The 1023206-nt window shown below is 42.9% G+C and overlaps 12 protein-coding genes and 5 long non-coding RNA genes across 45 annotated transcripts; 9 read left to right on the plus strand and 8 right to left on the minus strand.

Moving 5' to 3' along the window:
* Positions 1-905: 905 nt before the first annotated feature.
* Positions 906-44904, minus strand: LOC101918685 (mucin-5B). The gene is made up of 47 exons (XM_055813677.1): positions 44691-44904; positions 42734-42989; positions 41165-41279; positions 39713-39800; positions 37551-37684; positions 36929-37154; positions 36036-36161; positions 35161-35278; positions 33791-33929; positions 33098-33199; positions 31994-32063; positions 31601-31738; positions 30728-30892; positions 29777-29871; positions 28125-28251; positions 24724-24976; positions 23619-23671; positions 23131-23231; positions 22703-22854; positions 21601-21739; positions 20763-20873; positions 19852-20031; positions 19227-19463; positions 18171-18327; positions 17854-17982; positions 17338-17422; positions 17094-17131; positions 15903-16058; positions 14616-14705; positions 13691-13932; positions 13001-13178; positions 12445-12695; positions 11862-12045; positions 11130-11322; positions 10277-10455; positions 9695-9764; positions 9437-9558; positions 9034-9065; positions 8415-8592; positions 7293-7397; positions 6612-6652; positions 5924-6046; positions 4899-4994; positions 3560-3688; positions 2645-2684; positions 1837-1960; positions 906-1277 (listed from the first exon to the last, which is right to left on the minus strand). The coding sequence occupies exons 1-47, from the start codon at positions 44770-44772 to the stop codon at positions 1103-1105; spliced, it is 6324 nt and encodes a 2107-aa protein (XP_055669652.1). The 5' UTR covers positions 44773-44904; the 3' UTR covers positions 906-1102.
* Positions 44905-55119: 10215 nt separating this feature from the next.
* MUC2 (mucin 2, oligomeric mucus/gel-forming) lies at positions 55120-106736 on the minus strand. The gene is made up of 52 exons (XM_055814172.1): positions 106667-106736; positions 104762-105026; positions 102133-102247; positions 101353-101443; positions 100854-100963; positions 100393-100609; positions 99816-99941; positions 98950-99067; positions 98507-98645; positions 97741-97851; positions 96667-96736; positions 94188-94325; positions 93443-93607; positions 92737-92831; positions 91679-91809; positions 90784-91035; positions 89848-89900; positions 89456-89565; positions 88876-89027; positions 88232-88370; positions 87558-87668; positions 87077-87256; positions 85816-86055; positions 84468-84624; positions 83198-83326; positions 82183-82330; positions 81282-81325; positions 80549-80746; positions 80161-80190; positions 79372-79819; positions 78181-78419; positions 76452-77051; positions 74708-75322; positions 67721-72609; positions 66337-66511; positions 65520-65767; positions 64198-64381; positions 63862-64066; positions 63066-63244; positions 62684-62686; positions 62499-62568; positions 62077-62177; positions 61903-61934; positions 61558-61735; positions 60883-60987; positions 60221-60261; positions 59438-59560; positions 58904-59002; positions 58107-58235; positions 57392-57431; positions 56980-57109; positions 55120-55611 (listed from the first exon to the last, which is right to left on the minus strand). Exons 1-52 carry the CDS (start codon positions 106734-106736, stop codon positions 55356-55358), a joined length of 12993 nt encoding a protein of 4330 aa, XP_055670147.1. The 3' UTR covers positions 55120-55355.
* Positions 106737-159845: 53109 nt separating this feature from the next.
* Positions 159846-210066, plus strand: MUC6 (mucin 6, oligomeric mucus/gel-forming). The gene is made up of 39 exons (XM_055814173.1): positions 159846-161117; positions 166995-167057; positions 170292-170532; positions 172132-172258; positions 173395-173482; positions 174626-174735; positions 176599-176806; positions 179116-179238; positions 180255-180375; positions 181286-181424; positions 181586-181690; positions 182056-182128; positions 182408-182545; positions 183418-183579; positions 184150-184244; positions 184880-185012; positions 185908-186157; positions 187290-187342; positions 187448-187557; positions 188326-188477; positions 189227-189368; positions 189830-189940; positions 192567-192752; positions 193212-193451; positions 194377-194533; positions 195285-195428; positions 196000-196062; positions 197017-197064; positions 198835-199017; positions 201130-201177; positions 201516-201758; positions 202468-202541; positions 202877-203460; positions 203836-204452; positions 205377-205565; positions 205629-205972; positions 206236-207043; positions 208888-208990; positions 209889-210066. The coding sequence occupies exons 1-39, from the start codon at positions 161069-161071 to the stop codon at positions 210064-210066; spliced, it is 7002 nt and encodes a 2333-aa protein (XP_055670148.1). The 5' UTR covers positions 159846-161068.
* A 4426-nt stretch (positions 210067-214492) lies between these two features.
* Positions 214493-260766, minus strand: AP2A2 (adaptor related protein complex 2 subunit alpha 2). 7 transcript variants are annotated; one of them, XM_055814210.1, is made up of 23 exons: positions 260582-260766; positions 246779-246847; positions 237351-237493; positions 236528-236721; positions 232638-232767; positions 231500-231601; positions 230288-230396; positions 229630-229780; positions 229034-229202; positions 227777-227914; positions 226494-226676; positions 225341-225438; positions 224936-225167; positions 223908-224081; positions 221853-222016; positions 220094-220171; positions 219113-219195; positions 218250-218337; positions 217290-217415; positions 216402-216518; positions 216144-216213; positions 215419-215553; positions 214493-214643 (listed from the first exon to the last, which is right to left on the minus strand). In XM_055814210.1, exons 1-23 carry the CDS (start codon positions 260646-260648, stop codon positions 214566-214568), a joined length of 2898 nt encoding a protein of 965 aa, XP_055670185.1. In that variant the 5' UTR covers positions 260649-260766; the 3' UTR covers positions 214493-214565. The 7 variants fall into 7 exon arrangements, with proteins under 7 accessions (XP_055670185.1, XP_055670186.1, XP_055670188.1 ...); XM_055814211.1 differs by having other exon boundaries at positions 217290-217412; positions 218226-218337; XM_055814213.1 differs by lacking the exon at positions 220094-220171 and having other exon boundaries at positions 217290-217412; positions 218226-218337; positions 229630-229777; positions 260582-260765.
* Positions 260767-260988: 222 nt separating this feature from the next.
* Positions 260989-388461, plus strand: CHID1 (chitinase domain containing 1). Of its 10 annotated transcripts, XM_027785029.2 has the most exons (14): positions 260997-261297; positions 265877-265951; positions 269395-269537; positions 270945-271094; positions 271872-272004; positions 272975-273019; positions 274319-274425; positions 275853-275914; positions 285214-285306; positions 315586-315687; positions 318066-318221; positions 383666-383746; positions 387038-387080; positions 388198-388461. In XM_027785029.2, exons 3-14 carry the CDS (start codon positions 269412-269414, stop codon positions 388294-388296), a joined length of 1197 nt encoding a protein of 398 aa, XP_027640830.1. In that variant the 5' UTR covers positions 260997-261297; positions 265877-265951; positions 269395-269411; the 3' UTR covers positions 388297-388461. The 10 variants fall into 10 exon arrangements, with proteins under 10 accessions (XP_055670194.1, XP_027640833.1, XP_027640836.1 ...); XM_055814219.1 differs by lacking the exon at positions 383666-383746 and having other exon boundaries at positions 260989-261297; XM_027785032.2 differs by lacking the exon at positions 285214-285306 and having other exon boundaries at positions 260992-261297.
* A 19730-nt stretch (positions 388462-408191) lies between these two features.
* On the plus strand, positions 408192-410350 carry LOC114011839 (uncharacterized). The gene is made up of 2 exons (XR_008748787.1): positions 408192-408940; positions 409035-410350. It is a non-coding gene; the product is annotated as an uncharacterized LOC114011839 (long non-coding RNA).
* A 30-nt stretch (positions 410351-410380) lies between these two features.
* On the minus strand, positions 410381-847171 carry TSPAN4 (tetraspanin 4). Of its 5 annotated transcripts, XM_055814223.1 has the most exons (11): positions 847031-847163; positions 821893-821970; positions 776483-776576; positions 695274-695355; positions 612859-612938; positions 482022-482213; positions 462786-462860; positions 424743-424844; positions 416180-416311; positions 414325-414408; positions 410381-411611 (listed from the first exon to the last, which is right to left on the minus strand). In XM_055814223.1, exons 5-11 carry the CDS (start codon positions 612919-612921, stop codon positions 411543-411545), a joined length of 717 nt encoding a protein of 238 aa, XP_055670198.1. In that variant the 5' UTR covers positions 612922-612938; positions 695274-695355; positions 776483-776576; positions 821893-821970; positions 847031-847163; the 3' UTR covers positions 410381-411542. The 5 variants fall into 5 exon arrangements, with proteins under 5 accessions (XP_055670198.1, XP_055670197.1, XP_055670196.1 ...); XM_055814222.1 differs by lacking the exon at positions 821893-821970 and having other exon boundaries at positions 847031-847171; XM_055814221.1 differs by lacking the exons at positions 612859-612938; positions 821893-821970 and adding an exon at positions 738265-738369 and having other exon boundaries at positions 847031-847171.
* On the plus strand, positions 411414-413200 carry LOC129785166 (uncharacterized). Its single transcript, XR_008748789.1, has 2 exons — positions 411414-411935; positions 412594-413200. It is a non-coding gene; the product is annotated as an uncharacterized LOC129785166 (long non-coding RNA).
* On the plus strand, positions 430658-433029 carry LOC114011838 (uncharacterized). Its single transcript, XR_003553941.2, has 2 exons — positions 430658-430941; positions 431899-433029. It is a non-coding gene; the product is annotated as an uncharacterized LOC114011838 (long non-coding RNA).
* Positions 506494-523173, plus strand: LOC114011840 (uncharacterized). The gene is made up of 3 exons (XR_003553943.2): positions 506494-506582; positions 521168-521860; positions 523000-523173. It is a non-coding gene; the product is annotated as an uncharacterized LOC114011840 (long non-coding RNA).
* Positions 847172-847258: 87 nt separating the features above from the next.
* Positions 847259-851951, plus strand: POLR2L (RNA polymerase II, I and III subunit L). Its single transcript, XM_055814224.1, has 3 exons — positions 847259-847398; positions 847821-847922; positions 851489-851951. The coding sequence occupies exons 2-3, from the start codon at positions 847828-847830 to the stop codon at positions 851595-851597; spliced, it is 204 nt and encodes a 67-aa protein (XP_055670199.1). The 5' UTR covers positions 847259-847398; positions 847821-847827; the 3' UTR covers positions 851598-851951.
* A 15043-nt stretch (positions 851952-866994) lies between these two features.
* On the minus strand, positions 866995-905266 carry CD151 (CD151 molecule (Raph blood group)). Of its 7 annotated transcripts, XM_055813311.1 has the most exons (10): positions 902827-902925; positions 887904-888024; positions 885094-885193; positions 882038-882141; positions 880697-880888; positions 876059-876133; positions 873469-873573; positions 872478-872633; positions 869980-870066; positions 866995-869169 (listed from the first exon to the last, which is right to left on the minus strand). In XM_055813311.1, the coding sequence occupies exons 4-10, from the start codon at positions 882119-882121 to the stop codon at positions 869110-869112; spliced, it is 759 nt and encodes a 252-aa protein (XP_055669286.1). In that variant the 5' UTR covers positions 882122-882141; positions 885094-885193; positions 887904-888024; positions 902827-902925; the 3' UTR covers positions 866995-869109. The 7 variants fall into 7 exon arrangements, with proteins under 7 accessions (XP_055669286.1, XP_055669282.1, XP_055669284.1 ...); XM_055813307.1 differs by lacking the exons at positions 885094-885193; positions 902827-902925 and adding an exon at positions 903705-905266; XM_055813309.1 differs by lacking the exons at positions 885094-885193; positions 902827-902925 and adding an exon at positions 903159-903647.
* On the plus strand, positions 902931-906299 carry LOC129785116 (uncharacterized). Of its 2 annotated transcripts, none has more exons than XR_008748689.1 (2): positions 902931-903113; positions 905424-906299. It is a non-coding gene; the product is annotated as an uncharacterized LOC129785116 (long non-coding RNA). The 2 variants fall into 2 exon arrangements; XR_008748688.1 differs by having other exon boundaries at positions 902955-903113; positions 905793-906299.
* On the minus strand, positions 906151-945896 carry CRACR2B (calcium release activated channel regulator 2B). Its single transcript, XM_013298260.3, has 18 exons — positions 945458-945896; positions 934723-934978; positions 932570-932681; positions 929720-929888; positions 927366-927512; positions 926972-927062; positions 926727-926819; positions 923982-924169; positions 923224-923295; positions 922724-922778; positions 918513-918592; positions 915470-915764; positions 915148-915289; positions 914856-914937; positions 912272-912386; positions 910516-910623; positions 909705-909781; positions 906151-908654 (listed from the first exon to the last, which is right to left on the minus strand). Exons 1-18 carry the CDS (start codon positions 945661-945663, stop codon positions 908570-908572), a joined length of 2373 nt encoding a protein of 790 aa, XP_013153714.3. The 5' UTR covers positions 945664-945896; the 3' UTR covers positions 906151-908569.
* A 10272-nt stretch (positions 945897-956168) lies between these two features.
* On the minus strand, positions 956169-986229 carry PNPLA2 (patatin like phospholipase domain containing 2). The gene is made up of 9 exons (XM_013298242.3): positions 985867-986229; positions 970174-970406; positions 969947-970012; positions 965794-966003; positions 964810-964870; positions 963802-963969; positions 963268-963400; positions 962376-962498; positions 956169-961534 (listed from the first exon to the last, which is right to left on the minus strand). The coding sequence occupies exons 1-9, from the start codon at positions 986051-986053 to the stop codon at positions 961270-961272; spliced, it is 1446 nt and encodes a 481-aa protein (XP_013153696.3). The 5' UTR covers positions 986054-986229; the 3' UTR covers positions 956169-961269.
* Positions 986230-991658: 5429 nt separating this feature from the next.
* On the minus strand, positions 991659-996851 carry RPLP2 (ribosomal protein lateral stalk subunit P2). Its single transcript, XM_005236306.4, has 5 exons — positions 996719-996851; positions 996145-996268; positions 994306-994354; positions 992524-992622; positions 991659-992108 (listed from the first exon to the last, which is right to left on the minus strand). The coding sequence occupies exons 2-5, from the start codon at positions 996265-996267 to the stop codon at positions 992032-992034; spliced, it is 348 nt and encodes a 115-aa protein (XP_005236363.2). The 5' UTR covers position 996268; positions 996719-996851; the 3' UTR covers positions 991659-992031.
* Positions 996852-996972: 121 nt separating this feature from the next.
* Positions 996973-1015176, plus strand: PIDD1 (p53-induced death domain protein 1). Of its 3 annotated transcripts, none has more exons than XM_055813538.1 (16): positions 996973-997394; positions 999889-1000263; positions 1001960-1002373; positions 1003082-1003291; positions 1004145-1004199; positions 1004404-1004605; positions 1005280-1005408; positions 1005708-1005887; positions 1006258-1006405; positions 1007197-1007332; positions 1007555-1007705; positions 1009207-1009330; positions 1010589-1010707; positions 1011134-1011241; positions 1012190-1012395; positions 1013111-1015176. In XM_055813538.1, exons 2-16 carry the CDS (start codon positions 999999-1000001, stop codon positions 1013346-1013348), a joined length of 2685 nt encoding a protein of 894 aa, XP_055669513.1. In that variant the 5' UTR covers positions 996973-997394; positions 999889-999998; the 3' UTR covers positions 1013349-1015176. The 3 variants fall into 3 exon arrangements, with proteins under 3 accessions (XP_055669513.1, XP_055669514.1, XP_027640823.1); XM_055813539.1 differs by lacking the exon at positions 996973-997394 and adding an exon at positions 997895-998287 and having other exon boundaries at positions 1003082-1003285; XM_027785022.2 differs by lacking the exon at positions 996973-997394 and adding an exon at positions 997896-998287.
* The last annotated feature ends 8030 nt before the right edge of the window (positions 1015177-1023206 follow it).

Here is a 1023206-nt window from a genome sequence, read left to right on the forward strand (position 1 = left end):
GTACACATGAAAGTAACCTGAAATCAGCTGAAATGATTTATTATAAAAAAGAATTAAAGATTACTTAGGGCTCAACAGCTGCAGCATTTTAAAATGGAAAGCTAAAGGTTAATGCACTTCATATCTACTTGGTCTGTTCAAAAGCATTCCCTTCAAAACAGTTCCCAAAAGCCCTCACACAGCAGGCTGTAGGACATTGCACTCTGAGAAAGTCACAGTCCTCAGTTCTCTTTCAAGTCACAAAGACCAAACTGCTCAAGTAGTAGAAGCATCTGCCCTCCTTGCATACTCTGAAAGTATTGTTGGACCAATTTGATCCCTGTCTGCATAAGATACTGTCACCAGTACTACTGGGTATGCAAGGTGGGAGTCAGTTGTCTGTAACAAAATCATAGTCAAGTAACCAGCAGTAAGACTGAACATCAGCCTCTTACCTGTTTGATGCTGGCAAACAATAAAAACCACCAGTGAGATAAGGACTCACTGTAAGAGTAGAAATATAGTAATTTTATAGTGTATATGTAAAACATGTTTTTACACTCCTGATGTAGTGCTCACTGTGCAAAAGGAAAAAAGCACCTTGCTTCCCTCCAGTGCCCCAGAGTAACAGCCAAAGTAGGTTCAGGACCACTGGGGATAACAACGCAAATGTGCCCCTGGGCTGAGTCCTGCCTCTCCGACTGAACCGCAGCTGTGGAAGTGATTGCTGTTTTCCTTCTAAGGGAAATGAAGTTATGCGTGTGGTTATGGTTTACAACGTGCACTTTCTTCAGGCAGGGCTTTTGAAAGGCATCAGCTGTCTCTAGAGTGTCTTGTAATAACCTTGGTTTATACACCACCTTGGGATTAAAGACATTAGCCATCTTACCCCCATTAGCAGCATCACTGAAACAGGAGAGCAAGTCCTCTTTGAAATGCAGTTTATTCTACAAACATTTAGAGTAAAATCTTTAGCTAATTTCCATAACTGCATATAATACCAGAAGGAAAAAGCACAAGGGAGAAGTACGGTCATTTGAAGGTTACTCACAGCTGTTTTCTAAACTACTCACTTGCTAAGGAAGCATTAAATGGGACCTGAAATGTTTCCTTTAGTTTATGCTCATGTTCTCCTCTTTGGGCATTTTGTTTCCACACATCCACATTCATCTATATGCACATACGTGAATTGGACTGTCTTACGCTCAGAGCAAACCAGTTCCACCTTCACTGCATGACTCTTTTTTTCATGGCAGCAAATGCATTTGTGTTCGATTTCTCTGGCCTCAAAGGAATACCTATAGAAATGAGATTTGCACATCAGTCTGCTGCCTGTTGTCTTCCCAAATTGATCCATTTTTGCTGCTCCAAATGGAGGTACTTCTAAGAAGCAGAGAGGCAAAATTTCCTATCTATTTTTTATGCTTATTCCTAACAGTCTTTCCCTGGGACGCTACTAGCCATGCAGGGCCAGATCTTCTGACACAAATGGGGAAAAACCCAGTAACTTCAGTGGATTTTGGATTAGGCCCATTCTGGCAAGACAGAAAGGAACAATTCATGCAGAGATCAAAGAGCAGGAAAAAACACCACTAAACACCAGAGCTGTTAAAAAACCACATAAGGATATGTTTAAGAACAGGTAGTTAATAAATGTAGCTGATGTCTTTTCAAAGAGACCTATTTTCCTGACTAAGATAAGGCACTAAAGACATTCCTGATGACTGGTGTTTTGCACGCCTGGTTTCCCGATTGGGTCCTTTTAAACAGCAGGAAGGGGACAAACAGCTGCAGCCCACAGACAAGAACCCAGGACGACCAGACATGGGGGAGGACAGAGAAAGGTTTCCTACTTACACGGAATAGGTACTGCATGTTCCTTCACAAAAGGGCACTGGGACCGGAGCAGCTGACTTACAGTTGCTGTGGACGAAATACTGCTCTTTCACATTGCGCTTGCATTTATGTGGCAGGTCGATGCCTGTGTAAGGAGAACACTTCTGTTAGACTTCATCAGACTGGGGAGTAAATGTTTTGAAAGACATCTGCTAGGAAACCAAGGGCAGATCATCCTACTAAAAATGCATAATCAAAAAAACAAATGAGAGTGCAGAGGCACTAATCCAGCAAAGCAATTTCCAGCTGGTCAAGGTACTTTTCTAGTTGAGGATTAGCTTAAATGCTTAGGTACAAGTTCATGTAAAGATATTATTGAACCAAGACCTAAAGGAAACATGAAGGGTTTAGTTCTTTAAAAATGGCTATAAATGACATTTGTGATTCTGTAACAACCGATGATTTCTGGGTGGATGCTAGAGAAAAGACACCCCTTTTTCTATGCAATTTCCAGAAGAAACAATACAGTGCATATTTTCTACAAATTTTCTGCTTGAGAGTATAATTCAAACTAACAGTATTTCAGTTATTTAAAAACACAAGAAAGGAAATTGAAGAATTTTAGTGTCCCCATTGGAAGAATGAGGCAGATTTTTAGCTGTGAGTGGATTTTAGCTTCAGCTGTAAGGTACAAAACAACTCTGCAGCTGTAAGAACAGCCTTCCAGTCTGTGGAAACTGCAGACTCTCAGTGCATGCAGAAACAGGACTACAAGCAGTGGAGAACCTAACAGTATTGGAATAGGGAAGCAGTGACTTAATGCACTCACATGTCTTACAACAGCCATCTGGAGTCACATCAACTGTCCCCTGTATTGAAAGCAAACATAAGCAGAACGTTCAGATGCACGTATTGCTAAGCAGGTAGTAGCAATGATGACAGTTCAAGTATATTCCCTCATCTCTAACCAACTCAGATTCATCAGACTGATCTGTGTACCGAATATACATCAAACTGCTTAAAACCAAAAAAAACCAAAAAAAAAACAAACCAAAAAAAACCAACAAAAAAAACCTAGCAAGGAAGAGAGTGAACTTTCTGAAAAATATATATCCTCTCACAAGCCAGATAAGATGTCTTGTAACACATGCCTGACCTTATGTAGGTCCTATTGAAGCCAGCACAAAGCCCCCAGCCCCAGAGAATGACAGCTGCTCCTTGAATTGAACAGCCTGACCTGTGAAGAACCTGTCCCAAAGCTAATTCAAGTCAATGGCTGTCTTTGTCCCTGCTTTGGTTTTCAAACTGCCGCGAAGCCCCGCAACCTTTCAAAAGCCAGGGCATGAATGATACCCTTTGCTCATCCATGTCCCATCACTTCCCTTACTGATGCACCACATACCAGAAGACACTGCGTTCATCGGTTCCCATTTGCTCCAATGCATTTCATAACACTGGTGTTTCTCAGGTGATGAGAAATCCCACCTTGTTATTGCCCCAATACTGTTTTGAGTTCTAGTTCTTATCCCACAAGTAAAATGTGTGGGTTGTTTGCAAATGGTTCTGTTTTACTTCCATGGGACACTCTATTCAGGGCTGAAAAAGTATGTTTCCTTCAAACAATGATGATGAAGTCAGAAAGATCAAGAAATACTGAAATGGCTCATTCAAAACAGTAAATAAAACTCCCAGACCAGCAGCAGGGCTCATTCTAGACGTCTTTTTTTGTGATTTAAATACTTACTGGGACACAGTTTGATTCTTCAAATGGTAGGCAGACCTTCACTCTACTGGTCAAAGAAAACTGGCCTGCTGATTCAGTGCATGTGTACTGAGTGCAGTTATCATATGGAGCTTTATAACTCTTTCCAACCTGAATAAAAACAGGGGGAAAAAAAACCAAACAGCCCAATATAGTATAGCAATAACAACAGAATAACACAACAGTGGTACAGTCAATGAACTGGCAGAGGGACTAGGTTGTTCAAATCACTCTGAAAGTGCTGAGATATCTGGAACTCACATCTGCAAATTATGTTCCAAGCTGACCCACTACCAGCCTATGCAAAATCCCTTCTGTGGCCACCTACATGGAAAAAGTCAAGAGCTAGTGGCAGAATGATCATAGAAATTCCATAAGGTAGGTGTGTTAATGTATATGAAACAAAATATACACAAAAGAAAAACAATTCTTCTACATGATTTCAATAGTTTTCTTTTTTAATAGATAGAAGAAAAGCAAAAAGTGTTAAAGAGGAGAAATCTTCAAACAGAAGTTAATAGATAAATGCAAAGCCTCCTTATGGAAACATAAAAATTGTATATTGGCACAGCAGAAGCTAGCTTGCAAGATAAATTAGCACGGAATAAAAGGATTAAAGAAAAGGATTGCAGAAAAGATGCAGAACACAAGAGCTCCCGAGAAGCAATAGCATGTAAGACAATAGTTACTGGCTGAGACACTGTCATTAACCGTTCACAGAAGGAGCAGGCTTAATAAAACCACAGAGCTAGCCTGAGGCTCAGCCCACGTCTGTACAATGCTACGCTCACAAGACATGATGTATTACCTGGGTGTGTTACCGAGTCACACTACACTACAGCAGCTATGCCACTTTTGATTTCTGCCTCAGCAAATTCAGAACTACTGGTAGTACAGCTGTATCAGCTCGCTCACACTATGTAGTCCTGTATCTCCAGGGCAAGATAATGACACTGTTTCCAGATAGAGCCATATGATGTGAAGCCAGCTCACATATCTCTGCAAGAGCAGTATTACACAACGCCACCATCCCCTCCAAATTCTTTCTCTCTGTTGCATGTCAGGAGGAGGGGTGGTAACATGATTTCCATTCCTGCCAGAGATGCATAATTTTCAACACAGTGGGGCCTGTGAGACACATACAGCAGAGAGCAGTTGTAGAAACATCTACATGTATATACATCCACATTTACTTTGGAAATACAGGCATTTTTAAATCTCCTGGAGGTCTTCCCAGCTACAAAATGTATGACACTGCATCAAAAAGTGCTGAGGTCTCTTTGGTAATTCAGCCTTGTGTGCAGAGCAAGCGAGTACTTACCTCAATGGTCACATTGCCAAATGGAAAATTTGCCACACATGCCACTTGCTGGCACCGGCTGCAGCACTGACCCTTCTCTTCTACATAGCGGAAACCCTGTGGGAATAAAGTTTCTGTTTAGCCACGTTACCTGATGTCTTGTTCATGAAGCACCCTTGGATCAAAGCCACGGTGGAGATGGCAGAGGAAGTGAGCCCACCTTCTGGTTTAATTTGTTGTCCTTAGAAACCTGGTGGAACCACTTTAAGCCTGACAATCACAGCTGACAATTTCTTTCCCTGATTGAATAGTGACTTCTGCACACTTCAGTTACCACGAAGACCCTGTCATTGGTTATTCTTCTTTGGGCTAACACACAGGTCAGGCCAAGTAAGTTAATTCAGCATATGATTACTTGCACAATCTACCACCAGTGCTTGGTCTGATATGATTACCCACAAGAATTGCTGCTGTCAGACATGTGAAGACCATGCATCAGTTATTTCCCCTGCTGCGTTTTAGGTTCCCATTGGTCTCTCAGTGGGTGTTGGTAGCTTCAGGATAAAGGATAATGGTTTTATCCATTTTTAGGATTAATGATGGGTCTGACCCTATCTGGGCAAGAATGGGAAAGAAACTACTTTTTACTTACATTCAACAATAGACTGAACAATTGTGTGCACACTCTCAGCTGCCAACTACTGATAATTGTCTAGAAACGTGTAAACCACTGTGCAGTTTGTTTACTACCTTCATTTTTGAGCTGACAATGGGCAACACCAAACAGAACACCACAAATGTCATCTCTCAGCAGTCAGACTTCTCTTTAAAGGGTTGCAATTTTTCTCCCTCAGGACATCTTTCCAAGGGTGTTTTCTTAAATTTGCTAAAGCAAAAATAACCAGCACCCTAAAAAGACTTTACAAAAAATCTAGGAGGAGATTATATCCTGCTATCTTTCAGTGAGGAAGCAGTTATACTAGCCCAGTTTTGCAGCACATCCCCTCAACAACCGTTGTTTGTGGTTGGGGGAGTTGAGCGCTGACCTGCTGGCAGGTGGTTTGGCATTTCACTGGAACACACTGGATGCGGTTGGTCCGTGTCACAACATCCTGCTCATCTGTACACACACAGTTCTCGCAAGAGCTTTTAGGCACCATTGCCCCAGGCTGGAAATACAGAGGAGACAGGAGATAAGAATGGCAAGAATTCAGTGGGTTCTAGAATAAATATACATGCCCGAGCCTTGTGCTAATGAAAAAATGAATGCTTAAGATTGGGGTTTATTTTTAGAAGAACTTCCTGAAATTAATATCTCTGCATCTCTAGAACCTCACACTGTCAGTATCACAACATGAACACCAGACTGACACTCCCAAGTGCATCAATCACGTTAAATGAGTTGTTATCTCAAAAATTCTATGCATCAACTTTTGTTTCGTTTTACCCAGTAATTAATCTTACAACATTCAATGAGATTTAAAATTTGTATTCAATTACAGTTCTGATTTCTTGACTCTAAAACAAGGTAAGATCTCATTTAGTAAGCAAGCTAATGGTCTCTAGCTTTACCTATTCAGTAACATTTCCAATAGTACATAAGACCACTGGCAGGGAAAAGTTATGGGCTATTCTAATCCTGCTTTTTATGTAAGTGTTGACAATAACGACTTCAGAAAATTCTGAGTCAGGTGGCATTAATCTTTGGAAAGAAGTGTCTGGAAGAAGACCTACCTTAAATTCAACTCCTTCAGAAACACATACACCTTTTGGTACTGTAAGAAAAAATTAAATGAAAAGGATGTGCTAGGAATGATGTAAACAGTTACTGTACTGATCTCTGAATTGTGAGTGATTTAGAGGAGACGAAGTAGAACTGAGGTTTTTCACTAGCCTTCATAGCCCGCACAAAACCACGGAAAAAAGTAACTAGTAGGTGGTGCTACTTGTTATTCAGAAGCCCATATGTAACATTTGCTCAGATGTTATGCACAAAGTGAGGGGTAATTCTACATCCTGGTATTTTCCATATGGAAAAATCTATTTACCTCATGTTTTTTACCCATACTTCAAATTAGTTGAGCTTTCCTTTATTGTTAACCACCTTGCTGGTAACAGAGCCAATGGGAAGCTGGGTCAAGTATGTGAATCTGGAAATATAATTTCGCAGCAGAGCTTCTGGGTGGGTTCAATGTAACGAGCATTCAGTATCTGATCAATAACTTGCACTCACTGAATACTAGCTACAGAGAACCTGCACCAGTTACTCTCCCTCCAAAACAGATGAAAAAAGAGCACCAATTGTAAAGGCTGAGAGGGAAGGGGAGAGGCTACTGCTTATGATTTTGACTCATTTATAAAAAATGAAATAGTTCAATAAATAAATAAAACAACTTAAGGAAACGTGGTACTTACTACAGGAGAAGATAGGACAACAACCATCCTCAGATATAGAAACCACTGGTTGGAAGCCTAAGTCACATGTTGTTTTCTTGATAATGCAGGTTTTTATATCGCATTCTGTAATAGACAACAGAGATAAAGTAAGCCAAAGCATCTCATCAAGCAGCATTACTTGCAGAGAAAGCTTGAACATCCAAGAAATTGGGTATAAATAGATGATTCTTGAACCACACATTTTTGGAGTTTGGGATGTGTTCAGGTGAAGTATCTCTAACCTTGCTTTACTATAAAGCTCTTCCCTGGACTTCTCCTTGCAGCCTTTAATCCTGCTTCTCTTCCCTCACTGGATGTCAGCACTAAAATAACTGAACACCCTCAACTTAGAGAACTGACAGAGAAACAAGTTGGGGTAAAGGTAAATGAGTCAGAGAGTGAAAGAAATGAAGAGGCAGTGGATGAGAGCCAAAGACATGGAGTCGGGACATGCAAGGCAAAGCACCCTGACAGTGCCCAGTGCTCCCTCAAAGCATCCAAGGAGCCTAATGGACCTTTGCCTGGCAGCACAAAGGGATGAGGAACAGAAAACCATCCCACAACCATTGCCAGGATCCCCTGTCCTGAATCTTCCTACAGGCGCTGGGGATGGCCAGGCTTAGGAGCACCTGCTCCTGTGAGGATGAGGAGGTCCTGTGCTGTGATGGGCATTTGGGACTGGGAGGATGCAAATGGAAAGATGAGGGCAAATATATGTCAAGAACCTCCACAGGAGGCCCTGGGGAGCCTGGAAGGTGGGCACATCCTCCCTTACTGGATGGATCTCTGTGCAAGGATCACCCTCTCATCTCAGACGGACAAGAGCCAGAGGATCCTGTGTAGCACTTGGTAGTCCCAATGATCTGATCCATGGGGGATTTTCCCACGTACGTATGTGGCAGGTCATGGCACTAGTTTAGAATGCAATCTGGACCAGAAGAGGTCTCCTTTAATTGCAGAAGCTCCTGGCATGTAGGTGGAAGATATGACCACTCCAGTGTGTTTATCTGAATCTGGTACTTGTGGGGTACCAGGTCTCACTTGAGGATTGCTCCTAAAGGCAAATGCTGCCACATTATGACACCTAAATTATCTACTCACCACAGACTGTCTCTGTGCAGCATGGGTCATCCAGACGTGGTTTTATTTTGCGTACAAAGCCCTCTTTAGTGCAGTTAATAGGTGGAGATTTAGCACAAGGCCGGGGGAAGCAAGAGATATTCAAAGTGACTTCATCGCAAGCACAGTATTGACAGTCATGTTCCCAAGCCTCTCTAGGCTGTGAAAACAATAGGGATAGTAGTTCAGAAAGCAAAACCTAGAAGCATTATGTTAATGAATGCCTGCTGCAAGACAGCATAGGGGTGGGTTGCCCTCATTGTCTGTGTAGGAAAATCATAGTTCAAATCACAGAAGGAGAAGAAAGAAAAAGTAAGAAAAAATGCTGTTATCTGCCACTTTCCTTGGCAGGCTTACATATTTCCAGAAGGGAAGCCTGGTAGTTCTACCAGGAAACAGTGATTCCCCAAAACAGCTATTTCTGCTTCTGTACCTCAAGCGATTAATAAAGATCTAGAGCTCATAAAATCTGCTGGTTTCTTTGCCACATTGCAGTTCACTGGTATTTAAACTTTTTATTAAAAGAAGAAATTCATGCAGTCATTTTTACAGGTCACAGCCCCCAGCTACAGCATAAAGACAGTATTTTCTTTTTTCTTACCTGTTTCACCGACCCATCTTGTGCAGTGCAACCTATAAAATGAATTACAGATTCCTTTAATGCTAACTGAACTGGGAAAAACAACAGAAGGAGGAAGACAGGAATAGAGGGAAGGTCTTGAAATCTGAGGAACAGCCACAAAGAGAAAGAGACATCCAGAGTGCAAAGTCCCAGATTCTATACCCAAAAACATCTTAAAGAACCTCCTCTCTGTTCTTTTGAAAGTTGCACTTTCTGCATAATAGCAGGCAGAAACTGCCAGTCTGAAACGTTTCCAGCCTCACTAGAAAGGATGAGTATCAAGGTCTCTCCCACTTCTTTTGTACCCAGAACATCCCCTTTAATGCACACTGCTAGTGAGGCTCTTATCCCCCCTTCCAATCTCACCATTTACATTTCTTACCACAGACAGAAACACAAATGCCATCATTATCATTCAGCCGAGTTTTTCCATCAGGACAGTAGCATCCCTCAACGAACACTGGTGTGTGATTTTGGGAGGGGAGGGTGTCCATAACGGCTTCTCTGCACAATTAGAATATGAACAGAAACAAAAATCAGGGGCAGAAAGACACCTAAATCCCAGGGGAATGTAAACTTGCAGCCTTCCTCGGCAATTTTCAAGTTATGGACTTGAAAAGTATCTTAGGAAATGACTCACCTGCTGAAGCAAGTACTTCTTTTAGCTTCCCCGCATGGCTTGTATACCTCATCCTGAGCACAGCTGGCCTCTGTGGAGCATTATAACACAGGTTAGAAAGCCCAGACCCCTGCATACCCTTCCATGCACAGCAGACACACGGCACGCGCCAAGGCAGCCTGCCTACGGGTGCTCACAGCCCAGGCTCCGGCCAGCCAGGGGGTCCTGCAGCTTCAGCAAGGGGGGATCAGTGGGTTCAGCAAGGTGCCTGTGACAGTACTCGTAGTGCTTCCCCCTGAAGCCCTGGGTCCCCTGAGCAGGGCAAAGCCCACAGAGAAGCCGTGTGTTGCCATCTAGTGATGAAGCTCCAGGTAACACACAGGGCTCAGCTATGCTGCTCACAAGCCTATGGGCAAGTTCCCCACTTGTTTTAAACCAGTTCCGGACTGGAGCAACCTCTGATTTGTTCCTGCTTTTCCTCCAGCCCAGAGCAGCTCAAGAATGATTGAAGCCGGTTGATGTAAAGGAACGCAAACAGACATGTAGGTGAGGAAATAACAGACCTGAGCTGCTACACAGCCAGCAGGTCTTTGCCAGGCTTACCGCACTGCCCGTTCGTCCGCCGCCTCCAGTCCACGCAGACCCCGTGGAGCCCGCACAAGGCTGCGTAGGTCTGCATGCTCTGGCACTGGGTGCTGGGGTGCTGTCCTGAGCACCCACTCGCCACACATGCCTCATAGTAGGGCTGGGGGGCGACCACGCTGTGGCACTCGGTCAGGTTCCTTTGCAAAGGAAGGAGAAGACATGGCATTTCACATCCTTGGGCTACTCCCATGGAAAAATTCAACTCAGAACTAAACCCATCCCCACAGAGAAAGCCTCAAGGTAAAGATACAACCACAAATTGCTCTGATAGGCAGTACGCCCACACACCTTAATTAAAAATGAGCTTTATCTCCCATTCTTTAGAATGTTTTGAAAGGAAGCAATTTTATGTTGGGCTAGTACCTGCAGAGAAAAGTCTCCCGCACAGCTCACAGCTATAATTCTATATGCTGACAGTCAGCACGTTTGACAATCCTGTTTTGAACCACAAAATCATTTTTTTAAAAAAAGACACACACATTTGTTTACTATATTCTGACTGTGTTCCTTTTCATCCAGAGCTTTCAGATACTGAATTATAGCTAGTTCCTGGTTGGCTTCTCCAGAACTGACAGACGGAGGGAGTGCCAAGCAGCAGACACTATTAAGGAAGGACTGATTTTGATGATGCAGCTGAAAAATATCTGCCATACTCAGAAACATTCACACATCAGTTCATTGTTCAGTTTTTCAAGGTATGCTAGACTTCATATTTTCATTATGTCTTATAATCAGTTCACCCAAGGCATGTAGTGAAGCACAAAATTATCTTGTGGACTTATTTTTCTGGCACTTTTGGGAGTTGTCTTACCAAATGATTTTACACAGATTGGAAGGCTCACAGTGCTGATGATATTCGATCTCAACTGGTTCTGAGACACCTGGATTGCAGTATCTGTTGGTAGGATCTGGGACTTTCCAACCTAATGCCATCTCTTTGAAGGACTCAATAACCTCACCATTTCTCTTCACAGCATCATCAGACTTCTGGTTGGTACAGGTACCTGGTAGCAATATAAAAGCCAAGTGACAGTTCATGAACAGTTAATGCTGATGAAGCTGCTTTTAGAGAAAACCTGTAAAGAAGTTCTCCTCCTTGTGGGGAGGTAACAACATGTGGGGTCCCGGGTGAGTTCACAAGAACTGTTTGTAGGAAGGGAAGGCTAGAAGAAATAGTTTGCTAGTTATGAAAACCAGAGCCGATGTGTCAGTTGATGCATTTGTCCTGATGGCTAAAGCAACTGAGGTGGCTCTGTCGAGCTCAGGACTCTCCAGATTTCATACATTCCCATATCGAGTAGGTAAGACCAAGATGAAGGGCTTGGAAAGAGCCTATCTCCATCAGACTCTGAACAGAGTGAAAGGAAGTGTCTTAAAACTGCATCTCCTGACAGTCAGTCCACCAAACAGATAAATTTATTAAAACTTGTTAAAAATACAAATCAGTGGAGTTGCAAGCATTTAGAGATGTTTACAAGGGGACAAGAGAAAGAAGGAGGAAAATTTATGGCACTCATTACTGTCAGCAGATGAGGACACTCACCACACAGTCCCATGGTATTATTATAGAACTTTCCAAAAGGGAGTTTTATGTAAAATGCAAGTCGACTGTAGGAGACATAAGCTTCTAATTCAGGTATTTCAACTATGATGTAAAGGCCAGAACTGGTTATCCTGATACCATTCCTGGAAATGTCTGGAACAACTTTTTTATCATTAAACAAAATCTAAAAAGAAAAGAAACAAAAGGTCTCTATGGACATCCTTCTGTTGAGTAAGGTATATGGTTTGTGCAAGTGGAATGCAGAGCAGCACAAATTCATACCTCAGGCAATCATTTAAGCGGTTGTCTATGATTCATTTTTAAGATATTGTAATTTATGTTTGAACACTTATGTCAGTAAGAAAGGCACAACTTTCAATTATGCAATCATTTCCCACGTTTTTATAATACACACATTTTTGTTGACACAAAGGAAAAAAGAGAGAAAAAACAATGTAATTGCATTTCCTACTCATTCCATTTTCTACACGCTTCATCTTTTGTAGTGACAGGACATTTGGCAGTACAGTAATATAACTACAGCAAAATAATATTGAGAATTAATTTCAACACAATACTTTACCAAGTTTGTTTCTTTTCCATGTTCCATTGCTTGTGTCAGAATAACAACAGAGTTGGAGTGAAAAATGAGAAGGGACATTGAACAAATTGCTCCATCAATGGCAGCACAGTAGTAGTTGTCTATGTGAATCCAGAAGTTGTGAGAGTCAGGATGAATTGACTTCACAAGGACATAGGTGCAGTTTTCTTTAAAATTAAAATATGTTCCATCAAAAGTCACATAATGCTCATTTCCCCATCCACTGCAAATACCTGGAAGGCAAGAGTGACAGACTTCAAATTTGGCTTCTGAGCTTCCTGTAAGTACAAGCTGGTTTTAACTCTCTTACTCTTTTTCAGTGAAAGCTGAAATAATCAGTTTGATGAAGAAAAATCAGCCTAGCAAGGACACTCTTATCTGCTCTTAACAGCCAATGTTTTAGATGGGACTTCTGTTCCATTACATCCTACTGAATTAATACAAACGTAATATAGATGTTGACCACATAGATATATCTTTCTTGAGGCCCAGCTGAACATTAAATAAATTTCAGGATTTCTCCTGCCACAGTACTTACACTGACACTCAAAGACTTCACAGCAACCAGTTTTATCATGGTGTTTTGTGAATGGGAAACCATTGACACAGATTTTCAGTTGCTGAGGAGGGCAAGTCATGCTGGACAGTTTAATATTGTTTCCTCCTCCCAGGCAAGTGGCAATCTGGCAGTTCCCAAAGTTCCACGTTTCATTAAACTGTTGACAGATTGAAAAAGGAGAGACACAAAACAAAGTAATATAACAAGATCTTTAAAATCACACACAGCAACTACACTCCATTCAGTTAATAGTCTAGCATGGCATTATTGGCTAACTACTCTTCCTTTGGAAACCAGGCAATATGAAACATAAGGCAATCAACGGAGTCTTGGTATCTACCTCTGTTCTACAACATTTTGCATAGGACTCAATAATAAGGTCCTGACCACTTCTGATGATGGGACACTGCCAGATCTGGTTTCCTAGCCTTGGTTCAGCTTAGGTATCTCTGCCCACATACAATCATTTAGGTATTTCAGGTGAACAGAATGATCTTCACCTTATTCCCTTAATTATTTGGAGGTTTCTGGTATACTTTTAAATCATCTAATTCAGCCACACCTACAGTCCAGCTGCAGTGGTGGTTACCACCATCAGAGGAGAGCATCAGCTCTTGGCAGCAGGCAATGCTACAGCTGAAGAAACACATCTTCTTTCAAGTCTCTCACCTTTCTGGGAGGAATGAGCCCAAGACAATCACTGACAGGAGTCCCTGGGGGAGCAGGAACTTGACTTGTTGCACTGGGAGCAGACGGTGGTGGACAGGCTTCGGAGTCTGGATCACAGATCTTGAGGGCTTCAGTATGACCAATTTTACACTCTGCCCAAACTAATTCAATCTGACATGATGCATTGCAAACCGAGTAAGCACAGTCACCTGATATATTGACTGGCAGAGAAACATTTTCTCCTGCAAGGTCAAAATCCAACTGTTAGCACTGGACTGTGCATGGAACTCAAGGTAACTCAAGGCCTATGCATCACAGATCGGCCACACACTCAGACCTGCATCCAGCCAGCTGGGTCTACGTGTGCCTGATGGCCACCTTCAGGTGTGACTGTCTGCAACTCCTTGAATTCAATGACTGAACCAGAGCTCAATTCACTCAAATGGCAAAGGCTGAGGGAGGACCACAGGCAGCTAATCTGAAATTCTGCTCTTAAGTACATTAGCAGGAATTGAAAAAAAGTAGCAGAGGAGAGAATACTGAATATATGACTGAGCACAAAGACCAGGAGATAGGTGGTTCAGGAGCTACTAAGACATGACAAATCTCCCCTTCTCTGTCTTTGGAATATGACTGTGGATTACAAACCTACGTTCCAACAGTTTGGGATTCAGGATTTGTGCAGGAGCCCACTGAAGTCATCATCTGTATAAGCTTCCTTACCCCAGGGACATCCTAACCAGGGCAAAGTTATAAGATATGGAAGAGTCATAGTTCTGAAGGTGTTAGTTACAGGTCAAAGATGTAACAACTTGTGCTAATGTTAACTGTAGCAGGCTGAATGAACACTTGCTGAAGCACCTTTATCTAACAGTACATCTTCCCACATCAATGGTGCAGAAAAAAAATTTGCTTGGTTTCTCACCCATTTGTATCAATTGTCCATTGTCACTGCAGAAGCAGGGAGTGGTCACTAACAATGGAGGTGTAGGTGTTACAGGTTGCGTAGGTGGTTCTGCAGGAAATGACATCAATTAATTTTCAAATCCTCTGCTTTTTTTGCCCCCCTGCTTTCCGGCCCTATGGCATCTATTACATTGTCTACAATCCCCAAAAGAGGAAAAAATAATCACTTTTCTACCCCCATCACATTCCGTACGCATACACAATAAAATCCTCCTCTCTGTACTTATATATACTTTCTCTATTACACTGTATGCTACAAGAATAATACACATGCACTCTTTCTGGAGTTAGTTTTTCCTCTATATAGAATACAATAAACTGCCCTTCTACTGCCACTTATTCATTCCAATTTAAAGTTTCTTTGAACTTTCTAATTCTGCAGGACTTCACCTGACTCTGGAGAGGTGATTTCCAATGGCACTCCATTTTGCCTTTTAATGCCTTGTTGCAAAGAATCTGTTGGTTTAAATACAGACAGATCATTTAGTCATTTTACTATGCTACCTACACTCTGCTTCCAACAGTCCTTCCTTTCCTAGCTATTACTTCATTATACTTCTTAGTCTACGTGTTAAACCATTTAGTAAATATCAAACACACGGACTGACCATCAAGTCTTTAGCTCTTCCACTCGGGTAGAGAAGCTAACTTTTAATTTTCCTTGTACCCTTTGTATAATTTGTTATCAGGATAATACACATTATTTTTAGCCTTTGCTATAATCATGTGGCAAAATTCCACTTTTACTTTTTTCCTTTTTACTTCCTATTTTGTGTTCATTCATACCCCCTTCACCCTGCAACTTCTCTTCTGGGAAGGGAATAAACCACCAGGCAGCTTTACTTTCTTGCTGCAGTGACCCATTGGAGACTGACTTATTCCAATGCAGAGAACAGTACAAGAAGAACCATAATGTGGTAGAGGTGCTAAGAAGGAGAAAAACAGCGTTTGGAAGTATGAAATACTGAGGCCAACTACACCAGAGTGTAAACTGCGGTATGCCCAAGGTTACTGTAAGAGCTGTACTGAAAAATGGCCGACTCTAGTCTCTCTTTACTTCATTGATAGTACGAATCTATAAAAATTACACTTTTGGTCCCCACCATGAGACCCACAAGCTCTGACCCCTCATTCCTGAACCTTCAACCACCTTGGTCTGTACTTATCCTAGACATGCAGTAGGAGTCTTTTTCCAAGACTACAGACTTCCATAAAATCACCACAAAACCTCTTATAAATCTAGTACCTTGTGCTGGTGCGGGGGGTGTTTTGCAAGTGAAAAGTGTTTTAATGATCTCTCCATTAGGGCCGCAGACAGCATCACCGCAGTTGGTCCCATATACTTGGCTGTATACAGTTTCATTTAAGGTGTAGGTCTTTCCATTGTAGCAGCAAAGGCAATCTGAGGCACCAAAACAGCAAACACCGTGGTAACAGGGAACACGTGTAATATAAATACAAACGAAAAGAAAACCAAACTCTGGATTTACCCTTCTGTAGCTCATATCATCAAACATGAATTACCTGGCTGAAAAACTTTCTTAGTCTTTACTTGAGAACTTGCACTGGGAGTCTACCTTGTTTATATAAATTGGGTTGGATTTTTGCTGTTGCTGTTGGTTCTTGGAGTCAGCTTGCATAAAGGATTTACTGGTGAGAGCATCAGAACTGGCACTGTCCTGACCCAGCATGGAGCACAGGTGCATTCCCTCTTGGCAGGGAACGTGACTGGGATTACGGTCTTGCTGAGTGATGAAACACTGGCTCAGAACATGTTGTACAGCCATTTCCATCCACTAATGAGGAACATGCAGTGATAAACAATTTCATTTAAATATATGAGAAGCTCTCCAGGTTTTGGACAATATACATTCAGGAACCCAAGGGAATTACTGGCAACAAAATCAGGAAAACTGATGATGTGTTGTCTAGTGGGTCACCATGCATTTTGAGATGTGGTTTCTCCCAGATATGCAAATGAACTGATACCATACCTTAAGCAAGTGTGTCCTTTAGGCACACAAACATGTCTCTCATAAGGTTTATTATTAAACTAGTGGACAGGGAATAGCACCTCTACATGATTTGCCCTGTTCAAAAAGTGCTCATAAAAAGTTATGAATGGCCTGCTTCAGCCTACTTTCTGTCTGTCTCCACTGACTACCAAGGAAGTGTAAACTGGAGAAGTGGTATTTGCCTGGCTGAGATGAACCTCACATTTCGTGCCTTTCTCCTTCCTCCCTATGATTATCCTTTAGACAGTTCTTTAGGTCCAAGGCTGCATTTTGCTTATCAAAGTATATCTGTACTGCTGTGCATCCACCTACTGAACTAGCTTGCTGGAGTCCTGTTACCAATACACCTGCAGTAACACGTGATGTTGGGTCGTTTCAGCCCTACCACCCCTCAGTGAATGGTGAGGGTGGTGAAAAGTTACCTTTGGAGTCTTCACTACATAGCTTCTCTTCAGGATCACTGAAGATAAAGAGAAAAGGAGAAGACTTCTTTTATTGACTTAAATCAATGTGGAATAACAATGTCTGCAACAGTATCTACTTGTACATAAAGCCTATTCCTGGAGGATTTAATGATAATTGCCATTGCCTCTGAACATAAACCAAACATTGCCTAGCTGGTCCCTTCCAACCCTGTTCTGCCTCTCTCACCACCAGCTGACCTACCATGAAGTGCAGTTGGGAAGGGAGACGCACTCCCTGCTTTCTTCATCAAAATATGGCTTGTCAGGGCCACACTCCGGGTAACAGCCTGGAAAGTTAAAGTAAACATAACGTTCTTAGTCTGCTTTACATAGATCCAGGAAAAACAGAGAAATACCTCTATTAGATGTAGATTTGATCCCAAAATGGATGTGATCCCAGTATGAATGTTCTTTATACTACTAATTATTTTTCCACATTCTTTCTCCCTCCCAAAATTTTTAACTATCTCTGTTTGTCAACAGTTAATTATTCTTTGCAAATTTAGACTGAATGACCTTTTATCTCCCTCCAGATTTAAAGGCATCAGGCAAATTATGCCATGAATGGCACTATCACACTAGGAATTAGCCCAGGCAAGACATGGTCAATGGGTTTCTGGGGCAAATGACCTTGTAGCAACCTTGATGCTCCAGATATTTAAAACCAGCCTAATAACTTCAACTCCCATAAAATGCATCAAAGTCAAGCAAGAATTACCTTCTAAACTGTACATCAAGTTCCCACATTTCCCTTGTGGGTTCCTGCAGGTCTTTAGACAAGGGGCTCCACAGGGTTTATAGAACCACTCGTGTTTGTCAGGTGGATTGTAATAATCACAGAACACAGCTGGAACAGAAGACCAAAAAAAACCTCCAAGTCTCAGACACCAGGCAGGAGTTATTTTCTAAATCTTGTAAAGGAGAGCTTGTTAAGTCACGCATGCACAGCAGTGTCAGAATTCCAGTCTTCACCTCCCGTGTGCCTAAGCACATGGAGCACTGCTTTTCTGTGTGCATGTTCAGTGCAACACTTACGGCAAATGGCAGGCGTTCTCCACTCAATACAGACACCAGCTCTGCTACAGCTTCTTGAATAAGCAGCAACTGAAGTACAAAAGCACTCACAGTCTCCCACACTGTCACAGCCACAGAAGTCAGAAATACAAGATTCGTAATATGGTATTGGGTTCACCTATCAAAACACCAACAGATGTTACCGAGACGTACCTGCTGCACTGTGTTTCAAAGAGAGAAAGGGCTCAGAACTCCTGTCACCCACTGGCAGTTTTATTGGCAGAACCAGGCTGTCTGTGACAGACTGGGATTGTCATGAGGGAGCTATGATATTTTACAACAGTCGGTTTTCTATTTCCACCTGCTTGGTAGAACTGGACTCTAAATCTTCTCATTCTCATGTGTGTAATACTGTGATTTATACTCAAAATGTCTTTCCAGTGCAATATCTGCAGGACTGAACTACCTTGCTTTGGGTTAGGACAACTACATAGTGTGCACACTCTCTAACTGAGAGAGTGATTGAGTATAAAAGGAAATCCCATTTCCACTGAACTTCACATCTCTTGTGTTTTAATCCATGCCAATGTGAACTAACCATGGAAATCAAGCCCAGTTTGCTTTTAAAATGGCTTATTAAACTGCACTGAAGCTTTTTATAGACATTCTCACTAAGAATTAGTAGCCTTGTTTCTGTTTAGATTAATTTGTGTCTAAAATAAACCAAGTAATTAATCTATTTAGGTAATTTGAATAAACTTTCTCAAGGATCCCCATACAAACAGTCCTACACTAACTTATCTCTAGATTTTACAAACTGATACCTAACTTTTTTTTTCTGGTGGCCAATTATTACCCTCTTTGTCTTCAGTTGCTGCAAACAGGCACTGCTGTTTCCTCAATACCATGCAACAGGATGCAACTGGCACAGCTGTAAAGTGAGGTTTTGAGAGAGGCAGCCCTTGCACTCAAGGATGCCATGTAAGCCTTCAATAGTAAAAATTTCTGTGCAAATGTGCTGCATAATAGCAACAAATACCTAGTGTGAAACTACTGAGGATGAGAGAACAGGATTACCTTACTGTGACAGGCTTCAAAGATGTTACTCTTTATGATGCTGCAGTGCTTCTGTCCCAGAGCAGACCTGAAAGGTTGATCAGCACACAGGTCCGTCATGTTTATATTTGAGCAGGTGCTTGTTATTTTCCAGCTGTTTCCAAACTCCTGGATGCTCATCTCCATGGACTGCCCTCTGGTTGTGAAGTCGTTCCTTGAGCGGCCATCGAAGTCCCCACAAAGGCCGCAGACCTTTCCCTGCAGAATTTGTGTCAGCACAGTAAATGGTTTGGTTATTTTGAGTGCAGCCCACTGTTTGACAGAAATGAACTACAGAACAGGCCAAGGCAAAATAGCTGCAAACTTCTAAACAGCTATCCAAAAAACAGCTTAGAAAAAGCTGGACAAGATCATTCTGTTAGCTCTTCGATACTGCAGAGTGTCTGGCTTCACTTCTAGCTCCAAATATTCTGGAGTGCTTCGTACTGACTGAACAATGAAATAAAACACAAGACATGGCTTGCTTGCTGCTTCTTGTCCACTGAACTGAACACTTTTCCAAGTCCTGCTTTTCAAACTGGAGCTGCAGTTCTGGATGCATAACTTTGAGTTTGAAATCAAAACTCCTAGTCCATGCCACACCTACCTGGAAAGATGGTGCCACGTGAACAACAACAGTGGTCTTCTGGTCCCACATGAAGTTCATTCCTTGCTTTGTTTCAATCACAATATAACCTCCTCTGAGATCCACTTTGTAATTCTTCTCAGCTCCTGGATCAGTGGCTATCTCCTGAATTCTTCCTTCCAACAGCCTTATTTCACTGCTCTACAAGGAACAAATACATTGCATGGAAGGAAATCTAACAGAAAATTTAGTGTAACAACACTGGTATTCTGCCTCTTGTCCTTCATCTCACTTTCCTGTAGTCTTTACACAACATCTTGGTCTATTGCCAGACAAGACCTAGTGAGTTCAACAGGAAATGCCTGCCCTTGCATGGCAAGACTTACCTCATGGCCACAGAAATTGTCCACATTCTAGATGAAATCTGTTCTGCTGGCACAGCAACTCCTGAGTGCACGGGCAATTGGGCATAGTGCAACACTCCTTGTCACGCTGCATCCCCTCACCCCTACTATGGGAGAAATCTCTTTTGCTTACACTTTGGGGAAATTCTAAGCCTGAGCTGGAGGGAAGGAACTCTTCCCTCCAGAGTTAAATCTGCCCTGTGCTCAGACCACAGTACAGTAACATGCTCCTCTAAAAACTTTACCATCACTCCTATACCACTAATGTTGCAGATGCAAATACACACACACATGCACATATGCAGAGTGCCCTTGACTCCCTGCATCTGCATCCTTACCTGCAGAAGTGTCCAGCCCTGTTAACACCAAACACCTAAACCTTCCCCAGCTTGCTTGCCTCTGCTTTCTGGCTGCTTGACTTCCATAGGTACTCTCTAGCAGCAACTGAGTTGGAATATAAGGGGATACTACAGTAACCACTACAAAATCAAGACTACAGCTCCTCATTTATAACCAATTTAGACAAACCTCAAAAATCAGCGTGATCTTTAGGGAGCAGATGGAGAGTGACTTCCCACAGGCGTTGTTCTGAATTACAATTCGGAATGTGCCAGCATCCATGTTATTGGGACAAAAATCCTTAGAAAAATAGATAACATTGTATTAGAGCTTTTCAGGCAACTAGACTAGCTTTAAACATTTTCAGGAGCTCTAAACAAATGACATTTCAATCTGACTTCTGCTACTTTGTCGTTTTTTTTATTTTAGAAGAATCTGGTGGCAAATGACCTGGTGGTAGATTCATACTGACCAGGAATTTCAAAGACAGAAGCTAAGGAAAAACCTGAGCTTTTCATAGCACCAGTCCTGCACAGCCAAAAAGGTAAAAATATTGTTTCTTCAAATTAGCAAAACAACTGTAACTTGGAGAATACAAAATGTCTGAGTACTGTCTCATTGTATGCAGTTATTATACATAAAGCTCACATGTTAACCTCTGTGTGCTTCTGTCACAGCAAAAATACTGTCAGTCTTGAATGGCCGAGAGAAACACTTAAGCTTTTCACCACCACATCAATTCCTTTCCCTTGCAGATGCTGGAATTACCAGGTGAGGGCTGTCCAGCCCAGGAGTCAGTCATTTAGGATCACACAGTGCCCTCTTGTGCCACTTCTGAGGGCTAATTGCTTTGCTTTTATATAGAAAATCTCACTGTGCCTGTCTGCTCTAGGTACAAGAGAAGGGGAATAGGCTCTGGTCATCAGAGTTGACTATTTTGCATAGGATAGCACTTCAATTACTCAGTTGAACCCTACAGTGTAATCTGTGAAAAGCGTACGGACAGAAAGGTGAAAAACATTGATACCTGAGCTAGGATATAGTCACAGTCTCCCAGGAAATCAAACTTCTCCCCATCAAAGCTCATGTAATGCCCATTTCCATACACAGTGCAGGTTCCCTTGCAGGGGTTGTCTGTGCAGTTCCACTGCCTTTTGCTACAGGTGCTGGGAGGCAAAATGCAAAGTATCACAGCGTGGTTTTTCCTTAACCCCAAACAGGGGCACAGTAATTCAAACGTTTGTCTTTTGCAGAACTTCAGAGAAAGCAATCATCTCTCACTCTTCCAGGCTTACCCACTCAACTGTTCTGAAACCATGTCGAAAGATGGCTTACTAATTAGAAAGTTCATGTTTACTACCAAGGCATGTTTGAACTTTGTCAATTTTTTTCCATCAAATATCTTTTAAATCATTAAGTCCTGTCAGGAGACTCATAAGAAAATCTCATAAGAAAACAAAGCCCTCATGCAATGAAACCTCTTGATGGCCTCCATGATATCAACAACTGTTTATCAGGGTTTGGCTTCACATGTTAATCTTGATTGCTTGTACCAGTGATGATCAGATCAAAGTGCTTCTGGCTCTTATTTCCTGTGCATCCTCTTGGCAGGACTATACAGTCTCATCCTCACCAAATAATGGGTAGGAATTCAAAGCATTTTACCCATCATGATCAGTAAGAACAATGAAGTCTATGGCAGAGTTATACCAGCAACTGGAGCACCTAGAGCATTCATTTATCTCATCTGAGAACTAGGCACCCAGAAGCACTGCAAGTCACTGAAAGATCGCTGTGATTCCTCCCTTTTCTAAATTCAATTCTTTTCTGGGGTTCAGCTGTGCCAGACAGACTCAATTCCCTGTTATAGAACAACCAGCCACAGACCAACCTGGATAAGGCTGTGTTTCTAAAGCTGGTGTGGAAGCAATGTGCAGGAAAGGATGGAAATCTCCCCAGGCTCATGCAGCATGTTGCAGAGAGGAAATGCTTCCCTTTTATTTTTACTAGAAGTCTGATGGCTCTAATGATGAGGAAGCCTTCAAAATACATCCTGCCCCATGGACACACTATGCACTGACAATTTTAACAGCCTTTGTTATAAAACAAGGGTCCCTGGAAGAACATACCATGTATTGCAGTCCACTTTGATGGTTTCCCCAGGTTTATAGAAGTGTCCTCCATGAACACACGGGCATTGATCTTTGGGAATACATCCTCCACTGCCATCCAATACAAGCCCATCGGGACACATGCAGCCAGAAACACATTCTGTGACATACTGCATATGTAAAGATACAACACAAGGCAACTTGTTAATGCACAGGAAGTACAGGGAACCAGTAAAGGTGTTAGCTCTGGATGCCAAACATCTGGATTTTTTTTTTACAACCCTGTAACTGTAAGCTAGAGACAATCACACAGATAGCTGCTGTGTTAATCAGTAAAGTCACTGGTCTGTGAACAGCGTAACATGTTACCGTCAGCATTTGTTAAGAACAATCATACATGCACAATCATGTTGTCCCATGCTCCTGCTAGGAGGTGAAGTCCTTACACAATGCATGTCCTGCGTCTTACAACTTTTCTGACACTCTGATCCAATCGCACCAGGACCCGCAGAGCTGCAGTTGAAGTAATACATAGGAGCTGGGCAATCTATAGGAGGAAGCAAACATTTTAGGAAGGTAATTTAATGAAAGCAATAAGGATGCTGTCAGCAATTGTAAAACAGAGCAGGGCATTTCAGAGGGCAGCATGTGTCTCTCATTTACAACTTCTATTATATTTTGCTTCTGCGCACCAGCAGTGCGGGGAGAAGGAGGCAGATAACTTCTAAGCTTTGGGAAATACCTTCATCTTTTAAAGAATTCAGCAAGCCTGATGACATTTTTACAAAGACAACTATTGTCAATAACCAGCACATTTTAGGGAGCAGGCAAAAATGTGCAGAATACTAAAATGTTACAGAAAGTGAGAGATAACACAGAAAAACATTATAAATACTAGCTGACACCATAATGCCATTATTTAACAAAATCTCACCTTTTACCAGGACAGTTTCTCCAATGCAGTCTAATCTTCCTTGAATGCATTTGCTAAAGAGATTCCATAAAATGAAACACATCAGCTCTTCGCACATTTCTCTCTCACTAGAGAGAAAGGCACTGCAGAACTTCACTAATAATTCACACACAAATAACAAATTCCTATCAAAATGAGTATTTGGTACAGCTATCAGGTTCACAGACAGGAATTACCATCCCCAGAAGGAAGATTAAGACACCCAGCTCTTAAATTCTCTTCTTTCATCTGCCACTGGTTTACTGTGCGTTTACCCTACATCAAGGTTTTCCTAAGCATCAATCTTCCACTCCATGAGATAATACTAATATTTTCTTAAATAAGAGACCTCTTACATTACTAAATGAATCTGTGTTTACAAAATCGTCTGGAATTGTCAGGAAAAGATATGGGAGTTGGAAGAGAGAGAGAGAGAATAAGTAGGCATCTGAAGATACAAGTTTGTTCAACAAGTAAGTTGAATAAACCAGCCTTCCCCTGTATTTGTTTGCATTGCTGCCTTGAGCTGGTTGAAAATGAGAAAATGGCAATTTTTTTTCACTGCAGATGCAAATTAATTATGCTATTTTTAGTATTTTCCCAAAAAATCTCTCTCTCTTTCTTTAAAAAAACCCTCTCAGTTTAAAAACTGAGATTAGGCGTTTTTTTCCTGGACCATTTTTATTTTTTAAATAGTCTGCAGGATGGCGTGTTGGAGGGTGGTTCTACTTTGCTTTTTTATTTCAAAGCCAGAAACTCCCCCAAGCCCTCTGCCTTCTGGAAAACTTGCTCCCACTGCATGTGGATATTTTTTACACAACAATGAGCTTTGCATACAGACAGATTGCAAACATTACTCTACTTAGTATGTTTTCAGGTTCTTTTTTGCTAGCAGGAATATAGGATCTTAACCTTTGCTATGGCTGCACTTCCTGCCAGTGGAATATTTGCTTTGGTACAATCTAGGAGAAATTTGTCATTATTCCTTACGGTAAAATGACACCATTCGGAGATTTGAGCAGGGACTTCCCCAGTGGGCCTTGACGTACCCCAGGTATGCAGCCTTTGCAGCATCAGAGCAGCTTACCACATCAGTTTGTCCTCCTGGAAGGAGTTGCCAGGCTGAACAATCTTGCCTTTGTAGTAGCAGGGACAGTCATCTGGAGTTACACATTCTTCCTCATCATTGAGGTAGGTGCCTTCAGGGCAACCACAGCCCTCCATAGGAGCAATCTGAACTTTACACAGTGGATCAGGTTCATCCAGCGAGTGGCAAGACTGGTTACAATACTTCACGCTATAGTTATAAACCATAGTCTCAGGACACTCCTCAGAGGGATCTTTGCAAAAGAAATAAAATGGATGTATGGCATTCTCTCTGCAATCATCACTCATGCTGTTAATGCACCTTTCTGCACACCGGTAGCCATAAAAGTGCTTCTTTCAAACTAGAAGACTTCGTCTCCCAGTGGTCTGGGGGAAGTATGCTCACATAGCCTATGTGACAGTAAATGCTGAAATACTCAGCAGCCTGTATCTTGACTGAATAACAGAATCAGTGTGATTTTGCAATTTGTACAGTTTACATTTCTAACTAACTGAAATCAGTAACTTCTGATTTGTCCTTGTAGTTAAAAATCTTGTCCTTTATTAATGATTCCTTTGGCTGGGAATAATTTAAGAAATGAGCACAGAATCACAAATTATTTAGGCTGGAAAAGATCTTCAAGATCATCAGGTCCAATCGTTAAATGACAGCTGCCAAGTCCACCACTAAACCATGCCTCTAAGCACCGCACCTATGCATTTTTAAAACACTTCAAGGAACTCTGCTAATCATTTTATGCTACCAAAGAAAGTGTGTTTGAATTCTCAGAAATGTCTTGAGGAAACCTCTTATTGTTGTCCTCTGGGGAAATGAGAAAACAACATTTTCTAAGACTTCTGGGTAAACTGAATGTTAAATACCAAAATCTAAAGTGCTCAGCTGACACTCTAAGACAGTGAAAAGCTGGTTAATTTTCACAGGCTACCAAGAAACACCCTTCAAAACTCTCCCATAACATCTGCAGTAGCCATCCACAGGGATGATACCAAATTTTGCCAGGAAATATCACCCACATTAAAGCTGTGGTTTTCAAGAAAGCCTGGCATCCAGATTCCTCTGAAATTCAACAAGAACTGGGGATCCAGTCATCTTGGACCTCTTTCTAACTCACATCTAAGTGAGTTAGATTCTAACCCCACAGCTGTTTTTCAGATACACACAGATGTACTAGAAGGTACAGGGGAGTTGTTCATGGGCAGTTGTGTTTACCAACCTTGCAGCAACGTTATCATGATATCACTAATCGGATCCATGCTTAAACAAAGCTCTGTATGGTTTTCCAGTCTGTGCCTATAGTACACTTTCTTAGCTTAGCTAGTGTGATAGGTTTGTGTACACATCCAAAACCACCACCTCCACCAACAACACCCAGCTGGTTCCTGGCAGTAGCTGGAGCAGACATGATACTCTGTGTGTAATCAGACAGGCAACCTACTTCATAGGCATACTATAAAGATGCAGAAACTGGTACTCTTACATCAAAAAAGGCCAAAATAAGAAAAATATGAATAACGATGTTGAACACAAGTTTACATCAGATTTACCTGAATGGGTGTCTCAATTGCTAGCTGTTAATGCAATAAAACAATGTGTATACTTTCTCTTTAATTTTTCATGGAAGAAAAAGGTCAGTTTTGGTAAAGCAAGATCTGGTAAGAGAAAGGCTATTTGATTACAGTACTAATGGTCACAGATATGTATCTTAAATTACATACATAATAACTGAAGGCATGAGTGCAGAGAACATAAGCATACCAAAGATAGCTTCAAGCTAGCTTGCACAAGGAGTGCAAAAAAAATAGTGCCATGACTTGGCAAAGGCTACTAACCCCAGTGATCTTCTGGGTAACCAGTAACAAAAGTAATGTTTCATGCTTCCACTAAAGACTGTGTCACATACATGACTGCCAACAGTTAGCTGGTGGGGTTTACTTATTTCATACACTCTACTGACTGCAATGTAGACATCCTCTTAGGATATAACCTGCCTTGGACGCTGCCTGCAGCCTGGCACAGCTGGACACAGCTACAGGAGCTGGAAAAGCTTTTCCAACCCCCACAACGGGACAGGCCCCTGAGAGCTACAGTTCTGGCTCATTTATTCTTTCACTCATGAATAGCACAACCTTCAATCTTATCACAGGCATGTTCCCAAAAAATTATTTGTTCTTAAATAAGGCCTAAACTGATTGTGCTGATTAAACCATTAGCATTTTTTTCCCCAAGGTTACTGCACTGTTTGGGTCAATATTATCTACTGTGCCATGAGTCCACAGACTCCAGTCTAACCCATGCTGCAAACCAGTCTCACTTTGGCATTAAAAATGTCAGCAATCCTGTGTTGATAATAAAGCTTTTGATAAACAGGGACTGTACCTAGTACATAAATCTGCATGAATCTAGGATATTTTGCTGTGGACTACACTATGTTCCCTTTGAATTATTTCAGTAGAGGTTTTTTTGATTGTTCTTACTGTATCTTAAATGCCTTTGACAAAGCACCATACCAGTTACATTGTTTGTCTCTATTAAATATCCCAGCTAGCCCCTAAGTCAGGCAATTAAATAGATCATAGCTGCATCAAAGCTCCATTAAAAATATTTGTTATGTTTCCTGTTCAGATGTGTCATTAGTCAAGAAACCCATACATCTATTTTCATGTTGATACAGGAAAATCTCACTTGAACTATCTGATTGTTATATGGAAAAATGGAAATGTTAAAGTAAAATTCAGAAGCTGGGACTTGTGAATTTTATTCTCAGCTCTGATACCATCTCATAATAAATTCTGTCAGTGCCAAAGAAAAATCTATACATATGTGGACTCGAAACCCGTGATTTAGTGACAAGGTCCAAGAAACTTTCATTCATTTGTTAGATAGTCCTGAGCTGAATATGCCTTTAAACAGTTTCTCATTCTCACATATCACTAAATTATGTTTATTAAAAACTTTACTATTTTACTACAACACGGAAAAATGCAGTTAATGAGAGTGATACCATTCGTATGGGCAATGTCTGAGACAAGAGCGTTGAGATGAACTGCAGAAAGGGTATCAGAATTAAAATATATGGGGATGCCCATGTGTTCAAAACTAACTGAATTGCAGCTCCTCATTGTGATTTGATTAATACACCTTATACTCTTTTGCTTCTCTAAGTATTGAATTAACCTAATATTTTATACAAGGAACATGCATCATAAGAGCATGAAGTAGACATGAACTGATTTTGGCAGGAAGAAGTTTTTTATAGAATATATGCTTATTGTATTTTTCAAAACTTGGTGACTAAGCACAGAAGATATTGACTGCCAGAGAGTGGCCTCTCTTGAAGCTGTTCCCCCATAGCCCTACCCAAGGTATGTTAGGATGCATACCACAGACGCCCTGCCTCCAGCCCTTCAGGGTCATGCCTGCTGCAGCACAGTCTCTGGAGTAAGTAGAGAGCACACTACACAGTGCAACTTCACTCTTCTCTGTATTACAGGTGTCATACATACATTTCTAGGGAACAGAAAGGCATATGGGTATTGATTTGTTATGTCCAGCTCACAGAAGAAACAGAGAATCACATAGCAATAAAAAAGTAGTCAACCAATATACTTTAAAAAGGTATTATTACCAATGAAACTTAATTTGTAATATCTCTAAGAGAAAATGTATGCTAATGAAATAGTATGCAAACCTGAGAAATAGGAAATCAGTTACAGTCAGACAACTGCAATGACGTTATGTCTAACACTCGTGAGTAGATGAATAGTAAGAATGGTAAGAGCACCTATAGTTCATTAAAGCACTAAGAAATGTCTATAGCAGCCTCCCATGAGGATGTATAAACTAGGACATGTCAAAATATGTCATCTGAAAATATAAAGAACTGAAAATATTGCACAGTGATGACTGGCACTTGTGTACCTACCAGGCGTGTAGATATAAGATACCCAGTTAAATGACAAGTGCATAATAGAAGATGGTTTAATACGGAGTTATATGTAATGGCATCTAAAGAACTAGTTAGGTAACTATCAAAGGGAATTAAAGCTCAAGTTCTTTTAATTGGGTGGCTGGACAGAAAAACGCAGATACAGCTAGTCACTCAAAACCAGTACAGTCATACTGCACAGATGGTGACTTATCCTGCCATTACTGATGTCATGGAAAATGCTTCCATGAATCATGGTTTAAAATCTGAAGAAATCAACAGAGGTAACAGACAAATCCATAAGAAATTGGTTATTACTTTTCCTTAACTGAAAATTGCAAATTCCTGTTTTATTTATTTTTAATGTTAATTCTCAAGGAGAAATACTTTCTGAGGGAAATTTGGGAGAGGTAAAGCATAAGCCATATTTTTAAAGGTGCCTGAAGACTTATTAATTTTAGGCAAAATTTCAGGGTCAGGTATTTTCTCAGTAAGTTGTATCACCCACGCCTCCTACATGATTTTTCTGTGGTTTTGCAGAAATTTCTTTATTATTCATATAAATGTGGCAACTCTTGAGTTTAGCCAACTTTCTCAACAGCATTATACAGCTCTACATCAACAGTACTTATGGACGGCTTCTTGCATTCTAAATACAAGGAGACTAACATGATTCTACAGTAATAAATGGGAAAGATATTATGTAAATATAGTATTTATTCTCCCCCTAGACATGAATTTTAAACCAAGGCAGAGGAAATCCATGGGGCTGAAAAAGCTCTCATGTCAATTCCACACAGAAACTATGATTTGGGTTTTCAAAGAGTGAACGGATTTCAAAAACAGTAAACCTGTTTTTTCTTACTTTGCTTCTGGATCATGCAACAGAACTGTCAGTGACGGCAGTCAATACTTTCAGGCCTGTAGCCAAAAAGGCCCATCATATCTTGCATAAATTCTCATTTTGTTATTTTTCTCATGGGTATCAGTGAACTTCTTTACAAACAGGCATTACTGTAATTTATTTCACCCCTGTAGGCCAGGGTACCTTCATGGTGGATCAGTATCTGGACTACACTAAAGCACCCATTTAGACCAGTGCCTTACCTTGATGTACACAGAAGGGTCTACAACAGAATGGCAGGCAGCAAACACACTGCTTGTATTAGACAGAAGAGCACACCAATGCTGGGCAAATTTTTCTGAAGTGGGAAAAAATATAGTTGTCCATAGTCACTTAAACCACATTTACTATCTGAATCAATATTCTTATCAGGTATCACACAGACCTAGAATGTCCTGAAGTGTTCAGATAATGCTGGAAATAAATATGGGGCATCAACAAATCAAGGTGACAAGCGTAGTTGGATGGGTGACCAGCCATCTCCCTAAAGGTTTCACCTTCCAAGTAATAACACTATTACTGTGGCTGTATTTGTAGAACACCTGTAAAACCTCCCCATTTTCATTGTTCTCCATCTAACTTCCCTAATTCTTTAGAGTCAGGCAATTCTTAACAGTCAAGCAATCACTTCAAGCATGTATTCATCAGTGAGCTGTATGGCTATAAGCTGCAGCTTTAATTACATGTGGCCATACCTAGGAGAGTACAGTCTGAATCCTATATATACCCAGACCCAGTCAAAGTGAGAAACTAGACAGGGCACCTAGTACAGTACAACGCTTGCTGAAGTCAGTACTGTTGATAACACAGTCCTTTTGACTTCAGCACAGCTACAACAACCTAGATTGGATGAAAACCTTGCCCAAATATTAACAAAAAAGTACACTCTGCCTTAAACCTAAATTGTTCTCACTGATGCTGTGTGTGCTTTTCAAGTCATCAGTGAAGTTGCTGACTCTTTCACCAGCACTGCAGTCCTTTTGTTTAAAAGCAAAGCTGTCACCTTACAGACCTGCAAAACCCAATGTGTTCTTTCTAGTAACACCCTCAAAGGCAGCAGCTTTTGATGTTTATGAGATTTCTAAAGCTTTTTTGGTTATCTGTCATGTGAAAATTATTTAGTACTGATAACCCAGGAATGAAAAGCCTGCTACCTCTATCCACACTGTTTGAACAAGGATCTTCAAAGCTGTCCTCAACATCATAACAGCTGGCTCTGGTTTTCCATGAGTTACCAAAAGCAGAAGCTGAATCTTCCACAGCTCCAGTGACTGTTCTGAAGTCATCAGTATGGATGTTATTGAAATTGCCACAAAGACCTTGTGTGGGTTGCAAGAAAAAAAATAAGGCAGAAGGAAAGAAGAAATCACTACATCAGTGGAAAAAGAAATGGCTTCTAGATGAATATTCTTAGGTCTATAATGGACCTCATCTGAGAGAAGTTTTTCCTTCAGAGACTTCCTGATGTTCCCACACATCAGACAGGACCCTGTGTTTAAAATGTAATTACTATTTTTCTGCATTACAGTAGCACTTAGTAATAGCACAGAGATTGGAAGCTGCTTAAATGTGCTTCAGTAAACACTGGCAGGCAGAGGAGTGCCTTTCCCAAAGGCTTATACACAAAGGAAACTGCAAAAGCAAAACAATGTGGGTTGGAGAGACAGGATATAATCCCATTAAACAGATAGGAAACAGAAGCAAAAAAAAGAAGCTTACATGATGTAAACAGGAGATTGGAGGCAAAACCAAGAGCATGGTCTGCATCTTGCAAATTTCTGATGAAGGCCTGCTTTTACAGATAGTCTAAAGGACCTGCACACACTAAACATCACAGAGATTATCTAATTTTCTTCAGCAAATTGAAGATTTTAGCCAATACTTTGTTTCAGGAAGGCTATAGATTTAACCAGGGGTTCTAACATACCAAATTCAATATAAAATCAAATTATTTGCTCACTCTAAGTGATAGACAATCAGCTATAACTCAGTTTAAGAGCAAACTGAAAGAGCATTGTGTCCCCTACCAGATGTGCGATTCTGGTAAGAATGATCAACTGTTATGGAGAGCTGCATTACAGGTTTCATTTGCACTCGAATCCGTACTCCAGTTGAGCTCAAGATTTTGATGAAAAAAGTAGAGGGTCTGAAGATGGTGACACCATCTAAAGAGGGAAAAAAGAAAAGAAAGAGGTGCACGCACTTGCAAATCTTTATGAAGCTGAGTAAACAGGAACTTCCATCTATCAGTGCATCCAGTATAACACAGGAATTCCCAGGCAGTCCCAGACCTAGTATCCACCTAAGGCAAATGACCTAACAACGAGTAGGATCGAGGGTTTTTTTCAGAGAAAGGAGCTGGAATCCCTCTTTAAATAGGTGTAGGTTAGTCTGGGGAAGATGTGAAGAAGGATATTTACCTTTGCTTACTGGCAGTTTCACAATGAAATTGTTCATGTAAATATTTCCACAGGAACATATTTTTATAGTCTGCCGGGAAAAAATAAAAAGAAAAAGCCCACAGTAGTGAATGCATATGGCATGATACAGATGACAGCAACCTGACAAGCTTCATTAAGCATTACGAAGTAGTGTCTTCAAAACATGATCACCTCTAGGGTCAATGTAACTCGGTGTCTTGATGCCATACAGTAATGCAGAGCAAATCTCTAGGCCATAACAAAAAATATAAAGCCCTCTCCATAAGCAACAGCTCTGATTGAGTGTTCTCACACACCTAGAGGTTTTCTTTTTGAGAACTGCATGTGAGATATTATGTGTAGGTTTAGATCCCTCTCACTGAAAATGTAACATACCCAAAACAAGAGCTGTCTGATGCAAACTGCCTCACTAGTTAATGGATGGAGACAGGCCCCTCCAGAACAGCTCATACCTTAGGTGGGCTAATGTCCTTTGGAAATCCCCATCTTCCTCTGTTAACTGTAGAGGGAGGTTAGTATGTTTGATCTCCTAACAAGGTTAGGACTGCACCAGTTAAATACCAGGTGAACAGAATGAATCTGTGTAACATTAAGAGTGCATAAATACCAGCCCTAACTCAGCTTCCACTGAATTAGTTTTAAATCATGGCATAATCTTCAGTGGGAGGGGCCTTTGGCCTTCATTTGGAAAATTCTACTTCACTCGATGCATTAGGAAAAACTACAAGACTCAGAACTGCTGTGAAAAGAAGGGGATCTTTTCTTGTAGAAAACTTCATCTTTAAAAAAGAACGAAATTAAAATGTTTGAAGTAATGGAAAAGAGTGGGAAAGCTGACAAGGATAATTTTTATCCATCTACCTCTAAAGAAAATGGAAAAGCCAGAATCAAAAATAACTGGAAAGGAAGTAACTCTGCCAGAACAAAACCAATAAACACAAGCACGGCATCATCTGCTGGTATTAATCTTGCAGTCTCGCAACAGCAAGAGACCAAAATGAGTCCACAGTGCTACAGAAATTGCACCTTGAACCTAAATAAAAGTGACATATTATGTGTAACTAATTAAAGCAAGTTACTTACAGTTCTTCCTAGTGTGACTAATACATTCTTTAAGCAAGTTATTGTCTTTGATGTCCCACACTGGATGATCTCTCCAATCACTACAAATGTGTCATCAGTATTCTGAAAAGACATGAGAAAGGGGATGTGCAGGCATTGTTAGCATATTGCAGGAAAGGAGCTAGAAGAGAAAAAAGGAGTCTCTGAAAGGCTACCATGGAATAATGAAAGAACTGGGGCATTTAATCTCTGATTGCAGACTGCTTCATTTCATTGCCAAAATCAGTGACATTTACTGCTACACTCTGTTTCCTTGCTATCAACCTGTGTGCACTGTGTATTTGCAGACAGTCATGTGGAATTCAATCTTTTTGTAGGAACTTTTGCTCATCCACTTCCTTTTGACAGTCATACATGAAAAAAGCTTCAGGAGAAATGCTTTAATCTTGGCTAATACATCCATTAAGAAAATTAAATCATTTTTTTAAAAAAGTTATAAAACCATGACGACGCTGCAAAACTTCGATGCTAAGCATCAAGCAATTGACTTGCAATCCATTGCAAATGGGAAAATTTATGAGGTTTAAGACTGAGCATGTGTTGAAGTGCTTTGCTGGATTGGTGCCATTTAATTAAGTCATAGAAAGCTCCAGTACAGTTTAATGCCTCATGCTACTCAAGAGATTTAGGAGTGAAATGGGAGATTCTTCATACCTTAGCTAAGACATAATGGCAGTTGCCATGAAAATTGAATCTCTTGTTATCAAATGTTGTTATATGGAATCCTCCATCTATATTGCAAGTTCCAGAACAGGGCAGAGAGATACAGCTCCAGTGGCCTCCTTTGCAAGTACTGTACAAAACCCAAAAAGGAGCAGTCAGAAAAAACATAGGTTTAAAACTTCAAAACATCTGCACAGATGACACCCTTTTTGTCTTTTTAGCTTTTCATTTGGCTGCTTATTAAATCCCTGTGGAATTAAGACTTTATATTAAACCCTTGAAGTGTGAAGGTTGAATGCTTCTCAATGAGAGAGTTAACTGCACTAGGCTTCGGCCTAGCTCCTTCAGAAAGACACCGACTTGGCCAGGCAAGAAATGTTTTTCAGGGCCTATAAATTGTTTACTTGAGTTTTTAAAGAAAGAAGGAATGAACCTCTTTAAGCAGGATCTTGCAACATTTCATGCTACTGATGCAACTATTCAGCAAGTTCCTGATGCAATATTTCAGCAACTAACTGTGAAGGACCTGAAATAATGAGCAGTTACAATTCTTAGAGCTGTGCCCACAGGAGGGGAACAACCCAGCAACATTCAGCTCAGGGTTTGGGAAGAGTGAGGATGTGAATATATGGGACCCACCCACTACTCATCAAGTTCAGTTCCTCAAAATTGCAGTTTTTTATGACTATTTCCTCAAAATGCAGGAAATATTCAATCCAAAGGGGTTTGCTGAACATCTGGCCTATCCCACCATGTACAACGGCATATTTCATTACTCCCTATAGTAAAGGTTAAGCCTATGGTGAAGAAACGAAGCTGTCTCATGGGAGCCCAAATAACACATACAACTGTTCATTCGCTAGATGGGTATCAGAGTAAGAAATAAAATTGTTTTGAGAATAATATACCTGAGGTCTTATCACCTTTCACTAGTGCAGAGTGGAGATGGGTTCAAGCTACAGGGTTTTTTCTGTATCAAATCGTTCTCAAGGATCAGGACTTTGAAACAGCTCTTGTAGATCTAATGGTTGGAAATGTAACTCATTAACATGACTCCTTGCCTCACTTTAGTGGCCAATGCCTCTGAACTAAATAGCGAGGAGTCTCATTTTTCTGCATTCTGAAACCTTGAGCTCAGTTTTTGCAGTTCCAGTCGAGGGTGGCAACTGTGTGAGGCTGAGAATTTCCAAATTTTCATGTACTGTTGAAATTCAGACTCAGGCTTTGCATTATTATTTAAGACAAATATTAGGAATAGGAAAAAAAAAAAAAGGAGAAAAGAACAGGATGCAGCTCATCAACACTCTGAAATAAATGCCTCTGCCTCGTTAGTGCAATCACAGTGCAATTTACAACATTACCAGTTCTGGCAGGGAGTGAAGTAAGTCTCTCCAGATGAGTAGACTTTGCCTTGAAACATACAGGGGCAGCTGTCTCTGGGGACGCATTTTTTGCCACCGAGGTCATCAAGGATAGTTCCTGTTCAGACACATTGTCTAGTTAATATTCCTTTGGTGAGTCTAGGCAACACTATCAAGGAAGACACACATAACAAAACAACTCTGGAGTGAGTATTCAGCATTTCTGTAAATGAATGGGATGTGTTCTAAGAAAAACACCGCACCAGGCTCTTTCAGGTGGTAACGGATGGGAAACATTTTATACTAAGCTGAAATGAAAGCAATGTAAACCCCAAAGAGTATCACTGCATGTTACTGAAATTTGTCACTGTGAGCAGGATCATCAAGTGCCAGATTGCAAGCATGTGAGCCAGTTTCCATCCTTTTCTCATAGTGAATCTAACAGGAATCAGACCTGCATCTTAGCTTCTACTTCATGTGCAAATTTACATGTGTACATACCTGGCAATGCATTTATGCATATGTGACCTTCTGTGTAACTTAACCTCCAGCAAAATCTAGCCTATTAACAGGGAGGCACCTCACCAGACATTACCTACATTCTTACTGTCTAATGAAAACCTCTCCTTTTTCCACATCTGTACCGTTTTTTTCTTTCTAGTCCTTAGAAATCTTTTCTCTCCCTTCCTCCAGTGTCAGGATCTTGAATCTTTAGAGATCCGGTTCTTTCAAGAAGAAAGTTGTTAAATTATGCTAGAAGAAACAGTTTATTCATTGGTGTTAGTATAAAATGTTAAAGAAAAAAAAATGCCACTAACTGAAAGGGGCCAACCTCTCTCTGTGTGTGACCCATCGGAAGAAGTGAACTGCCTTACCAGGAGGACAGAAACAGCCATCTGTACACGGGGCTTTACAGATCCTGCTCCTTTCTGGGTCAGCACACGTGTCAGCACAGGAGTTTCCACATTCCATGTACTCCATGTTGTTTGGGCATTCCTGATCTGTAAGACCAAATGAAAACAGGGTATGTTAATGATGTATTTATAAGAGCTCTCAAGTAATTGTATCACTACCCAACTCCTTCTTCCGCCTTTCCCCCATATCTTGTTTGCAAAACTTTCTATCCAGATGTGTCATGTTTGTTTAATCTCTAAAGGAACTTTTAATGGGCACTTTTACTTCATGTTTGGAGAAAACAGTACTGCTGGGAAATATAAATTATTTCACATTATTTTACTAGCTCAAGGTTGGCGGAAGTCATGATACAAGCAAAGGACAACAGAATCATTTTTGGAGTCATAATAGTTTATTTTTGCCTGAAGCATCAGTCATTCTGGTATTAATTTCCTATCCCAATGCACACCAGCAGTTTGGGAGAACTACCTGTAGCCTTCCCCCTGGATTTAGTGATTTCCTGCTCTGTAGCTGCAACTACCAAGTATGAAAGCACAGGATACAGTAAGGACAAACTCATTAGACTTCTCAGTCTAGGCTCTTTATGAGTTAACTGTGCCTGGTAAATCAAAAAAAGAACTGGAGAGAACTTAGCCATAAGGAGGAGGGGGACAATATTAAGATATATTTCTAATTTAAGGAGCAAAATCAAGTTAAATTTGCAGAAGCTTTTCTATTAACAATGTTTCTGTCAAAGTACTTCTACAGATTGGTTCACAGTAGTTAGCAGAGCTCCCGGCTTTGCTCTGCTGGGATCAGAATACATGTGTATATGTCTAACCTGAAAGAAATCTCCAGAGCAGCAGTTACTTACAGCAAAGTTCTTTGGTTCTCCATTCCCCAGGGTCTCCCTTCCTAAGGACACAGTCTCGAGAGTACTGGTTTAAAGTGCTGCATATGCAGCTGGAAACCAAATCAGAGTGAGAAGAATTAACTACACAGTGGCACATATCCTCAGTGCAGGTCTCTACATAGTCATCAAATGCAACCACTTTGGGGCAGTTTCCAAAACGGGACATAAGTTTCTTGCATTTTGTTTTCTGTAAATGAGAAAAGGGAAAGAAAAGCAATGCTTGAAATTTTACCAGCTTTCAGGTTTATGGATGTGCATCGCAATTTTTGATGGTGTGATGCCAGAGTCACAGGATAATTCAGATTGGAAGGGACTTTTGGAGATTATCCAGTCTAACTTTATGTCATGGGGTCCTTTTTCTTGGACTGGAAGCTGTCATTCAAATGTGCATTTTCCCAGTATCTATTTCTTTTATACTGTAATGAGATATTTCAGTTATAAGATCAACATGTTGGTCAGACTCATGGGTAGGCTCCTGAAAAATTCAGTATGGTGCATGTTCTATAATTAACGTTTGTTTCAACACAGTTTTTCCAGGGCTGCAGTTCAGGAGGGTTTATACTTCTCAGCCACACATACTTACATATTTACTGCATCTATGGTCTTCCCTTCTAGGATGTCTTCCAGTGTGGTCATCTGGACTCACATCTGCACACTTTTCTGATGGATCTTCTACTTTGTGGAAGTTCCCAAATTGCCTTGGATGCATTTTATACCCTGTAAAATCCCCAGAGGCATCTGAGTAACTGCCTGCAATTCTGTAGATCAGGTAGTGAGTTATAAAGATGCACTTAATCTTTGGGCTCTAAGACAGTATGCTCTTCACCAAACACCCAAATTTAAGTACAGCATCCATTATTATAGTGAATGACAGCCTGATATAACTTCTGTTGAGCTACAGCCAGGAATCCAGCACATTTGTATCAGGATCTGCTGTCAGCCTGGGCATTTATGTTCACATGAGACTCTTGACCTTTCTTATTGCACCTGATCACTTCCAAAGACTTCTGTTCATTGTGGGTGTATTTGAACTTACAGTTTTGCATTCACTTGTGTAATTATTGTACATTTTAGTTTGCCTTCTATCAAAACGTAAATTTAGCACAGCATTAGATGCAGTGTGTTTGTATTCATCTGGAAGTCTATTACTTTTTACAGGCAACAAAGGATAGGAAGAGGGAGCAAGAGGAAGACAGGCACAAAATACATGTATGTTAACTATTACACTACGTAAAGGGGTGCATTTTCCCAAAGCATTACCAGAGACTTGATCCTGGATGCAAGAAATTTTTGCAACAAAGTTTGAAATTTACACATTTTTATGGAGAGTATGCATAAATTGCCATTCTCTCTCTCTCTCTCTTTTTTTTTTTTTTTTTTTTAAAAAAAAAAAAGGTTTTATAGACAGATTTGTGACCAGGTCTGTTCTCTTATAATGGTTCAGTCCCTTAACTAAATGCAGGTCTGAGAGAATTACTTCCACAAAAATGTTATTTCCAGGTGTTTTACCACTAACTTTTCTGGAAATAGAAGTCTTTCTAAAGCCCTGAGCTCTTGGAGCTATGTGATTTGTCAAAGATCTCAATTGACATTAAAGAATATAAAGAATAAAATCTTAAAATGAGCTGCTTCATGCAGAAATGAGATTTTTCTTCCTGATAATTTTTTTTCCTTAAGAGAAAAGAGTCTGAAAGAATTTGGACCTTTATGCCCAGTGGATATTAAGCTGGGCAGGCAGATCGACTGCTGCCTGCTCAGCCCAGGGAGAAGGATGCGTTCACAGCAGAGAGGAGGGATATAGGAGGCCACCTGACCCCTGGGTGTGGAAACTTGTTATCCAGATGATAACTTGAACCAGATGCATAAAAGGAGAGCCTGTTTTTCTTAGAGCAATGCTTCTCAGTAGCTAACTTTCTTCAGAAAAAATCAGCAAGCTTTAGTTTTTGCCTGTTGCGCTTGTGAAGTAACGGGCAGAAACATGACTAAGATGCATTCAAAAAGCTTAATATGAAATACGAAAATGAATGCCCAATCTATTGCTACAAGTGGTATTTTTTAATCAAATCTCAGGATTCTTTCTGAATAGGTGAGGTAGACGACAATAGTTTTCTGGTGACTTAAGAAGCCCAGGTATTATATGAAGGGGTGACGTAACTTTGGCTTCAGTCCTGCAGCTATTATCTCAGCATGCAGGTTTCTTTCCACTCATTCTACCTGCTGCAGGACTGTAGCCTCAGCTCTGCTGTGTTGGCCTCTTTCCAGTTCAGTGCAATATCTGAAGGTATCAGTGGATGGCACCACGGTTTCTGCAAAGATGCTCAGTGAAATCTCTCTGGCTTAGTGATGGTGCTTTCATTTCATTACAGAGGCAAACATAACCACATTTGATACCCAACTATAAAATGGTGAAAATGGAAGGACACAAATTGTACTTGTGCCTGATTTGAGACTACAAGTTCCTGAAAGGTTGCTACTATCAGTGGGAAACCAGGCGATGTTGCTGCGTGATAGCCAGGCAATTAATTTGGGTCAAAGAAGTTTGAGACTTGCAAGTTTGCAAATGGCAGAGAAATCCAAATCACCCCAGAACTTCTTAAAATACATCTCCTGTATATGGAAATGCTCATGTATTTCAGAGTGCCTGTCAGGAAATCTGAAACTCTGCTTTGAGGAAACAGATACCAAGTTTTGTGTCACATATTAAGAGTTCTGTTCTATGTGGAATATGCTGTAATCATGGCCTACCATCCAAAATCAAATCATTCTTCTCACTGCCATCATAGTTCCCACACAGACCACATATTTTCTCTTTATATGTTTCTTCGAGGTCCAGCTACAAAACAAAAGGAAAGAGAAAGCCCAGAGCTTAAAGGCTTTTCCCCACATCAGCAGCACATGTTACAAAGCGATTCACAATAGAAAAGCACCATAGCAGAAATGCTTGTTATTCATTTGTAGCAGTCTTCTGTTACAAACCTGCCATAAAACTTAACTGCAGACAGGTTGAATTTAAATAGGAAGATAATCCTCTAGCAATTGTCATTCCTAGCTACTAAGGAGCTAAATGAAGCGTGCTGAACACTGGAGAAGTCCTTGGACCAGTGTCTCCCAGTACAGAGATAGTGGTATATAGGCATGTGGTACCTCTTGCAAGGTACCACAGCTTCACTCTGGGCAGGTGAGGTAACTGCTGTGAAGCTCGATGCTGTGAAGAAGCAGCTTCTGGTCATTTTTTAACCACATCTAAGGCTTTTTCTAGTCCATAGGCTAAATGGGACACTTCACAGATTTTCTAGGGGTGGGTCTGTCCAGTGTAACCTATTCTGCCCATACTTGGGGGAATAAAAAGCCAGGTTAGAACATTATTGCCTTGCTAGACAAAACTACTGCACCTAATCACTCCCTCATGCTTGGAGGGTAGTACTGGAGGTAGTACTTGGAGGTAGCACCAAAAATAGGCAGTGCTTTTCCTACAAGTGTGTCACCCTAAAAGTGTATCCACTCTACAGGGGATGCTTGTAATACTTCAGGTACTAATTAGTAGAGGGGAAGGGGGGAAGGAAATACTTCATTAAATCAGAATTTGAATACTACTTGATTGCTTCCTGATTATTTTTTCTCTATTCACCATCTACCCTCTCCCTGTCTCTCTGAACGTGCAACTTTCTTTTATCTAATATCTCAGTCCTAACTGTGGAGGTTAACTGTTCACACCCATTAGTGCAAATACAGTGTTGCAGAAGAGGATTATTTTGGGGTGGACACAGAGAGGGGAAGTCCCACATCGCAAGGCTTTGGAATGAGAGAGGCCATTGTCTGAACTGGCCACAGGATATTAGTTTCCCACACAAAATGTACATCAAGACAAGAGGGTAATTAACAAGTCAGAGCTGGATGGACTAGCTGTGCTGCTGCCAGCACCCCATGGAGGAAGCAGGTAATTACAGGGGTGCTATCTCCAGGGTTAACAGGGACACCTTTTGTCACATAAAATGAGTTGGGAAGGCCTGGGGGTTGTGACTCTATGCCCCTGCCCCATGAAACTACTACCTAGTTTGGTATGTCCCTACCAGCTTATGGATACAGTGATACCTCCCCTCCCCAGTCTCTTATATCAACACAGTGCCTGCGTCCAACTCTGCTTTTCATCACTGATAAGGTTCACCAAGAGAAAAACAACTAACTGGCTGTTCATACTAGGAGAGTGTCAGCCCAGTTCCACTTGAGTGTCAGGCCCAGCTTGGAAGTGACTTGGAAGTAAGTGCAGGTGTCCTCAATCAGGATGCTCTTCAAGCTGAAAGGCATGGGGATCCTGGAAATTGGAGGGAACAAAACAGATTGCATTGAAAGAAAAGACTGATGAAATTCTCTCAGAGATACAGGAGGAAAAACTAGAGCCAAAAGGAGCTAAATAAGCCATGGAGATACTCTTTTCAAAGTCAGCCTTCATCCACACAATGCATTTAATTTATGCATGATCACCTTGTCCACTGTGACTTTTTACCAACCTTAATCAACAATTTATTTTGGTCATGAGTGTGTCAATACTGCAGCCACTCAGCTGATACTAATGCAGCTCTGCTTGTTTTTATATCCTGAGGACCTAACCTTAAAGGTTATAAGAAGATCACAATACTGGGAAAATGGCCCTCCACATGAGGATGCTGCAGGTTCTTATTATCCCTCCAGGCTTTCTCTGACATTTGGGATTCACAAAGGTGTGAAAAGAGCTCTGTTCTGTCACTCATGTACTGATGTGACTCAGACCTACACAACTTTTTTAATCTCACCAAGACAATTACTGTTCATTTTCCCAGAGCCTGAAAAACTTAGAAAATCAGAAAATGGCTAAAAGGAGATTTCTTGCCCCTTTGATTTAAAAGATACACCTAGGCTTTGCTACTATAATTACAACTGAGTGATGCTATTCTATATTTGGTCATTTCTAGAAAGCTGTCAAGATAAGATAGCCCATATGATTACAGTTTTCTGTCCAACAAGATCATGAGGGTTTTTCCTAGAGTCAAAGCTTGCCTTGGCCCTTGGTACCTATATGCTGGGAGCAGGTCACTGCACTTCTCATGAGGGCTGCCCTTAAAATTGTGTGCGACTTTCAGCTACTGTTGAATATGACTTTTTATTTATGGAGTAGTTTTACCCTTCTGCTTGCAGTTTGCTTTCTGGTCCATTTCACATTGGAATTAAAGGTACGGATTTTGACTTCTGAAACTTCTGTCTTTTGTGTAAGAAGATCACAAGGCAAGCTGTGATCTGAAAAGCAAGGCAATTTTCTAGACTAATTATCTGGAAAGGGAAAACTTTTTCTGAAAGGATCATCTTTTCCTGAACAGCAACATACAACAGTAGGGTTACTACCACAGAAATCATGTTATGAGAAAAAAGATACAAAGTTTCTACAGAATTTTCTATAAACGAAGTGTTGATGTTATGTCCTTCCCTTCACCCCTCCCTCCCAAATCAAAGCAACATTAAGGAAACTTACACATTTTGTTTTTATAACATACATATTGCTTTTTGCTTATCATGTTGATGTGGATCCCTAGGAGATGTAGTTTACATGCTTCTTGTCTCTTCCACCACAATGGAGCGGACCTTTTGCAATAGCCTGTTCAAAGTGCTACAAACGTATCACACACAGCCATTTGCACCTCTACAGCGTAGGATCGCTTCCTAGACAGACACCTGTTGCTAATATATAGTAAAAAACCTGCTGCACAACAAAACAACAGTATGGTCTTTACTTACTTGTTCCCATTCACTGTGATGCCTGTCTCCTTCACCTCCAAGATCACTCCATCAATGATGACAGTGAAGTAGACCAAGAAGTTATTCTTGTCACTGCGTCTGATCTGGATGTTAAAGTCCTGGTAGCTGTCATTGCAGTGTGAAGCGAAGACATATGTGCAGGTTCCAGGAAAATTGAACTTAACATGGTCAAATGTATGAAAGTGGAAATTGCCCCAGGTAGCACACTCACTCCTACTGACAGTAGAGACCTGGACTAAAGAAAGAAGTCATAGGAGGGGAGCTTAGAAATTCATCCCACATGAGGTTCTCTTTTTTTGTTGAAAGACATTAAAGGATAGATTTTCAAAGGCAAAAATGTTAACCCCTGGCAAATACTAGTTTGTGAGAAGGAGTTTCATCACACTGAACTTTTGAAGTCCATGCCAGAGATACCTCCAACATAAGAAGATGAGCCCAGGCTCCTTTGAAGTTAACAGTGAGAAGCAGAAGAGGTTCAGCTTCCCCACCTTACATACCTGCCTAGGAAGAACATGCTCTAAGACTGCATGTTTCTCTCCATTGTCTATAAAGGTTGCTGAGGGGTGCCCATGTAGAATGGCACCCATTGGCATGTATACTTTAGATACCTTTACACTGTAGATATCTAAAGTAAAGTGAGGGGGATCCCATCCTGCCTGCCTAAATCTCACTTCTGCTTTTGTATTCCTGCTTCTTAACACAGGCAAGAGTTTGGTCCAAAGCCTTGAACGGAGTCCCTTCCAGGAGATACCACAGGTGGCGTGACTCTTCAGCAAAATGGCAGCTGCTGATCTCAGCAGTTAAGGCTGCCACCAGCTGCAACAGTCAGCTCAGAGCTAGTTTCTCATCTCAACCAGAACTCATGCCTTAGACCTCTGAGCTGTACCTCTGCTGAAGGTATTGACACGTACTTCAAGTGCATAGAAGACATCACTTCAGAAAGTAGTGTTCACACCACTAAGCTGCACAAAGCCAGTATGAATCACCTTGAATTAAATAAGCTTGCTACAAAATGCTTTTAGCATTTCTTCCAGGCCCATCTGAAAGACTGACAAATGAAAAAGGGCAAATTTCTTTATGTTGTTTATGTAGCGTGTTTAGGAAAATCAATATAGTAACATCCACCACAGATCAAATAAAAACCAGTCATTAATGTACCCAGTGAACTCTAAAATATTATTAAAATATTCTTACCTAATAACCAGCAAGGGAACACTGAAAAATTCAGAACTTGATGTTAGAAATGGGCAACACAAACTCGAGTGCCAAGAAGTCCTTACAGAAACAGCTTTTTAAAGTGACTCTTCAAAAATTTGCTTTAGGTGTTTGCAGCACTAAAGTGGATTATGGTGATCTAGCACTTTTGTACACAATAATGAGGGGAAACTAGAAAGTTTGGTGATTCTTGGAAGTTGAGTTACTAGAATTACTAAGACAGCAATAACTGTCACATTCATTGTTAATGTATTAAGCGACTGGGAGAAGATTAAGACATTCAAAACTAAACCAGGAGGTAACAGTGCAGCAGACCACAAAGACCGTGATTACTCCTAATGCAGTATTTCACACTGGGCAGTCAAGCCTAGCAGGCACTACAGTAACATACTTCTATAGAGACTGCATGTGAAATGTGTTGAAAAGGATGTAACTTTTTTTTTTTTTAATGATGCAAACTGTATCCAGAGAGTATCCTCTTTCAAGATTAGACACTTAGGACATCAAACAGTTGATAAACTACCTAGTAGTGAAAGAAAAAAAGTAACATACTTAAATCATTACATTAAGAATGAAACTGTACAATGTTAAACAGTATCTGGTACGTCTACAGCTCTTACATGAATATGTTACATATTTTCATTTGACAATTCTATTTGTCACCTATGGAGAGCAACATTTAAGCAAATAATTTGAGAATTAAGATACTTTCTTTTCTTACCTATCTGAACAGGTTCTTTGCCCTTACAACAACTCCAAATTAGGCAGAAGATCCAAAATGACCTCCACTTTTTTATTTCCATCTTGCCATGAAGCGGTAACTTGAAAATCCTTCCAGGGGAGTGTTTTTTTCTTGGCTTATAGGCAGATTTTTATAGTCCAGGAATTTGGCGTGAGAACAAAACACCGATGGCAGGGTCCCCGAAAGGTGGAGCTTCATTCAGTTTTCTTTTGGTGGTTCGTGTTTAGCACCCAGCAACCTTCTGTCTTTCAGATTAGACAGGTATCTAGTTCTCTTCCTTTCTGCAGAGACAGTGCTTTCTTATTTCCTTTCTTTAATACAGGTCCCCCAGCCCCCAGCACCTACAGTGTTGCTTTTTCTTTGGCAACAATAGTTTTCTTTTTTATAACATCTGATTAGTAACATGCAATCATTGCCCTCTTTTAGAGCTTTCATCTGGCTTGCACATCAGCAGTGTCCCCCAGCTCAAGAAAAAGTGTTCGTTGACTCTGCTAGCTTGATGGTGACTTCTCAAAGTTAGAGCAAAAAATATTGTAAGGTCAGGCATAATATATGGTCTATATAGAGCAAAAACTTTAGGCAGCAGGGCAATGTCCTTTAAGAAGTGTATCCAAAATATCTTACAAAAACCACCAGAGCTTTACTGCTTCAACAGATGAGGAATGGCATTAGTCTACAAAGTGCAAACTTCTCACCTCTATTGTACAAATGGGATTTAATTGCACCAGTCAGACATGGGAAGTCAATTTGTTCCTTATGCACACAAAGGTGGTGCTTTCTCCAAACTGCATAAGGGAGCAGTGCCCGAGTCTCACCAAAAGGTAGACACAATTCATTCCTTCACATCCTCAATTATGCTGCTGTAAAAGGGTCTCTTGGTGCTATCAGAGTGCTTCAGTACCCAATCACATACCCATGAACAATTCAGCAGGCTCAGTGACGTCCTACATTCCACTGTAGGACAATTCTTAGATATCCTGTCACAGGTGATTGACGTCAGTAATTTTAGGGTCTCTTTTAGAGATTTACTTGCTCTGTTGGCACAAGCTGGCCTAGCATTTCTTCACCTTACCCATGCTGTGGGAGAACTGCTTCTGACACAGAGCAAGCCTCTCAGCTAGTCCCAGCAAATCAAACATGGATAACAGGCGTTCCCACATTGTCAACTGCTCCAGGCCTCTTTGGGAATACACTAATGCCAGAATGATTGCCTGTAGTAAATGGGCACAAACACAGTTTAAATTGGATTTAGGTTTCGCCCTTTTTCCAACTTTTCAGGCTGAGCGTGTCCATGCACTCACCGAGGCACACACATGCCATTTTGTCTGGTTGGCAGACAATAAGCTGGTCCTTGAGAACTGCATCTTGCTCACTGCTTTACCAAGCTTCCTGACGCTTACAAAGTGTCCTAAAGCTGACCCACTGCTTCTTTCAGCTGTTCTCCTGCACAGTTAGGAGCCACTTGCTAAGCGGCTTAAAGAATTGCAGGTGCAAATGTCTGCCAGATGAAGATTTGCTGCTGCTGTCACTCTTAAGAAAATCCTGCACTAGCGGGCAAGAGCATTGTGCGGTATATGAAACATGAGTTCATGTTACCCCTTTCCCACTGTCCGTGTCCCATTAATTCTATTGTCAGTCGCACTTGAGACAGGGCACAACTGGAAGGTAAAGTCTGTTCTTGAAGCCCTGCCATTTTGGCTGGAATACAGAACCAACAGACTTTATGGCACCAGTGATGGAAGTAATAGGTTTCTGCTGCTTTTCCTTTTAATCACGACACATCTTCTCTGCTGCTCTCCATCGAAATAGTTACAAAGTAAACCAGCAGAGTATCTAGCAGATAAACCGAACCATGAGAATATGACATTGTAGGATGATCTGAAATTGAATACAGTGCAATAGTAACACTCAAATTTAGCGGATTTCCATAATAACTTTCAGATTGAGTTCTTGTTCAGGCCACAGAACAGTGTTAATGGCAGGTGTGGGGAAGCGCTGTGAAGCCCAGGAGAAAAAGCACGTAGGTCAGTAGACCACAGACACTGACAAAGCAAACTTAGTTAAGGCTAAAGATAGAAAGCTGAAACCTATTAACTTTCCCAAATAAAAGCTAGCATCCAAATGCAGAACTCTGCTGAGATAGTCAATTTATTTTAACCATGGTCATCTTCCTTTCCCATTCCCACCCAGCCACTCAAGACACCTATTTCATTCATATTGGTATGACAACACAAAAACCAGGATTCTAGAAGCATGATTCCTGACCCTAGAAAAAAATAATTTTATTCCTAGCAGACAGCACAAAACCAGTAGGAACCACACATGAACTACTTGCCAAAGATACCCTTCAGGTTGCAGTAATCCTTAGATGACAAAGACGTGGTGAGGCTGACCACTGCTACTCCTACCCATTTGTCTTCTACGTGTGGGATGGTTCAGGGGCATGGTGAGGTGGGCAGGAGGGATGAGCTAAGGCATGATTTTGCCCTGCAAGCCCCACTTAGCATTTAAAGGCCTGGGAAGAGCATGAACAGCACATGTTAAAACTGTGTTCAAGGAACAGACAGAATAAAGCAAATAATTCATTGAACCACCATCCATTTATGCTCCACTCCGCAAAGAAAGTAATATCAGTCCTCTGGGATCCTCCCCCGAGAAAAGCAAAAGCACATCTCTTGCTACTCAGAGAAACAGGAAACCCAGCCCTCTTGCTCTGTACGTAGCCATTTTCTTACCTCTGCTTGTCTGCTCTGTCATTTTTGCCATTCCTTTGCCATTTCTCAGGGAGCAGAGTTCCTGTCAGTGACTAACCAGAGCTATTTCTGGTTTCTCCACAGAGTGCTGGCTACACTCCTTAGAAATCACTGGATGCCTCAATCCCCTGCAATGATTTCAAGGCTACTGTCAGGGGAAGGTTATTTGCATTCAAATGAAGTTTTTATATTCAAGTGTGGCAACACTGAGGTTTTCAGAAGTACAGGGTAGCTTTTCAGAAGGAAAGTCAGACTTGACAGGGAGCTCCTGAATATGTTGATCACTTACCACTGAATCATTGCTATTGCAGGCACACAGGTTATAACTATTCCCCCTGCAGCGACATACTGGGATTAATAACTCTTCCCTTTATTGGGCCCTGCAGCATAAGAGGCCTTCTCTCTGCTGCAGCTGTACTAGCAAAAAGAACAATTCCTCTTGGCCCCTTTACAGCCCATTTCATGGATCATTTGCCATTAAAGGGTATGTGATTTTAGTAAATACAATAGGTAAATATTAACTCGGCTTCTTTATCACCACTGACTCACTGGAGATAAACTGTCACAAAGCTAATGTAATACCGTGACTCACATCTCATATTTTTTGATACAAACTTGGTAAAGAGGCACTCAGACTGGGGGCACCTGGTTTTTTAACGGCATTCATAGCTAGCCACTGCACTGAAGCTTGGCAGTTGCATTTGTACTCTTCTGTCAGAAGATGATCCCAATCATACTGTAAAACATGAAGTCTACCAACACTTTTGTAGCACACCATCCTGGGTCAGGGCAAGCACAGGTGGGGTTCAGCTTGGAAATCCTCCAATATTCCAGTTCATTTCAGGCAAAGCTGGTACTGCTTCTTCAAATGTGAATCCACTATAAAATAGTGTTTTACAAGCACTGCCAGGTAACAACTCTAGAGAAATGATGTGTACTTCATTAACAAGGTAAAGTTAGCTAGGAAAAAAGATTAATTTGGATTTGGTATCAAGCCTTCTTGTGCCGATAATACACATGATAAAAACATCTGAAGTTAACTTGGCAAAATATTTTACAGCACTAATTTGTACATTGTAAATTGCTAGAAGAATTCAAGAACAACATGTATTATATTTTTATCCTTGGTATAATCCCATAGAATTTAGGAAATTCACAAAGATTTATTGGATCCATCAGGTCTGCATCCACCACACAGTTTGAAATGGCTGGCAGTAAGCATAAGGTGATCTGTAATAGGCAGAGGAAAAGCAGGGAATGGATCTCTGTCATTAATTGTTGATTAAAATACATGAAGAATGCCTTCAGTATTTTAATTTGGATAGGAGAAGGTTTGGTGTTTTCTTACATGTTGCCCTAGAATGAACACAAAGCTCCTTAACCTCTCATCTTGCCATAGGATTCCTTGACTTTTCCTGAACTAATCAAGGGCATTAGTCACTCCTCTTCACAAGGAATCAGTTCAACTGCTCTTTCCTCGCCCCCTCCCTTTTTTTTTTTTTTTTTTTTTTTTTTTTTTTTTAAGACGATGTAGATCTTTCAAAATCCACATACAAGGAGTAATGATGACACGGCTGATTGGTCTTTGTGCACACAGGTCTCATTGACCTATTGGCACTTCCTCACGTAAGAAAGACTCCCTGCATAGAAAATCATTTCATCAGGAGGTTGAGCCCTTCAGCTTTTTCTACTTGAAAGAGTTTTCTTTAAACAACTTTCCTGGTGAAAAATATGGAGTAGCAGGACAAAGGGAATCCAGGGCTCCACATGGGGATGGATATGAACATTCTACTTTAATAATTAGAGCTTTATGAGTTTCAGGCCAGAGCAGACTCTATGATATTTTTTAAAAGCAATTTATTATTCCACGGATGCCAAAACAATTCAGAAGAAGTCACTGCATACTTAATACTGAAGTGTGTATAACCCTGATATTACATGAAATTACATACCCAGTAATGATCTCCACCATGACTGAAAGTTACTGAAAACCAAAAGAAATGTAGAGAGATGGGGCAGAGAACTGGTTGAGGTGAGAAGCTAAGCAACCTTGGTCTGTTTTTTTTTCCTAAATTGGACTTAGACTATGTCCTTGTTAAGGACTTGATCTAAAATTCTGTCAGAGCATTTCTACTGCACTCATGAGACTGTGATCATTCTGAAATGAACCACGATTTTTTGCAGTAAGCAGCTAACTCTTATATGTCACCCAAGTTCAGAGCTTGCCTTGCCTTGAACATTGTAGTCACTAAAACCAAAGCAGTATTGTAGATGGCTGAATTCCAATTTTCTTCTAAATTCAAATGACTATCCAGAGGAAGGAAAACCAAGACAAATGGGACCAGTCGTTCCCCAGGCTTCTGCTTAGCACATTGAGAAAGTTAGAATTAGCCACCCAGTATCTAGCTGCCCCTAGTGTGCTGTGTTTAGGTTAGGCTCCATGCACTTTTAAGGAGAAGAATGAGCTTACAGCTCTCATAGATGCTGCAAACGAAGTGCAAGAAGTGCTCAGCTACACTAGTCCAAAGGGACAGGCTATTGACATTTCGCTGCTGTGTCAGGTCACAGGCATTGTGTAAAGACACATTCTTCGACCACGGTTCCTGTTGCCTTTTGTAACTGCTTAAGAGAGCTGCCTGAAGAAAGGTGCTCCTTCCCAACCCCAGGTCTGCCCTACTTTCTCTCTACTTCATTTCTGCCAAATAGGGCAGATGTACGTATGTTGCTTCACTTTCTATCTGAGGATTCTTTTCCACCTTGCTCCCCACATACATGCTAATTTTTGCACGACTTGAAAATCTGTGGTGCTTCTCTTATCATTAAGTCAGACTGAGATCAATGGAGTAGCTTCTTCTCTGGGTGAAGATTAGCATTTGTGTGACTAACTGAATTAGGCTCTCAGGACCAGTCCTTGGTTTTAGCCCTCAAAGTAAACAAGAAAGTTTTCACCTGTCAAATGTACCATATAACATGACCAGAAGCAAATGTACAGAATGATTCTTACAAGCTACTCTTTGTAAGAGTAACTGCTTATCACTGGAAGATCTGTGATTTCCTGGAACTGGGGAAGCTCAATGGCAGTTGGGAGAACCATTTCTTTGGCAGATGGTAGAAAGGAGCTTAGCCAAAAGCATAGCAAAAGCTGACATAAAGTGTCTTCTGTCTTTACACCACTCTGCAACAGAAAGATGTTCTGATATGGAAGTTGTTGCTCTGAAGCAATATAAGAAATACATTATGTATTTTTTATAGTAACACTATGTTTTATGAGTTTTTTCAAAGCCTTGGAATAAGGAAAAAAATTACAGCAGTGGTTTTCACTGTTCTAGAGACTAGTTTGTGAAAGGATTTCAAGCATTTTACATATGAATGCTGAAAAACAGGAACATTAAAGGAAGTCCAGGTTGAACATACCAGATTTTAAAAGGATGATGCTGAAAAGGAATTTACAGGATTTTCTACATTAGTGATGGGAATATGGCTTGTGTAGCCTGGTTGGAAGTTAGTCTGGGAGGTTGCCAGTTAAGATCACAGTTATTTGAGGTAGTCTGAAAAGATTTGAGTTAATTTAGGAAATTTGGCCTAGGAAGAGGGCTGCATACCTTGAAGAATTTGTTCTGCCTTAAAACACTCCTACCCCTCAAAGCTTCTGGTGGGAGATGAAATCTCAGAAATTTTCTATCAGTGTTACAGCTATTTAAATGTATTTCAGGTTTTTGTGGGACCTAAAGTTCACAAGAGTTTTCTTTTCTATGGTCTTACAGTTTGTAAGTCTATTTGTGCCTCTTTTCCCAGTATCTGCTTGCTTTGCTACACAAGCTTAAACAGTGCATAACAAGCACAGTAACTACATGATTATTTACTTAGGGCTTTGCCTTTGCTGAAGTCCTTTCACTGGGGCTTGTGTGCAGAGTTGCATGTGCTTAGTTCAGTGAAGTGTGGTTTAACAAAGTACAGTCTAACAGTAAATTACTGAAAATTTCATCTTACCCTTCCTCTTATACAGCACAAAATGATAATGTTACACTATGTAGCTATATCACTAAACAAGGTAGTTATTAGATCAGAAATCCCTACCTTGTATCATTTTGGGGAGGGTTCTTCTTGGTTTGCATGTAGCTTTTTCCTCCCTTTCTGAATCCCATCTGCCACACCTCAGATAGCAGCAGTGATTTTTCCATATCGCTAACAAGCATTTTCCTTTCTGCCCCTGGTGTTTTCAAAACACTTGTCTAGTAACAGTTCATAAAACTGTGCTCACTTTATCAACAAATCTGAGAACTCCATTGTAACTCCAGATGAAGGTTCTCACTATATTACTGTAGAGTCATATGAGCAACACTGAATTTCCAGCACACCTCCAGGTAATTAGGAAGAAATTGTCTGAGCTTCACATTACCTTAGAGAAAACTGCAACTGGGAATGAAACCCACGTATGTCCACCTATAAGGTACATGCCACAACCACTTTGCTTCCAGGGAAGTATGCAACCCACCACAAGGAAGGCTCAGGGTGCATCTAAGGGGATATTTGTGCGTATCCCCCCTCAAGTGGGCCACAGTGCAACAGGACAATGGGCTTTTTCCTTTTGCTTATTAGAGTGGCTAAGCATGTCAAGTGCTGCACTGGAGGCCCTCAGCTGCAGTGCTCTTTACTCCTGTAGTAACAGCACCCACCCTGAGCTGCAGACAACCCACTCAGGTTTGCTCGAGCATTTGGCAGTGGTCTCCTACAGCTAGCTCTATGCCGTGAGGAGCTTCCTGTGAGTCCGCAGCTTCCTGGGAAGGATTTGCTTCAGTTCCCTGCTGACTTGGAGGAGCCTGCACCTGAGGCAAGGACTCAAAAATCACAGCCTCTGGCAACCAAGACAATAATCATGTTACAGGTAAATCCTAGCCCCAGCCTGTACTGGGGAATTTCAACCAGCCCATTTAAGCCCTTCCTGCCCTTAGGGAAGGCAGCTATAAAGCCATGAGGTTTTTCTTTTTGTTTTGTTCACCAGAATCTCCAAGCAGGTTCAAGCACTTCTTTGAGGGCCTCAGGGACACGTTCAAACCCCAGGCTTAGAGGAACTCTTCTCATCTCTTCCTCAGGGACATTATCACAAAGTGAAGCCAAACCAAGCAGCTGTTGGGAGACCAAGAGCTAGGACCCTGGCTTTTTGTATCTTCAAGGGCTGTGTGGTAGAAGTTCCAGTTACGTCCCAAGAAGGCTTCCTTCTTTTTCAAAGCAAAACTAAAACTGCTAAGTAACTGGAGATGAAGAAAAAGAAACAAACCAAAAAGAAACCCTTTGCCACCAATGAAAGTGGGAGTCTAGACAGAAAGTCTAACACAAGATGAACGCAGGACTCAGCCATGGAGACATGAGAGTGTTTTAGCCACTCTGCCACCAGCTGAACTCGGCTGGGGCTCTTGCTACTGCTCCCTAATTGCTAGACTCCAGGAGATGATGAAATTCCTGGAGAACTGAGTCATTCTTGGAGGACAGAGGCAGTCAATCCCATTCCCTTCCAGCACCAATGCTTTTTGTGAAGCTGCCAGTGCCCCTTGCAGAAGGTTTTGCCTGGGAGACAATGGGATCAGAAGGTTCCACCATCTCCTCTGAGCCCCTAAAGGGCTGTCATTGCCTTGTGAGAGTAACAGATTTTTTCAGTTTTCCCTCTGGGTTTTCCAGATGAATCTCTGCTTGTGACCTGCAGACCAACAGCTCTTGCTTAAGAAACAAAATGCTCTATGGGGTGAGGTAGGACAGGTTTCCATTTATTTCCAAGAGGATTGTAAGAAGTAGCAAAAGTGCTGCTCACTCCCTGCTACTACTGCTCTCCTTGTAGGGATCCACAGTTAAAGCTTCTTTCCTTTCTTTCTTTCCACAAGACTATCTGCGGATTTCTCAGCCGGAAAAAGTTCAATCTGTTTAACTTTGTCATCCAGTTCCAATGGAAATACAGGTGCAAAGTGAACTGCAAAGTTCTGAGGTGACTAAGAGTGCAGAAAGGGGTGGAGGTTTGACACGTACAGTTTGACCTAGAACTGCCAAGCACTTGTAAGTAAGAATTCTCTGACAGCATCCACTTGGGAGCCTGCTTATGTGCAACACTGACCCAGCACTAAAACTGAAGGCACTGCTATGATCCAGACCACTGTAAGGAACACCATCCTGTGCACGCATGTAAATCCCTGTCAGAATAATTTTTTTTCCAGTGCATACAAGTGTCTGTGTGGAAATAGGAGCACTCATTCTTCTCAGTGGTAAAACCCTTTACCTGAAGTACAAAATCCCTTTTGGAGGCAGCTTGCTTTTTTTGTGTCTGGAGTGATTTAACATTCTTAGCTATAGACTGCCCTGCAGTGGCAAAGCCAAAATCTGCAGCCTTACTGTCTTTTATACAGGATCTTTTGAATCCCTTATTTAGAAGTAGTTTGCTCATCACCAGAGGGGACAGAAAGAGCCCATGCAAACTACAGAACAAATGAAAAAAATTAAGCAAGGGAGATTTTAGCCTTCAGTGTAAATATGATATGCAGCAAAATGCCACTATTGACTTGGAATATTTTATCTATTTTTCAATAGGAGTCAAGGCAGATTTGATCAGACTTTGTGTCTGCTGTCTCCAGAAGCTATCTGCTGACTTCAGCTACCTCTCCCTCTCCTACAGAAACTATCTTTCTAAGCATAGTATTCTAAAGAGGCAAAACTTCTGGAGTTTCATTTTCTGTACTTTCCTACCAGTGTCTGCATTCTAAGGTGCCACACATTTGGCAGGGCTAGCAGTAGCACAAAATGGTGCCACCAATTCTTTAGGTAGTAAAAATGTCTGTATTCAGGTTGGCTGTGACTCAAGCAGTTACTTTAAGTTCTCAGAAGGTTAAAGCACAGTTAGTTTTCATTAACAGAGAAACAGAGACAATATAATACCAAAAGCAATTTTCACACACAACAGAAGGTGTGGATTACCCTCTTTGTACTTCAGATGGTTCAAGAGAGATGTCCATTTTACCTAATCTCCTTCATCTTCCCTCACAGTAAGGCCAGATGAACCGGCACTTCAGAATACAATTCAGCTAAGCTCCTTTGGATATGTCCTTTGTTGTGGGACAAATGAATGTCAAAAATGGTTATTTCTCTTCGTGTCCTGTAGAGAAAGCCTAGGATTATATAGCTCAGAGATGGGCATCTGTTTTGCAAAAGCTGGAATGTGGAGGGCTCTTGCTGTAGTACTAATTATATATCCCTCAAGAACTGTAAATGAACTTCATGCTCCCATAGCTGAGGGACTACTTTCTTACTGAAAATATGTAACTGTGATGAACTGAGACAGTTCTAACACACAGAGCCCTGCTAAAATAAGATCTGGCGCTGAACTAGAAGTTTCTTTGAGTCATCCTTCACATCAATCACTTCATGATCATTATTCAACTTTGGTTTTGTTCTGGCAGACAGCATCAACTTCTGCCCCATCTTACATGTTGGGTCCTCCAGACAGTACCTTCTGATATTTCAGCTTTTAATGAGCCAGAAACACATACCCCAAAAATTTAGGAAATACTTCAGTTGACTTATGGTAACTTGAAAAAGAACTTTTCTTCTCTTTTAAAACTCAGGCTCATCAAGACAGCACATGAATAAGTACAAAATCCATGTTTTTTGAAGTGTGCTTTTAATCATTCAGAGAAAATAAGCTGATTATAAAAGGACCCTAAAGGTTATATTCTTGCAAGTGCACAAAACTGTGTTCTTATTTTGTGCACAAATAAATAGAACACTGTTAAAAATAATCAGAGAACAAACAGGATAAAGTAACAGGAACAGTGAAAAGTTCCAAAGTAGTCAAGGAAGATGAGACTGGTGCATAGTCCTTTTAGGTGACTGCCGCTAGGTTTTTTCCCCTTCATTTTGATGTCAAGCTGATGGCCCTCTTGATACGGTTCAGAGTGCTTGCCTTGTCATTTTCTTCTGTGCTCTGCGACTCGCTGGACTGTGAGCTGCTGCATTCAGTCTCTTGACAGCTGCAGCTTTCCACGTATATATACTTATGTGAAATGGAATGCCCAGTGGGGCATTTCAGTTCCACTTCCCTCACAGAAGTCCTTGATTCCTTGCAGCAGGAACAGCTGTGGTCCATAGAATTGGCCTCAGCAGAGTATCTGTTAACATGGAAAATGGCAACATTACTCTGTGCCAGAAGCCAGCATACAGAGGAAAGGGTGAACTTAGGTACAGAACTCTTGTGAAAAGTTTGGAATAACATGTCCAAGAGCCACAGTTGTAGCTAATCTGACACATCAGTCGTTATAACAACATGCTTTTAAAATGCATTGCATTTGCTGAGATTTCTCTGTGATAGAACAATCAGTATTGAAGTCCTAGTAAAAAAGCCCAGTGAGTTCTAGGGGCTCAGCTACCTTAGATTCCTCTCATCATCCCAGTGCTGATGGATGTTAAATACACCATACCAACAATTAAGGGCAGACAGAGCCCTGACACAAATAAGAAAACTGATTAGACAAGTGGCTACAATGCCATCTTCAAAACTGGCTACAAGGGCTACAGTTGCATCACGTGAATCAAAATCAGGCAGTGTTAAGAGAAAGGGGAAGCAGCAGCTCTTTCTGTTGCTACCTCACAGCAAGGTATTTTTTGCAGCCTTGTGTTCATCAGTTTCTCAAGCACCATTCCTAACCTGCAGAATCTCTCAACATGAGGCTACAAACTGTGTCAAGAGCCATCTTTTCCTTGTATTTGTGTGCAGAGGTAACCACAGCAAGACTCTTAAAATCATAAGGTATTACAAAATACTAATGAACCCCCTGGCCAATCGGGGTTCAATCTGAGACTAAAGATCAGTTTCCTCCCACGTAGGATGCCCTTTGGCATACTCAGTGATAGGCAGCAAATTACAGTTTCTTTGGGGAGTTAGAGTTATGTTTTTACAGTGTTTTAATGGCTCAGTACCAGGTGTCCTACCAGCCACTTTCTTACAGATTCTCTCATTTCAGAGGAAAATGTACAGTGAAACTACTCTGCTAACACCACCCCTAAAGCATTTGTTTTCTGATTTCTTTCCTGTATAAAATTGCCCGTGTTTGAATCTTCCTTTAAAAGATGTATGTGTATTTCATTTTATATGTTAATTATTGAGAAGCAGCTTTTCAGCTTATGAGCATCAGGTCTGGCTGCTCTCTGAGCTCATTACAGGAAGTAATCCATGTTCTTTTGTGATAATTTCTAGCCAAGGTGGCCTGACACAAATGACAGACAAGCCAGTTCTTAATGGATGAATAAATCTTACCATAGCTGTCTGAATCCCAAGGCAATTTAATACACTTTTCTACTTTGTAATAAGATGAATCAACTGTTCAATCAGAGGTTTCATGATTTTGTGCTCATGATTTAGGGAGCTGACAGTTTCAGGTCTCCTACTACTCCATAGCCTACCTATTTATTGTTCCTTTTATATAAACAAGCTCCGTGCCAGTAGAATTCAAATCTTATTGTCTGATCAGTTTACTTACAGTGAGAAGGTTCCACATGTTCCTTCACATTCAGTCATAACAACTCTGTTCACAGAACGGCAGCCCTTATAGAGGATAAAGTCTTTTCTTTGATGGACAGCACACGGTGCAGGACTATCCAGAGGTGCACCTATAGAGAAAGATCATAAAAAACTTTCACTGAAAGTAGCTCCAGAAGTTCCTTGCAGAACTCTCAGGGCTTCACTAGGGCAATCAAAAGAAGTGTCTTAAGTGGTCTTTCTGCTTCACTTTAAACTTTCCCAGAGAGATCAGTCAATGCTTGGAATAACAAACAAATATAGGAGAACCTATTTAAATACAAACATATCAACCTCTATGGCTGGAAAATGGGCTGATTTAAGAGGAAAATTGATTCTCTGTATTGTTGATTCAGGTACACTGGCATACTTACAAGTTTTGCAACAGCCGTTAGGTAAGAATGTAATAGTTCCCTAAAAGAACAAAGAAATAGGAAATAAACATTATTTTCTTTCCCTGTATTACAGAGACTTTTAGGCCAATAACTGAGGAGAGCAATTCCTCAATGGCTGGAAATAACCAGTGAAAACTGTAGCATTGGTGCGAATAAACAAAGATAATGGTCTCTTCCAGACTTGAAATCTATTAATTTACAAAGGATTGTGGAAATAAAGATAATTGCTTTGTAGGAAGTCTACAGTTAACATCATGAAATTTTCCCTCAGAAACAATTCCAAAAAATGTTTTCTTAAACACTTCTCTATTTGAATAGGGAGTATGCATGGTGTTACTGGCAGCCTACTGACTGAATAGCTTGTGTTTCTGTAAGATTCAAGAAAACATGGTTCTTGTTCAGAGAGGACCCCGCAGAAAGCAGTCAGCAAGGACTTTGTACCTCAGTGCTGACCAGCGTTTTGGCACCTGAGAGACAGCTGCCAGCTATAAGCCTTGAACTCTCACTCAGGTATCTTATTTTATACACTCTAGAGGTCTGCATGGATGCAGCAGAAACTTTTGTCCTTGGGACTGAGCAACTTTGGTGAAAGGTTGTCAGAGCTTAATTTGACTTTTGTTGCTAGTTAGGTGGCTGAACTAAACTGAAGTAATCTATGCATTGAGTAAAAGGTAAGTTTTCCGTATTTACTTACAGGTTTGCAGCTTTTCTCACTGAATGCTGGGCAGGTAATCTCAGATGTGGAGGAGATAAGCTGGTTGTGGACATTTACACAGCTATAAATGGTGCAGTTGTTGTAAGGATCACTTTTAAACTCTCCAGGCTGCAAGTGAAATACAAAATTTAATAAGAAAAGCTGAAGGGAGCTCAGACCAAAATTTTCCTGCCCTCTGACAATGACTTTCCTCCTGTTTACTAATGAATTATTTTTAGGTTAACAGTAGTTTTGGATAAATATTATTACATGTATTGCAATATGCCATATGTGGAGAGAATCTTCAGTTTTACATGGGATTTCCCTTGTAAAAGAAAAATCCCTCTGAAGTATGTAGGGTACATTAGAGTTATTAACGAAATCATCAGTGCCAATGGATTTTGCCTAAGGAAAGCTAAACTGTTATACGGTAATTAAGAACAATCCTAAACTTCCACCCTACAGAGGCAATAAAATTGTTTCATACTCAGGCTTTACTAGTGATTTTCAGTACACAGAAATCCAGTAATATAGAAAAGCCCAAGCCTGCAGACACTGCAAGAAAACCCCTTCCAATGGTATTGGATTTGTCATTCCAGGAAGTTTCTTCCAGAAAATTTGATTTCATGTGCCCTTCCTTCAGGCCAAAACATTGTAGATCAGCTTTGCTTTAGGTAAGCCTCTGACCTTTCAGGTGCAAACTTACACTAAGCCTCATCTCTGACAAGATGATGTTCCCGCTCTGGAAGAGGAACTTTACAAATTAGGTAGAGACATAAAATGTAGAGCATACTTACACTCAAGACAAGATCAAAATTGTTTCCTGTATGTATAACACACTTGGTCTGCACACATCTTCCACAACATTCACCTTTCACTGGCTGAAGTTCATATCCCTAGATATTAATTAAAAATGAAATCACTATGATGGATGCATTTTTGAGAAATAAATGAAGACATACTAACCCATTAATTGATTATGCTTTGAAGTGCGCTCTACAGATTTGTGCCCTTCTATGCTCCAACCCAACAGAAGACAAGTAATAAAAGACGGCTATAGATGGAATAAATTAAAGCACTATATTAAATATGCCTAATAATTAAATATCACTCTATTAAGTGCTCTGCAGAAATTTCCCAGCTAATCTTCCCAATGTGAAAGGAATACTGTAAGATACACAGTCAACTTCAGGACAGTTGGTATCCATGCTGGAGTTGGACTCCAGATTTCTGCTCACTGGCCTTTGATTATACCACTCGTTGATCAAACTGCTTTTCACATACATGGGTATTTTGAGGTGGGTTTTGTTCGTTTTAAGTTTGTCACTTACTGGTTCACAATATGTGTTGCATGGAATATGTTCGCATGAGATGATATTCAGTTGGTTGCTGACGTTAACTTTGTCAGTGCATAAACAATTCTGACACTTATCAACAAAGACTGATGAATTTGGCTATAAATTTTAAGAAAAAAAAGGTTTATATGTTAATAAGATATGGCATGGTGGCATACATTTCTTAACTTCCAAAATAATCTCTAAAACAAGCAATGGAAAAGGAAACAATCATAAAGACTATTGGATAGTTATTTGGCTAGCCCTTTATGAAGACATTTTTAAAATAGTGAATTTAATTTAATATGTGTCTTTACTGAAGTCCTATACAGCATTGATAAACTCAGATATTAAAAGGACAGGTGTCATACCAGTATCTGCAATAAAGCAATTACTAGACCCAATAGAATTTATTAGTAATCTAATTCTGTTTAGAAGCATACTTATTTACAAATGTTTTCATTTTTGAAGGCAGAGTCTTAAAACTGTAATAACGTCCTGACAGTAAATGTGGACTGACTTTTTAAAATTTATGCACACTTAACTCTAAAAACAAATGTCTCTCTGATACTGACATACAAGCAACTCTTCATTCTCTTTCATACACAAAAACCTTTTCTGAAAAGATTTAGGCTTTGTGAAATTGATGGACCCCTGACAGGAATTTGAAAACTTCTAAAGCATTGATTGTGCTAGATAAACCTCCTCATAGCACTTCTGATAAACCATACAAAGTGGTCTTTTAAGCATTTTCAGAAGACTGTTGAAATAGGAACTTACCAAGAACTCAGCATTCTGATGTACACAAACCCTCTTGGGAACTGTTAAGAAGCAAGGATTAGGTGGTTACACAGGGGGAAAAACCTACCAGTCTTCACCCCACTCTAGTCAAACTCATTTCTTCCACAATGAATCATAATGCATATGATCAAATACATTGGTTATTCCCCATTTCTCATAGCAGATATGACATACATAAAGTATAAGAACTAATACTGCGTGTGCAAAAAGGGAGGAAGATTTGTCCCAATACACATGGTCCAGTTCATAGCCAAGAACGTCCACTTAACGGGTACAAGTAGTTCCTTGTTTTAGTTACCAAGAACAAAGCAGACTTCGTAAACCTGCCTTCTACTGGGGATGCTTACAGGGACATTTTGCTAGATTAAACTAAGACCACACTCCCGTTTAATTCTATAGCTGTTCTTACATGTACTTACAACCAGGAAAATTGAACTTGAGCCACCTGAGCTATTTCTGATTTCACAGTTGTTCGTCATAACCATAGCAGTAGTGACCAGTGCTAATAGTAAACAATTTGTAGGATTTTGCTGTATTTATTACTTCTTTCAATAGGCTATTTCATACAGTCTTACTAAGTGTGATGCTAAATTACATGCTATATAATACTAATCATTAGAACGTATTTCCAAGGGACTTACCACACTGGTACACAGGACAGCACTGACCACTGGGAATATGAGAATGAACTTCAAATCCCAGTGTACACTTGGGGGCTTTACTTGTGCACAAGCTTGTATTGCATTCTGGAAAAAAAAAAAAAAAAAAGAAAAGGAGTAAGGCAGAAAGTAAACTAAATCACAGCTACTGGAAACAGGCATCCATTAAAGCATTTAGAATAGACTTTCCACTGCTAGGAAACAGCCCAGATCCTCCCAAAGAAACAAATTGCAGAAAAAGAACACGTTTTTTCCTACTAAATCCAGGCACTGGACTGGGGGAAATGCACTAGTTTATGAGACTTTTTCTACTAGGTAATTACCAAGAGTTAAAAAAGTTTCACAATTCTTTGCAGAGAAGTAGTGGACAACTGCTACTCTCTCCAAGGCTGCAGGTAGCTGCTGCAAAATTAAAACCCCCATATAACTCCATAATCTACCTGCATGTTACTTGAGTGTAAATTCATTTATGTGGGGTCATTGCAATATTAAAACGTATTTTCCCTAACATTGCATAAGTTGATTTTAAAAAACATGAGGAAAGACACTGTTTTGTGACTCCCTGCTGTGGGTCTCTGGTGCTAAACTAGTTCATTTCTCTTTTCCTTTCTATTACTAAAAGGTACAGAAAGACTAGAAACAAAAGGATAAACTCACTGCATGTGACAATGGGGCAGCAGGAGTCTTCAGAATTTACTTCGTTGACCTCATAGAAGCCTTCTCCATCACAGCTGGTCTTATTTTGCTTAGCACATTCATGAGGCTCACATACAATGCCATTTTCGCCTTCCAGGCAAATACAGTCCTGACAGTCTACTGTAAACCTTTCCCCAAACTGTCATTAAAGAAAATAAAGTGTGTGATTGCATGGTTACAAATTAAAAAAAAAAACAACAGAGATAAAAACAGGAATGAAAGGTTGGGAGATCACAAAACAAGACTACACCCTTGTCTCCCCATCCCCAGCCTCCATTTGAAATACAAAAGCATATGGCAGCATACCTCTCTGGGTATCTTATCCACTCCAACACAGCCTGTGAAAATATCAGAACAAATTTCTATTACCACTCATATAACAGCAGAAGTACTGCATACAGTCAGATCTATATTGCATGCATGAAAAGGAAATAACAAAGAGAAAACGTGCATGCATCCAAGTGAAGCAGTAAAACTCACCACAGGTTTTCACACAGACATCCACACCAGAGTCATACAGCATTGTTCCATTAGGACAGAAACAGCCTTCCACACGTTTAGATGAAGTTTCGTTTTGTTGGCTGTGTGAGACAAAATGTTCAGAGGAACACCATTATTATCATAGGCATGCAGAGAAGGATTATGCCAAATAACCTTTCACTGAAGATACAGTGGCAAATGATCTGCACATTTTCTATTTAGTTATTGTCAGTGTTCATGTTTGGTATTGCCAAATGGCATAAACCGTACAGACACACAGACTTAGGATCAAGAGGAAAATGGTACCAAATTTGACAGACAGATTAAGACATGACAGGAGGTTGATTTCTCCTATCCACCTATGCATTAGATATGACTGAACAGTTGTAGAAGTTGTAACTAACAGTGAAGGGATTATTTACCTTGATTTGCAGGTTATCTCTTTAATAGGACCACATGCTCTGTATTCTTTACCTGAGGGGCATTTATAAGCTGGAATGGGAGAATAAAAAGGAGGAAGAGCTCAGTAACAGTATGATGTAAAAGCCCTATGACCTTATGCCAAGTAATTAAACACTGACTACTCATTTTCCTATACATCACTGACAACCTTGAGAAGCAAAGAGAAAAAAAACAACAGGTATCAGTCTCTGAATGGAGTTTTTTTATGCAGTTTAGCCACGGACATATAGCGTTAAGGAGATAAAACCATGTTTTGTATGCCAGCAAAACAAACTGCCTATGTACAAAAAAGTATCTACTGATATAGATGTTTCTGATACAGTCAATAGATGTATATTTTTGCAGGCTCATTTATCATTTCCACTGTTAAAAATATTACTGGTAAATTACTTAAGGAGAGCAGCTGGTGTGATTTATTGGTGTCTTCATTGCACGGAAAGTAATACGACTTAGCATTAGGATATTATTGCCAAAACAGTTCCATATAAGCTTCCCTAATTCTTCAAGATAAATGGCCAAATACTTACAGCAAACACCATTGGTATGATTTCTCCAGTCAATGCATACACTTTGATCAGCACAGACAGCAGCATAGGTTTGCAGACTTGAGCATTCCAGGTCTAAGTTGGGAAGTACACAACTATCAAAAACACAGGCTGCATAGTATTTTTCAGGCTGGACAAAGCCATGGCATGGCTCAAACACACTAGAAACAGAAACATTTATCATTATCAGTTACTGCATAATCCATGAATTCTTCAGTGTGCTTAAAATTATAATGTGGCAACAGTGGTGCTAGGAGATGTGAACAAGGGCTATTACTGAGACATTACAAGAGCACTTGAGCAGTTACCTAGATTGTAACCTTTCAACACATCTTAAAGTTTTCTCCCCTCACCTACAGAACACTCAGGCACCAATAATTTCTGTCCAGGAGCTACATGAATATTACTAGTATAACCATGAACTACTTTGCTACTTTTCAATTCTGACATGACATTCTAAAAATTAAGATCTCTGATTTCAGTTGGACTCTGTTTTCTGCTAAGTGAGGGTATAAAAAGGCAAGAGCATAGGACAGTGGTGGACAGAGAGTGTAGGAGAACATGAGAACATCAAGAAAGGCTAACGTAGCAGCCAGAGGGTTGGAAGCAAACTATCAGCAAAAAAATGACATCTAGTAGCAGCAAAAGGAATAGAAGCAACCCACAAAGCTACAAGAAATAGAGCAATAGTTAGAAACACTTTTGATTGAGAAATGAATCCTAAAATTGCCACTTAATTTGAAGATCAAAGGCTTATAAACACCAGAGCAATGTCTACCTTCCCAAAAGAAGCTCACAGATGGAAGATTCTTTGCAAGGCTGCACTGGGGCTGTGCCAGGTACTTTTGTAGGAGATAGGCCTGGAGAGCACTGTGGTTTGGAGGGATCAACCACTTGCCAATGATCTGCCATGGTTTCACAGTTTTCTGCAATGTTTCCGTTTGGCAACATGCAGTCATCTGCTGTGTTGTTATTGCAAGTACCTAAAATTGGTAAGGGGAGAGAGAATTCACTCACAGATTTGTCATCAAGTTCCATTCATCTTTGTGGCAGGGCTGTCATTTAGCTGTTTGTGGTTTTCTAAGAGTACAAAAATTACAACAGTAAGCCTTACCACACTGTCCTTGAGTGTTGTTGCCAAACAGGCTGTAGGGCATTCTGATAGAAAAGGACAAGCCATTGTAGGTCACATTCATTTTTAGTTCAGGAATTTCCACCACACGATTTATGCCTGACTCGTAGATGCTCAAGCCAAACTTCTTATAAGGCAAAGACACTACCTGTTTGTTTACTGTCACCTGTTAATTAAAAGAAAACAGAAAAGAGACATGTATTTAGTTTGACTGTAGAAAACTGACCATTCCTTTGCACTGGTGATAAAATGTAAAGGCAAATAATGTGCTTTTAGTTTGTAACAATTGTCCCCGTGTTTCAGTTTACATTACTGGAAAGCCAAACTTCTCTTCTCTGAGCCAAAGAAAAGGCCTATCAGCCACTGATAAACTAGGCTCAAATTCAGTGTTTAAATCAGCTAAATTCTAATACTCAACAGATTTATTATAGTCACTATGGTGTTGAGGACACTGCATGGAAGTGCAATATAAAATTATCCTAAATTCCCAGTGCATGAAGTTTTAACTTTCGTGGCATAAAGAGAACATGCTTGTAGGAAAGTTAAATTAAATAAATAAGCCAAAATTTTTATTATTTATTTAAACACGGTAGCTATTATATACCTATGAAACTAACCCTACTACTTTTACTCAGCAATGGTAGATGTCCTTACTTTGGAGGGAAAAAAAGGAGTCTAAATGTTGCAAATTTTCAACAATATGCTGCAATCTAACTTGTAACATTCCCACACAGTAATGCATGAAAATAAACCAAACAAACCCCACAAACAAAAGCCTAAAACCAAATGCTTCTCACCCAGTTTTGAAGCCCCAAAGCCAGGACATGACGTTTATCCATGAAATAAACACACAAAAGCCCCTATTCTGAAGAACTGAAAAGGTGACCCCAATCAAAGCTAGTATATGATACTTTTTAAGAATACTTAAGCCCATTACTTTATTGTTACATCTAGTTTATGCTGTATCCTCCCATTCAACATTTATTCTTTTCCTTTGTTACACTAATTATAAATTAATCATTTCATATCCTTAACTCTTAGAAATTTGTCTACACTAGTGTATTTAGGAGAGATAAGGCAATGCAAATATTTGAGATACAAAAGGTAAAAAGTTGTAGAAAATTTCCCCATATTCAGCAGCAAAAAAGCAGTCCTTCAAAGCAGATCTATTTTATAATCCAAATTGGTACTAAATCTAAAGCACAGAATCCTCTTTCATTTTTTCCCTAACATTGTGAATACAATTATCAGGTTGACACTGTTAATATTTTAATCAAGAATTCGAAGGTAATATTTTCCAATACCTCTACTTGCAAAGTATTTGGTTTGACTGTTGCTATGCGCACTTCCTGAGTCTCGTGTCTCACAATGAGTGTTCGAGGACAGGAGACTACATCCCGTGTATCACAATGGTAATTATCAATGTAGACACCAAAGTTGTCAACTTTCTTAGATATCTCTTCCACAAGGACGTATGTACAATTCCCCTGATAGCTGTAGTACAGTCCATCAAAAGTCATGTAATGTGGGTCTCCCCAGCCAGTGCAGTAGCCTGCGAAAACATACAGCTAGGTTAGCTTCTTCCAGCAACATATAGAATCGGAGCAGACTACAAAGTCTATAGGAGTAGGAATCATTTCATCCAACTTCAATCATTTAAATTTTTAAAGCATGTATGTCAATGAATGAGATTATTATCTAAAATTCATCAATAATAGAGGAAAACCAGGCACTTTCAGGGCACAGTTCATGCAACATTTCTGAAAGACAACTGAAAATAGGACTAACTGCACCCTAGATATACCTTAACCGATACTGATACTCTAAACAAGTAACTTACACGTAGGCTTCCAGCCTATAGATGTCTGCATGTGGACATTTAAACCCTGCTTTGGGAGACCGATTTATTCTACTAACACAATAGTTATGTGGATATTATGGCAAATTAAGCAAAAGCCCCCTGTTAGCTAAAGAGAATAAATGAAACACTCCAAACAGACCAACACTAGAAACCTGAGGGTCACAGCCTTGTGCAATACTTGTCCCATGATAAATACTGTTGCTCTTGACATTAGTATTATTCCCACAACAGATAAAATATTCAACAAAATATATACTTACAATCACACTCCCAGTGCCAACAGCATCCATCCTTATCAAGAACTTGCACAGGAGAAAGCCCATTGGCACATGTAGGTTTAGGAGGTGGCTCACAGATTATGGGAACCACCTGGACTATATCATCTTCTATACATATTGCCTTAATGCACTCACAGAGCCACCACGACTCACCTGGCTGTGTTTGGAAAGGGAGGGGGGAGTGGGGTGGAGAGAGAGAAACCTTATGAAGCAGTCAGACTGACAACAGTTATGCCTGAATATCTTTTGCAGAGTTTTAAAATGCCATACGTTTATTGACAATTTCCTCCCCACCCCAAGTCTGAAAATGGGAAGAAGTACAGCATTCAGCACCATCAAGGTCTGCAAGATGAGCTAGAACTACTGATAGCTGCTAAGTGAAAAGCATTACTTATAAAAGTCAAGCCAGTAACCTGAAGGTTTTTTTCTAAAAAAAAAGTTAAAAAAAATTGTGTTTTTTAGTTTCAGCTAAGTTAGATGTCTGATCTAATCTCATCACCTACACTCCCTTTCTAATCAACGGTGAATGACACTGATCAGTAACAGTGAACAACATATAATGAATCTCCTTCCATGAATACTGAGAACAGATTAACAGCTAAAGCTACAGTGAACACTGGCTATCTGGGGAGTAATGCCTAAGGTGATTACATACAGGCATTGTGACTGTATGCATTTTTTCTGTCTTCCATGTATATCTTTTATCCCTATATCCCATGTATAACTTGCCATGTATAACTTTTATCCCTGCAGATCTACTGAGCAAGTTGGTAGACATCTAAGCTGTGAGGAGGCTTTAGAAATGTACAATACATTAGCTTGTTTGTGTCAGAGGTGAAAGGTTCCAAAAACTTCAGAAACCTCAGTCATAATTCATGAGTATTTGGATGCGTTGATCTGTTTCACAGTCCTCTCCTGAAACCAGACTATGACCAAGCAAGACTCAACACAAATTTAGACTAGTTCAGCCCTGTGGTTTCACGTTGGGCTGCACTGTAAACACAAAAACAACTTTCCCCCACTCTGAACATATTGAAAAAAAGAAACAGAAAAAATAGGGTAGCACCACTTAGTTAGCTCTGCATCAAAGCCATCCTACAGTAACAAGAAACACTGAGTTGTGACACAACTCCTTGAAAAAAGCCTTTCTGAAATTATCCCTGAAGAACTATTCGCAGTATATAAGCTAACAAGCACCATACTATTGGAAGCCATGATGATACCCAAGAAAACCGAATGAAATAGAATGGAATGATACTTCCTTTTCTGTACAGATTAATACCTACTCTGTTACCTGCCAACATCGAAATTATGTGTCTAGTCTCCACCCAAACAAAATGCTAAAACCTCAAAAAAATCTACTCACTGCATAAGATTCATTAGGGAAAATAGAACAATTTCTTCCAGGAGTGGCTGATGGTAGACTTGTAGCGGAACTTGAAGCACTGGCTGGAGTAACTGTACTGTATGTAGAACTTCCTGCAATAGTGACTGCACTTGATGTTTCAGTTGGCCAGGAAGTACTAGTTGAGCCAGGGGAAACAATTTCAGTGGCAGTGGTGGTAGTACTTCCAGCAATACTGGTAAAACTACTAGAGGTGGTCCCTGAAGTAGTGGTAAAAGATTCTGTTGGAGTTGTACCAGAGGTGGTAACTGACACAGGGGTTGTTGAAACTGATGGTGGCAACACAGTAGTGCTGGCTGTAGGCCCTGGGGATGGCGGTGCTGTGGTTGTGGTGCTGGCAGTGGCAGTCGGAGGTGCTGTTGGAGGGCTCCCAGTGCCGGTGGTCGTGGTCTCCTGGGTAGGCCTTTCCGTTAAAATTGTGGTGCTCTCAAGAGGTGGTCCTGAGGGTGTGGGGCCTGAAGGGGTGATTCTGGTGGTTGACCCTGTCTCTGTGACTCCAGAGGTGGTGACTGTCACTGGGGTTGTTGAAACGGAAGGTGGCAACACAGTAGTGCTGGCTGTAGGCCCTGGGGACGGCGGTGCTGTGGTTGTGGTGCTGGCAGTGGCAGTCGGAGGTGCTGTTGGAGGGCTCCCAGTGCCGGTGGTCGTGGTCTCCTGGGTAGGCCTTTCCGTTAAGATTGTGGTGCTCTCAAGAGGCGGTCCTGAGGGTGTGGGGCCTGAAGGGGTGACTCTGGTGGTCGACCCTGTCTCCGTGACTCCAGAGGTGGTGACTGTCACTGGGGTTGTTGAAACGGAAGGTGGTAACACAGTAGTACCGGTTATAGGCTCTTGGGAGAATGGTCCCGATGTTGTGATGCTGGCAGTGGCAGTCGGAGGTGCTGTTGGAGGGCTCCCAGTGCCGGTGGTCGTGGTCTCCTGGGTAGGCCTTTCCGTTAAAATTGTGGTGCTCTCAAGAGGCGGTCCTGAGGGTGTGGGGCCTGAAGGGGTGACTCTGGTGGTCGACCCTGTCTCCGTGACTCCAGAGGTGGTGACTGTCACTGGGGTTGTTGAAACGGAAGGTGGTAACACAGTAGTACCGGTTATAGGCTCTTGGGAGAATGGTCCCGATGTTGTGATGCTGGCAGTGGCAGTCGGAGGTGCTGTTGGAGGGCTCCCAGTGCCGGTGGTCGTGGTCTCCTGGGTAGGCCTTTCCGTTAAGATTGTGGTGCTCTCAAGAGGCGGTCCTGAGGGTGTGGGGCCTGAAGGGGTGACTCTGGTGGTCGACCCTGTCTCCGTGACTCCAGAGGTGGTGACTGTCACTGGGGTTGTTGAAACGGAAGGTGGCAACACAGTAGTGCTGGCTGTAGGCCCTGGGGATGGCGGTGCTGTGGTTGTGGTGCTGGCAGTGGCAGTCGGAGGTGCTGTTGGAGGGCTCCCAGTGCCGGTGGTCGTGGTCTCCTGGGTAGGCCTTTCCGTTAAAATTGTGGTGCTCTCAAGAGGCGGTCCTGAGGGTGTGGGGCCTGAAGGGGTGATTCTGGTGGTCGACCCTGTCTCCGTGACTCCAGAGGTGGTGACTGTCACTGGGGTTGTTGAAACGGAAGGCGGCAACACAGTAGTGCTGGCTGTAGGCCCTGGGGACGGCGGTGCTGTGGTTGTGGTGCTGGCAGTGGCAGTCGGAGGTGCTGTTGGAGGGCTCCCAGTGCCGGTGGTCGTGGTCTCCTGGGTAGGCCTTTCCGTTAAAATTGTGGTGCTCTCAAGAGGCGGTCCTGAGGGTGTGGGGCCTGAAGGGGTGATTCTGGTGGTCGACCCTGTCTCCGTGACTCCAGAGGTGGTGACTGTCACTGGGGTTGTTGAAACGGAAGGTGGCAACACAGTAGTGCTGGCTGTAGGCCCTGGGGATGGCGGTGCTGTGGTTGTGGTGCTGGCAGTGGCAGTCGGAGGTGCTGTTGGAGGGCTCCCAGTGCCGGTGGTCGTGGTCTCCTGGGTAGGCCTTTCCGTTAAAACTGTGGTGCTCTCAAGAGGCGGTCCTGAGGGTGTGGGGCCTGAAGGGGTGATTCTGGTGGTCGACCCTGTCTCCGTGACTCCAGAGGTGGTGACTGTCACTGGGGTTGTTGAAACGGAAGGCGGCAACACAGTAGTGCTGGCTGTAGGCCCTGGGGACGGCGGTGCTGTGGTTGTGGTGCTGGCAGTGGCAGTCGGAGGTGCTGTTGGAGGGCTCCCAGTGCCGGTGGTCGTGGTCTCCTGGGTAGGCCTTTCCGTTAAAATTGTGGTGCTCTCAAGAGGCGGTCCTGAGGGTGTGGGGCCTGAAGGGGTGATTCTGGTGGTCGACCCTGTCTCCGTGACTCCAGAGGTGGTGGCTGTCACTGGGGTTGTTGAAACTGATGGTGGCAACACAGTAGTGCTGGCTGTAGGCCCTGGGGACGGCGGTGCTGTGGTTGTGGTGCTGGCAGTGGCAATCGGAGGTGCTGTTGGAGGGCTCCCAGTGCCGGTGGTTGTGGTCTCCTGGGTAGGCCTTTCCGTTAAAATTGTGGTGCTCTCAAGAGGTGGTCCTGAGGGTGTGGGGCCTGAAGGGGTGATTCTGGTGGTCGACCCTGTCTCCGTGACTCCAGAGGTGGTGACTGTCACTGGGGTTGTTGAAACGGAAGGTGGCAACACAGTAGTGCTGGCTGTAGGCCCTGGGGATGGCGGTGCTGTGGTTGTGGTGCTGGCAGTGGCAGTCGGAGGTGCTGTTGGAGGGCTCCCAGTGCCGGTGGTCGTGGTCTCCTGGGTAGGCCTTTCCGTTAAAATTGTGGTGCTCTCAAGAGGCGGTCCTGAGGGTGTGGGGCCTGAAGGGGTGACTCTGGTGGTCGACCCTGTCTCCGTGACTCCAGAGGTGGTGACTGTCACTGGGGTTGTTGAAACGGAAGGTGGTAACACAGTAGTACTGGTTATAGGCTCTTGGGAGAATGGTCCCGATGTTGTGATGCTGGCAGTGGCAGTCGGAGGTGCTGTTGGAGGGCTCCCAGTGCCGGTGGTCGTGGTCTCCTGGGTAGGCCTTTCCGTTAAAATTGTGGTGCTCTCAAGAGGCGGTCCTGAGGGTGTGGGGCCTGAAGGGGTGATTCTGGTGGTCGACCCTGTCTCCGTGACTCCAGAGGTGGTGACTGTCACTGGGGTTGTTGAAACGGAAGGTGGCAACACAGTAGTGCTGGCTGTAGGCCCTGGGGATGGCGGTGCTGTGGTTGTGGTGCTGGCAGTGGCAGTCGGAGGTGCTGTTGGAGGGCTCCCAGTGCCGGTGGTCGTGGTCTCCTGGGTAGGCCTTTCCGTTAAAATTGTGGTGCTCTCAAGAGGCGGTCCTGAGGGTGTGGGGCCTGAAGGGGTGATTCTGGTGGTCGACCCTGTCTCCGTGACTCCAGAGGTGGTGACTGTCACTGGGGTTGTTGAAACGGAAGGTGGTAACACAGTAGTGCTGGCTGTAGGCCCTGGGGATGGCGGTGCTGTGGTTGTGGTGCTGGCAGTGGCAGTCGGAGGTGCTGTTGGAGGGCTCCCAGTGCCGGTGGTCGTGGTCTCCTGAGTAGGCCTTTCCGTTAAGATTGTGGTGCTCTCAAGAGGCGGTCCTGAGGGTGTGGGGCCTGAAGGGGTGACTCTGGTGGTCGACCCTGTCTCCGTGACTCCAGAGGTGGTGACTGTCACTGGGGTTGTTGAAACGGAAGGTGGCAACACAGTAGTGCTGGCTGTAGGCCCTGGGGACGGCGGTGCTGTGGTTGTGGTGCTGGCAGTGGCAGTCGGAGGTGCTGTTGGAGGGCTCCCAGTGCCGGTGGTCGTGGTCTCCTGGGTAGGCCTTTCCGTTAAAATTGTGGTGCTCTCAAGAGGCGGTCCTGAGGGTGTGGGGCCTGAAGGGGTGACTCTGGTGGTCGACCCTGTCTCCGTGACTCCAGAGGTGGTGACTGTCACTGGGGTTGTTGAAACTGATGGTGGCAACACAGTAGTGCTGGCTGTAGGCCCTGGGGACGGCGGTGCTGTGGTTGTGGTGCTGGCAGTGGCAGTCGGAGGTGCTGTTGGAGGGCTCCCAGTGCCGGTGGTCGTGGTCTCCTGAGTAGGCCTTTCCGTTAAAATTGTGGTGCTCTCAAGAGGCGGTCCTGAGGGTGTGGGGCCTGAAGGGGTGATTCTGGTGGTCGACCCTGTCTCCGTGACTCCAGAGGTGGTGGCTGTCACTGGGGTTGTTGAAACTGATGGTGGCAACACAGTAGTGCTGGCTGTAGGCCCTGGGGACGGCGGTGCTGTGGTTGTGGTGCTGGCAGTGGCAGTCGGAGGTGCTGTTGGAGGGCTCCCAGTGCCGGTGGTTGTGGTCTCCTGGGTAGGCCTTTCCGTTAAAATTGTGGTGCTCTCAAGAGGCGGTCCTGAGGTTGTGGGGCCTGAAGGGGTGATTCTGGTGGTCGACCCTGTCTCCGTGACTCCAGAGGTGGTGACTGTCACTGGGGTTGTTGAAACGGAAGGTGGCAACACAGTAGTGCTGGCTGTAGGCCCTGGGGACGGCGGTGCTGTGGTTGTGGTGCTGGCAGTGGCAGTCGGAGGTGCTGTTGGAGGGCTCCCAGTGCCGGTGGTTGTGGTCTCCTGGGTAGGCCTTTCCGTTAAAATTGTGGTGCTCTCAAGAGGCGGTCCTGAGGGTGTGGGGCCTGAAGGGGTGACTCTGGTGGTCGACCCTGTCTCCGTGACTCCAGAGGTGGTGACTGTCACTGGGGTTGTTGATACTAATGTTGTTGACTGTTCAATAGTGGTGCTTATGGTAGATACTGTACTTGCTATTTCTGTCATAGCTGTTGGTGGTGCAGTAACTGATGGAGTAACTGCAGTAGTCGTGTTTGTTAGTGTTCCTGATTCAGATGTTGTATGCTCTTTAAGACAAGGAGAAAACACATTAATTTTTTTCATGTACACCTATTGCATTTGTTATTAACTTAATTTTGTTTTCTAATAAGCAAATGAAATCCAACAAATTTTTTTTACTGGCTTTTGCATATGAGAGGGATTATTAATAAATCTCATACATATTCATTGGAGGTACTGATATAAACACTTTATCAATGACCAATGTCAGCTGGAACAGTTGTCTGGACTGTCAAAATTTTCTATTGCAGAGAAGAGTCTAGCAATCCTAAATCCAGGTAATTCACTGAATTTATCAGTAAACCCTTTGATTAATTATGGATTTCTCTCATAATATATTTCTTGGGTAGACCACTCTTCCCTGTACTTCTTCACATGGCATGTTCATACTAGTATTTATTATGCTTCAGAATTTTTTGATTCTACCAAAACTGAGCAGTTCCTCTAGCAATCTGTCTTCTAATCCTAACTCCCAGCCTTTTAAGACTACTTACCCACAATTTATTTTGGCATGCTAGGAACTCCGAACTCCCTTTTCTGCTTTTTCTTTCTCACATGACCAAGCCAGTTTTCATTATGGGCCCTAATGCAGGCTCCTTTAAAATAGCTTTTGATTAGCATCATAAATTGTTCAAGATACTCAGAGGCCAGACTCAGAGCCATCTCTGCTTTTACAGCATGATGTAAGAGACACATGGCATATAGAGAAGCACTGCATACATAGTAGGAATACAGTCATAATGCTGGAGTAGAAGAGTAAGATACACTGCTTCTACCCACAAAATCCACACCCTAAGTCCTTCCACTAAAATTAATTCACTTTTGTGTGAGAACAGGTAAACTCCTTCATGCTCAGAAGGAAACAGAGGAACAGATGGTGTAAATGCTACAGAGGCAGATTCACTGGAACATTATAGGGTCTCACATTGCTGCCAAAATATCAGCTTGCTTCCCAACAGTGTGAGGAAAGCAAGGTGGAGAACACCACTCATGGGGATGCCGGGAGAACACGGCTGCCCTCAGCCTAGGTCTGTAGCAAGGGGCAACCCGTGGTCTGAAACCTTTCCCCAAAATCCATCAGGGAAAACCATCAAAGCTTCCTACAGGCAGCACTGCGGGTGAGTGGCAGCAATGGCCACAGAAGAAACGCAAGGGAAGAAAGGCAAGAAAGTCTGCACAGCTGCGCCCCAACAACGCCTGAACTGGCAGTGCCACAGAACTGAGCCCCACTCCCATCGCACACCGTAGGGCCCACTGAGTACGTTCTCTCCAGCTGAAGGACGAGGTCCAACAGCAGCAAAAGCAAGATCTGCCATCAGCTCAGTTACCTGTCTAAGCTGGGCAGAGGCACCAGGAGGAGAAAAATCCTGTGTTCCTCATAATCAACAGAATGGAAACAAGAATGAGAAACATGTTTTGGACTCTCCCTCGTAAACAGAGAGCTGAGTGCAGGACCCACTCTGCTCCACTCATGTGAGACCCATCTAGTGTACTATATCTAGCTCTGGGGTCCCCAGGAATCTGTTTGAGCAGGTCCAGATAAGGCCACAAAAATGATCAGAGGGCTAGAACACCTCCCCTGTGAAGACAAGCTAAGAGAGTTTGGGGTTTTCAGCAGAGAGAAGAAAAGGCTCCAGGGACAAATTATTGTAGCTTTTCAATATATAAAGGGTGGCGCTGTAAGAAAGTCACAGAGAGATATTTTACCAAGACTAGTAAAAAATAAAACCAATAAAAAAAAGGGGCAACAGTTTTAAACAGAGAGGGTAGGTTTAGGTTGAATGTATGGAAGAAATTTTTTATGACATTGGAACATAATTCCCAGAGAAGTTGTGGATGCTGAACCGTTAGAATCATCCAATGTGAGGCAGAATGGGGCTCTGAGCCACCTGAGGTAGTGAAAAATATGCCTCTGCCCACAGCAGGAGGGTTGGACTGAAAGATCTTTAAAAAGATTCCTTCTAACCAAAACTACTCTATAATTTCTGGGGGGAATATATTTCAACTACTCCCTCAGTACAGAAACTAAGACAAACATTAAACTGCCAATAAACCCTGATTTCTCGCACAGCAATGCAAGAAATGATAAAATATCCAGAGAATTACTTATTGCTTCTGAAGTCGGAGCCAGTGGAGTTCTGGTGATAATTATTGGTGGTGTGAACGTGCTTGCAGTCATTGGGGTAGTTGTTAATGCGGTAGGAACAGTCAACGTTGTCCCCGGGGTGCTGCCGCTGGTGCTGCTGGGGGGCATCGTGGTGGTGGCAGTGCTGCTGGGAGGCTCCGATGACGTTGGCGTGGAAGCGGTTGTCGAAAGAGGTGGAGGGGACATTGTGCTCCTTGTGGATGAAGGTGGGGCTGTTGTGGTGCTCACAGTGGTACTCACAGTGGTACTTGTAACACACTCTGGTATGTTGGGGATGCAGCAGATATTGATCTCATAATTGAGGCAGACGGGCATCGGTATTATACCTCCTATGGTCTGATCACTATTGTTACAGACCAGCCCTGTGTCAACGCTGCATTCCACGTTCTGCCCTAAATCTGTAATGGGAATGTCAGGGAACCGCGTTGCTCTGCATGAAATATTCTCAGCTTTTGCACAGACAAAGGAGGAGTTGTGCTTCAGAATGTTCTCAAAGGTTTCGTAGTCACCACTGTTTCTGTCAGAACTATCTGGGTAACTCACATCAATCCATCCCGTCCAGATGCAGGTACAGTCTGGAGGACAACAGCAAGAGGAAGAATTAGAGACAGCCGGAACAGAGACAACAAGCTGGGACACCAGTACACTCACAGGTGGTGCTCTGGGCACCTGTCGCACACAAGGGTGCCCCTCGGGCACTGCTGCACCAGTCAGCCAACCCTGGCCACAGCAAAGCTCATGTGTGTGGGCAGGCCTCCTCTCCTTGGCCTTGCAAAGCACACCGGGGCCAAATCAGGACACAGGCACTGCCAAGCCGTGTGTGCCGCCTCCCCTTTGCAGCGAAGGCACATTGCTGTATCGGGCTTCTCCCGTGCAAAACACACTTACGTAAGGGCAACATGTGAGGTGGAGCAGGACTAAGCAGGGACTTATACCACTCTCACACTTTCTCATGCCACTCGCACCACCTGACTATCTCAGGGAGAAACCAAACACCAGGAAAGGTCACGATCTGAAGGAAGCAGGCACAGGACACACACTGGTGCCAAAATGTCGGCTTGCTTCCCAACAGTGTGGGGACAGCTGGAGAACACCTCTTGTGGGAAAGCCGGGAGAACACGGCTGCCCTCAGCCTAGGTCTGTAGCAAGGGGCAACCCGTGGTCTGAAACCTTTCCCCAAAATCCATCAGGGAAAACCATCAAAGCTTCCTACAGGCAGCACTGCGGGTGAGTGGCAGCAATGGCCACAGAAGAAACGCAAGGGAAGAAAGGCAAGAAAGTCTGCACAGCTGCGCCCCAACAACGCCTGAACTGGCAGTGCCACAGAACCGAGCCCCACTCCCATCGCACACCGTGGGGCCCACTGAGTACGTTCTCTCCAGCTGAAGGACGAGGTCCAACAGCAGCAAAAGCAAAATCTGCCGTCATCTCAGTATCTTTCCAAGCTGGGCAGAGGCACCAGGAGAAAACATCTCCTTGGAGCACTGTTGAGTCAGAGAACACAGGAACTTCTACACTGGACCCGAGCGCCATCCCCTTTCTGAATCAGCCAGCCCAAGGGCTACCTCTGGCCACATGCCATTTCAGTGAATGCACAACTACTCCCACCCCTGACCCCATACAGAAGGCACAAGTTAAGATGCTCATAGATCTTCACTTCTCCCACAACAAGGCAACACACAAGAGCACAGACCAGGCATGTACCTGGAGGTGACTGGGTGGCAGTGTATGTCGGTGTGGGTACAGATGTGCTTGCAGTCATTGGGATGGGTGTTGATGTGGTAGGAACAGTCAACGTTGTCCCCGGGGTGCTGCCGCTGGTGCTGCTGGGGGGCATCGTGGTGGTGGCAGTGCTGCTGGGAGGCTCCGATGACGTTGGCGTGGAAGCGGTTGTCGAAAGAGGTGGAGGGGACATTGTGCTCCTTGTGGATGAAGGTGGGGCTGTTGTGGTGCTCACAGTGGTACTCACAGTGGTACTTGTAACACACTCTGGTATGTTGGGGATGCAGCAGATATTGATCTCATAATTGAGGCAGACGGGCATCGGTATTATACCTCCTATGGTCTGATCACTATTGTTACAGACCAGCCCTGTGTCAACGCTGCATTCCACGTTCTGCCCTAAATCTGTAATGGGAATGTCAGGGAACCGCGTTGCTCTGCATGAAATATTCTCAGCTTTTGCACAGACAAAGGAGGAGTTGTGCTTCAGAATGTTCTCAAAGGTTTCGTAGTCACCACTGTTTCTGTCAGAACTATCTGGGTAACTCACATCAATCCATCCCGTCCAGATGCAGGTACAGTCTGGAGGACAACAGCAAGAGGAAGAATTAGAGACAGCTGGAACAGAGACAACAAGCTGGGACACCAGTACACTCACAGGTGGTGCTCTGGGCACCTGTCGCACACAAGGGTGCCCCTCGGGCACTGCTGCACCAGTCAGCCAACCCTGGCCACAGCAAAGCTCATGTGTGTGGGCAGGCCTCCTCTCCTTGGCCTTGCAAAGCACACCGGGGCCAAATCAGGACACAGGCACTGCCAAGCCGTGTGCGCCGCCTCCCCTTTGCAGCGAAGGCACATTGCTGTATCGGGCTTCTCCCATGCAAAACACACTTACGTAAGGGCAACATGTGAGGTGGAGCAGGACTAAGCAGGGACTTATACCACTCTCACACTTTCTCATGCCACTCGCACTACCTGACTATCTCAGGGAGAAACCAAACACCAGGAATGGTCACGATCTGAAGGAAGCAGGCACAGGACACACACTGGTGCCAAAATGTCGGCTTGCTTCCCAACAGTGTGGGGACAGCTGGAGAACACCTCTTGTGGGAAAGCCGGGAGAACACGGCTGCCCTCAGCCTAGGTCTGTAGCAAGGGGCAACCCGTGGTCTGAAACCTTTCCCCAAAATCCATCAGGGAAAACCATGAAAGCTTCCTACAGGCAGCACTGCGGGTGAGTGGCAGCAATGGCCACAGAAGAAACGCAAGGGAAGAAAGGCAAGAAAGTCTGCACAGCTGCGCCCCAACAACGCCTGAACTGGCAGTGCCACAGAACCGAGCCCCACTCCCATCGCACACCGTGGGGCCCACTGAGTACGTTCTCTCCAGCTGAAGGACGAGGTCCAACAGCAGCAAAAGCAAAATCTGCCGTCATCTCAGTATCTTTCCAAGCTGGGCAGAGGCACCAGGAGAAAACATCTCCTTGGAGCACTGTTGAGTCAGAGAACACAGGAACTTCTACACTGGACCCGAGCGCCATCCCCTTTCTGAATCAGCCAGCCCAAGGGCTACCTCTGGCCACATGCCATTTCAGTGAATGCACAACTACTCCCACCCCTGACCCCATACAGAAGGCACAAGTTAAGATGCTCATAGATCTTCACTTCTCCCACAACAAGGCAACACACAAGAGCACAGACCAGGCATGTACCTGGAGGTGACTGGGTGGCAGTGTATGTCGGTGTGGGTACAGATGTGCTTGCAGTCATTGGGATGGGTGTTGATGTGGTAGGAACAGTCAACGTTGTCCCCGGGGTGCTGCCGCTGGTGCTGCTGGGGGGCATCGTGGTGGTGGCAGTGCTGCTGGGAGGCTCCGATGACGTTGGCGTGGGAGTGGTTGTTGATAGAGGTGGAGGGGACATTGTGCTCCTTGTGGATGAAGGTGGGGCTGTTAGAAACAGCAGGGAGAAAGAAAACAGACAAAGCTGCAATTATGCACGTGTGTGTGTCACCATATGCACTGAATAGAAGTCACATGTTAGGCAGCTGCCACAAACCTATAGCAGTCAGCCCACTCTCAGCACAGTAAAGGCCTGTGTCACTAGGCCTTCGTTTCTGATCCCAGAAAGCAGACCAGTTCCAAATCAATGCACAGACAGGGTCATGTCAGTCCTTTACTAGCAAAGAAACCAGGGGTGTTGCTGTTGTTATTCTCACTAAATTGAAAATACCTACCAATAGGTAAGACTTGAGGAGGAGTAAGGCTCTGGGAGGCTTTATATCTCTGTGTTATTACTTAGGACACCTAACTATCTCATGGAGTAAGAACCACGTAGAGGATGCTGTGGTTTGGGAGGGAAGTATTCACAGGAGTATGTTCCGGCCTGATGGTCATATAATGTCCCTGTGGTGCAATGTCAGCCTGAAGAAAAGGTTCAAAGAGTACTAGTGGATCTCAGCTGCAAAGACCACAGTTAACAGCAAGTTAACAGCAAGTTAACAGCCTGCAGGGTGAAACTGTTCTTGAAAGCCTGCCAGAGGAATCCTTCTTTCCTAGATCCATAACCACAGGCAAAATTTAGTGCTGACAGAGGGAAAGCAGGAAGAGAAATTGAAGGAATTCTGCACAGCCCCGCCTAGACAATGCCTAAAATGATGCTACTCTAAATCAGTGCCTGATCTAATATCACAATGGGTCCTTCTGGGAATCTTTCTCCAACAGGAGCTTCAAACATTGTATGTAAGATTTCTTGCCAGATCAATTATCTGCTACGGAGGTGACGCACATTTAGTAGCTGACAGCCCTTTAATTTCTCCTATGTCAAAGCAAGAACAGAGAGTATTGGTCTGCTAAATACCTGCAGAGGTTGAAGTTACTGGGGTGCTGACTGATGGTGTGAATTCGCTTGTGATGGTTGGGGTGGGTACGGGCGTGGTGGTAATTGCTGTTGGCTGTCTGGCTGTAGTGATGGTGGGTACTGTTGTGCTGGTGGTGATTGAAGTTCCAGTTGGTGTTGGAGTCGGTGTAACCTCACAAGAAATTTCATGCCACTCACAACAGTTTACTCTGATTTCATAATTATAGCAAAGTTGCCATATAGTTGCATCTTGCTCCTCATTTCTACAGATTAGTCCATATGTGACATTGCACTCTACTTTCTGGCCAAGTTCCTCTAAACTCATATCAGGATTATCTTTAGCCCTGCATTCAATGTCTTCAGGAGCTTCACATATTTTGTTTCCATGTTCATTTCTTATTGCATCATAGGTTTCATAGTCACCGCCATCTTCTTCAGGTTTACTAACGTCAAACCACTCAGTCCAATTGCAGATTAATACAAAGCATGGAGCTGCAAGAAAAGACAGAGATTCAGCATCTAGGCTTACAGAGAACACTCTGAGAAGATTGATTTTGTATTCTATTCCATTAAGAAGAGAGTTCCAAAATTGGTTCTGCATTACCAAGTTTCTCAACAGGAAGCTTCATCTCAAAATAAAATCACCATGCTGAAGCCTTTAAAGGTCTTTCTTCTCTATATACTTATCACATTTATCACATTTCTGATTTTTTTTTTAAAAAACTATTTATTTCTGGTTTAAATATATTTTTCTGTAGTGATGGTCTTTAATTTACTCTTCCTTTAAAAGTTCCTTTGACATTTTTTAAATTAGTTTTCTATTTAACACTTACTTGTGCTTGCTGGAGGGCTTGTAGTGGTAACTGAAATAGAAAAAAAAAGATTATCATCTGTAAGCTTTATAAAAAAATAATAGTAGTTTTAAATATCCTTATTATATATTTTTGCTGAAAGTACTGAGACAATTTCTACTATTCTAGCAGGATATTGAGATACTGAGATGTTTTTCAGAATTAGGAAGGCACTCTGTACACTTACAGTTTCTTCCATGAGAAGTAAATCAACTCAAAGTGTTAAAAATTTTTCTTAGTGTGATAAAACTGTTCATAAGTATTGTTTAATCTGTCTCAGCTATAAACCCATATACTTGTACATTCTATTTTTAAAGCACTTTCCTTCAAGAAAATAATATTTAGATGCACACCTCTGTTGAAGATTTACCTGTGGTGGTAAGAGTACTGGTAGGAAAGGAGGTTGAAATGGTTGTAGGTGAAGTAGATGTTGGACAAGGATAAATACTTCCAACAACTACAGAACCATTTTCTGCACAAATGTATGTAGTACATATGTTGCCATCCTGTATTTGTGCAACAGTTTCACCCACTTCATAACTCGTTCCATTGATGACACAAGGACACCCTGCAAGAAAGAGCAATTTTTCTACTACCACATAAGAGACAAAGGCAAAATATTTATAGACAAGTAAGAATTTATATGAATCATGCATGCTCCTTTCAGAGCTATACCTGGAGCTTAGATCTATACACTGTACTAATTTATCTTTAGAGTTAGCGGAACATTACAACATATTTAATAAATCCCTACATAAAACGTCCAGAAGAACAGAATTCCAAACCAAGTTTTAAGATGTTCTGTAAGAAGTAACAATTGCAAACTACTATCTGACACTTTTCTATAATACTACATGTTCTGGGAGTGCAAACACTTATAGTGAAATCTATTGCTTTGGATATGGGACATAGAAAGAAAGAAAAAGGGACATGAGAGAAGAGTTAAACAGGAAGTACTAACAGCAAGGTTCAACAAAAGTGCTACCAAATTTTCTTTGACCATGACTTTCACTTATTCCAAATCAGTACTAAATCTTTTGTAGAGACAGACATAGCAGATCTATGCATTTTTTTATTTGTAGAAAAATCCAAATGTTATTTACCTGGGACTGGTTTACACTGTATGGATCCTGAGGGTCCACAGACACTAGAAGTAAAATTTGAAAAAATTTAAATGTTGCAGATGTTTTATGGCACCTGTTAGCAGACCCAAGAGCAGAGAAATGTAGAAATTTGTACTTCATCTCCATTCACACTACTGGATATTTTTCTGGGTGTAATATTTTCCAATATTGCCTATCATTATTTAATTCAAACTAAGTCACCGCTTTCATTCTTTAAGTACAGCATCTTAAAACTATCACAAAGTGCTTTGTGTGGCAAGTTACAACAGTGCAATAATAACAACCGGTTTTCAGATCAGTGAACTTACAGCTCAATCAGGGTTTTGTCACTATGTGGAGTCAAAGATGTCAGAAGGCTCTAGGAATGAGCAGTTAGGACTCAGCTATCTCTTTCACAGCTAGTACAGATAATTTCAAACTACAGTGGTTTTTAAATCCAAGTTTTAAGTGAGAATGCAGAGAATGCAAGGCAGAGTAGCCCCTCTCTTCCCAAAGTGCCATGAGAATAAAAAGGTTGTTGGAGATGCATCCAGGTTTCATGCCATTGTATCATGTATGACACTTCAAAGAGTATATTTAATGGATTTGTTAATACAATTATTATAACGACACTATCAACCTGAAATCTGGATAACTATGAGTTTGGAAAACTATGAATGGAAGTTTAGAATCTATATGTATTGTAAGTGCAGCATTTTTTGAGTTTAAGTCTCAACTAGTATAAATGGCATTGCTCCTCTGATTTGTATAGATAAATGCTAAAATATACCAGCTCTTCAGTTGGACTTGCATTTCTATTTGCTTGAGGTCCAGTAACGTACATAAGAATATACAAATTATTTCCTGAATTACTGCAAATGTTTTTGCATTTTTTATATACCATATTGTACAGTTGTCTTCTGTGGGTATTTCCTGCCCAGGGAGAACAGGAGTTCCGTTGATGTAACACCAACATTTATCTTCAGTCACACATTCCTTTGTCTCTTCATTATAAACAGGCTTGTCCTCAGGGCATCTGGGGTAGCAACCTGTTGATGGCAAGTAGAACAATATAAAGGATGAAGAAAAAGTATAAAGAGTTAACTTGATGATAGGATACCTTCTGAAGGTAAAAGGATCAAACATAAAGTTTAAATCAAAGTAATCCTTGAACAATTAGTCTTTCCAAAATCCTTAAATCAAACAATTCTCATTGGTACTTCACACTGCCAGAGTACACTAAAGGTGTCCTAACAATAGTAACTGTTCTTTATATTTCCACCGAAGATAAAAAACAAAAATAATTTAGAAAAATAACTGGATATATAAAAATGTGCCTTCTGACACTTCCCCACTCTTTGTAATAATCTCAATCTATTTCAAAACATACAGTTAACTATTTTTTGTAAATACTATGGTTAGGATTTTGGGATAGTTTGGTGGGGTTTTTTTGTTGTTGTTGTTTTCTTACCAGCAGTTCAAGGATTAAAATAGAAAAGTCAAACTCTGGACATTTCTTTCCAGTCCCTAAACTAGAAGAGAGAACTGCTTCCAGTCTAGACCAGAAAGACTGTGTGGCCAAAAAAGTGGAAAAACATGGCTGTTTTCTCCAACTTTATCAGGTTGTAAAACAGAAGATATTTGTAGTGTCATTCATATTCTTGGATCATTGTAGTCCCCATGATGTGAAATTCCTAGAGACCTAGTTTTATGGGTGTCAGTAATGTAACTATTAGCCACTGATGTTCAGAAATAACAAATTATATTATAGGAAATCTTTATGTAAGACTGGAAGCAAATTCAACACAACAGATTTAAGAACATCTTGTCAAGGCGACTGACTATTCCATATTAATTAAATGATACCTGGGCACAATTACATGAAATAAAATACAAAAATGGCAAGGGCTTATTACCTTCCAGGTATGGTACTGAAAAGTTGGTGCTGACATTATTAATCATCCTGCAGGTTGTGACATTACTGCCACAAGGCTCATAGTGCCAGTCACACTCATTACGAGGGTTGTAGTAGTCACAAAATATCGCTGATGAGGAAAAAAAGAGAAGCTGATTAAAAATACAGTTGCCAGAATGCAGCTCTTTAAAGTGAATGCAGGTCTTTAAAGGTACAAGCCAAATGAACCTTCATGCTAAGCCAGAAAAATTTCTCTTGAGGTATAGGACCTGGACTTTCTGTTACTGTATTTAAACAAAAGTATAGGTCAAAACTCTGGGGGCCAAGATTTTCGTATTAAACATTGAAGATGCAGGGTGAAAATGTTTGATTCAAATCACAAAAAAAGTAAAGAACTAGTGTTGATTTTAATTGAAAAATAAGTGTAAATTTCTGAGAGTATTTTTCTTCCCTAACTACTAGCAAACTCCTGAAAACTCTTGCAGTATGTTTACAATAGTTTACCTTGCTGTATCACGTGCACTGAGAGTCTCCTCCAGCAGGCCAAGAGGAAGCATATGAGACATTATGGATACAACTTAAAACAGAATTAAGCTTAGATGACTATGGACAGAGGAAGGAGCTTTTATAAACTTAGACATCGGAGCTGATTTAAACTTATGACTTCTGGTTCACTGACTTCTTACACTTCAAAACTACAACAAGACTTAATTCTGAATCAGAATGAAATCTGATTTTAGCACTTTTTGGGGAAATACTAATCTAAATATTATTTTACATTATCTTATGACATACTGGTATGAGCATTAGCACCACTAATGGGCACCGCTTAAGCTACTCAATACTGATTAGGTTCATCTACACAAGAACACTTCCATATATTTTTGCTAAAAGCAATTTTTAAATAATTTGGAAAAAAGAGAGAGGAGAAAGACAGTGGGAGTTGCAGTTCAACATTTATCAAGCAAAATGGCAGGATTACTTGAAACCTAGCCAAGAGAGAGAGAGGAAAAGAAGAAAAAAGATAGAAAATGAAAGAAAGAAAGAAACAGCAGAACCAGAAGAAAAATAACAACAAGAAGAAAAAGGCAAGCTGAATAAAAGATATTTGGAATATAAACATTTACTAGTTCTGTTTGTTCCCTGATATGCTGCAAACACAAATTTCATTGCATAGCCAGCATGACCTTGCAGTGATAGTATTTATGATTTATTTGATAGGCTTTCTGACAGCGGCCAGAAAGATACAGTTGTGTTTAACTGTTACTCACGGCATATATCAGGAGTTCTCCAGAAAACACAGGCCTGAGCCTTCGTACATTCTTGAGCATATGCAGCAACTGCAGAGCAGAAGCACTCACAATCTCCACCGCTGTCACAAGAGCAGGCATCATGAACACAAGCTTCATAGAAAGGAACTGGGTCCACCTGTTGGGGAAAGAAATGATGCCCCAGTTCATCTCTTAGTTTTCAAACTACTAAGCCTGACAGATCTCTTGAGATATGGTAATTGAGCTGAGCAGGAATTAAACTGTTTCTTAGAATTACCAAATTGCAAACAAACATTATGGGCTTGAAGCTGCTTTATGTATTTTGGACAATAATAGATTTAAAGTAATATAGTACCTTCACAATTTGCTATGACTGAAAAAAAAAACCAACAAGTGTCACTGGCAGTGTTTTCTAACGCAGTTCCATTTTACTGCTATCGAAACCAAACTGGATTGATGCCAGTGAAGTCTGATCTTCCAGCAAGCTTTGCCAACCAAGTGGTGAACTGTATCAGAAAGGCTGCACTTCACAGCAAATATGAAGCAGAGAATTTTGTGCTTGCCAGTTTTTGGAGTTTATCCAATGACACATTAGTAAAACATATCCACTATTTTTTGCTTGGGACTGCAAGAGGAGAAACTAGGACTGGATTTTAGCTGCTGCAAGGAATCATCATAGAAATACATATTAAGTTAATTAAATTAGTAATTCTTTGTGATTTTTCCACTGTGAGTTAAAAAAACTGTTGATAATATTACCACACTTCAGGAAAGAGACCAGAAATGGAGAGGAGTGCTCTCTATGTCCTGTGCTCTGGAAGCTGTGGGCCTGACATAGTGTATGCTATGACAATTTGGAGGCACAGTGCTGACAGCTAAGCCTATCTAAACTGTGCGATGTGGTTTCCAAGAAGATCCCTTCCATGGGTTGAATATTACAAGGAGCAGTGGTCTCTTCAACAGCTACCTTTCAAGTATAGTACGCGTTTCTGTCAGAAGATGGATCTGATGCTCGCAAGGCCTTTCAGAACTTACGGTATTGACAGTCCCTCAACAAGACATGGTGCAACTGCAGCACTCATGGACCTATTCAGGTTAAATTTATGAAGCTGGCTTGCACAGCAGTAGAAGTGAAACTGTGGTGATTAATATGGGCTTATACAGCCAGGGCTGGCACCACTACTGACAGAGTCCTGTTGCCACAGATACTCATACTGCTCCAAGTTGAACTGCTTGATTTAATTGAAGGTCACTCTACTTAACCATCTCTTCATTTATTTCTGATGGTCTCTCTGCTTCTGCAGTAACAGAAATGCATTGTGCTGTTCTGTCACTGCCCTCTACAAACCTTGGAGTGACATATTTTAAAGACTTCACTCTGGATGATGCTGCATTCTTTCTCTGCCCAGGACTTCCGATGTGGTTTCACATCACAGGGCTTAATTTCTTGTGTGACATCTGGGCACATGGAAGACTGTTTCCAAGAATTCCCAAACTTCAGAGCATTAGTCTCCTGCAGCCCACTCCTTGTTGTAAAATCATTGTTAGACTTGTCATCAAAGTTCCCACACAGACCACACACTTTGCCCTGGAAAAGAAAAATAACATATCCACAGCTTTTAAAAATACCATGGAAGTGAGAAATAGATTCTAGTAAAGTAAGAGCAAAGCACAGACATTAAAAAGGACAACTGACTCTCTGTGTACATGACATATTTTCATCTTCGAAATTAAGAAATTAAACCTTTATTTGTCTGTGTACTCAGCAAACTGTTCAGCTGCCATGTCTTCCCTCCTTGAAATGAATTGTATCTAGCGTATTTCCATGTCTGCAGCAGCCCTTCATCCAACTTACAATGCTAAAGAGAGGCTAAGCCTCCATTAGCTGAGAAGAATTAATTTTCCATTCTTCACAATTTATCATAACTCAGCTATTAATATAAGTCTGAGCACATTTCATTCTGCTCAAAACTGTTTTTATTAAAAGCTTCCAACTTCTAACTAAAAGCACCATTTCTTCATCCATGACCAAAAAAAATGACAGGAACTAATTTTTCTTGAAAGTATTTAGCAACTTACCCACATTAGTGAACTTTTGGTAGTGCTATTTCAGGAACATCAGCCCCCTCAAGCAACAGTATGTCCCTGTTTATACAACCCCCCACCTCCTCATTCAGCCCAGCGAATTCAGTACTCTGTAATTCAGCATGCTGCTTTTCAGAAGTCAGAACCGTCTCCATACATTCCGTAGGAAGTTTGGGTTTAACTGACATGGCTGAGATTCCATGCAGGTTTCTAAGTGCGTGTACAGTCAGTTCGCATCCCCTACGTTACTTTGGAAGCTTGGCTCTTAATATCCTTAAACTCAGAATGCCTTAGATGTTTAGCTTTAATGCAAATATGCTGTGCGTTCTCTGCAATGCATTTTGATGGACTGTAAGGAACTCCAGTAGTACCTCTGCAAGCTGTGGTAGTAAAAATGCAAGCTAATCATCAATATGTAGAGGATATAGGAATTAAACATGGAACCAGAATAAAAGAACATTTATGTTTTCTTATCACATATATCTATTCATATTACTACTTTAGAAAAAGAGACAGGTCCTAACTTTGTAATCAGGGGTCAGCTTGATGAAAACAGTAGTCTTCTTATCCCAGATAAGCATCACTCCATTGCTAGCCTCAATAACGAGGTAGAAGCCTACTGTCTTGTTCCAATAACGCACATCATCACCAGTATCTCGCTGAATTTCTTTATAATCTTTGTTCTCCAATTTCAGTTCAGTTTTCTGAAAGATGAAGAGAGAAATGTTATAACACTAATTTTCATGATAGGATAAAATGTTGGATGCTTGTAATAATACAGCTCATTCTGAAACCAATAGCTTAAAGTCTGGGGTGAAATGACAGGAAGTGCTGTAGCACTTTGAGAGAGGTTTCAGTACCTGAGAAACTACACTTTCACAGATTAATGTGATAAGGCCTCTAACCTTTCCTTATTATAGCTGCTTTTAGAGATGTGACTTCAGAGCATTACTTTTTTTGAAATACTTGAATACCATTATATGCTCACCGAGTATCATTACTCACCCCTAGAAACATTTTAATAGCCTTTGAGCAGGTGACTCCTGTAGTTCCACAAGGAACATTCTCTGTGATGATACTGAATGAGCCGCTGGAATTTTTGTCACCACAAAAATCCTATTGAAAAAGGGGAAAATGAGCATAAGAAAATTAGGTAGATACTTAATTTTTAGTTCAATCTCATAATAATTACAATAATTTAAATCTTCACAATGTATAAATTGTTACTGCTGCATCATATGTGAAATCCTACGTACATATATTTTTACAGATGCACAAACATATACACATACGTCTCTGCATACATATAAATATCTAAGTCTTTTGTGTGGTAAAACCTGGGAAACAGGTGGGACAATAAAACAAAATGAGGAATATATCCTTAAATATAAGTATCTTCTTTTGTAGACTCAGAATTTTGATTCATTCCACAACTGATAATGAGCTGTTAGCTCTCACTATGAAGTAGTCCTGTTACATACAATTTATGACCACAGTATCAGAAAAAAATCGCGACATTCGCACAGCTTGCCTACACTGAAAATACAGAATTTATCTTGGCAGAATGTGTAAACTCCTCAGGGAAAGTGATGGCAGGCAATAAAGAATGACAAAACCACAGAGGAAAGTAGATCTTCAAGGCAATCAGATGACATTTCAGCCCTCCCGATAAGCATTACCTGAGTAGCCACATATTCACAACTCCCATCAAAGTCATAGAATTTTCCATCAAAGGTGATATAATGGCCACTTCCATATATCATACAAGTCCCATAGCACACATGTTCAGTGCAGCTCCAAAACCCTTTTTGGCAGGTACTAGAAGAGAACAGAAGAGTGGAATTTTCAGATCTCACCCAGAGTGTGCTGTCTGGAAAACTGCAGAACAAACCAAGCCGCCACCTGATACATTATAATGTGCACAATATCCATGTCAGTGTTGTAGAATTACCATCTTCTCTAGTTTAGCCTGCTTTTTAGCTTGTAACATAATTTTTAACTCTGACCAGATATATTTTTTTAGATCTGATAGTGTTAGTGCTTCTATTTTAAAAATAAGTGCACTTTTCCAATAAGAGATGCCTACTAAAAACAGAGGTATCAGTTACACCAATATTTTCAGCACAATCTACTGAAAACGTAGATTGTGCTGAAAATATTAGGGTAATAACTACCTCTGTTTCCTCAGATAGCAAAAAGTATGCCTAAAAATAAAGGTTTATACTTGCAGCTATTGCAGCTACTGTAGTACATAAAACTAGACATGACTATTAATTTACTGCATAGAATATACTCTAGAAGACAGTACAGAATCATAACTTACCAGGTGTTGCAGTCCACTGTTATCTTCTGTCCAGAAGAATACCACTGGTTGTTATGAAAGCATGGGCAGTCCTTCGCCTCAACACAGCCCCCTTTCCCATCATCAAATAGACCTTCAGGGCACACACAGCCTGAGACACACTCTGCCTGAAACTAAGGAATAAAAGGAGAAATTGTTACTTTATGAAAAAGCACTGCATTTTTATTTCACTTCTTCATAAACACTCTTGTAAAAACTGCATTCATAACCAAACAGCCTAATATTGACTAGCTTTAGAAGGTTTTTCTTTCTAGTTTTCTAGTTCTTTTCTATTGTTTTTTGTTTCTCTAAGAGCCCAAATCAAATTTCATCTGGGAGGTACGATCACTGAAGACACAGTAAAAAGAAAAAGAAGAGGAAACGGTAAGGGTAATCATCATGAAATTGGCAACAGAGTAATATCATTGGGGAGAAAATAAAGGAAGATTAAACCCTAAAGGAATAAACTGTTAGTTACAGCTGTTATTTTCTGTGTTGCAGTGCATCATTTAAGGAATACAGAATAAAGGAAACTTAACATGGAGAAAAACTGAATACATACATAATCAGTTTGAGGAGTATGGCAGCTAAGTTGTATAGGTGTTTGCGAAGACCACTTTGGGGATGCATTGCAGTCAAAGTACGTCTTGTTAGAAGAACATTCTGTTGCCCCTGAAAGGTACATTTTTGGTTTAGATGAATAAAGAAAAAGCAAAAGAAATGTGTATGAAAGGAGGTTGTTACTGAGACAGAAATCTCGGGGTATGTCTATGCTTACGAGAAAAAGAGGCTTAGTGAAGACAGAACAAAGTGCCTAACTGTTTCACATAAAAAGCAAAAACAAACATGCAAAAGAAATAAGTGGAGAATTCAAATGGAAAGATGTAGGTTTGGGTTTGGAAGTTGGGTTATGGTTTTGTTTTATTTTATTTTGCTTTACAGAATGTCACTCACCTTTCGTTCTTATTGTGACTGAGGTACATTGGACCTTTGCATTTCGGCAAACACTAGAAAAGTGAAGTAGAAATTAAAAAAAAAAAGCAGCAAGCTCAGTGCCTTCAATTTAAATCTAAGGATTTTTAAACAAATTTGAGAGTATTTATCAGATATGTTCTGCATAATTTCTACTGATATTTCAAGGTGAACTCTCCTGATGCGCACTCATGAATTTTCATTTGAAGAAAACATGTAGCAAGACTTTAGGCTACATGCACAGAAAAGTTATATTTTTTAAGGAATGACAGCTATTCTATTAATCCTTACTAATATGCTTTCTGATGACTCAGGAAACAGATAATAATGATAATTTAAATCAAAGCCTTCATTTGGAACACAGTATATTTTCATGCTTATTTAATTCATATGCTGCAAATCTGTTGGCCTGTATGCCTCATCTGCCTGATGAGAGAAAGAAGTATTTCACAGTTTGCACTGATGATTCATGCAGCAGACTTCTGTCAGAGTTCATGATTAAAAATACCAGAATCATGAAAGTTGCTTTCAAAAACCTATACTACCGCGAGTACTTATCAAGGAGATGTTCCTCCAGTGGAACAGTTTTCTGACAGAAAAGGAAAGAGCAACATAAAATTATAGCTGACCTTTTATTTTCCTTTTACCCCTCTGCTCAACAAACCCCTATTAACAGTGCAGCTTCAGAGTAATGTTTATCTGTGAAGGCCAGTACTCGCGCCTCTAAACAAAGCTGCATTTCTCAATCATTAATAAATTACATTGCAACAGGATAATGCTTTGCTTAGCCTGAAGCTGTTGTGAAATGTATTACAAATGTTCATTAAAGCACCAAAAAAAGCTAAGCAGCTTACACCTAATCAGCAAATTTTAAAAGGACCTTTATCCCCACAAACAAGAAGCCACAATAGAACATACCAACGTTCTCCATCTTTTGTGACATATTCCCCTGGTTCCAGGTATGATCCTTTGTAATAGCATGGGCACTTGGAGATGGGCACACAGGTACCCTGGTTATCCAAGTATGTATTATATGGGCAGCCACAGCCATCCACGGGAGTGAAGTCTTGCAAGCAATGCTTTTCACCATCAATAAGGGAACGGCAGGTTTGCTGGCACATTGTAAGATTGTAAAGGAAGATCTGATTTCCTGGGCAGGTAGAAACTTCACTAGCTGGAGGGAAAAGAAACAAACTGATAAATAAGGAATGCAGGATGAACAATTTAACCTTGACATTTCCAGTTTGATTTCTTTGGCTGTGCAGCATATAATGGTAAAAATATTCTCTTAGATTTTATTAAAGTACAAAAATATCAAAAGTCACAAGTAATGGTAGCCTAACCTTGCTTACCAGCTGAAGACTTCTTTTTAAATGCTATTATTAGTTTCTAGTTTCATAGCCATATTTTTTTCACATACTGATAATCAGAGAAAGATCAAAAAACAATAAACTAGTATCTATATTATTGTATTACTGATGAAAAGCAAGGACATTGATAAAGACACTGATAAGCATAGACAATGTAAAAGCCATGATTGGCTGGGATTCTGTTAGTCAAAGCTAGAGAGAGCATTATTGTTTAAACTGGGGAAAGAAGGTGAAAGTGAAAAATAGTGCCTTCTACTTTTAAATGCCATGAAAAAATTACAGCTAAAGAATATAACACAAATTAGTAAACATTTACAAGCATTGTCTCTTTTCAGTCCATTAACCCCAAAACCCTTAACACTGAGATCACTGACAGCCAAATTCAGAAAGAACTGCTTATTTCTCATGGCTAGTTAATTCCATGGGGATTATAGTTCCACTACTTACTGCAGACACTTTTTCTCCAGCCTTCCAGTATGATCCCTTTGAAAGCACAGGCTCTTGAATAAGAGGACAGGGCAGCACACAAGCATTCTTCATTGTCTTCACAGAGGCAGGTGTCATACTTACATTTCTGAAAAAAAGAATGAAAGGATCAGTAAGTCCACAGGAAAACAACTGGCAATTGCAACTCAGTTGCTATGAAATACCCTATGTCCTTTTTCTGATGTTGTTTTTATTAGTTCCCGTGATCAGAGAATGGTGGAAGGAATGGACAAAGACCAGAGACTGAAAGTGCTGCTTCATTTCATACACAATTAAAGTTTTGGATGCTTATCCCAATCTAAGCCAAGCCTCTTAAAGCTTTAAAAAGTAGCCAGCCTCCTATCAACACCTGTCTTAAAGGACTTTGATACCATTCTTTCCCAGTTCAACTTAGGAATGCAGAGATCCATTAAAAAAATAAAAATCAGAATGGCAAAATATTAACCAGATCTGTGACGTTCTTCACAAAATTTGAGCTCCAACTGAGTTCCAATATGAGCAGAGATTTAGGAATTTCTTTTTTTTGCTCAGGTAAGCCTCACTTACTGCTCAATAATGATGAGCATAGGGGAAAAAGAAGCCATGGAGATTCTCACATGAAAATGGTTTGGTATTACATTCCAACAAATACAGGAAACTTAATAAATGTTCACTAATTTTTCTTCTGACTTAATAGCAACTAATGTGTAAGGGTAGCCTTAAACTTTGTGTGCACAATTGCATCTCTTGAATCTTCTTTCCAGTTCAAATACCCAATCCAATAAAAAAGTATATTAAATATAAAACATAAGAAACCAGAACGAATGTACTTCTTTCTTCAGCAGCACTCCATAAGAATCTCCTCATAGGAGATACTCTGGATGCATGCTATGCTGCTTCAGTTAACCACCACAAAAATTTTACCAGCTCTTATAGGCAAGCTACTCAGTAATGTCTCAAATGTTTGAACAATGATAAACATCTAGTCATCCATCTGAAATAAAGCAGTACTAAAAAGAGTGCAAAATTACAATACCTTATAGTATTCTGAAGGATCAATAACTAAATGACATCTTGCAAAAGGACCCTCTGAGTTTTTCAGCAAAGAACACCAATGCTCAGCATAATTTGCTAAAAAAAATAGGATAAAAATGAAATTATATCATCATATTCATTACATTCACTTATCTTCCTTGTGCCATGTCTACTTATGCTGTCACATAAATGCAATACAGCCACACAAATGACAGAACTGTGTGCACTTTGGGGAGCTGAGAAACTACATGCAATCACTGTACCTTTATTTCTATTCTCCGATTCATTTATCTAGCAGTAGACATGCAATCATAAAATCAAAATCAGTATCATATTGCTGCAACTTGTCTACATGGAATTGTGACAGCCCTTTCCATCTGGGGACCATAAAGCTAAGTTAAAACAGGGGAAAATAATACTAGGAAATAGAAGCTGCCTTTGCAGATAATATAAATTAATGACCTTGCTTCCCTATCTTCCAGCTCAGGATTCCTCTACCATCACCCACTAAAATTTCCCTTTAATTTCATGGGAAATCAGTGCTTGTATGCATATGTACTTGCAGAAATTAATTATTCATTTGACAGTCCTCTAGAAAGAGTTCAATGCCACGCTACAACTCTTACACGTTTGTTGCAGTAATATAAAACAAATGCTTTCTGCTCATTCTGGCAGAAGTAATCCATCTGAATTATTAGTGTGCTTACCGCTTTCAATGCTGAGACTGCAGGGGTCTTCCAGCTTTTCTACTTGGTCATTGCAGGTTGACTGAGCTTTCCATGTGTTAGCAAAGGCAGATCCTGTAGCTTCCACCAAGCCACTGGCTGTTTTAAAATCATCACCTTCCATCCCATTAAAGTTTCCACAAAGACCTATCAAAAAAGAAAGTAAAAAATTTACCTAATTACTCATTCTCATTCTAAAAGGTCAAAGGGAAAGGGACCACTGATCACAAACATTTGAAACAGAAGTACATACAGCTGAATATTCCACCTCAATATTAATGCATTCTACAAGTACTGAAGATGTAGGAGCCCTATTTTAAATCTTTAACCTCTTCAGAAGAGTAGCCTTCATGAAGGCACCTCTGCCTCAGGAGATCACTGCCCTAACCTGTATTTTTTATGCTTTCTGATGATATTAAAACCAGAAAGTGCACTAAAAGCCTAGTTTTGTAGACAGTTAAAAATTAAACTGAATACAAAAGTAAGGAATATTCTAAGAAACATTCATGTACTGGCACAGGAGTGATAGGTCACTTCAATATGAAATATGAAATAAAAATGCATTTCTAGTTTGCTTGAGTCAATTCTCTTCCAGTGTTTTATTTTCTGCTTTTAGTTTCTTCCTCTTCAATCAATAAGTAGCACGAATTATCACTCGTGTAAAGAATACATGATTCTTCAGCTGTGGAACAGCATGGCTTTGCTTCCCATTTGAATAGACACTTGCCTTGAAGTTTTCCTTGAACTGATTGATCCACAGTTGCAAACAGCTGCATGACTGGAAACAATTGGATCTGCAGCTGAAGCCCAAAAGAAGTCTGAACAATGAGGTAGTAGGAAGATGGCTTGAATACTGAGAAGCTGGCTGAAAAACAAAACATGGACTGTGAAGTAAACACACACATATGCTGCTGAGAGAATACTTCTTATTAGATTCTAAGGTATCACCTGCCATGAAAACTCTGAGATCAGGATCAAATTAATCATTTTTTTTTTCCTCTAAAAATTGCTGGCCAACTAAATATAATGCTGGTCCCCACTAACTTAACAAGCTGATTACCTATAATGACTCATCCCTGGGATCAGTACCAAGTTCAAATTTTCTGCAATACAGCTTCAGTGCTAACTCATTAATGCTGAGAAATCTGAAGTGCAAGAGATTTTCAGAGAAGGTATTACCCCAGCACTGTTGCATACTGTATGACTAAAAGCATTGTCCAGATGCTCCTTGAACTCTGACAGCCTTGGTGCTGTGACCACTTCCCTGAGCTGCCTGTTCCAGTGACTGACCACCCTCTCGGTGAAGAGCCTTTCCCTAAATGCCCAGTCTGCACTTCCCTTGGTGCAGCTTCTTACTATTTCCTGGTGTCCTATCGCTGGTCACCAGAGAGGAGATCAGCACCTCACCCCCTGCTGCTCCTCTTGAGGAAGTTGTAGACTGCAATGAGATGAGGCTACCCCTCAGCCTTCTTTTCTCTAAACTGAAAAAAATGAAGTGACCTCACTGCTCCTCACAGATCTTGCTCCAGAGGCTTTTCACAATCTCGGTCACCCTCCTCTAGACACTTTAATAGTTTGATGCCCTTCTTACGTGGAGGTGCCCAAAACTGCACACAGTACTCAAGATGGGGGTGCACCAGTGCAGCGTAGAGTGCAACAATCACCTCCCTTGACCAGTTAGCTAGACTGTGCTTGATGCACCCCAGCGTACAGCTGGCCCTTCTGGCTGCTAGGGCACACTGTTGACTCATATTCAACTTGCGATCAAACCAAACCCCCAGATGTCTTTCCACAGGGTTGTCCTCCAGCCTCTCATCCCCCAGTCTGCATATATAACCAGGACTACCTTGTCCCAGGTGCAACTGTTCTTGTTAAATTGCATATAGTTGGTGATTGCCCAGCTTCCTAGTCTATCCAGGCCTCTCTACCCTTGAGGAATTCCACAGCTCCTCCTAATTTATTATAATTGGCAAACTTACTTAAAGTACATTCAACTCCTGCATCCAGACCATTTATGAATACAAAGAGCAATGTCCCTAAAATTGAACCCTGGGGAGCCCCATTGGTGACTGGCCACCAACCTGATTTAACCTCATTTACTACTAACTATTTGAACCTGACTTTCCAGCCAACCAAATGTATAACACATTTGCCTAGCTGCATGCTGGACAGTTTGCCCAGGCTACTCTGACAGGCAGTATCAAAAGCTTTGCTAAAGTCAAAAAACCCAACATCTACTGGCTAACTGATTTCTTATAGTAAATCTATTATTATATGCTCTATTTATCTATTTAATCTACTTATTAGATGATCTATTTTATTGTCTAGAGCACTTTAACTTCTCTAAAACTTTCAGCTACACACTGTAATTGTTTTTGCACAAGCATCCATGAACATATCATCCCATGAACACTTGTTCTTTCAGATAAAGAATTCCTTTCTAGCAAGTAACTTGCCATCTTCCAATAGGCCAGTAAGAAGCAACACATACTGTGTCAGTGTGCTGCCTGAACATATCCAAAAAGAAGCGATAAAGAGGAATTCTGTATTCCTTTCAAAAGTTACTCCCAGAGCTCACAGCTGCTGTCTGATAGTGACCTTCCACCAGAAGTTAGGCTCCTAAACGAGGTGATCTGAGTCAACCTCTGAAAGTGTCTGTCTAAATCCATTGATTATATAAAAAGATGCTGTCTCAAGTGAGGTGAGAAAATAAGAGGGTGCTACACAGCACATCATCTTTCCTGCTGTGGCTGACCAGAAAATACAGCAGATACCTTCTGCCAGGCTTTCTTCCCACAGGGGAAAAAAAATGAATCATGGGAAAGAAGAGAGATGAGGTAGACATGCTTGAGACACACCATTACTGGGAGCCAGGACATGCCCACACCACGTAGCCAGACTTGGAAAGTGCTAAACACCCTTCTTTATAGGCAAGTTAAGTTACCTGCCTTAACTTTAAGCGATGGCAATCCCTCTTTCGCAAGCTACATGTCAAAGTATATTCAAAACGTATGACAAAAGTGAAGGGATATTTTTTTCAGTCATCAGCTGTCTAGAGTCAGTCTGTCCATGAAATTATTAAATCACCTTCCTCCCAAGTTTTTTCCAAAATCTGAACAAATTTCATATTCCTCTCTTCCACTTTTGCCTCTGAAATAACACACCCCTACATGAGAAGTCAGGTGTGTGATGGCTGCGTCCCTTACCTGACACATGAGGCACATTCACTGCCATCTCATTCAGTAACACACTGCCATCTGATCTGAAAGCCACCACCTGTGTAACAGCAAATAGAATAATGAGGTTTCAGGTACTGAGAGGAAAAGGAACTAATAAAAAAAATTAAGAGGGAGGATTTTTCACATTTCGACTGTGACTAGAACTTAAAATCTTTGAATGGAAGAATCTGTCTGAAAACTGAATGTGGCAGCAGACCTGTAGGATACAAATAAGGTTTTGTCTTGCTATTCAGTGTTTCACTTACACCTGCCTACAACAGTTTATAGCAGTAACGAAATGCAAAGCTTGTTTATATTGGGCACTTTGGTTTCAGCAAGTAGAAAAAAAATCAGGCCTTCAGAATCTATAGCAAGTTCCTGTTCCCTACAGAAGCATATGCCACAGCTTTAGTGTAATGGTTTAGCACAATTCTGGCATAATAAGAAATCCAATTGTTAAGCTTCCTGAAGAGATGCTAGTCTGTATACAGAAACATAAAATGATGGGTTTCTGATTTGTTTAGTTTTGTTCCAGTTACACTGGCAAGGATGTGGAAGACCAGAAACAAGGGAGGAAAATTCTGTGTAAATGTATGCAAAATTATGTATAAATATAGTCTAGAAATTCCCATACAGAATGCTAAAGTGAATGAAAATACAAATATTTAGGAAGTATGGATTGTATCAACATTCAAAGATGGGATCTCTTCTGAAAAAGACTCAACTACATCTACAAAATTATACCTGAATAAAGTAAAATACTGTGAGGGGAGTAAGAATGGTACTCTTACTTCTACCCAGCCTGGAATACAGTGAGAATAATCATATAGCACAGAGAAGAGAAGAGAACAGTGGAAGATATCAGCTTATTTGAATGTCATCTTTTGTTTTGGTTAGGTCTGTTACGAGCTCTCAAGGCAGAAGCCTGAGCTGTTTTTCAGTCTGTCTGAGGTGCCTTACCATCCACAACAGCAACTAATAATAACAAAATTAGTTATTGCTCCAGAGTAAGGAAAATATGCTAATTTTCAATATATCTAGCAGAACCCACAAAACACTTACATTTTTTTTGTCATCTACTAACAGCACGACAGTCTTCAAACAGGTCTGCCTGTCTGTGGAGCCACAGGGAGTCAGCTCTGCCAGGAGAGCATAACTGTCATTTACCGTACCCTATAATCACAGGGAAATAAATATCCATTAGTCCAATCAAAATTGTCACAAGATGATTTCCAAAACAAAAAGTCATCAGTTACAATAGCAATTACAATAGAACTTAGCTATTAAGACCACCATTTCAGCACGGACTCCGGAAGCTGAACCGTCTTTCAAACAAATTATTTGGTATGGTTTATAGTTCAGCAAGATCTTTTGTCATTCCCTAGAACAGGCAGCAGATATTTTAGGGACAGATGCATAAAATAGCCTGCCTAGCTCCTTTCCCTAGTGGACTTTCGCACTCAGACAAAGAAATAGCTACTACAGATTTGGCTCAGAGCTTCTAATCCTGAGAACTGCCAATTTTTGCAGCCTACCTGTCCACGTAGCTGGCATGATCCTTTGATTTCTTATATGTGAAGGACTCCACTGGATAATGACACCATACATAGCCTACTATCTGAATCAGTTAACCACCCACTGCAGCAAGTGCTGAACTCCTCACTTTGGGCTATTACAGCCCATCCTGAATTTTCCAGTACAGCTTTTAGCATTTCTGCTTCCCTCATCCCATAAAAATGGAATAAAACAACAATTCATAGCTGTTACTTATCAGCACACAGATGCTTGTATTTACTTGAAAAGAAAAAAGTCCTACAGTACACAGTACCTTGGCCAACACATAGTAACAGTCTCCATGGAAGGTGTATTTCTTCCCATCAAAGGTGGTAATATGGGAACCTCCTTCCACTGAACATGTGCCTGGACAGGGTAAATCTTTACATGTCCATCTGCCTGAATCACAGACGCTATAAACAGACAAATAAAAAAGTGCTTGTAGGTATTGCAGGAGCTGATAGCACTGAAAACATCTGTATACCCAGCAAACAGCAAAATATCCCCAGGTGTTTTAAAACAGTATCTTTGACAATTTCCTTAAGTTTCCCCCCTGCCATGTAACACAGATACAAGAAAACTTTCCAGAAAATTGGTTGTATTGACATGCAGCAGAAATGTTTTCAGGAAGTCTCCTATGACTAAGTGGAAGATTGAAAAACACAGACCCATTCACAACCATTCCAAGAAAGGCATATAAACCACCGTGATCCTTACCATTCTTCACATTCATTGGTAATGCTTTCTCCAGGTGAATACTCCTTTCCATGGAGCTTGCAGCGGCACTGGCTAGCAGGTATGCAGCCTTTTTCAGTAATATCATCATACACAGTTCCTGTAAAGCACAACAGTAAACTATTCCAGCTTTTTCTGAAATAAGCAGTTTCCACAGAGCAGAAACTCTCAAGAGGAGGCATGCACTCAACTTGACACAGAAAGCAGAGGCTGAGATTATCAAATCTCTGAAGAATAGTGTTTCTACTTTTTGAATACTGTTTCTATTTTTTGCCCTATAAGACACAGGGAAAATACTTTTATCCAGCTTTGAAAATCTAAGTGTATCCATTAATATAACCATACACAGATGAAAAGCTTAATGTAAATATAGAGGAACAATCTCAGAAATTTACATGTTTACATTTTCAGTCCTTCTGGCATATGTAGACTATAATTGTAATCTTTTTTCCTGAGGTTGATAGTCTGAGAATTTCACTCACTGTTCCTCACTATCACTTTCTGGGCAAATGATGTCCACTGTCTCAGAATTATTCAACCTAAAAAGCATGATTTTCTATAAATTAGCAGAGGTCAATTTGTTGAGAAGTAAAAAGCACAGTTTATTACCTATCATTGTGTTAAAATGATTTAACTATAAAATCAATGATTAATTAATGAACTATGACCTCCTTTTTAAGAAAAACTTATAGTTATGTTCCCCCGGGGGGGGTGTGTGTGGGGCGGAATAATGAGTAGTAGTACTAATTTTTAAGATAGAATTTGACTACATTTTATGTTTTATCTATGACCTCCTTTGCCGGAGCTCTAGGTTTTGTTCCATATACTATAGCAACAATAACACTTGCCTTCAGGGCAGAAACACCCATCCATGTAGTGTTCTTCACAAAGGCTGCTGATCCCCAAGTGTGAGCAAGTATCCATGCAGGGTGAGCTGCTTTCCCTATAGATCATGGTATCAGGACAGGTCTTGGCTGAAAGAATGAGAAAGACACTACCAGTTATTTGTGTGTGAAGTCCATCATTCCTCAGAAATTGCAGACCATATCCCCTACTCCCCTCAAGTCAGTGGTGTCCCAATCCAGACTCCCTCTGGCAAAGCTTGACTGTTTCTGAACTGCTTTCCCTCTCTTTATACTTCCTTCTTTTGGTTTCTAATAGATCAAATTATCCCAGTCATCTGCAGTATCAGAACTCACAGTCCTTTAATGGGAACAGAATTTCTACTTGCTGAAAAAGATTTCTTAATAACAAGGGTGATAGAAGAAGAAAACAGGAAGAACATAGTATGCAGTTTATTGCGCTACTGATAGGAAATGTATAATATATGCCTGTAGTTTTCTAAAGAAAGAATGAATTTAAATGTTTCACAGCACCATATCCATGAAATACTTGCTTCTTTGTAAGATTTATATAGCTGCTTACGGCAAAAGTACTCTGTCCTCCATTCACCCGGCCGGCCACCCGCATGTGAACACTGGCGAGAATATTCAGAGATGGTGCTGCAGAGGCAGAAGGAGTCCTCATTTCCATTACATGCACACTTGTCCTGCATGCAGGCTTGGATGTACATTTCCAAATTAAGGCGTAACCGACAATCAGCAAATGCAGAGGAAGTCAGCAATCTCTCACACTCATGACGCTAAGGAGGAAAAGTAGTAGTATTTAAGACTTATAAGCACCTGAGCTTCTAGGCACTTCCTGTCTTGGCTTAAAAATGGAAAACTGTTGTCTTCTGAACAGCAACACTTTTTCAAGAAAGGAAGAAGAAACCATTTGCCCTGGAAGGGACAAAGTCTTCCCAGTTCCTCACAGACCAACTCCCCATAGCACAAGAATGACTTCATGTGCTCATGCAAGTGAAGTTCACCATGAGGAATACTCACATGCTCATTACAGCTTGGAAGTGCCTGAGTTTCATCAGGATCTTCACATTTGGCATTGGGTTTCCTGATCTTCTGTAAATTTCCATATGTAATTGAATTGTAGTTTGCATCTATGAGAAAAAAATGCAAAGAGGACTTGCTGAGCCCAAAAAATTCACAAGGAGCATCTGATTTCTGGGACTCTACTGATCAAGCAAAACAGTTACTATGGTATCAAATATGCCTGTTGGACACAGGTCTCTGCTCTGAATTACGTCTATTATGAATAAGTGTGCTTAAAAATGTAAAGTGGTAATGAGAAAAGAAGGCCAGTAGAGAAAAGAACAAGATGATTCATCTGGAATAAAATAACCTTAGACCAGGAATGCAGCACTGGAACACAATGTTTATTCTGGGGCAATAACAGGCATCTCTCAGGTGAAATTTACTCTCCTGAGATGCTCCTATGCACAATGCTTATCAGCCTGTCTTCTGTCATATGTATGGTAGGATGACTCACCTCCATTGATAAACTCATTGTAGATTGGAACTCCATTGTAATCCCCACAGAGACCACATGTATGGTTACTAAATCTGCTGTCCAGCTCCACCTAGGTAACGGAAAGAAAAAAGAAAAACCAGAAAATAATTATTTGGAGCATGAAGAGATTTCAAAGCAAATACATTTACTCGGAAGGGAGGTTGCTATAAGCAGAAGTGATGGTGAACTCAAAACTCTAGAGACACAACTTTTGCAAATGAATTTGTAACATAGTTAATAAACACACAGTTAGATGTAAAAAGTAACACAGAAAACAGAAGTGAGTGAAGCTTTTGTGTTTCAGTAATGGCAGTAACCACCATGGTGATAAAGATGAAAAGGAAAGCATTCTTAAAATCACAGGGGTTGGGGGGGTTTCCTCATTTTTTCCCCTACTGGGATAAAATTTAGGTCTTGCTATAAATTAGGAAGGTCAATGATGGAAGTCCTTTAAAAGACAAATGAAGGAAAATGTAGATTGGATTGTGGTAGTGATATAGCAAAATCATCAGTTATTTCTCAGAAAGCTCCTTCTCCCTTTCTTGAGAAGAGTAAGATCATCTGCATGCCATACTGCTACCTCTATCACATTGCAGAGAAATGAATGTTATGCTTTTAAGATAAGGTAATGTGTCAGTTGGATGAGTCAGCCTAACACTCTAGCTCTGTTCAGTTCGTGAGATTCTACTTCTGTTCAGTACACAGTATAATCTGTTAAACCCAGGAAATACCAATAAAGACAACTCGGATCATACATACCATCAGTGCATCTTCCTGATTCCAAATCAGAATCAGGCCTAATTTGGCATAAACCTTGGTGTAGATGTCATTGCTCTCAATGAACATACCAGAGCTGTAGTAAGGTGTCTTCACACTAGGAAGAAAACCAGAGACTTTGCATTAATACAGAAACATAAGGGGTGACACGGATGTCTGCAATAAGCCAAATGCCCTAATGAATAGAGAAAACAGTATCTGTCTACCTGATCCTAGCCACACAGGATGCCTTGTTTAAATGAGGCTAAAATCCTCTCTCTCTGACATTGGACAGGATAACTCATTGCCTTTAAAAGGCAACACAATTTCAGAGGCAAAGCCTCCCCAAGAGTGTGGGTTCTTTAAGAAAAAAGCCAAAATGGCAGATGTCTTCAACATAATCAAACGATCATCACTGTGGTATTAACAGAAGATATTCAAACACTCACTAATAATTTACTTCAATGAAAGAAGTAACAACATTAATGGAAGCTTTTCTTTACCAAAAGATCTGACAATGACTTCAGAGAGAATGAATGTTCCTTTCTAAGCATCCTCCTCTTCCAGAGAGAGTTCAAAAAGCACAGGCAGAGACAGGGACTGCCAACAAAAGTTTGAAAAGAAAGGAGCATGTAAAGAGGAATTCAGTAGTTTGTTTCAGTAGTTAATTAATTGGCAGGACCAACTCTGGCAGTGGTGACAGCAAGGCAAGTTAATGTGATAGAAGGTATTTTGCAGAAGGCTGAGCATAGACGTTTTTCTCTGATAAAGAATCAATTCACCAGATCTGTTCTCGTACATCTGTCTTATAGTGCACTACGTAACAAGTCACACTGCTGAACTTCATTCAGCAATACAGGGATTATAGCAAGCAGCTTCATCCTATAAAATCTAAAGAACTAGAGACTGTTCAAACAGAAGTAGTGTAAACTGGAACCTAGTCAAAATAATCAGCTCGTTTTCTACAGATTTGCCAACACAATTGCTACCTATCAGGATTCATGTGTATCTATGCACATCCCCTCTTAACTAGTCTCTGGGAGAATTTTATCTCCTAATTTCCTGTCACTGGGATTTTTCTTGCTATTTACCTCAGGCATTTTTAACATGGCCAAACTACTTACACATCTAAATACTAGGTGGGAAGTCAGAAACCATTGCTTTTACTTTTGGCTGTATTGTTCATCCTCTGGACAATGAGGCCTTAAAAGATCATGCTTTTTGGAGAGGGATTATAAAACACAGGGCAACCTTTCACCTTTCAGCTATCACAGCATGGACTGTTTCTCTTTCTTTATAATACTAGAACATTCAATCAATTGGTAGATCAGGTACCAAAAGGCAAATTCATACATTTTTCTGCTTTACAGTTTTCACTTCAGTAGTGTGAAATGCTATTTTACACGTCAATGCATCATGCCATTTAAAGAGCAATATGGGAAATTAAGTTCTACAACAAACTAAGTCTCCCATACACAAAAACTGGTTCAGAAGGAATCTATTGTTTTGTGAATACTACCTAAGACAAAAAAAAACCCCAACCAACCAAACAAAAAGAGGCTTGGTTTAAGAAAAACAATTTTTAAAGGATTTCTAAACTTATTTTTCACACACAATAAAGGGCTTTTCCAGTTTGAGGCAAGAATGCATTTTTTTATAGCTTCATGTAATTTTGTTATGAATTTTGCTATGAACCTTGGAAAAATGAACATTATTTTCTATCTTTGAACAGGTTTTTATTGCAGTGGCTTCCAAACTTCAGAGCAAAAGATGAATTTGGGGCAAAACCCAGTCCTAGGATCACAATAAAAGTTTGGTTTTTAAATTATGCTAAGACATACTAACAGTCAACTTCCATCTTTAGAGCTATGTCTTAACTTATGAGTTGCTTCACTTGTTTCTGTGTTTATATATATATATAAACACACACTGAAAGGATAGGAAAAGATAGGAAAGGCTAGGTTAAGACACTACTTGGTACCAGTAATAGTGTCAGACTAGTTCCTTGTGTGACCATGTTACAGGAGGAGCTCACTGTGGAAAAAGTACATATTGCCACATACAAATTAGTGTAAACTTTGACCTGCATTGTATCTGTTACAATCCCTTGAGGAATGGCCATAAGATCTTGAAGAATTATTTATGAAAATTGGAAAAAAACAACTCTCCTCTGCCACAAAATAAAAGACAAAAAAAAAAAAAAAAGAAAAAAGAAAAAGAGAAATGCGTCTTCATTTCTGAGGGTCTGCTAGACCATCTCCTATGGTAAACTTAAGGGGATGCCATAAAACAAAGGAAGCTATGGCATTTAATGCCAGTGAAAGGTCTGGCTCATGAGCTGCACTGTTGCCTGCACAACCAGAAGAACAATTCATGCAAACCTCTTCCTGACTGGCATTTAAATCATCCTTTATGCTAGCATAGAAATGACAATTAATACTAAAACTGCTCCTCAAAGCAATTTTTCTGCAGGATTTCAAAAGGGATTTTGGGTTGGTTTTTTTTTTGCTTGTGGAAATGCTTGTAGCAGTTACCTTAACGGTTGGTATACAGAAAGCTGTGCAAAGAATCAATCCTGCTTTTATCTTCCCAGCACATTTCTCTGAAATACTATTATATTAAAGGAACTTACATCCGCCCATCCACGACAGCCAGTTTTGGTCTGAGGTACACCGTAAAGTCCTTGATTGTTATCAGAATATACTGGATCTCAGGGTGGTTATTGCTGTTGCGAGCACGCTGGATGTGAACAGAGAACTCCTTGTAAGACTCTCGGCAGTCAGAAGCAAAATTATACTCGCACATGCCAGGGAATTGATAGATGTCTCCATCGAAAGTTTTGAAATGGTTGTTTCCCCAAGTGCTGCAGACATAGTGGCCATGGTTTCTTGTCCTTCCTGTTAAGTGATGCAAAAGAAATAGGTATGAAGAAAGTGAAAGGAATGAGCTAGCACCAAGAAAAGTGTTGCATTTTATAGTAGAAACCACTTGGAATTATGTGCACAGTGATCCCACAGATGTCAGGCCTGATCAAGTCTTTGCTACTAAACAGAAGAGATGTGAACCTCTAATGGAGAATAAGACATTAACAAATACTGCTGAGACCTGGGTTTATCATATAATCCTCACTGAGGCGAACGAATTTATCTACATGAGGTGGGGAAACTTAACCATCTGACCACTAGCAAGTTGGTGCATCGGTGCAATAGAGCTGCCTTGTCAAACATACGAATTTATTCCAAATCACAGTATCATTTTTAGCAATATTAAATATTTCTAAGAGCTATTTTCTTCCCTGATGCAACATGCACTAGAAAGGAAAACAGCTAGGAAACCAAGGTACCACTCCTAGTCTAGAAGGCAAATAGATTAAATGTTACAAAAGGATTTGTGTACAACAGGAGCTTTTATTGAATCCTGTCTTTTCCTAACAGAAGTGGTGATTTCTCTTACTAGAGAATAGAAATTCTTTAGAAGATAGGCCAGAAAATAACCATAGTAGGAGAAAAAAAAACATTTTTTTTCGTAATAGCAAAAGATGAAGATGATGATATTTGTTCCATTCCTATCCACCTATACCAACAAAAAATAAAAATTAACAATGTCTGATAAATATCAAGATGCTGTAGATTAGGGGTGAACATAAAACCTGAGCATACTTGGGAAGCTTGCCAAGGTACAAAAAGCACACATGCCACACATCTTCACAAGATTTTCTTGCAGTGTTTAATTTGAGAAAGCAAAACTACCAAGGAGACCTCTGCTTTATTGTACTTTGATGGTATCAGCCATACAGATACATCCAGCCAAACTGGTATGCTTCTCTCCCCAGAAGGAACACTACACAGAGGTGCTCCCAGGGCTCACAGCTGGTATCCCAAATGCAAGATAATGCTTCCTTCCCATTGCTGAATTCAAGATGCAGCAGACCAAAACCCAAAACCAATACCCCAAACCTGATCACTGCCCAAAATTCATCAACTATCCCTAAAAAAAAATAGTCAGTAAGAGAGCTCCATTTTAACACTTCAAAGTCGATAACAGTAAATTAGTTTTTACAGAAGGATTATTAACATCCTGAATGACAAATTGAGCTTTGTTCAATGTTACTACACACACTTTTGAAGAAAGTATTTATGTCATTCCAAAGTAACGAAAGGCACAATCATCCACTTTCTTCATTGCTGTAACAATGAACCTCCCAAACTCCTATAATTGCTTTCTGCAAAGTAATTGACATACTTAGGAAAGTATCAACACATGGAAAGAAAAGTAACACTGAAAATATTTTCCAAGCACATCAAACTAGAGATTAACACAGTAGTTATAGGTATCAATCTATCCAAAGACAGCAGTATCTACCTATGTTGGCTGAGCCATGTAGCCTCAGTATTTGAAAGTTATAGAAATTTAAGGTACATTCAAACCCCAGCGCGTTATTTAAATGCACTGCCGCCTTCTACCTCTGCAGCAGTATTTTAATTCTCTCCTCCTTTTACAGGAGGCAATCTGCTATCATTTAATTTCTAGAGCTTACCTTTTCTTATTTCATTTGCATAGGAAAGAGCCAGCCAGAGTAGAAAAAGGCTGGCAGCTCTTAGCCCCATGGTGGCTAAGGTGGGCGAACTGAGAACTCTGCTAAAAACTTTTCTTTATATAGTATCCACTGATACAATTGCTTCTATCACAGGGGAGGACGTACAAAGGGAGGAGGAAAGAGGAGGGGTAAAAAAATAGGCGTGATATTTACAGAAGATAAGAAGTAAACAGACAGGTATTTTTCACCATAAATGAAGGAATTCAGTATACAGGAAATAGTATAATATTGATTCAGTAATCAAGCAATTTTTTATTGCTCTGTATCACCTACAGGATGCTATGCTTTTAAATCTTTTTCACATGCTCATTCCAAGTTTAAACCTCAGTAACCCCTATAACAAGTAGTGAATTTTGGAATGGGTGAACAAAGAAATCCCTTGAAGGAAGTTTAGGATGAGATACACTCAAACAATGGCTTCAGACCCAAAGGATTTTTCATTTTTCACCATCACAAGAATGATTTCTGCAAAAACGAAACGATGCCTGTGAACCTCCTTGTAGACAGCAGTAACTCTTGCAAATAAAAATTATACAACACCTTGCATAGTAATATTATTTTGCAGGCAATTGTTGGATTCCTTTCATTTGTAAAGCTTTGGGGAGCATTTAAAACAAGGTAAGCCCATACTGCATATTGCGCCCAAAATATAATTGAGATGGGCAAGATAAAATAAGGCAAGCTCAAGGAATTCACAGCAGAAGAGATGCCCCATCAAATATTGTCGTGGTGCAACAGAAAGACCATTCAAAAGGTTGTAGAGGCTTTCACAACATATTAAGCTTTAGGGGGGGAAATAAATAAAGTTTAAATAAAAATAAAAGAAAGAAAAAGAGGAAGACATTACTGTCCACACTAAAAAACAATTGTTTTCAGACACACACGCACACACACAACCCCCAATAGTTCAGTCTTGCCTACCTTCTATGTGAATAAGAAATGTGCAGTCTACTGTCCCACATCAGATCCCACAAAAGCTGGTAAGGTCAGCTTTGTTTTGTGCAGAGGAAGATGAATATGGTCCGTGAGAGAAGAAGAAAGCAGAAAACAGAACCAGGAACCAGTTCAGAATGCTGCTTCAGAAATACAAGTTTTGCACGTGCATTCTACTGTACTCTGAAAGATTCCTTTGAGAAGGTGTTTCTGCATCTCTTCAGAAGATAAAACACAGGCTCCTTCACGTAAAATACACTTATTTCAACAGATCTTTTATCACATCTGCTTCATAGCACTAACAGGGTTTACTTCTTAAAACTCCCAGGCCAGGCTCTATATTTTCTCATCAAAAGATGCAGTGTCTAGAAATCTCTAATCCTCTTAATTGTTCAGAGTGTTCCTTACTTTCATTACTCAGATTACAAGTAGAGCTTTTATATTTTGCAAAAGACCAAGGAAACTCTTCACTTAGCCCTTTTGGCTGCTCTAGTCAACTAGAAACACCCTTTTGTCACAAAGGCATGGTCTTTAGCTGCTGTTTTCTTTTATTTCCTATTTTTATCTCAACTACAGTCTAGCCTCAACCAGAACATCTTCCTGTTTTCCCTCACCAGATCTCAAAAGGTTTCAGACTTCCTGCTTTTCCTATTTGAGGATACAGATTTGCACTTCTCTCCCCCTTACACAGAGTATTATTCATTCAACATTTAATGACTGAAATCAAGTACTCACCCTTTTCTCCTTTGGGGGTCTATCTCTGGAAGTACACAGAACTGATTTTCCTTCTTGGAAAATAAAAACAAAAACAGTATTAACCAGTTAGAAAAAAAAAACATTTAGAGAAAGAAGAAACGCTGTCTACAGATACCTCTCCCTGATGGATACTTTAGTGGGTCGAACTTACGACACCTCAGAGATATCTATTTCTTGGAATTTATCTGTATTTTATGCCACCAAAACTCTTAGTTCAGAAGTGTTTTATAAAACTACTTAGGAGATTCCTGAGGGACTTTATTTTGAGCTTTTCTTTTCCTCCTTGTGTTTTTCCAGATAGTGTCCTGTCTGGAACTCCCATTGCCCAAGAAGAAAGAGTGTCCATGGCTTAATTCATATAGAGCCTTTGCAAACTGTGACAGCAACTCCATGTACACAGCAGACCTGACAACTTTATAGAATAAATTGGATGTGTATGCTCACAGGTGTAAATTGAAAACTTGCATATTTTCCATTCATATTTCTTTGCCACAAGACTTCTAGATTTGGAACCAGCCTCATTCATTTGCTGGGACTGTGAAAGGTAATCACCCTCCTTCACCTAAAGATGCATCATCCCTCAGTTCCATATGCTGGCGTTTTTCTCCTATGCAAGTGAGGGATGCACCTTTCTTTGGGTTATATGGATAGGTCTAAGCCCGTAAAGAGCTACTCTTCGCCAAGCATTGCCACATTTTAGTGACTGATTTTCTCTGCTTCAGCTCTGGCCTGCAGGGCCATGGTCCTACCATGATCCTACAGGGATCATGATTCCTTCTTGGGCTATAAAGTTAAAACAGAACTATTTTCCTTCTCCAGCTTTTTCGTCTCAGTGACCAACAACTTCTCATTGTCCCTTCTTCTGACATATAGGAAGCTGTGGCTCACTGACATCCCAAACTGGAGACTAAGAGAAAGCAACATAACTTTGAGCATTGAGACCACTCTTACAGAATTTGCACCCAAGTTTACATGGCTGTGCTGATCTGAGGACAGCTGAGTACAGATCTGTATCTTGACAATCTGTAAGTACTTTTGCTAGCATTAGAAAGTGTCCTAAACTATACCATCTCTGTTTCCTTATTGCCAGAAGGTAATGATCCTGTCTACCAGCTGCTTTATATGCCTTTCAGAAATAATCAGTCTTTGAGGTGGACATCATAGCCTGTTGTATTTCATGCTCAGCTACCTTACAGTTTATTGGATTACACATTTTAATCCAGAAGAATTTTACTGATAATGCACAGATAACTCTGCATCTCTATGGATGCATTTATTTATTTATTGTGAATTGTTTCGTAACCTGAAGTAATCAATGCATTTTGGAACAAAGATAATTCTGCTTTAGCATTAGCATCTTTGCTTTAAGCTTACATCAATTCTCTATGTCTGAGCTGACCTGTCTTTGGAACTTTACGCCATTCCTTGCTTCTGGTCATCATAATTAGAAGTCATCTTCCTTTTTCCAATGCCAGGTGTTCATTTGCCTTTAATACCAACAATACTTCTCATAACTCTGCACGCACTTCAATCTTCTCCCAAGGACGGACAGTACAATTTAAACCAGATGGAATCCTAACTGAGTAAGTTATCACTGTGCAAGTGCCACAACCAGAATAAGTGATGAGAAGGTGTGCTTTCATATTTAGGTCCCACAGCTTAACAGAAGGATGTTTTTTAAAGTTGCTGAAGATCATGCATAAGAAATGCAAGTTCCCATAATCTTTCAAAATATGCCTGACCTAGGAGCCCCAACACCAGTGCTAAAACAGCCAATGCAGAAATTCAAAGTTACAAAAAAAAAAAAAAAAAAGAAAGAAAAGTTGACTGCATGGCAAGTGTATTTGTTATAGCAGCAGATGAAGGACAGATAAAAAATGTGTTTTGAGTCATAGTTGTGTCAATGCATTGAGTGTTTTCCTACCCTTAAACTTTTATGAGATGATTTCTTATCATTCCATCAGTATAGCTAGCTTTTAATGTTCATATTAATTACCGTATACATTTATTTTGTAGTATACTTTCTGTTAAAAAAGAAAACATACACAGAAGATTATCTTCATTCTGACTCACACTGCAGAAGAAAATGGCCTATATGGAAAATGTATATTACTTTAAGATAAAATAAAGCAGAGACCTGGCTAGGTTTATTGTTTTAGGAAGAATAAATAGTTTTTCAGGAACCTGGGGTCTGTTCCTATCCATTAACATACCAAAAGGAAATTTCATTGCAGTCTTGTCAGAGTAATCCCAGGATGACAACTGTACAAATACCTCAGAAAGTACAATTGGTGACTGAAATTTTTTCCATATCTGCTTCTGTATTCCTGCTTGCCGCTGATCAGACTGTCAAACCAAGAAGCAATGTTCTGTCAGTGACATTGCTCTGCAGAAGTAGCCATGGGAAATTTTTCTGCTACTCTTCTACCTGTTAGCATTTCACCAGAGCACACACAAAGCTTTCCAGATGAACATCCAACTGCAACAATATACGCATCACCCCCTTTTGTCCAAACTCCCTAGCCACCATTCTGAAATAGCTCTGGCAAAACATAGGCAGATTATGAATTAAGAGATATTTGACAAGCAGTCACAGTACTTCCTTGACCAAGACACCAGGACGCACTCTGTAGCACACCTTGACAAAAAACTAAGGACAGACAAGCAGCAGAAGGCTGAACAGCGTATGAAAGAAACTGTTAAAGCGATGACATAGAAGTAATGGCGGTACACTTCTTTTTGATATGTGTATCACATGATATGTATACTGTCAACAGATTCACCTAAAATTATCAACACAAAAGGAGCCAGTATTTATATGGATGTACAACTGGTACAAAATTGCTGAAATTATTGATTAATGGGGTTTATGTTAAAGAACTAAAAACAAGTGGCAAAACCCATGGCCATAACCAACTTATTGCTCTCTCAGACTTTCTAATGGGGAGTCACTAGTTACTGCTTTTACAGAAAGGACTTTAATACACAGGATGTCTATTTACATGTATTCAACAGTCAAGCTTTTATTTAAGGAAATTTTACAAAAAACTGCATACTTTTGATTGATCCTAGGTCAATCAAAATCATGTAATTAACTATCCTATCATTTTACCCTAAGGTATTTGGTTTCTGATTGAACTAATCTCAGCTTTACTACTAATTTCATCACTATGACCTTGAGCAAGTCTTTGGGTCACAGGCATTCTTCTTTATTCAACAAATACAATAGTGTAAGGTATCTGCTGATGCTAGATGGAGTATAACATTCTCACATGGCCTTCCTTAAATGATTTGTCATAGAAATTTTAAGATTAGCATCCAGTTTCCACTCATAATACCTCTTTCTTTTTGTTGGTAGCTCATACTCTAAGACTAAGGTTGCAAAATATTTCTTTCTCTTCCAGTTAAGTACAAATGGGGGAAAACGTGTGACACACAACTACTGGAGATTAGGAACAGATGTAGCAAGTAGTAACATCAACCAGTAAACTTTTTGGCTAACACTTACCTTCTAGAAAATGTGTGTCTGTGAAAATTCTCAGCACAACAATTCTGTATCAATATGCATAGAAAAATACTTGACAATTAAAAAAAAAATATTAGAACAGTTCTCCTTTGCTCAAGCATCTGTGAGGTTTACTACAGGGAAATGGACAGAGCCAAGAAGAGATGACATAGAAAAGGCATCAAGGGAATTACACTCCACATTCATTTCTCTCTGGCAATTTTACCCCAGTGGAGTGGGATTTTTCAAATCTTTTATTTTCTCTCTAGAAAACACTAGGAAGAAAAATACTGGCAAAATATGCATTATTCTTTTTCCTTTGTCCTCTGAAGAAGATTTTTTTCTGAAAATACAGCTCATCTAAACATGTGTTCTCTCAATAGAGCTCACATACCAAGGAGATGTTAGAGCTTGAACAAGAAAGAAGGTGAGCATACTTGCTTTAATTGCAATTTTCCTCTACTAATATTCTCTACCATCTCCTTGTCTTGAAAATCCTACTGACACTGAGGGTGGAACTGAGTAAATTTGCATTTACTTAATATTTTCAGGTGCCATATTCAAAATCAGACTCACCTTACTGTCACAAACAAAACTAGAGAGCAAACCTTTAACTTTCCCCTTCCTTTTGGTGGCAGTATACAGATAGAGCTTCCAGGTCACCATTTGCTACAAGTTATTTTTTAGCTTTCAAAACCAACATTTTTGAATGACCCTCCAAATATTACACCGTATGCCTGATTAGAACAGTATATTCTCCTATTTTACAAAACATCCAGTCCAGTCACTTGGATGATAGATCAAACTTTTCCCATCTTGATAGAATGGCTTACTCAATGGATGTAGTCAACACTTCTGCTTACCTGATAGAATTTCTTAAATGTAAGATTTAACATCAAATAGCTGAGCTAAACAATATTCTGAGTTATTCTGTAACTATGATGATGGTCCCACAGGACACTACAGAAACTTGAGTTCATTTGCATGAACATTGAGCTAAGAATATTTAGTCTTCCTCCTCCTCCCATCAAATTTTAAGATCCTGCTGATACAATTTACTTCAATTGCCATAGTTACGGTAAACTTTAACTGTTTTCTGTTATGTAAATAAACATTTACGTAATTAACAGTTCCTTCTGTTGCGTGTTAGAGGGAAAAACTCAAATGCAAGAATACATCTGACTCATACCCAAGTCTTCCAGCTGCCATGCACATTTTCTAACGACTTTATAATTAACTTTTGAATCATCACAAAGACAACACTGTCAATACAGAGTGCTGTATCACAGCAACATTGTGAATATAACAGTTTATATCGAAGATCACTTTAAGAGCTGCTACCTCCCACACAGCAAGGGACAGGGAAGGATGAATTAGACATCCTAAGAAATATTTTCCTTCACACACTTCCATGACTTATTTTGCACTGTTTGTGTTTATTTTCCATGCATTTTCAAAAATTGTGTGTGACCATTTGTTAAGGTGGCTTTTGAAAGGGAAGGAAACAAAGAACAAAACCAGGAGGTAAACTAAAAAATAATTTTGAGCATTCCTTAATGCTTCGCAGTTACTGCTTTTTAAATGTCAATTCTCAGAAGCAGATCACCATAAAACACTAACAGTGAGACTGACAGTCCATGCCATTCAGTGATGTGTTGCATTTAGTAGCATTGCCTACATTCAAATTTTGGAAAGGCTGAATAAAAACAATTTGGAAAAAAAAATCTGATTATAACTTTAAATTATAGGTAACTGATGTCCAGAAAACTGTTTCCGAAAGTGTCAGGATACCTCACAGTTTTGATGCATGTGTCTTCACAAAACTCCTGTCCCAATACTTACAACTGCAGAATTAAACACACAGGCAGCGATACAGAACCACGTAAGTACTCAGGCAATATACAACAAGGGCTCAAAACAAGATGTACACATCCAGCATTCTGAACAAGGAGCTGCCTGGACCAGGCAAGAGGAATGTCTAAATTTTAACTCTTTTCTGTGGATTGTGACTAATACCTTCATAGGTATGACCCTCTTTATGAAAATGAGTGCTCCATGCCTTTTAAAAAGTAGAGCCTTTTCTCAAAGTTATGTCAGAGGAGGATTCTTCATTCTGCAGATCACTGAGTACTCATTAAGTGAGGGCTGACATACCTAAATCTTTCCTGGGGCCTCCTGTTCACACCTGTGAGAATGTAGTTGGACTAGGTGATTGTTGTAGGTCCCTTCCAACTGAACAATTCTATTCTAATACCTGAATCCCTGGGCTCTAAGGCTGCCTCCTCCTTTTGAAAGGTTTTGACTTTGCACAGCATACTTAAGAGTTTCATTGTTCCAAAGACAAGGAAAGCAGGAGTGAGCATGATGCTACAATGCAGAAATTAGAGGGACTCGCTGATGAGAAGAGGGAGGAGGGGTATGGTCTCAGTTAATCCAAACATTTGAGATAAAATATAGCTCACAACCTGAGAATAGGAACTTTGGTATGGATATAAGCCTAAATTGTGTAAGGTGATTTATGAAGATGTTTCTCAGTTTATGCAAAGAGAAAAATTAATAAAAAATAAATAATTTTACATTATCTTGACCTGGAGAGTGTGACTTAGTTGAACATACCACAGCAGAAGGTTGCTGATGTGTAAGGGCATGCAGAATGCGAATAACAGAGTAAAATAATCTTTCTCTGCCCAGTCTGAAGAACAGTTATTTTTCCAGCAATGCTTCCGTATGTTAGAAACATTACAGAGAAAAAGTATTTCATAACAACCTGTAAGAGATGTTTGCTGTAAGCAAATAGCTTAATAAAAAGGCTAAATCAAAAGCAGGTCCAGGAGATAAGTGATAATATCTTCTCTGTACTTCCCCAAGACAGAGGTCAGAGTAAATTTTCCAGTTCAAAACAGTACTTCATCAATAGTGCATTAAGCGTTGCTCTAGTCAGGCAAACCTGTATTTAGATAAAAAGAGTGTATTTCCTGCTGTGGTGGGTTAAGGTTGGCTGGCTGCAGACTCTCATCCAGCAGCTCTCTTAATAAGATGTTTCTTCCTCCCTCCTCTCTCTCACTGCTACACAGCATTTTACCCTTTCTTAAATGCATTTCCACAGAGGCGCCACCAGCTTGGCTGATAGGCTCAGCTGTGCACTGCGGTGGGACTGCTGGAGCCAGCTGGCAGCATCCATGCCTGGCACAGGGCAGTCCTAGTCTCTTCTTACAGAGCCCCCCCCTGCAGCTCCCCTTCACCAAAATCTTGCCACATAAACCCAATATACTTGTATGTAAATTATTACAGAAATATCTCTTTATCATCTCAGAGAGCCACATGTTCCAAGAAGGATCTTCTTCTAGTATTTTATCCCAGACTGAAAATGCTTGTCTATAAACTAACAATACAATTAGACATTTACTCTACAGGTATTGAATCGAAATGCTAGCACTGTCTGACAAGAGGGAAGCATCCTTCTGTAAATCATCCATAATTCAAAAAAGGTGTTTAAAACAACTAAAATGGTAACAAATGGTCAACTTTTAATGCAGATTTATTAAAAAGTGCTCAAGGTAACAGGATATTACGGCAACCGGAAGGCTTGAGACAGGCACATGAGCTTTTGAAGAAAACTATTATAATAAAACAAAACGTAAATCATACTTCTAGCCATCGCCCAAAAAATTGTTTTCTGTTATTGTTAATTGCATTTGGGAGTAGAGCTCTTCTCTTTCTTTGCAAGAGATCTATGGAATACGGGTATGTCAAAGGAAAACCTATTTTCCAACTCTTCTCTTGTCCCAATCTCTTTGTTTTCATTTTGTCATCACAGGAATCTTTTCAGATTGCATCATTCAAAACAAAACAAAAAATCCCCCTGAACTGACCGAGGATGTATGAGATTTTAATATGCTACTAACTATACAAGGGACAATATTGATTATACACAAAACTGTATCAAACACACAGAATATTGAACTGATTAAACATGCAGAACATGAAACATGGATTATCTGAGTTTTAATAGGAGCTACTAGCTCCTGTAGGAAAACTCGCTCTTTTGATGAAACCACCATTTTCATGTTGTGACCCTGAACTTTCCAGGTCTCTTTCATGTAAGCTACTATGTGGAACGTAGCCAAAAAAACCCACCTGTGAACAGGAAAAATCATTTTTAACTGAGGGAAATTCAGTGAACTTGGAAAGAGCAGCTCACCCCAGCCTAAACAGGGATGCAGAGATGAGATTCGCATGCAGGTTGCAAGCAGCAATTTTGAACTAACAGAATTTAGGTTTAGAAAGCTAAACAGTATTTGTATAGCTCTGTATGTTATCTTGACTCCTGTTATATAAATAATGTTAAGCACACCTGAATGAACTTGGAAGTGATTGATGCCTAATTTACAGCATTTACCTTCATAATAAGCTCTCTAATTGAATAAGAAGGTATATCCTCTTCATGTGATTCCTGAGAAACTACCACACACTCTGGTAACTCCCATTTCACAAAGTAAATCTGAAAAATATAAAAGGAGTCTGATGTGAACAGATTAGTGTATACTACTGAGTAATTGAGCCTAACTTAGGTAAATGTATACGCGCAGTCTATGTGAGTCTCAGTAAAAAGCTTTCTTATTTGATTAGCTGGAAGAGAACAAAATAGAGGCAAGGATACGTTTCACATAGTGAAAATGAAAATAATAGAAGCTTTCTATATAAACAAATATTTGCATTCAATCCAGGACAGGTATGTCAGAATAACAATTGCCCAAATATTGTCACTTGAACAGAAAAATGCACTGGGGTTTATTTCCTTCATATCTTTCATTGCCACCATTCATATTCTCTTTCCCTATGCCCCACGCAGTAACCACATGCATCTCACAAAAGCTACTTCGTGTCTGGAACTGCTTCAATACAAATATCACTCAACAGATAGGAGTCAAGAGTTGCAACAGAACAGTAAAAAATCAAAAGCTAATAAAAAAAAATAATAATCTGGTCAGTACTGAAAAATACCATGAATCATACAGCACTCAAGTTGCATTTCTGTTGTGGTTTAACCCCACACAGCAACTAATCCCCAACACAGCCACTCGCACACTCCATCCTGGTGGGATGGGGGAGAAAATCAGAAGGGTGAAAGTGAAAAAACTCGTGGGTTGAGATAAGAGTTTAATAGCAAAAGCCAAAGCCGTGTGTGTAAACAAAGTAAACCAAAGAATTAATTCACTACTTCCCATCAACAGGTAGGTGGTTCAGCCATCTCCAGGAAAGCAGGGCTCGATCATTCATAATAGTTACTTGGGAAGACAAAACACCATCACTCCAAATGTTCTCCCCGCACTTCCTTCTTCCCCCAACTTTACTTTTCTGACATGATGTCATATTGTCTGTCATATCACTTGGGTCAGTTGGGGTCAGCTGTCCCGGCTGTGTCCCCTCCCAGCTTCTTGTGCCCACCCAGCATATTTGCTGGTGAGGCAGTGTGAGAAACAGAAAAGACCTTGACTCTGTGTAAGCGCTCATTAGTAGTAACAAAAACATCCCTATATTATCAAGACTGTTTTCAGCACAATCCAAACCACAGCCCCATACTAGCAACCATGGAGAAAATTAACTCTATCCCAGCCAAAACCAGCAAATTTCCCAGTAACTTTTTTCTGGACTCTGGGGAAAACCTAATGAAAATATTCAAATTACCCTAAGCATTGCTAGTTGCAAATATTTTTCCATGAGACACAGCCTGAGCTTTCTCTAGCTCCCCAGTTCTATGACTCATTAGTTTGCATAACTCCTCCGTAACTTAAGTCACAGAGACACAGTATTCGAAAAGACAGATCTGGAGCACCTACAGGCCTAACACCTCTATCCATATGCTGCACATCTACTTCAGAAAGCTGACTCAGTAGCCTCTCTCTGTTGCAGGTTTATGGCTTATCCTTGTGGGATATAGATTGTTCAACTTCTACAACAGCAGTCATTTTGAGTCAAGGAGTTATATTTATCTACATAATCAACATGTCTTTTTAAAGGTGACTTTTTTTGCTGGGTAAATTCACAAATTCTACTGTGGCACATTTATAATGTTCATTTATTTTTCTTTAAATGTTAGGAGGCAAGGCTTTTTGGGATGATTTTGGATTGCTTTTCTTGCACATCAATGTGAAATAAAAAATGTAATGGAGACTTGACCGCAGTGTCTGTTGTCCTTTACTTTGCACACCAACAATCCTGGCAAAACCTAGCAAAACTTGGTATCCCACGCTTGATGCTTGTAGCTGCAGATGTGTATGCAAGGGGAAAGGAGTGAAATTCAGGGGAGGAGGTATGGAAGATGATAAAATAAAGTAATTTAGAGATCTTGTAAGTAAGTATCACTCTCCCATAACATTCCACATTTAATTTTATTATGTAAGTTCCCTTATAGTGTGATATGCCTCTGATTACAAACTGATTGGGGGCGGTTGACGAGAGTTAAGAAGACCTTTTTAATACCTGTGATTCAGAGGCAGAAAGAGAAGCACAGTCATACACAACCTTTATATTATTTATTCACTCCCTGAAGCTAAACTACACCTTCGGATTCAGTTTTTATTTTCTTACACTTACTGTGTTTTTCTCGTACTTGGAATATGTTTCCTAGAATAAACATCTGAACGCCTAACTTGTGGTGCTGAGGAACAAACCAAATAAGACACCACTGAAAAGGACATGACTAGTTCCCATTAGGTCTGCTTTAAAACCTGGAAAAAATCAATAACATCTTTCACTTTGATTAGGAGATTATAAATAATGCTGCAATTTACCCTACTTGCTGGCAGATCTAACTTACAGGAGGCACTAACGTGCTGTTAATGGGTGACTATCAGGAAGAGGAGGAAACTAAGCAGTTTCATGCTTGGCAAATCTAGCTCACCATATGCTACTGTTCATCTATGGAAAGTACAGCCAGCAACATATCCATGGTAAAATTATTTTTTATTACAAATGATTTATAAATTTGTCTTGTCTCTTACGTATCCCCTACCTTGTGCCCTGGCCGTGGTGCTGAAAACAAAAACTAGTTCAGGCAAATGTTTCCATCAGTTTCTTCAAGAGTGGAGCATAAATTCCTCACCCGGGGAGGTGCGGTGCCAAACTCTCAACCAAACTAAAATGGTAAAGTTCATTGGAATTAAACCATTCCATAACATGCTGCCTTCAAAGGCCTTAAGAACATTGTTCTGGTTTTGGCTGGGATGGAGTTAATTTTCTTTTCAGTAGCTGGCACAGTACTGTGCTTTGGATTTATTATGAGAATAACGTTGATAATACACTGGTGTTTTTAGCTGTTGCTAAGTAATGTTTACACTAAGTCAAGGGCTTTTTGGTGTCTTAGGCCCTGCCAGCAAGAAGGCTGGAGGGACACAAGAAATTGGGAGGGGACACTACCAGGACAGCTGACCTGAACTAGCCAAAGGGATATTCCATACCATAGAACATTATACTGAGTACATAAACTGGGGGAGCTGACCAGGGCCTTACAATCACTGCTCAAGGGACTGGCAGGGCATCAGTCAGCAGGTTTTTGGATTTTATTCCTCTCTCCCTCTGTCTCCTTTTCATCACAGTTGTTGTTATTATTATTTTTATTATTATATTTTATTTCAATTACAAAATTGTTCTTATTTCAACCCACAAGTTTTACCTTCTTTATGATTCTCCTCCCTGTCTCACCAGGGGAAGAGGGGAGCGAGTGAGCAGCTGTACGGTGCCTAGTTGCTGGCTAGGGTTAAACCACAACAAACCTATATTAAGCACATGCTACTAGTCTCTAGTCAGCATTCTTCTGAAGGAAAACTTCAGAATGATGAACAGTCACTGGCACCTAAAGAATAATACATTGCAAGAACAGAGGTAATACAACACACTCCAAGTACCCTATCTTGGCCATTTCTATTTATGCCAGCCCCACAGCCTCTCAAGAAAGGTGGTGATAAATATGGACACCCTAACAGGGTTACATAATATTTGAGACAGTCCTATCTCAGATAACAATGAGGTTTTTTGATCAATATTCCTTTCATCAAGTCTTTTCCTCTACAAGTCATAATACAGAATTGCAGTGTTTGCAGTACAGTCTCACAGTTAGTCTGACTGGCTTGAGAACCCACCAAGCAGGTGAACGCTCCGCAGAAAGCATGTTTAGTCAGTAATTCGTTTTTTCAAACTAATTTAAAAGGGGTTTGTTTTTTGGGGGTGGAGGCAGGTTTTTTCAGGTGCATGTTTTCAAGAGTCTATTTTACCATCTTTGAAAAAAAAAAAAAGTGTGAGAAAAAAACAGTGCCAGTTCTTCTGAACATGTAACTGCCATGCATGTACACTGCTAAGGTGACATATACTCTGTTCTCTCAGTCCTACCTGCTCTCTCTTCTTCTGACTCCTTACTCCACTTCCATCTCTTCCTATGTTACTTGTATAATCAAAAGGGCATTAAGACAGTCCTAATCAGCATCTTCCCTAAATCAGGATAGGATTCTGTGTTTACAGCCAGTTCAGTGATTTCTTCTCAGTTTTAGACAGTACAGAAAAAGTTCTGAATTCCTCTTTGGGATTATTAGAAAATATATATTATATAGGAAGGGAAAAATACACCAATATTCAGCACTTTCTGCCAAGATCGGATAGAGAAACAAAAGCCCCAATTTGCCCCACAATCAGAACTACCAACCAATCCTCTCACTGAGGGCCTGACTGCCTATTACCGTCTCTTCCTATCAGTTTTGCAGTGACATGTTATGTAACATGTGAGTACTTGGTAGACTTCTTTTACAGGGTTCATTTCTTAGACAAGACTTGCCTTTTCACTTCTATTTACCTACTTCATTTAAATGTATTCTTTTTACAAACTAAACTGCTTATGTACACAATAGTTTTATAGATGTTAGTGCTAGTTCCTTCTTACGTCACTAAAGCTATTTCAAGCTATTGCAAAAAAAAAAGAGTGACAAATAAAAGCCACGTTAAGAATGAGTGAATATAAATCTATATTTGATCAATCATGCACATGTTGGTTTTTCCAGTCAAGGAATACAGACAAATGTGATTGAAAGATATTGCCTAATTTATTTGAATGACACACACTTATATTTATTGTCTCTGCTCTTTGCAGACTTACTTGCTTTCCAAAGTACACTTTTTATTTTCTTAAATCTAGCTGTAAATGACTCAAATGATGTAATTTCCAGGAGCTTCCACTATATAGCTTCCTTCCCTTATTTTTGAATTCAGAAATAATTTATATTCCATTTCTTGACATCTATAAGCTTTGAGTAAGTGTGAGCAAATGTTATATTTTCCTTGACAGCTATCTGCAGTTCTGATTTTTCCTTATTCATGAGTTAATCATGTTGGTACACTGAATAGTTATGTCCTTCTTAAATGTATGGACATCTTTAGTGTGTGATAAACATGCACATTTTGACAGCAGCAAAACTAATAGGTATTGATAATGCCTGCATTGCAATAGATTGTCAAGAGGCAATCTAATATTCTTCATCAAAAAGAGAAGGAAATACATTGATGACTGAACTACAACAGGATAGTTATAAGAAAGAAGCCCTACGGAAAGAAGCCCTGCAATCATTATATATGCATTTATATGCACATATTACATATAGATTGACCAGTCCCTTCACATTTGGTATCACTAGTACCACCTGCCTTCTAGCCCATTGTACTGACCTCAATTTTTTAAAGCAACAGTTGAGGGGGAAGCAGAGTTTAAGGGGTAATAAATAAGAGCATGTCATTACAGCTTAGCATTTTCCTTTTATATGCCATCTTAAAGTCACAATAACATCACTGCACACCCAGTTTGAAAAGAAAACTTCACAAGTATGGCAACTTTTCTAGTAATCACACAAAAATGTAAGCATGATTGGAAAAAAGGTTAAAAGATAAACGCCAAGAAATGTTGCACATAAGAGCAAAAGCAAGAAGCCTGAAACAGGTATCATGATTTGCAGAGTACTGTACACTGTAGACCATTAATCTTCTTAATAATTGTTAATGAGATTCAGAGTGTTTTTATATCTTGGCCAAAAACTGAAAACAAACTTAGATAATGGTACTGAGGAAAAATCAACATACGCCTATGGAAGTGCTGGGGTTTTTTCCTGGCATTCATCTGCCCCAAATCATAATCAAATGCAGCAAACATTCACATATTTTTCATTACTGCCAGTGGTCACCCTGCATCTGCAAAACTATGATGAGACAGGGTGAAGCAACACAAACTGGTACTGACTGTGTTGTATCAATTCTGTGGTTATATTAAGTGCTTTATGCCCCCAGGTGTAGACATTTCTTCTTTTCCTTAAGTACTGAAGTATTTTTTCAATTTAAAAATACATACTTTAGACCATGTTTCAGTTCATACATTTATTTTCAGAACAGTGAAAATTAGAAAATGCACTGGGCATTCTTCCAATCCCACAAATACAGGCTGCTGCTTGTACAACTGTCTTACCAAACACCGTAACTCTATCCCCAATGAAGGATTTCTGCCTTCCAGAACTGTATTGTAACAAGCTGCACTAACATGCAGCTCAACAGGTAAATGATATTTCATTCATCGCGAACACAGATATGCACTTCCAATTTAATTGGACATAACACACTTATTTTTCATTAACTGGATTCTCAGTCAAAAGATAAGGCCATTAATAATCAGTGATTGCTCTTTGTGGAGCAAAGAGAATCTTTCAGCATCTCTGAAATTGGATCACTTTAGTACAGAGAAAACTCAGACCAGCTCTGGGGAAGAACAGCGAAGAGAAGCTGATGGTTATTAAGAAGTAGCTCTAAATTCTCAAAACTGAGATTACCATAGTCATACTGACATACTGAAAATGAAAACTCCTTTTTACAATAGAGAACGAACAACGCTCTCATTGAAGTAGCTGCCTGGCCCAAGATAAACACTCAGTGAGGACAGTCATATTTAACCTACCCAGTTTCTGAAGGGAACAGACAATAAATGTTCTGGGAGGAGCTGAAAAATTAACAACAGCTGCTTGCCATAGCTGATAAAAAAAATAATGATTATGAGATGGCATATATGTGGAGTTTGCACCCATTTTCACATTTGTGACTTGACTTATGGCAAGTTCCTGGTGCAAGGCAAGGGCATTCCGGTTTTGTAAACCAGTGCCTTTATGACTGTATGAATAAAGGATTCCACTAACCATTTCCTAAGAAAATTAGCCTCTTCCTGTAACATAAAAATAGACAGTTCTCATGTGTGATAACATAGTGATATTATGTCATGTTTGTATGCAAAAGAGCATGTCAATGAGTTTTGACTGTGACCATAGGTTAAAATGCCATATATTCTGTTGCAGTTATAATCATCATACTAAAATGAAGTGCCTGTTAAAGCATCTAGATTGAAAATGGGGCCACAAACAGAACTTTAAAAAGTGAAAAAAAACCCAACATTGTTTAGTTTATGTTTCTACATTTAGGCTCAATAGCACAATTTATTGTCTGCTTAAATACATTTTAATTAATATACTTAAGCATGTAGGTGTATTTTATTTCTCAACATTTACATGCCTTATTATTACTTTAAAATAATTTATATTATTAAATTTATGGGAGATTTGCCATTATTTTTTAATGAATGCTTTGTAACTACATCTGTTGGGGACAGACTTAGACCAAGACAAAGAACTTTTAAAGATCTAACTTTCCCATTTTATAGCAGTAGCACATATCTGTCCACCCAGACATGAACCTGTTGTGCTAAGCACAAAATAAACTTTTATTCAATTATATTCCTCAACTCAGGGATCTTTTAATTCAATGTTTAAGTTAATGTCACATTTTAATTATAAATGTGAATTAATTAAACTTACGGCAACTATCACCACTGATTAAAAAGAGATTTCGTATATTCCAAATACTCCACCAAAAGTCTTATCTTTTTGTAGCACTGTTTTGCTGAAGTAGGAACAAGTGCTGTATTTTGCTTAGATCTATCTAAGGCAGTTTAGCTGCTGTGGCCAAGACTGCCAGCTAAGAAACTTCATAAAGGATTCAGGATTAAAACAAAATTAAAACAAAACAAAAAAGAGAAGAAAACTGGAAATTCAAGGCCCTGTAAGGAGCTGTGGTAGAATCTCCCTAACAAAAACACAGTGTATTTTGGAACTTCTCACATCTTATACAAAAAGAGCATTTGTCATTTGGAGGAGTAACAATTTTGGCAACCAAATATTCTCTTGACAAGCCATACACTGATTCTAACACTTCGTTTCACCGCATTTTTAAAAAAGCTGTTAGTGACATTTTCAAATCTTTCTGCTACAGAATTTGGCATGAGATAGCATAATAGATAATTAAAATTCAGAGTGTTTGCATGCAATGTAATGAAATACCCACTAAAAAGGGCCACAGTAAAGTAAGTCTTACTGTTCCACAGCTATGCTTCTACTAAAGTCCCACTCAGGTGGGACACAATTGCTTTTAACCATCCAAAAAGTGTAATGCTAAATGCAGAGATCTAGTATGATCAAGAAATGCATTCAAGCTAAAAGAGAAATTAAGAAAGCTGTTTCAGATTATTTCTCATAAATCACAACGTTGACAGTTCAGAGTCACTTAGGCACTTGAAGTTATTGTGCATTACATTACTCTCACCAGGAGGGGTTAGATCCAAAAAACAATGTAAGCTTTGTGTTCAGGGTCTCCCCAGCTGACTGAGCCCTGTCTTTCCTATCAGGGCTCCCTCAGATTTACAAGCTGACTTTCTCACAGTTATTTAGTCTCAGCAGGAATTCAGGGATATCCACCACCACATTCCCACAATTTTGGTCATGAAGACACTCAATTTTTTTGTTTAAACTTTCTCAGGCTGCAGCAACACTTTGGAGTCAGTGTTCAGCCCAAGTCTGACTCACCAGAGTCAGATGGAGTTAGGCATGTTCAGAGCATGCCAAATACACCAGTCGCTTCAAGGAGTTCAAATGCAAAGTCAGTTATTTCCTAGTTTTATAGTGCCAAGGAAGGACATAGGACATGTAGACATCTTAAAGCAAAGTCACTGATTATGAGGCACATAAGTAACATATCTTTAGACACTTCAGGAATTTTCTGCTAGAAACCTCAGGCACAACACAGCATTCCAGGCAGCACTATTCAGACTGATCTTATTTAGAGGCCTCAGCTTTCTAATGCCATTTTGTAACATCACAACAAACCTCAATAGAGTATAACTGGGTGTTGCAGTTCACCATGTAAGCTCTTTTAGGCACTCTACCCCAAAAAGTACAGTATTTTCAATGAAGAGAGTAAGTCTATTTGCTGGCCTGCCAAGAAAGAACAGTTTAAAATGTTGTGCTTAAGTGATAATCAGTTCTTAGAATGTTTTAGCAAAATGAATGATACTAAGGATACCTTTACTGACTATAGTGTCCTCTAAATGCAGGTGAAGAGAGCACATATTAAACATGTTCTGTCAGTTATACATATACATATACATGTGTCAGTCTCTTCTCCCAAGTAAAGAAGCGATAGGACAAGAGGAAATGGCCTCAAGTTGCACCAGGGGAAGTTTAGATGGGGTATTAGGAAAAGTTATTCACCGAAAGGGTTATTACATATTGAACAGGCTGCCCAGGGAAGTGTTGGAGTCACCATCCCTGGAAATATTTAAAAGACGTGTAGATGTGGCACTTAGGGACATAGTTTAGTGGTGAAAGTACTCAAATTTAGGATGGCTGCAAAATAAATGACTCTTCAAACCACACAGAAATAAGGTGAATTGGATTTTAAATCAAGAGCTTTTAATATAAAATTAGGTTACAGAAAGTAACCTAGGTTACAGATGAGTCTGCCCTAGGATTCAGGGCACCCAGCTTCCTGTTAGCTCCCTCCCCCCCACGCCCCAATTTTAATTCATTCCTTTTGTGTTCACTTCAGCCACTCCATCCCCTCAAATCAATTATACATGCTTTAGCTTCCTGCTCCAACTCTGATGCATGTTCCTATTATCCTCCTCCAAACTCAAAGACCATCCATCCTTCTCCTGGGTCTAGGTATGAAATTGCAGGAGACAGCTTTGTCCCTCAGCTAGATCCAGGGCATCCCTTTTCCCCTTTCCCTTTCTGCTGTTACAAAACTGAGAGAATGGAGAAGCAATGGTAAACCTGATCCAGTTTCAACTATGTGGGGCAGGGAGAATTAGCTTTCTGTTTCTGCATTAATCCTTTTTTTTACAGGAGGTTTGACAAATACTTTCTCTCTAGTATACGCTCACCCAAACACTAGTCTGTTGATGAGGAGAATGTCAGATATGCTCTGTCATCTGCAGCAACCCTAACCAGTTGCTTCTTTCTGGAGATAGGGAAGGAAGAAAGCTTTCAATTCAAACAATGCCTGCAAGTCATGCAAAGGCTGAGCTATGAGATCTCTCAAGATCTGGCCACGCTGGCATCAGCATAGGCCTAAAGTAAAGAGGGTTCTTTTCAAATTCTTATCATGTTTCCTTCTTCCTCCTTCCTTCTGCTTGAACTTAAGCAGAGTTTACTACAACTTGGCCTTTAATTGCCAAAACCCCAGGAAGTCAGAATCTTTTCTCTCTAGACACCTGTTCTATTCTCATTCACCGTCCTGTAAGACAACCTTACCAGACAAGTAATATAATTTCTATGTTATGAAAAGCAACTGCTGCCTCTAGTCCACAGCATTTTTCATCCAAAACCAAATAAAGCACTTCTTAATAGCCTTAGCATAAGACATAGCATTTATTTACACAGAGGAGAAATTCATAGCATTCCACTTCCAATCAAAATGCACCATGCTTCATCCTGCAGTTGGTAAAGATGAACAACATCAGAAATACTGTTCTTTTCCTGAGAGAGTGGTGTCACATCACACACCCTTCAGAGCCCCTATGTGGTTGGTTACTCAAGAAAATGCATCCCCAGAGCCTTCAAAAGGCCTGGGCTTTCAACCACTGGCATCCTGTGACCTACATAAAATCTGTAAAATTAAGCAAGGTCAAAATGGGAAACTTCCTCCATCTGTCTCCTCAGGATCAGCAGTTTTCAGAAAAGCAGAAGAACAGTATCTTCTTTTTTTGAAGATAAAATACAATTACTTTGTATTCACAAGGCAGAAAGTAAATAAGCCAAATGAGCCTATAATAATGTACAACGTTCCAGATAAGGAGAAAAGGCTGTTTACAAATCTTAATCTAGTAGCTCCTTTTCTTTTTAATATAGTTCTTCCTTCCAATGTTTCTTCAGTCTCCAATGACCAAAATCAATGAATTAAATGGGGATGGGGTGGGGTGGGGGTGGGGTGGCGGGAATACGTGTGTGTGGTGTATGTGTAAGGATTTGTATCTCACCAGAGGAAGACACAAGCTTTATCAACAGGATCTCAGATCCCAGAAGAGGCCTATCCTCTGCCGGTAGATGGCATCATTATTTCTCTTTAGGAAAAGGGATCAAGGAAAAACATCTGTGTTACCAGCAAAATCTATGGCCACTGCAGAGATATTTTTGCTCGTTTATTTTCTCATTAAAACAGAATTTTTTGCCTTAGCTGCTGTTTTTGTATTCCAGAGGACAGTGACAGACAAAAGTAAGGCCATACAGAACCTGGCCACACCAGGAGGCTGACAGAAAGCAACAGAGAATATTAAATCCTACTGTAATGGCACACTAAAGGTCTGGTATTCTGTGCCTGTGAAAAAAAGTGCATAGAGACAACTTACAGAGACATTCCTGCATCTAATTCCAAAAGCATACAAACTTTTACATACTTAATAATTCGTTACAACATTTTCACATACAAAACCTGGTTTTTTTTCTTTTAATCCTCCTGTGCAGATGCCCTGAATCACAGTATTTTTAAACTCCTCTTCTATTTCCACAAATAGGTGGTTAAGTGATGCATTAATTCATTAATAATCCCATTAAATAAACTACAGCCCCTACATAATACATATGGTATGAAGATGTGTCAAGGGAAGTTCAGACTGGACCTTATATTCACTGAGAGTGTGGCTGGTCACTGAACAGGCTCCCCAGGGAAGTGGTCATGCATCAAGCTGGTCAGAGTTCAAGGAGCTTCTGGATGATGCTCTCAGTCATATAGTTTAGTTTTAGGTAGTGCTGCAAGGAACACACAGTTGAACTTGATGATCCTTATGGGTCCCTTCCAATTTGTGATGATTTTATGATCATATTTTTATCATATCATTCTTTTAAAATAAAGATTGAGGTTATTATGATTTATGATTCTATGGGATGCATTAATATCTATTTAATATGCAATAATACATATTAAACAACTACAGCTCTGCAGCTGAAGAAGGTGGCAACTATCTTCTAGTATGGGTTAATTTTAATTGGAAATGTCTAGGTTTGGCTCTGTATAAAACAATATTTTATTAAGAAATGCATGCTAGAAAGTATTTTTGGAAACACAAATGACACTTCAATAGAATGCATCAATGAAATAAAAGGACCTCAGAATCACTTGGGTAAAAAAACGTCTATAGTGCATAAAATACTTCATTGTCTCATTGGTTTGGAGTTTTTGGCCTAAAATGTTATGCTACTTACAGAAGATATGGTATAACTGCAGATTTTAGAAGAAAGGTATTTGCCACTCAACCTGAAACTCAAAGATTTCTTATACCTAATAGATAGCAATTCTCTAATCTGTCCTAGGCCTTGTTCTGTACATTACAATAGTATAATAGACTATTTAAAGTTGGCATATTGTACACAAAGCCATATTTTTTTGCACCATTGCAGAATCATTAGTCTGTTATTTCCTGTTTTATACACTATACAAAGTTAAGCAGACTTTAGTGATGTTCTGTACCACACCTTCAATATTCAGTCCATAATGACAACTAAAGAAAGAGTAAGAAATAAACTTGATTTGTGAGAAATAATAATCCTAAACTATCCTTGTAACCAGTGATTAGAGAAAAACAAACTATTTACAGGCTAGTGTCTGGGGTGGGGGAGAGAAGGCCCCACTTTTTTTTTTTTTCACTTCTCCACAAATTTTTGCATTCTGATTTTAAAATCCAGTGTCTCAACTGCCTTATTTTCAGCACCTACCACATCTACAGACCATCAGCTGACATTTTTTCCTGAGGTCCTTAAGAGTTCTGATGTTTTATCCTGTATGTCAGAAATGACAACAGAGGATGACCAAGCCAAACACAGAGAATAACTGATGTCTTGTTTGGGACATAGCTTTACAGTATTCCTGCGATGTTCAGGAGCTGCTCCACAGCATTGCTTAAATACCAAACATACATTGCTGCTTCTTAGTCCTCTCCATCTCCAAGAACAGAACCCAGTGGAGACTAGCACATTTTTTACTACCTTATATTTAATCTTTCTCTAGCATAGATTGATCAGAGAAATTACTGGACCTGAGCCTGTGAAAATACAGAAAACCATCCTAAAACAACTGACAATACTGTTCTGAATCTGTTCCAATACTTGGCTAAGAGGTGTGAAGACATGGGCCTGCCAAATTCCCTGAAAGATAGAACAAAAACAAACTAGTAAGCCAGCCTGGATGAAAAGAGGGTGGGAGAACAATGCTTTTATGTCACACTCCGAAGAAAAAGATTTTGTATTAATGCCTGCATCTAATTTGATCTGATACAAACTACCAGACAGTTTTCTGTTTTTCAGCACTGAAACAACTTCTCAACTGTACGATAAAGAAAAAGGCTGTACGCATGCATGCAGCTGAAGAAATGTACTTCCAAAGCTGGATGCACACAGCTGCAATGAATCTTTTTGCTTACTATGCCCCAACATTGGGTGGGGCCAATATATTAAGCTACAAGGGAAATCAGAAGTCCTTTTTAGATTAGCTCCTTGATTACTTTTTTTACTTTACAAGTATGTATATGTATACATACACATATATTCCTGCAGAGATGTTAAGCGAAATCCATTTATGTACTATCTTTTCTCCAGATACCCAGAATTCCTCCAGTAGTACTGCAGCCACCACTTTTTCTTAGAAATACTAGGGTAACTATCAAGAAGGAAGACAGAATATACTGAAAAAAATCATGCTAGAAGTAATTCCTGTATTCTAAAAGGATTATCTACCCACCACTGAAACATAGTTAGATCTGGTATGAAGCGTCCAAGCTATTTAAGCCTAAGGAGCAATAATACAAAGAAGTTCTGGCAGTAATAAGAAAACATAGAGTCATCTGCAGGGTTAGTTCCACAGAAGAATGTAATGCCCCAGAAGACAGAATGCTACCAGGCTTATTTTTCACTACAGTGGGACCAACTCACTACTCGGAGAGAAAACATGTTATTTGTGATGTTTAATGATCATTCCAGGCCAAAGGTGCTTGAGCAATCAGTTCCATCTGTCTCCGCATACCAGAACTGGAGTATCTGCAGCTCCTCCACAGACTTCCTGGCTCCAGCGCTGAGCCACTTGAAGAAGGAATGGTTCTCAAAACCCATGCAGCCTCCCGACTTGCAAACTGAACTCTCCTGCCACTACCCTGGTTTCCCTCTGCAAACTGAGAGGACCCACACTGCACAGGCGGAAGCAAGAACTGGGGCTTTCAATCCTGCTGAATAAGAAGTAGAAGTCCCTCAGCAACTGCAGCTGAGCGAAGGGATCGTCATGTGTGGTCCATAAACGCCACGGTTCGCTGTGAGTAGCTGTGCTCAGTTCACCAATTCACTGCGGCACTGTGTGCTGCAGCAGCTGCTTCCAGCTTCTCACCGCGACAGTGCTCAGTCCATAGGCAGCTTTTCAGTCACTACTGCTCCATTATGCTTTTCCATATCTGCCCCCCACTCCACCGGCAAAGCACAGATGCTAGGTGACAGGATAAACTGGTGAAGCCACAGTAACTGACCGATAGAACGGGCAGGTAAACCACAATAATTTATACAGGATCATAATTTATAAAGTAAATTCTACAAATTATGCAGTATTTTAAGCTAATCTGTTTTACCTTGCATTGCCTCAGACTAGAAACATGATCTTCAAAGATCAGCTGATGTGGGCAAATACACTAAATTGCTGAAATTATAGCCTTATTTCTAAACTGTAAAATTACAAAGAAGGAAGTTCTTCCCAGCTTGGTATCTAATCTCCAAGACCCCAGGTCAAGCAGCAATGTCACCTGATACACTCCAGCACTTACATCTAGCAGCCACCTACTTTGCAGTGTACATGCCTCATGTCAATAGATACGAAGAAAGTGAGAACATGGAGCAAGTGAAGATGGAGAAAAAGGTTGACTGGAAGAAGACAAATACCAAAAGCATCAATGTAGACAGAAGCCTTAGTTTCAGCAGAGGATTAGCCGTGTCAGCCTTCTGGGGATGGAGTTGGTGGGTGGGGAGAGGAGGAGTTTGAAAGGGTTACACCACTACTTCCCTAAAGAAAATGTGAATTCCTTTCCTATAGTTACCATTTTCAGAGACAGTTTTGTAGAGGTCTTTCTCTAGCAGTAATGCCAAGAAGCTTTGCAATCTTGGATGAGTCACTTCTCCATTTCTTACAGCAAAATCAACACCACTTGCCTCCCTACCCTGTGAGGAAGCGCAAGTAGCAGACAGCCTTTCTACTGCATTCCAAAGCTGAAACCATTTGAATAAACATTAAGCAGTAGTATCCTCTCAAAATTCCCTGGCAACATATGGGAGGCTGAAAAAATAAAGACATTGCAGAGGAAATGGAAAACAATAGGAAGGACCTTCCCCTGGTAGGAATTTATTGACCAGGGAAAGGAGGAAAGGGCAGGAAGTCTGCAAACAGCAATACCAGTCTCTCTTCATTATCATGTTTGCTCCCGTTATCCCTGGGTAAGCCAAAAGAATACAGACCCAAGCTTGTTCCCATAGGAGGGTGAAAGTTGCCAGTCTCATGCCCTGTGTGACCTCTAATTAGCTCCTTTGTCACCCAATAGTGCTGCCCAAATTCCAGAATACTGGAAAAAAAAGCAATAAAACAGTCTGTGACCTCCAAAAGGTTGCTATTTACTTTTCTGGAGCAATGTACAAGAGCTGCTGGTTTCCCAGTGGCTTTTCATTGCATATGTTCTAACATACTTCAAAGGGGGCACTCAAAACAAGACACTGTGAACTACTGCATTGTAAAGCATGCACCATGATTCAGGTCACTCACAATAAACTAACCTGAGAGCACTGTAACTTATTAACCAACTTTCTCTCCTGGCATTGTTCACAGTTCCACAACCACAGAACTGCTGAGAGCCTGTTGAAATCACCAGCAACCAGCCTAACCCAGGAAGTTACTCCGGGGTACTACCTGTAGGAAAAGCTGGTTTACACAGATTTCTTTGAAATAGAGTAACAGGATGGTTTCAAATATGGCCTATTAAGTATCCAGAATTAAACTTTTCAGATACTTCCCCATGCAATTATCTTTCAGATTCAGTGCCATAAGACACCTAATTAGCATTCATTGCGGATTCATTATCTAATTTGGAGTGTTTTCTTTAATTATATTATTTAAGTTAATCCAGTGCATTTTTGCCCCAGATATATGGAAGAATAATGATGACTAGAAGGTTTTAAATTTCTTCTTCTACCTGACATAGTAGGCAGAAATACAGGATAGCTGTTTCCCACAGAGGCGAACATGCCTCGGGGGAAAAAAGGAGCCATCAAACTGTAAAAGGAAATAATCCTTATTGTGAAAATTATGTGATGCTACTGTACTTATTAAAGGTGAGACTGACTTTGCTCTAAAACAGGAAAGAACTGCTACTCCCAGAGGTAAACAAGCAAGGGGTTTACTTTATGGAATCATGACATGGCTGTAGCAGTAACTCAATGACAATTCTAAAAGGGCAGAAACTCTACTGCCACCCAGTGAAGTTATAATTAAAAACCATGAGAAAATTAGAAGCAATGTGAGCATGCAAAACTAGCTCAGAGAGTGAGCTGTAGAAGGCAGCAACATAGCTGATCTGGAATGAAGATGGAAAGAAAATGACATGAAGACAACTTTCTACCACACTTTTGCATATGCTGCTTGGCCTGCCTGGCATGTTACAGGCAGAAGTCACAGACATCACAATGGGACTATTTAAATAACACAGAACAAGATAATGTATTACTGGTAACTATCAGGAATAAGTTTTCCTTTTTGTCAGTCAGCAAAATCTGCCATGACAGAAAAAAACATCAAGATAACTGCACTGATTTAATTACACACTTCATTTCTTACAATGTAGCCCTCAGAAACCTGAAGTTCTGATTTTCTGAGGTAGGGATTGGTGGAAAACAGATATGCACATAGAAGTAAACACTGCCTCCGTTCAGGATCATCCACAATGAAAAAAATGTCTGTAAACACACCTTCAAGTTATTAGCTTCAGGTTTTAAGCACTGAGATCTGTAAGCATTTAGCTTTTCTGTTTTTGCAACAAACACAGGAATATGGTCATGAACCTTGTCAAGGAACCTCCCTAGCATGATGTTACGCAAATTCCACCAGGACATACAATTTAATCCTTTTTAAACTGCATCCAAGAACACGTGAAATTATTATAATGCTGATGACAGTGTAACACAGACAGAAATTCCAGAATTACTCCTGGGTTTAAATGACAGTTTAATATAAAATTACCAAACTAAAATTTTGCAGGGTCAAATATATAGATCTTTCTACCAGCCAAATGAGTGCCCTATCCCAGGAAGCCACAATACTGTGCTCCTTTTTATTTGCTTTATTTCTGCTCCCATTAGTCTTGCTCCATAGTGCTGCAGCATCAGTAAGACAGGAAAAAGGAGTATTGCTGCACAGACTAGGAGGCAGCCTAACGGTGATCAATGCACCCTGGTGAAATGTAAGAGATGTGGATTTGTACTCCCACTGAGAAGGGAACAGAACTATTTTTCTGATAATCTTCTTCAAGAAGACAGGAGTTCCTCAGATTTGCTTTTGGACACAAATCATTCAGCCAGGAGAAATTATTCAAGAAGCGTACTGAGAATTTATCTAATGCCAACATATGTACACCCTCGCAGTTGTAAATGACAAGTGTTCCCATCAGTGAAAAACCAACAGAGTTATTCCATGCCCCAGAACAGATTGCCTGGCATTGCTTGACACTACAAACAGTCATTCTGCCCATCTACTAGGGGTACTTACAGTAATTGCATAAAATGATCTTTCTGTCTTTTCCTGCATTCTTTTTATTATTCTCAAACTACTATTGCATAAGAAAACAAGATACTGGTGTGGATTACTGGCCCTACTAAACCACAGACAGGAACAGCAGCATATTGTTACTTTCATTATTCAGAAATAGTATTTACAATTAAAAACCTGTTCAGCTGAGCTGAAGTTAACATCAAAATGGTTTCTAGTCAATAGGTAATAGCACAATTCTTACTAGCTGACAAAAATCTACAGTCTACATTTTTCAGAGACTGTAAACTCCCATTTTTTAAAATGCCAAGTAAGAATGCAGAGCATCTTGCTTGGTTCAGACTAAGTTTTCCCCATTTATTCCATGCCTATGGTACAGAGAAAAGTGTTAAAGCACATCTGTGACCTTTCTTTTCTAGGTACAGTAAGACTGCTCATGGCCTAAATTTGGGAGTTTCTTGTCGTAAATTCCTTCACCTGCATTTCCAGCTCTGATAAATGAGCAGGGTATTTGTTGATCTGCCACATTGCTTGGCAGGGGAGAGCCCATTCCCTTTTTCCACAAAAGCATGCCACATAGAGTGTGCTCGCTCCAACTCTACACACAACAAGAGTTTATCCATAAAGCTTTATCACTATGAAAACAAGTACAGTTCTTACATTTTCCTTTTTCATTTTTTCTATACATTACATCAGAGTTTGCAGGCTAGATGGCCAGGCTGATTAGGGATAACAGAAGAATCCTACCACATTGAACTCCAAGATTACAGAATGGTGCTTTCTGCTAAAGCGACAGAAACAAACAGGTAGGGAAGGGGTTAAAACCCTGTCTCAATATCAACTCCATATACCTAGTGTTGTTTTTAAACTCTTGAAATGACAAAAAGAAATGCCTCACCCATGAGACTACTAGCATATTTTAAAATAATAATAAAAAAAAAAAACCACCAAGCCATATTTCTAGCTGGCATTCTTAATGCAATCTACATCTTGTAACACATGCCTTAATTTATGAACAATTACAAAGCTACAGAAAACCAGATATTAAAAATTTAAGAGCATGTGTTTGGAATCTAGCCAGGTTATTATGAAAGACCTGCTCAAACTGTGAAAAATGCTAACACAGAAACTTTCTATCTCCTGCATGATGGTGTGTACACTGTATTATAGACACACAAGTCTTCATTACTCAGTACTATGCAATTGTCTAGAACATACTTCATCCTATCTAGATAGCATTATACTGCCATTCTCTGATTTTTAGCCAAGAATCTAACAAATTCACCATGATAGCTCTGTAGTCCAGTTTCTGACAGGTTAGAAAGAAAAAGTAATAGGCATTTGGGTTTTCTTTTTAAAGTACACGTAGGCTTCAACAACTATTACAGTGGCTCAAAATCAGGTTTTACATAGTTGTTCTGCAAAAACAATTTCAGTGCTCCCTAAAAGAAACTTTTCAGGCACTGAAAAATCAGATAGAAATTCAGTACGTTAATATGATTTGCTTAATTAACATCATCATGTCTGCAATTCAAAGAGTATTTTTTCTACCTGACTAATGGAGATGATCTGCCAGAAGTATATGCCAGCTTCTCAGGGCACTTTCTCACTTCATACTAAATGAGGTAATATCTGTGTTCTACAACTAGTCATACACACATCCTTCCTGAAAAACAGTGCTTCCTCAGAAACAGAAATTGCATAGGAATTTCCAAAATACAGTTGCCACTCTATTTGAATGACTGTGATTTTCTATCCCATCCCAAATAGGATTAACAGTCACCCTATAAACCCCATGCTATTTTAATACACTAGTAGATATAAAATCAGTAAATGGAAATGTTGCCTTCCTTTCCTTTGGGCTGACTAAGAAAAAAGAATATTTTCTTCTAAAGAAAAAAGAATATCAAGATACTTTGTCAGTAGACAACTGACCCATTAAGTATCTTTCTAGCATTAGTTTTTTCCCAGGAACGTGAAGAAAATGTTTATGCTTCTTCTGTTTAACTAGTTTCCCAAAAGTGTATTATGACTTCAACTTTTGCATTCAAGTATTTAACTATACGATATTTCTAAGATTTGTTTAAGGTCTCATGGTTATAATTATGGTTTTGTTTTTGAATTAATGCTCTAAATTAGATATTGACTTTAATTTTCATCTGTATTTAGTCCAGGGAGGCAATGGAGAAGACACAACTGTTTTAAAAAGATAAGGCTAGCACCTTGCCATAAATGAACATTCTAGCCTCAGCATCTTTTATTTATGGTGGCATTTCATTTTGATTTGTTATTGGGTTTTGGGGTTTTTTTCCTGTATGGTTGGAAGATTTTGCATTACTTTTTTAAGCTCTACATTGTTTTACTTGTCTCATTCACTACAGTATTTTAAAGATGTTTGCTAAACATTTTAAACATATCTAAATGTGAACAGAGGAAAAAAAGTTTGTTAAGGTCATTCATTCTCTTAACATTACCTTTGACAAATTCTGATCCTCTGTTTCTTAAATTCACCACTTCCTCCTTTATCATCACCATTTGTCTCACCTTTGCTGTAACTGTAGTTCTCCTTTTACAGCAGTGGGAAATCACCCTGGATGCTATTCATTTTGAGAAGGTAGTGGATTTATGAGAGCAAATTATGTACACCAGCAGCTGGATTTTGCCTTGATTGATCCCTCTGCCGACACAGTCCAGATATGTGAGCTATCCTGTTCATTATCCCAATGAGGTGACTGACCAGTAACTACATTCAGACTTCTAACTTCTGCTTGATCCCCACACTGCATTCATCAGTGTAGAGGCGTTTCAGAGAAGCACCCAGCCATGCCAATTCTTCAGAACAGGCAAGACAGCTTTAACCATAAGGCTGCTCTGCAGTCACTTTTTTCTTCACATGTCTAAGCTCGAGATTCCACTGCAGATCTGCTTTGTTGATTGCTATGCGCCTTTAATTGCCACCACCTGGGCCCTTGGCTTGCCTACCCTGTCCCTAACTTCCTTAGCTGAGCTTCTTTCCCCCATTGTTTCCAGTTTAAACTTCTGCCTACCAAATTGTCCGGCTTGCTGGGAAAGCCTTTTGCCCCATTCAGTCAGCTGGGTCCCACCCCTTACAAGCTGCCGTGGGCCCTCAAGGAGGGTACCACTGAAGTCCTGCTGCCTACACGAGCTGTGCAACTAGTTGTTAACCTGCAGAATCCATCGAGTAATCCTCAGACCCTTCCCCTCACTGGCAGAATCAAGGAGAACACCACCTCCATCCCCATGCCACTTGATCACTGGCCCAGTGCTCTTCAGTCACACCTGATACTTCCCAGGTCACCCCAGCAGTATTTTCAGCACCTACGCAGAAAAGCAGTAGTAGCTGCAGTGTGAGGTGAGCCTTGGTAGCTTCTCCACAACATCCCAAATCCAAGCAGCTGGCAAGCAGCAAACCTCCATAAATGACAAATCAGGTCAGCAGATGGAAACCTTTGTCCCCTGCAGGACAAAGACTCCAACCATGATCACTTGCCACTTCCTTCTAGTGGTCCCAAGTGGCTGAGGGTCAGCCACTGGAGATGCTTCATCTGATGGCACTCCCAGCTCCTCTTCAGTTATGAGGGCAGCGAACCTATTCTGTAACTGCAAGTCATGAGGTGGAGCTGGAGCCTTCCCCCTGGTGTGAGGAGTCACCAGCTTCCAGCCTTTGCCTTGATGGGGGATTCCACCTTCCAGTCTCTCCGCTACCGATGAAGGTTGAGGTTTGTGAAGGCGCACAGTCTCAGTGAAGCGTCAGTGGATTGCTTTCTCATCCTTTTGGATTCTACAGTTTTCTGACCTCCTCCCATAGCTCTTTCACTTGGAAGCACAACTCCACAACAACTCCACAGCTCTTGGCAGGCCAAACCAAGTGCCCCAGCCCCAGACACCCTGTGCTGCCTTAGACTTGAGAAGCTTCATCCTCCTTTTGAAGCTCTATCTGGGTCCAAGAGTCCAATAGTGAAGGGACAGTGACTCCAATATTTGAATTTGGAAGTAAAAAAAGCCTTGATTCAATGCTCTTAAGTTTCCTTTTTGAAATTCCAGATAAAGAAACATGGGAATATTAAGACAACATTTGCTAAAATTATAATAGATCACACTAAGTATCTAAAATCTTAAAACACAGGAAAAGATAACTTTCACTGAAATTGTGTATTTGCTTTTCTTAAAAATAATTAAAGCAAAATTTTAAGAGGATTTACTTTTTCCCCCAACTATTTGTTTCCTTTTATCACCTGATTAATAATGGATACATTTAAATTAAGTAAGGTGAATTCGTTGAGGGCAAATTCAGTGATCTGGTGGTTAGATTTCTACAGATAATTTTCTTCATCACAAATAAGCAGGAATTCAAAAAAATCCAAGCACCTATCACTAGGCACATCTGCTCTTCAACTGCCAATAACACACAGAGTAACCTCTAGCTTACTACTTACTCATCAGGAACATATCAGTCATGTTCATGCAGTTCTTACATCAACAAATCTATCAATATGCATAAATATATTTTTACAAGTTGATAAATGTTGCTGTGTTACACCTGTGTAAATCCAGGGAATGACTCCCACAAAGTGGTAGAGCTTGTCTATGTATGTCAGCTCCAATTTTGTCCTGTGAAATGTAAAGCCAAAAGTGAGAACTTGTGAACCTTTTTTTCTAAATAATTAATTTGTATGTGGATTGAAGAATTATTTGTCTTTTAAACTCAGAAATGCCCAAATGACTTTGCACAATGTGTATGAAATATGGGTAGTGCTGTTACTGAGCTGTCAAATGTGACAGCCATTCTGTACTCAGCGATATTTCAAACACCATCCAAATGCAACCATACAAATGTCACCTCTGCCTACAGAACTTTATAAATGAAGCAATATTCATCAATTAAGGGACAGTGAAGTGCATGCAGAAGCAGCCAAGTCTACCTGAGAATTACAATAGAGAGTTCTGGGTGGGCAATCAAGTTTAAACCACAGAATTGCCAAGGCACACGGATTCTCTGTGTGATAAAACGGATTTCCGGTCCCACACTGAGGGAAACTGAAAAATCTTTGCCTATGGTTAGACAAGAGAAAATGTTGCTATTACACCTTTTCCCAAAGTTTTTTACTTCTGCTAACAGAAATATATGATTAGGTATGTGGGAAGTCATCGACATATTTCCACTTCAAATTTGTGAAGACAGCATGTTCATATGAATTACCATGACAGAATGATACTTGTCTCCTAGGCTGCTTGGTAAGGGAAAGTGCCGTGCAAGACTTTCAAGCAGAAATAAAGACTCCCAAACACATGAACTAATGTGAATTTAAGAGTCATTAAGTACCATTTTAATTACATATTTATCTTGTACCAAACAGAGCAGAAAAGCATTTTGCCCCTTTACATTCTATGTACTTGTGATCCTTAATTAAAGGATTTTTTTCCCATATTACCTCCTTGTCCGGTATATCACATCTCCTACCCCTGCAGTTTTAGGGGTTTTCCTTTCACGAAGAGGAAGCAGCTGTACAGTGTTAAATATTTTTCAGAGGGGATGCTTTTCAGAGGGGGCAGCGCTCACCAAATTAATTTCTTTCCATCCTAGCCTTCCCATACTGTGACAGTTTATAAGATGTGCAGTGCTCTAATGATATCAACCTTTTGTTATAAACTAGCCCCAAAGAAACAGGATAATAGGCTGCCATTCCTAAATGTTGTTGTTCAAAATGGCTGCCAGCCTCCTTATCTTTAAAGGGACCAATCCTCAAAATGATCAAAATTTCCTCAAAGTTGTTACCACATATGAAGATGTGGGAATTATTTTCTACAAGCATAAAGTTGTCCTCAAGACAAACAGCTGCAGCTCTGCGGTGCTTACTCAGCCTAAACAAATGCTTACACAGCAGAGATGATGCAAAGGTACACCGAGTAGGTGACAGAAGCAGAGCACTGGAAGAAACTGGCTGCTTAACCAGAGTTTGCTCTTGACATTGATAAAGCAGCTAGTCGCTCAGAGTGACAGATTTTTAAAGTGAATAAAACAACCATAGACTCATATCTAGTTTTCTATAGTACAGGCTGGTGCAAAGGAAGTAGTTGGTTTGTGCTGCGGAATTGTTGTTAGGGGTACCCTGACAGACACAGGTCCTGCTATAAACTCTTTTCAGTCAAACCACCAGTAAAACCAGATGCAGTTCCAGTGCTATCTCCTCCTCTACTAGTATCCTCATCTTTGGGTTGGCACAAATAAGTTTCTTCCTGTCTGGCAGAACAGTGTTAACCATACGCTGCTTAGGAAGTACATTAATAATGGAAGTGGGGAAGAGAAGAGATTGAATGATAACTCCCTACCCTAAATAGAAGTCATCTTGCTGTGCAACTCATGGGAAGGCAGAGAAACCAGATCTTGCAAATTAGTCATAGCATTTTAGGTTTTGCAGGAAAAGCTCACCTTAACAGAAACAACCTCTGCACCCCATCATTTCAGAGCTATGAACCCAGTCTAAGATCTGCAGGAGACCTCTAGGCCTGAACCTTCTACAGAATGCTGTTTACCACCTCTGACTGCCTTGAAAGTTTCTGTCCCTTGGACTAGAGAGATCAACTGTTCCTAAACGCTAGCCTCCCAGTGATCCCAGTCCTTCTGCCTGGCATTTGGGCAGAGCACTTGCACAGCAGGCAGCAGCAGTTAGGCCTTGGCATGTGAAAGGGATGAGGAGAGGGGACAGCTGAGGGAAGATTGCTGGAATCTTGGCCAGAAGTCATGTCCTCAGACAGCAGGAAGAAAAGATCCCTAGAATAAAAAGCAGTTAGTTTTAGCTATTTGAACAACCAATATTTACTAACTAAAAGTAATGATTATCTTTAAGGAACTACTTTTGTTATACTTACTGAAGAATACAAAGACAATTGACAGGAAGCATACAAAGAAATCAGAGCAATTTAATATAATTCCTGAAAAGTTTTGAATGTTGGAGATGCTAGTTTTTTAAGCAACACTTAAGGAATCAAAATTCTCCATCAAGCCACAGAAAGAGAATTTTAGGGGTTAGGCTTTTTCAGTAGTAAACCAAAGGTTGGCAAAATTTATTTGAAGTAACTCTTTGGAACTAGTAGGAACACTTGATATACAAGGTGAGAACTTGGTACTTCCTGTAAGGGAAGCTCCCAGGAAACTAGAGGCCAGTCAGCCTCACCTCAATACCTGGGAAGGTAATGGAGCAACTAATCCTGGAAGCCATTTCCAGGCACATGAAGGACAAGCAAGTCATCAAGAGTAGTCAGCATAGATTGACCAGCAGGAAGTCCAACCTGACCAACTTGGTAACCATCTATGATTAAATTACTGGTATGGTAGGCAAGGGGAGAGCAGTGGATATTGTGTACCCAGACTGCAGTATGGCTTCTGACACCATCTCCCATAAGATACTCATAGACAAGCTAATGAAGCTGGCACAAAATCTAGTTGGAAGCCAGTAACTAGCAGTGTACCCCACCAGTCAGTGGGTCCAGTCCTGTTTAACATCTTCATTAATGATCTGAATGACTGGGCAGGTGACACAAATCTGGGAGGAATGGCCGATACGCCAGAGAGTTGTGCTGCCATCCAGAGGGACCTGGGCAGGCTGGAGAAGTGGGCTAACAGGAATGTCATGCAGTTCAACAAGGGGAAGCACCAAGTCCTGCACCAGGGGAGGAACAACCCCAGGCACCCATAGGCAGGGGGGACCACATCGCTGGAAAGCAGTTCTGTAAGAGACCCAGGGGTACTGGTGGACACCAAGCTGAACATGAGGCAGCAATGCAACATTACAGCAAAGAGGGCTAATGGTATCCTGGCCTGCATTAGGAGAGGTATTGCCAACATGTCAAGGGAGGTGATCGTTGTCCTCTATTCAGCACTGGTGAGGCCACACCTGGAACGCTGTGTCCAGTTCTGGGCTCCCCAGTACAACCGACACACTGTCATACTGGAGAGAGTTCAACAAAGGGCCACAGAGATAACTAAGGGACAGGAGCATTTCACGTATGAGGAAAGACTGAGAAAGCTGGGACTGTTTAGCCTAGAGAAGGCTGAGGGGAGATCTTATCAATGTATAAGAGGGGGGAGATCTTATCAAGCTGAAGGGAGTGTGTTAAGACCACCAGAGCCAGGATCTTTTCAGTGCTGCCCAGAGACAATGAGCATGAACTGAAGAACAGGAGGGCCCATCTAAAAATAAGGAAGCACTTTTTTTTTTTTTTTTTTGCCATAAAGATCAGTAAGCACTGGAGCAGTTTGCTCAGAGAATTGGTGGACCCTCCATCTTTAGACATATTCAGAAGCCATCTGGACATGTGTAGAGGAATGAAGGCAGCGAGTTGCAAGTTCTCCTGCTTGTCTCAGCTATGTTGGGCACCAATTGTTGTAGTTGGAGCCCAACTCAGCCTCACACAGGGCACCAATTATTGCAGCACAATCAAACTAGTAGACTGCAACAAAGCTTTACCATCGGTCAGATTCTATTGTCTGTGCTGTATCTCCTTTCTCCAGAGGTCAGACCACACTACTCCTCCTCGGTCTGACACCACACACACCCCACCCCCCCAATCCTCAGGGCTATTTAACCACTTAGCTGGAACGAGCTACACCTGCACATCATCCATGTCAATCAACCCACTGCCTCTGAGGCAAAGCCACAGCTGCATGTTACCAATGCTAATCAACCCACTGCCTGTATTCCTCTACAGACATGGTCCTGCCCTAGCAGGGGAGTTAGACCCCTTCCAAACTTTAAGATTCTGTGATTCTTAGGCAGTTTTACTCACCTTCTAGCATTACTTTTATAGCCTTTATAATAGGAAGGAAATGAAAGTGAAAAATATAAAAAGAGGAAGGAATGAGACAAGCTGAACTGAAATTAAGAAAAAAAAATTGAAACTACACTGTTTAAGATTATTTACTAAGACCTATTTAGATAGCATGTTCCAAAGAAAATTTAAGATCATTCTCACAGCAAAGTGATTTTTTTAATCCCACTCATAGAGAATGGATCCCAAATATAAGCTTTCTGTTTGCTGTAGAAGAAAATGAAGTTTCCATCCTCACAAATCTCATACTAATTACTAGATAATGCCTGATAATTTGTAATATATATATAATACCATTATTTTTTTCCCCACTTATTTTTAAATGGAAGTAGAGACAATGCTTGGAACCAGAGTCCAAGTTAACTGGCAAGACCTAGTAAAAGTACCAAAACCCTGACACTTTAATTAGTTTTGTACCGGGTTTGCATGGCAAGCTTTTTTTTTTTTTCTTTTTTTTTGGGGGGGGGGGGTGCGGGTGGGGTGGTGGAGGTGGGGGGCAGCCTGCACAGGTGGCTTCTGTGAGAAGCTGCTAGAAGCTTCCCTTATATCCAATGGAGCCCATACCAGCCTGCTCCAAGTCAGACCCACCACTGGCTAAGGCCAAGCCCATGAGCAACAGTGGTTGCACCTCTGGGGTAGCATATTTAAAAAGGGGGAAAAGTTGCTGCACAACAGCAATTTCTGCCAAAGAGGTGAGTGAGAATCTGTGAGAGCAACAGCCCTGCAGACACCCAGGTCCGTGCAGAAGGAGGGCAGGAGGAGCTCCAGGTACCCAAGCAGAGATTCCCCTGCAGCCCATGGTGAAGACCCTGGTGAAGCAGGCTGTCTCTCACCCCACGGAAGTCCAGGGGGGAGCAAATCCCCATCTGCAGCCTGTGGAGAACCCCACACTGGAGCAGGGAGGCGTCCAAGGGAGGCTGTAACCCTGTGGGAAGCCTGTGCTGGAGCAGGCTCCTGGCAAGACCTGTGGCCCTGGGGGGAGAGGAGCCCAGGCTGGGGCAGGGTTGCTGGCAGGGCTTGTGACCCCGTGGGGGACCCATGCTGGAGCGGGCTGTTCCTGAAGGACTGCACCCCATGGGAGGTACCCACACTGGAACAGTTTGTGAAGAACCGCATTCTGTGAGGACACATGTTGGAAAGTTCACTAAGAACTGCCTCCTGTGTGAGGGACCCCATGCTGGAGCAGGGGAAGAGTGTGAGGAGTCCTGGCCCTGATGAGGAAGGAGTGGCAGAGATAACGTGTGAATAACTGACTGCATCCCCCGTTCCCATCCCTCTGTGCCACTGTGCAGGAGGTGGTGGAGAAAATTGGGAGTGAAGTTGAGCTGGGGAAGACAGGAGGGGTGGGGGCAAGTTGTTTTTAAATTTTAGTTTTATTTCTCTTTACCCTATTCTGATTTCATTGGTAATAAACTAATTTTCCAAGTCAAGTCTGTTTTGCCTGTGACACTAATTGGCAACTGATCTTGCTGTCCTTATCTCAATCCATGAGCCTTTCATTACATTTTCTCTCTCCCATTCAGTTGAAGAGGGAAGTGGTAGCTTTTGGTGGGCACCCTGCCAGGGTCAACCCACCACAATTTCTTACTTCAGATAGGCAACACTTGAAAGCTCTCCTATAGAAGTTCAGTAATTGTCCCAAAGAAATGCTGCCAAAAGATGTCAAGCAGCTATTTTCTCCGTATCTGCTCTGCTTCAAACAATTCAATTTGGTCCTTTGAACAAAATCTATACAAATAGCCTGAAAATTTCTTTAGATACCATAGGCACAAGGTGTTAGACCAGCAGTGTAAAAGAACCTGTATGGAATTTGCAGAGATACCACAATCTGGTATTAAAACCATCCTTGCTGAATGCAAATACCGAATAGTGACTCACTCACTGCTAGCAATATGTAAACATACTCTATCTATTGATTGCGTAGTTAAAGTCCTGGAAACTTTGTTAAAAGTAAACATTTTAAATTTTATTGGATTCCTTGATATAAAAGTGATGCTGGAGATTATTAACATACTCAGAATCCTGAATTCCAGAGATTCCAAAGTGCCTGTTGACCCTTTAAGATTAAAACAATAATATTTACAACCAACAAAAATTAAAAATCAAACACACATACCCCCCCTCAAAACCCATTAATTATTACTGATTTACAAAATGAAAAGCATTTAAAAGAAAAATATTATTCAATTTCCTGCTTTTGGCCCAGAACATATGAAGTGAACTTATTTTCTTAGCATGCTAGATTTAAATTACATCAAAACGATGATGCTTTTTGACACCTCACTGGCAACTGTATTTTAAAGGAAAGCTTATATCCTTTTTAATAAATTACAGTAAAGAATTTATGAAAAAAGAAGACTGAAATTTGAATAATCCAAACAGACTAAATCAATCTCATAGCTGAATACAGTTAGATAGACCGTATCTACATAAATGACTGTTGTGCTTTATTGGTTTTTCTTTTATGGTGATGTACTTCAACACAGAGTTTCAAAATTGCACACTACAAACAAAGAAAACATAGGTTCAAATTAAACTGGAGAAACAGGGCTGGGAGAACTTTTCACTTACACGCAAGAATATCGTGTCCTTCAAAGTAAGGATAGCTGTAAAGGCAACACGATCTTTGATAGCTGTAATAATTCCTTTTCCACCAGCAGGTACACAATGTTTTCCAAGTGCGGGGGTTTTTATAATCATCTAAATATGCTTATTATTCACAATATTATTATTTTAAAACCACAGTAGTAAAATTTGGTGTTAAAAATCAGCCAGGTTGCCATTCTCTGTAGTGGCAACATGCCCAACACTCAAGACAGAAAATAGATTCAGGCCTGAAACAAACTCCATCAGGTTCACACACACCAACATCACTAACTTCTATATTTCAGTATAAAAAAAAATCTGGTATTGCACATTGCTTACATGCCATTCCCACTTTGCTGCATGTGATAACCAGCCAGCCAGGGTGCACCGAGTTCCACCACACACTCCTTAAAGCACTTACAGCAAATGCCCCTTCTGAGTGATGGTTTCAGGGAGTGCTGTCAGACTGACCACAGCTATTAGGGACCACAGGGTGCTGACTGACTCCCAAAGAGGCACCTGAGGAATACACGGGAGGCCACGGCTGCAGGGAGGTTTCAGAAGATGGCTGCCCCAGCCTGCTGAGAGGGGAGAGCCTCACTCACCCTTCAGCGGCCACAAACTTCCTCCAGCGACTGGTGAAGGAGGCTCATGTTCAGGCAGCTCCCCGTTTCCTAAGAAAACATAAACCCTCCCAATGCAGAGGCACAGGAGGTAGATTCTAACACTAACAGTACCTCTGCTCATACCCCCAAGCAGCTCACCATCCAGGCTCTCTCTGGTATTTGCCTGACACATCACAGAACACAGCACATGCCACATCAGCCCATCTCCCCACTTCAAATAAAAGGGCTAGTACACGTGTTGTCCACTTGCCTGCAATTTAGTGCGTATTTTATAGTATTTCGCATTGAAAGAGAGGAGGTGAGCAGTAAAGGAGAAAACCGCGGGCTGTTTCCTCACAGCAGCGCCTCTCGCTGGCGGTGCAGCCCTCAGGCAGGGCGGGGCGGGGCTTTCCCTGAGGGCGCCAGGGCTCGCTGAGGGGAGCGAAGGTTCCAGGCGCGAAGCGGGCAGGGCTGTAGGCGAGAGGCACGGCAGGTGCTGTGAGGAGGGCTGCAGTGCAGCGCGCCTGGCGCTGTTGGGAAAGGTAAGGAGCTGGTATTCCTTCCCAGCAGCGAGAGTCTGAGAACCAACACACAGGGGATTGTGCACAGGGTGGCTGAAGCCGTGGAGGTTTGCTGTCCCAAGTTAGCAGGCTGTGCTGTGAGTGGAGAGCTGTGTTCTCCCATTCCCACCCACCCCTGCTTTATTTTTATCAAAAGGATTCAGTGCCCTGTTGTTTAAAACACTAATTGTTCTAATCTGTTTTTCAGGAAAACTCAGTTTTATTGCGAAAGCAGCTCTAAGGCCTCCCTGTAGTCTTGATTCCACTTACCACAGTGCAGTGTTGAAGGCTCAGATACATCTGGTTTTGGTTAAATTCCTGAGTACAAGAGGTTAAAGTACTCCAATACTACCAAATACACCACCCTATGAGTCACAAACAACTGCTGAAGGATGAGGAATGTTACAGCAGATGTTTGCAATGACACTAAATTCGTAAGTCATTTCAAGAAAGACCATGCTGCCAGGAAGCTGAGGTCTCCCCCGCCTCTAAAAAGAGCCTATGAATAGTCTAGAATTTGTAAAAGATCTTTAATCACATGATTTGGATCATTTTGTAGAGAAATGCTTAAAAGTTAAGTGATGTCACAGCATCTTGAGAAGTAATTTTGTTTGTAATTTTCTGTGTGTTTGCAGTACTGAGTTGCTAGACATAACTTTTGGCTAACAGTTTCAACTTGCATGGTAGCTGGATGTGCTGCTTTTAACACCCTCCTTCAGCATAGCCTGCCACAGAGGTATTTCATCATGAGTTTATGGACTAAAATACTTTGATCTCACCCGATGGTTTTCTTAATCAGGCATCCCCTTCACACCTGCATGAGCCTACACTGCTGTTGGAACTTTGAGAGTCATTTTCAAGGCCAGAGTCTGGATGAATATGCTCCAACAGAAAACACAGCACATTCATGATTGATTTTCTTTACTTGTAAGTAAGCCTGTAATGAACGATTGCTATTTAGTATAACATTCAATAGCATGAGGGGCTGTAGATGGAAATGTTAACTAGTTGCTGGAGAGAGAGAGACTCTTTAGCACTGTATTTCACTCCATACAAACCACAAACAAGCCACTACTGCCATAATTACAGGGTTAGGTTTGTTGTTTTGGTTTTTTTTAATTCCACTGATGAATGCTTCTGTTTCTGCTTCTGTATATTTTTGTTCAGTTAACATCAGTGTTACTGGATAGTAGGTTTTCTGAGAACAGGTCCAATGTCATGTGTCAAAATGTCACAGATAATCATTAAAAGTCTTGTTTTGTCATATTAGAAAGAATAGAATCACATCTCAGTAACTTCTTACTGGTTTTGAATGCTTCTGCCTATTTTTTCATTGGTATCCATAGACCTTAGTATCAGAGAGGTAGGGGAGAACTTCAGCATGTTTTTTGTAATTCGAAATAGAAACCTGGTAAAAATTGAGGAATCAAAATTAATATACAAGCCTAATGTTCGGATTTTGTCTCCAGGACATTCATTATGAGTTGAGTTTATCTGATGTACTCTCAGGTAGATGCCGTATAGCTCCAAACTTCTTAAAGCTGCTCAGAAGTTTCTTTCTCAGATGATCCCAAAGTAAGGATATATATAAAGGATTATACCATATAGGATTTTGGAAATCAGATTCCATGGAGTACTGGAAACAAAATCCTAGCTAAAATGGGAATTTTGATTTGGAGGTGTCTGTCTCAGGCTCATGATTTCTTGAGCATCTGCAGTGTATTGATGGTAAGTTGTTGGCATATTTGGACACTTGGTCCTGGCAAAAGCAATAAGAAATTGATTTGTTAAGATCACAGGTCACAGATACTTTGTAACTACCTGGTTAATAGAGCCTTTATAATTTCCACAAACTTATGCTGTTGTTCTGCTTTTGTATTGCTACACTGGATACTGTGAGTACAGTACCATTTTGTGTGGGTGATCAAACAGAAGTTCTCTGGTTCAATGCAGTATTCCACTCAGTAGAAATCTTTAGCCTCCAGTCTCAAGGTATGTTACTGGTCTTTATGCAGCTCATCATTATTTTCAGTTCCAGAGTTACCTTGATGATCTTTTATGTCTCTCAATGCTGCAGAAGACAGCTGCAGAAACATGTCTTTTTAAATCCCTCTTCTTTAATAATGTGTACAGATTAGATGCTGATACTTAACAGTACATACTTGAGTAATGATGAGAGTTTCTCATCCTTCCCTCCTTGCCAGTAGCCTTGAGTGAACATTTCCTTTGGCAGAACCAATAACCTGACTGCTCTAAATCCAGATGCTTCACAGTGCACTAAATACATGGAAAGGCAACATGAAAAGAGCAGATAGGTTGCATCTTCACTGAAAATAAGCAATCAAAAACCTGGAGTCAAATTCCATTTGTATATTCTTATATTTGTATCCATTAGAGAATGTTGCTGTAAATATTCCAAAGCCTCAAAACACTCAAGGATATCCTGATATGGTGAATGATGTTTATGTCATTCTTGGGATACCTGTTGAGTTTGATGCTTGCTGGCAAGAATTTTAATCATGGTCATTTAATAGCTTCTGCCAGTCTCTTTAAGATTTGATTCAGCAAGTAGACAGTATTAAAGTGCTAAATCTTGAACATCATACACAGTATGATTTTTCACATGTTGTTAAAAAAAAATCTTGAACATTATAAGCTCAGTGGTGCAACTCTGTAGCAGTACATACAACAGTGTCCTAAGTGTTGTGCTGCTTTTATCTGTGAAACTGGAAAGAACTTTCATGCGGGGACAGGGTGTATGGGCAATAAATGTGCCTTCAGCAATCCAGTGGTTTCCCTGTCTGACTGTTATGAAAGCAATTGTATATGAATGATCATATAAATTATGAATGTTCTTGGCACAGATTGTCAAGAGAATGGGCAAGATTGTTTATCTTGTTTGCTTCAACATAAAGATCTTTTCAAGTAAGAATCCCACAATGCAGGTTGTCTTAAGTGAGTTCCTCAATGTATTCTAGCCATATGAAGTTGTAGGAGGTGAAGGCTTTCTACTATTTTCTAACAGCAGCTGCTTCACAGTTCTTATTGCTTACTCTCAGTGCTCACACCCTAAACAGGATATGAGGAGAGAGATCTTAAACTGCATTCAAGTTTAGCCACTGTAAAAACTGTTGGAAAACACCATTTCCCCTCTCTCATCATCATTCATCACTGTTGCAAGCATAACAAAATAGCAGAAGATACCATTAGTACTGGCAAAGCCAGCAGAAGTGTTTTGACAGTTACTAATGTATTTCAGCTTAGTAACATTTCAATATAATTGTAGCTCGCAGCCCTTGTGAAATTTTCCTTTCTGCAGAAAAACTACCACCCTTTCTCAGTATAGGCTGTAATGCGTAAGTATTCTCAGATAGCAACTATTGGCTCCAAACAATTCTTTCTGTTGCCTCTCATTGAATATAAGGATATTAGGCTATTAAACATCTTTCCAAACCATGATGTGGGCTTTTTATTGCTTGGCTGGAAGAAACAGGTTATATCTGGACATGAAGTTTTCACTGTATGGGAAACAGCAGCCAGTGAAAAATGCTGCAGAGCACCTTCTCAAACAGTCCTTTACATGTATAGCATGTTTGTCCTTTGTTATCTATGCTGCCTTCCCACACAATTTCAAATCCAGTCCCAGTCCTTATCTTCAGCAGACTCCCTTATCTGAATTCAGTATTCTGAAGTCTGTTGAAAACGCTGAAAAAAAAGGCTGTAGTCATCAGCAATGCTCTTCTAGCAAATTGGTAGTCTTTCCAATAAGCTAACCACTAAGAGGAACAAGCTTACCTGAGAGTCTGAAGGACTGCCATAATGCTCACTACTTGTCATGCATCATGTGCAAGGCATTGACCTCAACATTTCTTTTACCTGTAATGGTGTTGATGTTTTATAAACTCTTTAAAAAAGAGTGCAGCTGCATACATCTTTCTCACCTTAGTGAAAGAATAAGTGATTGAACCATACCAGGCAGACGTGTAACCTTGTTTCTCAGTACGTTACTGGAAGAAACTTGAGCAAGATCATTAATGTGATACAGCAGAAGATAGGTATAGCAGTAGTAATTAGTACAAATGCAATATACTGTTTGAAACTGAATTTCAGTCCTCAAAATAGATCTGTGTGGGAAGCCCACCTTCCTATATGAAGCCTAGTAGAAGTCAATAAGGATGCTCCGAGAATTAAATTCTCTTGCACCTGTATTTGTGGTTCTTGCAGGAGAATGAAGGATAACACAAAGAAGGTCATTCCATTTGTTTCTGACTCTGTATGAAACATCTGACATTACAATGTCTGCTGCTTATTGAAAACCCCAAACCCCAGAGTAACCAGAAGTGTGCAATTCCTCAGTGAGGGCAAGGAATACCTGACCTTTCCTTCAAGCTGTTCATTTACATAGGCACCACTGCACCACATAATGAGGGGGTTGTAGTAATTGATGAGAATATATGTAAACATCGTAAGGTCTAGCTTTTCAGGTAAGATCAATGAAACACAAATAAATTTAGTTTTGCCTGGAAATGTATGGAAGAAAGATTAAAATGGTAAAAGAAAAGCTAAAGTTTCACTATTTTTAAATTGCCTCTACATTCTGGTGCTACTCAGATATGAATTTTCCACTGCTTTTGAGATTTGGGGAATATTACCATTAAAGTGCATGAGAGTTTTATCATAGACGTCAGCAACTGCCAGCATTTATGAGTGTGTTGGTTTAGTTTAATTAAAAACATGTAAACACAGGAGCAGTTCAACTTGCCAGATTTCCCACAGGCAGTTTCAGGTTCCCATATACTTTATATTCTCAACAAGCAAGTACTCCACTGATAATCTATTGAGAAACTAAGGTAAGTGTACTATATACAGCTCATCAGTCACAGGCTTTGGAACAACTGTGACATTAACTCGAATGGAATTACTGACACCACACCAGAATTACATCACTGAAACAAAACCTGGCCCTGCACTTTTTTCACATGCTTTGGGCCACGTTAAGTGCTTTGATTGGTCAAAGTTTTCAGTTCTGTGTAGAGTTGTCAGTCTGACAGCAGCATGGTTCTCTGGACTCACCAGAAAAGGACAAAAGAGTATTCATATATGTACAAGATGTATATGTATATACATTTGTATATGTGTGATACACATACAGTATGTGCATACATTTACATACATGGTAAGTATTAACAGGTGGAAAGTATATTGAGACTTGTTAGAAAAGTGAAGTTGAATTAGATGCATTTAGCAATGTATGGTCTGACTTCTTAGGAAAATAGCATATTGTACCTTAGATAAAATATACATTTGGGGAATATCTTGTTTATATTGTATTGTAGAGACATAACATATGTACATGTTTTCGTTATTCCTCCCTCTGCTTGTTCTTAAACTGAAAAATGAGAAACTAGAGATTTCAAGTCAATAATTGAAGTAGTGAAACATATCTGAAAGGAAAGAAAATCTAGAATAAAAAAGGTGGAGAGTACCTACTACTAATTTAGTAATCACTTTAACAAAGAGGACAAGGGAGTAGTCATACTCACAAGTACTGAAATTTAATTTGCATCCTACCTAAGCATTCTGAAATAGTTCTTTATATTTGTCCTGTACATTTACATATAAGACACCCACTACCTGACTCAAGGGGAGAAAATCCAAACTTGAAATATTAAAGATATAACTACATGGCACAATGCAGCAATTCAGTGCTGTGTTATGCTTAGTTTAAAAAACGGAAAAGTGAAACTGCCAAATAAAGGCAACTGAATATTTAATTCTCATTTTCCAACTGATTCTTCATACCTTATTATTTTTAATCTTCCTTAGAAACTTTAGAGTGTTAAAAGTGCATGTGTGCTTAATTAAACAGAACTTTCAAATAGTGGGGTTTTTTCCCCATGAGAAAAACTGTTCTTACTGTAACAGTGTGACTGATAATAGCATATAGATTCGATTATATTTAATCACACGGAAGTAAAGAGCTTTCAGGTCTGAATCTGTAGCATATATTAGGGTGAAATTAGGACAAAAATGTCAAATCTTTGTGAGAAAGCATAGTGCTGACAACTTTATTCTGCATGAAAATAAACACAAAATGGCTGCCAGTGTCTCCAGGCAGTGAAGTCTTAACACATTAAATGATCAGCTGACAGAAAGAGACATGACAGAAACATAGCTGTCTGGACTATGAGGCAAAGCAGCCGTAAATAACATTGCAAGTTGCAGCTGCAGTTCCATTGTGTTTATACTAGTCAAAAGTAGAGATTTGCAGAAGTGATGCAAGTTGTTCATTTTTGCTTCAAGAGAATGTATGATCTCTGTGTATGCATTCTTCCTACGATTCTCTATATGTAGTGCTCTCTGGCCATGGAAAAAAATAGCCACACTCTCCTTTGTTCTTAAAACTGTATGCACAGAAACTACCTTCATTAATCCCTTCATACTTTTCACACCTTAACTGTGTTTCATTCTCTCAGTAACTTCATTTCTTTAGAACCGGAAACAGGTTTCCTAATTTCAGAACAAGATATAAGTCATGCTTTTCAAGTTTTTCCTATCATGATTCAGAATTCTAAGGGGTTTGGCAAAGTGAGTATCTCTTTTGTAGGTTTTTGTTGTTGTTTCTAAAATCCAAATCAACCAAAATGCCTAAAAAAGAAAAGGATCAGAACGTATCAAGTAAAGGGTAAAAAGAAGTATATACTTGACTGTATTATCTTAGCGGATATGTTATATTAGCATCAATTGGAGACTATCTGTTCTAAAATGCACACACAGTAAAGGGCAAGTTAAACGTGATTGCCACTGACTTCCTGTTCCAAGCTCTTAATATTTGTGTAAATACAGGTTTTATTTTACTTTCTTACCAGTAGAGGTCAAAGCCTGTACTTAATGGATTCCTGCTTCATATAATGTATTTGCTTTTCATTCTATATCTGGTAATAAAATCCACCTGATTATTAAATTAATAGACCTATGATGTAACAAGGGGCAAATAACTTTATTTTTTCTAAGTCCGGTTTGAACATTAATGAGAAACTACAAATTTGGCTCAGCTCAGCGGCATGGCGATTGTGAATAGAGCAATTAGGAGAACCTAGGCTGTTTCCTGTTTGTGTGACTCAGTGAACTAAGTTCTAAGCTAGAAACATTTGAGCCACAGCTGCTTTCATGTGTAATGCTTTCCATTTGTTTGCTGTACTGCATGGAGTCAAAATGCATACTTCCCAGAAGAACTGTTGACATGTAATTCAGGTTAATTCCTGAACTTCCCTTAGAGAGGAAATACCAATTAATTGTTAAGGCCTAAAAGCTGGGGAAAAAAATTGGCCTTTGCTTTCCCAAATTTTTGCTTATAGGATAATTTCTCTCCATGCTAATACAGCCCGGGGAGGGGGAAAAATATTAGGAATTTTAAAAAATATAATAATTTGGTATCAACATTTCTATTTGGGCAAAAAAGGAGCAATCCAAGTTTGGATTTAATTCAAAATGAAGTCTAACCTGTCTCTAGACTTTGATATGAGATCATCATGAATAGTCAAGAAATAGCAAGAAGGAATACCTTTACTCTCTCTGCTGGAAGCAAGTGAAAATGAAAGAATCAATGTCTTCCTCTACAGGCTAATTAAGCACTGGAAGATAAATTTGGCCTTAAGAGATACTACACAGATTTTGTGCACAATTACAGTGTTTGAGGGAAATTTTAATGGAAAAGGTCATACTCGAGTATCAAGAGAGAGAAGACAGACATGAATAAAGGGCACATTCCCTCTATGGTTTCTCTTTCCTCCATTGTATCATCGGGTTCTTTTCTGTCAGCACTGCAGCTAAAATTACCAGGATTTAGGATAAAGTGTTGTAGAACAAGCTGTGCAGTCCAGACTGCTCCAGAGATCAGCATGCAAGCCAGTTTGAGCCCAGCATGAACAGCACAGAATTCAGGATCAGGAGATGAGAGCTAACAGTTTGCCTTCCCTGTGTCTTGTGCATGGGAAGGACAACACGGTATTGTGTGTGCGAGCACACTCACGGTGGCAGGCCTTGCTGTTTGTGTAGGGCATTTGTTTTCACCCATGTTTTACTCCAGAAGTACTTCAAATATTTTGTCCAAGTTTGTCTTCGGGGCAGCAGTTATGCTTCAGAGAGCTGTGGGAGTAGCAGGCTTTCTCAGCCTCTCATGTTGGCAGGATACAGAGCGAGAACGACACCAGGCAAGGTCCCCACAGCTGTAGTATTTGAGATATTCATCAACATGAATGCCAGAGGCATAAAGCCAACACGGGGAGGTCTCAGGCCATTGTACCCAACAAATTATAATTAAAAGGTAAGTGCCAGTTAATGAAGTATCTACCACTTTCAGAGCCATGTGTTTTAAATTATTTTCTACGTTTTTTTCTTAACCAGTATATAGGAAAGGCTTGACTTTACAGTCATTTAAGTACAAAAGTACTTGTGGAACAGTGAAAGAGTGCTGTTAGTTATTTCTTAGTTTATATTCTTTTTCCAGCTATACGCACTGAAAAACAAGAAATTAAATCCACCATGACACCTATAGCCCCTGTATCTCTGTATGTTGCAACAAAACATAATTTACATTGTTAAATGAAATTTTACATTTAAATAGCTGTAGTCAGATACTCAAGGACAGCAGAGCTGGCTCCAGGTGAATGACAGCCCTAATAGTCTACTCAATAGCATTTCTTCTGGTTGTGTGTGAGCTATCTTGTCTATTTTGAAGACTGTATCTGATAAATTTCAGAATTATGGACCATTTCCTAGGTGTTGAGAAAGAATTCTCTTTGGTTTGGTGACCAAAAGCAAAGGACGAATTATGGATTTCTACTAAAACCATAAGGTGGATTATTTAGTGTCTGATGGCACAGTCACACTGGGCTTTTAAGTACTGTTTGGGGAAGGAGATTTAATGGTACAAAAAGTATGAAGAGGTGGGTAGAAAGGCACACAGAATGAACATAAATATCAGAGGATTCTAAAGGTGGGACATAGGCTGAGGACAAGGGCCTAGCTAGTTATGGGTTTTTTTTTATTTCTCAGCTGAAAATACCGTATTTACCACAATTGGAACATTCTCAGAATATGTATCTGATTTACTGTCAGTTTCTTTGGAAAGCATCTTGGCAGCAGGGGCAGCCAGCTGGCTATGTGGTGGTTGCCTGCCAGCTACTCAGACAAAAAGGCAGGAGCCCCTGGTGCGTGCAGTGAGCTTAGCCTGGAGAAGCAGCAGTATATGTAATCCTTCGCTTCCTGGTTAAATTACCTGAAAGATAACAAATACAAACAAGCAGACAAAATGGGAGCCTGTTTTCTTAAGTTTAGCATAGTAATGCCAGTTATGTTGACCTTTGGTTTATTTTGATAGTGTTATGGTAATGAAATAATCTTTCGCAAGGTGAAGCACTAATGCTTCCCCATTTCATTCTGACTTGACTAATAATTGCATCCCTCTTTTCCTTTCTGTCAGCTATTCACAGTACTGAATTTTCTGGCCTTTATTGAAAGTGTTTTATATAAAATGCCTAATACTGACTACTTGCCTTTCTTTCTTTAGTTTTTCACTCTAAGCTGTTTTTGTGAGAACAGAAGACCAGGACATAAAATATTCAGTATGTGTTACAGCATAGGAATAATTCCTTTTAGCTCCTTTCCACTGTAGGGGAGAAATCAAAAATACTCCGTTTTATTCCACAATAGTACAGAGAAAAGATTACTCGGCTCTTTTTTTTTGGTTGTCCATGTCTCATTCAGTTATTCATTGTTTAAAGCTTTGCACAGTCTGAAGCTGAATTCTGTTTATATTAATTACTTGTAAATTTTGCATGAGAGATGCAGTCAGCATATATTCAGTTGTGCCTATAGGAATTTAGTGGTTTTGCCTTATATGGCAGAGATACCACTGTTCAATGACAATCTCGAGTTATGTGGACGTGCTTCTGCTCTTGTCAAATGCAAAATTCATTAAAGGAAGTGAGATATTTCTGACGATCTTCCCCATTTGTTACTATTGCACCCCACAGTATGATCTTACTAAGATTTTAAAATGGCTTAGAAACTGAAGGAAACATTCTATCATACCTGTTTTGAAATTTCTAAGGCAAATTTGCAGTGATCTTTTGAACAGGATACTGGATAAAAATTGGCCTGAAATCTTCATGTGGCAATCCTATCTTCCAGTTTCATGTTTGAAGGATTTCAGACTTCTTTCCAAGTCTGTGTTCATACTAGACATGTTAAAATACACATATAGTTAAGGTATACTAATAGAAAATAAATAGTTACTTTGAGACAGTCTGTACCAAAAAAGCCCCACAAATTTCCCTGGAATGTCAAGCTTTCCTACTGAAATTCTACAGTTCATTTGATTGCAGATAGAAACTGAGATTTCCCTGCCAGTCATAGTGGATGTCTCAGTCATAAAGAACAAAGATAATCCAGTTGTATTCAAGAGCCTCATTTTATCTAATTCTGATACAGCATTTCTAAGATACTAAATGTTATATTGTACATAAATGATGCTACCATGAATATTCTAAAACATTTGTTTGAAGGCCAGTCATCTACAATAATCTGGAAGTTAAAGTATATATGATTTTAATAGTCTGATGTTAAACCAGTATATCTTACAACAATTTAAAACTTGAGCAAGACAGAAAATCAAATATCAGAGCTCAAAGAAAAAAAAAACCACACCAGATCAGCTGCTGTGTCAGATTGCTATCAAGCTGTAGCCAGTATCTTTATATAACAGAAGGAGCAAAGGAATCTTAGAGGCACAAGCTTCAAAGGTTGGAAATGACTTGAACACCCACAAGACACAGGGCTAATCAAACGTTGTATTTTGGTTTGACTCTTTATAAAGATATGTAGCTATTTGTCCAAATATATGCAAGGCTGCTAAAATCATACACAAAGATGGGGTATATTACTGGAAGTGGAATATTTTCTTAGGGATCTTTGTAAAACCATCAAAATATTCTATAATTCATACACCTGTAATTTTCTAGATGCATTAAACTGTGCAAGATGGTCTGTTACTTAAAGTGTTATGACTCTCTCAATATGCATAATTTCTGGCTTAATATAAAGTCCTTTGAGATTTCAGAATCGTCCAGAAGTATTATACATGATCCTGGAAAGTAAACTATACCTAAATACTGAGAAATTTTTACTGAATAATGTAGAGGGCCACAATAATCTCTGCTTAGGTTTACAATGCCAGTTTGTGACAGTTAATGATGTTACTAAGTCAGTTATAATAATTACATAGAAAAAAACCCCATTAATTAGAGGTGTCATTCTTTCACTACAGCTGGATAGACAATTTTCCAGAAAGCTTTTCCACATAAAATAATTGTCTGTGTACTGCAGACTTAGTCACTTCTCATAGACCTGCAGCAAATGCCTTTTTCTTGGTCTTGAGTCCTGACTTAAATGTAGTTGTAGATCAATGCTTTTGATTAACTGTATTTACATCATCATTGTATGTCCTTATAAAATACCAAGCTGCCTGCTGAATTGTAAGTATTTAGGCTGATTCAGTGAAATTCTTTCCAGGATAGCTGAAGGTAAAATCTTCTCAGATAGAATGAGTGTTAGTTAAGAACATTGCTACAAATATGGAGAACTGAAAACAATATTTTGGATAAGTATTTGTAGTAACTTTTGCTACTATTTGCATTTAATGAGTTCTTCTTAAGGTTCATATAATAAAGACATAAAAGGTTTTGGTAAACGTAAATGCTACAGTGAGATGCTTGAAGGCATGGTAATGGAAGAGCAAAGGTAGCTGTTAGGTGCGATATAAAGGCTTTAGGACCTTCTCACGCTTTGACGGTGATCTTAATGCCATGAGGTGTCAGTCTGGTACCTCTGATAGCAAAAATGTTGCTTTCAGGTGCCCAGCTGTGGAAATGAGCAAGTCGTGGAATGTTCATTGATATCAGCTATTTTAATTTTTACTACTTGACAGAAAGATTATGTAAATACGTAAAAACCAAAAATAAATACCTGTTTGACAACAGTGATGGATTTTTTTTTTTTTCATTTTTTGTGTCAGAGGAAGGTAAATTTCTGCATGACATTATTCGTGATCGTTTGAATTGTTAGGGAGCACTTCAGTTCCTGATCTTCACAGAGCAGTTATTTCTTAGAAGTGTGAAAAATGAAATTCTGTTTTGGATTTCATTAGTAAGAACTTAGAGGTGATTTGCCAGACATTAATGTGATATATACAGTTGTGAAATCTTAGTAATTATAGATTTATTGATCATCAGTCTAATTATTTTGCCTGTTTTGAGGACTTAATATTTTTGCATTTTGATCCAGATTTTCAGAAGTCATGAGGGATATGGGTTATTTGTGGTCACACCTTTTGGGAAAAGGTACTGTTTATTCAGAAAGTGCTGAGCAGTTATGATGCACTTTTAAAGTATATGAACTCCTGCATCCAAGAAGGGAGCTACACAGAAGTCACATAAAAGTTTAATTACTGGAGTCAAATAGTAATTCTCACATTATTACATTTAATTTTAAAATTTCTATTGTTTTAACTACATTAAGGTGAAATCTGTGAAAAGGATCTGTAAACAAAAAAAATATTGCATCAACTGTGACGGAGTCAAAGGTGATGAGATTGTTCTTGTCTTGTGGAGGATTTTAATATTAAATTTTCACAATCCAGTTGAAACCATGGGATATGCTAATGATCAATATGTAGATGCATAAAATTCTTTCTTAAGTGTCTGAGATTTAACTAAACAGATTTTTTTTCTCACTGAGAATTTTTCTCTTGATTTTGTTCATTTACTTTGTTTTGTTAGAAGGCAGATGCAGATAATTTTCAACAGAAGTTTTGGAATTTAGGGTCACAATTCTTTTATCAACAACTGTATATTTACCCCTTAGTTGCCAGGGGTCAGGCATGGGGGAAGGGAAGAAAAGGCAAAATAATTAAGACAGACCTCAATTTCAATTAAAATTTAATGTTTTTATTTTAATCACAACCAAGTAACCAAGTTGAGCCAGGGCTTAAAATACATTAAAGGATGGTCACTGTCTCTCCTGTGCTTCTTCCCACTACTCAGAAGGGGTAGCTCTCAGAACACAATGAGGAGCCAGTTTTAAGCAAAGGTGATACCAGATAATATATATGGTATGATATATGTGGTATGGTATATATGGTAATGATACCAAAGAAGGATGAAACAGTAGGAATCCAGGAATATAATGAATTACATAAAATAAGTATTGCATAGGTGAAACAGAAAAGGCTGAAGAGATTCATATGGAGAGGTAATCCATACCTTTTATATTTTATGGGGAAAGTTGTCTTCTAATTAGACTTTTTTCCTGAAGTAATAAATGTGCTAGTGAAAAATGACAGGATCAAGCAAGTGAAGGTCTTGTATTGTGGCAGTGATACAGTGAACATTTTCAGTGCATTCAGCTTTTAACCTCTGATGTGGAGAGAGCCAAGTGTTGTAACAGAACTGGAACTGATCTTTTGGTATGTTGGTGAGAAGGTGGAGATCAACTTGTCAGAGTTGCCGAAGTACCGCAGTGCAAGAGCCTTTCCTGTTTCATAACACGGATTGCCCTGCGCGCTTGGCAGTGCTAAGGTGGTAGGCAAGAGCTTACTCAGCTTCCTTGCAAACTGAGGAAAGAAGCTGTAACGTGGACAGCCCTTTTTGCTGAGGCACAGTTTATCATTTTGCATAAAAAGTCACACAAGGGAGAGATTAACACAATCGTTCAGAAGAGTAAATAAAAGTTAATTAAAGAAGATTTAATAAAATTCTGTGATCTGTAGCTCTATTCATTCATCCCTTACCATCTTTTATCCACATGTTCTTCCCAGCAGTTCCAAAACTACTGCACTTCATTCTTCCACTTTGTGTACAGGTCAGATGTTACTCCTCTCTTTATCAGATAGTGATCATAATTTGTGTATTATTTGTCTTTTTGCGTATTGCTTTTGCATATAATAACAACTTTCTTCAGTAAATGAAGTTAAAAGTGTTTGAGCCGTTACAAAAAGAAACCATTGTAAAAACCTTGTAAGAGTGATAATGAACTGGAGGACGGTTGTATTTTCTTTTTTCTTTTCTTTTTTTTTTTTTTTTCTAAATGGCATTTAAGAGTGTTGAACTTGATGAAGAGGAGATCCTGTTTGGCGGGCACTCTGCTGTTGCAGTTTCTGAAAGCCATGGGAATGAGGGAGGGCATTGCAATTCTATATATAAAGCATTCAAGCTTGAAGAGGTAAGCCTAGAAAGTAGTAGTAGCAGCACTGCCCATTTGGAACCGAGGAGAGTACGGGAAAACCTCTCCAGTTAGGACATGCATCATGTTTCCGATAGTAATACTGCTCATCTGCAGTTTTCTGCAATCAGCTGGTAAGTCTTAATATGCCTGTCTTCCTCTTGGTATATGATTTGAAGGAAAATACACATGTATTGAAACAAAGTAGGTGACTCCATTGTAATATTACAACCCATGAGGTTCAGGTCTTGTTCTCCTTTCCCACAACCATCAGCATTAAATCTACACATTTTATTCTCCCTCACTGCATCTTGAAACACAACTGCCTATTTAATAACATGACTGAAATAGAACTATTTCTTCTTAACTGTTTTTAGATATGTGGCTACTGATTTGTTGGATGTTTCCCTAAAACTGGTTCCCTAGGTACAAGGAGTATTTTTTAATGGACTTCTGTTGTGTTTCCATGCTGCTGAGTGCCTTCATCTTTCAGATGTTTATGATCTAGTGATGTGGTTATGTCACTGTGGAAGTTGTATGTCTTATGTGTAGAGTGATGATCAAAACCTTTTTCCTTTGTTACACAGACTGCAAAAAGTATTAAGTACGATCTATGTGAGGGCATTATTTTTTTGAGGAATGATGTAATAGAAAGAATCCTGTGCTGCAGAAAAGGCAAATTATTCCAGTCTAAAAAATTAACATGACTCAAAGTATTCCTTCATATATTATTCAGTGTAGTATAATTTGAATATTGAATATTCAGTCTTTTAAAGAGCTCTGTCTTCACTTTCTTGATCCAACCCATCTGACTATCAGATAACTGTGTAATTTTTTAAAAAAGACAAGTTAATTGACTCTGTAGCTACTCTGCCTTCTTACTTATTCCTCTTCCTGTAGTGTTTTTAATGGATTATTTGAGAGTGAGCCTTTTTTGCCAAGGTTTGGCATTGCTTGAGATAACGGTTTCTTTTTATCTCTTCTGTGTATTCTCTGTAATTAGTTGTTACAGTTCTGATTTCAAGAACAGGCTGCAAGCTGATAAAAAGCATACTTCACTTGCTTTCATTGAAGAAAAGTTAAATATTTCTTCTGTATCGTGTTTACTATATTTAGTTGAAATTGGATGGACATGCATTGCTCTTAAATCACTGACGTAAACTGTAGCATTAAAAAAATTGAAGTCTAAGCAACTCAACCCTTTTGTATACTCTCAGAGCCAATTTCTGATCTCAGCTGTATTGTTATCAGGTATTACTCCATTCACTGTATTAGCACTATTGTAAACAAGATCAAGTCAAGTACCTGAACATAGGTCCTAACCCCAAATGTAGATGCCTGCAAGTTCTTAATCTACATGGTTTCCTATGTTAGATAAGTAGATGTATTACAATAAACACTAATATTCACAATCAAATGGAAAATTACTGTTGACCCCTACTCAGCCACAAGCTTTATGTATGAATTTGGCAGTTACAAGTAGGGCCTCATCTATAAAGTACTGTGTTGTCTCAGATGGAACTTCAATTGGATTTTAACATAAAAACATAAAGTAGGATCTAGAAAATTCTTACAGAGCAGTCTTCTCACTTTGGGATGTATCAACATTTTGGGGCCCTGAAATGCCATGCAAGATTGGAGACTAAAAACAAATAAGGGTTTTCTTTCTGCGAAGTAAGATTTTGAAAGCAGACAATTTTTGGAGGTATATCTGAACAGTAAGAGGTTGATCTGTCTGTTCTAAAACTGGCCAACAGGCAGGATGCTCATTGTTTTGAACTCTAGACCCAGGTCTTCTCTCTTCAGAATAATTTAAATCAAAGCAAGGACTGCAGTTCTCTCTTCATGGATCTGCATTTCAATTCTGTGCCCTGAGCCTATCTGTAACTAGAAATGTAATTGTAAGGATATACATTTGGTGTGAAGTTTGATGGAAACTGGAAGACCAACTTCTTCTTTCCCTTGATAACTCAAGAAAAGCAGAAAACATGCATTACCCTGATTAAAAAAAACTACAGAACTTTAAGACCAGATTGAAACTCTTAGTTCTAGCTTTTACTTAGTAACAGATGCTGATTCCTTGATTAAATTGATGCTTCACCACTTCAGCTATTTCAATAGTCAAAACTGTGCGTGGATCCTTAAGAGACGTTTCTGTTCAGTCGTGATATTTTTTTCTTACAAAGTACGCAACTAGAAAGTTACCTTGATTTATGCTGTTGAATCATCTTGTTTTGCAAGTGGCAAAGGGAGTTAATTTCATATTGAAGAGAAATCATTGTGAAAATGTGCAACTATTACAGCTATGACTGTAGCACTACCCTTGCTGTTAAATTTCATTTTAAGTTTATATAATTTATTTTAAAGATCTTTTCCTTTCCAGAACTTCTGACATTTCAACATTTCTTTTTGTCTTAAATGAGAAGATAAAAAATGAACCCTTTACAGAACAGAAATCCTAATTTTTGTCTTTGGAAGTACACAAAACATTTCATTTCAGTGTTTTACATCAATCAGAAATGTTTTGTTTTCGTTCATTTACTAATGTGAAATACTTTGATTGAAGTCATTACAACATAAGATTGTATTTTCCCATAGGGATATCTCATAGTAACTGTAGTATAGGAACAAAATTACTTCTTTCTTCACAGTAAGTGAGGTTTCCTGTCTGGATTGTATTATGGTCATGAACAAGACAGGCTAACCATCCAGAAATTGCACTTTGAAAGATCTAATTCTCAAGGAAGTCAGGCCAGCTAGAGCAGAGTAGGAATTGAAAGTAAAACTTCCTTTATCTAAGAAAAGTGAAAGTCTGTTTAAAGTTCTGTGGAGCTAATTAAAAATCAAGTATTTCATGTCAACTCAAAATCATCCCATTTATCAAAGGAAACCAGAATACTTGCAGCAATAGTAAAATGACAGTGAGCAAGAGTTCAGTAGTTTAGAGATCTCATTTACCACTAGGATGGCCTTTCCAATGGAAAATTCCTAAATGGTTGTCAGATACAACTTCTGCTTTGGGGCCGTAGCTCTTGCTGCACATATGCAACCTGCCATTTCATGTGGTTGTGAATGGTTATTAATATTGCCAGGATGATTTTACTAATCTCTTCAGAGTTAAGTGTGAGAAAAAGAATGTATATGCTGAGAATAATTACCATACTCTAATTAGTTTAATAGTTTGATCTGACAGGATACAGACTGGCAGATAGTCAGCAAATGGCTTTGTATTTCACTAGCTATTATTTGAGCAAATTGGTAAAGTGAGTTTCATATCCTTAGTTATTTTCAGCGTAACTTTTGCACACCTTCATGTAATCCAGGATGATTATTACCTTCAATTTTTGAATCTAAATACCAGTCCTGGAGCATTCGTAATATTTTGTAAATGTTTGGCATGCTTAGACTTGTGAATTTTGAGTTTGAAAAGCTTACAGATAAGGTTTGTAAACCAAATTGTCTGTTGTCATCTAAGATACTTGTGCATAAAGTATTAGGCTTTTTGTTTTACATCAAGCTCTCTAGATGGATCTCACTTGAAGTGTTTTGGGCATATCTTACAAGTGAAATATCCTCTGAAGGCAGATGTTACACACTTTTAAATCCCATTAATGTAGTGTTTGTAGTTCGGGGTTAAACTGTAGTGATTGGAAAACATTTAAACCAACAATAACAGGTTGTTGAACAAATAGAAATACCAAAATCAAGGGGTTCAAAAAAGGCAGCAGCGACTCTAGGTGTAAAGAATGTTAGCTTGATAGCCACACAAACTGACTCTTACTACGTTGTGTGGTGTACTTACTGTGATGCGTGGGTTTTTAGGAACTTGAAAGGACAGAGGAAGAAGCATGCTATTCCGCAGATGCCTGCTGAGTTGCAGGCTAACTGTCAGGGTAGTATGAAACACTGGCAAGATTTCAAATAATTATTAGCCAGTAATGACCAATTACAGGGGACAAGGCAGCGTGAGTAGCATCTACAATGATTTTCTGATGAGTGTGTCAGCTGTGGAAGTTGAAGTGCTGGTCATGCAGTGAGTATAGCAGCTTGCAATTCAGCAGCTAATGAGATCACTTCATACTGTTTCTTTCTTGTGGAAATGTTCCTGTTTAGTTTATCAATACATTGTTATGCTGCTAACTTACTCCAACTTCAAAAATCTGTGCATTGCACTCTTGAGTTTCATTTTTTGTTTATAGAGCACCGTCCCATTGAAACAGACACTATCTAGGAAGCAGGATAGAGATAATACATCTCACTAAACTTCTGCCTTGGCATTTACACTGCAGATAGTCACCTAAGGTTTCCGCTACACCAGTGGAGAGAAAGAAATTTTTTGTGTATAATCCATTTTTTTGATGTTAGACACATATTTTGCAAATCAAATTGTACTCAGCGAATTTGTATTTACTTTCACAGCCTGTGAAAAGGGTCTTGACAAGTGGCTGAGATGAATGTCATTTAAAGCTATTAGAGCAACATTTGGGGTGGGAGCACTTCTGTCACTGAACTTACATCCTTGATTTATTTCTCTTCTGTCTAGATACTCATTGTATACAATTCCACCAGTGTGTAGTATTTTAGCTCTTAAAAGCGTAGCTATGTTTATCCAGATAACGTCTTTTTCAGTAAGTATTATTTTAGTGAAGAACTGAGGCATGGACTAATGAGGAAGTTGGAGATGTCAGATCCAAAGCTGAAACTCTTATTCTCCAAATTGCCCCCTTGTGCCTTAATCTAGCCTCACATAAAAGGCAGAACCTCCCCTGTTTACCTACCATCCTTGAGATACAACATGTTGCCTCACATTCAGCAGCACAGCATAGAATTGTCTGGGGAGTCAATTACAATTGGTGAGCTCCTTAGAGGCTTTTACTCTCTTCAGTATATAAGAAAGCAACAGAAGCCTGCAGAGCTGTAGTGTGTGTGTGTGTATATATATATATATATGTGTATATATGTATATATATATAAGTAGACTTGGCCTGGTTTATATGATTAAAGAAACCTTCTGACATAACATTTTCTCTGTTGCAAAATATCCTAAACATATAATGGGGAATTACATGTTTTCTACAGGATATTTGTTTATACTCTCTTAAGTAATACTGGACCAGACAAACTTTGAAAATGAGTAGCACATTTCTGAAGCGCCTGGAGTCCTTTTTCTTACAGCTTGCTTTGGTTGTTACCATCCAGCTATTGACTCTGTGAAAGCACACTCCACGAATGCACCACCTCTGTCCCTGCACAGCGCTCACTAAATGCCCTTTCCAACATCTTCTCTCTCTCTCATCACACTTAGGGCAGGAAGCAAGTTGCTAGGTGGAAGAACCTTTGGGTATACATGAACACACAGTGCAGTTGTGCACATGCAGTAGGGCTGGGCTTGTGACAGAAGAGGAACCATACTGTGCTCCACATTTGCTAAACGTTCCTTGGCTTCGCATAACCAGAACAGGCTTTGTGAACAGGTGTGTGGAAGGGAGCAGGTAACAGCTTTCATCGTTCTACCTTAACATGAGTAGCAAAAGCAACAACTAGGCCTGGGGATTTCCTGCTCTTCAGCTACGGATTCCATGATTCTTGTGAAGAACACATACAACATTACTTTTCCTGTATTTTCCCAGTTTTGACTGTTCCCTCCACTGCTTCTTCCCTCATGGTGGAATAAGAATTCAGAAACGTGAGGAAAGATTTATCCCACATTTTTTTAATGAGGCACATAGGATTTGAGGATGAAGTACAAGAAAGCCCATATTGCACAGGATTTATTGCAGGTTTTGGTAACGTTTTACAAGTTGCAGAAGAATTTTTTATTACAAGCTGAAGTACGTGGTTTTCCACTATAATTTCCATTCAGTTTTGTGTGGCATGACACGAGTAATCTGTGTGGACCCTGCTTTGACTTGTACCATGTTTAAAAAATAAAAAAATAAATAAATATACAAATACTCTACTTCCTTGCGTTCAAAGAATAACTTCTACCTGTTGTCTTTTTCCTTTCACAGCTTTTGATGGAAATTATTGGCCTCACTTTTTTCTCCAAAAACAGAAAGAATCTCTGCAGAAAAGTAAGTGCCTGACCTGGTGTTTAATGTTCATGTTGAACTGTGAGTAACATTCAGCATCAATTCTATATTGCAGAAGACACCACAAAACACATAATAAAAATAAATCCTTGTCTCAAGGAGCATATATTTTTAAAGCATTACTTTCAAAAATTCAAAAGGAAGAGTTTGCCTATAAAAAGATGGTAGAATATGTTGTCTCACTCTGGTGAGTTTTACATTAAATGGAAAGCACTTTAGTGTGCCATGCTGACATTTTGATGCCTAAGGATAGAAACTGTGAGCAGTTTAATAGCTTTCCACATGTAGAAATTTGCTGTTGAGGTCATTTGTGTGATCTTTTAGATTTCAATTCCTGCAGATCACTGCCTAATATTATCTAAGAATTTAGGAACTTGATTATTTGATGCTGCAGAATTCAGGAAATGAAATAAAGCTGATTCTCCATATAGGCTAGGTCTATGAGATTATTTTAAAGATTTCAGGTTAAAACAAATCTATGTGCAAGGGGAAGATAAGAATATGGAATAATTCTTCCTGACCTTTATAGCTAGCAGCCAGTGGGGAGTCAGGGTGTAGATAGATCTCTGCTTCAACATCCTGCTGTGCCAGCTGAAGCTGTTGTTGCCACAGTCCTGTGGCAACAGTTACCCAGAAATTTTCCCTTAACACCTAAAATGGCTTGTGTGCACGCACCCAAATCTGTAAGCAGAATTAACTCCAGCCACCTACTTGCTGCAATTTTTTGCTAGTCCTGACTCTAAGAAATACAAAATATAGTAAGATACTACTGTCTTACTTGTGTAAAAATGTCATGCCAAAGCACAAAATAATTAGTATATTCTAGCTTCAGTGCTAGAAGTGTTAGCTATCAGAAGTACTGTTAGAAAGGCAGATATCATTAAAATATTAACTCATAATTAAAATGGTAGCTTTTGACAGCAGTGATTGTAGTATTTTCTGTTACAAAGAAATTTCACTTCAGTTCAAAAGGAAGCTGCACAAGTACTTGGAAGACAGAGCACAAGGAGAGTAGGCAGACAAATCCCAGTAGCCTCGCAAAATCCCCTGAACTGAAAATAATTGGAGACTGAGAGCATATCTGTGGAAGAATACATGCTTGTCCTGATGGTACTCTTCCTTTGGACAGTCTCTTAACAATCACTGCTGCAAATAAAATGCCAGGCTACATCAGTGCTTGGTCAGAGAACCAATACCACTTTTCACACATCCTTTTCTGAAGAAATAAGAGGCATTAGCTTTTCAATTTAAAATTCATTGATTAAACATTTAGTTTTCCACATCCATGACAAGAATGAATAAAAGTCATCATGCTAAGACATGCTGTTCCTCTGATAAGACAGAATACAGAAGGCTATAACCCTTCTGAAAACATACAGTTTTCACTAGATCCTTTCTAAAATAAATACGGATATCAGTCCTAGTATTTTGAACATTTTTTCTGCCAAATTATATTTATAGTTATTCTTCCTAGTAATCTGTAATCTTGTTTTACATGAAAATACTGTGCTTTCCTGTTTGCACACTGTTAAAAAGCAACTCTGTATACTCCAGAAGTTGCTGCATTTCAGTGGCTGACAATGAAATTCTTAGTCTAGTTTGGGGAAAATGCAGAGGTGTAGAACAATAAGAATGGTCTAAAATGCATATTTATTATCATGACAAGTATTTCTTTAGGCAGCAGAAGTAGAGTGTGGCTTGAACTGGGTGAATTCTCATTCAATGTAAGCATGAAAATGCTACATAAATTCATTCTAAAGGTTCAAATAGCTGAGTGCTTGTGATCAGCAAAAAAAACCCAAATTCAGTTCAGCAACTCACCTCTGTCTTCTGTCTGTTCTTACAACAAGGGGAACAGTAGGGCATGGATATACACAAATGAAAATAAAATCCCTATGTATCACTTAATAGTAACTGAACTCAAAAGTCACTATATAATCTAGTTTTAAACTTTCTTGAGTTATTGACAGTCCTATCTGTTACTTTTCTCTGTTAAGATTTAAATAAAAACAAATACAGTGAAGGCATTCCCTTATTTACAGAAAGGGGCACATATTGCACTCTGACCATTGCACAATGCCAAGCAAAAGCTGGGATTTGATGGTCAGTATCACTTAAACACAATATATTAAAGTAGCTGGAATTGGGCATGAAGAACCAATGGTAGCAGTTAGCCAATTCCTATTTTCCAGTCAGACATTCTGGACAGCACGGAGGTATGGAAGAGGAGTATTTTTTGCTGACAGGTAACAGCTCATTGAGAAACAGTATTTTCTACATGGCTTGAATAAACCCAGTATTCTGTAGTCATTTGATTGCTCTTTAAGAGTAAAAAAATGTTTTGGCTTTAAAGCAGGGAATATAAATTGCAGTTAGACTTTGCTAAACTTACCTGATACTTTGTGCTTCTAAGGTACATTCTTAGACACCTGAGCTTCATATAACTCCATAAGCGAAAATAATTAAAAAATGAAAAGTGGTGATCTGAGTCGGAAAATACATAACAAAGGACATGTTTTAACTTCAGCAGTTCTGTCAACTTCAGAGGGACTGTTCATATGCTTTAAGTAGGTATAGAAATATCTAACATTAAGCACTGGAGTTGCATCCCTTTTTTATGATTCATTTCAACCTCCTAAAATCTGTCAAATCAGATAAAAATTGATTACTTTTTAAAAATGAAAACTGATTAAAACATTCCATGTATTTACAAGGCTGGCTGGAACTTTGTCACACAATCACAGAGCCAAAAAAGTGGGGACTTGCAAGTTAGGCTTTGAAGACTGTCTGTAGATACCTAATGATCTGACTGTGCAATGTATCATGATGCAGTAATGCCCTAGCTGGCTTCATAAATGTTGTGCCTGAGATGTTGAAGGTCTCTCTAGTAGGAAGCTGTCACAAACAGATTGAGCAGACTGAATTATAAGAAAGTAAACCTTTATGTTACCCATGAAGGAGATGGAAAGGTGTTTCCAAAGCTAGAAAGCTAAGGAGCTCTCCTCTGCTTACAGGAAATAAGAACATTGCTCTGACTCTAAATTTTGTTTCACTTCCGGACTTCAGATAAAATTTTGATGTTACAAAAAAAAAAAAAAAATGTAGCTAGGTTGTTGTTTACATAATTAGTCTGAGTAGAAACTTAGTAGCTTTTCCTGCTATTTATATTTGAAATAACGATCAAAATTATTTTTTCTTTCTCTTTCACTTCTATAGTTTTGAGCAAGGATTCCTGTTCTACCTGGGGTGGAGGGCATTTTTCAACCTTTGATAAGTATCAGTATGACTTCACTGGGACCTGCAACTATATCTTTGCAACTGTATGTGATGAAACCAGCCCAGACTTCAACATTCAGTTCCGCCGTGGGCTGGACAAAAAAATTGCGAGGATCATTATTGAGCTGGGACCTTCTGTTATCATTGTTGAGAAAGGCAACATTTCCATCAGGAGTGTTGGGTAAGATTCTGTGATGAATGGGAAAAAAGTGTTTAAAGAAGGCAAGCAGTTATATAGCAGTTGCACTAAAGATTAGTTTGTATCAAAAACGAATTAACAGATTACAGAAATTGGCACACTTAACTGGACTCTACTCCCATTTCTTCCCGTCAAGTATTGACACTGTCTAGGTGAGTATTTCACCTGCATTTATTTAGCTTAGAGTACCTTTGTGTAGGCAAAGGGATAAACTAACCTCAGCCCAAAACAATGCTCACATTGAAACTACAGTCTCCTAGATACTACCGGTTTGCTTATGCTTCTCTCTACTATGAGCACAGATGAAACAGCTTGTACCCTTTAGTAGATACGAGCTGAAATTCCTGTGTTTTGCTTGAGTTCATTTGATTTGAGAGTTGAGTAACTGAACCCTCTGTGCTAAAGGTAACACCTGTATAGGGTAGGAGAGAGACATTTTGAACTACACAACCAACAGAGAAATATCGGAGGGTCTTACGAAGAAGTCCTTGTGCATGAGACCACTGACTGTTCACATTTCAAGGATTACTTTGTCCAGAAAATAGCTGTTTTGCTGCCGAATTACACTGATGGGAAACTGAGTCCTGCATCATTCATTCATCTAGACAAATTGCTCCTATACAAGGAAATTTCTCAAGGGAAGTTTTCAGTATTTTTATCAGGTAGGCAGCATTGAATTTTTTTCTGTGAGTACATGCAGATACGGGAAACAATTCACTCTGGATCAACTGTATCTTATTACACTTACCTGGGTACAATAACAATCATGCCAAAAACACAACTTGCAGCTATACGTTAATTTAGCAAACTGTATTTAGAAAAACTTCCTTTAAAAATTTATGTTCCAGGAAAATTATATAAATCCATGATCCTAACCCAATGAGCTGCATTTTAAGTTTTTGTCTTCCATTCAGTAGACTCAAATTCCATGACTGACCTGGTCTATTGTTGACATAGCCCTGCTTCAGGTGGAAGGCTGGCCTGGGCAACATCAGAAAGTCCCTTTCAACCAGCTTTTCTATGGTTATGTCACATACTGAGTATTTAGCAAAATATATTTGTTCTTTAACGTTGTTAGTTTGTAGCATTAGAAGTCGGCTGCAAGGATGAACACCTAATTCTGGCACAACATTCCCCTTACAAGTTTCTGTTACTTTGTCAGTTTTCAGTCATAGCAGTAATTCCTGTATTAACAGGCTGTAGTCCATAGAAGCTTTTCAGGGTAATCAACAATAGTTCTACCACACAAACTGTATTTTACAAGTTCTTGAAACATATAACTATACCCTAATAAAACCAAACCAAGTGAAGATGCATTTTCATCTGCACCTGTGCAGACATTTTCAGTAGTATAATCACTATGCAACCATGTCCTGGTGATTCTTCTAAGAATCTGCTGACATTCATTTTCAACAGAAATTTTACTGTATCTTGAACTGTTAACAGTTACAAAGGAAAAAAATTCTATTTCATGTTGCTGCAAGTACTGAGGTTGTATGTGTATTATATCCCCCAAAAGGTAACCAAGACCTGCATAATATTGGTATGAGAAGGTCAGTTTCTCTTCTCACCTTCTTACAGTGTTGTTAAGTTGCCTTACACCAGCAATGGGATTCAAATTGCACCTTATGGCTGCAACATCCGTCTGGTGGCCAAGCTGATGGAGATGGAGCTAGTTGTCATGTGGAACAATGATGACTATCTTATGGTTAGTAAAATGTTCTCATAAAGCAGAAGAGACTATTATCACTGACTTATTGAATTTACAAGCTCTCTTTAGACTTAGTGGGTAGGTTTTGTATTTCTTTACTATTGGATATTTATTCTTTTCCTGCTTCATCCCTTATTCTTGAAGTAAACAAACTTTGTTTTTTATCCCTGCATGTTCCTTTCACTTCCAGCGTTGGTAGTTAGCTAAAGCCACCAATGTTGACATTTATGGATGCTTTCACAGATTTTAAACTTCCCTCAGGCTTTTCCAGCAGCTACAATGTTTTGCTAAAGGGATGTTGTAGTTGTGTAGGATTTAGTAGTGTGTGCCATAGTTTTGTCATTTTCACTGTGCTTTCCCTGGACATCTTTCAGTTTCAAACATACAGTGCTCCTACCTGCTCCTCTGTTTCTTCCTTTTTCTGATACTTTTCATGTTTTCCCTCCAAAATCTCTGACATATTTTAGAGAAGGAGATTACATTTTCTCATCATGATCTGTATATTAATGCCACAAAAGACACTGATTTCTAAATTGATAAGTTTGCTAAAATAGGGGAAATTGTTATGCAATAAATTATCTGGGAGATTTACGAGCATTACTATCAGAGATATAACAGGAAATACTACTATGACGGGTACACACTGTGCCTCTGATCTAAGGTTTTAATAATAATTCATTGATTTTAGCCAGTAGTAATATTATCACTTTACTCTGCAGAGCAATAGATAATTGAATAACCTTCTGAAAAAAGCCAGATTTTCTTCCTGTAACTTTCAGTTTCTTAAGAGAACAAACCTGAAGTTCATGCTCTGTCAACAAAGATGTGATCAAGGAAACAGCATAATTTCCTTTTCTATTTTTTCTGGCTACTCAGAATATTATCCCCCCTCAATTCTTTGCAAAGTCTTAGAATCTTATTCTTTTATTAAATCAAAAAATCGCTACAATCACTATCGCCTCCTTGGGAAAAGAAGTGACTGCTTTCAAAACTTTTCCTCCAGTCAAGTCACTTAAATTAATGAGAAGGGTTTCCTTTAATTGGATCCTTGAACTGAATTTGTTTGGGAAAGGTAATGCTATATAGATAATTTTACTTAGGGTGATCCTTTTAAATGTTTTGTTTTATTTTAGGTTTTGACTGAGAAAAAGTATATGGGGAAAACCTGTGGCATGTGTGGAAATTATGATGGTTATGAATTGAATGAATTTGTGAGTGAAGGTAAGATCTATGGACAAGTCAGATGGAAGGAGAACTAGTTAAACTGAGTCAAGGTGGAAATTTCATACTGTACTAAAGTTACTCTGACTGCTCACTCCGTTTCAGAATTAAGCACTCCCACAGGTCACCAACATGGTTATTTTATCACTATGCTACACACTATTATTTGCTATGATGACAATATTGTGGGTTCTTCAGACAAGTGATAAGGACTCTCCTATATTTTAGAAACAGGTGGTAAGGATCACACTGTCACCCAACTTTCAGAACAGTCTAGGTTCGTAGCAAGGCACAGTTAGGGAAATGATTGCATTAAGCAGAAGCAAGAATGAGGCTATAATAAAAAGAATATAGTGGACAAAAACATTAACAAGTAGTGTGTCTGAATAGGGGTGGATCTTTAGAACAAAATAGTTGGTGCTGAGGACCTGACATCTGCACTATATATGGTTTGGGGTGTTCAGAGTCACTCTAATCTGGTCTGTTGAACTAATGCCCATTAACAGTTGGAGCTCATTACACATGCTCTTGGAGCACATCTTCTGGCTTGGTTTCATCTTGAAAGAACTTTGTATACCAAGATCACTCCACAAAGGAAATAAAATTGTACAGAGTGGAGATGGTTGGAAGATGTGATTTAAAAGCACGCTTCTAATCTAACCTACAGTGCTAGTGTGGAGACATAAAATTGCACAGTACACTAATCGCAGATGAACACAGCCAGATGCAGTTTTCTATACACATCACAGAAGAGAGTTGTAAAAATAATACCATATATTTTGAGTTGTGATGATGAGTGTAACCCCACACGTAGAGGAAAATGTAAGAATGGGGGGTGAGGAGAAGAGGCACAGATTAGCTGGCAAAAGATAACACAGCTGGGAGCAAAACAGTAGCAGCTGGTCTCATGTAAGATAGTAGATGTGGTAGATAAGGAAATAGCTCAGAAAAATGATCAAGGTGATAAAAGTATGCTTTACTGAATAGAATCCAGTTAAAGGGAAAAAGAGGTAGCTGTTATCTGAAAGATTAAATAGTAGGGCCTTTCACAGTCAGAGTAGAATCTGAGTTTTGCTACATCACGGCAACAAGTAAAAAAATCCATGTGGACTTATTTGTGACAAATAACCCTTCAATTTACAGGTAAAATCCTGGATACATATAAATTTGCTGCATTACAAAAAATGGATGATCCATCAGAGATCTGCCTGTCTGAAGAGATACCAATTTCCACGATTCCTCACAAAAAATACGTAAGGAAGATCTTGGTTTTTTCTGCAGCATGACTCCTAATAGAGGTGGAAAGATAGAAACCAACACAGAAGAGGCTGTGGTTTTATAAAACTGGCTTCCGTGAAAATGCATAAAGTAAAAATTTGTATAGCATGACATGGGAAAGAAGAAGAGTTCTTTGCATTAAGAATACATTTTTAAAAAGGCCCATGGTCATTTTTGAGGCTGCATTTATATTGCTCATATAAACCTACCAGCATTTAGCTCACAGCTTTCCTGAAATTCTGTCCAGGTCATCATGGAAATGAGTGAAGCTTTAAAGAACTTTTTATTGATCAGCTAGGGACCTGGCATTGTAAGCTGTACAGGCTTGAAGACATTTTGGTGATACTTAAAACAATTGCCAGATTGCTTGAAGACATTTCAGTGATACTTGAAACATATTCAGATTATGAACAGCATTCATAACAGGGCCAATCAACTGCTATCAATTCCAGTCCTAGATGAAAAGAAAATCAGCGTACCTGAAACAGGATGCATCCATGGTTGAAAGACAAAGCTTGGTAGCAGCAAAGAACAAAAGGGCTTCTATTTCTTAGATTTTGCAGATACAGGAACCAAATCCTAATTAAGATGATCCTGTTAAGTGTACCAGAGAAACTCAGATTTTGCATTCCCACAGAGATTTTACAGAATCACAGAATGGTTTGGCTTGGAAGGGATCTCTTTACATCATCCAGTCCAACTCCTCTGCTCAAGCAAGGTCAGCGCAACTTGTCCAGACCAATGTCCTAGTAGGTTTTGAGTATCTTCTGGGAAGATCTTCCAGGCTAAGGAGCTGGAAACTCCATAGTTTCTCTCGGCAGCCTGTTCTTTTTTCTACCTAGGAGGTCATAAAGTCACCATATACCTAATGGCAAGTATTCATTGCTGTACTCTAAAAAGCATTTCACTTCACGTAGAATGATCATGCTCTTTGGTTCCATTTGTACTTCCTCACAAGAACATGATCTTACTTTGTAATTCTCATGTAGTTAATTGTATACAGTATATAGGTTACAGAATGCTTTAAAAGTTTTCTCTTGAAATAGATTTTTCTTTACTTGTTTCATCTTATTTTTCTAGCAACCCAGGAATCTTAGTTTGAACATAGAAACGATTCCTCTTGCTAAAAAGTTTAGCTTTCATGCTAGAGGAAGAGGCAGCTAGAATCCTTCTGAGATTCTCCTTTTCCCAGAACAGAAAACCAGAGAAACATTAGTTTTGTAGCATCCCTTTAACACGAAGAGCAGGAATAAAGAATAGGAGGTTTTGTGGGCCCTCTGAGGAAGATACTTTCAGAAGAAAAGGGTTGTAAATATTACTTGTATTCACACTGAAAAATTACTTTGATCTGGTGGAGAACTTCTGTTGGCTGGGAGTTTTAACCTTTTTAGGTTGTTTCTCTTTGAGACCTACACTGCAGTAGGCACCATAGGCAATACGAATGCATCAACTGTTTGCTCAGAGGGGAACAAAGTGTTACCTTCATATTGGGGATGTTTGTCCTGGGACTGAATCTCCATGAGAAAATATATTCCCTGCCTGTAATGTTCTCGGCCATTTTTAGGGGGATTGATGGTACTGAAAGAATTACTTAATTGTCAGCTTAATGAGGAGCGGAACTAATTCAACATATCCAGATCCTTCTGTTTACAATGGACTTATATTCCCTTCTATTTGTGAATTTCTTATGCATTTTGACTTAAATACATATTACTAAATTGTAGGGGGAAAAAGGCAAACAAACCAACAAGAAAATGATAACTAGTAGTGAAATTCTATTGTGGTTTTCACATGAGGGAAACACTACTAGGAACAGTTTTCTTTCTTTTTTTATTTAGGTTATGATCTGCTCTCAGCTACTTAACTCGGTGTCACCAACCTGCAGTGTGCCGAAGGATGGGTTTGTCATTCGTTGCCAGCTTGATATGCAGGACTGTAGTGAGCCAGGACAAAACAATTGCACTTGCTCTACACTGTCAGAGTATTCAAGGCAATGTGCTATGTCCCATCAAATGGTGTTCAACTGGAGAACGGAAAACCTCTGTTGTAAGTTCAAAGGTTTTATTTATAGCAGATTGTACTTAAACCTTGCTGTATCTTACACAGAGGGAGAATGATGATTAACTGGAATTCAAATCAACTGATAGAAAAGTCTCCAGTGTCTTGAATCAGACAATTTATTTTCTTAAGAGAACAATAGCGGTCTTTGGTAAAGCATTAGGGAGAGTATAGACATCTCAAAGGAGAAGGAGGAGGCATGAAGTGTAGCTCCTGCATCTTGATCAGTGACCATAGAAGAGAGAAACATCCACCAAGTGAAAACTGTTTAATTTCTCCGACTTCCAACAGGAGGCTGCTCTCTCTTAGTGAAGCTTTTTCATTATTGTACTTAACAAATTACCCAGTGAAGAGAGAGAACTTTTAAATGGCCTCTGAAGTCTTTGAAGCTTTTTGCCAACAAGTGCCATAGCCCCTTTTAGTCACAGGAGGTTTTCAGTAGTCCATTTTCAGATGCTCAACCCCCTTAAATACAACTAGGGATTGGAAGTAAATAGGAAGCAAGCCTTCCATTTCTCTCCAAGTCATACATGGTTAGGCACACTTTTTCTCAAATGCCTGCCTGTTATCAAAGTTCTGGTTTGCTTTTTGTAGTCTTTTTGAATCCACCTGAAACTTCGACCTGTAGTCAGTGTTATGTAGCAGGATTATAAAAGAACGTGCTGATAGTAAAAAAAAAAAAAGTCAAAAGTAACTTAAATTGATGTTGTTATTTCTAAACCAACTCACACACTAAATTATCAGAGATGCAGTTCATGTCAAAAAAGAGGAGCTTTCAAAATGACTTTGCTTCATATGGTAATGTCTTTCAGAAGCATATAATTTAATCATGTTTTTATTTATCCTTTATATGAATATATGGTCATGGGTAGCAAATTCATAATATAAATTGCTTTGACAGGAATATATTTCTCCTTATCCTTTGATTCTTATTCTGTTACAAAAATCTGTAATAGGGCTACCATTTAGATTTTAGCATAAGAATAGTGAAATCCTAGTTGAATTATATTCCTGAAATCATTGTTTAACTTGGCATAGTCTCATCATCTCGCCATTGTTACTTACAAGGCTTTGCATGACTTTTCCCGCCCTGCATATCCGGTGCGATATTCTTCTGCTCTCTTGATCTTCACATACTGGTGCCACTCTTCATTTTTTGTTTTGTATTTAACATTGAGTTTTCTTTCATTCTTTTCTCATACTTACTGAAAACCTTTCCTACTAAACTCCATTATTATTTGTGACACTTTAAAATTGTGCTTCTTTCTAAAATAATTTTCCCCTTCCTCTTCTCCAAGGTTATCCATCTTACATAAATCGGTAGCCCATTTTCTTCTTTGGTTGGTCTGCAATTTGTTTTAATCCTTCAAAATTATAAACTCCTTGTGCATTTTATAGATTCAGATAAATACTAGTAAGGCACTGTGTGCTTTCACAGAACTGTATAATAACTCTTACTAATCACAGTAAAATAACAGCCTTGTTTTCTCCAAATCATAGCAGTTTTCATGTTGCTAGTAGACCTTTATTAGGAGTGGTAGTAAAGTGATAAAAGCTTAAAAAAAAAAGGGGGGTGGGAGTGGAAACCCTTGTTTCCCCAAAAACCAAAGCTGAGAATCTAAGAAATTACAAATAAATGCCAAATATACAAAGGTAATGAACTTTTATAGTCTTTATTGTTTCTTTCTTTTGGATGTGGCTTTGAGCAACCTGGTCTAGTGGAAGGTGTCCCTGCCCATGGCAGGAGGGTTGGAACTAGATGATCTGTAAGGTCCTTTCCAACCCAAACCATTCTATGATTTGTCATCTCTAACTATCTCTGTTTCCCTATCTGACTTACTTTTAGTCTTTCAGATAAGGAAGAATCTCTGCTGGAATTTGTCACACAATAAAACATGTTCTGAGTTCCATATATTAGAATTGCTAGGTAGCTGCATTCTGAAAAGCAGATAATGTCTGAGAAGCAGGAACTATACAGAAGATCAACAGCTATATTCTTTAAATCCTCCAAGTGCTACACAAAATCTGATTTGTGGTATTGTATTAGGCTGCAGTATAGCCTGTTCGCCATTCTTCAGGCTTCTGGAAGGAGTTTCTAATAAATAAGGCATTAAAAAATAATAAAAACTAGAGTGAATATGATGGTAATGATGAGTAGTCAGAATAATGAATTGAGTGTTGAGGGAGGATAAGAGAATGTTAGTGCCAGAAATCACAAGGTCTTCTCCATCCTGTGTGGTAGATGTTAAGATTTTTGAAGTGTGAACAGAATCTCTCACTTTCCCTGTTTGTTGCAGCCGTAGGAAAATGTTCTGCTAACCAAATCTATGAGGAATGTGGTTCTCCATGTATTAAAACCTGTTCCAACCCAGAGTACAGCTGCTCCAGTCACTGTACCTATGGCTGCTTTTGTCCAGAAGGTATCGTTTCTGTATTCATCATATGCTAAATGGCCCATAGAAACATTTTTGGCATATATCCAGTCAAGTGGCATGGACTTCTTAACAATGAACTACCAGTGCATTTCAGGGCCTTGTACTGCAAGAACTGCCATTTCTTGGATAACATAACTGGAGTCCTAAATAGTCATGGTCCTTAAAGATCCTTGATCACTCTTTGCAAGAAGAGAACTGTGAAAGCATTTTCCTCACAAGACTGTGATATGTTGAACTTGATCTTAAAGGTCTTTTCCAACCTAAATGATTCTGTGTTTCTATGCGATGGGGTATTTTATATGCGGCCTGCTTGAAGTTCTATACTATAATATAAGTTGAGTAAACTTCATGAATTTCCTATCCCAAACAGGTATCTAGCCTTTCAGGACACAGCAAGATGTAGTTTTCTAATAATAGTAATTACAGAGAATTTATGCGATGTTATGAGCATTTTGTAAAATCCCTTTTAGTTCAAGATTAACTTCCTACAAAAATTGTAATTATTACTATCATTTGCATCATGTCTGTTTTTTCAGAACTGAAATATCCTCCAGGGTTACTGTGATGTGGGTATTTACATCAGCATCATCACCATTTTACAGTAGTCAAAAGTAATGTGTTCTGAGCTACATATTTAAAACTAGACAGTATTCTAGGACATAGAATATGTCCATTCTTCAAAATTCCCAACTTAATTAGTGTCCTAGAAAAAAAAATGAAAAAATAACATTCAAACTTGTTATTTCAAATTGTGTTCAAATTTCAAATGAAGGCAGCTGTCTGCACTTTCATATAACAAAGTAGCCAAACATTGTTATCACTTGTAGAGTCCATTTTTTTAATTAAGAGAAAATGTCCTCCACATTATGTTGCTAAGTATGGGCACTGGCTGTGCAAGAATAGCATTCTCAAGCTAATTTTGGAAGGCATTCAAGCTACAATAACTTTAGTGCTAAGTAAAGACATGGAAAATAATTTATTTTGTTTGTCGTCTTTGGCAGGAACTGTTCTTGATGACATCTCAAAGAATCGAACGTGTGTTCACATTAAGCAGTGTCCATGTACACTGAATGGGAAAACATATGCTCCTGGTGAGGCAATGAAAGCTGCATGTAGGACCTGGTGAGTAGCAATGGGTACTTTCGTGAGAGGATGGAGAGTATCCTCACCAAGTGACTGGGAAATTTAGTCTAACTTTTCAGAGGGTAGCTGCAGATGTGTCATACCATCTCTGAGGCCACCTTCTTTGAGTACAGCAAATCATTCATTTATAATTGAAGATGTACATGTCTCATTTCCTGATTAATCTGTACAAATATAAATGCTCCTTCAGGCCACACAAAACTTTGTGGTTTTATTTCCTCTGTGAAAGCAGAGGTAAAATTAGTTCAAAACAGATATCTAGTATTTACAGTTTCTTTCTGGCCATCTCAGCATTACTCATCATTAAATCAGTACTGAAAACTAAATTTCTGTTTGGAAACAGAAAATAATGACTTCAGGCAATATTTTTTAAAATTGGAATTTTTTTCAAAAAAAAGGGGGAATGATGTATTTGTCTGTTACATGTCTTGCTATTCTAATAAAGAAAATAAAGGATAAATAATAGAATTTGATCCTCAGAACTGTAACAATGAATGTACTTTTCATGATTAATCTGTTCAGGAGCGTTTACTGACAAATCTTCAGCAGCCTTGAATTAAGATGAACAACTTCAACTGATATACACAGACAAAGAAAATCAAAGCATAGAAAGTATAAGGGGAAAAGTGATACAAATTACATCTTCCTTTACTAGGAAGTAGCTGATTCCAAAAAAGTAGCTGAGTCTAAAAGACTGTAAAGAAAAGAAATATCAAAGCAGTGGAAAATAAAATTCAGAATGTGTATGTATATTACACTGTGTTCACTAAGCAGTTTTGCATGTTGACCAGCTACAGCAAAACCCCCAGGCAGGAGGATCAAGTTGTTTGCTGATCTATAGTGCCTTAGTATGAGAATAACCTTACACAGTATTTCTTGTTTTCCTCAGTAAATGTACAATGGGTCAATGGAACTGCAAAGACTTGCCCTGCCCTGGAAGGTGTTCACTGGAAGGAGGGTCCTTTGTTACCACGTTTGATTCTAGATCATACAGGTTTCATGGGGTTTGCACTTACGTTCTTATGAAGGTAATTTCCTGCAGTTTAAAAACACCCAATATCAAATTGATATATTTCAGTCTGTCCTTGGTTTCCTATTGGAACACAAGCTGAGGTATTCCTATGCTCTGTTTACTCTACAAATCATCGTTAATTTGTCACAGACTTCCCTTTTTGCTGTTTTCCTCCAGAGTTCCAGCCTGCCACACAATGGAACCCTAATGGCTGTATATGAAAAGTCCGGTTATTCTTATTCTGAGACATCACTTAGTGCTATAATTTACCTCTCTGCAAAGGCAAGTATTCCCTCCACAGGTTCTATCCAGCATTTCAGTAACCAGTTTAGCAAGTAAATACTTAAAGTCATTGCTACTAGCCTGAACTGAAAAATTATGGGGGATAGATACTAAAGGTATGTTCCAGTTCATGCATACACTGTAAAGATCTCAGTTGCCACATCAACTCGGGAAGTTAAAGTATTTTCAAAGTGAAAACTGAAAGCAGTGTGGAATAACATGTGAGAAAAAGATTGAATCAATGTTTTCCTGTTATATAGGTCATTAACAATATAGTTCCTGAATACTGTATACTGAATAAATATAGTTCCTGAATACTGAATACTGTATAAATACCGACAGTACAGATATGTCTTTTCTTACAGGACAAAATCGTGATTTCTCAGAATGAACTCCTTACTGATGATGATGAACTTAAGCGGCTACCTTACAGATCAGGTAAAGAAAAGGGAACATGCGTAAAATCCAAATGACATTAAATGTCTGCTTTACACAACCCAGCATCTTTTCTCTTGCAACTGGCAATAGCAGAGGTTTTATAGGAAGGTTAAAATCTTTCCCATTGCATCTGTCCCTCTGTGGAGAGTTGTGTGTGGAAAAAGAAGACTTGTAGACAGAATACTGGAACACTTATATCTGCATTGAAATCATGACTTTGCAATATCCTATGTCTCAAAATCTCAAAATCTCTGTTTCTAAATTTCTGTGTTCTTTCAGGAGACATCACTATTTTCAGACAGTCCTCAATGTACATTCAAATGTATACAACCTTCGGGCTGGAACTTTTAGTTCAAACATCACCTGTGTTCCAGACCTATGTGAAAGTGGGATCACAATTCAAAGGCAGAACCCTAGGTAAGAAACCTAGTGACCATACGAAGGAGAAAATGTATGGAGTGTAATTTTGAAAGCTTAGTACTCATCCTTTAAGGAATAAACTTCCTTCTTTGGATTCAAGGGGAAAAAAAACCCAAGAAAAATGCCTGCATTGGGAAATTGATGTGCTAAGAATTTGGGGGTTTGCTAATAATTTTAAAATGACTCAAAGAAAATAGATGGGTGACATTTTTCATGTGTAATACAATACTGTTCTTCACATGTTTTGTGTGTGCCTTTTTCAGTATGTGCTTTACTACACAATGAAGGGGCAATAAATTAGCCTGTGTGGTCTCTGCATCTTGGACGTAGTTCTTTGAATGCAGTGCACAATCACTGTAAATGCAACGAGCCTAAGAATCTAAAGGCTTCTCAGCTGATAAGCACCAGATGGAGATGTTTATGTTGATTGCAAAGCAAAGTTAGCCACAAAGGCATATCCTACATTCTAATTATCTATGGGGAATTACAGAGAGGTTTTAGCTTTTAAAAAAAATGTAAATGTCATTATAGACTTTATATACATAAAAAAACATGTAACTGCAAAAGAATTTCATGGCCTTTCTGTTACATGATTTCAAACCACTGAAAAAGTCTTTTTTTCTAAAAACAAGACAAAAACTTCTGTATTCATTTTTCATTGAATAGAAGTAGACAGTTGTAACTTGAGAAGGTGAAGGCTCAGTGACCGAATGTGCACATGATCAAGATTCTCTGGGTGTCTGACCTATAGTTTTCATTGACACCATGTGGAATGTTAGAATCAATTTTCTCACTGTTACAGAATGAAACATAGACCATGGGATACACAATCTTTAATTTTCAGCCATCCCTTGCATTTCTGATATTAGGTTTGTGTGGCAATTATAATGGAGACACTACAGATGACTTCATGACTAGCATGGATATCACTGAAGGAACAGCCTCCCTGTTTGTCGATTCCTGGAGGGCAGGAAATTGCCATCCCGCTTTAGAGAGAGACACTGACCCTTGCGCTTTGAGTCAACTGAACAGTAAGTAGATGATCCTGGTGTAACTGATCTCTCCAGCTAGTTTTGTCTGACACTTCCATAAGTGGGATTGAAAGAGTTTGAGAGAAGCAGAGACTGAAAGGATTGAAGATCACAAATTCTGTCACCAACAAGGCATTTCTGATTTCTAGAATACAAATCTAGTAAAAGCTTATCAGATCCCATTCTAGAGATCTGGGATTGAGATGATGAATGACAGGGTTTTGGTGGTATTTCCAGTGAAATTGCAATATTCATGAATCTCTTAAACTTGCCCAGCAGCTCAATAGTGCTGTGACTGATATCCAGGCTTTGCCTTCTTAAGCCTCTATTGCTAGTGGTCTTTAAAAAAAAAAAAAAAAAAAAAAAAAAAAAAAAAAAAGCCTTACTGAGCTGTTTGAACAAAAGTATAGTCTGAAGCTAACAAGCTAAGACATTGTCCTTTTGCTCAATTCATCACTGCAAAAAGCTCACCTAGAGTAATTTTGTCCAGTTTTTTTTAATTTCTTTTCCATTTTTTCATTTCTTTTTCCTAATTTTCTCTGTTTAATGTCCATGATTTACTTTCATTAGAAATATCTGCTGAGACTCATTGCTCCATTCTTACCAAGAAGGGTACAGTGTTCGAGAAATGCCATGCTGTGGTGAACCCAATTCCTTTCTACAAGGTAGGAAATTATGGTAGATGCTGTACAGAGGGAGTCCAAATATGGACCAGAATGTACTTGTATACAGGATCCCACTCATTCGAATCAGCAGTGCATAGAAACTAAGGAACAAGTGTGGTTTTGTAAATTGTGTCTGCACCACAGTACAAGTCTGATTGTTCATAGGCACAGTCCCATCCCTATGAATCAGAAGTTATTTTTGCTCATGCTGCAGTTCTCCATGTCAACAACTTCCTATGCAAAGGATTGATTTTCCCATGTGCATAATTGAGCTCATCAAATTTGCCAGTCTCCACAGAACATTTTGAAATTTAAAAGTGAAAGCAGTGAATAAACAAACACAATTTTAAGTACTAAGTATATTTTATTCGTCAATCAGGCATTTAATCTGATTTTTTTCATCAGTTTTAGTTATGCAATAATATATGTTTTGTATGATTTACCCCTACAATTCAGCATACAGTCGTAGAATCGTATAATCGTGTAGGTTGGAAAAGACCTTTAAGATCATTGAGTCCAACTGCAAACGTAACACTGCCAAGTCCACCACTACAGCTTTTAAATATTTCCAGGGGTTAGCACCTCCAGATGTCTGCTTCCCAGTAACAGTACACTCTCCATGTATTGGGTTTCAGAGATGTGTCTACCAAGCCTGTAATTACGAAGAGACCTTTCCTTATATTTGTTCTGCTCTGGGATCATATGCACGAACATGCAGTTCAATGGGTTTAATCCTTGAGAACTGGAGAAACAGTATGGACAACTGTAGTAAGTAATTAAACCAACTTAATAGTCTTAATAGTCTGCCGTCAGATGAATGCATGCATATGGGTCTGTCTGTTTCCATTTAGAATATCCCCATGTTTGATTCACCCATGACAACGCTGAATAAAAGCAAGAACATATTTTAAAACTACTTGTCAGTCATTAGAAAATAAGTACATATTTCTATCAGGGAGGCCAACCAGCAGGTATAAAAGCCATATTCCCAGGAGCTGCTGACTTCACAGATGTGTCATAACACAACAAAAAATGTAAATGGTAAAGCAATATCCTAAGCATTGTCCAAATAATCTTAAGAGTAATGCGGGAATTAGGGAAAAAAGAGGAAAGCAGAAAGAGAAATTTTGAATATTCATCTAGTCTGTTTCAGAAAAGGATAGTTATTTTAAGACTACGTGGGAAAGATTACTCATAAGCTTTAAGGTGAGCATGTGGATGCTTCCAGAACTTGATAATTAAGTGATGGAATAGATAGATAAAGCTATACTGTACCATAACATGAGAAATGGGAAAAACTCTGGCTGCAGATGTGATTTTGCTATTATGCAACTTAGGCATAGGTGCAAGTTCACAGTTACTCAAAAATACATTGGTATTTCTGCAAAGATTCTCTTTGCATCATTTTATTCCAAGATACACAAAGACGCAATAAGATATTTAAACTTCATAAAACTTCCAAACAGCTCCATGGTTGGTGCTAAGCCCTGCTCTGCAGTATTTCGTGCTAGAGCTCCACATCCACAGGAAAAGAAGCAATGGGAAGCATTAGGTATTGAAGCTATTGACACAATATATGCAGCACATTATGAACACAGTTATCTTTTACCAGGAAGAGGATAAGTAAACCACGTTTAACATACCCTCTTGTCTTGTTTTATAGCCATTACTTGTACTGGCAATCAAACATTCAGCTACAACACTCAGGCGTGTGACAGGACATGCTTGTCACTCTCCAACCGAGCCCTGGAATGTCATCCAGCTGACATCCCTATCGAAGGCTGCCATTGTCCTAAAGGAACATACCTGAACCACAAGAACGAGTGTGTTCGTAGATCTTATTGTCCCTGCTATTTAGAAGACAGAAAGTACATTTTGCCTGACCAGTCAACAATAACTGGTGGGATTACCTGGTAAGTGTTTCAAGTTTAAAGATTAACAAACTGAAAATGGAGGCGAGGGGTCTTCATGTTTCTGTTGAGGCTTAACAGCAGTAAGCAGCTAAGCACCACACAGCTGCTTGCCTACTCCACTTCAGGCAGATGCAGAAGAGAATCAGAAGGGTAAAAGCAAGAAAATGTGTGGGTTGAGATCGAGACAGTTTAATAACTTTCTTATTAAAAAGCAAAAATAAGCTTATTTAATAAGCAAAGTGGCATGTGCAGTCAAAGCTAAATAAGGAATTAATTCACTACTTCCCAGCAGCAGGCAGATGTTTAGACAGTTCCAGGAAGCATGAATTTGTCATGCATAATGGTTACTTGGGAAGACAAGCATCATAACTCCAAACATCCCTCCTTCCTCCTTCTTTGCCTGAGGTTTTGTTGCTGAGCATGATGTTGTGTAGTATGGAATATCTCTTTAGTCAGTTCAGGTCAGCTGTCATGGCTGTGTCCCCTCCCAGCTCCCAGTTTACTCGCTGGCAGAGCACCGTGAGAAGCAGAGAAGGCCTTGACACTGTTCAGCAATAGCTAAAACAACATGATATTATCAACACTGTTTTGGTCACAAATCCAAAGCATAACACCATCAAGCTGCTACGAAGAAAATTAACTCCATTCCAGCCAAAACAAGTACGGTCTCCTTTACTTCTAATAGCAAGGTTTATTTTTTTATTTTTTAAGACATCTTTTTGCCCTTTCCTAAAACACAAAAATTTTTAAATGAACAAAAAGCATTTCACTTACCTTAAGCTTGGAAATGTTAAGGAAAATATTAGAAAATAATAGATAAGATTGATTATTCCTAGTAGGAGATTTTGTCAACAGCGTCTGGACCTGTTTGAGAAACCTCAAAAATGACTAGATAGGCCATCATAGTAGTGAATGGCCTACTATTCACTTTCAGAATGGATGTAGTGTATACACTACAAAAAGCAGAAAGACAAATTGACTCATGCTTCACTATGAAGCATGGGGAGGAGCTAGTAACATAAATGAAATCTTTCCAACGCTGAGAAACATGAAGCCATTTTACAAAAAAATATTTTTTTTTCTTGTGAGAGAACTGCATTGAAATTCCTTTGTTTTGTTTTTCCCCCCCTAGCTACTGTGTTAATGGGAAGCTAAGTTGCACAGGCAAACCTCAAAATCCTGCAGGTATGGGCCTTACATGGTTTACTGAGAAACATATTCTTTCCCCCGATGTTGTAAAAATGCTACTTCACAGTCTCTCCAATGTTTATTTCTCTTCCTTTTTCCTAGAAAGCTGCAAAGCTCCTAAGAAATATATATCGTGTTCTGACAGCTTAGAAAACAAGTATGGAGCGGCATGTGCCCCTACCTGTCAGATGCTGGCTACTGGAATCGAATGTGTGAGTTTCACAGCTCAGGGATATTTATCCTCTTGAGAGAAAGAATGTTGTGGTTGTTACTTAGAACTTTACTACATTGCTTCTAGTGAAATGAAGGGAGATACTTCTTCTAACATGTTACGGTTAAACATTAGACTTCTTTCCACAGACTGTGGACACAAAAAATGTGCATAAATTCAAGAAGTGATTAAGGAATTATATTGTATGAATTAATTAATTAATCTATATTAAATATATAGAATAAAAATCCATTAAGGATTCTTAATTGCATGGCTATCACTTCTGGCTCATGTACTCCATAAACTGCATGTCACTGGAAACTGGTAGAACATGTGGCTTATGCTTCATGTTCTGTTCTTTCCCAACTCTCTGCTGCTGATGGTCACAGGATGCAGGAGACCTAGGCTAGGTGGACCTCTGGTCTGTCCTTATAGGGCTTTCTTATGCCTTTGTATTAAGGAAACAGACTAATTGGAAGAATTTTAATAAGCTTCCTTGACATAAAGAAACTTCTGTTGTACTTTGAAAGACTGGTAGCAATGAAAAATAGATTTTTCAGTCTTCAAGTCTGTTCAGTATCTCATGCAACAGGTATATCTTACAACTTCAGTGAAACTAGTTCAATTGACTAGTATATCAGTATAAGGAAAATCATAGAACTGATATCAAGTCAAAACTAGAACTTAGCACGGGTTCACTCTTGACACCATTCATGTACAAGAAAAAATGCATCTCACATTTTTCATTTTGCAATCGGCTCCTTACCAGATACCCACTAGATGTGAGTCGGGCTGTGTCTGTGCTGATGGGCTATATGAAAATCTTGATGGCAGGTGTGTTCCAGCTGAGGAGTGTCCGTGTGAATATGGTGGTCTTGCTTATGCAAAAGGTGAACAGATCCAAACTGAATGTGAGATCTGGTAAGAATCATACAGTTTTCCATTGCGGAACCTCTGTTTTGCCAACCTGTACAATTGCATAACAAAAGCATTTAGTTGACAGGAGAGTAGGAAATGGCAACAGCTGAATGGAAGGAATTCAGTGATAAAGCTTAGAGGTGACAAAGGGAAACTGAACATTTGACAATCTATATGTATAGATAAAAGAGTCATGGTACTGACTTCAGGTATAATATCTGCCATATGCTTATCCAGGAAGAAGGGCATACAGTAGGGCCTGTAACTGTATAAACTACATAAGGTCAAGGATTAACAGCTCCACCTAAATAACGAGGGCACAATCTTCCTTCTTTTTTGTAGATAAAAGCAAACTCCCCAAAAAATTGTTTCCAACTCTTTGGCAGCATTCTCAAAGTACTTTATTCCCATTGCAGTTACTAATCTAGTATTAAAAAAACACTACCCAAAGTACACAGAACAGTGACATCTGTTCTCATCAAGAGCAAAAATAAATGAGCTTTATGTTCTTTCTTTCGTGAAAAAAAAAAGGAAAGCAAAAATTACTTAAGATTTCTTCTTTATCATGAATTAATTTTCTAGGCAGTCCATAACTTGTAGTTATGGTTCTTATATTAATTGTGACTTGGTCACAGTGTACACAAGTCAGTTAAATTAACATCTTATCTATAAATGTGCGTTGTATATAGAGGGAAGCAGGTCGAGGTGGGATTTCTTTGAAATCTGAATATGGTTTCTTTTCTCACTCCCAGCACTTGCACAAAAGGCAAATGGAAATGTGTTCAAAAATCAAAGTGTTCTTCAACGTGTAATCTGTATGGAGAAGGCCACATCACCACTTTTGACGGACAGCGCTTCGTGTTTGATGGCAACTGTGAATACATATTAGCTATGGTAATCTGCCTCTTACTGCTTATTTCAGTAATATCTTAACACCAAGAAAGAGCTTTAAATGGCTAATGAAAATATCCTAGGATATCTCTATAACCACTTTGAATTTTATAAACACTTAATGTGTTTTTGTATTTTCTACTTATTTCAGTACTTAAGATGAAAAGACTTTACTTCTCAAAGCACAGCTTTTTCATGCAATTACAACCAATTTTAGATTTAGTAACATGTTGAAATAATCATTGATAGGTATGTATTTTGTACCAGCCAACTGTATCTTTTAGGGAATTGATGTCAGTTTGACTACCAAATCAGAGGTCATCATCTCCCAAAACAGGCAGAATCAGAATCATGACATTTTAAGTTTTCTTTACTTATGCTTTTATGTTTTAAGCTGGAAGAGTCAGTCCAGACACAGTCTGTTGTGGTTTTGTGCTTTTTGTGGTTTATTTTGGTTTTTTTAGGATGGCTGCAGTGTTAATAGACCTGCTTCCTCTTTCAAAATTGTTACGGAGAATGTCATCTGTGGGAGATCAGGGGTTACATGCTCCAGATCCATCAGCATTAACCTTGGGGTAAGATCTTAATTCTGCTGTTATCTAGCTGAATAGCTATTTTAAGCTCACGTTTGCTTCCCTTTGGAAGCTTTAGCTGTGTCTTTGAAGTGATGTCTTGTAAGTGAAATTATGTGCTAAATCTAGAGCCTCAGTTTTAGTAGGAATTGCAACCTTTTTTTTTTTTTTTTCAATTCTCATCTCAATGTTTCAGTCCCCAAACTTCTTGCCTACATAGAAACTATAAAATTTTTAACTTTACTGACTCAGCAGTGAATTGCTCAGTTAAAAATACTGATTTCCACCCCCCTGCCACCCCACCACACCAACTCATGAAAACAGTAGTGTGAAACTGGGGGATTCTCATCATGGACAATGAGCCAAGTGTCTCCAAATTTCTCTAAGTCCAGGTAATATCTGCCATTCAAAATATATCCAGATCTTACCTGATATATCCATGAAACTACAGCAGTGAGCATTTATCCTCATTTCCACTGCTGTGTGACAGCTTCCAGAACTGCGTGTTACTGTTCTCAGTTTCATGGGACAGTAATGCCCAGTAGTATCAGATCATCTTAGAGTCTTTCATTGTCTGACAGATAGAATAATATAGACAGATGAGACTTTATCCCAAGGAACAGTCACTACAAGCAGTACGTATTTGCCACATTTCTGAATAAATACTGGCAGTTTCAGCAGGTCATTGCCATGGTGAAAAAGTTTGTTTGCTTAGGATCCAGCTTCATAAATGCACGCTCCAGACAGATCTTTCCATTGATTATCTGGACACTGAAACACTGCAGCATGGCAGGAGTAAAGTTGTAAGAGTACATGTGAGCATGGGAGATAATAAAAGAGCTCAATATAGATAACTGTTTTCTCTGTAACTTTTTGATTATTGATAGGAACACATGAAAACATACTTCTACTCTGCTGGCTGCATGTAGATGATGATATTATTTCCACCAAATGCTGAGTGATAGTGCACCTAACAATGAGAGTGGAACAATCTCAGATATTTTTTTTCCTGTTCAGGATTTGTGTATGCATACAAAATAATCCCAAGGGGGTAAAAAAGCCTATAAAATAGAATCATAGGATAGAGTAGAATCATATAATTGTTTGTGTTGGAAGTGACCTTTAAAGGTCATCTGCTCCAACCCTGCTGCAATGAGCAGGGACATCTTCAACTACATCAGGTTGCTCAGAGCCCCAGCCAGCCCGGCCTTGGATGTTTCCAGGGATGGGGCACCTACAGCTTTTCTAGGCAACCTCTGCCAGTGTTTCACCACCCTCATCATAAAAAATTTCTTCTATCTAGTCTCAGTCTGCCCTCTTCTAGTTGAAAACCATTGCCCGTTGTCCTATCACTACTGGCCCTACTAAAAAGTCTGTCCCCACCTTTCCCGTGAGCCCCCTTCAAGTATGGAAGGCGGCTGTCAGGTCTCCCCGGAGCCTTCTCTGCTCCAGGCTGAACAGCCCCAGCTCTCCCAGCTGCCCTCACCGAGCGGGGCTCCAGCCTCTGCCCATCTCTGTGGCCCCTCTGGCCCCGCTCCAACAGGCCCATGTCTCTCCTGTGCTGAGGACCCCAGAGCTGGACGCAGCGCTGCAGGGGGGTCTCACCAGAGCGGAGAGGAGGGGCAGCATCCCCCCCTCGCCCTGCTGCCCACGCTGCTGGTGACGCAGCCCAGGGCGCGGGTGGCTTTCTGGGCTGCGAGCGCACGTTGCTGGCTCACGCCCAGTTTCCACCCACCAGCACCCCCAAGTCCCTCTCCGCAGGGCTGCTCTCCATCCTTCACCCAGTATCCATACTGGGGGCTGCCCCGACCCCGGTGCAGGACCTGGCACTTGGCCTGGCTGAGCCTCAGGAGGTGCAGGTGGGCCCACTGCTGGGGCTTGTCCAGGTCCCTCTGAACGGCATCCCTTCCCTCAGGGTCGTCACTGTGCCACTCAGCTTGGTGTCACCTGCAGACTTGCTGGGGGCGCGCTCGGTCCCACTGTCCGTGTCACTGGTGAAGATATCTAACAGTACTGGTCCCAGTATGGACCCCTGAGGGACACCACTGGTCACTGATCTCCATCTGGATTTTGAGCTGTTGACCACTACCTTCTAGATGTGATCATCCAGCCAATTCCTTACCCACCAAGCAGTCCGCCCATCAAAGCTGTATCTCTCCAGTTTAGAGAGAAGGTTGTGTGGGGGACTGTGCCCAAGGCCTTACAGAATCCAGAGAGGTGACATCTGCAGCTCCTCCCTTGTCCACTGATGTAGTCACTCCGCCACAGAGAGGCCACTAGGCTGGTCAGGCAAGACTTGCCCTTGATGAAGCTGTGCCGGTTGTCTCGAATCACCTCTCTGTCCTCCGTATGCTTTAACACAGCTTCAGGATCTGTTCCGTGATCTTCCCAGGCCCAGAGGCTGACAGGTCAGAGTTCCAGCGGTCCCTTTCTGCCTTTTTTAAAAATGGGTGCGATGTTTCCATTTCCCCAGTCACCGAGGCCTTCACCTGACATGACTTTTCAAAAATAATTGGAGATGTCAAGAGAGTCTGTAGTAGCATAGCATCTGACCTTCAGCAGTGTGACACAGAGTAAGGAAAATACTGAAACTTGGCAAGTTATAACACCCAGATAAATTTTCTTCCAGAATTTGACATTCATACTGCGTGATGAAACCTTCACTATTTCCGGGGAAAACCCTGGAGTACGATACAGCGTGAAAAAGAATGCCCTTCACCTGATGTTTGATATCATTATCCTAGGAAAATACAACATGACCCTTATCTGGAATAAGCACATGACTTTATTCATCAAGATCTCCAGAGAAACCCAGGTATTGCAGAATAACTTCCTCATAAAACTGCCCCTCAACTCAGAATGAACTGCATATTTGATGGTGGTTGCCTTGACTCTTTGTGATGGCGAATTTTTTTCAGAGATGCTACTAGCAATTCATTTTCATCATTATCTCCAAAACAGCAGAGATTTTCACTACAGGCTGATTTGTAAGTGATTACCATGCTGCATTCAGGAAATTGTTGAGCTAAGTGCTTGTATTTTATACAACTGCATGGCTGAGTTTGATCTCTGCATTATGACAGTTTATAGTTTTGAGGAGAAACACATTCATCCACTGATGAACAGAACCTCGTGCACAAGACACCAAGAATATATGAGAGAGTATTTGTAGAATTACATTCACTCCTAAAGCACAGGAGACTGTCCGTCATTGAAAGGGAAGGCAAGTAATTGTAACTTGCTGAATTGATATTCCTGCTTTCATCTGATCTAGGAAACTATATGCGGTTTGTGTGGGAACTATAATGGCAATATGAAGGATGATTTTGAAACTCGAAGCAAGTATGTGGCATCAAGTGAATTGGAATTTGTCAATTCATGGAAAGAGAATCCTCTGTGTGGGGATGTATACTTCGTAGTGGACCCCTGTAACAAGAACCCTTATCGTAAAGCATGGGCAGAAAAGACATGTTCCATCATCAACAGCCAAGTCTTTTCTGCCTGTCACAATAAGGTAAGAATTTATTTGGCCTTCTTTTTATTTATAGGCATAACCTGTATTTTTCCAGAGTGCTCACATTCCAACACTTAATTTTCTCTTCCCCAGAATGTAAAATACATGTAAAATGTTTTATGGCTTTCATTTATGTTAGCCTTCTTCCTTTCTTATTTGCACTTCACCAGCCCTTTTGTAAGCACAAAAGCTAAGTCAGCTGATGAGTTAAAAATACCAGAGTGAAAAAAGAATGAAGACCTAAATATCAGAAATTAGTCAGTCTGTTGATGATGTCTGATACTGATCAATGCACTGGTTACTCTTTTGAAATCATTTTGCCTTTGTCAGAAAATCAAACTTCAGAAAAGCCTGAAAACCCTGGTTCTCATCAGTAAGTCAACATTACTTAGAAGGTGCAGATCAGCCCAAGAGTAAAGGTATCATCAACCTTCCTATCTGATTTAAGTTGCCCACTTTGTGGAAATGAAAATACTGCAAGGTTGATCAGAACCAGGCCTTCTGAAGGTAGATCTCTGTTTCCAGAAGGTGAAAACAAATGTGAAATGTGGATAATGCTGCAGAGCTCATGCAAATCCATGGCGGGTGTAGAGCTGACAAAGAGACACGTGTCCTGAATGGGTGCGAGGGTTTTAGGGGGTTTTAGCTGGCTATACAGAATATGTATACATAGGTGTCTCCACATCAACAATAGAAACTCATGACATTTTGCCACGTGTATGTCTGTTGTTGATGTGAAGACCACCTACATTCTTGCTAAAAAGATTTGTATGAAGTGGGACTGTAATTGCTTTGACAAGTGTTCAGAGGAAATGCTAGTTACTCTTGCTTAGTGGAACACATGTTTAGCCCAGGGAAAAACACCTTCTTAACAAACAGGTAGAAAAAGATCCTAGAAAATCCATTACTTCATCTCCCAATGCAGGTGAATCGTATGCCCTATTATGAGGCCTGTGTTCGAGACTCTTGTGGTTGTGACATTGGAGGGGACTGTGAATGCATGTGTGATGCCATTGCAGTATATGCCATGGCGTGCTTAGATAAAGGTATCTGCATTGACTGGAGAACCCCCGAGTTCTGCCGTAAGTTTCTTTAAGCTCTCTTTAAAAAGGTTTAAGGTACTATTATTGTTGCTGTGAGTATATTAACATGGCAATGTAGGTCATTGCTTAATAAGCACCTCCTAAGTTGCATTTTCCTCTATGGGAAATAGTTAACTTCAGTCACCTGGGTTTTGAAATCTGTAGTTTTCATTTGTGCTAAATTAACCAAAATATTATATCTCTTCTTACCGTGGAGTAATGAGAGAAAATAATGTGTTTACAGAACACAGACTGATTCTTTTGCTGCCACTGCATAGTGAACTGTCAGTTTGTCAGCAGAGGGAGTATGAAATTGTGAAAAAATATGTTTTGTTTTAGCTATGATGGAATTCCTTCTGCGTGGATGTCAAGGAAACAGACAGCTGTGTTGGCTGGAACACTGTAAAACAGGAAAAAGATATCACAGTGTTACAGAACACTGTATATGGAGGAAAAAAAGAGAATGAATACGTTATAAATCAATGCTAGAGTTGCTATCTTCGATAGTTTTTTTCAACATTTCACTATATTATGTATTAAAAACTGTGGAAGTGCCTGCACAGTGCGTTTGCAAAAAAGAAACTGACTTCACTGGAGCATAAATTTCAGTTTACATCAGAAGCTAATAACTTCAGTGACAAAATTGTTGATTGAAACTGTTTATTGATTTTGTACTCCCTTTAGTCCTTTGAAAATAACATGCCATTAAATTGAAAATATCTGATTTCTCTCTTCCTCTTACCTTTTTTAGCTGTCTATTGTGAATATTATAATTCTCATAAAAAACCAGGAAGTGGTGGTGCGTATTCCTATGGCTACAGCAATGACAACTGCACCTGGCATTACAGGCCTTGTAACTGCCCAAATCAAAACTACAAATATGTCAACATCGAAGGTAATAAGCTGTACTAGTGTAAACTGGGAAACAGTTACAAAATAATACTTTTCAATGCTGTTTTTTACATCACTCCTACCACAGTTAATGGTTAATAGTGGTATTCTAATTGGTGCTATCTTTAAAGAAGCTTTGCTGATCTTTACCTTACTATTACTGCTTTAAATACATAATAATTCAGTACCTGTACTATACCTAGCTTTACATTGAGCTCAGCCTGTCTTGAAGATAAATTCTCTGACTTGCGCCAAATCAAAAGAATATGCCTTACTTCGATAAGAAAACTTGGAGAGAGGAGGTTTGAAGATTTATTTTTTTTTTGACAAATGGGTATAGTTGGAGAAACCAAAAAAATCACTACATAGGCAGACCCTTCTTCTGAGGGTGACATTGGAAATGCTTACCTGAATAGATGGTGTTGCGATTGATATTTTTTTATTATTATTGCAATTGCAATTGATTTAATTGCAATTTTTAATAACAGAAACACAAGATATGAGATTATAGATAGAATTAATGAAATGCTTTTCTTTGAGAAATGTATAAAAAACTTATCTTGCCCTTTCTTCAGGCTGTTACAACTGCTCTCATGATGAATATTTTGACCATGAGAAGGACAGATGCATGCCATGTGGTAAGCTATATACTCATTCTCTTTCTCTACAGTAATGGGAAAACTATACTAAAACATTTGGCTATTCTCAAAGAATGTATTTTTCCTGGTACCTCTCGATTTATAATAAATGTTCATTGGAACAGAAGTTTCCTTCAAAATAACCACATTACTGTACTGCTAGTATGTAAAACTTTGGTTGTAAGTAAAGGGTTGAAAAGAATTTTAGTAAAAAAAAATAAAAGAAAGATGAGGGTAGGGAATGCTCAAATACAGAAGCTGGATGACCCTGGCTGGTTTTAGTCAGCAGCATGAAGTTATGTTTATTGTTAAATGTAAGTACTTTTCAAAATGTGGGTCTTCCTGAAAGTGTGTTGGTATTCTGATCAGTGTGAGGGGCTGTCCCAGCAGAGCTGTGAGTCTCAGGTATGTCCAACACCTTCCATAAAAGAAGAGAACATACAGAAGAGGATGAGACCTAGCTAATGAACTCTACTTAGCAAATCTCTTTTTAGATACTTTTTTTAAAATTTATTTTACCTTTATATTTATTACCATATGGTTTACTTCTGTTAAATAGTGTTTTGGATAGACTCCAGCTGCACAGTTTGGATTTTCATGCAGATGCAAAAAAATTCAAGGACAATTTTTGTCATATTACAAAATTCTAACTTGTGTAACTGGGATCTTGGCTAGTATCTTTCCATTGTCCCTGAAAAATGAGGTGTCCTTAAGCATAAAAATCATAAGAAAGGTAGCAAAAAATTTACTCATGTTCATTATTATGAGATGTATTGGTTTATCATTAAGTCCTTTGATGTGAAGTTTACCACTAAAATATGTAATACTAAGCATTTTTAGGAGTATCTCACTAATGAACACAGTCCTTTGAATCCAATCTGAAATTTGCCTTATTTGAAGTATTTTAATATGTTTTGATTCACAAATTTAACTTGTTCTACTTTTACATTACAGGACCTAAAATCGTTAGTACCACACCTGAAATATCTTCACCTTCAACAGGTTAGTTCACATAGTTGACCAAACTAGTACTTACACACTTATATATTTCAAGTATGTGTTTATACCGTAAGCACTATCCTATTTTGTGCGATATAGTAGCATCACCAGTTTCACATGCATAAGATGTAATGATGAAAAATAACCTGGTGTCATAATTATCACCAAAAAAAATCCCAGAGATACTTCTTAGACATCTTAATTAAAAAAAAATTACTGAGAACAGTGTTTCCAGAGTATACTTAGGCATTTCCAGATATCAGTAATGAAATATCTCTGCTAGTGAAAAAGGACTTCTGTTTTGTCTCTGGTGGATGGTGAGACCGAGCGTGCCCCCAGCACCTCGGAGGTGCAGGTGACACCAAGCTGAGTGGCGCAGTGACGACCCTGAGGGAAGGGATGCCGTTCAGAGGGACCTGGACAAGCCCCAGCAGTGGGCCCACCTGCACCTCCTGAGGCTCAGCCAGGCCAAGTGCCAGGTCCTGCACCGGGGTCGGGGCAGCCCCCAGTATGGATACTGGGTGAAGGATGGAGAGCAGCCCTGCGGAGAGGGACTTGGGGGTGCTGGTGGGTGGAAACTGGGCGTGAGCCAGCAACGTGCGCTCGCAGCCCAGAAAGCCACCCGCGCCCTGGGCTGCGTCACCAGCAGCGTGGGCAGCAGGGCGAGGGGGGGATGCTGCCCCTCCTCTCCGCTCTGGTGAGACCCCCCTGCAGCGCTGCGTCCAGCTCTGGGGTCCTCAGCACAGGAGAGACATGGGCCTGTTGGAGCGGGGCCAGAGGGGCCACAGAGATGGGCAGAGGCTGGAGCCCCGCTCGGTGAGGGCAGCTGGGAGAGCTGGGGCTGTTCAGCCTGGAGCAGAGAAGGCTCCGGGGAGACCTGACAGCCGCCTTCCATACTTGAAGGGGGCTCACGGGAAAGGTGGGGACAGACTTTTTAGTAGGGCCAGTAGTGATAGGACAACGGGCAATGGTTTTCAACTAGAAGAGGGCAGACTGAGACTAGATAGAAGAAATTTTTTATGATGAGGGTGGTGAAACACTGGCAGAGGTTGCCTAGAAAAGCTGTAGGTGCCCCATCCCTGGAAACATCCAAGGCCGGGCTGGCTGGGGCTCTGAGCAACCTGATGTAGTTGAAGATGTCCCTGCTCATTGCAGCAGGGTTGGAGCAGATGACCTTTAAAGGTCACTTCCAACCTAAACCATTCTGTGTTCATATGATGTACAATATCCCACAAAAATGTCATTACATTTCTTAGTGGTGATGGCCATAAAACACTTTAACAATTTTAGAAGGTCCTCATGGAATGGTATGACTGTCTATACCCAACCCCTACAGCCTGATTCAAGATAGAAATCTCTATATACTGATCTTGAATTTATTAGAAATTCCATTAATTTCCTTGAAGAAATACGGTATTGTGAAAAAGTTACACTGTCAGCTGTGTGAATAACAAAATACAATTCCATCTCTCCTGCTATGCAGAAGTATTTATGCCATATTCACTTTAAAGTGATGCAGAAGAATGTATAAAGCTTCTGCAAGATTTCCTGTTTAATATAATAACTGCATATAATAGCAAAGGAATAGATGGATAGCTTTTATCAAATGTTTTTTTCTAAAAGATAGTGGGGTTTAGTAGTTGTTACTACTATCAGTTACTTAAGAGAGAGTGGTTTTGCTTCAAAAATAATTTTCAACTTGTATAGGATATTATAAATCGATTATCAAGAACTATTCCTTATCCTTTAATTTTGCTTTTTTTTTTTTTTTAGTGGCAACAGTGCAGCCTAAAGTAACAAGAAGCTTTACCACAAGTACCCTGCCCACAGTACCTCATATTTCTTCTTCTGCAGCTGTTGTATCAACTGAGACTACAAATCCAACAATAACCTCAAAAATCACAGTTCCAAGGACCTCATCAGCATCACCCCTTGTCACAGTAAAGTCAACAACTGGTAGGTTTTTAGTGTTACCGTCTAAAATAAATTACAGTAAACCCTCTCTATACATAGCTGAGATAGCACTCTACTAGGGAAGCATTGCAAGCTGTCTCAACATCCAGGCATAAGACTCCAGACCATGCCACAGGGAAAGCAGGCTTCTAGAAAGGAGTTTGTAAACCAGAAACTTCCAGAAGTATAGGTTGAAAGTGCATGTAAAGAGAAAGGATGTAGGCACTAGGTTAAAAGCACAGCTGAGAATCATTTGTGTGACTTATCTGAGAAGCACGTTAGAAGGTCTGTCAGCAGTGAGCCAGCTCAGCTCCAGTTGGCTTTATTAGCTCAGCTTCAGCTTCCTTTCCACAGCTGGTTCAGTTATGCAGTCATATTCAAGGAGGACCCAACCTATCAACTCTGATGAATGTAAGCAGGCTCTGAAGCCAAATCACACAGGTATCAGTGTAGCAGCTTTGTCTAGGATTACAGAGTCCTGCTGTCAGGAGAATGACTTCTCCAACATAAATTACTTTCCAGTTCTGTGGCTTGTGGAGAATCATAACGTGTAGCTTCCCACCAACATGCACGTCAACTAATAAGCCATCCTGGACCCAGGCTGTCGGGGAAAGCAGAGCTGAAAAGTCCCACAGGAGTCAAAACACAACTTCAAAGGCTTCATTGTGACTCCTAAGAGCTGTGCACTGGGACAAGGCAAGTCCTATAGTGTGATGCTATTTAGCTTTGTAGTACAAATTACAGGAAGCTGAAACTGTGGCTGATTTGGAACATAAGAATAGCCAATGAAATTGTCATTTGGGCAAAGTCCATACAGACCACCCTATAAATGACAGCAAAGCTGACTTCTTAGAAAAATTGTATAAAAAATAGTCTAATACAGGAAAAATACAGAAAAAGAGAACAAAGAAAGATATGAAACAATAGAAAACAAGTAGGAGTAGAGAAAGATTTGGAGAGCTTAAGAGACTATGAATACAAACAATTACACAGAAAATATTCAAAAGATCAACGGTGAAAACTGGGTCTGTGGAATATGGGTAGCTTCTTCATATTTTATCTATTTTAAAATATTCAATGAATTGATTACTCACAATATATCATTTACCTTTACTCCAAAAGAGCATACAATGTCAGTTTTTACCACACCAAACGTGACTACAACCATCACTGTCCCCTATATAACTACCTCAACAAAAAGAACCATGACCACTACACCAAAGCCTACGGCTGTTGGCTCCTCAACTGCTGCTTCAACAGAGACAGAACAAGTAAGGTTCACCACACCACCCTTCAAGACCACTATCAAAAAGGAAACAACCACCTCAATACCTACTCAAACCACACCTCAGATCACAACTTTCAGCAAACCTAAACTAACAACAGTAGGTAAATACCACTTTCTAAACTACCAACAGGAAGTAAATATCACTTTTTTGGTATCTGCCAGGTGAAGCCATCACTCACAAGACACGTGTCAATATACTCCTTATAAAACCCCCAAGCATTCTTACTATTTGTCTTAACCATGTCCTTTGCTATCTATTTGCAATGTTAACTGAAGAAGTGTGATAAAAATAATGGAAATGTATGTGCCTTGCCAATGGAGCAAGCATCTGACATCCAAATATCTTAAACATAACATTTCTCTTCAAGGCCATACTCTACACTGCCTTCAAATACAGGCAAAATCTCCATCTGTACTTCAAAGTGAGTTCTTGAAAACTCACAAGTGACAGAATGTATGTTCCCTCTAGCCCTTGTAACAAATTCTCCCAAAAGTAAATATTAAAAAAAGGAAATTACACTGTGGGATGTCAGGTACTCCATATGCCAAAAAGGACAGTCCTCTGAGGTTGTGGCAACATGAATTGCTAGGTTCACAACTGACACCAGAGGCTGGGACAGTGCGTGGGGAGCAGTCTGCTGTAGTGGGAGTGCAGGCATACACTCCCAATCTATGTGTTTCCCACAAAATACTGTTGGGGTGCACACATCTGGGTTGTCTTGTGCCAGCAATTACAGCCTCCTCTGAGGAAGTACCACAACTCACTTTAATTAGGAACTTTACCAGCTCCCAACCATTACTAATATCCGTTCTTCCTTACGTTACAGAAAGTAAGGGAACCCAAGCGACCACTCTGTACCACCAGGTCCCTGTAGGTGAGTAAGAGGGAGCTAGGTGGTACCCTTGGCCTAAGACTGCTTTACTTAGCCCAGCTTTTCCAGATGATGTTCTTGCCCAGTCTGGAACACCCTGGAGGGAAGACATGCACATACAGAGAGGCTTTTCTTCCCTCGGGAGATCCAGGAAGAGACAGGGGTTGCTGAATAGTCACAGGGCCCCATATTTTTTTTTGTGGGGGGAAGCCACTGGTCCATTTTTCCCGCTTGCCTACCCCCACCCATTCCCTGGGGCTTCCACCAAGAAATTTCCCACCTCCTTTGCCTTCCCCTCTTGCCCTACTATCCTCAATCAACCTGTACTTTTCTCTCCGTAGTTGTCACCCACAGAAGGTCAACAAAGCCACACATTGTCCAGCATCTCATCACACAGAAGACCACCTCTGCCATATCTGCCAGCAGCACCTCTGTCCCAAGAGAGGTCAGCCTTGCCAGCAGCCCAGAAGCCCCACTGACAAGGATGTTTCCAAGCCCCAGCTCTTTACCTGCCACCTCAGCGTCATCTCCTTCTTCTCCCTCCTCAACTGTGTCCTCAACACAGCTGAGACCATCATATCCTGGTAAGGCTCCCTCCTGCTCCTCTCCACACTCCTTCAAGCTCCCACTGTTCTCTTCTAAGCAGCACAACCTTCACGGGCTTCAGTTTTGGTACTCACTCTCAATTTCCACTAGTCCTGCTAAGGGAGTCCTAGGACCCAGGGGTCCTGGGACTGGCCTGCACGTGACCCTGACTGCGTCCTCCTCCCTTGCCACCGCAGGGGTTTGGCTCTGGGGCACAGGCCTTTGTCAGGGTACAGACATCCATGAGTTCCTGCCCTACAACTGGCAAGCAGAGACAAGCTAATACACGCTCCCTCCCCTTACAGTGGTGCGTGAGAATGCACAGTGTGGGGAACAAAAGGCAGTGAAAGTAGAAACACATCTCCAGTTCCGATCTAAAGACAGTTTTGGGTAAAAGACAGTAAACAAGGCATGTCTCCAGCCAAAGGATGGCCGGGCCCAGGCACACCCATGACAAGTGTGGGTCAACAAATACCACCTCCTTGGCCAATGCAGACCCTGGGAGTAAAAGTCACCGGGGAGGGTGGGCAAGAAGGTGTACGCTCAGCTCCAGGCTAAGTTCTCCCACTTAGACCCATCGGGCTCCACATACTTGGGTTGCCTTGGTGTTGAACAGGACAGCCTGCTTTGAGGAGATGCCACAACATGCTTTGCCTAGAATCCTTCCCAAGACTCAACCATTCTTTTCTCTCCTCCCTTTCTTTGTAGCAAGGGAGCCAACCAGAGCTAAGACTCCAACTAGTAAAGTAGTAACAGGTGAGTGCTCTGGTCAGGACAGAGCTGTGAGTCATCCATGGCCAATGCGTGTCTCCCTTCATTAGCCTCGACTCCCCTTTGGATCCTTTACAGCGCAGTCTGCATCAGGCAAATTGTAGACTATCTGTAAACCAGTGGAATTGCACATGAAAGTAGTGATAGCCCTTCCCCTCTCAAGAGCTCCACAAAAAAGGACAGAAACAAACTGCGAGAAGACAAATGTCAAAATGATCACCACCCTGCAATTCCCAGAAGCTGCAGAACGGGATGGGATATACTGGGGGACGTGGACCAATACATTCATATGTGAAACAGCAACAGTTACTGGGACCTGGTTCTGTCTTCCTTGTCCGTATCATAGCACGAAGAGTTTACCCCAGAAATGCCCACCTTACACACCTTCCCACCTTACACAGTCATCTTAATTGACCTGTGCTTCCCTCCCGGCAGCCTTCACCCACACAAAGCCCACTATGCCACACATTATGCCGCCTGTCACCACGCAGAAGACCACCGCCACCACCCCTGCCAGCAGCACCTCCAGGACCTCTGCCTCCAGAGGGGCCACCCCCACCAGCTCCACAGAAGCCCCTCTGACCGGGATGTCTCCAAGTCCCAGCTCTGCGCCAGCCCCCAGCAGCGCGCCCAGCACCCGGCTGTCATCTGCCACCACGTCCACAGTGTCCTCCACCACTTCCACAGTGTCCTCCACCACTTCCACAGTGTCCTCCACCGCAGCCCCAGCCACCAGCCCCCAGCCTACGCCTACAACCCTGAGGCCCAGGCCCTTTTCCTTGACGACCAGAGCTCCAACAGAGTTGCCTCCACTGCAGTCCTCTGCACCCTCCACGGCCAAAACCAGCCCGCTGCCGTCGCCTGCATCTTCCCCCTCCTCGACTGTGTCCTCGACTGTGTCCTCAACATGGCTGAGCTCCTCACACCCCGGTAAGGCTCCCTGCCTCCCTTCGCACTGCTCTGCTTGCTGTTCCCATCTCTCATGCTCGGTTTCTTCCATTCTTCCTTCCTAGACGCACACGCTGCTCAGGCTGTTGTCTTAGTACTTGCTCTCTGTTCCCACTTACTTTGGAAGTGGCACTTTGGGATGGCCCTGGAGCACAGGCCTGTCCCACGGGGCCTGGCTGCCAGTCTGGGAGGGAGCAGAGGGTGCGCTGTGCCTGCCCGGGGGGGGGACATCCATATCTGGGGGCGCTCCTTTTCCAGGGAGAGGCAGAGGGCGCCGGCTTGATGAAGGAACCCGTTAGACACTGTCCCTAGTTCCTTCTTCTAGGGGGAGAACCTGGATGGGGATTCTGCAGGCAGGAACCGCCATCCCACTGCTCCCTCTTGCCCATCAAGACTCAGTGTCCATGTTCCCTGCAGGGCGCATCTGCCCACCTCCTTTGCCTTCCCCTCTTGCCCTCACCCTCAGATGACCTGTGCTTCCCTCCCGGCAGCCTTCACCCACACAAAGCCCACTATGCCACACATTATGCCGCCTGTCACCACGCAGAAGACCACCGCCACCACCCCTGCCAGCAGCACCTCCGGGACTTCTGCCTCCAGAGGGGCCACCCCCACCAGCTCCACAGAAGCCCCTCTGACCGGGATGTCTCCAAGTCCCAGCTCTGCGCCAGCCCCCAGCAGCGCGCCCAGCACCCGGCTGCCATCTGCCACCACTTCCACAGTGTCCTCCACCACTTCCACAGTGTCCTCCACCACTTCCACAGTGTCCTCCACCGCAGCCCCGGCCACCAGCCCCCAGCCTACGCCTACGACCCTGAGGCCCAGGCCCTTTTCCTTGACGACCAGAGCTCCAACAGAGTTGCCTCCACTGCAGTCCTCTGCACCCTCCACGGCCAAAACCAGCCCGCTGCCGTCGCCTGCATCTTCCCCCTCCTCGACTGTGTCCTCAACATGGCTGAGCTCCTCACACCCCGGTAAGGCTCCCTGCCTCCCTTCCTGCCGCTCCTGCCTGTTCTTCCCAGCTCTTTACTTCTCCTTCCATCCATCTCCATTATTCCTTCCGAGAACCATTCTCAGCTTGTGCATTTGTTTTGGTACTCGGCCCTCCCTTTGCGCTGCCCTTGGCCAGCCTAAGACCTGGTGCAGGCCTGGGCCTGTGTCCTGGCTCTGAGTGGGATGGAGCCAAGTGTTTTCCCAGCAGGTTTTCTGGTGCTGTGTTCCAGCTGTGTGTCCAAGCCAGTGTGGGTAGCGCACAAGCGCTTCAGCTTTTGCTGAGGGTTGCTAGGACAGTGTCCAGGCCTGCTCTCTTCCTCCTCCTGCCAGCCAAGGAGTGGGCAAGAGGTTGGTTTGGACCTAGCCAGGATGGCTGACGCAAAGGGAGTGACCAAGGAGATGCGCCACCCCACAGAGAGCCATGCTGAGCAGGAACATGGGGTGGGGGCAGTTTTTCCCAAGTAGCCATTGCTCAGGGACTGGCTGGCCATTGGCCACCACTGGGAGGTGGCGAGTGGCTGCCTTTCCGTCTCCTGGGTGGGGTTTGGTGTGGTTTCCCTTTAATTTGTCCATACCTGGGTGTTCTGTGGGGTTTTGTGCTTTTGCATCTCTGACTCTCTCTGTTTGTGCTGAGGGGGCAGGAAGCGAGTGGCTGGATGGGTGCTTGGCATCCAGCCAGGGTCAGCCCGCCGCTGACTGGCACACGTTGGGCCGTGCTGGCACTAAGGGGGATAAGGAGGCTTAAGGAAGAAGCCAGAAGCCCAATTTTCCTTCTTGCCCTGCAAGACTCAGTGCGCCACATGGCTGTGTTTCTTGCTCGAGGCCCTGCAGGGCGCATCTGCCCACCTCCTTTGCCTTCCCCTCTTGCCCTCACCCTCAGATGACCTGTGCTTCCCTCCCGGCAGCCTTCACCCACACAAAGCCCACTATGCCACACATTATGCCGCCTGTCACCACGCAGAAGACCACCGCCACCACCCCTGCCAGCAGCACCTCCAGGACCTCTGCCTCCAGAGGGGCCACCCCCACCAGCTCCACAGAAGCCCCTCTGACCGGGATGTCTCCAAGTCCCAGCTCTGCGCCAGCCCCCAGCAGCGCGCCCAGCACCCGGCTGTCATCTGCCACCACTTCCACAGTGTCCTCCACCACGTCCACAGTGTCCTCCACCACGTCCACAGTGTCCTCCACCACTTCCACAGTGTCCTCCACCGCAGCCCCGGCCACCAGCCCCCAGCCTACGCCTACGACCCTGAGGCCCAGGCCCTTTTCCTTGACGACCAGAGCTCCAACAGAGTTGCCTCCACTGCAGTCCTCTGCACCCTCCACGGCCAAAACCAGCCCGCTGCCGTCGCCTGCATCTTCCCCCTCCTCGACTGTGTCCTCGACTGTGTCCTCAACATGGCTGAGCTCCTCACACCCCGGTAAGGCTCCCTGCCTCCCTTCGCACTGCTCTGCTTGCTGTTCCCATCTCTCATGCTCGGTTTCTTCCATTCTTCCTTCCTAGATGCACACGCTGCTCAGGCTGTTGTCTTAGTACTTGCTCTCTGTTCCCACTTACTTTGGAAGTGGCACTTTGGGATGGCCCTGGAGCACAGGCCTGTCCCACGGGGCCTGGCTGCCAGTCTGGGAGGGAGCAGAGGGTGCGCTGTGCCTGCCCGGGGGGGGGACATCCATATCTGGGGGCGCTCCTTTTCCAGGGAGAGGCAGAGGGCGCCGGCTTGATGAAGGAACCCGTTAGACACAGTCCCTAGTTCCTTCTTCTAGGGGGAGAACCTGGATGGGGATTCTGCAGGCAGGAACCGCCATCCCACTGCTCCCTCTTGCCCATCAAGACTCAGTGTCCATGTTCCCTGCAGGGCGCATCTGCCCACCTCCTTTGCCTTCCCCTCTTGCCCTCACCCTCAGATGACCTGTGCTTCCCTCCCGGCAGCCTCCACCCACACAAAGCCCACTATGCCACACATTATGCCGCCTGTCACCACGCAGAAGACCACCGCCACCACCCCTGCCAGCAGCACCTCCGGGACTTCTGCCTCCAGAGGGGCCACCCCCACCAGCTCCACAGAAGCCCCTCTGACCGGGAGGTCTCCAAGTCCCAGCTCTGCGCCAGCCCCCAGCAGCGCGCCCAGCACCCGGCTGCCATCTGCCACCACTTCCACAGTGTCCTCCACCACGTCCACAGTGTCCTCCACCACTTCCACAGTGTCCTCCACCGCAGCCCCAAGCAGCAGGCCCACACGTACCTCTGTGCCCCTCACTACTTCCACATTTAGATCTGCTGAGAGTACTCCATATTTTTCCTCACCAAACACAACATTTAGTCCATATGGTGAAATACCTTCATCAGTACCTCCTGCCACTGTCTCTGCCAAGTCCACTCCGGTGTTGATCCCAACTGCTTTAATTACAACTACTCTTGCTCCCGGTGTTATTACTACTGTTTCTATGGAATCAGCTGAAACGACTTCATTGCGAACAACGTTAACCACTACCCGCACCACATCATCCTCTTTTTCCACTTCTGGACTTTCAACAACTTCATCTTCTGTTGGACCATTTATAGTGCCACAAGGTAAAGTATATCTGTATCATTTCCCTTGTTTTTAGCACATCTTTTCTTGCGTGAGTGTATGAATTCTCACATGGCATATTCTTTGTCCATGATACTATTTGTATGCACTGTCTCCATCTCCTTGTCCTTTCTGCAGGTTTTTTTTGGTAAAGTATTTGTCTGAATTCCTTCATTTCATAACTGGGTCCCTGCTACATACTGGTGTAAACATGAAAAAGCATGAGTTAAGGAGGCTGACAGGATGCGTATAAGGAAAGTCACAGAATCGTTTGGTTTTTAATCTTAAAATCCCAGCTCAATATTGTAAGAGAGCAAGATACCAAATAAAAGGTATCTTAACTTACCCTGCTGTTGCCCTGTTAGGTCTCTTAGACTTTCTGCACACTAGAGCATTGTTCGGTTTCCCCTCTGCAGCAAGCCTTTTCTCTGTTTTCAGGACACAGTGATGTTTTTTGGCTCCTGGTGTTACTACCTAGTATGTTCTGGCTAAAGGAACGCCACATCCTCCATTTTCTGTAGAATGTCACGTAAAGGGAGGCACACAAAGCAACATCCTCCTTACTGGTTTTAAATGGAAGCATCCTAAGGATGATCAGTATAGGAGTCAGGAACACTGATGCGGACGCACAGGAGACATCTATACATTGTTAACTGTGTTCTCTATAGGTGGCAGAGACCTAGTTGCTAGCCCTACTTGGAAACCGGGAGGCAGACAGGTTTTCTTCAATGCTCCCTATAATATGGATTAACCCTTCTAAGAATAAACCAGAATGAGATGTGCACTGTGAATCTCTGAGCTGAAGGTAGATTTCCTGCGTGGTTATGTTTTACTTGCTGTGTCTATTTGTTTTAACCACTGTTTGAGGACCCAGGAAAGTTACGCTCTCCGTTTCAGCTACATTGTTGAACTTTCAGTCCAGAAAGAAAAGTTAAATACTAGCCTAGCTCCTAATTTCTAAGATACTGGTATAGCACCTTGGCCTGGGGTCCAGGCATTGCCTTGTTTTCCAACGGCAAAGTTTCCAAATTCCTACTACAGCATTAACTGAGCCTTCCCCATAACAGTGTTCAGGTTTACATCCATAACCTGTCTTCAAGCAGGGAACCCAAATGTGCTCAGAAGAGCATTGTACGGGAGCACACGAGAGGTACATGAATTGCCTTCATAGTATTCAACATCTTTGTTCTCCTTAACATAAACTTCAAACACGGTCTTTAAACTCGTAGGAAAACCTGTGCTTTCAGCCAGCGCTTTGCCTTATGAAGCGCTTAGTGTCTTGCTTCAAGTCAGGAGAAAATGCAAGACACAGAATCATTACCCACGACGTAGCGCTCTCCTTTCTATCCACTCAGCAAGACTTGAGTCAGGCATTTCGGTTGTGATCTGCTGGCTGCCCGAGTCAGTCCTTAAAGAGTATATTTAGCATTTTTCAAAAAAAAAAAACCCCAACAAACTATTACAAAGTCTGTGAACCAGAAATAATTCCAGCAGAATCAGCCAGCTGGTTGTTTTATTTGCATCTTTGTGTTCTCATCAGTGGATTAGAAGTTTTTTTTCCTGCTGGACGGGGGGTGCGCTATATTCCTTAACAGGAATTTTTTTGCTCATTCCTAATTCCTGTGACTTGCCTTTTCTTAGCTGCCCTGCAGGGCAGCCCTCTCAGGTATCTTCAGTGCCTAGTTTAAAACCCACTCATGCTGTTACTTGTGACTTACTGTCTCATGCAACGGGAACAGTTTTCCATGAAACAGAGTATGGAGGATTTTGGCATCCAGCAAAGGTCACTTGAGAAGACTTTAAGATAAATTTCTGCTCTATTTTTTTTTCTTTTTACATTTGACAGAGCGTTGTGAAGAACACAAATATGAAGAAAAAATAACTTACAAAGGCTGTTCTACAAACGTCACTTTAAGCCGGTGTGAAGGATCGTGCCCATCTTCCACAAAGTAAGGGGGAGCTGACAGACTGCAGGGAACTAAACTGGTTTCTTTTTCTGCAGGTGGCCAAACAAGGTAGTGATCCATTAACGACTGCTGCTTTCTGGTGCAGGCAGAAATATGTGGTTGGCAGCCACCCTGCAACAGAACGTTGCAGTATAAGCCAGCTAACTCGAACCAGTGCTAGTAACACCTTTAGTATGTTGGGATTTAGAATTTAAGCAAGAAATGTTGTCTCAGTTTAAAAAAAAACAAACAAAACCAGACACATTATGCTGCAGGTTTTTGGGCCTTTGTTGGTTTTGGTTTTGGGTTTCTTTTGGTTGGTTTTGTTGTTGTTTTTTTTAAAGGGCAGTTAGAGTACAGATACTTGTTTTCAAATAGCCAAGACGACAAAATAAGAAATTTCTCTCACCTAAATACACGATGTTAGTTCAATTGTCTGTTTTCCCAACAGCGTAACTCGGGGATGGTGTAGGCCCAGGTGGGCTGCCAGCCTGTGCACTCCTGCTTGCTCAGCAGCAAACTACCCGGGGAATCAAGGCCTCAGTGAAAACTAACTCCCTGCAGTGGCCTTACAGAACTCAAAATTATTTGGGAAAAAAGTTGTAAAAGTTTCCAGCCAGGTCTGAGGCCTAACAGCTACAAGCCCTTTGAACATTCAGTCTGAGAGGTGGGCAGCAGCTCAGTGCGCCTGAATTCCCACCGCCGTCATCGTGAGGACTTAAAATAATCCCTTCCCGCGCTGTCTGTGGTTCTCTAGTTGACAGAACCATTAAGCTCTTAGTAGTGGCACTCCTTCCTGTAAACTTCCACCAGAAGACAAAAATAAACGTTCTAATACTCGAAAAGCTGTGAGCCTGGAGCGCCATATACAGCCTCCTGAGCCTCCCTCTCTTCCCAACAGGTGGGACGCTGAGAAGATGCTGGTCAGCACCGCCTGCGGCTGCTGCAGGCCGCTCCAGCTGCTGAAGAAGGAATTCCAGCTCCCGTGCCAGGACCCGGATAACCCCAGAAAAAGGCTTGTTACAGAAATAATTGTATTTAGCAGCTGTGTTTGTGACTTTGACAGTTGCACACACTAGTCAGAGCTCCAGATGGCCTCAGCTACAAAAAAACCCACAACCCTTAAACCACTGATCACAATTTAACACTTCCACAGTGGCAGCTCACTGCTGGGAGTTCTCTGATTACACAGGCTAGTGCTGCGGTGAGGCTTCCCGAGCAGCGGCAATGAACTTAAGGAATAATTTACCCCTATCAGGGTAGGTGGGGGTGCAGGGGAGGAGAAAAATCAACCCCAAAACCACCCACCACAGGGTGGGAGGGAAGACCAGCTCAGAGGGGTCTCGCCTTGCTCGGGGTGATATTTAACCAGAGGCTAAAAACTGGCACCTACACTGTGTGGTAACAGAAATCTGACTTTCAAATAAAGCAGAAGGAACTGAATGTGTTAACTTCTCATTATCTGACCAATTATTTCAATCGAAAACGGTCTGTTGATTTTACTACAGTTGAACCAGTGACAGAATTATTTACTGTAAAAAAGAAAAATAACTTAAGTATCTACAATGAAAAAGCAAGAGAATTTGAAAAACAGAGATAACAGTTAATCCTTAGGAACAGTTAACAAACCATGGCCTTGGGAGAGAGAATAGACACCATAAGTAGGTCAAGCCAAGAGGTAAGGAGATAAGCTGAAGTAGAACCAAATGGTTAATGAGACTAATCAGAAAATTACTTGAACTATGTGTGAACTGCCCTAACTAGCACACTAAAAAGATCCAGCCTCCAGCAGCGAGCCCCCTCGCCCCCCGGCGCTGCCCGGTGACAAGGAGAATGCCCTACCTGGACATGGAGACCAAGCATGGAAGAACCAGTGAGAACGAAGAGTGACTAAACAGAGTTTCTGCACCTTCAACAACTGTTTACAAGGTTTTACTATGTGTTACAGGCTCACGCGCACCGGGTGAACCCAGGTTTGGGATAAGTCCAGGACCTGTGGAATCACCCATCGCATCACTGAGAGAAGCGGCCGAGGTGGCCCGTTCCCTCTCCTCTGAGCTCGGACCCAGCACCTGAGCTCAGCACCACAGCAGCTCTGTGAGAAAGGCAGGTGCTACAGAGCCCAAAGCCAGCTGCGGGCTTCCTCCACGCAGCCTCGCTGTGCCAGGACAGTCCCAGAAGCAGGTTAGCATGGACAGGCAGCAGCTCTTGGGCAAGGCAGAGATTTGCAGGGCATTTTCTCTGCAAGCCACCAAAGGGCCAGCGTGGCCGTGGGCACAGGGGCTGCTCGCTCCCAAGGCATCTGCGCTCGCGGCCAGCAGGCCGGTTCTTCACTACGTTAGTGGCCGGTCATTGCAGGAGGTTGTATGAACGCACAAAAGCTCACAGTGCCCAGGTATTTATTTCTTTTAGCAAGTTTTAGAGAAGTACTAAGAACATGACGCATACATTTAAAGCTTGCGGGAGGTTATTTAGCAGTCTGATACTTCCTTTACAGCAACATTCTTTTTTTTTCCTTTTTTACACAAGTCCTGCCTGCGGGTAATACAGGTGTGTGCTTCAGCCTCAGCCACACCCCGCTGTTACACCAGTTCACTGCAGCATGTACTGTTAATATACTCACTGTTGTTAAACACTACAGGAAGAAACATTTCACAGCAAGTTGTGGGTTTGGTGGTTTGTTGTTGGTTTGGTGTTTTCCCCCCCATTTTTTCTTTTTTTTTTTTTTTTTTTTTTTTTTTACAGCAGCATATTTGTACCATGTGACCAAACACACCAACAAAAAAGCCACTAAGGAACTCCCTGGGGCAGCAGAGCGCTGCAGGCGAGGGAGGGCTCAACTGAACACAACCCAGCAGGAGTTCCCAGGGAGGAATTTACTGTCACACATCAAGTGTTGTTCCATAACAAGTTGCAAGTATTCCCCATGCAAGTATTCTTTACACTTCCATGCCCCCAGACAATAAAAGGACAGTTTGATTACTGTTCTAATCATTTATTTAATCTTAATACGTTCTTCTGATGAATATAGTCTAATATATAGTCTTCTATATGAAAATTCTCCACTTAATTTGACAGAACTTTGTTTTATACAAATAAGACAATCACCATAAAAGTTACATACTGGAGTGTAGGTCAAGAATGAACATATGCTACCTGTTTCGCTATTCAGTTATTTTCACATGTCAATGCCTGAAAATACTGTACTTAAACAATAACACTGTTTACTGCAGAAATTACTTTGTCTGCTCGACAGGATACATCACTTTGGTAAGTTAACCATCATTCACAAAAAAAAAATAATCAAGTATTTGTCCTTAATTTGTTCACTTTTCTGCTCATGACTTCACTACTGAGCTGACATTTAATACAAAGTGTGAACAGTCATAAGCTTAACAAAGTCACCACTGAACAGACACTTCCCCTCACCCCCGCCTCCCCACGCTTGTAACGCACGTTTTAGCGCAGCTTGAACCAAATCAAAGTGACCTGGAGTAGCGCAGTGTCTCCTTCGGTGAGGGCACACAATGTTTTCAGGGGACAGATACACCACAAGATCTGGAAAAAGTCCAACAGAAGCTCCTCCCCGCTCCTTGCCGAGGCTCCCTGCAGTTCAGCACATCAGATTTTTTAACCATGCTGGTGGCCACTATGGTAATGTAACAGGACTAATAAATAAATAGACATACGGCATCCAAGGGACACAACAGAAGGTAGGCCGTTAGCATTTTGCCAACTGCCCAGCTGCTCATGATGGCTGTGTTTTCTTTTTTCCCCCCAAAAAAGTGTTAGCGATCAGTGTCTTGATTAGCTACATGAAAGGCCGTAAAAGGACCAATTGTTCAAGAGAACTTTTGCAGACAGACCAGGTCTATAGCCAAATTTTAATTCTTAACATCCATAGTCACCAGCCATTTCTGGAAAAAAAACAAAAACACAACACAAATATCTCCCCCAAACCCACACACCACCACCTTTGCTCCTCGTTTTTCACCGGCACTCAAGTACGACCACTAGCCTTCAGCCAAACCAAATCACAACCACCCAGCTCCAACACTTAACACACTGAAGACTGACAGCAGGGCAGGCTGAACCGCGTGGAACCCTGTCCCCTGCTGCGCATGGGGCAGCATGACAGCAGCCTCACTAAAATGTATTTTCACCATCACCACTACCACTCAAAACCTTAATTTCATGGGCATTCATGGCTGCAGGCGTTATGAGACACCAGTGCCAGGCTTCCTTCAAATAACCTCGAGGAAATCGTGATCCGAGGTTCGTTCTCGTGTCAGCAGCGGCTGACTTTGTTCCTTGTGACCTGCAGAACTTGCTGACAACTGCCCGTGGTTTCTCACTGCACTACCTCACCTGCCTGGTGTCCGCAGCCTTTGCTGCGCCTCAAGGCTGGAGGAGCAAGTGCCAAAGTTGTGACCACCTACACCTGCAGAGAGCCCGCAAGGAGTCTGCTGATGGGGAACAAGTTACAAAGGCCTTGGTTGTGAAAACCACTAGAAAAGCTGAACATTTGTGGGCCTTCCACTCTCAGTCTCAACACAAGTCTTCTACACCAGGTTGGATATTTTTACTACCACTGACAGACAGGAAACTGTTTACATATCAGTTAATTCAGCCTCCTGGAGTTTTAACATTAGTGTACACTGGGGAACAAAAATAATGTTTATAATTACATTTCCATCTACAAAGAGCGCATGCCTTACAGCCCTTCAAGGGCCCATCTCTTCCCAGGTCTCCTTTCCCACCATAGCAGGCTCTGCACTAGTTTCATCACATCCTGAGGACCATTACTTGCTAAGCCTGATGGAAACAGAACACTGAACAGAACATGTAACATCACTTTAACAATGAAGAAGCATGTACTCATTCACCTACCTCATTATCTGAGATAAGCAGAAGGATTAAGAACAGCTTTTGTGTTCAACCCACCTTCCAAAACATTAAGATGTAAAGGATTACAAGATCAACACTTTACAACTCTGGTCCTGTGGCATTTTTCAACTCTAAGGATAGGTGACACTCAACATAAATGTTCACTTGAATCCGATTCAAACGTATCTTGGAATCTGCTCTCCCACCCAGTACAAGCCTCGTGGCAATGTTCAACTGTACAAAGTTCTGACTCTACATGAAGATCCGAGTCCCCCTCAGTGAGCAGCCCTGCACTGGTTTCAGCTCAGAGCAGAGGGAGTGCCTGTTAAAGGCACTAAGGCAGAATGTTACCAGCCCTTTCCAGTTGAAATCCTTGGTTACCACATCAAAATCAATTTCCCTTTAACAAGTTTAAAAGCCTGACCTCTGGGGGGGGAGGAAAAAAAAAAAAAAAGCACAAGACAGCCTTCCCAGCCTTTGTGTAACACACTAAAAGCCATTTTTAATGTAAAAAGTCACTTGCCTGTACTGTACATTTTATACCTTAGTTTCAAACAAGGGTCAAGTCCTATTAAGGCAGGGAGCTGGTATTGGTTAACATTGCAGTACTCAAGACAGTGATGTACAAGACATTTATTTGCAGTATGATGACAGTGATATAAATGGAAAACCCCAGCTGGCATGGTTAATATTAAAACTGTTCTGACAGCAATTCACATAACCTCTGAGATACAGCTTCTTTACTTGTTCGTAGTGTGAGCCTATACATCTGAAAAAGAACATAAAACGTTATTGGCTTTTTAAACAGTTTGGCATTAAATGAATGCACAGTTGACTAGTGAAAGCTACCAGTTACCTTTTGTTTTGTTAGATTTCGTAGGAAAAAGACCTCAAATTAAAACATTCTGAGGCAGCCGTCCACTGCGTTAATATGGCTTTTTCAAACCACAGGCTGGAGTACATCTTCCAACCCTTGTTCTAATATTTTTAGTCTTTAACAGCAAGGTGTTGGCCAAAATTTTTCTAGCAGAAGATGTTGTGGAAAAGCCTTAAGACTCTCTACCACCACTTCTTCAGAAAACAGGACTTACCACCCGAAACTTATTTTTAGTCCTCAGTCAACCTTCATAAAACCTTGATCAAGATGCCCGAGGAAAAATATTCTTAACGTTATGTTCATTCGCTTATGTTTTCTTTTAGCCAATCATTCCTTCATTTATTTAAAATGGCAAAGAGAATTGTACTTAATCTTCTCCCCGAAGTGCACAAACCAGAAACGTTAAACGTTTCAAACCTTCACAAAAAGATGAGACTCTGTGGACAATACAATGACCTCTTCCAACAGGAAAGGGAACTGCTCTGAACGGCAGCTTACCAAACTGGGCCAGGGCCCGCTGCAAGTTTCATTTCTTGTCGGAGTCCACAGTCACAATTAGCTATTGCCATAGTGATTTTTAATAAATACCTTCAGGAGTTTCAGATATACCCAGATATTTATTTCAAACAAGAACCTGTACTTCAGCTGTAGATACTTAAACAGCTACCTGTGCCTGGAGGTTGGGTTCAAGGCGCAGCAAACATCCGATCTGAGTGGTTTTTGTATGTATGATGCCAGCACCAACAAAGTTCGCGGGATTGGGATCCACCTCCTCAAGCAGGGCTGATCCAAAGCCAATGATCTATGGAAGAAACTCAGAAGATTTAGATGTGGGGACAGCAGGACACCAATAGCAAGCCTACCCAAGCACAGCCACTGTCAATTAGCAAATCAAATAAGATACTTAATTTTTACTTGTAGTGCTCAAGACATTAAAGAATTATCCAATACCAATTTTATTACAACAAGTTTCTTAAGTGACAGAGTGACCCTGATAACGAGTTCTTCCTGAAAAAAGGTTCTTCTCAAAAATTACTGAGCTAAGTCTCTCCTGGTTTTGGTAAAGCCACTCCTGTCTTACACTAGTCACTTCTGTTGTGCCTAAGGCAGCCAGTTGTACAGAGTTACTTGTTTTCTGACTAGTTGCTCTAGTGTAAATGAAGGCCTGAAGTATCTTCCAAATCAGTTTTAAGCACTAAACTGGTATTTTCTTAAACAGCTTCAAGTTTTCAGCTGCTAGTGAAGACTATCTAATAGAGGCCACGCTGAGAAACAGTCTGTTCAGCCCAGTTACACAACGTGGACTTGGAGATCCAGCCGCCATACGAACCAAGATGAAGAAAGTTTCTTATACCACGACCCTTACGCTACAAAGTAAAATCACAACACTACCTTTGCCTTTGTGATCTCTGCATCCATCGGGTGTTTTGCTTTAAAGATATTCTGTACTTCTTGTTTTGGGCTGCAAGACAAGGCAATACATGGTATCTAACATGTGTGATGTACAGCATTGTTCAATGGCAACACCAGGAGAGTTTATAACCCACAGGATTAAGCATGGGACGTGGCACCACACCAGCCATGTTCACACCATGCCGTTTCCACTCCCTTGGCCCACCACAAGAGCCCCAAGGATAGGTAGAGCCTTACTTGCTCAGTTGCTTCCAACGCTGAAAAAAGTCTTGAGAAGACATCTCTGTTGGCTGGAAAAATTTATTGAGTGTGATGGGTAATTTTACTGAAAGATTCTGAAACGTTCCGCCATACCTGCACAAGGAACAGAAACATGACCGGGTGCAGCACGGGGTCAGCAGTCTCAGCCCAAACGGACCAAGCAACTGAGGATGAACACCAAGCTGCAACTGTTTGTGATAAACAGTTAAGCTACAGAGAGCATTATCTCTAAGATACAGTTTTAATCCACTGTTAAAGAAGTTTATTTGCTCTGCCTAGACGGCACGTGAAAGCGAACTGGCAGAACTTTTAACAAGGAACTCTGTTTTCAACATCAGTCGCTACCTTTCTAGCTAGCGCCCATCACAAGGGTGAACACACATCCCTGTGAAAATATACCAGTAAGAACCAGTTTAGACTAAAATAACAGAACATAGCCCAGAAATAAGGATTTCCTAAAGGCTGATGTTGAGTGGACATAACAAGATTCTATTTTTGGTGCCTGCATTTCCAGTCCAAGTTGTTTGCAGACGTGTTCTTGGTTTTGAGAAGGGACAGGTTACTGCGTATATTCCTGTCAAGATTTCTTAAACAGGAAGACTGCTGTTTTATGTAGGTAGTGGAAAGAGAAGTTAAGAGACATTTTATCAGTAGCTACTTCATTAGGTTTTTTTAACCACATTGTTCCAAGTGGATTCCCCACCTCCTCTAGTAGCCTAAAGCTTAGTTAGATCCATTTTTCAAGTCAGTCATCTATCCAAGACAGCTTTACGTGTCCACATTCCACACTTCAGTCAGAGAACCAGGAAAAATTTAATATCTTTCATCTAAATAATTCACCAGCATTTGAATCCTGTCTTTTACCTGAATTGAATGTTCAGTATGGGAGCTTCCATAAAGTCTGACACACATTCGATGTTCACCACCTGCTGAACCTGCGCACCTCCATCCACCGTGGGGTCAACAGGTTTCGTCTGAAGATTCAGGCTTAAGAAGTGGTTAAGGAAACTGATAGGGGAATTCCTAACTTTGAAAAAAAAAAAAAAAGTAATAGCAAATCCTCCAATAAGCCACACGAGGAATTAGCATCATGAATATTCAGTAGCACATAGAGACTGAGTGGACAAAGCTCAATTCTTGTACAGCAAAAAAGTTGTAATGTTTTGGGGTCATTGCGCCCCACGCCCCTCCCCCATATTGACACACCTAGAAACAACCACCCCCGCAATTCAAGTTATTTGGATATTCTTAAAAAAGGATGCCCTCAAAACGTATGAAGGCACAGCCAGCCTTCACAGTAAAACACACCGGACTATCTCATTTTGATGTGAACATTACATCAAACACCACTGATTACGCAGTCTCCAAGAAATCCTGGATTTGCAACACCAAGCATTAAGGACAAACTGTAAATAAAAGCCTATTTTAAAGTATTATAATCTTTGTGTACACGTATTCTACCACCTCCATCTCAAGTCTGATGTTATCTGCTAATGCAGCACTTGAAGGACACCACACCTATGGCTCTGCTACTTCATGACTGCAGAGAAACAGGAATTACATTATATATTTATTCAGCCTAATTTCTCCTTATTTTAACAGTAACATTTGTGTTTGCAGCCAGAGCTTTCAGGAAAGAATCTTCCATCTCTGCTCAAGACTTATTCTTTCTACAAGAACTTTAGAGAGTTACCAGCAAATTTCTCATTTCTTCATGTTCAAGGACACCACACCTTGATCCAGCAGCTTTATTGTAACTTTGTGCAGCATAAACCACAAAACCCAAATGAGAACAGACACATGCTACTGCATTTAAGGATATTTGACTGTAGGTCATCTGAGCAGATTACTGTTGGAGTAAAAGTCAAGAACTGTGTTGATGTCTTATTACCATAGAATATGAACATACGTCCTAGAAAGAATAAAAAGGTATCAGAATTTTTAGGTACGTCACGTGTAATCATCTTTAACTACTTGTGCTTCAAGGATCTAATACATTGTCTTTTACCTTTCTTTAAAACAGCTTTTAAAAACAAAACAATTTACACTGTTTATCCTACAAGGATATTCACAGTTCAAAATGAAATAACAGATTAAAATAGACCATCAGACTTCTCCCACAGTAGCTGTCACACAGGCAGTTAAATAATTAGAGGAGGTCTTTCAGCTGCCAGAGAACATTACTTTTACTTAAAGCAGCTATTATGGTACCAAAAGCAATGCAGAAGGTGAGTAGCAAGCAATCCTAGTTGTGGCCCTTGTTCGACTCCCAGTTCTTTCCTATGCGTTTTCAGTATATTGTGTCTATCATAACACATTAATGCACATCTGATACGTATTGTGTATCATTACAGTAAGCCATACTGTAAGACATGAAAACGGAGGAGGAGAATGGTCCTTTATAACCCTGGCTGTACCAGCCTTACAACTGGGCAGCAACAGCTGGGAGCTTACAGTGCCATTCAACGCTCCTATTTCATTGCAGCTAACACAGCAGCCAAAAAGTTTAAGGAACCAAGAACCCCCGGAGAAGCCAGGGAGACACAGACAGTGAAGAGCCTAAGACAGGTTAAGCCTGAAATCGCATTTCCCTCTTAAGCAGCTGAAAAGGCAGCCCCATCCACATCTCATGCTGGCATCAGGGTTCATAACGCAGACAGGCAGCCACCTGACCTGAAAGATCTTACCCAGGTTCTGTCGAAATTCAGATTTCAATCCAATTTGGAGCAACTGGTTTTCAAATAAGACTCCATTATTTTTACACACAAACCTAGGGGAAGAGAGGGAAAACATGTTTTAATTGGAGTTGTATTAAGAAATATTTAGAACCACAAAATTCAGGGTTTATACAGAGGATGAAGATTGTGGTTAACCTAGAGTGCATCAGTCTGGGAGGCCTTTGCAGAAAACTGCAGAGTTAGAAAAGACAGTTTCACAACCAAAACCACCACTTGTAGGACACTAAAAGAACTGAAATTTTTATTTGATAGGATGTCTGAGAAACTATGAAGGAAGCAACAATATGCTATACACACACACACACACTGCCTATAAAGGACCAGGCAACAGACTAGGATTTCTCTTATTCATATTCTTGAAAACTTCTGAAACTCATTAGGTTGGTGCAGAATTGAAAAGTTTGAAGCTTTGACTGTTTAAACCTGAAAGAAAAAATTCCCTTGTTTTATCCGTTCAGTACCACGTAAGTCAACTGAGAGCTGTATTCTTTTTTTCCATTTTGAGAGAGGAAGCCCATTTTGCAATGATTTCAGTCCTTTCTGTCACCCTTCACTTAAAAGTAGAAGAGGTGGTCAGCAAGTGTCAGCCTTTTGCATACAAGGCATTTAAAACATACTCCCAAATATCATTCCTTTTGACAATTTACTCTTATGTTTTCCTTTTATTTGTATATTTAGTTTTGCAACTACTCACAACTGGCCTTGCCTCATTTTAGAGCAGTGTGTGATAGCACTGACTTGTAAAAGCAGCTCTAACCTGTGTATTCATGAGCTTGCCATAAAATCCAAATCATCTACAGGGCTGTTCTAGTCACAAGTCTGACAGTACTAGTCTAGTTTTGCTGGTATTAAGTTAATGCACAATATAGTTTTGCTTTATAACTATATTCTGGAAGTTGCCCAGCCTTGCAAGGTTTTAGTATTGCTTACTTGTGAAAAAGCTCATCAGCATCATGCACAGTATCAGCTGGTTCCTCAGAAACTACCTCAGATGAAGCCAGGTCAGGGCTAGTTCAGGCAGCACAAAGGAAGAAAGGCGGTAGCGACAGAGATAGCAGGAGTTAGTAAAGACAGCTTAGTGCTTAGTTCTTTCTTTTACCTCCTTCCTCAAAAACGGCACTGCTGAGTTTAATGCATGAAAAAATTTATTAGCTGCCCTAGCTCAGTACACCTAGAAAGGTTTTAGGCATTAGGCAATGTTTCCCCCCCCACTTCTCTCCCCCGCCCCACCCTGATTGTTAGGAACCAGCAATTCTTCCCAAACACGGCTGAAGGCGTTCATAAGTAGCTTAAACTTACACCTCTTTAGTAATCAAGTTCTTTTAGGTGTTTAGTTGTGACGGTAGAAAAGTTTCAGTTCAAAACCATAAATGTAGAGACATACCAACTACTACAAATGCGTGCATTGAAGTGGAGGTCTCATCAACCTTAGTGGCACTACAGCTGCCCAATCAATTCTTAACAACAAGTATGTATTAAATAAAGGCACAGAGGATGACTTCAGTAAAAGATCAGAAACAAAAGTGACAACAGCACTAAAGAGAGGCAGAAAACTGTAAAAGGCAACTTCTCAGTATCATCAGAGAAGTATTTCATCATCTACAGACAGATCAAGGGTTGGACAACGCCATACTTTCTTCTGCAGAAAACGAAAACTTTTTAGGCAACTTGCTTACGAAGCTACTAGTTCTGGTTCTTTTTCTTCCTCTTTAAAAAAGATAAAGCTTGAACTAGCTTGTGTAGCTTCTTGAAAGTCTTGGTATTGTGTATCATGATTAAACATCGCTTATTGCCTTCTAACAGAAACAAAGGATCAAGTCTTAATCATTGCAAATCTGCAACAATTGCCTAGCATTTTGATGAAAGTCTCAATGATCCAGGAAGCTTACACTCACCACTTACATCTTTTATACTAAAATGCATTGCAAATTTGTCACGCCATCATCCAAAACTTGGTCCTTGACAATAGTAACACATTCTTTGGCCAGTAAGATGATAGATTTTTTTTAAAGGCATTCTGTGATCTCATACTATTTTGAAAATTTTAGCCAAATAAAATTTTAGTGTAGCCACAGTGGCACTGAATACTGATGGCCTTAATAACATACTACACCCACACTACACTTGGGAATGTAATTAGGAAGATATTTGTATCAAATCCCATTAAAAAAAAAGCAAGCACCTGTTGGGTTTTTCCCCCCCTTTTCACACCTGTGTGTCAGACAGCAGCAGAACTACTTAAGTGTATCCTGAAATTCTGAGAACCAGTATCCCTGGATATAATCCATCTCACTGTTCCAGTATCAGCTTGCCGTAAGTGGAGACACAAGACTACTTTATGGAAATAGGAATAAATGTGTTCATATGTTGAATTTAGGGGTTATCTGGCCCAATGTATTGAGATACACAAGAAGCTTTGTTTAACAAAGAAGCAAAACCAGCATGAAAACCAGGCAATACTGTGTGGTTAATATCCTCAGGTTGATTCCTACAGGCTCAGTTTTTCCAGGAGCACGGGTATTCTATAAAGACAGCACATCCAGCACAGAGGTCAAGAATACCTCTCTTGCTGCACAGCTAGTACCCAGGAATGCATTCAATAAGCTGGAACAAAATCAAAAGTTATTGTATATCTCTTGTTTTAACAGATGGATTTTTCTTCAGATTCCTTACAGCATGACTTGATTACCTCGCAAAGTTGTCATCAGAACCAGGAGCAAGAGGTGCAACCGCAGAGGCTGAATCTGAAAATACATCCACCAGCAGGCTACCACTAGAGGACGGTGGGGGAGCCGAATTGGTGAGGGGGGCAGCACCCAGACCCAGCAGATCCGCAGACGGAGAAGGAGTAGACTAGGGAAGACAAGATGCTTTGGTGTTACACTACAGTAAAAGGAGAACAAAGCCGTCTCTTCTGCACAGCCAGCTAAGCTATGGCGAAGTGCCTCTCCCCACCCCGCACAAAGCTTTGAATGGACATCGGAGGCTTCACGAATGCAATTACTATGTTGCATTTCAACTTAAGGTAATTTACAGATGTGGGTTTATTCCCTTTGAGGTGAGTTATGTTCATCTAATTATTAAATAAAAAACCCAACAAATTTCGTCCACCTAGAATCTAATTTTGCAGAAGACAGATGACAATGTTCCCCCCCCCCCCCTTCTCCCCTCTTCATTTCAAGGGAAATTAAAATACTGCAAGGAGTAAAATTCAAATATGTTGCTTTTCTTTCATGAAGAATCCAGCAAGAAAAGCAGTGGCTTTTACACAAACCTAAATTAAAACATCACCACATCTTTATAATTGATTATCAGTTTAGTCCTGTGTTTTTGAAGCTTGGCAAACCCTTAGAAACATAGTAAAACCTAACCAGCAAAAAAGCAGAGTCTGTCACTAGTTCAAGCTGCAAACAGTAAAGGTAGAGGCAAGACCTTTAATTTCTGCCCCCCACCCCCAAGAGAACAAATCAGGTAGCCAGAACACAGAATCATGCAATACAGGCCACATATACGTGCCCAAGTCACGTGCAAGCACAAAGCAGACTTAAAAACAAAATGTTCACGTATTAGACATCAGCAGCCTACAATATGCCAGATACAGTGAAGATGAGTCATGAGATGCATTCGGATTGAGCCTGAAATTGTAGGTTTTTTTAAGCCAACTCAAATTTATCATATACTACAAATACTGAATTTGATGCAGTCTAACAAGAAATTCCCTGGTGAAAAACTTTCAGAAGCCAATCAGTAAGTACTACTGAAAACAGTTAGAACTCCAGTTTGGAACATATTGTTGGCATCTAGGCCAGGGTCACACCAAAGCCACTAATGAAGGTAATGTAACAGAGCTTCTTACATGGCTGCAACCCGTAAGGTGAAGCTCATAAAGCGTAATGCAGTTTTAACTGCCAGTCACCTCAGTCAGTCTGGCATGCAAAGAAAATCTGGCAGCTTTTCTGCTGGTAAGGTATTTCTGTCCATTCAAAGATGTTGCACTTGGAACATCTACTCTTACATGCTGCAATGACTAAGAGTTCGAGGATTATGCTTTAACAAACTGGGCAGGGAACGTGCTACAACATTTCCTCCTCTTCCGTAATCTACTACTACATCTCAAATGTAATTACAAGTTACATTAGTCATTAAAACCAGAAACAAGGATTACATTATGGGAACAATTCATACTAGCAGCTGTAACTCACGATAAAATGAGAAGTTTCAGCTCAGAAGAAACAAGACACTGACCTTGTCTACAATAATTGAACTCAAACAGTACCATCAAATAAACAGTAACAAAATTAACAAGATGTCCTTAAATCAGTAAGTGTTGTCCAATTCTAGTAAAAACAGTAACAACCTGAAACAAGATGCAAAATATCTACCATGTTAGACAAAGCAGAACAGCTGATACTTCGAAATTCAAGTTACTCCTTTTATGCATGTTAATTTTATCGTCTCACCTTCACTGAAATTTCACCAGCAAGGAAATTCCCATTTCTACGTTTACAGCAATATTTTTAAAAAGCATCAACATAAACAGAATTTTTTTAGGCTGCACTTTGTCCCCATTTACATAAGCTTTCCAAAGCAAAATAGCATCCAAGCATACAGCGGGGGTATAAACACCCACTGTTTTAAATTTGAGATTAGAAACTTTAAATCCCTAAAAAGCCACTTTAAGGAAACCATTCTTCTCTCATTTGCACATCTTCCAAATTAGTGAAATAACAGCTTTTAAACTCACAACAGCACTGGCATTGACAGAGGCAGGTTCAGCACTTCCATTCATATCAGAGCTCCTCTCCTTTTTGATCTCTTCCAAGTCAGTAACTGTGCCTGGGCCTTTCTTCTTCTTGAGTTTAGCCAAAATAGAAGATTCCCTCTCTGGAAAGGGAGGCATTTCTTCCAGCACTGTGGCCTTATCACAGGAAAAAGTGTATTAGTTAAACTTACAAGAGAAGTCAAACCAGCTTCTGAGTCTTCAACAAGATACTCATTTTCTGTGTGAGTAGTAACTTCTGCTCTTGCCTCTGTAAGGGTGTATGCAGTTTATTGCAGTGATAGATAGATTGCTTGCTTTTTTTTTTTTTAAAAAAAACCACCACAATTTAAAGCTTTCTGAAATCCTCTCAAAACAGTTGTTTAAAAGAACAGAGGCATATAGGTTCTCTGGTATCATACTATGAAATAAAATAAGCGAGAATTAAATCAGCAGACAATGGTCCTTGACTCAAGCAGGCCTAGACTGAAGCCACAGAAGATTACCCCAGATCTAGTCTGACCTACACATTTATTAGCTCTTAAGACTGAGCGTGCTGAGTGTGCCATGCTCTGGCCAGACCCGAGAGCATCAGGTTAACACACTGAACTTCTAGAGGGGAAAAAAAAAATAATATATATATATTACTAGTCTCAGCACAATTTCAAGTTCCCTGCCCATCATCAAGTCAGCCCTCGAAACAAAGCACTAGCCTTTTGGTATCTGAATACTGTAGGACCCTGCACTACACCAGGTGTCACTGGCTTCCCAACTCTGGATTAGCATGCTTTAACGGTTATTTGTCCCACTAGAGCAGTAACAACTTTCATTTTAGCTCTATATTAACGATGACTGCAGATTAATTAAATAGACTAAAAGAATCAGCACCCACATTGTGGATCTTTAATCCTGCATTAAGATTTCTGAGCCATCAGGTAAGGTTTAGTGGATTTTACTTTTTGACAGAAGACATAACTAAAGAGTTCTGCATAATAAATAATCTTTATACCTACCAATATATCAGTACTGGCAATAGTACTGAGCCTCAAATACTCAACAGCTCTCTGCTGCAGCTCAACATCAGCATTCTTTAGCTGACTGTCACTGCGCAATACATCTTGAATTGTAGTTTTGATTTCTGGAAACAGGTTCACAAACTTGATGTAGGTAGACAGAAGCAGAGCTCGGGTAGGAACACTACACAGATGAAACTTGGAATGTAGCAAGTTGAACTGGATGAGAGGACTTAAATGGGAAGAAAAATAGTTTGTTCAGTTCTTGTAGACATGGTAATTCTTAGTGCATTACTAGCAAGAGCCTAATCATTTGTTAGCTGGCCTTTAGGAATATTAAATAGACAGTAGATTCTTTACACAAAGCATTACTACTTCAGTTCAGTATTTTAGAAGGTGTTTTACCTTGATCTTGGATCACCTGCTATCAGATTTCCAAATTCTCCCAAGATGTAGCCACCTACTTTTACAAGATTCTCATGGCATGCTGGAGCTTGAAGGGCCTGTAAGAACACATTAACAGTCTGTAATGTATCAAATTTGATACGTTACATCTGTAATGTATCAAAAGTGATCTTCTCTGTCACTTCCATGTCCAGTTTCCTAGTCTACCTTCCTGTAAGAGCAGGACCATCAGTCTAAGTACTACAGAGAGCATGCTTATGAAAGAGGCATAATAGGTGGTATGACTTGATAGAAGAATCTTTAACGTAAGTATTACTTGCTTAAGAGCACTCTTAGGTGCATCTGGCAGCACTGTTGAATTTTGAGGACAGATAACAGGTGCTTAGGTTTCCTTTTACATCTTTAGAAGTGTCGGAAGGATGTTAATATACTCTGTTTAAATCTTGCAAGAATGTGTTGAAGTTGTCCAAAATAAAAATACTCTTTATTGAGTATGAAGAAACACATAGCAAGGATGAGTTCTGGAAGTCAGCTTAAATGTTCAAGGAAGGAAGTAAAAAAAAAAAGTGGAAAGCCCATATGAAGAATCCAAACAGAGTCAAAGCAACAAAGCCAGACATTTGGAAGTGTTTTCCTTCAATAGTTCAAATTCCATATTTATCAGATCCTGAAAAGAAGGAATGGATATGCGCTTCCCAGAGGATCATCAAGTTGTTTTGACTGTTGTGTATTCCTGCATGCAGAAAACTCAAACAAAAAGCACACTCCCCTGTAAAAAGTTTTTTTTATGACATTTCAGTAGTTTTCCAGGTGATGTTATTTCCTTACTAAGCCATTCATTCAATGCCATCCACAAAAGTAATGAAAAATTCAGCATATCCCACCCCGCCCTCCCCTCCCCTCCCCAGAACAGTACCAGGCATATTTTACATTGCTTCAGCCGGAGAAGCTTCTCATCAGCTTAACACAGTTTCTGGCTCTGAAAAATCTATACTACTAGTTTTACAGAAAGCTTCAGCAGTGTTCTGTTGAAATATTCAGGATTGTATTTTTAGTCCTCCCTAGCATGGGGAAGCGCACACACCTGTTAGATCACATGGTGTTTACTCAATTCCTATGCCACTTTGAAAGTTAATTGAAAACTCATTCTCACCTCAAAAACAGTCTTTGCTGCATACCCTTGAACATCATCCCTGTTGATAACAATCTGAATAACTCTGTACCACACTTCTTCACTGACATAGTCACCAGCAATGCGAATCAGATTCAAGATCGTATCCACATACCAGGTATAATCCACTGCATACTTCTCAGCTAGAATTGCAACTTTCAGAACCTGAACACATAAGAAAATAAAGAAGGTTGACTAGCTTCTACCATGAGTTGTGTATTAAGATTCACTTAATACGCTTCAAGTGAATACACCTAGCGATACCCCATGGTAGCCCAGAAGCCTCAGTTTCAGATACATCAGCTTGCTCACTTGCTCCTGCAGCTAGAAGACAAACATTGACATTCTGTGCCAGAACGCACCAGTTGCCAGGTACGTAATGCTTTCCCCGTAACTCAATCAAATATTGCATCTGTCACTTTTCAACTGTGTACCTACACAATCACGAGCAATTTATTAAACTGGTTTTGTTTGCTATAAAGACACCATCAAAACCATCACACCACAACAGAAGCAAGCAGGAAACTGGAGACATCTAAAAAAAAAGTGGGAACTCAAACTAGCAGAGACAGACCAGACTCACCAAAATATAGCTGACTTTTCCAGGTCATACTAAGTTTCCTATATCCTGAAGCAAACAATCAGCATAGGAAGAGACCTCCACATCATTTGTTATCAGTTGCATTTATACTGACCTGTTCTTTTAGAAGTAGTGAATTTAATTTACATTATCTGCCAAGTCAGGGTAGACTGCCCACAGCAACAAGACAGTGCAACAGGTAAGTCAGCTAACACAGTATTAACATTAACTTCTCTGAGCAAAAGACTTTAGCACTTAACTAAGCGAAGTAATTTCCATAAGTACAGGTTTTAGCTACCATTCTAGGAAGGTCATTACGAGTATTTCAGCTTATGCACTCTTTTCCTGCTGGAAGAAGAAGATAGAGATCACGCCTCTCTTAGCTGACGAGGTGTTGGTTTAGGGAGTCCTTAGACAGAGAACATTCTCACAGCATACACAGTATGAAGTTCTACCTACAAATAATTGCTTATCTTACTAACTTCTGATGCTTCTAGTTTAACCCAAATGAAGAACATTCTTCGCTATTAGACTACAAACTTAGGTCTTAGGTTACTTTCTTTTTTAAAAAAAGAAGAACCATGAAAAAAAGATTCTGTTACAGACTATGCAGCATCCCGATTGATAAATGACGTATATGGTGCCAAAGCCAGCTATGAAAAAATTAAGGAAAGAAATTTCTCACAATTTCTTCTCTAATGGAATAATCAGCAGTCTCCAAGTAATTGAGCATTTCAGCCACAATCTGTTGGGCATTGCTTCGGTCACACATTGCGTACAGGAGATCTACAGCTCTTTGTCGTACACTTACATCTCTTTCAGTCTGCAACAGGACACACAGCAAAAAGTCAAGATGATTTCACCTTCACTTGGAAAGCACATGCAATTTACTGAAGAGATCAAACACTGTAATCTATAATCAAATTTAAAACAAATGCATTTTCATCTTTCAGATGCAGAATGAACTTGGGTATATCCTTCACAAAAGCTATGAGTTTCTCATGTTATTCTCACTTTCACCTAGAAAAAAAAGTCACTGGAGAGTCAAGCAGCTTCCTGCCTTTAGATATTATTACAAAAATTCAAGTCATCAGGTTTTGTTCCTGTAGCATAATATTCAAATCCGTGCAAGTGCTGAAAGGATGGAGAAGTTTCTACAGAATACTCCACTACTACCCTACATGAATGAGTTTGTGGTCTGCTGTGCACTGGGTAACTGGTACTACTGGCCACAAAAGCACTAATAACTGGCTGACATTGTCAAATTGTCACCAGGCCAGTGAACGATTTAGCTACCTGCAGGTTTAGTGTTGGGCTTGCCTTGTATCGACAGAAGCCCAGCTAGAACAGCTACATACTTGAAGGTTAGACACATGTATTAATATGCTACAGCATGAGCTTGGAAGAAAAAAGTACATGTAAACACTGAAGCGTGCAAGTAAATTTACATGCAAATCAGTCTTCCTCTTTTGACTCCTTTTTCACATGAAGATGGCCTGGGCATGTGTCTTTCTGGTTTCCTGACTGTCTGATTCTGCAGCGGAAATTAATCTGCTCCACTGCCCCTCATCAGTTACTGCAGCAGGAGTAGTGTCTGACACCAGCAAGACAGTAGCAAACCAAAATCTTCCCAGCATAAAGAATTATCCATCTTCAGCCTGCAGCTTGAGGAGTTACCACAGTATCACAGGGGCCACAGCTGCAAGCGTCAGATTTACTAGCAAGCTGCAGAAAAACTGAAGCTGACCTATATTGTTGCCAATACAGCAAGATTTTGCAGGATTAAAGAAAAAACCTAAAGCAAACTCCTGAGAATAACTCATTCGGTCTCAAAGTATCATTAGCTTAATTAGGGATAGGGGGCTTAGGGCAGTGGGGGAGAGGGCATTGAGGCAGGGGAGAAGACAACACTCAAAACAGAATTGCACACTTAAATATTTACCTTCAATGCATTGATAACTGTTTCTATGTGTGTTTTCACAGCCTCATGTGAGAATTCAGAGCTGGCAAGCGTGCACATGCTTTCCAGTGCTAGGTAACGCAAATTAGTTTCTCGGTGCTGCAAGAACTGACCTAGCTGGTTACAGGCACGGACTAGTAGATTTGGCTCACTGCACAGAACAGGAGAGAAAGTGAAAGGGTTAAAAGCAACAGGTTTGAGAATACCCAATATAGAATACTATTTCTGCAGTGGAAATTTCTTTAAATGTCTCAGTGTCTGCCAGAACGCCTCACTGGTGAAATGAAAATTCAAATACTATGAGCAAATAATGTCAGTTGGACTAGAGTGGTAGAGTCAATACAAAATACCAAAAACACCTAGAAGCAAGAAACAAAGCAATAAAAAGTATGCTGACAGCACCACAGTTCATTAATACTGTTCAATTTCATTGCTGTGGTTGCGTCCCAGTCTAGCAAGCAACTTCATATTCTGTTCTCCTCCCCTTCCCTCCCAGTAAAATTCCATTTAGTGTTCAAGACAAAGCCACAGCTTTTCACTTAAACATTCCTCTCAATAGAAGTGTTCTCACAGCTCACCTGTCATGATGTATAATTAAGCTTATTGCCTCAAACAGCACGGCATTCTTTGCATTTGAGTGTTGTACTTTTTTTGACTTTGGTGGCTCCTGTGCTTTGTTAAGAATAGTTTCCAGGCATTCTGTTAGACGACCACGTACCGCAGGGTCTTCTGGAGAAGAACAAGCCGTTGGACAACTTCGCTTTGCTCAATACCCTAATCACTACCTCAGGCCTTCCACCTTGCTAAATCTGAAAAAACTGCAGTATTCTGACCCGTCAAAAACAGCTCACCCTCCCGCAATATAAAGTTGGCAAAAGAATTCTAAGTCATAGTTCTATTTGGGTGAGAACAAAAGCCAAGCCAAACGCGATCTACACCGTAGTAAGTTTCAAGGCTTTAATACAGTTGATAACATTAAAGAACATTTAAAACTGTAGTTGCAATTGGTTTGTAAGATGCACACCAGTTTGACACCTTGCTCTAAGCTACGTGGCCTTTTGAATTACACTGTGTTTAATTTTAACAAGCTGAAACACTCAGGAGTACAGACGTCAATATCCTTGTCTTAGGACAGTGTGTGTGCACTCCAAGTTAAGGTAACAGCACAGCACAGTAGCTCTTGGGAGACAGCATACCGAGTAAGAGAAACGGCCACTGTTGTGATTTGTGCATTACCTGGAGGTGGATAGCACTGTAACAGCCTCAGGAGCTTCACAGATAACCAAGGAGCAGGAACAAAGTAGTATGTGTAGTCCTGAAGATCTGTTGATGCAGAAGTCACAATCTGTAAAATAAGCAGACAGCATGATGTCAACTACTGGACTTACATGATGCACAATGATGAGGGGGACCCAAAGAACACAGCAGGTCACCTTTGACAGAAGCTTACAAAACTATGTCACAAAACTACTGTTTAATTTGGTAGATTAATTAGGTGCAAGTTGTCATATTATATCAGAGTCCTTACTAATAAAAATTCATTTTCACAGATACAGTAGTCTAAGTTTACTTTGCTCAAATAAATGCTAATTCTTGCTGCTCCATTACAGTACAGCTGTGCCCTTCTCTCAGTACTCTCTTGCTTTTAAATATTAGACAAATCTTCACATTTGAAAAGAAATTAAATTTCTCTGGACTACAAGTAACCTTGGGTGTAACACCACATAAATCTGGGTCTAAATTACCTTTGTTAAGTAGTATCCTTCCATGTCTTGCATACCTTCCAGAAGACAAAGCAAAACCAACAAAAACAAACAGAAAAGTAGCCTAAGTTTTCCAGCACACAATGCTAACTTACAGAAACTTCCTGCCACTCCTTGCTGCACCCCCTGCCCCTGCTTAACCGCTACACCCATTTACAGGGTATGAAATACTGATGATTATTAACCTAGCAGCAGCTCTAAAGGGGGAACAGGAAGACAACAGATCTTGTAAGAAGCTTTGATACAGTTAAAAAGTATGGGCTGTATTTTTGAGCGTTCTGTGCAGAAGTTTGCAGAATCAGTCTTTGATCCCGCTACTCTTTGCAGTTATAGTAACATAAAACAAGGATTAAACACTCAACTGCATCACGAAGATTCTCTCAGAGTTGCTAAGTAGAAAGAGAAAGACACCTTTTTGATGCATAGACTTGGAACCATAGCAAAGATTACAAAAAGAGAGCCTGGGCAAGACAATGCAGTTTTCTGTCCTGGTAAGCAGCAAGCGTTAAAAGAGGTTAGTTGAACAAGCTATACAGTGAAACTGAATCACCTTTGCTTTTAATGGTACACTAAACTAATCTGACCTAGAAAGCTGAATAAATAAGCAACAGTAAGCAAACCTGACCTAGAAAGCTGTGTAAATTAAGCAACAGTGAAGTATTATCAGGGTTATCATCAGACTCACTCTGCTTAATCTAGACACTGCCAAGGAGACTGAAGTTTTAAACTCTTCTGGGTTCTTCTGTGCCAAAGTGGTGATCAGACTCGTAGCTGCAGTAACCACACCCTAGAAAACAACAAAGCAACACAATCAATTTTGTAACAGCCTAAGATGCTGCCAATTAACACCTTTCACTTCAATTTTGTTGTATATTTAAAAAAAACCTTAAGTTTATCCCCATGACAAAGCCCCACATTAAAAAGCCCTTTATTTGGCTAGCAGCTAGACCAATTAGACATCTTCAAAATACAACAGGATTTTCAACAACATAATACTGCTACAGCTGCAGAGCATTTCATGCTATTCTTGTATAGCTTTGCTTCGTACTTGTACGGTACATCTAAAATAAGAGAGCTAGTATTAAAATAAAGTCTGGATGCAAATTGCCTTATTACACAAGAGAAGCATAAGCAGAAGAAAGAAGATGCAGCAGATCATCCAGGAAAGGGTTCTGACAACCCAACATGAAGAAAGTGCTTTGCATAACACAAACATATTACTGCAGACTAAAGCATTCTTTATTACCACTGAAGCACAGGTCTTAATAGCCTTACTTTCATAAAGTAAGTATTACAGGAAGAAAAGTAGAGCCTTTTATCAAGACCAATAGGTTTTTCTGAACTAGCAAGGTAAGAATGACAATGTGGACACCACAGAACAAGGAAGTCCAAGCACTGACAAACCACGCCTTGCATTTTTAGTGCAGGTCTGATGTTAAAATGCCTAGGAAAATGAGTACGACACCTATGCCATATGACTTAGGATCAATAAGGCACAAGATTGAGAGGAACTTTTTATAAGGGCACATAGCAACAGAACACGGGGTAATAGTTTTAAGCTGAAAGATAATAGATTTAGGTATTAGGAAGATATTCTTTATTGAGGGTGGTGAAACACTGGAACAGGTTTGCCCAGAGAAGCTGTGGATGCCCCATCCCTGGAAGCATTCAAGACCAGGTTTTGTTTACCAAAGCTTGAAGAAAACAGCAACCCACTTGCTTGAAAGACTCAAGAAGAAATAAATCAACAGCGTATTTAACAGCAGAAGCTGCGTCATTCTCCATACAGAGTAGGCCCAAGAAACATAATGAAGCCGATTTACCAAGTGCTGATCATTAAGGAGATGCACCACTCTAGATGTCCAGTCTCCCATGGGGACAAGGTCAGGCGAAGTTCTGTACAAACGCAGCAAGCATAACGCAGCACTCTGCTTCACACTGTCCATAGTATCTCTGCAAGACATAAATATGGACTTAAAAATACAGTGATTAAGTCACAGCAATCCTTGCAGGCCAGCATTACGCTAGTCTGCACTGACTCAGCATCCCTAGCCAGGCAGCATCTTTTCAAGAGAAGTTGAAACAGCAGTTCACTAATTCTTCCTATGTTACAGTATTTGCTGTTCTTAATTTTGTCCAGTAAGCTTAACCAATCAAGTTTTCAACCATTACATATGCCGAGCAGCCTCTGTTATGGATTCTCTGCAACTCAGAATGACATTTCACAATCTTCAAATCAGAATTTAAAGTTCATCATTAGACAAGCACAAGCTCATCTAATCAAAAAAACAAGCCTGACTCGAACAGCTAAGGTACACTACTATGCTTTTAACCAAAGCTGGATCTCCTGATAGGTCCTGCATATTAAATACAAATCATTAACTATTCAACAGTGTCAGTACCTACAGCTACCATGCAAGTTGGCTAGCTATCACCAAGCATGCAACCCACAAATCTCTTCACCTTGCCATCCATGCTGCTGGCACAGAAACGGAATATTTTAAGATCAGCATGCTACTATTCTAGTTCACCGAACTCCCTTTCATAAAGCAGTCAACTAAGCATTTTGTTTATTGCACAAACAACAGCCAAAAAACGTACAGAGCATTAGCAGTCATAGTTTTAAGAGGCAGTTTATATGTGCAATCTTGCTTAAATGTTCAGCAACCTCCACATACTCAGCAGAAATTAAGTCCACCCATTCTTTATGAATTTACCAATTTTCCATAGATCAATTTGTACCTTGGTTAAAAAAAAGATGCACCAAGAAACCCAAAAACCTATTCCTCCCCTCCCTGACCACTCCTTCCCTCCAATTTATAATTCAAGCCAAAGGAGCTACACTGACATTGCAAGTTTAATTGACAGCGCTCATTCTGCACAGGTCACTTATGTCGTACATAGACATATTTATATATATAAAAGTGTGCGTACATTCTTTTGAAAATGCAAGAGGAATCATGCCCTGAAGACTGATCTTGGAATATAAACAACACTCAAAAGTTCAAACAAGTCTGGACTAAAGGTGCTGTGCTCTATCTGTATTGATCACCCCAAGTGAAATTTATGAAACTTTTTTTAAGGTTATCTCATTAGAACCCCACAACTCATCAGTGTTGTCTCCACTATGCCACATGGAGAACAGCACCTGGCAAGGGCACTGCAGGACAGGACAGCAACAAGCCAGACAGGGGGCCCAGAACGTGCCATCCCTAAACATGCACCTTTACATAGGGAATTCCATGTCTGAGAAAGGTGGAGGTACACGATAGATTCTCCCCATTTCCTCCACTAGACCAGACCCATACTGAGCATCATATGCCAGCTGCTTATGATTCTTTCTGGCCCATACTACATTGCAGCTCCACAAAACAGTAACAGTATTCAAGCGTGGCATTATAGAGACACTATTTCAAGGCACTTGGAAGTATTTCCTAAGACTCTTGCTACAACTATGTATCACGTTATATCCTTCCTCTTGTCACCAACTCAGACAGTGCACATAATACAGTCAAAATTAGTGTTGCATAAGCAAGCACATTTCCAACACTTGCAAGCTCCAGTGCTTGACATTTGGAGAATTAATACAGTTCTTGTGCAACATGTTGCTTTTTTAATATTAATGTAACACATTAGTTTTTTATAAAACAAGATCCATGCATACTCGAAAAAAACATTTCATATCCATAAGACAGTTTAAATGCACTGTTTGCACTTGCACATTTTAAGTTCCAAAATAAATTAGCCCTGCAATCACAAGTTTCATTTCAGATTTACTTAGTTCCAGACATTTGCCAGGTCTGTTTAGAGACTTCTATCTACACAAAGGGAAAGTTAGAAAATTAGTAGTGACCATTTCTCATTTACAGGAATTTGTGTTTACATGGCTAGTAGGGGAAGCAAGAAAGTTCACACAGCAGAATATTCTCACATTCCTTATGAAGTCAGGACCATTTAAATAAGACCTTCAGTTTATAACAAAATTTGTAGCGTAGACCTATTTTGGTTCATTTATTTCTTCTTTTCATCAGGAGAGATAAGGGAAAGTAACACACATTTCAGGAGGGTTCACAGCCACAAAACTTCATCACAGCTGGATCCACAGAACAAAACCTGGATCACAACAAAGCTTTGAAATCCTATGCAAGATACTGACAGAGTCTTTGTTTCCATATTGTACCTGCACATGTATATAAGCGCCTCCATGCTCAGGCATATCAAAGTATCGGCAGTTACTGGAAATTGCCACTGTTGCGGTTTAACCCCATCTAGCAACTAAGCCCCATATGCTCGCTCACTATCCCCAGGGTGGGATACGGGAGAGAATCAGAAGGGTAGAAGTGAGAAAACTTACAGGTTGAGATACAGTTTAATAGCAAAAGCTAAAGCCACGCACGCAAGCAAAGCAATACAAGGAATTCATTCGCTCCTTCCCATTGGCAGGCAGGTGTTCAGCCATCTCCAGGAAAGCAGAGCTCCATCACACGTAACAGTTACATGGGAAGACACAACTCCATCACTCCAAGCATCCCCTCCCCCAACTTTATATGCTTAGCATAGCTTCATAGCTGGTGGCCAGTTCAAAAGTGGTGTTCTCTCAGGGCTCAGTACTGGGACTAGATCAGTTTAGTACCTTTATCAATGACCTGGACAAGGGGATTGAATGCACCCTCAGTGCATTTGCAAAGGACCTGGGGGTGCTGGCTGACAGCTGGCTGAACATGGGCCAGCAGCATGCCCAGGTGGCCAAAGAGGCCAATAGCATCCTGGCTTCTACCCAAAATAGCGTGGCCAGCAGGACCAGGGCAGTGATTGTTCCCCTGTGCTCAACACTGGTGAAGACACCCCTCAAATCCTGTATTCAGTTTTGGGCCCATCACCTCAAGAGCTGCATAGAGGTGCTGGTGCGTGTCCAGAGAAGGGCAACAGAGCTGGAGCACTCCTGTGAGGAGCAGCTGAGGGAACTGGGGTTGTTTAGCCTGGAGAAAAGGAGGCTTGAGGGGACCTTACTGCTCTCTACAGCTACTTGAAAGGAGACCGTAGGCAGGTGGGGGGTCAGTCTCTTCTTCTGTGTAAGAAGTGACAGGGCAAGAGGAAACAGCCTCAAGTTGTGCCAGGGGAGGTGTAGATTGTATGTTAGGCAAAATTTCTTCACTAAAAGGGCTGTCAAGCATCGGAACAGGCTGCCAGGAAAGCAGTGGAATGACCATCCCTGGTGATGTTTGAGGAATGCATAGATGTGGTGCTTAGGGACATGGTTTCGTGGTGGACTTGTTTGTCAAATCCAAGTGTTAACCCACGACTATCTCAAAGGCCTTTTCCAACCTCAATGACTCTATGATCCCTTTGGACAGTTGGGGCCAGCTGTCCTGGCTGTGTCTTCTCCAAGCATCTTGTGCACCCCCAGCCTACTTGCTGTTGGGGTGGTGTGAGAAGCAGAAAAGGCCTTCATTCTGTGCAAGCGCTGCTCAGCAATAATGAAAACATATCTGCATTATCAACACTGTTTTCAGCACAGATCCAAAACACAGCCCCATACTTGCTACTATGAAGAAAGTTAGCTCTATACCAGCTAAAACCAGCACACAGTCACTATTTGTACTGCAAGCCCAGGGCTGTATAGCTCCTAAGCATAGATTAAGCTGCTGCAATGGAACCAAGTAACTGAAAAGGCTTATTGGTGTTGTATTTGAAGGACACATGCCATACCTACCCAGCTACAAGTATTTTTGGAATTTCTCCAGCAAATGCTTCCGCCATCTCCCGGCTACCCACATTAGCAATACAATGCAGAGCAAGCCCCATGAAGGTGGGGTTGCGGCTGGCCAGATCATTCTTGATCGCATTGTTTATTAAACGAATCAGCTCACTGTTAGAGTTCACTAGTACGGAGATGAAGAGATATCCCTGTGATTCAGAAAAAGGAAAATGAAAATTGATTTTAGCTGACTTCTGTTAACGCCACAAGTCATTCCAAGACATATATTTCTCCTCCAATCCAAAACATATGGGCAGAAATAAATATTCAGATAGCAGAGAAGAGGTTATAAAGATTAAGTGAAATAAGCAAAAATTAGTAAGTTTAGTGATACCCTAATTTACTAAGTGTTTCATCAATCTATTTCAGCATATACTCAAAAGATCATTTTAGATGAATGGGAGCAAATCAAGAATTCAGCTTATTCAAACACTACTAACTTACATGTGCCTGATAAACACAGCCTCACCTAGGAAGATTTAAAGAGATGTTCTGAAAATTAAGAGGTTACTTACCTTTTAATGCAAGACTCAAGGCAGTTTCTTAGCAAGAATAATAATTTCTACACAGAGTACACACTTTAGCTTTTACCATTAGTACAAGATTCCCTGTACACAAAGGTGTTTAAACTTCAGAATCGCTATTGGATTCAAAATAAGGCTTTTAAGATGGGGGGATGGGGGCACGCTGGAATGAAGCAAAGTCCTTTACAGACTACACAGCCAAGACAGGATATTAGACAGAACAGCTTATCTTATATAGAGACAGAGTTACTCACAATTTGTTTCTCTGTGTATCTATTGGAACTGAGCAGGTTTACAGCCTCCATGTGACCAAAGTCAATGTCATGCCCCAGAAGAAAAATGAAAAGCAATTTGCAGACATATTTTTTCTTACTGTAACCATCCAGAGCCTTGTCACCTGGAAAGCAAAGAAACAAAGAACAATTAAGTCTATGTTGCTCCTATATCCTGTTCTCCTTCCTCCGCAGCTCCACTAAGGTACCTCATCATACCTTAACAGTAAGAAGATTTACAGTTGGACCTAGCAATTAAGATTGACACTTGATTCACTACATATCACCCTACAGTAGAGGGACAAACTGAGGGTTCAGCTATTGCAGTATCTGAATTCCACAGATTTTAAATGTGCTAATTATTAGCTTCTATTCACTCTACAGCAAGCAAAATGCTAAATATACCCACTTATCCCCGATTTAAAGGGGTATAAGTCTCTACATTTTGTGCTGAACACACGAAAGTTATCACAAACCATTATCAACAGATGTCAGACAAACAACTCCTCAGTTTTAGAGAAAAAAATAGTCTCAGTCATAAAACAGGTAGCTTGTAGCTCTTCCTAATAGCTCAAGACAGGAAAATTCACCACACTGATTAAGTGATAGCTCATCTTTTTCAACAAGACATTCACATAGTACTAGTTTTAATTACTTCTCCAAGTGTGAAATTCATTTAAGGGGAAAAAAAACCCAAATATTTTAGTGCTAATTCCACCCTAAAGGACAATCATGAAATAATGCTGTCATCTAGTCCCTGAATTATCCTGCTATGTCCTTGAAGTATTTTCCTGCAAAGAGACAATACATATGCATTTATTAGATTTTGCTTTTCCTGCTTCTGCTAAGAGCAGCTGTATCTTTCATACACATGCCCTCTTGTTAAACCAATTACAAAATCTTTATCACAGTTAAAGGTCTTGACACACCTCCTGAAGTACACTACAGTAGAGAACTAGGTAGCAAGAAAATAAAAACAGCAAGTCTTTTTAGAATGATAAAGTGAAGAGATTCATATATTTTTTCAAGGCTTTGGGATGTAATGAGATTACCATGGAGTGTTTGTAAAATCAAAGTATTCATAAGTGTTTCAGTTTTCCAAGAAAAATGCATCCTAAATAGATTTTGTCTTATGTTGCAGTACTGCTGTATTGTAGAAACTTGTAAAAGCTACATGGGACAGTACAGCAGCTTACAGCTCATCAGCCAGACCACTTTTCCTGAAGGGCTACACATGAACATACACTCTCTGCTGAACATTCCTTCCCTATCCCAAATCAGGAGACAAAGGAGTGCCCACTGGATCAGGCAAGCCTGAATGCTAACAAGTTCAGTCAGGGTAGCAAAATTTTAATAGACACTGCTGCCTAAAAGGCTACATAAGCTCCTCAGCTTCTGCATTCTAAGCCCAGAATAACTAATCTGTCATACCAGTGTGTATTCCTTAGTGATGGGCAAGTTCAGCCAGAACAGCATTGCATAAAGTAAAGCTTAAATAACATATCCCTAACTCATTGCCCTCATGAAAAAAGCTCCAAGCTGCATTTTTTTTAAAACTTCAGATTTATGTAATAGGCAGCTAAATATATAATAAAGAATCATAGTATAGAAGCATCTCCTACTTCCTTCTCATCCACTGGTGCAGAAGCAGGTTAGATTTCTCATGCCACGTATCTACAGCTCCCATAGATTTCATGCTACACTCGCTGACCACATGAAAGCAATGAAAACCTACCAGTATAAATTTAGCTTGTGACGGAATGAACACTACCATCAATGTGTGAAGCCATGTAATACTAGCGAACCAAGAGAAAGAATACTGGCACGCTTAAGTAGAAGATGATAAAAGGTTATGTCTACAGGCTGCAGCTATGCATTTTGGTAGGTTGGTTTCTATTTTTACTCTAGAAACTTATTTAGTTTTATTTCAGCTGAGAAGACAGATTGAAGCACACAACTGTTATGTTAATACAGAAAACGATACCTTAAAAAGTGTCTACAGATTCAGATTTGAACTGGCACAGACAGCTTATCACTTGCCAACAAAAAGCAGCTTTACCTTAAAGCTGTTTTTATGCTGCACAAAGAAAAATTGCCTTCAGCTCTATACCACAGAAGCCAACACAACGTCACATTAATTGGATACATGAAACAGCATTACCAAATATACTCATGACAGTGAAATCCCACTACACTGGATCCTGTAAAGATTCTCTGACAACAGCTAGTTCTGCAGAATGCTGTCCAAAGATGTTTTCTTCACATCACATTTACCGTTTCCTGCCATAAGGCTATTTTCCTGCTGAATCAGCAAACAAATCCAGGGCAGTTTGCTTTACTAGAAGTCTGATTTAACATTAGAAGAACCAGAGTGAAACATCCAGACCGAGAGGGAGAAAGGTTTTTTGTTTTGTTTTGAGGTGGAGTTTTTTTTAGTGTTTATGTGTTTCTTTGGTTTTGTTTGGTTTTTTTTCTTCTTTGGAAGCAATATGGCCAGAGGGAAAACTAGATATTCAGCCATGTCTGTCTATCTGCTGTGGTCTTCAAACTATGGCTTGAACAGCCAAGGAGTAAACTCATCTGTACTTACAACAAGGGAAATGAGTACCATCTTCTTGGGAAAGTAATATAATAGGAGGTATTTAAGAGCTGAAGCTTCCTGCCACCTCATCATAGCAGGGAGATGCAGATCAAAGATGCCTGCCTTCCTTAAGAGAAGCAAGAGAAAAAAGCCACAGGAAAAGGTAGAGCAACAGCTTTAGTTTTTATGTATATTTCAGCTGCTTCGGAAAAGTTTCTGCAAGCTCTCAGGATTTGTTTTTCCAATTGCTCTTCTGCATGAGGTACGGAAGAGAAATAATCTGTGAATAAGCCAGGGGGGCTTTATATTGCTTTGTAAGAACACACCAACTCATGACAAGCCAGCTGTTTCCAGGTGACTGAACAAAGGGACAGGTAATGCTGAATACCACTACCAGATACTATTAAGGTTCACAGAAGGGGAAACTAAATTAGCTGAATCCATCTTCGTCAGTGCTCCTCTAGTGGCAAACATCCACATAAGTGAGGACTTGCTGTGGTGTTTAATAGCATTACTGTAATTAGTTGCTTCTCTCAGAGATACAGATACGCCTACAGGCGTCAGAAAGTAGCCTTCACGTAAAAAAATGACCATAAGTGAAAAAACTAACTAGTCTCCAAGACTCGAGCTCCTGGGAGTCCAAGAGATTGAACTGCAGCTGTCTGTTACTGTACGATCCATCAGCAATACACAAAGTCACAAGTATAAACCCTATTCTCTCACCTTCCCAAATGAATCTGGTGTTGACTTCGTGAAACCAGAATGGAAGAGGGAGTACAGAACATTGTAACTCATTTAATGAGGAACATAAGCAGATGAAAGTATGTATACTCCAAACCACACTGATGTTCACAACAAAGTATAGCAGTTGGGGTTTTTCCCCCCCCCCCACAAGTTTAGGACCCAGCTATTTAAAATGTTACATCCTTCCAAGATAGCAGTACTTTAAGAGCTCAGATTAGCAAAGTCCTTGGATCTTGGGGTATTTGAAGCACTCCTGATAGAAGCTACGCCACACAATCAAGCTCAAAACACGCTGACGTTTCCTTAAAAAGCAGCTTCCTTCTCCATCATGTGCTATCAAAGAACAGTATTTTAAAATCAGTACCTGAAACACTTTAAGACAAAAAATACAGTTCACTGGCTGCTTTCAAAAGTTTTTGGGCCTTGTTTGCAGAACTACAGTCGATGTGAAGGTTCTCAGTAACAGGCAAGCCTATAAACTAAGGCAAGTAACAGTTCGTATAACTCTTCTTTAAAGCCTTATGATGTTCTGTTATTGCTGGGAACTATTTTTTAAATTATATTATTTTATTAGCTGAGGTATTTGAAAGTAAGAGCATTGCAGTCAAAGCTCTCACTGTAGTTGTCGAACTCCAGCTGTGTTTTGAAGAAGTCCGATTCAGATTCTTACTGAAATTTCAAGTTTAAATACTCAATTCCTCTCCCCCCCACCTCCATGTAGCATTTACAAAGTTATAAAAGTTCTATTTTAAATGCTACTAACAAGTCTCATTGCTTAAGCATATACTAAAATAGCACAGCTTCCCCCAGCCTAAAGCAAACATCCAAACAAGAGCAGAAGGAAATTTCACATGTTCTGTTATCTTTATTGCAATACACAATCATTTCTTTTAACTCAGCTCATTTTAGAATGCTTTCGGGAACATTAGCAAGTACTGCAAATCAAGTCAGCAGAAACAGGAAGGATTCAGAACGCACGTCAGCAGGTTTTGAGCACACTGGGCATTTCAAGGGCTACTTGCTTTCCCTGGAAAGTTTATTAGTAATTTTTCTAAGCTGATCAGCAAATAGTACTATTATTAAGAAAGAATTACTGTTTTCACATTTCTGTGCATCACCCCTCTACCATTGCAACAGAGAAGTTTTGGTTTTCATTGCACAGAGATCTCTTTCACACAGCCTTCCAAAAAGGAAGAAATAAGGTAAAAATGTGTTATGAGACCCTTTAGTTTCCAGGCAGCACCTTCCATTTCTAATTTGGACCATGAATTAAAAAACAGCACCTGCTTTTGAATCTAATTCAGTACACTTACAAGCCAGCCTGCTGCACAGTTACAGAGCCTGCTACCAACCAGAGAGGATGACAAGTCCTGCCCCCAAGTGAAAATCTCACAGAAGGCCTGACAAACCTAGTCTCACCAGCATTCAGAAGTTCAATTGCCATCTCAAAGACAATACAATCTTAGCTTTTAAAACTGCAGTCATGGCTTATGCAAAACAGAATGAATAACACCCTTAAGTGTGTCTCTGATTCAGTGTGCATCCTTCCTAGGTTGTTGTTCATGCAGTTGACAGCAATCCATTGCTATACTGTATAAGAAAGCCTACAACTAGCTTAGAGGCCAAGAAAAATGAAGTTGCTTTTTACAAATGTATTTATACTTCCAAGACAAATTTCTTTCAGTAAGAGTGACAGTCCAAGCCTTCTAAATGAAAAGCCAAATATTTGTGGCAGATAAATACTAGCTTATGGATTTGTATGGGTTAGTTACCACACTACTACCACCAGAACAGTTTTACTAGAGTAGCCCTACAACTCTGGTGGTATTTGAAGCCTGGTTTTACTTCCAACAATACACTTTGTCAGTGAAGACACTTTATTACTGTATGATTGCCTTCATACATCTCTCAGATGACCAGAGGACACTGTGACTAATCAGACCCACCTTAAATACAAAGACCATGCTTTCACAGCCTGCCAGGAAAGCAGTTTACTGTTACAGTAGCTTCTGTTTAACACAGGTATTTAGAGGCTTATCTTGAACTTCCTGCAAAACGTTACTGTGTAGTTTGGGACAATAGAGAAGACTTGCTCAGATTTGGGAAAACAAATGAGCTGAAGTTAAAAAAAAAGAAAAAAAGAGATTATCAAGTGACACTGGCATGCTTCTACACAAGCCAAAATTAAGATACATTACATGTCTGAAATCTTGTAGCAAACAAGCTCTAATAAATACAAACCCTATTAAGCAATTAGAACAAAACTAAAATCTAATGCCAGATCTGGAAAACAGAACAAGCAGAGAACAAAGTTCCTTCGACCGCACAAACAACTTACAGATTTGCAGGCAGTTTCATTAGTATGCAAATTCTGCTCAGAGAGGTCAAAATGACACAAAAAATAAACCAGATTTTTCCTCACTCATTTACAAAGCAATTACTATTCTGACAGACTTCAGTTTGGCTCAAGCATGGCAACAAAATCAGCTTACAGTCTGAATATGTAAAAATGGAAAAGTGTGGAGAAACGCTGAACTCCTACAGCTTCTGCTTTTTTACACTGGTGTAGTTTCTCTCTACTACACACATCTTATCTCAGTTAATGCAGAAACATTTAAAGCAACCGTCAAGGACACACTGACCTCAGCAACAGAGCTTCCTCATGCTGAAACAGGAGACAAAGTCCCCTTAAGTAAAGGGATTCTAGATTCCTCCTGAGCTTGGAGCACAGAAGCCAGATCAGAACCCAAAGCCATAGCCTTACGTCCCATCAGTTCCAGAAAAGTATGGCTTCTCCAGAGACATACAGCCTCATCCCAGCCTATTAAGTACAAGGGTATTTTAAATAGCAGGTTACCCAAACCTAAGGCAGGTAACAGGCTTGCCAGCTGCTTTCATGATAGAACAAATACTTAGCCTCTGTGTGTAACAGTGTAAGAATGTATCTTGCAAGTTACATAGGGTGGGGGTCTAGGTACTGTGGAAGAGCATAAATATCCAGAGCAAAGAAAGGATACTTGTCATATACCAGTCTCTTATGCTACTCTCAGGCAAGAACATATCTGTGTCAAGAAACAGTACTGTCAGCCTTGCTTCTTAAAGTCAGACCTCACCCTGGTTACAGCAATGCAGCCAGCTCAACACCTGCATCTCCTCCCCAGGTAATTAACCCAGGGCTCCAGTATTCCCCATAATTATTTAGCAAGGGACTCCATCTTAAGTTCATAGGCACACTGTTGTCTTCATCCGTACTATGTAAACACATTTCTAGAAGTCAGAGGTACAGAGGTACAGAAAAAAACTAGGCTAAACTGAATGATCCCCACTAAAACCAAGAATAAAACGCATTATGAGAGTGTGTTTATTTTTATGCAGTCCTTCTGCAAGCAAGAACCATGCAGCACAAAGCCCACACAGAACTTCTGCAGCAGAAAGATAGACAGCTATCACCTCCTCACACTCTCAAGGCCTCAAGCAGTTACACAAGAAGTTGTCCAAACTCAGCTTCTTCCGAATTGTGACATTTATGTCTAGTTTTTGTTCAGGCTACATCAAATTATTCTCTTCAGTTAATTAAGATTTTTTCTCACCTGAAACCCATGCAACTGCAGTAATATACTAGCCATAGAGGATCAGTTCATGGGAAGGTATAGTCATCTTTCATTCAAGCTACTGAAAGAGCACACAGATATCTATTCAAAACTATTTAAACCGTGCTTACAAGATGCTACACAAAGTAGGCATGCTGAACTTACCGCACTAGTTTGCTGAAACCAACTCTGTTCTCTCATCACTGCCTGACTGTTCTACACAGCTCAAGGTCCCTATAATCTTTTCTCCCCTGCATCACAATTAACCAGTTTGCTGTCTACACACTTTTAGCTATTTTTGTACATAAGCCACAAAATACCTTGCAAGTTTTTATGAACTGTGCCATCATCATCTCTAACCTATGATTACTCAGTGATACAGCACAACTACCTCTGTTAACCAGAGAATGGTATTCTCACAGAAGTAATTTCACTTAGAGCTTCATTGCTGCCAAGTTTTCTTGAAGTTAGTAATACAGTGGGCTATACTGTTGCTTTTAGAAAGACATGCACAGGAAAGAACAGTGAAGACTAGCTCTAGCATGTGTTAAGCAGCCTGTTACTAGAGGTGATATTAGCAGCCTTCTAAATACATGTTCATAAGCTCTTCACAGGGCAAGACTCAGGATGACCGATGATGACAAAATATTTAATTCTGTGTCAGCGTTCATTCTGTGATTTATTGCACTTTACTGGTAAGTGCACTCAAAGCATAATCATTATTAGCATGAATTTTAAAGGATGCATTGATTGCTGTGGTACCCAAACAATTCAGATTCACTTCTTTCACACTCTTAAGTTTACAGAAGTATGCAGGTTAACGGGTGTGGATGGACCCAAATGGAGTTTAACTTGTGTTAATTCAAAACACATAAGCCATCATTTTTTCTAGATTGCTTAGCTTTCATACGGAATAGGTTTGAATTTAGTTTCTTCATTTCAGCTCATAGATTAAAGTTTTTCTCATCAGGTGCAAAATCAAGGAGTTGGAGTAGTAAGCAGCAAGTGAGGTACCAACTACTCCTACCTCAAGACTATTACTCAACAGGATTTGACCACAGCCAAACAGCAAGAACGGGACTATATCCCTCCAAGTTAGTACTTCATGAACACCTCTGCAATTCCTTATTGCACTCCTTTACAACAGCATGTTTGACTCTAGCAGTGAAGCAAGAAGGTTTGACAGAACCTCTTTCATGCTTTGTGCACACTGGAACATACAGCTGGCAGTGAGGTTCTACAGCAGTTTCAGTAACTTTCACTTTTTTTATGCCTTTTGAAGTTTTCAGATCTTCACTGCAAACTGGTGACTTCGTCTGAAAAGCTTACAGGTCCATTAATGAAAAACCGATTAGGTTTTACAAACTAAAGCTTGCCCATCAACTAAATCAAGACAAAAAAGGTGGTGTAGCCTGAAGTCAAGCTGCTGAAAGAACTAGATTTCTGTGGTAGTATGACTGCAGGAAGGTTTCCAGCCAGGCATTAACCTCTAGTTGTTCTTCAGGATAGAAGGGCATAAGTGGAGTAACTGTTAATATAGCTACAGGGAAGGTAACATGCTGCTTTCTCAAAACATCTGTTCAGTCTGAAAAATTAAGTAAGAAATTTAGGTGTTCAAATGAATTTCCAGCAACAACTGACAAATAATAATGCTGCTGACAGCAAGTAGTTTTACAAACACAGACCAAGAGAAAACAAGTAGTCTTTGTGGCTATACCTTCCAGATTAATGAACAAACTAGTTGAAAGACAAAGTAACAAGAAACTTTGACTAACTTAAGTGTACAGAAACTTATTAAACAGTTTTTCATCAAACTCAGTCTCTTTAGCTGAAAGATACACTAATTTGCCTAGTATAGATCTTGCTTTTATGTTCAACTGCTTTACTTAAAAGTTACAATTTTATGCTTAAATTTACTAGGCAGTAAGATCTACTTTCATCATACAGTTGGAACTATGAAAAATGGCTGCTACTCTTGTATGCAGGTTGCTGGTAGACCCTTGAACTATGTGTGTGGTAAAGATATTGCTTCATCAGCTACATATTTTCATCTTAATTCTGCTAGAAGACAGCTTAACCCATTACTCTCTAAAGGGGTGGGGAAAGGGGTGGTGCATAAGTTTAAACAGATTCTATTTTACCGGCAATAATTACATCTGCCCGTATCTCTTCAGACTAGTTCACAGCCCTCTGGAAGAAGACAGGCCGAGTAGTCACATAATTAAGAGGCAAAGTATTAGAAATAGTTTGTAAACAGTAGCTCAGTTCTTTGATATAGGAGGTATTTTCCTTCTGTTATGGCCAAGAGCCACAGGACTGGCAGGAAGTTCTGTAGTTAAGAGAACACTTTCAGTAGTTATTCTAACAGCCTGCTCTAGCATTTTGCTTGCATCAGCAGTTGACAAAAAAAGTCTAAGCATGTAAAAACAGAAGAAAAACCCATAGAATGTCATGTTAAGAAAACATGTATAGTTTAGTATGATGAAGTGACTTACCTTTAAATTTTGACCGAATGTTTGCTAGTTCTTTATTTATCCTCTTTATCTCCGCTTCTTTACTTTTGCCTGAAATCAAAAGAACACACATCAGGATACAATGCTTTGGACAGCCCTCTGACATCCTAAGCTTCTTTCCACCCAGCCATGCTGCACAAACATACAAATGTCAGGAGGAATTTTTACTCTCCCTTCCCAGTGTTAGGACTAGTTGAAGGCAAACGTCACAGAGGCAACTTGAGCATCACTTCATAGGGGAATCTGAGAAGCTAAAAGGACCTCCCTGTTTCAAGAAGCTTTGTAGACTTTAGATAGTATCAGTTGTATACAATTAATCTGTGAAGCCTTTACTACTGACTTCCACAACCACTTCAGTTTTTCTATTTCTTAAGCCGGCAAGAGAAACCGAATTCTATTTCCAATTTGATTACTAGGTTGACAGGGCTCAGAAGGAAAACATCTCCTAAGCACAATCTTATAAACAGTTTCTGTTAATCCTCACCTTAAGGACAAGCCTGTTGTGTAAACATCCTTACTGAATGGGTCATTCAGATCAACAACTTTAAAAACATTCTTAACAGACACTGAAGAGGAAAAGCAGTAAACTTATAAGTAGCCACAAGACTCAGAAGACCTCAAACATAAGTACATGCATAACTCCAGACTCTCAATATGCCCCATGAAAGTCACTTAAAAACCAGAAATTTTTAAAGTTCATGTTTTATCAGGTGACTTTATCACCTTTGGCTTCTCAGCACAGTCCATATTTCATATCAACTTTTGAATCCAAGAATAGGTTATTAGGATTCCTAGTGGCTATTCAAGTTAGATATTCAGGGAAATAAGCTCCAGTTTAGATTCTGATAATGCAAAGTTATTCAAGTAATACTTGCACTGTCCAAAGCAGCCTACTGCTCTTCAGCATTTTAGGTTTTGGTGACTGAGATTCTATAGAGGTCTGGGTCCATTAGCTCCTACATGAGTGAGCATGGTAGGGTAGAACATGCAACTTGGGCACTATGTTCAGTTGCCTGAAGCCCGAGGGAAACAAATGAAGTCTGCTTTAGCAATGTGGAACAGGCCATTTAGTTGTGTTGGAAATTGAGACCTGAACCTATGCAAACTTTCAAGCAGCTTCCAAGATACCAACTAGCAGCAGCAGATGACAGGTTCCTTTACTCTTCATCCCATTTATTTGGGTACAAGGTTATGAATATAAGTCTCCTGGTCCTGTTTGAAAATGGTCCAACCTTACAAGTTGCGGGCATCAGATGCCCTGCTTTCACTCCCCACTCCAATCGTAACTACAGCCATGTCAGTGGAAGAAGGGTATGCAACAAGGCTTGAAGAGCAGATTAGGACCAGCATTCCACAGCACCTCCAATCTCACCCCCTTCTTCCACATAAGCAAAGCAACAACTCACAGCATTTAAACATCCTACTACATTTGCATGTCCAAGTCTCCTGTATCACCCAATAACTGTTAATCACCTCTCTACCATTCCAAAGATGATCTGACAGCAGGCCAGATGAAAGGCGATTAACTCACTCAAGGAAACAAGTGCCTTGGGAGAGGGTAATAACCAAGTATTTAAAAAATAAGGGAAGCCCACACCAAATAAGTATTAATCCAATTTTGTAGTTTCTTGATTTAGGCTCAAAAAAAGAAACTGAAGTTGCGTACTTCCAAAACCAACTCTTGCCTAAGATGGAGAAAACTGGTTTATATTAATATGCCTATGATTACGGCCACAAGAGTACAGACACATAGCAAGACTCACAGACTGTACAAATGGAAACAAGTTAGGCCCAAAATAGACACAACTACTTCAGTTTGCCTCGTCACTTTAACAAAACACCTAAAAACTTGCTTAAAATGGAGTCTTTCTGTTCTACAACAATTTTATAAGGCACACTGCCCAAAACACTGAAGTGCTGGGTGCCTTGGTAAGCACTCCACATAGCAAAACAAAACAACCACCAGCCAACTTCTCCCATACCCAACCCCAGAACACTACTTACTTGTACCTATTTGTCCACTTACTGCTTTTAGAAAGTTAAGCATTTTCAGACTCAAGAGTTCACAATACCTGTTCTGAAACATAAGGTGTAGTTGCTATCTGTATGCATCTTGGTTTTCAGATAAAGCAGGAGCTATGCCCACAGTTCTAATTTGACCTAGAAGCTTCAAATGACTTCTAGAATGACAAAACTAGAGATCACAGTATACTTCCCTCCATTTACAAGATGCATTTGTTAGGATCACAACGTTTAACCAGTTTTCACTAATATATCATGCAACACAAGTTTTCTTCTAATTTAACTTGCCAACCTTAAATACGCTGGTTTTAAAGCAGTAACACTATTTACTGTATAAATAAGCAGCAGCTCATACAATCTAAGGCTTAAAGTGTCTTCTACTATAGTTTTTAAATTTGTCTTAATTGGATTAGATTATTTGTCCTTCACACATGGCAGAGATACTAAAATGTTCACGTCTAAGATACTTGCCAGCATTAGAAATTCACTACTAGACTGAAGCAACTCTTTTGCTCCTGGGTCCATACTCTATGAACACAGGGCCACACTAACATATGCCAACAGGGTGCAAGTGTTTCTGTAAATAAAGAACACTCCAATTTGTAAGCCATCACATTAGCACTTTTTAAAGACTTGAAAACACCTCCCTTATTTTCAGCAATTTATCTGCTCCAGATAAGTCTTAATTTCTAGAACTATAAATTTATTTTTCCCTTTTACCAAGTTAAGGGCACATCTCATTAAAACATTACCAATGAGTTGGGAGATTTTAAACTTCATTTAGATTACCTGGGCAGAGAACACTGACCTCAGTCCAGTATACTGCTAACTTGAGTACAACATTTAGCTACTTCAGTTTGAAAGCTAGGTCCTTGCTCTATGTCTTCAGATTCTGTCTATAAGGAAAGCACATTGCAATATTTACTTTGAATTATTATTAAGTGTTTCTCTAACCTCAAGCATGGCAATAATCACTGATGTACGTGCCAGCTTGTTTTTCTTAACCCAGGACAAAAATCAAGGCCATCTTTTTTTTGTTAATCACCAAAACCTCTCAGCAAACCTTTCAAGCAGCATTAACTACCTGTTATGCTCACAGGTTATCAGTTACTGCTAGAAACTGAGTTCTTCGTGTCCTAAGCAAGTTAACAGAGCACTAAGGGAAGCCTGACTAAAATACTCCAGGAATTTGTGAAGTCAGCACCTTTGGCAGAGATGGACTGCAGCCTCAGCAACAGAAAAATCAAAATCCCACCCCCTGCACACACAGCTATAGTAGTGAGTTGACAGGAACATCCACATTAAACAGGAAGCTCACATCTGAAGGTTTGTTCTCTCAAAGTTAAAAACTTGCATAGCATATGAACAAAATCCTGTTTTGAATAATTCTTTCAGGCAGTTCTATTTTGAATACAGTACATAGTCTCATCTAGACCCTCATAGAGCACATATAAAACAGCAACTAGCTGGTGATAAAAAGTTTTCACTCCACTCATTGGAAATCATGTTGAAATTGAATTGAAATCAAGTGACAAGACAAGAGGAAACAGCCTCAAGTTGTGCCAGGGGAGGTTTAGATTGCATTTTAGGCAAAATTTCCTCTCTAAAAGGGTGGTCAAGCATCAGAACAGGCTGCCCGGGCAGGTGGTGGAATCACCATCCCTGGAGGTATTTAAAAAAACGCACAGATGCAATGCTTAGCAACATGGTTTAGTGATGGACTCAGGAGCCCTGGGTTAATGGTTAGACTTGATCTCAAGGGTCTTTCCCAACCTAAACGATTCTACAACAATCATTAAGTCTTAAGTTGTCTCCTTATTATTGATTACAATTTCAGGTACATATACACTGTAGTTTTAGGGACCAGCACCAGCATATTGGTGTTAAATGTCACTGAGGACAGTCACATAACAATGCTTAGGATAAATCACGAGTTAAAACCAGGCTGAAGCACCTAAAAATATATTTTCTGAGCTCCAGTAGTTATACCACACACCTTATTCAAACTTAATTTATTGTTTACACTAGGGGATGACAAAACAAAGCAAAACCTCACAGCAACAGGTGGCTTCAGTTTGTTCCACATACAGTGAAAAAGTATCAAAACCCACAGAGCATTTTTTAGCTGCACTTCTGTTCCACTAAGCTGGGGATGGGGGCTATTAAAGAAAATTTGTTTGATTAACATCACATTACTCAGCCATCATAACAGTTACTGAGGAAATTCCACATACGTTTGAGTTTTACCATCACTAGAGTCACTTAAGTAATCTTAAGGATGGTTAAAAAGGTAAGAGCACTACTGATGACAGTCAAAGAAGTGCTGTGCTGCAGAACTAGAGGCTTACATTTCAAAGCTTACAGAGGCAACTGCTCCACCTCACTTCCAGGCTGTTACACAGCTCCTGGTTTCAAGAAATCACCAGAGCTGTATTCCAACAAAATGTGCTGCAGCCAAGCCATTCAACTTTGAGAGGCTTAATAAAAAGTTATGTCATGTATATAAACAGATGGGTAGGACAGTATTTAAGCCTGAGCACAGTAAGATTATGGTCCACATCAGCTACCACATCCTCACTTTCACTTATTCAGGCTTTTTCTAGTTTAGCAAGATTATGATTAAATATCCATAACAAGTTTTTAATAGAGGTTACTGCAAGCCAGTAAATTTTGGCTGGCTATTTTGCCAATAAGAGCCCTAGTATGTGACTGCTGTTAGTCTTCTCCAAGACTAGTACCCGAGCAAACAGATACCCAGCCACAACATCCTCCAAGGTGCTTATGAGCGATTACTTATCTGGCAACTTGCCACACTTCAGACTCCACTGTCCTGCCTACTGCCTTCATTAGGCAAGGTAAATTTAGTCTGCAGTGCACTATTATCTTTAATTACCATCTTGTTTAACAAAGATAGACTAGGGAACATCCAAAGTCACCCAGCTCTTCAGAGAGCCAATTATTATTCTTAACTCTCCTAGTAATCCAGGCTACAGCCACAGCTTGAGTACTACCTGAATAACACCTCCGTATCTCAGTGTGGAGTTTTGCATTACAGTCTACAGAAGAATGGTATGACACAAGTTACAGGAAAGGGATCTGTTGATTCTGTTCATTTGAAGAGAACATTTAAGATACTTATTACTAAACAAGTCTACACATCTATTTCCCAAATGAACAGAGAAGCAAGCACTCTTCTACACAAGTGCCTACACAAATGCAGAGCAGATTTCTGCAGGCAAGCTCGAGAGACAGGTGCATTGGCAACATTTAAAGCAAAAAAATATAATTGCTTCACAGAAGTTTAGGTGTTTCCCATACTCATCTGGCTCCAATCTGCTTATGACCAGCAGCCAGTGTAATTGAGCCCACCCAATAATTCAGTTTTTTTTGAATTTGACTGCTGTTAGTCTTCTCCAAGAAGAGTACCTGAGCAAACAGATATCCAGCCACAACATCCCACAACGTGCATAGCACAGGTCAGAACTGTAACACTGTGTTACCTCAGCCTTACTTGCCCCATGGCCATCTGACAATCCTACGATTATACATGTGCCATTATTAGCATGAAGAACTATAAACTATGTTGGGTAGGGGACTACTAGCATAAGAAAAAGCCCGCCAGCACTCTGTCATGCTTCTTGAAGGCTAGTAGTAGTGTCGGTTACTATCTGTGGCACTACCATTTGTCTAACAGAACATGCCTGTCTGTCCACATTCAATTATCAAACAGGCCCTGAAGACAGGACAACTTAGTTTTCTGTTCAGGAGAGCTGCCAAATACTGCCAAGGCTGAGAGGAGCAGCTTCTCCCCTGAACTCTGTAGTGGCTAAGAATATCTACTTGGGAAGAACACTGTTCTTACACAAAAGATAAATTCTCAGTTTTAAAGATGTTTTAGATGTTTACCTCGAAAGCTGTGAATCATTGTTTTCCAAACATAAGAATTTTTCCATTTTGTTATGTTTTTGTTAGTCTCTACATCGGGAGCATCTAAGCTGATTGCTGAGTTAGGTGGGACAGACATCACAGTCAAACTGCTACTAGCTTCCCTTCAGTAAAGTATGTTGATATAGTTTCATAATCAGTTTGATTCAAGGCTATACTTCTTAACAGACAACTCCAGATTGTTTCTTAGCACTGCTCTACTCCTGGCATACACATTCCTGTTACTACATTGTACCACTGCAGGTCAGTTAGGGAGCCAAACAGACAAAACCAAATTGGTTTATTTAATATCCAAAGTGTAAGATAGCAGCTTTACTACAAGTGATGATGCCAACAGAAGACAGAAGAATAATGACCAAGTAGAGAGCAAGTTCACCACATTCACCATCCACACACACTTTAGTTGGTATAAAGCAATCAAAATTACCCACTTGCCTTTCCTATTGCTAGAACTGCTTACAAGCATGACACTAAGACTACACTGCATTCTTAAACCCTACTGTCAGGGGACAGAGAAAAACCAGTTGAAAGAGGAGGCCTGAATCAAAACAAACACTAGCACTTCTACCGTAAAAAAAGTGCAAATACTTATGAGAAAATATTCACGTAGGAGTGATCAGTGCATCTGTTCTTGCTTTTGTGAAACAGTTTTCATATCTCATATCAGCAAATTAAGCCACTACTTTTACCTGCCAGCTGGTCAGATATTCATGTTACAGCTCTGGAGTACAGACTAGCCATTTGCTGTGCAGATCATTGAATTCATGAAGTAAAACACCAGATCCACCCTCTACCCCTCCCTAATGTCTCAGCTGGTTATTATTTAGCACAGCAGGGAAGAAGGACAAAAAAGGAGGCAGGGTACAGAGCAACACATTACGGTGGTTTGTTTGGTGTATGCCCGCCCTCACATTATGTGAGTTTGTGAGAATTCCTTTATTTGGCTGAACTATCTAGAGTACTACAATAGAGATGCAAGTTCCAGGTCCACCTGAGCATGTCTGAAGGAGGATGCTGGTGCTATTGCCTACAAACTCACTGCGCAACTAATCCAAAGAGACTACTATAAAATGCTATACCTTCACAAGGTGTTAGCACGGCTTCAGTTTTGTTCAGAAACTGACCGGTTGAAGGCTGAAGAACAAGAAGCCTTCTGCTAATGACGTATCAACATCCTTTTATGTACAAAACCATATGTGCATGCTGTCCTTTTGCAAGATGTTTTTGATCAGAGGAAAGAAACACCTGTGTCATGTTGAAGATCATGAATGCCACAAAGGCAGTTGAACATTGTTGTGCCTTGGGACATCTTGTTGTGATTAGGTATGCATTACTACAAAGAAATCAGTGACCTACTGATCACATTTAAGAACTCTGTAGAGTTCACGTTCTAATATTCTGCACAGTAAGTGAACAGAACTGACTTCTTCTTGCAGTACGCTGCTAGAAATTTGCCTCTGTAACACTTCCCATGAAACAGCAGGGAGACGCAAGCTTTAATGTAATCCAGTAATCCAATAACTGTCCTTATAAGAGAAGGGAAATAAATGTAAAAGAGCACACAACAGCTTCCAAAGCCTATCACAATTCAGATACTCTAATTGCAGTAATTACATATAAAAAATTACATTACATAATAAAATACAAGGGTAATAATTTTAGGTGCCTACCATGGATGCTTTTTTCTAACTAGGCGCCACAAATTAAGAAAAACACTACAGCTCAAACAGAGAGTTTGAGGAGTAACTAGGTAATAGGGTCTAGCTTTCCCCAAATTAACTGAAAAGCTTGGTGGAAACTCATATCCAAGTGACTTTATGCCATATAAAACATCCATTTGGCAGTTTAGTTGACAAAACAACATCAACTCCTACCAAAGGAGAAGCTTTACGCTAAAAAGATATGCAAAACCAGAAGTGCAAGGTTAGGCTACTTCATAAAGCAGCTCTTCTTCCTTCCTTGACTGAGCAGCATTAAAGTAGTCATTTCCTTGAGCAGTATAGCTTAAGGTTGTATTAACACCAGTTTAGTACAAGGCACTGTGGATTCTCTTCAACATTAGTTCACGTTCAGATAATAGAAGAACAGTTTTGAGACTTAACCAAACTCTCCTAGTTTAACTATCACTTCAAAACTACTGTTTCAGGGGCCTTAAAAAAAAATCCTGTATGAGCTTGTTAACTGATGCAAGTATGTAATAGTCTCTGCAACAGCCCTTAACTTCCTCTTACCAGTCCTGATGGGCAGCCTTTATCCACAGGATTTCTAACTCAGCAGATGTTATGTCTTCCAATATCTCTAATGGAGAGGTTGATGTCATATGGAAGACTCTAGCTCTTTACTATCTCTCATCTATTAATTATCATCTTCACCTACTCTCCTCAGCTAAATATGCACAAATTCAGTAAGTGTAAAAAAACCCAAACAAATAATAATAAAAAGCCGCCACCAAAACCTCCAAAAACCCAGCCCCTCAGAGTTCCATGAAATGACCTTAAGAAAGTCAAGACAGAAGTCATGGTAGAACAGTAGCTTCATTTTACACATTCTCCTCAGATTAATCTCATGCTAATTGTGTTTTCCTTAAATCTCTCTCCTGCAAATAGTAGCAAGTGATGCAAGACTTAGTACTTATTATAGCTCTAAGCAGCAGACTCTTAGGGCTTTTTCAGGCCAGAAACTGCCCATATTAGATGAGTGGCCATAGCCTTGCAAGGGAAATAGGAAAGCAAATCAGGATGCTTTGCCTTCAAGTTTCTTTGAAGAGATAAGTAGCCTAACAATACAAATAAAAGTCATTGGTTGTCTACAGAAATAACGCAAGTCCTACTTCAAAACTATATCCAATGCCAATAAGAACCTACACCTCAGAGGAGCAATGTAGTAAGTTTAGCTTACACTCTGAAAGCCACGTTACTGACATATAGTACTAGAACAAACTGTTTATGCCCAACTCACCCTATGTGAAGTTTGTTTTACTGTGTGCCTGTTCTCACAGAGAAAAAAATAACCCTATACATACCCATGTGGTCATTTAATTCATACACATGCCCCTCCCACATACACAGGTAACGCACTCCATTACCTACCATACAGTCAAACGGGTGATCATCATAGGATTAATTTCATGAACCAGCCTTTTTTTAATCCCCACTTGCTTATCCGTAAGCTGATGCACCAGTCCCAATGCAGTGAAGCAAAGCTACTGAAGTCAGACTTCAAAAGGCTTCAGCCTCTGGACACTCTCCGCGTCCAGTACAAGGAAAAATTAATGCGGTAAGTTCTAGGAGAAGAGACAGACCTTTATTTAATACATCTGTTTGGTTTTATGTAAGGAAAAAATATAGCCTGCGGAAAAAGGAACAGTATCTTGGAACAGAACTTACACAGAAACATTTGGAGATCAACCTAAAGGAAATCTTCCTCCCTCTATCCAACTTTTAAGGTGACACTGAAAAGGTAAGACAGTTACCTAAAGTAGCAAGTAAACAAAGAACTGTCTTGTCCTCTAAGCGCCTATGGCAAAAGCAGCTTTTGCCTCTGTGTAGACACATTTCATCAGCCCAAGGGTAAACAACTTCCCGATTTTACAGTGGAGGGGGTGACCAGTAGTATACTTAATACTGTAATAGAAACTATTTCTACACCACCACCTCCAAAAGAAGGAGAAAAGCAAGCTCACCTAGTTTTCAGGTTGAATAGCAGATAATACTGTTGTTGCAACAGAATTGGTTGAGTGACAAATGACTTTGAAATACTTCATCACCAGATAAGCATAAAGCTATTCTCAAAAAAATGAAAACAGATCCCTGATGATACATCTGTCAGCCGAGACAGCTGGAGAGCTTATAAAGCACCATCTTGCATAAGCCAAATCACTTCAGCAGCTCTGCAGCACATACACAAAAAACAATTTAACATACTATTTAAGAATAAGTACTGTACTTCTTGCAGGAGTCCATATGCTTATAACATATGCAGAATCTTGTTGGGGCTTAGTTCACGAGGCACTTCAAGCAGTGACAAGGACTCTTCCCGACCTGAACTCCTGAGTGGCACTTCACCAAGCCACAAGATTCAGAGCTTTCCAGCTTCACCACCACCAATTATTTCACAGTATAGTCACACCTTACTATTTTCTCAGCAGGTCACCTTAAGTGCTAATTAACTAGGCTATCTTAACCAAGTACTTCAGCTTTCAATTTGTAGTTTTCTTGTCTCTTCTCTGGTGTCCACAAAAGATAAGCTAAACAAAATAGCAGAGCAAATAGCCTTTTATGTTATAAACAATCCAACTGAGAAAGTTTCTAGAAAAGTCCATATATCTACTGGCAAGTTGTCAGGCATTTAAAAAGGCTATTTTCTTTAAAACCTTCCCTGCCCCCACCATCTGCACTAGGACCTCTGTATGCAAAATACAGAGCCTACAACAAGAAGCTGCCCTGAAACAAAGTTCTGCAGAGCTATCAGGAGCTGCAGGATAATTAATTTTCTTATACCATTGGATTTTGAAAATTGACTTGATACTTGTATGAATAAAGAACATTTTGCTTTGAAAAAGTTACTCTAAAATATTAGTTTCACAGCAACTACAGCAAAGTCAAAGCATCAAGAACACACTACAAGCAGCATGTTGACTTTTTTTATGAAAAGCTTTGGAGCCTTTTGAGATATTGTCGTATTTTAAGTGAACTTTTAAAAGTTGGCTAGAAAGTAATTCTTACATTCAAAGTCATATGTGGCATAAAAGCATTTAACACACAGATCAAGTTAAATAGATAACCCAAGTGCCGAAAATATGCCTGACAATTGACAAGCATCCTTTTAACTATTTAAGACAGACTGGCAATGTGAGCTGTTCATCCATTCACTCATAATCAATTAGAATTGTAAGCAATGAAAATTGCTATCAATAAGACTTTAAGACTGTAATGGACTGGTAAAAACAGATAGGCAAGACAAGCATCAATCCCAAATCAGTAATATAATGAACTTGTACGAGAAGGATGCATTATTTAGTGCTGCAGATGTTGTAGGTACAACCATCCAAGAAATGAGACTTGATGTAAAAAGATTAGGCATTTCCAAAGGTAGATAGTCTAAATTTACGTAAGTATCCCCTTAAAGTTTAGGTTATTACTTTGAAATTACATGCTGTGCATCCACCTAGGCACAGTTTGCACACAACTGCATTTTCATTCTTCAATACCTGTAACGCAGATTCCTTATCTGTGCAAAGTCTTTCAGAAGAAAGACCATACACCATGTTTCAACAGTATTCATAATCTGGAAGACCTCTAGGCAAACTAGAAGTGTCAGGCCCTTATGGTAGTATTACAAAGGGATAAACAAGTCCAACAGCCAAAATTAAGACTGAAATTCAGAATGCCAGCAGGCAATTTGTACATCAGTGTAACTGTCAGATATTTACTCCAACTTTAAAGCTAGAAACAGAGGTTGAGCTGCACTTGGTGCCTAGCTTCCCTCCCATCTTGGAACAAGAACATTTTCTTAAGATTTGCAAGTCAAGAGATTCTGTTAACCTAAAGAACTGTTACTTTTTGTTCTTGACAAATATCTAGCTCCCTGATCTGAAGAGTGAAAGATGGAATTTAAGCCAACACCAGTGCCTGCAAAACACAGAATTCTCTAGAGAGTGCTCTGAAGTATTTTTGGGAATCTTAGTCAGCACACACCAGCCCACGGTTAGCTGGCAACATTCAGAGCTCACTTAAAGGAAAATAAGATTCAAATGCCATTAGGCAAGTATTTGGAACCTACACAGGTCACCTACTAATGGGAGCTATCTGCTCTTTCGGAGCTATTTGGAAGATGTAGTTCATACTGAAGAAGATGAGAGAAATACAAAAGTAATTATAGCTCCTAGATACCTGCGTGGACAGGGACAAAACATTTGAGAAACACCAGGATTTTTTTAAACAGTGAAAGTGTTAATATTTGTTTCACAAGCAAGTTACATCTTTGTTACTCTTGCAAACCCTGGGAGCTGAGAGGTTTGTTGTCCAGTCTGGACAGAGAGGTGGTTGTTCCATCAGACTTCCCACGCTGCCTACACACTGGCAAGCTTGTGGGGAAATCAGTTAATTTGTTCTATCCTACTACCTTAACTCCTGTTATTCCACCTCTCTACACACAGGTTTGGAACCTACGAGCTTGAATGTTTCTCTTGTATTCCCTTCTACTAAATTCCACTGAAAACAAGAGTGGACAGATGTGTTAACCAACTGCAAGACTTACGACAATGAAGAATAAAACCATATTACTTATAGCTAAATGAATGAGAACAATCATTAAAAAAATAGTGGGTAGATACAACAGCACATCTTAAATGTTACGACAGCAGGTGAAGCTACGTTACGTGTGCATTTTGCATAGAATACCAGGACACTGGAAAATTTTCAGTACACAGCTGGGTCAACCACACAAAGCACAAAAGCATTCATGTAACCTTGAACCAATCAATACAAAACACATCTTGTAAGCCTTCTCCTACACATACACGAGTGAAGTCTCAAGAAACATAAGGACCTGCAACTCTTGTGGAAAAAAAAAAAAGTGAGACAGCTTCTGCTGTAAGGATGCTAAACCACCTTGAATTTTACATATGAAGACCCTGTTTACATAGTTAGAAGTCCAAATCACCTGAATTTAGTTTAAGTGTTTTTAAACAGTCTCATTTTATCAATACAAAGAGCTGATGAGAAAATTGTATTAGAAGTCATCAATGTGAAGATTTTTCCAAGCTGGTGTGGTTATCCCAACATAAGCCTAGTTAGGTCATCATGATTTGCCAAAAAAAAAAAAAAAATCCACTTCTACCTCAGAGAGGAAACCTTACTGCCATTGCTTTTAAAGTAGCCTCAAGTAATCCAGAGAGGTACACGCAGGTGGACAAAATAGAGCTGTTTCATCACACCAACCACAGTGACCTTAGCCCTTCCCCAGGCAATTCCTGCCACATCATACTTAGATTTCTAACTCAGATTAATATTAAACTACTATCACATGCAGTTTTCAGTCAAAAAGAAAAACTGAGCACTGAAGTGTGCCCCCAGACACACATCTTCCCCGCCCCCCCAGCAGCAGCAATTTGTACCCCTCCCCCCGTGCTGCACAGACGTGCTACCTGCTCTCCCCTCAGGTGAGCACCCACTCGCACCCCTCCCCATCCCATTTTTAATTGCACAGATCCCAAGAGTTGAATTCTGTCAGAGCAGGATTTTCAAGCCAGTGTAAGCGCAGCCTAGCCATCCGCAGGGAAGGCCCCGCTCGCAGGCACCCTTACAGAGGCCTGCTTTCCATCAGTGACGTCTGGCACAGAAAGAAGCTTACAGATTTGGAAGGGGACCAGAGACGATCCCCCCGGCCCACCACAAACCCACCCGCGCCCGGACACCCGCCAGCTTCGCTTCAGCGCCTCATAAACAAGGACGATGGCGGGCAGCAGCCCCCGGCACCCCCGCTCGGCCACCACACCCAGCGCCCCTCCGCAGCGGGGGCGGGGGGAAAGGGGGGGCTGCAAATACCCCGACCAACCCCCCAAACCGCACAAATCAACCCAAACCCACAGCAAAAAAGCGTTAAGCTGCCCCCCCCGCTCGCTCGCCCGCCCCCCCGCCGCCCCCCAGGGCGCGTCGCCATTTCGTGAGGCGGGAGCGCTCCGAGCAGCCCGCTGCAGGGACAGGGAGAAGAAGAGAGCGCTGGGGAGGGGATGGAGGGAAAAAAGCCCCCGAACCCGCGGGGCAACGGGCGGCCAGGCCCAGGCCGCAGCCCCACCGCGCCTCAGCCGCCACTCACAGTTCCGGATATCGGAGATGAAGACCGCCAGACCCCGCATCCCATCGCCCTTCGACACGGCAGGCATGGTGGCGCGCAATCCGCCCAGCCACACACCAAAGCACCGCAACTACCCCCACCGCCGCCCGCTCTCCCCGCGGGGCTCTTCAGGCCGCTGCCACCGCCGCCGCCTCTGCAGCGCGCAGGCGCCGGGGCGGCTCCGCGCCCCCGCGGGCGGCCGCGCGCGCGCGGCTCTGGCGCCACCTGCCGCGCGGAGGCGGGAGCGCCGCGGCCCGCGCCGGGCCTCCCCTCCGCCGCTGGGGCGGGCAAGGGCCGCGGCCTCGCCCCCGGCTGCCCTGCGGTGCCGCGGGAGCCCGGGCAATCCTCCGCTCCGGGGGGGTGGCAGCTTGGGCCCCCAGGTCGGTGGTGCCGCTGCTGGGACGCCATTAGCAGGCACCGCCGCCAGGGCAAACGGGCCCAGGCCGACGTGAGGGGCTGCCGGCGGGCGGCCCTGCCCCGTGAGGGGCTGGCAGGGCTGCTTCAGGCGCTGGATCCGCGGTGAACCCACTGCGTGCTCCCTGCTCAGGAACGGCCCGATCTCCTACTCTCCCTGAACGCTAATGATCGAGAAGTTTTATGACTTACGAAGGAGAAACATCAGGCTTTGCAGGTGCCTCAAAGGATGTACCTTCTGAGGGAGAAGGAGACGACGGGCGGCAGATCAGGAGACAAGATCAGTAAGCTTTGAGTAGGATTTTATTTCTAATCTACTCTAGGATCTTATTTCTAAACTGTGGAGAGCGGGGTACAGATTCTATGGTACAGGTACATAAGATCATGCTTTCCCCAGGGCGGACTGATGGAGCCCATGCCTCAGTCCTCCAGTTCAAAAGGGGCCCCAAAACAGGCCACGGGATCTACTTCACATACCCTGCATAGTCAGTCTGAACATTTGCAAGCCCAAGAGCCACTATACACAGAGCCACCCTTTGTCACATGCCCCTTGTGAGCCTGTCCTCAGCTGGGTGAGGCAGTTGCTCTGCATTACATGTGGCGCCTCACGTGTGTGCAAACCCAGGGCTATGTGTTTCTCATGAAGGCTGCAGATCTGCAGAGCAACACAGTCCCATGCCATATCCACTCCTGAGACTGAAAACATTTCAAGGTTAAACTGCCTTAAACATGCCAAAGAGGTAGGACTGCGCAGAGCATTTAATCTCATCAGCTGAAATGGTGTCAAAACTGGCCTAGTCTGCCTAACTAAAAGTATGTTGACAGTTTCAGTCATAACACAAGCGATTGGTATACTTAGTGGATTATAATGACTTGTAGAAAGATGGGGTTTGGGGTAATGGAGATCAATCAGTCACTTCATCTGTTTTCCTGTATACTTGAAGTCATTTCATTTCACCTGTTTGGTTTTGTTGGTGGTGGTTTTCCCACCCCCACCCCCACCTCCCCCCGCCCCCAAACTTACCCCAGTATCTAGCTTTTAGCTCAAGCCTATCTTCCAGAAAGGCACTTAGTCTTGATTTGATGCCATCAAATTTACTGTTCTCCTGGGCAGTTTGTTCCCATGGTTAATTCTACTCATTTAGAGCTTGTATCTTACTTAAATTTATCAAGCTCCAGTGCCTTGAAGTTAATATTACATTTTTCTTTCATAGATAAAGAACTCTCTGATAATGGCCATATGCCTCAGTTAGGTCACCTCTCAAATATGTTCTGCATGTTTTCAGCATATACTGTTACATGAGTGCTTTTTAGTTGTGTAAGTATCTATTAGAAAGACAAGATGACAGTATGGGCTGGTCATGCATCTGTTTCTTCCTGGATCCATTTTGTACACCAAGTGCAACTACAGGCAGTCACACACAACTAGTCTTATATTCAGCTCAAATTCTCTGCGTCTGTAGGCTTACAAGAAGAAAATTCTCCCTTTTCATAGCTTTGCAGACAGATTTTGATGCTTAACAATAATTTCCATCTACCTTTGAAGCTGAAAACTTATGATGTCGCTGAGTAGGAGTTTCTGTTTCAGAAAAAAAATACCTTTTTTGAGCTAGCCGAAATGTTGAGCTTATTTCTACTTTCATGAGCACAGTGACACCTAAAGGCTAAGTCTTTCAGTCCTGTCTGGCGGTATTCCAGTCAATACTGCAAGTCATGCAGGTACACACTACCTTTGAAGTGGTGGCTTAAATACTGCTAACAGAATAGCTGTGGTAATATAAAGCTAAGCATGGGCTGCAAATTCTGCTTGAGAACTGGAGTAAATATTCAAGTAGTTAACCCATGTGGCACTCTCTAGTTTTGTAACTATACTGCTAAATATTTCATTGGAAGTGGCTCAGTTTGCAGTACACATACCCCAGTTATTTTATGTCATCCTCCTTTGACTGAGTTTTTTTGAGGCTTTACTATATTCATCTTTGCTCCCTGTCTTCTTTTTGCCTCAACAAAGGCTTATGTCAATTATGGTGAATGTGTAAGTATATACCTGCCTTTACTGCCTCATAATTTAGAATTTATTAGCCCACTTCAGGCAGTTTGGTAGGGAGAAGATACAAATTTTACGTGAATAGTTAGCTGGATGAAAGAGAGACTGTAATGGTATCTAGATGCACCCTATCTGAAAGAAACATTGTAATGTGAGCTCAGCTGTTACTATACAGCACAGAGTTCATGCCAGGCACAGCCCTTTACAAATGCACTGAGTTAATAAATCTGGAAAATGTTCTGGTTTGAGCTTAAAATCTATAAAACACCAGTCTGTGAAAGAGCAGACTTCATTAGGTCCATCCATCCGAAGATACTGAGATTTGTAAAGTGATTGCTAATTACTGTAAGATCAGCAGTAAAGGGGAAATAGTCCTAAATGCTTTCCTACTATACAAAATGTTCTGCAGCACATTTGTTTGCCAACAAATCCACGATTGTCTGTCCCTTCTTTCCCATGTCATAGCTGCTTTAATAATTTGCAGAATTTTGTCGTACTTTGGTACAAAGACTTGAATAATTACACTGACCTTCATAGAACTATTACCATTAAACTGAATGGATTTGTGGGAACTATAAAAAGGTAATTGTTCCTTTCCCTTTGTCACTGTTCTGTCAGATTTGTTCTGCATCCCATCGTTTATCGCTTTCTTCTGCTCCTCGTGGTCATTCTAACCATTACTGGAAGCAAAAAGAGCTAAGCAAAAAGAGCTAAGGAGAAAACAGAATCAGCGTCTCCTCCACATGTACACCCCATTGTGTCTCTCTACCTGTCATCTAACATTCACTATCCATTAACAGAGAGCACAGGTTTATCAGCAACGCCTTCTGCCATGTCAGAGTATCAGATGGCTGCTTTCAAGATTAAGAAACACAAAGTTAGGATGATAGCACTATCATAAAACCCTAAACTTCCAGAAATTTGGGATGGATCTCCCTTCTGCCTAGACCTTTTCTTTCCTGTGAGCTCCTCAATGACCAGAAGGGGTTTACATTCAAAACAACAGGTTTATATTACAATGTAGAATAGAATACCTAAGCTTTAAAATAAACTCTAAGAAAGTAGATGAGATAAAATAAGGGTTAACAAAGGTTGTACAAACAAGATCTCCTTTGCCACCTGCATGCTGGCAATGTTAGCCAGCTGGTGGCTTTGTGAGTTGCAATAAACTCTGTATAATTCCTTCTAGTTCATAGGAGGAGTTTGTGTTGGTTTTGGGGTGGGGTTTTTTGGTGGGTTTTTTTTTTTTTTCATTTACTCTCTGAGGTCCTTCTGCTGTTTCTCTTAACCTTCTTTCTCCTTAATGACAGGCTGCCACTCATTTCTTGCTACCACACCATTTTTATTTTCTGAGTATGCACATTTACTTGCCAGCAAAGCAGCACACTTTTACTCTCCCCCAGGTGTCCTATCTTACTCAGGTACTGCTTTTTTAAAGGAATAATAGTGTACAGACTGAAAAAACAGAAATAAAACCGATATGGTCTATTACAGGCAACTGTACCTCATTTTTAAACATTTATGCCACTTTGACATGGACACAAATGCATAGAATTAAAGCAAAAGACTTACTGTCAGTAAAAATAATAAAAATCAGTAACTGCTAGATTATGAGGAAAAAACAAACAGAAAACTGGTCAGTATTTTATGTGAAATACCTTTGAAGCTTGGGGCCTTTTCATTTCTAGGAAAAAAAAAAAGTTAAGAAGCATGAGCTACAATTCCAGGGAAAGCAAAGTGAGATTTAATGAGTTACAATAAATTGCATAGGGGAAATTTAGGTGCTGAGATGCCCACTGTTGTTGCACCCAGTCTTCAAGTACCTGGCCCAAAGAAAGGAATTCATAGTGCCAAGTTCAGTTACTGAATCTGGTAAGCAGTTGATGGGGTGGGCAATGGGAGTTAAACAAGACACATTCACGATTCCAAGAACAGATACAGAATCCTATCTCATTGGGGAACGTTGAAAATGTAGAAGCATAAAGATCCCCTTATCTTTTCGTCTTGCTTAGTGGAATGCCAGCCAATGGTGGGGATTGCCCAATACTTTGCAGATATGCTAACAATCTGTGTGCATCCTTACATGTCAGAAGTAAGAGCTGTGATTCCCTTACAGGTAGCTGCAGGCCTCCTTCCTCAGTGGCAGCATGCACCCTGTCAGCTACTTGCAGCAAACCTTTGGATCAGTCCCGCTAAGGCTACAAGAGAGTCAACAGGAGAATATGATGGGAATGCAACACAAGAAATTATAGATTCAATTACAGAGACACTGGAAACAAAACTGATTTTTCACACCTTTGTTCATGCCTTATTTCTGTCATTCCTATTTAGAAGTGTAACCTGGAAGCATTTAAAGTTTGTGAGAGATGAACAGCATGTTAGGAAACAACAGAAAATCTGGTACCACATTGGTTGTAAATTACTTTAGGCACTGTAGTTATGTACCTTTTAAATTTGGGGTAGCTTATATATGAAAATGTACTGTATTTCAAACACGCCTATCAAGCCGTCCTATGAGATTTAAAAAAATCACCACTTCTTGAGCAAAAGCTGAAGGATTCAGAGGTGTCTTGGTGATACTAAAAAAGTGGGATGAGACATTCCTTTTTCCTGCTCTTTCCTGTAAGTGTGTGGGTCCAAATATACTAGTGAACCTTTCTACCAGTTTCCTTTCTGAAGTCCTTGCTAGAATTTAAATCTGGGTGATTAAGTGCACAAAGTGTATACACTCTTAGCGCTTGCCCAGAGGGGCCATACATCCATTTCACTGTCAAGATTTCCATTCAGAGGAACAGCATTTCTATTTTTCTTTTCAGTGCTAAAGAATGTTCACGAAGATCTTCATTGCACAAGAGGGAATGAAAGAGGAGGCCAGATCAGGAGAAAATAAGGTAACTTTCCAGTTCAGCTTCTGGGAAGTCTCAGCAAGCTGTGACCAGCACAGAAAGCAGGACGCTGAAAGGCTTCTGTTGGGAAGCACGCTGCCAGGGTGTGTCAGGCTTGCCCCACGCAACACATCTGGTTTTATCAAGTCTTTTGATACGGCATATAGTGCCTGCAAGCTGCCCATGAAAGAACATGGGCAAAAACATGGGCAAACCCCAAAGCTCCCGCTGCGGTAAAAATAGTAGCACAGCCATGTTGCACCTAAAACCACAAACTGTAAGGTCAAAAGAGAAGATAATAAAAATCTCAGTTTCAAACATAAAATTTCATTTTAAAGCCTGTTAATGGCTACGTGACCCCTCCTTTCTGCACACGGGGGGGTTAACAATATTGCTTGCCGCTGTCCTGTCATTTTGTCCCCAGGGCAGCGCACATATTATAGCCCACGCTCCCTACTTGACCTACACTCTTGGCTACGGCCTGAACACACACACCGAGAGGCTCTTCAAGGGAATGTACGGTTATCCCGCGCGTATCGTTTGCTTCCTGCAGGCCCCGGCGGCGCCCCTGCCCCCGCGCCTCGCCCCCCGCCGAGCAGGCGCCCAGCCGCGGCCGCTGCGCAGCTGCCCCGCCGCCATGTTGGCGCAGCCCGCTCCTGCCCGCCGCCTCGGCGCTGCCCGGCAGCCGCGGGGCGGGGCCGGCCGCCTCCCCTTCCCGAGCGGCGCGGGCGGCCCAGGGCCGGGCTGGAGGCGGGCGGTAAGGTGCGCTCCGCCGGCGCGGGGGGCCTCGGCCTGCGCCGCAGCCGCGGTGGCGGGTGGCAGGGAGGGTGGCACAGCGGCTGCGGGGGGGACAGGGGCTACAGCGGGGCGGCAGGCCGCGGCGGGGGCGCGCCCTGCGGGACCCTGCTGGCCTGGCATGGCCCGGCCCGGCCCGCTCGCAGGCTGCAGATGGTCGCTCAGGGCAAGTCTCTGGAAAGGGTTGGCATCTCGAGAGCAGATGAGTATGGGCGGCAATTCTAACGGTCAAAGTAGAGTGCCTTACAAGGGGAAAGAGTAATGTTTACACAGGTTAGAAATGGGGTTTTTTTCTGAATGTATTTCTGAATCTAGCTTTTGTTTTTTTAAAGCACATCAGCAGCATGCTTCCTGGGCTTCCTTTACAAATTGTAGTAGGCTTCTGCAGCAGTAATTTAGAATCTAGTTTCTTCTTTAGAAGTAAAGTATAAATATTAACCCTGTTCTCCACAGTTACTGTGCCAGCCTCCAAGACTACTGGGTTTCTTTGATTACTTCTTTTTAACAGCCTAAATCTATGCCAGCTTTTCTCTTTTTAATAAAAACATCCATCTGAAACAGCTGACTAAACGTATGTTACTTCATGTGGAGGTTCAGGTTAAACCTTGGGCTTCCAGAGGACAGACTGGCCTATATAGGAGCCTGGTCGACAGAGTCCCTTGGGAGACAGTCCTGAAGGGCCAAGGGGTCCAGGAAGACTGGACATCCCTCAAAAAGTGAATCTTAAAGGCACAGGAGTGGGCCGTCCCCATGTGCTGAAAGGCGAGCTAATGGGGAAGAAGGCTGGCCTGGATGAACAGAGAGCTTTGGCTGGAACTCAGGAAAAAATGTTTATGACCTTTGGAAGGAGGGGCAGGCAATGCAGGAGGACTGCAAGGATGTTGTGAGGTTATGCAGGGGGAAAATTAGCAGGGCCAAAGCCCAGCTAGAACTTAATCTGGCTACTGCAGTACAGTACAAGACAATAAAAATGTTTCTATAAATACATCAAACCCAAAGGTGGGCTAAGGATAATCTGCATCCTTTATTGGATGCAGGGGGGAAACATAGTGACAGAGGCTGAGGAAAAGGCTGAAGGCACTTAATGCCTCCCTTGCCTCAGTGTTTAATAGTAAGCCCAGTCTTATGAGGAGTGGCTGAGGGAACAGAGCTTGTGTATTCTGCAGAAAAGGAGGCTGAGGGGAGACCTCAGCTGTCTGCATCTACTGAAAGGAGGTTGCAGTGAGGTGGGTGTTCATCTCTTTTCCCAGATAAGAAGTGATAGGACAAGAGGAAATGGCCTCAAGTTGTGCCAGGGGAGGTTTAGACTGGATATTAAAGAAAACTTCTTCACTGAAGGGATGGTCAAGCATTGGAACAGGCTGCCCAGGGAGGTGGTGGACTCACCATCCCTGAAGGTGTTTTAAAAATGTGTAGATGTGGTGCTTAGTGGAATGGTTTAGTGGTGGGCTTGTTAGTCATGGGTAACGGTTGGCCCTGATGATCTTAAAGGTCCTTTCAAATATAAATGATTCTATGAGTCTAAACAACATTTGTGATCTGGGTTTGAGAGAAACCTGGGCTTCAGATCAGTTCGTCAAAAGATGTTTTAAACCTTAGGTTGTCCGTAGTACCAGTTGAACAAGGAAATAATGAGTCAGTCATCGATTTTTGTCATTTGTCACATTTTGCGGTGACACAGGAAATAAACAAGAGTGCCAAGCTTGTATATTTCTACTCAGTTTAGTTAGAGGAGAATTAAAAGAAAGATGAAGGAAGGTTTGCAGAAGAAAAATTTTATGGGGAACTAGTTATGTAAAGCTTGCCAAATTCATGCTTATGATTTCCATAAAGAGCATTTAAAGTTTGACCAATTCATCTTCATGTAGTAAAGTGATGCTGTCTACTTAATTTTCACTAAACCAATGTTAAGGAAAAAATTATTAAAGTAAGGTTGCAACCAAGAGTCAATACTGGATTGTCACTGGCAGAAACCATTTTGTCACAGGGTCAGTGCTTCCTATAGATCTAGGAGTGAATGTTGACTTACCACTAATTGCCAGATGGATATGATCATGTCAAGGAAATGAGCACATTCTGATATCTAATTAGAGTTCAGTGATATTTTTAAAACTTCTGTTCTTAAGCTGTTAAACGTTAACTTCTCTTCAGGGAAGTGGATGCTGTTGCTAATTGTTTCTGAAAGTGAAATTAAACACTTCCAAATCAATATATACCAGCTTCTGGAAGAATTGATATCCTGTCCAAATAGTTAAGACTTGCATTGACTCTTCAGGCTCTCAATTGTTCCTCTCTGCAGCAGTTTATAGATCCTGCCAGGCTAGACAGCCCAGACTAGATGCTATCAAGAGCAACCTGCTTTGTCCTATTTTTTAGGATATGGAAAACAAAAGGGTTACCAGTGACCTTGAAGTCAAAGTAGAAGCACGATACCTTAACTATTATTAATAGTGAATTTCAAATGGTATAGCAATTCAGCTTTTACCCTGCCATCTGGATCCAAGAAGTGTTAGAAGACCAAAAGCACTGTTAAAACAGTACTGCTTTAGTAAGTCTGATTCTAGAGGGCAGAAGATAAGACAATTGCTTGACTTTTCTTAGGCAAGAAACTGCTATATTCTTTCGTTCAGAGATCTGAACCCTTATGTTTTCAGGGCAGGAGAAAGCTGACATGGGGAAAAGCATCATGAAGCTTGTCTATACTTCACTTTCTCTTACTGTGATTTGCTGGCTCGCTGAAGGTACCCTGTCAAAAACAGATACAAAGAAAAGTGCTGCAAAAAAGCTGGAAGAAAAGGTAAGAGAAAGAGCTGAAATGCTCATCTTTTCTGACATGTGCAGTGAATTAATTGAACTTTGGTAAATGGACTCTCATTCTGTCAAAACCGTGTTAAAAGCAACCATGTGTTTGTGTTGAAGCTTATGTTCACAATAAGACTACCTGAAGTTGCTCGTCTTTAGCTTTTGTGAGTGTCACAAATGATTCAGTCCTTGAACCAATATCGTGTAGACTTCTGGAGCTTTAATCCCCCATGCAAGCTGCAGAAGCAGGAAGTTTTTGTCCCCTCTTGCATAGCTAAAGGAGATGTGCTTCCATCCCTTTGGAGAGAGGGGTGGGGAGCAGTAGTTTGGGCCAAGAGCACTAGGTCATTTACTGGTGGAAGGAGAGGTGTACTCAGCCTTGCCAATGGGAAGCCTGTATCCTCATAGAAGAGTTTGAAGAGCTTTCTAACCTGGAGTTCCTTTGCAGGCAGAAATGATTCGGAGTTCTGTAGGAATCTGAGCAAATGGAGCCAACACGCTGAATTCTCTCTTAACTTGCTGAGTGTGTTCTTGTTTGCTTCCTGTTTTCTTTCAAAACTGCAAGAAGGCACAGCAGTGCAAGAGAAAGGGTATGCATGGAGAGGAAGTATATTTACTAGTGCATATACTGAGTATATATACTTATCATTGCTAAGCTCATTAGGTAAGAAAGTAGACATGTTAAAATCCTCTCCCTTAAATTACAAGTATCGTTACTTCTTCATTATGCAGATACATCTCATTGTTTGTAGTGCTTGCTTGCTCAGTGTCTACTAGCAAGAAAATCTAGTCTGCAGTTAGTGAGGGTAATGCAAAGTCTTAAGACAGGTCTTATCCCTAAAGTCCTTATCCTGAATCAATAGATGGTTTCTACCTACTCACCATGTGCACTTTATTAGGCCTTCTCACTCTTGTCTGCTAAAACTGTTTGTGCTGTTTTAGTCGAAGCAGATCTTCCTTCAAGACAGGTGTTCAGAACTTTGGCCTTCAGTAACCACAAGGCAGCATACTCAATTTGAAATATATCTAATGTAAAGGTCATCTTCAAATTGTTGATTAAGAACTCCTAACCCCTTTTTTATCATTTTGGAGGCAAGGTGCCTGAAAGCATTGAATAGAGAGCAGTGCACAGTCAGCTGTGGTGAATGATGTTCTTTAGTCTTACCACGCCTTGGTTTGCTTTGTTTTGTTTATATGCTTTTTGCCTTGCAAACTCAGTAAATTTACTGATGATGACAAATCATTTCTGAGCACTTTCCAGTTTTAAATCAAACTGTTCTGCATCATTTAAAAGGAGTGCTCAGAGTTTAATGCTGTGACTTTTTTTCTCTTTTTTAAGTATGTTGCTATTGAAAGTGGCTGCTTCATATAGCTGGTTCTAAAAACTGTCTTCTCCCCCCAGACGCTGCATTCTGATAAAAATGTGCAGGACCGGGGGCTAGTAGTTGTGGATCCAAAGGCAAAGGATATAATACTGGAACACAAAAGTTACTGCTCCAAGAAGATGAAGGAAAGACATTTCTTGGGAGATGTTCTGGGATATATTACACCTGTAAGTTAATACAATGAATACAATCGGTGCTTAGAATGAATATGCAGCAGACTGTGCTAATCTTGCATCCCTGTTTTAAAAGCATTCTATAATAATAGGAATTTCTGGTCAAATAGCCAGAGGATTATTTGAGAGCTGGCTTGGGATTCAGGTGGTCTCAAACTCTTGTTCTCTCATCCATCTCTTATAGGATATCTATCTAGGTCATATTGGTTTCTTCTCACATAAAACAGAGATGGCAGTATGATCTTGTCCTTGGTGAGCCATCCGAAGTTGCAGTAAAGTCTGAACAGGAGAGTTACCAAGTGTCCTCATACCATGCGGCTACCAACCTGAACCTTCTAAATAAGCAGTAAAAATTTATGCTGCTGTCAAAGTAATCTCTTTTGTTCTCCAGTCTTACTGTTATTCATAACATCCTTTCTTGAATAATAAATGTTTATTCCTTTTGTTTAGAGGATGCTTTTTACTTGTTTCACAAGTTGTCTTGAACATAAATGCAGAGCCTGAAAATTCAATACTGTGTTAGAATCTGTGTGTAAATACCTGTAGTTCACCTGAGCTTACATGATTTGAAGATTACCTTTCATGTAGCGATCACAGTTTCCAGGTACTTTCTTATTTAAATAAAAATAATGTCTCAGGATGTTTCCTTGAACTGACAAGTGGGGATCCAGCAAATGATAACATTTGTGCTAAAGAACTTGTATTGGTCAAAAGTATATTTTTTGCTTTTGAGCCTCTCACTTTTTTTTTTTCTTCTTCTTTCTTTTCAAGTGGAACAGCCATGGCTATGACATTGCTAAAATATTTGGAAACAAATTTACACTAATCTCACCAGTCTGGTTACAAGTGAAAAGGAGAGGGAAGGAAAGGTTCCAGTTCACTGGGCTCCATGATGCTGATAAAGGTATTATTTTCTTTTTCTTTGAATATGCGTTGAAAGTAAGATTACTGGTCTTGTTGCAGACTACGTAGCTTTGGTGATATATGCATGTGGGTTTTCCTGGCTCTGCCTTATGGTGAATCTTCACAGTGAACTTCTTTCTGTCCCCACCTGCTTCCACATGTGAACATAGTTTATTTGTCCAAAGAGCAAGTAGAAAGATCGGCTTTTCCACCAGGCTGTCTACACATCCCCTCTTGAAAAAAGGAAGGAACAAAGAATCTGTACAGGCAGAAACAGTCTTTGGTGTTTGCACTGTGCAGTTGTATACCTATTGTAGGTTTGGGGTTTTTTTTCCTTTTGCAAAAAAACCTTGGGGTGAATTTGTTTTGGGAATGGAAAACAAATTTCATCTGAAAAGAATTTTTTCCTTCACTGTCAAGAAACTGGCAGCAAGTTCAGATTTTAGCTAGTATGTTCTTAAATAACTAAGTACTTAATAGTTTTCAACTTGATTGAACATGGATCTCATTTGAAACAGCTGTGATTCTTACTGTGTTGGCGCTTGCTAACAAAACTTATTCTAGCGCAATGACTGCCAAGAGTAGATGGGACACTTGAAAGTACCATCTTTAAAAAAAAAAAAATTAAAGAAAATTCTTCCCAGGTGATGCTTGGTGACTACAGAAGTATTCTGAGTAGGTAGTAAGATAGTTTCTATGATAGGGCAGAACTGTAAGCAGTAGGGAGGGGCTGGGTAGGGACTATTGTAAGGTTGTAGTAAATGTTGGTTATGCTGTGGTGGAGGTGAATAGCTTCAAACTCTGTGGATCACAGGATGTTTCATCTGTTGTGGTTGTGAACTAGTAGTCTATGGCAGGAAGATATATAATGAAACTATGCTCCATTACTTCAAGAATGGTTAAAAATAAGTTGTCATTGTCAACATCACTTAATTTTAACAGTTGTTCTCTTACATCATACTGTTTGACAGGCTGGATGAAAGATGTCAGAAAAACTTCCAAAACCATCAGAATAGGTGAGCCCCTGTTTTATGTTTGTTTGGTTTTTATCATCTTTAACTACTAGCAGACCAAAAGAAGGCTTTGTTCCAGGTGTATATGGGAGAAAGGAAGGTTACCTTAGCATAGTTGCATACAGGAAGAGTTCTGAGAAGAAAAATAAAACCAGTGAACTGTAGTTAAATAACTGAAGTGTTCATCCTAATGGTTGGTGCCCTAATGTTTTGCCTCAGTGTCTGGTCCCTGGTTAAACCCTGGGTCATGGGGCCCTCTCTGGAGGGGTGCTTTGTGTATAACACTAAGGGCTTACCTGGGGGGGGGGGGGGGGGGGGGGGCATCTTCAAGCTTGTTGCTCAGGGGTTCTGCTTCGTTAAAAAGGAAAAAATAATAATCCACATACGAGTCAATCAGACTTTCTTGCATGACGGTTGAAAAGTCTTCCATTGGCTCTTCTCCCCTTGAAGCTGGGAACTCAAGGGTTGTGCCATGGTGTGTGTCTTTAGGCAAAATGACGAACATTGCTGTAGAGGTAAAACTGCTAACATTTGTCTATAGCAAGAATTCTGTGGAGCTGTGAAACCCTTCCTGATTCAGAAGGGAGTATGAAACCTGGAATGCATTAGAAAAATTGAGTGCTCGGATATTTATTTCAGCTGCCAGATGATAAAGCCTTTGAAATCTCTCAATTCTTCTAACACTCTTCTACATCCTTGGTAGTTAGAAAGGGCTTAGACATAGCTCTGTATGAGTTGTTGGGTTTTCCAGTGTGCGTGATTATCAGCTGTTCCAACAGTAGTTTTTCTAACTATTGTCCATTCATGAAATCACACGAGCTCAAGTGCCTGTGTCTTCCAAAGTTTGTCATAGGGTCTTGAGACGAGTAGAAGAGTGATGTAATATAGGGCTGTGTACCAAAGAGTAAATCAGAGTTTGAGGTGAACTATTCTATCCTCCTCTTGTGGTAGAAAAGATGCACAACTTACAGAAAGATTGCTTTCTCCTGTTGGTGTTCTTTTTAAGACTTTTCTTGGGGCCCTAAGTGGTAGTTCAGTTAAGATGGTTCAGTCGAGTGAAGGTGTCTTTTCTTAAAACTTGCATCAGTGTTGACCTTTAACTAAGCATAAAATGAAGAAGAATGTTCTACAATGTCAATTTATCTGTGCTGCTGAAGTTGGTCAGAGTAAAAGAGCAATGATCTTAGCCATGGAATATGTTCATCTCTCCTTGTGTCTGCTGTATTCTGTTTCTGCACAAGTATTCTGGTGTAGATAATAAATTCTTGATTTTCAGTACTGTTTGACAACTTTGCTTGATAGTGCCTCGAATTTTGTTTGATGGCTGGACTTACCAGGACTTTGAGAGTGTGTTTGGCAGTGAGGATGAGATAGAGGAGCTTTCCAAGAGCATGGTTCTACTAGCCAAGGTAAAAAACTTTTTTCTAATGCTTATGAAATAGTTTGATATTTGATTCCTTTTGTAATGGGTGTTTTCTCATTTTCAGTAGTTTTATGTTCTACAAAATTCTGCTCAAAACAATAATTAACCAGGATTCTTAATAGTGTGTCCTAGCATGTGTCCAAATCCCGTAAATACAAAGTATAGCAATGCTTGAGTGCAGTCTAAAGTCATGCTACATAAGTCTGATCAACGTCACCTTATTAAGTTATTGTTGGCAGCTGCACTGGTGACTTTTGCCTGCTATAAATTGTGATTGATAAAACCTGTTCCAAACAGCTGACAGGCTGAATGTGACTGAGGCAGTAGTGGGTACCTGATAAACTTCACATGGAGGTCGCATAGTGAGCAGACTGCTTTCTTTTCATGCTTCTATTAAAATAATAAATCTATTAAGCAGGGGCTAAACTGGTTAGTGGCATTGTTTGATAGAGAGGAAAAGGGTCACAGGCGCAGTGAGTGCTGTTCGCTGTGTTACAGGAGTATGTTCAGGCTCAGTGTGCTGGAGCTAAACACGCCACACAATACCGAGACTAACTCACTGAATGCCTGTTACTGTACAGTTTTGCTCAGGTCTGATGAACCAGTTTTCTTAAAATGTTAAGAGGGTGGAGAGAGAAGAGGATTTACCATAGGGAATGATCACTGTTGGCTAAGGTTTTCTGGGCAGCCCCTTAGCTAATGGCTATACATGTGTAGGACTAGAGAAGTTGCACCCGAAAGACATTCATCTTTAGTGGTTGATGCATGGCAGCCTGCTTAATTACTGTCAGAATAAGTTTTCTCACTTGCTGCACAGTGTAAAGAAAACTTAAGGTCCTCTAGAGGAAGATGGGTGTAAACTGAATAGTTTCTTAAAATTTGTTTTACATCAATGTTGGGTCCTCAGTAACAGCTGGCCTCTTAAGGAAAGAGTACACAAGTACAGCAGTATCGTGATCATGCTAAACATAAATTGTCACAAGTGAGATTAATTGTGAGAGATGTTTGGAACCATACCTATGCCAAGTTAGCATTTGTGTCTTTAGACTCAAGAGCTCATGAGGATTTTTTTTCCCAATATACATGTAAATGTGTGTCAACTGATTTGCTTAACAACCATCTCTCATCAGTGGCTGAATTTTTCCGATCTGATATTTTATCCTGTAGCAGTAGAAGTCATGGATAAATAACAGAGATTTTAAACTTTTACATGTCTATTAAATAATTTGTGCTTCTCTATTTCATGCAATGCTGCATTAAAGACAAAAGCTGCTATAAGAATACAAAGTATGTTCAACCTGTAATAATACAAGAAAAACTACAGTAGTTGTGTGCTGTATTATCATCTCTGATACAAGCATAATGAGTAAGCATGGTAATTAAGTGTATATTGTTTCAACTCCCTTTATTTAGAATGAAGATTTTGATGGTTTTGTAGTTGAAGTTTGGAGTCAGCTGGGAAATCAAAAGCAAACGTGAGTATAAGTCTCTAGGATGCAGTTCCTAAAAATCTGCTCTTTTAAAGCATGTTTCTAATTTGTCATTATAAATAGAGACACTTCATTCTAGGACAACTAAAGATTGTTCCAGTTATCTTAGAATGAAGTAGAAGAGTCTACTCCACTCCACATGAGCTCAAAATTACATAGTAATCTTCATAGTGGACCTGGCAGACCACATTAGCCTTTCATACTTGAGTTCTGTAAGACGTTACTGTTGTACAAGGGTGAAGAGGATACCTCAACTGCCTGCTTACTCAGATGTTGACCCTGGCCTTTGTAACATTGATTGGTTTGGGTTACTGGGTGAAGCATGGAAGTATGGGATACTTTCAAGACTACCAGATTTGAGTTGATTAGGAAACCTTCCAGATCTTTATATGGAGATCTTTTAGAGGTACTAAACACAAAATCTCCAACCTGAAGCAAATCTAGGGAGCAACTGGCTTCCAGTTCTTGCAAGCACAATGTATTCTGAACGCTGGAGTAGCTGATCTACCTATTGGTAGCTCCACTATGAGGTTTCAGTGAGTCTGCATTTATTGTAGCTGCTAAACCTAAAAAGCTTATCCATGTTAAGCTGTTTCCTGACATATTCTAATCTGTTTTCCTTGAACAAAATCTGCTTGGCTGGCTTAACACCATGGATAGAGTCAAGGTGCTTCAGGAAGAAAAGGCAGAGCGTGTGGTGAAATGAATGATTCAGTGCAGTGATACCAAACTTTTTGTGTTAGTTCCCTCAGGAAATTCAGGCATCCATTCCCTAAAGCACAGTATGCCTACCAGCTCTCTATTGCCTAAAATGTCTGGGGGAAAAGTAAGTTTAAAAGAAGGCTCCACAGGATACAGGCTTCATTATGGAAGACTTTCAACTTTCTGAAATGGCTACTTCAGGTTATTCTGTTTAGGGCGAGTGTTACTGATGGATGGCATATAATAGTTACTTCTGGAACTGAGTGTGCTGTTAATGGAGTCTTACCTTTTCCCTATAAAATGAACACTTGAGAACAAAGAATTGAAACTGCAGAGTCTTTGTAGCCTTGTCAGGGGCTCCACCATTTGTGCTGGAATGAATATTCCTTATGCTATACGCTCTTGCTCATAATTATGTAATTTGCCAGGCAGTTCCTAAGAGTTGATCTCTCTACTGAGCTCTGAACCTATTGCAATGTCTTAAGGTGGCAAATAAGGTGATTTAGGCAATTAGTAACTGCCAGTCAGAGGTTGGGCGCAGTGGTCAGTTTGTCTACCTGTGCTTACTGTACTTCAGTAAAATCGATGCTCTTCCTATTGGTTAACTGACATGAAAGACAGACTGTACTGTAATTTTAAGACTTGCTAAAGATAATTTAAGAACAGTAGCATCAAAGTGCTGTATTGCAAATGACACACATGAACAATGCACAACACCACAACACGTACTTTTTTTTATTAGCTCCAGGATGAATTTACTTGTGGCATAGTAAAATTTTACTCTTTGCCAGGAGTAAAGCTGATTCAAAAGAGCATTGCTTGTCCCATTTTGCGTGATAAGAGCTGTTTGTACTAGAGGAGGTACTGCTGCGTAGTTGCTCTAGCCTTCAGTACCTGAGTGTTACTTCAGTGGTGCTTCTGTCCTTCCCCTACATATTCTGTCTGTTACTGGTAGACAGGAGTGGGAAGTATTTTCAATAACTTCAGAGACGGAGAAGTTTATTCTCCTGGAGCAGAATGGTAGCTGCCTGCTTTGCTCTGAGTCAGTAAAGTTTGATCATATTTGGCCATCTGTGAACAAGACTTCAGGATTATCCTAACTAAAAATGATGTTTGGCAGAAAAACATGAATAGAAGCAGAAGTTACAAACTGCAGGTTTTCTTCCTCTTCAAGACGAGTTTGGGTTTTTTTGGTTTTGATTGTTTTTTGTTTGTTTTCTACACCCCCCCCCCCCCCCCCCCCTTATTGCCAGTCCCCTAGAAATGGTTAGGGTGTTTAACCTGCAAAACACCTTGTGTTGGGCTTGCCTCCTGAAGACAAACATTCTGAGTAAGGCTAGTCTTGGCAGCAAGCTGAAGCCTGCGTGTGGAGTAACAGTTGTTTTGTGAAAGTAGAAGTGCATCATTACGTTAAGATTTTGTCTCATGATGCTTGTAAGTTATGGGACCAGTGTCTTCGTTTTGAGATTAAGTCAATTTGTTTATCACTTGCTCTAAAGCTGGATGTCTTGGGTATCCAGTGCCCCAGGGGTTTTCCCTATTAATGTTTTTTTGGAGTGGACAGGTGCTTTGAACAGACCTTTAAGGGGAAGAATTAGGTGAACTTAGCACCTTGGCAATCTTGTATTTTTATTGCACAGAATACTGTTTTTGGGATCTGTTAATTTACTTTTGAATAGCAGAGCAGAGTTATTCCTGATAAATGGGTAAGCATGGACAGGCTCTTGCTTCACTTGTCCCTGCCAGGAAAGAACCGGAGCAGCCCATGAGCTCTTTAGCCCACAGAGTGGCGGTGTTGTAACGCGAGTCATCCCCGACAGGCCTTGTCGAGTGACGTCTTTCGGAGGTGACAGACACCGGTAGTAAAGCATGTCCTTAACCTTGGGAGGTGGGGGTCAGTTGACAGGTAGGTGTTGAGACAGTGATGACCCCTAATCCTTTGGAGATGTGAAGTGCTCATAGAAAAGCAATTGTGCACACTCCATCTAAAGCATCAGTGTTAACTGTTAGGTACACAGCATAGGCTTTCACGATTCGGATTCTTCAAGGTCAAACACATGAAAGCAGCTTAACCTACTTTTAGGTAAAGGAACAAAAGATCACAATGGTGCTCCTAGGAACAAATAGTCTGCCTTCAAATTACTTCCAGAGCTATCTTCACAATACAAGCAGACCTGCCTAGCTAATACAATTTGTTCCTATTTAGTGTGAACATTTTCTAGTTTATAAAGAAAATTCCAGATCAGTTGATTATTTTTTTCTGAAATACAAGGAATAGTCTCACATAAGCAGTTAGCAACACATTATTGAGACTCAACATAGGTGCATAAAAATATCTGGGAATATGCTGCAGCTGCCAGCTTGCCTTCTGAAATGGCAGAGAGGCGGTATGGATATAGGGAAAATATTTCACTTAGAATCATGATGGCTTTCATTTTTCAGAACCAAAATTAAATAGATACCTAGCTGTTAAATTAATAAATAATAAAATGGCACTCAGTTATTCTAGTGTATCTTTTCATGTACCTGTGTTGAGGGGAAGGCTGTGGAAATGCTTCCTGTTGAGGGTTTTTTTGATAGTGTTATGGAAAAGATCTATAATCGCATCCAGTGCACTACCTTAGGGGTGCAGGAACACTTAATATAGTACAGGTTACTTTATCAGTCCTAAAATGACCAGAGAGGGGGGATTTGCTTGTGGGACACCTGAGCTTGGTATGGTGTTTGAGCTACAAAATCAGCATCTTCTCTCTAAAAAGTGTTTAGTGGTACTTTCCAGCAAAGTACACCAATATTTCTTGAGGCAGGTGAGTCTGCAAAAGAATCTGAAAACTTGCAAATTAGTGTCCTAACTTACTAATGAATTGGGTTATGATTTAAGCACTACTTCATATATCAGAAAGCTGGTTTAATTGCAGCTGAAACTCTACTCAGTGGAACTCAGCTGAGCAAGTGTCCCTTTTTCAATAGCTGAACATGGTTTTTTGTTGGATTAAAAAGGCATGATGACATCTTCATAACACATGCTCTCCCAGTTATCTCTATGTTGGGGCTTGAAACACAGGTTGCCTAAGGACCTTATGACAGTTAATTTTGTAAGTATCTCCATATAACAGGGTAACAGTGCAAAAGCTGTGTAAGTGTGCAAAGGTTCTGTAACCCATATGTCCTGTGACCAGCCTCTTTAAGAACCTGTGATCACTGAACTTTAAAATGAGGCAGATTTAGACAAGCCCTATCAGCCCTTTAGTTGTTTCTAGAAAATCTTGGTTATTTTCTTCTCTTTTCTTTTTTTTTTTTTGTGTGTGTGTGTATGTATGTACTCGCTGCAACATTAGAAATGAGTGAAAAACCTTCCTGCAAGGCCTGACGAGTTATCTAAAAAGAGCTTTCAGTTTCTTCTTTGTCCTAGCTGGCATTACAGATAAGGTGAAATGTTGCTAAGAAGTTATGTGGCTGGTATTCACTACAACACAAAATTCTGTGGTTTCAGGCTCACCGTGTATCTTCTGTTTTACATCTTAAGCAGAACTAACTTAATCTGGTTTTGTTTGTTTTCAAGAACAAAAAATTTTCTGATCGTTCTGGTTTGGGATTAGAATTGCCCTCTAACGGTCAGCAGACTGAAGTCTTAAATTCTGTCAATCCTTTGTGATGCTTTCTTTGGCGTATTCATTTAAGCATTGATTTTGCCAACAGTGTAAATTTTATGTAAGAGAATTACGTGCCTAAATATAGCTGCCTGGTTTCATGTTGGGTATCTTAAGCAGCCTGGTCTCTGGCTGTTCATGAAGTACCACCTCTATCTGAAGAACCTGAATTGGCTTGATATGTATGTGTGGACCTAAGTTTTAGGGGATTTATGCTGAGCAGTTCAGGCTCCTGTAGACATCTAATACAGATATTTGAAATACCCTCTATAGTACTGGTGTCCCTTTCCTGTGATTTCTGGGAATAGAATTATTGATATGCAAATTACAGTGAGGTCCAATTTAATGTGACATGAAAGACTGCATCTAAATGATGTTGCCTTTTCTCATGCTGACAATCATTGTGTGGTGAAAAAGTATTCAGCTTCCCATCTTTTATTCCAATGTACAGGAACTTGGTCTCCTAACAAAAATCTAAGTCAGCCTAGATATCCTGTGCAGATGATACCTCAATTCTAATGTCTTTTACTGCATCTTATAGTTTAAACTTGCTTCTTAACTAAATAACTGTCTTTTATCTAAAACTTTCTTGACTGATTTTGCAATAAAATATTCTGAGTTATTCATCCTGTGGCATTTAAGTTTAGAAATGCACTTGGCAGAAATATTGAGATAACTGAGCAAGCAAAGGTTCTCCTGCTTATTTAGTTAACAGCTAGACATGATGATGTCTCTCTCGCTAATCTCACTTGTGGGTTTTTTGGGTGTTGGGTTTTTTTTCCCAAGAGACCTGTGTCATATTGTGAAGAAGGCATGAATATACCATCAGAATCTCACAGCATACATAAAAGTGCACGTTATTCTGATCAGTCTGGCATTAGCTGACAGATGGCACTGCCATCACACAGAATTCATCTGAAAAACGTGATTTTTTTCCTTTTTGTCACCACGTGCTGCAGGCATTTGGTATCATGCAGAAGATGACCTTCAGACATCTTATTAATGTTGGTAGGAGTGTAGGAGCAAAAAGCTCTTCTGGCAGTTCTATCCTTCATGTTAGTCCTTGAAAAATTAATCTATTAATCAAAGATTTCCCGTAATTCACTCCGATTTCTTGGTATTAACTAGGCAATGAAATGGCACAAAAGGACAATTTCTTCTTGAAGTAGACAGCTTTATTCTGTCCAATTTTCTTGATAAGGCATAAATTTCAGGGAGTACTGACTACCAACTTGTGCAAAAAAAGTGGCTGAGTTGGGAAGTTGCAGAGTTCTGAAGGGTCATGTAACTGAAGGGAAGGATATAACAGTCTTATGTGTCTTCTGCAAGGTTTTTCAAACATACCTACAGCCCACTCTTGTGCGTTGAAGTAAACTGTACTACAAGGTGTCTCAGACACAATAGACTAGTGGTGCTGGAAAAAGGGAGTTCTGAAAAAACAAGCTTCCTGGAAAACTTGGGTGATGAAAATTTGGAGGTCTGCACACTTTATAGATGGCAGGATGCTTTGAAATCATGAACACTTGGAAAATTGACCGACCAAGTAGTGATAATAGAAAGCCTGAAATAGCAGGGATGAAGTAGACCTTAATTAGCTCGAGATAGAGTCTTAAAGCTGCCAGTGTTTTAGTAGCTACTCTGAAGTTAAATTTGACAATGGTGAAATCTCTGGTAAATATTTAACAAAGCCTTTTCAGGAAGATTGATTTTATTCCTGCTTGCCGGCACCTCATTATAGTGTTTAAAATGTCAGTAGCTTTTCTTTCAAAATTACCAGTGGAATATGGGAGAATATTGCATTTAAAACACTGGAAAGTACTGTTGGGACACAGTGAAGTTTTAATTTCTAGCACAATAAATGAGCTTTCTGCTATTGCTGTTCGGGGGAGAGGGGAAGAGTTTGCATTTGATTTACATAATCTTTCTTGGCTGACAAATGGATAAATCAATCTTTGATCATTAATCCTGTCTGATTTGCTAGAAGGTTTTCAGGGCCCAGAATCCTGGTTTGACAGGTTAGTGAGTAGATGTTAATCTGGGTTACTTGATCAAGAATCTGCAGTTGTTCAGCTACCCCTTTTCTTCCCGACCTCCTCCAGGTTGAAGCTAATTAATTTTTGGCCAAAATTAAACTGCTTGGATTTGGTGACAGGAGGAGGGGAAGTGGCCATTTTGGTGGAGTCTGTTTAGTTGACTCCTGTCTGCCAGCTACAAAATAAAACCAGCAATCCAGACTGTACTCCTGCCCCTTTATCAGGCCACAAATCTCTATCCTTTACAGTTGTAAGTTGTGGTTCTATGCTGTATGTCTTTCTAGTTTTAATATATAACAACTTTTGTGCAGCTACTGTTTTTGTGGGTATGTCCTGGCTTTTGTGGATTCATTTTTACCTGTGCTGGCTAACCATCAGTGTCTGATATTGCCAAAGAAGGGGAAGCTTTCAATTTCATATTTGCTTGAATTCTTCTTTTTTTTCTCTGCATCTGCTTCAAAATAATCCCAACTGCTTTTCTTATGCTTCAGAGCATTGCTGTCTGGATAGCAAAATTTTAGGCTCTGAGGCAGATATGTGAAGATGCAAAGTTGGAGCAAGGGTGTTAGCTTTGTTTCTGATTGAAAAAGATGCTGTCTTGCTCTGGACCTATGTTAGGTTCTTTTATTCTATCCTGCCCCTCCTTTTGTCCCCTTACTTTCTAAAAAATGTAAAGTCAGCAAATGTTTTGCATGGTGTAGAGGTCTCAGTTCCTACAGCTAACAAAGGCAGCCAGGCAGAGAAGAGAGATCACTGCCGATAAACAATGCAGAATGATCTCAGTGCCAGAGGATTTGAATCCTTGGTCAAATTTATCTTATATGTAGTATCTTTGATGGCTAATAAAGGGTACAACCATACTGTAGTTTGGGCATAATTAGTTAAAAAGGTCACTTAGCCGTGAGATACAAAGCAGTGGGAAAGAAGGCTTAGATAGTTTTAATATCATGACTCAATGGGAGGGTTGTCCTGACAGTTTTGTCTGACCCTGTCCTCTGTGCAGTAAACGATCAAGTGTATCTTGCCATTGAATCTTGTTAAACAACTGTTGCGTTGTTTACTATCAAACTTTGTTAAATTGCTGTTTTATACCAATAAACATATTGCTGCCTCTCTGAGTGAAGTGTGTCACTTCATTCCATGACAAGTTTTTGATAAGATTATATCATATGGGTGCCATGATGAGTATGTTGGAGGCAATAAATGTCTGTTTAGTTTAGTGTTGTAATTGCTAATGCGTTCATATGGAAAAGGATTTTTCTTTGCTGTAATTGATTTGTCTGAATAGCGACACACTTAATGTGGAATGCATATGATAAGGAGACGGGAGGGAAAGCTGTTACTTTCCCAGAGCAAGCATGGTAGAAGTACCTGCTGCACAGATGAAAAGCTGATTCCTGTAATCTCATGCCTCCTTCTGGAAGAGAAAATGTAGGTGGCAGTGTGACAGTTCTTCGTCAAGAGCTGTTCAGCACAGCCAGCTCTCAAAATTGTAAGCACAAAATACTGATGGTATTGGGAAAGTAGTAAAACTTGCTTTGTTTGTTTGCCAGGATTTTTAGAGTAATGGCTTCTGTAGTACCCTTAGGAAGCTTTCATCAGGCATTAAATCATTTCAGGGAAAATGAAAATACTTGGTTACCTTTGGATAGTGTCTACAATGTGCAAGTCAAGCATCATTACTGTGATGGATAATCATATGGGAACGTCAATGATTTCAGAAGAATATCTCTAGGATGATAATGCCTTGAAAGGCATGACAGTACCAAAAGTTGTTTCTGAAATTTCAGGTCTAATCCAGTTTAAGTGGAACAAACAACCTGGAAGATTGCTTATGTATATCCTGCTTTTCCTGGTTTAGCACGTTTAACCTACTGGAATGGGTCATGAAGTTGCTTTCTACTTCGTTCAGATTTAAGCATAATTCTGAACAGATCTAGAATTCTGTGCTAACATCTGCCTGACTGCCTTTGAGGACCCACCAGTGCGTAAATATGAAAGTTGACTTTGTTCTGGAAAATCAGATGACTTAAGGAAGGCACACAGAAGGGCCATATTTATAGTGCAAATTTAAGGTAATATTTGACTCCTAAGATAACAATAGCCATTAAATGGTTTTGTTTCAACAGTCTGTCTCTGAAGGATTTTCTGTTAACATTACCCTTCAAATAACGAAGGCTAAAAATGGTTTGCATGAGAATTTTAGAATTTATTTTCCTATTGATGTGCTTAGAATACGGATTTGAAAATCAGCTCTTGTGAAAGTTTTTAAATTATGCATATGGAAGGTGATACTTCCAGATATGATGTTGTCAAACACTTACTTTGTAGCTATTCAGTAATGTATTGAGAAACAAAAAGATTATACACAGGAAAAAACAGTAGCAGAAATATCTCTAAACACAGGCCTCAGAAATATCCCTGAAGATTGCATGTCTTGCTGTGAAAGACCTTTACAAATTCTAAGACCTCATGTGTAGTAATACAGTGGCAACTTGAATCTATTCAACAGCTGCCTGTTTCAGAACAGTGTTTGGTTCTTCTGTTGAGCTAATTCCTTTTACTTAATATGATCTCAAGAAGTGACCTGCTTTGATAAGGTATGCTGGTTTTACATGCTAACAACGCATAGTTAGATGAAAATAAAACTAGGAAACGTTTTAGCCCCAAGGTGATCATCAGTTCCAATAAAACTAAGACTGTCTCCAACAGTTCAGTGTTCTTAGTCCTTGAGGAGGGTAAACCTCTGATCGGTCTTCTGCTATTGTCATTTGCTACAAACTGTTGGGCTCTCTTAGCAGCTGGGTCTTTTCAATTATTTCTACTGTTAAACTTGTTCTTACTGATATATAGCACCAGTTTCACTTCCTTTCCCTCTGACAATGCATTTATATTTCAGGGAGTTGATTCACTTGCTCATTCACCTTTCTGAAGCTCTGCGTGAAGCACAACTTAAACTTGTCCTGGTCATCCCTCCTGCAGTTGCAGCAGGGTGAGTATTCCTATTTAGATGGCAGGTTCTAGATGAGAAATACTTCCTTCTCTCATATACAATAAATTCAAAGCTTTGTTCATAGCTGTGCAGTTTAAATGAATAAGAAACGGTTTGAGTTTGATTGGTAGTCCAGTCTATGCATGTTGCACTGAATAGTAACTATGTGCATTCATATGTACCTCATAACTTCTGACATCAAAATAACAGAGGGACCTCCTGTTGTGGTGCTAACCCAAAATGTCTGGTAAGAACTTCCAGGAGAGCAAGAGCAGAAACAGTTGTGGAGCTTAATGACTTGTTGCCAAGAAGTGAAAAGGATGTCATAAAGGTAGCATATAAAAAGGACTTTCTGAGCCTCTGGGCACAATTTCAGCTAGGATAGATAATAGTTATTCTTTAAGTAAGAAAAACAGGTACAGGAAGGAATTACATCTATAGTAAAGCTGTGGGTTTAAAAAATTACTTGTTTTGACTTGATGGTTTGTATGTACAGAAAATGCATTCAGTAAGAGGATAATATTCAGAATTGTTAATGATTCTGTTTATTTGTGCAATTACTTGAATCTGATGGATGTACCAGTTTATATGCTCTTCTGGCTGAACAGCAGTAAACATCTCTTATTTTTCAGTTTTTATAGCTGAGAAATATTTACTGCCTAAGATTGTACTTGTTGAAAAAACAAAACCCGTGTGGAAAATGAGAATATAATTTCATTATATACGGAAAGGATGTGAATCCTCTTTTTACATTTTTAGAAAAAAGATTCTACATTGTCTTTAAGTAATGTATAGTAAAACTGAAAAATCTCTATAGTCTTCTGGAAAGAAAATGGCACTTTAGATTTTGCTATTTTAGGGAGATTGTGTCTAGTCCTTCCAGGTTTTGAATGATGAATCAGTGACTACATCCATGTGAGAGTCAGCAGATAGAACTGAAGACAAGGGTGGAAGGTGATTCAGAATACCAGCATAGTGATGGGACTTCATTATTGTAACTTCAAATTGAAACGTGGGCTGTGCCAATGCTATACATATTTATTAGCAAGAGTTTTTCCAGTATCTATCTACCATTTGGTAACATTTGTTCACATTTGGATGCCCTTCCAGGTCAAAAAGATGCATGGTATCCTTGCACCATGAGCATAGCTATCCTTGTGGAAATGTGTTTATGATATACAATAGTGCTACAGGGAATAAGGTGATAAGGGTTATTTTATCCCAAAACCTACCAGGTTCTCAGTCTCCGTATTCCACTCTCCCCTTTGCTTGCTTCTCAAAGGTAATGAAAGTTCCTGTTACGTTGTGAATAGGCCAAATGTTAAAGTTATGTACATGTCATGGTTAATGGCCTTTTACTGTCAGAGTGAGAAGCTCCAGATCCCTGCTAGTTGTTTTTAAGAGATTTGGTGGGGACTGTTGTCACACGGGATTGCAGAATAATGCAGCATAACCTGTTGTACAGGATTACATACATGGAACAGTCTTCATAAAGTAGTTGAATATGCTGCAGTGGGTTCTGCTGACTGCGGAATAGGTGACAGATGAGATACACTTGCTAATCCTGTGTCGTGCTTTGCTCCTCATCTCTGAAATTTACCTAATGAAATAGGTACTTTGTTCTGGTTATGCAGATAGTTTTGGCTTACTGTGCTTGACTTGCTGGTAATGATAAGTGGGGAAGACTCATAATATATAGTTGGCAACACAAGATTTTTTTTTTTCTAAGCTTCCTTTTTCCTTCAGGATGTTCAGCAGCCTTATGCCTGCACATGAAAGTTCAGTAATATAAGTCAATCTTTTTATTATTAGGTATTTTTCAGGTGAGAGTTAATAGCTAAAGAAAAAATATTACAATGTCTTATTTTTCTCACTTTGGGCTGTATAACAGTATGGACAGGCTCACAGCCACTGCAGTTTGACAGTTTAACAGCACAGTTTCAGGATGGTGTTGTACAACCTCCTGAATTTCTTGTAGGCTGTCACAGTCTTTCAGTGTGCATTCCTTTTCAGGGCACCAAAAAGGCTGAGACAATGGAATGCTTGAGTATTTGAGCAGGCTTGTAAATGTCTCTTCTGCAGCCGGACTTTTCTCTGCAATGGTCACAAGTTTTTGCTGAATTTTGTGGGAAGGTCTGATAGCACGAGGGGGAAACAAAGCATATCTGCCTGCAGATATCTATGCAGAGCTCACCTCTTCTGTGGGTTAGTGATGTAACCCCATCCAAACCAATTCCTGAATACAGGATATGTGCTTTCTGCCATCTGAAGACTGGAGGGCCAGAATAATATCTACCTGTAACTGATTTTGGTTTATTTTCTGTAAAGCTATGTACTTCAGGGTGGTTTTTGTGCTTTATATTTTCATCTATTACATGGTATAACTTCTCTATCCTTAAATTGAAGTAGCTAGTTTAACACAATAATCCCTTTGCTTCCATGTTTGGCTGGCCATCAGATTTTGATAGGCAGAGAGGGAGGAACAATGTGTTGAAGATTATTGCAAAAGCAGACAAAATAAATGCCATGTAAATTGGTAACGTAGACAGTCCTGTAAAATAATACTTGTGCAGAGCCCTTTCTTTAGGACTGAAGGGTTCTGACAGCCTAGCTTCATTTTTGAGGAGATTCTTCCCTGTCACTCTAGCCCCTCTGTTTCTACTTCAGTTCTGGTGGTTTTTGCAGTATGTTTTGTGAGATTCTCTTTGTGGAACAGTACTGATTTGTAGTGCATTATGGCATTAAGAGAGTAGATCCAAGTCTCAGAACGACACTAGACTGTTGTTTCTTGTTCTCTAGATGTGGTGTGGCTTGTGCCTTTTTCCTCCCTGTGCTCTGTGTTTTCCATGGTCTCCCTGTGTAAGAGTATGCACCCTATAATCCTGAGGCAGTTTGGCCTCCTGCAACACCCAAAATCTTGTAGTGCACAGAAAGGAATGCACTAAGTGGAGTCAAGAATTTATTGTTTGCCCACTTAATATTTTAATCGTCTGATAGTCCAAATTACCTAGTTAATACAGAAAAGCCTCATGAAGATTATAGCTAGAATTGTTATGCAGAGCCTTCCCACTTCCTACTGCTTTGCTATGGTGTTATGCTTACCTTTCCATTGTTCCTTGTGGGTCCTGAGGTTGACACTCAGTATTCCTTGAGCACAACGATGAGTCATCGGCATGATGAGGTCTTTCTCAGGAGCAGTGTGATATTCATGCTGGAGGTTTTTTTCTTAGTCAGAATTTGGATTTCATTTGGGGCTATTTCCCATGTTTCTTACCACAGCCTGCTTTCTCTCCTTTGGCTGTCAGCTGAAGGTTAAAGTTTGTTCAAACCCCTCAGGTCAGTCAGACCTTTTCCATATGTGGTATTCCCAGAGCTAGAGGCAGTAGTCTCTTGACCACCATGCAATTATTTGAAAGGAAGTTCAGGCCATAAGATGCAGAGGATTTTAATCAGCACTGTTTCTCAGGATGAGGCATCGCGTGTTGCAAGTTATCAGAGCTGCAGGGCAGGGTATGCTGTTCCTTACTGTCAAGGATGTCTTTGTGTGGCTGTTGAGAGCGACTTTTGTGGTTGGTAATACTTGATTCTTATGAAGCCAGCTTGTTCTGTCAAGAGAAGGTTGAGAGTCATCCAGATATGCTTGCGAATATAAACACTTAGGAGCTTCTTCTGATGCATGGATTTCTTTGCTGATAAAACTTTATACTATAGGGAAGGTTCCAGGAACCGAACCGTGCTTTTGGCTATGGACCCCTGAAATGCTGGCATGCATCTCAGTAAGCCAGTGTTACATGCCTTGTTTTATTAGCTCATTGCACCACAGAGCAATAACTGCAATACTTCTTTAAAAATAAAGACGTGGAAACTTAAGTCCTTAAATTCCTGGCTCACAAGATAACAGTCTGTGAATGTTGCAGAGGTTAATACTCTCATTTCTTGCAGATTTCTCTGGAAGATTGTGGGCTGGTATGCCTTAGTGTCACATGGATGTTCGATGGTGATAAATACTCTGAGATTGTTATGCTTTAGTTAAGTAAAAAAATAATGAGAAATTACTATGTCTTCTCTCCTGTCTGTCACTTATTCCAGTCTTTCACGCTGCCCTCTTATGATCTACATTTCATCCCAGTTGATAGTTCCTTTTTAAAGCAATCTTCTGTTGCTTTTAATTGTGGTCTATTACAGATAAAGCAAAGGAGAACACTTTTTTCTAAAATGCTTTATCAGTCACTTCATCACATGGATGCTTTTTAAAATGCTAATACATGCTCTGGTAGAATTTAAGTAATTGCTGTAAACACTGTTGTTAAAATGCGTTTGCTCCTTTTGGTGGTAGGAACAAAGTGGAGATTAGTACAAACTTTTAAGATTCCTGTTCATCGTGATGCCTGTTGGCATTACCAGATTCAATCTTATAGCCAGAAGGACCTAAATCTGTGCTTTTGATTTTTGGATTTTTTTTAATACATAGTCATATGGGGTTTACAGTGTAGTTTTTCTAAATCCCAAAACAGGAGTTGAAGCCACTGTAACGCCTCTGGATTTTTAAACACATTTTGCCTTGGCTGGAATTTGCTTTAAGCCAGTTATATCTTTCAGGAGTATTTTGCAGCCTACCACCACACTGAGGTTTGGACCTTGTGTTGTCGTTGCTTCTCCTGCTGCTGTCCAGCATAATGACAGAGTAGTGGGTTCACAGTTCCAAAACCTTTCTGAACTGGGATTTGGAGATGCCCTGTTAGAGCTGGGAAGAGCTGCCTGTCTAAAATGCAGTTTTAAACCTGAAATATAATGTGCCTGTCCCTAAATGGCCTTATCTGTAGCGGGGTAGTAAAGTATTTGTGTTTTCCAGCTGCAGGAGATAACACCTGTAGTTTATATGAAAGAATCAGAAAGTTTCATTCCTCTGAACAAGTTATTCTGTTTCTGTATGCATTTTTAAAGTTTCTGGGATTTATTCATGAACCTTAGTGCCCAGGAGAATGCATTAGTCACATTCTTCTCACTGTTACATAAGCCACCTGTCTGTGTATTCCATGTATGTCTCCTATTGCATTAACTAGAAAAAAAACACTTGTTGAGTAAATAGGTAGCTGAAAGTACACTCATAAGTTAGGGAAATATCCTAAAACATTCACAATGTCCATGTACGCTTTAAAGCTAAGAAGGACATTGGATTTAGTGATATCAGTGTTATAAATGATAACAAAACGATTTTATTTTGGGTTCAATCAATTTAGGTTGAGAAACAATAAGCAAAAACAGCGCTGGGTGTGTGGAGAACTCAATTACTTCCATCACACGCACACCTGAGTCCTAAAAGCAGCGTCTTTTATCCCCGGATCTTGACCAATCTCTTCTTGCCGGATGTTCGTCCTGCTCTTTCCCCACTGGATCGTTAGGGTACACCTTCTCCTCCTATTGGCTCTCCTTTGGCGCTTTTCAAATCTCAAGGTCTTTGTCTCCTTCAGTGGGCCTTCCCTCGTGTGGTTTCGCTTTCCTTGTGTCCTTTTGGCAGGCTTTTCCAGGCAGCGATTGCCTCAGGGGAAGGGGAAGCCATCACATTGTCTTAAAGGAGAGCCACACGTGCCCACTCACCACAACTGTGATACAGGTCCCAGATTTACACAGGGTACAACAGTTACACTTACCACAGTACATTCTATTTTTGACATGAATCATGACTGCGTTTATCACATCAGTAAGCAGAATCCTGAAATTTCCTTTCTGCCTTACCTGACTTTTTAGACAGTAGCTGTACTTTGAAAAATTTTGATTTATAGGATAACAAGGCTTCGGCTGAAAAGTGCTTCCCATTGTGTATTAAGTATCTCGTGTCTTAACTCACTTTGGGTTTTAACACTTGCACGTGGTTGAAAGTGTCCTTTAATGCATCTTATATTCTTTATTTGTTGGAATCCCTGTCAACTGTTAATTAAAAATACAGCAAAAGGCATGGAAATAAGCACCATCAAGAACCAAATAATATTTTAGAGTTCAGCAGCTGGCAAAAGATGATAAAGGAGACAAGAGTTTTATGTGGAATACCCTAATCAGCTGGGATGCTAGGAGCTGAAACATAGTTCCTTTTGTGTTCTACCCTGATTAAAATTTAAAGAGAGAGCATAGTTAAATGTAAGCAGTTTACTTAGCAATTCGTAATTTAGACTCCTTTGATATGCATTAAGATCAAAGCAGTCTGCCAACAAATGCTATCTGAAAGGAGACACTTTTAAGAGCTAAAAATACTGGTTTGTTTAGGGGAAAACAGTCCGGAAAATACAGCGTTGCACATGAGATCAAGTGCATGATGCAGGAAGGAAACATATTGGGTCATCTGTTTAACTTTTCAGATTAAGCTCTTGCAAAAAAACCTGAGTGAGACTGATCCTCTAGCTGAATAACTACGCCCTACAACTAAATGATCCAGTGAAGCCTTTGGTTTCTTTGGGTTTTTTTGTTTTCTTGGGAAATGTTCTGGGCTAAAAAAATACTTGATATTTTTTTTTTTTTTTTAATCCAGACATTTTATATATACCTTTAAAGCATTTTTCTAATGTATCAGTTTACAGCATTGACCAGAGACAGTTGCACTGACATAATCAAGGGGTGGGAATGTGTGTGGAGGCGGATCAGGAGGCAGCAACCTCTAGCAAGCTTTCCTGTCACAGAGAATGCATGTGGAGCTACCATGGTGGCAAACAGATTGAGATAGTATTTCTATCCACCTGATGTCCAGGAATTGCATGATTTTCCTGCAGACCTAAGTGGTTTGCAGGAGAGGAACAGCAGGAGCCAAAGCTATGCTCTAAAAAGTGTATGTACTGTGATTCTCCTTTGGGACAGGAGACTTGTGGTTGTGTATCTTGAAGAGAGGTGCTAGGATTGCTGTGTTATATAAATGGTTGCTAGAGCAGGTGGTTTGATGAAGACTTCCAGGCTGTCTTTCAACACGTCTCAAAATGTTAGTGTTAACTGCTTTTAACATGCATGGATATGGATGCATGTATAAACTCTATGAGTACCATTTCTAAACCAGTAAATGGATAGCCAGGCATATTCTACTCATTGGTGACAGTGGGTAGCTCCATTTGTGCTAACTAATCCTGGCCTTGATTAAATTCCTGGCTTAAATATGTGCACTTCAGCAATTATTCTATTGCAGAAATCATGCTGGTGAAAGCTGTGTGGATGTTTTTATACTGGTATCATAAGCCTTTTCCCGAATAGGGTAGCTGTGCTGGAGTGTGAACTACCTTTATGCCTAAATACACTGTTGGGAGGAAAACAAAAAGGCAGAAAAAAAAAAAAAAAAGCAGCAAGTGGGACTTGAAATTTGGTTGCACCTGTTCTCTTAAGTCTGTAAATCACAGGGATTGAGTTGGTTATTTCATTTATTTTCCTGTTCTTCCTCATATTCAGAAGGAACTTCTTCTGTTTCAGTTTGTGCCCATTTCCCCTTGTCCTGTCCTTGGGCACCGCTGAAAAGAGCCTGGCCACATCTTGATGCTCACCCTTAAGCTATTTGTAGACGCTGATAAGATCTCATGTCAGTCTTCTTCAGGCTAACAGGCCCAACTCTCTCAGACTTTCCTCATACAGGAGATGCTCCATCTGCTTATCATCTCTGTAGCCTTCTGCTGGCCCCCCCTGCAGTAGTTCCCCGTCTCACTTGAACTGGGGAGCCCAGAACTGGACACAGCACTCCAGATGTGGCCTCCGCAGGGCAGAGTAGAGGGGAGAGGGTCACCTCCCTTGGTCTGCTGCACATGGTCCTCCTAATGTACCCCAGGATCCCTTGGCTTTCTTGGCCATGAGGGCACACTGCTGCCCATGGGCAACTTGCTACAGGCCTCCAGCTTGACTCTGTGCTGCTGATCACCACTCTGAGCTCTGCCATTCAGCCACTTCTCAGTCCGTGTCACTGTACCCTTATCTGTTCCATGCTTCCTGAGTTTACGTATCAGGATGTTATGGGAGACTGTGTCAAAAGCCTTGCTGAGGTCAAAGTAGACAACATCCACCACTGTCCCCTTGTCTACCTAGCCAGTTATTCTGTCGTAGAAGGCTCTCGGGTTCATCAGGCATATTTCCCCTTGATGAATCCATGTTGACTGTTCCTGATTACCTTCTTTTTCTCCACACACTTTGAGATGACCTCCAGGATGAACTGTTCCATCACCTTTCCAGGGATGGAGGTGAGACTGACCTGCCTGTAGTTTCCTGGGTCCTCCTCCTTGCCCTTTTTGAAGATTGGAGTGACACTGGCTTTTCTTCTGTCCTCAGGCATCTCTTCTGTTCTCCATGGCCATTAAAAGATGGAGACTGGCTTGGCAATAACATCTGCCAGCTCCTGCAGCACTTGGGGGTGCATCCCATTGGGGCCTGTGGATTTCTGCGTGTCAGGTTTGCTGAAGTGATCTCTAACCTAATCCTTTCTCCAGACTCTCTCTTGCCTCCAGGGTCCGGGAAACCAGAGGGCTAGCCTTAGCAGTGACGGCTGAAGCCAAGAAGGCATTCAGTAACTCTACTTTCTCCATGTCCTTTGTCATCAGTGCACCCACCTCATTCAGCAGCAGGTCCACATTTTCCCTAGTCATCCTTTTCCTGCTGATACATTTGAAGAAGCCCTTCTTGTTGACCTTGACATCCCTCACCAGATTTGATTCCAAACAGACTTTAGCGTTCCTCATTGCCTCCCTGCATGTTCTGACCATACCCCTATATTCCCCTTAAGTGTACTGTCCCTTTTTCTACATCCTGTTAGTTTCTTTCTTCTGTTTGAGGTTTGCCAGAAGCTCCTTGTTCAACCATGCAGGCCTCCTGCCTGCTTTGCTTGGTTTCCTACTCCTGGGAATGCACATAGATTGAGGTTGGAGGAAGTGATGCTTGAATACTAGCCAGCTGTCTTGGACCCCCTGCCTTCTAGAGTCCTAACCCATGAGATTTTTCCAAGTAGGTTGTTGAAGAGGCCAAAGTTAGCTCTCCTGAAGTCCAGGGTTGCAATCCTACCTGTTGCTCTGCTTCCTCCATGCAGGGTCCTGAACTCCACCATCTCATGGTCACGGCAGCCAAGGCTGCCCCCAACACCTTCATATCCTCAACAGCTTTTCTTTGTGAAGACAAGGTCAAAGAGCACACCTCACCTCCTTGGCTTCTCCACCATCTGTGTCAAAAAGTTATCGTCAGTGCTCTCCAGGAATTCATTTGAAAGAACATCACTAACACTTTTGTTCCCTGCTGTCCTGAGAAAGAGCAAAGGCAGACAAAAATCTCTCAGGAGCTGTAGATAAGATGTTGTCTTCACAGGGATTCTGGATCTAGCCGTGGCTGCGTAACCATGGCTTTTCTGGTATTTGTAGCTTCTTACAGACATAAGACATATGGTGTGACTGTGTTAAGGACCAGCTTGGTATATGCAGGTTTATTAAAAGTTGTCAATTTTGCTAAACGTGGTGTTAAATAACTCTGTATATACAGACAGGTTGTTAGTGGTCACTGTTCTTGGGCTTTTATTGTTCCCTGAAGTATAATCCTTTGCGCAAAGTAGCAATAAGAGAATAGCGTTGGGTGTGTCGCTCCATAATACAGCACTGCCCTTTACTTGCATTTTGATGGTTACGATATGGACCAAGCAGTTTGTCCTGTGTGATAGCTATCCTTTTAAAACACCTGTCTTTGGTTACAAGAGAGTAAACCACTCCTTAAATAGCAGATGATTCTTTTTTTCTTCAAGTTGTATGGAATCTGTAAATGAGGAAAAGTAATATCTGGAGTAAACTCAGTTGTCGAGGCGAGCAGCTCTGGTGTCAGCACAATCAGCGTGCTCCAGTGTGGTGCACAGGGTGTTACCCAAACCAGAGGAAGCTCAGGGGAGCCAAGAGTGCTGGCAGGAACCCGCAGCTCACACCACAGCAGCCGAGGAGAGCTGGGCTAGGCCAGGAGCATGGTGGCCAAGCCCCTGGGCAGCATGAGTGGCCTGGGAGGACAAACAGGGCCTGGCACAGCAGTTTGTATGGAAGGTGCATGGGAAGGGAGCAGTGGTATCCACCTGGTAGAAAGCTGGGACATCTCTAAGCTCTGCACGCACCCCGACTGACACAGCTTCCCAGCCATGCTCGGGTTGCAGGCTGTGCCCCTCTTATGCCAGTAGCAGACAGCAGCCTTGAGCACGGCTGTGGGAGTGCGCCTGCGTCCTGTTTAGGGGCCTGGTCGACAGAGTCCCTTGGGAGACAGTCCTGAAGGGCCAAGGGGTCCAGGAAGGCTGGACATCCCTCAAAAAGTGAATCTTAAAGGCACAGGAGTGGGCCGTCCCCATGTGCCGAAAGGCGAGCTAGTGGGGAAGAAGGCTGGCCTGGATGAACAGAGAGCTTTGGCTGGAACTCAGGAAAAAATGTTTATGACCTTTGGAAGGAGGGGCAGGCAATGCAGGAGGACTGCAAGGATGTTGTGAGGTTATGCAGGGGGAAAATTAGCAGGGCCAAAGCCCAGCTAGAACTTAATCTGGCTACTGCAGTACAAGACAATAAAAATGTTTCTATAAATACATCGAACCCAAAGGTGGGCTAAGGATAATCTGCATCCTTTATTGGATGCAGGGGGGAAACACAGTGACAGAGGCTGAGGAAAAGGCTGAAGGCACTTAATGCCTCCCTTGCCTCAGTGTTTAATAGTAAGCCCAGTCTTATGAGGAGTGGCTGAGGGAACAGAGCTTGTGTATTCTGCAGAAAAGGAGGCTGAGGGGAGACCTCAGCTGTCTGCATCTACTGAAAGGAGGTTGCAGTGAGGTGGGTGTTCATCTCTTTTCCCAGATAAGAAGTGATAGGACAAGAGGAAATGGCCTCAAGTTGTGCCAGGGGAGGTTTAGACTGGATATTCGGCAAAATTTTCTCACTGAAGGGGTGGTCAAGCATTGGAACAGGCTGCCCAGTCACCATCCCTGGAGGTGTTTAAAAGCTGTGTAGATGTGGTGCTTAGGAACATGGTTTAGTGGTGAACTTGGCAGTGTTAGGTTTACAGTTGGACCTGGTGGTTTTAAAGGTCTTTTCCAACCTACGTGATTCTATGAAATATCTCAACTTACTTGATATGCCATTGAGAACTCTTTTGGGGTCTTTTTCAAGGAAGATCACATTTAAGATACTAAAAGTTTGTTTTATCGTACCCTGAATATATGGTGAAGCTCCAAAGAAGCACTGGTTACTTTGTCACTGTTAGGAGTTTCAGAATTATAGATGAAAAGCCTGTTAAAGTAGTGATTACTGCATTTCTGGGGGAAAAAAAATTTAAAATATCTGCTTAAAACCTCCGAAACTTTGGAGTTTTGTATGTGTCAATCATAATTAAAATGCATGGAAGACAGTTTTAAAACCAGATTTTTTTCAATTGTTTAAGAAGCCTCAGGTAACACAAGGCGCTTTATGCTTTAGTAATTTTATCAAATCTAGCATGGTAATGCTAGATGTATATTAGACCTTGGTCCTTGGTTTAAGTAATAATATGTATAATAGCTGCTGTTCTTACCTGTGTCTTAATAATACAATGCTTACAATATTAATTAATAATACATTACAATACTTCACAAATACAACTCTTTCCAGTACAAAGCAGAGGCCATTGAGCAGTGTGTTACATTTAACTTTATGGGACATGGTCTTTGGGATTATTAGAAAGAATGAAGCACATTGTAAACAAATCATTGGAGCTATCAGTGTCCTCATGGAAGTTTTCAAAAATACCACTACTGGTAGATTGCATACAATTTAGCTAGAAGAATTCATTATCTTCTGGCCAGTTTCTGATACTGTATATCAAAGTAGTACTTAAATTTAAAAAACCCCGCATGTTTTTTTAAAGGTGCGCTTAACCGCACAGTTTCACATCTGGCAGAAGGATGAAGAACTAGTGGAAATACGAAGTATGGTTCCTCATCTCTAAAACAAAAGCTCTCAGTATGAATTTGGTGTAAGCGCTGGCTTTCTTAAAATAGTGAGCTCTGCAGATGTGCAACTTTTGGACTAGGATGTTATTTCGGTGGCATGCATCAGCAAACATTGTATGGAATAAATAAACCAAAGTCTGTTAATGACTTTATAGGGTCGTATTTTCTAGCCCTTGGATTGTTCTTTGGAGACTCTCTAGATCTCCTACAGCTTCCTTAATAGATGGTTCCCTGAACAATGTATCTATAGGCACAGCTCTTAGTTTTTTCAGGAAGAAATATATGTCCATATATATAGAGCAGAATGTATAGGACAGCACAGATATTTGTGTGGCAGATGCCTGGCAGGTCTAGTATATTCTGAATACATTAGACCAGTTATATATGCAGTATAAAAATCAGTCTTTGCTGATCTTCTGCAGAGATTGCTGGACCTCTAAAATCTGGGCCAGAGAAGTGGTAGGGCAATGTATTTCGTATGAAAGTGACCTAAAACATTTTCCTAAAACAGTATAAGGCTAGTGGATTGTTTTTAGGTTTGTGGAAGATACCAGGTTGGTAAGTAAACTTTTAACAGGAGCTGATCAGATCTTGAAGTTATTCTAGAAACATTAAAAACTAGCTGGGACTTATGCCGTGAGATTAAGTAAAGGCAGATATAAATTACGATTTTAAAGAGGGAGAAGTAAAACATGGAAATGCCTGGAAACTTTCTGAGCAGACCTGTGTGAGAAGATGATCAGACAGTTTCAAAATGCCGAGGCAACAGTGCTGTGAGATGTAGGGAAAGGGACACTTTTCATTTTGAGATGATTGACTGGGAACTTTCAAGGTGACAAAAGGTTATTAATTATTCTGCTCTTTGTGCTAGGCAGGTCTCATGGAAAACTGAGTCTGGGGTGCTATATTTATAAGAGAATGTAGCAAGATAAGAGTGTTTAGAGGAAAGCAAGAAAAATGCGTAGAAATATAGATAATGTCTCCTTTGAGGAAAGTTTGAAGAATTCAGTATATTAAATAGAGGACAAATTGCCAGGAGACACAGTAAGTCTTAAAATGTGTCAACAGTGGCTAAATAAGTGACAGTGATACATTGGTCTTTACATCAGCTTGGAAGAAAAGGATAAAAATTATCATAGTTCATGATAGAGTGTTCTTAGGTTGAACACGAGAAAAAGAGTAATGTCAGATGGCAAGACACTGGAGAAACACCTAGAAAAATTTTGATATCTTCATATGCATTTTGAACTTGATACATATCTAAGTAGCAGGTGATGCACAACTGTGCAAGGATGAAATGGAGAGCAGCCTTTATTAATTTCTTTGCATGGTAGAATCAACGTTCCATAGATGCCTGTTCAGTAGAAGAGTGCAAAGAAGCAGAGCTGAGCCAGTGAAAGAAGATAAAAGAGTTGTTGTGAAACTTTCTTCCTCTGTCGCAGGAACAAATCAAACATTCACAAATACACCTTCCTCCTGTTTCTCTTGAAGAGCTGTGGGCAGCATCTTGTGCAGGGAACACACCTGAGACTCAAAGGCTTTCTTTGTTGAGCCTCCCTACTAAAGTTTTAGGTAAGCTAGAAATCTAGAGAAGGGATTTAAAAAGGGTAGGTGGGGCAGACATAGCAAAGGAATGGAGAGAGCTGAAGATACTTAAGTCAGGTGTTAGCATTCTGTTATTGAGACTTTATAAGCTTGCTTTTAGCCTCTGAATTTAAATGACAGGTAAACATTTCCATAATGTCTAAAACACTAAGAGGCCCATACTGTTAAATTTATAAACTTATGTGAGTTTTCATGAGTTGCCTAAAACTGGTAAAACATGCCTATGACAAAACGCTTTCTGTCAGATACTGTGCTGGCTCTTTTCTCCTTGCCTTGAAAAGTTTGCCACATATATATGTGAAGCACAGCAACACTGAAAATGTGTTTCTGCTTCCTGTCCATTCTCAGCTAAGTCCAGTTACATCCCAGCCATAATTTGTAACTGCTGCTTCTTACTGTGGCTGATCTCTTGTTTGATGGGGAAAAAGGAAGTTGAAAATCATAGCACTTCTTACATTTCAAACAGTCTGAAGTCTTAAGATTTGGTAATTGATTTTGGTTATGCTGAGGTTAAGTGTTCTTGACAGTATATTTTTTTCAAAGTGATGAAAAGTTGCTGGAAGAGAGTATTTTTGGTTTACATGTACATTATGAGACAAAGGACTTCAAGAAAAAATGAAAATATCTGAAGGGCCATTACTGTATCACTGTTTTTACAGTTGGCAGATTATAAAGCCTTGACAGTGTTTCACTGTGATTCAGCAATTTTCCTCATTTCAGCCTCAAAAGTGTTTTTGATTTAAGCCATTAAAGAGAATGCATTTTATGTTAAAATGGTGCTTAGCACTATTTTGAAAATCTTCATTGTAGTATGCTCATTGTTCTAGGAGCTGGATCTGTTGACATTCCTGAACAAGGTCAGAAGGAATATTCTGTACTGGTTTTGCTTTAGTTTTATAGTAGTGGGGGCAGAGAGTAGACAAGATTGATTCTAAATTACTGTAGTTTTGTCATGAAAAGACTAGTTGTCTTGGTAGCTTTGAAATGGCATTTTTTGTTTATTGAACATTAGGGTTTGCTATAGTGAGATGTGAATATATGGACCTAAAGACCTAGCTTCTTTTAGGAGATCACTGGGGAAAAACAAGAGGCAGTTAACAGATTCCTATTTAGTGTCATGCTGTTTAGGCAGAGTTATTCCAAAATTGGTAGAAAGCTGGACAAGTATTTAGTCTTTTCTAAAAACATATCACTGAAATCCTTCCAGGACTGTATGGGGGCTGTAAAGGTTAAAGTATACTGATCCTTTCTTTAGGAAGGAAGAAATTGTATTTGCAGGAAAAAAAGATGTTATCTTGTTAAAAAGAGTTCTTTTAGTGGAGTAGAAAGTGAAGAGAAGACTTTTCTGGAGAAACTGTGAAGCTTTTTCTAGTGTCTCTGCTGTTTATGAAGAGAGATTTATGTAGCAGGGTTTTCTTCCTTTAGACTGCTAGCTGACTGTTCAGAATAGGTGGATGTTTCTTCGTGTTTTTCATTTGCTGTAAGAATCAGCTGTTTCTTAGGTTTTATGGATCAAGATCCACCTTTGTATTAGGGGGAATCCTAGAACTGTTCTGTATTTTGTCAGCAGGTATGTAACAATGGATTTGGGGAACAGACACCCTGTAGCATTGTGAAGTGATTTATCTTTTTAAAATGTTCTTGCTAAAGTTCAGGTTTTTTACTATCTTTGTTACACTAAACTTAGTATGATCTCTTAAGATGAATATAAGAAAATGGTTGAACAATATGCATTTTCTCTCTGAACTTTAAAAGAAAGCCAGACAACTGCATTAATGAAAGTCACTCATTAAGCAGGTGGAAGCAGAGATGGCTGAAAAGTAGAATTTCCAATTTGTGCCAAAAACATCCTGCAAAACAGAAGTTTTGATATTCAGGTTCTTCAGCTTACTCTACTGTAATGCTGTTTTATTACCTCTTTGTTCTTAAGAGAGTTTGCAAAGTACTTCTCTGCTAGGCACAGGTCTTGCTCACAACTTGTTACTTGCTTGTGAAACATGTGCAGTGAAATCTGTAGCTGTGCATGTCTTTTGTTTCTAACTTTTTTAGATTCTAGGCTTTGAAAAGAGCATTTTAAAGCTACTGCAGTCTTGGCAAATAATCCATATCAAATTTGTCTGTCTTTATTGGCTTCTTGAGATGCACAGCAGTAGTGCAGCTGCTTTCATCTGAAAGCTGCAGGAGCCCAAACCACTTCGCTCTCTTCAGATATTTGAATATAATGTATGTTCCTCATTCAAAATACAGCAAGCATCCCTAACTTTGGATGTTTATATTTGCATATGTAAGAGTAAAAAAAAACCCCAAACCTACAGCCTCTCTCCCTGTTATTAAAGCTTCTCTAGGTCCATAATGTCAGCATATTCAAATCTCTAAATTTCCACTTCTCCAAAAGCAACATTTTTACCTACTCAGTTTATTCTTGCTGCAAAAACATTGTGGATGTAAAGGACTGTCTTAAGTAGCTTCAGCTCTTTCTTTCCAGAGTTTCTATGCAATGAAAATTAATGAAAGTCTTCATTACTGTTATCCAGTAGCGGTAGATACCAGCTTAGTTTTGCTACCGTGCTGCTTGGGAAAGATTGGCAGCAGGGCAGACAACTTGTCCCTCCTTTTACTTTGTACTGTCATGTTCTTTTCTTCCTCACCTATAAATACACAGACATACTTTGCTGAAAAGTAAGAAGAATACATGATAGAAAATTGCTTGTTGACCTCATGGTGGCCCAGCTCAGCTGATGCCACAATTGGCCAGTGTTTTGCATATATGATAAAGGAAACGGGTGTTTTAGTCTCTTAGAGTTGATTATGAATGGGTACTTGTAATTATTAGGGTAATCGGTGTCTTTCACCAGGAGTCTGACATCTTCACAAGTTGCTGCAGATTCAGTTGCCTTGCCATTACTTTGTGTATAAAGAATGATGTTTGTGGGTTCACTGTGCTGGTATACATGCACTGTTTTCCTTAGAAGCATTTCTAGCAAGTAGTATTTATGATACAGAATATGCAAGTAAATAACGGTAATTTTTATGATAATATATGGTAAACAAATTCAAATATCTTATATACAGCTTTTAAGATGTCTCTGTTTTTTGAGTGAAATGGGAACTGTCACTTACTTTAAACATTCTCAGACAGGATTATACAGCAAAATGTAAAGCCTTGAAATTTTGTAAGTAAATGCCAGGGACCAAACCAACAGGAAATTGCTTGTTTCAGATGAAGTTTTAAATTATCAGATTATGTCAAGTGAAACCATACTAGAAAAACAGCTTCATAGAGTGGTGCTTATTAAGTAGAATTCTGTTTTACCAGTACCTACACCTTATGAAAGGTTAAAAAGTTTGTGAAAAACCTACCCATAATAATCTTAGTTTGTTGGAATCAATAATACTATTGCTGCACTTTTCTGATCTTCTACACGTCTGATTATCTTCCTTATTTTTCCTTCTGATTTGATAAATGAAGTCACATAAAAGCAAGCAATTCTAAAAATGATCAGTGTGTATTCACTGAGGCTTAGCTAGTATATACACCAAGTATGCTTTCTTATGCTCTCTGTTGCTAATAAAGAAATTTGATGCTGAAAGACAATCTTTTTGGGCAAGTATTTTACAGAAAATGGGACATGGGAAGGAAAACCTGAAAACTATGATTGTACACAGTTTCCTGTTTGTTGTGCCTGGTTGATGACAACACATTGTCCTCCATTATTCCTGTAGTTGTCCATCTTCCTGTGATTATCCTAAAAAAAAAATGCACTGTCAGGAATATGGAGAGTACAGTTACATATCAAGAGATTTTGAAATCGGGTTCTGTGCATAAAACTCAGCACAGCATAAAGCGTAGAAATGACTCTTAAGTGGGCTGTCCAGGCTAGCTGACTGGCATAATAGTTTTTTATTGCATACTAGAGAACCTGTAAAATATGAATGACTTGGATGACAAGACACAGATTGAGACATGAGTTTATGTTGAGGGGAGCAGAAAACTGGGCAGGAAATGACTACTGACTGCTTCTGAGTAACCGTTATTGAGAAAGCTTAATAACCTCTTCAAATTACAGTAATACTATTGAATTGTACTCAGAGTCATACTGTTGGGCTCGTGAGTTTTGTTTCTTCCCTGTATAAAGGCTTGAAATATACATCTGTCAGTCACATCTCTTGTTAGACACAATCCTGTTAGCTATAGTAAACCTGGATGCTTGTTAAGGGCTCTAAACTACATATATTTCCCTTACCAATGACCTACCTGTTTTTGCTGCTATTTATTGGGCTCAGTACAGCATGGCTCTGGCTGTGGCCATGCAAGGCTCAACACATTTTATATATATTCAGAAAGGACTTGAGAGGAACAAAACTATTCTTAGAAATGGCTTTTTAAAGACTATGCCTTGCTACACAGAATTAATGCAGCCACGGTCTGACTACACTGACACCTGCTGAAGCAGGTGTACACATCAGTTTTTGAATTCCCGCTAGGGAGAATTGTTAAAATAATCTGTAGGTCAACTAACAACGGTCAAAGAGAAGGAAGAGTGAAATGTATTCCTCGTCATGTCTGGCGTTTGTGGCTCTACCAATTCTGAGCCAGCTGCTGCAGAGCAATTACTGCGTAAGTTTCAGTGTGAAGCTGGAAAACTTTCCAAAAAAAAAAAAAAAAAAGAAAAGAAAAAAACCCAAAATGATGAGCATTTTAATCTTTGCAAGGAGGAATTAAGCCTACATTTGATGTGTTAGGGTTTTTAGATTAGGCTCATATGCTCCAGGGTACAAGCTTGTTTTGCGTGATGTTCTGCTATTGGAGCGTGGCTTGCCTGGGCATTAAGCCCTGGCATGAAAGGCACTAGAGTAGTTAGGAAATTAAGAGAACCAAATGGTGACACAGTGGATGTTCATTTATGCATAGTCTTGCTTAAATGACTCTTCTGAAGAGGCTGAAGCAACATAACAGAAACAGCGCTAAAGAAGAGCCGTTAACCTCCCCAAAAATGGAAGCAGTAAATACAATGACAGGTATCAAAAGAAACTTTCTTCTTTGCTATTCACATTGTCTGGTTTTGGCAAACAGGTGAGTTTCTTTTGTTGGCTTAAGAATTTCATATAAAAATTCATAAGTAACTTGAAAAATACAGTGTAAGTGGTGCAGACTGGTCTGCCAGCATGCGTCAGCTCTGAGGACAGCACTTCTCAGGCTCATTTGTCCCTAGGTGTCTGCTGGGTTTTCATGCTTTCTTTTCAGGATGTATAATTCTTGGCATGTTTCTCCTTCTTGACTTCTGTTACTGGTTTAAACCAGATGGGCCACAGGTAATTAGTTTGGCTTCATGAAAACTGTGTAGGCTACTCCATGACAAGAACAGATCCCATGTTTCTCCCTGTTTGGAGAGCAAGTACTGCAAAGGCAACAGCTGGGATGGGATATGTATATTAAGGAAGAGTGCCAGCCCTCAATGTTCTGCAAAAAATTCATTTGATACATAAATACCATTTTGTTTCCTGATGAAAATACAGCAAGTTTTTACTTGTCAGTCTGTTATCATTTACAGTCCCCTAGTGATGCGAAGCACTCGTATTGTGTGGAGTAACCACTCCCAGCTCTTCTGCATTGTAAGCCTGTAGCACTCTGTTACAATTTTCTTGTTTGTCAAACTAGCTAGGTTTTGTTGTTGTTTCTTAAATGCCTATCCTAATCTAATCTCAGAATTTGGTAAAGAGATCTTTGCCATTAAGAAAACTTGAATGTGGTAATGCTAAATAAAATCAATCAGATTTATGTTTTTAGGATGCACTTGGTAGAGAATGATTTATTTTAAATTTTGATCTTTTCTGTGGACAACTGACAGATAACCCTTATGCTATTTGAATGCATCTGAATTTTACCATTCTTACAATGAAATTAGTGCAGCAGCCAAAGACAGTGCACAGGCAGGCTTGCAGTTTTTTATTTCTGAATTTAAGCTACTGTTCTGAATAGTAGAAATAGTATGGAAGGTGCGTCATCCTAAGGCAAAATAAACTACATGACTTTTGATAGAAGTTTACCTAACAAGCTCTTAAAATGTACCAGTGAATATTGTTAGAGTGCTCCCAGACTACCTGCACCATTAGAAGGTTCTCCCTAATGTCTAGCACAGGCTTGCTAAAGTAATTACCTTGGGATATTCAGGCTATTCCAACTCGTTATAAACGATCTGCTAAATTGTCATGTTTCCATTAAAATGCCCCTTTTTTTCACTTGCTCATTCTTTCTTAATTTTTATCTGCTGGGATGATATTTCTCTGATTTATTAACAATAAGGTGTAGTCTTTCATATTACATGACCAAAACGTGATTTGGAGATGTTAAGAATGTGTGGGTTAGTTGGAAGGGGAAGGAATCTCCTGCTTCTGTCTCTGCATTCATCTGTCCCAACACTTTTAGCGTGTGGAACTGGGAGAGTGTTCTAAGAATAGAACCAAGATGAAAAGCCATGACTGGTAGAGTGTATGTGAGCAGTGGTGATATGCTGGTTTTATGGAGTTACCTTTCAGTTTGATTTTTATTTCTATTTTAAGAGAAATTGTATGCAGTTCTTCAGTGCTTGCAACTTTTTGTCCTTAGAAAGGAAATAGAGGAAAAAAGAATAATCCTGTATTACAAATGCTTGTGAATGTATTTGAATACTAAGCGTGCGTGTTTTCTGAAATGCTTAATGAGTAACATGCATCTCTGTAAAAACCTTGATACATTGTCTGCAAGGATGTGCTCGCTGAGGGAGAGAGGTCAGAGGTGGAGATCATGCTGTGCTTCTATCAACTGCATGGAATTCAGTCCCCTCTGTGTAGTAAATCTATTTTCATCTGCCTGAGAATCTCTTTTTTTGACTAATTCAGCATGGTCGTCGTCTTTTTTTTTGACAGCAAGGATTAGATCTATAATTATTGTTTATGGCTTTGAACAGTGGTATCGTGTCAAGGTCCTGTTGTTAACTTGCCTGTTTCATCCCATACTATTGCAGACAGACCTTAATTCTATTTTTAGCACAATTTCTGAGGTAACAAGGTGTCTGTAAGCTTTATCTCTTCTGTTCTTCATCTCTCTGGAAAAGCTTTTTTAGCATTTGACCAGTTTCAAACAAAATTGACACAGACATGGAATTTTAATGGTCAGGTCCCTGCCACTTCATGAAAATAGAGAGCTGGATAGACAAAGATGACGCATCTTTTTTCCCAAGACCCAGCAGTGAAAGGGCATTGTAAATAGAACACCTATAAGACACCAGAGAATCTGGTCGCAAAACATCCACAGAAACCAGGATCGATGTGTAACTGTTTTCTAAACACTTGAGAGTGGAGATTTACTTCAGTGATCTGTCATCCTTACAGACTTTTGGAGAACCTAAAAAGAGGTGGGGTAGTTGCAAAACTGCCAAGAGGATTTTTCCTGAAAAGAAAATTGTTTCAGATTTAACTTGTTTATACCTTTGACCACTTCATTATCAATTCCTATAATTGTGTGATGTACAGGGTAGAGATTTTAGCTCTTCCTCCTGTTTGCTAAAAACCAGACTGGCTGCAGGAAGAGACAATGAATTTTTATTCAGTGATTGTGCGTTAACTGAATTCGATGTTCTGTGTTCATAAAATGCAGTAGCATTGTACTTTAATGCTCATAACTGCAAGGAGCTATGAAAACCAATAATATCTCATGGTGAAGAAAGATGGGAGAAGCAAAGATCTGCAAACAGTTGCTTTACAGAAAAAAACCAGGATTATACACAACAAGAAAATTAAGTCATTACCAAGAAGATGATTTCTGAAATAGATACATACAGGGAACAGAAAATCAATCAGATTTTCCATTGTGAAGGACTACTCAAAGACATGAGGATACAGAAAACTTGTCTTTTGTAAGGGAGGGAGAAGGTGGTAACCAAACAGAAATACAGTTTTTCTTACTTCATTTTGAGAGTAATCATAGTGAGACAACAAGTAATTGAGAATGTAGATTCATTTGAAAGTAAATGAAAGTGGCTTGCATGGTTGAAGTATTTTTCCCAGTCTTTCTTTACGAAAGACTACAAAGTCAAAACCTCATAGAAATACTTATCAGTAAAACACTAATGGGAATTTTGATACATATGACCATATGCTGTTTGGAAGATTCAGGTAGTAGGCATTCTAGGCTATGAAGCAAACTCCTCTGCAGTTATTTTAGATGTGAGAGGACAGAATGGTAGGAAGGGACTGTGAAATTCTAAGCTGTGTATACAGAAATACCAACAGGTGACTTTGCCTAAGTCAGTTGTCCCTATAATGGTTGCTTTATATACATACAGCAGTGTGACTTTGGGAAACACTGACAAATTGTCAGGAATGTGTGCAAATGAGACCTGTGCTCTCAGGGGAATAGCTATTCCTCTTTCACTGTGTTGTCTAGCAGAAATTTGGGTCAGGAGTCTACAAATGGAAAGAGTAAGTCTCTCGACAAAGTAAAGGAGCGCCTTAGTCAAGTCAAAAGTGTCATAGCTAAGAATGGGAAGAAATTAGGACTGGGTCATGTAAACAAGGCTTCAGTAGGAAAGTCAAGATTTTATCCAAGAAAATGCATCTCTTCAAAGCGTGTGGTGGAAGCTACATCACGTCTCAAGAAAATGGGCTGGTCTAAAGCAAAAGTGTTGATGTGTCTCAGGGACAGCTGTTCTCTGTACAAGAAAAGGGCTGTGACACTTACTAGAAATATTTCTGTGTCTTAAACATTATGTGCAAACTGTATAGAGTGCTTTTTCTCTCAGTAACTCAGTGGTTCCCTACTAAGGGACAAGAAAGATAGAACATTTTCAGTTGGAAGGAACCTACAACAATCATCTAGTCCAGCTGTTTGATCGCTTCAGGGCTGACCAAAAGTTATTGTTAAGGGTGTTATTGAAATGCCTCTTAAACACTGACGGGCATGGGGCATCCACCACCTCTCTGGGAAGCCTGTTCTGGGGTTTGACCACCCTGTTGGTAAAGAAATGCTTCCTCATGTCCAGTCCAAACCTCCCGTGCCACAGCTTTGAACCATTTCTGTCACTGGATCCCAGGGAGAAGAGCTCAGTGCCCCCCTCTCCACCGCCCCTCCTCAGGAAGCTGGAGGGAGCAATGAGGTGGCTCCTCAGCCTCCTTTTCTCCAGACTAGGCAAACACCACATCCTTAGCCGCTTCTCAGAGGACATTCCTTCCAGCCCTGTCACCGGCTTTGTTGCCCTCCTCTGGGTGCATTCAGGGACCTTAACCTGCGGGGCCCAGAACTGCACGCTGTCCTCGGGGTGAGGCCGCACCGACGCTGGATGCAGCAGGATGCCCACCTCTTCGGACCGGCTGGTTCTACCGTGTTTGACGCACCACGGGGTTCGGTTTGCCCCCCTGGCTACCAGGGCTCACTGCTGGCTCATCGTGAGCCTGCTGTCAATTAGCACAAGCACCTGGGATACACATCATGATGGGCGTTTTATCCAGACCACAGCTGAAATGGATGATTTGTGGTATATATAGAATCAGAGGTATGTTTTACTGCAGTTAGTGCCATAAATTGATCTGTGGTGAATTTCTCTTCATGGAGGAACTTTTACAGTCCATATAGATGCAAATTTTGCTGAGGTTAGATGGCCATTTCCAAACCTGAACAGTTGAGGGTTTTGCTAGTATTTAATAAGTTTCAGAGTTAACTATATTGAACGCTGATACCAGAATCATGTAGGAATGCGAGTACATTTGAGCAGGATGTTAAGGAAACCGAATGAAATTTGCTTAAGGTATTAAGTTAGAAACATACAAATGCAAATATTATATGAAGTGTCTGGCTCTTAGAACAGCAATAAAAAGCGTTTAGTATAAGCTGACTTAAAAAGACTACCCTGTTCTGCTTAAATTTATTCCTTGAATCCAAATTGTTCGGTATTTATTGTGCACGTTGCATAATTTCAGTGTATTTTTAGGCCAGTAGGAGCAGGTTTCTTTAAACAGCTTTCTTTTGTATTGAAATGTTCAATTTCACTCTTTTAATGAGTACATTTGTTGGACACAAAATGAGATGTGATTTTTGAACTGTGTCCTATGGTGAACTCAAAGGTAAAGTAAATGAAGCGGTTCAGAGTTCAGGGTTAATTCTATGCAAAGAGATTTTTCAGATATATTAAATCATTTGCTTTTCGGATTATTCACATTCAGACACCTGACTTGTGCTCTTTCACATTTATGATGTTGATAGTGAACAGATAAAATCACCAAGGGTTTAGTTATCTGACAATTTAATAACGAGCTGTCTTTAGTATTTATGTTGTATGGTGCTGATAAGTGATTATGAAGTTTCTGCCACTTCACTGAATATTTTGGAAACGGTGTTCAAGGCTTAGAAGAATGACAAGGAAACTTCTGTTCTTCTGGACTTTGCATGTTCTGTGCAAAGCCTCTTGACTTTCTCTGTGCTGGTTTTCTCAATGATGTAATCAGTAGAACATACCTGCCCTTCAGTTACATTTATGATTAAATACCAGAATGATTTGAAAACCTCAAATGAGTTGCATAATAGCTGTTGAAAAATACTTAGTTTTAATCTTTGAGTGCCAATTTTCTTGACTCAGCAATTCTCAAGGCATGAATCGAATAGCCTTTGGTTTTTGCTCCAGTGGACAGTTTCCTGAAGTGCTTGTCTAGAGTAGAATTGACTGGCGGTGCTGCTAGAGCTGGTGCGTGGTGCTTGCTTTCTGTGAAGAGTTGTGGTGTTTTAACGCTACCCATGAATGGACAAAGCATTTTCATTGCTGCTGGGTTTGTTCCAAGTTGGAAATTAATGACCTTGCTCCTCAGATGGCATTCCATTGTAGTGGAAGTAGTTCAGTTATAAGCTTGCTTTGAAGAAAATGACAACGATACCCATTTTAACCAAAGTGTGGGGTTTATTTTTGTTTTGTTTTTTGGGTTTTTTGGGGTTTTTGTTTTTGTTGTGTTGATGGTTTTGGGTTTTTTTCATATTACTTGACAGTATATATGAAAATGGACGTATAGGGTTATATTTGAGGTTAGATGGCCATTTCCAAACCTGAACAGTTGAGGGTTTTGCTAGTATTTACTAAGTTTCAGAGTTAACTGTATTGAATGCTGATATCAGAGTCATGTAGGAATGCGAGTACATTTGAGCAGGATGTTAAGGAAACTGAATGACATTTATATATAAAATATATATATTCTATATATATATATATTTACTGTTATACATAACAGATTTTATAATTATATATATCATTAAATATTGTATGATATGCATATACTATAACATATTTGGTTTTATATAATATATAACAAATTATAATATAATGGCACACGTTATAATATATATTATATAGATAAAATTATAGATGTTATATAATATATATGTAAACATGTAAAATATATAAAAATATATATATTAAATGTACAGATTTCATTAAAGTACTACCCAGCTTAATCTATAAAGCGATCCAACTTGCCCTAATATCTAATACACATTATAATTACTTTTTTATGCTTTCCCTGCATGAGTAATCACAATCAATTTACTGAAAATGCTGGAGTTTGCGTTGGGGAATTATTTTGCCTACAGACATCTGAGTTGCCATGACATTATTTCAAAGATGTCTTTCATTTTCTTTTTTCTTGTAAAACAGCTGTAGTTTGCAATTGCGGTAAATGACAAGCAGATAACTATCCAAAAACTGAGGTCCACCAATACATTCCAGAAGTGAAGATTGTTTTAATTTGTTAAAATCCTGGAAGAAGAGGGATGGGATTTCTCCTTATTATAAGTAGATTACTGGTTCTGAAAACTTGAGACTTTCAGGATATCACTATGCTTTATATGCTGGATTATGTAGCTGTAATCTGTATGTCTGGTCAAGTTCATTGACCTGACTTGCAAATATCATTCATACTTTGCTCCCTTATTGCATGACAGGCATGTTAAATGATTTAATGTGCCCCACTCTGTAACCTGTATTCTGTTGAGCTCTTTCCTAATGTGCTGGAACAGAAAGTGTCCTTGCAAACTGATAAATGAATGCTGTTATGCTCTGGTGATCCACTCAGCACATATTGTTGGATGGAGAATTTGCACACTGATCCAAAAGTGATAAGGGTCAAAATAAGTGATTTTTTCAGTTTATTACTTGCATCTGTCACTAAAGCACCTTTTTGGTTTTTACATTTAGGATGGAACGTGAGGGGTTTTAATCATGGAATCATCATAGAATGGTTTGGGCTGGAAAGAAACTTAAAGATTATCTAGTTCCAACCTCCCTGCTATGGGCAGGGGCACCTTCCGCTAGAGCAGGTTGCTCCAAGACACATCCAGGCTGGTCCTGAACACTTCCAGGGATGGCGCATCCACAGCTTCTCTGGGCAACCTGCTCCACAGTGTCTCGCCACCCTTACAGTAAAGAATTTCTTCCTAATATCTAATCTAAATCTACCCTCTTTTCAGTTTAAAGCCGTTCCCCCTTGTCTTACCTCTACATGCTCTACTAAGAAGTCCCTCTCTGGCTTTATAGTAGGCGCTTTTTAGGTAGTGGAAGGCCACAATAAGGTCTCTCCAGAGCCTTCTCTTCTCTAGGCTGAACAACCCAACTCTCTCAGCCAGTCCTCAAAGGAGAGGTGCTTGCTGGATCTTCTTTGTGGCCTCCTCTCAACTCGCTACAGCAGGTCCATGTCCTTCTTATGCTGGGGGCTCCAGAGCTGAATGCAGTACTGCAGGTGGGGTCTCATGAGGCAGAGTGGGAGAATCACCTCCTTCGATGTACTGGCTACACTTCTTTTTACTCAGCCCAGGATTCAATGGGCTTTCTGGGCTGCAAGTACACATTGTCAGGCCATGTTGAGCTTTGTGTCTACAAGCACCCCAAAGTCCTTCTCCTAGGACTGCTTTCAATCCATTCTCTGCCCAGCCTGTACTGATTTTGGTGGTTGCCCCATCCCAGGTGCAGAACCTTGCACTTGGCCTTGTTGGACTTCCTGAGGTTCGTTTGGGCCCACCGCTCAAGTATGTTAAGGTCCCCCTGGATGGCATCTCTTCCATCCAGTGTGTCAACCGCACCACACAGCTTGGTGTCATTGGCAGACTTGCTGAGGGTGCACTTGATCCCACTGTCCATCTCACCAACAAAGATGTTGAACAGCACTGGTCCTAGTGTGGACCCCTGAGGAATGCCACATGTCACCAGTCTCTACTTGGACATTGAGCCGTTGACTACAACTCTCTGAGTGTGACCATCCAGCCAATTCCTTATCCGCCGAGTGTCCATCCATCAAATCTATGTCTGTCCAGTTTAGAGACAAGGATGTTACGTGGGACAGTGTCAAAAGCTCTGCACAGGTCTAGGTAGATGACATCAGTCACTCTTTCCTTGATCCATCAACCCTGTAACCCTGTTGTGAAAGGCTACCAAATTTGTCAAGCATGATTTGCTCTTAGTGAAGCCATGTTGGCTGTCACCAATTACTCCTTATTTTCCAAGTGCTTATAGTATCCAGGAGGATCTGCTCCACGATCTTGCCAGGCACTGAGGTGAGACTGACTGGCCTTTAGTTTCCCAGGTCTTCCTTATTTCTCTTTTTAAAAATGGGGGTTACGTTTCCACTTTTCAAGTCTGTGGGAACTTCACCAGACTGCCACGACTTCTCAAATGTGATGGATAGTGGCTTAGCCACTTCATCTGCCAGGTCCCTCAGGATGCACAGGTGCATCTTAGCAGGTCCCATGGACTTGTGCACCTTAAGGTTCCTTAGATGGTCTCAAATCTGATCTCCTATAGCGAGTGTTCTTCATTTTCTCAGTCCCTGTCTTTGCCTTCAGTGACTTGGGTGATATGGCTGGAGCTCTTGCTGGTGAAGACCAAGGTGAAAAATTTAGAGTACCTCAGCCTTCTCCATGTCCCAGGTACCCAAGTGTCCTGTTCCCATCTGGCGAGGGCCCGCTTATTGCCTAGTCTTCCTTTTATCACTGATGTACCTGTAGAAGCTTTTCTTGTTGCCCTTGACATCCCTGGCCAGATTTTATTCTGTCAGGGCTTAGCTTTCCTAACCTGATCCCTGGCTTCTCGAGACAGTTTCTCTGTATTCTTCCCAGGCTACTTGTTCTTTCTTCCACCCCCATAGGCTTCCTTTTTGTGTTTTATTTTGTCCAAGAGCAACTTGTTCATCCATGCAGGCCTCCTGGCTTTTTTGCCCAACTTCCTCTTTGTTGGGATGCATCGCTCCTGAGCTTGGAGGAGGTGATCCTGGAATATTAACCAGCTTTCTTGGGTGCCTCTTCCCTCCAAGGCTCTATCCCATAGTACTCTACCAAGCAGATACCTGAAGAGGTCAAAGTCAGCTCTTCTGAAGTCCAGGGTAGCAACCTTGATGCATGCCCTCTTTGCTCCCCTAAGGATCTTGAATTCCGCCATTTTCTGGTCACTGTAGCTAAGGCTGCCCTTGAAATTCACATTCCCTACCAGCCTCTCCTTGTTGGTGAGAACAAGATTCAGCATGGCACCTCTCCTTGTTGGCCTCTCTATCACTTGAAGAAGGAAGTTATTGTCAATGCATTTCAAGAACCTTCTGGACTGCCTGTGCCCTGCTCTGTTGTCTTCTCCAACAGGTATCAGGGTGGCTGAAGTCCCCCATGAGGACCAGGGCTTGTGAATGTGAGGTGGGTCCTCTCCGTCTGTAGAGGGCTTCATCTACTTGGTCATCCTGGTCAGATGGCCTGTAGCAGACCCCCACTATCATGTCACCTGTCCCTGCCCCTGCCCACCCTTTAATCCTGACTCATAAGTTCTTGGTCTGCTCCTCATCCATCCCCAGGTGGAGCTCCATGCACTCCAGCTGGTTGCTGACATAGAGGGCCATATCCTCTCCTCTTTTCCCCTGCCTGTCCTTCCTAAAGAGCTTGTATCTTTCCATTCCAACACTCCTGTCACAAGACTCATCCCACCATGTCTCTGTGATGCTAATCAGATTGTAGCCCTGTAGGTGTGTGTGCGTGTCTCTAACTCTTCTTGTTTATCTCCCAAGCTACGTGCATTTGCATAGAGGCATTTCAGTTGGGCCCCCATTGAACCTGATTTACTGGCTGGAGCAGCTGGATTTCCCTTGTGCTGCTCTTCAGGTGCTCTCCTGCTGCCCTGGGATTCCTCTCTGGGCTCTCGGCATGCCTTGCTGGCATTGGCACCAAACTGGGAGGAGTGGAATGGATTGAGGTTCTCCCCGGCAACTTTAGTTTAAAGCCATCTTAGTGTGTACCTTGTCCAGACAGGGGTTGTCTACTAATTTCTAGATAAAGCAACATCTTCTGATATTACTGGGAAGGTCTGAATTCTTCAGTCTCTCTCCTCTGCTCTCTAGAGGAATCTTGTATGTCATCTAAGTCTGCATCTTGAATGGCAGAGGTGCACCACAGACTTTGTGACTGTTAAACCACCTTTTTTCTTCTTCTTCTTCTTTTTGTTTTCTTTTATAATGTTCCCCTATGTACTCTGTTCTCTTAGGCTATTTAGGACAATATGCTGCTTCTCTATCTGTCTGTCTCATCTTAACATGCTTCAGAGCCCTCTGGCTGAGGACATGGTTCCCCTGGCAGCAGCTCCTCCTTTTTAGTTCAGTCCCATTTTGCAATGTGATTGTGGCTGCCTTATGTTCCCTGCTGTGCTATGTGGGCTGCTAGTTTGAAGTTACAAATTCTCTTTGAAACAGATTCAATGTTTTCAGGCATCTCATGTGCATTAATTGTTTCTGAGATGAATGGTTGAAGGAAGTCAGTAGTCTCTATGAGTCCAAAACTGTCAAAAATACATCCCCTCGCCCATGATGCTAAGGTAGGTATTAACCCAGTGCTAGATTTTGTAAATCAAGAATAAGCAAAAAATGGGGAAGTAAGAGTTGTGTTCCATATTTCATGCAAAGATATGCAGAAGTGCAGAAGGCATAACCAGACTTTTGCCTAAAGGTTGTAGAATGGATTTCTCCCCCTGGCCTGCCCACCCACCCACCCCACCCCCCCCCCAAAAAAAAAAAAAAAAAAAAAAGGCAAGTAAAGAATGTGGGGGTTTTTGTCTACAGAAAAGAGGTTTGTGTAGTCTTTTGCTAAAAGCAGGCAGTTTATTGGCCTTCTGCTCTTTAGGACTTTTTTGAAAGGGAGTGGAAAGAAACTGAAGTGTTTTTCACTAGTGAGAGAAAATTGCTTAAGTACAGTACAAGACAAAATTACCATTGTTTTTGAGATTAATAAAAAAAATTACCTTTTGTTTATGTTTTTGTATCAACAGCTGCACCCATCCATTTATTTAAGTATGGCTTAGATAACTTAGCTTTATAAGCATCAAAAACAGTTTGACAGGCTAAGCAATTAAAGGTTTTGTAAAAGCTTTTAGAGTTCAGTTGATTGCTACCTAAGGCAATTTGATTAGTCCACAGCCCTCATAATCACTATTGTGTAGCCATGCTGGAAGTGCTTATTTAGTAAGTATGCTATGGAAGTCTGATTCTTCCCACTGGCAACAAAAGTAGCATTGAATATTTTTTTGTTCTTAGGCATTTATTATAAGAATGGCACTGAAATATCTGTTTTTTGCCACCTCAGAATGAAAGATTTTTCTTACCTGATCAAATGATATGAAACCCAAAGAAGAGAATAAGCCAGGTTATTGTAGTAATTTATCTCTTTCTGTTGTTTTTGTTTTGCTTTGTTTTAAAAGGACTAACCGGCCGGGAATGTTCACAAAGAAAGAATTTGATCAGTTGGCATCAGCAGTAGACAGCTTCAGTCTCATGACATACGACTATTCAACACCACAACGGTAAGACTCCATCTAACATCAGAAAAAGATTGCTGAAGGAATAGATTCCCAGCTAAGTCACTGTTAAATCTACAGTATAAGTTCATTTTTTTAGTAAAGTGGGTAGTTTGTTTTAACTGTATCAGATACTAAAGTTTTGGATTTGTAATTAGGATAGGTGATATTTGAACAAGCCAGTAACTCAGGACGTTGTTTAACAGCAGTGTATATTTGGCAGCCAGGTATTGTGACAGGCTTCATACTCAAACTAAAAAATTATTCTTTTACTAGTTCCTTGATGCTTACTCTTTTCCAGGCCAGGTTCTTTTTAGTTATTTAGCACAGATCTGCAGGTTAGGTACATGAATAATCCAGAACGTGCCATTCTTGAAAAAATTAGCTTTAAAGTTACAATTGACAATTCATTTGCTTCACCCTGAGGCAGCAGACTGCCTTTTGGCAGCACTGCTAATGTGGACACGCGCAGATATGTTTTTCCATTTTTCCACTAGTCTCTCCCTTGTACCGGTGTAGCTGCTTGTGCAGCAGTTCATCAAACCAGATCAGGGAGCTGATCTGACTGAAAAATAACACAAACCCCCACTCTTGGACATGAATATTCATTTTCAGGAACTTAATAGTTTTAACTGTGTGAAAGTAGAACAGCAATGTAGTTGAGATGTCCTTGAACTCTACGGAGACTATGTTACTGTTCTCCAAAAGCATGGTTCATTTAATCTCCGGATTACAGGTAAGGATATACTTTTGGAATTCCTGGGAGATTCTGTGTATTGCTTCAAGGTGGCTGTCCAGAGTTAATATTTGTGGTAAACTGGCAGATTTAGAAAAGCTATCTTTTTTTGTGTTTGTTACATCACTAGAACTTTTGTCACCTGTAGTATATTGGCATTTTGATAATGTCTAGACAGGTTTAACAGAAAGGAACTTTTGTCTTTTCTGAAAAGATTTTATATATCTCCTTCCTATCTCTCCCCAGGTCTGTCTGCATCTTCAAGCCTAGCAACCTAGGGGAGTAGGTGAAGTAGGCTAGTGAACATGCGCAGTAAGGCATACTGAAGTTACAACAGTAATTACAGTATTTTGTTACTCTCTTGCTGGAATATGCAGTGTAGAGGTATCCAGTTTAGCTTTCCTCTAGGTAGATCTGATGTCTATGAAGATGAGGCGCTAAGGGCTTTTGTGCAGGCTATACAAACCCATCTGGAACCCTGAATGCATTTTGAAATACTGTGCCATAGACCACATCTTCCCTGTGTATCAAAGCAGCACCATGCTTTATGCCATGTTAAAATCACAGGTTCTTTTATGGTACAGTCACATTACACAGTGCTTTCAGTCGTGCTTTAAGTTGCTTAGACCTGTTGTGGAGCTGCTAATCTTTTTTACTTGAGAGGAGGAGGAGAAGCATTCTTCAGTGCACACCTATTGTATCTGAAATATAGTTTCTGAGATGTAATGCTTTTAGTCTGAGGAAGGATTTTATGAGAAGAATTCAAATCTCTTTCTCTTGCATTTGCTTTGATTGGTCTGAGTATATGAAATATAAGAAATACATAGGTTTTCCTCACAAAATTTTTGCCTTTAAATATGAATACCATTTCCAGCAACATTCCTGTACTGTATTAGCACACTCAGTTTTAATGGCACAGATATCCCAACGGCTTTGAGACAGATAATTAGTAGGGAGTAGAAGATACTGACATTTGTAAGACTAGAGTGTGCTTTTCCTTTTATCATGTTAGTGTTTGTCATAAAGCCTGCTCCTTGAGATAGGAATGAAATGAGCTGATGAAATATATCCTGATGCTATATGTATGACAATTCAGTAACTCCATGTATTAATGCTCTACTCTATTTCTTGATGTAGCTTTTTGTTAGGTAATTGCCTATTTAGGGTTTTATCCATAAATAAGTGGTAAGCAATCATTGAAACCTGTCTTGCTTACCAGTCACTGATTTTAGAGTTCTTTCTGAAAGTAAATGGTGGATTTTGTCCCAATACGTTGTGCCAGTTTATAGTAAAAACATCAAGGATGGTATTGAAAAATGACTGAAGTCCTATGAGTTTTGAATTAACTGTCAGGCCCGGTGACTGAGAAAATGTTCTAGGTGGAAACCTTTTATTGCCCACTGTGAGAAGTTTTGTGTCCCTTCACCTTAGAGGTGAAACACGAAGTCAAGAGTGGGGCAAGCACGTTTTGTGCATCAGTACTTCAAGACACTGAAGAATGTGCATTTAACCTTCATAGCGCTGTAGGTTAACTTTCACTGATTTTTGTGTGCTGTAGTTTGCTCTTCACAATTACACTAGTCAAAAAGACAGGGCTGGGAATGTGTACATTTTCTGACAACCTGTTTGATTTTTGCTGACTTGACAGACCTGGTCCAAATTCCCCTCTTCCCTGGGTACGAGCCTGTGTTCAAGTACTGGATCCTGATTCAAAATGGAGGAATAAAATACTGCTAGGGCTGAATTTCTATGGCATGGACTATTCTGCTTTGGGAGCCACTGGGGAGCCAATACTTGGTAGCAGGTAAGACTTCTCTGGATAGTAAGTACTTATGTATGATATATTCTCACAAAACTCAGAACTTTACAAGTATTCTGGTTTAGAAATATGGATGTGTTAGTAACACAGAAATAGCAAATGTGATAAATCTTCATGTGAAATAGTAGCTCACTAGTTAGAGTAAGAAATTATCTTCTCGTCGCTATACAGAGGTGCAGATAGATGGCACAGTTATCCTGTCAGAACTCCTATGGAAAAATGATTTGTGTCATTTTCCCTCTTTCCTCTATCCATGTTTTTACATGCAGTTTTCCGTCTTTGTGTTAAAATGTTCTGCAGTTTTCTGTTACACTCTGTTTCGTTTTAGGGGTTTGTGCAGTTGACCTAAAGATTGTTTCTCTCAGCTCCTGAAGTTGTTACCTGTTACTTTGAAATTTGATACTGGTTTCAAACAGCAATATGCCACCAGGTTTCTTTTGAGTACAAAAAGCTGCAATAAGCTCACCTGGAGACAAAAATCTATAACAAGATAACGGGAAGTATTCCGAAGCCAGCCTGAAATTTTATATTGATTCTCAGAGGAAAATGGTTGTTTCAGTTTTGGATAATAGCCACCTACAGTAACAGTGAGCTTTGTAGAACTGCAGTCAGGGTATAGTACGTCAAGGCAGAAGAAAAAGCAAGAAAAACAATGTGAATTTGGCAGGAGTATCAGGTTTGTTCAGAAGTTTGTTATAGAGTTAAAAAATGGAACCGAGCCAAATGGAAACAAACTTAAGGCACAAGAGGCGACTGTTCTCACTTTCACAGGTTCCTAAAGTTCATTACACCAGGATATTTCAATATGGTAACAGATTGCTTGTTAGGCGTTGAAATACTATCTGAGATGGATTGGATAAAGTAAGGGCCTGAATTTTTTGTGTCTGTGCCTTCAGTTAGACAAACACTTTGTCATCATCGTGCTTGCCTCTGCTGTCTTCCTGCTTCACCTTGGCTGTTTGCAGGGGTATAATACCATAGACACAGTTTTCTCCCAGCGCTGAATTGTGTCTGAATCTGACTGAGAAACCAAATGGCTACAGGGTGGGAAAAATAAAACCATTGTCTACAGTGAAGGGTATATAGTAAGTATATCAGAATGGCTTCTGTAAAGTTAGTTGGTAGTGGCTGGGAAGGAAAAATACTCAATAATCAAAGTTGATTTACAAGCCTAATTATACAAGCTCAGCACAATTAATGTAGCTTTACTGTAATACTACGTTTCTTTTGCAGGTAGGAGTATAGTGTTACCTAGCAGAATAAAAGGATCTTGCTTTTCTTCCTGAGCTGCAACTTTTGGAATAAAGTTTCCACTTGAAAACATACTGTACACTAGGATGACACCTACTTTTACTTTTCATAGGTTCTTCTGGACTGTATTATAGTATTAATTCATGTTGCTTTTTAATTACGGCAAACATATCCTAGCTAATTGTCTTGTGTGATTAATCTTCTACTGAAAGAGGCTATGTTTACCTGTATGTAGGGCACTGGCACACAGTACAAGACAATTATGTTTTATACAGAGAATGGTCCTGTTAACGTATTTTTTGTTGGCAGACCATGATATTGTGGGTTTTTTCAGATATCTACCAGAAGCAAATTTCTGGACAAAATCTTTAAGAGACTTTGAGTTTGTAGGTAAAACACACTCATTTTCAGTTTGCAGCCTTACATATTAAACGTTGGCCAGCATCAGATTTGTTTTCCAGAAATATATTTTTGAGCATTAGTCTTTTCTGTGTATGTCGTGTAGTAATGTAATAGTAAAATAGGTTCAAGGTAAATCTGCTTCAAAATAGGCCAAGCTTCTGACATAACGAAAACAGAAAAAAAATTATTAGTGTAAAATAAGCTTTCTGCCCCTTAATTAGTAACAGGCTGTTTGTAAGGAAGTCCTGCTTTCTAGCATCTGTGAATCTTTGAAAACTGTCACTACCACATCCAATTGAATCCCAGTATGGGCACAGCTTGTTCAGAGATGCTCTTCTCCACCTCTGTCTAAAAAAAATAGCTTCCTTCTTATTCCATTATTAATACTCTGGCTACATACATCAGGTTTTTTTGTTCTCTAATAAGACACATGGCTGAGGCTGATCCTATTCCTTCTCAATTTTCTATCTGCCACATGCAACATAGAAAGGCTGCTCAGAAGCTGTGTCCAGTGGATGGTTTGATTATTTATTTTTCTCACCTTGGCTCCTTAGTGAACTTGAGCTTCCAGTTTCTTGGTTACTGTAATCCAGTGTTAGTCATGACCTGTGAAAAGTGTTGAAGGATTGAGTTATGGCTCTTTTAGGGCACCCTCCATGTGGTGTGGTGGTAGCGATGTTAAGCTAAGTTACTGGTATTAAAATTAATTCAAAATCTATTCAGTTAGGTGCAGTATGGTGGGTATCAGCTTTTTTGTTGTAGATTTCTCTTCAGGTTTTTGCATCTGAAATTTATTACTTGTCATCGTGGTTTAACCCTGGCCAGCAACCAAGCACCACGCAGCCACTTGCTCACACCCCCTCACCCAGAGGGATGGGGGGGAGAATCAGAAAGCAGTATAAAACTCAAAGGTTGAGATAAGAACAATTTAATAGGTAAAGCAGAAGCTGTGCATGCAAGCAAAGCAAGGAATTCATTCCATACCTCCCATGGACAGGCAGGTGTCCGGCCATCCCCAGGGCAGCAGGGCTCCATCACGTGTAACGGTTACTCGGGAAGGCAAACACCATAATGCCAAAATGCCCCCCCCCCCCTTCCACCTTCTTCTCCCCCAGTTTATATACTCAGCATGATGTCATATGGTGTGGAATACCTCTTTGGCTAGTTCAGGTCAGCTGTCCTGGCTGTGTCCCCTCCCAATTTCCATGCCACTGCAGCCCTCTGGCTGGCAGGGCCCAAGGAACCAAAAAGTCCTTGATCTAGTATAAACATGACCCAGCAATAACTAAAACCATCAGTGTGCTATCGACATTGTTCTCACACCACATCCAAAACACAGCACTGCACCAGCTACTAAGAAGAAAATTAACTCTGTCCCAGCTGAAGCCAGGACACTCGTACAGGTCTCCAGCATGCCAGTGCTCCCGTGCACACTGTTTTGTTGAAACATACTCATTGGAATCTAATCATCTTTAATAAGAGAGCTGGACAATTGTAAGCTTCAGTGGCAAACTATATTCTCAGGTTGTTTGATGTAAATGTAGTATGCACTTAAATTGATTATTATTATAGTTTATACATAGGATTACATGCAGAGTGCAAAAGCCTTTGATGGTCTTGTGCTTGTGTTTTTCTTTAGGATAGGAATTATGTGATGGAAAGAGGCTCTGAATGTAGGTCGATTTCATTCACTGAATATTTTTTCAGTGCAGAAGTTCATAAAATAACTTTCAATATAATTCCTATTTCCAGATAATATTATCATCTAGCAGATAAATATCTGGCAGAATAATTTTATTGCAGGATGTAACTTAAAGACAGAAGTACTTGGCTAACATTTTGCTGAAAAGATACACAACCTTTCCATAAATATGCTTTTTCCTTCATATATGCCATGAGAAGTAATATGCATATGTGTATGTGCTTGAGTATGTGTATATGTATTGGGATCAAATGAAATGGAAAAAAATTCTTTTAGAGCACAATGTAGTTTGTTGTTGGGTGTTGTTACAGTAGGAACTGCAGCTTGTATTTGCAGTAATAATGTGTTTATCTTGCAGCTCCATCACAGATATTGTTAATATCAGTCAATCTCAGAGATTATAGCACATTCTGTTGCTTTAATCAAACAAGTACCATTGTTGTTCAGCTGCAGGGAAGCTACATTTCTGTGTATACTTCGTTCTGACGTATTTTCTCTGAAATGCTAAGCCTGAAATAAAGGTGTTGTGCCTGTGATTCCCTAGATCACCTCTAGTGTTTCTGGCAATGTTTTCTGCCCTCTGGCTGTCAAGGATCAGGTGTTTGAACTGCTAGGATGCAGTCATTAAAACTTACCACTATATTAAAAACCTGTCAGAACATAACCATCTGGTGTTGCTGACTTGCTGCTCTAACGATCAGTTTGTTCCAGCATGTCCTCTTGATACCACAACCTGACAATATTTCTTCTTCACCTCAAAAGTGTATGTGTTAGGTAAATAATTCTTCAGTATACCCTGAAGCTTAAGAAATTGTTTATCCTTTCCGCAGAATCTTTACCTTTGAGGCCTTTTTGAGACCTGTAGTTGGTCAGCACGCCCTTCAATTTCATGAGCTTCTTATTTCTGATGTGCTTTTTTGCCTTTAGTTATCTGCTCTTCAGAATCTCTCTTAATCATTGGGACAGAATATTTCAGTTGTGGTAGTGCCCATTTTTTTCTTTTGCCTACTCATGGGAAGTTAGGCAGCAGTGCACCGGTGTTTTCTATTCTGTGCCATCTAAAATCTGTAGCCATTATGACCTGGGCCAAAATGGAATTCATAAACTTCATTGCTAGCTGTGAATTAAAAGCAATGTATATCAAAGCCTATCATGTGGCGAGGGTGCCACTTAGGTTTAATAAATCAGCCTTCTTTATTGACTGCATTCCTGTTAAATTTAATGTGTTAAAGATATTTTGTCCTTCTGGGGTGGGGGTGTGTGTAGTGCTGAAAGAGGGAAGATACATCTCGGGTGTTCACCTGGCTGTATATAACTTTTGAGTACGTTCTGCTTTTGTTCCAAATGTAGCTGTTGAAAATAGATACGTGAATAACTCTATGGTTGTGAGACAATGCTGTGTGTGCTTGCCTTATATTTAAAGGAATCTGAGTAGGGATTTTTATGTTAATTTTTACACATTTAAGAAGATTGATATAATAAATTGCCAGTTGAAGCAAGGGAGAAACTAATTTGACAATGCATTGTGCTGTTCAGAGATAGAAAATAAGATGACTTGCAAGCTATGTGAGAATGTTCTACTGAGAGTTTTATTGGCTGCCTGCCATTCTGTAAATAGCAGGTAATAAAAGTGGTACTTAGAAACAGTTAGAGGTGAGTTTTTTTCCCTGAATTACCATGGCAGTGTCTTTATTAGCAGCAATTCAAGAAGATTTGGGCCAACTGTGACTCATGATTTTGTCTTACAGAAGGTAGCAAAAAACTTGTGCAAGGGATGCTTTTATTCTTCAAGCTTCAAGGCTTTTACGGCATTTCTCTTCATACTGTAATTCTCTCAGGATTTCCATTATTTCTCTGCATTCTGTCTTCTGATTTAATCCGTTTTGCTCATAGTTTATGTAACACTGGGGAGATACCAATGTTTCAAATAAACTGATGGATGAATTCTCTCTGTAGGATTGAACATCCTCTCGATCTGTTGTCCACCTCTCTGCTTCATTGGAGAAACTGTTAAACTCTTTCTTTTTAAATTGTACTGCCAGACCAGATGATAAAATCATGGCAGTGATAGGAGGAAGCTACAGCTGGGCCTGGAATTGGAAAGAAGTTATGTCTATTTTACAAATATCTGAATAATTCAGGACTTTTTCAAGAAGTTTATTCCATTAAGTTCCCTCTGGGATATTTTGTTCTAGGTGGTTTCCATTGTATATCTGTCCCACCCTCCCTTTAGGAAAGGAAAGTAGGCGTGAGCTGTTAGCTGAAAATTAGACTAGTTAATTCATATAAAGTAGACAGAATGTCTTACAAAGTGAAATTACGATAGTATTTCAGCTTGTCCAAGTTGTGAATATGATGTTAAATACAAAAGCAGTTGTAATTGCGTTTCATGTAAAATGCATTCCTTATTTCTTCTGAAATGAGGGAAAGGTGGCTTGTGTTTATTAGGCAGACGATTGGTTCTGAAGTTCAGTTGTACAGTGGCATATTGGCTGTGGGTGAGCGTGCATATCTCAGTGCATCTGTTTTAAAAAACAATGTAGTCAGTTATGTACATTTTAAGTGGTGGGCATATGGCTGTGAAATGTACTCTTCTCTGTCTCTCAGGATCTTTTTTAACAGTAAATTTGCTACAGGCAATATTTAGGCAGTCAAATGTAGACATAATAATAATGATACAGTTCTTTACTGTCTTATTGTTGTACTCTAATGATTAGAAGATAGCATGTTGGAATTGGGGGAAAAATACTTCTGTGGTTTGAAACTAAGGGAAGAGCTGGAAACCTTTCTGGTAAGTTAAATTTGCTTACATTTATAGACTTGCATGTGGGTGTCTGCACCTGGTATAAAGTAAAAAATAACTCATTGCTTTGGAAGCCTTATTTGGGCTTGTGAGGTCACTAGTGGTGGTGGATCTAAAACCACTACTAGCCCTCACTGAATCTCTTCAAATACACAGTGATTAACAAAGAACATAGGTAACACTGTGCATATCCAGGTTCCTCCACTCTCAGTCCCTTGGCTCCCATTGCCCCGTCCTCTCTCATGCTCAGTGCTGAAAGGATAATGCTTAATTTTTGCCTGGTGTTGACTGTCCACTACCAGGTGCTCATTGTGTTCAGTCACACTGCAGGTCAGCTGGGGATGAGTGTGAACAGGGCCTCCTGAAATTGCTTGTTGTCTTTATACAAGTTAGCCTAGAGCTGGCGAAGTGCACTGTACTGACTTGCTGGATCATGCGCAGTATAGATTCCTCCGGGAAACTTCTGATTCTGAAGGCATGAAGTCCTCCTCTTCTTGAACCAAAAGACTGGATGAAATTTATCAATCACCCTCGTACCTAGCCACTACTGACAGGGATGCATGGACTAAAGCGTTGCTTCCAGGCAACTGGATATTTTTGCTTGTTTCCAGCCTGGGAGAGTTTTTGACCTTTTTCTAAGATCCTGGGGTTTTGGTTTGTTTGTGTTTGTGGTTTCGTTTTGGTTTTGTTCTGTATTGTTTGTTTTTTCTTGCCCCTCCCAGCTGTTTTATGTCTAAGTTGCTTCCTCCTTTGGTTTTGATGAGGTGGAACAATTCTTTGTCGATTAGCATGTCTGATGGTTGAAAAATCAGGCTGTCTTGAAAATAATTGAATACATGTTTCTGAATACAGATACCGTAAGATAGGGCTTGTTTATCTTGCAACTTAAACAGAGCCAGACTCTGATTGTCTGTTCTTTTTACTAGAAAATTGACATTAATGAGATCATTTGTATTTTGATGAAGGAGGGGCATTGTTTGATGTGTTGCTTGGGTTTTTTAACAGACAAGCTTTTAAGCCTTAAAAGAAAGCAGCTTGGAGATATTTGTATCTTAAACTGATTTTGTGATCATTATTACCTAATTTTAACACTAGTCCGTTCAGTGAATTGAATTGCCATGACTGTGGCGAAGCAGTCAGAATTAAAACCAAAATACGACTTTTTATATGTCTGTTGAAACTAATCTGAGTATCATCAGTCTAGATTTAAAAGTTGGAATGAACTTTATTTCTCAAAGGAAGTAACTCAAATGTAGAAACATAGAATCACTGAGATTGGAAAAGACCTTTGAGATCATCAAATCCAACTGTTAGCCCAGGACTTCCAAGTCCATCGCTAAACCATGTCCCTGTATAATATAGTTTCAGTTGGTTATAATTGACTTCTTATATATTCATACTCCTTCATTTGCTAAAGCTTTATTTAGCAAACTCTGAAACTTAGAGTAATTCCCGATAAAGTACAGTTCTTTGCTTTTTTTCCTGACCTGCTGAAGCCATGTCTTCATTACTTGGTTATGTGTATGCTGTCAGGCATACTCAGGTACTGAGGACCCAGTGCTTACACAGTGAGTCCTTGGGGCTTTTTTTCTTTGGGATGACTCTAGTCTGGTCTTATGGACTGAAACTCATTGGAGTTGGAGTACCTCTTCTGCTGTTATTTCATTCAGAAGAATCATCTATTTCATGTACTCTGAGACTGCTCCATGATGAATACTAAAGTATGGTGTTAGTTTTTCTTGTAAAAGCTCAGTCCTGATGTGGGCTGTAAGTTCGTTATAGCCAGAATCAATCTAAATGCCTCCTTTGATTTTGGCACAATGCTTTTAAACAGTACAATTAAAAAAAGAAAGTGAAAGTTACAAAACATATTCAATACTGTTTGCATAAGGCAGTGAAAACATTTCTATAAAAATATTTTAACAATTCTCAAGGCTGTGTTTTTTGTGCAGTTGTTTCAGAGAGCAAAAATTTTATGTGAACGTTTACTACAATTTTAGAGAAAAGCAGCAATCACAGCAACAATGTGTGCAGAGTGATGTAATTCTGGATGGGGAGGACTTGATAACCAAGTCAAGAGCCAGCATGGAAATATGTAAGACTTAGGAATGGGCTCAAAGCCTTGAAGTCATACTTAAAGAAAATAGTAATGGAGCACATAGCTACATACTCTTTAAAGTAATAGAAGTGCAAGTATGTTCCACAACATTAATTTTGATCTGTGCAAACAGCTTGTTTGCACTTGGAGTTATACAGCAGGTGATTGAATGAGATTTCTGTTGATAACATTCAGTAGCAGTATAAGGTCCAATAATTTTTTCTTTACATTTTTATGAGCTATTTCAGTATATTATTAACACAAGGCAGTAGAGGGAGGTAGGGTGCCCCCGCACGCGCCCCCCCCCCCCCCCCCCCCCCCCCGATTAGTTCATGCCTATTGTAGGAAAATGGATCTAGAAATAGAGTAGTAAATTTTAGGTTAAATAGTTTTTTGATTTTGTGCTCTAACATAGGAGAGTTATATTTCAGAATGTTACTGGAATGTAGTGCTGTTCATGTCTAAAATGGAAATTGAGGCAGACTGATACTTAATCTACTTTGAGGAAAAAAATACAGTATTATGAAAATTATTAGAGATGAGTTATTTGGAAACTCAGTGAAATTTACAAGATCATGCCCAAAATGTATCTATATATCCTAAATAGTTACCTCTTTCTGACAGTTTTATGTATGTCATTTCCATGTTTAAATCAAATGTTAGTTTTGTTACCCTGTTTTAGAAAGAAACCGTCTGAAAAAAGTAAGGAGCTCTCCATATACACATCTTTGTAAACCTTTTGTAGATAGCTTTTGCTTTTTGTTATTTACCTGCCCTTAAGGTTGGGGAGGGGAAAGAAAATTTTTCGAGAACAGTATTTTCTGTGAAGTTCAAGGTAGCTGTGCCGCCAGCCTTAGAGCAGGTACATGCAGTTCCCTGTTTGGGAGTGAGAACGTTGATCAGGCGAGAGGGTTAAGATGGAGTCTGTAAGTTCTGTGACCCACTTTCTGTAAGATTGGGGGATAGTCCTACTGCCAGCCTCAAATACAGGGTGGGAGTGTGGATGGCAGATGGTGCTTACAATCTTGAATATAAAATTATCTACTGCAATGGTTAAAACCCAGAGAAGGTCATCTTACCATTAGTGTTTCCTTGTATTTACCAAAATGTAGAGACATCAGTGTTTTAGAAAATTAATTTTTTCCTGTTTGAGTGAAAGCAGAATTTCTCTGAGTCCTGGGCTTTGAGTCCCAGTAATTTATTTTCTTACAGTGTTTCCAGCTGAGGATTAGTTGTGGGTTAGAGGTCTGTGTTTAATATGCTGATCACTTGGAGCTATAAACCTGGAAAGGTAAAAGTCGATGAAGCTGTCACTCTCCATATTCTTATACTGCTTTTAATAAGTTCTAATGGATTTAGATATAGCTACATTTCACTGAATTCTGCATGTTAGTGATGAGGCACTAGACAGTTTGAGAAAACTCAATATAGAAGTGGAATATATTTTAGTATTGACAGTGCAAGTGAAGTTGTGATTGCTATTGGGAATAATAATCCATAGAATTGGTCCTAGATTTTAGCATTTGTGGATTATGAGCATAAGGAGAGAGATCAATCAGACGTGCATTCTTAGGGAGACCTTTATGTACCAAACCTGGGAAACCGATATGATCACTGCAGACTGGCATAGATGAGCCCTCATTACCCAGTGAATACACAATGGAAGTGTCTCTGCAGTTAACACTGAAATTTTAAGTTATAAATACGATGTAGCTATCTTGTATTACCTTGATTGTTGCTCAGTTACAAAATAAACATCTAGTTTCTTCTGTGTTGGGATTGCATTGTTTCTAGTAATGTTTAAAATAATATTTTTTTTTGTCATCATGTTTTAGCTGGGTCCAGGCATTCTGAAGTGTTTGGTTTACCGAGGGTTTGTTTCTGTACTTGAGTTTGCACATTGAAGGCCACCTGAACAATTGCTTTTTGGTGATGTGTGCATCCTCGGGAAAATGAATTAGAAGAGAGGGAAAAGGGTGGAATAGTTAATGTTTGTCATTTATAATTGCTCTTAAGTTTGCCTGGTAAGCAGTTTTATAAGCATCTGTATGTGTAAAGTGAATATCGTGTTGCAAAGGTTTATATCTTAAGTGTCGGTATCTCTGTAAGCTTTACTTGGAGATACCAATTATAAGATTTTTAGAACTGTGAGTTGATAAGAGCAGCAGACACAGTGCTTCCATTTAAAAGCATAGACAAGTATAGCAGTATTGTGTGATACTTCTTCTGATTTAGAAACAGTTATACTCAGGAATATTTAGTTATTTTCATTCTTCCGTGCGGCTCTAATAGTGAAAGAAAACTGATCAGTCTGGTGAAGGAAACTGTCAACCAAAACCAGCTTTGTATCAAGAAAATAAACTAAAATTTGAGTCAGGAGAAACTAAGGTGCTTGATAAATGTAAAGTAAATTTAGTCTCTCCCCAGATTAAAAAAAAAAAAAAAAAAAAAAAAAAAAAAAGCCCTGTAACACTGATGGTAATATGTCAAGCTTACAGAGGCCCAGCAATACATTTCTATCAGGTCTGAAAACCTCTTCTAAAATGAAGAGTTTTCTTTCTGCTCCTTACCCCTAGAGTCTTCCTTGAGAAAACCTGTAAAGGGAATATCACAAGATATTCTTGGAACCCTGTAGTTGACTGGCAGCATTTATTTAGCAGCTGTATTAAGAATAATTGAAAATCTGTGGGTTTTTGAAGAAAAAATCTGATATTGAATCATGAGCTTGCTGAAGTTAAACACTGATAATTTGCAAAGAAATTGCTTGCCATTAGTCTGTTGTGAAATGGTCATCATCAAGCTGCATAATAGAGGAGTGATGGCATGCATTACTATATACAGTAAGACCTTCCAGGATGAGCAGTATTTTGTTAGAATCTGTTTTATAGAACCATGAGAAAGAAGTGTATAAATAGGAGTATATTAGGAACATAAATGTAAAATCTTCAAGTGTATTAGTAGCTACATTTAAGCATTAGGGAGTCTGTGGCCACAGGTGGAGCAGTTTGTTCTGAAGGTCTCCTCAGTGATCTTGAATAGGAATATAAGTTCTCTTTTAGCTGCAGTAAGGAATAGCAAATGTCTTCAAAAATAGTAGTTTTAGAACATGGAGAAAATTTTTTTTTCTAGAGCTGACATAGAACTATTTGTTTCAAATGACAGTAATGTGCATATGTTGACACATGCAGTTCAGAATTACATTCTAAATAATTTCTTTTCCATTCACTTTCTCCAAGTTCACTGCAGCTAGTTACTAGAATCCCCTTCTTAGCAATGGACATAATTTAAGATCACACTCTGCTCTGCCACATGTTGACACCTTCTTATTTGAAATTAGAGTGTTTCTGTTCACATGGGAAGCTATCTTTGGAGTTTTAACAATGTTATTTCTGTACATTGTGTGTAGAAAAACCACTGAAGCTGTCTGATACCTATAGAGGGTTTAAAATTTTAAGAATGGATATTTAAAAAAGTATTACTCTCTTTTTTTCTACCTTTTTAGTATCCAAATTTCAAAATACACTCACAGACCACTAGAGTAGTATTAGGTAATCTATGTTATATTTTTTTATTTGGCTGTTTATATTTCAACCACTGTTCTGAATCTTTCTTTGATTCCAACATTTGTTTGTCTGCTCTATAAATGTCTTTGTCCCTTCTTGTGTGAGTTTGGAAAGTCTCTGCAAGTAAAATATTTCGGCAGCTTGAATTTCTTTTGGTATCTGAATTATTGTAATTGGATGTATACTAAGATGATTTTTTTAAAAAAGCTGCTGATTTATACAATAAAAACTTCTTGTTCACAGGATAATAAATTTATTTTCAGAGCTTGTTTTCACATTAAATTTTCAGCTTGAAATCTTTGTTTTGATTGTTATTAGGAATGAGAAACACATTTGAACATTTATCTCTTTTAGCATATTTTACACTTAAAGCCTGCAGCTCAGATAATCCACATCCATTGAAAAACTACTGGTTCATGAAAATGAGTCCTCAGCCAGCACAAAATCAAATGTAAAGGCAAGAAGAGTAATGGGAGAGAGAAGGCTTTTGAAATTAACCTTCCCACATTTATACAAATGCAGAATGTGAAAAATACTAGTATATTTATTTATTCAGTACTAGTATGTCAGTTTTAAAGCTGATTTTACTTTCCCCAGTCTAATTGTATTCTCTGGTAGCCAATAATAGATAAGTTGAACTAGCAGTATTTGTAGAAATACGGGGAAAAATATCCTTGCAGAAATAAGTCTGAGAGTCGTATTATAAAAAAAAGTAGGTTGACTGTTCCTAGGCAGGTGCTGGGTGTTGAAGAAAGCAATAAAAAGCATAAAATTGTGGCATAAGTATAGAATTATATACTTATTTACTGCAAAATGCTCAAATTCTGAATTTAACTTATTTATAAAGCTGTTTGGTTTAGTATGTGGAGCAATGGTTTTCTGTATATAGTATTTCATAGCTGTTAAAGGCTGGAGCATCTTGCCATTTAATACGACTATCTTTTTAAGGATACATAAACCCCAAGTAGTTTTAGTATTAGGATGTTAGGCGTAACATATGTTGTAGCTGACCATGTTATAATGCTCTAATGCAATGGCACAAAATGTCCTTAGATTCTCTTGTTCCCTTTCCATTAGTGGCCTGCCATTTTAATCATTGTAATGTACTGACTAATTTCTGTAGGCATGCTTTCAAGTTTAATAGAATAATAAAGCAATCGTTGCTCAGTGGAATCTTTATCTGGAATAACTGTTCCACTGCTTTAACAAAAATGAGCGGCTTCAAATAGTCAGTTTGTCCTGAAGTAGCCATATAATTTAAGGTTGCATTTATGGCCTTTGACCAGAACTTTCGAATCCCATCGCTTGAAACTATGCTTTTAATTAGGTGACCTACCTGCCTTTTGCACCTCCATGAAATGGTTCCTATTTATGTTTAAATACAGCTTTTATTATTCTAAGTTTAAGCTGTCCCTTAACCTGACCTTGTGACATAGGACTTTCCGCCTTCAGGATGTTTTTTTGCTAGGACTGTCCGACTGAGGCCTGCGTCTTTCAATATGGGCTACTGCCACCAAGGTAGCTGAGGAGAATGGTGCTGTGTAAATGCTTTCCTTTCCTTTGTATTTTTACTAAAACTGTATTTCCAGTCAGTATGCTTGATAACCAACAGTGCTGTGCTGGGGGCAACAAAGCCCCTCATCCCTCCTCCAAAGCCAACTGTAATGGAGGACTAAAATTCTTGTGGAGTTTGGAAAGCAAATGGTAGGAAAGCTTATTAAAAACACTCAGGCATCTGTGGAGAAAAAGCCTTGTTCTTTTGACTAGAAAGAAAAAAATTCAAGGTTATGTTTCTGAAGGGTGAGGAAAAGAATATGATGATGAAAAGGCAGACTTTTTAGTAAACCTAAACCTGCTCTTCTTCATTTTCTTTCTCAATTGTGCTCTTGACTTCTCTGTGAAACCGTAGCAGTTTGTTTAACCTCTTCCCCGTTATTTGAATTATCAGAAAAGCAGACATGTATGTATTTTAGTTCTAGGAGTATTGCTGGTAAGAGATCTGCATTTCAAATTCCACAAATATTGAGATTTTTAGTAGAGATGAAACAGCTTGGAATTAATTTCAATCTGCAGTTTGTGCTTTTGTAGCACTTCTGTGTCTAAATCTGAAAAGATACCACTTAACATAAAAAGGCTGTGGTAAATTGTTCAGAGCTAGGTAATGCAAAATTCAGGAACAGTGGGCAGTAATAGCATAATAAATATTTGGGTGTCAGCTAGAGACCTTAACTGGACTATGCTATTGTTTTGTTTGGGGTTTTTTGTTGAAGTGTTAGAAGGAACATCTGATCTTTTTGCTGAAAGCAGAGATGTGTTTTGCCTTACTCAATAATAGCTTTTCGTATTTTCCAGTTTCTTGAATTACTTTAATCATATATGTTTAATGTTATTTAATGAGTCCTTGGCATTCTCTCTTGTTCTTGATTCCTGATGCTTCTGATTTCTCTTAAAGGCCCTTCCTATTACCCTCATTTCTGCCTTGTATCCTGCATCTTCAGACTCTTGCTATTTTTTTGTCTCATTTTATTGCTAAATATAATCATTGTGAATGGAGTCACTTTGCCTTTTCTCTCCAGACAATTTCTCCAGAGGATAAATTTTTGACAGGGAGAAAAAATGGCAGATGTGGAGTCTATTAAAAAAGCAAAACCTCCACCAGGATTGCTGTAAAGTTGGTGGGGGGTGTGTGCAGAATTCACTCTCATGGGAAATGAGCTGAACTTCTGCTTCCTATACATGTGTTATACTAATAGTGGTTCAGGTAAATAATTTTTATCATGCAAGTAATGGTACAAGAATCAACTCCTGAAAAGAGCCGGAGAACTCATCTTTTCTCCAGCACTCCATTGCATAATGGTCCTGCCCTCTGTTCCCTTTGCTTTATGGTTGCCAGAGCTACTGGGAGAGAATAAATAAAATAAAGTCATAGAATATTTGATAGCCTTATTTGATAGCCTGCTGAAGGGGAGCTGCTTTGGCTATTTTTTACAGCCTTGAAAAAAATGGAGTAAGTTTAGAGTTTGGCGAGTGAGTTGCATTATTGTGAGGATTTTTTGGCCTTTATTAAGAGTAATCCTGGAATACTGTGCAACAAGGGATCTTGGTTTGGATTTTGGAAATGTGTTTTTGAAAATGTTGACATTTGATATCTCTACCTTCACAGTATTAACTGGCAGCATTTTCCTCCATTACAGCTAAACAAGGAAGGTCATTTTATAGTGTCCTCTTTATAGTAGAAGATTGTCTCGAAACTATATGTTCAAGGATGGTCTAGGGATGTCATAATACTTTCACCTGCTTTGAAATGACTTTGAGGAGATTCCAGGTGACTTCCCCCCCCCCCATGTTAGTGTACAGAGTTAAAGTTCTGAATGTTGTTCATTCAAGAAAGAATATCTTCTGTCAGAGAAGGATGTATGATACTGTCTTGTTGCAGTACCAGAGGCCCATTGTAATGGGTTTCTTCTATGCTGGAAACAAATAACAGTCCAATAACATTACCAGTGCTGTAAATCTCATTATACTTGCCGTGTTTTTCTGTTTAGGCTTGTTATTTGATGTGTGATTTTCCAGCTATTTATTAAAAACCTTTTAATACTTCTACTACATATTTTTTATTTGTGTCTTCACCTCATGGAAAATTCACCATACCCATTCTTTATCTCTTATTCTACACTGTGCTAAAGCATATTTTTAAAAAGTTATTCAGTTTATAATTCCAAATTCTACATATTTTACAAACTTTGACACATTGAAATAAAAAGTTCTCAAATAAGAATGCTTTGAGCTGGTATTTAGTGTGTTGCCTTCCAAGAAGCTTAAACCTTCTCCCAGTGCTGCAGCACCAAAAAGGGACATTACTGGTGCCAGAGTTGGAATTTACCTAAACCAAATAAGGAACCAGAGTTCCCAAAGAAAGTGAATTAGATTAACGTCTGAAATTGAAGTCAAGATATAGTGAGGGTGGCAAGAGAACATGTTAATCTTAAAATAAATTTGAAATATAAGTTAAATATTTGAAGTATTATTACAGGAATTTTGATCACTTTGACCTGCTAGTATTGAAAAAGAGCTGTATTTTAGGCAAGAAGAAATCTAACAGGAAGCTAAGCAGAGAGGGATGAAGGAAGGATGCTACTCATTCACAGCTGTGTAGTAGAAGCAACATTTGAAAAGCAGCAAGACGGGCTGAATAACTTGCATAAAATGTGTTTATTTATTTACCTATGATATGGCACTGTTAAATTGCAGAATTGTGCTTCCAATTGCTAGGAAATGTAAAATATATAAAAACAAATTTCAAGTATTCATTAGTCTGCAAAAAAATTACTGTTTTAAGGACAGAGCTAAAGTAAATTATGTATTCAGATGCCAAAGAGTGAATTTTGAACTAGCAATGAAAAATAGTATCTCTTTATGAACTGCTTGAAGTTTCACTGAGTTTTATTTGCTTTTGAGGTGCTTGTGCATGTTTCATATATATTAGTATTCAAATACATTGTTTGGATTTACTTTAAATTTCATACCTTGAATATTCTACACTTGGTCATCCAGATTATTACTATTTTTCTTGATTTCATAAGAAAAAAAGTTTTATGACTCGTATTGTCTCTGTCAGTCAGCTTGTCCATGCAGTTGTTTTCTGCAGTGCCTTTTCAGTATATGAACTACTTTAAACCAAATTTGACAAAGACCAAAGTTCTTAAAGATAGGAAAACTGAAGTTCTCAAAGATAGGAAAACTCTTCTGAGTATAGGTGGCTTAGCAGAGCTGTAAATTATAAATCATGGTTGTGAAGAGGGTAAGCTTCCCTACCATAAGCTGTCACTGGTTGCCAGAGCATCCACGTAAATCTCAACTGGGAAAAGTTTGCGTTCCGTTAGGTAGAGGGAACTGAATTAGAGCAGCAGTGTATGTTCCTTAGCTGCCTCCCAAGATGAGTATCAGAAGGCCAGCCACCTTGAGGGTGTGCGTGACTATGGTGGAGCTTCTTGCACCCCTCCTGGGAAACCGGCGTGCTTGATTACCTCTCTGAAATACCTGTACACTAACGCATGCAGCATGGGGAATAAATGAGAAGAATTATAGATCTGTGTGGATTGCAGAGCCATGATCTCATTGGTGTCAGTAATCACATTTAAGATGACCTCAGAAACCTCCTTTATTAGCTGCTGTATCAGATACAGACTTCATCTTTCAATGTCTATCACTAACTTGTTCTATTTCCTAAGGAAGAGTCCTTACATGTTACTTGTGTCAACTCTTCCAGGTACTCAAGCTGAGCAGTTTATTCACATGAAAGGTTCAATAGTGAATAAAAATAAAATTCTGTTCAATGTTAACAATTCTGCTTGAAACAAGCCAAATTATTCTACAAAGCTGTTGTTAAATTATAAAGCTTGTTGTTAATGTAGTATTGTTTTCACATTTGGGAATTAGGTATTTAAAATAGATTATTTAATAGATGCAGATGTATTTAATAGATGTAATATTAGGTAGCTTTCTAATCAGTATATTTTAGAGGAAACATTTAAAATTTATGCTTGCCTTTTGTTTTTCTTTTGCATTGGTAGTGCTGGTCTTGTTTAATTTTTGTCTCAATAAGCACTAAGTCTTGCTTTTCACCTTGTAGTCTTTCATCTTTAAATACCACCAAAACCTTAAAATTTTTTTTTTTTAATAGAGCAGAAGATTTTTTGCCAGACTGCTATCATACATTGTTTGCACTACAGTAGCATGTAGGAAACCCAGATGTGGACTCCATAAGCACAGTACAAATTAAAAAAGGCACTGTCTTCCCGTTAGTGATTTCGGTCCTGTAGAGATGCTTCATTATCTCTAAGTAATCTTTCAATTTTTTTTCACGTTTTTTCCCACAAAGTCTCTACCTTACATGACTGCAAGCTGTTCCTGAATTTTACATTACTTAAGGAAAGGATTTGGAAAAAGTAGAGGGGTTTGATTCCGGTTTTGAAACAAAAAAATCAGGAAAAGGAAGACTGAAAAAGGTATTCTTATCACATTCAAATGCCAGGTAGACAAATGGAGGTGTCAGTGAAGAATGGTACTTGGCTAGGTTACAAAATTTCGATTTATCAAAGATACTGTTCTCAGAGAACTAAGGCTTATTGATGTTGTAGGTAGTTTTCTGGGAAACATAAAACGTGGTAATTCTGTTTGTGTCAGACTACTGTACTTGCCCTTCTTTTTTTCTTCTTTTCCTTCTTCCTTTCAAAACTGTTTGACAGATGCTAAGGTTAATGAATTTCAATTTTAATTTGGCCTTTTCCTTGGGTTGCTGACAGTTCCTTCTACACCATGGGGACCTTTCTTTTCCAACTCACTTCATGTTTCAGTAAGAAGTGGAGCATCTGATGGAAACTTTTTCGTGAATAAGTGAACTCAGCTGGAACACAGCCAAATACTGTCAGAACTGACTCCCTGAATCCCAGTCTTGTGTTTTACCATGGTATAAGAGATTAGATTCATTAACCTCTCATTAGAAACATGTCAATGCTAAAATCCCACAGTATGCAAGATTCAGCCTATTAGAAATCCCAAAAGGCCAGTTAACATAAAAGAATTAACATTCTTATTCCAGAAGTTAATAGTAGCTTCCTCATTTGACTCTGTTCCATTTAATTGATATGGTAACTTGTTAGGTGCTTTAGAATTAGCAGAAATGTTATTAATCCAGACAGAACTGTTTGATAAAAAAGCTTTTGTCATAGTGGAAATACAAGCACTTGCAGTATAAAAATGTTGATTTCATTTTTACATTCTAAACGTATGTGTATATAAAGTATTGCATATATATAATAACATACATATTTAACCTATAAATATAATAACAGTTGCAAGAGTTAATTCTGTACCAGTGATATCTTAACTTAGACACAACTTGCTATTTATAGAAGCATATTAAATCCTATTTGAGCAGATCCAAATGCATCCAGATATTAAAGCTCTGTGTTGAATTCCAGGTAGAGTTCAGAGCATGAGGTGGACTGAAACATCTTTTCCATTGCTTTTTGACTTGAGGAGCTTTCTCCTCTAATGAGAATAAGCCCTGCAAAGTAATTTGAGTAAGATGGAATTCATTCTGCGTCAGTCATATTACATAGCTTCTGCTCAAGCTTGAAGCAAATGCTAGTCAAAATCCATGAAACAAGTAGCAAATGACCCTTTACTAGCTATATATTTTTGTGTGCATTCATCTGCTACTGTGAGCAAAATAAAATAAATTTCTGGTTTGTGTGGTTATTATAAGAAACATAAAAATAATGCTTTTGAATCACTTAATGTCATTACTTGAAATGGAAAACAATATTTTCAAAGACATTGCACTTTGTTACACAGAGCTACGCTTATCAGCCACCTGACTGCTATTTCAAAGTACGTAAGAGTTGAACACAGGGTCATTAGTAGGGAAATGAGAAAGATTTAGACTGGTGGAACCATGCTCTGTCTTCCCTGAGACAGGAACAGACACCATCAAAAAAACCAGTCCCAGGATAATGGGGATCCTGTGTACTCCCCCTGCCAGGCAGAAGGAGTATCTTGAATAGAAGGAGTGAATGGATGTGAATAAAGTCCATGCTCAGGATGGCAGGTGAGCCCCCTCCTTGCCCACCTAGCCTTCCCGGGTGCTCGTATCAACAGCTGTGAGGCTCTGGCTGTGGCAGATCAGTCAATGGATGATGTGGATGATGCTCCATCTGCGCCAGAGGTGTTGCCAAGGTCAGAAAGGACTACCCCCAGTATCGTGACTACCTCCATGAGGAAGAGAAGACAGGTTATAGTGGTAGGTGACTCCCTTCTTAGGGGAACAGAGGGTCCAATGTGCCAGAAGACCCTCCTCTTAGGGAAGTCTGTTGCCTCCCTGGGGCCTGGTGAAATACCTCAAAGAAATTAAGGTGTGTTCCTCTAAAGGGGTGGAACGGCCAACAGTGCCTCTGCACCCGTGCACACATGGGTAACAAATGAGGAGGTGGAAGCCTCTGTGCTTCTAGAAAGCTGTGACCTGCTTGCCGTTACTGAAATGTGGTGGGATGACTCTTGTGACTGGAGTGTGGCTATCAGTGGCTACAAGCTGTTCAGAAGGGACAGGCAAGGAAGGAGATTGGGGGTGGGGTGGGGGTTGTTTGCCCTCTATATCAAGAAATGGATAGGTTATGAAGAGCTGTCTCTGAAGAATAGCCGTGAGCAGGTTGAAATCTTACGGGTAAGAATTGGAGACCATGGAAACAAGGGAACCTTGTGGTTGGTGTTTGCTCCAGGCTGCCTCATCAAGGGGATCAATACAGAAACATAGTGGTAGAGAATTTAAACTGCCCTTGCTATGTATAATGGCAGTCATTGAGGTAATAAGAACAAAATGATCAATGTATGGAATAAGAAGTTATCTAGCAGCATGATTTCTTTAAAATACTTTTTCAAAAAATACTTGAGTGATTCCAGAATAACACTCAGTAGGGAAGGAATGTTATAAATATGTATCTCTGAGTTACACACTGTTGTCAGTATAATTTCAGGATTTTGTTATCGATTTAAATTAATGTTTTATTTTGAAGAGATGGATATTAGCATATTAGAAGCTGAGGCTATGTTTAGGGTTAAGATATTAGAGAAGCATTCTTCAAAGAAAATGCAGGGCAGGAAATCAGTTTGTTTTGTAGATTGCATCAAGCAACACACGGTTGTTTTCTGCAACAGAAAATTTCACCTGTCTTAATAAAGCAAAGTATGAAAATACATCTCAGTTGCCTTGGTTGTTGAGACGTATTTGGGCTCTATTGTGCACAGCTCAGAGGATTCATTGTTCAGTAGTTCAGGGTTTGTAGTGGGTTTTGGGGGCGCATGGGTTGTTTTGGGGTCTTTTAAAGGGTAACTTTACTAATATTCTTTACAAAAAGCCAAGAAGCTTTTTCCTAGAATGTTAAACTGAAAAGCAGCTGTTTGGTAGAATAGCTATAAGGGAACGGCTGTCTTCTGTCTGCTGGTGTTTTTTAGTTGCCTGTATGCTTTTCAGTATGTGGAATTCCTGCCCTGCATGATTTGAAAGTCACCTGTGAGATGTGCCTTTGTACGCCCAAGTGGAACTACCATAAAATTTGTGATGAGTTTTAAGTCAAGAGATTTTTACTTTCTCTGGTGCTAAATACCAGAGGAAATATAGCATATTTCTTAAAAATAATGACATAAAACCCATACTTGTTCACACTATAATGCTTGTCTACTTGTATGTACAAATAGAAATTTTGGTTCACGTTGTAACTTTCTAGAAAATCCATTTTACCAGGAGCTTCCATCATACCTGAGAAACAAAGCTCCTTTCTGCTCACACAGAGTATCTTGTGGCATTATGTGGGCAGTGCTTGTTTTTCCCAGGGCTGACATGATTATGTATATTACTCTGAATGTTCATTTGCAGAGATGTGCTGCATTTCAGAGTGGTATTTTATGAAGCTTTTTGAGATTTGATGTTGAATGGCATTATCACCAAGAGGGTTTTAAGAACCTTAAGTCTCAAAAGTCTTTAACTGTAAACACCTGCTGGTGCTCTACCTCTGTGTTTTCGGCACTGAAGATATACTTTTGAAGTTGATGGGCTTCTCTGTTGGGTTATAGAGGTTTAGGTTTTTTTACTTTTTCATACGAAGCAAACCGGTGTACCACTGATTATTACACAGCTTGTTTCTTAAATTGCAATGAGTATTCTCACAAGGGGCGGTGTCTACTAGTGACACACTTTAAAAGATAAAGTAAATGTCTGGGTTCCTGAATGCATTCTGAAAAAATAATAAAAGAAGAAGGAAAAAAAAAACAAAACAGTTTTATATTGCATCATCTTCAGGGGTAAGTTCTGATTACATTCTGTGTATTTTGTTAGGAGGCCAGTTGAACATGAAAGAAAGTTGTTCCTGACCTCTCTCAGTCACAGTTCAGTTTTAGTTTTATATTCTTTCACCTCTATATAGCTTGAACTCCTGGATATAGCACTGATGGTGCCACATGCTGATTAAATTTGCCATGACCTCTGAATATCACAGGGCCACATAATTTTATTTCTCCTTCTAGCACCTCATTCTTTCAGTGGCATTTTGTGGCAGCTAGGAAGGTTCTTAAGCTGATAGTAGTGAAACAATGATCAGTGTAGTCTGGTGAAAATATAGGTTGCTGATCATGTACTGTATGTGCTGTTACTGATTTCCATGAGAGCTGTCTCTACTTTACATACATGCAAGCGGGCATCATGAGCCCTTCTATAACAATTATTTTGAAAGGTTTGAGAAGGAAGAGTTGTCCTCTGGAAATATTTCTTTAGTTTAGACAATTGGCAGATGATTGGGGTTATTATACACATACTCTCATAAATATTAGGCAATCCTAGACCATATTGATGCTAACAGGCATAACATTTAAGTTAGTTGCACAGAACACTCTTGAGTCACTGTATGACTGATCCATACTGGTGAATCCATATATGATATTGAACACTGGTAACTAATGCTAGAGAAGAGGTTTCCTAAGGGAAACTTCAGGATACTTGACATTCTACCTGAAATAACAGTATGCACTTTGTTAAAGATGTCAGGGCTTGTGTGTTAGCTACTTTTCTGCTTCTATTTTTGGTCTTGCTGAGTGATTCTGCTAACCTGATCTTACTTCCTTTACCTGCAGGAGAGCTTGCTTTTAAAGTGAGTGCTGGGTAATCTCCTTGTGTACAAACTGTGATTGCTTAGCAGGCCTCTGCAACAGGTTTTTTTGCCTAGCTGAAAGAGGTTGAAAACTATTGTTTACTGTCCTCTAGCTCTTTGCTTTCCAACTTTGGCAAAATAATTCTTGCAACTTTGGAGCTTCAAGTTGTCCAGTATTTCTGTCAGTGATGTTTACTGTGTGATTGATTCATAACTTGGCAATTGTTGCTAATCCAGTGGTTCTGTACAGTTTCTGAACAGCTTTTTTACTAAGCCAAATTAATATATGCATGCAGTAACTGTTTCAGTAACCAGGTCACATGCAGTGTTTATAAATGGGTACAGATCAGCTCTAAGTCCTTTACAGCCACTAACCAGCAAATACATTATTGTGTATTTTTAGAGCTAAGGCAAGTTCAGCCTTTCAGTGGCTGCCTACAATCTCATTTTCAATTACTTTTACATTCAATACTGCTTCTTCATAATAGAAGCTTATGTAAGCTTTCTACTTTTGTCTCATCTTAGCTTTGGCATATGAGTAACTTCTAATACTCTCTAATAGCAGTATAATTGCCAATACACACTTCAGGGTACTTTCTTACTGAGTTTTGCTAGTGTTTGCAATTCATAAAGACCTCAGTGGTCAAACTGACTCTTCCCCTCCTGTCATTCCGCCCTGTGTGGTGAATTGACATTCAGAAGCTTGTAGCTAATTACACTGGATAATAAGTATACTTCCTTTAACAGTGGCTATTAGTAGAGAGTATACTTGGCAATTTATATGTTCTTTCAAGATGATCTAATTTTGAAGTGGTATCCAGGGAAAGATGGGTCAGCATTTCTTAAATGTTGTTAAACAGATAGTCCTTGAGCACTGCCAAAGAGCCAATACTAGACGGAAGGGCATAATCCTTGTGATGGACCAACAGAAGCATAACTGTTCCACATCAAGAGAGTGTTTCAAGATCCAAGAGATATTATTAAGGCATAGCATTTTGACTTCTTTAAAATGAGAATTAGCTTGCCTTCAGGTAATAAGTGCTTTACAGGAGACAGCAAGTTCTTGTGTTTGAATCACCGTCTTGAATAACACCAGCCACAAAATTTTATGTACACTTTGTGTGTGTTAGGACATTTTGACTTCCGTTATTCATGTGTCCGAGATGCTTGTTAGGTATTTGAAGTATTTTATGTGGTCACACAGTGGTTCTTGTAAGTCAACGTTTGTAACTGGAATTGTTCATAAAAAGACTCAGGAGACGATTACCCATTGCCTTGTGATCTAAGGATGATGATTCCCACCAACAAAGAATTCATGTATGCTACATCCCTGTAGTTGCTGTGGTCTATCAGTATTCTCAGTGCCCTCTTGGCTGCCTTGGCAACGATTGTGCAGTGCACTGATGCTTGACTACTTTTCACGAGCACCCCCATCTCTTCTGCTCCTTGGTGTTTTCTTTTGAAATCACAGGGCTGCTTTTTTTTTTTTTTTTTTTTCCCCTCCCCCTTTCAAATTTCATAGATACAGTGAAGGATGTACCAGTCATCTTGGGGCTGAGGACAAGTGGCAGAACATGCATGTCTAGGTTTTAAAATAGATTCTTAAGCAGCCTTTCTCACTGAGGAAATGTAAGCTGGGTAGGGGATGCTGGATGCTGGAATGATACGTACTCTATTAACCATGCATGAAGGTGCTGCATTGATGATGCTGAAGCATAATGTTGAAGGGCTGAGGAATTGTTTACGGCCATTCTTAAAAGTGGACTGCTCTACATTTAGTTTGTTTCCATGTTCATTTGCAGTATCAGTTCAGGGTAATGCATGCAGCTTCCTTCTTTTTTAAATACTTCTGTTGGAGTGCTGTGACGTTGTTGTATTTCAGCTATGTGCAGAGCTTTTTTTAATCTCAGGTCAAGTTAGTGTTCCCCCTGTCTGTAGCTCTGTGAACTATTGCAAGAGACAGACACAATCCCTCCTACTGGGCAGAAGACTGTAGTTAATTCTTGCTGATGTTTCTTCAGAAAATTTGACTTTTTCCATCACACAGGTTTCCTGTAAAACGTCTCCCTTGTCCATCCTCCTTTGTACCAAGTACTCATAATCAGTGAGTCTCAATAAGCAAAGAATATGGAGAAGTAGACCTCAAATCTGGTAATATTCGAAATACAAGCTCAGGGAGGGAGTGTTTCATGAGTAACAGTCTGCTGTTTCATTATTAATCCAAGCTGGCTGTTGCAAACACTCAGTGATTACCTTTTTTTTTTTTTTTTTTTTTTTTTAAACAGGTGTTCCTTAATTGCTTTATGTATTATATTACTCTGTAATGGAGTGGGTTTTGCAGCCCACGCCGCTGGCAGCAAAGCTTAGTTGTTTTTTCTTCTTAATGGAAAATCGCTTCATAGAATGACTGATTTCCTTGGCAAAAGATATTCTTGGATTGTTTATTCGATATGTATGAGATGAGAACTTTGTGTCTATTCTGTATTTGAAATATTGCATACTATCAGTGCAAAGACAGGATTTGTGAGAGGTAAGTTGAATGCTGTAATAGCAAATGTCTGTTTCAGGTGTGACTGGGACATTTCAGGTGCTGAATACCTCTTTATGATAATCCGAGTACTTTTACCAGGTAGCACCGTAGGTGTTTTCCAACTGTTCTGTGATATTTCAGTGTACTTATTTTAGAATTCATATGAGTGGTCCCATTCTTTGATCACTTAAAAATACTAATGAAATGACCTATCTTGTACCAATTAGATATGAGTATATGGAAAATATGCTTGTATGGCAGTCTGCTAGACTACGAAAATGTAAACCATTAATTTGCAAATTTATTGAGGGAAGCGTCTTCTAGACTTTAGTGTAACACATCAACCTTTTGATTTTAAGCCAGAGAAATAACAGTTCACTGTCTCATTCTCCACATAGAGCCAAAAAAATAAAGGGGTGGCAGGAATAAATTCATTGTTTTTCTCCTTAGTTGCTATTGAAAAAAGCTGTATGAAGTCATGGGTAAAATATAGTTTATTTATTATTTGGGATTAGTTCAGCTTTCAGTTTAAAGATGTCCATTATTCTGAGCTGGGTGTTCAGGGTGGAACTCCTGATACCTTTGACTTCGCATCTGGGAGTCTGTCTTACTGCTTTACATTAATTGGCTGCATTCATCCTTGGGTGCCAAAAAGATCATATTCATAGGAAGACGTATCCATTTCACTGGAATCATGTGCACTGAGCTGGGACAGTCAGGTGTGGAGTCAGGACCATCCTTTCTACTGTTCTGTGACAGCTGTAAAATTTTCTCTGAAGTGTGTATCCAGCTGGAGACTTTTCATTATTTGTGTGCAAATGAATGGTCAGAAAAGGAAAGGTTGACTGGCAAATAAAATGATTCCCAGGTAGTAATGTTCATGGGACAAGGGGTACAGGATGTTTATTAAGAATGCATGCACCAAGTTAATCCACTTTCTGGGATTTAGAAGATAAAGCCTATGGAACAACGCATAAAGGGGTGAACTTGAGCACTTGCTTAAGTGGAACAGGCAACCATGCAGTATCTTTAAGAAGAAAATAAAATAAAGACTACTCTGTTTTTATAGATTTTGATGTCCACTTTTTCAAGAAGCATAAGGGGCTGCACTACTGTCAGATTGAGTGTGTGCACGTATTTATAAATATTCTGTCAACATAATTTCTGTGCTTGTATTAGAAATACATGTTGCTTGCCCTGACTTTAATGACTTTACTGATTAGTAGTTTAATGAATTCAGCAAGGAACAGGACTCTGCTCATAATTCTTTTATTGACTTGTATAGCCTTTGGCAAATTGCCTAATATTTGCATTTCTAGTATTTGAAAAATGTTGGTACTTATCCTTGTGTGATGCTTCTAGGGGAAGCTAGCTTTAGAATGAAAAATTGCTGGATCAATTCATGTTTATTTCTAGATATTAAACCCATCGGTCTAACCGATAAGTCTAAAGCCCTATGTTCCTCAGGCAGATGCTCAATTCAGTAGTATCTTCCCGCTCCAGTTTCAGAGGGTTGATTGTGGTATTGAAAGTCAAGAGGAGGTAGAAAGCAGGGGATTGCATGTTTCTTTTCCACATACTTTTACTTTGCTCCCCAGTAAAGCAGAGTTCAGCTCCAAACCCAGTGGTACTTCTGTTCTATAGCAGAATGTCCAGACAGGCATGTGGCAATAGAAGGAAAAGGTGATGTGTTACGACTCCAGAAGCACACTGAGAAACATATTGGTTTGGAAGTAAGAGAATACCATTTTTCAAGGAGGATTTTAAACCAAATATTAAAGGCCTTGGATTTTTAATTGGAGTAAAATTTGGTCCTTGTGCCTAATCAACAGTCATGGAAAGCAACTGACTTCTTTGCTAGAAAAGATGCTTATCATTTTATCTACGTGAGAGAAACAAGAGATGAAATGTCTCTGAAAAATCCAGTTTTTCCATGCTTTCTGAACACTAAATACCTGAATAAAGGCATGCTGGTTATTTACATCATGAAAGTTAGTTAGTCTGTGGTGGTAATAATGCAAGTACTTCAGTATTTTCACCATAGTGTTTTGAATTTGTTTTCACTAGAGTTATGCTATTTAATTTAAAAAATTACCAATCCAAAAATGTATAATGTACATACATTAAGATGAGAATGTAAATGAGAGATCAGAGAAGTTCTCAGTGCAACACCATGACAGTTATATTTTAGTGTTACAGACTACTGATGGATGGTGTATGGAAGAGATATGCATAAATCTATTAAACCTGACATTTCTTTAAGAACCTTTCTTTTCAGATTTTCTGATGCTTTTCTGTTTAAAAACTATTTGAAATCTCATGCTTGATGAAAAACTATGACACTAGTTGAAGTACCTTTTTGCAAATAAATATAATACTAACTTTGTGTGTTGCCTGTGATCTTGTAAAAGAAAAACTACAAAATTCTATCCAGTATATGATGAAAGGAGTGGACAGGTTTAAGAGAGCTTAATTATCCAAATGAAAGTTTTATGTATAGAAAGTTATTTCTGATCAAATAAGTAGCACATAGGTTAAACTGTTGAAGGAAGATTTAAATGGGTGTAGCAAGAATAATGTTCTACAAATTTGAGTCTATAATAAAAGTGTGGATGATAGTGATGATAGTGCTTTTATACAGGTTCCACAAGTGTATTATCCACAGCTCTCTGCAGGCTTGCCAGGCTCTGCATTCTTCTGAGCGCTTGTGAAGACAGGCTGTGATGTAACTATTAACTATAAGTATTTTTTATTCTGATGTAAACTCTTTAAGTATTTACAGAAATACAAGCACGCAAGGCATGGTGCAGTTCAGGGCTCAGACTTGTACGTCTGTGGGTACATGCAAGCGCCTGCCTGTGATCTGTCTACTTAAAGTACCATTTTAGTAAGCGAAGCCACGGGAGGACTGCTGGCAAGATCAGCAGTCCTGTCCCTGAGGGGCAGCCTCCTGCTGCCGGCCTTCTCTGGCAATCTGTCGTGGGGCGGTCATGGTGCCAGCATGCAAGGATAGGTGGCTCTTCATCTTTTTAAAGCCTTCCTCTGCCCATGAACCAAATTCCTTCGCAATGTGCCACAACAGTTAATTACTGTATGTTAGCAAAAAATAATAGTCTACTAATAACTAAAACTAGTGAACCAAAGCAATGGTGCTCAATGAAACATTTATTTAAACAGTAAGCAATAGTAGGAGACACACCCAGGCACATACCTGACTCGCACGTGACTCGTTACAGTTATGTGCTGTCTATAGCCCATGCTATGGCTGCTCCAGAGGAGTTGTACTCCCACGCGCCTTCCACGACAGCTGACTGCAGGAGGGCACCCACCTTGGCCGCGATAACTGATGAGGATGGGGTCGTGCTGACCGCTCGGCTTACAAAAGTACTTCAGCCTAGGTCCAACAGAAGGGTGAGACTTCAGTGCTTCTGCCATTGGGGTTTTGATGCTGTCTCCCTTGAGGTTGTGTTTCTGCATGTAGGTTGGCCTGCTGGTAGCTGTTCCTCCAGTTTTTTGGGGAAGGATCTTGGCCAAAATAATATAAAGAGTTTGCCTAGATTAAGCAATTCATCTGTCCGTGTTTCATTCAGGTTTTTGTTACTGCACAGTTTGATACCCTCTGATAAGAGGGCATTTTTGATCTGTCTGTTTGCAAAAAATGGAACTGTACATGGCAGATACAGACAGGGGTCACCTTTAGTAGCAGCAAAATAAAATGTCAAATTTCTCTCAATCAGCTGTTTCCATCAAAACCAACAACTGTTTCAAAAAAAAGATTGCATTCTCTCTGTTTTAATTTTTTTTTTAAGTATACAAATCTCATTGCATTCAGATAATTAAAATGCTGTAACAGTTTTCACATTTCATTGCCTAATTAACAGCAATAAAGGCCACACTAAATCAGGATGAATCTGTAATTTCAGCACTAATCACACAAGTGTGAGTGTCAGCATCATAATGAGATGCACAAATCTGGAGGTAATGAGGCTGTGGCTGTCTGGGAAATTAGAGCAAGTGCTGGCACAAATTGTACAGCAAGGTTTATTCCCATTTTATTAATTATATGCTTGCACAGGGAATTGTAACCAACTCAAATTACTTTAATTTGTGAAATTCATGCTACAGCTATGAACTTGACATCTGAGCGTGAAGTTGGGTTCTCCATCCTTCCCTCAGTGCAAAAATGACAACAAACCTCCCCAATGCCCTGAAATTTTTGTTTAGATTTGAAACTTTGACATTCTAGGATGCGAGGGTATTGCAAAGCTGGTGGCAGCACTGTTGCACAAGGATCATTTTGTAGTGATGGTGCTGTCCCACTATATAGAATGTCAAGGCTTTCTGAAGTGGAAAGGGGTTTCAGTAATGCCAAAGTTAAGAGTATGACAAATAAAAATATTTGGGGCACAGATAATTACTGATGTAATGTAATTTCATCCCTTACCTGGGGTACTAAACCTCTTGATGAACTGAAAAATACAAGCTTGACTGGTTTTGGTTAAGGAAAAGCATAATTTTGCATTCTGACAAAAAGTGTTGCAGTGCTCCAGACTAAAAAATACCGATTGATACAATGTTGATTTGTTTTATCAACAAATCATGCAATTTAATCTATGTTCTATATCAAGGCGATGAAATTCTTTGTGCTGATTCTGTCCTGAAACTGTATAATAAACCTCTGGGTAATTTGGACATTCTTACAGTGCCTGAATTAACTTTATGAAACATATGCACATTTTATAGTGATAGGCAAGGATGACAGTGATCTTTCTCGGACTGTAATATTTCACAATCAGTTAATATTCAGCACTGAAATATTGTACCTTAAACTTTTGTTCTAAATACTACTAGAATGGTACATGGAGAATTTTCTGTAACATGCTCACAAAATGACTATTCATTGTATCTATAATCAGGTTTTATGTTGCATTAATGTTTCTAACCAAAGAGTTGATAACAAATCAACTATCATTACGAAAAGGATTGTTCAGAAGGGGTTGAATGAGTTCTATTTCTTGGGCTCTGTTTGTCATGATGTTCAGAAGTTTTAAAGGTGCCAGTGAGACTGACGATTATCTTCAGTAGCATGATAAGCATTTTATAGGAAGAACGCTGACAATCCCATAGTGGATAACAATTTATTCTCTTTCACTAGATCAAGGTTACTAGCAAGTAACTTCTTGTATCAGGAGTTAATAGCTAAAAAAAAGTTATTCTGAACCCATGGATTCTTCTTTAGTCATATTGAACACAGTGTTACTTTTTGTACCAGCCAACCATTCTATATTCATTAAATTTGAGAGAGATATACTCAGATAGTCACCAGGAAGAGTTGTTGTATATTACCTTATATATATACCTTATAATGGATCAAGTTCCTGATAAAAGACTATGTGAACAGCCAACTTGTGTGTGAAACAGCTCTATATTGTTTCAGACGAGAGATAGCTTTCAGTCAATCACATCAAAGCCTTGATGCATTTGATTGCATCTTTTCTTCATACTAGCTTGTGGTTTTGCTCATGTTTCCAATCTTGTTAGGTGTTTTGGGTCTTTGCATTAAAGGAAAACACTAGCCTTGTAAAAGCTACAATGGTACAAAAAGTTACTCCTCTATCTGGGATTTCTTAATCAGCCCAGCTGGACTTGCTCAGTACTCTGCAGATAGTCTGTGTCGTTAGCCAATACATGGGGTTTATCAGGGTACAAGTGAAAATACATTAATGATTGCCAATGTAAACCCAGTACTCACATCTTCATCTGGTATTAACAGATGGTATTAGAAGAGGTTCAGTATGGTCTTTCCTAAGACTTGCTGACTGCTACTTTAGAAGAAGATTTTCTCTGCTTGGTTTCCTTTTGGCAAAACTTGCTCTTAAGAAATTTGACGTAAAACCTGAAGTTTGACAAAACCATGATTCTGACACATACCATAAGGCTGGCTGTTCTGCCTCAAGATACCATCTGTCAGGTTCCTTGGTTTTAGGTGTCTGTTCCCTGGTAGAAGATTTTGGAAATCACAAAGCTCTCAAAGTTTTTGTCCTAAAGGGCAGGTGAAGGAATGCAGTGTAACCCATATGGACAGTGGCTCTACGCTCTGCTCTGAGGTTATCCATAGTCTTTGATGCATAGCAGGTATGTCCTCTTGACTCTGTTTTAGAAAAAAAACTTTCAATAGAAGCTATGACTTTTTTTCTCAATTTTTATTCTTCAGATTTCCCCACAATGCATTTAGATATTTTCTGAATTCAGCCTTGTTGTATAGATGTAAATCTTCTCTGATCCTTTACTCTGGCTTTATGAATGCTCTGTTGACCATCATATTGCTTTGGAATTTATTATTTGCATCCTAGTACTGATGTGCTTTAATCAGGAACTGAGACTCAGATTTGTTTGGGTTTTTTTAAAGTTTCGTATGTCTGTGAATATCTAGAAGACTTATGAGGCTTGTAAACAAAGCACAATGGGACAGGAAACTTCAGGATATGTTCTATCTTAATATTTATTTTGTATACTGAACTAAATTCTTTATGTAATGTAATTTTTTTCAGTTATTTTGGTTGGATAGAACAGAGGATGTTGATTGGCACAAATATCCCAAAAGCTTTCCAAAAGTGCCCCATGGCACTGGTACCATGCACAGGATGAATTACATCTAGCCACCATCACAGCTCCTAGGACCTTCAGGAGTTTCTGTTCTATCTCAAACATGGAACTGAGATTCAGGAATGTGAATTATCTCAAATCTCAGAGAGGCAGAACTGTAGACAATATTCTCTTCCCAGGTTCTGATACGTTGTGTCTATGCAGAATTAGTATCTTAAGGCTATTAGTAAATTTGTACACTGCACTGGTGGAATTCTGGGAAATGATCAGAGAACAAGTAATAGTATAAGAGGGTATGGAGTAGAAGCAGCAGCTCAGCGCTAAGAAATGGATCTGGTTTTTTATCTACAACTTACAGGTGGTGGTGCTAATCATATATCTAATTATTACACCTTTTCTACCTCTATCTCTTTCTGTTCTATGTAAGTAGGCTTAAAAGATGCCTTTTGGAAGGGTAAAAACATCGGAACAGTATTAAACATTGAATACTTACATTTATTGCTAGAGATGATCTAAAGTAATATCTATAAGACTGTAAAGCAATAATATGAATTGCAGTTGACCTAGTTTTTTGTGACCTGATAAGCTCATACTGGCTTTGAAAGCACTCAGGCTTTTGTACCATAAACTATTATTCTGAAATGTGATTATCCTGTGCAACTGTCATTAAAATTCATTGTTCAGAAGATGGTAGCCTTAACAGTAACTTAAGATACATGTCAGGTTTTTGGAATGCATTAATTCACTTTCCTCATTGATCAACACTTAATGTATAATTATCAAGCAGATTTAGCAATCTGCTAGGATGATACTCTCTATTGCATAACTATTGTGTTCCTCTCACAAAATCCCAAACAGAGAGAGGCAAGAGAGAGCTTGTAACTGCACTGTTGTTGTTCAACAAGCAAAGATACTGCGTTGCTGAATTTCAGAGTGTAGTAGTTGTGCATTGAGTTGATACCAAGTTGGTACTGGAGGGCAAAGTAAAATGGAATATGCTATGTGTAACTGTGGCTTGAGAATTTGAATGTCAGGAATGCATGGATGTGCTGCATAAGGGACATACAGTTTTAAAATGAACCTTAGATGATCTGTAAGAATAACTGAAAGTAGATCTCTCTTGTGTGTGTGTGTGTATTTTGCTTTCTTGCAATACCCTTCAACAGCAGGATAATTAGAAGGTCTAGAGCGACTTGTTTCTAGAAACACCTCCCTCCCTATATTGAGCTTGCACACTTATAAATGAAGAAATTCACAGGCATAACAAGCTGTTCTCAGCCGTAGTGCTACTGCTTTTCCCTCAGAACGTTTAAGGATGAGCACTGTAGGAATACCTACTTTAGAGCAGTGCTTAAGGGTGTCATCCATTCAGGCATGTAACACTTGAATATCTGCAGGAGGAATAGATGAACACTATATGCATTTACTTCTTAGGAATTCCTGCAAGTATAACCCCGTTTCAAAGAATCCTTGGTCTGTGCTCTTCGCTGGTGAAAGCCTGAGCACTGCTGCCCAGAATGCCGACCAATATGATAGCTGGACTTGGGTAGTGTAGGTTGGAAACCCTGAAATAAATATAGTATTCGACAGATTCTAACAAGCAAAATCTTGATGATATTCCTTATGTTGTATTGACTTTCTAGGTTGCTCTGAGAACATTGGAAGAGTTGATAATCTCATACGGACATCTGCAGTACAGTATGGCAGTCAGCTGTTCATATGCAACCGTTAAGAGCTGTTTTAGTGATCAATAATACACGCCTCATGTATTTAAACACAATTTTCGTATTACAAGCAGTTAGAAGAAGTTGTTTATGGAGAAAATGAAAAGTTTCTGCACATTGAATACGATAATCTTTTCTCGTGAAATAGAATTCAAATAAAACTACGTTGTATCTAATAACAATTGTGAAATGCCATCATTCTTATAATTCCAGCTGGCTGACTGTTTGGGTGTTAGATGTTTTTCATTGCAAATACTTGCTTAGCCATATGAGATTGTGAAACAGCTGCAATAAAGGCTTGAACAAAGGTGCTGTAGTAATCCCTAGTCAGTCCATCAGAGCACTGACTTTCTGAGGTCACTACTTATCAAACCAAGACACTTGAAAGGCTGTTCGTTTTTATTTTTTTTAATTTTCCACACATCTTAAAAAGGTTCTTCCGACTGCAGCTGTAACCTAAGCTAGCATTTCTCATAGGAACGGGTAAGAGGTAAAAACTGCTGTGTTACCACAGAGTGCAAAACTGCAATAAGAGTCTCCTGTAAAAGGAGTATCAGGCAGGCAGTGTTCAGCAGTAGAGGCTACTGTATACATGGGAGGAATCGCAAGCATCACTGAAAGCAGCAGCTGTAGCAATTAGCCAATTAAACAGATTTTATTGATGATCTGCAATAGCAAATAAACTTTTAACAAGCTATAAAACACTCCATGGATCAATCTCACTATTAACAGGCTGGATCATAACCAATACTTATTAATTCTAACTAACATTATTGTTTAGAAATGGTAGGAGTAAGTGGACTGTATACCAAATGTAAGAGTGGAGACATTATTCCAAATAAATTCTGGTAATTTAGGGAATATTTGTAATTTACTTCAGCAGATAAAGCAATCTCTTTGAAAAGCAGGGTTTGGGGGCAACTTTTTAGCTCTCCATGTCATTAAGCCAAGAATGAGACTTCCAGCTACGGAGGTACAGCACAATCACAGGAAAGCTGATAAATAAAACCAGGCAGGTTTGGGGGAATATGGGGGTGTTTTCTATAGTTCCATATGACACAAAGCCATCTTTTAAGGAAAACACTCTTCAAAAAGACAGGCCATAAGTAACTTCAGCAATTCCTTGCCTGGTACTATATTTTTATCTGATGGGCTGAATGTTACTTTTCACAACCAAAATGGTTATTTAATGTTACACACTGCCGTTTTGGTTTTTAAAAGATAAATATATAGAAGGCTAATAGGGAGATATTTCAGGATTAAGAAGTTGTAGAAAGTAAAATGTTGACAGATAGGTACTGCTTAAAGTTTCAAAATGCCATATGTTGTAAAGAATTCAAGAAGTATTTAATCAGTCTTGTTGTTACAGGCTAGATTCAGTGTGATTTGTAGAATTTCAGGTGGGTGACTGATAGAAGATGTAACTGAATTCTTGGAAGGTGTTTGCCAAATTTCCAAACAATGTCCACGTTAATAGTTTGCATTTTTTAATTTCTGATCTCACATTTCCTTGTAGTTAGTCCAGAACTGTAATTTCATTGATACCATTACTGAAATGTCAGTTCAGATGAAAATACAGATTGTTTTTCAGGGAAATTGCCATGATTCATGAGTGTATGTATGTACATCCAATTATGCACTTAAAGACGGAAAATAATTTTGCTTAAGTTATGTCCTCTTTTTAGTTCCACACATAAAAAGTGCTTACCTGAAGATAACATCAAGCCCACACATTAAGAGTTCAAACGTGAAATTCTTGCACAAAAATGTAGGCTTCATATGTAATGTATGATGTTTCTCATACAGAGTTGTTTCATGTCCTGGAGGGTTTTTCTTCTATCTTTGTCATTGGTACAGCATTCTAATGGAATTTTTCTGCACCTAAGGTAATTGAAGGTCTCAGAGTATTTTTTGTAAATATTTGCTTGAACGCTTTATAAATATTTGTTACAGTCTGCAAATGTTTGGAGTTGGCACTTAAAATATTTGTAGGTATAGCTACCAGAGAAAGCACTCCCATGTAAACTATGTGACAGACACTGTTAAAAAAAACAACTCTTCACTTACCAGGTGGGAAATGCTGCAACAAGAGAAAAATCACACCTATAACCGTCACGGCTGTCTCAGCAAAAGGACTACAATGGTTGCTAGAAAATTAACTCTGGTTTCTTGGCAGTAAGTTAATTTAAGGTATAAATAAATAATAAATAAAAGCCACTGTACTAACAAAAGTTTGGAGTGCAATCTCATGCTACAACTTAAGACTTACCTGGAGGATGAGCAGAACCAATACAGAGACCTCAAGTAAACCAGTAAAGTATTGGCTTCAGCTGACTTCAGCGGGTCTTTCTTGTTCCCAAGTTCACTATAAACACAGTCTAACTTGGAAACAGTGAAGCGTCTAGAATTGCACTTGGTGGTGATTATGGTTCTGTCTGCTGTGCAGTCAAGTACTTAAACTTTTTCATGTGAGCAATAGCCAAATCTTTTTATCAGGTGCGTGTGTTCCAAGAAATACTGGGATGAGTGGCTAGGTGGGGTAAAAAAATCGACCAACCCCAAACCATCTCTAATAGCCTGTTCCTATGAGATCGAGTGAGGACACAGATAATTCTCCATAATAGCTCACCTGACTCTTTGAGATAAGTGGAGATGTTTATTTTCCACTTGGAGCAGTTCTAATTAATGTGCTGAGGTTTCCTCAGGGATTTCACAGAAAAATTACATTTCTGCAGTTGTGACTTACGCAGGAAACTCTTTGCAGGAGCTAGAAACAAAAAGCTTGGGCCAGCAATGAAGTGATGGCACAGGCACCATGGTTCTGTTGCTGCACATTCATAGCGCTGGGTTTGAAGTTCACCGTCATCCCTGTGCTCCTACCTTTGCTAGGTCTGGGCTGGTTGCAGTGCTGTCGTTCTTGCCTCCCTGACCGTTTTCCTGGAGGCAGATCCTTGTTTATTGCCTGGTGGTGGATTGTGCTTTGCAACTGGCTTCTCTAAGTTCCCAGATAAGCATGGATCCTGCAGATTCACTGTTAGCCCACACTCTTCCTCAGCTCCTGTTGTACAGTTCCATTTTGCAGTTTATCTCGTCCAATATTTGTGATACTTACAGGAAAAACTAACAATTAAATACCCACTGGGACTTGCTAATGGGTCAAAGGAAATAAACGCTCTTCACTTTAGCTAGAATGAGAAATATACAGAGGCCAAAATAATAAATGTCTGTGTTTCTTACGGCTTTACTTTGCTCATTAAAATTAACATCAGAGCCTCTGAAGGTTCATTATTCCCCTCCTGCACATAGGTTTTACTCTTCTGCTTAGGGAAAATAAAAAAAATAAAATGTCCCTTTGCTATTTTCTCCCCAAAGAGCCATTAGGTACCCCCCTCCTTTTAGAATCCTTTGTCTCTCTTTCCCAGCCAGCCTTGTCTGAGGATCAAAGTTCATTCGTATATTTAGAGCCTGTTAGAATTTAAAAGTGAAGTGATTTTTGTCTTGTGTAATGAGCCCTCCTCCAACGTTATTCCCTCTGGAACGTAGCTGGGCAGCAGAGGTTCTTTATTGCACCTGAGCTGGAAGCCCAGCTGCCGCTGTGATGGAGAGCTGCACAGTGCGCCCACCCTGAGGCCATAAGTAGCGCGTGTTTTCATACACGTGTCTTCATAAACCTTAAGCAAAGCTTAAGGTGTGTTTTCATAACCTTAAGCAAAATTCATAACTTAGTGGCATTCTCTCCGAGTTGTCAAAGGTATTTGATGGAAATGCATCTTGAAGAAATGAAATTTAAAAGATTTATTGGGGGATATGTTCAATGACCTGTACTGCAGAAGTAATGAGAAAATGTTCTGAAACACTTATTGTGATGTTGCTTTTGGAGAGAACATGGATGGAATGGCAATGCAAAAGCTTGTTAATGCAAGTGAAAGCAATATGGTATTTGCAAAGGCGTGGATGCGAAAGAAGCAAATGAAGGCATGTCTCTATTACTTTCACAAAATGAAGTTTGTCAGTGCAAGGATTCTAGAATCCATTTCTGTTTAAGACTTTAAATATTGCACTTCATTAGGAGGAGGCAGACTGCATGCATTGTAGTTTTAACATTGCTATTAAACAGCAAAAATTTGCTTACAAAAGCAGAAAAGAATCATGAGATACACTGGATTGTCCAACTTTTGGTTTTCATTTGGATTAAATTTGTAAATCCTATTTTTCTACTTTGGAAAATCTTCATTTTCTATGTTTACATAGTTAAATATTTTGTTATTCTTTTCACTTGCACAAAATGACAAGTGGCTTCAAAACACTGGGGCTTCTTTACACCTTTGTAGTGAAATGGAGAAAATTAATTGCATTTAAATATTTCAGTTTTACAGTTAAGATATAATTTGAGTTTGTTCTTTTTCCTTTTCTATCTGCATTGCACAGTCTGCACAAATTAGGTAGGATTGATGCAAAAATGGTTACTCCAGCTGATGTTTAAGATGTATAATGTATAGACTGGTATTTCCCTAAAATACTAGGAAGAATAATGAGGAAAATTATGCTTTTAACAAGCAAAGCCTTATTCTGACAAACCTTGAGTGCAGATTCCTTCATCTTTTTGCTCATTTTACTTATTCTAGTTAAGTAACTGATTCAGGCACTGCCACTAAAAACTGTGTCAGTCCTATAGGTGTGTTTTCATTGTGGAGGGATGATAAAGTGAGGTTAAATCGTGACTTACTGGTTACTTTGAGTATTTAAATATGTACCATTTGATAGATTAGCCTACTCTTCTTGACAGGGAAAACACTTTTAATATTTTGTGGGTTTACGTCTCATCCAGAAATGTTGCTTGCATTAACAATTGGAGTAAGCTGAAACTTCGTGGGATTGTACATTTACAGGAACACCAGGATTATCCTATGCTATAGCCCCAAACTGGAAAGTAGCAGTGCACATCTGATTAAATGTGACCCTTAGCCTGAATGTTGCTGTTATGATTTGTTAAAATGCACCTGACATACCATAGGCTTCCAAGCACCAGAACTGAGAACTGCATTCAGGATACTTTATAAAGTCAGTGCAACAGTTTGTAGTTCATGTTTCTGCAATTCCTTCTTACTAACTTCTAATACTCTGTTTGACTTCTTGCAACTTTTGAGTGCTAGACTGATACTAACGGAGAACCACCTGTAGAAACACCCAGGTCATTGTTCTTGGTGATAACAACTCATTCAGAACTAATACTGTACTCTCCTCATAGTTACTATTTTGTGTTTATTGGTATCAGATTTTGGTTGCCATTTTACTGCCACATTCATTACTGTGAACTTCTGCAGCTTGTTTCAGTCAGGTTTGGGTTTAATTGGCTCTGAACATTTTCATGTCATCAGCAAATTTTGCAGCCTTGGTAATTGCTCCTTTTTCAGATTTTTATATATATAAATTGAACAGCAAGGGTCGCAACACAGATATTTGTGAAATGCTGTAGCTTACTTCTTTCTGTTGTGAAAACAACCACTTACTATTGCCGGATAAAAAGTCCATATGTCTACTAATTTGATGAAATGCCTTACTCAGTGCAGAACTATGGATTCCTACTGGTATCTTCTTTCCATCTTGAGGGGGTTTGAAGTCAGAAAAAGCCAGGCTTCCGAGACTTTAGAAATACAAAATTATGGCAAAAGTTCATACAATGGCTGTTCTCTCTTTCAGTCATGCACCAGTGTGCCCAGCATTACTTGCAGCCTGCCTTCGCACTGCCTTCAGTAGGAGATACGTGCCTACATCCTTCGGTCACACACATTAGTCTCCTTATGCTAAAGCAGTTGTTGCCTTCCGATTCTGTAATTTCACTTGCTCACAACTAAATTTACGCAGCACACTCTGCTCCCATTTACCTGCTGACAGGAAACGAGTAGCAGAAAATTGCAGGCTGATGGGCCCACACATGACATTTCTTTGTAAGTGACTTTGGGTACCTGCTTGCGTGCTGAACCTGGGAGTGCTCAGATCTCGCACAATGCTTGTGCAGCTCTCGCCTGTGTAAGGGCTGGGCTGAGAGGCTTGGAGAAACACTGCTGACCCATCGTAGCTTTGCCATATCCTTTGTGTTGATCTCTCTGTAGGCTGCAGGTAACATCTAACTGGAAGTGACTGGACGGCGTGCAGGTATTCCCCAGTGTTCCACTGCCAGCAAAAGCAAAAATGCAAGATTTCAGTTTGAAACACCTTCATTCCTCCTCAGGCTTAGTGTTGCGGAAGGGCATGAACACCAGCAGGCAATCTTTGAATTAATGAATTTTTTTCATGAGTGAATAATGCATAAACCCAGCTCTTACTGCCACCAGCAGTCCATGTTGTTTTGTAATGAAATATGCATTTCTTTTATATTTGAAAAATGTAAAGTACATTCATTTTGTGGGTAGTGCAAAATTTATGATCTTAATTATTCATTTCAACACTTCTTAAAGTTTGTAGGTATATTTAAATGACATGATAGATGACCACCCTGTCCCTTACCAACCGTTGAAATAAAATATGATAGATTTGGAACTGTTCAAGCCTGAGCCTTCTTTTTCCCCAGTCACTTTAAATACGAGCTCTAGAGTCTGCAAGCGAGGTTGCCCAAAGCATTTTGGCACTTAGTTCTTGCTGAAGTCTTACTTAGTTCTTACTAAAGTCTTCTGGAACAAAGGATTTTAATAGAAGTGAAACCTGTGAAAATGTTTGAGGATCTGTGCTTCACCACCTGCGAGGCAGTGCTCAGTGCGTTAGAGGATCACTCCTAGCATGGAAGTTTTGTGTTACTGTGTCGTGTGCAAATCAGAGATAGGAGCATTCAATTTGTGTTTCTCAGCCTTGTATATATACCTTTATAGTCAGTATTTATTTATGTATCTTGATTATGAGAATTTGTTAAAAAGAACATTTATCTTGGTAATTGACATGGAGGGAATAGACATTTAGGTTTAAGAAAACCCAGTAATAAATCATGATGTATCAGATCTGGATTGTTACTTCCAAGTGATAAAGAAGAATAGCCGTATACTACTTCTGACTTTCCTTCAGGTCTTCTGTATGAACACAGCTCTAGGTCCTTTAACTTTGTTTTGTGAAATTGATGTGCTTTACAGGTTGTATTTGTTGATGACATTCTAAATAGGATACTTGGAGAAAATCCACAGTGCCTACCATTTTGAGTAATCCAGAAGTGAGATGAAGGGATGTATTTTTGGTATTAATAGGGCTTGAAGTTTTTCCTGAGAGAAATCCTCGCATATGCCTTTCAGACACTGTTTTCTAAATGTTTCTATTTAAAAGACTCGATGTTTTTGACAGTCAGTTCTTTGGAGGCTGTACACATTGGTTTTAAAGCAGTGGGTTGCAAACCGCAGGATGCAATTCTTGCAGCTGGCTGGACTGTCACCGCAGCCGCCCCCACTGCTCCCTCGGTCCTGCAATGGACGAGCTTCCCCATGCGCATCCTCCAGCAGCTACTCAGCGGAGACCTGTCCATGAGGATTACAGTTGATTTGTGTGAACTAACTTAGCAAGACTTTTTGCTGGATTTAGGGGTCTTAGACAGTGCTTTTACTTTGTCACTTACTGGTTTTGACAAGGTTATATTGTTTTCTGATTCAGAGTTGTGAACTGCGCACACCTTCAGTTAGCAAGATTCTTCCAGCATGCCTGTGTTCCTCTCCTGTGTTGGACTGCTCGCTGGGCTTTGAGAACCTATTCAGTTGTAGATTTCTGTATTCACTTATTGCTGTACATCTGATTTTATGACATAAAGAGATACTGAAAACCCCCATTTTTTTGTTTTGTTACAGGTTTAGCAGTGTTCCTTTCACTCAATGTACTGCCACTATAGTAAGGGAGCTGCCAAGTATTTTGCTATATGGATAGCTCAAATGCAGCAACAATGCTGTCACAGAATGAGAGTTTAACGTGGTGTAACCACCAGACTACAGTGTGCCCTCCCAAGTAGTTTCTTATTTCCCCTGAAATCATATTTAAATTCAACCATTGTCCTGTCTGACACATCAGTCTTAACAGACCACATATTTACTTTTATGAGGTCCTCTTCTGCATTTGACCTAGTTCAGCTAGGGAGAGTTCCAAAAATCACTTAATTCTCTTCGCTCACATGCCTCACCGGGATGGCCAATGCCAGAATGTCACTCATCAGCATTTTCTTTGTTGTATTTAATGTTCTGCTAGTGAATTAAAGCTGAATTTGACCTTCAGTGCATAATGAATCTCTTGGGGGCCACGCTGAGGCACGGTAACAAGGCTCTTGCTGTCCAATTCCATTTTGCATCATCTGGGAGGCTTGATGAGCATCGGGCTTCCTTCCATCTGCTCTGAAAGTGAACTAGATCAGACCCCTTTACTGTTCAACTTCAGCTGTGAAAGGCTTGATCAAAAACTGGTAGCTTTTTTTTTGAATGCTAGTTTTAGAGATTATCTAGTTGGCTCTTTGTGGCCAAAGACAAACCGAAAGGCTTTACAACCATCAAGTATCTTACTATTAAGCATTACCTTAGGTGCCTCATAATTTTTGCCTTTTTTGTGGGGTATTTAACCTATTCCTAAGACCTTTGAAAAAAAGACAGAAGGTAGCACAGTTCAAGCAGATAAATCGTTAGATTTAATTTGTATTTTCTCTTAAACCTATACTGGGATTCTGTTTCAGAACTTTGACCAGAAATAATTCCCGTGTCTCAGTTATCGGCTTAACTTGTCTTTAGAGTTATAAGTGTTCATAACTGGGAAGGCTGGTCTGTGTCCAGTGTTGTTCATGTTCTTTGTCTTCCAAATGTTTCCTCAGTTCTTTCTAAGAGGAGATGGTAGTGCTGGTGTTCATTAGACAGCATGAGTTTCCTGACTGTTGATTTTTACAATGTCTTACTTTGCCTTTGAAATTTTCCCCAAGTTTCAAGGAGGTAGCTGTTATTTCAAGGTACTAAATCATGGATTTATTGAAGTGCAAATAAAAATGAATGTCTGCAACAAGGTAACTAAAAAAAACCCCTTGTATAAAGATCAGGATCAGTCACGTTGTTTTTATAGACTATGATCTGTGATTCATTTAGGTTGGAAAAGACTTTGAGATCATCAGGTCCAACTATAAACCTAACATTGCCAAATCCACCACTAAACCATGTTTCTAAGCACCACATCTACACAGCTTTTAAATACCTCCAAGGATGGTGACTCCACCACCTCCCTGGGCAGCCTGTTCCAATGCTTGGAAACCCTTTTGGTAAAGAATTTTTTCCTGGTAGCCAACCTAAACCTTCCCTGGTGCAACTTGAGGCTGTTTCCTCTTGTCCTCTCACTTGTTACTTGGGAAAAGAGACTTATCCCCACCTCGCTACAACCTCCTTTCAGGTAGTTGTAGAGAATGAGAAGTTCTCCCTTCAGCCGCCCCCTCTCCAGACTACACAACCCCAGCTCGCTCAGCCGCCTCTCACAGGACTTGTTCTCGAGACCCTTCACCAGCTTCGTTGCTTAGTTGAGATTATATTCTAATGGTTGCTGGCTTGCCATTTACGTACTGCAAGGAATTCGAAATCGTTTGAGTTATACAGATAGAAGAACAGGATGAAATTAGACTTCCACCAATCAAGGATTGCTGCTAAATCCTTCGTGGTCCTTTCCTATGTTAAAAAAATTGCAGAATTTCTTTATGACCAGGACATACAAGTTAGACCTGAGTCTCTTCATGTAAGCCTGTAAAAGAACCTTGGAAGTACTTCATGTGGGTGTGATACTCAGTCTGAAGTTTCAATGTGTCCAGTAAAAGCATATATAACCTTGTTTAATGTTGGATATATTCCGTGTTCATAAATGATTTGCCTCTAGCCACAAAAATGAGGTGGGAGTAGCAAACCAGCAACAGCGTTTAACTCTGGTAGCTGTCCTGTGTGCTCAGTGCTAGGTCCCACTCCCTCAGGATTTACTGCACGGATTTGAGCAAAACTTACTCTCAACATCTAGTTCAGCCTTGTAAAGTCAGCATGAACTTCAGCAAGTTTCACACATACTAGTTACTAATGTTTCTTACGAGTAGTACTGAAAAAAGTGGTTTATTCCCGTCTCTACAAATACAGTTCATGATGTAAGTTGGATTATTTTTGTTCACATCTGATATTAAACAGAATTTTAAGAGTGATGATTTTGTTTTATGTTACATTTTTAATACTTTTATTTGTCTTTTTTAGTACTAATATTTTAATAGCCATGCTGATTAGTATTTTAATTATTCTTCAATCCTAATATTTCTATGTTGGTCCTTAAGTCTTATATACAGTTCATCCGTCCTTAATCTCTTCTGAGTTCTGAAGGTTCTTACAATTTTCAATCTCCCAGTTCTATCCTTTCCTGATCTCTTTCTTCTCCTTCTCCTGCTGTACGTAATCTCCCTCCATGAGTTTCTTCTTTCCTTGAATACAGGCTAGTAATCCCTCCTCGATTACTGCAAATGTAATGACCTTGCTTTTGTACTGTGCTTTTCTCTGTGCTTGTTTTATTTAAGAACACACATTTTTTTTTCAAAATTAACTGTGTGCAAATTTAACCCAATTCAGTCACACTGTTTTCTAATACATGCTTGGTGTACTAATGATCTCAGTTTGTAACTTCTTCCAGAGGTTTCCCAAGACATGCTTAGTGATTTGTGAATTTTAGCATAAAGAATACGATAACTTTAAACATAAGGTTGAAGTGTCACACACTTTAATGTATTTTCTTTAAAACTAAAAAAACACTGTGAGAAAAATCCTGAAGAGATTCAGCAACATTCGTATGAGAAGAAGCTAAAATTTTACAGAATGCTTTAGAATGTAGCTGGAGTTGTGAGAATCAAATCTGACTCTCTTTAAGAACAGACAGAAGGAACAGGAGAGACAGAGAAGTGTGCCATTGCAATGACATTTTTACCCTGCCACATTTCACTGGTTTTTTTGCAGAAGACTCAGACTAAGCACTGTGAATAGTGATTTGTAGAAATAAAAAGGATTTCTAAATTCAGCAAAAATACTTAAGCATTGCAAAAGTAGAACTTGGTGACTGAAAGCTGCAGGCATCTTAAGAACTCAGCATAAATGAAGGAAAGATGTGTGAAAGCAGGCATGTATTAAGGCCTTTATCAAATGAAGTTAATTTGCAGGCTGAAGTTAGTAACTAATACATTTTGGCCAAATTATTTCTATCCATGAGTGGATAAAGTTAATTTTGAAATCAGTGGGGGATGCACTCATTTATTTTACAGTTAACCATATCTAAAATATATACTACCACTGCCCTTGTCCTAGATGTTTAAAATTTCCTAGAAATCAGATTGCCTTCTTGTAAGTACAAAACTACTCTTTGAAATTACTCTTTGACCCTTTCTGGCTTTTTTTTTTTCTGAATTAGAAAGCTTGTGTCTTTCTGAAATCAGACAAGCAAATGTCAGGGCCTACTTAACTTTTTTTTTCTATGAAAAAAGCGGAATATATATTTTTGTATTGTATATCAGCATATGCATTCTCTATGTAATTTCTAAACTTGTGGAATCTGAAAGTGTTATGAGCTACTGAAGATATCCTTCTTGTTTATGAATTAATACAGAACTTTCTGGAGTGCCAAAAGCAAGTAGTTCAGCTGTACTACTGTATCTCCATTACTGTGTGTTTCATGGTTTCAAAGGTGAACATTTGTCTCACTTTACTGTAATGCAGATAAATTTGACTTTTCAGCTTTGTTTTGGAGGTACCCTGTGTTCTGACACCATTTAGCAATAGAATCGAGATCTTACATGTGTATATTTAGGATACTCATCTCCTGGGATACAAGTTGTTATCCAGGTAATAATTCCTTTTAAAAGTTGTAACTCAGTTAGACTTAACACTTGGCATATAGTGTGGTTGTTCATAACGGACTTTAAAAATGCAGTAAGGGGAAGAAAGATAAAGATACACTGCGTATAGACTGTAAAAAAAACCAACCAACCAAAACAAACCCCACTGATCGTTCTTTTCATGAGAAACATTTAAAATAGTGTGGTGTATTTTAGTGTGGTTCTGGAATACACTTTTTAAGTCAGTCTTCCATATCACAACATATAGTACTGGCTCATGCTACATATATCCAAATCCATATCCCATTTCTGTTACTTTAATTTACATTGCAGAGCAGTCTTGGAATATGCCAAATGAATTCCTTTTGGACAAGACTGAAATGGGAGCTGAGCGACATGGGGGCATTTAGTTCACTGTCCGTATGGAACCTGAGTCTGTGAAACAGGACTAGGGCTAGTGCGAAGTGACTCCTGAAACACGCCGTGTGAACGTCCGCGGCACCAGCTCTCTGCCTGCACATTCACACAGGGGAAGGAAGAGCCTGGTTTGTTCGTTGAAGCAACTGTGTCCAGCGTGTTGATGTGTTGGTGACAATCCTAGTAAAGAAATCTTTTTCTCAGAGTGTGCGTGGAGATGCAAGAAAGCCAAGAGCTTTAGTCTGAGGCTCTTTGCCTTCGAGCTTGTGGCAAGAACAAGGTGACAAGGCATTTGGAGTCTCTCACAGCTGTGCTCTGGAACATGATAGATAGAATTCTAAATTACTTCACGTAATCTTCTACATATGTCAAAGCAAGGAAGCCCTTTGAGGCTCACGGATTCCAAGTAATTCAAAGATTGGTATGTTTCCCACCGCTTCCCCTGCCCTTATACAGGATTCCAAAGAAAAGTAATGTATGGCTGAAATAACTGACTTCACATTTACAGCCCTTTGTACCTATAAAGCAAAAACTTCAAATACTTGTTAGTCTTGGCTTCTGCAGTGAATTTCCTTTACTACATCTCTTTATTTCTACTGTATGTATTTACAAGTTATTATCAAAGCTCTCAAACTTGCCCAAAGACTAAGCAACTTTTTAAAAAATTCAAATCCACCTATAAACTCTTGAAATTTCCATGGCACCTATTAAAGTTCATCCTCATTTAGTTTCAACAGAAGGAAATAAACTTGTTCTCTAAGTTGGAGTCTAGTTATAGCCTTGGTTTCTTGATAGTCAAACTGGTAAGCAAACTGGGGATTAATCAAGAGTTGTGCTGCTTGTAAATATTGAAGAAGAAAAATGTTATTCAAGTGGGCAGTTACTTTATTTTTCACTAATTGTGTTAAAAATAGTGGATTAAATGTGCTTCAGGTACTTTTGATAATAATCATTTACCAATACAGACATACCATTTTTTACAAGGGCAGGCTTCTGGTCCTGTGATGATCTTGAATACATTGCTCTTGCTGGTGACACAGGTTAACATCTCTGCCTTTTCCTTCATGTGGAAGATGAGCTGCTCAGAAGATTAATTGAATAATGCCAGTGAGGCATTTAGAAGATGTCAGAACATTATGAAAATAAGGTTTATTCCACCTGTCCTTGGAAAAAATCTAAGGAGACCTTTGACAAATAATTATTTGCACTTCTGATTTTTTCATAATTTTATAGAAAATTTTGGAATGAGTAAAGTAGTCTTTATGTACCTTGAGATGTATTTTATGGCGTTTTCACCATTAGTGAAAACTTCTATTTCATGTTATGAGAAAGCAGCTTCTTAATGACTAACTGTCTAACCAGGTTAGCTTGCATGATAAATCAAAACAGCAAGGTTCATTAGCCTTCGTGATGCTTTGGAATACATAAATTATGGAAGTTATTAGTATGTTCTGCATACAGTGATTGCGAAGTTATATTAAAATACACTTTCAGTGCAGTCAAAGTTAAGCAGTCAATTAGTCAAGTTTAAGAGGTGCTGAAGTTAAATTATTCTGTGTTTGCTTGTGTTAATGAAAATCATCATCTTCACTATTTTCAGCAAAAAAGCTTCATGTAAAGCTCCAGTTTCAATTTTTCAGTACTGGCTCATGCAGAAAGATTCTTTCCATACATAAATACTATATTATTCAGTGTATGTGGGGGTGGAGTTGAGTGGCATCAATAATAGCATCCTACCCTTAACAGATCTCACCTCTTGAGATGTGACTTTCATTCTCGACTAATGAATATATTGTTTTCTTAGTAGCTGTGAAAAATCAGACTAACCAGCAGATCACATAGCCTTCTATCACCCTTTGAAAATTCTTCAAGAAACAAGTGAAATCGTAGTTGATGCTTGTTTAAATAGTTGTGGAAATCCTAAGCCAGCAGATTTCAGTACTGTGTGGGCAAATTGAAGGTGTCTGTATTATATAGAGCTGTCTTTCCCTTCCGCAGAAAGGCAGTAACATCAGAGGTACAACATAATGTCCCATATGCATCTCTTTCTAGCAAAATCTGTTTTGTGCGTATGTTGGTTTTCATCCTAATATGTTTCTGTCCTTTTAAAATACTTTCTTGATCCTTGTAATTTAGTAGCCTTTCTTTCAGTGTATGTGTATTCGAATCATACGATTAATTCTAACACACTTGTTCCATCAGCTGTTCTTCCATATTAATGCTGAATTGGTAAAGATGGTGATATTGCCCTAATTTTTACCCCCAGAAGTTCATACAATATGTACTCCTAAGAGCTTTCATATGAAAATATTCAAGTATGTTGTACTGAAATATTTAATAGACTTTAAGATATGAATCTTTAAGACTCCATATTTGTTTTAAGAAATAAATAAGATTATATTTATGTTAAGATTTTAAATCTTTTGAAAACAAAGCAAAACCTTGGAAATGTTTTTCATTACAGAATCAGAATATTATGCTTAATGCTAGGCACACTGTCTTACTTGTAAATTCCCTGAGATGCATCTGAAAATCAAAACAGACAGCAAAAAAGAGCTGTTGTGATTTACACAACGAAAGAACTGATTTTGACTACTAAGTAAACATTTTGGATTTATTTCTATATTTTTGTGTTTCCTTAAACGTTACTAAAATATCTTAATGTTTTGAGTAGTTTTGTAATTTATGATTTAGCTAAATTCTCTTTTGGAAATAGTGTGGAACCAAATGCAAGTATTTGTGTTCTGCTATCATTGACTAGCAGAGGAATGGAGGTAGGTTTTGCCTATTTATTCAAGGAAGGAGAGAGATGTTTGATTTGATACTGACAAAATGCAGGTGTGTGTGGCTTTCTGAAGCGCTTGTGACTCCTGGTTTGACTCACAAGTTGGTTTGACTTGCTAAAGACATCGTAAGGTCAAGAAGGAAGGTTTGGTGGTGAACATGAGTATCAGACGCCAGTCAAGATTTTTTTTTTCTTCTGTCATGTTTGAGGTTGTAGTTAGTGACAGGTAATACACTTAGAAAATTATAGTGACTTCCATACATTTTAATTATTAGAGGTGAACCATTCCAAGAAATGTTTTAGCTTCTGAGTAAAACCAAACACAAATACTCGATGTTGGCTTCACATTTAATTTTGAGTATCCAGTAACTCAAATGAAAAGCTAAGAAAACTTGGATATATTACTTGTATTTTTTAAATAAACAATATAGATCTATTTTCTGGAATGAAGTGGTATTTCTGGTTCTGGGAAGCTAGTGTATTGTCTTTCTCCACTCAAAATTGGAGAACCGGTTCTTTATGAAATGGTGTTTCTGTATCTGAAAAAATGGAGCACATTTTTGAATTAACTTTGAATTACTCGTCCTTTCATTGTGTTAAAAATAAAATTTGCATCTATGTAATTGACCAAATTCAAATGGCTAACAGTGTAATTTGTGTTAGCTGGAAGTTAAACAACCTGGTCACATAACATCCCTAAACTGCTCTTCTGTTAACGTGGTAACTTCTTAGGTCCCCCTTCCCTTCTGTGACCAGGCATTCTTTTGGGGGACACAATGAAGATCTGTCTGGAATGTGTGGAGAAATTTCAAGAGTTTTTATAGTTTTCTGATACCTGTCTTAATTATTTTTTTTCTAGCCGCCTGCTAATGCTGTTGCAATATTTTAGAAGAAATATTTATACATTGTGGCATATTTAGCTGCTGCCCTTGTAGGGAGAAGTCACAGTTTTATTATACAAAATCCCCACAGTTACTGACTGGGTTGGTAATTGCTTTCGTCTAGTTTTATTTGTAGCATTATCACTGACTTCTGTCTTTCAGAGGAAGAACTTGTTTCCAAATAGATTCTTTATTTTTATCAGTAGTTTTCCCACCTCTATCTTAATTGCTTAATGTTTATGCATCATCCTGAAGTGTGAAATGCTGTGACAATTGATGGCTTTATGAATTCTTTCAGCAGTCTTCTATTCAATATGTTCTCATTTTGTTGTAGGTACAAATTGCAACCAAGATGGTAGGTTTGAAAGCGGGGGTACGGTTCAAAACTTCTGCCATAGGAGAATCTGTAATACCTGCCAGTCAAGTTCATTAAGTTATGTTGTTATAGCAACTGGTTAGCTTCTTTGAAATTTAAAATATCTTGCATCAAATAATTAGTCCTGCTTAATTGTATTTTATTGCAAAAGAGGCAAGTAATTAAAGGGTTCTTGCAATGGCTGTGGGGCCAGAAAGGGTCAGAAACTACTTGTAATTGGAATATATTTTGTGAATATAAATTAATAGGTCTAATAATCTTCATTCCCCAGGATCCAAAAAAGTATCTGGCATATTAAAATTGCTGTTGCTTGCTCAAAAACATTAATGGATAAAAATTAGCTCTTGGCCCCACTCTTTTTTTTTCCTCCTTTGTCTCGTCCTGTCAGCATTAGAAGCCTGGAACACGTGTGATGTATTTAGAGCTTCCCTGATGTGATGTCCACATAGACAGATGGCCCAATAACATCTGTTTTGGCCTTTTCATTGTGCTTCTCTGTATTTTGATGGTCAGTCATGTGGTGCTGCAGGTTCTTTTGGTTTTCCTCCTAGTTAGGTCCTCTGCATGGAACCTCTGAGCATTTGATCAAAGATAGCAGTCATCACAGTCCACAAATGGAGAGCTTTGGTGGGGGGAAAAGATTACCGACAACATAATATTTGGGATTTCAAGTCAGAATTGCCAAAGCAGTGAGAAAAACTAGTTCAACCGATCCTAGTTATGGACTCGGCGGTTATTGAAAAGCCAAGAACCTGCATTTTTTTCATGGTCCGAGGAAGTAATTTTTATATCTCTTTAAGACTTCTGGATTTGATTGACCAGCCATTTTTGATGCTGAGTACAGGATCCATCATCCAGCAGTAATAGTTCTTTGCTTAAAGAGAAAACTGTGCCATCCTGAAGGGGGTGAGGGAAATAAAAGAGCTGCTGAAGTGGTGCAATAGCTGCGTTGTGGACTGCAATGTGTGTAAAGCAGTACTGAGGTTTATTGCAATAGCTGCAATGGAAAAGGAAAGAGGAACAGAGGACAGCCCTCCACCTTATCTAAAAGTAAGCACAGTTAAAATATACCCAGCCAAAGCCCTACCAGTCCTGAACATAGGTCAGTCAGTCTGTTGGTGACGGCAGGTGGAACTTTTTCATCTAATCCAAGCACTATTCTCCATGTTACTCATGTTCTTGCATAGTAGGGCTTTGCAGTTCTACAGTTGACAGACCCATCTGTTTCTCTTCATCTCCCAGCTTTGCTATCATCCTCTTTTTATGTTTTCTTTACTTCACAAGGGCATTCATACCTAGCTCTGTGCGTAGGACTACATGTAGCAGGAGCTTGTGATAATTAGGTATGTGGGGCACAGGGCATTATTCCCAGGTAGCACCTCTGCCATATGGTTTTGAAATGGCTCTTTGCAAAGCGAAGTAAAGCTTTACTTCCCCCTCAGGCCTGCCTTAAGGTAGAAAAGTTGACTTATTTGTGGCAATGAACCTATTCCCTATCTTGCCAGATTAATTCATTGGAATATTTTTTTTTTAAATTAAAACAAATGCTTTTCTTGAGCCTTTGAAAAAAGCAATGTTCTCTGATGAAAGCAGAAGAAAAAAGGGAAATTACAACCTTTTTCCCCCAACAGTTGTTTCTAGATTGTGCTTTTAAAAAAAAACCAACAAGACACTATCATCATTCTACACCCTATCAGTCTTTTCCGACTTACGCTTTTAGTAATTGATGCCTTGCAGGATTTTTTGCTCTTCAGTTTTGCTTTGGGCTTTCTGGATTTGCCTTCTGTTACATGCATATCATAGTGTTTGTTAATATTTAAGTTGTTTTTGTTAATATTTAACTTGTTTAGGTTTACAGTTACGGAGTGTTTAAAGGACATTCTTCTATTAATTACACAGCTGTAGTGGTGATTACTCTGTGTGTTGGATGACTTGTATAGGGAATTCAAAGTGATAGTATTTTTAAACTGTTATTGCAATTTAATATATTTGCATGTGGAACCACTTAAGATACATAAATGCCCTACTGGTTTACCCTTATCAGTGTACTAGGATAAATTGTGTGTGAATTTGCTCAAATATTTGCAAAAAGCAAATTTCTGTCATTCAAAGACAGCTAAAAGATTTATTTTCTAACTTCCCCAGATGTTAACAAAGCTTTAGAATGTACAGTGATCCCGCCTATGGCGTGAGTATAATTCCCATTTACACTCTTCCTCTAAATCAACTATTTCTTCAGCAAACCAAAGTTCCTTTGTATACAGAGTGCTGTATATCTGGTAGAGGGCTATAGTTACGGTTAATGCAAAAGGTATTGCTGTTTAATTTAAATATTAAAAAAAATTATATACATACCTGTTAGAGGCAAAATAGTATTGCATTTTGAGGTCTTCCAGTTAATACAAGGGGAAAAAATGTGGTGGCCATCATTTTGTCCCTTGATTTGCACTCCAAGCATTGCCATTTGATTTAAGTAACAGTTCTTTTGGAAGTAATTTCGAATATATATATGTATGTTGGTTTTTGCTTTAAAATTTAGTCTTAACCTTAACAAATTTTACCAGCTGGCACAGATATGTTTGTTCAGCAGAAACCAAACAGATAAAAATATGCAAATATTTGTTGGAGTTACAGCAAAGATACGGAAGACATTCAGCTGTTTTTTCAGGGTGAGAAGTGCTAGGCTTTTCCTTAAAACTGAACACTACCAAATGAATATGTATTAGTTTAACTAAGTATCAAGAGATTTAAAATTGGTGTTCCCCAGTATTTACTTAACTGCCGTGATGATTTCTTAAAAAGGCATAAATCTCTACTCTCATTGTGTAACATATAGTGTATTACATCATAGGCCATCTTCAATTCAATTCATGCCTAAAATGGAGGAATTATATGCCACCCAGATTATTCTAAAGCATGTTAAAAATGTACTAACACTGTGAGATTTGCATTATTTATGAGAGATTAATAGTCATTTGCATGAATTTGTCATCATTCTATCTTTTCAAAAAATAAAGGCTGAAAGTCTTATATTAGTTCTATTGGTGTAAATCCAGAATAAATCTCTATAACTGTGACTAAAACACGGTCAACTGAGAAGAGAAAAACCCTCTGCCAAGTATAAAAAATTAACTTGAAAGTCAGCAGAAATGTTCTTTGTTCTTCGCTTAACTTGGTCCCAAAATATGGAAAAGCATATATAGTCCATAGCTTCATAGGACACTGGAGGTCTGCAGAAAATCTGCCATAGATTTTCCTTTAGTGTATTTTCCTTCTTTAGTTATAATCCTCCAGTCAGGGATTGAATTTATGATCTCTTTCATATGAAGGCAAAATTATCTGCTGTATTGCGCTTGCTCAATTAAATCTATTACTGTGCATCTGTAACTACTTCATGACAAAAAACTATCCCTGAGCTGTGTTTCTTTGGTCTTCTAGAAAGTGTTTGGTGGTCAGGTCTTCAGAGGTTGAACTTGAGACATGACAGGTGATAATTACAAGACATGGGGTAGCTTGGAAATATTTTTCTGCTTTGTGAGAGCTAGGTTGAAATACTGAAATTTAATTGACATGCCAGCTAAAGTAAAAATTGGAACAAACCCCTGAAAATTATCAAAAACTATGTGTGTGATAACCTGGAAGTCCTATTTTAGTCAGATTATCAGCATGAGAATTTAGCAGGTTAACCTCAGAGGCAGGAGCAAAACTTACTGTGTTTTGCTCTTTGCTACCTCGGGAAGTCAGAGAATACTGCAATATGCTTCCATTTAGGAACATAACCTGAAATAGATTTTGAATGCATTAGTTTTAAGAGACCATGGGTAACATTTATCAGAAAACTGGAGCAGCACAGTAAGATACATAAAGCTTGAGTAACTGTAATTTCATAGCTACTTTTAGATAGTTTATCACAATTGCTTTTATGGAATTGAATTTATTTTTTGTAAGGAATTACTTAAATACCATTATTTCACTAAGTATTCTTGCATTATGAAAGCATTTACTACCTAGTTTTCAAGTGAAAAGAAATAGGTACAAGTAAATGGTGGATATTTTGTCCTTGTTCGTCATAGCAGCATTGAAAATTACAGTCCTAGGGCTCTGGTACCTGGGAGTATGGCAGTGTCCTGGATGGAGGAAATAATACCATGAATTAATTTGTTGGGCTGACATTAAGGCCATTCTCAAAGGCATTTATTTGTTGCATTCAACAGGTTGCTTGGAATTTCAAGGGTCTGCAGCGGAGCTGCACAAGGCAGTGCTGAATGCAACCTTCCTGCTTCTTGGACTGTTCTTCCTGCAGTGTATGCTGAAATGCAGGGCCGCAGCAGCAGAGGCTGCCTTCAAGAGATTGGAAGGATACGGATATTCCCAGTGCTTTGAAGGGAGAGGGCTGTTCAACAATTAGGTCACTTCTATGGTTTAGCATTTTGTTTCAACTTGCTTTCACAGGTCACCTTTTACTGACCTGTGAGTAATGAGGTCGTGTGACTGATGAGGCCAGGGAGAAGCAGGCAGAAATACTGGTAGTGGAAGCTGCAGGCATGATACGATTGTCAGCAAAGGAATCTGAACACTCTTCTGAGGCTACTTGCAAGTCGAGATCTATTTCCATGCCTCATTCTCAGCATCTTGGGAAGCAGGTGGGATCCAAAGAGCAGTCACCGTCCTTAGGCTGAGTCTCCTGCTGCAGTTAGTTTTGTTCGTCACCTGAAGTTCTGGTTCTTGGAGACACACACTGCTGCTGTCTGGCCTAAACTAGTTCTGTTTCTGGGGAGAGGACAAAGCCAGTATTTCTCTCCTAAGGCTGTTGCTGACCTGGGTCAGTTTTACATCCCGAGTCCTTCAGCCTGCAAGTTAAGTGCTCTCTCTGCCTGACTAGAGAAGATCACCTGGGAGCTATGCTGCTAGCAGATCTTCCCCTTCAGCATCCTTCTCCTGTCCTTGGTGCTTCTCCCATCCCGCTGCTTGCACCCAACAGATGTGCGCTTTTATTCTCCTTTGCTACCAAGTGTAACCTTTCAGAAACTGTGCCCGGCATGGGGCTTGGCCCCTGCCCATCTGTCTCAGCCAGGACCACTTAGTAACCCTATGGAAAACAGCAGGCTGGAGCACCTACACACCTCCCGGCAGCTGCAAAGGTGGTCCTCCAGTACCCCAGACCCAGGTCAGACAGGGCTGAGGTTGGGCCTTGGAAGAAGAACTGTGCTGCTCCTTTCCTGACACAGGGTGAGGAAAAGATGTTCCTGCTGGCTTTTGTGGTTGTTACATCTGGTGGGTGACACTGCTGCTGACCTTGTGTTTGTATTGGGATGGTTTTAATTCAGGAACAGTTGAAAGGAGATGCAGCAAGCATCTGGAAGAGTTAGCAGTGATGTTCACTGGCATTAAGGTCACCTGACCTTTTAGGCAAGGATGGAAGAGAAATGTGACTTTTTTAATATCTGCCTTTTTTAATGAAGTAGACATGGAAGAATTAAGAATATCCAAGTAGGTGACTCAGCACTCAACCTTCATTTTCATAGCTGGAGTGGGTTCAGTTTCATCTCCAGTACACTGAATTAAGATCAACTCGTATCTGACCAGGCTCCAAATCCAGTATACAATAGTTTTCGTAGCTAATCTTTGTAGCATGTATACCTGTTTTGTATATTTTGAGCAAGAGGAAAGTCTGGAAAGCTTTTTTGATGTATGTAAAAAACCTCACAAACCCAACAAACCCAACCTGACGTGCAACAGAACCAGCAGAGTTAGAGTTTTTGTTATCTACAGCTGAAGCTGAACAGCAGATACATTAGTGTATCTGAACTTTGTTCAGCCATGCATCCAAAGATATGCAGCCTCACTTTTCCATGTGCATTGCCTATTATGTCAGTTCTTGGAAGAATCAAGCACAGTATTGTACTTAATGAATTTGAAAACACTTCGACCCCAGTTGAGCATTACTTAAGCATTTCAGAAAATGTACCCTTAAACTAGCAGTTTTTATCTTCAAAGATATTTCTTTTTAGGCTGAACCTGCTGATTCTTGAAACAAACCCATAGGGATAAACAAGCGTTGGTTTTCATCACGTTGAGAAGTAGTTTTAAGCAGAGAGACTATGTCTTGTCTCAGATTTTGTAGTAAAACAGATTATTGGGTGAGCTGAATTTAAACTTTTATGTTGTACAGTCTAGGAAGGACTAAAAGTTCTACCATTATATGATGATGCTAAAATCTTGCATGTGGAGATGATTTGTACCCTGGATTACGGTGGAAACTACGTTAGTATGGTAGGAGTAAGCAATACTTTCACTGCTCAGAGCATATTCTGGCATTGCACCGTAGCATCTTCTGGTATAATTATTCTGAAACAGCATTGTTAGTCTGAGGCTTGTCCCGAAAAAGTGTGGTTATCCATGACTACAGGGAGGCATCTAGAAAGATTTCAGTTTGATACAGATCTCCACGTTCTGTCCTTTTTTTTTTTTTTTCCCCATATGCCACAAAAGATCCAGATTACAAATGCTATCCAGAGATAGGAAAGTAAAGAAACGAGGGGTACCCCATGTATATATGTATGCAGAGATCTGATGAAGCAAATGAACAACAACAAAAAAGAAAGTAAGAAAGCTGTGATTGTCTCTTTTTTCAAAATGGGGAGGTTCTACTTAAATGTTACAGCCTGCAAGAAAGTTAGGTGCTTTACTGGCAAAGTCTTTTTTGCTGAGTATTCTCCATCATGCTTTTTTTATTCTAATACTTTTATGTTAGTAAAAATGAGATATTCTACTTTTTCCTGGTATCATAACAAATAATGGAAACATTACATTGATTTTAAAATAAAGTATAAAATCATTGCAGCATTTTAATAACTAAGTACAGATTATATGATTTGACATAAAATGGTATACTAAATAGTGCTGTTGACACATGTACATATTTTGTTGAAATTGTCTTTTCATTAGTAATGTATAATAATGTTTTCAGCTCTTACGCAGGACAATTTGCATGCATGCAGACATTTCGTATCTCACAAAATAGCACTTGGCTTTTGATTGACCCTGCTAGGAATAACTGCATTGTGCTGGTTCAATCGAACCCTTGAACTGCCATTTTCCTAGGTAGTGTAAACAAGCTATATTGTAGGATTTAGGCAGTATAGAACAGGTGAATCAACTTGGTAATCAGCAGAGACAGCATGCAGTACTGTGTGTGTTTGTATAAATAATGGTGGGGTTATCAGGCCATGTGGACCAGTAAACCTCTGTGGTGCAATGTTTTAATAACTGAGGTATAGTGTTTTCTTATACTCTTTAGGGATGATGGTCATTGGTGTGTCCTGTAGGTTTTCTATTAGGTTTAACATATCTGTGGTTTGTGTTGGTGATGGTGGATGATATAAATTTGCAGGAAAATCAGTTTGTTTTCACAATTTTCTGCATTTTAGAGCTGCAAAATGTAGTCTGACAATCTGTTTTAAAGGAGGCTTTTCAAGTTGTCCCTGATTTATGGCAGATATAGTTGTGAACATTTTCAGTTATGAAATAGGAAGTGTGAGAGAGGGGAGGATCAAATTAATATCAACTTCCAAATTATTAAATTATTTATATTAGACTGTTTTACACATCTACTATTTTTGCTCTTTTGTACTTAATTTCAACTTAGAACTGGGAGAAGGGTGATTCTTGCTTAGAAGTGAGCACATAGGGAGAGCTTTTTCTGATGTAGTTCATAACCGAAGTGAGTTAGAAAAAATGTTAACCTTGAGGTGACCTGTTTCCTAATTTGAGAGAGAATGTTGTTCCTCTTTGTTTGCCCAGTAGCATGACTACTTGGTATTATTTCTGTGATGAATACCAAAGACAATATTTTTGTTGAATAGTCATGTTTTTTAAAGTGTGCAAAGGCAATCAAGACCAAATGAAGATACATTTTTATCAAAGACTTCAAATTGACCAATACATGGAGTTTATAAAAAAAACTATTAAAAAATAATCATCTGTGGAACCTCTAGCCTCTAGCTCCTAGTCAAACTAAACTTTTTTTCGTATGACTGAACTATGACTAGTTACTTGAGCTAGTCCATAACGGTATGCTTTATTTCATTCTGTTCTCTTGTGCTTTTTTGTTTACGTGAGCTTATCTGAATCTTGCTTTTTCTTCTAGCACAGTAAACTCTTCTGCCATTAACATGTCTTCTGCCTGACAGGAGGGTGCCCTTCGGCCAGAGCAGAGAGAGAAGCCCAGATGATACAGCAGGCTTTTAAAGGCAATGAACTCATTCATGACAACAAGAGCTGCTGAAACCAGCCCCCACTATAAATAGTGACCTGTCATGTGCTAGATTGGATAAATTGGAAAGAAAAAAATCTGTCTAACTGAACAAACACAAGCGAAAAGATTGCCTCATACTTCAGCTGGAAAGTTGAGTCTTGGCAATGGTCAGGAACAACAAAGATTTCTGATAGAAAGTATGCAAAGTTGATGCATGTGAACAAGAAGTAACTTAGGAAACAGTTGCTTTCATGAATAATTTGCACTGGGAAAAAAAAGTTCACATTATGTAGTCCCAGGTGTCTTGAAAAATAGAACAGCAGCACAAAAGACAATAAAAATCTGTATCATTACAAAATAAAATGAAGCTGCTGAACAGCGGTGTGTTATTGAAGGTATACAGATATGCAAACCTTCTGCCTCAATCTAGTTATGTTTCTGTTGCCTGAGAAATATTTATTGGCATAGAAATAAAGATCTAGTTTTCTTTAAGGAGATTTTCATATGTTCCTCTCATATCTGTCAGTTTGAGTCAAAACCTTAAATATATTAACGTTCCCACCTTTTCCTGCCTTGTGTGTGATTAATTCTATTCTTGAATCAATATCTGACTGCAACTTTGTTTTCTTTTTCGTAGAGAACCCCCAGTTTGGTTATTTTGAGAAGAGTCAGCATGCACTGGAGTACTTTCAGCTGTACTTGCAGTTCCCTGGGGTAATTTGCCAGCGTACCATTGTGTACACTCTCAGATGGGGCGCTTTTTTCAATAAAGCCTCTGTGAAGTTAAATGAGAATAAGGAGCACTATTAACATGTAAACCCGCATGCATGGAAATCCTGTAACGTTTGTGCTGTCTTCTGTAGCCATTGTAAGGGACTGAAAGATTTTGATGCTTGCTGTTTCCCTGAGACAAGAGCAAGAAGAGGACACTTCTAAAAAGCTTGCTGTCATCTTCTGTGTCTCCAGAGTTCTATAAAATAGGAATACTTGGCTGCCTTTCAACAGTTGTGTCCACTAAAGTATTATTGTTTCTGAATTACTTTGAGAATGCTAAACAAGGTGCACTTTTGAAGAGCCCAGAGTAGCGACAGAAATGTTGCTGAGGTTCTGCTTATTTTCATTGGGCTGGTGCATCATGGCTTGGCTGGTGCACCATGGCAGAAGGTAGAAGGTCAGTAGGTTTGTGTGAGATGGTGGAGAAGCACTGAAAAGTGCTGTCTGTCAAGTCAGCGATGAAGTATTGCGGCGAAATCAGTGAGAATGACTTTATAAAACTTACTGAAACCAACAAACCCACAGAGAAACTACTCTGTTGGAAACCTGTTACTATAGTAAAAATAGTACTATTGCGTTTTAAAACTGACAGAGCAAAGGTGCAGGCGACAACAGAAGGAAGATTAATAGAGAAGCATGGTGCTTGCTTATAGGTTTTTCATTTCTACGCTGCTGTTTGGATACTTCAACAGCTTTACCCAAGACACCCCACAGCAATGAAAGTGAACAGATTGGTGTCTCTCTGCAAACCATATTTAGTTTGAAGTTATTTTACATGAAATAATCTGAAGAATGTAATAGAACTACTTTTGAATAACATACCCTGCAGACAGAATAAATAAAGCTTCCAGAGTGTACTGTTTACTCAAATGCATAAGTCCTCAGAGTAAAAACTGTTTTAATGTTAGTTGGAGTGTTCTTTTGATCCTCTAGAAGATACGTGCTAGCTATGTTTCCTTGGATAACCTGTTTGCTTTTGAAAGAACATGTGGGATTTGTGTTATTAAAATCTGGATTCTTTAATGTGCAAGAAAAGAATATAGTGATACACAACTTTGCCACCTTTTAAAGTCGGAAGTTTATACTTAGATATTGTAAATATGCTGTTATTATTATTATGGAATGGTGAGAGGAGATGAGTAAAAAGGTGCTTAAGTCATCCTGATGGGACCAGTGTGGTGAAGGCTTATTTCATTGTTCAGACTATTACCCACCTTTGTTACTGCATACTATATACACACACAGACACACATAGGCTTTTCATAAATTTATGCATGCTCACAAAAGTATTTTGAAGGCTAATGTATAGAGATCGTTAAATTGCAAGGCATCTCTACCTTTTGCAAGCTGTAATTTTAGGGACTGAGTGAGAACTCTAAATCTCTATATAATCTTTTTTCTTTTGCAAATTTTATTCCTTTTCTGTTTCTGTATATTACCATTGAAGACAGCCCTTATCAAAACTCTTAGTTTCATGGTTGAATTATTTAGTAGCTTGTAGTACATTCACCAGTTTTGCAGCTTTTCTTTAGAAATGATCTTCTAAAGAGGAGAGAAGGCCAGAAAAATTCTCACTTTTAAAACCTTTTCAATTTAAAGTTTAAAAATGTCTCCAGAGTATATTGTTTCTTGACCTTTTCTCTCACCAAAAAGGAAGTAGTTTAAGAAAAGGTTAAACAGCTAAAATGTGAAATTGTCATGGTAGCTGAAATTAAACATTAAATAAAAGAGGTTTTGACTTACAGGTTACATATATATGCCCTTTGAAAAATCTTGTTTTGAAGATGGGTATTTGCCCTTTCACACGCTGTCCTGATGTACATGGAGCAGTGGGGGACTGGCCAGTCCTGTTCGGGAGACATGTACCTTTGGAGGACTGCCGTGAAAACTGTTGGGGAGGTATTTCTGTAGTTTTGTTTTGCAACAGAAATCTAAACTCTTGAGCTTTAGGATACAGCTTTTTAGGTAATTTCTCTTACATTTATTAAGAGATGTGGCTCCCTGAAAAGGGGGACGATGGACCCTTGCCAGTTGAGTCTAAACCAGCTGTTGCTATGCGTAGACGCTATTTATGGTCAGTGATGGAGGTGCAATTCCTGGTAGATTCAGGGTTTAATAACTGAGTTAAGTTTTTAAGAAGCACACTGAAAAGAAAATGTGTGGTATAGATTTTCAAGCTGAATAGTATTTTTTATCCTTTGACTGAATCACTCAGTTTGCCATAGTGGAAGATAAGTGCAGTTTGCTGCAGCAGGAGCAGATGATCCTTCCTTCTGATCAGAGACCTGTCGCTTCTAGTCAGTTTGGTTTGTGTGAGAGAACCGAGGAGAGAATGGAAAGTGTTAAGAAAAGAGCATCAAAATGGGATGTGTGTTCAGTAGCGGTTTCCCTTTCACTAAAGCATTTTTCTTGAAGAGTGACTCAGGACTAGTAAAGCAAAGCACCTGAGGATTAAAAAAGTTACCCTTTGTAAATAAATCCTACTCTAAAAATTATATGTGAAGTTATATATTTTCCTAGAGTGTATATTCTTGGTGCAAAAAAGATATACTAGAGGCTTGTTTCTTTATATCCTTGGTGAAAAAGCATTATCCATGAAGATAAATACTTTCATCAGGGCGACTACAGATCATGGTTTTTACCTTAACATATTCCAGTGCCATACTATTTTTCATGTTTTGGAAGAAAAGGAACACCAGCCATAAATGCTGAGAACCTTTCTGCTGAATCCTTTATTTATTAGTTGAATGTGCAGCAAAGTGCAACAGTGTATAGGTGTAGCCATATCAGTGTTGTTTGTAGATACACATCTTTGGCAGAACTGACTGTACAGGTACTTCTTAATGTGTACATTTTGGCTTCTCATTTACTCTGCAGAATTGAATGCTTGTTTTAGTCCAACCCTGCCCAGTGGGTTTGTTATCAGGAGTATCAGAGTGATAAGAATAGCAGTCGGTGTCTGTAGACCAAGAAGCGTCTTTTTTGAACAGAGGTATGGCCAGAAGTTGCAGTAAAACACTGCAGGTTTGAAGTCTTGTGTGAAAGGTGGCAGGCAGACTTCAAATCGTTTCCACTCACTTTTGTGTTATGTGGCTGTGTTTTTACTAGGTCATAATTTTTAAACTTTCAAAGGCCAGTTGTGGCAACTGAATTGATACTTCACCTGCTCCACTATTAGCAAGAAAGAATGTTCTGGGGAACAAAAATATTGCTTTGGCTAAGTTAAATCAAGGCCTGTTTAAAGGAGCCAGACTGGCAGGTCTCTGTTTAATAACGAGTATTTGCAAGGTAGATGCGGAGGTGACATCTGCCTTTTGTTGCTATTCCCAGTAATCCATGCAAATTTATCATTTACACATGCTACATTGGTGCTTCATTTGAGACTTGCATCAACACTTCAGGTACTTCATCCCTGCTTGAAAACAAAACCTTGTTTCAGGCTAGGACCAGAGAAACAGCCTGACTTTCTCTGCAAATGGTCACCAGCTTCCCAGGAAATACGTGGTACAGGGCGGTGAAGCTGAGTTTTCAGCATTTAATGTACTGCTGAGGCAGCTTGGTAAAAGAATAAAGCTGGGAAGTTAGGAGCTGACGGATGAGAAGGCAAATGAATTAGTCTGGACAGGCATATAAAACCAAATGTAAACTGGGACAGTGGCAGTCGAAAGAGGGATAAATTAGAAAGAGAGGAGAGAAAACCAGCGATAAATGAGTTGAAAGGAAAAGAGTTTGGTGGGAGGTGGCAAGAAGAAGGAAGGCTGGCTGTGATTAGCTCCCTACCAGTCAATCACTTTTCCTCTTTGAAAACCTGGAGGTGCATCTAGATCTCTCGTACCCCCAGCATACCAATATCCCGTGCTTGTCTAGTTCAACATGATGGAATATTTCTCTTTCCAATTTTTTAATTTTTTTTTTTTAAATAACTGCATATCAAATATTTGTCAAGTACTGCTTCAACGAGGAGCTAAAATGTTCAGAGTGCTTGGGTAGGCATTAGTTTGAGTCAAGTAAATGTGCAGTATGATAGAGATGCTGCAGTTTTACACGGGAACCCTTCTGCTTACGATGCACATAGTGGGATAGTGTGGAGGTAATGGGAAGTGAGGCCTGTCTGGGAGATGTTGCCTGTAAAGCTCCTGGATCTTTTTACGGGAAAAAATTGAATCGTGACTGGGGCAGATGACTACAGAGGGGGAATGGATCGTTCCCAGATTAGGGCAGTGGAAAGCCTGTGTGAACAGCTCTGGTTTGTTGCTGCATCTCTTCCAGACTCTTCACAGCAACTTGTTGTCTGGTTGAAAAATGTGAAACTTGACTTACGGAAGTGTTGAGTATGCAGCTGCGATACAGGAGCCTATTGTTTTGAAGGTTGTATTTTGAATTTTTGTTGTCCTTAATACAGAGAATGTAAAAGCCAAGTTAATACGTTTCAGGTAGGTTCCCCAAAATTAATGGATAGTAGTTACAGTATTTGGCCTAATATTTCTTTTTTTCTCCCACTCAAGCTTGGTGCTAGTCTCATCAGCATAGATGTGATTTGAAGGCAAACTTGTTCATTTTTGCTCTTACATACTGTGGTGCTAAAAGCCTAGAGGCAGGAGGAAGGGAAATAAATTGTCTGCCTGGCTGGGCTGTGTTCTCATTAAATGCAGTGTGTGCCTGAACAGCTTTAAAATAATCATATATATTACGTATAATAGGCTATAATAATTGTTTCAAGTTGCATTTCTAATTTTAAAGCTTGCTTGTATGTTTGTTGACCACTCTTTAATTTTGTTGGGACTTTGAGCTTGTGAAATTAGGATTTCCCATCTGAAGCCATACCTTCAGGAATAAAGCTGTGTGCCAGGATGTGTTGTCTGGTACTTCTTGTCTTCTGGGCTGTAACATCTTGGTCCCATGTTCTACAAGAGGGTTGTTTCCTGTCATGACTGGACTCCCGATTCTGGAATGGGGCAATGTGTTAAAAGCTATCCTTAAATTTTAAATACACAATACTAGATCTCTTTGCATATTTCTCTAGTGGAGCAACGTAAAATTTTGTGTATCTTACAAAGGAGTGGGCAGGTTCCAAGGTGTAACTTGCATTATTTGAAAAGGTGCATTGTTCCAGGGCATGTGTGTGTTGGGGAAGAGTGCAACAGCTCTGCCATGTGTTTGCTTATGTAGGTGTTTAAATAGCATGCCTGGCTTGCGTTCATTTAATTTAAATACGAAATGAAAATCTTTTCTAAAACTGCTAGTAGAAGGCAACAATTTAACGATATATGAATGAGCAAGCCACAACAAAAGAGTCAAGATATTCCCTGCAATGGTGAATGTTGTAATTGTTTAGAATAATACAGAAGGAGAGAATAAATCTTTCTCAAACTAAGAAATACCAATTTTTCTATGGGTTTTTTTGAAGTATATAGTGAGGTGGAATTTCAGCACTGATGGAGGCAGGATAGTGGCTGACGGAAATCAGTTATAATATCTTTTACATAGGAGATGGAAATTTCTTATTTCATAATAAGATGATTTGAAGGCAACTTTCTCCATGCAAATCCTACCATGAGCAGAGATTTTATTGCAAGAATGAGACACATTGTGGAAGAGATGGTTTTGATAGATGTTGCAAAATTAAACAAAGAATTTTAATGGTACCTTATGATCACCGTGTTTGCCTGTGATAGCTTTTTATAATCATGATAGAGTACTGATAATGGAACTTGGGATTAAAATTCCTGATACAATCCCCAAGGGAAAAAAGGAACTGATGGTGCTTGGCCGGTGGCCAAATAAACCCCCTAATGTTTAGTCAGGGAAGCTGGCAGCAGAATGAAGTTCAGCCTTCTTGCTGGCCAAAGATGCAGGTTAATAAGAGACAGAGGAGCATGTGATAGAGACTTTTGCTTTCTGTGACACCCGCGTGGCTTCTGTTGCTGGCAGTAGCTTGCCATCTTCTGGCTTTCTCACATGAGGCAGCAAACAGCTTTGTTTCCCTTGTGCAGTCAAAAATGCAGACACAAGGAGACACTGTCTCTACACTGAGATGATCCTGTGAGCTAGACAAGAACATGAATTTCCAACATACTAACTATTCCACACTGGTTCCCTATGCAGTTTTTTGGGGTTCAAGTAGCATTCTCTCCTCACTTTACATCCTGTAGGGATGAGGTAGGTCATTCCGTGTTCAAAGTGTCCGTGCAAGAGAAGAATGCCAAGAAGCAAGCGGTATCAAAATTTCATATGCAGAATTATTTAGCAGTAATTTTTCCTTGAAAACAAGTTTTTTTAAATTTCATTTTTAGAAGATTAACTAAACCCCTTTTATAGAACATTTTTCCTGATCATATAATGGTGGCTTATAATTAAGAATTTCATTGGTTAGCCTTGGAGGACACAATTAAGTACAGCCTAAGGATGACTTCAGTTCCTGTACTTGGGCATATAGGAACCAGACTGTAGAAATATTGAAGCACTGCCTTCATGTGCCTTTATAGATTTGTCAATTGATAAACTTAAATTAATTCATTGCTTAAAAAAAAAAAAAAAAGCCTAAAAATTTGAACATAGCAAATTGTAAAGTAGCTCAGGAAATTAATTGTCAGCCAGAAGATATTTTTGATACAGTGTTCAACATCTAAGCATGGTAAAACTGATTTTTCAGAAACTTCTTCAATGTCATTTCATAACTGCTTTTTAGAAAAGTTAATTCCATATATATGTTTTTAATTTGTAGGTACATTGAAACCTTGAAGGAGCACAAACCAAAAATTGTCTGGGATGAACAAATTGCTGAACACTACTTCGAATACAAAAAGTGAGTTACATTTATTAACTTATCATTCTGCAAATATTTTTGGGCATGGCCCAGTACACAGTGAATTACCAGCTAACTATAGTATGCAACAAATTGAGCAAATGGAAATTCTGCTGTTTGTGATCTGAATATCAACACTGAACTGACTGCAGCAGAAAAGAGTGCGTCAGGTGAGAGAAGTAAATCAGAGAAGGATTAATTAGATACCATAAGCTAAAACAATCATTATAAGAGAAGTCTGATGAGTCATATCTTTAGAAGTTATCCTCAAAGTTATCTGCTGAGTATCAGTTAATCAGAGGCTCTGAGATTAGTACTGGGAGCAGTTGGGTGATTACCAACAGTGCGGCCAGAAATAATTGTGGGAAAAATCTGTGAAACAGGAGCCTAATTTTACAAGTCCTAGCGGTAAGGTTGGTCAGGCAACAGACTTCCACTAAACGGAATGGATTGTAAAGAAATGTCATGAGAATAATAATATCAAGTGACTTCCAGGTCAAGTTTCTAAGATGACTGAGAGCATGAAGAGGAAGAGTAATAAGTTTATTTGTCTTCCCTTTTTCCTCGTGAAATGACAAGAGAATTCCTGATGCTAGGAAGAACCTGTTTAAAACAGATTTAAAAAGAAACCCAGCAACATCTTATTAAGCCTCTGATAATTTGCTGGTTTTTATGGAAATTTACAAAAATATGGTAAAATTATACAAACGACTTCCACCTACTTCTACAAAAGTATCTTGTATATCACTCAATGCATTGTTGATGTGAAGGCACGCCACTGAAAAAAAGTAAAAGACCTTTTAGAGTACTTTAAGAAAAAAAATGTCAGAACTACTTTATTTCCCAAATACCTTCTTGGTTTAAATTTTTTAAGTTAACAAACCCTCAAAACAAAGAAACAAACAAAAAAAGCAACCCTGAAAAATGTCCTGCTGTTATCTTTTTTGTTTAATTTTAAAAGCTTCTCTCAGCCAGTAATTTTCTCTGGACTTCTCAGCAACACACATTTCCTATCAGGGAAAAAAAGTAATTTACTTGTTGGTCAGAAGAGTTTCAATTTTTTTTCTGTGTCTGTATGAAAGGGCTTGTATCTGTGTTCCTTCATATTTAATTCTTTGGTATCCTGTTACAAAATTCCTTTGTGCCAAACAATTAGAAGGGGTTTTGTGTTAACTAAAGGAATAAATCAGAAGTTTTGTTTTACTGCTCTTCAACGTACAATTCAATTGGAGAGACAGTGAGCACTGGGTGAAAATTTGCTCTCAAAAAGGTAAATCTGAGGGCTTTTGGAATGGCATGCTTTTGGGACTCGTGTTTGAAACACATTTCCTAAACGTCTCCTTGCAAACTGACTGCTTGTCAGTAGTACTGCATCATTTGCTTTGAAAGCCAATTTTTGGAGATTCTTTTTTGCGGGCTTCTGGAAGGAATTCTTCATGCATAAAGCACACTGGATCTGAAAATCACTCCAAACGTCACTTGCTGTGCTGTGCTTGGCAGGCAGCCGCGTGGCTTAGCGTGTCTGCAGTGGTTGGGCTGGCTGCAGGGAGGGTTATTTAAGGGAACTTTTTTGGTTACCGCTTTGGTTTGCAAGGGTTCGGTTACACGGGATGGGGATGGAAGCCAAGCCTGAAGTATGCTTCACTGGTAAAGCATCTCATCTGGAAATCTTGCATCTCTGCAGTTGCTAAGAAATCATCATGAATCTTTAAGCAAAGCACAGCTAATGATTTTGATGTAGCACCCAGAGACTATTACAAGTAGTTACAGAAACCTGTTGTCTCTGAGTGCTTGTCCTAGTGCACTTTACAGGTGAGCGTGCATTTATGTAAGTTGGGAGATTTTAGGAGCAATTCCTACTTGGTCTGTCCACGCACTCTGCATTTCCTTCCAGTCTAACCGGTAAAACGGTGCTGTGAGACCACTTGTAACTCATCCTTCTCATTATTAGGGGTTGAAAATGCAGCCTTGGTATCTGTGCCCAGTGTGGCTTGCCCTGTCTGTATATTTTATACAGCTAGCATTTAATTGAACCTGAAAGATAGTTATTTGGGGAATTGGGGAAAATCTTTCACAGTTTTCATCTGACAACAAAATGTCTTCATCTTTTTCAGATGCGCATTTAGTAGGCGCAACTGTTTTACTATCTGACAGTTTTGTAATCCAGTTGCAACAAGATATGTCAGCGTGTTTACTTAGATCTGGTATCAGACCCTCTCTGCTGTGAGATCTCTTCTTGGATCCTCTGTTTTTGCTGTCAACCTTTTTACTTCTCCTAAGAGCTGCCCTCCTTAAAGGCCGCTAGTATGGGGCACATAAGTACCTCCTCTGACTCTGCCTGTACTGTATTTCATTGTAACCAGTTCTTAGGAAAAATGTTACACCCAAAATTTGGGACTTTAATCTTAATCATGAAAGTTACCTGATTTCTTCTCAAACTTTGTGCTAGTGGTAGGAAACTGTGCTCTGTTCTTACGGTGTTTTGAAAGGGCTTGTCCTGAAGTCTTTTAAGGAATCCTTTAAACAACCAGGGATTTTTGTTCTAGTTGTGGCACGATGCAGTTGCTGTGCAAAGACTCCTCTAGCAGGTCTTTGACGGTACACAGTCATGTTTTGAACTTTCTAACTTTCCAGCAGCTAGCACTGTCAAAGCCCATTGAAGTAGGATGATTTTGTCAGGAGGACCTTTCTGACAAATATTCCTGTAACTGAAACATGCAGGACAGTGTCATGGTTGCATATTTGACTGTCAGATGTGTTGCGTACCTTCTTTTAACAGCTTTTCCTTCCCCACCACTTTGGATTCATGTGCTGTGCTGTATTTCTATCTACAGTAGAAAAAGGGCAGGAGTAGAACTTCTTATCTACAGTAGAAGAGGAAGAGAGGTAGAGAAGACTTTGGCCCGACCCTGCCCCTGCCCTCAGTAGATAGAGTAGCCAGGTGCAAGTATGGAATGAATGGCAAAAGTGTCTGATTTCAGAGACAGAGCGACTCAGGTTCCAGCGTGGAATGAGCGTTGGGTAAGAAATCTCAAAATTCCAAGGTACTAAATGGCAAGTAGTGTCTGTCTTTGATATGGGTTTATTAATGCTCATGTGCTGAACATACTAGCCTATCTTACTGTTAATAGCAGTCACTTCTTCAAAATAAAATCAGCAGTTTTCTTCAGCCCTGTCTTTGTTTCCTTGTAGTGGGAAGGAATAAACCTGGTTTCAAATTCCAATCTCAGATAAAAATGCTATGGGAATCTATCAAATCTGTTGTGACTATTTGGTTTTCCTGTTTTGCAGAAATAAAGGAGGAAAACATGCAGTCTTCTACCCAACGCTGAAGGTAAGTGCCACTTCTTCACATCAGAGGGCTGAAAGAGGAAAGAGATGTTTACTTGACTTGTTGCATTATTGAGACGCTTCAGAAAATATTGAACTGGGTTTAGGCTTTTGTGAACGAAGTTTACCCTTACGTAGTTGTTATGATTCGAAGCTTCAGCTGCTTGTACAAGAAGATTGTTTTTTTCTGTCTCATGCATAACGGGGTTTGGGGATCTTTGAAGACAAGCCATGTCTAGAGATAAGGTACACCAGGACAAAGCAGTGCACAGTTCATGTACTAATAGACATGCTGCTTGTCAGGGAAGAGACTGAAGAAATTTTCCTTCTGATAGTGTTGGCTGGAAGCTTGGGGAACTTTTGCCTTCCTCTGTAATGGGGTTCTGATTCTCCCTGTCAGCCTACATCACCCTGTTTTCTTCAGTTCTGTTTCTGTGGAACATATTTTAGTGTTTTGAAAACTTAAGCATTTCGCCTTCCTAAAGTCCCTTGGCAGGCCATACAATTTCTCTCTATACAATAGGCTGTAATATACCAGAATGCAGGATAAAGTGGTTACTTGCAGCCTTGGTTCCTAGGAAGCTATATTTAGATTTTCTCAAATTAAGCTAAAGGCAGTACGTTAAGCCTCTGCTGGCTTTTAATATTGGAAGGGAATTGCTTCTGTAGTGGAAGTATATCGTATTTACAGAGAACAGAGACATTTAGTATGGTTAAACATACATATTTGTATTGTTGTTCTAAGTGTCTTCAGTGATAAAGTTTTATTTTACCCCCAAGACATTTCTGGGATGAGTTAGAATTTCTGTACGCTGTGAAATGATAGCCTAAATAAGAATAGTCCTTTGCGTAGTTCATAAATCTGATTTATTTCTTTGGCATTTTGTCTATTTAGATAGTTATCTTTTATTAGGTCATTGAATTAACTGGTGCAATTAACTGTCTCTTGCTGAATGATTGCTTGCTAACCAGAGAGTATTTGAAATACAGACTAGGTTTTTCAGTATCTGGTTCAAGGATAGATGCTTTTAAAAAAACTGATAATGGCATGAAGAGCTGGCAGCATGGAGTGTCTAATGTCTCTAACTAAAAGGTAGTTGCTTTATGTGTCTTTGTCTTAGTCCATCCAGTTGCGCATAGAGCTTGCAAAAGAATTGGGCACTGGAATATCCATCTGGGAACTGGGACAAGGCCTGGACTATTTTTATGACCTGCTTTAAAATAAGAGATGATCGGGAAAAGACTTTATTTGCTTCACTGAGACTCCACCTTCAATAATTTGGGTAGCCTGCAGAGGTGATTTTTAAAACATTTTTTGTAATTGATATTGTATCTGTATTAAGCTTTCATTTTTTCCAATAAAAAACCTTTTGTGATTTGCCACAGAGACATGTTTGTTCGTATCTGGTAAAATTGAGAGAAAAAAACCCGAAAAATCCAGAAATTTCTTTTAAAGCTCCTGAATTCAGAGTCATTGAAAATAGACCAACATAGCTGGGATGGTGTCAGAATTGAAAATATTTTCTGAAATGTTTTCTACAAGAAATAAAATGTACAAGTTGGTGCCATCTGATCAAGATTTCAGGCAGAGACCTCTGAAACAGTTGCTGGTCATAACCAAAGTAACTGAACAAATAATTCCATCAGATTATGTCCAGCAAATTTAGTATCTGCTGGACCCTCTGCATCTTGCTGACTTCTGATAAGGTGAGTCAACATAAAATGTTGTGGCAGAGACCGGGTAGATACCCTTCTGTCAAGCTGGTAGAAAATCCAGCACTGACAAGCTAAACTGTTAGTTCTGGTTTTCTTTTCCTTTTAGTAAATTCCTTAAGTAGTTCAGTCATAGTAGTTTCAATTTAGGACATGTTTCTAAATCAGTTTTTGTTACAGGCCATGCTCTGTGATTTCTCCATTCTGCTTAGTGTCTCGGTTTACAGTATTTAGCACTAGTGCAGCATGCATCAGTGATTAGCTCGTGGGAACTGTGATGTGTAGCACCAAAAGCTTTAAAGATAAGGCTGGATTTCATGGATAGCCCCAACAGAGAGAGCTCCAGAGCAGCTCTGGCAGGTGGTCAGTGTCCTTGTGCAGGACGCTGTTGTTCTTTAGCTGTACGCGTTGGTGCTTTTGTTTCCACGATGCAGAATTTTTATGAACCCAAAAACTGTAACAACCCATCGGTTTAAAAACAAAGCCAAAAAATTGTGTCTCTGGTTTTTGGTTTTCAGTATTTATGTTTGTAGAAATACACAGGCTTCAAGGCAGTTTCTTCTAAGGAAACTAAGGGGTGCTGGGAATTTGATGAGGGTGTCATTGGTCACCAGCAGAGACTCAGGCAATAGCTCTGTGCTCCCACTGGTGTTCTTCTTGTCACTTACAGTTGTCACAAAGATAACTGCACTTTTCTGTTTGCATCCACCCTTCCCAGTAATTAATCACAGTGGGGAATTTATCTGCTCCTGCTGTTTTCAGCAGAATAAATCCCAGTGTAATCCACCATTGATTAAAGAACTATTGATCTTCACCTCTCTGATTTAGTTCTGGCATCTCCCAACTTCTCACATTGCACAAGTATCCAGCAGGGTTTACTAATCAGGCTTCTTTCTTCCATAGCATTAGTAGGAAGATAATTTGCTACATGAATCCTTGTGTTCTATTAACTTGAACTTTGTAGTTCATTCAAAAGCAATCTAAAGTCACTCTGGCAATGGTATCTAGAATAGCACAAGAATTAAATTCTTTTACACTGATTTTTCTACTTTCAGTGGTACTACTGAACCAGAATGTCTGAGAAAAAAAAATCTGTAAGAAATGGAAGCAGTTATAAAAATAGATGCCATTTCAGATCATATTAGCTAGAAGGTAGCTTTCTAAACTGGGTGTGGGAAAGAAAAAGGTATTTCATTTTAGCTTCTTGTTTCCTCTCTAGAAAAGATATATGTATTTTGTCACATTTTTAATAATATTTTTATATTTTGTGATGATTTTCTGTGAAGTTCAGGATTCCTGTTTGTCTGTGAGTACACCTATGTTAGAAAGAAGTATCTTTCCTATCCTTACAGATAGAATTAATATGTCTGTGCGTCAAAAAGATCGGAGTAACCCTTGCCTCTATCATGAAAGGTAAATACCAGGTGAGAAGTACATTGTGATTTTGAGCCATCCATGGTATAGAGGTGCTTGAGACCGACGTTGTTGCCTTTTGGCTCTAAAGGCAAAACATGTTTGTTGTTCTAGAAATAATATTCCACAAGAAACGAAGTTGGCATAAATTCTTTGTTGTGAAGTTCTCTGTTAAAAAAAAAAAAAAAAAAAAAAAAAAAAAAAAGAGCACCAGAAGGCGTGTGAGCTCCAGAATGAATGAAGATTGGCTTCTGACGGATTGGTCTGGCATTCGCTTTATTTTTCAGTGTGTGGGAATGTCTTTTATTAGATATCAGAGAATTCACAAAGCAGTGTGCCATCAGCAAGCCTCTGTGAAAACAAGCTGCTTTTGAAATTTTGCACCTCACCGCATGTATGCAAAGATGACATAGGAGAGAGATGCTGGTATGAAAGGGGGTTCTGCAGAGCGTCTGTTTTCATGACTTTGCCTCAGGCGAGTGGGGGAAACTGAGCAAAGGGCAGAAGGTGGGTGGGAGTGCTGGGGTGGCACTGCTGGAAGGACCATGGCAGGTGGCTTTCATTCCTTCAGTTCAAAAAGAACAGAAAGTACTGATTTACAAGGCAAAGAAACATTTATTGTTATTATTATTATTATTTAATAATAATAATAATAATAATAAAGTCTGTTTCTTCTTCCACGGAGGCCAGAACCCCTTAAATGAGGTACTTTCAGAGCAAGGCCAAATATACTGCATGTAAAGAAGCGAGGGTACTACTGGGGAGGAATATCTGATGTTCCTATTAAAACAGTTTACATCTAGTGTAGTGGGTGGTGAAATGGAAGTGTGTTTATTTCGACAGAATATTTCATCATTCAGTTTTCTAAGATAAATTTAAGGGGGGAAAAAAGCTATAGTCTATAATCTAGTTCTGTTGCAAGAAAGAACTCTGTATATTGGGGTAAGATCTCAGGTGCTATGAATATAGCAAAGTATCATATATAGCAACTATATAGCAAAAAGATATAGTAAAGGTATCTTGGAGTTACTGAGCTTTCTTCCAACTGAGCTTTGCTCTTGTGTTTCCCCATGTTTTATTTTTTTGTGTTAGATTTATGCAGGGTTAAGATAAATACATTTTAATGCACAATTTCTATTGCGTTCACTGGGAAAAAGAAAGCTGAGAAAGAAAAAAGTAGCTGAGTCTGTTGCAGTTGGGCTTTGATATGAACCTGTTATTTTTATTGTCAGTTATTGTCACACACATCATTTTAATAGTTAGCAAAGCGTTTTTTTCGTATTTGTATACCTGATAAGTGGAGTATCTTATCGAGACACAAAAGAGGACATACCTGACTACTTGCAGGATAACATGGGCCATACTCCTGGGATAACAGCATCGCATCTTATCTCAGGAAATGTGTCTATTCGGGTAAGCATATCTGTCTTGAAAACTGGCGCTGCCATAGAGTCTTTGTAATCAGAAACATTTTTAAGAGAGTCTTGTGGAAAATAAGTTGTTTACCTTGTCTCATTGTGAGATGCTACTTCTTCAAGGAAAATTGCTTCAGTACCTTATTTTATAGTTCCTTTTTGTTATCATATGTGGGTGTCAAACTCCAGAATTAATTGTAGCTTCCAGGTAAGAAAGTTGGGAGTGAAAGAGAAGAGGTAAGGTAGACCAAAGGATGACAGTAGAAAAACAGCTTCTTTAAGCACTTCTTAGTTCCAGAGAATTGTTGAGCGAGTTGTGGCAGTTTAGTGTTGTTTATGGGTGTGGGTGAAAATACAAAATACCTTTTCTGTTTCTGTGATGAACTACTAGTGGTAATTATTTTTAAGAGTGGGGGTGGTGTTTCGTGCATACTTCTCTGCGGGGATTGCAAAGTTAACGGATGTTCATAGGATCTGTGTAATTACAGTGGCTCCCGATTTGGGGACATGTCTTTTGAAGTTTGCTGTTTTGATTAATACACAGTGCAGCTGTTTGACTTCAGTTAAACAAATGGCAGCACAAAGCAGATGGATTCTGCCTCTGCAGCTTGAAGAGGTTGCATGTAGCTGTTTCCTGAAAATCTCATTCCCTCAGTGATCTCTTTTTTTATGCAGTAAGTGCAAATTAACTAAGCCTGAATTGGTGTTTTGTAGTCTACCAGACAATCACTTTGATAATCTGTCTTGGGGAAAACTGTATCTTTTCATTAGAAGAAATTTTTTTAATATGGAAAATAACTGCAATAGCATTTGAGTAACATTGCTTATTCAAAAAGTTGCAAATATAAATAACATCACTTACCTTTTTTGCATTTGAGAATAAAAGCTGAAATATGCCTTTAAATGTATTCTATTGGAATGAGAACATTACATCAAAATGTTATTTTGCAAAAAAACATAGCTGAATGGAATCTAAGACTTGAAATTGAAAAAAATTAGTTGTTTTACATTCCTATTATATCAGTTACCTTTTCTGGATATATTTTAATGTTTAGTTGGTTACAATGTAACTTAAAAATTATTTTAGAAAAAATACTGTAGAGAAAACTGTGCAGTATTTTCACAAAAACAAACAAAATGTTTCTTACAAGCTTTTAATGAAATGAGCTCTTTATTCTGATTTCCAGCATGCTGGAACCAATTCTCCACTCAACTGCTGAGAGCAAAGCAGAGGTGCCCTTTTAAGCTGCCTTAACACGGCATGTAGATTGTCATATTTTGATCCATCCATTGTGTGGAGTTTAAATAAGATAAAATTTAGTAATTGTCTAGGAAGGCAAAACATAAAAGAAACTAAAAAGTTGCCCCTCTGTGTCTGAATTCTCAGCTGGCTGCCCAGGTGGGAGCAGAACTTAATCACAGGGCATTACACTGCCCACCTGTTCTTTCAAAGAGGGGTAGTGAAGCTCATGTGAAAACGTTCAGTGTAGATAAGCAGCATATTGACTCTTCTGGAGCCTTCCTGGCTCTCCTAATTTCGTTTTCCAGAAGCTGCTAATCACAACAGAGCTCTGCATGGTGGTAGAAGGGCTGAAGAGCCTTCAGATTCTAAATCGCATGTGATGTGTTCTTTGCATAAGCGACTTGCTGTGAGGCTCACTGGATTGTTGTGTTTTTCTGCAAATCCAGGCACAGTTTCGTGGAGCAGGGCTATCTAACGTTCCAGCTCTGTTGTCTTCCGCTGTCTTCAGGGGTTGCCTGACTGATAGACCTCACCTTCCTCAAAGGTCAGTGTGCATGACACAGAAGTCAGAAGATTATGGTGTTTCACCCGTTTCCTCCAGTATGTGAAGTTGGCACGTTATGGTTACCTTTGCTACTCATCCTACTGAAAAAGGTGAGATAGAATTTTGTTTTCCTTTGCTTATTGCGTACATTTGCAAATGCTGAAGTAGCTCAAAAAAACCTTACACGCATCACCAGTTTTCATTACTTTTTTTATTCTTCCTTACAGTCTGCATTTGGGAATGGTCTAGGTAGGCCTGTTTTCTTCCAGCACACCAGTGGAGAGCATATACCCTGCTCTGTGTGCTCTTTGCTTGCAGTGGTGGAGAATGGGGCTGTGCCTAAAATAGCCGGCAGACAGCTACTGCCCGCTGTAGGAAATGATTTAGACTGTGTATATCCATTTTCACCCAACTTTTAATGTTTCTTCTCTGTGAGCTCATGTGGGGCAGAAAGGTTAGGTTGCAACATGCTATTTGACTATTATGACCGGTTTTGCAACCCTTTTGTGTTTTCCTTTGCTCCTTTTGGAGGCTGAACAAAACAAATGCTGTGAGTGGACACGCTTGTATATATATCACAAATAGGTGAAGGCTCAGCAGCAGCAGCGTTCTTGTGCTGTGGAAGTCGGGGGGAAGATGCCTGGGAGTGTCAGTGACCGTGACCACACTGAGAGAGAGAAGGAAAAAGTAATTTATATCACTTGCAAAGCTGACCCCTAGTCCCTGTGGTTACCACAGTGGTTCTGTGGCAGGTGGCAAAGCTCAGCCCTGCTCGCAGCAGCTGCCTCGGACTGATCTCCCCCTTGTACGCGAGTGTTGCTTCAGCTGCTGTGATGGGAGCTTTTGTGTAAAACAAGCAGCTGTGGCGTATTTGCTGTGCTATTTCGTGTCCTTCTGTGAAAAACCTCTGTACTAAAAATCTTCTTCATTTTGCTCTCATGGAAAAAACTGGCTAAGTGGAAGCCGAAGTACCTTTGTTTTGCACTAGAGCTGCAGCTAGTGATGAACCAGGTGGAGGTGTTTGCAATAATTAACGCAGACCGGTTCTGCTAATGCAAGCAGACAAATTGTTTCTTCCTATGTGGCAAGCACCCCTCTTCACGAATACGTTCTGTGCATTGCAACTGTAGGTACAACTTCAAAGCAGTCAATTTTTTTAAGTCTTTTTTTATTATTATTTTTTCATTTTTTTATTGAGACCAGGTAGCTTTCTAATATCATTAGCTGGAATTAACTTTTGAAAGCTTTCTGTTCAGTGATGCCTTTAGAATCACAGCACTAAATGGGCCTTTACATGCTGCTTCCTGCTTTTTAACTTGGAACTTTCTATTAAAATTAAATTGCTTTTGCTGTTAGCTTGGAATTGTTTTAGATGGACTTTCTGTGCCAAACAGTGGGCCGCTATTTTAAATTCTATCTGATTCCTTCTTTCTTTATCAACCCCGACACTGTGGCTGACATGAAGATGCAGTTGCACACAGGAGATTGGCTGAGCTCGTGCCCTGAAAGCCTGGTTTAGGAGTTTATTGACTATTTAAGCACTGAGGGTTAAATTATACCTTTAGTATTTGCTTTAGGATTTGGGATTACTGCCTTAGATACAAGAGGAATTGGGCAATAAGTTTTAAGAGTCTGGGGTTTTACTGATCGAGATTTTTCAGATGTTTGAATAAGAGAGTTTAAAAAAAAAAAAAAAAAAGGTGGTAGGGAGACTCTTCAGTGTTCCCAGAATGAAGACTTTCCCGTTCTCTCTGATACCGAGTGATTAAACCTTTGGCATGAGGAAGGTCCCAGTTTTGTGTTCAGATTTCAACTTCTCCCCTTCGCAGCCGCTGTTGGGCTGACCTGCCTGTGTCTCTTAAGGTGGTGGGCAGGGCAGGAGAGGGAAACAGAGTGCGGGGAGCTGCTTGATGGCGATGAGAGGGAGGGAATGGCACAAAGCAACTTGCTTTCGAAGAAAATGCACTTTCTCCTTTTCTCCCTCTTGTAGCAGCAGCAGAGAACCAGACTTGGTAAACAAAGCCCAAACCCCTGTGTTCCCAAGATTGCCCCTGTGTGGTTTTGAGCCTTGTCTGTCTTGGAGCCAAGGAATATGAAATAGTTTGGCAGAGTCAATGCTGTATCCTTGGCATATATATTTGTAAAAAGGTTCTGTAAGGTTACTGTTTCGATGGCTTCTCCCAGTGCTTTTTGGCAGAGAATTAAGTTACTGAGTGAATTTTGCAGATGACAACATGAATATTGTAAATAGACATTGCCTTCCCAGGCATATTGGCGTATAATTTGAATTTCAAGTGTGTGCAGTATTAAACTCATTTATCAGGTGTATGAGGAGCCTTTTCCTTCTCCCTCTCAGGAGCCCTTGGTTGTTAGGGGCAATAACTGCATTGAAAAAAAAAGGTAGGCTTCCCAGAGTAAAGCGTTAGAAGAGGGACCGGTGTTCCAAAGAGCACGCAACCTTAAACAGACCTGGCAGATAAAGGACGAAGGGGAAACAGAAGAGAAAATTACTTTTGCGGTGTTGGGTAGTAAGTCTGGCACAAAGCCAAAGGGGAGCCAAGGTTTCCTAATCTCTCTCCCATCCCCTGCAGGCTAGACCCTGCTGCTGGTCCTGAGAAACCCAGACAGGCCGGAGCAAAGGGGGGTCTCTTCCTCGCTGGCACTGGGAGGGTCTTCTCAGGATCGCTGGTTGCAGAACAACCTGTTGGCAACAAGTTGGGGTTGGGGTTGTGCCGAAGGAGCGGAGCATGCTGCTGCTGCTCTGGGTGATCCTGTGAGAAGGGGCAAGCTCCCTGTCCGCTGCAGAGTAAGGGAAAATGGGTTTTTGTAGTCCTGAAATCACCGATTATATACATTGAAGGGAGATCAATGGTGGTTTAGTCCTCTTGCCATTAGCTAAATTGTTACTGCTGTGATGTGTCGACGTGGGAGGCTTGGACACAAATTATACAACCAACGTGATCAAGTTAGTGCCACTTTATTAAGGGATACACAGCAATTTATACTCTGCCGGTGCTATTAATAGACCCACAGCAATTTATACCCCCAGCTAAAAATGCACACGCTACGCAGGCTTTGTTGTGTAGAAGGTGATCGGTTAAAACTACTCGTTCACACGCTTCCACCTGCCCTAGGATGGGTCCCGGTGTGGTGCCCACACGCTGCTCGCCCCTTGTGCAGGCATCCTGTTTGTCCTCATCTTTCTGTCCAACTCTCTTATCTCTCTGCGAATACCCAGTTTCTCTGTCTCCCTTGGCCTTGCACGTGTCCTTCACAACACCTGCAGCTTGTTACAGCTTCGGCCTGCTCGGCCTGCTCCTACAACAAAGTTACTTGGGCTGGATTGCTCGTAATATGTCCCTTGTCTTCCAGCCACTCCACAGTGATGGGGTGTCTTGTCTGCACCCCAACCCCCCAATATTTGAACATCTTTTGCAGCATCTTGGTACTCCTGGCATTTTTCATGTTACCTGGATAAGCTGGAAAAAAAGAAAAGGATCTGTAGTGGATCATGTTTGCATGGCTGACCTTGTGCTTTTTAATCTTGCTTGCATACGCGCTTCAGGTGATCCGGTTCTCTCCTTTGATGGTGACTCTGTGGCCTCTGTGTTTGTGTGATGTCTGAGTCAAACTGCTGCTCAGCTTTCATTTCCAAACTGGTTGTAAGTGAAAGGTTTTGTGGTGTTTTTTTCTTTTTTTTTGGCCTGGCGTTCAAGCACGGCTGGTATTCAGGCACTACTGATACTTAAAGATTCCACAGGCCCCATTTCGCCACAGACTTGTGTATCTGGGAGCCCATTTGTTTTCTGGGATTTTTGTTGTTGTTTATGATTAAAACAGAATTTAGCAGCGCAGCTGCATTTTGATTGCAGCTCTTCTAATGAATCTCAAATGAAAACATAATCCTGCTTCATCTCCTGCAGTTGTGTTGACTTAGTGAGAGTGGGAATCGGAAGAAGTAATAATGCCTTTCCCTTGTCCTGCAGAATATTTAAAACCATTGTTTGGAATGGCAGACTGGATAGGGGTTCTGAATGATGGAAAGGAGAACAGAGCTCTGCTGTGAAGTTGTATAGCTCAGCCAGTTTGTATTGATAATGCTACTTTTGTAAAAATACCCTTTTGCGTTTTAAGGTATTTCCACTGGCAGCATCAAATAACTCACTTGGGGCTTTTCTGGAGGTGAATGGCTGTATCCGAAAGAAATTACTTCTAATTTTAGAGCAAACCTAAAATAATGAAAGCTTTGCTTAGTGAGAAGCATACCACAGTGCAGGTGTCAAGCACTTAAATTTGGGCAGTTTCTTCATGGCGATGGGGTGATGTCACCTGGGCTGACTGTGGCCACTGACAGAGCAGGAGGGGAACGGGATGACTCACTGCACGTGAAAATGTTTTTGAATTTCTGATTGTATTGGCGTGGTGTGTAAGCACAGCGTGGAGCAAGCGGCGCTTGGTAAGCCCTCCGAGTCCTCTGATGGTGTCTCTCTCCAGCACTTTTCTGTCACTGTACAGCTTTGCTTTCTGTCAGACAGTAAAAGGTGTGATGCTTGGCTGAAAGGCAGGGTCTCGTAAGTAACCCCTCAGATGTGCATCATCCTGAAGAAGGATGTTTGGTTTAGTTTCAAAATCATCGGTGTCCTGATAGATGTCTCATCCTTTTGCCGTTACTGTGGGAACAGTGGTTGTGGCAAGGCGAACTGGGCTTACCTATCAAGAGGAGATTATAAAAGAAGCGTTTCAGCTTCTTTCTAAATGAATTCATTTTATTTAATGTTTTGTGGATTGTTCTACACACTGTCAGAATAATTTCTTCCTGTGCTTATGTAAGTAACACATTATTTTTCTTCATACTACTTGGTGCTTTGTTTTGTCTGTTAAGGTGATTCTGTGGTTTTTGTTACTTCTGCATAAAGAAACATTTGTAAGCATGGATAGTGAGTATTTCTAAGGACTGTTCTTCAAAAATAATTGTTCTAAGTATGGAATAAAGCATGAACAAACTAAGCTAGTGCACACACAAAAGGAACAGTTAAGTGGAAGATCATTTTGTCACCAAATCTGCAGTGGTTTCAAGGACTGGTCTGTAGGTCTTGCAAAGGCATTTAAATATTGTTTGTTTTAAACTAGTGACTTTGCAGACCTTACCATTTCCCTGGAATGGTCATACAGGCCACTAGTGGAAGAAGGACAAAGATTCCTGGAGTTCTGGGTAAATGTAGAAACCACATTCCTCTGGGCTCTTGTAAAAGGCCATGCTCTGCTGTAATTCAGGACAGCTTCTGAAATGTAAACCTGGAGGTACTGACGTTCTTGGAGTTGAAAAGCTTTGAGGAAGGGGACATGGCAGGAGTACATCACTGAATTGAGTTTTGCATATAAAGGAGTTAATACACGGGCTGTGTGTGGATGAATACCGAACGCTGCGGTGGTTGTAATCCCCTGTTAATAAAGGGATTGACTTGCAGTACAAAACGACTTACATTGTTCTGCATGCTCTATTATCCTTTCCAAGGGGTTTGAAGCCTTGGGTGTTTTCTGGCCCTCGGTACCCCCTTACCTCATTGCAGTACCCGCAGAACTCGTTTTTATGAAATGTTAATCGTGGTCCTCAAACGTGAATAGTGAAGTACTTTGTCCCGTACTGATGGGCCTGTAGATGACATGGGTTAGGGAAACATGAAGCTGAGCCTCTGCTGAACCTCTGGCCAGATACATCCAAATGATAACTTTGCATTTTGAGCTTTGACAAAATCGTGGAAAAAATTTGTGAGTGTGTTGGTTTTGCAACTACTTTCTTGGGTCCACATATAAATATTGTAAAGGGAATGGCAGTGCCCACACGCTACCCATGTCGAAGTGGTGTCCTCCAGCACAGAGCAGTGTCTCCACCAGCCTGTGACAAGGTCCCTGGCAGCAGCACGCTGGAATAACCTCAGGCAGCTGCTCGCTGTTTGGCTTCATCGTGTTTTACCTCCGTTCTGATTCATCTCTAGGTTTGCATGCGTACACCCGCACTCTTAAGCTCCTTATTTCTTTCATTTTTTGGCAACGTCCAGGTTTTGCCCCTGTGGGTGTAATTCCTCTCTGATCGTTGTTTGATATCTGAGCCTGTCTGGATTCTGGAAAGGGAAATCGGGTTTGGATTTCTGTTTGTAGAGGAGCTGCTGTGGCTCTGACTGGTGGCAGAGGGGTTTCAGCGTGCCAGCCGCAGAGCAGTGGTGACGCTGCACCGAGCAGACCTGGCTGCAAGGAAACCTGGGTCGGAGGAATGGGTGCAGAGAAAGGAGATAAAAGCCTTATCTACCCTGGGAACGTCTTGGTCCCTCAGACAGCGTAGCAGGCCTCACTTCCCACGAGCTCACCGGGCTGCTTCAGGGGCAGCAGGGCTGCTGGCACTACGGATCTTCCCTCTAAGAAGCAAGTGGGGTTTCAGCACCCACGTGGGTGCTGCCCAGCCCTGTGCCGCAGGAGACCTCTCGAACAGGACCCTTTCTGCTGCTGGCGGTTTTCCTGGTGACTGTCGGTCTTACTGTTGGGTCCAGCGGAATGCCTTAACAGCATGAGGAGCTAAAAGTCTCGGCTGAAAGCTTTCCTGGTTTCCACCACCCCACCCCGAGTGGTGCTAGGTCTGAAGTGAACCAGAAGAGGAAAGTAATCCATCTGACTTGCTGCCCTCCCTTCCCCGTTAGGTAGAAAATGATTTTTCAGAAAAACTTGTATTGGATACATATCCAGCTCATGCATTTCAGTTAGCTTTTGCTTCGAAATTGGGCTTTCTTGGCCGTCAGGCTTTTAAAAATAATATAATGGAAAGTAGCAGAGATCAAGCATTAGATGTGCTGCTGGTCCTGCTGCCTTTGCCCAGCCATTTGTCTGTCTCTTTACGTGTAGCATTTCCCGTCAGCACTAGCAGTGTAGCATGAGTCCTGCTGTGAACCTCTTTTTCATCGCTAAGCTGGCACTGCAGGGCAGGAGAGACGGGAGCTTTTCTCCTTCAGGGGTAAGTCCTGTGAACCCTGGGGCTGGGGAGAATGTGACAGCGGGGACATGCGGGCTGCTTTAAAATGAACGGCTTTATTCCACGGTTCTCCTGCCAGCGTGGGGACATTTGCCTTGATCCAATACTACAGCGCATGTGTATATATATTTAGTGAGAAAATGTTTATCTTCTGTGCACTGTGTAGGATTTCTCAGTCAAGCAGAAGTACTTAAGATTAAGACCTTAATATTTAATAAGCTCTCTATTGTTAGAGAGTGAGTGAAGCTGCCAGTGTGAGATTGGGCTGGCAGCTCAGTGGATTAATGGAAACATAGAGCAGGATTTAAAGGCCCTGAATGATAATCTTTAAATATGCTTAGGCATTGTGGTTGTGCAGTTTCCCTGGGGAATCATCATATCCCCTGCTTCAAAAACTGCACTGAAGACATAACTGAAACTACAGCCCAACCTTGGCTGCTGGCAAATCTGCTTTCATTCCTGGGGCTTAAATTCCTTCTGTGTACATCTGTACACCCCGAGTGTCATTCCTTGTGGGTTTTCATTTTGTATTACATTGTTGTCCCCACAGTTACACACGGACCTGAAAAACAAGAGTTGCAGAGCTGAACAAGTTTCCTATCTGAACAGAGGTAGGACTCGCTTAGCCTTTCAAATAAGCAAGTGTTGCTATTTGAAAATACCAAAGTGAAAATTAAATGATGTTGAGGCTTGTGATATGTGCTCTCGATAAGGTAGCCAGAGGAAATTTGAAAAAGACTGCCTCAGCTGGCTGCTTTTTTTTTTTTTTTTTTTTTAAATAAATTTCCATCTGTGAAATTCCGTGGTGTCTCTGGATCATGTCACCCATTTCAATAGTACTTCATTCTCTGTCAGAGATCTGAGCAGTCTCACTGCAGTGATAGTGTAGACACTATGTGATGCGTTCTGGGATATCTTCAGACAAATTGAAAGGCTTCAGAATATTTTCATTGTAGAGGATTTGCTTTTTCTTACTCACATAAGAACTTACTAGTCTGAAAGGTGTCTGGACTTGGAGTTGCTTTACTTGTGTACATATTTCTGGGGATTAACTCAATTTTAATTTAATTTGCCACTTCATGCTATAAAGCTCTCAGGGAATCTTTAATTTTCAGTGAGAGCTCACTAAATTAAAATGAAAATGAAATAAGCTTGCATCATCAGCCTGAGCATGGCAGCGCTGTCGCAGATTTCTGTTTCTACTTCACCAGAGCTGCTTGTGCAAATAAGGCACCAGGGCACTCTGTTGTTTGGTGCTGGCTCCGAGGTGGCTGAACACCCTCTGTGTGACGGCGCAGGAGTTAGGAGAGCTTTTTCACTTGCAGGACGCTGTGCTCTGTGTGACCAGTGACACATCAGCTATGACATGCTGAGTTCTTTAAAATGTCATGGATCTCAGTTTTCAGTAATGTTTAAATTACAAATAAATAGAGCCCTACTGCTCCCTGGATTGATCTCCTGTGAGACTGGAAGTACTGAAGGTTGGAAGATATAAGAAAAATCAGTGTCTATACCCCTTGTAACTGTTTGTAACATCAGAGTTGTGTCCTTTGGCAGCTTTGGTCCCACAGCACCTAGGAGGGGAATAGATGGGACTGCAGTCTGAAGAGGGCAGGGAAGCAGTCGGAACAGGATGAAAGCTGAAAGCAGGATCAAGGAAAAATGGCGCTGAACGTTTATGTGCATACCTCTGACTTCTGTCCCTAGTGGGGTTGGTGACTTCCCCCCTTCTCCAGGTGCCAGCCATCGGCTGCAGTGCTTCCTCTGCTCGGAGGCTGCCCGTATGGCTGCCGCGGTGGGAAGATGATGACCGCCTTGAAGGGATGGGCTGGTTGCCCCCGGTTGCAGTAGCAGCAGGTTATTACAGCTTTTGTCACACAGATCTGTATCACCGCGTGCTGCTGCGGAGAGGGACTGCTTTAGTCCTAGAACTGGGGGAACCACCATCAACACAGAACTCAAACCCCCCAAATCTGCTAAATCACAGGGACTAGGAGGAACAGTTTATAGAGAGACCTGCTACACCCCACAGCCCTGATTCAGTTCTGGGAGTGCCTCTAAAAGAACACTGTGTCTGCTGTGAACGAGCTGACCGTGTATTTCACGGGATACTGCTCTGGTTTTGTACCTTACAGTGGGAACAAGGGTCTGCTCCGGTGCCAAGTGCTGTCTGCCCAGGCCTCTTGGCTGTTTCCAACCTTCTCCCATATTTTTCATCTATGTTTTTCCTACCCATCATAGTTTCCCTTTTATTTCCTCACCTTCCCTGGTGCAGAAGTCTTGATAAACTGGATTCCTGTGTCATCCATAGCAAAGACTGTTTGCATTGGAATGTTCTAGTTCTGAGAAGAACGTATGTATGTAGATTTTTGAATGTACATCAACTCTTGTTTCCATCAGGAACAAGAGTGTGATTTGTAGGAGGCTTGTAATTTGCTAGTTTTTAATGTGATAATTCTTCTTTTAAACCCGCAAGCACTTATTTCAAAGGACTTTTTGATAATGAGGGTAACCACCTGCGATGCACAGTTAGGAATAAGAAGGTGTTTAATAGGGAAGAACTTTAACGCACGGACTTCACAGGAAGGAGATTTAAAACTTCAATTTTTATTAGCACCAAATATCAAGCAAGTTCCATGACAACAAGCTGTACTTCCAAGCTGGTGAGTTATTTTGTTCAGGGAAAGTGAGTTGGTAATTAAATGACACATCAATTCAGCCTATGTACTCCCTTGTGTTTGCATTTGCAAATCCGTAATTCCTTCGGTTGCGCACAGGTCTCGGTTCACCGTTTCTGTTCTTCCCCCCAAAAGTAGGAGTATTTTCACCATGAGGTTCTCTGGCATCTCTCTTCTCAAGAAGCGTAACTTAGCTGCTCACCAGGGGAATTGCTAAAGCACCTCTGCCTTCTAGGGGGAAATATTCCTGTTTCTTTTTCTAACATACTTGTGTCTCCAGTTCCTGCAGCTGAGCTCCCGCCATGAAGAATTTTCCACAATAGCTTCACGTGTAGCTCCATGCTTTCTCTACTCAAGTAATGCCAACATGACTTTCAAATGACATTAGTACAGGTGGGGAGGGAGGAGGGCTGCGTGGTGCCCTGAGGATTATAAAGAAGCTTTTAGTGACTTTGACTGTCACGAGTGATCTGGTAGAGGCTCACAGAGTGAGAGGAGGGCTTCCAAGAAAGCACTTGAAGCAGCACCAGAAGTGCTCTTTTCCTGGAGTACTTGCAAATGCTTCATCTTAATTGAGTTTGTAAACGGCTTTGAGTCCCTTGGGGGGAGGATTATTACATTCCTTGAGAAATGAGAGCCTGAAAATGAGAGAACTGAGAATTGACCCCTTTTTTTTTTTTTAATTTTGTGGAAGTTATCTTGGACAGTTGGCTTGCCGCTGTACGGAATGTGGGGATGCACGTGCTGCTCCCATCACCTCCGCAGCGTGTGGATGCATGTCAGCATTTCAAAAGAACAGTAGTGGCAACATTTCTAGGCTAAGGCATTTTTTTAGTTCACTATTCTGGGTGCTTATTAACCAAGCTTGAGGTACAATATCAGAATCAGTTAATTGCATCTGTGGATGATACAATAACATTGAATAAGTTTCCCAGGTAAATTGGGTTAAAAGAAAAAGAAGGAAAAAAATAATCCCTGCGGCATGAGTCTTTCTGGAGAATGCCAAACAACTAGAGCATTCTGCTCGAGAACAGTGCTCAGCCGGCCATCTGCAGGCGTGCGCCGGGGAGAGGGGGGCACTGAGAGCAGGTCACCCGTGGTCACCAGCTGTGGACACCAGCCGGGTCTGTAACCAGCCTGCCAGGAGTCGCCTGGGTGCAGTACTTGTCTCTGCTGTGTAGCGACTATGGTCTCTGAACTCAGTGTCAAACCTGAACTTCGTAAAGCCTCGTAAGAGGTCTGTCCTTGGGCACTTAAAGACAGAAAATGCAAATAACTGAATCCCCTCGGCGTTCGGCAGGCTGGGACCTCGCTTAGCCAAGTGGCCCTGCGCGCGGGGGGGCAGGTTTAGGTGGTACGGTAGGGGTGGAAGGGCTGCAGCAGGGACGGGCTCAAGCTTTACAGCTGAGGATGGGTGTTCGTGAGGGAGGGGGATGACAAGGGGCATCTGAATAGATTTTCACAAACCAGTTCCTGAAATCTTTTTTTTTTTTTCCTATAGTAATTTTTAGTATTTTCAGGATAAATGCTTTACACCTGAAACTCTTGTCACTGTCCATATAGAAAAATAAGCACACAAGCAATGCACATTACAGTAGTTTTTTATGCTGGAATTTGTTTTATATAGATTTAATTATATATGGTTATATATTTTGTTGGCTGTGGTTTGAATTCTGTGATATTCTGTAATAGGAGTGCCATGGGAATGTAAGGGGATGTTTAGTGGGTAGGGATCCCATCCTTTCGCGTGATTTCTCTCACAAGAACTGGTTAGTCTCTGTTAAGCAATTCTGTAGTAACAAAATGTTCCGCCTAAACAATTTCTGCATAAAAGATACCGAGGAGTTGTTTGAGAAACTAGTTTAACTGGTCAGCCATTTCTTCACTAAAAACCCAAGCATTGCAAGGTGACTTAGGGGCCTCTGTGTAGCTGTCTAATGCACTGATGTAGATTTGGTTGTGAATGCTTCCTGGCTGTTGCGGGAGGGAGTGTAAACTAAGCTGTTCTTAGGTCAATAAACCCCACAATTTCTAATGAACACACTAATGTACAGTATTTCTATGGGGAAGCAGTTTTACTGGGGGGAGGAGGGCTGGGGAGAAGCAAGACCTAGGGTAAAATCACCCACGTGGGCAACTGATGGGATTTCAAAACAAAGAAGCCTTTCAAATTGCACTTGCTAGGTGAGCCAATAATGATAGATTTTTTTTTTTCTTCCTCTGGTTTGTTTTTTTTTTTTTTTTGATGTACGGGAAAGTAAGAAACACTGGGCGCTGTATTTTGCACTTCTGATGTGTCAAGGCAAAACTTTGGATGAAGTTTCATAGGCTACCCTTAAGTCTTTTTGAAAATTATCACCGTGCAGCCAAGACGGTACTTTGTATTACATGGCTAGTACAATCGGCTAAGCCTGGTACTCCCAGGTTGCGCTAAGTACACTTGAGAAAAATAGCAGGATGTCAGATGGAGTACTAGGTTAGTTGTTGATTAAAACAGAAACACCTCTGCCAACATGCAGTTCAAAGAGCAGAGACAACTGAACTAGGATAGCTGCGGGGGATGGGGGGGGCGGGAAGGTACACTGGGCTTAGTTTTTTGAAACAATGGGATCCGGAAAATCAATAGCATACTCTTATTACCCAGCTTCAAGCTTCAGTGGAATGACAAATTAGGCTGTAAAGGTAATACAGTTGCTCTGTGCCCGTATATTTCTGTAAGAATCATTAAGTTAGCATTCCTGAAATATAGAATCAATGGTGAATAAATGAAATTGAAAGGCAAGATGTTACAATTTATATAAGAAGGGCTCTTTTAAATGTATACAGCATGATGAAATTGTGATATTCACTACTACAACGTGAGACCGAAGCGGAAAGTTTCACAAAGTTAGAAAGGTATTGCAGATAGATGTGGTTAACGAGACCATCTAGTGGTACAGTTAATGGGATGAAGAAAATTCAGGTAATATAAACATGCCTGCTGAACTGAGGGAGTTGTAAGAAACTTCCACCAAAGGTTTGGGTTATCCTTTCTGAGGTTTTCTGCAACAACCTCTAAAACCTCTGGGTCTCCACGTTCCGCCTGCGTCTGCCCTTCCACTTTCAATGGTATGTGCCTGTGGTGGCATTCTGAACGCACCCAGTTCAGAGGCAATTTCATTTGTGAAGCTGTTGGACCCAAAGGGTGCAATAAATTCTATCGGAAAAGGCGGTGTTAGACACTTCAGACAAGACACCTGGCTAACCAGAGCTTTTTCTGCCCTGATATAGTGGGAGTTGCTAGTTGTTCCATTTTAACACAGTCTGATGTTAATTTTCTAAGTTTTTTCTATGTAGTTTCTGAATCTAAGCAACTACCTCAGAAAAAGAGAAGTCCTTTTGTTTGAAAATTATCAGTAACAGACAAATTCTAAACAGAAAATAATTGATTTCAGGTCTCGGTATTTTATTACACTGTAAACATGCTATCCCAGTATTTTCTGAATTGTTATCAATTTATCACATAATTTCAGGTTGCTCTTAAGAAGAAACAGAAAGCGGTGTAAATTTACCTGGGAATGGGTGAGCCAATTTAATATTACTAACAAAATCTATTAAGGAAGGATAGGTCAAATCAAAGATAGGTAATGAGAAATGATAAAAAAATATGCTGTGTATTTCTTTTAATTGCATACACTGTGTGTGTGTGCAATGTATATACTCACTTTATAGCTTGTGTAGTTGATTATAAAGAATACAAAAGACATTCTGTTGTAAACTTTAAAGACTATTTAATAACTTTTAAAAAATAAAATGTATATTTTAAATTCTGTTCTTTATATGAATGCACAAAAATGTATCATTGTAGTTGCAGCAACAAAATCCAAAGAATGGCGGAGACCTGCCCACTGGGGTGAGGTACCGGTGACAGCCTAGGAGAATTCACAATGGAATCCAAACAAAACTTCCCAGGGCGAGTCCTGACTTGTTTCCGTACTGTGAATTGTCTAACTCGGTATCTATGAGGATCATTCACACTTAGCAAGAATCCTTGCAGATGAAGTTAATAAAGAGTCTGATTTTAAAATAAATGCCACCATCAGCTGCTGGTTTCTGTTGCTTACCTTGGGTGCCACATCTATAGCACAACAATGGAGCTAAGGGTAAGGGAATGGCTTCGAGTGTCTGTGTGCTGCCAGCCTCCTGCCCTACCTGTGAAGGGGGCAGAGGCAGCAGGGAGCCACGGGCACTGGAAGATGTGACCAGTTCTTAATTATTTTGGGAGACGTGAGGGGTTTGGGTGGATTCACGTAGCAGCCGTATTGCTGATGCAAGATAAAATATTTTTACAGCTTCCGTGCGGTTCCTTCCTCTCCATATTATAAACCATATAATGCTGCATTCAAATGGTAATTATTAAGTGGAAGAATAAACCTTTACAAGCTTATATTATTTGAGGGGGAGGAACAAAGAAGTATTCATAGAACAGAAACTGGGGTGAATTTCAGTGATTGTGCACTAGAAGATGTAGCGCTAAATAATTCTGTTGCGCAAGCAGTAAGATTTGGCTGCTACTGACAGTTACAGTACAGAAAAATCAACCATATTCTATTAAATATATATATGTGTGTGTGTATACATATAATTGTGAAGATGAAAAGCCACGCTGAATCGACAAGGTGAATCCTGATGTTGCTGAATTCAGTAGGTCCAGCCATGCACCCTGTGCCTTCACATCTGGTTTTTAAGCAGAAAGAGCAATGAGTATAAATGAGGAGTGCTCTCCTTCAATGTCTTTGTTGCCTTTGGTTCTGTCTTAATGTAACTGTATCAAGTCCTCCTTCATGTGTAAAAAAAGAAGTGAAAGTAATATAAGACTTTAGTAAAAGTGACAAAACGCTAATGGAAGCAATTGGAATGACTTCTGTGTTGCTCTGCATACATATGATATAAGCAGCCTTCTAAATGGGTATTGTGTACTACAGGGTATTTAGTTATAATCACCCAGTTCAACATGTATGCATGATATGGAGCTATCTTTTTTTGTTTTTTTAAAAAAGTATTGCTGTTACCTATCACAAAATATTCTGACTTCGTCAGCAAAGAGAGGATGCAACACTTTTTAAAAGAAAATGTAAGTCTGAGGCTTGTTACATGCAGTGTGTTCCGAGGTTTGAAATTGGATTGGTTAATGCTTTAAGCACCATAACATCTGTTTGGCCTGAAGAGAATTAATAACATCAAATATAGAAAATAGTCCAGTTCAAATTATAAACAAGTTGTAGTGCCATCTCAGTTGGCAGTGTAAGGGTACTTTTCTTCTAAAAAAAGAATCAGCAGCAATTTGTGGGTGGGTGGGTGGGTTTTTTTGTGTGGTGGTAGGCGTTTTTTTGTATTTTTTCTGTGGGTTTGTTTTTTTTTTTTCCCAGCAGTTAGTGCTGTTTGTTGCAGTGACTGGGATTTTCAAGTGAGTATTGTTTATGCTCCCTATAGATATGTGTTTTTGAAAACCAAGGCGGTTTATCTTGTTAATTTAGGTTAAAAAAACCCTAAAAAGTTTAGGTTTCCACCTAAACTGTGGAAAGTGATTAGAGGGAACCACAACGTGTGACTTGTTTTCAGTGTCTCTTTCTCATTTTGTTTCTTCTGTAGGTTTAGCTGAAGTGTAGGAGTCTCCTCTGAGAGCTCAGCACATACTATTGGGAGACTCGCAGGATGAGGGTTTGTGATCTCTCCCCTCCTTCCACCAGCATCAGGCAAATTGATGAGTTTCCCTCTGCGGGAGCTCTGCTGCACAACGGTTTGCTCTTATCAACTGAGCCATCATCAGCCTGCTGTCTCTGTGTTAATTTTTAATGGTAGGGATCACTACAAATAGACTTGTCTACCTTTTATCTTTCTTAAAAATCAATGTTTTATTAATGTATTCATCACTGTTATGCTGCTTTTCAGTGTTGGAAACTCTAAGCTGTCAGAAGGAGCACCTATGTGTACAAACTATAAACCAGGGCAAGAACTAGCGGAACATCTATCCTGGAGTCACGTTTTATGCAGGTAAAAAAGAAACCGAGTGGAGAGCTGAAGAGCAGGACTGTTGACCGGTCTGCCTGGGCTCAGGAAGGAGGAGTGAGCACTGAGGCTGTGTGGCTGTAACACCAAGAGTAAGTCTCTTGTTTGGGGTTTACAGAGCACCTGTGTGTGGGCCACTCAGTTTAACCTTTGTCTTGAGGTCTGTTAGCATTTGTCAAGGCTCACTAGTAAGGCAGGAAAATCCTCTAGTGGTAGTGAGGTTGCCGTGGCAGTGGGTGGGAAGCCACATAAAATGCTCACAGGTAACGCAGCACCTTCACCTGGGCCTGCACAGCGGAGTGCCCCGAGCTGCAGCGCTTGGCGCATAAAGGTGGGGGGAAGGTTCTGTAAGATGCTCGCTCTTTCACACACCGGCCTGTCCTAAGCACTTCCCCGCAAAACATGGAGTAGTTTGGGCCTGAGGGTGAGAAGACTGCAGGAAATCAGCAAAGAGGGGGAACCTCCCCCCAAACCTAAGCAGCGAGAATAGTACTTGTCAGTGTAGCAGGGCCAGAGAAGGGTAACTCACGGCGTAACCTACGGTGTGAAGGAGCTTGTCCTAGAGGCTGGGGGGAGCACGTCCAGCCTTACCGCTGGGAATCGCCTTTAAATCAAAGTGAGCAGGAGCAGGATGGCACTTAGCAGGGCCTGCTGTTGTAAGCGCTGCGGGCGGAGGGGAACTCCAGGCCAGCCCGGCACAGCAGGAATAGCTGCACGGAGCTTTCTGGAAAACAGGGCCATGGGGTGTCCCTCTGCTCCGCTGCTGGTGGCCAAGGGCCCCGAAGGCTGGGGGAGCGGGCCCGCTGCACTGCTGTGCCCGTTCCATGGGGTGCTCCAGCTTCTCCCTGTCACACGGGCGCTCCTGGGGCCACTTGCTGGTGGGGAACTGCTTGTTTAACACTGGGAAACGTGGTTCTTGACCTCAGGGCTAGAAGGTGTGCACCAAAGGACACTACGTATGCTGCTGCAGTTACCAGGGCGTGGGGAAATAAGACAACTGGCGCCTGTTCCCTGGCTGAGGAACGTATTTTTGCAGAAAGTGTGGGGCATGTTCCAGCCAAAGGCCGGACAGAGGGAGATGGGTCTGAAAAACAGAAATGAGAAGTGACTCCAGTTCTAAGAGAGACTGATGTGCCTTGGCTGTTGTAAGTGTGCAGCTGGGGGAAAAAAAAAAAAAAAAAAGAAGCTAAGCATAAAAACATCTGAAGTCTTAATAACTCTCAGAAAAATGAGCAATGTGCAAAAGATTTTTTTCCTCAGCAAGGCAAACTGTATCATACCTGCAGATGATGATATCCCAAAGTAAATTAATGAAATGGTGACATTGAGGGAAGGAACAGCTGACAGCTTTGTACAGATCTTCAAGTGTGGAAATGAATGATATTTTTTGGCAGACTAACTTGAAACGGGCATGATAAAAAATAAAGTCATAGTAGAATGACAGAGAGAGCCCACTCACAAGTTGTTTACTGAAATGAAGATACAGCTGAAAGTAATTACTTGTTTCCCAGAGGTACAAGTGATGGTGCCTCCTACAAGAAATAATATTCGGTTACTTCAGTTGGAATGTAAAATGGGATAGAAAGGTTCCCTCTTTCTGAGGTCAGATGCTGGGTATTTTCACCTCCTTTCAGAACAGTATGTGTAGACGAACGTAATATATATTACATATACAGTCAACCATCTATATGCCACTGGCAATTAATAAGTGAGACAATGTCCAATATTGTTTTCCCTTAACAGCCAGATCTCACTGTACAGATTCTGATTAAAAGCCTGACTTTGCAACGCGTAAGATTAAAAATACTCCTTTGAAAGAACATATTTCTGAAGATGATCTTCTTCTGGCTACAAAATCATTGTGAGACACACTTGGAGGCAGGGCTGCTTGATCTTGACATTTTAGCTGTGTGCAAACTGTCGTGAAATTACAATTGCATTCAGTGCTAGCTACTCTGTACCTTCTTTCCACGCTGAAGAACTACTCATTGCGTATGCCCTCTCTTCCAGACCGTGAAGCGTGGGAAGGCAGCCTGGCCGGTTTCGCAGAGGTTGCCTCAGTGTGAGCTTTTCCTAACATCGGTTTGCAGGTTAGCCCCTCGTACGCAGCCCCCTTTGCCTTGCCCCAGGCCGTGGAAGAGGAACCATTGCTCTTTGGAGGGTTTCTTCTGTGTGAAGACAAGGCTGCTTCTTACCTGTGCCAGTTCAAGTACTGACTTTTTCTTTTCTTCCTCCTTCAGTGAAGTGGGGTGATTCACAAAATCTTCAGAAAGATAGCATTATACACAGTTTATAGTACAAAGGGGGGAAAAAAAAAGGTCAGATGAATGAGCATGAAGGAGATTTCTCCTGTGTCCTTTGGAGGAGGAGCAGAAAGATTGGGAATGGTATCTATGCACAGTAGGTGTCTGCCTTGACTACCTGACAATACATGGTCATTGCAAAGGTGAGTCCGAGAATCTAAGAGGAAAAAACAAACAGACAGACAAATGTTTTTCAGCAAGTTAAAAAAAATAAAATCACCCCTATTTATTGAATCTAAAAAAAAAAAAAAAAAAAGAGAGGGAAAAGCATGCTTACTTTAAAAAAACAAACAACCGTGTTTTGTTCACACACAGGAAGACACATCACATGCTGCTTTTCCTGCTGGTTCATGTCCTCGTTCTGTTCCTAGTTTGCGTCTGCCTTTTGTCCTTATCTGTATTGCTGTTTTACAGAGTGAACAATGAGAGCACGGGAGAGTTGATTTCTCCACGAAAAGCTGCCACCAGATACTGGGAAGAGGTATAGCGAAAAAAAAATGTTTGGCTGTCTTTTGCTTGAAAATGTTTCAAGCAGGTTCATCCCTGACCCGGAGAAGGTGGTGGGGTACGGTACGGTGCTGTTCCAGGTCTGTGTGTGCACAGGTCCCTGTGGGGGAATCACTGGAGACTGTCCATGCATTAATCATAACCATCAATGCCTCATCAACAATGCATGTGTCTTGTCTACTCAGCCTATTAAAGAGAAGCAGCAGGAAGGCGGCGGTGGTTCTCCCAGCCCAACTACTGACCTGCTGTGCCACCTCCGATTACTTCATTAGAAAAGGGGATGAGGAAGAAAGTCTTATTTTCCTTCCAGTTGAAGTACTTGTATGAATGTACTAAATGGTTTTTACTATTCCTTTGCAACACCACACTGTAAAAATTGTCATGGAAAAAAAGATTTGCCAGGGAGCAATTTTTTTGCATGAATTCTATTTTAAGCACTTAATTTGACCAATTCAAATTTAGTCTTTACATAACTAAGTAGTTCCTATTAATGAATATTTTGAAAAACTATGTAACTCACATACTACTTTATTTATAAAGAAAAATAAGCGGTTATAAAGCTGTTATCTTCTTCCTTTCCCATTCCTCCACAGTGAAATAAGATTGTTATGCTTTGGTGTGCTGTTTTACAGTGAGCACGTGCCTTTTTGGAAGTATCCCCTGACCGCTGCCTTCTGCTTCCCAGCAAAGGAACACCTTCAGGGACAGCTGCGTAATAAAATTTTGTGACTTATTTTATAATTGCAAGCATGCATGACTGAAGATTTGCCTGCCACATGTGCTTTGTGTCCTTCAAGTGGTGTCACTGTATGGTTCTAACTATAAGATCGTTAACATGAAAAACAAAAGCTATCACATGCTTAGGGCCAGAACAACATGGTAACAGCAACAACAGGGGGAGTCCCATTCATTTCAGGTGACAGTGCATCAAAACTTTTGTCAATTAGATTCAATCATGTAGCACAGCTAGAAATCTTTTGTGTTCTGAGGTGTTTTCTTTGTATTTTGCAGCATTTACTAGGAATATTAATCAGCATTTTTTAATTCTGAAGTGTTTTCTCCCATGCGAACTAGTTAATGTGTTAAATACCCTAAATATAATCAAGATCTATGAGACAGCCTGACAGAGGCTGCTGGGGTTTAATGTATCTTTTAAAGACTCCCTAAATACTAAATAGTAGATGCTCAAAAGCTGTTTTTAAAAATACGGTAATATATTAAAAACAGTCTTACATTGTCTCTCTGCAATGTGATCTTCCTGAGTTTATCTTTTCTCCTAAGTATATCTGCTTACTCTACTGGAGAACAAAACCCCAAACTCCACTGAATTTGGGCCTGGGAGGAGTCAGGCATTTGCATTAATAAGTTGCAGCCAGTACGTGACATGCGAGGAAGACACGTGCTGCCATTCTGCCTAATCTGACAACAATCCTCAGTAGGAATATGAGTGGAATTCTGATCCCAGGCTCTCTCTTGCTGCTGCTAGTGGTATAACTACACAATTAAACCCCCACCATTTGGAGTTAGATGGTATTAGCTTAGCAATGCCATCCTTTCTGCATATATGTTGAGTGTGAGAGAGGTGCAGCTTGAAACTAAAGCTCTATCTTCGCTACATTTGGGAATGGGACTTTGGGCCATAAATGGAGGGGCTGCCACAGCCGGAGCTCCACCACAGCCTTCGCTTGCCCATCCTCAGCCTAAAGTTTGTGCCATTGGGGCTACACTACGGCCATAACCAGGGCATGCTGGATTAAAGACACGGGTAGGTAAGAATGAGGGACGAGGCACTACACCGATGACTGATTCCTCTCTGCCAATCTTCCCTAATTGCCCTGTGGTTAGTAGAAGAGGAGCATGGTTTTATTGGCAAGATTGAGTAATGGTAACAACATCCTAACTTGTAACTTACACTAGGATTGAGGGTGGAGTTGAAAACTTAAGCTACCATTAGGCTGTCTCGAAGTTAGATATTTAGCCGAGGCAGATGATCCTCTCTGGAGAGCTACTGGACAACTACAGGTACCCTAAGAGGCAGCTCACCCTGACGAAGGCTTCTGTCTTTGGAGGATGGGGACTACCTCTCCACTGAGTCTAGTCTAAGCCTTAGAGAAACCACCTGGTAAAGTGCCTGCTCCTCGCGGTCCCAGAATGCAGCAAACCAGAGATGTGTGCAGTGTTACAAGTTCTGCACCTTTGCATGGTATTTTAACTAAAACGTAAATGCGTTAAATCTTGCAGAGTTTTACTCTAACATCACACAGAACTTGCAATTATACTCAGCCCAAGCCTGTTTTAGTATCTCAATCTATGGTTACTTACTTAGGTTTAATTAAAATTTGAAAATTGATATTAAACAGTACCTGCACCATCGCTGTGCACAATCCAAAGATTCCCACTGCTAGTAGGTTTTCTTGGAGCCATATTTTCACCGTTTCATAGCAAGGCTGGAAAAAACCCCAGAATATTGCATTAGCCATAAACACACAGCGACTGCCCTGGGAACATACGGCCAGAAAGGAACCTGCTCAGGCAGAGCTGCTAGGCAGCCTGGATTATCATTTCAGCCTTGGAGCAGCTACTGTGTATTCCAGGGCTGACACCTGAACAAGGAGTACTAATTCTAAGGACACACAGAATGCTGCATGCGCACTGCTCCATATAAACCGCTGACTGAAAATAAACAAGCAGTGCCTTTGGGTCCTCTTTGCTCTCTAAAAAAACAACCAGAAGCAGTTATAACTTCAGAATGGGCCTTTCATTTATCTCCACATTTCAGGAAAACAAATATTTCTTATAGTGTATATTTATGTATATCAACCCCCCGCCCCAAATTCCAGCGAGAGTTGCTCAGTAGCCGCTCCTGCTGCACGTGGGTCCGTTCTGTACTATTTTCCATCATTTCAAACTGCGGTATGGGTGCTCCTCCATTGCTTTCTTCCTGTTCTAAATTCTGCAGTAGCAGTAACCTCATGTTACTGGCCCCGTTTTTGGGAGTGTGGAATTGGCCCAAGCAAAACCTTCGTTTAAATAATGTGTAAATAATAAAAAATGTCTGTAAGACAACCTTATGCAAAAGTTGTGCCCTCTGTCTTGTAAATGTGCACGGCCAAGAATCACAGCAGCCTTCAGGTAGTGGCTTTGGCATATGTATAAAGGAAGAACTATCAGTGCCCACATGGCGTTAACCTGCACTGATCTTCCTGGTACCCTAAATAAAACAGAAGAACTTCTCTTAATTCCTTAAATTCAAAATTTGACTTGGAGCTACTTGAGAGGTGGAAGGGAGCCATGTTTGGCTGGAACTCGGCCTCTGCCAGTGCCCATCCATGTGTATGAAATCTCGCTAGGAAGTGGCCAAGGAAGCTTTACTCATTGTCTTCAGAAACCGCTAGAACCAGCAAAACTTCCTTATATAATGCCACTTCATCAGATGGCCTTACTCCACACCCCTCCTGGGTAATTGCTCTACCTGTAATTAACACAAAGAATTGCTGAGCTAATTTCACAGAAGAATTTAGGCTCTGACTATCTCTTCTGGAAAGATCTTGCTGAGGACATTGTAGGGAAATTATCCCGTGGAGTTTTGACTTTGATTACAGGCAAGGGCACAAACTCGCTGCACAAAAATAAACGCTGCTGGCCGTGCAGTGAACACGTCCCGCTCTCCTCACACGTCCCTGCACGTCCCCATGTTCCTCGTGCATCCCGCGCCCCTCGCATGTCCCACGCCCCTCTGGCGCAGCGGGAGCCCCTGGCCGGAGCAGAGCGCCCCAGGCTCACCTCGTCCTCCTGCCTCAGCACCGCTGGGCCATGATCAGCTGTGGCTGCTGCTCCAGGGGCTGTGCTAGGCCTGTGGACAAGCCCTTTGCCTTTATCTCCACCTGCCTCCAACAGGTGCGACATTAAAAAGGACAATGCTGTCATTTCCTAGCTCGAGCTGGCTAGGCGGCTCCAGGCCAGCGCTGGGAGGTGCTTGTCTGCACTGTGAAACGACAGCTTGGAACCTACTGAAAGGAAAGCCTTCAGCTCATAAAATTAATTAAATTGGTGGGTTTGGAAGTCAAAAGGCACAGCTCACCGTGAGCCTTCTGAAATCACCTGATGATTAAAGATGAGTAAGGATACAACATACCCTGTCACCTGCATAGCCCTGCGATCACCCAGCTGCCTGCCCCTCAGTGGGGTCGCGGGGCAGCTGCTACTGGGGATACTCACCGCTTTCCACCAGGTCCCTGGGGAATGGAGGCCACAGTTCTCACTGAACTCTAAGCAGCAGGAGTCCGGCACCCGGGTTGTATTGTACACTTCAAACCAATCAGTGTAGTTGGAGACTCCACAGCATCTGAACTGGAAAAATAAAACCCGAGACGACACCGTAAGTACAATCTGTCGCTGGCTCCCGGAAGCTACACATTCAGTGCGTTTTGATTATACCAGCAGAGGTTTGAAATTTTAAAGAAATACAGTGTTTCCTCAGCTTTACCCAAATAGCCCTTCCCCCCCCCTTCTTTTATTACGCTCAAATATGGTCTTGGATGTAGGTGATGTTGACACAAGAAGCCAAGGCCCCGATTTGCAGGGGCAGGACACTGCAGGAGCTGAAACAGGACAACCCCAGGCAAGTACCGAGGTTAGGAGTGATGTGACTGAGCAGGATTATAACAATCATTTGCAGCTTGTTGTCAGGAAAAAAAGATTCTTTAAGATACAGATACAGCACCCAGGAGATGAAGATACTGGGATCTCTATGGCACAGTACTTCTGAAATCATGATTAAAGTTAATGAGGCAAATTTCTCTCTAAGCTGTTAATTACTGATCACCTTTGAAAGTCTTTGTCAGTCAGTGAAAGATGTATTTCTTTCTCTTCTGTCTTTGGTGCAGTTCCTTAATGTCATCATCTGATGCTGCTAAATAGTGGTGCTTTGAGCGTCTGCACACGGTGACACCGTGTACAATACGTTAGCGCTAAATCAGAAGGGACGGAAGGTTTAGGAAATGTGCGTAACACTCGAGGGAATGGCTCTGTGACCGTCTTCCCCCCCTAGGAACTGGTATATTCCTGTGATATAAAATAAGCTAAGACTCTTTAGCATATAGATGTATACATCATCTGTCACTCTTGTGCTAACTCAAAAGCAGGACTTTGTCAGTATTTAAACACTTCAGCACTAATGAGTAAAACAAGACAACACTGGGCTGCAGAACCATTCCCTGCTATTGGCAGCACTTCACGCTTTCTCAAGGCTGTGCCAGCCACCTACTTAGCCCCAGAATGACTTGCCAAGATTTTATTTTTTAAATGTGATTGTATAGAAGCCTGTACAGTATTTTTCACATCTCTATAGAGAACATTCCTCTTGTTTGTGATAGACTCGTAATCACGCAGACATCTGCATCACCAGGACCAAGGACCTAATTCAGAGCCTGATGTTGACATTGGCCTAAGGGAGAATATTCCCTATTTATATATGTTTCGAGATACAGATATATATATATATCTATTAGTTGCAGAGTCTATGGGCAGAGGGCTGAGTGTTCTGGTCTGGCTGCACACACAGGATCTGCCATTCGAGACCAACAGAGGGCAGGGGTGTTGCGCATTGCCTTACGCATCATAGGATGCTTCAAGCACTCCACAATAGAGATGTTTTCGTGCTCACAGCGCTGGTTTTCTTCTGCCAAGCAAAAGTCAGAAATCTTTCCCAGACTAACATCTATCCCCGCAAGGTTCTGCTCGGAATTCTGATTTGGTCTGTGGCAGGAATCAATCCTTGGCTCGCAACAGTTTGATTTGTGAGCTTACAGGCTTAATTTTCTACAAACTGCCTTGAAAGTAAAAAAAGTTTGTGACTTTCTTTTTTTCCTCTATTTTCTTGCACACAAGACAGGAGCTCCGTGCGTAGCAGGTCCCAAAGGCAGATAGCAGCGGCATGGAACACATGGCATGCATTTGAGGAAAGCTGGTTTATCTGGAAATCTAGCAAGAAGGTCTTGCAGGCTGTCATCATTAGAGTCAGGAGGCAGCTCTTTGATAGACAGTGAGAAGTGACAGCTTGTAAATAGCAAGCCCTGAAAATGTGGCTCATCTGTGATGTAGGGTGTGCAGCAGTAAGGGATGAGACGTATGAGTGATGTTCTGGCCAAACACAAGTGACACAAGTTTGAAATAGGGACTAGACCTGTCCTCCCCATAATCCTGCATGGCTGAGGGTGTCAAAGCCTAACAGACTAAGGAGATGAAGTACAGGGTTTGTAGCTAAGAGCTCACTAAGAGCTTGGGGACAGCTGCTCCTGTGGAGCCTGTGAAGCAGAACGGGGCTAGGCCAGGATCTAGGGCTGGGGCTCCAAGGAGTAAAACTTCCTGGTAAGCCAGAAGGGGGATGCAGGATCACAAAGGCGAGCTGCAGCTGGACACACACTGCCTGCCCACGCGGATCCTCTGTGTATTGTACAAGAAAGAGCAAAGGATTTAATATCGATACTTGCTGACCACTGCTGGCAGACAAAGCAGTCCCAGCCACGGGAGAAATGGCTAAGAAAAGATCAAGGATAAAAAAGAATGAAAGTAGCATGAGGATCAATTCTCTTGGGAACAGAAGAAATTTGTCTGGAACTCTAACTGGACGAGACCTCATGTCTTTGGAAGACAAAGAAAGGATGCTCGATGGAATTAAGCAGCAGATGATGCACAATCCTAACGGAGAGCAGGTGACAAACACAGAGGAGTGCTAACACCACAGAGACCAGAGCAAGTGAGTGAGCAGTGTCCCATGGAAACCAAGTCTGGTGAATAGCATCTCTCAGGAAGCAGATACACTGCCCCATGGCAGTAGGTCAAAGAGGCAAGAACAAGGAAACAAGCAGCAGTGGGACCGAATGGCTCACCGGTATAGATTCAGCAAAGGGGGTCCGGCTGGAAGCCAGAAAGATAAACTGAGAGGTCAGTAACTTCAGAGACTTCATTATGGACGCCCAAGTAGAGAGGAGGGAATGCAGGAGTGGTTTGTGGATCATGTGGCAAGCAACTGGTTTATCCTGTGTGCATGAAGCTGGACGGTAAGTAGCCAGATCGTTGAGGGAGATGAGGACTATTAGAAGAAAGGGGAACATTGAGGACCAGAGCCAAACAAGAGGGTTTTTTAGAGTTCTCTTAGATTTGAGAGCAATGGTCTCTTTTTGAAATGTACAAGGTATCTGAGCAAGGAGAGTGTCACAGTCCTGTGCTTGGAGGGTAGAGAACGCTCAGGTCACATGAAGAATAACTTCTGCCACCAGCAGTTTGTTGCAGCCAGTTATACCAGACTTTGTCTTTCATGTTTTTCCACAAAGACAGATGTTCCAACAATGCCAGAAAGTTACGCTGCCTGTCACAAAGCAATTCCACACTCAATTCTTGCTACAACCACATTAAATTTTTGGTTGCATTTACAGTTTTGTCTTGGTCCCTTCACTAGTTAAATGATAAAATTAGAGAAGGTTGCCTAACTGATTAGTCCTGTTCCTAGTTTCAACAGCAAACAATAAACTTTTTTTAGAAATTGGTTTTTAGAAACAATTACAACTAGTACTGGGGTACCCAGACAATTTAAAGGGGGGTAATCAGTTAAAAATGTCAGATACTGTCTTGAATAGCAGTAACTTTAAGACACCTTGACTTGGACACCTAAGGTCACTTGATTGTAGAGCTTGCAGCTGTGAAGGAGCATGCATGATTAGGTGCAACTGTGCCTGCCCACATGAGCAAATGCAGGTACTTACAGCATAAGGTGACAATCGCGTAGTGGCTCCGGGGACACTTGTACACTGTTTGGCAGACTTGCTCAAACAAGCAAAATCTTGTCAAATGCCTTGGAGTGTCTAAGCTCCTGCTGCTGAACATTTCCAGGAATACTGACAATGTGCTGCTGTTTGTTTCATGTGGGAGGCTCTGTCTCCCGAGATGTCAAAGCACATTTTTTCCCTCCTTTGTCAGAGAGATATAAATCCCTCCTCTACTGATTACCCATGGGGTCCTGAAGTGGCTCCTTGGTTCCCAAGAGCTCAGGACACGCAGGGGCAGCTCAGTGCAATGACGCAGTGGAAGGTCCTGCTGCTGAAAAGTGCTCACCCTGGCCAGGCGGCACCCAGCAGCACGGAGAGCTCTGTGCTCTGCTCACGGAAAGCAACGCTGCTTGCAAATCACTTGATTTATGTGTTAACAAGTAATTGCTGCTCTAGCACAGGGTATCTAGGGCTGGTAATTAATGTTAAACAAAGTTTCTACCTTAGTGCAATAGAGATGTAGAGAAGCTAGATTCTTGTATGTATTTTACAGCAATGCCAGTACTGACAGCTAGGTATGCCTTGTTTTCTTTGTCAAGTTCCTGCAACATCAACCAGGCTGGGGTAGGGTTCATGAAAACAAAAAGACACCCAATCCTTGTTGCAGGCAGCTTTTTGCAATTCCTGGTCTTACAGTTTTGTGAATGTGATGAACAACCAGGGACAGGGTAGGGGTAGGGTGGCTTTTATATGCTATTTTCCTCCATCACCGTAAAAAGTGGTGAATAAGACAGTTTTATTCTAAAATCATGTTTAATAGGCGGTTTGGATTCTTAGCAGTAATCCCAACGTATGGTTTAATCTAACAATCAATGACTGGGGTTGAAGAAGATGGGTCAAATTTTGTTCTCTGTTACAGTGGTCTAAACAGACATGAAAGGCATTACACAGTAGTAAAAGTGAGCGGAATTTGCTCACTTTAGTGAAGCTAATAAGCTTTCTGCATGCCTCTCAAATTACTGCCTGGTTAGTTAAAAGGAGAAGTGTTCAAATATTGATCACAAAGATGCTGGGGATGAAGCAACATTTTAAAAATTAATGCCCATTTCTCATTTCCTAATGATCTCTACCTGTAACTTTAGCCAGTCCTGGTCGGTACGGAGTGTGATGCAGTTCAAGGTAACTTAGATCCTAAACTATTAGAATTTTAGTCATGTTCAAAATCACTTTGTAAGCTTTCGTACTCTTCAGTCATGACACACAAAAGTCACCTGCCTGTGCTTCTGATCCTTTTAAGGTTTGAAACGCTATTGGGAAAGGCTGTGAGGTTGGTTAGCTGATGGTATTAAAAAGAAATCAATAAAGTGTTCTAATTTAAAACAGCTCCCTGACCTAGAGGCTTAATACGCCTGCAAAATGAATCTGGTGCTTCTCCTCTAACAGGCGGTACATGTATGCAGCTCAACCCAGCTCATTTGTCAGAATCTGAACAGATCAGTCATGGACCAAAACTGCAACTTCCTCCGTAAAGACGGGCCTGGTGGACCCTGGTCTTCCCTTGTTCCCACTTACTCGGGAATCGTATGCTTCTGTTAAAAAGAGGAAAACGGTTTCCCAAGGCACAAAGGCTTCAGAGAAGAAAGCTACCCCAAAAAAAGGTTGCTCAGGCCTCTCGCACCTGAATAAGAAATACAGTGGGCACCCCTCCCAAGTCACTGTGTCCACTGGGTATCCACACTCCCAAACAAAACTCTCCCCTGATTTGTGATCGGCCAGTCCCGCAGAAATCAAATGCCACTTAAATGTCATGGAGAAACTTCACCCACCCACCCCCGCCTGCTTTAAGCAAAAGTTTCCATACAGAGCTGTACTTCATGAACTCAGGGTGAGGATGGTCTTTCTTTAAGCCAGTAGTAAGAGAAATTAAGAACGATGCCATAACATAGATCCCTGATGTCTGAGCCTACTGCTATAACCACAGCGCCATCCTGCTCAAGCTCTGAGAAATATTTTTGCAAAGAAATGAGTGCGAATGCAGAGAGATGCACAGAGGACAAGGGAGAGGGACTCATCATGATTTGTTACTGTCATGTTTTTCACATGTCATGCTTTTTCCTGAGGTTGCTGTTTTCCACCCGCATACAGACACGGCCTGTAGCTCAGCCACCTGACGCCCACTGGCCCCATGAGAAAAGTCCATGCTGAGACCCTGTCCTACCTAGTGGGCTGGCTCTGATGGGGGGGTTGGAGAGCTGTCTCTTAGGAGCCAGAATGCAAACAGCAAGCCTGGGCTGGGACTTGCCTTCCAGAAAGTCCCCTGTATTGGCCTAATCCTCCTACCAGTGATTGCACTCTACTGATTAGGGATGTAAAGGATAACGGTTATTACTGAACAACAACAACAAAAAAATACTTGGCATTTACATATTGCTGTTCAACTGCCAAGTGCTTTACATAATTAACCATGCTGGGATTGCCCTCACTGCACCACTGCAATAGTCTATTCCTAAAGAGTTTTGAAAGATAACCTGTGAAAAACGATTATGCAGAGCAGTAAATATGGGTCTGTGGGAGCTCGTTGCTTTTCTCTTCAGTGCCTTGCACAGGGAGCACGGAGGCTTTAACACTATGGTTCCATCAAGACACTGCGTGGTAATTTCATAGCTGCCACGTTAGAAAAGAGAGTGATGTAACATGACTGTACAAGGCTTGCGAGATGGCACTTCCCCATTATCTTCTGGGCACCGAAGCCCTGGCTAACGTTAGTTTCACCTAAAACTTGCAAGATACTCTTTAAACCATAACAGGTTTCAAAGCCAAAAGGAATCACTAAGACAATTGAGCATGATCTGTAGCGCTACAGAGACCACAGGCTGTCAGCTCCTGCCTCAAAATCCAAGCTTGGCACCGAACAAGACCATTTCTTTTAGGCACGCCCCCCCCCCCCGCCCCCCCCAACCTGTCCACTTCAGAGAAAAAGAATCCACCATCCTGCTGTACAGCTGCATCCTACCATCAGATATCTGTACCTTAAGTTTTTAGCTCTTGGATCAATCACAGAGCCCTTTTCTTTCAAAAACCTTTCCCCTTCCTGCTCTCTTTTTAAGGACTACAATCACATCACTATTTCATCTTTTCCTAGTTATAGAAAGTTTTCAAAATTTCTTACCATAATGCAGATTTCCAAAATTCTTATTATTCTTTTACATGTTTTCTGAATCCAATTGAACTTGTGAACATCTTGAAAAATGTGTCTAGGTCAACTAGACATAGTATATATTCTCACACCTATTTTACAGAAAGGGGAGCAGAAACAAAGGGTTTATATCTCCTAAGTCCTCCAAGTAATGCTTTTCCCCCACCTTTGCTATATGCTTTTAATAGTTCTTGGGGTGTCACTGAAACCAGATTAAAATTTACTGCTAACATCTTAATATTAGCAATTTTTTACTACGTTTTTACTAAGCAGAGTTCAGTTAGTGTAAAAGAGAAAAATTTCTAATACTGTGTGATATAAGCAATAATAATAAAATTTTTATCTGTATTTCACGTGACTTACTCTTGGGTAGCACCACAAAATGCATTTCTCTTGTTAGTAACTGATGGTTTCTCGTGTTTGATTATAGTATTGGAGGAGAAAAATACTAAGAGTATTGCAGGATGCTGAAGCCCTTTAAAGGTAACTGAAAGAGCCTTCCACGGGCAGTGGTTGGCATGAAGGACTGGTGGAAAGCTTGTTCGCCCCTTTGCTGGCCCTGAGCTGTTTGTCTTTCACACAAAGTACTGTTGCTGTCAACCTACTGCCCTCAGCAGACAGCTCCCGCGGCCCCAGCGATGCACATGGAGTTTGGCCACCAGTTCTTCGGTTGTTAGTGATACCAAAGTTTTAATTTCTCAGACCTTTTCTTAGCAGCCTGCTGTTCCTGTTACCTTGTATGGTACAGAGGAGTGACTGTGAATCTTGACACTACCAGATGGAAAGATGTTTAGTAAAGGGTAATTAAGCAGGTTTATCATACTGGAATGCGGTAGGTAGCCTACCCATCATCCTGAACAGTCCATATAACCTTGGAAGCATTGGGAGAGTTTATCATCTTGGGCTGATTTAAGACATCAGAGGCAAGACTAAAGCCCTGCCTGCCTGTACCATGCTAGCGCTTCTGGAAGAGAATTTGAGAAAGCTGTGTATGGTTTTCTGAGTGAATCCACGGCAGTACAAGTGCTTCTTCCTAAAGCAGAAGAAAAGTTGTTTTCCTCATTCAAGAAGCAGAGAAATTCAAATCAGAAAGATCATCCCCAAGAGAACCGATTGAACTGATTATGAGGACAGAGCTAATGAAAGTGAACTGTCGGTGACGGTGTTTCCTCAGCAAGCCACACAGGGACAAAAGGAGGAAGTCAAGTGTAGTGTTCACCAGTCCTTGCGAGACAAACACTGGCAGAGCGCTGTCAGAGAAGCAGAAGGGTGCAGCTAGCAGTGGCAACACAGCAAAAGCACATTCCCAGCCCATCTGCGGTGAAGGATGAATTCTGCTGAAAAAATGCATTGACTGTAGGAGGCTGAAACACCATGGCCAGTTTCCATTTTGACTTCACTAGCAGAAACAACAATAGCAATGAAAGGAGGCGGGACAGAAATGAAAATGGATTGAAGTGGTTCTTTGTTATTACGCTATTGCTCTTTCTTCCAATATAAGCTGTCCCTTTGACTTTAAAGAGAAGGTACTGCTTGTTTCCTGACCATCTCCTTCACTCTCCACCCAGCACGGGCCTATATGATATTTAGGCATCAACACAATATAGATTTTTAAAAGAAATAAGCTATCCTGGTCAAAGGGGAAATAAATAAAAATTACCATGTTACAAAAAGCAGAGAGTTTAGCTGCTAATGTGTTGACTGGGTGGGAGGAAGAGATTGGTTTGGGCTCTGAAGGTTTAATTAGGTTCACACCAAAACATGCTGTTACAGAACCCAGAGGGTAAAGAGGAAGGAAAAAAAAAAAGTTCAGACTTACATCTGTTTGAATGATGCTCCATGCATTAGTTAGGCCAATATTTCCATCTGTCCCATACAAATGAAGCCCTTTCTTCAGATCCCGCTGAGCATACCTGTCAATCTAAAACCAACAACAAAAGACACCAAACTCAAAATGTGCCGAGTACCACATTTCAGAATCAAAGCACACGGAGCAGGGAGATGCTGAACAACAGTCCTGTACTGAAATGAGTAACAAGTTAACCAACATTTCCTAAAGCCTTTCTCCAGCAGAGACAGAAGGCATCTGCATTTTGTAAAGAACATGAGGAGTTCCTGTTCGGAGTTAAATGTTCATGTTTTCCATCACAGACCTCCAGAATATCTTTTCCCTCTCTCACTTAACCACCAAAGTACTCTAGAGAGACTGGATTCAGTTTAATCATTCATTTTTTGCAAATGAGGCATATATATTAAAACATTCATCTACACACAGCATTTCCTTTTAGCTTATTATCTTTAATTGTGGCCAAGTACCCCTCAGCATCTTCCATATGCTTCCTGAGAGATCAACAGCGGCATTAACATTGTACTGATGCTCTGAATTGTGTTCATTATATCAGCCAGGGTACCCCTCTTCTTACAACAGAATGTATGTAGCTATATTGAAGCAGAAGGGAATGAGCTATACAAAATTCACGACAGACAGGATTTAAGAATTTAGTTACTAAATGGAGCTGCTCTTAAATAAACGCATTTTTGTTAACTTAGTGAGAGCACAACGTTCTGCTTTAGAGGCTTTTGCAATTGAAGGTGGTGCTTGTTGAGAGTCTCTGCTGGTAAGGCAGCCTATTGTGCATCCACTGGTCACCATCAGGTAGTACCCAAAATGACTGCAAGTGCCTCTCTTCCAGTCTAACCATACATACACATTCCTACAGAATCAAGCAAACACAAAAAAGGAAGCAAATAATAAATGGGTATTCATGGTTTAACCTGATTTTTCTGTTGCTGCTCAAACTCGCCTGCACGTTCCCCCCTCCCCTGGGTGCTTGTCGGTGTTAGCGGGCTGTTCGACATCAGAGGTATAGCAAGAAGGGTGAGCAGACCTGTCCCATTTCCTTCTCTATCAATCTGATATAAATCTGACTGCAAAATACAGTGCCACTCAGATCTTCCTGCTGCTGCAAGAGTCAAAAAGAAAACCAAAACTCAATTCAGAGCTTGCCCCATCAGGACAGTCTAAGTTAACACATGCTCTTTTCCATATGGGACAACAGACGGACACGGTGTGTTCTCTAGCGACTGCCCCTCTGACACTAGTCATTCCAGTGGTCCTCATTGAGGGGGGTCTCAAATGAAGTAACCAAGGCTAATTCTGAGTTAACAGAGGGAACAAATGTATTCTGCTTCTAGCATACACTTTGATTTTCCTTCTGCTTTCTTCAGTCAGAATTGTTTTCACTTGCTCCTGAAAAAAAAAGTGGATGCAAAGCATTGTCCACAGTGTAAAAGAGGGATTTTCAACCAACTACATCATAATTATTATGGGGTAAACGTAAAGTTACTTAACACTATGACTCCACAAAAAACTACTACCTCAAAACTTCATAACGTCCAAGAAGTCTCTGCTCTATGTGCAGAGGGTTGTGCTTGGTCTCTACAATTCTTTTGTTTCCTTCCTGAAAGTTTACCACCATCATCAAGCTGAGCCACCAATAAAATAACAAAAAATACAAGACAGACATACTCAGCACCTTACCCATCATGCAAGCACTTCTCATGGATGGCTATCGAGAACAGTAGGTGCTGTGCTCCCACTGTGATTACCATGTAAGCTGCTTTTGACTTTACGCAGAGATTATACATAGTCACTGGTACCTTAATTAGAAGAGAAAACCAAAGCTGAAAGCTATCACTAAATTTGGAATTACTTGAGAAAATTACAGGCAAAAAAATTATAAACATAGCTGTGTGGGATTCCTAGAGCTCATTTAAGAATGAGACTGAACTGGGTTTCAGCTCCTCACTTACCCTCAGCTCCCTGTGTCTCAACTAGACCTGCTGCGGTCTCCAGCAGAGCCACCAGTTGGGATGGAAGGGCACGGTTGTGCTGCTGGCCTGAGAGAGGCTTTGAGATTCAGTGAGTGTCCTACAGAGGTAGTGAGGTAAACGAATTGTTGAAAAACCAAATCTTTTTCAGAAAGGGACAGAGGTGAAGAGGAACAGCATAGCCGAGGGCAGGTGGAGACAGAAATCTAGGTAGTAGATCTGTGGCCTCGAAGACAAAAAAAGAAAGGTCTGTTTGGAACTGTAATTATCACACCTGAAAAAATCTGCCCTGTAAAGTGAGAGCGCTACGCATCAGCCTACTGTACGTATCACCACTAATATGGAACAAGGGAGATAAGGTCAAATGAAACAGTAATCCTTATCTGAAGGGTAAACACCGTGCTACCAAAAGGATGCAAGATGCAAAGTTTGCATTTCTTCACTCAGATTTTGCTTTGCCAACCAATGCAGTGGCTCAGCATGATAATCCCTTTTACTAGGGCTGCCCTTAGTGCAATCGTCATGTCCTGTTTGAGATCGATAATAACAACATCACCATAATGATAATTTAGTAACTTAAGAGCAACATTTATAAAGTACTTCAAGATAGGGAACAAGGTTTTGTTGGTCCACATGTGCTTTAACGTGGCTCCAAGAGATTGCCTCACCAAGCGTTCCTGCTCGTCCTTTTACCTGGGGAAGACACACTAGCAAGCACCTTGCTGAGGCAACATGAAAGCAAGTCGTCTCTTCCTCATAAAATTAACCACCTTGCCCCGCACAAAGAGAGCAAGTCCTTGACACTGGGAACACAACTGGGAAAAGATTTGCCTATTTCAGAAACTGAGCATTACTCAAGGAAGCGGGTACTATGTGACCAGTTCTCTCACTGCTGTTTCAAAAGGCCTCAACATCAAGTCATGCACACTGTGTGATCCATTATTATTTGTTTTTAGGTTTTTTTCATTTAAATATTTAAATATTTTGAAAAGAAAGTGCCTGTTTGAATCTTGCTTGGAAAAGGCTATAAGCTTTTCAGAATGCCATGCCACATGTGTGTCTCGCTTCCTCACCTCCCTCATCTCTATGCAGCCTGCAACTGTGAGAGAGGCACACACAGCTGTGACACAGGATCTCCGGTTTGCTTTCCTTTTCTATTTCATGTCCACTGCCATAGGAAGTTACCTGGAAATCTCACATGGTTTTATAGACACAGAGAGCCTTACATTTATTTGAGTGATTGTAAACGTAGGATTTTACATAGTTCTCCTTTACAAAGTTTCTAACTGATCTTCCGACCAAGTGTGCTGTAAATGCACCAGCGCTATTCTCTGAAAGGCAGCTGAATTTCAATGTCTCTTTTATAGAGCTACTCCTTAAAGCATTCCCACTCTCCGATTTGCTTATGCTAGGGCCAAAGAGGTCTTCACCATCACCTAGAAATACCCTTGTACAGCACAACAGCGTTTGTGGCCTTTTGGCACCAGCAGAAAGGGGAAGCAGGCATTGCCCTTCGGGCTCCTGTCACTGTGTCTACAGCTGAGGTACCAGCATGACGTCCCCCACCATTTGCATCTCCCCTGCTTCCAGCCAGTTACGCAGAGCCGTTTTTATTAACATGTTACCTTGCACAAATTAATCAGTCTTGACGCTCAAGCAGCCTTGGAGATGCAGAGATGATATTAAACAAGACCACTGCTCTCATTCAGGCTGTGACGAGTTCAGTGCTATTAAAAGCACACTGACCTCTGCTTGAATAACCTGTATACAAGGTTATAGGATGGATGTTTTTCCCCTAATAGAAGCACTGCTGAAAGCTCTAGACGTATCATTCCCACTGGCTTTGAACAGAGAGGGGCAAGTAAAACTCAACAGCTATTTGCGAAGCCTAGCTGGCGAACGTTTCTCCAGGTTATTCTGTTTCCTGCTAACCTCATGCTTGTTTCTTCCTCAAAATATTTTTAGAATAGCAGGGACTTTGCAATATGCCTTTATTCTAATTGCATATTTGATTTAAATGAAAACTCACAAAACACCCCCAGCTGTCTCTTCTGCCTTCAATTTGAGTTTTTCAGAAAATGATCTTTCTGAAAATGAAATGCTGCAGCAGTGATTCATCACGTCTCCTGAAAAACGATCCCACCCAGCATTCACCAATCTGTCAGCTTCTCTTGTTTGTCTCTGTGCTACCAGTCCTCAGCCAGGCAAAAATGTCTATTGTAAAACAGGGACTGCAAGTACCATATTAAATATTCCGCAGTTTGAATCTGAACTTCTCCCATACGCAAGCCAGGCCCTTCACAAAGCACAAGTCTATCTGGTGAAGGAGCACAATGGAGCAGAATAAAAACTCTCAGCAGGCAAACTGTTATTCTAATTGAGATTCCTATTTTTAGTCATGTGGAATACCAGAGATTTCCTTAGAAGAAAAAGTTTCTGAAAGGTTAAGCAGTAAGAACCTTCTATCAATCTGGAACTGAAGCAGAGAAAAATTATTTTGCTCCTTGGGATTCACTGGTCAGCAGATGAGAGGTGTAAGCTTCACGGTGGCACCCCATCGATGTCAATTCCTATGACTTCTGACTTCAGACACGTGCGAGGCTTGCTCATGCTTATCAGCACCATCAGGTTTCAGTGGTGTTCCTACTGACAGTATGTTACACTGTCCTGTTGCTTAGTGTGGTTATCTACTACAATCCACGACAGCAAGAGAACCACTCCTTAGCGTGGGACATGCACATCACTAGCACTTTATCTAAGGTAAGATTCTGTTCCCACTCCAAGGAACACAAATGCTTTCTCACTGACTTCCATTCCATTAGGCCCTAATTTGGCTCTTAAAATCTCTCATTGCCCTATTACAAAGACTTTCTAAAAACCCCAGTACTCTAAGGCAGACAAGTCATGGGCAGAGAGTTTCAGGTGAGGAAGGAAACACCGTATTTGAACTAGAGAAGAGAAAGCTACAAGGAATGCACCCGGACTAGAGAGAAACTGCCACAGAGGTCAGGAAAAGTGGCTGGAAGCAGCTGATGCAGTGAGAATGAATGAATGCAGTGAGTGATGAATGGCCAGGGATATAGCTGAGCCTCATCTACACTACGGCTGTGACACAACATCCCTTAAAAAAATCTTACTTAAGCCTGTGTATAAATTCAGGCCAAATTAAAAAGTGGTTCCTTCTTAAACTGTATTCCCTTGAGACAGCTACTTAAGCTGCAGCAATTTCCACGTAAGATTTGTTTTACTGTCAGCTTTGTCCCTTCATTGCTTTGGAAATCTGGAGCCTCCAGGCAGGATTGTGGCTGGCTGGCTGACACTCCTCGCTGCAGAAGCCAGCATCCTTCAAGAGGACCAAGAGCTGTCAGGGTCCACCTTGCCTCCTTGAACAAGACAACCCAAGAATAACTGAGGCCGAGATAAAAACTGTTAACAGCAGCAACAACAAAACCCTGCTTAGCACAGACACAGCACACTGAAAGCACTACATAAACATTCTGCTCTGCAAAAACCCAGCGAGGCTCATAATTATTTCCATTCTGTATTACAGATGTACTCCAGACTTACTACAGGATTGCAGTAGCCTTCTCAGTTCCTGCGGACTGTTTGACAGATCTTTCACACTCTGTCTAAATGAACAGCTTTGGAGTTTGTGTACTTACTGTTAAGGCATGAAACAGAAGACAAGTACTGCTTCCTCAGTAGCCCAGTCCTGTCATTTTGCTGCTGATAAGGAGAATATAGTGCTTTGGAGCAAAACTTCTTGGGCAAACAAGCAAGTTGTAACTGCATAGAATATGGGTGTTATCAATATTTACAGCGAATGTGATGCAAGAGTTTGACTAAACTGAAGCTATGCCAATACTGAAGAGACAAAGTCCTTCCACTGTCGCAGCACACTGAGAGGGGAGGTGCTTGTCTGCAATCCTCTCTGGAAGAAAGGCCAAAAGAAGGCTCTTAACTCCTTTTCAACTTGCTGTCAGCGTGAGACGTCACTTAGATTCTGGCACAGCCTTTAGGCAAAGGCCAGACGGTGCCAGCAGCACCCCCAGCTTTCTAACCTGCAGGTAAATGGAGACATTTCGTTTCGAGCCTCAATGCTTCCCTACCATGTCATGAACGAAAATGCCATCCAAGAAGCCCCCTGGACAAACTGGACAAAGCCTCTCAACAGCATTTCAATATAGGTAAGTAAATATCCCTGACCTTTCTGGTGATTGCTTCCCCTACCCCTCTGCCTCTCTCAGAACAGGGGAGGCTGTAAGGAAATGACAAAATATCCAATAGTTTCCCACCGGGCAAAACTTTTAATTTAATGCCTTGATAATCACTCTCTTCAAATAGCAGGGAGTGGGAAATCAAATGCAAACAGAAAATGTCTAATCTATAAGGTCATTTGTGGGAGCCCTCTTGCCTGCTAAGAAGAGATGAGACTGACAGTACCAACAGGTAAGGCGTGTTTTAAATGAGATGTCCTCAAGCCTGTCTGTAAGAAGCTGAGAGCAGGACATGCTCTCCTCGCCACTGACATCCTCCTTATGCTATCTGCCTATAACCAGAAATCTGGTAAGATTCTACTAAGGAAGAGACATTGCATGAGTTTTGCTGCTGTTTGGCAGTTTATTGTTTTGGACAATATACTCGTTTCTTGTCAGTGTCATCAGTGTCACACAGCATCTCCAGGACTCTTTGCCCAGCTCTGTGAGATTCTCTCTTCCTCACTTCCTCCCCAAAAGTGAAACAACTCTACAACTTAACTTTTTTTTTTTTTTTTGTAATTGCTTCTTTAAACACAGCAAAATACTTGCTTGGTGAATTCTCTCTCCCTAGCTTGACTGCAAAAGCCTGTGTCAGAAGTAGTCAAACGTTTTTATGGACCTTCCAAGGATCAGTAAGTTAGGTGAAATGCTTATTCACTCTAGCAGTGTTTGCTACCAAGAGAGATGCACTGGCATTGGCTGTGTAACTTCAGAGCAAAAGCAGAGAATGCAGCAACAGAAGATCATAGGAAATGGTTTGGGTGTGGGAGGAAGAACAAACATTTCTGAAACATGCTGCCTTGGGTCACCTGAGGTGAGACCCTTGTGCTGTGACACAGCCTTCCTACACAGCCTTGAAAAGCCACTGTTTCTCTTGTGTTTCAGTTCTCCATTTGTAAACCAGGAACAACCTGACTCCACTCATGCTGTAAAATTAGGAATATAATTTGGAGGAGGTGTGTGAATACCAAAACCAACCTGACACATGAAGCCCTGCACAGAATCTGAGACAAGGAATGGAGTTACTAACCTGAGAGGTCAGTAACGCTCCTGGCATTTACCTGAGAAGGTAAAACTGACGTTCATCAGGAACCAAAAGGAAGGACAAGTACATCTTGCATTGGCCTGGAGCAGGCAGCTGATGTAACTGTAAGAGAAAGGGTCTGCTGCCACACGCTCTGACAAGAACTAAGAAGTTGCAATGGTTTTTATTAACAAAAAGCTAGTGAGAAAGCCAAGGAACTTGGGTTTTTCAAATCAGTTTTTCCTGGGTCCATGGTTTGTACATACAATTGCAGTTTCAGTCACTGTCTTCATGCTCAAAAGCAGGCGTCAAGGCACCTGACATGGCAGGCAGCTAGGGCTGCAAGAAAGGAGCCACCAAAACGTTCCCGTACTATTCATACTATTAAAATGCCAATGAACACCACCAGCAGCTTCAGTGCCACTTTGTTTTTAAAAAGTAATCACAAGTATGACAATTCACCAGGCTCTGCAACTCAAAAAATTTTATGCAGGAGCAAATTCAAATATTTTCAGCAAACTGCACTTGATTCTGTCCAAATGCTTCCTTTCAAGTCCAAGGGAGAGACAGGCATTTTATCATTGTTCCATACAAAGTGAATGTTCCTGTCATTGATGGTGTAAGGGGAAAACATGCTTTTCTGTAGCCAGAGAGGCCTCTGCCATCTGATCTGCTCCTATGCACAGCAACAGCTGAATAAATGGTGCATCAAGTCCCCAAACTTGTTTAAATAAAGTACATCATAACTAGCTCAGAGATACGGGCTCAAAACGTTAAGGTGCCTTTATGCATGGTCTTTGCTTGCATAGAGAATGAAGCTTATAGTACAGCTGAATCCTTACTTAAGAGGATGCGTACATCCAGCTCTCTCTCCTGTATGGCACCTTGTGCACGGGCACTTTCCAACGACATAGTTCTAGACCTCCTCAAAAAACCCTCCGCAAATCTTGTTTCTTTTTAGTGAACCTAGGAATAAAACCTTTAAACATGAATTCTTGGCTTGCTGCTTCTTGTTTCAAAGGAGTTTGAAAGCTGCAGCAAACATGGGGAAAGGGTTGGGCAAAACTAGGCAGGTAAATCAAATAAATTACATACACAAAAGAGTGGCACTGCAAATTAATTACCAGGATATTAAGTCATTTCTTCTTGGGCATTATGCATTTTGAGTGACAAAAGCCTCACGAGCACGTTGGAGGAATTTCAGGTGAGTGAACACTGAGGTGCATGGTTTTTGTGACATATCTAATTATTTGTACAGCACTCAGGATATATCTTATGCTGATTCCAGAGAAGGAACCTTTTGTTTACATATCAGTAAGGTCGTCTTCGGATTATTGAGCTGGTTGGGAAAAACCAACACTAACATTCTCAATAGCAGTGACACCAGCAAAGCTGGGTGCCATTGCGACCTAATACTACCATGTCATTTTCAAAATTAAACTCCCTTTATAGCAGGTTTTCTCCATACACTCGCTCCAAAGATGACCAACACATGAAAGCTTCTATCCCCTTTCTCCAGTTACATATCCCACCAACTGCTGCCCTCAGCAATGCTCCTCTGTCTTCACACACCAGCCTCATGTCCCGCAGATCTCATAACCTATCCCCAAAGCCATTATCTCCTTTCTGTACCACCGCCTCTACTCATTCGAATCGTCTTTCCCCAGACATGGTCCTGTAGGAGTCATTCCTTTCCTGCGTGTCCCAGTAAACAGTTTTGCCTTGATGTCTAGTGGCTACAGGGCCACACCTGTTCCAGGGTGCAAAGACCCCTCCGACCCAGGCTCATGTATTAAAATCCCATGTACACTGAATCCAGGCCAGTAGAAAAGGGAAATGCCTATTTTTTTCAAAACCTATGCTTATGCTGAGAATATTCCCAGTATATCTGTATTCAGCCTCTTTGTGGTGTGCCCCTGCCCTGACCACCCCCACCCCCCCTTTTTTTGTTTTTTAAAAAAAGATAATCACTTTCATTTGTCCTCAAGAAACATCAGTATAACCTCAGATAAGTAAATTGAGAAGGATGCTAATTAACGTGATATATGCTGTTGAGCCTTTGTTTTCCAAGAGACATGAAAGGTGGGTTGCATTTGTGTTTCAAGTGCTAACAACCTGTTATCTCCATCTATACAGACCAAAAAAAAAAAGCGCAAAAAACCCCCAGCCACCTAGGGATGCACATGTCAATAGAGCTTGAGATCCAATTAGCTGCCACAAAGGTTTCAGGACGTGCTGAGGCAAATCAAAGCAGGGAGACAAGCCACTTCCCTTGTAGGAACTAATGACCGTTGTGTGATTATATATTAGGCGGAACAGTGACATTGGACACAGACTCCCTTGCAGATGCTGTGAGCTGGGCAAGGGGAAGCCAGCAGTTTACTCACAGAGATGAAGGACTTGGCCATTTGCCCACTAAGCCATTTGCTGCAGCCGTCCCGTGGGATCAACCTTTGCTTCAATTATTTACAACGCTCATTTACTTAGTTTAAAGGTGAATGAGAAAGCTTTCAACTAAGAGTGCACTACTAAAATATCAGGGGAGGAGGGACAGCAAAGGCAAACCATACCCTACCCTGTCACTACGGTAAGAGAAGATGGACAAGTCCCACAAACCATGTGGGCTATCTGCAGATCTATTTATCCGAGTCACTTCATTTCCTCTTAAATTTCTAACTCTGGCAGGGAAATACAAGCCAAAATACAGAATTTGTCCCATAAAGTAAATACATCTCTGCAAAAGTCAAAGCAATTACACCTTAACTAGATCAGGCCACTGGTGGCAGCTGAACCTTGCTGGGGACCACGGGAAAGGCAGCCAAGCTCCCCATGGTCAAGCCCAGGCACTGGCACGGCCACCCCTCGGTGGCAGAGCTGCTCTGCTTCCAGGGCGAGCTGTACAGCCAGCGGGGAAGAGAGCTGGTTACATCCTCGGGGGAAGGAGTGTTCCTTGGGACAGGGGGAACAAACCTTTCCCTCTGCTGGAACTAAAAGACCCATTAAAAACCAAACCAAGGCAACCCACTGAAGGGTTAAAATCTGTTACTCTGCCAGGAGAAACTTGTCTGGAAAAAGCGATTCTGTGGAAACAGATTGAAGAAACTGTGTCTTCCTAGATGCAGGGAACGTTAATCCTTAGGGGAAAGCGAGATTTGCACACAGCCTGCTTTATTATTCGTAAGATATGCTCTCTCTGAAATTAACTCATTTAAAATAAATAATGCTGTGAAGAGAACTACCACTGCCCTTGGAGGGAACAGCCCAGCAGGCGAAGCCAGGCTCACTACAGCAAGCGCCGTGCCTCCTGCGGGGTGATCTCTGCTCAGCCTGAAAGTGGGAGCACGCAGAATGCCCCCCAGAGAGAGAGGCAGCATAAAGCACCGAGCCAGGGAAGAGGCAGAGGGCTTTGCAGGAGCATCTGGCTACTTCGCAAAAACTCTGCAAGACCATTGGAAGAGTTGCCTGGCTTTATTTTGAAAAAATCAACACAACCCCCCCCAAAAAAACCACAAAGGAACAGGATCTCAATATCCTCCTGACTAAACACCAGAAAAGTTAATTATCTCCTTACCTATAGTAGTTTCTTCCTTGAAAATATGTTATGTTCTTCCAATCACATAAACATGTACTTGTAAGAACCACAGGTTATGCTGTATGCCAGCTCCTCAGCTAGTAGAAATCTGCCTGACTGCTAAAATCAATGGAGTTACCCACATTTCTAGTACTTGGCATCATCAAATAGTGTCTCCAGTGCCTCAAACCCATATTTCTATTAGGGTAACATCCAAGCTTATAAACCATTCCCTCTTCAAAACAACATCTCTGACACCACAGGAGTTCTGACCTTCAGCAACTGGAATTACTGTTGTCAGTCCTCAGGTAAGCTATCAGTGGACATATTATAAACTGGTAAATAAAATGTCTCGTAAAGCTCGTACATAACAAAAGCAACAGAAGTAACTGCTATTAAATGCCTCCCCCTTGCTTTAATGAAACAAACAATTGCAGCTCTTCACCACACTTCATCAAAAACAGATTTCATCCTGAATGGAATGATGTGGGACTCGGTCACTGCAAATGAATAAACTACATAGAGATTGCTTTCCACAATGACAGAAAACAAGCAAATAAACAATCTGCCAGTCACACTTACATGGCACAAAATGCAAGTTTCCGACACCTTCTCTACTAATAATGTCAGAAAAAAGCCACATTTCTCACTGGAAGTCACACGGGTTGAATGGAGAAGGAAACATCACTGTTCCCCATATGTTAACAGAGGTAAGTGACAGTACCTTCACTGAGCAAGGTGCTGGAGACTGCAATACTTCCAAACAAAACAGAATTATATATGCTGTTTTTTCGCATAAAAAGTGGCATTCACCAACGAACAGCAGACACCCTGCTAAATGGCAGCAAAGTTGGATGAAAGGAGAGACCAGAAATCTTGAAGAAAGGTTCACCTCAAACTGCTGCTGCTTGGGGAGCCCTCCTATATCGCAGAACGCCACACGTGCACATCCCAGCTGCCAAAACCAGCTGCAAACCAGCAGCTTTGGCTCCCTTCCCAGACCCTCTGGGGTGAGCAGCGGAGGACAGCATCAGCACCACTGCTCTGGGGCAGATGCAGTCTTTCAAACCACACAGGGTACAAGCCAACTTCTTTTGTAATTGCATCATCATGTAAATGATGACACACACTCTGTATATCTAGCTATCGGTGACCATCTACAGCCTTGGACAGTTAGTGGAGTTGGGAGAGACCAGGGAGCCTCAGGTTCCTCAACTGCCTGGTGGTCCTGACCGAAGGGAAATGAAACTCAGAGGTGCCAACTGGAAAAGTCAAAAAAAGACAGCATAAAAAATGCACATACTGTTCACGTGAGCAGCAAGGGACCCAAGAGCAATTATAATTTATGCTGCCCTCACCTAAACCTATAAAAACCAACATATTAGCAAGCATTTGAAGATCACGTGCCACATGTAGCTGGAGTAGAGGTAAGCAGACTCCCCAGTGAAAGTGGATGCCCATGTCATGACAGAGATGAGTCCTATTCCAAATCCAAAGGAGCCATGGTTTAGGGAAAGGGAAGGAAATCCACAGAATTGGCCCCTCTCAGTCTTGTCTCCCTCAAAAGAACCACACAAGGTCACATCTAGAAGTATATAGGGAGCTGTCTACAATAATCCGGATTTAATCAAATAACTGCTGGCCAAACCACCATCTCCTTCAGATGGCAATCACTTTTATTCAGTTCTAAGCACAAGCTGCATCTTAATCAGGATCCTTAAAGGGCTTATCTCTACTGGAAAATTTCACCTTGGCTTAATCGACTGCCAGTCACCTAGAGGTCACTGACACATTCATAAAGGTTAGTTTGAACGATCTCCAAACACCTCTGGTTTGCCTCTGAGATCAAACTACAGTAATATTAGCTTGGTTCAAACATGTACCTAGTGTCCAGAACTGCCTTTAAAAATGTGCAAATCGTCTAAAGCTTCTTGTCAATCAACTACAGCTCAACTCACCCCACCACAGTCAGTACAAATCTACAGTACCGGCTGGATCCCGTTACCAGCCTGCTAGGCTAACCCATCCCAATGCACCTCCTTTCTCTTCCACAAAACTTGAAAAAACTTGAAGTCTTACAAGCTTTCTGTCTGGAACAAAAATACTGCTGCATTTTTGGTGGTGATGGTTTTTTGGTTTGGGGTTTTTGTTTTGTTTTGTTTTCTTTTTTTTTTTTAATTCTAGTCATAGTTTACACCTACTCTGCTTCTATGCAATTACCTTCAGCCAACATACAAGCCTTCTAGAAGAGGTGCTGTTGTTTCAGAAGGTGGTGTTTGAGGTAAGGATCTGAAACAAGCTTCTTCTGTATACAATTGTGTGTCTCTTCTAGAAATGGCATCACAGCCCTGGAAGCAACCCAGCAGGCTGAGCAACTGTCAGTGATGATCGAGTTTATTCAGGAACTGAAGGGTGAGTTAACCCTCAGAGAGCAGCAGAAACTGAAGTGAAACGTTAAATCTGCCACATATGACAATGGTCTCAAGAACACCTCTGAAGATGCTCCTCAGCTGTCTCTGGCTTGTTTCGTATTTTTTGTTGCTCGCGCTTCTACCTTTCAAAATGAGCCCCTCTTCCTAATTAGGAGATTGGCTTTTTGCCAAAAAAGAAGCATTGATCCCAAGTCTCTTCTTAAAGCTGGAAACTGTCTTCTTCCTCTCATCTCCCTTGGATTTTCTGGTGTCTAATAATACTGGTTGAGTGACCTCCAAGACCTTTTTCTCCATGGGGCATTCACCTGGGTCTATGCACCTATCGAAACTTACTGCTTTTGACACTTCTAAAGAACTCAAATTTGACTGAAATTTGCTATCAGGTTCAAGGGGGAGAGTGGGGAGGGAGGGTAAGACAAAGAAAATTCAGTGCAGTCACCTTGAATATATTTTTAAAATTTACATGTGAGGAACTTTATTAAAAAAAGGGGGTTCATTCAGTGAGGTTTTTAGTGGATTCTTGACCCAATGTTATTTGGTATTTTTCTCATTGCTAGGGAAGGAAGCACAAAAATCACTGCTAATGAAATTTTGTAGATAACACACAAAACCTGCTGTGCATTAAATATTCTGATATCACTTGGACCACTTGTTTACAGAGCCTTGTAGCTTATCCAGCCAAATACCAGAATAAACATTTAAGAACAAAGACGAGAGGTCACACTACAAGACTAGAAACCACATTCAGAAAAGCAGGAAATCTGTGGAAAGACCGAGGAAATGGACATGGACATGCTCTGAGGGCAACACTTCCAACTCACAGAGGAGTCATGGGTGTATTCAACATAAGCTGTATAAAGGCTGAGTTGTATCAGTATCTCTACATTGCAGAACTGATATCCATGTTTTCAGAAATCTATCAAAAATTTGAAAAGATTTTAGGGAAGACCCACAAGAAAAAGCCAATCACTGAGTAGCATGCTTTACTTCACATGACTAACACTATTGGATGAACTAGAGTGACCAGGTTAAAAAGCAGCCTAACTGCAGTCTTCAGGTACCTAGATTCTCAACCGTAGACAGCGCTTTAATCTATCAGAAAAAAGACATAATGAGAGTTAATGGTTAGAAGTTTAAGCTAGACAAACACAAGACATAAACAAGGCATCATTTTAAATGTGAAGAAAAAAATTCTTAGAACAAATTACTGAGGAATGAGGTGCAGTCAGTGTCTTTAAAACAAAATTTTAAAAAATTTTGTGAAGTTATAACTCAGATGTAAATAGTTTGACGACAAGAATACAGACTGAAATCCTATGGCCCATGGATGACCGTAACTGTTTCATCTGGTCTCAAAATTTAAAAATCTTTCCAGAAGGCTACAAGGTTTTCCAATGATAGGGACTTTGTTATTCATGCCAGATTGCGTCACCTATGCCCTGCACCTTGACCTTTGCTTCAAATCCATCCTGAAAGAAAAGTTGACATAAACCATATCAGTCTATTTAGCCCATCTTGCCTTGGGAGACTCGGGCATTGCTCCTTTCAAACTGGCACTGGTGATTTGGGGGCACAAATTCTCCTAGATCACAGTCCAAGTTCTCCGAATAAGCTCCCTATCCGCCAAATCCACATCTCCTCGCCACGTTAACGCTCAGAAGCACTGGTCTCAGTATTGCATGGGGTGCTGCTCCCGAGAGCACGGGTGCTTTGGCAAAGGTGTCATCCAAGTTACCAAGGCCAGCTGCTCCACAGCTGCGGGCAGAATCATTTGCCCTGCGGCGCATTCAGATCATTCATTTTAGATGTCGCTTTACCTGGCTCCAGGGGTGCAGCAGGGTGAGAGCCCGCACACAGGCAACCCCCCGCACTGCGCTGCACCCAAAGCTGAGCCTAAGGGGTCACGGGCGAGTGGCTCTCAGCTGTGCTGCCTTAACTCCCTTGGTGCAGGCAAGCACGTTTTATTCCCTCTGACATAAAGTCAGGACTCCTAGATAAACTGCAAAAATTGCCTTCAAACTAATTTTCAGTAATCAATGCCACATGATTGCCAGTCCAGACAGTTGAGTCCTTTTGGTTCCTTTGATTTTGTAGTAGCAGCACTGCTTCTGTCCCTTACCTGTCCTCTCAGACACTTCCCTGAGACCGCAACACTGGCTTGGCAGGGTGCAGCATCACCAGGTCCATCTCCAGGCTATACCCAAGCACATCTCCAGGCTATACCCAAGCAATACTCACAGAGTCAGGGCATCTGGCCGGACCCCCAGCCTGCACAGGCAGGGCTGTGCTGAGCGCAGTGCAGCAGCGAAGGCCAGTCACAGGCACACTGCACCGTTTGCTGCCGTCACTCACTATCACTGCTCTAGTTTTGCAGTATCTTCCTTCTAGAGAAAGACCCTGTGTGCTGCCCTGCTATTCAGAATCCCATTAACTTTTTATTTGAAAAACTTCCATCATCTAAACTGTAACTATTTCAGAAAACATTACACTGTGATGAGGTGCAGTGACACCACCTGCCATTCACAACCCAAGGCACAGTAAAAGCTCACATTCACTCAGCTGTGACTGTGACATGCTTCCATACTTATTTCAAAACTTTATATAGACCTGGATCAATAGCATTAAATCTCCTATGGGATTCGAAGACTTTGGAGCTGCAATCACAATTTTCCTTACACGATCCTATAGGCCTAAAAGCAACAGCAGGGGCCCCCAGATGTTGCTATAGCGAAAATAAAATGCATACACACAGAAATGCAAAGCGCAGTTTTTTGTGTCTTGTGAGGTCTTTTTTAGATACTGAAAGCCTGTGAGGAGTTCATAACAATGTTTATAAGTGCTGGACAAGGCAGATGTAGCAGGAATGAAAATCTGAGACTTGTTCTGCTGTTCACTCATTATTCTCCACTGATAATTTTTCTTTAGTTTTCTTCATTCTGTCAGGGAAATTCAAAACGTCCTATTTGGCCAGGATGACAAACTAAACCACCTAAATATTAAATAGCAAAGAGTCAAAGAGTATGCTTTTTGACAAACACATAAGTTAAAAAAACCCCAAAGAAACAAACAAAAAAACCCCCAAAACCAAAAAACCCAAACTAAAGTAGCAGTATTAAAGAAATCGCAGGCTGGGATCAGTCTGCATGAGCCACTAACCCAAAGCAGCAACCTTGTACTTCTACAATATCACCAGCTTTTGGGATGTTTTGAGAAATCACATAGTACTTGCATGGTGATTTGTATAATGTTTCAGCTACTGAATCCAGCAGCTACAGTTTTTGGTTTTTATTAAAAAAAGGTTTATTATGAAATCTTGAGGCCTCATGGTTTATGCTAAAAGTCTGAAAACATTAAAAAGCAAAAGCCAACCCTCCACTCCCCCAACTTAGTAAGAAGAAAGAGTTGTATTTGTCATTCTGCCCCACTACCAATGTTATCTTGCATGATTTCATACAGTGAATGCTGGCAGCTTCTCAGCTCTGGTAAAGCTCTGGCACAGCTCCACGGGCCGATGATATGACCATTTAGCAGATGCTGTAGCTATTTATACTAGTTCAGAATCTAACAAAATTACCACTATTGGCTATACAGTATCTTCACCTGAGCATCAAAAGGCACTTATAATAATTACTAAGACCATTTCCTTCTCATGATACACCTGTGACTGCCCCCCCCCCCCATCAGATCCTATTTATATCTCATTTTTCTACAAAGCATGACCACTTTCAAAAGAGGCAGCGACCCCATCTCAGCTGTGTACCCCTGTGGCCAGCAGAAGCCAGCTCTCCAGTGGTCACAAGAACTGCTTGACTACACAACACAGTCTGACAACATTTGGGGAAGCCTTTGCTATGCCAGCTTTCACCTTTCTAGAGTTTCACTGCTGGAAAATGCAATAATAAAAAAAATATTATTAAAGTTTCTTTATCTGTGATACAGTTTCTTTATCTGTAGATATCTTATCCAAATCAGACAAGAATGTTACAGTATCAGCGTTTTTTTTCCTACTACTGAACTTCTTGACATAGTGTTGCTGAAAGTTTTGCCATCACAGCTGTGAAGACAAATACAGCAAAAAGAAAAGCCTGTGGCTCCACTTCCCTTTCTAATTAACACAGAAAACATGTTGACTATGTAATCAAAAGACCCTATCCAATCTAGTATTGCTTTGGGACATAATTACATGAAATACTTTTCTGAGTGCTACTCAGGTCAATGGTCAGGATCCATATCTCCAGATCTTGGAAGATTTGAAAGTCATCAGAAGAACTAACAACAGTGAAAGACAGAGTCACTGGAAGTGCTGCAGCATATTAATAATGGTGAAAAAAGGCCACAACTCTCAAACTGTGTTGTGTCAAAAAAGCAAGGTGGTAACAACTCTGACAGGAGGGAAAACTCAGAAATCACCAATACAGGATCTGGGGTGTAAATATGTCGTGGTTTAACCCCAGCCAGCAACCAAGCACTGTGCAGCTGCTTGCTCACTCCCCACAACCAGAGGGATGGGGAGAAGAATTGGAAAGGAATGTAAAACTCAAGGGTTGAGATAAGAACAATTTAATAGGTAAAGCAAAACCCGCACACACAAGCAAAGCAAAGTAAGGAATTCATTTCCTACCTCCCACAGGCAGGCAGATGCCCCGCCATCCCCAGGGCAGCAGGGCTCCATGCGTAACGGTTACTCGGGAAGGCAAACGCCATAATGCCAAATGTCCCCCCCACTTCCTCCTTCTCCCCCAGTTTATATACTCAGCATGATGTCATATGGTGTGGAATACCTCTTTGGCTAGTTCAGGTCAGCTGTCCTGGCTGTGTCCCCCTCCCAATTTCCATGCCACTGCAGCCCTCTGGCTGGCAGGGCCCAAGAAACCAAAAAGTCCTTGATTTAGTATAAACATGACCCAGCAATAACTAAAACCATCAGTGTGCTATCGACATTGTTCTCACACCACATCCAAAACACAGCACTGCACCAGCTACTAAGAAGAAAATTAACTCTGTCCCAGCTGAAACCAGGACAAAATATCATAGGAGTCAGAGTGCACTTGAAGGACAAAAGGCTTTGAGAAACTGGCTATGTGACCACCACATGCAAACATGCAAGTGCAAAATGCTCCACTGAAGGAGAAACGTGGCAGTGCTCTCTACTGTCAACACAAACAAGGCCCATTAGCACCACTAAGAGATTCGCACAGCTGAAATGGCAAGGACCACAACAGCACTGCAGAAAGCCTTGAGACAAGGACTGGATTCCAATTGTTCTGAAACTGCAAAGGCCACAGCCACGTGAACAGAATTACTGAGCAGTGATGATTTCTTTGCTAACCTCACATTAGTGATAACAACCGACCTTACAGCCAGATCTACACAGAAATCTGGAAGGGAAGCATTCAGTCAAGAATCACAAATGCTCTAAGCTGGAGGTTGAGCTACAAAGGACGGTATCCGTCTTGCAAAAGGGAACGTCTCATCATGTAGACAAACAATTTGTTGATAGATAAATGGGCCACAGACAATCTAATCGTGGAAACAGAGCTGAAACCATGCAAATCAAAAGCAACAGATATCCATGTTGTGCACAAAGCAGCTTTGCAGATGAAAAATGACACCCGGCATACATGGAGTAAATCAGTCCTGGCATCCTTAACTGAGAGGACTGAAACAAGTTTCAATTACTAAACCCATTGCACTCACCTCTTTCTGCAACATAAACAGGACAACAGAAATGTTTAGACTAATCAGCCATGGCTGAATTTACTTCCACCAAGACAGCTTATGCAGACTGGTGGAAAAAAATAGATCATGTAACAAGTCAGAAAAAAATAATGGAAAATTGAACGCTGCGTATTCAGTGGAGGCCTTTCGCCAAAACTAAGTGAGGGCTTAAAAAAACCCACAGTTTCTGAAACAGCCAATGGAAATCTTAATAATCGAAAAGATGCACCAAAAGTTTGATCAAAAAAGGGTTCATCTACAGGGTTCAATTTGCAATTGGAACAAAATTAAGAGAGGAGAAGAATTTGTATTATCTATTTATGCCACATCTAAACAATGCCTATCACTCCTGTGTTTTTTTTTCTTAGCTGTATTAGAAAGCTTTTTAGTTTAAGTCTGTAAAATTGTAGCTCCTATCACCAAATGGGAGACCAACAGCATTCAGAAACGTGCTGACTACCACCCTGTTACCACGCAGCTCAGAGAATATCATCACATCTAAATAAAGTCTATAGGCACAATTATTAAACCATTGTAAGTACTGGCCACACACACACACACACTCCAGCTTTTTTTGGAGGGAAGGGTTTGAAACTACTCTTACCTCCTTGGATTTGAGGGAAAAGACAGACAGGAAAGAATGAGTAGGATAACTACTGTTCTGCTTATTTTAGATAGATTTACAACTGTTCCCGAATTGCATTAAATACTCTGATTTCAGGACAGGAAACTTCTCATTATCTTTCACAAATCTAATTAACTAAATGAATATGCTCCAAGCAACAGCAAATTCCCCACATGCCCTTTTGGGTAAAGGGATTCTCTTCCTCCTGAAACCGCAAACCAGCATGAGGCATCCTCTCCTGCACAGGCAAAGTGTCCCAAAAGGGACAGTTTAAACCTGCAAAGAACACTTGGGTTATAAAAATATAACCCTGTTCAGAAACGCACGGGCTGAGACCTCACGGGTATCATTTTTGCCCATAGCAGTCTAGTAACAAGGGCACAAGACAGGGAAGCAGCAATAGAAACCGTTGTTCAAACAGATGGAAAATATAGCTCGGAAGCAGACTGGCACTCACAGCAGCTAGTTGCAGCAGAAACAGATTATTTTTTTTGCAGGAGCATGTCACCAACCCCAACACAGACTAATAAGAGAAAGCTACTGCTGCAAGAAACAAACTGCAATTTGCTTTAAAAATTAATAGTAATTCCTACGAAACCACCCCTGTTCTGACCTGATACATAATTTATAGAGGGGGGAAAAAATGCCACCCTTGAAATTACTTTGGTCCTGTAGTTTTTAACTGTCAGAGGCAATTTATTTGAAATATAATTCATGATTTGCAGGCTTCATTAAGTTTTTGCAAGTAATTTTCAACTTAAATCACCATTGGTAAATCCATCATTTATTGATAGAAGAAAAATTAGGAATCTAATGGAGTGTGACTTGTGATGAAACAAGATAGGAAGGGACAAAGGTGGAAAAATGTGTTCCCTTCTACTACAAAAGACCATTTTGTCAGGGGGAAAACAACAACAACAAAAAAATCAGAGAAAAAAAACCCCAGGCTTTCTTCCCCCCTGCCCCATAATAGGCAATTTAAGAAGAGTTTTTGAAGTTGTTAAAATTGTCTTCTAAAACTCGGGTAAGATACAAGCTAAACTCAAGAATAAGTGTAAGTAATGAGTTTTCTGTTTTCTTCTTATTTACAGAGATACTGTAAGGATGGAGTGCAGTAAAACTCCATCCCCTGAAAGAGAATAAACAATAGCATGCCAAAGCAGTAAAATACAACAGAGAAACCCAGATATTTGTTATCAACTTCATACCTCATCATGCTGAAGCCCATGATTCTGGCTGAGGACACATTGAAACAGTAGAAAGATGATGATTGTATTTCAATCTTATTAAGGCTTTAGCACCCAGTTAGTCCAAACATTACCAATGGACAGTTTTCACACAGTATTCAAGCACACTTCTCAGAGGCCTGTTATACGTACAGGTCTGTACATACCTCATCCTACCAAGACAAACCTCCTTCATGCTTTGTAGCCACCTCCCTTCAGTACAATTTGCCAGACAGTCAGAAATATATTCTTGTTATATTCCAAATAGCAGCTTTATTTACTGTACTTTATTTATCGTAACATCATTCCCCTTGTCCAGCAATTACGATTTCTGGCCACCCATTTCGAATAGATGTGGTCAAAAAACCACATTTCCCATATTAAGTGACTTCAATGCAACTCCCAAAGAAACCCCATCTCCTAATGCAGTGCAAAGCACTGTTGTCAAGGACAGGCGGGTGATGCACAAGCACAAGTCCCTGCATCATCTTACCCATGGCAGAGTGAGACTGTGCCACAGCAAGAGTTAACCCTGTAAAGTCTGTAAGTACCTGGCAAAGAAACCTCCACTGTGAGCATGCTGCAACTTGCAAGATGATTGGCACTGCCCACAAAAAAAGAATAAGAAAAAGAAGGATGAAAAAGAACTACAACTGCCTACAGCGTGAGCACTATGCAGCAGCACGAAAAATTAGGAATGCTTGGTGCAACTCAAAAAGAGAGGAAAAAGGGGTTGCTCTGCCTGGGAGAAGCTCTCTGACTTCAGTGAGGTTATTTCTAAGTTCACTCAAACAGAATTCATGAAATGACTGACGGGTTGCTAAGCCAGATTTTACCCATTTTAGAAGAACCACCCTCATCACTTTGAGCTGTGTGGGTATTCCTGTGACTTTCTCATTTATTTTTTATATAAACATAACAAGTGAGAATATATGAGAATAAGAATATTAAATAAGCTGAATGTAATGCATTTTAAATAAACCTGCTACATCTTTTTTTAGATCTAAATTAAATGCAAAGTAAGCACCTCCTGAATGCTTGTGGCTAAATTTACCACTGGGAACTTCATGGGTGTGCTGATGAAACATTTACATGCACCTGTTTTGGCCATAAAGAGAGAAAATTTGCACATCCAATACATTCAGTTTACAACTTCTCCTCTGCAATATGATTGTCTGCTTAATATGTACAAATGAAAGATTAAATGGGAAAAACTGGCAAAATTCAAAGTCTGTACTCTTCTTTTATAAAAAAAACAACCACATTTTCAGACAGTGTTTAGGCCACCACGTACCAGCTGAGATTTATAAAGTTCTGCCATTTACATTTCAGTTCTGTACCAATAAATGCCATTATAAAGTTTTCAGACTAGTAATAAAAAAAGCTATTAACATGTTTTCTCCATGTTAATCAATTCAATATGGGGATCGTGATGTTAACACTACTTTACGTTACTGCCTTCATCATTTCTCATTCTTACAATCTATAAAATAAACAAAGGGTTTCTGGATTCCTTATAGATTCATTTTTATCTCAAAGTGAAAGCTGTGCAAGATTTGTGGGTTCAGACTCATAGCTGGTGATAAGCTTCTCCTTCCTTCCTCTTCCCATACTAAATATATAGAGAGACTTTAACAAAATTAATTGCAGTATTCCACGTTCATGAATTTCTATGCTTGTGTAATTAATTTCCTTGCAGATAGCAAAGCAAAAGGAGGTTCTCTTGCTGCCAAGGTTACAGCATTCATAAGCAAGCCTGCTCAGGACTAATGGGGAATAAGTAAAGAATCTCCCTCATCACTCCTTTCACTGGGGGCTAGTTTTTAATCGCCTTAAATTACTTGGGCTGTCTGACTGCATTCCTGAGGATAGAGGGACCAGAGAACAAATGCTGCCAGGAGAATCCCAAAACAGCCATTTCTGCCACAATTTGCGTAATGTTTAGAAATAAACATTACTCCCAGCTTGGGCACCAACCATATTCATACTCATCTCTGGCAAAGAGTACAGCCCCTCACTCAATTCCTTCATCAACAACTCCATTCCTTGATTTGGCAAGATGGGGGAAGATGAAGCGGCCTGTGCTCCCTGAGAAAAAGCAGCAGCATAAAACCTTCGCCTTCCCCCCACCTAACCCTGCTGCCCTGAGTCCCTGCCTGTAGATGTCAGGCAAGGGAACTCGTGTGTGTCCCCCCGTCCCCCCCATAAGGGCTGTAAAGGAAGACCCTGTGGGTGAGGTGAAGCCACAGAGCACTGTGGGATTGGTTTGGGGTTTCTTCTCTTGTTGCAAATCGACAAATTCACTTCCAGATGCCACACATACTTCTTAGGAGAAACCGCTTTATCTTCAGGAAAAGACCCATCCAGCCACCCTTCACAAATCCCAAAGCCCTTCCTGTATATTCCCAGACAGCCCAGACCTGGGGAGGGGTACTGACACATTCAGAAAGCAAGGAACATTTCCGGACTTTTCCTGGATTTTTGAATTAGAAGGTGGGTGGAAAGCTGATTTAATTTCCTATGTTATAAAATGCAATTCACATTCCATTCCCCACTTCTATAAAAATCTGCTGGGATAAAAGACTTGTTTAATATATTCTTCCATTTCAGCTTGACATGGAGGACCAGGTGAACTGCTAGCTCCTGATGAACAAAAGAAAGTCATCCAAACCCATATGCTTATTAACACAAATACATTTTTACCTGCCATGCACAACCACATTCCAAAGGGATATGAGCCAAAGGCTCAGCACTGTGGCCACAGGACACAAAAAAGGGAATGTTAAGATTCTTCAGGAATCCTTCCCTTGTAAAGCTTGTTGCTGTGGTAGGCGGTGCACTGCTGTACCGCCATACTGCTGTTCAGTGTCATTCTGCCTCAGAGATGACTTGCAGACATAAGAGGGCATTCGGGGCACCCCACTTCACATCCCAACAGGTCTAATATTCATGAAGTGTCAAAATTCAAGCCTCTCTGAATTATCTCAAAGTGGGTCAACAAGGGACACACCCAAATCATTCTCGGCTTAAACACACATTTTTATTATGCAGGATGTAGTTAACTGTTAAATCTCATTTTCCTTTAGCATTAATTTTTGTCTTCACCAGATTCCACAACCACCACTTCAAAGAGCACCTAAAAGTTGCATAAGAACAACCTCTGTAACAAGTGTCAAATTCTTGCCTACTTCACTCCACTTATCGCCGTTCAATCAGAACACAAGTTGTCTGCATGCAACCTAAAATTCCCACTGGATAATTGTTTCAAGGACAGAAGAAGAAGTGATCAGCAAGTCAGAACTGACATGGGGACATCTCAACGTCCTCTTCCCTTGGAAGGTTAGAATAACCAGGGGGTACCACAAGCTTTCAGAGATCAAAAACTTGATCCTCTTAATTCATGCTCTTTAAATTGAGGATTCGTAATGTTAAGCTGAATGAGGCAAGTGAAATAAGTGAAGTGAAAGAGAATAATTGTGTGACTGAAGAAACATGCTTCAAGTAGTGCATTTTATGCTCTCATCAGCTTTGTTCCCCAGACCCCAAACATGCCACTTTTCACAAAAATCTATATAGAACAGGACTCCTTAACCCTTCTCTAATAAATTAAATTTATCTAAAATTTCTTTATAATTATATATAATTATCTGTAATTCTATATAATTTCTCTATAAATTTGCATTAAAATTGTTTCATAAGGACACACAGAAAGGGTTTGTTCGTCCACCTTTAAACCTGGCTGTTAGCACCTACCTGATAAACAGGACATAGCCAGGACTACATCCAGGCAATTTCACACCAGAACATGCCACGAGCCTCTCCACAGTGTCACACCAGCCTCACGGGGAAGACTTGCTCTCCCAGGCACGCAGCTAACAGGTCCATTCCAAATGGCCAGCTGCTCCAGTGGAACATTGCTCAAAACATGTCTAGAATGGGCGGAGGAAAGCCTTTACATCAGAGAAGTGCCTTCGTATTTCCCAGGTCAAGCAGGAGGTTTTGCATCTCAGAGCCCGATGTGAGCTCCTCAAAGTAACGCTGACAGTTCTGTGGTGTTCTAGGAGCTGCCCCTGGATCAGAAGACAGAAGCCCAAGGAATCCAGAATCTGACTCCTATGGAATCTGCACAGCCCACCAAAGGTACGGAAGTGAAAAGCCACAATATCCATTTTACCATGCATAGCACTAGCTGTTCCTTGTGGGATGAATATAAAAACATAACCATATCTCATCACAAAATCTAAAAATGAGCATGTGGAAAAGGGACATATTAAATCCTAAAAAAAGTCCAGCTCAATGTGGAATTAGGTCTCTTCCTGCTGCCCCCTTAGCAGTTTGATAGCAAGTACATTCCAGGAATTCAAAGTAAGTACTCAAAAAATGTCATTTCAACTAAATGACAGTGAAAGGCTAATTGTAAAAGCCCTAATTCCAGTAAGTATCACTGAGAAAAAGCTTTAACTTGCATATTCACCTTTAACTCCAATATTCTCCTTTTGCTTAATCACTGCAAGCCTATGGCATGTAGCAGTGGGAGCATTTATCATTGCTAAGTTCTTGCCATTATATGCATTCAACAACTAATTACAAAGCAAAAAATATGAAGTAAAATGGGTGGTAGACACACGGATTTCAGATACAGTCAGTTCCCATAATTTCTGTGACAATGGGTGACTGGCTGCAGGAGATAGCCAAAATTAATACCCAGAATGAGAAAAAAAAGGCTGAAGCGGAAGTGTAACAGGCACACATTTCATCTGCTCCCGAACATATAGAGAGAGCCCTGCCGACCAGCACGTGGGCTGCTGTTCTGCCAGCGCAGTGACTGGAAGTACCGGGCAAGAAATGGCAATAGCATGCAAGACAAGAGAGGACCCTGTCCCACTAGAGAGCAGTGGAAAGTTCATCAGCACTGGAAAAGAGCAACCACCACTCCCATCTTCAACATGGGAAGATCCAGGAGCTACAGGCCTGTCATTCTCACCTCAATCCCCGGGAAGATGATGGAGCAACTAATCCTGGAAACCATTTCAAAACCACATAAAGAACAAAATGATGACTGCAAGTAATCAGAATGGATTTTTAAAGGGGAAATCATCCTTAATTAACAGGATAGCTTTCCACAATACGGTAACTAACTCTGTGGATGAGGGGAGAGCAGTGGATGTTCTGTTCTTCACCTTGCCTTTAGTACAGCTTTGGACACCTGTGGCTCTGCAGAGGAATACCTTGGGGTCTTGGTGGACATTAAGTTGACCATGAGCCAGAAGCACACTCTTGTAGCAAAGGTGGCCAACAGCATCCTGGACTGCATCAGGAGAAGCACTGCCACCATGTCACAGGAGGTGATCCTTCCTCCTCTACTCAGCACTGGTGAGGCCACACGTGTGTCCAATTCTGAGCTCCCCAGTACAAGAAAGAAAAGGATTTACTGGGGTAAGTCCTGCACAGAGCTACAGAGGTGATGTGACTGCAGCCTCTTTTCATACAAGGAGAGACCAAGAGAGACAGGTCTGCTCTGCTTTGGAGAAAAGAAGATTCAGAGAGGTTCTTAGCAATGTGTATAAGCAACTGATAGGAAGGAATGAAGAAGAGAGAGTCAGACTCTTCTCAGCAGAGAGGAGAGGTCACCGAGATCACAGGAGGCAACAGGCACAAACTGAAAAGCAGGACGTTCAATCTGAACACAAGAAAAACCCCTTTTTACTGTGAGGGTGGTCAAATCTCCAAAAGGTTGCCCAGAGAGGTTGTAGAGTCTCTATCTGTGAAGATACTCTCAACCCCACTGGACAGAGTCCTGGGCAGCCTGCTCTAGATGTTCCTGCTCAAAGAAGGGGTTGGACTGTCCGATCTCAAGAGGTTCCTTCTAACCTAAACAATTCTGCAATTCTGTACTGTAGGCAAAGGTGCTGCACATTCGTTGAGAACACTGATGGCGAAGCCAAGCTACTACTCCAGAGATTAGAGCAAAAAATACCCACAGGACTCTAGATTTCATTAATTTAATTTCTCTTGGAAATGCATAATTTTTCTGCAGCCAAAGTTCAACCAATTTCTTTGCAGACAGCAGCACCCCCCGCATTCTGTACTGCAAGATTAAGACATGATGCTAGGGAACCAAACTCCCTGATTATTGCAGTTGCCATGTGGTGAAATCTCCTATAGCACTGTAATACACCATCTCACGCTCAAGTGAGCGTTACTTGGATCACCATGTGGGAAGGAGGTTTCAAAAATCCTAAAATTAAGGATAATAGCTTGACTCCATGGAAGGCAACACACAGCTCCTGCCGGCTTCACTGGGGCCAGGATTTTACCCTATAGAAAGTGGTAACTCATGTATTCATTCTGTGCTGACACCTGATATTATATCATGCAACTAAACCCCTAAATGGCTTAAAATGGATATGGCAAAACTGTGCTATGCAGCAGCAGAGCGCCACTCCAGAGTCCTAGTCTTACTCACCTGTCTCTCACTGATGCTCTTACATGAACAGAGTTGGAAGAGAGAAAACTTATGATAGGCAATCAGAAAAGCAATGCTCATCGTTCAGTGCTCTTCTGTGATGACAGCAGTTACTATGAAAGAGCTGCCTGAAATCAGAGTCAAAGACAGCACAGCCAGGTTTCCATTGAGAACACCCAGCTGTGGGAAGCCACACCTGGCCACTGAATGGCACCAGCAAGGGCACTCCACTGACATTTACTTAAATGCCAGCCTGATCTCAACACATTTCAAGGTATGCAACACATTCTCCTCCTTCTTTCTTCACAGTACCCAAAAGAACTTTTTTTTTTTTTTCCCCAAGCTACCTGACCTTGAAAAAAACATTGCTTCCCTTTGTTTGAATGTATTCAAGCTGCTTTTCTGCAAACTACAATGCATTCCCTATTCATTAAAAAAAAGGCAGACCTGAAAGAAATCTGCAGGATGTTTTCTTGTGCATGTATGTTGTATAGACAGTACTGTTGAGTCTCATCACATTTTTTAAATATCCTTTCAACAATTTTGATTAATTAAAATCTTATTGCAACTTTTTTGGTACTGAATTTTTGAAACTAAATGTCTTCTGTGATAAATCTAACAACATCTGGTTTTGAATCAGAATCTTTTTCTCTTACGTGCTTTCTGAATTTCCACTTTCAACATTCTCTAAAGACAGTTGTTTTCTTAAATATCTTCAACAGATCTTTTGAATTTTTTTCCTTTTTGCTTCATTTACATAATTCACCAGTTTTTAACAGGGAATTGTTTGCACTTCAATATGCCCTTCAAGGTGACCTCTGAAAAGGTTTCCTAAATGCTGAGGTTAGGGCTTTGTCAACAGAGGCAGCATCAGCACAGCTGAAGATGATGACGTGTTGTTCTGCTTTCCTGTGGTTCAGGGTGGCAAGGTGCAGATGGCAAAAATGTCTGGCGGAGCAAGAACACCCTTGGCTTATGGCAGTCAAGTGCAAAATGGAGTAAACAAGAAAATCAAAACATATTGTTGTGCATTAATTCAATAATCTATCACAAACAAACTCATTAAGAAATTGTATCAAAGACAACTAGTAGGAGGGGGAGTGTAAGTAGATGAATGAGTTTCAGCAAGAAAGAACTGAAACTATAAGAGAATTCTCTGTTCTCAAGGATGCGTCCCTTGCAATTTAAAGGCATAGAAGAGGGCACACAAAATAACTGCAGTGCAACAAAGTGAATTACGATTGCACCAAGGTTAAAACAATCTTTGTACATGCCTCATTCACTGCTAATGCCAGGATACTAGCAAAATTGTGTTACACTACCATCATCCAAATTATCAGAGGCACTGAAAGCATCAAGCAGGAAATGTGTGCACTCAGAAATGGTAAAATACATTTCTCTCTCTGGTTCCTGTTCAGATCTATCCCTTTCCACAAAACCTACTTCTGTCTCTTCCAGCTCAGCCATTTCCTATTGTCAGGTCAATCACTGATTTTGGTGCTTATTTGTAAAAAGATTCAGGGAGTCGAAGATCCCAAATGATTAAACATAGTTAGTTCATATTAAAGATTATTGCTGATATACCTGATTGCTGTTCTACTGGCACAGACAGTAAAAGAGCAATCAGATATTGATTACCATTGATTGGTAATCACCATTGATTATGTTGGGTTAAGTCTGTGAATACATTACAAGAGGTACAACGGCTGGTACCTAGAACGCTTGCTGCACCTCCTTCCTACAGCTGAACTTCACAGCAAGGACTCAGCCCACCATTAGCAGCTGGAAAGACACCACCGCCTTGCAGTGCAGCAGGATTTCCAACGCAAAGCTACACTATCCAGTGGATGCCTTGTACTTATCATGGAGTCTGGGTAACATAAAGCACCTGAACATGATTTGTAGCCTTCAAGTCAACATACTACACTCTAAGAGAACTCAGAGTTAGTAATGGTTTAGAGCTGCTGACCAACGGATCCATCTTTCCTCCTTTCAACTAGGAGTCATTCTGTGCAGACTGCCGCTGAATTAAATAAAAGGAAGGAGCTGAAAGAACTTTAGCTGCAAATTACACCTAATGAAGTGGTCTACCCACCACACTGTTCTTCAACTGCAGCTGACAAATCCAAGACAAGGACTGTACACTGTTGGCCTGCTTACAGTCTGATGACACAAAAAAACATCTTCCCCTCTCTTTTTGTATAAGTAAAAATGTTCAACATTTAGTTTACTGTCATTTTCTGATGTTGTCTGAAATACATTGTGACACATCAAAAATCTTCATAGAATGAATAAAAAATGTGCTGTCTGTTTCAATACAGCATCTCAGTCATTCTTCTGCATTTGATGTTGCCTGTATTTAAATGCCTTAATTATTTATCGCCTTTCTAAAATACTTTTTTTCTCTTTCTGCTATTCTTCCCTTTTTCAAATAAAATTGTATAAAATGCCTACCAGCAGCTAGAACAGATGCAAACCTGGGGGCCAGCCACCAGGAACACTTGTGCTGATCAGATGTATGTAAACCGGTGGTGTTCGCTTGAGTTCTATCAGCACGGAATAGCAACATGCATTCAGTCCCTGATCCACCTGGGTATTGAAATGGCTTATTTGACCACAGACGAGTCACAAAAAACCTTGTCCTCTGGAATAGTAAGGTCCCATTGCATTCCTTCAGACACGAAGGCACCAGGTGTTTCCCAGGAGACACCGCACCTTCAGGATTTAGCCTTCAACATCACTTCTCCCAGTCAGCAAAAAGGGAGCTGAACTACTTACCACTTGCAACATGCTTTAAGATGCCTGGACAAGAAACATGCAGTTGTGCAATGTATTTAATAACCACCATTACTGTATTCTAGAGTTTTCCTTCAGAGAGGCTGGCCGAAGGACCTGCACTACTCATATTTTGTCTATGAAACCCGAATCTTGAGACACAGGCATGGGAAACAAATCATCGTAAAAATGCTCCCACAACAAAGATATACTCTGATGTGCTCCTGGGATTATGAGTTAACCTCTAATTAGGGATTAAAAACCAGCAAGAAGGAAGCCCAGATAAATCTCTTTCTGTCGTAGGCTAACTGATACATTGCCAAATATTTATTGGGAGACCCTCAGATGAATTTAGTAATGTCAGGAAGTAGAAGATAGATCTGGTTGGCTTTATGCCAGGCATAATGGCAGCAGCAGCTGTGATCGATTCATCTACACAGATCTGGGAATTAATCTCCCAGTCAGCCAGGTTGGAGGTCAGAACTGGATTTCTCCCGAGAAAAAACACTATTCCAAATTGTGCAGCAGGACAATATGAAAAATACTGTACTCATTGCAATATGAATAAAAATCCATACTGCCTAGGATGAGACACGCACATTCATCTCCATTTGTGAACTCAACCAAACTAGGAAGATACACGGCATAAAGAGCTGCCAGGCTACTGCATTATCTAATCTTTACAAACAGCATTTGTGTTAGGCATGGAGCTTAATTTAGGAAAGTTTGATTTTCCTTTCCCTGCACCCATTCCCTGGCTAACACTTTATTCAAGGAATCAATTAGGCCTTGATCAACCATCGATCAAGAGTTCCCAATGGGGAGGCCTAATGCATTTTATCTGCAGTTATCGTTCCTAAATAACACCTATTTCTGAGCATGCACTTAATTCTTTCCATCAATGCTATCCTTCAACAATCCTGTTAGCATTTTGGAGGTGCATGTTCAATCAAATCCTCCTTTGACAAATGAATTAGTAAAACTGCTGGGATTTCCTTTGGTGTGTTTGCTTTTTTTCAGTCACACAGGCAAATAAATTCCATCCCCTTCACCTCCTCCTGCCTAAAAAAAGGTTAAAGTGATGTGTTGGAGTTCAAGATACTAGACGGAAAACTGTTCAGAACAAATAGAAAAGATAACCAATAATGCTTTAAAGCAAACACTCATTATTTTTCACTAAATTCCCAACGGAGCGAAAGATGTGATGCATCTTTACAGTCTCCAGAATTTTGCATTGTCATTAGCATTTCCCTAGCAATATTTTTTGTAAAGGAAAGACACAAAAGGTACACATCAACTTTGACAAGACTTCAGTATATGATCAGAGTCAGTCACATGGATTTAAGCATGTACTCAAGTTATCTGCTGAATAGGGACAGATTTAAACCTATGCCTGAATGCTTTGCTGAAAAGAAGCCAAAACGAATTGGTTATAATTAAATTCTTCTGATGAAATGTCTGTAGCTCCCTATTGTGTGACATCAGTACTGAAATGCTAATAAACTAGTTAAAAATAAGCTTATTACCAAGTAAAATAAACCACAGGGACACTTCTGTCTTTTCTGATTTTCTAACACCATTTATATAACATTATTTTGCATTAGAGAAATAAAATACTCGACCAGGGCTAACACATCAGCCTCACAGAGCAGTAATTGCAGCGCATCACAACCCAGGAGAGGGTCTATAGATCCCTCCACATCCGCCTGCAGTGCTGCTCCTGTTAGACGAGAAATCGCTTTTAGCTATGTCAGCACTTATGCAAACCCCTCAGCCCGGAGCACTGCCAGAGAGATGCCACATGCCAGCAACTGCTCAGTGCACGGAGAGCTCTTTTAGAAATGGAACAAATGGAACACTAACTGAAAAATAAAGCGGTAACACACAGGCTGCTCAGAAACCACTGCGTACACATACCAGGACCTGCACGCTCTGAAGCATGTTAACGTAGCACATTATGCAGAAATACCACAGAGAATTAAAAACGGCCTTGTCCCCTGGGAGCCTTCTGCACGCTGACAGTACCCACATGCTGTTCTGAAATGCCCCCCGCCTTGCACAGCAGCAGGAACAGCTATGTTCACTGTGGGAAAGGAGATGCAGGGACCCAATAGTTGTACCAGCACTCAAAAGATTCACCAGTAAGAAGTTTTAAAACATGCGACAGTGGGACAGTGTTGGCAAAGTGAAATGCTGATGAAGAAACACTGGTAGCACAGGCAGGCCATCTCACTGCAGCGCAGCGACCACCCCACCGGTTCTGCAGGTCTTTCCAAAGCCTGTTGTTCTCCTGTAACTTAAGACCACCCATAAACCGCATACAATTTGGATGACCTTGTCTCTTCCACTTTCGCCTCGATTTCTCCAACTTCAAAGAGATTAACACCACCTGCGTGTGCACCCTGGGCAGCCCTGCGTGCTAGGCTGACTGGGAACACGAGGCATTTTGTTACCTCAGCAGACACCCTGCTCCACTGAAGCTCTGCCAAAAACAAACGTGGAAAACTTTTAAGCTCTCTGGACAGAAGCATGATGAGAACAGCTTCTGCAGTTATGTTTGAGCTAAACTTTCTGTATGAATAATTTCTTCAGTTTGATTGTGAACCCCTTCCTCACATTGCCGAGCGGCTCAGCAGCACCAGAGCATTTCTGTGAGCAGCTGCTCACGAGTGCAAAAGGTGGAAGAGATTCAGTTTTTCCACTTTGTCTTTAAAGCCAAATGTGAAAGAGGTTGTGAGTACCGAGCCGTACCTGAAATCATACCCACTACATTCACGTCTGCTGTCTCTAATCTGTATTGGACCAGGCAAAATATTAATCGGGAATTACAGTAATTTGCAAAACATTTTGAAAGACAAAACAAGAGATGCATCAATCTACAGACTATATTTTTTATAAGCTAGCAGTAAAAGCTATAGAGAAACTCATTACAATTTACTGCAACATGAAAAGGAAAGCATTTTCACACATCTCATGAAAAACAGAAGTAGCCATTATTTTTCAGTCCTCTACCATTCTGTGGGCCATTTTCAACACAGCTAAGCAGGCATGGAATTTAGGCTGTAATTTTCACAGGGATACCAAGTGAGTTAATGGCCTAATCTTTATTGAAAATTCTGGTCTTGAGTTGCCAATAACAGTAACTGCTCCCATAACCAAATATCATAGTCAATGATCCTTCAGTGCTTTTGTTTCTTAAACTGGTTTATGTTACTCAGTTTGACATTTTAAAAAGAAAAGGAAAAAAAAAAAACCCAACACATCATGGTGGTTTATTTATGTTCTTCCATTTGTGGGCATTAAATAGCAGCACCATAGCTCTGCCCATAAATCAGAAAAAATGCAGACATCTGAACAAACAAACCTACTGAAAAAAATCTTTTATTACAGCTGCAAAAAAGTAAATATGGATTATTTTTTTTCCCTGTGCCTCCAGGAAAATCATCACAGTAAAAATAAATACAGATGCTAAAACCAGAAGGATTATACAAGTTAAAACTAGTGCAAGACCATGCATTTTATTAGCATAATTTATATTCTAGCAGGGTCCAATCTGGTGTTGAGAAATATAAGGAGTATCCAGCTTCTGATAGCATAGGGCCCTGCTGCTTTCTCTTTATCACAATAAAATTGTTAACCCTATCAGTACTCCATGGATCTCTATAAATTCATATAGAGTCTCACACAGAAATTATCAACTTATAAAAGTGTAAAATGCTGCTTTGTATTAATGGAATCAAAATAAAACATATTAAAGAGACTATTCAAGCAATAGATGGGTGGCCATTCATGTAACCATTCACATGACTAGCAATGTCACTGGAGTTTGACCTGCTTCAAATGGGGGTGAAAATTTAGTCTGAAAAAATAGTGCTCCCAGAGTGATAAAAACCTGCCTTAGTTATCATAATCACAATCTCCTGGGCTGATATTTCTGCCCTCAAAAAAAAAAAAAAAAATTACACTTTGGGAACTTGCAGATGAACATGCACAAACACCAGTAGGAGCTCCCAAGTCCCTCAGATGCCCACTCTGAGCTGAAGACAGCCTAAGAACCAGTCACTCCACTGCTTTGGGAACAGCCAGGATGAAATAAAAACAGTATTTCTATTTTATTAAAATAATATATTTTTCCTGAAAACCATCCTGTAGGAATGCATTTCCTCATCCTATTCCCACACAGCCCACATTTCACTTCTGCAGAAGTCCAGGGATTCATATTTTGCAATGTAACCCAGCCAGGAGGTCTGGAGGAACAGCAAACGCTGGAGCACTGGCCCTGCCGAGGAGACCCAGTGCCGCTCCAAGCAGCAAGGCGTTACCCCTTCCCTTCCTCTATTCTGTATTTCTGAGCTTTCTCCAAGCCCCATCTCTTTACACCACTAGACTGCACAGCCAGTTCAGAGAAAGAGTTGCAAAGTCCAGGGCAGCGTTTATCTCGTGAGATCAAGATAAACGTGTCTTCACAAAGACATGGGAAGACGACATTCTGCAGCACAGGAACGGGGGCTGCGGCCAGTTCATCACACGTGGTCTCTGCCACTCCCTCCTCCTCAGAGCCAGGACTCCTCACACATCCTCCTGCGGGGTCCCTCCCACAGGAGACAGTTCTCCATGAACTTCTCCAACAGGAGTCCTTGCCATGGGCTACAGTTCTTCACAAACTGTTCCCGTGTGGGTCCCTCCCATGGGGTGCAGTCCTTCAGGAACAGCCCGCTCCAGCGTGGGTCCCCCACGGGGTCACAAGCCCTGCCAGCAACCCTGCCCCAGCCTGGGCTGCTCTCCCGCGCAGCCTGCGCCATCATGGGCTTCCCAGTGTGACAGCCTCCTTTGGGCATCCCTCTGCTCCAACAGAGGGTCCTGCTCGGACTGCAGGTGGATGCTGGCTCCACCGCGAACTTCCACGGGCCGAGGGGGACAGCCTGCCTCACCACGGGCTTCCCGGGAATCTCCGCTCCGGTGCCTGGAGCTCCTCCTGCACTGACCCGGGTGTCTGCAGGGCTGTTGCACTCACATAGTCTCATTCTTCTCTTCAGCTGTAATTTGTTGCGCTGTTTCTCCCCCCTCCCCCTTCTTATATCTGTTACCACCATCGCTGATGGGCCTGGCCTTGGCTGCCTCGGACATGGGGAAGCTCCCAGCAGCTTCTCACAGAAGCCACCCCTGTAGCCCCCCTGTCACCCAAACCTTGCTGCGCAAACCCAAGACAGGTAGTAACACTGCCCTGCTTTATGGGAAGAGGAGAGCATTGATTAAACTTCGTAGCAAGGGATGAAGTATCCACTTCAGAGTTCCTCCACTTGACAAAGTAGAAGTAAATGAAAACTGCAGGGGAATCCATTATTCAACCTCTTCTCAAGGCAGAAACGGAAAATAACAATTGGCATCCATTTTATTCTGGGAAGAATTTTACATGTTCATACACTCTTAATTAACAGAAGGCTAACGGGTACTCAAAAAACCTGCTGAGCTTTTTTTTTATGTTTATATATATACACACACAAATTATATAGGAGCCCTCAAAGCCTTAACCTGCAGAGTTCTTTTCTGCTTTTGCACACAGAATTAATGTTACTTTCTTTTGACATGCAAGTGTTAGTGTAGATCATTCCTTCACTGATTTTCCAAGGAACTGCATTAACTGAATTACTGTGGTGCACTTGTCTGGAATAGCTACTTTCCCATCCCAGTACGTGTGGAATACTGTTTTTTCACATCAGGAATGCCAGAACACAAATTCTAAGCATATTGCATGAAAATATTAGTTTTAGGCTGCTGTTGTTTTATTTGTTCTGTAGGCAGAAGTGTAAATGTAACACAGAGACAAGCTATTGATTTCCTCAGTATAAGACTATGGATTTAAAGTCATACAGGAATATTAAGAGCCTCAAATTTGATCATCCGCAATGCACAGACTATAGCAATTTCTTAACTCAGTAAAACTGCCCTTAAACTGGAGCCCATGTTTGAGACTGGTTTGATCTTACAGACAACTGTCCTGTACCTCCTGCACCAACCCACAGCGTGTGACTCAGAGAAAGTTAAATTTCCTGATCTCCTCACAAAGAGCAAATAAAACCCACTGCAAACCAACACGCTGAAGGAAGGAGGGAATAATTCCTGACACTTTTTCCACTATTTTTACTTCTGAAGAGTGAGGACCAACACTCCCTGTGACACACTTGTCAACATAACAGCACTGATTGCTTTACGAATAAAAATGTTTCACTGTTTTTTTTCATTTCCTCCATACCCACACATCTATCAAGCTATCAGCCTCAACAACATCCACCAACAGAGAATTCAAGATGATGACGTGGAGCATAAGAAACATTTCTCTTTTAAAACTACTCCTTAATATTTTCAAGTATTTCTTCTGTGTTCAGAAGAGGTCTTTAGTATGTCATTATTTTAGAAACTGCTATCACTTCTCTTCTAAGATCTCTTAAGGAGAGGATCTTTTCCCTTTCCCAAACTGAATCAGGGTAGCCTCCCTCTTCATGACTGCTCTCTCCCACCTTTGTAGTGTTTCTAATCGTTTCTGTAACCACAACTCAGTATTAAATTCACAGTGAGGCGAGTCCGTCAATTTATACAATGACATGATAATATTTTCTAACTGATTCCCTTTCTAAATATAACCGAGTGTTGTATTTGGGTTTTGGAGGCCCACTGCATATTAAGTAGATGCCTTTATTAAGCTGTCATGTATGACACGTAAATCTTTCTCCCATGAGCTTACAAGTATTTCAGAATCCAATAATGCATACAAGTAATTTTAAGTTGCCCCTTCTACTTTAATTACCTTGCAAGTTAATACCATGTACCAGCTACAGCATGCCATCCGGCAGCCTAGCACTTTTCAGTCCTTCAGAAGTGCACCTGACAATCACTCAGAGTGCTCACTAATTCATTCAGAGCCTTTCTAGAAAGTAATGTTGACATCTCATCCACTCCTTATCCAGGTTATTGCTAAATATACTGCATATAACGAGGTCTACGGTTAATCTCCATTGTATTTTGATATTTTGTGTATTTATGTTTATTTTTATTTACTTTTTGCTATTTTACCTTTCCATTTCAGAAGAAGCTGTTGATTGGTCATGTACCTGATGACTGTTAATTCACAGCAAAATTTTGCCACCTACCTTGTGATTTTCAAGCTCCCTTAGTCTTCAGTTGTAAGAGACACCGACAATTTTGATTGAGTAGGCAGGTTACACAGAATTATGCCCTTGGTTTGTGTCTATTCATGTAAGATTTTTTTTGTTTGTTTTTTAGAAACATTATTTTAAGAGCAAAGAGAATTCAAATAGCCAGTGTTGCCCTTACAATAGAAACACCAGGTAAGCACAGGAACAAAGGTCAAACATACATAAAATTTCAAACTGCGAACAAAAGCTTTGTTTAATAAACTTTTAAACATTTACCTTGGCTTACCACTAGAATCTAAGTACACATGTGCTTCAAGGCACAACTTGGAAAGATAATGAACTGTGTGCCTTTGCCTGTGCTAAGGACACCTCTTTTATAACAACATTAAAGTGGCTCTTAAATTGTAAACTTATTTTTTTAAAATCCCATTCATTCTGATGGATGCCTCTTCCTACTTGTTCCTAGTAAGGCTCCTTGGCTTCTTTGCTTTTTTTTGTGGGGGCTTTTGGTGTGTGTTTGTTGTTTGGTTTTGTTTGTTTTTTTTAATGGCTGATGCACTTGGCAATATCTGTGACCTTGAGTTGTACACACGAGCAAGCAAGAGAGCCCAGTCCTGCAAGGCTGTTTATGCATTCTGAGAGAGCTCCTTCTGAGAGGGGTGTCTCAAGGAAGACAGGAGCATGATGTGCATACCAAGCCAAGTGCTTCATGATTTATTTATAGGGAAAAGGGGCATAAAAATTTGCTGAAGGGAAAAGAAAAATGAAGAATCTGACTTACCTTGTCAGTGTAGACGAAGAACAGAATCACAACAGTAAGCTCCAAGAGAAATATAATTAACAGCATGATAAAAAACTGTCAAGAGAAGAAGGGACAGGGGACAAAACAAAAAGCAAAAACCATCAACGTTATTTTCAGCTTTTTCTGGATACACAAAAGTACATTCAACAGATCATGCAGAACGGGGAGTGAGAGTCATACAGGCAGCAGGGTACAAAGCTGCTGTGTTACAGCAGAACAGAAGGCATGCAACATGCAGGAACCGAAAAAACAGGTAAAGGACTAGTCAGGAAACACAACAGTATCTGGGCCTACTTATGGCTCATTCTATCACTGATTTCAGTAGAACCACATAAAACTCCACAAAGATCAGCTCCCCCCCCCCCCCCCGCAGGCCAGTGCTCTGTCTGACAGGAACCCTTCAGGACCCCTCCCCACCTAGGTTTTCTTTATTGTTTTCCCCATCAGATGTTTCCAATTAACAAGCTATCAATGAAATCCACAGCTTAGACTTCACATTGCAAGAGGAGGTAGCACGGCCCATAAACCATAAGATCATAGATCTTTTCTAGCAGAATGGTGGGAGGAGTCACAGGCACACCAAAAAACTTGTACACCGAGTTCGCTTTCCCAGCAGTTTTGGGTAGCTACTCAGATGACCCAGGGGTTTCTACTGAAAGGGGCTGATTTGTACTGAAGACATCAAAGTGAAGTTGCTCCATGTCTTTTTTTTCCTCGTAAGACACGGAACTATCTAAAACCCAGTAGTCAAAAGCTCAAAGGAGTGGATAAAAAACTTCTAACACTGGGATTTCATGTAGATTCTCTAAAGCCCTCGGCTCTGACCAACTTCAGTGAGAGGTGCTGCTGGCAATGCCATACACTTCCCCAAACCCATATTCACTGCTTTTTGTTAAGACGCTGGACAGGTCTGCAGCAGTGTCAACACGGTGGTTGCACTGACTTTAGAACAAGCATTATCAGAGCATTAAATGAAACTGAGTTTTACAATGATAGGTAAGGAAGAGAGAGTAATTGTGGAAACTTTCTAGGCTCAGACAAAGGTCTTGCTCTCTGTTACACAAACTCCATATGCTTAGCAGCCTGCAAGGCTGGAATTCTAATACTGAGCAACGCTGACTTAATTGAAATCCTATCCCCAAGAGAAAAAAAACGTTACCATCTCTTTAGCTTTAACACAAGGCTGCAAACCTATGAAAGTTTAATAGCTACAAAGCCTTATCAGAGCTTCTTCACTGCTTGGTAAGTCAAACCCAAACCTTTGAACCTATGGATTTCTGTGTTTGAATGGAGGGCAAGAGGTCAAGAAGAGGAAAATACCTTTCTCCACTAGTTCAATTACACTGTCTAGCAAACTCATTGCATTTTGCCCTGCAGGTCTTAAATTAAAGTTTATTTTCAAATCTTCATCACAAGTATCTTCACGGCTGCCTGACCCTAATATGGGATCCTATTACTGCCCAGTTTTGAATCACCAAACTCATTCACACTCGTGATCCAAGTTGATTTCCATATAATTACCATGCGATACTGGCCTTCTGTATGGCTTTGCAAACCAGCCTTGGCGCAGCTTGCTTATTTTTTACATTTATGATTTTAGCCTGCCGCACAGCATTGACTGAAACAGGACAAAGCATATCACTCTTTGCAAAGATCCACAGACACTTTGCTATATTTTAATTGGCTGTGGGGTACTTTTTTGCTCATCCATAAAGCATGTTTTTTCCAAAACGTGCATGTGAACACCACTGTCTCCTTGTGAAATTCACTGGCATAGCCTGGAATACATTAGGCATTTTCTGGAACAAAGGACTCGTACCCATTATAAATAGTGATTGGCATTTCCTACCATAGGACCCCAATTTTGTCAGCTTATAATTTTGCCAGACCTCGTTTGTCCATGCTTATATATTGTGAGCTTGCTTGAGTCTAAAGGATAAAAGCTTTTGGAAGAACTCCAAAAATAGCACTTCAATTACTCCTAAGAATGAAGCAGGGCATGGTATGTTATTCTGCCATGGCTAAATTTCTGATGGCTTAATATGAAATCCTCTCACACTCTGGTGTTTAGAGCAGGGACCCAAAACAGAGTACAGCTCCATCTCAGGTATGTGCCTTTTGTCTTACCCAACTATGTGTGGATTTTTGTGGGGAAGTTACTAGCTTTCAGAAAACTGCATTTCACACATCCAGTAGAAACGAGAGCACTCAGCAGCTAAAATCTTCAAAGTCTACAACCACAAAAAGCCTGCTCACATCCTTCCCACAGCTCACGCATGCCCAGAAAACTCACAAACCATCCAACAGAGCACCTTCCCTGCTCCTGTGGTGCCCACACATGCCTGCAATGCCTTTCTGCCATCCTCTCGGAGCTGACGGCCTCCAGTCCCACCTCACAAGACAAGACTTGAAACAGTGGGTATGGCCAGGAACGGGAGTAAAATTCAGGGACTTATTTTTCCTATGCTCTCAGGAAAGCTTTTCCTCCCTTCTTTGCACTCAGCAGCATAGATGTACAGATGAAGCCAGGGAGTGACTTTGCAGGAGAAAGGGGGGGCCTGAGGAAGAACGTTTTTACCAGCAGATGGGGAATGGTTTGCGTTAGGATATGACCTGGCTACCAGTTTTAGAGAAACTGGACCTATAGGGAGCAGCCGATGAGGGCAGGAGGCAGAGGCAAGGCGTGCGCAGCAGCAGGGAATGCCTGTGCATGTGGACACCAAGGAGGACCTTCCCCTTCGAGAGGATGACAGCCTGTGGAGGATCCCGTGCTGAAGCCACGGAAAAAAAAAAAAAGAGTAAGAAACAAAAAGTGGCAGAAAAAGGAAAACACCCTACACTGACCCCCATGACTGAGTACCATGTGCGGGGAGTGGACTGGAGACTGGCATGGGGAGGAAAGGTGTCTGGAGGGAAGCTGGGGTGTTTTCTCAAGTGTGTGGCATTACTTCTCAATAGTAGGATCAGTAATAATAAGTTTAGCTTACTTGGCAATAAATTAAGTGAAATTTCATGACTCAAGAGTATTTTCCCCGCAACACCTGCTCTGCTAAACGCCCTGACCTTAGGACTGGAGCAGGTAGCTGTTGCCAGCTGTGCCACTGTGTACAGCAGCAGAAGGCTGTGGGGAGGATCTTCTGGTGAGACCATGACAGTGCTCCTGCCTTCTTCAGTTCATACCAGAGAAACAGATATGGCAAGCTGTAAAGCCAAGCACTCAAAATTTAGGATATCTTAGAATATAAGTCTTCTCAGTGATGGTTACGTACCATGTCTAAGTCTTTCCCTACACAGGCTCAGAGGTTCCTCCGAGCTATTACCGGTGGAATTTGGTTTCACACACTTCAGTTTTTGGAAGTCATACAGTGAACCAAAATTAATGCATGTTGTTCAGAAAGTCAAAGCCTAGATAAGTATGATCATGCCTTTTCTCTGTAGAAAAATATTTTTGTTTTTAAATAAAAGCTCTAGTTTTATCTACCTTACTATTTGCACTCATTAACAAAAAGTACACTGCTATATCACAGGTAACTAGCACACATTAGTAATCCCACAGTGTGCAGGCAGAGACACACGCTGTATCTTTTATTGCAAAGATAAATCAGGTGATGTCAACTTCAAGGTGGAGGGTTCAAATTCACCACCTGGTAAAAGCTACAAGTACTTACATGTTAGCACATTTATTATGCCCCTCTAAAGAAGAACCCTACCGGAACCCAACCCAATGTGTCAGAAAGTAAAAACTGAGGCTTCAGAGTGAGCTGGCTGCAAAGCACAGCCTGCACACTTCAGCATCTGATCCATCCCACTAAAGTGAATGTATGGACACATGCACAACCTGCTCCTCTGTTCCCACAGCACAAAGTTCACTTTCAGTTCCATCCTCAGTATCACCCCAAAGGGAATGATGCTCAATCAGGAGCCAGAACCAGCTGGGCATATCCCATTCAAATTTAAAATGGAGAAACACAAGCCCACAGAAGGCTCGCAGCACCTAAACCCCACCACACCTGCTGGAATATCTCACAGCTCCTTTTCAAATGAATTATCTCACTGTGGTGATAAATACAAAGAATAAAAATGAGTTTTGCTTTGGTTCACTGGGGCTGCAGGCTGCTGGTATAATAAAGATTTATGCATGGAGAAACAACAATCCCAAAGCAAACCATTCATGTAAAACTCCATTAAAAAAAGATTAATCTGACCTTGTACAGAGAGATGCTTTACCACACTACTTGTCAAACAGTGGGATGCAACCTAGTAGAGGTTCACTGGAGAGGTTCCTACTGCACAGCTTTTCATAAATTACACTTGAAATAAACCCACAGAAGTTTTGATGAGAAGGGAGGTAAGGTGATGCCTTTCTGTCTAGCTACCACTGCTGATTTCCAACCCTTAAGAAAACTAAGGCTAGTTTCTCAGCAGTTCTCTTCATATTCCACAAAGTCCATGACTTTCCCACAGGTCCCAATTAAAGGAGTAAAGGAAAAAAGAAAAGTATGCAATTGCTAGCAAGCCTACCTCATAGTTAGGCATCACCCTCATGATGTCAGAAAGAGAGAAAAAAAATCTATTTGAAGACATGTCAACTTGCAACTCCATCCCCACTGGAGCTGCACTGGGCTTTTGACCCACTGGTTCCAATTCATCCCTTCATCTGCCCTCTTAGTATCAGTGGGAGAATCAAGAACTGTTCCCTGTGTACATCACTTAACACACATTTCTATCACAGCTTACAATGGCACAGAGCAACAGGTCTTATATTTTCTTCACAAACAAACAAGATTCTCCGGTTTCTCTGATGTTATAGACACTTGCCTCTCTGCATGATGACTGAGCATCACATACTAATACACACAATTGGGCCTTTTGCTTCCTCATTGTCTCTCCTCCCCAAATCTTCTCAATAGCTCTATCGCGCTGCTCAAACTGCCCATCTCTCCATGTCAGGAGTAGCTGATCTTCTCAGTCTCCCAAAACCAAGTGACCAAATCCAATGAAAACCAATCTGTGAACATCTTGTTAGTCTCCTAACATTTTGCTATGAGACTGAACATGATATAACTGATGGGAAACTTGAGAATTCTGTGTTTAGACTGACTCCTGAAGTAATGCTTTTAGTTTGATGGGAGTCTGCCTCAGAGGGAGACAGTAAGATCTCAGTATGCCAGACCCTCTTCTCAACTTAGCTAATAACAGGAGACAGAAGTTTCTTGCAAAGTATTATTAAAATCCTCTGCAACACACAGCAAGAAAGTAGTAGGAAGACCCAAAAGTCAGCAGTATCTTTGGAACAGTTATACATTTCAAAACAGTTTTTAAATTCATGGCTTAGCAAATAATTTGTTTAGACTAAACAGTCTAGAAGTTAGCATAATTGACCTAAGAAACTGCACAAATAACTTCAACAGTCAGCCTGTGCTGTGTTCCATCATGTAGTGCCTACACTGTCGATCTGTCTGCAAGAAGGACAGCGTATTTTCTGACAGAGACAATATGAAATAAAAACACATGAGTAGGTGGGTTACTCCTGTGAAAGAGTTCCAGCAAGCTAAGTACTTTGGGCCTGCAGCAGCTGCCAGGATGAAGACAAAAGAAAAAAAAAAAAAAAAGAAGATGATTTACAGGCAAACTTTCCTCAATTTCATACGAGCATTTTGCCTTTTATTTAAGCTAGATTACCAAGTCCTCACTGATCAGCCTTAATTTTGATATTACGTTTCACTTCCTAATTAATAAGAACCTCAGGCAGAAGAAATGACAGAGAATTTGTTGGGCTAAAATCGCTGGTCTTCCAAGAGAACTCTAACTTCATAGCCTGGGAGGGATCTTAATTTCTCTGCCTGGTCCTAATACATAACTTACATAACTCTGATCCATATCAAAGATTAGTCCAGCTCTGGCTGCTAGAATACAGAGTCTCTTGGAATCACAGAAACATGCAGACTGGCAAAGACCTCTGGCGATCGTCTGGTCCAACACCTTGCTAAAAGCACAGTCAAGCAGATGAAGCTGTGCAGAGCTGTGCCCAGCTACCTTCTGAGCATCTTCAAGGATGAAGATGGACAGTCATCCGCAACCTCCATGGACAGCTTTTTCTAGTACTTTACTATCTTCATGATAACAAAAATATTCCATGTCTCTAACTGGAATTTCCCATGTTGTAACATGTCTGTTACCTCATCTGATCCCTGTGAACCCTTCAAAAACCTGTATTTTCTTTAGACACTACTGTAAGGTAGCTGAATATAGGAATAAAATCTCCTCCTTGCTTTAACTTTTTAAGACAGAACAAACCCAGCTCCCTCAGTCTGTCCTTGCACATCACATGCCCCGTAATCATCATGGTGGCCCTCTGTTGGATTCCTTCCCCTCTGGTATGTACGTGTCTCTTCTACTGAGGAGCCCCAAAATGGGCTAAGCACTCCAGATGTAGCCTTGCCTTATTGTGGGAGAATGTGTTACTCTTTCTGAGTGTCAAAAAATGTAAGGGAATGTGGGGTTTGGTATGGCCTACAAGTTCCCAATTCTGATTTAAGACAAAGGCACATATTAAAGTACAGGCTCTCCACACATCTGAAACACCTCTGCTTGTTCTGATCAAAAGGAGAAAGTCCTTTATTTTTGAGTTAAAAGGATTATCAAATTATGTTACTGTGCTTTAGGCCTAAACTATCTGCCAAAAAGATTTTTAATTGATTTTTAGATTATAATTTGATATGAACAGAAATATCATTAAAAAAAAAAATCACAGCATATTCTGCACATAACCTTCTCTGCAGGACAGCATCTTATCTTTAATAATGAAGGTATAAACAGTATCTCTCTTTTTTGAATAAATGAAGTCAAACCTTTACTTACAAATTCACAGTGCTCCACTGAAGTCAAAAGAACTTAATGGATATTATAGTAGCCACACTTTACCAAGCTGCCTGAAAGCAAAGAACTTTCCTTGAATTGAATATGCTCTGTAATTTTCCCGCTCAGTTATCATCAATTATATTATTTATATTAAAATAATATCTAGTAGACTGAGTGGAGATGCCTCATTACTACGGTTGGCATTGTCAAAATCTTGTATCTTCCCTGCAGAAGTGCAGGAACCCCAATGATTAACCACATTAAAACAGATGCATCAACAAACTGAGATGCCTAAAGCTGAGCACGAAAATGGGTAATTGACAGAAGTCCTGAAGGCTATAAGCTATTGCCAAATTTACTGCATGTTCCACACTTTGAAAAAAAATCAAGCCAGTATGAAAAGTCAAAATCCGTGCAAGAATTCCCACTGAAGTGCTGGAAAACAGAACTCCACGTACCAGAGAACCACCTGCTCTTTACAGGGATCCTGTACCTGCTTTCAGGTACCAATGCATGCCAACGTTGGCTCCGGCTTTCTAGGCAGAGCAATACAAAGATCATCCCCAAGCATCTTAAAAGGGTTCCTAGAATAGCTTTTTTTATTACATACTGGTACATGACTTCCACAGAATAAAAACTCATATGGTACATATTTTATCAGCACTCAAAAGAAGAGGAGGGGGGGACGGGGACCAAAAAACCCCAACTTTCTTCCACCTTTGAAAGCAAAAGTGTTTAATGTATCGCTAGCTCTCACAAGAAGTTTGGTTTAAAATAATTCCCAAAAGGCAGCATTTTGATCTGATATATTAATAGGGAGTAGGAACATTATAAAAGGCTCGCTTCGATTTTTAAAATTTTCTTTGATTTTCTTTTCCAAAGAAGTGAGCAATGAGAAGAGAGCAGAAGAAAAAGTGAAATGGGAATTGTACTCGCATCTTAGAAATAACGTCTTCTGCAGCCTGGAAGACGCATACAGAAAGAGAAAGAGCAATGAAAGAAATGACAGGAGAATGCCCAGGCAGTAACAGTAACTGGAATTACAGTCAATAAAATCCCAGTCTATTGACCTACCACGCAAACTTCACAACAACAGGGGAAGGGCAGCGTGCCTCCATCAGGTTCCATCACAGTGGATTCCGATTCCTCATCCCAGTACCAAAGTTTTTGCTGACACTCGGTTTGAATTCTCCTTTTGTTAGTTCCATACCATTGCTCCTACTTAGCACCCTCTTTAGCACCATGCATGCTTCCTTTCTGCCCACAGTATTTAGACTTCTTTAATATTTGTAGACTTATGTCCCATCTGAGCCCCTTCTCTGCCATGCTGTGCATATTTCGCTCTTTTAATACTTCCTTGGAAGTAAATCTCTTTAGTCTCCTTATTTTTTTTTTTTCAACATAAAAATGATACGTTTGCTCATAAACTTAAAAAGGCAGTAATGTATATGAGCAAACTTATGAACAGAAACTCCTTTATGGAAACAGCATGTATCTAAACTTGGTTCATCAGCTATTATTCTCTAACAACCTTAATGGTTAATTCATTGTGATTGTGACAAAGTTGTGCATGCTTTATGCCTGCTGGGTATATATAGTACAGCTCTGTTTATGGTTGGAGTATATTTTTTATGAATGTGCAAAAACTCCTGCTGATCAAGAAAGCTCAAAGAAATCTGCAGTAATTATTTCTGGGAAGATATACAACATGTGCTGTTTTAACACATGAATAGTGTTTCATTCTAGTCTTGTTACTGCTTTCAGTTGGAATCCTTCAGCCTTACTGCATTAGTGAGAGTTGAGAGACTTGACATTCCTGTACTGTGTCATAGGATTTTAACCGGCATTTTGTGGTGTTTCTAGTCATTTTCCATCTTCTCCAAAAACTGACTCAAAATCAATGAAATGTCATCAAATATTAGCCAGGTATCACTCACATCAACAGTAGGTGGGTGGAGGCCTATTTAACAGATTGCAGATTATTATTCCTGAGCACAGATAAAGGTCTCGCTGGCCTCTGACTCTCTTGAAGGGTTGCTTCATCTTTTCTGCAAACGTAGTGCACAGGTGTGATGTGGTCTGGTGTCAATCTTTATCCTAGTCAAGACAAACTCATCCTACTTCTGAAGGGTGATGCAGCTGAAGAACTAAAACATTTGGCTAGCTCTTACACGTCCCTGTGCCACATCATTAATAACAAAGCAGTTGCTTATGGAAATACCAAATACAACTAAGAGGCTCTGGCTTGGGGTTGATCCAGTATTCTCCATCTGTGGCAAAGATATGCAAAGTTAATTACTTTCTAAACTTACATCTTCTGCGCGGACTTTGCCATCACCTCTGTATGTAGTAAACTGAGCTTCTTCCCTGAATCTATCATTCCCGGGATATGTTTCTTGTCATCTGGAGCTCCAGCACCAGGCAGCTTGACAATCAGACAGTTTGGTGCCTCAAGAGGAAGAGGAGAGCAGCAAGTGGTCCCCACACACCTGGCTTGGGGAGCGAGCGAGTCGGCAGGGCTAGCTTCACATTCATGTTCACACCTAACATCTGGCTGGACCCCAAGTGCTGGGCAAACTGACAGAAGTTCCCCCAAGATGACAAGAGCAAATGACATGACCATGCTGCTCAGCTGACTTATGATGAGCTGAAGGGGGAAAAAATTAAGTCTAAAATTCAGCAGTTTTGCCTTTACACGTATTTGCCAACCCTGAGCTAAGTTTGCAATGGGACGTCACCTGCTAATTATAACAACAGAAAATTTCTCTTATCTAGGAGTCTCAAAACAGTATCTAGAAACTGCACTGTATGTGTATGTGAAGGAAATGGTGAAAAGCAGATGGTCAAGAAGAAAAAAAAGGACAAGGTAGAGTATTTTATCTGTATTTAAATTCCACTGCTGGTTTTCTCCCCAGTTTGCTGTTCTCAAATGTCCTGCACAGAGGCTGCTGCATCAGATGCACATGGGTCAGCTTAAAAAACGAACAGCAGTCGGTTTGACTGCCTTAACTCTTTAACTTAACTCTTCCTTAACTTCCTTTCAGCCACTGGGGAACTGAAATGTCTACAGCATCAGAACAGCTCTGGCTACACCTTGTATAATCATCACTGATTTACACCAGCTAGCCTCCATTTCTTTATCTGCAGTGGTAGATACTTCTGAGCTTCAGGTAACTCTAATCCTTGAAGAAAAAAGCTTGTGTTGCACAAATTTAAGCAGCAGTGTTAAGGTGGCTAAAATAGCAAATGAATGATTGGGAGTATAAGCACACATGCTTCTTAGAAAGCCATGGGCTTACAAATCTGAAGAGGTAATTTTATTGTTAAGAAAAAAAAAAAAGATCAAATGTTATGCTCAAAAGTGACATGTCTGGGCTGGTAAGGAGCACACAAGTTACTTGTCCTTTACTTTTGAAATGGGAGCAGTTCTGTTGCCTACCAGATCTTGCAGGTGACCCTAGGTTTGGAGCAAAAGCCCATCCAAATCAGCAGAAGTCAGTCTAATAGATCAGACCTTGAACACATCTGTCCAGAGACTGCAAGCTCTGGCAGAAAGCAGGCTTTCTTGAAAGTGTTTTCCTGACCACCAGTCTTTTCCAGTCTTATGCTCTGCTCTTCCACCAGGAGGTTCATTGTATTACTTAACTGTCCTGGATGCGCATGAGTTATCTCCAGACAGTAGTAGGGCAAGATGAGGCTTGGTTTCTGGGTCCCCTTTTGAAATGTCTCAGAGCCAGGTTTCTTTTCAAGAAAATCTTGGCACATAAGAGTTGGTTGAATGTTGAGACAAAAGACGGGGTGAGGGAGGCTTTCTGAGCGACAGAGGATCTTGAGCCTGCATGAACTGTCAGAGAAGCTGAAGTTGCTACTACACAGCTAACAGCTACTAGTTAGTAGATTAATCAACCAGGAGTTAGGCGGCTGGAAACACTGAGAGTCATTTAAACAGATTAAGCCTTCAACTGATAACAAATTAGCATAGCTCCAACTGACTCCTGCACATGGCGCTGTCATGCTGACTGCCATAAAGCAGCATCTTGACAATACAAAAAGGAATGGGGACATCAGGAAAAGGTTCTTCACTGAGAAGGTGGCCAGTCACTGGAACAGGTTCCCCAGGGAAGTGGTTACGGCACCAAGCTGTGGTCAAGGAGCACCTGGACGACGCTCTTAGCTATATGGTTTAGTTTTAGGTAGTCCTGTGAGGAGCAGGGAGTTGGACTCGATCATCCTTGTAAGTCCTTTCCAACTTGAGATATTCTATGATTCTGTGACTCAAAGCATATCAGGCACTAGTGGTATTGCATCAGTCTATATTACAAAAATGAATACACACACACACCCCGCCCCCCCCCCCCCATGAAGCAAGTCCTTCCTACACATTGAGCCTAGGCTCAAGACTAAAAACAAGAGGGAAGGAAAACAGCTTTATTCTTTCCTCTGTTCCCAGGTCCTTTGATTAATTGCTACCAGAGCTGAAGAAAAGAAGAGAGGAAGGGTAGGGCTCAGACGGGTCCCATCCACTCCTGAGTTTCAGTCACAGCCAAGCAGAAGGAGCTAAAAACTGAAAGGCAGCGAGGAGCAGGTTCTTAATGATAAATGAGAGGCAACAAAACTAGGGGACCTTGGTGTTCAGTACTTAAGGGTCCAAACAAGTAGCAAGTTAGGGCTTCATACGCTTTACATGTATCTATGTACTACACAGAGAAGTGTTACCCATGATGTATAACGCTCACACAGGCTGTGTGCATGCATCTTCCTGGTCTTTCCATCACTTCCTTGCTGCTATGGCTGCAGCCATGATTTCCCTGTTTTTTTCTACTCAGATTGCTTGAAGAACACAAGCTCCTGTGCTAAACTGGAATGAGAATCTGCTGTTTGGTCTGTAGCATTAAATTACCGAGATGAAGTCATTCACGGGCTATTTCTTTCCCATTTAGTTGCTTTGAAATAAATCTCCTGTCACCAGTGGAGTTTCAGCTGTCAGCTCTCTGGTTGGATCCAGTGACACTATTTAAAACAGTAGGGTTTTTTATTCTCCTTTTCTATCCACTCATTAACTTTTTCCTCATTTTCTTTATTGCTATTTCACTTACAGATGAGCTGGCTGAAATTCAGAAAACTCTCAACAGCACAGTACAAAACATCACGGGCACTCATTTTCCCCTTGGACTGTTCCATAAATAAATGCCTTTTGATGTCTGCATAGTCATTCAGATATGTATAGAATATCAGCTCTTTCCACAGCTGGTCCTGACCTAGTATCAAGGTTTAATTCTGATCTTATTCATTCCAGCAACTGTGATGAACTCCTCGCTTATTAACACGAGGTCCTCATTTAAATTAAGCTGAACACACAGATCTGTCTGTTAATGATTATTTTCTTTCCCCTCCTTATTAATCATTGTTTCAGCTTTTCTAAAAAAACCCAAATAAATAATCAGGCTATCCACAAATCAGGTATAAGGGGAAAGAGGGTGTATGTAAGCCATCTTCTTACTTATCTAATCCTTGATCTGATGAACATACCTAACCTTGGTGCTTTATAAGAAGCCAGACGGCGTTGGGTAATCAGAGAAGGATCAACATTTTGTCTGCTTCAAGCCCTTTCCCCTTTCTAGTAATTCCTGAATGGGCAATATGTACTGAACAATCTCCTTTGTCAACTTAAGGTCTACACAAGCAAGACTCATCTTCTACCTCTTCTGATTGGACTGTTGACCAAGTTGCACAACCCATCCAGAAGCAGAAGAACGTGGGTTTTGTGCCAAATGACTGGAGAAAAAAAGTGTCACAAAATCAAATGGTGAAATAACGAACTGCCTAAGGATCTTGTTTCCTTCTAGGACATGGGTTATTATTTCAGTTGCAAGTGTATAGAAACAAGGTATCTATACATGTGTGCTGTAATAACCAAATAGACACAAAAAATTTTTCCTTCACAAAGGGTCACTTATTTTTTCCAGTGACTATGATTTCCTGGACCAGAAGTTCCTTTTGCAAAAAATTTACATTAGACCATGTTCACATGCCCTTTCTGACAGCTTCTCTAAATGGCCTGTTTCCCATTTAACTGAATTGATTCAACCGAATTGAACATTGCAATTAGGCTGATTGGCTCAGCTGGGATGTCCTGCAGTGGAGCTCATGGAAACGAGCTAATTGTGCCAATTAGGCACTTACAACAAAATTGAAATTGAGAACTAACTTTGCTTTGGGATATTTATTTATCATTTGGACATAATACATATGATGAAAGAAATCAAAATTGTCATTACTATTATGGAAACATGGACTAAATACTTCTTAAAGGGCACTGTACCACACAGGACAACTAGACATGTTCTGCTGTGACCAGAGGAAGATGAAAAAGGCACTGAGCTGAGAATTTGGGTTTGCTTCATAGCTCTCTCACTATCTCCCAGTGCAACCTACTCAAGGCACTTAGTTTCGCTTTGTTGCGGCTCCCCATCTGTCTAATGAGGATAATAATACTTCCTATTTGTCTTATCTATTTAACTGGTAAGCTTTACTGGTCAGGGACCTCCTCTTACCAGGAGTTTTATACAGAATGAGCATTCTGATCTCATGGGCTGCCTGCAGGAGATACTGTAATACAGATAATAAATAACATCATCTGCCATGATTTAACATGTAAAGCTGAGATTTTTCACCTGGACTATCCATGGAATAACAACCTTTTTTAAGTGCAAGCATACAAATATAGATCTACTACACATGTATGAAAGGAAGAGAATTCATGCAATTTAGCTCCTCAAACAGAGCAGTTAACCTAAAAGACAATGTTTACACAGGCAATTAAGGATCAGCTAGGTCAACATTTGAACATGAAAGAGAAAAATGTACTTTATCAGGCACAAATTTCTTAATCAGAGAGCAATGGCACATGCACAGGTACATACAGCACCTGACCAGTCAGTTCTATGACCAAGTCATCATAACTGCTTCTGCTAGGTGGTAAAGCAAGCTGGTGCCTCATCTTCTGCAAGAACCCACCTCAGCTGACAAGCACATCCACTGCAAGGGGGTTAACAGCACTCAAGCTAAATGTTTTGCTAAAATTCACAAAGATGTTGGATACAACTAAAAGCTCTGATAGAGATTAGAACATATTTGCAAAGGGGACGGGAGCAAAACGAGATTCCTACTTTTGTTTCAAGATAGCCTATAGAGATTTGCAGTACAGCTAGATGATCCGGCAACACGGGATCAAACACCTTTTTTTTAAAAAAAAAAAAAAATAAAATTCCATAAACTAACGTTCTCAAGTCAAGACTCTTAGCTTGTTACCTCTGTCACCTGTTCAGGACAGTGACCCAGCCCACCAGAACAGGGCTGCCATTTTCTAATTACAGCTGAGCCTGTAGCAGAGGGATCTCTATTTACACAGTCTTGAGCAAGCAGAAATGTCAAAGGAATCTTACTGAAGCAATGAAGTATTGTTCCCCTGCTTCACTCATCAATTTCCATCTACATTCAAATGCAAGACTATATACACCAGGTTGTTATATTTTCAAGAAATGCTAGTTGCTCTGATTTCCCTAGGGAAATCTAATGATGGAAGAGTTTATCTTCTTTCACACTGTAGCTGGAGCAAATAAGAATTGTTGCAAATATCCATTCTTTGTTCACTGAGATCTTAGAATGACAGCTGCACGACTTGCCCCATCTGCGTATTTTTGCAGAACACATAAGATAGTTGATGTTTCCTTGATATTTTTTTCACACTATTTTAGGTTTTCGTATTATTCTAATCCTCTGAATGCAGAGGAATAGGAATGGGCCTGTTATAAGATTAATGAGGCATTGTCCTGACTATACATTGCCACTGAGTAAAGAGTATCTGCCAGCTCCTTAGTGGACACCAGGTAAGTCCTTTCAAGCCAATAAAACTGTGAAGCTCGAGACTATATAAACACTATTCAGAGAGTTAACGCGGATCATCCCTGACTATTGCACACATCTATGCAAAAGTTTCATTTACAGATTAAATATTACTTCTGCTCCATCCGTCCTCTGTTACTTAAAATACTTTGTCTGCCTTCCTTTCTTTAAAAAGCTGTTGGCAAACACCAGAGGTAAGCAATTATTATCATTTACACCCAACATCATCACAGCAGCCTAACACCAAAGAGCTTACAGGTTTGCTCTGACAACCCAATACAAATGTCATACGTGGAGAACACAAAGATACAAGATCAGAGTCTCATCTGCTGTGCAAGCAAGTGTATGAAATACAAATACACTGATATATCTCTTGCATACTGCTAATTTCTCATCCACTCCAGCAGGCTCCTAAGGAAATCTCATTCCTCACCACATCATCAAACAGTAGCACTGTTCGGAAGGCAAGACCATACACAAACATCCTGCTCTGCCTAACACACGTAAAATTCTGCTCCTCCAATGCAGGTGGGCTGAGCTAGTAGTTCTTCTTGATCTGCTCCCTCCCAGTCCATTTTAGGATGCCAGGGGTGCTTCATGCCTCCTGCAATATCTCCAATGTTTTCCTTCAAACCACCCACACCAATCACAGCAGCACATCCTCCCAACTACATTCTTCCCCAGCTTGTAACTGCCACACCCTTTCCTCTTCTTTTAGGAAGCAGGTCAAGAGGTGCTCCTGTTGCATGGGAAATTTGTCTTTCCAGTCCTCGCAGGCCTAAAGACGACACCTGGGGTGTACTACAGGAGATAACAGCAAGTGGAGGTCCAAATTGTTCCTGGTTAAAACCAGACATATCCATGTGGTCTGTATGCTTCTGCTGCCATACGTGTCTTCGAGTTCTTAAGGGCATGATTTCAGAGCAGGAGACAACAGGTATACAGTATAGGCAGAGTATCTGGAGAACCAGATGACATTCACATCACCTTTATTATTGCCCATGGTCATACTTAACATCCCAGACTTACTTTCACACTGTATCAGGCAGAGGAAAGGGGGAGGTCAGTGAAACTTGTAGCTCGCTCAGAGATACACAGTGATGTTCTGCTCAATGGAGCAATGTTTGATCTTATATATATAAGTTATAACTTGAGTATCTGCCATCCTACCATGACAGGATCCCTGGGAATTCCTCCAGCTTGGTTTATTCCTTTTCTTTTTGTCCATTCCAAGCCCCACTTAATCAGACTACTAAAACATGCAAGAGACACAACATCTTGGCTTTTACTTCTTGCTTTCATTTTAGTACTTAGTTAATAGTTTTTCATTGCTTTTAAGCCCACCACAAACCTGTTTCAACTGCCTGCAGACCTTGTCTAACTCCTCTCCATTCCAGTTCCCCAAGTTTGTTTAGCACATGTGTCTTTGTCTAGTGCTAGGGCTGGCCTAGTATCAGGAGGTGAGGGCAAATTAAGAGAATCAAATACATTATCCAGTGAATAGTGCAACAGAATATACTACCCATACAATAAAATAGCCTCCATCAGCCCATAGCAAGCACCTGTGCAGCCAGACTTCATTTCTCTGTCTGTGTACTATCAAAGCTCCTGTTTCCAAATGGAAGCACAAGTTAGCTAAACCAAATGCTGCACAAGAAGATATAGTAGTGACATCACACATGAGCAAGACAACTTACTCCATGAGTTGCTGTCACATTTGTGGTAATACCTTCTGGAGACATAAATTACAGGAATTCAGTTCAAAAAGCAATCTTAGCTGCTACCAAGAACAAAGCCAGATGTTAAGTGGTGGCCTAGGAGATACAGAAAATTGTGAGGACTTGATCCTGCAGTGACTGTTAAACACAGCGTGTCACACACACACAAGGTTGCCAGTACTTGGAGCTTTCCCTTTACAACTTAGACAGCAAATCCTATCATAGCCCAGCTGCACCAAAACAGTACTCCTAAGAAGAAGGGGCATTCTCAGGGATGTTTAACAAAACCCAGATATTTTGGGAAGATATTCTTTCCGTTTTGGCAGATCACAGTGTTGGGAACATCTGTGAAACAGGAAAAAGGTGAAGAGATTTAGCAACCAGCAACCATGCCCCCAAAGAACAGCCAGGTTTGATACCCAGCAAGTGCTTTCATGCAAGCATTTATTTTGCTACCTACATTACCTAAAAAAATGGGAGCTGGCCAAAACCAAATGCCCCGGCCCTGAACTTAAAAGCACTATTTCAAACACTAGTCAAACAGAACCAGCAATCTGGGAAGACTAAGAACAAACCTACATATTAAGGCTTTGCTTCCAGAAAGAGAAGCTCCTACCACCATCTGTTTCCCTTCCAAACGGATAGACTCAACAGAAGAGCCAACAAGAACTCAAAAATCTCACTGGTATTCAATGAAGGTAAGTATGTACCAATGCACATTTTGGAAAGTTACTCTAGACTAAAGAAAAAGTGAATTCAACACAGACTAATGAAACTGTATTTCTACCCTCTATAGCTGGGCTTATTCAGAATTGAAGTAGCTGTAATTAGCTCTAACATAATTCAATTTTGAAGAAAATTGAGTAAAATTAGAGGCCATGCTGAACAGCTATGGTAGACAAAGCTAAGGACAGGCAGAGTGAAATGCTGGTACCAAATCAGATCAAGTTTCCCAATTCTTCCATGCAAAGAGTTCATAAATGAATTTGGATTCCTTTGCATTACTTAATTTGATCCATCAAGTAGAGTCCTTACATCATGCCCCGAAGGGCATTAGATTAGTCCTTACAAGGTGCACTGAAGGCATTAGATCCCAAGCACCATGCAGCGTGTGGTAGTGGAAGCACTACCCAGAAACATCTGCATCTCTCTAAAAGGATGTCCACCTATGGCTGGCTGAGAACATTCACTAGCTGCAGCAGCGACAGCTGATCAAGGGTGACTTTGCCCTTGTCAAAAGGAGAAACAAGGGCCATGCGAGATAAAAGGCTGAACCTCTTCCAGTACTGAGGACTGACTGCCACATCCTGACCTGATCCTGACACATAAGATGACACCACTTATTGCCGGTTACACCTGAGCTAGGACTTCAGTCAAAAAAGCACAAAAGAGGTGATTAATTTTGCACATATAAGCTATTCCATTAGACTTGGCACCCTGTTGACTCCTGCTGCATTGGCATGGAAGCTGTAATCCAGTAATTACATCTGGCTGGCCAGACACTTCCTCCACAAAGTGGGTATTTATAAGACTGTTAAAACTGTCAAGGACTTCCAGCCTCAGATTCCGACTTCAGCCTTCCCAGTATAAATTTCCACTCACCAAATTGCCTTAATTGCAATTTATGTTGCTCATTTTAGTTTCAAACCACCTACCTAGCACATAAATAGCCCTTACTAGCTTAGACTGACTAGTCCTGACTTTTACTGGTTAAAAATCAGCAGGAACAACTGATTAAGCCTAGGGTCTGGAAAGAGTCCTCTATTGAGGCTTGTAATCTCACAGTCACTTGAAGATTTTTACAGGGTGAGTTTTTCTTGGGGGCTGTGTGCCTTGTTGACTCATTCTGTAGTTCCCAGGGAAGCAAAATGAATATGTGAAGCGCAGTGAGGAGCAGTCTTTTACAAAGGAGCCACCAGCTCACCAAATTAAACCCCAGCTTCACTTTACTCTGAGGTTTGCTGAACCTCATGATGAAGTCCTGGACTTGAGCAGCAAAATCACCTCACTTTCTGGTCTTCAGCTAAACAGGACCTAAAATGCACAGTAACACCAACTACAGCAGGCACTCACTACTCACAAGTCCAGCTTGGAGTGACATCAAGCTAAATATTGATAAAATACACCAGGGATGTGGCTCAAGCCCCTGTTAAAACATGGGCATCTGGCACCTTATTAATCTTTGATTTCACAGCAGTCTCCTTGTGCTGGCACCTTTGCTTCCTGACATCTCAGCCTTTTGAGAGTTAATGATTGGCAGAACTAGCACTGCCAAATCTGAAGGACTTCATTTTCAATTTAAACCAAAATCAACCTCTTCACAATGTTTCCTGCCTACACTGAACTTTCTGCCCAGGAATTCAGATCATCAGTCCTGCCAGGGTAGACATTTGGAGTAGATAACTACCAAAGCTGAGTAGAAAAATAATTCAAGGGTACACTGCAAAAGATGTCTTCACAAACCCCTCCCTCTTCTCTGCAGAGTTGAAGGAAAGCCACACCACTGCTATCCATTCCCTTCTTAGAGGTCTTGTCCTCCAAGGACAGGTTAAAAGCATGGTCAGGAATGATCTAGAAGCTCCTTAGAGCTATCAAATACTGATTCAAATATGACTGTTATCCATGTCAAGTGGGCAACTTCTGTTGAAATACAGGACAGTAACATGCGTTGGAATAGTACCAGCACCTTAAGACAGCAAACACTGCAACAGCATAGCAGGTTAATACTCACACTCAGCAGGAGGCACTTGTTTTCTTTGATGGCGCCTATGCAGCCCACGAAGCCAATGATCATGACAAATGTCCCTGTGACGATCAGTAGGTTGGCAGCTGACAGGGATGGGAAAGAAGAGGAGAGGGTGGCAAAGTTCCCTTGGGTAACAGCCAGCCAGATGCCTACTCCAAGGATTCCACAGCCTCCCAACTAGGAAAATAAAGAGAAACAAGGAAACTCAGTTATTGTATCCAAGCAACCCCACCTACTAAACCATATCAATATGACAGTGGTGGTATGGCTCTGCTGATGTAAACCCAGCAGTCACACCTAATAAAAAATGATCTCTCCCTATGGCACTTTCTGGAAGGAGAACAAAGGGGAAAAAAATATAGAAGGGGAACTCATCAGTGAGACGTAACGCTCCAGAAAAAGACACAATTTCCTAAATCCAAGACACAACTTCAAATATCAGCTCTCCTCTTCCCTAGTGAAAAAGCAGACACTGAGTACAGAAGAAATTCTGAAAGATTCAGTTCTCAAAGGGATTGAAAAAAATCCATATCCTATTTAGCTACCTCAGACAGCTGCCCATAACGGCTGAAGTGCTGTCCAGCCCATCCCAATGCACCATCACCCATCCCTAGCACATGCCATGAACAAGTCTTGTCAGAGCATCCCCTGGTACGAAACTTCACACCTCTTCTTAGTTCATTCCTGTCCAAAGTCTAGCCTCCCTTGGAAGCAAGAGAGCATTTAGAGTGTAAAAGGGGCCAGAGAAGGAGGGAGAATCCTCCCATAACATTAAAAGAAATAAAACCCCACAAAGAGATGTTTACTGCTAATATGGCCACTGGTTTGGTAATTCAGTCCTCAAAAGAGGGTTTGGCTGGTTTAGGAAAAGTTTGAGAGGGGAGCAGTAGTACAGGCTCCCCAGCATGTGAGCGAGGAGAAGGGAGGATGCCAGTGCAGGCAGCAGCCACCACAAAACCATAAAATTTACAATTATTATATACACAAGGAACTTTTAAAAAACACAAACGGTTTTAAGCGTGCTGCTTATAATTGCAAGAAAGCCTGCAGAATTGTAACAATCTAAGTAAAGCTGAGCAATTAAATAGAATTAAACCAAAGGGGATTTTGCATTAATATACAGTCACACAGCAGAGCATCACTTAGGTTTCTTTATTTCCTGCTCTCCCTTTAAAATAACGAATTTTTATTGAGTTTTATAATTGCACTTTATTATCCAAATCAATTAAAGGCTAGGAAAGAAATTGTGTTCAGAGTAGTAAGCCAGACATAGAAGCATATCAATTAAATGTCTGCATAAAGTGGATGAACATAAGGCAGCTCATGAACCAGGGGAGGAAAAAGATAGAGATAATCCTGGGGCCGAGCTAAGCCTCAGAAATGAAACACAGAAGAGAAACACAAAAGCCAAAGCAATTTCTTATACTAATTGGTAAGGTTCCCCCTCAATAAGGGACAATAAAAGTGGCTGTGTCTCAAAGGCAGGACTCCTCACCCCAGTTCTAAATCAGTCTATTTCATTCCAAACTATGCCTCATTGAGGCATCAGCCTGTGTGTCTCCACTGAAAGGAGGCAGACTCCAGGACACAGGGACTCAAATCACCTTGTTCAGCAGCCTTTTCACATACAGGCATCCCGTATCACCACATTTGCCCTTTTGCAAAGTGCCCTCTACAAGCACCACAGAGAGACAGTCCATGCCTTGACCATATACACCAGGAATACCTCCCCTCTATGCCCACTTATGGACAGTGATCTTTAACGTGGTCTAAAATCACTAAAGAATAACCAGGGGAGAGGAGTGGGAAGAACATTTAAAGAAGGTAACCCATAGAAAATAATTTAGGATAACCAAGGGGGTATAAACAAAAGCTATCAACATGGCACAAGGAAAACAAAAATTGGAAAAAAAAAAAAAGGAATAAATTCCCTAAAATGATAATAAAACTCTGAAGGTCTACTGGACTACAGAACAGCATAAAGGAGAGGTGGCAGACAGCCAAGTTAAAACCAAATGGGCAGAGCACTGAAATAGTCAGGAATAGCACTGAACTGGCCGAGGAATGGGATGGGAAGAACCGTGCTTCTGCCTCCACAGCCTGGTGGATGTTCTGCCTCCAAATCAGCCTGGGAGCTACAGGCACAGTGAGGACACAAATGGTCTAATTAAGCCTAACGAAGGCAGACGGGCAGCAGCAGCAGAAGCATCACCTTGCAATATGTTTAGCCATTATCTTCAGCTCTTTGTTCCGAAGCAATTCAACAGCACCAATAAGAGGCAGCTTATTTCATCACCTTTTGTGCTCCCCATGTTGCTACGCCACTCTGAGTGATACTGACACCCACAACTATAGTTTGCATTATGGGAATTTGGTCTCACCAAGGACACTACTGTGTCTAATAAAGGCAAGAGAGACCGGCTTGCCTGTTCCTCCATCACCCATTAGGCATCATAAAGAACTTAATGCTTGAGACATCGTTGTCCTTGGGACATTTAATTCCAGCATCATCTCCCTCCAAAGTCATTCTTGCCTGCAGAAACTGGGAGCTCATCAGTGGCTCAAAACATCACAAAACCAGGAGACAGTTCAAGCAAAATGCCGTGACTGAGGCTGTACCCATTTAGTTCAGGGCTGAATATTCAGGTCAGTTGGTCAGCAGGAGCATCTCACTACATTGCCCTTGATTCTGAGATAACACTAATACACACCAGGCTCTCTAGCAGCTCATTAGCTTCCTATTTTCTATGAGATAATGCACAGCTTTTTCTTAGATCGATTAACCGAACTCTGAAATGCACAAAGAGATCCTTTAAGCATTAAACCATCTGGTTCAAACTGGATTTCACAAAGTACTGGTTAGGAAATGTCAGCACACAGTACTGAGGGCTACTCCACCTTCATTTAGCCCTGTTCCTTTTCCCACACCAGAATGTTCCCTCTTGGTCCTTGAATAACATCGCTAAGCTGCCACACCGGGCCCTGGGAGCCAAAGGCTGCCCTTAACTCTAGTTTTAAACTGCTCTTTGAAGCCCTTGCTCCGCCAGCCAGAGACACACGCCTGGAAGTCTCTGTCCAATTACCTTTATACACTCCAGCACCCAGTTAACGGTCCCAAGACCCCCCCCAAGACATCACAGGAGCCTTTCCAATGACAGGCGAGTATTTTCTACTCCCAAACTCTAAAAAAGCTCACCCCCCCTCCCATTCTGAACTGAATAGCAGCATAATTCCCAGTCTAACATTCAGGGATCAGAGGGATCACGTTTGTTTATTCTGGATCAGAGTGAAAAGAAAACTGTTAGAGTTAGTTCTATGCTGTCTGTCTGTTTTGATTCCTTTGTCTTGGTATCTAAGGAGCTGTTAAGTTACAGATCATTTTACTAAGTCGTTTATGGTGTTCCCTTTCCTCCACTTTTACTCTCCATACCCCATCTCCAACCCCCCATCCCCGTTTTTGTCGAACAGTCAGAAGCAGAGTGATGACATACATGGTAAGTCTTGACAGCTTTCAGGGCTTGCCAAGATGTGAAATTAAACAAAACCAAAGCCATTAACAGGGCTACTCTTGACAGTTTAGGGGCTTCCATGCAAATGGTGAAGCTGTCATGGTTAAAAGATAAAACATTAAAACAAAAAGATTAGCAAGTAATCTACGACTTGAACCTGATCTTATTGGCAGCCAAAGAAGAGTCTGTATTGACTACATGTGATGAGTGCAGGGTTGACTTTTAAAAACAAGAAAAATCCCAAATCCCCCTCAAAGATGCCAGGCTACTGACAACAGCATTTTTGTAAATTTTCTTGTGAAATGTTTAACACATTATTTGCTTAATTGTTCATGACAATACAGTCTCTCGCAAGCAAGGCAGCTCATGGAAAAATCTGGGGAAAAAAATTCAGCTTCCTCCAACAATTTTTTTCCCAATAAGTGTTGCATTTTCTTGGTCAAATCTTTTATTCTAAGGCCAAAACAGTGGGGCACCAGAAAGGATAGTGTCAGATCCCTAAGTCTTAGGAGATTTGAGTTAAGTGTCTGTTTCAGGGCAGACATCAGCATAATTGTTGAATAGGCTGTTTAGTATGTCTGTGCCCGAGTTGCAAAATTGTGAGCAGAAAGATAAGAGTAGCGGGTTCTTTGCAAGCCCCAGACTTTGGAATTGGCTGTAGGAGGAGCAGTTTATTCTGCTCAAGTCAAATTGCTCATCGGCATTTATACAGCGGAATCAAGCAGTAAAGCAGGTGGCTTACTCTAAAAGCATAGATTTGGTCTGTCCCTCCTTCCCCAAGAGATACACAGACAGGTATGCACTCACCGTCTTGACAGAAAAGCTGCCTACAGAATTAGATCCTCCAAATTGTTCTAATGGGCTAGAAAATAAATTATTCAGACTTCAGTGCATACATTTAGAATTGATCTTACAGTATAGTAAACAAAGTAATCCCAAACAGCCCTGGATATATGCATGTTGTTGGAGAAAATTATTCTGAAGTTACAGCTACACACTTAAAACACTGCAGGAGAAATTGCCTCATTGTTCACGATAATGGTGTTCGGGTCCTTAAGTGTTTTTTTTTCATTGGGTTTATTACACGGAAAATGCATCTAATTGAGGCTTCTTATATTGTATCTGATTAGGATCTACCCATCATACTTCCTCCTTTAGATTAAAAAAAATAAAAATCTTGTGTGTTAAAGAATACACTGATAACAGAATCCAAGTAGAAGGTATGCCCAGCTGTTTTGCAGTTAAACTAACTCAATTGAAGGAATTTTCTCCCCCAGTCTCCACACATTTAAACCAGAAGGGCTTTCTCAATCCCACTTGCTATCCAGTTACTCCTGTGTGAATGAGCTTCCCCCTCTAACTATGGAGTACAAGTATATGATGGAAAAATCAGCCTCAAAGTATTAATAGTAGCAATGTGAAGACCATCCAGCAAATGTTCTCTATAATGTAAGGCATACTTAAATTACTGTTCCTTTCACAAGGCACACAGAGGAGGTGGAAATGGAATACATGTATACATTACCAGGATCAAACGAATCCAGAATCCTACATGGAAAAAGCAGAAGTGTGCGCACTAATGCAGAGACCACAGCGCTCTAACATGGACATGCGAAACAGCCTGTGGGTGTAGCTGCTGCCTGTCTCGGAGGAAGGAGTGGCCACTTCTGCAAAACACCTTCAAGCTGGCACTTCATGGCCATTAGACTTCTGAAGCCCCACAGACAACCGTCTGCAGCACACCACCGCTACCAACTACCCCGGTGCAGGATGACTGAATGTGTAGATGGTGTCCCACCAGGTGGGTGGACACTAGCACAGCTCGTGTGACATATACTGGTAGTGTAGCATAAGCTGCATTTCTGTTGCTAGCCAGAGGTCTGGAATTTAACAAATATGGGATAGCATACAGAAATTTAACAAATAAAGGATGGTATAAAGACTAATCCCTTTCTGCCTCTGATTTTAGAAAGTTAAATGGAGTTGTAAAAGGGGAACGAGGAACATTTCTACCCTTAGCGTATTGAGGCTCTAGAGCTCAGCAGTGTAGAACTGAAGGACACGTGCAAACCTCACGCAAAATGGCCATGATTTGAGATGTGTCCTTTTAGCAACAACTTAAAAAGAACTAGGGAAAAAATACTTGAAAAAAGATCAGACCACGTTCCTGACAGTGAACAGAGTGGAACAGCAGCAGTCCATAAACACCAATGTGGGATGGGAAAGGTGAAGAGAGGACCATTATTCATTCTTCTTAAGAAAAAAAAAATCTAGGGGTTATTTGGTCTGCAGATTGAAACCCAATAAAAGCAAGTACTTCTTCACAAAACATTTAATTAAATTCTGGAATTCATCACCGTGGTTTTGTGAATGTCAAAATATAAGCAGGTTCAAAAATGGATTACACAAAGGAGGGCAAGGTATCCTAGCATTTATTAAAAATGACATTTTGCAGGCAGCCCTTGCAGGGGAAGACCTTAAACTGTTAATTGGAGCAGCTGATAAAAATGTCCTGTTATCTCTCCTTTTTCATATACTCTCTAAGCATCCCATGACCAAAAATAGGGTACCCAGCTAGATGAACCTTTCCAAAATCATGGGCATTAGTATGTTCTCCTTACTTCACCCTCTTCCCCTCCCTAGTTTTAATGTTCACTTACAGTTTGAATTTGATTTTTGTTTTGCTTGCTTGCTTTGCTTGGTATCAGCCTAGGTTCAGAGACAGGGTTATAGATACAAACAACAATCAAAGAGTTAAGTTCTTGCTTCACCTTACCTACATATCATACTCTAGGTTTTGTATCAATGAAAGCATAGCTTATTTCAAACTCAAATTTAGAAGTCTGTTCATTCATCATATTCATCAAATTTAAAAACAACCTCAAAAACTCTTTCTCTCCCTCAGATCCATTTGACCTATAAAAGCTGTATCTCTTTTCCAGCGGATGTATGGATCCTATCCAGTCTCTATCAGCCTTAGCAAACATGGAACAAGACCTGCTAATCTCTACGCAGGCAGTCCACTAGATTTTTTGCAGTTTGATATAGAATAGTTGCAGGGAATTCTACAACTTATGCCACACCTAACAGACTCTTGTGTTGGTGCAATCAATAGCCAAACTAGAAAAGCCACAGTGGTTATGCTCTAGTACATTAACAAAAAATAAAAGGATTAAATTAAGGATGAAATTATCTAACTGTATTTCTAACGCAGAATAAGGATACCTCCACTTCAGCTCTTCACACACATGTACTTCCTTCTCTATAGTGCTGCCTTCTGTTCTTGCAGCTATGGCCCCCGTTTTCCAGTATTGTTTATGGAACCTGGGCAGCTGCCAGCAAATTTTCAGCTGTCATCACTCCAGAGTACTTGAGCTGTCTCATAATTCACATAAAAAAAAAAATCAATGAGAACTAGGTTTATGGATCCTCTAGATCCATGTAAAAATCTCCCTGATTTCCCACTCTAGGGACTAAGTTACCTTTTAAAGCTTGGCTGAACACAAAGCATGTCCTTTCCACCCCATATTCCATCCACATCTCTTCAGCCCTTCGATTGTCAGGCTGGCTGAGTCAGTGCAGTCCCCTGTAGAAGTCTTTTCAGAGAACCATAAATAAGGGCAGAAAATATTTCAGTTTATCAAGCCTTGGAATAGACCTCAAAAGTCCATTGGGGCTTGGGATTTCAACAGTAGGGCACATCATGAGGTTTGTACAGGAAAAAAAAAAAAAAAAAAAGAAAAAAGAGCCCTCCAGGCCTCTGTTCTGCAAAGCCCCTCTGTAAAAAGGAACAAGTCAGGAAAACCTGTCCTTATCTAATTCAAATGGGCTCTCAGTTGCATTGCTGCTCAGACAGGCACGTCTGGTCTCAGCTCCTAACAAGTGCTAGCTCTAGCCAGCAGACAGACATTATCCCACAGAAATGACACATCACAAATAGATGCTGCTCTATTCCAGGCCTCAATACTTTCTTTTACAACAACATCTACTCACCGCGGTATGTCCTCTCAAGCCAAAATTCTATTTTGTTCTGGTGTAATTTAAATTCATTTTTTAACTCTTTCACTTACTCTATGACTTACAGGGAGATGCTTTAAAAAAGTGCAACTGAGTGAAGCACAAAGCATTTCAAATAGCAGTATCTTCAGCTCTGCACGTAAGCAGCTAAAAATTAAGAGCTCTGTGAAACTCCTTGTTTAGCCCTGCCATCCCACATTCTTTTCATTTTCCTTAAAAATTAGTTTCAAATACAAAAATCTCATTTTGCAATATGGGCTTTTATGTACACAAGCAACAACCAAACGCCTCCAAGAGTTGCAGGCTGGTGTTCCCCGCTGGTGTCAACCAGCATGACTGATCAGGCAGCACCCTGATCAAGAACAGCCAAGGATCTGGCCAGGATGTCATACTAGACTTTTCCTTAGGAGCTGATTAACATGCTGTCTGCCTCCTCTTTACAAGCCACTGTCTTGTCAGTGGTACAACACAACGTACAGCGCTCAACATGATTTCAAAGAAGACATGACGCGCCATCTTCCTTGGGCCTGAACTTGATACCCTGCGCGACAGGGAAGCAACCATTACACGCGTACATGTAGCTGAGGTCTACAGTCCTAACCCATCTTCTGCCTGCCAGCACAACATCGTGGCATTCACACCCTCGCTGCCCTCTAACTGCTCTGTAGTCTTGTCACAGGGTCAAAGAAACACACTTCATGTTCCTTTTAGACACTTCACTCCTATAAATAGGCTTTGGTTTAGGATATTCCATCAAGTGCGTGCACCTGACAAATACCAAGAGCGTTTCTATCAAACCTAGAAAGTCTACAAACAGAACTTTGGAGCTCTATGTGGGCAAAGGAACCTCACAAGAAGGGCATTCATTTTCATACTGTCAATAATGGAAATGTAAAATGCTGCTTTTTCAGTTATCCTTGTGGGGATTGAGCCTCAAAAGCTTAAGAAATTTATTATTCCTCCCCAGTTGAGCTCCAGCACTAAATTGCAGTCTCATACAACCAAAGTAAATTTGGCGACAATTGAAGACGTCGAAAGACAGAATATCATGCTGACATCCCACTAACGGAAAAGTGAATAAAAAGTCATTCAGTTAATCCCTGCTGTTTTATGAGTAGCATTCCCCTGCACACTTGTTCCTCTAAATCATAGTTATCTATCAACTACAGTTGCAAAAGAACCAAACTACAACATTTATGAGTTAATACACCCAATCTAAAAGTGATGCTTTCCTTTCATGGGCTCAAAATTCACTGAAACGCTTAAATGTGTGCTCAAACACATCCTTACCCAAGCAAAGCATTTAAAGCATGTCCTTAACTGCCACTGACTTTAATTAGCCACTTCTGCAGTGCACTTAATTGCCCCATACAACAAAGTCATATCACCAAGGATGGAAAACCTTTCAGAAATAGAACAGATGAGGATGACCTATTAAGGCAGTGTGGCTGATAAAAGATTAAACATGATCACAGAATATCACAAATTGGTGATTATCAGTGTCACAAGAATCCAATTTGGAAATTTGCCTAAACTCTAATTCAAATTAAGGATTATGAGTAAAGTACTGAATTAATGACAACCCACTGAAATGCAGAGCAGATGCGTGAGTCAGAAGAGGGAAATGGATGAATACTCAACAACAAAAAGAGTATGTCTCTTTTCAGGTTCTAGCTTTAACTGCTGCCAAAATGAAAGTGTTAAAGCTTTTTCATCTGCTGTTCAAATGTAATTTCTAAATCCACCTGGGATTACTGTAATGAAATCAATACGGCTGTAAAGAGGAATACATGCATGAGGTCTGGGATCAGAATCCATCAAGTGAAGTTAAATCTTTTAAAAAAGAAGCAGAAATGGAAGAAAACTGGGTATGCTCTGGAGTCCCTGTTCTGTCCCATCCCTAAAATAACATACAACCTTTTAAATTACTTTGTAGCATAAACCAGCAAAAGACCAGATCTGGGGCCCTAGACTGAATTTTAGCCACCTGTTGTCACATACATAGCACTACGTACTGAAAGCAATAGAAGTAAATAAAATGGTAAAGTTTGGTCTTTTATACAGTATAAAGGCTGTGATTTCTGTAAAGAAGATTATTGACAGAGAATTTTACCTAAGCCATTTGGTGAGATGCTGAGTGAAACTGAGGATAATGACCTTCAAATAATGACTCCAGAGGCCACAGCTCAGTTCCTTGGTTGACCACAGATCCCTTGCATTGGATAAAACCCAGATTTGGTGTCTTTAGTGATTTTCTCTCCCCTAGAGGCATTAGATGGGTTTAGAGTAAGAGGTAGTGAAATAATAAAATGATAGGGGTTATATAAAAAGCAAAGATAAGCAAACAGGTTTCTTAAGGAGAAGATGAGAGAGGTGGTTTTCCTATGTCATATTACTCAAACTTCTTTAAAAATGTGCTAACAGACACAGTTGGCAGAAAAATAAAATTAAAAACATTTTTATATTGCATGTTTAATCCATCCATAGAGGTATGTAGATTCCACAAGGCTGGTTGCTATAGGAACAACCATAGTGAATACAGATACTATAGTTGAAATTCAAAATTAGTTGTGTATCTAAAAGAAGAAAATTGCTGATACTATGGAAAAAAATGACGACAGCTAAAGCTGATACCCTCCCTCATAAAACCTTTCAAAAATTAAAGAGTCTTGACTATATAAACCAATATTTGATTAAATAGTCTGAACAAAGAATCTCCTGCAATGCACCCTGGCAGAAGTTGGACTTCATTCTGGAAGCTGAGTAAGATCACAAAAAGAGTCTCTGGTTTCAGTCCTGGTATGGGGGGCACGTAGCTTTTCCTAACGGGTCTGGCTCTTTATATTTCAAGGCTAATTTTAAGAGCATCCTTCCCCAGGTCTCAAATTGTGCTGATGTATTCCACTGTAACTATGGTTAATTTTCCTGACTGAGACCTTTTCAAAGACAGGGAAATGGGCTGTCTTTGCAAACATACGGTCTACATGACAGAACAGGTCTTCTCCAGTTCCACCAGTAGCAATGCAACTATGCCACATTCTTCCCTCCCGTTCACCTTCCTGAAGCTCACCCAGCAGGCAGTAACAGTGTCAACAAGGATATATAGGGTCACCATCAAATACTGCTTTTAAGCCCACCAGCTGACGGCAGAGGGCTGGTGCTGAGGTCGGTGGGAACACCAGCAACACAGGACTCCCTTCCCTCGGTCCCATCACAGATACTGTGCCTGCGGGCTGCTCTCCCTGACCAGGTGCCGGCAACACCTGGGGAAATACAAATATATATTTTTTTTTTATTTCCCACCGCTCTCCAGGTCCCTCCCCAAAAAGCACAGGACTCTTGGGCTAATCCCTGGCATGCCTAACGCTCTTCCTTGAGGAGCTCAAGCCCTGCTCAGGAGTCAAGCCCATCCCCAGCAGGGACAGGGAAGTTTGGGGCAGCAGTAGGAGGACTTTTACACTGTATCTCAGCTCCTGTGATGAAAAAAAAAAAAAAAAAAAAAAAAAAGCTGTGGGACATGACTCCAGTGTAACCCTTCTATCTGAATGAATCACAGGCGTAAAAAATCTAATTGCTATTGGAGAGGCTTCTCAATATTCGTGCTTCCAGTAAAGCTAGACACACATCCTAGTCCGTATCAGAACAACACTATGGCATCAATTAGTGGAAGTAACAAAAAGTGTGAGGTTAGTGTTGGGTTTAAAACAAACAAGAAAACAGCTGAAGTCCAAGATGGGGGTGCTGAGGCCTCATGAATCAAACTGTACAATGAAAGACTGGTTCAGATCACTGCAACATAATTTCCCACCTTCTCCTTTTATTTTTATTTTTCCCTCCCCACCACCAGCCTCTGCCACATTTCACAATGAAAACCAATTACTCTCTGGGATGCAATTTAACCCCTTGACTGCCGTAACAGCTCACATGTAAAATGACCACTCACTGTCCTAGTATTCTTTCCTGTATTAAAACAAACCAACAATCACCAAAACCAACATGTATCCAACATGCAAATACAAACATAGCTCCATGGAGAACAGGTAATCATACCAGCAATAGCAATACTAATGATGAAATGTGAAATACATTAATACTCAGCAAGACTTTCCTTTTCTGAGGTTTAGCTTTCCACAGAGATGGGGAGGAATGACCAAACTTGTACTCCACAACGGGCTTTTAGTAAGAACTCTTTTTTTTAAACAGTCCCATCAATAAGCGCCTCACATGGTCATAGGAAGGATTTCTACTATGTTCGGTATTGATCCCCTGATCAATAACGAAATTGTGAGCAATACTCACCCCCTAATAACAAGCAGCCTCACATCACAAAAGCTCATCTTCTTTCACTGAACACAATCAGAAAGCTGAGAAAAATGCTTTCTGAATCTTTTATGGGTTCTTCTTAATGGATTGTTAATAATATTTGTACAGCCAAACAAAATATTTACTGCTATCGCAATTGCCTAACAATGCCATGTAAGCAGTCCCTTGGAACAAAACCAGTGTTGTGACTGGAATAACATCTCTCACTTCAATAGTTCAAATGCCTTGTCAAAAAACCTATTCTAATGGGGTGGGAGTACAAGAGAAAGCAAATATTATTCCCTTGTTTTATGTAAGCAATTTTTGATGATTATTTATATCAGGATTTGCTATATAATAGCACATTGAGGCTTTTCTGCACTCTTACTGGTTCTATTTATATGCAATTGCCTGTATCCCAAGCCACTTCCAAGCATGGGCAGTATGCCATCAGTAATGAATGCCACCTCAAATAATCTTTTTCTGTGCTAGTTATCCTCAAAGGAAACGCTACAGTCCTTTCTTATCACCAAGCAAATATCTGCTATGGAAGCATTTCAGATGCTTCAGAAAAAACACATTTAGTTCAACAGATCTGTAATCAGCAGCTTCATTGCAACGTACAGATAGGACAGCCCACAGAATCCCTTGCTTTCACATTTTATTTTGCCTTTTCTGTTTCACAGATCTGTGGAAATGAGTGCAAAAACTATGAAGTAAAAATAAGTACAACATTCCCACCGGGACTGTCCAAACAATGAGATTACACTAAGGGCTACCTACCTCTGGTCATATAAGCACTGTTAAAACTTCTAAACTGCAGAAGATTTCGGCACTAAACTCCCATTTTCTTTTGTCAAATGCTACAGGATACAACACAGAAAGATGGCAAATATTTCTTCTAACTTCAGGTCTATACAATTAGCTGTTAGATATCTAGGGTGGGATCCAGGTCACCTAACTCTAGATGTCAATGCCATTAGCGGTGTCTAGAAATCAATGTGGCTCATCATGGTTTAAGCCTGCCTTTGATCAGCTGAATAGCTCCCTAGACACCACTAATGGCATTGACCAGAATTCCCCTGACTGCAACAGTAGCCCAATGCCTAGAGTTAGGGCAACCTGGATCCCAGCTCAAATCCATCTGCCCAGTTTCTTTTGTCACTGGAAAGAAACAGGCGTCTCCAAAAGTCACCCCAGCCTACCCCAGAATATGCATCTTTGACAAATCATCCTTTGGGAAACCTACTCTATGTAGTGATTGTAGGGTAGCCAGAGCAAGCAGAGTAGACTTAAACATAAATTCCCTCCCTTGCTCTGTTACCTAAAAGACAGAAAAGGTGATTCTCTCTCCAAGTATCAGGTTATGAAATTTCACAATCCTCCCTGAGATAATTTGGAAATTAACTCATCTACCCTTATTAATTAAAATTACATACTGGTTTTTTCTTCCTTATCATAAAAACATGCCACTGCATAGATACTAAAACCCCATGTGTGTGCAAACACACAAAGCAAGCATGAAGAATCAAATTATCTCAATTTAGCAAGTCCCTTCCAGTCAATGCTCACAGAAAACATTCAGCTACACTTACACTCTTGCACTGCCCATTACGTGCATTGCTTAGTAGCTCTTAATAAAGGAGTATGAGTGACATGAATTTATAGCTTTTTTATTACTTTGTGCCCTCACGTTATAAATTCATGAAACAGTTGTAGTTTATTGAATTTTTATGTTTGTCAGTTTTATTTACACACTCTCTCTTGCCATTAGAGGGGAAAAAGCTTTTGGGTTTCTGCAGATCCTCAATCATTCTGTGCTGGGGCCTGAAATGAGATGGAAACAAAGACTTCTGGCTCATCTAAAAATAAACCGTCATCTCAAACGCTTTCTCAGCACAACCTTCCATCATAAAGCACTGCCACATAAATACAGCTTTATAAATTATATATCTTAAGTCTTTGCATGCTCACAGTAGTTTACTAATAAATGTTCTGCAATACCTGCTAAAAAAACCCACCCAGAAATAAAATCATTGCCAATGATGATAAATGATTACAGCTTAATAACAGTCAATCTGACAAAGCTGAAATGTCCACAGGGTATACTGCAATTTAAATGCCACAGGTGGAAAAATAAAAAGCTTTCAAATATAAATGTTACAGCCTTCAGCAAGGAGAGGAAATCTAGAGAACAGTCTCATGACATCAGGCCGTGTATTAATGGAGATATCCCCAAAACAAAACACTGGAATTTTATACAAATTTAATAGGCAAGAGAATAAATGAGCTTCAGGGCAGAGACTGTTGCAATATGTCTGTGCTGAGTGGGACAGGTCTGACTAGACAATAAAATCAGACACATACGTGGCAGTGGGACAGGAAAGGAAGTCAAACCTGGAGAAACACAACTTTATCCAAACAGACCAAGAGGGTATTTTGGATAGTGAACCATAATCTTGGATTAACTACAAAATTAGCTTCTCTGGATATGAAGGTGGAAGGCAGAGAAGGGACTCTCAGTCTGAAATCTCTCAGTTAAGTTCAGACTGAAATTTGTATTTGTGAATCAAGAGGAAAGTCTTAAATAGTAACACATCACGAGGCCACTTACAGTCTGCAGCTCTACTGTAGAGAACCTGCCGTAATTAATTAATGACCTGTAGCTACTTAAAATTAAATGACTGATTTCAAACTTTAAACTAGAAGCTCAGTAACAAGAAAACATCTCATGACAATTTCAGCAGACTCCGTTCCTGTTCCATGAACAATTTAACAGGGAAAACACAACCCAAGGGACAAAAAGCTGTAGTCCTCAGAGCCTGCCTTTAACAGCTCATCTTCACACAACGAAATGAATCTCCAAGAGGCATTCACTTCAGTATTTTTTCTGGCATTTCAGTCCCAGTATGGTCTCTCGCTCTCCCAAGGGTGAGTAAGCTTTGCCTATCAAGCAACAGCAATGCTCGGTGCTTAGTCCAGATTGATGAGAACTTACCTGGCACGTGGCGCATCTCAAAGACTATTCTAATGCAACTGGCTTTTGCCAGGACAAAAATAACAAAAGAAAAGTATCAAATCCAATTTTCAGTGTACCTCCTCTCTTTCCCATGTCTCCAAGTGTGACTGGCCATTAAGATGACCCTCTCTCACAGGACAGGTATCAAAAGTACATGGCTGAAATATCGCAAGGGAGGAAAGCATAGCAGGGTAAATGAAAGTGGAAAGATAAAGCAGAGAAACATGAAGGAAAATCCCTTGAGTAAATAGCCTACTCTCCTTAACTAGCTCCCTCCAGACTCAGTGATCTGGATAAACGTTCCCTCTCCATCCTTGACTTTCATCCTGAGATATGCTATCTCAGCAATTTTTGTTATTCTAGAGGAGCTCTACATTCACTCCTAATTTCAAGACTTTCTGTGTTCACTGAACCAAAACTCCTTTCTGCTCAGTGACTGGGGTCTCTGATTTGCTTGGGGGTGTGCGTGTGTGAATAAAAGAATTGGTGGGGTAAGGGGACACCAACAGGATTGCATTAGGTAAGTCAAGGGTTGGCATGGTACTGCCAGAGGGTGGCAATCTTAGTGGGAACACTTGCACTGTTCCTTGGAGCACAGAGGGCTCAAGAGTGTATCTGAAATACTTGTAAACCAACGCACGCAGGATGAGAGACAAACAGGGTGAACTGGAATTGTTGGTTAGCTCGCAGAGTTACGGTATCATTGGTATTAGTGAGACTTGGTGGAACAAGTCCCATGAGCGAAGTGCAGGGATGGAGGGCTACAGGCTGTTCAGGGCCTGACAGGCAAGGCAGGCGAGGTGGAGACGTCACACTCTGTGTAAGGGAGAGACTCAATTGCACAGCCCTTACAGTTAGTGATGATGTGGTTGAGAGCCTCTGGTGAGGATCAGGGGAAGGCAAAACAAAGGAGAAGTGGGTGCCTATTACTTATTGTGCAGCCAGGATGTAAGCACCAATGAGTTACTCTCCAAGCGATTAGGAGAAATTTCTGGATCGGTATCCCTAGTCCTTATGAGAAATTTCAACTTCCCAGACATCCACTGGGAATATCGTACTGCTGTGACGAACAGGTCTTGAAAATTCTTGAAGTTTGTAGGAGATAAGTTCTTGTCACAGATACTCAGTGAGCCAGCTTGGAAAGATGCTCTCCTGGACTTGCTGCTTGTGAATAACGGACTCGTGTAGGATGCAATGGTAGGTGACTGTCTTGGCCACAGTGACCATGAAACAGTTGCACTGAAAATTTTCAGCGTAATGAGGGAAAAAAGGACAGCAGAGTTGCTACTCTGGACTTCAGGAGAGCAAACTTTATTTGGGGAGCTACCTAGCAGGGCACCCTGGGAATCCGATTTTGCGGGCTCAGGAGTCCACAGATGTTGGTCAGTCTTTGAGAAGCACAGGAGCAGGCAATTCCACTGTGTTGAAAGTCAGGCAAGTGGGACAGAAGGCCAGCTTGGCTGACCAGGGAACTTCTGGAACTCAAGGAAACAGAAACTGCATGAGCTCTGGAAGTGAAGTCTGGCTTCACAGCAAGAGTACAGAGCTGCAGTTCAGGCATGCAGGGAGAAGACATGAAAGGAGATGAAACTGGCCAGTGTTGTGTCAGATAACAAGGAGAGCTCTTTTAAGTATGTTAATAGCAACAGGAGGTCTAAAGAAAACATTGGACCAATACTTGTTGAAGGCAGTCATCGGACTAATAGGGATGAAGAAAAAGCAAAGGCATTCAATTTATTTTTGTCTCCGTCTCTAATAATACTGACGGACCTTGAGCTGCCCAGTCCACCAAGGTGGAGGACCACAAGTGTGGGAATGATGACTTTCCATTTGTGGCCCCTGAAATTCTAAGGGACCTGCTGTATCAGCTGAATGCTCACAAGTCTGTGGAACCTGCTGGGATTCATCCAAGAGTTCTAAAGGAGCTAGCAGATGTTATGGCAGGACTCTTCTCAGGCATTTACCACCAAAAGTCTGGGAGCCTGCAGAGGTTCCTGCTGACTAGAAGCTAGCCAATGTTATTCCAGTCTACAAAAAAGGTTGTGAGGGAAGACTGAGGGAACTACAGATCTGTTAGTCTAACCTCAATTACTGGAAAAACTATGAAGATTATACTGGATGCTGCTGAAGGGCATTTCAAGAATAATGCAATCATCAGGCACAGTCAACATGGGTTCCCAAAGCGAAGATCCTGCTTAACTGATTTGGTATCCTCCTATGATGAGGTCACTCGCCCAGTGGATGAAGGAAGGCAATAGATATAATATTTTTTTTATTTTAGTAAGGCTTTTGATACTGTCCCTTGCAGCATTCTTCTGTACAATTTGTCCAGCTGTGGGATGAGTGGGTTCATAGTGTGCTGGGTGAAGGGCTGGCTGAAGGGCAGAGCTGAAAGGGTTGCAGTGAATGGGGCTACATCTGGCTGGTGAACAGTCACCAGCGGCGTTCCTCAGGGTTCAATTCTAGGGCCAGTGCTGTTCAACGCATCTGTTAACGATTCGGGTGCAGGGAGTTGAATGCACCATTAGCAAGCTTGCTGGTGATCCCAAACCAGGAGGTGCTGTTGACTCTCTTGAGGGACTGGAGGCCTTGCAGAAGGATCTAGATTAGTGTTGGGCTATGATTAATGGGATGAAATTTAACAAGTCCAAATGCTGGATCCTGCACTTGGAACAGAGTAACGCCAGGCACAAGTATGAACTGGGAAAGGAGTAGCTGGATAGCAGCCCTGCAGAAAGGGATCTAGAGATGCTGGTCAGCAGCAGGCTCACGATGAGCCAGCAGTGAGCCCTGGTAGCCAGGGGGGCAAACCGAACCCCGTGGTGCGTCAAACACGGTAGAACCAGCCGGTCCGAAGAGGTGGGCATCCTGCTGCATCCAGCGTCGGTGCGGCCTCACCCCGAGGACAGCGTGCAGTTCTGGGCCCCGCAGGTTAAGGTCCCTGAATGCACCCAGAGGAGGGCAACAAAGCCGGTGACAGGGCTGGAAGGAATGTCCTCTGAGAAGCGGCTAAGGATGTGGTGTTTGCCTAGTCTGGAGAAAAGGAGGCTGAGGAGCCACCTCATTGCTCCCTCCAGCTTCCTGAGGAGGGGCGGTGGAGGGGGGGGCACTGAGCTCTTCTCCCTGGGATCCAGTGACAGAAATGGTTCAAAGCTGTGGCACGGGAGGTTTGGACTGGACATGAGGAAGCATTTCTTTACCAACAGGGTGGTCAAACCCCAGAACAGGCTTCCCAGAGAGGTGGTGGATGCCCCATGCCTGTCAGTGTTTAAGAGGTAAATACCCTTCGACAACACCCTTAACGATATACTTTAACTTTTGGTCAGCCCTGAACTGGTCAGGCACTTGGACTAGATGATCATTGCAGGTCCCTTCCAACTGAAATAGTCTATTCTATTCTACACTCCAAGAAATCATTTGCATGCACTTGGTAGAGAAAACTGACAGAAAGGTACCTCCCTCTCCCCAAACCAGAAAGCTCCAAAGCTTCCACACTATTTCAAGCAACGTGAGACTAGAAGGCATCTCCCACCTACACTCTGTGGGCTTTTGCCATCCAAGCTATTAGACACTACATGTCCAACAATACACTATGAAGAGATATGGAATTCATCCTTCCACTTGCACAGTCTCCAAGACAAAAAGACCTGGCTAATGATCTTCTTATCTATCTTGTCCCCATCGCAACTGCTGGTGAAAATACACTCTCTACACAGTTGTTGACATGCTGCTACTCTCTCTTTGGGTTCAGGTATTTTAACTCTAAGTGACCACATGTGGGATGCACAGCCTCACTTTTCATCAAGTACCTCTTCCCATCATAAAACAATTCCCTCAGATACCACTTGCATCATCTGTATACTCTGTCTGGGCTGTTCCATACTGGATCTCAGCATATGATGGAGCAGGAAACTAAGTGTAATTGCCAGTGCAGATGAATTTGCCCAAAGCAGCATGAAATTTAAGAGAATGTCTGTCCTTCTGTTGTTCTGATACAAGGTGGCAGGCAACAAAGCATGTTCAGGGCAGAAGGACATGCAGTAACAAAGAAAACAGAGGTTTAGAAGAAAAAAAAGTCAGAGGAAAGCACTAGAGGAAAAGGCAGCTTTCTCAGACCCAGATGCTGCCTTTCCTTCACTGCAGCAGCACAGGGAGAGCTGATGAAAATATGATGTCATTGTGCCCCTTCATATAAAGGGAGAAAGTTGCTGTTGGCAAGCTGCTGTCTGGGTAATTGCTTCCTCCTTGGTCTGATGAATCTGAGATTTGCTGTCAGCCTTCCAGGGACAGTGAAAAGCTCATCCATTTTCTCCATTTTATCTGGATGAAATGGCCATGGGATTTGCTTAGTTGGGCAGCATTACTGTGAATGATTATGAAGAAGTGCTAAAGCACCACCAACACGTGCATGGCACTACCAGGGCTGCCTATTAGTCCCCTCTAATAAAAACTAGTTCTTACAAAGAATAATTATCCTCAGTTGTAATCTTTAATAGCTATGGCTGGTGCAAGCAGCTAGAGCTAGTTTCTGAAATGCCTAAATAAATACTTCTGTCAGGACCTTTAAGGAGCTGTGATCAAAATATGACACCTTTTTCAGTGAGCTCAATGCTGCAAAGCCAGTTCTCTTCAGGTTTTCTATGCAAAACACTGTCCTGCTCTCAACAAGCCCAAGGAAAGCAGAGTCAAGCTTACCCCAACAGCTTTGTAAGTACACTTATGCATTCAACATGCTTGCACAATCTCATACATTAAAAGAGGCAGAGTCAAAGAGATCTTGGAGAGAAAGCAGAAACAGCTTGCCCTGTAGTCACACCCTCTTCTTCCCAGCCACTGCTCCCATTGCAAGAAGTTCTTGTTTGGTAGAGGTCTGGTTGGGTCATGCTTGCTTTCACTCAGAAGTTCAGCAAAGGCTTCCAGGCAAATAGCATCTTTCAGAATCAAGAGAAAAACCCCTTGCTCAGGCAGGAATCCTGCTGCTTTGTTTTGCTCTAAACAGGTTCAAAGTCAAGTCCTTTCTCTTTAAACCAATGCAAGCCAGGGCAAAACACACAGTGAGCCTGCAGTGGCTACAAGTGGCTAGAACATCCCAGACCTGGTGATGCTGGTGGCACAACAGCACTTGGCACTTAGCATACTGAACACACTCCAGGGCCTTCCCCTAAAAGAGCTTTTGACAAGTAAAACTTTTGGCTTCCCTCACTATTAAATTGACTAAACAAGCATATCATTACCTTAAAGCCAGCTAGAAATGGGAAATTAACTCTGACAAAAGGGACAAAAGGCTCACAGTGAAACTTTTGTGTCTTCTACCCAAGAGCAGCTCTCAGAAAGCCAGGCTTATTACAGACACAATCGACTCACAATAAAACTTTGCTATAGGGCAAGAAAACCAACAGCAGAGAAATAATTTCTCTCTGTAAAGCATCTGCTTGCTGACTTTATTGCTGTTGCCAACACGAACTGCAGAACTAAATAGTGGCAATATTTGTATGAAAAGGAGAAATGCTCAACATTGCCAATGAGAAATGGTTCTCCTCTCTTTACATCAGCCCCCACCCCTGCTCTCTGGAAAATGGACCCTCTGAAGCTCTAGCAGGAAGTGTCCAGCATTTTCTCCCTCCAGGTGCCTCTCAAAGTATCGAAATACACAACAGCTCTGCACAGAAGCTAAGGCAGAAGCATTTGGATGTGGGATTAAACAGGTGCCAAATCCTTTTGCAAACCCCAGGCATCCCCTTTTGCAAAGCAATGGCCACAGAGAAGCAGGAGGCTCTCCCAGCTCTGCAGCTGGAATGCCGACCAAGGACTGCTTGGTGCCTGTCCCCAGGCCTCAAGGTTATTATCCCAAAAGTGCTTTGGGGACGTTACAAGACTGTTCCACTGCACCCTGTGCAATCTCCAGCCCCAACCGTTAAATTGTACCTCCACAAATGTTCACTACAGTCTGTTCCTGATTGCACTGGCTATAGGAAAGCTCATGCTTGGGGGCCACAATGGCTTACCACCACCTGTCCCACAGCAAACAGATTGGTGCAAGGGCAGCCAAAGTCCTTCTGGCATAGACTGGGAGAGAAATATCAGCCAGACAGCAGATAGAGGGAGTCTGCAGCAGTTCCAGCCTCAGCTGGCCCATCTGAAACACCTCAACAGGTTCATCTCTGAGGAGGCGATTTCTGTGTGATGCCGGATAGGCACAGCGAGAGGGAAGAACCACTCACACGTAATGCTCTGCACCAATACAAGCCATCTACTTTTCTGAATTCAGAGTTTGTTTTTTTTTTTTTTACAAGCATGTTATTCACATCTAAATTCCACACAGGTGTTGCTCATGCCTTCTGCCCCCATGATGTCCTCTGGGCCCACTGCAGATGAGTAGTCTAGGAAAGACTTTTTGTATTCACACACACTGTTCTCTGCTTAGATTTAGCAAAAAGCTGCCAGTGTGGTGGTATTAATACATATACAGACCACAAGGTTTAGAGCTCGCTGGGTATACTTTGATCAATGAAATGCCTCTTCCCTGGGTCTGCAGCTGCTTTATAATAGGTATTTGATAGGATCTAAAAAAGCCCAGGGAAGTTCATCCAATCCTAATCTGCTACCAATGGTCTCTGCTGTCTGTGTTATAACAGAGTAAACCTGCAGTCAGGTAGAGCAGATGAGAAAGAAAGAAATAAAACTAGTTTAAGTCTGTCTAGACTGCAGAGCACATCAGGTAAGTCCTGTTGTATCACATGTGGCTTTAAGGGAAAGGGAAAAGAATTGCTACAACAACAAAAGAACAAGCTGGGTGCCCTCATACATGCTTATTCGCATGCACATAATATATAATGCATACTCCTAAATGGGGTATTCCCTTGCCAAATCTCTGATGTAATTTGAAGTATTTCAGCTGCCTAAAAGCACAGGTCACACGACACAGCCAAATCCAGCTCGTGCAAAACAGCACAGACCCACCAACTTCTAAGCAGCTATGCAAATACGTGGAACCTTTTCCCATATGGTTATATCTCCCCCTTCCACCTGATGTGTAAGGAACATAGCAGCCAGTAACAAAGAAAAGCAGAATACAGACCCCTTGACTTGAAAGAACTATTGGTAATTCCATACAACTCACCAACTTTCTGCACGTAAGCCAGAAACAAGTCAGCAAAGCATTTGCAGCAAGATCAGTGGTTTGGAAAATTTGGTCAACTCATACAATCACACTCTGTAAATGAGAAGAGTCTGAAATGGCAAGGGAGTCTCTCCAGTGCTCTCCAGGGGGAGGAGCAGCAGCATGAAGCGTAATGAAGCTCAAATAATTGAATCCCTTTTTTTGTTTTTAAATTCCACTTTTCGAGTTTGTTCATGAAGAATATCAATCCAAAACAGAGGCCCAATTTATAAGCCAAGCGTAAATGCAACAGTGAGACTGGCTCTTGATAAAGTTTTGGCTTTTGAAAAACTCCTGCTTGGATTAGCCTGACCATTTGTATAAAAGGAACGAATAAGGCTGTTCTCTTTTCTCACGTTATCCTCCCTTGCTGTTTCAAAGCAGGTGTGAGAAACTGACACACGTACAAATAGCGTATCTGAGCCAGCCAGGGAGAGCGAGTACAAACAAACCTTTTTGCTGCTTTTCACCAGTTGTGCCTCTAACTGAATTACTGAATCACAAAGAGAGTAAGGGAGGAAAAGGCAACATTGCCGCTTTCAGGTCTCTTTTGTATCATGCTGCAAAACCTTGTAGCAGAGGCCTTAGCTTTTACTGGCATGCCAACAGTGAACACACAGAAATTCTGACTAAAATTTTGTTACTGAGATTAAACACATGGCTTTTAAAGAAGGATGCTAAAAGCACACTTTTTTGTGCACGTGTGTGTGTCCTTCTTAGCCAATGCCATACTCCTTGCCCTCTCCATCTCCTTGCCGTCTTTACAGCCACGAGCCATTCCCAAACTTCCTCCAATTTCAAAGAGTTCTGGTTCAGGTTACCAGTCATTTACCCTTAGTAATGCTTTATGGTCCTAGTACCACTACATAGTATTCTTAAAGCAATCTTTTTTAAAAATAAAAGGGTAAGACTGAAGACAAATTCCTTAATTCTGAAGAAATTCCTTCAGTTCTGAAGAAAACTGCTTGAAGGCCTGCCTTTCTTCCTCCTGCCATTGCAGACATTTTCAGCTGGCAGGGCTGGTTTTCAGCTATAGAAATGTCTCCAGATAACTGAACTGAATATTTTTTATGATGAGTACTCCCTCCATCATACAAATGCTTGTCATTTTTTTAATACAGAACCTACTTGCACATAAATATGCTGTGTTCAAACGCTTTATGACTATTTACTGCTTGCTATAAAAGAAGACAGGCTCAGAAGACTGCCATGCCTTCCCACAGCAGGGCAGAGACCGTACAGCCTTGGTTCACCTTATTTTGTTGAGAGAGGGAGAGAAAGAAGGAAACAATTATGTGGGTTTATTCAGTAAGAAAGGGCAGAAAGGCTCTTTGTTTTGTTGCCACAACAATGGCATTTGAAAAAGTAATAATATAAAAAAACCCTCCTAAAATTGGCAGCTCACAGAATATTACACAAAAATCAAACAGCAAAAGAATTCACTGAAATTAGAGCCGAGGTGCGGCTTTTCTCTGCACACCCAAGTTTTGCAACCTAATGTTTCTAAAGACAGACACCAGTGTCACTGAGCTGTGAACTCCAACATATGTGGCTTTATGTGGAGAAAGGTGTAACATTCAAGGTCCTTTCACAGCTTTGGAAAAGCTCTCTGCCATTCAGTAAATGCCACACTCCCAAAAGCCTCACTGATGGTATATTACAGAAACCAGCAAGCCTGAAATAACTGTGATATCCTTCAACACTTAACATCATACAAACTTAACTGTACAATCAAGCTTTCCCTGTCATCTCCTTGACTGTTTCCCTGCCCTCTGCAAATAAAACCATTGCCTCTTGGGTGTTCTGCATCCCATCCTGTCTGATCCTTTCATCCTACCTGCATCTTCCTTACAGCACTGCTCACCCCCCCTCCCCCGTTCAGAAAGGAGTAAAAAACAAAAAGGGGAGGGGGGGCACAAAACCCATTCAAACTTTCAAATCATATCTATTTGCCTTAATTAAAAAAAAAAAAAATCATATTCACCCTTCCTCTTTCTGGACATCAGCAATTCCTAAAACTCTGATCACACCCTTCGTATGAATTATCTTCACCAATGATTTTAACAGAAGTCCACCAAAGATGGACGTTTACTTGTCATTATTCTTAAAATCCCTTTGTCCTGTACATGACAATCTTCACCAGAATCCTCTGTGTCACACATTTACAGAACATTGCCTGTCAAAATTACAAAGGAAGCCAATCAAAGCTGACGGCATATGTTCTAAAAAACGGCAGCATTTGTTACAAACCAAACTGGAAAGCCAAAAGGTTGTCAAGCAAATGCAAAAGGTGAAACTGCTGCTCTTCATAATGATTCACATATGATGTAAGGGAATGCTAACCCTAAACCAGGCATTTCTGGGAACTGAGAGTCATCAGCCCACAGCAGCTGGCCAGTGCTACATTGTGATAAAGCACTTCTCTACAGAGCCCCTTGCTCTGCCCAAAAGGCTGTTTGCAGATAGCTGCACAACTCAACAGAGATGTTCTGCCGACAGTCTGGCCATGCTATATAACCTGCTGGTTTGGCACTTGATGGGTGAGTGTGCTTGTGATAAAAATCCTCAGATCCCTCTTTTCTTGCTCTGCAAGTTTCTCTACTTCTAACAGTTTCAATCTGTCTAAATTTATCTGGTAGAAAACTGTTCAACGTGAAGGTCAGGAAAGCAAAGAGGTAAATCAATCTAAGCGTGAAGGATCAACACATCCACACCTTCCCGCGCGCTGCACCCTTCTTGACTTACGCTGTAACTCTAGCTTTTATAATTGAAAACAAATTACCTTACTTCTATCAAAGCTCCTTTTCTATTAATCGTTCACCTGGCTAAATTCAAGTTACTCTGCTTATACAGTAAAGAAATTATGTGTGTTATAACACCATCTCCCTGCTAAACTAACTGCTCACTGACAAAGTAGGCATCTGCCACTTGGCTGTAAGACACCTGGTTGCTTGGGATAAGCCAAAGAGGTTAAAAAATGCTGGCCACAGGTGCTTGTCTGTTCTGAAGCTTGTGTCTCAGGTCTTGCAATTATTTCCACTAGCTGACATAATTACAGTGGATGCAAAGGTTAACCCCATGCCTACTTGAAGACCTCAGTATCCCAAGACATTACATCTCCAGTAAACAACGACTCCAGTTGTGTCATTCTAATAAAATGTCTGAAGTAATTGCAGCGTGTGATGGGACAAGGCAGCAACAAACATGTGTCATCAAGACTGTTGGCAGAATACAATAATAACTAAACGAGTAAAAGGATAGAGAATGCTGCAGAATTAGAAGCAATTTCCCTTATCAGCTTTTTCTAGTAGGATTCCCTCAGGGACTTGGAGAAATTAAAAACTGTGATCGTGCTTGTGAAAAACAGAGGTAAGAACATGGATATCCCTGGCTGACATTTTCAACATCCAACCTATTGGGTTTTGGAAGGGTTCAATTCTGGATCCTTTTCTCAAGCAAGCAGGTAACAGCACAAGCTGTCTCGGTAAGGGTTTCAGAGTGTAAACAAGAAAACACAGATTTGCCAACAACAGTATTACAGCAGAGAAGGAAGCCCAGATGTATCTTGATGCTAAATGGAAAGATCGCAGGAAAGGAAAGTCTCAGACCCACTGCTCCAATAATATTTCTACTACAGTCCACAAAGAGCTCTCCAAGTCATTTTGTGAAAATGAAATACCGCTGTTGTCTTGTGGGTTGTTTGGTTTGTGGTTTTTTGGTTTTAAACAGAATGTTTATGAAATGTTTTTGAATTGTTATTGCTCATTGCGGGATGACTGCATTTTCCTGCAGAGCAGTACGAGATGTGTTTATTCAGGAGAGGCACAGGGTGCACACACTGCCATGCACTACGGTATCACAGCAGTTACCGACCCCGGCTCCCTGGCTCTGCACTACAGACACTGGCAGTAACTTAGCTGAGGGCCATGAAGCCTGATGTAGGGCAACCGATGATGTGTAAGGGTACCACAGGATAGAAATACACCTCGCTCCTGAATCTTTCAACAGATAAGCAACAGAAAGCAGGAATTTTAGTGTTGTTGAACCCTACTTCAAGTTCACAGCTCTCATGGAGGCAATGTTGCTTCTAAGTCGGTCAGCCTTGCACCAAAAGAACTGCAATAGCAGGATTCCTTTAAAGTACAAGAAAACTAAGGGTAGAAATGCATTTTCCACACATATTCCTTATTAACCAGAAGGGATCCATGCTTAGTTCTGAAGTTTCAGAGGCACTTGCTAAATAATTAGATGAAGCTTTGTGTGATGACAGATTTCTTCAGGAGACCAGCCTGATCACTGCAACAGCAGCCCCAGGTTTTCATCACAGCATGACGATACAAGCAGGCATAACGGCAGAATATCACAAACATGACAGCACTACTCCAAATGTCCAGTGACTACAATCATCAGTGTGTTTTTATTACCTTTGTATTGACCAGCCTTTAAAAAGCTTCCCAAGAACAAATGAATGAAAATAAGGCCCGTACACCACATGCAAGATTTGTATTATTGCAGTCATCTGGGGAAGGGAAAAGATAGAAAGATAAAATAGAAGGTGTAGAAATGAGAACTCAGCTCTCTTGATTCCTGCCCTGATATCTCATATACAAGGCTGTTCTGCTCTCAAATAGCTGTAGCTACAGGCTGCTTCAGCACGAAATGGCTGTCTCCATCACTCCCTTAGCTGGGTAAAGTTGTGCACAACACAAACTTAAGGGAGTAAGTTCAAGCCCTAAAATCCTTTTGCCAATGAAGATTGTGCAAGCCTAAGATAACACTGTGTTGCAGTTTTCAGCCTGCTATTAGCTGGCTGGGAGATGAATGGGAAAGAAGCTAGTTAAACTGACAGAGATGATGCCTAACATTGATTTTTCAATTGATTTCGCTAAATTGTTGTCCACACAAACCCCAGTATGGACATTTCTGAATTGGTTAAAATTGACTTATAATGATTTAGTTCATGTTGACTCTTTATTTACTCAGGTTGTGGCCACAGTAGGAAAAAAAAAAAGAAAAAAGAAAAAGTGTTCTTTGAGTCAGAAAACAGCAACATGTCCTGTGAAACGTCTTAACAAGAACAAAGTTGTCCAATATATGTTTTTATCAACATCAAGGTTTAGGGATTTGTCAAAGACAAGATGTAAAGCCACGGGAATGCTCACGTAATTGCAAAAGACTCAGACTGTATTTTAAAGAAAATAACCCATTTCATCTTGAAGTTACTTCTCAGCTGAGGCAGGGATGCCAAATGTGTGCACTCACAGCTGTTTGCTTCAGTTGGTCCATTTTATTCTGTATATACTAGATAATCAGTGCTTGTGCTGGCAGCTATCACACTCAGATGAAGGACAGGTGCTTCTTCAAATACCTTCACTTTGTTTCCAAGGGCTCAACCACCAGGAGACGCTTACGCTGACTTAATATGCAATGACTGCTTTGAACAGCAGCCACCCTGTAACACACAGAAGTCCAGTTATATCATAACATAACACCAAAGCCAACTTTACAACTCACTTCCAGAGTTAGGACAGCCGCCAGGAAAGAGCTGTTGGCTCATGTCAGGCTACACAGGAACCTCGGTGCCAACACTAGGCTCCAAACCACCCCAGCACGGGAACAGCACCTTGACTGTTCACTAGTGGAAGGTGGCTCAAGAGCCGCAGGTCTACCTTTGAGTCCTACAGCAGCATAAACCAATTTCATAAGAGTTGTGGAGCACCAGGAGAGGACTGCGCACCAATATAAGCTGGCTTAAGCAGAACCCCACCTTCACTGGAATCAGGGCATGTCTGGAGCCAGAACATCCGCATTCCTCATGGGAAAATTTAAAGGCAGATGGTTGTGGATCAGTGTGAGTTTATTAACTGATAGACATGCTCTGTGCTGACAATTGTATTGAAAAAGAAAAAAACCAGGCACTTGCCCTTTGACAGCAGTTAAACCTTTACAAACCTAGCTCTTGACACAGGCCCAAACATCTGAATTTGCTCATTTCTTTTTGACTTTGAAATACCCTCTATACAGATGTATTTGCCTTCATAATTGCAGATGCGAAATTAAAATCTTCTTCCCCTTCCCTGGACAATCACATTTTTCTCTTCTGCACAGTTTATAGGAGCTCACTCTTTGATATTTTTTTAATAACTTGTGTTGTGTCTGGCGCTTTGGGGAGTGCCTACGACAGAAAGCACTTTATTACTTCTCTGTTTGAGTTCACTGCAGAGGGCTCACCAGGCCCTATCACTGAAAGGGCGAATCTAGGCAGCAATTTAATCAAGCAGTGATTGAAAAATTAAAGGTAGCAGTGATTAATATGGATTTAGGACTTCTTTTGTTTGAATGGGTTTTAGCTAGAGAACATGGCAGTTGGGTGGGGAGTTTTCCCCTCTGAAACAGAAAGGAGGGTGAGAGGGGGAACACAAAGGAAACCTCTAGGCAGATCATTTGTCTCCTCTTCATATTTAAATAAAAGCCAAGGAAAGAGGTTACACAGTGTATATTATTATCCTTTGGTAAATACCCGTGTGTAATTTCAGCAATTGCAAGCACACCTCTGTGTATAAGCAACGATCCAGCTATAGAAACTTGGCTTGGACCAGCACTAGGAGGGAAAAATTCCACCCAAGACACAAACAAACCTTGAGATTTAATCATCAGCCTGGCTTATTAAGAAATAGGGACTTTTTAGTAACTAGGAGAGCATACTCTAAACATACATGGAGAAAGGGTGTTTTACATTTAAGACAGAGGGACTAAAACCTTTGAAAGCTGATAACAAACAATGAAGGACTAACCTGCTACACAGACAAATTGAATCTGAAGGTCCAGTGTAGAAGCTATGTTCATGTCTCTGGTTAGAGGAAAAGGGACTTACACACATATATACACACACATGTACTTATATCTCCCTTGCAGAAATTTGGGTATGCATTCACTGCTCCCTTGCACATTCTGCAACCTTTTACAACAGTGAAGGAAGTGGAACACGCCACCATGGTTTGCAGCAGATTTCAAATCAAGTCTTTACATGGTAAAATGCCTCCATCAGTCAACCTAGCTAGGGTTATAGGGATGACAGTACTTTCATCAAACCTTTTTGTATTGCCCCCATTTGCAAGTTACTACTGTTAATTTATAGAGTAAATTCATACTAAAGCTGGCTCCAAGTTACTCTAACTTCCTGTAAACACCTTTAGGCATGCACTGACTTCAACTTAAGCAGTCTACAGCACTTCGGATCATCTGAGAAATAAGTACAAGTCAAGATAACAACAGCGATGCAAAATCTGGTTCTGCTCGATTATGAATACTTAAAAAAAAAAAAAAGAAAGAAAGAAAAGTCTTAGCCAAACTGACCAAGTTGCATACGATACTGGCCTTAAGTTCTTTGCCAGCAACAAATAATTCCTGCCTAGGCATCTTCGCAAAAAAAGTCACACACCTCATCTTCCATAAAGTGTTGAAAAAATTAAAAGAAAACACAAAAAAAGCACAGGCAAACAAAGAAGATTATTTGCAAACAAAGAAGCCTTGTCTGAATGAGGATTACCAGAGCTTGCACTTCAGCTAATAGACTTATTTTTCCCAAAAGACTTCTTTTTCCCTTTTCCTTTTTTCATGCTTGGCCAGAGTAGGTGATTCACATTTTCCCCAGATGTCTCTTGTCCTAGCATGCAGAAAACATCTTCATAAGAAGTTGCTTCAGCAGAAATCTAAAGCTTATATTCTAAGCACTTAGATTAACAAAAAGAAAGGTTACCTATAAAATGGCTTCAGAGAAGTATGTTTGTATGCCACTTCAGATGATTTTTGCTAACCACCACATACAATTGCCTTGTTCCCAAAGGATTCGTATAATTTAAGTATGGGGTGCCTGAAAGAGAGTGCTGGAAGTTGGATACCCAGTAATTCAATCCCACATGCCCCTGGGCACAAACATAATTGTATTATAAAGTAGCTCTGCCAAAAATGAAAACAATTAAAGCACAATACATATTTTACTGCTTACAGTTAAGAGTGGTTTCATTTTTCATGCTTATTCATACCACTAAACACAAAATAGAACAATTCAATGAACCCTGCTTGGAAATACAGTAATGAGATACTGCAACGTCATGTGTGTACCAGAGACATTAGATAGTCAGAATCAAAGCTTTGCCAGTTCTGGCAAGAAAGCTCTAATTTGTTCAGTCCTTTTTAACCATTTTGTAAAACTGTTAAATCAACATTTTTACCACTGAGCATACCTATGGATTTAAATTCTGCACGAGCCCAGACAAGGGGAAAGAACTCCGAGTGTGCTGCAGTTTCTCCTCTCTTCCGCATCTGAGTGTCCTATGAGAGAGGCTGAAGTAAAGCAAAATCTGTTTGTGCTGCTCATGGCTGAGGTTAGTCAGAACAATAACCCCAAAATACAAGACTTAAATACACAACTTCATCACATAAAGGATCCTGACAGAGACTGGGAAGACAAAGCCAAGGCAAACACAGTCACCATTTAAAGAATAAAAGGTATAAAGAACAATGTATGGTAGAGCAGCAGAGAAAGGGGTATCGCAGCAATGTCCAGGATTCCTACTGAGACCTTTAGTCCAAGGAAGTCTCATAAGCCAATGTTTTTCAGAGTAGCCTCAGATTCTGTCAAGTATCAAATGCTTTCCAGTTTTGTAAATGCCAGGCACTTTAGCTGATGCCCAGGAGAGGTTCCACGTGATCAGCATCTCTTAAAGTCTTGGGAAATGTCTGCCTCCTAATGCAAGACACTTCTGAAAATGCTGAACTGTACTTCTCTGAGTGTCAGTCTCTGCAAACTGAGTATGAAAATATTCTCCCACCACAAGAAGAGTAGCATACAGCTACCTTGCTGTTTGCAAAGCTTTTGAAAGGGCAGAATAATCAACACTATATTAAAAAACCAAAATCATTACTGCTACCTACATGCCTCACAGCAGTACAGCCCACTTCCAACACCTCTAGGGACTGCCTCTTCCTAAAAGGAATGAATATTCAAAATAATGAATGGCCAAAAAAGAAACCTAAAGAGAGCAATGGAAGACACAGATCTGGTTGAAAAAGAACCACAAAGAGTTACAAGGAAATCCAAGTTCCTACTACTGCCACTACCAAAGAAGTAGCTGCCTCATTAATATGCAGTGGCAACTCGCCAACAAGTGTAGAAATTTCTTTTGCTGCTGAATCACAAAGGCTTGACGAACTTATAGGGCACTTCATTTCCTGGCAGATTGAACCAGTTACCTACAGAGTATTGCCATCACAGCTTCTAACACACAGTAACTCTGCAAGTCTACTGTCATGCACAGCAACGGACTTCACATTAAAGCAGTGCAGAGTATTATCCTTTTATTTTTCTGCAGTCAACCTTTACCCTTAATGAGATTATTTTTTTTTAACCACCGCTTCCTTTTTCTCTTTCCACCTTTGCTCCGCAGGACAGCGAGCACAGGCAGCACAGATCGCCTGATACGATGCTTTCAGTGTCAGTCTTACTGTCCCATTACATGGCAGAGTTTAATGTGCACACGCTGGGTCTGTCAACCTGGCAGTGACTCCACTGCTCTTCAGCACAGCTCTGCCAAGCAGCCTGCAGGCCTGATGTGTCCTCCCTCCTTTCTCTGTGCTCAAAACGGGTCTTCTGTTCCCCACCCCCAAATACCCTTTCTCAGCCCCCTAGGGCTCAAAGGGGGAGCCACGTTATTTGTTCTCAGCCCAGCAGTCTGCATTACTGCTTCAGTATGAAAAACTACAGCTACGGTATGGTGTAAATTGTTACTATCACTCCCTTCCTCTCATAAAGCAGCCACTGCCAATACCAGACTGCTGTGCTTCATGCATAATTCATCAGGTTCCTTAATGTGCAAAGCTCTCCTCTGCAGCTCTTTCCTCTGCACTAAAGTTATCTGTGGGAAAAAAAGCGTCTGTCCAGCCCCTGCTTGAAATATTAAGAGACACCTGAATTTTAAAGTGTCTCTTGGCTTCTTTAATTCACCATAAAAACATAAGCATCAGCAATATCCCTACAACCGCAAGGTCCAGGATGAGACAGAGCCAGAGAAGGTCACAGGGATGTAAGACTGAGCTCTGCCATAGGAAATACAGCTGTGGCCGTACTGCCTGGCACTTGATACTGTTAAAAAACAATCCTTCATAAAAGCCCTAAGCCTGAAAGCTTTTGCTGTCAAGATACACAGGGCAAAGGAGAGAGCAATGCACTCCTGGCAGCATGCTCTGTGTTTTTCCAAAGGCTCCAGCAGAAAAATGTTGTCATGCAGAGGTACTGCATGACAGTACTGTGCACATAAAGACCCCCATGAATTTTTAACTATTTTTAGCCTTTGGTAGTCTCAGATTGCTTTTGGACACTTGCTAACCACCCATGCAGCCAACTGACAATTTCTGACTGCCTCCTTCTAACTTGCCTGTTCTACTCAAGCCAAACAGCACATGATCTTCATGCCCACCCTCACACGCAAACAGCCCTCCCATTCCCTTCAACAGCAAAAGCCTGGAGCTTCCTCCCATTCTTCATCTAACACCTCTTCCACATCTCCCCTTCAAACGCATTTCCCCCAAAATCCCTAAATATTCTGTCTCCTCCCAGTTGCTGCAGAAAATTTGAGGCTGTGGGATGACATGGATGGGACAGCTATGCTAAGCCCTCTCTCACCCCTACCCCATGCCCTTAAATTTCCATCGCTCCAGGATCAGCATGTAATACGTTAAACTATTTAGCATTCTATTATTCACCATAAATGATACTGCACACATCTTACCAGCACTGCAGTTCGGGCTGCTGGCAGAAAGGCATTCCTGGCTGGGATCTATGGCCTCAGGTACGCAGGCGGACAGACCAGCTGCTAATACCAGTCTCTTTCAGCCGCTAAAAGCTAGTAGCGCCGACACCACTCTGTAAACATGAGGCTCACATACACCCATTGACACTGCCTTCACATGCCACCCTGTTGCAGAGGCAAGACCAACAGTCAAAGACAACTCCTGCTGGAGATCCATGGATCAGAAACCACTAGCAATTGAGAGAGTAAAGGTGTACACAGAGTGAAGGACTGCATAAATCACACCAGGGCTTCCATTCCTCCCTGATTCAATGAATAATGACTCAAAACTGGCGCGCTTTCAGCTGCACACACCTCCCAATGACTCTTCTCCAGTCTCTTAATCTGCCCTGGTTCAACCTGCCCCCACCCCTTCCTTTGTAATTGTAAAGCTAGGTCATTTTGGCTTACACCTAATAGGGACAGGTTTGTTGATGCCAGCTGAAGACAAGAAGCAAGGCTCTTCCAAAGCTAAGGCAGTTTCTCAGTTTCTGCCTGTTGTTAAACAGTCCTCTTCACATTTTTCCTGCAGCAAATAACTGTAAGAAATGTTCACACAACAACAGGGTGGGGAAAAAAACCCAACACCAAGATGAAAAAGTAACATGACATCTATTTCTACAGTAGTGAAACAATTACCAACTAATAAGAACCAAACAAACCAAGCAGGACGCAAACACAAGGAAACATTTTATAATAAAGCTTCCTGCTCACTGAAGTGGCAAAGAGATGCATGGCTATTTCCCTTTAGAACTGTAAAAAAATATATATATATACTTACAGCAGGCTGTAAAAGAGTTCACTGGTTTGTAAAGTTTTGGTTTTGTCCTGATACTTCTAATTCAGGCCATAGCTGCAGTTTAGTTTGATATCCAGAAGTGCACTGAATGCAAGAGCTTACTGCCTTCTCCCCTCCACAGCAATGCAACAAATTCAAGTAGGAGAGGGCAGACAGGAGCCTAATGAACAGCAAGACCTCCAACTGCTGTAACGAGCCATGATGAGACACAGCTGCTTCAAGGCAGAGAACAGCTGTGGGGTTGTGCTACTTCTGAGAGGAGTGAATTTTTGCTTTTTATCTTGCTCAAACCATACTGATAATATACATATAACATACATAACCAAGAAAGAACCTCCAGTCAAAACTCCACTTGACAAAGAGATTTCAAAAACAGTGATGTGGCAGAAGTCACCACCAGATAGACGGTACAAAGTGCCCACTGTGCCTGTTAATACAGTATATCCCCTTCAGTACCCTGTATGCAGTTACATTGTGCAATTCAGCAAAACTAACTTCCAGTGCAACAACGCAGGCACAGGAAGTCTGCTACACACTGCTACAGCATTTCAATCAGGCTAACATAGCCAGTTTTTTAGGAAACAAAGTTACCCAGAAGAAGTATGTTACTACCACAACCATGCTACTCCCCATGTCTCAGGCTTGAAGAAATCTAAGCATTACACTAGGCAGACATGACCTTTCTGCCTGGCTACAGCAACCTCTCTTCCTTTTCCAAACAGCTAAATCTCATACCATACAAACGAGCACTGGACTTTCCCTTTTTCTGTGGTTTATTTCCGTCCAGGGCTTCTTGTCCCCCTTCCACAAGGAATGGGAAGCCCAGAAACCATGTACTAAGCACCAATGGTCCTACTCACCTCTTGTAATCTTCCTAATTGCTTTTACTCCTCCCCTTCTTACATTTTTCCTTGCACAGTTCCTCTCAGTCTGTAGCTCCAGAAACCACACCTCCAGCTTTCTCCTGGCATGTTCCTCCTCTTTGGCAGTTTGCAGCCCTAGTTCTCATCAGCTAACTGGTTCCAGCTGGGGGGCTAGCAAGGCCCATCCTTGACCATTTATGGTTCACCACGCTCTCTATACTCAATAAGCCCAGCAGAGAAAACAACACTGGGATTTGGTTCATCTTATTACAAATACGAGAAAGGAAACCTTCAGAGACTTGGACCATACTTACACAGTTATAACCCATCACCAGCCTAAAGCCCACATGAAATAGTGCAGTACTCTGTTTTAAGCTGACAAGAACGGTCTAGAGCACAAGTGTTATGAGGAGTAGTTGAGGGAACTGGGGTTATTTAGCCTGGAGTAAAAGGAGGTTCAGTGTAGACCTTAATTACTCTCTACAACTACCTGAAAGGAAGTTGTAGCAAGGTGGGTGTCGGTCACTTTTCCCAAGTAACCAACAATAAGAGAAAATAGCCTCAAGTTGAACCAGGGGAGGTTTAGATCTAATATTAGAAAAAATTCTTCACCAAAAAGGTTGTCAAGCACTGGAACAGGCTGCCCAGGGAAGTGGTTGAGTCACCATCCCTGGAGGTATCTAAAAGATGTGCAGATGTGGTATGTAGGGAGATGGCTTAGTGGTGGACTTGGCAGTGTTAGGTTAATGGTTGGACTTAATGATCTTAAGGGCTTTTTCTAACCTAAATAATTCTATGATTCTATGAAAGTCATATACCCTTGCATGAGGTGCAGCAATGTTGGAGAGGCTGGCCTGACCACACAGGCTTGGGAATGAGCAGATAGGAAGAGCCTGATCCTTTGGACCCATGGAGCTTTGCTCAGTTAGTGAGCATGAAAAGTTGATTTCTTTTGCTGCCAGCCATCCTGCACTTGAAAGATGGGGATGCCACCTAGAAACATCTGCAGGTGAGAATGTATATTGCTTTACAGACAGACTGTCTAAGTCTGGGACTGGCTCTAGGCTGAGCATATGGTCCCCATAACATACATAAGAACCAGCTACTGCCCAGAGGAAGGAAGGTGACTTAAGCCAGAATAAGAAAGCTGCAATGCCACCGAGTGATTTTGTGCCCTGTGGAGGTAGAGTTCATTTTAGGCAATTATATCATATACTCCCTACCAACTGTTCTCCTCAATGGTGATGGGCTGCAGTCCATTCTAATAAAGACAATGAAAGTGATCTGGACACTGGTGTGATTCCAGGAATAAATTCCCACCTCCCGAAAGACTGGAACAGTCTAGCAAAGAAGGGCATCACACAGCACATATGGCATGCCAGGAGGGGAGAGCTGGAGCCAATCTATTGCATCACCTATGGAAGAAAAAAGAAAAGGAGCACAAAAAAAGGAAGAAACAGCTTGTTAGAAAGATGCAAGACAACATTTCATGTTGTTTAGGATGACCTATTGGGCAGTGTAGGTATGACGAAAGCAGTGTCTTTGTGCCCCCTCTTTTCCTTAAAAAAAGTCAAGAAACAGTAAGAAAAGTTACCTGTTTTGCAAGCCTGGTAAGTTGTTTCAAGCATAGACTGAAATAGAGATACTTGTCTGATTCTTCAGAGGCGTTACATCTCTACTGCTAATGGATGCTAAGTTACACTCATTGCACCTCTATTCAAATCAGAATTCATAAGGTCAGATAAGGTTCCAGATCTCCATAGTTCTACTGGCCTCCACCAGGCTTTAAGAAAGTTATATCAACATGCACCATGTGAGAATTTGGCTTTGCCTGAGCATATATGTGCAGGTGAAAATAAAAGGAGATGATACATTTGAAACTAGTAGATGCCTGACAGATGTATTAACTTGCTTTGCGGGGAATTGGATGACCTCCTTTTCTACTGTGTCTGATCTCCGTAATGCCAGGGGAGCAGCAAGTGTGCACAGAGATCATACTAGGCTTAGATGCAGGAGGAAATCAATACCCACACCCTGCCCTGGCCAGCCACGGGGAGCCGTGAGAGGCAACGTGTCATTCAGCAGGTGAGTGTCCGCAGGGCTCCGGAGCCAGTGCTCACCTTGGACCGGAGCTCACTTTCACCAGCTGTGATGCAATCACAGGACACCTTGCTCATATTTGCTTTCCTGAGCCATTCTGTGCCCTTACGTGGCCAGTCTTCAGAATTTAATTCTCAACATAATTCTCTTCTACTTATATATATAGGTCCCATTCCTACAGCCCTGCAATCACATGGGAAACAAGGCTTTGGATCTGAGTTTTATCTAAATTTAACCTATTCTGAAAAAGGGCCTTAGCAAGCACTACATTTTTTTTTCCCCTGATTTTCCTTTGCATTTCCAGGTTTACATAAAGGTGCCTCAGTGGAAACTTGAATTGAGTTCTCTGTTTCTAAATCCTGACTTATAAAATTCAGTGCTTCTTAATTCGTGTGCCTTTTTCCCATATGCCCCAGTCTCAGTGTTTTTCTTTACAAAACCCTGTCATAGAAAAAGAATACATTCACCCAGATCATGCCGAGTTCTCCGAGGTTGGTACTAAGTCCTAAGGGAGACTAGCTTGTTCATTTCTTTTTGCCAAGTGTAAGTTACATTAAATATGCTGGACCTGTGCAGGTTTCTGCTAAGATGCCTCTGGAAAACTGAAATTCATTTGTCTTTTAAATGGCTGGAAATATTCATAAGTATAAATCATTCCCCCTTCCTCACTCACCCCACAAACTTCATATATTATATAAACATATGGATATTAAAATTATACGTAACTTGTAAAGTAAGTGCTATCTGCCTTTGAGACATTGGGCAGGTAAATTACAGCCTCAGAGTCTAAGGAAAAGATTTGGGGACCATTTGATATATGGTGCCATGAACATCAAAAGCAGAATAAATTAAAGCTGAGGTAATTTTAAAAGTTGGATACTCTCCAATTCCTCTGCAAGAAAGTCAGATGGAACAAGGGCACTGGAACAGAGTGTCCCAGTGGGAACTGAAAGCAGAAAAGGCTTGGACACAGAATCTGCATTTAGTTTATTATTTTGTTGGTACTTAAACTGTCTATCTAACTTGGCTTTCTGCCTCCTTAAATTAAAACGGCACAATTTTACAACCTTAGTGCTTTGCCCTGTCTCTAGAGATCGCTTGTAAACATTTACACCCTTCTGAGATCTAACAGAACACAGAAACATGGGGCCTGCAGCTTTTTAAGGTGACAATGATAACAGAAAAGGAAAAAGCAGTGCTTTGGTAATACTGATCTTGCCTTTTGTTAAACTCTTAACATTTCCAAATAACTGCCAAAACTAATTGAATGTCTTTAACATATAATGTATTGGCAGTTTTATATACATCCATATGCAATCTAGTCTGTACCGGTGCTGTGTGTAGGGTGCTGAGTTGCCGTGATGCAAACAGGATGGCACTCAAGTTCCGAGAGCCCTGGCCATCAAGCAGCCCTCCCACAATGCCCACTGCAGGGCACAACTGGGCAGCACCCCTTCCAGTAGCATAGGCACTGCTGGGACCTAACTGGTCCTGGAGCACTGCACACCATTTTGAATTTCTCTGTCCTCACTTGGTCTGCTTGACACTTAACCCTGCGCACTCCAAATAGCTTTGCTGACTTTTGTGTTTTGAGTTGCAGTCCATGTGCTCAGGGGAATTACTGAGCATAAGGTCAAAGCTGTTTCGCTTTTTCCAGCATAAGTGCCTTTATCCCTTTCCACCTTGCCCTTTCGTACTTCCATGTGGCAGAAGGCAGGGATGCAGATGAGGATTAACTTGTATTTAATGTGTGAAAAGATCCAAAGCCTTCTCTTTATAGACAGTTCTGCAAAAAGACCAAAAGGCTTCTAAATGAAAAAAAGGCAGGTTTTGCTAAAGTATAGAATAGAACATTTAAATTCAAGAACCTAAAAACCCAAAAACAAACTATTGCAGAGAGAAGAGAAATGAAAACGGGTTATAACCGATACTCCCATCACCCGTGGTCTCCTTACAAATGGGTCCTTGCCCCCAAGCTTTATTCCTGTCATCAGTCACTTTCTGCAGCAAACTATGCCCACACCTTAAGAAGTCCTTAAGGAACATGGTTCTTAAGTTTTCTCTGTCCCCTGAGTGGCTGCTCTCAGCTCCATGTGGTGACACTCCCACCTCCCACATGTAATGTCTCTGAAAGTCCCCTCTCTTGCTCCTTCTCAGCTGGTGTCCAGGCAAGGTGTGATTTCCCTCCCTTGCCTGAGGGGTTGCCCTGACTCAACCAAGCCACTTACAAGAACACAGGCAAAATACTTGAGACTGAACAGGTCAACACACAGCCTGTCACAAAGCATGTTCGCCAGGCTGTTATCCTGGGAAATTAATAGGAAGTCTTGACTGCTTCTTTCAAACTGTCAAGAGTGTACTGTGCAGCCGTCAGCATTCAGGGGTCTTTTTTTGCAAATAGAAATACAACAAAAATCCAAATAAATGCAACCCGTGGGATCTGAATATGTTGCCATCCAATGTCTTTGTTTTTAATGATGTGGTATAGCCTATGACAACTTTTATTTCCCCAGTGAGCGCTGCCTGGACCTCATCACCATGACCTTCTCCATTGGTTTAATAGCTCTGCAATTTATGGCAGTAATAGATCGTGCTGCTGGCAACCAATGTGGAAACTCGTAACTATTATCTGCAGAGCATGTATGGATACAAGGAAATTACAGCCACAGTTTTAAAAGACCGAAGCAACGACAGACTGCATTTTTGAGCCCCCCTAGCAGTACTGCGGGCCTGTTTGGGATGCACATGTTTCTTTCAGGCTTGGAAAGTCTCACTTTTTCTATGGCTCCATTATTTGGTGCCTAGAAATCAGGAGCCCAGTGCTGTGCCCTACTACCAGGTATCCTGCACCAGTGTTGCTGATAGGCTCTGCTGAATAGCTACATCCAGCACATGGAAGCCACTGCACAGAATGTGACAGCTGTAGCCAGCAGCCAGGTGTGACTTCATGGGACTCAAAATGCAACCTCACATTGAAACCTTCCTCTTCTCATGAGGCCAAGGAGCAGAGGAGTAAGTTGCCTTTCTTGTGTGCCTCAGCATGCAAGAAGCTCTACATGGGGCAATAAAGAAAGTAGAGAAGCCTTTTCTGTGGAAATGATGATGTTACTTCATTGTGATTGGTTTTGCAAGCTACATGGCACCTTTGATACAAGAAAGCACTTAAGCAGGGGCAAGGGTCTGCACAGAAGTGGTAAGAGAAACAGGTGAGAATGCTTAAATCACAGCAGTATCTTAATTCTGAATTGCCAGGGGAGGAAAAGGAGGGCTATCAAGCATAGTGCTAGGCTCGATGATACAAGGAAACCCTATTGCCTGACCAGGTGAGAAAATCTGTTGACTTTAGGTATGATATTTTCTCAGTGGTAGAGCAGTATGTAATACTCCGAGTAGGTTAGCATATATAATCCAAAACCACTTTTCTCCCCATTTGCAGGTTCAGTGAAGCTTGTAAAGGATTCCATATAAGTAATTTTAAATATTCATGCAGTGCTCATCAACCATGCATCCCAGTAAACCTACAAGGACAACCTTGGGCTTTCTAGGCAATTCCTTTACAAAAATAGTACTTTTGCATGTAAACGTTTGCCTGCGTGCTGCAATGACAGCATATGCTGCTGCTTGCAACATTAAACATTATTCAAAGGAACAACGTTCACGCTATTAACACAACAGCACACAAACTATGAAACGCCTTATCCACTCTCCTAGAGCCAAGTGGAATACAGTAGTCTGTTATCCCTTTCCCTGAAGTGTCTTGTCAAACAACATCATTTTAATACCATCTCCCCCTTCTGCTTATCACATCCAAATAATACTCTGCAACGACATTCCCTGATCCTCAACAAGACTTATTTTGTCAAGTCTGCATCTTCTGCTGAGAGCTGGAGATGCCAACATTGTCCCGCATCTCATCTCTAGTGCCTTGCTATAGAGAGAAAAGTATTTTCCTTAGGGATAGAATTACCTATTCTCAGCCTGACAGTAACAGCTATCACTGTACTGCATTGAGTAAATTACATCAACTTGAACTAGACAAGAGATGTATCTCGAAATATGAAAAAAAGCACCCACCTCTTCAGCTTTTTTTTTTTTTTTTCCCAAAATCCATTTTCCCCACATCACACTGGGAACACACTGGAAGCAAACAGAAAATGACTGCAACAGGGCATCAGCTAAAAACTGTAATTTGGATCTTCTCCTTTGCATAGGACCTGCTACTAGATATTAGCTATCCAGAAGTTATTTCAACCCAAAGAGTTCAGTCTTGTATGTCTGAATTTTTTAATTTTCATTTTATCTTGATGTGTCTTAAGCATTTTGTTGCTCATTTCTTTTCCATCAGGTCTGGTCAATCTGTGGCCCAATCTGAAGCTCACTGAAGCCTGTCTCATGATATTAGAAGACCGTCACGTGATGATACGCAGTGGGAAGGAAACAGCCCATGCAATGCAATACATGGAATTATTTTACTGAACTGTCTGTCCACATACAAAATACAAAACAAAAAAATCTAGCAGCGTGTTTCATATATTTCACCTCTTCAACTATATAAAAAATAATTCTTCTCGATTTCTATTGTTAGTATCAGATAATTTGTAAGTTATTTGTAAAGATTAGATAATAAAACCACTAACATCAGAAAAACAAGTATTTAGAACAAGTATTTCAAATTGAGAGAAACCGCTACTAGCAAGAAGACTTCAGAGAGATCTGAATATCTCTTTTGGCTCTCAGGTTCTATTTTTCTACCTTTCTCAGTCTTGCATAATGAGATTTGAAGGTGCATTTGGTATTAACTGCTCTTTAAGGTCTTACCTGCAGGTGAAAATCTGCTCTTGAGACAGATATTACCGATGTTTAATTCATTGTTGAGGAAAAGGAGCCACGTGTTTTGTGAACCTCTGAAAGTATATGGATAATGCCTCTCATTTCCAATAGGTCAAGTTAAAAACAGTAAGGGTGCATGGTTTTCTGTGCATCTACAAAAATACTTTTCTTCTACAAGCATTGAAAATAATGTCCTTTCTTTCCTCACTAGCCCCATACTTGAAGAAGAACAGAGAAAAATACTAATGATCGTAATTTTAAAAAATGAATGTTTACTCATTCAACCAAAATTAATAAGTATGCTCCATACAAACAGGCACATTAATGACAAGGGCTATTTTGTCTAAATATTCTGCTTCTAGTAGAACCACACTCGATTTAATAAGCTCTGCTTCAAAACAAGGGACTGCCAGGGGTCAGCCAAGCTCACTCCTGAGCAAACTATAAATGGTCTGAATAAATGAGATTAAAGTTTACTCTTAAAGCAAGCAAAAGAAATGAGATACCAGCACTGTCCAACTCCATTCAATCTTCCATCAAGTATGAAGAACTTCATCTCAGGCACAGGATGTGTTTGAGCACTTCAGGATTGTTTTCTATTATTTAAAAAGATGTTATTTCAGAGCTTTTGGTTTGGTTATAATATCAGTTGTTCCAATAACCACAAACTTCAGTTAATTTATTTTGCTAATAACCCCATCCCTTTCAGTATGACATACTGGGCCTGGTACTCATCTCTACTACATTACTGAACTTGATGTGGCAAAAAAGCAAAGGGAATAATTCAAGTTTTATGTAAATACTGTAATGAAGGAAGGAAAAAACCCATGCTTCACTTTATTCCTTCCCTAAAATGGAAATTGAGATTGCCTTACTGCTTTGTTTCACACCCTCATCGCTGATGACTCGGCCTGCACAGATTTGGCAACAATCTTAATGAATTAGCAGTCTATACCTACACCAAACTGGAACTGAGAGGGGGGGGGTGCAAAGACATAAAATACAGCTGTTCCGGGATATTTTCAATATTACAGTGTTATAGCAGCAAGGGAAAGTTCTGTAAAATGTAATAGACCATTATCACTGACCTACCAAGGAAAGATTTTCAGAGACAAATTGTAATATTCCTTTTGCAAACTCCTGCCACTGCCAAACCAAGTGGTTCCCAAACTATGGTACACAAACAGGAATCAGGATGACCAACTTCTCTTGGGAAGACTGGGTACTGCCTGAACAACTAGCTATCTGCCCTGTACATGGGCTGATACGGAGTCAAAAGCTATTTGCAGCCACTTCTGCTGTCACTGCCACATGGTACCCCATCATCTCCACTTTTGGTGTCTCAGCAAGCTTGGTATACAAAAAACTCAGGCTATACTGTTAGTAGTGGGATGTAAGGATATTTAAGCAGCGGCTCCTGACCCCTAAAAGGCAGATTTAGGTATGAGGAGAAGTTTGGTTACGCTGACTGGTAACACAATTGAATGGAGACAGCTCCTGCATGCCGGTAGCTGCCCAGGCAAAACCAAGCCTTGTGATACAGAAAAAGGAGTGTACTGTGATGTGGCACAGACATGGTCTGAATGGCGAAAGTCCTAGAATTTATAGGTAAAGCAGCTGATTCTCCTGGTGCTCTGCAAGAAGTCTTTGCTCCTTCTCCAGCATCAGGAGGAGAAGTCCGTAGCTGTACAAAATAGGATGGCAGTGTCCTGTGGAAGCTGACTTACCCAGACTCTTACTCTTCTATGATTAAACAGTTTAGCAGTAGCAAGCCAATGCCTGCACTTTGCAATGACGGGTTTACAAAACAGCTGATCGTGAATTTTAATCCAATGGCACTAAGCAGAGCTAACATTATTTAAGAGAGCAGGGTTTTTACATTCTCATAGCTTGCCAACAAGGACACTGTGCCAAGATCAACAGTAAAGACCATGCTCTTCACAACACAAACCAAATCTTTTGTAGTCCTTGGCCCCAGAATCTGCAATTCCCTTCCCACAAACACAATCAAAACTAAGAATATGTAGTCCTGGTATCTAAAGAACTACTCTGTCCTATGGTGTAAATTCCACAGCTACAAGAAAGCCAAATCAAACCAAAACAATACTGTCCCCCCCACTCTTTCCCATCAGGATTGCTGTGGAAACCTTTCCAAGAGCGTGTACTTACCATACAACCAAATGTATGTCAGGTAACAACCTCTCCAGTTGTGAGTTATTCATACGTAAAGTTGCCACAGCAGAGCACCACATTAGTTCTGCTCTATTTCAGCAGTCACTAACTAACGCAGAGGTGACGGCATCAGAACAAATACCTGAAAAGAGCAGGACTGAGGGAAGCCAAATTCATTTGTGTTTTGAGAAAAGTCCTTGCCTCAGCCAAAGCACAAATGAACCAGGGCTGAATTATGACACTGAGTATAAATTTTTTTAAAATGAAATAGTTCTGCAACAATTTGCTTGAGCAGATGATTTTAGGCTTTGAGGGAGTGTTGGTACATAGGAACATAACAGTCCGTCAATTTGGGGAAAAGGGGAGGTATTATAGGACAAAACAGCAAGAACAATACAGACCCTGTGGGCTGAAAGGAGTTTTCAGGGAACACTTGATAACAACTTAGTCGAACTCATGTCCTTCAGAAAACCTCTCTGAGCAATGCCTGTTACCACTGATAAAGGGGAATGTATTCACTATCCTTTAAATAAAAGGCATTTTGTTTTACTCTTCCTGATTGCTTTTCCTCTGTTGTCAGTACAATGAGAAAGCACAACAGCTTTCCTACTGTAAAGCTGCTCATTGTTGCCTGCACCTTTTCAAGGGAAGACAGAACTGATACAAAACCACAGTGAACTATCTCAGGCTCCTATAGAGCTACTAGGCACATACTGGTATGAGATAACCCTAAATGGGAGTGCTTTATAAAAAGGTGATGCAATTGTAGCAGACTAAATACAGGAATTGCTTATTGTAGAATCCGCATTTTTTTCCTCCTATTAAAGAAACACTGCATTGTCTCAAAACATAGTTCTTCCAAACTGAAACTGCCACCACAGAACACCTCTTGTAAAAACAATTTTCCCAAGCAAGCTTTTTTGATGGGTGTCCTTGAAATGTTGCAAACAACTGCAGCATTAAAATGATCACTTGGCAGCTTACTGTTGTTCGGTGAACGTCTCCCTGAGCCAGCTCCTGTTTTGTTTTCTTCTCCCTTTTACAATGAGCTCATACAGCATCTCAGAAACTCAGAATCTCAGAAACTGTAGCATGGAACTGCAGTTCCAAGGGTTTTTCCCCCCCAAGACAAGAGAGGTCTTTGCTTGAGATGTACTTAAATACTCCATCCAACTTAACTCCACTACAGTTCAGGTGTGAAAGCAAGCATACCTGTATCAGAGGGTTATGAAACTACCATTCTTTGAGACTAGAGCAAAGTCTAGGCTTCCAATGCTCCAGAAATCTGAATCTGATGGTGACTCCTCTCTTAATTTGCACTACATGAGCTCTGATACCGTGAAGTGAGAGCAGCAAATCACTTGTCTTCTTTAAATGAAACAACCACAAAAGCCTTTGCTTCATTTCCTTTACAGTAGTTAAGGCTAGGCCATACAGAAAACAGGTCCACCCTCATTGCTTACAGCTATTTATCAGGAAATGGTTTTGTCCCCTTAAACGTGTTTATCTGCTTCTGCTATTTACCTACTCACTGAATTTACACTGAGCTTTTGAAAAAATCTCTCCTTGACTCTCCACAATTCGATTCTGTCAGTAATAACTAACCAAGCCAAAACATTGCTGAAAAATCTATCAAATATAATGTGTGTCTTTTCCACTTGCCTAGTTCCATCCTACTACTACTGGGTAACATGAAATACACTTTTCAGAAACGAGCCAGCCACATCTTCAGTGTTCAACTTCACCCTTACATGGAATATACCAGTCCTTACCATTTACTTCCGAGACTTTCAAGCGTGTAGGTGGCAAAGAGAATGGGGCACCCACACCAGTGATTGCCTCTGGCTTTCACCAGCAGAGGTGTGTCAGCTCTGCAGGAAAGTCCACATGGGAAGCTTTCAGGACCACCAGACCCATTTCTTGGGTTTCCACTGTTGAAGACGCAATGCAAATAGTTAAACAGAAATGGTGGTTCTGAGATATGTTCTGCATACATGATAGTGTGTGTGCCACAATATAAAAGTTTTATTGGCACTTGTTAAGGATGACGTACGTAACTTGGTGTGGATGTAAAACTTTAGCAAATAAAACTTGTGGCCATAAACTTCTGCTAATAAAAATCTTCTATGCCATATCATCAAATATTTGTTCTTTCTCTAATTATCTAGAAATACAGTAATATGATGAATAGGTAGATACAGATATTAGGCCAGTATGAGGTACTTCTAACTGTGGTAAATCACAAGATATAAACATGTCCAAATCTGACGGGCAGTAAGTTACGACGGTTTAAAAATTACCATGGTCAACAGATCTCTGATTATCACACAGGAGTTGTTGCCTGCTGGTTAATTGGTGTGTTCTCACCAAGCTAGCCCATAGCTTACAGGCATTTTGGAATGGTCTAAAACACCCTAGAGAAGGACAACTACTGCTGCTGGAAAAGCACTCTCCACTGCAACACACAGGCCAGGAGAGCTCCGTTAGCCCTTCGTGCAGAGGCTAATGTCTTCAGAGCTGAAGAACCTGCTTTACATCCTGCTGCCTCCGCTTGGTGCTTTATATGCACAGCTGGCTAACGACCATGTTGTATTATGTATAAAGCCATTTACTATGATATGCTTGTGTTGTTAATATGCTGTAGAGTATTTTTGCTCTGTTTAAGGGGTAACTCTGGGAAACATTAATGCTGGATGGTATGAAAACAAGGGCAATTCCAGTCTAGACGGCAAGAAGAAATCCGCAAAGTAGCCAAACATTTCCATCTGCTCAGTGAACAAAGAGACTTTCATGCCTCCATTTACGCCTTCTGCTGTGAGCTGCCATCACAGTGTGAAAGGAATCCTCCTTGTATTCATAGGAGCCACGCTGCCGAATACTGCTAGTGATACTTCCTTTGGGTGGCCTCCATGCTCCTTGTTCCTCAGTCTGAGCATGAAGCTTTTAGGCTCTTTTGGCTAGTGCTAGCCCCTTTGCAACTTCCCCCAGAGCAGACACTGAATACAAGGAGCCCTCTGCTACACCCAAAAAAAAAACATTCAGAAATGGTCTGAAGCGACAAACTAGGTTTTGAGAGTTTGGTGCTGGTAATTGCACTCTCTTCCCAAACCATCAACTTATCACACACTTCTTGAAAGTGTAAAACAGTAAAGAAACCTTTGCTTCAGTTTGTCCTGCACAATCAAATAGTTTCTGGAGTATCCTCATCCTAAGAGGCCCTTGTCAGCTCAATATAAAAGCAACGATGTTCAGAAAGTATTATAAGCCTGTAACATTCTCACTACAATTTGTAATTACAACCAACTTTTCCAACCTTTTTTTACTGGTTTTGTACCTTCACTAATGTATCTCTAGAATATTTGGCTTAAAGAGCCTGTAAGAGACTTCAAAATACCGAAAAGCACCATAAAGGCACTTCAGAGAAAGTCTTTAGTGACCTTATTCATTAAATTATGGTTGGTATTTAAAATGCAGGGATCCATTAATGCCTCTGCCAGCATACACATGCAGTGCACAGTTCTGTTGCTCACACAGTCAACACCTGAGTGAGAGTTCTAGGTCATTTACCCTGTTAGTATCAAACAGCACACTACAAACTGCAGTTGGTAAAACTTCCCAGCTATTTCCTTGCCTTCCTCTTTTCCATCTTTCTGAGCAGGATTGTTTTCCAGAATGAGCATAACAACAGGGATAGAGGAGCTGTGGCTCCCTGGAGTGGCCAATCTGCTATATCACTGATGCTACAAAGATGACTTGGCTCACCTTACTGTTTTCTACCTCAACAGAGGATGCCCACAGCGTCTCTGGACTCCTCCAATGCATCACCTCTCTGCTGGCACTGAGGGATGCCGAAACTTGCACCACAATATGGAAATGAAATGTTACATCGGGTGACTCACATCAAGGCTTAGTTCATGCAAAATGCTTAAGTCCCTTAGTCTCATTTTAATGAACAGGTAGTGTTTCCTGGGATGCTCAGATATTGCCAAATGCTCAGTAGCCTTGTCACCCCTTGCTGTAGTGTCCTTGTTACCATTTGCAGCACTGACAAGGTCAATGATTGACTGCAATAATTGCAATGTGCTGCACATGAAGGCCATTCAACAATTTCATCTCATTCAGAGGGAAACCACCTGTTAATGTTTCTGCAGGGTCTCCATTATTCCTTCATGTCCCTGGATCTCTGCTTCTTTCCAGATAATTGTGCTCTGCTTGAATTAATCTGTTCAATAATTCTTCTATTGACTTGGGCTGCTGATACATCTGCCCTGTTCATGACAACTTTAAAGATGATTCTCCCCTGCTATAGTTCTGCAAAAGCAGGAATGGGTTTACACGCTAGGCTCCCAGATAATGCAGTGGGAGATACAGCACGCTACAGCCTGAATCCCAGTTCAGCATGTTTGCCAGCAAGATGATTTTCTTAGACAGCTAGGAACAGACAAAGAATGCCTGGCATGTGTTAATCCTTATCAGGGGAAGACAGACTAAAATGTGTTTGTTTATAACAGTGTTAAAATTTGCTAACGTATTACAATAAGCAGGTAAAAAGAAAAGGCTCTCAAAAAATCTGGTTGTCCTTTCATGGAAAAGGGAGGAGAGAATCTAAATTAAAATAGGTATGTTTTCATACACAGAAAACAACACAGTGTGAAGAGTTGTGGTACTTACCTATGAATAACATCCCCAGAAGCAGGCTATGCTTTATGACGTTACTCTTGCTCTGAGGGCAGGGGAAGCTTGTTACCATTTTGTGTGGAGTTGTGAGGAGTTTTTCTTTGGAGTCTTCTCACTCACCGATCCTAACCTATGTAACAATCACTATGAGGTTGCACTCATAATCGGGACACAAACAGCATTAATGGGCAAAAGAAGTTCATATGCCACAGATAAGATCTGAAGGATGCACAAAGCATTTGTTTTTTATGTATGTTTTGCATCTCTCATTATACTTACACACACTGATGACAATAATGGCATTCATGCTTAAACTTTTAGGCTGTGACAATTCACCCCTAAAGAAATTAAGGCCAATGCTTCAGTCAAAAGCATTCTATAAGCTCTACTACAAGATTTGTCAGAAGAGTCTAAAAGCCGTTGCTCTTTGCAACATTTTATTTATGAAAGTGTTCTGGTGATGCAGATTGATTTTCTTGGACCCATATTTTGGTATCTTAATTGCCTGGAAGTGGAGAGTGCTAGTACACTGATTAATGACATGAAAGTTTCTCTAGTTACACTACTGTTTCACTCAGCACTTCTCTCTATTCTGTACTGATAATCCCCAAAGGTCCCCTCAATGAACCACAAACAGCATTCCTACATGGACTTGCCCTCACAGGACTTTCTTCTCTCTCCTCCATGAGTGATTACAAAATGCCAATTGTAAAGCTGATATGCAAGCCAGAATCCAGGCTAGGTCCAGCTTCAGCAGGATACCAGACTGACAGAAGAGCTTGTCTAGAAAAAGCGTTGAAGATCTATCAAGTGTTAGAATAAGTAACTGACAAAATGCAAAACTGTTGATTCCAGTATTTGAGGTTTTGCCTTTATGTTAAATTGCAACCATAAAGTCAATCACCATAAAATTTATTGGGGCAGTTACCAGACATTTAGTTTTCTATGTACATATTGTAGATTCAGAATGGTTTTGACAGCAATGGCTGTTTCTGCCTGAGGGACACCACAAGCACCAGGATTATGACACTCTGTAATGCCCAATGCAGATTATTGCACAAGTGAGACAGCTTTTTTACCATGCATGAAATGTTTTATACAGCCACAGCTGGAAAAGTTACTTTATATTCTGCTATAAATATGAAGAAAATATTACTTGGAGAATCTTCTAAGATAAAGTTGCACGAGCTGAAGCAGCCATGTTGACAGAGCCATCTATGAACAGAGGTTGTGACTGACTTGGCTGGTACACAACCACTTGATCTTCCAGCCGGCTGTTGCAAGAGCAGATTGGAACTAAACAAAGAGCAGGCAGTGCATAAAATACATCAATGTTACGGCAGACGTTGTTCTACAAGTCCTATTGAAGACAGTATCATCTCATATGAGCGATCACATTATTTTACTGTACTTGACATGATACTGCCACTGAAGAGTTTTCCAAAGTAAAGAATATTTGTAATTTGGGATGCTCCATAACTAGAACTTTGTGCAAACAACAAACTAGGTCAGGTCATCAGATTCAGACTGAATGACATGCTTAATGCACTGTTTATCCTATTCTTTATGAAATTAAATATTTATTTAACTGAAGGATAATAAAGTTTTGCTTTGCTTTGATCTTATTTGGAATGTAGTGAATGCATACAGTGAAGACAGACTGAAGGGATGCCAGAGTAAATTAGTATATCCTGTGCCCTTAAAACTTGATCTTTACAAAGCTAATAGATCTTGCCCTCTCCCTCTGTACATTTTATTTACATAAGATAACTAGCATTTATTTTCAGCAAAACACTCTGTCCTAACAGCAGGTTAGTTACAGTATAGTGTGTGTGTACATAATACACATATGAACATGTAGTGTGCTTTCACTCCAGAATAATTCAATCATGCTGAGATCCATTGCAGCAGGCACCCAAGCTAACTTATAAGAAGCTTGTTCAGGAACTTACCAGCTATACTACATAGTTTCTGTAATGTAAACACAACCTTAGCACAACAGGCATATGTTCAAAGTCAACTCTTAATTCAAGAGTCCTGAGCAGGTGAATTATTATTTTTTTTCCAGGACACCACTTCACTGAATTCACTATGGCTGTGGACACCTATTTCAATACAGATGAACTGAAATGACTGAGATTCATCTAACGTTTAACTTTGTTACATTGAGAATGAAGAGTGTGAACCAGCAGTTACCAAGTTGAATTTACAACAGTTTCAGCAGGGAGTGAAAAAAAAAGGGTTTGAGATAGGAAGTTCAAGTATCTCACACTTACAATAATTGTGATAGAGTCGCTTCTCCTCTGACTCATACTCTATTTAGGTACTACAGGCAGCTCCCCTTCTTCATCAGTGACTCATAAAATTAGACAAACAGGTCACACACATGGAAATGCTAAAGGAACTAATAGTTCAGAAAAGAGATGACTCACAGGGAACACAAGCAGTCTATAAATATCTTCAAGGCAATAGCACAAATGTATAAATTAAAGATGGGAATTGCTTGGTCTCAGAAGTTGGTAGGTAAGTTGGCAGTATAAGTTAAGGAAAAGAATAACTGGTAAGTGAATAGCATCTCCAGGGAAGCTGGCTAGCAACCAATACTGTAAATATTCAAGAATAGGTAAAATCAGATACTAGTGGGAAAGATGCACTAAGCAGACCTGCAAGATCCTTGGAGCTCGACTAAATGTTTCTGAGGTGCCTTATCTGGTGCTACTTTTGTTATCCATGACATTAGGGTATGCCCTAGCAAGAAAAGAAAAAAATTATATTCACCAAACTAAATGTGGCTGCTTAAATTACAATTATCTGTAAGCAGGTGTTTCATTGACTCGGCACCTGCCATCTACTTCCTAACAGTGATAGCTTTTATGACACGCTAATGTACAAGGTACTACACAACATCAATACAAATTCATAGTTGCTAATTATACTATTAATAACATTGAACCTATCTGCTGCAAATCTTACTGATATAAATAGTATTATTAATTCCATCAGGCGTCAGCGGTGATGTTGAATGACACTGTATACAGTAATCTCCCTGAATGACTCATTAGGCTCACAGAGAAATATGACCTCCTTACATAGCTGCACCTGGCCTGCCTCAGGCATTAATGGCTCAGATGTCTTTATTTCCTGTCAAACAAATAGCTAGTGAAGTGTAGTGACATATATTTATTAAATTAAAACAAACCAGAAAACCCTCCAGCACATGAAAGTGAGGACTGCAAAGCCAGATAGTAACAGGTTGCTTGTCGCACTTCAGGTCTCTCTCAAGTGCACACATGTAGGGACGCACTACCAAAACCCACGTTTCCATCAGAATCATGGCTCATTTAGTGACTCTAGTTACTTGGTCTTTCTTCTCAACCTCCACATACTGTGCATTGCACCACACCTTATTTCTATACACCCATAAACCCTACACTGATTGCATCACACTTCCAGGCCTTTCTTTGTTACACTAGCATCAGAAAATTTCTCACTTTGCCTCGATATTCCTACAACATTGGCATTATTACAATCTTTTTTCGGCAGATGCAGAACTAAAGCTAGCTGTGAGTAAAGCTGAAGCAGCTAAAACTCTACATTTAAGGAACAAACTTGAGATCTCCAGAGTGTGCTTTTCCAAAGCAGTTACCATTTTTATGGCACTCCATACACGCAGAGCACAGATCCAAGTGGTCATGCTTGCAGCTGGGAGCGCTCATCATTTATGCAAATCTAGCCTAACATACATCCTACCAAGTACCTGCATAATTAATGGCATGGACACACTGCGGCTCAGAGTATTTTGGCACTGCATAGGCTTATCCATTGCCTGTCAGCAATCCCTGGCCGTACTCACTGCATAGTTTGCAAACAAGACAAGGGCTCCACAAAGATCAGACTCATTCCCTGAGAGACCTTGCAGCTTTCCTGTGTGTCCTGTGTGAGGAAGGCACTCTGCGAACAAAAAAAGTATGTGAGCACTAATTAAAGACTGTATCATAGTGTATGGGCATAAAGAGGGTGAGTTAAGACTGCAAAGACAATGAACCAGAATTCTTGTGCCTACTACACAGGAGGTCTTCACCTATTAACTTCTTAAATGATTGCCACTTTTGAAAGAAGCAAAATTAACATACTTTCCTAGGTATTAATTTAAGTAAATTAAACATCCTCACTAGATTTACAAAAGCACTATCCAACAGCTTCCTACAATTCTTTAGAAACTTACAAACATTGGAGTGCATGGTAAATGGGAGGATGTGTGGGTTTAGCAATAAACCACGCAGTGCCTCGTGTTCCCTATTTAAAAATTCAGAGATCAGTAGGAACTAATTCAGCCAGCCAGTGTTTTATTCCAGACCTGTGACCATTCTTCCCACTATCACATAATGAAGAGATAAAAAAATTCTTAGAACAAAAATTTTTTGCCCAATGTTTGTTTAAATCTGGCAAACTATGTCTCTGCTTCATCGCTGATTCCAACCATGTGTTATCATTGCATAAATGACGCTTACAGTTTTGGGTAAGTCAATTTGAGCAGTGATTAGTTTTCCTATCTGTTAAACCTTTCAATATTTGAGTTGTAAATGGGTATGACTTTTAATCCCAGGTGTTTTCCCCTTTATTTCACCTATTTTTTTAGTAAGTTACACATATTTTCTGGAAGATAGCCTTACCAAGCATCATGCAAGCACAGTTTTTCTTTATGGACTTAGGAACTTGGAACGTGTGTTGCTTTGCATTTCTATCCTTCTATACTTTATTCCCTACATTCATCATGGAAGAAACACAGAACAAGCAGTTCAAGCCTCACCTACGCCAGCTGCTGGGGAGCCCTGCTGTAGGCATAGAGGAAAGCAGACATCTCTCCCAGCCTCACTCCTCGTGAGGTTTTCTGGCTCGATTTCTCCATGCTTCCCTTTACTGTCAAGCTCAGCACAGGCCGCCTTCTTGGAGTAATGATTTTGCCCAGACTGCTGAAAGCCTTGAGCTGGCCCTAACCTAAATAAATGGCCACTATTCAACATGACTAAAGCGAATGCCCTCCAAGAAGACTGTGCATATGGGAACAACACCTACAACTGTATCATGAGAGACTGTCTGCAGAAATAGCAACTAAGCAAAGAACCCCATGGGTTTGACAGATAATTATTCAAGAACGACCTGTGAGAAAAGCAAACTTACAAAAAGGGCAACTTCAGCCCCAAAGAGGGTAAGATCCAGGGAAGCATTTCCCAGCTCTGTGTATGTAGCACTAGAAAGATCATTATTAGACTGGTGTGTGAGTTCTGGTCCATGCGTACCACGGTGGCCACGGGCATCTTACAGCAAGCGCAAAGTTGGGGGTCATGAAGTGTCCTAGGAAATGAAAAATTCATCCTGACAATGTAAGGCGTGAGAAAATTTTGATGTATTTAGGATATTTAAGAATAAACCTAGAAGTGATGTGAACACCATGAAACACTGTTTTCATAGAAAAGAGATGAGATAGTGCAGCCTTTCTAATCCTACTGATAATAACATAGGAAGATCCACTGACTGGAAGCTAAAGTGAGACAGATTTAACCTTGAAATAAGGCACGATTTCTTAGGGAAAGTATAATTAAGTATTAGAACTGGTTACCAGGATTGGTGATAGTCTTGCCTGGATCTGGAGACTTTAAAATATATAGCTTAATGCTGCTTCTAGGAGAAATTTTACAGCCTAGACAGCTGGGAATGAAGAGAAGGAAATTGGCCTGAAGGTCCCAGGAGAACCCTCCTGACCTTGACCTTTATAAATACTCTCTGAAAAGTGGACCAAGTTGACTTCCACTGTCCTCATCTTATAGTTCTGTATTACAGCATGGGTAAAGTCAAACCTCACTGCACAGCCTTGGTGCTCTGTGGCAAAAACCAGGAAGGATTTTTCCACTGATGCATGCTTGACCAGGCACAATGTGGCCTTCCCTTGTCTGAATATTTCTTCCTTCTCTGAGGCATCAGAGCAGCTGCAGCTAGAGCTGTGGGCACTGGATGGAAGGCTACTGCTGTGCTACACAAGAGCCCTTTTTGTTGAGGGCTGGCTGGTGAGTGTTACTTGGATACTCAAGGGCAGACAGATCACTTTATGTGAAATTGGAAAAGAATTTTCTGAAGGCATCAGGGGATTGTTTTTTTTTCCTATCTCCCTTGCACAGTGCATAGCTTGCCTGCTAGAATCATGTAGACATATTTCAATTAATATGTTTCTCGTCTCTGCTGCTCTCTGCCAGGAGCATAGTTTAATGTCCTGAGAAAAGCAACTCCTAAGACCACCTGGTCTTGGGCTTAATATAGGGAACCCTGGCTAAGCACTGGAATACAAAATTATTTACCATAATATTTATTGTCTCTTTTCCTTTAGTGCTCTTGAGCACGTAAATAAAACTCAATTTACTATACAGACAGCATGAAAACCAGACAACAGATTGGGCTGAGTAGAATCACTGTTTCACAATTCAATTTATCCACCTCCTTTTGCGTATTTTATTTGTTCTCTGTATTAACAAAGTCTGTAAGAAGAGTAAGGAGTAGTTACTCAGATCTGATGTACCAATCACACAAGTTGGGAAGGTGTATCTGTTTCTGTGGGCTGACAATCCCTTTTTCCTTGCAAGTCATGCTCACGGTCTACAGACTGAAACACTCCTGGCTTTATGCAGTGAAGTGCTGAAGTTTAGTCTGGTAATCATGTATATCCACCATGACTAACTCCAGTCTGCCCACATAAAATCACCCCAGATTAATTAGTGCATGTTTATGCACACATTATATTTGTGCCACTGCCTACATGTAGGTACGTGAGCTTCAGACTTTTGGCTACACCATTATAGTTCACACTAAGCCAAACGATAAGCTCACAGCTACCACAGACAGGTTGAGTGCAGTCAAAACCAGGCAGTACAAATTAAGTATTCAATTTTTATTTTTCATTCAGGAACTCAGTGTCTCTCACACACATTTTCTGGAGCTGCCAAGCTTTTCTGATATGAGTTCTTATCAGGAGATTATTCTGTCATGATTTCCCTTGTGACTGACTGGCAATGTTTCCCCTAAAAAGTGCAGCAGCATCAGGAATGCTCTCACCTGCAGAGACCCCAGAGAGCTGCTGTTGCAAAGCTGACATTTCCACAGTGTGGCAGAGCAGGCTGCACTCATCACTGGCACAGTATAGGGACCAAAAAGAAAAGACAGCTTCTCAGAGAATTCTGGCTCTAAAGATTCAAATCCTGCTTCAATAAAAAGTGATTCTGGGAGAAAAAACAAAAGGCGTGGGTGATGGCAAAGATGAACTAGAATGCTTAAGAGCTTAAATATTCAGGGTCACCTCCAGCCACAAAGACATAGTATTTTTTCATTCTTAAAGTACAACAGTAGATATGAGAGGCAAAACCCAGGAGATACAACTACGGCTTGATTCTGATTTCTGTATTTGGAGGCCTTCACTCAGACTTTTCACCCAGGACAGCCTCCCTCGCACAAGCACAGGACCCTAAGTATTCTTCCTTTTCCAAGTCTTTGAGCACTTTCAAGGGATGCTTGCTATCTGTGATGCTCAAAGTCTCTCTCCAGTCCCACTGCTCTATGCACACTTTAAAGCAATCCTTTTCATGTCTGCCCATGAGCTGCTAAAGTTCACTCCTTCATTCCTATTATTGATATTCATGCTATTTATACCTCCACCTGTTTGCTCATAGTGGAGACTCAGTCCAGTTCTTCGCAACCAGAAAAGGTTTGATGATGTGGTTCACTTAGAATGAGAACAAGGACACAGTTACCAGGAAATCATTTCAGTAGACAGAAGAATACTCTTAGCCCCCCAGTACTGCCAAACATGAAAAAAACCCAACAAAACCCAAACAGAAAAAAGAGCATTTTTAAAATTTCAATGCTATAAAATACAGTAGCAAGTATCAGTTTTGTTAGTAAAGTTGCAGAGCAGCAGCTGTGTTTTGTACAGGTGGGCACAACACCTATAGGTCAGTTCACCTGCAGTTCTGGTTTCAGAAAAGAGTTTCATCTGCATTCTACCAAAACGTTAAAATTAGGTTAGGGAGAAAACTTTTTCTGGCCCATTTGGCCTCCCCTTTCCAGAGGAAAAGAGCACCATCACAGATGATTATCAGCATTTCCCCAGACCAACCGCGTTCTCTGGGGTTCAGCTCTCTGAGACCCAATATCTAGCGTGCTGCAGGACAGCCACAAGAATCTGGCTCAGCTTCATTGTAAAAAAAATGGTTACTGAGTTGTGAAACAGTCCATAAGCTGAAGCCAAGCAAGACCAAAATGCTAACAAAAATGAAACTGTCCAGATAGTGTTTTTCTCTTGAGTCACTGACTGGTACTGACACGAGAAGCTAAAAAGTCCTAAGAAAAAAACCACAGAGAATCAGAGACAGCAATGGTCAAGGATCAGCTTGACTGAAGGAGCAGTAAAGGCTAGCCCTTTCCCACATGACTGATGACTAACTGATAATTAACCCACCACCCATTAGGTCTCTCTGTCTGCAATGGATGTTCTTCTAACCTGGTAGCACTTATGTCCTAGCTGACTACTATATGCATTACTCAATAAATTACCACTGTGTGCTCTTAAATTGCATATATGCTGCTTGCACAGTCTCTCTACACAGTCAGAGATGCCCAAACAGAAGTGACCCACTAGAGGGAAAGTTACAGAGAGCCTCTCAGTCTGCAGAAGCAATTTGCTAGCACATTAAAATGATAAGCATCACAACCAGACACTTCCATATGGCTGCAAAGAAGAACCAGAGAACAAAGCTCCTTGTTTTGTTCAGGGCTTGACAACACAGAGGCAGGCAACATGCTGATACAGACACATGAAAGCAAGTGCATTGGTTGATTCTGCCTTTTTGAACAGCATGCCAGCAGCAGTATAATCTTTCTCTGAATATCCAATATGTACCTGAAAATGAGAACCCAAAAGCATAGTGAAAGGGGCTCAAGAGAAAGAAACAGAGTGAGTGACAGTGTTACTGCTGCTGCCATCGCTGCTGCTTACTCTGAGTGGCGACACAGAAAGAAACAGCGCACACAGATGACAGCTGCTTTAGAGCCAGCACCGTCAGATCAGCTCTCTGCTTTCCACAAAGCAGCAATACATTTAAATCTCTGTGCCTCAGAATGGGCACCTGAGAAAGCACTTTCCAAAACCTCAGCTAGTAACGTGTCAATTCTTAGGTGCCTCTTCAGGTCATGACCCACAAAGTTAATCTGTATCTCGCAATTAGCAGCACTAATGCAACCATTTCAAGATGCAGCCTACCTGATTGCCCAGTTGTCTTCTCTAGTGAGCCTACACATTTTCATTTCCCCTGTGTCACAAGAACTTCAAAGTTTTAAAAGAACATAAAGCGTGTGCACCTGTATCAGAATATGGACAAAGTACAAGTCAACATACTCTTGGGTTTTTTGCCTGGGTGTTGAAATGAAGGATGGAAAAAATATAACAGGCAACTATTAAGGCAGAGAGTTGATGAAGGGAACCAGAGCAAACACTGTGAGCATGTTTAAACTAGAACTCATCTCGAAGTCCTGTGACACTACTGGGACTTTAACACAAGCTGAAATGGGGTGTAGGTGAAACTGTATTGCAATTCTGAAGAAATCGCAGAATACAGCAATGTTACCTTTAAAGCTGACTGAAAAGGGAGGGAAAAAATGAAATGGAGATTATTAACTCTATTTTTCTTCTGTGTTGAAAATCTGTACTGAAATTGCAAGTGCATCCTCTCTCATTTGGGTAGGCAAAGAGTGAAGGATCTTTAGCACTCACCCTCAGAGGACTTGATTCTTTTGCACATCACATTCTGCCAGTGTGATGCTCCTGTGACTGAATATGTCAAAGCCATTAGCAAAAGCAGAAAATAATACTGCCCTTCTTAAAATTCCGTAAACAATTTTTGGATATGAACAAAAATATCCCTTTTAACGGGACCTTCATGTCCATACCTGGGGACAGAACTAATTGCTATGCATCCCTGAATTCTTAACAGTGCACTGCATCTCTTACATCAGAAAACAGAAATTACTTGAGTTTCTCTTGGTTTCAAGTACCCATTCCTGTACGAGCACATTTCTTTGTAACAGCTGAAACAAAAGAATTATAATTTTACAATATATTTATTACTGGATGTAAACAGTCACATTGTACGTGTGAATTAAAATCACTCTTTGGGTAGGATTCACCTCTGTCTCCTCCCCTGTACTCTGTTGTTTACTGAGATATTGCTCCTTTCTGCATCTTCTCTTTAACCCTAAACAAATGAGACTCAAGACCTAGTGTACCTGTCCCTGAATTTCAGACCTTAACAATTACCTGTCTTACCTAATTCACATATCTCTTCCCATCAGTTTACCTATGCTGCTTTATCACTTTTCTTCCCTTTTCAAGACCAAAGCTCAGCTTTCCCTGGTCTCCATTCCTGATGCTTATCCCTCTTCTAGCTCCACTGTAATTACAACCCAAAGGGAGCAATGGCCAGGGAGATTTGGAAAAAACATCAGGTCAGGAGAAGCCAAGGCATAAGAAAGCAAGCGACTAGAAGCAAAGGACTGAGCTGCCTCAAACACTTTCAGAGGGACAACCAGAAGAGCTACAAAGTGGGGAGAGGGACAAGACATGGAAGCCCAGGTTACATCAGGTCTATACTGCTGTTTCAATGTGATGGAAACATTTAGTCTTGAATTTTTGGTTCTGCTTCTATTTGATAGCATGCCATAAACACTCATTAAAAGCTGAGTGGAATTTTATAGCTGCTATTAGAATTGAATTTTACCTTCCTCCAAAAAGATTCCCTGTTTAATAAATTAAATTCCAAAGGCAAAAATAATCACTTGCTGCCATGTACGTTCCCCTGTTTTCACTATGAAATAAATTAAAGTTTTCATCTGATAATCAATATCCATCAAATTCTGAACTTCAGCTTCAAGCCAAAGGCTAATAATAATAGTTGGATTAGTGACACACAGCAACACGTCCCTGTTCTCCCTTGGTCCCAGGGCCTAAGCATTTGCATGAATCACTAATGCACTGAATTGCTGATCCAGATCAACAAAGCTTTCAAATGCACTGTCTTGTTGATAACCTCTATAAAACACAACCACAGCTCAGAAATGCTGATCCACACTACTGCACTTACCTCCTAGTACTTCACTATGCAGTCCAATAAAAATATTAATGCACTAGAAGTGCTGATGCAGCCCCATTAGAGCAAGATTTTCTTACCATAGAAGCATCCTGGGTTTCTTCCCTTTGTAAATGTTAGACTGGAGCATCCCAAGGAGAAGAAAATATTAAGCAGTTCAGACAAGATTATGGTGATTCAGAAATGATGATGTACTTCCTGACAAAGAGGAAGGGGGAGAGAAACAGGAGAAAACGTATCCTAGCAGACGAAGGAAAGAAGGGACAAATGTTAAAGTAACTGTGCTCTAGGATAGTAATAATTTTCTTCGGCTTTAATTTGGTGGCGTGTGTTAGCTTGTAGGTCCTACAGGTCTAGAAATAAGCGGTTCCCCAGATGTGTCAGGAAGGAACTTGGTGGTTTGGGGAAGACAGCAAGTACCACCGTTGACTCTAACTGGTGTGACACGCATTGGCCCATCCATTCCTCTCCCTGCTGTCACAAAAGTTGCATAGATTTGAGAACAGAAGTTTCTTATCATATAACCTAAAACAGTTTTAACCACTAGTAGGGATCCAGAGGCAGACACAAGATGCTAAACTACAAACATGGCTCTTACAAGAGGACCTTCATATAGCTTCACAGATACTATGAATTGCACATTAGGAAAGGTACCCCGGAAGGACATTATATGCCCTGTTGTGACAACACGGTGTGGGTGAAGAATGGCTCGTTGTAAACCTGATCAGCTTTTCTAAAGTCTAAAACTCCATTTGAAGCATGAATGACTTGAAATAGGTAATTCCACTGTTTCTACTTCCAAAGACACTGTTTATTCATCACCTTGAGAGGTGACACCAAAGCCAAATGCAACTGTCAACATCATAGTTATCTTTAATGGTATACTTGTTATCTTTGGATGTAACACTTGCAAATAAAAGGTGTTTTATTAATGAAATAAACATGGCAGTTAATCTAAACAAGTAAATTGCTTCTAGAAAGTGTCATTAAGGTAAAGTAAACCGGATACACTGAGGTAGTCATCTTTAAATACTTCATATATAATAACCAAGTTCCATACTAAAATAAAGACAAAGAATATCTGAAAGAAGCTCAAGAAGTTAAAGCAGACCTTTGTGGTTTAAAACACACCAGTAGAAAGTGGGTTGTAAGATTTTCTATATGAAAGCAAAATGAATGTATTGTTTTAGCATAAATGGGTAGATATTCAAGAGGAGGCCTGACACAACAGCACAATGTAATCTATGGCCCAGAATAATATATATATTACGTACATTTAAAATAAATCAAAACTGCCAGGTGAGACTCCTTCAGGTCAGGAGATGAAAAACATCTGATTTACAAAACAGTTTGTAATTAAATTACCACACTTCAGACAGTTTCCTAAGAAGAAGAGGCTTATGCAGTGACTGTACTATCTACCTGTGCATCCGTGTACCTCTTTGTTCCTCCTCCCCAGCAATTTCTAAATTATTCCCTTTCTGAGCTTTCTGTCAAGTTCAGACAGCAAGTGTAGATGTTTCTGAGACAATAAAGTTCCTGTAATTTTTGTAAATACCCAACAGCTGTGAAGAGGAGAGAAAGTCACCCCTGTGGTGGCACTGAAGGAAAGGAAGGAAAAAACGGCCATTAATCTTTTTGGCAGCACCCAGCCAGTATGTGTATATCATGGGCACACTGGACAGCCAAACCACATGCGTTTAGCTCTGAATTTTATCAGATGTGGCCTCCTGGGACAGGGCAGAGCCTTCTGCTGCCCTCCAGTCCAGCTCTCCCACACACAGCCCACCATCTCAACGGCACCAGCCCTGTATGGAGATTTACTTAGCATCTATAAGATCACTAATTGCTAAATCACTAATGCTCAGAAATCATATAAACCATCAACTATTAGTTGTAAGCATAAATGACTGGGGTCCTGAACATTTTAAGCTTTTAGATCCATTTCGCAAAGTCACCTGCATGTGTACTGGGCGCCCCTGGTGAGGTGTTGCCCATGGCTGAGGTGCTGCCCATGGCTGAGGTGCTGCCTGTAGCTGAGGTGCTGCCTGTAGCTGAGGTGCTGCCTGTGGCTGAGCTGCTGCCTGTGGCTGAGCTGCTGCCCGTAGCTGAGGTGCTGCCTGTAGCTGAGGTGCTGCCCGTAGCTGAGGTAATGCCCGTAGCTGAGGTAATGCCTGTAGCTGAGGTAATGCCCGTAGCTGACTGCTGCCTGTAGCTGAGGGGCTGCCTGTAGCTGAGGGGCTGCCTGCGGCTGAGGGGCTGCCTGTAGCTGAGGGGCTGCCTGTAGCTGAGGGGCTGCCTGTAGCTGAGGGGCTGCCCGTGGCTGAGGGGCTGCCTGTAGCTGAGCTGCTGCCTGTAGCTGAGGGGCTGCCTGTAGCTGAGGGGCTGCCTGCGGCTGAGGGGCTGCCTGTAGCTGAGGGGCTGCCTGTAGCTGAGGGGCTGCCTGTAGCTGAGGGGCTGCCCGTGGCTGAGGGGCTGCCTGTAGCTGAGCTGCTGCCTGTAGCTGAGGGGCTGCCTGTAGCTGAGGGGCTGCCTGCGGCTGAGGGGCTGCCTGTAGCTGAGGGGCTGCCTGTAGCTGAGGGGCTGCCCGTGGCTGAGGGGCTGCCTGTAGCTGAGCTGCTGCCTGTAGCTGAGGGGCTGCCCGTAGCTGAGGGGCTGCCCGTAGCTGAGGGGCTGCCCGCAGCTGAGGGGCTGCCCGCGGCTGAGGGGCTGCCTGCGGCTGAGGGGCTGCCCGCGGCTGAGGGGCTGCCCGCGGCTGAGGGGCTGCCCGTGGCTGAGGGGCTGCCCGTAGCTGAGGGGCTGCCTGTGGCTGAGGGGCTGCCTATGGTGGGCTGCTGCTCACAGCTGAAGGGCTGCCTATGGCAGGGTGCCGTCCATGGCGGAGGGGCTGCCTGTGGCTGAGGGGCTGCTGCCCACAGCGGGCTGCTGCCAATGGCTGAGAGGCTGCTGCCTGCTGCCCACGGTGGGCTGCTGCCCATGGATGAGGAGCTGCCTATGGCGGGGTGCTGCCTACGGCTGAGGGGCTGCCTATGGTAGGGTGCCGTCCATGGCTGAGGGGCTGCCTATGGCGGGGTGCTGCCCACGGCTGAGGGGCTGCCAGCAGCTGAAAGGCTGCCTATGGCAGGCTGCGGCCCACAGCTGAGGGGCTGCTGCCCACGGCTGAGGAGCTGCCTATGGTGGAGTGCTGCCCACAGCTGAGGGGCTGCCCACGCCTGAGGGGCTGCCCTTGGTGGGGTGCCGCGAACGCCTGAGGGGCTGCCCACAGCTGAGGAGCTGCCTGTGGCAGAGCACTACCCATGGCTGAGGAGCTGCCCATGGTGGGGTGCTCACCACGGCTGAGGGGCTGCCCACGGCTGAGGAGCTGCCTATGGCGGAGCACCGCCCATGGCTGAGGAGCTGCCTATGGCAGGGTGCTGCTGCCTACGGCTGGGGTGCAGAGCAGCCAGGGTGAGCAGAGGCTGGGGCTGCTCTGTGCCAGACACAGCCAGTTCCAGCCAGCTGGTTCCAGACAGTTCCAGACAGCTCCCCAGTGGCCTCACCTCAGGGTGCAGCTGAGCCCATCAGCCAAGGTAGTGGCACCTCCAGGAAAACACACTTAAAGGGCAGAAAATGGCACTTGGGCACAAGAGGCGGGAACAAAAAGAGCAGGAAACAGCAGAGGGAGCACCAAGGAGGAGAAAGAGGGGCTCCATGGTGGCACAGACATTCCCAGAAGCCTGTGGAGGACCTGTGCTGGGGCAGATTTTCCTGACAGGATCTGCAGCCTGTGGAAAGCCCATGCTGCGGCAGAGGAAAAGGCATGAGAAGGATGAAGTGGCAGAGAGAAACCACCATGTACTGACTACACTCTCCCCATCATCCCCCAGTGCTCCCTGGCAGGAGGGGTTGGAGTCTGGAGTGAAGCTGAACCTCGGCGAGCAGGTAGGAAAGGTGTTTTAATGTTTGTCTTTTTTTCTTATTAGTACCTGAATCTATTTGAATTGGCAATAAATTAATTTTCCACAAGTCAAGACTGGTTCACCCACAGGAGTGACTGATAAGCAATCTCCCCAATTTTACCTCAAACCCCAAGATACGAGGAATTTCTGGCTCCTATTTTCCTGTTTTCTGGCCCTCTCCCACTGAGGAGGAGGTGTAACAGTGGCAGGGCAGTAGCTTGGCTGTTAGTCAAAAGTTAACCCACCACACTATCTCTCACCCCAAATCCATTAATTTTTATGAAAATATTCACATCTTGTTGACTTTAAAATGGCCATAGCCCGACTCTGAATATGTAGATGATATACAGGGAAACAGCCTTCATATGAGTTTGTAACATAAAACTCTTCATCACAACAAAACAGTCTTTGTCCCATGATTCAGCAAATAGACGTTTTTCCAGCTGGCTGGATGCACATGACACGCTGAGAACCCAGTCCCCTGTCTTTTATTATCCTCAATTTTTAGGTAGAAAAGTTAAGCAAGGAAGTAATAAAACCATAGAGTAATCCTCATGTTAAAAAAAAAGGTTATAAAATGATCCTTGAGTATGGATTAAACTGATAACAGAGATTTAGGGGCTTCCTGCTGTTAGGTGGAATATATCTGAAGACCTGAAGTAGGTGGTCATTTACATTTAAGAAAATATATTATCGTTTCTCACAATACCAATTCCAACAACCAGAAACCGATGGTAACAGGCAGAATAAACCCGGAATACAGGACATCTACCCACATACATGTTTATTTACCACACCCTTTCTGTTTCTCTACAACATTAACAATTCAGTTTTAGTGAATTCAGAAGAATCACCACAAGATTTACAAGCCACCGAAGTCCCAAATTATAATGGTTTTTGAGCAGGCAAGACAAACACAGACCTTGGTTTGGCCTTCCACCTAAGGGTGCCAGTTAGCCTCATCATGTTGAATTCAGAAAAATCATGACAATTTTAAATTTTAGTGATCTTTGTAAGAGCTCTTCTAACTCCAGATTTGATGAGGGATAACTACTGTAACACTTTACCAAGAATTACCACATTGGCACACCAGCACTAGAGAACACTGGATCAAAAATGATCTAATACCTATCAACATGTTCTAATATCCAACTTGAGCTTCTTACACATAAAAAAAATACAGTAAGTTACTCCCAATTTATTAATCTGCTTCACCTTTTAATGCACAGAAGTTTTTGTTGCCATCACTACGCACATTCACACATCACTTTTCAGCACCTGTCTGTACCTGCTGACCAAGGACAAAACCCTCTCCTGAAAAGAGAAAAAACTAGTCTTGCACAGAATTAATGCCTTACCTCAGGAAGACAGAGCTGAGAAAAATGTAGCAGAGTAAACACTAAGGCCACCACAACAGCCACTACTTATGGGCAATCTGTCCTATGAATCCATTCCTCTCTCTGCAACACAAATTTTATTTTACTTGAATGCGCACCAGTGAAACTTCAGAGTAACGCATTTCCAAATGTATTTATGGAACAAATTAACTATATTTACAGCTGTTCATACAAATTCTTTTCCTATGTACTCGGAACAGATAAAGTTGGAGGCAGATCTGTATTACTGTATATTTTACTCAGCTAAACTTAATGGAGTTTTCTATTGAAACTGATTTATTTACATTACAATTTGTTTCACTGACTAGATAAAGACTGACAGGGTGACACCTATATTGTTATTTCACTTTTTTGATGCATTCCACAAAATGTTAAAAATACAACTCTATAATCAAAGATGGGCAGAAGAAAACTTTAATATTAGTCACTCTGCTCTCAGGTAGTAATGCCACAGGGTACACAGGATTCTGTTGTAAAGACAGGAATGAAAGTGGACTGTGTTCCTAGAGTATACTCATCATTAAAGCTTTCCTGTTCTGAATGCTCCCACAAGCACAACTCCTCACAGTCCAGTAGTTCCTTTCAAAGGAAAGCCTTAGAGTATTTTATAAAAAAAAAAAAAAAAAATTGTAGCTCATATATGAGAATCAGTACCGATACGATTAGAAACAACCCAACCCTAAAAATCCTAAACTAAAAATAAGCATTGTCACTCTGGAAGCCAGAAGAATTTTCAGACTTCAAGTAAATGGTAAAGCTGAAGAATTCAAGCAGAAAAGGCACAGAAGAAAATGTCTATGAAATAAACACAATGTAATCCGAAAAAAGTAAATAGAACAAATGCAGGTAAGGATGATGAAAACATAAAATTATTTCCAAATAGTTGTGACTGTCCTTTCTCAAACTTAGAGCTTTTTTATCTGTTGATTCCACTGTGAATTGCATGCTCTGGTCAGGAAGTTACTTTTTAATTCCAGACTGACTGCTTACACCCTCTGCAAAAACCACTGGTCTGTCAGACAAACAACAACTGTCTTTGGGAACAGAGAATAAATAAAGGCTAAAATGATAGTTTTCTGTAAAAGTCCAATGTGATATTTAGCCCTACCTATTTAGAAAGGTATACAGTAGCATGAGTAACAACTTTAACTAAACAAAATTTGCTTTATTAAACCATGTCAGCCCTATGAGTTGACTTCTGACAGATGATGTCAGCAGCAGCAAACTCAAAGGAACTGATGCTGAGAGGTTTTAAAAGGCACAAGACAGGACCATTTCTAGCACCAAAGCAGAAAACATTCAAATCCCAGAGAATTTAATGTACTAGGAGCATGCCTCTAGCTATGCTGGTTTAGAAAATTTCAGTTTCAACAGTTCAGACATTTCCCAGAAGGAGGTTAGAGAAAAAACCCATTGTTTTGCTCATGTTTAAAAGCAAAAGAAAAAAATATTTTCTTTAAGAAGCTCTAGATTTGCAGTGTGGAAGTGCAACTTGGCAAGGAAATAGCTTTCCAAGAATAACAACTCACAAGCCGTTAGAAAAACTGGAGCCAAGTCCTCCTTAGCAAAGATACTCAAGTTTGTTGCAGCTGACTTCACTGAAGACTCCATTCACCCTGAGCAGGCTGCAGCCAGGGCTGCAGGAGGCCAGCCAAGGTTTTTCTACAAATGCAGATTCCTCTCAGGCTCAGCATCAAAAGCACATAAACAAATTTCTTCTTTCTCCTCAGGCTGTGGCAGGGTGGAGAAAAAACCCATAAGGTGTAAACAATGGTCAGTGTGGAAAGCAGAGAAGCTTCCAAATTTATGAAGATAAGGAAACATTTTTATATGCTTAAAAAAGCCCTGGAACCTCCAAAGCCTAGAATAGAATGTGAAATTTAAATCTCAACATTTCAGAAATACCCTTCCTATTAGTAAATAGCCACGTAGCATATTTATAAATGTATCTTATTCCTATCCCCATTAAAAACCCCAATCTACTATTATTTCAGTTAACTCCATTAACAAAATCGGTAGAAAACTGACAGGTGAATGTGATTCTTCTTCCTCACTAATACATGACAAGGTTGCCATTATTATAGGCTGTAAGTATGTTGTGGCTTAACACCAGCCAGCAACTAAATACCACACAGCCACTCACTCACACCGCCCCAGTGGGATGGGGAGGAGAATCGGAAAAAAGGTAAAACCCATAGGTTGAGATAAGAACAGTTTAATAATTGAAATAAAGTTTTACAAAAACTAACAAAACCAACAGCAAAAACCCAATAACAATTGTAACGAAGAGAAGAGGGAGAGAGAGGAATGAAACCCACAAGCGACACACAACACAGTTGCTCACCCCCGCTGACTGACACCCAGCCAGCCCCCCAGCAGTGACCGGCAGCCCCCAGCCAGCCCCACCCCCAGTGTATGTACCGAGCGTGATGCTCTGTGGTACGGAATAGCCCCTTGGCCAGTTCGGGTCAGTGTCCTGGCTCTGCTCCCTCCCGGCTCCTTGTGCACCTCCTCATGGCACAGCGCGGGGAACGGGGGAGTCCTTCACTTAGAGTAAGCGCTGCTCAGCAGCAACTAAACCATCAGTGTTATCAACGTTACTCTCACACTACATCCAAAACACAGCCCTGTACCAGCTACTAAGAAGAAAACTACCTCTCTCCTTAGGCAAAGCCAGGACAAAATATTAAATCTTTACCATCGGTCATTTAACACAGAAATGCCAAACTAGCGCTACACAGGTTACTTCAATTCTGGTGTCTCCTAATTTTAAGGGATTTGCAGTTTTATTAAGATTCTTTAGGGATTTTTTTTTTCACACATATATACACATGGAGAGTGTCGGTATTTACGCACAGTTTTATGACAATAATGAAAGCATCCTGTTTGTCTTTATTCTGAGACAGGGAACGTGCACAAAATAATTGTGTCATTCCAATGCAAAGGGCAGGAAATGAACCAACTAAAAGACTGAAACATACAGCAGTCAAACCAAAACTATGGGACCCAGAAGATCTTAGCATTCTTCCTCAAGTATTTACAAAATGGGAAAACTGGCTACCTCTGACTTATCTCCAGCTCATCTGCTGGGTGTCTGGCACCCAATTCCTCGAGTGTGCCAGCCACACGTACCCAAGCATTTACAGTTTTTACGCCTAGAGCTAATGTGAAAGATGCAGCTGCTGAAGGCTTTAAGAGCAGAAGGTGTGAAACAATAACATTGTCACATTCCAGAATTGCCGTTTATGCATTAGCTTAAAAAAAAATCTATAATCAATTCCCTAACTTTTAGAGACTTGGAAGTGCAAGTCCCCTATAAAATGCTTCCAATCTTGTGGCAGGCCTTTGCAGTTCTAAGTAATTTTATGGTTCCACATGTGTATATGAACAAGGATGCAGATGATTCAGTGCTTAAATGTATCTATGCAGCTACTGAGTAATATTTTATCATGTAGACATTGCTTATTTTCAAAGAGAGACGACGGATCAAATGTTCTTACCTTATGTGTTCAAACAAGCAGGCTTTAACAAAGATCTTAAAAACAGAGCACATAATATTCAAAGGAATATATATTATTAAAGGGGTTCAGTTACAAACACGCTTTTTGAAAACACCCTTAAGGTGTGCTTAAGTTACGTTCTTGTAGTCTCTGCATTGGTATATAAATACAGCTGACTTGGTTTTCAAATAATCATCTTCCAAAAGCTCACACCAAAAGCTCTGATTTTACAGCAGTTCATTTACTATGGAAAGACACCTACAGTTGCCTAACAGCCAAGTTTCTGAGAAGAAACATTACTTGCTGTTGAAGGCCAGGAGAGATTCTCCTGGGTTTTGGTGTCCCCCAGTGAACAACGATAACCAGGACAAATTTGGAATCTGAACCAATTATGGTTTGATCCAGAGAGCTTGTGATCACAACTGGAACCATCGAGACACCTGAGCTCCAACGAGGAAGGCTGTAAAGCAGCGTGTCCACTGCCAATCCAGTTAGGTGGTTGGTTGAAAATGTATGGACAAACCCCACCTTTCCTGCAAACAGCCCTCCACCCCGAAATGTGGGTATCTGTAAGCATGGCAAAAGCCTTGTGAGGCAAAAGCCCCCCTCCCCTATATATAAAGTGAATTTAAAGAGAAGACAGGCAACAGTCCTTTGCCATAAACAGCCATCATCAGAAAGGACAAGGGTCTTCACTGTATCATGAAGAAGACCTTAACTGCTGCCCTGCAAATACAGCAATTCTGGTAAAAGCAAGACTATATTCTAGACATTAAATCATTTTACTTTGGTCAGTTTTATCCTATGATAGAAAACTTGTTCAGACAAGAATGATTCTTGAAATTACTAATGAGGAAACCTAGAGCTATAAGGCAAGCCTAGACCAAACTCATTGGTCCTCTCCTCTTCCCTCCCTCCCTGCAAACAACAGATTTATTAAGACAGGGCCCAGTAGTCTAGGTCAATTACTAGGAAAAGGCCAGGGCACAATACATCAATTGAATTACTTTCTACCTCATTAAAGGTGAAAATAAAAGGGATTTGAGCAACAGCAGCCTCTTGTGCACTTGCTGATGGGATTCGAGATTTGCTATTGATTGTCCAAGTGGAGGCACTTAGTTCTTCATACTTTACTGAAAGGACATTTTGTCATTAAAATGAATGACACAAAAAAATCCACCCCTGCAAGCCTCAGCCATAGTTGAAGTTTCAGGGGATAGTGGTTACCTGGTATTAAAACTTCTCCCTTATTGACTATTACTTTTAAAATTCTTTCCTTAGCAATTTTGCTTTTATTGATACAGTAAACATAAGCAGAGCACAAGGCCCATGTGAACTTCCAAGCTGGAAGGTACTCTAGCACTTGAAAGACAACTAAACCAAATAAAAGTTATAAAACTGGTCTTCTAGTATCTTCATTTGTGACCTGCCCCAATTAAGTATGGGATAATGAATAGGAAATATAACCCCATTAATTGAATTGCTTAAGTTAGAGGCCATATGCTGAAATAAACAAATACGTAGAGGGAAAACACGCATGTTAGGAAAAAATCAGAGGTAGCCCTAAAGCTGATACAGACAAGTAAGTCACAATTTGCGGAAGAAAAAGCAGAAAGATCTGGAAAGTCATTTCACTAGCCAGAAGCACAGGGCCTCATAGATCTTCCTCTCTGGCTCATACAATTGCTCTAACAAAGTTCTCTCTGGAAAACAGAGACAGCATATTTCTCTTCATGATCTCAGTTTCCATAAAATCATGCTATTTTCTTTTAGAGCAGCCTCCTTCAATTCAGGACGTGCATATTCCTTAACTGAAGGAAATAGCACAAGTACCCAGCATGATACAGCCAGGCCTGTATTGCCTGTCGGCCCACTGGCCAAACTGCTGGTCCAAATTAATCAAGGATCCTTGAAAATCTTTACAGAGCAAAACTTTGCTCTTCTGGAACATCCTGGAGTATTTTTCATTTGTATTTATTTTCATTCTCCTGTAAATTAATTTAAAATAATAATTTTGCTGTGTTTGTATTCAACTAATTAGATTATGAAGTTTCTAGCACAAACCAGCATGCTCAAACATGAGCTTAGTAACAGATAAAATAGCAGTCTTTCAGGCACTTCTTTGTCACAGACCTAATTAATGAAGACAAATCCAAACAACACCTAAATTTTGATTTTTAAATGGCTAAGATAATTGTGAACTTAAAAGAAAATGCAATATGAAAGGCAACCACTGAGCAGAAATATGCCCATCTCAACAGGACACATCAGCTATCTTGGGCAGGAACAGGAAGCTTCCTTGCAGCCCTTGGCACTCCCAGGAACGCCACACACATTTTTCTGATTTGGCTTCCTTTGTCACTACAGAGCTAACCGTAAAAAGAGGTCAAATGATTTTTGTGGTATTTCAAATTCAGAGCAAAAGCTAGTACATGTCGTTAATCAAGTAAATTGCTAATGCCTCATTCTGCAAAGTAAATTGCTTAAGTTGTATCTTTTTCTGTAGGTCTGGTTAAGGACACAAAAGACAAATGGGTTTTCAGCATTAAAACAGTGAAAAAATATATTTTTCGTAATTTCTGTGTGGCACTAGGAAGGTGGGTTGGGTGCTTGGGGTTTTGTTTTTTTTAAACATCATGCAAAGAAGAGCATGCACCTGATCTGCTACCCTATAAGCTATCCTTATTCTGAAGTTCAGTTTACAGCAAATGTAGCTCTCACAATGCAAAATTGGCTGAACCCCAAGGAATAAAGTCACCAACCAAAATCCACAAAGAGGCATTAATTGCTGAAACACCCTTCAAAGCATAGCGTAGAAGACTTGGCAAAATGCCTTTGCATTTGGCTGAGATTTCCAAAGTGGATGAAGGGAATGAAGCATTCAAATGTTACTGATGTTTTGTGGGAGATGCACACTTTTTATTTTCTTGAGATTAGTTGACATGGCTGGATTTAAAACAACTGCATAGGAGAAAGCCATATTTCTTCAGATGCAAGATATCTAAGATATAAGATAACTGAAGGGTGGAAATATTCTCACTTATCAGTACACTAAACCATATTTCTTGACCACGTACAGGCTTTACTCTTTCCCAGACATACATCACAGCAGACAACTGCACATTTCAAACCTTCAAACATACTTTGACTTACTATTCTAAATTGGCTGCTGGAGGCTCTTTGCCTTGAGTGATCCAGAGTATTGAAGGAGCCAGGTTGTCTTATCCTACTTTAAACAGTGTTTACACATTTTCAGATCTAATTTAGAATCACAGAATCTCTTTATCCTTCTCCCAGTACTAAATCCAGAGGATACCTGTACATAACAACTTGTTCAATCAAAGATTTAACACAGACCCACTTTGTATACAGAGAATTCCACTTCTTCATCTGCAACTGGAACAGAAAATGTAAATCTGCTTTCTAAAACAGTTCAGCAAAAGGGATAACAACCATTTTGCATCTGAACAGCTAAATGGATTTGAAGAGTTTACTGTGCATTCAAATGAAAAGTAACTGGAGGAAGAAATACCTCCTTTCCCCTCATGTCAGACTTCAGTAGAGAGAGATGTCTGTTAGGGCAACTTTCACTGGAGGCGGGGTCTGCAGCAGCCTTTCTTGCCCCCTAAGAGTAATGGAAATTGCGCTTTCTGCAGAACAGCCAAAGTTCCTGCAGAATTACCCTAGAGCAGGTGCTGAGCAGTGTATGAGCTGTCTGTCACTACCCTTAACACTAGGCAACTCAACAGGCTAATGTTACAAGTAAAAGTCTAGACATCATTTTCTTGTATAATTTAATCTTTATATCAGCTTCCTTACTTCTTTCTCTCTTTTCCGTTCCTCATCAGCTGCCTCCTCTCGCATACATAGGAAGCACGCCATTAAAATAATAAGGCATAGGCTCCATGAACATTCCCACCTCTTTGCTTTCAAGCCTGTCCCATCTCCAGACCGTCTGTACTTTCTCTCAGCAGAAAATTAACTCTATCAATAGTATGTGACACAAGATGATGAAACAACTGACAAGAATTTTAGTTGCTATCAAACACTTGTAAAATGATGGAGAGACAAACGAAGGCAACCATAAATATACGATCCTTATTGCTCCTGATGGGTCTTAAGTGAGCAGAAGGAAGCACATCCTAAGTACAAAGCAACTTCATAGGCTAAGGTATTATAAAATGTGTCTTAAAATGTTTCAGTTTGCAAGCCTCTTTGGGTAGAAACACACTTACTCTACAAAGCCACGTCTGCCTAACATTCATAGCCTGATGTGACACTATCTGCAGATCTCCAGCCACTAACGCCATAAAAATAAGTAATTACAGTAATAATACAGCGGGTTTTGGAACAGCAGGGAGGGAGTAAGCTGAGATAGATGCACAGGAAGAGTGCTAGAAAGTTCTGCAGAAAGACTCAGCCACCTGCTGACTGTCTAACAGAGAAACCTGTTAGGAGGCAAATGCAGTCAGAAAGAGAGTAAGTGCAAGTTCAGTTAAAGTAAAGTTTTCCTGCCTTCTACAGACCTGTAAATATTGCTTTCATTACTATTTTAACCACTACCTACATACACAGGCAGAAATCCTTTAATTCACAAACATTTGCAAGAGACAGTGCATAAAATCTAACAGGAACATATGTTCAGACCTTGAAATAGCCTGAGCAGTTCCTCTTCATGACAGCAGTGATAGTCACATCCAACTAACAGCTTCCGTACTGCTAAGGACATCAGTCCCCATCACTGTCAGAGACAAATCAAATCCAAGCAGATTACAGAGGAGCTGCTTAGCTTCTGTGAAAGCACAGAGGCCCAGCTCACTTTGCATCTTAGGCTCTATAAGCAAATAAAAAAACCATCAACAATAAGAGGAAGAGAAGGACTGAATGAAGAAGACAAAGGGAGAACAGGAGGGAGGGAGAGATGAATACCAGTCACAGGTTTTATATTGAGTTAACGCTGCCCTTAGCTGGCTTACGGAGGCAGCCACACCTGAGCCTTGCTTCCCTCCTCACAAGACAGTGCTTCAAGGTGTCCAAAAATATTTGTCAGATACCAGAGATGAGATGGATTTTATGGAGCTTTCAAGGGAGGTTGAAAGGACAGGAGGAAATGAGGTGCTAATGCTGATCATAACAAAAACCGCTGAAGCCAGCCATAATGGGACAGTGGGAGCGTGTCTGAAGTGAAAATGAAGGCGTTAAAGGCTGTACCACACTACATCAATGTCAGAGATTGCCCAGTGCCTCTGAACAACTCAGAAGTAGAAATGTGGCACAAGTGCCCATGCATGGCTCTTTGTGGTTATGGCAGCTACCTGCACCCTCTCAAACATTGTAAAGCAAAAGCTTTCATACTAATGAGACAACTGTGTGGCAATGTTGTGGGAAGTACAGTCAGAAGACAAAGATGCACTTTGTAAGAAAGGCATTCTCTTATGAATTTCATTTCTCATTCTTGCTTAATAGATTCTAATTGGAGGGAACAAAGCTAATGAAAAGACTAGGAGCTGCAGTTAACACAGCACTTCCCAAGCCTCAAATGGCTTGGACATTTTCAGTAATACAGAACCAAGATGTATATTCTCCTCTCTCCCACCACTTGTTTGTAAGTGCCCCATCACCTGTATTTACACACAGGTCCACAGCCACTCCCCTTTGGACAGGAAGGTGTAAGAAGAGATTCAAGAAGCACAATAACACTCTTAAAACATTCCAAATAAGTAAAATGGCTGTTTTATAAAAGCTTAGGCAGTGATTATTCTTCACTGGGTAACTTTTATTTCTGTTTAGACTAGCATATCATTTTTATTACACTGAACTGATTAAGGGGGTGAGACCCTACTTGTGTCCTGTCTGCCAGGTAACAGACGATCTGACCTGACAGATCTGCACCAGACCAAGCCCCTCTGCACTTCTAAAGAACTTTGAACAATACCTTGTAACAGTTGTGCTCCTGAGGGAATACAAGATCTCTGAATCTATGCAGTTTTTCTTTGCCCTCTCCAGCACGTGCATATGACTCCTTACAAGACGACACTCTATTGCCAGGAGCCCAGTCTTTCTTTACTCAGATGGTACACTGTACTTGGATGATACCCATAACTACTTTTAAGGGACTATCTGTTATATCAATATGAGATATATTTTGTCTCATCACCAAGTTTTTGTACTTGGTGGGATAGAGTACATAAACATACAGGGTTAATACTTTACACCGTGAGGAGTAAGTTTTCTCAAGCGTGTATATGTGGCATATCCCATTACCTACCACAGTCCTAAGGGACACTGGTTCTTAGGGATATGTATTTGCTGGCAGAGTTCACAACACCACTTTTTGCTCACCTGCTTACCATGACACCTGACCACCTCACAATGAGACCAGATGCCAAGTCAAAAGGACACAACCTGATCAGTGAGAAATGTTAAGTGCAGCTGAAACATGGTTTCTCGTTAGGAATAAAAGACTTTGAATTGCAGTAATGCAGCTAGCATTCTAGTATTCTAAAGATGAGTTTCTAACAGCCCTTTCTTACAAAGACAAGCATGCACAGGAACTGGCACATCCAAAGCCCTTGAGATTTGGAGGAGAGCTGAACTTGGCACCCTGCGCAGCAGCTGTGGCCACTGAGCCCTTGGGTGAAAAGGGCTGCAGAGGCACTACCAGCAGCGGGTGGGATAGACTTCTCTGATGGGTGTGTTCCCAGAGCACCTGCCAGATGCAGCTTGAGATGTGCTAAACTATAGATTTTGCTAAGTGTAAGCTATGAAGTAGGCTATGAAGTATAAAATATTGCTGTATTTCTAATATACATTTCATCATTACACCCTTTTATTCCCTTTGTGAACTGCCCCTAATTGAATAAACTGAGCCTTGAAAATTTGTCCAAGTAGATACAGTAGCTTACTGATTAATGACACTTGTACAACTGGTGGTGGCATGTGGGATCTTAATGAAGTCTGGAAAATTATTATTTTGATAATTCTAAGATGAAGAATTAAATAGGTCTTTTTTTTTCAGGCCTGCACATTTCCATGCATTAAAATGACTTTAATGCAATTGTCAGGCCCAGCCTTTGTAGTCACTGAGAGTTACACTTGTTTATTGTGTCTGAATAAATTTGACACGAGTGCTCTCAGGCACTGCCATAAGGCTTATGTATGCTTGGGTTGTACAATCTGCATTTCTATATTTTGAAATATTTAGGTTCATCAATAAAGCTAAAGGGCAGTGAATTAAAAATCAATACAAAGGCAGACTTCTTAAGGCAACACAGAGGGAGTTCATGGAATACATAATTGCTAGAATTTATTAAAGACAGGTGCAGGTAATGAATTTTAAGAAGGATCTAGTGTTATCATTATGCAGCCTCACATAAAATGGGTAGTAAAAAAATTACACTTTGGAGTATGAACTGACAGATACAAAGGTCATGAAGTAACTCCTCTGCCTTTTCAACCTTAAGTAAATTACCGCACAGTTGATTAGATAAATTACTGAAAGGAGCTGCAGGTCACCTTGATAGGGCTCCAACGCTGTTACAGGCGGTGTGCTGATACACCACAGGAGGTAATGAGCTAATTCAATATGGCAAAGTCTGCATTAACAGAGTATTGTTTCCTGTTATGTTCCTAACATAAGGAAGCTTGCAAAGCATCCCTCAACCTCCCCAAGATGTAGAGAGGGAAACAGCAAGTTTTTGTTTGCCTCGTGAGAGAAGGGACCTTGGACAACCTTCAGAAAAAGTAACGAGCAAGTAAAAGTAACCAAGTACAAGCATACCTGTGACATACCGGTGATGGAAAGAAATTCTTCAGACGGGCTTTTAGAAGACAGAAAAAACTGAACAAGAAGGAAATCCTCTGCCAACACAGGCAGTGACAACCACATTTCATTTCAAATTAAAGCCCCCTTTTAATCTCATCTGAAAACCAGTGTCAGCACAACACTGAAATACAACTTCAAACAGAAAATACTGGACTGCAGCTAGCTAAGGGAAATCTCTTTCCAATTATTTATGGCACTCTGAAAAGCTATTAGGATGTTTTTTATCCAACATCCCCTGCCTGAGTGTTGGCCAGTGCCTTGTTTAAAGACAGAACTCAGAAGCAGCATCTATAAAAGAAGCACAAAAGTTTTAAAGAAATCCTGAAATACTTCCCATGAAACATTCATAGGATTGACTATACTAATACCTAAACTAAGCTGCTTAACAAGGCTAACATGATCTAGATAATACCAGATCCCTAATCAGGTGGTAGCTGCATTCTCCAACCTTTTCCCTAACCAATCTGATCTGGGCACTTACTACTTTAAAACCCTGCCCAGTGCAGGGATGCGGGGTTAGTACTACCCTCACTACTGCAGCACCCTGTTCAGCAGGTTTTTAGATTTCTTCTTTCTTGATTTGACAATTGTAAAACAAGCCATTACTGAATATTGGTGACCTGTGAATCTCCAAAGGCAATGGGAAACTGGACAGCTTAACAGAAGCTCCACAGCAAAATTTCCTAGGGTCTGACTGGTATATTGTACAGTCATCAGCAGAGGGAAGACCTCGGCCACTGAATAAAACCTGTAGAAAATCAGATTTTAGGAATATTTGAGCTTGCTAATCAAATATGCAACGTCACAAAACCAGCACTTTCCACTGGAAAACTGATTTGCTGGAAAATATTATAGTATTACCATCCCCATCTAAGAAAAATTTAGCTGAAATATCTTATTACAGAGTTCTTTGCCCCTAAAAGTGTTTGCAGGGTTTTTAAAGTATGAACTAACCCAAAACGTTTCCTTGAACTTGGATTAAGAAATTACTAACCTGCATTTTCCTAAAAGTATGTTGATTCTTCTAAATTGAAGTATGGGCCCACATTTTCTAACATAAACTGAACGGCCCAGAAGACTACATTTCCTATAATGCAATGTAAATCTTCCTCTGAGTCATCTGTATGATATATTACAGAAACCACATAATTATAAATAATCCCTGGAGACGTAGTCCATAAAAACAGGACAACCCAAAAGGGAGAATGGAAAACACATCATGTGTCTTAACTGCGCTTACTATCTTGTATTTAGGGTAAACACTAAACAGGCTCAAAATGAAATACTACACAGCCAATCGATAATAGAAATTAAGCATTTTCAACCTGGAAAGTGTTAAAATATTTCATTTTGATTAAAGAAAAGTCAAATGGAGTGTTTCAGAATTCCCACTATGTTCAAATGTCCTATTTCATATTTTAGTACCAACTTGGAACAAACTCAAATATTAAAATGCAGGCATTCCCACTGTGACGGAAACTTCTAAATTTGCCCAGCTATAATCACAGTTAATTCCCTTCTTTAATTTCAAAGGCAAACCTGAAGTCATGTGTAAGGAGAGTAATTTGCCCTTTTCCTGTGGATTTTTTTTCTTTAAAAAAGCCTCAGTTTCCTGAAATGTGAATGCCTCCAATGAAGTTTGGAGAGCTGCTATTTAGATGTTAATCAAACATATATGGACACATCAAGGCACTGAGCTCAGCCAGAAGTCAGCAGGTCATCTGCAGAAGATTAAGCCACATCAATGACTCATATCAACACTGATCCATGTAAACAAATACTAACACTTACATGGAAAAATTATGATCATAGTTCCCCTGAAGAAGCAAGACAAATTTCAGTGGAACTATGACATTCAAATCCTCCTCAACTGTCCGTCCACCACCACTCATTAAGTCATGCTTTTCTGTGTGCATTAGGTAGTCCTTCCTTCTTGTCCCATGCCCATACATAAGTCTCTCTCAGGTACTGACTGACCTCATCTCTACAAACCTGCAACAGCGACACTCAGTCAAGTTTGTGCAGCTAGGGAGCCAGCAGCAGCTGTAGGCAGCTACCACGTGTGTGACAAGCTGGGGTGTTCCTAACAAAACATTCAAGTGCTGATTTCAGGGAAGAAAATAACACAACATATTTCTCACGGGCAAGCAGAGAGAGATGCCAGCTGCCCAAGCCAACAACACATCTTTTCTATTCCCCACACTACTAATAGCATAAGATCTTTCAGCATTAGAGGTCCCTAAGAGCTAACCAGACTTCCACCATGCCCAGAGGAAGTCTATGATTACTCTTACATGTAATCAGAGAGCTTCTGCTAGTTTCTCTTACTCATGATGATGCTCCTAAACATTACGTTAAACCTTCTTGATCCCCATTTAGTTCTCACAAGTGTTTAAAGGTGGTAATTTTGATGTCACGGTGACTAAAATACAAACTTGTAATTTCCCTATCACAGAGAAAAACTAAAACTTTCAGTTGTGCAGTGCTTAGTCCCGTGTTCTATAAAGCTTTATATCCTCAGAAAGTTGTGACTTTCTTGAAATTGCTACCCAGGGTGGCTTTGGAGATCATATGGCATTTTAACCCACCCTCAGTAGGTACAGAAAAGGGATATGAAAAGGATGAAAGATAACTTGGCATCATGGCCCGTTCCACAAATACCACCACAGGGGCACTCTAGGCTCGTTCAGTTTGCTACCTATGTAATGTATAGGTAAATTTGGCAAGTTGAATAGAATTAACAATTTGTTTTGCATATTAAGCAGAACAGAAGGCAAGATGAGACTAACAAATCAGGCCTTGCCTGCTACCCATCCTCTCTTTCCAAGAAGTCCCTTGCTAAACATCTTTAATAATACGCAAAATACCAACACCACCCCATCGTGATCACCACAACAACCAACTCAGCCTTCTTCCTCTGTCTACTGGGTATACAAGCTCCAGTCATCCTTATTCTTGCATTCTTATCCCTGCATTACCTTATGTTGAACACCCTATGTAACACTAACCTGTGTGGAAAGTTCAGCTTAATCCTAGCTGTTAATCAGATTATGCTCAGAATTATTTATTGTGCTAAGGTTTGTACTTTTATACATGTTTGCATCATCAGGGGACAGTGCCATTAATAATAGCCTGTCACACACACAACTTAAGGAAAATATTTCTTGTGGCTGAAGGAAGTTTCCCTTTTAGGATTTTAATGGCTGTGTGGCAGGGTCCTCATTGCACATTGACCACTGCTGACAGACCGTGGTCAAGACACACCACAAGAAAGAATACTGCTCCCCTAGCAACATTTACTCATATATTATAACCTAGCTGTGCTGCACTGACCACATTTACCTTTTGCAAAAAAACATCCAACGCAAAATAGTATCACATGAGCCATGAGAGGACTGGAGAAGCAATGAACTGAAATTGGAGGCAGTCAATTAGTGAGAGCCAACAGTGGCTTTTACTCTTTCCCTACCTTTTTGAAAAGCCTGAGGGAAAGATATGAATCAGGCTGATAAAAACAGGAGCCACTCACCTTTGGGTTCTGGTTCAAACCAAATCCCGAGTCTAAAGCAGCAGAAAGTCTCCGTTACCCCCTGAAGGTTATTTGGTAATTTGCAAGAAACTTGCTAAAAATAAGTCATACTGTATGGAGCATTTATTTACTACCGACTAAATGCCTGTCCAAAAGCAGCACTAATACAAGGATAAAGCACATGAGACCACCATGTTATCAAGGTCCAGCTGTACCAAAGCTATCTCACCAGCAGAACAAGGAAGGTGGAGTAACTGTAGGAAACTTTTAGGGCCACTAAAAATACCTTTTTTTTCTTTTTACAAGTCTGACTTACAGCAGCTCCTCTTTGGCTACTTTCTCAATGAAATACTTCTATTTTACAACACCCTTTCTCCTGTATAGCTTTACTCTGATGTATTTGTAACCCCTACATAGTCACCAGACTTTTCTGGCAAATGTGTGGAAAAATGTGTCTTCTGAAAGCAACCATGCCTTTATTGTATAGCGGGCAGTACAGTTAAATGACACGGCAGCCATGAAGGCAGGCTTTCAGCAATAAGCACTTCTGATGCTGCAACAGTGACACCAGTTACTGACACCTGAGGCAACATGTGAACACAACAGCTTTTCCCGTATTTGAAGGTCATTGAAAGGGCAGAGCCTTGGCGCAAATATACATACACACCACCCATGGACTGGAACCTCTACCAAACTCTATTCTCACCGGTTTCTTGAGTAGGACATCTACTGAGCACAATGAAGGCAGTCTGTGGTGCACCCACTGCAGGAGGGTGCTGCACAACAGGAATGGGCACTGGCCAGGAGACCTGGGGAACCCGACTGGTGCCTGACATTGCCCTCAGCACCATCCCACCGCATCCCACTGGGGTGGGCAGAGTGGCCTGGGGACACCAGCAGGTGCCATTGGCCACCCCCAATGTGGGGGTGATGAAAGAAGCTTGGAGTCAGGCCCAGGGAGTCCAGTCAGGACCTGCAGGAGATGGGCTGAAGATGGCACCCCATCAGGCTATGCTGAAGCTAGGACCGGAGGACTGCTACCAGCAGTGTCCATAAAGGAAAACCAGTTTCCAGATACAAAAACCAGTCAGTCAGCTGGGTCCCAGGCTGGACACCGGTCTCTCTGTGGGATGGCCCCAGGCAGCAGTGCCCTCTCAAATGCCTTGTGCATGGGTGTAGCAGCTGTGGTCTCAAAATGCACATACAGCATGTGATGGAGTTATTTTAAATGGTTCCCTCCATGTTTTGCACAGAAGGAGAGATGTGTTATGATTTTTAGCTTTCTGTTCAGAGCAGGCAACAAGTGCAGCAGCAGGGCTAAAATTGAAGTAACTGGATTAGCGACTCAGTAATTCTGCTTACTGTCTTCAGCTATGTCAGAACAAACTTATCTGCTTTTCTGAAAATAGTCTTACCTTTGCAGGGCACCAGGCCTTGGCCACCACTGGCTGTGCCACCCTGCAAGGAACCCACACTGCACCTCAGTCTCCAGGCAGGCAATCTCCGAGAAGGGCTCCGCAAGCCTTCACTGGGCATCAGGCTTGTCAAGTGCACTCATGAAGAAAATAATTTTTACCTTGCCTTCATTGGAAGCAGACCCATTTTGAACACTTTTTTCTCTCCTCCAAATACTTAGTAAGAAGAAATCTGTAATAATTGCTAGTGGTGCACATTTTTTGCTATCATACTTCTAATCAGGTTTCCATCCAGACTGCTAAACCCTGCTGGCAACAGCACGGCCCCTCAAAACCCGGTCACAGCCCTTTCTTTCCATCCCTTCTACCCATCAGGATTACACACAATATTTATGACCATAATTACTCTGTCTCTTAAGAGTAGCCGTCTGTGAAAACCATAGAACACTGATTCTATATTTCACATTAATAAGTCTCATAAATAAACCTGACTTAATTTACAATAACTGCTTTCTCAGAAATACAAAACTTCCAGTCCAGTTTACGATTCCTTGCCGGCTGTTTAAAACATTGGGGTGTTTTTTTCCTGCTAGCACACACATTTTATAGCTACTGTTGCTTCGTACAGTAAAAAGAAAAAAAAGTAAAGAAAAGATTTGATTCCCTTTCCCCCTAATTCAGTAGTAATAAGAGTTGAAAGGCATGTAAAGTAACAGCAATGAATTTACACTTGCTTGGAAAATTATTCTTGCTCTCATTATGCTTTGAAAGGCACATTAAAGAAAAAAAGTCTTAGAGGCTTTATTCTTACTCATGATATAATGTGCTACACAAGAATAATTTCTAATATTGTCTGTCTGCTATAGAGCTAGCTGCGGTGACATTAAGAATTTTTTGTGGTTAGAGAACTAGCCAGGGGACTCAGAAAATTAAAACTAGGGCTCAGTATTTGACTATTATGGATTTCCTGTGCTTTGTTGGATACAGAATTTCACCCATCACTTTAATTAATTATCTGTTACCTAATTTCTCTTTCATCCTTACCAAGCAGCCATATAGTTTAAATATATATATGAATGCTAACCAAACTATCTCTTGTATTACACTCTTTCCTCATCTCCACAGAGGACCTCACCTACAAAATCAAAACGTAGGGCAATGTGCTCACATTTGCCCACATTTCTGCTAACTGCATGTTCTCGGCACTGGCTCACTCAGGTCCAACGGCACGGGCACAGCCTTCCCGAAAACCCACTGGTACGTGGGCACTGTCTGGCAACCTGTTTGGCACAAGAGTTTCTGCAGCAGTTCACAGCTTTCAACCCCTTTGAACTCACATCTCCAACACCGCTTTCATAAAAGTATTGGGATAAATGTTAAGTAACTGGGACCATTTCTAAAAGCAAGGATTTTCCAATATTAGCTACAGCTGAGACTGATAAAAGCCCTCATTTACCAAATGACTGGATGTCTTGCTGTATGGTGGGTGTGATGTGCACTTGCATGCAGAACTCTTGTGGTTTCCCACAGAAGTAGGCATTTGCAGAAGGTTTTCTAAAGAGTAACAGGTACGTAGTGTAGAATCACCATGTGTGTTCCAAACAGGAGTTGTTCTACACCAACACAATAATCTATTACTATTTAAAACTGATTTATTTGAGCTCTATTCACTGCATTACCTGCCAAGAATCCCTAAGAGAGAACATTCTGATGATGTGTTATTACATTTCGATCTTTCATTTGAAATAACTCTTCAGTGCAGAATTTTATCTCATTTACACTAGTTTGCTTATGCCTGTGAGATTTTTATTTATTTATTTATTAAGAGGGCGGTTACATAGCTATCTCTGCCATTCAGTCATAGCTCTGGGGCATGACATGCAAATCTTTCTAACATCACCTGAACATGGAAAGGCAGAGGTCTGAACAGACTTTCCCCATTATGTTACTGCATCCAAATAACAGTAATTTCAATTAGGTCTACAAAAACAGATTCAGATTCTCTCTTAGGTACAGATGACACTGCTAGCAGAAAACAGTGTAACACCAACAGAGTCAGTTATAATCAAGTCACTCCAACATAAAGGGATTCACAGACGATATAGGGCTGGCATAGCACTTTCTGTGCAATAATACAATTTCCCTCCAATTCTTGTAACTTATAAAACAAGTACTTGCAGCTTATCAGCGTTATTAACATCTGCTGTCTATTTACTGTTTTCCTTAGAGTTCTAGTTCCTGGCACCCTGTATAACAGCAGAGTCTCAGCTAACAACAAAAATTACTCATGGTTTCAAACAATAGCTAGAAAATAAAGAGATTTTTAAGACATAAAGTAAGATGGGAATGAAAACATTCAGATCTCTGTTTAAAAGTCTCATAATTTTCTAGGTAGAGACTAGAACATTTGACACACACACCCGCAAACAAACTGAGCCTTTGCTCATCACTCTAAGTTAAAGAAATTGCAATGTAAGCTTGTGACCAGCCTTGTCAAAATGTAAATTCCATCAAGCAGAGGAGTATAAAAAGACCTAAAGTTCCACTTGCTGTATCTTCGGATCTCAACACACGTTTAAGCTGCAGATTGGAACTTAAGAGAAATGTTATTAAAGTTCATACACATAGGAACATTAATTTTTTTTTCCTCTAGATGAGAATAGAGTTTTTTTCAAAACAGTCTTTCTATTTCCAGAACTCAAAAAAAATTGCACTGTGACTATCTAGTGAGACACAAAACCCATAACTGACCCACTAGGTTTTATTATCTTACATTAAGAAAGGTGCAGAAAGCAAAGCAGCAATTATTTTTTTTTATTCTGTTTTCCAACTATATCTTAATGACTGCTAGTAATGCAGTCATTCTAAAACCTAAATATGGTTTAATATAATACCTATAATAAATAGGCTTTAATATAAAAGTTCCACACTTCCATAAAAACTCCACCTAAAATTTAAAGAAACAAAGACAAGAAAAGAAACAAGTGCAGCTGCTACTTTTCTCACTTGCTTCCTTCCCTGGGACCATTTGCACTTGCCACAGACTGTCAAGTCGAATGTTAGGTACATAATTACGTGCCTTACCATAGGCAGTAAACTCATGAGAAGACATGAAATGATCTGGGAGATGCAAAAAATCAGGCACTGAATATAGTATCATTCTATATAAGACTGTATCATCTTCAAAAACAGTTTTGCATGTTAAATTTTATGGAGGTGAACAGTCCCTATGACTGACTTAGTGTTACTTAATGGTACACTTCACTGCCAGTGCTTTGCTGAATGCAAGACTGAGTGCTCAAATGGAGGCACAGGACCCCAAAGTCCTGATCCTGATCTCACAGCAAACTGTGTAACACAAGCCATCTCCCTTAAGTTAGCAGGTACAAATCTCAGCCCCTGTGAATAAAGCAGTAATACTCCCATTCTGTTTAGATAGATCAACTGCCACTCAACTGAAGCAAAAAAAGTAAGGAAGAAACAGAAGCAGACGTGAAAAAACCAAGTTATTGGTGAATGAGGTAGCAGGAAAACTGGAAATGAGCTTTTGAGGTTTTTTCCTAATTAGCCAAAGCAAAAATGGGAAAGATAAATCAGTCATGACTATAAGGTCAAAATTAAAAGAAAAAGGTGAATACTAGAAGGCTAGCCATCCTTTCAAATGATTTAGTATTTTCTTCTGGTAAGTTGGAAGGGCAAGCATTTCTGAATAAATTACCCTTTTTAAGTCTTGATTCATGCCTCAGTATTTTTTTCGAACATGTGCTTAAATTCTGTTGATAGGGAAACATTTATTTACCTGCTAAAGTACTTTTCTAAATTAAGATCTAAATGAGCATCTATAAAAGCTTCGTTCAAATCAATGGGAATCTTTTTATAGACCTTACTAAGAGCTCTATCAGTCACTAAGTCAAAGGAGACAACCAAGAAGTAGCAAAATCCAGGCTGCTTCTCCTGGAAGAATAAGCTCCAAAACCTCTGTACTTAGTAATAACTTTCTTTCATCCCCTAATATTAAATGACAGCACTAATAATATGCAGTATCAAGTTATTAAGCATCTAGTCCCGAGCCATCCAATTAGTCTGCTGCAATGTAATTAAAACAAAACCAACATTAACTCAAAAGTGAAATTCACTGCAGTTGAGATGAGCAAAGCTGAAGAATAAAAGTTCATTAGAACCAGCTGAAATTCATATCCAGATTGGTCTAAACTCTGGATAATTAGCTTCGAAACAGCTTGGCGTTATCCAAGGAGGATATGGATAATTGGGTTCAACATCCCTGAAGATCCACTATGTTTCTTGCTACAGTAAACCATTTGTGCTTTGAAGCTGCTTCCCATTTTCTCAATCAGCCTCATCCGACAAGGGCTATTGACCTGATAATTTACTTGTCAAAACTTGTTAGTCAAGGCAGGACAAAAGCAACAAGGCACATGGGTAATCCAAGAGATTAATTTGTCATAATGACTTTCAGGGATCCTAACCATTGTAGTGGAGATCAAACACATCACTGAAACAGTTTAGCCCAAGCTAGGGATCATGTGATGAAAGAAGCAGGCCAAGAACTACTACATTATGTGAGGTGACTAGAGGAAGATAAAACCAGGTGAGAAGTACCACCCAGCAAAGCATTTGAACACTTGACTTCAGACCCAGGTGCAATGCAGTCCTCTACTTAAAACACTTAGGTATGCCTAAGTTCAGTGTCAATTAAGGGCTTCCTTGAAGTTGTCTCCTGACTCCAACGACCACCATGTCTGAGAAAGGTTATAGCTGAAGAAGGAACCTATCACCCAACTCTGACTACAGGGATTTATTTGTCTTTTAGTGTGTCGTGAAATACTGCATTGCAAAACTGACACAATCTCCTCCTCATTTGTCTCAACTTGTCTTAACTGCGAGAACAGTTTATGATTTATTCCAGAACACAGGACATTTTTTCCTCAAAGGTTAGCACCGTCCACTTATCCTTCACATTCAGTCATGTAGCTGACCCAAAGTAATAAAAACAGAGACCTGAAAACTTCCTGTTATGCCCAATATGATCTTTGGGCAGCCCCAATACCTCCCATGGTTTCTTCTGATTTATGGTTGACTGAGGTTGAGTCAGCTCTGTATTTCTTAAAACAGTGTGTTGTAGGATACAAAAGGAATAAAATCCAGCTCAGTTCAATACTGCTAATCTTATGCGTACAGAAATCAGGAATCAAACTCCTAAAACTGTGAAGCTGGATTAAAATGCAGGATGCATTTCTTTTGTTAAATGCTGGGAGTCTGAATCTTCCAGAACACTTGAATAACTGGAAAGTGTGACATTTGAGTGACACCTTTTCCCACAGAAAAATGAAGTTACAAATGTGCTCACAGAAAAATGAATACTAATATTCTGAAGTATTATCATGGATATAAAAGTTGGGATTTTAGGAAAAATAGCAAATATAGTAAGGACCACAAGAAAATTCCATGAGGACAACACTGTCATTTCACTACATCGGTCTTGTAAGAATAACAAGGCGGGGGGGAGAGAGAAAAAGAAGAATGTCCCATACATCTCACTGTATTCAGCACCTCAAATTCTGATGCAACAAGCAATACAGCCCAAGAGGTGCAGCCATGCACCTTTTACACAGCTATTTTTTCAGAACAAAAATACAATTTCATAACCCTGTATGAGTTGAAGAACACATTTGATTTTATCAGCTATGCCACCTCCTCCAGTACTACTCTTGGCAGTAGAGAAGGGAAGGGACTCCAGAACTGGAAGTCACCTGGGGTTTCAGTTCACAGGGTTGCAGGATAGTCAGTTTTTAGCATGCAGAATTCAACCCTACTCCACGTCACAACTCCCTCAAGCAGCCTCTCTTCCACCACCTGCTGCATCTGGAAGTCTGACATTTGCAGAGAAAAGGCACCAAGGGGAAAAAAAAAAAAGCAAACCAAATACACAAGGCCTTTCACATCCTACTGAGGAGCAGATATTACCAGCTATAGCAATAAAAATGTTTTCTTTCCTGCATGCACATGGGAGAAGGAAGAAAAATTTAATCGTAAATGCAAATCTCAGAAGCAAAAAAAAATAATCTTGCAAAAGAGTAAAGATAGTAAGGAAATCCTAGAAACCAAATAAAGAGAAAGCATATGAGAAAGCATATATAGAAATCAGGGATAATAGCTCAAGGATCTTTGCTTGTTTGTTTTTGCTATTGGCTTTAATTAAAAATTCTTCCTTTTTTCTCTTCACGTAATTCATTTCCCCCTAGCCCATCAGCCAGCAAGAAACCTGACCTCTAAATGTTATTTTTCAGTAGTGATAGGGTTCATCATCAGTTTTTCCACCTCTCGGTTCTGACTCTGGGTTTCTAGTGTCCATCTTACTGGGAACACTGACTATTCTGTGTAGGATCACACCTAAAATCAACATAGGATCCTTCTGTTACAACACAGGCTTATTCTCAGCTCAGACAAAAAGCTGCATGCTCATAAAGTCACTGTACATGAGACCAAAAACCTGGTAATTCCACAAGCTAAAGATACTGTTAATCAGGCTTAGCAGGTAACATAATTAAATAGGTTTGCAAGCAGATCTATTTTAAGTCCTGTGAAAAGTAAGATCATTTTATGTCAAGCAGAGATGTAAGGGAAAGTCAGAGACTTCAGGATTTGCCCAACATTCTCCAAAGGAAGAGGAAAGTGAGTTGTTGAAATGGCTAAACTAGAAAAATATAAAAAGAGTGACTGAGAAGATTAGACCAGGCACCCCATGTTCCTGTAGGCCACCGAGGAACTGAAAACACAAGACACCTAGAAGGCCTCCCCCCGCGTGCCTGAGGCACTCCACAGCTGATTAAATTGCAGAAACACAAGTTCAAAGCCAGACTACCTGAAATTCTTCAGCGTGGGACATACAGGAGATCAGATGAGATGATCCACTCTTCGTTATTTACTTCAGTAGATATGAAGCCATCAACAATTACTTCAAAGGAACTACAAGAAGCATGACATCCATGAAAAAGCTAAGACATCAAAAGTTAAGTGATTTGCCCATAATCATGGGGAAGGTTCTCGTTGTGTGAAAAAGAGAATATTCTGCTGATGATGCTGCCTCAGTGGTACAAGCTGCAAGAGCCTTCTCCCCCTGTTTTAACCACATACGTGATTCTGTGGAGTGGATGGGAAAAGAATATATTGACTGTAAAAGTCATCAAAGGCCTTTTCTCAACTCTTCCATCCAATTAAATGGTGATGGAAGAAAAAGGACATTTTGCAGCAAGGAATTAGTGAAGATACTGTGACATTTCCCACTACCTCGTAGCCAGCTTGTTACTACTTGTTTGTAACAGGGAATGATGAGAGCAAGAAAAGTCATTCTGTTCTCATTAGATTTTCAGATGTCTGAGACTGAGGTTTGTCATTGCATCACTCTTTCTGCAGTCACGTATTTACTGAACAGAAAGAGAAATTAATGTGTTTGAGAGTGGTCAACCACTGGAAGAGGTCCACAAAGAGACTGAGGAGTCTCCATCCTTGAAGATACTCAAAACTGGACAAGCACATGAACAACCTCATCTAGTCACACCTGCTTTCAGCTGGACTATATCATCACTAGAGATAGAACCCTTCTGAACTCAAATTATTCTGATTCTGCAACGGATTATTTACATTGCTCTTCTACAGTCCAAGGCAGCTGAGAGCACTTCTTCCTCAAGCAATCAGCTTCAGAGTAGCAGTGCAACTACTTTGGCAGTGGAATGCAGCTGTCATTTGTGTCGATGGAGACCCTGAGGTTGCCTCCATTCTTTAAGTCAGATTTTACTAGAGTCATTCAACGCCTCACACAGAATTCAGCTGGATACAGATCTGGTTCCCTGAACAGGAAAGGCTACAAAATCTGCTGGTACAGAATATAACAAAACCATTGTCAAAAACTGGGTGGATAAATCAAAACCAGTAATATAAAAGTCTGAAGATCTTGTAAGTATGAGAGAGAATGAAGCCCAACATGCAAAATGAAAGAATTTCATATACAGTGCCTGAATTAAAACCATGAACTTCAGACTTCTTACACATACTTTCTGCCTAACAAAGCAAAAAATGTAAGATCCTGAACCTTCTATCTGTGAAGAAAAACTTATGCTGAATATTATGAACTGAAAATGTGAATGCAGAAACCATAAAGAATAGGTGGTAAATTCTCTTAGCTCCTTTCACATTTATTCTGAATAACACTAACTAAAGAATGTGGAGGTAGAGTTTATCTGAAGCAAAGCTATAACACATCTTTTAGGTTTTTTTAATAAAAAGTTTTAGTAATTTTTGTAGAGTGACATCTTCTAGACATTTTTCAGTGCATGAAAATTCATCAGAACTCAGGATAAATGAAAGTGCTAACGCGATGTTTTTAACATAGCAGCAAGTACCTCTTTGGAGTTTGTGGAGACCAAGAAGTGTTCTCAGACCAGGACAGCACTAAAATGCACATAATGAGCTGGAAGTTATTTTAAGTTACCAGATCTATAGAAGGTAGGTCACAGCTTTCCAGGGTGGAAAATGATCTGCAATTATTTTTGCCTCTTCATGGAAAGGCAAGACCCAGTGCCCTCAAGTCAAAGTCAGAAACATGGACTCAATTCAGAACTAATTCTTTTGTGTAGATAGCAAGGTACACATCTTGGATTTGTTTATTCTTCTCTGAGGCTTGACTACTGCTTTCATTTTGAACTTTACTATTGAACTCATTCTGCACAAGCTATTTAACTCATCATAAATGAATTCTCAGCCACTGCAGAATTGTTAAGTACACTTCACCTCCTAGACATCCAGCTTTGTGTTACCACCGTGGCACCATCAAGACTTCCATAAATGAAAAGGAGTGTTTTCCCCAGTAGCTTGTCCCTTCTAAAACTCATCCATTTACTGTTAAAGAATTCCTTTACTTCTTCTCTACTTTTACTCTCTACGTTATCGTACTTGTTTTTGTCCACTCTATTCTGCCAGACTCTTAGACCATGCCGTTCACAATTAGCACCGTGCTTTTTCTTACCTATTCCTTTCCTGTAATTTTAATACACTATCTGAACTCTCAATGGTATCAGAGGATTCAGTACCAGATTTGATAGACCTTATTTGAAAGACAGGTAAAGGAGAAGTTGTCACCTCTTTGTTATGGGACATAATTTATTCAACAAAACCAGCCTGCACTCCTGCTTGTGCTTTCTATTGCTGTACCATGCTGGAGACATATACAGCCTGACACATTCTGTTTACCACTTCTGAAATTACTTTTTTCCTTCAAAAATCAGTGCAAATTATTTTACCAGGCATATTTGGTTGACTTCTACCATGATCCATTTTATTCTCAGTCTTACCCCTATTCAGCTTTCCAAGTTTGTTTAAAACATTTCTTCATCTTCTTTACTATTCCAGAGACCTCACAACTTCTATCTTCCTTATCACTTCTTCTAAAGAGTTAATGGAACTTCCAAGTAATACTCTTCCTGATATTAAATAAATTATTTATTAAGAAAATAGGAACACTTCATGGAAGTCATGCCAAGCTTCTGCTTATTAACACTTACCTACATTTCTCTCAACAATTTTTAATCCAACTACTAACCATATAGCAAGCTGTCTTGTTTGAAGTACTCTACCAACTGTTCCAGTCCAATAAACATACATTTATCTGGTTGTTCCCCTCCCCACCCCCCAGTGCCATTCAACCCGTGAGAGTTAAAAAGACCTAAAAGAAAGACACGATTTTTACCATCATAACCTCATTGAATCGACCAAGCTACGGCGGTTTAACCAAGCTGAGAATATGGTCCTATCTATTTTTGTTAAAGATACACTTTTTCTTACAGTACATTAGTAGTCTAACCAACTGACAACTACACATTTTGCTTCAGCTGAAATTGCTGGTCACAAGCACCCTTAAATACATGAGCAAGACCATACTAAGGCAAGGCAAGGCATTCCGTTAACTCTATCCTTGAACTATACACCTCTTGGAAGTTTCAAGAAGTGCTAAAAACCCAGGAAACTTTAGAGACTGAATCATAGAAATCAGAGTTTTTCATAACCAGTGGAAATTGCTATGTGTCAGCTAGTAACTCCATACTTTTAAAAGCCCAGAAGAAACTCAGCCCTGTGGTACAGAAATGAAATCCATGGGAAGGGAAGGGAGGAGAAGAGGGGAAAAAAATGTTAAAAAACCAAACACATAAAACCCCAGATCTAATTAAAATAAAAAGACAGCTGATGGCAAGAGGTGAAAGCAGGGCACACTGTCAAATGAACCAAGAGAGTTTGGTTCACTACAATCTATTTTTAGTTGGGTGGGTTTTAATAATGTCTCATCCAGAAGCAGCAACAACCATGGCTTGTGTCAAATAAACTGGGGGGAAATGCCAAGAAAGAAACACACACTTTCACCCTGTTACTGAGTCAGCGACCCACCTTGAACGGTTCAGTGCACCGCGACCAAGTTGAGCACAACTCCAGTGATGCTGCTCCCCACTTCACCATAGTTCTTCAGATTAGGGGGCTGGCCAGGAATTAGGGTTTATGCAGACCTGCGGAAGCATTGGTGAGCACTCCACAGGTCTCCAGCCCAGTGTCATTCTCTAAGAAGCACTACTGAGCCAACAGCTCAGCCATAGTTTAGTCTTAGTCTTGAAAATGTCCAAAGATGGAGACACATCATCTCCAGGTACCTTATTAACAGCGCCAACAAATGAAAAATTATATTTCATTAGTTTGAAGCTTTCAAGCTGCAACTTCTGGCCATAGCGCCCTTGACATACCACCTGCAACTGCTGGGAAGGGTTTGGGTCTGTTATTTTTGTTACTCCCTTCAGGTAGTTGTAGGTTGTTATTTGATGGCCCCTTTGCTTCCTCTCACCACACGACACAAACCCATTTCTCTCAAACTCTGCCTGTAATTCCCGTGCCCAGCCCCTAGCCATCCCAGCAGGTCTTTGTGGATCCTGCTTCAGGTTCTTGACATCCTTCGTGAAGTAGGAGACCCAAAATTAGATCCAGCATACGAGGCAAAGCCTTGCCAGTCTCAAATAAAGAAGGATCATCATTTCCTTCAATCTGCTAGCCACAGTCCTCTGAACGTAGCCCAGCATGTACTTCACCTTATCCACGTGCAGAGTGCGCTGCTGGCCAGTATTCAGCTTGACACGGCTCAGAACTTGCAGGGCCCTCGCAGCAGGTTTGCTGCTACTCAGCCACTTGGTTCCTTACCTGTACAGATACACAGGGGTGTTCCGCTGCAAGAGCAGAATTTTGTACTTCTTGTTAAGCAGTCTCCCTTGGTCCATCTTCAGGCTTCTCAAGGTGCCTCTGGACTGAAGCTCTTCCCTCTGGCATACCATCAACAGAAGCACATAGCTTTTACCCCTCAGACTTTGCAACTAGAATTAGTCACAGCTATAGCTTTTTCATTTACTTTTACAAAGTGGTTGAACACTCCAAAGTAAATAACAGAGCTCCAGCAGCAGATTCCCAGATATGAGGTGTTAACTGCCTCAAGCATCCTTCTCAGGAGCAAATAATTGAAGGGAATGTTATCTTCCCAAGGGATAGCAATAGTGCTGCTGTGTAAAAGGCAGAAAAACATTCCCATACATCTAGCCAAAGATTCAGCATCCAATTCAAATGACACATGCTATAAAGCAGGAGAAGCCACAGAGCAGCTGGTATCTAAAATGTGGTTTGGGATGCCGCTGAAGCATTAAAGAACCTCTCCCAAAAGATACTGTATTTCTGCTGATAAGCTCTAGCCTTCCTTCCAAAAAAACCAGAGACCTGCCTATTAGATTCTGTACCACTGCAGCTTTCCACCAGTACAGGGTGTCTTGCACTTTGCAAAACCAAGTAGCACCTCCTTCTGAAACCATTCAAGCCATGATTGGTGCAAATAATTTTAACATAACCTCATGTTTTAAAAACTGAAAGAACATTACTGTCTAACCCTTTGCATTTTAGGATACCCAGTCATATCCCAAAGACTTTTACTGCCTTACTGACTAGGTAAAGTAAAAGGTACTCCCCTTGGGATTTTCTTTTGAGGTAATCAAGAAAAGTGCTGATTCTACTTTGGTTCACAGAAAGGGACTGTTCCCATGGTGGTATGCAAAGACACAGAGCTTGCCTGCCACCCTGAATTTGGCAATTTAAGCCCAACAGTCATGCAATGGTTAACCATTTAAAAGCACTAACCGATGATAAAAGCCCCGGACCACAGCAGAATTATTCAGTTAAACCAGAATGATTTCAAGATCCTGCAGGAATAAGGGATGGTGCAAGTACAGTTCTTACTCAATATCATCCCTCTTCAACAGATATTTTATTTTGAATTGTAGCTATGGAAGGGAAGGGGTTTTAGCTCTTTATTCCTAACGAATAGCTAAATTAGACTTGGAATAGAAATTTGTATGGCTAATGCAACCTGACCTGTGACTATACCTGTAACATGACTGCACTGCCAAACATTATTCATTGTCAGGTTAGAGCTAACACAAGGTAGACTACATTGCACACTTACTTTTAAAAAAAAAAAACCACATCTGTAAGACACAAGAAAACATCTTTCAGATCCACTCACGGATCCCTCCCAGCTTCCTTCTCCATCTCTGCATCAGATGTTAGCAGATGCTTGTCTTTGGGTTCCCTTCCCCCTTCTTGAATTCTTGGCAGATGGGGGGGGGTATCCTCTGTTTTTGGATTCTGCCACTAAGCTCACACAGTTAGCGTACCAGCTGCTGTGCAGTACCTATTGTGTGAAATGAACTATTGGTTCAGGTCACATTTCTAGCTGACAAGTCTCTACATCCACAAAAAAAAAAACCAAACCCAAAACCAACCAACCAACCAAAAAACCCCAAAAAAACCCCAAATTGTTTGCTTTAGTAACCCTGAGGACAGATTCAGCAAAGGCACTGATAAGCAGACGCTCACAGGTAATGGGCTACCACTTTCCCCATAGCTCCTCTATTTGCCCAGTGCCCCTTGAATCACATCCAAAATACCACTGAAGGCAAATGACATTTGTTGGGGAACCCTGGAAGAGTGACTTTTTTAAGAATTATGAGTAGTGAATGTAGTCCAGGCACAGATGAAGGAGACTGACTCTTTCAAGGTCATCTGACTGTAGTCAGTGCTTCCCTTCATTTGAGGCTTGTAAAACCTAAGCAGACAGCTCCTGAGCAACGCACAACAAAATGCAAGTCGGCATTTCAGTCTTGAAAAAGGGCAATATGTCTCTGTACTACAGAAACAGTGTGGTATAGTCCCTGCCTCCTCATGCCCCTCCAAGATTCTTTAAAAAAATTATGCAAAGGCAGCTTCTCTCTGAAAGGAAATCAAGCAATTTATAGCTGATTTATCTCTGCCACACACCACTTATCTGGAGTGCATGTTTTCCCTTTCTTGAGAGATTGAACAGGATAAGGATATCAAATGGCTCTAAAAAAAATTCAAGCTAAAGCCATCAGCCTTCAGAGCCAGCCAAAATAGTCATCAGCATCTAAAGCAGCATGAAACTACTGGAGAACCCCAAACCAGGCAGCACACACACACGCTTCCATTCAGCTTACCTACTTCCCCTGGAGCAAACCACAGAAATGCTGCTTTGGCTGCCAGCACGGAGCCTGAACTCCTCCTGCATTGAGGGAAGGATGAATGGAAATGGAGGAACAACTCTAAAACTCCTGCTGCGGCAGCACTCACGTGCCACGCCAAAGCTACGCTCAAACCCCAGCCGGCTGGACAAGGGCTCTGTCAGTCTCACTATCCCAACTATAGCAAGAGAAAAGACTGGAAGGTGGCTTGTTGTTTGTTTTGGTGGTTGCCCTATGAAAGAAACAGCAGCTTGTTTATATCAATTTCCAGTTGATAATGTGAGGTCCACCTCAGCCAGCTGAACACTTCCCATTCCCTGATGTGGCCAGCCCATAGTCGATGTAAGGGAATGATCCCCTCCCCAACCTAAGAGTAGCATTTGCCTCTCACCTACACCACTATGGAGTTTGTACCAACTGCAAAGGACCCAAAATTTGCTTTGAACCTTTCTTCTTTCCCTGACAGTGATGCAAAGAGAACATGAAACTCAGCTTCTCTAACACAAAATGCTGCAACACAAGTTCAAGGCCAAGATCTGAGTCACCCTGACTCCCCAAGGGCCTCCCCCCACCTCCTCTGCCCAAGGGGCTCGTTCTGAGCTCCCTGAGCCTTTGGTCTCTGCCTCAGCTGTTGTAGGGATGTACCTGTGCCCAGCTCCAGCCCTGTCATGCCTGCTAATGGACCTTGTTGATCTGGACCCTGCTCTGCATACTAACTTCCCAGCTTGACCTCAGACCTGCCTCACCACTATGGACCTGACTGGTGTCACTGGATGTGGTCCTGACCCTGACTTGTGTTTTCAGCTTGACTTTGGACCAGCCTCATTACTGTGGATGTCTTGACCTGGACCAGCTGACCCTGGCTGCCGTCCCCAGCCTGGCCCTGCTTGCCTCCCTGGGGTGAAGTGGAGATGCACCCTGGCCAGCCAGACCCCTGCCCTGCCTGCCGTGTTGTTGTACTCAGGTGCTAGACCCTCATCTCTTAAGGAGCACAGCCGGTTTTAATTGCACCCCAACACTCATGTCAGAGATGATATATCCTGAATTTATCTATTACATGAACAAAACAAGCCAAGACGTGCTAAAAAAAACCTGGATAAAACAGACATTCACATGGCAGAAGGTGAGAAAGAAAACCTCTAGTATGCTTCAGATGTGATTTTTGAGAAGGAAATTCTCCAATGACTCTTTTCCTATAAAGTCTCTGTGATGCTCCTTCCCTGTAATGCTCCCTCCTCTCTGGCTTGCAGGGAGTTGGTAGGGAGGCAGTCAGCTACCTGAAGCCAAGAAAGTCTAGTGCCGGAGAAAAGAAAAACTAGTCAGGCCTTGGAGACAATGGAGCTTCCTTAGAGAACTCGTCTCTAAAACTTTGCTGAACTTCAGAAAACATTCCTTTTTGTGAAGAGCAGTAGCTTAGCAGCTGACAGAGGTTCCAACTGTGCAGGTCTCTGTTATAATAACTGCACAAGCTGGGACTCATTAGCCAGCTGTACAAAACCACAACTAAACGTAGAGAGGATAGCAGCCTTCCCTCTTTCAAAAAATGCTCTTTCAGCGCACAGCTACAAGCTCCATGTTTTGCATAGCCAAGGAAGCCGGGGAGCAGATCTTCAGAAACTCTAACCCAGTGCTGGTCACTTACTTCGAAGGAACTAAGGTCAACTTCAAATCTGAATACAGGAACTCGGGATTTCTGGGGTCAGGCTTTGCTGGGTCTGCAGCAGAGCCTATAGACATAAGGGAACTCATCCCACAGCCATACACGCCGAAGAGACTATCAACGTACTTTCATCTTCTTCCTAAAACCATGCTCTCTTAGTTTGTTACTACTACATATTTTATACTCCTTGGAGAAAATGATGACAGACCTTCAACTTGTCAGCACTGAGAGAACCTGCTCTGATTATTCAAATGGGGGCCTTCCAAGTTGTGGTTGATTGACACATTTAACATGCTTCTCTCCACCAGAGCTTATTACCTGATTTCATAAACTCTACTGCCATCTGTCCTGCTGTCTGTAGAGTAAAGAGCACGTTTTGATTGCAGGCGCTTACATGCCTGGCCTCATCTACTGGACAGACTTCCCTTCTTGGACCTGCTGCTTTCTGAGCAAAGTATCACTCTGGCAGATCACACCACCAACTGTGACCAGGAAACGAGGGCTGCATTCAGAGTAGGTAGCACTTATCTCTAGATTACTCTAGGTATTTCACTCCTCTCCCAACGGTAACAGACTCTTCATATGTTCACTAACACTGACTTGTAAGTAGGCATAATACGCAGAGATTGAAACATAAGCCTCAAAAGAATGTCTGAAATCATCCTGGGAAGTGCTTTCTGCAAGCTGAGAGCACCCACGGTTCTGCATACAGCTTCCATCAAACGGGTGTCTGGCAGCCCAAGGAGGCATGCCCAAGCATTGAAGTTCCCACACCCAAAGAGTCAGAAGGGGCTTTGAAAATACACACACTCCTGCACACAGACAGCAGAGAACAGCGGGAAACAACTCAGTCACTTTCAAGCAGAAAAAAAGAAATTCACCACCCATCAGTTTCTTACTTGGGTGTAATTACTGAGCATTACAATAACCTCACTGCATTGCTTATTATGCTAATCTTAATTGGCTTGCTGTTTCTTTGCACACCCTCCCATCTGTCTGTCATTTCTGTTGGTTGTCTCTCCTCTGACACTTTGCAAACTCTTTGGAGTTAAGGACTGATATTCTGTTAAAGCTGTAGCAAGCCTGGTCTGAGGAGGTCTTGGTCTCTGACTGGGGTTTTCAGAAACTGTCAAAACACAAATTAGTTGGCATCAAACGTATCTCAGGTTATTTTTGTTTTGTCATTAAATTAACTTTCACCTTAAACCAAACATTACTAAACTGAAAAGGACTCTCTATAGCTACCAGTAAAAACGTACCAGGTAATAGCGGAGACAGAATCAAATCTGTAATGTCACTTCCCTTTAACTCTTTCTCTCCCCTTGCTTTTAAATATTTACTGAGTGATACGAGTGAAACTGTCTCTTCTGTTTGATTTCTCTGAAGATCCGACACTTCCTAACAACCAAAGAACCTGTGAGCAGCAGGTGTATACATGCTAATGATCATGGAAAAATAAACACCACAAATCAGAGGCTTCTTTAGAAAATACTGGCTTTTGTTTTGGTTTTTCTCCTTTCATAAGCTTGTTCCTTGAATACAGCTTAAATCAGTAAGGTCATTTCACTGAGGTAGCACTAATGACTAATGGGGATTAAGTGTCATCCGAATGCTGATCTCTGGAAACCTCCTCTCACAAAAGATTTCCAAATCCCTGCATCAGGATGCAGTCAAGAGTCCTTTAGGGACTAAATATCTGTTAAATAATGAGCATCCATCTCAGCTTGATGGAACTTCTGTTCCTGTACTTGTCTGAAGTGCATTGATGTTCACAATCGTATAGATGCAAAAGTATCAGGACAGTAGTGTCCATCTATAGGAGAAAGATAGCAAAATTATATAGGAGATTTCATTGCTATTTTGTATCTTCACACATCAAAGCACTAAGCCAGTCTAAACAAACCCCAAAAGTTTCTTTTTTTATCAAAATAACCTTTACCCACACCTTTTCCAAAAGAAAGCCATAGGAAAGAAAATGTAAATGAAAACCTGTGTGATCTATATTGAAACTGTTCATGAGAACAAAAGCCTGTTTCCGACCAGCTCTAGCAAACACTTCTTAAGAGGGAGTTCAGATGGTGCAAGACACATGGATCCTCTGTATTATCTCCAAATGCTGATCAACAAGCTGCCAACCAGCTTCAGAGTTCAGAGTCTAGGGGTAACACAGGAGGTAAAATTAAAACAAACCACTCCTCTCCATATCCACTTCACAGCATTCTGCCCTAGTTTGCACTTTCAGTTACAGTGTTCAGTAGGATTCACAGCCCTGCCTTTCCCCCAGCCCCTGCAATATTTTCAGAAGCAGCTTGCTAAACCAGTAGAGAGGGAAAAAACCCAAAAAAACCCCAACCGACCGTCTGTTATCAGAAACACATTAAATGAGCACTTGTTATTAGTTTCAGGAAGTTTTGGATCCCAGTTTGCTGCCAGAGGAGAGAACTGCCTCCCTGCTCACAGACAGGCAGAAGGGTCACACCAATACTCAGACCCAGAAGGCATTTGGACATTACAGCTGTATCACATCTGCGAAAGAAACTGAAACAAAACCCTTCATTAAGGGAGTCTCAAATTCCTGGGGCTGAAATCCAGGCTGAAATTGAGATTTTACATTTCAGTTCCATCTCAAATCAGCAATGCAGCAGCTAAGCCTTAGCAGTATGCGGTAGGAGTGAAGAAAGAGCACAGTATAGTCTCCTGCTCTGCTTACTGTCAGTATAACCACAGACATGGATGCTCATTCTCCAGAAGCACAAGACTTTGTAAGGCACAGAAATACCCGCCTCTGTGACAGAGGTGAGGAGATAACACATGGAGGAAGAAGCAAATTGTTCACCACAGATGCATATTTTATGCACTGTTCCACACTGATAAGACAGAGCAGTCTTACCCTTATCTTCTGATGTGGGCCTATGCTGAACGCTGTGAGCAGCAACAGGCCCACCACCATAGCAATCAGTTCATAACAAAGTGACAGCAGAGAGCCTGCATTCATTCTGTTATTGCTCAGTTTACAACTCTGTGATGGGCTTTTTCTCCCCTGACAGTTCACAATTCTCATTCAGAGATTGGAAAAACCATGCTACATTTCTCCCGTCTCTAACAGCAGCACAGATAATAAAGACTCTGAATTGTATATTCAGGACTCTGCCTGTGAGTTAAGTAGCAAATGCTCCAGGCAGAAAAGACTGCAGGCCACTCTTCCATAGTTTTACAAGGTCTGCAGGGAAAAGCAGCATAAAGACTTGTATTTGTCAAAATAATCAAATGTCTTGAAAATACACTAGGGAACCATTCTAGAATAAGGATGCAGTTATTTTACTTAGGCACTTCCCTCATCAAAACCACACTTTAAAATAAAATTCTCTGGCTTTAAAAATCTTTGAAATATAGCACGAAACTCATCAGCGAGAGCAGCACGAAGGGCGACTGTACCAATATCTAAATACCTGGTCAGAAATTCAATAAACACAAATATCAACACAACCCTGCAATAACAGAAGACAGTGGCAGGTGGGAAAACCAGCAGAAGCCAGTTTGGACCCAGCGTGTCTGCCTCTAAGGCTGCTTCTCCAGAGCTGCTGCCCAGGCAGCGACACAACAGATGCTGTCACTGCCACCCCGCAGCACAGCCCCGTGCCTTTGAATCCGCTCTGAGCCAGGCTGGAGGCTCAGAGGTTGCCTCTGCCAGTGTCACAGCACCTTCAAAGCTAAACTGTTATATGTAATCATCCCCATTGACTTTATTTATGGATATGTAGCTACTTCCTTCTTCTTCGTGTATTTTTCTTTATGGGAATGAACTGAAGTTGGTCTGCCAAAGTCTGAGCCACACAGAGTGGCTGTACCCAGGCAGAACGTAGAGAAGTGCTTGTGCAGGGCTTTAAATACAACCCTGCTGACAACCCCCAGTGCAGACTCACAACTCTTCCTACCACTTCAGGTTCTCCTGAGCAAAGACTGTGAGTCATATCAATGCATCAAATGACCTACGGAAAGTGCAGAAAAATGATGCAAGGAGAGGTGTCAGGCCAAGCACTCCTTCGAGCCTCTGGGATTAATGCTGGTGCTTAGATCTCTACTGCAAGCGATTCAGCTGCAGTGAGGTTACTGTGTTTACACCCAACAGCAAACATGAAACAAGCACTTGCCTTTTCATCGCACTCAAATCTTGTATTAAAGCTGTCTTTGGAACATGCTCCCTGTTTGATACTTAGGCAAGTTACTGAACCTCACAGGGCTCAGTCCCCTGCGAGGGAATCACTCTTCTTAACTTTCCTCGCCTTTTCACATTTTTCTGGGCAGAAATTCCATTCCTAAGTGTTTGTGCTGTACCTTTCACAACACTGCCCAGTTTCTGCTGAGATGCCTCAGTGATGCTGCAATGCACAAAAAAAGCAACTCTAAACTGATCTGCTCCGTGCATGGAGCCTGCTTCTAACACAAGCAGGTACCGCACTGCATGAGCATAGCCCTCCCGCGGAGTGAAAGGCCAACAAGTGAACCCCAAGACAAAATGCTCAGGAATATCTGAAACATTTTCTGCTACCCTGTCCTTCTTGAAAAGTGAAATTTGGAAGAACCTTGAACAAGTCGTCAGTCCAAGGGTCCATCTCCTGAGCAGGTACTGCTGGCAGACTGTGTCTCCTGAGCATTTAAGCTGCTGGATGCCACACAAGGAAAGCTCTGTTAGCCCAAGGGCAAACCAGGCTGAGCAGAGCTGGGAACTCTCCCAAGAAGAACTAGAATAACCCTCCCTCTCCTCTTCCCACCTCTCCTTTTTCATGTTTGCCTAAAGGTGTGAAGACAAAACAAGTTTGTGCCATGCATATTTTAAAGGAATTGCTTTTCTATTTCAAAAGATATTCCTGTCATTGGACAGCACATACATATCACAGCTGGCAATAGCTCCTTCACATTTAAGTCTTCAATCTGATTGTATAAATATGTATACTGTGGAGCAGAAAACACTCTGACAGGTACATAGGAAGCTTGACAGGATAACCACTCCTCTGCCTACACGCACTAAGCCATTGGGTAAATAACTATTCAAGCTCATGGGCTTTTTCCTTTCTAAATACATTCTATTTACTTGATCATCTGTAATGACTCCTCTCTGAAATTGTTAAGCTCTATCACATTGAACCATATTTAGATGGAATTATACTTACACTCGTATCAAGGAATAAGATGGCATCACTCACCTAACACTGTCACTTGGCATAAAGTATTCTCTTTTGCTCAAATAATGGCTAAACTCCAATCCCTGTGCCTGCAGCAAATAATACCTTAATCTACAAGCTACCCCATATTCCTGGGGTCAGGCACAGAGCAAGGTGATATTTTTTACATTCTTTACAATTAATGCTCTGAAATCTGGCACTTTATGGCCTGAAGTGCAAAGAGGGATTTGAAACCATCTATTTTTTTATGCCTAAACGGAGATGTTTTTACACCGCCTCATTCTCAGGAGGTGAGAGCCCAATATTTCACTCAGAAATGGTTGCATCAAGTCAGAACAAGCTTCCATCCAGAACAGCAGTGAATCTCTAACCACATCCTACAACCAAAGGAAAGAAAAAGTGCAAGGACCCAGACAGCATGCAGGAATGATTTCTCAGGGCCCTGCCTCAGGCTCCAGCTCTTGGGCACGTCCTGACTCTGGAGCATCTTCATATTTCACAGCCTTTAACAGGTTTTATTCCAAATTTTCTCATTTTTTAACTCATGCTACCTGCCGTATGTCCTGTGGCAATGACATCCACAGGCTCAGCCACATATTCTTCACAAAACCACCTTTTTCACATAACCCCTAATTTTATGCTTACAAAATCTGTCAAGCCCATCCTCAGCCACTGGTTTCCTAGACTGAAGAGATCTACTCTATTTACTACCCCTCATCTAGAAGCCATTCCCTCACTCTGATCCTCCCATCTCCCTTCTCTGCATGTTTTACCATTGTTTTAGGCTTTTTGAGATGAGAGGCACAGAACTTTACACAACATTCAAGATGCAAGTGTCTTATTTTTGAGACACCAATGCCCTTTCAAAGGAGGCTCACAGGTTAAGCACAAGAGAAGCATCCAAAAATCCCTTTTTTTACAGTCTTAGCCTTGAATTCATTTGTATTTATGGAAAGTAACTTTTTCCACACTGCTAGCATTAGTCTCTTTAGATAGGGAAATTTCAAATTAGACCATCAATTCACCTGTTCTTATGACTTATCTCTGACAGGGGCAGACACTTTAGCAAAGACAAAGTAAATTCTAGAGCACACAGTGCTCTATATATTGCATATAGAAACCAGCTTCCATACCCCATTACGTGTTTTAATTCTTAGCACATTAAGATTTAAATTTTTGTTATGTGCAGGAAACTCAGGATTTGAAGAGACTCAGGAAACCCAAGTATCCTCAATGCCAAAGTCTTTGGAAAAAAAAGAGGAACACAGGATCCCAAGTATCACATTTAGAAGTGTTTTTTTCTACCTTCATTAAGATAATAAGTTCAAGTAAGTGAATTTCCAAGTATTTTCCTTTATCACTGAAACAGTGATCTTGCACCTTCGCTGGACATCACCTGTTCTTATTTTACAGGAAATGTAAAATAGGAGCACATGAGATTGCATTCATCCTTCTGTCCTACACTTAGCACGCCTTCTTTGATCAAACTATGTTAAGTTCTTCATATACCAACACATCTTTTGACCTCAATAATCTGCATTGTTCACCAATAAAACCCTTTTTGAGCTGGATGGCAATGCCAGTTGAACCGGACCAGTGATTCAGTCCAAAATTCTTTCAGCCAAGAGGCCAGAGACAGTTTTCAAGGTAGAGGAACTTCAGGCTTACTCTCACCACTATTTTCAACAGCTCAATTACACATGCTGTTAATAGACATGAAATCTTGAGCACCTTTCAGAAATTTCAGCAACTTCAATGCAGTAGGGCATTTCCCAGACTATCTTGCCTCTAAAGTAGATTTCTGACTTTGATCATAGTTTTCCTGACCTTTCATTGCCTAGGAACACCCTTTGTTCTTATGTCCTGGAATCTGGTAACAGAGTGCACCTAATCACCACATCTTTGCAGGGAGGACTGAAGGTATGCGAATGCAAACATTATGCAAAATTCATAAGGAACAGAAAGGCAGCCACAAAGATGAGAGTTATTTAAAATTAATAATAAGGAGAGGGACATATTGGGAGACTTGCCATTTAAAAAGCAATAGCTTGTTAAGCTTGCCTTAATACCAGCTTAGTTCATTTCTCATTACAGAGTGACAGGGAAAATAAAGCTGGAGGAATTGCTAATGATGCCAGAAGTCTGTATCATGCATTTTGTAGTTCCTAATCTCTTAAAACTAAACACACACAAAAAAAAAAAAAAAAAAAAAAAAAGCTGCTAATCATCTGTTCCTAGCCCCCTGATTTCCTATCAAACTGCCAGCAAACAAATCGACTTAAGGGGAATTTTTTAGTTCCTTTTCTGCAGTAGTTCAATTATATTCCACCAATAAGTCACTGAAAGTAACATAATTTCTTGTCTCAGAGCAGTTAGATGAGGCTTGCTCTCTTCATGTGAAAACAGCCTTTGCCATCCTACCTCCTTCTGCTGAAGTACGAGACAGTGGTCCACACTCCCCTGGCACAACCTCCTTGCTTCGTGCCTTCCAGGGTTGCATATCACCATCACCTCCTACAAGTCAATGCTTTTGAACCCGCTATTCCAAAACCTTAAAAGGCTTATTTTCCCATTTCTTTTGGGGGTGCTCTCTCGGCAGTCACTAAAGTGAAGGAGATCTTGGGTAACCTAGATACCAATAGATATCAATAGATATCTTGAGAGTTCTGGTTTCATTCAGCTGTTTTCCAAATCATCTACAACAGTGTTTTACCCAGCCTGAGTAATTTCGAGTGTTGGAAACAGAGAGCACTGCAAGTAGAAAACTCTTCTTACATGGTATTATAGCATGATAGCTATTTCATGCAGCCAAAGACACAGCAAGAGACAGCACTGTAGGAGTGTAAAGTACACTCACTCTTACTGATGTTGATGCTCTTTCTCATATCCTTTTTTCTAAGGATCCAGTCAGTGATGACAATTCAAAAAACACACAGAGATTGCATATATATCCACTACAAGGTCAGCACATGAAATATCGGAAACCTGTTTTTTCCTCTGATAAAGGCAAAATATTGATGAGTATAGTCAATTTGTTATCAACAAAAGAAACTTGTCAGTCTCTGGTTTTGTGTCTGCTTTACACGACAGGTGATTTATTGTGTAAGCCTCACTGAAAATAACAGGACTTAATTCTTGACAAGCAATTCCATATACTTGCTCCATGCACATTTTCAAAGCATAGCTGCTTACTTCACAGATGCAAACAACTCTTTATTAATTATATGCATTAATGCACGGCTAAATATAGCACTCTCAGAGCAACTGGATCTCAGAGCAACTTTATGCCTTACAGATTTCTGAAAACTCCTTATCTGAATTCTGACTACAAGGACATTAGGAATAAAGTTTTGTAAGCAAAATTGTCACAGCAGACAAAAAAGCCACCCCACTGGAATCACCAAAATATCTCCACCAAATGAGGCTACTCCTGTAACAATCCTACTCCAGAAAGGCACCTGGTATTAAAATGTAATCTACCTCATTTTAAATGAGGTCATAAGGTCTTCAAGAGTGGGTAAAGATCCCCAATTGTGCACTAATGCCCTTTTTCACCATTTGAGAGAACTGTACTGCCATAATGGGAGGCACTAAACGGTGTAAGTAATTTCCAAAGTGCAGGGAAATGGAATCGAAAGGCTATGTGTAATTGTGCATCCACTGAAGCATTTGAAAAAAGATCCTTGAAATCAGTGGTGCAATGCTAGGTGCCGAAATACCTTCCTTGAGACTTCGGCGCAAGAAATAGAATCCTTCCTTCCTGCTGGCAGAGATGCTGTCTCACCGGCCCCTCACAGTTCTGGGTGCTATGGAAGTGTGCAAGCACACAATTGTATTGACTTGAAGGATCAAAACCTCAATGTATTTGTTCCAGCAGTTCTAGAATATATGAAAAAATCAATTAAATGAAGTAAAACAACTATCACTGAAGTATATACTGAGCATTTGGGAAGGGCCATGTAAAGTAAGGAGAATATAGTGGTTTACGTTGCCTTTACTTGCAGGGTTTCAATGGGGGGGAAAGAAAAGCAAAATACCTCTCGCAAGTTTGTGTGTGGTGTGTAAATTCTACTGAAAAGAGGTGGGAATGAGAAAACACACAGTTGGGACAAGTAGGCACTTGCAAATGGTGGGCAAAACAAAAAAGAAGAGCTAAAAGAACAAAATAATCTCTTAAGTGCTTTTCCCTACTTTTTACTTAGTAGGATAGGCAGACTTGGAGAAGGGCCTGCTGTAAAGCTAATTAAGTCAGCTTCTTTCCAATTGCTCTAACTGGCTTTTGATGAGGCTTAGATTTTAGATTTTAGGTTTCCTAATAATCAGGATTGTTACAATAGTGCTTGAGGACCAACCAAGAATGAACCGCCCACTTTAAGCACAACGCAAAAAAAATCCCAAACATTCTTGACAGAGTCTTGTATAAAATTAAAAAAGGCAAATGATAGGAGGATAATTTACAGACGTCTGCACTGTGCTCTTTTGCCACGTGAAAGCCAGGTGTGGCCAAAGGAAGAAGAAACCATTTTCTGCTCTAGCTGCCTTATGCTATCGAAGAACTGCTCAAAGAAGTTCTGCAATTAATGATTCAGGGCATAAAGTAAAATACAGTCATTGTGATCTTCCTCATTCCCTGAAATTGCACAGCCAGATAAAGGATGAGACCCCGTGCATTTAAACTACACAGTACAGTCTTTAAAGAGCCTGTGTGACCTGACAGATCAGTCCCAACTGCTACCAGTTACTGCAAGGTAATACAAAGTACATTCTTTGGTTACATCACAGAGGAAAAGTGCTTTCAAGAGACTTGAAACTATTTACATGCCAATCTCTCTAACCAATAAGAAGAAATCAAAATCTAAGATACAGCAGATGAAATTTTAGTGAAGTTCTTGATATGTCATGACACCTTGTGTTGGTTAAAATATGTATTAATATGCATTGAAGAAGCCCTGGGGCATTCTTATTTTCAGCTGAATTATTGGCTCACAGCATGGCAACCACTTGTGAAGACCGCACAGGAAATTACACTGTACCTCGAGAGGGGAAAAAGTAAAAAAAAGAGGAGTATGAAATTACAGTGTGTCACTGTAGAACAATGTCCCAGTCAGATCTAATCAGAGAACTGGAGAAAAACTGAACACAGTACTAGAAAAGTTAGAGAAGATTAGATTGATCCCTAAGTCAAGGAAAAAAAAAATCTAGGAGGCAAATCAATCCACACTGCACAGAACAAAGAAATAGTTTGCTAGAGTCCACAAGATCTTATCTGGAGCAGATAATACACACTCATACTAGTATTTATTTTTGTACAATAGAGTGGGTTCAAAGGTGAAGGAAGAATGGAAGGTTGGAAGTAAACCAAAAAACAAACACCACCCAAACCCAGACTGTAGAACAGAATACAATTAATTTTCATATAACATGCTCATTGCAAAGTGTTTTAAATCACCTTGCTGCAAAAGAGTCAGTCACAACCTAAGGGAACAATAAAGTTTTACAGCAGGATAAGTAGAGAGAAAATGGCTTAGAGAGGAGAGAGAAAAAGTACTGGGAAAAGAAAATCCAACAATGTCAAACATGATGGGGTCTACTTGGAGAAATAAGGGAATTAGTGTGTGAGCTAAATAAGCAGCAGGCTTGAATACATCTGTGTGGAGTCTGATTTATTTTTTCCTCCACAACAATAACAAGCATTCGCCCAGATGGAAGTAATCCGATGGTATCAAAGTATCGATAGAAACAAGTCTATCAAAGGGGAAACACTGCTTTCCAGCTCCCCTCCTCTTCTACACTAGGGCTGACCAGTATCTTAAACAGTTATTTCAGTGAGCATGCAGAGACTCCTTTTTAAAGGTCAGAATGGGTCATTATAACCGCCCAGATCCTGATCCCACGTGTAACTCCAGGAGTGTTGTACTCTCCAAGGTTCGCATCCCCAGACGCCACGCCAGCTGTGCTAAGGAAGAAAGTGCCTCTTAAATTCCTTTCATTTCTGCCTTATTTGTTTAGCCCTTACACCTACCGACACTGAAATCCCCAAGCCCACCCCAATTAGCACCCCTTCCTCAGCCCTTTCTTTTCTAGCCACATGAACGTAGCTTGTAAATCCTCTTCGTGTCAAGGGACTTGCTCTCCTCATCTGTATTCACACTGCTGCCTTCACCCGAAGAGGGCTGCCGCACGTCGGCTATCGATTTCTGTAGGCAGTTTCCTGTCATCAGCACTAAGTGATTGCTTATTAGACGGACAGGGAAAACCTGAGCATGTGGGCAGTGTTATTTATCATAGAAACTAAGCTTTGCAATGAGAGGTGAGGCTGGGGAGGAGGGGGACTTCTGCTTGGGTTGAAGGATGCCTGCGCCCAGAAGCCCAGCTTTCTGGAAGGGCAGGTGAAATCAATTCTTCGCAATGGCTGGATTCCCAGAGAAATTCTCCTTAAGCTTGATCTTTAACCTGAGAGTGAACTCGGCCTTCATTATTAGTGGGGAACAACAAAAATAAAGCAGCTGCTGAATTAAGTATCTCTTACCCTTTTTGGATTAGGTCAGTGGTACCGTAGAGTGCACTAGAGCTCAGAAAACAACTCTTGCAGAGGAAACACAGAGTAGTATTGATTCCCCAGTACTGCTGCAGACACTTAAGGACTGTAATGAAGTTTAATGAATGTAACGAAGCAGAGAACAGTGCCTGTCCTCTAGAGAGCTGAGCAGCCCCACACCTTCCAGGTCCATGCAAAACTGCAGTACAAGCAATTTTCTTTCTCCCATCCATGAATAGTTTCCAACTGGCAGAAAACACCAGGGTGTCTACAGGTGTTCACTGGCTAATTAAGTAATTGGAAGGCATCATACCCCTACACAAACACCTTGAAGAGTCATTTGAGAGTCTGTCACCTTTATAGAAGATTTCCTGTCCTGGAAGTTAGATCAGCTTCCCAGGAACAGCAGCCTGTAGAGAACAGTGTCACAGAAAACTCTTACGGGCTACGGTCATAATCACATGCTTGTAGCCTACAACGCTTTTGATCCTAACAGCATCCACATCAGCAACAATTTAATAGCATGGCTTTAACAAAATGAAGGAAGGGAAACAGAAACACCACAACAAACAGTTAAATAAATTACATTTGGGCTATCAGGGGAAACATCCTTAGTAAGATACTTCACATCCCCCCAGGCTGCCTCTCCTCTGCTTTCTTATACACTGCCCTATCAAGGAGAATAAATTGGTTCTGATTACTTGCTAAAAATAGATGATGTCAATAAAAGTCACTTCCAACTTCTTTAAGCACTTTGTGCTGCAGAAAATGTGCTGTTATAGGAAGAAGGTTTGAGCATGCAAGCCCATTTCCATCTTTTGGTCACCTGTACTCTCACGGATAAACACTGAACACGCAGGTGGCACACCCCTGCAAGATGCCGTTTGAAGTGGACCGCTTCGTTTCCTTCGCGCTGCCTGCAAGAGCCTTCACAAGTAATTCAGACCAGAACACTGGGTTAAAGACCACCACAGCTGTGCATATTGCTAGGATTTCTGTTCCTCATACTCTCTGTCCAGATCTGAGGATTTTTTGCCTGCTTCTACAATAACAAGGATTTTTTCTTGCTGATTCCTCACCATAAAAAAGGAACAGATTTCTTTGAAGTCAAAAGCATTACTTAACTCTGTAATCACTACAGGATAATAAGCATCTTTCAAGAGCAAAAAAGGGTTGCTTCTCTGATAATGATTATACACCTAAAGATACATATAAAGGTACCTACTTTATATTTTGGTTCCCCAACACCTTTAAAAACCTGGCTTTCTCTCCTTTGGGCATCCAGCAGAAAATTGGCCTCAATATCTCTCTCTCTCTTTTTTTTAATTTCTTCTGCACCAGCAATCTGACATCCTGGTGCACAGCAGTGGTATTAATCATTGAAACACTCTTCTGTTCCCCCGGCTTCTCTTAACCTGAGAATCCGTTATGTAAAAAGAGCTCAGAGAGCAGCTGACAAAACACAGTTCTTACAGCTGCACGAATGTCAGACTGAAATGCTGCTACAACCTTTTCCCCTTGCTGCCCCTCCCCCTCAAAAGAAAAAGAAAAGGGGAGGGGGGGAACAAAAGAAAAGAAAAAAAAAAAGGGAAAGAAGGATAATAAGCACAAGGTTGCTGGGGAAAATATTTGCCTGGCAGTAGCAGTGCAATTTGTGAACACAATAACATAACTGGGATGGTTTTACTGAAGGTCTGTAAGGGATGGGATGACAGAGTATGTCACCTAGCTTCTAAGCCATGTCTACTTATCGTCATGAGTTTCTTGAAGCTTTCTGTCCAAGGTTAAATGTGTTCAGAGGCAGATTTTTCATTAAGAATGTGAATTAAGTAAGTGGCTTAGGGCTTTAAGGCAACAAGACTAAGTAGTTTGAGTGAGGCGTCTCTGGAAGAACTGCAACCTTAAACACAGCTAACATTTTATGAAAGTGCTGGCTGTCTTGAACTCAAGGGCAGGGAGCAGGGAAGCCTTTACTGCTGTCTTCTGTTTATCAGACCAGATCCTGATGCCTTTTCACATAGATTAAATCAGACTAGAAACAATATCAAAAAAATCAATAGGGCCACCAACTGAACACAGCAGTACTCAATGCCGGTATGAAAAATAATACCTAACTACAGAAATTTTGTCACTGAAAGCCTGACCCTGCTTGATTCAGAATACATAACCCAGTACCTTTGAACTAAGATCTCAATCCATAATAAAACTACCTTGGTTTAAATAGTTGCTACTTGTCAATTCACCTGGTGTGACACTGGCTGTGTGCTTTTGGCAACAGTAACTTTAACAAATAAGTTTTTTTCATTATGAGTGAAGCTAAGCAAAGTTACCTCAAATATATCATGGATTGTAAGTGTATCTGTAGATGATCATCAGGACTCAGCTGACATAATTCAATCATGCACCAAAAGCCTAAATTTTTACCAGACATACAAGAAAGGCTGCAATATAAAAACTGATGCACAGCATGAAACTAACATTGTTGTTAATCCAAGATGCGACCTAGGTACAAGACAAATTCCAAGTTTGGAGGGTTTTGTGTTTTAATAGGACCACCATACAATGCCATGAAAATGTGAGCCTTTCCACATAAAAGAATTATGATTAGCAACGCTGGTGGTGGACTCTGCAATTTAAAGCATGCTTTTCAGTGAACAGAATGATACAGATTGTCAACAGGTCCAACTCCCTGCTCAAAGCAGGAGCAGATTAGATGCAAAATGGGAAATAGGATGCAAAATAAAGACTAGCAGAGGAAAGAAGAAAAGGAATAAGAAATTAATGAAGAAACAGCAGGAGGATGGAGGGGTGGGGAAGAGTACGGAATAGTGCTGGGTCATTCTGAATTCTCATCGTGATACTATGCATACTTCACAGACCACAACTGCTACTAAAAAGATACAGAGCATAGACAGGGGAATAGATGGATGATGGGGAAATGGCCAGAGTAATGTCAGGACAGAAAAAAAAAGAATTAAAAAAAAAAAAAATAATTGAAAGAGGCAAAGAAAGGAGAGCTTTGAACCAGCCTTTATTTTATCCCATAGGTAAACTCTGAATGCAGAAGCATCTCTGGTGACAGTTCCTACCTGCCAGCTAGTGCCTATACTCCTCTAGACCTATAGCCTACAACAGATAGACTCTCGTCTAAATAGGTGATAAGGGAAAGGAATCTCTGGAAGTCAACACCAAGGAACTCTACGTCACATGTTTTCCACTGCCTTCTCCCACTTCTTTGTTCCTGTTTACTCTGAAAGGGAATAAGTACATCTCTGGAATGAGTGTCCCTCTGGCACCTCTTCCAAAAGCAAAGTATTGCAGCATCTGATACCCTACCAGTTCTGTTACACTTTCTGTCAGAGAAGTAAAAGCAAATATTACAGCAAAAGCAAATGTTTCATTAATAGAAGCTTCCTAACAATTTGCTAAAGCAGGGAAAAGGTTAAGCTTACCTACAGCTGAAATGGAGTCCTGCCTGCACCAATTCCATGGAACAAACCAACACAGCAACACAAAAGGAATGAAAAATTCTGTATGTCACTGAAAGGTAGGATACTGAAGTGGTCAAGCTGTATTGCATACTGAAATTCATCAAGGATCAAGATCATTCTTTTACTGAAAGAACGTCACTTAAGAATCTTTTTAGCGTTCTAGGCTGGTCTTATGTTTTGGCCAAAGCCTTTACTTTTAATGACACATTTGTTTCCCAGACGCTGAACTGGATGCTTTGTAGTGTCTGTCTCATAAGGATGCCTCTGCTCACGGTATTTGATATCTCCTGACATCCGCCCCCAGCTACTCTAAACTAGATTTAGTTTGCTGGCCTAAGCAGCAGCAAAAACAGTGCTGCTGTTAAGTGCGACTTGGTGAATGTTTCTGCTAACACTGTTTCCACCTAAAGTTCTGGGAGCAAGGCTGAGAAAAGTGAGTGCAACTTTTCTCCAAGTTATGGTTAGCCAGATACAAAGCACTAGGCACTGTGGGTTACTCAGTACGCTTCACTTTAAACAGAGGGCTTGCCATCTGTTCTGCCCTCTAATTACAAAATATAAACCAAATATAACTCATCACTGAATCATAAAAAGTAAGCTATAGGAGATTTAAATTCATAGGGAAAGCTCTTTATTTAATACAAAAAGCATCTGAAAGGTTTTTCTTACATCATCATCAGGCAGTAATCTAGGGAAAATGAAAGGAGTTGTTCTCCAGGATGCTACCACACATGTTTCTGGCAAACCTGGGGTAGACCCCAGGGACTTCAGTTTAGGAAAAATATGTTGCAGAGAAACAAAATGGGTAACACAGTTGTGATAGTCTAAGGACATAACTGGGGCAAGAATGTAAGAAAAAGTATCAGCGTTTATTAAAGAATCATTAATAAAGTTTTTGCCCCCCCGCCCAAAAAAAAAAAAAAAGCCCCACATACTAATTTTTGGCTATGCAATTTCTTCATTAAGGAGCTGTATGAAGAAAAAGGCTTGTTAATTTTTTCTCCAGCTATATCCAATTGTAAGACTACAGTATTTTAGTTTGTTGAGTGACACAGAGCCTGGCTGTAATGGGAACACAGGTATAAGGAACAGCTGAAGACAACACCAGGGTTTCTTAGAAGCTGGAATTACTTTTGTGGAAGAGCAGCAAGAAAGAAGGATTTGGGGGCTTCCCCTCTATTCATCCTGTTGTGGCTACAGGCAGCTCTGCCACCTAGGGTTGTCTGTACTGTGAAATTCTGGAGACCCATTGCAACACTCCTGTGCACTCTGACACGCAGTTTCATTACAGACAGACGTGATGAGGACTGGCAGCTGCCATAGGAAAGTGGCCCTTGTGGCCCCCGCTGCGACCAGGCAGTAAACAGCACCACGGGAGCATCATGACGACAGGGGCTGCTGCGGCGGCACTGGCAGTCCTTGCGTGACCTGGAATTTCACAGCGTGCAGCATTTCACTTGATCGAGAGCTCGTTGCCTTACCAGATGATTGTGCCTAATTGCTATTTCCTGAATAGATGTGTATCAGTGATACTTAATGAAGGTGGAGGTGTGGGAAAGGAAGAAACAAACTTAAGGAACTGTCTCTGGATTTTGCAGGGTCAGACATAACCATTGCTTAAATGCATTATCATACTCAGCATCTTTCACTATAACTGAGCACATTTAGTGAAACTGTATCTGATGATAGCAGGGGAAGTCTGACAATAAAAGCCTGCATGGACCAGCTCTCTTACATGTGGGGAACTACAATATATCCGTCATGACCCCTGTCACAAAACCAGGAGTGCTGACTAAGCTCAAGAGCATGCACTAACCATGATGGACAATCCTCCCTGATCCGACTGTCACGTGCATCCTGGATTTAGACTCCAGGAACATGGGGCTTATGCCAAAGCAGGTCTGATTAGTCTGAAGGTGAAGAGTGCAGCAACTGATTGCACCAACCGAAGGATGTTTCTGCCAGATAACTCCGTCACTAGTTCCTGCGTAAACCAGCAAAGCATGCATTTTGTAAGGGATTGATAAAACTCCTCTTAGCAAGGCGAGTGCTCACTTTTAAGGACAAGTTGGTAAGATATTGGAATGGGTTTATGGGCAGAGCATCCTGTTTGCCAAAACATTCCCTATTGCACAAGGTTAAAGAAAAAACTTCCAAAATTCTGAGCCAATAATCAAGAGATAACTGCAGACAAGGATGGAACACCCACGAGTGAACTACAGGAAAAACAGACCAAAAGAAAGAGGTAAACTTTGGATACTTTCAGGGTATTAAGGGTCTTGAACTTTTTTAAAAATTATTTTTATTATTTTTATTCTTTTTAAGGGGAGGTGGGTGAGCAAAGAGGCACAAGCCCAGAAGTAGAAGCAATGAGGGCCTTTTCTTCTACTCAAGTAGAAGCTTCAATGAGAAGCTCAAGCGCTAAAACAGACGAGTCTGATTACCTGCCAGTAAAAGAGAGCTTTGAGGAAGGAGGCACTTCCTGAGCATGGCAGAGTGACAAGAATCAATGGGATGCCATTCAGGCATCCTATGCTTCAGGAAGGACAGATTAGATCATAACTGGGAAGGTTATCCTACTGAAAGATCCCTGTAACCTTACAAGATAATATTATTCACTGAACAGGGGGAACTGTATCTTCAAAACTATAGAGCTACAAAGTCTCCAAGCTGGAGTATGTGCCTTCTAGAACACTATCTAAACCTCCAGAGCTGGCACAGATGGCCAACAAAACCCTGGCATCTGCAGAACTTCACATACTGGTTTCAACACAACAGAAACACCATTCTGGGCTTTACATACATGGTCTTAACATCCCCAGATAAGACAACTGTAAATGATCTGGAATAATTGCTCATTTTAGGTTTTCTGTGCCTTCTCCTGAGGCGCAGGCTTCACATTAGACAATGCTTGTCTGATCAACTGCAATAATACTTGTGTGATGAAAAGCAAATGCCAAATAAATAAAAAGGCTGAGGATACAGCTGATGTGGATTCAGAATAAGCATAACAGCAATAATAAAAATCAGTTGCAATAAAACCATCCAAAGGAAACTTTAAATCGACTCCTGCAGACAAAGAGAAGGGAGACATTCAGATGGGCACCTGCTTTGGGAAAGCCAGAGTCAGTAGCAAACCTTCCTTAGGATCTTTTCCCTAAAGAAGATCAGGAGAGGCTGAAGTCAACAGGGAAAATGCAGTGACAAGTACTGTTGATGAAAGATTTGGAAAAGATAAATAAGAATGGTGCTTTGTAAGACATACAAATGAAAGCTCCACTTTATGATTGTGAATGACAGATGCAAATTCCCACACAGGTCAGCACTCTTGTCCTCTCCCACTGCCTCAACACTTACGCTGGTACATGCATGAGATCTTCCTGCTACCCACAGTAAAGGTCTGGCTCCCACAGCCCTACCTAGTGACATAATTTCTCAGTAATCAGTCGCATCATATGTGCAACCAAAAGAGCAGAGCATGGTTTGGTACCACAGTCCTCCCTCTGCGGCCCCTCCACCCAGACAAATATGCAGGAAGAATGCCCCACAGCCACTGGCATGTTTAACCCTTTGAAGACAAGACAGATGCTTTTCACAACCGAGTGACCCATAGCTTCTAAAAATTATACAAATCACACAGGAGAGGGGGATAGAAATAGCCCCCAGGACATCAGCAACCACTTTGACTTGGGGGGGGGAGCACCTTGCCGTCTATTAACGTCAAATGCTGCCAAAAGATCAAAATTGAGCATTTGTTAGAGACTTGTACCAAATATGACAGTGCTGCTATTTATTTGGTGTAGCTGGTATGCTACCTAACAGGCACATGCTCCTCTGACACTCAGTTTGGAGTGGGGAAAGCAAGGGCAGAGGTTTCCACGTTTATGTTACATTTTTACATTGTTTTTGTAAAGTTGCTTTAACATTTTATGAATTCATCAAATAACTCATACATAAGCATGCTTAATAGCTTATTCAGCTCTGCTTGATACCAAAATTAAACTCTGCCACTTACATGATCCCTCTTGTCACTCTTACAGGTAGTAGATTAGAAGGAACTGTTAAAAACTTAGGGTCAAAGGTAATTAAAAAAGACTGCCGTGTATAAACAGTATCTACATCACCACACAGACCCTCTGGAGTGTCAAGGGCAACTATGCAGTTAAGACAATAATACAACTTCCTGCTTAATTAGTAACATTTTCAAAAGCAGCAGACAGCAAGTTTAGGGCTTCCTAGAGGAGTGCACATACCAATTACACAGACAACCAACCAGGGCAGAGTGGAAGACTTAAGAGACAGCTCATTAATAACATTTCCTCGGTGATAAACCCCTCTTTGGGATACACAGGTTCTCTGGTTCAATGGCCCTGGGTGCTTCTGAAGCGTCAGGAAAGCACAGTCAATAGGAATGAAGAAAGGAAAAAGAAAACCACAAAACCCCAGTCAACACTATCTACACAATCGCAACATTCATCTCAGAGATGAACCCACCAGTATGTACCTGCATGGGTAACTTGAGAGACCAGAGGAAATTGCCAACACGGGCAGAAGAGCAAAAACTGAGGCTAGAAAGGGAAAGTCCCAAAGCAGGGACATGTACCTGGGTGCCTGCCAGCCCAGTCACACCCACAGCAGCAGTGCAAAAGTGGTATTTCTCCATTGTAGGCCCTTGTGTAAAATTGCAGATCTATTCTCAGATTATAAATTACTCAAATTATTCAAGACACAAGAAACGCAAACCCCCTGCAACCATTTTTTAAACAAAGCCTATTTTCTAGTTTTCAAGAAAATAATCCCAATGAGGCACAACAGCAGGCACAAAGGTAAGACCTGAAACCTAAATGCAATCTGCTAAAAGGTCATGGCAGTGTTACAAGAAAATTCTGTCTCCCTGTGCCATTCTCAAGGCTTTGCTCACTTGGAAAAAGGGACTTGATCAGACAACTAGAGGCAGAGCACCTAAGACTACTGAAATTACCGCAAGCCTTCTGCCTTCCACGTAAATCCTGGATTATACGACACCATATGACACAGTTAATGCTTCTCTCTGTCTTGTAATTTTCTAAGAGAATCACACGAGTCTGGAGTGTGAGAGGTGAGGAGCAACTTTCTCAGATCCATGTGACAGGTGCCTTTTTCAAGGACAAAGCTCCTCCCGTCTTCCACAGTAGGGGAGCAGGGGGCACAGACTGGAAGAAGTTGTAACTGACAGAAGTGTCTGAAGAGAAAGACTTGGAGTAAAACTTCAAATGACCTAAAAGATGTTCAGCTGTAATGGAAATTCAACAGGACATGGATATTTAAGCCACATTAGTCCTTCTGAACACACCAGGCTGAAAATGGTCACTATCATAAAATCTCCTCTAGTACGGGTGACTCAGTCACTCCTAATCATACAAATTATATAGTAATTAATGACCAAGTAGTGGAAACCTCTTGAAGTTAAGAGACACACAGGCTCTTCAGGCATCCTCTTTTTTCCTTCCACCTTCCATATGTATGTAACTATGCACTCTAAATGTCATAGACCCAAAGCAGAACTCCTCTGGAATCCCTTCCCTTCCAGCTATAACATCTGACAAGGGTTTTCGTTCTCTTCTGCACACCTGTTAACCACCTAACAGCCTGGAACAGCTGCTACTAGAAAACTGAGTTTGTAAGGAGATACTGTTCTCCAAAAGACTAAACCTCCTGCTCTGCTGAATATTTTCACATTCTGTATACAGGACATTTTTTAAAAAATCACATCTTCAAGCAGGAAAGTAAATTAAGAAAATCCTAAGAGTAAAGGCAGTCTAAAATATTACTGTGTTTCATTTTTATCTAATCCTCCTTCAACTTTTTGAAAAGCCATGCCTGTATTAGGCAGCACAATTCTACCGTTCCACACCTAATGACATGCAGTTAAGCTGTGACACACACTAAATGCCTCTCCAGTGAGGGAGACAAGCGTCGGGTCCTGCAGCACAAGCAAGTGCGGTGATGCTGGCTGTGCGGAGGCCTAGGTTCAGCTCATCGTATTGATTTTAAAGCAACTATATAGAAACAAGGATTTTCTTCGATGATATTGCTCAGGTGGCTTTCTGAGAACAAAAGTATGTATTTCCATGATGCCGGTATTGTTTTTAATGGGCTAGTAGAGGAAAATTGTTTATTTCAAAACTTTTGAGACTTCCCCCGTAATGCTAGGGATAATCTATTTTATCAACAAGAGTGTAAAATATAGTTCCACAGTAAGTAAGTAGCCTGGTTTGTAAATTCCTTCCCTAACAGGTAACTTGCCAAAAAAGTCTACAGAGACTTTCTATTTCATGATCTATGGATCTTGGCAAGGTAATTACTTTGTACTGTATCCCTCATATATACAGTGTCTCTTGCAACCCCCATCTCTTATCTTGTACTATTTATTTCAAAGAAATGTGTATGATTTTCCCTTATTATCCCTAAATATTCATAGAACTTGATGTATATTTTTCCTCCTAGAACAAAATATGCCTGTTCAATATACATACCTACTGTTCTGGTGTAATCGTTAAACTTCCAAAACTGATAGATCTGTAAGTCCCACAGCTGTCACTTGTTATACCAAATTCCAAGTGAAATAGGATCTTGTTAGACAAAATTGAGCACCCACTCACAAAAACTCGGCTTTCTCACCCTCTCATACACATGCACACACACATATGCACGCAGTGATGAAACCACTCAGATAAAACAAATGATTCTACATTCCACACAAAACGAGTATGTCTGGGGTGAACATCCAGCTACTGTTCCCTATAGCTCTTCATTTTTTATTATTTTTTTTTTTACATTTGCTTTTTCAGCTCAGGACAAAGTCAGCGGCAGCACTGAACTGTCACAACAAAGTTTCTGTAAACCTTTCAGAAGGCTCTGGAGATCTCAGAACATGCATCCAATACTTTGATAATCTTGTAGAAGCTTCTTACTTTGCCTTTTACAAAGCCCAGCTTTACGTTATGGATCGTACTTCCCTGTATACTGGAAAACAGCTTAATTCCACGATACTCGCTTACACCAGTACACACCACTACATGCCTACTAAAACCTCTCGGTGCACACGCCAACGGCAACACCGGTGCCAAGATGAGCGAGGTTGTACTTGGCACAGTACTTGCAACACCGCAGGGAGGTTCTGTTTCCTTCCCTTCTTGCCATTGCCTGCGCGGAGGTACCAGGATCGACCGGCAGAAGGATGCGGCACCAGCCTGAAAGACACAACACATACACCGCCTTCCACAGCAGCAGCATGGGGTTCCACCTGGTCCCGCTGCTTCCTCAGAGGCTGGGGCTGAACTGAGGGTACGCAGGGGTCCCAGAGGCACTGCAGCAATGCTGGCATCCCTGCTGCCCCATGACAACCCCTGCAGTAGAAGCTATAAGGCACCTGGTGCCTATGGCTCAAGAGCTACAGGCCGGACAACCCAGTGCAGCACAGTGACACAGTGACAGGCTTTTAAGCACCATCTGAGCCCTCTGGCATTGTCTGCCCCGTCTTCTGCAGCAGAAGCCACATAAACTTTGCAGCAGAGTCCATGGGTAGCTGATGCTTAAAGCTTTGCATGTCATTAACACGCCACAGCTGCCGGGAAACCAACTGTGCCCCTGCAGCTTCCCCACTTTATGAGTTTAGAAAGAACGGACGAAGCGTTTGGCAATAGGGGCAAAAACCTAATTTGGGAACAGAACAAAGCAGGGTGTAGCTAAAGAAGCAAAACCAAAATCAAACTAAACCTGCTGTGTGCAGCACTGGATCCATGAGCCACCTCCCCTGCAGTCAGAAAGAGGGTTAAACTGGCCTGATGTTTGGGGAACATGGACCTGTTTGGTAATTCAGTGGAAGATCTGACACCTCTATTGAGCGACTGAAACCGTACATAATAGCTAAAGATATCTGTGATGAGAAAAAGATGGCTGTTTTACTGAGTATAACGGGGACTGAAGCCTATAACTTGCTGCGCAACCTAACAGCTCCTATTATACCAGCAGACAACAAAGCATGTGCCAAGACTGCGAATCCTACAGAGTCCCCAGCCCACAGATACCGTGTGGCCATAGAGCATTTTCACTTTTACAGACGTGATAAAAAAGGGGTAAAAAACCCCAAACCCTAACATATGGCTGGAATAAAAAAAAAAACCAGAGCACTGACAGGACAAAACGAGATGATGCATAAAGAGGATTAACTTGCAAGCAGTAAGCAAAGGGAAGCAATCCAAACCCAGGTACTGATGGGATCAAATGTGACTCTAAAGCATCAAGGTCTGGCTCAGATCTCACCAGCAGGATGGAGCATTAGTGCAGCTGCTCAGCCACGTGACGGAGGGCAAGTGCATATGCTGCACCAAATGGTATGCACTACGACAGCCTTTATTGCTTTCAACTTTCATTTTCTTTCTTCTCCTTCTCTTTCATCCTACATACATGCCAGGCAGTTGCAGTATCATCACTGAAATATGCCCACCCTCACACGCATATTTCCTGCACAAAAGCATGCCAGGGAGAAAACGACGCGAGCCTGTGCTTTTGGTATCCCGAGTAATTTCATAATCCAAATGAACCCTGGGCCAAAGGCAAATCCCATAGGGACTGCGAAATGTTTGCAGAAGTTGTAAAAACCTCATGAAATAAACAGGAAAACCATGTTCTTCTTGAAAGAAATAGAGCGATATGAAAAACTACAGCCAGTCTGAAGAAGAACGTGCCATAGAACTTCACATTTCTTAGTTGGCCAGTTCCATGTGGAGTCCATGGAAAACGGGATACAAGTGCCCAGCATGGGGGACAACAAAGTACTATATAGCTATAGGTATCCACTCTTGCAGCTAGCAGGTGTGAGAGTTAAAATGAAGGGCTTTGTGCTGTTTTCACAATTTCACATCAGAATTACCAAGTCACTAAAATGGATTAGGTTGCAAAAGGGAGCACTGCTAACACATGCACAGGGAAATCCACACTGCTGTTATAGAGAAGGTGACATATAGCTGCAAGCAGCTTGTCTAAAAATACTAAGCTGGGAATTGAACGGGTTGGATATTATTTTGGAGAGAATTTTCAACTACAGCAACAAAGCACAAAGTATTTCCAAGTTTCAGCCTCAAAATAATAACTCACTGCAACTTTTGAGTACAGCAAGTGGAATCTTACAGGAAGGTACCATGCCCGAAGATGTTTCAGCGTACCCTTTGGTAGTGGCAGCATGTGTATATAGGATGCATTCAACTATTTCAGAGTTCTTTATCTTAGTTGGAAAAGTCATCCAAAACAACCAAGTATTCTGCATGGATATAGTAAGTACAAAACAGATGGTGGATGCGTTAAGAACTCTGGCCTTCAAGGCTGGCAGCTCGTAACAGATTGCAAGTGGCAGCGGAACTCAATTCACGTCCAGAGTTCCAGTTGTTATGTTGATGAAAATGGTTTCACACGTGTCACCTCAGCTCCTTCCCATGCTGCCGCAAACGGATTAGTGAAAAGATTTATTCAGACATAAGTAAACAGTTTATGCTACAACCCCGGATAAATGTCACTTACAAACCAAGAGTACAAGTGTTCACTTGGCCAATATGAAGACAGACCATTTACAAACGTTTACAAACTTGACAGGAGCAATGTGGTAGACAGGATGTAACTTAAGGTCAATTTGTAGAGGGATTTTAGAAAAAGGTAATGTAATAAAATGAGCATGAATAACATTTAAACGTATAGTTTCTACCAGTGGGGGAGGGGATGTTAAAAAATTGTTATTGAAAGATAACCAAGATGGGGGGGTGGGGGGTGGGGGGAGGGGTGGGGTTAGTGGCTCGCAACAAACTGGAGCTCTATTTTATGTTTTGTAAAAGAGCTGTAAGTCCATCTCACCCATTATCTACCTTCATAATAGCCAGTGGTGAATACTCAGAGAATAAAGAACATCAGCAATGCCACAGAAATGCTCTACAGTAAGATGACCTGGAAAAAAAATCCAGATGCTCAACAGAACAAAACACAGTCACGTATGGTGTTTCCCAAGGAGACTTGCACCCTTGCTGCTACTACAGGTGACTCTCAAGTTGTCACAGGAACCATGACAAGACCAGAAACTGTAGGTACCACTACTGGGAGACCACAGCATCGCAGGAAAAAAAATCCCTTAGAACGTTTGAAACCCACGAGATTGTCCCCTATAGAGGATGACATCAGACAAGCCTTTCCAAGCACAGCCGCACAAAGAGGTACCTGGTCCCGGTGCTCATAGAGAAGCAAGTGGACATACCGAGAATCTAGCTCCTTCTATGTGCTCTCCCTTCTAAACATTGTGTAGACAGCAAGCGCAAAACAACTGGCATTTAAATAAGGAAGGAGGAGGTAGAAAACAAGATGCAGCCACTACCTATGTTGCCACAGCAGCTGCTGGCTGCTACCTTTCCTTCTCTAAGCTGTCACCCCCCTTTTCTGCTCCTGGGGGAAGCACCTTGCTCACAGCTCAGATGGCATGGCCTCCTCTTGCTGTTGCACAGCTTAAAGCCTACAGCCGCTGACCAGCAACAACATCTCCTTTCCTCCAGCCAACATTCACCTTCCCTTTACCCAGTTCCAGTGCTGTCTGGTGGCAGCACAGAGAGAACATCGCTGTTCTTAAACCTTGTGGGCTAAAAAAAATGAAAAAAAAATTGTCAGCATGTCATACCAGCAAAGCCCCTACTGGAGGAACAACTAATACTAGCAAAAGCACTTTTTGCCACTGCAGCCTACACCAGTCTTCTGAACAAAACAAGCTTTCTTGGCTCGAGCACAATTTTGCTGGCGTAACTGCAGTTTACACAAAGGCTTTGTAATCCCACCGTAGGCCTGCCCTATAGTCATTTGTTAAGTCAATGAGATTTTTGCTCCTAAGTGCTAAGGCTGTTTTAAATAAGAGTCTTATGTTGCTTAACTCCAAGTATTGCACCCGGTTGCTGGCTGATCATTAAAGTTGGTCACTGTGACAAAGGAAAGCCACGCAGGGGAAAAGAAAGTGAACTTCACATGGAAAAATAAAGTGCAAACTGACATCGGCACGAAGGGCAGGTGGTTAGCTGGGTTTCCCTTCCCCACAACACAGCTCTCCATGTTCTCCAAGTCTCAAATGAAGTCCTGTTAGGCGCAGGAGAAGACGGCTGTCTGTCTGAATGGACTGCGACACTTGGTTGTTTTTACCAACAAAGCATCTAGCAATGACTGCAAGCAGAAGCCAAGAAAGCACATTCCCACTGAAAGTTATATCCAGAAGCCTCTACATTATCAAAGTTCCCATTGATAAGCCAGAAGAGGAAAAAAGTTCCCCCCTGAACACCTCATATAAAGAAATGTGTAAGCATGGGATGCTGAAGGAGGAAAGGAATTAAGTAAGAGCCAGCACCACAGATTAATTGGTATGTGCAACGAACATGTGCAATAAACAAAATCAGCACTAGTAAATCACTATCATTTCACAGTCATCAGATGTAGTGTTTACAGGCATCACAGGGGATGATTTCTCAAAAAGGAGTTTCCAAAATACAGCTGGAGGGGAAAGGGAAGCTTTAGTAACCAGGATTTTCCTGTAAAGGATGGCCTGAGGTGAAAACATGAAGATGCTTGTGAGAAGAGCAGGTAATTAGGTATGGCACAACGTGCAGAGCAGAAAGAAGAGTAGACAAAGTAATAATAAAGTAAGCCAGTATGGATCAAGCTGATCTGCATTTAGAGCCACCCTTAAAGCATACAGCTCAGAGGGACTCCAAGAATGAGATGACATAGAGCAATAGCTGCTGCACCACTATTTTGGAAGTACTTGAGAACAAAGATATCACGGCCAAGGAAAGAATAAAAAGGGCTATATGAGCAACCTGGCAGAGCAAACAGAAAACAAACAAACAAACAAAAACCCCAGCAAAACAGACACCCAAAAGTCTTGAAAGTCTGTATACAAATAACTTACAAGACTGAGTCATTTTGGTCCTTTGTCCTTGCACATCAACTTTCTGTCTCATCCAAACTACTATTTCAAATTACAGCATCTTTAGAGCAAGCCTCAGCTGCATCATGTTAAATTATAAGGCTCTGCATGCATTCACACTTGAAGCAGGTTGGGCATGTTTTTTGGAGGGTGTTAGTTTTTCTGTTGAAGACAGATTTAAGATGCGTTACAGTATGACAGTCTAATTACAGACTGCAATTTCAATTTTATTTACTTCTGTTGCATCTTGTGATGGTTTAACATTTCCTGGAGAAACAATTACAGGACAATACTAAGAAATACAATTTACTGACTCTGATCTGCATAAGTATGCAGAAGTCGTTCCATCGAACACCACATTTCATTTTTGACCTAGCAGTGCTCACTTTACACTATAAATACCAGACAGAAGTGTCTTTACATGTTTTATACGGATACAGTGTATTATTCATATAGTGATGGACTAGCCAAAAGTTATATTCTAAATAAATAAATCACACAGCAGTCCGAATAGCTATCACATTTGACACAGTAGTGTCTGGAGACAAACCCAGACTGGGATTTTATTCTTCTAGATACTCTGTGGGTACAAAGTTGCAACAATTGCCTGACCAAAAGGATCATACTCTAAAATAGAGGCCCAAAGGGGTTGAAAAAGATCTAATACACCGGCAGAGGGAACTGTGAGGTACCAGCCTATGCTGTGGCAGTTACTCTGGCCTTGATCATAGCCCCCATGATGAGAAATCCCGCCTAAGAAGGCAGCGCTGGCTAGCCTTCAGAAATCTTCAAGCCAAGATATGGAGAAGGAAGAGGAACAATGAATGATGGAAATGATCTCACCCGCCTTTTGTCTTCCTCTGTACAGTTCAAAGTACCGGCTGTGATAGATTTAGCATCTGTCATTGTCCAGAAGAGGGAATAACATTTACAGCCACTTCACTCATTGCTTTAAAAAGGCCAGTTTCTCCACAACTGCAACACGCCCCAGGAGAGTCCTGTGGGTTTATCCACTGATGGGTTTCCTCAGTTCTTTGAGCTACCAGGAAGTGTGAATTAGGTGCAGTGGATATACTTGACAGCAAAACTAAGGCAAGGTGCTTAGTCCTTGCCAATACTTACAGCCAAAAAGCTTATCAGTATGTTAGCAAATCTACCTAAAGCAATGATACGACTCTTTGTCATGAGTAACGGAAGCAGAAACTGGCCCACAGCGAGCAATTTGAAGATGGTATCTATTATATAGCCAATTTTAAGGCAATTTTTTTCTCCTGTATTAGAAGTCCTCTGAGCCTGGTTTCCTAAGGAAAAGAAGATTATGAAATTGAACTATGCTGGATGAGTGTCCCACGAATAACTCCTGAGTCCATTTGTCACTGTTAGCCTGATTAGACAGATATGCACCCTTTCAAAGTCATTAACTTCCTGAAAGTTTTCAGAAGATACGCATTTAGGTAGCAAATGTAGCCCTTAGCAATGCCTTCACCGGGAGATATGACTCCAGCATCACCCCCAACCGCTATTAGACATCAGAACCCGCACAGCAAGGAGACTGTATGAACAGTACCGCCATGAGAGAAGCTCTAATTGGTGCTCGTATAAATCAGACATCAGGTAATACAATCATCTCTCTCTCACACTTCGTATCAGCCCTAAATAGTTCTGCTCACAGAAATGCCATTTTTTGAAGTCTGTAATTCCCATATCAAATGACTCTCCTTTCTTTAAAAGCAATGCTCCTTAAAAATACATCCTCAGAGAGCCCTCACAAAGTCAGAGGCAGAGATAACATGTCAATCAGACCAAGCAGTTGCTGGAGGAGATAAGTAACAAAAAAAAAATCAAAGACTCCGAGGCAGTTAGAGAAAATGACATTCTGGGGTAGACTTCCCATGCTTTAATTACACAGAAGCAAAGTCTGTGTTGCTGTTTAATCAAGTTTTTGTTTGTCACAGATTATCCACCTGTTCTACATGTGAAAATACACAGCCTGTCTTATTTCTAATCAAACTGTCTTCCCAGAGCACCACCCAACTGGTGCACGTGACGGCCTTCCCTGCGGAACAGCACACAGCAGCTCTAGCTGAAGAGCTCAGCTCCATGGGATGAGTGGCAGCCGCTGCCCATCGGAGGAGAACGTGCACAAATAATGATGATGAGATGGCGGGCCTGCTCTTAAAATGGCTTACTGCTCTACTGGTAATTTTTTTTCCACCAACTTAAGACTGCAGCCAAGTATAACTGCAAAATGATTGCTGTCCTCAGTCACTAACAATCTGTAGAGTTTCTGGCTGTTTTAGCCATCACTCTCATTCAGCTGACTGATGGAGGATGCAGATGAAGGACAAGGAACCTGATGCAGCAAAATCAGCTGCTTCTCTTACAAAATCCCCCAGCTTTGGGAACAGGCTCAGCTAACAGCTCTCCTCAAAACTAATAATGTCAGATGGCTTCCCAATGAGGTACAAAGAAATGAAGAGACACCCCTCTGCCTCCACCCTCTGGTCGAATTTGGCCAGGGTCACTCACAGATCATCCAACGCCCCATGGTGCATTTTCAGATCAAGCTGTTCCTTTCTCCAGCTGCCCTGCACGCTCAGCCTTCCAGATATTAGAAACATTTGCGTAGTTCTTACAAGACATACCTGTGCCACTGAAGTTGAAGTGTAAGGATAGAAAACTATGCCAGTAATGAGGGATTTCTCATTTTCATTACTTCCTCTCCTTCTTTCCAATCACAACCAAGTTAATAGAGATTGTCTGCTGGCAATATTGCTAGCACACCAGGCCAGCAGTACTTCCCAAACCGTGGTCCACGAACCATCAACAGCATCAAAGCCAAAGGAAGAGACCCACAGCTGGTCCCTGGAATCAGATAAAAGAAGGTCTTGGTTTTTTCCACAGAGATCCTAGTGCATCCACCAGTGCTACCTGCCACTTCCTTGGCTCCGTGTTCCCACACATCTCAGATTTGCGCGTTGTGTCTCAGAAGCCAAGATGCACCGTCCTCAGAGCCCTTGCGGCTGGGAATTTTATATGGACCAAATGACAAATCAAAGCCAAGCGCTTTGCTTCATCTCTCTAGGCAGGAAGGTGGAAACCAGAGCTCCAGCTGCTCATCCCAGCCAGCAGACAGCAACTCCCAAGTTTTCAAACTACAAGAGAATATTCCCCTAGCTCTCTGGGAGCCAACCCACTGGATCAGTCTTCACATACCATTCTGAAGACTCCGACTTCCTTACAGTGCATACAACCTTAGGATGTTTTAACAATAGAAAGGAGACACAAACATAGAAATGATTAATGGCAAGTTTGCTAACAGCAACCTGCTTGGTCCCCTTCCTTTTTGTTGCTGTCTCCTCTCTAACTAGTCTACTAACAACGACATTTTGCAAATTTTGTTCTTTACTGGACTTCTCTATTGGTTAAAGTGTTACCTGAAGAGTCAGATATAGGTATTCAGTTCTTTGATGGGCAAATTGCTAATGACCTAGCTAGTTTTCTCTAGCACAGGAAAAAAGAATCTTAAGGAAAGCAAGAGCCACTGGAAACACAAGTACGGTTCTGTGCATTCCCTCTTTTGAGTCTTGGAGGTTTGGGAGTTAGAAGTCAAAGAAAGTGGGAATGCTGGCATAAGCCAAGAGGGCTTAAGGAGATGATGTTTTTCTTTCTATAGCACTCTCTCAGCCTTTAGGATATATCCTACTTTTTTTTTAATGAAAAAAGAGAAGGCAAGCAGAGCCTTGGATTACAAGCACAGAAAGAAAATAGTTCATTTTACTGACTGTCATAAAGAAACCCTGGATGTTTGGAGGACAGAATGGGGAAAACAAATGTTCTTCCTTGGGTATTTCACAGTGTAATACAAATATTTCATTATGAAATAAAAATATTCTGCTTTGCGGTCATCTGGGGTGATCTTCAGTCTCAAAGGTTCAGCAATTCAACAAAAGAAAATCGAAGTCCATAAAAATGAATGAAGCCAGGCAAGTATTATGTATCAGGTGACAAAAGTTATTTCGGGAGCTTACAAACCAGTGCAGTGATACAATGACGACTCCTCTGCATCTGGCCATATTCCAGGGAACAGCCTCTGAATGGCAATTCCCATTAGAGCGGGAGCGCTGCTGTCTAATAACGTTTTGCCTGAGTTTCAGTATCTTAATACCCCTGAGCAGCTGCAAATGCACCGAGAGCAATTTGTGCAGGACCCTTCATGGAGAAAAGAGCTATTCTAGACTATCAGATTTTTTCTTTACATTAATAGCTGCGGGTCGGCTGGACTAATTAATTGATTCAGCACCAACAGTGACAAGGCACCTCAACCTCTCACATTCATGAAGGAGCTTTGCGTTCCCTTCAAACCATCAGAAAGGGGAGGAGAAATTTGTTGTTTTCACAGTTATATGACAGCTTTTAAAAAATTTACAGCATGAGCACAGCACCTAATCCAATAAAGCTTGCCAGGAACATTTAAAATCAAGGTCTCTGAGATTTTGTTTCCTATAAGTTCACCAGACTTTTTGGAAAAGGGTCTTTTCCTCAGAAATGCAGCACCGATCCCACCAGAGTTGCACAGAGCTGAGGACTATTTTTCTGCCACACTTGGGAAGGACAGCTGAAGGTACTGGGAAACAGGCTGTAGAGATGCACAAAATGGACTGGAGTTAATGAATAGGCAGAGGAAGAAGGAAACGAAAATATGATTTCTGAAGGAAATCAAAGCATTTGCTCAAACCAGAATAAAAAGCAGGAACAACCTATAAGAGGCATTTAATTCATTTAATGAAATGACTACTCTCTATACAGGGAAACAACTGCAGGTTTTATTTGGAGTTCAAAACACGAAAAAAACAATTCCTCTTCCAACTTACTATTGTTGGTCACTAACCAATTGCCTAGAGAAGGGTGGAGGGGAAAGGTGGAGACAGCAAAACTTCCACAAGCACATATGCAAAGAGAAATACGGTCTTCTTGCAGAGGTGCCTCTCCTTTAATTTCACAAAGTAAAACATGACAGATAACTGACAACAACTTGAAAAGCGAAACAGTTACATCATCAGCCTGCAATCATTCCAAGATCTTTGATCGCTAGAAATGGAAATATTTTTGGGGGGTTTAGTAAAGACAGGTCAGCTTAAGCCAGTACTTTTAAAAATCATCTCTTTTTAGTTACTTTCTTCACTGTGAGAAGGTGAAGAGCTTGCATCTATTATAACTACATGCTGTGCAAACCTCATTTGGACATGATCATCATAAATCACTCCTGCTGTGCAGGTAGCATGTGAAAGGGAAACAAAACAGAAATTGTGCTGCAGTATTTGACACCACCCACTCCCTTGCTCGTATGCTGTGGTTCACAAGGACCCAGTTGGCATGTAGTTTTTCTCTCGTTTTGGGACCCCTGTGTGTTCTCTCCCTCCAAGCATTTGAGAATAGCTTTAATGGTTTCAGGGGAAAGGCAAAAACCTCTCTCAAAGGATTAAGGCTTTCCTGGTGGAAAGTATGCCAAAGATTATTATGTGTCATCTTGCCTTTGTAAACACACAGGCATTACTCGCAGCAGTACCTTGTCTTATCATGTGCATATGTTTCAGTGAAAGATGAATATTGTAAAAGGAATCAGAATGCAGCCAGTATCCTTCGTGGCAATACCATGCATAGTCCTGAAAAGAGCTATCCATTCCAGCATCCTATTGCATTTCTCCAGCACACACTTCAACTAGCTGTCCGGGCTACAACCTCAATCAGGGACAGCCAGTAAAGACATGAGCCTTAAAAGAGCAAGAAAGGTAGTGTTTGTTTTTTTCAGAAAAGTCTGAAGTAAGCTGCAATAAATATTCGACAATATTTAGGCATGCAGAAGTAACCAGAGTCAGAGTTGAAAGACAGACTGCAGTCTTACAAGCACTCTTTCTACCAGTTTATTTAGGGTGTAAAGAGAGCACCCTCCTTGTGTTTCATAGCTCTGGTTAGTACCATGCCGGTTCAGGGGATGTGCACTAGTTTATCACATCAGGACTCCTTGGTATGACTCAGGTCAGCACAATCTGTCTGCACTTTGTGTTTCCCGATGCACCAGTGCACCAGCACTGCAGCATGCCTGGTTTTAAATAGCTGTACAGCAGTGCACACTAGAGAACGGCTCTTTCCATCTCACTCGCAGCCCTCCGCGTACCTCTGATAATTCATGAGAGCACAGACAACCCGTAATATGGGCACGGTAACATCCAATTGCAACCATGTACCCCCTCCTTAAGTGCCAGGACAGAAGTGGTGTCACTTCACAATACCCCTTATTTCCCTCAGCATGTTAACAAACCGCTCCAGAAGAACGTGGCATTTAAAGGCACCTCCTGAGGACCTGGCAATAGACCCTCCCACACACAAATTTGGACGGGAGACTTTAAACTGGAAATTACTCCTCCCAACCCCTAGTAATCATGCTACTCCCTTTTTTTACAGGACAAACAGCACTTGTAACCCCCACAGAGCTTCTTTAGTCTCTGTGCTCCATTTCGTGGCAGTGAAATGCCCCACCACCCTGCTGTTGACAGCCACCTCATTTATTACAAAGGTGATGGGGAGATGCGGTTCCATACATCCCGTCACGGCATCCTGCTGACACACACCTGCCTCGCAGTGATTTGATAAGCTCTCACCACAGCATAGCAGCCCCAGAAGTGAGGAGGGCTCCGGTCTCCCTCCACCCTTCGGAGCCATGTCTTCAGGAGGCAACAGCAATGCCAGGACCCATCACTGACGGGGACAGAGAACAATCACTTGAAGATTCCTGATACAGGCTTTTACATCGTGACGTACCAAGCGCGCCATACACGATACTGCAATGGATGTGAGCATGTGCTCGACTTTAAAGTCATGAACGCCCTCAGTGATTTCTCTAAGACTATGCATGACTTTAGAGGCAAGCACACGGGAGAATGGAAGATGAGGGCAACCAAAGGAACTGGAACAAAGTGATGAAGGCATTCATGCAACTGGCCTCTATAAACACGCTCTTTTGCTTTGTGCGTTTTGAAACACGGCTGAAGGCCAGGAAAGGAGACGGTGAAGGAAGCCCTCAGCAGGATGTCCCCACACGTGACCGAGGCCACAGAACAGGGCGCCTAGGCACCACTTTGTTCAACTTCCAAGTTTAAACTTCTAAGTTCAAAAGCAGCAACAAGTTCATCTTCCACCTCAGCAAACAGACATGAATGCAACCGCCTCGCAGTTTCAAACACGTACTCACCCAGAAGAGAAGGTTGAAGACAAACATTAGGTACTTGATACACTGCAGGCAGTTATGAGCCATGCTGCACCTCTTCAGTTCTAGGAGAAAAATAAATGAGAGATCCAGGTAAAAGACAACGTACTTGTTTCCCTTCGGGGACGTGTACTTAGCCTTGGTGGCCTTAGGGCCTGGGTTGGTGTGGAATCCGAAAAAAGAGTTGCTGGCAGCCCCAAACTGGCCACCATACATGCTGCTGTAGCGACGGAAGGCGCCATTTGGGAAACTGTAATCCTTGCTGTCCAGGGAAGGGCTCCGGTGGTAGGTCGACTCATCGGTGCTAGACCTGCGCATGGTGGCCCCGCGCGCCCCGGCGCAGCCGCTGCTCCGGCAATCGGCGGGTGTCGACGGTGCGGGCGAAAGGTTTGCGGTTGGCTTTCCTCCTCCTCCCTCCGAATCCCCTATCGCTTTGCACCAGCTGTTCTTTTGTCTGCCATCCTGTCAAGGAGTTACACGTGCTGCACGGCGGCGAAGTTGGCGAACTGAAGGCTGCGTAGCCGGGAGTTGGGGCGCAGCGTGCTTCCACCGGAGAGAGCCTTCTGTGCGGGCACCCGGCCCCGCCGGCGGCACAGCCGCCCCTCCCGGCCCACCCCGCTCCCGGCGAAGGGAAGGAGGAGAGCGCGGTCCGCTGCCCCCCGCCGAGCGCGTTCCACAGAGCGGCAGCGTGACCTGGCCCGGACGGCACAAGCCATGTAACCCCCCGCCCCGCACGCACCCGGCGGGCGCCGCCGCACCAGCCCCGCGGCCGAGGGCAGCGCTTACCGCCGCGCCGCGCAGCCCCCGCCGCCCGGCCCTGCCCGGCGCATCGCCGCGCACCGGCTGCCCCCGCCCCGCGCACCGGCTGCCCCCGCCGCTCCGCCGGCCCCTCCCGCACCCCCCGCCCTGCCCCCGCCGCCGCCACTCCTCCGAGCGCCGCGCCAATGGCGTTCCCCGCCCGCCGCCCCCCGCCCCGCCGCCCCCCGCGATCCGACCCCCCACCCCGGCCCGGGAGGCGGCGGCAGGACCCCCCCACCGCCGCCGGGGGCCGGCCCGGGGCCCCCTCCCCGCTCCGAAACTCGTGCGGCGCGGCGGGGGGCGCGGGCTGCCGGCGGCACGGGCGGGAGGAACCGGTGTCAGGATTCCTTACGTAGGGAACCGGTGTCAGGATTCCTCACGCAGGGAACCGGTGTCAGGATTCCTCACGCGTACGCGGTGGGATGCCCGGGGTCAGCACCGGCCGCCTCGCCCGCTCCGCCGCGGCTCCATCCCCGGGTTTGCCTGACGCGCTCGGTCCCGCGGAATCACCGCTCAGCAAAACGTACGGCCCAGCTCGCCCGCTGCTCCCCGGCCCGGCTCCCCCCCCCTCCCCACCCAGCCCGGCTGTGTCCCCCCCCCCCCGGGGCCGGCCGCCCCCCCAGGTATCGCCCCGCTGGCCCCGGGCTCCCCGCGGCGGGGGCCGCTTCCCGACGGCGGGGCCACCCCCACGGGCAGCAGAGTAGCAAATCCGCCCCGCGCAAGTTTTCCCGCAAGGAAAAGCCGCCCGAGGCCGCGCTACCCGCGGCGGGACCCTCGGGAGAGCCCAGGCGCCTTCACCGCCTTCGCGCTCCGCTTCCCGGGCCAGTCACTCACTTCCCTCCATAGCCGCCGCGTCCCACCCGCGGGATGGGGGCTCCTTCCCTCATCCCTCCGGCGCAGGATGCTGGCTGCAAGCTCCTGCAGCTAGGCGAGGAGCCGGCTGGCTAGGATTTTTTAAAAGGTTTGCCCCAGCAGAGAATTAATCAAGATGAAAATGGGTTTCTTGCACGAAGCATCTTGCCAGTCAGGGCACAAGTCAAGAGACACAGGTGCCAATTAATTAACAAACAAATTAGCAAAAGTAAAATGGGCTGGGTTTGCACATAGCCTGAGCAGTTCACCCTTGCAAACCGCCCTCTAATTCTGTTAATTTACAACTGCAAAGCTAGAGTCTAATTATTTCCCTTCATTTCCTCTGCAAACTATAAATACACTGGGCATACCTGGTGCAAGCTTTAGAGAGGAAGAACTTGAGCACAAAACACAAGGCTAATAACTCCTGCGCCATCTGTTTCAACAACTTTGGGTGACTTAACAACTCTTCCACTTTTTAATTTCCCTACCCCTAAGAACAGAGCTACTTCCTAGCCCCAATGCAGCTCGCTCTTCCGTTTGCCCTCCCTTTCCAGCGCGGTACAGACTGTCCCCAGGAAGGAGTCCTCCTTTCCTAGGACATCCAGACGGTCCCAGGCAAGCAGATCTGTTCTTGGTCTGAGTTTCCAATACGCCGTTTATTTTTCCTGTGGCACCAAACAGTTCTGCCTCCAATCTTCCTGCTTGTCTGTATGGCAACTAGACCAGTTTGGCAATGGAAACGCTGAAGTGGTTCAATTATTTTCTATGTCTCCTGTCAGTACGCAGAAATTCCTCTGCACGAAGCTCCGTATTAAACGGTAAAAAGAAAAACTGGGTACAGCTCTGTACACAGATTACGTTGAAATATTGTCAAGTCAGATAATCGTTATTTAACAAGGGTGCCCACTGTACTACAAGCAGTTACAGAGGCCAATTTGGCATAGTTACTGTAAACTAGACATCTGAAGGCTCAGAAGCAGCTCACTTACTGCTATCTGGGTAAGAAAGGGGGTAGAAATCACTTGATTTCACCTTTCCTTAAGGGAAGAAATCATCAGTCCCCAAAAGAATTCAGTCCTTGATACGGGTGGAATAAATTATAAAACCAAGATTTGAGGTAGCAGGGAGAGTTTCTAAATGCTGCTTTTAAATACCAAATACTAAACATCGACACCCAGTAGGCATATTTCAGACTGACTGCAGAAAAACGCGTGAGGAAGGTGGCGGTCCCACGGGACCCTTACAATAAAGGGTACTTTCACCCCAGCCTCCTTTCACCAGCATCCCTCAGCACCGCTCATTGACACCACATTTCAAAGGCACTTCAGTGTAAAATTCAGCTCTCAAGTCGTCACTGTTCTTCCTTCTCACACCAACATCAACAGCTAATTAGAAACAGAGTCATTTGGGATACAGATATTATACAGCTCCAGAATCATTCTTTCATTAAATCTTCCACGCTAGGAAACCCAGTCAGAGTGGCTCGCCTAAAAGGGGAATCCTTGAGATAAGCAAGACTGCCCCGGCAGGTCAGCCGTGGCTGGGATGGTGTGCCTGTATGATGGAGTGAGCACGGGAACCGGTGAAAAGCAATAAAAGGCAAAGAGCTGATGTACTCTGCTTTTGCCCATCCCTGGCGGAAAGTGGATGATGAAAGGGGCAGGCACATGCCTGGGACCCGTATCAACATTTAAGCCATTATAATAAAGTAATACCTACGTGAACCAAGAACAAACCTCGGAAGCCCTGTGTCGCTGGGCCGTTGTCGCCATGAGGATGACTCAAGGGGCAGATGAATTACAGCTTTCACAAAACTTTTTGTTAACGATTGAGCCTAAAATCACAGCCTGAACCTAGCGACCTCTGTTCACCTCAGCTTTCCATCTACTTTTTCTCTCCCCAGCTGCATATTCCTATCCTGTGGCCAATTCATATCGATTCCCCTACGCAAGAAAGCAAGCACCGTGCCGGCTCGCCAGCAGAGGTTCAATTTGTATTGATTCTGGTGGCACGGTACCATTTACGTTGTAACAACTCTGTCCCTGCCGCTCTGAGCAAGGGCTGGTAACCGTGCAGTGTCCGCAGCCAACACGCCGGCCCTGGAAGAGGGGAGGCAGCGCTAACGATGTCAGATGAGCTCCAGGCTATAAACCGTAACCACTTTGGGCATCAGCAGTGCATCAGCTGCGTTACCCATCACACCCTTTCTCAGAACAACCTCATCCATGGCTTCAGCTGTCACCTGCAGACGTGCACCTACTTGTTCAGCCCGCACTTCCCACCTGCCACCTTGCCCTGTGCTTGCGGCCACCGCAGGCCCCGCACCACGCTCCAACCACCTTCGCCACACCTGCTCCCGATCCCTGCCCTTGCTGCCGTGGCTGCTGCTCCAGCTGCCTGCCCACCCCACGCCGCCTTGCGGGGCGGGCGGCCAGTACCCATGGGCAGGCTGGGCACAGCACCGCTCCTCCTTTGAAGGTGTCGCAGGTGCCCGGGCCGAGCAGGATGAGGCCCGCAGTGTGCTGCCTATGGCACAGGCAGCAGCGAGCCCCCAGTGCGGCCGAGGCCGGGCAGTGCTGCTGAGCCCTGCTCCCCAGGGCACCACCGCCGCTGCCCAGGCTGCAGCGAGCCTTGTGCACATGCTCTGAGCTCAAGCAATGGTTAGAGCGTCAAAATGTCCTACTGAGGATCCCGAAAGAACCTGCCTGTGCCCGTGGTCTGGGTGAGAGCTGATTCCAGGGCCTCTCCAGCCCCCTGACCGCCCTTGGCTCCTCTTCTGGGGCACTGTGCTTTTCCAGACCCAGCTGCTCCTTTCCCTGTTCCATGTCCAGGGCTTCCCCTCCTCACACCTTGCTGCGTGTGACGCCTCTGGACCTGAAGGAACCATCAGCTGAAACCAACGGGTATTTCGATACCGCTTTAGATCAAGCCTTCCTTTTATCCATTTTGAATGCTGCTTTCTCTTCTTGCTCCATGATTTAACTCTCATGATCACAAAACATCAGCCCCTTCAGGTCACACAAAATGTAGCCACTAACTCACCTCCTCATTAATTTAGTCTCATTAGTCCTTTAATAGTGACATTGCCTTTCCTTCTACTAATGCCTCTCGTCACTGTGTTGAAAACTACATACCTGCTGCATCCTCCTAAAGAAAAAAACCCACTTTGCATTAACCTCACTAGCCTGTTAGTGAGCATCTCATAAAAAAACGTTAAGTGTTCCATGAAATAAAATAAATTTTTAAAAAATCCTGCTGGAAGCTATTACTGAACTATGCTATATAAGTACAGGGTATGATTGTGACAACTGCTCCTGTTTTGCAGCAGGGGGGTGTGCAAAGGCGCACACATGAGACATGATAGTCTTTGCCAGTAGCTTCAGTGAACAAAATGTCTAAGATCAAGAATTAATATAAGAGTGGGAGCTTTTTGTATGTTATTAACTTTGCTCCACACCACAGCATTACAATCAGCTAAGGGCGATAAACTGATAAATAAACTCCAAATGTTTATTTTTTTATTTTCACATACACAGAGATCACCACGTAAGAGCATTAATTGAAACTGTTTGGCACTGCCTGTCCCCCTCTTCAGCAACGTCGCTAGCAAGCAATCCCTTCCCTCCCCTCAGTGCACTCTTTGCAGCTACCGTTTAGTTATGCTGGATTCAGTGATGCAGGCTCTGTTAGAAACATACCTGGTCCAAAGACTAAGAGAAACATTACCTCTTCTGCCTGGAGGGTAAACCAACCTTCAGGGCCAGGCTGGCTGTTTTGGCTAGTAGAAAAACACCCTTGTGATGGAGTCTTTGATTCGTTTGGTTTTGTATATTCATTTTGCATGAATATGAATGACTAAAAGCACAAGGCAAAAGAGAGTGGCAAGATTTTTAACATGACAACCTCATGCATAGGTCTGCAGCCTCTGCTCAGTCCCGCCTGGTACTGTTAGATATCTTCACCAGTGACACGGACAGTGGGACCGAGCGCGCCCCCAGCAAGTCTGCAGGTGACACCAAGCTGAGTGGCGCAGTGACGACCCTGAGGGAAGGGATGCCGTTCAGAGGGACCTGGACAAGCCCCAGCAGTGGGCCCACCTGCACCTCCTGAGGCTCAGCCAGGCCAAGTGCCAGGTCCTGCACCGGGGTCGGGGCAGCCCCCAGTATGGATACTGGGTGAAGGATGGAGAGCAGCCCTGCGGAGAGGGACTTGGGGGTGCTGGTGGGTGGAAACTGGGCGTGAGCCAGCAACGTGCGCTCGCAGCCCAGAAAGCCACCCGCGCCCTGGGCTGCGTCACCAGCAGCGTGGGCAGCAGGGCGAGGGGGGGATGCTGCCCCTCCTCTCCGCTCTGGTGAGACCCCCCTGCAGCGCTGCGTCCAGCTCTGGGGTCCTCAGCACAGGAGAGACATGGGCCTGTTGGAGCGGGGCCAGAGGGGCCACAGAGATGGGCAGAGGCTGGAGCCCCGCTCGGTGAGGGCAGCTGGGAGAGCTGGGGCTGTTCAGCCTGGAGCAGAGAAGGCTCCGGGGAGACCTGACAGCCGCCTTCCATACTTGAAGGGGGCTCACGGGAAAGGTGGGGACAGACTTTTTAGTAGGGCCAGTAGTGATAGGACAACGGGCAATGGTTTTCAACTAGAAGAGGGCAGACTGAGACTAGATAGAAGAAATTTTTTATGATGAGGGTGGTGAAACACTGGCAGAGGTTGCCCAGAGAGGTTGTAGGTGCCCCATTCCTGGAAACATCCAAGACCAGGCTGGTTGGGGCTCTGAGCAACTTGATGTGGTTGAAGATGTCCGTGCTCAACGCAGTGCAGATGGACTAGTGACCTTTAAAGGTCCCTTCCAACCCAACCCATGCTACGATTCTACAAACATGACTGGGGGACCTAGGCACTGAGCCAGTGCTGTACAATTGCCTCTCTGCATCTCCCTCCACAGGCTAAGCAATGGAGAATATGATGGCAGTGTCCCTGCGTGTCAGTCCCCTTTCTAACAGCCCATACAGAGCAAAGAAGCAGCAATCCTAGATCCTGCTCTCTCCTAAAAATCTTCATGGTGCAAAGAGTCTGTGCTGTCTCATGTTGCCAAAGGCTTTAAGAGACACGTGAGTGGGTCAAACTTGGAGCCATAAAGCCAGTTCCTGAACCAAAAGGCAGACACATCAGTGCAGCCCCCGGAGAAACATGTAAATCAACCACCCAGCAGGTCCTCCAGCTCAAGGGGTATTACCACGTAAGCTGAGGATCTCTCAAGACCCTTTCTTTTATTCTAGAAAGAAAAATATATTTTTTAGCAACTCAAGCAGAAGAGAGTATGTTTCACTGAAACCTCAAACTTATTGCATACGTAAGAAGATCTCACACCTTCCCTTTTATTTCCAGGGTTCTTGCTTGTCTATTAGCAATTTCAATAACTGAAAAAGGCTGTTTGCTGGCAAGCGCTTGATCCCTGGATTGCATGAGCAAGAGGAGAAAGTCAAATGTTCTAGAGAATTCCTCAGCTAATACAAAGATCTTTTGATATTCACAATTGTACCCACAACTCCTTTAAAGATTTACTGATGCCTCCAACAAAACTTTGAAAAAAATATCCCAGTCAGAAGCAATTTCACTTATATAGCAGACTTCAAGGTTTGTGGGGGTTTTTTCATTGTCTCTGGGTTTTTTTCTTTATAAATAAGGAAATTTGCATGAAAAAAAAAAGGTCTTCAATACTTAATAGCTCATCTCCTTCTGCTCACATGCCACCTGAAGTCATGATCTTTGGTTTATGGCATAATTAGTTGCTATGGAAATAACATAATCATAGACACAGAGAAAATATTTTGGGTATGATTTGCAATGTTCTTTATTTAAGCCTGTGCACAAGTTACTTTTGCAGACACCTCACTGCTTTTTACGTGCTCTCATCTGCATAACTGTCTTCATCACCTCTGCTTGTGCATTCTGACACGCTGGTATTGATCTGCGCACTGCTCACACCGATGGCATTTCATTCACCCATATTTGAGCACCTACACGGTCACACAGTGACAACAGCACACATGCATGCAGAAGAGCTGGTGCCTAGTCAGACTAAAAAAAAAAAAATCTCTTTAAAAAATGACTTGGGATTGGGCCCTAAAACCCTGTGCACCACAGACCTCCCTTACCATTTGTGCCCTCTGGGCTTTTGTCATCCTGTTCTTCACTAACGATTTCTTTTGTCCAATAATAAAAATTTTAAGTAGGGAGATTCCCTGCTCCTCCAGCAAATTCTGCATATTAAAGTCCTGGACAGAGAGGAATATTGCTGCAGATGAAAGACAAGCAGTGCCAGTCACTGATCTCCTGGAGAAGCAGAAGCCCTGTTCCTCTGCCAATGCCCTCAGTAACAAAGAACGAAAGAAAAGAAATAAAAAATCCATCTGACACCCCATACAAGATGAGTTGTGGCCCAAAGAAAATTTTTGTCAAGACCTATCTTTGCAGTGTCAGCAGGTTTTAGCAGCACGAATGCAATTTATGTGCTAGTTTTCTTAAAATCAGGTTACTTTCTCTAACCTGATAGATCAGCTGATGTTCAAAGAAACAGCACATGAAACACGTGGTACTCAGGATCTTCCTGTCAAATATACAGCAATCAGACACAAAAACCTTTAAACTACACAGTTCTGGTGCTTTGTGGAAGTAGGTGTTTTAAAGCAGAAGCAAACAAAACAAAAATTTACTTTGAAAAACGCAGATTCATTAATGTTGCTTAACTAATGTCTGTCTTTTTAACACCTTCATGGATTTTTTCCTTGAAGATTCAAAATGGATTCTCTTCTTGTCTCGCATCCTTAAAAACGGGGCTAGGGTTCTGCAAGCACATGAGCATGAAGCAAGGTTCACGTAACCACATTTCAGCTCCATTTCCAAAGCAATGAAGGCCCTGCCGCGTTCACTGCCCTCGCAGGGATCCCAGTGCTCAGCACTTCTGAGAATCAGGTCACGGAAAGCCCATTTCAGCCAAGTACTCACCCCCAGTTTGCACTGTGTAGAGATAGTCATGTACTCAAAGAGGAAGCACGCGTTTAAATGCTTTCGTGAGCGGGACTGTACATAAGCATGAGAAATGCAGCGTTTGCAAGGCCGCAGCCCCAGCCGGACGCGTCCGCAGCTGCGGCGGTGGAAGGAGTCACCATCCGCGGTGGAAGGAGTCGCCATCCGCGGTGGAAGGAGTCACCACTGGTGGTGGAAGGAGTCACCATCTGCGATGGAAGGAGTCACCATCCGTGGTGGAAGGAGTCACCACTGGTGGTGGAAGGAGTCACCATCCGCGATGGAAGGAGTCACCACTGGTGGTGGAAGGAGTCACCATCTGCGATGGAAGGAGTCACCATCCGCGGTGGAAGGAGTCACCATCCGCGGTGGAAGGAGTCACCATCCGCGGTGGAAGGAGTCACCACTGGTGGTGGAAGGAGTCACCATCTGCGATGGAAGGAGTCACCATCTGCGGTGGAAGGAGTCACCACTGGTGGTGGAAGGAGTCACCATCCGCGATGGAAGGAGTCACCATCCGTGGTGGAAGGAGTCACCACTGGTGGTGGAAGGAGTCACCATCCGCGATGGAAGGAGTCACCATCCGCGATGGAAGGAGTCACCATCCGCGGTGGAAGGAGTCACCACTGGTGGTGGAAGGAGTCACCATCCGCGGTGGAAGGAGTCACCATCCGCGATGGAAGGAGTCACCATCTGCGGTGGAAGGAGTCACCACTGGTGGTGGAAGGAGTCACCATCCGCGGTGGAAGGAGTCACCATCCGCGGTGGAAGGAGTCACCATCCGCGGTGGAAGGAGTCACCATCCGCGGTGGAAGGAGTCACCATCCGCGGTGGAAGGAGTCACCATCTGCGGTGGAAGGAGTCACCACTGGTGGTGGAAGGAGTCACCATCCGCGGTGGAAGGAGTCACCATCCGCGATGGAAGGAGTCACCATCCGCGGTGGAAGGAGTCACCATCCGCGGTGGAAGGAGTCACCATCCGCGGTGGAAGGAGTCACCATCCGCGGTGGAAGGAGTCACCATCCGCGATGGAAGGAGTCACCATCCGCGGTGGAAGGAGTCACCATCCGCGGTGGAAGGAGTCACCATCCGCGGTGGAAGGAGTCACCATCCGCGGTGGAAGGAGTCACCATCCGCGATGGAAGGAGTCACCATCCGTGGTGGAAGGAGTCACCACTGGTGGTGGAAGGAGTCACCATCCGCGATGGAAGGAGTCACCATCCGCGATGGAAGGAGTCACCATCCGCGGTGGAAGGAGTCACCACTGGTGGTGGAAGGAGTCACCATCCGCGGTGGAAGGAGTCACCATCCGCGGTGGAAGGAGTCACCATCCGCGGTGGAAGGAGTCACCATCCGCGGTGGAAGGAGTCACCATCCGCGGTGGAAGGAGTCACCATCCGCGGTGGAAGGAGTCACCATCTGCGGTGGAAGGAGTCACCACTGGTGGTGGAAGGAGTCACCATCCGCGGTGGAAGGAGTCACCATCCGCGATGGAAGGAGTCACCATCCGCGGTGGAAGGAGTCACCATCCGCGGTGGAAGGAGTCACCATCCGCGGTGGAAGGAGTCACCATCCGCGGTGGAAGGAGTCACCATCCGCGATGGAAGGAGTCACCATCCGCGGTGGAAGGAGTCACCATCCGCGGTGGAAGGAGTCACCATCCGCGGTGGAAGGAGTCACCATCCGCGGTGGAAGGAGTCACCATCCGCGGTGGAAGGAGTCACCATCCGCGGTGGAAGGAGTCACCAGCCATGTGCATCTCTGGGGCTCCTGCTGGGCAGATCCACCTGCAGAGCTGGCCAGGAGGTGCCTCCAGCCACACCAAGTCCACTTAGTTCGGGTGGTTTGAAACAGGGTGAGGAGCAAATCTACTAGCAGCTCAGCCGAGAGACATGAGCCAGCACCCCAACAGCCTGGGGCAGGCTGGGGGGGGGGTCAGCACTGCCGCTGCATCGCTGGCTCCGCGCCCCTGTCTTCAGAGCCACGAGACCCCCGTGTGCTCCCAGCTCCCTTAGGCTCCTTCCAAAATCCTAGCTTAAAGATAAATAGACTTTCTAAAAAAGGACTGAAAAAAAAAACCCAACAGACATCCTTTTCACCTTGAAAGGTAACAACTTCTTGGAATAAGCAAATGGACGTTATTTTTTACAACATGGAAGTTCTGCCACACCAACTCAATGTATTTCTTAACAATGCAAGCTGTGCTGGAAAGAGCTTAAAAATAAAACTGAAGTATTAAAGAGCCTGCAGCAAATTAGAAGAGCATTTGAAAGGGAATAATAAACAAAAAACTAGGTGATGATTAAATATTGATATTAAAATACAATGGATTTGTACAAAGAAAATTTAACTGGCCATATCTGTTTTCATATATTACGTGTTCAGCTATTATTCCTTTTCTTGCTGTTGTAAGGAATGACAGGACTTACGTCACCCCACATAGTAAAAGTAAACAACAGTGGATCTCATACCCCTGACATCTCTGAAACCATTGAAGCAAAAACATTCAAGCAAAAAGAGAGAAGCTTCTGCTGTTAAAAAAAAAAATAAAATCTGGGTATGAGCACAAGCTTTTGACTTTCTGCTTTGCCACTCTAAGCATTCATAACAGTCAACAGTCAAAAATAATTTCAGAAATAACGTCAGGAGTGCTACCAGCAGACATACTTTCAAATGTATTTTTTTTAACAGATAACACATACAAGTAAACAACTTAAAACAACAGCCTTGGATTTACACTCCTAAAAGACATATTAGCGACTATAATAGCGATAATACTTGAAATGAAAATGCTTTTTGGGAAGAAAAATTATAACCTGCACTGGAAACCATATATCTCTATTTACTTGTACAGATCACCACAATCTGGCTTTTTTTACATTTCCCTGTGAAAAGCTGTAAACGAGCTCATTTCCCTACGGGAGGGTCCATCCACACAGAGGGAAGAGGCACCTGCATTTTAAGGCAGCACGGCTACAATACGATACCCTTTGTGCAAAACATACCTAAACTCAGTTACCCAAGATAATACAGAGGCTCTAATTCAGCAAATTCCAGTTGTTTAAAAATACAGGAGAAACTCATCCCTATATATTAAGGCGCTTCATGCTATTTAACTTTAATCATGGGACTTTGTTTGGGCAGAAATAGGGACATAACTTAAAGCTGTAATGATAAAGAATGAAAGATAATCAGCGCCTGAATTTAGATTCTCCCCTAGAAAAGGTACTTTCAAAGTATCTGTTTAGTCTTTAAAGTCATCACCCGTTTTGCACACTGCCTGAGATTCTGGATTTAATCAAAACCAAATCTGTACCTAAATTCCACTGGAGTGTTTGTGCTCAGTGTTTCCTACTGGTTTGCACTAGGCTTTCAGATATTCCTACTCTGAGAAACACTGGGCACAGAACATTTGCAAAATTTAATCCTGCTAAATCTAAGCCCTAGCATACATTAAACTGCTAAAAATGCAAGGTCAACCTCTTCTGTGGTCTGACCTCCAAGCAGTTTGTTTACTGTATGATATTTATGGGGAGTTTTATACAGGCAGATTTATACACTAAAAAAAGATTTCTGCATCCAATCACTGAGAAGCCAACTGAAAAGTGATTAGGAGTATTTCCACAAAAAAAAAGATATCTATTCCATGATGATTTTCAGAACGGGCAGGGAATGCAGAAAGAAGAACCAGCCTTTCCCCCCCCCCTTTCTGTATTCTGCGTTTCTGCCTTTAGACAGGATTTCTTATTTGATGGGGAAAAGGAACCTCCTTAGAAACATCTTTGTTTTACACATATTTCCAGGTATCTGAAGACCACATTAAGTTTCTGCATAGCTCTGGTATTGCTAATGATATTTCTCTCAAATAATGCATAATTATGAGCCTATAAAACTTTAATTAAGATGCTTTATAGCCTTTTATAAGTGTTACCCAATCCTATGCTGTAGGGTAAACTGTACTTTCAATTTCTATCTGTTATGTTTACACTGTGCAAAGAGATTCATCGCAGTAAAAGCTAGTTATTATTTCTTAGAAGACTACACAAATTCCTTGGTCAAAGTCTGTCCGGATAAAACAAATAATCATTTTAGTGTGCTTCCATTTTGCTTGGAAATGGAAAAGCTAAAACAAACTGTACCACAACTCTACCAATTCCTATAGGGGTCACACACTGCCAAGCCAAAACTGTACCTCTGGTGCTCTCTGCACGCCAAGAACGAAGACGCTGAATGTATGTGCAAGAGCAGAAAGTGAAAATACCCAGAAGATAATGATACTGCCTGGCTCAAACAGCATACTGTGTTTGGAGCGTGATCCAAAACACTGAAATCATTGCGAGGTGCTCTTCCAACCTCAGCACCTCAAAAGCCTGGCTGCTCTCGGTCCAGGCAAACCTTGGAGCAAGCTTCTGCCCTCGGTGATGCCTGGATATTGCAGTGAGCGGGACTGCCATAAATTTGTCATACTTGGACGAGATGGCATGAAATTCTTTTATGCAAAACACAGAAGCAGGAGGGTTGAATCCAGGACTCCCTTCACCACTGTGGAAAGGGATTTCTTTATCGATCTGTTTAAGACAGGATAGGAATGATAAGTGTGACAGGACAGATGTAACGGAGCATTAAATCTCCAAGAACTGGGAGGGGAGAAGGGCTGGCACCCCCACCAGCGCCTGTGAGGGCTGCTGCTGGCCTGCCAGCGCTGTGGGTCACACAAGTGGTCCCAAAGGCACCCTGGATGTCTGTCCCTTCAGCCAGGTGTCAGACCCTGTCCTACAGTGAGATGTGCAGCGCTCTTCCTGCCTCACAAAATAACTAGGGGAAGAATTTCTACAGACACGTACCCCTTACAGGCAAATTTTTACAAACGCAACCCAAAAGAAACCAACAAACTTCAGCCTATAAACAAGCAACTGAAACCAGAAACCCACGAGCTCTAGCAGGGTGAAGCTGCCCCGGCTCGGCGCAGCGAGGGCACCCTCTCCGCTCCCGTGCTCCCGGTGAAGCGATGGGACCCGCACCGCTGCAGCACGCTGTGTCCAACGGTGGCTATCCGCCCCGCTGGGAGCGCTGGCATCATCCTGCCCTGGCCCTGTGCTCCTCCAGCAGCAACCCCTGCTAGAAAAGGAACCAAGCCAAAGCTGGCTTTGGCAAGACAGAGGTGCAAATCTTATTTTCCTTCATGGAGTAAGTTAGGGATCCTGCAAACTCCTGCCTCGTGCAGCTGGAAGCTGACAGCTTCAGATGAGAGAAATTTATCATTATTATTTTAGTATGAGAGCAGCTCACTGATTGCAGCTTGACAACTTGAGTTAATTAGTTGATGAAGGGTCTAATGCACGCTGGCTGGCTCCACATCTGTGGACAATGACACAATCAGCAGAATGAAATCCATACTTAAAAAGGTCTTTGGTCTTTTTAATCCTAAACTACAGATCACAAAATCCACCTAACAAAACCTGCAGATCAGAGGCATTACACAAGAGGTTCCCTTTTCCCTGGCCCTTGGGACAGTCTGGTCTCAGCTGCTTATTGAAGCTTATAAACAGACAGACTTGACTTCAAAAGCATCCTCTTTTCTTCCCGGAGCCCCAGAGGTTCTCAGTAATAAGATAACTGGTTTGAGCTCAACCTGGTGCTGTTCCCTTTCGGCTGCTTTCCCCAGCAGGGAAATACCAGCTCGCAGGTTTCCCTCTGCTTCTGCCAAACAGCTGGTGGGATTTACCCACCTTCTCCAGGAGATTCCGTCAAGATCATCCGGCCCCACCTACGAGATCAGCACACGGAGACTGTGCTATTTTGCACCCAAGTTTGCAAAATGTTAAGGTTCCTTCTAAACAGTCAGCTAAAGTAGTGTGTGAGGCCATAATGTCTCAAGCTCCTGAGAAGTGGTGGAGAAGCACAAACAGGAGGGAAAGCTGTCTGGGACGTGACCTACGTGGGTCTGGAGCCACTGAAAGCCACTAAAGCAGGGGGCACAGGGGAAAGACGTTGCCCATCAGGAACAAGAACAGGCTGCTGGACCAGGCGCCTCCTGTCAGTGGCAGCTACTGCAAAAGCACAGCCAGCCCTCCGTCAGGCTGCTCCTGCAACAGGCAGAGCTGTAAATCTCTGTGGCCTCAGCTCTTAGCACAGAGAAACGATATTTTATTTTTTTCCCTCTGCCTTTCACAGCCACATTTTGCACTTCTCCGGGCACAGCTTGCTTCCATCACCCTTTTTACTCACTACCTAGGAAGACAAACTGCACCTCTAGGTGCTCTCTTCAAACAAATCAAAAGCGAAAAAGGAAACCAACAGTGACCGGGCATGTCTGAAATGTGGTTAGTCAGAGGTTGCTGGAGAGCAATCAAGAGAAAGGAGGTCTCCTGCAGATAAGGACAACAAAATTTCAGGACAAGCAGCTCTCATCACCAGAAGCAAGGAGCACAGTCGATACTCTGCAGCCATCTCACCTGGGCACCCCGAGCTCTGAAAGGGACTGCAGAGAAAAGCACACAGCTATGGGCACAAGAGCCAGCATTCAGTGCGTAGGAGACACGCACGACAAACAGACAGGGCTCGGTTCAGAAGCCACTACAAGGCTTTACTAGTTTAGTTCTGGTGTGTTTTAACCTTGTTTTATTCATCCACTTAAGGACTCTGTTGACAGCCTGCATTCCTCTAACAGAACCATTCGAGTCATGGATCCCTGCTTGTCTACACTTCTTGAAGCACCATAAAAGCAGATGAAGGTTTTTTTGTGTGTGTTATAGGACTATTTCCTCCCAGTTTGAGAGCAACTCAAAGGAATTGGCTTTAACAACTTCGCCGTGATTTAAGTTTATTTTTTGACCATGCTGAGCTCTTGACAGAAGAGAGGTTCCAGTGAGAGCCATGCTTTATTCTGCCTCCAGAAGGATGCTATTGAAAATCTTGGGATGAATCAGGACAGCACAGGTGCTGCACACAGAGTTTTAAAGCAAAACATTCTGCTGCAATAATGTTCGAGCATTTAGGGGACCTGAAAGATGGTTTTTTGTTATTACATTTTAAACAAAAAAACACTTTCCATGTTGACATTAATTTCTGTAACACGGCTTTAAAAACAAAACCACCCCAGAATTCAATAGACTGCACCCAGGATGGCAATACCTCAAAATTACAAGCAGCATGTTGGCATTTTTCCCGGCAAAAAAATAAATATATAGGTGTGTGTGTACACACACAGACACTTTTTTATTTTTTGCAAGATCAATGAAGCTCTGGGGCTTGTTCCCACCTCCCTCAGCCAGCAACAGGGAGAGGTGACCCTTGCAGCGCATGACCACCTGGGCACAAGGAGTTTGTTTATCCAAACTGCGTGTGCATCAGCAGCAGTGAGCAGCATGGCACTCTCGAATCCAGCATGCAGAAGCTTTATCATCCCTGTCCAGGACAGAGACCTTAACTTGAGGGCTGCTTGTCTCACCTCAGTGCTTCCAGGCCAGTTACTAGGCTATAATAAGCATAAGGTTGATGGGACTAAAAGAATCCTCTTGGTCATCCCCAGCCGGTTGTGAACAGATCCCTGCACTAGCAGCAAGGTTAGCTGGGATTTTCCTCTGGGATCAGGTTACAGAAGCTCCTGATCTTAAATCCTCCACTAAACCCACCATGATGATGCCCACAGCTCTGTTTGAGCCGGCAGCGAGCGTGTGTCAATTCTTGCAGTAACGGGACAGAAGAGATGCAGTTCCACACACCCTTACACACTCTTTCAAGAGACATCTGAACGCTGTCCAAAAATTAATTACCTAGCATGACAAACTCTGACAATTAGCTAACTAGGCTGCTGGATGGCTAGGATTTAAAATAAGGATCTTTCAAGGGGGAGACTCTAGAACAGAGTGCTGCTGTCACAACAGTCTGAGCTGTCACGAAAGCGTAGCACCAACGAGGCAGCCCTGCGGGCTTCACAACCACGACTGCAAAGGGAAGGGAAGATCCTGTGGGAAAAGGACCTGTTTAACTGCACCTGCATCACCAGGATGCTCCCCCTTCCCAGAAGGCTGGAACAGAGAAGGACTTGGGTCTTCTCCAGAATAAAGTTGGCCCCCACGAAGCAGCAAGGGAAGCCAGGCCGGCCAGCTGCCCCCACCGGGGCTCTCTGTCCCACCACGTCGGACAGAGGTCGCGGGCAGGCTGCAAATACAGCCAGTCCCCGCACGCTGGGACAGCTCGCCCAGCACCCTGGGCACCCGCTAGATCCAAAAAGGCACTGCCTCCAAACCCCCCCGCACACCCACTGCAGGCACCCCTGGAGGCTGGGGTGCCCCCCGCCCGGCACCGGGGGGACTTTTGCCGCTCAGGCAGATCTCCCTCGCAGCGGCTGGGGACCAGTGGTCCACGCACAGCCCTCACCTCCAGGTGAGAGAGCAACGCTCTCGCCGGGGCAGTTTTCTGCCTTTGTATGCAAAGGGAAGGGATGAAGAGGCAAGGATTTCAGGGTAGTAAATAACCAGGGTGGCCCGACAGCAAGTAAATCCATGCTTTGTAGTGTTCATGGCAACAGCTTTTGGCATCACGGGAGAAGAAACAATTCATTACACCACAAATAAATAATGACCTCGCATTTACCAGGCAGAATTTCCATGCAGCCAATTACTGCGTATGCAGCGGTGACTAAAAGTCTCGTGTTACCATTTACAGATCACCCATGAGACGACTGGGTTCTACTGGTAGATTGTTTTTTAGGAAGAAGGATCAGGGCTTGTATTAAATAAGGGAGATGGGTCTCAGTGGAAGCTGGGTGCCTGTTTCCCTTCTATACATGTGAAAATCTTCTGTCTTTCTGCAAGTCTGTTGCAAACATCTTTCAGTCACAAAAAATGTTGTTTCCATGATTTGCTTCGCAATTTGCTATTCTTCTCTGATACGATTGCCTAATTAGTCAGCAGTTTCTCTTCCCTGACTGGATTGAAAGGTTTCACATTGGTTCTGGTATGTACCCTTATGATGAATATATATATTAATAAGCATGTGTTCAAGTGTATACACTTTCACAGAAAATCAGAATCTTAAGAACTTCACTGGTACCCCTGAGAAATGGATAATTTCATATTTTTATGTTTATTTCAAAACTTTGTATTTTTGGGTTGGACTTCGTCAGGGTTGAGCTGTGACCGGACAGCTCATCTTTCCTCTTTAGAATCAAGGATCAAATCTCATCTGGATAGTTGCATTGAAGTGCTGTTCACTTAAACTAGATCTGCTTTTAACACCATATGCTAATTAGCCATCAGGTTTTGATACAAGTCCCTCCGGGACTCACGCTCCTCAGTTGTGTTTTGGATGTATAAGCGAGATCCGCTGCAAAACAAGTTAACTGCAAGGAAATCAAAGGCACTGGATGGGTTTACACCAACTGAGAACCCAGCCAAGCGTCTTAAAATTGCAGAGGCTTCCACTCAGGCAAGCCCCACCGCTGAAGTATTTCTCCCCCACATATATGCTGCCTTTCTCATTCCTGTGGCTGCTGTGGAAACTATCTGCCGCAGCGTTTCAGAACTGCACTCTGGGATTCGCCTGCGTTTCCCCCTTTCTTTGAGTAGAGGCTCTAGTTTTCCCGATTCGGTTGAGCTACGCGTGCCAAGGCCCGACTGGCATAGCTGATGCTGCCATGGCACAGGTGAGATGCCCTTCCCTCGAGCTGTCACCAGCCTTGCTGGAGGATCAGCTGCCAGCTGGGCCTCAGCATCCACGGAGGAACCTCACACGTCGCAGCGTTAGACTCCCTCTTGCTCCTCCATCTGGGAGCACGGCTGGCACCTTTCTCTCTCAAGGCAAGCAGCCAGGAAGGGCCAGAAGTCACTTCACACTGTTATTTGCTACCTGCCAATCCATGTACCCAAGCCAGCTTCATTTGAGATTCTGGTGTTTAGATTTATTTTTCCTTCCAGGCAAAGGGGTAGCAGGACACTGCTGCCGAGTATGTTTTGTTATAGCCTCCCATTGCTGCTGAGTGACATAGTTTATTCTGTATCAGGCTGTTCATCATAGCCCTGTTTTATGTTTTTCAAAATGTTTTTGGAAGATGCATGGCCTGACTGAAGGCTGCCCAGGCCAGAGGCACAGCGCAATGCTGCCTGCACGTTTCCCTAAAGCAGACGAGAGGAGACGAGGAGGTAGAATGGCTCCATGGGGCAGGGACCCACGCAGCCATGGCGATGAGAAAGCTGTCGGGATTTATCAGCTCAGCTAATGTTTATTCCAAAATTCAAATGTTCTTTTCCTTCTCCCCATGTGAGCCAATCCAGCACCCACTGAAGTCAGTGGGAGGTCTACCGATGAGCCTGACGAGCAGAGGCAAACTTTTGAGAAACTTTGTCATTTAGAGAATAATTTAAAGCTGTCTCCCTGTACATGTGGAATACTAAATATCAGGCATCTGCAGCTACTTCACTGGCAGCTGCCCTTCCTCACCGAGCCAGCAGAGCTGAAAACTGGATGTGCCTCCCGATGTGCTGAACGAGAGGGTCAGGTCTGGCCTTTTGCTAGGAGGACGGATAGAAAGATGGGAGTCAGTCTACTTTGCAATGAAACAACAAGAGGGACTAAGCCTTTGTCCCTAAAAATTAAGTAGGCTTTCAGACTGAAGCCAGAAACTAAGTTCCCATTCCACCTCTGACGCAGAGCTCCAGGGCTGGGTAGGTCATTCAGTCCCCGTGCTTCAGTCCCTGCGAGGGAGGACAACACAGAAATGAGGAAATACAGTATGGACAGGTGGTGATGGTGAAAAGGAGTGAGACACACTGTCATCACATAGGGAGCATTTTAGCTTTGCTTAAAGAAATCACGTATTTCGTACCAAAAGGAGCTGCTAGCCACACAGTTGGAGCCAAGAATTATGTTGGATTTGGGCATATGGTGCTGAACGGCTCCGAGTTTCCTAAACATACAGCTTTTCCATAGGAGTAACCACTGCAGTCCCATCATGCCACTGCAAAAGTACAGCATTGGACCCACTTTTCCAAGACCTGAGTAAATTGCTATCGTCTTCCGTGCTCCTTTCCCAGCAGAGAGCCCACCCCACTGCTCTCCCCCCTCTCTAAACTTACCCAAGCAGGTTTGCAAGAAGGAGCAAGTTGTTTTTCAACCACAATGACAAGTCACCACAAAGGAAAAGTTCGCTTTTTATACCTGACAGCTATCTGTGCTGCAAATGTGCAGGCAAACACCTTTGAAATCCACCACCCAAATGTTAATAATCAAGTTTAGGGGCTCTGCACGTTATTTCAGATGAAGCCAATGAATTCTTCTGTAACGTGGACATGTGGAAGCACAATGCAATGTAGGTAGGTTGTGCAGTACAAACTAACATTCTCTAACAAGCTAGTGTTTTCAAAGGCCAACAGAAAGTTCTGCCACAGGGATGCAACAAAATATAAGGATGTGTCAGGCCGATTTTGTTAACAGATGTTATAGCAAGTATACATGAAATATATATCAATAAATGTAGCCTTCAGCTCCTCTTTTTTTTTACTCTGTCTTTGCTGCTGACACTTATATTATAAATCAATAACTTTTTGGCTCCCAGAAATACCATGTTGCATCCACGTTATCAAGATATACTTAATAAATCATATTTGGCAGCATAAATCATATCTTACCACAAATGTGATTTAGAGGAACTAATCTCCAAATGTAGTTGCTTAGCATATGCAATAAAGCCACCCCTTCTATTAAAGTTCATATTTGTAATATTTTAGCATGCATAATAGCAAACCAAGAAACTACAAACAGGTCCACTTTATGCATCTTTACACAGCTTAAAAAAATATCTTCCCCTATTTTTCATTAACTTTTTTCCAAATTGCTAGAAAAGCTGAAGGTCTTAACAGCCTCACAGTGCTGGAACTAAATACAATATTGCAAAGGTGAGAAATGCACGTCAGTTGGTTTCACAAGCACAGCCCACATTTAGAACTCTACTCTGATTTTCAAAGAAAACTAACAAAGGCTAATTTCTGAATGTGAAACAAAGCAGAGCACGTAGAGTTTGGAGATCTGAGCCCTACTGCCACGTCTGCTGCATGCTTTCCTACAAGCTTTCTGCAAAATGCAGTGAAATTTTCCTACGTGTGTATTGGTGTAAGACCTAAGCTAGGTCTGTTTCCATCTCTTCGGACCTCAATCTGCAGAACTGGAACAGAAAGGGCCAAAGCAGTCTCGAGGTTCAATCCTGTCCTCCATTACTAGATGCCTTCAGACTGTCTTCTAAGAAGTCCATCAAAAGTGTCTTCAAGAAAGATGCTGCCAGAGCCCAAATCAAGGCGATGGATAGGAATCGCATGTCCCAAAGCCCCAAGACACAAAAGCAGTTACACTTTGATGCCTTTGCACATTTACTCAGTGATCTGGGCTTTAACAACAGCTCTCTTCAAGGGCAGTGCTGGTGGGAGACCTGTTCTGTACTGCATTGTGGTAACTACCGCGCTACAAATTACCAAAGCCCCAATCAACAGAAATGCAACAGGATTTTTGGTCACGAATACAAAGAGTTGCTATTTGATCTTTATTTACTGTGCCTACATGTGCCATTTTCTCGGTACTGAAGACAGAGTACTGGGCTAAGCTGGTCACTGGTAAGAGCCTTGTGCCGGAGACAGGTGGTGGAGGTGTAACTGACACCTAAATAGGGTAATTCGTATCAAGCAATCAGGTTCCACTTTAGATTGCTAATTTACACATAATACTGGAAAAAACAGAGGGAATACACTGTTTCTTCACTCCCTTCCTTCTGGCCTTCTGTGCGCTTCACACCCAGTTACTCTCTCCTGATAGAAGCTGGAGCTTTCTGGCTAAATACTTCTGCTAACTTGGAAATGACTCAGAAATACATATTTTATTGATGATATTCTGTACGTTAACTAAAAAAAAAAACCAAAAGAAAAAAAAAAACCACAAAAAAACCCAAAACAAAACAAACAAAAAAACCACCAAAGCAAAACAAAACAAACAAAACCAAACCACCAGCAGCAGCAAATAGCACACCCTAAGTTTTGCCTTCACCACCAGCACACCAGCCTGACACAGGAACTGCACAGGGGCTCGAATCTGTAGAAAGAGAACGAGCAGAAAAGCCAATTTCCAAATGCCCTCTGCTGGCACTTGCCAGTATTTGCTGGGAATTTCACCCCGTTCCCAACTGCCCTTTCAGAAAACTTAATTCTGAAGGTTTATCATTTGAAGATATCCTGGGTTTAATTTACACTTACCCTTTTCCAGCTTTGCTTTAATGCCCAAGTTTGTCTGCTTTCAACCAAGCACACAGAAACTCGGGTGCTGCCGTTCTCCTTGTACGCATCACGGGTAGATTGTCTTTTAGTTGGAAAGTGTATCCGAAAAATTTTTCAAAACCACTAACTACTAGGGATCGTCACGCTCGTTATTTTGACCAGTTGCTTTTCAGGAAGCTACGGTGAAGCTGTTCTCCCTTCCCACCGAGTTCTGGGGCCACAACAGGACCTGCATCCTCCTGCTGCGGGATCCAGGACCAGGCTGCTTGGCTGGATTTTGACCCCCAGCACCGTGAGCACTGCAGCTACTGCACAGTCACAGCCACAGCAGCAGAGGCGGCCCCCCCACACCTGCACCAGCCCCCCAGCACTGGGTGCAGGACAGGGCTACAGCCACAACAGCGTGAACAAAGTGCTAGGCATTTTTTTGAGTTATTTTGCCCCAAATAACCTGGATCTAGTGAATTTCCAAGCATGGTGGAATGACCACCTTATTGCCAACATCCCCCTCAACCATTTGCTAGGAATGCGAAAAAGTCTTTAGTAACTGGTAGAAAAGAAAGCCAGGTTACAGTTTCCTGATATTTTGGCTGTGAAATACTGTTCCTTTACTATTACCTTTCTGTTACATGAGGACATCGTGTCTGATGAGATTTTAAAGTTATGTTTCAATTCCTTGTTAACAACTAAGCTGTTGTATTAGAAGAGCCCAACAATTACTAACACAGATTGGGAATGCCCATCCTGGAGCGATCGCTGACTCCTGGAAGGAGATGAGCACGCGCCTGCCCGGCAGGGCTCACTCACAGGGACAGCTGTTGAAGACGCAGCCTGACAAAGCACCGATTTTCCATGAAGCATTCTGAGGGATCAAAGCATGTCAAGCACATTTGTTAACAAGTGCTGCTGGGAAAAGAGAGGGAACACTCCTGCCTCTCGGGGTGGGCACAAAAAGAGACCACGTAATAGAACACCACTAGCTAAAAATGTCAAAATCTGCACCACGAAGAGCTGGCCATTGCACCACGAGCTGAAGAGGGCGGACATGGCACCGGTCTGGTTGTGGATGAAGAGTAAGTGCCTCCACCCTGTGGTTCAGGGTCCTCTTGTTGGCAGTGTGCTCCTCTGTGCTCCCTTCGCTGAAACACCGTGGGACTTCAGGCCGACGCCTTGCTAGGGCTACACTTTTGCCTTCAGGCAGGAATCAGTTTTAATTGGTCTTTGCCTATTAGCTTCACCTGACCTCCTCTGCTCTGCAGGCAGACAGACCTCCAGTGCTCTCCCACCCAGCAGCAAACTTCAACAACGACATTTCTGCCATCTAAGTGCTTAGGCAGGAAAAGAGGTGCCTCTCTTGGCATTGTACCTCTGAAGTCAAGCTTATTTAGGACAACATTTATTACATTTAAGAAATCTTTGATGAACCTATAAAAATGCTTTATCAATCAGAAGACCAAAGCTGTTAAATCCTATCTGATTAACCAAAATACATATTCATTAGAACAGATTGTTCTTACTATGATTGCACGACTAAACAAGGCTTTTAATAACTCCACCTGTGGAGGTGGGTGATGGAATACAGTAGTTTGGCGCTATCCGTTACGGACACAGCCCTTAGTGGAACAGGGCTGTTAATATGCATTTTTTTTTTTTTTTTTTTTACAGCTGTCTCAAGGCTGGCAAATTTATTTCCATTATTTCTCAACACCGCAGTTCTGCTAAACATGGTTGGGGTTTTAGTGCACACAGAAGTCAGCTGAAGTTAGCCCAGAAAAGAGGGTTCTAACAGTAAAGGTGGGTCGCATGTTTAGCGACACGGATACAGCCATAAAACCCCCGCTCGTGTAATGCAGCATGACGTGACTGACTCCCCTGATGACAAACCTCAGCCTGCCACTGCCTCAGGACCAGGAACCAACCGCATCTTTGCAGACTGTGATTTCTGTTTTACAAGCAATCTGTACGGTGGAGAAGGCTGTTTAAAAAAAAATATAGAAAAAGCCCAAGCCAACCTTGAAAGGCTGTTTAAGCCTAGCACCGCTTGTTACTTGTGTGGAATAGAGACAGCAACTACTGGGTTACCTTTCTGATTTTGCACTACTTTGGCATCTGTCCGGATGACAGATTTTAATTTTGTCATCCTTTGCCATATTTACATTTCTGTGCTTTTTGGATGGGGTAGGGAAATAATGCTGTTTGATCTAGAAACCTGCAGAGTACCTTGCTTCCAGAGGGGAAGTCAACTTGACCTTCTCATTCTGGTCAAGTGGGACCCATAATCATTAGCATGACACTAGAAAGACATTTAGGTTTTGACACGGAAAATGTCAGGATATAAGGAATAGCAGGAGAGGAAGAGCTGGCACTTCAACATAAGAACAGCAGCATGCCTTCGTTTTGATGCTTAGAAAATACATTCCAGTTCAGTAAACACACCAGTGGTAAAGCAGAATGACAACATCCTCTAAGAAAGCCTGCAAAATAGTGTCTTCTACTCAGAGCAAAGCTGCTGCACTGTCAAGTCTTCCTCCCAGCGTGGTGGTGGTACCTGGAGCTTTCCAAGCTTTACATCTCTGCAAACAACACAGGACGAGCCCCTAGAAAAAACACTGAACCAAGAACTGGAGCACTGAAAAGTCATTTGAAAAGAAGAGTTCAGACCAAACCCTTCAGAAAACGTTTGCTTAAAGCCCTTTCACCCAAAAGCTGGCTCTGTTCAGGGAATTTCAAATCAAATAGCCTCAATTTGCAAGAAAGAATACCTTACTCCCTAAATCCTGTATATTCACTGTGGGAGTCCCAAAACTCCAGCTGGGTTCTTTCCTTCTTGCTAACAGATGTCAAGGGACTTGCACAGAAATAGCAGATTAGAATTTAGGAAATAAACACAGAAATGCACCACAAGTTATACCAAAATATAGCTCACTCCTCTAGTTCCTTTTGTTCTGTAGTGATAACAAAAACTTGTGCATCCCAAATATTCCACAAGGAATATATTTTTACTGAGAGTAAGTCACCTGACAGACAACAAGAGATACTTTGGCAGACCTAAGCAGTGCAGGAAAAGTATACAGAGTTTTTTTTACCAAAATTAATAGAAATGTGGTTACAAATTGTAAGTGGCTTGTCACAGAAGGGACATAGAGAGTTTAAGTATGGCTACACAGGCACAGGCTACTTACACAGTTACGTTAAAAAAGCAGATATATGGTGGAAAAGCTGAACATCCAGAACGCAGGATGAGGGGCCAGGCCCAAAGGGCTATTAATCACATTATAAATGGATGTACTTCGGTTGACTTGAGATGTATATAAAGCACAAACTGCCAAAGTTAGAGGTACTGTGCACTGATAGCTCTGCAAGAGTATGACCTATAAATAGCAGAGAAGTAATGTCACCATAATCAGAGAGAGCTGTAGAGGAGAAGCACATACAAACAACACAGGATTTTTCAGTCATTTCCACTCCTGAAGCGTCTGTAAAAGACCAGACACGGTGACCACAAGGAATGGAAGAGAGAGAACGTTTCCTCACAAACCCTCCTCTTCCACTTGACGAGAATAAAGTGATTCAAAACACAAGAAAAGGCCATCAGATGCAACTGACTGGCAGCCTAAAATCACAATGACAGTTGCTTACAAAGCAATGAAATCTGGGGAAATATCACAGCAGCACAACACAAATTGATATATTGTCTGACCTTGAAAAAATGCCCTGAACAGGGCAGCTCTAAAATACCTCAGAAGGCATTCAAAGTCCCTGACACTCATCTTTCAGGTGGCAGCTATGTCTTCCCTTCTCTCACTCCTGGCCTGTGGTGAAGAAAATAAAAAAATGTTTGTGTCCAGATCCTATGTATGCTCTTCACTGGTATAGCCCAACAAGCTTTAAACCAGAGATTTTTATCATTATTGCCATCTGACAGATAAAGGCACTGAAGCACAACCAAGGAAAGATTACTCAGCAGAGCAGTGAGAGAGACAGGAATGAAGTCCATCCCCTGTATCTCAGCAGCATTTCTTATTCATTAGGTCCACACACATTTTATTGTTCATCGCTTCGTCATTAGTCTAGATCCACAAAGAAACCAGACTGAAGACAGTTCAACAGCAGCTTACCTTTCCAGCTTGTTAGAGTTGCATTTATATTTCATCCATCACACTGATGATATCTCCCATATGACCAGGCTCTTCCCTCTACTGCTACACTGATATTGAAAAGCTCCATAGTAGATAAACAACTCCTCCTTTTTAGTATTTTTTCTGCAACACAGGAACCACTTCCACTCCAGAACGCTCAACTCTCATTAATCCTCAGACAGAACCTGAACATCCCTCTTGATTTGGCTTAGACTCCCATCAATGGAAGGAGAAGGAGAGGTATTTATGTAACTATGTTTCTGGTGACTAGCAGAATTACTAGCAGGAAATGCTTTGATGGCAACAAATAATAGAAAATAACTTAAGTAAACACTACTGCTGTAAGGAGCAGCAGGCAGGTTTGCATGCCTGTGAGCTTATCTTTTAATTGCCTTGAAAGCTGAGGCTTGCAGTCAGGAAAGTGATTGCAATAAAGATTGTCTTGTTCATAGTATGTGCATCCCCCTGCATCCTCACTGATTAAACAATGCAAATCAAGGGAAATGTGTGACTTCTGGAAATAGATGCTGAACTGGTTGTTAGTAGGACTTCACAGCGTCCGGAGAATTCAAGCCCAAAAAGGTAAAAAGAAAGGAATGCGCTGCTGTTTCTAGCTTGTAGCATAAAGGAAGCAATTTTGCCAGGCAAGGGCAAAACACCATGCACTGCTGCCTGTGGCAGTTAATGTGTTTGTGGGTGTTAATACTCGATGCACAGCTACTTCCACTTAAGAAGCCAGACAGAGTGCTAGGATCTCCACAAAAGCACGTTCCAAAGTACAATGCAACTGGCTGCCTTTTGGAGCCACCACGGATCTAAAAGTCCATGTAACGTAAGCCACGTGCCTTGCTCTGCTCTCGCCCTTGCAGCAGACCTTGGGGACGGTATGTAGCACGAAGGGAGGGTTTGTAGCCATCTCCCACCCCACCAGTGCTCCCAGGGGGATCAACTTTTCTGGGGAGGCTCTTCACCAGACAACATGTTCCCATTTCTTAGCAAGGACAAATCAAGCGTTTTCAAATTAATCAGGAACAGTTTGCTTTCTCTTGGGTAACTTGCTCTCTGCTCTTCTGTGCAGCTGCTTTGAATCTATTGCTATTGAAAGGCACCGGACTGATAGTCCAGACTTTGATTTTTCCCAGTGCTAACGTACCGAGGCAGTTCCCCCACCCCAGCAGCACTAAGGGACACCAGCTAACAGGAAATTATTGATCCTACCACCTACCTCAGCTCTGCAGTGCCATTTACTTAAAGTGCTACTATTGTCTGTGTCTACGATCCGCACAAGTACAGGCAACCACATTAGGAAGTTCCTGCTCAATGATCTGTCTGTTAAATCGCCTCCAACTCGGTTTATCAAAATCCCTGTCGGTAGACTAAGCTACATTCAGTTTGATATAGGCACGGGCATACCTGCTAAGCCTGCCACCCACAAAGCCTGATTATATTGGAGCATTTCACGAGGTGAACACCCAATTCACTACAATAGCTAGAAGCCACTAAATTCATTTCACATCACTGAAGACATGTCAAATCCAACAACTGATTTGCAGTGGCTTCAAAGCAGCTGAAGGAAAAGACACTGTATTTCATTATAAGCTGCCTAAGCCCATGCATTTCCATCTCTGGCCACACTGCCTTTACTTTAAACTGCACAAATAGATTTAGGTCATTGTCAAAACAACAGGACAATGTCACTCTAGATGAGCTGAACAGTGACAGCAAGCAAGCAGTAGCTGCATGGCAGAGCAGACAGCAGCAAGTTACTAAAGGAGAAAGCAAACTGTTTTTCACGAAGGTGAAAATGTCTGTTTCTTTACACTAAGAACCCAAATGGTCTGGGATGGTTTAGGCAGACAGTAACCAAATGGGCAGCATTAAAACTACCTCGGTGCCTGCTGCAGTGGAATAGAGTATCACACCGCAGAGGCCAGCCAGCACAGCTCTGAGTGGTCACCAATATTGCTACGTATTAAAACATGCCAAATTGAGCCAATGCCTTATAAAAAAAATCTGGCTGGTTTTCTGCATTTGTGTTTGCACCAAAATAGAAAGTTATTGGCCAGAGCAAAGGAGAGAGCAGACAGAGGACCCTTGCTCTGTGCTTGGGTTACTGTCTCCTATGGGACATTTTTGGGGGAAAATCCTGGCCCTCATGCATCCGAGGTTTCTGCTGTGACAGACACGTGGAAATCACGACTCAGCAACAAATGGCTACAGAAAAACACAACAGCAACAAACCAAACCCCACTATTAGGCTGCCAAAGCATGAAGAAGCAGAGGAGCAAGATCTGCTTTGACATAGTCACACTCAATTAGCAATTTTATCTCCTCTGTATGCCCGGCATGTGCATATAAATAAAGCGTTTGTGAACATGATGCCTTCCTGAAGTTCAGCAACAGCAAGATTTTAGAGGGCACGGAGAGATTTCCACCCAGGTCTGGGCATTGGAAAGATGCGGCCAGCAGCTGTGATGCTATAAACCTCTCTCCTTGAACCCTGCTGCTGTCTATCACGCCATCATAACCACTTCACATTCCTCCATGTCCAGTTTTATCCCTTCATTTGCTGCTTTACACCTACAGCAGAAGTGAGGGAAGAGTGACTTCTTTGTAACATCAAACCAGCTAACTCATATTTTAAATTGAAACACTGGAGAAAACATGGCTTTTGGAAGCTCGCTGAAGATGGCCAATAAACAAAAAGGTGTGTTTTCTTCTGCACTTACTGCTTACTAAATCCCAAACACATTAGTATCATGGTAAATTCTCCCATGGCCCTTGCACCAAATAATGAATCCAGTGATTTCATAGCTAGATACTCTGGCCAGAGAGTACAAATGGAGGGCAAAACGTAGGTATTCCCACATGTGTGTGCATCACCTGTTACCTTTGCTAGAGAAGACAGACAAGAAAGTAATTCAAGAAGTAACAGAGACACGAGGTCTTCTCTGTCATAGAAAAATAAAAAAAAATGGTGGTATGCAACGCTTGCAAGTATGTGGGGGAATCCCTGCGTGGTAGGGTGGGTGAAGAGATCCTTTGGGGGGGCGTTACTGAGTGAATCCAGCCCACAGTTGATTCCCAGATGCCTGCACAGGACACAGCAATACACTTTCTTTCATCCTAAGCGACATGGCAGGAACCTGCACTGAAGGTTATTTAGACAAGATGCTGTGACCACAAGTGTTATTCACAACCTGGATCTCACCCAGTTAAGCCCTCTGGGATGGGGAGTCACACTCAGCCACAGCCGAAGCCATTAGCAACAGCTAGGAAGGTGGTAAAAATGAGATGACAAAAAGCAAAATAGGAAAGACGCATCTTGCTCTTTTACAAGAGAAAGCAGCCAAATTTCACAAAGGAACATCACTTTGAAGTGATGATTTAAATCTTTCTTTTGGAGGAGGCCAGGGGTTGGGAAGGGACGGGACTGGACTGACAGGACTACCTGAAGCATCTGGGAAGCTCAGCAAGCCACGGAAAACGAGAGCACAAACAGTTCTGCAGAGCTGGTGATGGGAGTGCTGGGGAAAAGGGAACAAAACCGCTGCTGCTGGGAAGTATGTTGGAGAGACTGGAGAGGCGGCACCTCAGTTTGGAAGTAAAGAGCATGGAGGGGACCGTGAAAGGGGTGAGGAGGCCTGTACAGGACAGGGGGAGATTCTGATGGAAGATTTCAGTCCTCTCTGCAGAAAGACACGCTGAAAAATACTTGTACCAAAGAACCATATCCACGCGCCTGACACCAAATTAGCTTAGCACATGGCTTTGTTAATTCTGCTCAAGTATTTCCTGTTTGATGACAGACTGAGTTGCTGCTCACTGAACCAGGGTTATCTCCCCCATGCATTACCAGCCTGGCAACCAGAAGGGAACCTGGCAAACAGGACGAAGAAGAAGGACAAAGTAATCTTCTCTCTGAGGCCTGCTGCCAAGCGACAGAGCTGCCCACCTGCCAGCAGCAGCACTTTCACCGGGGACCTGGTACCAGAGCTCCTCTTCCCTGCAGGTAAGCATGTGTCACCTGGGGGCAGCCCATCTGCTAACTTCCCCACATGATGGACGTGGAGGGGTATGCAGGAGGGGAACAGCAGGAGTTAAGAAAATAGCCTTTTGGCTTGTCCCTGCCATCAGCGCTCAGCGATGCACTCCCATGTGCTGGCAACTTCAAGATCTGTGGCGCCGGGCGGTCTGATAACATGCTCTCCCTGCCCTGCTGCTCGAAGCATCCATCCCACATTGTAAGTAAGACTCAGCGCCAAGTTCCCAAGGAAACCGGAGCTCCTTGGTACTGCTGACTGAGATTTTCCAGCTCATGCAAAAAGGGCAGCCCAAGTTAGATCAGACTCTGGAAAAGACCTGACAAAGCACAACCAATTACCAGGATTGCTCCCAGGAACGCTGAAGAGCTTACAGCGCGGTGGCTTGGCCATGACAATCCAGGCTCGCTACCAACCATGTCGTAAGAGTTCGTTGCTGTCCACCACCCCCCAGGAGTGGTTTATTCAAATGAAGCTGAGTGATCTTCTAGTGGTGTTTTTCTTTGGTGCTGCACTGTGAGTCTCAGGAAAACAACCGGAGCGCGCGCAGTAGTTGGAAACAGCCAGCCAGCTACGAGCCCAACATAAACCACGAGTGAAATTTCACACAGGAGCTCCCCGATATCCTCTCTGTGGGCCTTGGGATTTTCCATGCTGGCGTTAAACGTCTCGCTAGAGCTTGCCAGAGTCCTCACACCCATCCTCCCACAGGCTAAGGGCCAACCTGTTCCTCAGGACTTCGGCAACTTGCTGCTTCCCAGCTGACACCTGAGTACCAACTACATTTCTTTCCGGACTGGGTTATGTATTCAAGGATATTGTGTTAAAGAGCCAAAAGTTTCCATCACTCATAGCATTTTTAGTTCCTTTCCCACTCTTTTTCCACAGCCTGTGGCTTCTTCTTCAGCTTGTGCAGAAAAGTGAACCATAAACACATTCTCCCAAATCAGGTAGCCTAGGGCACCACCCCACCTCCAAGTTAGCATCTCAAATACTTATTTAATCCTCTCCACAGTAGCTGCGTTACAGAGACCTCATCGACACTGGGTTTGCATGCAAAAACAACTTGCTTTCTATATCCTCCCCTCTGCCAAACCCTACTGCCAACTCTTTAAAAGGCAATATTCTTCATAGCCACCCACAACACGTAGCCGAAGTTGAGAATTTTGCAGTAGACTGGTTTTAGCTTGGAAATGCTACTGAATTTAAACTGTCGTTCTAAGCTGTTGCAGAATGTTTTAGCAGCTGTTTTCTGCCCCTACTCTCATTCCCCACTTCTCCCTTCCCATTTTCCATCGCTTCAGTCCACTGGAGTGTTTTGGACCATTTGAAATATTCAGTTCAGACAGAGGAATCAAATCAAGTTTTAATCAAGCATTCAAATCACTGCAGGTAGGCTCATTCGGCAGCTTCAGTAACCAAGTACTCTTGTGACAGAAGCCACCGGCGCATGAAACTCACATATGCTGTGCAGAAACTGAAGTACTAATGCAACACAATCACCAGGGACTCTCCAACAGAAGACTACAAACTATACTGTGCAGATAAACTTAGTATTAATAACTCTAATGCCCTAAAGAGACCCTAAATTGGGGAGGAAGAGGGGGGTGGTACAGAAAACTTCCCAGAAGCCCAAGGTCGGTACCTCTCTTCCATATGCATGAGCTGAGACTCACTGAACTGATTCATGGAACCACAACCTTCTTCTCAAGCTACGTGAGCAGCTCTTCTTGGTGTTGCTGTCCTGCACCAAAGTGCTCCGTCTTCCAGTTATTCTCTGGATCGTCAGATGACTGAGGTCATCTCCTGCACTTCGCCAAGGGGTACAGAAGCTAAAGGTGACCAAGTGGTAGCAACCATGCAGAACAACTCGGTTGGATAAGCAATCTGGTGCTGAGCCCTGACAGCACAGTAACACCAGCAGGGCTAAGGTCACTTTTCTGTAGGTCTGAATCTTTCTGCTAAGCATGAAGAGATAAAGTCGCTGTCACATGACAAAAACCTGAAAACATGCCACGTGGAAACACTGTCACACAAAAACCTATTTTCAGTTTCTTGCAAAAACCTAACTGCTTCTCTGCACTCATGCAACGCTACGGTTCTAGAACTGCAGCAGGGTCATAAATTATTCTGTCTAGTCCAAACTTGACGCTGGAGCTGGAGATGTCTCCCCTATTTGGGGAGAGATGGTATACAATTGCATTTCTAAGGAATTAATTAATTTTCCAAAGTACCAAGCAGTGACACAACTCACTCGCTCTCTTTGACACCCACAAGAACTTTACTGCTAACTTCAGTGCAAAAAGAGTTTGGACAACAACGGGTGCGCTTAAAAATCCCACCCAAAGAGATTTGTTAGAGACATCTAGCATCACATGGCATAATGCGGGCTGAACAGAAACGTGTAGGTGCAAGCACCAGAAGCAGCAGAAGGACAGAGGGTTAGAAGAAGGGTCTGTAGCGCTAAGTTGTAACCAAGCTTGTGGCAGTGTCACATCCACCACTCCTATCCTCCTTAGCCCAGGGGGAAAACAGGCAGCGGGTGGCAACCTAGCCTAAGATTATGGAGGATGGAGCAAGCAAGGCTCTGCAGCAAAGCAACACCCTGCGGCCACCGAAAAAAGATTTGTTCAAAGCCACGGCTGTCACCTCGGGAAGGACCGCAGGGACCTGACAGCTGGCATCCCCTGGCCTCCACGGCACGCACAAGCGATCCTTGCCAGGGCACTGGACGTACACCTCCTGGTGCTTGTGGGTATGCAGGTGCAAGAATGCAGATGAATGAAATCTATGACAAAATGAGTGTCAGCAGGGAAAATCAACTTATTTAAAGATTTTAAAAATAAATACTACTTTCCTTTCCCATAAGATCTCCCACTGAATTCTGTTATGCTGATTTCCCTATACACCCACGATTTCTGCGATACTCGGCTCCTAATGGCAGCAGAAAATGAGCCCCTTTAAGTTTCCTTCATAAATTAAAACTGCTCTGCTGGTTCACCCTGCATTCACAGCACCTCACCATTCTCAGAGCTGCTCAGGCCACACACTCTCGGTAGGTTACCCTGAGTGGGAAACTTCTCCATCAAAAGCTACTGCAGCACTTCATGTGAATTCCTGCTTTTTACAGCTCAGGTAGTAAGGACTGAACATTTAGTCTGAGGAGGTTAACAGGATTGTTAACTGTATAACTGACAAACTATTGATACTAACACTCACCGTATTACTACCATGGTTGAAACTTCAATGGAATATTTTCTCCACTTAGGGGAAAAGGGAAATGCTTCCAAATCTAAAGGTACTTTTAGGCATCTTAAATTTTCCATTTTAAAGGGAGATTCTGGTGCCAACATGTCTCTCCTGCTCTTCATTTAGTATAAAATAGAAATTACAGTTGGACAGTCAACGAGCCACTTGTATATGCCACACAAAGGAGAGATGCTACGGTGCCAAATATTTTAGCATCTGAGTCTGTTGAAGAAAATAGCTTTATAATTCATACATGTTAAAAAAGGAAAAAAAATCCCTTCACTAGAAGTAAGAGCAGACATTGGAATTTGTATCTGCAATAGGCTGTCTGAAAGATGTAAGGCCTCTCCTGCCCAGCCTCCGCTAACACTGAGCGCAGGAATTGCATCCAGCTTGTGCTGGAATGATACATTTCCTCCTCTCACATTCTTTTCTTGACAAGATTAGTTTCCCTGAGATGAAGGGAAAAGAGAAGCATGTGGTAGTGATGCATGCAGCCCTGGTCCTGTGGTAAGCAGAGATGCAAACCCACCACACTGAAGCCTGCCAAACATCTGCTCATGTGGGCTAGATTATGGGACTTTGTTTGTTCACTTGTTATTTAAATTACACCAGGCAACTGAATTTACATCTCCAAACCCTACTTTTCTTCCTGCATTTCAAATGGTTTAGGTTACTTTATTTGGCCTAAGACTCTATTTAGAAGGAAAAGAAAGCTCCCCAAACTCTGTCAGTATTTACATGCAATCTAAGGTAGGAAAAAACTGAAACCCAGCAAGAATCTCAAGAAGAAATCGTAACACATACTGCACTTGAAAAGATGAACTTCTGTAAAGGTCGGATTCCACCAGTGGATGGATAAGACCTGTCCTTTCCTATCTTGTGCATGAACAATTAAGAATGCTGTTACTTGCCTTAATGAGACACCCCCAATATTTGCTACTCAGTGAAAAGACATTAAGATGTTGATCCTTTTCAAGTTCAACCTAGTTATTAACAGAACTTGGGGGAAGACTGGGATAGACCAGCACAAGCAAATGCTACTCAACACAAGACCAACATTTTCAAAGCTCTAATCAGCCTTCATAAATAATGCTCCACTTCCAGCAAATGGTGATTAGTCACTTCTTGCTCCTCTGCCAAAAGGCGGCACTCTCTCACTCATGTCCTTTACGGAAAGCAACATTTTAAGATGGGACTCCTGGGTCCAAAATCCCAGCTACAGGCCATTTCAAGAAACAAAACTTCCTCCTGAAAAAAACAACAAAGACTATTATCACTTAGGTAAGCATCAAACCACCTCAAACTACCTAAAAGCACAAAGAAATGAGCAAGTCAAGTTTATTCTATGGGGGATCAACCCTGTGCTTCAAACACAGTCAGAGCTTGGCCACGAAAATGAAAATACTACTTCTCTAAAATACTGAACAAATTAGAATTCAAATCTTTGTTTCATAAATCCAAGTTATTGTGCTGATAGCCCTTTCACTTTAGGGCATGAAAAAAAAAAAAATCAATAAACCAAACAATTTCCATAGATATTACCCAGACTTCCCAGTTACAATAGGACCAAGGAAAGGTTATACAAAGGACACGGAAAAGAACACTGCGCTGGCATCACTGGAGAATTTAGAAAAAGTTTGGCTATGAACTGCAATTAAACTGGGTTATAGGGTTTAAATCTGGTGTCCTGAGACTAAGTTGATTCCTAATTCAGCTACAGCCTTGCACAGACGCTGTGGCAGAATCACAAGGTGGTTTTCTGTGAAGGCCAATCTAATCATCGCCTGGTTTACTAATATCGTCATACTGCAGGTCCTGAGCTCTTGATTGTATTACTGTGTACATGCTTGAGCTTTTTGTCCAATGAAATACTTGAGACCTGAACATTTCATGGTCACTTGTGTCCTACTGTTCAGCTTAAGTTGTTCCCTGCTTGGCATTCTCTGAACTACCCAGCATCACTATTCTGCCACCAAGTATGTTTAGCTCATGCTCAACTTCTCAGTTGTTTCTGCAGAAGTGTTGATGTAAGGAAAAGGCACCTTAGCTGTCCTTCCCATAACACAGATGCTTCTTACGTATGTGGCTCTGTGTTGGGAGGGAAGGACACAGCCTCCCAGCTACTGAACTCGTGCCCACGTTAGCATTAGGATCTCTCCTGGTTTTGAGCATTGCATACTTCCAACCCAAGGGGCTGGCTGTGCATGTGCACGGCTCCGTTCGTACCTGCACGCTCCACCCTCGTTGCCCTGCCTGCTGCTGCTAACATCCATTGCTAGCAATGTGGTGCTGTTAATTCTATCGGTCTGCTTTGCACCATTTTCTTCCCCTGTAACTAGCTCTCTGCTAATGTTTCCACCACCCTGTGCCACAGAGCATCCTTTCTTAGCCATTTGTCACTTTAGCACTAGCACAGGTGCTCATGAGGTTCATTTGCTACAGGCTCCCTCCTCCCAAACCTGGCTACTTCTTACCCAGCTGCACATACGCAAACTCACATGATTTCCACTGATCTCCAGCCTGGTCTTCTCAATGTGGGGCAAAAGTTCAGAAAGACATAAAATCTCAGCAAATCCTGCCGCTCACCGGTTAGTAGGCATCAACAGCTACAGGTAGTAAAGCCAAAAACTTGCTGGGGCAGGCTGGTACCTGCCCAGTAAAATCTGTGAAGCAGCATGTGCTGCTTTTAAAGCCACCTGCCAGAGGGAGAGTGAAATGTCCAGCCTCTGCTGATGGCATGACTAAGTCGGCAGCATTTCAGCTGGAAAAAATTCCTATTCACTTCTCATCCCTGTCCTTCCTGCAAGTGTATTCCACCCCACCTACCAGATGGCCCCCCTGCACGGAACTTGTGCCCATCTCCTGCCGAGACAAGGTGTCCCACGTTGGGGAGGGCACTCCTGGTTTTTTATGTTTAATCCTCAACCAAGTAGAGTTGGGAAGTCCGCCTTTGGAGCTTGCTTGTCAGTACAGCCTTTTCCCCCTCCCACAGAGTACACAGTTCTTTACACCACCTCCCACAGCAATAAAAAAGAAAGGCTTTAGCATTTCTCGACAATCACATTAACTTTGATGAATTGTCTGGCAGTGGCACCTGCTGCTAAGGATACAGATGTACAAGCTGAACTAAAAGGCATTTCTCCATAAAGCAGATGATATCACTGCAGATATGTCACTGTACCAATATGTACTTCCCCTCTCATCTGACCAATGATTTTTGCTTTGGCATAGGCATCAATAAAATAGCTTGGGGGGCCAACGAACTCAAAATAAACTTTGCAGAAATCCTAATAACGAAACAGAGAATATAAGGAAGGATTTCCTTATGTTTCACTGAGAGAAGCTGTTCTTCGTTTGGAGGGGAAATTTGCTGCATTTAAAACATCATTAAATACAGCTCCAGGAAATGAGAAAACAAACAACCTGACATGTATTTTGCAATAATAATTTGAGTATTATTACAACTGAGTTGTGCTCTGTGGCTATCAACCCTTTCAAATGGAAACACATACACATTCATATTATTAGTTCAATATCAGGAAGGCAAATTCTTCTGCAGGGAAATTCCATTTCAGCAAAGCAGATCAAAAGTTCAGAATGAATTAGTCTGCACCACGTACAATATCCTGCAGAAAAATCTCCCGTTCCAGTTGGGACTGCAGAAATAACTACAGTAGAATAGCCACTAGAATATTCATTGTAAGGTATATGCAACACCCAATATACATTGCAAACCCAGAGGGCATATTTGTCACAAGTACTGTCAAAGGAGCATAAAAATGCGCTTTTTTTGTTATTTATTTTGTATTTTTATTTTATTAACCTTTAGGGTGAAATTTTTTTTAAGGTGGGCACATGACAGCAACATAGAAGGTCAGTTATTCACTTCCTCATCTGACTGCTTTGGCTGTTCAGAACACAAAAAGCAACTGCAAAGCTGCTATCAAAACAAGAGGGGGATTTTCCAGCATCAGGCACATTCTGTCACAGACAGCATCATTCTGGTTTAGATGGTTCAAAATGGATATAGGGGCTGCTAAGGGCAGGGGTGGGCACAGAGAGCCAGGCCAGCTGCAGGAGGGTAGGCTGTTCAGGTGTGCCGAGTCAAGTAGTCTTTGATAAGATCCCATTACAGGTACTAATTCAGAAATCGTTAATTTAAATTAGGTGGCAGGCTGCTTTAAGTTCTGCAAAGGATAAAAATTCCTCCCGTGCAGCACCAGCTCTGTCTATGGTTACACCACCCGCTCAGAGCCACCGGCCCCCCTGCCCGAGAGCTCCGCAGGGTGTGCACTAGGATGGACTCCCATATGGCTCGTTAGAACACTTGAGCTTACATCAAATAGGACTTCACATTTGTTTCTAAAAGATGAAAGAAATCAACCACTAAATGAGGGGCTTTCTAAGCTATGCAGTACTGGCCAAAATCCAGACTAGCTGGGTCAGCGCTTTGACTTACTGCAGTAATTTTTGGACATCCCTCAAAGTACAGCCCCCTTTGAGAGTGTTGCTGCTTTTTAATTCAAGAGATTTATAAAATGAGTTGGAAATCACCTGTAGTGAAATCTGCTGAAGAAATGTTGAAGTGATGCTTCCTTTTTTCAATTTTAATTTGAGGAATCTTTTTTCCAGGATCTGTTGACTATGGGATGCTTTTGCTTTGTCTTAAAAGGTTTGATGTCAGAAAAACAGAGCTGAGGATCTTGAGACAACACCTAGAAAGGCATTAACAAAGTTCTGAGGAGGATTTCACAAGTACTTATTTTTTCATCTTTGAATAATGAATTCCAACCATTTTCCTAGGCCAAGTACAACTGCCCCACAATGCTGCCAACGCTCAAAGGACTCTTCCCTCTTATAGCTCTGTCCCAGGCTTGTAAAGGTATTTTTAGCTTCCTAATGAAAGAGCTAGGTACCACAATACCTTTCCAAATCTAAACACCAGTCTTTTTTGCTCACTGATCAAGGCATTGTGCTGTAGAACTAGAAGACACTCTTCCACATCAGTGTACGCCCTATTGCGTACAAAATGGCTTGTACATTGTTAGTGTAAGGACTTCTCAGGCGGACATTATTCTACCCGATTTCCATTTTGTTATCAAACTGCACGCTGTCTGTAAGGAATATTCCCTCTAGTAATATGCTCCGGCAGACTGACCCATCAGACCCTATTCTGTAACAAGATGAACATGACCAGAGGTGCTTAACTCTTCTCCTGGCCTTATGTTCTTATACCAGGCAGCCTCTGCCACTCTACTCAATCCTCTTCTGTCAACGCTGTGAATTGTTTGCCCCACAGGTAAAATTCATAGCTTACTCTTGTCAACACAGTGGTTTTAGAGTTGGCAGAGGAAAGCTTATAGGCAGAAAGGCACCCAGAGTCTGCTGCTTGCATGCCATCTCCTGGCATATCAATCCCTCATTGTCATGGCCTCACAACACATAATCCTAACAGAATGGCAGCATGTCAGCTACAGAAATTATTTTAGGATCGTTCATAATATCATCCTGCTAAAGACAGGACAATTTTTTGATAGAAAAGAATTGACTCATAGCATTTATGCAGTTTTTATCTGACCTGGCTCACATACCTCTTGGCTATTTGCAATTCCTCCTATAAGCCATGCCAAGCTTTGTGCTCAGAAATGTCTCTCATGATGGGGCTTCCTAAGTTATCCTTAACAGCAAAGACTTGATACTTCACAGCACAGTTCTGGCTGGAAATAATCTGGGAAACACATGCCCTGAAATTCCCAGCGAAGACATGAGAGTGTCCAGTGCCTAGGACTGAATTTGCTGCCTCTTCCCAGTCCACCCCAGCTGTTCCACTGCGCTCCTTGGGCTGAAGCGGGAGTGCGGACAGAATGCTCCTCAGATGCGGACAGAAGTCATCCCTGTCAGGGCTCTGCTCAGATCCTGACAGGCAAAAGGCTATTTTAAATGTGCTGATTATGAGGCATGTGGATGCCTCCACAGGCTGTGCACAGCAGACTGGAGAAAGAGAAAACTCTCCTTCAATAAATTTTGGATGCAGCTCTCCCTTCAGCCTCTGACAGACACCACTAGCCAGTGCCAAGAGTATAAGAACAGGGCACAAACACAGCAACAGCCTCCCCGCTACACCATCCCAGCCTCCAGCAACGTGTGTCTGGGGAAATTCCTGAGCTGCAACTGGTATATTTATGTTTAAATGCTTTTGACAGATCTGCTAGCATAATATCATCGAATAGCTTTTGGCACCCAGCACATCTAAGAGCAGTACATTCCTCAGGTTAACGACCAACGGTGAGAAAAAGTCCTTCCCCTGTTTTGCATTTACCACCTGACAATTCCGTTGTCCTACAGCTCTGGTACCACAAGAAACTGAGAATGACCAATGGTTCCCGACGCAGGGCTCCACCTTTGGTCACGATGGCCAGAAGGTTACAGAGCCCCCCGAGCCCTTCCCTTGGCCCAGCTCCGGTTCTCCACAGCAGCATCAGCCCCAGCTGCAGGACCAGGGTCTCTGGGAGACGCTGAGCACATCGGCGTTGGCTGCTGCAGAGGATTAGGGGCGTTAGTCTCCAACTCCAAGCATATAATCGTGCAGAATTGCAGAATCATAGAATCGGGAGAGACTTGAAAAGACCGCAGGGACGGCAGCAGAACAGGTCATGTCCACATCACCCCAGACAGACATTTACTTTGTGTTAACAAACCCAAATCTTCTGTTCTGTGACTGAAGCCTGTTGCTTCTTACCCTCTGCCTACAAAGAAGAGCTCTTTCCTTCCTCTTTCCAGCAGCCATTTACAAGTTTGCAAAATGCTGTTAAATATCCTTAGCAATCTCTTCTTTACCAAACAACTCCAACTGATGCAAGATTCCCTTTAGATATTTTTTTTTTTCACCTTGATCATTCTCACTGCACTTATATCAAATTGTCCAGTTGATCCACATTTTTCAACTGCAGCTCCCAAAACCTGAACTATATCCCAGCTGAGACTGGAATAAGTGCCCAAGGGATGGATCATTTCCCAAGTCTCACAGGCGATATGTTCTGGTTTTGCATTGCAAGATGACTTTGCCTTTTGAAGAAACACAGCATTCCTGACTTAAATTCACTTTGTGAACCACAATAACCCTCAGATCTTCTCTTATAGGCCTACCAGTACTTAGGCAATTGATTATTTCTCAAGTGAAATATATTGCATTTATCCATTTTTTGGAGACTGTATCTCCAATTTGTCAACATCATTTTGGCTTCTCTATTTTCCACCGCCTCAGAAAATCAGATCAGGACTGAACACTAATTGTAACAGAGTACATGGGGATGCAAAAAAGGGATGCAAAAACTTTCAGATTCTAGAAGAGTATTTTTTAAATTGAGCTATGAATCAGAGTCTGAACTACCTTCAAAATAGTTCCCTCTGAGTATCACAGGTGCAGCTCATCTCTAATGAGGTTTCACAGGATAATTAAATCCGGACAGCTTGGGCAAACATCCAAATCTTCAGTTATCCACCTTAGCTGACAACTCTGGCAGATAGTTTGAAGTGTTATAATTCCTAGCACAAAGGGTGCATAATATCTGGGACCACTGACTGAATATTTGAGATACTTCTCATTGCTCTCTCCACAGTAGGCGAAAATGGCATTAGATAAAGTGCTGACATTAGAAGGGACTTTTTCATGGTCTTATTTTAGGCAGCTCTGATGTTGGTACAAATACACCAACAGTTTTTGCAATGTCACTTCTTTAAAATACCCCTTCAAGTATTTTTGTGCAGTGCTGGTGACTAACCAAATGCCTTGCAACATACTTCTAACTCTTACTGAACCTCCCAAAAGGGGAACATACGGCGAGGCCAGCACACAGGACACTGGTAGGCAGGATTACAGCACGTGTTCTTGTCCTCGGACTTTGTACGACTCTTGGAATATCCTTTAAACTATCCGCAGTTCATATTCATCCTCTGTAAAATGGCATTTGTGAGGACACAAAACTCCTGTCTCAGAAGTTGGATGAGCCCCCCAGGAGTGGTGCATTGGGAGTTAATTTGGCAGCTCTGAAGGAGTAAAGCACTTACATTCATGATAAATAGATTTTATTCCCATGACAGGTCTGTTGTAAATTCATCCTCATTATACAGATTGGGAACCTAAAAGCAAGAAAATTAGGTAACTCAATTCCACACCAGCAAGGCTGAAAGAGAAGCCAGCTCCTGCACCAAGCCTGCTGCCTTACATGCTAAGATGTCTCAAGTAAAATAGAACAATATAGATTTAAGATTTCCCGATGTTTGCTAATCATTCTATAACTATACCTAACACCTCACTTAGCTTACGGCATGCAACTACTTTGAATTCTACAGTTTTACTCCTTGTCTTAAAGCAATATGCTTCCCACTTTACAAAGTTGGTTTTCCACGTGAGATTTCCCAAATTCACTTCGTTGATCTGTTACAGATCAGCCTCACAATGTGGGAGCTGCGTGAGACAACAGTATCCTCTACTCTGCTTATCAGCAACATTCAGGGAAGGAAGCTGTGCCAGTACATTAGAAGAGAAAAAAAATGAGGCACAAACAGCTTCGGCAGTCAGTTTGCTAAAGCAAGATCACCAGTGCACGGTGCCGTGCCAAGTCTAACACGAGCCCATCCAGCAGTACCTGGGGACAGCACAGCTGTAGGTGCCCAAGTTACGTGTAAAAGTGCCAGCAAAACGAAAGGCAGGTGCCCGCAGCTGTGCCAGGCACGCAGGGGTAGAGCAGAGCATCAGCACAAGCAGCTACGCGGAGAGTGTCGGATGGGCATGCAGGGCTGCATCCCAGGGCCTAGAAAGCAAGCAGATGAATGCACTTGAGCGCTGTGCCTGGCTGCGAGGCCCCCGTGTGTGCATTGGCATCGTTTTGCCCTGGGCACTGACGGAACAGACAATCCGTGCACGGGGCCGGCATGGGTACTTCCAGCAACACGAAATCTAGCAGCTCACTCTGCAGGGAGAATCATACAGTTATTCAACTCACAGGATGTGCCAAAAACTGCAGGAACATCAGTTCCTCAAGGTCCTCCCTACTAGCTATGACCTGGAAGATACATATTTAAAATGTCTTAAGGACAAAAAAACAACCAACCAAACAACGAAAAAGAAACAAAAAGGTTTCTGTTTACTGCTTTCAAAGGTAATGTTGGTCACAAAAACTTTGGCAGCATCCTAGCAACACTTTCAACAAAAAGTCCTGACTCAAAGTTCAAAATTCACCCTTTCATGAAATTCTGCCATGTGTTAAACCACTGAGAATAACCATCTGAACTCTGTCAAAATGGGGTTTAAACCCGCATCGATCTCATGCCGCAACACTGACAGGGTTCGAAGCTTTAGAGAGATCTTTTATTTAAGCATCCATGGTTTAGGTAATATTTTTTAAAAGCACTATTGCAGGAAGGTTTCAAAAGTCTCCTAACTATTTATGTATCTAAATTCCTAGGAATTTCCAGGCTAGAAAATTTCTGGAAAAAACTTGCCATGCAAAAATCAAGGGCAAACACTTGCACAACAGAATGTTCAGGTGGGAAAGAGCAGCGTGCCCTTCCGATCACAATTATCACCCCAGGTCTCTGGAAGCTGGTAAGGTGTGAAGCTACAAGTCTGTGTGAAGCTGAATTCGCACAGAACAGACACTTTTTAAAAGCCATCTTTGCTTTAGTGGGAAATTTTGCATGGTTCAGTAGACTTTTAATTACTCACACTCAAGTAAGTACACTCCTACTGGAAATCCAAATATTAAGGTACGATACCTTGCTGAGAGTGTACAAGCAACACGGGTCCCTCCCAGAGTATCAGCGGTGCTGGGCTCAGGCTCATCTCTGAGAGCTGCTCCCCTCCCACGTCTGCCTGCAGAGCTCTCACAGTTGGTCCTGCACAGACTGAGAGCTGAGCCCTGATTCATGATTTCAGGCTCCAGCCACGGAATGCAGCCATTGAAAACCCAGAACTATTTTTACCCCTGAGCAGCCGCAGCGTTTCTGCCCCATAAAGACTTCTAAAGCTAATGCCTTACCCTAAACACGCCCCCCTGCACCTAACCAGCTCAGATGCATGGTTCCCTGGCATTTAGTGTGGTTTTTAAACTGTGCAGTTGCTATCAACAGGACAAAGCAGCTCAGCCCCTGGCATTATTGTGAGCCCTCAGAAGTCAGACATTTGATCCCAGTTGTCAAAATTAGAAATTCCTCAGAAATGCTTTGCTCCAGGAGATAAGATTAGCTCAGAGCAGTAACTGTCTATATGGTTTGTTGTGTACACCAACCCCAGCCTGCACTGAACAAATATATAGTAACATCTCCAGCTGACTGACAGACTGCAGGCACAAATAAAAATCACTACATGTCAAACAAAATTACTACACGTTTTAAGAAAAACCACAAGGCCACAGCAACCCCCAAAACAGACAACAATGCTTTTTTTTATTGAGAACACCCAGAAATATGGAATTATAATATATTATATATATATATATAAAATATATATAAATAACAGCAACAAATCAGAGCTAGACACCTGAACTGACTTTTCTAGATTATGCAGAGGACACTGACCGCTAGAAACTCTTACAGTTAATGCTGTCTTGAACCTAGAGAATTCTACAAGTGGATTTCAGAACAAAAAAAAAGCCATCTAGCTGTATTGTAGAGGAAAAAATAAGAATAAAAAAAGAATTAATCAATTTTTGCATAATCAACTATAACCAACACAATATACAAGCGCTTTGGCAGAGAACGGTCCACAAGCAAGCGTATAGGTGGACATTCATAAGTGGCCCAAAAAGCAAAGAACCAAGAGCCACGGACTTAACTTGCTCATACTTTGCTTTAGACAATAAAAAATAACTGTCGGCATCTCTCAGAAAGATGTGATTAAAACACCAGAGGCCCGACACACAACTGACAGAACTACCAACAACCATCGCTCATTACTTCTTAACCTGGGGAAGCATGTGGAGGCCTCGATAAGAATTAACAGGTGAACAGTATCACATCTGATATTAAAAATGGTCCTTGCTATCTAGAGTTTTCAGGGTGATGAAAGAAACAGCGTGCAAAGGGTGAGATGGCCGGGATTTTGGGAAGGCACGATGGCCGTTAAGCAGCAGATGTCACAAGCTCTTGGGAGCTTCCTGCTGAGTTTCAAGGGCAGCGACCCCTACAAGGTCCATTCAAAGAGCAGCTGCAACAGAAACTACCGTACACACGTATACCTGGAGTGTCCTTAATGCTACGTGTGACTTAAAGAGAAATTCTTGACCAGATATATACAAAGCTGTGGCAATTGGCATTCTGGAGATACTCCAGTTATGAAAAAGGAATGGAATAATTATAGGAATATTTCTCAGATCGTTCACAACTGAATACCTCTAGCATCACGCAGACCTATTCTTCAGCTCGGAAGGATCTGGCCCTTTTAAGAAAGACCTTATGCCAGAAATCTGTCCTTCGCTGTTTCATACCCACAAAGTGTGTATATAAGTGGGTACAAAAGATGTTCTTACCAAGGAAGTGTAAGGGGAGCGTGAGGAAAACAGCAACGAAGGGGTCCCCTCAGGGAATAAAAACGCTACAATTAGAGTGTGTAGAAGAACATGAAACATACCTTAAGTGGGCTAGATATGACATCCATGACCTAAAGCTCAGAAAAAGTGTTAAACAAATAAAGGAGCAACACAAGCTTGTAATGTCCGGAAGGCTGAAGCACTTTAGCTTAGTGCTGTGGGAAATAAAGCAGAAGAAATGCTGTTGCTGTGAAATCATGTCTCTGTGAGAGATTATTCTCAATGAACAGCCTCCTGCTATTTCTGCAATGAGCTGACTCTCCAGAAGTCCCTTTCATTTGTAGGGAGACACCAGAAACCCCAACAGCCAAGAGAGAAGCCGTCTAGCTAACAAAAACTCTATCCAACTAGTTTCACAATTTCTATCACTTTTCGCCTAAAAATTAGGAATATTTCCTACCTGCTAAATTATTAACAGTTCAAGAACACACAGTGCCTCAAATCATTGGCTCTCACAGATCAGCAAGTGTAAGAGACTAGCATAAACTCCATCCCTTTCCAGCAGAATATTTAATGTTCTCCTTGCATGCTACCAAAAAGAATTCAAAGGGGGGGAAAAAACCCCTGCACTAATGCAAACCTGAGGCTGCCTGATAATACCTTCTGCTTTTAATACCTTATTCAGCAAGCTTCAAACTTTTTGAAAACCAGAACGTGAAGAGCTAAGATAACCCCCATGAATTTTTAACCAGGCTCCCTTGGAGACTGCCAACACCGGGTAGGAAATTATTCACCATTCTCCCAGCTGAACCCACCAGTTCATATAGCAATATTGAGGGATGGTCATAGGAGTGTCTAAAACTGGGAGCAGCAATATCAGGCCATCTGTGAGGGCCTCAGCATTTACCGACTTGTTTCTAAATCAGGAGTTTAAAATATTTATTGACACACTTGCTTTAAAAGCCAATCTTTTCCCCTCTGTCCTGGATTTTATGCCATATGGAAATCGCTTGGGATCAATGGTCAAAAAACACAACCACAACAAAAAAAACCCTACACAAAGCACAAAAACAGGTTTTAGGTATCAAAAGAAGAAATCACAATAAGTAACGTAGCAGTCACTATTACAACTACCAAAAAGGCTTTAATATATAAGAAAAGAGGAAGGAGAGGAAACAAAGGAAAAAAGTAGCAATTTAGGGTGTCAAATTCCAAGTTTTAAAGTTTTTGTTCTCCCAGAAAATCCACACTCACTCATCTCACTTTTGCAAATTAGCACCATGCAAGGCATCTTTAAAGACACTTTCAGGCATAATGAAGAAATCCCAAATCACTTTTCCATAAAGATCTTATATGCTTACAGGAGAAAAGCTATAATGAAACTATCGACCATTGGTATTAAACAGTCCATGCAACTGAAGGCCAACAGAAAAAAAAAAATCTGAAATCAATTCATCAATTTTGTAGTTTTAATTCTCAGGGAGAAGATGAAATTATTATCAATAGCTGTTATAATGCAGAAACTCAGGCGCATCTCCAGGTCTTTCCGCTACTCCTCAGGAGCTACAGCCAGGCTGTGGATCCTGCCAGTGACCCAACACCTGATCCAATGGCTGCCGCTTTCCAGCACCACTTTGAAGGGATGGCACAGGAAGGAGGGCAAAGGAAAAGATTCCTAAAAAGGAGCTTAGACCCCAAGCTAACTGCCTCATAAACCTCCTGCACTTGCATGCAGACAGAAACCAAATGTGGAAAGATGCCCACATGCAGACAGAAACCAAACGTGGAAGGATGCCCACAAACATGCACTTCTTTCTTCTTCAGCAGCCTCAAGTGCTAGTGATCGTAAGTAGTTATCACTATCCATCCAAAATGCAGGTACATGAGAGACACAAACACCTGTGCAGCTACCAAAAGCCAGGTTTGCGATCGCAGAGCGGGACAGCTGCTAACTGCAGGCTTCATTTTTGTTCGTGTCATTTGGTTCATGTTCAGCGCCATAAGAAGTCTTACCCGCCTCACGGGGGGGAGGTATTTACAGAATTAACTCCGCTCAGGAGGCAGAGGCCAAGTATCCACCTGCACTGATGCAAATCCAGATTGCAAACAAGGAAAAGCTCAAGCCGTGGCGTGTGCACTTACTCCTGTTTCAAAGAGGAGAACTGGAAGCAGTACCTCTCAGCCTCTGCTTAGGGCTCGCACTGATGCAGACACATCGCTCAGTGGCTTCTACATACTGTCAGGATAGTCACGGATTATCACTATGTGTCTTTTTTACCATTTTCTAAAGCCTTTGCTCTGAGCTACTGTTGAAAACGGATACTGTGCTAATGTTGCTCTGACTCAGAACTGCCTGCCGCCATGAACTCAGACCTTGCAACACAGCTATTTAATATATACATTCTCTGATTGTTTTGTCAAAGAGAGATGCAACCATTGAAACCAAAATGTGCCTGTAATATTACAAGCATTCATTTTTGTGTACAAAAGAATTGTCCATCAAGGAAATCCAAGGGCACGCATGTGGTGCTCTGGCATATGTTAGCAGGAAAGTTTAATTCTACTTGCAACAGAAACACCAAATTCCCTGCAACAATAAAGCATCAAATCAGCAGTAGAAAATACCAACATTTTAAACTCAGTGCTGAATCCCACCTCCCAAGTGTTTACCTTTAATTTTGGCTTTTTTTATTGTTATATGTTACTTATTAGATAATGCAAACTGCATCAAATCTGAGGTTTCTTTCAGAAAATCTTGTAGATACTCTCCCTATATTCTTTCTTAGGTCACAGCTTGGCTTTTCCCTCTTCATTTTTTCCCTTATCCACTCTCTTTATTTTGCTTTCCTACACTAAGAGCTCAAATGTCAGCAAACTCTGTAAAAATATGTAGACAAATAAGGAATGTCATAGCAGCTACTGAAAAAAATAATAATCTCCTGTGTTCCTAAATTCATGTAACTGGTCCTAGTCTGGTTCCTTAGAACACAAACTGGGAGGACCAAACATAACCAGAACAAGACCGTAACACAAATGTTCAGCATTTTAACTTTTCTAAATGGAATCACATGCAACATTCAACAGAAAACAAATTAAAAAATTACTCTTTCCTCAGGTAATTCAATTTTGAACAGTGTATGTAAAAACTGCTATTTAGCTTCTGTGACTTGTAGCAGGTGCCTTCCTTACCATCAAGGCTCCTTTTATAAGTAGCAGTAGCTTTGCTAACCCATTTTTCAGTACTTCCAGGCTTTCCAGAGAGGAAGACTAGGAAAGCAATACTTTTTTTGTATTTGTGAGAATCAGTCATTGAATCAGCGTAACATCTCCATACTTAACTGTTCCCCAGGTAAATCCGGTGGAATATTTCATGTTTACTCAGGGCTGCCACGCATCTGGGAGCCCTAACCATATCCAGCATGTGCAGTAAATACAGTAGCATGCTGTTAGCCCAGTATTTTTCAGAGCAGGCTAGAAGGCTGAGGTCAGCTCCTACTGTGTTAGCTTAAAGCTGCTCCTTTGTTTGTGGTATATCAGCTATGCTTCTAAAACAGGTCAGCTAACACCCTCAGGTCTGACCAAAGGGTACCAGAACGGTAGCTGGGGCAAGATGCTCTTATCTGTGAAAGCTAAATCGTTTATGTAGAGCGTAGACATAGGGATCAATAACTGAAGCAGTGATCAAAGGAGACAGCTGAGCCTTGATTAATCACAGCGGGGCATCTTTTATCTGATGGATCAAATCTGGAAAAGGCATCTCCCCATAGGCACAGGTTAGATTCCACCAGTTTCTCAGCAGCACATGAAGTGACACTTGCTACCCGAGAAAGAAATCTCAGACACACAGCCAACACTCAGCAGGCCGCTGCAAAGGTCTGATCACCCGGAGGTGGGATCAAGACAGGTTCAATAGCAGCCAGTTCAGGTTATCAGATGGGCAGCTGCTACCTGAAGTCACCAGGTCCCTGGAAAAGGGCAGCTAGCGGGAGAGGGCATGACATCCAGGGCATGACAGCCTTACCTAGACACACTCTGTAGCTACCAGCAAAACAACAGCTTAAAAGCTATTTATTTTGACATATATGTATGTACATGCTCTTGTCTTCCAGGTGTTTACCACCTGCATCAAAGTGTGCTTAGGAGGCAATGGCTGAAAGTGCTCATATCACACTTACTGTCCACCAATATTTTTTTCCCTAAAGTTTACTGGTTCTCAGAATTTGTCTGTTCTCTCTAGGTATATCAGCTGATTTACTAAAGCATAACACCTCTCCCTGTAAAACTTCCCTCACAGATGTCTTTAGACCGCCCAAGCTACCAAAACACAATTACTAAGGTGTTAGTAGTAAACACTATTACTAACATAGGGATTCCAAAGGCATTATGTACCTATCTTACTTATAAGCTTTGCAAAGCCACTAACAGGCAATAAAGCACACATCCAATTTCTTTAGCTTGTACACTCATACACCTTCTCTGAAAAAAATACCTAATTTTCACAGAAGTGCAAAAAATACTTTATTGTGGCTATTGTTATTATTTCTTCATAAAAGTAATCTACACAGAAAGCTATGGATTCAGAAAGGCACTTCAGCACATACTTAACTGAGCCACTGAGCAGCCCCATCTCCTACACAACCCTGCGAAACAAGAGGCGAGAATCGGGGGGCTCTATTGCTTTCTGATGAGGCTAGCAAGGCAGCGCTGCGTTTTTCCCTCAACTGAGACACCCAAAGAGAAAAAGCAGGCTATTTCCTGGTACGCTAACTGCAAATGGGAATGCTCCTCAAGACCAAATTGCTCTCTTTAGTATGAGATAAACAAGCAACCTATATCAAGTATTAGCCATCCACTATTTCTGGGTTGTCCTGCACACTCAGCAACATGCCCTCTACAGTTACAAAGACCATAATGCTACCTTAGGTTCTCTGCAGCTCTTGGCCTCAGGAGAAATTAATTATTATTCTCCTTTTAATTCAGAATACACAAAAAAGAGAAGAAAGTAATATTCCTGCGGGCCAGCAGAACTTCCAAACATGCATATTTCTCCCTCACTTACAAAACCCATTAGGGATCAGTGAAAATACGCCAAGGAACATTCAGCCCCTGTTCTGGAGAAATAAAAAACAAAATCGACAATTAATGAGAGCTGGAGTCATCCAATGTTAAAGTTTCTGCTACTGAGCCAAGTTTCTGCTACAGGCTGAAATCAGACATACACAGAGGCGAACGCACTTTCCCACTGTGTGGATCATAAGTGAACAGCATTAGTCATTTTGCCATTTGGAATAAAATACTTCACGCATTTTCTCAGCTACTGTTGTTCTATCATTACCACAGAGGCTGGTATTTAAATTTTCCCTGAGTTCCTTGGCATCTAACAAAGATCTGTCAAACCTAACTTCTGGCCCTGCTTCACAGTTCAGCATTAACCCATGCATGCCTGATTCCATGTAAATACTAGTTTTTCCTCAAAGTAGTAGTTTGCATCCAAGATGCATCACTGGGCTCCGTCTTCAAGCACCGCAGACTGGCACAGCTCCAGCCCCTTCCGCAGAATGCCATGGATTTATCCCTGCTGAGCAGTCAGCCTGTCTATTTAAAGGTGGTGTCATCACACCAGCAACCAAACTTCAGCGATCCACAGCCCTACACTGCATCAAGTGTTTCTTGAGAGAGTTAGACGCATATAAAGATGACAACAAATGAGCATGGGAGCAACATCAAAGTGGTGAATAAAGAATGTGAGTGGATTTCATAAACATGGACTACCTTTTCCTCTGGCACAGATAAAGACTCACTGTCAAGATTTTCCATTAAACCTTTACAATACTAAGATCTGAACGTGCTGGAAATAACCCAATGCAATGCATTGGAAAATTGTTAAGCCATAATCATTTTAGCTAAGAACATCGTATTTGTGACAGCTCCACCATTTTCATTACAACTTTGGCAAACATGGAAAGCTTTTTACTCCCCATTTAACAGCTATTTTTGTCAAGGCTAGCATCGTTATTAATAATACTGTATTAGAGGCTCTGGCTGCATTTTAATCAGAACTTCTCCTTCTCCATCTTAGGCAGAAGTGTTGTGACCTACCAGTTTGGCCGGCCGCTGCTGCTGCGAGCGGGCAGAGGACACCCATCTGCATCCAGAAGAGCAGCACAAGAAAAAGGCAATTCTAGCTGTGGCATTTAATTCACAGATTTTTCTCTCAAGACAACAGAGTATCTAACCAGGTAAATGAATCTGGGAAAACCAAAAGGCAGAAAATATAACAAACCCTGACTAATGTGACATATCTGCTGCAAAAAAGCCCAGGCATTTAAGTGGAGCTCAAGGTGATGCTGGAGCCCCTGTTGCTGCCTGACTGTAATTTCCTTCCTCCAGCTGCCATTTGAACAGTATCTCTCAACCCAGAGATGCAGCTGACAAGCAAGCCACGTAGTTTTAAGGTTTGTAGAGTCTGAGCTTTGTTAATCACAGTAAAAAAATTAGTGTCAAGGTTGGCACCTCCAGTATCCCTGCTGGGGACCCCTTAAATAACAACATATGACTTTAGATCTATGCAGCACACAAAAGGATGCTTGGCATAGTAAACAAAACTCAAAATTAAATATTTTAAAAGGAAGGAGGAAAGCTAATTGCAACAGCAGTTGTTGATTTCTGCATAGATAAAAATTATCGGTGACATTCATGTTTAAGGCATCAGATGAGTCATCTTTGCTTCAATTTGCCTCTGTTTATTCCCTTGTTCCCCTTCTCACATTCTTCAGAGGCTCCTAGTAGCAACTTCATAATAATATATCCATAGCTGATGTGCATACATCTCTTTAGCCTAAAACACACGTAATGCAATACCACAAAGCCTAATAATACAACCAGTTTTAAGATGCCTACCTAGCAAAGAACCTCCACAACACAGTATTAAGCCTTAAAATATGCTCTTCATTCTATAGCCAGAGACATTAGCAGGCATATGACCATGGTTATCCCAGTACATTCTCAAAATTGGCAATTGGCAACAGCTGATCCATACAACTTTTTTCCTCCTTTTTTTTTTTTTTTTTGTTTTCAAACTACAATTCATAGAAATCCAAGCCTTTCCCAGAAATTAATCTGAAATATTTACAAATACCTAGTTAACACAGGCATGCTTTGGTCTGAAGACTTCACGTAACCTGCAGCTCTCACTATATGGGAAGCATCGATTTTCAGATGCTGGGCTGCACCTTTGCAAATGTTTTCAAGGAGATGCCTTTCTGTCATCCTGGCTTACCACAGGAGAGAGGGTTCTGGTAACTATGCATTATCCCAAGCAATTAACAATGAGGAAAAGAAAATATCAAAATCAAGACAGAGCTGGAAAGGCATACGTTGTCAAAGGGAAGCGAAAATATTCACCTCTGCTCCTGCTGCATACTTATGCCTTGCAATACATTCTGTGCAAGCCTCTGTAAAAGGACGGGGGAAATAAAAAGAACTTTAAGACACCAAAAATAAACAATATGCCACATAAGAAAAACTCAGACAGGTCTGAATATATGTTTAAGTTTTGTTCACCTGAATATCTACACTGATGTGAAAAGTACTTAAAAGTTACAGCCACTTTGACCCAGTCCCCAGTTTGAATGTGAGTATCAAATACTGCATTTCCAGCTCCGTTTGAGAATGATTGCAGTGATGTCCTGTGCCATGTCCTACAGCTGGGAACAGCTATAGCTGGTGGAAAAGGACCTGGGGGTGGCCTCCAGAAGCCAGCACACCTTCCTGCTGAGTGGGTCCAGGTTAAGCACAATTTGGTTAATAGATTCCCAGCACCAGCCTACTGCTATCTCATGTCCACCTCTGAACAGGGAACACAAAGTTCCCTAACTCCCCGTGGCACACAGGTTTCTTGCTCCACCAACACCACAGCAGCAGGGGCCACTCGGCAGGAAAACGTGAAGAATCAGCTTTCTCAGGAGACAAGCTTCCCACTTCCTTATTCCCACAAACAATAAAAATCGCTGAAGAAAACGGTCAGAGTTCTGCAGGAAATACAGCCTGGTAAGTAATCAGCAAAGTGAGAGCAAGCATTCAAAACCAAATGTATTCAAATCAGCTCAGCAACCTCCAACAATGTTGCAGCAAGAGGATGCAGTGCAAGGCCTGGCCTTTTCAGCTTATATGAGGTTTCCAAGAGTTCTAGAAGTGCAAATTTCTCTTGACAGCCATAAATTCATTTAAAGAGTGATGACAATTACAGAAACATCATCTGTCACACTGCAGAGTTTTATTTTATTTGATAATGCATTGATATATATATACACACAAGAATGAAAAGCATATTTTGACATTTAAAGCCATCCTAGCTTGTCTGTGCCACACAGCCCAAGCTGTCAGGAGAAATGTGGGAGTGCTGCAAAGTTTTTAGATAACAACTTCTAATTAAGAGATGAAGTTGAATTTTTACCAAATTAGAGCACGCACAGCTTCTCTCACACAAACACAAAAATGAAAAACATTTGGCTAACGCTCGTTTTTCTGGCCAGTCACCTCCCCAGAGCTGTAAACGTGACCGAGTGCAGGCTTTTCTTCTCCAGCACAGCAGCCTGCTTTGGGGGCTAAAGCACCAGCCTGACATTCAGATGATTACTATTCAAACCCTGGCTCTGACACAACTGACACTTACTCTGTTTCCAATCCCCTCAGTAAAGCCAAGATAATCCTATTTCTTTTTCTTACACTTTGGGAATAGGGTAGGATAGCCTGGGTACCAGAAATTATCTTGGGCAGCACATTGGAGGTTAATTTCATGATCCACAAAGAGTAAGTGACATTTTTTGAAGCTGCCTGCGCTTTTATGGACTCCTAGTGATGCCCATGCTCCTCACCTGCTAAGATGATTGTCACAAATGCATGGCTCTTATCTGAAGAATCATCAGCCTATATATTACTATCCTTACCAAACTTGTATGAAGCTTCTGTAGGATGAAACCGTGGACCTTTCTTCAAAGGTACATTCTCCAAGGATACAAGATGGAGGAGGAACATGGTTCTGCAATATGGATTAGAGACCACATACTACAAGCACCTTTCTTAAACGGGAAGCATGACGCGCACGTCTGATGAGACTATCATAAGAGGAATATTTGAAAAGCATCTAGATAATCCCATTCCCGTACAGCTGCAAGAATATCATGACTGGCGAGGGTATTTATCACCTGCCTGCCCTCCTTCCCCCGCAACAGCATCTGCAGGACCCTGCACAGCTACAGACCATTCCGCCCCCTGCAACAGGCAGGGGAGAAATACTGCTAGCTGCGGTCATGACTGACTGTCCCTGGCACCTATCATCAGCTCCAGCAGTGGCTTAGTTAGTGGGGGAAGTACAAACAGTCCTTCAGGTCATTTGCTGCACGATGGAGTAAGGAGAGGAGGAAAACAACGCAGCCATGTCCTCCTCCTCTTCCTCTCCCTTTTTTCTCTCCTTTCTCAGTGGTGGATGAGACAGAAAAGTACTTGCTCCCTCCCTTTGCTCTTTCTCTCCTTTCCTTACCTCTTTTGCATCACTTACCTGGAGAACAGCTGGTCAGATAGATAAATAAGAGTAAGGTCAAAGCTGTTACAAAAAAGATTGATTTGACCTAGAAATGTTTGGAGAAATACCGTGTAACCAAGGTACCTGTGGGAAGTACCAGGGAAGACCAAAGACATTCATAACAGCTCTTCCCACAGGGACACCTACAAGGAAAACATTTCCTTTGCCCCTTTGTCTCTCTCTTCGTTCTGAAAACGAGCAGTGATGCACATCTGGATACTAAAAGGGTGCACAAGCACATTTCAGTCCCAAGAGCGCATCAGCACACACAATAAAAAGGAGGCATCGCAGCCACACCAAGTGCACAATTACTGGGGGATTGACTTCCCTATATAAAAGAAAATAAACTTTCTCCAAAGGAATTCCCTCCAAGGAGTTATACAGACGTTGGCAACTTCTGCAGCCTCACCTACAAAGGACAGAATTTTTGCCACAGAGGATTCTTTAGGGTGGTTTGGGATTATTTTTTTTAGTGTTTTTTTGGTTTGTTTGGGGTTTTTTGTAACAGATAGCATTTAGTGACACTTACACCTCACAGAGTTAGAAAAATAGTTTGTGTTTCAAGCAAGACGACAAGCAAGGTGCAGGGATTTAAATGCATGCTTCAGTACCTGCAATGCACTGACTCCTGGATTAGGTGGTTCACAAGGCTAAGGATGCTGGCAGAAACTCCCAAAAAGAATTAAGTAGCACTACAGGGAATTCATCCCTCAATTGTTCTGCAGTTTGTCTAAGGGCACTATGAGGCTGTCCTAAATCCCTGCTCTTCATTAACTTCCCTGTGCTGCAGCTTAGCACCTTAACTATGCACACACAAATGCAATGAACCAGGTCACCTAAAGACCCCTTCCCCTTTCTGCCGTGTTTCTGACTCTCCATCACTTTGATGTTCTAGTTGCATGGTGCAGCCCCATTTACAGTCGCACAGACACAGCTGGTAGGGCAGCTGTGTAGGGCAGGGAAAGTGCTTAGGTTTCTTCGACGATACCAGTATTCATCAGCACTTTTAGGATTCAGAGTTCTCTGAAGCCACCTGGATACAGCAACACTTTTGTAAACCAGGAGCTACAATCTGACCTGCAGACAGTGATTTCATCCCGTGGAAACTGCATGGCATTTTCAGGAGAGGTGATTTTCACCTCCCAAACTCTGCAGCTGGAGAAGATAAAGCTTGGAAAAGGTCTGGACAGTGATGGCAGAGTGTCAGGAAGTCTCTTGTCTCTCTTTAAGCTAGCAGAAAGTAACAAAGCTCTCTTTTTGTCAGCTTTGAGTTGTCTCATTGGAAATTAGCTCTCATGAAGAGACAGAAGCAAGACAAAATACCCACAGAGGGATGGGGTGGATTTGTTTTTACAATGGCTTTTGTTCCGTGCAGCAATATGGAAATGCAAGATAAGGGTTTCTGCTACCCAGTGGCTATGGGGTACCTGGCCCGCGGCGCACATGTGTAAGCCCTGTTCACGCTAACAGGCGCTGAGCACGCTCCACAAGAGCAGAACAGAGTCACTGCATTTTCACAGTGGTGTTTATGGACAGGAAACACTTGCTATCTACTTGTCTTCCAATAGCTTCAGGGACAGTCTGTTACTGCAGTCACTTGGAGAAAATAAAATGGAACAGAAACACAGGTGCTAATTAGCTGAAACCATTCACATTATACCATCATTCAACAAGTCCCCATCCGTACCAGTATTAACTTAATGCCTCATGTGGCCCATCTGAACACAGCAAGCTGACTATATTAAGAGGTGATGAAAATTTTGGTTAAATCTCTGCAAAACATACTCTGAAAAGGACAAAAGCAGCAAAATCAGTAATCTAACTTGTGCCAGTGATACTGCCCAAGGGAGTACACAACTGGCCGAGAAGAACCAAGAGCACGTGTCTCCTGGGGCACAGGACAGGCATTCTCAGCTAAGGCATGAACGCATGCTTAAGATATCAGAAAGGCATGGAATAATTCCTGGGTGGTTAAAAGCTTGATGTGGTATTTGCAGCAGCTCAGCCTGTCCCATGCAATATTTGATGCATGACATCAGGAAGACTGCTCTCACCCTGCTTTAGCCCTCAGGATCTCATGTACGTGTCCATCATGCCTTTCAAATGCAAAAATAAACATCTTTTAAATGCATCCAGAGTTAGACATACATTCACTCAAACAGATCACAAAAAGTAGTCAAACGTATACGTCCAAGTTCACACTAAATGTATGTTGTAGCCATAAGGTTACATGACTAGCCCAATGCGACTGTCTCGTTTACAGCTCGAGTCATTAATTTTCTTATTCAAGGGATAATTCCTTGATGATTGCATGGAAAGGGTCTCATCCTCTAAGCAGCTCTGATTACAAGGGTGATCTCTTCTTGTCCTCAGACCTCCCCTGCAATCAACCTTCTCTCCTTCTAGCTCTTCCCTTCATAATACAAATAAACATCAAACATGCTTTAGTCTCTCCCATCCTGAAAAACCCATGCTGAAACATATAAGCCACTCTGAGATCACTACAATAATTACCTTGTATTGCTTTCAAACAAATCCAGTCTAGAAAGATCTTGTCCTTGCTCTTAGTGTCAATGGGAACGACCTCTAACAACACCTTTACAACTTCTTAGGCCCATCAGTAACTTTGGCCATGCTCCTGCTTTTCTTTTCATGGCTTTGGAGATACTGTTCCCTGAATCCTTCTCCCAGTTCTCTGAGTGCTCTGTCAGCGTGTCCTCTCTGGAACTCTCCTCATGCTCCACATCTTTCCATTTTCTTCTGTAGTTCCAGTGGCCTCTGTCCTTTTTGTTCCTTCTCTTTCCCTTCCATATTTCTTCTCATTTGCAAACACAAATTCAGCTATCCTGATAAGTTACAAGATGACACACCTCCTGTTCAAATGGGAATCTCAGCTTGTCTTCTTATATTTTTACGTGTGTGTTTAGCAATTACCACAAACTCATCATGGTTAAAGGAGATACCTTACTTCTCTTCCTGAGACTCTTCTGCCTATTACCTTCTTTCATCATGCCTTGTGAACAGTAACAACTTCATGTCGCACCAGCCCATAACTTGGATAACATCTTCATCTTGGAGCTCGCTCTTGATTCTTGTGTCTTGCATCTAAGCTATACCTCAGCCTGGCAGAGAGTTTCCATATAGCGTCTCTAACAAGCCATCCATAACATGCTCTCATCTGCAGAGATAAAACTCTCTTGACAAACACAATCTTGTTCCACAGCTATTTATCCAAAATGCTGCTTTAAAGGCCATTTTCCTAGACCATCCCTTTGGCAATGTTATTACTTTCTATGGAAGCCTCTGCCCATTCCCTTCTCTCTTTCACATCAATAATAAGTTATGTATTGTTGCTAAGTTTTCCACAGTTTACCCACGAGTCTCTCTCACCACTTCTTCAATATCAAAAGATAATTTCTACCTCTGTTGTAGCCTCAGGGATTCTATTAGCTCTAGTCCAGAGTCTGAAAATGGTTTATACCCTGTGGGTGGCTTCTAGCTCCACTGAAGTCTGTGGAATGTGGGGGCCAAGATATTGTCTTTAAAATAATTTCTGAAATCAGTGAAATTATTTGCGGTATGTAAACTTAAGGTATGTGCCTCAGGCAAGGTCTGCTTCAGAAATGGTTTGCTGGCATCATTGTGCAAGTACAACCCATCTCGGCACGACTGAAGCAGCTGATTCTACTATAGGCACAGCCTATAGCAATGACACTGTCTTTTGTCAGTTAAATTTATGTTAGTGTGTAGAATTTTAAAAAAAAGTCAAGCAATTATTTCAGCAAAAGCATTTCTGGCAATAGAAATGCAACCGTGTTATGGCTGCTATTAGTATAGAAAAGTTCTAATAAATAAGCAAACAAACAAATCACAACAAAACTCACTCAATCCAAAAAAATCTTTTTGACATAATCTTGTCAAAGCTTTTTCTAGAACTGGGACATGGGTATGAAAACACCAGCGAAATTATAAAAGCTAAACCAAAGATACATGTGTATGATCTATATACATATATGCAGATATGTAGAGGTCTAAATCTAAAAAAATAGATTTTCTTGATAAGTATTTATTTCTATAGCTGAAGTTGAAAAATCGACAGCCCAAGGAAAAAACCCATATAGCTTCTGTGTAGACTTCACACTATTGCAGAAACGCATGTAAATCAGGACATTAAAAGATACATCTAGGATTCAAGGACTGCTTAGACATGACATCATCCTTTGGCTTCTCCTCAGACTACCTGGAAGAACGATGATCTCACGTAAAGCTTATTTTCAGAATTACTCCTACAGACACAGCACCAGTGATGGTATATACGCAATGATGATGTAGAAGCGTCTAATTCATCAGCTAGACAGCAGCATTAGAGCTCTACAATGCCAAGGGTATGAAAAGAAGTCACAGTGGGTTTATAGTACTTTAACATGAAAAGTTTTAAATACAAAATGTTGTCATTGATGGACCAAAAATACCAAACTTAATGCTCACACTAAAAGTTTAGCTCTGAGTTGGTGAGTAGGACCACTATTGCTTGTTTCCATTACGTTATGCTTATTTTACAGCCCTGTATTGTTACCAATTTCATTAGAATTACGTTAGGATAAAACTTTTATAACATACTAAAAGGATGAGAATATCTTTTTTCCTGACTAAACTAAGAAATCACTAGAAGACAATAAATACGGACCGTCTTGCTGTCATTTTTTCAGCTATTTTTAAAACTCCAAGCTCTTCTTTACAAGCACTTCCTCGCCCTACGGAAATCTCCAGCCTGCACATAACCCAGCACAGTTGTTGAACTTGCAAGAAACATTTTGCATTGTACGGCCGAGGCAGTGTGAGGGGCAGGGGAACGACAGAACAATGAAGTACTGCTCCGAAACCAAACACGTTGCTGCCACGCGCTTCAAAGGAGCAGAAAGCTGAGGTTTCTGGAAGTGAGTCAATAATATAACTAAACGTAGATCAGCATCTCCTAATGAGAACTCAGCAAGCAGATGTTGCTGACAGCTCATTCACAGCGTTTGATGCGCTTTAATGAATGTGGGACACATGTGGCAAAAGCGTGTGTGTGTTTCTACAGCATTGCTTTCCTGAAAGCCTTTGCAGTTAATTATTGTCTGATATTTATCTCGTTCATAACACAGAAGCTCTACTTAATGTAAAGTTGCTTTGTTCTACTTTATAGCAATTTTTATGTTCTTGAAATACTGGCAAATACACGTTTGTGTTCACTAAATGCCTGTTTCTTTATCTACGTTAATGAAACGTTTATCTATCCGTCCATTCTTCTTCCACGATTCACTGTAAATATTCAAGGCTTCAACAATTACTAGTCAGCCCTCAAGTCTGACACACACAAAAGGCGAGTACTTTACCCCACAAGAATCTAGGAATAACACTGCATACTGCACAGAGGACAATCTTTCAATGCAGCAATCCCAAAGCTTTACAAACACCCATGAAGTTCCACTGCTCTGTACATTAACATTTTAAGACAGAAGAAAGGAGTTCCAACTGACTCAAAGAAACAAGGCCTAACTCTTGGCTTCTCAAGCAATGGATCAGACGAGCTCCTAGAAATGATTAGCTCCATTTATTCTGAAAAACCCAATGCTGTTGCACATTAGAAAATCAAGAGGGATTTGTACAGCCTTGTGGGCCATACCCATTTTTTAAGCCTCACGAAATTAAAGAACCCCATTTATTTCACTGCCATTGCTTTATGTCTGCATAAAACTGACATCACACTGAACTTCACATGCCTGTTCCTGGCTTTGTAAGTACCCTAGCAGCTGTAGACTGACACTTTTCCTCCTGAACATACGCCAAAGGCAGGAACCCCCTGAGATAAGTAACCCAAGAGGGACTAACCTGCCCCTGTATATATACATCCCAGCCAGCACAGCAATCTTATTCCTTTCCTAAATTTCACCCTCGCTCTCCCATGCGTATCTTTTTATTGTGACTGCTGGAAGTCATCCTCTGCAACTGCCTCCTTTGCTCAATCTCTCCTGTTACGGTGGATAACAGTAAGAGTGCTGTTGTTCTTCATTCCCAAATCCAGCACCCTCCAGGCACATAACATGAGGAAACATTTGAAACACATCCCAGGGGACATCACCAGTGAGCACAGCATGACTAATTACAGTGATTAGACTAATGGCAGAAGACTACCTCATTGAAACAACAGGACATTTGTCATATCCTACCCACTGGGAAAGGCCTGCTTCCTATCCCTGGGCTGCTGTTTACCTGTCCTACACAAGCTTGTGCCCTGGCACTGCTGCCTGCAAGCATCCCTGCATCTGCTTCCTCAGCAGAGGACCAGAAGAACCCCGGTGAGGCCACGGTGCTGTGACAGGCTGTTGAGTAGGTTGCAATTGTCAGGTATGTCATCCACAGTAAGGTGTGGAACCAGCGTCTCCTCTGAAACCCCACGGAAGACCAACTGAAGCCCCAGCAGGATACAGTACAACACTGGCAAATGAAATTAGGCACATTTGCTTCCTCTGCATTCCCTATATGTAGCTATCTGCCTGGCACCTCCTGGGGAGCCATGCTGCTTGCAAATGTTTCTTCTGCTCCAGCCAATTCAGCTTCTCCTAATTCTGCTTGAGCTCAACTTTGCAAAAATCCTCACCTTTTAAATATAAAGGTTTCCCAAAACATCCACTCCCCCTCCACTTACTTTCCTTCTTTTTCACCACCTTGCTCCCACCCTGATTTCTTCCTTTAGTCTGCCTGGATCTCTCTCTGACTTATCCCAGTTGTTCAACATGTCATAGACGGCCTCATACTCACCTACTCCTTTGAGGTCAGACAATGGCTAAACTAAGTATCTGCCCAGCATCTCCTAATGTCCTCCAGCACTTAAAAATAGTAGGAGAAATGCACCTTTAGTAATCGGCCAGCTCCCAAATGGTGGTGAGCCAACTGTGTTAAAAGCAAAACTATTAGGTCTGATAAAGTTTCATCTGCCCATCAGTCTCCCTTTTTCATACCAATATGCTGTGTCCACACATGGGTGTCTCTGGGATTTCCCTCCTTTCCTTGACAAATCCCAGATTTCTGATGGTCTATCATTTTCCCTGACAAAAATGACTGACCCAATGTGCCCCACTGGGTAGTTTCTCATTCCAGTGTGTGACACTGCTCATGGCTTCCACATGAGCCCCAACCCTTCGATGCAAGTCTGAGACCTGTTTTCAGTGCATCACTGCACTTAGTCTCATTCTTCCCATTTCTATAATGAATGCAAGTTCATCAGCTACAGAAGGCTTTTATGACTTTGCTTTGTAGTCTCACTTTAGCAGCATGCTAACTTTGCATGTTTACACTGTTTATTTTCTTCCAACCCAGTATGAAGGGTGAAATTATACATTCCCAGAGGGACCTTCTTTTGCTTATTACTTCCCTCTTTTAATGCATTTATTAGAGTTTCTGAATTAACAGTGGCAGATGCAGGCAAAGAAAGAAAATTTTAATTTTGCAGATAATAATGGATTACAATACATTAACATCACTGTAAAACCCACAATGTGGAAGCACTCAAGGGATGTAGGAGCAATTAATGTAGTTAGTTTATTTACCTAACTCTGAAACACTGCTAGGGCATTCAGAAGCAACTGGAATTGTGTTCACACAGGCAGAGCTATAAGGTTTCTTCAATATCACAGCTAAATATCCTGCTCAGGATTCAGGGGGACATCAGCTGCTTCAGGCAAAGGAAAATATGAAAACGTATACTGAAATAGCAACTTCAAACACATCTATAAAATTTTAACAGTAGATCTTCTCCATTAAAATAGTGGGCAGTGGTAAGATATTAATAAGGTCATGGCAGAAAGACAGTTCTTAACTCTCAAGGCCTCCATATTTCTGGTATTCTGAGAGATGTTCTGTACCAGTTATGAATAATCTCAGTTTGCTACACAGTTTTATCATTCTAAACCAAGAAATTCCAGGAAGAAATAACTGAAAGGTAAGCATAGATGCTCACTCAAGTTAAAATACATATATCTAACAGAAGTGTGTAATTACAAGGCAAAACAATCTAAACACTTAAAACCAAAGCTACCATTAGAGTTGGGCTCTTTCATCAGTAGCGGAAAACTTAGCAAATGCCTCATTTAAATGCAATGTCAATGTGTAACTCGCAGAGCTGCCTCTTGTGCATTTACAACACTGACCGAAAGCACTAACTCCTGCACTTTGAACACAGCCACATTGGAAACAAAAGTACCCAGCCGCACTGAGTGTCCAGCAAGCACCATCTGAAAGACAGGGCATCTTTGACTCCCAAAATTAAGCTATTCCAAACCATGAGATTCAGACGAATGTGGAATTCAGTATGTCCAAACGAAGGCAACAACGATGCTGAGGACTTAAAGAGCCTTTGTTGCAATCAAAATGGGTTAAACTAACTTCAAGTTAGATTCAAGTCCAGCCAGACAGCCTCTGTTGATAGCTGAAGGGATGAACATGCTATCTCATACTAGCCACGTACACACTGGGAACTAATTTCTAACAAAACTCCAAAACTTCAGCTGGTAAAAATAACTTAGCAACAAAAATCAAGCCTCTCCAGCAGTAAAAAAGACAAGGTATCTCTAGCCGTGACCAGAGATACACATGTCTTGATGGATTTATTATGGAATTCAGTTGATCCAAGAAAATGGTGAAACTGAAGCCTGGCAAAATGGCCAAGTGAAACCCCTGGATGTCTTGAGAATGACAAGGTCTAGCAGAAACCTCCAGCAGCTGCAGTCACAAGCAGCACCTTCTTCTGACCAGCACGAATGGCCACCACCAGGCACCGTTCCTCCAGCAGCAACAGACACTCTGGAGTAAAACCAAGGAACAGCAGGCTCGAACGGCAGCGTGGGACACCGAGCGTTGGGCAAGAAGTTGGGAGGGGACACAGCCAGGACAGCTGACTCCAAGTGACCAAAGGGCTGTCCCATGGGATATCCCATGATGACATGCTCAGCAATAAAAGCTGAGGGAAAGGAGAATGAAGGAGGGTCATTTGCTCTTACACGTTTCATCTTCCCACGTAAGCATCACGCTGGCTGAGGCCTGCCTGCCTGCCTGCACAACGTGGCTAAACATCTGCCTGCTGATGGCAAGTAGCGAATAAATTCTTTACTCTGCTTCGCTTGCACACAGAGCTTTGCTTCAGTTATTAAACAGATCTTTTTCTCATTTTTGCTCTTCCAGTTCTCGCCCCCATCCCGCTGGGGGGGCAGCGGGCAGTGAGCAATCGCTGGTGGGTGTTTAGTTGCTGGCCAGGGTCAATCCACCACATGCTCCCACTATGCAGTATCTGTAATTGGACTTCAATGAACAATATAAAATTTAATTGACTGGATTTTCTCTTGTAATAAAAGATCATGGACACAAACACACAAATGTTTTTAAAAATATTCCCATTAATCTGCTCACTTGTTCCATCTGTTTTCCTTACTGTGAATATTGCACCTCCTGTTTTACTTCCTCCTATGAGTTGATGGTTTGTTTTAATATTATGAACCTGGTTCAAACTGATTGATTTTCATTGCTGGATGCTACAGAGAAACTATGAAAGCTTCTCTATTTCTGTTTTTAGAGCTTATATAGAGCTAGCTGGAAATTAATTTTATTTGTAGCTTTCATTTATATTCTTCTACTTTCTATTCAGAGTCTGTGCTACATAGTTTGAGTTGAGATGCAAAAAGAGAAAAGTCTCAATTTTTTCAGCTCAACCAATGAAAAAAGAAGAAATCCTAACATTTGTTATAGGCAAAGTAATAAGGAAATTCTCATCCACACCCCAGTTTCACAGATCATATCGTTACTCCTCATTACATCAAAGGGAGTTTTCCCATTGTCTTACACTTGCTGCTACTGTTCTAACCGGATACAATTTTTGCTTCTCCTTTTTCAGAAATACTTTAAATGTACACTTTTCAGAAACTAGTACAGCAGTAGTATGTCCTTCTATTCTTCATATACAGTTTCAAACAGTTTACAGAGTTCAGCTTTCAAAAGTGCTACTTCCTTTCCCCTTAGAAAATCAGGTCTCATTAAAAAGATTCAGGCCAAGCACCAAAATACCTAGGTTTTTATTATTAAAAAAAAAAATATATATGTATCTTCGAGGCCCTCAATGACATTTGAATTTGTTAATTCCACAAAATGTCTACCTGCAACTTTAGATATTGCAGTATCTTCATAAAACTGATCCAAAGTGACTTTGGAAACCCAGCATTAAAACTTATAATTCACACAGGTAATTCAAAACTTTTATCCAGTAAGAATATTTTCATTATTTTTAATCTGTCTTTAAAATGACTGGCCCATGGCAGCCTGAGACTGAAATTTTATTTCCAACTCACATTTTTCCTCCCATAAATGTGCCTGCAAATGTATCAGCCAAACTGCTCATTAGAACTCAGCTCCTGCATCATACAAGGTTTAACGAACAAGCAGAACTGAGCCAGCGTTTCAGTATTTTAATACCAAAATAAAAAACAGGAATAAAAACAGATTTAATGGTAACTCTGTGCACTACCTTATATGAAAGTATTAAATCAACTGGACCAGACTTCCTACTTTAGTTATATAGCTATGTAAGACATTGAGGAAAGCCAAAAATTAAAGCAGCAGGGCCAGACAGTAGAGCAGAGTCAGCTGAATGTAACTTACCATCCATTACACAGGTTTAATCTCCATGAAGTCAGCAGGTGAGAGTCAGAAATGATTCCAAAAAGTCACTCCAGTATTGCTTACTGGAGATATTTTTGTTACTTGCCTCTTCCTTTGTAAGAACCATGTCTTGGCTATGATGAAATTCTGGCACATCCATCTGCAGCGTCCCCTATTCTGGCTGATGCTGTCACCTCTGCAGGGATGCTGAGGCAGAACATAAGACTGAGATGACCTCACCTAGCTGTTGAACATTCAGCTCTGCAATTCCAGTAACAAAACTACTGAAGTGTTAAGCCATTTCCATGATCTTCCGTTAACCTAATGCCAGGTCCTGTAATGACTTGATCTAAACCAGCCACCTCACTCCTTGCTGAAGAACAGGGAGTAGTTCTTCCCAGGGAAAACAAATTTTGTTTTTCTCATAATTTGTTGATGTATGGGTGAATAAGAACAAAGATATCCAGCAGCATATCTATCAGCCATAATGTAAGAAGGGGCTGAAAAGTGAAAACATGCAATACAAAAAAGTCACACATGCAGAGCACTTATGAGAGCCACAGACATCCTTCCTCAGTGCAAAGTATTCTTGCTGTTGCCCTTGTGTTTAAAGCTTTCAATCCATATATATATTTTTTTTTATTTTATTTTTTTTAAAAGAGTAGAAGTGGAAAGGCAAAATATTTGTGCAGGACAAACAGATTTTGGATGAAAATGAAAGACATCCTTGTAATCAAGAACAGAGAAAAGCTTTCCAGCAGACAGCTCAGTAACTAAGCTGATGTAAATAAGTTTTCTCTGAAAATTCCCTCTTTACACATATTGTTAAGGTTTTATCGTTCTCCCATAGGAGATGAGTAAATCCCGCTGACTTCTGTGGAGGAAGGCCAAAGTTTACAGTAGTTAAGATAGCTGCACTTTGTTCCCTGGGAATATGAAACTATCACTCTCTCTAGAAAAGCTGCATTCAAAATGAGTAATCAGAAGGGCAGAAACTCCTGGTTATTGTCCCGTAACATTAAATACAGTGAAATCACAGCACAGTCATGTATTACACACTACAGAGCCTGACATTTTCATTGCTAATGTCACCTACAGCTTAAGGCTTTTTTCTCCATAAATCAAGCAGGATTTTTTTTTTTTACTCCCTTCAAAAAGAAGTCTAAGGGCTATATTTCACAAAACAATGCCATAGTTGTCACACACTAAACACATTCATTTAATAAAAAAAAGTGAAGATTCTCTGGTCCCTAAACAAAAAGCTGAACCTGAGCCACATGTATCTCTCCACTCCTTTATGCTTATTCACCTCTACAAAACAAAAAAAAACCCCACACACACAAAACCAAGCAAACAAAAAAAAAAAAAACCAAACCCCCAAACACACACCCATACCAAGAAACACCTGAATAATCCTGAAAAACCTTATTTCCCCTCTAATTTTCGGTCTCTTTTTTCTGGGTTTGTTTGTTTTGTTTTGTTTTTTTTTCCTTTAAAACAAATTACTAAATAAAACTGATGACCTGTTAAGGAAATCTTTCTTTTCCCCAGAGCAAGCAAATCATGATAATGGTGAAATGACTCTCCAGCTCCCACCTGACATCATCTCTATTAGGCTCTTCCACATATCAATAAGCTTGGGTTTCCACAGCATGGAGGTGTTTTCACATTTCAGTCTAATTCTGACAGATCTCTCCACCTGCTTTCATTGTAAACATTTACCAACTGCCACAGGAAACCAGCAGAAGAATGCACAACCACTTTTTAAACCACCACCTCACGTAATCCTCCTTCAAGCACACTCCCAGGTTTCACAAATGAATTGCTCTTTCCCTCTTTCTCTCGTCCTGTACCGTTAGCCTGTTAACAACAAACCCGCTTTCAGCCTCCTATATCCACATCTAAATGGGAACAAGCTGAATGACACGCGGAACAGCAAAGCAAATTCAAACCCATGGATTATAATCTCATCCTGACATTGAATTTGCTGGGGTGTAATCTCCATCAGAAAGAGCAGCAAAGCAGCAGCATAAAGTATCGGAGCTTTACTTTTTACCTAAATCTGCTTCATGACAGATCTTTTATACCCATATTTTAAGTCCCGTTTCACTTTTTCAGTGTCACCTGTGCTGACAATGATGCTGCTTTTACATTTCCAACTTGCAAGACAGGGTTTGAAAAACACCTTCCCCCATAGTGAGTAGGAGTGTTTTTCCTGGTGAAAACAGAAGAATGTATCAAAACCAAAGTGTAATCTAAACTTCTGCTGAACACCGTTTTTTTCCCCTTCCCATTTCTCTCTCTTTGTATTTGTTTTGGTTTGGCTTTCTAATTAAAATATTGTGAAATGTCATTTAAAGCATCATCAGAATTTGAAATGGAACCACCTGCACTGCAAGTAATTACTCCTTCCTTACACGCAGGGATATCAGTGGGGACAAGACCCCCAGGAAGCACACGCTGGCATGCAATCGTTGCCCTCGGTGCAGGTATATGGTGGCCAGTCTGACTTTTTGTAGGTAAACCTCTCGTTTCAGCACGGAAGTCAATCCTTCAAATAATGCAAAGTGCATTATTTTAGTGAAGAATTAGCAGGCTTGCATGATTTTTTTGAGGCTGATGGTGACTGTTCACTCAGCTCCTGCTCAGATTTTGGCTTAACACATAGCTCGTGCCAAGGCCTGGCACACGCCAGGAGCAGCACTGTCGGGGCAAAGCAAGAGCAGCGTGTCTGCCGGGCACAGCGGGCAGGAGAGACGTAAGGGCCGTTCCACGTCTGTTCTTAACTTGCAGTGTGCTGTCCCCTGCAGCCCCATCAGCTTCTGTATCTCTGCAAAGTACCCGCCTGGCAGTTTCTTCAAAATCTCCTGATGGAAACAGTACAGGCCCGGCTTCCAAGCTAGGAGGTGTAAATGTGTCGGCTAACCCAAAAAGCTTTTGACATAGATCCAACCCAGCAGCCAGATTGCTGAGGTTTTACAAAACAAAACAACAAAATCCAGCAAACCACAAACAAAAAACCCAAAACCCTCCCTCAAAATAAGAACCAACAAAACAAACTCAACCAACAAAAAAACCCAAACGTGATATCATGTTTGTAAACTTTGACCACTGCTTCTTCCTGTTCTGGCTCAAACAAGTTAATGAACAGTTCCAAAGTTGTGGGTTTTTAATTCTACTACTCAAAGTACTATGTGAAGACTATGAGAGAGAATATTATACCTCAACACCTTATATCTTTCTCAACACTCACTGCTTTTCCCCCCACCCCTCAAACCAAATTGGAAACACCCCTGGATAGGGTCAGCATTTGAACTGCAACGTGCTATGAAATGTAGGAGGTTTTCACAGGGAAAAAAAGAGGAACGCGATCGGTTAGAACTCATTACTCTCCACATTTTATACTCATTTCAAACCCTGGGTCATAAGTCCTCCCTGTTGCAAAGTCACCTTTATAGATGCCATTATTTCACTTTAGGAGACAAAAACAACCTTGCCACACAAAGGCCACTCCTCTGCATCGTTCAAATATGTGTACCTGACTTTTGAGCTCCACTGAAGCCTCATGCCTCAGAGAATCTGGCGTTCATTTTGTTCAAAGTTAATGCCACGTGTCTGACAGTTGGTAAATTGAGTCTCTCTTGTTTCCTGGGCAGGATTTCTCACTTGTTATCTTTCAGTGCACTGGAAAAGATTGCTTTCAAAATTGAACTTGTCAAGTCAACCGGTTCACTTCTGAACAATCTCTGGAACGTGCACCTTCTGAGTTGATGCATTTTCATTCACTCATTGAGAGCACCTAAATCAATACAATGAAAGAAAACACTGGTAGCCCACTCCCAGAGATGATGGGAACTCATAATGCAATTGAATTGTGGACACATTTAGTATGTATAGATACATGCATTTAAACACACACATATGGCTATACGTCTATAAATACCTATGGCTGCCATTACCACATGCAGACCAGGTGGTAGCAAATCAGAAATGAGATCAGAAAACTAGATGAAGCAAAACAGAGACCGGTCAGTGAGATAACTGGATGGCATTTCCATTGCCAAGCCAAGGATTTATATGGCAGTTTCTGCATCATCCAGAATACGGAGCACAACAAGACATGAGGCAAATGGAAGAGCTGGGACCTGCTGGTACTTCATTATGCCTGATGGATTCTGTCATTACAGTCTAAAGCCTGCAGTGGAAGATCGAAGTTAAAAAGCAAAAGCAACCACCCCCCAACCCCAAAACTTCCCCCCATACGCCACCATTATTCTCTCAGAAACACAAACTCTTAGAAAAAGATGACTTTTCCTCAAGTCTAGTAAGAAGCCATATAATCTTATACTTTCAAGATGCTGATGGGGGCGGGGGGTGTGTAAGTAAAAATCTGTCCTTCATTTCTTCCTAACACTGACACAACACGCAGTCTGATCTGATAGGCACTTAAGCCAACAAGCATGTTCACAGAGTTAAGCGCCTGGTTTTGTGCTCTGTTCGGGAAGTACAAGTTTAAATAACAGTTCAAGGTTAAGAAATTGCATGTACAGCTTCCCTGAAACCCAGACCTGAGTCTACAGGGATTCCAAAATTGTCTAGAGACTGAGCAACAGTAAGTCAAGTGAGCAGTTAGCTTGCAGAGAGTACACGAGACACTGACAAAACCTGTAGGAAGATTTATTTTCTCCTTCAGTGAGCCTAACTATGCCCAAATGCCTCATCGCACCAACAACTGTAGGTGGACAGGGATGAACATGAGATATGTCCTGGGAGGGATCTAAACCCCACTCCAAGTAAGAGGTAGGAATAAGTACTACACACAGAGAGAGAAGCTCTGCAGCTGGATCTAAGGGAAAGAACTAACCAGCCAGAATGTGCTGCACGGAACTATATTTCCCTTCATATTCAGAGCTTGCCAAAGAGGAAATACTGGACAGGAGACGAGCATTTGCAAGGAAACATAATGCAACAAGTTGTTAACTATTAGCAAACATAATTTTCTTGTTAGTAAATTAGATATTACAGCAGATAACTTGGTCTTTGTAGTCCCAGCACAAGAGGCATTTCATATCGCGGAGCATCTCAACTGGCTCATTCAGGCTTTGCCAGGCCTCCTGGAGACATTTACTGCAAAGCTTTCTTGTACTTGCTGCGTTCTTCACAGCACTAGGAGATGCTGGAGATCTTCCCACTTGGAAAGCAATTCTTCTAAATTGGAAAGAAGGCACAACACCTTCCCATCATGCTGTCATATTGGAGTTTGAACTCTTTTTGACACTAGATTGTGTCAAAAAGGGAAAAAAATGTAAATTGGCAGCTTTTGCAAAGCTTAGGAACTTTCTTTGAACTCAATTAATCTAGTTTAGAAACTATCCCATAACACCATCTGACACGCAGCAAAGAATAGAAGTTCTCAAAAGGAAAGTGGCTGCTGCTGAAGTTAGCCTTTGCTCGTCTTCCTTAGAGGCCCAAAAGAGTATGAGGGGGGGAAAAGAAATAATACACCCAGAAACCATAAGGGGTATGAAGGACCACTGTGCTCCTTTTCATTACAATTATTATTGTTGTTGGTATTACTAATATTATTATTTTTATTTTATTTCAATTATTAAACTGTCCTTATCTCAACCCATGGGTTTTAACCTTTTTCCTCCCCAACCCACCGGGGAGCGGGGAGAGGAGGGAGCGAGCATCTGCATGGTACTTAGTTGCTGGCTGGGCTCAAAGCACGGCCAGGGGCAGACAATCAGTGACCAACCAACATATGTTAATGTCTGTGAGGACATTTCAATTTAAGTCCAAGAATTTTCCAGATGTACATCAAGGGACATGGCTACCATCTGTCATGAGAATACCCGCTTTTCTATCCCCCCACACCTGTAACAGAACTATATATTGGCAAAATTACGCATACTTAGCAAGACTCATTACTCAAAGTGCTTTGGAGAACACTCTTTATACACATGGAAAGCTTCATAACGTGCACTCTATTTTCTGTATTTATGTTTGACTATTGGCATCTTCTCCAGGAATACTGGGGCAAGGGGAAATAAAAAAAAAAAAAAAAAAAAAAGGTCAGAAGCCATTAAAAATAATTTCATTTGCTGTCATTTATCATACCAGGCTGCTTTTCAAAAAGCAGTATGAAATCAAGCTTGTTGAAATTAATCCATATGACAAATGTCTATTTCCTGTCTCTGCCTCAATTTTATAGTGACATGCTTGCCCTTATTAGATTTAGTACCTGCTGAAGTCAAAAGAAACTTAAAGAAATTCAAAATGGCAAAGATGATCTAAACCTTTGCCACATACATGCCCAGAAATCATAACTAAAGGCTGACTAAACACAAAAAACCAGGACAACCCTTCATCTCAGATAAAGTATCTTTCACTTGCACGTTATCAAATAATAACTTTAAAAAATAGTTACCTTAAACTCTTTTCAGTCCTTCCTTCAGAAAGTTTCTGTTTAACTATAAAGCAATAGATAAAATTTGACAAAATTAAAAAAAAAAACCAAAACCAAACCACCACCAAAATTCTATAGCTCAGAGACACTGGAAGCATTATTCAGTTGAGATGAAGGAATTGCAAAGATTTAACCTCAAACTAAATTTGGAACAGCTCTATAACAACAGAAAGACATTTTAAGACTGAGCGGGTAAACAAACCTTGTATCCTCCAATACCATTACAATCAGTATGACCGTGCTTTCAAAAAGTTAGGCTTCAATTTTTAAAGGTTAGACTTAAAATACTAAATTAATAGAACTACAATGTGCGCTTGCACTATGGAAAGGACTTCCAGAATGCTAACGTCCTTTTATAATTCCACTGACAGGCGATAACTAGCTTGTGAATTCATGACATGGAGTACACGACTTGCTCTTGGCCTACCTTTAGTGCCCTCATACCAGTAACTCTTAAGACCATTCTCAGATGAGAGGAGCTTTCATGATTACGATACTCAGCATGAAGAGCAGGGGGTGGTGGGTAAATTAAAGTTTAGCTACAACTTACCAGTCACATCAGGAGCTGGTATAAAATTGCATCACTCTATTAAGGCTGTGCTTCCACATAATTATATTTAGTGACAGCACACCTGATTGAACAGGGCTAACCCTCCCCCCACAACGCATCTGCTCTGCTCACAGAAGACTCTGCTACCACCTTACTTCAGCTGATTCAGTTACGTGCATTGCCACGCTCTAAATTAGAGCTGGGAAATCAGGCAGCTAAAATCATGCACACATCAATACGTGAAACTTTAATGAAGCTATGGTAACTGCCACCAGTTTAAAATCTGACCCTGTGCTGTTCATGAACTCTAACTACTTGATTCCAGGAATTTCTTTGTGTTTCTGTCATTTGGGTCTAAACAGCAACTGCAGGGAGACTGCGACGTCTAAACAAAGCACCACGTTCGCCAGCTCCTCACTGGGTACAAAGTGCTGGAGTTATTTTTGGTCAGTGCTATAGTCTAACGTATGTATCATATTTCCTCCCGAGTATAAATGAAAGGTGAGGGTGAACTCGCATCTGTTTGCAGGCAGTTAGTTTTAAGCACCTCCTGTCCAGCCAAACAGTCCTGGACAAGGGAGACCTTTTGAAGCAATCAGGACCAAATAAGGATTAACTAACTGTTGCTCACCCCAGAAAAGGGAGCAGTACCAAGCTTTTGTGGCTGAGCTGAAGCCAATACCTGCAGTGAGAGATTAAGTGCTCCATTTTTCGCTTGGAGTCAAAGCAGATCCTCTGGGAACTGACCCCAGGCATCTGCAAGCAGCCAAGCCAGGTCAGCTCTCGGCCAAGTAAAAGATGCGGGTTCACCAGAACTGCAGGCAGCAAACTAAAAGCACACGGTGGTCCACCACACCAAAGAACACAAGGCTGCTCACGAGCTCCATGCAGAGAAAATACTTTTATAATGAAGGAACAACTGCACACGCTGCCCAGGGGAAAGCGCAGGGGCCACGAGCTCAGGCAAGCTGAGGGTTATCCTCAGCTCTGTTCACTCAGTAGATAGTTGCCTTTGGTATCTTTTCCCATTCCTACTGGAAAGAGCTGAGCCACCTCACCAAGTTTCTGTGAAGCTCCATCCAGACAATAATAGAACTGTAAGGTCCTTAGATGAATGATACCACACAGACGAACAGCACTTACTTATTTCAGCTTTAAACACTGCTACTCTGTCCATGGCCTTGGCCGCAGCACAGCTGGGCGCTGCCCCATTCCTCTGGGGACACGGGGAGAGCTACGGGAGCTGATCTGGGGCTTTTTTTGGCTTAAGACCCTACTTTGGCCCCCAGCTGAGCTACAGCATCAATCCTGGAGCAACAGCAAAGCTCACACACTCAGCAGTCAGTGCCTTTAGACAAGCACTAATAATGCACAGGCCGGCGGGTGGCTGGGCCAGACAGCAGCCGCTGCAGGATGAAGGCCAAGTCCTCTCCCGAAGCAACCTGGGGCAGCGTGGCAGGGAAGCCAGCAGAGCTCCAGCTCTGAAGAGCGGGCAGCCCGCTCTTTCCAAAGTCACTGTGTACTAACAGCTACTCGTTTCAACTTCATCAGGATCTTCCAGCTTCTCCTTGCATTCTCTCTTCTGTTTCCACTCCCTTTAGTTCTGTTCTTCCCTCCCTCAGTACTCTTCCCTTTCCTTTCTCCAGTCTTTTCCATTAGACACATCTCATCCCCTAACGTCTTGCTTCATGTGACGCACTGACCTCCTCCCTCCTCTCATTTTCTGAGCCAAATAGCCTTGTCTGACTTAAGAGATGTTTCCACATTTAAACCCTGCAGTTATGAAAGTGATAGAGGCAAAGGGTGGGAGTTCCGTGGAGTCAGCACAGATAGGCAGTGCGGTGTTTCAATCTGTGGTACACATTTTTAGATAAAGTGTCGAGAAGATTGTTTGCTTCTGCTAGTTTAAATAAAATGAAAGGGCACAATTCTGAATGTGACTCAATACTGGGGACACTCTCTGAGCTACTTTAGGTAAGCAGTGTGGTACAGAAGCAATGCCAACTGTAATCACTGTAGGTCCTGGTATCCTGAGAAATTAATCGAAGTAGCTACTGCAGAATAAGTACTTTCAAGTGGTTTCAAGAGTTTCTAAATAGACACTCTTACTCCAGACAAATGTCCTCATAGGGGATTATATCTATATCATTAACCTAAAAAAGTTTCTCCCAGGAAAAATCCAGGAGTAGGCAGATCTAGGGATTTGGCTCATCACCCAGAGAAAACTTTCCAATCAAATTCACTTTCCCTACAGCTTTTCTCATTTTGTTTCAGCTTCATTTCAAGTCCTTACTGTGTACTTAGGTCCCCTCCCCTACAACCTGCCATCTTACAGAAGAAACCAGAGAATGAAAAGTATCTGCTGCATTGTGGAGAAATAGGGATAGGAATAGGAATAAGCAGGGCTGTAACGAGAATACAGCATTTCGCCCTCCAGTAAGCAGTCATAATAGTTTGTGGGCTGAAACCAGAGGAAGATCTTTCATTACACCAGGCAAGGAGCTAACGAACATAGCTTTAACTTGGTGCTGCTAAATGCCAGGCAGACAGAAGACAGGGTATGTATTGCTGAAGGGGCATGCTCCAGGATATTATTATTTTAATATCTCTTTTTCCCCCAAGTTGGCCAGTCAACACTATTACGAGCTGGATTGAAGGCTTGGAGCTTGTTTCAGATCCCTTGGGATAGATGAGAATCTTTGAATGCAAAGGACTGTGGACTTCAGTGTGGCTCTTATCCCTCACTGTGAGTTAACAAAAACCCAGCAGCCAAGAATTAAAAACAGAGGGTCTGCCTCTTTACCACCTTGCTCCCTCCTCTCTGCCTGGTGAAGTCCTGACCGAAGTGTGTGTGTGTGGGGGGGGGGGGGGGCACGGGGGGAAGCTAACCTGCTATCGTAACAGAAGGAAAACGTCCTGCCTTGTGTTTATAAAACCCTATTGCTTTGAACACCGTTGAGAAGTTCAAGCTGCCAATAACTGCCATTTGCTTTTAAGAAGTCATGCAGGCTGGGCTTCACAGTGAAGGGAAAAAATATACCAGTAAGAACACTGATCAGAGGTTGTGCAATTCACCCAGCCTCCCAAAAGCTGACCAAGTATGTGAGCAGCAGAAAGCAAATACTCAGTAACATCTCTGACCATATAAAATTGCTCCTGTTTTCACTCTTTTTATCCAGTCTGAGACAATCTTGTCACCTTTGCTTTCAGAAGCCTGATTTTATCTTTTTATCACTGCTGCTACAAGACAGCTTGACTGCAATGAACACGCTTGTAATTAAATCAGTTGACCCAGAAAAAAAAAGTGCTAACACCTGTCTGGATTAAAAACCAAATACAAGTGAACACTGACTACAGGTAGACAATGCTAAAATGCTGGGACTGATCATTAAAAGAAGATGGGAACCAAGGTCCCCTGGCTCTGTGCTTATGCCACATTCCTAAGCTTCCCTACATTTTCTACAGTTTTAAGGCTGTGAGTGACCTACTTAAGATAATGTAATTAAAATAAGCAAGAGTGTAATCACGTTTGCTTCAAGAAAGTCTAAAGTTTCCCATATTTTTTCCTCAAAAAGCAGAGGCTTTGTTGGATGTTGTACGTTATTAAGATAAAGCAAATTATTTCTGCAGAGCTGTTTTAGACCCCTTTTAGAACTGTGGATATTCATTTACTCACACAAAAACGTGCTTAATAATATATGCCTGCTCTACTTGCTTGTTTTATTTACCTTACAGTTTTCTCTAATACAAAGAAAACTCCCTCAAAGGGACAGGTTTTTGGGGTGCCAAGCCCAAGATCTACAGGACTCCAAAACCCCTATAATAGTACATCTCTTCATTCAGGCTTCTATTAATCAGATGCTGTTCCTCTTTGACTCAAAATGTCAATACAAAGCAAAATAGCATGCTTACACACAGAAAACTGCATACCCACCCTCAGTCCATTTTCTCTGCTTCTGATTTGACTCTCTGAGCTTTCTCCTAGCCACTCAAAAATCATTCCTACTTATAGTGCCTCCCAAAGACCACAATCAAATCAAATATTTCATCTGTGTTCCCAAATGGAGAGTGTCTGTGCATGCGTGAAGGTGGAATCCGGACATCATGAAGTACCGCAGAGAGAACTGGACAGCAGAATACCATTACAAAACCATCCCAAAGCCATTAAGAGATTTCAGCTGATGTCAAACATGTCTGGACTGGCTGAAGAAGAAAAAAGTTCAGTTTAAAAGACAACGAAATACGCCGTGGATGTTGTCTACCCAGACTTTACTAAAGCCTTTGATAGTTTCCCACAGCATTCCTCTGGAGAAACTGGCTGCTCATGGCTTGGTGAGCTTGCTATTCGCTGGATAAAAAAATAAATCTGCTGGATACTGAGCCCAAAGCGCAGTGGGGAATGTAGTTACACCCCACTGGTGCCAGGCACCAGCAGTGTCCCCAGGGCTCAGTACCGGGGCCAGCCCTGTTTAATGTCTTTATTGACCATCTGGACAAGGGAATCAAGTGCACCCTCAGTATGTTTGTAGATGACACCAAGCTAGGGGGTGTTGATCTGCTGGAGGCAGGCAGGCTCTGCAGGGGGGTCTGGGCAGGCTGGGCCGAAGGGCTGAGGGCCAATAGTATGGGGTTCAACCAGGAGAAGTGCCGGGTCCTGCTCTTGGGTCACAGCAACCCCACACAGCACTACAGGCTTGGGGCAGTGTGGTTGGGAAACTGCTTGGAGAAAAAGGGTCTGGGGATATTGGTCAACAGCCAGCTGAACATGAGCCAGCAGTGTGCCCAGGTGACCAAGGAGGCCAACAGCATCTTGGTTATATCTGAAACAGCGTGGCCAGCAGGACCAGGGCAGCGATCGTGCCCCTGTACTGGGCACTGGTGAGGCCGCACCTCAAATCCTGTGTCCAGTTTTGAGCCCCTCACTAGAAGAGGGACGTAGAGGTGGTGGGCCGTGCCCAGAGAAGGGCAACGGAGCTGGGGAAGCGGCTGGAGCACAAGACTTACGAGCAGCAGCTGAGGGAACTGGGGGGTGTTTAGCCTGGAGAACAGGAGGCTCAGGGGGGACCTTATCGCTCCCTACAGCTGCCTGATAGGGGGGTTTGTAGGCAGGTGGGGGTCGGTCTCTTCCCATGTAACAAGTGATGGGGCAAGAGGAAACAGCCTCAGATTGTCCCAGGAGGTTTAAATGGGGTATTAGGAAAAAATTTCACTGAAAGGCTGGTCAAGCATTGGAACAGGCTGCCCAGGGAAGTGGTGGAGTCACCACCCCTGGAGGTATTTAAAAGTTGTGTAGATGTGGCACTTAAGGACACAGTTTAATGGTGGACTGGGCAGTGCTAGGTGAACAGTTAAACCTAATAATGATAATCCTAATAAAATAATAAACCTAAATTATAATCCTAAAAGGTCTTTTCCAACCTAACAATTCCATGATTGTATGATTCTAAAAATGGCTCTTATTCCACCAGGTAAATGGAGTCTTTGTTCTATTGTATTAACATTAATATATTAATATTACCATGATAGTTCTTATTACCAACAGTACACATTCAGCAGCAACACCAGTGAGTACTTTAAATTACATCTGTCCTACTCTTCACAGCTAAGTCTGCTCTGGGAGCAGGAACCCAAGTTCGCTCCAGTGCGCTCCTTCCCTGCGGTGCCCGACCACGCTCCTGCAGATGCTGGCAGTGCTAGAGGAAGACAAAGCTCAACCTGAATTTCACAGTTAAGAGGTAGGGTGTGCAGGGCTTAAAACTGCTTTGTGGGATTGAAGTATAAGCAGCTTACCACGGAGGGTCTGGAATACTGTTTCTAATCAAATCTAAATCTCCTGAGCACCATTTCACCTGAGCCTAGATTTCTCCTTTACTGTAGAGCTGACACTCCAGTCTGCGAGTTCACATTTCATTGGAAAAAAGTAATGAAAGGAGCTCCTGTATTTCCCATTTAACATTTCAGCCTTCTCAAGGGTAATAAAACAAAACCTCCCTACAACAACAGATAAGTCAGACAAATAAAATGTCAAACTACTTTAGAAATAAGCTAGTCAAGATAATAGAATAAATCTCTTGGGTAGCCATTAACTGCATTCTTTTATACATTTGGCAAAGATGCTTCCAGAGGACGTGTAATGGCTAATACAAAAGGATGTGTGCTATTTTTGCATCTCTTCTTTAAAGTTAATCTAGTGCTGACAAAAAGATACCTGATTAATATCCGGGGAACCTAAAACCTTCCCCACATCCTCAGGAGGAATGACACCACTGACAGTTCTATTAAACTAAAGCAGAGGCTGCACAGCCAGACAGAGGGAGCCCTGTGCTGAGGCTCCAGGGCAGGGATCCTCATCCCAGTTCTCCTGCCAGCCAAGTGACCACGGGGGCAAACTTATTTCTCTGTTACATATATCCACAGTGAGGTTAATCATATTTGACAAAACACTGAGATCTATCAGCACAAAGCTCATTGCAAGAGCTCTGTATTTTTATTACCACCAAATTCCCTGGCTGCACCCATAACAGAAAGGGAATTAAAAAATCCATATTAACCAAACACCTAAGTTGTGAGTAAACCGACAATATGGGATACAGCCATATTTATTCTTTTACATTGCTTCCTGCAAAACAAAAATGACAGTAACAGCCCATACTAATAGTTACTCAACATCACAAACCAAGAACGTATCAGTTAGACATTACTTTTCCTATTATGCTTTCCGAATGACTTGTCGTTGTCATCATAATACAGCATTAAAAATACTGCACTCCTCAGCCTCTATTTTTGATCAGCCAGGTGCTCTGGGAATTTCTGTCTATCCCTAGTCATAATTAAAAGTTGTTATTCCCATTTTCAACGTGGCTTACTAGCAATTAAATCTACTTGGAAGGAAACAACTTGTTTTTTTCTTCCATAGAAATCATTTACTTGTTTTTAAAAATGAATTAGACTTGCGAGGTTAAAAAGCTAATTCTGATCCCTCCTTCTGCCTAGATGTTATTAATGAAGTTTCCTCATCTCCCAGTGACTCTCAGAAGAGCTGGAGAATTTCAGCACCTCTCGGAAGGTGACCAGGGCTTTCAGAGAAGGTTGCAATATGATAATGAAAGCTCTTGCAGCAAAGCCCTGTTTCTGCCCTAAGAGCACCGGGATGTGCTAAGCAAAGCTCCAGCTTATGAGCTGTCTGAGGAAGGAATTTTTGAGGACTGTCTGGCACAGTGCGGCTCTTTCTTTGACTCAGGCGCACACAGAGGAGCAGAGAGAAACTCTTGTTTTGCATATCTTTTCCCTGGGCTCAGGTTTCTGGCCCTCTGCTTTCACAGTTTGGTCTAAAATTGAGGTTTCACCTTCATTATTTTTGTTGCCATTTATACTCAGGGAAAGGGCTTCTCAAAGTGAGATTTTTCACTTTTTATTGATTACAACTGTTAAAGGAGCCTGTAGGTTTTCTCCATCCTGTCAGCCCCAAGGTGTTTAGCATGTCAAACCAGTCTCTGTCAGTAGTGAGGCAAGAAGCAGGAAGAGCTAAAGAAAACCAAAAACTGGTGGGGAAAGCAAAGCATTACTTGTCTCCACAATGACTCCACTCCTATCGTCAGGCACGTGGGCAGAAAATCTTTTCATGGCACTAAGATAGTTTTAAATCTCTCAGAGTCTGCAACCTGAGAGCTTCTGGAATATACTCCTTGTCTGTGTGTAAGTACTGCACAGGCAGACATTCCCCTCCCTTTCTGCCAGGGAAAGGAAGGTGACGACATGCCATTTTTCCACCACTCCATTTCCTTCTCTGCACAGCAGAGGCAACTATTTTGGCTAAATCTCACCTCCCAGTGACACTGCTATTGAGGTGACAACTCATATTGCTTGATTTCAATGGTGAAGTACTACTTGGGAAACTCACACTTCTTTCATAAAGTTAAAGTACAAACGCTGTATCTATAATCAAATACGTTCACTGTCAGTCCAAACAGACACTCCCAGCACTCATTCCCCATGTTTCACTAGCCCTTACACAAGGGGAAAAAAGGGGTCATCCTTAGCCTGTAAAGAACATCTTAAAGACTCAATATAAAAAAATTCTGCAGAGAAACAGATTTTGCTCGGATTTTTTCCTGCACAGTTTATACAGCAGTGTTTTGCACAATGTCATAAGGATGAGGGATTAAACATGGCCCTAAGAGCTGTATCCTCTATATAGCGATGATGTGTGAATATTTACAGTAACAAAGCAAATAAAGACGACTCCTACTCTTCTCCGATCCTCGCCTATTGGAAGCTGTGCTTGAGTTAAATATACAATCACACAAAACTAACAAAATCATCACTGGCAATGCAGAAAATTGGTCAGTCTGGCTGCTGAAAGCCTGTGTTTGTTGAATCTCCCTGGCCTAAGCCTGTAATTCAGTCTGAGAACTGAAAGCAAAGTTGCTTACATTTTGACACAGTAATTCAGAAAACAAATCAAGCCCCTAGCCCAATTACAGACTCTATTAGGTGGTAAATTATGGCCACTCTACCAAATTAACCTGCTACGTTTAACTGGAAAACCTACATGGACAGAACAGCCCTTCTGAAGGGCCTGTAATAACAGCAGATGTTTTAGTCTTCACAGACAACAGAAATGGTGAAAAAGTGACAGAGTTATTTCCTAGTATGAATCACTGATCTTCAATTGACTCATTTCAATTATCCCAGGGTAACATTAACGATATAGCAAAGATCTTAATTCCAGTTGTAACTAACATGGAAGTCGATACAAAGAGAAGCAAAGAAAACACATTTTCCCACAAAGAACCAGAGAGCTAGGAGCTAGAGGAAAAGGGTCACTGAAAGTCAAGCAACAGAAAAATTCCTGATAGACACCAGCTTTTGAGAGTTTGAGAATAGCAGAGTCAAAAGTTAATATCGATTAACATCAGATGCCCAACTTCAATTCTGCTTCACCCCACAGACCTTGGTCAACCCCCCAGTTTGCATGTGCTGCAGAAGTCCACAGTCCTACACGGATTAGTAATTATCACCCGCAGCCCCCCATTAAAAGGCACACCACGCAGGGGTGATGGCTTTTCTGAGTGTCTCCAGTAGCTTGCCAGCAGCGAGTGCTCGCCATTTGCTGTCATGTGGATTTTTGGTTCAACTGCAAACTGGAAATTATATTTCCTTCCAGATTTCTGACAAAATCCAACTTTCAGCTGGAGGTTGGGGCTGGTCACTATAACTGTTTAAAGGAGACCAAAATAGGAAGTACTTAAGATAAATAAAGGGGGAAGACTAAGCCTCCGTTTAAATGCTTCACTGCTTCACATCCACTCACGTGGAAGTTATTACAGTGCTTTACTTGTAGCTTTATTCTTCCAGAAGATTCAGAAATATTTTTCCCAAGAGGGGACTGAACATAAACTCCAATGTATTGCCATCTTCTTTTTGCCCTACTTCAGGAGCTGCACTCTGCGAATTTATACTAAATATACCTCGGTGCCTTAATCATTTGTTGCTGGGTGGATCAACTGTATACTTGCAGCAACTGTGCCAGATGCTGCAGCACCTCTTTTTTGATCTGTTTATCTGTCCTTCCATTACCACAGCACGTTCTTCAACACCTCCGTTGTTTTTATAACATGATTGGAAGCACTTGGCTGGTTTTATTTTCACTATTCAAAATACACAGGCTGTGCACAAAAGACGGAGTTTCAGGGAGAAAAGAATGAAGATATATTTCACGCATAACTTCAGCAGACAGGATTTTTTTATTATTATTATTATTTTTCTTAAACATTGAAGCCTCATAATATATCAACCTTCATCATAAATGGAAAAAAATTATCTGGCTTGGAAAGAACAGAGTTGCTTTCAGCATTCAGGGAAACAGTACTCTCGTCACTTGAAGCTATATTAGTTTGCCAGTAATACTAAAAAAAAACAAACCCACGATCCTGGGATAATTCAATGCCCACTTCAGTCCCTTCACCCAAAGGGTTCAGCACAATGTCTTTCCAGGCCATCCCACTCCAAGAGAAACAGAGAAACACAATCCACATCAGCAGTAAGCAACAACTCTGCCACCAGCCTGATCCATCATATTAATTATAACAGTTTCTGCAGACTGTCTTTTCTACCCTTTAAAAAGCCATTCACTGAGGCCTGAAGTTCAAATGCAATCATCCACGCGGAACTTTATTCTAGATCGATAAATTGATCACAGCCATTCACATACCTGATGCAGGAACAGGAGCTCAGAGCACCTGGCGTGATCCCAGTTGACAAGGTGGCCTCTCCACAACCAGCAAACCACAGACCTGCAAAACAGGAGCCTGTGTGTCAGAAGCCACGTGTCTTTTGCAAAATACAAGGAAAAGAACAGTCTCTAAACATCTTTCAGGAAGGACAAAAGAGACCCTTCTCATTAACTGAACTAAAATCCCTGGGTTGAAAACTAACAGAGGGAAACTTGGCATTGTACAGGAGTTCTCAGTGTAACCGTAAAGGGGTGGTGCATGGAACCTGTAGCTTGGCTGACATTGTCATCAGAATGACAACACCCACCAACAGCAGTGGGAGCAGAGCATGGGGGAGACACCACGTTCTCAGCGTGGTGGGGTCAAGCTCTTCACTCTCAATGGGAACTTAAGCTCCTCTCTCCCATAGGCAAATCCGAACATCCCACACAGCATGTTTCCACTTAGGTCCAAGTTTCAAGCATTTTGTTAGAAAGGGTAGTGTTATCAGATTGTCTGCATAATCTGAATCACGTTAAACACTGGATCAGAGATGAGCACTTCATGGACTTCAGACTCAAAAGAGATGCCCACATAAATTCTACACATCCAGAATATGTAATGTATAAATGCCTTTGGGGTTTTTTGGGTTTTTTTTTTTTTTTTTGGGGGGGGGGGGGGCAGGGGAGAGGCATGGTTTGTTGAAGAACAGAAAATAGAAGAAACTATTACTGCCAAGTTAATCTAAAGAAAAATCAAATATCAGCTACCCAAATCAAAATAAATGTTTTCATAAAACACTGAGCATTAGAATCTCTTTATTACCCAATATTTTGACTCTTTAGATATTTATGCTTTTGATCTTTCTTCTCCATAGCCACAAAGATTAATTTTTAATTATGTTTTTTAAATGAAAGCTGAGATCTACCCAAAATCTCATGCATTCAAAATTCAGAAATTGGAGGGCTTTTCATAAACTAAAAATGAAATAAATAAATAATATTTTAAAAATCATCCATCGAACAGCAGAAAGTGTCAGCAGTGGGATGATACTGTACAAAAGAATGAGATGACTGCACTGGAGGAGACAAGACAGCAGGAAAATTAAACCTCCATCCCAAGTCACGTCATTGTCCACATGATGCTCTGAATTAAAACTTAGCTTCACAGAATCACAGACTAGTTGAGGTTGAAAGGGACCTCTGGAGGTCATCTGGCCCAACCACCCTGTTTAAGCAGGGCCACCTAAAGCAGCTGACCAGGATCGTGTCCAGACAGCTTTTAAAAGATCTTCAAGAATTGAGACTCCGCAGCCTGTCTGGGCAACCTGTGGCAGTGCTCAGTCACCCTCACAGCAAAAAAAAAAAATGTTTCCTGATGTTCAGACAGAACCTCCCATGTTTCTGTTTGTGCCAGTCGCCTCTGGTCCTGTCACTGGGCACCACTGAAAAGAGCCTGGCTCCAATCTTTGCATCCTCCCTTCAGGTATTTATATACATTGATAAGATCCCCCCTGTGCCTTCTCTTTTCAGAGCTGAATATTCCCAGCTCTCTCAGCCTTTCCTCAATGAGAGATGCTCTGGTCCCTTCATCAACTTGACTCTCATGATAAGACTCACGCTTCTTCACAACTACACGAGAAGTCTTCCCAAAGCCCACAGGGCACTTGGCAGATGCAGGTCTTTGATCCTGTTCTAATGCAAACCGCCTGGGAATCAACACACTGCCAACTTGCTGCCAGCAGATTTTAGTAAAAAAACGGCTTGGTGACAGGGCCCTTCTTCCAAGGGCCCTGAAAACAAGCGATTTATCAAGTCCTATGGCTCTGCTCAACTTTGCCCACAGTCTCACCCCCCACCACCCCAGTCATGGACCAGCTGAAAGGCTTGGAAAGAAAAGCTTTTAAGTGGAGCATGCTATAAGCAGAATAACAGAAGTTTTGAAGCCAATGCAATGACTGCTGTACTTATTGTTTCAGGTAGGATTAGTGCACTTGAAGTGGTAGAAACCAGCTGGAATGGACAATTAAGAGTTCAGACTAATCCTCAAAGACAAGCTGCTTAAAGACCGAATAGCCTAACTGAAACCAGTGAGATCAGAGAGTGATTTAACTCTTTCAAAAGGCCTGAGAGGCCTCTGACCCTTGTTTTCCCAATAGGCTTTCCATGCCTTCAGATCAAAGTCATCCAAAAAGGTGAACTTGCAAACATCTGTTTCAAGCGAAGAGGATGGCACCAGAGAATGTCTTTTATTCAACCAGACAGACTCTGCAAGAACACACAGATGTTCAGCACTCACATCTTCTACTTCTTGAGTTAAATAAATAAAAAATTAAAATTTAAATCTGTATGTTCTAATTCCTGAATAAATGAGATAGATTAGATTAGACAGACAGGAGAACTAGGGCTATTCCTTCCCATTTAAGTACACACTCAGTTCAGGAGAAGTACTGAGAAGGCAAAAAAAAAATATCCATTGCATAAATTAAACAATTCAAGTACAGCATTAGAAAATCTTTCAAGTAAGAAGTAATCCTATAAGAGAATGGAAACTATGAACCACTGATTGCACTGATGAGTCTTTACCCACTTTTGAACTCTTCTGCCGCTTAGAACAGCACTACTGCATCAGGCCTGGTGTTGAAAGTGCCACGCAAGGTACAAAATCTGCTTTCCCCCATAATGTAGGGGGATGCACCGAAGTGCATCCATGGTACAGGAACAGATTATTCACAACTGAAAAAATGCATCTGAACTATTTTCCAGCAGCTCTCAAGAGAGGATTTTATAAAAGTGAGGCACGAACAGGAAAACATCTTGGGAGAACTCCACATATTAAAAAGGATTTCGCTGGGACAAATGTGTCTTTTTTTTTTCTCTCTCTCTCTCTCTCATTTCCAGCTTATTAGAACAAACAGAATTCCATGCTTGTTCCAGTTTGAAACAGGAAAAGCAGCAAAACCAACAAAAATTTTTGGGAAAAATTAAACTTGGAGGACTTGTTTCTACAATGTACCCATCCAAAGTTTCCGCCTTGTTTCCAATCCAAGAAAGTGCTTGTGTCTTATGTATCACTTAATCTAGCTTGACTTACATTCTTAGAGACAAAATTTGCTTGAGTTAGATTCCTAGAGATCACCACAACTTCAACTACTCCAGTGTAAATCCTTTCACATTTTAGCCCAGAGATCTACATATAAAGATAAAACTGACCAGGCACATAGCCCAGAAACAAATTCTGGACTTTTGCCTGATGCAGAGGAGCAGCTCTACTGCCCACCTAATGAAATGTATCTATAGGCAACATTACTAGAATGGCTTCTTCCCTTTTCACGGTTTTTAATCTTTTTGTTTTATGAACTTATTTTTTCATGTCTGCCAGAGAACCAGACTAATAAAAAATGTCAGCATCCATTTTGTTGAAAACTTTTAAAACCATACTGGCCCCATCAAAATATTAACCACAAAGCTGTTCTTTAAACTTTATCATTTAATTTTCAAAGGGTAAAAACCCCAAGATCTCTTTGTTGTCATCATCCACGGTTTTTTTAAATCTGGATGCTCTGTTAGCCCATTACTATGGCTGTTGATCGTTCACGGAGGTTAACTCACATTATGGCAGATAACAAGCTCAAAGCCTATGTAACTTCAGGCTTACTTGACATCAATCACATGTGACTTTTCAAACTCCTGCTACAGAATTTCCCTTCAACGAAAATTAAGCCTCTGAGCTTATGCTTATGTATTCAGCCTAACCAGTCCCAGTTAAAGCAAAAGAGACATAAGATGTAGGGTCAAAAAAATGTTTCTGTCCCCTTCTTTTGCCTGGTGTTTTTTTAAATTCTGCCTATCCTGGAAGGAAGAAAGCACTGAAAAGGTTTTGATAAATTAATTGAAAAATTGTATTTAATACCACTGCACTCAATACTTTCTTTAATACTATAAAAAAATTCTAGGAATATGCTTAGCTGATTTTTTGTATGAGTCTCAATAGCATTCTTAAAAATGCATACCCAGTGCCGACACTAAAACATATCCAATCATCTTAGAATCATAAATAATTTCTTTAAAAGCCTGGTACAAAGGCAGAATTCATTGCTCTTCAGCAGCCACTCCAACTGATGAAGCAAGCTCTGTTCCCAGGGGGAAGAAAAATATCACAAATGCAAACCAGAAATGTGAAGGGCAGTGGCAGTATGGCCAAGGTTAAACAGATCAGATTAAATGAATGATATTTCCATCATGCCCTAAAGGCAACTAACAGGGCGCTGTGTCTCCTGGGAGGGAAGACATCTCTAGCTCAAGGCCTCCCTGCCCTGCTACCCAAGGTTCAGCCTTGGCCAAAATCCAGGATTAAGAGCAGGTCTGAGCCAGCTGACGGGGACAACCAGGCAACTGAAAGGAGTGAGGAATGCTCCAAATCTGGATTATGAAATATCTAAACACCGCCAACGTGAACCAGAGTCCTTGCACTTGCAGCTGGAGAGCAGCTCTCACTAGCAGCATTTTGCAGGTAGCTCCTACCTGGCAGTACATTTTTTAAGCAACATGGATTACGTAGCACCACCACCAGTCTCCTACACAGACACATCTAACGCAACGGTCAAGTAGTCATTACCTCCTCGTCTCCCCCGATGTGCAAGACTCCTTACCATGAGAAGGCTTGTCAGAAAACAATTAAAAAAAAAAAAAAAATACTGGCACACTGAAGAGACTGTTTTTCACCAGGATTCAAAACACATTTTCCAATCCTTTGTGAAACATTTCCTTTCAACATTATAAACTGAATTGTTTTCATTTCAAGGGGAGGAACAATTGACAAAATTCTTCTACTGTCAATAAAGAGTCATCAATTCTGACATTTCTGTGGAATAAGTGACGATCAAAAAAGTCATTTTGATATCAGAACTTGACTCCTCATTGACATCACAAGACACACACACACACACCCGCCACATTCTGGCAGAGCCTGCATGGTGCTGTCTGAAGACAGCATCATCTGCAGTGCCTACTACCAAAAGACAGCTTAAAGCCTGAGGTATCAAAAGCCAATTGAATCTGGAATTCCTCAAGGTATGGCATCCTGTAGCTGATTTTTGCCTTCTCTATATATTCTTTTCTCACTATCTGTGGAGATCCTCAGGGATCCCATTTCTCTTCTCCACATCTCCTGGAGCACCAGAGCAGAAAGAGAAAAGGGACTGAATTTTCTTTCTTTCCCTTGACAGAAATACATCTACTCCTGATGGGCTGCATCGTACCAGAATGCTGCAGTCTACTGTTTGATAAGAAAAGGCAGGAATTACGAGCTTCACAGGTTCCCAAATTCAACACAGCTCTCTAAATATGTTTTCCCTTGCCCTGTGTATTAGCTTGGCATAGAAATCAGCAATACAGATTCACAAGTAAATAAAATCAGAGCTGAGGCTGGAAAACTCACTACACCAATAATAAATTCCAGCAGCTCAAACAGAGATGCAGTACCACGGTGAATAGGACAGTACTGAGCGACAAGAAGTCACCCAGCTCCACCCTCAAGCAACTCAACGCAGCTGAGGGATTCCAGAGAATAAAGCCATATTTGATCTTTTCATATTTCCTTATCAGATTTAGTTTAGTAACAGGTATGCCTAACCTGTCCAGAAGCCAGCACGGCCCTGAGGAAAACAAAACCTTGGATCAGGCTCCTGAAGGTCACAGGACCAGATGCAGAATGGAGACTGCAGGGGAGTGAGGGTATTACCCCTGTCCGCGGAGACCCAGCAGGCTCCAGGAAAATGTCAGGGGCCTTTCACAACGCATTTTAGCTCCAACATGCGAAAACAGAAAGATTATAAAATGTCAAGACAATTCAATCTTTTGCTTTCACTTGCAAACAGCAAGCCATTTATCTTAAGAACACTAGAGAGTTTTTGATCTTAGCTGATACTTGGAAGACATTTAAGACAACAAGATAAGGCAGGTAAGTCCTGCGCTCCTGCACATGACTTCAGACCTCTGAGAGCAGGGACAGATACACAGATGAGAACAAGGAGGAAATTAGTGTAGGACCACACCTGCCCTCCTCTGCAGCTTCCACTGACAACTGAACTATTACGATTCATCCCCAACAGCAGCGAAGACAAAATTACCAGGAATTCACTGAGCATCAGTCGCACAATACCCAGCACCGCTGCTGGCAACAGGAATTTTCAGGGAATTTCTCAGACACAAGGCATAGTGAAAATGAGTTGTGATGCTTTCTGCCTGTGCCTGGGGGACAGCCTTCTGGGTGGCCTCTGCTCAGCAAGATCAGGGATAAAGATTTCACCCTGCCCCAGCCATCCTGCTTCAGTGGGGCTGTCTTTGCTTTGGGACTAGACATGAGTATTGAAAACACAGAAAATTGCAACCTATGGTTGAATGCACTTTTTTCACTGGCATTATAGTACCACACCAGAGATGAGCACATTCTTTCCTATGATGATACACAACACTCACAAACATTGAGGTAAATTAAAATTAAGAGGGGTTTGTCATTTGCCTGGGTTTCATCAAGATTTTTTTATACCTGAAATTTTGGCCTGGATCTGAAAAAAGGAATAGGAAAAAAAAACAATCCCTGCCAAGAATGAAAGCCCTGGTAAGCGGGATATTCATCTCAGGAACAGGAAGATACTCGTTCTAGGAGTAGAAGATAGGCTTAAGCTGAGATCTGTGAGGAGGACAAGCAGTCTTGAATATGGTTACTCCAGTCCCACAGATGCCCTAGCCAGCCTGCCACCGGCCACGTTGCGTGAAAAGGCTGCAGCTTATTCTGTGTGTGAAAATGTTAGAAGTTGGGGGGGGTTTATTTTAATTGAATTGAGCATAGAAGAGGCTCTGCAACCTCTCTCCTCAGGGTCTGGCTGCCCACGCTCAAGTCCAGTGCTAGAACAACATAACCATAAGCTGAAACCAGACTGCTGTGAAACAGCTAAGCGTGAGAACCTTCTGTAAGACACTTCCCGCAGGGCCCTCACCCCTTGGCCGTGGAGATGCACTTCAGTTCAAGCCCTTGCCTCAGTTCACACAAGCTTGTTTGTGCCTGCCGCTCTTACCTTCCCGATCCCGACTGCAACGCCCTAGCTTGAACCTGGACCTGCCTCATCTCTGCACACTGAGTGACTTTGCTCTTGGCCGGCCTTGCTTACTGTCAGGGGACTTGCCTGCTCCTCTTGCTCAGGCGCGGTGCCACTTGCCAAACTGGTGATGAGGCCACTGCCCTGACTGCCTTGCCATCATCCTCAGCTCCCAGCTCCCCTCCCCTTGGCAAAGCAGCCCACACTCAAGCTTGGAACCAAGCACCATGGAACCCGGCCCTGACCCTGCCCTGGATCAGAGCCAGCCTTGACCCCAGGCAGTTAAAACCCTTCAAGGGAGCAGAGGAGAGGCTGCAGGCTGCTGGGGCAGCTACCTTGTTAAGTACATTCAAGTTTTCTAAGCCTTAAAAGCTTCTTGAGACAAAGACCCCCATACTGCCTCTCAGCTCTAACTATAATCTGCCGTACAGCCTTGCAGAAGTACAAAAAGCTTTCAGCACCAGTCTAATACGCAGCCATACCTCCAGCAAGGTGATCCCTCTTCATTTGAGTTGTTCTGTAGCAATATTTCCCGATGCTTTCTTCTTTGCCACAAAGTAAATCACTGAGAATTCTGTCCCAAATCCACAACAGTTAAATAACCAACTTAGCTTTCTCTAATTTGCATTAATTACATTCAGCTTAATGGAACAATGATTAATTAGCACAAATTGCTCTTCACCTACATACTCCTGTAGAAACATTTAGGGTTACACACAGGCCAATTACCTGCGGAACTGCACAGCACCCCATAACAAAGCTATTAAAAGTTCTGCAGAAAACTCCCTAGACAGTACAAGGCTGGCGTTCTCAGAGCGCTGCGGTGCCAGTGCAACGAAACAGAGAGGACCGACACCTACAGCTGCCCTTACTTCAAATCAGTTTAACTGTTTTCAGAATCAATGAAATATTTCCCACCTCCCCCACCAGCATTAACATGATCAGTACCAGTAATCTGGGGCATAGCACTGGACAGGACGAGACCCCCACGGGCTGAGAGCTGGCTGTCCTCACGCGCACTCACTCAGAGCGAGCGCTTTCTCTAACAAGTACACAACTAGACAGAGTACACAGAAGACAGGAGCACAAAGGCTAGCCGAAGTGCCTCTCTCAACCTAAGCTTTGAACTTCAGGCACTTCAGATATTTGCCTAAAGCTCCATAGCACCAGTGTGGGCCTGAGTGACTCCTTCAGGCGTGTGCTGCCGCCTGACTCCGGGCCTCAGCTCCCACCTTCCTCACAAAACCATCTGGCCGATGGCAGGCGATCCCTTACCCACACATCACCCCACTGAGCTTCTCCTGACCGACCCAGGGCGCTGGGACGGCAGGGATCAGTCACCAGGCACCGCTGGGGAGGAGCGGCACCGTTTCGGGAGCGCTCAGCCGGAGGCGCCGCTGTCTGTAAGACGATGGAGCGCGGAGATGGCGTGCTGCCAGCCAGGGAGGAAGCCTGAGCCCCAGGCCTGGAGGCCCAGAGAGCCTCCAGCCTCCGGACGTGAGACCAGTGACACAACTGTCATACTGCTTCCCATGAAGGGGGCTACAACACCCCTGCGTGTCAGGGGGCAGGGAGGAGAACAGGGGTACACGGCCTGTACAGCACCAAAGGCTCCAGCAAGGCTGGCGGAGTTCACTGCCTCAGGGCAACCAGAAACAGAGCGCCTGGGAACGGGAGGTCTCCAGCAGGCACGGAAGAGCCACAGGCATCGGTAATCCATAAATAACCGCTCCAGCAGGTCACTCAAAGGGGAAGTCTAGCTAACGTTGGCCTGGGAATCACTTACTGAGCAATCCTGAGGGGAAAGAGGTCTTATCTATACCGACGCTGTGGACAGTTCACTGAATTAAATGAATTTTGTTAGGGAATTGCTTTCATTAATGCCTTGTAAAAAGAGATTTCTCCTATCCTGTGTACAAAACCATGCCTGGGAGGTTTGTGTAGACAGACACAGTTTGAAAACACCCTCTTAAAACATAGCTACCTCATATGAGGGACAGAGAGGACTATGAAAAGCTGAGGCCTTACCTGGCTGGAATTCAGATTGCCAGGAAACAGGATGGCCATTCTTGGGGATCATGTAGAATTGGTCAAAAAAAATATCTATTTCAAATGAGTTATTGGCCATGTGAAGATCTCCATGGAAAGGCCAAGAGGTTTATCAAATTCCTCTGCTGAACTCCAGAGTATTTATAACCAGATCACAAGACACAATTTTCACCTGTTTAAGCAGAACAAACCAGCACGCGATGCTGGTGCTCCTACCACCCTGCTACAGGATGGAACACAGCCTGCAACACACGGAGCTGCAACGGGCCTCCTGCATGACTTGAGAAATCAACGACAAATGAACCCAAGCTTCAGGTTTTTTAAAGGACTGCATGTCAGTAGAGGACAAAGTGGATAGGGACTGCCAAAGTTTAAAAAATATTTCCTACTATTTGCTTTGCAAAGCAACTCCTCGCACCTTACTGGTAAGTTCTCACAAGCACTCAGTGTTCACTCTCTGGGAGCACATGGTTATTTTGTATTGTACATGTGCTGAGCACAGCTGAAAAAAAAAAAAAAGAAGTCATCTCAGCTGCCAAGGTTCTGTGGCCTGATGATATGACAACACTGGTGGAGTCCCCAGGCTAAGGAAGCATTAAATAAGGGAGAGGACAAGGATCCTGATGAGAAAAATCAGAAGTTCCAGTCACTGGTCCTCCAGACTTAAACCAGCTAATCCACAGTAGGAACACCAGAAGGAGGCCTCTCCATCCTTTTCTCCTCTTCCCCTTAACTAAAATGATTTCTAGGAATTAGCTGGCTTACAAGTGTTTGTTTTAAACAGCAATTTCTTTTATGTTCCTGCTAAAAATACAGAAATACACAAAGTATAAGTGTCATTCTGCACAGAGGGTGCTGAAAAATTAAAATCCTTTTCTTCATCACTGTGAATCCAAAATATTGTCAGAGCAAGTGTGGTTCTGAACATGCAGGCAAGTTAAGTTGAATAACATACTCCACTGGTCTGCAACACACTAACAAATTACAGACATATCTGACCTCCTGTTAATTGATTAACAAATCATTGAAGATCTGGGAAATGAAGGCCAGAATGGGGAAATTCCTTCTCTCATCTCCTATCACCTTCGCCAGCACATCTTCTAACAGTCCCAGGGTTGCATTTTTCAGCATACTAAAAAAGGAAAGGCAGACAATGAAATTTATGAAAAGCCAAGGGAACCTACTGAGTGCCACCTTTCTTGTTTCATTCCTCATGCCACTGGCATAAATTGGGTTCACAGTCTGCTCCCTCACTTAACAGCCCTATGTATCTTGCATTCATATCTCTCTCCCTGCCTGCTAGTTTTTAATACCACTTACCAACATTCGTTTCTTCCCAGCTGCCTTTTTCCCTCCAGGGCTCTCTCTACAGCCCTAAGGGAACTCAGGAAAATACATATTCTACCATTTCTGCTTATGTTCCCAGGTCCTTTAGATAAGGCACGGCACTCATCCTTTCTCAGGCTGAAGACGACCCAGTAGGACACTCTCCATTACAGGCTAAAAAAGGCTGCTATTTAAACTTGGATGCTTACAGTAATAGAAGTGACTTGCTGGTATCACCAAAGGCTCAGGAGCACAAAATGAAACGTTAGTCAAAGCCAAGTTTTTCCTATACAGGAATGCTCTACACAAGAATCAGGCCAGAAGTGTTGCTTTTTAAGAAATAATTACAATATAAAGTGTTTTTTCTTGGCAGGTATTTGTTTCTGATTTCCTAGGGGTTTTGTATATGTTCTAGAGCATTTAAATCTAGCTGTTGGAGCCTCAAAAGCACAAAGGTACCTAATACAATGTTCCAACTAAATTCCTGTAAGAAATGCCTCAAAGCCATTTAACTGAATGAAGAAGCAGAAACATTTACCATCAGGTGGCCTTCTCACAGTTGCAGAAATTTGCACCACAAGCAGCAGCACTCTAGTGCTATTTGGAAAAGGCAAGCCTGCCAGGGCTGAAAATAATATTCAGGAGCAATAAAAACTACTGACTGTGGCTCGCAGTGAAGGCAAACTTTTTGGGGAACAGCTTCAAGCCACAGTTGAGATGCCGGTTCCTGTATGGCACCAGTCATTGCTCAGTGTTTGTTAACAGCCAAGAGGCTCTGAGGAGACCCACCTGTTACAGAGATTTCAGCCTTGCTGTCCTTCAAAACAGGGGGAAAAAGGTAGCAAAACTGATTTGAAAAGTAAGGTGCCAAGCGAAAAGAAAACTGAAGCTCAAGAGAGGTGACCACATGACTTCCTAACATAACCAGGGCTTGGGACTCTCTGCTAGGTGTCCTGTACATCGGTGGGCAGAAGCAGCAGCATATCAGTCTAGAGTAAAGCAGTATGTAAACCTTGTTCTGAGACACTTTCTAGCCCAGAGGCTAATCTACACTGGGGTCATGCAACTTGTTTCTATGAAGAAGCGAAAGGACAGATACAGCATTTCCTGGGTAATATTTATTCAGAAAATAACACTTAGAAAATCTTGTTTCCTCAAAGAAGCCAAACAGCAAGAGACAGATGTTTTCATTCTTTCTGTTTCCACATTCTTGTCAACCTGTCCTGTACACAAAAGTTTGTTGTCAGTTTTTTCTAGACCCTTGCTACCCTGACTGCCCACAAGCCTTGCCCGTACCAGCTTCAGAGACGCTTCTCCTATTTTTTCTCCCTCAGACACTTTCAAACACTCATTTCAGCAACGGATGTCGGACTCCCAGCTGGCCTTGAACACGCAGCAAGGTGTTGCATAAGGCCAGTTCTGCAAAGTTTGCAGTACGCCAACATGAGCCATACGCCAACATGATGCCATACAAATTGCAACTAAACTACTAGAGTAAAGCACACTGAGTCTAGTTTTAATTGAAAGGGGGAAAACTGCCAAGTTCCTAAGTAGGTCTTTAATAATAGCAAGACATAAAATTAAGCCTCAGGAAAGATGCATATTATAATTGTGGCCTTTAATGTTAAAACCAGTGTTAAAATACTGTGTATCTTCAAAGTATGAAGCCACTCGAGTATTTAACAACACTTGAAGAGCAGTAAACCCGGCTTTGTTAGAAAAGAATAACATCTTTAATTGAGCTTTTAAAAACTGACCAGGATTTTACAAGGGCAGGTTCCTAGCATTACTTGAAATGAAGATCTTTTAAATAATTTCATGTTATACATCATTAAGCTGAAGTATTCAAATTCAAGGTAGAGAACAAAGCACAGAGAGACAAAGTGATCTGCCCAAGGTCACCTGAAAATTTGTGAGAGGTAAGAAGAGAAACTAATTTTTGACAAAACTTTATGCCCTGACCAGGAAGACAATCTTTCCTCCAACACTGTATCTTGGGGTGATTAAGATCATGTGCAGGTAGAAATACGTATTAATGTAAAAGCTACATCCCTCCCTGAAAAAAATGCAAGCAGGTATCTCCTGACTTACCCAAGCAAACTATATATATATATATATTTATATCAAAAACTGGGTGTGCATAAATCCAAACCGAGACAGTGTAGTCCTAAGGCTGTGCTCTGTCCCAGAAACAGCATACTATCTTGGGTGGAATAAATGTCCCTATTATATTTATAATGAAGCTAATCAATTTTGTGATTGTAAAATAACCCTGTCCAGAATTTTGATGAATCACATGACACGTCTTCCAAGGAGTCTATTGTTAAAGATGCCTTTTTTACTGGAATTTTAATAATTAATCATGATTTGGGGTAGTTTTATTTCTGTGTGGCTTATCCTTTGATGATCTAATTTACATTTATAATGATCTATTCCCTTGTGGATTAATTGCTCACGTTATTTTCTCTATTAATCAGATGTCAACATTTGCATTACAGATGACTGTTTGCATTATTTTCATACTACTAAATCTGACAGTGTAGTACCAGTGATAAATACCTTCCTCACTTCTAGGGGTGAATTACTCCATCGGTCCTTTTAAACAAAGGCATTATTAGGATCTTACCGCTTTTCTGAACTAGGTTGGTGGTTCTGTGGTATTATCCACATATTAAAAGTAAATAAGAATTTACTTTTTTTTTTCTGCAAACTGTAAATGCACAAATATTTAGTTCCCCCGTTGCTGTCAAACAAGCCCTGAGCAAAGGGCAGAGAGTTATGAATCTGAGGCCATCACAGACTTCTTTCCTAGATCCCCGTGTACACTTAGAATAGAGTTTCACACCTTCCAGCTACTCACTGCAACTCCTTCCTGGATGCTGTTACACACAGTGCTGCCTGAAAAGCTATTTTGTAAGAATTGCTTGCTTATATTTAGGAAAAATAAAATATCAGTGCTAGTACAGAACAGTACAAATTGTTGACCTGAGCTAGGCAACCCGACTGTGCCTGGAGCGGATCAGGGAGTACTCTCACACCCTGCTCTGTCCCCATACCAGGGAGGCAGTAACCTTTGACAGGGGGCTGTGGACAGTCACCTCCTTCCCAACACCGGTAGGTCCAAAGGAACACACCTGGGCCCTGGAGGAATCACAGTCCGCACCCCTGCTCTCAGATAGGAGGCGTTACATCTGGCCCTGATGGGTTGCTACAACCCCTTCCCCAGGTGTGACTCAGACACACAGGCCAAGAGGGAGGGGGGGTTACCCCACTCCCCACACTTTGCTGCTCCATCCTCACCTACTTGTAGGGAATAGGAAGCAATAGCAGCTCCATCGATGCTCTCCCTGGGCTGCTATTCTGACATGGAGGTCTGGGCATGGTACTAGTCTATTTGTTCTTTGTGCAGGAGTAATGGAGCTCTTCACAAGTCCCTAACACTCTCACACAGAAGCACAGTAAAGGTCATACTACATCAGATTATTGAGATATGCTTCTTCTGCCTAAAAGCATCCCTGCCCCCCCGGGTCAGCAGTTTCAACAGACTTGGTATCCTCTGAGTAAAGACTTGCTAAGCCCTGCCATTTTCCACTTCTACAACAGCACAGAACAAACTGGACATGTAAAATACTTATCCTAGTGTCAGAAGCATAAACAAATGATAAATCACAAGCAAACGTGGTGGAAGCCATACTTTTTATAGCATGAGGAAAAATTCCAAGAGGATCTGTCACATACATCTGAAACTCCCCAGCGGTGGGGTGTCTCTTCTTCTCATCATCCTTTAACCAGCACTACAACTGCTGCCTCAAAATCTGTCAAGGAGGAAGCAATTCTGTGCTTGCCACAGAGATTTCCAAGCCATTTCTTTCATTCTGGGACAGTTAGCATTTCCTCCGTGAGACTTTATCAGACAGGGAAGGATAAATACCTACTCTGCCCACTCCCACACAAGAACATTTTCCCTACCCCATCAAATTAAAAAAAAAATCTATTCCATCTTACAGCAATCCACACCGCACTGTCTGCACAAGCAGGACTTTCAGTTGTGGAGTCCAAGAACAAGTGGCTCTTGAGGAGGTACCTGGAACATGCACAGCAACACTGACAGGCTGTCTTGCAAGGAAAGACAAATTGAAGGAGGTCTATTACATCTTAAAGTGATGAAGCCCTTTCTAACATCTGTTTGGTCCCTGACTCAGCTCTGCTCTAGGGCTAAACTACAATCTGTTCAATTCCCAAACAGCATTATTTTCATCTGCAGACATAAGGAGAGCTGCTCATTGTGTAAAGTACTTTTTAGGCAGGTAAGTGTTTCAAGGTGGTCCTCAGTGAGAACACCCTCAAACCAACCAGCTCAGCTGGCACCTGCTACCAAGACTTGAAGTATTAAAGTACTGGCTGATAGAGGCTCAACTTGGCAATATCTGGGAAAGTTGCTCCAATAACCCATTCGAATGCCCTCGTTTTCCAGTCCATGAATATGGTCCCTCCCTTGAATTCACAGTCTCGTTAGTAAAGCTCAGCAACTCTATGCATTTTGTGCACAAATAATACTTTTGCATCCGCTGGTAGATGTTGTGCAGAAGGCTGATCATTTCACAACATAAAGCTTTTCATACGCTCATTCCTTATAGCATATTGTTGGGTTCTGTCATTCCCATGTTGTATCAGTACTTCCCTATCTCTTCACGTCCTTTAAATTACACCGTTGGTCTTGCATCATATTCCTGGGGTCATTAAGTACCTGAAGTGTAAACATCCTTATTCTCTGCCACAAGAGATCAGGGAGAAAATCGTGCAAGGCAGGTCAGAGTAGCCCCTTCTAACGAGAAATGAAAGCCTGGACTTGTGCACAGCTCTGAAATGTGCTATTGAGCTGTCATAATGACATACTACATCCCATTAATCTGCAATTACACACTGACAGGGACTGTCAATCCAATACCATATCCATTCAGCAGAACTAAATGTACCATTTTTGTCCCCAACACTGTTCCTATGGCCAAAAATCTTAAAAATAAAGTTAAATGTGGGATTCAATGGAGCAGGAAGGAATCCAAATTCTGAATTAAGGAGGAGAGAGATTATAGCCTCACCACATCTGTGACTGTAAAGCCTGACAAAACTAGATGACTCTGCGTGAATATGTGCAAGCACAGAAATCATCTGCTAACGTCCACAGCAAACTTGTGGTTTGTTCTCACAAATTCCCCTGGTACAACCAACTTTTTGTTATCTATATGTGCTCACTCATTTGAGAGAGGTGCTATACTGTCTGAAGTCCCCCTTGGTACCTATTACACCTGCCCCCAAAGCACACCACATCCCCTGATGGTTCTGTCTTGCTCGGCTTGGTAAAACAAGAAAGGTCAACACTGTTATGCATCCACAGCTGAGAGTCAAAGTGTTTTAACATCACTGGAGGCTTAAGATGAGACATGAGCTAGATAAAGCACAGTCCAGTGGACAGAGACAAGGCTGAGACACCCCGCACCCCCCCATCTCCTTCGTTCAAACTGCAGAAATACATGCCCTTTACACACTGTAGTGCCTGGTGCTGGTGGAAGCATTCGTGCAAGCGCTGCTGGATCCGCTTTGGGTAAAATCCATCAGGACAGATCAAACCAAGCACGGCAAATTGTTTACAATAAACCGATAGATTCAGCTTCCCTGGGATCGTCACCAGCCCTGAGAAGCAGCGACAAGTAGTGACATCTTGGCTGACACAGCTGGAGCCAGAAGGGGACATCTGGTAAGAGCCGGAGGCCTCATTCCAGGAAAACATGCCTGCCCAGGGGGAGGAGAAGGAGGTGCTCAAGTGCTGTTCTGAGCGGGAACTGTTTCGACCAAGAGCACACAAATGCTGCCTTAAATGACACCATGAGACTGCAAACTCTTCCGAACTGTGGGGCTGCCCCAGGGCTATTGAGCTGTCATAATATGCAGGCACAGCATCCGAAGCAGCTCTCCGTGCACCCTGCAGCCAGTGGAGACAGACATCATCTGAGCGTGACCTACCCAGCCTAAAACAGGCACCCGAAATAGCAGGGCTGAAGCACTGTCAGGCCTAGATGCTTTAAGTTCAGACAGCTAGGGACAGATGAGACTAATTCCACTTTGATGAACTGAGCCTTGCCATGATGGGATTCAGCACTCGGGGCTGCAGCAAAGTATCTACATCCACCGAGAGACTTTAGGTTTCCTTCTCCAAACTGTTTCAAAATATATTATGATAATCAATTTCACTGCAACTCAACAACTTGCACAGCTGTCTATATTTTGAAAGTATAAAGAATTTTACAATTCCAAACAAAGAACCAGAAACACCCAAATGACCGCAATGTTCTTTATAATGTACCACTTCTGCAGCATTACGAAGCACAGCAGGCACCCCAGAAGAGTACGGGAACACCTAACCGTTGTAAATGCTGGGTTTGAGGACTGTCTCCTGCCCTTCTGCTCCCGTACAGCTGGGAACTCTGGGCTCCCGTGCCCAGGGGAGAATTCAGTAGAAACCGTTTCCTGCAATAGGACTGTCGCTTTGCCAATAGCACAAACATGGCTATGGGCAAAATTAACCCCAGTAAACGAGTTTGCAGAGTACACCTGTTTATCCAAACAGTTATGTTCCTTCTCTCTTTTAATCAGCTCCAAATCTTAGATTTTTTTTTTTTTTTATCCTCAGTATTCACAGAAAGCAAATAAATGTGCAAGGTGCTTAAAGCTTACAAAAGCACCTGCAATACTTGGCAAATGACTTTTCAAACACTTGGGGTGTTTGCAATTGCCTGTGCACCTCAAGCGCCATGGTCAGAGTTCAGCACCTATCAAACCCCTGACAGCTATGGAACAACCAGACACGCAAAGCTGCCAGCCATGGGCACCCAAGCCTGTGGTGCAAATTTAGCAGCTATTCAAGAGTCTGTCATGGAGTTGCTGTTTAGGGGGAGGTCACAACAACCGGGTCTGGGAAGAGCTGGACACTTTGCACGAGAGAACACCAGGTACCTACCTGCAAGGAGGGACTTAGCAAAGAACAAGAGATAATGTTGCCAAGTGTGTAAGGACCTCAGCAGCATAGACATCCAGCTGCCCTGTAGTTGCTCTACCTTACACCACAGCTTGATGTGTTACACTGAGACTTGATGTCTAATCAAAAGTCTTCTCGCTTGTAAGTTCCCTTGTCCATCTGCAGGGTGTGGAGGGACCCTCTGGTCCCCTCAGCTGCCCCCAGCTGTACTGACTGTACAGCATGGAGTGGCTGCCTGCCAGCAGTCTCGTCACAGCAGTTTCTGCTCCAGGCACACGTTAAGGCCACCTACATCCTTGATCAGCCTCTTTTGGAGTAGTTTGACAAAATAAATACACACACATTTCCACTTGTTTGATTTTTGTTATAAAAGGAAAGTAAAGGTGTTAAACCGACAGGCCTTGATACTGCTTCTGCAACAGACCGTTAACACTCTACTGGATCACAAAGCAGTGGCCACTAACAGAGAACATCAAGGAAACAAACACCATTCACTTGGCCTCCAGGAAAGAAAATGCTTATAAAGTGTTAAAAGGCAAAATAATTTATATTTTTATATATATGCACATTAAGCCTACATTATATAACAAGCTGCCTGACACTTATGTCCTTGAAGAACAAAGGTAGGTGAACAAAGGAGGATGTGGAACTCAAAGATATTTACTTTCTTCCCTTCACGTACCATCTATTTTCATAGATGTAATTTAATTTCATTTTTGTCTCACAAAAAATAAAATATATCTGTAGTGTTTGGCTGCCAAGATGGTTTTAAGCCATTCACATCTTCCTAAGTCTTGTAGTCATGGACCATTCCAAGAGGGTGAGTGGCATGGAAAACTGCTAGAAGGAAATTCAAAAACGTGTTCTCCAACGTGAAAGCTATTTCAAAATACCTTTCAAATAAAAGTCAAAAAAAAAAATCTGATGACCATTAGTCCTACTCGAAGCCTACAGAACACATTCTCCTGTACATGAACCTTAATATTGGAATTTTTAATCTGCCTAATTTACCATGTATAATCACCTATATATGAATATAATTTCCAGGAATGGAAAGGAACTGTTAAAATAGCAGAAAGAGCACAATGAGAACCATTCAAACTATAACTGGGCAAAACGCAAACTGAAGTACAGCTGAATAATTTATTACAAAAAGTAATTAACCACTGCCACAATTTAATAAACCACACAGTACTTTGTCACTTCAAACCCTCAAAGAAAGCAGTATGGTTTCTGACAATATGCTCCAGCAGAAGTAAAAATTTAAGGGCTAGACACAAGAACTGCTGAATGAGGGTCTTGAGCCCAAGTTAACCAGGAAGCCTAGGTCACCATAACACTTCCTCCTGAGGATCTCTTAGCCTGCTTGTATTTATTAAATGACAGAGATAGTCTACGTCTGCTAAAAGTAGCAAATCCTGCTAAATAAATCATTATTATCAGGGCAATAGAGCTGCCTCAACATACAGAAAATAAGGAACAATGGCCCTACAAAACCAAAGGTCACTCAACTCCTAGCACAATGTCATACCATATGCATTAGCAACAAGGACACAGCTAAACACACATATTTTTAGAAATAGCAGGCTTGCTAACTGAGTGCATATTTGCAAAATCAATGAAATTCACCAGAAAAAAAACCCCCGCTGTATTTGAATGGGGATCATGTACACAGCTACTTTCTCCTGACCGCAGGGTCACAGCTGGAAGGCGTGGTAGGAAGTATGAGACCATGACTGATACAATCACGTAACAGCATTGCCAGCTCTCACAAATAAATCATAGAGCACAGCGTTTAGCACTTGCAGGACATTGCAAGAGTCCTTGATGTGAAGCAAGTAGCTCCTCCAGCTCTATTATTTTTAGGCCTGCTAATTCAAGCAGAGTTCTGTGTAGGGCCCTGAAGCAACATACTACTCAACTATCCGATTTGAGGATTTTTTTTTCTCCATGAGGAACTAAAAGATCTTTTCCTCCACCTTAAGACACACTGTGCCCACCACATTCAAGCTCTGTCATTTCTTGTTCTGCACCTTCTGTACTGCTCTTAGTTTTCCTCCAGCATCGCTTTTTATTCCACATACCAAAGGGCTATACAGAAGAAAAAGTTCAAAGGCAGAAAAGGAAAAAATGAAGATCATAAAGAAGGTGGGTGGCGCTTACTTTAGTGGTGAAGAAAGACAAAGGAGGAGTCACAGTCTCAGCAACAGGGAAGTCTATGAAGGCGAATACATTTTTATGTGCACTTACAACCACACTGTTGACCTCCTCCTCCTCCTCCTGCAAACACAGTGTAAAAGTCAAAAAACAAATTAAAATCACAGTAGATTTGCTTGGTCTTTTAAGAAATTATTATTTTAAGAAACTCATGCTTTAGTTTGATTTGATCTCTTGAGATCATCAGTATCATATGGAGCCCAATTCCCGTGTCTGAGTAGTCAAGGACACCTTCTACCTTCCTTTATATTAAAAGAGGGCATCCTAAATATCCAAACTATCTGGCTGAGAGATGCATCCTTCCTGACTGCAACTAATCTGGCAAGCTCCTCTCTCCTATTTGCAAGTGCAAAAACTGCAAGTCTCCTATTTCCATCCAGCATAAGACCTATGCAAGAAATACAATGTTTGCGCATACATGGTAGAATACCATTAGGAAAGCTCAGTAGATACAGACGTTGTCAGTATTTTGTGTTAGCTGTGAGGAGGGGAAGAAGGGTGAAGGGGCAGGCTGCTTTCACTAAAAACCCTCTTAAGATACTGGACAGCCCAACCAAGTGAAGTCATGAAGCCAGCCCTAAGCCTCACCTTGCTGTATTTGCTTGTTTAAATAAGCCAGCTTGGCTACAGCTGTGGTTCACAGCTGCAGTGCAGAACTGTACGAGTGCGAGACCCACTTAGTTTGATTTTAAACCTCTTGCCAGCTGTGGTGAGTTACCTTGGCCAAGAGCCACATGCCCACCCAGGCGCTCGCTCACTCTCTCCTTTTCAGCAGGACATGGAGAAAATCAAAAGAATAGGAATGAGAAAGTTTGTTGGTCAAGGAAAAGACAGGGAAACAGCTTATCAATTACTGCTGCAGGCAAAACAGACATGACTTGAAGAAAGTTACTTAACTTACTGCCAAGTAAAACAGATTTAAGTAGTGAGAAACAAAAAGGAAAACATTAAAATACCACCTTGCCTCTCCCCTCTCACAGGCTCGACTTCGCTCCTTTTCTCCAGACTCTACTCCCCACCTCAAGCAGTACAGGGGGATGAGGGTTATGGTCACAGAATCATAGCATGGGTTGGGTTGGGAGGCATCTTTAAAGGTCATCTACTCCAACCCCCCTGCATTGAGCAGCAACATCTTCAACCACATCAGGTTGCTCAGAGCCCCATCCAGCCTGGTCTTGGATGTTTCCAGGAATGGGGCACCTACAACCTCTCTGGGCAACCTCTGCCAGTGTTTCATCACCCTCATCATAAAAAATTTCTTCTATCTAGTCTCAGTCTGCCCTCTTCTAGTTGAAAACCATTACCCCTTGTCCCATCGCTACCTGCCCTTGTAAAAAGCCCCTCTCCAGCTTTCCTGTCGGCCCCTTTAGGTGCTGGAAGGCGGCTGTCAGGTCTCCCCGGAGCCTTCTCTGCTCCAGGCTGGACAGCCCCAGCTCTCCCAGCTGCCCTCACCGAGCGGGGCTCCAGCCTCTGCCCATCTCTGTGGCCCCTCTGGCCCCGCTCCAACAGGCCCATGTCTCTCCTGTGCTGAGGACCCCAGAGCTGGACGCAGCGCTGCAGGGGGGTCTCACCAGAGCGGAGAGGAGGGGCAGCATCCCCCCCTCGCCCTGCTGCCCACGCTGCTGGTGACGCAGCCCAGGGCGCGGGTGGCTTTCTGGGCTGCGAGCGCACGTTGCTGGCTCACGCCCAGTTTCCACCCACCAGCACCCCCAAGTCCCTCTCCGCAGGGCTGCTCTCCATCCTTCACCCAGTATCCATACTGGGGGCTGCCCCGACCCCGGTGCAGGACCTGGCACTTGGCCTGGCTGAGCCTCAGGAGGTGCAGGTGGGCCCACTGCTGGGGCTTGTCCAGGTCCCTCTGAACGGCATCCCTTCCCTCAGGGTCGTCACTGCGCCACTCAGCTTGGTGTCACCTGCAGACTTGCTGGGGGCGCGCTCGGTCCCACTGTCCGTGTCACTGGTGAAGATACATGGTCAGCACATCACGTTCCTCTCTGCTGCTCCTTTCTTCTCATACTTTTCCTCTGCTCCAGCATGGGCTCTCCATAGGCAGCAGTTTCTTTAGGAATATCCATCTTTATTATATAATATTATACTATATCATATATAATACTATAATAATCTTTAGGAATATTCCACAGGCTGCAAGTAATACCTGCTCCACCATTGAGAACCTCCTCTTCCTCCTCTTAATTCCCTGACCTTAGTGCTCCCTCCGTTGTTTCTCACACTCTTTTTTTTTTTCCCCTTCTCCCCTGCCTCTGTGGTATTTTTTTGCCCTTTCTTAAATATGTTTTAACAGAGGAACCACCAACTTAGCGATGGGCTCAGTTTTGGTGTGCAAGTGCTATCCTGAACATCTCTGGGGAGTAAAATTGATCACCTCAAAGTGACATAAAAAAGTCAACAAAAATGCATTCTAAAAAAATTCAAAACAGTTAGACTATTTTCCTTAAAAAAAAAAAATAAGTGCCATACATCAGGTTTTTTAAACTTCAAGCAAATTATTTTTGCCACTGTCTGCAATCAGAATGTGGTACGTATAAGATGTTGACTGCCAAACAAGATTTAAAATAAACAAAAATAAATTAGAACCATATTTTTCATTTCAGGAACACATCCTGCCAGAGGACTACAGCTGTTCAATTGGCCCAGACCAGATAACTGAAACACATGGTCCCTGGGACACACAGCATTGTCAAGCCAACACAAAACACCATGGCTAACCAAGGACCCGTCAACACAAAGAGAAAGAAACAGCAGCAGCAGCAGCAACCAAAAGCTTAAAAGGAGAAAAAAGGTAAAAAGCATACAAAAGCCAAAATGCTGAACATTGTCATTTATTGTTTAAAACTGTCAAGAAATAATTAACGCTCAATTATTTTTTTCTAAACATTTTTAATTAAGTTCTCATTTGAAAAAATATTCCTACGCTGCACCCGGTCCTTCTCGCCATGGGAAGCCTGTTGAGGGCAGGGGCCATATCAGCCACCTCTCCAGGCAGCCCTGATAGAGAGAAAACACCCGGCACAAAACCTAGGCCAGCGCTGCGGCTTCTCCTGCCTCCAAAAGGACATTCCACCTCAAAGCCCCACTTCTCTCTGAACAGCAAGGCCACAGCTGTTCCAAACTACAAGCTATCACTGCATCCTGAAGAAACAGCATCTTAAGAAAATTCAAAGTAAGATTTTCTTTTCCAGCTCATTCCATCTTTGCTTGCTTAAATTCCCTATACCCCCTACCCATGTTCCAAGGTCCCAAGCTGTACAGGTGAGTTCTGCAGGGGTGGCCCAAAGCTCACCCAACATGCTCTTATGACAAGATCCACCATTAATGGAAGGGCTGTCATTAATGAAAGAGCCCAACACCACTGAGTTTGTACTTTGTATGCTCTTCCGCGGTCAGGCATCATGAGTGAAACAAATGCTACATGCAGAATATTGTATTTAAATGCCTTTTCCTCTGCCTGCTCCTTATCCTCCTTTTCTGAGCAGACACAGTAATTCAGCAGAGTGCAACCCTGAGAGGTTCCGATGACAACATTTTAGTTTATAGCAGAACCTCAGCAGTTTTGGCAAGTACTTGTATGTGTAGACAAATAGACCATGTCAGGGAGAGCCCAAGGCCCCGACTCAGCAAAGCATGGCAGAGAATGCCTGGCACCTCCCTGTAAAGAAGCTGAGCAATCTGCTCAGGGATTTAGTGTAGGACTTGGGTACCTGTGCTTCAAAAACCCTGTCTGGCTACAGGCAAGTCACTCCGTCTCCCTCATGTCTTAACTCCCCACCTGTAAGATGGAGACACTGATCCCTTCTCCCAGACTAGGCTGTGGCGATAACATACTGGAGGCTGGGCAGCACTCAGACGTTACAGTTTAAGGGGCCATGTTAGTACTTAGGAGAGACAGATTCAGCAAACCCTTCAGGGAGAGAAAGAAAGCATGTCTTTTAAGCACCTAAAAAGATTAAAGAGCACAAAGTCTACCTAGAAGCCAAAGGGAACCACACTCTTAAATCATTTAAGCACTTCTGAAAACCATTCCTTGATTCAAAGGCTTAAGCACCCTTTGTCTAGGGCTTTAAAGAAGAAACAGTAACCAAAGAGCAATGGGCCTGCTGCAATTTAGCACTGCCTTGACATCTGCTGAAAACGCACTTTTTGTGCAAGGATGACAGCAATTTGGTGAACAAGCAAACGCCGTCAGTGCAGAAGGATGATGAGGACACAACAGAAAAGTATTTGAAGAATCTTATCCATCCCTCTCTTTCTCAGCACAGTGCCAAGGATTTACTGTGAAATGTCAAAAACCCTGAGCCACAAGATATTCTCTCAAAAAACATGACCGAAGATCTGAATTTAAAACTGTGAAATAAACAAAAACTATTACCGTGTTTGCATTTGGCAGACCAGGCCTGTAACTCTGTGATGCTCAGTTAACCAACAGCTTTGAATAGGCAGTAACACCTTAAATAATCCGTGGCAATGCACATAGAATGCCACTATCAATTTTCTTACTACGATGCAAGCCTAAAAAAAAAAAAAAAAAAGCACACCCCACACAAAAAATCCCACAACAACAAATAAAAACCCTACCAAACAAAAAGCCAAAACAACGCCATAAAGTTGACTTTATGGTCAGTAATTCTTTGGTCAAACAACAGCATAGGAGTAGCTCACCATGGCAGATCCTATCCATGGCATCAGGGAAAGAGTGCCCACACCTCACCTGTAATCAGCAAACCAAAGGGTTTGGGTAGCAAATTGTGTTTAAATTGTTTAACCTGCATGAGCTGTGGCAATGATTCTGGAGTACCACTGAACCCCTGCTCTTCAGAGCGCGTTCTAGGGCCCCTTGCATTCACAGGAGACACAAGGTCATTACAGCTCTTTCAGTTTGTGGATGTCTGCAGTTCGGTTTGCTTCCCCCAGCAAAAATTATCCGCAAAACACAGCCTTCTTAACTCAAACCAGAGGCTCTCACTAAGCACTAGAGTTCAAGCTCATGTCAGACAAGTGGACAGTCATTTCCCAGGCAGTGAGAAGCACAAACAGCCACAGCTACTCAGAGCAACTTGCTAACCCTGAAACCCAAAGATTTCAGTTTAAACGTAAGCATGGAGAACATGACACAGTCTACAAGAGTGCTGACAGAGCCTTCAAGAGAAAGAAGAGCCAGGACGGAACAAAGCTAGATTATGTTATGAAGATCTGACGTAACAAGGGTGGCTCCTCCTCCACAGCATCTCAAGCTGGGGATGGAGGTAGGAATAAAATAAAGATAGCACTAATGTCTTTCTTCCACAGTTTTTGTGTGACCTTTGGTAGATCCCAGCAGACATCTCTCCCATCTGCACTGGATTCAATGTGCCTTTTTTCATCTCCAAGACAGCCAGGCAGGGAGAGAAGCAGAAGTCAAAACATCTGTCAGCCTGTGCTACCTACAGAAAAGAGTGGCTTTTTGCTTGAGAGACCACAGCACCACAGAAGCATTGGCAGAAGGCCTAGATCTGCCAGACACTGTAGCTGGCTGAATAAGAGGGACGCATCTGACAAGGGCAAACATTTCCAGGACACTAGTTGCAAGCGCAGAAATGGGCTTAGAGACAAAAACCAGTCGCCCAGGAATTGCACTGAGCAACAGGGGACAACTCTGAAAGGGAAAGACGAAGCTGCAGCAAGATGAAAGGGAGCAGGATGGCCAGAGCTATGCAGCACAAGACTGACAGCATATCTGGGATTTAAAATCAGCCTCACAGTGATCTAACCAGCCTCGACTGCATTTCAGTTCTCACACAAACACCCTGGATGCACTTGGCCAAGGACAACCCCTGCTGTGGGCACGGAAATCAGACAGCAGCACGGCCCCCACCGTCCCCTCCTGCCCGCCACCCTGCAGCCATCAGTCCCCACACACAGCCAGCACACATCAGCTTCTGGTGGAGGAGATGCCCAGAAGCAAGAGCGACCAGAGATGAGGCTGAGGACAGAACTGGCCAAGTATTTGCCTCATGCTTTCTCCAGGGTACACTCTGACTCCTGACCAACAGGAGAATCCCCTACATACCCTTCTCCCTTCCTCTGCTAGCCAAGATCACAAATCAACCTTGTTTGAGTGGCACAAGCAGCCACGCAGGCCACAGTGGATTCATCTGAGTCCATGCCAGCTCTTGTACACAGAAAGCACTGCTAGTAATCAGTAAGAAGAATAAAAAGAACATTGTCCTGCATAGACAAGGAATAAAATATTGAAACAGCGATTTTCAGGCACCAGTGTGTGTCCCCTTCCCTCTTCTCCAGCCCTGTTCCTGCCGTACTTTCATGTGCCTATCGCTGCAAACAAAAGATATGTGCCAAGCTAATGAAACGTCTGAGCTGCGGTATGTGGGTGTATAAATGAGCCAGCATGGCCCCTATATACACAGAGTAACTGCAGGAAACACGTTTCCAGACCTGTCAAGACTCATTTCTTTTAGAAGGGATAAAAGATAGCTGACTTATTTTTCTCCTTCAAGCAAGGAAAAAAAGGGGAAGAAAAAAAGGAGAGAGAGATGGGGAAACGTATTAAAAACTAAAAGGTAAGGAGAAATTTCTGATGGGTGCCCTCATTCCCATCACTATTAGCATGACTGATGGGCTGGGAGATCCCAGCTGCTCGTACAACCTGGTGCTGTACAGATGGCACAATGCAGGCCCCTCCTGGCAGCAAGACAGGAACAAACAAGAGAAAGAAGAAACATCCAGGGGGATAAAAAGATCTGCCCAAGATGGCACAACAGATCTGCAGCACAGCCAGAGATCCTAGCCACAGGAAATCCACATTTTCTATATATGCCTTGATGTTGCAGCGGTGAGACGCTCTGCTTTCCTGCAGTATCTCCATTAGCTGCCTGATCTCCTCCTCACAAAGGCTGCCCAAGCTCCTGATAACACTGCAGAAGCTAAGAGAGCAAACATCCAAGCCATGGTGAGGGACATGGGCACACTCTTTGTCATGAGATCCAGGTATGTTACCCAAGTCACCTGTAAAACCAAATGACTTGGCTGGCTCAACTATCACAAGAGCCATCCACCCGCTTCCTCAGTGCTCTCTCATTTCCTTATCTCCTATCTCTTGCTCAATTTTGATCCTATGCTACTCTATGCACTCCAAATGGCCCCAGAAAGCTCGCCCCAGAAAGCCCTCTTGAGGCTGTTTCTTATCCACATAATGCAACATTTATTTTCCGAAGGATCAATAGGACTAATACAACCAATTGTACAACATCTCTTGCTTTTCAAGAGTTTGGTTTGCAGAACTCCAGCAGGTTTCCACAGGAGCTAGTGGGTGCTCAATGCTTTAAAAAAAAAAAAAACAAACCACACACACAAACAAAACCACCACCAGTTTTATTTGTTCAACTACATAAGCAAGGGTGGAGCCCAGCCTAGTAGTTTCATTGTGGCTAATTTCTGTCTGCATACTTGACTGGGAGTCAGTTCCCATTCAGTTCCTACCTTTGTCAATGACTCACTGATTCTGGGTAAGCACCTCAACTTTTCTTCCTCAGTTTCACCTGCAGAACAGAGGTGATTGCACCTCTGTCTCGGAATTGCCGCAGATTTAACTCCTCTAAGGTCACTGTGCTCTTTGAGCTCTTCAGGGTGCTAGAACATACAAAGTGCTACAGTTACAGGAGAGATGCTCTTGCATGACCGCATACTGAAGAGCAATCAATCATCAAGTGAAATGGTGCTTTCCTGACACTCCTGTCCTTTAACATTTTCCACTTGGAACACAGTCTTGTTCCCGTTTCATTTCTATCCCCTGCCTTCCTTCTCCTCCTGTTGGAAGCAAGCATCTAGGTACAGCCTTTTCTGATGAGAGTAAAGAGAGTCCTTCTTTCACGGTGACCTGCTATCCCAGACAGCCTTTGCCAGCAATCCAATCGTCCAAGGAAACACAGGAAAGCACTGCTTGTGCCACAGCTATCCAGGAGCCAGTATCCAACAGCCACACAAACGAATCAAACCACAGTTTCCACTGTACACATTAAATAGAAGAACATTCCTGCAAATCCCTGTCTCTGCCAAATTTTATGCCCATGGGGAGATTCTGTAAAGTAATGAGACTACCCAGAAATCTAAAGCTACCGCCATGTGCATTCCAGGTTTGGTGTTGCAGGGATACCTACAAGGCTGCTTCTTTCACATGCATGCAGAGAAAACAAGACACAGACTGGGCTTGCCTGCTGGTCTCTATACCTCACCCTCTGCAAACTTCAGAACAGCTTCCATCAACATGTAGAAGCTCACTTGCATGACCCAAATGTATTTCTGGCCTGAAAAGTGATACTTAGTATTTTCTACCTTGATTACACTCAGCACCCCCAATCAAGTTCAACATCCTGTTCTGCTAGGCACAATACAGGCACACTCAGTAAGAGACAATTTCGGTACCTGGAAATTTGTGAGAATCCCTCTAGTTTCTGTGAGGTAAGGTCTAAGCATGTTGGTGATGGAAAACCATGAAAGATTTTCTTACCTGTAAATAAAGGATAGCCTGCAGTGCCCAGTGCTGACTGACCAACACAACACACTAACCTGGATAACAACCCCCTGCTCCACCTGTGTGCAGAACTCGGCCCTAAACACATTAGGGCAAAGAGAAGAGAAAATGGAAAACACACAAAACCTGAACAGGCACAGCCTTGGGAATACATACTTGAAGGAAGAATAGTTTAATAACAAATAAATAAATAAATAAAACAACCAAAAAAGCCCACATGACACTTTAAATATTTGTTAGCATTCTGGTGGTTGGATTTAAAAATAAATAAATAAAGAAAAAATTAAAAGTTGGCCAAGTTCCTTCCTAGCTGCCTTCTGTTGGTAAGCTTTACCTGGGGCTAGTTTCTGTACCTTTCTCCTTTCCTGCTGTTCAAAATAGCAAGTGATGAGCTGAACCCCCTCTTCGATGCAGATAAGGTTTCATTTCTGAGTCAGTTAAGGTCACTCACATCTGCTCAGTCTTGTATCTCAAGGGTTTCAATCCATCATTGCCAGCTCAGCCAGAGACTGGGATCATCTATTTGTGATGGCTGTGAGTCTGGTTCAGAATCTCAATGCAGACAAACGCTTGCCAAGCCTTCCCCTGGTGCACATGCAGAAAAGACCAGAGAAATATCCCGGCTCGAGCACATTCGTGATCGCTGCCCATGTACCTCCAGCCAGGCCAATGTTTTTCTTCCAGATCTTCACTGGGAAGCTAACTCCTCTCTGCTGTGTATTAAACTGTACTATGCAGGAAGGAGGCAGGGTATGGCAGGGCTGGTTTGCAACAGCAAAATGCTCTGTCGTGCCATATGCTGAGAGCGCATGATGGATCTTGTGCTGCATGATTTGCTTCAAAGGATGGATTCAATGGTCAGATAGAAACTGGCTATGGGGTCTTCTGCGGGCTGAATTGGAAACAATGAGCTTCAACATGGAAATTCAAGTGCTTAAAACATCTACATTTGGGCATGCAAATTCTCGCTTGATTATTATTAATATTTTTTTTTAGACATGGCATGGATCCATTCCTCTCTTTGGGGTAAAGTCTCGAAAAATTTATCAGCCAACATGGAAAATGCTGTTCAAAGTCATCAGGTTACAACCTGTGCTCATCCTTGGCAGACTAACACAGCTCCCTTGAACCAGGTTGCTCTACTCAACTCGCAGCGCTCAAGATTTCAAAACCTGGTCAGCTGTTGTAATGCACCATCCAGCCACGCAAAGCGGCACAAGGCAATTCCACAGATTTCAACACTCACTATTAAAGAATTAATATTACCTTAGTTGATTAGCATGGTTACAAGGGACAGAGAAGAAAAAAGGGCAGAGAAAGAAAAAGTGTGGAGAAAGTAAGAGTATGGGAAGTCTGACAGATCAGCTAATAAATGCTCCTGTTCCAGATAAGAAATTCAGAAAAACATGCATCAAAAGCAAAGAAAGTCAGGGAGAGGAAGGGGGAAAGGAAGGTCCAGGCCTCTCAGCTAGCTGTCTGCCTTCCTCAGACACCCTCAATCATCAACGCAAAGAAAGGAGCTGCAGGAGCCTGAACACCTCACACTGAACTGAGGATCCCTTCCCCCCCCAACAACAAAGGGAGATGACGGAGATGTAGCGGCTGACGTCCCTGGCTAAGCCGAGAAACCCACGCTGGGTATGCCTCAAGAGAATAACAAAGAAACAAAACAAAAAAACATCGCCTAAACGTAGTCACAAGCAAACAGTTGCAGCTATAGCATTTCCAGGGTTGTGTGGTAACTCACATGCTCAGATACGTGGAATTATTTAGGTTGGAAGGGACCTCTGGAGGTTACGCATTTCAGCCCCTTGCTCAGAGCAGATCCAGCTAAGTCAGGTCACCTTAATGGTTTTGTCACCAAGCTTCTCCATCCGCGACTTATCCCCAGTTAAGGAAGAACTCATTTTCCTTGACTGTGTCTGAGCCAGTGGTGAAGGAAGTAGTGGGTCCCAGGCTTTTTCATCCTTACCCTGCTGCTTGCTGACAAGCGATCCCGGGGAGCCCTCTGTCCTGGGAAGCACACTGCCTCCCACCAGCAGCTACCACAAGCAGATCTCAGCTCTTCGAATAGGGCATAACCTGCTCCCAGGGAGGGTCCTCTGAATCCACAGCAGCAAGACTTTAGCCCAGACTCCGAAACCTAGGAGACTGTATCCCTTCCTACAGTCTCGGTGAGCTATAGTATTCCCCACTGTATCTGACAAGCCTGTTTTTTGTCGCAGCACTCTCCAAACTATCGAGCTGCAACAAGGTCTGTTACCACCTCATCCCAGCACACTCTTCATGCCAGTCCCTCAGCTGCCTTCTCCTCATCTCGGGCGTGCATTCTCTCTCCTCTTGCTTCTTCCTCTCTCTCTTCTTCCTCGGCTGCTCTCCCTTCATTGGCTCTCGACCCCTTCACAGAACCAGCCACAGCTGCACCTTAGCTACATCGGCCAACGCGCTGCCCCTGAAGCCAACCACAGCTGTATATTATCAATGCTAATTAACCCAGCTTCATTCCTCTACAGTTTTCCAGCACAGTTTAGTGCCTTTCTGAGTCCTGGCTATTTGGTTTCCTTGTCTGGTGGTGGCAAAGAGTTTCAGAGGCCAGCTGCTTTGCAGGACTTTGAATTTCTATACATTGTCTTGTAGTTTCTTACTTTTACTGACCATCCTCTTGAGTCAGGCGATCAGGTGCCTACATTCATCCTATTTACCTTCTTCCTACTGTTAATTACTGTCTTCTGCTTTGTCCAGACCCCTTCTGATTTGTCCTCTTAGAACAGTACATAAAATTTCCAAACCTACCACAGAAGGATTTCTTTCCATGGGTGCCTTTTTAGCAGGAGAGTGAGCTTTGTGAGCAACACAAGCCAATTATATGGCTAGGTAAAGAGCGCTTCTTCACTGGGGCTTCCTGGAAATGGGTTGCCACATCCTGACCTCAACTCCTAACATACTATAACGGGGCATTATTTTGGAAAACTTTTCCGTGCATGGGCTCATAAGTGTTTGTGCATATTGAGAATGCTACCCCGGAAGAACTCTGGGGAAGCATGATATTTTGTTTTTCTACCAGATTAAAGACTGTTATTGTACCACATTCACCCAAGGAGCAAGCAAGAAAATTGCCCCTAAGCAGCAACTTAGTAAATGCCAGTGCAGTAGAATCCACTCATCATTTGCCCCACTTTCTTGGAGGGAAAAGCTATGCTTAAGGGACAGCTCAAATGAAAAAAACCAGTAAAATTATAACCCACAGCCAATAGATAGTGAATAATCTCTCCATCTGTGAGGTACAGTAATCCCTTTGAAAAGCACAGCCATAATCTGCCACATCTGCAGTGACTTTCTGAAAGCAAAAGGAAGAGGAAAGGTATTTGAAGAATTCTTTGTACTACGTCATCGTGAAAGGCTACTGTTGAAAAAGACCTTTGATAGAAATTAGCTGGTGCTGCCCCAGTTCTCAGCTGAGCAGCAGACCTGCAGCAAGCCCGTGAACATCCCGACTCCCTGACAGTGCTGGCCCACAGCCCAGCGTGCCTGCTGCACTGCAACACCCCCCCTTCTCATGAGGATCGCTCTCCCCTCAAGAAGTCATCTCAACAAGGATAAAACAAAAGGACTATTACGAAAGCTGTCAACAAAGGATCCTGGCTACTCTACATCCTTGGTACTGAAGCGTTACCAACACTTACACAGGTTACCAAATTAGGTTTAATTTCCTGGTACAATTCACTGCTTTTTGAAAATGCTGGCTTAAAACCATTCCCCTTCTTCTCCCACCCCACAGGTATGCCTGCCCTCTGCCCAGCCCGCTCCTCTCAGTGGCTGCCAGGTCAGCTCTTCACAAAGCCAGGCAGTGAAGAGGACCAGGAAACTGAGGCAGCTTTAGAAAAACTAGCTTCTCACCACCTCCCCCCCAAAATGTGTTCTCTATTGTTTTTTTCTCTAAAAAGGTGAGCCAAGTTGGTGCCCTGAGCAGGGTGGCAGTATGTGCAGTTGCACAGAACAATGGATGGAGATGCTGCTATGCCTTAAGGGTGCAAGGTAGCAGCAGCAGTAGCTAGAACAGGTATTGCTGTCCAAAAAACTGTATCACAGACCCATGCCTTAATAAAGTAGAGTTTAACACTCCTTTTGCAAAGGTTTTGATGACTAAACAAGTGGCAAGACCAGGTACAAAGACTACTTGTCCTCCTTTGTCATAATGATTGATGATAATGTTAAAGTTAATGGTACTTTATTCACCCATCAAAATATTATCCCCCCCAGGGGGGTACAATGTGGCAAAGATAAATGAGAAAACGAGAAGTCTAGCACTGTATATTTGCTTCTGAAGGCTCCTGATTTATGCTGCACAGGAGGGATGCCTTGCACCGAGCTGATGTGTGGCAGTCATGCATCTGTTCAGTGATTTCAAATAGTTCAAAGACAGCTGCCCACTTCAACAAAAGCACCTGCATGTCCACTAGGAGTATGAAAGGCCACATATATATATATAAAACAAAACTGCATGAAAAATAACTGTTAAGGGTACCGCATCAGGTTTTGTAACAGATTATTTTGTGAACACAGGAGTCTGGGAAAAGCACAATTATTAGGATTTTAAAATACTAGTCATGTTTTTTCACTAGTGATGAGCAATTAGAAACTTCAGAGATTTTAAAGAAGCACAAAGAAGCAACTCATGTTGAATTCCAAAAATCTTTCCCCCATAGTATTGGCATGAAATGAGATTTAAAAGTGAGAAAGAGATTAAGCGTAAATGCAGAATCCTCCACTACCTGAAAAGCACTGATTAGCCGGCTCCTCCCAACACTAACTTTCTTCACTTTCCCATCTCAGGAGATTTGAGGAGTTACGTGAACTTGGACAGTCAGCCTACTGGCATTGACCACCTCCAAGGTTACTCTCACTATAAAGAGAGGTACACTTGCAACACCTATCTTTATATTGCTAGTTATCTCCTGCACTGAGGAGCTAGGTTAATCTAACTGGTGTCAACTCAAAACCGGCTTCTAAACCATGCCCGTAGGTGTACAATAACCCTGGTCAAAGCTGGTAGGGAAACTCAACAAATCCTTATCTACAGTAGTTTCTGCACCTTAGATAAGTGTTGGTTGACTTTTTTTGGACTATAATAACCATGAGAAGGAACAACACAAAAAAGAGAATGAAAGATCTATAAGAGATGCCTAAAGGCAATGAAAAATGCAGTCTGTGTGAACTATTCAAATAGATCCAGTCCTCACTGCTCAGCAGCCAGGAGGCCCATTTATCTTGCATTAGGGTTTTATGGTGTGCTTTTGCCTTGAGCAGGACTTTTGAGCTGTGACTATCTGAACAGGGAAGATTTAAATTTAAAAAAGAGAGTGATTGTAAATGTGTCGTTTAAGTACTTTACAAATGCTATCGCAAAAGGTAATACAATTCAGAAACGGCCTCTTTTCAATTAGTACAGAAGGTAGAAGCCAGGTGAGTCCACTCCAATGTTTTAAAGATGTGGCATAGCTAGTAGGGGAGCATTCCTCCATAAAGCACAGTATGTAAAACATGAGCCCCAGCTTGCCTATCCACCAGTTCACCCATTGCAGTCCTTACTGGCATTGTCCAGGGACATCTCAAACGAGTCAAGTGTAATGTATGCTCTAGTGTGCATAAGATTAGATTTCACAAACCAAAATGTATAAATAAGACTTGTGTTGATTTTTAGTGTCTAAGAGACCTTGTAGGTCTTTCAGCCATTTGCTATGCCCCAAAACTGAGATTATCAGATCTTTTGGGGCACCTCAGAAGTGGCCTTTCAAAATTCCAAGCTTACATCCATATTTTCCACACGCAGTTCACACAGGGCACTTCTTGGAAAGAGTCGGGACTGATCCCTAATTAGCAGTTTCTTATTAACAATGACAATAACAGAAATTACCCCCCAGGAAATAAGTGCTCCATGAAAGAGCATATTTAGTCAGCCCAAACCTGGACACAGAAGGAGCACCTCACTAGGAGGATATATCCTCACTATTTTTATAAAAAAGAATCCCATGTTACATCTGTCATACCATATAAGCCATAAACCTTCAAAATGACTGCAAATCAGGAATTAAAACCGGCACTCACCCTCCGTAACTTCAGTCTGCACTGCTGATGATAAAACTATGCATCAGCGCTAGAAACCATCCCTGTTAAATGTCCCGTTTCATGCCAGAGGGCCAGAACACGTTTTCTCTCCCTAAACCCAGGAGACAGCAGGGTAGTAAATGGTGCTGGGTATAAAGCCAAATACCAAAAGGCATCACAGGAAAAATACATGGGTAGGATCTAGATGCATTGGTCTCACATGCACGATAAAGCTCTGGCTGCTGCAGCAGGCAGTGCTGAGAGCCTGTCACAGCTGGAAGGTATTGGTCCCATGGCCCGATTTCCTCTCCAAGTACCAGTCCCCGCCTTTTGTTTGCTATTTAATAAAGGCATTTCAGTAGTTACCCATCTCAAGTGAAAGACGAGGAGAGGTAATACATCAGTCCTTCTGCTGAACCATCCTAGCAGAGCATTAGCATCTAGAGGATTGAAAAGTCTCAACGTGTGTTACCCTGTTTAACCTCTCTGCTAAAGACACTCTAAGAAGAAATCTGTGATGGGCAGCGCTCAAGAAACCGCAGAATCAGCTCAGAGAGAATTTGCTGCGATGACTACCTGAAAACAGCTAGTGAAGGCACCCCAAAAAACCATGAAGACATCACCTGAAATGTTCCCTATCCTTTGAGATGATTCCTTTTGAACAACAAAAAAAAAAACCAACCAAAAAAACCCAAAAAAAACCCACCACAGCTTTCAGTGAAGGTGGTTGTTCTCTTTCCTCTTCCCCCCCTCCCAAATAAGAGACCAAATCATTACCAACTACTACTGCAGCTGGCATCAGTGAATCTAAACCGCTTTATCCCAGTTAAGCATAAAGGAAATAAGCCGTAGCTTTTGTATAACATTTGTAGAGTGACTCCTAGCATACAATTTTTCTGTGATCTCCACTTTCCATACCCTTACAACTTTCTCAACCTTCTCTTCCATCCCAGGTTATGTGGACGTAAACATAGATGAGCCAAAAAATACCAAATTCTCTCAGATTTCAGAAAAGTTAAATATACTATGTAATTTTACCAAGAAACCCAGGTATGAGAACTTAAATCAAGTGTAGCATGCAGCTGAAGATGTGAATCCGTATCTTCCATTCTTTATATGGTACAACATCACAGATATTTCTCCATTTGTAATTCAGCAACAGCACAAAAATGCAAAGCTAGGCAGCAGACTGTATGTTTGAGGTTGACAGGCCTCTAGCATAAGGTAGCCCCCTTTTCCTATCCCCTTTCCACCCCAAAACCCTCGCTCTTCAAGTCAGGTATGCTGCCTATGTCCTGGAACAGGAACCAAGGATGTGGAAAGCAATTCTGCCGTTCTCCCCAAAGAGCAGTGCTTTGCCCCAGAATCTCTTGCAATGACAACACATCACAGAGTGCACACACCAGCCCCCAAAGGATGCCAGCCTTCCTACAATCCAGATGTGCTCTGTGTCCATGAGCTGGCATGTTTCCCATGTGATGTTCTAGACATTGGAGCAACTTGATTTTCTTATGGCAAGTTGGCGGGGGCGGGGGCGGGAGGGGGGAGCAGAATTCCCCTCCTCTGCCTTCTGATCAATGTGTAAATCTCCAGGTTTGCTGTACCAATGATGAGATTGTGTCACAGGAAGAACAGAACCAGCATGGACTGGGAACAGCACACTGGCTTGCACCAAAGGCCAAGCAACAAAAAAGCAGGACTACCTAAAAAGTCCAAGAGAAACAGGTGATCTGTCTCCTACTCATAGGTACTTACATTTATTGTCAAGGTATATTGTCATACAAACACCATCCCACACACATACACCTGTATATTTAAAATGCTGCTCCTTGTCCACAAGTTTTTTCCCAGGAAAGACTCATCTACTGGGCAGGTATGTACAGACTGCACCATCATCGCTCACTGCCAGGGCTCCTATGAATAAAGTCACACAATTTTTCATATTTATTAAAGCAAATAAATATATAAATCACAGCTCCCATTTTTTTTTTCTGTGATGGACCATAAATTCCTCTGTCATGAATTTATTTATTTGACATCGGCAACCTTGCTATGACTTACATTCTCCCAGCAAGGATCCAGCAGTAACAAATCAGGGGGAGTTCACTTGTTTAGATGAGAAGCAACTTGCCACCACCTCTACCACAAACACCATACTCCTTTAAACTTAAAACGACTAGAAGGCCTCAGCGATCAAGAGAGAACCACCACGCGTTACAGGCAGATCCTAGGTAGGCAGATGAAAAGAGCTCCGTACAGTTTCATTAAAAACAGCAAAGCAACACTTTAATGAAAGTGTTCATTAGAATTGAAAACATTTAATATCCTGGTATGCAGCAATACCAGGGCTACAACTAAAACCTGCTGCAGCCTGTCAGCTTTCTACGCTTAAGTGCAAAGTACATTTCTGCACCCTTGTCAGTGTTAAGCACACGCATCAGTCCTGCACAAAGCCTGTTCCAAGCTTTGGAGACATCAAAGCAGTGCAGTTACCCACCACCACTCCAGCACTGCCTTTCACGCACTAGATGCCCTGTCAGCACAGGGCAAGTTGGGACAGCCTCTGGCACCGCTCAGGAAGAACAGGAGCTTCCTCTGCATGACACAAAAAAGGAGACCTTGGCAGGATGTAACATGGATGCAGACAAGTCCATCTGACCTAGTTCAAATAACAGGAAGGGGTACAGCCTCCTTAACCAATTTAAATCTAATGCATACAACGCTACTGAACATTCCAGACATCTGAAGCAGAGCATTTCTCTGCCCTCTCAAGATACTCTGTAGTAGAAAAGTTGTAGGCAGTGAATTCAGCTATGGCCACCAAGGGTTTGCAGGCTTATGTAGGACCACAGTACCCCAGTCCTAGGAAAGCACCATGCAGATGTGCCGTATACATCATCCTCTCTTGCTGTTACTCTCGGGAGACCATGGTGAAGTTCTTTACCAAAAAGAAGGCTGTGGGAAAGGATCTGACCCATGAAGAGAGAGAGTTGTGTTTAGCAGCGGGCAAGGCTACTGACCCAAAAAGAAATCATAGGGCATGGGAGAAGGAATGAATTTGGGGTGGAGCGCGGTGGGGTATTCTGAGCCTATTACACGTTTTCAATCAAAAGGAAAGGACTCACCAGATGTAGACAAAGGTGGCTTGCAATGAAGAGGTGAAAAATGAAAGGACTGTATTAGAAGTGAGATAGGGAAAGGGATAGACAGAATCAGAGACCAAGGCAGCTACGGGAAGAATTTGTGGTGTGAAGGAACAGGCTAGGGGAAAGGAGCAGTTGAAGCTCATAAGCAGCAAAGTGTGAAGGCTTGCAAGAAGATACTCACCCTTGCAGAGACAGCAAACTGGTAAGTGAATACTATCCACAAGATGATTCTTTGCTTCTATAGTCTTGATGATACGACAACTGATCTACAGATGTCTAAAGCAACAAAACTAGTAATTCCTCTACTGTCCAATCATTGTGTTGAAACATCAACATACACTTCAGAGCAACCTCTATTTTCTCTTGTTCTTGTCTTTTTGCCTTCTTAAGCACATTGGACAAACAACAAATGGCTCAAAAGTGATGAGATCTATTTAAACGAAAAGTCATTAAACATTGGTAGACTGAACAATGCTCCTTGGAACAAGGAGCCATAATTATTTTCCTCCTTTGAATAACTCACAGCAGATAAAGATGAAAGACCTACTACATTTTCAGGAAATTTATTACTACTTACTTAGTGCACAACTTAAGGCATTGAAAATGGCTAGAGTCAGGAAGTTTTAAAGTCTGTGCTCTCAAAAGCAGAACCACTTAAAACTGCCTTTTGCACACTTAGGACTAAAATAAAAGCGCACTCCATGGACTATTGATTTATTTTGGCCAACTGAAACTTTAGAGAACACATCTCATTATAAAATGCTTGTGGATGTTCTAGTTCGTGGTTCATTTACAGATGATTATAGCACTGTTATTTCATACATCAGTGCTTTGTAATAAACAAAAGCTTGCCCTGGAGGGGCTTCAGTTTAATCGACATTTCTTCCAGTTAAGTTCTGTTTGAAGATGGTGAGAAACTGCAGGAACTCCCTCAAGGACAATAGGCTTACAAGGACAGCCTATCAATTTTGTGAAAGCCTACAGGTCAGTTTGCCCATGTGAGGCCAAATGATGAGTTCTCCTCCCAGTAAGAGGATTTGCAAGGCTACAGTGTGTCTCATCATTTACCCGCTTCTTTGAAAACCAGGATTCACAGGGTCATTTCAAATGGCTGAAAGTGACATTTGACAGATGTCACATCAACTCACATTTCACATGAGCTCCCAAACTGACTACCTTTATGCTTCACAAGTTGTTGAGATTATTCTCCCAAAAAAACTTTTAAGATTTTTCACTAATGCCCACATAGTGCAGAGTGCTGCTGTAGATTAGGCAGTTCTCATGCTTTTTAGCTGGTAGAAATCGCCATGGAGAGCTACTGCACAGCTGCAGTGTGTGACTCCTGTTCCAGCGTGTTGGGGTGCCAGGAGTGGTGCCGGCACATGTCATCTGTCCTTAGCACAGCAGGGAGATAATGCCCTGAGAGATTTTACCTAGGGTTATAAACTGCAGTGGGGATGAGTCACAAGGAAAGAGCCACCCTGGCTGACAGGCTCCATGATCTAGGGCAAGACATCTCTCTGTAAAAGTACAGCAAAAAAGACTTGATCACCTTTTGTTAAGTGTTTTTACAGCCTTGGACAAGAGGAATTACATAAATATGAACGATTCACTCTATAATTAACATATGCACTGTCCTTTAAAAGCACTTCACACCACTAAAAGTCTAAAGAGTGCACCTGGACAATTATTTTTACATCACTGTAGGGTTTTAAAATTTTATCTTCTTTAATTTCCAGTGAAAGCACTCCTCCCATATTCATTCACTATTTAATTTTAGTTGCAATCTAAGTGCTATTTCTAAGATGTAATAGATTTGAAAGTTAAGTGGCTCCCTACCACACAACAGCATAAATCATGGAAAAAATAAACCCAACAAAATTGTAAATTCCAAATGACCCAGCTGGAAATCACAGTTCAGAATACAGGACACCCTCACAGGTCTCTGTAGACCCCTGCATTGGAGCCACAGCAAATACCCACATATTTTATGGAGCAACACAAACAGCAGCTTCCAATACAAATCTCAGACAGCAAAGCCCCCAAACTCTTAATTTTCTTACATTATCCAACCACTGTTTGCCAGGTCCAGCAGAGAGAGTTCAGACTGAAATGCAAAAAACTGTAGCAAAAGAAATAATGGGAACTCACACCAAAGTACGAAGCGGTAAGGCTCTTGTTCTTCAAGCCTCTTTGGGAGCTTTCCCAAATTACTCACACGGCTGACGGTTTGCAAGGCAGGGTTGCTCTTTTTTAAACTGTTGGCCTGCCTCAAAGCCCTCTCTAAATGCAGTTTAGTAAGAGTGGATACATGCAGGCCAGCTCCATGATTGCCCAAGTTGCATTACATCCCGAATCAGCTAGCAGTAGCTTTCAAGCAAGTCAGGGGACGAGACGGAGTTTTATTCAAACCTCTCCATGGTTTTTATACCACTATGTGTGTGCACACCCAAAGCGCAACTGAAGGTGAGGGCTGAAAAGGTCTCAAGAGTTTTCCTGTCCAGCTCCCCAGCGATATAAACACAGGTACATGGAAGAGATCATGTACTCAAACTGTATCCTCAACTAGTACCAGCAACAGCAAATGCCTGTCCTGGAACACTTTGTAGCTCCTTCTAAGTGTCTGAAATTGGGCAGCAGAAATTGTGTCCCCAGAAAGCACCATTATACACAGTCACTACATCTGTGCCTTTGATGTATAAGTTTAGTATAATCTCTAGCACCATACAGATGTTTTATATATATTCACAATAACTTGCTTTTGAAAAGCAGGAACAAGTTGAAAGTTTCATAGAAATGCCTTCACCCTATGCATCTAGTTTTCTCATGAGTCCATATCTGCATTCTCACTCTGCTATGGTTGGATTCAAATAGCTTAAACAGCTTCCAGCGATGCCACATCACGTGTTAAGCGTTACACTGAGCAGTCGGAAGCAAAGATGTAAAGAGGAGGAACAGGAGGTGCCACTTGGCTGGAAAATGAGCCAGGAATCAGAAGCCAGTCAGGGAAACAAATTGACTTCTGCTGAAGAGGTGGGTTTTTTATTAAAAGATTAAAAAAAGCAGATTGTCTGGCTGAAAAATGAACAGGTGGTGACTCTACTTAAATTCTGTTTTGAAGCATAGCCCAGGTTCAAGAATGAATAGAAATGATTGCTGAACTGTAAAAACATAGCATCAGCATCAGTTATACCCATCAGAATAACAACTCACTGTGAGTCTTCGCCTTATAGTTACACCGAGACACGGTGATATGAGGAAGTCTGTTGCAGCAGACAGATGTCTATAATGAAAGTCACAGACAACGACAGGTTGTGGCCTGATGCTAAATTTCACCGAGCTGATCTCTGTGAATTCAAATGGGCCTTAAAGGATATCTCTTTCCAAAACTCTTCGTATGGAGTGAGGGATGGCGAGTCGGTGCCTGTGCTTTTCTTCTAACAGGACAATGCTATGGATCTATGGTAAGATCAGCAGTGGGGGAATTTGTGTCAAAGTGATGACCCAAATATTCAAGATGAGATTTAAGTGACCTGCCAAAACCCTCCATCTAAAAAATAGGATTCCCATGCACAAACTGGACTGGCTAGAGGAGATTTTTGTCTTAAAACATCAGTCTGATCAGTTGTGAAATAAGATGCCCAACGCCTTAGCCAGTGGCCACATGATTCACGATCTCAGCAGACAGATACACGGGTTGAGTAAGGGAAGACTGTGCATGATGGACCAGCAGGCACTGAGTCTTTCTAACCACCAAGGGTCACTGTTGATTCACTCAGATGAGGAAGTACTGGGGGGAGAAAGTACTTTTGATTATAATAACAAGAAACTGACTGTCTGAGAAAGCCCTCCAATCCCTAAGGTGCCTGTCAATGCTTGATGCTCTTCTGGGATACTTCCCATGGCAACAGCACTCCTGACTGCAGCTCACAACCACTGAGACAGGGTGCACGCTGGTTGCAACTGCCCTTCAGTTACAAATTTCTCCTCAATCATTTGCATCTCACTCCAAAACAAAGTGTGCTAGCAAGATCCTTAACTTAGACATGCTCACGGACACCGACAGCAACTTGTTGACAGTATCTGACCTGTCATCCCCAAGGCATGTATTAACCATTAGCAAATCTCAACCTGGAATCTCTAAACATTCATCTTTCTTTGTACAGGCTAACAAGGGGTCACAGGACCCTCCTCTCTGTTGCCACAGATAAGGACAATTCCCTATATTTTTTCCTTGGGAATAGCCTCTTCTTGGTTTCTGACTTTTCCTCCTTTTAGGATAGTTCTCAAAGCTCTGTCCACTGGACTAATATCAGCCAGTTTCACTACTCAGCCTTACATTATCTTCCTTCTTGTTCAAAGAACTGCTATCATGTCATCATATCATTTAACAAAGGAGGAAAAGATGATTTTCAGCACCAATTTACTGTATCTCAGGCCCTCTGTCTTCAAATGTCAGGGGGAGAGAACGAACTTCAGTGTTAACGAGACAATGGGCTAACGCACGCAGCAGAGCCCTGCATTACCTGAGAAGGCAGCAGCACATCTTATATACGTGTAGCATCTCAGCTTTTTTTCCTTTTTGAAAAGGAACAGTGTGCAGCCAGAAACCACCCAAATAAGACTAATTTACACACTCTGGAATAATCCAGCTGCTATACTGCAGCTTCGCATCTGCAATTGCATGCTGCAGTCTGCACAGGCTCTGCAAACATTAATTAGGCTTCAGGATATCTCGCGCCTACAAAGACTCCAGCTGCAGTTTGCTCACACCAGGCTGGGGAACTGGGCAGGATGCCCTGCAACAGCAGCTCCAGGTTGAGCCACACACCTGGATATCAACACTGTAAAGGTGAGAGAAGCATGTGGGAGAGCTCCAAGCAATCCCTGCTGTCACTGAGGCAGAGGAAGCAGCACGTGAACCAGGGAAAGGAATCAACCACCAGCCATGGAGAGAGACAGGCAGGTGAATGAAGACAAAAGCATTTTTAAAAAGCTTGTACAGAGCAGAAAGGGTTGCGGGAAAAGCAAACTAAAATTTAAGAATAAAGGGAGGGAGCAGGAAATTGCAACTGGCTGGGCAAAGGCAGGGAAACTGATAAGAAAATACTGTGTTTGATGGGGTCAGGAGAGAAACTTTAGGTTGAAGGTACACAAAAGTTGCTAAGAGATCAAGGGCACAGGGACTGAGGCAGAGCTATAGGAAAAGGGGCCTGACACTGTCTGTAGGGCCACACTGCAAAAAGGCAGGCTTGGAACAAGAATAACCTAGAAAAAGAGGCAAAAGAGGTTGCTCTTGGGAAAACAGGCATATGCACAAATCCTGCGCTCCAGTAAATATCCACCTCCTGAGCGGGGTGAGTCTTACTGCCTCGCTGCTATCAAACTCCTGTGCAACCTGCTGGCAAAGCATCCCAAAAAGAGCACTCAGTTATATAATGATGAACAAGTTACAGAATTTGTGTCTTACACTTCTGTGGATGCGAAGTCACTCATATGGGCCTCCATCTCCACCAGAAGACAAGTGGCTAACTCAGCTGCAGGTAAAGGCAGGCAGTATCAGCTTCTAGGAAACCTGCTGCAGGAATTGGTGTTAGTGCATACGCAGCCACCTGGGAACATTAGTCAATCAGGAAGATTGGCTGGATGAATATTCAAAGCCCAATACTCAGAGGACAGCAGGTAACCCAGCCTCCTTTGCTGTAAATCTTCAGAAGGAGTATGAAGGCAGCAAACTATCTTTAACTCTTCATATTAAATTACACATTCATTAATTACATTAAATATTTCCTGCACGTTTTCGCTATAACTTAACGTCATTCATTTGCATCTCTGTTGAATTAGGGGACAACTTGGTCAGGCACAAAAATCCCATTTACCCAGCAATGGCGTGATAGCTGCTTCACTTGAGATCACCCCTTACGAAAAGGTGTGGCATGTTAACGCTGGGGCTTCAGCCCCTGCCCTCCACACATTCACGTGCTTGCTTAACGCCGAGGCCCTCCATGGCCATTAACAGGGCTGCTCATGGGAGGAAGCCAGACCCACGAGCATGGGCCATATTAAAGCTTAGCTGAGGGGGGGGGGGGGGGGGGGGGGGAAGGATCAGTTCTGGGGAGCCAGGGCCAAGCAACTGCAAGATAAAACAAATACGGAAGTTTACTCTTGAATATCAGTCTCTCATACAGACTCACACCTACAGTGCAAGTGTTGGAACTTCCCTCTCCAGGGGCAGTCAGCCACCACAACTTCGCGTCCCGAAATGGAGCGAGGAGCTGTGGGTCAGCACCTTCCGCTGACCCCTGCTATAGCGTCAGGGCTGCACTGCACACACGTCTGCGGAACTGCTCGGCTGGGATTCAGAATGGCTCAGTAACAAAACAGGGCTTGAAAAGCAACTCTGAGCCTGATGATTAAGCATGTAGACAATAAACGTTCCTTTAGGAAATGACAAAATAAAGTGTGAGCAAGAAAAGTGCAGAGGTTTAATTAATTTGTATCCATTTACTGATGGCAGACTATTCGCACCATGCCAGGAGCCTCCCTTCCATTTAACAGTACAAGAAAGGCAAAGTATTTCTGACCTACTGACAAGGTTGTAGCTGACACCTCAAGCATAGTGGACCTAAGTAAAGAAAGGGAAAATATTACTGTGGTTGTTACCACAAAGACTTGAAAGGCCGTAGTCAGCAGCACAGCAATACTCTGAAACGTATGCTACGGAGGGACTGTCACCATAAAAGTTTCAGCTGTAAATATTGTCTCTGCAGTAGCAGAAAATGTTTTGTGTTCATTGTCCTAATTGAATTTAAAAAAAACCAAACATCAATCAGTCAGACTATATACATATACACACAAGCACGCACACACGTAAATCTTTCATCACTTGGGAATGTTTCCAGCTTTCAATGTCATGTCTTGAATTAACACTGCAGATCATCTCTCTCTCTGACCTACCCCAAAGCTCCAGCAGATTGTGCGGCACTTGTATTAGCACCCACCTGGGATGGACAGAAGGGGAAGGTGGCGAGGGAAAGACAGCAAGGGGCACAGCAAGCTCACAGACCATTTGACTCTCTCACCAGCTGCTGCCACCCAACTTTTGCACAAGACTGAACTAAATTCTGCCTTCACAGTCATACATGCACAACTCAACTTCACTGTGAACGGTTCACATGCACATGAGGACAAAATTGAGTCCAAAGTGATACAGAATGGCTGTGCCAGTCACTGGAAGAAAATGCCCAGCTACACAGTGCTGAAAGCTACATTTGAAAAACACATCGGCCACCCAGACCTAGGTGCTGTCATCCATCCAGTCCCCTACTGTCATGATCAGCTGTTCTGTAACTGGCTGCACCTTGCCGTGAGATGGTTATCAAAACACATCTGAAAACAGAAGATCAATGAAGATACAGAGCGGGCAGCTTCTGCCTCTGCAGCAACATTCATCAGCTGCAGCGCAGAAACGCACACCAATCATTTTGTATAACAGTCACCTTAACAAGGCTTTATCACAGCATCCCTATCTCTTGATGTCAAAAGACACACTGACAACCCAAATATCCTTTATATAGCCACAGAGACATCAGCCTCAGACAATATTTGATTCTGCTAACATTATCTCTTAAGCTTATTTTGGATTTCACAACACATCTACACTAGAAATGCAAATACCTAGCAAGGTTATCAGCCGTCCTGGTGGATGCTACCATGCTGCTTTCTGTGGAGGGACGGGAGGAAGGGAAGAAGTCCCAGAAACAACACTTGCTTTAAGGCTCTGAAGCAGTCAGAAAATCTTTCTGACAAAACCCAGTGAAATGTGCATCTACTTGGAAGAATGAAGGCTTAAGTCCCCACCTCCCAGCGCAGACTACTTATAAAATTATGCCCCAGCATTTATTTGTAGGATTATGGGAGTCCTGAAGCAGGCATTAATGGAAGACTTCTAACTTGGAGAGCAAAAAACAGAGCACAAACAGCATCTCTTTGCTATTCTGTTTCAACATGTCTACATCTTGTCTTTCCTTCTGTAAGATGTTTGTTTCTCCAGGGTAAATCAAACTTCAAGCTCCGTTCAGCTCATGGACCTTCCACAGGATCATCAATAAAGGCTTATGCATAACGAGTCATCTTAACTACTGGATCATGCCTGCTTTAGGACCAGAGTACTACTATACTTATATCCTTAACACACTTCCAGGTCATTAAGGTAAAGAAATTAGGAAGAGCATCTTACTGAAATCCCTGTGAAAACTAGACATAGCGACCATTCATTCAGGGCCCTACGATGCAGACACATGTTCTTTCTAAATAAAAAGATCACCGAATCTGTTCACAAAGGCCTTGTATCAGCCACTGGGAACTGAAAACTCTACGCCATTTAAAGGTAAATGCATCTGAACAAGAGAAATTTGAGAGCAGAAGCTGCTAAGCACAAGCCCCTGTTTCCCCAGCAGAGTGTTGGGTGTTACTTGAGGCCACGCCGACGCACACCAAAGCGGGTAAATGCCTGTGCTTACGGACTGCCTGTCAGAAAAAACTTACTGCTGGTTATCTCCTGGGCCAAATTTGGATTTGGAGAATGACAAAGCAGAAGTGAGCAGTCAATATCCCAGAAGATTTGTGAATGAGAGAGACAGTTATAAGCCCAGATAGACTTGGGGGAGCCATGTAAATGTATTACAAGCACCAAGATTTATATTAATGCCTGGAGCTGACAAGGTCTCTCTTCTTATTTAATTGCCCACTCATGACTAAGTTAAGAGAGTCCACGTGGGACCATGACGTAAAGATGAGTAGCTCTGTCTAGCCTCAACACTGAACGCAATACAACACTAATATAAAGAGCAAATCTCCCAAGCACAGATCACTATATTATCAAGCACTTGCTGACAGCTAAAATAATTCAATTTAGGGTGGAAATATACCTCGCAGTGCACAGACGGACTGGCCTCTGCACACTAATCTGGCAATAATCTTGCTAGGAAATTTGCTACTGAAAACTCTTCCCTTCCTTTTTGATAAATGCAATCTTGTGCTACTTACATTTGTTGAAAATGCTGCTGTAGAGATTCCTGCCCAACTTAAAGCTACAATCACAATAACTCCTATGATTCTCTCCGTTGCCATGTCCTCCCCATTCTCCTGTGTTCTTCATATCCATTTATTGCCTCTGACTTGACTGCAAGCTCTTTAGGGCAAGGCCTCCTGGATAATAAGCCTTTGTGTAATACATTATTGATGTCCATGCGGGCTTCTAGGCACAGCTGTGATACAAATCCTAAATGACAGTGGTAAGACAACTACTGGCATGAGCTTAAAAGCCAAGCTGAGCCCTTTAGAAAAGTCTGGCCTCAGTGATAAATTTAGGTTTTTAAATAACCCATAGTCCCAGAGCATTCGAGTGACTCATCTACACCAATTAATTTATTCTTACAACACCTAGACTAGACAGGGAAATCTAAGCTCCCTCACTTCATGACTTTGGGATACTGAAGGATGTGCAAAGAGAGGGACTTAATGCAAGATCCGCAGCCTTTCATCTTAGCCATGAGATTATGTTTTCTCCCTTTGGGATCGACAGCCTGACTCCTGATCTCAAGTCACCCAACATCATGCTTAACACATCCTCCCAACATTTAAGAAGCAGTATGAACGAGCTGCCTCCAAAGAGCAACATCCCTTCTTAAGCTTATGAAACAAGGTCAATGAAAGTTGGAATAAGCAGGTGTTACCCTCCGCTTTCCAAAAGGGATAACACATTTAAAATGTGTGTTACTTAAATCGTATATGGGTAGGTGTGAGCAAAAACTTCAGATACACAGTATACATGTAATATTGGGAGAGATGGGATCCAAAACATTTATTTTTCATCTTTAAACCATATTAAGTCTCTTCCTGACACTGCAAAAAAAGAAATGAACCTCTCAATTTATCCTCACAGCACAGTATTAAGCAGAAAAGTTTTAGCTCTGCTTTACAGATGAAAAATTGACATATATTGACTTAACTAAACATAAAAGAGTGAAACATCCAACAAATCAAACAGCCCATCTGGCTGAGTACTTTTTGATGCTATGTAACAAGATGAAAAAGCAAATAACCACTGAAACACACATCAGGCAAATGCCTATGTGGGAACAGCCAGGAGCGCTGTGCAAAGGCTGGGCAGCCTTGACCCTCAGCCCTTTGCCCAAGTCTTTGACCTGGGTCCAGCTGCCACTCTCCCATCGACCTGACCCAAGCCTACCATTTTTTCAGTCCTATTTCTGAAAGGACTTATAATGATATTTCCTTTCTCTCTTGCCCATCTAGATGCTAAATTCTTCAACATCACTTACAGCATGTTTGTACGAAACACAGTGAAATGAAATCCCCACCAAGAATGAGGCTATCAAGCTGGGTCATGGCAAGGATGATCATGGCTTCAAAAGCAAAGTGACAGTAGAATCGCCCAGTTCTCACAACTACATCGGTGCATAATTACAGTTTATAGCGTATTTGTGCAGTCCAGGTGTTTGCCCAAACATCTGAGGATTAATTATAAGCACTGCATTAAGACAGCCTCGCCCGCACCCCCATTAAGACCGCATATGAGTGCTATGAAATACTACGGCGCTTTGCAAGAAGGAACTGGCATTTGCAGAGAGCAAGCACGGGTAACGTGCAAGGCATCACTATAATCGGGCATCTCGTAACCGCTGCGGGGCACATTAAGCCATGTCAGTGAAGACACAGCCACAACGATACTGTGATGTGACCTCCAAACCCTGCACTACCTTCAGCCAGCGCCAGCTTAGTTTTGTGCCAATTTTGGATGTAGAACTCATGGCTTGACCTTAATGAAGTTACACGTTAGCTCTGTCGTTTCCTTGAACACAATGAACACCTTGGAAGAGGAAAACGAACTCAAACATAAAACAGAGATCCCCTTTACTGGCAAAATCTATGTGAAAAATAACTCTGGGATAGAAGAGAGCCTCCTCTCTTCTAGAGAGCTTCAGCTGGTACCACAAGACTAAAATGAGTTAAGTCCAGAAAAACACAGACTATAAGAAACAATAGATTGATTGATTACTCCGCATTTGGCCACTAAAGGCATTGAAATGGTTAACCTTGTGTGAACCCAGAAAGTTCCAGAGTGTCTGACTACACAGAAATAATACTCAAAGGAAATTTATTTTTTTAACTATAGTCTAGTGGGCCTGAAAACTGCCATTGCAGAGGACAGCCTCTTTGTAGGGGCTTCGGGCTCTTAAATCTGCCACGATGCTGAGGAAGGGAATGAAACTGGTGGACTTCCGTGGGGGGTTCACTTTCATTTATTTCTAAAACAGATGTCATTCCGGCCTCCTCCCAACTTAATGACATATTGCATTTGGACTCCAAAGTGAAGGCACAAAGCCCAGCAGAATAGGGAAGAGAAAGAAGATATGTAACAGAATTGAGAAACTAGCATTTCAAAGCAAAGCCTAACCAAACGCTGATAAAATCACTTCACCAAGTGCCTCAAAAACAAAGGGCTTCAGCTTACCAGAGAAAGCAAAACCTTGAATCATTCAAATGAAATCCTCAACCGGGCAAAGTTCACTGTGGTTTTGTCAATTATATCAACAGGGTCAGAATTAGCTTTGTTATGTGTTGAAATGCACTAACCTTATTGGGATGCTCTTCATTGTAAGGATTCCAGTTAATACTCTGAAAATCTAATCTGAATTCTGCCTCTGCACATCACAATAATGCAGTTGCAGCAACAACAGAAAAGCACAGTATCTCAGAAACCCACAACTCATCAAAACAAGCGTTTCTGCTGAAATCTTAGGGTTTCATAAAATCAAAACAATGTTGACAATATTAAAATAATATAAATACCGGATACAAGTCATTTCACCCCACAATGTTTCCAGAAGAAAGAGGTGTTTGCTCACTTTTCATTTGTAAATTACTTTCAATTATTTTATTCATTATTTTATCCATTAATTTATCAAGTATCCATACTTTTTCTCTGCATATTACATTTACACTTCTGATGTCAGAATCTAAATGAAATATTTCAGTTTTGAAAACTGAAATAAAAAAAATACAGACTCTAAGTCAAATATCTCCCTATACACACAGGTGAGGCTACGGACTTTTCCTTTGTGAAGTCTTCCAACATTTTTAAGTCAGTAGGAAGCAGAATTCTTAACAAATTTTGAAAAGCCAGAAGAAACTGGCTTTCCGACCTCCACATGGCTGTTTCCACATCCCTTTGCATCCACTGATTTTAAATTAAGTTCAAGAGAAAGAAAGGTGGGCCATTTTCTGAAGGTAACAAAGAAAAAAAAATCCAGAAATGCAAATTTTAAAGGTGATTTTATTTTTTTAACTAATGGTATAACTGACTTCACACAGCAACTCTAGAAAGACACTTCAAACTTCTAGAAAGAGCAGCATCCAAGGCTCAGAAGACAGTGTGCAGTTTCCTTGAGTTGAGCAGCCCATGAAAGCTCCATGGGGAAATGACACATTTAACAAAATAAAGCAAGCCGGCAACTGTGAAATAAGAATGCTTCATATTCAAGAAGAAAAGTTCAAATAATTAAAAAAAAAAAACAAACCACCACAGAAGAGTAAAGTTAACCAACTAAATTTAAAGTTTTGTGTTACGTTGCAATTGATCTGTCTCACAGATAACGGTTTGCATCAGCTGTTGAGTAATTAGGACTGCAACTAGTAACGAGCATCTCAGCAGCTGCTGTTTTGTCCAGATACACATTGTATAAACGTCCATAGAGAAACACAACCGGGTTACCACAAGCTCCCTGTCTGAAAACACCGCACCTACACAGTCACTGCTCCCATTCAGACAGGGATTATAGCCACACAGATGGACAAGTGATCTCAGCAGACAGTATGAGATAGCACGTCGTGCTGGCAGTCAGCAGAGCCACAGCCAGAGCCGGCCCAAAGCAAACATCCCCGAGCCAGACACCAACGTGGGTGCTGAGCCCTTTAGCTGAAGGGCAGCCAGCGGAGGGCTGTGATGATGGTTAGTGGACTGGAGCATCTCCCGTATGGGGACAGGCTGGGAGAGCTGGGCCTGCCCAGCCTGGGGAAGGGAAGGCTGAGAGGGGATCTCATCGATGCACACACATCTCTCCAGGGCGAGTGCCGACAGGACGGGCCAGGCTCTTCGCAGCGGTGCCCAGCGACAGGACAAGGGGCAACGGGCACAGACTGCAACACAGGAGGTTCCTTCTGAATGTGAGGAAGCACTTCTTCACCTTGAGGGTGACAGAGCGCTGGGCCAGGCTGCCCAGAGAGGCTGTGGGGTCTCTTTCCCTGGAGACATTCAAACCCCACCTGGACGCGACGCTGCGCACCCTGCTCGAGGTGACCCTGCTTTGGGAGGGGGGTGGACTAGAGGATCCCCAGAGGTCCCTTCCCACCCCGACCCGTCTGTGGCTCTGTGAAATCCACATCTATGAAGCTGTTCTATTGTACTTTTTATATATACACATATAAATACATACAGATAGATAGATAAATACCTAAAGAGTACAGGAAATGCATTGTGGAATCACTTAACATGAGACCCTGAAAGCTGGAATTCACTGCGCTTATGCGATTCATAAAAAGTGCAGTGAAAACGCATTAATCACTTTTTCAACAGCTTCTCCTCACTAACCCTTAGTACACGGAACTAATAATTTTTTTGCAGAATACGAGCTTTATTCATAGAAAATACATATTTATACAAATTATTAATTAATCCCTTCTCAATATCTACCATACCTGAAACATCTGGCATTTTTCTCTCTTAACAGTTCCACAGATTTGGCATTTTAAGCAGTTAATTAAAGTAACTCCAACTGTCAACGGTACATCATGTTTTGTGCCTTTAGATGGCTGCAAATGTAATTACTAGAGACAATCCATCAATCACTAACCCCTAACCATGTCTATTGTGACACAGAGGCTCAGAGAGGACATCCATTCCTCTGTTCCTTACCATCTCCTGCACACTTACGCTGGTCTACAGGACTGTATAGAGCACAGAAGACTGCCGGAAAGCTCTCATGAAATATGAAGTCATCTGCTTTATACAGCTCTCAGTGGGCAGCATGCATACAGTCTAAGCAACAAGAGCCTTCTAATTCCTATTCCTTGTCAGGAAACAAACTCCTAATAAAGGGATCACATGCTGTAAGAATGCTTGATTTATTTTATTCTCTATTACCAGAGATCAAGGACTAAGGGAAGAAGGCTAAATTTGTTCCCCTGCCGAGAAAAGGTTTCCTATATGTCTGGGAACTCCTACCGTTGATCACCAAGAGAAACTAGCATATATCTTTCTACACATTTCCAGTCCAGTGTTTCAAGCAGACCTCAGCCTCTGATTTGGGCTAATCCACTGGGGTTTTTTGCATTGTTCAAGGTGAAAATCAAGAAAGGCAACCAACAAAAGTGCTGAGGAACAGTCTGGTATCCAACAGGCTGTTAAAAAAAATAAAATTAAAACAGTTCCACATTTCAAATGGGACTGGGGCTTTGCAGGGCTAGGGCTATACTGTAGATTTCAGCCCCGAGATATACTCCGGCATAAGAGTGGTGGCTCACCCAGCAAGCAGAAAGCTGGTATGGCAACAGGAGGACAACGGGGGAGAAGTCAGTGCCAGGAGCTGCCAGGTATCAAAGCAGGTCACATGCTAGAATAAAAGGTATATACTGTCCCAGAGCAGAGAGGTTAGGAGCGACGTGACATTGGCGCTATGTCCACAGGTGATGTGTAACAGTCAGACTGCTTATTTGCATGAGTGCTAGCAGGGTACTAGGCAGATACAATATCCAGAGTCTGTAGTAGAAAGGAGTGCTCCCTACCCCTTGCTTTCATAGACAAAAAGTTCTCCCACATAGTATAAAGCTGCAGTGCTTTCTGAAGCTCTGTCTGCGGGGACCCTGGTGTTGGCCTTTCCATTACACACAACAAAAAGTGTTTTCTCACCTCTGACACTGAAATGAGTCCTATTTCTGAAACAGCTGTCTTGCACCATTTGTCACTTAAAAGAAAGCCCTGAATAAATGGAGAGTACACTGACCTGTGGCTAAGAAAAATGTTGCTAAGACACACAGCTTAATTGCATCTGTCAAAAATGTATTTGTGCTCACTACACCTGATGAATCATCACCACACGCTTTCTGACTGCCAGACCAAACTGAGGATAACAGAAGTCTTGGAACTCAGCCACCTAGAAATCTTTAAATAGAAGTCTATAAATAGTAACAAACATCTTATATGGGCCTTCATGCAAGTATCTTGGTCAAATTCCTTGACATGGCACTAAAACCATTGCGCTCACAGTCTTCCTGAAGTTTCACAGAAGGGTCTTATCAACTTCCTCCTCCCACCCTTCAAACTTGTATCATCCAAAACGGTTGTCACAGCCCCCCTCCTCAACTACATTTCACCAGGAAGATAAGCAAATTTTATTGGCTTATATTTAGTTTCAGTGTTTAACACTTGCAGTATGTGATCAGTGATTTCATCTGCAGGACTGGGCACGTAAAACATACCATCTTAAAAATAAACTACATTTCAGTGACTTCATGAGGAACTTTCTTGTGGGAAAAAAAGCCAACTTTATGTTTAAACTATGGTAATGCTATGAATCTTGTAATGGTGTTGCAATGGAGTACTGCAGATCCAGAGCTCAGAATAAGGGAAATCATACGTGTATTTGTCACCTGCTTTGACTAGATATTTTAGGCAGACTCAGAGATACAGTCATTGCAACAGAACTCCAGGTTACTTCTCTAAGCATGATTAGGTTTTCCAGGTACAGCTTTGTAAGCAAGATGCCAAAAAAGCATACCAGGATACACTGAACTAGCAGGGACTTCTTTTAACACTAAATTTAAATTCCTTTCAGTTCTTTCATCTTTTTTTCTTCTCTCTTCAATCTCATCAAAGTTTGCCTATAGTTTTTCAGAGTTTATATCAATATGTAGACCTGGGCTATACAACCCCCAAATACCTTTCTAATGTCTCCCTCAGCATCCCACCTAAGCTTAAAGCAAGATCTGGCTACAAGTTTCCAGGGGTTTATGTGAAGTGCAATTACATTTCCATGAAGGTGAAGGAGTCTTTTATGTTGCACTTGAAATACTTTACAATGTGCAGTAATTATTCAATTCTTTTCAACCAGATCTTGGTCAAACTACACTTCATTGCTGATCTGACTGCTGTCAAGTATCTTGCTTCTGCAATAACCCATTTCATACAGCATGTTGATATGGTTTATGAGCTAAGTAAGGCTCTAACCCTTAAGAGTGCCCTTATACTCTTGATTGTTAATTCTTAAGGAAAGAAAATTTTCCTCAATCAGTTCTGCTCTTTTACTGATGAAAAAAAAAAAAATCGGTGCAAGAAACTAATTTACAGCCATAGCTCTTTCTCTTTCACAGCAGCATAAGACTCTTCAGTTTTTCCACAGAAAGGTACTTGATGTCTCTTTGATTGACAAGTTCCTTCAAAGCATATTCCACCTACAGCAGGTAAGACTTTGCTCTATCAGTTGTAATAACTGTGATTGCATGTATGGAAAGACCTCCAACATTAACGTTAAAATCCTGATCAAAGAACTCTGCTTTGGTTCACTGCATATGACTAGGGAAAATCATTTGGCGGTTCTGTATACCAGTCTCTGTAAAATGGGAGATACTGATGTTTACCTCCTCATAAGCAAGTCGAAAGCTTGTTAAGTATTTTAAGATTGCTGGATGGCAGATGCTAAGTATTTTCAGTAGGATTTTACACCAGCAAGATGTTAATTACTGCAGTTTTTCATTTGCTAGATTCCCTGATGAACTGATACGGCAGACTCTCATTTGTTCACAGCTGAATACCCAAAATGTCAGCTAGGGTTGAGACAGCCTTGTACACAACTTCAACCCCAAACTTGTCTTTTTTGCAGACATGCATACCAAGACAGGAGATCATCTCTGCTTCTCTGTGCAAGAGTGACCTCATATGAGATTGATCACCATGAGGTACTCAACCATATTATATCATGCTCATGGCAATGCCTTGAGCTAAGTTATTTATGTGGGTCTTCTGGCTAATGCTAACCTTTGCGGAAGCAGAATGCTTTAGGTGTGTCGATCAAGGAGATATAGGTTCTCTCTACTGAGAGTTTAACTACTGTATATGAAGATGCACTTTCGTTTCACTAATCCTGCAGTGGGGCCCGACCAAACTGAATAAACATCCAGTGTACCGGACATGCTGGCAGAGCCTTCCCAGGCTTCTCTCACCTTGCTACCAAGTTATCGAGACACTGTCTCTGCACGGAATTTGTCTGGAAAACTTAACTGCTCTTTAAACTTCTCCTCAAAGTGATCCTTAAGATTTAAATTCAGTTAATCAGCTTCACTTCAGACTTACTCTCAGCTGTAGCTGTTCAGTTTAGCACATACTTTACATGTTACAATGACACACGAATTTTTCACGTGAGCTCAAGGTCTGGTTGTGGTAGAGCCAAATTTTGTTGCGCAACTGTTAAAATGCAGAGTCAGCAACTGAAGGACCCTCTCCTGGTCAAATTTTACCTGTGTCACAGAGTACTAACTCAGCCCCTGAAGTTCTGGTCTTGGCAGCAGCACCCTCTCACATGCAGGCAGGCAGGCTGGAGTAAGCTCTCTCACGCGTTATAACGCGTTGATCCCTGCCTCAGACTTTTTGCCACCACAGAAGACATGATGTAAGCACCTAAGTCGTCACTGTCTGGCACCTCTGATTTTATTACAAAATGGCTTGGATCAAGGAAGCCATCAAATTGGCTAATAATGTTCTGAGCAGTGCAGCATAAACCATGGAAATGGTCCCTTTATGAGTGCAATGATTACCACCAGGCAAGGCTGCTCCAGCCTCAGTAACGTGTTTCCTAGGCATTGTATAGTTCTGGGGTTGTACTTTTGCCCCACAGCTTCCCCGAAGCTGGCCCAGGTGACACCAGAGCAGCAAACCTCATCATGTGCTATTTGCTCCCATTAGTGAAAATCCTCCTTGCCAAAGTAACCAAAAACTTCCACAGATGCTGCTCGTGCAGAATTACTAAAACACTTCCCGAACAATACCCTTAAGGAGGAACAGTGAGACTTAATTAAAGTAGAAATTAATTAAAAGGCAATCAAGAGCAATAAGAAGTTTCTGATCATTTTCTCCAACATTTAAAATGTAAGATATATGGAAGAGGGGATTGCCCAATCTCAACGGTTTTCAAATGGCTTTTAGAAAATTAAAGAATGAAGAAAATACTAGACAAAGATGTGTAATAAAAGTTTCAACAAAACAATCAAGTTAGGAACTGATATAATAAGAGATTTAAAAAGCACATTTCTCATCTCACTTATCTCAGCATACAAGTGAAACATACCAAGTCCTGGGATAAAAGTGCAGAAACATCCTGCCCGTTGGTTTCCAACAGTCCCTCGTTCCCTTGACACTCACTTGGATGGCCTGGGCCCACGGCATTTCCAAAACATAATTATTTCAAAGGAAATGGGTAGCTGGAGCAGGAAACATTCTCCAACCTCGAAGAAACACCTTGAGAGCAATTATGTTTGAGCTGATTTTCTTAGCTCCTTTTCAAGAGGAGAAAAGAAAAAGGATTGAATAATACTTTCTATTAAATTTTATAGCACTAACTCAGCACAACACCTTTACTGTTAAAATGAACAAGTCATTGACAAACAAATTCTTTCAGTTTCATTACATTAGAAAGGGAATTTTGATGAAAATAAAATCCTTTTCTTTAAATTCTAAAAAATGAGAGGGGTTTGATTTGGTTTTGTGGATGGGTTTTGGGGGTATTCTTCCTTGTCTGTTTTGGTTGTATTTTGTTTTGTTTTGGGTTCAGTTGGGGTTTTGTGGTGGAGCTTTTTGTTTGGGAATTTTGGGGTTTGATTTCCCCACACACACACACATTTTAAACATGCTTTCGCTTACTACTAAAGCACTGAGTGACTCAAAACAGCAATTGATTCGTAGGAACAAGTATACGCCAGACCTTTCCAGCCACACAGCACAGGCTGCTTTGCTCTGTATTCCATCCTCTCTCCCAGAGTCCATGAGGTAGAGGCATAACAGTACTTACAGACAAGTGAGCAGGTGAGAGGAGGGTAGAGGACATTGTAACTGCTCTTGCTCATGGACTCCATCATTGATTACTACCCCAAGTAATATACGTTCAGTGAAACCAAAGCATGTAAAGAACAGAATGCTTTTTCCTTATGAGCCTGCCAAGCAGGCAACCCCTTGTGCTCTATTGAAGGTCTGGGGCAGGCCAAGCACAAGTCTGGTAGAAGAGAAAAAAATGCAAGACAAGCTGGCCAGCCATCAAAACAAAGAAGGACAAAATAATTTTGCTAAATTAATGAGAAATTAGAAGCCCGAATTGTGACGTGTTTGCATTTTCCTGCGATTCACTCAGACTGCAACCTCTTTAGGACAATCAGCATCTCTCCCTTCCTAACCTCACAGAGTCAAGCACCAACTGGTACAGAACATTTATTCAACACAACACTACCTCTAACACAATAAAACATGTGCTCTACATGTGAACCTGTGACGGCAGAACTAAACATGACAAAAGAAATAAGATGCTTATCAAGTTTATGGAATTTATTATTTTTCTCAGATTCACGCTGGCTTTGAATACAAGCACCAAAGAAATAAAGCAGGCAAAACACACACCTGTAAAACAGTTTACATTCCAAGCATCTGGATTTTTGACCGAAAGAAATCAGAGAAAGGAAGCCATCCTGGGAATGAGCTGCGCAATACCTCTGCAGAGCTCCATCCTCCTCATCACTCTAGCACCCTTGCACCACACTCCTGATTTTCAGTCCCGCAGATTTCCCCCCGACAAAACATCCATCAAAAACTAAACCCAAGCTGAGCTAGGTGCTGCCATAGCCCTTTCTTCTGCAGCTTCTCCTCCAGGAGGGAACATGTCCATTGAGATCACCACCCCTCCAGAGAGCAGTTACCACACAGCACGCGTACAGCGGCTGACACGCCGGCCCCAGCCTAGTTTGGACGTCAGACAACTTGCTGTTCGGAATAATTACTCAGAAAGCCAAAACCCACAGAACATCGCTTGCAGAGGCTGCCGTCTCTTGGATTTAAACCGATTCCTATCACAATGTTTCAGAAGGACTCCGTGGCCAAATTTGTCACAGGTGTTTGTTATCTGGGTCCCAGGACATCATTTTGACGGAAGCTAAAAAGAGCTCGACTGGGTGTTGAAGTCAGCTTTCAAATAGGGATTGGGTGACAACTAGTGGAGGTTTTCCTCAGTGCAGCTCCATGGGCTTCGTAGGATGTGACCTGCATCGAGATCCTATCGCATTGAAATAAAACCAATGCAATCCAGTTACACAGGAAAGCTTTCCAGAAAAAAAAAAAATAATAATGTGTATGCATATGGGAAGACATGGGGAATGTGCTCACATGACTCTAAGCTCTTTCTTATCAACCCGGTAAAGCTGCTCAGATACACAAACCAAGTAACTAGAAACAGAAGCTGCCATCCTGTGTAAGCAGCTCACCATCCACTCCCAAATAATGATTAGGTGGGAGTAAAGATGGAAGGAGCCAGAAGGTAGCACGACCTTCCTCCTGGCGCGTCCCTTTCCTTAAAGTCTTCCAGCTATTAGAAGCTTATGGCTCCCGAGCTAGAGGCTGGCATTGAACTGTTCTGTTTAATAGCCCATGAATCTTTCCTCCATTAATTTCTCCTCCATGAATTTCTCTAGTCTGTGTACGCTTTTAGCCCCAACAACATGATGTAGCAATGAGTTCCACAGCTCCATGCCACATTGCAGGAAAATATATTTTCATTTACTTTAAAACTACTACTTATTTCACTGGATGGTTTCTAATGTCTGATTTATGAGAAGGTGAACAATCATTCCCTAATTTATCTTCTCTGCCTTCTTCATGATTTCATTAGCCTTCACCCGCAACCTCTCATTTACCTCTTTTCCAGGCTGACAAGTCTAGAAATTGATGAATTCACGCACAGTAGAAAAATATCTTTCACTTTATTTGCCTCTTTAATCATCTCTGAACATGGAGCTAATGCTTCCAAAGACTTACTAGGAGCAACTTTCCCCAAGCAGCATTAGTTGAGGTATGACTCATCATTGCTACCCTCAAATACTTTGTGGGGTTTTGGTACGGAAGCGAAGAAGGTTATTTTATTTTTATATGCAAAACTTTGCATTCACTGATGATGCATTTTGCCTGTCATGTTATCACCTGGTCACTCAGCACTGAGAGACCCTCTGCAACACTTCAAACTGCTTCTAAATCTGGCTACCCTGATTATTTTAACACCTTTTTTTTATCAGTATCAGTAATGTTTTATCAGTATCAGGCTCTAGTACAGTACTACAGCTCTAACACGCCACCAAACTATTAGGAAAATAATTCTCCCACAAAATATCCAGAATCAAACAAGAACAAGAAATTGCCACACAGCCTTTGAGGAAGTTTTTGGAATATCCCTGCCCAGGTTTTCTGTCCAAAGCACTGTGGTCCTGGTGCACAGACACTGAGAAAGTGGTGGCTGGTATTAATAAGACAACCTCTGAATTTGGTAAAAGAGGGGGAAAAAAAGAAAACAGAAGACAGACAGGAGAAAAAGTGCCAAGTATAGATCTGTTTCAAGAATCCTCAATTATCATTATTCATAGCTTGTCACAGGATGCTGTTTCTTTAAATCACAACTGAAAGGATAGAGAGAAAGTTGTAGATCTGTCAACTTTTACTACAAGTCTCCTAAGCGGTGCCCGGTTTAAAAAAAAAAAAGTACCAAGTTTCTGCTCCTCCTGATTGCAGAAGAAAGCCTGGCAATACTAACCCTAAATGTTCAGAAAGCACAAGACAAATTAAAAACAAATCCCAATGCTGAAATAACTTCATGATTTAATATCTCCTGCTTTTGAAGGTACAACTCATCATTTGACTGCTTGTGGATTGGCTGTATCATTACAATGAGACTAGCAAATATGTCAATTTATTAATATTTGCAGTTTCAATTTTCAGGGCAGGCAGAGATACACAAAATACTGAACAAGAAAACAGTTTAATCTCTCTCCAGAACACTTCATGTTTTTAAATCATCTCTCCATTCAATTGACATACTAAATGCAGCCTGCTCAAGGCATAAATGCAATAAATTAATGTGGGCTACAGATAAGATTCAGATTCTGCAGAGGCTCAACTTTCTCAAGAAATAAAGACTTCCTAGCTGCTCTCCGAGGTGCCCATAAATATTTTCCAGACATGACTCCAAGCAGCAAACAACGCAGTGTTGTTCCCCTAAACAAAAACCCACAGAAAACAGGCACGTGTTCAGCCCTTCCAGAAGTTAACAATGTCACTACAAAGTCTCAGTGGAGATAATAAGGATGAGGTATCACTAAGGCAAGCTTTGTGATGGGGGCAGTCACTCAGGCGTTGATGGGCAGACTTGTCAGCACAGGAGAACCACAAAGGCAGATTTGGAAGATATAATGACCACCGCCACTGCCCTTCCACCGTGAGCAGCACACCAGGGTGTCTGAAGATGGTTTGTTTGTTCAGGTAGAGGCATTTGTTTCAGGATCAGAACAGAAAATTTGCAGAGCTCCAGCAAGCAGTCACACAGCCCAGACCAGCACGTAACTACTTGTTTCCACAATTTTGCAACCTTGCCTGGTAACTGGAAATAATGGGTTACATGAGTGAGTGCTGGGTGTTTGAAAAAGGAGCAAGGACATTGCAACAAGGCCACAAAGCGTGTCACTGGACCTTGGTTCTGCGTCATTGGTTTTGGTCTCGCTGCTGGTTCCTCAAGCTCACCAGGTTCCTCTGAATGCTCACCTAAACCCGTGCCTGATCTGTGACTACATCAGTGAACCATCTTGATGCAAATCCTGCTCCTGGCTGTCAGGGAAGACTAAGCTGACCATCTTTGTCTAGCTGGATGTTCACCCAAAGCACCTAATCAGCTCCTCAGAGGAGGGCCAGCTGCCTGTCCAGTGCTACAGGAGATAAAAACAAGCCATAAAACTCCAAGGAGCAATATAGAAAGTGACATCCACACAGCTGAGAGTAAAAACCACTGGGGTAAAAAAAATGGGGACAGAAAAGCCAAACATACAAAAAAGAAGTTGCAAATACATCAATGAGACATAAGGTAAAGAGGAGCGCAGAAAAAAAAAAAACCCACAACAGTAACTATAAATTGACAAGGACCGACCATAAAAGATGGGCAAGATAAGCAAAGGACAGAGTGGCACGCCATCCCTTCACAAAAGTAATGTTGTGGGAGTTTTGATGTAGATTGAGGGCAGCCGCAGTCACCGGCTTGCACCCCAGCCGAGAGGAACATGCAAGACCCATGGGCACAAAGGTTCTGCACTACAGCAGCGTTGTCTCCAAGGCACAGCTAACGCTGCAGCACTTATTAACTTCAGGTTGCTAAAATATAAAGTGATCATTGTACATGTGGAAAAAAAAGGAAGACTCCTGGGAATGCATCTCACCAAGGAACAGAATGATCCTTACCTCATCAAGCAAAGTAAACAGAGCAGCACCTATCCTCAGAGAACGACAGGCAATTAGAGGTACAGTCAAAATCTATTGAAAATCAATGGAAAGATTCACAGTCTCATGCAGATTCTTAATCAGACCCTCAGCTATGAATCACGTATATCAATAACAGAGCTGGATATATCATTTTGCCACACGAAAAGGAAATCATTCCCAGGTTAGAACAGAACTACAACCAGCTAAACAAAAAAGCAGTTGAAGACAACTGTGGCTTTTCTGGGGGAGCGCAAGCGTTGGGAGGGGATATAATACACTGTGTCCTGTAAACAGATATTTAAAAAAAAAAAACACAAACATGTGAAGCCAGCCATGAGAACACATGGGTCCAACATTAGGGTGTTTATTCAATAATTCTGCTTTAGAGGCTTTATAAAGTATACAAACAACTGAGGCATATAAAACATAATGAGATAAAAATAAGTCCATAAAATTGCCTGCCAAGGGAGAGGAAGGGAGAAAAAAAAATGTTTTAGGGAGGCTTTGATTGCTGTTAATACTGAAACCACAACTGGCACTATTTCTCTCATTGATGAGGAAACACGCACTTCCCTGTCATGCAAAATTTAAATTTCACCGTGCTTTTTGCAGGCAAGAGAAGAGGACGGACCTGAATCAAGCATATAGTGATCAGCAGTGGAAGTCCTGAAGAAACTGCTGAGCTTTTAAACCACAGCAGCACCTCACAGTTCCTGCGTATTTTGCTAAGCACCTTACCAAGTGCAGCAGGCACACAATAATGGGGACATCACCCAAGTCCCCAAGAGAGGAACAGATTCAGACAGCTGTGAAGGAGACTTATGAAGGAGACTGTCACGATGCTATCACTTGCCAGCTCAAAGTTCTTAGCAAGGCAGCCCTTACCAAACCCTGAGGAGAGCTGAGCAGAGGCAGCCTTGCCGCTGCTGAAGGAGCAGGGATTGTGCCAGCCCCGGCTGGCAGTGCTCTCCCACCCTCCACACCCACTCCCGCCTGGGCAGCCACAGGGTACTGCCATGGCAAAGAAAGGGGCACATGGACAGCTTCTGTCACCCCCCGCAGCTTCCCCCTCCAGCAACTGCTTCCCGGGCCATGCCTGGAGCTGGCTGTGCAGCAGCTGTCTCATCATCTCCTAGCTTGACGGTGGCACAGGAGAGCACTAAGGAAAGAAAAGTTGTCAGCTTTGTTGACCTTTAGCCAGGACTACTCTTGGATGCCAAGATGTGACATGGGAGAAAACATGAAGGAGTCTTTGTGGAAAAGCATGACAAACGAGCACTCAAGACTGACAGCAGAAGGGGGGTGATGTCTCAGTGCTGCACTGAACAAGATATGCAGGGCAGGGGTGGGATATGAAGAGCTGACAATGAAGACGAGTGTTTTGCATTTGGGTGGTGGGAAAGGAAGCCCAGTGAGGTGACAGGAAAAAAAAAAATGTTCAATGCAATAAGCCAGAAATACAGTATTTGTAACCGCATTCTTGGAACAGGGAAAAAACACGAAGTTCTCACAGACAATGAACTGTCTCAGGAGCCACACAGACTAGAATGAACTGCACAGCTAGAAATTTTGCAGATCACTGTTCTAGAACTGTGCCCTGGAGCCTTAACTTTGGAAAACCTAGGAGGATAACATTTTAAGTTATGTCTGAGCTTGCAGCCAGCCAGCCAGCCACAATGGACCAGAAGAGCATAGCTGTGTTCCAGGCAGCCCGTGACAGCATTTAAACTCTTCGTTGTCCTTCCCAAAGACAGAAAAGAAACCAACCTACTTTCATCTAATTTGCAACAATAGAGTATGGTCCTCAAAGCTCACGTCCTGGCCACTATTCCCCCATACACCCCCTCAGCTCCTTCCCTGAGCCACCCAGGGCTGCACACAGCAAGGCTTATGAACTCATCCATCTGACACTAAACTCCAGTGTCCTTGTTCAGGATGAGACACAGCTCAAGAAGCATAAAAACAGCAGAAAAAAGTACAGTCTCGCCTGCTGTTCATTAGCAACAGGACTACCATATTTTGGCAGCTCTTCATCCAGAGATCAGCAGCCCACAGGTTGCATAGCAGTCCTGCTATCAATCCTATTCCAGAACCTGGCACAGAGACCTCCAACTTACACACTGATCGCAACACCAAGCTCAGACACCCTCTCCTTGCTGGCCACAAGTACATCGTACTGTTTCACAACAAATCTGCAGCCAACTGAAAATACTCCAACCAGAGTATGAATATATTGTATAAGAAAAGCAATTCTACCCACTGGAACTTGTTGCTCACTCCATACCTAACCAAATGCAGTTCTGTTTTCCACTTCATGCAAAACCACTGCAGAATTGTAGTTCCCACACCAGTTCCAGAGCCTGCAACACAATACAGATGTGACTGGCCAAGGGATGTGTGTCAGGGTGTCAGATCCACCAGCAAATGACAGCAAATCAATCAGGTTACAGTGTGCTAGGCGAGCCACAGTACCTGACAGTTGTTGCACACATATGTCCTCTCAAGCTGCTGCAGCCACAGGAGAATGAAGCTATGTAGCTACGGTCTCCTACAGCTGAGCAGACCAGCTCTGCCCACAACGTGCCCAAGGTCGAAGTCAGACAGTCTGCATTTCACTCCTGAAAAGGTTTTTCTTCTAAATACCATGCAACGATGTCACACCAGGAACGATGTGGACTGCAAATTCAATACAAGACATGAGCATAAGTTATTAACTGACTATTGATATTCAAGATCATTGATGATGAAACATTTATCCTAATAAGCACAAGGTACACAGTTAACTCCACAAAGACTTGTGAAAATCCCTCAAGTATTTCAAAATATACATAGAGAATGAGTGAAGAAAAGCAATAAGCATGGGAGTGGAGAGGGAAATAAGCAAAACCTCAAAAATATAAATGCTAGGATGGATATTCTGCTTCAGGACAAAAATCAGCCATCGCATCAGACCATGTGGTTTCTAAGTTTAATTTACAGTAATGAATCAGGGGCAAGACCTTATTGGTCACTGGGTAAAAACCAAGCTGTACAGAACAAAGAATATGGATGACAACTGGGATTAAAACCAGCCTTTGCAATTGAAAAGGATGAGTTTTGTGAGCAGCGAGGTGATGGCAGCTCTCTCGTTCCAAGAAACTGGAGAAATTTTAAATTTAGCCCTGAGCTCTCTGTTTCCTACGTCTTCAGCAGCCAGCATTAGTAACTGGCAAAGCCAACTGCAAGTCCCCTCCACAAGTGTCCTGGGAATAGACATTGCAAGTTTCTACACCTTATGTGGAAAGGACACTGAAACAAATAAAGGGCTTTTTTCCAGAATGTGTAATTGAAGCAGACACAAAAGAAACAGCACTTGACTCAGAAGAAAATTTTACAAGTCTCAAAGGACTGCACAGATCTGATATTCTGAAACGCTAGGAGTCATGATGTTAGTAGTCCTTCAGCCATCACTGACACTTTCAAGAAGTATCTGCTTTTTGTGCTCTCTTTACTCATTATATGATGAGAAAAGTCACGAGCTAAATAAATATTTGTTTTCTCTTACAAATCACCTTTAAGATTACAATCCATCCTGACACCAGGACAAGGAGTTCATTTTCAAGTTTACGGTAATTCATCACTGAGCTAGGGTCTGAGCTGCACCAAGAATAAATGTGTTACAAAAATAAGTGGTTGCCAAGTCTTTACACAGCCACTGGAAGTGTCTAATGCAATCACGCAGTCCTGTGGCTTGCTTCCACTAGAAAGGCTTTCACATTTACATTAATCTCTGGGAATTGTCCTACGCTACAGAAAACCACAGTGTGTTCAGATTATTGATTTGACCACATATTATTTTGAGCCGCAGTCTCTGATTTTTGACTATGTGCTTGAGCAGAAAACTTTGAGCGACAGCTCTGTATTCTGACATAAGGCAATAATTATCTGGTGATGAGAGCCCCAGCTGAGAGCATGCCCCCATTGGTTTAAAAACAAATCCTGAGGATAAATCTCTGGTACCTTCACATGGCCAGGCTGGGAGGCGAAAAGAGGAGGTAGTATTTTATTGATTTTTACCACAAAAGAACTGAAGCAGGGAGGGTTTTGATATACAAAGTCGTGTAGACACCTAATCCTCTTGAGATCAGTGGGAGTTAGCGACCTAAATGATTTTTGCTGATTTGGCCATAAAAGATACATCCGCAGTCACACCAACAATATTTATGTTTTCCTGGGCAGTTAGAGATCGCACTCATGCCTCAGCCCTAAACCCCTAACTCTCAGCCTCCAGCTTCAATCTTAAGAAACCAGATGGCTCTGAAGGCCATCAGTACAGCTACACCAGGAAGCTCCACCAGTACAGAAGGACCAGCTCACGCTATGGCTCTGCCCCTCTCTGCAGCACGGACAAACTAACCAGTCCCTGGCTTTCAGGTGATGTACATGCACAGTTGCCAAAATCTTTATCGGAGCCCCTGAACCCTTGCCTGGGAGCTTGCATGCTCTGTTTTCATACGCATTTTGGAAAGCTGAAGGGCACTATCCACTTCTTAAAGAGGCCACAGAAACCTAGCTACCTCCTCTCTCTGATGGGGGAGGTAGAACAGCTCTAGGTCAGCATTAGGCATGTAGGCAGAGTAATGTGGGGAAAAACTGCCCTGTTATCATCCATCTGTTATATCAGCTCTGCCAGCTCTCTCCATTTTATCTATATTTGACACTTGACTAAGCACTTAAGCTTCTCAAGAGAGATCATTATACAATAATCAACCTTTTATTGGAGGTTATGTTTTAGGGTTAAGTTTTTGGCCTTTATGTTTGTAAAGAAAAACTGTAACCTTGAGTAGAATTTAATGCATGATGACCTGGAGAAAGCAGCACATTGTGATCTTGTCAGGCCTATAATGTCAGATTTGGGGATGCTTCAGGGATGAAACAGTGGGACATAGGGCTTCATTCAGCCTCAGAGGTACCCACAAAGTCATGCACATAAGAGAACACAAGAGGCAGAGTTCAAATCATTGGGCCACTTTAGGAGGGCTTCTGGTCTCGGGCACTTTGTGTGCATGCAGTAAGTCAGCCTTGCTGGTTTACTACTCCTCGTGCACAATGAGAGCAGCTCGGTGCATACAAACCAGACTGTAACAGATACCATGACGTTCCAAGCAGCGCTTCTGAAAAGGGGCTCCAGGACAAAGGCTTAGGTCTTCTGGTGACACGTCCAGAAGAGACAAGAGGTACACACAAATACTTGAACAAATGTCAGTGCTCCTGTCTGTGTACCTGCAGCCTTCCTAGCCATCAAGTTCTTGTGACATTGCAGAAGATCACATCAAAACATTAAGATTAGAATTTAAATAGTCATGATAGCAATATGACAGCATTCTGATAGTAAATGCAAATGCCATTCAAAAAATTCAGGAAAAGACAAAATTCTCACGGCAACATTAAAAATAACTTCTGCACCATGTGGATATGTTAATGTGCTGCCTTTCAGTCTCACAGGCTGGGTTGGGGGATGGCAGGTGTATTTTTCACCATGTGTTTTAAGAATAGTTCTGACCTTAAAAATAATAATTCTTGCTCACTCGCTCTCCAGAGTTCACAGTTGGGATTTGCGGTCTCTAATGGGGAAGAAAGCTTTTTTTGTCCCCAGAATCTTAGTAATGCCATTTCAAATAATACAATGTTAAGGTTGTTATGCTATGGTGCCACCTCCACAGCCCCATAAACCGAAACCCTCCCTACTGCAGCTTCAGTCCAACCACCGTAACACACTGCCCTTCAGCCACTCTTTGGCCTGATTTATTTAGCATCACGGGTGATTTGGCTTCTCCTAAGGACCATTAAACTTTTGACCTCTCCCTCCAGATGACCCAGTGTGGCTGTGCCAGCTATAACACAACATGCCAACCAGCTGGCCCTGGCATCACAGCACTTCATTAAGGCCATTTGAAGAGCTAGGACATGGCAAGATTAGACAGCAACAAGAAGGAACACTGACTTTTCGGGCTGAAAATCAGCATAGATGCACAAGTTCCTCACAAAAGTATGTTGCCACTAAACAATAAAATGCAGCACAGAAACAGGGTGATTTCATACTGCAGCATTTAACTCTGCCACTGCCAGAGGATACGTTCCCCGTCCAGCCTGACACAGCACAGTACAAAGCCTCGTGGATCTCCACGCTGACAAAGGATGCTCGAGTGGCAGGTTTACACCCTGGGCACTCCACCATGCTCCGACCTTGCTGAGCAGCTCTGCAACCCCTCCCCTAAATCTCCTCACCTGCATGCCCTGGTCTGTGCTACAGAAAAGGTCTCTGCACAGCATTCAGCCCTGGTTTGATTGAATGATAAGAGCACAGTTTTGACTGCAGATGCTAGTCTACCATGAAGTGGATCTTGCAGCAGACCACCAAACAACAACAGGTAGCAGTAATTTCAGAAAAAAGTACCACTCTAGTCCTCATGCTAGCCAGATACTGAATATTTAAAGACTATGTGGCTGGGTCTTTGATTGCTCTTATTCAACACAGCTCTGAAGAATGAGTACTGCATTGCTTAGCCTGAGTTGAAGCTTTGTCCCCAAGTACTCAGTATCTCCAAGAGCAGCAGTTTAAGTCCCCTCCCCCTAAGCCAAGATTCATCATTTCTAGCTAAAGGAAAGGACAGTATATTTGTTCTGTGCTGAAGCCCCTGGGACCCAGAAGACAAGATGAAATGGAATTTTTCTTCTTTTTTTCTTTTTTTTCTTTTTTTTTTTTTTTAAACCAGGTTTATACAACTGGTATGGGCCAGATGGGACAAGATGGGTTCTTAAGAGGCTGGGTCCCCTGGTACTTAGCACAGACTGAATGTTATCAAGATGGTACATGCCAGTCATTAGGATACTAATTGGCCCTGACAGGGCTCTGGTGACTGAATTGAATATCCTAACTGTCACTACCTGGAAGCATTGCTGCAGGGAACAGCTCCAAGGAGCCTAGAGGAAAGAAGTGGGTGTGAGGAGGTAGAGAGATGGGGGATGTTTATAGCTCTCTACAGCTGTCTGCATCACATATTTAAACAAGAGGAAAAATACTTCTTTATACACCGTGCTGCTAAAAATTCCACTAAAAAAAATATCACTTTGGGTAATTTACATTTAAATGAACTTTCCACATGAAGTAGATTATTTTGCTGGTCATGTTCACAACTACTTTCCCCTCTCTCTTTCCCAGGACTCTTGTCTCCAGAATCATCTTTTCTTTCCCTGTCTCTCAACCTATCCAATTAAAACATCAAAAATAAACTAACTTGTCAGATTTCCCCACCAACAACTGTCTCCTACTGCTCTCTTCCTGTCAGAGCTTTACTTCATCTTGAAAAATTCTGGTGCATTGAATGGGTTTGTTTGTTGGCTTAGGTGGCCAGATTTGCCATCTATGTTCTAGGTTTCCAGCACTTTCAAACCAAAGAATCAAAGCTTTCTGAACAGCTCGCTGGTCACAAAGAGTGACCGTTTCCAGTTTTGGTTGGACAGCGTTCTAAGGCTGAGAGAGCCCAATTGGGGAGGTGCAAAACTGAGACTGGATTATCAACAAATTAAAAGCAAGGCTGCAAGTTATACAAGTGTGGATTACTGAAAAATAAATGTTATTTGAAAGTGTGTTTTGCACTTCACTGCAAATAACAGCACTGAGCCAAGCTCCTGAACCAGTGACTCGGTAGCCTGGATGTGACAAGTTAGCTGTGCCCTTTAAGAGACCAGCTGTGAACAAGACTACTCGGCTAACAAGAAGCCAGAACACACACTTACAACACGGGTCGTCAACCCTGAATCAGAGGTCAACATTCCATTCGAGCCCTGTGCACGAGATGAAACCCAGAGAAGTTCCAATCATATTTAATCTATGACAACAGCAAGGGGGCTCTGAAATAATATACCTAGACAAACAAAAGTTAATGTTTCCTTCTGACAACCACTATCAGCTGTCTACTTTTCTTAATCCCTCACTGCCATAATACCTAGGCAACCCAGTGTATTACCTCCCCAGCACTTCAGGGGGTACAGACCAGAGCCAAAGAGGCAGGGGTAAGATCCCCTTCTCCACCCCAGCAAACTACCCACGTGCTCCTCCTGCACAGCCTATTACACCCCATAAACGCCAGTTCTGTGGTCCAGGAATCTGCCGTGAACAAGAAGATCCTGGCAGAAATTAAACAAGAGCTTCCACATGCAAACACACTGATAAATACTTGGAATGCAGGGAAGTCACCCGTCCTCCCCTGCATGCCGCATGGATTCCTAGCCTTCCAAAACGTGCATACAATAAGCTGGTGAAGGGTCTGCAGAGCAAGTCTTATGAGGAACCACTGAGGGAACTGGGGCTGTTTAGCCTGGAGGAGAGCTGGGGGGAATCTTATTGCTTTCTACAACTACCTGAAAGGAGGTTATAGGCAGGTGGGGGTCAGTCTCTTCTCCCATGTAACAAGTGATAGGACAAGAGGAAACAGCCTCAAGTTGCACCAGGGAGGTTTAGACTGGGTATCAGGAAAAAAAAATTATCACTGAACGGGTGGTGAAGCATTGGAACAGGCTGCCCAGGGAGGGGGTGGAATCACCATCTCTGGAGATATTTTAAAAATGCATAGATGTGGTGCTTAGGGACATGTTTTAGAGATGGCCTTGGCAGTCCTGGGTCATCGGCTCGACTTGATGATCTCAAAAGTCAACATCTTCTAAAATGACTGTGAAACAGAGATGGAAGGGGAAAAAGGGAGTGGAGTGGGGAGAAAGGGGGAATCAGGATGCGAATTTCCATGCACTTTCTTCTGTACTGGCATTGCAGGAATAAAGGTTCTTCTTGCAATAGTTTGCAGTGCAAGCAGACAAAGAATGGTGGGGGAAGAGAGACACAGAGGTGACAAAACAGCTGGGATTTCCCCTCCTCTAGCACCGGCAAGGAGAACAGGAGCACAGTCTGTAGCCACCTCTGCTCAACTAAACCCTTTCCAGCCAGCTTCAGCACAACCCTTCCCAGACGGCTGTGGAAAAGAAGTTCTGACCACAGCCAAAAGGATCTGGGAGAACCACAGAATTTGTGCCTCTCCGCTGCATGCTAGACCTCATCAATATAACAAACATGACTCAAAAGTGTGTGCTTCCTTATTGTCACTTCCAGGAAGCCCCTGCAATGAGCTTCATTTTCCTTTGTAAACAGGTTTCATTGCTTCATAAAATAGATGTATTAGTCATGAATAAAATCCCAAAAATTACTGAGGAGGGAAGAAATACTTAATGTACCACAGTCAATAAAGACAGAGGAAAAGAAAAATATTAGCTAGAGAGTTCCAAGAAGGTCAGTCTTACAAAGAAACAAAATATTAGGTCTGACACAGAAAAAAGTTCTTCTGAATACCGATGCGCTCCATACAGTGACAAAGAAGCTATACTTACCTGAAAGGAGATTAAGTAACGTCCCATAGCACCTGAGGAAAGCGAGGAAGGTAGAAAATAGAGGCAAGCAAGCATAAACACAAAGAGAATAAGGCCCCTAAAGTCTCTTTCATATAGCTGCTTCTCCACAAAGGAGATTTATATCTTTTCCTTGGAAATTCGGCATTCAGGAAAGTGGACTTAGAAGTCTAACTCCATAATAAAACCCTCTTTCCCAGTCCCCAGGAAACTATAATACTGATTTACTGGTCAAAGAAATAAATGTGCCTCAGAGTTCCGTACAAGGCTTTTCTGAAATTAATCCAGCTCTAAGATGGATAAGCAAAAGTGGAAAAATACCGCAGAACATATTTGTGTAGATAAAAGGAGCTTTCTAAAGGCCAGTGTTCCTGTCATGATGGAATAATTTTCATTCTCTAGATAAAGAGCTGGAAAATAAAAGTAGAAAAAGCTACAACGTACAACTGGCTCCCTGGGTACTAGGACATGTTTGTTGGTTGGGGACTATGCTTTACTGAAAATGTCTAATCAGTTAAATTTAAAACTGGAAATACTTCATATGGGATTCATTTGAGCAAATGTTGACATCAGTGTCTGTGCTAGTTACCCACATAGCTGCTACAGTTGATGGAGAGAAATAGGCACCTGCAGGGCAGGATTCATCTGTTTCTAAAGCAGTTGTCTAAACCAGGGTCAGATGAACTGTGTCCTAAAATATCTATTTCTCTTTCCTAACTGGAAGTACAGTCCACATACCTCAGGCAGATGCAGGCAGCTAGTTTGTAGGCATCTGAAACGAATGGTGGACTTATTTCACCAAGCATCAAAATGATTGCAGCACCTCACTCGAGACTCAAGTAGAAACACAGGGTTTGCAAAACTGAATCCACTTTCTTCTCACTACAGCTGGAAATCTTACTTTGGAGAATGCAAATACAACTCCCAAACCTCTATACAATCTATGTTACCAATTAAAATGAATCAAGATGCAGCCCTTATAGTTGCAGAGATAGCCTTTTAAATGCAAGCAGAATGCACGTGGGAACAACACTGTATTCCTGAGCCTGCTGGTTGATACAAAGAGGACTTCAGTGAGCTCAAGAGCATGAACAGAGCCATCAGAGGAAAATCTGCAAGACTGACAGTTTTGCTTTTCGAAAATCATTCTCCCCTAGATTCATGTCAACAGAACTGTCCCTCAGCTCCTAATCCTGGATTTAAAGGCAGCTTCCAGGAGCAGAGGGGAAGACAATAAGCCTCAGATTTCTGTTAAAACATTATTTTTTTTTTAAATTAGTGAATAAGGCAAATGAGTCCTAAAAATAGAACTTCACGGTATAGACTGCAAGTGTCCAAACCCATGACCTGGCAGAAGAGCTCATCTAGCCCTAACTGACCGGCCCCTGACAGAAGGGGAACCCTAAGATGGTCCCTTACTCCTCTCCTGCCAGGAGAGCTGTTTTGTCCCGTGAGCAGGTCACAAGAACAATCCACACAGCCACAGCTCCTCTCCCTGTTCACTTGCGATGGGTTCTCTAGGTAAACCACAGGCAGGACTGTGTCACCTTCACCAGGATGCCCGCAGCCCACTGCTGGCCACCATCTTTCTCCACGTGCTACTCGGGAAGAGAAGCATCCTGTATGCATGTTCACATCTGGGAAATATTAGACAACTACTATAGACCAACCAGCTGTGCTGTGGATGCAGGAAGTAGAGCTTTCACCAGCCTGTAGTGCAGTACAAACTGCGTGTTCCCTCCATCTGGAAGGGTTGGGCACAGGATGAAGTCTCTATTCAGACAGGAGCATTTACTAATGTAGTGATCATTTATTCCACGTGGGCTGAAACCTCTCTGATTAGGGACCATTTTCTTGTCCTGCAGTTGTACAGCACTTACGTAGCATGAGTTGCCAGCTGGGGCTCGTGAACACTGCTGTGATACAAAAATAAAATCAGCCTTATTCAGACCAAATTCCAAAGCAGAGATTGTTCAGTTGCCCACGTTCAAGATTAAATACAGAGAGCTGGGCTAACTTCTCAATTCAAAGTAAAGCAGACACTTACCTTCTCCTTCAGCAAGGACAAATAGCTATGGGGAAGCTGCTTCAGGACTCGGAAACAGTCATTTATTAAAACTGAGAGATTACACCTACCAATGAAAGGCAAGGAGACTCCAGAAACATCTCCTTTAGCACAGATGAGAAACTGTCCAATCTTAACCTCCATTTCAAATGCTAATTACTTTCTAGAATGCTCACCTGAATTCTTCCTAGCTTTCACAGAGGATTTAAGAAAAAAAAAACAAAAAACTGGCACAGAGATCTTTCCCTTTCTAAATTTATATAAATTATGTAATTGTACTTTTAAAGGACAAGTGACTAGAAGATATCTGCACAATGAACTAAGACTACATGTGACAGAGCAGGAAAAGAATAACTTTTAAAAGCACAAGAGCACTTTTAAAAAAAAAAAAAAAAAAAAAAAAAAAAAAAAAAAAAACCCAGCACTTGAAAAGATAAGGTAGAAGGCACCATAATTGCACATGTGAAAAATCATTCAAGGACAATGGGATGTATGGCAAGTTATTTTAATCACTGAGTTTATGATATACTTTAAATGATGTAAAGGACACCCAGAGCACAAGGATGGCTGCTATCTCAGAGAGATTAATGCACTAAAAAATACGTGCTTTCGTAACATAAATATCTGATAAGTTATATACATATACTGGCAGTGTAATCTAGCAGGAGGGGCTCACAGGCATTTTCTAAAGGTAAAAGCTTGTCATTGTGAAAGGATTTATTAATTATTATAAATAAAATTATGATCATGGAAGTTAAATGCCTGAAAGGATTTTGGCAAAATCATTTAGCTCTAGACTAGAACTCCAAGTGAAGCGAAAGGAAAGAGCAATTCATTTTCTTATGGTAGGATTACACCTAAAATCCGGAAGGCAGCTTATATCCATTTGTATTTGGTTTTGTTTCAAATAAGTATGGGGCATTTACTCAATCGATTTTAAGACAAATGTATCTGTATTACTACACCTTTAATCAAGACTTTAGTGTAAGGCACTGTGAAGCAGAAGAAAAACAGCCCTTATGCTAAGAATAACACAATGGTTCCCCAGCAGCAGCTCACAGGTCCACAATAAATGTTTGTAGCCTCTCCAATAAGCAAAATTAAGTGCATCTCAAATGCGAGAACAGTGATGTATGATAAATGAGGAACTCAGTCTACCAGAAACTTTGTGTCTGGCAACAATCCATCGTTCCAAAAAGGTTAGAAGCCACTGAATCAGAGTATATTACAAGAGACAGTGTGGAACAAAATCCAGAGACTGGGAGAGCACAAGGAACGAAAAAGAAAACTGCAGTCAGCCTCACCAGCATCCTAATGTAAGCACTCCCAACAGAGTGTTAAGCTCAGCCAAGAACATCCTTCCAGGGGGGGTTGGGGACCACGAGCTGATCTTCACTAGCAGCCCCGTGCTACCATCACTGTAAGCCCAACGGCTAAGCAGTCAGAAAATTGTCATCAGAAGGGTTTAGCAGAGCACAAGAGCTCAGCTGGGCCAGGCAAAGTGTAACTGCCCCCAGTTTAAAGGCAGATACAGGGAGCAATTGTGCAGTTCAGTCACGGACAGGCAGAGCACCTGCAGCACAGCCAAGGAACAAACTCTGACTTTGCGCACAGCGGGCTGCGCCTTGCTCCCAACCACATCCCGCTACTCTTCAGTGCCAGTAGAACGAAAACGGCACTACACCAAACGGTGGGAGAAATCCTTCAAATCTTCATGATAAACTAAGCCTGAAGGAATGCGCATTATAGAAAGATTTAGTTTGCTGGCATGAAATCAAACGTATAAACCAAAGATTATTCACAAAGATCAAGACAACCTTCAAAGAAGCCAGAAATCCAGAGGGAGGCAAAGTATTTCCAAGTAGTTCCACTTTCCTCACACAAGCCAGGGAAGCTCAGAGACAGGGTCATAAATAATGGACTTTATTTTCATTCTTTGCATATAGTCTTGCTGGTGCACTGCCCAGTGTCATCCAGAGATGGAAGCTGATAGCAAGCCATTTTTGGATATGCAAAGATACCTTAAAAGGGACTTTTTCTTGTAATAGGCGTGCTTGGTTTCTAAAATTCAAACTCTTGTAATTTACTGATCACTTTACATAGTCTACAAGTATAAAAGCACTTCTAAAAAAACAGATTTCTGATAAGAGAAGCCTCTGTAAACTAAGAAAGGCATTTCAAGACAAAGTGGCTAAAGGCAGCCTATTCAAATTAAGGTACCTATTTAAAGTAACCAACCATTAACAAAACTCCCCTAGAGCAGAAAAAGTCACCCTTACTTCATGTCTTCAAAGGCAAGACCTGAGGATCCTTCTGAAATATATGATCTAGCTTAAGCCACAGTTAGTTAAGCCACATGGTTAGATGCTGAAATTAGTGTTCATGAAAGCAGCCCCTTCCCAGACACTCTTGCTGTGAGTCACTCCAAAAATCAAAGATTATTAACAGACTTGAGAATAGGTGCACAGAAGTGCGCAGAATAAGAGGCATGTCTCAGGAAAGCTTGGCTTGTTTAAGCTGACAAAACACGGCCTGATAAGGGAGAGGTTCGCTGCCTGAAAATACACTTAAGGAGGAGAGCAGCAAGAAATGAGAAGAACCATTTAAACCATAGATTTGTCTCGGTGCAGAAATGAGACAAACCAGCCATGAACGCTTCTGGGCTAGAGGTCAGAAAAATCCGAGTATGGAACAGTTGAGACATGGAGCAGCCGCCAAGCGGGAAAAGTGAAAGAGGAGAAGAAAGCAGATACAGAGAGAACCTGAGAGTCCACACAAAGGGCTCCTGCCCCACATTGATCCCTCAGCAGCAGGGAGCCTTCCCTGGGACTGAGGCTTGGAAAATCAAGTTGTCCTTCCCAGCTCTGAGTTCATACATAGAGCTCAATAACTTGGTAACCAGTGATTACTGGAAGAGAAGGATTTACTTAGTTTGTTTGCTGGGGATTTTTGCTGTTTATTTCTAAAACAGAAAAGTTTTTCTTTGGACACAAACATAACCTCTGTTTTTCATCAGTTCTCCAACAGGAGAACACACAGCAGGAGCAACACACGGCAAGAAGGATCCTGTTTGGGATCCAACCTTGAGTAGCCTGTGCAGGGCAACATAAGCAACTCTCTACTCCTGCACCAGAGGTAGACAGATGTTTCATTGTAAAGATCCTTTAACATCATTATCTACACAGGGAAGGGAAGCTAACAGGTACTGAAGAATCAACATTAAAGCCAGAGAGATTAAGAGAAATTAAAAAAAAAGCAGCAGTGCTCTGCAGTGGCCAGGCAGCACCGGCTGCTGGGTTATCAATCAGAGCATGTATCCTTCTTTCTACAGACCATATCCACAGGCCCCGGATTCAGCAACCCTGTCTGCAGCAAACCAAAGCCAGTAAACATAGGAAGTTAAAGGCAAAGTCACATCAACCTAGTAAGGAAGCTGCTGGAGTTGTTCTTGCTCTCTCTCCTTCAGCAGCAACTTACCATAAAACCATCAAAACGGGTATACTGGGACTCAGGAGAGCTTGGTTACCTTTCTGATGGTTCATCACCTACCCTTATAGTCCCACCTCTTTAGGTCAGGTTCCATCTCTTACCAGATACACACAGGGATCTCAAGGAGAACATCTACCATTAGTGGCTTAGCAATATCTGAATAACCTTCCTGGTTATAGCAGAATCCTTCCCTCCATCTTGCAATACAAGGCATTTGCTGGGAGTTGGAAGCTGTGAGAGTAAACTATCACCAAGCTGTACCATTCCTTGAAATAACAGGCTAACCCCAATGGAAGTAACCAGAAAAAATATTCAGGAACCTCAAGTAGTAAGTTTCCATAACCACTTGATTGTGTCAAAGGCCCTCACTCTCCCTCCTCTGTACACAAAGCTTCCCCTCTCTGGAAAGTGTAAAAATTCTCATGTGTGCTCAAAACTGTAATGTGAAAACAAAATTGTGTGTTGATGATCTTGAAACTGATTTAATGAAGCAGTTTCAATTCCACCCTTCCTTCCTCCCAACCCCACCCTCTCCTCGGAGAGGAAAATTTGTTTGGGTTAATAGGGAGGAAAAAAAAGCAAGCTAAAAATACCCTCCTTTTTGCCGTAAAAAAGTTAAAGCTATGAATAAACAGCCTGAAATAGGAATGCAATTAATGTGCCCACCAAATTCCTACACTGCTTTCTTGTTCAGTTCTTCAAAACATTTTCATAAGGATAAAAACACACAGACTTATTTCTGCAGAGCCAGTGGTATCCCAGAACCTGCTTCCTTGCAGGTAAGTTAACCGGCTTTGCCAAAGGGAGGAACAGGTTATGAGACTGGATGAACCAGAGGTATAATCCAAGATTGTTAAGTACTAGAATATTTGAGCAATATCCTTGCATCCAAGGAACCAATATGAAAAAAAAGAGTCAAGAAAAACGCACCAAGAGAACACAGAAACATTTCTGTTGTTTCCCTTTACTTTAGACAGACAAATTGCATTATCTCCTAAAACCTACCTTCCCACTAAAAAGCACTCAAGCTATTATCCCTATCTTAAACCCAAGTCACATCTGTCCCTGACAGCAATAGCTGTCAACACTGAAAGAGCAGGGTGATCAGCCATCCTTTTCACCCTGGGCTGGGAGCCAAAGGAAGGTTGGCTTACGTACTTGCAGTGCAGAGCCAAACAAACTTCTTTAATTTATTCTGTTCCCTATGCTACACCATTAGCAAGCAAGCAAATCAAGCCCCAGGGAGTATCCTTGCAATCTGAATATTTGAACCCTAACTTGATTTTACCCTACTCTTTTTCCACTGTATGGCCAGCAAGATTCAGGTACTGCCGTAAGTCATGAGTACTACCCTATCAACACAGACAGAAGCCTCTTGGCAGAGTTGCCTCCCATTCCCATATTCCCAGTCTCCCGTAGGATGAGGCATCACAGCGTGCTGCCATGGAGTGCTGTAGACACTGCTATGATGCCTAATACAAGTTACATTTTAAAAACGAAAATCACCTCACTCCTCTTACAGCAGACGAGCCCTCTGGAAGGAGAAAGGAAATGCCTCACTTTCATCTCCGAGTTCAGAGGGAATGTTTTATAGCTGTCAATCCTATCAAGATCCTATTCACTGACACACCAGGGACAACAACTATTTGGAGGTAGGCTGTGCAGCCATGAAATAGCCAGGCTCTGAAAAGAACTTCACCCAGTGACATTTGGAAAGCAAGGTAAAAGGCTTTCCTGCGACCCTAAGGTAAACGCTGAAAGCCAGCATGCAACAGGCAGGCCAGCAGATGTGACTACGTAAGGCAAAGCCTCGAGAGGAGCAAAGCAGCACCTGCTACTGGAAGCCCAGGTGAGGGACATGAAACCCAAACTGTTTGCAACCTCTGGTGTCCCAGGTCCAAGCAAGCACTTTCACCCAGAGAGGTGAGACATATTCAGTGTGGGACAGTGGATGCTCACACCGCAGTATCACAGGCATGGCACACAACCCTGCATTTCCCACACACACACACACGCTCTGTCTCATTTGGGCTGCTGAAAAGACTTCAAGGATACTATTTGAGCTGTGCAGAAATATTAGAGAAAGACATTGTGGTTAATACTCATGTTACTGCTTCAGCCACTGCAGCATTCACTGGCTGTGTGTTTACCCTCAGTTCCCATCCAATATGGAAAGCGTCCTTTTAACAGAAAAGGAAACTGGCACAGAGACCAAGTCATGCTACTGAATCCTCAAAGGGAATCTGCAAGCAGTCCAGGGAGCTGAAACTGGACTTGCAGAGCTCTAAAATTAGCCGCCAGATCATTCTCCTTTCAACAAGCATAGCAGCTAGAATGCGCTTGTACAGCTTACTCTGAAAGTCTGGTGGCTAAACAAAAGAACAAGGAAGTCAGAGCAGAAAGTCAAGGTTAAACTGCACCAGCACGGCTGCATGTCCAGCATCTACCACGCATCCAGAATCACTCCAGGGCTGACCTGCTCCCCGGGGAGCCTTGCTCAGGCAGTACAACTGCAGGCTCCTGCCTTCTCAAGGGTGCAGTAACCAAATGTTACAGCGCAGAAGAGGCCCTTGCCATCACTCATCTGCAACCTCACCCTTCGCTGCCAGCTAGTTTTAACAGACGCAAGCGGAAGCGGCTTCCATGGATTCACCTTTCTCAGGGCGCTGTAAAGAATCAGAAGGGAAGGGACATTGACTCAAGAGAAATAGAAAACTGGCTGAAGTCTGTGGAAGCTATCCTGCATTTGATCCGAAAGCCAAAAACCTCAAAAGGCAGCCTAAGCTGTTTCTTTGGAGAAACACAAAGTCTCGGGCTCCTTTATAGCACTCAGGTCAGTGTAGCTCAGATTGTGCATGCAGTCACTGTTCCCAGTGACACCCCTTCACAATGACTCTCTTAACAAAACACCCACAATCACTACAAATGATTTGTCAGGAATGATAATTGATATAAACAACCATTTCTTTGCCACAGCCAGTGGATTCAGCCAAATATCTGTCCGTGCACCAAGAAGCTTCGCCTTTGAGCAGTGTTCTCCTGCCAGCTGACACAGGACACATCTCATTTAAACCCCTTCTCCTTCCTGCATTTTACCCAGCCAAAATTCATGACCCACAGTAAGATCCATCCATCAGGGAAAATGCCAGCAGGCAAGATCAAGGATCTAAGTGAATAACGGGGGGGGGGGGGGGAGAAATCACAGGACACCTCTGTGACACGATCATGCTACCTTCAGACACGATCGTGCTGCCTTCAGCAGAGGCAAAGCTCACTTGCAGAATTACTAGAGGACCTCATAGGAGAGTACAGAGACCGAGCTCCTGGCTTTTTAGCTTTTTAGTAACTGAAACGGTCATTTCCGCACAATACTAAATCAGAAGGAAATAAGGGCCAAGCTAACCACCTCAATACAATGCTTAGTTCTCTATCACACCAGCACCAAGTGATTTACACTTGATCACGCAGAAGCAAATAAAAGTTGAGAAATCTTGGTCACAATGATCAGGAACCACAGTGGTAATGTAAGGTACAATTATGGCCTTGGTCAATATTCCTAATATATAAAATACACGTCTCAGGGCATGTCTGCAGCACTGGAAGCGGTCTTCCAGCTGAACAGTTGTTTTTAACTTCAACCCAGCCTCACTTTAACTACTTTTGATTAAAACAATTACTTTCACTCAATATCCAATTTCTGACAGGTATTTCTCTCTACATATGTTGCAAGCTGGCTCTCTCCTTCCAGGCAAAACGACAACAGCTCACTAGAAGCAACCTTTCTTATTTTACAAGTCATATATAATTTATACAGCCGTAATATCAACAAAGACTAGAAATATAAATTGTGTCCAATTTTCTTTTATATACCCTTTCAACAGATTTTGGGGCCTTTTCCTTTTGAAGTATTGCTTCCTCCTGCTATTGCCATTAGTTCTCAGGAGAATTAGTTACCTGAGCAAAACTACCTCCCTTAGGGGAAACCCCAAAAACCAAAATTGACACCACATACAGTTAAATGGCATTGAATGTTAACAAGTGTCCTATACTCCCTTAAGCACACAACTTTTTTTTTTTTATTATTATTCATTAAGTCCTCAAGTTTTCCTCAAAACAAACACTTGCACATGCATAGATTTGCTCCTGCCCTCCTAGTCTTGCAGACGGATTCCACACAGGAGATACATGACTGACATATTAAGCTCTCCCACAGAGCACAAGACAGGTAGATAGTTGTCTGAAAACCAGAGACAATTTTGCTTGTTTCAAAGGGTGCAAAATACCAATATCCACCAAATGCAGTTTTCTGAGTCATTGGCAAAAGAGAATTATTGACAAAAGAATCACAGGCAAGTTACATGGAAATTCACAGGTAGCTGGTAGGAGTAGGGAAGCATTTTCTTCACTGTATTTCTTTTAGGTAGAAATTAAGAGTTTGAGGGAATGGGGTTTTTCAAGAGTTTTCATTTAGTATCCAAATAGCACTGAATTAGCTAGCTGACTTACACTGCTGAGAAAATGCCATCCTCTCTTTTTAAGATTATACCTAGGAACAGACTCGGGAGCACTCCAGCACTGAGACACCCTCTCCTTTCACCTGCCACTGCCTATGACCAGATGCCACACATGTACGATGTGTTCGCTTCTGGCACTCTGAATGACTGAGGAAGTTTAATCTTCCTCACCCAAGCAGTAATTCTCTTTCCTCTTTTTATTTAAATAAGTTTTTCCTTCTGAAGTTGTGCTCAGAAACAAAATATTTTGTCCAATTCTCATCTTGGCTATTATAGGATAAATAACCAGAACACACACTCAAAGCACATAGCCATCTGTCATCCCACCGTCACAAGGTCTGCAAGCGGCCAGAAGGGTTTGCAATACTGAGCTCCCAGTATGAGCTTTTGGGGGCACAAGGGGGAAGGTATGTATCTATTTGGCTTGGGATTGGTAAATCAAATATTTTTACAGCAGAAAGTGAACTGACAAAGTATAAAAAAGAAAAATATTGTTACCACAGGTTACAGCTAACAAACCCTCGCTGGGGAAAACAGAGGGCATGTAGGAAAAACTCACTGTGACTGGTGGTGTTGCAGATGACACACAAGATGCCGTTGGAAGTGGCTTTTGATCTACCACAGCAAGAACAGCTAGCCCTTCAGCGATGCCACTGCAAGACACAAACCAACAGATTCATGAGCAAAACAAGCAGGTAGTGATCAGGAGTCACTTCAGGAACAGACTTTTCAATCCAGTATTACAGTTCAATTTCACAGCCCCCTTCCCCTCCCCTCTGTACATTCCCACACACTCTTCAACCTCAGTGAAGTTTGTTACCAAAATAAAACTCAGGTCACCAAATAAAGATGGACTTATTGGAGAAAATACCTTCTGGCATATTTTCAATACAGAATTTTTAAAAATCATTTTAAATAGGTGACTTTTTCTCATTGAATCCACGCACAAACTAACAAAGTAAGGGTGAACATGCAATGGCAATAGATTAAGGCATGCTGGGCTTGCAGAGGAAAGTCCAGGTAAAGAGTGCCTATGGGACAGCACCCTGTAATTTATGGTCCATCAGCACCTCAAGAAACAAGCTTTATTGCTACCAGGGAACAACACACACAGAAAACATTCAGAAGAGAGCACAAACTTATGTTTCCTATGCAGGGAGAAGGCCATGGCCAGGGAGAGTAAAACTGATAAATATTTCTAATCATTCAAGTTTCTGAGACTGACAAATGCCAACAAAGCAATCTCAGCTGGTGTAAGCATTTTATGCAACAAATACCCACAAATGAAAAGCACCTTCTGCTGGGAGTGGTCAAATTACACGAAGTGATGCTGCACAGGGAAAAGTAAGGTTATAGCTGTACTCAAATGCATAGCAACATTCAAACATATGATCGACCAAGAGTTTAGTTCTACCTAAAGAAGCAACAGTAAGGTCTGTAGTGTAGACAAACTTTTCCAAACAAAAAAAAAAAAAAAAAAAACACCACCAACCCCTTCCCTTTTCCATGGCAGCTTTGTCATTACAGTGGATGAGAAATCACAACACTGTTTTGTGCCACAAGATTTTTTGCTAGTGCATACATCTCATTAGCATTGTTTGGAATTGCAGATATATTTTAGTTAAGTACAATGTAATTAGGCCCACTGGAAATTGCTTAGGATTAAAAAGCCAAGGCCTGCAAAAGAACTATGACATCCTTACTGACCACAGACCGAGACTGCAGTTTATTTACCCATTTGAAAGACATTTTGTCTATAGATCAACCATGCCTGATTTCCCATAGTGTGACTCCTGGTTTTTGTTGTGGTTGGTTGGGTGGGTTTTTTAATCTTGCTATTTCAGGTGCTTAATGACACTAATTTCCAGATGGTCTAGAAATCTAGCACAACAGAAAGCAGGCTACATCCCTGTTACGTGCAGGAGTGTTCTGTCTGACATTTCGCTGCCACATAAATCAAGCAGTCCCCAAAGGAGGATCAGCAATGCATTCCCTAAACATTGCTTTATTTTGGTTTTTCTAAACCAAAGAACTAAGAAAGTAGATATTGAGTGTTTCTTGAGAAGAGAGAGCTGCCTCATGATTTTTAGTTTGTTTTTTTTTCCCCCTGAACTTGACAAATACCAGAAGCAACATCACCTTTTAAGGCAAAAGGCAGCTGAAAGCTAAATCCTTCTTTTAAGCCAGAGTGACTCATAACAGCAAAGGTTCTTCCTAGAAAAACAAATTCCACCATGAAGCGAGAAGCTAGAAGCCTTGGTTTTAACAACGCAAACTAATCCTTTACCCAAGAATTTTGTGGGCTGGTATTAACTGGTTCAGCAGGTGCTCTTGGCTACTGCGAACAAGCTAGACAGACTACTGGCCTGACCCAGTCCTACAGTCCATTTGCATGCCTAGAGAGTACAGTAAACACAAGCACAGATGCACAGGAACGCATTTCTTGCCTTATCTTTTCTATAGGAATGCAGGAGGAAGTCTGTACTTGAAGCTGTATCTACACTGCAGTCACACATGCTTTCAACACAGCTGACAACTAGCTCAAGAGATAAGGCAGAGGAGATACAGAAGCACACACGACCTCCAGTGAGCCTGTGTAGTCATGTATAACCCAGTACCGTCATACCTTCATCACGCCTGTTAACGGTAACGAAACCTAGGTCACGTACAGCTACTCAGGCTGCAATCCTGCCTCCTGAAGCAGGGCTTGTCACTGCCATCGGAAGTGGCAGCATTACACTAATGAGAGGATGGGATCTCGGTGGGCTGCATCAAAATCTACTCTTTGAATCTAGAAGACATCCAAAATCTTCCTCTGAGTATCTTAGTCACGGCAGAAATTTCCTTTGACCTGCCCAACACATGAGCCCAGGCAACCACACTTCCAGCAAAGGAGGTGCTGGCACCCCAGCAAGGAGACCAGGGCCCCACTTCCCTCCCCACACACGACCTGCTGTATAACCCAGGCAAAACATTTTGTCTACTTGTGTCACTTTCGTTCTCAGCTTGATTTTTTTTTTTTTTTTTTGTCTGCTCTTTTGACCAGGGATCATCTTTTACAAGATGTTTACGTCTATTTATCATGTGTTGCTGCGTACAACAGGGCCTCTAAGCATCAACTTTAATATCAACAGGAATGTCAGCTGCAGTGTAACTGCAATTAGTGCTACAAGGCTCGCCTCAAACCCATCTACACCAGACATCTCGCTCCAGAGACCAGAGGCATGTGTTTACTCTTTCTGCCCTGGCTTGTGTCAAACGCTTCCTGACTCTGGCATGCCCCACACAACCTAGAGTCCATCTCAACAAGAAATCTCTGACAACTCCCAACCATTTAGGAGATTGTTTTCAGGCTAACTTCACAGGTTCTTAAGGGGGAAACTACAGCTTAGCAAGAGAGGATGAACTGAGTCCTAATGCCTAAATTCACACCAAATAAAGACCTGTCAGACAACTCAGCTTTACAGGAACTTGGAAGGCATGAGTCCCATTCTCTGATTTTCTTGCTTTGAAACACCTGGACTTGCTCTCCCCACTCCTGCATTCGCCTTTAGTGAAGCCATGTTGGCTGTCACCGATCACTTCTCTGTTTTCCATGCGCCTTAGCACAGTTTTCAGGAGGATCTGCCCCATAATCTTGCCAGGCACAGAGGGAAGACTTACTGTACCGTTAAAGGCAAAGAGTGAACTTGGCAGTTAGGAGACACTTAGTAACATGCTGTGCTAATATTGCCTGAGTTTTCACACTTCTAAGCCAAATCAACAATTTTATATTTTTTTCTTTCCCCTTCAACCAGAAAATACCTTCCCTCTCCTTCTTTTGAGACAACATCCATAACGTGACAAACACCAAGCTGCACCTGTTTGGGCAGCAATCCCAAAGAAACAGAACCATTATCAACAGAGATCTCATCAGCGGCGTTCAATGGGGATGCCAAATAGGAGGAAAGGCTTTGCTGCATGTGTCTTCCCACGAGGTGTTACAAGGTGACGTTTTTCTGCCAGTGCTCTTGTAAATACCCAGGGCTAAATACGACAAGGGACCTATAGCAGGTAGCAGGGAATTGCCCTGATTTCTATCGCCACGGCACACAGGATGTGTATGTGTAGAACTACTCAACTTCCCTGTCTTGAAGGGAACACACAGAAATTCCTGGAGCCACACAGATCAGGCATCGCCACCTCCACTGGTGGCAAGGGACATTTTTCAATCTCTGCTCAGCTTTCAACTAATGCAACTATAACAGGAAATTTACTGACTGCCTGTACTCTTGCATTAGCAGACAGTACCTGTAACAACAACAACAAAATGCTATTTTGTGAAATCCTACTAAACACAAGAGGCTGGGGAAAGTACATTTTAAAGCAGATCTGAACACTGCTTGCTCTTGTTTTTAAGAGAAAAATACCAAAAAGAAAAGTCAGCAAGTTTCATCTTTGCACCACCACCCACCAGTTTCCCACCCACCCCCACTTTTTCATTTAATTTATTTTTAATTAAGGTAACATTGTATTTATTGTCCACATGCTCTCCCCTCAAACAAAACTCCATTTGACAACTTGCAATCATATTTTAAGTCACCTCCTTCAACTCCTGTTCCTTGATGTAAGTCTCCTCACCCTCAGAAAAGGCTACAACTCTCCTGCCATGCCCATACCCGTCACCATGTATGCAAAACTCAGCAAATCTGCCAGATAAACTATCCAGCTGACACCTGCACAATACTCAATACCTGAATGACCCTCTTGGATTCCCCATGCAAGTTATTTATATATATAAAAAATGTATTATATATAAATATATATATTATATATATGTAAAAAAACATAGAGGAATATATAAATAGTTACTCCCTTCCCACTCCTATTTTATTATGATTTTCTGAACTATATGCTATTCTTATCTTCCTTACATCAGCATTAAACCTGACAGCCATATTCCTGCAACACGTACTTCACCCTTGTCTCTGAAAACCACTGGACTGATTTTACTCTTTGGAGTTATTCTTTACAAAGTCCAGAACAGCACACATGCGTATCACCTCTTAAACTGATGAGCACATGTAACTTCGATCAGAGTTCATGCAACAGCAGATCACTACTCAAAGCCTCTGCCCAAAACATCCACTTGCACTCTGCATCCCTTGCGTGAGCTTGACAGGGTATTGTTAAATATTTGCATCCTGTGCTTCTGCTCAAAAAGGCATCTACACTCAGCACTTAGCACTGAAAGCTGCAAGATCTGTGATCCTCCTTTGGCTGCTCCCAAGTCTCAGCCTGACCTGTGAGGAGGTTCCCTCTTCTCCTGTAGAGGAGCTTTGGCTTTTCTCAATTTTATTCCCAGAGCACAAAGATGAGGCTTTAAGCTCTTACGTACCCTGGGGATTCTAGATGGAATCAGCAACACGAACAACCCATCCTCTGGGTAGGATGAGACTGTCCCAATGCAGCCTGAGAAGGCAGCTACTCCTCAAAGCAGGTAAACCTAAAAGGGAAGCTGAAACACAGCAGATTCCTAGAAGCCTCTCTGCATCAGCCGTTGCTTTCCATCATCGTCATCTAACTCTCAATGTCTGCCTCTGTCTCTAATGTAACTAGGTCCCAAGATCCATGCTATCTTGTTAAACAAAATAGGTTACTTTGAGACCAGAAATAGAGGAGTTTTAATAATGATGTGAAATCCAGAGTGTTGCACTAGGCAATTTATTTAGGTTTCCAGCCATGACCACTCTTACTGCGGCTTGTGAGAGTCGGGCTGAGGAGTTCTGCGAACACCCAGCACTGGACGTACAACCAGAAATAACAGCACCAACTCAAACAGTCACTTGGGGCACAGAGCCACCCCATCTCAGCTACCACAGCAACAAGCAGAGAGGTTCTTCCTCCGTGGGACATGCTACCTCTCACCAGAGAGCACGGCAGCAGCTCCCGCAACACCCCTCTGCACCTGCCAGAAGGGAGAGGCTGCCTGGTGCTGACTGTTCATTCATAATTCAGGCACTATTATGACCTGCTCTAATAATTTAATAGTTTTAATGTTCAGTATTAAGATGAAGCGAGTGGAAGTCTGAAATATGAAACTTTGATTAAGGTCAGCAGCTTTAAACTTGGCTTCCATTTTTAGGTGTTATGCCTGAAAAAGGGCTGATTCCCCCTGCTTAATAACTATGAAAACATATAGGTGTTTAGATTAAAATATCCCATACACTGAAGTTCAGCATGCAAATTTGTTAAGGAAAATACATCACCACTCATCGAACTAAGCAGTGACGCAATAAATTATACATTTACCCAAGTTTCAATTTTTACCATTTTTAAATGGATGAATGATGGATTTCTTTTTTCCTAAAGTCAAGGTGGGGGGTGTGGGAGGGGGTTGTTTGTTTCTTCTTTTGTTTTGCTGTGGTTTTTTGTTCATTTGTTTAACTTTTAATGTCAAGCTGTCCTCAGAAGAAAATTAAAACCCAATTAAAATCTGCAGAAACAGCATTTATTTACTATCTAAACTGCCCCAAACTTGATAGCTCCCTAATAGAAGGAAGTGGGTTTAACAAACTTTACATTTGAAATTGTTTTTAAAATAGGATTGTCTACAGTGGAAGAAAGGAAACGTGACTGGTTCTACCAGAATAGAGTATCTCACCATCTTTCATTTAGTCTTTCCTCAGTCCTCCCCGGTCCAAGCTATAAGGTATTCTCAACTCCCAGCCTCACACCTTCACAAGTTACCCCATACCCATCACGGAACTGATAGAGCCGTAAAACTTAAATAACAAATATTCTCCCTACACCTGCAGAACAGGCTACTGCTCTCACAGGTTATCCTGACACTGCAGAACTCTTTTTCCAGACAATTAAGCCATCGATTTCCTGTGGTTCAAACACTTTCATTTTCCTTTAAAGCCCTAGCAAAACCTGCACTGGTAAATACTTTTTAATTTAAGTAGTATTAAATGGTATGGGAAAGTTTAAATCCTAACCCATTTTATCATTATTTCAAATTCACCACTGAAGAGGTTTCTTTCCAGAGAACACACTTCATTTCGTATATATAATTACACACACACACACACAAATATAGACATACAATACTTGCCCAGTGATTCTTAAAACTGTTGCAGGGCTTTTGGAAACACAGGGAGGTTTTAAAATACAACAGGTACTTAGCTCCTGAAATACATCCTCAGTGGACATAGCCAACTATCCCTCACCGTAAGCCTTTAAGTAGAGATTGTAGGTATTTTCTAAAGGAGTGACTCCAATTCCCAAAGAGCTGATACATCTCTTATCACAATATTGCATACATTTGTTCCTGTGTCATCGTTATAAGCACAAGAAGGACTATTATTCCCATGCTGCGACGGGCATGGACCTGAAACGCTGTTAAGGCAGGCAACTCCAGCAACAGCAGGATCCTCCCCACTCTCCAAGCTCCCCCTGAGCAAGGCTAATGCAGCACTGCCCGAGCTAGCTGATGGTTTACTAGCTAGATCCAGGGTCACACCACACTGTGACAGAGACCCGGCTAATACTGTGGTATGACAGTGAGTCACAGCAACACTCCAAGCTGCCCTGGTAAATGTCATCCCTGAGCAAGTGTTCAGAAACACCTGTGGAGAAGCAAGACAGGAGAATCAGCCAGTGTAGGCAAAGGACATCTTGGTGGTAACAACAGTTTACATGACATTTAATTTCCTACCTCGATCAATCAAATGAAGCACTTAAGGACACAGCACTAAGTTTTCACGTGCTGTAATTTCTGCAAAGCACTCATCTTTTTATTTGTTTTGTGGGTTTTTTTTTTCTTTGAAAGCTTTTCAGCTTTTCCTTTTAAGCCAGTGACTTAAAATGACTGTTATGTTAGTTTTGTTGCTGTGGATACACCAAGACACCTGTTTTGCTCCCAGAAAATCTCTGAGGCAGCAAACTATAACACACAATTTTTACCACGGTATTTCCGGGCAGAAGATACACCTATCCTACCTTTGCCCTTTGTGGTAACTGCACAGAATTAAAACAACATATTCTCAATTTTGAGGCACGTCTAGATCATTTACTCTCGCAAACCAGCCATGCAAAAACCACAAACCAAGTAAGTTTTCCACCAGGTTGTAGCAGCTCCCACTTCCTCCCTGATCTTCCATCTGGCCACAGAGTAACTGGACCTGGCCACAGGCCCCCATGCTGGCAGAGCAGCCCCGTATCAGCTGCTAAGCATCTCAGCCAGCTATCACAAAACAACATTCGCTTCCTGCGCCAGAATCGCTGAAGCTATGGCAGGCACTTTGTGGCACATGACAAGCCTCTGTGCAGTAATTTAAGAGCACTGGTGTTTGGCAGCATCGGACCACTGGATGTGACCTAGTCAGTGGGTGAAGCAAAGCACAACTCGGATCTAGCTGGGCCAGGACAGCAGCATTCACATTGTCCAAAGAGCACTTCACTTTGACAAGCGTTGCTCTAAGCAAATTTCTGACAGTCTTAACTGCTGGATTTCCCCACCGACTGGCAGGCCCATGTCAGGGATGACCACTCACATTCAGTTTGCTTCCAGCCAAACCCCTTTAGACACCACCTACGCCCCCCCCCTCTTGTCACAGAGCATCCCCAGGACTTCCCACCTGCTGCCCTACCCTTCTCACGTGCTGCAAAAATTTGGATGCCTTAGGTAACACTCTCAAACACATAGCCCCAGTGACAAGACGAGAGGCTCGTTACAGGACAACTGCACAGAATACATCGAAAATTTATTTGTGATCTATACAAGAGTCAAGTTATCACCTTTCAGGCAGCATCAGTAACAGTTTCCAACTCATACTCATTTGCAAAGTTGAGAAAGCATCTAAACCAGTACCTAGGTACTAGTATCTTTAGTATAGATACCTAAACAACCATACTAATTGCTGGTACCTCCAACACCTTTCCCTCTGGAGAAGGGCTTAAACTCCTTTATTTGATGGATCGTTAGCACCACTAAGCCTCGGGAAAAATAAACGCAGCTCACGAAGAGCCAACACTGCATACTGTGTTTAAGTCCTGCTGTAGAAATAAAGGTTGGCTTCAACCACTGCAAATATTTTGCAATATTTTACACTGAAGTCAAGAGACCCTCAATGGCTTTAAATCAATATCTTTAAGTTATTTGGAGGTTTCTGAAAGTTTTGTGCCAAGTCAGTTACAGTAATGCCACATCGCACCGTATTAATTAGAGCAGCTTGACAGCAGATGCGGTTCCTTACCTACGCTCTAGATCCCTGTTATACAGGCAAAGCTGTTATCAAAGGGACTGGAGTCTTCACTTCTCTGCCCCTCAGTTCTCACACTCAATAGAGACAACACTCCAACTAACTTGTCCATCTTGAGACCAAAATCTGCCCTTTGATAGCAGAAGTCATCTATCACAATACTTATTCACTATGTCTAGTTCAGGAAGTTTCTGCTTTTGTTTGGGGCAGACTGGGCAGTACAGCATACAAATAATTACCTGCTTACACCTAACAAAAACGAGGGAAAACAGGTAAAATTATACATATATCATATATATCTTTGTATGTATATATATAAAAATATGGGGAAAAAAAAAAAAATCAAAGCTCCATACAGGTTTGTAACAAGATAGGGAGCCCATCTTGGAGCTTCAGAAATTTATAATGACACAAAGTATCCATCCCCAGGAACATCCAAATTTAAAGCATTTCACTTTGATTGTCCTTCTGTCTTGTGGTTTGCTACAGTCACACAAGAGTTGGTCCAGCAGATTAAATGCTACAGGTGGAGATTAAATTTGCAGGGATAACAGCTGTTCACTGGCCACTGGTATTCTAACAGCATTATAGCTAACCAGCGTATTTCTTGTTAGAACCACACCAGGCCCGCAAGTCAATAACGACTGTAATGTCTTTCTTTACCTCTCCTCGGCAGTTTCTGCCATCTGCCTTTGCTCTTCTGTCTCATCTTCAGCCTGGCACAGTCTAAAACTGCTCTGTAGTTTATACTTCATCTGCATTATTTACTTTGTACAGCTAGTGGCTGATGCCCATATGTGACAACTAGCATGCACTGCTCTAATGAAGACAAAACGCCTCTCAATTCAGAACCCAAAAGCAAGCAAGCCCCTTACAGAAATGTCTGCTCATACAGCACTGTAATCGTCACTGATGCACCAGGACTGTCCAAAGCCCAGGAGTTAGCTGGTCCCTGCCCTGAGCTGATGGCCAACCAAAACACATATTTAATTTTCAACTAAGAAATGCTGCTGTTGCTACCTACAGTGAGACTATACTTAAGAAATATGCCATGGCTGTATCAAAACTTTGCATCGCTTATAAATAAACTCCTGCTATGAAGATAACATCTTCTCACTCCTGGTGTGCTTTAATATTAGGCAGTCCAAGGGAGGATAAGGCAGAGCAACAGTACCTCACAGCTGGATGGGAAGAAGAGCCGAAAGTCAGCTACAGCAAGTCAAGCAAAGCCTGGAACAGGCTGGAAGAAAGTAATTCCTCATTATGGGTAGGCTGTGACGTACAGGTTGACAAAAGTTGCTAATGTTCTACAGAGCAGGAGAGAGGCTTAAGAAACAACACCCAAATTTAGAAATTGTTTCTTGTACCCGGCCCATGATTTCCACGATATGCCAATGCTATAATATTCCCAACACTAAGCCAGGTGCATGATTTCATCTCCAGTCAATGCAAATCCAGACAGCAGTTCTACTCCGTTTCCTTTCTATACCTTAATCTCTCAGTGTTGGTGACTTGTATCAATTACTACCTTTCCCACTTCCTTCCACTTCCCTGCAAATATGATTAAAGACCCCTACAATTACATGACAGTTCCTGATACAGGGAATATATCCTGACACACAAACATACATAATAGCTGTGTCCTCCCTGCACCTCTCCATCTGGAGCAAAATCCAACCCCTGCGGAAGGTGAGGAGGCAAAGTGTGGGAAAAGAGGAGGATGAGTCTCAGAAGAACTTGGAAGAGATCCTCCTTCCTAGCAAAGACAGCACACGTCAGTCCAGCACATTAACAAAGCTACCTCGAGCTGCCCCTCAGCCCTTCAGACCTGCCATGCTCATTAGCACACGGGTTTCTCAGGTGGGGGGAAATGCATGAAACTGCCCCCAGTTCCACGACGGAAGGCCAGTTTATACAGAGTAATGATCTGGTTCAACATACCCAAAGAACTAATGTACTCACTAGTTATCCTAAAGAACAGGATATTACAGTAAATTATGACAGCTGATGCGTGTAGTTTTTTTTAAAATTTTCAACTCATACAGCTAGCATTAGAGGTGTCCTTTACCAGGAAAAAAACACCTACAGAGCAGCACCCTGTACAGAGTACAGCAGTCTATAACAGTGTTACTTGCTAGCATTTACAAAGCAGCAATGTACACAGTGTAAAGGTTTTCGAAACATCAATTCACATGTTCTGCTTTCAGTAAAATTAAACTAAAAAACACTATTCCCCTCATCACCCCCAAAGTAAAGCCTGACATCCTTCTTCCCTCCTCCATGAACCACTCCAGTTCTCCTTTCTGCTTTTATCGTGTTGCACTTTTCTCACTTTTAAAAGGCACATGAACACAGGTGAATTCACAAGGAAACAAGACAAAAAAAGCTTTCCTACACTTTCTGAAATCTCTCAAATTCCAAATATTTAAAGATACTCTTTTATGCCCCTCTACATCAATGCTTCTTTACAGTCCTCAGAGTGTCACTCCAGCTCCCAGCTTCTTCCAGCCACTCCCAGCCCTTGCTCCTGTACTTACCACAAAGCAGCTGGCACAAGGGAGCAGACAGGGCAGGACAGCTTGGGCCCTTTCACCTTCTGCACATCTGTGCAACGTGTACTGCCCCTGCCTCACAAGCATCACAATTTAAACTGATACAGCTGGGAGAAAAGGAAAACAATTTACCTCATATAGATTTTCAGAAGACTAAGGATCTTGCTCATGATCACACCAAGAAGTTTATGACAAATAAGAACTGAACGTATCTCCATTCATTAGTATGACTCCAATAACATCTTTCCTTCCAAGAGCAGTGTGTCCAGTCATCTCTTACCATGAGAGATCAGGGAGGACTTCAGCTGCAGACATACATTTTTCTCTCATTCTCCCGCACCTGAGGAGGAGTGATCAAGTTTTCCTGGACTTCACGACTTGAATGCACAAGTAAATGCCACATGTATAAACAGTTACAGCTCTATCTGCAACAAATGAGCTACGTCCTGTTCATACTGATGGTAACAGTTCTCTGGAGTATGGTAAGAAACTCCCTCACAGAAACTCCAGTGGAGTCCTGGACTCAATTGCCTGATTCTTTGCTTTGCAAATTAATGGATTGAATGTGTATCAATACATGAAAGCTTAGGCACATATTAGAAAGAGGACTAGCAAAAGTAATTCCTGCAGACCCATTCCTCTTGGAAGCTCCTTTAGTTTTGTCTGCAAAATAAACTAAACTACCAGTCTAGGGGTTCTGGGGAGAAGAAAAAAAACAACCAGCTGGGGAGGGGGCATGGGCGAGTGGGAAAAGCATACAAGAAAACAAGCTGAGAAAGCCCTTCATTTATCCCCTCATGGAACACAATTTAAGGGGGCCCAGCGCTTTGAGTAGAAGAATCACACAAGCAAGAAAAGAACAGGAGACTGAAGCCTACTGTCACTTTGTTATAACGTTAATGGAACGCAGCAGGAGGCTGGTCTTGAAAGCTCAAGACAACTCTTCCCATCTTGTACTCTCGCAGCACAAAAACACAAGACTAGTGCAATGGTTTGTGCCTCCACACCCTTATCTTCACCGTTGCAGCAACAGATACTCTAAAGGCATAAATCCTGTGCCATAAAGCTATGGTTGCAAGGCAACGTGCTACAAGGAAGAAGAGGTAATTCTGATTACAGCTCTGATCCCTCCGCTTCTGCAGCTGCCAGGTTCAAGGAATCTGATTTACTGGCCGTGCCTTTGCCATAGTACACACAAGCCACCCCACTTCGCATTCTAAACTGGCCAGGCAGCATAGCACATTCTTCATCTCCCTACTCAGGAGCCTCTCAGACTCCAGCTTGGCCATGATTGCATATAAACTTCTACTGATAACACGACAGGCACTTTTGGAATGGGAATGAAGTTAGCAAATTATCAAACAAGGACAATTTCCATAACCTCCCAGTTAGCATCTACTGCGTGATGCAAAAAAACTTAGTGTGCTTCTTCAGTTTTCCCCTTTTTTAGAGGCTTTGTCAGAGTAACAGTCCACATGCACACCCAAGTCACCAACTGGAGACACTTCACATGCCTCAGTGCTACCTTTATGTTAACAGCTCCGGTTTAAAAGCCAGAGCCACAGACAGAGAGAGAACATCAAAAACAAATACGTCAAGTTCCTCTCACCTCTGGCTTGCTAAAAGGAACTACATTTACATTGGTTGGCAGCATTTGTTGGGAATTGATACAAAAACAAGCATTGTTTTGGCCAGTTTATCAAGTAACAAGGGTATTTTCTGAACGAGCACTTCCCTCACCCTATTAGTTACACCCATCTAACCACTGTGCTACAAAGAGTCTCTTCAATTAGGAGAGTCACAGGAATGAAACAAAAGGGTTGCAATGGGTGTGAGAAATAGCCCTTTCAGAAAAGCATCAATATATTAAAATAAGGACACTAGCTTAACAAAAGCAAATAGACTGCAGTACTTCCCTTCAGCTAAGAAACAAGCAATATTTAATCAAGGTAGTCATTTTGCACTGATGGAACTGGTCCAACTATTGAAAAATAATATTTTACTGAAAAAGCTTTCCAGTTCAGGGCCACCAGGGTTATTATCCCAGAATAAGAATGCTTGATACTGGTATAGTTTGTACTCCTACAACAGTAAGTTAGAGTAGCACATTCATAATACTCTAACAGGGATAGTAAGTATTATAATTATTCAGTAAAGTATTCGTCCTCAATCACAGAGGTAATCACCATCACATGTTGTGGGATACTCCCACTGCCAGTTAAGGGAATGCTAAACAGCTTGGATGTGAAGAGCTGGATTCCACAAAAGGAGTGGCCACTGGGGAAGAGAAGAAAGCATGCTTTACCCTCTGGTTCCCATTTCCTTTTTAAGGAGCAAGCAACTTTTGTGGGTCTTGCTGTTGGGCACATTCTGTAAGGCAGAAAGTAATTCCATTATAGATTTATCTCTCTGTTCTGCTAACGCTTCCTTTGTAAGATCAGCAAGTAAAGTTTCCGTAAGGTCAAAATTGGCTTTTCGCCCTCTAGAGACCTAACTGGTTTTTTCAAGCAGTTTAATAGCCTTTATCTCCTGAAAACATTTTGGTTCTGTGGGTGGCTCCTCTGATTCCTCTTGCATTATAAATATATCTGCAAGCCCTGCAGACAGCATCAGGCACACATTATACAGCATAGCCACCAAGAGACATTTTTCTATTGAATGCACATAGATTACAGGAGCACATGCCAAGCACAAGCACATCTATCCTCTGACACCTATCAAAGCTAAGACGACTTCAGATCAGCTCAAAAGGTGGCCAGGCTGACTGACAATATCCATGCGGGTTCCACTTTGCACCCCGCTTTAGATACATCACAGCACATTTTCCAAGCTGTTAGTCATCAGCATCTTCTTCCCAGCAGAGCTAGCCCTGCTTAGGAATACCAGAGAGGTTCTCGACTCATCAGCTTTCACCTCAGGAGAAGCAAAGTTCTAGAAGTCCAGCAATTAAAGACACTCACTGGATAACAGGATATATCTGTTCTGTATGTGGGGTGCAACATGCTCCAATGAGACCAGCTTCTAACACAGACCAGTCCTCAGCCTACAATACTTCAGTTACTTCATGTAGCAGTGAAGAAATCAGGCACAACAGTGTGGAAGCGTGAATTGACAGTGCACATACTATCATATGTATACTGTATACCTGTATACACACAGTGTTACAATCTCCTCTTTATTACAGGTACTAAATAGTAAATCAGTATCAGGAAAGAACATGAATCCTTCAAACAAGGCACCATACCTGTGCACCTTTAATATGCCTGGGTTAGTTTATACATGTCTCAGCCACAAGCTATAGATTTTTGTACATTTTGGTCTTTACAGCACATTTTCTCATCTGCGAGATATGGGTTCTCATCCCTGTGAAGACCGGAAAACACAAATATATTCATATATTCACATTGGCTCAAGGTTCAGCCTCAGAGTAGCCCACCCACCAATTACTTACATTGCCTCCGATGCTGGTTTGCAAAACTAGCCTGCTGGTTCAAACTCGATCATCTAACCAGTCTCAACCACATACTCCGACAAGCTCAGCTGTACTTGGGTACAGCTAAGAGCATACAGACACAGCCAGGAGAGCCTAGGCCTGAAGCAGTTCCATAGTCACTTTAATTGATGTGTAGAATGCCGCTGAAAGGTAACCTGGCTCACACTCCCCTTCACCCATCTGCCCCTAACCCATCTCCTCTCTCATACTGACAGTAGCATTGAGAATCAGCTGTGAAACTGGTAACTGCAAATAAACCAATCTGGCATAAGGAAAACTGAGAAAAACACAGCCACAGGCAAGAGGAAGTCAGAACCACCCCTTTCTGCAGTACTCTAGAGGTACATTACAAAAGCATTTCAAGTTCATTACAAAAAGCAGTCCCTGGAGCTACAATCCAAGCTCATTTTCAAGCATCACACAATAAGCCCTAGATAGAGCGTACACGAAACTTCAAATAAGGCTCCTATGCCTAGGTTAACACACCTACACCTTATATAATAAAGAAAAATAATCACAATCCCCAATATATGAATGTTACAACCCAAGCACACAAACATCACTAAGTACTTCTACAATGGCAAGACAACTGTTCTGGTTTAACCCAGCAGGCAGCTAAACACCACACAGTTGTTAACTCCCCTCCACCGCCATCCCCCACCCCCACGCGGGATGGGGGAGAGAATCGGGGGAAAGAAAAGGTAAAACTCACAGGTTAAGATAAAAACTGTTTAACAGGACAGAAAAGGAAAGGAAAATAATAATGATAAAAGAATACACAGAAGTGATGCACGATGCAACTGCTCACCAACCACTGACTGATGCCCAGCCACCCCCTCAGCCAACTCACCCCAGTTTTTTTGTTCAGCACGATGGCATACGGCACGGAAAATCCCTTGGGCCAGCTGGGGTCAGCTGTCCTGGCCGTGTCCCCTCCCAGCTCCTTGTGCCCCCAGCCGCCTCACTGGCGGGGCAGCGTGAGAAGCTGAAAAGCCCTTGACTTAGGGTAAGCGCTGCTCAGCGACAACAAAAACCATCAGGGTGTCAGCAACATTACCCTCACCCCAAATCCACAGCACTGCGCCAGCCAGGGAGAAAACTAACCCAGCCCAGCCCAAAGCCAGGACAACAATAAACTTATTATCTGAACTGTAAGTCAAAGCATTAGTCTAGCACCAGCTTTGAAGTATTTTGGTTTTGTCATTGCCACTACTTGAGATTTCAAAAAAAATTCATGTGTGCACTCAAACTCTGTCTTCAGGAATTTGTCAAACATTTTTGAACAGATTAACAAAAATCTGAGACGAGAGTCAAGCTTTTCACCTGCCAGCCCTACCAGCATCCCTTTTAATCAACATCAATAACTATTAGACACAGTAGCAACTGGAAAATAATGGCCTAATCATTCCTGACATTTATGATAACAACATGATCTTGATGGACTCATTTAGCATTAATAGTGCCACTGGTCATTAATTCAGCTAAAAAATTTATCTTTGCAACCCAATATTAAATATACCAATTGACGATTATAATCTTGAAATATTACTGACTTTTCCTACACTAAATCTTATCTTTGAACTGTAAGAAAATGGGACTTTATGGCAGGTAAAAAGGGAATGAAAATGTTGTTTTGCCTAAGCCTTAAAATACCATGCCACATTAGACAACGACAAACAAAGAAAGCTGAAGTGAAATGGGAGAAAATGCATGTCATCCAGAGAATGAGGAAGCCCTTAGAAAGCTCTAAGATATGCAACCTGGGTTCAACTCGTGTGGTCTGTATTTCCATTAATAATTTAAGTATCATATGCAGTGCACAAGACCACTGTGTGCCTACCAGGTTCCCACACACGAGCTGCCAGAAGGAAGACCGAAATCGGTACACATGGAAATTATACTCTCTGCTGTCTAACTCCCTCTGGTGCTGCAAAGCCGTGCCCACCAACCCAGGCCTTTGCAAGTCACACCACTAATTCCTTAGTTCCCTTCTTTGCATTTCATGTATGTACTGTGGATAAATTGTGCCTCCTTTTCCACACCTTTTCTCTACCTAAACTGTACATTGTCTTGGGGAAGGGACTGGCTCTCCTACATATGGCAGTTCAGACCTGCTAAGCGCTCCTGCAAGTCAAATGACAAGAACTTAAAAGCCATTAGAAAATGAACGAATGGCAAATAATGCACAGTTTATGAGCTGTAAGTGTCTCAAACTGTGGAGTAGGTTGCTGGAGCTCACAAGTGCTCCTGGAAGGGGTAATTTATCCATTAAATCCAAAACATCAGTAACTCCAGAACAAGCACAGCAGGATCACGGCCTATTCAGTACCCAACCAGTCCTTCTGGCAAGAGCACACTCCTTCAGGTTGGCTACTCCAGCCGATTCCCGCATCTCATATCTCAGGTTGAAAATAGTAAGTGACTTACTAGTCAGGGAAGGTTGCATACTGTTAACCTTAACATATCATTCCATGCCAAGGGAAACTGCTTACTACGAGAGCAGCTGAGGGCACACAGCACCTTGCAGGTAGATCTGGATCTTGCTGCACTCTGTGCTAGCTGCGTCTGCCTGAGGCAGAAGGTCAGTCTTTCTGCAGCTCTGCCTATCACCGCTTCTATAATAAAGGAACATTTCTGAGAAAAGGCGTGAAAAGGCTAGATTTTTTGACACACTGGATCAAAGACTGATAATTGAAAGCAACAAATTAAATTCATTTGGTACAATTTTATGCAGCTGGTGAATGCAATTTTCTTTCAAACAAAATCTGGATAGTAAGTCTTAAAAATAAATTCTCCTTCTTTCTGTGCTGGTACCAGAGGAAAGGCCTGTTCTTTTTCCAAAGCCTCCCTCAGTCCTCCTTTTTATTGTTATGCATTGCTAATGCCAAAAGGCAGGTTCAGAATCTCCAGTTAATATATGCAGGGGAAAAAAAGGAGAAATAATTTTTACTAAGCAGTCATCAGTTATGCAAAGGAGCAAATGAGATCCTTCCAATGGAGGTTTTTCTGTAACCAGGTCCAACACCTCAGAGAGCTCAGAATTACAGAAAATCCCAAACCAAACCACTGGCATGTTAAGGGCAAGATTTTGTGATCCAAGCAAACAATTTTTTAAGAAACACACAGAACTGGAGCAGTACAAAATATTTTTGCAGATTACATTCTGCTACAGCTGCTGTGCGTGAAGTGCTTTAACCATATTACGAAGAAATACTTGTCCCTGCTGAGGGCCTTTTACTTGGTGTGATTTTGATTTTCCCCTAGACACCTTCATAGGGCCTGAAAAATACAAATCTGCTTCTCCCAAGCTTATTTGGGTGTTGAGCATTTCAAGCTCTAGGTACCTTAAAACTCTAAATACACCAAAACAAGTTGAGCGCTGTCATCTCACTTAACTTTGCTGACTGCAGAAAAATATCCCAGAAACCCAATTCCCCACTCAGCTAATTCATCTTCCCTGCATGGCCATACAACAGCAGAACAGCGTGCCAGTGACAGGCACTGATGCACTGGCTTTTAATGTGGATTTCATATATCTCGTTGGAGTCAAGCCATGACAGAGGCGTTTGTTATTCCTTCTCCTCCAAGCCTGTACCGAAACACAAACAAGGTTTTCATTTTAAGACCAGTAAAAAGCCGTTAGTTTGGTTCCTTAAAGCAACATGAAACATCTTTACTTCATTCTTATTTTTAGAATGCAAACCTAGTTTTAAATTGAAGAGAATTTTTTAAAAACAATTATGGTATAGCCTAATTCTTCCATATTCTACTTAGGACATTCAAATAACCTTTCAAGCACTCCAGAGAACAACGTCCACCCCATATTTCAGTGTTAGAAGGTTCTTTGTAAAGTTGAACACATGATACAGCTTTGACTTTTGAGGTTAACTCAAGCTTTATAAATGTAGCACAGTGTCAAGTACTGCTTTCAGTAAGCACCAAAGAGTGAATGCTCCTATTTGCATTTTCCCCTAATGTCAATACTTTGCTTGAAAAATAGAGGGTTGAAAAATCAGGGCTGTTTGTTTCTCTTTCACACTCTACAGCTATAAACAAGGTGGAAAAGTCAGAAATCTACTTGTTCTAGAAGCCTAAATGTCATAGGACCTGTCTTTTCTTTCAATTAGTGCCTAGCTGCATCTTTTAGTGTCAAAATATTTTTCTTAAGTCAAGCTCCCAGTGACCAGAAACAACCACCTAGTAATGGCTCTGTTTAAAAAGTTTAGTTAATGTTATTTCAAGACATATTATGATAAATTAATCTTCCTTCCAGCCCCCTTTTCTTAACCTGCATTCAAAATATGAAAGGTGAGGGGCATGGGGATGAATAAATTCAACTAAAATTAAAGTACTGTAGGGGTGTCATCGTGGTCTCTACTCAAACGTATTCAAATCTCAGTAATCAATTTGGCTATAGAAACCAATGACAAAGTTAACTGAAAAAAGCATACAACACAAGACTTTAAGGGCTTGCTGAAGTTTTCTATTTGCCAGCACCGACCACAGTTGCCATCAGGGATCCATGCCCCTGGCTTGACTCATTATCCTCAGCTCCACGCTACAGCCATATGTTTCACGTTAAACAAAGGACAAGCAAGGGTCCTTGAAGGATCAGAACAGTATCTTTTTAAAATCACACACTCGTCCCATGGTTGCATAACTAGGCACAAAGGGACCTCTGCTGCCCTGTGACTTCCCCGCTGCTGCTCACATCTGACAGCATTCCCAAGCTGGACACGAAGAGATGAGGAAACAAATCCAACAAACAAATGGAAGTGTCACCCCCAAGTCTCCAAGACTGGCAATACAGAGGACTACGATGGGTGAACTGGCTCTCGTCCTGCAAGCACTTTGGCTTTGTCAGGCAGCAGTGACTTGGCAACGGCTGTTACCACAGACCTCCACCGTTCAGGATTTCTGTTGATCTATTGAGAAATACTTAATGAGCACCACATGTTCCCCAAGTGCTCTGGGATGTAACCTAGCACAACAGGAAAACAAGAGCGCTACACAGACAGCTTAATAAATGGCAATACGAGCATGATAGCTTTTATGTGTGTCTTGCAGTAAAACATGCAGTGACCCATGCTCTCTGCCAGCTTTGGAGAGCCTCCGCCATGAATGTGACTGATAGCATGGCCAACGGTAAATCCATCACCTCAGTTGGGATGAAACATTCCCATCTTTACAGCTGGAGGCCTGATCTGCAGCTGGATTAAGATAAACAAATCTCTCTAGTGTTGCAGGAGACAAGCAGGATTTCTGAGCATACTCTGAACATACTATGCAGCTGCATCTAAAGACTTATCACCAAGAAGACATGCAGCAGAAGAACACTATCGGAGGACCCCATTGTCAAAATGTATTTAGAGACTTAAAAAAAAAAAAAACAAACAACAAACAACTACACTGATTTAAGAGTTTAAGTCAGGCCTTAAAAAAAACCTCACATTCAAAGAGAGCAAGCATCCTACACATCTAACAACCTTAGCAGCAGAGCTCAGTCTCCTTGGCCCTGCAAACCACCATTCTCACTGCTACAGCTGCAGTTACGCAAAAGATATACACAGCCATATGTATTTACGGCATTACACAATAAGCCAACATAAAAGTCAATGCAATGTTATATTGTGAGAAATGTCATCCAGATGGCAGGCAGATCTCAAGCTACTGCTGCAGGCAGCCAAGAGACCCTAGATGGAGGGACACTGCACTGGCAGGCAGATGAGCTACAACAGCAGCTCCCAACCAGCAAGACCAGCCTCTTCAGCAAGGTGCTGCTACAGTACAGGGGAGGTACTAGAGACAGCCTGCAGCACCCCAGAGCTGTGCTCCTGGCACCAGGGTTTGAAGTCAAAGCATCTCCACAGAACAGTTCAAGGTAGAAGGAAGCGAATTCCACCAAGGTGAGGGGGAAGAAAGGAAAAAAAAAAAAAAAAAAAATTAAAAGTCACCCTCTTTCCAGGAAAGGCTACCAGAAATGTGGGAACCACTGGGCAGAAGGATCTGAACAGCTCTCCTCTACATAGCAGTGAGCTCCCAGAGAAAGTAATAGCTTTGCACATGCGCCAGAGCAACATGCTTATCTATGTCTCAGGAACAGCAGTAACTACAAGCAACGTGACGTCATGCAGAAATCAAGGGAGATTTTATTGAAATACCCGGTCACCCTTAAGGTACAAACACCCACTCAAAATCACCAGATCTGACGGAGCTGGCTCAACATTCCCATAGCCTCTTCCCCTCCCTCCACCGACCTACATTTACGGCACCTTGCAAGCAGACATCTTTCCAGCCTCGCTCCTCACCACACTGCAGAATCGTTGCTTGCCTTCAGAGATAAGGGTAACACAGCTCCCAAGACCCAGCTGAGACAGAGCGAGTCTAGGTGGCACAGAGTTCCTTTCAGTGCCAGGATTTAATCCCATCTTGCACAACGATTTAGGAACAAGTGCAGTCGGTGGTCCCATAGAGGCCCCTTCCAGGTCATAATACAAAGCTCAGCACAGGCAGGGGTCAATGGAAACTTCTAGTTGGTTCAGGCACTTCCATCTTTCTTTTTTAAAGCTGTCAAAATAAACTGTCACCAACATTCAACAAGTCCCAGTGTCACGTACTAGAGATAAGAACCATTATGCAATAATGGAAATGGAGAAATGGAGAAATGAAATGAATATACCACATTATCTCAGAGAGAGACCCAGAACTTCAAAAGTAAAATAGGCTGCAGCCTCACTACATTCAGCCTCTAAAGGTCCCTCTTTCAATGATCTAGTGCATACTCTAGACAAGGAACATACACTTTTTACTGCTAGCTGTCTGAATGTAATTTCATTTTCTGTAAGGAGCATCCATAAGATGTGATGGGGCAAACGTCAGGAAAAAAAAAATGGCATGATAAAAATTTCAGAGACTATTTCACAGCAATCATGTCATCATTTGCAAGATACTGTCTCCCACAGCATTCTCCTGGAGAAGCTGGCTGGCTGCTCATGGCTTGGACGGGTATATTCTATGCTGGGTTAAAAGCTGGCTGGATGGCTGAGCCTGGAGAGTGGTGGTGAGTGCAGTCACATCCAGCTGGCACCGGGTACAGGTGGTGTTCCCCAGGGCTCAGTACTGGGCCAGGCCTATTCAATATCTTTATCAATGATCTGGACAAGGAGATCGAGTGCACCCTCAGTATGCTGGCCGGTGACACCAAGTTGGAAGGGGGTGTTGATCTGCTGGAGGCAGGCAGGCTCTGCAGAGGGGTCTGGGCAGGCTGGGCCGATGGGCTGAGGCCAGTTGTATGGGGTTCAGCCAGGAGAAGTGCCAGGCCCGCTCACAACCACCCCACACAACACTACAGGCTTGGGGCAGAGCGACTGGGAAGCTGCCTGGAGGAAAAGGACCTGGGGGTGCTGGCTGAGAGCCGGCTGAGCATGAGCCAGCAGTGTGCCCAGGTGGCCAAGGAGGCCAACAGCATCTTGGTTGTCTCCGAAACAGCGTGGCCAGCAGGACCAGGGCAGCGATTGTACCCCTGTACTGGGCACTGGTGAGGCCGCACCTCAAATCCTGTGTCCAGTTTTGGCCCCTGACTACAGGAGGGATGGAGAGGTGCTGAAGCGTGTCCAGAAAAGGGGAACAGAGCTGGGGAAGGGGGGGAAGGGGCTGGAGCACAAGACTTATGAGGGGCAGCTGAGGGAATTGGGGTAGTTCAGCCTGCAGAAAAGGTGGCTCAGGGGGAACCTTATTGCTCTCTACAGCTACCTGATAGGAGGCTGTAGGCAGGTGGCGGTTGGTCTCTTCTCACATGTAACAAGTGACAGGGCAAGAGGAAACAGCCTCAAGTTAACAGCAGGGAGGTTTAGATTAGATATTGAGCAAAATTTTTTCACTGAAAGGGTGGTCAAGCATTGAAACAGGCTGCCCAGGGAGACAGTGGAGTCACTATCCCTGGAGGTGTTCAAAAAACATGTAGATGCGGTGCTTAGGGACATGGTTTAGTGGTGGGCTTAGCAGTCCTGGGTTAACAATTGGACTTTATGATCTTAAAGGTCTTTTCCAACCTAATGCAATAAAATCTTAAAACATGGAATGATTTAAGTTAATGTTCTATTTTTATTTAATAAACAGAGCCCTGCAAAATGCAAAAAGAAAAGAATAATCATTGGCATAATCCAACAGCCTAACTGGTTCTTAAAACAAAACTTAATTGGCAGTTTACGTTTCTTAAGGAGATTTATCCACACACTGTTTGCATTTGACACTGAAGTCCTTAGCATTTCCACTTCAAAATGAAAATTCACACTGCAGACTACAAGTGGAGATCCTTTGCCCTATTTACTAAATCCATAAGTTTGATAAAATTTCGTCCATGATCTTAAATGAGTATGAGGATTATGTCACTTAAAGGACAAAAAAAAAAAAAAAAAAATTGGCAATAAGAAGCACTGGAGACAGCTTCTAACATGAGTTGCAGCTTCCTTAAAGCAACGGACCAGTTCCCAGCTAACACACCAAACCTCATTACACTTGCTTGCTTGGCATGCAGTATTTCTTGCATATTTATTCCAGCAATCTCTTCCAAAGCTTAACGGAGCTTATAGTCTTCAAAAATCAGGTTCTAAAATGGAGTCAAGTCCTAAAAGGAGCAACCCAAACACAAGTCATTCAAACCAAACACATTGTGAGAAAGAACTCCATCAATTTTTTGTTCTGCCTGAAACTTAAGAGCTCTTTCCCTCTACTACTGAGCTATCATCACAACAGGACTTATTTCAGCTCTGAATCATGGAGGAACATTTCTGAGTAACCTCAGTGTGCATGCTGGACTTGGAGGATAAAGCAGTGCAGTTTTTTTGCACTACCTCTGCCATCCATCTCCACTGTAAGTTATTCAGTTCGCAGGCAAGGAACAGAGAGATACAAATGCTAAGGTGAATCCCTCCCACTAAAATACACATCTGTTTACAATCATGTTTCCACTGGCAGGAGAAAGCAAGGTTGTAATTGTGTGCAACCTGTATGATGCTATAAATCAGTGTAAAGTGTATTTTAATATTCAAGTAACCTCTTTTATACAAACTTTGTTTCAAGAAGGAATTTTCTCAAAGAATGAGAGCAGAATCCCCTCTTTGCAACAGGATGGATACAGACTGCAAAATCTACAAGCCCTCTGTCTCTGAAAATTATTCTGAGATCATCATACACCTGCACTATTGAGGGTCAGATTGAAAACTGGGACCCATTTGCATTTACAGTTACAGTCAGCATGCAAGTCTCCCTGCTGCAATTAATACACCTACAGAAATATGGACAGAAACAGAGACTCCAGACCTTGTTGAAGTCCTGAATGCTGAACAACAAGCTGTAAGGATTTGCAAATTTATTGAGCAGATTAAAGGCACACAGACACCTAAAGGGATTTTCAAAAGCACCTAAGCAAGTTAAAAGCCTTTGAAAATTTTACTAAGCATCTGTTCGCATCTTTAGAAACTTAAATACATTTGAAATCCAACCCCAAGAGCATATTAAAGGCAAATTCAATCTGGGGAACTTAACAAGCATACTAGACCTCATATTCTCCAAAAGTTGTGTTTATTCACACTTGTCCGAGTTGTGGAAAGCTTTTTAGATGTCTTTCTTCTAGACTGCTTGGCATGAGAAAACAGGAGAAACTGTGCACATGAATGAGTGATGAATCTAAGAACAAGAAAAGACAGGTCAATACAGGGGACAGCATGCTCAGCAGGGGTTCAGAAGAAATGCAGTCATGCAATGTGACCTGGACAGACATTTTCCCACTCCGAGCTGCAGTCTTCCCAAGGTTTTTCAGCCTAGTGAGTTTATGTGCTTTTTGGGTCAGAGAATCTCTCTTACTATATATCCATATAGGGGCTAGTCCATAGCCATCGTGACATCTATCAATGCCTCTAAGCACTGCTGTAACTCAGATACACACAAACTGATTTCAAGATAGCGGCCCTAAAACCTCCCCAGCTATAGACCCATTTTCTGATGAGAATCTGGTTAACTAAGTAACGCTTAGAACAACCTGAGCCTAACACTGGCTACAGTTTTTCCATGTGTGCCTGTATATAACACCACTGTTCAAATTAAAGGGTCCTTTAATACCTAAAACATGTTTAAACATGTTTTGATGGCCTTTTTTTATATACATACACTTTTTTTTTTAGTATGTATAGACAACAGAAGAATGCAAGCAGCAGGCTCTTGGGTATGTAACTGGCATTTTATAAAGGTCACCTTTTCATGCAGAAAGAAAGACTGCTGAAGGTTAATTAAACTAAATTCTACACTTATCCAAATTCTCTAAAGCAAGGACTTTAAAAACATCCTTAAATAACAGCAAGCATTTTTAAAAGAACTCTGAGGACATGATGATCAGATAAGTCTTGGAGCAAGATGGAGAAAGCCAGCTGCATTGCACGTGTTTTCTTTCTCAATTCTCTTAGACATGTTTGTTGTGGTGGGGTTTTTTTAATTAAAAAAAAAAAAAATGTTGGGAGCAGTTTAGTGCTTCTGGGCTTCTGCTGTTACCATTCCAAAACCTGTGTGTAACAATAACCATTTGCAATTTAGCCTATACAGGTCTCTGGATAGCAATGATAGCCTTTCAGTCAGCACCTTTATGCTGATGTGGGTTAGCACAAAACCCAGCAAAAGAAATCCTATAGTAATAATACAGCCACAATCCTGTCAAAGGCCAAAGTAGTTTCAGCCATTATGTTTCTGGGTGCTTGCTGCAAGCATGCAACAAAATACAAACAGGGCAAAGTATGAGAGCGCTTATGGCTCTCTTGAATTCAAGGCAATGGGTAACACAAGCATCCCAACTGCATCAGGGTACCCTACCCTGTACGTGCCTATTTAGGCCCCAGGGCTGTCACGCGCTCTGGACAGGGGGCTCTTCTTCATGCAAGTTCACAGGAATAAGAGAAGAAAGAATGGCTGGGAAAGGAGCCCTGTGGTGGCGTGTGCCTCAACCAGGCACAGGGAGCAGTGGAAACAGCTCTCATGGTAGTAAGGACTGGTTACACAGTTCCCAGCTGAAAAGGTTAGAAGACACTGCCACTTCCCCCCTGTCCCATAAATCACATGCTACAAATTAACACAAGACAGCTATAATTTTTAGTCAAGCTTTGTTACACAGCACTAATTATGATGCATTTGCTATCAACACATCTGCAAAATGACACAAGGAGACAGTGCTTTGCACTGACACCAGGACAAGAAGTGAATCTACAAACACTGCTTTTCAGCCTTGCAATTTAAACACATTGTTCACAGAAATGGAGTGAAAGGGAAGTAACAGCCCTGTGCAAAGGACAACTAGCACAGCAGAGACTCATCATTCTTCAGGAAACAATGTTTTAAAGTTCCTTCCTCTGGACAAACCTGACCGATAACCTACAAATAGAGACTGAACAGCAAGCAGCCATCTGCTTCAGGGTAGCCTTTCCAACTCACAATGCCAGGTCAACCTGCAGAGAAGCAATGGCCAACATGGCTAGTGAGCCAGGAGAACAATGTTCCCCTCTTCAGATTTTCTTATGAATAACAGAAAACAGGGTCTGGCTTCGTAACAAACTTCAGAGGATTCAGGGGGAACTGCCACAGCCTTTTACCACCTAGATAAACTCTGGTAACAAATCATATTCCTCAGATACTCAGCTGTTCCCCTTTAATAAGCACACACAAAAAGCCCATCAGGTCTATGCTCCATACACAGGGCTTAGAGCATTTAAATTGTTACAGCAGCACTGTTAAAAATAGACTACTTAAAAATAATGATTCCCTACCACGGATTTCATTAGCAGCAGACATACTAGTAGAATCAGATATCTACTGTCCAGACCAATTAAAGCAATTAAAAACTCTTTTTCTGCAAAGAGGAACTACGTGATCTCCTGGAGGCATACCACCCTCTATGCATTCCACCAGTGTAGGACAGACCATAGTATATGAATTGGGGGGGGAGGGGGGACACGGGACAGGGGGGGACATTTCCCATGTTGCTGCAAACACTTCCATCCTCCCACTAGCTCCACACATTTAATTAGAACCCTCAGCATGGTGAAGCAATTCACTGCAATTCCTCGAACTATATGTAGCCAAGACACCAACATCTGCTCCTGTTCTCAACAGGAGACAACAGTTCCAAAGGAGACAACATGAGACAAATTTCAAAATTTGTTCCGCAAGACCTGCCCTTCCTCAAATGCTGCAATACTCTTTTCAGTCTGGTGTGATCTATCGGAGAGTTTTTTGGCATATGACAGATTCTTTGCAAATGGGGGAGCAGGGGATATCAGAAATAATCTGCATATCCCCCAACATACCACATGTACACGTATAAATCTTCGTGAATACCTTGTGATTTGCAAGGAGTGGAAGATGATTCATCATTCTAGTGGATCAGATCAGGTAGAAAGAGAAACAGGATGCACATAGTCTGTGCTCTGTACAGCCGGAATTCTTCAGCTATGGGTCAGGATAGCTGACCAAACTACCTAACTTCATTATCATCCACAGACTCTTGAAAGTACAGATATTTCCCACAGTTTACAGGAGGAAAAAATATAGTCTCCTTTAACTAAAGGCTGGATTAGTTGGATAAATTGGATTAGTTCATTAGATAGGGCTGCGTGTCATATAACTTTACGAAGGTTTATTATTATATAATTAAAAATAAGAGTACTTGTGAAGAAATAGAAATCCTCCCCTAGTAATTTCTAACACATATGTATCAGTAATAAAATCCAATATATAGATTCTGAAATTTACATTTGCATTACCTTTCACATCCCTGTGCACATTTATCAATCTCTTTACTTGCCTGGAAAAGTTAACTTCAGGCTTTTCTCTCCAGAAGAAAGAAAATTATCTCAGAGGATCCTCATCAGAAAACAAGGTTGAGAATCCTTGTTATTCCTACTAATTCCACTTGTGCTCATCTTCTTGGAAACTCTCTCCAGAAAAGTACATCCACAGCATAATCTCTGAAGTTTTAGGCAATGTATCCACCAAAATAAGGTTTGAAAAAACATCTGACTAACCCAAAACTATTAATGCATTTAGGTGAAATTTGCCAGGCTTTGTTGGCTTAGAAAAAACAAGTCCTGGGCAACAGAGCTCCCTCTCCATCCCTGTCGTGCCTTGTAGTGCAATTCTCAAGCATCCTAAAGACTGAGCTTAAGCTGATGCTTTTCCCCACAGCCAGGACAGACTTAACATCTAGGTCAAATCCTTCCCACATCAACACAGAGCCAGGATTTGAGCCAGTCTCATATAATTTAGGAGAGCACATTAACAACTGTGCAGCCCGGAGCAAGCCTCACAATCGCTCCCAGAGAAATTGTGCTATTTGGCATAAACAACTCTATATTTGGTGGCCAGAGGAAACAGGAGAGAAAGAATGTGAGCACATGGCCAGCCATCAGGATAGTCATTTGCAAGGTAAGAATCCACGTTGCAGTCTTAGCCATAGATGACCACTCTAATTCGGAGACAGATGTCATTTACACAGTTTAGTAATGCTCTCATTAGAATTTAAATTTATTCTGCAGTGCCAGATCCTCACACAAACTAAAAAAAAAAAAAAAAAACCCAACCAAAAAAACCAAGAGGCACACTCATTTGAGGCAGTAGAGCAATATAAACACTTAACACAGAATTCATAGTCACCTACTTGGCTAAAACAAGAGCGTCTTTGTCTTCTCGGGAGCTCTGGGTGTTTACACCACCTAAGCACCTGACCCCCGTTTCCTTCTTGGGTCAAAAAAATCTCTTACATGTGTCAGCTGGAATAACGCCACATTAGTCTTAGACACAGAAGAGAAAACAATATTATCTCTGATGTGTCCTATTTATCTACATGACCCAAGACGTTTGTAAGATACATTCCTATATTTCTGCTTCTCATTGGGAATCCTACTATTACTCCCCTGAGAACCCTACTTCAGTAGTAGCAAATTCTTCCCAATAAGTTGCAAGAAGACAATTTGATTTTAGAAGTATTGCCAGCCACTGGCATTTGGCATAAGATCAATTTGCTTGTTTGTTAACTAAAACCACACAGAGGAAAAAGGGAACAAACTGCGCCAAGCTGCATGTTAAATCATGTCACTTAACATGCTGGGGTGCTCAGACACTCTACTGACAAGGAATAAATACCAAACAATAATGCAATTACTTTTAATGTACAAATATCGGAGAAATCCCAGAAACACAAACTTCCACAGAGCTACCATTTCATCCAATGCCTTCATTTTCTTCAAATACATCCATCCTTAATATGTAAAGCAACCTTTTCTCCTTTATCACATACTCAAGACATCAGTAAAACTCAATAGCTAGCACAGTACTCCAATTAAGCTTCAAATCAGTAGAAGACATTCAGTTCTCCCTTTAACCACACACATTTAATCACCCTTCTTTCTATACACAAATGAAATCAATTCTTGTATTTTATAGGGGAGGCTTTTGAGTGGGAGATTTTTTTTAATGTTTTAAGAGTTACACCATTACTGGAAAAGCAAATAGCTTTGGGAAGTGCAGAAAGCTATGAAATAATGATGTGGGGGGAAGAAGAGGGGGACATGCAGGGAACAGAGGGAGCACAGAATATTATGGGGCGAAACATGGTTTAATTGTCTGAAGAGAGAAGAATACAGAAGTAAACAACAGAATAGTTCTAAAAAGGTTTTCAAATAACAGAAAGATAGCCTTTAATCACTAATTAGTTCAAATGCTTCAAAAGATACAAGTCACTAGGGGCCGACTCTCAATACACCACCTTTAATTTTGACAGCGTCTTGTTAAGCTCATAGCCTGATGTTGTGCCTGCTATAGTATGGTTTCCAAGCTTTTAACTTCCACTGCAAACTTAACTGTGAAGCAGCATCTGATATTTAGCAATGTTACTTAAATGAATTTTTTGAAAAATCTAAACTAGAACAACTTTTGTATGGCATCATTAATATTCTCATCTGGTTAATATCTGAGCACAGAACAAGAGAAAAAACTAACAAAGCATGCATTTTGTGTTCAAATTAAGGATAATCTAGAAAATACACTACACAGTTATGTAGTTCATCTTCTCAATTCCATTCATTTCAAATAGATTATAATCATAGTCTTGATACGCACCACAGCATTCCATGCCGAGGCTTCAATGGCAAGGAAACAGATGTATGTGGTGAATGGTTGCAGAGGAAGGAAGGAAATTTTCTAGCATTGTATGGTTTAACGTATGTCTAGACTATAAGTCTTTGAAAGCATAATATTGTTCTTAAAAACGCGGGCTATTCATATGGTGAATAATACTTGCAGGGGGGGACGAAACGAAAATAACTCCAAAAAAATCTCACCCACTGCAATCATATGTACTCCTCCCACCCATCTTTCTCATACTAAAAATAAAAATCCACTTGCTAGTACTGCAAGCCACAGGTGGCAGTTTTCTCAATGTATCCAAAGTAATAGTGACCCACTACCTAAAAAAGCAATCTATCAAAGCAGCGCACATGTGTCTGTAGTCAAAGAAGCAGGAATCTGATAGTCAGTTCAACTCCTGGCTCAGCCATTGACTCACCTTGACCCTGGTAAAGTCACCCGAAACAAATGAGCAAAACACTGTGTGACAGCTCGCAGCACAGCTTGTAGAAGCCTAGGAAGAATCAGTTTTCAGAAATTTGTATGGGCAAGGGCACTTAGAAAACTAGGCCAAAAGAAAGCACAGCAGCAGTACTGTCATGTGTGCCAACTTCGATTGTAGAAAGAGCACAAGTCCATTAAGAAAGGGTTTCAGTTCTTCTGTGCTGTCACCTCCCATGTCTCCAGATGTCAGTTTATCTCTACCTCCATTGACTGTGTAAAAAGCTATCAAAAGCATGAAGGGTCAGAGGCATCTTGCCACCTAAGCACAAATGGATTTAATAAATAAATCCATAAAAAGATAAAAATTGGGAGGTCAGCATTAATTACACAGTTATTAAACGTGCGAGTTGTAGAAAAGCCCAGATGCATCTCTGCCTTTCAAAAAGCCTCTCCTTGTGACATTTTTCCACCACCCACACAGCACCTCTGATCCAAATACACAGTAAAGCACAGACACCAGTGCTCCCAGCAGGTGCTGTAAGAGCTTTGCAGTGGCAGTTGGGATGGTATGGCTGGACTCTCTCAGTAGGACATCCAGCACATACTGAGAAAAAACACTACTATGCAGCATGGTGATTCTGCAAGTAGATCAGGTCACTGGCACTGTAAATACCTTGCAACACCACCAGCACTCATCTGGATCAAGATATAAATTAATTCACAACTCTGGTATATACTTAGTCCTTGTACCCCCTCCCTACAACAGTCTGGTCCTTCCAAGAAAGGAAAAAAACATAAACTTAATAGTAGAGAGCCTTTTAAATATAATACTTTGTACTTCCGAGTTCACAGGCACTGCTCGGTGAGCCATGCTGTTGAGACCAGGCACAGAAGACCCTCACCACCTTCAAAAGAAAACACTTCTAGAACACCACAGAGGTGGGTATAGGCAGCTGAGTTTAAGCTCTCATTCAGGAGGGCAGAAGACACCCCGTGCCCCACAGATCTTTGCCATAACCCCTCTGCCTGAAGAAAGCCATCAGGAACTCAGCCATGCAGTAGCCAGTTGGCAAACCCCCATCTGTCCTCCTTCCTACAGGCCAAAAAGGCAGCAAGTCATTTTTCCCCAACAGCACCTCCTACTTTCCGTAGTCCCTGCAATTCAAGGCCACCATAGGACAAAGAGCACCACTGTACACAAACAAAATTGAGCACAAACAAACCTCTACCACTGGTTTTGTGCCGGGGGGTGGAGGGGAGCAAGTCAGGAGTAAGGTATAGGGAAGCAGGGAAATCCCAGAAGTGAGATGAACCCACTGTCCGACAGCTTCCCCATAAAAACTCTGGAAGTGAAGTGATCTTCACCAGCACCCACCAAGCAGCCAGTTACTTGTAACAACTTTCTGCGGGTTCGAGCAGGAGCAGGAGCCACAGGTCCCACTCCTCGAAGGCTTTCAGCACTGCACCACAACAGCACCAGCATGGGAAAGCAGGTCCTCCTGCAGATCACACCCAGCTGCCGACCCTCAGAGAGTGTGCAACCTAAGAGCAGACTGGGAACCATCCAGACCTCTGTCCTCCCCTCCCCAATTCAACACCACAACTGCATTTACAGTCTCCTCTCGCTCACAGAACAACTGCAGCTTGAGCTCCCAATGAAGGCTCAGCAAACAGAGCAAATCAAGTGCATGTCCAGGTTTGCTGCGCTTTACGCTCACGGAATAATATATAGTCTCAACAACAGCACTCACAGTTCTATGGAGAATCATCCCTCATACAAATGACCAGCATACAACTATTTCTACACATGCTGGCTGTTGGCCTTTAGCATGTTAACCCACTGCGCACATCCCCAGGCATGCGTACAAAACCTCTGTGCCCACAGGTGCCCTCTATGTCTCCCAGTCAGGGTCTTCTCCTCAAAGTAAAAAAAAAAAAAAAAAACAAAAAAAAACCCAAAAAAACAACACCACGGAGTTAACATTCTCCCCCTCCCCTTTCTCTGTTCTTCAGTTCTACAATCTTTTTGCCTTCTTTTCCTTCAGAGGAGAGGGGGTAGGGTATAATACAGTCTCTACACAAAAATGCATCACGAAAGCAAGTCACAAGATGACAAGCAAATCAATTCTGCACCCTCTGGACTGAGCAAAAAGTTTAAAGCTGCCTTGCCCATCTCACTTTCACAAGCTGTGTGTGAAGTTTATTTCACATGCAGGCCTTGGCAGATCACTGTCTCAGCTCCTCTCCTCCAGTTTGACCTGTAAGCTAGGAACAAAACACAGCGAGACAAAGTTATCAGGCACAGAGCACCACGTTGCAGTCCTATGTGACAAAACTGAAAAGTTCAGGTGCAAGATTTTGAAATTCCCACCCCAGTAAATTTATTCTCAACAGAAAAGGAGTTCTCTTCATGTTGTCATTTCATCCAAACACAAGCCTGCCTGCACAAGCCATCAGGCTGCCTGAACAGATTCAACAGGTCCATAATGAGCACAACAGCCAGTGCATTTCTGGGCAGCCGTGTAACACTTCAGGCTGAACAAAACCGAGGTAGAGTAACAACAGCCTCTTCAGAAAGGCAGTGTCTCAGGGAGAACTGCCGGCTCCTTTGTCCATTGAGGCACTGCACGTGACACCTGATGACAACAGGGAGAAGAGCCCAGGGAACTTAATGGGTATTACAGCAACAAATAAGACAGAGTCAAGGACAAAGTACTAGCTCTGTCCTAAGTTATTAGTTTAAATACATCATTCGGTTTAGTGATAATGAGCATATATCTGAGGGACAACCAGCAACTTATTAAGCAAAGGTAATACAGCAATTTTACAATAGCTCTTGTATAGATTCTACTTCCATTTAGCATTCACAAGGTACATGAACTGTTCCTTTCATTTGTACAGTTCCATTGCTAACAGTAAACACAGCAGATAAACAATACTTCATGATCCCTCTCTCGCACAAAAAAAAAACCAACCCTGTCTTCCTTCCTTGTGCTTGACAGAAAAGAGTAAGCTCCAAGAAGCGATATTCCATTTGGCTGTTTTCTTTATTTTTACTACATTTTAGCTGTACAGATTAAATCTGTCTTTACAAAGACCTCAGAAATAGCTGTATTCCTTCAAAAGCAGATGCATGAATAACTTTCTCCTCTCCCCATTTCTATGAATGGCATCTTGTGGTGATACAATACATTTATTCTTAACTTTAATGGACAGCCACACCAACCTGTTCCAGCTGAAAATACATTACCTAACATTGTATAGTGAAGAAGCCTAAAAAATGACATCTGCAGGAACAAAGTGTAGAAAAAACCTGCTTCTGGCTTTCTGAACAAGCTCCTAGGGTTTGAGGTGGTAAGAGTGATGCACTGTTCACACACTTCTATCAGGACAAATTGATGGCAAATGGTTGACCTAGAGTACCAGTCAATCAAAAGTCAGTAAAGAAAAAGCAGAGGGAGAGAGTGAGAAATGAAGCTTGAGCTGCAGCAGTCATTTGCAGAGAGATCAGTCATTATGGCTGAGAAGATGGTCCTGTGTTTTGGGGATGCCTGCCACAAATGGGGCAGTGCAGTGGGCCATCCTCTGTCCCATGTCACAGAAATCCTTCCTTCTTAAAGGAACAGGCAGCAGCTCCTAGGCAAGACATAAACATGTGCACAAGGAAAAACAGAACAGGACTGGCCAGCAGGCCAGATCTGGCCCAGTTGCTGACACAGCTGAACCTGTGAATTAACATTACCAGTTCACACCCATGTTTGCTACAGCTTTCCAATCTCTATCTGACTCCCTGGGCTTCACATTACAATATCCTTTTTTGAAAAATCTATGTATTAACACCTACCAAATACAACTCAGAATTAAAAAGTATTAATCTTCTTTCTCTGAAAGCTTGTTGCTAAAGCTCTGCTGTATTATCTAGAGTTGCGTGCTTCATTATGAACCACTATCGCATGCACCATGACCACACACTCATGATTGAAACGCGCGGAAAGATGAGACAAAAGCATCACAAGACTAAAAGCAGCAGCTGTTAAGTATCTGACCAGCATGCTTCCCCTTGCCCCATCCCCACATTTTGTGCTGCTTTTGAATAATTGATGGAGACCTGCAAAATCCAACTACACAGACAGCTGAACACCATGGCAGCAAGTCAGATACCAGAGTCTGAAATCTAATGACTGATCACCACTGACTCCAGTAAACCTTGGATCAAGCTCAACCTCCAAGTCTCATTAAACTCATTTTTATATTAAAAATCAGCGGCCCTTTTGCCTCCTCCCTCAGCTGGGAGGGAAACAATGGAAGCACTTCTACAGTCACATCTTACACAGGTTAGAAGAGTAAAAAGCTCCACAATAAGATTAACCAAAGTGAAGGAGTTATAATAGGCTTAAAAATTAGAGCAAATTAATAAGTGCTCCCTTGTGGTAAACAGCTGGTAATCCAGCACAGGTTCAGCAGAATTCCTTATCCATCACTGAACCAGGATTATCTCTGTAGCAACATGAAAGAGCAAATGATTGGCCTGGACAGTCACAGGCCAGGGTGGAAAGGCTCTGTAGAAATTCAGTTCATCCATCAAAAACTCAGGAGAAGAGAAAGACACTCTTCTCTTAGAAAAGAGATCACATTTGTTGGGTCATTTCAGCATGAAGATCATGTTTCTCTGCCTGCCATCAAGCCATTTTACACTGCCAGCACCTGGCACAGCAAGGATGGTATGACAGTCCCTGAAAGCAATCCTTTCCCCACTGTTACTCCAGGCCTAGCACAGGACCCCAGGTTCCAGCTGGTATAAGCTATGTTTCTTCAGAGCAACTCATTTGTGAAGATCAATTGATAGGTGTCCAGTTTTCTTCTTTATTCTTGTGACAAAAAACTTACCCTGACAGTTCTTTGCCATCAGGAAATTTGCCTGGAGAAACGCACTCTCCTACTGATCTTTCTTTTGTCAGCTTAGCAGCCTACAATGCTGTGATGCTCTTTGAAACTCAACAGAAAAAGCAAAATGAAGTCTCATCTCTAGTCAAAGTTATAATTTGTCAGCGAAATGTTTTCTGAACTTTCAAGCTACAACACTGAGGTGGGAGAGGAGAAAAGAAAGCGAAACAGGCTGCACGCGACTTTTCACTAGATATTCTGGTTATGCAGGAACATGCAATACTTTCCCCTTCTCCATCCTCCTATGGGCACTCAGTACACAAACTCAAAATCCTGCTGTACACACGTTCAGAAGCCCCTCTGAAGTACCTGTCTTCACTTCACAGACAGATAAATGATCTGACAGACAAGCTGGCTTAAAGCTAAACAGCGAGTCTGCAGCTCAGCTCAGTACTGAACTGCATGAGACAGAGTTTTACTTTTATTTATCTACCAGCTTTAGCATTTTTAAATTCATTTGAAGAAAAAAAGTTGGATGAGAAGAAAGAAAAACCACACTGTTATGGAAGCAGAAAAAGCCCACACAGAGGTTAAAAAAAAACCAAAAAACTTTAAAGGAGTCTTTACAGCAGGGCCACTCATGTACTCTTTAATGAGCTCCAGGCCACAAGACTTCAAGCAAGAATATACCCCACATTGACAAAAAAAATGGTAGAATGGCTAGGTAACCACTCACTCCCATAACTGATCCTCAAAATGAATGACAAGCTACCAGGAGGAATGCCTGTTGGACCCTAAAAGGTCTGTAAAACTTGGACAATGGTGGAATTGCTCAGTGAATTCAGGGAAGGAAAACACACTCCCAAACCCAAGAAGGTGACTCTCAGCTCCAAAACTTTTGATTTCACATTAAGCCCTTTTTTCATTTAGGGTATGTTCCCTCTGTTTCTTATGAAAATTTTATAGTACCATGCTGACAAAATCCATCCTCCATCGTTACTACAGTAAGTAACTAACTGTCCAAACAGCTTCTTCCAAGCAGATTGTGAAATCTTTGCAAATAGACCCTGCCTGCCCAACAGGAGAAGCAGGTTCTGAAGCTGGGTTTCCTTCACACAATTACCATCACACTCAACTACATACGTGTAAGCTGCTGGCATGAAAACCCTGCAATCTGAGCATCAGCCTCCAAAGTAAAGTGTCGCTGGTTGCAAACGCTGCATGATCTCAAGGTACACACCCTGTAAAAAAGTCAGATTTTGCTCTAAGGACTATGCTTGGGATTCAAGTCGCGCACACAAACACGTATATACAACGTGAGCCATTTAACTGCCAGATGCAGTCTCAGAAGGACACCTTGGCTCCCTTTACAGCCAAAGGAAAGAAACAGCAACTCCAATATAGCCCATCTTGAGGAAAGCCCTATTAGAGCTGGAATGAATCTCCCCCTCCAAGTTCCCTCTTTTTCCCTGTCATCTGCAGAAGGAAGCCTTAAATGATTGATTAGATGTTTAATTCTTAGACAGATTTGGTTACGCAGAATTAGTGTAAATTGAAGGTTTTCCTCTTGACCAGAAAAAAATTGCTTCACAGCTGGAGCAGTGCCTGTAGCAGCCAACCATCTCCTTTGCAGAAAAAGCAACTTACTGATTTGAAAAAAGCCTAGATAATATGAAAAACAGAGTTTTAGGCTCTAAACAGAAAGAGATTTTGCTCTTCATAACCAGACTACTTCTCCTCTTGATGAAGTTTTCAGACTTAGGTTCAGAACATTAAAATAAAGGTCTGGACAAATTATAAATGTGATGTAAAGCATGGAGTTTCCTTGATCTTCAGAGATTTTACTTATTACCTGAATTGCCTTATTTGCCTGATTCACATAATGAAGGTTTTCAAAACACCACTTTGTTCTTAAGTGATAAAAAAGAGCAATCACTATAAACATCATCCTCGAGTGTTGATTCACCTACTGACTAAGATTAGATCCCAATTTAGATCATAGGAAGCTGTAACACTTCAATTTCCGTGTGCTGTGGTATTTTTACTAGGTTGCAAATATTACCTACATAATTCTCTCTTCATTTTTTAAACCATAAAACTATCTTCTGTCATATTTATGTGATGCCTTGAACAAAGCTTTTCAAAATTAAGCTACTGGAGCTTGTTCACACTGCACTTTGTCTCGTTGCTCCTGTCATTTTTATGTTGTCCTTCCAGCACAGCTGAGAAGATCGTACAGTGTCCCAATTCAAATGCATGACTGTGACCCTTGAAGAACAGTTTCCATAAAACAGGGTCAAACAAAACAGAAAGCAGGTAAGAATTATACTGCTGCCTTGTTTCTGCACACAGGACCTTAAAATAAAAGCACGGGAATTTATTTAAGAAAAAAAAAAAATATCTCCAGGTAATTTTCAGTTTGAAGACATTATCATATTTTATGACAGTACTGGCTTCAGGCCTCAAAAAGAAGTAAAAGTCTCTTTGAACAAGATGTAGGGAGAAGTCTATCTTTGACAAGAAATCAGTACAGGAACGTGCCCGAAGTGCTAACATACAGTGCCCATGCAGACATCACATTTTTAAAGATCAAGTTTCTTAAATTAAAACAGTGCTTCTAAAGCTCAGTCTTTCATGGCTAGAAATATAAAGTTCTCTATCAGGAAACCCTTTCAGAAACGAATTAAAAAAAATCAAAAGCCCAGACTGAATGGAGCAGCTTGAGAGGTGGGGGCGGGGAGGGGATATAGAAAAGCCATAGTCTTTTAACATCTTTCCTGCTGTCCAAAAACCTAGATAACTACAGTTGATTTCAAAGCAAGCATGTGCCTTTTACATAAAAAGTGAGCAAGAATCTGGTATATAAGGCATGTACTCTTGACACCAGCACCTCTTGTATATCCACATGCTTCTGTGGAGACAGCCTGTTCCACCCCATAGATACACAGTTGATGCATAAGCAAATCATTTCTCTCCCTTGCCTATAAGCCCTCATTTATTGCTTACACAGCATGGCCAGCATTTTCAGAAGGATGCTGTGACAGCACCCAGACACTCTCCAGATAGCCTCAGAGAGTCAACGCTTATGCCCCAAGGAAAGTCAGTGACAAGCAGATTCCTAAATCCCAAAGAAAGTTTTGGAAAAATCCTGTCTGTAAAAATAAATCAAGACATTGCATTGTATTAGTTCATGGATTCATGCTTTCTTTGATCAGCAAACGGCACAGGGAGGATGGTAGGAAGCTGCCAGCTGTGCAGAGGTGAGTTTTCATGGCAGAGGTGGCTTGCTTCAATCATAAAGAGTGTCACCTCCCTACTTTCTTGCACTGGCTGGAGCCATAAGGTGCTCTAGCTGTATTTACAGAGTAGTTGGGGGCTGTGGAACACAAATGCTTTTGGCTTAGGTGCTTAAACATAGGTGTCCTAGAGAGAAATACTGTAGTGAACATCAAACACAATCTGCTGGCACAGACACTTTCTCTTCTGTGCTGCATGGCTTCTGACACTGCTTATATCACTGTCGTATCCAAGTGCCTCCCAGCAGTGCACTAAGTGCTGCAGCTAATATCTGATGTTCAGTTTATTCTCTCTTCCCAGAGGGAGAATCATATGCACTGCAGTATGAATTGTTTTGAGAGAGGATAGGTTTTAAACAGGTACAAACAGCTTCTTTTTGAAGCTGAAAGCACGAGCACCTTTTATTCAGGGCACAGGTACATCATGTGCAATAAAAGTTCATTTCACAGACTAGGGCAAATAGCCTCTTCTCCCTTCCATTAAAATAGCCTCTTCCGCAAAGAATGGCTTTATCCTTTTAGAATAACGTTCTACTGAACCAAAATCCAAATCATCAACCACTGTCCTACCATAAAACATCCATGGAAGTTTTTATGACACCCACTAGTGCTGAAGTAACCATGACTGTACAACATTCATCAATGCTTGTAAAATATTTTGGAATCCCTGAATTAGAGGGTCTATCAGTTTATTAGCTGATACAGTATACCAGCCTTTGTCTCCTCTGTTTTGCAGACTCCCATTTTTGCACCAAATGCCTATGCTCTTCTTGAACCAGAACAACTCTTTTCCAATTCTTTGGCAATACTCTACTCCTCACTCTAAATTTGGCTTCCTCATCTTTATCCTTTAGATCCAGTTCCTCAAACAAGCCTGCCTACAATATTTGATAAAATCTGAATGAAATTGCCCAATAGTAATGTTGTTATTCTATGATTATGAAAATGCCATGTCTCTAGGGAATTATACAGTTAAGGTTTTTTTAATAGCTTGTGCACCTGATGGACAGAAAACACTTCCTCCTTAGAAATGAACAAAACAGATTAAACAATTCCAATAACACTGAAACAAAGAATTAGATTTTTCTAATGCAAAACTTTTGCATAGGACAAGAATGATTTCCAGAGGTGTTTGAGGGTTTTGTTATTTATTTCTGACGGATCATCAAAATCTACAGGTTTCAATACAAAAAAAATCTCGTTCACAGACCAGAATTTTTTCTGTATTGAGAAAAAGACAAAAAAACAAGAACAATTAAAAAAAGATTCCTACAGAGAGGGCAAAAGACAAAACTAATCAGTTCTGCTCAAAAAGAGCTTTGCTATAATTCCCCAGTGGGCCTACAAAAAGCAACTGATAAAACAGTTCCTAACTCTCCACCTGTTGATGTGGCTTTCTTCTCCACGAAGAATTAGAGTCCACACTACCAGCAGAAAAGCGGGGGGGGGGGGAGGGGAGTTACAAGAAAAAGAGACAACAGCATCCCTATAGTCTTAATACTATTTCAGATTTCCAACAATAAAAAGTCTTCTAAGCCAGAAAGTCACATTTGAGTCCCATATGTAGGTCAGAGACAAACTGTTCTTTCTAAGAGAAATTAGCAATTAAAATTTAAAGATTTGATTTAACTTCACACAAAAAAGTTTCCAAAGAAGCACATCTGCCATCTCCGCTGTGCTGGTGGACTGAGATGCTGTGAGTGCTAGAAGCACTGTCATCACAGGAACCTAGAGATTCTGAGGTCTAGAGCTCAACCCCCAAGCTGTTAAGTCCAAAGTCACTGAACCCCCAAGCTGTTAAGTCCAAAGTCACTGAACAAGTTCTGGTGACAAGCAGATGTTTTAAACTGTAGGGGTCCAGCACAAATAATGGTCCGATTTTCATGGATGAGAGAAAAAACAAGTCCAAGGGGCACAGCATCTTGCTTTTAGCACAGTGGTCTTCTCTAGAAAAAGTACCTCTAAGTCTCAGCTGAGGATTTGATTCTCTAGTATTGCAGCAGGTGGAAGAGTTAGCCAGCACAAGCAGGGCAATGGAAAGAATGGAGATACAATTATGTAAGGAAAAGAGATTCTTCTTGGATTTTGGTAAGTGCACTATATGAATGGGATTAAGGTAACTCAAAAATGAGACAACCAACAGACAATTCTCAAAAGAAACTTGTATCCCAAGTTAAAATTCTTGTACCTGTACCCACTTCAGGCTGGCTGACTTGTTTTGCCATGCTGTCCTCTCTATCACAGAGCCAGTTTGATTTCAGAGACACTTAACACATAACAGTTATATCCCCATGTAAATAATAGAAATACTTTTCTTGCAAGAAATATTCAAAACGTCAAACCTCTGCAAAATGCTACAACAGAATTTGCACATACCTTCTAGTTCTGATGGCATGAAAATCCACTTTGAATTGGCTCCCATGGTAACTGCAACATTAAGGTCCCCAGAGAGCCATCTCACACACGCACACACAAGATTGGAAGGGATGTGTCTGTAGCTGTGCAGTTGAAGAGACAGAGCACAAACTTCACTCAACGCAGGGAGTCTCTCCAAAACAGTATCCTTTCAGCTAACAGGATTCAGAAAGACACCGTTTCTTTCCTTTAGGAAGGGGCTTCAGCTCTCATGTCATCTCCAAGCCTAGAGCACACACTTCTCTTTTGGAACTGACCCTTGCTGCACTCCTCCCTTACACCCCAGTGCAGCCTAACTGTAACACATGTACTTACATCATTTCACTAGCAGCTTTTTGTTCCTCAGCAAGACTCTGCTTCATATTTTTTCCTAGTTGGGTTGCTGGAAGCCCAAGGAAGACAAGAACAAAGCCGTGCATGTTTTTCAGTCAACTGGAGAGCTAGCTGCTCTAGAGAAACACTGCAGTGTAGTCAGCCCAGAGATGCAGCCCACGGGAAGTCCCCTCCCCTCCTTCCTTTGCCATACAGATGACACCCAACACTCCCAAAAGCAAAGGCATCCTTTGCTCACTCATATATCTCATCAAATTCCCCTTTCCAAGGGCATGCCTCATCTCACAATTTCAGCTCCCTCACTGATTTTTCTTAATTGGCCAGTCTAAGCTGCTGCAGGATGACACAACGTCATGCTCCTGCAGCACACCGATTCAGGAGCAAGGGAATGAAAGATATCTCTCCTACTTCATCCGCTTAAGAAGATGGAGTGGTAATGACTAGGCTGCAAGCAATGAGGCAGCGCTTACTGTTCCACATATCAGTGTGCCATTAACCGCCACACACACACACACACAAGTCTGTGCCTTTCTCATTTCCACCTGCTAGCAACTGCAGTTTGTGCAGGACTTGATCAGAACTCAGAGATCCCCAAGAAAGAGAGCCGATCTAAAACCAAACCAAAACACCATACTTACACTGTCAGTACCTTTCGGACCTCTAGCTTGCTGTGGGGTACACACTATGACAGGCATCACAGATTTTTAATGCAAAAAGGTCTCCGTGTAAGGAATGCTTATCATCCTTTTCATGGAACACCCCTTAAAAATTCAGATAAACAGCCCTAGAAGAGGCAATTTCACAACATCCAGCTGACAGACACAATTCCATTAGTGTTCCCCCTTTCCACCCCGCTGTAATATATTAGGGTCAGGATTTTCAAACTCAGACTCTAGCAAGACAGAAAGAGGCACGAAAGTAGTTTGGGTGATACCTATGGCAATGAGAATGAAATGTTTTTCAGGAGAAAAAAAAAAAAAAAAAAAGAGTGATGGTTCACTCTTTGCCCCAAAAGAGGTTATGATTCTCAGCAAATCAAACCCTTGTGTTCATGTTTCAAACATATTTTGGCTGAGCTTCCAACTTCTACAAAAGAAGCAGGAAATAACAAATGAATTGTAGTATCATTAAAATGATAGTAGCCTAGAAGTTTATACAGCTTTTATTTAAGGCTTCTGTTGAAAATAAGGGAGCTCTGCCTATTATGTTCTAAAGTTGTCCTGCTTGATGTTTATAGAATTTCCCTTACTGGTACATAAAAAACAATGCACACTATCTAATGAAGATTACTATGAACACTACTCTTCCTTTGGGAAAGTATCTTCAAGTAGATGAGCCAGAGATACTTATGCAAGCAACAGGTATTTTTGATTCAGTTTCTCAGAAGTGAGAAACAGAAGAGAATTTAAAATTTCTGCCTATTTGGCAGAGCACAGTACTCTTTCTGCCTCCCTCTCTCTCTGAGCCATGACACGGTAATTCAAAGTGAATTCAAATCGTGAACATATCTGCTATTTTACATCTGGTTCCTGTTATTTTAACCTCAGAAGCAAACTGAAAAAAAAAAAAAAAAAAAAAAAACTGATTTCTGCTGATTGCTTATACTTTCCTAAAGTTCCTTTCCTTTGTTCTATCAGCCAGGTTATTTAGAGGATATTACCCTAATCCAACAAAGAACTTAAGAATGTGAATATTTCCAATGAAGGCAAAGGCTCTAATGGATCAAAATGCCTTATTTATTAGAGTTCATCAACTCTTACTTCATATCCTAACTACTCCACTGAAATATTTTTACAGTTTCATTATTATGCTTGTTGTATTAGTGATAAGTCAGGCATAGGGCGTGTATGCTTAACTTGGGAGTTCAGTTCTACCTTCCCAGGGCAACTTTTCATACCTGCTACTATCAGATTCTTCTTCCTCTAAACTTTTACCACAGCTATTAACAATTGATACTGGGCCAGTTGCCTCTGAAGAACGAGCGGTCAGAGAGCGCACACAACATCCTGTCTGCCTCGGGGATAACCCGAAAACTAGCAGTACAACACTTGGGTAAAAAACAGCCAGTGTGCTGCTGCTCTCTGTCCTCAATACAGCCATGGCTGCCCAAACGCAGACCTACCGTCAGGTAAGACAAGACCAAGCTCTCCTCAGTTACACTGTGACAGTCCTACGCACTTCACTGAGGGTTGCTCATTTAAATTAATATAGCACACAGCTTTGTATGACCACAGGCTTACCCAGCGCAGTTAGACTAGAGCAAGATCTGCAAGAATTTAAAGAGTTTATAAGGGCATGTTAGTCAGTAAAATAAACACTGCTCAAGGAAATTCCTACTGCGCCATTTGTCATGTCTCTTATTGCCTGACAGAAGACCACATGAATTGGGAACAAATAGTATTAGCATTGCAGCATTTGGGAATGCAAGAGAAATGCATAGTAAGACAGAAAGGTTGTTCCCACATCATTGCCCGCTTGCCGTGTTTGATGTCAGCTGTCAGTACTCGACAGAACCTGCTCTATTCTACTCTTGCTCCATCCCATACCAGCTACCCAGCTGGCAGGCCAAGAAACATCACCTCTGAAACAGAAAAGGGGGTGGCAGGGGGAGTGATACACTACAAACTCCCCTGGCTCCTTTCTCAAAGTCATATTGCAATACCTCCACAGTAGTTTCTGCTTCTTGCTTTCCTTCTTTAAAAAGAAAAAAGCAAGCATTACCTTTGCCTGTGGGTGTCAAAGAAATAAACAATATCAAAGCTCCAGAGAAGCAAGACGCACCCTCCCTTGGAGCTCCCCGTAGTCAAGCCTACAGGAAAGGGACCATAGCTAGCACTAGGCAGCTGCTACTGCAGCCTGGATCCCTTTTACCAACTCCTCATGAGAAACGCATCCCACCCGGACATGGCTGTGGCAGGTTCCAGGTACCAGTGCAAGCCAGCACTGCTACCCAAAGCCGAGACCCTTCCTTCCTTTACCGCACCTCACCTCTGCTCCCAGAACAACTCCCTTGCATGGCTGTTTGTGTGTTCTGTTTTGTTAAAATTAGCCTCTTCCTCTGAACAAAACTCCACAAAATAAGGCCCTTGTTAAAGAAATAGTCAGCCATTAGCATGGGACAAGCTGAGCAGGGCAGGGGGAACACATCTGTCCCGTGGAGAACTTTCTAAAGCCTAACTGCAAGACCACAAGTCAGCAGCAATGCACAGATATCCCCAAAGCTAACAAACATCTGCCTCTTCCCGTAGTTCTCAGGTTCCCCTACATTTTCCCATTACAAAATTGTACAAAGGCTCTTGTTTTCTCACAAGGGAAAGGAAGAGGAGTCCAGAAATTGAAGGAACATATTAGTGCAAACAAATTTCAAAGGGTTTCTTTGGACAACTGATGCAGAATTCATTTATTCATGATGGAATGACAAGGTACCAAAATATAACAGTGTTCTTCAGCAAAGGAAGACAGCACTTACCCTCTTTATTCCAGCTTGTTCATTTAATCCCAGGCAAACAGGAACTTCAGACATTTTTCAAACATTTCATAAAGTAATAGCAATAAAATACCTACATAAGGAAAATGTTTTACATTAAATTGAAAAAAAAAAAAAACCAAAACAAAACAAACAACCCACAACAGAAAAACCCCAACAGCTTGGACTTCCTAGCAAAAAGATTAAAGTATGCAAGTAGTGGGGTGGGGGGAGGGCAAGAAATGGGATGTCACATACCGTGAAGAAGAAAAATTATTGCATATTTAATGGAGTGCATGATTTTTATTTGTAAGCCTATCAGATTCTGAAAACCTAACCATCTTCCTTGCCTCCCTTCCTAACCATTCCCCTCTGTGATGCATGGGGGGGGGGGGGGGAGGTGTAGTGGGGGCATGCTATGACATTATGATGTTCTACCACCTCCTTGAAAGATTTCATTTCCTTTTCCAGCGGGACTGTATCCCAACTCCACAATAAAATTCCTTGCAGTTTATTAGGCTTTTCACATCTCAAAACACCAAAGTCAAACCAAAATCCCACACTTTGCCAAAGCAAAGAATAACAGAGCTTCCCATCTTAAGAGTCTGTGCTCTTGTGTGTCCCATGAAGCTTGCAAGGGAGCAGACTCATCTACATTACGATCCTGCAATTACTCAACTGTTTGGCCTTGCTGCTCTGGCCTCAGTGCTGGACTACACATGTTGCCTGTTGTTCCATGGCCATATCAGCCAGTAGTCTGGAAGAAAAGAAATTGGTGGTTAACATCCATGAAAATCAGAGAACATTCTTATCTCAAGCAACGAGGGAGAACTTTATTCAAGGCAGTTCAAGACAGTCATTGTCACTTATCAAAATAGCTTACAGTCTTCATCGATTAAGGCACACAATCTGATCCTGGTGTGAGTTTTGAATACGAAATTTTTTCCCCCCTTTTATGCCAGACCAGAGTCTAAAATTACTCATCTTTACCACAGCAGAAAGAAAATAAAGTTAAAATGCTGACAAAAATGTTGCTTGAGAGCTTCAAGTAACTGCAGCCTCAGACTTCTTCTCAGAGCCAGGACTGCATTTTGAAAAGGGGAAGAAGAGGAAGGAGGAAGAAGTCACACCACACATTCACAGAACACGAGTTGGATTTGTCTGAAGGATGGGCCAAACATTGAGTCTCTCCCATCCAAACAGACAAGGACGCTCAAACCTATTATGTCTCCTGTGCTAGCACTACTGCACTGAAGTCAGTTCTTTCACAAAACTAAAGGACACAAGAAGGATACTTGGGTGAGAAGGTGGGACCTCCACCTTTTGACAAATTTAATTAAAATTGGCTGACAATCAAACATTATCAGCATGGAGTAACTGTCTGCATGGGCCTGACAACTTCACACATAGCGTGATCACACAAGCTCATTTTTTCAAGTGCAGTTTCCTAAGGAAACATAGGAGGGAAAGGCATTTTCACTGGCACTCCAAGCAAAAACAGTTTAGTCTGGCACCCTTCACATGTACTCAATTAGTTTCCAATTCAGGAACAGAAAAGAACAAATTAATTGACCAGCAAGGTCTTAGAAGAAGCCTGGTACTGTGCCATCAAATGGAATCAGGCTATGAACAGCCCTGCTGCAGCCATCCAAAGTTCTCCTCAGCCAACACTTTTCCCACAGGACACCTTTGGTTCTCATCAAAAGAGCCAACATAGTAATTGCAAGAAAGACAGTAGATTTGAATGTGTGTACCAAAAGAATTTCCAGCAGTCAAAATCCACACACACAAAACCAGTAAGCTGACATACAGACATAGACACACAGAGATCAGACTACCAAGTGGTCCGGCCCACACAAATGCTAACCAAAGCACAAATCAGTACTGTAACAAGCTAAACAAAGGGGAATGGATGAAAGCCACAAAAAGCTGCATTCTGAAATCCATCGTTACACAGGAGGTTAATCAGAGTGAGCGACCGTTTTCACTTCTGTGCGTGCAATACTCCCCAGTGGTTTAGTCATTACAGCACAAACCCAAGCCTTTAAAGATAGATCTGCCAAAGAAGCAGAACACTTCAGAGTGCAAAATCAACTTGGCGGTTAGCTTCCCTTCCCGAAGAATTGTATTAGACAATTATCTATAGAAGTCAAAATCAGGCCAACATTTAAGGGCCACAAGGGGAATAATACAAAGATTGCAAAGGAAAAAAGCAAACAATGGCTAGGTGCTCATATTTGTTTGAATCATCTACAGTGTGGCATTCATAATGAATACTAATTTTGAGTTCTGCTTTATAGAGCATATTCCTAAAAGGAACTTATTTTCTAATTATGAGCTCCAGTGACCATGCACATTAAACAATGAAAACAAATGGCACTAGATATTAACGTTGTGACAGTCCCATTATCTCTCAAGCAATGCATGAGGATAAAGCTGTTAGCTGTCCTCACATGCTAAATTTACTCAAAATTTCACTTCTATCCAAGTTCCTACAGCTGTCAATTTACTCTCCCTCTATCCAGACCAAAAGGTGGCACTCAGACAAAACTCAATTAAAGATAAAACTCTTACTTACCAAGAATACCTACAGTTTAGAGATCACATCCTTACTGTGTTCTTGCTAGCTTTTTCTAAAAGCAAAAACCCAAAACAGTCACCTTCAAAAGAGACTGGGAAATGACTGGCATTTTTTCTATCGCAATGTTGAACTTCTAAGAGGTTCCCTGCTCAGTGTCCTCAAAAATGCAGGGGCAGCTAAGACTTGATCTTCTAGGTTACAAGTGTTCTACAAGCACGTGAAGCATTGCTATCTTGCCACAGAGTACTTAAGGCATGTAACAGTCCTTCTTTACCTCCCTAAGAGCCTTCATTGGCAAACACAGCAGGACTGAAAGGCTTTAAGGAGTACCTTCTAGATGTGTCCTCAAAGCTCAGCTGAATCCAACAAGCGAAAGCAGAAGTTTGATGCTCAAGAGTCCCAGCACACACAGCTCCCTAGACAGAGTTTTATTTCCTATTTCACTAGGTGCATTAAGCAAGAATGAGAGACACGATAGTTTCTGAAGAGATTCACTTACAGCTTCAGCCTTGCAGCAGGTGAATTTCAAAGCCAAGTGATATTATGAGAGCAAGAAAACACCACCTGATTTAAAAGAAGCAGTAAAGTTAAAAGATGTGCAGCCTATGGTAAAGTTAAAACACCCCTGTGTAAGACAAAACCCTGTTACTTCATGGTTTTGTGCCCGCTGCACTACTGTTCTCCCAGCAACACAAACTATCCCAGACAGACATCGAGCCCAGAAACAAAACAAAAGTCCAGCAGTCTCAGAGGAGGTAAAACCTACTCTTATCAGTGGCATATCCTATAGATATTTCCTAATATGGCTTTTAGCTTAAACATGCAATAACTGGCACAAAACCATCATCGCACAGCTGAAACCAAAAGCAAAAAAACTATAAGACTGCACAGAGAAATCACAGGCTTATCCAAGGCCATCACCCTGGACAGACACATGGACAATGGAGAGTTATGTTTGGAAGACATTCGGGTATCCTCACATAGTGCAAGCAAGAGACTTGCACTGAGAGAACAGCAGCTCATTTTAATTGGGGAAGCAAGATGCTCAGTTACTCCTCAGTATCCCTTGCTAGATTAACCTCTAGCAAGTCTTCCAGTGATTATGTAGAGCAGACTTTGAAGGACAATAGCATATGATGAAAAAAATATTCAGAGACAAGACTGTGTTAGACTTTTTGCCTTCTGTGCACTGTTGCATCTTCTCACCAGGGGTAAAGGATGCACACTGGTCCTCGCCTTAGTCTGAACTCCTGAATAAAGACACAAATAGCAGTAATACAGGCATACACTTAAAATCAGGATTCCTATGCTGAATCATTGAGGCTAGGAAAGAGAAATGACACATGTTCTATATAGCACATTTCAAAAAAGTTTTGAACAAGACATCCAATTTACATTTCTTTCAATAAAAATAGATCTGCTTTATTCAGAATTGCTGCTATTCCTATTGTAGTTCGTAAGAAATGCAAATTCCCAGAAGAAAAATGCATTATTCGCCTCCAGTGTGTGAATCAAGAAAGATTTGCATATATTAGACTGACTCAGAGGTGAGTTCAACTAATGCCAATCACATGAAAAATTACCCATAGGGTCTATTCATTACACAATAGCAGTGACTGACATAATGCAGCAGGAGAAATATTTTGGCCTATCATATGACACTCCCAACATATAAAGATCTCTTTTTCTACATGAGCACATAAGTGTAACCTAGCAACAGCCAGAGTCTGTACCCTCTTTCACATGCATCTGACCCTGATAAGTACATCTTTTGTCCCAAACCCTAACAGGTTTTTTTGGCAGAAAGTAGTAAAAGAACAGCATTTCCAAGAAAATTATGAACTACACACAAATACAAGCATATTAAAAAGAAGGAATATATTCCAGTAGATTAAAGGTTTTGCCAGTGTAGTATTCAGTCTAGTGTTCTCTGGGCACTAAATATATGTAACAAAACCCATGCTTAGCTCCAGGAAGGTTTCCTGGCACTTTATTTTCAGTTCAGAATTTCGATCCTGCTTTTTGTCTTGTTTCCTCCACCCAGGATCCTGAGCTCCATCTCATGGTCACTGTGGTCAAGGCTGTATCCCACCTTCATATCCCCAACCTTACTTGTTTTTACGAATGTATGTAAGCAGAATACCTCCCACTTTTCCTCTACGTGCTACTTGTTCCCAGCACTTCCTTTCCCCTCACACACACAGCCCAGATGAGCACCACTACCCTCGTTACTCCCACCAACCAGTAGATGTAAGCTGTCTAAATACAGCCCAATAGGGACAAACCTGTAAAGCAAATAAGCTATTCCCAAGGGCCCCCATCATACATATCATTAGCATTTTGGGATGGGGTACTCTGAATTAGACTATGAGCATTGTATGCGCCCCCGGAACACAGCTTCTAGTTTAGTTTTATCCAAAAAGGAATCAAATACACACTCTGGAGCTCGTCTGTTATTCAAGTAAGTGCAGTAAGGTGGGACAACCAGGAAAATTAGCTTAAAAATTCATTCCTAATGCAAATCAACTGTCCGGCGTCTGTGGACACACACAGCAGCCTGTGGTCTAATTTACACTGTACTTGTTGCAAAGGGCCAGTACTACACACTTGGAAGATGTGAGATGCTCTGCAGAAAGCCACCTGAGCCAACCTGAACCCAAGGAAAAACCCACAAGGCTTGGTATCTCTTCCCAAATGCTTGTTTAAAAGCAACTGAAAGAAATTCCAAATAGTGTATTTTAAATGTTCTACCTCAGCAGCATCTGAATTATTTCCATTGTTAAGACACAGAAGTAGTTGGTTTTTTAAATAGATTAAAGGGACACAACCAGGTTAGAAATAAGCAACTGCATTAAGTGGAAGTCAGGCTAAACAAAGACAAATCTTTGGCCAGCAGTCCAGTGCTGTACTTGCAGCATTAGGCAACACTTTGGCAAGCATGAAGAGGTATATGCTAATATACAATGTCCTGTCCTCCAACCGGTTGTGTCGCTTGGGTTCTTTACAGGAAATTCTGCTCCACCGCGAACTTCCACGGGCCGAGGGGGACAGCCTGCCTCACCACGGGCTTCCCGGGAATCTCCACTCCGGTGCCTGGAGCTCCTCCTGCACTGACCCGGGTGTCTGCAGGGCTGTTGCACTCACATAGTCTCATTCTTCTCTTCAGCTGTAATTTGTTGCGCTGTTTCCCCCCCCCTCCCCCTTCTTATATCTGTTACCACCATCGCTGATGGGCCTGGCCTTGGCTGCCTCGGACATGGGGAAGCTCCCAGAAGCTTCTCACAGAAGCCACCCCTGCTTGCTGCGCAAACCCAATACACTCAAAAAAGCAAGTGGTGGGTTTTCTGTAAGTATTTTTAGATGAGGAAAATAAGGATGATTGAAAAGCCTCATTTAATAAGTATAGTCCTGTTCATTCAGAAGTCAAGCTTATCTCCTGCCTATGCATACACACATACCTTTGAGAGGCAGTGGGAAATCCCAACTGTAAGCATGACAAAGGAGCATCTATTCTTAATGACTTGAGCTAGCCGTTTCAAATGTCTTGAGAAGTGGTCAGTAAACCTACATAGATTAAGAAATGATATGTTGGTACTTTTCAAAAGAAGTGATTGTAAAGTAAAACAGCAAGCAGAATCCTTTATGAGGTCTTCCTCACCCAACTCTCTCCTGGTTTTCCCTAAATATTAAATGGCATAAGGAAAATTGATGTCAGCTGAATTAACAGCCCCTCTGTATTGGAATTCAGTACTGAAATACATTTTTGAAGAACAGTCAAATCTGCAGTTCAGAGCAATTTTGGAAACCTAAACAAGACATTTGTAAACCTTTCCCCTCCAGACTTCATGTTAATCCAGAGGCAGCCACAAGCATCAGGAAGACAATGCCTCCCACACTATGTAGTAGAATGCTTCTACTAGGTACCTGGGTTCTTACTTATTTTCATTCCATTTCTTTGCACACTCAAGTTCAAAAATTCTTCAGCTCAATAACTGCTTTCTGGAACTAGCTGTTGTGGTAACTAAAATATGTAACACACCAAAGACCAAAAAATCAGCAGGCTAGCAGAGTGCCACACAAGCCTGTGTACCCATCAGTAGCTGGGAGGCTGGACTAAGTGCTCAGGAGACCCAGGCTCCATTCCCAGCTCCAGGTATGCCAGAGATACTCCCTCCCCATATTCCTCTATTCAGAGGACGTGTTCCCAAGGACAGGAGCTCTCTTTCCTTCCTTGTGCAGTGCCATAATGCTACAGGGTCACCAATAACCAGAGAAGTAAAAACTAATTCCCCTCCTCTTCATGCCTACAACAAGAACAGGTTGACACAAAACTGCAAGCCATCGGTAACTGTAAGTAAGAGAGAAAAATACATGATTGAGGCAAATTAGATTTGGAAGAAAACATTGAAGTGAAATGAATAAAATAGCACTCTTCATCAGCCGAGACATCACTTAGTCATGATCTGGAGTGTTCACACCTGCTCTGCTCTGACACAAACTCCCACAGCTCTGAAAGGCACTGCAGCAGCACCCTGACACCCTCTCCTTCTGCCAAGCCTAAGCAGCGTAACAGGATCATTTTGTCATTCAAGTTCCCATTTAGCTAATCACTGTAACACCTTCAAATCTCTGCAGTGTATTTCACACAGAACATCTGCACAAAGTAAAGCAGCCTCATGGGTCTGCCTCCACCAGCCTGGTGCAAACTCCTGAGCTGCTGAACACGCAGGCAATCTTGTCATCTGACAGCAGTGGGCTTGGGTCACTGGCACAGCATCGTCATTTATTTGCCTGCTTACAGTCATTTGGGCCTACTGACAACCCTGCTCTGGTCACCATTTCCAATCATTCTTTTTTTGATCTTTTATATCATAAATGCCTCAATTCAGGGAAATACTTCGACACGCGCTGCTCTGCCTTGGCTGAGCCAAACCAATGCAAGACAGGTCTCAGAGCCTAGGTGTTCAAGGAAAAAGACTAGCAATGACCTAAGAGGAAATTCTCCACAGACTTTGTAGGTACAGAGCACCCATAACACATACATTTTGATGGCCCTTTGAAGTGCTACTCTCCATATGCCTTCATAGGTTTGAAACCCTTTGGAAACACATCTCTGAATACTTAGCTGAAGAAGGGTCTGCCAGTACTTTGGCAAACAGGGATCCAGATTACAGGAGAGTAAAAGATACAGTATCTTTATTTTCTATACCTTGAAAATTCCTTCACAGTTCCCCTGTCTTTCACCCCCTCAGCAGTGGCTATTTATCCATGTTACATCCATGTGGACCTGTTTAGTTCAGCTCCTATACAGTTACCATGGATTTAACAGGTGATACAAGGAGTGTTTTGTTGTTGTGGTATTTTCAACTGCCTAAACAAAAAAAGTTTATATTGCGTCTTCCAACAGCCAAATCAGTCCTTAGAGACAATGGTGACAAGACAACTAAGCAGCATAACCCTACCTTCCCAATTACGGCTGCAGACAGCCACATGGGTTGGTGCCAGTAAAATGTAAGCTTCTACCTCCACAGAAGTTAAATAACCTCTGTAGGGTAAAAATGGAGGAGGAGTAAACAGAAACCAATGTCAGGTCTTGTAACTCATATTAGTGCCTGCATGCAGTTGTGTTCTCCCAAAATAAAGATTCTTCACCCAGTGTGCAATAAGCCAATCAACACAGAGTCAGAACATTTGTTTTATTTCAGTTCTGCAGATTTGGGTGCCAGGCATCTAACGCAGCCAGCACACCCTCGTTCCGATTCATCTTGATATTTATAGTAGCAAGATACAACTGGCTGGTGAATAACAATTTCTTTTACCACCCATAATTACACATTTTCACATTTATGCATTTAGCTTTGAGTTTAAAACATTTAGGAAGGTCCCCTAATTAGCATACTCATTATTCACAAAGGGGTGTGTATTTTAATATTACAATTACCTAAGGTTAGCTAGGGTTCACTCTTCCCTGAGCACTGTTCCAAATTCACGCACATGTATCCAAGTCAGTAACTCCAAAGCAGGATTTTACAGCCTTTCCATGATGATGTTTTTCAAGGTTAGGTACACCCCACAGACTTGCATGATTGCTCACTTTAACTTCTAACCCTGTCCTTTCAACATCAGGCAAGTGTTGAAGTCTCCAAGACAAGACAAGGGGCACATTTAAAAACATCGTGGTTTTCAACCCCAACTGCTCCGAAAGTCCAGGGTTCCCCATCTTACTTGGTCAGATATGCTTTTTGGATCCTAGAGTATGGAAATGACAGCATTGTAATGATTCCCAGATGCTGGTCTTCTGCCACAGACTGTGAACCTCCATGCTATATCCAAATGGTCAGGGAAGCAGAGAGCCACCGCTCCCATGTATCCAGAACAGGGGTATTTGTCCATGCCAAACACTATGGCTGTCTCTACATATCAACTTGTAACACTTTGTAATGAATCTTTGGCAGGACCAGCTATGAACATGACACTTGTCCACACACCACAGCTACGTGCTTCATTTATGAACAGAGCTCCAGTTTATGTTGCTGCAAGCCTAAGCCCCGTACACAAGCCACCAAGCAGCTAACCTGAATTATTTTATGTCTGTACAGCAAGACAACTTACAGCTCCCATACAATTGTAAAGCATGCTGCTCTAGCAAGTTATTACCTAGCAGCTGATTCACAGTATGGGGGTTTTTCCTATCTGTTGCAGCAGGTGAGCGCTGCCATCAAACTAATTCAGGAAAAAAAAAAGTTAAATTATTATTTAGTCTTGAGTATGGCAGAGCCACCTTCACTCATCTTACTACAATCACTGCCACAAATCTATTAAAAATCAGTTAATCCCAGGTCCAGGGCTTGTTCCACCAGATGTCCCTCAGCAAAGCACAGAGTGAGTAATGTCCTGACCACCCCCAAAACTTACCAATACTACCTGAGGTAGACTCAAATCCCAGCCCGAGTCCAGCAAAATCTTACCTCACCATTTATGCACCACAAAGGTGTGCTGAAGTCTAAGACAGCACAGCAGCAAGTGATGGGACCAAACAATGTGTCCAGCTGCTGGCTATTTTACCTATTTAATGACAAAACACCATTCAGCATTAACCAGTTACCCACTCAAAGCCAAGTCAGCAGGAAAGAGCTCCTGGTACGAGTCAGCTGTTTCACCAGCTATTACACTGCAAATCTTCTATCAGGTAAGTTAAAAACAGCAAAGAAAGCTGCAACATGGATACCATCACCTGCAAACCACTGAGATGTCCACACTCCTAAATGATTGTAATATAGAAAGAAGGGGAGAACTGCCCTACAGCGACAGACATTCATATTTTGGTTTTTTTCCTGGCCTGTATCTATGAAGGAATTAATTATTTTTCTATACTACTGAAAATACTACTGATCAATCATCCAAACACAAAATGCTGGCTATTACAGCTGTGTTCTTTTCCTTCCCTTTCAAAAGATATTAGCTACAGTTCAAATACTTCAGTGTATAAATTCAGCCAGGCATGTTTAATGAAAGCTTTACCTTCTATCACGATATTTTTAAAATAGAGAATAGGCTGCCTTTTACCCTTCCAACATCATAATGAAAAAGTAACTCTTTCCATGGAATTGAAGAAAATACTGTGGCTAACAGAGCCCTGTTGAGAGACAGATTAATTATCTACTTGAGCGTGCATGCAAGAGTAAGCTTGTCAAAGCTAAGGAAAAAAGAAAAAAGCCAATCAGTTAGGGAAAGGTAGCAAACCTCCTGTGTTAATGTTCTCTTCGTTTAGTCCTTCTGCACAGCTCAGTGCAATGAAAGAGGTATGGTGTTCAGAAAGAGCAATAAAGCAAAATCAGGCTGGGGAATTTGCTGCCCTTTGAACAGGACAAGGCAGGTCCTGCTTGCAGCCCACAGTGCTACCCCACTCCATTTTCAGGAGCAGGGAAGCCACATTCCGAGTGGCCAACCTAGAAAGGAACACAATGCCCTTCAAAACAAGAACAAAACTGCAGCCACAAACTACAGTCCAAAACAAGCATAAGCAGTGCACCAGCTTTCTAGGGATGAGAGGTTACCTGGAGCTGTGCATTGCCCAAAGGCACCCAGTGCTTGAACTGTACAGCACAAGCACCTGTAATTAGTGGGAAGGTGAGGCCCAGCATGCTCCCAGTTCATTTACTTAGTACTGTCTCAGATTGACTGAGATAGTATCTCAGAACTTTGCCCACCTCCAGCTCTGACTGGAGTGGAAATGGATAGGGAGGTCTAGGAGAGAGACCAGATTCTGAATGAGTGATAAACAGCAAGAAAGTTCAAAGAAGGAGGAATCTGCAAGTTTTCACACCAAGCCTTACCTGTGTCTGTAGATTTTACAGACATCTTCTGGCTGTTCCTGTGCTTTGCAATTCCTGAGGAAGTCCCTGCAGGCAAGATTCTGCCTTATTTGAGGTCTCTGGCTGGGTTGGGGTAACCATTCCCTGCAGTCTGAGGTAGGGGCAAGTGGAATGTCACACTGAAGGTCAAATGGCAGCTAAATGCTCCTTGTTGAGCTGCTACCCTTGCCAGCAGCACCTACACTCCCTGGCTTAAAGGAGACTTAATGACCCACAACAACTAGACAAGATACATGCACAAAACAAGAGTAAGGCATCACCCTTCACGTTACTAGTAGCATAGGACCAGGCTCGATACTAGCAAGAGAGAAGGAAAATAGATCTAACGTGAAACAAGCTTTTAGCAGCTCTACAAAAGCTTAAGTAGACTTTCCTTTAACCCAAGTAGCTGCAAGCTGTAAAAGGTGGCATGCACAATGGGTCTCACATGCATTTTGCATCAGCTCTCCAACACTAGGCTTGACTCCATCCAACCCAGCTTTAGGCACTCAAGAAATATCCAAGTTAAGTGGATTATGATAGGCAGCTTCCTCTAAGGTCAACGGAGAGAGATGGACACCTCTTCCCACCAGAGGGTGGAAGTCATCATCTAAACACAAGCATTTTTCCACTTCTTGTTTTAGACCCGTCAATTAAGTGGCATGAATCCAAGACAAAGTGTATTAGGGACAGCTGGTGTACACAGGGCCAACTAAACAGAATTAATGTTGTGCTCCCCTCACTTGGCCTGCACTATTGTTAAATCTGAGCAGCAATGCTCAATTCAGATAAAAGTAAATGGTGAAAACACAGTAATCTCTGGAGAGACACAGAAATGCATATTCTAAGCTTCTTTGTGGCTCCTTCTGGAAAATAGCAGGGCAAACTCTTTACAACCCATACCACATGTACAAAGACAAATGCCATCTTCAGCCAAGTTCCAGCAAAGACAACTACGTATTTTTTAGAATTGAATTGTCATTTTTCTATGGAAACAGCACTTTTTGGAAAGAGCAACTATAATGTAGCAAGGGAAAAACATCAGGGAAAAGTAATAGGTCAAGTGTGTGAATGGGTGACCTTACTGTGATCATTCTACTGTAAGAGACTTCAGAATAGTTTCATTTCCTGACAGAAAGCTCAGAAATGCAGCAGCACCAGTAACCCTGAAACACCACAGTAATTCACTTGTGTTCAACCAAGTATCAACTGAGATGCAGTGGAGAAACAACAAAGGCATGAAAGCAGGACACCGGCTAGCCAAGTGGATGCAATATGTCAACACAACCTGGATTTGAGCCATAGCTCCTTCCACTGACTTGCTGGGCACCTCACTTCTCACATCCCATAAAATAAACCCTCTTCTAGCAGAAGTTTGACCTACAGGTGAACGTTATTGATAACCAGTAGGTGTTCTCAGAATACACGCTCTGGCTGATGACAAAGAGAACAGTACAAGGAGATTTCACATTAGGACACCCCCAACCCTAATACACACGCTGAATACTGAGAGGAAGTGAGGAAAACATCCCAAGTATTGCAGGAAAACTCAGACACAGCAGCTGTATAAACCTGAGAAAACAGAGGAGGCAAGGCTGATCACCGAGAACAGCACATGGGAAGTGTGACATGAGAGAGCACAAACAGGCTTGGAAGGCTCAAGGTCTTCTCACAAGCAGAAGGCAGCTTTCAGGATCCCGCTAGCCCCCTTACATCACACTCTGCATCTGCTCTTGTGCTCTGCTATCAGAATTGGCAAAAAAATTATCACAAGAAAAGAAACAGGTAGGGGACAGAGCTAGGTCAGCTGCAGCCCTCTTCTCTCAGCTGCTCAGAGCTCCAGCTTCCAGTATTTGCCCCTCCTTCAGCCCTGTCCATGCAATCCCCTTTCATCTATCCCTGATATGACTCAAATTTGAGGCACTTGCTCCACAACGCTGTGCATACAGAGACACTGATGCTTACCCCATGTTCTACTTTGCCAGTGACACATATAAGCAGCAAAAAATTAGGAGGGAAGGTTCCTTCTCCCTCCTCCTGCGTCATTAGAGCCTCATCTTTTGCTCTGTGAAGCTCTTAAGAAGAGAAAACAGATCAGAAATAAAATGGGAGGGCTGTAGAAAGTGTCTGGAACAAAATACCATATGTGCAATGCCTCTTCTCCTGTTCTAAATGCTGCAAAAGAAAACAGCACCTTCCCTGACAGAAGCAACAGGGCTGTCTTAAGTAACGGGGGGGGGGGGGGGCCACACCAAGAAAAACACATTGTTCACAGTTCAGAGAAGAGCCCCTTTCAGCAGCCACGAGTAAGAAAGTTGCAAAAGTGACAGCTTTGCTGCCTCCCTGCCCTGCCTAGAAGCAGCATCCAACACCGCAGGAAGGGCTGGCTTTGTTTCGACACCGTTGGCTGGTGGCCTTGTACACAGGATTACAGAACGCTGCTTTCCTCACAAGTTACGATGGGACAATTTATTTTCGTTGGCATAAGCAGAGAAAGAGAGCCAGTCTGATCCACTCTGCAGCAGCAGGACACTGTGAAAGGCAGTTTTTACACATGTACATAACAGTATCCATATTACATACGTCCTTTCTTAGAAGGAAATCTTTCAAGAGAGACCTTTGACTTCTGATGATAAACTGAAGCATCCACAGTCAGAATTTTCAGCCTTCGTTCTCCATCATTCATGTACTGCTATGTCAAAATAAAACCGGTTTGGCTTCATGACTATCAGCTCCCCATTCCCTCCTATTTCCATAGCAGTCTGCCTTACAAAGTCACAAGCAGATCTTCCCACCCTGTTGACATCATGTCCTCCTTGTTACACCCAGTCCAATCCATGCCACTCAGCACAAGCTGCAGGCTGAGCGCTGGGTGCACAGTACCAGATTCATTGCACTCCAGTGATCCTTGTTGACATTACAGCTCATAGGCAGCTATTACTATTCACATCCAGACTAGCAAGCAGCAACTCTGTGTGTCTGGGGTGATGCAAACCGTTCCACAGTAAATCTAGAAACTACTAACAGTTGCACTCTGCTTTCATCATCTGCACACACACACACACACACGTGCACTTAACACTCAACAGGTGCTGAATACCAGCCCGGCTTTTTGCGTCTCCTGTGACTTCCTTCCTCCCTAGTCCCTCAAATTTCTTGTGTCCACTCTGACCTTTCAGACTTTATAAACACTAAGGCAGCTTGGTGTATCAGATTTCAGCAAAGCTTCTTTTTTCCAAATACTTCCAGCTTTCAGTCAGTCCCTTACACCCCAGCTCTTCCAAACTGTGGCTCAGAAACGTGTCCCCAGACTTGTTTGCCAATATCCGTGCAGCTGACCAAATGCTTAGCTCTATTGTAGTGCTATCATATGTAAATCTTCAAATACTTCAAATCAAAATGAGAAATGCCAAATTAAAAAACATAAACAACAACAAAAGAACCCAAACACCAATAACTTAAACGACTGCTGAAATCATCAATATATCAGCTCCAATAGCAACATTTTGGAGAGGATTTCTCTGGGGCTTTTTATTATTATTGTATCTGCAGAGGGCAAGCCAAGAAAAAAAGAAATAGACGGAACCAAACCCTGCATCCAAGCAAGCTCTCTGCAAGCAAATGCAGGCACGTTTCAAGGCTGGCAGAACACTGTGCTGAAATTAAGTGGTGTGGGTTCTGACAGAAACACAATTTTTCAGATCTAGTATGAAACCTATAATGCATACTACTGAATAAAAGCTTCCATAGGCTGTACAGCAGCACCTAAATATTTGTCCTACTGCTGTTCATCCATAGCTGGCACACATTCAGAGACTGCAAAGGCAAAGCCAAACCAAAGCTCAGACTGACTTTTCTGCCTCCAAATTTGCATTGCACTTTTCCCTCCAGGGATCTCGCATGGTTTAGTTTGGATTCCATCCCAGCTTAGTCCTGAACAGAGAGATGTATCAAACAATTTCAATGCACCAACACATTTCATTTTAAATTTAAGTATTTGAAATTACCTTGAATGTGCATTCTTGACATTTCAATACTATTCTGGATAACTTTTTAATCAACCCATTTTCTTACTAAGTGGTTAGAGCGTAGGGCTATCGGACTAAACTAAAAACAGAAAATTGCACTAAGACAGACATTCACAGAATGAAAGCTGTTTGGGTGGAGTACCAACCTCCCCATGGGAAATTAAAACTTCGTCACTAGCTATTCAAAATTCGGTTGTACCATGTCCACCATGAAGCAGGACAAAGCCTCAAGCCAGCAGCAAATAAAGGAAACTCATGAGGCAAATAAACTAGTTCCAACTTTCACCCTTTTCACTGCAGAGGCATATAAGGGGAAAGAAAATGCCAAATGTCTTGAGGATGTGGGTTGAATATGCAGGGGCAGACCAACTCTGCAACTTATACAAGAGCCTGCCCAACAGAACTAGTCACCAGCAGGCAAAGGCAGGGTTAACATGTACACTCTGTGCGTGCGTATGCACCTATAGAGTTGGTGCACTAGGGAAATACCATAACGAGGGGTCATCAAAACCATTTTCCTCACAGCCACAAGTAGCTTAGGCAGCAGTAGAGGACAGTTGGCTCATCCGCAGCAGCACTTGCCCTTAGAATCAGTACTGCGCATGGTAAACGGGACTTTCAGTTGCCAAAGGCCACAGGATGCAAAAGCAGTCTGGATTAATCATTGCTAGGACTGAACCTGCAACAGGGCAACCAGGTGCATGGAAAAAAGAACCCTAGGGTAAAAAACAAAATTAAAAAAAGGTGCCAGAAAACAAGGCTGATTAAGCTGTAAATGCTTTGATAGAGGATCTTGTGGGTTCTTACACTGGTGAAAACAATGGCCCAGAACTGGTTCTCCTTTCATAATACAGTACAAAGGAACCCGAAACCATTATTGTCTAGCAATGGCTCATAATGGGTCCCATGAATAAAGGACTTGGCAATAACCCAGCAGCCACAAGGCTTGTGACAGCTTTCTCAGGAACTTATGAGAATTTGACTTCTTCCCAATAACTCCCTTCGGCTCCCAGAGGGATCCCCAAAACAGCTTTTCAAGCCCTAGGAGTCGAGCCAGTTGACAGCAAAGAGGATACCCAAAAGGCACTGCAATGACGATCCCGCAGCAGAGCAGGAATGCAGGCAAGCAATAAAACTGATGCTAAACAGGTCCACAATAAACTGGTCCTAACCATAATTTAAACAGCAGGGCACTGCCAAAATGGAATGGTCATTTACTGATAGAGAGCAAAGGAACATAAAAACCCCACTAGAACAGTAAGAGATCCCAGACAACTTTCAGAAACAAATGCTTCTCAAGCCTACTACTGCATCTAGATGAAGAAATCTCCTCTTCATGCGAGTGTGGCTCTCTGTGTCCTCACCTCTAGCAGGGGAGCAGGATCTCCTGGGCAGTTCTTGCTTTCTGATGTAAAGGGATTCTATTATCCATTCTCCAAGTAAGAAATCTTCTTGTGTATGTGACAGAAAAGTCCTAGTCATCCCACAGTCCCTTTCCTCCAGATGTTCTGATTCACTTTAACAAAGGCAGAACATCTAAGCGGCAGTAGCAGTACCGTCAGGGCCACTGCAGCACAACCCTAGCCTACTACCACTGTGGCTGAAGCTAGGAATGCTTGAAAGACAGCATCAAACTGGCACTTCTCTACAGCAGCAATAGCTCTTCCATGCTCCACAAACCCTTCCTCAATCATAAAGCACCTGCACATATGCTCGGGGGAAAGCCATTCCTTTACCCACATACCATTTTGTTCTGCAGGACAAAAGGGAAAAGATGGAGCATCTCTGCTTTAAACTGAGACCCCACGCTGGGGACGTATCTCCACAGAGAAGCAGAAAAACACATCTCCTTTGCAGAAGTGCAGATACATCCAAATACACCTCTGGCCCAGATGCAGACAGGTGGCATCCTTTGTGTAACACGGCTCATGGCTAACATTCATCCACGTTACAGATAAACCACTGCACAATTCAGTTATTTACAGAGCTAAGAAGCAGCCACACACACACATTCATCTTCAGAGGTTTCTTCACGCAAACAGAAAAAGCTGTCTTTCACAGACTACAAGCGTGTTCTTAATATTCAGCTTTCTAGCTTCTCTACTGAGTATGGCAAACGTCATAAATCAAGAAAAGAAGTGAAGCGGCTTGACAAGGTCATACAAGAGGCCTGTGGGAAAAATCCCTGGCTGGGGGGACATCCTAGGGAAGAGAACCCATGTCTGTTTGCTCAGCATGCTGCTCATCAGGCCAGTGGGGTGCAAGGATGAAAAGGTGGAAAGATGTATTTGTTTCATGCCCACTTGGGAGAGCTAATTTAAGGAATCAAAATAACGTGGGGGTTCTCAAAATACTCAGCATATCCTAGAGGAGATGGGAAAAATGCCCTCCAGATAGCTTTGGGGAGAGCAGAGGTATATACAGTGAAGTACCATTTTAGATCAGGCAGGGATCTGAAGGCAAGCTGCAAACAAAACTGCAACCTTGATCTCACTGTTCTTTTTACTTAGGCCAAAAACAAATGCAAAACCCCAACCAAACTCACCAGTCCCTGGGCACAGCTCAAGCAGCTTATTGTTCTGAGTGGACGTATCAATCACTACAGACAACCCACCCAGATCAGGTCATATGATTGAAGGCTTTACTTTATTATTCCCTCACACCATCACCAAGCAAAGCAGCAGCAGCAGCATATCAGATCACACAAAGGAACTGCTGCCCTTCAGAACAGACTCCTGAAAAACTGCTCCCTGGTGCGCACGTGTGTGTGATTTAGCTGTGTGCAGTGGGAACACAAGAGTAAGTAATATGCCACGTGTGCCATTACTTACTGAGTTTAAAGAGGCAACACAAGCAAGAACAACCAGGACATTCAGAAGCCAATCCAGTCTTGTATCTTGAGTTTATTAAAACTTTGTGACTATTTAACCTGGTATGTTGCAGCATTCCCAAGTACTGTACACATGCTGAAGAGTGCTAGAACTGCCAGGTGGAGGCAAGAGATGGCAGAAATCCCAGTGAAACCTAGCTCTCCACAGCTCAGTCCCAGCTCCAACATACAATGTTTCACCAGCGTGCAGGCCTTCGGGCTTCTCTGCAGCAAGCTGGAGAGCCTCCCTCAGCTTTCCAGTCCTGGGGCTACCACACCCCCAGTTTCCCAGCCCTCTGCTACTCCAGTGACACTGTGTCATGTTTAAAAAGCCAGAACTGGCTCTTGAATGAAAAAAATTCACCTGCAAGCAATACTGCTTTAAAATCCATACCCATAAAGAATGTTCGAGGAATTTAGAGGCTTCTTCCCCTTTACCCACTGAAATGTAAAAGTTCTGGGTCTTTCATACAAAACATGCCATAATTCCTTTCTTTCCTGCAGAGCAGACACTGTGCATGTGTCTACCACTGTATTACCTCGATTTTTTTTTTCAAAAAGCACTTCTCTAACAAAAAACGAATTCACTCGTAACAAAGCAAACTATTGCTTCTGCAGAATTTCATTTGAGTACCCACAGTTAAAGTGCAGGACCCCTACAGTTACCAGTTCTGCAGTGTGATAGCTTCAGCATCCCTTGTGAGATGAAGCATGTCACCTTAATGCATCCTTAAGGTGAGAGAACAGCCAAGCTGATTGGCTTCATCACCCTAAGGACAGACAATGTGACATACTTAATCTGATGAGACATGCTAAAGCAGTGCCTCTTAATATTTTATGAAACATTTGGCTGTTTTTAATTTTAAAAACAGCAGCTCAATAAACAAAGCAGTGGAACATTCCCTGTGGATGGCACAACGATAGGTGCATTGCAGCCCACTCATCTGAGCGATAACATGATATTCTGTGCATTGACTCTTCCTCCTCCCCACATCCAAGCTGGAGGCCCCAAACACTGGGAATTTTCCAGAAACAGCTGTTTTTCACCAGGATGTAGCACACAGCAGGGGCAGCTTCAGAGCTGGTTTAGGACATCCAGCTTCCACACAGCACCTGAATATGGACACAACAGGCTGACATGCCTAAGCTAGATAAATGTAGTTTTTCCTGATAAAACCCATTTTCTTCCCTACCTGGTCAGTTCTGGAACAAGGCTACAATTACAGACTTCCATGAAAGAAACTGCAAGCATCCCACTGTATTACTACCACAGTCTTGCTTCAGGCTTACCTGCTTTCCTTAAATAGCCACTCCTGGCCACTGTCAGAGACTAACTACTCAGCAAGATGGATCTTTGCTCCTGCTTAAAACAACCACCTTTTATTCCCACTCCCATGAAAGCTTGCAAGACACAAAACCAGCCAGAAGACAGATGGAAGGAAAAGCCCAGGCACCAAGCTCAAACACAGACATACACATCCCCAAAAGGCCCAAAGGATAGCCTTCAGCAGAGCCTGCTCTTTAGTTCTTTGTTCCTAATGCATCCATCATCACTTGTAAGATCTTCAGAGATAAGATTTCAAAACTAAGTTAGAAAATCCCCCATTCCTTTTCCCTGGAGTTCAGAGACTCATAGATGCCAGGGCAAACTACTACAAGAGGACTGGCTTGCTGCAGTCTCTTTAAATAGAGATAAATCTTGACAGAAGATGACCTGCTCATACACCCAGAGAAAAAAAATTCTCAGCCAAAGACAGGAAGTACACCAGAGACAAAAGCAGTGCCATGAGCGCAATGGGAATGCACATAGTGGTTTCACCACGGAAGAACAACAACTTGGGGCTCTTCCATTCAAGCATTAACAACTGACAAGTCCTTGTCTCACTTCAGCTTCACAGTCCATCCTTTACTCTGGAAGGAAAATTTCTGCTGAAATGAGAAGTATTATCCCAAGAAAGGGGATTATTCTGTCATCTGAGGACATTTCCATGGAAGAGCAGAACTGATGGGCAGATCCTGTGATCTTTCCAATTAAAATGCTGCCTCAGGATACCACTTCTGCCACCACCACCACCACCCCCCCAAAAAAAAAAAAAAATTAAACAGTCAATTAGGCCATGATATATGCATGCAATAAAGGTTTTTTCTTATAAAATATGTCAACCCAAGACTGGCAAACATTATACTTTTGCCTTGAAGTGATCTTACTGAAAACAAACATGACAGATAAAACCAGTCCTAAACTAGTTAAATGCTGACATGTAAAGAAGCAGAGAAGTGAGGGAGTAGACCAGTGTTTTTTTTCAATCCCATCTCAGTGCTAAAAAGAAGAGGGGAGAGGAGGTGTAGGGGAAGTTAAAAGATGCAAGGATGACAAGCCATCTCCACAAAAGGCTATCTTTTCATTGTTAATTTCATATACATTTACACACACACACAAAACTACGCTCACCTGCCACCTACAGCTACCTCTACAGGAACAACAGCACATCAAACTGAACAGTGCAAAACTCTGTTCACTGCATCAGATACAGATACAGTGGTGTCTGATTATCATCGTGATGACCATCAATGGACAATTCTTCAACCAGTCTCTTACACCACATAAAACCAAAAGTCATTATTAAAATAAGAACTGCCTTTGTGGAGCACCCACCCCCCGAAGCCAGAACACCTCACCTCTCACTTCTAAGCACAACTAGGATCACTCTGAAACTACAGATGGTCCAGCTATACTTCTCTGTAGCTATGTCCTACCCAGTGCAAGTGGGAGGACACCTGAAATAGCACTAACATACACAAGCAGCAGGGAAGGCTCCATAAATCTTTAAAAAAAAAAAAACACCAAACACCACCACAGCTCACCATCCACTCCCAGTTTGTTAGCACAGGCAACCGCTAGATATGCCAGAGATCAGAACTATCTTTATAAATACATATACACACTACCCCAGCATCCTAACTGCTGTCCAGAGAAACAGAACAAAGTCTCTGCCCCACAGAAATAGCAAGATAAAGCCTCTGCTCTCTTTTCAAGTAATAGGCAGTGATCTTTACATCTAACACAAAGACACCTTAAATAGCTTTATGGGAAAACACTTGCATTTTTAGACACATCTATGGGACTTCCTCGAACACTCTATTTAGCAGAGACATCTGTTACTCAATATATATATAATTTCATATAAATCCCACCCTCTGAATCCTTTCCATCGGTTGTCACTAATGAAGCTTTGTGTGCAAAACCAAGTGCATTCTGCCCCCATTAGGAAGCCAATTACAGCAGGAAAAACAAGCAATTAACAAGGTGTAAAATAAACATCCTGCCACCTGCCTTTTAATAGCAACCCCACTTCAAACAAGTCACAGTCTCAGCACAGCTTTCAGAATTGGCAACTGATATTATATGTATTTATGCAGCAGCTGCTCTTCATTGCAACAAATATTACAGGCTTACCAGATAAGGTCAGCATATTTAAAAAAATATATAGCAAGTATTAAACCCTGCTTTGAGGCCCCAAATGTTGCTTTTAATGAAATCAGCAGCATCAGGCTTGTCTGGTATTACAGTGAAGCTGCAGTCACATCCCCAGCTTAGAGAGGTTTCTCTTCATTTCTACTGGTTTAGCAGCTTCTGTATTTGTTTCGCTAAATCCAGCGGCCTGAGCAGCTATTAAATAGCATGCAGGGCAACTAAACAACACAGAGCTCTACAGAATTAGACAAGTCTTTCCTCCTTCCATTGTCCTTGCCTCTCTTTCTTGGCTTTCTCCACCTCCCTACCATCACATGTAAAGCTACATCCAGTTGGGGGGGGGAGGCACATAATGGGGCAGAAAGCCACCCCCACAAAAAAAAAAAAAAAAAAATCAAGAGGAAAGGAAACAAGGTTCCAGCTTAGTCTTTGCTCCTACAAGCTTTAGAGGGAAAGGAGGGAAGTCCTTCCAAAGTCATGCTAGCTAACTAGAAAGCCACTTTTCTTTCCCTTGTGTGGAACGGGATAATGACACACTTCTGAGTAGTTAACCAGGCAGGACTAGAGAAAGCCCAACAGTAAATCTGCAGGATTTAATAAACCTGGAGTGGCAAATGTGCCTGAGAAAACAATAGCCAAGATTTGTCTTGCACATGGAGTGTGGGGCATGGTGGTTGTTTTATCTTCCCCTCTCACTCTGGCTCTCTACTGCTACATATTTATTTCTTAATGTTTCCATGTCACATTTCAGTTCCTGGCTAATGTCCTGTTTAATCACTCATTTTGAGATTCATGCAAGTCTTTCTCTCTTAGAGTTCTTCTCTCTCTAGCTCTGTTGAGATCCAAGGAGTACAACACTGACTACAGTACCATGAACTTTTCCAATCATGCACAGGATTGTGAGGTGTTAGTCAGAGATGGCTTGAAAACTGGTAACATTCTTTCTCTAAACGACCACAGGAAGCAACAGGAAACAACTTTTAACTCCACACAGAGCCAACAGGGCTACCCACAGGTTTGTAGAAAGCTGCAAGTCACAATCACTAGTACTGAAACAATCCTTCACTGAAAAGCTCTCCTAAGAAGTCCTGAATTTAAATAACAATTCACGATCCTTGAACGCAACTGGCAAATCAGATTTTAGAATACCCAAGTCTTCAGTTCTGGCTATTCTCCATGTTTGCAGTCCGAAGAAGGCAAACGACCACAGCAGATAAAAAGTAGTGAAAGGTGAAGACCCCAGACTCGTGAGGGTGCACACCTAAACTTGACCTGCTGTAACCCACAAAGTAAAAAAAAAAAAAAAAAAAAACAAACAACCTCAGCCACTGGTTTCTCACGCTACCAGTACAAATGCAGAGATCCCACGGCTCCTTCCTACAGCCCTAATTACAGGGACAAGGTCACAAAAGACACAATCTGCCAACATGAGCTGCAGGAGGTCATACAGCCACTCAAGCTATAAAAGTATTTTAAGAGTAGTTCAGTCAGTCAGGTCAGTTAACTGACTTTTTCTGGTGGTTTTTGTTGGTTGTTTTTTTTTTTAAACAAGCAGCAATATTTTCCATTACATTTTGTGGATGGGAGAATAGGAAGCTGGATCTACTCCTTAGTCACTAATCTAGGATTTCAGCAGTCATCACTAACAATGCCATAGAACAGTCACACCTAGCTGCATGTGGTCTAAATCCACACAAAAAAATGCCAAGAACAAGCCTCAACCCAACAGCGACGGTGGGACAGAACACTGTCAGCTTTCCAAAGTTGTTCAGATCACAGGAAGCAGCCCTGCACCACATTAACCGGGAAGTGGGATATATTATCTGCAATGCCCCACAGCAAAAGCTTACATGACACAAGCTGCTCCAGAAGCACACCAGAAAAGCAGTCCACAATTCTCAAACTTACTTCAATGTGATTAGTTCTAGGGAACCCTCTTCTGCTCAAAGCTGAGGAGCACTCTGATGCGTTTGCTGACCACCAGGCTGCCCACAGGCCCAAAGGATCAGCAGTTTGGGGACTGCTGCTTGCTGAAAGTGGCAAGAGGCCAGAAATGGTACAAGAACCTACCGCGAGAAAAACCCATGCAGTTCTAGGAGATAGGACCGATTCTTGCAATTCCTCTTCAAAGGATGCTTAAACAGATCTAATTCTCCAATTCTTCCAGTCCTCTTCAGAAGAGGAGTTGAGGAGACCAAATCTGACTAATTACTAAACTGCAACAGCTGAGTGTCAGCAGTACCCAGCTCACCTGAAAGAGCTGAAAAGTGGCATGCCACAAGTGGCCCACTCTGCAGGCTCACCCTAACCAACATAAGCTACAGCCCATAAAGCACTCACTGATTCTTAACAGTCACATGTGCGCATATCCCCACACACACAGCCCCCAACTCTTTTAAACAGACTTCTGTAGCTTGGCAAAGGGACAGATTAAGCAAGGGATACATGAAGTTGAGCAGGGAATGTTCTTAGTATGTAGCAGTCTCTCCAGGTCACAGATCATAAAAATCCTTACATTTTCTAGGATCAAAGAAGCTACAGCCATAAAAGACCTATTAGTTCATTAAGCCCATCACCCAGCCAAAGCAGGTTATCCAGAAGAGACATAACAAAGTTAAAGTAATATTGTGAGGACAAGCGAAGTAAACTTTTCTTTGAAAAAAAGATGCTAAGCAAAGTCAGATAAGAGGACTAGGTCTGAAAGTTAAAATTTAGTTTTGTTTTCAAGAAATAAGCAAGCACATTTCCACAAGACAGCTCTGTGATGCTAACCTACATCTAATGATGTGTCTCTGCCATGAAGCCCCTGTGACAGCCCCTCTTTCTCACTTCCAATTGCAAACTTCCATCTCTAAACACAAATGCTTTTCACCGCACAATTCAGTAAGAAAATTACTTTGGAGCCCTGGTGCTGAAAATGCATCAAATCACAGTCTCCACATTCTCAAAACCCCACCCCACCCCCCCCAAAAAAAGAAATCAAAGGAGAAAAAGAAAATGCACAGTTTGGCTCCCACTGGCCTACAATAACAATAATGATGATAATCTAGAGATCGCAGGAGGTTCATCTACCCTCCAAGCCAAGTCAATTTGCTCCCCTCACAACTGTGTATAATTGTTCCTGGGACTGCAAAAATTACTGTCTTTTCACTAGCGATCAGAATTGTAAAAATGCTTTCAAACAGCCTCAAACCCTTATTTGTTGAAACAAAACTATTTGCTCTTTTACAGTTCAAGCGAAGTCTGGCATTTCTGTGCAGAGGGTCAATAATCCAGTCGTTCAAAAAATAGTCACGAAAGACATATTAACATAAGCTGTGCATTAAGACACAATTATTTATATGTCTGACAGTAATGGCTCTGCACTGTGCACTGTATCAACTCACAGATACTTTAGCAGGAAAATAAAACACTTGGAGAATTTCTGCTCTGCCCAAGGACAATTAGCATAATCCTAGCGTCATAACAAGAGAACAGTAGGGACTGACCGTGTTCAGACTAATGCTTCACCCCAGAGCCTCCAGAAAAGCAGCATCTGTCCCTGAAGTTCATAGCCATCACAGCACGATTCCCTTTGCTGGATGCACACAGCCTATGCCTAACGCTTCCCCCGGCCTCAGGTTAACGGGATACAAGCCTATAGTTTCAAGATGTGTTATCCTCTGCTCCCAAACCTCCCTGGCTCAGGGGCACCCCATATAATCGGTTGATCGCCTCCCGAGCCAGGGGAGCATCCCCCGTCCCTCAGGTACCGGGGAGATCGATGCTGCTGGGGCAGGCAGCACCCCGGGGGGAGCGGGGAGCGGCCGGGACGGGACACGGACCGTTCAACCGCTCCAGTGTCACGGCAGCCATGCAGGGGTCACGGCAAGGCAAGAGCAAGGTTAGAAATTAAGTAGCACAGCTTCAAATCCAACCTAACCCCAGAGTTGTGTTGTTTTTTTTTTTTAATAAATAAAAAAAAAAAACACCAAAACTCTCGGCAGCCAAGAGAGCGCCCACAACTCGGCTGGGATTCGAGTTCGCATTCTAAAGGAATAAACGCTGTCCGGGCTGTGCGGAACGACGTGGGAGGGGGTAAAATAAATAGATAAATAAATAATTAATAAGAACGATAATAACCACCCCTCAGGGCGGGCGGCAGCCGCTCCCGCCGCCGAGCGCGGACAGAAGCCCCGGGCGCGGGCGCGTCGATCCCTCAGAGCTGTGAGGACGGGAACCGCGGAGCGAGCCGCCCGCCGGCGTCCCCCAGCCCCGGGGGGGGTTCCCCATCCCCGCCTCACGTCCGCCCAGCCACCCCTCAGGCGCGGCGCGGGACTCTGCCCGCCGCGGGCACCGGCTCCCCGACCGCGGGCGCCACCTGCACCGGCTCCCCTGAGGGAGCGGGCTGGCGGGCGGGCTGCTGCGGGGCGCCCCGGCTCCGTCTCGCAGCGCTCCCCGCCGGGCAGCGCTCGGCGGCTGCTGGGCTGCAACCACCAGTTGCGCTTCCCGCCCCGGACGGCTGCGGTACCTCAGGGTGGGATGAGGAGTCTCGTCGCTGCAGAAGCCCCTCTCGCAGTGCAACAAGTGCCCACCCGCCGGGGAACGAGGGAGGAGAAGGAGGAGCAGGGGCGGGCGCCGCGCTCGGTCGCTCCCGCCGCCGGTGCCGCCGCTCCGCGCTCCCGGCGCCCCAGCTGCCACTCAGCGCGCCGCACGCGAAACGCGAACCCAGCCCGCCCCGCCCGCGCTCTCTTGAGCCGCGCGGGACACCGTACGCCTGGCCGCTACCACCCCGCCGCCTGCGTAGGAGCGGGGGGGGGACTGGGGCGCCTTCCCCCCCCGCCTCCCCCACTGGTAGCGACCCGGTGGCCGTCACGGCAGCGCGGAGGAGCCGTTACGGTAGGAATCGCCTGAGGGGCCGCGGCCCCGCGGGAGCTGCCCCGGCACGGCGGCGAGGAGCCGGCAGGAGGGCCGGGGCCGCCTTCCTCCGGGGAGGCCTGGCCCGTGAGCGAGGCCTCGGCCTCGGCCCCGGCCCCTGCCGCGGGCTCCCCGGCCCCGCGGCCACCAGGCCCGTCCGTTTGCAGGCCGCGGGCAGTGTGACCCCCCGCGGGCCCGCCCGGGCGCACAGTGCCCGGCCTGTGGTTCCGCTGGGCCCCGCTGCCCCGGCCCCGGGGGAAGGCGCCACCCGGGCCGCGGCCCAGCGGGGGCCCGTCCCTCGCTGCCGTGCGGCCCGAGGGGGGGCCGGGCTTCTCGTGGCGCTCCGTGAGCGCGGTGTTTGTTCACTTTGCCTTGTGTGATACTGTTGGTTTTTAATGTTACAGTGCAGAAATGATCATCCCAGTCAGATGTTTCACGTGCGGCAAAATAGTTGGGAACAAGTGGGAAGCCTACCTGGGCCTTCTGCAAGCAGAATACACAGAAGGGTGGGTATTACTTGTGTGTCCTTTCACTCAGGTTTTAGATGGAATTGTACAGCGTGTAAGATAATTTTAAGTGCAGCATCACAGCTCTAGGAACTAGCTGTGCCCAGGCTAAAAACCACAGGTACATTCTGAGGTGAACTATGTAACCAGAGATTAGAAATTATAATGGATAAGGAAATACTGCGTGATTCCCTACCGAATCTTTCTGGGTAGGAGTATGGAAGTTGCCAAGTCGTAACCTTTATACCCAAAACAGTCTCAAATATTTAACTCTGTATGGGACGGGAAGGAAAGAAACAAACAGTACTGTCAACTTTTATGCTAATGTGGGTTTTTCAAAGGGTAGAGAAAGAAAAAGTTACAAGTGTAAAAAGTAACTGCCGTTGTTAACAATGTATACCCCTTTTAGGTTTTCCGAAAAGCATTTCATGTTCGCTGCCCAGAATTGCTAACCTTATTTGAAAGCACTGCTTTGCTGGGGGGAAGGGGAAGTTTAATGGCTCTAGATAACTGACTGGTAGTCCTAACAAGTCTATTTTAAGAGGGTTATGCATGCTTTGTGTAGCCAGAATTGTCTTTTAATAGTTCAAGGAGGTTCTGGCTGTGGTGGGACTACTTCAGAAGGGTTTGAGAAGGTGACTTTTGAGAAATATTTACGTTGTCATCCAATTTAAGTATGGAAGGGAAAAACAACCCACAGATCTTTGCCACTTGAAGAAATGTTAGAAGTCTGAGACTTCCCAAAGTGATGCTGAAACTATTAAGTAGAAAGAAAAGAGTATTTGCTTTGCATTCAAATGGTTAGGGTTACTAATAGTTCATAGATATAAGTCCATTTAAAAACCTATCAGAAGAATGTACATTAACAACACAGATTTCACTGCTTTTTTATCTAGAGTAAATCTGAAAACATTCTTATGGTTTAGGATACTGTTTTGTCAAATGTTGAACAGTGGAGCACAGAACAAACAGAAAAGGAAGGCTTTGGGTTTTGAGGTTCATCTAAACTTGTAGGCAGTTGGGATTACTCTCTGTGCTTGTCACTGTTGGTGTGGAGTTTGCAGGGGAAAGATGCCCGGTCCCGCCACCATGTTATCAGTTTCTTTAAAAACTGTCCAGTGAAAATCATTCAGTACTTCTCCTAAATCTCATTATTTCTGTGAGTAGCCGTTTTAGAGTGCATTTACATGCCAGAACCTGTAAAACATAGTTGAGTAGAATACCGCAGCTGCTAAGCTAAAGGTATTTGGAAAGTTCCGACAAAAAAACAAATAATTTTTCTTTCATTTATGAGGTTAAAATCTTTAAAATAATACGGGTTGCTAATCATTTATCACTAATACTGAAATTTCATCAGAGGTATTCTGGTAGCACTTCTGACTTACTTTCCAAGTATTACATTTCAGTATTTTTCCTGTCTTCATTATTCCCCTGCTTTTGAATGTAACAGGAAGATGTACATTGTTATTGACAAATGCTCACTTGAAAACAATTGCTGTGGTCACTGTTGTGATTCTGGGATGCCTGATCAAAGTAATGCAGTTATGGTATTGTAAGATAAGATCAAAAGCAGAGTTTACAGATATGGAACAGTTAAAAATCTTACAGGCTAGTGTCAGAATCACTGTTAATGGTGGCTTAAGAAATGGGTGGACAAAATGGGAGAAACTCGTCTAAACAATTTGTGGTTAAAAAGACCCACACCTTTATGTTTGTCCCTTAAAATTGCTCTCTTTCCACAAGTCCTTGGAAGCTGGAGGAAAAAGGAAATACAATTGAAGTTGTTTTAGCAGAAATGTATAGTATGAATTCTAAAGTTGTGATTAATGTTAGTATTTTGCATCTCTGATAACTGCATTTGAAAGTTCAGAACTTTTCAGATAGCCCTTAAAACTTATACTATCCACAGACATTAGATGCTTTTGTTCTCAAGTGTTTTGGAAAGTTTAGATACCATGTGATATTATTTATAAACATTCTTTTTTAAAAAATACACATTCATATACTTTTAACTTTTGCAAGTGCTAGCCCTAAAATAAATAGCCCTGCTATTTAAGCCCTTGAAGAACTGTTGATAGGTACAAGGACTAACTGACATCACCAGAGAAGCTGCTGGAGTTTGACTCCATGCAGTCAGACTGCACTACTTGACACCAAACAAGTCCAGCTTTGCAGAGGCTTCCTTTCAGTCATTTGCACTTTAGAAAAGTATCTGTCAGCTTCTTCCTACAGCAGAATTACAGGTTTCAGGAAATTACTTGTGTTTTAAGCAAATGCTGGGTTGTTGTATGGCATCATATAGATCTAGAGACCTGAGATCAGTCGTATTTCATGAATGTCAAATTTTGAAGGAGTGTCAGACTGGCTCTATGGCTAATAGGTTGGTGCTGAAGAGCTTGGATAGTGTCACTTACCTGTGAGAGCTCTGATAGTGATAGCCATAGGAGATGGATACAGTGGTTTAGGCGAGGGTGACTCGTACATTCTCTACCCAACCATAAGAATCTCGAGTAGTCACTCAGAAGGAATTAAGTGGAAAGACTGTAAACTACAAATTTCTTGTTGAGCAGTCTGCAGATCCTTATTTGTGTATTTGTGGGGAACAGGTTGTATAACTGAATGCTGCCTTACATTGGAGCTGGAAAGGATTTTAGCCTTCCTCAGAGTTAGCATCCCGTCCGTATGTGGGGTAGTTATTTTAGTTTCTGTATATCTCTCACCCTTTTATCATCGGTTAGATCACACATTTATCTTGTGAAGTAGGCAGGTATCACCCTCAGTTTACAGAAGCATGTTATAATGGTGCTTAGAGATGTTATTCCTTATTCCTGAGTCAAGAGACTGTCTAGTGCCTTCGTGCTGTCTTCTACCATACAACTAACAGGAACTGTAGCCAGCACCAGTAATTACGGACTGTCCAGGATTTTAAGAGTGGAAATTACTTCCCATGTTTCAGAACTGTGTTCCTGTTGCTACTCTTGATTGATCAGATCTATCTTTAACCAAATCAGCTCAGCTCCTTTCTTTTCTACAGACTGGTGTTTGTAAAAGGAAGACAGTTACTGTAACTAAGTAAGTGAGGTTAGAAATGTACCATATTTCAAGTCTCTCCAGCTGTGAAGACAAAAAATTTATTTCCAAAACCAAAAGGCTTGCATCTCATTTAACCTTGCTGTTTCATGACCAAATGAAAGGAACTACCCTCACGAGTCACGTAGTTCGGAAGAGGAAATTCATAAGAGTTAGTCTGTTATGGTTCTGTTCCTATGGGTGGGACTTCTGCAGACTTACCTCAGAAAGTTTGGTAGTTGTGTCAGCTGGGCACCACCTTCAGCAGAAGATCTTGTGCTCCTGCAGGCCAGAGAACAGGCAAACACACTGTCAACAGCAGTAAACAGAAAAGAACATTAACAGCACATGCTAAATTTTGGTTTCTTCGTTTGAACTGCAAGCAAGTTTTTGTCTCTGATTAAGCTCGAAGTAATCAGTGTGTTGCTTAGTGTTTCTGACTCACTTCATCCTTTTTTTTTTTTTTTTTTTTCATTATTGTTCTTGTTCGTTAATAGAGATGCCCTGGATGCCCTTGGTTTGAAGAGATACTGCTGCCGCAGAATGCTTCTAGCCCATGTGGATCTGATTGAGAAGCTTTTGAATTATGCACCCCTGGAGAAATAAGATTTAAAAAGTACCATGCTGCAAGCCATGTGGAACGTATCTCTAATTCTACTTGAAACTGGTCTTCAGGCAGTAAAGGATGAAAGCCACCTGTAGTGCAACCGCTGAGAGATGTTTGCCTTCTGGAGAAAATACTGCTCCCAGCCACTAACCTCTTTCAAGGAAACAAAGGAAGGATGAAGTCTGCTTAACCAAGATTTGAAGATTAAATTAAAAGTTTGGATGCTTCTTTTTAAATTTGTTTGGAGCTTTGTGAACTTTTAGATGCTTCTGCCAGCAAAAATAAATGCTTTTCATGTAGAAAATTTATTATATTCCATAAAAATGTTGAAATAAAGGAGGTCTTTCCCTGTAGCCTTCCTGCTGTTTCCGGTTAGTGCTAAGTATGTGCTTGGATCTTGCCATTTGCTGGTGCTGGTTACTTTGAGGTTAGGCGTACTACTAAGTAATCAGTTCACTGTTTTGTGCTAGTCAGGGAAGAGGGTTAGAAACATGGGACAGAAGCTCAGGGTTCCAGCGGCAGGGAAGTGGGCGAGTTTGGTCGGAACGAGGCATGACTCCTTGGAGCTGCTGGAGCTAGCAGAGTTACTTCCACTGCAGTTAACTTGTGGTCTCTACCCCAATTCTTATATAACACTGGGGCTGCTGTATTATAAAAAACAGTGAATCAGATGGTGCAGTACCCTTCATTTAGGTAAAACATGTATGAGTGTTCCCATGGAAAGCACTGGATGTGAGAATTTACGCACGCTGGTGTGAACAGGATCAAAGTCTTGATCTTGCCAAGCACCTGCACCGCGCTGTAGCTGGTACACATGCGAGCTTTCCACTTGTTAGTCATTTCGTTGGCTTCGTGTTGTGCTGCGCGTGTGGTGTGGTACTGCCTGGCCAGATGGAATGCTCTGCACTCTTGTGGTGGCATGAAACACTGGGAGGTCAGCTGTACATGCAAGGCTTGTGAAGGTTACCTGCACTGAGGGAGCGGCACTGATCCTGCCGAAAGATCTCCCCTTCCTGCTGTATATTGGCTTGAAAGCTGGACCGTGTTTCAGGCTGTTCTCTGACAGCCAGAAAACGCATCGTTCCGGGTGGCGTATGCCCAGGCAGACACACCCACCTCACCTGAAAATAGAGGCAAATTTCTACATCTGTGCACGCTCAGGATTCTGTTTTAAGTGCAGCATCGGTCCATATGTAAATGTAGGACAAACCATCGTTACAGCAGCCTTGTAGAAAACGCGCTGGAACAGACAATACTCCCTGGGTTTGTGGTCTCTTACTCCTTAGTACAGTTAAGCCTTTGGCACTCGCGCGTGGGCTGCTGGGTGAGAGGTGTCTCTGTGGATTCTTTTCCGTAGTTGAAGAACTACAAAGAAGTTGCTTTGAACAAAACCTGGGTTCCAGAGATGGTAATTATTTTACGTGTTTACTGGGTCAAACTCGTACGCACAAACCTTAAAACTCGATTGTCTCACAAAGTAAGTTGCAGGACAGTGTGTTTGGCTATCACCCCACCAATCTTTACACTTGAACTTGCTTTTCAATTTAGTACACAGCAACAGGAGATGTTTCCCATGTTCAGCAGTTCTTCACTGACGACATTTTAAAACTATACGCTTTCTCCTAATGCAAGAGAATTAAGCAATTAATTCTAGCATTTGATTCATAGTTGGTTGGATAGCTTACGTTCTGCACGCCTGCTGTATTAGCTAGCTAAATGCATCTTTAAAAAACCACAAAGCAACCTTCACTTGTCTCTGAGGCTATTTTTTCAAAGGGATGTTATGAAATAGAGGATGACCTTTCCAAGCTGAAGTCGTGCAGGACACTTTTCCACGTTACAGTGGAGCGTTACACGGAAGCTACGTGCCAGCTTGTTCACAGACAGATCAAAACGCCGTGCCCAGCGCGCATTCCGTGAGCTGTACTGAGAAAGTGCAGCAGCCCAGGCTGGTACGTCTGGCAGAGGCAGCCGTGCATTATGCCGTGTGGAAAGCTGTCCTGCATCAGTGCCAAAGAACTGGATTACATGAGCCGACAGGACTTTGTTTCTATCTGCAAAAGCAATTTTCTAATCTAGTTTTCTGCTTTAGAATAACATGTTTCTTTTCACAGCTGATGCCAAGTTGTCTGATATGAAAAGCTAGGGCTCTTAAATACTTATAATGAAGATGCAATTTGCAAAAACACAGCAGGCCTCATTCAAAAATTCAAAGGAAAATAAAAACCTCTCTGGTTGCTCTTGTTACCGTTCCTCAGACAGAAAACAGGGTGCAGTGGAAGCTAGTGACAGGCTGGTATCGCTCTGTCAGACAGATATTACACAAGGAGCAGCAAAAAAACCTGAGTAGCAAGACTAAGTCACAGCAGGCATTAATATTAGCTCGTGCAGCTCATGACAACCTGTCTGCATCGCAGCTTTTCGTCCGGAGTTTGCAAACACAGCATTGACCAGAAAAGCCATTTCTGTTATGCGGCGAAGCAAACTGTTTATCATGTTCGTATGAAAGGTTGTCTCAGGAGTTTTGTCCCTGGGAGGGTTCGGAGCAGAAACAGAGCTTAAATCCTGTTCCATAAAGAGTCAGTGAATTTTTCAATGAATTTCCAAAAATCCCAGCTTTCACCCCTGCTCATCGGTAAGTAGGAAAGTAATTCCCTTTTGGCTGTAATTTCTCCTGTGCTTGCTGCTGCAGCTGTTAATAACATCAGCTTATCGGATCTGCTTTCTAACCTGCCAGATCTCTTTGAGAAGATCCATTAAATATGCTCACAACAACTGTACTTTTTAAAGCAAATAGAAGAGACACATGTATATACACAGGTCAAAAAAGGAAAACCCCCTCACTTTTCCCTGAATCTTAATAAAACCAACAGATAGGCAGAAGTGGCAAAAAAGAGAAATTGTACTGAATATGCAGCCCCTAATTACATGCAGAAATCTGTCAGTTGGGAGATTGCTGAAAAAAACAAAAATTCCACCACTCCTCTGCCATCATTTATTCACTTGATGTATAAAGTATTTTGGAAATTTTTCAAGCCTGTTTTGAAAGACTGGTGCAGGGATCATGCTAACCTGGTGTTGGAAAAGCAAGCAAGTACCATTAGAAGTGTAACCCCCCCACCCCGTCACCCAGGCTGCAGCCTCCCGGGGCAGGGCAGCCTCGGCCAGGACTTCACACATCACTCGTATCAAAATAACGACCTGGTGCCCGAGGAGCACAGGGTGGGAGCGGAGGGCACGGAAGTACAGAGGAATCAGCTTGAATCCAGCATCCTGCTTCTGCCTGGAGCATCAGCACCAAGGTATGTGTGTGTTGGAAAGCATTACGTTTCTTGAAATGACAGTTTTAAGCAAAAAAACCCCCTCTTGATCACAATTCTGAGTCCATCTGCAGGAAGGAAGTGGAGTGCTTTCCTGCCTGTCGGTAACGAGCCTCCAGCCTTGTATTTCAAAAGGAGTTTTACTCTGAAAAACCACCCAGAGGGTGATGTACTGAGATGTGTGCTGTGGTTTTGTTCTTCCCATGACCTTTCCCCAAATGCAGCCTGGATTTGGATACTGAAGTCTGACTTCTTGTCTATACTTTCTTGTCTGTGTGAAGAAAAACACAAACTCTGAAAACCCCAATTACAACCAGTGCAAAAACTCCATAGCTGCACGTTGCCATAGAGATGCCTAACTAGCTCTGTGGCTACAAATCTGCATTTCACTGGTAATAAACTACGACGACCCAGCACATGAGCTACCTCTTTCCCCGCAAATAGTTCTACAGGAAAAAACAATTCCCACGAACACCCCCAGCATGCCCCCCCCCCCCCCCAAACCAAACCAAACAACTCCAACCAAATCCAAATAACCTGTTTGCCTCTAAACGCAGTTCAATTCCAAACAATTTCTAACTCAGTACTGATCCTAGTAAGAAAACATTATTTCTACTTCGTCGCCTCTCTGAGCAGACACATGTACATCCAATTGAGCTTAGTTAGCCAGCAAGATTTTCTGACTCTTGGAACTTCTTGGTTGAGACATCTCCAAAATAATGTTTCCACCTGCCTCTGACCACCCAGATGATGCACACAGCTTTGATTTCCCTTTCAGCACATTTGCACCATGATATACAGCGTGGCTTTGTTTTCCGATCCAATTTTGATTCAATTCCTCCAGCCAGTGAGAAAGCATTTTTAATTGTTCAATAGGGACAGCACAATAGAGGTGTTTGAAAACCCAGGACAGGAGGCACGTGGCCGAGACTTGGGCTTTGCCGTGCTGCCCGGTTTGATGTGTCGCCCACTGAAGTCTGTGGGAGCCTTTTCATTAAGTTCAACGTGACTTAAAATGGCCTGGTAGCATGTGGTGCCTTACGCGACTCGAGTGTCCAGGATTAATTCGTTTTGTTAAGTTCTGCTAAGAAAAGCTGTTTGAGATGCCCAAGCCTTAGATACTCAAAGAGCTTTCAGATCTTGCTGCAGACCTCAGCCATGTGTGTCTCCAGCACATAAGGCCATAAAAAAAAAAAAAAAAAAAAAAAAAAGGTAAGAAATTATCTCTAGCTTCAGCGTCTCCAGCCACCCAGGGGGAGCTGCAAGGCAACCGTCTTCACATCGGGCTAGAGCTTGGCAGCAGCACAATATTTACGTGGGAGCAGGTCTCATTTAAACTCTTTCTCCTCGACACTCCCTTACAGAAATCTATAGGGGATGTAGAGCCAAGACATGCAGAGAGCATTAAGGCTCTCACCACCGATCTTATTTCTCCTTCTCCACAAATGCACATGTTCCGGACTTTGTCAGTCACCTGTTTTGGTCACCTACACCTTGTCCTGTCCTCGTAGGTCACACACAGCTGGGGTGAAGACGTGGAGCTCCAAAGCACCACACAAATCTCCGCACAATTTCCTTCCGGATGCATCTGCTCCCATATGGAACACTGTGTCTTGTAACAGCCAAGCTACAAAGTTCATGCAGGAAAGTCCTTGCTTTATCCCTCCCAAATATGAAGCAAGTATTTTAATAAAATGGGTTCATTATTTCCTGCTTTCAGGAGCTGAATAAATAGTGATCAAAGGAAGGCACAGCACAGCGGACAAAAAGCTAAAAGCCTGAACGCTTTGGGGAGCACAAGAAACTGGCAGTTAACAGCAAACTTCAAAGCGATCTGCAAAGGCTGTGGTCAGGACTTTCTGTAGCACTGAGGATTTGGAATTAACCCACACCCCACCCCGTGGGCTGGATTTGGAGCTAGGAAGAATGGATACTGAATACCCGCACTTTGGGAATCAGACCTCCTTCTTTTAAAAGCAGGTCTACCTGGAGCACTCTAAGAAATTAACTGCTTTTAAAAAAAAAAAATGAAATAAATGAGTGCAGCAGTAGGAAAGCTGCGCTCAGCATCCACCTTCAGGTGCTGACCTTTATTGAGCTGCTACTTTCCACATTTGCTTGGGGTTCACCACAGTGGTATCTACAAGCTTGGAACTACTTCAGGGATTAACATAAATGTCACCTTCCTTACCAACACCTCTGCAGAGATCCGATCCGAGTGCATGAAGCTCAACAGGATCTTTCCTCCAGCACTGGTGTACCTGGAGTCCATCCCATTCCACGCTCTGTTTGCTTTCTTCAGGCTGGTCACGTCAGCAGCGGAGGCTCCCTTAGCCTGTGTCCACATAACATCATTTTTTGTGTCTTTCAAAGTCTGAAAAATACTTCCCCTGAAGGTGTATATTTAGGGACAGGCTTTGACAAGAACCAATTTCAATGTCAAAAAAAAAAAAAAAAAAAGGGAAAAAAAAGGCATTACACAAGCCTTGGGCAAACTTGTGCCGTGCCTCAGTTTCCCTGCCTGTATCTGTGAGATGGCACTCACCCCGCTCTTCAGAAACCATCAGAGGTGGGCAATGAGGAGAAGCCTAATCTCACCCAACCACTGGTATCTTCTTGCCTCCCTTTTATCAAGGGCCCCTATCATATACTGTCCACTAATCCTAATAGAATACCTTTAAACAGGTTAAAAAAATGCTTTTTGACTGTCAGCACAGCCCAGTGCAGGAACTGCTGATGGAAAGCTCCTGCCCTGAGCCTGTGCAGCAATTCAGAGATTGGCAGCGTCACTGGCCCTGGCAATCCAGCAGGTGCAAGAACACAGCTAAAGCCCAATTATCTCCAGCTATTTACTCAAAGCTGCTTTAAAGTCCTTCCCCTCCCCTTTTTTTTTTTTTTTTTTTTTTTTTTAACTAAGTCTTCCCCGTGGTAGCACGTGTGAAGCGTGCTCCTTCCTAGACAGCACTAGAAGAGGGAAGGGAGAAAATGTCCACTTAGTGGAACACTGGGGTAAGTGGCACTCAGAGCAGTGTCACTGCTCCCGGTTAAAGGCTGCACTGATGAAATAGGATGTGCTCCTACCACCGTTTATCAGCCGCTACCCAGCAGCTGACAGGCTCTGCCCAGCTCTTCATCAATAGGGTAATGGTTTGCAATACAGCCAAGCCCCCAAGCCTCCCATTTCCAAAGAAAGTGGAAATGCAGAACTTTTATAATTGAGTTTATAAATTTATACGCAGTAATGGAATAGCTAACACTTAGGCTGGAGGTATAATGACAGGGTTTGCTGAAATTCTACCCCCCAAAAAAAATATTTAAAAACAAAACCAAGATGAGTGCTGCTCTCTGCTGTAGGCCTTTGTTTGTAATGAGACGTGCAGCTGAAGCAATTACTAACTTCATTTTTTGTAAAGGAGCAATAGTAGTTTGACTAGGAGGTCTTCCTCCAGGAATGAGCTAGTAAATGAAAGCATTAAGTTAATAAGGGCTTGAGTGCTTCAGATGATTACAGAGACAGCCTACAGCTCCACACTTCACCAACCTGATTTTTTTTTATTATTATTATTGTCAAAACAGCTTGAAGAAAACCCCCTTTGGATCCACTCAGCATTAAATGCAGCCTAGACAAATGGCTACTTCCCTCCATTAAGCAACGTTTTTAAAAGGCAAAAAAATAATAATTAAAGTCCACTGATGAATAATTACTTCTAATAAATAAAGAGAAACAAATGCCATTGGCCTCGGCAGCTTTCACGTCAGCTAGCCAAGCTGCCACCGAACCAAAGGAACATTGTGTCCTGTGACGGCTGGGAGCAGCCGCGTGGGGAAGCTCCGTTTCGGCTGCAGTGGGAGGCGTCTGGAGACAGACATGGCTTTGGATGGTTGAGCAACAGCCAGAGCAAGCCAGTGGCTCCTGACAGCCCGGTGTCCCCTGGCCGCCCCACTGCCTTGTGCCTTTATCCTGGTCTCAAACCACAGATGGAGAATTCTGCCTGGGGCCAGGTCCGGAACAGAGATCTGCGCTGGCCGGAGCGAAGCTGGAGCCTCCACCCGGGGTCAGGGTGGTCATGCGCTGCCCGAGTGAGGGTCTGTCGTGGAGGCTGTGGCCATGCTGCCCTTGCCCCCCCAAGGCACTGGTGCTTACCCCCACCCCCTGCCAGTGCAGCATGCCCGGGCAGCCAACAAACGCCAGCTGCTTCCACATCTCAACCCAAGGCAGATTTTCATACCAGGTGACTCCTCCAGGGGTCCCTTGGGCAGCAGAGCTCTTCCTTCTATTGGAGGTTTCTTACAAATTATCCTCACCCTTTTTCACTCCCAACCCACCTCCCCCAGGTGTGTTCCCAACTCAGAACATCCAAAACTTAATTTAAACTCTGGAGGTGATCGGCTACACTAACCAGAGCGAGCTTCAGACCTTTGCTCCCTTCTGCTCGCCCACTTCAGGGGGCTCTGCCGGCAGAAGCGGGGAAGTCATATTGCATGTGAGGCCACGGCAATATCACAAACTTAAGCTGGTTATTTCTTTCTTCATTATTTTAAAAGCTACAATATTCAGGTAGCTCAAGGAAAAACAACCTTTGGATTTTGTCTGCTCATAAATCCATCACAACAGCTTGGGGGAAAACAGTAAATAAGGTATTGGAAGAAGAGCACAAGAGGCCAGAAGAAGAGTATCTGCCTCTGGATGTGATATTTGCAACCGAAGCCAGGTACCAGGCTGTGATATTAGTATGTGGTATTGATTTGTTCTTAATCCAGAGAAATGCCCCTGTAATGAACTCTGCTGTGCCCTTAATGATTTCATATCGAAGGATGTTAGGTGCCTTGCTCATAACAGAGTAACAGCAATTCCAAAAATAGCAAGCCTCATAATAAAATGTTATTGAGGAGCCTGAATTTCAATATAAAAGGGACTCTGCTGTACTCAAGGGCTTACTAGATACAAATGCATACTCTAAAAAGTTGTATTAAAGTCGTGTTGGCATCTGAGTTACGGAGGCGATGTGAGATGCTACTTCAGGGAGCAGCTGAGCCCCAGGTCCCCAGGAAACTTCTAGGCAGATGTGGTACAGGCTGGATTTAATCCCACCCCATGACTGGGGCTGGATGCCTAGAAAGCGCCAAGATGCTTTTGAGAGCTGCCTGCAAGCGCAGGAGAGCGCAGCCACAGTGCTCCTCCGCAACAAACAGGGACAGCACAGGAACGGGGTGCTGGACCAGGTGCCACGGGCCTCATCCTGGCTCTGCCGCTCAGCAGGTTTATCTGGTGATATCATCTGGGCAGGAGCCTCCCTGCCGCCGCAACTGGTGCGAACGGGTGTGCGAGAGGGCAGCCACGGCCGGCTGCCGTGGGAAGAAGCCAGCACCAGGCTCAGCGCCACCGCGTTGGCAGCCCCGTGCCGAAGGCTGACCTCGCCTGCAGGCCGTTCCTGTGCAGCCCCAAATAAACCTGCCGGCGGGGCTCCCCGCCCCCACCCAGCGCGGACCCCAGCCTCAGCCCGGCGCCATCGGCAGGACCCCCGCGGCTGGGGAGGGGGGCAGCTGCCCATCTCCCACCGCGTGCCGAGGCAGCCGGCAGCAAGGGCTGATGCCCGGCCCGGCGCGGGGATGCGGTTGGCAGCAGGTGCGAGTTACGGGGCGTATGCACGGATGAAAGCAGCACAGCGAGGCAGAAGGCACCCTCCCGGCGTCAGGAGGCTGGGCGATGTCTCCAGAGCCAGGGGTGAGATGATCTCGGGGGGCTGGCTCGGAACGCAGAGGTGTCTGTCTGCACCCAACTGCACGCCTGGCCTTGGGGAGGTCTCCTGGCCTTGAAGGGGTCAGGGATACGGAGCGTGCCACCCAGCTTCGTACCCCGCTCTGCCGAAGGGCACTACCAGGACCCATTTGCACCTTAAGCCTCGCTCACACTCCTGCTGCCTAGATACTACCTATTACTGCTGGCTTACTCCTACCCGCACTTGGGCCACTACAGCCCGGGATGCAGAGCAAGCGGCCCCCAAGGTACCCCAGCAATGCCAGGAGGGAAACACAGGGAGGGGGCACCCGTGCTCCCCTTCAGGAGGGGACCCCACTCCTGCCCCAGCACAGCTACCCCCTTTGCAACAACTTTTTTCCATTTGTCCTTTTCCAATCCACTTTCCTCAAACCTGGTTGAAGCAGCATCCCTCACCGTGTGAGGACACATGGAGATGTCATCTCCTTTCAAGCGGACATCGGAGATTTTCTCTCCAAGTGTGGTGGTAAGAGCGAGTCATGTAGGAAAACACTCAACAGCAAGTTCAAGTGGACGCTCAGCCTGGCTGCAAAACGCCACCACAGACAGGTGCAGCCCCGTGAAATGGCTGAAGCAAAAGCCATCTCCAGATTTCCTCCCCTTTGCTTTCTGCATCGCTTGCCCAGTGGGGGCAGAGGTTACTCTGGCCGTGGGACCGTCTCTTTCTCCCTTCACTCTGGTGTCAGGGATGCCCAAATTACATGTGTAACGGCAGGGCTGTAACAGCGGGGCTGTGTTTGCTCTTGGAAGTAAAAACTGGAGCAAGCCACAGCTCAGAGGAGGTGACATTTGTTTTGTTCGCTGCAGCATTTGTTTAACCCTTGCTCCCAGCACACAGGATGCATTGCTCATCCCTGCCTCATCCCACAGCTCCTGCGTAGGAAAGAGCTCGTTGCAGGGCTGCTGGAGCTAAAGCCGGTGGTGCGGCCATCCCATTTCTGCTCCTTACCCTCCACTGCAGGAGGTGAGAGCTCAGAGCACCTGCAGTGTTGCAGCCCCCAAAACCTAAATCCCCCCCAGAAGGGGCTGTGGCAGCTGCTGCTTTCCCCCTAGGCAGGGACAGGGATGCTGCGATGGTTTGGGTGTGCCAGGCAGGGCCGTGCATCTCACTGGGGCGGGGCACCAGGGAGGAGGAGGTTGCTCCTGCCCTTGGCTGTGTGAGCTGGCTGATGGTGGTGGCGCACCAGAGACGCGTCGTGGGCTTTCTGCTAGAGCTTCTGCAGCGTGGGATGGGCTACAACAAAAACAAACCACTGCCACGCTTCTCCCATCCCGCAGCCTCTCCTTCAGCACGCAGCCCTGCGCCCCACGCTCCAGCTGGGCTGCTCTTGGCTTGAAGCACATCTCCCCTGCCCACAGCTCTGCCACCCAGGGCAGTGCCACCAGCCTCGGCCCCCACGCATCTGCAGAGAGGAGCCCCTCTCCGGGGCTGGAGGCACGGAGGGGAAGAGCCAGCCCTGCAAAGAGCTGCCTGGGAGCCCCTTCAGGCCTTCGCATAACCCTCATGCACCAGCTGCCTTCATTAAGAGCAGCTGGGGGCATCTCCTGCCACCTCTAGCAGGGCTGGGGGCAGCATTAATTAGCTGGAGGAAATGAGGTGAGCATTTGCATCCTACAAGCCCTGAAAGGGAAGTCAGAGCTCATAGGTTATCCAGGAGTGGTGATGTAGACTGGGAAAAAAGCCATTAGCTCAATTATGCCTAATTAAAGGCATAATGGCCTTAATTATAGCCTGTTGTTTCTGCCCCCTGCCCAGGAGGTGGTGGCAGCAGGGGCTGCCCCTGCCTGGAGGGTCTGTGCTGTGCAGGGGGCAGGTGGAAGTGCCGAGGGGCTGTGGCTCGCTGCCTCCTCCCTCCAGGACCCTTTCCTGGGGAAAAGTGGCATTAAAAACGGCGCTGGAAAAGTGACCGGACTCCAAGCAGGTGAAGCGGGAACTGCCCCCCTCTCCCCAAACCTTAAACCCCCTCCCTGCTCCAGCCCAGCTCCTGCTCCTAGTTAACTGACAGGCTGGCAGCACACGGTCCCCCTGGGAGACGACAAGCATCCTTGGACCCCGTCTCCGGGAAGGACTCGGAATCCTAAAGCAGTGAAACAAGTGCATCCCTCCAGCAGTGCATGGAGAGATGTTATTTGCATTCACGTTCCAGAAACCTCTGCCTGCAAAAGCAGAATCAAGTTTATTCGAAGCTCCAGGGTATGCAAAAAACTAGACAAAACTGCTGATGCTAACGCAGAGGCTGCAGTTCACCACCGCCCCGCGTTCCCGTTGTTGGGTTCAGAAGGAGAGTGCCACCAGCATGCAGTGGTTTCGTGGGGTCGTAACTCCTTTGGAGCAGTATTTTTATCGTTATTTAGATTACAGGCAGAACTTAAGCCGTGCAGCTGCAACCAGGGCCGCGTGGCGCTCGGCACAGCTTGTACAGATGCTAAAAGGAAGCTTTCAATTTAAGGGGACAAGGAAAAGGAAATATTATTAGAGGGGAGGAAAAAAAAAAAAAAAGACTGATAGGAATTAATTTGTCTGCTCCCACCTAGGCAGGTGCAGGACAGACTCCTGCGATGCTGTGCGCTCATCCGCTCCCATCCAGCACCAGTAACATCTGAGTATCTGGGCACTTTGCTAAAGGGGTTGTTGAGCTCTGCCAAAAAACCCCGATGGAAGAGGTGTCCTTAAACTTCCCAGCGAACCGCGGATGCACCACCAAGCTCCTGTATTCCCACTCAGCACCTTAACCGCATCCCCAGCGACCCACTGCTTGTGAAGTGCCACCTCTTCTCACCCACTTCTGTTTGGATTCAGTTCACTTCCAGAAGGCAGCGCTGGGTTTTGGGTGAAAAGGGCACCAAGAACCCACTTTTGTTGGGACTGTGATTTTAATAGCCCCAGCCAGTACCTTTAACTATGGTAAGTAAACTGTAAAATATGTTTGAATAAAATTTGGGTGGGGTTCTTTTTGTTGTTGAAAAACATATTTAATACATATGCAGCTTTCTTTGCTGTCCTGTGATTTAGGGCTCCGCTCCCTGTTCTGGGGTTCAGGATTGTTCCACATGGAAGTGCGGACAAACCTCAGCTATGTTTCATTTGAGTAATTCTGCCACAGCTGTCAGCTAGAGCCCAAACAACTGAATCATTCATGAGCCCATCTGCAGAGCACGAGGTGTTCGGCAAAGGAAAGAGCAGGTCAGCCTCCAGCTTGAGTGCTATTAAAAACTTTCATTAAAGTCCTAGAAGAGAGCAGGGGGAGAGGGAGAAAGGAGGGAAAGGAAATAAATTATAACATTGATCACGTTTGCGGATCGATGGAGGTGGAGGGATGGAAAACGCAAGGAAGGACAAAATCTGAATTAGCCTGGGATATCTTAGAGAGACAGGCACATTTAAATGGGACAAGATTTAATTTAGATAAATATAAAATAGTACCTGACAATGCTCAGCATATAACAGAGGAGTAACATGCAAGAGGGGAGCTGTAAGAGCGGAGCGTGGAAGGATGTGCCTTCAGATGTCGTTTTTTAGTGATATTGGCTGTTACTTCAGTCTGGGGGGAACTGAGCTGGCATCCTCCAGGAGCGGAGGTAGCGGCTGAAGTTGCAATCCCAAAACCTGAGCCTGGTGCCTCACATCTCAGGCCATCACAGCTTAACGCTGCATCGCAGAATAGGTGGCAAGAAATCAAAGCGTGAAGAACAACCTGGGAAAACAACTAGTCAGTAAAGACTGCTCGGGAGGGTTAAAAGGCGATTAAACAGGCAGTGTCCCAGGAAAAAGGCAGCTTTGACAATACTTAAAATACGTGCTACGAGTACGGCGTGCTACTGAGCAGCACAGGCAGCTCTGCCCAACACCTCCACATGTCCCCGAGCATCCACCACGTACCTGCTGGATCAGCACGGATGAAACGCCTCCGTTGCTCCTGTAAAACACGGCAAGGGGCTTAAGCTTTTGGTTCTGGCCCTGCGTTCCCCCTGAGGACGATGGCTGCGCACCGATGCAGGCACCTGCCGCCTGCCACCCGCAAGGTGCTGTCAGGCAGATGCCGATTTATTTACAGCCAGCGGCAGGCGGGAGACATGCAGCCGACCATTAACGGGGCACCGCCGGGTTAATGAGAACGCCGTTCGCTGTGCGGTACGACAGTTCACCTTGCCACCTCGCTAACCCGGGGCTGGGAGCCCTTTGGAAGAGGGAAGGCTGAGGCTGTGGCTGCTGGCAGGTCAGGAGCACCCCTGACCCACCGGAGAGAGGACGTCCCTCCCCTGGGAAGGGAAAGGGGGGACCGTGGCTCCGGAAAGACTGAGCATGTTTCTACGGTGGCAGGTTACTGGGGTAAAGGGGTTCCAGCACGTAGGAGTTTGGGCAGGCAGTACAAACCCTCCAGCAAGGCAGGAGATACGCAGATACAGCTATAGGTACACACGTATAGCTAAAGCACACAGCCGGCACCCCAGGGTCGATGCCTGGGCTGGGCTGGCCTCTACCCACCAAGGGGTGCAAGGGCTCAGTGTGACCCTCACGCTCCCCACAGAGCTGCCAGAGACACACGCTGCAGCCATCGAAGCTGCTTCTGGGATGCCAAGGGTGGGAGCACTGGGCTTTGCCGTCCCAGCGGGGGACACAGCAGCCGCTGGCAGGATCAGACCCAGCTGGGGCGCTGGACACTCTCTACACTCTGCGTAGGCAGAAACTGCTCTTCCCTTGTCAGCAAGAGTTTGCTACTCGAAAAAGCGAAGCCTGGAAATGCCCGATGCTCAGCAGCTCCTGCTCAGCAGGCAGGAGCTGTAATCAGAGGAGAGAAAGGTGCTGAGCCTGACGGCCTCAGCGCGTGCAGCCCCGCTCTGCTAGCACAGGCAGCGGAGAACACAGCAGCAGCCATCTCCTCTGCAGAGAGTAAAAGGACTTCAAACCCCCAGTGTGCCTGGCGATCCGCTGTGCTAGCGAGTCACCGACATGAATTTGGTGGGCACCAGCATCCCCGCTGTGCAGGATTATAGCTCACCCCGAGCATCGTGCCCCTCCCCACAAGGAATCTGCCATTTCTGAAGGCACCGCGCAGGCCCTGGGACAGTGTCTCGTACAGGGCCAGGCCCGCCCGCCCGCCTCACCCGAGGCACCTCAGGAGTGATCCGTCTTCCCACGGCGGGGCCGCAGCAGGGGCGCTGGCTCGCCCTGCCGCTCCGAGCCACCCGGGTCTCTCTCCTCAGCATGTGCCAACACATTCGTGGGCTCTTCCAGCAGAAGCACCTGCTCTGAGCCGAGGGCAGGCGAGGTCAAGCCCTCAGCCTCAGCCTTGCACGACTGTGCCTTGCTGCAACGGGAAACCCAGGTGTGCTGTCGGGGCTGGAAGCAGCAACCTCCCCTTCCAGGCGAGGGACCACCAGCGTGACCTGCCCTAGCTTCCCAGGGGCTGGGTGACACCACGGCCCCGCTGCCCACAGAGCCAAGCGGCTTGAATCAGACGCACTTGAACTCCAGAGGCGGAATTCACAGCGTGCTGTGCTGAGCCCCCAGAGCCACCGAGCGGCTGCGCTCCTCAGCTGCAGGCAGGCGCTTCCATCTGGCCAAATACAGGCGTACGGAAACTCGGAATGTGTAATTTTCAGCCTTAAACTCCAAAGGGCACACATCTGCTCCCTCTTTTTGACGTGCCTGCGAAGCAAGGTGGCTACAAGCTACTCTACACATGTAGTGTGTACCGTGCACCAGCACACACAGGCTTATCGCGCGGCGGAGGAAGGGGCAGCCCCGCTGCAGCCGCCCACCTACGTTCCTCCAGTCCAGATGGAAAGGGGAAGGATCTCCACTGTCTTTGGGGTAAGTGGAAACAGGGTGTAGAGAGCACAGCTGAACCCTGAGCCAGCCCGTACCCCCAGCCGGTCTGGCCCGCAGGACGAACGTAAGTTACGTGATGGCAAAGGGCGCGTTCCGTCCGCCTCGGCACGCTGCACGTGACGAGAAAGCACAGCCTGTGACAAGGCCAAGAGAGGTCACCAAGTGTCCCAGCGAGCGCGGTGAGGTGCCACACAGACCCTCCGCGCACAGCCCACGGCCGCTGGGCAGCAGCTGGCACCCTGAGGTCCGGGACGCCAGCTCTCAGGGTGCCACACGGAGCAGCGGGTCAGAACCAGGCTGGCAAGATCAGTGATGCAAAGCAGATTCTTCCCCAGTTTGCTTCTCAGCCTGGTCCCTCAGACCAGCTTCTTCCCGAGGAATTGCCTCCTCGGCAGCAGGATCCGAGGAATCCACATAACCCATCCGGCTCACGGTACCCCTTCCATTTCGCCACACAGAGCAAGTACAGAATCTTAAGCTTTATTTTTTCTATTGGCCAGCAACTTAAAACTGGGTTAAAAAAAAAAAAAAAAAAAAAAGCAACAAATATTATTACACAGAGAAAAAGTATAAAACAACTCAATGGACACAAGCCAACTCAGTGTTCATATCTCACTCCTCCTGGCCCCTCCCAACCCCGTACAACACACTTGAAGGGAATGGGTGAGGGCAGCTATGAAGATATGCTTAAGAAACTAGAAATATTGCTTCAAGCAACATGCTCAATATTTTCCTCTTAGTTAGTAGTCAATACTTGTCAGGAACTTGATTATAAAACAAGAAGTAATTTAGAGGTTTCTCCTTTAGATCATTACACAATAATTTAGATTTCTTTCCCCTCTCTCCTACTGCTGTGGAACCAAGGATACACCTCAGTTTCCCCACCTCTCTTTCTGCATTAGTTAAGGATTATTTCACGGGGCTGACGTTGATGGGGGAGTTTCAGATTGACCTGCTCTGAATTTTAACTTGTCACCCTTTAGCACCAGTCCAAGATTTCTGCTCTGTGAACTAAAAACTCCACGATGCTGCCAAGACCCTTTAGGGGCCTGGATGATTTTGCTCCTGTTAACTTTCTGCTGCCGAGGGGACAGGGCTCAGCTGGCACCACTAAAAGGCCAGGAGAGGGAAGAGGTGTGTGTGTTTATAGACGGGCTTGTCTCCACTGCTTTGAAATGCCAAAACCCCACAGCCCTTCCTCTCGTGGGTGGAACAGGCCTACCAGGAAGGTGGGAACAAGCCAAGAGGCACACAAGATCCTATCGGTTCAGGCTAAGACCCTGTTAGCATCATGGTGGCACTAAGGCCATGGCAGTGGCGACGTCTACATCCTGTATGTACCCAGGATCCCAATGCAGAGAGAGTATTTAATTAAAACTTGCTCCTCTGCAGCAAACAGACGGCTAACCCAGCAGTACCAAGTTACCAAGTACACTGGGGGACCTTCTCAGCAGTAACCAGTAAAGTGGCCTTCTAGATCTCATTAAAGCCAGAAAACCCTCAGCTGCTTAATGAGCTCTTTGGAGGCTGATAAGACATTTGTATGTATTAATTTCCTGCCCAAGAGAGACAAGCCTGGAGATTTTAATTAGAAAAATCAAGCCAAGGGCACCTTTCAGCAGGTAAGAGATGGGGGAAGGCATTTCCACAAACCGAACAGGCCAAAGGGTAGCAAGATGTGCCAGCTCCACAAACAGACCAGCTCTTCACGAAACCTCAAGCAGGGGATAGGTAGGAGGAAACAAAGTTCTCTCACCCACGCTGGAAGCCTCTCGATAAATACGGACTGGACCCCAAAGAACTGGAAAGCGGTCCGTCATCGCTGCTCCAGAATCGCTAGGAGATAAAAGGCCTCTCGTGGCACTAATGGCACTGTGCTGGGGGAAGCTTCGAGGAAGAGGAGGAAGGATTGCCGAGAAATCCTAAGGCACCCACATCATGGCAACGTCAGAGTCATGGCAAGATTTCAACTGCACCGAGTTGTGCTCCTGATCAGCAGGGAGAGTAGCTCCTGCCCCGAGTCACCGGGCAGGCACCCCTCGGGCAGAGAACAGCTGTGTTAGGACACTGGCACGCACTTGGGAGGAGGGAGATAAATCTTCAAGGTACGGGAGACTCGGATCTGGCTCCAGCTCAGCACAGGAGCATCACCCCTCCTCACAGTCAGTGCCTGGTGCTGCTAAGCCACTTCTCAGGGAGCGAGCCATGCTCTTGTATAGCATCCTGAAACCTTCCTGTTAGCTCAGGAAATGCCTCAAGAGAAATGGCCCTGGATAAATCTTGCTTCGGAGTTGTATCAAGGGACTGTTTCGCTAAAGCTTCTGGCAGAAGATCCACAGCTCTTTGGTTTCTTGACAATGACGAGGACCCCGCTGAACTCCTGGCTGCCTTGCACACAACAAGGAGGGTGACTTTCCCCCGCAGGGGAGGCAGGTAAGGCGCGCGTGGTTCGAGAGGCATTTAATTACAGAGCCAAGTCCTCAGGTTACAGACACTTCTGTGGTGGTGGTGGAGAGCGGTCAGGGTGGCAGGCGCTACGGGAGGTGGCAGAGGGGGAGCGACGAGAGTTCCCACAGCTATTAATAGGGTTCTGGTTTTAAACTCTTATACAAGCAGCAGGTGAAAATCATCCCAAAGATCTACAGGGGGTAAAGAGAAGAGAGAAATGCATGACAAAACAGAACGGATGCAGTGGAGGCAGCAGCTTGCAAAGTAACAGCCTGGACCCAGACTGAAGTAGCAGCTAGCTCCTGCCGGGGGACACCACACTCCAGCTTACAGTAGGCAGCAAGAGAGAACATAATCTGTGCTAATCCTTGTAATTCATCTCCAGCAGCTTCTCTGGGGTGTAATTTGGCTGCCTTCCAGAACAAAGGGAAAGATGAGGAATTCCCAGACACATCTGCATCTGGAAGAAAAGAATATCCTCTGCCCTCCCCTCTAAAACGGGAGGGGGGGGCCTCCACATCCTACCCCTTTATTCATCACCTTCTCCCAAATCCTTCGCAGACCCACAGCGCCGTTCTTCAGTATGACACAGCCGAGGGAGAAATTCTGCATGATTTACAACAATCCTAATGAGCAGGGTAGGAAACTCCTCCAGCCTGGCTCTTCAGCTGCGCGGGCTGCCACGGCACAACCCCACCAGAGGTCTCTCTCGGGCTGCCAAAGCTCCTGCTGCGGCCAGCACCGCCCTTCCCACAGCTCGGAGCAGGAGCAGACTCTCCCCCTTGCCCGGCTGGCAGCTCTCCTTCACCAGGAGTAAATGTTACAGACCTCCAGAAAAGGCTTTGGAGCTAGTGAATGCTTGGGTCCCCGAAGTACCTGGCAACTTCTCCTTGCCAGGCAGGGAAAAATCTAAAACATTTGATTTTTTTTTTCCTTCCCTCAGCTCTGGGGTTCCTTTAACTTCTACCCAGCAGCCCCAAAACTCCACTCAGCCCTTTTACCTGCACACAAGCAATGCTGATCCCCACTGCCCCGATGATTTTCAAATGCTCTTGAATGAAGTTTTCCAGCTTGGTAATGCAACCACTCTGCAGGGTGAAAAGAGGGACATGGAAAATCAGCTTCATTTTAACCTCATGTTCACGTTAACCCAATGGTTGTGACCCTTGAAAGCAACGCTATAAAAAGCAGCATCTGTGAGCAATCTCTTCCTCCGACACCACTGGAAAAACTACACTGACGATGTAAACTGCTGGTTTGTATTGCTCTGGACCTACTGGCTCAGGAACCATCGAACAAACCCAAGGCAGCTGCGAGCAGGGTGGGAGAAATGCAGCAGAACCAGCCACATCATACGGCGGGAACGTGTCATTTTTCTCAGAGATACGTGGAAAAAGGTTCCCACACTCGCTGCCTAGCACATGCCTGGAGAGGCTATTTACCCCCATCAGACCAAATGGCCAAGGAAATGCTCCTGAGTGGATTCAGTACCAAGAACTCTAACGACAGGAGCCTTTTAAGAGCAAATTCCTCCCACCGCTCTCTAGGACAGCGATTACTTTCAGAGTGAACCTGGAAAGCCAGGCTCTCCCTGCCTCTGCCTTGCAACTGCCGCCTTGGCTGGCAGCGTGGCCTTTCCCTCCCTGTTTCAAGCCCAAGTTTTTGTTGTCATAAGGCAAAAATAAATCAGTAAGAGTACTTTCTGGGTTTTTATGGAAGAGTTCCCTTTAAATAAACTGTTTAATCTATCGAGGCAGGTTTTCCATGGTAACGTCAGGGGGATTTATTGCGTAGGCTACAGCAGAGCCCCAAGGGTGCTGGGGGTCCCAGGAGTTTACGGTGAACACGGACACTGAGATGCACACGGGCAGAGGGGAGGAGCGAGCACACAGCCCTCCAGGGAGGGATGGCAAAGGCCTCGCTTTTCCCACGCCAGCAGTAGGTTTTAGCATCAGCCCCAGCTGCCCTGATACGAAGCAGTTAGTCCTGTTCCCTGACCTGACCCTTTTCTAGGTTTTTCTTCCCCAACGCCACTAAAATCCCTTCTGAACACTGACTGAGACCTCCTATCATGATACGCAGCATCTGACTGTGGATCCAAATCTCCCCTTACAGCTTTTACTCCCCTAGAGCCAGCCCAACGCATCTGGCACCCACCAGGGCCTCTCTTAGTGCAGCTGGGGCAGATACCTCCAGCTTCACACAGCACGGAGAGGATGGGAACTGCCCGCCCTGCCCCTCCAGCTCCAGCGGCTGTGGGTTTGCGCTCTCAGAAACACCTCATTAGCCCTTGGACTCTATTCTGCACTAACGGGTCTCGCCTGGAAGGCAAAAACCTTATCAGACTGGTCAGGGTGGGAAGGGACCTCTGGAGATCAGCTAGCGCAGCCCCCTAAGGCAGGGTCACCTAGCGCAGGCTGCACACTCACTGGTTTTGAATGTCTCCAGAGAAGGAGACTCTTACGGGAGAGTCTTCTTCCTGAAGAGCAAGCCCAAGCCAAGCAGCCATAAGTGAGAGGGGCTTTGGTAGATCAGAAAGACTGGCCTTCATCTCCCTGTTCGTTCCACAAAGACATATGGTTGGTTCTTTTAGCTGTTTGTTTGTCTTAATGCGGATGTTAATTCCTACTCCTCTTCCGAGTGCTGCTCAAAGCACAGACTGTGAGAAGAAATACCTGCTCTCAAGGGGCCACCTCTTCATCCACAGCCCTCCCTAACGGTCAGGGGGACAGGACCAAGGAAAAAGCTCTGGCTGCTGCTCCCCAGGCTCATACAGCCAGCCAAGGGGCTGGTCCCACTGATTGGAAAAAAAGGACTATGCTACCCCGTAGAAAGCATCACGGTCAGCAAGTTAAAGCCAGCTGGCAGGACTGGAAGGTGCCAAAATAAACGCACGAACTTCTACCAGCCTCATGCAAACTGGATGAATAAATGGTGTGAGCGCTACCTGTTCGCTTACTCAAGTCTGGGATTCAGTTTGCTTCCAGAAAACAGCCCAGCCCCTCCATCTCAACTCCAGCCACCTGCTCAGCCCAAACTGCAGCCCACCCGAGCTGGCCTGATTTATCTGCTACAGGGCCCTCTTTCTTCCCCACATGCTGTTTCTTCGTGCCGTAGGTCCAATCCCACCATCTCCATCAAGGACCAGAAGTGTTCCCATTTGCACCTCACCGAGTAATTCCAACGGCAGGAAGCTGCGGCAACGGTAGGGCTCACATCCAAGTCTCTTGCCAGAACCAACAACCTCTCCCCAACTTCCCCCTATCGCTAGCATACTCTAGTAAGAAATGTAATTTATTATTTTTATCAATATTTACATATAAAATAATAGCCTAGACGGCTGGACGCTGAGCTAGAGAAATGAATTCTGCTTTCTAAGGAATCCCACTGACCTTGAAGCCTACCGACAGCTTGCAGCAATAACCCAACACCCTCGCTCCCTGCCCGCCTCCTTTACACACTTTGTGACAGGCGGCTCTGAAGCTCTTTGGCTCTTTACCTCCTTGTAGATGTTGGAAGGATGGTCCCTTCGGCCACACAGGTCGGTTATCGTCTTACAGCAGCTGTCTGGGACCTTCCGTCCATTGGCCTCCGGGGACTTGATCCACCCGCAGTCAGCCCAGTCTGTGTAGTTGTTGCTGCCGCAGCACTTGAACTGCAACACACAGAGCAAAGGCTGAGCCTGCAAGCACCGCAACCTCCTTCTGCCCCTGCGCTTCACCAGCCTTTGCAGAGAGACTCCAGCTATACCACAGGTTTGTTTGGGGTTTTTTAGGCTCCTGTAATTATTAGTCGCTTTCGTGTTATACGCCCCCCCAGACCGTCACTAAATACCAGCTTCATCCATCTTTCGGCAGCTGCGGCGTTTGGTTACTGCTGGGAGGAACTGTAACCAGAGCACACCTGCAGCTGCCTCAGCAATTAACCGCCGGACTGGAGAGCGTTAGTGGTGACAACAGGGTAAGTTTAATTACCGGTTACAATGGCAGTATGCATACAGCAGGCCCCAAGCTTTGGAAGTGCCTGTCCTTTCTGTGGGACAGCCTGTCAGAACTGCAGCAGCCCTCACCTGAACAACCCCCGAGCCCGGCACAGCCACCACCACAACAGAAGGCTCTTCTTTCATTACCTCTTGCTCTCCAGGGCACCGAGGAGCTTAATGAAAAATGTCAGCAACTCCTCCAAAGCTTTGAAGTGGTAAGTAGAAACAGCTGTCAGAGTGACTTGGCTGTTCCGGTTCACTCTGGGAGCAATTCACATGTAGTCTCCCCAGCGCTGCTGGGCGCCAGGGATCGCGCCGCCGTGCAGTTCTGCCGGTTGCATGGCCCTGGCCCTGCACCTCACCCAGCATTGCCTTGAACCAGGAGCAGCAGAACATACACTCCGCACACAGAAGAAACATCTGTATCCTGGGTGTCAGGAGCCCACAATGCCTTTTGTGCATGATTTTAAGCCCTGCATTAATTCTCCCTGCCTCTGCAGACACTCACCTCCTGCTGCAATTTGTCCACTGCACTGGTAACACTCTCTTCTCCCTCCTTACGGTACTTCTGGGTCATGGTGTTCTTCAAATTTTGCTTCAGCTCCATGCTCAGCTGAATGGAAGAGACACGTGGGATAAAATCACAAAGCAAAGTCACCCCTCAGAGTGACCCAGAGCCCTGCATGCTCCAAGAGGAAAGCAGAGCACCTAGTGGAAGCTTACAGCTTCCTTCAGGATCATCCTCCGAGCTTGGACTGGACAGGCTTATTTCCAACTGATCACAGATCATGCCTCCATTTTAGTAACTGGAAGAATGTGCTCCTGGACCAAATTTCAGCCTGTGTTACACGTCACCATATGGGTCCTCCCCTTGAATATGTAAGATTGCCAAGACATGCCTGCATCAAAACAGAATACAAAACTGTGCCTGCTAAAATATGAGTAAGCCTACAAGACCATGTGTGCTCCTCTCCCTCTGAAGCCCGTGACAAAATATTGTGACAAATCACTCTGTCCAGGAGCAGGAAGAAATCAAGAGTCCTGGGCATGCTGGCCTGAAGCCACGGTCTGAATAGCTCTTGTACTGGCATCAAAAAGGATGCCACAGGAGGGAATTACGCGTGCGATTGCAAAAGTACCGCAAGGCCTTTTTTGGTAACAGTGACAGAGAGACAAAGCCTGATTCCGCAAGTACAGAATTTCTGAAAGCATCATCATAAACCACCGGCATGTTCAGGTGACTGGATTCAAACTTTTAATCCTGTGGAGGCTCTTTTAAATCTACATGAATTCTTCTCAAACATCCAGGTGACAGCCAAAGAGCTGCATCCTTTTTTTTTTTTTTGCCATCCTGGTTCATACAGCAACACTGCTTTAGTCAACACCTATGAAATATGAAATGCTAAGTTTCCTATACCAATAAACAATGTCAACATGCATTTTAGATTGGGTCAATGAACGAAACAAGTGGGCAGCCTCTCTGTACACCTTTTACTCTACACATTAAGTAGTAAATGAGAGGTCAAACATCTGGTTATGCCAAACTGCAAAATACAGTCTGAAGTTTATTCTCCCTTTGAAACACTTTTTTCCAACCCCATGCGTCAAGTGAGGACAACACCTACCTCACAGAGACGATATGAGGCTTCATTCATTAACATTTGCAAAATGCTTTGAGATCTTGGGCTGGGAAGCTCTACAGAAGTGCAAAGGACTTAGTGTAATACAAAGAAAGGAAAAGGTTCAGCAGCTGGAAGGCATCAGAGGCAAATAAAGAGGAGAGTCCATTAGCAGAATTATTACTTGGGAGAAAAGCAGTTACCTGCGGGCTCACGGGGAAGAACTGCAGCATGGAACAGAGATAACAGAAGAAACAGTTTAGCGCACACACACACAAGCCTTGGATACCAAAGCAAGGGCTGAAATAAAACCAGCGGCAAACAGAGCAAGCAGCCTGCAACCAGGAAAGAGGGGTCTTTGTCAGCCAGAGGGCAAGGGAAGGGCAGCTGTTGACCAGAGATGCCCACAAGCAATCTCAGGCACTGGAGGTCCAGCTCTGAATATGCTGTCCCTTATTTCAACCCAAGGATCAGCTCTTCATCCGTTATCATGTATGAACCTCGTGCCTATGGACGGATGGACGGACGGACGGACCCTGGCTCCCTGCCATGCCTGCCAGGTGGATCTTCCCCTGGTACAAACGCACACTGGCACCACTGCCCCTCCTGGCAGGAGCCAGCACGGCTCTTCGGCTCCTTGCAAACCGCCAGCGCCCATCTTAGCCAGGCAAAACACAGAAGGCCCAAGAGAAAAAGGAACGGCAAAGAATCCTGGCAGCGAAGCCAACACGATGGGACGTCCAGCTGCTTTTCAGACAGCCAGTTGACAACAACCCTAATTTGCCATTTCCAATCGATTTCCAGACATGAGAGCAACTTTGCAGGCTGTCTGTGCCTTGGTGGTTAAACTCCCTTTGAAACCAAAGCGATGACTTCAGCTTCTTCTCTCTGCAACTGCAAAAAGTGCCAGGCTAGAACTGCAGCTGTGGGGAGGCTACGCTCTTCTCCAGCCCCTCAGCTGGGCCAGTTCAGTAAAGCTCTCAAAAACTTCTTGACCTGAAAGAACCTCTCAGCTCGACCATTCGTTATCTTTGCCAGGTCAGAAGTATGGTGCTAGCTTGTTGGACGCAGCAGGAACCGTTCCTATGTCCTGAACACAGTAAGTGGCGCTAACATGATTTGAGCTGCTTGCACTACGCCTTGGAGGGCATTAAGAAAGCTCCTATATCTATGCAGCCTCAAAAATGGTCTTCTACAAGGCTCTGCAGAAAACCAGCACACAGGGGTGAACAACATGGAGGAGCTGAGTAGCAAGGCTGAGCAGCCTTCCTAGAGTAACCACCAGCGCTTTGTCAAAACCAGTAAATAATTCAAGGTCTTCTGTACAGGGAGGGGAGTGAGTAGAGACATGTGGAAAGGCGAGCCACAACCAGACCCCATGTCCCAAGCCTCCAAGCCCAATTCTGGCTGGAGGAACAGGATGATAACCAGCTGTTTTCCCTCCCTGGTTTGAGTCTCTAAGGACTAATGTCCACTCACCTGCTGGTAGTAGATATAGGCCAGGATTCCAGCAATGATCTCCAGGAGAAAGATGCACAGCAACAATATGAAGTACTGTAAAATAATGCGGAAAGCAAGACATTAGAACAGAACGTAAGGAGATGCTGGGAACCAGCTTTTCATTCGCTGGTAAAATGCACAACACACTCTTCATTGATGCTCTTTCTGCAGCAGTGTCCAAAGGCAGGGGCTGGGATTAAGACCTCAGCAGGGTAGGAAAGGAACAACCCCACTGATTAAAAAAAATAAACAAAACAAAAAAACAAACCAAGTCAGAGGATAACTGAAGACAAGCAGCAGCAAGTGTGAGTTTAACTTACAAAGCCAGAGGGATGTTGAGAATGGAGAAGTGCAGGCAACTGAGATGAGATCACAGGATAAAAGGAAAGCGGTTGCTGGATAACCCGATGACCACTCGTTATCACAGAAAACATCTGATTCTGTCATCAATACGAAAAAAATCTGAAACTTTTGCTTGTTTTGATATTGTTCAGGGCACTTCACCAAGTTACGAAGGAGTATGTTATAATGATGATTCAACAAAGCAACTGATTCACACTCAGGACTGTGGCTATTATGTTCTTCTGAATTAGGATCTAGAGGAAAAAGGTCAGTATCTCAAACTCAAAGTGAGAAGAGCTCTCAGAAGACCAAGAAGAGAACATGACTGTTTCTTACAAGGGCTTAATGGCAGTGAAATGGAGAAGGATGTGCCCTGCTTACTACAAGGAGAATCCAACGGACAGTACAGAAGACTGTTTGGGAGCACCGTTCCTACCCACAAACAGGAAGGGAAGCCAAGTCTACACGGAGGAACGTGGGTACTAGGTTAAAAGGCCTGGGCAGGCCTGAAGACAGAGGGTGACATGGCCACTTTCTCCATAGGGCCAAAGAGAGCTTTCCAGGGAGAACCCCTGCTCTGACACACAGCCCCTGCCTTGCTCCTGGGCAGCAACGAACAGTTTCCTTACAGATCCAGGCTGTTCTACCCTCGTTATTAAATTTATCTTTCTGTAGATAAAGCTGAGGGGACACCAGTTCCAGCCATAACAAGTCCTTGTAAGAGCTGGCCTCCCCAGGGCAGAACAAACAAAGTAGCTCCCATTTTCTGTTTTATCCCAACCTTAAGAAACGGCTGTTCCCAAGGGACGGAGCAAACTGCTCCCTACAAACGTAACCGGACATCAAACCATCTCTTCCTGGCACAAAGCAGGACAGTGAAGACCTGGAGGCAGCAAGCTGAGCTACGCAGCACGCCCTGCCTTTTGTGGCACTCCCACTGCGCACCCTCCTCCGCTAGGTATTGCCAAGCCCCTTGCAGGAGTAAAGCAAGACAGACACAAACGCTCAGGCCTCCTCTTTTGCCCCTGCTGGGACTCAGCAGCTGCGAAGGACGAAGGACGGACAGCTGTGTTTTATCTGCAGACCAGGCTTTAATGTGAGCACCCTATCTCAGAGGTCCCCCCCCAGCCCCACGCTGCCGGTCTCTGCAGACCCTGTACAAGGTACCCATTCATACCAGGAGCATGAGTCACCCAGTGGAGTGCGGGAGAGCTGAAGGCTGGTCCCAACACTCAGAGGAGTTTGAAAGGGGGCAAGAAAGGATTGGCATGCCTTGACACAAAGGCTGGCTTTCTTTTGTTGGGATCTAGTTATGCCCTAACTGCCCTGACATCATCTCTCTGACAAGGAGGGGTCAGGATGCTGAGAACTACCAATGAACTGGAAATCTTTATTTTTCCCTGCTCTGTGTTGTCATGTCAGAGGCATTCAGGTAGAGTTGAGATGTGTCATCACAGCTCAGCTCATCGTGCTGGCTCACGGTGGGCAGAAAGAGACACCCAGCAGACCTTAAAAAATTTGAGTCACAAGGGCCCTGTAAAACCTCGTTAAGGGAAGTTAGTGCATCTGCCACCCACGAATCCAACCTGTCTCTACTGATACGCTGCATCATTATCTTTATCTCAGTCTCATCGTTGCCTCAGGGCTGCTTCCAAGTATCGGGCTGACATGGTGGAGCAGCAGCTCACACTCTGGACACACACAGAGTACAGGGCTGCTCTCCTTGCTCTTCACCAGGAGTTGCAGGGCTTTCTTACAGAGCTCTGCCCTGGGAAGAGTACGCCAGCTCTGGCATCGAGCTGCAGGGACATGCCCTACTCACTTCCTGAGGGGCTGAAGAACAAGACAGAAATGTGGGATCACCCAAAAGCCTGTGGTAGACACGTGCCTGGACCTGGGTGGGCTCTAGGCAAAGTTTACTCTTACTCTGGCTCCAAGCCAGAGTCAGGGCTATCTGGTGTCTCCTCAAGATCTACAGGGTCCAGATTTCTTCCATCCAGCCTCAAGGGTTAGAGTGAAGCACCAAGATTTAGTGCGTTATCTCTGAACAACCCAAAGAATGGTTCAACCCGCCTACAATCCAAATCACTCAAGAACTTTCTACTACCTGAAGAAGAAATATACAGCAACCGTACTCCTAAATCAGCAATCTCACTTCAGAGGGAGTGCTCCAGGCTGAAATGTGGCAAGAACAGAAATCATAACCAACGTGTGTTCCCTTCTCCCTATCCAAGGTAGCTAACTAGAAGTGGCAGTGTGAGGAGCCAAGCCTGAAGAAAGCCACCCTCTTTCTTCACATGCAAGTCTTGTATTTGATGGGTCCTTTTCTGTGACTCCTGCTTGCGTATTTTTGTGTACCAAAGCATGCATCTTGACTGAAGTATAAGATAGTAGTGGTCTGTGTGCTTGCGAAGAGCTGGACTGCAGCATCACGGCCAGCCAGGCTGCGGACCCACTGCCGTGCCTCCTCATGGAGCCAGAGAAACTCGACATCTACTGCTCAAACCTCAGGACATCACCGGATGTGGTCTGAAGGAGGGACATGAGGAAGGCAAATAAGCAATGACATTAAAAAAGTACCACGGCTGAGACCGATAAGCAATGAAATACCATGAAAAGCCTTGAAGTGGGCCCATAAAACACATAGGCAGAAAAGCAGCAAAAAAATTCACAGCTTCCTGAGCCTTCAGCAGAAAAAAAACCTAAAAAAACCTGATATACCTTTTACAAACAACAAACAAAGCTGGCCCTAACTGATTTCTAAAACCACCAAGGAAGCCCTGGGGAGAGCGGAGATTGCTGCTTACAGCACTCCCTCCCATACTTATGCGGGCGTCTGGTACAGAGAGAAATTGGGACGGGCTGGCACAGACCCCAGGGCACTGACTGCAAAGCTGTAAGAATTACTGTCTGAGCTCAGAGCTGGCAAAGGCCCCCCGCCAGGCTCACCCAGCCCTGGCAAGCACAGCCCTCTCTCTTGTGCAGATTACTCACCGGCAACCAAAGCAGAGCACAAGCGAGAAGAGACAATAGGCCTGTCACAACCAGCCACTCCAAAAGGACGCGTGGTGTAAGGAGACAGAGTGACCTTTTGTTCCCAAGAGACAATTATTAGTTTTCTGTAGCAGAATAACAAAGAAAAACCCACCGGATTTGGATCTGTGGCTTCTGGCTGAGGCAAAAAAAGACAAAGGGGGATCTCTTTGGCGTGGAGACTAAGTGAAGCAAGGCCAAACCAGACTGCTACAGACCAGGAGCCTAATGAACAAGCACCAGCAATGCACTCCTCTGTGTTTTATCCTCCCTTCCCGACCCTACTCTGCCTCTCATGGGGATTACAAAGCCTTCAAAGCAGTGGTACAAGCATCAGGCTTGCTCACAACTCCCATTTTCTGCTCCTCTAGCCAAATGAAAGAGGGGGAAATGGGACAGTCAGGTGAACGAGGATTTGCAAAGGAGGGAGCTGGTGAAGAGTTGCTGAAGTATCCTTTTCTGTAACTGTGAAAGCAAAGAACCACTGATTGTTATTTCAGTCACTGCACTCACCGCTGTAGCCCAGATACTAAAAAGGACTGGCGCCACGCTCCAGACCGAAACGGAGATCTGAGAGGGAGGAAGCAGACTAGAAACCCTAGGGCTGGTCAAAAACTTCCGCGTAGGTGGCTGAGCAGGGAGCTCAGGAAGTAACACAGGGAACAGCGTAAAAGAAGGAACAGATTATCAGATTGGCCTGGGTTTTTTTTTTGTGGAAGCAAAACTGAAATTGTTTCTTTGCAATTAAGGAAAATATTCATTGGAAATGTTCTGATTTTTGACAACCAACTGAAAAAAGGTGTTCACTTGGCATGAAACTACTGTTATTAAAAGCCAGATTTGTTGCAGGTGTCTTATATTTTCCTCTCTCTTCCCATTTTCCAAAAGAGAATATAGCATGGGCAGGGAAGAAAGAAGAGACAAAAGCCAGGAGATTTTGCCTTGAATGGTTTCAAGCAGACATCCTTACACAAAGTATTACGACTGTACTTGGTACTTTTGCACCATGCAGTGATAAGCACATTCTTTGGGTGGATGAAAGGAAATGCTTTGCAGCAGAACCTGCCCCCTAGGACAAGGACAGTGTGCTGTTAGGAGCAGGAGGCCTGGGGGGCATTTGCTCTAGGACAAACAAACAATGTTGATGCCGAACATAGCCAAGATGTTTCCCTCCCTCCCAGCAGGGTTCAAGAGGCAACGGGGTGAATGCTCCCCCAAACAAAACCACCGAGCAAAACTTACCACTCTTAGCAAATTCCGACGCTCTTTGAAAGTGGCACAGCAACCAAGGATGCCAGTAACCATGACGACCACCCCAGCCACCACCAGAATATAAGCAGTTGCCGAATACGTGCTGGAGGAGAGCAGGCTGATGTAGTCACTCTTCTCAGCTAGGGTCCAGGTGCCCACCGCCATCACGGCCCCGCCAGCCAGCTGGGGAGGGGAGAAGCAAGCAGGTGAAGGGCATCTGATGTATGAATTTCCTCATCTCCCAGAGCAACTGTGCTGGGATACCAGGATGTGCCTCAGCTCTGGAAGCTAAGCTCATGATCTACACTAAAGGAAGGACTCCCAGAGGTCTCACTGGGACCAGGAGCAGGCCCCAGTCCACTGGAGGAGCCAAGCTTCAAGGCAGCCCATTTAGCTTGCATCTTGGGCTGCCTGGGATGCTATCTGAAGCATCTACCTGTGTACAGCAATTCATACTCGGGCCTGAGCCTTCCCAAATGTAGCCACACCGGGCAAATAGGAAACAATGTCTACCGGGGTGCTACCCAGCAGCAGAGGGGAAGAAAACAGCTTTACATCAGCAAGCTTTCCACTGTTTGTCAGGGAGCAATACTACCCATAAATGACAACCATGCCCAGTATCCCCTTCCTAGACAATACATCTGGGGAGAAAGCAGCCAAGGAGCTAAACAGCCTGGCTGGTTAAACTCTAACCCTTGCAGCAAATGAGCACGGAGAAGCCAACCAGACTCCTAGCAGTCCCTTCTCTCTTTGCAAGCCTTGTGTCTCTGGAGGGTTCTTTGCAGCTTCTAGTAAGCTCAGACAGTTTTCCTTAAAGGTCTGACACGGACACTCCAATGCTGTCCCAGGCAGCAAAGGAAAAGACAATGCTTTGGCATCACTAACTTTCTGGTGGAAAGCATGACTTTGGGAAGCTCTAGTGCGGACCCAGCTGCAAGAAGGTGTTTTGTTATCCTTGCTCTAGCTGTCTCACTCCACTGCCAGGACTCCCTCTGCCATTTTGAGGAGAGAAATGGCAAGACAATGGAGTCCTCAGGCTCTCTGAAAAAGCACGCGAGGTGAAAAACAAAGCCTGTTTTCCGGCTCCCTGTTATTTTCTATACTTGGTAACATGACCTAGAAACAGCCAGAGACTACAGCATCAAACCGTAACTTCTGCAGCCTGGGCAGGCGAGCCCAAGGGATGGGACTGCAGCCCACAGCATGAAATCTGTGTACCGCTGATGTCAGTGCTTTCTGCCAAAGACTTCATCAAGCCCAAGATCTCTGTACTCCTGACACCAAAACTGCAGTGCCCTGTCAGTTCCTCTGAAACAGACTGAAGTTTCTTACCCAGAAAAAGAAGTTGAAGATGAAGAGCAGGTACTTGAGACAGATGGTCCCACATGTTTCCTTCTTTTCGGTATACTCACGCATCTTTCTGGCTCAGTGAGTTCCTGGGGAAAAAAAAAATAATCAGAAAAGCTTGAGTCAGTCAGTCATCACACCCCCTCTCCCAAAAGGCCAGCATTACTGCTCTCCTCCTGCAAGAGCTCACACTTCCAACCTGTTGCTGAGGTAAGGCAGTGAGCAAGCCGTTCAACTGACTTCAGGGATGCTGAAGTGCATCAGACACTGCTTGATAAATAAAGAGCTCCTGTATCCATCTGGGTGACCTACACGGCACAAGACCTTGCGCAGTGCGAAAGGGAGGCAGATGGTACCAGCCAGTGGCCTTCCTGTACTGCCTTCATCCTCCTCCTCTCTCTCCATCCTGCTGTCACTTCGGGAGACTCATTTTCCTTCAGATCACTACTTGCAGTGGAGGGATCAGACCCACCGTTGTGCAAAAGGTCAAGCCAAAACCATGAATTGTGATCAACATTACGGTGAGGAAACTTCAGCACAGTTCATGCTCACTTCTTCCTATTTCAGCTGAAATAACCAAGATTTTTCTGGATAACCAGTCTGGGGCTTCGTTTATCTGGCTCCTGCCTGCAGCCTGTAACTGCTGCTTCGGAAGGCAGTGACAGAAACCTCTGTCTTTGACATTTACGGAATAATCTGTCTCCAAAGAATATTCTTTCCTCACTGGCATTAGTTACAACTGCCTTAAATAGATCCCTCTCTTAAGTTTGAGCTATTTTTAATCTTTGCAACTGTAACTGGGAACATGCTTGTTATCCACTCAAATGCCCTATCCTTTTTGAACCCCAGCAATACACTGGAATAATGAATTTTCTTCTTCACTCTGCTTATTTCTCATGGCCCTTCCCAGGAGCCAACTGTCTCCTAGGGCAGCTGTCCCAGCTATTAAGAGGCAGAAACATAACCATCGGCTTCAGATGATCTGACAGCATAAAACGCCGCTGCAGATACGTAACAAATGGGAGTCCGCTGTGGGTCAGCCCCAGTGCAGTGTTACAGATCTGCAACACTCCTGAGCAGGTTTCCCTGAAGTAGCTCTGCAGCAAGTGCAGCTCCATGTCACTTCACTGTCGCCTGTTGATGCCAGAAGACCTGAACCTCTCAAAAACAAAAAAAATACTCTCACCACTGCCTGGCCAGGCAGACCGGACAAAAGCATTGCCCAGAGCATCACTGCCAGTATCATCTGTGTGAGGTAGTTTGCAAAAGTGCAACCAAATCCACACCATCTCTCCTGCATTCAGTTAAAAAATCTCCCCTTTCCTCCCCTACCAGCCAGCAGCGAACGATGCAAACATCTTGCACGCATACCAGAGCAAAATGCTTTATTAAAGCAGCAGTTTCCCTGGAAGCAGGCAGGCGAGCAGTCTCTCCCTTTTTCCAGAGATATAGGCTTCATGTTCGCTTAGATGACAAAGCTTCTTCCCACAAGTGATGTGAGCTTCCTCCGGGGACCCACTGCAGCTGCAACCCAGCCACGCAACCCATACAGACGCTCATCTACCTTGGCAAGCCCACTGCCAAACACCTGACAGTAAAAGAAAGTGAGCAAAGGGTACACACGGCCAGGCTGCACATCGATCGCCTCTCAGGCTGGGTCAGTCAGTAGCATCTTTGCCACTACACTGCTAATACCTGGCTTTACAGGCAGATGTACCAAGGCTGGGAACAGCAGCTGCCCATTCTGCGGCGTAATTTTATTTTACTTGCAGGGAACTGTTTCCTTTCACGTCACGCCAGCCCACTTGAAAACCCCAGCCAGGCCTGTGCTTTAGAAACTAATAAATTAAGCTAACAGGGAAGGCGAGGGTGAGAAGATGCCAGCAGTCCCACCCGTGCCCGTTTCCCCTCACCATCTCACAAGAAAACATCTCTCTCTAGAATAACATCTGGCAACAACAGTTGGCAGCAGAAGGCTGTTTCACAGGCAAAGGGAACAGCTCCGAGATGGTGGCGTATATCAAGGAGAATAACTCTTCAGAGCTATCTTCAGAAGCAATCAGAACCTCCAGCGATGCTCAGATTAATTACCCTGTTGCAGCAGAAACAGGCCTGGGGCATCAAGGAGAAATGGCTGCTGCTGGTACCGTAGGCACTGAACAGACTTGTAAATTCTCAATGAGAAAACGCCCTGTGAATGCAACGTTCAGGGAAGGTGACAGATTTACGGTTCCCAGAGGCTTCATTTAGCCACAGAACAGACAGCAGCAGCGAGGCAGGTTCCCACAGCCACACACCCTGGCACAACCCAAAACAGGTACCTCAGCCCAGACCAGAGAGATGCCCTCCAGTAACAGATCTAAGGGCTGTGCTTGGCTTTTTGCCATCCCCTTCTAACATCAGCGCTGTCTGTAGAGGAAAATGCACCCCAAGTTTGCTGAAACTGACCCTGGTTCCTATCACTGATAGCCTGGGGAAGGTAATGATGCTTCCTGTCCTTGGGCTGGCTCCTTGGCCTAGTTCCCCGCTTGCTCCAGAGGATTTCAGGAACCTTTTCCCCTTCCCCTCAAGGTATGTCCCCCATCAAAAATAGGCCACTGCAGGTATTTCCATGTATGACCATACAGCAGGTGCTGGGCCCTAGCAAGGGATGCTAACTTGTCCCTCCTTCCAATCTGAGAGCTCAGAAACCCCAGACCAAGCGGCATCTTGTTCTGGTTGAGGACTGGGCAGACACACCACTGAGACTGTACTTGCACTCAGATGACAGTCTGAAACTCCCCCCGAGAGCAGGTCCTGCTCCACCAAGCACCACGTACAAGTCTTTCAGGCGGCTCGACTTCGCTGCTGGGAGGAGAGGATCTGCCTGTTTCCAGAAAGCTGGCAGGGAACAGCTGCAGGTTTATAAAGCAGGGTGATTCACGCAGGGATGGCAGGTCATGAATCAGAAAGCAATCAGGGCTGTCTCCTGTTTGATCTATCCCTCCTAGCCAGGAGCAGAGCTTATGGCACTGGCTGTCTCTGCATGCTTAATGACTCACCCAGCGAGCTATTCAGGGAAAGGCAGCTCTCTCCAGACCCTCTTTTTGGAAGTGTTTGTGCTCCTTGCCTCACACAGGGTGACCTGGCACCTCCTGTCGCCTGCAAAGACAGGGTTAGGCTGTACGGAGCTGTGCTGGTCTTCAGAGCAAGTAAGGGCAGGAGACGCCAGAGAAACGCCTTTCCCAAAGAGCCCAGGCAGCAGGAAGGAGAGCCACAATCCGTCTCGCAGGCTAAGTGTGACCTAGGGCTCTGAGCCTCCGGTGCTGCACCACAGCGCTGGGATGAACATGGGGGGCCCCATCCTGAATTCCCTGACGTGACCAGGGTCTCTTGGCTTCAGTCATCTTTATAACAGACCCTCAGAAGTGAACACAAATCACTCTTGAAACCAGACAAGCAGCAGCAACATCAGCTAACACACACAGTTGCATCCTATTTTAAAATGCTGAGGCAAAGGTCTATTCTGAATCACATCGGTAATTGCGAATGAGCTCTCCAGTGGACAGAAAATGGCAAGCTATGCCACAGTGGTGTATTTACCAATGCATTAAAACATATTAATTAGACATGAGCTTCATAATGGGAAGCACTTTGCTAATTGAAAAAGTGGTTAGAAGACCAAAAGCACTCCCATAATGAAGTTCACTTGGTCCAGTTCCATAGACAGGAGCTTCATCAGCAAGTTAAATTTAAGCAAGCAATCATGGGATACAGGCTGTGATGTTTAATACAATGAATACAGGTATTTTTATGTAATTCACCAGAAATCAACAACAGGTTCCTACTATGCCCACACACACTGTGATGTAAGTGACCAGGAGAAAAAATGCTCTAACTAAAACAAAATACATGAAGACGGGAGGAAAAAACAAGGACAAACTCAGTGCAACAGAACTGCGCCTGAAAGGGAGGGTTAACAGTTTGAAGATTAATTCAAGAAACTGGGAGTTGAACAGCTCGAACCCAGTTCTCCACTCTGACACAGACTTTGTGCATGGCCTTGGGCAAGTCCCTTAGTCTGTCCCTTGCCTCTGCTCCTCCTCTCCAGTGCAGGATCCTCATCCTCCCCTAAGCCCAGTGATGTTGTAAGGATCTACACTGAGAACCCCTGCTGACAGAGGAATGCAGGCAGGACAGGCTCCAGGTGACAGGTGTTTTGGCAAAAGCCCTACAGCAACACCATTTCACTGCCTCAAAAGTGGTTTTGCCAGTATGGGCTACTTTGGCCAGTGAACTGGAACCACCTCTTTGGGGGTTAGTAAAATCCATACTTATAATGAGAGAAAACATCTGGTAAAGTGATTTTGCCAACCGTTTACAAGACGTGCTGGCTCAAATACATCAAAGATTGCAAGATGCTGGTAATGAAGTATGAGAGAATGGAGTAATAATGAAGCACCTACACAAAAAGCAAGAAGGAAAAGGATGACCCACATATACAAATACCTCAAAAAAAGTAAAAAGAAAAAGAGAGTGAGCTCATCTTGCCCTGCCTGACTGCAAGCCACAACCCACCAGCTGGGTAAGCATACACAGTGCATGACTGCCAGGCAAAGCAGTGGTCACCTCAAAAGTGAAGCCATTCCATGGTCTGATTTTCTTGGGCTCTCATCCTACTGAGACTGAACCTTAGGACAAACCGGGTAACAGGAATCCACCAGAAGTTGAGCAGTTTGTGCAGTGCTTGTGTTCCCAGGTGCTCAGCACCTGGAACTGGAGCCAAACCGCTGTTTTGTGGCATCAAGCCACCTAAAACCTCAATGGCAGGACTTGCTCTGCTTATCCCACGCCAGACCACTGTATTTTTATTTGCAGGCCCAAAGGCCCACACAGGCGTGCACCCACATGCCAGCTCAGAAAGCACGTGGCATGCACGCACACACACACACTCCTGCTGGCGAGACTTTCATTTAGTCATCACCGACATCACTTGGTACATTTGCCTCAACTTGCACAGTAACAGTACTTAATTAAACAGCAAAGAAAGCCAGGCCCGCAGGCTTTTTCTGCACAACCTGCCCTAAAGCAGTGTCTGACAGATGGGGAAGAAGCCATGCCAAAGCAAATGAAATAGCTCCCAGGCCATTAAAAGCGTCATTATTTTTAAGTATTGATTTTTGAATGATAGCAAGAAAATTGATATCCAACACATCCGTAATGTCTATTTCATAATAACTTGTATGCCAGCAGTTAGGTAACTTCTAACACCTTTGCCAACATGCACAAGAAAGACTCGCTGCAGGACACCCCTCCGCACCTATCCTGCTATGAAAATGGAGCCCGCAAAGGGCTGCAAGTCCAACGCTGTCAGCCCTCTGCCAATACAGCCACCTCGCACACGCAGCGGGCATGCTGCCACCATGCTGCAGTTTATCTGTGTGAGCTGGGCCGGTAACCCTGGCCTGGAGGCAGCTCTGGGCAAACAAAGACGACCGTCCCCTCCCTGGTATGCACAGTGCAGGTGTAGGCCAATAACCTATTACCTTCAGCAAACTGACTGAAGACCTCGTTCTCCAGCAAGGCTAAACTCCAGCCTTTGAAAGCATGACCTCTCTAAGCTCCCTCTCTGTAAGATGAAAATATTACCACCGCCACTTTACCTACCCCACTGAACATCCTCAGAAAAAGCCTCCAGCCGCTTATCAACTTGCCAGCCCATCTCACACAGCCCAGAAAGCAGCCAGAAGTCATGAAGTAAAGCCTTCCCAGGAGGGGAACTCTAAAGCTTGCAGGTGAAGAGCCCTGATTTACACAACTACCGAGTACCATTATCCACCCCAAACCAACAGTCAACAGCCTTGACGCTGACCTTTCACCACCAAAGCAGCTCACAGCACCAGCGCAAATGTGCAGTCCTCTTCAAGTGCTCTCTTCCAACCCCTCTCTCCTTGCTGGCTCTGGTCCTCCACTGGATTCAGGAAAGCAGAAAGCTGAAAAAGAAGAGAGATACAGAGAATCACGAACCATGTCAAAGATTATTCCGGGAATCGGTATTTGATAACATTCTTCGGCATCACATCTTCCTTTTAATAAAGAGTGCCTGATTTCAGAATACAGCTTACACACACATTTGATTAAACTGCAAAAGGTGCACTGGATAATGGGAGAGAGCCTAACTGTGACAGCGTGAAGACCTTCGGACGGTAGGAAGCTGTCAGAGCAGGTTTATATTCCCTGCTGCATCCTTTTGTAAATGCTGCTATTGTTTCCGTCAAGGCTGTGCAGACACCACGACAACTCATTCTAGTGCAAAAGGCCTGAAAGTAACCCCATGAGAAGCTCAGGAAGAAGACCCTTCTGAGCAGGGTGAAGCCCCAGGTGGTGTTAGTGCCTCAAAATGATCATTTCTCCTAACCCTCCCACAGGAACTGCCTGGGAAGAGGGAAGTGGTGGGCAGAACTCATTGTGTACATCCATCCTCTGCTCCCAGGGCTTACAAGCCCCAGGATACAGAGCACAAACCAGAGCAGGGCACATGCAGAGAACACACACACTAGGAAGTCACCATTTTCTTCAGCCTCTACCACTGCTGAAGCATAATCAAGACACGGGTCCTAAGCACCACCAGGTTCTGCTGGAAAACTGCTGCCCTGAACTCCCCTGCCACTGCAGGGTGTCCCTCAGACCGGCACAGAGCCACAGGAAGGTGCTGTCAAGAGGTTGTTTCTCCACAACCTTACTACATTTATCATAAAATCATAGCACGGTTTGGGTTGGGAGGGACCTTTAAAGGTCACGTAGTCCAACCCCCCTGCATTGAGCAGGGACATCTTCAACCACACCAGGTTGCTGAGCCCCATCCAGCCTGGCCTTGAACACTGCCAGGGATGGGACATCTACCATCCCTCTGGGCAACCTCTGCCAGTGTTTCACCACCCTCATCATAAAAAATTTCTTCTATCTAGTCTCAGTCTGCCCTCTTTAAGTTTAAAACCATTATCCCTTGTCCTATCACTACTGGCCCTACTAAAAAGTCTGTCCCCACCTTTCCCGTGAGCCCCCTTCAAGTATGGAAGGCGGCTGTCAGGTCTCCCCGGAGCCTTCTCTGCTCCAGGCTGGACAGCCCCAGCTCTCCCAGCTGCCCTCACCGAGCGGGGCTCCAGCCTCTGCCCATCTCTGTGGCCCCTCTGGCCCCGCTCCAACAGGCCCATGTCTCTCCTGTGCTGAGGACCCCAGAGCTGGACGCAGCGCTGCAGGGGGGGTCTCACCAGAGCGGAGAGGAGGGGCAGCATCCCCCCCTCGCCCTGCTGCCCACGCTGCTGGTGACGCAGCCCAGGGCGCGGGTGGCTTTCTGGGCTGCGAGCGCACGTTGCTGGCTCACGCCCAGTTTCCACCCACCAGCACCCCCAAGTCCCTCTCCGCAGGGCTGCTCTCCATCCTTCACCCAGTATCCATACTGGGGGCTGCCCCGACCCCGGTGCAGGACCTGGCACTTGGCCTGGCTGAGCCTCAGGAGGTGCAGGTGGGCCCACTGCTGGGGCTTGTCCAGGTCCCTCTGAACGGCATCCCTTCCCTCAGGGTCGTCACTGTGCCACTCAGCTTGGTGTCACCTGCAGACTTGCTGGGGGCGCACTCGGTCCCACTGTCCGTGTCACTGGTGAAGATATCTAACAGTACTGGTCCCAGTATGGACCCCTGAGGGACACCACTGGTCACTGATCTCCATCTGGATTTTGAGCTGTTGACCACTACCTTCTAGATGTGATCATCCAGCCAATTCCTTACCCACCAAGCAGTCCGCCCATCAAAGCTGTATCTCTCCAGTTTAGAGAGAAGGTTGTGTGGGGGACTGTGCCCAAGGCCTTACAGAATCCAGAGAGGTGACATCTGCAGCTCCTCCCTTGTCCACTGATGTAGTCACTCCGCCACAGAGAGGCCACTAGGCTGGTCAGGCAAGACTTGCCCTTGATGAAGCTGTGCCGGTTGTCTCGAATCACCTCTCTGTCCTCCGTATGCTTTAACACAGCTTCAGGATCTGTTCCGTGATCTTCCCAGGCCCAGAGGCTGACAGGTCAGAGTTCCAGCGGTCCCTTTCTGCCCTTTTAAAAAATGGGTGCGATGTTTCCCTTTCCCCAGTCACCAGGGCCTTCACCTGACTGCCATGACTTTTTGAATATCGTGGAGATACATCAACCAGTTCCCTCAAGATCCTGCGTCTCATCATGTCCCATTCTGTATGTTCAAGCTCCTCAGGTGGTCTCAAACCTGATCTTCTCTTACAGTTGGAGGGACTTTACTCCCCCTGTCCCTGCCTTGAGGTCCATCCACTCGAGACGTGTGCTGTTGAGTACCTCAACCTTCTCCTCACTCATTGTGACCAGTTGCCAGTCATGTTCACTGGTGAGGTACATGTTCTTTGGCCTTGCTTTTCTGGCTGACATACCTACAGAAGCCCTCCTTATTATCCTAGCAGCTTGTTGCTCATGCCGTGTGCACTGGTGCAGAAGCACTTCAGCTGGGCTGTTGGCTACGTCACCTTTTTAGAGGAACACACCTTAATTCCTTTGAGGTACTTCACTGGTATTTCCCTCTTGGCTCCTATTACCTCAGAAGCCCCTGGCTCCTCTCCGTAAGATCTGAGGCATGCTCCAGTGTACCCAGAACACTGCAGAGCAACAGGCTAAGGGCCCTTCCTAGCAGCCTGTCCCTCTAACCTTGGCATGTCATCCCATGGCTTGTCATGTCTGTGAAGGTAGCTAGGCTGAATAAGGCTGCTGTAACGGAAAATGGTGTCCAGCACCCCTTCTGTCCCCTGCTTTTCTAATATAAAGGGTCCCAAACCTTTTGCAGTCGTTTGTACTGCCACATGCCCAGCCACCTCACCCTCAGCCCACAGCGAGCAGGTTCAATTCTCCCTGCAATCCGTTTCCATCGGCATGGCAGGCAGCAGGATGGAGAATAGCAATTCTTCCTCCCTAACCTGTCTGTTTGGGTACTGAATTAACGATCCTTTGATCTACACCCTGACACTAACTGACTTCACAGCCTAAGGCTTAAACTCGTATTTACTGCCCGTACCGGGATATGGAAGCAGTAATATTTCCTGACTTGCCTGGGTGGGATAATGGGGTGTTTGCAAACCACCCAGCAAGGGAAAGAAGTTAGTTTTTATTAGCAGATCAAATTTAACACAATTCATGACCATTTTAAGTTACTATTATCTTCAAGGAGAGGTTCCTGCAGCCCTTTACCTAGCATAGTATGGGCGACACACCTTCATTTGTAATTAGCTTGCTTACCCTTGCTTCCATTCCCTATGAAAAGGAATGCTCTGGTAAGAGCTAGAAACTTGTTGATTCACATTACTATGTAGCCTCTAGACCACAGAAACATCTCTTGAAACAGTGGAAATCCCAGCACCTGAGCCATCGAGAAGCAGGCCAAAAAACCCCCTGGAAACATCAAAGACCAGACAAGGGAGCTTTCTGAGGAACTGGGGAGAGGAGGGAAGGCACAGCAGCACAGTCACCTGCAAAGCAAGCAATAGTTCTGAAGCACCCTCAGTCCCGAGGCTGAGCAGCCCTTGTGCCCTGCCATTTATCCATCTGCTGCACACTGCTCCCACCCTCCTGCCCCTTCGGAAGAGGAAGCGGAGCCAAGAGGCAAAGCTGAGCACTGACCCAGGATGCAAAGCGGAATGCTTTGCTTTCCATCTCAGCATGTTGGAACGTGCTGGAAAGTCAATGTACTTGTGGTTCTAGGGCTAGGGAGAACGCAAAACACGAGCCAGACATCCAGTGAGGCAAAGAGGCTCCTTCTCAGGAATTGTCATTTATACCTGGGGGGGGGGCGGGGCAGGCACACAGAACAGATTTTGGTCCAAACCCCTCCTCCCTGACCCTTCCCATGGAAGCTGAACTCATCTGGCCCTGCTGAATGACATTCCCCAGACCACAGCCTGGAAACTGCCTTCATCTTCTTCTGCCTGTTGTCTAAACTGATGACGTGCTCCTGAGGGCACAGTCATCTTCCTCAACTGTACAGCACCCAGCACAAAAGGATTGCGCCCCGAGCCTTTTAGGCGCTGCTGAGAGGTGAGGAATACAGAGCAATGTTTCCCAGCACATCACGGGCTCCTACCAGGAATGGGCACAGTGGTTCTGGGAGAGGTGGAGACAACTTGGAAAGCCACCTACATTCCACAAGAAGATCACCTGGCAGACCCCTCTTGGCCCTACCTCTTCACTGGGAGAGCACCTTTCTGAAGAAATAAGCAAGATCCCATCCTGGGAGTTTGGGAGGATCTCACCTCAGCGCCTTCTGGGTCCAGACATCATCTCCACGGGCACATCATGGTCCTGCGGTCATCCCTTGGGATGCTTGCCAAATGCCTCCTTTCTTCTACCCTGGCTCGAGCTGCTGCATTTGAATAGATCCCACAAGAGAGATGTAGACCCTTAACTCCTGCTAATTTTGATGACAGTCAGGTATCCAGCAAGGAATTGTGTGCCTAATACACCTGAGGAGCTGTCTGCTCTTTGAGGCAAGAGCTGTCTCTCAGGAGAAGAGCACTTAGCCCTTCCACCCATTTTTTCAAGACTGTTTACTCCCCAGGTGAGGGACTCACTGAAGCCTAAATAACAGCGAGCATAAATTTCAAACTCAGCAAGGATTTACACGTTCAGCACCACACACATACTTGTGAATTAAGGGGTTTATGAGCGGGTTAATCAAACCTGGGCAAGGTGGCGGCTGGCTTTGGGATCCTTGAAGATAAAAGGAAACTCAGCGTGAAATCAATTTCACAACCATTAAGAAAAATAAAGCGTGAGAGAGAATGAAAGAGTGATTGAGCATGTTTGGGACTCTGTGCGTCTGTGCTCTAGCACTCTTTTAGGACAAAGCAAACAAAAAATCCTTCACAGGGTGCTCTGGTCCTAACAAAACATACACAACCACCTCCTGCGAGCAGAAAGCCCCTGTCTGCTGCTCCCAGAAGTGGATAACCAGGGAAACAAACTGCCCCTCCAAGCACCCTGTCCCCACCGCGAGCTGGAGGGCCGGCCAGAGACCGGCACGCACTGCACGACCAGCAGGAACTCCTTCTGCGTCAAACAGCATCCTCTTGTATCTCATAAGGCCTCCTTTATCCCAAAGGATCCTGAAGCACTTTACGCTATTTATACACAGGAACCACTTCACTAGTCGTTGAACTGAGGAGAGGAACAATAACCGCCTCTTTTCTCTCACTCAAAGCGCAGAAATCAGTGCCTGGCATGTGTTTGCAGAGAGCTCATAGCAGCGAGGGTTTGCCACAACCAGGAACAACAGTTCACATCGGTCAGGCTTAGCCAACAGACACGACAAACTCTTCACTGCAGCCTATCAGTATTTTAAATTCTATTTTCCCAACTCAACCCACCCCAAACAAAAAAAAACCCACAGTGCCCATGAATAGAGTTGTGGTGGGTGGTTTTTTTTTTTTTTTTTGGGGGGGGGGGGGGGGGGGGTTAAAGCAGGGCTTTGTCTGCACTGGAGAACTTACCAGTAGCATTAAACCACATTTCTCAACAAAACAATTTGTGCAGAATCAGCTTTCCGCCTGATCCCTTCCCATTCATTACCTTCCTATTCATTACATTCATTTTCTGCTCAGCTTTCAGAGGCAAAGCCACTGGGTCCTCAGCGTTTTCAGGGAGCACTCACAAAACCTCCCTGCCCTGTAGCCATGCCAGCACTAGGACCAAGCCAACAAGCACTAAAAATCCTGGGAGGATAAAAATCCTCCCAGCCCCCACAAAGTCTATTCAGGCAATTCTGTACATGAATTCAAAGTGCTCTCCAAACAATGCAGCGATGACAACTATTTGTTCACTCCCTACAAATCGCTGGGATTTTACACTGTGGTTTGAGCTTAGGGCAAAGACTAACCTAAGAACACGTGCTATGTTGTAGCTAGCACAGAGTCACTCAAAATTTGGCTGCGGTCTCACTGCAGAGGTACTTTCAGTTTTAATTCCCCATCAACTCTGCAGTGAGAAGGTGACTAGCTAAAAGCCAGTAGATTTTCCACCTGCCCACAGCAGCAGGTACGTATCCCATGGCAGGTCATCATCTTCACCTCACCGAGCTCATGAACGAATTGTGGGACTTTAAATCCCACTGTCAAAAATACATGAAGCAGTTTTTGGAAGAGAGGGCAGGCAGCCAGTTTGCCACCATAGGGTACATTTCCAGCTTCTCAATGACACAATGTTTTATAATCTTACTGCCTGGAAGACCCTTTCCCTCCTCAAAGCACCCCAACAAAGAAAAAAAGATGTAACACGTTGTAATAGAAGCACAGACAGATCAAGCGACTCTCCCAGCAGAGAGAAGGGGTGGATTCGCTCTCCTTGCATCTCAGCATCCATCCTCCATCTGCTGAGCTATTCCATCCTCTGGAAAAGCACTGCAGAACATGAAGCTGTAAAACGCAAAGTTTTCAAGCTACTTGTTAGCACTGCCCTGCCTGTGCCTGAGACACATGACTGCAGACAGCACAAAGCAAGAAGCACATAAAAAGCTGGCAGCAGCTTTAGCTTTTGCACAAAACCTGTTTTGCTTTGAGTAGGCTCTTCCTGTTCGAAGTTTCAGCAGTGTAAACAAACAAAACAAAAACCTCTGGAGTCAGCTCATAGATATCTCCCAGGCAGCTCATCTGTTTCAACTCCACAAAGATCGTAGTAACTGAGAAGGGATCTGACAGTGGAAACTACAGTTAACGGTCTTACTGCTTCACCCATGTTGCTGATTAGCTCAGGACCGGTGCCAGGCATGCCAGAGAAAACCTCTCAACATGTCAGCGACGGAGCAGGTACCTGCGGTCCTAGGAACAGGGCAACCCACTCCTGCAGCGTCCCAGCGCATCAACAGAAAAGGGAGCATCATGCAGCCACAGAACGGGGCGACAGCAGCTCTCACCTCAGCATGGCAGCTGGAGAGATACCTGTGACATCTTTAGGAGCCTCCCTCCCTACCTAGGGCAGCCACCTCATGCGGGAACACGCTCGCACCTGTAATTACCCACTTCGCTAGCAGCAGCACCAGGAATGGCCAAGAAGTCTCTTCTGCCCATAGGTCCTTATATATCCATGATGTCTGCGTCGCCAAGGCTGTTTTGGAGCGATCATTGAATGCTTTGAGGACTTACATTCCTCTCCAGAGCTAAAAACATTTTACTAGAGTCAGATCAAATATCAAGCACAGTCAAGGGCAAATTAAATGACATTTCATTTCCCAGAGCTGTAAGTCCAAGTCCATAGGAGCTGCCTCTCTCCTGTTGCTATAGGAGCGATGCAGGAAACAATGCTCAATCCACGCTGCTTAAGGCTGCCTTGAAAAGGACCATTCTTCCAGTAAATTAAACAACCCCCAGCCAAAAATAAAACATTCCTCCCCCTTCCGCCTTGCTCTTGTGTAGCAGGTTTTAATGACTCCACCAAACCCATTTACGCAGCTGTTTTTAGACCAGCCTGCAAACTTGACAGGGAGGCACCAGCAGGAGAATAAATAACTGGGAGGCAAGGGCTGTCCTCCAGGAAATTACTTGCTGGCCCTTCGCCAAGGCTAGGGGCAGGGGAAAAAGATAAAAAGAAGTCCCTGACCCCAGAGCACATGCCAACCAGTTCTAAAGAAACCTCCCAGCCGCAAGCCCTGATCAACCACTTCCCTGAAACACCTCGCTCCACCAGCCCGTACGCAGACCTGCAGGCAGAGGCACCAGGAGTTGGGCTTGCTCAGGACCTCTCCGCCACTTCAAATACAGGCACAGGCAAAGGGCAGCTCTCCACCAAGGGTACAGAGCTATCACCACTGCAAAACTCGGGCCAGTCTGTCTCAGCGTATCATCCGTTTCATTTAGAGCTGGCAGGAATAAGTAACTGGGAAAGGGTTCCTCTAACAGCTGCCAGCACAAAACAGCTGGACTTCAAACGAAGCTGGGAAATCCTACCTGGGATTTCTCCACCACCCCACCCCCAGGTTACCCCTGCCCTGTATGAACAAACTTCATGAAATGAAAGCCTAAAAGGAGTTTGAAACTTAATCCTCCCCATCCCCCCACCTTGTAGGTCAATTTTCAAGTCAAGAGGGAGTATATAATCTCATCTGATCTCCTGTTATTTTAAAGGTTAAAATTTTAAAGGCTAAAAGGAGTCTCTGCAACTCTGGGATACCCTAGATTAACCCTCAAATACCAGGAAGCCTCAGGAAGACTTTAAGAGATGGGAGAAACCACATACTTTGTCCCTTGGGAGCCTCTCCAAATGCTACTAGCACATACTCAGAATTCAGACTACTTCGCTGAGCTCAGCAGAAAGCAGCAGCACATTTGCCCCTGCACATTAAGAGACAGGAACACAGCAAACATCCAGCGTTGGGCAGGCTTATCATCTGTCTCTCTGTGTGCCCCATGCCATTAGTGAGCAGCAGGAGAAAAGCAGTCCACAGCACTGTTCCCTTGTAGGTTAAGACACTCAGTAAGTCCTTAAACATTAAAAGCAAAAAAATATTCAGAGAGAATCCAGGAACACCACAGCCAAAAGTTTCTGAAGAAGCCGAGGAACTACCTTCATTTTGGCCCAAGTTTCAGTCAGTACTTAAATACCCGCTGTGAAAATGAGGGCCCTCTAGGATATCAAGGGAACCTGGAAACCAAAACCCACTTCTTGCTTCTGAAGAATTTAGATAAAACTCTAAAATCCATTCTGGAAATAATCAGGGCAATTCTGAGACAGAAAATAATCCTCCTATTACTGACCTCAGGTGAAAGGGTGTTTCAGCACTGACCACCCTCCTGCCTCTCAGAAGTTCCTCACTGCAGTGGTGCATGTGCAGGCAGCAGCACCTGACTTGATAACCACTAACCACGTGTACAGACACAGGAGAACAAAAAAAGACTATTTGGTCAGGGTGACAGAGGGAGAGGGCACCTGAACTGGCCCGACATGATTATCAATGTCAAAAACTGGGAGGATACTGCTGATGTGCAGCAGTTATGCCCTTCATACACAGGCAAACCAGGTTCCCACTTACACGCTGTAAATATACCACTGATAAGAATTACATTGATATAGCTGCACTGATTTAATTTGGATATTTCACTGCTCTCTAAATTGGCTTGCTCCTCCCTTCTTTTTTTTCTGAGAACTTGTTAAAATTCTGGATGAAGTAGCAAACAATAAACTCCCTTTTTTCTGCAAGGGGTTTTCTTCCACATAGAGACAGATGCAGCCAAAGCAAAGCTCGTTAAATCAGTGAAAGCCGAGTTTTTTCCCCTGCAACTGTGTCTGCTTTTCCTGCTCCCAGCTTTCTGGCAGCACACCGGGGAGCCAGGATCCCCGCTTCCCCAGTGCCTGACCAGCTCTGAGGGTAAATAAATGGTCTGGTGAAGTCAGCCACCGGGATTTTTCTCCTGCTGTAAGCACAATGGTTTCAGTTCCCTTCCCTCCAGTCTGGGGCCACACTGCACACACTGGAGGTAAGCCCTGGGCAGCGCACAATGGACAGAGCAGCTTTTGTTAGTCTGCAGAGCCCATCTGCGAGGCTGAGCACAGCCTCATTCCCCATGTACAGCACAGGAGCTCGGCGCAAAGCCTGTACTATTTCCCCACTCAAGATGAGGAAAAAACCAGCAAACTGGGACTCAGAGGCACAGAAACCAGCCCGCCACTTCCCACTCCCCAAATATAGACACAGGTCCTCCCAATAATGGGAAATTTATCCCTCCAAAACCACTCTGACTGGGCAACGTAAATCGGAGCCCACATCAAACCCCCCACCTCACCTCTGGCAGACCCCACCTAAGCCCAGACTCGCAGTGACGATGGAAGAGGGCCACCCCTTACAGCCGGGGGGACCTGCCGCTGCCAACAGGAGCTCGCAGGCAGCTCAACTAGTCAGCCAGCTGTAGTTCCACACGGGACTGGACCCATCCCTTCTATGCTACAACAGCCGAACCCCCAAGCGCGAAGCCCAACACTTTCCCATGGGCACGGCCCTTGATCCCAGCACTCGCCACACACAGCTGAGACCCCTCCTTGCTCCAGCGCTGGCCGCTCCAAGGCAGTGCTTGCCACACACGTGTCCCCGTGCCCGGCTTGCCCGCTCGCTGTACACTGCCGTGACTGCACACGCAGCTGCCCACCGCCTCCCTGGGAGCTCTGCAGGCAGCTCACAGCGACCATGGAGAAAAACAACAAGTCACCTCTGTTTCCAGGGCACTGCGTGGGGGAAATGTGGGATATGAATTCCTCCCTTCTGGATTCCACTAAAGCTAGGAAGAAAAACTGACATTCACAAGCCATGACTCACTCCTGCCCTGTCCAGCACACCAGAAGTCCCACTCACTGGCTGACGTGCCAGAAATGGCATCTGCCAACTGGCTCACTCTATAAATTTGACCAAAACAGTCCTTCCCCCTTATTTTCTTTATTGTATTTGTTGCAGTGTGGTGGTCACTGAGGATCAGAGCACTCCCTGAAAACAACCACACAGGCATCGTGGCTGTTGCTCTGGCAGATAACAGGTTAGCAAGGCTCAGAACATGATCCACTTCACACAAAACAAAAACCTCTTCCCCAGAAATTCCCACCTCAGACCACATTTGGTCCCCTTTTTAACTGGATCTCATTAGTGAAGAAGTCAAAGAATCCACTGATCATACTCCAGCTACGCTGGTAAGTCATACACTTGTATTACAGAGCTGCCAAGGATGCCTCCACTGACCTCCACAGAGCACAATTCCTGACTGCCCCTGCTTCTCCCACTAGACCAGTATCCTGCCACCACTAGCAGCTACTCATGATTGTACCCCTCCACAGAGGAGCTGACTACGCTTTCAGTCCCGCGCTGAGCCTACTGCACTTCTGCCAGAAACGGACTTGCCGAGCTGCACAGCATTTCCCAGCTCGGACTGGAGAGCCGTAAGCCCCCAACCAGCAAAGGGAACTCGGGTTAGAAACACGGACCAAGCTGATTACACACAAACGCAGCCCAGGCTGCCGAACACACCTCTTTCTTTGCCATGCAATGCCAGGAGTGCAAAATGGTAACTATCCTCCTGCTCATTCTGCCAAGAGTCTTATTACTGTGCAGCAGCCAGGATGCAGGACCAACAGGACTGACTGAATTCATTCCCTGGGATGCCAGGCTGCTGAGATCACACGGCAGGCAGGGTGAGAGAGATGCTCAGCAGCAACGCTGCTCTTACAGTGCTAATCCTTGCCAGGAGGGGCTGGCAGCGAACAGGACCTGTGCCATGGGGAAGGATGGTATGAGGTGCTCTCCGCAGAACTGACAAAACACCTCCTCCCCATGCCCCAGCCCTGCCGTTCCTCAGTTCCTCATTTCTCCCTCCACACCCTGGCTGCAGGCATGAGGTAGCAGGGAAAAGCACGTTTCTCACAGGTTGGGAAGATGGTCACCACCCTGGAGGAAAGCTCTGCCAAAATGCATGTGCAAAAATGAAGGGGAAAATGGGACGATTTTACAAACACTGCCACTGTTCATCCCATTTTGGCTTTGCTGTGGCCAAAGGAAAATCATGTTCAGGGTCTGAAAGGCAGGATGAGCAAGCGAGATGGACTGAGACCTGGTCTTCACCTTCAGTACCTTGAAGGTTTTCAAACAACCACAGAGACTTAAGGTTTCTGTTCCTCACAGCCAGGGAAGCTGAGATGAGCTGTGACTTCCAGGAGTCACCCTCCCTCAGGCTTTCCATGACCTCAGCAGTCGGTGCGCACCCACAGGGAGAGCTGGAGATAGCCCAGTGCCGAGCCCTGGAGAGAGGAGAGGTGGGGAGCAGGAGAGCATCTTCTCAGGAGGTTTCAAGAGCAAGACTGATGAGGCCACTGGGGATAGCAGCAGTAGACTGGGACATCAAAAAGCAAAGCTCCCCCTTTTTGTTTTTCAGAGTCAGTGTACTTACCTTTATTTTTCTAAGCTTCTGTCTTAAACAGGAGGCACAAGAAAAACAAGAAAACAAGAAAAACAAGGCACAAGGAAAGTGACAGCATGATTGCTTTATAGGTGACCAAACCAGCTGGAAACATCAGGCAGGACGGTCTGCCACATACAAGCATTTACAGCGACAGAGATGTTACATGTAAAATACATGTAAACACATATTCTCCTCCTATGCATAACAAGTAGCCCAACACACTCCTTAGAGCAGAAGCCAAACTCTGTAGAAGCAATGAGTAAATTTACCTGTGCGATGACTCAACTAGAGGAGACATAGCTCATCAGTCAGCTGCTGCAGGGCTGTCTCACGAGCAAGAGAGTTGTTGCCTGGTCTGTGTATGTGCAATGGGAACAGCTAGAGCTGTGCTACAACTTTTATTAGCTGGGAATAATCTAATACGCCTGCTGGAAACTTCCGAACAGGGATAGATAGCACTCCATCAGCCACTCCCACCTAGCATTTTTGCTTGATAAGGGAATACAAGCAGCTTTCTTCCAACCCCTTGCCGAAGAATCTCACACCCATCAACATAAACTTTAGGAAGCTGCACCAAAAATACCCTTCACAGAGCCAAGATTTTGGCTGTATGTGCCTCACAGTACTTGAAGAGAAGCCTCAGAGTCCTGCCCACTTCCAAACTGGCATAAGACTTCCCTTCTGCACAAGCAGGCTGGGAAGCTAAAGCACTGGGGAAAAATCTTCTTGGGTGGGTATTCCCTGCTTACTCAGAAGACAGTTTTTGTCTTAGATCCAAGAGGAGAGCCACAGCCCCAGCTGGGCTGTCAAAGTTCCTCGTACTTGGTGCTCTGCTCTCTGCACTAAGAACAAACCCCCTTTAACCCGCCTGCCTTGAGACAGGACAAAGAAAACGTGACTGTTAAGCTCCCACAAAACATACTGCAGGACAGACTAACCACCTTGGACTCCAGAGTAAAATGAGATGTCGCAAGAGTGACATTATCTCAAGCACATAGAAAAGGTGTGCTCTTATTGTTTACTGGAGTCAACATACAGCAGGGACTGCCCAGACTTTTACCAGGCAACTGGGGAAGTCTTTCTCCTCCACTGCAGAAGAACTCCACCAAGAAGGCAAGCCATTACTGAGAGAGAGCCACAGGCCAATCAATATATGCACCAGTGTGGAATAAACCATGCTTTTTGCAGAAACACAGCATATGGACAGAAAGGCATGCAGGTCAGGAACCCAAGGACATCATCAGGAAACTACAGAACAACGACATGACTTCAGGATAGTTACATGGAGGAGCTCAAAAGCGGCCGACTCCTCTGACGCATGACCGAAGCTTTCAGCCAGGACATCCAACTCCCAAGTACCGGCACCTAAGAGCAACCATAGCAAACCAGAGCCTAGACCCACCTTTGCAAACCAGCACCACGCTTTTGGTGGGGACCTGTCACCAGATGCCTCAAGTAAAGCGTAAGTGACGCTGCCCCAGACATTACCCAGCTTCCAACAATTTGCAGATTGGGAACTGCCTGTCCCAGGCACACAAAGCCCTTCAGAGAATCTGAATACGCCAGATACTTCTGCATCAGCTTTTCTAATTTCTGCTGAGCTCAACAACAGCTCAGAAGAGGCAGGTGCTCTGTTCCCTCCACCACAGGCTGTCACCTTTGGTAGCAGCAACTTGCACAGGAGGACTGCGATGGACCATTGCCTGACTGATGACATGCCCAGGGCTCTTCAGCCTCAGCACCACCAGGAGGTAGATATCCCCTCACACCAAAAGCTTCCCTAAGAACCCAGGCAGTGGCCTCGCAGATGGTGAAGGAAACGCGTTTTGGCAACAGGGACTTGTTTCAAAACTGTTCCAACAAAAGGCCACCGCTGGGCATGACCTCTGATGGGTGATGCCATTTTAATAAAAGCTTGTTTGAGCGGACACTACGTGAAATCTCAGAGCAAGCCAGCAAGCACTGCAGGGGGACAAAGGAAACAAAGCACATAGTTTAAGGGATGCTACAGAGCAGCCTGAAATAAAGGTGCGTCATTGCTAAAATTCAACAGGATACTGCACCAGGTTGGTTACAAAAGCCCTCCGCAAGAGTTGGGGCTTTTTAAATTTACAGCATTTATGTCCTTCACAGGATGACACAGAGCAAAGGCCAGCGGGACAGGCTCATGATGGCAAGCAGCGCTGCCGCACAATAACCCATGGCCATCACCTTCCCACCTGATCCGGCTTCCAGAAAATGAAGGAAGCGGCACACCGCCTGGGTCTGGTGGGATTCTGTGGCGAAGGAGGGCTGGCCCTTCCCCTCCCCCGCCTCCGCGGGCCCTACAAGCCCACCTGGGAGGCCAGGCCTTCCTCCTACACCGGGGAGACGGGCCAGGACCAAAGGCAGAGGGAGATAAACACCGTGACAGGAGATCAGGGCAGTGCGGGGAGCAGCGTCCCACGGCGCGGGCCGGGCAGGGCTGCTGACACACACACACACGCACACATCGACACACACACACACACACACACACACACACACACGCACCCGCAACAGGTTAAAACACTGATTTAACAAAACAAACCGCCGAAGCCAAGCGCGGTGACGCCGCCCGGGGCCGCTGAGGAGCTGCAACGCCGAGGGGGCGGCCGCTCCCGCCGCCTGAGAGTCCGGCGGCTGAGCCCGGAGCCCGGCCCCGCGGCAGCGCCTGTTCTCCCCCGGGGCTGCCGCTCGCAGCCCCCGCCGCCCCCCGCCCTCCCCGCCCGGCCGCCCGCGGCCCCTTCCCCCCCGGCCGCCGCCATGCCGGGCTGCGCCGCTCCCGCCTCACCCTCCGCAGAGCCGCGGCGGACCGGAGCGCGCGGCGCGCCTCACGCTGTGGGGGGCAGGGCAGGGCCGGGCCGGGCCGGGCCGCGGCGGGGCGGGGCGGGGCGGGGCCTCCCCGCGTTCCCCGGGCCCTGAGGCACGGCACGGCACGGCACGGCACGGCACCTGGGGCCGCCGCTCGCCACGGGCCGCCCCGGGGCTGCGGGCACCGCGCCGGCCTCCCCAGTGCCGCAGCGGGCCCGAGCTGGGGGTGCTGCTCTCCGTAATGGAGGCGCCGGAGCTTTCCGCCCGGTACGGTAGGACCCCCGACGGGCGCAGGGCCCGGCCTGCCGTTACCTCAGCCCGGCCGCGGGGCGCGCAGGGACCAGGCCGCGGCGGGACCCGCGTTTCCTCCGCCTCAGCGCTCGGCCCAGCCGCCCCCTCCGCCCCCGCGCCGGCCTGCAGCGGGCACGGCAGCCCGTGGGGCCAGCCCGAGCCGAGCCCCGCAGGGCCCAGCGCTCAGCGGGGCCGCACGGCGCCGTTACAGCCGTCGCACCGCTCGCAGAGCGGGTGGCAGAGCAGGACGCAGCGGGGGTCCCGGCACGGCTGGGGAAGCGCCTCACAGGCCGCGCCGCAGCAGCAGAGCGTCGAGCAGCAGCGCTGGGTGCGGGCATGGCGCCGAGCTGCTCGGGGTGCGCGTTACTTGCACATCGTAGCACGTTACACTCGTTTTCAGTCGTGCACAGGACTGGTTGCACGTCGCTCGCTTCCAATGCAAACCAGCACGCACCCTCAGACAGCACCACTGAAGCTTCTACTAACTCCGCACGCTCCCCAGCGGGGTTTGCCCGCTCTCGGGGGCTATCTGAGTCGGAGGCCGCAATGTCCCACTGCCACAATTACCTTTGTCCTTCTTTCAACGAATTCTCTGCAAGTTGCAGCATTTTGCCAGCTCATCTCTTGCAGCCAGAGCTTCCTCACTTGGAGACTTCCTTCTGCACAATTTAGATAATGGCGTTCTTTTCCCCATCCGTTCTTTGTTCCCCATCCTCCTGGGGCTTCATTCGTCACTTTACAAGAGTCAGTTTGCCCTACGCCTTGTGCACAGATTTGTTTAACGTATATTTATTTAACGTATAGCTAAGCACTATAATCAGCTTGGTAATTCAGGAGTTCAGAGAACAGCGAGGCCAGCAAACGGGCACAATTAGGCACAAGTACTGCCTGTGCTTGGCAAGGCCTGCAGGTAAAGGAGAGACACACAGGACACCCAGCATCCCACCCCTCAGCTTGTTACTGGAGTAACGTATGTTTACTGGAGATACATGTTTATCTTGAAAAAAACCCTAATTTTCCCCTGGTCAGGTCTCCTGCAGACTAGTCATTTGGGCAGCAGCGCACAGCTCTGCTTGTGTTTGTGGGATCGGGCCCTTATTACACCGCATGGTTTGATAGGCGTGTGAAACATGCCTCGCAGGCCTGAAGAGTTCGGAGCTGGATTGTTGTAGCTGCGCCAACTGAAATTGCTGTGTGACTCATAAACAGCCAGCTAGGTAACAGCAGACTGATGACTGACGGCGGCTCAAGGAGCTAACGAAGCTCTGAGCTGCAGGGCTGTGCATCTGTTGGCACGGGGCAGGAGATTTCCACCATGAGCATTTAAAGGTATATAGCATGAGCTATGAGATACTGTTATACTTGGAGCTTAAGTATTTGGCCAATATATACGGACTAAGCAATGAACAAGTGAAAGGAACATAAAGAGACACAAACAGAGGGTGTCAGGGCAGAAAATAATGTGTGTGAGACTCCATAATCACCATAACAGGAACTGATGAAATGTGTATAAACCGAAACCGTCCCTTGGAATTCAGGCTGCTGGGGTCAAAAAGGTAGAGGAAAACAGCATTCCAAACCATTGCGATCCCTGCATTTGTTCTGTGGGAAAGCTTTGAACTTAACACTGTGGCTTAATGTGCTCTCTTTAGCTCTGTTTTGGCTTTTCAATGAGAGGCTGTCAGGGTAATCCTGTTGTGCTTATCCCTGGCATATCAACATGAAAGAGACCAAGTCGAAGGCAAGGCAAGGCAGTGCGGAGTCCCTTTGCCTGCCTGCAGAGCTTGGTGGGACCATGGCTGCTTATCACAGCAGCTGTTTTTTTCACCTTTGCCCCTAGATCTGATTGTATACACAGCTGCACCCCTGCATGTGCCAGGATAAGGCTTCTCAAGCTATAAGAAAAGTGCCTTCTTGTGATAACAATTCCAAAATCTCTTACACAGGTAATGTACAAAAAGTCACCTGTCCCCTCAGAGACTGCAGCCAATACAGGGCAGGAATAAGCCCCCAGGCAGAGTCTATTTTGCCTCCTCCCTCATCTCATGCCACCTCAGGACATCCCCGTTGTTTGCTTGTTTATTTACACCGTGGTTTCCAGCAGTCACTTGTGAAGAGTGGCTGCTCCCAGGGCTTCCATTCATTTAGAGGCAGGAGAGATTCTGACAAAAACAGGGGGGATGTAGTACAATTAGGATTTTTGGTCTAACTTGGATGTGGTATCAGACACGTTTAAAAACTAACAACGTGCCCCTCTAGACTGTATGTGTCTGCGTCTTCCAACAGGACATTTAAATATTGTGCAGAGAGACAACAAAAGAACATCCAGTAATAAAACCTGCCCTGGTGCTGACTGTTGTCCAAGCGCAACCTGCTCAAACGCCATGCCGCTTTGTCATGGCTGAAACAAAAGTCCACCCTGTTCCTGCTAAAAAAAGACGTTACAATGAGCTACTTGTGCGGTATCAACTTATAGCAGGGGAAATGAGTAATAATTCCTTTTGTCAAAGCTGCAGAGAGATTAGTTCAGTAATGCACAAACATGCAGCTGGAGCCATGCCAGGGCACAAGGATTAAAAGCGACCAAACTCTTAACTCTAGTGAAAAATATGCATGGCAAATTATTAAAACAAATGTTTGGTTCTACAAATACAGGTACAAGGTGAGAACTTGCCCTCTCTGAAAGCACTGCACTCCCCCCAGACTGGAGAAGCATCTCCCCTTTTTCGCCTCCCTGCTCTTCCTTCCCTGATCACCTGGATTCTGGCTGCTTGAAAGAGGTAAAAAAATAAGACTGGAGAGGAATTTTGCTCCTGTGCTGCCTCTAAGACATGGGTTCCCGAACAACTCTCTCCCAGCTTACAAACCTCCCATGTGTACCACCATGAGAGACAGGTTTCTCGGCACCTCCTGAGCAGCGAGAAGGGGAGGTTGTGCTACAATCGGCGACTGAAAAAAGAAGGCTGAATCTTCTGCAGTGCCTGAAAAAAAACAAAATCTCTCAACGCAGCCATTTGTAAGACAGTGTTTCTTTATTGCCTGTACTCTGCTTGCACACTAAGAAAACATGCTTAAGGCTGTACATAAAAAAAACAACACGTGGTAGTTCTTGCTGTTGCAATATGACAGCGCTGATAAAGGCAATACATAGACCAGCCCAAATTTGTGTCAGCTGTATTTTACATCTTTGTCTCTGTACACGGCATGGGAGGTGCACGTTCAGACCACCACAGCAGAGTGGCTACTGCTCTCTTCCTTCTGCAGCAACTTCCCAAGTCCTGCTGCTGCAGGTACGTAACCATGAGCATTTCTGATGTGCCCCAACCAAAGATGCCAGTTCTTGGTCAGCACCACTCCGTATTAACGTGCCGCTGGAGCATGATGCAGAGGAACCACTGACAGCAGCTCCCCCAGCTCAGGTGGTGGGCTTGCCCTGTGCAGCAGGGGTCAACGCCTGTGCTCCTTCACACCCACCCTGGCTAGAAAGGCAGAAAGCCACATCTGTGTTCAGGTTACAGGTGTTTTCTGAAAAGAGAGAGGATTTCCCTTGCCAAACATCACTCTTGCAAGCACAGGCAGTTCCACTGGCAGCGCTGCTGGGGTTACTGCTGGCTCCACACCAGCTGCCCCGCTTCCTTCTAGACCTCTTTAACTTTCTGATTCCCAGTCTCTGGAAGGCGTTACTGCAGTTAAACACAGCGTGAACCACAGCCAGCCAGCAGTAAGGACCGAGCAGGGCTTGCCGCTTTTAGCTATTCCTTTTAGTCAGGAATCCTGCTCTTCCAGAGGAATAGTCCTGATAGGAAAGAGGAAGTTACAGGCACTGGGAGGAACCATGGAAATTTTGTGTAACACTGATGGGCTGTAGGTGACTCAGAGCAGTTTTCCTGCATGCGAGATTCCCAGAGACGTTGGTGGAGTAAGCAGCTATTGAGAGTAACCGCCTTATCCCAAGAGAGGAAAGACAGTGGATAAACACAAACCTTCCCTCTCCTGCTGAGGGGGGCTGCGACATGGCTGCAGCATCACGTCACGCGCCTAGAACGTCAAAGTCACATACAGAAACAGGCTCAACGACAAAAGGGAACAGGGCATCACAAAAAAAGCTCACTTAGTCCCACAAGGCTTTAAGAGCAACCGAGCTACAACACAGCAAGCATGCCAGCGCAGAGAGTGCATGGTGCGCAGGCACGGCAGCAGCTGTGCTGAGAGGCAGCTTCAGGCATCAGTTCCACCGCAGCCCACGCCTCTCCTTGCCCTGCCATGCCCCCCCACTCAGTGCCAAGGAGGCCCCTTCCCGATGGGAACAGGTTCAGTCCTGCTCTTCCTCAGGCCCTTCCTTGGCACAGCGAGGTTACTGCACAAGGTCACCCCAAGAGAGAACACCTTGCTCCACACCTTTTGCACCCGCAGCTGCCCTGTGCTTCCAGCCCACTGGAAAGCACTGTGGTCGGGCTAGCGGGGTGGGATCTTCCAGTACTGCAGGTGCTTCCTCCTAGTTGCTGGAGATTTTTCAGGAAAGAAGAGAATGGGAGGAAACAGGCAGTGTTCAGCCTTAAAACAGGCTATAATACAACCCCCTAGTACGTACAGCACAGCTCCTGCAAGGGGTCATGAATCAGCAGCACATGCCAGCGCCTGCGAGTCCCTGGGCAACTGCTCTGTGTTCTGTAAACAGTAAGAGAGGGACAGTGACAAGGTCCATTAGGGTAACAAAGGGAAAAAACCGTCAGGATGACTCATTTTATCCATACAAATTATTATCCACATAGGGAATGAGTAAACTACAATTTTGGTAAGTCAAAACAAATTTCACAGTAAATACAGGGCCTGATCCAGATCTTAATTTCACAGTAAATACAGGGCCTGATCCAGATCTTACAGGAACCGCTGGAGGTTTTCCTGCTTACCACAAGAGCAGGCTTTCCGCGGGGCTCTGCTCTTACGGAACCAAGAGATGCTGCGCTTTGAGATGGATGGATCGCTACCTAGAGCTAGCCCCAATTTAAAATAATTTCTTTACCTGTTACACTACAATTATATTTAACACAGCACCCACTGCATCCTCTGCTCTCTGCTGCTTGGCCACTTCTTTGCCAGAAAAAGAAGGAACAAGACTTCATCCTTTCACAGGGCAGCAAACTCTCCGGACGGAAGGCTCGGTTCGTGCAATTAGCCAAGACCAGCCAAATTTCCCCCAGGAAGCAGAGGCCTTCAGAGACCAGGGCTGTGTGCCAAGCTGGAAATGGAACAGGGCAGATCATATGCACAATTTGGCCTGATTTAGTGGCTTGAAATTCCCAGATGGGGAAAAGCTTCAGCTTCCCCAAGTCTCTGCCGAGCTGACACCATCAGGTTTGGCTTGCTTGAAAGGAACCCCAGCTTCACGGAATAGTGTTGGTACACGTCTCTTGTTGACACGTTGATGTGCCTTAGGTGCAGCACCCTTTCCTCCTGCTGATATCTTCCAGCTGCAGGGCATTCTCCCTCTGCCTGTCTTCTTGTGCTGTCAGCAACCTGGAACAAGCAGCACAGAACAAGAACACAATCCTGTTACTGAGATCTTCCTGCTGAGGCATTTGGCTCTGCCCTTTGCTCCCCATCAGCCGGGGACATTTAGAATTGTAAAAAACATCCAGCCCAAAGACCAGGCTTCTCTGGAAGAGACAGGTCTGTAACTAGATAAACCACACACAGAAAACGAGCATGAATTTCCAGGGAACAGGGAACGAGACTGGACAGATACAAGCGGGGACAGCATGGCTTGGTAGTCAGAGCACCAGACCGGGGTGCGAGTGGTCTGTGCCTTATTCTCAAAGTCCCACACCGATGGCAGAATCCCGGGCTGTTTGCTTCACCTGTCTCGGCCATCTCAGGCAGCAGCATGGTGATAAAGCACGCTGAAGGCATATGCTATGGAAGTTGTGATTTACCTAGCTGTAAGTAAATCATCTCAGTTAATGAACAGCTAGGTCCTGCTGTGAATTTAACAGAGATGTTGCAGCAGGAAGTGAAGGGATAGAAGAAAACAAAAGGATACTTTTTCTTGCAAGATTTCAAAGACATTTTTTAAAACCACTTGCTTTTTTAAAAACTAAAAATCTTAGAGCAAATGTCCTTAATCCTTACAAAGTGTCTTATCGCCCTTTAAAAATACTACCACCAAAATATCACATTCTCTATAATGCTTAATAAGATAAGGAAGAAAAAAAAAAAACCCGTAGAGATGCACGCAGACTTCAAAGTGAAAATTCCAACTTAAAATCAGGGATAGTGCACAAGGTGTTTGTGATGAAATATTTGAATTAAACTCCTAATCTTGCAACAGGCAGCTCTGCCAGGTGAAGCTTTGCACGCAATAACACCCAGTCTACACTTGGTGCTCTCCAGGCACAGAAGACAAGGACCTAGACTCGGGGGAAGAGCGTATTGCTCCAGGTCTTTTTCGTGACATGGCAGAAAGTCAGCCTCTGACAACCCCCTCTTCCTGCCCATTCCCCAGAAGAGCCCACACCAGCTACCCACAGCTGGGGAAATACCCCGGAGCAACGGCTCTTGTCCACTGACCTGGCCATGTGCAGCATGGGCTCCATGATGTTATAGCCAGTCATCGCGCTGCACTCGTAGAAGACAGCCTTGTACTCCTGCCAGAGAGCACAGCAAGCACCCACGTTGGCTGCCAGCTCTCCCTCACCATTCACCCACACCCTGGGAGCTGGCCCACCCTCACCACCGGGAACTTTGCCATAAGCAGCTGGGGCCAGAAGCGTGGCTGTGGCCACCCCGCTGGGGCGCACACCCTGCTCACCAACCCCGTGAAGGGAGATGCTTGTTCAGCACCGGGGGCCCAGCCAGTGTCCACAAGGGAACACCCGGGGAGTTATCTGGGAAGAGAGGGTATCTGCCCAGGGTGCTTGGATTCCCTTACCTTTGTCTTGCGGAGTCCGGAAGATGGGGAACACCTCTGAAGCCCTGCCTCCCCCGACCCAGGGGCCAAGGTACCGGTGGGCACGCAGAGGGAGGGAGTGAGGAAGGAGGCAGGACGATTTTGCAGAGCATGCATTGGAGGAGTCCTCAAATGGGAAGACAGCCATGCATGCTCCCCTCAGAAAGACTGAGCACCACTGTAAGGAGGCATCAAGCCTCCAGAGAAATACATGAGCATGCCTCAAGGGCCATGCCCATCGCCACCTCATCCTCTCTGTACCAGAAGGGCCTTGGTACATGTTTACATTGGAGAAACAGGGGGTGGGAGGGGAGAGGGAAGGTACCATACTGGGAAATGGCTCCAAGAAGGGCTTCCTGCCAGCCAGGCTGCCCTGCTCACAGCTGGAGGGAGGCTGCAGGGCAAGCTGAGCAACAGAGCACAGAGTCACACCTTTGCCAGCCTTTCTCCTTCCACCTTGGGCACATTCCGGGTCTCCCTCTGCGCAGCATCCATTTTATTTCCAAGCAGAAAGACCACAGCCCCATCCTCGATACCTTCCTGCAAAAGAAACAGATTAAAGCACCCTAGAGACTCAGTTGAGGGAGGGAAATACCTTGGAGCAGATCCTGTTCCAGCTCATGCAAACAAGACCTTCAGTGGCAGCAGGATCAGGCCCTTTAGCTCATTAAACGGCCATTCCTCAAATAGCCCCAGGGATTTGTGGAAGGAAGCTCAGACTATGGGAGTGCATTTCAAATGTTTGGTATGTACAGCTGGGATGCTGAGAGGCGGGAGACAGAACATAAGTTCTTCTCTGGGAAACAAGAAGCCTAAAGAAAACCGGTTTGCTCCATAGGCTGTTGGGAATTTAAGTTCAGGCAGGGCTTCTTGTTAAGTTCAGTCATTGTGTGTATGTGCCGTACTGTTTGTCTGATGTGCTGTCCTAAACTCAACGATCCCTTGCTGAAAATCCACTGGCCAAGCAAGCCAAGCAACTTTCAACTCTTGCGTAAGGTCTCTGTAGGAGCCATTATTCCCAGACAATTCCCAGAGCCCATCACCTATGGTAAAACTCCCGCTAGATCCGCTGGCTTACTAGGACATCACCAGAGTAAGGATTGCAGAACTGTGTTCAAAGTTATTTCCAAACTTGACTGCCCTGGATGACTTACAGTACCTGAACAGCTTCAAAGCAAAATAAATACTATGACAGCAAAAAGGAAAAGACGACAGATTATTAAAAGTTACAGATTTCGGGTGCTTTGATTTTCTGTGTGTTCAGTTTAACCTTCCTGAAAGAAGCCTGATTTTCAGAGGCTGATTAATTTTGAAAATCTTAACCTTTGATCTTTTTGAGTCCAAAGAAACAGCCACGTGTTTTGGGTCTTTTTGCCCGCAACAGGCGTGTGGAAGTTAATAATATTAGAAGCCTCCAAACTGTGCTTATTCATTTTGCTTAGATCTTGGTTGTTGAGACTCAGCACAATCAAAACAAAACCACCCTTGATAATTTCCTTTTGGCTCTGAGTCACCTACACACAACTTAGTTAAATTACACAGACAGGTATTTCTGTCTCCCCAAGCAGATACAAGCCACAGATGAGTGCTTCTAGTGAGAGTTTGGAAATAAAAAGCAGGGGGCCAGACTACACTATTAATGCACCGTCACCAAATGTAATGGAAAAGAAAAAACAAACCAACAGTTAAAGTTGAAGCAAAGGATGTGGGGGAAAAAAGCTATTACTAGGATTTCAGTCTCCTCTAGAAATCTCAAAGCAGAGTCAGGATGTGATTGCGCGCAGTGCTGGGCATGCACGCTGCAAAGCTGAGCCTAAGCACACCCGCACCACCTCCCTTCCCTGTGCGTGGGCTGGACACCAGGAGATCTTGCCTGAGCAGAGGTGTGATGTGACCGTGTTTAGGAGATGCTGCCAGTGCACACAGGCTACTCACAGGCACACGCGACCGTTTGGGCAGGTCCCAGCACCTGCCACAGAAACAGCCCTCCCTCCCTCCATGGGCTACCTTCAACAAGAAGCCCCTGGTCCCTGAGTGACTGCCACAGGCAGTACCTGTAGCATCTGCCTTGATAATGCATCTTCCTAAGCTCAACGGGACCTCCTGGGCCGTCGGATAACATCACCCCCGGACCGCTGGAGCTGATCTGCAGCACGGCAGCGGTACCACCACTGACCCCAGCTCTCACCTGGACGCTGCTCATCCAGTTCCGCACCGCCCTGAAGGAGCACTCGGCCGTGATGTCGTACATCACCAGAATCCCGTCCGCCTTCCGGAAATACTGCTTGGTAATGCTGCGGAACCTGAGCCCAAACGAAACCAAAGGCACTCTCAGAACCGCAGGTGCGTAACGCCAAGAAACAGAATAGGATCGTCCTACGGGTGTGGGACGTGTCCCCTGGGCTGGGATGTGTCCCCTGGGGCTGCTGTGTAAGGACACGTCAGATCCCTGCTCCTCTGAATCCAGCTGTGGGCGAGCAGGGGTCTTTGCAAACCCATGGTGCTGAGAAAGCAGGAAGGAAAACCTCTGCAGGTCAGGAGGGAAGGAACAGAGGAATCTGTTTAGGTGGGACAGGAAAAGGTAATTGCCTCTAAAAAGGGAACTGGATGGAAAAACCCACAACCTTTCTCTAGAGTCTGGAAGAATCTGCAGACTAAGCTGTGCCACAGTATAAACTAAGCATGCATAATGTCTGCCCCAGTGCTGCCAAAGCAGCAGTTAAGACCTCTGCATCACTACAGCCTGTTCCCAGTTTTGAATCTATAAAGCAATGCCATCATCTATAAAATCAGCAGTTAGACACAATTTCCAGGAGAAACTCCCACCAGACATCTACTTTGTCCTCTGGGTATCAGTTAGAACAACAGACTTGTATTTTGGGAGTAAATTACAACACCAAAAAACCAAGGCCAAATCAAAACCTTAAAATCTGTAAGCAGTTTGTGTCAGGGCCACGATATAACCACACCGATTGCAAACTGATGGAATTAAATGCAACACAAGTCCTGAGATCTCACTGGAGAGCTCTGCATTGCAGCCCTGCGCAGGATAACAAGCTCTCCTATTCTATTAAGGGCCAAAAAACCCTACAGCAAGTAGTGACCCTCCTGAACCCTTCAGATGATTGCCTGAAGCCTGGTCTTTCTCACTACGACAAGGGCGTGACATTCTGGCAACTACCCAACGGAGAAAGCGCAGACTGTATCTTTGGTGGTCACAATACACCTCTGGAACAACGGGACTGGCTAAGTGCTCTAGATGGACCATCAAATGTAGCATGCACTGGTCTCAGGGAGGTCACCAAGGAGTTCTCCTTGCATGCTCCAAGGGGTTCCTCTGTCTCTTCCATTGGATGCTCACAGTTGGACACCTCCAGTTAGAAATAATTAATATTTCTCTAGAAGTAAGGAAAGCTTTTGTTTCTTCCCAGGTGTCTCTTCAGCATCAGCATTAAGCCAAGTTCCCTCTTGCAAGTACACACCTAAGACCTGCTTATGCCGCAGGGGGCTACCCTAAAGGTCCTTTGCAGAAGGACTAGAAGAGACTAGATCTTGAACCTGGCCTCAGCAAAATGTCACATAGCATGTCATAACAATTCCCCTTACTGCTCAGCTTCAGCACCAAAATAACCACAGGAGTCCCCTCAAAAATCATTATTTCTTCAGCATGAGGCTTGATTTTGGAAGAAATACTTTGCTTTTCCATAGATACTCCTACTTAGTATATTTCCACCAAGTCTGCGTGGTCTAGCTGACTGAGGTAGAAAGCATCACGGCTCTGCTGGCACAGTTCAGGATTATAACATTCCCACGACCTCGGCTGCTTCCTGAAGGCCTGCCCCCATAACATATTTAGCCCCAAACACCCAGTACTTATTTTTGCCAAGCTCTTGAGGTTAACGGCCCCCTTGAAATAGCTTTCCATCTTTAGCTTCAAAGTGTATCCTAAATAAAATGTAATTTACATGACGGTGGTGGTGGGCCTTCTTCTCTAGTAGCAGATGAGTGTCAAGTATGTCCTTTACTACCTTGATCCTCACCAACAGTGCCGGTCATATTTAGTGATAAAGCCTGTGCTTTTGAAACTGGAGCCATTCAAATGGGGAACCTGTACTCACTGTCACAAAAAGCCACACCATCCCTCTACCACGGATTATCACCTCCACGAGTCTACGAGCAGAAGGGACAGTGGAGGGGACCAGTAACCTTACCAACAGAGCCCAGCAGGGTATTCAAAGCCCCTTCCCCACAGGTTGAGCCAATTCACCTGGCTTTGTCTAAGTCAGACCTGGAAAAGTTCCCACACTTCCTTCTACCCTCTGAATAGCAAGTGGCGGTGAGCAGCTGGGGACAGCAGTCATGCAACCGAATCTGAGAACAGGATGTCTACCCAGAGCCTTCATCTCTGTCCTGCCCTGCAGCCCTGCCCTGCAGCTTTTCCCAGCAGCAGGTTGATGCAGGAGAGCCTTGAGGGCTAGAGGAGCCTGGCGTGCCGCACCATACAGTGATTTATGGGTAGACTACCTGAAGCCACAAGCATGCAGGTCAGACATACGGATAACTACTTTTCCCCAGTCCTCAGAGTTATCTCCCTGGGCTCTGCTTCACAGCCACAGCTTCTAGAAATTCTGACACAGACCTTTGCTGCAGATGCAACTCTGGGATAGCTGCTGCAACCTCTTTGGTCCAAAGCCAGAAACCAGGCGTGCGCACTTTCCTCCTGCTTCCTAAACTGAGCCTGGCAGTAGGACATCCTGACATACATTGCTTACCTTTCTTGTCCAGCTGTATCCCACAGCTGTAAGGCAACCTGGGTGTTATCCACCATCAGACTCTTCACTTGGTAATCGATACCTGTCAGGAAGGTAACAATGATCATAAGATAGAATGGAGAGAGTGCAGCTTGCCATTGCAATGGCCAAGATCAACACTATTTAATTCAGGGAAATTGCAAGATCGATTCAAAATTGCAAAAGGGACCATCTTTACCTTTAGTTGGGCTAAAATATGGGCAAAAAGCTCCCACCCTTCATAGCCAGATAAGTCAGGAACCCTACTACTTACCAATGGTTGCATTGAGCTCAGCCAAGAACCTGTCATAGCAGAAGCGGTGGATGAAGGAACTCTTCCCAACACCAGAGTTTCCTACAAACACCACTTTAAAGATGCGGTCTGGGGAACAGCCAGCTGGTTCCAGTGCCTGGAGCTACAACGGAAAAAAGGGACGCAGTTTTGAACAGCCCAGCTGCAGACTGTGCTTTGATTTAGGCATTGGACCCCTGCACTATAAACCTAGGCAGCTGGAGTTAGATGGGAACAGAATCAGAAACCTTCAAGTCCCTGGTAGCAGCTGTTTGAGGAAGAACCCCCAAGTAATTAGACTCACCCTGGTTTCGGTGCCAACAGGCTGTCCTCTAGGAGGCAACGGAGCATCATCTAATCCATCTGCATTTTTTCTACAGTCAGCATCACCCTTCAAAGTCATCTTCAACCACTCAGCATCTGCTACCAATGACCACCTCTCCGTGTCTCCACTATTCTCTCTGAAGTTTGTGCTGCCTCCTTCTCCTGTCTTCAGGCACATCCTGTTGCCTGGGATGTATCTACAGTTCTTTTTGTTGGGTTCTTCCACTGCCACATCCTCCGGGAAGGTGAAGGGAAGGTCCGCAGAGGCCAGCTGTCTGTATTAAAGCCCACAGGCATCACAAATAGGGTGGGAGGGTAGGGGGTGAGGGGAAGAGGAGAAGGTTGCAGATTCCCAAAACAACCAATGCGATCCAATTAGTGCATATAGGCACTCTATACATTCACTCCCCATACGCCCTGTGACTAAGGCATCAGTAGCATCCCTAGGGAAACAGACAGCTCACCTGAGCTATGCTGTACTCACATGTGCTGACATATATTTCACTAATTTTAATTAAAAATCCCACCTTCCAGATTTTTCAAGGATTCTTTGCCACCCACTTCCCCCAGCGCTGAAAAACGAGGCAAAGCACACAAAGGGCTGCATGCAGTACACACATGTCTCGCTGTGCTCTGTTGAGGGCACAAGCTGCGGTCCAGGAAACCCGTCCCCCTCACTTCCAACCGCTGCTGGAGCAGAGTCTTACTGAGCTCAGGCAGCAGCAACCTGCCACAGGTGGGCAAACTGCAGAGAAAATGCTCACACCAGGGTTGCTTTGGCTGGTGTTGGCTCTGCTCTGGTGTGCATCATGCCTGGCCCAAGGTAAGGGAGCCAGGACCTGTAAGGGGTTTATTTTTTAAAGCCTCCAACCAGCCACGCTGCGCTCTCAACAGCAAAAAAATCCCCAGGACCTCTGCCCAAGCCGTGGCAGTGGGGAACGGGCATTGCACTGACGGCACCTGTACAAGAACAGGCCGATGCACTTTGTTCACTGGGAGTAGACTGGTACGGCAAGTGGAGGAACAATCTCCAAAAGAACAGCTAGAATAACCGATGTAAAGTACTGGAACCCTTGCTGAGGAGCAAGGCAGCGTCATAGCTCTGCCTTGGCTTTCTGTGGTTAAAGAACTAGACAAATGGAGTGAGAAGGATTAGAACTCAGCTGAAGGGCTTTATCCACCTCAGGTATCTCCACTGCCCTCCAACAGATCGCTTTTGGAAGCAAATTAGAGCGACCAGAGGCTTGCTTCAGTCACTCTCTTCAGAGGCAGCACTTCCCACTTCTCTCTGCAATGTTCTTCTCTTGCTACTAGTGTGGGAATCAAAGCAACAACTCTCCCCTCTCACATCTGCAAGTACACTTTGTCAGGGCTGCAAAATTCACCTGCCGCCATGCCTACACTTTTTCCGTAGAAGGGACCTCACATTTCTGGCTGGCCTCCCTGCATCTGCCCCAAACGCCAGCCCAGAGTCAGGCCAGCTGGAACCTCTCCCCATTGGAACCAGACACATCCTTCCAGGCTCAGCCCCCATCTGCCACAGCCAGGAGTCACAGCAACGAGGGGCTGAGTCTCAAAGGCCTCTTCAGTGGGGGGAAAAAAGGGACAAACACAAAACTTTCTGACAGTGACTCCAGATGTAATGGATTTTATTCATGTTTCTCAAGCACTGAGGTGTGACACAGCACTGGGACAGAGACAGGACCAACAAATACTTCTCCCCTTCTCACATCACCCTCGCTGCCAGACTTCTCCACCTGTTAAGCCCTTCTGGTGGGTTTACGCCAGCAGCAGCCAGCAGGATCTTTGCAAGAAATAGCTGGGGAGGAGGATGGGAGAACTCGGTTGTCTGATCCCATGGTACATCTACCAGTCACACAGCCACAAAACGCCCCTGCCTCAGACCTATTCAAGCAACCTCAGCCTGGGCTGAAGAATCAGCCCTGCTCCACAGTTCACCCCATTTTCCATCAGTCCATGAGCCCAGGAGTCTGAAGCTCAATTCTTAAATGCCACTACCAGAATTGCAAGCATTACTGGTGAGTCTAAGCTGGAAGAAACTCTGAGCCTAGACACATGTCTCTGGTTGGCACCAGGAGTAACTGGGAAACAGTGGAACCTTCTGCAGAGACCTGGTAGGAAACAGGGAAGCATGCCGCCTTTAAAAGTTGTTTGGGGCCAGCAGCTGCAAGAGAGATCCAGCTCTAGGCTGGCCTCCCATGCCTCCCAGAGGAACCAGGCTTTTGGCCAGAACTGGTGTGCTGGTCACACAACCAGTTCACAAGGGTTGGTGCTTCATGCCAGCACTGGTCAGGCAAGCAGGCACCTGTGGGTATGGAAGCCACTGTACAGTCTGCATGTCAGGGGTGGGGGGAGCAGAAAAAAACATAAGGTCTTAACCACACAGACATTTACAGATGTTTTCACCTGCCCTGGCTGAAGGGGAGGCCGGTGTGCCAGGTGAGCATCTGCATAGCTGCGGAGAGATGGGCAGGATAAACCCCGAACCCACCTGGAGCTGGGCCCTCTCCTTGGGGCTTTCAGCTGCCAGAGAGAACACCAGCCTTGTGCAACTCCTGCCCTCTCCCATGTCCCAGGGATATGAGCTCTGGCATGAGTTGCCAGCGGACAGGGTTTCTGCCTGAGGAGGAGCTGGCACACTTGGGATATGATCCAGTCATTCTAACGGAGCTGCCTGACTCGGTCAGAGGCAGCCTTCGTGACTCCTGTCCCACGAACACTCTCACAGCTTCTGATGGCATTTAGGTTTGCTCCCCGCACGTAGGAGCAGCCCAGAGGGGGGCACAGCCTGTGGGAATCAGCTAACAGCATCCTCAGCTTCATGCTGAGCCAGCACCACCTGACGCCGAGAGGCAGCTAGAGCCACGGTCACCCCCCTGCCACGCTCCCCAAACCAGCCAGCACCAAGGTGGGAGAACTAGACACGGGACGCAGCTGGACTGACAGGGTACTCCAGCGGGCACGGACCGACACCACAAACACAACACAGACGCCCATCTAACCGTTTGACCGGCTTGTCATCCAGCAGGTAACTGCCTAGCACTGACCCTTTCTTCAACAGGGGTTTTTTGTTCTCAGGTGCCTGGAAGTTGAAAAGAAAAGGGGTGAAGAACGTCATTAGCACCCAGGAACCTGACCAGCCCCAGTTCAACCACTCGCCACCCCTGCAGACCACTTCAGGGAGGCAAGGCTGGTCCCCTTGCACCCCTGCACCTTGCAGCGTAGCACCCTGCCGGCAGGCTTGGATGGAGGTGAGCACAGGCTCACAGGGGTCAGCTTCTCACCGTTCATTTAACTCAGGCAAGAAGGCATCGCTGCTGCTGCTTTCCCCTTTGCAACAAAATCCATCAGTAATGGTGGTGCCCCAAACTGAACTCTTCCTCTAGCCAGCCAGAGCTTTTATTTCTGTGGCTTGTTCTCCACATGGTCTCACAGCTGAATCTCTCTTTCCACACCTGCCTTTTTATTAGGCAGATGTTCTGTGGAACAGACCCATTGCCCCTTCCTCAGAAGGCGCTAGCACCCCTCCACCAGTACTCACCCACGGCTGCACACGCACCACAAGAAAGGCAGGAGACCGCTCTGCAAAGGGTAGTGTGTGTGCTCTGCCTTACACAAACGTCCCTCTCCATGCTTTCCTCCTACTTACCTCACACTACACCCTTCCTACAGCCGGTAGGAAGAGAAGGAGGAAGCAGGACAACTCCTCTCGCAACCCTCTTTCCCCCATATGGCAGCTTTGTCATTCCCCACAGAGTCGAAGATGAACAACGTGCCTGAGATCGCACAGGAGAGCCTGCGGCAGAGAGGATTGCCCTGCCAGCTCCTCCAAGGGCCATGCTACAGCCTAGCCCCCCCCGCACCCCCAAACGGACCGGCTGGCTGCTCTGGCTACAGGCACAAAACAGACAGAGGGAGAGACGGTGTGGCAAGGTGCCCACCGCCCCAGCGCCGGGGGAAAGGGAGAGGTACTTGCTCTCTAAGGCCGGAGATTTCCGACACGCCCTCACAAGTTACTTCTGGGGGTGAAGGTGGGGAAAGAAGAATTCCCAGCTTGCCAGATCCACCTCCGGCAGCAGTTGTGACCTGACCACACACCTGCAGGCAGCTCTGGACAGGCCTGCCTTCATGCTGCCCGCAGCCCAGGGGAGGGCTACAAAGACAATTTCCTCAGTAACCCCTGGCTTATTTTAAAAGGCAAAAAATAAGAAACTGCTCTGTTGGCCAGAATTCCCAGAACACCTTTGCCGCCGTGCAGTCCGACTAACGGAGACACTCTGGGCTCTGCAGGGGCCTCACCCAACTAGGAACTTTGAAGGGGAAAAAAACACCCCAAGAACTTTTTTTACATATAAACCTGGTGTTCAAGAGAAGCTCCAGGCACAGAAACAACCCAGCAGGGAGAGGCTCACAACTGTGGAGCACATATCTTCCAAGGCAAAGGACCCCCAGGCACATAGTGACCCTTCAGTCAACACCGATATTGGGCTGTGGTTCAGCCAGCCAGTGGTTCTCCAGCAGGGATGCAGGAGGATGTTTTCAGGGTTTGAGCAGGTTCGCTCAAGGGCACTCTTCTAGACACACAGAAACAAGGAAATCACGTTACAGCCCACCGGAGCCGAACCACAACCTTCACGTCACCTGTGAAGCAAAGGGCCTCCCAGGCAATCTGCTATGGCATCCCCTACCTGGAGAGGAAACAGCCTGCAGAGCACCTACCTGGGTAAGAAAGGAGAAACAACGGGATGCTTTGCCATCGGTTCTGTCGTGCTTTATTGGCCTGCCAGGTTTGTGTGACATTTGGCTTTTCACCAGGATTGTAAAGGGACAGATGTGACATCACAGCTATACAACACACGATGGCAAGGATTCCACAGCAACAACAGCACACGTACAAGCATTTTGGATGGAAAAGATTCTGGTTCATCAGAGGGACAGAAAAAAGATTCTGATTTATCGGTGAAATACAAACACATGTCCAATGTAGTCAAAGTCCCAGAACACTCTTCATGATCAGCAGACATGAAATTTGCTGTCAATACGCAGCATGCAAGCATAACTCTATAGCCAGGTAAGTCATGGCTGTGATACCGAACCCACAGCCCATAGGTCTTTAAAGCACCCAGCAGCGGTGGCTATCTGTGATCTAACCACCGGGGCAAAACAGTGCCCCACAGCACCGTGGGGCCAGGGTCGGTGCACCCTGGCAAGGCCAGAAACTCTTATGAAGAGCAAGGTATTAAGCTGAGCACTGAGAAGTGCAAAGGAACAGCACTGGGCTGCTGTCAGCCACGTACAGCCCAGCTCCTCCTCCCAACCACTTCAAGATCTTTGCTAAGAGAGAACCGCTGTTCACCACACCTTCATTTCACAGAAATAACACAGCTCTCCCCAGCACTAACAGATGGTATTAAGGCCTTGGGTTTCTTTTTAGGCTGTAAAAACATTGGTAGTCTCTGGTAAGAGTGATTAGGGATCCTCATCAGAAGGCTGGATTCTCCTTTTTGCTGCTGCAGGGAAGTATAGCTGTTTTCTCTGCCCCTTACAGTGGGACAGGCTGGACAGCAGATCTGCAGGTGTGTGATGACAGCAGCATCCCTGCAATCCGTTGGAGCCCTGCTTTCCTGAGGACTGAAACAAGAGTGGCCAACAAGATGTCCTGGCTGACAAAGCAAAAAACCCTTACTTCAGCACAGGCTTCATCTGCCGGGCATGACACAGCCCTACCAGATGAGCAATGGTGGTAGGAGTTCACCCTGCTGCCCCATCCCTACTGCCAGCACTGGGAGAAAGGAGAAAGCGGCTCCTCTGTACTAGGGACCGTCTCTGCTAGGCTCTCTCTTACATCCACCTGCAACTGTCATGTTTCAGAGAAGCCCTGAGCAGGTCCTAGCAAGGGAAAAGGAGAGGAGAACAGAAGCAGACAAGCTTTACACACGCAGAGGTACATACCTGAACCGCGGTCTCCATGGGCCACCCACCCCACCCACAGGAACCCAGAAGCTGATGAAGCACTACGCATGGAAAGAGGAAAATGAACCATTTTCTTTGCCTGCTTGCACTGGACTCTGCTACAGAGTGACAGTGCTGATTACTTCTCCAAGAGGGAGCAGGACGCTCTGGTGCACATACACATACCTTGCAGCTTTGAAAATGGAGTGAAGGGGGGAATAAAAGCAAGATCTTTCAGATTTCAGAAACACACACACACACACAAAAAGGCACACACAAACACACCTTGCCTCCATCCAAAAGTTACTGAAGTTATTTTATACAGCTGCTGCTCCACTTGGAGAAGAACTGCAGCCTCTCCCGCAGCAGGAGATCTCGTCCCCTATCTGGGCATGAGCCCTGTGCTTCATTCCACGTTCCCTTACACACCAGCCAGACAGTCTCTTGCAGCCTACCACTGCCTGTCTTCACTGCAAGGCAGCCACTTCCAGATCTTCAAATGGGGCATGGTGGCAGAGCAGGCAAAGACAGACACATGATGGCAGGGATGGGTCCAAGAAGAGCACAGAGCAGCCTTGACAATGACATTTGGGAATACAAAGACTTTTTCATTAATAAATAATAAGAATTAAAAATAGATCACATATTCATACTTATCTTGGAGACTGGGAAAGGTCAGAGATGGAGTTGATTGCTCCAGAGGGTTCCCCCTGCCTCCTCCTAGCCCTCTGACACAAGGCTCACTGCTGCACCTCCACCCCAGCAGAGTTCACAGGAATGGGGAGCTGCCCCAGAGGAACATCTGAAAACATCTGCTACAAACTCAAGGGGTCAGAGAAACTCCAAAACCTTCCTGTGCCTCTCCACCCCCAGTCAGCTGGCAGCACATCTGGGAATCCATCGTCTTCCTCCCCACCCAGCTCCAGGGATGTATCCAGCTTCACTCCCTTCCTGGCGTGTGCCCAGTGCCTGTCACACCGCGCAGACCCCACACGTGCAGCAGGCAGCACCCACTGCAGCCCTGCACGGGGCTGCGCAACAGTCATAAGGCTTAAACCCAGGGACTGGCAACTGCAACCAGCAGAGCTTGTCTCCAGCACGGGCAGAGAGGTGCTGTGAAGTCTGTATTAAGCACCACACCAGGCCTGGTGAGCTCAGGTCATTGTCCCCCGTGGAAGTGACAGGCCCCCAAGTGGTGACAGCAACAGCAGCAGATGAAAGGAGGGTGTTTGGGAGTTAGGATTTTCTTTCTGAGACTAACCAGCTTCTTGGCTTCAAAAGCATCTCGCTCATCTCGAAGTTTCTTGTTCATCTCTCTGCTCCAAAGGAAGACACAGGAGAGACACAATAAAGCACTCATCAAAAATGGAGTAAAGCCCAACATTTGAAAGCTAGAACAGAAAGGGAGCTTGGGACACAGATAAAGATGTTAGTTATTGCTGGACATGTTGGGATTTCCAAGTATCCCAGCTCACGTAATGGGGTCCGCATGGTCCCCTTAACCAGCAGGGAAGACTAAATTCCTCCAGTGGTGGGAATACTCGGTGAAACACCGCAGCCTGTTCTCTGGCAGAGCTGGCCAGGTGGCACAGCTCTCTCTGGACCTGGAGAAACAAGCAGTGTCTGAGCACTGCTCGAATACAGTCCCGTAGCTTTCTGTGGGAGAAACGAGCCCAGTGCTGCAACCTCAGCCCTTTATGTGCACAAGAGCTCGGCATTTCCCCCAGCCCTGCTCAGCATCTCCCCACAGCCAGTTCTTACCTGAGGAGTTCCAGCTGCCGAAGAAGGCTTTGTTTCTCTTTCTGCATGTTCTTGGAGACTCTAAACACATCCCTGGGCAAAGGCGATTTTAAAAGGGGAAATAAGTTAACAGGAGAGGAAATACAAGGATCCCTTTCTCAGGGACACCCAGAGTCTTCTCCAAGATAAGGGCCTGCCCTAAGCTGGGAGGATTCAGGGGAAGCAGCACTGCCGCAGGAGCTGGGATGGCTGGGTTGTACCCCAGCTCTCCTGCTCTCCTCCAGTATGAAGACAGGCAACCCATTTTCTCCTTTCACACTCCACTTTCCTCAGCTGCTAGAGATGGGAAGGATGCTCACCGCCATCTGGGTCTGAAACATCCCAGTGTTTTAGCTACATATTATTAGATGAAGCCCAGAAACAGGAAAACAAGTGATTAGAAGAGGCTCTGTAGGAACCTTATAGAGGTGATGGTGAACTGGAAAATAAATGGAGAAGCCTCCTTTAGACTGAGGAACATTGGTAGTTTTACACTGCTTTTCTAAACAGATATCCATTAACACATTCATTTCCCGCTAAAGGCAGGCTGGAGGCAGCATTATCACTCCCTGTTTAGGCCTGTAAGATCACTGGGATGTTAATACTTTTCCTCAAGAAGGGACAGGCGATCCTCTGATGAAACCAAGGCTTCTAATTATCCTTATCCTTTAATTACTTGCCCACTCTGCCTTCTCTGCCTAGGTTCCTGCCTTGACACCCCCTTCCCTGCCCATTCCCACCTGTCCTTCTGCTCTTGCTCAAGCTGAGCCTCTTTCTGGAGCTTCTGTAACTGCCCCTTCACCGCCTCCAGCTCCCATTTGCTTTTCTCCACCTCTTCCAGCAGGTTTTCATTCAGGTGCCGGAGCCTTTCATTCTGCACACGGGTCTCCAGCTGCTCCGAGTTCAGCGACTGCAGCTGATGTTCCAGCTGCAATGGGCAAGGAAAAGGAGAGGTTAAAACACAGAGAGGAAGGGTTTGTGCTACAAACATGCCTGTAAAAACAGGCTGGAAAAGCAGACGTAAGCAACGAAGCAGAAGGGAGATAAACACCACTTGACCACCAGTGGCATCGAGAAGGTGAATTGGAAGCAATTATTTCTCACCATCCGTGCCAGCACCGGGGAGCAAGTGATGCAATTAGTGAGGCATAGCTGAGGAAGCGCTTCGGGCAGCGTAAGGAACCTGCTGCTGTCAGGCAGGCATAGTAGAAATCAGAGTGCAAGTGAGGGTCAAAGGAGGACTGGAAAAATTTGGGCAGAAGCAAGGGTGTGTCTGTCGGGACTTATCAAGCACAGTTGTTGAAATGCATGCTCCAGTCTGGGAGCTTCCTGAGCCCACGGCAGCTGAAAGGGGGATATATCGAGGTGCTAGGGGTGTCTCACGCTACACCTGGGAAGTCCAGCGATTAGGTGGCCTTTACAACTGTTGGAGACAGGACCTCAGGCTAGAGATGCTGTTTAAATGCCACTGGGGCACAGCTGAACTCGAGGTAGCATGAGACCCACACACAACTAACAAGACAGCAGGCTTTGAACTTCCCAAAATCAGGCACGTACTCAACCAGTGATGCGATTCCTCACAAACGGCTGGCGTAGATGGGGAAGAGTCAAAAGACAGATGCAGCCGTCAAACCCACCCATCTCAGATGACAAGCGGGGCATTGCAAGAAGGATCATACTGACACTTCAGTATCTAGCCAGCGATACCAGCTAACCAGGGCCCTCTGCTGAAGCTGGTGCTATTGCAGAAACTGCAGTATCCACCTGACAACTCACAGCCCCAAAACAGAATTATACAATCTGTGCTTGCAAGCAGAAAGGAGCACCAGGAACCAGTTCTGACCAGCGTAGTAGGTAGCAGTCAGCCTCTGCATTTACACCTTCAGCTTGTCATCTCTCTCAGTCTACCTCCTCGCTCTCTCAAAGGCAAAGTAAAGCAGCACACCGTGGCACTCTTTTCTTGCTACCCTGCTCTCTACCAGCACACACGTACAACAGTCGTGAGCAGGAGTGAACAGAGCGGACCGCTCCTAGGTTCCTTGAAACACAAGCCCTACATCTCCCACCTCTGAGGCTACAAGCACAAGTCACACCCGGCTTTGTCGGGAGACTTCCAGTCCTTTGGACATCAGGGCAAATTTGAGCATGACCACATATGCTGAGCAGTGGAGTTGAGACCAAGAGCCAGCAACCCCTGCGCACAGCCTGTTCTTTCAGGTGATCAGAAAGGTCTTCCGCAGACCTTTCAATGAGCCAGAGGACAGGCTTTAAGTAAAGCAAATCTGCCTCTCCCGAAGACCCCTCCGTCACACACAGCTCTCCCGTTTACGTTGCCTGCGCTGGGAAGCAATACCCTAGAATACTGGTTTTACGCCACAAGAGGGACCCGATTATCCACGTAGCTTAGTACAGCCAGAAACCACCATTCCAGCGAGTCCCTCACCTCTGCTGTTGCAGGATTTAGGGAGTAACAGTTGTATGTGGGCCTTTATCCACCGCCTTCCTGAGTCCATATGAAGCTCACCTAGATCTTGCCTCAGTCTCCTCCTCTCCAAAATCAAGTCTAAACTTTCCTGGTTTCTCTTCCTAAGGCAGATGCTCCACTTCCTGAATCGCATTCGTTTTCTGCACCTTCATACTCAGAAGGACACGGTGGAGTTAGAGAAACCAAGAACTGCACATGCCAACTGAGGCACATCAAGGGTGTGGGCAGCAGGAAAATTACGTCCTCTATCTTATTCTCAATACCCTTCCTGATGGCACCTACGTTTTGCTAACTTTTCCAGCTGCTGCACAATGAGCTGGTGATTTCAGCTGTTTCATCCACATCACAGCTAGGTATCCAACCTGGATACTCCCAGTCACCAGCCTCTTACAGGTACCTCCCATGATTTGTTTCTGTGGGGGTCATGTCTCAGTTCTTCAGACAGAAAGGAAAAAGACATCCAGAATGGACTATCCCATACAAATGTCTGTACCAGGGACCACAGGCTAAAGGAAATTTTCTGCCTTCATCTTTTCTGTGACTGATTAATCAGTACGTCATTAGGTGCTAAAATGCAAATATACAGTACGTACAGTTCTAAGTGTCATGGAACTGTTCACTCTGGGTTATTTTGGAGCAGCCAGAAAACAAACTAGAGAAATCTGGCTCTTGTGTATCCGCACACAGCTTTCTTACACACCTCAAAAGGCTCCAAACTCACAACTTCCAGATTTTTACCCTCTTTCTTGCCAAATAGTTGTTGTACAACCGATAGACTGTGACGAGAAAACAAACCTGATAAGAAAATGCTTGGACAGAACATTCACAGGAGACAAACCAATCACTTTAACACCTTCAGAGGTAGGAGGGAACTAGACTAGGTAATACCAGATTAGTACCAACCCTCCGCACACAAAACCCATTCTCAGCCAGAAAAGGCCTTAGCAGAAAGACGGTAGAAAGGGATGTACTTCTTTAGAAAGGATTTAGGTCCTGTTACCTTCTTCTGGTGGTAAAGGATTTTCTCCAGCTCCTGCTCTTTGCTGCGCAGTTCCTTCTGGAGCAGGTTACTCCTGTCATGTCTCAGTGCTTCCTAGAGAGGTAAAGATATACATATTGTATCGCAGAGTACATACGCTGTGCATACAACACCCAGCACAGTAAGAGCTGTTCCTTGGACAGATGAGCCACCACCTCTGCTTCAGGCCAGAGGAAGTTTGATTTCGGCCAAGAGAGATGAGGTACCTGGCAGATCAGCCTCTCCCTTTCTGCTTTGATCTGTTGTTCCATTTCTTCGTAAAGGCACCTGACTTCCCGGTCATGGTCTGTCTCCTTCCTACAAAAAGCAGGGTGCACACAGGTCGGGACAGAGAAAGAAAATAGATAGAAAACAGGAGAGGAGGATGGAAACAGATCCCTACTAATACCAGTGTAAGACTGAGTGGAATTCTAACCAGACCAAATGTTATGGTGGGCACTGATCCAAAACAAACCCATGGGGATCAGATCAAGATAGAGAATCACTTTATTACAGCAAGAAAAATCTCTGCATCCTGTAACCCAGCCTTTCCTTGCATTTGAGGCAGCATCCAAGCATCAGCTGGTTCCTGACCGCAAATGGCCGTGATGCTCTCCTTACTGCTTCAATGCTTGTTCCATGGACTCCTTCTCGTGATTCACCTCCCTTATGTATGATGAAACACGCAGCAGAAACTCTTCAAAATTGGATAAGAGCTCAGGACGCTCCTTTCGTAGCCGAGCCCAGAGCTCCCGAAGCTCACGTGGACTGGAGCAAGCATACAAAAGAGAGGGAAAGCAAATGAGCTTCTGTGTCATCTTATGGACTGTTATTCCAATTCCAACATGCACTCAGGACAGACAAACCGCCCTTCTCCTGTGACAACCTCCATTATACCAGCATAGCAAAGGGCGAAGTTGGACAGTGACGGAGCGTGCATGTGGGGTGAGATCTACTGTGAGGTTAAAATAAAGGAAGCCATCCGAAAGAGGGAAAGGAAAGCCATCTAGGAAGCAAACCTGGAATGATGACTATTCCAAGTATTCAGCAGTAACACATTTGGTGTCTAAACCAAGACCTGAAGAGATGAACATTCAGCAAATTTGCTGTCGCTATGGTCAAGCAGCAAACTGTTATAGCCCAGGGATTTTAGCACACATCACACAGGTGTTTTTCACACACCGGGACTGTAGTGGTAGCTGCTACAGCCCTCCTTACTTATTTATTTTACAGGTTTGGAAACTGAGGCACACAAAAAAAGGAAGCAAATTTGCCCAGGTGTCATATCAGGATAATAACGGAGGAAGCCCAAAAACCCCAAAATCTTTTTCTAAACCTGCAATAACGATTACACTGTTTTGGCATTTAATTTATCGCAGCTTGAACACAGCACCTATAAACTTACTCTTTCCCAAAAAGTCTTATAAGCATGCAGACATTACTTCACGCTTCTTCTTAGGGAAGAACTTATTATTAATAATTTTTTTTTTTAAATCCATGATGTACTTTGGAGGAATATACAGAATAATTATACATACAGACATTACCAAATGTCTGTTTTTCTTTGTCTATGTATTTGTCTCCCTTAATATTCTTTGTGAAAAAACAAACAAAAAGACAACCAAAAAGCTCTTGATTCCCCCTGACACTGTTGCATGATAGCCTCCTTTTTCTGTCTCAAGTTGAAAAAGTTACTAGCACTTCATTAAAACTTTGTGTTTTAGATAAAAGAACATATTGAGTCCCCTTAACAAACAAAACCATTTATTTCTAGCAAAAACAGTGAAGATAGTTCAGATTCCTGCTCCAACCCCAATTAGCTTCTGTTTTGTATTACTTCTTTACAACAGCTGGCTTGGCACAAAGGCATGACATGAAGTAGCTACTGAACTCATTGCCTAAAACTGCGAGTAAGCGGTCAAAATAAAAACAGGATAGTTCCACTTTAAGACCTGATGCTTCTGAAAGCAGAGTTTTAAACACCCGAGACTGTTTTTCCAGAACAGCAATATGGCCTGTCACAGCATCATCCCATTAGTTGAGGCATAACAGCTTTCCAGAATTTTTCAGGACAGGAGAAGTTGTTTAGCATTAAAAGAAGCATGCAGGTGCTTTGCATTACAATGCAAATGAGACAAAAAAAAAAAAAAATCTGTTTCATGACAGATGCAGCTCTGAAAGCAGCAAGCTCCTTCACTCTCAGCTTCTGTCTTCAATCCTGTCTGCCTCCTGCCCCTATCTGGGCTGCTCCCTGGAAAGCAGCAACACTGTTGGACTACGATGCCAGAAAAAAAACGCTGCCGCAGATGCAGTTGGGCACCCCAGCCGCAGCAGACGTGCATCAGTAAGAACCAGTTATGCATCATGCTTCACTTGGGAAGACCCTAAAAAAAGGCTGGACGACACTGGTGCCAGCAGACTCTACTGGGGCCACATGCAAGGGCGTTAACACCAAATTTCAAGGCTCAGGTGAGCATCCCTTGCCCAGTTTAGCCTTTCGCTCTCTTCAAGATCAGCCCAGTCCCAAGCAGCCTGTTGAGCACAGGTCTTTCAGAGACTCTTAGAACTAAGATTATCTGAATGTACTTGAACAGTCACACACCGTTCTGGAACAGACAGCACACTCATCCTCCTCACCCAGTCTAACCCTCCACACTTCATTTGGTGTGTGTAAATGGGCTTCCACGCCACCAACTGTTACATTTTACAGCTGCGGTATGAATTCTAGTTTGGGAAACTCTCTACAAAAAGCACTGCGCTAAAAGTAATAGATAACTGATGAAACAATCCAGAATTCACTGCATTGGTTACCAAGCATATGAAACCCCCAGACAGCAGTACCAGAAAGCCCAAGCAGCGCTTCAGAAAGCAAGCAGCTCCGTTCACCTCTTTGGTCTTTGCTGGTCCTTTGAAGTTTTGGTATATTGCAAGATCAAAACAGGGTAGAAGTAATGCCATGCAACTCCCCTACTTACTCTTCAAACATCTGAGCTGCTCCAAGCTGCTCCATCATGGAACAGAATCGTCTCTCTTCATCGTCTGCAGCGTCTAACTCATCTGACCAGCCTGACTCAAAGGTCTCCTCGTGCCTGGAGTGATCCATTCTCCCAGCCCCCTGACACAATTCAATCCCTAGTAATTTTCCTGGTGGAACGAGAAGGGAAGAAGGAGAATAAAGTAAAATTGGATATCATTTAGTAAGCTGCTATATAAATGGGAGCCCAACAGAGCTCCACGAGAAGCTGCCTGCACACTGTTGGTGTAGAATACAGCTCCTGGTCAGTAAAGAGCCTCCGTCCTGACATCCTGAGTGATGTCAGTGTCCAGTTTGCGATGCTGGGACCGATGCTGGCTCCCAGCCCAACAACAGGCTGTTAGGGCTCTGCTCACATCTGCGTGAAGATGATCTACCACCCACGGCCTTGGATTCTCGGCGTATAAAGCGCGCAGCATTAGGTCACCTCACTCCCACGGAGCAGCGGCTGTGGGTTCAGCTGCCCATGATCCCACAAGCTCCTCCTGGGACCCCAAGCCCGGCACTGAATAGTACTGTGCCTCAGCTCCCCAGCTTAAAAAGAGCAAAGAGGAGATCATTACCCCTCCCTTCTCATGTGCTACAACTGATCCAGTTCAAGGGCTGCAGGACAAGGACTGCCTCTCGCTAGGATTGTGTAGAGCGTCTGAACAAAATGAACCGCCTTCTGCCCCATCCCACATACGGACGGCTTCCAGCTATCTGGATCCTGTTTCACACTGAGATACTAACGCCATGAGAATTTCATGCTATGCAAAGAATGTGACAAATACTGGTGCCGGGAACAAATTCTTCTCAAAGAAACAAATCAAACTATCCTACCCAAAACACAAGCCCTCATCCTGTACACAGAGGTCAGACCTCCATCAGCAGCTTGCTCTTCCTTTCCAAAATATACCTGCTTGGTTCAAAAGGCAGAAATGACATCTCAGCTACATGTTCAGAGCACAGATGAGAACACGAAGCTGCTCTAAGGGGAAATAGATCCACTATTTGTGTGCCTCAAGTGACTTAACTCCACCACTTCTTAGTTTTGCATGTCCAGAATCTAGCCGCTTCTCTCCCACTCTTAAAACGTGCTGTAAAAAAACTAGCGGTGTGGAGATACAGGCCCTACTCAGCTTAAAGCCTGAGGCTCAGACAGTTAATTAAGGAGATGAGCTTAGATTAGGCACTTTGGATGTCTGCTTTAAAGAAAGAGTCATTATGTCTCATTATCTCTTTTTTACAGTTGGGAAAATTGAAGTAGAGGATGGTCTGAAGATTGTTTTGACATCCTAGAAGGATCTCCGATTGCTTTACATTGAACAATTTAAATGTGTGCTCTTTTGTCAGTTGTGCAGATGCACCCTGTAGCCTCTCAGAGGCCACGCAAGGAGCCCTCTCAAGAAGCAGACCTGATTGCAGTTTGAACCACTGCCCTTGATTTTCCCCCTGCACACTCCAGAGGGAAGACAGCAACATGCTGGGCCAAACTTGAGTTTGGGGCAAAGTCTGAAAAGGATTTCAGTGAAGCCAGACACAAAGAATGGGCATAAAGAAAAGAAATGCAGAAATTAAGTGTTTTGCCTGGACTAGAGCAAATCCCACTGAGCCAGGCTGATGCAAACAGCACTGAGACAGGTACCCTCATGATGTCCATCTACGCCTATGGCTGGGACAAATGCCTCGAACAGCGAGATTTAGGAATAACCAAATAACACGGAGGGCACTGTGGATGCCAAGGTGCCCAAATGGTGCCTGTTCACCTTCTACAGAGTGCCAGGCAGGAAAGCCTACACTCCTGGGAAGTCTCTTGTTTCTGGCAAAGGCAGCAGAACCAGTCACCAAGGCTGCACCCCCGCAGGCAAGGAAGTAAGGAAAAAACAGGCATCGTCAGCAGGCACTCAGTGGGTTAACACATTCCCTGAACAGGCTGGCCCAAGACACAGCTTTCCATGTTTATTCCAAGGAAATCTCTACAGCTTCACCTTCCAGGGGTGGCTGTTTCTGGCCAGTCCAAATTGGAGCACCAAAAAGGCCACCCTTCTCCAAGCTGTGAGAAAGCCATAAGCAGCCACAAGCTGAGATATCAGGACACTGCAATTCAGGAGCCTCCTCAATCGCTTCGGAAAATCGTAGACCACTTGTATCCACTTGCTTTGACCTGATCCAGTTAACAGCTCTACACGTCCAAGGAAGGTGCAGATTTTCTGAGACCTTACGACCAGCTAAGGCAACTAAGGACCTATTGCAAAGGTTATTAGCGCTATAGTCCTTCCTCTGCCTTAACATCTCCTGCACTGCTTCTGCTGCTGGATGACGACTCTGGTATAGGATTAGCATTCTCCTCGTGTTTGGAAAAGACAGCGGTAAGAGGAAAACACAAGCTCATTTGCCAATGTGCTAACCTGCTAACAGGGCTCCTACTAGTAACCTTGAACAGCACCAGCTGGAGACAGTTGCCAAGAGGCATATTTCTGTCCCCTCATCCAACGAGGGTCCTTATCCAGATGAATGGATCACATAGCCAAATACAGGCTGCAGTACGTACCACCTCCAGTAGATGTTCAGAAGCTGGCTCTACCAGGTCGGCAGGTAACAGTTGTAGAAGGTGGCAAAACAAAGCCTCAGGACGGGGGACAGCAGTATTGCACACACCTTTTTCCCAACGACATTTACATAAGTGTGGGGCATTGCTCTGCGCAGCTGGCACAGCTCCAGCAGAACCACTGCGCTTTCTTTCTTACCAACATAAAACATCATGTCTCAGGCGGGCTTTTTCCTTCCTCTGCCTCTGTGCAGTCCTTACCTAGTCCCAAACTGAACTCCACAGGCGTCAGGTATCCCTTATTGTTCTGCTCCAAGCTGTTGAAAACAGTCTCCAGCTGTTCCAGGGTTAGGGGCAGTTCACTCTGGAGCCGCTGCAAAGAGAAAAGAACAAACAAAATTAAGGCAGGACTCAAGTCTTCCCTGTGACTAGCTACTGTCCCTGCCACCCTCAGCCCACAGCGATGTGCCCTTCCAGCACTGCATCCTGGCCAGGATGCAACAGTCTGCCTGTGCCTCCGAGTGATGACACAAATACCTGTTTGGACCCGCTGATACAGCGACACTCTCCATTACTGGATGATTTAACCAGGACTGCAGAGAGGGAACTTTGGGTTATTTTGTTTGGAGGGAGCTCAGAACCCTTTTCCTTCCCCACTTCAGAACCACTGCCTGCCTCCCTCCAGCCCTGCCCAAAGGTGGCTGGGGCACTGCCAGCCTCCTGTGACCACTGCTGCTCCCAAGAGCTCTCCACAGGCACATCAGGCACCAGCTCCATCTCTCTGGCCAGAGAGGGAGGACAGACTTGTAGGTGTCTGGATTCAGTTCCCAGCCCTTGCAGGAAATCTTGCAGATCAGAAACAAAATGTTCAGTCCTTAACAGAGAGTTAGCTTTCTTCTGTCATCTTCTGCCTTCTGGTTTTGGCTGGTATAGAGTTAATTTTCTACCTAGCAGCTAGTATGGGGCTGTGTTTTGGATTTGTGCCGAAAACAGTGTTGATAATACAGGGATGTTTTCGTTATTGCTGAGCAGCGCTTGCTCAGAGCCAAAGCCTTTTCTGCTCCTCACCCCACCCCACCAGCGAGCAGGCTGGGGGGCACAAGGAGTCAAGAGGGGACACAGCGGGAACGGCTGGCCCCAGCTGACCCAAGGGATATTCCATACCGTATGGCACTGTGCTCAGCATCTAAAGCTGGGGGAGGAAGAAGAAAGAGGGGGACATTCGGAGTGATGGTGTTTGTCTTCCCAAGTAACTGTTAGGCGTGACAGAGCCCTGCTTTCCTGGGGGTGGCTGCTGCCTGCCGATGGGAAGCGATGAATGAACCCCTTGTTTAGCTTTGCTTGCGCACGTGGCTTTGGCTTTACCTGGTGAACTGTCTTTATCTCAGCCCATGAGTTTTCTCACTTTTACTCTTTCAATTCCCTCCTCCATCCCACCAGGGGAAAGCGAGTGAGCGGCTGCGTGGTGCTTAGTTGCTGGTTGGGGTTAAACCACAAGAGGACCATATCATTGTTCCCACAACAGAGACAAGGAGCAGAGATTTCCCTTCATAATACACGTACAGAGCACTTAGTGCGGAGAGGCACCCAAAGGAGCTTCCAAATAACAAAACGCGTAGGTTAAAATCTCATTACTTTCCATTAAACCTGCAGCTTTACATAAAAGTTTAATAAAGACTTACTAATGTAACTACACAAAATTAGACATCATACAACCCAAAACAAAGTGAGTCAATAATTAGACCAGCATGGACTTGCCAAGTGCTAATTACAGATGGAGGGAGAGATGGGACAGGAAAAAAACAATCCACATGTAACCATCTCTGATAAACCATTAAAACAACACTCACAAAAAACTATAGAGATTCTCTTAACAAATACTGTTTTTAACAGAAAGCAACACAACACATTATTCTAGAGCAAAGTTTTAGTTCAGGCCTAATAGGAGTTTTTGAGATCAGGCTTTAGCTATGACTGAGACAAAAAGATTATACAGCTTTTTTTTGTTAAGAGGTTGGTGGATTTTTTGGTTGTTGTTGATTGGGAGGGGGGTGTTCGTTAGTTGTTTTTTTTAAATTAGACCAAAGTTTTTTTTTTCCCCAGATTTCCCATCCACTGCACGCTTAATGTTTGTAGGAACTGTTGCAAATTTATTTCATCTTATGCATTCCTTAAAAATTTTGAATTGCAGTCCCACTTGTCCCTGGAATTCTCTGGAGGTCCAAGGCCCTCCTGGGATTTTCAGTTCCTAGCAACCGGCTGTGTCAGTGTTTGACTCCCAGAAATCTGAATGAGATAATGCTCACACACACACACACCCCTGTCAAAAGTAAAGGCGTAACACATTCTCCCCCCTTCTGCCACGCATGACTTTACAACTCCTCCCAGGATAGGGGAGGATTTTTTTCCCTCACCTGCATATCCACCTTGGTGATAAAACCCTTCTCATCCTTGTCACACAGCTGGAAGAGTTCCCTTGCCTTCTCGAGCATCTCCACTTGCACATCTTTCAGTTTGCTCATTTGGCTGGAAGGAGAAACACCAGAAGCTACCCCATCCTCTTCATCCCCTTCCTCTTCTCCTTCCCAGCGGACGGATCCCAAGAGTGCTCCCCTCTGGTTCTCCATCTTCTCAAAGTCTTTTCCCCCAGGGCAGGAGCAAATGGAAGAGCTGTGGGGCAGGAAACAGAGAAACCCCAGTCAAACACGGCCCTACATTTCCACCCCACACATCACCTAGTTACATGCCTTGTTAGTTTGAAAGAAAAATATTCAGCATCCGTATCTGGACTACATGACCCTTAAAGATCCCTCCTAACCCAAAATATTCCATGATCTCTTACTGAGGGGGGAAGGGAGGGAGTTTCTGTCAGAGGTACACAGTGTACACAACATGGGTGTAACCAAGCCTACCACACAGCCGTAACCCTCCACACTGTGATGGGCTCCAGTCCCTGCACCCACCAAAGATGCTCTTTTGCCACCTCTGAGCCAGAGGAGAAGACCTGTGGGGCAGTCAGAACTCTCCGTTGGTGAAAGCCAGGTGACAAAGGGAGCTTTCAGCAGACAAGAGGATGGGAAGGGAATATTAAAGCACGCAATTAAATCTGCATGGGAGCGCGGTGATAGTCCCACGTTAGCTGAGACAGGGGGCTTGACCAGGAGAGCAGGACCAGCTCCCAGCTCTCGTGCAGCTCCCTGCGTGTCCTGACCAGGATGCTTCTCTCTGGTCTTGGCTCCTTCACTAATAACATGTGCTTTTCCTTCTCCTGTTGCTTTTCTTTGCCATCCTCGAACACCAAACCAGCATCACAACTGCAAGAGCCCAGAGCAGGATGAAGGCAGATAGGAGGAAGATCTGTGCAAGTGACAAAGAGAAGAAGGAACGTGTCCCTCCCAGCCCTCTCCCGCCCAGGTTCCCCAGCTGGACCTCCACCTCTTTTTCTTGTTAACGCTTCCCAAATAGTAACTCCATCTCCTTTCACATTATTATGGCACAAAGAAAGGTCAGACAATTCCTACACTGGGAAAAACGTATTAAGCTGGGCACTCCTGCCCCCCTTGCCTTCCGTTCTGCCTTCTTTCTGCTCAGCCTCTGTTTTGAGACCTCATAAGCTGCCAAACAGAATTTTAATCTGAAATGTTCACCTTTATAGGAAGGAAACCACATGACTATGGAGACATTTCGGAGGCCAAAGAAAATAATTCATGTTACTTGCAAGTACCTAAACCAAAAAGGCTAGGAATGAAAGCACCCCTTTAAGCACTGTAAAGATGCATACAACACCTCCCTACCCCAACCCATCTTCCGACTTACTGAGGCCACGCAACACCCTCCAGAGAGCTTTTTCTTCAGCAACACCACCACATTTTTTAAGCCTTGTTGCACTGATTGCTTTAGACTCTCGCTTCTACAGATCTGTGTTCTGCATTGCCAAGCAGAACTGAGCTGTGCAAGCAGGCTGAGAGCAGATTTAAACAGTGCTAAGACAAAGAGGGCTTGAGGGTTGGTTTGCTGGGGTTTTTTTTAATCTCCAAGAAATTAAAGCCACGTATAGATGCTGTGATAACAAACAAGTTAATTCTGTTTGCACTCTTAGTACAATGGGAGGATAAAGAGCATGATGGCCAGGAAGAATGTCACGTGCGAGAACTATATGAAGCTGACACAAAAGGAGAAGGCTATTGTGTACCACGCTATTTGACTCCATTTATTACTGCTGGTTCGTGAGCCAGAGGGTGGTTCTGCTTCAAAGAACAAGCAGAACGCCTCACTCCCCCTTTCAAATCCATGTTTTTTCAAGGCACCTCTGTTTCATGTCACTTGAACATACTTATTTGAAACTCTGCAGAAAACTACCTATAAATGGGTACTATTCTATGTTTTTATCAAATAGACATCCCTGCCAACCAATGGACACATAACTGCACCCAAGATTTGGGGAATATTGCAGAGGAAAAAAAGGTAAGAAAGCATGACAAGCAGGAAGGCAGGGAATGTCTTTCTCTCTCTTTTTGAAACAAACTCTCCTACCAAGCTTTTTTTTTTTTTTTCTTATGGAGCCAACACAGCAAAATTTGGATACTGAAGATTGATTCTATCCATTAGCTGGACAGTCAGATTGCTTCTGATGGCAACTCTGTATGAATTAGTAGTAAAGAAGCTGGAAAGACCCCAGCTTACTTTTCACATTCAAGTAAAAGTTGCACAGCTGGTCTTGAAAGAAAAAAAAAGAATAAAATTACCCAAATATCTTACGCTGCATAGATTTTACAGGTGATTACGGTAAGGAATCACATAGCCACACTGAAGAATGATAGCTGTTGGCTGAAGCTTTTTGCCAGACCCATTCCTTCTGCAAAGACAGTCCCCAGCACAAGCAGCACCCTGTACCAGATGGTGAGCGCAGGCGGCAGCAGGGGAGGAAACGAAATGGGAGTTCAAAGCAAGAGCCACAACAGGATTGCAGAGAACAGCCAGAATGAGAAAAAGCACAAATAAGAAACACGTTCTCTGCAACATCCCTCTAGCTGCCTAAGAGACACTGAGGTCCCCAGAAGATGATCTTACTTTCTTATTATCAGATTCATCATTTCTATTTCAAAAGCCAGAGCAATCCACGCAGACGCCGTCTCCCCAGCTCTGCTGCAGCAAACAAGGTTGTACAAGGAGGATGTTCTGTTCTCCAAGATATTTGCAAGCTGAAGTCAGACCCATTACATCCCTGCCTCTAGCATCTCCTCATTTTACCAAAAGCCCAGCTGTACTGTAGCTCCCAAACACTGGCTAAGCTAAAAGTCTCTGAATTAGAAGAGCTGGGAGCCTGACACAGACAAGATTCTGAAAGGATTTCAGTCACATGTAAAAGACCAAGCCCATTTATTCAATGCTTGGAGCGCAGAGTCTCTTGTTCGAGCTGCTTCAAGTGGCTTCAAGCCAGGTGTGGCTCTTTCAGTGGCAATGCAGACTCGTAGAGGACCAGAGTGGCAAATAAGAGAGAGCCCCAGAAAGCAAAATACACTGCAGCTCTGATGGACTTCTCTCCTAGAAGCTTCTCTGACTGAGAAGCTCTTCATCTCCATCCCTGTTGGTAAGGGCATTGCATAGTATAAACGCAGATGAAACACAAAATAGATCTCAGTCTAACAAGTGCTGTCATACCTTCCCTGCTCACAGATCATGACTGCAAACTTCTGGGGAAGCAGCTTTATCAGCAAGACATGGTACATCACTGAAGGACAACTTTGAAAGAGGCTGAGGTCACTAGAGTACTGCAACTGGTACCCAACAGTGAGGCCGGCAGAGCCAGATCACTCTCAGCGACAGAAAGATCAGCCTGGGAAAAGCCATGCTTGCCTGATGCAAGTGGAGAAGGCAGAGAAGACAGGTAAGAGCAGCTAATGCTTTTGGTCAGGCAAACCTGCCAGGCTCCCCCAAGGAGACACAGCCAGGCCACCTCCAGTGACAAAGCCTGGGGTTGCTACCAAAACTTCCTAACAGGATTAAATTTTCCAGATCTCTTCTGGCAGGACAAGGTAGTCATTTGAGTCAGTATCAATTAAGAATTAATTTCCAGACCTAGCCTAGAGTCAGGACAATCTCTGTATCTTGGGCTGCTGATTTCATATGATCATAAGAACATCCGCAACAGGTCACTGCAGGGTTCATCTAGCCCAGCATCTTGCCCTCAACAGTGGCCATGAATGGCTGGTGAGGGAAGAGTAACAGCAGGGCAAGCACAGCCAAGGCTTCCCTGAAAAGGTTTGCCAGCTTCTAGCCACTGTCAGCCTGGGGCAATTCCTGAGACACTTGATTCCTCCCTTGTCTTCCAAGACACTCGTCCAGTCTCCCTTTGAATCCGTATGAAAACATTCACTGTTCACACGATCATGTTGATAGAAACGGGGTGCCTGCTGCAATCACTGGGTGCTGACAAAGCCTCACAGCACTATTCCAGTTTTCTGGGTACATGGTTTGACCAGCACCCGCTCCATGGAGTCTCAGCTTCAGTTCAAACAAGTTTTTCCTGCCAACTTCACATCTGAGAACCATGGCAGAGACCAAAAATTCTTCTCCCAGGGCCCAGGAGATCTACAAGGAAGATGGAAGTGCCAGGGACACGGAGGCACCAACGGGCTCCAATTGCCCTGGACAGCTTCAGTGTGTAATGTTCTTCTGCAGCCCCCTCTTCCCCAGCCCCAGGGGTTTGGCTGCCGGTGCTCGAGGTCAGCTCCGATATCACACAGTCCAGATTTGGGCAGTGTCCAGCGTCTGAACAACCCAATATAGAGCTTGAGAGAAAGCCAGTCTTCAGGACCCACGGATTATACCAGGTATCTCCTGTCACAGAGCATGCTGGGGCCCAGCAAGCAAAAATTCACCTGCTCCTGCAAGACAACTTTCCCCGAGCCTGGAAAGCAAACACAGATCTTCTCAGACACAGCACAGAATGGGAAATTCAACGGCCAGTAAAGACAGCTAACACCAGGTCTTGTGTTTCTACACAGAGGTAACTCAGACCAGTCTTACAAGTGCAGTTTATCCACCTGAGGCATAAACTCTCGTTTGTCCTGTGCAAAGCTGTGCCAGAAAGTCAGCTGGATCCCATGGGCATGGCATTCTTTGGGGAAATCATAAGACCTGATTTTTAATCCTGACTCTGCTTGCCATATGGCCCTGGGTAAGTCACGTCACCTGCCTATGCTTATAGATTGTCAGCTCCTCCAATTTGGTTCTGATGTTTGTGACAGCTGGCATTTTATTTTAAGACTCAGTTCCTGGAGACTGATAATTACATGTGAAACTCAAGCATCAAAACAGTTACAAAGCCTCGAAGCTGAAGAATGAAAAAGTTGGACACAGAACTTGAAGAAACTGCAAGTTTCAACAAACAAAAGAACAGATCCGACGCACTTTCCCTGGAGAGGGGAGATACCACTTTCAAGGCAGCGTCGCAAGGTCATGATTTCCAATTTATTGTCTCAGAAACTTCTTGTTGTAGCAGTAAGCAGTATTAAAGAGGTAAAGAAAAGTCATGGCTAAAATGCTATCAACAGCCAAGCCCTTATCTATATGTGACCGTGACCAGCATGTGCACATGACAGCTTTGGTTGTTTTTCTTTTTCCACAGCCCAATGACATGGAGGAAAGTGAGGAGTGCAGCCAAATTTTCCACAGCTGGTCCTCAGATGACCCCAGTCACCACAGGGCATTGCACACGCACTGAATACAGAGCATGCCTAGCAGTCACAGAATCATAAAACCGTTTTGGTTGGAAACGACCTTTAAGGTCATAGAGTCCAACACTACCAAGCCCACCACTAAACCATGTCCCTACCTGCTATGTCTGCATGTTGTTAAATACCTCCAGGGACAGTGACTTTACCACCTCCCTGGGCAGCCTGTTCCAGGGCTTGACCACCCTCTCAGTGACGAAATTTTTCCTAATATCCAACCTAAACCTGCCCTGGTGCAAGAGGCTGCTGCTTCCTCTTGTCCTGTTGCTTGTTACATGGGAGAAGAGACCAACCCACACCTGCCTACAACCTCCTGTCAGGTAGTTACAGAGAGCGAGAATGTCTCCCCTCAGCCTCCTAAACACGCCCGGTTTCCTCAGCTGCTCCTCATAAGACTTGTGCTCCAGCCCCTTCCCCAGCTCCACTGCCCTTATCTGGACACCCACCAGCACCTCTGCATCTACATCGAAGTGAGGGACCCAAAACTGAACACAGGATTCGAGGGGTCCAGCCCCAGTGCAAGACAGGAATCAACAGTTAATGAAAAAGGAAAAAACTAAGCACAACTGGCTAAGTGGCTTACCCAGGATCTCAAAGCAAGTCCAGCGCTTGGTCCTGTGGAACTACAGGGGAAAGCAGGTTTTTGCTTTCCTGTACTGCTGAATTCTTGGTGAGGTGGTGGTTGAAGGGAATATTAAAGAAGAATCGTTATAGGTACATAGCGGGTGTCCAAGGTGTACCACAAACTGTGGTGCACAGATACTTGTGGGCATTTTCCCAAAAGACATCCTCCTGTACCTCTGCCTAAGACAATATTATAAGAAGCAACAAAACCACCCTCCTACTAAAACTAAGTATTTAAGCCGTTTATTTAAACACATCAGAAAAACACCCACCCTTTCTAGTCCCAGTGCAGAAAAAGTGTCCTACAACTTTAAATGAAGGAATTCACAAGGCGTTCAGGTATGCAGTGACCACATTCTCAGTGCATACGTTGGATGAGATGGGTTTGATCTCATGCGTGAGAAGATACTACACAAAGAGATGAAGGGGCAAGGGAGTCCTGCAGCAGAAGCCTGTCGCTTCAGCAAATTACAAATGCACAGCAAAAGCACGCCAAGGCGCAGTAGTACAAAGCATTTGTTACTTGCTCATGGAATGGGAGCGTCACATGGGAACAGCTGAGGAACTGGTACACTTAAGAAAAAAAGGACAATAAAAGCTTCACAGCTCCTTCTACCATTTTATATCAAACATATGCCACTTGCTCTGTTTGTTCTACCTTCCTTTCCCTCCCCAATGTTTTGAAAGCAAATAATGACTATAACAAGCGTTCATTGTAGGACACAGTCACATCTACACATCCCAGATTTTATAGTACTGTGAGATTCAGTGATCAAATACACATTTACAATTATTATCCTAGTTGCATGCAAAAAGCATATACTCTAAATGCAAGGACAAAATTATAGCCATACAAATCTGACCAGGTGAAGGTAGAGCAGAGGAACGACACTGACCCCCGTGTCAAACTGGCTTCCACACAGGCTGAATTTCCAAAAGCTGCTCAAAGGACCTGGGCACCCATTTGGTAGAAATGGTTTTAAAAGGCTCTGCCATGGTGCCTGAAAAGGCTGGGAGAAGAGCAGAAAGAAAAGAATTATTTCTTGATATACTTTGTGCAAAATTAATTTTGCTCTTTCCCTTCTCAAGGAAATGGTTCCATTGTTTGGAATTTGTTTGGGTGGTTGTTGGGTTCTCCCTTCCCAAAGGGAACAGCAGGAAAAGAAATACACTGAAAAATTAGGAAAACATCAATTGTTTTGTAAGGGGGGGTTCTTTAAAAAACCCAAAGAAACCCATACACACCCTGGGCAGAAAGCCTGAAATCAGGTGTAATATTTAGAGCTACACTTCATTCACTCTCTCTCTCTCTTTTAATTGCTTGCACTTGATTGTATCCCTTTAAGGAAACAGGAACGAATCCAGGAACTTTTGTGGTGTTTACTCAGCAGGAGATTAGCCCGGCTTGATAGCCCTGAGCTAACCCCTGCTGCACTATGGATGGATGACTTCATCCTGGGATATGCCAGGACAACACGGAGGTATAGCCCTGAGCCACAGACAGCTTCAAGGCTCCATCATTCTGAAGAGCATCTTTAAAAACAATTCACCGTTTCCCTCGCCCGAGTTCATCAAAGGGGAATGCTTCTTTATGACTTATCACACCAGCTTCTTGATCTTTGTTAAAAAAACTTGCCACCCAGAAACTTGTTCGATGCAGACTCTACTACGCTCTTATCTGCAAGCAATCGGAGACTGGTAACAGTTCTCTTTTTTTTTATTTCAAGAGGTGAACAACGGCACTCACCGATACTTCCCAATTCAACAGCACAACAGAAAGCACCAACGTGTGCCAAGAACCATCAATACAATAACTTCAACACAGATGGGTATCCGCAACATACCACACTGATATTCTTTCCCCCAGAAATTGCCACAAATCCTCTGGCACAGCCCCACACCGCTCCCCAGCTGTGCCCATCGCAAGGCAGTGACACTCCGCAGCTCTCGGACACTGGCACAGTGTCACAGCATTGGCACGGCAAACACCGAGTGTGTGTGTTTGCACTGGAACCACTCCTACTAATTGGGGTTTTGGCTTTGATGGGTTGTTTTGCTTGGGGAGCGAGGAGAGAAAGCATCAGTTTTTCCTCTAATAATATTTGGGCCAAGAGTTAATTCTCAGCAATTAAAACCAAAATCCAATCCACATTTTTTCCATAAACAGCTAATGGCCTTGGATCTGTCAATATAACTAGCACACAGCTGATTTTTCAGAAAACAAAGAACATGCCTGCCATAAGATATGATAAATAGCAACAGCTAGTTTCAAAACAACTAATTTTTACAAATTCCTTCTCTTTGTAAAGGTTTACAGCTTTCCTGAAACCTTTTTTTCTTTTTTCCTTAAAAGAGACAGAACAGAACACTGCAACATCTCATACAACGCAACATAAAGATTCATCTTATATACCACACTGGCAGAGGAATGCAAAACCCAGCAGTATTGTACCTTTTGGCTTCACGAAGAAGAATTCACTGTACTTTCATAGGCTGGAGATCATGCTGCACATCCACAAAGGACATCGTTAGCCAGCAGTAAGTAAACATTGTTCACTTAGTCAAGTAGAAAAGCAACATTAAGCTTCCCCCTGATGCCACTGCTGTTAATGTTCTACCACAGATATGTGGTTGTGAGAGGACAGAGACAATCAACTCAAGAACATAATTGAGAGAGACAGGGTATTTTAGCTGTGAAGAGATCCTACAGCCCTTATTTGTGTTAGCTGAACACTGCTAACAATGTTGTGGAGTCGGAGCTAGATGCTGCTTTGAGTTCAGCAACCGGTAGGGAGATTACACCTGCTTAACACCAAGCATGTTGACCACAGAGTAAGCGTTCTGCTCTGCTGGTGATACCTATGGGCCAGGTAGGTAGGCAGGAGGCAAACAAACCTTCTTTGCCGGCCCGGATGTGGAAAAAGAGGAGAGAAGAAAGAGGACTTGGCGCTTGATATCAGACACGCTGGATCGGTTTTGATTCCAAGTAAAAAATGAGCACTGGGAGCCCAGGCAAAGGAGATCCCTGCTGTCTTCTACTTTTTTCCAAGGGTTGGTGTGGCATGCAAGGACACCCCATACGGCAGACAAGCTCCAGATCTAAGCTGGTATTTAAAGCTCTACAAAGAGCCTTTACAGGAAATTGCATAAATGCAGGGCAACTCCTCAGCTTGTTTAATTGAACATCACTGGCAATTTCTTCCTGCCTTACCTGCCCCTTTAGCAAAGGGAGGACTTGCATGCAGAGCAGGTTGTACCAGAGACGACAACCAGAAGGCAGTGCACTTCTGCTGGGCTCGTGCCACTGGTTACGGAACAGCTAAGATGTTATCCAGGAAAACTCGACACATGATGAGCACCACCTTGGCTGCCGCAGCTCAGCAAGGACACATCAGCAGAAATGCTGCTGGGGAGATTTCTCTCACACCCTGCGAGCAGCAGAGGCACCGCTAAACGAGGTTTTTCCCCAGCCCTCAGGAATGCACCCACACTTGGTGTCTTGCAGAGAAAATTCAGGCTGAAAGGAGGCACATGCAGTCCTATGCTGGTTGCTGGTGGAGAGCTACACACACTCCTTCAGTGTCCCTGAAGTACCTCAGGGGCAAAATTCTATTATGCAGAAACAGCCTTTTGTTGAATAACTGGATAAAAGGTTCTAATGGAACAAAGCTTCAAACGCAAAATTTTGGGGTTTGTGCAGCTGCCTGTGTAACCAATTCCCGAATGGCAGAGATGGTGAAGAATTGTCCCCAGTCACCGTCGTCTTTAAAAAAAGAATCCATGAGCCTCAGATAAAACTGGGTGGTGGCAGCTGCACATCAAACAGGAGGAAGAACTTCTCTGCAAATCATTAAAGTGTGGGACTTGCTGACATGGGATGCTGAGGATATCACAGGCAATCACGGGCTGCAGAAGTGGCTGTTTTTTTCTTGCCTGAGTTTGTCCATAAAGGACTATTACACAAAAATTCTGTTTCTGATGAAAACTTTCTGAGCCACAAACAACAGAAGAGTGTACTAGGAAAGTACTGTTACACATTTATGCTGGGAAGACAAGGGTATCTACCGTTAGCCGCTGTTGGAGACTCAGCCTGGCTGCTCCTCAGCATGAACAGAGGCTGCTTTCCCATCAGCAGGAACAACCCTCGAAGCACATGGAGTCTTCTACCAAAAGGCCGACAGCATTTGCTTCATTTTCACCAAGGGCAGTCCTATAAACTGGGCTTGGTACTCCAATAGCCAAAAGTCAGGCTTCTCCCCGTAACCATCACTGCCATCAGACCCATCACCTGGCTGCTGAGCTCACCCCAGACCTCCCTGTGAGTCCTCAGATTCTAGCTGTCTGTGTAATAGCAAAACAAAGATTTTCCTTTCCAACAAGAAGCTGAATCTCTCTGGCTTCCAATCTTATTCTGTCATTTCTTCATTAAATTTCCCAACAGCCACCCGCTGTCCTGAGCTCAAGCCCTCCTGGCCAGCTGCAAGTTTCCCCTCAGCTGTTTCAGTGCCTTCTTCACATAAAGGCTAAAAATCCTGGGACAATCCAATCTCACCTGGAGTACCACGGGTGTAAACTCATATAAAGAAGAGACCATGAGCCTTACCTTTGTCGATCAAGATCCTTAAGCTTGAAATCAGCCTTATACAAACAAAAATACGTAGCCTTATGTTGTCCTCAAATAGTTCCCCCACCACACACACATAAAACATCAAACCAGAACAGCAGACCACCCAATCCCCTTTCGAAGAAGAAACTTCTGTTCGGTAAAGCATCCACCCACGCTGCTTACTGAATACATGTGGCAGACAGTGACTCCTTCTGCGGCTGTGCCGGCAAGTTCTCCACAGCACTTGAAAGCTCCTTATCCAGAGGGCTGCAACTGCAGGGGGGATGCATGAAGTTCAAGCATCTTTTCCTCATCCCAAGAAATTCATCTCCCATATCTTGAGAAGCGGACACAGTGATCTCACTCCCATGATCTTTGCTGGGCTGCATGTTAGCAATGGGACCAGGGGGAGAAGCTTCACCTCACTACTCTGAATCTGCAAGATGCACTTAGAGGACAAACGTGGTTTGCAAAGATTAACGAGCAGGAATGAGTATAGAGAGGATTTCCAGGCACCACAACTCCCTGCTGGAGAAGCCTCTCTGTGGCTGGTGCTGTATTGGTTTTGCCCAGGAGCGATGTATGGGACTCATGGACAGTTTGACCTTTCTGCAGATGCTATTAAAACAACAAACAGAGCAGAGGCAGCTGGGTGAAGCCAATTTCCAAGATGACAGTTAACCCATTCATAGCTTCGCAGAGATGAAAATGGCCATATGCACAGGTGCATGACACTTGGTTACCTATCAGCTAAGGATTTACCCCGATAACAGTGGGTATAAAGGTAAAGGTTCACCCCTTCCTGCGAGCTGAGGAGGTGTTGGCTGTGCTATGCAAAACACCTTTCCTGAAATGCCAGTGCAACCTGTGCACTGCAGAGGGATGCGATCCATGCCCCGAGTAGAGACACCTCTTGGCTGTCAGACCATTGAGGGGGGCACAGGTGAAGTCTTGGATCCAGGGAGTTGACACCCCCACACCTCCCAAAAGAAGAGAGGAACACTCTGAATATCCAATAACTCCAGGACCTTATACAAGATATCAGAAATATCCCCTCCCTTTCTCATTGGGGGGGGGGACAATCACAGCAAAACACTAAAAGCTTCAGATTTCTACAGGCAGAAAACTAAAGCCCACAAGCCCTGAACTGCCCCTCTGCATAGTGGGATAAAACATGCAACGGAAGGGCACGTGTCCCCTGTGTGCCAGCAAGGAACAGCATTTGAAGCAAACTCATAAGCAGATGATATCTCAGAGGCGGTTTTGTTCAACTTGTACAAAGTTATTCTAAGGTGAAATGACTGGGGAGGGAGGGGAAATACTCCCCTCTGGCAAAAGCTGTCACTGAGAAACAAGCCCACAGCAGCAACACTGAGGTAGGATTATAGAAAAGGGGAGGGGGGGGGGGGGAGGGGGGTGTAGGTATGCTCAGTGGAAAATTTCCTGACAAATAATTTTAAATAAAAATTTCTAAGTTTTCTCAAAGTATGCAGCAGAAGATCCTTAGGTTTTAATCTAACCAGCTCAAGATATCCACTTCATCAGAAAACATCACAATCCCACATATTCTAAGCATGTACTTTTCCCCCTTTACTTTTAAAAATGTAACCGCTTCCCAAATCAGCAGTTTCCCAAATCAATGAGTCACTAGCATTAGTTAGGCAACCTGCAGAACCACATCAGAACCGAGAGCAAGCTTCTTCAGCTCAACATTTGCAAAGACCTTGGGTGATCCAGACTGAAGCATTAACCATGTGTTAATTAAGCACCTCCAGCTCTTGAAAACCAATCAATAAATTTGCCTTGCTCCAGCAGGGGAGTAACGACCATTTTCCGCAGCGATATACAACGCCACGGCACTCAGCGAGTTCTACTCTGCTGCTTTAAAGCAAAAGCAGGAAGTCAGAACAGAAAGTTCCTAGGAAGAAACTCTGCGGAGACACGGCAACTTGCAAACTCGTTCAGACTTCCTTCTCAAATAATTCCTTGCCCAAATGAGAGAGACTTTCTCCCTTCCCCTCCACCCCAGCACACAACCTCGTTTTCTCTCTCTGCAGGTATCCCCAAATACCTCAAGAGGCAGGACAGTAATGCTCCCCTTCCCTGCAGCCAGCAGCGTATCCCACAGCAGAAAGCTAGCGGAGAACGAACACCACCACTGTAAATAGAGTATCAGAGCCGGTCCAAGCCAGGAGGTGTGGTTTGCAACGCTCCCTACGCATCTCATCCCCTTTCCAACACAGGCTAGCAGCCATCAGTTCAGAAAGCAGCAGAAGAAAACCTGCTCCCAAGGTAAATTCCTTGTAATCCTGCCCCACGCACAGCTGTGAAGGAGAAGGGCTTGTCTCTGAGCTGCCTTAGGCAAGAAAGGAAGAAGAGGTAAGCGAGCAGATGATCCCTCGTCTCACGTCGACCTTAGCTTCCCTGAGAAACACTACCTGTGCCTGTAGGTAGCTCGCTGCTGACCTCCCATACCATTTCAACATAAGCAGGGCTGGACACTATCCCTATGAATCCTGCCTCAAGTTTAATTCCACTTTTATATAGCTGGCAACCTGTTTCACAAAAAGAAGCACAGAGATCTTAGGAATAAAGAAAGCAAAGCACAAGATGATAGCGCAAGGAACGTTTTTCCAAAGCACCATAAAACACACCCCAGGGGTGGGGTGTGCACCCCAGCATGTTCTCCCTAAAGCAGCCTGGGATGCCACCCTCTATCCTGCCGCTGACCAAAGCACCCCTTTATCCCACAGCATCGCCAAAAGGAAGCAAAGCTCCCCCAACCCACTGACAGCTGGACATGCTGATGGGGATTTGTCACTCGCAGCTCCAGAGCCTCCAGGCAGCATGAAGTTGCCCTCAGCTGTGTTAGCTCCCACTAGTTAAGCTGGAGGATTTCTTGGAAGGTGACAAAGAAAAGGAAAAAAGAGCATGTTGAGCCCCTGGCAGGCTGGTTCTGCATCACCTGGTATGGTTTTTCTCCCCTTTGCTCACCCTGCCCCAAATGCCTCTTTGTGTCAGCCCTCAAGGATAATATTTGCCCAGCAAACAAGCTTTGTCATCCAAGTCATGAGCGGGGCAAGCCCAGCCTCCATAGAGAGCAAAACCCGCTCATCTACCAATTCCCGTTGAGAACGCTCCAGCTGGTATCTCATCACCCTGCAAACAGAGGAGCTCCGTATAGCTCCATCCTCCCAGTAGCAAGGGACAGTGGGACCAGCAGAAAGCAAAGGGAAAGGTGGGTTCCTCCCACTTATAAGACTGTTATTTCAAAAACCCCGACTAAAAAAATGCATGGAAATACAACTACAAATCATCACATTTGTCTTTAATACAGGTTTAAGAGGGCCAGCGAGCTCCCCCCTAACCAGCTGGGAAGGCTCAGCGCTGCCCGTGAGGAGCGTAGAGCTGATCGTCCTGGTCTGAGAAGAGCTCTGCCTTGCCTCAGCCCCAGGACCACACATCCTTTGTGGCAGGCTCTAGCAGTGTAGCTGAGACAAAAAAAACCCCAACAAATCTCCGTCAAATGAGGTACCTGTCTTTACTCACCATTTTGTCTACTGTTGCTGCAGAGATGCTTAACGTTGAACCATGGTCTCAGCTGGGATGTTGCTAGAACAGCACAAAAAAAGGGAGCAAACCGCTCTTCTCCACCTCACAGCCTGTTCTGTCTCTAACCTCCTCCCGGGGTCCTTTATAAAGCTTCTCTTGGTACTGACCAGAACAAAAAAGCTTATCAAACACCAAAAAATAAATAGCATTTTGGAGCCACATTAATGAATCCTTAGCATTACATGGATAAAGGTCAGGAAATACAAAAAGTTACTGTTCCCATAGTAATGCTAATTCAACCATACTGCACACCCTGTGTATTTAGTGGTACATGTTGAAAAGAAAAAGGCTTCATCCACCAATGCCAAAAAGGTTTTTGATTTAGTAAAGACACTTGAATACCACCCCCTACATGCAATATTTATTGTGTAGAGAAGTGAATTTTCAGATCGAAATGGATTAAGCCAATCTAAGCATCGTTACAGCTCCCCACACCTAGGGCAATGGCAAGAGCTCTCAAGCATGATTACAGGCTGAATGTTGTTTGCCCAACCTGAACAGAGGAGAGGGATCCAGGCGTCAGAAGGGGTTGAGTCACCAAATCACGGTCGCTGTTGATTCTGCACTTGGATGCAGCAGGGAGGTGGTAAGAAAGAGGGGAGAGAATAACTGACCAACTCCCTGCCCCAACCCCCGCCCCCCACCTAGTAAATGTTAATCCATTTCTGTAAATGCTCATTTATTTGATAGCGATGGCTTGAAATAGCCCCCTGCCTAGTATCCCACCTCAAGAGCCTGGAAACAGGTTGTGAATGAACTACAGCCATGCTGACGTCTCTCAGCACAAATCTGTGTCTTGCTCTGCTCTCTGAGCTCCTGAGGTCTTATCATCATGCTTTACATAAAACCCACACCACTCTTCCCAGAAGGAACAGCTACAAGTGGTTCATTTGCATTTAGCAGCTTTGACTGAGCGACCAGATTTGCATAGGAAGCAAAAGTCTCTTTTTGTGTCATAGGAAATGCATTAAATCAAAGGGGTTTGTGCATCTGTGCCGGAGCTGAGGATTATTGCTCTGGTTATGTTTCTGGGAGGAAAGAAAGCTAAAGCAGAGATGTTGCAAACTCCTTTAGAGGTCAAAGAGGAAGAGAGAAGGCAGCTTTCAAGCACAGGAGAAATGGGTGCAATGGGATTAAACATGAACATTTGTGGGGGCGACCACATGTGTCCTTCTTTCCTTCAATAAATCTGATTTTTTTTCCTATTTCCCGTGATCTCAGACAGATGGGCACAGTTCAGGACAACAGACATCTCTGGACTTCAAAAACCTAATAGGTGAAGAGAGAGGCTCTAGCAGTGCTGCTGCTGAAGTAGTCCTCAGCCCTGCTAGATACCAGGGCACCCGCACAGCCCTGCTCAGAGGACATCAAGCTGATGGAGTGGCTCATGCAGCGACACCAACCCCGGAGTCCGCAGCAGGTCACAGGCACAGGAACACACAGCAGAAGTCCTTCTGCCCTCAGGGTTGCTGGGCGGCTGTTCCTTCACTCACATACCTCAGGCCCTTGCTGTCACTGTCCCATGGGGTGCACCTGTCTTCCCTTCTGGGCTCCAGCATCGAGTCTCCGCACTTTAAAGAGGCTTTGCAACCCTCCCCACAGCTGCAATGCCTGGCTGTTCCTTGGAGCTACACAAATCCCAGCCAGCATCTAGCCACACCTGCCAAAGGTAACAAGGATTTGGTCATGCTTTATCTTATCTAAGTGATGATGACGCTCGTCTTCCTCCTTGCGCAAAGCTCAGCAGCTCTGCACCTGCCGAGGAGGGGAGCTGGGCAGAGGCCAGGAGCTTCAGCCTGCAGCAGTTCACACCAGAGCAGGACAGCTCTGCTGGCCAGCCTGTCCCACCCCACAAACAGGCAGGCATTTAGTCCACAAGCAAACTTACGGGGGAAATAAGGCTCAGCAATACTTTTCTGAGGAAAATAACACTCGGCTCAACATATCTCATCGGACCTTCACCTGAGCTGCTAGCACGGGCACGCAGCTCACCTTCCCTAGACACAATACAGCCACGCTTGTACTGGCTTATCAATGGGCAAGGACTTTTTATTTTACAGGGAGTCAGACCATTTGTCCAGAGAGAAGACTCCAACATCCTTCATGCTGTCAACCAACAGGTCACCTACAGCTTAAATTCCCAGCTGGAGATGAGCCCGGTTTCCTGCGCTTCATTTTGCAGAGGGAAAACTGAGGCAGATAAAAGCACCACTCTTACTCAGACATGTTTTGCTGAATGAGATGAAGAGGCGTTCAGCTACTGTAACAGTGAGGGCCACCACGTTTTCCTGTTCCACGTATTAGATCTGCCTCCCCGCACCTGCACCTCTCCCTCCACACCCAGCCAAGGGCTTACAGTCTGCTTCTAACCCTCCTTTTCCAGAGGCTGGACTCACTTAGCTATGCCCAGACATAGCTGGATTCTTCCCAAAAGATTTGCTTTCCATAGCCTAAATGACATGTTTAGGCATTCCACAATTTTATTTTTAACGCCACACTGCTACCAGTTCTACTTGTCTGAAGGTCTGCAGATATCCTGCTTGTTATTCTTCTGAACAGCTTGAAATTGGAAGCAATAAGCAGCTAGATACTCATTACCTTGATTGCACGGCTACAACAACTGGACTTGGCATTTTTCAGGCCCTGACTGTATTGCTTTAGCCTTCATCCAGCACACGTGCTAAAGGCTAATTCTTTCAAAAAACCGTAGAAGAGGTCTTAAGAGCTCTCCCCCTACTCATACTCTCATCTCATCTTCAGAAATGTAGGTTGCCTCAGCCCATGATACACCATCTGCTGCAAACAGCGACATCTTTGCATCTGCCAGGATCTTATCAGCATCACAAGCTCAGGCCAGCCCCATGCCCAGACAGCGCTGGACCACCGCAGCAGATGTCAGGAGGTTCACAGCTCCCAGTCACATTTTTAGAGGTCTCCTGCCATCGTCAGAACAACACAAACCTTTCCTGCAAGGCTTTCAGGTGTATGTAATCCTCAAATGTCTTTCTGAACCAGGCAGTCCCTTCCGCATAGATGGGGCCATTAACTGGTGCAGAAAAGCAATGCAAGGTCTTGTACCAGCACAGATATTAAAACTACAGAAGCAGGAACAACAGCTCCTCCTTCAGATGATATCTCTGCTGAATTAACTGCAATCACACACTTCACCAGATAGAAAGCAGGGATCTTACAAGCCTCTCCGCTCTCCATCTCATTACTTGACAGATTTTCCTCCAATTATGCCAACTGGATGAGAGCACTGGACCCTTCCAGAGTGTCATACCACACCCCATTTCCTCCAAAGCAAACCTATGATTAAAGCCACAGCCTCTAAGAGCACAAGGCAGTATTTGCTCCTGCTTTAGTGCTCTGTGATACATGGTTAAGAGAAAAACACTCGGTTAAGAAGTCCACAGGGCTTCCCAGTCACTTTACCCCAACCCGAACGAAGCACAGGAAAGCCCACCGTGGCTCCAGACTTGATTTGAAAGTTCACGGTACAACAATCTACACACAACTCACGACAGCTATTAACCTGAGGTTTGGCATCATTTTATCCCACAGCTCACAATATTTGTTATTGCACTTGAAGCCCGTAGGTCCTACAGTCAAGTAAAATACCGAGATTCAAGCATTGCTGGCAGCTTATACAGACATGCAGAAATCTCCAAGACAATCAGAAATCAGCATGAGAAAGCAAATCAAGAAATAATTTTCAAAAAAAACCCCACTTAGTCATCCCATGGCACCTTTTTAATTATTTTTTTAATGGCTGGCTGATATTTTTTAAAAGCTTAGAGCTGGCAAATCTTTTGAACACACAGCATCAGGAGTTGCGCCCCTTGCCGCTGCAGAAGCATGCAACGAATACTTAGTGGATCCACCCCAGTGCTCCTTGCATAGCTGCAGAGGTCAGGTTTGCTTAGTAAAATGTGCAATTAGGTCCACACATAGGGCAATCCTTCTCGGCATCAGCCAAGAAAATAAAGCTTTACGATGCAGGACAGGGAAAAGAGAACACTGCTAGAAAAATATTAAGAGGGGGAATCAGAACATCAGCAGCATCTCCATTCCAAGCTGCCGGGCTATCCATACCTCAAAGGATACACGTTGACAAAGGACAGAAAGCCTTACTAATTGTTACAATTCTGCTCTTTTGATGCGACAACAAAATGGATCATTCAAGATTCAGACATTCAAAGAAAACCAACCTCAGACTTTATACGGACAGCAAGCAAAGGCATCTGGCAGGAACAGGGAAGATGCTGCTCCGCTCGGTGGAAGACGACACATGTGCTACAGCTGAAGTTTCTAGTCACTGTCTTTAAATCCCAGATGAGCTCCTGCGAGCAGGTGAGGAGAGGTGGGAAGATCTGGTCCCCAGAGCAGCCTTGTCAAATCCAAAAGATTCAGTCAGTGACATGTGGGCTATATTATGGAAGCCAAACCTAGTTAATTGTACATAAGGATCGATATCTGCAAAGCTCTCTGACCATGAAGAACATTGTGCATGGAGCTGTGCCCATATGATTTTTGTTATTGCCAACTGTCCTCATCCCATTACTTTATTCTCTGAGGCTGCCTGGCAAAGTCATGAGTAACAGCATCCCCCAGCACTGTCTGCATGCTCTAAAGACAGCCCCAAATGGAGTCCTCCTTTGCAACACAGTTCTTGGGTGAGTAGATGGTAGGCTCTTGATTCGTTACATGCACCAAATCTTCCTATTTGATGGTGACAAAACAGCCAAGCAGACCTTCCAGCTGGACTGGTTATACTACCCAGCTTAGCTTGCCACAGCAGGCAGACCAAGAGAAGAGCGATGCTCTGGAGAATCAGAACAATTTTGTTTGCCCAGCAAGATCGCTTTGGAGAGATTTTATACCACCTTATGAAGGATCCTAAAATTTTATGCCTTGGGCCTCACATCTGTCTCTGTGCAACAGGATGCCCTGGCAAAGACAGCATTATTCCACTCCAGCCCGTTGCATCCTCAGAACCTCCTCTGGAACCCCCAAACTGGACAGTGAAAGGACAGAGTAGACTGATTATCTCTTTGATCTAGAAAAGCAATTTCCATAGCCCTCAGGAGATGTATAGATACATTCATCTGTATATACCTGCTTATGCTGTCCTCTGAAATAGGTAGGGAATAGCTCAAGAGCATGAAAAATAAGATGCAATTGCTCCTGAACCTGGTTAAGGCAAGGCTGGAAGTTACCAGTTTTCTGAGAGCCCCTTGATGCACAACAGCCTTCATCGCCACGGGAACGAGCAAGGACTCAGTGGGTCATGTCTAAACAAGCAAGCGGTGTTTGGATTATCCTGCCTCCTCAGGACTTCCCCGAGCACAGCCATCGCCCTGTGTCCGAGGCTGGCCATCGCTGGCCTCTTTTCCCCTTGGCTGCTTCCAGGAAGTCCTACAGGAAGGACTTGAGGCTCGACACACGAGTTCACTGAAGTGCATCCCATGTGCACGGGATGTCAAAGAGAAAAACGCTGCAGTCTTAGGAGAGGGAAAGCTCTGGTGTTTTTTCCTTCAGAAGAGAAGGAGAAGCAGCACTAACGCAGCTGCTGTAGGGACCTGCACTACTTTTCTGTGCAGTGTCATCTGCACCTGGGTCATGGCAAAAAAAAAAAAAAAAAAAAGAGAAAATAAGAGAACTCCATTCAGGTCCGGCACACAAGACCAAAGCCCCCGGACAGCATCGCAAAGGAGCCTGCAGGCTTCAGAGCAACAGGAGAGGGGAGAAGGTGGAACAGCCGGCAGCCCCCAGCCCGGACCCCACCAGGGCAGTGCCCCCCGTCCCATGGCCACAGCTGCGCCTCCGGAGCTTGGCAGGGCAGGTGGCTTTGCACAGGAACGTGGATCCTCCACGCCTGTCCTTCCTCGGCAAGGGCCCACCCACAGCCGGGGACAGGGCAGGTGTGTCGCTCTGGACCGGCAAGGACCCCCGCAGCACCCCGCGCCCCTCGCTCCACTGCTGCAGGGGAGGCCGAGGTGGCGCGGGACAAGGAGACTGAGGCGAGGGAAGGGGAGACCGAGAGGAAGGACGGGGCAGGACGATGAGGCGAGGGACGGGGAGGGTGACATGCAGGGCAGGGAGGCCACAGGTGAGGGCCGAGGGCCGGGAGGCTGGCGGGGGCGGTGCAGGTGCCGCCAGGGCCCCTCGCTGGGGCGGCCGCCCCCAGCACCTCTCCCGCCCGGCTCGGGCCCTGCGGGGGTCCTGCCCGGGCCACCCGGGCGCCGACAGCCGCACAAAATGGCGGGGGGGACAGCCGCCCCGCCGAGGAGCCCCGTCCCCAGGGGCAACGCGCCCTCCGCCCGCCGCGGGAGCCCCTCGCACCGCTTACCTGAGCCGGCAAAGGGGAGCGGGCGCAGCGGGCACCTGCGGCCGCCCGGCCCGCGGGAGCGGAGCCGCCGGTAGCGCCGGAGGCGGCCCCGACCCGGAAATGAGCGGGGCCGCGGGCGGGCGGGCGGCCGGGCTGCCGGGGCCGGCTCCCCGCTCCCGGGGCCGACGGGGCTCCCCGGGCCCGACGGGGCTCCCCGGGGCCAGGGCCAGCTCCCCGCCCCGAGCCCCCCGCGGGGCCCCGCAGCCCGGCCCCGCTCGCAGCCGCCGCCGGCATCGCCCCGGCTGATCCACGGAAGACAGATCAACTTAGCGGTGCGCGGCACCGAGCGGGGGACGTTTGCTTTTCGCTGTGAAAAAGCTGTTCGTTTTCTCAGCCGCATGCTGTATTAATTACACGGCTTGTGCTTGTCCCGCGACAGCGCGTAACAAAGTATCCTTCTACAGTTTACTGCTGTCGGGACCGGAGAAAGCGAAACGGGGTCTGGCTGAAGGAGCCAGGTACCCAACAGGCAGCGTCATCTGCATCGCCCAGCTGGGAAACAGAGCAGGGAGGGACAGGGTTTGGTTTCCCCAAGTGATGCCCCCAAACTGGCAAAGTCTCAGCTCCCTGAATAACTACTTAGTAACCCTTTCACAGGCACCAAGCTCCTGTTATTCCCGCAAGATGGTGCTTAATTCCTCTTGGAAACCGGGGTTGACCCAGAGGCTAATATCATTTGAGGCATTTTGGCTTGAAGAAGTCAGAATTAAGCCAAAATGCACCATTTTTCACCTCCAGGTCAATGCCTCATTCATTGCGTGCTGATGCATGTTTACCCTGAGATCATTTGGAACAGGATAGGGCTCAGCAAAACAAACCCAAGTCGTGCAGTGCATTAAAAGATAGGTAATAAACCTTTAAATGGCAAGTAACCTACCACAGCCAGGTAAATACATCGAGAATGTTTTTATTAGAAGGTATATTTCTGCCAAAATAAATAGTTACATGTTCTTCAGCAAAACTTTAGAAAAAAGAAACAGGAGGGGGGGAAAAAAAGGATCAACAATTTAATACTGAACTCTTAAAGTGACTGTGAACACTACTTAGTGACATTGCTGTGTAAATACATGACTTGCGTATGCTATTGCTGGGCTAGTTGCTGCTCTGACATCAGGGATTTCCACAGGATCTCCGCGTGCATTGCGTGCCTAAGGGTCGTCTTAAACTCAGTGACAGCAGTGGAGTCCCAGGACGCATTTAGCTCAAAGAGCTGCTTTAGGTGCTGTTTTCAAGAGCAAGAGAAACCCCCAGAAGAATATGGTGTTTATTTCAGTTACATTTCTAAATCTTCCGGAACTAGAGGTTTCCTTCCCCCCTCTCCCCGTTCAGGAGAGCTGATGTGGATCCATCCCATGGATGCAGTTAAGAGACTGTAGGAGTGGAGCTGCTGGCAGAATGGAAAGACAGCAACATCCCACCAGTAGGCAAGAGGAGGAAGGGAGGGGAGAGGGGAAGCAAGTACTGCTGCATTCAGACACCACAGGGACACCGAAGGCAGGCAGGCCGGAGCCCACCGTAAAGGCACACGGTGTGTTTGGCACAAACCAACCGGCTGATGAGGCAGCCGGGTGAAGTGGTCCATTCTCTCAGGGATTTAAGAGGAAGACTGAAACAAAGCTTGAGAAAACAGTTGGTGAGACCCTCTGACTTTGGCAATGCTCAGCCCTGCCACCCACCACATCTAGCATGTGCTTAGCAGAAATGGACCCCTAAGGGATATGCACGGAGTTTCAGGTATTTCTCCCACAACCGCTGAGGCAAACATGAGAGCTCTTCTCTCAGAGGAAGGAGTGAATTACTAGATTCATTTTTTAAAACTGACAAAACCACTGGGAAACATACAACAAGTCCTAGGGACACCCTAGTGCTGCCAGACAGCAGGTTCTCTTTTATTCTCTGGTCTGAGTGCTGCAGGTATACAGCCCTCCAAGAAGTCACAAGAAAACAGCTCCTAGGTCCTATAGATAGTGGTCAGAAGTGTTTTCCTTGTACCCCTTGAAAAAAAAAAATCACCTTGCAACAGTATTAGCAGTAGGGCAGGCAGCAAACCAAACATAACACACACAAATTGCAGCTTACAGACCATGCCATAGATACGGACCGTTGTACACAACACAAAACTACGGCGTTGTACAGGTTAGGGGCTGGTTAGATGCACCAGAAGTTTGCCATTAGCCTTGTTAAAAGCAGCAACTAGTACCACAGGACGGAGGGGGAAAAAAAAAGTGGATTCCTGAATGCACAGACCCTTTCTGTGAAACGGTAGAAACGGCAAGGGTTGGGACTCTGCTTGCAGAGTTCATGTGAATGCTATAAGGAGAATTGGACATGGACTGCAAGATGAGCTTTTGGTCCAGGAACCTGACCTCCCAACCGCTGCATACTGGAGAGCGGACAAGCCCTGGCAACCGCCCGCTGGGCTGCCCAGCCACACATTTTGGGACCGGCTGCTCCAGATGGCTACCTCGTTCCTATGAGCTGCGCAAGGGTAGGTTAATCAGCTGTGGCCCAGAAGAGAACACATGCCATAAGGTACATGCAGAACAAAGGCTTGAGGAACTCCCGTTACAACTATCACAATAAACCCCTCCACATCCAGTCCAGAGCCTATCATGAGGTTTCCAGGGATTTCAAAGAAGCGGGGTCTGACCTAGACAAGGCAGCACTGCAAAACAAAAAAGCTGCTCTTCAAAAGCAGCCACAGCCCTTTTTCTGCATTAGCGGGCAAGAAAGTCTTCCCCATTTTCTTCATCCTTTGCTGCTCATTCATCACAGATTGCAAGAATTTCAAGTGGATGTGTGAAACTTCTTTTAAGGAAGCAGAAGGTAATTTGAGGTATTTTTGATCTGCAGTTCCTTTATCAGAGCTTAAATCTATAATGCCAACAAGCTATCACACAACAGCCACCGCACCACCTGGGGAATAAACACAGGCAGAAAAAGGGTTAATACTGAGTGGTGTTTTCCCAGTATCCGTTCACACCCTGCAAATTAGCATAGGGAAAACAGGAGTTTCCTCCCTGAAGAGTTAGGCCTTATATTTAAAGCCAGGCTTTGGTTTGTGGTTATAGTTTGAAGTGTACAAAAGCTTCTCTTTGAGAGGTTAACGCAATAAAATAAATGACAGGCGAGGTGAGACACAAAATAAAACTGTTAGTCTCTTGAAATGCATGGACCAGAACCAGCAAGCCTTCTGGATCAGAGCACTGGAAGACAGTGGCACCAGCCCAGTCAGTTCTAATGCAAAAGGAGAACAGAGGAGATCCAGGGGATAAGGGTGCCAAGCTGCAATTTCTTAGCGCACTCTGTTGCCAAGAGAATTTTGTTTCATAGTTTAGTGGTTTACATAATCACTCAGTGGTTTTACCAGTCCAGGAAGAAGGGATAAAAAAACCCAACAAACAGTTGCATCATTTTCTCCACCCTTATATTAGCACAAACAAGGCAGAGTCAAAAGGGCAGCACAAGATTTTCTTTATATAGCTTTGCCCATCATAGATGTTTTGCTACTGGATGAAATGCCTTCATTTCTTGCCACTAAATATCTACATGTTCTTGCCAATTGCTCCGTGTGCTTTGGGGACGCGAGATATGCATTCGGCAAACTAAGCACTGTGCCTGTGCCATTCCCCCAAAGAAAGCAGCCCAAAGCAGTGGAAAAAAAGAAATCCCACACCAAACCACAAAGTAAACACCTTTTCTCAATTCCATTTTTTATCAAAGTCATCCTGTTCCCACTAATTGCCAGTAGCTTGCTGCTGGTTCACTTCAGTTAGTTACATCCATCTAGCAGTAAGCTTTTTCTGCAGGCTTTAGACAACCACAAAATTGACTTGTTTTATAATCCACTATTCCTATTCTGGTGTCAGAATCCTCCAATTTTTTTCTCTTCCTGTAGCGACTTCCCTGTTCCCTGATTGCCCTAACTATGTGAAGCTTAAGACTAAATCTGACTGCCTAAGTGCAGGCCTGCTTCGTAAGCTATATGCAGGCCCTTGTGTTACATGGGTAGGTTACTATCCAGGAAGGGCAGTGGGGTGATTTTTAAGTCACAGGTTTGTATTTGCACCGGCATCTCCCGGACAGTTGGTTAGCACCACAGCTGCCCCATCTATTGCCTCCCAGCTTGCAACAGCCACTGCAGAAAAGTCCCGATGCTTATCGGTCTCTACCACAAACCAACCAACCCATGCCCAGTGCAGGATCGTGCTGGTAGGAAACAGCACCCACCACCTCACCCACACTGCTCATACAGATGTGATTGAGCAGATTCACTACTTTCTCCAGCTATTAGTAGAACTGGGGTTATTTTTCCTTTCTAAATCAAAGGTGCAAAAGAGTCTATTATAAATCACTATTCAATGTATAGGCTATGTAATCAGCTTCAGCTATCCTATCCTGCTCCCCAGCAAAGACAGCGTGTGTTTGCTTTGGCCACTTGCATACTGTTTGTGCTAGGAGAGGTAGATGACGCCTCATGCAGCTAGACACGCTGCAGAAAAAGATAATACCAGAAGATGATTTTGTGGCATAGTGCAAGGACTTAAGCTTAAGTACATGCAATCCCCACAGGAAGCCGTGTCTTGCCCTGCGAAGAACAGAGTTCATGCCTCTGCAAAGGAAGTCACAACCAGACCACCGAGAAGGCAGTACCTTAGAAGGCACAGTCCTGCCCTGCTACAGACCTACCGGTTCTGGTCTTTTAAGGGACAAGATAAAAGTAGCCAGTTCCAAGCAGGCTGCATGTGCACCAACAGTCCTCACTTCGCTTCCGCTTCTCATGCTCCCGCTATTGCCAGCTGCAGAGCTCTACCTGTGAGCCACAATGCGAGACAGCCAAGCTGTGAGGCTGGTACAGCTACAAAGCCCAAATCTCTCTCACTCCAAAGCCTCGATGTCCAAACTCTGAGCAAAAGACTAAGCCAAGTCCCAGTTTGGCAGGAGATCCCTTTTGCACCACTCATTTGAGAGTTTCCTTCAGCTGTACGGTCCCTTAAGGAGCAAAGCCTGACCCCTGTCAGAGGCAGCCACTGCCCCAGCACTTGCTGTGACACTCCCACCACAAGCCACTCAACAGTAACGTGCCCTGCACAATCTCACCTTCCTACAAGCCCTTCGCATTGTTTCAGCTGCTAAGCTGATCCCGAGATAGTTAAGCTGAGCTTTTCCAGGGCAACCCCACAAGAATTCCATTCAGTGCTAGGAACGGGGCCTCAACCTCAACGTGTTTCCCTAGAAAAGTTCTGTCTAAATTACTTTTTAAATCAAGTTCAATGACTTAACACTCAAGGGTTCAAGCTGCAGCAGTTCCAAGAGGACAAAAATAAAAAAGGGAGAGATCATGACAACATGAATCTGGGTAAATACATGGATTTTTTTACATTTTTGCAGTTCCAGCAGAGTCTGCAGCAGGGCCAGCTCTGGCTTCCAGTGGGGATGCAGTTAAGGAACAGAGGAAAGCACGTGGCTTCAGCAAAGAAAGTCAGGAGCAGATCTGGAAGCATGAGAAAAATTGGTTTGGCAAGAAGCTACTTCATCTTCCCCTAGCACAAAGAGCCAAGGGATGACAGATGATTTAAGAAAAACCCCAAGACTAACGCTCTAAAAAACAAAGGAAGCTAAAAGCTGTATGAACTTGAGAGCGTCATCTACGTCCCAATTATTTGGCGGTAAAAAGCCAATAGCAATTTAAAGTGCACTATTTGGGAAAGCTCAGCTGGGTCAGCATCAGCCTGGCCACAGGCAACGGCCAGGTGTCAACACAGGTCTAGAGCAAGGTACCAGCTCGCGTGTGTCCTTGAACACGGAGATCCCTTGCCTGGCCCAGTGGGCAACAAATGGCTACAGTCAATTCCACCAGTCTCCATCCCAGGGAAATCCCCTTTGCAGCATACTCAGGAGCACAGGGCAGCCTGCTGCTGAGGGATGAGACTGGTCTCACCCTATGTCCGCTCCCCTTCCCACCCACCCTCATCCCCTCCCAGCAGCAGGCTCAGAAGAGCGGCAGGCACTCTTTCGCACAGTCTAGAGGTGGAAGCTTTATAGGAAACCCTTCCCGAGGGAAGAAGGAGGCCTGCATGTCCATGTTGATGCAGAGTAAGCCCAGCATGAGCTGGCGCTGGTACTCCTCCCACTTCATCATGACATCAGACAGGGAACGGTTGTTTCTCATCCACATCGGCAGGGCTTCACCACAAGGTGGTGTGGAAGAAATTGGCATGGTCTGGGGCCCTCCAAGCTCGAGGTGATAGTAAAGCCTGAAAGGCAAACATGTCAAGAATCAGTACATGGGCAGACTTAGCAGGTCACCAGACCAGAGCTCCAGAACCGCAGAGCTATTTTGTTCTACTACTGACTGCATGATCTTAGTCACAAGTCTCTGTGTGTGCCCGTTTTCCCCCTCATCGCTTCATTATTCAGGACCATGTGTCCTTGTACTTCACCCCCTTGCACTACAATCCAAATCGGAGCTGGGACCCTCTGCCGCCTACTGTAACTCACGATTTCCTGTGCTCATCCACGCAACACTGTCTTGCCTCAGCCTCAAGCCATGGCCTACTACAGGGAGTTCAGTTCAGCAGCACAGGCACATGGCACACAGACCCAAAGCACCGGCTCCCTCGGAAACACTCCGGTGTTCCCTGGTCACCTCCCCACCCAGTTAAGCCGGGCCTAGATCTCAAGGCAGAAAAGGTAACTTGAACACGAGTACCTCTTGGAAGGAACTTTTAGGGGACCCTGGGTCAGCAAATGCCACACAGACAAGCACCTCAGTCTTCTACAGGGAGCATGCAATTAGCTAGCATATTGTTTTAATCAGACCTACATCTTCTGCCCTATTGGTATGGTAACAGCTCCATCACAGGGTCTGCCCTGTAGCGGGAAGAAGGAAGGAGACCACACACCGACTCTATTCAACAGCTAAGGAAGCCAAGAGACCATGGACCAGATTTACATTTTAGGTTAAGCAGTAAAGCCTTCCAGTCAATTTGGGTCTTACTTTCTCTGCTCCAATGGAGCAGAGTCTGTAGAAGTGAAAGGGGAAAGGGGAAATGGAAGGATCCTCCAGAACAGTGCTGCGGAGGAAAGCAGCCATACCTGGCTGAAAGGTGGCTGCCCAGTTTCTTCTTGGCTTTCTTCACAAGATAGTTGCAGATTTCAGTCATTTGCTGCCTCATCCATCTAATATCCTCTGGGATATCTGGGAGCCATTCCAGCAACCTGGGAAGAAACAGGGGACAACCATTAGTTGGGACACACAAAGGATAGGATGAAAAGAATGCCAGCGTTGCCTCCTATCAACGTTTACATTAATATTAGTGACAAATGCTTAAGAGCCATTTACACTACCATTTATGGACTAAGGCAGAGAAGCTACGAAGGTTGAGAACAGCCCGGGAACTTGTCATTACATTTTATGTCTGCACTTCCCATAGGTTTCACCCATTTTCAGATTTGGAAAGTGTTTTTGCCTAAGCCTTTCTATTCCAAACTATCTCCCTTCCAGAAACTTTTCCTAGGGTGCTCTGTACTAAGAGCAAGCCTGACAGAGCTGTCTTTCCAGCCATGTAAGTGTAGAGCTGGAAATGGCTGGGAATACTCTACCCCTTACTCCAGCGGGGAACCACCTCTTGTGTGATTCCTACTTTCACCCCTGCACTCCCAGTTCAGAAGTCTCTCTCCAGGCTCCAAATTTTATCACCATTTCCTAGGGCAAGTCCCAGGACATAGCCATCTTCCTTCAAGCTGGAAGTATCTGCTGTAGCTAAATGACACATGAAGGCAGAAAAAGTTCTGTGGGGTTTTGGTGGTTTGTTTTTTAGGTTTTTTTTCGTATGTCTGGTTAAGTGGCAGGAACTCTTTCCCCAGGAGCTCTGACACTGCGGAGTTAGAGAGGAACCTACTCTCTGTCCATTCGTGCTCCACCAGCTACACAAAACATTTGCTGCACTGGGAAGACCACCACTGAGGGAACCAGCCGAAGGCCTACCTGACAGTGAAGGAAACGGCAGACTCCAGAGGCAGCATGTAAGGGACCATCATTGCCGTGGCCACACGTATAGGCAGCATGTTGGTAATGCCAGTCAAGAAACTTCTTCTTTCAGCACAAGCCTCCAGAAGAGCTGAAGACAGAAGAGAACATGGCTGAATCCCCACAATGGGGCTATCCCATTTCCTTGCCATACCGCAGAAGTTAGAGGTCTCCCCTCTCCACCTTCTTTAAGGAAGTCTTGCTCAGGGCCGGTGCAGATGAGAACAGCAGCTTTTAGCTTTATCAGACTCCCAAAGGAGTGAGCAACAAGACCCCCTCCTCTATTTACCATGCAGAACACTGTCAAATGAGTCAGCCTCTCCCTGTTCAGCCTCCACAGGGCAAATCACAACTTTAAGAGGCCTCAAGTCCACCTAACCCCTGGATATGGCCAAGCCCAGCCACAAGCAGCACCCACACATCCCAGTAATCCTCTGAAGTGGACTAGTCAGCACAGAAAGATTGCCTGGAATGGCTCCCTTTGGATCATACCTTGGTTCAGTTTGGGAGGCAGGTGTTCAAAGATGTGCTCTTCAACAACAGCAAGGGCAGTATTGTCCTCAAGCTCATCCTCGCCTTCTGTCTCTTCCTCTTTCTTCTCGCCTGGAGGGGCTTCTATGGCGAGGAGAGGACGGGCAGGACTTGGACGATGAAGGAGTCCTAAGAGAAGTCAGACCATAAGGATGATACAAACTAGCTGCCCTTCCTTGCCTTTAGAGTGTCAATTCTGACTTACGTCTATTGTAACAATTACCATGAGTTAGAAACCCTGCTGCTTTAAGACCATCCTCTCTTCCCCCGCCAGAAATTCTAGCTTTTCCCCTTTAAGTACCACAGGGTGCTGTTCGGCAGCATTTTGTTGCTATAATCTGCCAGTCACCAGTCTTGCAGGCAAGATTTCCCTCCCGCAGCTTAATCCACAAACACAGCTGCCTGCCTGCTCTTACCCCAGTAACGTGTGTGCAACAAAGGGCAAACAAACGTGCTTGATCTGCTGTACATTGACACCAGGTGGCATCAAAAACTCACTCAACCTGCTACAACAGTTGGAGGCAAGAAAGTCCAGGGCTTGCCTGTAGAAGGGTGTGCAAGTGTGTCAAGCTGCCAGGCACTCAGGGCTGCTGAGGGCATGCCTGCATGCCGCACTGCTGTGCCACGTTAGAGGTACCCTAGCTGCACGTACAAAAAGAGCGAGGTAGCTGCAGGAGGTACAAACGGCACCGGTACCCAACAACTGTGTTGGTGTAGCACTGAGCACGTGCCAAAACCACCACTTTGGTATCAGAGTGCTTACAGTCCTGCATTGCACTGGAAAGGTGTCTACTCCACCTCTGCTTCCTGAAATGCTAGAGTAAGGCTTATTAACAGAAATTCCATAATCTGATATTTGAGGCACAGCTCAATTCTGCCTTTTCACCTTTCATATACACCACTGACAACCCTCAAAGCTTGGCACAGAAGAGGCCAGTCAGCGCACCCTACAAACACTCAGTGCCTTACCATTTTTCTTCAGGAAGTGCAGTGCATCCCGATAGCCCTGCTTGCACATATCCCGCAGCACCTGTGGACAGAGGAAGGCAAGACTATGTCACCTGGAAACTGTCTGGCTAAGCAGCACAAACATCCAGCTCAATGAGGGTTTAGAGGAATTCTGCTGACTCCTGAGCTATCCCAAGTCTCATCCTTGCCAGCCCTTTCCAGGCTTTGAGCAGGAATGGGAGGTACAATGGGAATATGTTGGATATTGGAATCACAGGATAATTCAGATTGGAAGGGACACCTGCAATCCTGCCTAAATACGGGGTTAGAGTTGCAGCCACCTCATTTCCCCTTGTAGAGATGATGCTGCTGTGAGCAGCCTTCAGCAAGTCACTCTGACAAGCAGCCCAGAATACTTCCCAGCAGATGCCAGGAAGGGCCACTGCATTTGCAGATAAAGCCAGCTAAGAGTAGCGAGGGGACAGGCAAAAACCTGTCCGAGTAATTCAGCACATGAATGCACACTTATTATGCCCAAATGCCAGGGCTATCTGAGGCTGCATTTGCTCAGAAGCAGGCAAAGCTGACTGCAGTGCCACCTACTCCACTGGCACTATTTAGGAGACAGTCACTGGCTGCAAGCTGGCAAGCTCCATCCTGACCTTAAAACACTCAAGAGCACATTGTTCCAATGGCTGATACATCTTTGCTTACAAGCGCGCCTGACTTCCTGGCAAACGCTGCTCTAGAGACTGCGCCATGGGAACGTGTTCCAAGCAACTGCTACCACCTAAATTCCAGCTCTCACAGTAGCAAAAGAAAACTAAGCCCCCTACACAACCTTGTGCAGATGGTCAAGGTTTGCCAAGTCACTGGGTTGATAATGTCAAGGTTAAAAAACAGACAAACATGAGACAAAACTAAGTGTCTGGAATCTGCTAAAGTACACAGTATGGCCAGTGCCCATCTACTGTCCCCAAGTTCTAGTGCTGCCAGGAAACTCACCTGTGGCTCTGGAGGAAACAGGGCCTTTGAGAGGCGGTAGAGGTTGCGAAGGTTGAACTGGATGCTTGTATTGGTGACTCTCAGCTCATGCATGTTTGTGGAACCGTCCCGTGGACAGATATCACTCTCTCCTGAGAATGGAGACACCGTAATGGTGTTCTTCAGCTCATATCGTGGCAAGTTGTCAGAAATCCCTCCATCAACATATCTCTGAAAACAAGACAAATGAAGCACTGTTCATTCCCATAACTGATGAAGTGACTTTTTTTACTATGTGTTCCCATTTTCTATTTGTGCCAACAGGTTGGGAAGAGAATGGAATACATCCACCAGTGCTGGAGGAGTCATAACCAGTGACAGCGCAGCTGTGTTGTCTATAATCTCCTCTTGCTATATGCCTTTCTTCCTACGGTCAAGTGTGTTGGTCACAAGTGTTCCATGAAAGGCATAGTCACTTGTGTGATGCTGACTTACATCTCTTATGGGGTTTGACTGTCATCCAGTTAAACAATATGACACACCGACAACCACCTGCAACGCACACTGTGACATTTTTCACTCATGTTCAAAATTACTAAGCTCAGATACAAGTCCCCACTGGCAGAAAGTTTGTTACCTAAGAGTAAAACCAGCTGATTTGTTGCCAGCAGGCTTATCGAGCAGAAATCCCAACACATGCATACACATTTGGAATCTACTTGCTGCAGTGTGATAAAAAAGCACAGGGGACTTGGGTTTTGCTCTTAACAGGCACCTTCTTATCAGAGAACGTTCTGTACCTATGTACCATAAACACATTTGTATTGCCCTTGCAGGAAGGGCAACCCCAGTAGCATGTAACCACTTCAAAATATTTGTTAGGAGCACTGTAATTGCACAAGGGAGTACCGTAATTGCGCAAGGAGCTGAGCAAGACAATCCCCATCACAGGCCTTTGGCAGAGTAAGCAACATGCTGAAGATAAAAGGAAGGGGATGTTGGTCAAGCCAAAAGAACAGGAGGTTTGAGACCTTTGCAGAGCAACAACGCAAGCTCTTGTGAGCCTCCAGTTACAGAAGAGTCCTGCTGATTTTGTATCAGGGTTGATCCTGCCATTTGCTGCTTGGAATCCTTCCCTTTGGACAGGCTTAAATGCAAATCATCATACAGGAGCTACATAGCCCCATAAGCAGTAGCTGTAACATCTTTCAGCTCTGCTGGGTGAGGAGCTGCGCTGGTAGAAGGTGAACCCAGGCAGAACATGGAAATGCTGGTTGGAAGAGGAGGCGCTCCACTCTCCATCATGCTCTGCCTTGTCTCACAGGCAGACTGACCACTGACACTGGTCCTTTGCTGCACAATGCCCAGGAAAATGCAGACGCTTTGCACTTTGTTCTCTCCTGCTCTGGATAGCAGACAGGCAGAGACCTCTTCAGGCAGCTTCTGTGAGCCTGGGGAAAGGTTCACAGGTTCTTGGGCTGAAAGCAATCAAATTCCTCTCCTATCGAGGCAACAGGGTCAAGATGGACTGCCCTTAGTTTCTCAGGGGCAAACTAAACCTTGGGGCTACCACTGCATACAGCCTACAGGTTCAAGAGCTGGCTTGCAATTACAGTTGTAGGCTACAGCAGCACGAACTCATAGCACAGGGCATTTTATCCTCATGTCAGGCCTTGGTCACCAAACACAGTATCAAGGCAGACAGAGATCTCTGCACCACCTGGATTTGGACAGTGAAGAAAGTGGAAGGATGGGATAGATTAAACTCAGAGAAGTACGCCGTCTCAGAAACAGTGACACTCAGCTGGCTTACAGGATGCTCTCTAGACAACAGAGGTGCCAAAAATCAGTTGAACCCTTGCCCCCTTTTAAAGCGGACATCAGTTTCCCCTAAGCCGAAAGTAACCATAGCAAATTGTCTGTCATCATCTCCCCAAAGCTGCTCCACTGGAAGCCGGACTACGTGCAGCTAGAGCTGGAGACATCTGGCTGACTCCCTCTGCAAGGACAAGATGACGACAGGCCGAGTGGGAAGGGGACAGAAGCAGGCACCACCTGCTTTGTTCAAAAAAGATGGTGGTAAGCCTTTTGGTCACTTAAGACAGACAATAGTTATGCAGCAAGGCTGCAGAAACAAACGTTTCCCTGCGGGTGGCAGCATGAGTGCACGGATGCCATTAGAAAGAAGGCTTAGCAACAGAAAGGCGACCAGCAAAGCCTTCTCACAGATGGCAAGCCAGGAACACAGGTGCAGACCCGGCCCTCGGGTCCACCATTCCCCGAGCAATGCCGATTTCCATTCCTCACTGAAGGCCAGCTGCCGCTTCTTTGGATTTGCCTGAATCTCTAGCAACCCAAGCATAACCCACTCTCCCACCTCCTGCAAAGCCCCTAGCAGCAGAGCCACAGGCTGGAGCCACCAGGGGCCTGCAGGTGTGAGCACCAGCAGCTTTTGGGGGTGGTTCATGGGCTGGGCACCGCAGAAATCACCCCAGTTCCATTCCCTTATTGTGTCCTCCCATGCAGAGGGCCCCTCACTCACATGAGCTGACAATTAGCTTTCTGACCCTTGTTAGGGGTTCATCTCACCCACTTGCAGAAAACACTTCATGACTAGAGTGTGTGTTGACACTTCAGTTATTAACCCTTCCATTTCTTGGTTCTTTGAGAGTTAGGTGGTTCCCCCCCCCCCCCATCTTCATCATCTACTCCATGGGGCTATCAAAGCTCAGAGAAGTAAACACTACAAATAGATTAAGAAGGCAGAATATAGATTTTACACCTTACACACAATCATACTGCTTAGAATACTGGTCCTCATGCCAGGCCTGTCAGTTCGTCCTGTGGCAAACACAGTCATCACAGGCATACTAGGAACTGTTTCAAAACCTTTTCTCAGGCTCATACCCAGCCTAATTTAATATTTACCCTCGCCAGTGGTGCCTTCCAAGAGACAAAGAGCCATGGTTTTCTAGGGAAGAGGTAGGAATTATTTCCTCATCTCTGTATTCTCTCTCCACCTTTTCCCATGAGGAATTCTGACACAAGAAATCATCCTTCAGTGTGCCAGGGCAGCTGCACATTCCAGAAACCCTGATGTACAGTTTTGGAATTCTGCGATTTTGCCTGATCCACACTAGCCCCAAAGAGGTGTCAGGCAAGAGCCACTGTTATGCTCCCACCAGCTGTGGGACAAAAGCCCTGGCTGCTGCTGCTGAGAAAATACCAAACCATTACTGAATCTGTCACTTCTCTGAAGGGCTGGACATTGGACATTTCTTCTAGTTCATTTCCCTGCCCAACCTGCTTGCACAAGACAAAACAGCCAAGCTGTATATCCCACGGGAGCAAAACTGACCCCACTTTCAGGACACAGACAGCAGCAGGAAGCAGATTTGATGCTGCACTCTGTCAGACTGAGGTGTCTTGGTCAGGTCAGTTACAGGAAACCAGGGCACACATACCTTAATAGCAGTTCTCCCTCTCCCTTTTGATTATTTACTTTGCCAACATACTGCCTTTTAACACATGTATTAACCTATGTAGCACAAGGGGAGTCCAAGGGAGGTCCTTAAGCATGACCGCAATATCGGAGATGCTCCAATTCTGCAGAGCTTTCAGATGGTTACATTTCTAACATGCAAACACAGAAGGGAGAAATTGCTCTGGACAGCCTTAGACATGATATTAAAAAAAGCTCTAGCAGGCAGCAGACCATTATTCCGAGAGGAAGGACAGGAAGAACTCCATGGAAAAGAGGTCTGGTATCAGCACCACTAGTTAAAACCCTGCAGAAAGTGTCAGGCATATAGGAGAGGGACTACACACTTGTGATTTCTATCCTGGACCCAAATTCTTTCCACACGCAGAGGGCTGAAGCCTCAGTGATGGACAGCGTTGCTAAGTCAGCCAGCACCTGCCCTGACTGTGCTGTATATTACTATCCCATTAAATCCTCTAGTCTTCAGGATATTTGTAGCCAACTGCAGGCAGCAGTGAAAAGAAGGCACAGCCACTGTTGGAAATTGTTTATTTGGGAATTTCTCGTGCCTCTTCAGGTTAATTGCTGCCAGCAGACAGGCAATAAGACTGACAACACTGAGTACCAGGATTTCTGCCTTCTTATTTGTTAGTACATGATTTAATGAAGGAGCATCTTAAGAGTCTTACTTACCACTCCACGCAAGGTTGGAGGTATCAGCCCACAGTACACAGGGATAAAGGTGCTGCAGACACAGGCCTGAAGGAGAAAGAGATCCAGAATGTAAGAAGCAGATTAAAGCCTTCTGAACCTATTACTCTTCTCAGAACACCACCTGGCTGACAATTATACTCCAGCACTAAGGCAAAACAAAACTGCATGCAGTTCCTGCCTAGCCCTCTGCAGTAATTTCCATTCACCTGGATGAGCTCCTCCTTGGAATGGAAGTCTGACAGTATCACATTTTCTCCATCAGAGACTCGTGTCAGGGAAATACCCAAACGTCCTGCTGCAACTTCATGCCCATTCTCCGGCACAGTCTTGGACAGGCAGAGCCGAATGATCTTCACCAAGTTGAAAGATGGATGGAGTGGGCCCAAGAACCTCTTCCGGGCTTCTTTTGACACTCTAATAATGCTGGCACCAGCCTCACCTGCAACAAGAGGAAAAAAAAAAAAAGTGCACCATGAAATTCATGCATGTAAGCAAAAGTGCCAGTAAACAGAAACATCAATGCTTTCCATCAAAGTGATTCCAGCTCTGCTGTGAACGTCAGCTACATCTCAGGTGAGCAAGATGGACACTATGTTCCATTAGGGAATCAGCAACTTAATGCCTCCTTTGGTGCCCCGTGCTCAATTCCACAGCACAAAACTGGGCCCTGATGACAAGCAGAAGTCACACAAAGGCATGCCTGCCTTCCCTTTCACACAGTGACCCGGCTGTTTTTGGAAGAAAGGAGACATCTCATCTGCACAAAAAGGAAGGCATCTGCTAAGTCCACTCTCTCACGGTGACTAGGAGCCTAATCTGGCAAGAGTATTGGAGCTCTCCAGTGGGAAAGGAGAAAACAAAGCAAAAACAACAACTCAAGCCAAACCCTCAGTGCCCAGCATGCTGCCCTTTCACACACTGACTGCTATTTCCACATGCATCTCCTAGACACAGCAAGATACAAGACAACAGTTCCTTTAAGTAGCAGCCAACCACTGCACTCCCAGGGGCATTGGGAATATACATGTGAGAAGAATGTGAGGGGAAGATCTAAAGAAACCAGGAGGAAAAAAAATAAAAATAAAAAAATGCTTTTGCAAATCAAGACTTCTCTCCAATGGAACTGAAGTTCAGTTTCCGGAGAAAGATGAAAGACCACCCGTTCAAGCCAACGGGAAAACCCTCCATTTTGTTCTCTCACGCAGTCCTGCAACTGCAGAAAGGAGGCAGCAGAATGAAAGAACCTGAGTTAGATCCAGGTTGATAAATATAACGGAGATAAAAACACCACCACCCTTAATGCTATGTTGACACATCCCACTCTTTTGCAATACATGTGTGCCAGCAACATGTTTTCCATTAACACAGCCTGGGAATATAATTGTGTGCTTTGGAAACCCATCAACACCAGCAGCTCAACCACGCACAGAACCGGACCCTTGAACATGACCAGAGATTCTGGGGTCAGGCACTGTGAGGTAGCATCTTGGCAGAAAATCCAAAATTCCCCCCTCTGAAGCAATGTTTAACACTATAATCCCAGCCTTTTGCTCTGTCCTAGGGCAATGTTTAGCAGTCTACTACCGATCTTCCTCAATTAGCAGTAAGCCATTGAGCCCAACCTGTCCCAGATAGTAGCCACATGGTTCAACAACTTCCCAAAGTGAAGTCAGCCAGCCTCGCAGAAACTACGTTTATCCCAGCACCACGCCATCAGCACTCATAACGCTCCCTAAGACACCTTCACATCTGACAAGGGAAGGAAAGACACACAAACTGCAACAGGGCCAAAACCCAAATGAATGCCAGCCCAGCACCTTGGCCGCACGACCCCAGGGAACTCCACTGCACCAAGTGCATTGCAGGGAGTTGCTGGCTTAGCTGAAAAACCCAGCGGGAGGGTGGGTATTGAGTGTGCAGATGTGGGGATACACCCTATGTGCAAAGGCCATGGTGGTGGGGGGGGAGTTTGTGAGTAGGGTGTCACCCCAGAGATGGTGCTTAGAGAATGAAGCTTTCCGACTTGGCATCTCAGTGTGCAGAAAGATTTGATATTGAGCACTGAAGACAACTGCAATTAAATTGAAATTATGACTATTTGACCTAAAATGTGAGCTGGAAGGTTTTTTTAAGAAAAACAAAATGGCCAAGTCCCAGCTATGCCAGGAAACAGACTGTCTCAGCATTTGAGGGGAGAATTCAGTTGCAGCTGCCTGCTCTATCAGTTTCACAGCCAAGAGGACAAAGTAAGAATTATTGCTAATTAGCAATTTTATTCTTTAACTGCTTTCTGGGTGTTTGGTTTTTGAGGGGGGGTTTTGGTTTGTTTTTTTAATACATGTGCAAAATACAGGTATACACACAGGAACTTGTGAGATGTTTTCACTTAAGGGCACCTGTGATTCTGTTGGACTTGCTGGCTCACTTGCACCAAAGCTGGGCGCAGAACAGCTCTGTGGGAAGAGACAGGCACAGGGTGATCTGCAGCACCACCAGCTTTCCTGGAAATAAGGCTAGCTGAGGGTTCAGCCAAAGGAGTCAGGTTCACGTAGCTAGATCCATGACACATGACAAGCCCTCTTAGAAATATACTTGGGAGGAGAGAAGAGGTGAGAGTGGTTTAATCTCATTACTACCAGAAGTGCTATTCCAGGAAAATCAGCTCACAAGCTGTCAATTACTAGGGCTAGTCCAATGCCAATTCCAATCCACAGGAAAGTTTCCTATGGCTTTTGATGGACCTGGCAATTCAGGATACAGGGTCATGTGAAAAAGCTAAATTAAGTTCCTCTTCCCTTATCGAGGTACATACCGAGGGGCAGAGGCAATTCTTAGCATTTAGTATTGCTTGCTGTGAAAACATTTCATTCTTCTACCAACTAATTAGTTCAACACTTTTCCCTATACATATTTGTTAAGCCAACATTCCTCTAAAAGTTATATATTCATATGTGGAATATTCTGTTTTCATCAGAAAAGTCATATCCTTCTTCTTCCCTGCCCCCACCGCTGCCCCAGCAGGTGTTGTTATACATGAACCCGAGTACTGCAGGGCCATCCATCGTCCTTATCTGATGCTCCTTTGCGTCATCACCACTGAAATTCAGACAGTTGCGTCCTGAAACACCCCAACGTGTCCCTCGTCAGACAGGGGAGACCAGCTGCTCCACCTCTGCTGGCTCATGCTGTGCTCATACTGCAGTAGCTACAAGGGGCAAGTTACTGTTACTGGTCGGAAAAGACCTGAAGGCAGTTGCTAGTTCGCATTTCATTTTTAAGCTATCAAGCCAGCTTCACATTAGCTTACTGACATAGCAAGATCGTTCCCTTAGAGAACTGGCTGCCATGCTCGACTCCAAAATAATAACCCAGTACCTAAGACTCTACTGCCTCGCAACCCCCTACGCTACCCTTCTCTAATCTGAAAAGCATTCAGGCAGCATGCGCTATTTATAATGGTACACAAACACCTTTACCGCAGCCTGCTGCTGCTCTGTCTCTGGAAAAGGAGAAGAGCTGAAGATCAATCACCTAAACCTGATGTTAGCTGGGCTGCTGGGAAGACATTTAACTGCAGCTAAGAGCTCTGAGATGAAAGAGAAAGGCTACTTTCAAGCCTGTGCAATCCATAAGGATGAGGATCTTGCAAAGGTTAGCCACCTCATGGCAGAAGGGGTGATGAGCACATCTTCAGCAGCAGGGCTTTTGCGCTAAGGGCACCGTGATGCTCTCCTGTTGACGTTAGACCACATAGATATCAGTTTGCCAGCTAGCAAAAGGACAGTTGACCCGTAAAGTATTTAGAGTGGAAAAAAAAAGCCTAAGACACAAACAAAAATAGGAGCAGAGCAGGCTGACGAGGGAGGGGGCATTCTGGACATTCCACCCCACAGCTCCTGTGACCATGGCTCACCCATGACGCTGCAGCTCCCTCTGGAAGAGCTCCACAGGAGCACAAAGATCACCCTCTGTGCCAGGAACATTTCTGCTCCCTGGGTAGTGCAGCAGTCCACAGAACACAAGCTTAAAGGGAAAGCTGTCCAACAGGGATGGAGAACAGAGGACAGCACAGCTGATGGATGTAGAGACAGCATCCCTCCCATCCCTGCTGATAACAGGCACAGACAGAAGTCACACCCCAGACTGCAAACACCACACCTCACCTGGACCACTGTGGCAGGCAGAGAACTGTGCAGATCCTCACTAAACCTGCTTCTCAGTCAACATCAACAGGAATTCACAGGGACTCCTTCCTACACATTGGCAACGCAGGAGGCACCCCCCGCTCTCCTCATTCCCATTACCCAGCTAAGGCTCCAGACTGGCCAGACATACCAATAGCTTTCAAAGGAAGCCGGCTAGCAAAAGGAAGTGTGGGTGCTTTTGACATTCCTCCAGCACCCCGAGCACCCAATGCCTCGTTAGTTTGGGATGGCATGACCAAGGTATTTTAGCTGCAAGATTTTTCAGGACAGGAGCCAGCTCCTGCGCACCCTAACCAGGAACCTCATTCTGGAGCATTCCAAGTTCTGCTCAGTTATCTGTTTGAGTGATGTTTGTGCAATACTCAGCACAGATGCTCCCTGCAAGAGTCCCCACCTACAATCTTCACACTTTGCTTTCAATTCAAATGGTTGCTGAGCTTCATGGGAGTTCTTGTGTTTCCTATTGGTAGATCGCAGTCCAGACCTGAATTTAGGAATGAGAAGGAATTTACTAGCATGATCTCCCCCAAGGTTAATTTAGCTTGTTTGCCTGTCCCTTGCTAATTCAGCTGCTCCTGTACGTTATCCATGGAAGAGCTAAAAGCCAGTCTCTAAAGATGAGCAGGAGTATGAGGACAGCTGTCCCATGTTCTTGACCTGGGTACAAATCCCCAAGCTGCTCCAGCACAGCACACTCAGCTCCTGCACCTGCCTCTTCCCCGAGTACCGAGAGCAGCAATTCACATGCTTTTCCAGCCTGGCCTCTCCCAGGAGATGATACGGTCCTAATTATAACAATCCTGTCACCAGCCCAAAAACGTAAAGCTGTAAACAAGAGGTGATGAAAACAGAGTCTGCAAGCTGACATCAGGCAAATCATGAACAGAAAACTTTACTGGATGTTTCCTTACAGGTAGCTCAAAGCCCCAGGAAGCGCCCATTTGTTCACCCCAAGGAGCAGCACATCGCAACATGCCGATGACCAAAAGCCAACCCCAAGCCTTGTGGGCAGCAACCTCAGTTTGTGAAAGATCCCACTGCTTGGCTAGACTTCTGTTTCTCTTCCCACACTCAGCTGAAGCGACCTGGTTTCCACTCACTGTCCTCTAACAGCAAGAGTCAGACAGACCTTCAGCTGAGCTACGCAAAACAAAGGCCAACATGTCCTGAATGGGAACCTGACCCAAGATGTTCTCTTGGTACCTATCAGCAAGGCTGGGTGGATGGCAAAGGGGAGGTGGGCAAAGAAATTCATGCCAGCAGGAAATAAATGTGCAAAACTTCTTACAATCTTCCCTTACAAGATTTTTTCAGGTGACATGTGTACCCCACAGCTGGTGTCAGCTCTTTAATTTCAGTGTGAAATCCTGGACAGATGCCTAAAAGCATTGGGTGTGGAAACAATACTACTTCTGGCAAGTGAGGGATAGGTATAACTCCCACTATTTAACACGAAGAAAAATCACCCATTTTTACACACTTGAGGCTAGGAGATGGCAGCTAGCAGTGAAGCCTTTAAAGGAACCAATTCTCTTCTCATCTGTGCACGCCTTCCTGTAAGCCAGCAATATTGAGAAATACCATGTACCAGAACAAGCTGTTCTTCTGGGACTTCCCTAATTTTTGTTGTTCTGAGGTGTGTTTATTTTTAAGTTTTTCATTCAAACCTCCTCACCTACTACTTTGCCATCAGATAAGAAACAGCTCAGCTGACTTGGCTCAAGATAAGAAAAGCTTCCTTCCTGTATCTATTTTTTTTTTTGTGAGACATAGGTAGCAAACACAACTCTTCTTACAGCACACACCCACTCAGCCTACAGATAGCCCCTACTGCTTCACTGACTGTTCCATGTGACAGGTAACCCTCCCCAACAGGGGCTCTATGCAGGGATTTAACCCCAGAGCAACAAGCAAATGATTTTGCAAAGGATTTTTCTTAGGAAAGCCTGGCCACTGTCTGTAAATAATGTTTTTTCTCCCCTTTGCTTCAAGAGTAAGGGGCACCAACTCATACCCTATCAGAGTAACTCCTCGGGATCCCTACCAAACAGTGGTAAGCAACACCTGTTTTGACCTTACAGGTGGAGCAGGTGGAAACACTGAGAGGAAGAGACAGCTTTTCAAGTAGTGCCAGCTCTCACAGCCAGAGGCGGATGCTGAATGCTCAGCCCACAACACTTTCTGGCTCAGATTCTCAGTGCTCAGCATTGCAGAGTCTGGACACAAACAGTGCTGAGGCACAGCCTGCAGCAGGAAGACTAAGTAAACCCAGATCACCTGCAACTGTTTCAGAGCCAGAAGCCTACCTCATTAATGTGGTTGTCCCCAAGATGTTTGCTTTTCTATTTCAAGTTAAGTCTGGGGAAAAAAAGCAAAAAGCTGTTTGTCACTTTACCTGTTTAAATAAAGCCAAACCAAGAGCCATTCTTCCTCTTTCAGCCAAAAGCGGTCCTTGTTTTGTGTACCAGTTAACAGATGAACCAGAACTATTGCAAAATCCTGAATATGAGGAGCATAAGAGAATACCTGCATTTAAGCTGCCTGAATTTCTTCCTCTTGCACAGAGCAGCTCACTAGGCAGCCCACAGTGACTGCTGCCTGCTTGTCCACCCACTGGTACCCACAGGGCAGGACCCTCATGCAAGCCAAAGTACAGATGCACAACTTGTACCTCATCTCACCTCTTATAAGGTAGGTTGCTCTGCTTCATACAGAAGCAAAAAGGCATTGGGAGAACAGGCACAAGAGCTTCCAGGCTTGATTACATCTCTAAGCTAAACCTTTAATGTAGTGTTGGCACACCAAAGCCATACCAGGCAAGTGATGTTCTGCAAGCTGAGGCCCGCTTTGTTTCTGTGGCCAGGACAGGAGTGTTTGTTTTTGCAACACAAATCACAAAACAGTGCAGCTGCTACTGCGAAACAGTCAATAGGAAGGCCAAGAGGCAGCTCAGTTCAGGCAGACAGCCAGGATCATTCTGTCACAACCACAACAGCAATCCCCACTAGTCTGATTTTTCTCCACTGTAATTGCCTAATACAAGTCTTAATGCTGCATTTATGTTCATTGCATTAGAGAGAAATTAAGCGGTATACCAGCACATGAAAAGGAAAGGTTGCTCAGGATCCCAAGCAAGCCGTACCGAAAGCCATGTGCTGTCCTCCACCATCCATCAATTCCTGTCAATGCTACCGAGCAACTCAAAGTGCATGGGATGACAAGAAAAGGGGACTCACAGAGTAAGAGAAGGTACAGCTCAGATCCCCGCTGCTTACTAGCCAGAGCAATGCTGGGTTTGGGGTACTTTTAAAAAGTAAGTACTCAGCAAGATAGAGCTAGCAGAGGGGAGAAACAGACTGAGAAACACGTAATAATGTGAAATTGCCTTTCTCCTCTGCCTGCACAGAGGCAGAAGTGGAACTACATCCGACTCACTTTATTCAGCCCAGTGAAAGCTACTAACACAAAGCCTCCAGTGGTGGTTATTCTGAACAGGAACCAGTGCAGAAGGACCAGGTCTCATCCACATGCACAATGTTACAAACACACTCCACACTCACTTCTCAGGGTCAGTTTGCAGGACGGCACCACAGACCTAGAGAAGGAGTGCCCTGTTTCCACTTCACAGGGGAGCTATCACCAGAGGCAAGATGTTTGGAAAAAAAGAGATCAGTCCTAAAGGACAGTAGGTACCTTTGCCAGGCACCTGCACCACAGATCCACAAAACCAAGAAGTGAGTTATCCTTTCTGTTTTCAGAGCCTGAAGAAATAGCTGCCACTCCAGCAGCCCTTCTAGCTTTACCACACACACGACACTACCCTCAGCTGGCTCACCAACACCAAAGCAAGGCTCACACACCACTTTTGGTGGCTTTCAGTCTAACCCCTGCCAAATGCTCTCCTGCATGCTTTCAGGTGGCAATTGTTTTGTGCCCACCAGAGATGTTACTAGAGCCTTTGCTGAAGACTCTCAGAAAAAGAGGCAGCTAGTACTTGTCCCCATCCTTTCCCACTGTACATTTGCACTAAAGCCCTGGCACAGAATGAAAGGAATATCCCTGAAGTCCTCCACTGGCCCTCAGCCTGCATCATACCCAGCTCCCTCATGCTTGCACAGCTAGCCAGCTGCTCCGATCCATGCCAAGCACCTCACCATGCGCCTGTGAGCACACTGCTTGCTGTGCCCGCTTTGCCCTTCCATCCCAACAGGCACATTAAGTATCACCTTACACCCCTGAACTCTTCCCCACAAGCCACAGCATGAGCAGAGCAGTCTCCAGCAAGGAAGGGAGAATGAGAAGCTTCATTCCAAAGCAGTCCTCAGAGAGGCGTAGGCATTCTGCTCTAGAAGGAATGTGATTTTGGTGAAGCTGCTCATCTGGGAAGCGTCTTCAGGCAGACCACAAGGCAGGCTGCATTCCTTGGGAGCCACGACACAAGGATATCTGGAGACTGACACTGTCTTTCTTCCATGGACGTGAACAGTTGGTCCCCCAGCCATAATCCCCGGTCATCAAGATGACTGTTCTGAGAGCAGCCATGAGAGCAGGACAGGAGCTACTCAGGGGGTTGCACAGACCCCTGCAAGGAAAGAGCTTCTGCTCAACCCTTCCTGCAAGGCTGAGCAGTGCACAAGCAAGGACATCAGCAAGGCAGATGGAGCAACCTCCACCTGAAGCTTGCACGCACAGAATGAACTCTTGTTTGCAAAAGCATGGCTAGTAGTAAAATGGTTACTTTGTTCCCCATAAAGAAGTTTTTACCAACCCTACTAAAGAGCAGTGGGCTCAATAAACCAACATAACTCCCCCTGCGTTGACAGCCCCCCTCCCCGAAACAGAGCTCTAACTTTCTCCATGCATGACATAACTGTGGGCAGCATAAATCCACACCCTTGCCTCCATGACACACTGGAATAACTTTGTTGCAGGCCAGCCTGGATCAGCAGCTTCAATAAAGCCGGCAAGAGCAGCTCTTGTAATTAACGTATGTAACACGCTCCCATTCATTTACGCCCTCAGATGCCACCTCCTCTGCTTCAGGATGCTAAATTAGATAATCCACAGCAGTGGCAGCTCAGAGACACTGCCAAAGCCTCTGACACTAAAATGGTACACAATCCTTTAAATCCTAATCCAAAAGGCTTCCAAAACCAAACAAACTGCAGTGTATGAAGGGGGAGAGAATGGCTCACTCAGAAATCCTCCAGGCACAGAACAGCCAAAAGCCTGGGAAAGAGCTGCAGAAGATGCTTCATGAAGCTTGCCGATTCCAGAGAACTTGTCAGACATAAGCCATCACTGTAGATCTGTCCTTTGCCTGTACCAGAAAGCACCAGAGGTGTGGTGTGGGCAAGTGCCAGAGGGCAGCACAAAGCCTGGATTCTACTAAAACGCCACAACTGACACATCCCAAGCACCAAGACAAAAAGTGCACGCCACCACCCACCCGGCCTCATCACTGCTGGGATTACATGGAGCTTGACTTGTTCTGAGCCTTTCAGCTGGGAAGAGTCCCCTTCACCAGGAAGGCCGAGGGCTGCTCTCCCAGACACACCACGCTGCAGATCAGCTCAACCGCAGGGACAGGATTAGGCCTGTCAGAAGCAGCTATTGTATTGCAAGTGCCGAACACTCCTCCCTTGCTCCAACTTTTGTAGCTACAACAACCTCCAACATCTTCTCTATACTCCTGCTCACCAGTTCCCTCCCTTCTAGATGCTCCGTGGAAGGGATTTTCCACTGCCTCAGACCCTATCACTTCCAGGACACATTCTGCCTTTTCCAAGGACAGACCTATTTATGGCTTTCTACACGGAGTCATTTCCTCCAGCCCTTCTTTTCACCAGCTCTTACACTCTCTTGGTGCCATAGGCCTACTTGACAAGGAAGACCAGCCCAAGGCAAATACACATACATGGGCTCCCTCAACTCCCAGATTCTTGAAGTCACATCCTGACTTTCACCTCAAGTCCCAGGAACGCTTAGCAGAAAGAAAGAGGCCAAGTATTATGGCTGAGCAACAGAGCTGTCGAAGTGCAGAGGATTCGATGGGAAAGTGGTGGCCAGTTTGGAATCCAACCATCAACAGGGTTTGCTTCATAGAGAGCAAGGTGGGCAGGGAGTCACCTGCTCACACTGCTCCCTGGAGCAGGAGATTTCTGAGCTTTTGCAAAGGCCCCCTGGAATTAGAAGGCTTATCCTTTCCAGCTCTGGAGAGAAGGAATGCTAACCAAATTATCATTTCTCCAGCCCTTGCTTGGCCTTTTCAAGTACATTGCAAAGCAAGTACAGCAGAGCTGAAAATCCTCTCCAGCCAGGACAGTGAACATTTCATCCCTGCTTCATGGAGGACACAGAGGGAACACAGAGAAGCCTCGAGTGAGCAGGGGCCTAGCATCAGAGTACAGTCATTCCCAAGCCCACCATACTGGAAAGCAGCATGGGCCTCTGACAGACCAAAACCCCCACCATCAGCTACTGGACATGCAGGCAGAGATGCTGTAACCACTACAGCAGCGGGCGTTTGGGACTGGAAGACAAAGTAAGGAATCTGAGGAAGGTTTTTGATTTATCAGGACTAAACTTCCAAACACAATCAATAACCAGATATAGGTTCCTGAAGAACACACAACAGCTTCTCATATTTTATAGGGCTGAGTCATGGATGCCTTGAAGAGTTTTGGGAGATAAGAGGCAGAAAGCAGAACAGCCTAGGCACACTACAAGTTCAAGAGAGATGCTGAAATTATGGGTCAGAACAACCATACAAGGACCACTTGTGCCATTGGCACTGACACGGCACGGCTGCTGCTGTGGCTGACTGAGCAAGGCAGGGTACCACGGTGGCCTGCACACCTACTGCCTACGTGGGATGACAAAAGAATAAAGACACATCATTGCTACGACTATGTTTTTCACTAGAAGTGGCTGCTTGGCTTCCCTTGCACTCATCCAACAAAATTCCTGCAAGAGCACCTTTCCTCTCGGGAAATTCCTGTTAGAGCCAGGCAGACAGCAGGAACAAGCTTCTTCCTTCCCAGTAAAAGGTACTGACTGCAGTGCTCCAGCTGCTTGGCTGCCAGATTACTTATCTGGGACACCTGAGCCTGCAGCCCTGTGACCACTGATGGCTCTGATCCAAGCACAGCAGCTTCTTCACCAAGCCAGCGAGCCTTTCCAACTATGTCAGCACAGAGCATTCCCCCCCTGCCCTACCCCACCCCCCACATTGTCCACCAGTGAAAGCAGCAGCAGCAGCTTTACTGCTTCCAGAACACCACGAGCCTCCCCATGAAATAATCCATGTCTCCATGAATGTACACAAGGGTCCCTCTCCTGCCATTGACTGGGCTGGGGCTGCTGAGCTCAACAACTTTTTCCCCAGCCAGGGCCTCTGCAGGAGATAACAACTGACAATCTCCTGTGCAGAGAGGGACTCAAGTTTTGGGAGGCCACAGATGCTATGTAGTTTTCCTTCATGTAGCTGGGGAGATCTATGAATCGATTCACGCAGCCACACGACACCATTGCATACACTGTCCCTTGGACACTTGGGCCAGCAGAAACTGGCATTGCTCTAAGGACCCCATAGAAATTAAGCTGATTTATTTCCCTGCTCTCAGTCTGGGATTTGGTGTTAAGAGACACCACACACAGAAAATTGCTGTCTTTAAGCCTTTGCACGCACATAATTATATTTCAGGAGCACAAGATTTAAGATGCTGCTATTGTTCATTATCTCAATTTCAAAAGGTAAAAGACAGTTGGGTTTGGTCTTGGTAGGGTTTTTTTCTTCCTGTTACTCAATGGAAAAAGTCGCTACAGTTCAGCAGTGTATTTCCTGGTGGTCACATGATGACAGCTGACAAACCAACCTGGATGTCAAATAACTGTTACTTCATCTTAGGTCAAGCCTGAAAGCGTCCTGGCTAAGATACTAGTTGAAAAACACACACCTGTAGACAAGTCAGGAAGAGCTCTCCAAACAACGCTGCTCAACCTAGCAAACATATGGCCTCCTTTCTCTATTATTAGTACTAGAAGCATCCCCTCAGCTTGATTTATCATTTTCTGCCGATACTGTCGTGCTTTAGGAGGACAGCTAACTCCCACAGATGGGGGTTTGATAGCCAGCTTTGCCTCTGACAGCAGAGCCCACCTCTTCCCCCCCCCCCCCCCCCCCCCAAAAAAAAAAAAAGCAGGTCAGCCGTTCCAACCCACCACCAGATGAAAGCTGTATAGAACAATACTCACATGCTACACAGACATTTGAGTGCTGTCAGTTAAGTATGAGTCAGAAGCACAGTTTGGGACCTTTGCATCAGCCAAAAATGGCTTTTCAGTGATTACAGGTTCAAATCCCATCATTCCTCCAAGCTGCTACACTTCCAAAGCAGGCACACCAAATCCCATATAGCTCACCACAGTGAGGTGATTCAAGACCCTTAACAGGAATATATACCCTACCCTGTATTAAAGATTTAAGGGTCCAACAGTGGCTGCATTTTAGCATTACTCCTGACTGAAAAAGGGACAGCCTTATCGCATCCAGGACAATGACTGGATTTATTCAAACAGATTCAAACATCCTCAGAGCTCCAGGCCTAGAGTTTGTGAAAAAACGCAGAATTTGAGGTACCCATAAGGAGGAGACTGCAAAGCCTGCATAAAAGGACTTTTCACTTGTTTGGCATATAAAGGTGCCTTTCCCGGTGCGCTGGATTCCAGCATTCCCAAGAGAAGACACAGGCATGACAGAAGGCCATCTCCCAGAAAACCCTCAGGACAAGAAGTGATTCATGCTACAACACTGCAGTATGCACAACCAAGTAACTCCTAAGAATGCAAGACTTTGCCCAATGCATCTTGATAGCCACACAGATCATTCTAGTGGAAAAACAGCAATGCTTTTTCATGCCAGTGAACAGAAGAACCTCAAGGTGGGAGACAGCATTTCAGATGCAGGACAATACCACTGTTGTAGCCCTGGAGAATAAACCCAAGATCCCTACAACTTAATGGTAAAGTGCTTAACAAGAGCCAGGCAAGGTCGTATCAGACCACAAATACCTCCTAGCCCCTTATTTAGGAATAAGGGCCTCTGTCTAGCTAATAGGCATGCCCAACGTTGTTTGATTTGGTGTTCTCAAATGTACCTTTGAAGCCCACAGTGAGCTCTCAAGGCTGCAGATTACTTGGTCTGGGCTTTCATTTCAGCATTAGCCCACAGCAAAGCTCCACTGCCACATGCAAATGATGACAGTGAGGTATTAATTCAGGGAAAAGGCAGGATCAGCTCAGATGTAAAGATCTTACACTCTAAGGTCCAGAGGATCAGAACCAAAAAAAAAAAGACAAACCACCAAAGGAAGAGGTTTTTTCCACTCCTCCCCAGGAAGTATTTACCTTTGCACAGTAGAGTCTCATTGTGCTCAGAGCCAAGTACAGATGCACGAAGGCACTAGCCTTATCTACACATAGCCAGGTAAGCAAGGCTTCTGCAAAATTCCCCTCTGCTTCGTCATCTATCAAGAGACACTATATAACATTCCAATTTGACGGAGAGGGCAACAGAGTGCAAGGTAGCTGCTGCCATAAGCTTCAAAGCCCACAGGCTATAACACCTACTCTCAGACAGAAGCCAGTTGCATGGCAAACACAGATACTCGGGATCCTACAAGAGCCTGTACTAGGATGAACTGCTCTCCTTACACGGGCCGCAGCTATACCTTCTGCCCTGTCCCCTTCTTCCCTATGATTTCATGCTAACCTCTGGACCTCAGCTTGGAATCTGCGTTGTCAGGAGAGTTAACGACAGGGACAAAGTGCAGCAATACTATGCCCCAACCAAGCACCCCATTAGCTTTTACTTTCAGAAGTCAGCTCTATTGCCTTAGAGCTGCTCTCTACCAAAGATATATATGCCAGTCACACAGACAGAGTTAAAAGAAAACTATTCCAGAGAAGTCAAACTTAAGACAGAATTTGAACACCCCAAATCCAAGCCTTGGCTAGCTTTAAACAGCATGGCTTGCCCTCTTTCAGGAGAGAGGCAAATGCTGCCAAGAAGGTGGCCCCTAACTCAGTCCTCTTTATCGTGCCACCCCTCGTACCTCATAGGGAGGGAGAAAACCTATTGTTCTAACCCTGACCCACAGAAAGCTCCCTACCAGGCTGGGCAGCTCTCCGAGGGCAATGCCTAGTGCGCCACGGATGTTATATGAACAGCAGGAACAAGGTAGACATGATAACAGACTTGCTCAGCACTATAATGACACCTGAGCAAGGCAAAGGCTCTACCACCAACCTGTCTCATGTTTGTGTCACACCTCAGACCAGCACACCGGCCACCCAGTCAAGGAACTAACTGGGCAGCCACCTCTTCAACAGAAGCAACAGCAAGTAAAGCAACCAAATCCCTGGCAGCTGGCAGCAAATGGATCCCTGCAGGAGAAGAGATTAGAAGAGATCTCTTCCCTTGTCCATCATAAAAGCTGGCACCATGGCATGACTACAGACTTTGAGATCCCAGACTGGGATTTGAACAGCTGTTAAGAGCTTCCCATCAAGCTCCAGAAGCAACACTTAAGAATCCTTAGCATTTTGTTTACAGAAATGCCCAATGGAGCGGGAAACTACACAGAAAAGAAAGCTAACTTTTGCTGTGTGAAGGCTACATCTCAAAACTCCGCTTGTCCCCAAAGAGCAGGGAGTGCCATGGAAAGACACCTGTGATCAAGGTGAGAGGAGTTCAAACAGTAAACAACCGTGGTTTCATTGGGTCTAGGAAAGGCTCATCACCCTCCAAGACTAAACAGATATACCTGATTCTCTCACACCACGTTCTCCTTTCAAGTTTAAGACACTTTTCTACATTCGTTATTCTCAAAAGAAAAGCTGTCAAGTACAGACTCTGGCATGCTCATTGGCTTTTCCTCCCATATGCAAAACAGCTGAAAATCAAAACAGCAAAAAACCAGGAGACACCACACACCATTCTCTTCAGCTGTTCCCCAGACATGCCCCAAGCAGGAACAGACTATGTCGCGTGGCTGCTTTGGAGAGAACTTTTTAAGGTTTCTTCTGCAACTTGAAGACTGAGGTAACATCTAGCTAAACTCTGAGACCTAGCTCTTGCAGAGGGCAACAAAATTCCCAAGTGCCCTACACCCCAAGAAATAACCTTCTTCCAGAAATAAAGATGCTAACAACGAATAAAGGGTGATTTCCTAATTACTCGGAGGCGCCCGTCAACTACAATTCGCACACAAAACACGCTGCTGGACACCTCCATCCCCGGCCGCGGGCAGCTCTCTTGCCCACCAGCAGCCCCCAGACCCACGCTCCAGCCCAACGCCAGAACCCAGCCCCCGCAAGCCCCGGGTACCACGGGTGGGGTCAGCCCCAGGACCCCCAGCCACCAGGGGCCTGTGGGCACGGCGGGACCCTCCCGCCCTGGGGGCCGGGGCCATGCTGGAGGCGCTCCCCGCTCCTGAGGGGGCTGAGCGCCCCGGCCTGAGGCGGGGGGGGGGGGGATGCTGAGGTAAAGGCCTTAACAACAAAAGGCCGCACGCATCGAGGAAGGATGAGGAGGGCGGAGCGCTGCCTCCCCACCCTCCCGCTGCGGCTGTAATTAAATAATTAGTAAGAAGGCCGGGAAGAGGGGCCGGAGCGGCGGCAGGCCGCGCTTACCTAGGCAGGCGCCGCTGACCAGGGCGGTGGCGGTGAGCGCCCCGGCTGAGGCACCGTAGACTTTCCTGGCGTTGGCGACGAGGAAGGGGGCATGCTCCTGCAGGCAGCTGGCTACCCCGACGTGGTAGACCCCCAGGAAGCCGCAGCCGGCGAAGGAGATATTCCAGGTGGAGTCAGTGGGGAACATGGCCTCCGCGCCCCGCTGAGGGCGAGGGAAGCGGCAGCCGCGACGCGAAGGGGGAGCAGCGGGATCCGCTCACACCACACCGCCCCGGGGCGGGCGGGACGCAGGCGAGGGGCGGAACGGGGCTGGAAGCGGCGGGCACTCAAGGCCTGCCTCTGGGCTGCCGGTACCGGCCGCCGCGCTTATATGGGGCGGCCCGGGCCCGCCCCGGAGGCCCCGCCACCGCCCCGCGGGCCGGCCCCGGCCTTGGGCGGGAAGCGCCGCCCCGCCCCGCCACCCTTCCTCCGGTGACCCCGCGAGCACCAGGCCCGCACCGGGGGCTGAACCGGGCCCGGCGACCGGGAGCGGGGCAGGAGGGGGGGGTGGCCCCTCGCAGCACCCCCAGCCTCGCCATGTACTGGGGGGCAGGAGGACATGTCGGCCCTCGCAGCATCCCCAGCATCACCGCGTGCCGGGGTGGCTGGTGCTTCCCCTCACAAAACATGCTTTTCCTCTGCTCCAAGCTCCCAGAGCTTCCTGCAAGTAGAGCGTTTTGGTTTTTGGGAGATGAGGGGAGAAATAACAGAGGAAGGAAAAAGCTTTCCCCTTCCCTAAAAAGCTGAGGGGCCAGAGGCAAGGCTCAGCGCACAGAGGAAGGCGACCCCTCTCTTAACACCTTTTTCTGCCTCTGAACTCACCAAAGCACATAGGGCTGCTTACCTTTGCCAACCTTCTCTCAACAGCTTTCCCTGTGCCTCTAAGCTTACCTTTGGTCAGGGCAACTGCAGTTTTCAGCGGTGTTCCTGCAGGAGCAAGCCCATGGTGTGTCAGCTGGGTGAGGGGCTGGTACTGCCCGGAGATCAACACAGGCTTCAGAAGCTGAGAAGATCCCCTCCTCATAAACAATGCAAGCTATAGTCATTCAAACAGGTAGATACGCAAGAAAGTTTACAGGGGTGGCAAAAGGATCAGCATGGCAAGAAAAGCAGCTGCTTAACTCAAAAGCAAGGAAGCCAGATCAGTGGGAGGGAGGTTTGGTGGGTACAAAACAAAAAGCATAAGTAGTTTTTTCAATGTAATCAATATAGGGTAAGAGTACTTTCTACCAAAGTTAAAAAAAAACCCCACTTAATTAGTCTTGGCATAAATCTATTTGCATTAGTTTTCCTGTAACTGGTCAGAAGCTTCTGATTTGGGACACCGTTGTACTTGTCTGTAACAGCTCTCAGACTAATTAAAGCCAGGCCTTCCTCCCCATGGGATTTTAACTATTTGTGTTAGCGGAGGTCACTCAAGCAGCCCCTCTCCTGTTCCTTCCACTCCAAACATCTTTTCAAAGGATACAGGGGAGGCTGGTACCCTCCCCACAGAGGGGTCATCCAGGCTGGAAGAACAGCTGTGTACCACCTCACAGTCAGCTGAAGCAACCAAACTCAGCAGGTAACCCTTGTGTAAATCCAATATTTGAGCTCAAGTTAGGCCTCGTACTCCAGCCTCTACAGACAGACTGCCTTTTCATTAAATATTTGCACTTGCCTTCCATCAGACAGGCAGGACTCCAGCCTTATCTTTCTTCATGTCCTACCCTGGAGCCCATCACCTCACCTAGCTGCCACGAACTACCCTTGACACATATTGGCTCCATCCTGGAGCGTCTAAAGGATTGATCCCACTTATCTCAAGTCCTCTACTTGCGTCCTATACCCACCCTTCTTTCTCTTTCCCCCCACACCTCTACTTGCTGTTGTAGTTTTCTTCCTCCCTTGAGTTTGATGTGGTTACATGACCCTCGTCAGCCCTCATCTCATCCACCTGAGCCTTGACCCTCTTTAAAGGTCCTTAATACCAAGAGAATCAGAGTGCTTTCACCCCGTGCTTCTGACCACATGGAAAGGTATTTCCATGTAGTCAAATCCAAAGAAAAAGTGTTTTGCATTTTCAGGGGCAGGAATTGTGCTGCAAAAGAACTAGTCAATGGGTTGTGACTTGAGTGGAAATCTGTGACAAATCTGAATACTGAACCTTGTTTGCAGATACCTCCCTAACACTTGACCACAAGAACAGCTTCATTCTTGAGCCAACACTGCTTCCTCTTTTTTCCAGTGTTTCAGAAACCTTAAGGTTTGTAACAAAAATAACAATGCTGCAACAATGCTGGGGCTAGTTTCAATCGATTTCTCAACAACAATCTTATTCTGAGTTGTTTACACCAGTCTGCCTTGGCTCTCAAGGTTACTTATTTGAGGATGTTAATGCTGCCCTGTTGAAACCAGTTAATGAAATAACCCATGTGAACAGTAATCTCTTGCAGACTGCTGCCTGGGTACTGGCACTTAGCAGGCTGGCAGAGGACTGTGTTTTTCTCAAAAAAATTATCCCCCCAAACTAATCTTTTTCTCCTCAATAAGAAAGTACTGACATAATCCTGCAATCGCTCATAATCCTGCGATAAGCCACGTCAGCAAGATTTACATTGCAACTTTTCATGCGTATCGAACTCCTATCAGAATGCTGCAAGTTCACTCATGCCCTTCCTTACATGTTGTGATGCCACTGAGACAGCTGCTCATGCAATCTCTTCGCTGCATTTGTCTTCCAGTCTAAGGAATGGTGAGCAGTTAGTATGTATCAGATAATAAGGTACCAACAAACAATCCCTGATTGTTTTTTTCAGGTAAGACCTTGGCTGTTGGCAGGCACTGGGAATTAATTTTGAAGGGCAGCTGAGAGGCAGCCTGTACACCGTCGTCTTCAGCATGTTACTTTGGTATTGTTGCCTGTAGTCAGCAAGGCTGGGGCACTGGTCACGAAGCCCAAATCCAGTGCTCTTTACATCATTTGAAAGCTGACTTTGATGGCTTTTTCTTACCTGTGATGTTTGCATATATCAGACAATTCCATGGCAAACAGCTGGACTTGCTTTGTAGGAGCATCTCCTGAGGCAATGGAGCAGTCACCTTGTCCTGCTCTCTTGGGACTGATTTTTCCTTCTAGGTGAGCTACTACAGATAGCTCTGCCCTGTGTGAAGTCAAACCCACTGAGTTCAGCGGGGCTGCCTGAATGTAGCAGCTTGCAAAATTGGGCCTTAGTAGTCAGAGTGAAACCAGTTAATTTGACAGTGGCCCCAGGGAGCCATTGACTTACTACTTTCCAGCAGTGTCCAGGACGTTCTCCCTGCTTTCCAAGTAGTGAAGATGTCATGTCACTCTCCCTGCCCCATGGTATTTGTAAGATTTTCAGTCAGAGGTGATTTGAGGTGGCACAGTGTTTGTGTCCCAGCAAGGAAAGCCTGCATGTTTCAACGTCAAGCCTATGACTAAATCACTCTCCCCTACAGTCAATTTAGTAATGATCAGTTACCAGTGTAACCTCCAGGCACAAGGCCATCCTTTCCTTTCTCTTCAATGCCTTTGAGCCTTTCTTTAAGAAGCCCAGAAAAATCTAGTTAAAATTGATTCTGCAAGGGGACAGACTTGGCCACCACTCCAAGTGTTTGCAGGCACTCATTTTCTTCGAGAGCATCATGGAATACAATGCATCCACCCCACCGCTGCCCTTGCCTTTGGAAATCATTGCTAAGTCTGAAAAGGCCTTGGTGACACTTGAAAATTCAGAGGAGTGTCCACAGAGCAGGGATCCCAACTCCTTCCTAGCTGAAGCTCACTGAGATCAGAACAGAGTTGTGAACTCCATCCAGAGCACCAAACAGATCTGCAAGACTTCCAGGCACAACTGCTCATGTACAAAACCATCAGGTGACAACTGTTTTGTAAACAGGTGCAGGGGACAAAAGCTTAAAATACCTCAATTTTGCATTCAGAAGAAATGTTCACCACGCAGAGGTTTTAGCAAAGTCTGTAAAACGTGTGTGAAATCTTGGAGATCTGTGCCCTGACCTTCATAGGAATATCTATGGAGTGGTTATGCAGAATGCATTGGCTCCCTGTGGCAGTGTAAGGAACGCTGCAGTTTCAGTGCTTTCTCCAAGAGCTGACCCCCAAAGTTTCTTCTTCAAACAGTTCACCAAATGAGCTGTCCCCTTTTTCAAAGCAGATTGAGTGATGGGAGTTTTCATCAACATTATGAGCTTTCAGGAAGGAATTTAAAGGTGCTAAGAGGACACCCAGCACAGGATCGAGTCTGTAACTCAAGGTTAAACAGGTCATAGGGAAGAAAGAGAGAAAAGTAGGGGGGAGAAAGAAGTTACTCTAGATGTAGCTATAGCCCTCCCCTCATCGCAGCAGCCAGCAGCTGGCACCACAGGTTTCAGTCTCAGCCCACAGGTCTGGGCACAGCAGAAAACAAATAGCTCAGCGCCACTGAAACGAATTCCTTTGTGCATAGAAAACCCTGCCGAGTGGCATGACAGGGCAGTTCCTTCCTGTGAAAACACCGACTTTGCTTGGCAGCCCCAAAGCAAGGCAGTATTGCAGGGTGTAGGGGGGGCAACCTCTCAGAAAAAAGCACACCCAACAACTCTTTTCCACTGATCTGAAATGAAGAAATTGGCAAGGAAAAAACCACAGGTATACCCACACCCCTCCCAGTGCCGAACCACGGCCATCACCAGGCTGACGGAGAACTAGAGCAAACCCAAGCAGTTTTCCTCACTGCCACAAAGGTCACCCTGCTAGGACTCGAGCCGAAGTAGATGAAAGGTATTGGCACCGTTACCCCCTGTAACCCTTCCTTGCAGCAGGCACAGAAGGGCACCAAGGGCTAGTTGCTTAAAATCCCAGCCATTTTGGGGTCTGAAGACCTGAATTTCAACAACCCTCTCCCTCGGCTGCTATCAAGTAATGGGCGTTTTCTCTGAGTACACCACAGGGAGATAAAATAGTTTTTCCTACTTGGATTTCACCCTCTCTCCTCTCAGAAGTACTTGCCATGCTTTGTCCAATGATTCATAACCAACACAGCTGTATCAGCTAATGCTTTTTTTTTTTTTACCCCCCCCCCCAAAAAAACCGCAACGATGTTAGAAAAGCTTCACAGTATAGACTGCCCCAGCACACCTAGACCTCTTTCCAACACTACCTATGGAAACTTGGCATGGGAAGATCATCATGTGCTGCTTGTACATCACATGTACCTACTTATGGCAACAGCCAAAGACCACAGCAGACGTCAGGGTAAGGTGCCTGCCAGAACCATCTTCTAGCAGAAAACAATCAAGCAAAATTTAGTCTTCCCAAGCTGATAATTCCTCAGCACACTGGGGATCAATTTCAGTACTCAAAACATACCATTCCCCTCACAAAATAGTTTCTTTTTGTTCAGATCAAGGCGATTTGTGTCCTGATAATTCAGCTACACCCAGAACAGCTGTTCAGTATGAAGAGCACCTTTACAAGGTTCTCAGTGTCCCATGAGGAGCAGGATGCACTATTGGCTTTTTTGTTAGATTCTATGTTGTGCATATCAATGTAACATGAAATCCGAGCATAATCAAGCACTTTATTGTTAGTGTTGTCCCTAGACCTTGGGAATCTGACATAACAATGAAATCTGTGCTTTTAGGTATTTAAAAATAACTTATAACTAGCTCTGAAATTAGAATGTTTCTGGACAAATTCAGACCTGCTGTCTGTTCAGTTTGGCTTGTTTTGGAATTGATTAAACCGATCCTGAAAAATAAAATTCCTTTTATTGCTGAACTGATGGGGCTCTGAGTAATCGGGATGGCAAAACAGTACAGAGAAGGCAAAGTACAGTTAACATCAGGTAGATTCAGCTTCCACATACTGTTTAAGAAAGAGCAGTGTCCAAACAAGCAGCCAGGTCACACCAGCTTAGCCATTTCCTAAGCACTCAGAGAGAGCACAGTCCCACGGCTTGTCCTAAAATTCATGTACCTGGTTCAAACAGAGACAAAAATCAAAGCTTTGTCAGAGCTATTTTAAGAACAGCTGTCTGAATCCAACAGCATTTGTATGTATATAATAAAAGTAACAAAAAAATTTTAAACAAAGGATTTTAATAATTTTTCTGTAACAAATAATTAATCAAATAGGCCGAATCCCATGTCATCGTCAGATTCTTCAGATTCCTCCTTCTTCTCTTCTTTCTTCTCCTCAGCTGCAGGGAAAAGAAAGACCAAGCCAATGGTCAGTATTTATACTTTCTGCATGACAGATTTTTGAGATGCAGGTTTTGGTGCCCTCAGCTCCCATATTATTGGTATTTCACCCTCCACGGTTCATCTCATTCCCTTTCAATACCTAACTACAAACACTGAAGGGATGCACACACTACTGCTGAAGGGATGTGCTTTACACAGTGAAGTCCATCTGATTCTCAGTTCTGAGCCAGCACAATCATAAGGTAGATAAAAGAGCAAATGTTTCTGATTTCCCAAAGGAAAAGCAACTGTTCCATTTTACACTTCAGTTATATAGTGAACTGCTGAAGCGGAAAGGCCGTGAAATTTGGACTCAGTTTAACACAGAAAACCAGTGCTGCCCTGTAAGGGTGCCTCTCCACTCATACTCACCAGCAGCAGGGGCAGCAGCTGCAGCAGGAGCAGCAGAGCCGCCTCCAGCAGACACTGCTACAGCTCCCCCGGCCGGCATGCTGGCAAGCTTTCCGTTGCCTGAATGGGACAGAAGAGGAAGTATTTAAGTGTTCATCGCAAGCACAGAGGTATGGTGAAAAAGAAGAGAAACTAAGAGTGCAGAAGAACGGGTACTATGTCTCATGGACTGAACTTGTCTCTATTAGCTGAAAGGAACAAGAGGCTGCGCTCATGATTAAGAAAGTATAAACTATTATTTGTAAAAAACCCTGAAGTTTAAGGCTTATGCTAAGAACGCTAGCAGCACATTGTTAGTAAGTTTTCTTCTGTACACGAATTCAACATTTTTTTCCAAAACTGTCATATAAAAATATGGCAAACATATCCAGTTTTACATATACAGAAAAATGGTGTTTTCTGAATGCAGCATTAAGAGCCCAGAAATCGATGATTTCAATATACCTCAAAAATAACACATAAGCAGCACTGGCTTTCCCCCCTCCCTCACCTTTTTTTTTAATGGTATAGAGAACTGTGAGGGCATGACTGTATCACACAGGACAGAAGGGGGTGAGGGGAGAGATGTACTTATGGCAAAGAGCACAGTATTTTAAACCAATTCTCCAGCACCCTATGAACCCTATTGCATCTCCTTTGAGGTTAACAAACTGATTTATGCTCATCTTTGGAAGGCTAGCTAGTTCTTTGGCATCTGCCTTTCACATACCAAGGCTCCCTGGGCATTCAGAGGTCACGTACACAGTACGTTTGCCTGTATTTCAGTTTCTGGGAATCAGTTTCTAAATAATTCCCTGTTACTTCAAGCTCTAATAAACTAGCCAAGTAAACAAACATGTTTCATATGCATGTCAGTATGTTCTAGGAAACAATTTATTTAAAGAAAAAGTATTACAGGACGAGATAGCCTAAGTGTGTTGTAAGCACATGTATAACAGCTCTCTTCGGCCTTCAGACCCCGTGGATAGAAATGTCCAGTTACTGCTCTCCTAACAGCAACGCCAGGCAAAGTCCCGGCAACCTTTAAGCAAACATATGCCTAAAAGTTCCCTTGTGCTTACACACTTGCAAAAAATACAGAAATTAATTAATCAGAAACCTTTGCACTACCTCAGCTCTGCTTTATTTCAGCCCTATGACCCAGTCAATTAATGTTAAAAGTTCCAACTTTAGTTAAGAGCCAGCGGGTAAGAGCACAAGTTCCTGCAGAAGTCAGCACTCAAAGAGTCCTATCTTGGAGAAAAGGAAAAGCCAGACTTGGGGAGCTCCAGGAGATGTGTACTGGAGAGACTTGTATTAATTGCAGAGGGTGTAGCTGTACCCTTAATGACACTTAATTTACATTTAACAGTCTGTTCTTCCTGTTTTACATAATCAGCCCATAGAAGTGGGTAAACACAAAGAAAAAAGTCTCCCAGAGAACCTGAAGGACCGCCAATTCTTTCTCCAATCAACATGTCCAGAAAACCACATCATGAGCAGACTACCAGTAAGCTCATACATGCTGAAGTTCTCCAGTTTAATGTTGTCCACAAGCAAAACCCAGCAGGTACTGGCACCAACCTGCAGGGAATGAGAATGGACCTGGATTTTGGTCACTTCAGCTAAGATCCAACATGGAAGTCCTCAACGACAAAGCTACACTGATGAATAATCACGGAGTTTGCACCAATTTATGCTCTTGGGTCTAAGTTACCAAAGTAGCAGAGGCAATTATCTGTGATGCTCAGAGACTGTACTTACCCTGAGCAATGACATCCTCGATGTTTTTTCCATTCAACTCACTAATAACCTGTGTAAATTAAGTTTAGAATGTTAATAGTTTTAAAACAGCATGAGTGTAAGCTAGATTTAAACAAGCACTGATTAACTGTCACGTGCAATGCCTCATCCTGCTGCTTACACAGCCCCAGCATTGCTGGTTTCTCAATGGAAGGAAGAGGACATGGCAACGAAAACTTCAGCTAAGGCTTTTATACTTTTCTGTGAAAGGTTTTTCATGAAATCTGTTACAATAAATTCATAGTGAACCCAAGGACCCTGCAGAAAGCAAGCTACACAGATGTTGTGGAGCCAAGTAGGAAACCCCACTAATGGTCTGTTAGTCACTGAGGGACTGTTAACATATCTTGCTTAATACCCACTGGGAGGCTCTGAAGCACTGGGCCCTAGACCAAAAACCACAGGGTCCTGTTCCTAGCGTTACCAAATGTTACAGCCAAGCTGGCTATTGTATCCTTGCACTGGAACACAGAGTTCCAACTTCAGTTTTACTACCATCCTATAGCCAGGGACGAGGAAAGCAAAAAAACCCAAAAATTGCTAAAGCAACCAAGCACTTAAAAAAAAAAGTAATGCCATAGACCTCACCGGTGAATCCCTGCTACCAGCAGTCAGTGCTGAACACTGCTGAACTGCCAAAGCCAAAGGACTTCAAACAAGGGCTTTTCAGCAGGAGGTACCTCCTGCTTAGTGTGCAATCTGCAAAACGTCATGCCTGTGTGCTTGCTTCGTCTGGAGGGAAGGTGTTTTTAAGACTTCACTAGATTTACACTGGCATAAGATACAGCCAATGCAAACAGAAAAGGATTAATTAATCACAAGCAAAACACATTCCAGAGCAGCTTTCTGGATATTGGAGGACCAGAGAAAACAATTAATTTATAAAGGTATTAAACAAATGTAAACAAGCCAAAGCCCAAAGACCTGGTGCTTAAACAGGAGTACCACAAGTTCAAATCAACATCTCAAACCATAATAAGGGCCTCGCTGTCAGCTCAGTCAACCCACTGTTTGGTCGGGCCTGTGGTAAAACACTGTCTCCAACTGGGAAAGTAACTCAAGTTTTTCTCCCACCTCCCTGGAAACATTCTGATACAACTATGGGGCAGGTGATAAGATAGTTTCTTTAGTTTTTTTTTCCCCCATGACCATTTAAATCCACAAGGCTGGAAAGTATCACATCCCAAGAAACGTTTTAATTAAGACACTCTCTTCTTAAAAAACCTGTTTTTCAACACAACCATTTCAACACTAATTTCCAAATTTTTCCTACATATTATTATTGAATACCTTTAATGTCCACGTTATAACTTGTCTATGTTTCTTGGTGAAGGAACAAATGCTTCTTTGCAGTACACTAAATGACACTTTATTACTGAATATCAGGCCTTCAAAAGTACTAACTTTGAACTGATACTGACCAAAAGCCAAAAATGCAACATGAAGTGCAAACTATACATTATGTCAGAACATAAATTATTTTCAATACATACTTATCTGTGGCCACCATCACATTGAAAATTATTAAACTGAACAGTCAGAAGTCAGCAACAACTGCCAGAGATCTTTGTGGAGGGCAGGTGTTAAATAAGGAAGCCAGACTTCCACAAAAGTGTTGTAAAAACAGTTCTGACTGGTTAAGCAGTGCTTTGGAAATCACACAGGTAATGTCTGCAAGCGCCTAAACAAAATAAGACTAGTCAACACAGAGGCAACCAAAGAAACACCGAACCAAGGAAACAGCTCCAATGTCTGCAGCTGCCCAGACCGTGGCCATCTGGAATTAAGAGGCAAAACCACCTTGTTCATGCGTTCATCGTCCGTCTCAATGCCGACACTGTCGAGGATCTTTTTCAAGTCCTTTGAGGTGGGAGACTCGTTGCCACCGAGAACCGCTAGGAGGTAAGCTGCGACGTAACGCATCCTGGAAAACAAGCGAGCCGGCTCTTGGTGCCAGGGACCCGGCCCCACGCCCGGAGCACCCTCACCCGCTCGCTGGGAACGCGGAGCCAGGCAAAGCTCCCCGCCGGCCCGGCGCCTGGCTCGGCTTATAGATAGAAGCCCACGGCGCGCCAGGCCGCGCACCGCCCCTGCCAGCCCCTCACACCGCAAAGCCGCTGTGGGCCCCAAGCCCGAGCAGCCGGCCGCCCCAGCCCAAGGCTGTCGGCACCCCGGTACCGCGGCATCCCCGCCAGCCCCGGCCCTGCGCAGGCCCAGGCCCAGGCCCAGGCCAGGAGAGCACATGGCCGCCATTTCCCACCCCCCGCCCTCCCGCGCTAAGTAGTCTCGCCCAAGCCGCGCTGGGGGCCGCGGGCTGGACCGGGAGCGACCATTCCCGCGGGGGAGGGGGGATAAGGTACCGGCGAGCGCTTACTTGGGAGGAGGCGGCGCGGGAGACAGACCCGGAACGTGCGTTCGCAATGGCAGCCCGGCGGCCAAAGGGAAGGGGTGGTGCCTCTGCAACACCTTCTTCCCGTCACACCTCAACAACGAAGGCTGCCATTGGGCCTGGCCGGCGGGGAGCTGCAGGCCAATGGGGAGCCGCGGGCCGTGCTGTCGGCGCCGCAGGGCGGGGCGGGCCCGGCCGGGGCGCACGCGCGGGGCTGTGAGGCGCGGCGCTAGGAGGCGCGGCCGGCGGGCGGTGCCGCCGCCTCAGCGGCCCGGTTTCCCGCTTTAGGACCATTTTTTCCCCCCAAACCGCGGCTTTCCTGCGGGCCGGGCGGTGGCAGTGCAGGGCCCTGCCCTGGCGGGGTCCCCCGGGAAGCACGGGCTCCCCCTCCGCCGAGGAGCAGCCCTTCTGCCCCGGCCCGTGGAGGCCGGCAGCAGGTGGCCCTGTGGCAAGGCCTCGCCGCGGGGTTGCGGGAGTTACCGCCTGGTTCGGTTCCGTTGAGGCCTCCCTGGGTTATGGAAATGAAGAATAGCAAAAAGTTAATATTGTGCCAAAATCCCCAGGGGCTAAATACACCAGAAGCGCTGCAGTAGGGCCGTGAGGAGGTCCTGGCTAGCCCTGCCTTGCCGCCTTGGAGTCTCCCTACAAACCCCCCATGCGGGTGAGCGCGTTTCCTGCTTCTCTGGTAACTTTGGTGCCATCAGGGAACACCCAGGCTCCCGGTTTCTAACTGAGGAAGGGCCTGAGAGAAACAGCCAGTGGTTTCTGTTGACTCCCCCTGGGAAGAGACATTTCCTCAGGGCACTGTGCAGCTTGTGTTTGGCTGTAAGCAAGGAGTGCTCCTCTCAGGGCACTAATGCAGCAGCACCACCATGCCAGAGCAGCCAGGCACCGGCCAGAAACTCGCTGTCATGGAAAACCTGGCTTTGCCCCTGGGAGCAAAATGGAGAGTAGCGCACACGCCATGGGGCCGCGCTGGGATGCGGTGTTAGGACCACATGGCATCCCTTGCAGCAAGGCAGTGGACTACAGGCTCCTGGGGCAGGCGGGCGGCAAAGGCCCTGCTGTGGCAGAGCCGGTGGCCCTGGGTGGCTCGAGGGCTGGCTCGGCAGTGCTCAGCCCTGTGCCCTGCCAGGCTTGCAGCCCCTGCTGCATTGCTCTCCCTGGATTTGCAGTGAATGAGCATAACACCATAGGCTGCCCGTGCCTCCCGCTCCCTGCAGGCTGAGCTCACGCTGGGACCAGCTGGGGTGCCGAGGCTGGGCCGGCGTTAGGAAAATGGCATTTTGTGACAGTGGGACGCCTGGGTCTCGTCTCCCAGAGCTGCCTGCGCCTTGTCCCGCTGCATCTGGCACCTCCTCCGGCTCGTCCCGCCCCGGCAGCGCAGCTTGCCGGCGAACTTTGCAGGAAGTGCTGTGCCGGGCTGAGCCCAACCGAGCGCGGCCGGGCCTTTCGGGACCCAGGGTCTGTGACCCAGGGACCGGGTGCGGAGGGGGTGAGACAAGCGAGGCAGTGCTCAGCGGGGCACGGCGCGTGTGGCCCTGCTGCTCGGCTGTAAGTCCTGCTGGGGGGGGGGGTGTCCCCAGGGGGCTGAGCCTCTGCTCAGGAGCCCTGTGGGGTAACGGGGCCTGGTGCTGCCGGAGCTGGTGGCAGGGCAGGTGAAGACTGGGGTGAGTGTGTGTGTACGTGCACGTGTGCGTATGTGCACGTGTGCATGCCTGTGCACAAGGGTGCCTGCCCATGTCCTCCAGCCTGGCCAGTTCAGAGCTGCCCTGTGGTTCCTTCACCATCAATAGCTTTACCAAGCTGTAGCAGATGGTCTTTTTGCTTATGTGTATCTGGAAGAGAGCTGTGTTTGTGTTGTGTACAGCCTTTTTGTAAGGAATACTTTTTTACTAAAGTTCCCATTTACCTGTTCTTGCTGTCTTTATGTGCCCGAAAGATTTCTCCTCTTTCAGGGAGCCAGGTGTGATGCCTCCCCCAGACTGTGCCTCGGGAACACCAGTGCTGCCATGTCCCAGAGGTTAACAGTAAAAAGCGCTGATCCTCAGGGTGTTGCAGGGGCATTAGCTTGCTTCTGCTGGCCTCGGACATTAAAGCTGTTACAAGTGTTTTGTAGTTCTGCATCACTTAAAAGAAACTTCTGTTCACCTATTTGATCCATGACAGGGTTTGAAAAGAACTCCTGATATTCATACCATAAGCTAGTTTAATTGCCATGCTCAGGAGGAGCTGCAGAAGATAAAGGAAGTGGAAAAAACAGGAAGTGGGGGACTTGGAAGTATGTGACTACTGGTATAAAAACAAGTGTGGTGCCTTTGCTCATCTTTGGACTACCAGTGTGCTGTGATGATAGTAGGTGATTTTGAAAGTCCTAGGTGGATGAAGGCTTCTTCACACTAAGGTGGCAGAAGAATAGTTAATTTCTTCAAATTTCATACCTCTGCTCCTTTAGGTTTAAATCCTTCCTAGCATGCATTATGTGATACCTGCTTTTCCCCTTTCTCTTTATCTGTGGAGGGTGCTGTGCGGGGAGGAAACAAGGACTAGCTGGCTGTGGCTGTGTTAGAGCATCTCTGTGGAGGCAAATCTGCAAGAGCCCCCATCCCAATGCACAGTCCAGTGCTCCTGTATCACGGACACGCCTTTTCTAATGCTCTCCCTGGCCCTGCCACGTTGGCTCTGCTGCCCTTTGTCCATTTTCATCTACACTCACTTTTATCCCATTGGCACCCAGTTTCACAGCTGGGTTTGATGTTGCAGCCTGTGAGCAGCCTCTGGGCTCTGCTCCTGGCTTGCTGCTCCCTGCCCCGGTTTTCCCCTCCACTTGTAAAGCTTCCCGCTAAGGCACTTTGAAATCTGCGTAAGGCATAGGCATTTACATTCATGTCTTTAAAAGTTAATATTGCTATTTATTTTGATGGTGGGTAATTACTCTGTTCTCTGCTGGGATGTTGGCTAGGGAAACTCAGAGGTTTTCCCTAGGAGGAGAAGCCTGTGTAGCATCCATCACCCTGAATTTCTGTGCTCTCTGCCCACAAAGCTTTTGGTAACGAGTGTGTAATCCATCCTGCCCTCTTGCTGTGATTATAAACTTTCCAGCTGCTCTGGGCCGGGGCAGGAAGACTTCATTGTGCACTTGTGTTCTCTTTCAGAGCCATCTTTCCTCCTCCTCCTCCTTGTCCCAGCTGCCTCGTAGTGCTGCTGGTGCCTGCCTGCCTGGCAAGTCAGAGCATGTCCGGACCCTGTGGACTAAACGCAGAAGATGGCAGAGCTTCTGGGGCTTGGGGACAAGTGTGGGGAGGGGGCTTCGGGGGCTCCTGCACTTGCTGGCTTGTGCCTTGCCGACAACAGGCTGAACTTGGACGTTTATCCTGACGGCTGCCACCGGTTCCTGCAGCTGTTCGAGGGGCGACAGGGAGAGGTGGTCCAGGTGGAGTTCCTCCGGCTCAGCAGCAACGATCGCCTCCTTGACACCACACTGGACATCCTTCCTCATCTGAAGCACCTGAAGTCCCTGGTGCTCAAAGGTAAATTCCTGGGCCCATCACCATCCAACTCTTTTAAGCTCAGCTTAATTTTTTTTACCCTTTTCTCCACATCTGCAGGACAAACTGCCCTTGAATTTTTTTTGTTCTGGTGCCCCTTACTACAGCTTTAGCTCTTAGCCTTGCTCAGAGCTGCATGCAGATTTCAATAAGATACAGGTCCTAAACTCTTATTTCCTTCCTTTGTTTCTACAGCTGCCTGGGGAACAGGTTTTGGAGTCTGGTTGGGTTGATGATGCAGTATTTTCTGTAGCCATCCTCTAGAAGAAGAGCGGGTTTTTTGCGTGGTTATGCATGCAAGGATGGGGGGGTTGAAAGGTGTTTAATTTTTTGGTAGATATTCGGCCCCTCTTTCATTTTTGGGAGTATAATGAGCTGTCTTTGCTGTGTTTCCATCTCCATCAATCCTAGCTTAATCCTTCTTAGTGTCAGTGAACGTTTAAGACCGGAAGACACTGCTCAACATTTATTAAAAGCATGACTCAGGTGTGCACATAATTTGGCAAGCTGTAGTAACTGTTAGACCTATAAATATTAGATCATTCTTTGACTTTCTTGTCTCTTTATTGTAGGAGGATCTCAATGCAAATGGTATAATTTCTTAGACTGAATCATTTGCTCTTTGGGAGGTGGATTTTAAAAAAGAAACGAGAGAAAAAAAGGGGGAGTTTGTGGCCAGAATTCAGGATTCTAGCTGAAAACTGAAAAGACTGAAGTTTGCTTCTATATCTGCCACAGATTTCTCATGTGAATAATTTCATTTGTCTTTTCCCCCTTTAGTAAGGTGAGGATAATGGCATAGCTTTTATCAAGCTTGTTTTGTGAGATGTACACCCTGAGCATCCTGAAATGCAATAAAATAGTTTGCTAAGATTTTCTTAGTGCAATGTGTGTCTGTTAGTTTGATTGTTCTCATTTTTCACCATTATGCAGCATAAAAAATGTTTGGTGCCATCTGCTGTACGTGTATACAAACAGGCAACAGTGGAGGGAGAGTGGAAAGCGATGAAGGAATGGAGAGTTTTGGAAGGTTCCTTTTGTTTGTTTGACTTATTTTCCATGGGTGCAGACCTTCTTCAGTTTGTCACAAGCTGGGGTGGGGAACACGTATCCTTTCCTCACTGCGCCATCTGGCCTACACAATACTGAACTACCTGCTTTTTTCCCCACATTTTCACTGCTTTCCTCACATCTGCTCTCCAGGCTTGCAGGGGCAGATCTCAGTCCTCAGGGCTGTTCATCCCTCAACAGCATGGGCAAAGCCTGGAGGGTAAGGAATGTCTCCTTAGTCCAAAAAGTGTTGTGTGTTGGCCACTGGTGCTGGTGGGGAAGGAGAGTGGGAGGCTTGGAGGGGTATCGGCCACCCTGCTGAAGGGGGGTAGATATGTGGAGTGGCCTGGCGCTTCCTGACCTGTGACTCCAGACGTGTTCAGCAGAGTTTTACTGGTTGACTGTAGCATCTCTTGATTTCATAAAAGGTCTTCACCATTATATCGCTTTCACTGATCAGGAAAATGAGGCAAGGAGAAACCCCATTTCTCTATGAATGCTTTGTAATCGGTGCTGCTCAATGTGATCAGTAAATCCCCATCTTCTGGGTCCCTGTGAGTCTTACGTGGGGCCGGTGAGGTATCCCTGTAGCATACTGACCTCTTTTTCCCCTTCCCTCCACACCCAGGTGGCCATGCCAGGGATGAGTTTGGCTCGTGTCAGCATGGCTCCCTGACAAGCTTACCACCCGACGCTGGGAACCTGAGGTGTCTCACCCACCTGGATCTCAGCTTCAACAGCCTCTCCACCTTGCCTAGCTGCATCCTCCACCTCCCTAGCCTCCGCGTGCTCCTGGTGAGCCACAACAGCCTGGTGGCGCTCCCTGAGGACTTTGGCTGTCTGAGCAAACTGACTTTCTTCTCTGCTATGAAAAATCAGCTGAAGAACTTACCTCGTAGCATTGGGGAGCTGACAGTGCTACAGGACCTGGATCTCTCTGAAAATGCTTTGGAATTCCTCCCCGAAGAAGTCGGGAATTTGCGTAACTGCACAGAGCTGGATCTCTCTGGGAATTGCTTATCGAGCGTCCCAGACTCCTTTGGTATGTATTTTCTAGAGGAAAAGAAGGACATAGACTTACTGAGTTTTTGATACAGTCTAGGACCCCTGAGGCCCTTGGGCTCTGTCCCCAGAGCTGTTAACACAAACCATCTGTTATGTTAGAGCCAAATGGAAGGGATACCCAGAAGAAAGATGCTTGGCTCAGTCAGTCCCCTTGAGCATTAATGACTTTCTGGACCGTGCTTTCTGCTTCTGTGGATCAGCAAGACTGCTAAGATTTCAATACAATTTACAATAATAGCCGAGGATCTGGCCTGGCTGGTTTTGGGTGGCATCTGGAACTGGAAACAGAAGAGCTGTGGTTTAGTGGGATGCAAATCTGGGTGTCAAATCATGCTGTCCAGTGTGGACCAGTCCACTGAACCGGGCTCTGACTTCTGCCCAGCTTCCTGGCTCTTGGGTCCTGTATTACTTTGTGCCTGGGGTTGTCATTGATGCTGTTACAGAAGCATCTTATATCGATACTGGTAGTTGGATGCTGAAAAGCAGAGGAGAGAGGAGGCTGCGTTGCCTCTCGGCTAGTTCCCTGGACCCCTTTGTTTTGTGAGCTGAAGGGATGCTGGGATCTTGTGCTTTTCCCTTATTTTGTGCGTGTGTGCGTGATGAGGAGAGCGGCGGGGGCGTTAGAGCTGATGTGCAATGCAATTAACAGCATGGATGGGGGGTCACTTCTTGTTCTAACCTGCAGCCAATCTGAAGTCTCTGCGGCGGCTGCATCTCCACAGCAATCTCCTGGTGACGGTCCCTGCCTCGCTTGCCAGCCTTCCCAACTTGTCCAGACTTGATCTGCAGAACAATTGCCTCCGTGCTGTCCCCCCCGAGATCCAGACCTCACCATTCGTTCGTCTCCGAGGCAATCCCTTAGGAGAAACGGAGCCATCCCTGCAGGATGGTAATTGTAAGGCTTCTGCTGCTGTGGGTTCTGCCCAGCTGTTCCCTCCCTCAGCCCAGCATGGCGTGAATGGGTTTGGATTAGAGAAGGCAAGAAAGGGGGAATCAGATCGGTATTTTTTTGTCTGGAACAATTACGATCTTGTAAGGATACAGACAGTACTAGTTCTGTTTTTATGAGCCCAAGCCTAGTCCGAAGGGCTCAGTGGTCCCTGGAATTTGGCTTGCTAGGAGAGGTTTTACAGTGAAAGCGAAAATGGGATTCACAGGAAGTGGATCAGGAGAGGCCCTTAAAAGGGTCCAGCCTTTTTAGCAGAGGTGAGCACCAGTTCTTGGACTTGCTGCGTGGCCCTAAGGCTGTGGTAGCTCATGCTAGAGGTGCTGGGAGCAATAAGAACTCATTTTGCCATGCAGTTACCTCCTGCTTTCCTGTGGGTCCCAGGCTGCAGAGGAGCAGCTCTTTGTGCAAGATGAAGGTGATGAATGAGCAGGAATATGAGCGAGGTTTCCCAATAGTGTTTACATTCACAAGAGCAAGTGCTGACTCCCAGGGTTGGCCCCAGGCAATCAAACAAGGCCCTGAGAGTTGCAGGGGTGGTAAATTGAAATATTTTCTAATTCTCCCTGCTTCTGAGTTTTCCTGGGGGAGAGTCAGTACTTCTAGTGTGTCTTGGGACCTCTAGGTTCCTTCCTGTCCTCCTGCTGCTGCTTGATCTGAAGCCTACTGCAGTGTGAACAGGGTTCTGTTAGTGACTGTCAGATTAGGATTAAGCCAAAATTAAAATGCAAATTCAGCCTTCCTTTTCTATCCTGATTTAAGTAACCTGTCTTCTTCTCCTACCCAAACGTTATTGCCACAGATCAATCCAGTGCCAGAGGGCTACGAAGATTCTTCCTTGCATCAGGAGAGGACAGGTAAGCCTCTGTTATTAAGTACTTATATTACAGTGGTGTAACAAGCTCCAAGTCAAGATCGGTGCGTGGTGGGTATTGCACGTATGTATAGAAGCTTATGTCCTCAGTAGGCCAGTCAAACACAAGGTAGGAGATCCTTCTGTTGATTTTCGGAGGGCTGACGTCATTGCACAGTGTCATACATTCATGCATTTCTTCTGGAAGCTTTACTGTCACCTCTGAAGGCTGCAAAGTGGTCCTGGCCTGTGGCATCCATTTCTGCTTTCCACCGGGGGCTGCTTCTGACCCTCTGCGGATCTACTTCCGAACCCTTGCACCGGACCCTCAGTGGGTAAAGCTGAGACACCATGATGTCCTTCTAAGTAGAGTCCTGGAGCTGCAGCCCCATGGGGTCAAATTCCAGCAGGTGAGGACACATCCAGGCCTCCTCCTGATCAATCTGCCTCTGCAATAGCTTGGCGGAGTCTTCTGAGAAAGTCTCTTGGGACTTTTGAGACAGCTACGCCCATCACTGCTGCTTTTAAGTAACTGCAGGACTGCCTTTCAAAGAAGCCCAGCCACAAAGATTCAGAAAGGACAAGCTTTCCTGGCACTGTGCTGGTCTGGCTTCTTTGCCTGCCCCACTGCTCCCACTTGAGCTGAGCTATAACCTTCCTCACTCACAAGCTTCCTCCTGTGCCAGAGGATAAATGCTGTTCCAGCATTTGGCCTTAGCCTGCAAGGAGAATGGTTCACATCCTTCCCCAAAAGCCTGATTGTGTGGTTTTCATTCAGGCTGGTGAGTACTTACGCCACCAGACCTGTCGAGGCTGACAGCAACTCACCGCAAAAGTTGCTTGGCCCTTTCTGCCCCCAAGCTGCAGAACTTTTCCTGCCGCCACACTGTGTAGCAAACCTGACATCTCTTGTCACCTCCCTGGAGGCTGCAGGACAGAGCAGGTTCCTATCTCCTCTTCCACTCCCTGCGTACAGGCCGTGCTTTGCCTTTCCCCTTCTTGTCTGCACAGGAAGCCACAGAGCAGAGCTAGGCTTGGTTTTATCTTTTCTGTTGGTGTCTCACAGGAATGCTTTTTTTGCCAGGAGGTACAGATTTGGATGCCGTACACCTCCCCTCAAACCCTTCGTCAGCGTGAGGTGGTAGTTCGGACCTTCAGCGGGCAGAGCTGGAGTGATCTGAGTACAAGAGTGGAGCAGAAGAAAAAGTCAAAGGTAAGCAGATTGGAATGACTGGTGACACACATTATTACCCTTCCCCTCTTCCGTTTTGCCCAGCCAAGAGTGAATCCATTTGAAACACCTCCCAAGCTGTGTTTTGACCAGCTGCTATAAAACATAGTGGATTTCAGCTCCAGGTTTCCTCTCTTGTGGAGGTGTGTCTCCTGAAGGTGACAACTTGCAGTCTGCTGTGCTTCATCCCTGTTCTAGTGCTTTCACCTGCCCAGCTGCTTCCTGCCTTTATTGTACTGCATTATATGCCTAGATGTTTTCTTCCCTGTCTTCCGTTACAGAAGCATGTGGCTCACTGTAGTGTCCTCCACTTCTCTTGGTTCCTTGTTGTGTCTCGACTTGTGCAAAATCAATGCAAAGTGCCAACAGAGGGGACATTGCTCTTTTCCAGTGTGGATCCAAACATCAAAGTGACTTTTCCTCCTGGAGTCACTGAAGAGACTCGCAACGTCAAGCTGCAGGTATGCATGCTTTAAAAACCACAAGCTTTAGTAAGCCTTAGTGCAGCTCTTGCTGCAGCAGCTTAGTGAGTGAGACTAGGGGGAAATAATTTCTGTGGATGTAATTCTAAAGCCACCCCACTAAAAATAATTGTTTTGTAGAGCTGCTAGATAGTGGTAAATGCTATTGTAATACCCTGGGCTGTCCCAGCTTGCCACATTGACACTGGTATTAGAGCAGACTTCAGCCAAAGTTCACTCACTGTGCTTCCATTTCTCACGGGCCCCTGAGCCAGGAGCAGCATCTGCCTGCTGGGTGCTGGGGGAACTGAGCAAGTGATTTGGGAATTTGCCTGACTGCCCTGCTCTCCATATTGTTTTCCACATCCAGGTGCTGCCAGTCTCTGCAGAAGAGATAGAGGAAATCACAGCCGATGCAGGGTGCAGAGCCAGTCCCCTGCTCTGCCTCTCCCAGGATTCCCTGGTGGATTTTCTCAGGCCAGTGAGAATTCAGCTGCCCCTCCCACCTGGGCTCACAGGTGAGTTTATTCCCAAAACTGGCAAAGAGAAACATCATATGTGGAAAGCCATGAATGGCAAGCTGGGATTTTTGTTTGCCTCTCCTGTAATAATAAAGCTTGCTGCTTATCCTGCAGGAGCAGCAAGGTGCATATGCTGAGTGAGTGGTGGTGCAGTGTGGTGGTGCGGAAGGTAGTTCAGGTCCAGCTCATGAATCTGATGCTGAGCCACTGCAGTTAAAAATGTATGATCATACACTAAGCCATCTCCCACCCTGAATATTGCTAGAAACAGCCTCAGCCTCGCCAAGGTTTCCTCTGTTTGCATGCTGAGTATCCTGTGTTTCCTAATTCCTATTTTCTTTGACCTTTCCTGGCTTTCTTGTGAAGAAGTAAAATATGTTTGGGTACGGCTTGGCCTTCATTGTAACACCACCTGGCATTTTTATGTCTGAAGTGCATCAGGATAGAAAAGCCTGTGGGATGTACCTTTAGAAAGAGATGGAACTTAATTAATAACCCTAGATATTGGTGATAGGAATTGTCTAATTAATCTGTTGGTGGCAATCAGCACACTATCAGTTTAAGCCTGCATATTCTGCCAGACTATCCTGGAAACGTTGAAGTAGCATCATCCTTTTATTTTTGCTCTTCTTTGACCAAAATTCAGTTCTGGGTGCTGAAGAGAAGGCTATGAGTCTTAATTTGGTGCTTTTCAATAGTGAATCCCCCCAGACTGTGGCTAGGTTTGTAAAGCCATGAACAAAGGCTTCTGCTGCATATAGCATCTCTTGATCCTTGTTGTCTTTAAGGGCTAAATTTGGATCGGTCAAGGCTGCATCTTCTCCATGGTGACCTGGAGGGCCAAACCTGGGATGACATTACTAGTCAGGTGGTGCTGGAATTCACCCATCTCTATGTGGTGTTTGAAGTCACCCACTTCTCCTGGTAAGTGCAGGATTAGTCCTGAGGAAAAGATGGGATGTTCCTCTGCCTTGCTTTTCCCACACTGATCAGGGCTCATGCCGTTAACCCTACCTTCTCCCTTTGCACATCAGGCCAAGCTTAGCACTTCATCTCTACCCATCACTTTTTACAGTCTTGTGGGTGTGACACTGGCTTCTCTTACTAGGCAGGATCCCTCCTTTTTCTTAATTCCTTGTCTGCCAGGTACTGGCTGTGGTACACCACCAAGACCTACATTGGAGGCATTGCCAAGAAAGTCTATGAGCGGCTGCGTATGTACCAGGTGAACTTCATTGCTCTGCAGAGGAAGAAGGACCCCGAGCAAGTCCTGCTACAGTGTGTCCCCAAGCACAAGGTTTGACTGGCTTCCATTGCCTTGCTCCTGAGCTTCCTGCGCCTCCCTTTGTAGGACATCAGGGCAGCAGTGCACCAAATGGTCCTGTTTGCTGCCCCAAGGTCGTGGCCGGGGTATGCTGTCACCACACTGTGTTGGTAGTGTGATACCAGCTCACTGTGAGCTGGGGTAGAAGGAAAACTCACTCTGTGCAGCAGTGGCTGGATATACATTCTGTAGACTGGGCTGCTAAAATCAGCTAGACACAGTAGCTGGCCATTTGCATGCTGTAAGTGTCCAGCAAACATGAGGCAAAACACGGTTTAAATTTCAGTCAAAGATATTAAGGTTAATAAGTCACTTGTCTGACGTGGGCTAGTAGTGTGGGCAGAAGCACTGCTTCGGTTTCAGCTGGAGAGGCTAGAAATGGTATTCACTCTTCCCGATGTTCCTTGCTGTTTACCGTTCAAGCAGTGGAACAGAACATACGAGCTTTCCTTAATCTGCTTCAGTGCAGCATCAAGTTAGTTTGTGCTGTTAGCCTGAGCTAACCTGGCTTGATGGTCTCTCAGGAGATAGGAAGGGCTCACTCTCTGCTGCTGCCTCTGCCCTAGGGGTACCAGCCCTCAGCAGCAAAGCAAGCGTGCATCTGCATTTGTAGAGCGTGTACCTTGACAGACAGCGCAGCTCAGTGACGTGAGAGTTTTATCAGGCTGCCAGAACTGGGCTGCGTATCCAACTCTCTGCACAATCCTCTGGTCTGGTTCCTCCTTTTGCTCTTTATTTGTTCTCCTGTAGGAGAACATTGAAATGACCTGTAGGCATAAACAGCTATAAGGATTCTTTATATCTTGGGTTCAGGGCTCAAATTGTTTCCAGAGGAGGCAGCAACGGCACCCACAGTGAGACAGGTTCAGTGGTGTCTGTACTCCTGCTAGGGGTGCTGGTGGGGTGAGAGAGAAGGTTTACTGTTACAAATAGGAAGAAGAATAGACACCTCAGCTCTGGGCTAACTCTTGCATTGCCTCTGAGACCCCAGGTCTGCCAGTGTGATTGCAGGCTGCAAAGCAAAAATGAGCTTTCTGGTGTCCTCAGCTGTGTGCTATTGCAGCATGTGGCTTTTTGCAGAAAAAATGTCTTTTAATGGCATACTGTGAGGGAGATAAGGTAGCAAGGAAATCCTTCCCTGTCTTTGAAGGTTACTGACCTGTTACAATGTAGAGATACTGCTGAAAATGCTTTTTTATTGACAGCTTTGGGATGGCCTATCTTTGTTAGTCCACATAGGCTTTTCTGCTTTTTACTGGAGGGGAGAAATAGGGTAACCACAAACACTTCCTTGCCTGTAGTAAACGTACCTGGGATAGGAGGGTGGGTGTGTGTTCATTTGTTTACATCCTTCCCATGTAAAATGGACTTCCCCTGTTGAAGGTGTGGGGAACATCATGGGTGTAGGGACATGGGTCAGGGGACAGATGTGCTTCAGATCAAACATGGAGTCCTGTGTCATCATCCTTGTCAGGTCGATCCAGTGCTGAAGAAGCTGCAGGACCGCTATCGAGGACCTGAGCCATCTGACATGGTGGAGATGTTTGAGGGAGAGCAATTTTTTGCAGCTTTTGAGCGAGGCATCAGCATCGATATGGGTATGGCAGCACTGGGCTCCTTTCTGCTTCTAACTCCTGTGCTTCTCTAGCCCTAGGTGTGTATCTGCTGGGGGCTGTACTCCATGGCATTCCTCTCTGCCTCCAGTTTGCCTACTACTCACAGCAGCTAGCCCTTGGACATTGAACTTGTCATATTCTCTGGTCACCCAACTTTTGTGTCTACTTTTCTGAAGGAAAGTCCTCTTTGTAGGCTTTCATTTCCTCTCATGCTGTTGTAGTCTGCAGAGGGCAACAGCCAAATGTGTTTATTTTATGACTGATCTGCTACTGCAGCCATCTATGCCCTTTTCCTGGCATCTTAGACAAAACTCTGGAATGCCCATGGTGATCTAATTAATGTTGCCCATTTCTGAGAGAACACATATAATGGTATTTGATTAGAGAAGGTATTTCTGAAATAATCCAGAGCAAAAAAAAAATTCCCCCAAATGGAGCCACTGGAAGAGAAGAAAAGAGGGAGCAAGACCAAAACTCAAGATGATATTTTATGCCCCAATGTGTCTGGACCTGTTACAGCTGCAAACTGAGCCATGTTCTTCAAAACCTGGGCGTACAGCTCAGTTTCATTGGTGTAAATTAAGCTTAACTCTATGAATCACAGAATCATAGAATTGTTTATGTTGGAATAGACCTTTAAGATCATAGAGTCCAGCCTTTAACCCAGCACTGCCAAGAATACTGAAGTGCATTGGTCTTTCAGTGGAGTTTGTGAGGCCAGGGTCTGTTGCTCTGTCCTGATTTAGGCTGGACTCTTAAATTAATTTCTAGATAATTACATATGAGTGTTGTACCTGATTATAGTTTTTTCCATTTAGCTATATTCATATTCCAGCACCCACTGCAGAAATGGTGGAGGGATAGGGGGCCTATTTTTATGCATGACAGGATGCTATTGCAGCTGATTCTGCCCTCCAAGGGGTAGAATGGACCTAGGACAGAGGAATGGGCCAAGGATGGACTAGGCTCCCCCCGAATGCTTTGCCCTGCCTTGCCTTCCATTCTTGAACTTGATCTCCACCTTGTGGCCATTACCTTTTTTCACTTGTGGGACCTGCTTTCTCCACAGCCAGGGTTTTCTGCTTTCCCGTCTCACCCGGTGAGGAAGCAGGGTGTTAGATTCCTTTCAGGCATGAGTAGGAGTAGGCAGTAGCATGGAGGCTGCTAGTGGCTGTTGGCCAGGCTCGAAAATCTGCACGCTTTTCTACACAAGTTGAGCATTTGCTGCTTCTCTGCGCAGATCGCCCCGACTGCGTGGATGGACGACTCTCGTTTATTTTTTACTCTCACTTGAAGAACATGAAGGAAATCTATGTGACCTCCCCTGTAGACAGGAAAGACCAAGCTGTCAAAGGCCAGGTGAGCAACTGGTTACACTGACTATTTGTTTCCTCCATGGCCATCATCATCATTGCTTTTACGATGTTCCCAATAATAATTTCTGAGTGCCAGGTATGACTCTTTTCCCTCCCCTCTTTTCCTTGGCTTTGCATTTCACTGACTAAACCCTGAATAATCACAGAGTAGTCTTAAAGGATCACTCATCACTTAGCTCTCTGACTTACATTCCTGCCATTAACTCTTGGTGTCTTCACAGTCAGTCCAGACTTTATGGCAGAACCTCTGTGCTCCTCCCAGTTGCACTTCATTGGGAGGCCATGTTTGTGAACAGAGGATAGGTGAGAAATGCTGGATTCATTCTGTTCCAGACAGGAAAGACAAAGCAATCAGGCTTGGCCAGTGTTCTTGAATCTGAGCCTCACTGCATGCTTTTTGTTTGCAAAGGTCTCTTTCTACCGAGGGGCAGTTCCCAAGAGCATCCCTGAAGATGCCAGCAGGAGGAGGAAAGGACCAGACTCCTTCTGGCTCGCTACTCTGCCTATTAAACTGCCTGTGAGTTTTTTTTGTCTCCTAAAAAAAAGAAATAACTTAGGTGGGTAAAAGCACGGCCTTGCTGCTCAGCTAGTTTTGTCTTCCTCCATAAGAACGGATGCAATGAATGACTGCAAGAAATGGCTGCCCAACCATGGAGATTTCCCACTCTCCATGAGCTCTTCTGAAAAGAGGAACACAAACAGCTGGGAGTGGTCTCCATCTCTCCTACTCATCTTCTCTGTCAAGCACAGGCTTGTTGGATGGGTGGTCAGAGAGGGTGGATCCATTGAATGAATGATGTAGAACAGGAGGAAGCTCACTGTAATTAAAGGAAGTGTCTGTTTTGTTTATAAATTTCTTAGTCACACAGCTCATGCAGCAGGAAAAAAGGAAGATCTAGGATGAGGTAGGTAGGCTGGATTTTAATACAAGTGTTGAGTGTAAGTACTCTGGTGTGAGCCACTGGCCTTTTAAGGCTGCTCTGTATGTTGCAGTGAGAAATGCAACTTTTGCTTGTAAAATTTAATTGATATTTGAGAAGCTTAAAACAATAAATACCTTTGTAGGCTGAATGCTTCTGTTCAGATCACGTGCCAGGATCTCACATCCCTTTCTGACACATGCAACCTCAACTACACATCTAGACTAAGTGCTCTCTTACTGCCGAGGCAAATATATTCTGGGGAGATAGTTCATTGAAAAATACTCTGTAAAGAAAGGAAATTTCCAGTGTGAGATATGACTGTGTACTTTATGATTTGATATTTTCAGAGGCAGTGAGCATTGCTGGTCATTGCCAGTGTGAGCGCTCCTTGCTTTTTACAGCCTGACTGTTCAGCCCCAAGATCTTCCTTCCTCCTTGGCGGGAGGAAAGATATTTCAGTGTGCAATCTGAATGGCCAGATATTGTCCTGTATAAAACCAATTTGTTTAGCACGTTCTCTCTCTCTTTCCTCTGTGACACAGCGATTGAAACCCCGCTGGGGTGAGAATCCCCACCCCCTGAATGGCTTCTCCTTCCCTCCCTTGAACCTGGGCAGTGCTGAGACTGGCTACCTGACCCAGGCAAACCTGCTGAGCATTGCCAGGCGCATGGGAGCTGACTGGCAGACCATTGGCCTGAACCTGGGCTTGACCTATCAGCAGATTGAGCGCATAGGATACAATAACAGGTAAGATACAACACTGATCAAGAGTAGTGCATTATATCTATCTGCAGTGTAATAGTATAAATTAATGCTTGGCTGGTTGAAAGTTTTCCCACTGGAATTGTTTCACCAGATAAAAGATGGGTTGACTAACAGTTCTTCTCAAAACATTACCTCTTTTATCGAAAACTGATTATTTTCTCTTGCTGTTATAAAACAAAGCTTTAAGTTTGAAAAACACAATCGGGGAAATAACAAACCTGATGACCTTTGTAGTTCTGATGAGTCGCATTCCTGTTTTGTTCTGTGATCTGGATTCCTGGCCAGACTCCATCTCTGACAATGAGCAATGGCTTATGGCATTGATTGTGAATATCATCTTTATTCAAAAAGAGCTTGTGGTACGTCATGGGACATGCAGTCTGACCAAAAAGCCAGAGCGGTAGGAGAGAATTAGACTTGCTATGACTAACCTACTATTCCTGTGGGGAATTTACATTCAAAAGCAGAATCATTTAATTTGATATTTCCATTAGAAAAAAAAAAATCTAGAGAGATTCTAGTGTAGGAACTGCAACTCCTGTATGGTGGGTGGGGAAAAGGCAGGCCCACCGGGTGCTTTGTGTGTCTGGATGGCTTCTCTGGGGCTCCAGGCATGGACTAGGACTCCAGTAAGGCCTCTTCAGGTTGTCAGTCAGGAGAGTGTGCTGGTTACTTCTGCGCTTCCCCCTTTCTTCAGAGAGGACCTTGATAAGCAGATCCTGGACATGCTGTTCTCATGGGCTCAGCAAAACTTGGAGGATCCTGACTGTGTGGGTAAGCTGATTACAGCCATGAAAGAGAGTGGCCGCCAGGACATTGCTGATGAGGTCGAAACCATTGTTGAGCTGGGACGGCAGAAATACAGGGAGTCCATCCGCCGGGTGGGCTTGGAGCAGGAGAGCAGCACTGAGGACTCTGCGATAGCTATGATGTAGCACCTGGCAGAAAGAATGGGGTTTCATATTGGGTCCCTCTGCGTACCCAGAGTGACAATGTCTTGGAGCTGCTCCTGCCTCAAGGGCCAGTGTCTTCCCGAGGATCTGGACATTGATTCACTTGTGAGCAGACTACTGAGCGCTCTCAGGTCTGTACTCACATGCCACTTCTGCCAATCCCAGGCAGTTTAGAGTGCATTTACAAGCCTTTTCTGTACTTCCACTTCTCGCCCTTGAGCTTTAGATCTCAGAAACATGGAGAAATTCTGAGGCTGAAGCGTCTGTCAGTTGAGTAGTGGCTAAAGTAGCCTTTAATGAATTAATAATCATGTCATGTTTATTTATTTATAACTTATTCCAGAAACCATGTTCTGCTGGAGCCACTGGGTGTGAGCATTTGGGTCTGTTTGTGCTCCAGTGCTTGATGGGAAAGTGGAGGTGCAGTTGTGTCATGAAGGCCTGTGGTGCGGTGGGGACTCCTCAGCCATTTCGGTTAATGATGTGTTTTGCTCGCATGAGAATATGAATTGTATTGCCCATGAAAATGTTTTCTGTTTTCTGCCAAATCTCTTCCAGTTTCCTCAAGCCCAAACCAAAACCTAAGTATTTGTGGGGAAAAGAGAAGAAACTAATTTCTAGAAAAATTGCTCTTGTATTTTGGTTTTCCTCCAAAAACCATTTTGGAACAAAAAAAATTTCACATTGTCCCTAGGCTGCTGCACCTGCCAGGCTTTTTAGATGAGACCTATGCACTGCTGGTCTTTGACAGAGTTCCAGTTTTATTTTAGAAACAAGTAAAAATGTGTAACCCTGCTGTTCTGGGAGAGACTCTGCTTTAAGGAATATCCCTTGCAGTTGCAAAGGGATATTCCTCACATCCTCCCAGTGAAATATGCCTGTGCAATAGTGAAGGTGTGACCCCTCCTGAAGTTTGGTAAAAAGCATGACTTAAATTTGCATTTTAAAAACTGGTCTGACCAGCTGTGAAACAGGCACCGTGTGGGATTGGCATGAACTATGCTGAGCTAATCTCCCGGTTTTGCAGTCTGAACATCTTGTATAAGGCTGAAAGTGTTTATTGCTTTTTAACTACTCTGTCATTGACTACTGAGGTGCCCTTCTCTTCCTGCTCCCCATCTCATAATGGGCCTCAGCTAGTGACCCACTAATGACAGTGGGAAATTTCATGCAAGCTTTTTGAAAGACTACTGTCATCTGCGTAAATCCAACTCTTTCAAGACAGGTTGGATTCAGCATAACTCTCTAAGCGATACTTAAAGGGCTGTTCTCAGTCTGAAAACCAAAAGTCTGTAGAAAAATGCCAGGTTGCAACACCCAGATTCAACCTGCTGCTGCAGGTCTGAGAAATCCTGGTGTTTTCTTCCTCCTGTGAGGAATCATTGGTGGTTTCCCTGATGCTGTGTTTCAGACCTGCCATCAGTACTGTTGAAAGAGAAGCATAAAATTGTTCTGCTTTTTTAAAATTATTTATTTATTTTAAGGGTATTCTAACATCTCAGGCTGTGGAGTGATCAGTGTCCAGTCCAAAGCACTGGACAAGGATTTGCAGGCTTGAGTTACCGTCTTGGGCGTAGGGACTTCCTCAGATCTGATTTCTTACGCCGTGCTGCCCCTCAAGTCTCACATTGGATTAAAGTCAGCAGTTCTCATTGGAATGTACAGTTTCTCTGGTAGTCTGTGTCATCTGTTCTTGTCTGTAATTTTGATGTGTACCAACTAGGTATTCATTCTTTCCTCCAGTTTTGGAGAGATGCATTTGGGCATATTGCTCTCACTGGGAATAAAATAAGTGCTTAACTGTTTCAAAGCATGGTCTGCTAATTCATAAATGCCTCGAGGTGTTAAACAGAGCCAGGTCCCTTTGAACTTGCTGGTGGAAAGACACAGGTGAGCTTGGCCATGCTGCACAGAAACAGAAGAGCTCTTGTTTGGGCACTGCTGGCTGCAAAGCGCAGGGCAGGCTGCAGCTGCGTGAATGCTAGCCCATAGCTTGGCTTTGCTGCCGTGGGGCTAAGCTGGGCAACGCAGCACTGGGGGCATGGGTTTGGCTCGCCAAGCGTAGGAGTAGAGCTCAGGTGGCGCAGGTCGAGGCAGCATCAAGGCTAGTCTAGAGGGCCCAGTGTGCAGGCTTAGCCTGGCCTCTGGTGAGGCTGCAGGAGGCTTCTGGCTGGGCAAAGCCGGTTAATTCCTTACTACGGGTCTACAGGTAGCATAAGGTAGCACCCACAGCTACAACAGGATGAAGCTAGGCTGCACTTAGCTTTCTGTTTGTGATGGCCAGGCAACAACTGAGTTGGGAATGCTGAAACAAGGGCTGTGTAGGCTGGACTCCGTGGAGGTCTCATCCAGATGTCAGCAGAGCTACAGCTTTTCCAGATAACAGATAGATCAGGCTAGGAGAGAGGGAGGTCAGTGCTAGGTGTTTAGGTTACTCAGGCCAAGCAACAGGAGATAACAAACCCTAGACAATATCATCAGTAGAACAGCTCTTCAGGGTTTGGGCTGATGAGGAAAGTTAAGTAACTACCCCAGAGAAGTACCGTTATCTCCATCCTCTCACTGCTGAGCAGCAGCCGCTGGACTGGGTCACCTCATGGCATTTGGTTTTCTCCTTGCACTGACACTGAAGTGAGCACCCAGCTGGGGGTATGAGGGTGCTGACGGGAAATCAGAGCAACCATCCGGCTGCTCTTTCCTTAGCTGACTCAGCAGCAAATATTTGAGCTGGATGAGAGTCAACAGAAAGCATGTTATTTTCAGGTGTGTTATCTCTATTTAATAATTTCTTTGAGGCACGGTAACTCCTTCATAAGCCTGTAGTTGCTATGGCCAGGAAACAGGGGTTACAGTTGCAGTATGTGGTTGAAGCAGCAAAAAAACCCAACGTGGCATTTAGTTTTTGAATTAAAAGTTTGCTCTTCTTTTAATAATTACTCACATGCCAGAGTAGTCTCTTTCCCTTTTCAGCTACCTGGCTTTTCCTGGTTCCTATTAGGCACCTTACAGTGTCCTACTGACAATCTGGCAGATTTTGTGGTTTTTACTGTGCACGATCCTGATGTGTCCAAAATTCTCCCAAATAAAGTTCAACAAGGAAAAGCCTCCTTACAAAAAAAACCTAAAAGTAAAGGGAGAAATTGTTTGGGAGTGGAAACATTTTTTCTCCTCTTTTTTTTGACTGCAACATCTATACCTCTTTAACTCTCATAATTAAACCCTTTTCTACTTCATAAACTTGTGGATCTCCAGCAGAACGACCAAGTGGCCCTCGGAGGTGAAGTGTGTTTTGCACATACCACTCTCCACTTCTAGGTTCTGCTTACCATGATAGTCCTGTAGCTGCCAGGAGCCAGATTCAGGTAAGATGCTTCCAGCCCCTGCAAAGGTTAATAAAAGAAACTGCTGAGAAATTAAAGCCCAGGCAAAACTCAGATCAGTTTATTAGTTCTATAAAAAACGTAAGGGAAAGCCTGACTATATCCTGCAGGGGGTTAAACTGTTTACATGCTGCTGGCAGTAAAATGCTGTATAATTCCCAGTAAAAGACCTGAAGGAAATATGAAGGTGGGAGGGAGCCCGCAGGGGCTGTGTTCAGTTTGTCCGTTTTCTGTGGCCAGACAACAGTACTGTGAAATTCAGCACATCCATAGGATGGCTCTGGTGAGTGAAAGGAGATACCTGCTGTGCGTTGAGGACCGGGTGGTTCCGCCATGAACCTACCGAGCTTGATACAAAACGGAGGGAGCATCAGAAGGTACCCTGCCAACTGGTAAGATTTCCTGCTCTTTGGTACCCTACAGTGGCCATACTCGACAGTGTCATGCTGCTGTTGCTTTGAAAAGGGAAAGGAAATCTGATGGTTCTTAAATTTGCTGGTTTTCCCCCGAAGGGAGGATCACAGCGTGCTTTCAGCCTTTAAAGCCAAGAGTAGCTTTCCCTGGGAAAGGTGTGGGGCTGGTTTTCAGGCACTGGTGCATCAGAGCCCCAGCCCAGGGCTGGCGCGAAGTGAGCCCACCATATTTACCTGTCGTATAGTCGTTAAAATGAAGAAAAAAGCTTTTGCTACAGTGAAGTCTGTGTCGAATTCCTGAAGTCTGCAGAAATAAACTGTACGTTCTTAAAGCACTATTTTTCTGTAGCTCTGTGGCCTGAAAATCCACAGGGAAAGTTTGATGCTTGTTCCAGTTCTCAGCTACCTTGAAGGAACTTGGTGACTGGGAAACGCAGAAACCAGGTAGGCACCATGACAAAGGACAATTTAGCCTCTGCCCTTCCTGCCTCGCAGTAGGTCTGTAGGTTGAACCCAAGCAGAAGGTTGCTTTGGGAGGCTGGGACTAAGATCCTTCTGCTTGGTTTGCTCATTGAGCACCAGTGCAGTTCATGTCCTTTCCAGACAGGAGACAGTGGAACTGGAAAATGTGCAAGGGATAGGAAGGATGTTCAGAGAAAAGTACTGCAAGGTATTTTCAATTCTTTGTGCAGCAGAGTATTACATGTCCCAGGAAAGGATGGAGACGGGTAACAGATGGTTGCCACCCACTTTTTCAACTAGGTGGCACCAAATGAAATAATCACAGAGTCACAGACGGGTCGGGGTGGGAAGGGACCTCTGGGGATCCTCTAGTCCACCCCCCTCCCAAAGCAGGGTCACCTAGAGCAGGGTGCGCAGCGTCGCGTCCAGGTGGGGTTTGAATGTCTCCAGGGAAAGAGACCCCACAGCCTCTCTGGGCAGCCTGGCCCAGCGCTCTGTCACCCTCAAGGTGAAGAAGTGCTTCCTCACATTCAGAAGGAACCTCCTGTGTTGCAGGCTGTGCCCGTTGCCCCTTGTCCTGTCGCTGGGCACCGCTGCGAAGAGCCTGGCCCGTCCTGTCGGCACTCGCCCTGGAGAGATGTGTGTGCATCGATGAGATCCCCTCTCAGCCTTCCCTTCCCCAGGCTGGGCAGGCCCAGCTCTCCCAGCCTGTCCCCATACGGGAGATGCTCCATGCCCTCATCACCTCTGCAGCCTCTGCCAGCCCCTGCCAGCCTCTCTCCAGCAGCTCCCTGTCCCTCTGGAACTGGGGAGCCCAGCACTGGGCACAGCACCCCAGATGTGGCCTCACCAGGGCAGAGCAGAGGGGGAGGATCACCCAGCCACGTGGGCTCTGCCAGGGCCAGGCCTGGTCTTCTGGAGGTATTTAGCATCACCAGGTTCAGAAACAAAATCTGCATGTCCAGGAGAAAGTGGGGCTCAGGTAGAGGGTGGCTGCAGCCCCTACGGAGGTGTCCACCTCTCCCCACTGTGTGCAGAAGGGACCTGGCTGATGAACTTGGGTAGTTAGGCTTCTAATTATGCTTTGTTGTGCTGATGAAGAGAAGCTTTAGATTACAGTGAGAAGTAGAACAGGACAGTTGGCCGAGGGAGGTGGTAACAGGATAGCTGGGGGAGGACACGAGTTTAGGTATCTAAACTGCTGCTTCTTCAGCCCAGTTCTCAGGGGATCTCACTCCCTCTGGAAGCAGCAATGGCTTGGGACAAATGCTTCTTTGGTTTTCTTCACTCCAGGTTGGTGGAAAAGGAAATCATTGTGATTCTTAGCTTCTCCCCAAGCCCAGAGCTGAGAACAAGCATGGGTTGTGATGCTGGTTGTAGCTGCTCCCTCCCAAAACTACAGGTTACTGGCTCCTGGGGCCTGGCACACCTTCCATGTGCTGCAGGAGCATCAGGCTGAGTGACAATCCCAGTGCATTTTCATCCCGGTGCGCAGAGAGCAGCAAGAAAATACAGCATGTCCCCCTCAAAAATCCCTTACAACAGATGATTTAGTTGCAGACTGGCCAGGGAAAAGAAGATCCTGCTGCTTAAACAGGCTATTTTGTGACAACTGCTGTGCATCCACGATGGCCGGAGGGCAGAGGCAGTCACAAATGGATCCATCAGCTTTTTGGGGTCCCAAAATAACATGGCCCTGGACCTGGCAGCAGCTCTTGGCAAGGCAGCGAGCCCGGGGAACTGTGACTCTTCCTGCAGGTCAGGCCATTTCATTTTCACCCACAGCAGGACGGCAGTGTTCTCGGTGACCACTTCACCCTCCAGCCTGGTGGCATGGAGCCATCTCCCTTTCTGCCTTCGAGAAACAGCAAAGCAGGTTAATGAGGCCACAGATTTCCCTTAGTTGCTTGCTGGTGCTGGAAGGACAGATGAACAAATGGGCTTGTGGAGCATGGGGAGCACCATAAAATCCTGGAGCAAACATCACTGTTTGGCATTGCTTGGCCACACACCCCAGGGAAAGATCCCTACCCTGCACTGTCCCATAAATCCAGTGCCACCTCTGCGTGGGGGCAGATGCAGATGGGGTGATGCTGTGGGACAATTTCTTTCGGGGATGAGGGAGTAAGCCCTGCTGAAAGGCTCCTGTGGAATAGCTGGCTGCAGCTGCAGGCTCCCTGCCAGCAGCTGTGCCCGGAGTGGGTTCTGGAGGCCAGTCTCGCAGCCAAGACACAGCCATTCGTCGGCACTCAATAAACAAAAGTGCCCTGCTGTTTTATCTGGGAGATAATCATGCAGGGCATGAAATTTCTTTCCCTTGCACTCTCTGTGCTGAGCAGGAGCCTGCATCAGCTGCCAAGGGAGCCGGGGCACTGCTGCTGTGGGCCGTGCTGCGGACAGGCACGCAGGAATGGGGGCTGCTGGCTGTCAGGTAACTCCGAGGCCAGAGACCCACGGGTGCTAGGCATGGTGAGATGCTGGTGCTTACTGGAAGCTGCCAGCCCTGTGGGATGTGTTGGGAGCTGGACTATTTTGCGAGCCAGCTCATGACACATGACCCATTAGCACTCCAGGGTCAATTCTGTGGCTCTAAAAGGAGTCTTTTTGGCTTCTCAATGATTAATGATCGAAATCAAAAAGCTTTTTGCTTGTTTTTTTTCCAGGCTAGCATTGCCAAGCCTTGATTTCCCTGCTTTTGCTGGAGAAAAGTGGCTGGAGAGTTTGCTGGTGGGAAAACTTGTGTGCCTTCAGCATCAAGGACTTTCTTTCCTCCTGCTATTTGTTAGGTATTTGAATCAAACAGCTACTAAGAAGATGCCTGCAGCCTCCTCCTGAGGAGCGATGGCCAGAGGGGACCACACAGACCATGTATGCTGGTTCACCTTGTGTGGTCTCACAGCTCTGAGCTCTTGGGGACAACAGAGCCGGGGTTGGGGTAAAGCTGTCCCCTTCCCGCACCCCCTTCACTCTCTGGCTGCATCCACATCCCCTCTCACTTCTTAATGTCAGAAAATGAAACCAGACCTGCTGGGTCAGTGGTTTCTGGGTGATTCCCGGCATCCAAGCTGACAGCCAGCTGTGAACCTGTTCATTTCATTCATAGTTTGGCTGTACTCTCAGCAGCCGGATGCTGGAGGCCTCCCCTATTTCCTCTGTGCCGTTACCTTTGGCAACCCACCCTGTGGTCCTAACAGGGAATGAGATCAGGCTCGGTTGAGATTGATTTTTCCAGAAAACGATGTTGACCGGTGCTAATTATATATGTTACTGCCTCTTCAATCTTTATTACTTAAATAGTCTAACAGCGCTCATCATTATCAAATCACGTCCAGAACGGCCACCAGGCCAAGGGAGCAGTGATCAAGCTTGCCCAATTTGGCTTTTTTAAGCGTTGGTTTAATATCTGCACTCATCAGGTGCTTGGGGATTTCACCGGCACTCTACAATTTATTAAAGCAGAAAGCAATGCAAATGGGGAAGGAAGCTGAAAAATACGACTTCATGAAAGCCTCTTTCTTTGGCCAGCAGACTGCACTTGACCCATGTCCTCGGCAGGGCTGCTTTCAGCCCACGGCCTCTCTGGCAGCTGGGCTGAAAGCAGCGCAGGATTTTGAGACTCGTGCAGGAGGAGCTTTCTGGCAAGCACAAACCTGGTATAATGCTGTGTGTGCCGTGACGATGACAATGTTGCCTCGTACAGGAGGTCCTGAGGTCTGCTGTTCACCTTGTATCAGATGCAGACATCACTGCTTTTGAAACTTCACTTTGTACCAAATGGTATGAAGTCTCTCTTGTGTCTGTCAGAAGAAAAAATTTATGTCTGAGAGCAGAGGAAACCTTGACAACCTGGCACTCGCTGAAAGCGAACTTTCTTACTTTCTTCCTCTGCTTTTTTTTGTTCCCTCTTTTAAAGGCTGCTGGAAGAAATGGGTCCTTTGCACCAAGAAGGTTACAAAGAGCAGTTGTATTATGCAGCAGAACCAAAAAAAAAAAAAAAAAAAAAAAAAAAAGGGTGATTGCAGCCCTCTTAAAATTCAGTGCAAAGCCGACCAGCATTAACCTCTTCTTTGCCAGGGGACGGTACTGTCCTACCAGCACATCTATGGGACAGCACGTTATGATAAATGGTAAAATCTATCTGCTTCAATCCATGCTGAGTTCAGTTCAGCTTTTGTCCGAGTTGGTATAGCACAGTGAAACCCACCAATGCTTTTGCAAAACAGGGCAGGGTGAGGACCTGCCACCACCATTGCTTGTTCCCCAAACTGGAGGAGGCCTGCATCAGTGCCTGACGCAGCAGCCTGCCCACAACCCATGCCCACTTTCCCAAGGACATGGTAGACACAAGGCTGTGGGGTTGGACAGACTATGCCGGCAACTCCTTATCCACAGCACTTGCACTTTGCTCCTGTGATGGAGCATCTGAAAAATGGCATGGTGCACAGGTCTCTCTCCTTGATGAGGCACCACCTTTCTGGAGGATGCTTTCCACCTCCTGTGCTGTATCTTTGCATGCTTTGCCCAGCATAAGTTGAAAAGCGCACGAGCTGCTCCCTTTTTCACCTACATCCAACTCATTAGCATTGGCTTCTGATGCTTCACTGGCCTCTGGCTTACATCTTCTTCTCGCCTCGGTTACAGCTCCCTGACTGTGATAAACAAGCTCCTCTCACTTTCAGGTGTGTGCACAACTCCGATGTTTCTGGGCTGTTCTTTGCAGCGCCATATAATTGTCCTTTCTCCCATGTATGAGATGTCCTCATGCCCTGGTTTTGGCTGTGACAGAGTTAATTTTCTTCTTAGTAGCTGGTGCAGTGCTGTTTTGGATGTGGTGTGAGAATAATGTTGATAGCACACTGATGTTTTTAGTTGTTGCTAGGTAATGTTTATACTGACTCAAGGACTTTTTAGTTTCTCAGGCTTTGCCAGCAAGGCTTAATGGGCACAAGAAACTGGGAGGGGACACAACCAGACAGCTGACCTGAACTAGCCAAAGAGGTATTCCATACTATGGGATGTCATGCTCAGTATGTAAACTGGGGGGGCTGTTGGCTGGGGCCTGTGGATCGCTGACTGGGGACTGGCTGGGCATCGGTCAGCACAGGGTGAGCAATTTTATTGTGCATGACTTGTTTTCTCCCTCCCCTTTGGATTTCATTCCTCTCCCCTTCTCCCTCCTTTTCATTATAACTGTTATTGTTATTATTATTATTGTTCTTTTGGTTTCATTTTATTTCAATTATAAAGTTGTTCTTACCTCAACCCTTGAGATTTACATTCCTTTCCGATTGTCCTCCCCATCCCTCTGGGTGAGAGGGGAGTGAGTGAGTGGCTGTGTGGTACTTAATTACCGGCTGGGGTTAAACCACGACACCTCATTAGCCTGACACGCTCCACCATCCTTGTAGCCACTCTTCTCTGATCATCTCCGATTCACTGCACAGGCTAACTGCGTATTCGTGCTCTGCTGGCTCCTGTGAGCCTTCAGCACAGAGCTGGTAATGCCAGGCTTGCTGCATCTGCTATGGTGCAGTGCCTGCGCACCTGAGCAGGCAGGGATGCTCTGGAGATGTATTCCCCTGGAG

This window comes from Falco peregrinus, chromosome 9 (assembly GCF_023634155.1).
Source record: "Falco peregrinus isolate bFalPer1 chromosome 9, bFalPer1.pri, whole genome shotgun sequence".
NCBI lineage: Eukaryota > Metazoa > Chordata > Aves > Falconiformes > Falconidae > Falco > Falco peregrinus.

What these genes read in the sequence shown, in the direction of transcription:
- POLR2L (XM_055814224.1), top strand. Translation starts at nt 847,828, where the DNA reads ATGATCATCCCAGTCAGATGTTTCACGTGCGGCAAAATAGTTGGGAAC. An exon ending in CAAGCAGAATACACAGAAGG is followed by an intron (nt 847,923 to 851,488) that starts GTGGGTATTACT and finishes GTTCGTTAATAG; the next exon opens with AGATGCCCTGGATGCCCTTG.
- MUC6 (XM_055814173.1), top strand. Translation starts at nt 161,069, where the DNA reads ATGTTTCCGATAGTAATACTGCTCATCTGCAGTTTTCTGCAATCAGCT. An exon ending in GAAAGAATCTCTGCAGAAAA is followed by an intron (nt 167,058 to 170,291) that starts GTAAGTGCCTGA and finishes TCACTTCTATAG; the next exon opens with TTTTGAGCAAGGATTCCTGT. An exon ending in CACAGTAAAGTCAACAACTG is followed by an intron (nt 199,018 to 201,129) that starts GTAGGTTTTTAG and finishes CTTACGTTACAG; the next exon opens with AAAGTAAGGGAACCCAAGCG.
- CD151 (XM_055813307.1), bottom strand. Translation starts at nt 882,121, where the DNA reads ATGCGTGAGTATACCGAAAAGAAGGAAACATGTGGGACCATCTGTCTC. An exon ending in GTCGGAATTTGCTAAGAGTG is followed by an intron (nt 876,134 to 880,696) that starts GTAAGTTTTGCT and finishes ATTATTTTACAG; the next exon opens with TACTTCATATTGTTGCTGTG. An exon ending in CCTATATCTACTACCAGCAG is followed by an intron (nt 873,574 to 876,058) that starts GTGAGTGGACAT and finishes TCTTCCATTCAG; the next exon opens with CTGAGCATGGAGCTGAAGCA.
- AP2A2 (XM_055814211.1), bottom strand. Translation starts at nt 260,648, where the DNA reads ATGCCTGCCGTGTCGAAGGGCGATGGGATGCGGGGTCTGGCGGTCTTC. An exon ending in CAGTTATCAATGCATTGAAG is followed by an intron (nt 227,915 to 229,033) that starts GTAAATATTTAA and finishes GTCCTGTTGCAG; the next exon opens with ACTGAAAGAGATGTAAGTGT. An exon ending in AACCCAACCTCCAGGCACAG is followed by an intron (nt 214,644 to 215,418) that starts GTAGCTGTTTAA and finishes GTTCTTTTTCAG; the next exon opens with ATGTATAGGCTCACACTACG.
- CHID1 (XM_027785029.2), top strand. Translation starts at nt 269,412, where the DNA reads ATGGGGAAAAGCATCATGAAGCTTGTCTATACTTCACTTTCTCTTACT. An exon ending in TTCCAAAACCATCAGAATAG is followed by an intron (nt 273,020 to 274,318) that starts GTGAGCCCCTGT and finishes TTTGCTTGATAG; the next exon opens with TGCCTCGAATTTTGTTTGAT. An exon ending in GCATGGTTCTACTAGCCAAG is followed by an intron (nt 274,426 to 275,852) that starts GTAAAAAACTTT and finishes CCCTTTATTTAG; the next exon opens with AATGAAGATTTTGATGGTTT.
- LOC101918685 (XM_055813677.1), bottom strand. Translation starts at nt 44,772, where the DNA reads ATGGAAATAAAAAAGTGGAGGTCATTTTGGATCTTCTGCCTAATTTGG. An exon ending in GCCATTATGTCTTAGCTAAG is followed by an intron (nt 33,200 to 33,790) that starts GTATGAAGAATC and finishes ATGTCTTTTCAG; the next exon opens with AATACTGATGACACATTTGT. An exon ending in ACATGCAGTACCTATTCCGT is followed by an intron (nt 1,278 to 1,836) that starts GTAAGTAGGAAA and finishes TCATTTCTATAG; the next exon opens with GTATTCCTTTGAGGCCAGAG.
- CRACR2B (XM_013298260.3), bottom strand. Translation starts at nt 945,663, where the DNA reads ATGCAGCCCAGCAAAGATCATGGGAGTGAGATCACTGTGTCCGCTTCT. An exon ending in CTGTTGGCACCGAAACCAGG is followed by an intron (nt 915,290 to 915,469) that starts GTGAGTCTAATT and finishes TTTCCGTTGTAG; the next exon opens with CTCCAGGCACTGGAACCAGC. An exon ending in TGAGCTCAATGCAACCATTG is followed by an intron (nt 914,938 to 915,147) that starts GTAAGTAGTAGG and finishes CCTTCCTGACAG; the next exon opens with GTATCGATTACCAAGTGAAG.
- PNPLA2 (XM_013298242.3), bottom strand. Translation starts at nt 986,053, where the DNA reads ATGTTCCCCACTGACTCCACCTGGAATATCTCCTTCGCCGGCTGCGGC. An exon ending in CTCCAACCTTGCGTGGAGTG is followed by an intron (nt 966,004 to 969,946) that starts GTAAGTAAGACT and finishes TCTTGTTTTCAG; the next exon opens with AGATATGTTGATGGAGGGAT. An exon ending in GGCAGCCACCTTTCAGCCAG is followed by an intron (nt 961,535 to 962,375) that starts GTATGGCTGCTT and finishes TTTGCCTTTCAG; the next exon opens with GCTTTACTATCACCTCGAGC.
- MUC2 (XM_055814172.1), bottom strand. Translation starts at nt 106,736, where the DNA reads ATGGGGCTAAGAGCTGCCAGCCTTTTTCTACTCTGGCTGGCTCTTTCC. An exon ending in GCTGTCGTGGATGGGCGGAT is followed by an intron (nt 102,248 to 104,761) that starts GTAAGTTCCTTT and finishes TTTTCTTCCTAG; the next exon opens with TGTGAAGACACCTTACTACA. An exon ending in GAGGACAGAGTACTTTTGCC is followed by an intron (nt 99,942 to 100,392) that starts GTAAGCAGCTAT and finishes TCATTCTTTCAG; the next exon opens with CCAAGACCTGTCCTGATACC.
- TSPAN4 (XM_005236309.4), bottom strand. Translation starts at nt 613,191, where the DNA reads ATGCGCAGGTCTAGCACCGATGAGTCGACCTACCACCGGAGCCCTTCC. An exon ending in TCTTCAACCTTCTCTTCTGG is followed by an intron (nt 482,214 to 612,858) that starts GTGAGTACGTGT and finishes TTATTTTCCTAG; the next exon opens with TTGGGAGGCTGTGGAATCCT. An exon ending in TGTGCACAGCGATGGTGCAG is followed by an intron (nt 411,612 to 414,324) that starts GTACTGTTTAAT and finishes TTTTCCTCTTAG; the next exon opens with ATTCTCGGACTCACCTTTGC.
- PIDD1 (XM_055813538.1), top strand. Translation starts at nt 999,999, where the DNA reads ATGGCAGAGCTTCTGGGGCTTGGGGACAAGTGTGGGGAGGGGGCTTCG. An exon ending in GAGCGTCCCAGACTCCTTTG is followed by an intron (nt 1,002,374 to 1,003,081) that starts GTATGTATTTTC and finishes TCTAACCTGCAG; the next exon opens with CCAATCTGAAGTCTCTGCGG. An exon ending in CGCATAGGATACAATAACAG is followed by an intron (nt 1,012,396 to 1,013,110) that starts GTAAGATACAAC and finishes CCCTTTCTTCAG; the next exon opens with AGAGGACCTTGATAAGCAGA.
- RPLP2 (XM_005236306.4), bottom strand. Translation starts at nt 996,267, where the DNA reads ATGCGTTACGTCGCAGCTTACCTCCTAGCGGTTCTCGGTGGCAACGAG. An exon ending in ACGATGAACGCATGAACAAG is followed by an intron (nt 994,355 to 996,144) that starts GTGGTTTTGCCT and finishes TAATTTACACAG; the next exon opens with GTTATTAGTGAGTTGAATGG. An exon ending in CGAGGATGTCATTGCTCAGG is followed by an intron (nt 992,623 to 994,305) that starts GTAAGTACAGTC and finishes TGTCCCATTCAG; the next exon opens with GCAACGGAAAGCTTGCCAGC.